Source organism: Saccopteryx leptura, chromosome 12 (assembly GCF_036850995.1).
Source record: "Saccopteryx leptura isolate mSacLep1 chromosome 12, mSacLep1_pri_phased_curated, whole genome shotgun sequence".
Lineage (NCBI taxonomy): Eukaryota > Metazoa > Chordata > Mammalia > Chiroptera > Emballonuridae > Saccopteryx > Saccopteryx leptura.
In genome coordinates this window covers 50,491,114-51,506,194 of record NC_089514.1, presented here as the reverse complement: position 1 = coordinate 51,506,194, position 1,015,081 = coordinate 50,491,114, and the positions used below count along the sequence as shown (strand labels likewise).

The 1,015,081-nt window shown below is 37.2% G+C and overlaps 1 protein-coding gene, 3 non-coding genes and 2 pseudogenes across 13 annotated transcripts; 4 read left to right on the top strand and 2 right to left on the bottom strand.

The window, feature by feature from the left end:
- Positions 1-46,732: 46,732 nt before the first annotated feature.
- LOC136383882 (10 kDa heat shock protein, mitochondrial pseudogene) lies at positions 46,733-47,211 on the bottom strand (annotated as a pseudogene).
- Positions 47,212-123,670: 76,459 nt separating this feature from the next.
- LOC136383979 (olfactory receptor 4A47-like) lies at positions 123,671-124,558 on the top strand (annotated as a pseudogene).
- A 160,246-nt stretch (positions 124,559-284,804) lies between these two features.
- TRNAG-GCC (transfer RNA glycine (anticodon GCC)) lies at positions 284,805-284,880 on the top strand. Its single transcript has one exon. It is a non-coding gene; the product is annotated as a tRNA-Gly (tRNA).
- An 88,220-nt stretch (positions 284,881-373,100) lies between these two features.
- CACNA2D1 (calcium voltage-gated channel auxiliary subunit alpha2delta 1) lies at positions 373,101-960,755 on the top strand. Of its 10 annotated transcripts, XM_066354417.1 has the most exons (41): positions 373,101-373,667; positions 469,897-469,978; positions 495,370-495,486; positions 693,016-693,075; positions 725,719-725,760; positions 757,512-757,641; positions 796,474-796,605; positions 815,400-815,469; positions 818,053-818,103; positions 821,050-821,149; positions 858,615-858,773; positions 864,106-864,210; positions 877,706-877,784; positions 879,032-879,081; positions 880,285-880,374; positions 884,118-884,195; positions 885,562-885,636; positions 885,914-885,988; positions 888,982-889,038; positions 893,135-893,206; positions 894,530-894,601; positions 897,205-897,266; positions 901,498-901,574; positions 902,839-902,859; positions 903,535-903,595; positions 909,682-909,779; positions 913,808-913,895; positions 916,055-916,117; positions 919,683-919,786; positions 920,607-920,693; positions 922,403-922,470; positions 924,087-924,125; positions 925,854-925,925; positions 927,214-927,366; positions 927,452-927,504; positions 929,411-929,466; positions 929,826-929,955; positions 931,955-932,064; positions 934,893-934,975; positions 936,776-936,864; positions 957,120-960,755. In XM_066354417.1, exons 1-41 carry the CDS (start codon positions 373,573-373,575, stop codon positions 957,154-957,156), a joined length of 3,342 nt encoding a protein of 1,113 aa, XP_066210514.1. In that variant the 5' UTR covers positions 373,101-373,572; the 3' UTR covers positions 957,157-960,755. The 10 variants fall into 10 exon arrangements, with proteins under 10 accessions (XP_066210514.1, XP_066210520.1, XP_066210524.1 ...); XM_066354423.1 differs by lacking the exon at positions 888,982-889,038 and having other exon boundaries at positions 373,102-373,667; positions 893,150-893,206; XM_066354420.1 differs by lacking the exon at positions 936,776-936,864 and having other exon boundaries at positions 373,105-373,667; positions 893,150-893,206.
- On the bottom strand, positions 528,656-528,790 carry LOC136384274 (small nucleolar RNA SNORA5). Its single transcript, XR_010747565.1, has one exon. It is a non-coding gene; the product is annotated as a small nucleolar RNA SNORA5 (small nucleolar RNA).
- Positions 960,756-1,013,112: 52,357 nt separating the features above from the next.
- On the top strand, positions 1,013,113-1,013,188 carry TRNAA-UGC (transfer RNA alanine (anticodon UGC)). The gene has a single exon. It is a non-coding gene; the product is annotated as a tRNA-Ala (tRNA).
- The last annotated feature ends 1,893 nt before the right edge of the window (positions 1,013,189-1,015,081 follow it).

Sequence of the window (1,015,081 nt, the reverse complement as noted above, 5' to 3'; positions counted from 1 at the left end):
TTTTTTTTTTTTTTTTTTTTTTTTGTATTTTTCTGAAGCTGGAAACGGGGAGAGACAGTCAGACAGACTCCCGCATGCGCCCGACTGGGATCCACCCGGCATGCCCACCAGGGACGAAGCTCTGCCCACCAGGGGGTAATGCTCTGCCCCTCCCGGGCATCGCTCTGCCGCAACCAGAGCCACTCCAGCGCCTGGGGCAGAGGCCAAGGAGCCATCCCCAGCGCCCTGGCCATCTTTGCTCCAATGGAGCCTTGACTGCGGGAGGGGAAGAGAGAGACAGGGAGGAAGGAGGGCGGGGGTGGAGAAGCAAATGGGCGCTTCTCCTATGTGCCCTGGCCGGAAATCGAACCTGGGTCCCCCGCACGCCAGGCCGACGCTCTACCACTGAGCCAACCGGCCAGGGCCTAGACCTTTTTTCTTAATAAAGTCTGACAAACTTTTTCTTGTAACTCAATATTGTTTGGCTGTAAATTTCACATACAGTGATCATTATTGCTCAGAATACATTTTACATGATAAAAATTATTTCATAGTAAAGGATTACTGAATTTGTAATATATATAGGGAAAAAATAGAATATTATCTTCAGATAAGCTTTTATTGTTGTAAAGTACCCAATCCTCAATTCTGCAGGTTTTTGTAGAGACATCAAGTCCAGATGAGTTTTGAAGAGTTTTATTAAAGGAGGAAATTTATTAAATATGCCAGCCGCATATATCTTACACAGGGCAGCAGTCCCAAATCATGGGTCTGATTAATATTCTAGGGGCTGGGTATATACCCTTAATTATACATGGGTGGGGGGAAAAGGCTGACATCATGGCATAAGTTTACAACCTTTGTTTTCACCTATATAGGTTTGGGAAAAAGAATGAGGGGGATGGGACACAATTTATTAGCAAGTTCAGAACATTTGCCTGTAGGATTCATAAAAACGTTTCTATACATTAAAACTTACAAGGTAACATAATAGTAAAAATATCACTCTATTTATTAAAAGATATTCGTATATTTTCTAGTGTTCACCTGCCATTCCTTTATTCATATATATATGAATATATATATATATATATATATATATATATATATATATATATATATATATATATATATTAACTACACGCTTTCAGGAGGGGAGGGATAGTTTCCATGGGGACAAATGCCTGTAAATGGCCCATCAATATAAGAAAAGGTTTAATTTAATCTTTTCTCTTCCTGCACCTGTCTAGCTATTCACTCGCTTCCTCACAAGTGTGGGGGGAGGTCAGAGAATCCAACTCTCCTTCCCCTCTGCATTTACAATACAATGCCATTGGCCATCCTGATTTTATGCTAATCACACAAGCATAGAAATCCCATCTACAAAATCTCTCTACCTTAACCCAAATTAATAAAATGTTCTTTAAGCTTCCTAAAATATTAACATTAATTCTGTAACTTTTGATACCTTACAACATTATCACCGTATGATCTCAGTATCATCACCTAAATGATGAAAACACTTCCATTGATAAGAATCTGAGAAAAAAAAAGTTTAAAGAAAACCAGTGTGAAATGCTGATTAGCTAGTGCACCAGAAATAAACTGAGTTTTAGAATCTAAAATGAAAAAGTCCCTGAAAGTGAGTTATTGTCAGTAAAGTGAACAAAAGTATATTGAAATTTTAAATAAAGTTGAGAATGGAAAATCTACAACTTTATCTCTAGAAGGTACATGGTAAACAAAAAAGTGTTCACAGGTAGAATGGATCAATTAACATTTTCCAAACGATATTCACTATCAAATATGTGAGCAGACAACTTAAACAAATTAGTAATTTGAAAATTTTTAAACAGTTATCCCTCTTCCCAGTTTTCAGTATCACCACAACTTTCTTAAATTGCTTTTTTTCTTTTTATTTTTTTTAGTGAGACAGAGACAGGAACAGACAGACAGGAAGGGAAAGAGATGTGAAGAATCAACTCAGAGTTGAGGCACCGTAGTTGTTCATTGATTGCTTTCTCATATGTGCCTTGACTGGAGGCTCCAGCTGAGCCACTGACCCCTTGCTCAAGCCAGCGACCTTGGGCTTCAAACCAGCGACCTTTGGGCTCAAGCCAGCAACCATGGGGTCATGCCTATGATTCTACGTTCAAGCCAGTGACCCCATGCTCAAGCTAGATGAACCTGTGCTCAAGCTGCTGACTTCGGGGTTTCAGACCAGGGTTCTCAGCATCCCAGGCCAATGCCCTACTCACTGCACCACTGCCTGGTCAGGCTTTAATTCTCCTTTTGAAATAAGCAAATTACAAGTGTTATTTACAGCCATCATTAAGACAAATTAAATGAAGATTTAAGTTATTTTTAAAAATATGAATTCAAATAAAATTATCTTATGTACAAAAGCTCTATGACTTAGTAGAAAAACACAAGATAGTCAGAATAATAGGATTCTAACCATAGTTTTACCACTAATTTGTGGTTATAACATAATACTATGTCCCTTACCAAGGACCCAGTTTTCCCAGGCTAACGGACTACATAATCCACAAATTTCCCTAAATATCTAACAAAATTGAGAATATTATTGAATTTCTTAAGCAAAAAGTTTATGTAGATTCATTTGCTGCCCATTTTATGAAATCTCCCCCAAAAGTCACTGTAATTAGCCAAGTTTTAAAACAAGATTGTATACTCAATATCAGTCATATCTGAATCTAGATATGTAGAATCAATAAAATAAGGCTTACTTTCTTTAGCATTGTGCTTCTGGTAGAATTCTGTCTTGCTATACAATTCTGGTATTGGTAATTTTCTTCATGACTTGTTTATATAACTCATAATTCTTATAGATTTTAAGCACAATGGATAGGTATGGGGACAATTGAAAGAAAACAATATGTATAAACATCATCTGATTTTTACTTATGATCAAGAAATACCAGTATTGTGACTGGACATTCCATTTGTGTGCCCAAAATATCAGTTCTAGAATAGTCATTGACAAAGGTGGCCAATGTCAACTGGCCCAATCATTTTCTCTACTTCATTGTTCCCTGTCTGTTTTCAGATGGATGCTTTTCCACCAAATGTCCACATGCTATTCCAGACCTTGTTGTCTCTGATCTTCCAGTCTTTTCCTTCCATGTTCCTGATTAGTCTTCTAGACCAGTGGTCTCCAACCCCCGGGCTGTGGACCAGTACTGGTCTGTGGGCCATTTGGTACTGGTCTGCAGAGAAAGAATAAATAACTTACATTATTTCCGTTTTATTTATATTTAAGTCTGAACGATGTTTTATTTTTTAAAAATGACCAGATTCCCTCTGTTACATCTGTCTAAGACTCACTCTTGACACTTGTCTTGGTCACATGATACATTTATCCATCCCACCCTAAAGGCCGGTCCGTGAAAATATTTTCTGACATTAAACCAGTCCGTGGCCCAAAAAAGATTGGTGGCCACTGTTCTAGACCATTAGCAAATGTCTAGAAATCTTCATGTGTTCATCCCTTAGGTCATTTTCTTTTCCACAAAGAGTGGATGACCAAGTTCTCTGTTTGCACCTCAACTCATTGGGAGGATTTTCTCTCTCCTTTATTCCACTATTGATGGATCTTTATTCAACTATTATATTGATCTGCCACATCAATACGATATTAGTACTAGATATTTTCTATGATATCAATCAATACTGCTGTCTGCTGTTATCCAATTTCATTTTGAACTCATAAATTGAGTCTACCCATCCATAAATCAAGCCTGGGATTTTCCTCTTTTTTTTTCAGCTGATAATGGGATTCTACTCACAAAGGAGAACTATTATGGCATTGTAAATGACAAAGTCTCAGCCCTCTGCTTGTGCAGTCTGCCTGAGCTCTCTGTCATTGGTTAGACTCAGTCTTAAATGTACAATTTCTAACTGATGATGGGCCACTGATGAACCTTCTAACTTTATGACATTGTGGGTATAAGAGAATTCAGCTCATTATGAGTAGTTCCAGACATGTGGTCACTTGGTTCTCCACGGATAAGTTTTATATAGTAGGGCCATGTATCATGCCAGCAGGTGATTCTGAAATGAAATATAATTCTCTACTGCAGGTGGCATGGTCTTGTTCCACAGTCCAGTAGCATGCATTATTATTCTCCCATTGGGCTTTGCCATAAACTTCTATTCCATTTTTTCCCACCACTGATAACTTTCAACAATATAGAGCCTGCCAGATTATACAGCCCAAGTGGTTGGCCTGCTTGTACCACAGTCTGACCAGCTGCAGAGCTCTTTTCCACTAGGGGACTCATTCAAGTTTGGAAGCTTTCCATTATATTGGACTTAGGGCCATAAAAGTACTTCTGTGTATGAAATGTGTTCCATCTAGTACCCAGAAAGGTCTAGCAGGTGTTCTGCTCCCTTCCTATTATAGGATTTGGAAGATGCATAATTTTGTCTTTTATCTTTCAGGGGATATCTCAGCTGCTCAGCAGTTCCCTGAAATGTGTCTAAGCGAGGCCTCAATGTGCCAGCCACCAGTTCTTCATAGTACCTGATTTAGCATCAACATAATGTCACCAGTGTAATACTCAATGTGATAATCTGTGAACTTTCTAGAAGATGTAGATCTCTTTTGAATATGTCAGTGGGAGGAGGGGTAATATAGTCCTGATAGGAAAATGTATAGTTTGTCCATTCCACATAAATGCAACTTTTTCCTGATCCTTTATGATCAAAATTTTATAAGTATGCATTATAAAACCCATACAATGTACCTAAACCCTTATTTGTCAGTGCTAGCAACAATAACCACATGTGACATAGAAGCTATGACCCGAGGTATTACTAGGCTGAGCTCAATGTAGTCTACAGTCATTCTGTATAATCCATTCATTTTCTCCAGGGGCCAGAATGGTGAATGTTATGGCCATACCCCTGTATCTCTTAGGTCTCTATAATGATGATGCTAATTTCTACTATTCCTTCCCATCCCCCATGGATGCTTTGATATATGATCTTGGTTGGGAGGAATTCTGGAGTCTTCCACTTGACCTTTTCAATAAGTCCAAGGACCTAACATGGGAAATGCTCTAACTGTCAAGTGACAATCCCAATTATGTATTTGTAGACCAAGAAATAACCATGGCCATGAGCTGTGTCTATGGACACAGTTGATCCACACTAAGCCAAACTTTAGCAGGATTCCACTTATTGCCTGACTCCTGTAATCCCCACCCTAACTAGGGGTCATGGTGACACACTGAGTCTCCAGGTCTCAATGTCAACTCAGACTCTGCTCAATACTCCTCTGGGTATTTCCTTTCCCCTAGTATATGGTCACATGAATAAATGGCTATAAGTCTCTTTGGAGAATCACTACAGTATAGACTTGCTGTGGTGGTTCAGAGTTGTATTTCCTGTCATCTCTTCAGTCAATGAATTCTGGATCTCAGGATTGGTTTAGTTTGAGAACTGGGCAACGCATTGCAAGTTTTATTGAGACAACAGTCCTCAGCTTCCTGCCCCTCCATTCTAGTCTGCATCTGATTGTAGATGTTAAACAACACCACTTATTGGCTATCTGTGTAATTTGCACCTGGCTTCTCCTCTGGTTTTATGGGTTCTTGTTTTGGGCAGTTAAGCGCTGCCACCTCACCTCAATTGCTTTCAGACTTCATCATCCTCATGGATACTGATCAGACCAGCTCTGTGTACACCTTGCCTTCTGACAGCCTTGTCATTCTGAGATGAACTGCCACTAAATTTCTTATGGATGCTGGTGCTCATACCAATGCATTCCTGCTAGCATTTCTGAATGCTGGATTCCCTGGGACCTCCCAGAAAGCAATATCCCCTAATGGATCCTCCTGCTGCTATCACATAGCATCAGTTCCACAAGCCCCACATTCCTATCACATTCCTATTCTTTCCTTCTTCTTCTACGGCCTGCAAGCCAGCACAGGCATTAGCACTTTGCTCATAGTGTGGGCTATCACTTACAGGAATAGAGCCTCTCTTAGCAATGTGTTTGATCCATTTTCTGAGGTCTTTACCAGGGTATAAAATCAAATGTTCCAAGAAAACTCTACCAAGTATATAAGTTGTTCTTACTCAGTTTTTCATTCTAACCCCCTTGATCAGCACCTTCAGAGCTTAACCTTGAGCCTGCACTTTGGCTTCTGTTTGTACAGGGACAGTAGCCAGTTCTTGCAGCTGCTTCAGTGTATAATCTTCTTCCCTAATCAGGCCTGTTTTGTCTCTCATTAGATTACTCTAGAATTTACTCACAGTTATTAGCCTGGCAGATAGGACTGGGCTGGGGGGTCAACTCCTGAGAGGGGCACCTGTTGTCTTCCAGCTCCCTCCCTCCCCAGTTCTCAGGGTCAGAGGACTCTGAAGTGCTACATTTCTCAGGGAGGTTGTTGAAGGAAGTATTTCACAAGAAGACTTGATTCAAAGCTGTGGAAATAAAGGAGAGAGCCCAGAATTCCATCTGAGCTTAACTCCATAGAAACAAAGGGCCAGGGGGTGCCAGGCTGTGGGTAAGCTAGTGGAAAAGTTCTGGAGAACAGGGGGAGGGCAGCAGAGAGTGGATCAATAAGATGTGTCTAGCACATTGACTTATTCCTGAGCTAGTAAATGTTTTTCTCTCCTATTGGATCATCTGTGGATGCTAATTGGTGCCCAAAGAAATTCGGCCCCTACCCTCCCACGGAAATTGATGATGAGCTCCTGAGTTGTGAAACAGCCAATGGATTTTTTTTAAGAACTTACATCTCAAAAGGGCAAAGAATAAAAATTATAATTACATGTTTTCTAAAATAAATGCTCTAAGGAAAGGGTGGTCAGGGGCTTAGAGGCAGAAAGAAACCTGTCTAAAGTCCAGCCAAGCTGAGGGGAACATTCAGGGTGTCTTGGTCGGCATTTACTCAGGTGTTCCTGTTCTGCCAGGTTCCAGATTTCCCAGCCCCCACTCTGACTTAGGGTAACCGTTCTGTCCTTGTTGAACAATGACACATCTCTGGAGCTCTGCAGTTCTGACGATAAAACCTGGGCGAGCTGCCACACTGCAGCTGCCCTTCCAGTGCAGGAACAGGGCTTCTCTGTACACTGTCATGGCGGCCCTCCAGCTGCCACACTGCAGCTGCCCTTCCAGTGCAGGGAACAGGGCTTCTCTGTACACTGTCATGGCGGCCCTCCAGCTGCCACACTGCAGCTGCCCTTCCAGTGCAGGAACAGGGCTTCTCTGTACACTGTCATGGCGGCCCTCCAGCTGCCACACTGCATCTGTCCTTCCAGTGCAGGAACATGGCTTCTCTGTACACTGTCATGGCGGCCCTCCAGCTGCCACACTGCAGCTGCCCTTCCAGTGCAGGAACAGGGCTTCTCTGTACACTGTCATGGCGGCCCTCCAGCTGCCACACTGCATCTGTCCTTCCAGTGCAGGAACAGGGCTTCTCTGTACACTGTCATGGCGGCCCTCCAGCTGCCACACTGCATCTGCCCTTCCAGTGCAGGGAACAGGGCTTCTCTGTACACTGTCATGGCGGCCCTCCAGCTGCCACACTGCAGCTGCCCTTCCAGTGCAGGAACAGGGCTTCTCTGTACACTGTCATGGCGGCCCTCCAGCTGCCACACTGCATCTGTCCTTCCAGTGCAGGAACAGGGCTTCTCTGTACACTGTCATGGCGGCCCTCCAGCTGCCACACTGCAGCTGCCCTTCCAGTGCAGGAACAGGGCTTCTCTGTACACTGTCATGGCGGCCCTCCAGCTGCCACACTGCATCTGTCCTTCCAGTGCAGGAACAGGGCTTCTCTGTACACTGTCATGGCGGCCCTCCAGCTGCCACACTGCATCTGCCCTTCCAGTGCAGGGAACAGGGCTTCTCTGTACACTGTCATGGCGGCCCTCCAGCTGCCACACTGCAGCTGCCCTTCCAGTGCAGGAACAGGGCTTCTCTATGCACTGTCATGGCAGCCCTCCAGCTGCCACACTGCAGCTGCCCTTCCAGTGCAGGAACAGGGCTTCTCTGTACACTGTCATGGCGGCCCTCCAGCTGCCACACTTCACGTTAAGTATCTTAACAGCCCTCAGTTTATCACTACCGCTTTGTAAGGCCTCTATTCCATTTAGTGAACCCTCAACTATGCATAAGATATAGGCATATTTCACCCTATATCTTTCAAATATCTTTGCACTCACATCAGCAAGGACAGTCTTCTCTTCTGGGACATTTTCCTAAGTCACCATTTATGAAATCGTGCCTACCACTTGATGGAGGGATTATCTATGCCACAAATTTCACTTACTTGCCACCTGGATGGTGAGTGACCCAGTCCCCCTGTCTTGCCCCATTTCCTCACACCCCCCTGTGTATCACGTGTGTCAGTTTGGGTCTTCCAAGCAGTAGAAGGGCAGGATTACATGTGCAAGGGGTCATGGGCATTGCCTGTGAAGAGTAAAGCTGGAGCGGGAGGGATCAGCCTTCAGACTGAAATGGTAGGAGGCCACAGTGAAGAATGAGAAGAAGGACTGGACAAGAAGGGAAGCTCAAACAACACAAAACTCTAAGAAAACCTTGGACAAGCTGAGGAGAGGTTCCAAAGAAACTTTGTCCATTAGAAGCGCATCACTTCATGTAGTCACAGGCTGGTTCAAAGGTCCCTGCTCAGCTACTGGTCGAGGCTCCTTGTGGAATGGATGGTCTCAGTGCTCACCAGGGTAGTGAGTGACCAGTGTTGGGATTCAGCCGGTTTGTACCGGTTCGACAGAACTGATACCTAATTTTTTTGTTGAGTTTGGCAAACTGGTTGTTAAAATGGCACTTGTAAAATCAGGGTTCTCTCTAAGGTGGGTGCCTGGGCAACCGCCCAATGTGAAAATCACAAAATTCTATTCCTTACTCTTTTTTTTACATTCATCTGTGCAACAGCATATTCTAAAAATTTCAAGTGAGGAGGACAATCAAGAAATAATATGGAAATATCTTAAATAACAGTTTTATTGTTTTTTGTCAGGTATTATATAAATTTTTTCATTAATATGTTTAAACTCTTGTAATCTAGTTTTATGTACCTCTTTTGTTTTTATTTAGGTATTAAATGCGTGAAATAATAAAGTATCTTTCAATATGTCATTTTTTTATACTTAAAATGGTTATTAGGACAGAGAACCGGTTGTTAAATTATTTGAATCCCACCACTGCTAGTGGCTGAAAGTTGTTGGTCTACTGTGATCCTCACAGCAGACTTTCATGAATTAATGGACTTTTCCAAAGCTCCCAGCACAAGTCATCAGCAAGAATTCACTGTAAAAGACAGAAATATAGACCAGAAACGCTTAATGACAATTAAAACTTAAGACTATGGAAAAATTGGGGTTCAGTTTAGAATTAGGAACCAGTGTACTCACTCATATTTTATTTGTTTTAGAGAACACAGAAGACACTGTTTTAAGTATAATTTAGGTGTTTGATCCAAATGACTGTGGTTCCTTCAAACAGTCTATTTCTTACACCAAATATGGTATCATATGGGTAAAGTTTGTCCTTTAAAAAATTAAGCAAAGAGAATACTAAAAATGTTAGGAAGAAGAGGGTAACATTGGCTCAGTGCCTTATTTGTCAAGAAGTAAACAAGGAGAGAACCCTCTTAACAAAAGCATATTGGATAGCTTGATGTTCTTTTAATGATTGAGAAAAATGTTTTAGTTTGGTGTGAACATCCTCTTGGCTCCTGAATTTTAATATTGGCTTTTAATGGTGGAGCACATTTTCATTTTGATTGAAATGCTTGCTTTGTATATATTTACTCCAAGGGGGTGCAGAGTTGCTGGCCCTGCAATTGTTTAGATCTTTCATAAGATGGAGTGTGCAAGTGTGTTTGCTCCCAAAGAAGAAAAGCAATCCCAGGATCTAAATACATTCAGACCATCATGGAGACAGACTTTTTTTCTGTAAAACATATCTAGCATATTGCCCTTTCCACTGATGCATGCTTTCTATACTCTCTTACTCATTTTGCCCAGTGTTATTCTTCATTATCACCAGTATCATCTCTAACTTTACCAAAAGTCATTATGAAAGGTATCTATTTGCCTTTAATGTATTAAACATTACCCACTCTGAACTAATGTCTCTTATGTACAGCAGGACAGATGCAGGGAATGGCCCTATACAAGTTAAAGCCAAACGCAAATCCAAAATTCTCAGAAACATCATAACTGAATGTTGGGATCTTGTGTTGGAAAGTGAGAGAGCATAGTGGACCCTTTCTCTTCCAGTTATCATGAAATTTAGCCTGACTTGGACGTGGATGGCTGGGACGCTACCCACAGTGGAATGTTTGTATGGAAGTTGTTCTGAGGTCAGGGTCTCGAGGCTGAGCAATCCAGCTGTTGAAGATCAGTTCCCTGACGCTTTCATCAGCTTCCTCATATTTTCTGAATAATTTTGACACCAGAATAATCTTTTTAAGCACAACATATATAATGAGACACTCGCCTAAGAAGCGGAGTTGATTATTGCTCAGTGGCAGTTCTCTTCTGGTTTGTTGGTTGGCTTCAGTGCTGTTCGGAATTCATGAAGAACTCTGATCAGGTTGTGGGTGCTTTCCCACTCCAGTCACTTTCCTCCCAAAGATATGCTGTTAATTTGCCATAAAGTGTGGACTTTTTTCTCCCCCAGATTCTGGGCTCAATACAGTGGCTCATATCCTTAAAGGAAGAGACATATTCAGGAATATTAAAGGAAAAAATGCAATTTAAAAAAAAAAAGTTTTTTCTATAGGTGAGCGCTGCTGCATTTGTAAATCATGCCCTCTGCTAAAGCCCCACGGGCTCAGTTTCAAGTTGTAGAATCAATACGGCATAATTATACCAAGTACAACAAGAACTTTTTAATAATGATGATCTCACTAATGGAGAAGATACACAAAATGTGTGTTCAAGCCATCCCTACAAGATGAGATTCTTTCTACACAATCTTTTTAAGATTTATTTCTTATGACTAACATGGCTCAGTCAGATTTTTCTCAACAGCTTTGGGTCTTCAGTTTTCTGCTTTTATCATTTCCTATTCATAAAATCTGTATTTAAATTGTTTCAGTTTTTTTTTCAGCTATATATCAATACATAGGTAGACAATGTATACACTCCATGCAAATGAACCCTTCCTTACTTCTATTTCCGAAATCCTTGTGGAGAAATCGGTCTTCCATGAAAGGTCTCTTTATGCAAAGAACATAGTTGGGGGTGTGTGGGAAAGTTCCTGTTTAAAGAAAATTGCATTTAATATAAACCAAAATCAATACCATATACTCTTTACCACCACCACTAACCACTCAGGCTGTGCTATATGGACCCTAATAGCCATTCTTGAGGAAAACAAAAATAAGCTGTCTGCAGTTTGTTAAAGACATCCTAATGCTATTCCATTGAATGTTATGTACAAACAAGCAAACAAACTATAAATATGAGTCGAACCATAGGAAACAGTGTGGGGATCACCAGGAGGAAACGGGGTGGGGGAGGTAGAAGACAGTAAAGGGGGTAAACGGTGATGGAAGGACCTGACTTGTGATGAACTCACAATACAGTGTACGGATCGTGTATTAAAGACCTGCACTTCTGAAGCCTATGTAACTTTATTAACCAGGTCACCCCAGTAAGTTCAATAAAAATTTAAAAATAAGTTTTAATATTTAAAAAAAAGATACTATCCCTGATATAAAATGGAAATAAATTGCTCCCAGGAGGAGTTATAGAGTAAAAAAAAAAAAAAAGAAAGAAAAAAAAGAGTTTAGGAGGCATCAATATGTTAGGAAATGTAATAAGATACATTTATTTTCCTTCTCCAGTTATCTAAATTAATAGCAATAATAATAATCATTTATTCAATACATACTATATTATACAAATTTTGCAATCTTTACCACACACTTAGAATTCCCATTTTTAAAATGGAGAGGATGAAACTCAGAAATACAACACAATCTAATCAGGATTACATAACTAATGAATGTCAGAACTGTTTACACCTTTCTAGTCATATTCCAAAGCCTGTAACTGTAATAAAATAGTAAGACTATAGCTTTTTGATATGTAGTATACTTTTTAAAAAATGCAATTTAAAGAATATGAAAGATTTCACCCATCAGAATACTGGTATTATTTTTAAAAGGAGCATGATGTAGAGAATTGGACAATTAAGTAAAGTATATAAATCACTGTTATAGTTGAAGTACATTTTATCATTACTAAAAAGCGGAAGAGGCCCTGGCCGGTTGGCTCAGCGGTAGAGCGTCGGCCTGGCGTGCGGGGGACCCGGGTTCGATTCCTGGCCAGGGCACATAGGAGAAGCGCCCATTTGCTTCTCTACCCCCCCTCCTTCTTCTCTATCTTTCTCTTCCCCTCCTGCAGCCAAGGCTCCATTGGAGCAAAGATGGCCCCGGGTGCTGGGGATGGCTCCTTGGCCTCTGCCCCAGGTGCTAGAGTGGCTCTGGTCGAGGCATAGCGATGCCCCGGAGGGGGCAAAGCATTGCCCCCTGGTGGGCAGAGCTTCGCCCCTGGTGGGCATGCCGGGTGGATCCCGGTGGGGCGCATGCGGGAGTCTGTCTGACTGTCTCTCCCCGTTTCCAGCTTCAGAAAAATACAAAAAAAAAAAATAATAAAATAAATAAATAAATAAATAAAAAGCAGAAGAGAGAGAACACTGTTTGTCGTGGTGCGATAGAGTATCTATCTTTAAAATATTTTAAAAGGATAAGAATTATTGTCTTATAATGATAAAACTAAAGAAACATAAGGTTTGTTTCCTTCCTAAAACTTGTCCAAAAGCTGCTGCTTATAATAAAATCCTTACTACAAAATGCACAGGCTAGGCCAGTGTGTTTGTACATTATTTGTTTGCTCATGTAAATATTTAATTTTTAAAATAGATCTTTTAATTATAAATATGATATACCTATTTTGCTACAAATTCAAGTCATAAAGACATAGAATCCTCTTTTTATCTTCTAGACTCTTTTTTTCCCTTCTGTTCCCCCCCCTTTGGCTGTTACATAATTACAGAAGTGCTGGCACGTGCTTTCAGCAGCAAAGGCCCCACTAGGCTCTCTGCCGTTCCACTTCCAGCTTCCAGGCGGCAACCACTTTGAATTTTTCAATTTGATATTTTGGTATTTATATCTATATCTTCATATAAACTATTTATATATGTTTTTTCTACTTTCCACATTTTTTTTTCATTGAAATTATCCAAATTAAAAAAAAAAATAGGCCTTACCTGTGGTGGTGCAGTGAATGAAGTGTCAACCTGGAACACTGAGGTTGCTGGTTTGAAACCCTGGGCTAGCCTGCTCAAGGGACATATGGGAGTTGATACTTCCTGCTCCCCCCTCCTCTCTAAAATGAATAAATTAAAAAAAAAAGGAAATTATATGTTAACTTCCCTTTTTGGAGAATGAGGATTTATACTTTTCACAATCCCCTTTCCATGCCCGCTACACACACACACACACACACACACACACACACACATTTCAAATGTATTATTTTTATAACTGAATTCAGATTGTAATGATTACATTTTCTTTGTCATACATTTTATTTTACTTTGAGCTAAAATTTATCTCTTTTAAATTTGATAGTTTTATATGTACTCTTCACTAATTCAACTTCAAACTCTCCTTCCATTATATAATAAAACTCTTATTATATTCAAACAAATTAGGTCTTCTTCAAATTTCCTCTTCTTAGAAAAAAATAGCTCTTGGAAACTTCTCAACTGCTACAATCAGTTCTGGTTCCTCTCCATGCTTACCACTGGTTCTGGACTCTGCTATCATGTGGAGAGGCACTCTCTCTTTTGTAGGATCTCCTATTTCCTAGAAAACATGTCCCCTTGTTTTTGGGGGTAGTGTTGTTTGTTTGTTTGTCTGTTTCCTTCCTTCTCTGGGTAGAGTACATCTGCTGGAAGATTCCTAATAAGGCTACAGAATTTACATACACAAAAATTCCCTTATTCTGCTGTCTTTCACTTAATAGTTTGGCAAAGTATAGAATACTAGATTGGAAGTTAGTGTCTCAAAATTATGAAGGTATTTCTTCATTATTTTATATTCCCAAGTGTTACTAAATTAAATTCTTGATATTTTGTTGAAATATGGTTCTCTCTTTCTTTCTCTCTCTTTTTCTATCTTCCCACAGAAATGTACCATGATAAGCTCCATTTCCTTCTATTATGTTAGGCACTTTGTGTATTGATCCCCTTGGAGTGGAAATTATATTCTCCAGATCTGATCATCTTTTTATTTTTTAATAGTTTAATGTATTTTAATAGCAAATTTACAGGAACAGCATAGAAGACAGACTACGTTAAAAACATGTATTTGCATGTAGACATCTCAGTTAGAAAAAGATAGTGAATGGATAGAATCTACTCTATAAAAAAGTGCTATATCTACCTGAATCATTACCAGCTAGAAGCAGCGGTCATTGGGACTTGGGCATGAGCTGCAAAGTATAGAATTGTGACAACAATTCCAGTGCCATGTGGACTTTTCCTGGATGTGGACTTTTTCTGGACTCCTGCTCATTGTAACAGCTCCTAACGGACTGAACTGGGGTAGGGTTGCATTCACAGGGATTTGGAATGGTGTTGGTGCCAACTTGGACTTGGTGAACATGTTAAGGACACTACTCTTTTATGGATTCTTGTTGTATTGGCCAAGAGTTTGCTTAAAGGCTTTAATCACTGTAAAAAAAAAATACACACACACACACATACACACACACACACACACACACACACACACACACACACACACACATATATATATATATATGGATAAAGAAGATGTGGCACATATACACTATGGTATACTACTCAGCCATAAGAAATGATGACACCGGATCATCTACAACAAAATGGTGGGATCTTGATTACATTATATGGAGTGAGATAAGTAAATCAGAAAAAAACAAGAACTGCATTATTCCATATGTAGGTGGGACATAAAAACGAGACTAAGAGACATTGATAAGAGTGTGGTGGTTATGGGGGAGGGGGAGGGAGAGGAAAAGGGGGAGGGGGAGGGGCACGAATAAAACTAGATAGAAGATGACGGAGGACAATCTGACTTTGGGTGATGGGTATGCAACAGAATTGAATGACAAGATAACCTGGACATGTTTTCTTTGAATATATGTACCCTGATTTATTGATATCACCCCATTAAAATTAATAAAAATTTATGTATTAAAAAAAGTGCTATATATACCATTTGGTTGTCATCAATAAGAAACTCACTGGTTTTAAAACAATCTCAAATACTGGTATTGTTCAGGAAATTTTAACAGGTTTATTTATAATTGTTATAAAGTTTATCTGCTTAAACTTGTTCACTGAAACATTTAACTTGCCTTAATGCTTTATGTACCCCACATTTATATTAAAAGTTAGAGAAACTGACAATACCTGATTCCTGTTCCCTGCTTTTCCACTTGCAATCATATACTTGGTTAGCTTTTGACCCCATGGAAAATTATATATCTAACGTTCAGAAATACCATTGAGAAGAGGACGCCTGACCTGTGGTGGCGCAGTGGATAAAGTGTCGACCTGGAAATACTGAGGTCACCGGTTTGAAACCCTGGGCTTGCCTGGTCAAGGCACATATGGGAGTTGATGCTTCCAGCTCCTCCCCCTTCTCTCTCTCTGTTTCTCTCTCTCTCCTCTCTCTCTCCTCTCTAAAAATAAATAAATAAATAAAAAGGAATTTGTTGTAAAAAAAAAAAAAAAAAAAAAGAGAAGAGGACAACAATATTTTTAAAAAAGAATGAAAAGTTGCCCATCTTAGTGGATTCCAAAGCACATTCTTTACATTCATTCTTTACATATTTGGCATGCTAGTTAGATGTCTTTTGGCATAAGTGTTACACATTTGGCCTGGGTAGCACACAGGTTAGTGTCTTCAAACAGTCCAACCCATTAGGTCTCACTTGCCTCCTGCAAAGCATCAATAGCTTCACTCTGGAAGCGCAGATCTGTTTTGAAGTCCTGAGCAATTTCTCGCACCAGACACTGGAAGAAAGTTTGTAGATCATAAGATCAGTGGCCTTCTGATAATGTCTATTTCCGGAGTGCTACAAGTGCCAGGCCCATTAACAGTGAGTTTTCATCACCCCTCCAGTAGAGGGTGCACTCTTGCAAATGGCTCTTATAGCAAGTTGTCTCCATGGAGATTTACAACCGGTGGATTTGTGAGCATTCGGTTTTGCAGAGACATGGTATAGAGATTTTTTTTTTTTTTTTTTTTTTTTGTATTTTTCTGAAGCTGGAAACGGGGAGAGACAGTCAGACAGACTCCCGCATGCGCCCGACCGAAATCCACCCGATACGCCCACCAGGGGGCGACGCTCTGCCCACCAGGGGGCGATGCTCTGTCCCTCCGGGGCGTCGCTCTGTTGCGACTAGAGCCACTCCAGTGCCCGGGGCAGAGGCCAAGGAGCCATCCCCAACACCCGGGCCATCTTTGCTCCAATGGAGCCTCGCTGTGAGAGGGGAAGAGAGAGAGAGGAAGGAGAGGGGGGTGGTGGAGAAGCAGATGGGCGCTTCTTCTGTGTGCCCTGGCCGGGAATCGAACCCTGGACTTCTGCACGCCAGGCCGACGCTCTACCACCGAGCCAACCGGTCAGGGCTGAGATTTCCTTTCTTATACCTCTCCTTTCACTAGAGCTGGGCCAGCTGGAGGCTCCTCTGGGACCAGAGAGCACTGGAGGCTGTGAACACACAGATCTGGCCATCTTTTGCAAATTATTTTACTCATGACTTTATCCTCTCTGTGTACTTTTTTCTCTTTTGGAAATTACTGTCAGATTTTCTATACTATTTCTTTTTTTGTTTTCCTCACTATTTTCCATATATTTGGTTTTTGCTTTACTTTATGAGACAACTACTAGCTTTATATTCCAAAGAATTTTTCATTTCTGCTATCATGTTATCAGTTTTTAGAATTATCTTTTAGTACTTTAAGTATTCCTTTTTCAAGGTATCCATTTTAGTTTACGAATGCAGAATGTTTTTACTGCTCTAAGAATACTTATTTTTCTCTCCTCTTAATTCATGTTTTCTCTGTTTCCTGAATTTTTTGTTGATCATGTGTTCACTCATACAGGATCTAAAAGTGGCAGATTAGAAGCTCAAAAGAATCTAAGTGCAGGTGAGGCTCTTTCACTGTGGAGTGATTTGGCTGGGATGTTTCCTTGCGGAAGTCCTGATGTCGGCATCATTAGAACTTTCCTCTTGGGCTGCTCAAATTCCATGGAGGAGACTTCCTATGACCTGCTTGGAGAAGGTGTTTTATTTTTTCCAGCCTGAGAACACACATCCAGTTATGTGATTTATTACTAAAATTATATTCTTTCACCTAGACACAATCTATAGAGAAAGAACTAAGTTCACCAGGAGGCTGAGCTGTTTGGCACTTAAACATTATCTCAGTGGAATTTTTCTTTACAATGGGACACTTAGTGCTTCACTGTTTATGAACAACTGGCACAACTTTGCAGCAAACTATGTGTTATAAACTGTAGCAAACTATGTACAAATTATGGGATTGTGAAGTAGAGGTCAGCTGAGAGAAAATTAGAACAGGTGGCATTAACATCTGTAAATTATAGGGTCAAAAATCTGAGTGACTAAGTCAAATTTTCCTTTCTCATAGAGTTCACAATCTATAAATTAATTTTGAAAAGGTATATTGGTGAGTGTGGTAATTGTGATTTATAATATGAAATATATTCGGTCTTTGATTCAGTGCTTAGAGTTCTTAAAACCTTTGAATTTTCTAAGTGATGAGAGACATAAGGTGTCTTTTTTTATGTTAATAAAATGTCTTTTGGAAAGTCGAAAGTCCCTGAGGATGGGACTGGTTACCAGTGGAGAAATTAAATGATTAGAATATTGGAAATTTCAGTTACATTCCTGACCTCTAAGAAGGGGAGACAGGCTAGAGATTGAGTTCAATCACCAATATGTCCTTGAATAAAGAAGTAGTGTATATATATAATGGGATATTATTTTGTTATAAAAAAGAATGAAGTCTTACCATTTGGGATAGCATAGATCAGGGGTCCCCAAACTACGGCCCCGTGGACCTCATGTGGCCCCCTGAGGCCATTTATCCGGCCCCCGTCGCACTTTTGAAAGGGGCACCTCTTTCATTGGTGGTCAGTGAGAGGAGGAGCGTAGGATGTATCTGCATCCTGTGCTCCTGGAGTACTGTTTGTGGCAGCACCAAAAAGTGCGGCATCGCTCAGGTACAGCACTACTTCCAGTGATGCGGGACGCACACATCATGGCTCCAGAAGCATGTCGTATCACTTGTTATGGCTAGCAGTGACAAATATGGAACCGGACATTGACCATCTCATTAGCCAAAAGCAGACCCATAGTTCCCATTGAAATACTGGTCAGTTTGTTGATTTAAATTTACTTGTTCTTTATTTTAAATATTGTATTTGTTCCCATTTTGTTTTTTACTTTAAAATAAGATATGTGCAGTGTGCATAGGGATTTGTTCATAGTTCTCTTTTTATAGTCCGGCCCTCCAATGGTCTGAGGGACAGTGAACTGGCCTCCTGTGTAAAAAGTTTGGGGACCCCTGGCATAGATAGACCTAAAGGGTATTATGCTAAATGAAATAGACAGAAAAAGACACCTACTATATGATTTCACTTACATATGAAATCTGAAAGGCAAAATAAACAAATAAAATAACAAACTCATAGATACATAGGAAAGAAATACAAATTGGCAATTACAAAATTGTCACAGTGATGTAAGTACAGCAAAGGGAATATACTCAATAGTTTTATAATAACTATGCACAGTGCCAGATGGATATTAGACTTATAGGGCATCATTTCATAAATTATATAAATGTCTAACCACTATGTTACAAACATGAAATCAATATAATAGTAACAGTCAACTGTAATTAAAAACAACAACCAATGGCCAATGATGTAATTAACCATGTCTATGTAATGAAGCCTCCATAAAAACCCAGAAGAATGTGTTCAGAGAGTTTACAGGTTGATAATCATGTGACGATTTGGGGAAATTGGCACACCTAGAGGGAGCCTGGATGTTCTATACCCTTTCCTCATGCTTTGCCTTATATAGTTTTTTTCATTTGGCTGTTTCTCAATTATATCCTTTTATAATAAATTAATGATATAGCAAGTAAACAAGTTTTCTGAGTTCTGTGAGCTGTTTTAGCAAACTAATTGAAATTAAAAGGGAGTGGTTGGACTCTCTGATCTACAGTTGATGGGTCAGAAACAAAGGTGACAAGCTGGGCTTGCACTTTGCATTAAGTGAGTGCGTATGTTGGGGTGGGGCAATTTTGGAGGACTGAGCCCTTAACCTGTGGACTTTGGATAGATAATGTCAGATTGAGTTGAATGTAGGACATGCAGTTGGTGTCCAGAAAATTTCTTGGTGGTAGAAAACATCCTTCCTTCACACATTAGAATCAGGGTTTTGGAAAAACAAATTATGAGGGTCCAAATAACAGAGATCTGTTAAAAAAAAAATGACAGTGAAATATGGGGGGTGTTCACATACAAATTTTTTACTGTGTTCATGAAATTCACTTTGTAATAGAGCAGGAAGTTTGGTGGTGGGTGGAAGGAAAAAATAGGAAAGTATAAACCTCATTAGGTAGAATTAAATAAACTCATATCAAACATTTTTCATTTTTAGAGTCAGATAAAATCTAGATATAATCACATTGTATTAAGTATTAATTGTTAGGGAGAGAGTTAGTAGCAGAGGAGTTATATCACTTACAGAAGTAAACTCTGAAGTCCAGCAGTTGCCATTTTACAGTATAATTTTCCCCATAGTATGTTTTTATTTGTCATTGTACAAGAAGCTCATTTAAAAAATATTTATCTTTTTAATGAGAGCAGAAAGGAGAAAGACAGCAAGAGAGAGAGAAGCATTTGTTTGTTGTTACACTTAGTTGTGCATTTGTTGGTTGCTTCTGAGGATTGAACCCACAACATCAGCATTTCAAGAGAATGCTCCGACTGACTGAGCTAAGCATCCAGAGCCCAAGAAGCTCATTAAAAGCCATATTTATAAAGTACTATGTGATCAGTATTTGTGGATAACATGGTGCATTATAACTAGAAAGTTTTTAATAACCATGAGTAACAAATAAGCTTTGTATCACATCATTATCAAGTACAACAGCCAGGAGTCTTTTCTTGTTAGAATTAATCTTTTTATATTCAATATTTGAAGGTGTGTTTAAAAAGGAAACAGAAAAAATTTTCCAAATTTGTTGGTTTATGGACTTTCATGGTTCACTAAATTCAGAAAAATGTAAATTAAGAAATGTGCCCCTCCCCATCCCAAAATTCATGGTTAATGCCCTGCTAATTATTAGCATGGAGTAAATTAAGGAAGCCATTATGGCTGTACATGTTCATAGGGAGATAATTGGATACCAGTGGGTGAGAATTAAATAGGAAATGTCAAGGTTCAGAAAAGTTTCATTAAAGAAAAATATAGGAAAACGTTGAGAAACTGATAAGCATTTATTTAATTATTTTATACCAAATGGCTTTTTGAAATTAATTTCATCTGGTCAGAAAAATGTCAATAAGTAGTAAAATCATCATTTGAGCTGATGAAAGGTGACCAAGAGAAAAATCAATGTATTTTACATTAATGATCGATTAAATATGTTTGATTTTTGTATATTCATTTTGGACACTGAACTTGAAACAATATAAAATTTTTATAAAAGTTGTGCTGGCATACTAAATCAATTAGTTCATTATTTTGAAAGTTGTCAAGATGAGAAGTACAGGCATTAAAATGGGGTTCCATGTAAAACTCATTTTAAATATTTCTCTAAGAGAATTTCAAAAACATACTTAGACAATGATTTTTAGAAATCTCATTTTATTGTAATATATATATCTACAAATATGCTATGGTGAGCATCAGTTACTGGCTTACACGCTTACCCAATATCCTACTGAAGGTGAGTTGTCTGAGATGTAGTTGGAGTTGCCTCTAACCTGGAATCTAAAAGCTCCACCAGCACTGACTTTCCAAAGCTCAAATTGCAGCTATGGACTTGGCTCTCTCCGGGCCCAGGGGCAACTTGCACACCTGACATCACAGTAATTTAACAGCTTCTTACCTCTGAAAGTTTGGCTATTTCCAAGTTGGAATTTTATTTCTAAATTTTGTTTCTCTATTTATATATTTATTTGTTTAGTTATTAATTTATTCAATAATTCATTTACATTGGCTAATATTTGTAGAATTGTATTTGTTTCCTCACTTGTATAAATCATTTCCTCCTCCAGGGTAATTAAGGAACAAACTGTTAATATGTTGCCTTTGTTCTACAGTCATTTGGCCACAAGGTGGTGGTATAACTCTTTGAGGTTTAAAAAAAAAAAAACAGCAACAACAAGAAAAAACCTCCCAAAAGGGTTTTTTTTCAAGATTTGTAAGAACTAATATAAAACATGAGTACAGCTTATTTTGTTTCACAGTTTGATTTCTCTCTATAGCTTTAATAACTAAAAATTTTTCTACTGTGAATTAACTTCTTAAACGACTATATAAATAAGACTACTCCTCTGTGATAATGATAATGATGATAAGCAATAATCACAACTAACACTATCCAGACACTGTGCTAGGTGTTTCATATACCCCGATTCAAGCTCACTGACCATCATTACTTAAATACAATCATTGTTAACTTCATTACAAATTTTAAAAAAAAAAGAGTTTAGATTAGCAGGGATTTTTATATAGCTGGTCTTTTTTTAAATTTTTATTAATTTTACTAGGGTGACATCAATAAATCAGGGAACATATGTTCAAAGAAAACATGTCCAGGTTATCTTGTCAATCAATTATGTTGCATACCCATCACCCAAAGTCAGATTGTCGTCTGTCACCTTCTCTCTAGTTTTCTTTCTGCCCCTTCCACTCCCCCTGCCCCTTTCCCTCTCCCCCCACCCCCAACCACCACACTCTTGTCAATGTCTCTTAGTCTCGTTTTTTTTTTGTTGTTTTTTTTTTGTATTTTTCTGAAGCTGGAAACGGGGAAAGGCAGACAGATTCCCGTATGCGCCTGACCGGGATCCACCCGGCACACCCACCAGGGGCCGATGCTCTGCCCACCAGGGGGCAATGGTCTGCCCATCCGGGGCGTCGCTCTGCCGTGACCAGAGCCACTCTAGCGCCTAGGGCAGAGGCCAAGGAGCCATCCCCAGTGCCCGGGCCATCTTTGCTCCAATGGAGCCTTGGCTGCAGGAGGGGAAGAGAGAGACAGAGAGGAAGGAGGGGGGTGGAGAAGCAAATGGGCGCTTCTCCTATGTGCCCTGGCTGGGAATCGAACCCGGGTCCCCCACACGCCAGGCCGATGCTCTACCGCTGAGCCAACCGGCCAGGGCCTAGTCTCGTTTTTATGTCCCACCTACGTATGGAATAATGCAGTTCTTGTTTTTTTCTGATTTACTTATTTCACTCCGTATAATGTTATCAAGATCCCACCATTTTGTTGTAGATGATCCGATGTCATAATTTCTTATGGCTGAGTAGTATTCCATAGTGTATATGTACCACTTCTTCTTTAACCAGTCTTATTGAAGGGCTTTTTGGTTGTTTCCATGTCTTGGCCACTGTGAACAATGCTATAAAGAACATCGGGATGCATGTGTCTTTATGTATCAATGTTTCTGAGTTTTGGGGGTATATACCCAGTAGAGGTAAGGAGCCACTGAGCCATTTCACCCGCAGGTGTTGTAAAGTACCAAAGGCTACTGAATTAATATTAATATTTTAGGAGGCTTGGAGGAAATTTTATTAATTTGGGTTAAGGTGTGAAGAGAAATTGTGAGAATAGTCTCTGTACTGTGTGGCATAACCAGGATGGATCTTGCCATTGTATTGTAAATGAAAAGGGAAGGAAAGCATAGATTCCCTGACATTCCACCACACCTGTGGGGAAAGGAGTGAATGGCTAGCCAGGTGCAGGAAGGGAAAAGCCAAAATAAACCTTTTCTTATAACTATGAGCCATTTGCGGGCATTTGTCCCCACGGAAACTACCTCTCTTATGTAAATGCATGTGGTTAATACCTCTGACTCTGGACAGAGAGATGGCGGATGAACCCTAGAAAATATAGGAAGGCTTTTTAATATGTAAAGAGATCTTTCTACCATTGTGTTGACTTGTAAATTTTGTTTTCTCCAAAATGATGTATGGTTTGCAAAGTGAACATGGTCCTATCATGTTAAAGGACATATGACTATAACCAATAGCGGTAAGGAGCTCCTAATTGCAATTTTTGCTTCTGTACTTCCCACTTACAAAACTATAAAAACTAAGTAGAACAAAGGGCCAGCGCGCTCTCCGTCAGATTTCTGTCGGAGTTCCCGCCGCTTGGCCAAGCTAGACAATAAAACTTTAATGTGTAAACGACGGACTTTGCTCCTGTCTTCCATATTTCGGGTTCCTCTGAATTTGGATTAACAGAGGGATTGCTGGATCATAAGGTAGTTCTATTTTCAGTTTTTTGAGGAACCACCATAATTTCTTCCATAATGGTTGTACTACTTTACATTCCCAACAACAGTGAATGAGGGTTCCTTTTTCTCCACAGCCTCTCCAACATTTGCTATCACCTGTCTTGTTAATAATAGCTAATCTAACAGGTGTGAGGTGGTATCTCATTGCAGTTTTGATTTGCATTTCTCTAATAACTAATGAAGATGAGCATCTTTTCATATATCTGTTGGCCATTTGTATTTCTTCCTGGAAGAAGTGTCTGTTCATGTCCTCTTCCCATTTTTTTATTGGACTGTTTGTTTGTTGTTGAGTTTTATGAGTTCTTTGTATATTTTGGATATTAGGCCCTTATCTGAGCTGTTGTTTGAAAATATCATTTCCCATTTAGTTGGCTGTCTGTTTATTTTGTTGTCAGTTTCCCTTGCTGAGCAAAAACTTCTTAGTCTGATGTAGTCCCATTCATTTATTTTTGCCTTCACTTCCCTTGCCTTTGGTGTCAAATTCATAAAATGCTCTTTAAAACCAAGGTCTATGAGTTTAGAACCTATGTCTTCTTCTATGTACTTAATTGTTTCAGGTCTTATATTTAGGTCCTTGATCCATTTTGAATTAATTTTAGTACATGGGGACAAGCTGTAGTCGAGTTTCATTCTTTTGCATGTGGCTTTCCAGTTTTCCCAGCACCATTTGTTGAAGAGGGGGAAGCCTACCTCCCAGTGTCCCTGTTTCCTCATAGCAGAGGCAGTAAGTCTGGCAGGCTTTTAGCTCAATGATCTTCCTTTCCACTATTTGTCGGGAGCCGATCCACAACTGCTGGCTGACAAGGTCACAGCAGAAGAAGACCCACAACTGCTGGCTGACAAGGTCACAGCAGGAAAAGACCAAAAACTGCTGATTGACAAAGTCACTGCAGTGAAGACCAATGGCTGCGGGGTGACAAAGTCACCGCAAAGGAAAGGCACAATGATACTCCCCCCTTTGACTTTTTAAATTAATCTGGCCTTATATCCCCCCTTTTCTGGGTGTGTGCTATTATTTGTGGCACAGGGATAATAGTACCGTGCTTTCCCTGTAGATTCATAGTGATTTCTTTGGAAATGAGACAGAGGGTGTGAGTTCCACAGAAAAGCCTGTAAGCCCCTTGAACTGGGCTCATAGACATAAGAGGCTGGCTATGATATCCCTCCTAAAGGGTTAAGTTTATAGGAGAATTCCTTCTTAATCATATTAAAAAGAAGAGATTGTGACTTGTGAATGGTTAGGAGGCAGTGGCTGTGCACAGAGCACCCTTCGGCCTTCACTTAACATTTTTCTTCCCTAGCCTTTTCAAGTGATAAGTAGAGAAACATTCCTTTCTTCCTGCTTATTTGATCTGCAAATAGTGGTATATTCTAAGAAGAATAGAGTCAGAACTTAACTAGTGTTTAAATATAATAAATAAGTAATATTTGATTAGACAATAGTATCTTAGGTAAGGTATAGTAGGATGGCCCATTGTGTGGCCTAGGATGAGAGCGTAGTCAGCAAGAAAAGAATGTTTTACTAAGAGAATTGTCTTTTGACTAAAGGCAATTGCTAGGCTTTCTCAATGAGATGTTCTCATGAGATTTAAAAATGTAGGGAAATCCATGGAATGTCTTGTGTTGCTGCTGGGCTATCTTGCAAGTGCACTCTGCATATCTTTGGGTGAAAGCTATTCTTAATGTTATGTTAATTTCTTTAAAGGCAAGCCTTTTAGAACTAATACTCTAAAAGCTTTTACTAATGTTGTTATCGCTATTCAAGTTATTTTGTATTTTGAATGATTTGCTACCTGGTTTGTGACTCATAGATGTAAATTAACTGTTATCCGAAACATGAAAACATAGTGAAACAAAAGCAATAATTAACACCATGTGATTGTAACTCAGTGTGCGTGTATAAAAAGGGAGCTATACTAGCATTTGGCAGAGATGCCTGGCAGTAAATGCTAACCAGAGAATAAAGAGAAAGAAAAGAATTCGGCTCTCTCACTCCATTTTCGCCGACGCCGTCTCCTCCTGTGGGACCCCTGGATCCCCCCCGGGGCTGGACCCCGGCAACTATTGAAGCAGGACCCAGATGGCATCCTGTGAGACCCCTTTATTTTTAATCCTTTATTTTTTTCTTCTTCTTCCTAAAGACCTTTCAACATTTTTGTAATGCTGATTGGGTGACAAAAAATTCCCTAGCTTTTTCTTGTTTGCAAAATTCTTCATCAAATCTTTGACCCTAAACAATGACTATGCTGGTAGAGAATTGTGATTGGAGGTCCTCACTTCTCAGCACATGGATATTTCTTGACAATCCTTTCTGGACTACATTTTCTGTTGAGAAATTAGCTGATAGTTTTATGAGAGTTTCTTTGAAGATAACTAGCTGCTTTTCTCTTGCTGCTTTTAAGATTCTTTATCTTTAACCTTTGGCATTTTAATTATGACTTGTCTTGGTGGAGTGGTCCTCTTTGGGTTCATCATGTTTGAGACTCTGTGCTTCCTGGACTTGTACATCTATTTTCTTCACCAGGTTAGGGAAGTTTTCCATCATTACTTTTTTACATAGGTTTTCAATTCCTTGCTCTCTCTTTCCTTCTAGCATCCCCATGATGAAAAGGTTGGTATGATGAAAGTTGTCCCAGAGGCTCCTTATACTATCCTCAGTTTTTTTAATTCTTTTTCTTCTTCTTTCTCTTCCTCCTCCTCCTCTTCCTTTGCTTCTTCTTCTTCTTCTTCTTCTTCTTCTTCTTCATCATCATCATCATCATCTTTCGCTGTCTAATTGAGTGTTTTCTGCTTTAGCTTCCTTATCTTTCAAATCTCAGATTTGATCTTCGCTTCAACCACTGTTCATCAACTCCACTGTTGATTCCCTGTAATGTATTCATTTCAGACTGGTTCTCTTTTTGTTTTCTAGTTCCATTTTAATATTTTCTATCTCTTGGCTGAAGTTCTCACTAAGTTCATCTACTCTTCCCTAAATTCATTGAGGATCCTAATAACCAGTGTTTTGAACTCTGAATCTGATAGATTGCATGTCTCCATTTTGTTTAGTTCTTTTTTTTTTTTTTAATAATTTTATTTTTTTAATGGGGTGACATCAATAAATCAGGATACATATATTCAAAGATAACAAGTCCAGGTTATCTTATCGTTCAATTATCTTGCATACCCACCACCCAAAGTCAGATTGTCCTCTGTCACCTTCTATCTTGTTTTCTTTGTGCCCCTCCCCACCCCCTTTCCCTCTCTCATTCCGCCCTCCCCCCCCATAACCACTACACTCTTATCAATGTCTCTTAGTTTCACTATTATGTCCCACCTACGTATGGAATAATACAGTTCCTGTTTTTTTCTGATTTACTTATTTCGCTTCGTATCATGTTATCAAGATCCCACCATTTTACTGTAAATGTTCCGATGTCATCATTTCTTATGGCTGAGTAGTATTCCATAGTGTATATGTGCCACATCTTCTTTATCCAGTCATCTATTGATGGGCTTTTTGGTTGTTTCCATGTCCTGGCCACTGTGAACAATGCTGCAATAAACATGGGGCTGCATGTGTCTTTACGTATCAATGTTTCTGAGTTTTGGGGGTATATACCCAGTAGAGGGATTGCTGGGTCATAAGGTAGTTCTATTTTCAGTTTTTTGAGGAACCACCATACTTTCTTCCAAAATGGTTGTACTACTTTACATTCCCACCAACAGTGTATGAGGGTTCCTTTTTCTCCACAGCCTCTCCAACATTTGCTATTACCTGTCTTGCTAATGACAGCTAATCGAACAGGTGTGAGGTGGTATCTCATTGCCGTTTTGATTTGCATTTCTCTAATAGCTAAAGAAGATGAGCATCTTTTCATATATCTGTTGGCCATTTGTATTTCTTCCTGGGAGAAGTGTCTGTTCATATCCTCTTCCCATTTTTATATTGGATTGTTTGTTTGTTTGTTGTTGAGTTTTATGAGTTCTTTGTATATTTTGGATATTAGGCCCTTATCTGAGCTGTTGTTTGAAAATATCATTTCCCATTTAGTTGGCTTTCTGTTTATTTTGTTATCAGTTTCTCTTGCTGAGCAAAAACTTCTTAGTCTGATGTCCCATTCATTAATTTTTGCCTTCACTTCTCTTGCCTGTGGAGTCAAATTCATAAAATGCTCTTTAAAACCCAGGTCCATGAGTTGAGTACCTATGTCTTCTTCTATGTACTTAATTGTTTCAGGTCTTATGTTTAGATCTTTGATCCATTTTAGTTAAGTTTTGTACAGGGGGAGAGACTGTAGTTCAGTTTCATTCTTTTGCATGTGGCTTTCCAGTTTTCCCAGCACCATTTATTTAAGAGGCTTTCTTTTCTCCATTGTGTGTTGTTGGCCCCTTTATAAAAAATTATTTGACTATATATATGTGGTTTTATTTCTGGACTTTCTATTCTGTTCCATTGGTCTGAGTGTCTATTTTTCTGCCAATACCATGCTGTTTTGATTGTCATGGCCCTACAATAGAGTTTGAAGTCAGGTATTGTAATGCCCCCAGCTTCATTCTTTTTCTTTAGGATTGCTTTGGCTATTCGGGGTTTTTTATAGTTCCATATAAATCTGATGATTTTTTGTTGTATTTCTTTAAAAAACATCATTGGAAGTTTGATGGGAATTGCATTAAATTTGTATATTGCTTTGGGTAATATAGCCATCTTGATTATATTTATTCTTCCTAGCCAAGAACAAGGTATATTCTTCCATCTCATTATTTCTTTTTCGATTTCCCTTAACAATGGTTTATAGTTTTCATTATATAAGTCCTTTACATTCTTTGTTATGTTTATTCCTAAGTATTTTATTTTTTTTGTTGCAATCGTGAAGGGGATTATTCTTTTGAGTTCCTTCTCAGTTGTTTCATTGTTGGCATATAGAAAGGCTATTGACTTCTGTATGTTAATTTTGTATCCTGCGACCTTACTGTATTGGCTTATTGTTTCTAGTAGTCTTTTTGTGGATTCTATGGGGTTTTCGATGTATAGGATCATATCATCTGCAAAAAGTGATACCTTTACTTCTTCTTTTCCGATATGGATGCCTTTTATTTCTTTGTCTTGTCTGATTGCTCTGGCTAGAACCTCTAGTACCACATTAAATAAGAGTGGAGAGAGTGGACAACCCTGTCTTGTTCCTGATTTAAGGGGGAAAGCCTTCAGTTTAGTGCCATTTAATATGATGTTAGCTGATGGTTTATCATATATGGCCTTTATCATGTTGAGATATTTTCCTTCTATACCCATTTTGTTGAGAGTCTTAAACATAAAATTGTGTTGTATTTTATCGAAAGCCTTTTCTGCGTCTATTGATAAGATCATGTGGTTTTTGTTCTTTGTTTTGTTGATATGGTGTATTACGTTAACCGTTTTATGTATGTTGAACCATCCTTGAGATTCTGGGATGAATCCCACTGGATCATGATGTATTATCTTTTTAATATGTTGTTGTATTTGATTTGCTAGTATTTTGTTTAGTATTTTAGCATCTGTATTCATTAGAGATATTGGTCTGTAGTTTTCTTTTTTTGTGCCATCCTTGCCTGGTTTTGGTATGAGGGTTATGTTGGCCTCATAAAATGTGTTTGGAAGTATTGCTTCTTCTTCAATTTTTTGGAAGACTTTGAGTAGAATAGGAACCAAGTCTTCTTTGAATGTTTGATAAAATTCGCTGGTATAGCTGTCAGGGCCTGGACTTTTATTTTGGGGGAGGTTTTTAATGGTTTTTTCTATTTCTTCTCTACTGATAGGTCTGTTTAGGCTTTCTGCTTCTTCTTGACTCAGTCTAGGAAGGTTGTATCGTTCTAGGAATTTATCCATTTCTTCTAGGTTGTTGAATTTAGTGCCATAAAGTTTTTCATAGTATTCTACAACAATTCTTTGTATATCTACGGTGTCTGTGGTGATTTCTCCTCTTTCATTTTGGATTTTGTTTATATGAGTTCTTTTTCTTTTTTCCTTGGTAAGTCTTGCCAAGGGTTTGTCAATTTTGTTGATCTTTTCAAAGAACCAGCTCCTTGTTCTATTAATTTTTTCTATAGTTTTTCTGTTCTCTAATTCATTTATTTCTGCTCTGATTTTTATTATCTCCTTTCTTCGGCTGGTTTTGGGTTGTCTTTGTTCTTCTTTTTCTAGTTCCTTAAGGTGGGAAGTTAAGTGGTTCACTTGGGCTCTCTCTTGTTTGTTCATATATGCCTGAAGTGATATGAACTTCCATCTTATCACTGCTTTTGCTGCATCCCATAGATTCTGATATGTCGTATTGTCCTTTTCATTAGTCTGTATATATCTTTTGATCTCTGCACTTATTTCTTCTTTGACCCATTCATTTTTTAAAAGTATGTTGTTTAGTTTCCACATTTTTGTGGGATTTTTTCCCTCTTTTTTGCAGTAGAATTCTAGTTTCAAGGCTTTATGATCAGAAACTATGCTTGGTACAACTTCAATTTTTCTGAATTTGCTGATGTTTTTGTGGCCCAACATATGGTCAATTCTTGAGAATGATCCATGTACACTGGAGAAAAATGTATACTCAGTCACTTTGGGATGAAATGTCCTGTAGATGTCTATCATATCCAGGTTCTCTAGTGTTTTGTTTAAAGCCACTATGTCTTTGTTGATTCTCTGTTTGGATGACCGATCTAGAGCTGTCAGCGGTGTATTGAGGTCTCCAAGTATGATTGTGTTTTTGTCAGTTTTTGTTTTAAGATCAATAAGTAGCTGTCTTATATATTTTGGTGCTCCTTGGTTTGGTACATATATATTAAGAATTGTTATGTCTTCTTGATTCAGTGTCCCCTTAGCCATTATGAAATGGCCATTTTTGTCTCTGAGTACTTTTCCTGTTTTGTAGTCAGCATTATCCGATATGAGTATTGCTACACCTGCTTTTTTTTTTATGTTATTTGCTTGGTGTATTGTTTTCCAGCCTTTCACTTTGAATTTGTTTTTATCCTTGTTACTTAGATGAGTTTCCTGTAGGCAGCATACAGTTGGATTTTCTTTTTTAATCCATTCTGCTACTCTGTGCCTTTTTATTGGTGAGTTTAATCCGTTTACATTTAGTGTAATTATTGATACTTGTGAGTTCCCTATTGCCATTTTATATCTTGCTTTCTGTTAGTTTTTTGTCTTGTTTGATCCTTCTCTTTCGTTTTTCTATCTTTTGTTTTTATTTGGTTGTATTCCATACATCTTTCCTCTGTTGCTATCTTTTTTATCTCATGTGCTTCTGTGGTGGTTTTTTCAATGGTGGTTACCTTTGAGTAATGAAAAGGGTCCCTACCCTGTTCATTGTAGCGAACTATTTTGTGAGTACTTTTGCACTCCATCGTCCTTTGCTACTGTTAATCTCCATCTTCTCCCCCTCTTTCTTTTTGTTGTTGTCACAGTTTAAATTTGGTTTTATTGTGTTCTTCTTGGAGCTTTTACTTGTGGCTCTGCTTTTTTTTGTTCTTTGTATCTGATTGGAGAACCCCCTTTAGTAATTCCTGGAGTGGGGGTTTTCTGATGATAAATTCCCTCATCTTTTCTGTATCTGTGAATGTTTTTATTTCTCCTTCATATTTGAAGGATAGCTTTGATGGGTATAGTATTCGTGGCTGAACGTTCCTCTCTTTCAGGACTTTAAATATTGGGGTCCACTCTCTTCTAGCTTGTAGAGTTTCTGCTGAGAAATCTGATGATAATCTAATGGGCCTTCCTTTATATGTTGTATTCTTCTTTTCCCTGGCTGCCTTGAGAATTTTTTCTTTGCTGTTGGTTTGTGTCAATTTCATTATGATATGCCTTGGAGTAGGTTTGTTGGGGTTAAGAAAACTCAGAGTTCTGTTTGCTTCTTGAACTTGAGGCTTTAGTTTTTTCCACAGGCTTGGGAAGTTCTCATCTATTATTTGTTAGAGTGTTCTCCATTCCATTTTCTCTCTCTTCTCCCTCTGATATACCTATTATTCTTATGTTATTCTTTTTGATGGAGTCAGATAATTCTTGTAGGGCTATCTCATTTTTTTAAATTTTTGAGTCTCTTCTTCTTCTCTCTGTTGTGCCTCAAGTTGCTTGTCTTCTATTTCACTAATCCTCTCTTCTATCTGACCTGTTCTATTAGCTAAGCTTGTTACTTCGTTTTACAGCTCGTGAATTGAGTTTTTCATCTCTGTTTGATTTGTTTTTATAGTTTCAATTTCCTTGGACATATATTCTTTGCGTTCATTGAGTTGTTTTCTGAGCTCCCTAAATTGCCTTTCTGTGTTTTCTTGTATATCTCTGAGGATTTTTAGGATTTCTATCTTGAATTCTCTGTCATTTAGCTCCAAGGTTTCCAATATATTAAATTTTTTCTCCATAGATTTTTCCTCATCTAGCGGTGTTACCTCTCTTTCTTTTGTATCCATGATATTCGATTTTCTCTTTCTTAATGGCATCTGAGGGTGGTTTTGTTGATAGTATTGATGAGATTTAATAAAGAATAAAAAGTTAAAAAATATTAAAAAATAATAAAAAAAGAAAAAATCAAAAAGAGTTTTTTTTTAAAAAAAAATTAATAATGAAATAAAGAAAAATAAAATTAAATTAAAATTAAAAAAAAAAGGAAATTATTCCCCCCCCTCCTTTTTTCCTCTCCTCTCCTCTCCCCTCTTTCTTGAGAAAATCTTGTGGTGAACTGTGAATTATAACAAACAATGCCTGTGATGGAGGGCCTAAATTGGGGAAAAGTAATAAAGGGGCAAAAAAGAAAAAAGAAAAAAAAAAAGAAAGAAAGAAAAAAAAAGAGCGTATGAACCCACAAAAAGCAAATAAGGAAAAAATTTGGGTCAAGAATAAAATGATTTGCTTTTCGGTGTTGGTTATCTAAGAGTTATGAGGAGAGGAATAAGAGGAAAACGGAAAAATGGGGGGACAAATTAAAAAATTACTATTGTATTTAGTGGAAGAAGAACTAGATAAAATGGAGAGCCAGGGATGGGAGCACTGCTAGTGAGTTAAAAAGGTGAAGTAAAAACCCCCCAAAATGCCACAAACATAAGTTTGAGTCCCAGATAAGATAATTTGTTCGTTATTGAGGTTTGAATGAGAGGAGATGTAAAGGAGAAAGGAAGAAACTAATATAGAGGGAGAAAAGAAAGAGAGAGAGAGAAAAAAAGAGGGAACCACTAAAAGAAGAAAAAAGAAAGGAGAGAGAGAGAGAGAGAGAGTTAAGGGTTTTGGAGTGCAACCCTCATAGAGAGAAAGGAAGAGAAGAGAAAAGATAATGGGAGATGTAACACTTATGGGTAGTGTAGTTCAAGGAGAGGAGAGAGTAAGACCGGCAGAGAGTTAATCGGCCAAACTGGAGGAGGAAAAAAAGTATCAAGAATGAAGATAAGAGAAACAAACGAACAAATATAATAAAATGGGATAGGTTATAAAGTCTGCAGATTATTCTTGATTTTGAGAGGTTATCTTCTTGCTTTTTCTTTTCTCTCCCTCTTCCTGGTCGGTGACTCTGTACCCCGGGTTCTGCCCCTTTGGCACGCTCAGGTAGAGGTTTGCAGTTGATAAGTCTCTATGGTGATGTCATGTATTGTGCTTTAATCTCGTTGGCAGTCGAGGCTCATTAGCATTTATAGGCTCCGACAGTGAGAGAGTCCGTGTTCCTGGAGCCTTTCTCCTAGTCTTTCCTTCCTCAATTAGTAGCCTGATAATCCAGCTATGGGGTTGCTGCTGCCTCTGCCTGGATAGTAAGAGGCTCAAAGAGCTGGCAACTCCCCACTCTATTTCCACTCAGCACAGGGCTCTGGGTAAGGCTCAGTCAGTCAGAGCCGCTAGCATAATCAGGCGGGCTTTCCGCCCACTCAAAGACCTCTGGCTCTGCCACTCTGTCCGGTAACACAGGCGGGCGCCCACTTCTGGGGCGCTTGGAAGAAACTCTCACTCACTGTGCGCGCGCAGACCAGGATATCCGGCCAGCAGTCTCACGCTCTGAGTGAAACCCCCAACCGCAGGGAAAAGTTGCAGCGTTGGAATTGAGTCTCGCTCCGTCCCCGTGTGCGGCTTTTGCAAGGTGCTGGGGCGGCCCGAGATTCCGCTTTGGCCCACACAAAGGCCCCTGACTCTGCCCCTCTGTGCGATAACACGGGCGCGCACCGCCGAGGCACTCGGAGGAATCTCTCATTCACTATCTGCGTGTGCAGACCAGGATATGAGGCTGGCTGCGTTTCCCTCTGAGTGAAACCCCCTCCAGCACAGAAAATCTCAACCGTTGGAAATAGTTCTCACTCCCTCCCGTGCATGGCTTTCCCAGGGCGCTGGGGCTGCCCAGAGACTCTGCCCTCGGCCCACAGAAAGGCCTCTGACCCTGCCTCTCTGTGGGACAACACGGGCACCCACTCTCCGGGCCTAGGAAGAAATCTCTCACCCACTAACTGCGCGCATGCCGACCAGGAGACCAGGTAAAATAGCTGCCCCGCTTGTCTTTCTTTGTTTGGGTTTGGCGCGAGTGTTAGCTTTTATTGCCCGGGTTGCCACAGGATCAGTTTTTCCTCGGCTTGGATCTTCGTGCCACAGCCTGGTTCGGCCGTTTGTGCCGTGGCCTGGATCTATTCACCCCCTTTGCCCGCCTCAGTTTCTATATTCACAGTTACCAGAGAAAGCCGCCCTGTTTAGGTTAGTGAGGAAGGCGGAGCATTTCTTACTCCCTATTTCCTTTGGGGTTTGGTTATATATTTAGCCAATTTTTCACTCGACCATACCTTTGGGTGTATTGCGAAGCATTTGGAGGCTCCAAGTATAGGTTTTTCTGTTTCTGGTTGAAGATCTTGTTGAGTTTTGGGGGAGATTTATCGGTATCGCTTCCTACCCTGCCATTACTCTGACGTCATCTTGTTTAGTTCTTTTTCTCTAGTTTTGTTCTGTTGTTTTATTTAAGATTTGTTTCTTTGTCTCCTCATTTTGGCAGCCTACCTGTGTTTGTTTCTATGTATTAAGAAGAGTGGCTACATCTCCCAGGCTTGATAGGTGGCCTTATGTAGTAGGTGTTCTGTAGGGTCCAGTGGCACAGACTCCCCAGTCACCTAAGCAGGCCCAGTAATGCCATAGTGTGTGGACTGTATCTACCCTCCTGATGTAGTTGAGACTTGATTGCTGTTGTCATGTCAGTGGGCGGGATTTATCCCCAGGTCAACCAGTTGTGAGGACAGGCTATGACCACAGAGGAAGATCTGTGGTACAGGGGTCCATCCCATGAAGCAGGACTTATTCAGCAGGGCTCTCATGTTGATTCTTCCCCTTGAGTGTGTCCCTTGTGGAGGTGGTTGGGGGGTGCTTTGACTTGGTGTGAAACTGTCCTCCACATGAGCTGGCACTGAGGCTTCCTTGGAGATGTGGGCCAAGGTCAGCCACCCCCTGTGTTCTGCCCAGGGCCACCTGACATGAGCTATAGAGTGATGTGCAGATGGCAGCTACTTGTGCTGGGTTTGGATGTGCCTAGAGGAGACCAAACTCTGCACCAAGGCTGGCTGCTGCTAGTGCCAGTCTTGGGACCACTTGGTTAGAGGCACAGGGTATTCTTAGGCCCAGCGCTGCTTGTCTGAGAGATTTTAATTAAATCTGAGCATAAGCCAAGATAGGCTATTTGTATGGAAAAGCCACCGGAAACAGCTTGGGTGAGCCTGCATGTTGGATGGGGCTGGGTTTCAGCGACTGCCAGAGCTGGAGAATAGTGTTAGCCAGGTTGATGGAGACTCAGATATGCTATCTGTCTATCAGGCTCTGGGGGGGGGGGCTTATAAAAAAAACAATGGCCTCTGACAGCGTTTCCATCCAGGAGAAACCTGCCCCTCCATCTCTCACTCTGATGCAAGAAAATTCAGTTCTTCTCCCTATGTCCCTGGTGCCTTTTGAGCTGCTGCCCCAATGCTGGAGCTCAGGTGGCATTCCTGAGTAAGTGCATGTGTGGGCCCTTTAAGAGGAACACATGTGACTCCAGAAGCTCTCCATCTCACTCGGCCACAATCAGCACTGGTTTTCACAGCCAGAAGTTATGGGAACTTCTCTTTCTGGCACTTCTCATGCTGGGGGTGCCAGGTTTGACACTGGGACCCCTCACTTTTTAGGAGGGATCTCCACAACTCAGATATCTCTCCTGATTTTTATCCAGCACGTACAGGTATGGGACTAGCCTGTTCAGTGTCTCCACCCCTACTAATAGTCTTGTTGTGGCTTCCTCTTTATATCCATAGTTACAGAAATTCTACATTCAGCTAGATTTCAGGTAGTTCTGAATGATGGTTGTTCTGTAGTTCAGTTATAATTTGGATGTGGTTGTGGGAGGATGCAAATACCACAGTTACCTATGCTGCCTGTTGGGCAGATAAAATATATTATGCTCACTTTGTTAAAGATGGCACTACCCATGTGGAAGCCCATTGCCCAGGTGATATTAATGTGTGTTGGGGGCTGACTGTGGGCAGGCAGGATCCTTGTAGCCTGGGGCTTGGTTTTAGGACTAAGCCTTTCCTACCCTTTTTGATGTGGGGTGGTACAATCCCATCATGCCTCAGATAAGTGACTTTGTATTAGAGACTTCCCTATTTTGTATATTGGATTAAAGGTTTTGATTTCTGCACTATAAAATGGGGCAGACTGGGAGCTTGCTCTCTCAGTTCCTGAGATTGGCATTAGAGCAGAGAGCAGATTGGAGAGCAGAGTAAGGCCATGTGGAAGAGAGGAGAGGCAGCCAAGATGGTGGAGTGCTGAAAGAGAAACCAGTTAGTGCAGAATTTGTGTAGAGAGAAGGAGATGGAGAACAAAGAAGAATGAAGCTAGTGAGCTAGAAACCTTTGATTCTAGGAAACTCAGATATGTCAGTAGCTTTGTGAGTGCTGAATGAGTGGGTTTTGGAGCCCAGTGTGTGTTTTTACTTGTCTGTCAGGTGCAAGCTAGGATTAAAGGTAATGGCCCACCAGTTCGTGACTCTGTTGTTTCATTACCATCTGTCTGAATTCAATGAGAACCTGCATGGGCCAGACTGCTGTGATGGTGACTGTGGATACTGGCTTTACACTGTCATCTTCCAATACTAAATTTTCTGAGGATTTGGGACTGTGACATAATATAGTGGAAAGCCAGTAGCCACGGCCACCATCACAGCCACCTGGCCCGTGCAGGTTCGCATTTGATTCAAACAGATGGTAATGAAACAACGAAGCCAAGAACTGGTGGGCCATTAGCTTTAATTCTAGCTTGCACCTGGCGGGCAAGTAAAAACACACACTGGGCTCCAAAACCCACTAATTTAGTGCTTCCAAAACTACTGTCTCATCCGAGTATTCCTAGAATCAAAGGTTTCTAGCTCACCAGCCTTATTCACCTCTGTTCCCCATATCCTTCTCTGCACAAACTGGCGTCTCCTTCAGCACTCTGCCATCTTGGCTGCCTCTCTGCTGCAATGCTAATTTCAGGAACCAAGAGAGAGAGCCCCTGGTCTGCCCCATTTTATAGTGTAGAAATTAAAGCCTTTAAGCCAGTATACAAATAAGGAAGTCTCTGATACAAAGCCACTTATCTGAGGCATAAATAGGATTCCTCATAAGAGTGTACCACTCCACATCATGCAACAGTCAAGGGTGCAGGGAAAAGCTTAGTGTTGAGAAGATCTTAGTATTAAAAGGGTGGGAAAGGCTTAGTATTAAAACTAAGTCTTAGGCTATAATGACCCTGCCTGCTTAAATCCTGTCCCCCAGACCCAATGCAAACTATAAGCGAGCAAACATATATATCATATTTGCAAACTTATTTGACCAGACCACCAGTTCTTGGCTCCGTTGTTTCATTACCATCTGTCTGGATCAAATGCGAACCTGCACGGGCCAGGTGGCTGTGATGGTGGCCATGGCTACTGGCTTTACATAAACTATTACTTAAAATGTCATATAGCAGATGTCAGTTAGTAAAATATCTTAAGTTAACTAATTTCAACCCTTTAACTCATAGTTGTGGCACCTTAGTTGTTCATGGATTACGTTCTCATATATACCTGATCAGGGTGCTACAATTGAGCCAGTGACACTTTGATCAAGCTAGCAACCTTGCATTCAAGCAAGAGACCTTGGGCTTCAATCCAGTGACTTTTGTGCTCAAGCCAACAATCATGGGGTCATTTCTATGAGCCCATGCTCAAGCCAGTGACCTTGGGGTTTTGAACCTGAGTCTTTAGCATCCCAGACCAATGCTCAATCTACTATGCCACTGCCTGGTCAAGCTCAACCCTTTAAAAATAATGAAATAATTTACCTTACTGACTTTCCATCTCTTAAAAAATAATAAATAAATAAATAAATAAATAAATAAATAAATAAATAAATAAAACCAGCAACAAAGTACTAAACCCCAGTGACAACAGTATCTTGCTGTAGGTCCAAAATATTTATAGTGCTATATGTATTTTGATCTCTACCCTCTTAAATAATGTGCATCAGTATTTTTATTTTTGCCGTTTTTTCTGAACAATTAAAAATTTTCTTCTATCTTTGTTCTCTTTCCTAGTGATAATACTCAGAACTTTTACTTGGGTTAAAATTTCCTAGAGAAAAATATTCCATTACCTTTGTAATTTCCATGTTTCAAATGCATGATTAAATAGAAAATAATATAATAATATAGTATAGCATTGAAATAATAAGATACTTATTACAAAGCAGTGGTATGATACAGTATTATAACAACATAATTTTTAGAAGCAGGCTATTTCTTGCCTTATTTCTAAGGTAAGATGATTGAATCCTATACTCAAGTGTGACCTAAATTCATAGGGATAGTGACAGAGCTGGGTCAAATCCCAGGGCTATGGTTTCCCATAGCTGAGCTCCTTAGGGAATATCCTTAATCTACCCTAGGACTGGCAGAGTTAACTGTCTATAAAAGGTTAATTAGCCTGACCAGATGGTGGTACAGTGGATGAAGCATCAACCTGGAATGCTGAGGACCTAGGTTTGAAACCCTGAGGTTTTTGGCTTGAGTGGGGGCTCATTTGGCTTGAGCGCAGGTTCACCAGCTTGAATGCAGGGTCACTGGCTTGAGCGTGGGATCATAGACATGACCCAATGGTTGCTGGTTTGAGCCCAAAGGTTACTGGATTAAAGCCCAAGGTTGCTGGCTTGAGCCCAAGATTGCTGACCAAGATTGAGCCACGATTGAACAAGGGGTCACTGGCTCAGCTGAAGTCCCCCAGTCAAAGCACGTATGAGAAAGCAATCAATGAACAACTAAAATTGCCACAACGATGAGTTAATGCTTCTCATCTCTCTCCCTTCCTGTCTGCCTGTCCCTATCTGTCCCCCTCTCTTTCTTTCCCCCTCCTTCTGTCCTTACTTAAAAAAAGGTAAATTGTTTAATCAATCAATAAACACAAATACATCTGAAATATAAACTCCAGACTCACTTTAACAGATTTAATTAAAAAGTGAACTTTCAATGGGATAATGTAACCAAAAACTGTCAACAAAAATTAAGAGCTTATTGAAGTAAATGGCTAACCAAGATTTAAAGCTGAAAAAAATTTAAACTAGGCTATGGAATAAATTAGGTTCATTTTAAGTGTGATTTTGGGCAATATGTTCTTTCTTAAAACATGTTTTTTCCTACCCTTAGGTGAGTGGTAACATCATCTGGTCCCACATTGGAATGATTGCCTTTTGTAAATTCTATGCAGTTTGAAAAGTGTCTTAAATGATCTGATAAACTCTGATAAAAAGACAAAGGCTTATTTCTGAAAATCTGTTAATGTCTGATTTGAGCCAGTTTGGCTATGCATGCACAAATGGTTAGTCCCTCATTGATCATGATGTGTTTGCTCTGCTGCTATTTTAACAGATTTTAAATGGTTTAATTAGTTAATAATTCAATGTTGCTAATACATCTATAATTTCTGTCCCTTTCCTACCAATTTTATAAATGATATTTTTTTTAAAATGATAAAACAAGGAAAGCATGATAAAATTTTAAACTCGTGTTTGCTATACCAAGAAGTGACACTAGGTGCCACTGATCACTAGAAAAACTCAACCTAAATCTGGAAGCAGCCACAACATTAATGAGGGTTCTGTGATATGAGAAATAGAGCAGGGTTGGATCTCTGATTATGTTTTTCATTTTTCTGAACTTTCTTCTTAGAACTCGGTAGCTTGTCTATTAAAAGTGTAATCCTAAATTGGATTTTTATAATTTGATTTTTCTATTTTTCCTTTTTGAAATATGTCAGTAGCAGCTCTATTAATAAGTTCCAGAAACTAAAAAGTTTACAGTAGTTATTGTGGTAGACACTTCTGTGTACCTTTCAGATGGGATCCACAGATAGCCTCTAGTTATTGCTCCTTCTGCCTCAGCTGCAGAGAACAACTAGGTGGAGGTTATGCCCTTCCCAGGGCAGCCCACTCCTGCTGACTGAGCAAGGTGGGGCTACGCAGATCTGGGCATTTGGCTCTATGTAGTACACTCTTTTCTTTTTTAGTATAATTGACCCAAAGCATTGCATTAGTTTTTAGGTGCACAACATAATAATTTGATATAGGTATATATGCCTAAATGATGACCACAACTTTAGTTAACGTCCATTGCTACACACTATTACAATGTTTTATCTTTGTGATGAAGACTTTAAAGATCTACTCTTAGCAACTTTCAAATATATAATACAGTATTGTTATTTATACTCATCATTCTGTATATTACATCTCCAGGATTTATTTATCTTATAACTAGAAGTTTTGCTTCTCCACCCACCACCTCTGACAACCAATATATTCTCTGATTCTGTAATTTTGATTTTTTTAAGATTCCACATATTAGTGAGATAATAGAGTATTTGTCTTTCTCTATGTGATTTATCTCACTTACAAACTGCCCTCCAGACCCTTCTGTGTGTTCACACATGGCAGAATTTCCTTCTTCTTTATGGCTGCCCATTATTCCTCTCTATGTGCATCTTTGTGCACACATGTGTATTTCCATGTCTTGCTTATTGTAAGTAATATAACATGTAACATGAGGTTCATATATCTATTTGAGATAGTAATTTTATTTCCTTCAGATAAATACCCAGATCTGGAATTGCTGAATAGTAGTTCTATTGTAATTATTTGAGAAATCTTCATACTGTTTACCACAGTCATTTCACCATCTTACATGTGCACGAGGAGTGCATGAGGGCTCCTTACCTCCACATCCTTATCAGCACTCTTGTTCTTTCTTGTCTTTTTGGTAATAGCCATTCTGACAAACATGAGGTGATATCTCACAGTGGTTTTGATTTCCATTCCCTGATGATCAGCGATGCTGAGCACCTTTTCATATGCCTATAGGTAATCTGTATGTCTTATCTGAAAAAAAAATGTCTATTCATATTCTCTGCCCATTTTTAAATTGGACATTTTTCCTATTAAGTATTAACCTTCTAATAAAATATATAATATACAAATATTTTCTACCATTCTGTATATTGCCCTTTAATTTTGTTGATTTTTTTTTTCTGTATAGAAGCTTTTTAGTTTCATTGTAGTCCCACTTGTTTATTTTTGCTTTTGTTGTCAAATCCAAAGTCAACACTGATGTTGAGGAGCTTCTCCAATATATTTTCTTCTAGGAGTTTTATGGTTTCAAGTTTTATGTTCAAGTTCAAGTCTTTAATCAATTTGGAATTGATTTTTGTTTATGGTGTAAGATTCTATTCTTTTTCATGTGTCTGTCCAATTTTCCCAGTACCATTTATTGAAGATACTGTCATTCCCCCATTGTATATTCTTGGCTATTCTGTCATAATGTAATTGACTTTGTATATATGAATTCACTTTAGGGCTCTCAATTCTGTTCCATTGATGTATGTGTCTGTTTTTATACTAATACCATACTGTCTTGATTGCTATATCTTTGAAATATAGTTTGAAATCAGGAAGCATGGTGCTTGCAGCTTTGTTCTTTTTTCTCAAGCTTGTTTTGACTATTCAGGATCCTTTGTGGTTTCATACAAATTTTAGAATTTTTTTTGTTCTATTTCTGTAAAAAATGTCATTGGAACTTTGATAGGAATTGCAGTGAATATGTATATTCCTTTGGGTAGGTAGTATGGCATTTTAACAATATACCTCTTCAAATCCATGGTCACAGACTACCTTTCCATTTACTGTGTCTTCTTCAATTTCTTTTATGAATGTCTTATAGTTTTTAGTATATAAGTTTTTCACCTGCTAGCTAAATTTATTCATTGGTATTCTTTTTTATACTATCGTAAATGAAAATGTTTTCTTAATATCTCTTTCTGATAGTTTATTATTAGTGTATAGAAATGTAACTCTTTGGTAAATTGATTTTGTATTCTGTAATTTTTTTTATTTATTAGTTCTAACAGTTTTTGATGGAGTTTTTATGGTTTTTTAAATATAATATTATGTCATCTGCAAATAGAGATGATTTTACTTGTTTGTTTCTGATTTGGATACATTTTATTTTCTTGCTTAATTGTGCTGCTTAAAACAATTAATAAAAGTGGAAAAGTAGACATCCCTTGTCTTGTTCTTGATCTTAAAGAAAAAGCTTTCCTTCTTAAAAAAAAAAAAAACATTGAATATGATGTTTGCTGTGGCTTGGCACATATGGCTTTTATTATATTGAGATATCTTTCCTTTATACTCACATTGTTGAGAGTTTTTATCATGAATGAATGTTAAATTTTGTCAAAGCTTTTTCTGCATCTATTGAGATTATCCTATGAATTTATCCTTCATTTTGTTAATGTGGTATATCATATTCATTGACCTGAGGATGCTAAATCATTCTTGTCACCTTTGAAGAAATCCTACTAGATCATGGTTTATGATACTTTTAATATTTTAATACATACATTTTTTAGTTCTTTTTTTAAGAGAGATTTTATTTATTTATGTATATATTCATTTTAGAGAGTAGCAAGAGAGTGGGAGAGAGAGAGAGAAAGGGGGAAGAGCTGGAAGCATCAACTCTCATACGTGCCTTGACCAGACAAGCCCAGGGTTTCGAACTGGTGACCTCAGCATTCCAGATTGACGCTTTATCCATTGCGCCACCGCAGGTCAGGCCAATACATACTTTTAAAATGTATTGTTGAATGTATTGTTTTGGCCCTGGCAGATTGGCTCAGTGATAGAGTGTCAGCCTGGTGTGTGGATGTTTGATAATATTTTGTTGAGATTTTTTACATCTATGTCCATCAGGAATATTGACTATAATTATCTTTTCTTGCAATGTCCTTCTAATTTTGGTGTCAGTTAATGCCAAACTCATGTAATAAGTCTGAAGTGTTTCTTCCTCATTTATTTTGAATTTGAGAAGGATGGGCATTAATTTTTATTTAAATTTGGTAGAATTTATTAGTGAAGAAATGCAGTCCTGAAGTTTTATTTGTTGGGAGTTTTGATTACTGATTGAATTTCCTTACAAGTACTCAGTCTGTTTATATTTTCTATTTCTTTATGACCCCATCTTGGTAGGTATGTTTCTAGGAATTTATCCACTTTTTTAGGTTTTCCAATTTGTTGGCATATAATTTTTCATAGTAGTCTCTTATAATCTTTGTATTTCTGTGGTATCAGTTGTAAAGTCTCCTCTTTCATTTCTGATTTTACTTCTGATTTTACTTATTTGAGTCCTCTCTTCTTTCTTGCTGATTCTGGCTAAAGTTTTGTCAATTTGGCTTATCTTTTCAAAGAATCAGTTCCTAGTTTTATTGATATTTCCTAGTCTCTCTTTAGTACCTATTTTATTTCCACTTTGATCTTTGTTATTTCTCTTCTAAACTTGGGCTTAATTTGTTTTTCTTTTTTCTAAATCCTAGAGATGTAAGGTTAAGTTATTTATTTAAGATTTATATGTTTTGGCCCTGGCAGTTTGGTTCAGTGATAGAGTGACAGTCTGGTGTGTGGATGTCCGGGTTCAATTCACAGTCAAGACACACAGGAGAAGTGACCATCTGCTTCTCTGCCCCTCCCACAGCCTCATCTCTCTCTCTCCATCCCTTTTCCTCCTCCTTCCTCCTCTTCCTCTCCAACAGTCATGGCTAGATTGGCTCAAGTGCATTGGCCCTGGGCGCTGAGGATGACTCCGTGGAGACTCCACCTCAGCTGCTAAAAATAGTTTGGTTGTGAACATGGCCCCAGATGGGCAGAGCATCAGCCCCAGATAGTGGTGGTCAGGTGGATCTTGGTTGGGGCACATGTGGGAGTCTGTCTTTTCTATCTCCCCTCCTCTCACTTGGAAAAGAAGAAAAAAAATATATTTTTCATGTTTCTTAAAGTAGGCATTTATCTTTGTGTTATCTCTTAGACTGCTTTTGCTGCATCTCATTCATTTTGGTATATGTAGTTCCATTTTTATCATCTCCAGATACTTTTAAATTTTTCTTTCAGTTTTTTTTTTTTAACTCACTGGTTTTTCAGTAACATCCTGTTTAATCTCCACATATTAGTGAATTTTTCAGTTTTTTCCCCCATGATTGATTTCTTGTTGTTTTATTTTTGGTCAGAAAGATGCCTGATATGATTTCAGTCTCCTTAAATTTATTAAGACTTGTTTTACAGCCTAACATATGGTCTTTTGTGGAGAATGTTTCATGTGCACATGAGAAGAATATATATTCTGCTGCTTTTAGATGAAATGTTCTGGAAATGTCTGTTAAATTCATCTGGCTTAATGTGTTGCTTAAGTCCAAGGTTTCTCTACTAATTTTCTATCAGGATGATTTATATATTGATATAAGTGTCATAATGAAGTTCCCTAATATTATCATATTGCTACCTATTTCTACCTTTAGGCTGATAATATTTGCTTTCTATATTTAGGTGCTCCTGTGCTGGGTGCATAAATATTTACACATGTTAGATTCTCTTCTTGGATTTACCCCTTTATTATTATATAATTGTCTTATGGTCTCTTAATACAGTCTTTGTCTAAAAGTCTGCTTTGCCTGATACAAGTATATTATTGCAGCTTTCCTTTGGCTTTCATTTTCATGGAATATCTTTTTCATATCTTCACTTTCAGTCTGTATATGTCCTTAAAACTTTAACGCTCTCATTATTATGAGAAATAATACAAATCAAAATATTCCCCATATTCATTTGGCTGTTGCTATTCATAAAAAATATTTTTTGAAAAAAAAAGAAATTTGATCCAATAAGTCACTGTTTACTCCAAAATTAAACAAGTGAAGACAGCAATTTTCTGACTTTGTCTGCTGTTCTCTCCTTTGCTCACTCTGCTACAGCTATACTGGCTCTCTTCCAAGTTTTGTGACATGATGGGGGTACTGTCCTTAAACCTCTGTTCTGGCTGTTTTTTCAGGCTGTGAAATTGTCCTTTGAGATAAGATGTGGTTTGGCAAATTCTATCTTTTTGTGTAAGTCTGGTAATTCTAATAGAGTAACACCTTCCCTGCCTAATTCCTCTTACCTTTCTCTAATTTTTCCTTTTACCCAGTGAAATTGATTCCCTCCTTGACCAAATTCTAGGCAGTCTTCTCTGAGCCCTTTTTGTGACTAGGCCCTATCATTGAGCTTTGTCCTTACAAGCCCAGTTTTAGCAAGGATCCTGTTAAGGAAATTTAGCCAGGATCCTCCACCCTCAATAACTGATCAGCCTTGATGCCTGATTACATTCCTCAAGTGCCACCATCTCCTGGTGAGATCTGAGCACCCCAGCCTGCCTTCAGCAAGAATCCTGTCAGTTAGTTTAGCCAGAAATCTCCTTTGATTCCTGATGTTGTACCTTGGTATTTTCATCCACTGAGTGCCCTCCACCCCCACGACTATAAAATCCCATTTTCCTTGTTGTGTTCTACAATGAACACAGCTCCATACTGAGATATTGTTTCCTGGATTGCAATAATAGTTTCTGAGTAAAATCTATTTTTACCACTTTACCTACTGTCAGGCTCTGATTTTCTTTGACAATTGTACTTATCCTTCTAACAAAGCATATAGTTTATTGTATGTATTATTTATCATCTAACTCTACCTATTAAAATGTAAGCTCCATAAGGCAAAGATCTTTGTTTTCCTCAATGATATATCACAACGATCTAGAAAAGTGACTGGCATGTAATAGGCATTCAATTATATGTGTTGAATCTATTTGACTCAAATCAATCAATAACTATGTATTTTTTGCCTATTAGGATGTAGCTATCTCTTATACAGAAAGAGAAAATAGGAGCTATTTTCTCCCAGTGAATTAGAGCAGAATTAATCGCTTCACATTTTTTACTTGAGTTATATGTATTTCTTCTTGGCATTTAATGTGCCATAAATCAACAGTAAAATTAAATCTTCAGTTATTAATTTTGCACTGATATACTTGCACTTACTTTCCTGGTAAGACTAGTAAAGGAAGAAGCTGCCTTTATATTTTTGGCCAGCAGTTTTAATGTTCCAAAGGAGAAAGAGTTAGAGACTTTGCAAATGTAAAAGCAGCAAGAACAGAAAGATAAGTTCCTGCCTTGAATTAGGGCCACACTGACTTACTATTAAGAAGACATCACTAAAAAGAAAAAGGAGAAGAAGGAGGAGGGAGAGGAGGAGGAGGAGGAGGAGGAGGAGGAGGAGGAGGAGAAGGAGAAGAAGAAGGAGAAGAAGAAAATAAGAAGAAGAAGAAGAAGAAGAAGAAGAAGGAGGAGGAGGAGGAGGAGGAGGAGGAGGAGGAAGAAGGAGAAGAAGAAGAAGAAGAAGAAGAAGAAGAAGAAGAAGAAGAAGAAGAAGAAGAAGAAGAAGAAGAAAGAAGGAAGAAGGAGAGGAGGAGGAGGAGGAGGAGGAAGATCACTTTGACACTGTACCACATGTGTAAAAAGATTTTAATTGGTAGGAAAGGTCTCACATTATCAACCATGCTGTTATATTAATAGTTGATATTTTAAATATATATTTTTATGTGGAAATGTTTATATCAATATAGTGAAACTGAATTTTAAGAGACTCTGGATGTCATTGATTTGGATATCAATAGTTTATTATAGAAAAGACATAGAAATTATTTATATGATGAAAGATTTCAGAACTTTAGTGGAATGGGAAGTTTCACATGATGCCATTTTGACAGTGGTCTATTTCAGTTTACTTACTTTCCAAGAATCTCAGCATCTCTAAATAAGAAATAATTCTTGTCCTCTGTACTTTGGTGCCTCCATATTTTAGAAGGAATTTATCTCCAACTTTCATGTTAATTGGTTGACTCCACTCTTTCCTATGGAGCTGGATCCAACAGCTACTATAGTCGCTTGCAATACTTTTCCTTAAGATTTTTCTGAAAGCATAATGCTTCTGGTTACAGTTTCTGCAGCACCCCTTTCAAATAATATTCCAGTTAAACAGCAGAAGAAACTGTCTCAGGGCCTGTCCTGCCGTGACCCCCACCACCACCACCGCAGCTGACACTCCACTCTCCAGTGGTAAGTGTAGGGAGAGACCAGCAGTCCAGCCCAGCTGCTGGGTGTGTGAACTCCGCCTGGACACATGACCTTTGGGAAAAACCACCCAGTGCCCAGGCCCCTCCTGGGAATAGAGGGCAGCCCAGCAGCTCGCATGCATCCCTCTTGAGGGCTTTCATAGGCCACTGATGCAGGGACTGCGAGATGGAAGTTAATGTTGGAAGTTTTAATATATTTTTTATTGATTGATTTTTAGAGAGAGAGAGAGATCAATTTGTTGTTCCCCTTATTTATGCATTTATTGGTTGTATCTTGCATGTGTCCTGACCAGGGATCAAACCCACAATATTGGTGTACCAGGATGATGCTCAACTGAGCTACCCATCAGGACCTAATATTGAACATGTCAAAGTATAAACATCATTGAGCGTGAGCATAGGACAGTGGCTATGAGGCTGCTACACAGTAAAACTGTAAAATGCTTCCTCCAGGAAGGATTTTTAAAGTATGCTCAGAATGAGTCAGGACAGGCATGCTATGTCCAGGAAGGCATACACTCTGAACTCAGACCTCAATCTAAGATTCTACCAAAAACAGAGGTCAAGAATTTTTCCTTTGTGTTCTACCTAGTACATTTTTATAGGACCCTATGATGAAAATCGGGAATAAAAGATGCTGGGCAGAGATGTAAATAGAAATTAAATATGGGCTAACTAGAGCTAGTCCAATCCTCCTTAGCAACAGAGCAGATGGAATTTAATTTGTGTGAAATTTGAACTGTGCTGCTAAGCAGATCATTGCCTACAACTAGCAAAAGGCTGTGATACAATTATATGAAAATTTACACCAATGTGATTCCCTGCCCATATATTAAATAACACTAAGAGACAACATACCTTTATATTTCTGAGTTAAATACTGAGGGCAAGTAAAAATAACTTAGCAACTTCATCCAAGAAATATTTGCTCTTAGATAATAACACTGAACAAATTAAAGTAGCTTAACTGTTAAAATGAAAATATTTGCTCATCAAGGCTCATTTCAAGATTCTTGCCTTTAACTAATTATTAAACAAAATTATTATGCCCTAAACTCCATGCAGTTTCAACCACTACTCTACCTTGCAAGAGCCACATTTTTATTGTAGTTGTTGTTTTGTTTTGATTTTAGGGAGGGAGAGGAAGGGAGAGAAAATAAAAGAGAAACATTCTTTTTTTTTTTTTTTTTTACAGAGACAGAGTCAGAGAGAGGGATAGACAGGGACAGACAGATGAAAAGCATCAATCATTAGTTTTTCATTGAGCATTGCTACACCTTAGTTGTTCATTGATTGCTTTCTCATATGCCTTGTCCGCGGGCCTTCAGCAGACCGAGTAACCCCTTGCTCGAGCCAGTGACCTTGGTCCAAGCTGGTGAGCTTTTGCTCAAACCAGATGAGCCCGCGCTCAAGCTGGCGACTTCGGGGTCTCAAACCTGGGTCGTCGGCCTCCTAGTCTGATGCTCTGTCTACTGCGCCACTGCCTTGTCAGGAGAGAAACATCCTTTATTTTTCCATTTATTTGTGCATTCATCGATTGATTCTCATAAGTACCCTAATGGTGTATGGAATGCACAACCTTGGTGTATTCAGATGATGCTCTGTGGTCCCCAAACTTTTTTGGGCCACGGACCGGTTTAATGTCAGAAAATATTTTTATGGACCGGCCTTTAGGGTGGGATGGATAAATGTATCACGTGACTGAGACAAGCGTCAAGAGTGAGTCTTAGACAGATGTAACAGAGGAAATCTGGTCATTTTTAAAAAATAAAATGTTTTTCAGACTTAAATATAAATAAAACGGAAATAATGTAAGTTATTTATTCTTTCTCTGCGGACCGGTACCAAATGGCCCACTGACAAGTACCAGTCCACAGCCCGGGGGTTGGGGACCACTGCTCTAACCAACTGAGCTACCTGATCAGGCACAAGACCTACATTCAAATTACCTAGCCAAGGCCCTAATACCTTTAAATATTCTTCCCTAAATTCTGCATTTTAAGACATGACTAAGACTTGGTTAAACCATTATTCTGCAGTATATATATAAATAATATGTGTGTGTACATATATATAGTATTAAAAACAATAAATTTTGTTTTTAATCAATAGGTGTCTCTGATGACCTTTTGGAGATAAGTAGTATAACTAGCTCAGTGTTGAAAGACAAAGATCAAGTGTCAGGAGCCAGAGACTTAAGACCACCACAAATACACTATAGTTAAATAAAATTGGGGGTTTGGAGGGGGCTAATCATTGCAACATGGAAAATACACACCTTGGAAATTTGTAGTGTCTCCTTAAAAGTATGTTAGGATTGTTTTATAAAATTGGGCTTTTTTTTTAAGTGGTTTTGAGACAGCTTGAAGGAAGTGAAATTTTGCCATCATTGAACGTTGCCAGAAATTGGAGGCAGTTTACAGACCATTGTATTCTCTATCTATTTTTCTATAACAAATTACTACAAACTTAGCAGCTTGAAACATGCATTTATCTCATTATTCTGTTTGTCATGACTCTAGATGTAGCTTAGCTATATCTTCTGCTCTCAAATTTTTTACAAGGCTGCAATCAAGGTATCAGCTGGGGCTGTGGTCTCATCTGAGGACGTGAGAGTGAAGTATTCCCTCCCATGCTTCTGTGGTTGTTGGCAGAATTCAGTTCTTTATGGACCTCAGTTCCTTGCTAGTTATCAGCTAGAGATCATCCACAATTCCTTGCCATGAGGGTTTCTTCACATTTCAATTTACTTGGTCAAAGTAAGCAAGGGAGAGTCTGTTGGCAAGGCAGGAGTTATATAATATAATATAATATAATATAATATAATATAATATAATATAATATAATATAATATAATATAATATAAATTAAAATCTCATCTTTCCCATAGTCTACTGATTAAAAGCAAGCCATGGATTCTATCTACATTTAAGAGAAGAGGATTATACATAGTTGTGACAACTAATATGTGGTATAATGGGAGCTATGTAGGAGTCAGTCTGCTACAGGTATCTTAATGAATCTTATCTTTAATGGGGGAAGAATAAAGAATGGCTAATGAACAACATGTACAGTAGAGTCAAATGATAATATTTTGTTGGTTTGTCACTTAGCATAGTTCTATACATGAAAAAATGTTCCTGTGGAATCTATACTCATGATGACAAACTATAATGCTATTCCAGTAGGGAATTATGAAAAGAGTTTAATATTAAAGAGTACTAGCACTATTCCCTTAAGAAAATGGCAGATATCTATGATCTTGTCAAGGATTGTTCCCCAGTTGGTTGTCTTTACCAAGATACCCGAAGCATTCCTGTTTATACCAAGGATGTCTCCTTAGGGTTTTGACTATTTAATTCTCTCCAGACTTTCTGAGTCAGATTAATTTTTCTACAAAAAATTAAGTTGCTTACCACCCTTGAATATGCACATTAATCAGATATATTTTTTCTACTGTTCTTTTTTCACACTGCATATAATAGACATTGAGGAGTTAAAGGCACAGTTCTCACTTAACATTCTGCATTCTGTTTCTTTTCCTAAGAGTCTTTACTGCCTGGTTATCTTTTCTTCAGATCTCAGGGAAAATGTTCTTAACATTTCAGCATCTTTCTTGAAAACACCTATGTGCTGTTTTGTTGTATATTGATAGTAACTTGCTCCTGCCTACATCAAAGTATTTATCATCCCTTAATCCAGGGGTCCCCAAACTTTTTACACAGGGGGCCAGTTCACTGTCCCTCAGACCATTGGAGGGCCAGACTATAAAAAAAACTATGAACAAATCCCTATGCACACTGCACATATCTTATTTTAAAGTAAAAAAAACAAAACGGGAACAAATACAATATTTAAAATAAAGAACAAGTAAATTTAAATCAACAAACTGACCAGTATTCCAATGGGAACTATGCTCCTCTCACTGACCACCAATGAAAGAGGTGCCCCTTCCAGAAGTGCGGTGGGGGCTGGATAAATGGCCTCAGGGGGCCGCATGTGGCCCGTGTGTAGTCTTAAATGATTTTTGTCTATAGCAATTGATTTTATTGGCCTGCAGGACATTAACTAGGATTATATCTAAATTAGTAATCTTATTCAAGCTTTTATTCTTTCAGCCACTCTAAATAATTTTTTCTTTTTAATTCTTTGAACCATCCTTACCATCTTGCAGTTCTATCATTAATTAATAAATTAAATATTTGACATATGCTCACTTTATCTTCATATGAAAGTTATATATTTAACTTTTTGAAAATTATACTTTGACACCACTAATTTTTTAGAGTCCGTGTCTTTTAACCCTACACTTACAGTGTTTCAAATATAGCAGGTGCTCAGAAAATGTTTATTGAGTGAAGAGAATAATGTAGTAAAAGAAACGTACTTATTCATATGTCTTCTGGTGTAATAATAAAATTAGATTGAAAACTTCAGTTTTTAAATTCTAGTTCAGGAACATTTTTGATGGAACATGACAGCTTAAACACCATATAGAAGACTAAATATTCAAATACTATTGTTACTACATGCTTAGAACAAAATATTCTGTTACCTGAAATAAAATTTTAAAATGGTATAACTGCTTTAAACTTAATTATAATATTTAATCACCTTTATAGATGTCAAAATTATGTATAACTGTAATATAAAGTAAGTAGTTAATATAACAATACCACCCATTACATATTTAGTGAACAGTTTTATTACTATAATACCCAGATATTAAAGTTTTAATAAGAAAATGTATTAAATGTGAGTTATTTTTAGAAAAAGGGAGCACAGCAGGTCAGAATAATGCCATACATAAAAAATTTTTATGAACCATAATATTTATATTACAGCTTCAAAAAAATGTGCATTTGTAGAACAAGAGAGAACATCACACAATCTGGCATAAATTAGTACTTTCAGAAGAGAAATTCTAAAATCTGGCCAAAGAATTCCCTTATTTTGATTTTAGGGAGAGAGAGAGAGAGAATAAATCTAATTGTCATGAGTCTCAGAAAAGTGACTTCTGATTGAAATCATTTAGAGTTTCTTAAATATATCATACATGCCATCATGATCACAAAAATATTTTATTGACATGTTTGTCTGTTAAGAAGTAAGATGCAAAGGATTAATACTTTCTGTAAATATAGAAGTTCTGAATATGCAGTCAAGTGCACTTAAAGAGATGTTGGTCAATGAAAGATGGCATATATGATGATGGTCCCATAAGATTATAATGGAGCTAAAGAATTCTTATCACCTAGTGATGCAGTTGTCATAACTTTGTAGCACAACACCTTACTCTGTTTGTGGTGATGCTGGTGTAAACAAACTCTAATTATAGTACATAATACATAATAAAAATATAGATGGAGATATTTTTTCTGGAATGGAGGAGCTGAATTTTTTTCAGGGTTATATTTACTAAAAATAAATGACACAGTAGAGCTGAGATTCAAACCACAAGTGTCCTTGCCCAAGTGTCATCAGTCTACTTTTAGTGTCTACTATAAAATTCTTTATTCTATAATGGTAATTATTATATCAATTATAGTAAGAAATTGAAATAAAACAATACTGTGCTTAATCCCCCACAAATTTAATTAGAAAAACAATACTGTTCTTGGTGACCAAGAAATTATTAATACTAGATAAATTATATTCTGGTAATAAATACATATATAGTTATTTAAAAATTTTTAACACTTTGAGTTACTCATACTATTTAGAACATTAGCTAAGAATTATTTTTCGCATAAAAAATTTGAGACAATTTTTATTAGAATTATAACAATGATATTTAGCTAAGAAATACTCTGAAATGTTCTTATAATATTTTTCATCTTCCTCTCAATGTCTTGAATATTATTCTATGATAATTCACTCATAAATCTTAGAAAAAAAGCAGTACTAACAGAAGTATGGTATATTTGATGAATATGTGTTGAATCTAAACTCAGAGTTCATGATAGATATGTATTTCAAAATCAAAGGTCAAAATAAAATTGTTTAAAATATAAGCAAAAGAAATAACAAAAAGGTTGGCTAAATTTGAATGCCCATTAATTCTACTACAGTGTCAAAGAATATTTCAGTTCAGATGAATAAGTTAAAAACATTTACTTTTTTTTTTTTTTTTTTTTTGTATCTTTCTGAAGCTGGAAATGGGGAGAGACAGTCAGACAGACTCCCGCATGCGCCCGACCGGGATCCACCCGGCATGCCCACCAGGGGCGACGCTCTGCCCACCAGGGGGCGATGCTCTGCCCCCCTGGGGCGTCGCTCTGCCGCGACCAGAGCCACTCTAGCGCCTGGGGCAGAGGCCAAGGAGCCATCCCCAGCACCCGGGCCATCTTTGCTCCAATGGAGCCTAGGCTGCGGGAGGGGAAGAGAGAGACAGAGAGGAAGGAGGGGGGGGTGGAGAAGCAAATGGGCGCTTCTCCTATGTGCCCTGGCCGGGAATCGAACCCGGGTCCCCTGCACGCCAGGCCGACGCTCTACCGCTGAGCCAACCAGCCAGGGCCTTAAAAACATTTAAAGTGTCAAACCACAAATATATATCTAATGACTTTTGAGAACTTTCATGCTTACGTTTACTTTAATTCTAAAGTTCATTTTTGTGTGGCTTCAAAAATAGCGATCATTCTGAAAGTGATTCACTTGGTTTCTATGGCCATTAAATTCTCATCATAATATTATTTTATACCATTTTCAATTCCTGTGTGCACTGCAAACTTTTGGAAATCCTCTGAACATCTACTTATCAGTACATTACACTCTTGTGACATTGTCTTTCTTTTTTTTTAAGACTTTATTCCTTTCAGAGAGAAGAGAGACAGGGGAGAGAGAGAGAGAAAAGAAGGGAGGAGCAGGAAGCATTAACTCCCATATGTGCCTTGACTAGACAAGCCCAGGGTCTCAAACCAGCAACTTCAGTCTTCCAGGTCGATGCTTTATCAGACATTGTCTTTTAACTTCATTAGTATCTAGCAGGATTTATCTTAACATAAAGAAAATAATCACCAACAGCTCTTGGGCTTCTGTGTATCTTCTACTTACTATCTATAACTAAGCTCTCTGAGCCTCAGTGATATATGTATGCAACTAGGCTAATCCCAATGATGAAGAGTTGTGCTAACTATATTGAGGTAATGTCTGCAAGCATGTGTTGTAAAATATAGCATGTCGTGCACATTATAATAACCATATTTAACGAAACAATCCAATTCCATTTATGGAGCAACTTGAAGCAAAAGAGAGTAAATTATTATTCCAGACTTTACTTTTGCCTCTATTCCTTGGGTAGGCATCATTTTTATTTTTCTCAAAAGTGCCTAAGGTGCAGAAAGTATTTTAAAACTAAGAGTATTACATTAATATCAAGTGAGTAGGTGTGAAAGGAGTTCTGGGAGCAGCAATCTTTCAAACAAGAAGTATGGATGTAACTTTGTTCTATTAGCTTATCAAAAGTTGCATAATGGCATTAATTTGTTTTTTAAAAAGTTATATCAAAAGAAGAAAAAGCAAATGGTTTGGTCTGTATGAAAATCAACCAAAAAAGGGGGGGGCAGGAGAGGGAGGAATGTAAAGACAATATATACAGTGTTCTAGCTGACTATTATGGGAGGAGTCCTAAAGTATAAATTTTCCCATTATCAATCCTTGTAGTTGGCAAACACTTTAAGGAGAAATAATGTGTCCAGATGCCTTAGTCAGTGGCCTGGCTGGGTAGCTTAGTCGGGTTAGAGCATCTTCCCAACTCACCAAGGTAGCAGGTTTCCTCCTCAGTCAAGGCACATACAAGGGACCAGTGAATGTATAAATAAGTAAGACAACAAATTGATGTTGCTCTCTCAGTCTTTATTTCTCTCTTCCCACCCTCTAAAATCAATAAATAAAAAAGAATTTAAAAGAAAAAGATACCTTAGTTGGATACAATTGCTTGTTAAAATATCAAAATAAAGCCCTAGTTTGGACCCTATGTTCACCAAGTAAAAATCAAAGTGAAAATAACTTTATTTTTCATTCAAAGATCATGATACTCCACTTAACAGTTATATTTCTCATTGTAAACAATACATAACACATAACCCTCTACAAGAGTTTTATTACAATGAGAAAACCTCCAAGTCTAAACATTTGGCAGAACTTAAGTTTAGAAGTCTATGTAAACTGAGACTAATCTTGGACTTAGTGAAAAACAGGGCTTCTCTAACAGAAAGATTAAATTGTGTGATATATAGAATATGCAGAAAGAATAAATAACACAAATACACATAATAATACAAGTACAGTTGTCATGTTTACTCCATTTTTAAGTAAAGATCTTTCTAAAAACTTACTTTATGCTCCAGACTTTGACCATGAGCATTTTAATATATACTCAGTATAATAATTTAATTCAAGAAATATTTATTACATATCTAAATAGACTTTCACTGACCTGAGTGCTAGAAATACAATGATGAATAAAACACTGAAATAATAACTCCATTATTATGAAACTGATACTCAATTATTGAGGTGTTACTCTGTGCAGAGTACCAAACTTGTCATTTTACAACCTACAGGAAGACACCAAGGAATTCTAACCATTCTGAATATATGTATAAGCTGAATATTGAGAAAAAATTTAAAGAGCACAATAATAACACACTAATCTGTTATTGTTGGAAAAATATTGGTTACTGATCTTTTAAGTGATGTTTACTTTGAGGGATGTTGAATATGAAACTACTCAAGTTTGTTCCTGAGTGGAGCACTTTCACACATCACTCAGGTTTTTACTCAGCAACTCAAGGCTAGTTAAGTATAATAAGTACTTAGAGTTCCTTTAGGATGTATTGATCCCCATTAGTGCTTTGTTAAATACATTTTTTACCATGATTCCAACGGTTAATTGATGTTTCTTTTTATTAAGAAATGTTTGCTTAGGTGTTCACTTGAAGCCATGACTACAACATGGCTCATAAATTACTCTCCTTTCCAAACTAACCTATTTGTAATTATCAATAGACTATTTCAGTTATTCTAATGTGCTTAACTTTTGCCATTTCACAAATTAGAGTAGATAATGTGATGCTCAAGGAATAGCCTTTGGACTTTTCCAGTCTTTGAGCTTCTGCACAACTATATAATAAAGATGAATCAAAAAGAAATGTGATCAGACTTTCTGTTTTTCTGAAGACATGGGCAAGACAATGTAATTGAGTGACTCTACAACCAGTGAATGATTGTGGCAGAGACCACAATCTCCATTCTTGTGTCGATTTTAATTTGCACATATAAACTAGAGATCTCAGACTTAACTAGTCTATGAAGTCACATACAAATTTAGTGGGTAAGTGGGAAAACTCAGAAAGTTTTATTGCAGAAAGCATATTTTACCATGTTCCCCACACTAAGGATTTGTGGAAATCACTGAAAAAATGGAATATATTCCAAAATACACATGATTGTCATTTTCCATTTCAGTCAGCTTCCTGCTTCTAGTCATTTGATCCACTCTGCTGAAAAATTTCTTAAGTTTCTTATTCTCCCATGAAGCTATAAACATGTCTTCAACTTGAACCATGTTCTTCCTTCTTGGCACAACAGAGTACATGTTCTTCCATTCAAAGACCAATTGCTCTATACATGGTTAGTTAGGATCTCATGGACTAACTTCTCTTTCTCTCTTAATCTGACACTTCTTTGAAGGTAGACATTTTTAGTGTGACTGCTTTAAGGATTTTCTATTCCCCTCTCCCAGTCTCTTTGTGATTTGTCTAGGTGTAGAATTCCTTTATTTATCTGATTTTGGATTTTTCTTTTTTGTCTGCTTAAATTTGTAAATTAAAGTCTAACATTAGAAGCAACTATGAATTGATGCTTCCCACTTCCCTCTTCTCTCTTTCTCCTTTCTCTAAAGTTAATAAATAAGAGCTTTTTGAAAAAATTAAAAAAATAAAGTCTATCATCAATTCTGAAATACTCTCAGCAATTATTATTTTTATTTTTATTCAAATATATTTGGGTTATATTGGTTAATAAAATTATATAAGTTTCAAGTGTACAGTTCTATAATACATTATCTGTATATTGTATTGTGTGTTCACCATCTGAAGTCAAGTATTCTTCTATTATTTTATATATCACCTCATTCTATTCTCTTTTGTTTCCTTTTGGGATCCTGATTAAACTTTTACTTTCTCATTATATTCTTTATGTCACTTCTCTGTGCTTCTGTATTTTTATTTTATTTTTTGTCTCTCTGAACTACACTCTAAATATTTTCTTGTGATATAAATTCAAGTTCACAGCCCTGGCTGGGTAGTTCAGTTAGTTAGAGTGTTATCCTATACACCAAGGTTGAGGATTTGATCCCCAGTCAGGATGCACACAAGAATTGACCAATGAATGTATAAATAAATGGAACAACAAAATGATATTTCATTTCTCTCTCTCTCTATTTTATTTATTTATTTTATAACAGAGACAGAGAGAGAGAGTCAGAGAGAGGGATAGATAGGGACAGACAGACAGGAACGTAGAGAGATGAGAAGCATCAATCATTAGTTTTTCGTTGTGACACTTTAGTTGTTCATTAATTGCTTTCTCATATGTGCCTTGACCGTGGGGCTACAGCAGACCGAGTAACCCCCTTGCTCAAGCCAGCGACCTTGGGTCCAAGATGGTGGGCTTTTGCTCAAACCAGATAAGCCCATGCTCAAGCTGGCGACCTCAGGGTCTCAAACCTGGGTCCTCCGCATCCCAGTCTGATGATCTGTCCACTGCGCCACCACCTGGTCAGGCTCTCTCTAAATCAATAAAATATTCTAGCTCACCAATTCTCTTTAGCTTTGCTTAATCTACTAATAAGCTGATATATTACATTTTTAAATTTTCCATTATTGCCATTTATTTTTATTCCTGTAAGTGTTTTGGTACATTCTAGATAATTTTGTGTCACTTGGATTACTTTAGTTTCCAGAAAATATAGTCAAGTCTGTTTGTTGCTTCTTTTGACATACTTGACATAATTGTTTTATAGTTTGAATTTGATAATTTCAATATCTGAAGCATTTGAAGAGTCGTTTCTGGGGCTTCTTCTCATACCATTGTGCTTGCTGTTTTTCATTCCTGAGATCTACTTACATTTTGTGCCTAGTTATCTTTGTATCATTTTTTTGGGTATTGTACTTAAAAAATTATTTTAACATGTAATTACCTACATTTTAGTACTAAGATATTTCTCTTATTTGTTTCTGCCATGTATAGGACTACCTTAAACTAAGATAAGGACCAAAATTTATTTAGACATCCCTCAGATTTTTACAGACTAATTTTGTGTTATTTGTGCCATACCTGATACAATTAATTTAGGGTACATATTTCTAAGACACTTATTCTTAGACATGCACTGTCAATATGATTGTCATAAGGTCCTTGCAGTTTACTTAGATGTCAATTAAGTGACCTACTTAATATTACAATGCTTTCTTTATATTATCAAACCACACAAAGTAGTTAAATTTTTTAAACTAAAGATAAATTTATTTTTATCTAATTTAAAGTGTTCAGGTTGATTAAAAAGAGAAAAATTTCAATGTAATAATTAAAAAATTAAACAATAAACTATTATCCTAAATTCTACTGACAATGCATATTCTGATCAAATACTTCATGCTTTAAAATGTTATTTATTAAATCTAAATAGCCATCTGTCTTCATTTTCATTAAAAAAAAAGGAGCCCTGGCTGGCTCTTTATCTCTCTCTTCTTCTCCCACAGCCAAGGCTCCATTGAAGCAAAGTTGGTCCGGGCACTGAGGTTGGCTCCATGGGCTCCGCCTCAGGCACTAGAATGGCTCTGATTGCAGTGGAGCAATGCCCCAGATGGGCAGAGATTGCCCCCTAGTGGGCTTGCTGGGTGGATCCTGGTAGGCACATGTGAGAGTCTGTCTGCCTCCCCCCTGCTTCTCACTTGGAAAAAATACAAAAAAAAAAAGGAGATGATGAGCATATCATAAAGGATTTAGAACTGCAAACATATCCTTTTGTTCTAAGGCAAATACCTCCTGGAGCATGCTGTTTCAATTATAAGTTTCAACATCACAGAGGAAAGTAAGGACTAATGTTAAAATATATTATTCTTTGAAACAATTTATATCCCTGACACAATTGAACAAATACTGAATAAGACCAAGATGTTTTATCTAGTTTTTAACTTTAAGTGATGGTTTCTGGGAAAAAGAAAAGAATGCTCTTTGGATGAGCTCTTAACTAGTAATAATGTCTGATCTATGAGGAGTGACCAGAAATCATTATTAAATATATTAGATATTCCCAATGGATCCTTATCTTGTTGTATTTCCATAGTGAAGGTAAAAGTTTCAAGATGAGATTTGACCAGAACTAAGAATAGTACTTGACTAAATTCAACCTCTTAAAGGTTGGGTCTATAACATGAATGCAGAAGAATGTCCTAGGACTTGCTATCCAAAGTGTGGGCAGTGGCTGACAGAACTTAATAGAAATGACGATCCTGGAGCTCCATTCTAAACCTGCTGATTCAGACTCTGTACCTTAAGAAGAATCGCCAGTTGAAAAATAGACAAGATAAAGTTTTAGCTCTGTTTAAAATAAATCAAAATTACCCAGTAAAGTTTTTTTTGTTGTTTTTTTTTTACACAAAGACAGAGAGAGAGCGTCAGAGGGAGAGACAGGAAGGGACAGAGATGAGAAGCATCAATTCTTTATTGTGACACCTTCATTATTCATTGATTGCTTTCTCACATATGCCTTGATTGGGGGGTGGGCTACTGCAGAGTGAGTGACCCCTTGCTCAAGCCGGCGACCTGGAGCTTCAAGCAAGCAACCTTTGGGCTCAAGCCAGTGACCATGGAGTCACACAGTCTATGATCCCGTGTTCAAGCCAGCCAGCTCATATTCAAACTGGCGACCTGAGGGTTTCGAACCTGGGTCCTCCACATCTTGGTCCAATGCTCTATCCATTCACTGCACCACAGCCCAGTAAGGCCAGTAAAGCTTTTAACATAGATATTGTATTAATAAATATTATTTTAGACCTGACCAGATGGCGGTACAGTGGATAGAGCAATGCCTGGGATGTTGAGGACCCAGGTTCGAAACCCCAAAGTCACTGCCTTGAGCATGGGATCACAGACATGACCTCGTGGTCACTGGCTTAAGCCCAAGGTCGCTAGCTTGAGCAAGGGGTCACTCAGTCTGCTGTAGTTCCCCCCCACTACCATCAAGGCACATATGAGAAAGCAATCAATGAACAACTAAGGTGCCACAACTATGAATTGATGCTTCTTATCTCTCTCATCTGTCTGTCCCTCTCTGTCCTTCCCCTCCTTCTCACTAAAGAAAAATAAAAAATATACATTATTTTAGTTAAAACAGCATAAAACATTTCAATTAATTAAATCCTAGTTGTCATTTTATGAAATGTTACAAAAAGTACAAAGATATAAGATCTATCAATGCTTATGAGATGTATGCCAAAGAAATTATAATTGGTGGGCCTTTCACTTCATAAAATAAATCATTATGGGAGATGTTTGCAAGGCAAGCACCTGAGCAAAAGCAAAAAGACGGAAGAAATACAAAATGATTAACACAATCCTGCCTTAGAAAGTATGTTATACTTTTTAAAAATTATATAAGAATCTCTTGCTCTACTAATTCTGCTCTCTGGGAATACTTCATAATAAAAACATCCAAAAGAAGAAACTTGTTAGATGCATAAAAATAGCACATTTTTTTTTCAATATTAACCTATTGGACAGCAATGCTGTAGGCCCTCACATTGACTCACCACTCACTGACTAGCCCAGAGAAACTTCTAGTCCCGCAAGCTCCATTCATGATAAGTGCCGTATACAACTGAACCATTTTTTATCTTTTATACTGCATTTTTGCTGTATATTTATCTATGTTTAGATACGCACTTACCATTGTGTTATAATTGTCTGCAGTATTTTCAGTAGAGTAACGGGCTTGTAGCCTAGGAGCAATAGGCTCCCATGTAGCCTAGATGTGTAGTAGGCTGTACCACCTCAGTGCAGTTAAGTGTACTCCATGATGTTCACATAAGGACAAAATCACCTAATTATGCATTTCTTAGCAATGCATGACCATATTGTTCTATAATTGCCATCATAGGGATAGTTAGCACTTCTATCATGTTTCAAATTATCATTTTTGGGGGAGGTGGGAATAATTAAGATCTAGTTTCTTAGCAAGTTTGATGATTATAATACAATATTGTATAATTCTACCCAGTGGCATTTTAGCCATCCTTCCTCCCCTTTTTTCTTTTTCTCTCACAGGCTGTGCCTCTTGCCCTGAGAACTCAGTTCCTGGTCTCTCACTAGATGTCAGAAACTACTCAGGCTAGGTCAGTGCAACTCCCCACCCTCAGTCGCTTTCTCAGCTCAAATGTTCCTTCAAGTGAGACTTCTGTGGGTTTTAAGACAGATTTCATAAACAGCTTTTCCTTCATTAAACCCCTTATCTCCCTTGTCAAATAAAAAACATCTGATTAAGTAAGGAGAGACCTTATTCTAACAGACTGTTGTAAGGAGTGGAGGTGGAAGTGGTTGGAAGGAGCTGTTGCAATGAGAGCTCCAACTATAAAACCTGCAAGCTTCTCAAGAGTTAGGCAAATGGATTTCTTCTCCAGTGAGGAAGACACAGGCTATAAAGAAGCAAGTGCGAAGCAGGGTGAAAGAGAAGGTTGATTGGATAGTAGATCAAAGAATGTTTTACCCTGGGTCAAAGTTCAGGTGCCTGGAAGGAGAGTAGTTTCAAGTTTAAGTATCATTTTGCTGCCTGACCAGGTGGTGGCACAGTAGATAGATCATTGGCCTGGGACGCAGAAGACCCAGGTTTGAAACCCTGAGTTTGCTGGCTTGAGCAAGGGGTCACTGGCTCAGCTGGAGCCCCCCTCCCCATCAAAGCACATACGAGAAAGCAATCAATAAACAACTAAGGTGCTGCAACAAAGAATTGATGTTTCTCATCTCTTTCCTTTTCTCTCTGTCTATCCCTGTCTGTCTCTCTCTGTATATCCCTCTCATGCACTAAAAAAAAAAAAAAAAAAAAAAAAAAAAAAGGAATCATTTTACCGTGGCCAGGTAGCTTTGTTGGTTAGATTGTTGTCTCGCTCATTGGTCAAGGCACATACAAGAATCAATCAATGATTGTATAAATAAATGGAACAAATTAATGTTTCTCTGCCCCTCTCTCTCTAAAATCAATATAAAAATTTTAAAAGATTTAAAAAATCATTTTATTCCCATTCTCCAGTGGGGGCAGGTAGTTCATCTAATTATTTATGAGGCATAAATTGGAATTTGGAGAGTCTGTGTCTTACCTGAAAATCATATGGGAAGCACCTTCTTGCAGTAAGCTATCCTAGACACAAAGGGGATTTCTTTAACAGCATATTCCGCAATATCACAGGACTTGGGTAAAGTTGACATTGTTACACTTTATAATTACATATTTATTAGTATGACTATCTAATTCAGGTGTCTATCGCCCATTAAATTGTGTTACAGGGAAATATGGGCCAAGCCATGCACTCTATGTGCTAACTAGTAGTCATCGTATAAAAAGGAAAGAAGAAACAAATGATTCACAAGAGTCAATGAAAACCTGACATCTCAGTTTCCATACGAAAGGCCAGTGGCCACCGCCATGGCCGTGCAGGTTCCCATTGGATTCGGGCAGAAGGTAAAGGGACTGTGGAGCCAGAGGATGATGGGCCATTCCGTTTATTAAAGTCTTGTAACAGCGGACAAGCAAACAGGCAGGGAAGACTGCTTCCCTCTCTCATTCTGGACTCACTCTGGACTCACAGGCCCCCACCAGCCTCAGCATTCCCCAGCCAAACAGGCCAGGCCGAAATCTCAGGGCTCCCAAGCCCCTCAGCGCTCTCTCTCTCTCACTCTCTCTCATTCTCACTCTCTCACTCTCTCTTACACTCTCTCTCACTCTCACTCTCACTCTCACTCTCTCACTCTCTCTCTCTCTCACTCTCTCACTCTCTCTCTCTCACTCTCTCTTACTCTCTCTCACTCTCTCACTCTCTCTCTCTCACTCTCTCTTACTCTCTCTCTCACTCTCTCACTCTCTCACTCTCTTTCTCTCTCAACTTTCCAGCAAAACAGGCTGGGGGGAAAAACCCTTCTCTGGCAAACAATAGCAAACAATCACCCCTCCCCATGGAGGTAGGCAATCCACAATTTGCAATAAGTTGAGGGCAAGTACCCGCGCAGCCTTTCACAGACCGCACATACATGGTGTTGTCTGCACCAGTGCAAAATACAAACGAGCAAACCTAAACACACTTGTTTACCCGACACCATATCTAATAAAGAAAGGACTTAAGTAGTTATCTTCCTATTCTGAAGTAGTTTAGTTTTAGAAAACAAGGTGTTTACCCAAATGCTAGTATAAGGATGGAAATGATTGAACATCGCTTTTAGCTATGGAAGATAAATGAAATTTCATTGGATACTTTATCTTGTTCATTTGAAATTTTATTGAAGTATAGCAAATAATTGAAAAAATAGAGATTTTAATTTTTGAAAAATATAATATTTTTGTTTAATTGACTTTTTCTTCTATTATCCTGAGAAACAGAATTCTCATCATCATCAGTTTTGTGATTACCTCCCCACCATGTCTGATGACTCTCATAATACTTCTTCTTCACTTAGAATCTAACCTCCCTTCCACTTGTCCTCATTTTAGGAAGTCCTCCTTTTAGGAAATCAATCCAAAGATATACCTTCTTTCTGACATCTTGCCTAACTCCAGAGCTTAATGCATTAAAACAGATTGCTCTCACTGTCCCACAATGAGCTGCCATTTTGGAATTGTCAGGATGGTGTTGTTTTTCCTTGAGGCAGGAAGTCATTAAAACTCAGTTTGTTTGTATAATAAAAAGTTACTTTACTCAAGAGGGTTTTTCTACACTTTATTTTGATGAAACTAGAAGAAACTTGACCTCTTTAAGAAAAGAAAGCATTTTAAGAAACTCATTCTGTAGGTAACCATTCCTTCCAGAACCCATCTTTTGGGGTAGAACTAGAGGGGAGTTCTGTTCAGTAAACTAGGATATAAGTTATAAGCAAAATGGGAATCTCATATCTCATATAAACCGAGGGTTTCAGCAGAAAAATAATTCTCCAAGTCAAGATACGTTTGTTATTATAGGCACCTGAGAAAAAAATTATAACTCAGGAGTCAAAAACCCAGGGCGATTTTTTCCCTTTCAAGGTACCTTAATATCATCCCTTCTATTCCCCAGCAGAAGGAACTTAACTCAGTATAGCATAGAAGAACTTCAAAATACAAAAGGGAACCCAAAACTTGGTAATTTTAGTGGGGGAGTAAAATGGTACTTAAAAATAGTTGTCTGCCCTGGCCGGTTGGCTCAGCGGTAGAGCGTCAGCCTAGCGTGCGGAGGACCCGGGTTCGATTCCCGGCCAGGGCACACAGGAGAAGCGCCCATTTGCTTCTCCACCCTCCGCCGCGCTTTCCTCTCTGTCTCTCTCTTCCCCTCCCGCAGCCAAGGCTCCATTGGAGCAAAGATGGCCCGGGCGCTGGGGATGGCTCTGTGGCCTCTGCCTCAGGTGCTAGAGTGGCTCTGGTCGCAATATGGCGACGCCCAGGATGGGCAGAGCATCGCCCCCTGGTGGGCAGAGCATCGCCCCCCTGGTGGGCAGAGCATCGCCCCTGGTGGGCGTGCCGGGTGGATCCCGGTCGGGCGCATGCTGGAGTCTGTCTGACTGTCTCTCCCTGTTTCCAGCTTCAGAAAAATGAAAAAAAAAAAAAAAAAGAAAAAAAAAAATAGTTGTGATTCAGGAGATGGAGCCTGTGAGGACACGGTATATCTTCAAGTGTTGGACAAACAAGTTTGTAACAAATGTTTTTAGGTTTGCTCATTTATATTGGGGCAGTGCCACGTGTCATCTATGGAGGGCTGTGGGTGCTTGACCTCAGGGCAGCAGCAGATTGCAAATTGTGGATTGCCTGCCTGGGCCATTGTTTGCTATTGTTTGCTGGAGAAGGGTTTTTTCCTCCAGTCAGTTTTGCTGGAGAGGAGGGGAGAGGAGAGGAGGGGAGGGGAGGGGAGGGGAGGGGAGGGGAGGGAGCAGGAGAGAGAGAGGAGCTGAGGGGCATGCGAGCCCTGAGGGAAGGGAAGTGGTCTTCCCTGCCTGTTTGCTCGTCCACCCTTACAAGACTTTAATAAACAGAATGGCCCATCATTTTCTAGCTCCACAGTTCATTTACTATCTGCTGAATCCAATGAGAATCTGCATGGCCACAGCAGTGGCCACTGACCCTAAATTAAGGAAGGGTCTCCCCAACTATGAGATCCTTAAAAGCTTAGAGCAATACTCCTCAGTTTAATGTGCATACAAATCACCTAGGGATCTTGTTCAAATGCAGATTCTTACCCAAAAGGTCTCAAGTAAGGCCTGAGATTTTGTATTTCCAGCAAGCTTCCAAGTGATGCTCCTATTATTGGTTCTCGGTCCATTTATTGAGTAGCAAAGTCCCCATGAATGTCTGCAAGGCACACTCTGAAGACAATGATGCTGAGCAGAAGCAGGAAGTGGTAGCAGGTGGTAGGTCCCCTGATTACCAACCAAATGGCTAGGCTCCATCTGGATTCATAAAAGGAAGTCTTTTGTAAGAATCTACAAATTTTCTTCATTGAGACAAAGATTTCTATTACTTATTTGAATCAAGCAGGTATATTAAAGGGTTTCTTTCATATGTATATTAGTGTAAACTTCCCTTTTATCCTTTAACATCCAAAGTAGTTTTTGTGTAAATATATGATCCTGGTTGCAAATTCAAATTTGGTAAGGAAAAAAAGTCCCTGTTTGAGTCAGGACTTTGTCAAATCTTTCAATTTATCATTGTCAATCTTTTCCTTTCTGCTGCCAGTTTGCTAATCCCCATAGAGGCTTGGGGCTGAAGTTGTGACTAAGTACTTAACACTGAATGATGAAGTGAAAGACATCTTGTTCCCCTGAAGCAGAATGTAAATCATTCCCAGTGGAAATCATGGCTTTCAATCTCAATGCACCTTATGAATTCATAAACCATCTCCAGCATGTCAATATTTGAACTGATTTGGGAATAATTTCTTAGGATAACCAATCTATTCAATATTTTTCAGAAACATTTAATTTTTCCATGGAATTTTTAATATTTTAAATTTAATTTTTTTTATTATACCACATTTCTCGTGTCCTTGATAAAGAGCTGCCTATCAGTAGTGCATCTATTTAACTGTGAACTAATTTTTAATGGCTTTTGTTTAGAGAGCACAGTGGAAATGACGAGCAAAGCATAATTAGCAAATATACATGCACCCATTCAGCTCTCCCTAAACCCAAAGCTAAACCATACATCTTTCCTGAACAAAACAAGAATAATCTTTTTAGTTAACCCTCCATCTCCCTAGCTGGAGCAGAGGGCTTGCTTTGTATTCAGCTGATTCACAGATGGCGACTGTTTTCCCCAAATTTGCAATCCACTCTTAGAGTTCCTGTGCAACTCTTATGTTGGTCAGTATTTAGTTTACTTGATAGGAAAAGTTACTAGAAACCATGTTTAAAAGCTAACTCATATTTTAAAATAATTTTATGTATTATTAATATTATTTGTTTTCCAGTTAATGATTCTGGAAGAGAATGTATAGTGAGACATTGTTACTAAGTATTTGATCTTCTGATTTTTTTTTTTTTTCATTTTTCCGAAGCTGGAAACAGAAAGGCAGTCAGACAGACTCCTGCATGCGCCCGACCGGGATCCACCTGGCACACCCACCAGGGGGCGATGCTCTGCCCCTCTGGGTATAGCTCTATTGCAACCAGAGCTATTCTAGCGCCTGAGGCAGAGGCCACAGAACCATCCCCAGTGCCCGGGCCATCTTTGCTCCATTGGAGCCTTGGCTGCAGGAGGGGAAGAGAGAGACAGAGAGGAAGGAGAGGGGTAGGGGTGAGAAGCAGATGGGCTCCTCTCCTGTGTGCCCTGGCCGGGAATCGAACCCGGGACTCCTGCACGCCAGACCGACGCTCTACCGCTGAGCCAACTGGCCAGGGCCCTGATCTTCTGATTTTAAACCATTCTCTGTAGAGTTGGTTAGCTTAAATTTTTTAACTTACAATATGATGTGACTATTTCATATTGCACTTTGAAATATATCTGATAAGGTTTGTATAATGTGTCATGATACAGATATTTTATATTTAGGTTGGACATTTATGATTTTTTCTAATTTTTATTAGTCTTGGCAATAAATTTTATCTGCTTAAATCCATGGTTCTTTAAAAAATATATTTATGTATGTTTTGTTTTTCTTTCCTCTTCTACCATATTGCTAAACTAGTTCTGACCTTAAAAATATTATTTCACTATCTTAAGGATCTTATAAAACACTGAAATAGAGTTTAGCTGTGTCTTTTAAAGCAACCTAGAGACTTTTTTCTTATTCTGCCTATGTATTTTAGAAGGGAGAAAAGATCACTTTATTACTGTGCCCCCTTTTTTTTTGTTTCAAGGACAGATTACGTCTGATGTACTTCAGAAGATATATGAAACTTTTCAATTTTATTCTAATTATCTTTTTAAACAAAGTTTAAAGTTGTCACCTACAGAGAGGCCACAAAACACTATACACTAAGGATGCAGATGTTAATGACTGCTTCAGAAGTGTAGAGTTTAGGGAATGTGCAGTGCTGGAGTCCAGAACGGGTTTTTCCTATCTCTGAAGGGATTTCAGGCAGCATGCTCAGAGGAACTGCATCTATGATTTTCTGAGCTTACCTCAAAGACATTTTCTGTTTTATCCTGACTTTATTTGCCAGGCAGCCCTCAAGCAACAAATTTATATGAGAAAACCAGAGCATACTGACTTTTAATTAAAACTTCATACCCAAAGTGCACTGGGATTTAATTTAAATATTCAATTGAAACACAACTTTAAAAATGAAATAAGAAAAAGGAAATATGAGACTAAGTCATTGCAGAGAGACACTCTGATTTAACCATGACAAGTACACTGATGGGGCCCTTTCCAAGAGGACTTCTTCACCCATGGATTCTTGATAATGAATAACCTATGTGTTTTGCAGGTGTTACTGGACTAAAGGGGTCTTTTACCCTCCACACATCAAAGCCCAATAAGGTAGGAACCAGAATTTACAGCAAAGAAAGTAAGAGTTTATTTTTAGGAAGCGGCTCATGCCCAGAGACATAGGTGAGCTAATGCTCAAAGACCTTGCTCCCCAATGGGTTATAAAGGAGGAAAATCATTAATTATAGTGACTGAGGAAATTAGGGTCATGGTCTCTACTCTGCTGATTACTGGGTGCTAGGGTAGAAGGTAGTTGATCATTGCATCTAGTCCTGATGTCATTCAAGGCATATGTCACTTTCCCTGGTTTCCTTGCTTTTCTGGGCCTGGAACTGAAATACAACTGAAGCCTTGATGTTACTTAAAAAAAAATAGAGCTTTGATTGGATAGCTCAGAGCATCACTCCCAAAGCACAGAAGTTGCCAGTTTGATCCCTGGTCAGGGCACATGCAGGAGCAGTTCTGTATTCCAGCCTTTCTCTCCCTCTCTCCCTTCTCATCTCTCTCTCTCTAAAATCAATACAATAAACAAACAACAAAGAAAAAAAAGAAAGAAAAGAAACTCTGTCTCTGTGGTCAATAGACCTGAGACTTGATGCCTGCTATTACTTGATACTGATCAGAATCTCTTTGTCCTGAGGGCTAATGATTGAGGAGGTGCTGTTATAAGGAAGGAGGCAGGTTCCGGATAAAGCCAGTTTGAATCAAAAGGAACAAAGAGGAAAGTTTATATTAAAGAAATGAAGTTTTTTCACAGTTATACAGGTACTAAAACTTAAGTCAGTCAACACTAATATCATCACCTCCTCATTCTCTTGTATTTTCTATTATAATGAATGACACTGACATCCACCTAGTTGCCAAAGCTTGAAGCTCTGATTTCTCTGACTTCCTCTCCTTAATAATGCAGTGACCTTTATGAAGGTGGCTTGGCACAGAGCTCTGCTTACATAGGAACCATGCTTACTGGATGGATTAATCTTTTTCTACAGTTTGAATAAAATTTTGAAAAATACCAAAAATATGTAGTCCAGAACACAATAGTAGAGATCAATGAACTCGAGTGTACTGTAGAGGAGGCAACAAAATTATGTGAGCCATAGTTACATTGAATTCAGAATGTTCTAGAATTTTGTAAAGTATAGCAGTAGCAAGCTTTTTTCCCCTAAAAGATGAATGTGTGGCTTTTTCTCGGTCCCAGAGAGACTATGAAATACAATTCCAATTTTTAATATTCCCATATTACTTGAAGAAACCTGAGCAAGACTTTCCTGTTAACAACCAATGCATACATGCTCCTAAACTATAAATATTGCAAGAATATTGCTCACACAGTATATCAAATGAATGTTCATGGTTAAAAACGGGGACGATTCAATCAGCTGTGTGACTGGGCTGATTACTCAACCTTTCTGTACTTCAGTTCACTTATGTATATATAAAATGATGATAATAGGGCTTAGCTCATGAGAATTTCCTCTTCATGTGATTGGATTTTTTTCTTTAATGCACATTTTGTTTTTTAGTTTTAATTTATAAAAATATTTAAATATATTATAAATAGTAATTTTTTTCTTTTCTTCTTTTTTTAAATAACAAGAGGGGAAATAGTAAGACAGACTCCCACATGCACCCTGACTGGGATCCCCTTGGCAATTGCCCCAATCTGGGACCAATGCTTGAATGAACCCAGCTAATTTTAGCACCTGAGACTAACTTACTTGAACCAACCTAGCAATCCTCAGCACCTGGGACAAGGCTTGAACCAATCAAGTCACTGGCTGTCAAGAGGGCAGAGGAAGAGAAGGGGGAGAGATGGTCACTTCTCTTGTGTGCCCTGACTGGGAATCGAACCTGGGACATCAATATGTTGGACTGACATTCTATCCACTGAGCAACCAGCCAGGGCCTGAATAGTAAATTTCATATGCATCACAAAGGGGTATACAGAACAGGCCTCCCCATGATGTGCTATTTTGTCTTGTGGATTATTTTGAGCTAAAGGCAATCAAGGCCCAGTAGGATCAGGAGAAACTTCTATTCCTCCTTTACCTAGAAGAATCTAAATTGGAACCCTTGTACAATAAGAGTTATTATGAGAGATAACCTTTTATGACCTATCTATAGGGCAAGGCAAACTTCAAATTACTGAACATATGCTCTTCTTCTTATTCTTCAAATTTCCCTTCTCCCCTGTGAATTCCCAAGGACTCTTACCTCACTCTGTGGTTCAGAGCACCATATTTATCCCATTTTACTGTTCTGTCTCTGAACCTCCCACTTATCTGGGTTCTCTAACTCTCTCATGTATGTGAGGTTCTAATACATACAAAAATAATTAAATTTGTTATTTTCTCTTGTTAATCTGGCTCATGTCAATTTAATTATTAGACCAACCTAAAGAAACCTAAAAAGGTAGAGTGAAATTTCTTCCTCCCCAACATTTGCATATGTTTGGGAAGGTTTATTATGCACTAGCTTTTACTTCTTTTACTCCTGGCCTTGTCTATTAAAAACATTATTCTGATCACTTAGCATATTATTATGATTTTAATTCAAGAAATTGTTATATGCCATGGTAATGACCTTAAATGGGAGAAGATTTTTTCCAGTCTGTTTTTAATTTCTGTTATTTGTTTCTTAAAGTATGAACCCAAAGTAAACAGGTGCTTGCTTGCTGGAGGAGCAAACCCAAACAATTCATAATACAAGAAAGCAATATTTTGTGTCATTTCCTTGAAGATCATTTATGTATTTTTTTCTATTTTAAAGCAATTATAGAGTAATATTTTGTTTTGTGTAATAAGGCCTAAGGTTCAGTGTCCACTTTAACTTAAAAGATGAACTGTAATTCTTCTTTAGGCCATGTTATTAATGAGCTTGAAACTGATTGCCCAAAGTAAATTTCATGTTCTATTTAACAGTGTCCTAAAGTCAGCTTCTAATGGCTATGGCAAAGTAATGAAGTTTTAGGACTTTGTAAGCCAGCTGACATCACATTGATGACTTGAAATTAGAAATGGTTAAAGGAAATCAACAAATGCCACCAATCGGTTTTTTGTGGGTTTTTTCCTTCAGAGGGCTGGCTGTGATACATTTACCAGCATACCACTGATACTATTCTCCCAACATCCCATTTTGAAGCAGAATAACTCTTTCAAAACTCAAATTAATCCCCTCAAAATTTGGCTATGATATTCATTCTATATCAAATATAAACTGATTTATGAGAGAAGCCTGGCATTTTCTTGTTGTTCTTTGTAGAAAACAAGAACATAAATCCTGTTTGTCAAGAATATAGGCACAGTAAACCATGTTGCCCCTGTCTTCCTTATCCCATGTGTCATCATAAGTAAATTTTCAACTAAATCTTTTGAGATATCTGAATAGAATATTTACAAAGTCCTATAATACAGTTCTTACTTACCAACTTTAGTTTCTGAAAAAGTAAATTTTTATCCAAGAATGATCTCTAAAGAAATATGGGTAGAAATCACAGAGAACTTTTAAAATTATCTTGAAAAAACTATGCAATTCAAAATCATTAGCTTCTAATCTCATTGGACTGCCTTTGAGATTTAGGCCGTCATGTTCTAGTAGGTAGTATTTGAGGGTTCATAGAAAACCTAGACATGTTTTTCTTTACTTTATTTTTGATAGGAAGGTCTCATTAATAAAAATAAAAACATTATGGGTAGAAATAAATGTGATTTATAACTTTCTGGAATCCTATGTTTCATATCTGTAGAATTCTCAACAATAGACTTTTCAAATTCAGAACAGATGGACATGTTATTCCCTTTTAGAATTTCCAGAGTATCTAAGCTGGTAGAATTTAAAACAGCTATATCAATAAAATAGCAAAAATTCTGGTTAACATATAGCTGTATATAAAGTTTTATCCATATACCATGTGACTTGAAAAAAATAAGTTCTATTAGTATACTTTATGTATATTTGTTTACTACTAAGTATAATACATTTTACTAAGTGTTATTGGATATAGTAATACAGTGGTACCTTGAGATACAAATTTAATTCGTTTTGAAACCGAGCTCATAAGTCAGTCAACTCGTATATCAAACTGCCAATACTGGAACCGTGCGCCAATGCGCCAACTAGTGGTAGCTTCCCAAATCACGACCCGTATCTCAGAATTTTGCTCGGATCTCAAACAAAAATTTGAACCGAGTTGCAGCTTGTATCTTAAAAAATTTGTATGTTGGTCTGTTCATATCTCAAGGTACCACTGTACATGACAACAGGCATCATCAATAAAAGTTATAATTAATTTTCATACTGAAATAATATGGAACCAATGAGTATACCTTAGGTAATAAACCCCCCCAAAATAATTTCATTTTGCTCCCATTTTTCTTTTTCTATATTTTCCTTTTTTGAGATATAGTTCACATACAATAAAATGTACCCATTTAAAGTAGGTGGATTGATATTTTTTGACAAATGTATACTCTCATTTAACCACCATCATGATCAAGACATAGAACATTTCCATTGCCACAAAAGGTTCCCTTGTGCCCTTCAGAAACCAATTTTTTTATTTCAAGCCTGATCACATAATTGATTAGTTTGTCTTTTCTAAACTTTCAAGTAAATAAAATCATATAGGCTGTATTCCTTTGTTTCTAGCTTTTTTCTCTTGGCATAATGAGTTTAAAATTCACTCATATTGTTACATATATTAGGAGTTCATTATATTCACTTATTGATAGTCGTTCAGTTATTTTTAACTTAGGGCTATTATGAATACATCTGTACAAGTCTGCTTTCATTTCTTTCTTGGATAAAGAGATAGTAATTGAATTGCTCAGTTATATGTTACCATCTGTTTAGCTTTAAAAGAAACTGCAGAACTCCCCTGGTTGGATGGCTTAGTTGGTCAGAGTGTTGTCCGAAAGTACAAGGGTTGCTGATTTGATATCTGGTCAGGGCACATACAAGAACAGGTCTATATTCCTGTCACTTTTAATTGCTCAATCCCCCTCTCTCTTCCCCTCTCTTCTTCTCTCTCTCCTTTTTTCTCCTCCTTTTTCTCCCCCTCTCCCTTTCTTCATCGCTCTCTAAAATCAATCATTAAAAAAAAGAAAGAAAAAAAATAGCCTGACCAGGTTGTGGCACAGTGGGTAGAGCATTAGCCTGGGATGCTGAGAACCTAGTTTCAAAGCCCCAAGGTCACCAACTTGAACACAGGCTCACCAGCTTGAGTGTGGGGTCTCTGGCTTGAGTGTGGAATCATAGATATGACCCATGGTCACAGGCTTAAGCCCAAGGTCGCTGGCTTGAGTCCATGGTCTGTGGCTTGAGCAAGAGGTCACTGACTCAGCTGGAGCCCCCCAGTAAAGGCATATACAAGAAAGCAATCAATTAACAACTAAGGTGCTGCAATGAAGAATTGATGCTTCTTATCTCTTTCCCTTCTTGTATTTCTGTACCCATATGTCCTTTTCTCTCTCTCTCTCTCTCATACACACACACACACACACACACACACACACACACACACACCAAAAAAGAAAAAGTAAAATAAAACAAAAAAGAAAAGAAAAGAAAGGGGATTCCAAGATGGCAGCGGAGTAGGCAGACATACAAACTGCCACCTCCCAGGACCAAACTGGATTACAAATTAATTTAAGAACAATCATCATGAAAAACCAACTTTGGACTAAAAAAACAGGACTGGAAAACCAAGGAGCACAGAAGAAACCACACTGAGACTAGTAGGAAGTGCAGGGATACGGTGGGGGCTCCCCCACTCCCAGGAGCAAGGGGCGGCTGAGGGTCCAGAGGGATTCTGATGATGGGGACAGAGACTCTGAGAGGCGAGGGTCCTCAGCCCCACGACTGGAGCCCCAGCCTAGAAACCCAGAAACTAAAAGAGACAACCTGACAACACTGAGTGGGGAAAAGAGCAGGATTACTGTCTATGGGAAATAGCTTGTAAAGAAGTAGATGCAACCTTAAAGGACCAGTGCAGAAAATCTCTCTCACAGCCACTTCCTGGGGCTCTGGTGACAAGGAGAGCTGAAAGGACTGGTCTAACATGAGTAGAGTGGGGGATCTATGCACAGGGACACAAACAGTGATGGGGAGAAGAATACCTGTGCTGAGCATTCTCCAATACTGAGGTGGCCATATGCAGGGGAAGGGGCACTCCCTCTGTCCAGCACAAGCCTAGCATAAAGCCAATTGACCCACCTCCATAAATCTCTCCAGGTCTATTCAGTGCGAAAGGCCATTCAGAAAGGAGAAAGTAAAGGGGAGGGACAGTGACTCAGGTTTTTGGGGAGACCTGAGCTATACCTCCCCCTTCTGATATGGAGAACACCCTCCCCCGCCCCAGAGAGTAACTGGGCAGACCACACCTTCTGGTTCTCAGAGATCACACCCACCACATTCCTGTGGACTTATCATGCAGAAAAAAAAGGCCTGGATAAAGTTTCAACTGGGGCCAAAGAGCAAGATACACCCACTACTGTACTAATCATAGAAGTTCCCTGCTGGTTTCTGCAAACAAACCGCAGGGAAATTAAGACATTCATGCTTCTCTCACCTTGTTAGGGAGAATTAAAATCTGAGCAACCAGCAGAGGCTGAGGAAGTAAGCCCCTGAAGGAGGGGCCACATTCCCTGTACCAACCTCAGCTGCCCTAACCCAACAAGCTTACAATCAGCACACAGAAAAAAAGGGAAGACAGATAAATGTAATCCAAATAAATCAACAAGAGAAATCCACATAAAAAGAATTAAATGTGATGGAAGTATCCAAATTACCAGATGCAGAGTTTAAAATAATGATTGTTAGGATGCTTAAGGACCTTAGAGCTACAATGAATGGTCATAATGAGCACCTAAATAAAGAAATAGAAAGCATCAAAAAAGATATTGAAATCATAAAAAATAATCAGAAATGACAATTCCAATATCAAAAATAAACACTACACTAGAAGGAATCAACAGTAGGCTGGATGAAGCAGAGGATCAAATCATCAACTTAGAGGACAAGACAAATGAAAACACAGAAACAGAGAAGCAAAAAGAAAAGAGACTCAAAAATCTGAGGAAACCATAAGAGAACTTTGTGACAATATGAAGAAAAAATAACATCCACATCATAGGGGTTCCAAAAGGAAAAGAGAAAAAAACAAGGGATATAGAACCTGTTTGAAGAAATCATAGCTGAAAACTTTCCTAAATTGATGAAGGAAAAAGTCATACAAGTTCAAGAAGCACAGAGAGTCCCAGTAAAGAGAAACCAAACGAGGCCAACATCAAGACACATCATAATTAAAATGCTAAAATTAAGAAATAAAGAAAAAATACTAAAAGCTGCAAGAGAAAAGAAGTCAATTACTTATAGAGGAGCCCTTATAAAGATGACATCCAACTTTTCAACAGAAACACTTGAGGCCAGAAGGGAATGGCAAGAAATATTCAAAATAATGCAAAACAAGAGCTTACAACCAAGACTTTTTTATCTACTAAGATTTGTTTAAAATTGAAGGAGAAATAAAAAGCTTCCAGACCAAAAAAAAAACAAAACAAAAAAATAACAAAAAAAACCCCTCAAGGAATTCATTACAACCAAACCAGTACTGCAAGAAATGTTAAAGGGCTTGCTATAAAAAAAGCAAAGGGATGACATCAGAGTAATGGTGGGGTAGGAAGCAATACCGATAAATCTCCCCCAAAACTCAACAAGATCTTCAACCAGAAACAGAAAAACCTATACTTGGAGCTTCCAGATGCTTCGCAATACACCCAAAGGTATGATTGAGTGAAAAATTGGCTAAATATATAACCAAACCCCAAAGGAAATAGGGAGTAAGAAATGCTCCGCCTTCCTCACTAACCTAAACAGGGCGGCTTTCTCTGGTAACTGTGAATATAGAAACTGAGGCGGGCAAAGGGGGTGAATACATCCAGGCCGCGACACAAATGGGCAAACCAGGCTGTGGCACGGAGATCCAAGCCAAGGAAAATCTGATCCTGTGGCAACCCGGGCAATACAAGCTAACACTCGCGCCAAACCCAAACAAAGAAAGACAAGCGGCGCGGACATTTTACCCGGTCTCCTGGTTGGTGCGCAGTTAGTGGGCGAGAGATTTCTTCCTAAGCCCCGGAAGTGGGTGCCCGTGTTGCCCCACGGAGAGGCAGGGTCAGAGGCCTTTCTGTGGGCCGAGGGCAGAGTCTCTGGGCAGCCCCAGTGCCCTGGGAAAGCCACGCACGGGAGGGAGTGAGAACTAATTCCAACGGTGGAGATTTTCCGTACTGGAGGGTGTTTCACTCAGAGGGAAACGTGGCCGGCCTCATATCCTGGTTGGCGCGCGCAGATAAGGAGTGAGCGATTCCTCCGAGTGCCTCAGCAGTGCGCGCCCGTGTTATCGCACAGAGGGGCAGAGTCAGGGGCCTTTGTGTGGGCCAAAGCGGAATCTCGGGCCGCCCCAGCGCCTTGCAAAAGCCGCGCACGGGGACGGAGCGAGACTCAATTCCAACGCTGCAACTTTTCCCTGCGGTTGGGGGTTTCACTCAGAGCGTGAGACTGCTGGCCGGATATCCTGGTCTGCGCGCGCAGCCAGTGAGTGAGAGTTTCCTCCAAGCGCCCCGGAAGTGGGCTCCCGCTTGTGTTACCGGACAGAGTGGCAGAGCCAGAGGTCTTTGAATGGCCGGAAAGCCCGCCTGATTATGCTAGCAGCTCTGACTGACTGAGCCTTACCCAGAGCCCTGTGCTGAGTGGAAATAGAGTGGGGAGTTGCCAGCTCTTTGAGCCTCTTACTATCCAGGCAGAGGCAGCAGCAACCCCATAGCTGGATTATCAGGCTACTAATTGAGGAAGGAAAGACTAGGAGAAAGGCTCCAGGAACACGGACTCTCTCACTGTCGGAGCCTATAAATGCTAATAGCCTCGACTGCCAACGAGACTAAAGCACAATACATGACATCGCCATAGAGACTTATCAACTGCAAACCTCCACCTGAGCGTGGCAAAGGGGCAAAACCCGGGGTACAGAGTCACCAACCAGGAAGAGGGAGAGAAAAGAAAAAGCAAGAAGATAACCTCTCAAAATCAAGAATAATCTGCAGACTTTATAACCTATCCCATTTTATTATATTTGTTCGTTTGTTTCTCTTATCTTCATTCTTGATACTTTTTTTTTCCTCCTCCAATTTGGCCGATTAACTCTCTACCGGTCTTACTCTCTCCTCTCCTTGAACTACACTACCCATAAGTGTTACATCTCCCATTATCTTTTCTCTTCTCTTCCTTTCTCTCTATGAGGGTTGCACTCTAAAACCCTTAACTCTCTCTCTCTCTCTCTCTTCTTTCTTTTATCTTCTTTTAGTGGTTCCCTCTTTTTTTCTCTCTCTCTCTCTGTCTTTTCTCCCTCTATATTAGTTTCTTCCTTTCTCCTTTACATCTCCTCTCATTCAAACCTCAATAACGAACAAATTATCTTATCTGGGACTCAAACTTATGTTTGTGGCATTTTGGGGGGTTTTTACTTCACCTTTTTAACTCACTAGCAGTGCTCCCATCCCTGGCTCTCCATATTATCTAGTTCTTGTTCCACTAAATACAATAGTAATTTTTTAATTTGTCCCCCCATTTTTCCACTTTCCTCTTAATCCTCTCATCATAACTCTTAGACAACCAACACCTAAAAGCAACTCATTTTATTCTTGACCCAAATTTTTTCCTTATTTGCTTTTTGTGGGTCCATACGCTCTTTTTTTTTTTCTTCTTTTTTCTTTTCTTTTTTTTTTTTTTTTTTGCCCCTTTATTACTTTTCCCCAATTCAGGCCCTCCATCACAGGCATTGTTTGTTATAATTCACAGTCCACCACAAGATTTTATCAAGAAAGAGGGGAGAGGAGAGGAGAGGAAAAAAGGAGGGGGGGAATAATTTCCTTTTTTTTTTTTTTTTAATTTTTATTTTATTTTATTTTTCTTTATTTCATTATTAATTTTTTTTAAAAAAAAAACAACTCTTTTCGATTTTTTTTTATTATTTTTTAAACTTTTTATTCTTTATTAAATCTCATCAATACTATCAACAAAACCACCCTCAGATGCCATTAAGGAAGAGAAAATCGAATATCATGGATACAAAAGAAAGAGAGGTAACACAGCTAGATGAGGAAAAATCTATGGAGAAAAAATTTAATATATTGGAAACCTTGGAGCTAAATGACAGAGAATTCAAGATAGAAATCCTAAAAATCCTCCGAGATATACAAGAAAACACAGAAAGGCAATTTAGGGAGCTCAGAAAACAACTCAATGAACACAAAGAATATATGTCCAAGGAAATTGAAACTATAAAAACAAATCAAACAGAGATGAAAAACTCAATTCACGAGCTGAAAAACGAAGTAACAAGCTTAGCTAATAGAACAGGCCAGATAGAAGAGAGGATTAGTGAAATAGAAGACAAGCAACTTGAGGCACAACAGAGAGAAGAAGAAAGAGACTCAAAAATTTAAAAAAATGAGATAGCCCTACAAGAATTATCTGACTCCATCAGAAAGAATAACATAAGAATAATAGGTATATCAGAGGGAGAAGAGAAAGAAAATGGAATGGAGAACATACTCAAACAAATAATAGATGAGAACTTCCCAAGCCTGTGGAAAGAACTAAAGCCTCAAGTTCAAGAAGCTAACAGAACTCCAAGTTTTCTTAACCCCAACAAACCTACTCCAAGGCATATCATAATGAAATTGACACAAACCAACAGCAAAGAAAAAATTCTCAAGGCAGCCAGGGAAAAGAAGAATACAACATATACAGGAAGTCCCATTAGATTATCATCAGATTTCTCAGCAGAAACTCTACAAGCTAGAAGAGAGTGGACCCCAATATTTAAAGTCCTGAAAGAGAGAAACTTTCAGCCACGAATACTATACCCATCAAAGCTATCCTTCAAATATGAAGGACAAATAAAAACATTCACAGATACAGAAAAGATGAGGGAATTTATCATCAGAAAACTCCCACTCCAGGAATTACTAAAGGGGGTTCTCCAATCAGATACAAAGAACAAAAAAAAAACAGAGCCACAAGTAAAAGCTCCAAGAAGAACACAATAAAACCAAATTTAAACTGTGACAACAACAAAAAGAAAGAGGGGGAGAAGATGGAGATTAACAGTAGCAAAGGACGATGAAGTGCAAAAGTACTCACAAAATAGTTCGCTACAATGAACTGGGTAGGGACCCTTTTCATTATTCAAAGGTAACCACCATTGAAAAAACCACCACAGAAGCACATGAGATAAAAAAGATAGCAACAGTGGAAAGATGTATGGAATACAACCAAATAAAAACAAAAGATAGAAAAACAAAAGAGAAGGATCAAACAAGACACAAAACTAACAGAAAGCAAGATATAAAATGGCAATAGGGAACTCACAAGTATCAATAATTACACTAAATGTAAACGGATTAAACTCACCAATAAAAAGGCACAGAGTAGCAGAATGGATTAAAAAAGAAAATCCAATTGTATGCTGCCTACAGGAAACTCATCTAAGTAACAAGGATAAAAACAAATTCAAAGTGAAAGGCTGGAAAACAATACTCCAAGCAAATAACAACAAAAAAAAAAAAGCAGGTGTAGCAATACTCATATCGGATAATGCAGACTACAAGACAGGAAAAGTACTCAGAGACAAAAATGGCCATTTCATAATGGCTAAGGGGACACTGAATCAAGAAGACATAACAATTCTTAATATATATGCACCAAACCAAGGAGCACCAAAATATATAAGACAGCTACTTATTGATCTTAAAACAAAAACTGACAAAAATACAATCATACTTGGAGACCTCAATACACCGCTGACGGCTCTAGATCGGTCATCCAAACAGAGAATCAACAAAGACATAGTGGCTTTAAACAAAACACTAGAGCACCTGGATATGATAGACATCTACAGGACATTTCATCCCAAAGTGACTGAGTATACATTTTTCTCCAGTGTACATGGATCATTCTCAAGAATTGACCATATGTTGGGCCACAAAAACAACATCAGCAAATTCAGAAAAATTGAAGTTGTACCAAGCATATTTTCTGATCATAAAGCCTTGAAACTAGAATTCAACTGCAAAAAAGAGGGAAAAAATCCCACAAAAATGTGGAAACTAAACAACATACTTTTAAAAAATGAATGGGTCAAAGAAGAAATAAGTGCAGAGATCAAAAGATATATACAGACTAATGAAAATGACAATACGACATATCAGAATCTATGGGATGCAGCAAAAGCAGTGATAAGAGGGAAGTTCATATCACTTCAGGCATATATGAACAAACAAGAGAGAGCCCAAGTGAACCACTTAACTTCCCACCTTAAGGAACTAGAAAAAGAAGAACAAAGACAACCCAAAACCAGCCGAAGAAAGGAGATAATAAAAATCAGAGCAGAAATAAATGAATTAGAGAACAGAAAAACTATAGAAAAAATTAATAGAACAAGGAGCTGGTTCTTTGAAAAGATCAACAAAATTGACAAACCCTTGGCAAGACTTACCAAGGAAAAAAGAGAAAGAACTCATATAAACAAAATCCAAAATGAAAGAGGAGAAATCACCACGGACACCGTAGATATACAAAGAATTATTGTAGAATACTATGAAAAACTTTATGGCACTAAATTCAACAACCTAGAAGAAATGGATAAATTCCTAGAACAATACAACCTTCCTAGACTGAGTCAAGAAGAAGCAGAAAGCCTAAACAGACCTATCAGTAGAGAAGAAATAGAAAAAACCATTAAAAACCTCCCCAAAAATAAAAGTCCAGGCCCTGACGGCTATACCAGCGAATTTTATCAAACATTCAAAGAAGACTTGGTTCCTATTCTACTCAAAGTCTTCCAAAAAATTGAAGAAGAAGCAATACTTCCAAACACATTTTACGAAGCCAACCTAACCCTCATACCAAAACCAGGCAAGGATGGCACAAAAAAAGAAAACTACAGACCAATATCTCTAATGAATACAGATGCTAAAATACTAAACAAAATACTAGCAAATCGAATACAACAACATATTAAAAAAATAATACATCATGATCAAGTGGGATTCATCCCAGAATCTCAAGGATGGTTCAACATACGTAAAACGGTTAATGTAATACACCATATCAACAAAACAAAGAACAAAAACCACATGATCTTATCAATAGACGCAGAAAAGGCTTTCGATAAAATACAACACAATTTTATGTTTAAGACTCTCAACAAAATGGGTATAGAAGGAAAATACCTCAACATGATAAAGGCCATATATGATAAACCATCAGCTAACATCATATTAAATGGCACTAAACTGAAGGCTTTCCCCCTTAAATCAGGAACAAGACAGGGTTGTCCACTCTCTCCACTCTTATTTAATGTGGTACTAGTGGTTCTAGCCAGAGTAATCAGACAAGACAAAGAAATAAAAGGCATCCATATCGGAAAAGAAGAAGTAAAGGTATCACTTTTTGCAGATGATATGATACTATACATCGAAAACCCCAAAGAATCCACAAAAAAACAATAAGCCAATACAGTAAGGTCGCAGGATACAAAATTAACATACAGAAGTCAATAGCCTTTCTATATGCCAACAATGAAACAACTGAGAAGGAACTCAAAAGAATAATCCCCTTCACGATTGCAACAAAAAAAATAAAATACTTAGGAATAAACATAACAAAGAATGTAAAGGACTTATATAATGAAAACTATAAACCATTGTTAAGGGAAATCGAAAAAGATATAATGAGATGGAAGAATATACCTTGTTCTTGGCTAGGAAGAATAAATATAATCAAGATGGCCATATTACCCAAAGCAATATACAAATTTAATGCAATTCCCATCAAACTTCCAATGACATTTTTTAAAGAAATAGAGCAAAAAATCATCAGATTTATATGGAACTATAAAAAACCCCGAATAGCCAAAGCAATCCTAAAGAAAAAGAATGAAGCTGGGGGCATTTCAATACCTGACTTCAAACTCTATTATAGGGCCACAACAGTCAAAACAGCATGGTATTGGCAGAAAAATAGACACTCAGACCAATGGAACAGAATAGAAAGTCCAGAAATAAAACCACATATATATAGTCAAATAATTTTTGATAAAGGGGCCAACAACACACAATGGAGAAAAGAAAGCCTCTTCAATAAATGGTGCTGGGAAAACTGGAAAGCCACATGCAAAAGAAGGAAACTGGACTACAGTCTCTCCCCCTGTACAAAAATTAACTCAAAATGGATCAAAGATCTAAACATAAGACCTGAAACAATTAAGTACATAGAAGAAGACATAGGTACTCAACTCATGGACCTGGGTTTTAAAGAGCATTTTATGAATTTGACTCCAATGGCAAGAGAAGTGAAGGCAAAAATTAATGAATGGGACTACATCAGACTAAGAAGTTTTTGCTCAGCAAGAGAAACTGATAACAAAATAAACAGAAAACCAACTAAATGGGAAATGATTTTTTCAAACGACAGCTCAGATAAGGGCCTAATATCCAAAATATACAAAGAACTCATAAAACTCAACAACAAACAAACAAACAATCCAATAAAAAAATGGGAAGAGGATATGAATAGACACTTCTCCCAGGAAGAAATACAAATGGCCAACAGATATATGAAAAGATGCTCATCTTCTTTAGCTATTAGAGAAATGCAAATCAAAACGGCAATGAGATACCACCTCACACCTGTTAGATTAGCTGTTATTAGCAAGTCAGGTAACAGCAAATGTTGGAGAGGCTGTGGAGAAAAAGGAACCCTCATACACTGTTGGTGGGAATGTAAAGTAGTACAACCATTATGGAAGAAAGTATGGTGGTTCCTCAAAAAACTGAAAATAGAACTACCTTATGACCCAGCAATCCCTCTACTGGGTATATATCCCAAAAACTCAGAAACATTGATACGTAAAGACACATGCAGCCCCATGTTTATTGCAGCATTGTTCACAGTGGCCAGGACATGGAAACAACCAAAAAGCCCATCAATAGATGACTGGATAAAGAAGATGTGGCACATATACACTATGGAATACTACTCAGCCATAAGAAATGATGACATCGGAACATTTACAGCAAAATGGTGGGATCTTGATAACATGATACGAAGCGAAATAAGTAAATCAGAAAAAAACAGGAACTGTATTATTCCATACGTAGGTGGGACATAATAGTGAAACTAAGAGACATATATAAGAGTGTGGTGGTTACGGGGGGGAGGGGGGAATGGGAGAGGGATAGGGGGTGGGGAGGGGCACAAAGAAAACAAGATAGAAGGTGACAGAGGACAATCTGACTTTGGGTGGTGGGTATGCAACATAATTGAACGACAAGATAACCTGGACTTGTTATCTTTGAATATATGTATCCTGATTTATTGATGTCACCCCATTAAAAAAATAAAATTATATTAAAAAAAAAAAAAAAGCAAAGGAAAAAAGAAACCAAGAGAAAGAGGATTATACATTTAAAGAAAAAATATTACATATTAATAATAACCTTAAATGTGAATGGATTAAATGCTTCATTCAAAAGACATAGGGTAGCTGCAAGGATAAGAAAAAAGGACCCGTACATATGCTGTCTATAAGGGTCCCACCTCAGAACAAAAGATACACATAGGCTAAGAGTAAAGGGATGGAAAAAAAAACATTCCACTCAAATGAAAAGGAAAAAAAAGCTGGGGTACCAATACTAATATCGGAAAAATAAACTTTAAAACAAAGGCTATATAGTAAAAGATAAAGAAAGTCACTACATAATGATAAAAGGAGCATTACAACAGGAAGATATAAATATTATAAATATATATGCATCTAATATAGGAGCACCTAAATATATAAAACAGATTTTGATGGACATAAAGGGCGAGATCAACAGCAATACAATAATAATAGGGGATTTTAATACCCTACTAACATCAATGGATAGAACTTCCAGACAGAAAATTAACAAAGAAATAGTGGCCTTAAATGACACACTAGATCAACTGGATTTAATAGATATCTTCAGAACTGTTCACCGCAAGCAGCAGAACACACATTCTTTTCAAGTTCAAATGGTACATTCTCTAGGATAAATCACATGGCAGGATACAAAACGAGTCTCAAGAAATTTAAGAAGATTGACATATCAAGCATCTTCTCTGATCACAATGGCATAAAAATAGAAATCAACTTCAATAGAAAAACTTAAAAACATTCAAACACTTGAAGACTGAATAGCATGCTATTAAATAATGAATGGGTTAACAATGAGATCAAGGAAGAAATCAAAAACTTCCTTGAAACACATGAAAATAAACATACAACTCAATATTTATGGGACACAGCAAAATCAGTCCTCTGAGGGAAGTTCTAGCATTACATGCATACCTGAAGAAGCAAGAAAAAGCTCAAGTAAACAACTTAACCCTGCATCTAAAAGAACTAGAAAAAGAATATGTAAAGCCCAGAGGAAGTTGAAGAAAGAAAATAATAAAGATCAGAGCAAAAATAAATGACATAGAGGCAAAAAAATAAATAAATAAGAATAATACAGAAGATCAATGAAACCAAGAGCTGGTTCTTTAAAAAGGTAAATAAGATTGATGAACCTATAACAAGAATCACCAAAGAAAAAGAGAGAGGACTCAAATAAATAGGATTAGAAATGAGAGTGGAGAAGTAACAACTGACACAGCAGAAACAAAGGAATGTAATAAAATACTATGAAGAACTGTATGCCAAAAAAATTGACAACCTAAGTAAAATGAAAAAATTCCTTGAAACATATAATCTTCCAAAAATCAATCTGGAAGAATCAGAAAACCTAAACAGACCGATTACAACAAATGAGATTGAAACAGATATCAGAAACTCCCAACAAACAAAAGTCCTGGGTTCAATGAATTTCACAGGAAAATTCTACCAAATATTCAAAGAAGAACTAACTCCTAGCCTTCTCAAGCTATTTCAAAAAATTCAAGAGGAGGGAAGACTTCCAAGCTTCTTTTATGAGGCGAGCATTATTCTGACTCTAAAACCAGGCAAAGACACTACAAAGAAAACTGTTGGCCAATATCCCTGATGAACTTAGATGCTAAAATTCTCAATAAAATATTAGCAAACTGGATCCAACAATACATGGAAAAAAAATTATACATCATGATCGAGTAGGATTTATTCTGGGGAGGCAACGCTGGTACAGTATTCGCAAATCAATCAATGTGATACATCAAATAAACAAAAGGAAGAAGAAAAACAACATGATAATATCAATAGATGTAGAAAAAGCATTTGATAAAATCCAGTACCTATTTATGATCAAAACTCTCAGCCAAGTGGGAATACAGGGAACATACCTCAACATGATAAAAGCCATCTATGACAAGCCCACAGCCAACATCATACTCAATGGGCAAAAATTAAAAGCAATCCCTTTAAGATCAGGAACAAGGCAGGGGTGCCCCCTTTCACCACTCTTATTCATCATAGTTCTGGAAGTCCTAGCCACAGCAATCAGACAAAAAGAAGAAATAAAAAGCATCCAAATTGGAAAAGAAGAAGTAAAACTATCATTATTTGCTGATGACATGATACTGTACATAGAAAACCCTAAAGTCTTGGTCAAAAAACAACTGGACCTGATAAATGAATTTAGCCAGGTAGCAGGATATAAAATTAATATTCAGAAATTAGAGCCATTTTTATACACCAACAATGAACTGTCTGAAAGAGAAATTGAGAAAACAATCCCTTCACTATTGCAACAACAAAAAAAGTAAATTTAACCATGGAGTTTAAAGACTTGTACTCAGAAAATTTTAAAAATTGATAAAAGATATCAAGGAAGATACAAACAAGTGAAAGCATATACCGTGTATATGAATAGAAAGAATCAACATCATTAAAATGTGTATATTACCCCCCAAAACCTATAACTTCAATATAATTTCTATTAAAATGCCAATGGCATAATTCAAAGATATAAAACAAATATTCCAAAAATTTATATTGAACCAAAAAAGAGTACAAATAACCTCAGCAATCTTGAAAAAGAAGAATAAAGTGGATGGTATCACACTTCCTGATATCAAGTTATACTACAAGGCCATTGTACTCAAAACAGCCTGGTACTGTCATAAGAACAGGCATATCTATCAATGGGATAGAACACAGAACCCGGAAATAAACCCACATCTTCTGGACAATTGATATTTGACAAAGGAGGTAAGAGCATACAATGGAGTAAAGGCAGTCTCTTTAACAAATGGTGTTGGGAAAATTGAACAGGTACTTGCAAAATAATGAAACTAGATGACCAACTTACACCATTCACAAAAATAAACCCAAAATGAATAAAAGACTTAAATGTAAGTCATGAAACCATAATCATCTTGGAAGAAAACATAGGCAGTAAACTCTCCAACATCTCTTGCAGCAATATATTTGCTGATTTATCTCCAAGGCAAGTGAAATAAAAAACAGGATAAACAAATGGGACTATATCAAGCTAAAAAGCTTTCGCACAGCTAAAGACAATATGAACAAAATAAAAAGACAAACCACACAATGGGAGAATATATTTGACAAGAAGTCTGATAAGGGGTTAATAATCAAAATTTATAAAGAACTTGTAAACTCAACAACAGGAAAGTAAACAACCCAATCAAAAATGAGTAAAGAAACTGAATAGACACTTCTCCAAAGAGGACATACAGATGGCCAATAGGCAGATGAAAAAATGTTCAACATCACGAATTATTAGAGAAATGCAAATTAAAACCACAATGAGATACCACCTCATACCAGTCAGAATGGTGCTCATTAAGAAAACAACACATAACAAGTGCTGGCGAGGATGTGGAGAAAAGAGAATCTTCCTGCACTGCTAGTGGTGCAGCCATTGTGGAAAACAGTATGAAGAGTCCTCAAGAAATTAAAAATGGAACTGCCTTTTGACTGAGCTATCCCACTTTTAGGAATATACCCTAAGAACACCAAATCCGTGATTCAAAAGAAGAAATGCACCCCCATGTTTATTGCAGCCTTGTTTACAATAGCCAAGATCTGGAAACAGCCCAAGTGTCCATCAGTGGATGAGTGGATTAAAAAAGTGGTGGTACATATACACAGTGGAATACTACGCGGCTTGAAAAGAAGGAAATCTTACCTTTTGCGACAACATGGTTGGACCTGGAGACTATTATACTAAGTGAAATAAGCCAGGCAGAGAAAGAAAAATATCATATGCTCTCACTCATTTGAGGAATCCAATGAACAATGTGAATTGAGGAATGAGATCGAGGCAGAGGCGAGATCAAAGGGAGCAGAGGGAAAGTGTACAGAGGAAAAGGGGATGAGAGGATGGGACCAGAGAAGGGAAAGAGTTTGGTGGAATTATATATCATAACACAGTGTTATAGAGAGCAGGACAGCAAATCCTGGAGGGAAGTGGGACAGTGTTGGGGGGAGGGGGCAAGGGAGGTTTCGAGGGGAACATGGGGGTGGTGGAGGGAGATATATTTGGTGGATACTTGAATCTATGTAAACACAAATTAAAATTAATAAAAATTTAGATAAAAAGGAAAAGAAAAGAAAGAAAAGAATACGCAGAACTGTTTTCCAGAGTAACTGTAAAATTTGACACTTCCACAGCAATGCATGAAATTTCATATCCTCACCAGCATTTGGTATTTCCAGTTTTTAACTTTGGCTATTCTAATGGGTCTTAGTAATCTCTATATGGTATTCTAGTGGGTCTATATTGTAGTATCTTTGTAGTTTTAGTTTAAATTTTCTTTATTACTAATTATGTTGTGTACTTGTTTGCCTTCCATTTTGCCTCTAAAATTGTGTTCTACATGCCTGTATCACATGTTAGTAGTTAGCTTCTTTCAAATGCAAGCAAATGAGTCTCACTAGATAGTTATGACCAAAAAGGCTCTTTACAAAAAAAAAAAAAAAGGTACCAAAGAAACTAAAGACAGTTTAGTTCTTGGCCTTCGGCAAAGACGACACCAGAGCAGCTCCAGGGATCCTTTAGTATAAATGTGTAAACGCATCTTTTTCTTACGGAACTGAAATTTAGGTGGTTCAGTTCCAAAGCTTTACTATATCATAATTCAAAATTTTGTATTTCTGAAAGAATCTTGTTTCTATTTGTATTAGGATCTTCTTTAGAGAATTTACTTCTTAAATGCTTTCCCCTTAAATCAGGGATCTCAAACTCGCGGCCCACTGGACAATTTTGTGCGGCCCGCAGACTAATCCACGAAGTTCAAAATATTTTGGATAAAATTAAGTAAGCCTAGGGGCCTACTTGTATTTTTCATTTCTCTAGCATCCTAGCTAGATATTAGCTTAGTTAACAGCAGTTGTGATGCGAACTAGTTTCTGATCGTTTTGTGACACTGAGTAAACTGCATGTACGATTGTGCTTGTTGTACTGATTTTTTTTTGTTTTCAACTGCAGTGAGAAAAGTGTTGCGTAACAGTTGCCTTTTGTAGACCTAGTGCGGCCCGCCGAACAGCTGTGATCTTGCTCTGCGGCCCACGTGCTGAGTTGAGTTTGAGACCCCTGCCTTAAATTATGGAAGGAAAAGTCACATTTGACAAAATTTTCTCTTCTACATTATAGTTTCTTCTATTAGTCTGACTTTTTCTTAAATAATAGCTTATTCCCATATTCAGCTTTATGTAGTGACCCTAAAATTTCTAAATGCACAAGGCAGAAAAGACGAAGAAGTTCTGCCTCTCACCTCCTGTGGGGTCATTCCTGTGGAGTAGAGAAGCAGACTGTTGAGGGGTGTGCTCAGGGGCCACAGGTGGAGGTGGAAGGCATCGTGGCTGGTGCACCAGAGCTGTGTGTTGGGCAGAGAACATATTCATGCCAGCTGAACGGATCCTGACACCTGAGGCGGAGAACAGTGCTTTGTGCAGGAGGCAAGTGTGGCTGTGGGTGCATGAGATTGGCGACTGCAAGTAAGAAACCTTCTGCCTAATGATTTTATTTTCTTGATCAAGAATTTCAACAGTGAGAAGAGAGGTGGTGGGACATGAAGAAATGAGAGAAGAAAATAGCTTCAGTGAGAAATGACTTTAAGAACCAAGGAAAACCCAAGCTCATCAAGCTATGTTGAAAAAAAGCTCCAGGAATGCCTGTAGTCCACAAATTTGTAGTGATAACTACTTGCACACTTTTTAAAAATATTTTTAAATTTTTCTAGTGTTTTCTCTTAAAGTCTAGCAATCTGGAGTAGGAAAAAATAGCAAGAAAATTAAATTGTTACCAAGACTGTAATTATTTTTTGAAACTTGCAATAGAAAAGAGGCTGAAACAATTAAGAAGAAGAGGATTAATGTGTGCCGGCCACGTAACTTAGTTGGTTAGAGCATCATCCTAATACACCAAGATTGTAGGGTTGATCCCTGGTCAGGGCACATACAACAATCAACCAATGCATGCATAAATCAGTGAAACAACAAGTGGATGTCCCCCCCCCCTCGCAAATCAATAAAAATTTTTTACAGGACTAATGCAATCCATTGTACTATTTATTCTCTAAAAATGAAAGTGAAGCCTAAGAGCATGAAGCTTAATTGACCTCACTGATTGTGATATTTGCTTTCACTTGTCTGGTAAACTCTTTCACCTAAAGAAAGGGAAAGGATAGATATTTGTGTGACTTCCTAATATTTTATTATACTTAACACTGATGTTGGTATTTCACTTATAAAATACCCATTTTATTATGTATTTTAATGAAATATTAACCTTATTTATAAGGTTATCACTATAATTAATTTGGGATACTGTTTCTGAAATCCCATATTTTCTTTTGTGAAATATTGAGATAGTCATGAGAATAGCATAACAATAAATCAATAATAAAATTATAACTAATTATACAGAACTATAAATAATTCTAGAAAATAACTTTTTGCCAAAATAAAAGGCATAAAATCAATTCTTTAATGACCTATTACTTTACTTCCTATATCCTTACATATAAAATGACCATCTTCAAACATATGAACATTATTGACCGGCCACCAAGCTTCCATTGAAAAAGCTTCCTGCAGAGACAGTAAGACTTGATGAGAATCATCATTACTGTAGGGTTGAGAATGGAGTTAGACAACCCGGCTCAGAACGCAGCTCTGCTGTTTACTATCTGTGTGATTATGTTAAAAGTCACTTAACCTAGTTGTGTCTATTGTTCTTATCTGTAAAAATGGGACAATAGTAATAATAGTAACTATTGGAGTTGAGAGAATTAAAAGTTAATAAAAATAAAATTCTTGCTCTGACCTGTGGTGGCGCAGTGGATAAAGCGTTGACCTGGAAATGCTGAGGTTGCCAGTTCGAAACCCTGGGCTTGCCTGGTCAAGGCACATATGGGAATTGATGCTTCCAGCTCCTCTCCCCCTTCTCTCTCTCTGTCTCTCTCTCCTCTCTCTCCCTCTCTATCTCTCTCCTCTCTAAAAATGAATAAATAAAATTTAAAAATAAAATAAAATAAAATTCTTAAAGATCAGTACATAAGCAATTCTGTATAAAAGTTTTCTTTTTGTGTGAGTAGGCAAATTAACTTGCTCTACGAGTGGACCATGATGACTTTCAAGGTAATTGAGGCCTTTTAACTCCCTACAACTCACTAAGTCAAACTATTCCCATTTCCTACTTTTGCTGAACATGCTCTTGAGAGAACAATGTTCCAGTCAGTGCTCAGTTCCCTCCTTCCTTCTGATTCCTTCCTTCCCTCCATGCAGAAAATCTCTGCTCATCCCACAAGACTCACTCAGCTTAAAATGTCACCTCTATATTAAACTTTCTTTGACCTTTTCAGGTCCATGTATGTTCCTTAACATTTTTTAAAAACTGTCTGTTAACATAAGTCACACCGTTAGGCAGTTTAGGACACCTGTGTCTTTCTATTTACTAATAAGGGAGCAATGCCAGGATAGAAGCTAGATCTTTCTCTCATTCTTGCCCTAATACCTAGTACTTAAAAAAGTTGTTTATAGTAGATGAAAAATTTGGTGAATCAAGAAATGAAATAATTTGTCAACTAAGCAAGCATTTTTAGAAGATATACTTGATAAATAATAATTGCTAATATTTATTGAGTGCTTATGATAGGACATTTACTACCACAGTGCTTTTCTCCTAACATCTTCCTAACACCCTATTACATGGGGAAACTGAGAATTAGGTCAAGTAACATACCCAAGTATACAGCTTAATAAGATGAAAGCTGACATTTAAGACCAGGAAGTCTCACTACAAAGCTTGAGTGATTAACCTGGCTTGAATTTTTTATTATATGGATAATAAATATAAAAGTAATTAATGAATACATAGCACATATCTATACAAAAATCACAAGTGTGTATCTATGTGTAGAAAACATTGTGAATTATTTCCTCTTTTGTATTTTGTACTTATCCCTAGCATTATTACCACTAAGAACAGACTTGCTTTGATATACTAATGAACACCTGCTTAGTCTAAGTGTAATGGTTATTTATGTTTTACTAATTTGCAGTGTTTAATTGCTTTTTATATTAAATGAACACTTTTGTGTTTGGGTATTCACTTTTTCCAATGGTTTTGTAAAGTACTTGACCTCAAGATCTGCTTTCAACAAATACCATACGATTTTGCTTATATGTGGAATCTAGAAAACAAAACAAATGAACAATACAAAACAGAAACGTCTCATAGATGGAACAAACTAATTATTGGCAGAGGAGAAGGGGTGGAAGAGAGCAAAAAAGGTGAAGGGGAATAAGAGATACAAATTTCCAGTTATAAAATAAATCACAGGAATGTAATTTATAGCATAGGAAACATAGTCCATTGTATCATAATAACCTTGTATGATAACAGACATTTACTAGACATAGTGTAGTGATCACTTCATTAGGTATATTAATATTGAATAACTGTTATATAGCTGAAGCTAATATAATATTGTATATTAACCATATTTTAATTAAAAATAATGATGAAGCTTACTCCACATTTCCTGTCCTACCCCATATGCTATTCATTTGCTAATTTTTTTCATTGATTTAATAATACTAACTAAAACACTAAGTTTTAAAATAGAGATCTAAATATAAAAAAACTCGGAAATCATTGGCCAAATTCCATTTGTTTTTGCAAGAATGTGTAGTCAAAAACATATGTATTTAAATATTTATAACTGGAAATTTCATGCCAGTGTACAGTATAGAAACTATATTCTGCTGATGAACTCTTGAACTCAGAATAGTCTTACCTAGATATCTTTCCCAGTAACCAGTGAGCTGAAACTGACTGACACAGTTTGGGTTTAGTTTTGCTTTAATTTAATTTGATCTATCGGCAACATTTAAAATTCAGGCACATTCATACACACTCTGGATTGCTGTTTTTGCTTTTATAAGTTGGATCTGGCCAGCCTAGGACCACCTGGTTTCCAAGTCAGCAATTGGCTCCTCCTGAACAATGCTAACCCCTATGACCATCAATGTTTCTTATCTCCATCAGTCCTCCCTACTCAGTCAGTTTGGTTCAGCCTGATTCATATGGTTGCATAAACCGCCCCATTCCTGAAGACATTTAATTTTGTACTTCTTAGTCCAAGCTGACTTTCTTTCATATAAGCACCACTAAATATAATTTATAACTTATCACTCACAATTATTAACCATAGTTATGTAATTATTCAATAATCAGTCTTTGTTTTCTGCTTTTTCAGCTTTAAAACAAAGGATGCCAGAAGATGCTAAAAAATCTAAGCTGGTTTGACAACCCCTGCAATATCTTTGGATTTTCATATGCAGGTCATAGTGCTTAATGAAAGTGACTAGTCATCCTTGACAGGCTAACAGCCACAAAGGAATGCAAAGAATAAATTAGGTGGCCTTCAGTTTGACAGTATCAATGTATCTTAAGGTTATAACTTTATAACTTCAATTTATATTTTCAAGTGCAACAAAGAAAATAAATTGTTCATGAAAACTTCTAGAAAGCAACAAAAAGAGTTTTCTTGATCAAAGGAAAATTGAAAAGAAGATACAACTTTTAGAGAAAAATGTGGTCTTAGAAAATAATTTTTATTATAAAAGATACTTTTATCATAATGAGTTGAAATGTTACTTAATTCAATAGCCTCTAGTAGACAGGACAATTACTATGAAGTTATCTTTGTATAGCATATACCATTTATTTATAAATTCATTAAATTCATAAATATTGAATATCTACTATGTGTACCAATCATTACAGGGATATGGACCTCAAGTAGCTCACAGTCAAGTAGAAGAAATGAACATGTCAACAAAAATGTGATGAATGGTAACAAATGCTATTACAGGAAAATTACATTGGCAGTTTGTATTGGTTACAATCCAGTTGCAGAGAACAGAATCCATTCTCGCTAAATTAGGCAACAAGAGATTTGCTGGGGTCTGATAGGATAATTTGGACAGCTGAAGTCACAGGCTCCAACTTGAGCTTTTAGAAATAGTTTTCAGAGCTATGGCACAAAACCACAGTGCTAAGGAGCCCTTGCCTTACCTCTTGAATTGGTCTACTGCCCTACAGCGGCTAGCCCACCCTCACAGGGTTTCTGTAGGGTTTTCTATATACAGAATCACTACAAAAAGTGACACTTTACATCTTTTTTCCCAATTTGGATGACTTCAATATCTTTCTCTTACCTGATTGCTCTGGCTAGGACTTCAGAACTATGTTGAATAAGAGTGGTGAGAATGGCCATTTTTGTCTTGTTCCTGATTTTAGCGGAAAAGCTTTTAGTTTTTCACAACATTGAGTATTATATTGGCTGAGGGCTTGTCATATATGGTCTTTATTATGGTGAGATAGTTTTCTTCTATCCCCATTTTACTGAGTGTTTTAATCATAAGTGGATGTTGTCTCATCAAATGCTTTTTCTGCATCTATTGATAAAATCACATGATTTTTATTTTTTGTTTTGTTAATGTGGCATATTACATTGATCTGTTTGCATAACTTGAACCATCCTTGTGCTCCTATAATAAACCCTACTATGAATACAACTGATGTATTATTGTATTCAATTTGTTAGAATTTTGTTTAGGAATTTTGCATTTTTAATTGTCAGAAATATTGGTCTGTGTTGTTTTTTTCTTTTTGTTACCCTTGCTGAATTTTGGTATCAGGGATATGTTGGCCTTACAAAACATGTTACAAAGTGTTCACTCTTCTTCCGTTTTCTGACAGAGTTTGAGAAGGATAGGGAGCACTATGCCTCCATTGGTTCTTTTCCTTTGTTTTTCTGTCTGTTGATTTTTATTTGATGATTATCCATATTTTTTCTTCCATTTTTTCTTTTAGGTTATGTGTCTCAGGTTTGAGCTTTAGTGTGTGGCTACCACTAGGTTTATGAAAAAAGTTTTACATGTATAGCAGTTTTTTTTTAATGCATCTGATCTCCATCTTTCTTTGAAAATATGACCTTTACTCTCACACTTTTAATATTTTGTTGTCACAAATTATCCTTGTTTAGGCTGTAAGTTGTTGGTAATCTTACTTATAGTTTTATGAAATTTTGTTCTTTGTTTCAAGTAGAATAATTCACTTGAGTATTTCCAGCATTGGAGGTCATCCTGTGATAAATTCCCTCAGATGTCTAAAAAGTCTTTATTTCTTCTTTCTATATAAAGTATAAATTTTTTGGGTTTATTATTCTTGGCTGGTAATTTCTTTTTCTCAGTACAGTGGTACCTTGAGATACAAACAGACCAACATACAAATTTTTTTTAAGATACGACCTGCGACTCAGTCTGTATTTTTGTTCGAGATATGAGCGAAAGTCTGAGTTATGAGTCGTGACTCGGGAAGCTGCTGCTAGTTGGTGCATTGGCGCACGGGTCCAGTATCGGCAGTTTTATATACAAGTTGACTGATTTACGAGCTCGGTTACAGAACAAATTAAATTCATATCTCAAGGTACCACTGTAGTTTGAATATTTGGTTCAACTCTTTTTTAGCTTGTAGAGTTTGTGCTGAAAAGTCTAATGATGACCTAATGGGTTTTCCTCTATAGGTTACTTTCTTCTTTTCTTCCCTTTCCCTTCCTTCCTTCCTTCCTTCCTTCCTTCCTTCCTTCCTTCCTTCCTTCCTTCCTCCCTCCCTCCCTCCCTCCCTCCCTCCCTTCCTTCCTTCCTTCCTTTCTTCCTTCCTCCCTCTCTTTTTTTCTTTTGTTCAAGTCTCTTCTTTCCTCTGTATGATTTTTAGATTTCTATCTTCAATATCACTAAGCCATTTCTCAATCTGATCGGCTCTATTTCCTATGCTTACTAGTTTTTGAAAATTTTTTCCTTGTCATTAATTTTTGACAGTTTTGATACAGTGTGCCTTGGTGAAGGCCTCTTTGGATTGAGGCACCTAGGTGTTTGTTTGCTTCTTAGATTTGAGGATCTAGCTCTTTTCATAGGTTTGAGAAGCCCTGATCAACTATTTGTTTGAATAGGCTCTCCATTCCCTTCTCCTCTCTTCTTTTTTTTTTTTTTAATTTATTTCTCCGAAGCTGGAAATGGGGAGAGACAGTCAGACAGACTCCCGCATGCGCCCGACTGGGATCCACCCGGCACGCCCACCAGGGGGCGACCCTCTGCCCACCAGGGGGTGATGCTCTGCCCCTCCGGGGTGTCGCTCTGTCATGACCAGAGCCACTCTAGCGCCTGGGGCAGAGGCCAAGGAGCCATCCCCAGCACCCGGGCCATCTTTGCTCCAATGGAGCCTCGCTGCGGGAGAGGAAGGGGGAGACAGAGAGGAAGGAGAGGGGGAGGAGTGGAGAAGCAGACGGGTGCTTCTCCTGTGTGCCCTGGCCAGGAATTGAACCTGGGACCTCCGCACGCCAGGCCGATGCTCTACCACTGAGCCAACCGGCCAGGGCCTCCTCTCTTCTTTATTCCTATTATTTTTATATTGCTGTTTCTGAAGGAGTCATATAGTTCTCATAGAGTTTATTTATTTATTTATTTATTTTAGTGAGAGAAAGAGAGAGAGAGAGAGGGAGAGAGAAGGAAGAGAGAGATGAGAAGCATTGACTCATAGTTACATCATTTTAGTTGTTCATTCATTACTTCTTGAGCCAAGCCAATGACCCCTTGCTTAAGCCAGAAACCTTGGGCTCAAGCCAGTGACCTTGGACTTTAAGCCAGTTACCCTTAGGCTCAAGCCAGCAACCATGGATTATATTGATGATCCCATGCTAAAGCCAGAAACCTAAAACTAAACCTAGCCAGCTTGAGCTTAAGCCAGAAGAATTCACATTCAAGCTGGCAACCTTGAAGTTTTGAACTCAGGATCTCAGGGCTCCAGGTCAATGCTCTATCCACTGTGCCAGCACTGGTCAGGCTAGTTTTTTTCTCTCTCTCTCTCTCTTTCTTCCCTTTCCCTTCCTTCCTTCCTTCCTTCCTTCCTTCCTTCCTTCCTTCCTTCCTTCCTTCCTTCCTTCCTTCCTTCCTTCCTCCCTCCCTCCCTCCCTCCCTCCCTTCCTTCCTTCCTTCCTTTCTTCCTTCCTCCCTCTCTTTTTTTCTTTTGTTCAAGTCTCTTCTTTCCTCTGTATGATTTTTAGATTTCTATCTTCAATATCACTAAGCCATTTCTCAATCTGATCGGCTCTATTTCCTATGCTTACTAGTTTTTGAACTCCTCTACTGAGTTCTTCATCTCCTGAACTTCTGCTTGATTCTTTTTTAAAGTTTCAATCTCGTTGTAAAGTACTTGTTTTGTTCATTGATTTGTTTTCTGAGCTCATTAAATTGCCTGTCTGTATTTACTTGTATCTCATTGCGTTTTTTCAGAACTGCAATCTTGAATTCTTTGTCATTTATATCACATATTTCCATGTCTTTAAGTTTGTTTTTTGGAGATATTTTATTATTTTGTTTATTGATTTTCAGACAGAGAGAAGAAGAAAGAGAAAGACAGAGAGAAACATCAATTTGTTGTTCTACTTATTTATACATTTCCTGGTTAATTCTTGTATGTGTTCTGCCCAGGGATCGAACCTAAAACCTTGGCTTATTGGGTTGACGCTCTAGCCAACCAAGCAAACTGGTCAGGGCTGGAGATATTTTATTTTCTTTCTTAGCTGCCTCACTACCTTGGTAATTTGTGGTATTTGATGGATTCCTTCTCTGTCTAGACATCTATGGATGAGTGTCACTTCTCTATTAGATTAACAGAAGAGGTCTTTCTATTATTTTCCAGTAAGTAGTGCTGAATTACATTTCTTTTTTAGCTCTGAAATCCCAGTGCTGTCCCTCCTTGCAGCTAGCTGCTGCCATCAGTGTAGCCTCAATGCATCAGAATGTGGTGGGCTGGGGGACCCTGCCAGGCTTCTGGGTTATCTTGTCCTTTTGGTAATGGTGACCTCAGACCTCCACAGCATTGCACCTATTTCCCAACCCGAGAATCAGTCACAGCATACCCTTTGCCCAGGAAAATAAGTGTTTTGTTGCACCAATTCTCAGGTTTGCAGATAATGTACTCCACAACCTGACACCAATTGTGAAAGGAGGTGAACTCTGGGAGGCTCTGGGCTGACAGGTTCCATGACTTTATTTCTCTGTCTGAAATGTGGACTGCACAACAGTGGCACTCCCCTGTGCTGTCTCCTTGCCTAGGTCTCTAGGCTCAGCGGCAGTTTGTACTGCTCACTCCTGCAGGAATGCTCACCCAATCTTTTTGGTCCTCCTGGCTGAAGTAAGTGTCAGCCACAACCTAATTCCACCCCTCCCTAGGCTGAGCCCTGCTGTGAGTTCTCAGGTACAGGACTGTGTCTGCACCTCCTCTCAGCTTTTCACCTTTCTAACCTCCCCCATTCACTCCCACTTGTCCACCTTTAGGTGTTTCAATGCACAGATCTTTCAGGCATTTTTGTACATTGAGAATGAAATCCTTTGTTGAGTTATAGCTGTTCAAATTGTTGAAACTTCAAAGGGAAAGACCAAAGGGATCTCTCACAACATCATTCCTTTCATGTCACCTCATACTCATATTTTAATTAATGACTACTCAAGGAGCCTTCCTATGTTTTAATGTCATGAATAGATAATTCACTCACACTTTCCTCAGTTTTATTTATAGCTTCACTTTTTTATGTTTTAAAACTTTGAGCTATTGGGAACTTATCTTTTTGTTGTCATCCTCCTATTAGTAGTAGTTTCTATACCACTAATTGAATAATTCATTTGGTCTTTGAAAATTTGATATGTCACAATAACCATCAGCTTAATGCTTCTAGGTGCTTAGGGATATAGAAAAAAATTGTTTTTCTGTTTTATTGTCTCAATCCTTTATTCCCCTCAGTATCATACCACCTTCAGTATTTTCAATAAGAATAAAAGAATTTTTCTGGTTGACTGCCTTGAAACACTTATTTATTTAATTATTTATTGTATTTTTTCTGAAGTAAGAAGCAGGGAGGCAGACAGACAGACTCCTGCATGTGCCTGACCAGGATCTACCCAGCATGCCCACCGGGGGGTGATGTTCTGCCTGTCTGGGGCATTGCTCCATTGAAACCAGAGCCATTCTGACACTTGAGGCAGAGGCCATGGTGCCATCCTCAGTGCCTGGGGAAACTTTTGCTTCAATGGAGCCTTGGCTGTGGGAGGAGAAGACACACACACACACACACACACACACACAGAGAGAGAGAGAGAGAGAGAGAGAGAGAGAGAAGAGGGAGTGGGATGGAGAAGCAGATGGGCATCTCTCCTGTGTGCCCTGGCTGGGAATCGAACCCAGGACTGCCAATACTCTACCACTGAGCCAACTAGCCAGGGCCCTTATTTCTTTATTTATTCAATTTGTTTTATAGTTATGACTCCCTAGAGGTAAGAGTTGGGTGAATATTTGACTTTTTCTATATAAGCTATCTTATTGAATTGCTTAATTTATTCCTAATCATAACACTTACATGGAAGTATGAATTATCTAATACTGTAGATAAAAAAAGAAAACTTTAAAAGAGGTCAAACATATGGTACAAAGTCACATAAATAACTAGTGGCACAGCTGAGAATCAAACCTATGTGTATCTGATTCTAAAACCAATACTTTCCCCACAACTCTACATTTTTGACATCCTGTGTTAGATCAAACACAGACAATGACAGGATTATTTCCCAGAATTAAGCATCACACTGAGAGCTGGACTTTAAGGTAGAATGCCGAATATTATAAGGGAGATATGTATAACAGGCGTGGAATAGTAAATCTCAAACAGAAGAAAGATTAGTGTATTTAGGTTGGTATATGAAATATGTAAAGGCACAAAGAAGAAATAAAAGACTAAAAATGAAGTTTGGGTCAGATGGTAGAAAGTTTGATTACCTGGCTAGAGAGTTTGTGATATATTTATGGTCTCATTAGAAGAAAATTTTTCTTATTTTGCCATTGTATGTGCTTTTTTAATTTGATGAGGGGAAGAGTCAGAAAAATATTTCCCTCAGAGCTATTTCACCCCACTGAATTTTCTGTTGTCATGAATAAATTTCATAAGAACATAACAAACCCCATCTGTTTACATGTTGTCAAGGACTGTTATGTGCTACAATGGCTGAGATGAATAGCTCCGTACAGCCTGCAAAGCCTAAAACTCTGTCCTTCATAAAAAAGCTTGACAACCCTTGCACTAGGGTGTGTTCTCAAAACCTTAATATAGTTGACTTGCATAATCAGATCAATTTGTTTATATGAACAAACTGCCAGGTAAGAACTTATTGATTCAACATTAATTTTTTGATTCTTCAACTCATGTCACCATCTAAAAATGCTTGAGGCAGGTTTATATTAAAATGTGCTCTTATTTGATTTTATTGTTATATGATGGTACCACTTAAGACATTTTATATAAATAAAAGAAAGATTGAAACATAAATTGATCAGTGAAATAATTATAATGCCTAGATAAGTCACAAAATACCCTGAAAAACAGTCTATTAAAATTTACAGTAATATGAAAAATTTTACAAATAACTCAAAGGATATACCAAGAATAAAAAAAGCAAGAGTCTAATATAATTAGAAAATAATACTGCCTACAATATGCAAATTAAGTTATTCTTTAATAAGAGGAGGCTGACTGGACATTAATGATACTGGTTATTTACTTGGATTTTTATTATTAAAACACTGAGCCATTAATTAATTAAAATACATCTGTGAGCTGTGTTCCAGAGAACACATGCCCTATTCCAGAGAAATGTGTGCCTGCTGGGGACCAAAAAACCAACAGGGTTTTTGGAGTTTAGATTTTTGAGGGACAAAAGTGTGGGGAATTGGCTGTAAGCTGATGGTCTGCCCAACCCCCCACCTCACTTGCCTGATTAGGTTGCAAAAGGCTGTTAAGCTGTGGTGCTGGATTGTTTACACTACTCCTCATGTTCCCCAGAAAGACTGGCGGCAAATTTCTTCTATCCTTTGTTTGGTGTAAAGTTAAGATACGCTAATTGCCTCACTTTGCCCTATAAATAAACCAAGATGCAGTTTTGGGGCATGCTTTGTTCTTGCCAGCAGCAATTATAGGGCTCTCCCAATCCCATATTTTCTTAATTCCATGTATTTTCTTAATTCCACACCATTCCCACTCAGGACCTGAAATTACTAGCTGCGCTGGTTTGTGGCATGTGCCCAGATATAAAAATATAGTTACTCTGTTATACCATTTCATTACAGAAATACTGCTCTTTTTGTTAACACATCACCATTATATTTATTATTAACACATCATTATATTATTTTTAGATAAATACACCCAAATAAAATGGATAGACTTCTCAAAAAGAAGCATGATATTGAAGAATTCGATTCTGGAAGTGAGCAAAAGTTAAGTGTAAATAAAATAAGACTTGAAGACTGATGGGCAGAATTTAATTTATAGCATTTTCCATCACTTACCACTGAACAATATGACTGGATTAGAAACCATGGAAGTTTCAAGTGATTTTGGTTTAACATTAACAGAAGAAAAAGAACTGGCAGCTATATCCACTGATCGTGGATTATTGATTAAACATAATTGTCTCTTGAAGCCTTTTCGATTTCTGTAGAAGAATATATGGCAATATCTAAAAAAGCTTTGAATATTTTACAACAATTTCCAGCATCCTATGTACATGAATTAGGATTTTCTACCCTCAGCACAATTAAGAGTAAAAAGAGAGGAATTCTTTAATGTATTGACAAGGAAATGAGAGTTTGCCTTTCAAATATATGCCCAAACATTGAAGAAATCACTAGAACACATCAGGCTTATATTTCTCATAAACACAAGAATGAAAAAACTTAACACATTCATGCTGGGACCTGCTGAATTTACTAAATCTTACTAAGAGTGTATCTATACATATAAAAAGATAACTTTTTTGTTGTTTTTTTATTTTCTAACCCAGGGGTCCCCAAACTACGGCCCGTGGGCCGCATGCGGCCCCCTGAGGCCATTTATCCGGCCCCCCCTGCACTTCTGGAAGGGGCACCTGTATCATTGGTGGTCAGTGAGAGAAGCATAGTTCCCATTGAAATACTGGTCAGTTTGTTGATTTAAATTTACTTGTTCTTTATTTTAAATATTGTATTTGTTCCTGTTTTGTTTTTTTACTTAAAAATAAGATATGTGCAGTGTGTATAGGGAATTTTTCATAGTTTTTTTTATAGTCCAGCCCGCCAACGGTCTGAGGGACAGTGAACTGGCCCCCTGTGTAAAAAGTTTGGAGACCCCTGTTCTAACCCCTTTTTTTTATGAATTTTAAAAAGTATAACAAAAAGTGTAACATAAAAATGTTTTTTAATGTCAGAATAAATTTAATTTTGTTGTATTATTTTGTTTAATTACCATAAAAGCACTCTTGGACTTTATATATTTTTCTTTAATATTTGACTTAATTATTATATTTCTCAGAAATTTGTATATAATGCACCTACAATTATTTATAGGATTTTAAATATGCTCACTTGAAAAAGTTTGAGAACCACTGCCTTAGAGCAAGGCTTCTCAACCATGGTACTATTGACATTTGGGGCTGACAGCTCTTGGTTGTGTGGCTAGCCTACATATTGCAGGATATTTTTCTAGCACCTTCAGCTTCTACCCACTAGATAGCAGTAGCAAAGCCCCTCTTTCTACTAGTGACAACCAAAAATGTCTCTAGCATTGCCATGTCTCCATGTCATTGAGGGCATATTGACCTGGCCAAGTTAAAAACCACTGCCCTAGACAAAGATTGAGATAGAATATGTATACCTTATCATCTAGTTAGTAATTAAAACCATGCTTTAAATATGCAGCCTATTGCTATTAGTTCTGGTATGTTTTCTTGAGAATTATATTTATTTATTATTTTTATGGGAAAAAATATAAAGACTCAAATATTTATTCTTCAAATTAAACTATCTTTATCATTTGGCTCTGCCATTTACTAGCTGTATGACTTGATAAATTATATGATACCTAGGAGCTTCATGTTTCTTGTAATGGGCATAGTTTATGTAAGGTATTTAACACTATGCTGGTTATAGAATAAGTAATTAATAAGTTTTGGGTTATTATGGATGATTATATAAAATAGCATCATGATTTAAAATAATTTTTCCTTCCCTTTGGAGAAATTTTATATTTACATCCTATAGATTTTCTGTATGACTTGCTCAGGCCAATAAATTGTGAGTGAAAGTGGCCACTTTCAAGAAGCTTTAAGAACTATTGTATGGTTCTATGCTCTTCCCCTGAGTCTCTCTTGAAACCAGCAATATTTCAGATGGGGCTATTCCTTTATCCTAGGTCTCAGAATGATATAAGGAGCAGAGCCACAGCCAACCTGTGGTATATGTATTACTTGAGCTAGAAATAAAGTTTGGTTGTCCAATATGAATGAGTGCTTTTTTGTTTTGTTTTGTTTTGTTTTGTTTTTAATTACAGTCTAACTTAGCCTGAGCTAATTGATAAATAACTTACCAAATATTTCTTGATCACAACAAATGCAAGACATTCTGGTATGGATAAAGAGACCAGCAAAACTTTCCATTGCTGTTTTAAAATATAGACAGTGATAGAAAATGAATCTATAGTAGACTCATTTCTTCATTATTTAAAATCTCCCTATTTGGGATTCATGAGGTATCGTGGTCATTTTTTTCATTGGGTTAAAATAAATTTATTCGATTGAAAATAATGCCATCTTTTATGGATTTCCTGAAAGCTGTTTCTTGCTACAGAACACATTCCTACCTGATAAATTTGGATACTCAGTTTTGTCTAACAATAATGTATCCATCATCACCATCTTCATAATTATTATTGTTATACATCAAGTGGTTCTGCTCTCATAACTACACTATAAGATATAGTCTCACCAATCATAACTGTGACAACTGCTAAAAGACACATGTATAGTCAGTCACACTGTCTAATTTTGTAGGCATGAGCCACATGTAAATATAAATGTAAATTAAGTTAAAATTAATAAAATTTAAAATTTAGTTTCTTTGTATCAGTAGGCACATTTCAAGTGCTCAAAGCTACATTTGCCAAGCAGCTATCATATTGCACTATGCTGGAGATACAGAATGTTTTCATCAGGACAGTGCTGCTCCGTAGTAAAGACATGCAAGAGGGAAACACTTCTACCAAACTGCATAATGCCTGGCAGCGTCTAACTCAGGGAAAAGCCACATTCTGGAGTTCTTTTAAAAGACTAGTAGTTTATCGATCTCTTTTTGTTGTAACCCGCATATTTTATCTCTTCACTGACAAATTTTATACGTAGGATGGGAACAATAATGAACAAATTAAAAATAGTGACTCTAAATTTGTCTAAAACTCAATGGAATCACCTACAAACTTTGATCCTCTATTGCTACTACAAAATTCAAGTAAAGATATAAAATAAACAAGGCAGCAGCCTCTCAGAGATTTATTGCCACTTTCTGTGCCAACCATTCTATAAAATATTAATGAGGACATTTGCGGTAATAAATGTTAATACATTCTCTTGATCATGTGAACACTGTCAGATGATTCTTTATGGTGACATTCAGTAGTGGAAAGATTTTATTAAAACAATATATTTATTTTTAGGAAGCTAAAAATAATACTTAAGTTGATATCTGCAGTTTTTAATAGTTTCCTACTGATTTTTTTAATTAGAGAAAGCTAATAGTTTACACCAGAAAGTGTTTGAAACCAGGTACCAAAGTACTAGGTCCATGAAGTACTTACGTCTTGCTGTCTCTTCTCCATGATAACATTGCTAGGATCAGGAAAGACTAAAAAACATTTTATAGGCCTTCCGTATAAGACTAAGAGATATACTAATCCATGTTAGTTAATTTAGTGAATATGATTTAAAATATGGCATTACTCAATATGTGATATTAAGAGACAGATCAAGAAAGTCTCTGATATACTAAAACCAACTAATCTTCATACATACAAAAACATATACTCATGTGAGAAATAACTGAATGGATACTTTCTTTTTCTACCCCTTGATGTAACAACTACGGTCTATATAATCTATGTGATATTTCTTGGACCACTCAAAAAGTGAAAGCATAATTTTGAAATTGATTTTTTCACCAATCTGTAAATTATGAGACTATTGATAAGTGTGTGATTTAACTATTATGATCTTTGCAAATACCAAATGAATTTGCCTCCTACAAGGTTTAATAACTTTGTTTGCTATTTCTGTTTAGGGTTATTATAATGTAAAGTTACCTTTTTCTGGAAATTAAGTAGTAGAGTAGAGAGAAATGCTCTCTGGCAATCCAGAGTAAGATTCACAATTCTAAACCAATGATTCCCATAAAGTTGTGAAGGAATGCCAAGAATATTATTTTAAGACCTCAGCTTGTATGGCACAATTCATTTATTCAGAAAATATTTATGGAGTACCTTTCTCAGGTAAGTCTTTGTGCTGCATACTTTGAGGGACAAAAGAAGAGTTAAAAATGAAACAAAACAATTCAACCATTAGTTTGTAGTGCCTAGTGGAGACACTGTATTCTGGCAGCATACTGGTATCTGCCGGGAAGCTGTATGGCCTGAATGTTTGTGTTCCTCCAAAATTCAAGCTGAAGCTTTATCTCCCAATGTGATGGTGTTTGGAGCCAGGGTCTTTGGGAGGTAACAAGGGTTAGGTGAGGTCATTACAGCAGAGCCCTTAAGGTGGGTGCCCTTATAAGAGGAGACACCTGAGAGCTTGCTCTTTCTTCACCCCTCCCCACTCCTTATGTGGGAATGCAGAGAAGAGGTCACATGAACACAAAGTAAGATGGTGGCCATCCATGAGCAAGGAGAAGAGGCCTCAGGATGAAATCTACCTTGCTGAAACCTTTCTCTTGGTCTTTCCCATCTCCAGAATGGTAGGAAGGTAAATTTATGTTACTTAAGCCACCTGCTCTCTGGCGTTTTGCTGTAGCAGCCTATGACTAATCCAGAAGCTAAAAGAAATTTAAAAAGCCAGACAAAAAAAATCTCAAACCCAATTCTGCTTCCAGGTATTCTTATTTAGTTGGACTGGTCCTCAGGGTATTATGTTTTAGAAGTTCTTCAGGTAAATTTATTGAACAGCCAGGTTTGGAAAGTACTGTCTTTGGGAAGGTATCTCAATGTTTTTCATTTTGTTTTGTTTTGTTTTCACCCATGAAGTCCTGGGAGTTATAGCCCTCCCAAAAGATGCTTCTTTCAGTAAAGTTACTCTGCATAAGGAGAGGGGTGAACACAACTTAAGATGCTTTAAAGAAGCTAGCTAGACTGATGTTTTCTTTCTACTGTCCTCTCATTGAGGATCGTTGTGTAATATAAAGAGCTATGAGGGCAGAAAATAAAGATGTTATTTTTACAATGTAACACTGGTGGCCGAGGCCAGGCAAGTGTTACTGCCTGGTGGACTCAGGCAGACAGTAGAGGAACTGCAGAGCTGGAAAGAGTTGGGTCATTACCATTTAATAAAGTCTCGCAATGGTGGACAAGCACATAGACAGGGAAAACCTCCTTTCAGGCAAACAAACATCAAAAACAACCTCTAACAGTGGTGGGCAGGCAATCCACAATCTGTAATCCACTCTGCGCGCAAGCACTCACAGCCTTACATAAAGCATACACACATGGCGCTGCCATGTGCTCACGCACTAATCAAGCAAAGTGCTTGTAACCAGTAAACCAGAGAGCAAGCCTAACACAACTGTTTTCTCAACACATGACAAGCAGGCTTTTTGAGACAAAAATTGTTACTTTGATGCTCAGTTGATAAATATTGGCCTTGTATTTAGTGGGAAGCAAGTCTACTTTATTCTACATGAACTCTTTTTATTTCTCCAACATTCTCAGGTCAGAACTAGAATCTTTGGGAGATTTGTAGAAAAGCTATGTTGAAAACATAGAACTCTCAGAAAGTGCACTTTCTCAGCAGGAACAATACTTTCTTTTTTGGGAAGTCCTGCAAATCTTTGCAAAACTGTAAGGAGAATGGGAGGTCTTAGCATGCAGGTGCTGCTTAAACAGGAATTGGGGATTACTTGTATGACTAGATCTTTTTAGTCATAGCATTTTAAAATTCTGGACATACAGTCATTCATATTTTGTCATTTATATTTTGTGTGAATATTTAAGCTCAAATGCCCATATAGATGATAATAACAACTTGGATATTAAAGTCTAAGTGGCCATTTAGCAAGCTTCAATGTCCGAAGTTAGTGGAGAAGTTTCTTAATTTGCTCACTTGAGTCTAAGAGTAGGAAAAAGGAAAGAGAATGGTTAAGTGATGAGAGTGACCAAAGCACTCTGATTTTTAACATGGTGCAGAGGGTCTAATATTCAGTGGTAAATGGGTAAGTAAACTGGAGCTTTGGTTAAAATGTAAAGCTTCCCCCATCTCCTCCCAGAGTCTTCAGTCAGGTCCATGCATGTTTCCCTGTGTTTTTGATCAATCTATGGGAAACAAACTGGATCCCATATTTAGGTTAAGGCCAAAATGTAACTATAGGATATAAAGTGAAATTCAAAAATTTAGAAAACACTAAAATAAAATAAAATACAGAACTAAGCCCTTGTAAATATACAGAAAATTGGAATAAGAATTTCTTCTTAGGATAGAGAATGGAATTTTAAGATTGTTTTATCTAGATTATATGAGTCAGGTGAGTAAAAGTAATACTGTTTTCTGAGGAACACTCTAATGGGGAAAAATGTGCTTTTTAAAAAAATGAAGTCTCATTTTTAAGGAACTTGGCCTGCTATTATTGAACAAAGTAAAATGATCCCATTTCCCATATGAACTCAGGTCTCATTTCAGTATTTCAGAAACAAATACTTAATAAAACAAAATTTTAGGAATTCAATTATTCAAGAGACTTTATGCGGCCCTGGCCGGTTGGCTCTGTGGTAGAGTGTCGGCCTGGCGTGCGGGGGACCTGGGTTCGATTCCCAGCCAGGGCACACAGGAGAAGCGCCCATTTGCTTCTCCACCCCCCCTCCTTCCTCTCTGTCTCTCTCTTCCCCTCCCGCAGCCAAGGCTTCATTGGAGCAAAGATGGCCCGGGCGCTGGGGATGGCTTTTTGGCCTCTGCCCCAGGCGCTAGAGTGGCTCTGGTCGCGGCAGAGCAACGCCCCCGGAGGGGCAGAGCATCGCCCCCTGGTGGGCAGAGCCTCGCCCCTGGTGGGCGTGCTGGGTGGATCCCGGTTGGGCGCATGCGGGAGTCTGTCTGACTGTCTCTCCCCGTTTCCAGCTTCAGAAAAATGCAAAAAATAAAAAAATAAAAAAAAGAGACTTTATGAACCTGCGTAAAACCTTTACATTGTAGAATTAGTAAATTGTGTCCCGTAGGGTTATAAGATGAAGAATGCTCTCTGTCAAACCTTTCTCTCTCCCTTAGGTACAAGCAATCAACACAAAAGTTTTTACAGGTTACAAACTTTAAAGCAGTGGGTGTCAGTATGTGGTGGTGGTGCATGGGTCACCTTCAGCAACATCACCTTAATCTTGTTGGGAATGCTAATGCTAATCACTTACCCACATAGACCCAGGGAACCAGAGACTCTGGGGTGGGTTTAGTAGTCTGAGCTTAAACAAGCTCTGCAGGTGATTTGCTTGCAGGCTCTGATATGAGAAATATTCATTTAAAATAACATCAGCTCTGGGAAAGTGCAGGCATTGCTATAGAAACAAATTGATAACACCTATAAATAATAGGAGTGATGATAATAAGTTTGCAGAACTCCTTGTGACAAACACTGGGCTTTATAAACGTTAATGAGGGACATTCTAGCTGCCACTGATTAAGAGTACAGTTTCTAGAGAATGATTGTTTAGGTTGAATTCTTGCCCTTAAAATTTAAGAGTGCTATGGCTGAAAGTAAATTTCTTAAATTCTTTGTGCCTTGATTTCTTCATCTGAAAAATACCTAACTCAAAGAGTCATGGGACCTGACAGGAGGTGGTGTAGTAGATAGAGCATGGGACTAGGATGTGGAAAACCCAGGTTCAAAACCCTGAGGATACCAGCTTGAGTGCGGGCTTATCTGGTTTGATCAAGGCTCACCAGCTTGAGCCCAAAGTTGCTGGCTTGAGCAAGGGGTTACTTGCTCTGTTGCAGCTCCCCCCCCCCATCAAGGCACATATGAGAAAGCAATCAATGAACAACTAAGGAAACTAAGAAGCCACAACGAGAATTATAAAGTAAACATAAGAGGGGGCAACATGGTGATGGAATAGGCAGAAGTACCAACTTCCACCTCCCAGAACCAAAGTGGATTACAACTTAATTTTAAGAACCATCATCTGGAAAAACCAACTTTGCACTAAACTAAGAAGACTTTTTAACCAAGGAACACCGAAGAAGCCACACAGAGACTGGTAGGAAAAGCAGAAATGTGGAGAGGGCTGCCCAGCTCCCAGGAGTGAATGGCAGCCCAGAGAGACTCGTGTGTCAGGAAGTGAGTTTAGCCAAGAAGGGACGGCCCTGGGCCCTAGGAACAAAGCCCCAGCCTGCAGCCCCAGAGCGTAGAAGAAACGTATGGACAGTATATAGATGCGAAACAAGTCAGGATACTGTTTGTGAGAGACAGATTTCTCAGACCCAGGATTCTTCTTAAAGGAACCACACAAAAAACCTCTTTCACCACCTCTCACCTGGGGTTCTGGGGGATGGGAGAGAAGGGAGGACCAGAGTAGCAGGAAAAGAGTGTAATCTAGGAGGCACAGGGAGAAACACTTTGAGGGACAGCCACCCTAACCTCTGACTAAGTCACTCCCCAAATCTGAAGTGACTATTTCCCCTGGAACCAGCAATACCAGCAAAGGGAAGCATGACACCAGCCAAACAAGCTCTTCTGTGGCACTCAGAGCAGTCACTTAGAAGGAGGGAGCCTTAAGGAATACAGTATTAAGTGCGAGAGTCTGAGATGCTATGCCCCCCAAACACACTGCTGAGGGCTAGCTGAAGAGTGGGTGGTGGTGGGATGCAGAAACGCAGTCCCATCAGCAGGGGCAGAAGCACGGCCAGCCATGATTGAGGCCCAGCATGAACTCAATTTTTCCCTATGGGAACAGAAGGGGCGCATGGAAGTGGTCCGGCTCGCTGCAGGCCTGCCTGCAATCCCGCCCACAGGGGAAAGGCGAAAGCCTGGGATCTGCAGAGATACAGAGCTGAGCACAGGCACGCAGCCCTGCCCGGCCCACAGAGTCGGGGCTTACAGCCTGACCCGTGAGCACAACTCTGCCTGTGGGGGCAGGGCAAAAGCCTGGGAACAGGTGGAGACCCACAGCTGAGCACAGGCATGCAGCCATGCCCAGCCAGTGGAGCCGGGGCTTGCAGCCCTACATGCAACTGCAACTCTGCCTGCGGGGCAGGGCAAAAGCCCTGGAATAGGCAGAGACCTGCGGCTGAGCAAAGGTGCTCACCCCTGCCCATGGTGCCGAGGCTTGTGGCCCCGGGCGTGGCATGCAGCCCCTCCCACAGCGGTGGGGCAAAGACCAAGGCTTATAGACCCGGGCCCGTGAACACAGCCCCTCCTGTGGAGGAGAGGCGAAAACCACAGCAACAGTGGCAGCCAGCTGGCACCGGCACAACCCATACCCAAACACCTGAGGCAGAGGCAGAGGTGGTGGTGGGCCTGCAGACAGACCACACCTAGGGAACACAGAGGCCACACCCATTGGACTCCAGTGGCCACACCCTTCCTATACACAGACCAAATGGGAAGGCAGAGAAATGCAACCAATTGAATCAAGAGAAATCCCCCCAAAAGGACTTGAATGAGTCAGATATAACCAAATTAGCAGATGCAGAGTTTAAAATAATGATTGTTAGGATGCTCAAAGATCTTAGAACAACAATAGATGATTATAATGAACAACTAAATAAAGAGATAAAAAGTATAAAAAGGACATTGAAATAATAAAAAAGAATCAGTCAGAAATGACAAACACAATATCAAAAATGAAGACCATAATGGAAGGAATTAAAAGTAGGATGGATAAAGCTGAGGATCAAATCAGCAAGTTAGAGGACAAGATAAACAAAGGCACAGAAGCAGAGAATCAAAAAGAAAAGACACTCAAAAAGTCTGAGGAAACTCTAAGAGAGTTCTGTGAAAACATAAAGAGAAATAACATCCTCATCATAGGGATTCCTGAAGAAGAAGAGAAAGAACAAGGGACAGAGACTTTGTTCAATCAAATTGTAGCAAAAACTTTCCTAAATTGATGCAGAAAAAAGTCACACAAGTTCAAGAAGAGAAACCCAAAGAAATCTACACTAAGACACATCATAATTAAAATACCAAAGCTAAGTGATAAAGAGAAAATATTAAAAGCTGCTAGAGAAAAAAAGGCTATCCCCTACAAAGGAGCCCCCATAAGGATGACATCCCACTTCTCAACAGAAACACTTGAGGCCAGGGGGGAATGGCAAGAAATATTCAAAGTAATGCAGAACAAGAGCATACAACCAAGACTTCTTTATCCGGCAAGCCTATCATTTAAAATTGAAGGAGAAATAAAAAGCTTCCTAGACAAAAAAACCCTCAAGGAATTCATTACAACCAAACCAATGCTACAAGAAATGTTAAGGGCCCTGTGGTAAACAGATCAAAGGGAGAAAAGAATACAAAAGAGGAATACAGCTTTAAAGAATAAAATGGCAATAAACAACTACATATCAATAATAACCTTAAATGTAAATGGATTAAATGATCCAATCAAAAGACATAGAGTAGCTGTGTGGATAAGAAAAGAGGACTCATACATATGCTGTCTACAAGAGACACAGAGTGACGTCAGAGAAATGGTGCCGTGAAGAGTGCTCCCAATACCTCTCCCTGAAACTTCAACAAATTCAACAACTAGAGAGAGAAAAACAATCTCAGGAGCATCTGAAATACACATACATTAAATAAAGGTACAATTGGGTGAAAAGGTGGCTGAATATATAATCCACTGTGAAGGAAATAAGACAGAGAACAGAGTATTCCACTTTTCTCACTGGCCTGAGCAAGGGCTGCTTTCACTTGGAACTGAGAGGAAGGGAGGACTGGGGTGCGGAAAGAACAGAGACGTTCAAGCCAAAGAGAGAGTGTGCATTTGGCTCAGCCCACACAGAGCTAATGACAGTGGCAGACCCCAGCAGAGGTGGGTGGGCAGTTGCCTTGTTTACTCCCGGTATCCCAGTCGGCGACTACAGGCAGTGTGAAGTGGATCCACCTGGCGCTTCAGGTGTGGGTGCCCACATTTCTGGACAGAGGGGCAGGGTCAGAGACTGTCAGTAGTGGCCCTCTGTGTGGGCTGTGAACAGAGTTCCTGAATAATCACAGCTTCCCAAACAACAGCACATGGAAAGAGTATGGAAGGCAGCTTTCCTACACCCGGACATGTCTGGGTGCGGCACCTCCACCAGCCATACAGGCTAACAAAGCACACTCTTGAGGAAGAGAACTGTGGAAGTGGTGGGGGGAAGGGCGCGGAGGCAGCTTACTGACAGACTATTAAGAGCAGACCTGCAGAGTGCTGAGGCATACTAGACATGCCCAGAGGCTCATAGAAAGAAACCTGAAAAACAGTTGGCTCCCAGCCCTGCCTAAATACACTGGTGACTCTGGCTGGCAAAGCCTTACCCAGAACCCTGCGTTGAGTGAGGATAGAAGGGGGATTTGGCAGCTCCTAGAGCCTCTTGGTCTCCAGGCAGTGGCTGGGGCAACTTCACAGCTGCGTTACCAGGCTGCTGGTACAGGAAGGAGATATTTGGGGAGAGGCCCTGGGAAAATGGACTCTCCCATTGTTGGAGCCTGAAAACACTAACAAGCCCCACCTACCAATGGCACTGAGGCCTAGTTTGTGTCATCACCATAGTGACACAACAGCAAATCTCTGCCTAAAAGTGCCAGAGGGGCAGAACCTGGGGTATAGTGCCACCAGCCAAAAAGAGAGAAAAGAAAGAAAAAGGAAGAAGATAACTTCTCAAAATCAGGGAAAATCCAGTCTTTATAATTTTTTTCTACTATTTTTTCTTTTTCTTTTCCTTCCACCTTGGTCATTTTATCCTTTTTCTGTTTTATTCTTTTCTTTTCATTTTGAACTTTATTACCCATAGGTGTTACATTTTCCATTCTTTTTTTTTATGAGTATTACATTCCAAAAAATGTAACTCAATTTTTTTTCTCTCTCTCTCTTTTTGTTTCTTCTTTTCTCTTTTACGTTTTCTCTCATTCGAATTTCACCCACAAACATATTAGTTTATTCTGGATTCAAATTTTTACCTTGTGCCATTTTGTGTGTTTTTTATTTTTCTCTTTAGCATTTCCTCCAACTCCAGCTCTCCATTCTATAGTTTTTATGCCACTTAATACAATAGAATATTTATTTTTTTACTGTATTTTTTCTCTTACACTACATATTTCTCTTATTTGACCATCATTTACAAACAAATTATTTTATTCTTGATACAATTTTTTTCCTTGTGGCATTTTGTGGGTTCTTGCCTGTTTTTTGCATTTTTGTCATCTCCCCCCAACTCAGGCCATCCGTTCTATGTATTTTTGTTCCACTTAACACAATAGAATTTTCATTTTTTCACTGCATTTTCTCAAAAAAAATTTTTTGAGAAACTCTTATTAGTGTTATTAACAATACCACTCTCGCCTGACCAGGCAGTGGCGCAGTGGATAAAGCATCAGACTAGTAAGTGGAGGACCCAGGTTCAAGACCCTGAAGTTGCCAGCTGGAGTTGTAGGCTAATCTGGCTTGAGCAAAAAGCTCACCAGCTTGGACCCAAGGTCGCTGACTCCATCAGAAAGAGCAACATAAGAATAATGAGTATATCAGAAGGAGAAGAGAAAGAAAATGGAAAGGAGAACATGTTCAAACAAATAATAGATGAGAACTCCTCATGCCTGTGGAAAGAACTAAACCATTGAATTCAAGAAGCAAACAGAACACTGAGTTATCTTAACTCTAACAAACCTACTCCAAGGTACATCATAATAAAATTGGCACAAACCAATGACAAAGAAAAAATTCTCAAGGCAGCCAAACAAAAGAAGAATAAAACATATATAAAAAAAAGGCCCATTAGATTATCAACAAATTTCTCAGCAGAAACTCTACAAGCTAGAATAGAGTGGACCCCAATATTTAAAATTCTGAAAGAGAGGCACTTCCAGCCAAGAATAATACACCAATCAAAGTTATCCTTCAAATATGAAGGAGAAATAAAAACATTCACAGATACAGAAAAGATGAGAAAATTTATCACCAGAAATCCCTCATTTCAGGAAATACTAAAGGAGGTTTTTCGACCAGACACAAAGAACAAAAAAATCCCAAAATTACAAGTAAAAGCTCCATCAAGATCACAATAAAAACCATATTAATCTGTGACAACAAAAACAAAAATGGGGAGAGGACAAAGATTAACAGTGTAGAAAGGAAGATGCAATTCAGAAACACTCATGAGATAATGTACTACAATGAACATGATATATATCCTTTCCATTACTTAATGGTAATCACCCCTGCAAAAACCACCACAGAAGCACATGGCTTGAAAAAAGAAGTAACAGAGAAAAGAAGTATGAAATTACAACCAAACAAAAACAAATGATAGAAAAATAAATGAGAAGAACCAAACAAGATACAAAACTATCAGAAAGTAATATATAAAAATGGCAATAGGAAACCCTCAAATGTCAATAATTATACTAAATGTAAATGGATTGAACTCACCAGTGAAAAGACACAGAGTAGCAGAATTGATTAAAAAAGAAAATCCAACTGTATGCTGCCTACAAGAAACACATCTAAGCTACAAGGATAAAAACAAATTCAAAGTGTAAGGTTGGAAAACAATACTCCAAGCAAAGAACATCCAAAAAAAGGAGGTGTAGCAATTCTCATATCTAAAAATGCTGACTACAAGACAGCAAAAGTAATCAGAGACAAAAACAGTCATTTCATAATGATTAAGAGGACATTGAATCAAGAACACATAACACTTCTTAATATACAGTGTGTCCGTAAAGTCATGGTGCACTTTTGACTGGTCACAGAAAAGCAACAAAAGATGATAGAAATGTGAAATCTGCACCAAATAAAAGGAAAACCCTCCCAGTTTCTGTAGGATGATGTGACAGCATGTGCACATGTGCATATGATGACGTAACACCGTGTATACAGCGGAGCAGCCCACAGCCATGCCAGTCGAGATGTGGACAGTACAGAGGAAAGTTCAGTGTGTTCTGTGGCTCGTTAAATTTGAACTTGTGACCAAAGTGCAACGTGAATATCAGCGCGTTTATAACGGAGTGCCACCACATAGGAATAACATTACTCAGTGGGATAAGCAGTTGAAGGAAACTGGCATTTTGGTGGAGAAACCTTGTTCTGGTAAGCCATCAGTCAGTGATGAGTCTGTAGAGGCTATAGGGGATAGCTACCTAAGAAGCCCTAAAAAAATCTGTGCATGAGCCCACATCGAACTGCACTAAATAGGTATGAAACTGGGAGAGATTTCCTTTTATGCAGATTTTACATTTCTATCATCTTTTGTTGCTTTCCTATGACCAGTCAAAAGTGTGCCATGACTTTATGAACACACTGTATATGTACCAAACCAAGGAGCACCAAAATATATAATACAGCTACTGACTGACCTAAAAACAAAAACTGACAAAAATACAATCATACTTGGAGACATCAATGCACCACTGACGGCTCTAGATTTTTCATCCAAACGCAAAATCAATAAATAAATATTGGCCTTAAATGAAACACTAGAACAATTGGATATGATAGACATCTACAATATATTTCAACCCCAAGTCCCAGAGTATAAATTTTTCTTAAGTGTACATGGAACATTCTCAAGAATTAACCATATGTTAGGCCACACAAATAACATCAACAAATTCAGAAAGATTGAAATTATACCAAGCATATTTTCTGATTATAAAGCTTTGAAACTAGAATTCAACAGCAAAAAGGAGGTAAACAAACCCACAAAAATATGGAAACTAAACAACATACTTTAAAAAAATGAGTGGGGCAAAGATAAAATAAGTGCAGAGATCAAAAGATACATGCAGACAAACGAAAATAACAATGCAACATATAGAATCTCTTGGTTGCAGCAAAAGCAGTAATATGAGGGAAGTTCATATCACTAAAGGCCTGTATGAACAAACAAGAGAGATCCCAAGTAAACCACTTAACTTCACAACTTAAAGAACTAGAAAAAGAAGAACAAAGACAACCCAAAACCAGCAGAAGAAGGGAAATAATAAAAATCAGAGCAGAAATAAATGAAATACAGAACAGGAAAACTATAGAAAAAAGTAATAAAACAAGGAGCTGGTTCTTTGAAAAGATCAACAAAATTGACAAACCCGTGGCAAAACTCACCAAAAAAAAGAAAAAAGAAAAAAAGAAAAGATTCATATAAACAAAATCTAACATGAAAGAGGAGAAATCACCACAGATATCATAGATATACAAAGAATTATTGTAGAATACTATGAAAAACTATATGCCACCAAATTTAATATAGAAGAAATGGATAAATTCCTAGAACAATACAATCTTTCTAGGCTAAGTCACAAAAAAGCAGAAAGCCTAAACAGACCCATAAGCAGGGAGGAAATAGAAACAACTATTAAAAATCTCCCCAAAAATAAAAGTCCAGGGCCAGACAGCTATACTAGTGAATTTTATCAAACATTCAAAGAAGACTTTGTTCCTATTCTACTCAAAGTCTTCCAAGAAATTGAAGAAGAAAAATACTGCCAAACACATTTATGAGGTCATAAGCCATAACCCTCATACCAAAACCTGTCAAGGACAACAGAAATAAAGAAAACTACAGACCAATATCTCTAATGAATACAGATGCTAAAATACAAAACAAAATATTAGCAAATCAAATACAACACATCAAAAAATAATTCATCGTGATCAAGTGGGATTCATCCCAAAATCTCAAGGATGGTTCAACATACAAAAAACAGAAAACATAATACACCATATAAAAAAAAAAAACAAAGAAAAAAAAACCCATATGATCTTATGAATAGATGCAGAAAAGGCATTTGATAAGATACATCATTTTATTTTTAAAACACTTAACAAAATGGGTATAGAAGGAAAATATCTCAACATAATAAAGACCATCTATGATAAACCATCAGCTAATATCACATTAAATGGCATAAAACTGAGGACTTTTCCCCTAAAATCAGTAACAAGACAAGGTTGTCCACTCTTCCCACACTTATTCAACATAGTGCAGGAAGTTCTAACCAAAGCAATCAAACAAAAGAAAGAAATAAAAGGCATTCGTATTGGGAAAGAAGAAGTAAAGGTTTCACTTATTGAAGATGATATGATCCTATACACTTATAACCCCAAAGATGCCATTAAAAGCCTACTAGAAACAATAAACCAATACAGTAAGGTTGCAGGATACAAAATCAATATACAAAAGTCCATTGCCTTCCTATATGCCAATAATGAAACATCAGAAAATGAGATAAAAAAAAAAAAAAACAATCCCCTTAATGGTTGCAACAACAACAAAAAAATACATAGAAATAAACATAACAAAGAATGTAAAGAACTTATATAATAAAAACTACAAAGCATTGTTAAGGAAAATCAAAAAAGATATAATGAAAGAAAAAATACTCCTTGTTCTTTGATAGAAAGAATAAATATAGTCAAAATGACTATATTACCCAAAGCGATATACAAACTTAATGCAATTCCCATCAAAATTCCAATGGCATTTTTTAAAGAAATGGAACAAAAAGTCATCAGGTTTATTTGAAACAATAAAAAACCCCAAATAGCCAGAGCAATCCTATGGAAAAAGAACGAACCTGGGGGCATTACAATACCTGACTTCAAATTATATTATAAAGCTACAATAATCAAAACAGCATGGTATTGGCAGAAAAATAGACACTCAGACCAGTAGAACAGAACAGAAAGCCCAGAAATTATACCACATGTATATGGTCAAATAATTTTTGATAAAGGTGCCAACAACACAAAATGGAGAAAAAAAAGGCTCTTCAACAAATGGTGCTGGGAAAACTGGAAAGCCACATGCAAAAGAATGAAACTCGACTACAGCTTGTCCCCTTGTACTAAAATTAATTAAAAATTGATCAAAGACCTAAATGTAAGACCTGAAACAATAAAGTACATAGAAGAAAACATAGGTACTAAACTCATGGACCATGGTTAGATAGAGCACTTTATGAATTTGACTCTAAAGGCAAGGGAAGTGAAGGCAAAGATAAATGAATGGGACTACATCATACTAAGAAGCTTTTGCACAACTAAAGAAACTGACAACAAAACAAACAGACAGCCAAACAGACATCCAACTAAATGGGAGATGATATTTTCAAACAATAGCACAGATAAGGGCCTAATATACAAAGAACTCATAAAACTCAACAACAAACAAGCAAACAATCCAATAAAAAAAATGGGAAGAGGACATGAACAGACACTTCTCCCAGGAAGAAATACAAATGGCCAACAGATATATGAAAAGATGCTCATCTTCATTAGCTATTAGAGAAATGCAAATGAAAACTACAATGAGATATCACCTCACACCTGTTACATTAGCTATTATCAACAAGACAGGTACTAACAAGTGTTGGATAGGATGTGGAGAAAAAGAAACCCTCATCCACTGTTGTTGGGAATGTAAAGTAGTACAACCATCCTGGAAGAAAGTATGGTGGTTCCTCAAAAAATTAAAAATACAACTGCCATATGACCCAGCAATCCCTCTACTGGGAATATACCCCCATAACTCAAAGATACATGCAGCCCCATGTTCATTGCAGCATTGTTCACAGTGGCCAAGACATGGAAACAACCAAAAAGCCCTTCAATAGATGATTGGATAAAGAAGATGTAGTACATATATACTATGGAATACTACTCAGCCATAAAAAATGATGACATCAAATCATTTACAACAACATGGATGGACCTTGAAACCTTATACTGAGTGAAATAAGTAAATCAGAAAAAACTAAGAACTCTATTATTTCATACATAGGTGGAATATAAAAATGAGACTCAGGGACATGGACAAGAGTGTGGTGGTTACAGGGGATGGAAGGAAAGGAGGATGTGGGGGAGAGGAGGGGAACAAAGAAAACCAAATATAAGGTGACAGAAGAGTATATGACTTTGGGTGATGAGTATGCAACATAATCAAATGTCAAAATAACCTAGAGATGTTTTCTTTGAACCTATGTACCCTGATTGATCAATGTCACCCCATTAAAATTAATAAAAAAAAAGTGAGACACACCTTAAAACAGAAGATGCACATAGACTGAAGGTAAAAGGATGGAAAAACTATTTCATGCAAATATAAATGAAAAAAAAGCTTGGGTAGCAATAGTTATATCAGACAAAATAGACTTTAAAACAAAAGCTATAGTAAGAGATAAAGTAGGTCACTACATAATGATAAAGGGAGCAATCCAACAGGAAGATATAACCATAATAAATATCTACTCACCTGACATAGGATCACCTAAATATATAAAGCAGACTTTGATGGAAAAAAGAGGGCAAGATCAACAGCAATACAATAATAACAGAGGATTTCAATATCCCACTAACATCACTAGATAGATCCTCAAGAAAGAAAATTAACAAAAATACAGCAGACTTAAAAGACATACTAGAACAACTCAACTTAGTAGATATCTTCAGAACCTTTCACCCTAAAGCAGCAGAATATATATACATTCTTTTCAAGTGCTCATGGTACATTCTCTAGAATAGTCCACATGTTAGGGCACAAAAGCAGTCTCAACAAATTTAAGAAGACTGAAATCATATCAAGCATCTTCTCTGACCACAATGGCATGAACCTAGAAATCAACAACAAAAAAAACCCTGAAAAATACTCAAACACTTGGAAACTAAATAGCATGTTATTAAATAACGAATGGGTTAACAATGAGATCAAAGAAGAAATAAATTCCTAGAAACTAATGATAATGAGCACACAACAACTCAAAATTTATGGGACACAGCAAAGGCAGTACTGAGAGAGAAGTTCATAGCATTACAGGCATACCTTAAGAAGCTAGAAAAAGCTCAAATAAACAACTTGACCATGCATCTAAAAGAACTAGAAAAGGAACAGCAAGTAAAGCCCAGAGATAGTAGAATGAAGAAAATAATAAAGATTAGAGTGGAAATAAATGACATAGAGGCTAAAGAAACAATACAGAGGATCAATGAATCTAGGAGCTGATTCTTTTAAAGGTTAAACAAGATCAATGAACCTTAACCAGACTCACCCAGAAAAAAAAAGAGAAGACTCAAATAAATAAAATTACAAATGAGAGCTGAAAAATAACAACTGACACAACAAACATACAAAGGACTGTAAGAAAATACTGTGAAGAACTGTATGCCAAAAAATTAGACAACCGAGATAAAATGGACAACTTCCTTGGAACATATAATATTTTAAATATCAATCTGGAAGAATCAGAAAACCTAAACAGACCATACAACAAATGAGATCGAAACAGTTATCAAAAAACTCCCAAAGAACAAAAGCCTGGGCACTGATGATTTCACAAGTGAATTCTACCAAATATTCAAAGAAGAACTAACTCCTATCCTTCTCAAGCTATTTCAAAACATTCAAGAGGAAGGAAGACTTCCAAGATCCTTTTATGAGATGAGCATAATTCTCATTCCAAAACCAGGCAAAGACAATAAAAAAAGAAAATTATAGGCCAATATTCCTTATAAATCTAGATGCTAAAATCCTCAACAAAATATTAGCCAATCGGGTCCAGCAATATATGAAAAAAATCATACAGCATGATCAGGTGGGATTTATTCTGGGAAGGTAGGGCTGGTACAATATTTGCAAATCAATCAATTTTTTTTGATTTGCAAAAAGGAAGGAGAAAAACCACATAATTTTAATAGATGCAGAAAAAGCTTTTGATAAAATCCAGCACCCATTCATGACCAAAACTCTCAGCAAAGTGGAAATACAGGGAACATACCTCAACATGACAAAGGCTATTTATGACAAACCCACAGCCAACATCATACTCAACAGGTGAAAATTAAAAGCAATCCCCTTAAGATCAGGAACAAGGCAGGGGTGCCCCCTTTCACCACTCTTATTCAACATAGTCCTGGAAGTCCTAGCAATCAGACAAGAAGAAGAAATAAAAGGCATCCAAATTTGAAAAGAAGAAGTAAAACTATCATTATTTGCAGATATGATATTGTAATTAAAAAACATCTCAGTCAAAAAACTACTGGACCTGATAAATGAATTCAGCAAAGTGGCAGGATATAAAATTAATACTCAGAAATCATAGCCATTTTTATACACCAACAATGAATTATCAGAAAGAGAAATTAAGGAAACAATCCCCTTCACTATTGCAACCTAAAAAAATAAAATACCTAGGAGTAAATTTAACCAAGGAGATTAAAGACTTGTACTAAGAGAATTATAAAACATTGATAAAAGAAATCAAGAAAGATACAAAAGAGTGAAAGCATATACCGTGCTCATGGTTAGGAAGAATAAACATCATTAAAATGTCTATATTACCCAAACAATTTATAAATTCAACTCAATACCAATAAAAAATCAATGACATATTTCAAAGATATAGAACACATATTTCAAAAATTTATATGGAACCAAAAAAGAACACAAATGTCATCAGCAAACTTGAAAAGGAAGAATGAAGTGGGAGGTATCACACTTCCTAATATCAAGTTATACTACAAGCCATTGTACTCAAAAGAGTTTGGTACTGGCATAAGAACAGGCATATAGATCAATGGAATAGAACATAGAACTCAGAAATAAACCCACACCTTTATGGACAACTGATATTTGACAAAGGAGGTAAGAACGTACAATGGAGTAAAGACAGCCTCTTCAACAAATGGTGTTGGGAAAATTGGACAGCTACCTGCAAAAAAATGAAACTCTACCACCAACTTACACCATTCACAAAAATAAACTTAAAATGGATAAAGACTTAAATGTAAGACGTGAAACCATAAGCATCTTAGAAGAAAACATAGGCAGTAAGCTCTCCGACATCTCTTGTAGCACTATATTTGCTGATTTATCTCCACGGGCAAGTGAAATAAAAGACAGGATAAATAAATGGGACTATATCAAACTAAAAAGCTTTGCATAGCTAAAGACAATAAGAACAGCATAAAAAGACAAACTACACAATGGGAGAACATATTTGACAATACATCTGATAAGGGGTTAATAACCAAAATTTACAAAGAACTTGTAAAATCAATACTAGAAAGATAAACAATCCAATAAAAAATAGGCAAAAGAAATTAATAGACACTTCTCCAAAGAAGACATACAGATGCCCAATATGCAGATGAAAAAATGCTCAACATCACAAATCATTAGAGAAATGCAAATTAAAACTACAATGTGATATCACCTCACACCAGTCAGAATGGCGCTTATCAACAAAACAACACAGAATAATTGCTGGCGAGGATGTGGAGAAAAGGGAACCCTCCTGCACTGCTGGTGGGAATGCAGACCAGTGCAGCTGCTGTGGAAAACAGTATGAAGATTCCTCAAAAAATTAAAAATGAACTGCCTTTTGACCCAGCTATCCCACTTTTAGGAATATACACCAAGAACACCATAGCACTGTTTCTAAAGGAGAAATGCACCCCCATGTTTATGGCAGCATTGTTCATAATAGCGAAGATCTGGAAACAGCCCAAGTGTCCATTGTTGGATGAGTGGACTAAAAAGCAGTGGTACATATACACAATGAAATACTATGGGGCCATGAAAAAGAAGGAAATCTTACTTTTTGTGACAACATGGATTGACCTGGAAACTATTACGTTAAGTGAAATAAGGCAGGAAAAGAATATCATATGACCTCACTCATTTGAGGAATCCAATGAACAATACGAACTGAGAAACAGAATTGAGACAGAGATCAAAGGGACCAGAGGAAAAGAGAACAGAGGGAAAGGGGATTATAAAATGGGATAAAACTGATGGGAAGGGGGGAGGGCACTATGGGGAGGGGAGCAAGGGAGATGTTGAAGGGAATACAGGGGAGGGGTGATACATTTGGGGCAACACTAGAATCTATGTAAACACAATAAATTAAAATCAATAAAAAAGAAAGTAAACATACGCCTGACCTGTGGTGGCACAGTGGATAAAGCGTTGACCTGGAAATGCTGAGGTCGCCGGTTCAAAACCCTGGGCTTGCCTGGTCAAGGCACATATGGGAGTTGATGCTTCCTGCTCCTCCCCCCTTCCCTTTCTCTGTCTCTCTCTCCTCTTTCTCCCTCTCTGTCTCTCTCTCTCCCTCTCTCTTTCCTGTCTAAAACTGAATAAAATAAAATTTAAAAAAAAGAAAGTAAACATAAAGTCAGTGTTGCTTTAGTTTTTTTATTCAACCTCAATCAGTTTTTACTTTTGCATAAGGTCTTAGCTAGATGTACACTTTTATTAGCTTCCAAACGGAAAGATACCGTGGCAACCCAGTTATTTTATGTCTCTTCTTCACACATATATCTCTATTTATGTGCCTCTCTACCAGTCTGTGAGATTGCTGAGGTTAGGGACCACTCCTGTTCTTATAATCTCTGAAATTACTGCAACATGCTGAAGTATAATGTTTCTTTGTTGAATGAATAGAGACTATTCTAAGATTTCAGGAAGTCACTAGTAATAATATTTACAGGTAATTTTGTCATGAACTCTGAAGTAAGATGTACAGAAAGACCTATGGAACAAAGGAACAATGTGACTGAATTTGTCCTCTTGGGGCTCATTCAGAGCCATCAGAGTCAGAAAATATTATTTGTTGTGTTCTTCTTCATTTACATGGTGACCATGGTGGGCAACCTACTGATTGTCGTGACAGTTGTGGTCAGCTCAACCCTGGATACCCCTATGTACTTCTTTCTTGGCTACCTATCCTTTATGGATGCTGTATATTCTACTTCTGTTACCCAAATATGATTATAGACTTACTCTGTGAGAAGAAAGCTATTTCCTTCACAGCTCGCTTAAGCTACCTTTTTATAGGACACTTATCTTATGTTGCTGAGATTTTACTCCTGGTGGTCATGCCTTTGACTGCTATGTGGCCATCTGCAAACCCTTGCATTATATGACAATCATGAATCAGCGAGTGTGCATTCTGCTGCTACTGTTGGCCTGGGTCAGGGCTTTGTACATGCTGTAGTTCAACTTCTGCTTGTTTACAACATTCTGTTCTGTGGCCCCAATGTCATTGACCACTTCTTCTGTGATGTGTACTCCTTATTGAAACTTGCCTGCACTGACACCTACATTATTGGCCTCATTGTGGTCGCCAATGATGTGGCAATCTGTGTGGTCATCTTTGTGCTGTTACTCATCTCTTATGGGGTCATTCTCTACACCTTGAGGAATCTTACTCAGGATGGGAGACACAAAGCCTCATCCACCTGTAGCTCTCACATTACTGTGGTGGTCCTCTTCTTTGTCCCTTGTGTTTTTATGTATGTGAGACCTCCTTCTATGTTACCCATCGATAAATCCTTGACTGTGCTTTACACCATGATCACCCCGATGTTGAATCCCTTAATCTATACTTTGAGAAATGGAGAGATGATAAGTGCCATGTAAAAACTCTGGACCAGAAAAAGGAAATGAGTCAGCAGACAAACGCTTCATCTGTTCTGAGTGAAGAATTGTTCTTTCCAGGAAAGCCATGTGATTATTGAACTGTAGTAAACTTCTCCTTGGGTTCAATAACCTGGGCGTGATAAAGAACAGTTTCTATGTAAATACTTTCAATGATCAAAATATATTTGTTATATTTTTATGATTCTCTAATCTAGTATATACATTTTGTTTAAGATATATTTTAAGGTGTTAATATCTTATAAGAATATATGTTTAGTTTTTATGTATAAAATGTCTCTCTTGAGACTATAGCTTTATGGCCTATATGATAATGATTTTTCTATAGTTAATACTGTACATTTATTTTAGTTAACAGATTTTTCATGTTTTCTCTTAAATAAAGCAATATTTTTCAAAAAAAAAAAAAAAAAAGAAGCCACAATGAAGAATTGACGCTTCTCATCTCTCTCCCTTCCTATCTGTCTCTATCTGTGTCTCTCTGTGTGTGTCTCTCTCTGTCACATAAAAAAAAAGAGTCATGGGGATTAATGAGTAAATATGCACAAAGCATTTAGAACAGTGCCTGGAACAGAGAAGTCTATAAGCACTGGCCATTATTTTTACATTTATCAACATATAATGTTTAATTTTACATTGTATTGTTAAACCCATTAATCCAATTGTAAGTTCTATATTATCCCTCTCTTTATATATGTAGACATGGTATCTTAACTTGAAGAATTAATCAGGATCCTTTAAATTTTAAGTATCATATTTAATCAAATGCTTTGAATTACTTTTAAAAAGGTGAGGGGGACTTATTGATCTGTGTAGCTAAAAATTCCAGAGGTAGAATTCCGGCAAGGTCTGCATCTATGGGGTGCAAATGAAGATTGTACCAGGACCTCTGTTCTTTCCATATTATTTCTTCTGGGAGGAAAAGTACATACCCTGGCTCCAATAAACTCATGCCAATCCCTAGCTTCAAACAGTGAGAAAGTTGATTCCTCTATTGGGACCCACAAAGTGGAGTGCAATCTGTCCCTGGCCACATCACAAAACTAAACTCACTCACTCACATTTATGGGAAACACTGTGAGGGATCAACATACACCACTCACAGTCCTCTGACTCACCTTTGCTAGCTTACCTTACACTAGAAAGTAGGACCTGCTTGCCTTATGGAAATCTCCTAGCCCCCTGGATGTCAAACTGTGGCTCGCGAGCCACATGCTGCTCTTTGGCCCCTTGAGTGTGGCTCTTACACAAGATACCATGTGCAGGTGCTACCTCAGTAAGGAATGTACCTACCTATATAGTTTAAGTTTAAAAAATTTGGCTCTCAAAAGAAATTTCAATCATTGCTCTGTTGACTAATGAGTTTGCTGACCACTGTCCTAGCCAATCATGCCCTGCTTCTCAGGTGCCTTTATAGAACTTTTCCCTCCAAATACCAGTGTTTCGCTGCTTGTAAAGCACTGTAGTCCCGTAATCCAGGATGATTTTCCTTAAAGCACATCAAACTCATTACCAAATTGTTTTAGTTTTGTCATTTGAGAAAAGACTTTCTCTCTTCCACAGTTTGGCAAGCCTGGGCTTATCAGCAAAAGCCTGCCTGACTTGCATGCTGTACTTGTCTTTGAGCTAAATCCAAGTTTTTTAGCCTGGACCACATGACCACCTCTCCATCTGGGGTTGGGATTAGACCAATCTATCCACATCCTCATGCTCTGAAGAAGGGGAAAACTCAGGGTTTGGCAACAGAAAAAAGGGGAATAGTGGTGGGAATGAAAACAACAGACATAGACTGCATTTGCCTACGACCACCCAAGTTTCCAGTAGTGAAGCCATGCCTCAAAATGAGATCTGTTTGAATTGGAAGATAGTATCCTTAAGCACTCCCAAATATTCTTGAAATTAAACATTTTTCTGTTCACTGTGTGCTAATCAGGGTCCTAGGAATGTTACCCTGTATAAGACATACTCCTGCCCTGAGGAGCTTTATGTAATGGTGGAGACAAGTATAAAGATTAAGTAACAGTGCTGTGATTAAGGTGCTCAAAAAGAGGCGTGAAGGCCTCATTAGCAGCAATTAGAAATGCTTCCTCTATGGTCATTAATCACCAACCCACACTTCTGAACTCCAGGATCTCCACCCTGCTCTTGCCAAGGAGCACCAGGGGAGAGAATATGTTAGCAGACAAGATTTATGTCCTAGAGGAAGGAGAAATTGCCCTCAGCTACTCTAATGTGAATAAAGAAAAAAATGTTGATGGGGAATTTCAGGAAGTTAATGTACTAGATGGACAAAAATAGGAAAAAATAAAAGTAAAAAAAAGTACAGAAAATCAAACATGCTACAATGATGCATTTAAATAGATATTACCCAAATATTGATACCTTGATCTGGAGACCCCCAAAATTTTTCTCCAGAATTAAAAAAAATACTTAAAGTGAGTCTGTGTTCAATTAGAAGGAATAAAAACAAATTCATTTTTCTTTGGCACTTAATGGTGAAATTGTTCATTTAATGTAAAAATGACATATTGAGTGAAACCAGCTCCATATGGATAAACTAGTGAGCTGTCAATGAAGCCACACTGAGCTCCAATCACCATTCTGCATTTGCCATTAAATGTTGTGCTTGGCTTGAAGACAGAATGACCAGACTATAGTAGACAACATAAAACTTTCATTCATTTTAAGTAAACTTTGTGAATTTATAATGAAAAATAAACAGAAGATGAATGACACACAGCATTCTCTAGTTAAATTTATGAGCTAAAGTGAATGTTATAATAGATAGTAATCTGGCATTTTCACAACGTTAGGTTTTGTGAGACCACAAGCTATAAATTCTGAGGCTGTTGTTCAGTCCTGGAGAAATTTAAACTGTTCATAATGGACTTGTTTAGCTACTGTTCTGGTCTGGCAAATTCTCTAGTAAGAGCAGCAGTCCTCTGCTCAACAGTGGTCTCATTTAACACAATCTGTCATGAACATCTGCTTAGGAAAATTTTTGACTAAAGAAAAAAAAAAGCATCAAAGCATTCAGAACTTAACTGCAAAGATGAATGCAAGAAATGTAAAAATCAACTCTATACTTTGGACACAAGCAATAAAAAGTATCCTTCTATTTAGTATTGAACCTACAGAATATTGGTCAATATATTCAGTGAAGTAGTTGACTCTTGTAGAAGAGCTGGCTTCACCATTTCAGTAGCCTAGATATAGACTAGGGGTCAGGAACCTTTTTGGCTGAGAGAGCCATGAAGGCCACATATTTTAAAATGTAATTCCATGAGAGCCATACAATGACCCATGTACGTTACGCATTATCCAATAAAAATTTGGTGTTGTCCCGGAGGACAGCTGTGATTGGCTCCAGCCACCCACAACCATGAACATGAGTGGTAGGAAATTAATGGATTGTAATACATGAGAATGTTTTATATTTTTAACGTTATTATTTTTTTTTTATCAAAGATTTGTCTGAGAGCCAGATGCAGCCATCAAAAGAGCCACATCTGGCTCGCGAGCCATAGGTTCCCAACCCCTGATGTAGACCGATGGTATGTACTGAATGTTTGCATTCCTCCAAAACTCATATGTTAAAGCCCTAACATCCAAAGTGGCAATAGCTAGAGCAAAAGAATAAGGATCATTTGGGTTTGTAAGGGTAGGGCCCTGATCTGATAGCATTAGTCTCTTCTAAGAAGAGATATTCCTTGTAAACTGTTGGAACAATGGCCATGTGAGGACAAGGCAGCTATCTGAAATCCAGGAAGAGAGCTCTCAGGAGTCAAACTCTGCCAGAACCTTGATCTTAGACTTTTCAGTCTCCAGAACTGTAAAAAAATTAATTTGTGTTTAAATGACCCAGTCTATGATATTTTGTTATGACAGCCCAAACTGACTAACACAATAGATAAGGTTATGTTTATATATAATATATGACTATTATATAGGTTTATCTGTATTAATGAATGAGTATTATTATAGAGCTTTTTAAATGTCCATTACTAAATTGATTTATTCATATTGATAATTGTTTTTCCAGATGTAACATTCTAGTAGTGCTTATAATAAAAGAAAATGATATTTACCTAGTATAAATTTTCCTCACTCTTTCTACCTGAGGATTCTGCATTGCTTACTTTATCATCCTATCCAGTGATGAACTATTTGCAATTTTTAACATGCATGGTTTTTTATACCTTCACATGGTTGAGCACAATAGTCTCTCTCTGTTTAGTCTCCCCTCTGCCTTTTGTAGAACTAGCAAACTTCTAATCTTCCAGTAATTAAGTTATGTGTTATATTTACATATTTTGTGAAGCCTAATTTTGAAAGGTAAAATAAATCTTCTTTCTGCTGAGCCACCAGTGTATCTTGTACATAATTTAATTAATGTATTTAGACAGTATGCATAAAACATTAAAGAGGGCTGAGAGAATAAGAGCTTGTCAGAGTTAACACTGGTGTGTAGTATTTCTTAGATGTAATTAAGAAAGAAAATGTTTCTAAAGCACAGAAGTGCAAGATAATGTCAAGATAATGTCACTCAGAGATGAACTAACTGAAATTAGATTAGCTTTTGATGAATTTAATAGTCACATGAATTTTGTAGTCACTTTGGAGTGAACAAAAATAAGAAAGGCAAGCTAGAAGTCAGCATTCAGTGACCTGTGGGCATGATGAGGAGGTCATTAGGGTACTAGATTGTAGGACAGGAAGAATTATAGCTGGGTTACTAGTCTGAACTTTAGAAGAGGATGAGGCTATGTCTGGAGACAGGAGAGTAGTTTAGAACTGGGACTAATGTGTTCCAGATTAGCAGAGGTAGCAAGATGAGTGGAAATATACACTAGCACCATCACTTGCATCTCTTCAGTTACTCAAGCTAAAAATCCTGCAGTCATATTTGACTACTGCTTACCACTCAATTGGTACAATTAGGTCATATCTTAGTTATTATGCTTTTTACATATTTTTAAAATCCTGCCCTTTTCTCTATCACCAAGGCCTTTGTTTTGTTATTAAATTATAATTGCTACAATACTGGATATTGTTGGTTTGTCTTTCAATATCCCCTCACTTGCCTTTTCCAACTGGCCCTGTGCAGCTCTGTCCTCTGGTTTCAGGTTCAGTTTGGCCAATGAAGAGCCTTAACAAGAGATTGCAATGAGAGAAGAGAGCAAGTATGGGATATTTAATTTTCTGGTCCCTTTCCGTGAAGTCTTTTAGGGTGGTTGTGTTGAGACTGAAGTCACTGCTTCTTTTGAAGCCACCCACTTTGCGTGACTCGTTTTGTCCTGGTTCTTATAACCTTTCATTCTCCTCCTAGTCCCCAGTTCATGCATGCTCCTTTGTGATCCCCTACACTTTGCCAACACCTTTGAAATTAATCCATGTGTACACCCTCTTTGGTTTACCTTAGGTTGAGTATGCTATCTGCTGGAATTATGACAAATAAGAACCCTTAGCACATCGGAGTCAGTCCTGGTCTCATACCTCTTTCTCCAGTCTTACAAATCATTTCCAAAGGAAGATGTCATCATGTCATTCTCCAAACTTATCAATTTTCCTACAAGTTGAACTAAATTTCTTTAAATGTGGTCTCAAAGATCATTTAAGAATGAACCTGTGGGGAAGGTGGGGGGAGGTAGAAGAGGACATGGGGGATAAATGGTGATAAAAGGAGACTTGTCTTGGGCTAGTACACACAATATAAAACACAGATGATGTGTTATAGAATTGTACACCTGAAACCTATAAAATTTTATTAACCAATGTCACCCCAATAAATTCAATAAAAAAAAGAAAGAGCAAGTATAACAATAACAAAACAATTAACCTGTGTGGCAAGAGCCTTACCTCTTGCCATGCTAGCGAAGAGACTCTGTACTCTTGCTACTATAAACATGCAGGCCCTGCAGCAGCCTGCAGTCCTTCCTGTTTCTGTGCTTTCCCTCGAATTGTATCCTCTACGTGGAATGCTCATCTCCTTCTTAGTTCACAGAGAAACATCTTGAATTATGATCCACATACAAATGTCATGGCTGTGGGTAGAAGAAGGGGGCACTGTCTAACTTACTGAAGCCGTTACTGACCAGTCCCTGTAATGCTATAGCAAATGGTATCTACTGTTTATGCACCACCAACAACACGGTATTTTCATGATTAATTGGCGGACTTGCCTGGCCCACTGCACTCTAAGCTTTTTAGAGAAAGGATTATGGTATTTTAAATTTCTTTATTTATTCATTTTAGTGAAAGGAAGGGAGAGACAGGACCATTGATCTGTTCCTGTATCCACCCTGGCCAGGGTTCAAACTAGCATCCTCTGTGCTTCAGGACAATGCTCTAACAAGACTATTCAGCCAGGGTAAGAAATGTGGTCTTTTTCTTTTTCTTTTCTTTTCTTTTCTTTTCTTTTTTTTTTTTTTTTTTTTTGTTTTTTTGTTTTGTTTTGTTTTTTTTTGCTTTTTTGTTAAGCGGGAGGCGGGGAGGCAGAGAGACAGATTCCTGCATATGCCCCAAATGGGATCCACCCAGCAAGCCCTCTATGGGGCTATGCTCTGCCCATCTGGGGCATTGTTCCATTGCACGGCAACTGAACTAATGCAAGGTCATGGGGCAATCCTCAGCTCCCAGGGCCAACTTGCTCGAACCATTCAAGCCATGACTGTGGAAGGAGAAGAGAAAGAGAGAGAGAGAAAGGGGAAAAGGGGTAGAGAAGCAGATTGTCACTTCTCCTCTATGTCCTGACTGGGAATTGAACCCGGGACTTTCATATGACAGGATGATCATCTGGGGCCAAGGAATGTAGTCTTTTAAAATCTTGATAGCTTTTTATATCTTGATATCTTATTCAATGTCTGCCATTGAGTAGATGTTCAATAAAATATATGGGATACATAAATATGTCAGCCTGTAAGTTATTAGTATGAAGTTTGATTATCTAGTTAAAAAGTTATATGATCCAGTAATGACAGCTTTATTCTATTTATTTATGGCTGGAATTAGTTTAGCTGATCCATTTGGCCAGGCAGATGTTTTCCTTCCTCAATTATGTATCCTATATACATCATTCCTAAATCTTCAAACTCAATAAAAACATTGATATGGGCAGAATATTGTATATGTTTACACTTAAAATTAAACTTTCATAATTACTTATTGGGGATAAATATGTTTTCATCAAAACAAATACCCATGCATTTTACTTAGGAGACATTTAATGATTAGTTTTTGAATATGCAGTTAAAAAAAGTGTTTATATATTTATGCCTTTTCACTGTAGTCTACTAATTGAGATATATATAAATGAAATGACAAAACAAATTTAATGTACTCAATTAGAACATAGATACTGAAATATGTACCCCCATGGATAATTTAGACCTAATGAGTTAAATGGAAACCATCTCTACTAACTCTATGGTCCTATTTTCCTTTCATTTAATGAGTTACCTGTAAATAAAGTAAAATGCAATCTTCTATTAGGATTTTTAATCCAGGCTTTTGCCACTCTGATTAGTTTGATAAACTTAATAAATTAAAAGGGATGCTTTCATTGTTTTCTCTCTGCACAGATGAAGCTTTAAAATAAAACTTTCCACCTTCTGTTAAGCTTTCAGGGAGGCATCTGTGTCCCTTAACTAAGCAGCTAAGAGGCTAAATCATATATTTTTTAGTTAAAAAGTTCAATCTGGATTTCCCATGGAAGAGTCTGTAGCAGACCTGGCATCTCTGCTCTGGTGAAGGTGGATGTGACAAAGGTGATCAAGTTCACACCATCAGGGGGGTTCATGCATTTCCTCCAACCTAAGGTTTTATGAAATGTTGACCCACCAGCAACCGGGGCAATCTTTTTCTCAGGAACAAGTACTGTATTTCCGCATGTATAAGACACACCTTAATTTTGGAGCCTGAAATGTGAAAAACATAAAGTTATTGAACTCAAGTTTTATTTATCATAAAATTCATATAACTTCTCATTTGCACAAAAAAGAGGGAAATGAAAGTGAAAAAACTACAACCACTGTATAAGACACACCCAGTTTTTTCTTTTGTTGTTTTTTTATATTTTTCTGAAATGAGAAGTAGGGAGGCAAAGAGAAAGACTACTGCATGTGCCCTACTGGGATCCACCCCGCATGCCCACCAGGGGGAATGCTCTGCTCATCAGAGCTGTTGCTCCGTTGCAACCGGAGCCATTCTAGCACCTGAGGCAGGGGCCATGGAATCCATCTTCAGTGCCTGGACCAACTTTGCTCCAATGGAGCCTTGGCTGAGGGAGAATAAGAGAGAGATAGAGAGAAAGAAGAGGGGGAAGGGTGGAGAAGCAGTTAGGCACTCCTTCTGTGTGCCCTGACCAGGAATCAAACCGGGACATTGAAACTTTGGGCCAATGCTCTATCACTGAGCCAACCAACCAGGATGACACATCCAGTTTTTAGACCCCAAATTTTCAAAAATGGGTGCGTCTTATACATAGGGAAATACAGTAATACTTATGTCATAAAATGAAGACTAAAATGTAAATCACAAATTCAGCACTGACAATACCTGTTTAAAGAACATAGAATTCTTATTTTGTCATTAGTTGCTCTTAAGAACAAATACATTAAAGAAATTACTAATAAACTTGTTGAACTTGAATAGGAAATAACCAATTAAATCATTGAGATTAACTCAAAAACTCCTTTTTGACATGGATATACCTTAATATAACAAAATTTCAATTAAGAGATTATTTAACTCAAGTTTTCCCAATGAATTAATAATAAATACATTAGTTAAGTTTGCTATTCAAGTAATACCGATGGAGATTCCTTGTGAAGAGTCAATTATTTGAGCCTGACCAGGTGGTGCCACAGTGGATAGAGCATTGGCCTGGGATGCTTGAGGTACCAGATTCAAAACCCTGAGGTTGCTGGCTTGAGTATGGGATCATAGACATGACCCCATGGTCACTGGCTTGAGCTCAAAGTTATCTGGCTTAAAGCTGAATGTCTCTGGCTTGAGCCCAAGATCGCTGGCTTGAGCAAGTACTGCCTTGGCTGCATCCCCTTCCCTCATCAAGACACATAGGAAAAGCAATCAGTGAACAACTAAGGTGCTGCAACTATGAGTTGATGTTTCTCATCTCTTTCCTTTTTTGTCTGTCCCTGTCTGCACCCCCCATAAAAAGTTAATTATTTGATAAAGCATATACGGTGTATGAATCCTAATTTCTCTGACTAGAAACTTAGACTTGCAAATTCAGTAATGCAATTACTTCAAGTGATAACTATAGAATATTTTCACCTCTTGGCCCATTTACAAGGGAATTAAGGCTATGATAATAAGCTTTCTTTTTTTTGAACTTTTTTTTTATTAAATTTAATGCAGTGACATTGATAAATTAGGGTACATATGTTGAGAGAAAACATCTCTAGATTATTTTGACATTTGATTGTGCTGTATACCCCTCCCCCAAAGTTAAATTGTCTTCTGTCACCTTCTATCTGGTTTTCTTTGTGCCCCTCCCCTCCCCCAACCCCTCTCTCCTTCTTCACCCCATCCCCCTCCACCCTCCACCCACCCCTATTGCCATCACATTCTTGTTCATGTCTCTGAGTCTCATTTTTATGTCCCTTATATGTATGGATTCATCTTAGTTTTTTTTCTGATTTACTTATTTCATTCCGTATAATGTTGTCAAGGTCCATCCATGTTATTGTAAATGATCCAATGTCATCATTTCTTATGGCTGAGTAGTATTCCATAGTATATATGTACCAAAGCTTTTTAATCCACTCGTCCTCTGACGGACATTTGGGCTGTTTCCAGATCTTTGCTATTGTGAACAATGCTGCCACAAACATGGGGGTGCATTTCTCCTTTTGGAGCTGTTCTATGGTGTCCTTGGGGTATATTCCTAAAAGTGGGATAGCTGGGTCAAAAGGCAGTTCGATTTTCAGTTTTTTGAGGAATCTCCATACTGTTTTCCACAGTGGCTGCACCAGTCTGCATTCCCACCAGCAGTGCAGGAGGGTTCCCTTTTCTCCACATCCTCGCCAGCACTTATTCTGTGTTGTTTTGTTGATAAGTGCCATTCTGACTTGTGTGAGGTGATATCTCATTGTGGCTTTAATTTGCATTTCTCTAATGATTAGTGATGTTGAGCATTTTTTCATATGCCTATTGGCCATCTGTATGTCCTCTTTGGAGAAGTGTCTATTCATCTCTTTTGCCCATTTTTGGATTGGGTTGTTTGTCTTCCTGGTGTTGAGTTTAACAAGTTCTTTATAAATTTTGGTTATTAACCCCTTATCAGACGTATTGTCAAATATGTTCTCCCATTGTGTAGTTTGTCTTTTTATTCTGTTCTTGTTGTCTTTAGCTGTGCAAAAGCTTTTTAGTTTGATATAGTCCCATTTGTTTATCCTGTCTTTTATTTCACTTCTCCGTGGAGATAAATCAGCAAATATATTGCTCCGAGAGATGTCCGAGAACTTACTGCCTATGTTTTCTTCTAAGATGCTTATGGTTTCACGGCCTATATTTAAGTCTTTTATCCATTTTGAGTTTATTTTTGTGAGTGGTGTAAGCTGGTGATCTAGTTTCATTTTTTTGCAGGTAGCTGTCCAATTTTCCCAACACCATTTGTTAAAGAGGCTGTCTTTACTCCATTGTATTTCCTTACCTCCTTTGTCAAATATCAGTTGTCCATAGAACTGTGGGTTTATTTCTGGGTTCTCTGTTCTGTTTCATTGATCTATATGCCTGTTCTTATGCCAGTACCAGGCTGTTTTGAGTACAACGGCCTTGTAGTATAACTTGATATCAGGAAGTGTGATACCTCCCACTTTATTCTTCTTTTTTAAGATTGCTGAGGCTATTCGTGTTCTTTTCTGGTTCGATATAAATTTTTGGAATATGTAGTCTATATCTTTGAAGTATGTCATTGGTATTTTAATTGGTATTGCATTAAATTTATAGATTGCTTTGGGTAATATAGACATTTTAATGATGTTTATTCTTCCTAACCATGAGCACGGTATATGCTTCCACTTGTTTGTATCTTCCTTGATTTCTTTTATCAATGCTTTGTAATTTTCTGAGTACAAGTCTTTAGTCTCCTTGGTTAAGTTTATTCCTAGGTACTTTGTTTTTTTGGTTGTAATTTTGAAGGGGATTCTTTCCTTAATTTCTCTTTCTGACTGTTCATTGTTGGTGTATAAAAATGCCTCTGATTTCTGAATATTGATTTTATATCCTGCCACTTTGCTGAATTCATTTATCAGGTCCAGTAGCTTTTTGACTGAGACTTTAGGGTTTTCTATATACAATATCATATCATCTGCAAATAATGATAGTTTTACTTCTTCTTTTCCAACTTGAATGCCTTTTATTTCTTCTTCTTGTCTGATTGCTGTTGCCAGGACTTCCAGGACCATGTTAAATAAGCTTGGTGAAAGGGGGCACCCCTGCCTTGTTCCTGATCTTAAGGGGATTGCTTTTAATTTTTGCCCATTGAGTATGATGTTGGCTGTGGGTTTCTCATAGATGGCTTTTATCATGTTGAGGTATGTTCCCTATATTCCCACTTTGCTGAGAGTTTTGATCATGAATGGGTGCTGGATTTTATCAAATGCTTTTTCTGCATCTATTGAAATTATCATATGGTTTTTCTCCTTCTTTTTGTTTATGTGATGAATCACATTGATTGATTTACAAATATTGTACCAGCCTTGCCTCCCCAGAATAAATCCCACTTGATCATGGTGTATGATTTTTTCCATATATTGTTGGATCCGGTTTGCTAATATTTTGTTGAAGATTTTAGCATCTATATTCATCAGAGATATTGGCCTATAATTTTCTTTCTTTGTGTTGTCTTTGCCTGGTTTTGGAATCAGAATTATGCTTGCCTCATAAAAGGAGCTTGGAAGTCTTCCTTCCTCTTGAATTTTTTGAAATAGTTTGAGAAGGATAGGAGTCAGTTCTTCTTTGAATATTTGGTAGAATTCCGTTGTGAAGCCATCGGGCCCTGGACTTTTCTTTGTTGGGAGTTTTTTGATAACTGTTTTGATCTCATTTGTTGTAATCGGTCTGTTTAGGTTTTCTGATTCTTCCAGAATGATTTTTGGAAGACTGTATGTTTCAAGGAATTTGTCCATTTCATCTAGGTTGTCTAGTTTTTTTGGCATACAGTTCTTCAAAGTATTTTCTTACAATATTTTGTATTTCTGTTGTGTCAGTTGTTATTTCTCCTCTCTCATTTCTAATTTTATTTATTTGAGTCCTCTCTCTCTTTTTCTTGGTGAGTCTACTTAAAGGTTCATCAATCTTGTCTACCTTTTCAAAGAACCAGCTCCTAGTTTCATTGATCCTCTGTATTGTTTCTTTAGCCTCTATGTCATTTATTTCTGTTCTTATCTTTAATATTTCCATCCTTCTACTTCATTTAATCCATTTACATTTAAGGTTATTATTGATATGTAGTTGTTTATTGCCATTTTCTTCTTTAAAGGTGTATTCCTTTTTTGCTATATTCTTTTCCCACTTTGATCTGTTTACAACAGGCCCCTTAACATTTCCTGCAGCATTGGTTTGGTTGTAATGAATTCCTTGAGTTGTTTTTTGTCTGGGAAGCTTTTTATTTCTCCTTCGATTTTAAACGATAGCCTTGCTGGATAAAGTAGTCTTGGTTGTAGGTTCTTGTTCTGCATTACTTTGAATATTTCTTGCCATTCCCTTCTGGCCTCAAGTGTTTCTGTTGAGAAGTTGGATGTCATCCTTATGGGGGCTCCTTTGTAGGTGATAAGTTTTTTTTTTCTTGTAGCTTTTAATATTTTCTCTTTATCGCTTAGCTTTGGTATTTTAATTATGATGTGTCTTGGTGTAGGTTTCTTTGGGTTTCTCTTTAATGGAGTCCTCTGTGCTTCTTGGACTTGTGAGAGTTTCTCTTGCATTAAGTTAGGGAAGTTTTCAGCTATGATATGATTGAACAAAGTCTCTATCCCTTGTTCTTTTTCTTCTTCTTCAGGAACCCCTATGATGCAGATGTTATTTCTCTTCATGTTGTCACAGAGCTCTCTAAGAGTTTCTTCTGACTTTTTGAGTCTCTTTTCTCTTTTCTTCTCTGCTTTCATGCCTTCATTCCAGTTGTCCTCTAACTCGCTGATTCGATCCTCTGCTCTATCTATCCTGTTTTTAATTCCTTCCGTTGTGGTCTTTATTTCTGATATTGAATTTGTCATCTCCGACTGATTCTTTTTTATACTTGCTATTTCTTTATTTAGGTTTTCAAACTGCCCCTCCATTGTTGTTCTGAGATCCCTAAGCATCCTTACAATCATTATTTTGAACTCCGCATCTGGAACTTTGATTATTTCCATATCACTCAGTTCATCTCCTGAAGGTTTCATTTGGATTGCACTTTTTTGTCTTCTCATTTTCGGTGTTTTGTTTATAGAGTTGGTTGAGTCTAGGCTTGGTGTTGTCTGCCTCCAGTTTTCAGTTGTGTTATTTCTAGGTCTTCGTGGGTTGGTATCAGCTGTTATCTGTAATCCATTTTCAGATTTGGGCAGCTTTGAAGTCTTGATTTGTTTGTTTTCTTAACAGGTGATAGTCTTGTTTACTGATCTCAGCAGGGGGCTTCCTTGAAACTGTATCCAGGAATGCTATGGGTGTAACCTGAGACTCTGAAGGCCTTTTAGCCAGCTAATCTCACTGGGGGCAGGGTGTTTTCTCAGCTTCAGTAGGGCGAGGTGTATCTCAGATCTCCATGGAGACCTGAGTTACTGCCCCTCCTCCCCACTTCTTGTTTTCAGCTGTGTCTTGTTGCACTGATTGAAGCTGGATAGATATCTGGAGATCTCTGATCCGGAAGCACTTCAGCTCTGTTTTGTGAAAGGTTCAGTCCCTCCCCCAGCTATGGCCGCCTCCAGCACGGATGAGTCAGCTTTTTTATTTCATTTCCTGCATTCCTTAGCCCCTCACAGTCTGTCCCTCTCCCTGTCCTTTCTACTTGGGAGATAAGCTGGTCTTTTCAACACACCTCGCTCCCTGGTCGCCAGGTAAGTGGCTGTGAGCAGTAGTTTCTGCTTTTTTCCCTATATGAGATCCCCTCTGGGCTCTCAGCCTCACCTCCCCCCCCCTCCATTCCTGTAAGCAGAAGAGATTCAGGCGCTCCCTACCAGGATTATTGTGGCTTCTTCTTTGCTCCTTGATTTTTGAGAGTTGTTCTTGCAGTTCAGAGTTGGTTTTTCATGCTGATTTTTCCTAAATTGATTTGTATTCCAGTTTGGTGGTGAGAGCTAGGCGTCTGTGCGTTCGCCTACTCTGCTGCCATCTTGGACTCCTCTCAACCTCGATAATAACCTTTCTTGTCATCATCAGTTTGTGTAGTCATCTAGTCTTAATCATTCAAACACAGAAAATAAATGGAATATATTTCCTTCCCAGGGCAGATCTTCAGCAATTAACTGAAGCACTAAATTGTAACAATAAGCTTAAGACATATATTCTGTCTATTCTGTGTTCATTTTGTCAGGTATTTTTTACAGTAAATTTTGATCAATACACCCATTATTTTGAGAGATCATGTATATTGAAGGAAGTGCACTCTAAGTACAAGTTTTAGCCTCAGAAATGCCTAAATTTTTTTAATGATTTATGATCAATACTACTGTGTATGCTTTTGATTTTTTAATATTTCAGCATAAATATTCTCATGTTTAAATGCTTACATAACTGCATTATAGTGAGGAACCACAATTAGGAAAACATTTCCTTAGATTAATTCAAATAAAAAAATAGTATAAATAATTCTGCAATTGGCACCTTTATTCATATACTTGTTTTTGTTTTTATTTTTACTCTATATAAATACTTAACAATGTTATTTTCAAATGGCAAAAAATTTTATCTATCCAGGTCTGCTTTACATCTTGGAAAAGCCACAGTCAATCTCAATACTATAACACTGGTAGAGATGTACTGTGTTCACTGTATTGCACCTGTGACAGCATTGTGAGATTGTTGTTTAGATGTTATTCTTGCTAAATTGATATATATAAAATAGTGCCATAAGTTAGCAAGTCTTTTATTTCCTATTTGCTATCTAGCAATCTTTACTACATAGAGTCATGTCATCAAACACTTGGACTTGTAGATAATTCATTCCAGGAAGATATTCTATTGGTTTCACTAAGACATACCCACACTTTGTAGTGAAAGCATAATGTGTCCCTCACAAGCATTCCCTCTACAGGCAGCCAGACAAAGAAAAGCCGCCTACAGGACTGGGTTGGTAACTTCAGAGGACTGAAGAATACAACAGTGCTTGATGCAGGAGAGACAACAAATTATCTTTTTAAGGATGTATTAGAGAGTTTTTGAGTTCTCCAAGTTTAGACATACACAATAACATGAATGTGTAAGGACTTTTAAAAGTTCTTAGGAAACTATATGTCCATGCAGGGAAAAATGAACAGTAATTTTGTTCCATCACATATACCTCTTTGTTTCCTTACACAGGTTTAATAAACATTGTTCAGGGCATAAATCTAAGGAAATTCCTCTTTTTGATTTTTCAAAATTAAATTCCCCACTTGTAGGTTCTTAGATTTCTAAATCACCAGCAGTGGTCCACACAGACACTATGTTATATAACTTCTATTTCGTTACCAGGATTACTAGGTAAACTAGATAAATTAGAGATGAATTCATCAAAATCAAAATTGTAAATGCTGAGCATATGGCTAGACTCAATGTTAATTGATAGAAAGTAAAACTTTAACAAGATTATAAATTAGATATGCAATCAATTTACCAATTACTAATATTTTAAAATACAGTTGTGCAATTTTTGAAAACCAGTTTTGCACTTTGAAAATAGACTGCTTTATAAGAATGATACTCAGCTTGTATGCCCCAAAACATGAAAATCTATTTTAAAGAAAAAATTCACTGTGCTAGCTAATGTTAAATAGTATTGTTAACTCAAATTCTCTTGCAAATAGTTTAAACATTTAAAAAAAATTTTAAGGTATTAGTGATATATTTGTCCTTCTGTTTCTAGGCTCCAGATTTCCTTGACCAGATGCTACTAGAGTTACCCCGATATATTGCCCAGTGATTTTTTATTGGATGCCATATGTTGTGTTTTCTACCTTGTTGATTACTGAATTTTGTTGTATTCCATAAATTTGTTTTGTTTTGGCAAGTAGTTAATAAAAGACAGTAAAAACCTTTTGAGGTTGCTGTACAGCTTTGTTAAGGAGGTCCACAATAGCCATCATTCTAGGACTAATTGGTCCCACTGCACGGGTGATACCCTGCTGAGGACTCTACCTGGTGCCTGTGAGCTAATAGGTCTTTCCTCTGTCTGTGGAACATGAACTGTTCCTATGACTCAAGAGAATCCATCTGCTGCTCTGTCTCTGTGCAATAGTTCCCTCTAGTACCAGACCCCATACAAGGTAGCTGTATTGGTCTCCCTGAACTCTGATCTTCGCCTCTTTATCCCAGCGAAAACATAGACATGTTTTTAGATTCTTTCTCTCACCACTGCAGCCTAGACATTGACTCCGGGCAAAAAGCTGATTCAATCATATAGTTCACTTTATTTACCTTACCGTGAGAATCACATTACTATGTATTACTCTTATTCAGTATCTCAAAATGATTATTTTACATATTTTATCAGTTGTTTCATGTATTTGAAGTATATGTTTCAATTGCTGCTGTATAATAAATTATCACAAACTAAGTAGCTTAAAACAACACACACATTTATCATCTTACAGTTTCCATGGGGCAGGAATTTGAGCATGGCATAGTTAGGTCCTCTGGTTAGGGTCTCACAAGCTTGAAATCAAGGTGTTGGCAGGACTGAATTCTTTTCTAACCTCACGGTCCTCTTCCAAACTCATGTTGGAAAAATTCAACTCCTTAAAGCTGTAAGTGTAAGGTCTCCATTTTCTGCCTGTTCTCAAGTTCTAGAGACCAGCTGCAATTACATGTCCTCTTACAGCATGGCAGCTAACTACACTGGTACCTTGACACACGAGTTTAACTCGTTTCACAGCCAAGCTTGTGACTCAATTTGTTTGTGTGTCAAATCAAATTTCCTCATTTAAGTTAATGGGAATGCAATTAATCCATTCTGGCCCCCATAAACTACATGAATTTTTTGTTTTATATGCTTTTAAATAAGAAAATGTACTTTATAAATAGCAAATACATACATACATATAGACACACACACACATAAGAGAGAATGTAAAGAAATAAACTTGTTTATGAAGTGTATTTACCTTCAAGGTCAGGGAAGATGCTGGCGGAGGAGGTTTTCATTTCATGCACTATCGTTTAACATAACTTACTCTCTACACACTTAACACTACATTTAATTTAAAATTTTAACTTAATTGCTATTTTTTTACTTTGCTTAATCATCATCATTTTCTTCACTGACTTTTGGCTTTTTTGCCACATTTTCCTCGCTTTCACTTAGAGGCCGTTTCAACAAAAACCTTTCCGTGGAAGCTTGTTTCCTCCTCCCTTTCAGGACCTTCGGCAGGCCATCTAGTGGAGGGTGGTGGAAGCTCGTGATTCAAATATCTGCTTGTGACTTAAAGCAAAAAATTCCACAAGTGGCTGCTCGTCTCTCAAATTGCTCGTGATTTAAAGGGCTCATGTGTCAAAGTACCATTGTATATCTAGGCAAGTTTTGTAAAGCCATGGCCAGTCAGAACAATCTTCTTTTTGATCAACTCAGAACCAACTGACTTGGAACTTTATGTCTACAAAGTGCCTCAACCATTTTTTTTTCTAATTGAATGTATTGGAGTGACATTGGTTAATACGATTATATCGGTTTCAAGTGTACAATTCTATAATACATAATCTGTACATTGTATTGTGTGTTTAGCACCAAAGTCAAGTATCTATCATCATTTATTCCCCCTTTATCCTCTTCTTCTTCCCCCTACCCCTTTCCTTCTTGTAATCCCTATACTTTTGTCTATATTTATGAGTTTTTTTCTTTGCTTAATTCCTTCACCTTTTTCATCCAACCCCCACCCCTCTGACAGCTGTCTGTTTGTTTAGAAGCAGATCATAGCTCAAGCCAGCATTCAAAGGAAGGAAAGTAAACAAGGATATGACTCTGGGAATGATCCTAGGGCATGTCTTCTTAAAACAGCAAGGTCAATTTTGTCTTTTTCTACTTCATCTTGGTCTGAACTGGAAATCTTCTTTTCAAATTCTAATTGTTTCATTTTTTCTAATTGAGTCTGCAAGTATAGCCCTCAAAATATTAAACAAGGTGATATTAGATGTTCTCTTGTTGCCATTTTAAGGGAACTTCTTTAATATTTATCATGAAACATTTCTCGTGATATATTAAGATATTACCTGTAACTGCATATTATAAAGAAAGCATATTAAATATTATCAAGCATATATTTAATGTTACAAATGAATTTGCATATCAATGGAGAAGTGTCTATGCTTTTTCTCTTTTGGGCTATGCATGAATTGAATTATTGACTTTGAATATTTCTACAATTAACCTTGCTTGGTTATGTTACATAATTTTTTCTTAATTATTTCATTGTAGATTTTTGTCATTAATTGACATAAGTGAAATTATTCTGTCATTTTATTCTATTTTTGTACTGTTGTATATTAAAGATATGTTTTTTTCATTATAAGAATTTGAAAGTTTTCTTTTTATGCTTTTGCATGGTTTCAACAGTCTAGGAAGTTATTTTCTTAAGCATTTTATAGAATTTACCATATCTGGCACTTTGAGAGAAATCGGAATTACTTGATTTTTTTCTCAATTCCTTTTATAAAAATTGGTTCTACTTTCTATGTTTTATGTAGTCATTGTTATTAATATTTTCTAGAAAATTACCCTTTCATTTGTTTTCCAATATATTTTTATAGAACTTGGAAAAGTAATCACTTATAGCTCATTTAATTTCCACTATAAATTTTATCTCCTATGTTGTTTACTTTGTATATTTGTATCCTTTATATTTAAAGAGATTTGCAAATGATTTATTTTACTATTCATTAATGGAAGACATTTCTTGAAATATTTAATCATTGGTTTGATTATTGAGTTTCTATCTTTATTAATTTCATCATTTGCTTATTTTGCTTTTGTTTAATTTTCTTTCTTTATTTGAAGGTTTAAGTAATTTATCAAATATTCTCTTTATTAGTTAAGTGACTTTTAGTCTATATCTTTCTTCAATGTTGTTTTTATGATATCACTAGATCTTATACTTTTGTATGCACAGTTTAATATCATTTTTTAAAAGAAATTTGTGAGTTTAGGTGCTATTTTCTTTTTGACAAGAATACTTTTGGAGCTTTTGAAAATTACTGTAATGTTAAGAGGATAAGAATTTTACTATTTTTTAGAGTTTTTATTTGTCATGTATAGTTTAATATCAAATGTGATCAGAAAATGTTATCTCTATATAGCTTCTAGGTCTTATAATATATTAATGCTGACATTATGGCCAATATAGGAACAGTATCTGTGAATGTTTTATGACTACTTGCAAAGAATAGCTTCTTTATATAGGCAAAATTAATTCATCCAATTTTAATATTTAGAAACTAAGAACATGTTCAATGCAGTGCCTAGTTAGAAATTTTTTAATATTAAATTTGATGTATAAAATTAGTAATTATGCCTCAATGTTCTTGCTCTAGACTTTGACATAACCACTACATGTTTTAAGGTCAAAACCATCACTTCAAGTTTACCATCACTTCTTCATGGTGATGTAATTTAAGAGTGCTGAAACTGAAAATTTTTTCTTAATTCATCCAGGTTAATCAGAAAAACTTGAGAAGGGTTATTTTGTTTTTGTTAATATTATTTATTTTGAATATTAATTTGATTCAGTGCAGAAATACTATTGTACTTGATTCTGAGTGTTGCTCCACATCCACTGGGGAGATAGGTAATACTGAGTGTTATCAACATTCTACCTTTCAGAACTCCAAGCCACAGTAAATCCCAAAATATCTACCCTTATGATTTCTGGTAAGGGATTCTGAATCTCTCTTTCTGTTAAAAATGTCCTAGAACAAAATACAAATGACAAATTTAGTTTGTTACCTTCAATATTAATAAGGTATAGTTTAAAGTAGGATATATTTTCCATAGTTAGACTTTCTGAAGGCCCTTAGCATTTTTTCAACAAGTAAACACTTATATCTTTATTATTGATCCTGCTCTATTTTCTTTCTCTACCTTCCCAGAATCTCCAGAATTACTACTAAAAATATATTCAAATGCACTCTTACCTCTACCCCAAATTTTAATGCTTTAAATTTGTGAAATCAATTTAATTATTTCCACTTGTGGCCAGCAGTCACCATTGTTTCCTAAGCACTTAATGCACATCAAATGTAGTCCTACATGCTGAATTCTTGGAGAGGGAAACTGAAAATATGGTGTGGGCAATAGTACGTTTACAGTTGTTCAGACAAAAAATAATACACAAATAATAATATAAGAATGATCTCTGTTTGCCTACTCACAACTGAAAACTTACTTTTGCCCACCCCTATATATAATAATACTACCATTTGTGTGTGGCGTAATAGAAATTACAAAATGCTAAGGAGAACAAAATAAAATAAGAAATCATTGTTTTCAGAGCAAAAGGAAGAAAGAGACAAAGAAAATTATGCGAAGGCATTAGATAAGGACTTCGGAAATTAGTACTAATTTTTTAATTAGTAGGACTGAAGTTAATTGAAAAGGGAATAGACATTGTGAGACACAAAGATATTTAGGGAGCAAGTTTGAAGATGGGTGGGTGGACAAAATATTCATGATCATTGTTGTGTGGGGATTGTAGGTCTTGCTAAATTTCATGGTACTTTTGTCTTTCCATGACTGTGCTCCTGAAAGAGAACTGACTCATCATCTCTCTCTACCTTGGCTTGCTGTAGTTTTCAAGACATTATTATACTGAATTTGTTTTGTAAATTATAAACAATATTATGAATATTTAATATTAGCTCCAATGGATTGTAAGATAGATCCGTAGACTTAAATATGTTACAGAATTATCCTAGCTTTTCAAATTACAACGTCCTAAATGTGATTGATGAATAAAATGAGTGGAATGCTGATAGTAGTTATTTAAATAGATGTGATAGTAGTGAAACATTTGGGAAAAATAGAAAATTGTGCAGAAAAAATCAATTTAATCTAATGTCACAAAAGACTTGGCTGTTTGTGCAGGAGGAGGTAGAGGGGGGCGAAGTGGGGATAAATGGGGGTGCAGAGAGACTTTGCTTTGGGCGATGGGCACACAGTGCAGTGTGCAGATGATGTTTTGTTGAGTTATACATTTGAAACCTGTATGGTTTGTGAACAAATATCACCCCAATAAATTCAATTAAAAAAGACTTGGCAGGTTTATAAAAAGGAAGAGATTATTAATTATTCTCATTTTTAAGTTGCATATAGGCATTTTCTATTTCATGGTACTAAATGGCTAGCTTGGCATTATCTATTAATTCCTATGCTTTATCTCAGCAACTCTGTGCTCTTTTCTTCATTTTAGCTCTAAAGCACTAAAGGTAGTCTATCTTCTTTTCTATCAGTTACTCAGAATGAAAGTTCTTGAATTATATTTGTCAAATAATGGGAACTACTTAATAAAATTTTATTTTTTTAAAGGGAAAAGATGAATACCAGAGAATTTTTTTTTCTCTCTTTGGTTCTTCTATATACAATAGACCAAAAACTAAGAATTTGAAAGTAAGAATTCTCTTCTCAACTTTAAGTTCTTAGTGTTAATTAGTGTTTGAAAAGAAAAAAAAAAGAAATGAAAGATAAAAAGCAATACATGTCTATTATACTAGCTTGATAAAAATAATAATAGCAAGGGCATGGAGAAATTCAGACACTGCTTGTGGAAATAAAATTAAGCCAGATTAAAAAAAAAAACTTTCACCTTTAAAAACTACAGGTAATACCTGACTAGGTGATGGTCCCATGGATAGAGCATCAGACAGGAATGCAGAGGACCCAGGTTTGAAATCCAAGGTTGCCGGCTTGAGCCCGGTCTCACCAGCTTGAGTGCAGGGTCACTGGCTTGAAGCCCAAGGCCACTGGCTTGAGCCCAAGGTCGCAGGCTTAAGCACGAGTTCACTTGCTCTACTGTAGCCCTCTGGTCAAGGCACAGATGAGAAAGCAATCACTGAACAACTAAGACAGTGGTTCTCAAAGTGTGCACCAGAGTGCACTGGTGCGTCCTAGAAGATTTCCAGGTGTGCCCTATGGTATTCCAGAGAAATATGTGCCTGTTGGGGACCAAAAAACCAACAGAGTTTTTGGAGTTTAGATTTTTGGGGACAGAGGTGTGGGGTAAGCTGTAAACTGACAGTCTGCCCAAAACCCCACCTCACTTGCCTGATTAGGTTGCAAAAGGCTGTTAAGCTGTGGTGCCGGATTGTTTACACTACCCCCCATGATCCTCAGAAAGACTGAAGGCAAGTTTCTTCTATCCTTTGTTTGGTGTAAAGTTAAGATGATTTGAATGGTGGGGGTTTGGGATTAATGATTAAACATAAGGAATTGTCTCTCGAAGCCTTTTGGATTTCTATAAAAGAAGAATATGTGACAATATCTTAAAAAGCTTTGAACATTTTACTACAATTTTCAACATCCTATTTATGTGAATTAGGATTTTCTACCCTCAACATATTTAAGAGTAAAAAGAGAGGAATTCTTCAATGTATTGACAAGGAAATGAGAGTTTGCCTTTCAAATATATGCCAAACATTGAAGAAATCGCTAGAACACATCAGGCTCATGTTTCTCATAAACACAAGAATGAAAAAAGTTAACACATTTGCGCCCAGTCCTGCCAAATTTACTAAATCTTACTAAGAATGTATCTATATATATAAAAAGATAACTTTTTATCATTTTTTAATTTTTTAACCCCTCTTTTTGTGAATTCTAGAAAGCATAACAAAAAATGTAACATAAAAATGTTTTTTAATGTCAAAATAAATTTAATTTTGTTGTATTTATTTCATTTAATTACCATAAAAGCACACTTGGACTTTTATGTTTTTTTTCTTTAATATTTGACTCAATTATTATAACATATTTCTCAGCAATTTGTATATAGTGTGCCTACAATTATTTGTAGGATTTTAAATGTGCCCCAACTTCAAAAAGTTTGAGAACCACTGAACTAAGGTGTCACAACAAAGAACTGATGCTTCTCATCACTCTCCCTTCCTGTCTGTCCCTCTCCCCTCTCTCTGACTCCCTCTCTCTCTTTGTCAAAAACAAACAAACAAAAAAACTACATGTAGTCTTCGGGTTATGAATGTGACAGGTTCCATAGGTTTTGAAAATATTTAAGTATTTATGTGCACAGAAATGTAAAGATAAACACTATATTAAGACAAACTCTAAGTTGCATTTAATAGGTAAATTAACAACTGTTCCAACTTACATACAAATTCAATTTGAGAACCTATCTTGTTCATAACCTGGGGACTGCCTGTACTTATATTCTTCTACTCTAAATTATTCTTTTCAGAATATGCTAACAAAATAATCCAAACATTTTAAACATCTATATATGTAAAGAGCTATTTATTTTTAGAAGTTGCAAAATAATCAAAGCAACCTAAATGATACCTAATGGAGAAACATTAAGGGAAATTCCTTTACCCTTTTAATGAAACATTAGGCAAGCATAAAAATTTATATTTAGAAATATCATAAACATATAAATAGCTTCTTATGATATAAAAAATTACTGGAGAAAATCTATACTGATGACATATTAAATGATGAACAAAATAAAATGTTTGAAACTTAAATTTTGTTTGATATTATTATAGGTGTTTTTTTAAATCTTCTAATTTTTTTATGGTAGCTTAATACTGACTCTTGCCAGTTCCCTTTCCGTGACTCTTATCATCTGTCCACTCATCAATATTCAAATAATATTGAGTGTTCAATATATATGCTAGAAAATCTGCTAGGCTGTGAGAATCTAACATTGAATATAATATGTTTATGGCTGTAGCTACAAATAAAATGCCATCTATTGAAGAGGCTTTCCTTGAATTTCAACCTATTACCTGAAACCCTGCCAGCCTTTCAGAGAGTGTGTCTGATCACTAATAAGACTGTTGTGAGAAAGATAGTGAAATGAGAGTTTTAGAAAGTTTATTTGTGGAGAAGAAAAAGTCAAAAGGTAATAACTTTTTTAAAAAAAATCTGGGGATAGGGAAGGGATGAGAAGTTTTTCTTTTTTTTAATTTTATTTTTTTAATGGGACGACATCAATAAATCAGAATACATATATTCAAAGATAACAAGTCCAGGTTATCTTGTCATTCAATTATGTTGCATACCCATCACCCAAAGTCAGATTGTCCTCTGTCACCTTCTATCTAGTTTTCTTTGTGCCCTTCCCCCTCCCCCTTTCCCTCTCCCATTACCCCCTCCCCCCCTGTAACCACCACACTCTTATCAATGTCTCTTAGTTTCACTTTTATGTCCCACCTACGTATGGAATAATGCAGTTCCTGGTTTTTTCTGATTTATTTCGCTTCGTATCATGTTATCAAGATCCCACCATTTTGCTGTAAATGTTCCGATGTCATTATTTCTTATGGCTGAGTAGTATTCCATAGTGTATATGTGCCACATCTTCTTTATCCAGTCATCTATTGACGGGCTTTTTGGTTGTTTCCATGTCCTGGCCACTGTGAACAATGCTGCAATAAACATGGGGCTGCATGTGTCTCTATGTATCAATGTTTCTGAGTTTTTGGGGTATATACCCAGTAGAGGGATTGCTGGGTCATAAGGTAGTTCTATTTTCAGTTTTTTGAGGAACCACCATACTTTCTTCCATAATGGTTGTACTACTTTACATTCCCACCAACAGTGTATGAGGGTTCCTTTTTCTCCACAGCCTCTCCAACATTTGCTATTACCTGTCTTGTTAATAATAGCTAATCTAACAGGTGTGAGGTGGTATCTCATTGCAGTTTTGATTTGCATTTCTCTAATAGCTAAAGAAGATGAGCATCTTTTCATATATCTGTTGGCCATTTGTATTTCTTCCTGGGAGAAGTGTCTGTTCATGTCCTCTTCCTATTTTTATATTGGATTGTTTGTTTGTTTGTTGTTGAGTTTTATGAGTTCTTTGTATATTTTGGATATTAGGCCCTTATCTGAGCTGTTCTTTGAAAGTATCATTTCCCATTTAGTTGGCTTTCTGTTTATTTTGTTATCAGTTTCTCTTGCTGAGCAAAAACTTCTTAGTCTGATGTCCCATTCATTAATTTTTGCCTTCACTTCTCTTGCCTGTGGAGTCAAATTCATAAAGTGCTCTTTAAAACCCAGGTCCATGAGTTGAGTACCTATGTCTTCTTCTATGTACTTTATTGTTTCAGGTCTTATGTTTAGATCTTTGATCCATTTTGAGTTAATTTTAGTACAGGGGGACAAACTGTAGTCCAGTTTCATTCTTTTGCATGTGGCTTTCCAGTTTTCCCAGCACCATTTATTGAAGAGGCTTTCTTTTCTCCATTGTGTGTTATTGGCCCCTTTATCAAAAATTATTTGACTATATATATGTGGTTTTATTTCTGGACTTTCTATTCTGTTCCATTGGTCTGAGTGTCTACTTTTCTGCCAATACCATGCTGTTTTGATTGTCGTGGCCCTATAATAGAGTTTGAAGTCAGGTATTGTAATGCCCCCAGCTTCATTCTTTTTCTTTAGGATTGCTTTGGCTATTCGGGTTTTTTTATAGTTCCATATAAATCTGCTGATTTTTTGCTCCATTTCCTTAAAAAATGTCATTGGAATTTTGATGGGAATTGCATTAAATTTGTATATTGCTTTGGGTAATATAGCCATCTTGATTATATTTATTCTTCCTAACCAAGAACAAGGTATATTCTTCCATCTCATTATATCTTTTTTGATTTCCCTTAACAATGGTTTATAGTTTTCATTATATAAGTCCTTTACATTCTTTGTTATGTTTATTCCTAAGTATTTTTTTGTTGTTGTTGCAATCGTGAAGGGGATTATTCTTTTGAGTTCATTCTCAATTGTTTCATTGTTGGCATATAGAAAGGCTATTGACTTCTGTATGTTAATTTTGTATCCTGCGACCTTACTGTATTGACTTATTGTTTCTAGTAGTCTTTTTGTAGATTCTTTGGGATTTTCGATGTATAGAATCATATCATCTGCAAAAAGTGATGCCTTTACTTCTTCTTTTCTGATATGGATTCCTTTTATTTCTTTGTCTTGTCTGATTGCTCTGGCTAGAACCTCTAGTACCACATTAAATAAGAGTTGAGAGAGTGGACAACCCTGTCTTGTTCCTGATTTAAGGGGGAAAGCCTTCAGTTTAGTGCCATTTAATATGATATTAGCTGATGGTTTATCATATATGGCCTTTATCATGTTGAGATATTTTCCTTCTATACCCATTTTGTTGAGAGTCTTAAACATAAAATTGTGTTGTGTTTTATCAAAAGCCTTTTCTGCGTCTATTGATAAGATCATTTTTGTTCTTTGTTTTGTTGATATGGTGTATTACTTTAACTGTTTTACATATGTGGAACCATCCTTGAGATTCTGGGATGAATCCCACTTGATCATGATGTACTATTTTTTTAATATGTTGTTGTATTCGATTTGCTAGTATTTTGTTTAGTATTTTAACATCTGTATTCATTAGAGATATTGGTCTGTAGTTTTCTTTCTTTGTGCCATCCTTGCCAGGTTTTGGTATGAGCGTTATGTTGGCCTCATAAAATGTGTTTGGAAGTCTTGCTTTTTCTTCAATTTTTTGGAAGACTTTCAGTAGAATAGGAACCATGTCTTCTTTGAATGTTTGATAAAATTCACTGGTATAGCCGTCAGGGCCTGGACTTTTATTTTTGGGGAGGTTTTTAATGGTTTTTTCTATTTCTTCTCTACTAATAGGTCTGTTTATGCTTTCTGCTTCTTCTTGACTCAGTCTAGGAAGGTTGTATTGTTCTAGGAATTTATCCATTTCTTCTAGGTTGTTGAATTTTGGCATAAAGTTTTTCATAGTATTCTACAATAATTCTTTGTATATCTATGGTGTCTGTGGTGATTTTGGGGTGAGAAGTTTTTAAAAGAAAGTAATTTGGGTTTTTCTATATTATGAAAAATATATATACAAATTTCAACTACTTCAAATTTGTCATAATCTCCTGGCAACAATCAGACTTGTAGTACTAAACTAACCTAAATTTTTTTCTGGACCTCACCTTTCTCTTTTCAATTTAATCACAAATGTCATGGATTATCTCATATACTTCTTGAATTGAAGAGTGGTAGAATTTTATTAAAATGAAGATATGGCAGAAGCAAATGAAGTTACCTAAATGTCCATTAATGTGCTGTAATGCACATAATCTAAACTTGGGAATTAACTGTATAGCAGCTTAGTATGATAGAAAAAGATACTAGTGTTGGAATCAAAATATAGGTGTTTGAGTCTTGCTGCTCAGAATGAGACCTTGGACAAGTCTCTTAGATGTTCTGTTTCAATTTCTCTACTTATATATCAATGATAAGACATATCTATATTTACCTCTATACCTATATAATCAGTTTATTAATATTAGTTTAAAGATCAAATAAGAAATGTAAGTGAAATTTTTTTACATTAAAATGGTATATACTACATTAATCATTACAGGTGATAGTAACCCTGATAACATCAGAATACCATATCTCATGATCAATATGGCTTTGTCTAAAAGAAAAGGGCAAAGAATATCTTAGCATGTTTTCTACTCATTTCTTTATACCACCTCTAAAATTCTTAGTAAACACTAAAGTTAAAGCAACTGTAGAAAAACTTCAATAATTAAGAAGATTGACATGAGTAAATTGGCTGTGCTAGAAGCAAGTTTGACTCACATGGAGATAAATCTCTTTATCTAGTCCATCTTAACAATTATTCTGATTATGTAATACATTTTATACTTTTAACAGACTATTAACCACAGGTAAAATGATTGGACACTGATGAAGAAATTGTCCCAAAATTATTCTTCATATTCAAAAGTATATTCAAATTTTAGGAATAATGGCCTTCTGAGTCTGAGAGTATGGTCTTCATAATTTACAATTTTTTTCATTTAAAAATTATGCTCAATTTTATTAAATGGAATCTTTTAATTAAGTAATTTTGATTTCCATTGTATGAAAAAGAATTGACTTCTTTAAGAGAGAGAACTTGAGATATTTCTTCTTTGTGACATCTAGTAAAAGAGAATAGTTCCATATACAAAGGAATGAACCAAATGTTAAAGGGTGGTTAATGATATTTATCAGAGCAAAATGTCTACATTTAGAATGTTGAAGGGTTTGGATTTCTCAACAAATATCTATGTAAAAAAAGCAATTTCAGGATGGCTCATCAAATATTTATGGCATATAAGTTGGCACAAAAGTTCTATTGAGATCATTTTTAAAAATGTCTTGATTGATTTATGTATCCTTGGTACAAGTCATTTGCCTCAGTAAACAAATATCATTCTTACCCTTTATAAGTTAAATGGGCAGAAAGTCTAATCAGATGTGTGTGTGTGTGTGTGTGTGTGTGTGTGTGTATGTGTGTGCATGTGTTCAACATAAAGTTTAAAACATGAAGGTGTTTCTGCTTTATAACAGAAAAGCGTATTATCTTCAGGGATATGAAAATATTCATATCCCATCATTCTATTCTGCTTTACCACTGTCTCTTTCCCAAAGACACATATATTAATTAATTCAGTTGAATCAAGAAATTACTGACTGATTTCTGGTCCTTACCTTATTTATGACTTGCACTAAAACAATTTAAGTTGCCCTTGATTTTTTTTTAAGTCTTTAGGAACCATGAAAACTGGAATCCATATAAAGACTTGAAAAAAATTAGAACTGGAAAGCTTGTTAAATTGCTCCTAGATAATTTAAAAAAATTAAATTTGTTTAAAACACTCATTCAAAATGTCCAACCAAAAGAGGGATGATATTCATAAACAACAGCTCCGATAAGGAGTTAATATCCAAAATATGTAAAGAACTCACAAAACTCAGCAACAAACAAAATGCTCTACTTGTACCTTACTACTCATAAGCTTTATTGTAATACTTTATTAATGTAACATTTTGTAAGATTTTGTTATAAAAATATTGAAAGTATTAATAACAGTGAAAGAGCATCTGAATCAGTAAGCACCCACTAATATTCACAAATACTTCTTGCTCCTTTAGAAAAAAAACAGGGCAAGTTAATTGCAAAATGATAAACACTTTTCATTTTCAACACACTTAGAAAGCAGATGAAGTGTTTGATTTACAAGCATAATTCATTTATAAGTTTCATATACAATTACCCATATTTATAAAATATTGCCTATTAAGCAATATAAGAAATCCTTTTATCTGTGTACCTACAATAAGAGGTAGTACTGCCAAGCAGTTAGTTGCATGTTTTAGATTCTCGTTTATAGCCAATATACTTGAGACAGATGTTAAATCCTCATTTACACTAATATTCATCTATTGTCTATTTCCGGTGGAATGGGTTTTGCTCTGATCAATAAATGCATCAGCCTAGTTGTTCATCTTATTAGGAAGGTCAAAGTAGTGACAGAGGCTCATCTGTTTCCATGTCAGGTAATGGTAGAGGTAATGAATCCTCTCCATGCAGATAGAAAACAGCACTGTCATTGTCCTTCGGTCTTCCACTACAGAGTTGATCATGATTAAACTGAGGCACCGGGGGAATTGGAAGTGTTTGCACTTCCTGAAACATTTTTTACTCTAAAATTTATTTTCATCTCTATGGTATACTTTATTTCTTGAGTAGCAACCTGTTTGCACTGTATTCATCTAAGATGATGCTTTTTACATAATGCATTTCCATAAGTGGAAAAATGTAGCAGAAAATTGTTCCAAAAGATAATCAGTTAAAATTGTTTTCAGTTGCCTATACAACAATAAGACCTCTTTGCAAGCTTAAGTGCTACACTTATGCTAATAATCAATAAAATGTCAAATGACTGTAATGCAAAATGTATCCACAAATGCATGTTAACATGCACACCTTGTTAATACTTGGCAAAGGAAGTTCTAATACTGACAAAATGAGGGCAACCACAAGTTTACGGCAACAGGAAGCAGAGCACAAAGAAGGGCTCGGACACATTTTGAAAGTTTCTGTACTGAAGTTGAGCTGTTTTGAAGCAAACAATGTGAAACAATATGAAGATGATGTCTTGCTTGCTTGATGGATAGGGCAAGTTGTTTCTGTGTGGATTAAGTTACTGTATTTCATCAAGCCTATTTCCTATAACAGAATTGGAAGTGATAAATAGAGGTGGTCACTCTGATTTGTAGTCACTTGCTGAATTGCTAGCATTTATTTTAGTCCTCACTTTGGCATTGATTGACCATGTAGCCCTGTCACTTGAGGCAAGTCAGTTGAGCCCTGCAGTCATCGCTGTCTAGATTGGTAAAATATAAGAAACAACTCCTCACTAAACAGCCACCTTTGGGGACAGAGCATTCTTAAGGCCTTAGGGCAAAGTGAAATCTTGCCAATTGGCATTATAATTGGCAACAAGTGTTAGAAGACAGGCCATTAGGGTCTGAGAGGACTAGAGAGAGATAACTGAAATTGTCCCAAACTATCCTGGTCCCCAAATTTGGGATCTTATATCTAATACAATTTCAGAACTTTAGTGAAATACATCATTATCAACTAGTTCTTTCAACTAATACCTTAAAGAAGTATCAGTGCCAGTATTATTCCATAAATAAAAGGGCATTTTACCCTCATGATTGGAAGAACATAAAATATATATAAAGCAATGGTTTTTCACTATAATTGTTTTCAATATTTTTTTCTTTTTTTCTGTCCTTTTTGGCTTCATCTCTCCACACCCCCTACCCAGTCCCCCCTTTCTGACAGCTGCCAGTCCACTCTCCATCTATGAGTCTGTCTCTATTTTTTGATACAGAAAACTTAATCATTTACTGACCTGAGACGATAGTCAAGTAGTTGAGAAATATCATTTCTGAATACTAGCAAGGCCCTTCCTGCAATAAAAATTCTGATGTTAGCCAGCCTCTGGAGACCAAGTAAAACAGACCAACATGCACTGTCCACAGGTCCAAAGTAGGAAGCAGTGCCTTGATTTCAAGGGTGGGCTTATAGGCAGCCTGGAATCCTGAAGAAAACAAAAGACTCTGGCCTTACATAAAATAGGAACTGACCAGGTTACTGAGATCAGACTCAGATTTGGAGGGCAAAGTATTGAGACCAAGTCTCAGGCAAAGGTAAAAGTCAGTAATCACTATGTAGCGCAGCTCACAGGACTGGCCTACGAACAAGAACACAAGAGAAGCTTAACTCTGAGTCTCTTCAGTTTCTGGAGCAGTAGAAGTCGTTCATGTACTGAGAGTGAAGACACTCAGTTTTCATCAGTGAGGCTAGAGCTGAACCTTCAGAGTGGCCGCATCCACAGCAATGCAGATGAGAGTTGGGTGTCAGGGCCCCATGCAGCTCACTACATTGAAGGATGACATGGAATGGGTCAATCCTACTCTTTATGAGAAGCCTCTCTCTAGTCTATTTCTTTGGAAAAATTGGTAAAATACATATATATATATATATCTTTCTGTCTGTATAAAACAAAACAACTATGCTTGCGAGTCCTGAAAAGGAATCAGCACAATCCCACTCTTGGGTGGAAACTCTGCAGCGTTAATACTACGGCAATTCATCTACACGTGGGCTCTCTCTCCTAGGCCAGCGGTCTCTGACGTGGGCTCTCTCTCCTAGGCCAGCGGTCTCTGACGAGGACTCTCTCTCCTAGGCCAGCGGTCTCTGACGAGGGCTCTCTCTCCTAGGCCAGCGGTCTCTGACGTGGGCTCTCTCTCCTAGGCCAGCGGTCTCTGACGTGGGCTCTCTCTCCTAGGCCAGCGGTCTCTGACGTGGGCTCTCTGACGAGGGCTCTCCCTCCTAGGCCAGCGGTCTCTGACGTGGGCTCTCTGACGAGGGCTCTCTCTCCTAGGCCAGCGGTCTCTGACGTGGATTCTCTCTCCCAGACCAGCAGTCTCTGACGTGGGCTCTCTCTCCTAGGCCAGCGGTCTCTGACGTGGATTCTCTCTCCCAGACCAGCAGTCTCTGACGAGGGCTCTCTCTCCTAGGCCAGCGGTCTCTGACGTGGATTCTCTCTCCTAGGCCAGCGGTCTCTGACGTGGGCTCTCTCTCCCAGGCCAGCAGTCTGTGACGTGGATTCTCTCTCCTAGGCCAGCGGTCTCTGGCGGTCTCTGACGTGGGCTCTCTCTCCAAAGCCAGCGGTCTCTGACGTGGATTCTCTCTCCTAGGCCAGCGGTCTCTGACGTGGGCTCTCTCTCCTAGGCCAGCGGTCTCTGACGTGGATTCTCTCTCCTAGGCCAGCGGTCTCTGACGTGGGCTCTCTCTCCTAGGCCAGCGGTCTCTGACGAGGGCTCTCTCTCCTAGGCCAGCGGTCTCTGACGTGGATTCTCTCTCCTAGGCCAGCGGTCTCTGATGTGGGCTCTCTCTCCTAGGCCAGCGGTCTCTGACGTGGGCTCTCTCTCCTAGGCCAGCGGTCTCTGACGAGGGCTCTCTCTCCTAGGCCAGCGGTCTCTGACGTGGGCTCTCTCTCCTAGGCCAGCGGTCTCTGACGTGGGCTCTCTCTCCTAGGCCAGCGGTCTCTGACGTGGGCTCTCTCTCCTAGGCCAGCGGTCTCTGACGTGGGCTCTCTCTCCTAGGCCAGCAGTCTCTGACTTGTAATGGGGATAACCAAGTACAGAGTTTATAAAAAGGCACAACATATGAACTACAATTTTCCAGAAACATTTATAACTAATATAATTGAGTTTTATTTTGGATATTGCTCATTAAATCAAATAAATACAACTAAAAATTTTCAACATTTTAAAAATGTTCAAATTTTGTTGAAGCATCCTTTAACTCAGGTGTTAACAAAATGCAACCCACAGGCCACATCTGGTTGAACACCTAATTTTGTCTGAACATCATGCTAAGAATATTTTTAATATATGGACATTTTTAATAATTTTATGTATTAATTTTTAGAGAGAGGGGGACTATGGCATGATAGAGAGAGAGAGAGAGAGAGAGAAAGAGAGAGAGAGAGAGAAGAACACTGATCCGTTCCTGTATGTACCCTGACCAGTGATAGAACTAACTGGCAGCCTCTGTGCTTTGGGACGATGTTCTAACCAGCAGAGCTCTCTGCCCAGGGCTATACATAAACACTTCAATTGGTTTGATAATAGGAGAACACTAACTCTGAACACCAATTAAGTAAACATTATTTTCTCATAACAATAAGAAAAACTGCTTAATATCCTCAATTTTACCTATTGATCACAAAGCCAAAAATGTTTATCTAGACTTACAGAAAATTGTCAAACCTTGTTAGAAATATCAAAGAAAGTTTACTTTTTGCACATTATACACCAGTAAAATAGAAGTAAATAATATTTACAAAGAAAAACTTATATGTTTTCCAAAATATAAAGAACAAATAAAAACATTAAGTTGTAAAGAAAGGACAGTGCTTTTTTGTCAAGACAAGATGCATAATTTTTATAGTTTTTAATTATCCACTGATAAAGATGTAGAAAAGTATTCATTTAGTGATGACATAAAGTCATATATAGTGTTACAGAATGTCCAATAGGTCAAAATTATTAAAGAAGGAATCTTACCAAGAATTAAAGATGAAAAAGTTATTGCTTCCTGTCTTCTGTTCTTAAATTATGTACATCTATATTGTATATTTATTTCTAAAAGAATAAATGAAATGAAGAAATATATTTAGTGACATGATGTATCATGTTCTTGAGAACCCATTAGCTAAAATAACTTTAGTAATTAGAGTATACACAAACATTACCCATTTTTCTTCAAAAAGCAGAACCACAACAAGACTACAAACTCATCTTTGAATTAGACTTTTAAAAGTGTATACCAAATGATAGAACTGTGCTCTGTTATGCCTTTAAAAGAAAGGTAATTGATGACGTCAGAGTAATGGCAGGGTAGGAAGCGACACCGATAAATCCCCCAAAACGCAACAAGATCTTCAACCAGAAACAGAAAAACCTATCCTTGGAGCCTCCAGATGTTTCGCAATACACCCAAAGGTATGGTCGAGCGAAAAATTGGCTAAATATATAACCAAACCCTGAAGGAAATAGGGAGTAAGAAATGCTCCGCCTTCTTCACTAACCTAAACAGGGCGGCTTTCACTGGAAACTGAGAATATAGAAACTAAGGTGGGCAAAGGGGGTGAATAGATCCAGGCCACGGCACAAATGGCCAAACCAGGCTGTGGCACGGAGATCCAAGCCAAGGAAAAACTGTTCCTGTAACAACCCGGGCAATACAGCTAACACTCGCGCCAAACCCAGACAAAGAAAGACAAGCGGGGCAGCCATTTTACCCGATCTCCTGGTCGGCGCGCGCAGATAGTGGGCGAGAGATTCCTTCCAAAGCCCCGGGAGTGTGCACCTGTGTTGTACCACGGAGAGGCAGAGTCAGAGGCCTTTGTGTGGGCCGAAAGTGGAATCTCCAGGCCGCCCCAGCACCCTGGGGGAGCCGCGCACGGGGAGGGAGCGAGAACTAATTCCAACACTGGAACTTTTCCATGCGGGAGGAGGTTTCACTCAGAGGGCGAGACTTCCAGTCTGACATCTTGGTCTGTGCACGCAGATAGTGAGCGAGAGATTCCTCTGAGTGCCTCAGCAGTGCCTGCCCATGTTATCCCACAGAGGGCAGAGTCAGGGGCCTTTGAGTGGGCCTAAAGCGGAATCTCAGGCTGCCCCAGCACCTTGAAAAAGCCGCACACGGGGACGGAGCGAGAACCAATTCCAATGCGGGAACTTTTCAGTGCGGGCGGGGGGTTTCACTCAGAGGGCGAGACTTCCGGTCTGACATCCTGGTCTGCGCACGCAGATAGTGAACGAGAGTTTCCTCCAAGAGCCCCGGAAGTGGGTGCCCGCCCGTGTTACCGGACAGAGTGGCAGAGCCAGAGGTCTTTGAGTGGGCGGAAGCCCCGGCTGATTATGCTAGCAGCTCTGACTGACTGAGCCTTACCCAGAGCCCTGTGCTGAGTGGGAATAGAGTGGGGAGTGGCCAGGTCTTTGAGCCTCTTACTATCCAGGCAGAGGCAGCAGCAACCCCATAGCTGGATTATCAGACTACTAATTGAGGAAGGAAAGACTAGGAGAGAGGCTCCAGGAACACGGACTCTCTCACTGTCGGAGCCTATAAATGCTAATGAGCCTCAACTGCCAACATGATTAAAGCACAATACATGACATCGCAGTAGAGACTTATCAACTGCAAACCTCTTCCTGAGCGTGTCAAAGGGGTAGAACCCGGGGTGCAGAGTCACCGACCAGGAAGAGGGAGAGAAAAGAAAAAGCAAGAAGATAACCTCTCAAAATCAAGAATAATCTGCAGACTTTATAACCTATCCCATTTTATTATATTTATTCATTTGTTTCTCTTATCTTCATCCTTGATTTTTTTTTTCCTCCTCCAATTTGGTCGTTTAACTCTCTACTGGTCTTACTCTCTCCTCTCCTTAAACTATACAACCCATAAGTGTTACATCTCCCATGATCTTTTCTTTCCTCTTCCTTTCTCTCTATGAGGGTTGCACTCTAAAACCCTTAACTCTCTCTCTCTCTCTCTCTCTCTCCTTTCTTTTTTCTTCTTTTAGTGGTTCCCTCTTTTATTTCCTCTCTCTCTCTTTCTTTTATCCCTCTATATTAGTTTCTTCCTTTCTCCTTTACGTCTCCTCTCATTCAAACCTCAATAACGAACAAATTATCTTATCTGGGACTCAAACTTATGTTTATGGCATTTTAGGGGGTTTTTACTTCACCTTTATAACTCAATAGCAGTGCTCCCATCCCTGGCTCTCCATTTTATCAAGCTCTTGTTCCACTAAATACAATAGTAATTTTTTAATTTGTCCTCCCATTTTCCTGTTTCCCTCTTATTCCTCTCATCATAACTCTTAGTCAACCAACACCTAAACGCAAATTATTTTATTCTTGATCCAAATTTTTTCATTATTTGCTTTTTGTGGGTGCATACCCCCATTTTTTAATTTTTATTTTATTTTATTTATTTTTTATTTTTTTATTTTTATTTTTTGCCCCTTTATTACTTTTCCCCAATTCAGGCCCTCCATTACAAGCATTGTTTGTTCTATTAAATACAATATAATTCACAGTTCACCACAAGATTTTCTCAAGAAAGAGGGGAGAGAAGAAGAGAGGAAAAAAGGAGGAGGGGAATAATTTCCTTTTTAAAAAAAAATTTTTTTTTAATTTTTTTATTATATTATTTTTCTTTATTTCATTATTAATTTAAAAAAACAACTTTTTTTCAATTTTTTATTTTTTTAACTTTTTATTCTTTATTAAATATCATTAATACTATCAACAAAACCACCCTCAGATGCCATTAAGGAAGAGAAAATCGAATATCATGGATACAAAAGAAAGAGAGGTAACACAGATAGATGAAGAAAAATCTATGGAGAAAATATTTAATATATTAGAAATCTTGGAGCTAAATGACAGAGAATTCAAGATAGAAATCCTAAAAATACTCAGAGATATACAAGAAAACACAGAAAGGCAATTTAGGGAGCTCAGAAAACAACTCAATGAACACAAAGAATATATGTCCAAGGAAATTGAAACTATAAAAACAAATCAAACAGAGATGAAAAACTCAATTCACGAGCTGAAAAACGAGGTAACAAGCTTAGCTAATAGAACAGGGCAGATAGAAGAGAGGATTAGTGAAATAGAAGACAAGCAACTTGAGGCACAACAAAGAGAAGAAGAAAGAGACTCAAAAATTTAAAAAAATGAGATAGCCCTACAAGAATTATCTGACTCCATCAAAAAGAATAACATAAGAATAATAGGTATATCAGAGGGAGAAGAGAGAGAAAATGGAATGGAGAACACTCTAACAAATAATAGATGAGAACTTCCCAAGCCTGTGGAAAGAACTAAAGCCTCAAATTCATGAAGCAAACAGAACTCCAAGTTTTCTTAACCCCAACAAACCTACTCCAAGGCACATCATAATGAAATTGGCACAAACCAATGGCAAAGAAAAAATTCTAACGCAGCCAGGGAAAAGAAGAATACAACATATAAAGGAAGGCCCATTAGATTATCATCAGATTTCTCAGCAGAAACTCTACAAGCTAGAAGAGAGTGGACCCCAATATTTAAAGTCCTGAAAGAGAGGAATTTTCAGCCACGAATACTATATCCATCAAAGCTATCCTTCAAATATGAAGGAGAAATAAAAACATTCACAGATACAGAAAAGATGAGGGAATTTATCATCAGAAAACCCCTACTCCAGGAATTACTAAAGGGGATTCTCCAATCAGATACAAAGAACAAAAAAAAAACAAAGCCACAAGTAAAAGCTCCAAGAAGAACAATAAAACCAAATTTAAACTTTAACAACAACAAAAAGAAAGGGGGGAGAGGATGGAGATTAACAGTAGCAAAGGACGATGGAGTGCAAAAGTACTCACAAAAGAGTGCGCTACAATGAACAGGGTAGGAACCTTTTCATTACTTAAAGGTAACCACCATTGAAAAAACCACCACAGAAGCACATGAGATAAAAAAGATAGCAACAGAGGAAAGATGTATGGAATACAACCAAATAAAAACAAAAGATAGAAAAACGAAAGAGAAGGATCAAACAAGACACAAAACTAACAGAAAGCAATCTATAAAATGGCAATAAGGAACTCACAAGTGTCAATAATTACACTAAATGTAAACGGATTAAACTCACCAATAAAAAGACACAGAGCAGCAGAATGGATTAAAAAAGAAAACCCAACTGTATGCTGCCTACAAGAAACTCATCTAAGTAACAGGGATAAAAATAAATTCAAAGTGAAAGGCTGGAAAACAATACTCCAAGCAAATAACATCCAAAAAAAAGCAGGTGTAGCAATACTCATATCGGATAATGCAGACTACAAGACAACAAAAGTACTCAGAGACAAAAATGGCCATTTCATAATGATTAAGGGGACACTGAATCAAGAAGACATAACAATTCTTAATATGTATGCACCAAACCAAGGAGCACCAAAATATATAAGACAGCTACTTATTGACCTTAAAACAAAAACTGACAAAAATACAATCATACTTGGAGACCTCAATACACCGCTGATGGCTCTAGATCGGTCATCCAAACAGAGAATCAACAAAGATATATTGGCCTTAAACAAAACACTAGAGCACCTGGATATGATAGACATCTACAGGACATTTCATCCCAAAGTGACTGAGTATACATTTTTGTCCAGTGTACATGGATCATTCTCAAGAATTGAACATATGTTGGGCCACAAAAACAACATCAGCAAATTGAGAAAAATTGAAGTTGTACCAAGCATATTTTCTGATCATAAAGCCTTGAAACTAGAATTCAACTGCAAAAAAGAGAAAAAAATCCCACAAAAATGTGAAAACTAAACAACATACTTTTAAAAAATGAATGGGTCAAAGAAGAAATAAGTGCAGAGATCAAAAGATATATACAGACTAATGAAAATGACAATACGACATATCAGAATCTATGGGATGCAGCAAAAGCAGTGATAAGAGGGAAGTTCATATCACTTCAGGCATATATGAACAAACAAGAGAGAGCCCAAGTAAACCACTTAACTTCACACCTTAAGGAACTAGAAAAAGAAGAACAAAGACAACCCAAAACCAGCCGAAGAAAGGAGATAATAAAAATCAGAGCAGAAATAAATGAAATAGAGAACAGTAAAACTATAGAAAAAATTAATAGAACAAGGAGCTGGTTCTTTGAAAAGATCAACAAAATTGACAAACCCTTGGCAAGACTTACCAAGGAAAAAAGAGAAAGAACTCATATAAACAAAATCCAAAATGAAAGAGGAGAAATCACCACGGACACCATAGATATACAAAGAATTATTGTAGAATACTATGAAAAACTTTATGCTACTAAATTCAACAATCTAGAAGAAATGGATAAATTCCTAGAACAATACAACCTTCCTAGACTGAGTCAAGAAGAAGCAGAAAGCCTAAACAGACCTATTAGTAGAGAAGAAATAGAAAAAACGATTAAAAACCTCCCCAAAAATAAAAGTCCAGGCCCTGACGGCTATACCAGCGAATTTTCTCAAACATTCAAAGAAGACATGGTTCCTATTCTACTGAAAGTCTTCCAGAAAATTGAAGAAGAAGTAATACTTCCAAACACATTTTATGAGGCCAACATAACCCTCATACCAAAACCAGGCAAGGATGGCACAAAAAAAGAAAACTACAGACCAATATCTCTAATGAATACAGATGCTAAAATACTAAACAAAATACTAGCAAATCAAATACAACAACATATTAAAAAGATAATACATCATGATCCAGTGGGATTCATCCCAGAATCTCAAGGATGGTTCAACATATGTAAAACGGTTAACGTAATACACCATATCAACAAAACAAAGAACAAAAACCACATGATCTTATCAATAGACGCAGAAAAGGCTTTTTATAAAATACAACACAATTTTATGTTTAAGACTCTCAACAAAATGGGTATAGAAGGAAAATATCTCAACATGATAAAGGCCATATATGATAAACCATCAGCTAACATCATATTAAATGGCACTAAAATGAAGGCTTTCCCCCTTAAATCAGGAACAAGACAGGGTTGTCCACTCTCTCGACTCTTTTTTTTTTTTTTCATTTTTCTGAAGCTGGAAACAGGGAGAGACAGTCAGACAGACTCCCGCATGCGCCCGACCTGGATCCACCCGGCACGCCCACCATGGGGCGAGGCTCTGCCCACCAGGGGGCGATGCTCTGCCCATCCTGGGTGTCGCCATGTTGCGACCAGAGCCACTCTAGCGCCTGAGGCAGAGGCCACAGAGCCATCCCCAGCGCCCGGGCCATCTTTGCTTCAATGGAGCCTTGGCTGCAGGAGGGGAAGAGAGAGACAGAGAGGAAAGCGCGGCGGAGGGGTGGAGAAGCAAATGGGCGCTTCTCCTGTGTGCCCTGGCTGGGAATCGAACCCGGGTCCTCCACACGCTAGGCCGATGCTCTACCGCTGAGCCAACCTGCCAGGGCCTCTTCACTCTTATTTAATGTGGTACTAGAGGTTCTAGCCAGAGCAATCAGACAAGACAAAGAAATAAAAGGCATCCATATCGGAAAAGAAGAAGTAAAGGTATCACTTTTTGCAGATGATATGATCCTATACATCGAAAACCCCAAAGAATCCACAAAAAGACTACTAGAAACAATAAGCCAATACAGTAAGGTCACAGGATATAAAATTAACATACAGAAGTCAATAGCCTTTCTATATACCAACAATGAAACAACTGAGAACGAACTCAAAAGAATAATCCCCTTCACAATTGCAACAAAAAAAATAAAATACTTAGGAATTAACATAACAAAGAATGTAAAGGACCTATATAATGAAAACTATAAACCATTGTTAAGAGAAATCGAAAAAGATATAATGAGATGGAAGAATATACCTTGTTCTTGGTTAGGAAGAATAAATATAATCAAGATGGCCATATTACCCAAAGCAATATACAAATTTAATGCAATTCCCATCAAAATTCCAATGACATTTTTTAAAGAAATAGAGCAAAAAATCATCAGATTTATATGGAACTATAAAAAACCCTGAATAGCCAAAGCAATCCTAAAGAAAAAGAATGAAGCTGGGGGCATTATAATACCTGACTTCAAACTCTATTATAGGGCCACGACAATCAAAACAGCATGGTATTGGCAGAAAAGTAGACACTCAGACCAATGGAACAGAATAGAAAGTCCAGAAATAAAACCACATATATATAGTCAAATAATTTTTGATAAAGGGGCCAAGAACATACAGTGGAGAAAAGAAAGCCTCTTCAATAAATGGTGCTGGGAAAACTGGAAAGCCACATGCAAAAGAATGAAACTGGACTACAGTTTGTCCCCCTGTACTAAAATTAACTCAAAATGGATCAAAGATCTAAACATAGACCTGAAACAATAAAGTACATAGAAGAAGACATAGGTACTCAACTCATGGACCTGGGTTTTAAAGAACATTTTATGAATTTGACTCCAATGGCAAGAGAAGTGAAGGCAAAAATTAATGAATGGGACTACATCAGTCTAAGACGTTTTTGCTCAGCAAGAAAAACTGATAACAAAATAAACAGAAAACCAACTAAATGGGAAATGATATTTTCAAACAACAGCTCAGATAAGGGCCTAATATCCAAAATATACAAAGAACTCATAAAACTCAACAACAAACAAACAAACAATCCAATAAAAAAATGGGAAGAGGACATGAACAGACACTTCTCCCAGGAGGAAGTACAAATGGCCAACAGATATATGAAAAGATGCTCATCTTCTTTAGTTATTAAAGAAATGCAAATCAAAACTGCAATGAGATACCACCTCACACCTGTTAGATTAGCTATTATTAACAAGACAGGTAATAACAAATGTTGGGGAGGCTGTGGAGAAAAAGGAACCCTCATACACTGTTGGTGGGAATGTAAAGTAGTACAACCATTATGGAAGAAAGTATGGTGGTTCCTCAAAAAACTGAAAATAGAACTACCTTATGACCCAGCAATTCCTCTACTGGGTATATACCCCAAAAACTCAGAAACATTGATACGTAAAGACACATGCAGCCCCATGTTCATTGCAGCATTGTTCACAGTGGCCAGGACATGGAAACAACCAAAAAGCCCATCAATAGATGACTGGATAAAGAAGATGTGGCACATATACACTATGGAATACTACTCAGCCATAAGAAATGATGACATTGGATCATTTACAGCAAAATGGTGGGATCTTGATAACATTATATGAAGTGAAATAAGTAAATCAGAAAAAAACAGGAACTGCATTATTCCATACGTAGGTGGGACATAAAAGTGAAACTTAGAGACATGGATAAGAGTGTGGTGGTTACGGGGGGAGGGGGGAAAGGGAGAGGGAAAGGGGGAGGGGGAGGGGCACAAAGAAAACTAGATAGAAGGTGACAGAGGACAATCTGACTTTGGGTGATGGGTTTGCAACAAATTGAAAGACAAGATAACCTGGACTTGTTATCTTTGAATATCTGTATCCTGATTTATTGATGTCGCCCCATTAAAAAAATAAAATTTAAAAAAATTAAAAAAAAATAAAAATAAAAAATAAAAGAAAGGTAATTGTATGTCCATACCACATGATAAGTAAATTGTGTTAAGATGAAATAATAGATGAAGTTCTATGTTTATTAAAATTTTAAACAAAGATGTCTAGGTAGCTAAATGTTGCCTACTTAATATTACTTTGTCTAGTTATTAAATTATTTTTATTATTTATTAATTGATTTTAGAGAGACAGAGAAGAAGTGAGAGAAAGAAAAAGAGAGGGAGAAGAGGGAAGCATTCATTTGGGGATCAACTTAGGTGCACATTCATTAGTTGCCTCTGGGTATCAAACTCAGAACTCTGGTGTTTGGGGATGACCCTCTGACTGAGATAATAGGCTAAGGCTGCCTAGCTATGTTGATGATATTTTGTCTTCTTACCTGGTCTAGTGAGTCACAATAATCATAAAATGGTTAAGTGTAGTAAGGTGGTTAAAGCCAATAATCCAGGCATACTGCCAGTACGTGGTACAGCCTGGACTCTAGTCCAGCCCTGCCTGAATTATTAAGGATTATGGAAGAACTATCGATCACTGCTCAGCACTCTCCCTCTGAAAGTCCTCATTTTAAAGCTGAAGAACCAAAGACCTAAGAAGCAATGAATTTTCCCAGATTATCTGTATTATACTCCAGCTGTGCTCCGATCTATCAAAATCCTGAAACATAGAAAGTGATTTATAATTTATATTTAGAAATATTTATTTAAATTTATATTCTAGCCTATATCCTGACATGATGTTACTCTATAGATATGACTAATTAAGGAATCAATAACATTTTAATTCTATTTTACTAAAAAAGAATATTTTTAAATGATGAACGATTTATTTCAATAATGTTACTGGACATGATGACAGCTGTAAGACAGAGTTCTCCTTTCAAGTTCTTTTATTAGTATTCAACAGTCTTCTTAAGCTCCTTAGTCAACAACTTACAAATTTGACTATCAACTTTATAAAATGATAACTGTAATATTTATTCCTCACATAGCTGTCAATTCTCTACAAAGGTCAAATTTGTATACATGATTTTTTAAATTGATTTTTAGAGAGAGAGTAAGGAGAAGAGAGAGTGAGAGAAAACATTAATTTGTTTTTCCACTTTTTATGCATTCATTAGTTGATTCCAGTATATGCCCTGACTGGGGAACCCACAATCTTGGCCTATGGGATGACATTCTAACAAATTTAGCTACCCAGTCAGGGATACATATGACTTTTTAGTAAAAATTTCCTTTTAAATGATATAAAAGTAAAATACATCCTAAATTTAACTTTTTCCACCACTAATATCTATACCCCAAACCTACGTTGGAAGTTGATTTCCCCTTACATTTCATCTTTATGGTTCTAAAATATTCACTCAGGTCACCCCCAAATTTTTATTCCCATGAAATTATTTTATTTCACTGTTTCAACATTTTTAAATGTCATAATAATCTATGCTCTAATTTTGGCTTTTTCACACTGAAATTTATTCTCACACTACTTTCAGAATACACACACACACACACACACACACACACACTATTTGACTGGAACACTTGTCTGTTTAAAATCAATCCTAATGAGAGTAATGATTGTTTCTTCTTTCTGTAAGGGAGAGAGTGTAGAGAAAAATCAAAATTACTTTTTTATTGAAGGGAAATTTGGAATGCTTCATTCAATTTATAGGTTTTGCCCAAAGGGTTTTTACACCAATATCAGGTTTTTTATTAAATTTGCTTTTTTCAGTCACTGGGGCAAAAACAAAGATTCAATGAATCTAAGCCTGTAAAAAGAGCCATCAGAGAATTCCACGCTATAATAACTTAAAATGGAAAGAATTTTAAGGGATATGGAATATCTGGCAATGGGAGGATTGAGAAACAGTCAGGAATGTTACATGCAGAATGGTTTTCTCTTGAAGTCCTAAGGAAAAAATTATAACATGAAATCGTTTTAAGATAGCACAGTATCTGAAGTATAAAGTTTAAGTTTCTTAGCATGATAAGAAACTCTTCATGACTCATCTCCCTTTCTCTAATCAGTTCTCCCTTGCCATGAACCCTAAACTGAAGGCACCAGCTTGCTCTTCAGACCCAAATTCAGTTATGTTACTTTACGCTACTGTGCCTTCGTCACTCTGAAAGCCTTATCTCCCCTTCTCCACTTTCTCATCCTCCCCATTTTATACCCTTCTCTGTGAACGTTTCTGGACCTGTCCTCCCCCATTCAAAGTTATTTCCTCTTTCTTTGTGATTTCATAACACTCTACAACATGCTAGAGTATTTTGTTGCAAGTTTCATTTTTGTCTATTCCTAATAGACTGTGCATAGCTAGATGACAAAGGCTGAGTGTGATATTCGTCTTTGTATTCTCAGCACTTAACACAAGCCTGGTTACTTAGGAGAGACCAAATATATCAGAGAATTAATAGATACAAATGAATAAAAGCATAAATGAAAATGCCTATTCCTTTTTGACAACAAATCACATTCTAAATCCTAATCAGTTTCAAGTTCTTGTACAGCCCAGCCCTAACCTACAATAGAGAAATATTCCTGCTTTGACAAAATTTTCACTAAACTTATACCATGAACAAACTATGTAAAAACAAATTTGTATTGAGTACAATATAGGTCTGTAACTAGTTTATAAATACACTTGCAAATTTTAATAATAAACATTATATATAATTATACATAATTATAATTATATAAATAATTATATATATTTATTTGTAAACTAATAATTATATTATAAATAGAATACTATATCTTATAAATTATAAATATTACATTATAAAATTATAGACATTTGAATATTGCTATTTTCTATTGAAATAGTAAGCATATACAAAATAATATTTTGCATTTGTAAAGCTCTTTTGCAATTAAAGTACCCTCCCATATAAATTCATTGGATTTTTTTTGTTGTTGTTGTTGTTGTTGTATTTTTCTGAAGCTGGAAACGGGGAGAGACAATCAGACAGACTCCCGCATGCGCCCGACTGGGATCCACCCGGCACGCCCACCAGGGGCGATGCTCGGCCCACCAGGGGGAGATGCTCTTTCCCTCCAGGGCGTCACTCTGTTGCAACCAGAGCCACTCTAGCGCCTGCGGCAGAGGACAAGGAGCCATTCCCAGCGCCCGGGCCATCTTTGCTCCAATGGAGCCTCGGCTGCAGGAGGGGAAGAGAGAGACAGAGAGGAAGGAGAGGGGGAGGGGTGGAGAAGCAGATGGGTGATTCTCCTGTGTGCCCTGGCCTGGAATCGAACCTGGGACTTCTGCACCCCAGGCCAACGCTCTACCACTGAGCCAACCGGCCAGGGCTAAATTCATTGGATTTTTAACTTTGTATTTGGCAAGGGATATTATTCCCATTTTGTAGAACTTAAAACTTAGCTTTAAATTGTTGAAATAATTTTTTCAAGGTCACAAATTAAAGCATAAATCAGGATAGAACATATGAATTCTGTTTTCCAGTGCAGTTTTTTTCCTACCAAATCACATTCCCAATAAAACAAAATGGAGAAAGTACACAACAGCATGGTTGTATTTGCCACATTCTGCTTACAAATGTGTATGAGAAAGAATACAAATAGACTCATTGCAGCTGTGTATTTAGCTACTGGAAAGTTCCGGCACTGAAAATTTGAAGGAGATGACAAAGGTAATTATGTTACTTACACAACAGTCATTTCATTAAAAATTCTTCCTGGTTAGCTCTACTGGAATTTTTCTACTCAGCAATCTCTTGTGACTGTTTACCCTCTTAGCTGTCAAAATTATATCCTAATGTAAGGAGAAATTTTTTTATCTTAAATATTATCTAAAAATAAAGGCAGCCACCAAGTTCACCCTGTCTCTAGCAAGTCGAAGATGAATATGCATCTCTGACATCCAGGCAGAGTAAGGGTGGAGGTCTTCCCTGGCAAACTGACAGGTGCTCAACTAAGGAAGAAAAGGGGAAAGGCAGAGCTAAACCTCGAGATGTGTCCTTCAGGCAGACAGCTTTCTTCCTTTGAGTTTAACCCCCCAAGCAGTGGACAACTCCTTAAGTAGAAAGATCTTTCTTTCATGATATCTTTGTCTTAGAGGAAAACACCCACACTGACAGGCAGTTTCCTGTTTTATGTAAAATCCATAATGTTTGAATTTGCAGATGATAGCCAGAACATTTGGATTTTTCATTAAAATATTTTAAAATTTTTCTGGGTAGCATAGGATTTGCATGAAGAGTCATGCAATATTTTACTTCAAGCTCAGTATTCTAGAAATGACAGCTACTCACTCATGGGTGAATCAGACAAATTTCCTTGGAATTTATCAATTTCATTTCATTTGATCCATTCATTTATTATTTTTCCTTTAGCAAAACTATATTCTGTGTGTCCGTCATTAGAATGTACACAAAATTAATGTCTAGGGAAAAAATGAATAATGGGCTGAACATGTCAGAGAGAACTTTCTGGAAGAGGCAATGTTTTTGCTGATTACTAAAAAAAGCCCACTATATGATTAGAAGGAAAGGCAAGAGAATCCCTGGTACATCCATGAATAAGTTCAGTGATACCAGAACTAAGTGAGAATCAGCAGGGATGGAGACAAAAAAACTGGTTCCAAAGATCATAAAGAAGTGAAATTGATAGGATTCAGTGATTATGTGGTAGGAGTAAATCACAGAAAGATGATGTTTAGGTAGTTTTCTAACTTGGGAGATTGGCTGAATAATGGTGCTGTTTCCTGCATTGAAATTACAAGAGAACGGGGTAGGCAAAGGGTGAATGGAGAGGAAGTAGAAGCATGCTTCCAGGAAAGGAGCTAAGTTAGTACTGTGTATGAAATAGGTAGTTGGGATATCAAGAAAAGGAATAAGACAGTTATGTCAAGACAGATATGTGAACTGGAATTTTAGCTTGGCAATTTCTAGCATAGTGATCTTAAGTGGGAATTCTAATTTTGAATCCTTTTAGTTTTTAAAAAACTTGTTATCAGTATACCTCTAATTTAAAAAGTCAAAGATTTACAAGTGTTTATGTAAAACAGAAGTCTTCTGCCTCATCTCTGCCTATCCCCCTGTCTCCCCTGCCAGAAGCAAACTTCACTCTATGGTTCTTTATTCTCCCATTTGCCTCCATGTTTCTTCTACATAACATGCTCTACAACTGTTTCTTGATTTATTTTTTTTTTTGGCTTAGGTATTATATATTCATTTCCTATTATAGAAGCTAAGGATTTTCCTTTTTCACATTTTCCCTGGCCATCTTCTTAAAAGAATTATGTCACAGTTCTATTATAGAAATAACCAGTTTTTTTTTAACTAAAACTATAAAAATATTATTCATAGGTAAGCCGTGCAATGTACTATGCTTTTGTTTCCTTTTGTGTACAACTCTCTTTTCTTCATGGAGTTAACTATTCTTGACTTTTTTTTATTTGCTTAGTTTTCTGTGTATGTAACAAAAATTCATCCTCAGATATCTGCCAGAGAATAAATATTCTCTCAATATTTTCAAAGAGTTGAGGTAAATGTATGAGTTTACTGTATTTCTTGGCTACCAGTGTGGGACTCTTTGGCTTTGTATTTCAGTCTGAGTCAGTGTCAGGCCTACTACAGCTGTCAAGCTGAGGACTTCATTAGAGCATCCTGCCTGAGAATAACGCTTTTCTACTATCCTTATTTTATAGATCCTTGTTATGGATTGACTTGTGTATCCTCCAAATTCACATCTTGAAGACCGAAATTCCAGTACCTCAGAATGTGACTATATTTAGAGAGAGGGCCTTTTAAAGAGGTAATTAAATTAAAGTGAAGTTGTTAAAATGTGCCCAAATTCAATCTGACTGGTGTTCTCATAAGAAGGGGAGATTATGACTCCCGCAGAGACAGACCAGTGTCACATATGCACAGTGGGACAACCATATGAAGAGGCAACAAGAGGCTGTCTTCAAGTCCAGGACAGCTTCAGAGAAAACCAGCTCTGTCTACACCTTAAACTTTCCAGCCTCTAGAACTATGAGAAAATAAATTTCTGTTGTTTAAGCCACCTAGTCTGTAGCATTTTGTTATGGAGCTCTAGTAAATTAACACAACCATGTATTTTGTTCTTTTTTTCCCCTTCCCACCCTTTTTTTTATACAGAATATTTTCTCTAGCTGTTTTTAGAAAAAAGAGTGAATAGATGGCAATTTGGAGGCTGATTTTGGCATAACTGAAAATACCTATATTTAAACTTAAGATTTATATGATACATTTTCTGGGTATAGCATTATGGGTTGACTATGTCCTATCATCCTGTTTATCTGCTATCTTACTGTCCATGTCTATTTTTTAAGTAGCTACCTACATACAAAACTTCCCATTTCAGGATAACTACATATTTGATTCCTGTTTTATTTCTCAAAGTAAAATACCCACAAGTCATTGCTACAGAAACCAATGTGACCACATCTAATTCATGGGATCAAATAGCACAATTTTATGTGCTCAAAAGAGAGCTAAAAATACTTGTCGAATAGCACTAATAAAAAACATAAGGAACAATATAAAGAAATCAGTGAAAAAATCAGAGTAATAAGAACTTTGTATTGAGTTTGAAGTGAATAAAAACTGATAAAAAATTTTCTTTGGCTAAATATATTTCCAATAAGCTATTGATTGAAAAATATTCAAGCAGGATGACAAACTTCTACATTCTCTTCTTAATCCAGTTTATTCATTATGGATTCTTGTGAATTAAAATCTGAACCTTTTTGTAAGTAACACAATAGAACATTTTCAACCTACATTAGGACAACGTATTTTGAATAAGGAAACAATGATGGCCTTCTCACTCTACCATGCATAATCGAGAGCAGAGGAAATCTATTTTACCCTACTTCACCCACATGACACAATGATAACCCAAAAATATGACACTAAGTATTTCTACATTGAATCTATTAGGTTCATTGAATAGAGATATCTGAAAATACAGAAACAGCAAAGGTTTTTTAAATACATCACAAAGTGAATGGTGATATACAGATTATTATTAACAAGTATATTTTGGGGGATTGTAGATTAACATCTTTTCTCACAGATGTAGGAAGATTTACTCACTTTCAAAGAGTTTCAAAGACAAAGTATCAATATAACTGTAATTTTTCATTTGTACAGTAAGAGGAGCCAAGACTGTGTGTTTTATGCCGCATTTCTAGATATAAAGACCTTAAATCATCAAACCTCAAATATCAGAGTAATTTCCCAGTATAAGTCCTTTTCACTGTGACATAAATGATGGCCATCATTATCTAATAAATGTACCGCTTACAAAAATTAGGGAATATTTTATCGCTTCATATTCATTTTTAAATATCCTCTAATTTTTGTGAGCAGTATATTTTCCCCAAAGCAACATGGTCAACACAGTCAACATGGTAGTCGAAGCTCAATTCAACCACACTAGTATGTGTGGGTGTTTTATTTGTGTCTTTTATTAGTATCATCAAAATTATTCATTTCAAAAAGAGCTTTTCAAAATCAACTCACATAGTGACATCTTATTAAATCTTAGTAAATAAAAAATTCTTAGCCTAAGTGAGATAATAATGAATTATTATATGTTCAAGGCTTTACCTGTACTGAAATGAGTATATATTAGATCAAATAGTCCCACATGTCCTTTCTACTCTGCTTAATACTTCTATGCATGAAAAGTCAGGTTCAGATTGGTATCAAGGGATTTTTTAAAGAGAGAGTGTGTGGGTATTGCCTGAGATCTGTGCACAGCTCTCAGCGTCCTCCTCTGCTGAAACCACTTGCAGTCTCTGTTCATTGCAGGGACATGAAGTACTTCCAAAAGTGCCCCGTCCTGAGGATCATAACAGTTCACCATGCTTCAGAAAAAGTTCTACATATTATGCTGTTACTCTGAGCAAGGAATAAGAGACTTATAGAATCTTATAATGCATCATAAAGGAAACCCATTTCATAGTCACTTCCATAGATTGTACAGCTAGTAATGTTCACTGTCACTTTAAATCTTATCTCATACAATCCCCCAAATAACTCTAAGAGGCAGGTATTATTACTCCCATTTTAAATGTAAGGAAACAAACACTTCTAGAAATTATGTAAACTTGCCCTGAGTCTTGCAGTGTAGTTTTTAGAGCCAGAATTTTGATTAAAATCTGATATCAAACTTCTCACTTCTGATATGTAATTAGCACATTAATTTTTGCCAAACTGATGTACTGTAAAGAATTTTTCTAATTATGTCTTTATTTATTGTTGTAGTAATCTTACCAAGTCAACTTTTTTTCAGAGGTGGTACAAAAGTACATTTCTGCCGAGGAAGAACTATGTAGTACACTACATAGTATAGTTTTTATACCAAACATTCTAAAAGTTAGATTTACTCAGAATTCATGTGATTCATTTAAAATGAAAATGATTAGCTACATTTTTGAAGTGGAGTATCTTCATAGGACCTGACCTATAACTATCATTTTATAACTTATAGTTAATTAAATTTATTAATTTTATCTGCTTGTTTGTCTCTAGGGGCCTAAAAGGGTAAGAAGTTTACTATGAGTTGAAAAGGACTTTCAAACAAATTGGGATTCTCCAAGGGTTTGTCATATCACTGGTCTGTTTTATAATAAGTTACTGAGGAATGTATTAGTAGATGTGCACATCAGTATACTATGTTTTATCTATTCATCAAGTACCTATTAAATGTTTTTTGTTTTGTTTTTTTGTATTTTTCCAAAGCTGGAAACAGGGAGGCAGTGAGACTCCTGCATGTGCCCGACCAGGATCCACCCAACATGCCCACCAGGGGACGATGCTCTGCCCATCTGGGGCATTGCTCTGTTGTGACCAGAGCCATTCTAGTGCCTGAGGTGGAGGCCATGGAGCCATCCTCAGTGCCTGGGCCAACTTTGCTCCAGTGGAGCCTTGGCTGCGGGAGGGGAAGAGAGAGACGGAGAGGAAGGAGAGGTGGTGGGGTGGAGAAGCAGATGGGCGCTTCTCCTGTGTGCCCTGGCTGGGAATCGAACCCGGGACTCCTGCACACCAGGCTGACGCTCTACAACTGAGCCAACCGGCCAGGGCTTATTAAATGTTTTAATAGGACAAAAGAGGTGTATGAAATTAAAACATGAACTCTATTTGAGCTTGTGGGAAAAGGAAGAAAACAAAACAAGAAAAAAATTTAACCTGATATAGATTATTTTCATATCAATAAGACATTCATTGGATAAAAAGAACATTTTTTACACTTATGCTTCTTTAATTCCTAAAGCTGAAAGTAGATCAAGGAAACATTCTTGTCACTACTAAGCTGATGGCAAAGCATGCAACTCCTGTTTGTTAGTCAGTAGATGTCCTAAAGGCATGGATTTCCTAAACATATAAATAAAAATTTGAGTTTGTTATCAGAGCAGGAAAATGTTTTGGTGGTAGATGCAAGTATACACTTAAAGTGTGGGATAACAATGCAACACAGAGTGAGTCTCAGGTGAATGAACCTCACAACAAACATAACAAAGCTGGAGAAGGTACAAGGACACAACATTGAAGAGATAAAAGATACCACTGAATGCAGATAAATAATGTAGGATCTCCCTTATAAAAAGAGTAGGACTAAGCAACCATGGAGGTAAATATCCTTAAAAATGATAAGATAAGCATGCATTTCTCCAATGAAAGAGGCACTCTCTTGAACTTATAAAAGTAATTTTTGTAAAAATACTTTACATTGTAGCTCAATATGAAAAGTATCTCCACTTAATCAGAAAATATAGATTCATAAAAGTATGGAATAAAAAGTTAACAAACCAAAATTACTGTGCTGGTTTGGGGTTTCAGGAAAATTCTTAGAAATCATTTTTAAAAAAATGAAATTCTGTTAAAGTAAGAAAAATCAGTGGAACAAATTTCTCAAACACTATGAGAGCAAACTATCTTTTATAGCCTTTGAGTAAAATACACTTTTAAGAGCTCACTGACTTTTTTATTAATTTAAATATTTTATTTCCTATAACATATAAATAATTTTTTCAAAGGACTGCTTTGGATTTGTTGATGATTCCAATTCTAACCATTCTTATATGTATATTTTAATTTTAATTTTTAATTTTTTGGGTTGGCATGGTTTCAAGTGTCCCACTCAAGAGCTCACTGACTTTTGAATAATTCATTTACGAACACATAGGTGTGTCAATGACAGAGTACAAGTTGCCCTCAGTGTTGCCATGGACATGCAAGTTACCAATTACCTGCCAACATTGCCAGAAAATTGGTAGAAGGACTATATAATTTTATTGGCTCATCAGTTCCCATGTCATGTACCTCAGTAAACAAGGGTGTAACTTTCAGATTTTAGAGACTGAGCACTAGAGGCCACAAAATGTGTTTGCTAAAAATGGATACAATTGTATTGTTCAAATATATATATATAGTCAGGGAGTTGGAGACAGGCAGATAGTCACTTCTTCTGAGTCCTGACAGGGATTGAACCCAGGACGTCCACATGCCAAGCTGATGCTATTTCCACTGAGTCAGCTGGCCAGGGACTAGAAATTCTTTAATATCAATAAATTGTTCTTATTTACCCAAGCTCTACAAGCAAGACCACTAATGTCTAGCTTCCCTGTGTTGTAGCAGTTTCTTAAAGTTTTCCTGTGGAGTAACTAGCATTGGGATTGGCATATATTGATAAATATCTATGAATTTCAGTTAAACATGAAAGATTGAATACATTTCATTTCTACTGTTCTCATCTGAAATTCTGTAAAATGATAGTGAAAAGGTTTAAAGAAGTTCATAAGAATAAAATGAACCATGGAGGGAATGATAGTGACCAATTCTGGAAGCTGGAGGAAAGATAAGAGCACAAGAACAGTTCCTCGTGGAGGAAAGGAGCAGCTGGCTGGGTTGGACCTCAGAACTCAAGACACTCTCACATATTAAGAGGCATCACGGGGGTGCAATTGGGTTTTATACAGAAGGATCATTAAATACTTTAAGTAGCTGTTAAAAAAATACACAGATTCTTTCCTCCAGCCCAATAATGGACTTAGAGAGATTAAGACAAAGAAATTGTGTAGCTGTTAAAAAAAATACACAGATTCTTTCCTCCAGCCCAATAATGGACTTAGAGAAATTAAGACAAAGAAATTGTGTAGGACCCCAGACAAACTGAGAAACAGAAGGATTTAAGTGAATGAACAATGAGATGCCTGGGGCCCTTCTCCCACTGGTCTCCAACAACACTAGCAGACACTTTATATCTTCTAGACAAGAAAGTAAAGTGCTGTCTCTGAAGTAAGTGATTGGCACAATTGTATTTGGAAGAGTGACCTACAGTAATCACCAAAATGGCACCCCTCTAAAGAGCCAGTTCAAGGAGCCCTTCAGGGAAGACCATCAACCAGCATCCTGTGTCTCTGTCACAAACATGCACACAAACTAGCACAGAGCTCCCGATCAGCTTTCCAGTGCCTCCTTCTTTAAAAAAATTTAAAATTTGTTTCCAATTACTGTTTACAGTCAATATTATTTTGCATTAGTTCCTTATTTACAGCATAGTGGTTAGACAATCAGATATTTTACAAAGTAATCCCCTAATAAGCCCAGTATCCATTCTCTTCCAGACAAAGTTATTAAACTATTATTGACCCCATTTCCTTACTCTGAAATGTGAACAGGCGAGTAAGGAGCATCAGGCATTTCAGAAAAGCCTCCACTGGGACGTGTATCAAACAAAGCAGGAAGGCAGGAATAAATATCTTTTTATCCAGAGGTTTCAGAGTGTTTGCACAAATGTATATTAACAAGCCTCATCATCACTTTTCTCCACAGAGATGGATCATTTAAGTAACACAGGAGTTTACCTACACAGCCTACTCAAAGTCACCTGAGAAGTCCTTTGTGTAATCTGGAAATGGATCTTCAAAATGCAAAAATACATTGTAGCCTCACTGCATCCTTTGGCAAGTGCTGGAGGGAACAGTAATCTTCAGTGTTCACAGAGAGGCTCCTATCAGCTGGCCTTCCCTCCGCCTCCCCAAGTCCCCAAAGGCCTGCAAATTCAGTCTTCAGCCCTGCTCTTTCTTAGTGTATCTGCCCCAAAAGCTGAGTGAGAACGGAACAGGGATGTTTGTTAAGATTTCTTCTGTATTACTTTGATTAAAGAAATGATTGGCTGTATTTTCTCTTCTTCCCCCTAACTCTTCTATTAATCCTGTAAACAAATATTTATTTTATTTATTTTTTTCTACTTTTTATTCTTTATTAATTCTCATTAGTGCTATCAACAAGACCACCCTCAGATGCCATTAAGAAAAAGGAAATCAAATATCATGGATACAAAAGAAAGAGAAGTAACACAAATAAATGTGGAAAAATCTATGGAGAAAAAATTTAATATATTGGAAACCTTGGAGCTAAATGACAGAGAATTTAAAATAGAAATCCTAAAAATACTCAGACATATACAAGAAAACACAGAAAGGCAATTTAGGGAGCTCAGAAAACAACTCAACGAACACAAAGAATATATTAGCAAGAAAATTAAAACTATAAAAACAAATCAAACAGAAATGAAAAACTCAATTCATGAACTGAAAAACGAGGTAACAGCTTAGCTAACAGAACAGGCCAGATAGAAGATAGGATTAGTGACATAGAAGACAAGCAACTTGAGGCACAACAGAGAGAAGAAGAAAGAGACTCAAAAATGTAAAAAAAATGAGAAATCCCTACAGGAATTGTCTGACTCCATCAAAAAGAATAACATAAGAATAATAGGTATATCAGAGGGAGAAGAGAGAGAAAATACAATGGAGAATTTATTCAAACAAATAATAGACGAGAACTTCCCAAGCCTGTGGAAAGAACTAAAGCCTCAAATTCAAAAAGCAAACAAAACACCGAGTTTTCTTAACCACAACAAACGTACTCCAAGGCACATCATAATAAAAATGGCACAAACCAACGACAAAAAAAAAAATTCTCAAGGCAGCCAGGGAAAAATAATACAACATATAAAGAAAGGCCTATTAAATTATCATCAGATTTTTCAGCAGAAACTCTACAAGCTAGAAGAGAGTGGACCCCAATATTTAAAGTCCTGAAAGAGAGGAACTTTCAGCCAAGAATACTATACCCATCAAAGTTATTCTTCAAGTACGAAGGAGAAATAAAAACATTCACAAGTACAGAAAAGATGAGGGAATTTATCATCAGAAAATCCCCACTCCAGGAAATACTAAAGGGGGTTTTCCAACCAGATCCAAAGAACAAAACAAAACAAAACCACAAGTAAAAGCTCCACCAAGAACACAATAAAACCAAATTTAAACTGTGACAACAAAAGCAAAAAAAAAAGGGGGAGAGGACAGAGATTAACAGTAGCAAAAGACGATGATGTGCAGAAACACTTGCAAAATAGTGCACTACAATGAATATGGTAGGTACCCTTTTCATTACTTAATGGTAACCACCCTTGAAAAAACCACCACAAAAGCACATGACTTAAAAAAGGTAGCAACAGAGGAAAGAAGTATGGAATACAAACCAACAAAAACAAATGATAGAAAAACAAAAGAGAAGAATCAAACAAGATACAAAACTAACAGAAAGCAATTTATAAAATGGCAATAGGGAATCCACAAGTGTCAATAATTACACTAAACGTAAATGGATTAAACTCACCAATAAAAAGACACAGAGTAGCAGAATGGATTAAAAAAGAAAATCCAACTGTATGCTGCCTACAAGAAACACATCTAAGCAACAAGGATAAAAACAAATTCAAAGTGAAAGGCTGTAAAACAATACTCTAAGCAAATAACATCCAAAAAGAAGCAGGTGTAGCAATACTCATATCTAATAATAATGACTACAAGACAGCAAAAGTACTCAGAGACAAAAAGGGTCATTTATAATGATTAAGGGGATGCTGAATCAAGAAGACATAACAATTCTTAATATATATGAACCAAACCAAGGAGCACCAAAATATATGAGATAGATACTTATTGACCTAAAAACAAAAACTGACAAAAATACAATCATACTTGGAGACCTCAATACACCGATGACGGCTCTAGATCGGTCATCCAAACAGAAAATCAATAAAGATATAGTGGCCTTAAATGAAACACTAGAGAACCTGGATATGATAGACATCTAGAGGACACTTCATCCCAAAGCGACAGAGTATACGTTTTTCTCTAGTGTACATGGAACATTCTCAAGAATTGACCATATGTTGGGCCATAAAAATAATATCAGCAAATTCAGAAGAATTGAAATTGTACCAAGCATATTTTCTGATCATAAAGCCTTGAAACTAGAATTCAACTGAAAAAAAGAGGAAAAAAACCCCACAAAAATGTGGAAACTAAACAACATACTTTTAAAAAATGAATGGGTCAAAGAAGAAATAAGCGCAGAGATCAAAAGATATATACAGACAAATGAAAATGACAATACGACATATCAGAATCTCTGGCATGCAACAAAAGCAGTGATAAGAGGGAAGTTCATATCACTTCAGGCCTATATGAACAAACAAGAGAGAGCCCAAGTAAACCACTTAACTTCACACCTTAAGGAACTGAAAAAAGAATAACAAAAACAACCGAAAACCAGCCAAAGAAAGGAGATAATAAAAATCAGGGCAGAAATAAATGAAATAGAGAACAGAAAAACTATAGAAAAAATTAATAGAACAAAGAGCTGGTTCTTTGAAAAGATCAACAAAATTGACATACCCCTGGCAAGACTTAGAAAGGAAAAAAGAGAAAGAACTCATATAAACAAAATCCAAAATGAAAGAGGAGAAATCACCACGGACATCATAGATATACAAAGAATTATTGTAGATTACTATGAAAAACTTTATGCCACTAAATTCAACAACCTAGAAGAAATGAATAAATTCCTAGAACAATACAACCTTCCTAGACTGAGTCATGAAGAAGCAGAAAGCCTAAACACACCTATAAGTAGAGAAGAAATAGAAAAAGCCATTAAAAACCTCCCCAAAAATAAAAGTCCAGGCCCAGATGGCTATACTAGTGAATTCTATCAAACATTCAAAGAAGAATTGGTCCCTATTCTACAGAAGGTCTTCCAAAAAATTGAAGAAGAAGCAATACTTCCAAACACATTTTATGAGGCCAACATAACCCTCACACTGAAACCAGGCAAGGATGGCACAAAAAAAGAAAACTACAGACCAATATCTCTAATGAATACAGATGCTAAAATACTAAACAAAATACTAGCAAATCGAATACAACAACATATTAAAAAAATAATACATCATGATCAAGTGGGATTCATCCCAGAATCTCAAGGATGGTTCAACATACGTAAAACAGTTAACGTAATACACCACATCAACAAAACAAAGAGCAAAAACCACATGATCTTATCAATAGATGCAGAAAAGGCATTTGATAAAATACAACACAATTTTATGTTTAAGACACTCAACAAAATGAATATAGAAGGAAAATATCTCAACATGATAAAGGCCATATATGATAAACCATCAGCCAACATCATATTAAATGGCATAAAACTGAGGACTTTCCACCTTAAATCAGGAACAAGACAGGGTTATCCTCTCTCTCCACTCTTATTTAACGTGGTGCTAGAAATTCTGGCCAGAGCAATCAGACAAGAGAAAGAAATAAAAGGCATCCATATCAGAATAGAAGAAGTAAAGGTATCACTTTTTGCAGATGATATGATCCTATACATTGAAAACCCGAAAGACTCCACAAAAAGATTACTAGAAACAATAAGCCAATACAGTAAGGTCACAGGATACAAAATTAACATACAAAACTCCATAGCCTTTGTCTATGCCAACAATGAAATATTAGAAAACGAACTCAAAAAAATAATCCCCTTCACAATTGCAACAACAACAAAAAAATACCTAGGAATAAACATAACAAAGAATATAAAGGACCTATATAATGAAAACTACAAAGCATTGTTAAGGGAAATCGAAAAAGATACAATGAGATGGAAAAATATTCCTTGTTCGTGGGTAGGAAAAATAAATATAATCAAAATGGCCATATTATCCAAAGCAATATAGAAATTTAATGCAATTCCCATCAAAATTCCTAGGACATTCTTTAAAGAAATGGAACAAAAAATCATCAGATTTATATGGAACTATAAAAAACCCTGAATAGCCAAAGCAATCCTAAGGAAAAAGAATGAAGCTGAGGGCATTACAATACCTGACTTCAAACTATATTATAGAGCCATGACAATCAAAACAGCATGGTATTGGCAGAAAAATAGACACTCAGACCAATGGAACAGAATAGAAAGTCTAGAAATAAAACCACATATATATGGTCAAATAACTTTTTATAAAGGGGCCAACAACACACAATGGAGAAAAGAAAGCCTCTTCAACAAATGGTGCTGGGAAAACTGGAAAGCCACATGCAAAAGAATGAAACTCGACTACAGTTTGTCCCCTTGTACGAAAATTAATTCAAAATGGATCAAAGACCTAAATATAAGACCTGAAACAATAAAGTACATAGAGAAGATATAGGTACTAAACTCATGGACCTGGGTTTTAAAGAGCATTTTATGAATTTGACTCCAAAGGCAAGAGAAGTGAAGGCAAAAATTAATGAATGGGACTACATCAGACTAAAAAGTTTTTGCTCAGCAAGAGAAACTGACAACAAAATAAACAGACAGCCAACTAAATGGGAAATGATATTTTCAAACAACAGCTCAGATAAGGGCCTAATATCCAAAATTTACAAAGAACTTATAAAACTCAACAACAAAAAAACAAACAATCCAATAAAAAAATGGGAAGAGGACATGAACAGACACTTCTCCCAGAAGGAAATACAGATGGCCAACAGATATATGAAGAGATGCTCATCTTCCTTAGTTATTAGAGAAATGCAAATGAAAACTACAATGAGATACCACCTCACACCTGTTAGATTAGCTATTATTAACAAGACAGGTGATAGCAAATGCTGGAGAGGCTGTGGAGAAAAAGGAACCCTCATTCACTGTTGGTGGGACTGTAAATTAGTGCAACCATTATGGAAGATTGTATGGTGGTTCCTCAAAAAACTGAAAATAGAACTACCTTATGACCCAGCAATCCCTCTACTGGGTATATACCCCAAAAACTCAGAAACATTGATACGTAAGGACACATGTAGCCCCATGTTCATTGCAGCATTGTTCACAGTGGCCAAAACATGGAAACAACCAAAAAGCCCTTCAATAGAAGACTGGATAAAGAAGATGTGGCACATATACACTATGGAATACTACTCAGCCATAAGAAATGATGACATTGGATCATTTACAACAAAATGGTAGGATCTTGATAACATTATACGGAGTGAAATTAGTAAATCAGAAAAAACCAAGAACTACATGATTCCATACATTGGTGGGACATAAAAAAAACGAGACTGAGAGACATGGATAAGAGTGTGGTGGTTACTGGGGGTGGGGGGGAGGAGGGGCGCCGGAGGGAAGGAGGAGTGGGGGAGGGGCACAAAGAAAACTAGATAAAAGGTGACGGAGGACAATCTGACTTTGGGTGATGGGTATGCAACATAAGTGAATGACATGATAATCTGGACATGTTTTCTTTGAATATATGTACCCTGATTTATTGATGTCACTCCATTAACATTAATAAAAATTTATTTAAAAAAATGCATACCATATGTGCAAGGTGAGGCCTTAGTCCATTTTTTCTATCTCTACATATAAGATTTAGCAGGCAGGGCGGGGTTTCTTATCATCACTGAATATGAGTTAAGAACTGTATGTTTTTCCCACTTCAATCCCTGATGCCAAGAGGACGATGGAGGTGTGCACCTGCCGTGGAGTTCTCTGCACCAGGTTCATATCAGCAGAGGATGCTGCATCTTCATGGCCTTTAGAAGCAGGTTATCCAGAATCCTTGCTGTGCCTGGACGGCAGCCCAGGGGGGTCAAGAAGAAGAGTCTGCCCTCACCGTGGGTCCACCCCTCAGCCCTGTCTGAATTAAACTTCAGACTGGACTGTTTTCCTTGAGCCCTTCTTCCCTCCCTTGATCTTCTTTGCTCCCATGTTTGTGGAGGTTCTTATTAATATATTTTATCCTCTCAAAATTTGTCATAAACTTGATGCTCCAGAAATATGTGATGGATTCTCTCTTTTTCATCCTCTGCACACAGAATTGGGGTCTGACTGCTGTAGTTGGAGAAGCGTGGAGTAATGTTGTAGTACTTGGACTTTGGTACAGGAACTCCCCACAGTAACCACAGCAATATTGAAGGGAAAAGGCCAGCACCCAGCATGCTGGGCGGGTTCCAAACACCAGGGCACAGCAGTGGGTGAAGCAGGAAGGGTCTCTTGTCCTGCAGCTGACAGCGTGGGCGCTCTGTGACATCAGCAGGAAGCCTGGGCGCTCTGTGACATCAGCAGGAATCATCTATCATGGCTCTTGGCTTGGTCCACTGCCTTCTGTGCTGGTGTTACTCTCAGTAGGCTTTCCCTTTATATAAGTCAAGCTTTTAAAGACACCTTTTCCTCTGAAGAGTGCTCCAGGCAGGGGAAACAGCAAAGCTCAAGGAAAGAGCTCCAGTGGGAAGGAACTTGGCATTTTTCATGGTGGCCACAGCTTAATGAGCTGGAGTGAGACCAGCAAGTGTAGTGACTGCCAGCAAAGGGCAAAGCTTTGGGCCATGGGAAGGAGTGTGAATTTTATTCTGAGAACAATGTCAATCATAAAAGGTTTTAAGCAAGGAAGTAATATGGTATGACTTACGTTTCAAAACCATTAAATTGTGGAGAATAACCTTTTTCTGCAAACATTTTTATACATCTCTACATATTAGTTTCCTATAATCATTGAAGAAACATGAGTTAAGAACTGTATGTGTTTTTCCCACTTTAATCCTTACCACACCCGTTCCCTGAACATATAGAAAAGCAAATTAAAACATTGTTTTCAAAGGGAAGACCTATCTGCCTCTGTGGAGCTGGTTCATTGTTTGTTTGTTTTTAGAAACAAAATGAAGATATTTATTATCAACACATATTTAATAATATTTTGAAATGTTACTTAATATACGGAGAAAAGAAATAAGTACAAATGTTGGGGAGAAAGATATTACTTGCAACAATGTGACAGTACACCTGAAAATCCATGATCACTATTAACATGTTAGAAACTATAACAAAGTTTAATAAGGAGTCTGGTCACAAAATTAATATACAAAAGCATATATTCATCACTAGTTGTTCACAAGGTATAATAGAAAAACAAGATGCCATTCAAAGTGGCAACATCAAAAGTAGGTGAAATATCTAGTAATTAAATTAACAAGGAATATATAGAACTATATAATATACAGAAACTTTAAATTCTGCTAAAGAGCCCTGGCCGGTTGGCTCAGCGGTAGAGCGTCGGCCTGGCGTGGGGGGGACCCAGGTTCGATTCCCGGCCAGGGCACATAGGAGACGCGCCCATTTGCTTCTCCACGCCCCCCTCCTTCCTCTCTGTCTCTCTCTTCCCCTCCCGCAGCCAAGGCTCCATTGGAGCAAAGATGGCCCGGGCGCTGGGGATGGCTCCTTGGCCTCTGCCCCAGGCGCTAGAGTGGCTCTGGTCGTGGCAGAGCGACGCCCCAGAGGGGCAGAGCATCGCCCCCTGGTGGGCAGAGTGTCGCCCGTGGTGGGCAAGCCGGGTGGATCCCGATCGGGCGCATGCGGGAGTCTGTCTGACTGTCTCTCCCCGTTTCCAGCTTCAGAAAAATACAAAAAAAAAAAAAATTCTGCTAAAGATCATAATAATGAGGCTAACCACTATAGCTATACACCTGAAACTAATACAAATAATACTGAATGTAAACCATAATTAGAAATTTTTTTTTAAAAATCCAAAAATTTAAAAACAAACAAAACAACCTGAAGGTCCATCAATAAAGGAAATATTGAATCCACTATGATGCATAATGAAATAGGAATTAGATTTAGAGCTACTGATCTGAAGAAAAGTCTATAAATCTCACTGTTAAATGAAAAAAGCAAGGTGCTGGGTAATGGATATAGCATGTTAAAAAGATTTTGTAATAAGCAGGAATACGCATGTATATGTAAATATGTATAAGCTTTGATTTGGAAATTCCAAGGCACAGAAGGCTACATACAACATTGTTTACTCTGGTTACTCTGGGGGTTTTGATGGACTGGAGAGAGATTAATTTGTTTATCTTAATAAATGTTTACACTATTTGAGTTATTATACCGACCATGTTACTTTGTAACTAAAAATTTTAATAAAATAATTTAATAACACAAAGAAATAATACAGTAGTGAAAAAGTAGACATATATGTCAAAATAAGAAAGTGTGCTAATGTAAAAGTCTTTATACATGTTCTCTAAATTAATCTATAAGTTTGATATTTGTCATGAAACAAAATGGGTTTTGGGAGGATTTGATAAAATGATATTTTACAAGTAACAGGCAAGAACAACCATATCTCTTTTTTTAAATCTTATTTTTATTAATTTTAATGCAGTGACATTGATAAATCAGGGTTACATATGTTCCGAGAAAACATCTCCAGATTATTTTGACTTTTGATTATGCTGCATACCCCTCACCCAAAGTCAAATTGTCTTCTGTCACCTTCTATCTGGATTTCTTTGTGCCCCTGCCCTCCCCCTCCCCCTCCATCTCCTTCCTCGTCCCCTCCCCACTCCCTGTTACCATCACATTCTTGTCCATGTCTCTGAGTCTCATTTTTATGTCCCATCTATGCATGGGTTCATATAGTTCTTAGTTTTTTCTGATTTACTTATTTCACTCCGTATAATGTTATCAAGTTTCATCCATGTTGTTGTAAATGATTCGATGTCATCATTTCTTATGGCTGAGTAGTATTCCATAGTATATATGTACCAAAGCTTTTTAATCCACTTGTCCTCTGACGGACATTTGGGCTGTTTCCAGATCTTTGCTATTGTGAACAATGCTGCTGTAAACATGGGGGTGTATTTCTCCTTCTGAAACCGTTCTATGGTGTTCTTGGGCTATATTCCTAAAAGTGGAATGGCTGGGTCAAAAGGCAAAAGGCAGTTCAATTTTCAATATTTTGAGGAGTCTCCATACTGTTTTCCACAGAGGTGCACCAGTCTGCATTCATTAGTTCTTATGTCACTGATTAGCTAGTGTTCCTTCCCTTCTCACTGAGGAACCTGTGGTGTTTCTGTTAATATTCTGAAATCAGTGGCTCCTGACCCGGTGGTGGCACAGCGAATAGAGTGTCGGACTGGGACTCGGAGGCCCCAAGTTCGAAACCCCAAGGTCGCCAGCTTGAGTGTGGGCTCATCTGGTTTGAGCAAGGCTCACCAGCTTGAGCAAGGAGTCACTAGGTCTGCTGTAGCCCCCCCCCCCCCGCCCCATCAAGGCACATATAAGAAAGTAATCAATGAACAACTAAGGTGCTGCAATGAAGAATTGATGCTTCTCATCTATCTCTCTTCCTGTCTGTCCCTCTGTCTCTTTCTCTCTCTTTCTGTCTCTTTCACACACAAAAAAATTATTTTTATTTAACTTTTTAAGTAAAAAAGAAGATTTAAAGTATATATGATAAAGATTATATACAGATTTTGGTAAAACAAACAAACAAAAAATAGGAAGTTGTTCTAAAAATGTGCAAAGTTTGGTAAACTAAGAGCAGAGGATTTCCAGACTTGTTTCTGAGCCTACACTGAGGGTTCACATTAAAAAAAAATAAATTATACAAAATTATTTTAAAGTAATTTATAAAAATAAATATTTTATCTGTTTTTATTTATTTTCTCAATCTTTTTCTCATTTTAAAGATTATGCATCTTTATTGTTGGCATATAACCCTGGAAAATGCATAACAGCATAAAGATATTTAAAAACATTATTCACGGGAAAACACATTTAACACGTGAGTTGTTTTATTCTTGTTTGTTTTTAAAAATATAATTTTGAATTTCAAAATGTTATTACATTTGTAACTCATATTTACAGAAAAGAAATAAAAGATATGTGGTTTTGTTTATAAAAAACAATTAGCAATAGAATAACTTTAAGTATCAAATCCTCCGTGTGTACTTAAAACTTTAATTTACTCAAAATTTATATACATGTAATATTTAGAACCAATTACTTATTCAGTAATTTCAGACACATCTTTACTAAATAAAATTTCATACAATTTCAATCCATTATAATGAGATGAGTGAAGCTTCCTTTTTGAATTGGTGCATTTAAACTCCTGCTTTTCTGACTTGCCAGAGACATACACTTTCCAACTCTTTGCGAACTTAGCTTCCTATTATGGAAGAATAAAACCATAGCAGATTGAGCTGTGTTCTAATACTCAATGGGCAAACATAGCTTTGGCTCCATTGCCTACTAAGCTAACAGGTGTAGGGAGATGATACCTATATAAAAAAGTGATACAAATGTTGAAAATATCTTATTTACTTTTTCCAAAGCAGAATATCAGCATGGTATAACATTATCACCTTAAACACAAACAGGAAAGATGGTTACAAAACAGCAATAGCAACAATAACACCACTGCACACACCAAGGAAATAGCCTGCTGTGACAGCCTCATGTTTCCTCCCTCCCTGAGAATTTCTCTATTGAGGAGAATGACCACACTGTCACTTAAATTTTGAAATTACAAAATGAAAGAGGTTGGGATTATACAATCTTATTAGAGCATTTTGTCAGGAAACATATGAAGCTAAGGGACAACCCATGATCTTGAATCAAACTCCTGGCTATTCCCACCAGCTCCACTCAACCTGAACACCAACACTATAAAAGGCTGTGGTCTCCATGAAGACTAGGATTCTGTGAAGTTGGCTGTGTTCTCTCTGTGCCCTAACTAGTGCTTGGTGCTTAGAAGAATCTTTAATAATGTTGAATGAATGGGCCATTATTGTAATAGCTAATATTTCTAAATACCCAAAATGGATTTGGTGCTGTGATTTAATACACTAATTCCAGTAGTTAATATTACCAGAATTGTTTCATTAAGGAAAGAGGCTCAGAAATGTTAAGTAATGTGTCAAGTTCACAGTGTTGGGATAAGGATTCAAAGCTAGATATGTCTGAGGCCAACACTTCAGTATTTTCTCTTACAGGATGGAAAAGAGTCATATGACTTCCAAAAGGGCTTCATATAAGAAAAAAAAAAGTTCTAGTAATGCAGTCAGTCTTTTATTTAGAATAAATATCTTTATTTTTAGAACAGTTAATATTCACTATAATTTTGAATTAGTTTCATGTGTACAGCACAGTGGTCAGACAATCACATACTTTCACAAAGTGCTCCCCCAGATTTCCTGTACCCACCTGGCACCATACATACTTATGACAATATTACTGACTAAGCCTGCTCCTGTCTGCTAGGGAGGGTTCTCGGGGAAAAGGGCCTTAATGTAGCTCAAACAGCTTCCCTGAAGTGTCTTTTACATTGAGAGTTAATGGTGTTCTCTTCTTGACAGATCTCAATATTACTCTTCTTTCTCCATAATATTTTAGTTAATTCAGTATCCATTTGTGTACTCTATTTCTTACTGGTAGCCATATTTTATCAGTAAGCAAATCATTTATTTTCTTCTTCATCTTATATCTTAGCTCTTGGGATTAACATTAATTTAAATTCTACCACCTGCAAATATATTTTATGTTATTATTATTATTATTTTTTTTTTTTAGTTAGAGAAAGGTAGATGAAGAGACAGACTCCAACATACGCCCCGACCAAGTTCCATCTAGCAACTCCATCTGGGGCTGATGCTTGAATCAACTGAGCTATCCTTAGCACCTGAGGCTGATGCACTCTGGTCCACTGAACCATCCTCAGTGTCCAGGGCCAACACTCAAACCAGCTGAGTTTGGCTGTGGAATTTCCTTAATGAGTATGCTTAAAATTTTTTAGTCTCTATAGATATATAGTCCTTTAACAATATAGTTCTAGAAGTCATTTCACTCTCTTTGGGATGTGATTTGAAATTCATCATGTGCAAATGCTTTTAATAATTTTAAAGGAGGGAGAGAGTGGTGGTGAGTAATTGTTTGATGTGCCATGTACATCAAATAGCATTTCACTATTAATAGATATCCTTGAATACCAGTATAATAGGTTATATCAAGTGGAAATACTATAGAAAAAAATGGCATGATGACTTAAATATTGCTCTCACCAGGAAGATATGAAAATATTTGGTTTAACACAAAGTATACTTAATTCAAGGCACTCGATTCCACTGAAGGTCAGACACATCCATTCCATGGGCTGGCCTTCTTTCTGAACCGACAGTTCACACCTAATGCAACTCTCACTCAATAAACACATTCGTGAATATCCCTCAAGTGCCCAGGTCCCCCTGACAACTTTCTTCCTGGGAAGCCTGAGGAAAGTATTATTGCTTTCTGAATTATGCCAGATATCATTATTAATGAATATTTCAAAACATTTTTTTTCAAGTTAGACCCTGTTATTATCAACTCTCTCTGACAATCACATGCATTCTGACTATGCTTCCCCTTTTTCTAGGCACTGTACCATCCATTCTATCTTCCTTTAATCATATGTAAAAAGTAAATTGTCACAGTTCCATGAGATACAGGGCAGTTCTCCCTCTGACATTGTAAAACATTATCCCCAAATGAAAACAGTCTTCGGCTGTCCAAATTTTTTAAAATTATGATTTAATAGTTACCCTTAATAATCTAGTCTTCTTGAAATATAAAAAGCTGTCATAGTTTTTTCTGTTAACAATACTTCAGAGTGAACTCAGATCTTTGATTGTTTCTATAGTCTAGTATTACAAATAAAAACCTGATTCATGACCCAACATTATGCAGAAATAAAGGCTATTCAATTTAGTAATGTGTGTGCCATTCAAAGTGATTGTGTTCACCCCAGCATTCCAACCACTAAATTATCATTTATCTTTGCCTGTTAATAAACATTACAGATTTTGTCATTGTCACCTTTTGAGATTACTGTGTCAACCTCATGCAACTTCAAAGGATAATATTGAGTGCATAATACTATTACTACTTAATGCTAATATTACTCCTTTGCTTTTACTGTCCCAGGAAATGTCTGTCATTCTCTCATATTGGGTGACAGTATATGAGGCAAGAAGTAACACAGCTAAATATTTAGGGCTCCACAAATCCTATGAATATGTTGGAGGCTGTCTGAAACAAATGTAGAGAGAGGATGCACCATAAAATAACAAGTCTGCCAATGTAGCGCTATTATCCAGCAGTGTGTCACCCCAGCAATTTATGGAGAAACCAAAACAATTATATTAGTAACTAAAAACATTTTGTCTGATATAAACCAATCACCAGAGCAGGGCTGCAGAGAGAAATCATCAGACAGTAGAAGTGAGAACACAGATAACATGCTACTCATTTGAAGAAAAAAAAATCTGAAAAATTACAGTAATCTTTGTAGAAGAAATGAGCTATTAATTTATTTCCAAATGTCCCAGGGTAATCAAATTTAGTTAATTAGCTAATTAGAATAAGTTTGAAAACTGAAGCTTGGAAACCATCTAGTGAGATAGAAAATATGATAAAATTTTTAAAAGGCTGAAATAAGTACAGCCAACATGAGACACTTGCAGTTTTGTAGTATGATGTAGTATTACCCAGGCCTTCAGTAGAGTGACAGTGAAGAGAAGCAGAGAATGAAAATGGGTTAAGATTCCCGAGGTGTTTTATATAAGAGAAAACCATTTGAATGCTGTGGTTACTGAATTTAGAGAAACTAACCATAAAGGTGCACATATTCTTTGATTATTGGCGGTGTGTCTAGTACTACATGTTGACCAATGTAGAAACACAAAAGCAGAAACCCTTAACCCTGCCCTAAATGTGCTGAAAATCTAGGTGAAGAAAGAATACTGATAAACAAAAAGTGGAATGAGGAACCTGGCAGTGATTGAGCACCGAATTAAGTACTGCAAACTAGAGGTGCTATAAAGTAAAATAGAAGGTAGAGAGTAAAATAAGGAGCACTTCATTTAAAGATGGTTCAGAAACTGAATCCATATTATAGGTAAGGAGTACATTCAGAGATAAGTGGAGGAGAGTCTTGGGGCAGGGGATAGTTAGGTGAGTGATACTTTTCCTTACAGTAACACTTCTCTAAAAGATAAATATTGCTTAAGGTAATCAAAAATATTCTTGGATCTTTAGGAACACAATAAACCTAGGGTAAATGGAATATATATTTTTTAAAATGGCTTCATCAGTAAGAATGAGATTAGGATACAAAAATTAGTTACATTACTATACATTAAAAAGAAACTATCCAAAAAAGAAATTAAAAGAAAAAGAAATTAAGAAAACAATCTATTTACAGTAGAATCAAATAATAAAAATCAAATCCTTAGGGATAAATTTAACTAAGTAGGTAAAAGATCTCTACACTGAAAACTACAAAACATTGATAAAAGAAATTGGAGAAGACACAAATGGGAATATACCCTGTTTATAGACTGAATGAATTAATATTGTATATTCAATGCAACCTCTATCAAAATTCCAATGGTATTTTTCACAGAAATAGAAAAAATCCAAAAAATTTTAAGAAACCACAAAATACTCTGAATATACCAAAGCAGTCTTGAAGAAAACAAACAAAAAAACAAAGCTGAAGGTATCACACTTCCTATCTTCAAACCATACTGCAAAGATATGATAATCAAAACAGCATGGTACTGGCATTAAAACAAACATATACACCAATGGAAAAAACAGAGCCCAGAGAAAATCCATGCACTTCTGGTCAGTTGATTCGTGAGAATGTACCAAGAATACACAATGATGAACAGGTAGTCTTTTCTTTTGTTTTAATACACAGTATTGATAAGCTGATTTTCCACATGCAGAAAAATGAAACTGGATCCTACCTCACTCCACAAAGCAAAGTGAACTCCAAATGGATTAAGTACTTGAATGTGAGAACTGAAATTGTAAAACTATTAGAAGAAAATATATCCTTTTGATACTGATCTGGCCAGTGTTTTTTTGGATATAATCCCAAAAGCAGAGGGGAGAAGCAAAAATAGACACATGGGACTACATCAAACTAAAAAGGCTCTACACAACAAAGGGAACTAGCACAGAGTGAGGAGACACTCTGGAATGGAAGAAAATATTTGCAACATACATTGACTAAGGGGTCAATATAGGAAAATATATTAGGAATTCAAACAACTCAATAGGAAGAGCACAAATAACTTAATTAAAATATAGCAAAGGACCTGAATAGATATTTCCCAAAAGAAGACATACAAATGGCCAACAGATATATTAAAAGATGCTCAATACCATTAGTCATCAGGGAAGTGCAAATCAAAACCACAATAAAATATCACCTCACACCTCGAAGAATGGCAATTATCAGAAAGAATAAGGTAAACAAGTGTTGGCAAGGATGTGGAGAAAAGATGTCCCTTACTCTCTATTAGTAGAATTTTAAACTGGTACAGCCACAATGGAAAACAATATGGAGACTCCTCAAAAAATTAAAAATAAAACTACCATATGACCCAGCAGTTCTGTTTTTGAGTGTAAGCAAAGAAAATGAAATCAGTTTCTCAAAGAAATATACTGCTCATGAAAATTAGGGGATATGTTATTATTTCATATTCATTTTGAAATATCCCCTAATGTTTGTGAGCAGTATATTTGCACTCCTATGCTCATTGCTGCATTATTCATAATAGCCAAGATGTGGAAACAAACCAAATGTCCATCAACAGATGAATCTGCAATAGTGGTTACATGTTAGAATCATTTGGCGATCTTTTTATTTAAAAAAAAAAAAGTAGTGATTGGACCTCATCAAGGCCCTAGGTGGCAGCCACTAACATGCCTCAGCTCTGGCAGTACCCATGAAGAAGCTCCCAAGCTAGACTCCAGCATGGCTTCTTGATCATGCCCACGGCCATCCAGAAGCAAGAACAGTGTACGGATGTTACACACAGGGGCCTGCGTTTGGTGAAGCACACAAAGCTGTGTTGCCGGAACTTTTCTGCACTGGGGTGGTACAGTCCACAGATTAGCCTCCCAGCACCCCTTATTTGGTCCTTCCTTATTTTATTGGAACCACCTGCTTCCCTCTGGGCCAAAGCTCCAAGGGTGAGGGAGTGGGGAGTCAGGAAGCATGAATTACACTGTTTTTACTTCTTCCTCTTAGCAGAGAGCTGGGAAGCAGGCAGGCTTTTGGTTTGTTTCAACTTTACATGTACCATATTTTTCTTCTAATTCCAGGTAAGTCCTGATGGTAGACAAGATCCCTCTCCTATACTAGAGAAGAATGCTGTGTACCTTGCTTTCCAATAGACTAAGGACGGAGAAAAATGAATAGGGAAGAAAAAACCATTTTCTTGAGGCAGTAGCATGCCTTGGAACAGTGACTGTCTTGCTGCATAATCTTATTTTGACTAACTTTATTCTCTGCCTTTCAACTGTAACAAATCCCAATAGAACATGAGATATGTGACATTTTAGGCAACGATGAACCCCATATATGAGGTGGTACCACAAGACTGTAATGGAGGTGAGTTTTCTGTAAGAAATGGAAGGATATGTGGTTGAGGAGGAATATTTTTTTCTCCAAATGGGAGCAGTATCTGGGGTCTTGACAACAGATTCCCTCTCTCAGCACCTCGATTTGGAGTGCAGAGATGGCATCCCAATTAGTGAGCCACTGATTTGTTTCAGCACAAAGGAGTCTGCCTCCCACCCAGTGCTACACAGACAGAGGGCACGGCAGCCCACCCAGATCTAACCTGATGGTCTTCAGAGTACATTGCTATAAATTCTTTGTTGAGGACCTAAGATTCTGTACAAGGACACACACAGGTCCACAGAGCTACCTGAACAAATACTAGAGTTGAGTTTTATAGAGTGTTAGTTAATAGTTGTGTTTTATGGAATTTCAGCAGAGAGCCTTGGATTAGGGGATAATGAAAAATAAATAATGCAGGTAGAATTGCCATTAAATTAGAGTTGAGATATGTTAATAGACAGTGAGGTGAATTTGTAATACACTAAGGTAACCTACATTAATATATTTTACATTTGCAGAGCTTAGAAAAGACAAATAGCCCGACCAGGCAGTGGCGCAGTAGATAGAGCATCGGACTAGGAAGCGGAGGACCCAGATTCAAGACCCCGAGGTTGCCAGCTTGAGCGCGGGCTCATCTGGTTTGAGCAAGGCTCACCAGCTTGGACCCAAGGTCACTGGCTTGAGCAAGGGGTTACTCGGTCTGCTGTAGCCCCACAGCCATGGCACATATGAGAAAGCAATCCGTGAATAATTAAGGTGTCACAACAAAAAACTAATGATTGATGCTTCTCATCTCTCTCTGTTCCTATCTGTCTGTCCCTATCTATCCCTCTCTCTGACTCTCTGTCTCTGTAAGAAAAAAGAAAAAAGAAAAAAGAAAAGACCCAAAAAGAAAAGTAATGTTTCCACAGCAATCAGGAGCATTAACTCTCTGTTGAGTTTACTAAGAGATTGCACCTAGAGCCTGGACAGCATAAAGTGTGAAAAGCTTTTCCTTTGTAATTGGGACTGTATTTCACAAGTCTTAGGAAAATAAACAAGTTGAAGATTTCACAAGTCTAGGAAAATAAACAAGTTGAAGTGGTTTTTTTTTAAGTTCTCTGATTTTTTTTAGTTTTGAAATATTAACAGCTTTCTTTTGGATATTGAATACTTTAACGCTACAGAAGGGGAGAAGATAGCTCTTCACAAACAAAAAGAAAATTTTAATGGAGATTCATGACTATTGTTGATAAAGAAGTGTTTGGCTTTGAACATTGTTATGTACATAATTTGGACTAGGAAAATGGAAAGCATTCAAGAATAAAAATTGGGAACAAAAGTTCATATCCCATTTAATGTTTTTGTATTCTTTTGATATTTGGAGCACATTTGTTTTTCCATTTTTTTCCCTCATTTAAAATCGAGACCATTCATGGTAATACAGAGTGAGATTCATTTACTCACACAAACTACAACCCTGATAATGCACTCACCTGGGGATGCAGTGAGCAGACACAATAAGAAGAAAACATTTTAAAAAATGACTCACATCCATAATCACAAATGAGTTAAGTGTTGTTACAAACAATGCAGGTGTCATTTTATAACTTGCCATCTTGTTTTTATTGTTTCCCTTGACTATTCCCAAAGAAGATAAGAGTGTTATCATTTTCTCAGACCCAAATAGCTCATTTGCTGCCTGGCATTCTCCTGAGCGAGGTGACCAAAAAGGACCTGTGTCTTCCCCATGGGCTACAATAGTGAGACCGAGGTGCCTACAGTACGGCACATTTTACACCATCCTTTCAGACTTTGAAAATATTTTTTAAGCACTCTTAACTCTAACTAGTTTTTTTCTGCCAAAAACAAGATGCCTTACCTATATATTAAGCTTTGATGATAGAAATTTTTAGACAGTACAGTTAACCAATTTTCTAGTTATTCATCCTTCACTTTCTGTACTGACTGGTGCTCGAGCTCCACCCTTGATGATAATGCAGCCGGATGCTCCCTACACACTCCCGTTACTCACGGTGCCTCCAGTACTTCTCAGTATTCCTAAAAATTCCATAACCTTAGCTCTTGGTACTCTTTAGATAGTCTAAATTATTTTAAACAAGGCTAAATATGGAACATGTTGCAAGGGAGAGGTTTATTTTTAAACAGAGATTGAAAGGGGGACAATGTGATCTAGAGAAACTTCAATAAACACTTAGAAACCTTCTCCTACATGCCAAGAGCTATGTGGTTCAACCTGTAAGCCACAGTCCCATCCTTCAAAGAGCACATGGTACAAGGTCTGGATAAATCCCATACTGCAAAACAACACAGTTCATAATACTGGGTGGAGCAAAGTGAGGTTTATGGTTGTACTTACTTTTAAATAAAATAATAAATAACAATAGGAGAATAAACTATGTGTTTCTCATTATTTATTAATTATTGTATTATTTTCCAAAGGGAAACCATAAACCTACTTCTGCCCCAACTTATCCAGATTCTGTAAAAGTCCAAAAGAGGGAACTCACAAGGGAAATTCCATTTGAACCAAGTCTCTAAAAAACAAAGTGAGAATTCACTGGTAGAGGAAGATTAGGGCATTACAGAAGTATAAAATGTAGAACTGTGAGAGTCTGGCATACTTAGGAGGACCAAGTAGTCCAGTGGCTAGGGCATAGGCTGTCGTTGGGATTGCTCTCCTCAGTGCTTGTATTGCTTTTGTTGTGAAGTCATCTTTGAAATAAGAATTATTTCCTATGAGATAATTTTATTTTTTTCCTAGCCAACTGCTTTTTAATTATATTTTTTGTCTTTAGTTTTACTCTGATGTGTCTGTATTTTTGTTTTATTTTGTTCCATTTGTATTTATTCTACTTGAGAGTGATGAGGATTCATAATTGTATTTCTTGAGACCTTATCTTAATTCTGGAAAATTCTCAAATATTGGTTGAACCCATTTTCTCTTTTCTTTCTGGGACTCTGATGAATTTACATTAGATTTTCTTAACTGTATCTTAACTATTTCTTGCCTCTTCTCTGAATTTTTTATTCTTTTGTCTCTCCATGATCTCTTTTTGATATTTTCTTATACCTATCTTCTGATTCACTCATTCTCTCTTCAACTGTCTAAAATTCTGTTAAATTCATTCACTGAGATCTCAATCGTGATTATTGTATTTTTCAGGTCTGAAATTTCTATTTTTAATTTCCTATCCTGTGCCATAATTCTCAATCCTAATTCTCCTTTGTAAAAAATAGTTATTTAAAAGTGTATTTCTGATTATTCCATTTTGTGATTTAAATTTTTTTCCTTCTCTGTTTTTCTTGGATTTTTACTCACATTATTATGTCTCCTTGAGCATCTACTTATTTTGACTAAAGGCTTGATACTTTTATTGAAAAATTCATAGAAATAATTTGAGACTTGAACTTGTGCTGCTTTCATCAAAGGAAAATGTAAGTTTATTGCTGATAGGTGGCTTAGAGTATTAGCGAGTCCGAAAGACTTCATCCAGAAAAGGCTTCAATCCCTATAAGGTTAATTTAACTAAATATCTCTTACTCCTAAGATAATGTTCTTCTAGTTTCCTACACAAAGGCCCAGGAGTTACCAGGTACCCTGGACTTTGGTGGTACCTGAGCTTTCTGTGTGTCACTCTAGTTGTGAGAGTCTAGCAAGACTCTGCCCAGCTTCTCTGCCTCCCAATCACCTGAAATCACAGGATGTCCCAATGGAAACTACATGATCACCTTTCAAGGTTTTCAGCTTCTATCTGATCTTATTATTCCTTGCTTTGTTAGCTCTTTAATAAATTATTTTGTGTTCAACTCTTCTCATCCTCATAGTGAAGTTGGTCCAAATTTCCTACCTCTGTTACCATGAGTTGAACTTCTCTTATAACTCATGTTCCTATCTCTCGAACATTAAAATGTAGAAGAGAAAACCATTCCCCTTTCTATGTGTCTTCTTTATACCTGCTCTATTGCATATCTTTCTCTTTATGGACAGATTCCTCAGAGGAGGCTACAGCTATTGCCCTCATCTTCATTTTTTTTTTTCTGAAGTTGGAAACGGGGAGGCAGTCAGACAGACTCCCGCATGCGCCCGACCAGGATCCACCTGGTATGCCCACCAGGGGGCGATGCTCTGCCCATCTGGGGTGTTGCTCTGTTGCAACCAGAGCCATTCTAGCACCTGAAGTAGAGTCCACAGAGCCATCCTCAGCGCCCAGGCCAACTTTGCTCCAATGGAGCCTTGGCTGCAGGAAGGGGAGAGAGACAGAGAGGAAGGAGAGGGGGAGGAGTAGAGAAGCAGATGGGCGCCTCTCCTGTGTGCCATGGCCGGGAATCTAACCTGGGACTCCTGCACACCAGGCCGACACTCTACCACTGAGCCAACCAGCCAGGGCCCTCATCTTCATTTTTTACTTACCTTTTAACTTTCCATTTCATCATAGTTCACAAATCGCTATAACTGAAGTCAGCAGTAACCACCAAATTCCCAAATCCACAGACCCATGTTAACTCATACCTTACTCTCTTTCACATTTGAAATTTTTAAAACATCCAAACAGAAGATCAATGTAGTTCTAATTTGTATTTGTTTTCATAGTATTGAAGTTAAAACACCTTCCATATTTTTAAGCACTATATTTTTTCTGTAAACTATATGTTATTGCCCATTCTTATGAGAGCTATTTGTATATTGAGAATTTTGTTCTTTGTTTTTCATATGAAATGCAAATTTTCATTGTTTGTCATTTGTCTTTTGACATTTTTTCATGCAGATTTTTTTCTTTTAATGTAGTAAAATGTGTTACTATTTTGGAATTTTGATTAAAAGTTAATTACAGTGGCGCAGTGGATAAAGCGTCGACCTGGAAGTGCTGAGGTCGCTGGTTTGAAACCCTGGGCTTGCCTGGTCAAGGCACATATGGGAGTTGATGCTTCCAGCTCCTCCCCCCTTTCTCTCTCTCTGTCTCTCCCTCTCCTCTCTAAAATGAATAAATAAATAAAAAAAATTTTTTTTTAAAGTTAATTACAGGGTTTCTGATGGTTATTTGTGGTAAGTCAGGCTTGGAAGAGCAACAAACTTTTTTTTATAGTTTCTTTAAAGACTAAAACACACTATATTTCTTCTCAGTCATCTTAGGTATGAATGCCCTAGACTTCTGATACCACTCTCACTTAAAATTAGTCATAGGGAGCATATGGAGGGAGTTCTCTCCACCTTTATCCCTTATGGGACATAAGGGTTCCGTTAGAATTGTCCCAGAATTCAAGGCTGTAGAGCAGGTCAAAACATAACTGTCTGATACCTTGCCATCTCATAGCTTGCCTTCTGAGTGGTATAAAATACTACCTACAAACAATTAAACTTCAGCCTGTTGATGACATTTGAAACTAAGTATAATTGAGTTACAGTGTGTTACAAAGAACCAGCAATCAGGGGATGTGAAATTTTTCATCCATAAGAAAAGATGATGTGAAGACAATGGAAACCATAATTTGAAAATTTTCATTTCACATCCCTGTGCTCCCATTTATAACATGATTTTGTCAAGCTTTATATCTTCCTGAGCTTTAAAAAAATATTTGTAATAAAAGTATAAAAATTTTTGTCCCAGGAGGGTATTTTTTTTAACTCTCAAATGATTTTCCTACCCTCATCACTACCACCCCCTTTTTCTTTAACATTTGGAAAAATATTTTACGCTCTATTTTTTGTAGTGACATTGAGGTATTGTATCTTATAAAGAAAAAAGTCTACATGTATAAAAGAACTAAAAATATAATAATGATGCAGATGCATAATTCTTGTATAAATGGGTTGAAGACATTAAATGCTTCAAGTAACTCATAATATATGAAGCTTGAGGGACATGAGGAAACAAACACTGGTTATTTCTAGTATAAAATTAAATCAGGGGAGTGCCAGAGTCATATAGTATTCACTTAACACAAGAATGTTCAGGGTAGAGAAAACAGTCATTCTTTGAGTGGAAGGATAAGAGATCAGAAGGAAGAAGAAATGATCAATCATTCACTAAGATCAGTGAGAGAAAGGAAATAATTGACAAGCCAGCACACAGGAGAAGTGACCACCTCCTTCTCTCCCCCTCACTCTCCCCCTTCTTTTCCTCTTCCTCTCCCACAGTCAGTGGCTTGATAGGTTTCATTGTTGGCCACAAGCAGTGAGGATAGCTTGGTTGATTTGAGCATCAGCCCCACATAGTGGTTGCTAAATGGATTCCTGTTGGGGTGCATGTGGGAGTCTGTCTCTCTATCTTCCCTCCTCTCACTTAAACAAACAAACAAACAACCTCATAAAGAATTCACACCAGAAGTGCCATGTACCGTATTTCCTCATATATAAGATGCACACTTTTTTTAAAATGTGGGGTCTAAAAACCGGGTGCTTCTTTTTTTGTGACAGAGACAGAGAGAGACAGAGAGAGGGACAGATAGGGATAAACAGGAAAGGAGAGAGATGAGAAACATCAATTCTTCACTGAGGCACCTTAGTTATTCATTGATTGCTTTCTCATATGTGCCTTAACCAGGGGGCTACAGCAGAGGGAGTGACCCCTTGCTCAAGCCAATGACCTTTGGCTCAAGCTAGTGAGCCTTGCTCAAACCAGATGAGCCCACACTCACGCTGGCGACCTCGGGGTTTTGAACTTGGATCCTATGCGTCCCAATCTGATGCTCTATCCCAGAGGTCGGGAATCTTTTTCGCTGAGAGAGCCATGAACACCACATATTTTAAAATTTAATTCCATGAGAGCCATACAATATGTTTAACACTAAATACAAGTAAATGTTTGCATTTTATGTAAGACCAACACTTTTAAAGTACAATAAGTCTCTGAATTCTTTTTAATAACATTGTTATGCTGTTGCTAACCAATGATGAATAAAGTACTTCTTACCATTAATGCAACTTCTGGTGCTGCATGGTTTTGCTGATAGCTTTGTAGTCTGGGTGATACATGGTGAGGTTAAGCTTTATGTAGGCATTGAGACTTGCATCTGTTAAACACGATCGTAAGTTGGTCTTAACATTCTTTAGATGTGAGAAAGACTGCTCACATGCATACGTAGAGCCAAACATTGTCAGTACAGCAATACTCACATGCTGCAGTGTGTGGTATGTGACGGGAAGCGCGTTCCAAGTTTTGACAATCAGCTTGTCTGCGGGTTGAAGTTTTTTTATTTCTCTCCACTTGTGTTTGCTCGTCAACTCTGCTTGCTGTTGTGCAAATCTTTCCAAATCTTCATTCAGTGACTTGAACTTATTTACTCACATGTCTGAGGCCTTCAGGTCAGCAGCTTGTAGCTCAACATCTCTGATGGAGACACCAGGGATGTAACTCAGGTCAGTGCTGTCCACTACACACTCATGTGAATGGGTGATGAACTTAAAAAGACGAATGTGCTCACAAAATTCTCCAAGTGCGCTTTGAATGACTGCAGGAGATTAGATGTGAAGCCCGCTAGCTGCTGGAGATCAAGATGTTGAGCAGGGTCACTTGCTGTGCATGCATCTTTAAACTCTCCTAGTTTTTCAAAGTGTAGTAAACGACCTGTTTCAATGTTGGAGATGAAGAGTTCCAGCTTGTTTTCAAATGCAAACACTGTTTGTTGAAGGGATAAGACTGTATTTCCAATGCCTTGCATTTTCACATTGAGCTGGTTCAGATGTTCAGTCATGTCCATGAGATAGTAGAACTTCAGGAGCCACTCGGTGTTAGCTAACTCAGGATGCTCAATGTTTTTCATTTCAAGAAAAGTCCATATTTTGCCCAGACAAGCCGTGAAATGGCTGAGCACCTTCCCTCTTGACACCAACGCACATTGCTGTGCAGAAGCAGACCAGGATAATTATTCTCAACTTCATCCAGCAGTGTTTTAAACTGGCGATCATTTAAAGCTCGGCAACAATAAAGTTGACCACCCAAATGACCAGCAACATCACCTCACCAAGCTGATTGCCACACATCTGAGCACAAAGCGCCTCCTGATGTAGGATGCAGTGAAAACTTAGGATGGGTCTCTTTTTATGTTCACGAGGAAGCGCTACAAATCCTCTGTTTTTCCCCACCATGCACGGAGCACCATCAGTACACACCAAAATTAGTTTATCCATAGGTAGATTATTTTTCTTTAGCAAAAAATAATCAGTGAATGACTTGAATAAATCCTCCCCTCTTGTTGTCTCTTTCATAGGCAAAAAACAGTAAGACTTTCCTCACATAGTGTGTCACCGACAGCATACCTTGCGATCACGCTGAACTGGAATAAATGGCTTACATCTGTTGACTCATCCAAAGCGAAAGAATGATGCTGCATTTATGTCCTTCACTTGTGTTGCTTCAATTTGATTTTCTATCATGATGGTACAATAGTGAATGGTTCTTGCCGACAGAGGCATGTCTTTTATTTGTTTGATTATCTTGTCTTTATCCAAAAAGTCGTCAAAAAGTTCATTGGCAACATCAAGCATGAATGTTTTGGCATACTCCCCATCTGTGAATGGCTTTCCGTTTCTCACAATTGCTAAAGCACCAGCAAAGCTAGCCGAATTCCAGTCACCTGGGTCCAAACACCACTGACTAGCTTGCACTCTGCACAGTAGCTCCTGACATGCTTTCTTCCTGCTGTCCCCCGCTGGATATTTTGATGCAAATGTAGTATGGCGTGTGTCGAAGTGCCGCTTTATATTTGACCGTTTCATCGATGCAATTTTATCATTGCATATTAGACACACTGCAGAACCTGCTCTCCCCACAAAGGCGAATTCCTGCTGAAAAGTACAATATTCCTCATCTTTTTTCTTTTAGCCATCTTCTTTGTCCAAAGAGTTTCTGCAATTAGCTAGCTACTTGATTAAAAGGAGGGAAGTTTACTTCCTGACCTCGCAATGACCCATGTACACTATGCATTATCCAATAAAAGTTTGGTGTTGTCCCAGAGCACAGCTGTGATTGGCTCCAGCCACCCACAATCATGAAAATGAACGGTAGGATATGAATGGATTATAATACATGAGAATATTTTATATTTTTAACATTATTATTTTTTTATTAAAGATTTGTCTGCAAGCCAGATGCAGCCATCAAAAGAGCCACATCTGGCTCACAAGCCATAGGTTCCCAACCCTTGCTCTATCCGCTACACCACCACCTGGTCAGGCAAACTAGGTGCATCTTATACAGTGGTTGTGGCATTTAAAATGCCATAGATCAGCGGTTCTCAACCTGTGGGTCGCGACCCCGGCGGGGTCGCCTAAAGCCATTGGAAAATACATAATGCATATCAGGTATTTACATTCCGAATCATAACTGTAGCAAAATTACAGTTATGAAGTAGCCACCAAAATTATTTCTTGGTTTGGGGTCACCGCAACATGAGGAACTGTATTGTGGGGTCACGGCATTAGAAAGGTTGAGAACCACTGCCATAGATGAAACTGGGGACAAAGCAACATATGAATACAGCGATTCATCATCAGACGCAGATGAGGACAAGCTAATAAATGGGAGTTTTGACAATGATGAGGAGTTGTATGAATTTTATGATAAATAAATCTTGAGTTCAATAACTTTATGTAATACAATTTTTTTTCAAATTTTGGGCCCCAAAATGAAGACGTATCTTATACATGGGAGTGTCTTATACATTTACAAGGTCAGTGTTCACTAAGGAGTTTCTCCAGCATATCAGTGAGTAAGTTGAGACTTGCCCAGAGTCACATAGCCAGGAAAGGCAATGTGGCCTTTGAACCCAGGCAGTTGACCTCTGAGCCTGTGCTCTGAATGTCACAGGGAATGAGTGGTCCTCTTCCCAGAACTCATTGAATTCTATGCTCTTTTGGCCCAGAATTGCTAGTTTCCAAGTCCCAGTGCTCAGTGACCCAGGTGCCTCTTTACTTGTGGGCTGCTCCACGGCCAGCCCAGTGCAGCTTACCCCTAGTTTGTAGCCACAGACCAGTTTAAGCTCAATACTGGACGGTGGAGATAGGGATTCATATTGACTAGAGTGGAAAGTGCTGTTGTAATTAAAATCTTTTAAAAAAAAATATTGGTCAGTGTACTTTCACCACCAACACCAATCCCATAGCACTAGGGGCTGGGCGAATCTGGGAAACAAAACCAATCAATAAAAGACACCTTTCCCTGTGTATCGAGTTTTACTCACTGGGGTTTAATGAAATCTTTTGAATCAGATAGATTTTTTTAAATGAATGTTTGAATAAGCATTTCTTTTTATAATGACTTATTTTAGATGACCACTCTCTGACTGGCCTTTGGTGATAAATAAAACTGCACCAGTGTCAGAGTCTCACATAGGTCATTGGCATTTATTGGTAAAATGATCTCTGTAGTGTCGTTAACACAGTTAGATCAAGCCTGAGGAGCCACACATACGAGGGCATTGTTTAGTAACAGACCTTAGTGTATCCTGACTCAGCTTTCATAAACATCAAGCTGACACATCGTTTTAATTTCCTCCCTAAGTAAGGAACCAGTTTTGCACCCCATCTTTAAAGCCAGGTCTTGAGGATTATCATTTAAGGAGAAGAGGTTGGGATTGGGGTGGGGCATAAAAATGTCTTCTCTTTTCCAGCTTTAGACGTTCAAGGCTTGGTTTGGTGGTGAGATTATTTGTTAAATAACTTGGAACACCCAACACAGAACTGTGCACAGTGTTTAACCAACACCTTACACAAAGCTTGTGACAGAAAATACTGAACAGGAAGAGAAAAGCCTGTCTCTTCTGGTCCTGGAAGGTTGTGGAATGAGGAAGCAAAAAAGATGACCAAAGTAAGGGAGGAGGTGGTAGATGTGCTTCAAACCCCTATTATCTGGATTCTAACGGGGCAAGGTCACTAGAGAGAGTGAGGGAAAACAAAGGGCAAAGGGACTTGACCTGAGCTTCTTGGGTCCCTAGAAGATGATAGTTTTAAATATAAAGTTTACGTGAAGTGGTATGAAGCAAAGAAAGTTTAAGAGAAATGGCATTTTTAATGACATAGATGAGGTTAGCACATCTTCCTGACTGAGAAGTTTCTGCATATGACCTCTGTCGAGGAGGTATTGCCTGAACAGACAACAAGAGTCCATGTTGCAGATGTGAAATGACCATCCTTTCAAAGATTAAGGCCTTGCTGAAGAAGCATGACTTCTTCAAGGAGACACCAGCTCTGTCATTGCTCCCACAGGCCATTTTCATTGCTCAAAACCAACAGGCTGCACTAGGATTAGATTCAGAGCGAAGCCTTCTCCGACTACTATTTAAACTGGTCCACAGCCCTCCCCACGGCCCATTTCGCTTGCACAGTGGTGCCCTACGCAGGGCGACTCCATAAGTGGCAGCTGGTGCAGGGAGGGAACTGGGAGTACAAGCCTCACTGAGGCTTTGCTCACAATCACAGAGACTCCTACTCCTTCAGTGCGACTGGTGTGAAAACAGACCAGCCCTCACAGGGACTATAATTAGGGTTTCAGATTACTTCTGCAATTTTTCATATGCAATGTGACATTCAATCCAAAATAACCATGCATTTTAGAAGGTGGAACTTGACAGAAAACCAAAACAAGAGAAAAAATACAAATCAGAAGCAAAACCCCCTTCGCTATAAGCACACCTCATCTCACCTCCTCTTGGTTACGCCTTTTTGCACCTTTCAGTATATGAAAGCATTATGTATTTGCTTTGCTATGGCCTGTCTCACTTACTAGAATGCAACCTTCCTTAAGACATGAACTTGTTTCTGTTTTATTTAGCATTGCCTGACACATGATAAGTGCTTAAGAAATGTTGCTGAATGAAAAAAATCAAGTTATTTTACATACCAAATAATTCTTGTGACATTTTAGAGATATAAGCGATTACTTTACACTGCTGAAAGAAAAGGTTTATGACAAATATTGATAAAAAGCAACACGAGCTTACACAAATACCTTAAAAGAAGAGGAGAAAAAGGAGAACAAGAAAATACATAAAGTTTGAATCACAGAGAGAGTAAATCTGTTTGTCTCTAATGAATGTCAGCGTAGGAAAAATGAAGACTAGGTGATACAGATTAGGAGAAATAAAAAAGAAGGAAGTGAATGAAGTATCATGAATCCAAAGAAATATTTTAACATTTTACCCTCTATCACGACTGTCATCCATATTAATAAATTTGAGACATTATTATTTTAAAACATATAATAATAATAAATAACATGAGTTTGTATATATCTTAAGAGTTTAACTGAATCCAAGTTAACAATATTGTATATTATTATTTAAAGAGAATGAAACTGTCTGGAAAACTTCATGCAATGGGGATGAAATGAGTCATAGAATGTCTTACATGCAGAATTAATTGAACCCATATTGAACTTGATTTTGATTTCATACCTAAGGAAGAATTTGAAGCCATAAATAATTTTAAAAGGTCAAGATCAAGAAAAATTTTTGAAAAATGAGACCCAAAAGGAAATTGTTAAAAAAGAAAGTTTATTTGAGGAAGGGGAATTTTTCAAGGTATGGTTTATGTTATAAATAAAAGTATTATTACTGTACAAATGATAAATATTTAAGGTTTCTGAGGAAAGTTGTAAAATCAACTAGTGTGTTTTAGAGCAAGAAATAACCATAGATTTTTTTTTGCTTATCTCAATTTTAGTTCTAATTCTTAGATTCTACTAGTTGTATAGTCATTTAGTGTATGCTGTTCCTAGTACAGAAATTCTTACAATATTTCTATCAAAAAAAGATTTAAATTTTATAAGAGCAGATCACAGCTCCTTATTTTTTAAGTTGCTTCTTTCTAAATTTTTTTGAAGGCTTTAAGGGTAAAAATGAAAATATCCCTTCCCCTTCTCATTTTTAGAAATAGGGACTATTTTCCAAAGGACCCAGAAGGAACAGTTGCTGGGAAATTGAGGGCATGAGAGGGACTTTCCACTGTCAATTTTTAAAAACCTGTTCTAAATTTTCACCATGTTCATGTATTTCAAAACACTTTAAAAATATGCTGAAGAAATGACACCCAGAGATCACAAAATAGATTGTTGTAAAAATAAAAAAGATCTGGCTGCTGATCCTTTTTCTCTTTATCCAAAGGGAATTTGCTCATATTTGGAATTCAAAATAATTTTTTTTTAGAAATACAAAGGGCTGAGATTCAACCAGTATCTTAAAATCTCATTCTCAAGTAGGTTCCATTTGTGAGCTTAACTAAGTGTCAACAGGGCAGAGATTTAAGGCATCCTTGTTTATGATCAAGCACAATCTTCCAAACACAAGGCCTCGCAGATCAAACAGGAAGGCCAAAGAGCAATCTAGAAAGTTCTAGTCCTGTCAGCTCACTGGTCCAGGGCAGCTAGTTTTACACAGCTGTGTGGAATTTCTGCCTTCCTTTTCCAAATTTAATGTAGACACGCCACAGTCATTTCTCAGATAGAAACGTATTTTTTATTCATTTTGTGGAGTTCCTGCTGCTCCTGACCACCGGAGGTGGTGGAGGGACTTAGGACTTAGCTAGCATCCAGGCCCGAAGCTGAGATTTTTCATATTTTTATAATCTAATATGGCATGGGTGCTAAGTGGTTGCTAAGTGATAGTCAAATTAATAAAATATAAACTATTCAAACTATTATCAGAATTTCCTGGGATTGGTTGAAGTGATAAAAGGGAGAGTGTAACAGGGAAAGGTATCAGGGTTTACATTTTGACAGCTATTGAGTTTAAATGGCAAATCTCACATGGGCACAGATGCCCTTAAAGTGGCAAGGAAAGCAGAATATGTGCTAGAACACTTCTTACAAATCAGAAGTTCTATTCGAGGAAGATTACTACAAAACCCAATGACCATGAAAAATTGACATGGACTCTAGTTAATTATTCATCAGGAAATATCCCTGGAGAAACGAACAAAAATCAAATTGCAGACATGTAGAAGAAAATAGTCTGAAGCTTATTCTAACAGAATTGTCTGGCTTTCTCCTAAGAGATAAAATTAAACTTGATAGATGTGAGGTTTAAAACTCACCATGATAGCTTGAATTTGGGGAGAGAGGGAACCAGGTCACGATGGCTATTGTTTTCTGAATTTCTCTGCTTTTTCTGCCTACAAAAGGTTTATTCTTTTTTTAAGCAAAATATATAAAATTGTATTTAAAATAAACTAAATTTGGAAGAGGGTTACATAGTTGATTCTGCTAAGTAGGCTTCTCCCAACTTTTTCTTTCTTTTTTTTTTTTACAAACAATGATTTAAAAAACAAAATAGTTTGCGCCAATCTGGACTTAATGTCTAAAACTCATTCAGAATTACATATCCAACTGTTACTTGACATTCTAATTGGATACATATATAATAGAAATTTAATAAGCATTTCAATCTAGGCATATTCAAAGGTGGTTGCTGGTATTCCTCCCAAAATCACCTTGTCCAGCAGCAATTCCCTTCCTACCAGTTGCTCATGTCAATCACTTTGGTGTCATCCTTGAATCCTTCATTTTCCAAACAGCTCACACAAGTCCATCTGCAAAACCTGGTAGCTCGGCCTTTAAAATATATCTAGATTAAGACCACTTTAACCAACTGCTTTTCCATCTCTTTAGCCTAAATCACTCACCTCTCATCTGGATTATAAAAACTTTGTTCTCTCATTTCTTACCTCTGCAGTCTAGCAATAGTCTTGAAAAACTTAAGGCAAGTTTTTCACAGGCTCCCCATCACTGTTCCCCACAGGCCCTCTATAGCCCGTCACCCTCGCACCTCGGTTGTCATCCGTGTTTGCCCTTGTTCTCTCTGGGCCAGCCACCCCGGCCTCCTTGCTGGTCCTAGTCCATAAAAGTCATGCTCCCAGCGTCTTTGCATACATGCTTCCTCACTTTGCTACCTCTGTCACATCCTCCAAAAATGACCTTCCCTGTGAGGTATTCCCTCCCCCTATTTAAAATATCACTTTTCTTGACTTCTTATATTTTGTATCTACTTCTCTTAATTTTTTTCTTTTTAACCCTCAACATTATCTTACATGCTATATATCTTACTTATTTGTCTTGTTTATGTAGTCCCCCTTCTAGAAGATACATGAGGGTAGAGTATTTTTTTATTTTGTTCACCGAGAACAATGTCTGATACATAGTAGGTGTGCAATACGTATTTGCTAGATGTATTTATAGAGTAAAATTCTTTTTGAAATGTTAACACTGGTAATTCTTGTCATTGTTGGTGCTTAGTAGGTTTTTAGTGGCTGAATGTGAAAATTCTCCACAACCTGACCCTCAGTCTTGCTCCTCACTTGGTACCTTGGCTCTCAAAATCTAAAAATAATCTGCAAGTTTAAAATAGAGAATGATCCCGAAGGAACTATTAGCAATGGAGTCTCCCAGGGCTGCCCATACATTGAAAGCACAGTGCAAGTGGAATGCAGTGGAATTGATAAAACAATAAGTAAGCAGCTTTCTCAAATCTCACTTTTACAGAGAACAGAAAAGCTCAGTGGGGATCATCACATAGTATTGGTTCTCCCCTCTCGATGCTGAGGAGGGGGTTTTCCTTTCTCTGTGATTGTAGCACAGTTCTTTCAATGTTGTTGAGCACTGTTTCCCAAAGGAAAAAATACATCAGCTTTTAAATATGATCTTTCTACCTGAGCCATGTAAGAGCACTGGAGAAATGGGAGGGTTTAAATTAGTTCTGGTCCTCACAATTCTTTTGTATCACTTTCTTATGAGGTTTAGCCTTTTATGGTTAATATCTAGAATAGCTCATGGTTAGCCATTCAACTCAAAATGGAAGGTATTGTCTCATACTATATATTCACATGTCAGAAATCCTTTTCTCTCTGTATCTAGCCTCCCCTTTTTGTTAAACTGTTCCTTTAAAAAATGTATGTTTAAATTAAACCACCAACTACACACACACTGCTGGTTCAGGTGTCCACATTGGCACGAGATTAGGTTTATAGTCTGTACATTTAAGAACACACATGCACACATACATAAGATATAATTTTGAGGTTGACTATTCTATTTTGGAAAAAACCATATCTTTTGAATAAAGATGTCATTTGATATCTGATTAATTTAGTAATAATTTTATTTTCTGGACTGACAACAAATTGATGGGGAAAATGCCCCAATAGTGATATATTTTATTATGTATTTATGTGGATCTGGGCATTAAACTGGAATCTCACTCTGGTCTATGAAAGTCATTAGTCACCAGAGCACCTGAAGGTTCCATATGCTCCTGACAATCCCCCAAGATAGATGTGCTCTGTTATTTAAGATTTATGGTTATGCCCATGAATCATCACTATATATAATTCAAAAACTGGCATTTGCCCTTGTGCTAGAACAGAGGTTTTCTCATTCTATCAATAACTACTTCTTATTTTGAGATGATAGAATCAATTTGTCTTATTAAATAGGCAATGATATATGTTTATGATCCAAATGTTTTTTAATTACTTGTGCCTTTAATTTATTAATTATGAGAGGACATATTTATGGTCTTACTGAAATAAATACATGCTTAAACTGTTTGTGTTAGATGTTTTTTAAGTAGAAACCATTTGGTTTCTAGAGAAGGCCAAAATTTTTTGAACTTGGAAGTCAAACTAGTGCAGAAAGCATATTTGTCTGAATGACTTCATGACCTCTAGAACAACACAAATTCTGTTCAGTATTCCTTGTCTGCTCCTAAGAATAGAATGAAATGAAAGGAGCAAAATTCTTTATATCTGACCTGGAGCATATAAGCGAGTTGATCTTTATATAAAACAATACAGCGCAGGTGGGCAGCTATATGAAGTAATTGGACATTCAGAAAGATGACTTCTAAACTTCTAAGTGCTTGTAACAGTGCTAAGATTAACCATCAGGGAGTCACTCCCCAACCTAATGTTTTCCCACTATGGCTCTCTAATGATTAAAGGATGGAATCTCTGTTTTATCCTGTCATAAAGTATTTCTCAGAATTCATTTGAGCTTCTTCCCCAAATTCACGCTGTCCTCTCCCATCCATCAGATTTCTGATTGTTTCCCAGGTTGTTCTATGGTTTTATAACATTCTTTTTTCCTCAGAATGCTGTTCCCATTTTTCTCTTTTTAAACAAAGCGGGGAAAAAAACAGCAACAACAAACTCTTAGATACCTCTCAAGACCACATAAAATATCTTCTGCTTCTGCTTCCCCTATTTTTCCAGACAGAGGAACTGACTTCTTTCAGTGCTGCCCTTCGCAGTTTGTGTTTGTCTCTACTTGAATTGTTATTACATCAGGTGGTAAGTGTGCATTTACAGGTGTTCGATGACCGTTAGACTTTAGAGGAATTTAAAGCTTAATGAATCTTAGAAGAATTTAATTTCTATGCAGAACTCACAAGTTTGAATGCATGCCAAAAGGCAGGCAGATAATGAAGTTAGATTTTTGGAAAACCGTAGCACAAGTTATGAGAATAAATGGCAACTCACCAAGAGAGTCAATGGAAAGTGGTGGACACTGTGGATAACTGTGAGCAGAAATATGTAGCCGAATGATCCCAAAATCTGAGTTAGGCAGTGTCTGCATTGCTGGGTGCTTCAGTGTTTTTCCATTGTTTTATAAGATAGAGATGGGAAAAAACCACATAGCTGATAATGCCCTGCCTGACCTGAATATCTTAACCTTTATATCCTCCCTATATATCACATTGCTTCTTGCTCCTGTGTTCCAGCTTTCCTGTCCTTATATCTTTAGTCTTTCCACCATATGGCTTTTTACATGCTTTTCTTTTCTCGTTTATTAAGCCCACTCATCTCAGTTATACCTCGGGTACCTCAACCAAACTACCTAATGCCTCTGTTTGTACCACTAATAACAACGCAGCACTGCTCACAACTTATTTTTTGTCAGAGACAGAGACAGAGTCAAAGAGAAAGACAGATAAGGACAGATAGACAGGAAGGAGAGAGATGAGAAGCATCAATTCATCATTGCAGCACCTTAGTTGTTCATTGATTGTGTTCTCATATGTGCTTTGACTGGGGGGCAACACTGCTCACATTTTTAAGTGGTAATTATAGACTCCATGGATAGAGTCTGAGCCCCAAGAAGGCAAGGATCTTTTTTTTTTTTTTTGTATTTTTCTGAAGCTGGAAACGGGGAGAGACAGTCAGACAGACTCCCGCATGTGCCCGACGGGGATCCACCCGGCACGCCCACCAGGGGCGATGCTCTGCCCACCAGGGGGCGATGTTCTGCCCCTCTGGGGCGTCGCTCTGCCGTGACCAGAGCCACTCTAGCGCCTGGGGCAGAGGCCAAGGAGCCATCCCCAGCGCCCGGGCCATCTTTGCTCCAATGGAGCCTCAGCTGCGGGAGGGGAAGAGAGAGACAGAGAGGAAGGAGGGGGGTGGAGTGGAGAAGCAAATGGGCGCTTCTCCTATGTGCCTTGGCCGGGAATCGAACCTGGGTCCCCCCGCACGCCAGGCCGACGCTCTACCGCTGAGCCAACCGGCCAGGGCAGAAGGCAAGGATCTTTTATGTTTACCCTACTGCATTCCAAGAAATAAGCATAATGTCAGGTAGACAAAACAAATATACTGTACACCTTTAATTTATGCAGTAAGTCTACATGCTGGCAGCAAGGGACTATTAAATAATAATACTTTACATTTACATTACATGTGTCTGTGTTTCCCAATGCAGACAAAAACAATTTAATATGAGAAAGATAGAAGGTACTTGTAAAAAGTTTTTCAGTCTCATTAGTGGTGGAGAATAGAGAGCTGGGTGAGAACAGTAACCTTTAGCTCTGAGGGAGCTATTCTGCTTCTTGCGTCAGACGCTTTTCAGCTCAGATCTCCCTGCATTGTTCTGTTATAGACTGAACTTTCCCCTTTTGTGCTTAACTCGGAAGAGGAAATTTCACCAAGTGCTATTTTAACCTGAAAACACAAAGATCTATATAATACTAATAATTTCCTGCTACAAGATTGGAAATAAAAATCAGTGATGATCAAGAAAATATTTAACTAATAGAAGATAAGAGAAGGAATAAAAGTACTTTGAAGGTCCGACAAAAAATTACAAAATAAAACAGTCTCATTGCTTTCAGGATTTAAGTTTGAACCATTTTTGGTTTTCTCAGTAAATATTTAAATGATGCTAATTCAAGTGCTCATAGAAACAAGTTTGGCTTTAAAAAAAAATCTTAGATTTTAACTTTTCAAATATGTATATGTTATATATGTATATTATGCATAAGTATGTTATATATTATGCAAATATGTAGGTATATATTATTCAAATATTATATAATATGAAATGTTACATGATATAAAAAGTTATACCGTATTTCCTCATGTATAAGATGCTTCCAGGTATTAGACACACCTTAATTTTGGGACCCGAAATTTGAAAAAAAATGTATTACATAAAGTTATTAAACTCAAGTTTTATTCATCATAAAATTCATACAACTCCTCATCACTGCCAAAATTCCCATCCATTAGCTTGTCCTCATCTGTGTCTGATGACGAATCACTGTCTTCAACAAAAAGTGCAAAAATAAGCATGAAAAAGTGGGGAATGCAAATTTTTCGAAAAAAAGTGAGTCTTATACATGGAGAAATAGGTATATAATTATATTAAATTATGTATATAACACTTTATATTACATATATACATTTACAGAGAGGTTTAGAACTTGAGAAATAGGCTTTTTCTTGGCAAATTTTAACCATTTGTCATTTTTCAAGAAAATAGACAATTGCTTCCAAATTACCTGTTTGCTCCCACTTCATGGCTAAGAATTGGATATACCATGAGGTTTTTTACAAGGGATTTAATTAAGAATAGTGTTTCCCACATTATCACAATCTGGAAGTATACTGTGTGCTCCTTTCTACCTCTTTTATATTTTCATCCATTTCTCCACACAAAAAATATATTTTATTTTTTTCTGTTATTATGCTGTATGTAGCTATTCTATCTTTGGTGACTTAACTTTTTATTGAAATGTTTTAAATAATCAGCCATATTAATATGTGAGATATATTTCAATCACTTGCATAAGGGTATAGTTTTGTATTGTATGAATATGTTACATTGTATTTATTCTTTTTCCTATGAGTATTTGTTTTTTCCATATTTATCTCTTAAAAACAAATCTCGTGAATATGTGGTTTTTCTGGTGCACGTCTACAAAATTTCACTACAATCTATGTCTAGGAGTGCAATTGATGACTAAGCATAAAACTGTTTTTCAAAGTGACTAAACAGATGTGTACTCCCACCAGTAATGAGTGGGACTCCCCACTGCTCCATAGCCCCCAATCGTGGCAGCATTATCAAATATTTTAATTTCACCAATCTCGTCAAAATGGTGTTTCCTTATATGTGTTTAAGTATATTGCTCAGTGAATTTTAATATAGTCACAGAGTAATATGACCATCAACACAACCTAATTTAGGAATATTTTCATCACCCCAAAAAGAACCCATTTGATAGAAGTCAGTCCCTATCCCACCCTAGGCAACTGATGATGTATTTTCTGTCTGTATAGATATGCCTACTTTGAATATTTCATACTAAGTGAAATCATTCAATATGTGGTCTTCTATGACTGGCTTCTTTACTTAGAATAATGTTTTCAGGGATCATCACTATTCATATATATCAGTATTTCATTTCTTGATATTACCAAATAATATTTCATAGTGTGATATTCCACATGTTGTTTATTTGTTCCTCAGCTAATTAACACTTCAGTTGTTTCCACATTTTGGCTATTATAAATAATGCCACTATGAACATTTGTATAGAAACTTTTATGTAGAAATATGCTCTTACTTCTCTTAGGTACATATGTAAGAGTGAAATGGCTGGATTATAGGTAACTTGATGTTTATTTAATATTTTGAGAAATTGCCCAGCTGTTTACCAATTAGCTGGAGCACTGGACATTCCCATCAGCCCCAGTATCTGAGGGTTCCAGTTTCTCCACAACCCTGTCACCACTCACTATCTGTGTTCCTGGTTATAGTCATCATAGTAGGCATGAGGTGGTATCTTATTGTCATTTTGATACGTATTTTCCTAATGACTAATGTTGAGCATCATCTCATATACTTACTGGCTATTTGTGTATCAACTTTGAACAGCTATCTATTCAATCATATTGGAATTTAATTAAATTAATTTTTAATTGACAAGTTGCAAATTTGTTACTGCTTTTCAGATGCAAATCCTCTATCAGCCATATCCTGCAAATGAGCTCCATGTCAGGTCAAAAAATGACAACACTATAAATGGTATTTTCCAAGGAATTGTAAAACTGGTTAATTAATAACTATTCTCTGTCTGGGAATAGGACTGTCTGAGGAACTCCAACACCAGTCCACCTCTCCAGAGGCTACAAGGCTGCTGGTTTTCTCAGCTCCTGTGGTTGTGAGGTTGATGGGTTTTAAGGCTGGACTAGAAAGGAGAAGAGGACTTGTATCCAAGCAATAAATAACCTTCACAATTTAACAGTAAACCAAAAACTTCATATAAAAATTGGCAAGAGATTTAAAGGAAAAAAATAATAAGTGGCAAATTAGACCTTGGAAAGATAAGATGTTTAACATCATTAGTCATTAGGGAAATACAAATTAAAATCACAATAATATAACACACCACATACCCACTAGACTAGGTGAAAATGAGGCTCTCAACCAAATGCTGGTGAAAATACCAAAAGTAATTGGACTATTTTTTATCTCCTGGTGAGAATTTTTAAAAATTCTACAAACACTTTGGAAAAAAGTTTTGTAATTTTTTATATGCTCCAACACCACTCTAGGAATTTACCCAAGAGAAATGAAAACTTCTGTCCATATAGAATCCATTAGGTACTAGTTCATGCAGCGTTATTCATAATAGCCAAAAATCTAGAAACAACACACATGTCCATCAAAAAGTGAGTAGGTTAGCAAATTGCATTACAGTGTACATTCATATAATGTGATAGTGTCAGCAATAAAAAAGAACTACTAAAATGTGCAATAACATAAATAAATTTTAATGCATTACACTGAAGAAAGAAGACAAATACAAAAGGCCACTAACTGTATGATTCTATTTACATAACATTCTAGAAAAGCCAAAGCAGAAACAACAGAAAATAGAGGAGAGCTGGGATCAAATAAAACTTTCCAGAATGATGGCAAATTTTCAATATCTTGATTATAGTGGTGGTTACTGTATACATTTATCATATCTCTTTGAATTATACACTTAAAAAGGGTGAATTTTATAGTATGGAAATTATACCTCAATAAACTTGACAAAATATTTTATACAGATGCATTAGACTTTGTATATTGTAAATATTATTGTAAAATATTAACATAATATAGAATATTTACATTTTTAATAGAGAACATAGACAAATATAGTATCAAGTACATAGCAACAGGATTAATGATAGCAATGTATAAGGTACACAACAATAAATCCAACAAAGATATGTGAAAACTTCATGTAAGTAATTTATAAAACTTAATTGAAATATTTTAGGGAAGATATATGTAGATAGAAAGAGCCTCCATATTTAGGGAATAAAATATTAACATTCTGAAGATGTCAGCTTTCCCAGTTGAGACATAGAAATTCTAGTTAAATTTATTTCCCCTGCGAGTATTTACTGAGTCCCTATTTTTACTCAAGCATCTTCTGTTTTAGGTGCTTGAGATGTACAGATGAATAAATCCAAACAGAATTCTGCCAATTTTGAGTTTATAGTTTAGCTAGGTAGGAAATTATTGGCTGAGATGAAGATGAAATAACAATAGGCAAATAATAATAAACCATATAATATGTAGAAGGTGATACTTGACTATGAACTAAGAGAGGCAACTAAATTATTATATATAGTGGACAGGAGATGTGACAGGTTACAATGTTAAATAAAGTTGTCTTTAAAATCAACAGATTTGTTTTTAAAAATATATATGCAGAATTAAATGCACCAAAATAACTAATTTATTATTGAAAAATATATATACTAAAGAGACATATTCTATCCCAGGGGTAGTCAACCTTTTTATACCTACCACCCACTTTTGTATCTCTGTTAGTAGTAAAATTTTCTAACCGCCCACCAGTTCCACAGTAATGACGATTTATAAAGCAGGGAAGTAACTTTACTTTATAAAATTTATAAAGCAGCCTGACTTGTGGTGGCGCAGTGGATAAAGCCTCGACCTGGAATGCTGAGGTTGCTGGTTCAAAACCCTGGGCTTGCCCGGTCAAGGCACATATGGGAGTTGAAGCTTCCTGCTCCTCCCCCCTTCTCTCTCTCTCTCTCTCTCCTCTAAAATGAATAAATAAAAATAATTAAAAAAAATTTATAAAGCAGAGTTATAGCAAGTTAAAGCATATAATAATAATTACTTACCAAGTACTTTATGTCAGATTTTTGCTAAGTTTGGCAGAATAAATCTTTATAAAACAACTTACTATAGTTAAATCTATCCTTTTACTTATACTTTGGTTGCTCCGCTACCACCCACTAGTGGGAAGTAGAACCCAGGTTGACTACCACTGCTCTATCCTATATTAAGTCTATTTTAAAGCTATAATTATATGGTACTAATGAATTGGTGACTGATATACAAAGGGACACAATAAGAACCCAAAAATGTATAATATTTAAAGATATATGGAAAGGATGGATTATGTAATAAATGGTCCTGGAATAGAAATTGGATCTACTTTACATATACTAAAAAATTATTTCAAATGGATTAAAGACTTAAATATAAGAGAGCATTTAAAATGACAATAAAAAGGAATATCTTTATGAAAGTGTGGTAGGAAAAATTTTTTAAGCAAGATTAAAAATTGCAAAAATTTCTTAAGGAAAATTAAACAAATCAACTACATTTATTAACCTTTTTTTGTGTGTGTATTTTTCTGAAGTTGGAAACCGGGAGGCAGTCAGACAGATGCCCACATGCGCCCGTCCGGGATCCAACCGGCATGCCCACCAGGGGGCGATGCTCTGCCCATCTAGGGCATTGCTCTGTTGCAACCAGAGCCATTCTAGCACCTGAGGCAGAGGCCACAGAGCCATCCCCAGCGCCCGGGCCATCTTTGCTCCAATGGAGCCTTGGCTGTGGAGGGGAAGAGAGAGACAGAGAGGAAGGAGAGGAGGAGGGGTGGAGAAGCAGATGGGCGCCTCTCCTGTGTGCCCTGGCCGGGAATCGACCTGGGACTCCTGCACGCCAGGCCGACGCTCTACCACTGAGCCAACAGGCCAGGGCTTAACTTTTTAGTTTCACTATCTACTTTATTAATAATCAGAAAAAACAAGGTGAATTTACAGCATCACATTCATCAGATTAACAAAAAATAAGAACTGACAATTTCAAGTAACAGCAAAGATGTGGAACAATGGAAATTATTATACTCTACTCACAGGAGTATAGAGTGATATCACTTCCTTGAAAGAAAATCACAGTGTCTAATAAAGCATTTGAATATGTGGCCCTACAGTCATTAGCAAGAATGTTTACAGATCAATGTTTTAAATGAATCCACGAGTGCATCCCAGGAGCATAATATTGAGCATACAAAGAAAGTTACACAAGAAAACCTCTGAGCACTGGAATTAATATAGGCTTTAAAATGAAGCAAAAGGAAACAACATATTGTTTATGGATTCATAAAAGTGGCAAAATTACCAAATTATATAGCAAAAAATAACTCAACTTCTGTTGTTTACTTCCTAGAGGTAAGGAAGCGAAGTAACTGAGGAGCAATAGGGACTTCAAACATTGAATTTCTATTTTTTAAACTTCATGGTAGAAGGTGTGTATTTGTGTATTTTTAAAACTATTATGAACATCATATGCAGGGGGTCCTCTTGTTACAACAGTCTCAACATACAACGTTTCAAGTTTATGATGCTCACTCCCATAAAAACTTAAAAACCTTGAGACATGAGTGTTTCGGATTATGCTGTCAGTGTCCTACTGACAGACGGCGTGGGCGAACTATGTAGTTTGTTTCCACGTGGCAGAAGAATACGCAGTGTGGTGTACAGTACAGTACATCTATGTCCTTGTCCTTTTCCTGTGGCTCAGTGTGTATTTATGTTCTAGGTTATGCTTTTACAACTGTGTTAGGATAGGGGAGTGACTTATGTTAGGGCGTGTTTTGACTTACACCAAAATTCAAGTTACATCACTGTCATGGGAATAAAACTGCATAGTAACCCAAGGAAGCCCTGTACATTCTTTTATGTATATATATATATATATCATCAGAAAAATTTTATAAAGTAGTAAATATATGTTCAACTACCTAATTTAAGCCCTATGTTCATCTTATACATTTTATCTTATAGAGTAGACATATGAAGCCCCATTTGATACTGTAGATCTTAAGAAACATTTAACTGTTTTTGAATTAAAATTAACTTGCTGTTTTTTTAATGGAGCAGATTGAACTTTATCTGGAGAAATTAGGGACACTTTAGAAAATAAGTGCTATGAAATGCTCTTAGATTTCTGATTCAAATAGACTTTCAAATTGTTTTCTCTCTTCTCCACATAGCATAAGCCAGAATGTATTCATAAGTCATTGAATCATTCATAACAATTATAGTAGTAAGCCCTAAGACTTGCTGAATAACTACTATGTGTCAGAAACTATTTTTAGGTGAGAGAACATAGCAGATGAAAATCTCTCCCCTCATGAAGCTCAGATTATTGGGGGAGAAGAAAGCCAAAAAGCAAAGTGATACAAATATTAGAAGGTGATGTGGCCCTGGCCAGTTTGCTCAGTGGATAGAGCATTGGCCCAGTGTATGGATGTCCTGGGTTTGGTTCTCAATCTGGGCATATAGGAAAAATGACCATCTGCTTCTCTCCCCCTCCCCCTCCCACTCCTCCCTCTCTCCTTCTTCCCTTCCCACAGTCAGTGGTTCGATCATTCGAGCATTGGCCCTGGGCACTGAGGGTAGCTCAGTGGTTCCAAAGCGTCAGCCTCGGGAGCTAAAAATAGCTCAGTTGTGAGCATCAGCCTCAAATGAGGGTTGCCAGGTGGATAACAGTGGGGGTGCATGTGGGAATCTGTCTCACCATCTCCCCTCCTCTCACTAGAAAAAAAAATGATGTGAGATATGGAGATAATTGAAGCAGGGAAGAGCAAGACAAGTGCAGAGGTGGGGGGAGAGGGTGAATTCTGAATAGAATAATTAGGATAGGCATCCCTGAGAAGGGGACATTCACGCAATGACGTGAAGCTAGTGAAGGAATCCTGGGGAAGAGCTTCCTGGAAGAAGAAGCACGGAGTTACGGGCTTGGCGGCAGGAACATGCCTGGTGTTGACAAGAAACGGCAGGTCAGTGTGGATGGATGGAGAAGGGTCACCAGGGGCAAGGGGGTAGGAAGCAAACCAGAGGCAGTAACTCGCATAAGACTTACAGACTGTGATGAAGATCTTTCTTTTATTCTAAATGAGGCTGACAAACTGTATTCTATTGACTTACATTGTAACAGGATCACAAGAAATGTGGTGGAGAGCGCACCGATGCGGACCGAGGCAGAAGCCCAGGACAGGGCAGAGGGTATCACAGTAATCCAGGCAAGCGGTCACTGTACCTTGGTCATGTTTAGTGTACGGGCAGTGAGGCTTGTGGATTTTAAAGCTCGGACAGCCAAGATTTACTTATAGAGTTGACGTGGAGCATTAGAAAAAAGAGGAGTCCTGAAAATGATTGTCCTGAGAAACTGAAAAGTAAAGTAGGCCACTCTTTCAGTCTAAGGACGGCACTGCAGGTCGAACATGTTTGAGAGAAAAGTCGTGAGTTCACTTTATTGTTTAGTTTGAGATTCACATAGAAGACTGGGGTTCAGAGAAGCGTGGGCTGAAGATATAAGTGTTGGTTACAGTCATTAAAGGAGTGAGTAGATAAAAAAATAAAAGAGATCATGTCTGAGCCCTGGAGTTTTTCTATAATATGAGGTCAGGAGAAAAGATAAAGAGAAATAGAAGAGAGTAAGGAGTGTGGTGGGTGATGGGCACGGGCAGGACCAGCAGTGAACTCTGTCCTGGAAATGCAGAAAATGTTCCAGACAAGCGGTGGGTCATCAGCTGTGGCAAATGCTGCTCCTAGGCAGAGTAAGATGTGAACCCAAAGAAATGATTATTGAATTTACCAATACGAAGTCACTGGTGACCTTGAAAAGAAGTTTCATGGTGCAAGTGGGGTATGAGCTAAGGTGGATTTAAATGGATTTGAGAAAAAGAATAGAAAGGAATTGGAAACAGAAAAGATAGACAACTATTAAGAGTTTTGCCATTTAAAAAGAAATAAGTGGCCATAGAGGAAAATGGGGTTCAAAGCTTTTTAAGTGATGGGAGAAATCACAGAATAGTATATATGTTAATGAGATAATCAAGTGCCAAGGTGACTGCACGGGTGACGTCCTTGAGAGAGGAGAGGAAATGGGATCTGGCACACAAGCAGGAAGGTGGCTCCATCGTTACTGGAGTGAAGAACTGTATGACGCTTGGTGATGGTACAAGGCAGACTTGAGAGTAGGAGCTGAGGAGAGATCCTTCCTCTTCAGTTTTCTTCATGACCCCAAATCACAGATATTAACTGAGAGTGGAGATGGGAGAATAAAGTAGAGGTTTGGAGAAAGAAGAGAAAGCATGGAATGTGTTTCAAGGAGAGAAGACTGAGCAGTGTAGGAGCACGTGGTATTATTGCTAGAGATCTCTGAGGGCCACCTGAATTTAGTGGTTAGGAAGTTTAAATGAAATGTTGATTATGGCATTATGTTTCTCTCCTATGCTTGGGTAGAGGCCCAGAGAATAGCATGGAAGATGGAAGAGATTTGGGTTATGTGCAAAAGAATGACTAGAAAACTCGACTGTGGCATGTAAGCTGGGCAAAAAGAAAATGAGGGCCTGACAGAAACATACAAATGTGGAATTTCTGTCAGATTAATAGATTGCATTACTGGTTCTGAAGGGTTGTTTGATCAGAAAGTGGGAATGTGAAGTTTAGGGAATGCAGGTTTACAGTGACTGCTGATGACAAGTCCTAGGAGAGATATATACTTTTGTTGACCTTTGCCTTAATTGTAACTTTTGATAATTATATTCAATGGTATCCTTGTGTTTTGTATTTCTTAGTATAATGTGTGTAAAAATAACATCACTTTTAGTTTTTATAGCACACAGGATAATGTTTGCATAAGTATTTTATTGTATTAAAGCACCGAATACTATAATTCTATCTAACAAAATTCTTTTAATTCTTAAAGATATGTTTTTTATCCTTTCAATTCTTATTTTAAAAGTTATCAATAGTGTGTATTTCTGTAATAAATAAACAGAAGTTGATGATATAGGATATATTAGCTAGGATATGCATAGAGTGCTGCTACAAAATGCACCCAAAATCGATTGTCTTAAATTGTGGGAATATGCTGTGAAAACATGCTGAATTAGGATTCAGTTAGAGACTGCAAAGGAGCCCTAGGGCAAAAGCCCTGAGCCAAGGGTCCCCAAACTTTTTACACAGGGGGCCAGTTCACTGTCCCTCAGACCACTGGAGGGCTGCTGCGTACAGTGCTCCTCTCACTGACCACCAATGAAAGAAGTGCCCCTTCTGGAAGTGCGGCAGGGGCCGGATAAATGGCCTCAGGGGGCCGCATGCGGCCCATGGGCCATAGTTTGGGGACCCCTGTGAGAGTCCAGGGCCTCTCTGAGCCCATCCTGGAAACACTGTGTGCTGGAAACTGCAAAACAGCAGGATAAGATTTAGCAACAGAAAATGTTTAGGCTCTCAGAACAGAGATTAGGAGTCAGCATGTTTCTTGTCCTTTACTTCATCCCCTGCAAACATCTTCTTTCTGCTTCCTCGATTAGTTGTATTTCTAATACGTAGCTGAGTGAGGCTGGGAATGGGGCTTCAGTCTCCATCTTCAGTCTTTCCATCTGTTGACCAGGAATGTTGCCTCCTCTCAGACCCTCAGTGAATTTTATCTGTTTTCTGAGTAGTTTTTGTTGTTGTGACATTAAATAATAAAGATTTTTTTTCTCTTGTGATAAAATATGACTTGCATCTTCTAAGTTGTCAAGAAACCCTTGCCCTTGTGACCATTCAGGGACTCAAGTTCCTTCCAAGTTCTTGCTTCTCCATCTGCCAAGACAGTCAGGGTTCTTAAACATTTATTGTGCCACAGAACTCTTAGTAATCTAGTGAATTCTATGGACCCTTTCTCAGCATAATGCACAAAATAAAATGCATCAAATTAAATGGAAATAAATTACATTGAAATACTACAATTAAATTCTGCAGTTATATTTTTAGACACTTTATAAGATGTTTAAAGTCTATGTTGTAGTTCAAATACCATAATTTTGAAATGATTATGAACATAAATAGTATTTTAAGTATCTTCAATGACTATTATATGATTTTAAAATATCTGTGATTTTTTGGCCCTGGCCGGTTAGCTCAGCGGTAGAGCATCGGCCTGGGGTGCGGGGGACCCGGGTTCCCTGGTGGGCAGAGCGTCGCCCCTGGTGGGCGAGCCGGGTGGATCCCAGTCGGGCGCATGCGGAAGTCTGTCTGACTGTCTCTCCCCATTTCCAGCTTCAGAAAAATACAAAAAATAAAAATAAAATATCTGTGATTTTTAATTTTGCCAAAGCCACAAATATTGTTGGTTTATTTTTTTACATTTTCAACAAGGGGAAATCCTAGATTAATAAAATTAAGGTAAATATTTTTGCCATCTAAATTTCACAGACACATTGAATTTCACCCAGTGGTAGCCCTTGGGTTAAGGTAAAAAAAAACTCCTTTTCTCAAACACTGATGTCATTTTTCTGGCCCACACTGAGCTGAAGGGGGAGGAGAATGTGGAGATCTGAGAACTAGGAGTTGGCCCATCTTCCTGTCCGTTCTATTTGAGACAAATCAATCACAGGATGCCACCCAACTGCAAGAGGTCTGGAGACATGTAGATCAGCCTTACATCTAAAAGATAAAGGGACAGGGGTAGAGGACAACCAGCAGACTCGACCACAGAGGCTACCTGCCCTTCGTTTCCTGCGCTTCTCCTCCTCCTTCCTTTTGTTATGTGTTTCTTTTGTTTTGTTTTAAGTCAATTAATTTTCTTGCAGATAGTTTCTTCTGTGTAGTCTATGTATTGGAAAATTTTCCATTAGGATTTCCCTTCAGGGTGCAGTAATTCTATGAAAACATTTTTAGCATACCACAATATAGACAAATGCTGGGAAGATTATTCAGAGATAGGAAAAAGGCAAGTATATTCAATGTAATCATGTGTATTGTCCAAGTTCACTTTTCAAAATTTTTATTAAATAAATTAGATCTTAAAATATATGTCATTTACCAAATATTAACTGTAGGTATATGTATTAAATTGGAAATATATTTCTTGTCTCATGTATATCTCGTGTGTGTGTGTAAGATGAAGGTGAAATAGACTGCCGACACAAGGCAAGGCTTGCTGTCAGCAAAGCAGTTCCACGGTACCAATCGCTTGAGGCCCATCTTGACTTCATCCAGGGCAGAGCATATAAATCAACACTTATTTTAATGGTTTATCTAGTCCATCTTTAGAACAATGACTTTCTTATTTAATAGAGAATGATGAATACCTTTGTAATTATAAATACAATATGCTGTCTTAGATTTATTTAGTATTGATAATTACATCACTATGTTGCATCAATGTTTCTTAACCTTTTTTGTGAACCATTCTGGAAACTTGGGAAAAGCTGTAGACTCCTCCTCCCGCCCCCACTGCATGGAAACAAAATACATAGAGCTTGTTCACTTCAATTCGCTTCCGGAGGTATCCTTAAAGTTAGGTTAAGCACCTGTTTAAAACCCTGCTCTTACATTTTCATGTAATGACATGTATCTATCAACAAGACTGTAGCAAACACTTTTTCTACAAGTCATACCAATAGCAAATAATTTGTTCATTATATTCACCTTCTGGCTACCAAAATAATGTTGGCAATATTTTCTTGTTCTTGAATATATATTAATACTTAGTAAGATACAAAGTTTATTAAGACAGTGCATTTTTACCCCTCACTTCAGTGACTAGCTCAATGACTGGCTCCTGATTAAGTACTTGATAAATTTGGGGTAAATAAACTAATGATATAAATTGGGGGTGGGAAATCTTCAATGTTCACTTGTAATTGAATGGTGTTGCCCTCTACAGGTAGTACAGTTGGTTAGAATACTGTCCTGATACACTAAAGTTGAGGGTTCAATTCCTGGTCAGGGCACATGAAAGAATCAATCAATGAATGTATAAATAAGTGGAACAACAGATGAATGTTTCTCTCTCTCTCTCTCTCTCTCTCTCTCTGTCTCTCTCTCTGTCTCCCTCCCGCTCCCTTCTCTCTAAAATCAATCAATAAATAAAAAATTTAAACAAAGAAATTGAATGGGCCCTGGCCGGTTGGCTCAGCAGTAGAGCGTCAGCCTGGCATGCGTGGGACCCGGGTTAGATTCCCAGCCAGGGCACATAGGAGAAGCGCCCATTTGCTTCTCCACCCCCACCCCCTCCTTCCTCTCTGTCTCTCTCTTCCCCTCCCGCAGCTGAGGCTCCATTGGAGCAAAGATGGCCCGGGCGCTGGGGATGGCTCCTTGGCCTCTGCCCCAGGCGCTAGAGTGGCTCTGGTCGTGGCAGAGCGACGCCCCGGAGGGGCAGAGCATCGCCCCTGGAGGGCAGAGCGTCGCCCCTGGTGGGCGTGCCGGGTGGATCCCAGTTGGGTGCATGCGGGAGTCTGTCTGACTGTCTCTCCCTGTTTCCAGCTTCAGAAAATACAAAAAAAAAAGAAAAAAAAAAGAAAGAAATTGAATGATGTTGAAGAGGTTAACATGATTTTAAAGAAACACAAGTGCTACATTAGTTTAGCTAAGAAAGGAAAAGATAAATTCTGGTTAGATGATTATAGGAGCTTTATTATATAAGGGTATGATTAGAATGAGAATTTGAAGGAATGTAGATTTCAATAAATAAATTAAAGATGAGAGGAATGTAAGAAAATTTGTATTAAATATACTAGATTGTAAATAAATGAATTTGAGAAAGCAAAACAGATTTTATAGAAAAATAATAACAGATACACCTACATCTGCGAGGAATTTGTACCCCAAACATATAAAACATCTCTGTATTACTCCTGCCTTGTCCAACATTACAACATTACATGTAATTGGCAAACCTAATCAGTGTCAAGAAAGCCAGCAAGTGGAGCTTTCAGAGTGTGCACACACTGAGGAGCTGGGAAGGTAGACCCCCTGGGTAGGGCATGTCCGATGCGTCTCTTCCATTTGGCTTTTTCTGAAATGTATCTTTTATAATAATTTGGTAAAAGAAGCTGAATTTTGAACTTTCAGAGGAACATCTGGGTTTTGGAGTTCCTATTAGATCTCCTTGCCATGAACCTTACCAGTAGCTATAATTGACTGCAAATTTACTCACACCTTCGTGTTGTTTTCCTCAGCCAGACTATGCACAAAGTAGTCTACAAGAATTGCAAAATTCAGCAAATTTTGGCAAGACAGAGCCATAGAAAATACAGAATTTTATGACGAACGGGGTAATGCAGTGCTGTTCGGCAGGACCATTGCTGTGTCACATAGACACTCACAGTCACACAGACTGAGATAGGACGGAGCCCGTCCTCTGCTGGTAGAGTCATCCCAAGAGTGGAAAGATCAGTAACCATTATAGTTGCTGTTATACAGAATTGTTTTGAAACAAACTTGTCATCTAAGCACTCTGTAGCTCCTTATAGCATAATTAACGAAACAAAATACATTCAAAATCTTAAAAAAAAAAAAAGCCTAGCTGCAAAGAAATCTAAGAAACATTCTCATTCTATCTCTTCAATTTCAGTCTCTCTTGTTCTCTCTCCACACCACACTCTCAGAGAGAAGATATGTGGTTTGATGGGGTTCATACAGCACATTCTTCACAAGGATTTTTTTTTAGTTAAGTGACGGATGGGAAGGCAGAAAGACTCCCACATGCGTCCCAACCGAGATCCCAGCAAACCCTACCGGGTGATGTTCTGTCCATCTGGGGCCGCTGCTCTATTGCTCAGCAACCGAGCTATTTTAGCACCTGAGGCAAGGCTGTGGAGCGATCCTCAGAACCTGGGGCCAGCTTTGCTCAAACCATTGAAGCCATAGCTGCAGGAGGGGAAGTGAGGGGAGGGTGGAGAAGCAGATGGTCACTTCTCCTGTGTGCCCTGACTGGGAATCAAACCCAGAACTTCTACACGCCAGGTCGGCACTTGACAGATGAGCCTACTGGCCAGGGCCAAGGACTTTTTAAAAATTATTTCAGTACCAAAATATTAGTTGGCTTGGAATTAAGAAACTGACTGCATTAAGCTGGTGAGGTAGCAAGTCACCAACTACTTAACCCCTGGTTCATGTGTCTAATATGAATATGATGCTTTCAAATAACAGAAAATCCAACCAACCTAATAGATGACTTTTACTTTCCAGGGTTGCTATATAATTATTTATTCCCTTTAAAGGATATAATCAAGATATTTTATAAATTCTATTTTATATATTTTTATTGACTTTATTGTAACAGTTAATAAAATTATATATATAGTTTTCAAATGTACAATTCTATACTATATCAACTCTATGTTGAATTATGTTTACCACCTAAAGTCTTATCTCCTTCCATTACCATTCACCCTCTCTTTACCTTTACCCTCTTCCACCTGCTTGCCCTTCCATCCCTCTGGTCATCACCATGCTGATGTCTATGCCCACTCTTAAGGAAACGTTTTTTAGTGTTTACCCATTGAGTATGACATTGGCTGTGGGTCTGTCATTTGTGGCCTTATGTTGAGGTATGTCCCCTCTATTCCCACTTTGCTGAGAGTTTCTATTATAAATGGGGGCTGCTGTATAACATCTTTGTGATTTACAAATATTCTACCAATCTTGCATATCCAAATGCAATCCCACTTGATCACAGTGTACAATCCATTTAATCTATCTTGGATTCAATTTGCTAATATTTTGTTGAGGATTATAGCACCTAAGTTCATTAGGGGTATTGGCCTATAATTCTTCTTTCTTTAAAATGTCTTTATCTGCAATTAGGATAATGCTGGCCTCATAAAAATGAGCTTGGTAGTGTTCCCTCCTCCTGAAGTTTTTGGAATAGTTTGAGAAAAAAAGGTATTAGTTATTCTTTGAATGTTTGGTAAAATTCTCCTGTGAAGCCATCAGTCCAGGACTTTTGTTTGCTGGGATGTTTTGATTACTGCTTCAATTTCATGAGTTGTAATCTATTCAGATTTTTTTATTCTTCCTGATTCAGTTTTAAAAGATTGTATGCTTCTAAGAATTTATCCGTTTCATCCAGGTTTTCTGATTTATTGGCTTTTATTTCCTTTTAATATTTTTCTACAATCCTTTCTTTGGGGTCAGGTGTTACTTTTTCACTTCTGATTTTATTTAAAAATTCTTTAAAGCTGAATTTGGCAACACTTCAAATCTTATTTAAAGAAGAGACCAAAAACTCAGAATACCTTCTGAGCAGTTTCGCACTGAAAGAAAGAAGAGGAAGAGAAAAGTGGGCAAAACCATAACTTTTGCAAGCATGCAATGATATGGTTTTAGCTTTTTAAAAAGAAACTCAAATATTTGATGTAATCACTAAAATTTCATAAATTTTAAAATATTAAAAAATATTACTTAGCATTACATGTCCAAAAATAGCATCATATTTGGTTAATCACCAATAATCCATTCATCTAGTTTCTGTATAGCCATGGGCAGTCACTGCCCACACCCCAGCCTACATTTTGCTTTTTACAGTTCCATTTGGTGATGAAAGTCAGGATCCTTGCCAAATAACAGCCACCTCCAATGTTTTCAATATTGCTACCATTGCCCTAGCAACACAGAAGTTGGGACATAAATAGTTGCTCTGCCAAACATTATCTATTGCCTCGTTATACTTGTGGGAGTTAGAGTTGTCAAGGGAAGTTTTGCCAAAGTTAAAAGTAAAATTTGACTTATTGATAGCAAGATTTTCCCAAAAAATGCATTCACATTTTATGTAAACAATTAAGTGGAAATATAAATAAAATAGAAACTCCATGAAGATCAAAAAAACAGTTGTCTTGTTCCCCAGCATTGAGCACTAGTAGATACTCAATAAATATTTGCTAAATGGATGAATTTGTTCAATGCAAGTTTGAGTTTCTCAAGTCAAAGCACACAGTTTGATATTTTTTATGTTATTTTGTTGGTAGCATTAAAATATTTTTTAATAAATCATAATCCAGAATATTTTTTAAATGACAACTATAAATGGGTACAGAAATTTAATTAACTAATTCCAGTTGGACTATCTGATATGTATAATAAGAAATAAAGTTACCGGATGCTATCAAGCTCTTGGCACTGAATTACGTATTTCTTATACATTTGGGGCCTTTTGACTTCCCCAATGCCACACGTTGTAGATACTTTGCAGATAACTTAGACCCCAATCAGTCAGCAAAGTTGAGCAAGTTTGCTCAGCTAGTCAGAGGAGGGCAAGACACGAATCTGGTTTCATCTGGCTTCAAAGCTCGCACTCCTTCTAGTCCTCAAGCTACTAGCTTCTGACCACTTTCCTCCATCTCTAGAGTAGTCTGGGCCTTTCTGGAGGTAGAATGCTTTTCAAGAAATTATATCACTGTACTGAACTAGTTCACTGTTTTAGAATCCCTGCCATCACCTCTCCTTAGTGATCTTGGCACCTGGTCCTGGTCCGTAATTCAGAACCTTCCCACTGCCATTGAGTCCCTTCCCATTGAAAAGGAACTGTGGGAAGCAGAGCAGTATGGGATTTCCCACGTGTTTATTGAGGGTCTGTTTGAAAGTGGGACTGGTTTTTGGGAATGGCTTAAGAGAAACCATGTTTTGTGTCTCTTTAGAATGAGCATAATCTGACATTAAAGAAGCTGTTAAATGAGAGACTAAGTGGGGAGTAGTTAGATACATCACAGATCTTCCAGATAGGCAGTCCCGTGGCGTGGTGGAGAGAGCATGAAATTTGGGATCAGATTTCAGGTTTGAGTCTTAGCTTCACCCCCTACCTTTTTTTTTCCACTTGAATAAATAACTTACAGCCTGATTTCTCTTATGTATGAGATACCTAATCACAATCTTTGGTTTTCAAGTCTATTTGGGAGTTTAATTGATAGCATACAAAAGTGTTTTGTAAGTAGTGAAGTATTAGAGGAATAAGTTATTGGTGATTACTGTATAGTTATTGGAGTGTTAGCTTTAGGACAGAACTCAGAAATTAATCTAATAGTCTAATTTTACATATTTAAAAAACTGAAGCATAAAGGAGTCAATTAAGACAAAGATTCTCAATAAAGGTGGAATAAAAAGAAATTTGAAAGTAAATACAAACCACTATATCCTAGAATCTGTGCATATCAATACATTAAGTCTTACTATACAGTACAAAACTTAAAATGGCAATCCTTGCTACTATATTTGTGATTAACTTAAATTTATTCTAAAAACTGAAAAAAAGAAAAACAATAGTTACAAGCACCATGATTCTGTCCAGGAAGAAAAGTCAAATTTGTAAAATACATATTTGCATAAGAATCGTGGTGTTTTGATAGAGTGGGGACGTGAGTATCATCACAAGCACCATGTTTCATTAGAGGACTGGGGGTGGGGGATTAGAGGAGCCTTTCCAGGTTCTGAAAAGAAATTATTTAAAGAGATGAAAAAGTGTGGCCTAACAAACATATGAAATCTGAGACAGCATAGAATGGGTATCAGTCCGTTGGGCTGCTGTAGCAAAAATACTCTAGAATGGGAGGCTTAAGCAATAAATATTTATTTCTCACAGTTCTAGAGGGTGAGACGTTGGAGGTCAGGGTACCAGCATGGCTGAGGAGATCTGGTAAGAGCTCTCTTCCTGTCTTGCAGATAGTTGTCTGCACTCTGTGTCCTCCATACCAATGAAAGAGAAAAAGCAAGCTCTCTGGGTCTCTTCTAATAAGGGCACTGATCCCATCATGAGATCCCCACCCTCACAACCTGATCTAAACCTAATTAGCTCCCAAAGGCTCCATCTGCAAATACTATTACATTGGAGGTTAGAGCTTCAGCATTTTAATTTGGGGAGATGGGGATACAATCATTCAGTCCATAACAGCCTGGGAAGTAGGAAGGCGGGCTGTTCCAATAGAATGGAGGTGAATATATTCACTAATTTTTTTTCAAAAAGAAAACAAACTCCCTAACAAGGCAACTGCCTAAGCAAATATGTTTACTTCTTCTTCTTATGCAAGTCTCTTTGGAAAGGCCGGAAAAATTTAAAAATAAATTTACCCCAGAAAAACTATGTAAGTAAAAATTTAAAAACTAAATCTAAAAAGCCAAAACTGGTGGAAGTGGTAAGCAAACAAGGCAGTGGCTGATAAGGCACAGCTACGTTGAGACACTTGCAACTACTACAGGCAGAGGAAATCGTCCTGCAAAGGGGCAGGGCGCCTAGTAGAACCTTAGATTAACACCAAATTGGAAATAGAGAAAACTGTAAGCTTGGTCAGCTGGGAAGTTAATTAAAGGAAGAAAGAATATATCTGCTTCTGAAATAGCAAGTGACTCCAGAATTCGTATTCAGTATGAAGACTCAATCAGGATTTTATGGGTGGGCATGAATTCAGTAAAATCCTGTGATGACACCAATTCTGATGACATATTATCAACACCTTACTTTTTAAACTAGAGCCAAATTTCCACCAGATGGCGCCAAACCATAGCGAAGATGAGAAGGCATGTTTTTACTACAAGCAGCTAAACCCACGAAGCAGGTCAGGAATGGTCACTTTCTAACCTTGAAATAAAGCAACCCTTTATTTTATTAAATTGTATTTTTAAGGCAGACTTCTCGAGTTCAGCAGGATTTATACTTTAGTTAAAGTAAATGCTGATTCTTCAGTGCTCCTATACAGATTCCTTGTCAGAAAATAGGCACTTTTAAATGGAAACGTCTAATGAAACTTCTTGACTTTTAAACTCAGGCTTCCAAATTCCAAGTCCTTATTCAATCTACATTATCCAGATACCTGTGTTGAAAATAAGACTAAATACTTTGTTTTTCATTCTACACTTTTCTAATTTTAAAGAAACAAAGAAAAAGCTTTAAGGATAATTTTTATCGTTGGAGTCAGAGTGAATTAATATAAATAACAGCCCGAACTGTCTACATTCAACTTAATGTTGATTAGCAGAGCAGTGCCTATGTTCCCAGTGTTCATTATATTGAAAGGATGCGAGGCATCAGTTAACATTACTAAAAGTTATGAACATTCAACTTTCCCTTTATAGTTATTAGAAATCAGCTTTTTTTTGAGAGAAAAAGGAAGGGAGAGCGAGAGCGCGACAGAAACATCCATCTGTTCCTGTATATGCCTTGACCAGGAATCAAACTGGCAACCTCTGTGCTCACGGATGACGCTCTAACCAACTAAGCTACCCAGGCAGGGTAGAAACCTACTTCTTGAGACTTTGTCTGCAGGAGACAAACATTTCCAAAGGCAAACCACCCTTCTCCTTTAACCTTGTTTCAGTTGAGTCATCAATGTCCTGGTCGCCTGCTGTTGTTTTAGCAACACCTGTTAAAGTATGTAATGTCATACTTTATCACTTTAGTAATCTCTGTGATAGTCTTTACCACTACCACCCTATGGACATTTATTCATCAGACCTCATTATATTGTTTATATTTTATTGTAAAATTGGTTCTTGAGACTCCAACTAGAGTACAAAATTGCCACGTATATAATTTACACATTTGGGACAAACATCTATAAAATAATTTTTTAATGTTGAGTTTAAAGTGTTTTTAGAGAAACAGGAATCAAAAGCATTAATTTTGCAAATGATAAATCTATTATCTAGAAAGAACTGATTGAAAATCATACCCATTGAGTAAAAGAGAAAAGGGCTGGATGTTGACATTTGTTCATATTTTTTCAAATCCTGTGTCTTAAACCAACATTTTCACAGCTCATTTTAATAGAAGACCTAAGGGAGATTCAGCAGTTACCAGGTGCCAGGTGAGAAAAAACCTTTCCTAATGGGTTTCTCCATGGTCTGATTCTGGATTTAGATTAACCTGATTCCTGTCTTAGCAGAGAAATAACCTTTTTGTTATAGAAGAGTACAGTGTCAAAACCAAAGTCACTGAAGTCAGATGGATCTCACTTTGAATTCAGGTTCCCTGATTTTATTTGTTATGAAATCTTGGGCAAATTAATGAACCTCTTAATCTCTCTCTGCATTTTAGTTTTTTTATATTTAAAAGGGAACAGCAATAGTATCTCTTTTATAGAGCTTGAATAAGATACTGTGTTTATGACAGTCTGATGCATAGGAAATCTTCAATAGTGTTAGTTATTGTTACTGTCATCACTAATTATTCCTACAATGCTCATTTTAGTATAAGTAATTCCAGATGGGTTTATAACAATTTATCAAATCAGTAGAATATAAATACAATATCTTAAAATTTAAGACTTAAATGCAAATCTAGACTTCAAGTGTTTCATTTTTAACTTTTCACAAATGTATATAAGATGAAACTGAGTAATGGATGAAAAAAGATCGAAGTAATAGGGTCATCCCAAATAACAGTTAATACAGAATAATTATATCAATAGGAAGAATGAATAACATTTATTATTTATGACACTGTTTAACTCCATTTGAAAAAAGTTCTGTGGTTTGTTAGTTTCATTATTGGAGAAATTCATTGGAGAAATTAAGAATATACATATTTTAGTATTAAAATAGAAATTTAAAGTCATCTGAAATTCCACCTTCTGGAGAGTAGTTGTGCGTGAGTTCTATAAATTTTAAAGATAACATTTTGACTTGAGGAGAGTGAGGGAGTAAGCCATATGGCGAACAAAAGAAATAGTGTTCAAGGCAGAGAAAATAGTAAGTACAAAGCCCTAAACTGGGGAACAAGCTTGCCGTGTTCTAGGAACGTTGAAGTGGATAATATAGCTGGAGCAGAGAGATGAAAAGAATGAATAATTTAAAAGGACAGCTAGCAAGAAGGCTAAATATGGTGGTAGCTTAGATCAGAGTGGTGGCAGTGGAACTGGGAATAATGTGATATACACTGCTCACAAAAATTAGGGGATCAGGGAACATGCAGATGCTCCAGTACTTTCAGCCTTTTGTACAGTGCATTGTCACCAATGAAATAAAAGTTGGGTTTGCATCTCATTTGCATAACCAAACAACTTTCTTTGACTTGTCCTTTGCTTTTCTGATGTTCTTGTTTAATAAAAAAAAATCAAATGCTTTTTTTTATTACTTCATAGTCATTTTGAAATGTCCCCTAATTTTTGTAAGTAGTATATTTAGAGATAATAGAGAGATATAAATGTTGAAATTATGGACAGAAATATATTTTTGTGAATTAGAAATGAGATGTGCTGAAAGAGAGCAGTTAAGTGTGACTCCAAGTTTCGTGTATGGGTAATTGGGAGATCGAGCCACGTCCAGTTGTTGGAAAACAGTATGGATAAAGGTTTGGTTGAGTATGAGGGGACATCAGCGGTTCCATTTCAAACTTATTGGCTTGAGAGACAGAGAACAATTTCAAGTGGAGACATGCAGTAGGCAGTTACAGGTGTTAATCTGGAAGTCAGTTGGGGAAACCTGGGCTAGAGATATAAATTTGAGAGCCAACAGCACACCAATGGTGTTTAAGTCATAGGAATGGGGAGTACAGGTAGAAAAAAAGTCCCAATGTCTGAGCAGGGAGGCTCTTTGACTTTTCAGAATTCAGCGAGATGCTGCAGAGCCAACAAAGGAGGCCCAGGTGGAGAGGTCAGAAAACTGAGAGAAAATCAGCAAAGTATGTGAAGAAATATTTTAAAAAGGAGGTCATGACAAACTTTCAAATGCTGTGCACAACTGAGAAGTGACCAGTGGATTTAGCATTGTAGAAGCTGTTCACTGCTTTCCCACTGTGTCAGAAAATCCTTTCCCCCTTTTCACAATTCTCTTCAAACTTCAAGAGCCTCCTCACTCTCAGCTAATGAGGTGCATGCATTTCAGTGTGGAAACAGGAACAGAAGAGGATTTATCCAATGCCACAGTGTGGAAACAGGAACAGAAGAGGGTTTATCCAATGCCACTCATGTCTCTGCCCAGAGTGTGCCCTTTCCCAATCAGGGACTGAGACCTTCCGTGCTCTGAGCCACAGCCAGCTCAGCAGTGTGCAAGAGGGGTCCCTGCTTCAGCAATGCTCCCTTCCTGCATCATTGTTTCTCCGTATTTTATTATTCTCATTAGCCTTCAAATGTCTAGAAGTAAGTTTCTAAGTCAGGTGAATATGTACTTTTTAAAGGATGCAAATTATCAATTTTACTGAAATGATTCAATAATAATTATCACTATTCATGTGCTTTCATCAAATCTCTGATCTCCAGTTATTCTTTTGGTTAGTATTAGAATCCATCTATGTTGAGACTTAACTTTCTTTTAACTTAAGTGGCTAAAGGTACTTCCCTAACTTGAGTTAGATATCAGTATATAACTATAGGGCATTGGGTTGCAAGTCATTACAACTACTTGGTGATTGACAAAGGTTCTGATTCCATAGAGCTAGAGAAAAAGAGTACCATAATTTTCTAGTTTTGGGAATAGCTGCCACAAAGCCTCGGGTCTTCTAATTACACTGTGTGTGTCCGATGATGCTCTCTGTTATGCAATTTCTTCAAGCAAGATGTCTTGAATATATCCTATCAGTGGCAAAGGATTTATTTGCATTTGCAGGTACTGGTCTTGGTAAAGAGTTGTAAGTGGAATTCACCCTGGTTGGGTAGATCAATTATTTGGAGCATCCTCCTAATACCTCAAGATTGTAAGTTCAGTCACTGGTCAGGGCATATGCAACAGTCAACAAGTGAAGGCATGTATAAGTGGAACAGCAAATCGATCTCTCTCTCTCTCCTTCTCCCTCTCTCCCTCAATACATCAATAAATTATTTTAAAAATCAATAAATGAAAAAGGCTTGGTTAGAAAAAAAGAAAGATTGCCTGACTTATGGTGACACAGTGGATGAAGTGTCAACCTGGAATGCTAAAGTTGCCGGTTTGAAACCCCAGGCTTGCCCAGTCAAAGCACAAATGAGAAGCAGCTATGAGTTGATGTGTCCCACTTCTCCCTCACCCTGTCTCTCTCTCTCTCTCTTGTTGCTGAAATAAAAAAATAAAATAATTTTTTAAAAAAGGATTACATTCAGGGTTTTTTTCCAGTTTAAGTTCATGTAAGGCAGGGGTAGTCAACCTTTTCATACCTACCACCCACTTTTGTATCTCTGTTAGTAGTAAAATTTTCTAACCGCCCACCAGTTCCACAGTAATGGTGATTTATAAAGTAGGGAAGTAACTTTACTTTATAAACTTTATAAAGCAGAGTTACAGCAAGTTAAAGCATATAATTATAATTACTTACCAAGTACTTTATGTTGGATTTTTGCTAAGTTTGGCAGAATAAATCTTTATAAAACAACTTACTATAGTTAAATCTATCTTTTTATTTATACTTTGGTTGCTCCGCTACTGCCCACCATGAAAACTGGAACGCCCACTAGTGGGCGGTAGGGACCAGGTTGACTACCACTGATGTAAGGGTACCAACATACAAACAACTCATTATAGTGAAGTGGTATTAGTTCTTTAATAGGACATTATGGAACCACATAGAAAGAGCATTTAATCCAGCTTAAAAGAATAAGGAAATTTGGTCAAAATAAGACATTTGAGAAGTGAGGAACATGGAGGAGGGCTGACAGAAAGAATTAGGGAGATCTGAGGCATCTGATGGCATGGAAGCAAAGCCACATTAACATAATTTAGGGCAGCAAGGTGGAGAATCAGAAACAGAACCTAGAAATAAGATTCATAGAAAAAATAGAAAGCAAATTTAAAGACAGAGATTTAACATCTCTAAGGTCACAAAAAAAAGCTGAGTTTTTAGAAACCATGCTCTAACCCTCCACAGAGCCTTGGGCAAGACATGTAGTGGTCACTTAGCAGACACTTGTTGATCAGAAGCAAAAGAAGATGGAGGGAGAAGTAGCAAGCCAAATAACAAGGGAGACAGACACCAAGCCAGTCAGAAAGTATCTGGAAAGGAAAGCAAAAGCTTTCATAGTTTTCTAATGGTCTGGGTTCCAAGATAAAAGTGTCTAAGTCTTAAGGTGCCATTTCTGGCCATTCTGGTCATTGCTTGAGCTAAAACTGGCTTGTCTTTATGCTGTCCCAGGAACATCCATAAATGTAAAATAAATTAATAACCATGTTTAATCCACATAGTGTCAAACAATCAAGCCCTTCACTGAAATGAAGGATTGGTTTGACACCCATAATCCATCTCATCAATAAACACCCAAAGAATTGATTTTGAATCAAAGGTACTTGAGACAGATTATGAAATTGTGAATGAACTACACTGAACGCTCCGAGATGCCAGGATGTAACGTGCTGAGAAACTAGTTTTCTAGAGCTCTGACAGGGGCCGTGGCCTTGGCAGCCATGGCAAGGTGGCTGCTTGCCCAGACGCCCAGGCTTCACCGTCCTGTGCTTGTTTACGTGTTCCTTGGCTTCTCTCTCCACTTCTCTATCAAAACATTTTTTTTCCTTAAGATTGGATCTCATATCTCAGTCAATTCTATCTACCTATCATCTATCTATCTATCTATCTATCTATCTATCTATCTATCTATCATCTATCTATCATCTATATCTATAAATAGACATAGATATATATGTACGTATAGATAGATATATTAGTCAATTGTGTTTTAATATGTTTAGATAAGTGAGTTCTCTAGCCCAGGATTATTTTGCATTTTGAGTGTTAGCACAAATGTTTTATCCTCTCTTAAAAGAATTTCAAGAATCAACAAGCAAGTGGACTTGGTATGATGAAAGAAGAACCTTCCCAGGATCTCTGAAAATTCTATGCATAGATTTCAAATCCAGCTATACATAGGAGCCCACTAGTTAAGTCTCAAAGGGACATAGAATTATTATTCTTTAACCATGATGACATCTGTTGTTGTTAGCTTTCCTTGAGTCCATTTTCCCTTTCTTAGTGACAGTACCAGTTTTTCTTTGAGGAATTGTTGATCCCTTATTCTATCTCTGTGGTTTGGGTAGGTTTAACCTCAATCTTGCTTCCAAAATGAACATATGATTTAGTTTAATTAATTTGAACATCAAATTCCTCTGGACTTAGACATTAGTCCATCAATAAGCAAGCCAAGAGGCTCTTAAATCAGGCAAGTAAAGGCTTATGACCATCATTCTGGGCAGGGCAAGCCAGAGCCGATGAAGCTCAAATCTTGGGGCATTGCCTGGATATATTTGAGGAATGAAGGTTTTCTTTTCCTGAATTCTGAGTTCCTGAGGAGAGCATATGTAAAATGGAACTACTGGTGGTGAAGAGAAAGAGCATGCCTCAAAATGAAGTGTGTGCAAGTAAGTGGAGTCAAGAATGATGAGAAAGTACTGTATTTCCAAATACTTATGATCTCATTTCAGCCATTGGTCTCTTCAGTTGTGCACGTCAATTCTTTTTAGTCAGGTTTAACTAAACAACTAAATAAATTCCATAAAGCATCAAAGTATTCCAACAGTTTCTGTCTACTTGGTTGGACTTCTTGATTAAGCCCCAGCTAAACCAGTGGTGAGGTTCTAACTGTCCTGAGAGGTCTCCGGACTGCAAGGGCTACACGGACTCCCTTGCTACACTAAAATTTCTTCTTCTTTATCCCCAAATCCTTAGTTATTTTTCGTATTTATTTAATATGCATTTACATAGTCATGACCACTGTCCTACCTACTTTACAAATATTACCAGTTCAATTAGTGTAGGAATCTCATGGAGAGTTTAAAAAATACAATTTACCAGGTCTCAAAACAGAGCTTTAAATTGGTCTGGATTGTGGCCTGGACATTAGCTTTAAGGGTCATTCTAATTTGCTATTCATATCAAAAGCCATGTTTTTAAATAAAAAATCAACAATTATCTTTCCCATGTTCTGAGTATCTGAGAGGGAATTCACTCCAAAACCTCTTTGACTTTTATTTTATGCCTATTAAAAAGCAATAGTTTTAAAGAACTATTAAGATAGTCTATTTTGATATACTATACATTTAGGTTACAGATGTTATTTGCTAAGACTAGGAGTGAGACTATGGCTCATGCAACTGTGAATATGCCTAATGTGTGAAATGGATGGTAGCAAATGCAAAGGTGCTTAAATTTAAATAACTACAAATGACCCAATTTTGTGTTCTTATTCATGACTAGCATCTGGCACAGATAAAATTAATAACAAGAAAATACTGTTTATTTACATACTGACTATCTCCAAGGTATATAGACTATTTCAAACTTGGATCTCTCCTGTGTGCCTGGACACTAAAGTGAAGAAAAATATATATAATGTCTAACTTTTCTTTCTACTCTCTACACCCTTGTCAGCACCCCAGACCCTGAACTCTGGTCTAGTTCTTAGAGACCACAGATCTCTTATGCTTTCAGAGAAATATATGGATAAACGTAGGGTAAATGCAGACATCTTACAATAATGTAGAAATTATATTGCTTTTAAAATCTCCAGTTGCATTTCTTCTGATAAATTAATGTCCTTCACTTCTTAAACTATTTGTATAGCATGACTAATACTCTCTAGTTCTCCATTTTCACTACCAAAATTTCTTTAAATTTTATCAGTCCAGTTCAGGGTAACTCAGAGACATGCTTGTTCAGGGTAGAGAATAAATATTAAAGCTCACTTGATTTATAATTTTTCCTTCTTTGGGGAAAAGGAGAAACTGTTTTCTTGAAATATAAAAATGCCATTGAAATTTTTTAAAATTATAATCTACAATCAGTAACTATGTTTATATTTCAGATAAATATAATTCTAGTGTCTATGTATTTTACTTTGTTTTTAAATAAAAGATTTTTCTTAAATATAGTTTTAAAAGTTCTTAATAAGAATTTTACTAAGCTCACCATAGCCTAATGACACTCCATTCTCACTGCTCCTTAGACTTTCCATAAATCATTTTGTCTTTGATAAAATTAACACTTAGAATAACATTGAGTTGTTAAAGTGGTGAACATAGCCCGACCTGTCGTGGCGACTTGGATAAAGCATTTATCTGAAATTCTGCGATTACCAGTTCAAAACCCTGGGCTTGACTGGTCAGAGCACATATGGAAGTTGGTGCTTCCCGCTCCTCCCCATTTCTCTCTCTCTCTCTCTCTCTCTCTCTCTCTCTCTCTCTCTCTCTCTCATTCTCTCTTCTCTAAAATAAATACAATCTTTAAAAAAATGTAAAGTGGTTAACATAGCCAAATTTCTCCACTTTCTCATTGTTTAAAGTAAGCAACAAAGTGTAAGCTTTATTAATTATTGTTTAATTTAAGAGGGTTAGTCAGGGAAGGTAAAGTGGCATCCACTTCTTTAAATTTGCAACAAATAAACATAGAATTAATACTTGAAACTGGTAGCCTGTCATGGGGGATGAACTAGCGTGTCTTCATGCAATCTAAAGCAAATCAAAGCTTTGTTGATACTTTTGACTAATGAAAGATAGCATGTATATATTAAAATAAGCTTTTTATCAAGGTAACATAGAAAAACTATATTCTTACTTAAGGGCAATGCATATAACAAGTAGCATTTAGTAATTCTTTCGACACAGCATTGGATCCTAAATGAATTACTTGATTGTTGAGGCTTTTGTTTGAGATGAGAATTTGGCAGAGCACTGGTCAACGATTTTCTGATTTGCACCACCAGGGACACATTCAATAATTAGTTTCCCTTCCGCAGAGTAGTTTCTTTGTTTAATAATGACTCATTGCTTATATGTCCTTTAAAGAAGTAAAGATATTCATTTTTTTTTCTTAACCACAGAAATTCTTAGCATTTCTACTGAATGTCCCAGCAGCCAATTAGTTTCTTTCTGAAACTTCTCCTGAGTTGATAAGATCAGCTGGGTCTTGAATTTGTATCACATATTTGTATCACATACCAAGGATGTTAATAGTTCTAAAAATACAACAACAATGTGGGAAATACATCTTCCCAAACTTTATTTACTAAGTGGGACAGCCAGTGATATTAAATTGTAAAACAGATAAAATATGCCATTTTCTTCCGCATAGGAAAGCTCCTGTGTGGTTCAATAATGTACTGAGTTTTTACTGTATACAAGGCAATGTGCTATGGTTGGAATACAAAGATGGATGAGTCACTGTTGTTATAGTCTGTTCCTCAGTAAGTCCTGAAAGTTCTTCTCGAAATAGTGACCATAAACCCCAGTTTGCTCTGACTGGTTCTTGCTTACTCCTGTTGTACCAATACTTATAACTCCTCATTTTAGTTACAAGGAATCTGATTTAATCAATATGTATATGTATACATTTCCATTTATCCTTAATGATGTCAGTCACCATCGCAAAGGAAATGAGGTTGATATGAAAAAGAGCTTGCTGTTTAAAATTTATTTTAATTTTTTTATTTTGAAATTATTCAGATACAAAGTCTTTGCAAAAATAGTCTAAAATATTTCTGTTTACCTTTCAACTAGATTCCCCAAATGTCAACATTTCATATCACCACAGTAATCAGAAAATTAATATTAATACAATATTTTTTCTGAATACAGATCTTATTCAAATCTTAACTGCTTTACTGACATATTTTTTCTAGCTCAGGATCCAGTAAAAATTCACACATTTCATTTAGTTAAAATTTTTTCCAGACTCCTTTATTCTAGAATAGTTCTTCAGTCTTTCTTTCCTTTCAAGTCCTTGACACTTTTGAGTACTGGCAAATTATTTTGTAGACTATCCCTCAATTTCTGTCAATGTGATATTTTTTATGGACTATGTATTTTTAGCAATAATATTATAGAAGTGATATAGTATGCTTAGTATATCATATTAGGATAGAGCCACGGAACTTTTAAAATTATACTACAAAGGCAAATTTTTCACTTTTCTATTTTATAGTGATAATTCCACCCACATATTAGATAGCTTAAACCTTATCTAATAAAGTACATATTTTATGATGTTGCATTTATTGTAGTTGCTTTTGTAAATCACATAAAAAAAATGTCCTCCTAGCAGGAGGTGGACTATGAGGACAGTTAATCCACTTACAAATTAAATTTACCTGCATAAACTAGAGTGGCTAGATTAGATGTTGAAAAACTCTTTACATGATCTACTTTAACTAATAATTCAGCCTGAACAAGCAACTGGAGAAGGCACTTCCTGCACCTTGCCCTCTATACATATGTGACATTGATGAGTCAATAAAGTGAAGTGGTTTTCAAGTATTATTTAAAAATTTATTGAGATTTACATCTGTTTTGAGGGTAAATGAGAGTGAAGGTTTTCCCTAGATTTTAATAATATATCTAAGCAGTAAACATTGCCTTTTTTTTAAAAAAGTTCTAGTCTTCCTTTAAGGCTTGACTCTGGAAAGTCTTACTTTTTAGGATATCCAATTATTTATGTGTACAGTATATTGTCTTATTCATTGGATATGTTTATATCTTAGGAACAATTTGGAAAGAAACAGTATCTAGGTCATCTGCAAATTATTTGTTGACCCAACAAGGATTATCTTAGTATAGCTGCTCGACATTAAATTATTCTTAATGCTTTATCATGGAATTATTTATAGATTCACTTATTGAGGTGGTTTGTTTTTTTCCTTCTAGAGATGTGGTTATTCATTCAAAATATGATAACATAATATGTTATTGAGGTAAGTTAAGTTTTTAAGGTTTTAAAAGGGAAAATGAATCATTACTTTCATCAGAAGATCCACAGAAAAATGTTATGATGAACAAAAAAAATATTCGCGAATGTTTTTATTTAAACATAGTTTTGAAAAAAATATGTCTTTGTTTACTTAAAATATTCAAAATAAAAAATTACACTTCATATATTATTATAGCATGGCTGCCCCATTATTACTCAATCTCCATTTATTGTCAGTTAAGGGGGGAAAGGGCACATTTTGCATGTATTTGTGGTTGTGAAAGGAGACAGATTTTTTGTGTGATTAGATAGTCTATATCTGTACTCTGGTTCTCATAACCCATGCATACCTAGAATAATAGACTGGAAAAAAAATTTTGTTCATAAAATGCCTTAAAAATTTTAAGCCCTTCATGTAAAATTCAAATATTATAAATTGTAAAATTAACTACAATTTTTTAACTTTATCAAAATGCAAAGAGACAACACTCTAATGATTTTATTCTACTAAATTTGTTCCAAAAGGAACATTAAAATTGGAGCCATATGTTCATGGCATGGGATAATCAGATAAGAATAAAAGAGTAGGAGGTTCTGGTTTGCTACAATTTAATTATATGTTCTTAGGAGTGCAGAGATAAAGAATTTTCAGTTCTCCATTTTATAATATATTTTAATTAACTGAAATAAATCAAATTACTCAAACATTTGGTTGGATTAAATTCAAGCATGATCCTATAGACACAGCATAAGAAATGTTAGTTATAAATTTACATGGCTACCAGTTGCTAGTAGTAACAGTTATTTTCTCTTGTACTATGTTAAACATCCTGTCTTTGGTTCCTACTTTCCACACAATTTTAAATTAGCATACTAAAATAATAGTAAAAACTTTATAAGTGATTTAATGCCTCTAAAATTTGATGTCTCTAAATATAAGTGATTGAGTGTCACAGCTGGAATCTAGAAATACTACCTTAGAAGTTCATCAGAAGAGCTAAATAGATAATGTATATAAAACATTTCTCATTTTGCTTCATTCATAATGGAAGTTTCTTTTATTATTATTTTTTTCAACTACAGCCTGCCATAATACTTCAATCTCTTCTGATATTTCAGTGGGTCCAAATTCACATTCATTATTAACAGTTTGGAATATCTTTGAGCGTTATTATTCAAACTATTTTTTTCTGTTTATTAGAGAGCTCCACAAACTATTATTCACAAATCATTATTTCTGATGCCATTCTCTGAGGTGTGAGCATCTGCTAGTTGCTAACAGAGGGTGCAGCTGTTGTTCAGGGACTGGCTGTGTTGTGTTGCCAAGCAACGGCTGCAAACTAAATCCCGTGGCAGGTTGCTTGCCCAGCCGCACCTGCCTGCCAACCCAGCTATTTATTTAATTAAAAATCTGTTCTTGCACAACAGCTTGGACAGAAAGGCAACAGCAGCAATCGATTATAACTGTATTAAACTACCTACCCGTATTGTTTCATTGATGATTCAGTGCAAAGCAAAGGTGTCTCTGACCACCCCCACTTACTCGTAATGACTTTTCAAAAAGGATGTAGGAGCAGAGAACACATAGATTCGGTTTGCATGTCAGAAACTGAAACCTGTGTGTCAGGTACATCACTTCATGTAATCAAACGTGCCAAAAATAAAGTGTTTCATCACAAGAGAGTGTCTGGCAAGACTGCATTTTTATGTGCAAGAGAGAGAAAATGGAGTGTAAAATATGTATTCACTATTAATTGGGAATTTGGAAAAATCAATGTATTCACAAACCAAGGCTTTTTCTTTCATTACTTTAGATATATTAGTGCTCATTCATATTACACTGGTTTCTCTTCCCCTTTTCTATTCTTTTCTTCATTTTCAATATTGCCAGAGGCTCTTTTTCTGTCAACCAGGTGATATTAGAAATAAAACTGTCAACAACTAATACCAGCCATTGAAATTTCTTTTAAAAACCAGGGGAAGTCTTGGCTACCATAACACGTCAACTGTGTTCTGACCTTTGACACTCATTCCAGCTCCCTTCTCTCTTAGGAGCAACTAGATCTAATAAAGATTTCAAGGGGAAAAAATTTAAAGGTCTCAGTTGTGATTATATGACAGATTTGTTTTTAATATGTGAGGTGAAGACTTTAAAGCGGGCTCTGATTAACTGAAGTATTCTAATTTTCATGGCAGCTATTAAAGTCAGGAAAGGTCTCTATTGAGAATTCAGTGTTTGTTATATCATTAAGAGTAGCATAAATTGTTATTAAAAAGCCTAAAATTGCACAGGTACAATTACCTGTGCAAAGGACACTTGTTCACTGAAAAGGTACTAAATAAAATGCAAATAATTATAATAATTCATATTAACTGGAGCTCACATTTAAGACTATAAAAAAATTTTTTTGCGACAGAGACAGAGAGACAGTGAGAAGGACAGGTAGGGACAGACAGACAGGAAGGGAGAGAGATGAGAAGCATCAACTCTTTGTTATGGCACCTTAGTTGTTTATTGATTGCTTTCTCATATGTGCCTTGACTGGTGGGGCTACAGTAGACCAAGTGACCCCTTGCTCAAGCCAGTGACCTTGGGTCCAAGCTGGTGAGCCTTGCTCAAAGCAGGTGAGCCTGCGCTCAAGCCGGCGACCTTGGGGCCCTGAACCTGGATCCTCCAAGTTCCAGTCCAACACTCTATTCACTGTGCCACCACCTGGTCAGGACAAAAATGTCTTTTTAAAATATTCTGTGTGGAGGAAAGAAGTATGGAATACAAACAAACAAAAACAAATGATAGAAAAACAAAAGAGAAGAATCAAACAAGATACAAAACTAACAGAAAGCAAGATATAAAATGGCAATAGGGAACCCACAAGTGTCAATAATTACACTAAATGTAAATGGATTAAACTTACCAATAAAAAGACACAGAGTAGCAGAATGGATTAAAAAAGAAAATCCAACTATATGCTGCCTACAAGAAACTCATCTAAGCAACAAAGATAAAAACAAATTCAAAGTGAAAGGCTGGAAAACAATACTCCAAGCAAACAACAACCAAAAAAAAGCAGGTGTAGCAATACTCATATCTAATAATGCTGACTACAAGACAGAAAAAGTACTCAGAGACAAAAATGGTCATTTCATAATGATTAAGGGGACACTGAATCAAGAAGACATAACAATCCTTAATATATATGCACCAAACCAAGGAGCACCAAAATATATAAGACAGCTACTTATTGACCTTAAAACAAAAACTGACAAAAATACATTCATACTTGGAGACCTCAATACACCGCTGACGGCTCTAGATCGGTCATCAAACAGAGAATTAATAAAGATATAGTGGCCTTAAATTAAATACTAGAACAACTGGATATGATAGACATCTACAGGACACTTCATCCCAAAGCGACAGAGTATACATTTTTCTCTAGTGTACATGGAACATTCTCAAGAATTGACCATATGTTGGGCCACAAAGACAATATCAGCAAATTTAAAAAAATTGAAATTGTGCCAAGCATATTTTCTGATCATAAAGCCTTGAAACTAGAATTCAACTGTAAAAAAAAGGGGGAAAACCCCACAAAATTGTGGAAACTAAACAACATACTTCTAAAAAATGAATGGGTCAAAGAAGAAATAAGCGCAGAGATCAAAAGATATATACAGACAAATGAAAATGAAAATACGACATATCAGAATCTCTGGGATGCAGCAAAAGCAGTAATAAGAGGAAAGTTCATATCACTTCAGGCCTATATGAACAAGCAAGAGAGAGCCGAAGTAAACCACTTAACTTCACACCTTAAGGAACTAGAAAAAGAAGAACAAAGACAACCCAAAACCAGCCGAAGAAAGGAGATAATAAAAATCAGAGCAGAAATAAACGAAATAGAGAACAGAAAAACTATAGAAAAAATCAATAAAACAAGGAGCTGGTTCTTTGAAAAGATCAACAAAATCGACAAACCCTTGGCAAGACTCACCAAGGAAAAAAGACACAGGACTCAAATAAATAAAATCCAAAATGAAAAAGGAGAGATCACCACAGACATCATAGATATACAAAGAATTATTGTAGAATACTATGAAAAACTATATGCCACCAAATACAACAATCTAGAAGAAATGGATAAATTCCTAGAACAATACAACCTTCCTAGACTGAGTCATGAAGAAGCAGAAAGCCTAAACAGACCAATCAGCAGGGAGGAAATAGAAAAAACTATTAAAAACCTCCCCAAAAATAAAAGTCCAGGCCCAGACGGTTATACTAGTGAATTCTATCAAACATTCAAAGAAGACTTGGTTCCTATTCTACTCAAAGTCTTCCAAAAAATTGAAGAAGAAGCAATACTTCCAAACACATTTTATGAGGCCAACATAACCCTCATACCAAAACCTGGCAAGGAGGGCACAAAGAAAGAAAACTACAGACCAATATCTCTAATGAATACAGATGCTAAAATACTAAACAAAATACTGGCAAATCGAATACAACAACATATTAAAAAAATAATACATCATGATCAAGTGGGATTCATCCCAGAATCTCAAGGATGGTTCAACATACGTAAAACAGTTAACGTAATACACCATATCAACAAAACAAAGAACAAAAACCACATGATCTTATCAATAGATGCAGAAAAGGCTTTTGATAAAATACAACACAATTTTATGTTTAAGACTCTCAACAAAATGGGTATAGAAGGAAAATATCTCAACATAATAAAGGCCATATATGATAAACCATCAGCCAACATCATATTAAATGGCGTAAAACTGAGGACTTTCCACCTTAAATCAAGAACACGACAGGGGTGTCCACTCTCTCCACTCTTATTTAACGTGGTGCTAGAAGTTCTGGCCAGAGCAATCAGACAAGACAAAGAAATAAAAGGCATCCATATCGGAAAAGAAGAAGTAAAGGTATCACTTTTTGCTGATGATATGATCCTATACATCGAAAACCCAAAGGACTCCACAAAAAGATTACTAGAAACAATAAACCAATACAGTAAGGTCGCAGGATACAAAATTAACATACAGAAGTCCATAGCCTTTCTATATGCCAACAATGAAATATTAGAAAATGAACTCAAAAAAATAATCCCCTTCACGATTGCAACAAAAAAAATAAAATACTGAGGAATAAACATAACAAAGAATGTAAAGGACCTATATAAAGAAAACTACAAGGCATTGCTAAGAGAAATAGAAAAAGACACAATGAGATGGAAAAATATTCCTTGTTCTTGGATAGGAAGAATAAATATAATTAAAATGGCCATATTACCCAAAGTAATATATAAATTTAATGCAATTCCCATCAAAATTCCTATGACAATTTTTAAAGAAATGGAACAAAAAATCATCAGATTTATATGGAACTATAAAAAACCCCGAATAGCCAAAACAATCCTAAGGAAAAAGAATGAAGCTGGGGGCATTACAATACCTGACTTTAAACTATATTATAGGGCCACAATAATCAAAACTGCATGGTATTGGCAGAAAAATAGACACTCAGACCAATGGAACAGAATAGAAAGCCCAGAAATAAAACCACATATATATGGTCAAATAATCTTTGATAAAGGGGCCAACAACACAAAATGGAGAAAAGAAAGCCTCTTCAACAAATGGTGTTGGGAGAACTGGAAAGCCACATGCAAAAGAATGAAACTCGACTACAGCCTGTCCCCGTGTACTAAAATTAATTCAAAATGGATCAAAGACCTAAATATAAGATCTGAAACAATAAAGTACATAGAAGAAGACATAGGTACTAAACTCATGGATCTGGGTTTTAAAGAACATTTTATGAACTTGACTCCAATGGCAAGAGAAGTGAAGGCAAAGATAAATGAATGGGACTACATCAGAATTAAAAATTTTTGCTCAGCAAGAGAAACTGATATCAAAATAAACAGACAGCCAACTAAATGGGAACTGATATTTTCAAACGACAGCTCAGATAAGGGCCTAATATCCAAAATTTACAAAGAACTCATAAAACTCAACAACAAACAAACAAACAATCCAATAAAAAAATGGGAAGAGGACATGAACAGACACTTCTCCCAGGAAGAAATACAAATGGCCAACAGATATATGAAAAGATGCTCAGCTTCATTAGTTATTAGAGAAATGCAGATCAAGACTACAATGAGATACCACCTCACCCCTGTTAGATTAGCTATTATCAACAAGACGGGTAATAACAAATGTTGGAGAGGCTGTGGAGAAAAAGGAACCCTCATACACTGTTGGTGGGAATGTAAAGTAGTACAACCACTATGGAGGAAAGTATGGTGGTTCCTCAAAAAACTGCAAATAGAACTACCTTATGACCCAGCAATCCCTCTACTGGGTATATACCCCAAAACCTCAGAATCATTGATACGTAAAGACACATGTAGCCCCATGTTCATAGCAGCACTGTTCACAGTGGCCAAGACATGGAAACAACCAAAAAGCCCTTCAATAGAAGATTGGATAAAGAAGATGTGGCACATATACACTATGGAATACTACTCAGCCATAAGAAATGATGACATTAGATCATTTATAGCAAAATGGTGGGATCTTGATAACATTATACGGAGTGAAATAAGTAAATCAGAAAAAAACAAGAACTACATGATTCCATACATTGGTGGAACATAAAAACAAGACTAAGAGACATGGACAAGAGTGTGGTGGTTACCAGGGGTGGGGGGAGGGAGGACGCAGGAGGGAGGGAGGGAGAGATTTAGGGGGAGGGGGAGGGGCACAGAGAAAACTAGATAGAGGGTGACAGAGGACAATCTGACTCTGGGCGAGGGGTATGCAACATAATTTAATGAGAAGATAACCTAGACATGTTTTCTTTGAATATATGTACCCTGAATTATTAATGTCATCCCATTAACATTAATAAAAATTTATTTTAAAAAATAAATAAATAAATAAATAAAATATTCTGTGTGTCTGTCCGGTTTTTAATGGAGACTATTTGAAAATTAAAATTGAGACAAAAGTATAACACAATCTGCCAACATGTCAGTGATTTTACTGGTTTAATGCATTTTACAATTTTACTCAGATACACAACTCACAGGTGTCTGTTTTCACAATCTGCCGCTTGGCCATGACATAGTTATATTTAGACTTTTATTTGCTCACAGAGATAGATATCATGTGTATTGATTGTGTAAGCAGTGCTTAACATTACTAGTTATCTCAAGACCAAGAGGCACTGAAATTTCACAATATCTAATTCTAATACAAACGGCAAAGAAGGGTCTTCTGTACACTTGCCTGGTTTAATATTCATTTTATTTCTACAAAGTTGCACTAATTGCATGTCTACTTTTGTGGATGCTAACATTAACCAGTCATATTCAATCTCTGTACTTTACTGACTTATAGTATTTATTTTTTACTTTTTTCCTCCTCATGCCTTTTTCTTCTAATGAAGTAACACACACACAGAATTTTCTATTAGGTATAAATTGGAGACCCCACAGTCATTTTAAATTCAGAACAGTTACAATTTCTTTTAATCCAGATTAGTGGCTCAACATTACAAAAAACAATCATTTTTCAGATATTTCTTTTCTTTTTAAAACCTGAACAGACTATTTAAAGGATCATAACTGAATTTAAAATAATAAATATGTGTAAAAATATTGTTCTAATAATATGTTCCCAAAATTTAATATGTTCCTGCTTCAGGATGTTTATTTAGAACCTAGCCATTCTATACGGCCTGGCTGAATATCATCTCTTTCGTCAAGTCATGTTTTGGAAATGTGTTATCATCCTCCCCTTCAATCCATTATTTAGCATTTATGTCTATATGTCTTGTTTTCTTGAACTATTGATTGAAAATTATGGTATACATTCATCCATTCAACCAATTGTAAGCTTGAGATTGTGCTTAAAATTAAAAGGTAAATATCTTTGTAGCATTAAAAATTTCAAAACTGTAGCAGGAGTTATTTATTAGTTACTGATTGACTAATGGGCACTTGATAGAGATCAGAAGAAAACTTATAAGGACATTAATTTTCATATCTGAAAGTGGTACTGTGCTAATGACTATATTTCCAAAATTTATTTTTTACCAGGCAGATCCTCCTGGATGATTCAGAAGTGCTTCAAATTCAAAATTCCCAAACCTGAACACTAAATCTCTCCCTCCACTTGCTCCTCTCTGCTCAGCATCAATGTTACCAATCACATACCACATCAGTAGGGATTTACTGGTCTTCTCCCATGTTCTGCAGCTTGGCATACATTGACACTAATACTAATAGCAGTCTTGCATAAGACATTGGCTAGATAAGGACAAAATTTATAAAACCTATCAAATTTTAAAAACCTGTGTTTCCAGTGTGGATGATTTAATTTTATTATTTTTTAATTTTTATTTTATTTTAAGTAAGAAAGAGTGAGAAACAGACAGGGACAGACAAACAGGAAGGAAGAGAGATGAGAAGCATTAACTCTTTGTTGCAACACATTAAGTGTTCATTGATTGCTTTCTCATATGTGCCTTGACCAGGGGACTCCAGCTGATCCAGTGACACCTTGCTTATGCCAGTGACCTTGGGCTTCAAACCAGCGACCTTTGAGCTCTAGCCAGTGATCATGGGGTCATTTCTATGATCCCACTCTCAAGCCAGGTATCCCACGCTCAAGCTGGTGAATTCGTGCTCAAGCCAGCGACCTTGGGGTTTTAAACCTGGGTCCTCAGCATCCCAGGCTGATGCTCCATCTACTGTGCCACCACCTGGTCAAACTGGTATCATTTTTTTTTATTTGTCATCTAAAGCCCTGGCCAGCATTGGGGCTCCAGTTCCTCCAGAACTCATCCTCAGTGACCCAAAACTCATGGGCACTACTTCCTTGCCACTCTTCCCAGAGCAGGACAGGATCGAGTCATGATTGATTGCCAACCCAAGCTGAAGGCGGGATCTTAAGAGACTTCTAGGATAAGGAATTGCAGAGGATGCAAAGGAAATAGAAAGCAGGTTAGTGCAAGGAGCAGACCTTTTTCCCAACAGGGACCAGTTTGATATCTTAGAAAATCTACTTTCATATGTCTACCAGACTGTAGATTTAATTTAACCTAAAGCTAATAAGAAAAGAAAAGAAAAAACAAAAAGCATTGATTTAACAGTCTTCAGGATTTTATTGTGTGCTCAATGAGCTAAAATGATATTTTACTTATGGAGTATACTGGCCATTTTTACACCATAGGGTATGTGTCAGAGAGATACATACTGACACAGAGTGCTTGTGAGAGTTTATCGTATGTCCCTTTTGTAAACCTAAGCTCTGCGATCTGTACTCTCAAGGAACTCACAGCCTGAGGGAAATCATATTAGAAAACTAGCAATTCCAGTGCCCTGTGGTAAGTGTCATGATGAGGATTAAGAGGGACAAGAAAGACTGAAGCTTGAATGAGACTTTCATGGAAGGATGGATAGAAATTTTTCTGATGGACAAGCATAAGGACCTTTATAGTGATGGAAGCTGAGTACATTTAGCAACAGGATTTAAATAACATGGTGGTTAATAGAAATGAGTAGGAGACAGTATAGATGGCCCTGAGTACAAGAGTGTAGGCTTGGTATCATGTGGAGACTGTAATCCTTGCATCTGCTACTGACAGTGACCCTGTAAACTTAACTGATTGTCTCTTTTAAGTTTCTGTTTCCTTTACAGTAAATGAGGGTGATGCAATAATACCTCTGTCAGAGTCTTTGGGAAGTTTCATATTATGTATGAAGAGTGCTTAGCACAGTACCTAACAGTCCTTAGCAAAGTGTTACCTAAGAAAAGGTAAGTGAATAGTACAGAATGGTGGGACCACAGAATACACAGAAGTGAGTGAAAAGAATATGAGTCTGAAATGTTATATAGACAGATGAAAATGGCTCTATGCTATGCTAAAGAAAATCTTTGCATTTTCAAATCATGCTAAAATATCTCTTGTCCTTTTGTGTCTTGCAGTAGAATAGAATTGATTTTGAGCATTTCCCCTGATATTTAAAAGCAACAACTATGTCAAACAAAACAAGCTACAAGAGAAACCTGAAAAGGATGTCTTTTTTACAATGCTGTAAAGTGTATTTGCACAAAAGACTCAGAGAAATGTATTTGTAAAGAAAATCTGTACAATAAAGAGACCTCAGGGTAAGTAAACAAGAAAATGGTGATATAAAAATCCCCCCATTCACCATATGTTATTGTGTGCCTAACATAAAAATCAATAATAAAAAAAGTGCAATTTTATAGTCCTTGTGCAATACGCTATTGATGCTGCCTTTAACATTCAGAGCAACACATGACCCAGAGTCTCATTTTTTTAAACATCATTCCTACTACCATCAGGACAGAAGTTCCCTAGCATTTGAATATTTGAATGTGAATATTTGACCTTCTTGCTCTTGTGACATGCAGTTCACTTTAAAGTTTGAGATACTGGCCTGACCCATGGTGGCTCAGTGGATAAAGTTTTTACCTGGAATACTGAGGTCTCTGGTTTGAGACCCCAGGCTTGCCTGGTCAAGACACACAAGAAGCAACTAGAGGAATTGATGCTCCCTTCTCCTCCCCTGGCTCGCTTGCTCGCTCTCTCTCTCTCTCCCCCCCCCCCTCTCTAAAATCAACTTTAAAAATTACAAAAAAAGAATAGTTTTTTAAAAATTCAGATACTGGATCTTTTGTTTCACTTATACTAGGGCTTCCCTTCCCTTCCCTTCCCTTTCCTCTTGATTTGTTTTATTTGTACTTAATCTGTTACCATGCCCTTCCTCAAAATGTATGAGTATTGTTCATAAATATAAATTTGGCAAAAGAAATTTTTTTTTCTTGCAGTTGTTTTCAACCACCCTCCATGGCCTGGAGCCAGTCCTCCAGAAAGTTCATGCCTGTCTGTGAAAGAGTTAACCACCATGATGCTGTATGAAAACCCAATGATTACAGACTAATCATGAAATTTCTGACAGATCAGCATCAATCCATGGACTGGCGGTTGACAACCACTGCTCTGATGTAGTCTCCATTTTAGATATTGTATTCTTCATTTCCAATGGGTTTTTTTAATCTCCATTTTTATGTTTTCTATGTCTTTGTTGATGTTCTCACTGACATCATTGGACATCCTTATAACTAGTGTTTTGAGCTGTGCATCTGGTAGACTGTCTTCATTTTGTTTTGTTCTTTTTCTGGCATTTTGTTCTTTCACTGGGGACATGTTTCTTTGTCTCCTTATTATATGGCCTCCCTGTATTTGTTTCTATGTATTAGGCAGAGCTGCTAGATCTCCTAGTCTTGGTACAGTGGTCTTATGTAGTAGGTGTCCTGTGAGGCCTAATGGGACAGTCTCCCTGGTCACCTGACGTGGGTCTTCCAAGTATGTCCCTTATGTGGATTGTGTGTTCCCTCCTGTTTAGTTGAGCCTTGATTGCTATTGGCATGTCAGTGGAAGGGACTGACCCTCAGGCTAGTTGGTCATGAAGACTGGCCGTGACTACAGTGGAGGGGCTCTTTGGCTGCACTTTTGCTGGGCTTGGAGGTGCCTGGGAGAAGCTAAGCTATAAACTGAGGCTGGCTGCGCTAGTGTAGGACTTGGGGCCACTTACAAGAGTTATGTGGTACACTGAGGCTGGATGCTGCTTGTTTATAGTTTGCGAATCTTTGAGAGATTTTAGGAAAGTCCACAGCATGAGCCAAGACAGATTGTTTGTATGGAAAAGCCACTGGAAATGGCGTGGGTGGGCCCACAAGTTGGATGGGGTCTCAGGGATTCACAAGAACAGAATTAAAGGTGTTAACCAGGTTGATAGACGCCCAGATGTAGCCTCCACTTGTACCTTTAGTGGAGGGGCTCAGCAAAGGAGCAGTAGCTTATTCCAGAAATACATATATGAGAACTGCCATCTGTTCAAGACCCTATAAGAAATAATATATGAAATACTATAGAAAATAAATGAGGTTTATTCCCAATTTACCCATTAAATAACATTGAACAACCATTTAGCCTATATGAGTTTTAGTTTCTACACCTAGAAAGTAGATCAGTGAAATAGCTAAAATTCATCCCAGCCCTGGCTGGGTAGCTCAGGTAGTTAGAGCAATGTCCCAATTTGCCAAGGTTTTAGGTTCAGTCTCTGGTCAGGGCACATACAGAAATCAATCAATGAATGCATAAATAAGTTGAACAACAAATTGATCTTTCTCTCTTTCTCTAAAATCAATAAATAAAATCCATTTTATAACTAAGGTTTTTAGGCTCCCACTATTTTACTTATGATATGGGGATGATATGCCAGATATGTTCTAGTGAAGCATAAAACTTAATATCATTGAAAAACCAACAAAATAGGTATGACAACACCATTGAGAAAGTAACAAAGTATCAGTATTCACTAAAAGGTGAATATCCATAGTAAAGTCAGTGTAATAATAATATGTCAAGGTTAGTTACTTTAGAATTAATGGAATAAACAAAACATTGGTTGGAAATTTTTTTGGAGTTCACATTATGGTAGTTTCATTTTGATTACTCTGAATGTCAGTACAGGCAAAATAACATCTTGCTTATTAAAAGTTTTCTAAATCCTTTTCAAAAGAAAGCAGTTAAATGATTTAGAATAACTCTGGAATGAATATTAATGATTTTTTCAGCCATTCATTATATGTCTCCAATGTTAGTAACTTTATGTTGGTTTTTCTCTGGGAATCACTATGCTTCCCTCTCTCAGTCCAAATGTTTCTCAAAGGGGTGAACTCTACTCATCAGGCTTAAACATCATTATATTCTGTTGGTCCTTGGCATTAATTGAGGTGGGTATGTGACCTATGCAATCATATCATTCTCAGGACTCTTATTGATATGATGGGGGGAAAGCCTTATATTGTCCATCTACAACATTATTAAATAACAGGGAGCAGCAGCTGCCGAACACCAGCACGCGTGTCTGAGAGAGCAAAGTACCATCAAAAGGATAAGTGAGGCACTAATTTTACCTCTCTACAAACTAATCACAATAAAAGATTCCAGAATCACTGACAAGTCAGTTTTATATCAAAACTTCTTAATTCTGTAAAAAAAAAATATTTATAAACATATATAGGTATATTTATTCATGTATTTTATTTGATTTACATTTTCAAACATATGTAAAGAGTTTTATGCTGACATCAATTCTGTATGTGATGTCATTGCCTAGACCAGTGAAGTCTAATACCCATAAGCCACATATGACTACTTAAAATTAAATAAAAAATAAAAATTTACCTCTTCAATTGAGCCATAGTTAAAGGCTCCATACTCACATATGGCCAGTATCTATTACTGGACAGTGTACATATAAAAAATGTTCATCAAAGAAATTTCTTTTGAATAGCATTTGCTTAAACAATCCAGATCAGTGAAAAGCAAAACAAAATAATTCTCTTGTCCCAAGAAAAGTATATTCGGAGTGGGACATACAAGAATGAATTTGTAATTGTTACAGAGAATGATAAAGAAAATTATGGGAAGTGGATAACAGGAGCACAAAAACCAGAAATGGCTCTCCTAAGAAAGTGATATCTAAACTGGAAGATAAAAAAGTATTATTCACAGCATTTTTGTTACCCCCAATATTTTCCTTGATTACTTTTCAGGTTAATCCATCTGCAGTAGCCCTAAAGCAACTAATGTAATGCTTTCTGACCAATGGAACATTTTTATCTTTTCCAGAATTTCATATGATAAATGAAATAGTGTATAATCTTTTGTGTCTGGCTTTTTAAAATTTTTTTCATGGTATTTAGATAGGTTTATGTTGTGTGTAGAAGTAGTTATGCCTTATATTGCCATGTAGTATTTCATTGTATGGATGTATCAAAGTTTACCCATTCATCTATTGATGAATATTTGCATTCTCCCATTTTAGGCTTATATGAAACGTGCTATGCACAACTGTGTACAATTGTTTGTGTGGACAAAAATATTTACTTGAATTACTCTTGAATAAATCTTGACTAGTATAATTGCTCTTGAATAAATATCTATTAGTATATCATTGAATTACATTTGAATAAATATATAATTTTTCCCATTGTTTTTCATGGACATATCTGAAATGAACATTAAGAAGGATGCTACTCCCTTCTGGAAAGTATCACTTAGCTGCCTACTTCTAATTAATGATAGTTGGAATCTTAAGAATAAACCTAGGTGTTGTGCAGTCATACGTTGTTGCACGACAACCTTAGTATTTTATTAGAAATATAACTCCAAAAAGACTTTAAAAATACATTGATGTTAGAACCTTGTGTTATTTTTATTTATTAGAATAAATAATCCTTGCTAATTCTAGATGTTCTCAAAATCTTTTCTAAAATTTAGAATCTGTCCTAAATGTATATGCATTATTTGAGTAAAGATTTTTTTCCTAATTCAAATAAATACTTCTAATGTTTTGTACTATTTAGAGAATAAAATTTTACGTACTGAAGCATAATTAGACATTTCTGATATATTTATGCATATAAATAAATAATAAATTGATAGACTATATAAAATAAAGTGATTTTATTTTACACCTTGACAATCCTGTGAAAAGAGGATATTAATACATATTTTTAAAAATAAATAATAAAATTCTAATTTCTCAGCATCAATACAGCCAGGTTGATATTTTACATAGAGTAGTTTGAGATTTTGATACTTCCAGGAGCCTTGGATTTCCAGAATCCTTGGGTGGAGTTATAAACTCCACTCCTATAAGGTTATATGCCATATGTAATCACTATGTCATTTTTAGTTATACATAATGCCATAGCTATATCTGTGTTTATTTCAAAGAAGTTAATACTATATTTAGCTATAATTCACTATGTAATGATAATATTTTTTCAACAGATGAAATAATTATTGACTAAATAATTAGTCTTTGTTCCAAGGTCAATGTATTATCATCTATGATGTCAGGTCAGACATGACAAAAAAAAATCTAGACAGTAATTTTCCCATTGATTATAGTGGTAAAATTCTCTGTACGAAGCTAAAACAAAATGGGTCTCCCAATGAATTTTATAAGAAAGGTAAATCAATGTAAAAAATACAATCACGATTGTGTTAGTCTTTTCTTGATAGTATTACTATTTCTTTAGAATATTTTTATAAAAAAGAAATTATAATGCATTTTTATTGAAAAAATTTATTCAGCATAATTTTTAAATTAATTGCTTTATTTGACTAGAAAATGTTCTACTTACAAATGAGCAATGAAAATCAGGATGCTGTAATATATACTGCTCACAAAAATTAAGGGATATTTCAAAATGAATATGAAGTGATAAAAAAAAGCATTTGATTTTTTTTATTAAACAAGAACATCAGGAAAGAAAGTAGCAAGTCAAAGAAAGTTGTTTAATTATGCAAATGAGATGCAAAACAAACTTTTATTTCATTGGTGAAAATGCACTATACAAAAGGCTGAAAGTACTGGAGTATCTGCATGTTTCCTGATCCCCTAATTTTTGTGAGCAGTGTAGATAATAGAATTATTAAAATGTAGCTAATTATTATAAAAATGGCTTTTCCAGCAAGATCTTTCTAGTTCTCATATTTTATTATTCTAATCTATTTTAATTAATACCTTGGGGCTCAAGAACTTAAAAATATACTGTCCTTTTAACTGTATAGACATTCCTTAGTAACAGTGGTCAGGAATTTTATTTCCAGACTCCATTCACTCATTCTAATTAGCTGGCTTTTAAAGAAAGAAAATTGAAGGTCTTGTCTGCCCAGAGTAAAATAAAATAAGAAGAATATATTTGTTTTAAGACTGACTCTCCTCCTCAGTAGTTAACCGTCTGATTAAAACTCTTTCTATAAAGACCTCTAACAGCCACAGCAATCTGGAGAAAGAAGAACAAAGTTGCAGGGATCACACCACCTGATATCAAGCTGAACTGCAAGGCCCGAGTAACCAGAACAGCCTGGTACTGGCACAAAAACAGACATTTAGACCAATGGAACAGAATAGAGACCCCAGAAATAGACCCACACCTTTATGGTAAATTAATATTTGACAAAAAAGGGAAGAACATACATTGAAGTAAAGATAGTCTCTTCAATAAATGATGTTGGGAAAATTGGACAGATAAATGCAAAAATTATGAAATAACCACCTCCTTAAACCATACGTAAAATAAACTCAAAATGGATTAAAGACTTAAATGTTACACTTGAAACCATTAAATCTTGGAAGAAAATATAGGCAATAATATCTTAGACATTTCACGTACCAATATTTTGTCTGATATATGTCGTCAGGCAAGAGAAACAAAAGAAACAGTGAAAAAATGGGACTTCCTCAAACTAAACATTTTTGCGCAGCCGACTGAATGGGAGAATATATTTGTTAATCATATCTGATAAGGGGTTAGTACCCAAAATTCATAAAAAACTTGACACTAAAAACAAACAACTCAATTAAAAATGTGCAAAGGACCTGAATAGATACTCTTCTAAAGAGGGTACACAGATAGCCAATAGCCATTAAAAATGCTCAATATCACTAATAATCAGAGAAATACAAATTAAACAAATGAAATATCCCCTCACACCTGTCAAAATGGCTATCATCAATAAATCAGCAAATAACTTTTGATGAGGATCTGGAGAAAGGGAACCCTCCTGCACTGTTGGAAATGCCGATTGGTGCAGCCACTGTAGAAAACAGTATGGAGTTACCTGAAAAAATGAAAAATGCAGCTGCCTTATGAACCAGCAATTTCACTTTTGGGAATATATCTGAAGAAACCCAAAACAATAATTTGAAAGAATATATGTACTCTATATTTACTGCAGTGTTATTTACAATAGATAAGATTAAGAAACAGCCCAAGCGCCCTTCAACAGATTAGTTAGTAGATCAAAAAGCTGTGGTATATTTACAAATTGGAATAGTAATGGCCATAAAAAGGAAGGAAGTTTTATCTTTTGCAGCAGCATGGGTAAACCTGGAGAGTTATGCTAAGTGAAATAAGTCAGAGAAAGAGAAGTACCAATGATTTCACTTGTATATATGGAATCTAATGAACAAAATAAACTAACAAAATATGTAGAAACAGATTCATAGATACAGAGAACAGACTGACAGATGTTAGAGCGAAGGGGTGTTGGGAGGCTAGGTGAAAAAGTTGAACGAATTACACAAAGGAAAAGACTTACAGAAGAAAAGGAAGAAATTATAAACAAGCCTTTGACCTATGAACATATTATATTCTAGAAGTATCAATTTAGAGATCCTCTAATGGTAATTTTGTCCCACCAATGACAGTGGCATTTGATAAAAATCATACTTTTTGGTCTGTCTCTTTTTTTAGGTTGCTGTGTGTGGTAGGTTTGTGTTTTTTTTCTGAGTATACCAGAAGCATCTTATTTTTTAACAGAACAGTCTTCAAGAAAGGAGAAATCATCAAGATTGTCAAGTATTTCCAGGCACTAAACTAAGAATTAAGTGCTCATTTGATTTATTGATGTGGAAATCACTGATTTCCTTGGCAACTGCAATTTCAATGTAAATGTTGGTAGGAAGAAGCCAGATTGCAATGGGTAGAGAACTGAGTGGGAGGTAAGAAAGAATTCATGATGAATGTAGAAAACTCTGTCAAAGTGTTTTGTTATGAATCAGGGTGAAAGATCACTGGAGAAGGTTAAAGGACTAAAGAAAAGTTCTTTCATTATTGTTAAAATAGGAGCTTGTTAAAGTGCTAATGGTATAAATGCAGCAACTTTTTGGAGAAGGGATAAAAGGGCTTGGGTTGGAAAAAATGGTATCACTTTCAATTTTTAACAAAAACCAGTGTGAGATTTTCCTTCTAATACTAGAAGTTCAAAAAGATTAATTTTATAAAAGTAGAGAGTGGGGGAAAGAACTAACTATTTTTATGCAGGAATTCTGAGCAGTATTACTGGTACAATCAATATTAACATCTCAACAACAACAAAAAGCCTGACCAGTCGGTGGCGCAGTGGATAGAGCATTGGACTGGGACGCAGAGGACTCAGGTTCAAAACCCTGAGGTTGCCAGCTTGAGCAGAGGCTCATCTGGTTTGAGCAAGGCTCACCAGCTTGAGTCCAAGGTCGCTGGCTTAAGCAAGAGGTCACTAGGTCTACTGTAGCCCCCCAATCAAGGCACATATGAGAAAACAATCAATGAACAACTAAGGTGCCACAACAAAGAATTGATGCTTCTCATCTCTCTCCCTTCCTCTCTGTTGCTATCTGTCCCTCTTTCTGTCTCTCTCTGTCTCTGCCACATAAAAAATAAATAAATAAATATTTAAATAAAATTAAAAATTAAAAAAATCTCAAACCTTAACCTCAATAAACATATCATATCACAGAAAATATAGAGGAGAATGGTAAATATTGGGAAAATGAAATCCATTGAAATCATTGGTATATGAATCTGATTGCTTTAACAAATAAATGGCATTTTTTACACTGTATTCTTAAAATAATTAGGGAAAAGTAATTAACTGAGTCCTCATTCAGGATTACTATTACTTTTCTTTGGTATAGTGTTAGAATTGTACTTATTTTAAATAACTTTATCTGGGAGATCCACATTGAAGTATCTATGAACAAAAATATTATATTTTGAAATATGTTAGAAAATAATGGGGCAGAATTAGAAGCAAGAACAGCAAAAATGCCGATAATAAATATTGATAAATAATATGGAGACAGTTATCCTTGGCATCTCTTTCTAGATGTTTAGTTGTGAATGGAGTAATGTGAGGCCGTTGGAAAGGATGTGGGACAGGGCAGATTGTTTTAAATGATACTAAAGCATGCTGATGAAAATCATCTAGTGTATAGAAAGAAATTGATGATATAGGGATGAGAATAATTACAGGCACAAAGTTTCTGAGATGAGAGGGATGGCATCCAGAATTCAAGACGAGAAGTTCAAGTTCATCTTTGATAAAAGCAAGGAAGCTTCCTCCATTGTAATGAACAGAGAAGGCAGGCTGCCTGCTTGCAGATGTAGGTAGGTTCTTGGGAGGAATTCAGAGTCCCTAAATGACTGTTTCTCATTCAAAAATCAAATATAAGGCAAGATAATAAGTAAAACTAAGGAAACAGAGGCTGGAGAACTTTGAAAGGAAAGGCGAAATAAGTGATGGAATTGTCCTTAAAACCCAGAAGGTGCTTTTCAGTTGCATCTTTCTTCTAAATAGTTCAATAAAATCATCTGTTTACATAAAAATGAAGGTTGTGATGTGGTCATATTTCTTAGATTATGTTCCTGTGAAATCAATTCAAGTTATCTTGACTTTTGATAGAATCTGGACAGTGAACAATTCTCAGTGATAGACTCTAATAAAGCCACTTGCAGATAATGAAATGAAGAGACAGAGGTATTTAGGCCTCTCATGCTCCTGTGCCTCTCATTTCAGTCTTCAAAACTGTATCAGCTGTTCAGACAGTGCTATTCCACCTCCATGGGGTTCCGTATGGAGAGTGCTACTGGAGGTTTAATGTCTTTCTTTACTTTCTTTGAAGATGTATTTTTAATCACTGCGCAAGAAGGAGAGAGCAGTGATTAAAGGGAGTTATGTGGATGGCACAATGAAACTTTATTAGCAGATCTGAAACTAGGCTGTGTTTACTCGGTGCCACATAGCTCATATCATGTGAAATCATAATAGACTAACACAACATCCTGGTGGAAGTGGCAGTTTGAAGGCCAACTGGACAGAACAATTTTCTTTAATGTGTCATAATAATGTAAGTGACTGGGCTAAATAAATTCATGCTGGTGCACTACTGTGAAAATTGAATGATTAATACTCTTCAGTATTATTTCTGCTTAGTTTAAGACACAGTAGACTAATAATTACATATCACAAAACAATACATTTCTATAGAAGTGTCACAAATTCAATTTAAATTATCTACTTTCTGTCTGTCATGTATCCCCCCCCATCATGCTTTTGTCCATTCTGTAGTTTAACATAAAACCTCACACCCCACCCAGACTTAAAAGAAGGGAAGTTTTGAAACTATAACCTAAAATGCTTTTCCTGTGTTGAAGTGGTTACTAATAAATTCAACGTGCCTGAAATTCTCACAAAAATTTGGGTCAAAATAACGTAGGAATATATATATATATATTTTTCTACTCTTAATGCTTGTTCCATAGTGACTTGATATAAAAAGTACTTTTAAAAAGAAAATAATAAAAGATACTTCATTTCCATCGAAAAAGGTAGTGTTTGCCTGACCTGTGGAGACACAATGGGTAAAACATTTACCTGGAACGCTGAGGGCTCCGGTTCAAAACCGCGGGCTTGCCTGGTCAAGGCACATATGGGAGTTGATGCTTTCTGCTTCTCCTCCCTTCTCTCTCTCTCGCTATCTCCTCTCTCTAAAATGAATAAATAAAATCTAAAAAAAAAGTTGATAAAAATTTTTTTAAAAAGGTAGTGTTTTATTATGGCTTTTTATGATTTGAAGTTTCTGATTTTAAAAATAAGTGTTACTTGAGTCTATTAATTTTATAGTCATTTACATATTGATTCTTGGCATTTTTGAGGATTCAATAAAATTTTAAAGAACAAAATGATAAATATAAACCCATAAGGTACCTCAACAATTCTTTTCTCATCTGGATACATTTGGTTTTCTTTAAGATTTTCTCAATAAGGAACATAACTTATTTTTTTTAATTATGATAAAAGTTTCATAAAATGCTGTGTGTCAGTGTTTTTCAACTGCAGATCAGGGGGCCAGTCTGCCAGAAATAGCATGCCAGTCTATGAAAGAGTGAACCACCCTTATGATCTTAGTTGAATTCCTTACTCTCAGGATGATTTCTGCCTTAGCGATCCCCAAAATAATTCATTTCTTTTCACCTGTTTCTAAGTATAAAAAGGTTGAAAACCATTGCTATCTGTCATGTTTTTAAAATTAAATGTGCATATATAATTCAATATTATTTTCATTATCCACTCATTTCAAGAAGATAATTTGAAATAAGACTACAAACAAAACCATATCTGATCTTTGCTAATTTCTCTTACAGAAGTGAATTAACCAGCATCCAGATTAATAATCTCATTCCAAAGTTATTACATGGAAAATTGGAATTTTGTCATGCCAAATAAATATTAGAAAACAAACAGAAGATAATTAATGATATTTTATTTAGCATTTTTAATGAAGTGATGTAATCAACAAAGGTAATCACTTAGGCACTTAGAATGAAAATTATAAAGCCTTGAAAGCAAATCAAGTTCATTCAGTGCTCTGATAGATAGGACTACTGTCATTTCTATATTGATATCAGATATCTTTCATCATTTTAGTTTACAAAGTCATCACACTATATATCAAAACGGTGTGAAAAAATACAAACATTTCAAGAACTCCTATGACAACATTTTTTTTAATTTGGAAATTCTTACCTAAGCTGAATTATTAATAAAAGCAACAAATTTAGAGTTCTGTTTCTGCAAAATACATGGTCAATAGGGACAAATTTTGTCATTCATCAAAATTTAGAAATCAACTAATCAGCTACCTAATTTATCTTTTTTGTTTTATTCATGGTTTCTCTAAAATTTGATTATGTAATAGTATCTCAGAACATGATTGCTTTTGTCACAGTAACAGCAAGAAAAATGCCATACAAGGAGCAATTGAATAATAATATATTAAATGTAGAATAGACTTATACAAACAATCCTATCATTTTAGTAATTTACTTCTTTTAACAATTAAATGCAAATCTATCTATTTGAGCAGTCTTGATTAATATTGAGCAGAGATTCAGAAAAAGAATCGTGTTTATTGCTAGGCTGGTCTGAGGGCCACATGTACTGAGTGTTCATTTAACTACTCGGCTATTTCTCAAGGAAGCCTGAAATAGGACAATTTCTGAGTTATGACATCAGAAATTCTTTTTCTCATTGTTTCACTCTTAATGAGAAGTAAGTCTTCAAATCGTCTAAAAGCATATTGTAGCTTTATAGTCAGCATTTTCTTTCTTAAATTCTATTGAAAACCATTTGGCTTCTAAAATAATTAAATGTGTCCTAATATTTTTTATATGGTATGCTAAGATAGGGACAATATTAAGTAAGACTTAAGTGTATATTGAATTTTTTTGGAGGTGGAAGAAATTTTTATAGTAATTGTAATAACACAATTGCATTCATGTTATATATAACATAGGAGATTGATACTCGTAATGCCCATCCATGTACTTCTACTTTAATTTAAAAGAATCAAAACCTATAAATAATAAAAAATAGTCATTAAACTCAAATGAATGTTTTGGACTGGTAACTGGACAATAAAACCACCAAGTATTAGACAATAAATAGTTGTTATAAATGAACTGATTCCATTCCATCAGAGACAAAATGCTAATGTAGAATCCGAGGCCACTCAGTAAACACTTAATGACACAGGCCATGATTCTCTCAGTGATTCACTACATTTTACTTTTGGTCAATTATATGTCCTGATTTTTATTAAAAATATGTTCGTTGGAATTTTAAATTATATTAAATGTGCAAAATCCATGAAATATTAATAGAACTATAAAAATCACCTGAATTCCAGCCTTCTGAGATAAACATCTAATAGCTTGTTGCATTTTCTTTTAATCTTTCTACAACATAAGTATATACACTTATTTAATGAGAGTATACTGGATATTATGTGGCAAAACTGATTTCTTTTCCTTACTGTCTAATTGTGTTTTACTAAGTATATTAGTTTTCTATTGCTGGTTACACATTCTCACAGAATTAGCAGCTTAAACTATTAATTATTGTATGCTTTCTGTAGGTCAGGGGTCAAAGGGTCCCACAAGGCTGCAGTGGGTGACAATGCAGTTGGGCTCTCCTTCCATCTGGAGGCCTGAAAAGGGAGAACATTTGCCCCAATTTATTCAAAGTTTGGGCAGAATTTATTTCCTTGTAGCTGTGAGACTGAGGACCCCAGCTTTTCCGTCTCTGCCTGCTAAAGCTGCCTTCAGGTCCTAGAGGCCACCCGCATCCCTACACACCGCCTGCAGTTTATTACATTACGGTCTTCCTCAACATGGTCATGTACTTCACCAAGTATGTAAGGAGAGTCTCTCACCTATAAGAGGACCCATGCCTTCTTTTTGGGTTTTCCCCTGATTCATTCTGGCTCTCCCAGAACAATCTCCTTTTTGATCAATTCAAAACCAATTGATTTAGAACCTTCACTATATCTGCAGACTTCTTTCCCATTTGCCACATATGATTGGATAGTAACAAATCGCAGGTCCTGCTCAAGCTCCAGGGAAGGGCATTACACCAGCTTGAACGCCAGGAACAAAAATCACGGGGTCACACTTAGGTCTGTCTAGCATAGAGGCACTTAGTTTCTTCAAAATTATCATTTTGAAGACAATCATTTATATATTATTGAATGCTTTTATTTGTCATAACAGAAAGTTATCATATTAATTTATAATATGAGCCAATAGGTTTAGGAAAAAGAAAGTCAACTATTAAATACTGAAGGAATTTAAAACTCATCCTTTTCCAACCATTGTAATTGAAACAAGAGAGGATTCTTTTTTTTTTTTTTAATTTTTTTTTAAATAATTTTATTTTTTTAATGGGGCGACATCAATAAATCAGGATACATATATTCAAAGATAACAAGTCTAGGTTATCTTGTCGTTCAATTATGTTGCATACCCATCACCAAAAGTCAGATTGTCAAGAGAGGATTCTTAGTGGATTTCTAAACCAATGAATAAAAGTCTTTTGAAAAATAAAGTAGTCAGAAAATTTCAAAGTATTACTTCAGAGATTATTAATTACAAAGTAAAGTAACAAATTTTCAAAGAAAAATTTAGGTAGATATTAACTTAACCAGTGATCAAATTTGATGAAAATTAATAATGATGAAGCTGACATCTTTGTCTCCTGATCATAAGCCTTGCTGAAGAGATATCACCAATTTATTATGTTATATCATATGAAGTTTCAATTTTGTAGATCAAAAGTGACCAAATGGCAGCAATTTATATGGTCCGACAACTAGACTGGACTCTTCTAAAATGCTGAGATTATGAAAGACAAAAAAGTTGGAAAATTATTAGTGACATAACTCATTGATATGTGAAATCCTTAACTAGATTCTGAATTTTTTAAAGCCTAATTGGAAAACTAGAAATGCATATGGAATATATATTGAATAAACAGACTATATCAAAGTTAAATTTCTTGAATAAACTATAGATGGTTTCTTACAATGGTTTGACTTAAAATTTTTTTGACTTCATGATGATGCTAAAGTGGTAAGTATTCAGTAGAAACCATACTTCAAATTTTGAATTTTGGTCTTTTATTGAGCTAGTGATATGCAGGATGCTATTCTCTCATGATGCTGGGTAGAGGCAGCGAGACAACCCCTAGCCGGGCACACAGTACCAGTAATGCACTTTATTGCCTGTGTGATGCTGGGTATTATGTTGTGAACATAATTAAGAAAGGGTAGGCTAAGCTTTGATGTTTGGTAGGTTAGAGGTATTTTTTTCAAACTGGCAACCTCAGCATTCTAGGTAAGTCAAGGAGCATCTGCAACTGAATTATGATATGAAACAAAACAACCTAGCCTGAGCTGTGGTGGCGCAGTGGATAAAGCATCCACCTGGAATGCTGAGGTCGCCGGTTCAAAACCCCAGGCTTACCTGGTCAGGGCGCATACAGGAAGAAACTACTATGAGCTGATGCTTCCTGCTCCTCTTCCTCTCTCTCTCTCTAAAATTAATAAATAAAATATTTTTAAAAAACATGGCCTAATTCTTAGGAGACATTTGCCAAAGTACTGAAAGATAACATGTAGTGTCATTTCTGAAAATTAGTCTCAATATATTAATATAAATTATGTATGTGTGTGTGCATGTATGTCTGAGTGTTTGTGGAGAGAGAGAGTAAAAGAGACTGCATATCAACAAACACCAAACGTGTCAATGACTTTGCAATTTAGTGACAGAAGTTGAAAGACCCCTGAGGAGACTTTAGTCAGGGTTTGAAATATGCTTGTATAAGATTTATCTTTGTTGTAAAGTAAAAGGAAGTTCATTCTGGCACCTGCAATAATAAGAAAATATAAAGCATGCTTAATAAATTTATCAACTGGCTGGAAAATTTTCCAGGAAGAACTTAGAAAAGTGGCAACTGGCTTTTTCTAGCTAATTGTTGTAGGTTGAATTGTATGTCCCCTCACCACTCCCGCCAAATATTTAAAGTACTAATCCCCAGTACATGTGCACCTAACCTCACTTGGAAATAGGGTGTTTACAAATGTAATCATGTTAGGATAAGACTATTAGGTGGGTCTTAATCCAATGTGACTAAGAAGAGAAGAGACAGACACACAAGGAAAAAGAATAAAACATTCTACCCTAGAATCTTCAAAAACATCATGGCCCTATCAACACTTGATTTTTAAATTCTAGCCTCCAGGACTGTGAGAAAATAAATTTCTATTGTTTAAAGCCACCCAGTTGGTGGCAATTTGTTATGTCAGTTCTAGAAAACTAATACACTAAGATAAAATACAGGAAGAAAGAGATTATCTAACAAAGAGTGTATATGGTTTTTGAGAATTTATAAAATAATGTAAAGGAGCTAGACTTTCTAGATTTAATGCTAAAACTGCTTTATATCCCCAGCCTCTTCCAGAAAAAAATCACAAAATGAGGCATGACTTCAGAGCAGAGAACAACTGAGGTGCCTTCACAGGGCCTTCTGCTTTCTGAGATAGAAAGATCTAATTGATTGTTAGTTCAGCAAATAGCTTTCCAAAGATCTGATGAATTTGGCTTGTAGACCATCTCTAATACATCCTAGACTTTTAAGAACCTTAAGAGTATGTGGGGGAAAGAGCAGTGTTAGGCTTGCTCACTGGTTTCCCGACTGCAAGCACTTTGTGCAATTAATGCATGAGCACTTGACAGCACTTTTGTAAGGATGCAAGTGCATGAGTGAGCTTTCCTCACAATCCAGGGAAGCCTACTTCAAAACCATACCTTTATTCAAAATCTTTAAATGCAGCTTTATTGCCAAAACAGGCAGCCATAACACATTGCAAGGGTCATCAAAAAAAATTCAAATTCCATCAACATTAGAAATAACCTGGCAGATCAAGTGGCAAAGAAGATTGCCACCCAACCTCCCACTTCTCATATTTACTTTCTATCATCCTACCAGCCCCAATACTCCACAAAAGAAACCACCTCTTAAAAAACACTCCCAAAACAAGGGGACCCAGGGAGGAAAAATCATTCTTCCCCAAACCCAGGTGGAAAACATCTTGCAAACCATTCATAACTCCTTCCACGTAGGCTACAAACCTCTTCTCATCTACATTTCCACTTTCCTAACGGGACCCAATCTACCTACTCTCTTAAAAACCATCATGTCCTCACCCTGGCCGGTCAGCTCAGTGGTAGAGCGTCAGCCCGGCGTGCAGGGGTCCCAGGTTCGATTCCCAGCCAGGGCACACAGGAGAAGTGCCCATCTGCTTCTCCACCCCCACCCCCTCACCTTCCTCTCTGTCTCTCTCTTCCCCTCCCACAGCCAAGGATCCATTGGAGCAAAGATGGCCCGGGCGCTGGGGATGGCTCCTTGGCCTCTGCCCCAGGCGCTAGAGTGGCTCTGGTCACAATAGAGCGACGCCCAGGATGGGCAGAGCATCGCCCCCTGGTGGGCAGAGCGTCGCCCCTGGTGGGCGTGCCGGGTGGATCCCGGTCGGGTGCATGCGGGAGTCTGTCTGACTGTCTCTCCCCGTTTCCAGCTTCAGAAAAAATACAAAAAACAAAACAAACAAACAAAAAACCCATCATGTCTTCATGTTCTATCTGTACCCCATGCTCCTCACAGGGAGGAATACATCCAAAATCATTTCCAGCACATCAAGAGAGGGGGACCCTCCCTGGTCAGGACTGGCAAATCGACTTCATTCATATGCCCCCCCACAAAGGAAACAAATTCATTCTTACTCTTGTAGATACCTTCTCTGGCTGGATTGAGGCTTTTGCGACCAAAAAAGAAGATGCTACCACAGTTAGCTCTAACAAAACACATTATCCCTAGATTTGGGCTACCTTCCTCCTTCCAATCAGACAATGGACCAGCATTTATCTTCCAAGTCACTCAATCCATCACGTCCTACTTAGGACTAAAATGGCAACTGCACATTCCATACCACCCCCTGTCCTCAAGAAAATTAGAGAGGGCCAACCAAGTCCTCAAACATCACCTAAAAAACTTATACTTGAACTAAACCTCCCTTGGCCTCAGCTTCTTCCCTTAGCCTTAATGAGAATCAGAGCCATGCCCCGAAAGTCTCTAAACCTTAGTCCATTTGAAATTGTGTATGGCCATGCATTCGTACTAAATTCCAACTTACTTACCACCCCCAATCCATCAATGGGCTCATACTTTCCTTCACTGGCATACATGCGAGCTAATCTGCAAAAGGAAGTACACAAGCTCCTTCCACAGCCCTTTCCAACCACGGACTCACATCTATCAATCCTCCTTGGGGACCAGGTCTACAAGAGGACACGGGGAAAAACCCCTCTCCAGCCTACCTGGACAGGGCCCCATACTGTTATCCTGTCCACCCCTACCACCATCAAAGTGGAAGGAGACTCACACTGGACTCACCTCTCCCACATTAAGGCTTATCCCACCAATACCCCTAAAACCTACATCTCCACCCCCACAGGTCCTCTGTCTCTCAAAATCTCCACATGTTCCCCTATCCAAGAAGAACCAGACCAGTGCATCTCATAATGCTCCTCCAAGAGGCCATATCCCACCATAGTGCCCAGTCCAGCAGGCACTCACAACAGGCAACTGCCAATTACCACCTTGCCAGATTCTTCTACTTCCTTCTTCAGGCCTCCGAGGACCTCTCCTGGTTTAGGCCTCACTCCAGTGAAATTGACAGATTCCTCAATTGGATGCAGGACTTGGCCTGGCAAGGTTCTCTACTTGAATTTTCTCCAGAAGAAACAGCGGCTTTTCAACTTCTTCTTCTCTTCCTCTTAATCATCCCTAAGCCCAACCACCATGCCCCCAGTTCTTGATCTCCTAACACCAGCTCTACTTTCTCTCTTACTGGGCACCACATATGCCGCCCCATCTCCTCTCTCCTAGAGGACACGTATATAGAATGCTCTCAACCTCACTCAAAGACTTTTAATTGAAGCTAATTCTTCCTATGCAGATAATTGCTGGATGTGTATGTCTATGTGCTCCTCAGCCTACTCTGCCCTCCCTATCCCAAACAACAACACCCACCTTCTACGAACAGTTCCCATATACCAAACCCAAAAAGGGGCTTCCTCCTTTGAGAGAGCCGACACTCTTATAGGGAACTATCCCACTTCAGCTGCCAACCAAGCAAATAAGCTATATCAAACCTATTATTCCCAGCTCAAAAAATTAAAACCCCCAATTCCCCCTGCTTGGGGACCAGTCACCCTGAACAGCCCCCTGCTTTCACCTGCCCCTTTATGCTTCACTGCTCAAGGTACTGTCCCAGTGGGCCACCTCCCTTCTAACCTCTGCAACACCACAATAACTATCCAATTTCCCAAAGACCATCAGAATCATCGAGTTAACTATCAAGTCTTTCCAAAAGCAAACAGATTATTTTCTAATCCCGTTTGATTCACAGGACCCCCTACTCTTACAGCTTCACAATGTAAATGCTCCTATCCCACCCCACAGCTATATCCCTGGCTCACTACGCCTACCGCACAGTAGCAATGCTCAAAGCAGGCCTCTGACCACGTCTCCCTCCTAGTTGGGGCTGCTCTTTCCTCCACTTTGACCGTCTGGAGTTCAGAGCTGGACGGATGAAACCAACCCCTTATCCTTCTATTCTCTATTTACCTCTCAGCCTGCCTCACCCAATCAGGGGTTTTCTACTTGTGTGGGACCAACACCTATATGTATCTCCCTGCTAATTAGACAAAAACCTGTACCCTAGTCTATCTCACCCCAAATATCAACCTAATCCCACCCTATGAGTCTCTTCCAGTTCCTAGTACACTACCTGTCAATCTAAGGACCAAACAAGCCATACAGGTAATCCCTCTTCTTTTCGCTTTAGGAATCTCTACAGGAGTAGGTCTAGGGGCAAGGGGACTGGCCACTGCCCTGTCTTATTATCTCTCTCTCTCTCTCTCTCTCTCTCTCTCAAGACCTCCAAAACTCCCTGGAAGAAATTGCCTCCACCCTAGTAAAACTCCAGGATCAAATTAATTCCCTAGCCACTGTCACGCTACAAAATCACCGAGGACTTGATGTCTTAACGGCAGAGAAAGGAGGTATTTGTGTCTTTCTAGGAGAAGAGTGTTGCCTTTACCTTAACCAGTCAGGGCTAGTTAGAGATGCGGCAATCAAATTAAAGGAACGAGCCAAGTGAGTTCGTGAAAAACAAACTGAATCGTGGAATTAGTGGTTTCCCATAAACTGGGTGTCTTGGCTATTGCCTTCCATTGGTTCACTCACTCTCCCATTTATTATTCTAGCTTTTGAACCCTGCCCCTTACATCTGTTCACTAGTTTCTTACAGAACCGCATGCAGACCTTCACCAATCAGAAAATTGGAAAAATCTACCTAGCCCTACACACCAACCCTGAAACCTGCCCTCGCAAAACAGAAAAATCTGGACCCCTGTAAATACACCCCTACCCGACAAGAAGCCATCCCTGCACCTCTCTACCCCTCACTGAGAGTGATCCTTAGAGAGGCCATCACCCTTCCCACCCCTACTCAGCAGTAGGAAGTTACAGAAGATGATGTTCTGTAAGCCTCTCTGGGAATCATTCCCTTTCCTTTTTATATAAATATATCAAATAGTCGGGAATCTTAGGTTTCACTTCTGTAATCCTGCCAGTAAGTCTGTTTCAGGGCTTGTGGCAGGTGACCAACCGCAAAGGAATGTCCGATGTCACAATTCCGAGAAGTCATGGATGGTTGAAACTGCTGACAATTGAAAATGCAACAATATCCGTAGTTAGTGGAAAGCACCCCTGTGCCCAGTGATAGCGGCAGCCAATCAGCACATACCCCGCTACCCTTCCTAATTCCCTAACCTAAGCCTTAAAACGTGGCCTAAGACTGTAGCCGGGGCTGCTCTCATTTCTCGAGACAGCCAGGCAGGTTTTCTTTCTAATAAAGCCTGATTCTAGACCTTTCAGTTGCCAATCTTCTTTTCAGTCTAACAAACAGGTGTTTAACAATGTAGGTTTTATTATTATTCTGCAATGGTGAGGCCAACAGATCAGGAAACAGTGCCATTGAAAAGATAATTAGTTACTCACAGTTCCCGGAGAGGAGAGGGTACACTATGTACCTCTCACAGGGCCACACTGGGAATCACCAGGCTGGATCAGGAGGGGAAGAAGTGAGGGGAAAGGATAGAGGAAGAGTCACTATTGTTGTCCCTATAAGAAAAACAAGGCAGGATAAGCATTTTAGGATTGGCTAGTTCAAATAATGTCAGCAGGCTCTAAGAGCTAGGGACTGTCTTCACTCATCTGGTACCTGGCCCAAGAATGGTTAGGCCAGAGGAGTATTTGCCCCTGAGTGATAGGAGAGGTAGTAAATAGTATAGGCTTTGATTGGTTAGTTTGCATACAAAAGGCATACTCCCAGGCGAGTCATTTGCATCTCTAAAACTGGCTAACCCTGGGAGTGGTAGTATCTCCCTAGTCAGCAAGGTTTCAAATGCCAGAGTATCAAGAATATACCAATTCTTCTTCTGGATATTTATCTGAAGGAAATGAAAGCACTAATTCACAAACATATATGCATCACTATGTTCACTGCAGCAAATTTACAATATGTAAGATATGGAAGTATCCATCAGCAGGTGATGGAATAGAGAAGGTGTGGTGGTGTGTGTGTGTGTACAGATATTAATAAAAAAGAATAAAATCTTGCCACTTGTGACAACGTGGATGGACCTAGAGGGTATTATTCTAAGTGAAATAAGTCAGATCAAAATGACAAATATTATATGTAAGGCCAGTGGCCACCGCCATGGCCTTGCAGGTTCTCACTGGATTCGGGAGATGGTAAAGGAACTGTGGAGCCAGAGGATGGTGGGCCATTCCATTTATTAAAGTCTCATGGCAGCAGACGAGCAAACAGGTAGGGAAGACTGCTTTTCTCTCACTCAGGGCTCCCAAGCCCTGACCCCCTCTCTGGTTCCACAACATGAACTCCTTTTCCAAACGTACCCAGACTCATAGGCCCCCAGCAGCCCCAGCAGGGCTTCCACGCCCCTCAGCTCTCTCCAGCAAAACAGGCCAAGTGGAAATGTTATAAAGTAGCAGACCTTAATTCTGAAGGTTGCGTAGAGACACCAAGACAGATTACAGAAGAAATTTTAGGAGGAGATTTATTAATAAGCTGGCGACATATGACTTATACGGGGTATAGCTAACCCAAATTTTGCAGCCTCAAATATAGCTCTGAGGCTAGTTATACAAACTTTATCACATACAGGTTGGGGGGAAAGGAGGGGGAGCATGACACAATAGTCAGTCATTAACAAGCTTACAACATTCCTCTATAGGATCTATTAAAAGGAAAAAAAAACATTCCTACATGTTAAAACTTAAAAGGTAACACAATAGCGATAAATGTAGTTTTACATATCATTACAGTAACAATGTCATTTTACATATTAAAGACATTCCCAAATCTTCTAGTGTCTACCCCCATCTCTGTCACCACAGTGAAATGGTTAGCTTAGAATGAGGAGAGAGGCCGAATGAAAATACCCTTGCTAAAAGTGTTGGGGCTAGCTTTAGTTTACAACTTTTTATACATAGAAAGAATTTCAAGAGTGATGTCAGACGCCCTGGCCAGTTGGCTCAGTGGTAGAGCATCGGCCTGGCGTGCGAAGGTCCCGGGTTTGATTCCCGGCCAGGGCACACAGGAGAAGCACCCATCTGCTTCTCCACCCCTCCCCCTTTCCTTCCTCTCTGTCTCTCTCTTCCCCTCCCGCAGCTGAGGCTCCATTGGAGCAAAGATGGCCCAGGCGCTGGGGATGGCTCCTTGGCCTCTGCCCCAGGCACTGGAGTGGCTCTAGTTGCGGCAGAGCAACGCCCCAGAGGGGCAGAGCATCGCCCCCTGGTGGGCAGAGCGTCGCCCCCTGGTGGGCATGCCAGGTGCATCCCAGTCGGGTGCATGCGGTAGTCTGTCTGACTGTCTCTCCCCGTTTCCAGCTTCAGAAAAATACAAAAAAAAAAAAAAAATTTAAAGAGTGACGTTAGAGAAATGGCACCATGAGGAGCGCTCCTGATACCTCTACCCAAAATTTCAACAAGTTCTACAACTAGAGACACAGAAAAACGATCCCAGGAGCATCTGTAAGTCCCTCACACTGAAGGTAGGATTGGGCGAAAAGGTGGCTAAATATATAATCAACCCTGAAGGAAATAAGATGGAGAACGGAACACTCTGCCTTCCTCACTAACCTGAGAAAGGGCTGCTTTCACTTGGAACTGAGAGAGAGTGAGGGCTGGGGGCATGAAAAGAGCTGGGCTGGGGCACAGACGTTCAAGCCGAGGAAAGAGTGAGTCTTCAGCAGCTCAGCCCACGAGCTAACGCCGGCACAGGACCTGGCAAAGGTGGGTGATCCACGGCCGCCATTATCCCCAATATCCTGATTGGGAGCACGGACAGTGAACAAGTGGTTCCTCCTAGCACCCCGGGGGTGGGAGCCCGCGTTCCTGGACAGAGGATCAGGGTCAGAGACTTCGGCAGGGGCTGCGACCAGAGTCTCGGTGTAATAATCCCTGCTCCCCAAGCAACAGAGCGGGGGAGTGCACAAAAGCACCCGGACCTCTCCCGGCGGGCGGGGCGCCTTTGCCAAGGCTAACAAAATAAGCACATTCTTGGGGAAGAAAAAATATGAAAGTGCTGGGGGAGGGGCGTGCAGGCAGCTTGCAGACAGTCTGTGGAGCAGATCTGCGGATCCAATCACTGAAATTAGCTTAACCCACAGTCTGCTTACTGCTCAACTGGCCTATGCTGGCAGCAGCTCTGGCTGACAAGGTCTTTTTTCTCAGGTCAGCAATCTAAGACAAGAGACATGATATTTTTTAGTGCTTCTTGTTCTGCACGTAGTGGCGGGAGCAACTTCCTGTCAGTTGATACAGGGTGAAAAACACATTCCTATGGAACAGACCTCAGAGAACACTGCAGAAGTTGGACAGGCTAGGCTGTAGGCTTTTTAACAAGGAAGAAGCCTGCAGAGAGTAATCCAACAGAATGCTAAGGCAAATATAACTAGATATACCTGGGGAACCTTAGAAAGGAACCTGAACAGAAGTCAACATGCCCCCCCTACCTGCTTAAGCTGGTGGCTCTGATTGGCAGAGCTTTCATACTCAGGGCTGTGCACTAAAAGGAGGGACTTCGCAGCTTTTAAGACCTCCTGTTCTGCAGGCAGTGACTAGGGTATCTTCTTCCCAGCCAAAACAGGTTTCAGAGTGCAAAAAGCCTGGGGAGAGTGGTCCCACAGAGTGCTGAGGCATACTGGACATGCCAGGAGGCTCATAGAAAGACACCTTGAGAGCAAATAGCTCCCAGCCCCGCCTGATTACTCTGGCAGCTCTGACTGATAGAGCCTTACCCAGAGCCCTGTGCTGAGTGGGGATTTGCCAGCTCTTTGAGCCTCTTACACTCCAGGCAGTGGCAGGGGAAACCTCATAGCTGGATCACCAGGCTGCTAATTCAAGAAGGAGAGACTAGGAGAGAGGCTCCAGGAAAACGGACTCTCCCATTGTTGGAGCCTGCAAATGCTAACAAGCCCTGACTACCAATGAGACTGAAGCCTAGTATATGTCATCACCATAAAGACTCATCAACTGCAAATCTCTACCTAAGCGTGCCTCAGGGGCAGAGCCTGGGGTAAAGAGTCACTGATCAGGAAGAGGGAGAGGAAAGAAAAAGGAAGAAGATAACCTCTCAAAATCAAGAATAATCTACAGTCTTTATAACTTTTTCCACTTTTTTTTGTTTCTTTCATTTTCTTATCTTTATTTTTTTTCTTCCACCTTGGTCCTTTTATCCTCTGCTCATCTTATTCTTTTCTTTTCATCTTGAACTACATTGCCCATAAGTGTTACATTTCCCATTTTTTCTTTTCTTTTTTCTTTCTCTCTATGAGGGTTACACTCCAAAACCCTTAACTCTCTTCTTTTTTTTCTTTTCTTCTTTTTTTTCTTTTTCTTTTTTCTCCCTCTATCTTAGATTTTTCTTTTCAATTTCACTTTTCCTCTCATTTAATCTTCACTCACAAATTATTTTATTTTAGATTCAAATTTTCTCTTTGAGGCATTTTGTGTGCTTTTTACTTTGCTTTTTAACTCATCAGCATTCCCCCCAATCCCAGCTCTCCATTCTATGTAGTTTCTGTTCCACTTAATACAATAGTATTTTTTTTCTTTTTCTTGTTTCTTTCTTATCTCTTTCACTATATCTCTCATTCAACCATCATTTACAAGCAAATTATTTTATTCTTGATCCAAATTTCTTTTCTTTTTTGCATTTTGTGGGTCCCTACCCCATTTTTTGCCCCTTTCTCACTTTTCCCCAACTAAGGCCCTCCATTATAAGTAGTTTTTGTTCCATTTAGCACAATATAATTCATAGTTTTTCAAGGTATTTTATCAAAGATAAAAAGAAAATAATAATAATTTTTAAATTGTTTATTGTCTATTTTTTTACTTTTTATTCTTTATTAATTCTCATTAGTGTTACTAACAAAACCATCCTCAAATGCCATTAAGGAAAAGGAAATCAAATATCATGGATACAAAAGACAGAGATGTAGCACAGATAGATAAGAAAAAATCTATAGAAAAATATTTTAATAGATTGGAAACCTTGGAGTTAAATGACAGAGAATTTAAAACAGAAATTATAAAAATACTCAGAGATATACAAGAAAACACAGAAAGCCAATTTAGGGAGCTCAAAAACAACTCAATGAACACAAAGAATGCATTACCAAGGAAATTGAAACTGAAAACAAATCAAACAGATGAAAAACTCAATTCATGAACTGAAAAATGAGGTAACAAGCTTAGATAATAGAACAAGCCAGATAGAAGAGAGGATAAGTGACATAGAAAACAGGCAACTTGAGGCACAACAGAGAGAAGAGGAGAGAGACTCATGAATTTAAAAAAATGAGAAAACCATACAAGAATTGTCTGACTCCATCAAAAAGAGTAACATAAGAATAATTGGTATATCAGAAGGGGAAGAGAGAGAAAATGGAATGGAGAACATATTCAAACAAATAATAGATGAGAACTTCCCAAGCCTGTGGAAAGAACTAAAGCCTTGAATTCAAAAAGCAAACAGAACACTGAGTTACCTTAACCCCAGCAAACCTACTCCAAGGCACATCATAATGAAATTGGCACAAATCAACGACAAAGAAAAAATTCTCAAGGCAGCCAGGGAAAAGAAGAATACAACATATAAAGGAAGGTTTATTAGATTATCATCAGATTTCTGAGCAAAAACTCTACAAGCCAGAAGAGAGTGGACCCCAATATTTACAGGTCTGAAAGAGAGTAAATTTCAGCCAAGAATACTATACCCATAAAAGCTATCCTTCAAATAAGAAGGAGAAATAAAAACATTTACAGATACAGAAAAGATGAGGAAATTTATCATCAGAAAACCCCCACTCCAGGAAATACTAAAGGCTGTTTTCCAACCAGATACAAAGAACTAAACAAAACCACAAGTAAAAGCTCCAAAAAGAACACAATAAAACCAAATTTAAACTGTTACAACAAAAACAAAAAAGGGGAGAGGATGAAGATTAACAGTAGCGAAGGACAATGGAGTACAGAAGCACTCATAAGATAGTTTATTACAATGAACATGGTAGGTACCCTTTTCATTACTTAGTGGTAACTATCCCTGAAAAAAACCACCACAGAAGCACATGACTTAAAAAAGGAAGTAACAGAAAAAAGAAGTATGGATTACAACCAAACAAAAACAAATGATAGAAAAACAAAAGAGAAGAATCAAACAACATACAAAACTAACAGAAATCAATATAGAAAATGGCAATAGGAAACCCTCAAGTATCAATAATTACACTAAATGTAAATGGATTGAACTCACCAAGCAAAAGACACAGAGTAGCAGAATGGATTAAAAAAGAAAATCCAACTGTATGCTGCCTACAAGAAACATATCTAAGCAAAAAGGATAAAAACAAAATCAAAGTGAAAGGTTGGAAAACCATACTCCAAGCAAATAACATCCAAAAAAAAAGCAGGTGTAGCAATATTCATATCTAACAATGCTGACTTTAAGACAGCAAAAGTAATCAGAGACAAAAATGGTCATTTCATTATGATTAAGGGGACACTGAATCAAGAAGACATAACACTTCTTAATATATATGCACCAAACCAAGGAACCCCAAAATATATAAGACAGCTACTGACTGACCTAAAAACAAAAACTGACAATAATACAATCATACTTGGAGACCTCAATACATCACTGATGGCTCTAGATGATTCACCCAAACAGAAAACAAGAAAAAAAATACTGGCTTTAAATGAAACACTAGAGCAATTGGATATGATAGACATCTACAGGACATTTCATCCCAAAGTGACAGCGTACACATTTTTCTCTAGTGTACATGGAATATTCTCAAGAATTGACCATATGTTGGGCCAGAAAAATAACATCAGCAAATTCAGAGAAAATGAAATTGTACCAAGCATATATTCTGATCATAAAGCCTTGAAACGAGAATTCAACTGCAAAAAAAGAGGGAAAAAACCCCTCAAAAATGTGGAAACTAAACAACATACTTTTAAAATATAAGTGGGTCAAAGAAGAAATAAGTGCAGAGATCAAAAGATACATACAGCCCTGGCCGGTTGGCTCAGCGGTAGAGCGTCGGCCTAGCGTGCGAAGGACCCGGGTTCGATTCCCGGCCAGGGCACACAGGAGAAGCGCCCATTTGCTTCTCCACCCCTCCGCCGCGCTTTCCTCTCTGTCTCTCTCTTCCCCTCCCGCAGCCAAAGGCTCCATTGGAGCAAAGATGGCCCGGGCCCTGGGGATGGCTCTGTGGCCTCTTCCTCAGGCACTAGACTGGCTCTGGTCGCAATATGGCGACGCCCAGGATGGGCAGAGCATCGCCCCCTGGTGGGCAGAGCGTCGCCCCCTGGTGGGCGTGCCGGGTGGATCCCGGTCGGGCGCATGCGGGAGTCTGTCTGACTGTCTCTCCCTGTTTCCAGCTTCAGAAAAAATGAAAAAAAAAAAAAAAAAAGATACATACAGACAAATGAAAATAACAATACAACATCAGAATCTCTGAGATGCAGCAAAAGCAGTAATAAGAGGGACGTTCATATCATTTCAGGCCTATACAAACAAACAGGAGAGAGAGCCCAAGTAAACCACTTAACTTCACATCTTAAGGAACTAGAAAAAGAAGAACAAAGACAACCCAAAACCAGCCGAAGAAAGGAAATAATAAAAATCAGAGCAGAAATAAATAAAATAGAAAACAGAAAAACTATAGAAAAAAATTAATAAAACAAGGAGCTGGTTCTTTGAAAAGATCAACAAAATTGACAAACCCTTGGAATGACTCACTAAGAAAAAAAGAAAAAAGACTCATATAAACAAAATCCAAAATGAAAGAGGAGAAATCACCACGGACATTGTGATATACAAAGAATTATTGTAGATTACTATGAAAAACTATGTGCCACCAAATTCAACAATCTAGAAGAAATAGATAAATTCTTAGAACAATACAATCTTCCTAGACTGAGTCATGAAGAAGCAGAAAGCCTAAACAGACCAATAAGCAGGGAGGAAATAGAAAAAAAATATTAAAAACCTCCCCAAAAATAAAAGTACAGGTCCAGAAGGCTATACTAGTGAATTCTATCAAACATTCAAAGAAGACTTGGTTCCTATTCTACTCAAAGTCTTCCAAAAACTGAAGAAGAAGCAATACTCCCAAACACATTTTATGAGGCCAACATAACCCTCATACCAAAACCTGGCAAGGACAGCACAGAAAAAAAAAACTACAGACCAATATCTCTAATGAATACAAATGCTAAAATACTAAACAAAATACTAGCAAATCGAATACAACAACATATTAAAAAAAAAAAAAAATACATCACGATCAAGTGGGATTCATCCCAGAATCTCAAGGATAGTTCAACATACATAAAACGGTTAACATTAATACACCATATTAACAAAACAAAGAATAAAAACCACATGATCTTATCAATAGATGCAGAAAAGGCATTCAATAAAATACAACACAATTTTATGTTTAAAACACTCAACAAAATAGGTATAGAAGGAAAATATCTCAACATGATAAAGGCCATTTATGATAAACTATCAACTAACATCATATTACATGACATAAAACTGAGAACTTTCCCTCTTAAATCAGGAACAAGACAGGGTTGTCCACTCTCTGCACTCTTATTCAATGTGTTGCTAGAAGTTCTAGCCAGAGCAATCAGACAAGATAAATAAATAAAAGGCATGTATATCAGAAAAGAAAAAATAAAGGTTTCACTTTTTGCAGATGATATGATCCTATACATCAAAAACCCCAAAGAGCCCTGGCCGGTTGGCTCAGCGGTAGAGCGTCGGCCTAGCGTGCGGAGGACCCGGGTTCGATTCCGGCCAGGGCACACAGGAGAAGCGCCCATTTGCTTCTCCACCCCTCCGCCGCGCTTTCCTCTCTGTCTCTCTCTTCCCCTCCTGCAGCCAAGGCTCCATTGGAGCAAAGATGGCCCGGGCGCTGGGGATGGCTCTGTGGCCTCTGCCTCAGGCGCTAGAGTGGGTCTGGTCGCAACATGGCGACGCCCAGGATGGGCAGAGCATCGCCCCCTGGTGGGCAGAGCATCGCCCTATGGTGGGCGTGCTGGGTGGATCCTGGTCGGGCGCATGCGGGAGTCTGTCTGACTGTCTCTCCCTGTTTCCAGCTTCAGAAAAATGAAAAGAAAAAAAAAAAAAAAAAAAAAAAACCTCAAAGACTCCACAAAAAGATTACTAGAAACAATAAACCAATACAGTAAGGTCGCAGGATACAAAATTAATATAGAAAAGTCCATAGCCTTTCTATATGCCAACAATGAAACATTAGAAAACAATCTCAAAATAATAATCACTCAAGGTTGCAACAAAAAAAATAAAATAGCTAGGAATAAACAAAACAAAGAATGTAAAGGACCTATATAATGAAAACTATAAAGCATTGTTAAGGGAAATCAAAAAAGATACAATAAAATGGAAAAATACTCCTTGTTCTTGAACAGGAAGAATAAATATAATCAAAATAACCATATTACCCAAAGCAATATAAAATTTAATGCAATTCCCATCAAAATTCCAATGGCATTTTTTTAAAAAATGAAAAAAAAAATCATCAGATTTATATGGAACTATAAAAAACCCTGAATAGCCAAAGAAAAAGAACAAAGCTGGGGACATTACATTACCTGACTTCAAATTATATTATAGAACCAACCATCAAAACAGCATGGTATTGGCAGAAAAACAGACACTCAGACCAATGGAACAGAATAGAAAGTCCAGAAATAAAACCACATATATCTGGTCAAATAATTTTTGATAAAGGCGCCAACAACACACAATGGAGAAAAGAAAGGCTCTTCAACAAATGGTGCTGGGAAAACTGGAAAGCCACATGCAAAAGGATGAAACTGGACTACAGTTTGTCCCCTTGTACTAAAATTAATTCAAAATGGATCAAAGACCTAAATAAAAGACCTGAAACAATTAAGTTTATAGAAGAAAACATAGGTACTAAACTCATAGACCTTGGTGTTAATAAGCATTTTATGAATTTGAATTTCAAAGGCAACAGAAGTGAAGGCAAAGATAAATGAATGGGACTACATCAGACTAAAAAGTTTTTGCTCAGCAAGAGAAACTGACAATAAAATAAACAGACAGCCAACTAAATGGGAAATGATATTTTCAAACAACAGCTCAGATAAGGGCCTAATATCCAAAATATACAAAGAACTCATAAAACTCAACAACAAACAAACAATCCAATAAAAAAATGGGAAGAGGCCCTGGCCAGTTGGCTCAGTGGTAGAGCGTCGGCCTGCCGTGCAGGAGTCCCGGGTTCAATTCCTGGCCAGGGCACACAGGAGATGCACCCATCTGCTTCTCTACCCCTCCCCCTCTCTTTCCTCTCTGTCTCTCTCTTCCTCTCCCGCAGTCAAGGCTCCATTGGAGCAAAGTTAGCCCGGGCGCTGAGGATGGCTCCATGGCCTCCACCTCAGGCGCTAGAATGGCTCTGGTTGCAACAGAGCAACAGCCCAGATGGGCAGAGCATCACTCCCTGGTGGGCATGCCTGGTGGATCCCGGTCAGGTGCATGTGGGACTCTGTCTGACTGCCTCCCCGTTTCCAACTTCAGAAAAAAAAAAAATGGGAAGAAGACATGAACAGATATTTCTCCCAGGAAGAAATACAAATGGCCAACAGATATATTAAAAGATGCCCATCTTTATTAGTTATTAGAGAAATACAAATCAAAACTACAATGAGATACTACCTCAGACGTGTTAGATTAGCTATTATCATTAAGACAGGTAACAACAAGTGTTGGAGAGGCTGTGTAGAAAAAGGAACCCTCATCCACAGTTGGTGGGAATTTAAAGTAATACAACCATTATGGAAGAAAGTATGGTTGTTCCTCAAAAAACTAAAAATAGAACTACCATATGACCCAGCAATCCCTCTACTGGGTATATACCCCAAAAACTCAAAATCATTGGTATGTAAAGACACATGCAGCCCCATGTTCATTGCAGCATTGTTCACAGTGGCCAAGACGTGGAAACAACCAAAAAGCCTTTCAATAGAGGATTGGATAAAGAAGTTGTGGTACATATACACTATGGAATACTACTCAGCCATAAGAAATGATGATATCGGATCATTTACAACAACATGGATGGACCTTGATAACATTATACTGAATGAAATAAGTAAATCAGAAAAACTAAAAACTGCATGATTCCATACATAGGTGGGACATAAAAACCAGACTAAGAGACATGGACAAGAGTGTGGTGGTTACGGGGGGAGGAGGGTGGGGAGGGAAGGAGAAGGGGGAGGGGAGGGGCACAAAGATAACAAGATAGAAGGTGATGGAGGATAATTTGACTTTGGGTGATGGGTATGCAACATAATTGAATAATAAGATAACCTGGACATGTTTACTTTGAACATATGTACCCTAATTTATTAATGTCACCCCATTAAAATTAATAAAAAAAAGATAAAAAAGAATTTCAAAAGGCATGATTATTGGAAAGCATATAAAATGTTACAGAATACACGTTATTCACGCAAGGAGAATGGTCTCACAATCCCTTTGTCTAGAGGTGTACTCACTCTCAGGACTCCAGGAGGGGAGGAAGAGTTAGGATCAGTGGAGGATATGTAAACATTGTCTCCTAAAGGATCTTATTGAAGGAGAAGAAGAAATTCTTTGTTGTCTAGCAAGTAGTGGCCTCAGTCCTTCCAGAGAACTATAGTTAAACTATGATTAGTTACTAACTTTTTCCCCTTTAATCTCTTTCTCTGAGTTTTTCTTTTCTTTTCAGAAAGGACGAGTAAGGGGGCCTGACTCTTCCTTCTAAAATACTAATGTTAATTTTTGCAATTCTTCAGCACCTTATCACAGAAATATCTCCTCTCCAGCAAATAATTCCCCTTTTCCGTGGCTGGCAGGCATTTTGCAATTTGCAATCTGCCACCCTGAGGGCAATCACCCACAGCCTTCCACAGACTATATACACGTGGCACTGCTCTGTGCCAATGCAAAATACAAGTGAGCAAACCTAAATGCACTTGTTTCACACTTGAAACACATTGGTTAGCTCAACACTATATGATTTTACTTATATGTAGAATCTAAAAAAGCAAATCAAACGAACAAACAAACCAAAACAGAAACAGACTCATAGATATGGAAAACACACTGATGGTTACCAGATGGCAGGTGGATGGGGAGATGGGTTAAAAAGGTGAAGGGGAACACGAGGTACAAAATCCCAGTTATAAAGCAAATAAGTCACAGAGATATAAAATATGGCACGGGGAATATAGTCAATAATACTGTAATAACTTTGTATGGGGACAGATGGTTGCTAGATTTACTGTGGTGATTATATCATAAGGTATAGAAATATCAAATCTCTATGTTGCACACTTGAAACTAATATAATATTGTACATCAGCTATAATTTAAAAAATCATATACAGAAAACAAGGAAATACAATTTAAAGTAGAAAGCCACTCTGGACAAAGGACAACAGCCTTATGACTGGGCAGTCCTGAGTGTTCAGTTCGCTGAAATCTTCAGGAGACCTCAGCCACAGCCCCTATGAAATATATATATATAATATATATATTATATATATAATAATATAATATATATATTACATGCAAGACCCCTCGCAGAAAGCATTCAGCTAAGCCCAGTCAACCCACAGAACCATGAAAGATAGTAATCAAGTGTGTTTTTGTTGTAAAGTACGGGTTTTCATAGAGGCACGTAGTCCAAATAAGTTTTTGAAAAGTTTCGTTAAAGGAGGAAATTTATTAAATATGCTGGCCGCATATAGCTTACATGGGGTCAGTCTGAAATCGTGTGTCTCATTAATATTCTAGGGGTTGGTTATATACCATTAATTATACATGGGCAGGAAAATAACCTGACATCATGGTGTAAACCTATACCTTTTGTTTTCTCCTATATGGGTGTGGGGAAAGGATGAAGGGAAGGGGATGGGACATAATTCATTAGCAAGCGTATAACATTTGTCTATAACATTCATAAAAAAAAAGGCTTCTACATTAAAACTTACAAGGCCACATAATGGCAAAAATGTCACTTTACATACCAAAAGACATTCGTATAATTTTCTAGCATTCATTTGCTATTTCTTTGTCCAGAGACACATACATCAACAACAGGCTTTCAGGAGGAGAGAGGTAGTTTCCATGGGGACAAATGCCTGTGAATGGTCATTAGTATAAGAAAAGGTTTAACTTAAGCTTTTCTCTCCCTACACCTGGCTAGCTATTCACCCATTTCCCCATAGGTATGGGGGAAGGTCAGAGAATCCAAGTCTCCTTTCTCTTTCTGCATCCACAACACAATGTCATTGGCCATCTTGATTTTATGCTAATCATACAAGTACAGAGATCTTTTACAAAATCTCTCTGTATGCCTAGCCCAAACTAAAAAAATGTTCTTTAAGCTTCTTAAAATATTAATATTAATTCTGTAGCCTTTGGTACCTTACAACATTTTAAGTCACTAAGTTTTAGGGTAGACAGATTCCAACAATAGATATCTGAAACAGAATCTGTGTATGTCTATGGATTTATGTGTATCTACACACATACATGGGGGGGGGAGAGCAAATGTGGAAAATATTAACAATTGTCACTCTAGATGAAGCGTTTACAAGTGTTCTTCATGATATTCTTTTAACATTTCTGTAAATTTGAAAATTTGTAATTAAAAATGTAAGGAGGAAAAAACCCAAAACCATCTTATTTGCAACATAGATGTGAATTACAATTGTATTAGTTAAGTCAAAGAAAGAACTAAGTCTTTTTGTTAGGTTGATGATTATATGAGAAGAAACATACCTCCATTGTGGGTGAAGTCAGCATCATTAGAGACCTAACTTCTCTGCTAAACTGTAAGAAGGGAGAAAGAAGCTCTGTAAATAGCAGAAATGTGAAAATACTGCCAGAAATGAAAATACTTTCACATTAGGCTTCTTCCAATGAGCTGGGAACTATTGTTGTTTCCTCCCAGCAGATCTTTGAGAGGAAAAAAGAGAAAAAAGGTGTTAGTGCATTTTGATAATTTCAAAATAAAAATGCTTCTAGCTTTCCAAAAAATGAATAAAATAAAGATACTTGATTGGCTCATGTAACTGAGAATTCCAGAGGCAGATGAGGCTTTCTATAAAGCTGCCAGTGATCTCTCAAATATAATAACATGAACCACGTTTCTTTGTCTCTTCCTCTGCCTTTCTTGAGGCTAGCTTTATTCAAAGCTGGGTTTCAATATGGCAGCCAATAGATCCCAAAGCTACCTGCATTCTCATTCCTTTAGGAAAGAGCAAGTATCTTTTAAAATCTGAGGTTCACTAAGACCAAATACTCACTATGCTCACTAGACCCAGGCCTTTTTTCTGTCCAGAAGGTGGAAGACAATGATCAGCCCTACCTTGGTTGTATGGTTTGCTCCACAAGTCAGGAGGAGTAATATTAGAGTTTCTGATACCACCTTAAGGAAACAGATCTGCTGTGAATTTAAAAAGAGAAAATAAGCCCTGGATGGTTGGCTCAGTGTTGGAGTGTTGGCCTGGTGTGTGTATGTCCTGGGTTTGATTTCCGGTCAGGGCACATAGGAGAGACCACCATTTGCTTATCCCTCCTCCCTCCCCTTTCTTTCTCTCTCTCTTTTTTCCTCCTGCAGCCATGGTTCTATTGATTTGAATGTGCATCCCTGGGCATTGAGGATGGCTCTTTGGAGCCCCTACCTCAGTTGCTGAAAATAGCTCTGTTGCAAGCATGACTCCTGATGGGCAGAGCACTGGCCCCAGACAGGGGTTACCTTGGTGGATCTTGGTCCGGGCACATGTGGGAGTCTGTTTCTGTATCTCCATTCCCCCACTTTAGTAAAAAAAAAGAGAGAGATAAAATAGATGCTCCATGGACAACTAAACAAAAATCTCTGCTGCATTATTTTCTCTTCAGTTCTCGTCTATTTCTATTTCTTCATTTTTCTCTTATATTGCAAAGTGACTGCTGGCTACCATTTCTGAGTTTAGAATACCTCCTTTTAAGAAAATAGCCAGACTTAGATTGGAAACTTCTTGTCCCAAAGCAAATTTATAGTAAGGGGAACTGCCTGGCTTACTAGAATCATGTGACCAAATAAATGTGTCCATGACCTTGAGTCAATTCCTATAAATAGGAGGTATCTGGCACACCCATTGGCTTGTGGTCTCAGTACTGTGGAAGTACTGGAGTGACAGTTGAGACTAGGCAATGAAAGGCATTGTAGCTTTAGCTTTGCTTTCTGGTATTGCTCACTGTATGGGAAGCTAGGCACTGTTTTATAAAACCACTCCAACAATCCTTAAGAGAGGCCTTCCTCCCAACAGCTGTCTCATCTTGCTAGCTATAAGGTTTAGCAACATTTGGAACTGAGCCTTGAGCCCTACTTAATCCTTCAGATGACTAGCTCCTCAACCAACATCTTGACCAATATCATAAAAGACTTTGAGCAGAACTACCCAGCCTTGACTCTTCTAAATTTTGGATCCTCAGAAATTGAGAGAGATAATAAAATTTTATTGTTATATTAAGCCACTGAATTTCAAGGTAATTTGTTTTGCAAAAATAGATGGCTAATACAGATTTATATTCTCTATTTTGTAAAAGAAAAGTCATTTTATTGCTAGTTGTGTGTTGTGTGTGTGTGTGTGTGTGTGTGTGTGTGTGTGTGTGTGAATTTTGTCCTGGATCAAGTGAATTAGCATGTGTTCTTTTAGAATCAAAGGAAGCTACTCTTAATTTTTCTGATTGATGAGTAATTATCGATGCATCTTCTATTTTAATAATAATTAGCTAATATGTGAGTATATATATCTATATCTATCTATCTATTTTTTCAATTATTTCCCACAACAGTATGAGATAGGTTATTAATGAGGAAACTGGAGTGTGAAGAGATTAGGCAACCTTTCCAAGTTTATCCAGCTAGTAAGCAGCAGTCCAAGGCCGCACTATTTTACCTCAGTGCTCATGCTTTAACCATTACATGTTATGAGAACCTTCTACTCCAAATATCAACCCTCATCACTTATGATTTACTATGAAATTTGGAATTGTGGTATTTTATTTTGGATTTTATATTACATTCACAGAAATGGTTGCTTTCTATATTATGTATGCTATCTTTTGGCATTTTGGTCTCAGAATAATGATAGCTTCATAAAGAAAATTGAAATGTTATTGCTCTTTGTCTACATTTTGTACTTTTTAATAGTGTGAAGGTCATATAGTCCTATAAATTATGAAATAATATATTTCAAAAGTGTGGAATTAAGCTATTTGGCTTCAGAATTATTTTGAGAATATTTTTGATTCAATATGTTTTAATTTTTTTTAGATCATCACAAATTTATAGAAGAATAATATTTTTCAATAAATAATTTGAAAATTAGTTTGCCAAACTAATATCAACTTCAAAAAACTTATTGTTTAATTCCTATAAAGAAGGACTTTCCCTCTAGCTAACAATACAACTATCAAAATCAATATATTAACATTGATAATTTTTTTATCTAATCTTCAGATCCCATTCAAGTTTCACTACTTGTTCTAAAAATATCTTTCCTGCAAAAGGAGTCAATTACTGGAGGCACTTAACTATCCTATTTCTTTTGTCTTCTTAAGTTTGGAAGAGTTCCTCAGTCTTTGCTCATTTTTGATGGCTTTGGCATTGCTATAGTTTGCAATTATTTTGTAGAATGCCTCTCAATTTAGATTTCTCTCATGCTTCCTCATGATTAGGTTTAGAATATGTATCCTTAGCAGGAATGTGACAGAACTGGCTGCATCCTTCTCTTTTAGATGACATATGATTTCAATTTTTCCCATCAATATTGGTGGTTCACTTTGATCACATGATTAAGATGATGTCTACTGGGATGGTCCAAAGTAAGCTATTCTGTTATTTTGAAATTAGTAGATATTTTATGTGGAGGTAGTCTAAACCTATGTAAATATATTCTTCCTCATTGTATTTTGTAATTTATACATTATTTTGGTATGGATTCATGGTTTCTCATTTTACTCAATGGGTTATAATCCATTGCAATCATTATTGGATTGTTCATGTTTTTTCGGATGTGATCAACGAGAGCTATTTTAAGGTGGCTCTTGTGCTTTTTCATATGACTCTACCATTGTTGCACAATGCCTTGTCTCTGGCACAAGATGTCCCATATTCATCTTGAAATTTCCCTGCTCCAGGCATGATAGTACCATTTCTTTCAGGAGCACTGGTTATGAGAAGCCAAGATCTGAGCTCTACATTCATTTATGTTTGATTGTCAATGATTCCAGAGAGTGAACAGAGCCAGAAAGGACATGTGTGTGCGTGCATGCACATGTGCACACACACATGCATGTATAATGTAGTCTGTACTTACTGCTTTATCTGTCTATACATTGAAAACTATTGTTTCACATTGACACATCCACTGCCAATTTAACTCCACAGGGTTCATTTTTGTTTTCTCTCTTTTCATATTTCTAACTTCTTCTATGACACTGAGGAATCTGCCTCCCACAATGCTGAATACATTTACATACTTGATCAATGTCCTGTTGATGATCCATCTCAAGCTTTTCCATCCCCCTCCTTCACATAGATGTGTATCTCTTCCTTCTTGGATGTAACTCTTCACAGTGGCCTCCCTATTTCCACAGAATAAATGCTTGTCTCAACTTGCTGTTTGAGCCCAGTGTGTACAGGCGTACCTTGAAAATATTGTGGATTCAGTTCCATATCACCACAATAAAGTGAATATCACAATAAAGTGAGTCTCACAAATTTTTTGGTACATATAGTTATATTTATACTATACCTTAGTCTATTAAGTGTACAATAACGTGTCTAAAAATGTACATACCATTTTTCAGAACAGTTTATTGATAAAAATACTATAATCTGAGCCTTCAGTAAACAATCATCTTTTTGCTGGTTCAGGGTCTTGCCTAAGCTGCTGACTGGTTAGGCCAGGGGTCCCCAAACTTTTTACACATGGGGCCAGTTCACTGTCCCTCAGACCGTTGGAGGGCCAGACTATAAAAACAAATCCCTATGCACACTGCACATATCTTACTTTAAAGTAAAAAAACAAAACAGGAACAAATACAATATTTAAAATAAAGAACAAGTAAATTTAAATCAACAAACTGACCAGTATTTTAATGGGAACTATGGGCCTGCTTTTGGCTAATGAGATGGTCAATGTGCTCCTCTCACTGACCACCAATGAAAGAGGTACCCCTTCCGGAAGTGCGGAGGGGGCCGGATAAATAGCCTCAGGGAGCCGCATGTGGCCTGCGGGCTGTAGGTTGGGGACCCCTGGGTTAGGGTATGGTTGCTGAAGGTTGGGGTGACTGCGGCAATTTCTTAAAATAAGACAACAACAAAGTTTCTGCATTGATTGACTCTTCCTTTTACATATGATTTCTCTGCAGCATGCAATGCTGTTTGATGACTATTTACTAAAAGAATTTTCAAAATCAGTCAGTCCTCTCAAACCCTGCTTTATCAACTGAGTATGCTATTATCTAAATCCTTTCTTAACATTTCAACAACCTTCACAGCATCTTCACCAGGAGTAGATGTCTGACTCTTCCTTTCACTCGAACACTTATAGATCGCTGTATGGTTAGTAACTAGCCTAATTTCAATATTGTTATGCCTCAGGAAATAAGGAGGCCCCAGGACAGGAAAAGAGACATGGAATAACTGGTCTGCAGGACAGTCAGAACACATATTTATTAATTAAATTTGCCACCTTATATGAGCACAGTTTATGGCATCCCAAAACAATTATAATAGTAACATCAAAGATCACTGATCACAGAGTGCCAAAACAAAGACAATAATGAAAAAGTGTGAAATATTGCAAGAATTATCAGAATGTGACACAGATACAAAGTAAAAAAATACAGTTTGAATAAAATGGTTCTGACAGACATGCTTAATGCCAGGTTGCTACAAATGTTCTATTTGTAGAAAATGCTGTGTCTGCGAAGTTCATTAAAGCAAAGCACAAGGCTATGAGGTATGTCTATACACACCCTGCTCACTCAGCTTGGGTTGTGACACCCTACCCGATATTGGTATACCCTCCTGTGAGGATGCTCTTCTGTTTGGCTTGAGTTCTGACTCTCCATTCCAGGCCACAGTCCTAAAAAGTGACAGGAAAAATTACTTCTCCCGGCTTTGGTTTGACCTCCCACCCTGGGCCACCTCTACAACTACTTATGTTGATATCCAACTTTGAACTGCTTTCCCTCTCACCTCATTGCATACACCTGCTTTTCCCTTCCCCACCTAATGGTTTTGGGATCAAATTATTTGGGAAGGAAAGAAAATGGAAAAGAAAGGAAAGAAAAGGGGTGGATATTTAAAAATTTTTTTTGTTTCATCTACTTTTTTTTTTTAAGCCCTAATTTTTGAGCTTACTTAGATGTAAATTTTTCAGAGAGACTTAGTCATTTTGAAAAATTCAAAGCATGCAATAAAAACAGCAAACTTTTAAGTCATACCAGTTAAGAATTTTGGAAGACAACTCTCCAATGATTTTTCACAGTTCTGCACATTGTGTGAAAGAGGCATTAACAGGCGATTCTCCATGAAATTTCTATATGTGTTGTAATATTTTTCTTCCCGGACTATCTTTTTAAGGATGTTTACATAGTAAACAGCCCTGAAATACTATATTCTGTCTCCTTTCAAAGCGCAGTACAGATTTTTATGCTGCTCAGTATATATAATACAGGTATCCCTTTAAACATATTAGCTTCCAGCTTATTATAAAAGGTTGCATTTTTTCTCTTCTAACACAACTCACTGCATGGTGGGACCTTGCCCTAATACCTGTGGGAGTTAGAGCTTGGGGAATTGGCATAAGAAAATGATGATACTGTAGTTTCTGATGTGATTGTGAGTTAGGAACTTCTAAACTTATAAGGAGGGCAACATATAAGATACTTTATAGTTATTACAAGAATGCATTCGGCTGCAAATAACAAAATCCAGATATCACTCACTAAAACAGAGATTTGTTTTCTAATATAAATAATCAACCTTGAGATAAGAGATCCAATAATTATACAATTGCTAAAACATGTCACCAAGTACCTGTACTCTTTCTATTTTTCTGTTCTGCCATCTTTATCAAGCATACTTTATTCTCATGATTCAGGCATTGTGTCTATTTACCAAACTTGAAAATGAGATAATAGAATAAAGCAATGGATAGATAGGACTATTAACAACACCTGAAAAAATTTTTTCCTGAGGGATCTGACCTAGGCAATAGACTTCCACTTACCACCTGTCCAGATCTGTGTCACATTGACTTCCCAAGGATCTAAGGGCAGAAGACCAAGGATATATAACTTAGGTCAGCCAATACATCATTTTTGCTATAAGTATCATTTTATGATAGTCTTCTTCGAATACGTTACAAAGTTATTTTATTTCTTATTTTGTGAATTTAATTTATCTGATTTATCTTGAATAAATTTGCCAACTATCTACTTGTTTTAATTAACAGTTTCTGTTTGAAAAATATCAGTACAAGAGACTTCTGCTTTTGACTAGAAAGAAGAGGAACTAAATTTACTCTTTCACCTGAAACAATTAAAAATCAACACAAAGCCTCACCTGTGGTGGTACAGTGGATGAAATGTTGACCTGGAATGCTGAGGTCGCATTTTGAAACCTTGGGCTTTCCCGGAAAAGGCACAAACTAGAAGCAACTACTGCAAGTTGATGTTTCCTGCTCTTCCACTCACCCCAAAATTTAAAAAAGAAAGAAAGAAAAGGAAAATCAACATAAAATATATTAAACAATAATTTTCAGACTTTTGGCATCAGGTGGCAGCTACCAAATTGATATGACTCACTTCCATAGGTTGGGCCAGAAAGGAGTCAATGAGCCAAATGGATGTAGACAGTTTGGTGCTCACAGTAATAGTAACAGCTTGGAGCTGAATTGCCCAACCTTGGTTCACACAAGGGAACATTCTGCGGGCCCAGTGTTACCTGTGCACACAATAGGGATACACTGAGCTTAGAAGACACTCACCCCCAATCTTTCTGGGTGACTACTAGCAAGCCTGGTCAAACTGTGCCATAGAAGAAGACAGATTTACTTTCCAGGAGGGGTAACCAAGACAGAGACACCTACCTTGAGGAATCTTCTGCCTAATGTTGACTAAAATTGGTGAAGTGATGATTCTCATAGAGCTTTTAAAATGAGTATATGGTAAAGAATATGGCCTGAAGTTTTTCTTTAATAGTTACTCTGAATTTGAGAAAAATTAAATGAGATAATACATTATATAATCCTGGCATATACTATTGTATATTTCTGGCATATGTTTATGTAATTTAAATGTTTACCTTATAATAAACAAGAAATGTCAAAAAAAAGTGGTGAGTACAGACATCCTAATCTTAGTAGTTTTCTTTGTAATAGTCCCAAAGTTTAGACCATCAAGTGTTCATCAACAGATATTAGAAAAATAAACTGTAGCATATACACACAAAAGAATATTTCAACAATAAAAAGAAATAGGGGACCTGAAGATGGCAGCGGAGTAGGCAGACACACAGACTCCCAGCTCACACCACCAAACTGGATTATAAACTAATTTATGAACAATCAGCATGAAAAACCAATCGGAACTACAAGAACAACTCTCAAAAACCAAGGAGCAAAGAAGAAGCCACAACAAACCTGGTAGAGAGTGCCTGAATCTCCCCTGCTTACAGGAACGGGGGGGGGGGGGGTGAGGCTGAGAGCCCAGAAGGGATCCCACTCCAAGAAAAAGAGTAGTAAATACTGCTCACAGCCACTTGCCTGACGACCAGGAATGATGTGTGTTAAAAGGGCCCGCTTGTTTTCCAAAAAGAAACTAGAGAGAGAGAGAGAGATGGATGGTGAGGGGAAGAAGAATGTAGGTGACAACCTGAAAAGCTGACTCATTCAGTGCTGGAGGCAGCCATAACTGATCTTTCCACAAAGCAAAATACAAAAGTACTTCCAGGTCACAGAGATACAGACATCTCTCCAGCTAGAATCAGCTCAACAAGACACAGCTGAAAACAAGAAGTGGGGAGGAGGGGCAGTAACTCAGATCTCCATGGAGATCTGAGATACACCTCCCCCTAGTGAAGCTGAGGAAGGAACCCGCCCCCAGAGAGATTAACTGGCAGAAGAGGACTTCAGAGCCTCAGGTCACACCCACTGCATTCCTGGATACAGTTTCAAATAAGCCCCCTGCTGAGATCAGCGAACAAGACTATCACCTGTTAAGAAAACAAACAAACCAAGACTTCAAAGGGGCCCAAATCCAAAAGTAGATTACAAATAATAGCTGATGCCAACTCAAGAAGATCTAGAAATAACACAATTGAAAACTGGAGGCAGAAAACACCAAGCCTAGATTTAACCAGCTCTACAAACAAAACACCCAAATAGATACAATGAAAAGACAGAGAAGTGTAATCCAAATGAAACCACAAGAGAAACATCCAGGAAATTAACTGAGTGATATGGAAAAAACCAAACTTCCGAATGCGGAGTTCAAAATAATGATTGTAAGGATGCTTAGGGAACTTAGAACAACAATGGATGGTCATTATGAACACCTAAATAAATAACAAGTATTAAAAAAGATATTGAAATATTAAAAAGAATCAGTTGGAGATGACAAATACAATATCAGAAATGAAGACCACAATGAAAGGAATTAAAAACAGGATGTATGGCCTGACCTGTGGTGGCGAAGTGGATAAAGTGTCAACCTGGAAACACTGAGGTTGCTGGTTCAAAGCCCTGGGCTTGCCTGGTCAAGGCACATATGGGAAGTGATGCTTCCTGCTCCTCCCCCCTTCTCTCTCTCTCTCCCTCTCTCTCTCGCTCTCTCTCCTCTCTATAATGAATAAATAAAATCTTTAAAAAAAAAAAAATCCTTTAAAAAAAAAAAAACAGGATGGATGAAGCTGAGGATCGAATCAGCAAGTTGGAGGACAACTGGAATGAAGGCATGAAAGCAGAGAAAAAAAAGAAAAGAGACTCAAAAAGTCTAAGGAAACTCTTAGAGAGCTCAGTGACAACATGAAGAGAAATAACATCCGCATCATAGGGGTTCCTGAAAAAGAAGAGAAAGGACAAGGAATAGAGACTTTGTTCAATATCATAGCTGAAAACTTTCCTAAATTAATGCAAAAGAAACTCTCACAAGTTCAAGAAGCACAGAGGACTCCATTAAAGAGAAACCCAAAGAAACCTACACCAAGACACATCATAATTAAAATACCAAAGCTAAGTGATAAAGAGAAAATATTAAAAGCTTCTAGAGAAAAAAAGGCTATCCCCTACAAAGGAGCCCCCATAAGGATGACATCAGACTTCTCAACAGAAACACTTGAGGCCAGAAGGGAATGGCAAGAAATATTCAAAGTAATGCAGAACAAGAACCTACAACCAAGACTACTTTACTACTTTATCCAGCAAGGCTATCATTTAAAATTGAAGGAGAAATAAAAAGTTGCCCAGACAAAAAAAGAACTCCAGGAATTCATTAAAACCAAACCAGTGCTGCAGGAAATGTCAAGGAGCATGGTGTAAACAGATCAAAGTGGGAAAAGAATATAGCAAAAGAGGAATACAGTTTTAAAGAATAAAATGGCAATAAAAAACTACATATCAATAATAACCTTAAATGTAAATGGATTAAATGATCCAATCAAAGACATAGGGTAGCTGCATGGATAAGAAAACAGGACCCATACATATGTTGTCTACAAGAGACACACCTTAGAACAAAAGATGCACATAGGATGAAGGTAAAAGGATGGAAAAAATATTTCATGCAAATGGAAATGAAAAAAAGCTGGGGTAGCAATACTTATATTAGACAAAATTGACTTTAAAACAAAGGATATAGTAAGAGATAAAGAAGGCCACTAATGATAAAGGGAGCAATCCAACAGGAAGATATAACTATTGTAAATATCTACGCACCTAATATAGGAGCACCTAAATATATAAAGCAGACTTTGATGGATATAAAGAGTGAGATCAACAGCAATACTATAATAGTAGGGGATTTTAATACCCCACTAACATCACTAGATAAATACTCAAAAAATAAAATTAACAAAGAAACAGCAGACTTAAAGGACATACTAGATCAACTCGATTTAATAAATATCTTCAGAACCTTTCACCCTAAAGCAGCAGAATATACATTCTTTTCAAGTGCTCATGGTACATTCTCTAGGATAGACCACATGTTAGGGCAAAAAAATGCTCTCAACAAATTTAAGAAGATTGAAATCATATCAAGCACTTTCTGTGATCACAATGACATGAAACTAGAAATCAACCACAACAGAAAAACTCAAAAATTCTCAAACACATGGAAACTAAATAGCAGGTTGTTAAATAACGAATGGATTAAGAATGAGATCAAAGAAGAAATAAAAAAATTCCTAGAAATGAATGATAATGAGCATACAACAACTCAAAATTTATGAGACACAGCAAAAGCAGTACTGAGAGGGAAGTTCATAGCACTACAGGCACACTTTAAGAAGCTAGAAAAAGCTCAAATAAACAACTTAACCCTGCATCTAAAAGAACTAGAAAAAGAACAGCAAGTAAAGCCCAAATGTAGTAGAAGAAAGGAAATAATAAAGATCAGAGCAGAAATAAATGACATAAAGACAAAAGAAACAATACAGTGGATCAATGAAACTAGGTGCTGGTTCTTTGAAAAGGTAAACAAGATTGATGAACTTTAACTAGACTCACCAAGAAAAAGAGAGAGAGGACTCAAATAAATAAAATTAGAAATGAGAGGGAAGAAATAACAACTGACACAACAGAAATACAAAATATTGTAAGAAAATATTATGAAGAACTGTATGCCAAAAAATGAGTCAACCTAGATGAAATGGACAAATTCCTTGAAACATACAATCTTCCACAAATCAATCTGGAAGAATCAGAAAACCTAAACAGACCGATTACACCAAATGAGATCAAAACAGTTATCAAAAAACTCCCAAAAAAGAAAAGTCTTGGGCCAGATGGCTTAACAAGTGAATTCTACCAAATATTCAAAGAACTAACTCCTATCCTTCTCAAGCTATATCAAAAAATTCAAGAGGAAGAAAGACTTCCAAGATCCTTTTATGAGGCGAGTATATTTCTGATTCCAAAACCAGGCAAAGACAAAAGAAAGAAAGAAAATTATAGGCCAATATCACTGATGAATATAGATGCTAAAATTCTCAACAAAATATTAGCAAACCGGATCCAACAATATATGGAAAAAATCATTCACCATGATCAAGTGGGATTTATTCTGGGGAGGCAAGGCTGGTACAATATTCACAAATCAATCAAGGTGATTCATCACATAAACAAAAGGAAGGAGAAAAACGACATGATAATTTCAATAGATGCAGAAAAAGCATTTGATAAAATCCAGCACGCATTCATGATCAAAACTCTCAGCAAAGTGGGAATACAGGGAACATACCTCCACATGATAAAAGCCATCTATGACAAACCCACAGCTAACATCATACTCAATGGGCAAAAATTAAAAGAAATTCCCTTAAGATCAGGAACAAGGCAGGGGTGCCCCCTTTCACCACTCTTATTCAACATGGTCCTGGAAGTCCTAGCCACAGCAATCAGACAACAAGAAGAAATAAAAGATATTCAAGTTGGAAAAGAAGAAGTAAAGCTATCATTATTTGCAGATGATATGATATTGTATATAGAAAACCCTAAAGTCTCAGTCAAAAAACTACTGGACCTGAAAAATGAATTCAGCAAAGTGGCAGGATATAAAATTAATACTCAGAAATCAGAGCCATTTTTATACACCAACAATGAACAGTCAGAAAGATAAATTAAGAAAACAATCCCCTTCACTATTACAACCAAAAAAGTAAAGTACATAGGAGTACATTTAACCAAGGAGACTAAAGACTTGTACTTGGAAAATTATAAAACATTGATAAAAGAAATCAAGGAAGATACAAACAAGTGGAAGCATATACCATGCTCATGTTTAGGAAGAATAAACATCATTAAAATGTCTATATTACCCAAAGCAATTTATAAATTCAATGCAATACCAATTAAAATACCAATGACATACTTCAAAGATATAGATCACATATTCCAAAAATTTATATGGAACCGAAAGAGAACACGAATAGCCTCAGCAATCTTAAAAAAGAAGAATAAAGGGGGAGGTATCACACTTCCTTATATCAAGCTATACTACAAGGTCATTGTACTCAAAACAGCCTGGTAGTGGCATAAGAATAGGCACATAGATCAATGGAACAGAACGGAGAATCCAGAAATAAACCCACAGCTCTATGGACAACTGATATTTGACAAAGGAGGTAAGGAAATACAATGGAGTAAAGACAGCCTCTTCAACAAATGGTGTTGGGAAAATTGGACAGCAACCTGCAAAAAAATGAAACTAGACCACCAACTTACACCCTTCACAAAAATAAACTCAAAATGGATAAAAGATTTAAATGTAAGGCATGAAACCATAAGCATCTTAGAAGAAAACATTGGCAGTAAGCTCTCCGACATCTCTCACAGCGATATATTTGCTGATTTATCTCCACGGGCAAGGGAAATAAAAGACAGGATAAAAATGGGACTATATCAAACTAAAAATCTTTTGCACAGCCAAAGACAATAGGAACAGAATAAAAAGACAAACTACACAATGGGAGAACATATTTGACAGTACGTGTGATAAGGCGTTAATAACCAAAATTTATAAAGAACTTGTATATCTCAACACCAGGAAGACATACAGTCCAATCAAAAAATGTGCAAAAGAAATGAATAGACACTTCTCCAAAGAAGACATACAGATGGCCAACAGGCATATGAAAAAATGCTCAACATCATTAATCATTAGAGAAATGCAAATTAAAACCACAATGAGATATCATCTCACACCGGTCGGAATGACACTCATCAACAAAACAACACAGAGTAAGTGCTGGCGAGGATGTGGAGAAAAGGGAACCCTCTTACACTGCTGGTGGGAATGCAGACTGGTGCAGCCTCTGTGGAAAACAGTATGGAGATTCCTCAAAAAATTAAAAATCGAACTGCCTTTTGACTCAGGCATCCCACTTTTAGGAATATACCCCAAGGACACCATATAATGGTTCCAGAAGGAGAAATGCACCCCCATGTTTATAGCAGCATTGTTTACAATAGCGAAGATCTGGAAACAGCCCAAGTATCCATCAGAGGACAAGTGGATTAAAAAGCTTTGGTACATATATACTATGGAATACTACTCAGCCATAAGAAATGATGACATCAGATCATTTACAATAACATGGATGGACCTTGATAACATTATATGGAGTGAAATAAGTAAATCAGAAAAAACTAAGAACTATATGAACCCATGCATAGATGGGACATAAAAATGAGACTCAGAGACATGGACAAGAATGTGATGGTAACAGAGGGTAGGGTGGAGGGGTGGGAAGGGGGCAAGGAAGGAGAGGGAGGGGGGAGAGGGAGGGAAGGGGCACAAAGAAAACCAGAGAGAAGGTGACAGAAGACAATTTGACTTTGGGTGAGGGGTATGCAGCATAATCAAAGGTCAAAATAATCTGGAGATGTTATCTTGGAACATATGTACCCTGATTTATCAATGTCACTGCATTAAAATTAATAAAAATAAGATAAAAAAAGAAATGAATTATTGATACACACATGAAAAAACTGGAAGAAATTATGTTAAGTGGAAGATGTTAAACATAAAAATCTAGGCTATATGATATTCTAGAAATTTTGCTCATTTTGGCAACACACATCCTAAAAAAATTTTTAGAAATTGCAAATAGCGAAACAGAAAACAGATCCGTGGTTCTTGGTTTGGGAATCAGAAAGCGATCACAAAATGACATGTAGAAAGCTTTGGGGGTGAGAAATTCATTTATAATCTCAATTATAGTGATGGTTTCACAAATGTATATATATGTTAAAACATCAATTTGTACATTTAAATATGTGTGATTTATATAAATTAAATCTGTTAAATATGTAGAAAAACAGTCTGGAGACAGTAGATTTATTTATAAAATTCTGTGTTCTAATTGATTTTTTTAAAGATTTTATTTATTTATTTTAGAGAGGAGAGAGAGAAGGGGGGAGGAGCAGGAAGCAACAACCCCATATCTGCCTTGACCAGGAAAGCCCAGAGTTTTGAACCAGTGACATCAGTGTTCCAGATTTATGCTTTATCCAGTGCACCACCACAGGTTGGGTGGTTTTCTTTTTAATTCTTACTTTTCTCTTTATTTCAAAACTCTTGAGTTGTATATGTGTAGTACACTTTTAATTCTCAACTAGTAATGACATTTTATAAAATGAATCTTCTTATTAGTGTGGCTTTGACCATTCAGTCTATAGTTTTATTTTGAATTTTGCCTTGACTTGAAAGCTATTTAGATGAGTTATTTCAGAATTTTAGAAAGACAACTTTCAGTATTAACAATCATATTGCATTTTGGATAAATAATTTTAGCTACAATTTCAGATGTTGTTTGTTGTTGCCACACCCAGTTCTCCTGTCCCAGGCCAGTGCATCCTAGTCCTAGCTGTGAGTGTTGGCCCCTAGGAGCTCAAAGTTGCCCTTGCATCAAGAGAATTGTCCTCATCCAACAGGGGTTATGTCTTCCTACTGGTTAGGTCCCTTCCCTCCAAGGAGCCCTAGTCAATCCCATAAATGACTGATGAAGAGGTGGGGAAATCCAGCTTCCCATCCAAAGGTGAAAGATATTACAGGGGCAGTTATGTTCTAGAGGTCTGTTTCCCCATCATGCTAAGTCTAGAATATACTGAGACCACTTCCTTTTTCAGCTTCCCTCTCATTTCTGTCTTCCCTTATGTTTCTTCCCCCTGAAAGCACTCCCACAATAAATCACAGGCGTCCAAATTTCTGTCTCATGCTCTGCTTCTGGAAGTCCCAAATACAGGTTTCTTTCCTCAAAGTGTGCCTGTTTCCATTTCATCCCTCAGCATTCAGGCAGCAGCAGCAGCAACTTTCTGTCTGTAGGGAAAAGATGGACACAGCTTAGCCTTAGGAGTCAAATCATTATTATGCTCTTCCAAATGGACACGTGCAGCCCATTAGCAGAGGAAATAATCTTGTTCACTTGCACGCCCCCCCCATTCTTCCTCATCTCAATAAATGCCAGCACCACTTACGAAGTTGTTAACGTGAAAATCTCAGAACTATGCTTGCTCCTGCTCTTCCTTTCTCATTGAACATCCAATCTCCAAGCAAGTCCTGTTCAATCTACTTGCAAAATGAACACAATCCAGCATTTTCTCAGTGTCTCCTCTCTCACACCCAGATTACTGTCATCAACTCCGAATTTATTTCCTGCTTCCACTTTCACCTTCACCCTTAGCAACCAGCCTAATCCTTTTCAAATGTAACTGATCGTGTCACTCCCGTCTGGAACTCTCCAAGAACATACCACCCCACTTAGAAGAACATATAAAAATTTTACGTGCTCTGGTACCCAGTCTTTGCTCCCATCTCGTCTTTTCTCACCTCCTCTCGCTCACTCTACTCTGGCCACACTTGTTTCCTTGACACGAGTGCATGGTCCAGAATCAGAACCTTTACAGTCTGGAACTACTTTTTCCCTGTGGATCTTGACAATTCTCTCCCTACTTAACTTATGTCTCTGCTAAAATGTCCCTTCCTCAACGATGCCATTGCTGACCATCATTTTTTAAAGCGTACTCTATATCAACCTCTGGTTTTCAACTGTGCTTTAGTTTTCTGCAGTGTACCTGTAACATTATATTATCTGTCTCTCATTTATTGTTCATCTCTTCTACTTAACGAAGGCTTAGAAAAACATCTGCTTTAATTAGATGTTGCTCTGACATTATCTAACAGTACCTGATACATAATAATAACTCATTGTTAAATAAATGAATAGATAGAAATCGATAAGAGAATAAAAGATTAGACATGCCATATTTAATTAGTTTTATATTTGGATCATGAATATTTTGTACAGTTTGGTTGTTAGTTTTTTCTTGGAGTTTCTGACATTTTGGGGGAATGGGTAGTCATGTTTGCTTATCTCACATGACTCCCAGCAGCATTCATTTTAATCTCTCCATTTATTCCCTAATTTTGTTCCTCTTGAAGTCAACAGTTTAGGGCTCTAATTTGGATTTATGTCTGCATATTTAAGCACACAATCTTATATAGATATTTAATTTACCTTTAAAGTTCAAGGGCCATCTTTTGGGCCATTCAAATGAAAATTCTGGACTTATACATGACCCAACTATTCCTGTCACAGTGAACATGCAATCTTCTCACAAATCCTACCTCTACTGAAGGTATAGAACTAAAATGCAGTATTTTCTCAGTTTTTGTGCTGCCATATGTACCTCCACCTAGATCACTTCTATTACCTATTTAGAATCTCAGTCAGTTCTAGAGCTGCAGCCACATGACCTTTATTTTGAACTTCCACTTGAAGATGTCCTCCAGGAGCCATTTGTCCTCTGGCCAGTTGCTGCAGGTGGTTCCTGAGGGCTGGCCTTTATTTCTATAATGAGTTAAGTTCACTCTTTTCTGGATCTAGTGTCTTAATCATTCTTATTAATTCATTATTTTAGCAAATTATTTCCTCACACCAATCCTTCTGGTCTTGCTCCCAAGAGCAAGCTGACCCTGTCAGTTTCTAATATCTTACCTTTACCCTGAGATCTTTTTTGACTCCGCTGCACAAGCCCTCCATGGGAATATTCAGGCTGAACATTTGATTGTCTCTCTTGTGTCTTTTTTGTTTGATAACTTCTCCTATTCTCAATCCTTCCATTTTCTCTCATCTCCATTTGTGCTCCATTTAATCAGATATTGGGACCTTTAGAGCAGTCATTTATCTCTAAGTCTTTTTTATTTTTATTTTCTTGCTCTACACTTTTTAAATCTATATTCTGGGAGATACTTTTAACTCTATTTTCTAAACTTAAAGTGGGATTTATGTTTGTCCATTGCACATTTTCTGTCCAGTACTTTTTGTTTATTCTTTAATTTCTACTTTCACATATAATATTATTCTTGGATACAATATATCAGTAAATGTGTTTTACTTTTCACCAGAATTCTGTTGGGTTTTTTAGAGACCTATACTCTGTTGAAGGTTTTGTTGAATGAACGCCATCAGCAAGCTGTTCTGGGGGGGTGCTTCTAAGGGATGTCTCAAGTGTCTAGTGCTCAATAATATGGGTAATTTGCACGTCCAAATCTTGATTCCTTCCTCTTTGTTTCCTCTATCATGATTGTACAACAGGTTCAGACAGCTTGCTCTATCTGTTGGCATCCTTCAACCTACTTACTGTCTTTAAAATATTTAATGAAACCCCTTGTCTACTTACACTTTCCCTTCCTATTCTCTTTGTTGGTATGTACCATTTAGTGTAAAATTTTTATCATCACCATTATAATGTGATTTGGGGAGAGAAAGAAAATAAGCTTAAGGTTTCAGTCTTGGTTGACCCAGAATCATTACTATATTGTTCTGCATTTTTTTTTGTATGTAATCAATCATTTGATTCAAGTGTTTTTTTCCCTCTAATTAAAAATAAAAGTCCATCAGAAGATCTCAGTTCTAGTATCCTTTCTGACACTCACAAGAGATCTTGGCCAGTGAACCTCTGTGGACCTCAAAAGCAATGACTATAAAATTAGTAGTTCATATACAGGGATTTCTAAATTTCTTTCATCTCTAAAGTTCTAATTATAATTCTATTGTAAAAATATTAATAAGTTTAAAAATATTCTTCTACTTACCATAGAATGCTTTCTGACGGTATATTCTGGAAAGACAAAGCAAGAATTTGAAGACAGTGTTTTTAAATGAGAAAAAAAAAAGAATCTTATCCTTCAAAAAATCCTCTTCTGTTATAAATTGGATTGTGGGGGGGGGGGGGGCAGCTGGCATTAAAACAGTAAGGTTTTATTTATAGAAAAAAGAATGACAGCTCAATTCATTTTAAAGAGAAGTCACACCAAAAGCTCATAAGAAGAGATTCTCTCCTTTGCAAATGTTCAAATTGCTCTCTGAATCTTTTATTCAATTATGAGATCTAGAGCACATCTTATATACAATGATATATTTGTTTTTGCTCACAGCATGTTCACAACAAGGTTATGAATTTTGGGTCAATAGGCTGAAAATGAGATCTTCGATTCCTATTCTTGAAAGATTTATGTTAGTTCTAGGGAAATAGAAGGACACAGATTTTAGTTGTAATACTTTTTAAAAAACAAAATCTTACCATTAATTCAAGCTGATTGCCTTCATTTGTTCCTACTTTGAGGACCCTGGACCAAACTGAGTTAGCAGCCAACCTTCTCACAAGTCTGTAAAATGACATTAATTAAAAAGCTAATGAAGCTAATATTAGTTCCCATTTCCTCTTTTGAGATAAAGTGCCATTGATGAATGAAGCAATATTTGGAATACATGTCAGTAACTTTCCACAAATGAAAAGCTTTATTTTATGGACATGTAGGAGAATTTTAAGGAGGCATGAACACATCACAGAACACAATTGACTCATAATTCGACCTGGGAGAAAAACTGTCCTTCCATACTTTGAGGTTTTTCTCCTGGGAATAGGAAAACCATGGCTCCTTTCTTCCAATTTCATTCCTATATACTTTTAGCATCAATTTCAACTGCAGAGATGGCAGTACTAAAATATTTATTAGGATACTAAACTTCATGGAAGTAGCATCTTCATAAATTGGAGCCTAGGTCATGACATTGTATGTATTTTGGCAAACTTGTTTTCATTTTACTGAGCCATTGAACCCAGTAATTTTCAACCTTTTCACATTTGGGAACCAATGGAAATGGGACAATTATTTTAGTGACCACTAAGGCAGAAATCAAGCTGAGCATAAGCAAATTCGACTAAGATCATTAGGTCTGTAATCTTCATATAAGATCAGGGTGGATAACTCTGCACACTGGCCCAAAATTTTCTTGTGGACCAATCCATGGACCAGAAGTTGAAAAATACTGATCAGCCTATGTTTATATTATGTATATTTTAAGCCTATGAGAAGAGAAATAAAATAATTTTTAATTATAAAACATTAATTTGAGATTATTTACAGAATTGTGCAAGTTTAATTGGAATCACAGGATTGAAAGAATCTATACTTTTCATTAGAAATTTACTGCTTGCTGTCTTTGAGTGATATAGCGTTTCTAGTTTTGTTATTACTAAAGTCGGATGTTTAGAAGAGTGTTTTAAATATCAATTCTCGTATTCATTATAGAAATAATAAATAAACTTTATTTAGCACGAATCAACTTGTGCCACCATTTTGATTTGAATTGCCTTCCTTCTCTATCCCAAATCCCTTTGTTCATCAGCCCAGCAAAGCCTTTGATATTTGTTTGCTTACCTGTTTTGTTTTGGGGTTTTTTGTATTTTTCTGAAGCTGGAAACGGGGAGAGACAGTCCGACAGACTCCCCCACGCGCCCAACCAGGATCCACCCGGCACGCCCACCAGGGGGCGACGCTCTGCCCACCAGGGGGCGATACTCTGCCCCTCTGGGTCGTCGCTATGTTGCGACCAGAGCCACTCTAGCTCCTGGGGCAGAGGCCAAAGAGCCATCCCCAGCGCCCGGGCCATCCTTGCTCCAATGGAGCCTCGCTGCGGGAGGGGAAGAGAGAGACAGAGAGGAAGGAGAGGGGGAGGGGTGGAGAAGCAGATGGGCGCTTCTCCTGTGTGCCCTGGCCGGGATTCTAACCCGGGACTTCTGCACACCAGGCGGACACTCTAGCACTGAGCAACCGGCCAGGGCCTGCTTATCTGTTTTTTGCATGTGGCATTTTTCTTCTCTTGTGAGATTCCCAATAACAGAAATTGTATCTTATTACTTTCTGTTATTCCACTTTTTAGCCTGGTAATTAAGGGTTGAACAGATAGTTGCTGATTTTTATTATTGTGTTTTCTATATTTAAAAAAAAAGAAAGTTATTATTAGTTGTTTCCTTTTTCCTTTACATTTGTACAGGACTGTAAAAATAATAAGAGAATATTGTACTTTGACCAAGTTACTGAAAAGTAAGAAATAAAATGAAACAATGAGTAAATTATTACAAATGAGTCAAATTAAACTAGATTTTGACAAATCTAAGCAATAGCAACAACTAAGACTTTTAAAGTCTATAAAAACAAATTTTATTTTCAGGAGAAGCAATATAAACATCAAAACATAAGTTCTGTTTTCACTTAAAACAGAAAGATGGACTAAATGTACTAGGTAAATGTATTAATGTTTATAAGCTAGATTATTATATGTTCTGATAATCTCAAAATATCTGAAGTAAGGGGACTATACCATGTCCTAGTGAACACATTCATTATTTTCTTAAACAATTCTCTTACTTAATGTATTTTTACTCTCACCTTTCTTCCAATTTTGGGGGTCACTTCCATAAAGAAAACAATTTCTGAAATATAACCATTTAAAACTAATAATTATCAGAACATGACTACAGAAAAGTATTATTTAGTCAATGCCTCTTTTAAAACCAGCTGAACATTGGTCTGCTCACACGTCCTCCTACCTTCCTACATCTTCCTGTCTTTGTCCATATCTGGCTGCTGCTGAAGAGCATATTCTTATTCTGTTTGAACCTTATCTTTCACCCACATACATCCTGCTGCTTTTCAGGTAACCATGACAATATTTCACAGTACTGAGGTTATGTGCCATATAAAATTCAGCCATGCTGTCTTAACTTTATTAGCAAACACAGCCTTCCTGAAATATTATACACATGCACACTCTAATATCATTGAAACTTCATGACATTTGTGAACTCATAAAATACCAAGTGGGCAATCAGATGATTTAATGAGTGAAAAGATGTTATGATTCTTTTGTTAGGAACAAATAAAAGCATATGAATCTTTGTTCATATAAAAATAGTACCTAAATTTTTTTCTAGATTATTTTTCTAAATACTTTTACTCCTTTAATATCTGCTTCCTTAAAATTTACATAATTAGAAATATTTGCTAATTAATAATCATAGCAAGGTTTGAGATATATTTTCTCTTTCTTTCTTTCTTTCTTTCTTTCTTTCTTTTTCTTTCTTTCTTTCTTTTCTTCTTTCCTTCTTTTTTATTAAGTGAGAGGCAGGGAAACAAACAGACTCCTGCATGCACCCTTACCAGGATCCACTCAACAAACCCCCTACTGGGCAGTCACTGCTCCATTGCTTGGCATCCAAGCTATTTTTAGTGCTGAGGCGAGACCATGGAGCTTTCCTCAGTGCCTGGGGCCAACTTGCTCAAATCATTCAAGCCATGGCTGTGGGAGGAGAAAAGAGAGAGAGAAAAAGAGAGAGAAGGGAAGTGGGAGGTGTGGAGAAGCAGATGGTCACTTCTCCTGTGTGCCCTGAGTGGGATTCAAACCCAGGACTTTCATACACCTGGCCGATGCTTTACTGCTGAGCCAATAGGCCAGGACCCAGTTATATTTTCTGGTTAACAATTATTAATAATTATTTGTTGCTTAAAATATTTTTAAATTTAATTTATTGAGGTGACACTGGCTAACATAATTATATGTGTTTCAGGTGCCCAATTCTACAATACATCTCTGTACTCTGTATTATGTTTTCACATCCCCCCCCCCCAGTCAAGTCTTCATTCATCACCATTTATCTCCTCATCAGACATAAAGACTCTGGTGAAGAAGTAAGAAGATTGAAATTCAACATGACCAGGAGGTGGCACAGTGGATAGAGCATTGGTCTAGGACACAGAGGACCCTGGTTCAAAACCCCAGCTTGAGTGCAGACTCATCCAGCTTGAGCGTGGGTTTGCCGGCTTGAGCATGGGAGCATAGACATGAACTCATGGTTGCTGGCTTGAGCCCAAGGTCACTGGCTTGAGCAAGGGGATCACTGGCTCAGCCGGAGCCCTCCAGTCAAGGCACATATAAGAAAGCAATCAATGCACAACTAAGGTGCTGCAGTGAAGAATTGATGCTTCTCATCTCTCTCCTTTCCTGTCTGTCTGCCCCTGTCTGTGTCTCTTTCTCTCTAAATAAATAAATAAACAAACAAACAAATAAATAACTAAATAGAAGAAGAAGATTCCAGGTAGCCATAGAAATCACTGGATTATTCTTTCATAGCTTTTCAACATATAGACTGTTTCCTAAGATTTTGCTGATTCACACTTAAGGATTCAATCATTACCTGTTTGCAGATAATTCAATTATTTCTCACTCTAGCTTCTCTACAGTGCTCCACTTTATTACTGAGTTGAAATAATATCATAAAACCTACCAATAAGAAATATTTTTGAGCATTAATGGAAACACTGACATAGATACTGAGATTAAAAAAAAGATGTTAAATGTCAACTCAGAACATGGAGGATTTACAATTAACTTGAGTACATGTCTTACTGAGACTTTTTCTAACTGGTTTCTTTCCTTATTAAACTAGCATATATTCAATGATCAGTACTGCTACACACTCTCTCAGATGTACCCATGAAGAAAGACACAATGCCAGTCCTTTGGGAACTCATAGTCTATCTATTCCATTCTTTTTCTTTTTATTACATGTCCTTGGTTAATGCTCTTATCTCATTACTAGAGTCAGTGTCCTTTCCTTGAACTTTTTCTGCTATCAGTTAACTACGTGCCGGATTAAACTCTTGAAAACAAATTTCCAACATTTCACCAACTATAAAATTCTAATAGGAAAAAGTTTGTCATTGGAAGATCTTTAGAACCTGGTACTCAGTAAATCTGTGTTATTATATTACCATGTTTTTGCCAATATTTTTTCTTCTATCTGGCACTTACCATTGTTTATAGTTTATCTACATTTAAGACCAGTTTGGTTAAAAACACACACACACACACACCAATTTATTTCCTGAAAGTGTATAAATCTTTCACCTTTTAGTAATTTATTATCTTAAAGATTTGCTGTTTGGAAGTTCCACAGGGGTATAACTGAGCAAAACTCAAAACACTGACAGGGCAGCATACCTTTCTGGAGGTCTTGAGGGAGAATTCTTTTTCTTACCACTTTCAACTTTAGAGGCCATAACATTCACTGACACAGGGCTTTCTTTCTCCCTCCTTTAAGTTAGCAATGTTCCATCTCTCTGCCCATTCCTTCCATGTTGTATCTCCCTCTGACCGCAGCAGGGAAAAGTTTTCTACTTTAAGGATCCATGTAATTAGATTGGGTCCACTCAGATCATACAGAATAATTTCTCCATCACAAAGTCCTTAATGAAATCACATCTACAACATCCATGTAAGGCAGTGGTCCCCAACACCCAGGCCGTGGACCGGTACCGGTCCATAGGCCATTTGGAACTGGTCCACAGAGAAAGAATAAATAATATTATTTCCTTTTTATTTATATTTAAGTCTGAACAATGTTTTATTTTTGAAAAATGACCAGATTCCCTCTGTTACATTCGTCTAAGACTCACTCTTGATGCTTGTCTCAGTCACGTGATACATTTATCCGTCCCACCCTAAAGACCGGTCCGTGAAAATATTTTCTGACATTAAACCAGTCCATGGCCCAAAAAAGGTTGGGAACCACTGATGTAAAGTATCTATTCACAGATTCTAGGTATTAAGGAATGAAATCTTTGGGAAGTGGTGGTGAGGGAGGACCATTATTCTGCCTACATCAATGGTATTGTGACTATTTAGGAAATTATTTTTATTCTTAGGAGAAGCATAACTGTTTAAGAATAAGTTTATAACTCAAATATATATTTTATATATACATATACATATATATTCTATAACACACACACACACATATATCATGTATACAGATAACCGATGTAGTAAAATTTAGATGGAGTTAAATTTAGATGGAGGGTTATGGTTGTTTTTGTTCTGTTCTTTCGATTCCTCTGTAGGTTTAAATTTTTTCAAAAGAAAAAAGAGAGGTGCTATTGAATACTTTCAGTCCCCAGACAATCCAGGACACCTCTGATTTAGAAGTGATCTCAGAAAAAAGAAAGTGGGAACAATTTTAAGATTGGGTAGCTCAATAAATATCTATGGAGAGAACCAGCTAGAATAAGAATAAAGCTGAAAATGGTTTTAACAAAAAGCAACAGTCACTTATATTTTCTGGGATTGGTGTTTGGTAGTCTGTAGGTGATAGAGCAACCTTGTTTTTATTTGAATAAACAAAATTACAAAGTGGCCTTCTTTTGTCTCAGAGTGAACTTGTCTTACGTTGACAAGCTCTCGGAATGTGCATGTTGAAGGGGACAGCAACATGGCCGCCTTGTGAGCTCAGGGTCTGCTTCTGACAACACTGAGTCCTAGCTGTCAGTGTCAGACCAGCTTTCGGCTGCTTTACTTCTTCTCAATTGTTTTTTTTTAAATTAAGGCTCAAAACATAGTAATGAATAAGTTAATTTTAACTCCAGTGGTATATTTTCAGAATATAGTTGTTAAAAATGGTAACTGAACCTAGGATAAATATTTTAAGGATAATGAATATTAATCACACTTATGCATTCATTTGGCAAAAGTAGTGAATGTCTAGTATACGGAGAGTACGCTGAGTGGCCATAAGGGGACTATAAAGATAACAAAGAGACATAGTTGTCTTAAAAAAACTTACACTTTGTTCATATATATGATAAATATTTCCAAGTTAGACCATTTATAAGGAAAAACTATCAGTATATTTATTACCTAAAGCTTTGTTTAAAGTTGAATTTTAGATAATTATGTATGCTAGCAATATTATCAGGAAAGATTTATGGGATTATTTACATTGGTATATATGTATTGTGAAATCTAAATAGTTAGCTCCACAGACCCCTTACCATGCTGCTATGTTTTGAGCTGTTATTAGAAGTAAATATATACCTGAATTTAACAAAACAAATGAACATTAAATAGTACATTACTTATATCTGCTCCTCATAAGGACGACCCAGCCACGTAGTCTTTAGCAATGCTGTACATTCCCAATGATAGGTTGATGACGTAAAGCCAGAATTGTGCAATGTAGTCTTGGATGTTTGTTTATAAAATAAATAGTAAATTTTCCCCATTAAGTCATAACAAAATATGATGATGTGAAGCACTGTTCATAGTGCTATTGTTATCGACCTTTTATATCAAAAAGTATAATCCTCTGGAAGGAAATATTTCCCAGGGGAAAGAATACCATTTAACACATGTTTCTTTTTTAATTTTTAAATTGCAGTTGATATTCAATATTATATTAGTTTCAGAAGTACAGCATAATGGTTCAACATTTAGAGAACTTATGAAGAGATCTGCCTAGTAAGTTGAGGACCCCCAAACCCACACATAGCTATTATAATGCTATTGACTATATTTCCTATGTTGCTCTTTACATCCCCAGACTGCTTGGTAACTGCCCATTTGTATTTATTAATCCCTCCATCTTTTTCACCCGACCCCACTATGCTTTCTCACCTGGTGGCCATCAGTTTTTCCTCTGTATGTATGAAATTATTTGTTTTGTTTGTTTGTTTACATATTTTGTGTTTCAGATTTTATATGTACATAAATTATAATATGTTTGTCTTTGTCTGACTTATTTCACTTGGTAAATTCCCTCTAGGTCTATCCATGTTGTCACGAATGGCAAAATTTCACTGGTTTTCTGGCTAATATTCCATTGTATGTACGTACCACATCTCCTTTATCCATTTGTCTGTCACTGAACACTGAGGTTCCTTCCACTCTTGGCTATTGTAAATAATGCTGCAATGAGCAGGGGTGCATATGTCTTTTTGAATTAGTGTTTTGGGTTTCTTTGGATAATACCTGGAGGTGGAACTACTGGGTCTTTCTTTCTCTCTTGTTATAGCCTTTGTTTTAAAGTCTATTTTGTCTGATATAAGTATTACTACCCCAGCTCTTTTTTTATTTCCATTTGCCTGCAATATCTATTTCTATTCCTTTACTTTTAGTCTATGTTTGTCTTTTAATCTGAGATGAGTCTCTTGTAGGCAGCATATATATGGGTCCTGTTTTCTTATCCATTCAGCCATGCTATGTCTTTAAATTGAAGCATTTAATCAATTTACATTTAAAGTAATTATTGAAAGGTATGCAGTTATTGCCATTGTATTACTTTTTTTTTTCTCCTTCTTCTCATACATAGAAGTCCCTTTATTGTTTCTCATAGTGCTGGTTTGGTAGTGATGAATTCCTTTAGCTTGCTCTTGTTTGGGGAGCTCTTTATCTCTCCTTCAAATCTAAATAATAGCCTTGCTAGGTAGAGTAGTCTTCGTTGTAGGCTCTTGCTTTTCATCACTTTTAATATATCATGCAGTCCCTCAGGACTGCCAAGCTTCTGTTGCAAAACCAGCTGACAGTCTTATGAAAGCTCCCGTCTAGGTAACTAACTGCTTTTTTTTTTTTTTTGCTGATTTTTCTCTCTCTTTAACCTTTGGAATTTTAATTATGATGTGTCTTGGTCTAGCCCCCTTTGGGGTCATCTATCTTATAGTTCACAGCATCTTTCCATTATCTTCTGCATTCTGCTGTGGGATCTATCTATTGAGTTTGTTATTGCAGTTATTGCACACTTTAATTCCAATATTTCTATTTGGTCCTTTTTCTTCTATTTCTTTGCTGAGATTTTTTTCACCCTGACACTTTCCTTTTGTTTCATTTGTTTTAAATGTATTTGTAATGTTTATTGATTTTTTTTTAAATTTATGCTTTAAAATATTTTTCAGCTATTCCTAACATGTTTTTACAATGTGTATTTATTGTCTTTAAAAATTCATATTGTGGTTTTATTTTGTTTTTGTTTTTCGTTGCTAAAGAAAGAAATAGACAGATGGAGAGGGACAGACAGGAGAGGAGAGAGATGAGAAGCATCAACTCATAGTTGCAGCACCTTAGCTGATCCTTGATTATTTTCTCGTATGTGCCTTGACCAGGGGGCTACAACTGAGCCAGTGACCCCTTGCTCAAGCCAGCAACCTTGGGCTTCAAGCCAGAGACCTTTGGGCTCAAACCAGCAACCAAAGTCATGTATATGATCCTACGATCAAGCTTGTGACCACATGCTCAAGCTGATGAACTGTGCTCAAGCTGGCAACCTTAGGTTTTGAACTTGGGTCCTCAGTGTCCCAGGTTGATGCTCTATCCAGTGTGCCACCTTCTGGTCAGACCATATTGTTGTTTTCTTGTTTCTCTGTGTAATATATGATTTATTAAGTTATGAAAGTCTGGATTTCATATAAACCTTTTTTAAGGTGGCTTCCTCTGACTATGCTGCAACAGAGGAAGAAAGGATCCCACCTTGTTACTGCCAGATGGGGGTAGAAGTCCAAGTTCCTGCTCAGCTTCATTTGAAACCAAGAAGGGTCTTTTTCTGCTGAATAGGAGAGTAATTCCAGCTTCCTTTTAGATTTTTGCTGAAATTACCCTAGATGGTGGAATTAAGAGTGCTTCCTTTCTACTGAGTGGTGGAGGTAAGAGTTTTGGCCTCCAGTGACATTAGAGACAAAGGAGTGATTTCATTAACACTGAATGTTAAGGAAAAGTCTTGATTCTTTTTTAGTCCTTCTCTGATATCATCCCACTGGGGAGGGAAAGAGATGCTCAGTGACTGCAGGTGGTAGTAAAAGGCCATGCTCCCCCCTCAACCTTGGTGTTCACTGAAGGGGGTGCTCCTTACTGGCTAATGAGAATGAAAGTCCCAGTACCCAACTTCACCTTCTGTGGACAAGTCCTGCCGGGGGTGAGGATGACAGAGACGCAAAGACCCAACTCCAGGGACCAGGTTCAGTGACGCAGATCCACTTTATCCAGGAAGTAAGCTAGCTTATGTACATGGGTTCAGCCTATAGGGTGTTACAGCGTGTCCTTCATAGCCAATGGCTGAAAAGGTCAGGGAGCTGCCTGGTTGGCGCTAAGTCACTTCCTTATAGCGGCGAGCTCCCTTCCTGGGCGTGCCCAGGAGGGTTCTGGGAGCTGGAGTATTCTCACAGCATTGCATCAGCCACAGCTGCTAGGAATGCCTCTGCGCTCCACCCACAACCTTCTCAGGTACTACTAGGGAAGGAGGACTGGAGCACTTTGCTATAGTCTGAAAACAATTTTTGTTCAGTCTTTTCTGATGTGAAGGGCAGAGTTAGAGGCACAGTTTTCCTATGGTGTTTGGCTAAAGTAAAGTGGTTATGTATTGTATAAAATATTTTTCCCTGGTTTAGCTGCCCATTTCTTGGTCATTTGGCTAGAGAGAACAGGCTTTGTAGGATTATTATTGTCTTCTTATTTGTATCTCCAAGTGGTCACTTTTCCAGCATCCAGTCTGGAATATATGAGGCAAAAGTAAAACCCAGAGATCATATTTGTTTTCTCTGGTCCCAAGATTTTTAGCTGATCTTCCTTCTTTTCTCCACCTTTAAGTCTTGTTACTTTTGTTGCACATACAATGTCCAGGAGTTTTAGTTGTAATTATTGGAAGAAATATGAAGATAATATATCTGCTATACTTTCTTGTGAATGGAATTCCAAAATAAATTTATTTGTATATTCAAATTTATACCTTTTATTATAAATTTATCAGTGAGACTATTTGATAGGGTCTTGTATGACCTTCACCATCCAATTTATTTTAGTAGTATTTTTTATGCATTGTATTGAGAAAATTTTTGCTTTATACAAATAGCAGTTACCATCATATCCTTTTTTATTTTGTCTGATTCATAGGTCACCTCTTATTTAATGCCCTTTTGGTAGGCAAAGTTGTATGGGATCACATCACATCTATTTACTAACATGCTGTTTGTGGCTAATTTTGCAGTACAATGACAGAATTGAGTAATTGTCACTGAAACTTTTTGATGCAGAATACTGAAAATATTTACTATCTGCACCTTTATAGAAAAATTTTGACAACCCCTACTTTAAATGTTCTACTTTACTTTCTCATGCCACTAGTATGTAATTACAATCCAGAAGTTGGAATGAGGAAGACTGGAATAATTTATTCCAAAGATGAATTACTAGGCCCTGGCTGAGTAGCTCAGCTGGTTGGAACATCATCCCAACATGCCAAAGTTTCAGGTTTAATCTCCAGTCAGGTCACGTATAAGAATCAACTTTGAATGTGTAAATAAGTGGAAAAACAAATTGATATTTCTTTTTCTCCCTTCTTCTCTCTAAAATCAATTTTAAAAGATGAATTGCTAACTATATTTAATAATTCATTATTTTAGTCAGTAAGTGAGTTCTAAGCCATTAAAATATTCATTAATCGGTAAAAAGTACTTTCAGATTTATTTTCTTAATCTGACACATTCCATATTGTCAGTTAAAGAAAATAGTAGATATCTCAGTTGGAAATCCAAAGTTTCCCATAAATCCATTCATTAAAACATTTGAGTCTAGGCCCTGGCCGGTTGGCTCAGTGGTAGAGCATCCGCCTGGCGTGCAGAAGTCCCGGGTTCAATTCCAGGCCAGGGCACACAGGAGAAGTGCCCATCTGCTTCTCCACCCCTCCCCCTCTCCTTCCTCTCTGTCTCTCTCTTCCCCTTCTGCAGCCGAGGCTCCATTGGAGCAAAGATGGCCCTGGCGCTGGGGATGGCTCCTTGGCCTCTGCCCCAGGCGCTGGAGTGGCTCTGGTCGCAACAGAGTGACACCCCAGCAGAGCATCGCTCCCTGGTGGGCAGAGTGTCGCCCCCTGGTGGGCGTGCCGGGTGGATCCCGGTGGGGCGCATGCGGGAGTCTGTCTGACTGTCTCACCCCGTTTCGGCTTCAGAAAAATACAGAAAAAACAAAAACAAAAACAAACAAAAAAAAACATTTGAGTCTAAAATTTTAGATTTGTTTAATTGACATACTTTATATTCTCAGTTAAAGCATTGTAGTATTCAGACTGCATTACCCAATGGCGTTTTACTGAGCCACATGCAGATGAGTACAACTATTTCATAAGTGGAAAATACGCTAACGATGAAGTAAGGGTGAAAGCCTTGGTAATAACAGCAACACTACTTTTTCTAAGACTGTACAGTCAATTTGAGGAGTAGGTAGGAAATTGCTATGGCTAGAAAAGAGTGAAGAATGAAGATTTAATAGGAGATGAACTCAGATAGGTGGCCATGGGCCAGAACATGCAGAAACTCATTTATCATGATAAATCCTTAGATTGTTATCTGAGTAAACTGAGTAGCCACTGGAAGTTTTAAAGCAGAGGAATTATATGATTGAACTGAAGGTTTGAAAGGAACACTTTAGCCAATGTGTGAAGTTAGAAAGTAAATAAAAGGGATACCAGTTTAAGGGGCTGTTACAATAAACTAGGTAAGAAATAATAGTGATTTGGGATGGGGTGGTGTATAATAAGAATTTTACTGGCATTGGAATTTTGTAAGTGATAGGAATTCTTTTTTTAACTTGATGGGCTCTTATAATTTATGCTAACCAGGCATCTGCATTGTGTAAGCTAGCATAATGACTCAGAATGGTGGCTATCTAGGCCAAAAAGACCTACCGTGTGGTCAGAATATTGGGTTCTTGAGGCATATATCAATGTGACTCCTAGGAAGGACAGGGATCTAGAGTTTGAGTGCAATCATGCCTCTAATGATACCCAAATAAAAACTCTGGACACCATTGCTTGGATACGGAGATCTGTGCAGAGATTTTATTATAGGAGCACAAATGCCATTTAGGAAACTTTTGAGGGTTTATTAAGAATGCTGTCATGTTTGGTGAGTCACATTTACTTTTGATATTATGATGTGTTTTCTCTTTAGAAATAGATATTATATTTAACAAGTTGTTAATCATGAACTAAAATAAACACAGAGTTTACAGTATTTTTGTAGATGTAGGAACTTCCCGTAATATCGTCTTTAGACATTTATACTTAATAAATACTGGGGCATTTAAAGTGTGATCCTGGCCACACTTCTGTAAATTACAGTGCCTTGGAGTTTTCAAACATATATGTTTACTTTTATAGAAGAGTTAGTAAATGCTATGCTGTCCAATAACAACACTGTCACTTAAAATTAAAGAATTAGGAGCATTCTTAACCTGACAATGTCATGGCTTCATGTGTATATGTCAAATCACAAAGAACCCTGCTTACATGAAGTGATTGGTTAGACTGGATGTTCAAGTATATGTGTAAGGCTTCAAAGAATATATAGATCTTCATTTAGACAGAAACATTATGGACGTCAAAACTTCAACTGAAAAAATGCTTGAAGGCATAGAATAGCATTGGATAAATAAACACTAGTTATAAAAAAAATTATCAATTTTCAATGTCATTTTAAAATTACTATGGTAAGGTTTAGAATCACCAGAGCAGAGGCCAAGTTGTGAGCAATATAAAAAAGAAACCAGCTTCATTAAATCTTTGAGCTGCATATGTGTATTGGAATAACATAGTTTCAAGCCCCAGACAATTTCATTACAAGTAGCAGAAGGGAGTCTATAATTATCAATTATACTAACATCTTTTAGTAAAAAATTCATGGTGAAGACACCATGACTAGCTATATGAATAAATTTTGGGCAGCAATAGATGTTTTTAATAAGATAATTATATGTTATTTTTAGATTTTTCCCAAGCTCTTTCAAAGATTTATATAAAACCAGCCAAAAGTTTGATGATTTGTCAGCAAGTATATATTGTAGAACATTTAGGATCAGTATACAGAGCTTATATAGTATGAAGGAACTAAAGGAATACATTCTTTTGCATTGTGTGTAATGTAAATATTTTAATTAATTAACTTATTCAAGTGCATGAATTCCCATGACTAGTCATTTTTAAAATTACCATCACTTTGATTTTCAAGTCATTAAAGGACATTGAATTACATCAACTAGAGTCATGCAAAAGGAATGCACTCATTCTGAATCTGTAAACAGATATGAGCTAATTGGCCTACCTGGCTAAGGTCCCAATGTTATTTAAAAGGCATAGGCACCTTCTTAAATAAACTATTTAAAATGGTAGAAAAGTTGTTTTGAATATATATATATATATACACTTCAAAAACAGAGAGTATCGCAGTTATATAGGTTAATCTATAGATGTTGATTATTGCTACTTGAAACCGAACTATATAGTATTAATCAGCAAATATCAAGGCACACTGCTATAGATTTTAAAAGTTATGAGAAGTAATTTCAGCCTCTTAAGTGACAATAATATGGAAAGCATAAGACATATTCACATGAAATATAATTGATGCAAGATAATGCAATTGCAGGAAGAGTTATAGCAAGGCCAGTATCTCTGACTTGCGGTTCTAAGATGAAGTTTTCACAGTAAGTGTAAGTTGGATTGGCCCTGGAAGGGTATGTCACAACTGAATATGATAAGAAGGAGGGACTTTGGACAAAGACAAAGGATCAAGAAAATGCTGTGCATATTTAGAATTCACAAGTAGATATATTTCCCAGGACATTTGAATATGTGTGATAAAGCATTAAAAATAAGATTGGGCTTTGTTGTGGAGGCTATTAAATGCCAGACTGAGCATAAGGATCTTCAACATTGTAGTAATATTTTCACTTGGCTCCTGAGTCAGTACATTCATAAATCAAAACATAAACTTCAGTTCTAGATCAATTAAAAAGTGCTGAACTTGTTTACCGGAAAGTGGCAGCTGTTTATTATATGCCTCTTTTCTTTGACCTGACAGATTTTGCAAAAGCAAATTGATGGAAAAAATGAAAACAGTTGGTTAAAAGCAGTAATTCACTATCTTCGTCAGTCTTTAGATTGACTGGATTCACTGTGTAGACATCTGAGATGATTCCTCAGTGCCACCCCGCAGACTGGGCGCTACCTGTGGACATCTGTAGTTCTCCTGCCCAGCACTGTGCTTCCTACTTCACACCATTTTCACTTTCCTCATTGTAGGTGATTTGGCAGAAGTGTCCATGGAAGTGCGCTGACCTTTCCCAGCCAGGACAGGGACACATGACGCAAGATGAATCAGAGTCCCTGTCCTTGGGACTTAGCAGAGTGCCACAAACAGTAAAACTCTAAGGCAAAATATCCCAATTTGTGGCTTCCTAACAAGACTGTTCATTAATTTCTGCAGCCTAGCCTCCAGGCACTGGTCTACTTTCTGCGCAGTGAGACTCTGGCTCCTCAATTTTCACTTTGTATGCCTTCAAGAAATTCATTTTTTGCTTAAGTTTTCCACAGAGAGTGTCCATGCCTAGTGACTAATGACACAACATCTAATAATGGTATGGAGATTTTAATATGAACTGCTGTTGTTGGTGGGTTATACTTTGAACCCACTAATGTCTTATATGTAAAGTAATCTAATTTCTGCTCTTAAACTGGGATATTTTTGAAAGTCAAAGAGGGCATCATTGAAAATTAAGCTGTAACACTGATGAAAATAAGACCAGAACATAGGTCTTACACTTATAATATTTTACTTATTGTGTAAAACTTTAAATAATTAGCTATGCTTTACATTTTGAGACCCCCCCAAACACACACTTTTTATTAGACATTAACAGGAATGGGCTGGTCAATAAGCAATCTTCTCTTACTATGAAATTTTGAGTGCCACCCCTAAGATTCTAGAAGGGTGGTTTGCTGTCCTGGGAATTCATCTGACCTATAGTTCAAGTTTTATGGATTGAACAATTGTTTCTGAGACCATTACTGTAGCAAGGTAATAGAGGTGTGCACATTTCTTTCCATTTTACTGAATAATTGTCAATTTCCTGTAGTGAATACAGGCAAAAATAAAAGTAAATAACAAAAAAAAACCACCAACAAAGACAAGAAATTCTGCTTAATGCTCTCCAAAAGTATAACATGTAAGAATAGTCTACTGATAAGATCCTTTTAAATATGACCTATGACAACATGCCAGTAACACTCATTGTCTTCTTCTTAAGGAATGGAAAACTTAATGAAATTCTTCTAACAGTAATGTTAGCTATGCCTATTGTGTGTGTGTATAAAATCATTATATATCTTTGTATATGTATGTATATATTGATCATAATTTTAATATACGAGGTATATAATTTACATAGATTTATATAAATGATATAATAATATAGGAGTGTCCATATACCAAAAAAAAGCCAACAAGAGAATAAAAAGAATATAAGTATAGCTTTTGTAGTGTACAGAATAATTGTAAATGTAACTCAGCAATTCACTTTTCAGCTATTTTCCACATAAGAGCTTTTAAGCAAACAGTTCTACTTCCTGAAAAGTTTGTTCCCTCCTTATTTTTATCTGGCTGACTCTTAATTATCTTTCAGGTTTCAGTTTAAATATTATTTTCTCAGCAAAGTCTTAGCTACTTCTGAAATCTAAATCACATACTCATGATCTTCTTTATATCCTTCAATTTCCTTTACTGTAGATATTTAGAATTATATTTATTTATACTGCTAACAAAAATTAGGGGATATTTTATTGCTTCATATTTATTTTGAAATATCCCCTAATTTTTGTAAGCAGTATATATTATTATTTATTTTATATTTTTTATAAGACTAGAAGATTCCGGAGGGCAAGGATCTTTTGACTGATAAGATATTTATCCAACTTAATGAAACTCCAGCTTATTTCTAATTCTGTCTAATTTTTGTGATCATATCTTGATTCTGTGCCGAGTACATAAGCAAGTATGGAGTAACGCACACAGTCTTCTATGTGATGACATTTGCTTCAGGAAAATATCATCAGTATGGTAACTGTTCGGCATATAGGCAATATTTAATTTCCTTTCAATCAGAATAGTAAACAAAATGAGAAAATTGTAAGAGCTCAAACCTATCTCTTATCATTCGATAATTAAAGCAGGGCAAACTTTAGTGGTATTGGGATAATTAAAAGCATGTGTAACATAATGTGACTTAAAAATGTTAGTGATGTTATCAAATAATGTTTGAATTTGGAATCTCCCCAAAAGTTATTGGAGGGAAAAAGAGTGTTTTATTTGTAAAATAAAAAGTTTCCCTAAGACTGTGATTTTCTCTTTAATAAGTCTTAATGAAAAGTTACTTGGATGGTTGTTTGTAAGTAATCACCCTTTACAAATATTCACTGCTCTTGTGAGATGTCCATGTAAATGCAGTAAAACTATTTCACCTTTCCTTACTTCATACTAGAGTAAAAGAAATTACAAAAATTCACCTCTTTCCTATTTACTAACAATAAAATTTCATAAAAAGAAATGAAAATAAAAAATAAGTCCCTTTGCAATTGCAACAAAATACCTAGGAATAAAATTAAGAAAGAATGTGAAGGACCTATATACTAAAAACTATAAGCATTATTAAAAAAGATTGAAAAAGACACAATTAAATGGAAAGATATTCTGTGTTCATGGGTTGGAAGAATCAACATAGTTTAAATGGCCATTTATCCAAAGCAATATACAGATTTAATATACTTTCCATCAAAATCCCAATGTTATTTTTTAAGGAAACAGAAAAAAATCATCAGATTTTCTTGGAACACAGAAGACCCTAAATAGCCAAAGCAATCCTGAGAATAAAGAACAAAGCCAGAGGTATCACAATGCCTTACTTCAAGTTATACTACAAAGTGACAATAATCAAAGAAGCATGGTATTGGCAGAAAAACAGACACACATACCAATGGAACAAAATTGAGAGCCAGGAATAAAACCACATGTATATATGTTAATAATTATTGACAGAGGAGCCAAAAACACACAATGGAGAAGAAAAAAAGAAAAACTCTTCAATAAATGGTGTTGGGAAAATTTGAAAGTCGCATATATTTAGATTACAGTTTGTACTCATGTGCAAAAATTAATTCAAAATGGATCAAATACCTAAATATAAGAGCTGAAGCCATAAATTATATAGAAGAAAACATAGGTACTAAACTCATGGACCTTGGTTTTAGAGAACATTTTATGACTTTGACCCCATAGGTAAGGGTAGTAATGGAAAAAATAAATTAATGGAACTATATCAAACTAAAAAGCAAATGCACAGCAAAAGAAACTGCCAATAAAATAAAAAAGCAACCAACAAAATGGAAGGTGATATTTGCAAACAACAGCTCCAATGGGTGTTAATATTCAAAATATACAAAAAACTCGTAGAACTCAAAACCAAACAAAAAATCTAATTAAAAAATGGGCAGAAGACCTGAACAGACACCTCTCAAAGGACAAATGGCCAACAGATATCAACTTTAATAGCTATTATAAAAATTCAAATCAAAACTACAATGTGATATCAACTATTAGAATGGCTATTATAAACATGACAGGTAATAACAAGTGTTGGAGAGGTTGTGGAGAAAAGGAACCCTCATTCACTGCTAATGGGAATGAAAATTGGTACAGCCACTTTGGAAAACAGTATGACATTTCCTCAAAAAATTAAGAAAAGACTTGCCATATGACCCAGCAATCACTGTTCTGGGTATATACCCAAAAATCTCGAAAACACTTTTTTGCAAAGCTATACATACTCCTATGTTTGTTGCAGCATTATTTATTTATGGTGGCCAAAACATGGAGACAACCAAAGTGTCCTTTGATGGAGGATTTGATAAAGAAGATATGGTATGTATACTATAGTATACTATAGTATGCTGTTCAGCCATAAGAAAAGATGAAATACTGCTATTTGCAACAACATGGATGGACCTAGAGAATACTATGGTAAATGAAATAAATCATTCAGAAAAATCTAAGAATCATGTGATTTCACTCATATGTGGGAGATAAAACTAAAACTCACAGATACAGACAACAGTATTATATCTGGTAACAGTAGTAACCAGAAGGAAAAAATGGGGGTGGTAGTAAAGGGAAAAGAAGGCCAAATATATAATGTTTGATTTAAGACAGGGGTCCCCAAACTTTGTACACAGGGGGCCAGTTCACTGTCCCTCAGACCGTTGGAGGGCCAGACTATAAAAAAAACTATGAACAAGTCCCTATGCACACTGCACATATTTTAAAGTAAAAAAACAAAATGGGAACAAATACAATATTTAAAATAAAGAACAAGTAAATTTAAATCAACAAACTGACCAGTATTTCAATGGGAACTATGCTCCTCTCACTGACCACCAATGAAAGAGGTGCCCCTTCCGGAAGTGCGGCGAGGCCGGATAAATGGCCTCAGGGGGCCACATGCGGCCCTTGGGCCGTAGTTTGGGGACCCCTGATTTAAGAAGACTTGACTAAGGGTGGTGAGCACACAATGCATTATACAAATTATGTATCATAGAAATATATACTTGAAATCTAAATAATCTTATTAACCAATGTCACCCCAATCAATTTAATAAAAACACACAGTATCATACTAACATAAAAGATTCAACTTCAGAACAAAAATACAAAAAGAGCAAGTTTTTAATTCTTTATTTTGTAGAAAACTGAACTATATTTCAAACTTCCAATTAAGATTAGTAAAATTCACAAGCTTAGCCTTCTTTTGACAAATTTGTATAATCTTATACCACTTTATTATGATTTTAAAATGATTTGAAAATGAGGAACATTCAGAAGAATGTAAATTACTATTCTCTCCATGAGAATCTTTAGAGCATATTTTGGAGTTATAAAACACTCAACAAAATTTTTAAGTGGAAAAGAATAAGTGGATGGCATATTCATGACTTGATTCCTTAATCTATTAACATCATAAAGACAATAAAATAAATTCATTTTATTTCTCTGATTGTTAGCATAGTATTTTAGAACACACTAAAAATCACTATGTATGAATTTAGAGATGTGATTAAATCATTTAACATTATGCTATAAAACAAATGTAAACCGAAGAAAGTAGAGGCTGCTTTGTAATGACTCAATGGTATAATGCAGTATTGGCATAAAGCCGGGTGAAATGAAAAGCACAGCCACTATTTCGTATTAGTTTTGCAAAACAACATGTCATTCAATAAATATATGACAATTTGTTATAATTAAAAGCACTGTTTATGTTCATAGAATTTTATTTTAAGGAAATAGTCATACTTTGTGATAACTTAAAATCACAGATGATTTGATGACTTCATTTGAACCAGCTAACTAGAAATAAAGCTTTTCTATGTCTTTACTGTGACAAATATTTTGCTATCTATTTTAAAGAGATTTATCTGAAAACAAACCAAAAGCTAAAACTTCATTGTGTTTTAGTAATTATGATTATTTATCACTTAAATCCAGTAGATTTCACTTAAGAAAAGAAACCAATACTTCCTTTAAATGTATGAAGCCTGTTACTAAAGCATACTGTCCTAGAAGAGAAACCTGGCAAAACATTTACAAATAATGTTTAAATTAATTGGAATCCACAATAAATAAAAATCCACATTTCATATATTGATAAGTTGAGTTTCTTCTGAGTGTCTCCATTTTAGACATAAATAAGATTTATTTAAATCAACTTGATTGTTTGCAAGTAGGTACTATTTAGGTGTTTCTGTGTTGTTGTTTTTTAATTTTTCACCTGAAACTGCTGTTTGAAAATGTATATTTTTCTGAGTATATGATTCCTTTTCAAATTGTAGAAATATTAATTTTATAAGGTCTTTATTATTGTTTTTGATGATGAATATCATGATGATAATGGCTGAAATTACTGAAACAGGTACGTTCAGAGTCTAGAATAGCCTCATTAAATGTGTCCCAAAGTATTTTTACTGTTTAATATGAATTAACTAATCCAATCCTCAAAACAAACCTATGAGGTGAGTGCAATTATTATTTCAAATCTATAGGCAAAGCAACTAAGAAACAGTAAGGTTTAGAAACTTGCCCAACAACTCGTGCCAGTAAATGGGAGGCTCGGGATTTTAACTCAGGCAGGTTAGCAGCTTATAAATTATTGTCTTTTGGCTTCAATAACATAGCAGTATAGGTGACCTGTGAGCAACGCAGGGGTTAAGGAATTGACTCTAGGTACAATAAAAAAATCCACATATAATTTTTTACTTCCTCAAAACTTAATTGTTCCTTCATATCCATGGGGGATTGGTTCCAAGATCCCTCCTGTCTACAGATACCAAAATCTGCAGATGCTCAAATCCTCTACGTATATAATATTGAGTGGATTAATGCATACAGTCAGTCCTTGCATCTGCAAACTCTCAGCCAGACTGAAAGCAGTGCAGATAATTATTGAAAAAAAAATCTGCAAATAAGTGAACCCCAGCAGTTTACATCTACATTATTCAAACTTCAACAGTAATTTAAGTTCTGCTCCTGAAAACAACAGGTTATTAATACAGTATTAAAAATTATCGAGGCTTTCGACTTCCGGCCAGCTGGAGACTTAGGTGCAACTTTTCCTTGTCATCTGGAATCCAGGGTTTTTTGATAGCAGCCGCCTCTGCCCGGTACCAAATTTCAACCCCAAAGAAGTTAAAGTCATATACCTGAGGTGCACAGGGGGGGGGGGGAGTTGGTGCTATGTCTGCCCTGGCCACCAAGATTGGACCCCAAGATTGGGTCTGTCTCCATAAAAGCCTGGTGATCACATCGCCAAAGTAACCAGTGGTTAGAAGGGCCTGAGGATTACCGTGAAACCGACCATTCAGAACAGACAGGCTCAAACTGAAGGTAGTACCGTCTGCCTCTGATCTGATCATCAAAACCCTTAACCTCCAAGGGAAAGAAAGAAGCCAAAAAATCCATTAAGTACAGCGGAAATACCACTTTGGATGAGACTGTCAACATCGCTGGAAAGATGTGGCACTAACCTTTAGCTGGAGAACTCTCTGGAACTATTAAAGAGATACTATGGACTGCCCAGTCTGTGGGCTGCAATATTGATGGCTGTCAACCTTGTGACATCATAGGTGACATCAGCACTGGTTCAGCGGGATGCCTGGCTAGTTAAGATCTACAAGGAAAATATTCATTAAAGATCATTAGCAACCAAAAAAAAAAAAAGTCATCAAGTTCTCAGCTATTGCCATGCAGTATTGAAGTTTATATCCATTGGGGATTGTTTATTATTCATTTCTATAAATTAAATTTATATAATTTTAAAATTTCTCATTGATATCACCTATCTAAAAAATCCTGTTTTATAAATTAGCAAAACATATTTTTAATTTTATGTCATATATAAATGGTGTATATAATATTGCTCCAGGTCTCAAAAGAACAGACTGATTTTTTTTCTAGTTTTCACATTTGCTTTTGCTCTTCTATAAAAGCAATATTAGTATATATTTAAATTATTAATTATAATTTAATATTTATTTAATGTTATATTTTGTTTATTTGCCTATCTTTTCTTTTTATAGTAAATAGTAGTAATTATAATGTTGATTATGCTGAAAAGTGTTTATATGATAGCATGATCCTGAAGTAGTTAAAAATAGCTAGTGTGAAAAATAAAACCTAATGAATTAAGTATAAAATATGTAGATTCTGCTTAAGTGAATAGTGATTCACTGAAGTGATATCAAACACATGACAATTCTTAACTTTAAGGTATTTTTTTAATGTGAAAACTGAAGATAATTCTAACTATGGTAGTCCATCACAACAATTTTTTAAATTAAAAATAATATATTGGATGACATTTTATAAATTAAAAAATATACAATGGTGTGTTCATTATCATTGCTACGGTTAGTGTTACTTCCAAATCAGAGATCAAAAAATACGTATCAGGAGATTAAAAAGAAGCATGTCACAGCTTATAATAAGGGGATAGAATAATAAAAAAAAATTTTGTGTGTGTGTCAGAGACAGACAGAGAGAGGGATAGACAGACAGGAACGGAGAGAGGTGAGAAGCATCCATTTTTGTTGTGTCTTGTTTGTCTCAGTTGTTCATTGATTGCTTTCTCATATGTGCCTTGACCAGAGAGGCTGCAGCAGAGCGAGTGACCCCTTGCTCAAGCCAGAGACCTTAGGCTCAAGCCAGTGATCATGGGGTCATGTCTATGATCCCACACTCAAGCCAGCGACCCTGTGCTCAAGCTAGTGAGCCTATGGTCCATCAGCAACCTTGGGGTTTCGAACCTGGGTCCTCCACGTCCCAGTGCAATGCTCTATCTACTGCGCCACCGCCTGATCAGACTAATCAAAGAGCTTAATTGTTACTATTTAAAGAAGGTAAATTTTATGGCCTGACCTGTGGTGGCACAGTGGATAAAGCGTCAACCTGGAAATGCTGAGGTTGCCGGTTCAAAACCCTGGGTTGCCTGGTCGAGGCACATATGGGAGTTGATGCTTCCAGCTCCTCCCCCCTTCTCTCTCTCTCTCTCTCTCTCTCCCCCTCTCTATAATGAATAAATAAAATCTAAAAAAAAAGTTACAAATCTAAAAAAAAAATTTTTAAAGAAGGTAAATTTTAATTAAATGCTTATAGTTTAGTTCTATGAACTCTTATAGCCCATAAAAGAGTGTAAAAAAATAAGTTTTAAAAAAGAAGTTGAATTCAGATTATGGAAGGTTTTGAATATCTAAGATATTTGTCCTTGGGTTAAAAAAAAGTTGCCTCACTGAATATTTTTCAATAGAATAAGGATACAACACCTGTAATTTTAAAAAAAATTAATAACGGTGTTTAGAACAGACCAGTTAGGTAAGAATTAAAAAGAAAGCTAATTATAACATGGTAGGAAGTAGATACAGACTAGCTGCATGTTTGTGCAAAGTATGGATCCTAACTTTAATAATTTGCTTCAAAATTGCAAAAAAATTAATAATGGTAGGTATATTAAATAGAAATGATGAATTTAAATTTTGTCTGTATTCTAGTTTATAGCAAATAACTTAAACTAAGTTTAAAAGCAACCTTTCTAGAACAGTTAAATGATCTATCAAAAGATTGTAGTAAATTGTAAACAGGTTCTGCTAAGATAATTGTTTACCTTCCATTTTAGTGAATTTCTTTGATAATTTAAGTTTGAATAAGCACTTATATGTGTCCATAATGTTTTTTTGTTTGTTTGTTTTTAAAGATTTTATTTATTTATTTTAGAGAGTAGAGAGAATGAGAGAGAGAGAGAAAAGGAGAGGAGCAAGAAGCATCAACTCCCATATGTGCCTTGACCGGGCAAGCTTAGGGTTTCAAACTAGCAACCTCAGCGTTCCAGGTCGATACTTTATCCACTGTGTCACCACAGGTCAGGCTCCATAATAATGTTTTAAGTGCTATATATTTATGCATTTATCAATATTTTAGAAGTTTGATTAGTTATAGTTTAACAATATAATATAGGTTAAACTTTATTAACTTTAGTAAAACAATGGCCCATAATATCAAGAGAGATAAACTTATAGATATAAATATACACGTATATAGAATCACTTTGTGGTAACGCTGTGGATAGAATAATGGCGTAAAACCAACATGAGTTGGTTTACAGCAATTGAGATGGGAGTAAGGGTATAAGAAAATGGAAGCAATGGGCCAAGATTTCCCTAGAGAAAGCTAGATGGACAACATTAAGGTGTTTTTACTTATATCTGGTAATGAAGAAATGAAAGGCTGGCACGCTATTGGAGCTAGGCACTAAAATACAATCAGTAGAGCAGGGCCACTTACCCATGGAACCAAAAAACAAAAGGGCAAACAAAACAGGAACAGACTAACAGAGAACAAACTGTGGCTGGTGAGAGGGAGGAAGGGGTATGTGTGAAATAGGTGAAGGGAATTAAGGGATGCAAACTTTCAAAATTAAAGAAGTCACGTGAAGTAAAAATCACACAGAGAAAATAATCAATAATACTGTACTAACTTGGTTTGGTAACAGAAGGTAACTAGACTGTAAATGGTGATCACTTTGTTATATATAAATATCAAATCACTATGTTTCATATCTAGAACTAATATAATATTGTAAGTTAGTATTCATACTTGTATGAATGAATGAATGCAGAAGTTATTACAAGACCAACAAGACAGAATGGGAAGCTTTTTAATCACATACCTATTGACCACAAGAAAGAACACTGCACTTTTTGTTATAGCTTTTAAGATGTAAGAAAAATGTATGGTTACACGATAGAGACTCCCTTTAATTGTCTAACTCTCCATGAGAAATTCATTTTGGTTTGTTTGTCTTTTTATGAGTAATTGAGCCACATTTAAATTTAACTGTGCTGTGAAATTGAATCCCACTTATTACAGGATAAGTGGCATCTATTGGCAAGTTTAGGAATAAGCAAGTTAATATACTCAATCTCCATTAGATGCAACATGACAATTTATTCCACATATTTAAAAAAAAAACCAGTTGTTTATACAAATAAGTATAAATTCAAGTGTATGTTAAGTAAGGAAATTTTTTGTTTACTAATGAATTTTTAGCAATACAAATTAAAATATATTTAAAAGTTGTATGAATTTAGAAAACACTAGAAGTAGTCTTACCTGGCAATAGCATATAATGCTAATGCTAGTTTAAAGAAAAAAATGTCTCTGCCATCGCAGCTGGTAACTGCTGTGCTCAGACTCTTCATGCTGTTGCTTCTCATTTAAACATAGAAGTTGACTTATGTCAGTAAAAATAGTCTCACTGTTTAACTGGCAGTAGATAAACTTCCTAGTTACCAGCCAAATATCAAGAACTTGCGAGATAATATTTCTGTTGCCGATTAGACAGTGTAGCGTTAGAGCTCTGAAGTTAGAGTAAAATCGGCACTTCATTGGAGTTGATTTGAAACAAAATTCGCTAGGTTGGTTAGAGACAGTAATCAATTGTTCCTAAAAACCAAGCTGGCCTTACAAACATACAGTCATAAACATGATTACACAGAAAGGGAAAAATGATATGTTTATTTGCATACTTTTCAGGGGGTTCAAAAATTATAATCAACTGTGGAAGATTAAACAAAACATTGTTATTTCACTTAAAGATAAATACAAATTTTAAATGTATTCCTTCTCTGCAGGAAAAATTAAAGACAAACAAACTAGACCCAATCTAAATCAGTTCATGATCTCTTAAATGGTCTTGTATCTCTATTTGCAAAGGAATTGTTGTTCTATGTCTCAATATATATATCTAAAAACAGGTTGTAAAGGAAAATAAGCTTTTATCCCAAATAATCACTAGTTTGATGTATTGTCTCAATTGAACAGTCCAAGGAACTAATTAAAGGAATAAATGTCCTGACCAGGCAGTGGCGCAGAGGATAGAGTGTCGGACTGGGATGCCGAGGACCCAAGTTCGAGACCCCAAGGTCACTAGCTTGAGCGCAGGCTTGTCTGGTTTGAGCAAAGTTCACTAGCTTGAGCCCAAGGTCGCTGGCTTGAGCAAGGGGTTCCTTGGTCTGCTGTAGCCCTCCCCTCTCGGTCAGGGCACATATGAGAAAGCAATCAATGAACAACTAAGGTGCTGCAATGAAGAACTGATGCTTCTCATCTCTCTCCCTTCCTATCTCTCCCTATCTGTTCCTCTCTTTGTTTCTGTCACACACAAAAAAAAGAATAAATGGTTGTTGCAGTGGTGGTAACATTACCCAACATCCCTTATTTGTTGATTACTTGCTCATGAAAGTTTTCTGAATTCCTAGCTAATACAATTTTTTTAATTAGCAGAATTCAGAAATTCCAGGTTGGTCTTTTGTCTTTTGAATAGAATTGCTGGCAACATCAGGCCATGGGAGATTGGAGGACCTTAGCTCTTCACTTCACTTTTTCTATCACTTGCCTGCCATATTTTTCTCCTTTTCAGTATATACTGTTCCTTCTTGGCATTAAGAGGTTAGCAGGGAAGAGAGAACAGAGGAGAACAAGTATACACAGTGCTGTGAAAGGAACACTGACATGACAATCAAAAGTCTACATGTCATCCTGGTGTTATAACTAACAAAAGCAAGTTTTTTCACATGTCTGAGTTTTTGTTTCTTCATATGCAAAATTATGAGTTAGAACTCCGAGGTTCTTCTATACCTCTAATTTATTATTCTAAGTGTGTAAGAAAGGATAAAATAAGTCATATATTATGGAAGCAAAATTTGTTACAACAGAATGGCAGCACTTTTTTCTCTGCAGAAACTAATGTGCCAATTATAAAATGTTATGATTTCATTTATATCTCTAGTTCAAGATAAAAGTAGAATATAAACTCCAAAATTTGGTAAAATCTGTGGAGAGACTTAGAAATCCTATTACAATATATGCACTCTCTGTCTGTTCATGATACATCATTTTACCAAATGAGGGACACCTCTTTTTCTAGTGAGTGTAGCAGTCCAATCATTTAGTTAAGGCTTGAAAGTACACAGTTTCTGTAAGTTGTCATAGGCAAAAACCTAATGTAATGGAAGGTTTATTGTGAGCTAAGTATTACAATCTGGAAAGAAATCATTTTTATTATCTTCATGCATTAAGCTACAAAGGACTGGAAATTTTATCATACTTGCAAGCTAACAAGTTAGCCTACCACAGTTTCGTGGTTGCTGACAAAACACTTGAGACTCCTGGATCAAAGACAAAAAACTTTATTCTGCATTATATTAGCTGATACCAGAGTGTTAACATTTAAGCTAATGCCCCAATTCCACAAGGGGATTTGAAGAGGGACATATGTTACGCATATATACAGTGGTTTACATTATTGGGGAGGAATCTTGAGCTTAAGGAATAAATTCTTTGTAATGGACAGTGAATCTGACTGACCTTTTTCCCAGCAGTGAAGGAAGACATATTTATTTAAACACAATAGTAACCAAATGTGCTTTCTGCTCCAGAGGAGACACTATCTTCATCATTAAAGATTGTTCCCTATACAAACGCCCTTGGGAAAATAATCCAGAACATAGGTCATCATCAGTTCCTCTTACTAGCAAATTGTACAAAAATCCAAGATACCTATGGAGAATTACTGCCAATGATATGTTAAAGCAAGTTGTTTGAAAATGGCTAATAATTAAGAGCTCATTAAAATAAAACATTTATATGTTATAATAAAACTGTTTACATTTTAGATATCAATCACAATTTGAGTTTGGGACAATAGTGAAATAGAAAAGAAGATGAACCAGAATATTTGAATTCAACAAATCTTTATAGAGAGAAGTGACTATGTTAAAGGCTATTATCAAGGTCATCAACAGCCCTCCATTTTGCTGTAGTCATTGGTCAATCTAAAATCCTTCTCTCACTTCACCACTCCACAGCACTGACAGAGTTGCCTACCTCCAAATCCTGAAGGACTACCTTCTATGACTTCTGAGATACCACAATATCTTAATTTTTTTTTCTTACCTTATTGGTAGCTCCTCTCTAGGCGACTTTTTTAACTGTTTAATCTTATGACAAAACAGTACCTTTTTGTGTACCTTTGGATAAAAGTTTTAGCCCTGAGATGACGTCAGAGTAATGGCGGGGTAGGAAGCGATACCGATAAATCTCCCCCAAAACTCAACAAGATCTTCAACCAGAAACAGAAAAACCTATACTTGAAGCCTCCAGATGCTTTGCAATATACCCGAAGGTATGGTCGAGTGAAAAATTGGCTAAATATATAACCAAACCCTGAAGGAAATAGGGAGTAAGAAATGCTCCGCCTTCCTCACTAACCTAAACAGGGCGGCTTTCTCTGGTAACTGTGAATATAGAAACTGAGGCGGGCAAAGGGGGTGAATAGATCCAGGCCACGGCACAAACGGCTGAACCAGGCTGTAGCACGGAGATCCTAGGTGAGGAAAAACTGATCCTGTGGCAACCCGGGCAATACAAGCTAACACTCGCGCCAAACCCAAACAAAGAAAGACAAGCGGGGCAGCCATTTTACCCGATCTCCTGGTCAGTGCACAGTTAGTGGGCGAGAGATTTCTTCCTAAGCCCCGGGAGTGGGTGCCCGTGTTACCCCACAGAGAGGCAGAGTCAGAGGCCTTTCTGTGGGCTGAAAGCAGAATCTCTGGGCAGCCCCAGCGCCCTGGGAAAGCCGCGCACAGGAGGGAGCGAGAACTAATTCCAACGGTGGAAATTTTCTGGGCTGGTGGGGGTTTCACTCAGAGGGAAACGCGGCCGGCCTCATATCCTGGTCTGCGAGCACAGATAGTGAGTGAGACATTCCTCCGAGTGCCTCGGCAGTGCGCGCCCGTGTTATCGCACAGAGGGGCAGAGTCAGGGGCCTTTGTGTGGGCCAAAGCGGAATCTCGGGCCGCCCCAGCACCTTGCAAAAGCCGCGCACAGGGACGGAGCGAGAGCCAATTTCAACGCTGCAACTTTTCCATGCGGTTGGGGGTTTCACTCAGAGCGTGAGACTGCTGGCCGGATATCCTGGTCTGCGCACACAGATAGTGAGCAAGAGTTTCCTCCAAGCGCCCCGGAAGTGGGCGCCCGCCTGTGTTACCGGACAGAGTGGCAGAGCCAGAGGTCTTTGAGTGGGCGGAAAGCCCGCCTGATTATGCTAGCTGCTCTGACTGACTGAGCCTTACCCAGAGCCCTGTGCTGAGTGGAAATAGAGTGGGGAGTTGCCAGCTCTTTGAGCCTCTTACTATCCAGGCAGAGGCAGCAGCAACCCCATAGCTGGATTATCAGGCTACTAATTGAGGAAGGAAAGACTAGGAGAAAGGCTCCAGGAACACGGACTCTCTCACTGTCGGAGCCTATAAATGCTAATGAGCCTTGACTGCCAACGAAACTAAAGCACAATACATGACATTGCCATAGAGACTTATCAACTGCAAACCTCTGCCTGAGTGTGCCAAAGGGGCAGAACCCGGGGTACAGAGTCACCGACCAGGAAGAGGGAGAGAAAAGAAAAAGCAAGAAGATAACCTCTCAAAATCAAGAATAATCCGCAGACTTTATAACCTATCCCATTTTATTATATTTGTTCATTTGTTTCTCTTATCTTCATTCTTGATACTTTTTATCCTCCTCCAATTTGGCCGATTAACTCTCTGCCGGTCTTACTCTCTCCTCTCCTTGAACTACACTACCCATAAGTGTTACATCTCCCATTATCTTTTCTCTCCTCTTCCTTTCTCTCTATGAGGGTTGCACTCCAAAACCCTTAACTCTCTCTCTCTCTTTCTCTCTCCTTTCTTTTTTCTTCTTTTAGTGGTTCCCTCTTTTTTTCTCTCTCTCTCTTTCTTTTCTCCCTCTATATTAGTTTCTTCCTTTCTCCTTTACATCTCATCTCATTCAAACCTCAATAACAAACAAATTATCTTATCTGGGACTCAAACTTATGTTTGTGGCATTTTGGGGAGTTTTTACTTCACCTTTTTAACTCACTAGCAGTGCTCCCATCCCTGGCTCTCCATTTTACCTAGTTCTTGTTCCACTAAATACAATAGTAATTTTTTAATTTGTCCCCCCATTTTTCTGTTTTCCTCTTATTCCTCTAATCATAACTCTTAGACAACCAACACCTAAAAGCAAATCATTTTATTCTTGACCCAAATTTTTTCATTATTTGCTTTTTGTGGATCCATACCCCCTTTTTTTTTCTTCTTTTTTTTCTTTTTTTTTTCTTTTTTTTTTGCCCCTTTATTACTTTTCCCCAATTTAGGCCCTCCATCACAGGCATTGTTTGTTATAATTCACAGTTCAACACAAAATTTTCTCAAGAAAGAGGGGAGAGGAGAGGAGAGGAAAAAAGGAGGGGGGGAATAATTTCCTTTTTTTAAAATTTTTATTTTATTTTATTTTTCTTTATTTCATTATTAATTTTTTTTAAAAAAAACTCTTTTCGATTTTTTATTTTTTTATTTTTTTTAACTTTTTATTCTTTATTAAATCTCATTAATACTATCAACAAAACCACCCTCAGATGCCATTAAGGAAGAGAAAATCGAATATCATGGATACAAAAGAAAGAGAGGTAACACAGCTAGATGAGGAAAAATCTATGGAAAAAAAATTTAATATATTGGAAACCTTGGAGCTAAATGACAAAGAATTCAAGATAGAAATCCTAAAAATCCTCCGAGATATACAAGAAAACACAGAAAGGCAATTTAGGGAGCTCAGAAAACAACTCAATGAACACAAAGAATATATGTCCAAGGAAATTGAAACTATAAAAACAAATCAAACAGACATGAAAAACTCAACTCATGAGCTGAAAAACGAAGTAACAAGCTTAGCTAATAGAACAGGTCAGATTGAAGAGAGGATTAGTGAAATAGAAGACAAGCAACTTGAGGCACAACAGAGAGAAGAAGAAAGAGACTCAAAAATTTAAAAAAATGAGATAGCCCTACAAGAATTATCTGACTCCATCAAAAAGAATAACATAAGAATACTAGGTATATCAGAGGGACAAGAGAGAGAAAATGGAATGGAGAACATACTCAAACAAATAATAGATGAGAACTTCCCAAGCCTGTGGAAAGAACTAAAGCCTCAAATTCATGAAGCAAACAGAACTCCGAGTTTTATTAACCCCAACAAACCTACTCCAAGGCATATCATAATTAAATTGACACAAACCAACAGCAAAGAAAAAATTCTCAAGGCAGCCAGGGAAAAGAAGAATACAACATATAAAGGAAGGCCCATTAGATTATCATCAGATTTCTCAACAGAAACTCTACAAGCTAGAAGAGAGTGGACCCCAATATTTAAAGTCCTGAAAGAGAGGAACTTTCAGCCATAAATACTATACCCATCAAAGCTATCCTTCAAATATGAAGGAGAAATAAAAACTTTCACAGATACAGAAAAGATGAGGGAATTTATCATCAGAAAACCCCCACTCCAGGAATTACTAAAGGGGATTCTCCAATCAGATACAAAGAACAAAAAAAAAAAACAGAGCCACAAGTAAAAGCTCCAAGAAGAACACAATAAAACCAAATTTAAACTGTGACAACAACAAAAAAAAGAGGGGGAGAAGATGGAGATTAACAGTAGCAAAGGACGATGGAGTGCAAAAGTACTCACAAAAGAGTGCGCTACAATGAACAGGGTAGGAACCTTTTCATTACTTAAAGGTAACCACCATTGAAAAAACCACCACAGAAGCACATGAGATAAAAAAGATAGCAACAGAGGAAAGATGTATGGAATACAACCAAATAAAAACAAAAGATAGAAAAACGAAAGAGAAGGATCAAACAAGACACAAAACTAACAGAAAGCAATCTATAAAATGGCAATAGGGAACTCACAAGTGTCAATAATTACACTAAATGTAAACGGATTAAACTCACCAATAAAAAGACACAGAGCAGCAGAATGGATTAAAAAAGAAAATCCAACTATATGCTGCCTACAGGAAACTCATCTAAGTAACAAGGATAAAAACAAATTCAAAGTGAAAGGCTGGAAAACAATACTCCAAGCAAATAACATCCAAAAAAAAGCAGGTGTAGCAATACTCATATCGGATAATGCTGACTACAAGACAGCAAAAGTACTCAGAGACAAAAATGGCCATTTCATAATGGCTAAGGGGACACTGAATCAAGAAGACATAACAATTCTTAATATATATGCACCAAACCAAGAGCACCAAAATATATAAGACAGCTACTTATTGACCTTAAAACAAAAACTGACAAAAATACAATCATACTTGGAGACCTCAATACACCGCTGATGGCTCTAGATCAGTCATCCAAACAGAGAATCAACAAAGACATAGTGGCCTTAAACAAAACACTAGAGCACCTGGATATGATAGACATCTACAGGACATTTCATCCCAAAGTGACTGAGTATACATTTTTCTCCAGTGTACATGGATCATTCTCAAGAATTGACCATATGTTGGGCCACAAAAACAACATCAGCAAATTCAGAAAAATTGAAGTTGTACCAAGCATATTTTCTGATCATAAAGCCTTGAAACTAGAATTCAACTGCAAAAAAGAGGAGAAAAATCCCACAAAAATGTGGAAACTAAACAACATACTTTTAAAAAATGAATGGATCAAAGAAGAAATAAGTGCAGAGATCAAAAGATATATACAGACTAATGAAAATGACAATACGACATATCAGAATCTATGGGATGCAGCAAAAGCAGTGACAAGAGGGAAGTTCATATCACTTCAGGCATATATGAACAAACAAGAGAGAGCCCAAGTGAACCACTTAACTTCCCACCTTAAGGAACTAGAAAAAGAAGAACAAAGACAACCCAAAACCAGCCGAAGAAAGGAGATAATAAAAATCAGAGCAGAAATAAATGAATTAGAGAACAGAAAAACTATAGAAAAAATTAATAGAACAAGGAGCTGGTTCTTTGAAAAGATCAACAAAATTGACAAACCCTTGGCAAGACTTACCAAGGAAAAAAGAGAAAGAACTCATATAAACAAAATCCAAAATGAAAGAGGAGAAATCACCACGGACACCGTAGATATACAAAGAATTATTGTAGAATACTATGAAAAACTTTAAGCCACTAAATTCAACAACCTAGAAGAAATGGATAAATTCCTAGAACAATACAATCTTCCTAGACTGAGTCAAGAATAAGCAGAAAGCCTAAACAGAGCTATCAGTAGAGAAGAAATAGAAAAAAACATTAAAAACCTCCCCAAAAATAAAAGTCCAGGCCCTGACAGCTATACCAGTGAATTTTATCAAACATTCAAAGAAGACTTGGTTCCTATTCTACTCAAAGTCTTCCAAAAAATTGAAGAAGAAGCAATACTTCCAAACACATTTTATGAGGCCAACCTAACCCTCATACCAAAACCAGGCAAGGATGGCACAATAAAAGAAAACTACAGACCAATATTTCTAATGAATACAGATGCTAAAATACTAAACAAAATACTAGCAAATCGAATACAACAACATATTAAAAAAATAATACATATGATTAAGTGGGATTCATCCCAGAATCTCAAGGATGGTTCAACATACGTAAAACGGTTAACATAATACACCATATCAACAAAACAAAGAACAAAAACCACATGATCTTATCAATAGACGCAGAAAAGGCTTTCGATAAAATACAACCCAATTTTATGTTTAAGACTCTCAACAAAATGGGTATAGAAGGAAAATATCTCAACATGATAAAGGCCATATATGATAAACCATCAGCTAACATCATATTAAATGGCACTAAACTGAAGGCTTTCCCCCTTAAATCAGGAACAAGACAGGGTTGTCCACTCTCTCCACTCTTATTTAATGTGGTACTAGAGGTTCTAGCCAGAGCATTCAGACAAGACAAAGAAATAAAAGGCATCCATATCGGAAAAGAAGAAGTAAAGGTATCACTTTTTGCAGATGATATGATCCTATACATCGAAAACCCCAAAGAATCCACAAAAAGACTACTAGAAACAATAAGCCAATACAGTAAGGTCACAGGATACAAAATTAACATACAGAAGTCAATAGCCTTTCTATATGCCAACAATGAAACAACTGAGAAGGAACTCAAAAGAATAATCCCCTTCACGATTGCGACAAAAAAAATAAAATACTTAGGAATAAACATAACAAAGAATGTAAAGGACTTATATAATGAAAACTATAAACCATTGTTAAGGGAAATCGAAAAAGATATAATGAGATGGAAGAATATACCTTGTTCTTGGCTAGGAAGAATAAATATAATCAAGATGGCTATATTACCCAAAGCAATATACAAATTTAATGCAATTCCCATCAAACTTCCAATGACATTTTTTAAAGAAATAGAGCAAAAAATCATCAGATTTATATGGAACTATAAAAAACCCCGAATAGCCAAAGCAATCCTAAAGAAAAAGAATGAAGCTGGGGGCATTTCAATACCTGACTTCAAACTCTATTATAGGGCCACGACAGTCAAAACAGCATGGTATTGGCAGAAAAATAGACACTCAGACCAATGGAACAGAATAGAAAGTCCAGAAATAAAACCACATATATACAGTCAAATAATTTTTGATAAAGGGGCCAACAACACACAATGGAGAAAAGAAAGCCTCTTCAATAAATGGTGCTGGGAAAACTGGAAAGCCACATGCAAAAGAATGAAACTGGACTACAGTCTCTCCCCCTGTACAAAAATTAACTCAAAATGGATCAAAGATCTAAACATAAGACCTGAAACAATTAAGTACATAGAAGAAGACATAGGTACTCAACTCATGGACCTGGGTTTTAAAGAGCATTTTATGAATTTGACTCCACAGGCAAGAGAAGTGAAGGCAAAAATTAATGAATGGGACTACATCAGACTAAGAAGTTTTTGCTCAGCAAGAGAAACTGAAAACAAAATAAACAGAAAGCCAACTAAATGGGAAATGATATTTTCAAACAATAGCTCAGATAAGGGCCTAATATCCAAAATATACAAAGAACTCATAAAACTCAACAACAAACAAACAAACAATGCAATAAAAAAATGGGAAGAGGATATGAACAGACACTTCTCCCAGGAAGAAATACAAATGGCCAACAGATATATGAAAAGATGCTCATTTTCTTTAGTTATTAGAGAAATGCAAATCAAAACGGCAATGAGATACCACCTCACACCTGTTCGATTAGCTATTATTAGCAAGACAGGTAATAGCAAATGTTGGAGAGGCTGTGGAGAAAAAGGAACCCTCATACACTGTTGGTGGGAATGTAAAGTAGTACAACCATTATGGAAGAAAGTATGGTGGTTCCTCAAAAAACTTAAAATAGAACTACCTTATGACCCAGCAATCCCTCTACTGGGTATATACCCCAAAAACTCAGAAACATTGATACGTAAAGACACATGCAGGCCCATGTTTATTGCAGCATTATTCACAGTGGCCAGGACATGCAAACAACCAAAAAGCCCGTCAATAGATGACTGGATAAAGAAGATGCGGCACATATACACTATGGAATACTACTCAGCCATAAGAAATGATGACATCGGAACATTTACAGCAAAATGGTGGGATCTTGATAACATGATACGAAGCGAAATAAGTAAATCAGAAAAAACCAGGAACTGCATTATTCCATACGTAGGTGGGACATAAAAGTGAAACTAAGAGACATGGATAAGAGTGTGGTGGTTGGGGGGGGAGGGAGGAATGGGAGAGGGAAAGGGGGAGGGGGAGGGGCACAAAGAAAACAAGATAGAAGTTGACAGAGGACAATCTGACTTTGGGTGATGGGTATGCAACATAATTGAACGACAAGATAACCTGGACTTGTTATCTTTGAATATATGTATCCTGATTTATTGATGTCACCCCATTAAAAAAAAAATAAAATTATTAAGACAAAAAAAAAAAGTTTTAGCCCTCTTCTACATCTAAATTTTTTCTCAGTGATTTCATTCAGTCCCACAAATTAAAATCTAATTTATATTATAATAACCTAAACTATATCTTCAGCTGAGGAACCTCTCCAGGTCTCTAGGCTCATATATCCAACTTTCTATTCATATTTTTAAGACAATGTAATTGGAATGAAAAACTTAACAGGTCCAGAAAAGAACTTTTAATTTCCCACAGCCCAACAAGATCAGTTTCTCCTCAAGAATTCCCCACAAATATCAACTCATTTGCTCATGTCTCAAACTCAGAAGTTATGTCTATTCTCCCTCTTTCTCACATCCTTGACAAACAATCATGACAGCATTATCCCAACACAAATCTGGCATCTAGTTCCTTCTGACAGTCTTTAGTACATTATTACTATTGTCCTAGGTATTATCACATCTTGCTTGTTCTACTACAATAGCTTCTTAAATGCTTTCACTCTTGCCTCAATGGCAACTAGAATAAACATTTTTAAGTGATTTAAAATTTTCCCAGGCTTAACAATCTTGCAATGACTTCTAATTTTCAATAAAAATAAAATCGACTCCTTATAGCAGCTTACAAGACCCTGTTGCTCTGGGCACTGCTCGCTTCTCAGGCCTCTTCCTGCACCCCTCTCCAAGACACTCGCTGAACCGCAGTCATACTGTCATACTTATATTCTTCAAGCACAGCAAACTCTTTCTCACTTTGGGTCCCATTTCACTTGCTCTTCACTTTGCCTGGAATACTCTTCCCTCAGATTTCTGCATGGCTGTATCTTTCTCATCAGTCAAATCTATCTTAGTTCAATTTTATGTCAGAGAGAATTCTCGGAGTTTCCACTCCTTCCAACCCAGTCCCTCAATGTAGCAGACATTTCTGTAGATTGTTATACGGCCATTTTCTTTGATAACAAAATACTGATTTTATACATATCCCTTAGAACAGAATCTTCAAGGAAGACTGGACTTTCCTCCCAGAACCAAGGCATGACTCAATTATTTGAACAATCAGGATTATCTCATATTATTGCCAATTGGTCATTTTAGCCATAAGCCTATTGTACAATTTAGAGGAAGCTTTGCATGGGAGGCAAGTCTAAAAAATAGTGTGTCTTATGAAGAATGCCCCTTTGCTACTGCAGGGATCTTACACTGAGATTCTCTCTGCTGTTTTGAAGCCCGGGGTACATTCAGGAAAGAAGAACTGGCCAAGAAGCTGAAAATGACAAAGACTTTCTGTAACTGGTGAGGTAACTGAGCTCTTGAATTAATCATCCTAAAGCTATTCTAGCAACTGACATCATGTCGTATGAGACAATCAGTATGCTTACTGACCGAAACATGGGTTTGTTTATTGATTTATTTTCTCTGGCTTGAGACGGGAAGCATCCTCACTGCTGCCCTCGATATCCCCCGGTCCTAACTCTTCTGTCCTAGCACTTTCCTCATTGAAGCCGGTACTTCACTGTCCCCATTATGTAGCCCCCAGGATAGTGCCTTAACTGCATTAGGTGCTCAGTCAATATATTTTTAAGTTAAAGAAAATTTAAGTGAAGAAAAATCAATGTCCATTAGAAATTTTAATATATTAAAAGAAATAAAAATATTTCACACATGCTCACACATGTAATAGGTATAATAATCCTTTGAAATATGTTAATGGGCTCTTCTCTTTCATCTTTCTATGCTGTGTAATATTCTCCCAGTCAACTATCTGAGCATGGTGGGGAGAAAGGGCCACTGGGAATTAGGGTTGTTAAAAAAAAAAAAAAAAAACGAGAAAGAAATAACTTCATCTTTAAAAAATAAAAGATTTTCTGGGGGTGTTTTTTGAGAAATTGTCTAAACTACAGGTTAGTTTGAAAAAGAAAAGGATTTTCTATATGTTTTAAATTAGCATACTAAGATTTCATCCTTCCACGCTGCAGTGTTTACATCTGCATTCAGGTAGGGAAACATAAAAAAAGTGAGCCTTACAAGAAAATAGGTTAGAGAAGTTCTTGAATTGGAAACCAGGAGAAGTTCTAAGAAAAGGGGAAAATTATTTTCTTTCCTCATGAGATTGTGTGAGTGTAAAGAAAAATGCAGAAGTTATCAAGACAGTGTCAGATAAAACTAAAGATATCTGAAGTCAGTAGCTTGTTTTTCTGAGTAGATTATAGAAGAGACTGAAAGATTATTGGAGAAGTCTTCCAAGTGACCCATCTCAAGCCGTGAAGGAAGGAAGTGCCTGGGCCCTGGAGCCCCTGGGTAATTTCAGACTATGTGAAAGGTAGACTTTTTGGAATCTCTCACAATGGAAATGTAAATACCTGGAATGAAGTGCTTTAGAAAGTGTCAACAAGATGGCAAAGTGTCAGAGCCCATCTCAGTAGAAACATGATAAGAGCAACTGCAATGCAGTGGCAGCCAGTAAGGATCCAGGGAATAAAGGATAAACTGAATAGATACTACCTTTTTGCCACAAATGTATATCTCTAGTCCCAACTTCACTTTTGAACTCTAACAAGCACATGCAGTTGCCTGCTCAACATTTTCACTTGCACGACAAACTGGAATCTTAAATTAGCATGCTCCCAAAAGATTAACATATCTAAAATAGAAATCTTTTTATATTTCTTACCCCAAACCTGCTCCTCCCCATCTTTTTTATCTCAGTAAATGTTTACCTTCCCCAGTTGTTCAGTTTAAAGTCTTCAACCTCAGTGTTGATGCCACTCTTAAACTAATACTCAATTTCAGTTCCATCAGCAGGTCTGACTAACTTTAAGTTCAAATTACAATCAAGATCTGGCTGTTTTCTGTCCATTTACACCACAGCCACATTAATCTTAGCATTATCATTTTTTGCCTGGGAAATTCTGAGTCTCTTAACTGGTGTCCCTGATTTTAGTTTTGCCAACTCTATTCTGCATACACATACCTGTCAACTTGACACTTTCAAGATATGTCATATTATGTCTCTCTACTGCTTAAGCCTTACAGTATTTTACAGTGCTCTCACAATACTGTCATCTCCCACAGTGACCTAAGAGGCTTCACTTCACCAGGTCCCTGTGTACCTTGCTGACACACTCACCAATTGCTGCTCACTGCTCTACAGCCTCACTGGCTTCATGATTGTTCCTCTTCCAAGATAATGAGTACCTGCCTCAGGGCCTTAAAACCCACCCCTGGAACGCTTTTCCATTTGATGACTTTATAGCTTGTTCCTTCACTTCATTCTGGTCTTTGAGCAAATGTCCTTTCTTCAGCAGGCTCCTTTATGACCACTGTAAAAAGATGGCAAACACGTTCCTTTCCTGCCCTAATGCCAAAACCTTTCTTTTACAATTTCTTTTACTGTCAACAAGATCCTACTGTAGAAAATATTAGACAAAATTTAGACGACAAAAGCTTATTATTTAAAGCATGCCAATGAATCATTATAGAGATCAAGTTAAAGAAAAGTCATTTTCAATGGATAAAATCAGAAAAATCTTTATTAAGTCATTGGCATATAAGCTGTACCTTGACCAATGCATGTGGTTAATTAGGACCCTGTCAGACCTGAAAACCAATCAGATCAAAACAATGAATCACAAACCTGATGAGAAGATACCGCTTGTGTCCAACTTCCAGGATACTAGATTTTGTCAAAAGACAGGCTTAGCCTTGTCTTCGGTGGCGCAGGGATAAAGCATCAACCTGGAATGCTGAGGTCGCTGGTTCGAAACCCTGGACTTGCCTGGTCAAGGCACATTGGAATGGTAAGATGAGAAAATGCAAAGTGACAAAAGCAAGGCAAGAATACAGGGATCAAGAAGCAAAACATTTTTTTTTCATTTTGCAAGACTTTGGTGTCTAGAATATGAGGATTTGGTATATGAGAAAATAAGCCACATTTTCATAGGTTTATGCAGGAAAAAATACATAGATGTGAGACTGATTTGAACTTGTCATTTGCAGTTTTTGGACTTTGCCAACATCACCCCTGCTAGGGAATGAAGTAGTATGTAGGACCCAAGGTAGTGTCGACCTAGAGATCAAGGCTAAGTATCTTGTCTGCCTGCGCAGGCTATAGATTGAATTGTGTTCTCCCAAAATCCATATGTTGAAATTCTAACCCCCATGTGACTATATTGGAGAGAGAATCTTTAAGGAGGTATTTAAGTTTAGATGAGTTCATAAGGGTGAAGCCCTAGTCCAATAAGACTGGTGTTCTGATCTAAAGAGAGTTACCAGCTCTCTCTCTCTTTCCCCATGTGATGAATTAACAAGAAGGTGCCCATCTGCCTACCAGGAAAAGAGATTTTAGCAAAACCCATATCTGCACCCTGATCTTAGACTTTCAGCATCTGGACTATGAGAAAATACAATTCTGTTGCTTAGCCACCTAGTCTGTAATATTTTGTTATGGCTGCTAACCTTGTGAAATACATGAAAACAAACAGAGGTCTACAATATCATGATTACCCACATGCAAAAATAACTAGACAAGAGTCAAGTAAGAATTCCAGAATTACTATGTGAAAAATTACCCAGAGAACAGAAGTGCAGCGGTGGTGGGGGTTGTGGGCCTCCGAGACAGCACTTCTGTGCCGTCTTCCTGCCCTCTGTAGTGCTCTTCCATCACAGAGGGAAGCTCTACTGTGCCAACCTGATCGTGGCACTGGCTTGCTCTTCACGAGCAGCTCATCATCTGTTATCTATGGCATAAAGTTCTTCCTGATCTTGACAAACTAAACCATGCGTGATTTCGCTCCAGTGGTACTCTTTTGATTCATTTTTGCCACTACCACCAAAATCCTAATTTTCATCCCAAAAAGAACTATCTTAAATTTTCCATGTTGCCATGCTGTTTTCACAACTTTATACTCTGCCTAGGGAATGCTTTCTCCTTCCAAATCCTTCTCACCCATTTTTAAAACAACTACTCATCTGTCAAACCCTGGTTAAAATTTTACCTTCTCTCATAATCTCAAAATCATTCCATTGTACACACTCTCATTACATCTTGAACTTCATCCCTCAACTATAAACAATTGCCGAATCTATTACATTTGCTTCTCTATGCTAGACTTATTTAGAGACTCAACATGTCACATTCTATTTACTTGGCCTTGGAAAATCTCTGTCTCTCTCTCTCTTCTTGTGTTTCTCCCTTTTGCTAATATAATTCCTGTTCATTTTTTGGCCTAAAATTCCAGAAAACTTTCTCAGTCTCTTAAGATTAACATGTCTCTCTGTAAATATCCCTTATCATTTTCACTGCACCTTGATTGGTATTTATTTATTTTCTATTTCCCTCATTCTGGAATAATGAGTGAATATCATCTGTCTGCTAGAACTGTACTGTCCAACACAGCAATCACTAACTGCATGCGACTCATGAACACTTGAAATGTAGCTAGTGCAAATTGAGTTGTGCTACAAAGGTAAAATATGTGCTGGCTTTTAAAAATATAACCAAAAAAAGAATACAAAGTATCACAATAAAAATTTTTATTTTGATTACATATAGAAATGCTAACATCTTGAATATATTGAGACAAATGAAGCATATTATAAAAATTAGTTTTTTGTTTTTACTCTTTTTAACTGGCTACTAAAAAATGTAACATTTTCATATGTGCCACACGTTATATTCTTATTAAGTAGCACTGTACTATATCATGGTCTTCACAAATAGAGAAAACATAATTTATTGATTTTCTACAAAGTATATATTCATGAATAATTTTTAAAAATTTTTTCTTTATTAACTCTAAAAAGGCTTGGTGGGGGGAGAGAAAGAGAAAGACCAGGAGAAGAGCAGGAAGTACGTACTCCCATATGTGCCTTGAACAGGCAAGCCCAGGGTTTCAAACCATTGACCTCAGCGTTCCAGGTCGACACTTCACCTTCAGTGAATAAATTAATAGATATAAAATAACACTGGGGAACAATTTTTTAAAATTTTCTGTTGCATGAGATTTTAGAACTGTTTCTATATAATTCTGCATTGCTGATTCCAAATCTGAAATCCAAATTTTGGTGCATGCTCTAGTTTTTATGCAATTTTAATTTCTTTTTGTTAGAGTTAATGGCATGCATTGGTTTTTAAATTGGAGTTAAAGGGCAACGACTCTTGGATTGAACATAACCACAAGGCAATTAATGTTTTACAAACATCACTTTTACATAATTATAGTTGTTTTTAAATGTAAAAAAATTATTATCTGATAAAAACACCCTCTTATTTTGTTTTAAGATTGAATCATGGCTTCTTTGAGTAGGCGTAAATGTAAGAATAGTCCTGACACCTTCTGTTATATATGTGGCCATTACACACTTCAACGTCAAAGGTGCAATATTTCATCATTTGTGACACATGTATATATTGCCTGTTTTCAAGTTCCCCTTGGTGATAAGACAAGAATTGGGCTCCTCATATTGTATGTCATAATTGTGAGAAAATGCTTCGTGACTGGACAAAAGGAAAACACAAAGGAATGCCTTTTGGTATTCACATGGTTTGGCGTGACCCTAAGGACCACAGCAGTGACTGTTATTTCTGTCTGACCCATACAAAGGGCATCGGCAAGAAAAAACAGCATATGATCGCATATCCTAATATTCCTTCAGCAATACGACCTGTCCCACACTTTGAGACACTCCCAGTTCCAGTTTTCAATGGTTTTATTTCTTCTAAGGTCGAAGAAAGTGAACATAGTGATCCAAGTGTATTTTGATAAGATGCATGAGGAAATGGTTGTAGAATCTGAAGGGTCTTCTGATGCCAAGCAGTCATTAACCCCTCAGCAGTTTAGCCAACTCAAATTGAGTGACTTAGTAAGAATGACATAAAAATTGTCCTCGACTGGCCCTGGCCGGTTGGCTCAGTGGTAGAGCATTGGCTTGGTGTGCAGGGGTCCTGGGTTCGATTCCTGGCCAGGGCACACAGGAGAAGCGCCCATCTGCTTCTCCACCCCTCCCCCTCTTCTAACTCTCTGTCTCTCTTTCCCTCCCGCAGCGAGGCTCCATTGGAGCAAGGATGGCCCGGGCGCTGGGGATGGCTCCTTGGCCTCTGCCCCAGGCGCTAGAGTGGCTCTGGTGGCAACAGAGGGACGCCACCAGAGGGGCAGAGCATCGCCCCCTGGTGGGCAGAGCATCGCCCCCTGGTAGGCGTGCCGGGTGGATCCCAGTCGGGCGCATGCGGGAGTCTGTCTGACTGTCTCTCCCCGTTTCCAGCTTCAGAAAAATTAAAAAAAAAAAAATTGTCTTCGACTTTCTGAAGTATGAGGAGCATAAGTCATTTCATTTGTGTGAATCTTAAAACGATAAATTTCCTGCTAGGACAACAGAGAGGTTTCACGAAGTATCCTTGCTTTCTGTGTTTGTGGGACAGCCGAGCTCGGGAGAAACACTGGACACAGAAGGAGTGGCCAAAACGTAAAGCTCTGGAAGTAGGGATGCAAAATATTGTGAATGAACCTGTAGTTAATCGAGACAGGATCATTTTTCCCCCACTTCACATCAAACTTGGCTTAATGAAGCAGTTTGTTCAGGCTTTGAATAGAGAAAGTGAATGCTTTCAACATATTTTTTCTGCTTTTCCTGCCTTGTCTTTCGAGAAGATAAAAGCACACATGTTCGATGGACCTCAAATTCAAACCCTCATACGTGACAAAGAATTTGCCAGGAAGATGAATAAGGATGAGAAAGCAGCATGGCAGTCTTTTGTGGCAGTTACAAAGAATTTCCTTGGCAACAAAAAAGCAGAAAACTATGAACTTCTGGTTCAAAGGATGCTGTTGGCTTTCTACGATATTGGATGTAGCGTGAGCATTAAGATTCACTTCCTGAACAATCACCTTGATAAGTTTCCCGAATATCTTGGAGCTGTTAGTGATGAGCAGACTACTGCTGGAGCATCAAACGAGATTGTCCTCAACAAGTACACAAGCACAAGAGCTACAAACACAAATTTTTGCCTGAATAGAATTTAAATAAATTTTGTGCAAATTTTATGATAAAATAAGTGTTTTAATATGTTCTGTTTTGAAATTGTAGACAAATTCTGATGCAATCATATCTTTTAGTGTATTAGTGTATTTACTGCATTATATAAATTATTATATTTTCACAAAGATGATGCCCAAGAAGACATTCTACTTCATTATGTTAAACTAAATGTTGAAAATTTTACAATAAGATGAGAACCTAAAATTTTGGATTGCAAAGAAAAAACTGTAGCTTACAGAGAAAAACTAATGCCAGATTTAAGATTAGCACACTCGAATTAGGTAAGAACAAGTATTTTTGTGGATGCAACAAAAATTTTTTTCCCCAGTGTAATGAGTGAAACTAGTTGTATTATTTTATCAGCAATAAGTAAAGACATTTTCACAGATTCTTTGTTCCTAATCTATCTTGAAAATGCTCTCTTTTTCTTGTTTGCATGTAAAATAGGAGAAATCAAGAGAAAACAGCTTGAAAACTTTGTGATGACAAAGTTCTGAGTCCAAAAGAAATATACACCCTCACTTTTCTTTAATATATTTTTAAATATTTTATTTGAATCCGTATTTGGGGGTCATTTTGAATGTGCTGTCATAGGCAGATGCTTCTGTTCTTTAAGACTAGAGGCACAGGAATCAGTAGGTGGTGGTGCAGATGGCAAGGAGAGGGTGGGGTGACATTTCAAACTGTGGGCAGGACTAATGCAAACTTCTCAGCCCAAAAGGAATTTTTGTCGCCTGATCATTTCTGCAAGATTTCTTGCTTTCCAGGTGGTCTCTGACACCCCACCCTCATATGTATATGTATATACTTTAAGTCTCTCCACTGAAAGTATTGCATATTTTAATTCTCAAAGACCATGAGTCCTCAAAATATTGCTTATGGGACCAAACTTTATACTTCTAAAATCGGAAATCACATGAATTTTTATTTTCAGAAATCTTAAGTATAAGGAAATTGATATGTTTTTGTCATACATTTAATAATTAGAAAGATAAATGCATATAGTTTTAATGGAAAGAAAGTGCAAATTATTTCATCTTATTTTTTTTAGCCATTGTCTTTGAGCCATAGAATACAAACTGCCTGAGACAAGGCAGCCTCCACACCAAGCTCTCCTGGAGTAGCTCAATTCCATTTCCAACAAACTTTGGCAGGTAAATTCCATCTCTGTATCTCTGATCACTAACGTCCCTGTGAAAAATTCATTCCAGCTTGTCAATAGCTTTGTATAGAGTGATATATTCCCAACTGTCTAGCCACAATAGTACATTGTGTTATAACTTTTTTCCTCTCTTATATGCTTGAACATTGAAATGCCAATTAAGGTGCTAAAAAATTAATTATTTTTGCAAATTATTATTTCCAATGTTCTCATTTACCAAAGTTGTTAAAATATGAAAAGCTTTAAAGATGAAACTGTTAACTGATTATGATAAAACTAAACTAAACAGAACATGACCAAACAGAACATGTCCTCAGGCCCAGCAAAATGTTATAGACCCTGATGTCCTGAATTCCAGGTAAATTTCAAGGTTTTGCTATAGTAGAAAAAGAAAGGATAGTATCAAGTGTAAATGAGGCTCTGGAGTAACCCATATTCTTACTCGTTGTTAGTTAGGATGGAAAAGCATGATAACTACTGTGCAAAATATTTTGGCATTATCTAGTCAAAAAGTGCATACTTAACTACCCAACAATTCATTCTTAGAATTGTATTCTAAAGAAATTCTCAAATATGTGAGGCAAGAAATAGGTGCACAAATGTTCACAGAAGTACTATTGGTGAGAGTAAAGAACAAGTCCATCAACAATAAAGTGGTTCAAATAATTGAGATGAAGGGATTGTTAGCCAGCAATAAAAATCAGTGATAGCATGAGTCTACCTTGTAGTCATGAACTTGAGGGGCAAAATCAGACAAGGAAACTATAAGCAGTAATTCCATTTATATAAAGTTTTGTGCATGCAATATTAAACAATACATTGAGAAAGACTACAGATACAAGAGATAAAAAGTATTTAGAGATGAAGAAAGGCATAGTGAACAAAAAGTTGAAAATATTAGTGAGTTCTTGGTCAATGAGGAGAGGAGTTGATGGAACCAGGGCAGGGCAAGTCGTGGCTTCCAAGATCTACGGACCATGTTCTGTCTCCTAACCTGAGCGGTGGGCACGGCAATGTTTAATTGTGATCATTCATTAAACCTAACAGCCTATTGTAAATAGTATTTTATTAATTTGTGTGTATCAAATATTAAATATAAAATAATTGTAAAACATTGAGTCATAAAAGAAAGAAAGAAAGTGAGTGAAGGGAAGGAGGAAGGAAGACAAAATATATGGAAAAATAAAGGGGAAAAATAATGACTAAGCAAAACAGAAGAAAATAAATCATCTGAGCGATACAGAAATCACAAGGGAAAGGTGAAAGAAACAGAAATGTTGGTCATGATGACATATTAATAATAACATTAAAATGATGGTGATAATGATGATAATGATATAATATGTAATGCTTTAGATTCATTGTTATATTTCAGACAATGTTCTCAGTTTTTGTACACTAATTCATTTAACCATTATAAATCCATGGGATATGTTCTACTACTATTTCCAGTTTTCACATTACTAAACTCAGGTAAATAAAATCCCAGTAAACTTTTAAAGGTCATTTTTTTTTTTTTTAATTTTTTGGGGGGAGATATTTTTCTATTTTTTTATTTTTTATTTATTTTTATTTATTGATTGATTTTTAGGGGGGGGAGAGAGAGAGAGAAAGAGGAGGAGCAGGAAGCATCAACTCCCATATGTGCCTTTCCCGGGCAAGCCCAAGGTTTCGAACTGGCAACCTCAGCATTCCAGGTCGAGGCTTTATCCCACTGCGCCACCACAGGTCAGGCTAAAGGTCATATATTTGATAAGTGGCAGAATGGGGATATTAATCCCATTTGACAGACTGACTTCTTTTTTTAAATTGAATATAATTAACATTTAACATTATATTAACTTTAGGTATTCAACATAATGACTCAGTATTAGTACATATTATGAAATTATCATCACAATAAGTCTAGTTAACATCCATCACCGGACATAGCTACAAATTTCTTAACACCATACTATCTAATGTCTCCAAGAATCATGATTCCCAGATAGTAAGTGATTAATTTTTCCTAGTCTATCTGGCCACGCCTCCATGAACCTACCTCAGTCAATCCTATTATATAAATAGGTCACTTATGGGGAATGTGTTTGACCTCATGAAAATTAGGCAGACTGTGTCAGTGGTTATAAGATTAAAAGTCTATTCAAGTCTCTATTTCCACCTTTTAAGAAAATCTAGTATCCTTGTATCCTACCTCTTCTCAAGACTTGTCATCCTCCATGAGATACTGAAGTTGGAATCTGTAACAGAGGTATTAGGTCACATTTATTAAATGCTTTCTTAGGCATTTCTGTATTTTCCTATATTTCAACTTTTTCATTTTCTTCCCAAAGAAACAATGTCTTATATGATACCTAGGATTTTTCATGCATCGTATAATCTTTCATTAAAGATTAAAGTTGGACAATATTCTCTTTCACATTTTCAGCTTAGTCTTCATTGAAAACTCACTGAGGGTGGTTCCAAACTTAGAGCTGTTTACATAGAAACAATCACAAACTGTTATAATTGAGGCTAAGTGCAAAGATTCCACATATTTTTCTCAAATGTCATTATATACTGTAACTATCTCTTATTTTATTTCTTATATCTATGCTGTGACCTTATTCTGTGAAACTATATGCTTATGAATAATTTATCATTCTAGTTAGTGGGAGTCATCATAAATCAAAATTATATATGACTCACCAAGTTGGGGGGAAAAATGATCATAATAATCATTGAAACTGAGTCACCATTTCTTTATTACCTTACCCTGTAGTCCTGGAACACAGCCTGGGACAGCACTAATTACATCCTTACCAACTGACTTTCTTGACAACCTAACAACCCCCCCCCCCCCCTGCACCTCAGTCTTGACTGAGAAGTGTGAGTGAGGATGTGAAGATCTAAGTGCTTTCTGGAGCAGGACACAGCAAACACCACAGTCTTCAGAGTCAGCGAGCTCACTTTCTTTCCCACGCTCCTGTTTGGTAGCATCCCGTCCTAAACAAGTTTCATAATCCCTGTTTCACTCCCAACAAATCACTTAAATTTAGCATCAATTATCTCACATGTAAAAGGGGAATAAGACCTTCTTCAAGTGGTGGTTGTGACAATTCACTGAGTGTATAGATATAGAAAATATAATACTATGTGACACTAATAAATGCTTAATAATTAATAGCTTTCTTAACTTCCATTAAAATTAGTTTTTTTATCCCTATCATGACTATAGGTAGCTTCAACATTTCTAAAATTGTTAATAAAAACAAAATAATGAACAAAATATCTTTTCAGTTGCTATAAGTCGTATTAAATTTCCTAGGTCCTCACCTTAGTGGCTTTCAATTTCCCATTAATTTATGACCATTGACCACTGGACCCTGTTTAGTAGTTTTAGTAGCCAGTATTGCAACAATCACTGGCTGGAGGTATTTTTATAAAATCTCACTCAACAAACACATAGAGACCTAAAATGAAGTAATCCTGCTAGTAAATGTTCTCTGACCTCGTGCCTATTTGTTCCAAACTGTTATCTTTTGCTCCTGGTCTGCTAATCAGATTTCTGGTCTCCTGATTTGTTCCTCCCCTCCCCACACCCTTAATCCAGCCTTCTCAGAATTACAAAGTTAAATTTTAATTGTGCATAACTGATCATGGCATGACCCATTTAAGTTCTTAAGATAAAATCCCAAGCTCTTAACATTGTCTTCAAGATTCTGTACAACTTTACCTATTTCTTCTTTATATAACGTATTTCCCCATGTATAAGACACACCCTTTTTCGAGAATTTTTGGGTCTAAAAACTGGGTGCGTCTTATACAGTGGTTGGAGATATTTTTTACTTGTATTTCCTGCTTGAAGAGTTGTATGAATTTTATGAATAAAACTTGAGTTAAATAACTTTATGTAATACTTTTTTTTTTCTTCAAATTTCAGGATCCATAATTATGGTGCATTTTATACATGGAAGCATCTTATACATGGGTGTTGGTCAAATAAGTTTGTAAATATGATATATATGTTTGTTTGCTTATAGTTTGCATTGGGTGTAAGGGACAGGCTGTAAGCAGGCTGAGTCGTTATAGCCTAAGCCTTAGTTTTAAAACTAAGCTTTTCCCCCACACCCTTGACTGTTGCATGATAGGGGGTGGTATACTCTCATGAGGAATCCCATTATGTCTCAGATAAGTGACTTTGTAGCAGAGACTTCCTTGTTTGTATATTGGATTAGATTTTGATTTCTACACTATAAAATGGGGCAGAGGAGCCCATGCTAGAGGAGAGTAGAGAAAGGCCACGTGGAGGAGAGGAGAAGCAGCCAAGATGGCAGAGTGCTGAAGGAGAAGCCAGTTTGTACAGAGTTCATGCAGAAAGAAGGAGATGGGGAACAGAGGTGAATAAGGTTGGTGAGGTAGAAACTTTGATTCTAGGAAACTCAGATAAGTCAGTGGCTTTGGGTGCCCTGACTGGAAAGGGAAGTGTTTTCCCACTGTGTGTATTTCTTGCCTGCCAGGTGCAAGCTAGGATTAAAGCTAATGGCCCATCAGTTCTTGGCTCCATTGTTTCATTACCGTCTGTCCGAATCAAATGCGAACCTATATGGGCCAGGTGGCTGTGATGGTGGCCGTGGCTACTGGTTTTCCAATGGGGAAATAGAGTACCTTCATATTAAATCATTCCTTTTTGTTTTTTAAAACTGTAATCTAACAACATTGGCTTTTAAATTTTTTCTTTGAAGGTGACACACTCTTTCCTGCCCTTTTGTTCTTTTGTACTCTTTTCAAATTTTTCTCATTGTTTCTGATTTTCAGTAGTTTGACTGTTATGGGTTTAATGTGATTTTCTTTTTATATATATACTGATTGAGTTATACAGTACTTCCTGATTCTCTGAGCTGACATCTTTCATCACTTTTAAGAATTCTCAACCATTCTCTCTGCTTCTGCTCTATTCTCTCTCTCTTTCCTTTCCTTACAAGACCACAATTACATGCATGTTAGACCTTTCTCTCTGTCCCATATGTATATACACATTTTTCTGTATTTTTTTTCTCTTTAGTCTGGATATTTTCCATAAATCTGTATTCTGATTCTATAATCTTGTCTTTTCCATGTCTAATATGTAGTTTAACACAGCTATTTTTCAATTCTAAAATTTCCATTTAATTTTTTTTCCTTGTTTTCAATTCTCTAGTAAAATTTTCCACCATTCAATATATCTCTGTGTTTTTTTCTCTTTTCTTGAATGCTTTAATCATAATTATTTGAATATCTTTCTTTACTACTGCCATTATTTGGATGACTGCAAATCTATATTAACTTTCCTTCTAAGTGTTTGAACATATGGTTTTGTCTTGTAGAATCTTTAGAGTATCTGACCAAATATTGGACAGTAGGTATTAAAAATGGAGGTTCTGTGGTAGGCAGTTAGACAGACACGAACAGAGCAAGGACGATGGGCCAAATACAAAAGCTCACTAAAGTAAAGATGATAGGCCAGACTTTAGCTGTGTTTAAGCTCCAGGCCCAGAAAAATAGCAAAATCAGACAAATAAGTCTATGGCTTACCTCAGGACCAGCTGCATTGATTAAGACCACTCCCTCTCTCCCTTCTCTTGTGGACCATGAAAGAACACACTGGAAAGCTGATGAATATTCTATTGAGACCCTCCCCTGGGACCTGCCTTAAAATTTCCACTCTTAAAGCCCTGAGGATGGACTACCTCGTGCACTCTCCCTCCTGGGAGCACGTGCCTTCTCTGTTCTTCTCCTCTCTCCCCAGCCCCTCAGGCATGTTGCCTTTACCCTTCTCTTTCCTGAGCTCCAAGGGCCCCTTCTTTTGCCTCTGTAACTTGTTTTCTGAGTCCATTTCTTTTGCCTTTATGATTTTCTAAGTAAACTTTCTCCTACAGTTTGAGACTTGCCTCTGAATTCTTTCCCAGCCAGAATTCAAGTACCAAGGAGCTGAGCCCAGGTTCTGTCTGACTCCACTGGTCTAATCCGGAAGCTGTTCTTGCTGCCACCAACAGATTCATCTTTCCCTTGTAGAAACACCAACATTTATGAAAGTCACGGCATGAGTGCATAAATAATTCTGTGACTATTTTGATCAGTGTTAAAAATATATAAGTATCCAATGAAATGCCTATTCTGTTGAATATTTTTTTAAGTAAGAGCAACATAAAATACAATGTTTGATAAAATTTAGCATGATCCTCATTTTTTTTATTTTTAAGTGTCATGGTTATATTAAGGTATATGTAAATATAATTTTGTTACATCAGCTCCAAGGTTAGAACAATTTTTTTATTGAAGAGAAAAAAATATATATGTGACTGTTAACATATATATATATTTATATATCAAGGGATATAAGTAAAACCAAATATTATAGGTGACACAAGTTAAAAATGTCAAGCATGACAGGCATTAATCTAGTTTATTTTGTAAATTATTGCTAATGTATCCATTAACATTTCAGGGGTTTGTTTTCCTTTATGGTTTAAAGGTAATTTAGTAATGCTTCTTATGCTTCAATTTAAAACCAAGCTTGCTCAATCAAGTAATCTGATACTGAATGTAATAATAAATTACCAAAGTTGCAATAAAAATGCAGTATTTCTTAGAGATTAAAACATTACACACACACATTCGGCTTTGGAAATTGTTTTCAAATAACATTATGCTTACAAATCTCTAATTAGACACTTAGACCTTGCATTAACCCATTTCATGCATTCACCACTGCCAATTTCTGTGCTAGCACTCCTAACAGCTTTTTTATATCAATCTAATAGACAAAAAACAAAACAAAACAAAAAAACACAAACATCTGTCTGCAGATGCAGATTTCCTTAGAAAATCCAGGGAACTGAAAAAGAACAAAGCTGAATTCCAAATCTATGCTTTCTCGTTGGGTTAACCTTATTTCCATAACCACATTCTCTTTGGAGTAGCTAGATTACTCTTCTCTCCAAAGCACTAACATCAATTATTATTTTCTAACCGATATTGTCTTGCTTATGTTCTTTGAAAGGATTCTATGACCCATATGAGGCTATTTGTTATAAGAATGAGTAAAAATAAATAAAATTGCCCTTCAATGTCCCATAAAGTAAATTTGAGGAACATCTAAGACTATGTTTCAAGGACTCTGTTAATAATGGTTTCTTGTTGATTATTGTTCTTGTAATTGATTTTCACGAGAAATTTTAAAAGAAATCCTAATCATTTAATTTTGGAGTAGAATTGTCTCAATGGATCAAATCCATACTGACTTTCCTTACTAAAGCCAAATATCTTTTTATAGAGCCTGCAAATCTTTTTTCAAGGTGACAGTTTATCTAATAAACTGATTTTTGATAATGACAATGACTCTTTCTGTGTTAATGGCAGAGGGGCTTCCTCCCTGATGGCTTGTGCATTTGAATGCACTTCCTAACTAACCTAAAGTCATAACTTTGATAGTGGAGTTCTAAGCAAAATGGGAGGAGGGACACGGCCTTGAGGGGTACTTGTTTTAAGAAGAATAGGGCCTTCAAGGTCTTTGCACAGCCCGACTTTCAAACAGGAAAGTTAACTTCCAATCTGGCCTCACTGTTGCAGGAGCTGTTTGGGGGGCAGGCCAGTAACAGTAAATTTGACATGTAAAAGGCAGTAGGAGATCTTACAGGCAATTTAATCAGGCACGGGTGTTAATAGTTAATACTCAATAATAAAGCTCACCTCACTGAGTCACTCTTTCCACCATGTACCCAGATAATTCACCAGTGTTAAAAGCTTTGCTCTGCTAGTTTAGTGACTTAAAAAATTTGTCTTTAGTGTGTCATTTCCTTTTATGTCTTCCTCTGTTTTCCTTTGCATACCTCACATCATCTCCCACTCACAAACATTCACTTTATGAATAACCCTGAATAGCAGAATCAGTATTACTTTTGAATTTGTTAGACATGCAACTGCTTGGGGCCCACTCAAACCTACTGAATTAAAAACTCAGGACTTGGGACCAGTCATCGGGTCTCCCAGGTGTCTATGACGCATACTCCAATTTGAGAACCGCTGATATGTATGAATGGTCTTCCAGCTCAAAGTTAGAGTGCTGGCCTTCTCGTGTCAGGATTTTCTTCCAGAAGCCCCTCAGTCTAGCCTCTATCTCAATTTCCTGGTGCTGAGTAGAAGTTTTGAAACTGCTTAGGGGAGGATAAGCCTTCATTTCTACAAATTCACCTCTCCTAGGAGTCGATCTTTACTTTTTAAAAGAGGATAATAAGAACAAATTTCCGTTTGGCTTTACTTTAAACAGACATGATACCAAATTTTGATTAATTTTTCTTGCATGCAATGCTTTTGACTTGTTTACCTACCTGTCTTGTTTCTTTAATAACATATTTATAGAGTGCCTACTATGAAAGGCAATATTGTCTATAAAATATGCAAGCCATGGCCTAGTAGTTCAGTTGGTCATAGCATCGTCCTGACACACCAAGTATGTGGGTGCCGTCCTTGGTGAGGGCACATATGGGAACCAACCAATGAATGCATAAATAGGTGGAACAACAAATTGGTGTTTCTATCTCTCTCAAAAAGAAAAATTAAAATATGAAGTCTAGTAAATTGCGCCAGGCATCACCATATATATATAATTAAGACAGTTAATATGCCATTTAACAATGTAAAGTGTACAAATCAATGGTTTTTAGTATATTTGCAAGCATTACCCACAATCAATCTTAGAACATTGCATTTCCTCATATCCATTAGCAGTCACTCCCAATTTTCCCCATTAGCCGCCCTAGTCCTAGGCAAACATTTAATATATGTAGATTTGGCTGTTCTGGATACTTCAGAGAAATGAAATGATTCCACATGTAGTCTTTTGTGACTGAATTTCACTGAGCATGTTTTCAAGGTTCATCCATGGTGTAGAATTTTATTGCCAAATAATATTTCATTGCATAGATATACTAAATTTTATTTATCTATTTATTGGCTGATGGACCTATGGCTTATTTGTACTTTCTGGCTATGAACATTTCATGTCTATCTTTTTGTGTTTTCATCTCTCTTGGTAAAATGCTGGGTACTATGGCAACTCTATGTTTACATTTTTCAAAGCAGCCACCCCATTTTACATTCCCACTTGTCATTAATTTACAAAGGTTCTTGATCTGACATTCTGAATACAAGCTTTAAGTTTTAAAACTTTTATTTTTTATACATAATGGTATCATGCATCCTAAAACTAGAAAATAAGTGAATGTCTCATATAAAAATTTATATGTAACATATGAACCCATGCATTTCACCCAAGTTTGGGGTTGTGAATAGAAACATATAAATTTATTAAGCACATGATCTTTGTCAGAATGTTTAGTTTTCAGCAAGTTCTTAATAAAATGACTGACTGCAAGAATAAATATATTAACAAATAAATAAAAAGATATCCAAATTTTTAGTTTGCAGCAAATACAAAAGGGAATTCTTTTTAAGAAAGACTTTATTTATTCATTTTAAAGAGAGAAGAGAGAAAGGGAGAGAGAGGGATAGAAGGGAGGAAGAGCAGGAAGCATCACTCCCATATGAGCCTTGACCAGGCAAGCCCAGGGTTTCGAACTGGCAACCTCAGTGTTCCAGGTGGATGCTGTGCCACCACAGGTCAAGCTCAAAGGTGAATTTTTAGGTTTCTATTATCTACTCACACACAGAGGCAGATTTAAGGGTGGGTGCACTGGGCATGCGCCCTGGGCCCCGACTTCTGAAGGACCCGGCAAAACCCCAACTTGACACTTTTTTCTAATGACATCAAGTTTGGTTTCATATGTGCAATTTTTTTTTTAATTTTTTTTTCTTTTTTTTTCATTTTACAGAGTCAGAGAGTGAGTCAGAGAGAGGGATAGACAGGGACAGACAGACAGGAATGGAGAGAGATGAGAAGCATCAATCATTAGTTTTTCATTATGTGTGCAACACCTTAGTTGTTCACTGATTGCTCTCTCATATGCGCCTTGACCGTGGGCCTTCAGCAGACTGAGTAACCCCTTGCTGGAGCCAGCTTGGATTCAAGCTGGTGGGCTTTTTGCTCAAACCAGATGAGCCCGCGCTCAAGCTGGCGACCTCGGGGTCTTGAACCTGGGTCCTCTGCATCCCAGTCCGATGCTCTATCCACTGCGCCACTGCTTGATCAGGCCATATGTGCAATTTTAACATTAATAGTACATAATATTTTTTATTTATTTAAAAGTATGGTTAACATGTATTTTTATTTTCCTTGTTTCTCTTTTTTTTTTTTTTAAGAGGCCCAATATTTTCTTCTGTGCCTGGGGCCTCAACCTACCTTAATCCACTTCTACTCATGTGTATTACAGAAAAATTTTGGCTTTTTATAAAAATGAAATATAATAAAATATTTTTGATTCTCTTAATGAGATTAAGTGATGACCATCAACCCACATTCATCAATTGATATTTCCAAGATTAATTTAAATGTTATTTAAAGTTGTTAGATTTTTGAAGCTCAGTTGAATTTTGAATTTATGCTCAGGTTAACTAAAACCATATTCTTTCTATGAAAAAATGCAGCTTGTGTTTCAAAAGAAGGATACTAAAATAACTGTTTGGAACACATATTTATAAGTTGAGAATTGCCTGTATTTTTGGAATACTATTACTAGTAGTGTTAAAATATTTTTTACGTAAATTAAAAAAATACTTCTAAGAGGAAGTACCAAATACCAGTTGTCTTACTATTTCATTGAAAAATAAAATGACAAATCCTACCCATATTGTATATTTGAGGATCTAATATAAGTTTTCAAAATGAAATGCATTTAGTTATAATTTCATTTTTCTTATATTTTCATATTCGGCTTACAAAGCTTCTTCTTTGCTTGATCAAGGTGATAATGTTTTATATTTATAAAATATTTTTGTCTTCCTCATCTTCATTGAAAGGGGGATAAAATCAGTACAGGGTCCTAGGGTATGGCACAGTTCTGTTCCTACGACAGAGACATACCATAATCTGAATTTTGGTGTAAGTCAGAAAGCACCCTAGCCTAACACAAATGAACACTTGCACTTTTAATCATCCAAAATGGCGCAGATAAGTGTGCTCAGGATGTCAACCCCCTCACTCATAGTACGCTTTACTGCATATTCTTCCACCGTGCACAACCAAACTAGCTCACTCATCTAGTTAAGCCAAAACACACACGTTTCAATTTTTTAAAATTTTTATGGGAGTGAGTGTTGTAAGCTCAAAATGTTGTATGTCGAGACTGTCGTAACCCGAGGACCTTATGTACTATGAAGGTGTCCTGCTGGGTGTTGCTGTTTATGTAAGAAGAATACATGAAGCAACATCTCTAGCCAGTGATTAAATGCAGAAGCAGAATAGATGTATCTGATTGTGGAGCAACTGTGTCAGGCTTGCACAGGGGTTACCAGGTGTAAGCACTTTGTCTGATTGGTACGTGAGCACATGGCAGCGCCACGTGTGTACTCCTACATAAGGCTATGGGTGTGTGTGCTCTGGGGCATTGTGGGTGGCGGGATTTCCTTCCCGCCACTTGAGGGGCCATTTTACTATTCGTTAGCCTGAGAGGCGGTTTCCCCTGCCTGTGTGCTTGTCTGCCATTGTGAGACTTTATTAAACAAAATGGCCCAACGCTTTTCCAGCTCCGCAGTTTTTTTACCGTCTGCCCGAATCCAGTGGGAGCCTGCCTGGCTTCAGCCACAGGCATTACACTGATGATTGTAAATGCCATTTACGGCCTCACGTACTTCAATATCATAACTACTACTAGAAAGCCCGGTGGTCATACGAAATGACCGCTGTTCTAGATATTATAAATTGTAATTAAAATGATTTGTGCAAAGGTGTCTGCTAATTCAAACTGAATTACCCAGGGCAGGCGGCGAGGACGCCCCTTTGCTTACTGCCCCACGGGGTTTCCCCTTTCTACTTGCTTAATTGCTTAAAGTAGAGTGCAATGAAGGAAACCACTGGCGGTACATTTCTTAAGAGCTACCGCTAGCTCAATAAATAAAGGTGATTTAAATAATAAAATGTTAATTCACATGTCAAAGATCTCTTTGTACACAACATTTCTTGTGTAGATCTTTCCATCATTTTTAAGCTCGCCTTGCAGAGGACCATCAATTATTTTTAATTTTACGTCCATTCTTTCACGAACTCTTGAACAGGCAACATAAAGTTGACCGTGTCCAAATGCAGGCTCAGGTAAAAAAATGCCAACACACTTAAGCGTTTGGCCCTGAGACTTATTGATGGTCATAGCAAAGGCAAGTTTTACAGGAAATTGTCTACGTCTCAATTGAAACGGCAACCCTGTTTGAGATGGAGCCAAATCAATTCTTGGAATGACATGTATTTCACCTTTAGAGGAGCCAGTCAAAGACTTAGCTATTATGACATAATTTTTCAATTGGAGAACCTCTAGTCTTGTACCATTGCAAAGACCCCTTCTGGTGTTAAGATTTCTTAACAGCATAATGATTGCTCCAATCTTTAACCTCAATTTGTGAGGTGGCATGCCAGAAGGCGGGACTATTTGAATGCCATGGCAACTTCACCCCATTGACTAGTACAGTTACGCAAGCAACCAATAAGCTATCGGCGACAAACAGACACTTAAGCCCCATATAATAAAGATTCTCATTCAGTACAAAGATGACAACACCAAATAAACTCATAACATTTACATAAATGATACAAATACAGAAGTGGGTTCATATGCCAATTGAAATTATAATTTAATTCTTTTATATGAATCTATAACAGTAGGTCCAAATGATTATTATTTTTTTATATGAGTTTAAGTATATATATTTTTTTAAGTGAAAGGAGGGGAAATAGACAAACCCCTGCATGCTCTCTAACCTGGATCTACTGGCAACCCCTGTCTGGGGCTGATGCTCCAATCAGGCAAGCTATTTTTAGTGCCTGAGGCTACTACTCAGGCCAACTGAGTTATCCTCAGTGCCTGGCTGATGCTTGAACTAATCAAGCCACTGACTGTGGAAGGGGAAGAGAGGGGAAAAGAGAGAGAGAGAGAGAAAGGGTAGAGGGAGGAGGAGAGAAGGAGATGATTGCTTCTCATGTGTGCCCTGACTAGGGACTGAACCCGGGACTTCTGCATGCTGTGATAATGCTCTATCCACTGAGCCAACCAGACAGGGCCTAAATATAAACTTTTTATAGTGATTAATTGCTTGAGGTAGACTATGGAGAGGATTAAGAGTCAAAGGTTTTATATTTGGAAAAACCCTAGTCATCCGTAATTTGTACAATTTAAGTACTAAGGTCATTTAAATTTGTCTAATAATCACTTTAAGTTGAATTAATATTTGTTAAATAGCTATATAGTTAATACTTGTAGGTCTCATCAAATTCTACACCAGGTTAAATATGTAATGATTGATCTTTTTAAATAAGAATAAGTAAAAATCTTTTTATAATACTAAAAATCGTTGGAACATACCTTTTAAATGGGTGAACTATATAGTATGTAGGTTAATATACATAAAGCTGCTAAAAAAACAAATTACAAAAAATCTTTTCCTATATTTCCAAATTTTTTAATTTGCCCACATAAATGGAGCCTTGAAAATGGCTTACTTATTTATTCTCAGACAATATCTTTTTTTATTACAAACTTTTTTCCCCAAATGAAGTCTCCATATTTATTGATTATCAGTTTACTAATATATATTTTAAAGCATGTACACATACAAATTATAAAATAACAGTACTCCTTTAGAGCCTAGGTGTACCATAAAATTAATTAAATGTATATTCTATGCCAGTTAATTGTTCTTACAGATAACTGTTTAGTCTTCTTTAAAATGACTTGTTATAGATTTCTCTTCAATTCTTAAAGTCCAACAAGACTGAAAAAAAGAAATTCGCCTTGCATAGCTCAATGCTTTTTATCTGTTTTCCTGTAATACCCCTGACTTTGGGTGTGGCTATAAATGAGTGAAAGAATTATGCTGTATACTTTAATCCTTACAAAATTGTTTGCATTTTTTAAAAATTGAAAATTGAGGCTTAGAAAGCAAAGTAACTTGGCTCATGTCTCTGAACTGCAAACGACAGGGTTAAGTTTTTCAGTTAGATATGTCTGTGCCATTTCTAGCCCCATTGCATGTGAGCGTACTTCTTTCTCACTGGGCAGGATTTCAAGAATCACTAGAAATCTGGAGTCACAAATTTGAGTATTTCATGGAGGTCTTGAGATTAATGAGTTGAAATTTTCTCATTAATTAAAAACACATTACAGTAAGATTAACAGAAGACATGAAAAACAGATTGGGACATGTGACATGGGGTTCAGGGTTCTTGAACATGTTTTAATGGGAACGGTTTTTCAAGTTAGAACAAAGTCATTGAAGCAGCAAGTCACTGTTGACCTTTTCTCCGAATCCCATTTACACCTCCTATTATTCATGAGTTTTTCTGAAAAAAGGTATTGAGAAAAAGAAGTGGTTCTGAAGGTTGAAAATGGAAAGAATGTAGGTTCATTAAAGTTCATGAGAGATTCATTATAAAAATATTTGTACATATAAATCAATATTCTATATGAAATAGATTATGGCATTTTTCAGTAGAGTTCATATAAAAATTAGGTGACTAGGCTGCTCACTATGCGTAAGGAATATGCAAACATGTTATAGTAGTTGTACCTTATATAATGCTTTAATTTTACTCTGATTTAAAAATGTGTTTAAATATGAACATCATATAACCCATTTTACTTTTTGAGCAAGAATCTTGAAAGATTATTCATATTTTCTGTAAATAGGGAGATACTGTAGATTACCATATTTGTTTAGCAATAAAAATTTTAGCTGATTGAATATTGACATAAATTTAGCTGCCTTAATCTTTTACCTCATTTATACTGTACTGAATTCCAGGCATTTTTGGCCTTCATGTTTCCTGCTGACCCTGTTTTAACTTTTTCTTCTTTGCATTGCATTTATTTGTTATAGGAGCAAATTCATCCTTTCCTTCACATTGTTCTTCCTTTATGTTTCCATTTATCTTTTTCTGGGTAATTTCTCTTTGTATTTTCAAGTATTTCCACTTCCTTTTCTCCTTACTACTTAAAACGGGTCTCTCTTTTGGTAATGTGTTAAAGACACTCAACTATTGTCTGTTGGGGAAGAAAAAGACCAAAAGAAGGGGTGGGGAAGGGGCGGAATGGAGCTGGCTAGTTAACTGGGTGAAGAAAGGGGAATAACATTAGAACTGAGTTCTTCTCCTGCACACTGATGAATTATGGTCATGTATTAAGGCTTGACTCTGAAGCTTTGTCATCGTCTTGTAACTGAGTTTATAATGACAGTTCATCTTTGATAAGTATTTTGTGGTTGTTCAAAGGAAAAAGTTTCGTGTATTTTGAGAAATAACAAAGTTTAAAGCAAATATGTAATCAATCCAATATATAGGAAGTCCAAAAATATTCTAATAATCTTGAAAAACATGAAGTCTTGAACATAAGAAATTTCAAGTATTAATAAGGAAAGAGACAGAGATGACTGAATATGCACAGCCCTCCCAACCAAAAAGTATGCTGGCTTTTATTATAAATATTGACTACTAATCATGTGAATGGTATAATTAAATAAAATTAACATCATTTTTAATGATAGCTAGATTATGAAATATAATTAGAATACTATAAAAACAAAAACCTTCATTTTTAAGTTATTTACTTGAAATTTTAAAGTGATGTTTTGGCTTAAACTTACTAAAAATTAACCTGCATGTATCCTGACAGTATAAATATATCCAAAAAAGTGAATGACATCTTGGCAAAAGGAAGACTGATCTTTGTGCAACAGAAAGATTTGCTGTACTGCCCAGGTAGCACATGCCGCTGTGCACAGGGGACTGGTCCCAGGACCTCCACGGGTACCCAGCTCCAAGGGTGCTCAAGTACCTCACATAAAACTGTGCAGCACTTTCCCATACTCTGCACACATTCTCCAGTGCATGTTAAACCACCTCTAGATCACTCCTAGTACTTAGAACCAAATCAGTGCTATGTAAATATTTGCTGTACTATATTGTTTAGGGAATAAATAGAAAAAGTCTCTATGTGTTGATTCCAGACACAGCCATTGTAGGTCTACATAGTAGTACACATCAGCAACAACATAACATTTCCCCCCCTGAATATTTATGTTCCTCAGTTAGTTGAAGTCACGTATTCAGAACTTGTGAATATAGAGGGCTGGCTGTTTACACAGTTTGAAACGGAAGACTCAGTTTATTGTCTTACTTTGGACTATCTTCAACTAGGTTGGCAAATTTATGAAATCACTTCTTTTTTTGTAGCTAGCCGTGGCTATTCTGAGAGAATCATATTCTTAAGGAAGGGTCACCTTAAAGTAAAATTAAAGGAATTGTGAATAAGAAAAAAAAAAGTATTTAAATTTGAACTTTAGATAATGCAAGTTATCTTTAGAATAGAATTGTTTAAATTCTTGTTCTTAGTTTTACAGGTATAAAATGTTGAAATATTGTTTTAATTATGAAAACTAGAACATTAGATAGCATATAACAATATCCTTCAGTGGATTAGGTATCACGGTATGTTTTCCCCCAAAATTATCAAGAACCCTTAGAAATTATACCCCACCATCTCTTATATCTTGAAGAAAGTACTATTACTATATAAAATTATTTGATGTATATTGATTTTCAAATACCAAATTTATATTTCCATGTGATAGGTGAATAAAATAGATTTGTCATATATTAATGGGTTGTAGCATTTTAACTCTAAATTTACTGATGTGTCCAGTAGTGATGTCTCCTTTGTAATAATAGAGCACTTTAATCACATAAATCTGAAATATGTGGCTACAAAAATAAAATTGTTGTATTCCTATTTTGTCCCCCAATTTCATTACTGCTAGTAAGATTATTTTGTGATGCTTCTATGAACAATCATTAATAGATATAATATCTGTACAGGAGTTGCATTTAATCCATAACATATCCAAATTCTTATAGAAAATGCTAGGTGATAATAGTGCTGTATCATGTTTAAAGTATATGAAAACACCTAGTATCAGAAGAACAGTATCAACAAATGATCTTTCTCTTGTTCTCTCATGGCAGGTTGTATTTATTCAACTTAAGAAACTGGAAAGGGTAGCAATAGTTATTAGTTTTTATCTTTTCAAAGGTTACTATCTAGCTATTATTAACCATATCCCATTGCATTTTTGCTGCATTCTCTACTTCCTTTTGTCTGCACAGGCCTAAATGAATGGATTCCATCTAGTTTGTATAATAACTTACAGTTAAAAAATCACCATCACCAAGAAAATTCCAGCCACATTTTTGGAGTGAAGAAGGACCTTACTATGAAATTTAGATTTTAGAATCTAATAGTTCTTTTTTTAGGGGAAGTCATGCTGTAGGTGCTAATCTTGCATGTGCTTCATAGGGGAGGGAGGGAGGAAAAGCAAAAGTAAAACAAAAGAAAAATTGATATTTTGATGATTGGCAGATTCAAAAATAAAACAGCATAAAAGCTATTGCTTGGCTGAAGATATAATGGCATTTAATATAACAAGTAACTTAAGTTAGCAGAAGTTTGCCAATATAGAATTCTAATGGGCAAATAATGAACTTCCAATAAGTACCTGTTTAATGTTTCTCTGTGTCCACTTAGGAGTAGATGTTTTCATCAAAAGTTTAATGTGATATCTGCCAAGAGCTGTATTACTCAGGCCTAGGAAAAATTTTTCTAAAATCTGTCTTGTTTGTAGGAAATAGTTAACTACATTTTTTTGAGATAGTGTCTTTTCCTTGTTGGTTTCTATGGTGGCCGCTGTGTGCTGCTTTAGTATAAAAATACTGGATGTGAATGTTGCCTTAAAAACCCCATAACACACTCTCTTTACCATTCATTTTCCTGGGAATTGATAATTCTGAGTTGCTTTCTTTCTTATTCTCATCTTCTAAGCAGATTCCTCAAGGACATAGATAATTGAAGCTTTCTGTCCATTTTTGTTTTATTTTGGCTTTCTCTGGCATGTATCTGTGTGTGCATAAAAGCATGTATCACCTCAAATCACAGGTATTTTCGATTATGGCTTTAGAGTATATTTTTATTTCAGAGACAGGTCATATACCTCTGTTTGCATATAAACAAATAAGGCCTGTTGTCATGGTTTTCTCCTTACATTTCTTAAGATATGCCAAAAAAAAGCAAGAAAATTAATTATTGCCTTTTATTTTGGCCAAGAGGAATTGTTTATTCTAGTTTATGTTTAATTAATTTATTTTTTATTTATAGTATTTGTATGTGTGCATTTGTACATAAGAGAGAGGAAAAATTCCAATGAGGTTACTATGTCTTACTTTTTAAGCCACCATGTTCTATAACCTAAAATACAAAGGGGGTAAGAGTGAACATTTCATGGTTACTAGGTTAATATTTTTAATAAAAATAAAATGTATGTGAATTAAATATTTACATATAATAACAATTGTTAGTCAAAAGTTACAGATCATAAATTTGCCATAAAAGTCATTGCTTTGCATGAACAAAATCTTCTTTAAACTTCCCTTTAAAAATGATTAAATACACACCTCTGCAACTTTTCACAAGTCTTTCTTATTAGAAAATTTCCTCTTAAGTGAATAATATATATCGATTTCTGACTTCTTGCTCATTTATAGGCCATAAGACAAGTTTCATTATGTCCTTATGATTTCTAAGCAGTTTATCTTAAATGGCAAATTTTGGTGATTTAGCAACATTTTATTAAAATTAATGGGATGAGATTTAATTTTTGTGAAATTTTCTAAAATACCAGAACAAAGATGAAACAATGTACTGTAGATGGCTATGGTAATCCAATAGGCACATAATGCTATGTTGTGTAAATGGCTGTGCTCTAACTATCACACATAAGAAATAAAAGCCATATTATGAATATACTCATTAAAAAGGTTTAGGTTGATAAAAGGCAATAAATAGCAAACCATACAACAGAGCCCTGAGCAGTGATTTAGACTTACAGTGGATAACCAACCCTTTCAGAAATAATTGTAGAAGCAATATCTTTCTTCAACAGCTTCAAATATTAGAGAACAGAGTGCTTCATCAGAGTGATCCAAAGAAATTGAGCTTTGGCTCAAAGGCCAACAACATTAATAATGAAGCCTGACTTACCTTCTCTAGAAGGTATTACTTTTTTTTTTTAATCTTTAGACTCCTTTTTTTAAAGATAGAAATTGGAAACGGTATACCTTAGTAGGAAGTCTGAGGTCATTACTGAAATAATTGACAGAATATATTACAAAAATATTTTCATGTAGTGAGACTATTATGATACCAACATATCATGTAGACAATAATGGGCATCTAATTCTGCTGTTTGTAATCCGCATGCTGGGAAAGAAAATCAGCTTTCGCATCATTACAAATTGGAAAAGAAATGATGAACTTGACTATTTGGTTATCTAATTTTGGAGTGGAAAGCTATCTCCAGTTATTGAAATCTCCTTCCGGAGCTGTTTCTTCATGGCATCACACCCCACCTCATGTTTGCTAGCTCCTGCTGCCATACTCGATGCTTAGCATAAAACAAAGTTAAGACTCTGTGGGGTGCCTTTGTGAGGCCTCTCAAGAGTAGAAAAGAAAACAAAGAGCAAGAAAGAAATGTACATAATATAAAAACAAATAAGGCACCAAAAAGGAAAGGTAAGGGGGAAGAAAACACCACTGGGTTAAGAATCTTAAAATCACCCAGACTTTGAATTTTGCTAGTAAGTAGTAGTATGTCTTCTCTGTTTGGGGATGTTGCGGTCAGAGAGTTGGACCATCAGTTCCCAATACATAAGGGTCTTTCTCTTTCATAAGCTTCCCCTGAAACTAAAGAAGGGCTAATTAACAATTTCACACATATGCAGGATGGTCACCCCCCCCAGGGATCATGTTCTTTGTGCTTCATATCAGAAGTGCTCTAATACACTATTACAGGGAGCTTAAGAATCTGAGATGTTCAGGAAAATCTTTCCACTGCTGGGGTGCCAGTTCCCTCCTAAAAAAGGCTTGTGCGGTTGGGAGTGGCCTCATCCAGGGCCCTTCTGTTCTTTCTACAAGAAGGCCTTAGCACACCCTACCACTGCTTCTACGGGGGGTGGGGGTGCAAATTGGCTAGGCAGCGCTACTCCTTAGCTCTCTCCGCCTCCCTTAACTGCTCCTTCGTATTTCAGGAGCTTTTCTCAAATTGCTACCCTTTTCGTCCCTTCACATTGACAAAGTGAACTCACCCTGGAGCAACCCCACCAAGCAGGGCAGCCGAATGGCTAAAGCAGGGCGCTTGGAACCTTCTGGAAGTAGTCTTACTAGGATGGTACAAAGCCATTTTCGCAGCACCGTCCTCCCCAAATGGAGACTTCGTTCCTCCAATTCTGTCCTACTGAATGGCAGGACTGGGGAGATTTTATAGCATCAGGTGCTTCCCCGGATTGTCCTCAGCCCGGGCCCTGGGGCTCTGCTCTCGCCAGGTGAACCATACCTGGGGTGGGGCCGCTGGCCCAACTGGCATTCAGCCATGCCAGAGGCGCTAGCTTCTGGCACTGCCGGGCAAATAAACAGTGCCACCTGGTAGAGTCAAAATTGGTGCTTTAAAAAGCAAATACAAACGTCTCCTACATTTGTTGTCAAATCACTTCTGCACAATTCGCAGGCAGGCAGGGGATTCTGCGCCCGGGAAAAGGGCTGGGGGAACGCTGCCTGCATGTGCAAAAATAACCACCGAAGACGCAAGACAAGTCCTGGGCCGGGGCCTCTGCAGCCTGTGGATGCCCGCCGGGCTGCTGGCTGTCCCCCGGGAGCCCCGCGGGGCCGGGTCCACTCCTCCTCCGCTCGCCGGGCGGCGGGAGCAGGCGGACTCCGACTTTAGGAGTTCCTTTCTGCCTTGTAAGGAGGGCTGCTCCCGGCCCGTCTCCGCCCGATCGCTCTGACGCCCAGCCCTCCCGCTGCCCACCCCCAGCCGCCTCCCTCCGACTTGCCGGGAAGCCAGACGGAGCCTCTCCCTGCCACAAGTCTCTCCGCCTGCCATCCCTCCGTTCCCACGTCCACCCCCGCACCCCTCCCGAGAGCCGCCACCCCTCCCGCGCCCCCGCCTCCTGCTCCTCGGCAATCAGGGGAATAAATCAGGGAAGAAATCGAGAGGGGGGAAGCGAGACAAGGAGAGTGCGCGGGCGCTGGCAGGCTCGCCCAGCTCTGTTTCCAAAGTCGCCCTTGATGGCGGCGGAGGCGAGGCCGTGGCGGCGCTGAGCAGTCGACGCGCCTGAGGGTCCGCCCGCCGCCGCCCCTGCCCCGCGTCGCCTGCGCCCCGGCCCCGCGTCGCCTGCGCCCCGGCCCGGGCGCGCCCGCCCTCCGGACGTCTGCGGGCCGGGCAGAGCGCTCCTCTCCTCCTGCGCTTCCTGGCACCGTTTCTTCCCGGCCGGGGAGGGAGGCGGGATTGATCTTCGATCGCGAAGATGGCTGCTGGCTGCCTGCTGGCCTTGACTCTGACACTTTTCCAATCTTTGCTGATCCGCCCCTCGTCGGAGGAGCCGTTCCCTTCGGCCATCACGTAAGTCTCCGGGCAGGGCAGGGCTGGGCTGGGCGTGCCGGCCGAGGGTGCCCCTGGGCTGGGCGCGGGAGTCCGTCCCGATCCCGGGGCTCTCCTGCCCGTGGGGGTGGGGAGCGAGCCGCGCTGCAACCCGGGGAGGCCGAGCCGGAGGGGCGTGCGGCTCGCCGCTGGAACGCGCTCCGAACCGGCGTGTCAGGGGCTGGACGCGGCGGCCGCGCTGTCCCGGGAAACGTCCGCCGACGACGGGCGGCGACCCAGCCCTGCTCTTAAAGGATTCTTTAGACTTAACGAGTTTATAAGTACGGGGGTAAACAAAGTTTCTAGCCAGATAGCCGCTCTCATCAAACCCAGTCTAATAAAAAGTTGTATTTTCGTTGGGTATTAACAAATAGGTAATTTCAGTCTTGTTAGTATAGCTTGGACTTCTGCACTTGGCCTCTGGGATGCTAATTGCTATGCTGTCCAAACTCCTTTCGATCCCAAATTCCGGGGCGCACTTGATAGCCTTTCTGATCAGAAGTATGCTCGCTCCCCGCCACTGAGTACTGTCCACTCAGGGGTCTCTCAGATTCTGGACCACGCTTTCCAGCCTCCCTAAACTAACCCTTTATTTGAAGCATCTAAGTGCCGGAAGACACGCGGTTCCTGTTCTTAGAATGAATAGAACCTACTCTTTGAGGGAGGGACTGAACGTTACCAGAGTCTCCTACAATTTTCTCTTATTTTTAACATTTCTAAAATAACTTAAAAAAAGAAAAAAACACTTCGTTGCTATTCTGGAAATAGAGTGCTTAAAGGTAGTCATGTAGTCATACGGCAGGAAGGGAATAAAAAATAATTCTCATCTCTCCTAGGTAGGAAAAGAGAATCAAAGTCAATGGCACATAAAAATATTTTTAAATGCGCCGAATAGCCTATCAGGCATTCTGGGAAAGCTTTTATTTTAGTTCTTGAAGCTACTTTAAAGCTTCTGAGAGTAGATAATCTTAAACGGATGAGTCACTTTAATGCATTTTACATAACAAAAACAAAGCCCAAGGTAGCCTTCCGGTATTTGTGATGTTGGGAATTATTTGCTGTCCTTTTGTTACCGAGTGCTGAATTCTGGAGTTTTTGGTGGATACTAACAGTGAATCTTGACCAGATGAAACCCTACAGCTATTATTTAAGATTCAGCTTGCAGTATTTATTACATTAGGTGTCAGTACAAGCAGCTGACGGATACACATTCTAACCCAGCAAAAGGGAAGTGTCTAATTTTTTTGTCATTGATTTACAGTCATGTTTCTTTTAAGATAATCTTAAATAAAAATAATTGTGGATCCTTTTTTGTTATGAAGCAAAAGTAAATGGTCATCTGTAGATCTTCATCAGCGTCATGTTCCAAGCGGATATTTCGAAACCTAAAAAGAGTTAAAAATTACCTTAAAGACGCTTCCAAAATTATTTACTCTTATTGAAAAATTATACTTTTATTCTTTCTAGCTTGGCCTGTACAGCAAGAACTCAAGTGACTCACTTGCATTTTGTGCCAAATAAAGAAGTGGCTCTTTACAAAAGGAGTCCGTGTATTTTACACGTTTAAAGTCTTATTTTTAACTGACAGTTTATCAATATTTCTATCACTTGGAGGGAATGCATTACCATACCAGTGAGGAAAACTATGACTTTAAATTCCAACAAAATACAGCCTTTTATTCCTGAACATGCCATGGTAAAAATCCTTATTGTAAGGATAGCTGCAACACATGATATTCTAAAATTAAAATAACTAAAATTTCATGGTCAGAAATTTACTATAGTCAAGAAAGAAAATAAATATGGGTAAAAATAGGAATTAGGAAACCACAATTTTTTTTCCTTGAAAGGATTTGAAATTTATTTTTTAGCAATGGAAATTTAAGATGTCTTTAAATATATGAAATATTATTTCATGAAGTAAAAGCTTAATAAAAGATTTGTAGATCTAAGTCAGTCCCCTATACTTAATGTTAACGATATTTTTGTAAGGCTTCTGCATCTTTATTTATTTGAAAAGTTAGTAACACCATCTTCTGAGGAGAGGACAAGTGATAGTTGATATCTGTACTGATTTATGAATAAATGTTATAAAAAAAATTTTAAATGAAGCATTTTTATCAAGATGTGATGCCAATTGTTTTTCTTGCAAGAAAAGAGTTCATATGGAGTGTTGAGATTGTCAGAATCAATTTCAAATCTTTGGGAAAAATTTCAAGTTTATGAAAATAGTACAAAGATTAGAGCATTCACTGAAGGCACATTATTATGCTTCTATGTATACATTTCTCTGGAGATCATTAGAAAATTTTTTGTTTCTTTTGACAATTTTGTTTTTCAGAGGAAAGGTAATATAAGAAGTTTTGATTATCAGAAGAGAATGCCATCAACACTATAAAATTAATTGTGCACTTACTGGAGTGGGACATGAATTAGAGTTAGTAATTCATTTTTTTTAAAGAGTGTTTATAATATTAAGGACTAAAATTTTTTTAATAAAACAAAATGATATTCTAAATATCTTTAATTTTCTGCTCTCTGCTTTCTCATATATATTCTCATAGCATATTCTTCTGTGTTACACTAGTAAGCTGTTCTAAGTATTAATACTAAAATAATTTTTTTTCAGACAGGAATTTTGATACAGTTCTTTTGCTAGGTTAGGTTTTTCTTGTGGATATGACTGTCTCCATAAGGTGTAAAACATAAATATGCCATATGTTAACAACCACCTAATGCATATTGGTTTATATATAAAGGGAAAATACATAATTTCCATGTTATAGTATGCATATGTTATATTGGTAGTTAAAATATAGTTTTCAAAAAGGCAGCTCTCGTTTGGTGTAGAAATAATTCCTTGACTCATATGTGAAAACACTTCTATTTTAAAACTTAGTGTAATATATATGGTAGCCGATACAGTAATGGTAATTTAAACCTGTCCCTTTTAATTTTAGAATCTATTTACAAATCTTTTTTTCTAAACTTTGTAGTTATAACTACTCTTCATGTTAAACTTTTATCTCTGTCATATCAAAATGCCAATGAGTCAAGAATAATTGGTTGAGAGACCATATATGGAATTTTAAAATAAACTATAATGGAATAAATATATTAGTAAGAATGATAGCTACCTACATTAAATAACCATAACATCTTATAAAAGAATAGTACTTTGAGGTATAAAATCTTAAGATGTATATATTTTTTGTTATTAGCACATTTACATTTAAAGATAGAAGAGAAGAATTTTTTTATGTCATTGGAATGGATATGTTTTCTATGTGTTAGTGACATAGTCATATTTATTTGGGCTTAGCAATTTCTATTCACATACTATGTATATAAGAAAATGCCTTATGATCAAATATGAGATAAGATATTAAATATAAAATCAACCCCCCAAACTATGAACATTAATAAATTCCTATATTAGATCTTTAGTTTGTTCTCATTAATTTAAACACATTTATTATTCTACAGGTGTGTTTAAAATATGCAACAGTAGATATATTTTTCCATATAGCTACTAATATGTTTGTAATTTATTAACATTTATAAATAAGTATATTTGTAGGTGTTTGGATTAGCATTTGAATGAGAATTAGAGCAACAGAAATGGATGTAAAGCAAAAAATAATTATAAATATACAAAAAAATCTAAACTTATTATGGTTTATAACAAGGAGATAAAATGTGCCTTTATTATTTCTTATGGCTTTCACTAATTTAATTTTAATTCAATAAATACATATGCAACTGGAATCTATAAAGCAAGTTGTTCATTTTGAAAAAGATAGAAAAATCTATTATTCTTTTTTCAAAGAAACCTTGCTGCATAAACACCTTTCTGTTATTTCTCTAGTATTGATAAAAATAACATAATACTGTCTCTTGTAGGGTTTATACATGGTAAAGTTTTGCAAAAAAATTAACACATGCAAATTATGTATTCAGATTTAGTATTTATAGTTAGTATATATTCATAAGGAATAACAATGCATTTAGGAATTTTAAAAATAGTTTTAAAAATTGTGCACATAACAAAGTATATTATTTGATATGTTCTTTAGGGTATCATTATATAAAGCACATATACAGAAATTTCTTTTTCTTGTTTTTCAATATACATTACATTTTCAAGTAAATCTCTTCTTTACATCTTGTTTTCTCTGTGTCTTCAAACTCTTTATAAAGTTAAACTGGAGATTTAAACGGTTAAAGTAAAATATATTTTGAGCAAATTGTCAATATGTTGATTTCCTTCCGCATCTTACATGTATGGACATAATCAGTTCTAAAACATAAACCTGCTTAGACAGAAGTTTGAAAAAAATCAAAGTTTGTTTTAGTATTTCTAAGAAGTAACATTTCATTGTTATTAAAAGGACAACCTTTCACCATTTGTAATAAAAGAGCTCTCTGTTGTAGTATTTCAGAAAGTGTGTAAGCTACTTACCATGGGGAAAGAACTCTGTTATATTTCATCCATTCCAATGTACTGAAGGCTGATCATGTGCATAGTGTGGCTGTATCACACTGTGTCTGCCAGGCTTCTTCATGGACTGCCTGGCTTGTTCCACAACTGTTCCCACATGGCCGCTTTCCAGTAAACTTGGAACTACACAGAGATAGCCAACTATGTAGCTGACACACAGTTCTTTTATTTTCTTTTGTGTGCACAAGAAAAGGAAAATGGTTTTGTCATACTGTTTACAGAGTTGAAAGAAAACAGGTGTTGAATTCAGTGTCAACTGAGGTAAAAACAGTAGCACTTTGTGAAAAATACTGTATTAACTATCTTTTCCTTGAGGGTCCAAACTGTTAATGTTGCATAACTGAATACATTGTCTGGTTTGTATTATAGTATTCCACTCATATACTTCATGTGTGTGCAGTCATATATATTGGGTGGAATGAAAGTAGGTTTACAGTTGTCCATTTGGAAAAATAATACAATAATTAATAAATAATGATTCTAGAATAAACTGTTTCACGTACTCACGACTGTAAACCCACCTTTGCCCCACCCTGTATGTGAGTGCACACATGTGTGTTTTTATAAACTTCTTCAAGTCGTCTGCTGGGATAGAAAAAGACCTCAGTAAGGTAAATTTATTAACAAATGTACATGCTTTAAGATCTTTCAATTTATGATTGCTTCTAGGGATTGAATGTATTTCAAAACATTTTTATAACCTTAGCATTTAGAATAACTTGTAAAGAAAATCAAATGAGATATTGTATACAAAACCAACTTGAAAATGTTCAGGTCATAAAGTGACAAGTTATTACCATAATAGATTAGAAACAGAAAATATGATCCTAAAGACAATTTTGCCTTTTTTTAAACAAAACAAGTACGAGAAACTTGCACATGGAATATTGGGTATTTATTAAAAGGTCTTTGCATGCAAAGCAATTTTATTTCTGCCATTTAGATAGGGGATACTTTGAAATTTGTAAGAATTAAATATATTTGACATTGTGACATTTTTAGAATAAAGGATTAATGTGCCATGTTTTAAAATTTTATTTGTAAAATATAAACTTTCAGGTTTCTTTTCTTTATAGATGTTACATATTTTGTAGTAACTCAACACACATGATTAAACTACTATTAGCAATCTAAAAAAATGAGTCAAGTGATCATTGCTCCTTTAAAATTTGCCATTTACACAGATTCTAACAAGATCATAATCAAAGAAAAGACTGACATTGTGACCTCAACAAACCAGTGCACTTTTTCAGTTAATTTCAGTAATTCAGAATTAGGCTGTTATACATGAAGTAATATTTTTTTTAAAATTTTTTTTAAAGATTTTATTTATTCATTATAGAGAGGGGGGAGAGAGAGAGAGAGAAGGGGGAAGGAGCAGGAAGCATCAACTCCCATATGTGCCTTGACCAGGCAAGCCCAGGGTTTTGAACTGGCAATCTCAGTGTTTCCAGGTTGATGCTTTATCCACTGCGCCACCACAGGTCAGGCTACATGAAGTAATATTTAAAGTTCTGTTTGAATATGAATGTGGATATTTCTGGCTAAATGTTATTTTAACATTTACTTCTACTGATTTTTTTTTTTTTTTTGCCATATGCTTCTGCTGGAATAAAAAATTAGGATATATTTTAAATTCTATATTATAAATTGAGGAACTACTTAAGTTGGAAATGATGGCAGTGGGAAATAACATTGCTGCCCATTTTAAATACTTCAGAATTGGGATACTCTTACTGTCAATTTGAAGTATTTTTATTTCTGAGTAATTAAAAAATTTGTTGTGATAGTCTGGCTAATTTTGAATTCTTTTTTTCAAATAACTAATTACTAGTTCTCTCTTTCACACACACATATTTACTATTAATTATAATTTATTGTTTGCATATAACATTAAATCAATTGAGGGAATTTTTGGTTTGTTTTCTCCCAAGTAACCTGTTGCCAGACCTCACTTCCAGCTCTCCTTCGATTCTTCTCTCTCGGTTTCAGGGACTCCCTCTGACCGTGGGGCCTTTCTCTCTATGGGAAATTGTCGAGGGATTTTGATGCACAGATAAGTCTGTCATACATCAAAACTTTCACATAAATTGTCAAACAGTCTAGACAATTGCATCTTTTGACATTTGCCTGCATACTGTGGGGACAATTAGAGGAAAGAGGGAAAGAGCTAATAAAATTATTCTCTGTCTAAGGTGCCATTGTCAGGCTATGTAAAGGGATGGTTAAGCATTAATGATGTCTTATTTTGAGGATTAAAAGAGGACTAGCTCAGTAAAATAAATTAGGCAAACTGGGAAAATCTCTGGTTTTGAAAAAGTGATCAGGAAGCATTGTGGTACAACTGCTTGGCCTGCGCCCGTGTGCGTGGGCGGATGGAGGAGCGGTGGGTCACAACGCTAAGGGAGCAGTTGCTTACTTAAACATTTGTCTTATTTTTTCTCCATTTTCTATGTGAGCTTGGTAATCCTGGATATGCTGTTTTTATAACATAATATTCATTTTTAAATATGTAACTATTCAGATAGGAAAATTCACCTTAGAAACCAAAGACAATAAAATTATTTAGATCTCAAAAAATAGAAGCAAACATTTTTTTATTTTTATAAAACCCTGGGGAATTAGTTCATTGGATAAGAAGTGTTACTGTAGCCCTTCATTAAAAACTTAAGTGCTTATACTCAAGAAAGAAATTATAAATTTTTGCCATTAGAGTATAAGAAATGAAATAACTTGTTATTTAACCTTCTACGTAGTATACTTAAGATTATTTAGATTTCAAAGTGTATAATACATCATATTATCTAAAACAATTTTAATTTCTCTCAATGTCCCCCGCTTCATATGTTTTAAACATCAAATGCAATTAATTCAATAACTTATACAATTATTATTATTTAGTACAAATTAAATAGTACACTGAATTACATTCTGAGCCTCCAAACTGAGGAAAAGATTCCCAAAATAAGACAGTCACAACTCCAAGCTGATTGTGAAGTAGTGGAACCCATCAAAACATGCCAAGAAAAAGCACATAGCCTGTGGAAGAAACATGGTCTGTTCTATGTTCGGCCCAGGGCTTTGGGGTGGGAAGAGATGTGGGTGGGACTGGATGATTGTTTTAAGTCTGACTTTTACAATTTTTGCACCTCATGTATTTCTACATGACCTGGAGGGAGACCGGCTGTGTTCCCAGCACATGGACATTTGTGGTAGTCCAACTCTGCATACTCAAATTTGGCCTTCATCCTAAGATTTTTAAGTTAAAAGTAAAAGTTATAGGTTTTGAATCACAGCATCTAGAAGATGGGTTAAAGAGGACCAATATTTGAGGCCGAGACAAGGAGAAGAGCAGTTAGCAGACACCATTGCAGTATTCCGAGAGTGAGAGAGAGCCCATGTCTAAAGAGCAGTGGCCAGTGGAGAGCAGAGCAGGTGTGAAACATAATGCATAGATGGGATGTGAGGTGCTGTTCATTCTGGGATTTGGGGAATCGGGAAGAGAGAGGAGTTAGAATTTAAGATCTCTAACATAGATCATGTTACACTGAACTTTGTAGACCAGAGTACACAGGAGGAATACCAAGTCGGTGGTGGGAGTAAAGGCAATAGACTCACTGTCAGACATTTTGGGTTAGCAGTATCTCTGTAGATGATATTAGGCAATTAGAAATACATATCTGATGGGGGTCTAGAGACAAATTCAGAGAGCAATCTTTAAAGCCAGGAAAAAAGGTTCACTCATTGATTTAGCAAATATTTATTTAGTATCTGTTCTGATAGGCATTGTGAGTTTTTAAAGAAGAACTTTGGTCTGTAGTTTAATTTTGCAGCAAGGTCAGAAAAGATGAGCCCTTTAAGGAAGTCACCAGGCCATTGAGGATATGAATGCAGTTTCAGCAGCATGTTGCTGACTGAGACTCTGGAGTTGGTAGCAGCTGAGACTAAAGGTAGCACGAGTCGCGAGGGATTTGACAATGCGAGGAAGGGGAAAGAGGTGTGTGGTAAGTTCAGAAGAAGACAGTTTAAGAATTTTGGCACTCTTTTTCTTTGTTTGAAAATAGGAGTTATATTAGACTGCTTGGGATTGCGAGTGGCAGAATACCATAAGACTATCTTGAACCAAAAAGGGAAATCTTTTTTCAGTGCTTGTGGAGCTGGATGATCAATTATGGAAGTCAAGGTCAAGAACGTGCCAAAAACTACAGAAAGGGGTGGGTCTGCCATCAGGATCAGCTGTTGCTCCAACCTGAGGTTTTCTTTGACTCCTCCTTCTCTGTTCCCTGCAAACTGGCTGCATCTGCTTTCCAGTGTTGATGGTGTTGAATAGCTGCAAGGTTTTGCACGCCTTCCATCAAAGCTTTGTACTAGTTTGAGACAAGTTCAAAACAGCCTCCTAGAGAAATACTGACCATCTGAATATGGTTTCGATGGGCATCTACAGCCCATTTAGTTGTGATCAGGAGATGGGATTTGGAAAAAGGACTCTGGTTGCCAGAGCTTGGGTCACTCTTCCATAATCTAGTACAGTCTCATTAGGAGGTAGTTAGTACACTGCAACAGGCCAGTTGCTATTAGCATGGGTAGAGGAAGAGGTGGTTCTTCGAAAATGGCTCCTGAGCTTGGGACATGTTATAGGGCCAACTAAGTTAAGCGTTACCAGAGGAGAGATTAGAGGGAGAAGACCAAATGTCAGAGGGATGAAAGAGATGACAAAGACCATGATTTTGGGGTAATGTTCTGACAGGCAGGTGGGGAAGGGTTCAAGAAGAAAAACAATGTCTTATAAAGTCACTTTTGAAAGAAGAAACAGCCCTTTTAATTCACTGGAGATTTTTTTTGGAGGAATGTTTCAAATTACATATTCCATTCTCAAGAAGGAATGACATGATTCAGAAATGCAGTACATACACAATGAGTAATGTTCAAGCTTTGAGATACACAGGTTAGAGTTTTCCTTTACTTGGTAGTAATAAGATTCCAGTTCATACCTCTGTTGTGTCTGGATACAGCAACATTTGGTCCTTTTTTATCTTTCTCTTTCCTTTCTTTTTTTTAGTAGACATTGTCAACTTGAAGATCCATGCTGTTTTGCAAAATGTTATTAGATTTAATAAGTATATGTGTTTACGGTAGAAAGAAAAAGCAACAGGAAGGAAACAACAGAGGAAATAGTTTCTGTTTTGGTAATTTATCATTATTTATTAATTTTGTGACCAATAGGAGAGGTTTACTCCCACACACTGTGCCCACCTGATATTCAGCCTACCAAAAGGCAGAAATTGGAATTGGAACAGTTCCCTGTCAATTAAACAAAATGATAAATTGGATAAGAGAAGAACCCACTAACAAAATATTCCTGCAAAGCATGGTCCTGGTCAACCCTCGAAGAAGCATCTCAGGTCTCCTCAAGTTCTGGAAATTCCTGGCAGCTGCCAGCACATTGTTCCCTGAGCTTCCAAGATGACTGAATGAATGGTTTGTAACAAGAGATAAGATTTAGAGTGCACTATGAATATTTTCCTTTTGTGCCTTCCTCTGTTTTTTTTCTCTCATAGGTATTCACAGTTTACTTGAGCTAATTCTGATGTCTCTACTGCAGAATGTATGGACACTAATACTAACAATTTTTATGTTATATATATTTATATATATATTGCTTTATGACATTTTTGAGCTCCTGTTCACCAGGCACTTTGAATTAATAATCTGCATGTCTTTAAATAACCCACCCAATTTTTGCATCAGTCCCCTAAGATAAATATTATTATTATCGTTTATAGATGAGGGAAGTTAAATTTAGAGTTTGAAGAACTTTATGAATTGCCTTAGGAGCAAAATTTGATCTCAAACAGCTTAATTCTAGAGTCCTACATTTACCTTCTGTAGTTGGCAGGACCTTTGACATGTTGGCGCGCATTCTCTCACGTGGGCCCATCGTGGCTGGGTGAATGTTCCAGCAATGAGGTTGAGGGGAAAAGAGTCAGTATGAATTGGAGCAGTCTCAGTTTCTCCACATGCAGAACAAGGATAATATTACGTTAATCCAGAAGCACGGTGTTATTCTATGAGGGTCAGGTGAGACGATATGTGGGGGGAAATTTGAAGGACTGTTTTTTTTGTTTTTTTTTTGTTTTTTTTTTTTTACAGAGAGAGAGAGAGAGATGGATAGATAGGGACAGACAGACAGACAGGAATGGAGAGAGATGAGAAGCATCAATCATCAGTTTTTCGTTGCAACACTTAGTTCATTGATTGCTTTCTCATATGTGCCTTGACCGTGGGCCTTCAGCAGACCGAGTAACCCTTGCTCAAGCCAGCGACCTTGGGTCCAAGCTGGTGAGCTTTGCTCAAACCAAATGAACCTGCGCTCAAGCTGGCGACCTCAGGGTCTCGAACCTGGGTCTTCTGCATCCCTGTCCAATGCTCTATCCATTGCACCACTGCCTGGTCAGGCTGAAGGACTGTTTAATGGTAAGGCTTTACTATTTGTACCACATGTGATATTTCTGCCTTCAAAAAGTCAGGAAGTGATGACTGAGGTTTAGTGAGCTGGCTTATTATGCTAATATATCATTTGGACCATGAGAGGAAGCTGAAATGATCAGGCCTTCACAAAGTCTCCTCCTAAAGACTGTGTAGTTAGCTGTCAGTCACAAAGAAGGATGCTGTGAACTTGCGTGAGGGAAGTGTTTTGTCTCTAGGTTAAGGACACACACTGTCACCTACAAGAGACCTGAAGAAAGCAGAACCATGAAGGATTGGATGTGTTTTATCACAACATTTCAACCAGCACCTGTTGTACAAGAACTGTGCCGCAGAAAGCCAATCTCTTTTTAAAAGTTACACCTTTGCCACTGACTACCTCTCATTGTCAGATAAAGATGTGAGTTTCCAGCTTCCAGTCAGAATATTTGAAAGTTAATAAAGCAATCTGCCCATGATGTTTACAGAAATGGTTCTGGACAACTCTCCAAATTGGGCAAGCACAGAAGTGTAAAATCGAGATCTGTTGCATTTTAAGCAAGCAACACAGAAGTCAGTAAAAATTGCCAAGGGCACAATGAAAAAGGCTGGTTTTCATTTGCCTCATCCAACCGATGATTAGTCACACTCATTAACCCCACCCCTCCACTTTCCAGAGTAAATGGAGTTCAGCCTTTTACACACACGCTTCTCTGCTTGGTGGAAATAAAAGCCTTAACGTGTCTGCTGCACATTTTTAATCGATTTGTGGAAGAAAGATATTTTGATGAAACTTCACATTAATACCATGATTAATGAATACAACTTGATGATAGCCATTGAAGCAGCAAGTTTTCAAGTGCCAGGAACCTGCCTTTTTGACATTTGCCACAGAAAGGAATGTGTAAAATTCTTAGAATATTTGTCACTTTAAAATTACCAGCCCTTCTTTGCCATGACATTCTATTCTATTAGAATGGACTTAAATTTGCATTTGTGAACCTGTTAGGGGAGAAACCAATGGGCCATGTGAAGCCTCAGGAGGGCGGGCCCAATGGGGGTTATATGCATGGCTCTAAATTAAACATGTAAGCTTGGTTGTTTCTCAAAACATCTGATTTTCCTGTCAGTATAAATGTAGAAATCAGAATTAATTTTCCTGAGGTAAAATTTTATTGTGCATGTGTAGCTCAGTTCCCAGGGGATTGATATACATCATGTCAAGGTCTGCCAGTGAGTAATTGTTTAAAATTTATATCAATACTCAATGGCAATAAATAAACAGAGGGGACTGGGAGCTCACCACAGAGCCAGCCATGCATGGTGATTAGATGAGGCCCATTTGTCTCCTTAAGTGATCAGATGTGACACAACCTGTCTGTGTGGTGTCTAGAAGCCAGCTGAGTCCCCGTGTAAATGACCGTGACACAGGGGTGGCCTAAAGGTTGGTTAGCCTTGGACTTGATTCTGTCTCTTCTCAATTTTTCCACAAGTAAAGTAGATTGGCCCTTGGGATTCTGTTCTTGTGATATGTATGGGGTTATACTCTGGGGTCAACAGACAATCAAGATCTGGGTTTCCCCCCTTTTTTGTTTCCTCTACACCCATCCTAATTGCAGGGTAACATATAAGAGATATGTGTGTGTGTGTGTACATACAACACAGGGATAAAAGGTTTACTGTTGTATAAAAATAATACAGTAATAAATAATACAACGATAAACTCTGTTTTACCTACTCACAACTATAAACATACTTTTGCCCAACCCTGTGTATTATAGTAATATAGCACATTATATGTTACTATAATGTATACAAACATAATATATATGAAATGAAAGTATCATAAAACACTAGTGAAATATGCATATATTGAAATTCAGATGTATTACATGTATGTAGAACACATCTTTAAAAGACATTATGAAAATGCTTTTTAGTCTTCAGAAGAGCGGTCATACATATAAAGGATTGCAAATTTTATCAGGAGTGACTGCTTACTGATTATAGTTTTACTTATTTTTTTGCCCATTTTGAGTCTTATGATAACTCTCTTTCACATATTCTAAGCCCCACAATGATCCTATATTGCTCCACTTGCTCCCCAAAGTTGCTAGTAAGCACATTGTTAGATGTTGAAACAAAGCCAGAGCCATACTAGTCTGTCCTGGAAGTTCCAAGAACTCAAGGTAGGCAGCCTGCTATGGTAGGAAGTACTTCAACTTCTAAAACAGATCATGTATTGTTAGAGAAAAAACCTCTCTAACCAGGTTTTTTCATTTGAACCATGGAACACAAATAATATATGCGTGCTATTTTTTTAGTTCTCTCAAGAAATGGTTCATGACTGGTACCATCTAGAATAGAGCATTTAATTCTTAAAAATGGATGCTTTTGACCATTAAGGCTTAATTCTCTCATGGAACTTGCTTCATTGGTTAAAGTGTGGGTTCAAAGCTCAACATTATAAATTATTAGCTGGGTTCAAGTGTGCCTTCTCATTGACAAAACTGTATAAGGTTTTTGCAAGGATTAAGAACGTTAATTCATGTAATAGCACTGGCACATAGAAAGCACTGAATAAATAAAATTTGATTAGAAGCAGGAGAATTGAGTGGAGTCGGTTGATTTGGGTTCCTGTTAGTCTCTGCCTCTAACTAGCTAGGAAATCTGCCTTGGTAACATCTTGTGAGGAAGAATTCCTGGCTTAAACACCTTCTAACATCTAATTGCTCATCACTTAACTGTTTACTAACAACTTAGTCTTAGTTGTTACATACTTGCAGCTCATGTGTCTGTTGGACAACTGTGTTCTGAAATTATAAAATGGAACATTTCAAGAATAAACAATTTATAACTTTTAAATTGGCGTGATGAAATCTCACACTGTCCCTCTCTGTCTCATGTGGGATTTGGATCATTCTCTGCCCAGCATTTCCACTCTGTACATACCGTTAAATATGGCATTTTAAGACAGAGACCTCTTTCACATAGCTTTTATCAGAATATATTGAATATTGTTATAATTGACCTATTTTATTCTTGGTTATTGTTGCTCTCTGTGCCTAATTTATAAATTAAGTATTATCATAGGTATGTATGAATAAGGAGAACAGCATATATAGAATTTGGTGCTATGTGTGGTTTTAGGCATCCATGGGGGTCTTGGTATGCATCATTCACGGAGGAGAGGGAGCTACAGTGCTTGAGTTACCCCGTTTCCTGTGGGTATGCTTTTGAAAAAGCTCTGGCCTCATATTTTAGTTTCCTCTCATGATATTTCTGAAATATCTCATATTTTTGAAAAATGGTGAAGTTTTATGTTTTTCTTCCTTTTCAACACTCTGTGCTACTACTAACGCCTAGTAGGGTCCCAGGCTTCTTTCTTTATCTGATCAGAGGGCATATCAAGAAATATCTAATAATGTCAGTGACCTTTCATTCTTGTGTGCAGGGATATACTGTTAGTGGCCAATTGTTACCTGATGATTTTAGTTCTGCCAAAGTGTTCCTAGATGTTCTTTCTGACAATATATTTCTAGTAATTAATGCAAACTCTGAAAATGGCAACTTTAAAACTGTATCAGCAATAATTGTTATAGTTGTGTAATATAGAATGGTGCTTTTTTCCCCCTTTGAAATTGAGCGAGAAGCATATCTTATCTTGAGGAATAAATGAATATTGTGGAGTTTTTTAAGAGTATAAATCAATTAAACTGTTTAAAACATCAATTTTAATTTTCTAGGAAGAATTTATATTAAAACTCATCATGCATCTTGAAGTTTAGAAGTGTTTGCAGAATTACATAAAATGTGGCTTTTCCTTGTGCCCAGTTGATTAGCTTTGTTCCTAATGTAATGTCGTGACTAAATGAGAAAAGTTAGGAAAACTGTTAATCTTCAACATTTATGTAAAAAGAGATGTCAATCGGATTATTCAAAAGAGATCAAAGACTCACCACTAATTTTTTTTTTTCTTTTTCTAGGCGAGAGGAGGGGAGATAGACTCCCACATGTGCCCCAACTGGGATCCACCCAGCAGCCCCTGTCTGGGGTCAATGCTGTACCCATCTGGGGCCATGCTTGCAACCCAGCTATTTTAGTGCCTGACATGGAGGCTCCAGAGAGCCATCCTCAGCAACTGGGGCCAAAGTGCTTGAACCAATTGAGCCTTGGCTGCGGGAGGGGAAGAGAGAGAGAGAGAGAATGGAGAGGGGGAGGAGAGGAGAAGCAGATGGTCACTTCTCCTGTGTGCCCTGACCAGGAAGTGAACCTGGGACATCCACACACTGGGCTGATGCTCTATTACTGAGCCAATTGGTTAGGGCCCTGACCACTAATTTAAAGTATAGTCAGTGAATGATAGCAAACTTGACAGCATCTTTATAACGACATTTTATATGAAGATTGATTGAATGAGTCACTTGTTTAGAATTCAGTAATTTGAATTCATTTATTTATTTCAGTTTGGTATTTTCTATGCTTAGAAATATGCTGCCACAAACTGAGTAGTTTATAACAATGTACATGTATTTTCTCACAGTTTCCATGGTGAGGAGTCTAGTCATAGCTTAGCTGTATCTTCTGCTCACAAAGCTTCTCTAAGGTGTTGACTGGCCTGCATTCCTTTCTGGGGCTACTTTCTGCTCTTCTTTCAAGCTTATGTGGTTGTTGACACTTCCTTGGGGTTGTAGGACTAGTTCAACCCTCCTTCCCTTTATTTCCATCTGCCAGGGTCCACTCAGATTTACTGTCCAAAAGGCCCTTTCAAAGCTCCTCTCACAACATGGCATTTACCTCTTCCTGAAAGGCCAACAGGAAAATCCCTCTGTTCAGTCCCTCTTTTAAGGACTTTCAACTAATTAAGTAGACCACTCACGATAATCTTTCTTTTGATGAACTCAGAATCAAATAATTTGGGATCTTTCATCTAGAGAATCCCTTCATCCTTGACCATATAACATTACTCAATCATGGGAGTGACTTCCTCTTGGTAATCCCAGGTCCTACCCCTACTACTCCAGGAGTGGATGAGACAGGGAGCCATGTCAGAATTCTCCTTCCAACAGCTTTTATTATTAGACAGCCATCATAAAAACACCCGAAATTAGAAAATGGATGGGAATGCTCATTTGTTTCCCACTTCAGTTGTTCACAAACTTGGACAGTTCTCCGAGGCAGTCAGATAACCTATCATTCTTTCGCCTCCAGGGAAATGGGCTCTGATCATCCTGTAAGGAAAGTAATTCCAATAGCTCATTAACAGCTCATTACTAGTGCGGGCTGAGCTTTTCTCTGTGCTGTGGTGTAAGTCAGTTTACACAATTATTGCTAAGAATGTGTAGAAAAGTTGTAAGACAATTCTGAAATATAAAGGATTAAATTACTTCCAAATTAAGATTTATATTTCATGAAATCTTAGATCTCTCCTAAAATTGTGTGCATTTTTCTGCATATATAAACTAGGTGATTTTCTATAATCCTAACCTGCATCTTTTTTACCCATTCATACCCATATGGAATGAACCTTTCTAATTAATGCCCTAATTATAAGGTATTACTGCAGAAATTTTTATATAATGGAAAGCATCATATATGATTTATCTTCTTCAATAAGTAGATTTTGGAAAATAGCTATGGCTTGCACTTTTCAAAGAAAAGATTATCGTAAAATGCTTCTTCAAAATACCTAAGTATTGGGTACTCAGTAAGTTTACCCTTAAAAAAAGGCCGCTTCCTACCCTGCATACAGGTGCCCTGTGTATATATACCTAGTCATTTTGTTTGGAAGTACTGCTAATTATCTGAGTTGTTCAGGATTTGTCTTGTTATACCACAAGCACTAATGTGCTAACACCTGGGATGCTGGTCAGAATAGTTGTCTAATTCAGTGCTTTTCACTCTGTCCCTTTTATTTATTTATTCATTTATTTATTTATATTTGGAAAATTTCCCATCCATTGCAAATGTATATTTTTATAGAACATAATGAAAATCAATTAATGGAAAAGTGGAATTTAAAAAATATGAACCTAGTTTCAAAATAATCAGATTTAGTAGTTATAACATTACTTTTTATTTTATTTATTTATTTTAATTGATTTTTTTAATCCTTTTTTAAATTTTTTTATTATTATTTATTTATTCATTTTTAGAGAGGAGAGAGAGTGAGAGAGAGAGGAGAGAGACAGAGAGAGAGAAGGGGGGAGGAGCTGGAAGCATCAACTCCCATATGTGCCTTGACCAGGCAAGCCCAGGGTTTCGAACTGGCGACCTCAGCATTTCCAGGTCGATGCTTCATCCACTGCGCCACTACAAGTCAGGCATAACATTACTTTTTAAATGGCTATGAAAGTGTCTAAATACACACCATGTCTACACTTTTCTTGAGTCAGATTTGCAGAACACAACCTGATTAACTTGTTTTATTGATTTACATGCTTAAGTTAACCAAATTACCGTTTTCAGTTTGTAATTGGCATTAAAAAAATTAGAAGATTTTCACATTAAATCGTTTTTAAAAATGACATACCCTGAGTTAATGCTTATCTTTGGTTTCAGCCTTTTAGGATAGCTGTGATCTTTTTCCACAAAGGAATCATAATATTTTGGTTTGAAAGGAGCTGCCTAATTTCATTCAGATTGTTACATGTTGTGGTTATGACTTGAATTTAAATTACTTACAAGCAACTTTGACTTTTAGTGTGTCCTCTTTAGGACGTTTCCTGTTTCAGTGAGTCGAAATGCTTGCTGTAAGAGAACAGGTATTTTGGTACTGCAGTGATGGGAAGGACCGCCAAAGCTGGGGCAGATTGTGTGTTTTCCAGTTTGCTTTTTAAAAAATTACCTGTATAAAGTTTACTTGGCTTATGAGTGTGAGGTTGTGTAAAAGTCTCCATTGCTGTCTCAGGTGTGAAAGTGTCTGCCATAGTATGAAAGTGGAACGTTCTCACTGGATTGAAACACATCTAGAATCCAACAATACGATTATTGCCAAAGGCAATCAAAAGTTTTCTAAGAGTGGTTCACATGTTCACTTAGTAAGTATTGAAAATTGCCAAACTTTTTCATTTTGTAGACCACAATTTTTCTTTAGGCATCTCTGCTCATTGTAGTTGAAATGTATGAAAGAAAGTGACTTTTTTGACAAAATCTAGTTCTGTTGTTTTTTTCTGGTTTGACTGGAGATTTTTGTGACAGGTGGTACCAAAGATGTTCTCAAATTACTTGTAGGATTTTACCTAATGAAACTGAGGCATGTTAAGTTCTAGCAATAGACAAGTACTACAAGTTATCAGCTCTTTATCTTATGTCTTTCCATGAAGTCTCTCTGAGTTCTGTCACTACACACTTATTCCTGAACAGTTGTTTCAAGGATTTTTATAGATTTTTAGACTATTGAGATAAACTAGTTTCCTAAGAAAATCAGCATTTATGTGTTTCAAGAATCTCTTGAAGGGTTCTTATTCTGTTCTTTAGTGGGTCACTTAAAACTAATAGAATTAAACTAGCTCCTTTTATAAAGATGCTGCATCTCCCAGCTAATAGTGGATGTCAAGAACAATGCCAATGTTGACAGTAGTAGACATGCTCTTGCTAAACTGGCCTTCTAAATGATTTTAAAAATAACCTTACAAAAATACTTGATTGGAAATTCCCTTATAATTCATGGATCTTATACAGTAAAAATTATAGCTGTTTCTATGTAGTTTAAAAATCCTGTTCACGAAAGAGAATATGTAATTTAGAACATTACAATGGCCATGATTCTAAGAAATCTGCTGAAATCTTACCTGTGGAAATTGTCTAACACCTGGGTAACCATTGCAGTTAATTGCAATAAAATACTCATTATTATTACATTTAGATGTACATATATATTTAAAACATTTTGGCAAGATGACCCTTACACATGAATATTTTAATTTAATATATTTCAGTTTGGCCAAAAATATGGCTGAGAATTTAAAACCAGATGTCACTGTCTTATAACCCTCACATCTAAAAATAAATTTTTATCTTCTTTTTGAGCAGCCTTGTTTAGGGGCTGGTTAAGTGTTTTCTTAGAGCTACGTGGGGCAACAATGGGAAACTATGTCTTAAGAAAATGCTTGGATGAGGCAATCAAACGTTTGCTGCAACATGGACTTTTTATGAGGCTAGCATGTTGAATCCAGATTATCTATGACATTATTCTGTTGATCTTAATGGTCTTGAAATGAAAGTCTTTATGGTACTCACATCCCTGACCATCCTAATTTTTAATTAGATTGTGAATTAAGGCATATTTATACATATGTGATCTGATTAATTTGGAGCTGACCTACCTCAGGTGAGCACGCCGGAAGTGACGTGGGCATTATCTGTAGTCGTGAGGGAGGCCGCCACCAACCGTGGTAAATGTGGTTTTATGTCTGTCGGCTTCTCTCCCCCACCCATCCACCACGGTATTGACTCACTCCTTTCCTAGTGGATCGGGTGTCCACAAGCTCTTCCCTGGTTGATCAAATCTCTGTCTTTATCTTTTATCCATCCCTCTTTAAAAAAACTCAAAAGAACTCTTCTTTCCTAAACCATTGGATCAACAGAATCTTTCTAGAGGTGTCATTTTAAAGGGAATTAACACAAATAAATCTGTAATGTGTAGGCTATATAAATGCAGACCCTATTTTTTTTTATTAAATTTAATGCAGTGACATTGATAAATCAGGGTACATATGTTGAGAGAAAATATCTCTAGATTATTTTGACATTTGATTGTGCTGTATACCCCTCCCCCAAAGTTAAATTGTCTTCTGTCACCTTCTATCTGGTTTTCTTTGTGCCCCTCCCCTCCCCCAACCCCTCTCTCCTTCAACCCCTCCCCAACCCCTCTCTCCTTCTTCACCCCCTCCCCCTACCCCCCACCCCCCACCCCTGTTGCCGTCACATTCTTGTTCATGTCTCTGAGTCTCATTTTTATGTCCCTTCTATGTATGGATTCATGTAGTTCTTAGTTTTTTTTCTGATTTACTTTTTTCACTCCGTATAATGTTGTCAAGGTCCATCCATGTTATTGTAAATGATCCAATGTCATCATTTCTTATGGCTGAGTAGTATTCCATAGTATATATGTACCAAAGCTTTTTAATCCACTCGTCCTCTGACGGACACTTGGGCTGTTTCCAGATGTTCGCTATTGTGAACAATGCTGCCACAAACATGCAGCTGCGTTTCTCCTTTTGGAGCCGTTCTATGGTGTCCTTGGGGTATATTCCTAAAAGTGGGATAGCTGGGTCAAAAGGCAGTTCGATTTTCAGTTTTTTGAGGAATCTCCATACTGTTTTCCACAGAGGCTGCACCAGTCTGCATTCCCACCAGCAGTGCAGGAGGGTTCCCTTTTCTCCACATCCTCGCCAGCACTTATTCTGTGTTGTTTTGTTGATAAGCGCCATTCTGACTGGTGTGAGGTGATATCTCATTGTGGTTTTAATTTGCATTTAATGCAGACCCTATTTTTAAAGGGAAGATTTGTTTTCTGTAGTTCTGTTCTGGCTCATGATTGCAATTGTCCAATCCCATGTCAGAGGAGGAATATCAGGCCTATCTGCTCCTGAAAGTTTGTTCACCAACATCTGGGCATAGTCATCGAATAAGCTTTGAGAGAATGAGTTCTTGGAGTTTTCGGGCTAGCCTCAGATACCATCCCTTAGAACATCAGATATTGTTCTAAATAATCATCATTTTAGATAGATATCAGTGCACAGAATAAAGTGGATATATATGACATTTTATAATAATGAAGCAAGAGTGCAATTTTATAAAAACAGAAGTGTTTTGAAGGATATGTACTTGAGGAAGTGTAAGAGAAAAACTGAGCGATACACCTGAGGAACTAAGTGATGCCACCAGGTTAGAGGAGTTGTGGCCTGCTAGTTTTTTTCCTTCTGTGATTATTTTATTTTATGTCGTTCCACATTGAAGATAGAAAGTTTGTTCCACATAAAACATAGTACAAATTTATCAAAGACAAGTACTATGCAAAATTGTTGTTTAAAATAAGGAAACAAGGACCTAATAACACTTACAGCAATTGTTCCATAAAATGTATCGCCAAGAAAATATTCTAACATTTGTTTTAAGAGGCAGAACTGGATTTGCTCATTATATTCAGTTAGGTACATTTCTGAATACTTTTCTCATGCTTTTATCTCACAATGAGAGTCATTCTGTTTCTGGCCTTCATGATGTGGCAGGTTAAAAGCAGTGTTTTATTTTATAAAGAAAAGAAAATCATGAGTTGGTAATGGGGAGAAAACTAGAAATTAAGAGGCTTTTGGAATCTTCAATTATAATGTGCAATTCAGTTTGACTCATTTATATTTCTTGCTGATACCTGATTTCTCCTAAATTCATACATAGTGTGATAATGGCTAGATTATTTTATTTTAATATATTTGTTTGAATTTTATTATACTTTAATAGTATTTGGTAACAATTCATAATTTTAGAAAAACCAAATCAGAGAAACTTGACCAAAAATTACTATTAAAACCTACTAAAATGCACCTAAGAAAGATAGTATTACCACATAGATCTTATGCAAACCCACAGATTTTTTACATTATATAGGTGAGGTTTTTCAGGGTTGGAACTACTGACATTTTGGTCCACACAGTTCTCTGGACTTGTGCATTGTAGGATGTTTAGAAATACCCTTGGTCTCTGACCTTGGTCACTACCAGTAGCAACCCTTCCCCAAGTTATAACAATAAAAAATGTTTCCAGACATTGTCAGATGTGTCTTGCAGTGTGAAGTCACCCCTGGTTGAGAGCCACTGATCTAAAAGGTAAACTGCACAATAAATTGGCCCATGATATGTGTTCCTGTCGCCACTGGTGCCTTTTTCTGGCTCACTTCCAAAAATACCTATGTGGGGTTTGCATTTTCTGAATGTTCCTTCAATGAGTTTTATTCATTAATCCCTGATAATATATAAGTATGCTATTTTAAAAAAAAGTAAATTGACTAGTTCAAAATATTTTCTAAATTTAGCTGTTAAATTTAGTGTGTGGTAAAGCAGGAAGTATAACTATTTAACATATAGTCAGATATATAGGGGTAGAATCCTTCTATTCCTGGAGATCTGAGAATTTCCTGAAGGAAAATTTTGCAGTGAAACATGTCTTTAACATGAGAATACTGGTATCTGCGCCTTCCTGCTGGCTTTGGAGAGGAAATGTGACAATCTATTTTGTTCTTTGTGCATGCTGCATAAAGTGCTTTGTAGATACCAGAAATGCTGGACAGTTGCCAGGGTGGCCCGAGGGCAAACTGTAATTAATATGGTCACACACTCTTGTTTCACCTGGTAAAGCTGCATAATAAACTAATGATGGTTTTCTTGGTTGAAAACCATCTCCATTTTTTTTCAGAGGGGAATAATTAATAGAGACCCCCACCAGAAAAAAGAAAAGGAAAGAAAGAAAACCAATATGAACACTATAGGGAAAAACTCACTCTTACTACTGAGCTTTATTTGTAGGTGGATTCTTTAGGATACTGTCTTATATACGGCTCTGAAATTTTATAGGGCTGGCCTGGACTGATCACACACCAAGAATATCTTGATGAGAATGAAAAGAATACCAAGCATTTCTGCCCATCTGCTTTTACTGCAAATGGAGAAGAGCTACATGCTGGTTTGTTCTCTTATAGGACAGTGTATTTACAAGAATGACAACACAAAGTGGTGTAGTGTAGAAACAGCAATCTGGTGAGAGCTGTCCATGTTGGTTAGGAGGGAATGCTATTACAAGAGGGAAAATGGAAACTCAGACTCTCTGGCCCAAGATAATCTTTCTTATTTTATTGGAGAGTAATTTTTCTGCTGCTTGTTTTTTTGTCTGTGAAGAAATAATACAGTATTTTGTGTCTTTAGCTGATTGGGTTTAAATGGGACTCTTGAAGTAGTTCAGATCCATCCTACTCTGACTGACTTAGGAGGACCTAGTATGATCCACTTTCATATCTCCTTTTTATATTATCCTATGACACCTCTCTAATATTCATCATTTTATTAACAAAACATAAATATATTGAACTTTTACTCTATGCAAAATCAAGTGCATTTCCATTTTTTTTCCTTCTTTTAGATATTCACTATTAATGCATGAGCATAATAACCCCTGCCTTTCCCTGTTTCTACTACAGACAAATAGGGTAGAGAGAGAGAGAGAGACCCACCAGCATTTTATTTCAGCCCAGCTCTTCCTTTTGTTAACCATCATGTTGGGTTGGACTAGGACCCTTTTGGTTTCTAGCTACTATCCACCCTGATTAGTATGCTCCTTCATTCTCAAAAGTGTTCAAGTTCAGACAACAAAATCGATGGTTATCCTGTGCTCAGGCTATATTAGTATGTCGTACAGTGTAATCCAACTCAAGGTGTCATCGTTAGGAAATTTAGATTATATTTTCAATATATATATACACACACACACACACACACACACACCATATAGTGAAAATATTTAAGTATTGGTAAGGTTCTTTACATGTACCTGGACTGTAGCTAGGTTAAAAGAAACGCAATGATTGAGAAGCACTTGTTTTAGCTTCTTCATATCCTGGATGTATTATTCTTTCTTTTACCTGCCTTTAGAAATGAGACATTTGCTATGTATTCCTGTATGGCCAGTAGTTGGGGCCATCACAGCCATGCACATGCAGGTTCCCATTAGATTCTGGCAGATGGTAAAGAAACTGTGGAGCCAAAAACTGGTGGACCATTCCATTATTCTAGCCTCGCACCTGGCTGGAGAGTAAACACAAACATACAGGGCACCAAAACCCACTCACACATTCTCTGGTTCCAAAACCAGGAGAATCTTTTCTGTTTTGTTTTTGTTTTTTGTTTTTTTTTTTTACTCTGCAAAACTGGCTTCTTTCTCCTTCCTTTCCATCTTGGCTTCTTCTTCCTCCTTCTAAAAAAACTACCTGGGCTCACAAAGACCCCTCCTCCAGTACACATGAGCATAACAATAGTCATTCTCAAGCAGGAAGGTAATTAGCAGTTTCACCTGGCAGCACTAGCGCCATTTTTAACAAAGTGAACAAACATAAAAATCACGTTTTACAATCTTATTTGCCCAAGAATTCCACAATAGCAGTTTAAAATTTTTAAATATCTGTGAATGACCAAGTTATGCAAACTGTTATAATGAAGAACAATCCTAATTTATTCATTACTTGTGAGAATGCTTTTGAATCCCTGCAACAGATTGACTTGTGTTTTTCCAAAATTTATATAGCGGAATTCTAACTTCCAGCACCTCAAAGTGTGCCCTAATTTCAAAATAGAGTCTTTGCAGATGTAACTAGTTATGATTAGGTCATGCTGGAGTAAGGTGGGCTGTAGTCCAATATGGCAAACATACATGAAAAAGAGAAGATTTGGACCCAGACACACACCCAGGGAGAGTGCCACATGAAAATTGGAATTATGCTGCCACAAACCACGAACTACCAGAAGCTGGTAGAGAGCCTAGAATAGAAACTTGCCTAGCACCTCCCCAAGGAGCTTGGCCCTACCAATCCCTGGCTGGTTTTCTAACACCCAGAACTATGAGACAATATGATTCTGTTATGCTAAGCTGCTCAGTTTGTGGTACTTTTTTATGGCGATGCCAAGACACTAATATAGACTCCATTACTCTGTAGGGATGGTCATGACATCACATTCAGTCATGTAAGGTCTGGTGGGGCATACTGTCATCATATACAACAGTTATCATAATGGTTTCCTGTTCACTGAGACATCATTAGAAATAATCCCTTTAGAACATTTAGTTATGAATGCTCTCTATATTTATACCCCCCAAAATATTCAATCTAGGTGTCTTTTGGGTGTTACAGGCAAAACTTCCAGGTAATTTCATGCAGCTCCCAGACTTCATGTCTAGGGAGTTTTTCTAGCATTCTCTTACAAAGAGAGACATATCTGATATTTCCTCCTGTACTCCTTCCTCTCTGGCACAACAGCAGTGGATGTGCTCCAGGTTTGGAAAATCTGTGATGGATGAATAGCATGACTCTTGCCAGACAGACTTCCCAAGAAATAAAGAGAACTCTTAGGCTTTTAAAGATTTGTATATTGAAAAAGGAGGCTAATTTGAAAAGTTTTTTTTTTTCCTTTTTCTAAAATAACATAGTGTGGTAATAGTACTTTTACTTTGGGATGTTTTAAATTTGAATAGTATGAGTTCATTAACATGTACATTTTTAGAATGCTGGTGATGTGATTATAAATACACTGTGATGTGATTATAAATAAATGTGTGGCTATACTCAGTGCATTAAACAGTTTCACAGAGGTGTGTACTCCCAGGATATAGTCTCAGAATCTGAGGCCAGGCTCTCTTTGAGCTATAATGCTAGTACTATGTTCACCTTCTTAAAGAAAACGTTTTTGTAAAAGAAATTCTGGACACATACATCTCCCTAGAATGGATCAAAATCACTTATAGGCTGAATCAATACTGTATGTATTCTCTTTCAGGACTTAATGCTCTTTTCATTCTGTCCTCCCCGGGTTAGAATGCTTGATACATGCTTTTAATACTCATTGCTACTCTAGCTTCTCACAAATGAATACTTAATGCTTCATCGTCTGGAGCTATGTTTAGTAGGTCTTCCCGCTTTTTATTTTTCCTTCTTTATTTGAGGCTTTATTTAATGAGTTCTGTCATGTGTGTAGGGTCACTTGTGACTTCGGCTTTTGTGCTAGACCTGGGTCCACGAGTGCACTGCTTGATGTCTCAGTCTCTGCATGCAAATGCTCTGTCTGATTGAGCTCACAGCAGTGTTGTGATATGCACATAAGTATGTGACACAAGTATATGGGGACATGTTGAAACTTTAGAGCACAATATTGACATGTGATATTAGACTATTCATTTTCCTGCTGAGCCAATACGTTGGGTTTGTGTAACGTTAAACTTGCCGTTAAAGTGGGCTGTCTGCCCCTTCCAGGACCTTGCTTTCCTGAGCTTATGTTGTATTTGAAATGCAGGTGAGACACCTTCTGGTGTAGATGCCAGCATTTGTATGTTATGACTATAAAATAGTGACTGAGTTACAATTACATCTTGGTTTATCATTCCAGTATTTCACTGGGTAAAATTCTGGCTGATGGCTTAAAGTAAGTTATAAATGTTATTCATGATAATGTATCCTCATTAATAAAATAATTCAATGTATGTTCTCATTATATGTATATGTAGTATATGTGTATACATATATACACTTAACAAAATTAATAAAATATTTTAATAAACATTACCAACCATGGCCCAGGCAATATGTTAATCCCTGAAGAAATCAAGTCAATAGCACAAGATCATATCTTAGATAATTTATAGAATAGTTGTAACACTATTTAACATTTAAGTATTTACATGTACTATATTTAAGCTCAATTTTTTTAAAATTAATTTTTATCTAGAATAGTTTGGATTTACAAGTATTCTGGTTGTAATTAAGAAATAAAAATATTTAAAATATGTTTTTCAATAAATTATGCATAATAGAATAAGCTCCATTTATTTTCTTAAGGAATAATGGGGCCTTAGCGCCGAACCCACCAGCCATTGTCCTGGAGCTCCTCAGGAAGGTGTTGGGCACATGGACGGGTCACATGCAGCCAGGCAGAGATGGGAAGGCCTCAGCCCAGGTCTGAAAATGCAGACACATTGTTTTTTGGCCGAGAAATCAGGGCATGGGTAGAAATAAACTTGCTGATGACCTATTTTTCCTTTAGGTAAAAGTTAGATATTTAGAAGGAAATTAATAAGCCCATATGAGTTATTTTTGCACAGATATAAAAGAGTCCCTCAGTCAGAACATAGTAGATAAAAAGTGATTGATGAAGAAATGTCTAATTAAGAACTCACTAAAGTTGCCTCAGAAATGCTAATGTAGTCTTTTAGAATCTGTTTAATTTTTATATAACAGATACAAATAGATAGGTGAACTAATTCAAATAATATTATTTCTTTAATTTTTAAGGTAAGATAATTGTGACTAACATAATTTAACAAGTAAAATACCTCACTTTTAGCAACTTAATACTTATTTAAGTGATGTATAAGCATTTTAGAGCTTTTTCCTCCCATCATTTTAAATCTCTGCAACAATTTGGGAAATGTTTCAGTTAATTTTGAATTTAACTGAATGTTTTGATAATCTCAAGGAGAATTTTATAAATTTTCTCTAAATAGACTTAGAATTTCAAGTATTCCTTTTAATAGAAGTTTCTGCGTAATTTTTCCCACTTATACCAAGAATTTATAATTTCTGTTCTAAGAGTAAGGCAAAAGCAAGTTAGTACTTAGCAGATTAACAACTGATTTCTATCTTTGAGAACCAAATCAGAGGGAACAGTTTAAGGGGTTAAGGCACAAAGAGCTTCTAACACACATACAAACACATAATTGAAGCCCCGAACAGTGTCTGTGAAGGATGATCAAGAGCCCACAGGTGAGAGAAGGCCAGTTTTTTAGTCAAAGTTTACTTTTTAAGATTACTTCTCATGTATTCAGTACACTTAGGTGGGTGGCAACTCAGTTACATTGTTTGAGATTTAGTCTCTGATTTTTTTTTTTTTTTTTTTTTTTTTTTAATTTTTCTGAAGCTGGAAACAGGGAGAGACAGTCTGACAGACTCCCGCATGCGCCCGACCGGGATCCACCCGGCACGCCCACCAGGGGCGACACTCTGCCCACCAGGGGGCGATGCTCTGCCCATCCTGGGGGTCGCCATGTTGCGACCAGAGCCACTCTAGCGCCTGAGGCAGAGGCCACAGAGCCATCCCCAGCGCCCGGGCCATTTTTGCTCCAATGGAGCCTTGTCTGCGGGAGGGGAAGAGAGAGACAGAGAGGAAAGCGCGGCGGAGGGGTGGAGAAGCAAATGGGCGCTTCTCCTGTGTGCCCTGGCCGGGAATCGAACCCGGGTCCTCCACACGCTTAGTCTCTGATTTAACAGTGGTTCAGCTTACAGTTTCTCAAGGGTGGTGAGGGTGGTGTTGGGCAGGGGCAGCTAGCACAGCGCAGTCAGCTAACTGGTCACGTGAGGAAACACCCAAGGCTCTGTGGTGTGCTGTTGCCAGTGTTTTTTGGGTTTTTTGTTTGTTTGTTTTTACAGACAGAGAGTCAGAGAGGGACAGACAGACAGGAACGGAGAGAGATGAGAAGCATCAATCATCAGTTTTTCATTGCAGCAGCTTAGTTGCTCATTGATTGCTTTCTTTCTCATATGTGCCTTGACCATGGGGCTATAGCAGACTGGGTAACCCCCTGCTTGAGCCAGTGACCTTGGGTCCAAGCTGGTGAGCTTTGCTCAAACCAGATGAGCCCACACTCAATCTGGCGACCTCAGGGTCTCGAACCTGGGTCCTCCGCATCCCAGTCCGACATTCTATCCACTGCGCCAGTGCCTGGTCAGGTGCCAGTGTTTTTTGATATTATGTTTTGTGTTTTCACATCCCATCATGTCTCTAAAACACCCATCTGTGTATCACTGCTTCTGGTGAGAAGAAGAGGAAGGCAATTGATGTGTGTGTGTGTGTGTGTGTGTGTGTGTGTGTGTGTGTGTGATATTTAGTTTTAGTTTCAGCTGGAGGTAAGGAATTTGACATTTTGCTTCCAATTTTTATGAAATAATTTCAACTTTTCATGAAATGTAGATGTCTTTGTGGGAAATGCACCAAAATTCAAGTTCCTCTAGTGAGGTTTACTATTCAGGAAAATAACAATTTCCCAAGATATTTTCTACCCCTATTAGCTCCTCTGCTCTGTTTGTCAGAAAATTGGGCAGAAGCAAGGTGTCCATATACCTGTATAAAAAAAGGGATTTAGCCTGACCAGGCCGTGGTGCAGTGAATAGAACGTCGGACTGGGATGTGAAGGACCCAGGTTCGAAACCCTGAGCTCACCAGCTTGAGCCCAAGGTCGCTGGTTCGAGCAAGGGGTCACTCAGTTTGTGGTAGAGCCCCTCCATCAAGGCACATATGAGAAAGCAATGAATGAACAACTAAGGTGCCGCAATGAAGAATTGATGCTTCTTATCTTTCTCCCTTCTTGTCTCTCTGTCCCTATCTATCCCTTTGTCTGTCTCTGTCACAAAAAAAAGGGGGCTTTAAAATTTTGGATCTTGTATGTGAATATTATGTGTCTTTAATTATGTAAACAACAGTTTAAATAACATTCCTTCTATATGTTTTGATCAGCTACAAATAATAATTTGTTCATAGCAAAAACATCATTTCTAAAATTTATTAAGTGCTATGTGCCAGGTAGTGTACTAGTGTTTTACTTATGTTATCTTATTTAATTCAGACCTAAACCCTATAAAACAGCAAAAGGCATTCTTTTCTCTTTACAAATGAAGAAGCAGCTGAGGTCCTGAGCCGTTAAATACCCTATCTGGACTACAGGGAGAGTAATAGTGGGACAGAAGTACAACTCTGAGCTGTCTGACTCCAGATTTGCTCTCAGCCACAGAACTGTACTGTCTTCCCATGCAGAATTACTCAGGCGCGAAGCATTTAAAATAGCATTCGAAATAGATGACCTTATTTTATGGTCTTAGGAAGTCTGTAGTTTCTCTTTATCTAGACCAGTGATTTTTAAATGAAGGACATTTTAACTACTACTTCTCTAGATAAATCAATGACTTTCAACTCTTGCTTCTTAGATAAGAGTCCTCAAAAGAGTACATTAAGTATTAATGGATAAACATTTCCCCCCATAATAATGCATGTGAAAGAAATCTTCAAAGTAAAAGAGGGAAATGAATATCAAAGAAGCTTCTTTTAGAATGTAATCCTATGAGAGCAGTCTTGAAAGATTAAAAAAAGATTCTCTTTGTGATTATGAATTTGAAACAGCTGGAATGAATTCTGTCATGATCAACATAACTGAAGATCATTTCTGAAAGTGAGGAATATAGCACGTAAAAGACTCATCACTTGGTACTGAGGTCACCTGCTTCATAACAAGACTAAAATAGAAGAGAACAAGTGTTAAGAATTTATTCTGCCTTCCCAATGCTTTTGTAGCTTTATTTTTAGAGCTCTGCGAGCGGTGGTAGGGACCATTGTTTGCCCTTATGCGCCTGCTCAGTCAGACTCACCCACTTCTGCAGTCTTCGCCTCCTTTGACATGTGTGAGGGACTTCCTCACTATTGCAAGCTCGTCATCTGGTGTCAGCCGCCCCAGATAGAGCTTGCCTCTTCAGCCCTCTGAGGTCACAAGGGAGATATTTTTCTACTGCCTGTTAATTAATATGTGTTAGTTTTTTCTTAAGGCTAAGCCAATCAGAATGAAAGGGTGTTGGATAGTGTTGTGGGAGGGATAAAAAAATTTAATAAAGAATGGATTAGATAAACTGCTATGATGGATTGATTCATAAAGAGAAGATGAAAAGGAATACTTCAGTGGCTTGCTTATAAACTAAGCTATCATAAATGTCCCAAACCACACAAATATACTGCTTTTTGTGATAAAAGCAGAACACATTTTTTCATTAAAATTGTGCTTGTTTGTGTATATTTCTGAAGAAATTAAAATAACTATCTAGAGGTTTATCCATACATAGTATGCTATTTACTAAAGACAAAATAAGTGTAGCAATGTAAAAGGTATAGTTAAGAATGAGAGTTTCAAATACTTAAATATTTAAAACACTGGAGGCAGTAGGGACCAGCAGAGACCTTAGACAGTGACTTTCTCAGGAACTGTCAGCAGTTTATGCTGCTCGTTGGAATCACAGGAGATTCAGATACACGTTGGAATCCTTTGGTGCTTAGCTTCTACCCTAGAGACTGTGGTCATTGGCTGGCATTGGTATTTAAACAGACAGTCTCCCTAGACGATTTTGTTGTGTAGCCAGGGTAGAAAACCATTGACGAAAACACTCAACTGGAGAGTTGTGTGTTTACAATTATTGATGTCTAATTATATTTGACTTGCAAGATCTGCAGAATATAACATTTCAAAACATACTAGCATTAAAAAAATAGGTTTTTATGATCAGATAATCTATGTCTAAGAGTCAATCAAATATTTGTTGAATACCTACCACATAGGGGACACTGATGGAGAGCTGAAGGGATCTAGCTTTTCATTTCTTCTCAAAGAATTTAGAATCTGAGGAAGAACAGATATATCCGAAGAAGCATTAATGTGCTAACGCTGTACATGCTTCGCAGGAAAGTGCGGTCATGCTATGGTGACCACCGGAAGAGGAGCAAATCTGGGCCCATGTGGTCATGGAGAGTTCACAGATGGTTTGCAACCACCCCCCCCCCCCCCCACACACACACACAGATTTTCTCTGAAAGCTTTTAAAACTTCAGTTGCTGAAAATTTTTTGGTAGCTTAAAAGTGCTGAGAATGGGTCCTCAGATCTATCTGGTCTTTCTTCTGCAGATAAATTTCCCTCATTGAATCACATTGTCTTGGGACCATTCTTAATTAGCTGGTTACCCCTTGTGTTTCCAACTGTTTGGAACTTGAGTATGAAGTTGACCTTAAATGGTAGCTTTTGAGTTGGCCTCACAGAGTGAACAGAATTTAGGTGCAAATAGAGTAGGTTGAATTTTCCTGCTTCAGATTAGCACGGACCATATTGAACAAAATAGAGTATACAAGCTGGTTGAAAAAGGAAAGTTACTGCAATAGCAACAGAGTTCATTCCTTTCATCTTCCTTGTGCTTTATCTGACCAGTGCATTTTTTTTAAGAGAGAGCGAGAGAGAGAGAGAGAGAGGAAGGGAGAGAGATGAGAAGCATCAACTCATAATTGCAGCATTTTAGTTCATTGATTGCTTCTCATACAAGTACATTTGTATTATTATGTTTACAACATTTTTGAGGCATTAATTACTGTTATTGAGTAAACAGTGAGGTTCAAAGTGTTTATAATAACAAGCATTAGTTAAGTCATCAAGTTTTAAACATAGTCTAGTAGCCATTCTGATATCAAAAGCCATGCTCTCTCTACTCTGCTGTGTTGCCTTGTGTAAAGGAACTATGGGAAGAGTCAGAAGGAAGGTACAGAAAGAGGGGGGCTTGTGGAATGCCTTGAACACCAGTCCAGAGAATGGATTTTATCCTGCTGGAAAAGCGAGGAGCCATTGAAGGTTTTTTGCAGGGGGAATATATTTTAGTTATCTTAGAAGGTTAATCAGGCAGCAATGTATATCAGTTCACTAAAAATGCTTATTTATCTAAAAACTATTTATTGAACCTATATTGTATTCTACACAGTATCTAGTCCTTGGGAGTAGAATTGTATTAATCTAGAGTGCTTTTAATCTGGAAGTCTCTTTGTGTAATGTGCTGTGCTACACATTTTGGAGATAAAGATAGATAAGACAGAGCATCTGCCCTTTTTATATCTTATTATTGAATCAGCTTATTGGATAATTGTTTTGCTTTTCTAAATTTAATTACAACATGATAGATTCTAGAGGGGAAGGCTACCCAGGTATCAGGGGTGAAGAAATGGAAGGGAAATATGAAAAAAAGAAATGATAGAAAGGAAGAATGTGGTTTTTTAAACCTTTAAGTTTTGTTTCATACAAACTTAAGAAAAACAGTTTTGTTACCATGAGTTAATATGTAGTGTGCTGTGACATCATAGTGTTCCAAATACTATCTGGAATTTTTACTTTGTGTGAAAATAAGTTTTTCATTGTACACGACATTCTCTTTATGAAATATTTGATATGTAGGACTATGAAAGGTACTGTGAGAAGTTATGAAAAGAGGGATTATATAAAGCAAGAGAAAATCAAATTACGTGTAAGTTATATAATATTGTTTTTATCTGTGGCGAAGATCTATTGATCTACTAGATTTGACCAGCATATTTTTTTGAACTGTCTTTCTTGATGGCTGACATTCTTCAAAGAAAAACTATCTACCATTAAGTGTCAATACTATGGCCAGAACACAGAGCAAAACTGACCTCATGAGGGTTTTTTTTTTCTTTCAGAGACAGAGAGAGAGAGTCAGAGAGAGGGATAGATAGGGACAGACAGATGGGAATGGAGAGAGATGAGAAGCATCAATTATCAGTTTTTCATTGCGACACCTTAGTTGTTCATTGATTGCTTTCTCATATGTGCCTTGACTGCGGGCCTTTAGCAGAATGAGTAACCCCTTGCTCTAGCCAGCGACCTTGGGTCCAAGCTGATGAGCTTTGCTCAAACCAGATGAGCCCGCGCTCAAGCTGGCAAACTCGGGGTCTCAAACCTGGGTCTTCTGCATCCCAGTCCGATGTTCTATCCACTGCGCCACCGCCTGGTCAGGCCCTCATGAGGTATTAAACCCTCATTTTGGGGTTTCTTTGTACCATGCTCTGACCCAATCTGTATGCCCTAGACCTCTGATTGAGTAGAGGAGAAGGCTGAGAAGTTGTTTTCAAGGTATACTGAAGCCGTATGGGTACCAAGCATTATATATAGCCTAAACATATAAACTGTCTTATTCATAATAATTACTGCTGTTTTTCAACTGTATGTCAGTGTCATTGTTATTAGTAAGTTATATTTGAGCATGTGCATTTTCTTTCTTTTTTGCTAACGTGAATCCTCATTCACAATTTTAGCAGGTTTTGCTCTTAGTCATTTTTGTGGCCAATGTGCAGATAATCAAGGAAAAAGTCATAAAGTAACTGTATTAAAATATCAGTAATCTTTCAATATTTGTAGGATGTATACATTTTATATATCCTACAAATATTGAAAGATTACTGATATTTTAATACAGTTACTTATGACTTAGTAAAATTTCTCTTAGAAATAGAGAAATTTTGTACATGCTTATATTACTCATCTAGTGATATAAAACACTCAATCCAAAATACATGTACTCAAATATGGATGTCAAATCCATTTCCCTTGCCTGTTTGAATTTCAAAAATATTTTCATAGCTCTAGCAAAGTGAGCTCACACACCTAGTGTGTGTGATGCCTTGTGGTAACATTGCTTATGGTGCTAGGCAAATCCCTCAGAAAATACTTGAACAAAGATTTGAAGACAACTGTCAGGCAGCTGTCCAGCTGTGCTGGAATTCTCTCTGTGCCAGTGCCAGTCCCATTCTTCAGATGGGCAGAAGACTTATTCGCATCTTAATATTTTTGGAGGAGTAGTAAATAGAATATTCAATTTTTTTATTTTTATTTTTTAGTGAGTAAGACAGAAGGACAGACAGACAGGAAAGGGAGAGAGATGAGAAGCATCAGTTCTTCATTGCAGCACTTTAGTTGTTCATTCATTGCTTTCTCATATGTGCCTTGACCAGGGGGGCTGCAGTAGAGCGAGTGACTTCTTGCTCAAGCCAGTGACCTTGAGCTCAAGACAGTGACCTTGAGCTTTAAGCCAGCACCCTTTAGGCTCAAGCCAGCAACTGTCAGGTCATGTCTATGATCCCACACTCAAGCTAGCGACCCCTGCGCTCAAGCTTGTGAGCCTGTCTCAAGTCAGATGAGCCTGCGCTCAAGCTGGTAACCTCTAGGTTTCAAACCTGGGTCCTCTGTGTCCTCGGTGGATGCTCTACTCACTGTGTCACCGCCTGTCAGGCAGAATATTTGATTGTTGAGATTAGCTTTTATATGTGTGGACTTATCATTTAAAATCACTTAAACATAGCTATTAATTTATTATACTTATTGAATATTAGTGGAAAATTATAAAGTTGGGATACAAAAAAAGAATCCAAGTAAGAGGCCCTGGCTGGTTGGCTCAGTGGTAGAGTGGCAGCCAGTGTGTGGAAGTCCAGGTTCAATTCCTGGCTTGGGCACACAGGAGAAGCGCCCATCTGCTTCTCCACCCTTCCCCTCTCCTTCCTCTCTGCCTCTCTCTTCCCCTCCTGCAGCCACGGCTCCACTGGAGCAGAGTTGGCCTGGGCGCTGAGGATGGCTCCATGGCCTCTGCCTCAGGTGCTAGAATGGCTCTGGTTGCAACAAAGCAACACCCAGATAGGCAGAGCATCACCCCCTGGTGGGCATGCCGGGTGTATCCCGGTCGGCTGCATGTGGGAGTCTGACTCTCTGTCTTCCTGCTTCTCACTTCAGGAAAAAAAAAATCCAAATAAAATGGGTAAGGATTTACAGAAAAAATGTGGTGCATTGAATACCAAAGCTGTGATTTCTGAGCCAGGAGTTCTCCAAGATGAGAACTAAAAAAGAAAAAAGAAAAAGAAAAAGAAAGATTTTATTTTTTTTGAGCAGCTTTAGGTTCACTGCAAAATTGAGAGAAGGATAATACAGAGGTTCTGCATAGAGCTCTGCCCCGCATGCAGAGCCTTTCTAGCCTCCATTGTCAACCTCCCTTTTGTCTACAGATACATAGATATAGCACAAGCGTCCAAACAGTAAACCCCGAAGTGGAAAGAGTTGATGATGTGACACTCTTTGATAGTAGTTTGGGGAACGTCTTCCAAAAAACACATTTAAAATACAATCCCTACACTTGAAAGGGAACTGTATAGACCTGATCATGAGCCATGTTCTTTAGAATTTCACAGACAGTGTTGTTACTGGCCACACAACCACAGCATGAATTCCTGGACATGTTCTTCGTTTTCCTATAGACCATTTCCTATAGGAAGCTCTTTCTTTTTTCTTTTTTTAGTGAGGACCAGAGTCTTGCAATGCTTTTACTTAGAAGTAACTTGCCCAGCTTTAGAAATAGACTCTGTTTGCATATATGTAACTTATTTGTATATCTTAATTTGTACATTGAATTTAAACCTTAATTTATGTTTTTAAATTATTCTTCTAAATTTTAATGTACATACTTAATATGTTTAAAAAGAAATTGTATTCTCTTATTTTCATGTTTTAATTATCTTACTTAGACATATATCTTCACTTTTAAATTGAGAGCACTTGTCATTCAGCACTGACCACATTTTATGTTCAGAATCGCCAAGAACAGTGATATAAAATGACTAATCAGATGATATTTTAAAATGGCAAAGAGTATCAATACTTTTTTTGCTAACCCAGCCATTTGACCTCAACAAAAATGATTAGAATACCAATTGAATTCTATTGAACCAGTTTTGAAACGCTGTTGCTCAGTGAGAGTAATTCTTAAAATCAGTGAACTCAGAAAGGAAAGTATCTTGGATGCTTTGGATTTTTCTATTTAAATCTCCACTGACTGCCCTGAGTAAGTATAGATTTCATACTTGAGTGACAGCAACAAGTGCTGAAACCGAACCCTGAATTCTCAGTGCTCTGATGCGCCATGTTTGGCAGATCACTGCTCTCTGGACCTTAGTCGTCTGGCAAATGTCCTTTCTGCTGACTACAGAGGGAAGCAACGGCAGATGTAGGACACGGTCTCAGAGTTTTCTTTTCTGCTTATGTAAAATCAGTACTACTGACTGATGGCGTAAAGGAATGAGTTAGTATTAAAAGCTATCTAATGGTGCCACATGTGAACTTAAAGAGCCTGGCTTTAAGTAAATATTCAGGAATACATACAAAAGCAAGTATGCAAGAAGTAGAGCTAAATTAATGCCCCTATAATTGAATTTTATTTTAAATTTGAGCCATCTTTAAGAATGATAGTGGAAAACTTAAGCTAGTTACTTACAACTGATCATTTCAGGATTCTTCATTAACCCATTTACACCAGGGATGGCAGTTAAGATCTGAGGAGTGCCCAGGTAGTTCCTAGGCTTTAAGAAGGACAGGTTCATCTAACATCCAAGGAGATCAAGCTAATTTGTTTTGACCTTTGTCTCTACTGCAGGTCCTTAGATATGCATATTCCTGCACATGTCACTCTGTGTCTTGCTCATTTCAACCATTAGGTTCCTTCAGGTCACTGGACTCTGTCAGTCACTTCTGTGTCTCTCTTTTGGCCAGAGTTTCAAGAACTTATTTAGAACTCCCATCCAAGAATTTGACCTGGTTTGTGTACTTCAGGTCCTTTGGCTACCAACTCAATGTCGGAATTAGAAGTGGAGGGGGAAGAGAAAGAGGGAAAAAGAGTGTATGTGCATTTAACAACACTAAATTTTATCCCTCACACTTACAGAACTACTTGGTACTTACATTATCCATATATTTTCTCACACAAAAACTACTTGGTACTTACATTATTCATATATTTTCTCGTACAGCTGGAGTACTTTCATTGGCACTCCATCTGGCAAGGGGTTGTAGTTGGATTTGAGAGACGGGAAGCTCAAACAATCTAAAAAAGTCTATTAATCTTAGAAAAACACTTTTTTTTGTATGATTTAAAAAATGAAAAACATTCTTTCTCAATGTAATGGAATAATAAACCTCTGTCAGCCTTGGAGGGACTCGGAGGACAGTGGAACTGCTTTGCTGACCATTACTTTAGTTGTTCCCCACTGTGTGCATCCATCTAGTTTAGGGGGAGGAGGGCCGATTCCATGCTCATCCATGCAGCCTCATCCCTCTGATGGGGGGGGGGGGTGACATTAACATCCACATTTGTTTAAAATGATGTCTAGGACTGCTTTTCCATATGTAAGAAAGAGAAGGTTTCTCCTCTGTATTTTGTGGCGTATGTATAAAAGTGGAGATTGCTACATGAATTTGCTACCCTAAGTAAAACCATGATGAAATGATACAAGGAAGAAAGCAGTGTGAAATCAGTAGCAGAGAAAGAGAACTAGAGTCCTACATAAACCACACCTGAAGTCCACATTACTATTAGAGATTTTAAGAAGTAAGCCAAAAATAGTTACAGTAAATGTGTAAACAATCTGAATGCTTTGTCTGTTGCTACCAAAAACATTCTAATACCAAGATACATTTTTTTGCTGATTCTTAAATATGTTAACTTCAGGACCTTACTATAGTCAGAGTCTGGTAATTATCCTGGTATCTTGACATAGGATATATTTAAGTCCAAAATTAGAGCACTTTTCCATCCCTACCCTTTCTTATTCCAAACTTTTCTTTCTTTCTTTTGGTTAAGGTGCCACCTTCTGAGTGTTCTATAGCAGTGGTCACCAACTCCCAGGCCACAGACTGGTACTGGTCCATGGGCCGCAGAGAAAGAATAAATAACTTACATTATTTCTGTTTTATTTATATTTAAGTCTGAACGATGTTTTATTTTTAAAAAATGACCAGATTCCCTCTGTTACATCCGTCTAAGACTCACTCTTGACGGTCACGTGATACATTTATCTGTCCCACCCTAAAGGCCGGTCTGTGAAAATATTTTCTGACATTAAACCGGTCCGTGGCCCAGAAAAGGTTGGGGACCACTGTGCTATAGGAAATTTATAATCCCCTCATTATCTCCCTTGTTTATGCTTTTTTGTCTCCATTCCACCCAGAATCATTTGACTACCATATATTTTCCTAACTTCATTTTCTGTCCCATTGATATTAGCTTAGATCAAGTTTTTTCACCTTTGTTATTAAATATAATCTATTAACATAGTCTTCTAACACAACAGTCTGTTTTCCACATTACTGTCTATATCTTAAATAAACAACAAACAAAGACAAACTTCTGATCATGCTCTTTCTTTATTTAAAAAATTTCAGTGACTTGCATTTCTTACAGAATGAAGTTCAGATTTTTGGGTCTCAACATACTTTTTAATATAGATCTTCACTCTGTTCTTGTTTCATCACTTAAAAATGGGAATAATATTAATAAAGCCATAAGTACGTTGTGAAAGTTAATACAGGCAAAGTGTCTGGAGCACGGTAGGCTCTGGGTTAAGTGGCAGTTACTATTATAAGCCCAAAGGGATAGTGACTGCCTGAACACGGCCATGTGACTTCGCATGTAGTGTTCCTTTCACCTGCTCTGCCCCGCCCTCCTGTGAATGTCTCATAATCCAGCTGATTCCTTCCCTCTGGGCTTCTTTCAGAGTTCCCTGTTATGTATCCTGCATTTTATTGATAACTTTAAAAACACTGGCCTTATAAATTATTTAAAAGAAATATTAAGAAATTTAAAGAAAATAAAGCTTTTTGTTTTTCTTTAATGAAATCTTTGAAAATGAAACTAAACCCTGTTCATCTGTCTAAAATTACATCTCTACTCTGACACTTCCTATCCCATGTCCCAACTTTATTTTTTCTTATCACTTAGAAATACTTAATATTTATTTATTTATTTATTTATTTAAACAGGGACAGAGAGTCAGAGAGAAGGATAGATAGGGACAGACAGGAACGGAGAGAGAAGCATCAATTATCAGTTTTTCATTGCGGTTCCTTTAGTTGTTCATTGATTGCTTTCTCATATGTGCCTTGACTGGGAGCCTTCAGCAGACCGAGTAACCCCTTGCTCGAGCCATCCACCTTGGGTCCAAGTTGGTGAGCTTTGCTCAAACCAAATGAGCCCGCACTCAAGCTGGCGACCTCGGGATCTCGAACCTGGGTCCTCCGCATCCCAGTCTGACGCTTTATCCATTGCGCCACCGCCTGGTCAGTAGAAATACTTAATATTAGATCACATAATTAATTATCTAAATAATATAATATACTTCTTAAATTTTCTAATTTTCCTACTAAAATGTATATTCCACTATGATAAAGAATTTTTTTTTTTTTTTTCTGAAGCTGGAAACAGGGAGAGACAGTCAGACAGACTCCCGCATGCGCCCGACCGGGATCCACCCGGCACGCCCACCATGGGGTGATGCTCTGCCCACCAGGGGGCGATGTTCTGCCCATCCTGGGCGTCGCCATGTTGCGACCAGAGCCACTCTAGCGCCTGAGGCAGAGGCCACAGAGCCATCCCCAGCGCCCGGGCCATCTTTGCTCCAATGGAGCCTTGGCTGCGGGAGGGGAAGAGAGAGACAGAGAGGAAAGTACGGCGGAGGGGTGGAGAAGCAAATGGGCGCTTCTCCTCTGTGCCCTGGCCGGGAAGGAATTTTGTTTTTTTTATTCAATGCTATATCCTCAGTCTCTAAGAAAGGTCAACATATTGAGGGAATTAATAAATAAATGCCTAATTTATCTTTTATTTCTAATGCCTAACACAGTAACAGGCATATGTTAGGTGCAAAAAAAAGGTGAGCTGAATCCAAGATGAGTGACTTTATAGACCTGGAAGATTGGAAGCACATGAGTTGTTGACTTAGCTGTAGAAGGCTTTCTTTTTTTTTTTTTTTTTTTTTTTTTTTTTTTTTCTTTTTTCTGAAGCTGGAAACGGGGATAGACAGTCAGACAGACTCCCGCATGCGCCCGACCGGGATCCACCCGGCACGCCCACCAGGGGCGGTGCTCTGCCCCCCAGGGGGCGATGCTCTGCCCATCCTGGGCGTCGCCATATTGCGACCAGAGCCACTCTAGCGCCTGAGGCAGAGGCCACAGAGCCATGCCCAGCGCCCGGGCCATCTTTGCTCCAATGGAGCCTTGGCTGCGGGAGGGGAAGAGAGAGACAGAGAGGAAAGCGCGGCGGAGGGGTGGAGAAGCAAATGGGCGCTTCTCCTATGTGCCCTGGCCGGGAATCGAACCCGGGTCCTCCGCACGCTAGGCCGACGCTCTACCGCTGAGCCAACCGGCCAGGGCGCTGTAGAAGGCTTTCTATTAGGTATAGGTGCGTTTAATTTTGAGAAGGTAAGGGTGGATTGTGGTATCTCCCAAGTGCTCTGTCTTTGAGCTTTCTTCTCTGAGAGTGAGAGTATAAAATGGAAAGAAAGAGGGTGAGAGGGAAGAGAGCCTCTTAGTTTTTAACCCATCTGCAGATAGTGAATTAAAACTGGTATTGAGAAGTTTCACCATTCACCCTATATGCCAGTTTATGAAAGGGAAATATAAATCTAAAGATTTGTTTTTCAGAGCATTTTTTCTAAACTCCTTTATCTTGTGAGAACAGTTCAACCTATACATAGCTATTTAAAACACAAAGTTTTGCCTGACCTGTGGTGGCGCAGTGGATAAAGTGTCGACCTGGAATACTGAGGTCGCTGGTTCAAAACCCTGGGCTTGCCTGGTCAAGGCACATATGGGAGTTGAAGCTTCCAGCTCCTCCCCCTGTTCTCTCTCTCTCTCTCTCTAATAAAGAAAATGAATAAATAAAATTAAAAATAAAGAACCCCCCCAAAACCCACAAAGTTTTGTTAAATCTTCAGAAATAACTAGAGTTGAATGGAAATGAGTGTCTTTTAGTGCTGATTGTGTAACTGAAAACTTAGTTTGTTTTATAATAATCACATTTCAGCCAGACATTGGTGACTGAATTGGTCACGTTTCAATTGGTGGCTTAACTGTAGAAGGTTTTCTGTTCCAGTGTTAAAACAATGCTCAGCTTATAATTAAAAGAAAGAATGAAAGAACAAAGGAAGAACAAAAGAAAAAAGAAGGTAATTAAGGAAAAAAGGTAGGAAGAGAAGGAGGAAAGGAGAGATGAAAGAAAAGAAGGGGGAAAGGAAAGAGTGAGAATAGTGAATTAATGCCTCTTCTTTCTGGGTTTTTTCTAAAACCAAGGGACTTTGTTAGTAATCTATGTGGAATGTGGTAGGGGGAGAAGGACATGCAGCTTTTATGAAAAATCTAGAAATACATGATAAATAAGAAGAATTCAATGCTAGAGTTTAAAAAGAAAAACCTATAAGTTTACAACATAGAGATTGGTTAGAAATATGTAAATGGATTTTAATCTCTGGTTTTGAATTTTGTTAGACATTGTTTTTAGTTAAAGAATGTAAAATAGAAAGAATCTTAGTTTCTAATATTAGGCAGTACAAACTTTTGTTCCCTGCAAGTATTTGATTTTCTTAAAAATGTCTACTCTTTTGCCAGTTTGTGGACCATGCATTTTAATATTTTGAGTTTTACCATAGATTTCCTTCATTGTTTGGATACAAAGACTAGCAGGACTGCTGCCAGGAAAAGCATGCTTTAAAATTACAGTGAACTTCATGTGAAAGAGCGTTCATAATGGATAGAATTGTAGGACGATGTTACACATTGAAGAATAGTTATGAAGTGAAGAACCAGCAAGAAGAAGGAATCTTCAGGGCAGAAATACATTGTGTAGCCACTAAAGTGGTGAATCAACTGAGAAATGTCAATATTAATATCAAAGAAACATTAACTGAATAAAGGCTATTGAAATATTCATCTTTATCTTTAAATACCTAAATTATGAGACCTTTATGGTTATGCTTGGAAATCTGCATTGTTTAAAATTAAACAAAACTTAAAAGTTGGACAGGAAAAGCTTGGTAAATATAGGACCAGAATAGCAGTAGAGAGGATAATATCAACTCAGAAAAATTTATTACTAAGACTTGAGGTTGGATTAAGGAGTTAAGGATAGAGTATTTTTATTTTGAATTATACATAGGAAAATTTTAAGAACTTTTTTTTATTTTATTTATTCATTTTTAGAGAGGAGAGAGAGAGGGAGAAAGAGAGACAGAGAGAGAAGGGGGGGGGAGCTGGAAGCATCAACTCCCATATGTGCCTTGACCAGACAAGCCCAGGGTTCCGAACCGGCGACCTCAGCATTTCCAGGTCGACACTTTATCCACTGCGCCACCACAGGTCAGGCTATACATAGGAAAATTTTAACTAATAATTACCAAAGTAATAAAACTCATTAGAAAGTCCAAATCTGTAATTCTGTAAAGAGGAAATGATAAAGAAATCTGCGTTCCTTAGCTTGTAGTATAGCATTTTTTACATTATCTCACTTAAGTCTATTAAACAAATGTCAGAAGTGTATTTTAAAAGATGTTTTAAAATTTATTTATTGATTTTAGAGAGAGTGGAAGGGGGAGAGAGACAAAGAGAGAGAGAAATATTGATTTGTTCTTTCACTTATTTATGCATTCATTGGTTGATTCTGGTATGTGCCCTGACTGGGGATCAAACCCTCAACCATGTCATATTGGGGTGACGCTCTAACCAGCTGAGCTACTGGGCTCATTTTATTTTTTTTACATACATTGACAGAAGCTCAAAATAGTTAAATGAGTTTTCTTCTTTACTCCAATTTTTGTGTGTGTGTGTATAACTCAGATGTTTAGTTATTTTACAAGTCTATTTGATGACTTTACATTTTAGAATATCAAGAATATTCTAAAGATAAAAAGTATTTTACAACTGTTTTTTTTTAGTCTTCTTTATATCTAGAAACAAATGAAAGCTTTAGTACAAATACAATGTGGCACTTGGTAGCTGTGCCCAAGAGAAGTCAGTCACTAGTAGATATTTTTATAAATAAATTTCATGTTATGGAAAAATTATTCAAATCTTCATTTTTATTACATTAAAATAACATCAGAATGTACACAATGCATATCATTTTTGTTTGATTGTTACATTGATGTAAAATATCCAACAGATTAAATATTTTTAATTCAATTTTTTATTGAAAATGTATATTGTATTAGACCTTCACTTGTCCATATTTTTGTTAGTATAGATACAGTATTATTACTTCAGCCTTTGCATTACCTGAACACACCTATGTAGCTTTAAGCATGGACTATACATTCTTTGTTTGCAAGAACATGCTTAGCATTGTTTTCTTGTGAGAATTCAGTACTTGCCTATTGCAAGATGATCTTCATTTCCATTACTTTATTAAAATAGTACATGTCTGTATATACATAAAAACTTTCCATGAAGATGCTCTTTGAAGGTAATTCAAGTATCATTGCCCTTTTCATTGTTCTTTTCTGTCTGTGTGTAGTCTGTCATTTTATTATATTTGAATCTCTCAGGAGTGAGCTGGAACACTGATTACTTATAACTTCATGTTTACAAACTTCATGGAAATTGTTGATCACACAATCAAATCAATATCACTTCTGAATTATTGCCAGGAAAGGAGAAACATTGTCTTTGCTGTTTCCTAATGACTTAATAGAAGCACCTGACCATTTGAATCTAAGGGGTAACAGTTATAATTAAAATTTTTGAATTGACTTGGGATAAGACCCAATAATTTTCTTCCTGAGGCATTTAGTGTTCATATGTTGTTTTATCTATTCTCTTAATTGTAATAATTCATTGTAAGCTGATGGTGATTTAACATGTCTCTCCTCATAAGGGTACTGTATTTTAAAATAACACGTTAGGAAAGGAAAAGCATTTATATAAATCAAAGAATGACTAATTAACAAGTGGGAAAGAAGTTAATTTTTTTAGCTTCCTTTATATTTTACCATATGGGACCATCAACTTTACCTCCGCAAGTAATTCCTGCTTTCTCTCTTTTTTTAAATTTTGTTTTCAGTTGCAGTTTGCATTTAGTATTGTTTTGTATTAACGTCAGAGGCCCAGGTGTGCAGCATGGTGGTTAGATAATCACATACTTTATAAAGTGGTCCCCCGACATTTCCGGTCCCCACCTGGCACCACACACAGTTATTACAATATTATTGACTGTATTCCCTCTGCTGTACTTCCCATCCCTGTAATTATTTTATAACTACCAATTTGACTTTTTAATTCCTTCACCTTTTTCACCCAGTCCCATAAACCCCCTCACTCTGGCAACCATCAGTCTGTTCTCTCTATCTGTGACTCTTTTCAGTTTGGTTTTAATCAGAGCAAAGAAGCAGTACAAAATTTAAGAAAAACAGTCTGTTGTGTAAAAACAATTACTTAAAGTCCAAATATATTTGTGCTGTATTTTGTCTTGGCTTTCCGCAATACCAGTGTCCTTTTATGATGTGGATAATTAAAATTTCACTGTATTTTCAATTTAAGAAGATTAGTCCAGCTAATCTGAGGCTTCAGTGTTGGGGTCCAACCACAACAAGTATATACCGGGGTCCTGAACGGGAAAAGGTATGGAACTGAAATAAATGATAAACAGGAACTTAAAGATATATATGGGTTCGGGAGGACGCCAGGGCAAACAGTCTCTAAGGTTTCTTAGCCGCAATGTGCCTGGTCTCAGAAACACACCACTTTTATTCATAGAAAAATGTGGTCCATCAGCAATTCAGTTAAGTTTCGAGGCAACTCAAAGACAACCCCCACCATACCATCCAAATCTACTTTACACTAATAAGAAGCTAGCTTCCAGCCCCTCCAGAGAACGTGGGTGAGACAAATGAGAATCAGGTGTAGCTCTTTGTTAACTAGGTAAATGAGGTGGGGTTTGGGCCCAGCACCTCTGTCCAGATTGCAAAAATACCCTGCTTATTTATTCGATCCCCAACACTTCAGTGAGATGATGGGCAAAAAAGTAGGTGAGTCAGAGGGGAAACTGAAAATGGCATGGCATAATTTTTGCAAGTTCTATTCAATATACTGTTAGAAACTATGAGCATTTCCTCCCAGCACATAAAGCATGCAGAGTGCATAACTTGTTCCCATCTAATTATATTCTTGAGTGGTGAATGTGTTGTCAGGTTGGGAAGCCATCTTTGGATTAGCCTTTTTTTCACCTTGGTACTCTGTGCTTTCTGAGATTTTACATGGTTCTATGAACGGTGAGTGGTGCTCAGTATTGACCAGTGCAAACAGCAGATGGTAAGATATTGATAGAGAAATTTGTTAATGGGCTAGTTGTCTTACTTAGAGTACAGCTTTTTTTCCCCCTGCTTTTCTACACTGTGTACCTTGGAAGGAGGAAATACACAGAGGGCCTTTTCTTTTTCTTTGTGGGAGTCTATGATGGGAAAAAAAGAGGTGACTGTCAACCTTAAGTAAAACCACCGTTAGTAGATGGTTACTACATTATTAAAAATAATAAAATTTCTATGATAAACATTAAAAAATTATTTTACTTTTATGTCTGTTGAATTATTGAGTAATTAACATTTTCTACATAATTATGTACATATTCATGAATGTGTGTGGGAGGAGTTGTTTCCCCTGATTGTAAACATCTCAGGGGAAAAGAGATGTCCTATGAGCTGTTTGTAAAGGGGAGCCGGGGCGGGCTTCCTGGGCTCCTTGGAACTGCACGCCCTCCCAGTGACTGCTCAGTGAATGCTTTTTCTAGTACAGGTGGTCCTATTTCCTATCTTTGCTATTCACGTCTTTGCTAATTGGCTCTTTATTGTTGATTGTTAAGACTTGCTTTAAAGAATGAATCCCTCACGGGTCTATCAAGCTTCAGCTCTCTTTCAACTCCATTTTGCACAGTTACCTGAGAGCAGAGAAAATACTCAACTTTCTCAACCCGCTTTTCTTTTACTCCCAGGAAATAAAGCACGCAGAGGAAGGGTAGTGACCCTGCTTTCTGTTGGAGGCGCTTGAGGACCCAGAGAGGAATTATTCCCTTCAGTCTTATTCCCGCAGGTCCATTCACTGACTTCTTCTACTAATGTTTCTATTGGTTGTCATTCAAGTGACCCACACCGACAGTGCCTTTTCTGAAAATCTTGGCAGATGTCTGGAACACCCTTTCATCTTCATTTTCCTTCTTCTATCCTAGCCCCTGAAGATCCCAGAGAAAGTCCTGCCAATTCTGTTTCTCTCCCAAGGTCCTATTGTGTGTACCTATATTTAATCTTAAATAACATCACTGAATAGCATGTGAGATATATTTAACTTATTCTGCTTTCTTATTTTCACATGCACTAGTTCATGTAATTCTTTCAACTAACCCAATTAATTAGGTATTGCTACTTTCACTTTAAAGAAAGAGAAACTAATTGGCTTCAGGGGCTGAGGATAGCTCAGTTGATTTGAGCATTTGCCCCAGATGGGGATTGCCGGGTGGATCTTGGTTGGGACACATGGGAGTATCTGTCTCCCCTCTTCTCACTTAAAAATAAATAAACAAACAAACAAATAAATAAATATGTGAAAATGAGGCTGAGAGTGTCAGAGGTCATTCATGAATTGTGCCAGCTTCATAATTAGAGGGCTGCTAGGTCAGAGAGACTAGGGGATCATTCCAGTAGAAATAACACCTTATACTATTGTATACCTAAGTGTGACTTGAATAATATCATATATATTTAAGAACAGACATGAAGAAACCAGGAAGTCTTTAAAAATCTTTTAAAACACCAGAGCATATGTAATATAAGAGTAGAATTACAGCTCAGTTGTTTGTCAGATTCCCTCAGTGTGCGCATTCAAACCTCGCTTGTCCCTGGTGCGCACCAACATGTGTGGGGGTAGACATGATGGCCAACGAAACCGTCTCTGAAGAAAAGCAGACTGGGGATTTAAAATAGTATTCCATCCCATTGTCTGACTTACCTTATCTATTTTTTCAGTTATACAGTTTTGTTTTTCCTGGAAAACAAAATTTAGAGCATCAAATCTTGAGGCGAGATCCTGAACACGCCAGCTTTGGAGTAAATTCATGTATTCTTGTCTCGTCTGCAGTGGTGAACATTGTACAGAGCTTCGCACTAACTTCAAGCAAGCCTAGTTCTTTCTTTTCTTTTTCTCCCACTCTGGGAAGGGAGTGCCACTCTGAAGAAGCCAATGAACCTAAAGTTCGCTGATCCTTGTCCCTGAAGCCTGCAGGAGCTCTTGAATGCATCCTGCCGCCCCCTCCCCTGTGTCCTAGAGCTGCTAACAGCAGAGACACCCTGACCTTCATGATCCTGTGTGAATTGGAAAATACTCTGAAAAACAGCCAACCTGAATTTATTTACACAGTTTCGTGAATTTTGCTCTCAAAGCAGGTAACTGCTGATTGGAACATCTGGAATTCATTTTCTGATCTGTCTGGTCTCTGGCTAGTCACACCTCCATTTAGCCACTAGTAAAGAAAGCCAATATGAAACAAAATCATAGCTCCCTTCTTTGATTGTGAAGTGTAATAAAACTTTTAGGAGATTTGCTCATTGATAAAGATCAGTTTATAAGTATAAAGTAGGTACTTCCTCTCTGTTTTTCTTTTAAAAAAAATGAAAGAAAAAAAGACAACTTACCAATGGGAAGGCAGGAACTTGAACTCAGGAACCTTCACTGTGAACTTGAAAAATTTATGCTATTCCAATATATATATAGTTTAATGGCCTTTGCTACTTCTCATTCATATCTGGCTAAGAAAATAACAAAATTGCCTGACCAGGCGGTGGTGCAGTGGATAGAGGTCGGACTGGGATGCGGAGGAGCCAGGTTCGAGACCCTGAGGTGCCAGCTTGAGTGCGGGCTCATCGAGTTTGAGCAAACCTCACCAGCTTGGACCCAAGGTCGCTGGCTCGAGAAAGGGGTCACTCGGTCTGCTTCCTGCTGTAGCTCCCCCCCCCCCCCCGTCAAGGCACATATGAGAAATCAATCAATGAACAACTAAGGAACCGCAACAAAGAATTGATGTTTCTCATCTCTCTCCCTTCCTGTCTGTCCCTATCTGTCCCCCTCTCTGTCTCTGCCACAACAACAACAAAAAAAAAACCCCAAAAAACAAAACTGTTACTATTGTACTATGTTCGCAGGTATTTTGAAAAGGAAAATGTAAAATTCTGTTGAAAAGCCAGGTTTTGATCAGTTATTTCTCCTGATCTCCTGCGTGTCTCAGAGAATTAAGGTTTTATTTGTGACTGTGAAACCTGCTATTTTCATGGTAAGTTTCATTGTTGGATCACTGTATCAATACGTCATGACTTCATAAGTGAAGTATGCCGGCCCTAGCACTTCCAAACATACTAAAACATCTGTGAGTAAATATTTATTATATTTGGCCATGCAGAAATATGGCTTAAAATCACTTTTTGACTCAGATCTGATTTTCACTGATCTAGCATTGATCTTAAATTTTACATAGATAATAACATGTAAGAAAATACTTCTCTTAAGAGGGTGAAGTATTGAAATAGCAAGGAATACTTTTTTTTTTTGACAGAGAGAGAGTCAGAGAGAGGACAGATAGGGACAGACAGACAGGAAGGGAGAGAGATGAGAAGCATCAATTCTTTGTTGTGTCATCTTAGTTGTTCATTGATTGCTTTCTCACATGTGCCTTGACCAGGGGCTACTGCAGAGTGAATGACTCATTGCTCTAGCCAGAGACCTTGAGCTCAAGCCAGCGACCATGGGGTCATGTCTATGATCCCATGCTCAAGCCAGCGACCCTGCACTCAAGCTGGTGAGCCCTCACTCATGCTGGATGAGCCTGTGCTCAAGCCAGGTGACCTCGAGGTTTTGAACCTGGGTCCTCCGTGTCCTAGTCTGATGCTCTACCCACTGCATCACTGCCTGGTCAAACAGCAAGGTATACTTTAAATTTTGAAGGGTCAGAATGCTGGGATAGTGCTAACAATATGGATTTCTTCACTAGCCATCATGGTAAGGATATTTAATATTTTACTAAGGACATATGGCTATTAGAAATATTTTTTCAAAGCAATATCTTAAGTGCAATGATTAATAATTAAACTGTCACAACTCTCTTAACCACATGATATATAATATCTTTAAATTGCTACCACTATACTATATACATCCTGTATATATACACACTCTGTGTGTGTGTGTGTGTGTGTGTGTGTGTGTGTGTGTGTGTGTAGGGTGCTTATCTAATTGCCTTAGTTGGATATAATAATTTTTAATTGATTGTTACAAGCCATAGTGTACACAATTGTCATAGTGTATTTTTTACAGTGAAACAACTAACTGATTTTGGTACTTTTGCATATAGAACCTTTAAATGGGTGTGGAACCTTATATCCACGTTGTGTATTTCTTCTGACTTCTAGTTCTTAATGGACATCTATTTAGCTTCAGAAGGTTATGATTGTTATGTTAAAATGTAATAGAAATGGGAGCAAATGTCGTCCCTAAATCCTGTGTGTAAATGTGTTTCTTTCTTATTTTTCTTGTTTTTTTAATGTTTTTGAATTTATTGATGTTAGAGAGAGGAAGGGGAAGAGAGAAAGAGGCAGGAGCAGCGATCTGTTCCTGTGTGTGCCCTGACTGGAGACTGAACCAGCAACCTCTGTGCTTCCAGATGACACTCGAATCAACCGAGCTATCCAGCCAGGGCATCAATGGACTTCTAGTGTATGGGATTGTCTGCACTTTCTTATGATGTGCAGTTGCATTTGATATAAAAGTTTTACAGGAGAATGCAGCACAAAATAAGCATTTGGAATCTGGTTGATTAAAATGAGGGATATTCAGCACTACAGTGTGTTTCCCCTTGCTGAATACACTTACTGCTGTGGTGGTTGCCATTTGAACAGGCACAAGATGCTGCTTACTAATGGTAGCTGGTGGTTTCTAGGGGACTTTACAGTAGTTTCCAAATATGCAAGTGTATGTGTAAGTGAATTCTTTGGGAAAAAACAACAATATATTTTATCATAAGGAGGAAAGATTTCCAGGCCAGTTTGTAAAGCCTATTTACCCTGCACGTGCCAGATAGAAAACAACTTCATCTTTGCCTGACCAGGTGATGGTGTAGTGGATGGAGTGTTGGGCTGGGATGCAGAGGACCTAGGTTCAAGACCCTGATGTCGCTGGCTTGAGCGCGGGCTCACCAGCTTGAGTGCAGGGTCACTAGCTTGAGCAGGGGATCATGGACATGACCCCATGGTCTCTGGCTTGAGCCCAAAGGTCTCTGGCTTGAAGCCTAAGGCACTGGCTTGAGCCCAAGATCACTGGCTTGAGCAAGGGGTCACTCGCTGTACTGGAGCCCCCCGCCCCCCGTCAAGGCACATACAAGAAAGCAATCAATGAACAACTAAGATGCCACAACAAAGAACTGATGTTTCTCATCTCTCTCTCTTCCTGTCTGTCTGTCCCTATCTGTCCCTCTCTCTGTCTCTTTCAAAAACAAAACAAAACAAAATTTAAAAAAACTTCATCTTTGCTATATTCAGCAGCAAACTAAACTTTCTGTCGATTTCTGCCCTAACTTCAACTGATTTCAAATTATATGAAAATTATCAATTCCTTTACTAGACAGTCACTTTTGTCATTTGTGTACAAGGCAAATAAGTAAGCTTTGCATCTTTTTTATCTTTAGCATTTTAATGCAGTGTTCATTTCATATTTTAAAACATACATTCTTTCTAGAACAAAAGTATTTTTTTTTGTCCTTCATTTTATTACCAGTGATCTACTTTTTACATTTCAATTTTACAACTAATTGTATTAGTCTGTGTGGGCTGTTATAACAAAATAGCTAATGCTGGGTGGCTTCAGTAACAGGCGTTAATCCCTCAGCTGCAGAGTCTGGGAAGTCCAGGGACAAGGTGCCGACCAGTTCGGTTCCTGGTGGGAAACTGCTTCTCATTTTGCAGGTAGACAGCTTTTTGCTGTGTCCTCACATGGCAGAGAGAGAACTTCTCTCTCTTCCTTTGTTTTTTTTTTTTAAATTAAACATTTTTTTTTAAACATTATTTCAGTGAGACAGGAGGGAGGGAGAGACCGGAACATGGATCTGTTCTGCATGTTCCCTGACCAGGGATCGAACCAGCAACCTCTGTGCTTCAGGACAATGCTTTAACCACCCAAGATATTTAGCCAGGGCTCTCTCTTTCTTTAATAAAGCCATGCACATCATTAGGAAGGCAATGCCCTCTACCTTAGCTAACCCTAATTATCTTCCAAAGGTCTAATCTCTACAGTCACATTAGGGAGTAGAGCTTTAACCTGTTTATTTGGAAGAGGGTACAAAATTCAGTCTATAGCATTGAAAGAAAAATATTCACCTGGAGCTTCTTCAATATGTATGAATTCTCTAGTGTTTTAATAAAATAAAACATGATAAATGAGAGATTTCAGTGTATGCTATGACGGAACAGGAGTTATTTTTTCTGTTTATTCTAGCCTTTCATGTTTTCAACACTCACTTGGCGAGATGCAGTGGATGTACACTTCAGATAGACTTGCACATTTTTCCCCAAGCTGCTTTTGGCTTGTTATAAAAAATCATTTGGCTTTTCAGATATGTAAAATTTTGTTGTCTATATGCCTTAGTGTAAAGAGGTACTTTATGAATATTTACTAGTCGCAATGTTGGAAATTTTAATTTGCGTGGAAAGAATTTTTAATAAAATAAGAATCTAGCATGTGTATATTCATAACTAAGCATTAATATCAAATAAACTTACTTCAGCCTAAGGGGTTTTAGGGAAAACAGTGGAGGGTCCCTATTGGTGGGTGAGGGGAGAGGAGATAGAGCTCAGGGGACAGACAAAAAGTGATGGAGTAAATCCTGTCATGCTTCTTTATATCCTGAAAGCTTCTGCTCATTCAACATGCTTTTGAATTTTTTATACATATTTGCTACTAATTTTTCTTATAAAAAGACCAAAAATGCTGTCCATTTTTATTAGGATTCCTTAGTATATGCTCGTTATCCCTTGTTTCAAATATCATCATTCTTTGTGGTGCCTCTTTTCCTGGTAACTGGTAAAACCCTCTCCCTTCCTTCTCTGTCTGCTTGTTTGCTGCTCTTTCTCCTTAGTGCTTTCTCTTCCAAACAAGGGCTGCATATGAATAATTGAATGGCAAATAGTTTTTAGTTTAGAGTAGTGATGGTATGGCTGGCAGTCGTGCCAGTAAGCATCTGTGGCATGGAAAACTGGCCTCAGGACCAACTTTTCTCCTTTGGAATAGATCAGGGGCTCAAACGTTTCAGTAAAAGAAACTGAAGCACAAGTTTTTATCTAGAGGAGAGAAATACCCAAATGACTTATGATCAAGGCTGTATTGTAAGTGACGAATGAGTACATATCCCTGGTGGTTAATGTTACAACTTCTAATGACTTTTAGGTCACTAGGTAAAATAATCAGTGTTAGTTCTGCTCCCACTGTGGAACTGATGGTGTAGAAGAAATCACAATACCGTTTTAATAGAAATATTTGAATGATTGAGTCCCAAACCTTAGCTGGTGAGAGACTTAAAGCCATCTGCAAATCCTTTGCTACCATTCTATGTTTTTATGCAGAAAGGTCTCCAAATATACTGGTCACAAACATTAGGGGATATTTCAAAAATGAATATGAAGCAATAAAATATCCCCTAATGTTTGTGAAGCAGTATATATTTACCCTTTGTTTTTAGAACAAACACAGTTTTCTTTAAATTATGAATACCGGGCGTATAATAGATTTTATACTCTTTCTATATATCTAAACATTTCATTTGATAAATCTTAAATACTAATAATTGATCTAATCTTTTCAGAAACCCCATTTTAGGCCATGTAACATTTATGGTATCACAAAGCGTATTATGCAGGGGGTGGTCCCCTTACACTTACATAGACAACCAGTGACAAATAGAAGGTCATATTCTGATTCAAGGGGTCACTTTCCTTTCTTTTCTGGAGGGTTGCCACCCCGCCCACTGCCCCTCCCCTAACAGTTCTCTGAATAGGCTCCGTGAATGAGCCAGCACGCCTGTTTAGGCCCAGCCACTCTTGGGGCACCACTTGAAAAGAGCCAGTGCCAGGCCGAAGTGAATGGGAGAGCCCAGCACCACTGCTGGGAAACTTGTCCCAGCAAGTCACAGACTAATCTGGGAACGACCTCAGACGAAGAAAACAAAAGAGCACTTTAGGGTCTAAATCACCCACTTGACAGAAGAGCACCAGGATAAAGAAACCTGCCAAGGACTAGTTACTTCTGTGTTTCTTTTTCTTAACTTTCTAATGCATTTTAGAGGCGAAGGACAGAACTCTGGCCATCCAAAAAAATCAGGAAATTTCTTAAATTTAAAAGCATTTTTACATGCAGTTATTCATGATATATGTCTGCTTTCTTACTAGAGCTCTGTACATATACAACCCAGCTTTCACTTGAACTTGATCTCTGTTACTTTGGGGTTTAGAGTATCTCCATTGAGGATGCTTTTTTTAAATCAGGAAGCTTTATTTTTTCCCTAATGTGTGGTTTTTAAAATAGTCTCATGTGATATGGGTAAAATAAGTGCTTTAGAAAAAATTTTGTTTCTGTTAATATTTTTCTATTTATTGATGCACTTATAAGAACATCGATCCATACAGTGGAATGTAAAAATAATACAAAGTTAAAGATAGGGAAAGGTAAATGTAAATGAGAAGGTGAATTGGTCTGAATGCAAATATATAAACCTCAGGATATTACATAATTTTTAAAAATTGGACTGAAAATTTTATTCTTGAGTCTCCTAGAGACCAAAATAAGAAAGGAAATAAATGTGTTATATGTTCTATAAGTGTTCTAATTCCAAGGGGAGCTTAAGTATTTTTCCTGGTACTTGGATCTGAAAGAAATTCTTCCCATGAGTTTCCAACACATAAGTTGTTGTAAGATCAGTAACTCTAAGATTGGATTTTGTAAAGTTCTGTCCATTACAGCTGAGATGTATAATAGCAAAGTCAAACTTTGGAAAAGTAATTTTACAGAGTTTTATGATAATGTAGTCCAAGAACAGCTTTGATTCACAGAAAAAAAAATCTAGATTCCAGAGTAATGTCTTTTAAATAGTGTTTCTCTTCATTAGGCTAATGATGAAGGCAGTCACAAATACTTTGAGAATATAATCTTCTTAAGACTGTTGAGTCTAGATAGCTTTGTTGCTTAGTAATGAGATTTTTATATACATTAGCAGTAAAATAATGATTGGTAGGTTAGAGAGTTTTGTAAAAACTTGTCTGATCAAGTTTCAGTTTGATCCAAATGCTTATTAAATGGATACCCATCCTTCCCATCCGTCCCCAATTGTAAAGCCAGTAGCCACTGTCACCATCACAGCCACCTGGCCCATGCAGGTTCGCATTGGATTCAGACAGTCAGTAAAGAAACAATGGAGCCAAAAACTGGTGGGCCAACAGCTTTAATCCTAGCTTGCACCCCACGGGCAAGCAATACACACAGTGGGAAAACACTTCCCTTTCCATTCAGGGCTCCCAAAGCCACTGACTTTATCCGAGTTTCCTAGAATCAAAGGTTTCTAGCTCACCAGACTCATTCACCTCTGTTCCCCATCTCCTTCTCTCTGCACAAACTCTGCACAAACTGGCTTCTCCTTCAGCACTCCACCATCTTGACTGCTTCTCCTGGCCTCCTCCACGTGGCCTTTCCCTGCTCTGCTCTCTAATGCTAATCTCAGGGACCGAGAGAGCAAGCTCCCGGTCTGCCCCACTTTATAGTGTAGAAATCAAAACGTTTAATCCAATATACAAACAAGGAAGTTTCTGATACAGAGTCACTTATCTGAGGCATAATGGGATTCCCCATGAGAGTGCACCACCCCACATCAAAAAGGGTGGGAAAGGCTTAGTCCCAAAACCAAGCCCCAGGCTACAAGGATCCTGACTGCCCACAGCTCGCCCCCAACACACATTAATACAATCACGCCCATCCCAAGCAAGAAGGGCAACCAATACCATCACCTGGGCGATGGGCTTCCACGTGGACAACACCATCTTTCACAAAGTGAGCATAATGTATTTTATCTGCCCAACACTAATCTTTATATAAAAAGGTGTTCTAAGAGAGTGTCTATAGAGTTACAGTGGGATTTTCTTTATATAATAGTTATGATCAATTTTCTAAACACATTTTCAAAACAACCAATAATCATGGAATATACTTTTCTGTGTATGGACTTCAATATAAAAGAAGTAATAAAAATGTTAGTAATAAGAATTTTCTGACGGTGCTGGTAGGAGTTGTTGAAGGCTTACTTGACGTTTTTTATACCTTTCTAATTAGTTGCAAAACTAATTTTCCTGTTTAAATTTCATTATCTTTTTTGGAGGGGAGAAAATTTGAGATTTGAAATATTATGCCAAATAGAAACTTTCTGCTTCTTGGATAATGTATAATAGGAGACAATTACAGTTAGAGAACAGAATATAAATGTAATAAACATTGACAACTTAAAAGTAATGCTACAGTGAAGAGAAGCTGGATTATGGAGGAGGGGAGGTGGTGAGGAGATGTGGCAAGGTGCTCATTTTCTTCTCCTTTGATACTTCCGTAGTAAGAAATATTGCCTAAAGCCTATAGGTAGTCCAGTAGGTCCTTAAGATAGTATTTAATTATTAAGATGAATATAAGATTATAGCTAAGAGAAGTTGGGAGGAGGAAGAGAGGACAATGGTTGAATATCTGGGGGGAGACAGGAAAGTAGTACGTATATGTTAATTTCCATATATTTCATAAGAGTGAACAAAGGTACTCCTTTGAGCTGAAGGATCAAGGAATGGAGGCAAAACTATTAATAGATTATTTCATGTGTGAACATGATGAAAACAAGAAATGTACATTTTCCCCAAATTAGAAAATTTGGTTGTACTCCTTGGGATAGAACTGGGTATGGAATGAGAAGAAACTTTTACTTTTTTTGGTAACTTTCCTTTCATATATTACTTTAATATTTTTAAACAAATAATTAATGATTCAGTAATATAGTGTGTAAAACTTTAGGAGTCTAAAACTTTTTAATGTATCTGAGAACAATAAAAATAGTTATATACACATTTTAAAAAATGTTATTTTTAGAAAATTTCAGAAAAATAGAAATATATCAGATTAACATTTTTGTATAAGCATACAGTCATTTCATGGGGAATGATGAAAGAGTATCTTTGTATTTGTTACCATGCTGTACAGATTTTAAATGGTTAAAAAATGTTAGGTGCTTCTATTATTTATCCAGGTTGACTTTGTAATTTTTTAAAGGAGAACTTAATTGTTTAATAATTTTATAAGGAAAAATATCTTTTTTTTTTTGAATTTTTCTGAAGCTGGAAACGGGGAGAGACAGTCAGAGAGACTCCCGCATGCGCCCGACCGGGATCCACCCGGCACACCCACCAGGGGCAACGCTCTGCCCACCAGGGGGCGATGCTCTGCCCCTCCCGGGCGTCGCTCTGCCGCGACCAGAGCCACTCTAGCGCCTGGGGCAGAGGCCAAGGAGCCATCCCCAGCGCCCGGGCCATCTTTTGCTCCAATGGAGCCTCAGCTGCGGGAGGGGAAGAGAGAGACAGAGAGGAAGGAGGGGGTGGGGGTGGAGAAGCAAATGGGCGCTTCTCCTATGTACCCTGGCCGGGAATCGAACCCAGGTCCCCCGCACGCCAGGCCGATGCTCTACCGCTGAGCCAACCGGCCAGGGCCAGGAAAAATATCTTATAAATTATATTTCCATGGATTATTTTGATCTATGATTTCAAATGTATCATTCAGAAGTCATGGGACTAGACTAACAAATTGTAATTTTTAAAAGCATCTAATTTACTATAATGCAAGTATAGTAGTTAAAGAAACACACTTGAGAAATTGGGAATAAAAAGAATATAAGTCACTGAAACAAAGTACCACTTCTAACACACACACCCACACACACACACAGCAATGGTGGCAGCAGCAATAGCAAGTTGACAATAATCAAAACCTGCCGTCTTTACTGAGACCTCGAACTCTACCCTGGTCAGATGACACCTTCAATGCTGGCTTCAGGTCTCAGAGCCAAATTGTTATTTAATAAGTTTATTGATAAATTAGATTACTTTCTTGCTTCCCTCCTAATTTATTTAATTAATTAAAGTATCGTTCCATACAATGTTATATTATATAGTTTGAGGTGTACTACATAGTAGTTGGACATTAATGTGTCTTGCGCTGGGAATACCACACTAAGTCTATTAAGCATCTGGCACTGTGCAGTTATCACACTATTATTGACTATATTCCTCTTTACTTTTATCACCCATCCCTTTACCACCACCCCTTCTGGCAACTATTAGTTTGTTCATTGTTTCTGAGAGTTGTTTTTGTTTGTTCATTTGTTTTAAATTTTTTTTAATTCCACATATCATTATCTTTGTCTGACATATTTCATTTTGCATAACACCCTTTAGGTCCATCCATGTTGTTGTAAATGCTAAGCTTTTATAATTCTTTTTTTGTTGAATAATGCTCTATTATATAATAGGGCATATATATATATATATATATATATATATATATATATATATATATATATGTATAATCACCTTTTTTTATGCATCCCTCTATCAAAGGGCCCCTAGGTTGTTTCCAAATCTTAGCTATTGTAAATAATGTTACAATGAATATAAGGGGTGCATATGTCTGTTTGAATTAGTATTTTCATTTTTTTTTAGATAAATAGGATGCTAAAGTATCAAGAAATTATATTCTAGGAGAAATAATAACTAATAAATTGGTATTTTTTGCAAGCCCAGAGAATTCAGGACGAAAGTATTGATACATGAGAGCATCAGAAATTTTAGGGCTAATGAATGTCAGCCCTAAATTTAGAAATTGGCCTTACTTTCAGGAATTTAGGGTTAGTGAAAAATTACAGGGAGACAAGAGTGTGCTACACCTTAAAGAAGTTTTTTTCTGTCAATTACAATTATTTAAATAAAAATAGAACTCGGCCCTGGCCGGTGGCTCAGTGGATAGAGTGTCGGCCCAGCATATGGACATCCAGGTTTAATTCCTAGTCAAGGCACACAGGAAAATGGACCATCTGTTCCTTTTCCCCTCCCTCACCCCCTTTTCTCCCTCTTTCCCTTCTGCAGCCAGTGGCTTGGTTGGTCCAAGTGTTGGCTCTGGACGCTGAGAATAGTTCAGTTGGTCTGAGCGCATCAGCATCAGGTGCTAAAAATAGCTTGGTTGTGAGCATCAACTCAAGACAAGGTTGCTGGGTGGGCCCTGGTTGGGATACTTGCGGGAGTCTGTCTGTCTATCTCCCCTTCTCTCAAATTAAAAAAAAACAAAAGTAGTATTCAAGAAACTGTGCTGTAATCACTCATAATGTTTAATATAATTATAATTGCTATTTATTGATCACTTATATATACTAAATATTCTTAAGCCCTTTTAATATGTAAATTTATTCAGTTCTTATAGCATCCTTAAGAGGAAGGTATTGCTAAATAGCTCTACCTTACTGATGAGAAAATAAAGATTCAAGGGAAGTAAGTGTTCTAATTGTTCTGCTTAGGATGTCATAGGCTGTACATGACAAGTAATACCAATTCTTTTGGCTCTAACTCCTGAAATCCAAAGAATAACATCAAGTGTAATTTTAATATGTTTAGATTACATATATTTGCAAGAGAATCTGACCTAGATGCCCTTAGGAGTTTTGCTTTTAATGTCAACAACGTCTTAATTATTTTCTTTAATTTTATAAGGATCCAGATTGGCTTGACCTCTGAGTAGTTACAATTGTAATATTTAATGGTGTAAAGTAGAAAGGCCAATACTGTTTCCTGCCAAGTAGACTTCAGATTTTTATCTTTTTGGTGTTTAGAAGAAAGTATTTTGGTGTATTCTGTGGTACTAAAAAGAAGAATCTGCCTGACCGCTGGTGGCCCAGTGGATAGAGCATCGACCTGGAACACTGAGATTCCAGGTTGGAAACTCCAAGGTCGCCGGCTTGAGTGCGGGCTCTTCCAGCTTGAGCACGGGGTCACCGGCTTAAGCCTGGTATCACAGGCATGATTTCATGGTTGCTGGATTGAGCCCAAAGGTTGTTAGCTTGAGCAAGGAGTCATTGGCGCAGCTAGATTTCCCCGGTCAAGGGCATATGAGAAACAATTAATGAACAACTAAAGTGCTACAGCTACAAGTTGATTCTTCTCATCTCTCTTCTTTCTTGTCTGTCTGTCTGTCTCTCTCTCTCTCTCTCTCTCTCTCTCTCTCTTGCTTTAAAAGAAAGAGAGAGAGGGAGAGAGAAGAATCTAAAATGCATCAATTTTTGTCAAACATTCACTTGTTTTTATATTCAGGTACATAATATAGGGACTAATGTACTATCATAAATAATCCATAGTGATTGATAGTCTAATGCAGTGTTCGTAACTAGTGGTTTTGCTGTAAACCCTTACGAATCTAACATTTGGGCCTAGAATGCTCAGGTATTTGTGTAAAAGTGAGAATTAAAGCAAGACATTGAGTGAAAGGAAAATCTAGGTTTCCAAAAGGGATTGGTGCTTCTGCCTGCATCTGAATTCTTAGAACCAGAGAAGAATAATAACATAAATTATATAGTCTGAGGTCTAATATTCATGTGTCAAACAGCAGAAAATATAAAAGAGAGACCTTTCTCATAAAGGATTCTTGCTCTTTAAGCCACAGTGACTCCCAATTTTAGCATTCACAGGCCAATCAATATCTGAAGTGTGAACCAACACAATGAAATTCTTACTTTTGGTGAGGCTAGGAGAGAGGAGTTTCCACCCAGGGGAAAGGAGACAAATGTTTCAAGTTATAGACAGAAAGCAAAAATATTCTGTCTCTTACAGTCTTTATTGAATTTTCTCCCTGCATTCTTGACAATTTCCCCAAACTTCCTGAGACCTACACTGGCCATACTAACTTCGTCGATAAAATAGGGCTAAGACAAGCCAGTGTGAAGAGCTGAATCTGACAGATGGCCACAAGCATTGATCTAATATATCAATCCTGATCTAAATAGAAAAAGCCTCTGATACCTTCCAAAGCAACTCTGAAGCTTTAATCAATAACTGAAATGTTAGATTTTGGCAAAAGAAAAGATATTAGATTTTTAAAGCTGACTATATGACCTCAATAAAAAAGAATCAATTTTTATTAGGAATGGAACCTAGCAGTTTTATACAATGTATCCAGATTTCCTGGAAAAAAATTTGAGTAATGGATTAACTCCAGTGGAAATTAGGTAATTTTTTTTACTTAACATGATGCACAAGAAGCTTCAATCAATAATACTTGCATTGGAGAACAGTTTTGAAGTAGGCAAACAGCATGTATAATACAGTGTCCTGTGTATATAATTATCTCAGCATGCCGAAAGGTAGAAAACCATCTTCAAGTGGCAGAGAATTAATAACCCTCCATTTCATTGTTCAACACTTTATTCTAAAGTTGTGTTGGTTTTGTATTTGTTTTCCTAAGAGATTTTCTTAAAAGCACAAACCTGACATTGCTCAATACAGCTCACTTTCATCAACAGTGAGCTGAAATGCTGTTGAAACCATATATTATAATTGTCAATGTCTGAGAAGGCTAGTCACAAGGAAAAATTTAAAGGAGCTAGGTACTGTATGGAAATCCAAGCATATACAGACTTAAGAGCCTAACCCATGTGACTTCTTCTAAAATAGATACAGAGGTATACATTATCTGGAAAAGGAGCTTGGAGCTGTTCATTTCAGATGAGAATTTAACCATGCAGGCACTGCTGAATTAATAAGATACCTCCGTTTTGGAATATCTATTGTTTACTTAACTGTGAAAAGAACATACAGGTCATATTAAAAGGTTATATTTTACTTTTAGTTGTTTCACTTTGAAAAGAACATTAACTTTGTATTGGGTAAGTAAAGCGAGGACAATATCTTCTGAAAATCATGAGTGTTATGCTGCCATTGTCAAGTTCCCAGCTGTTTTATATTATGATAACAATGGGATGAAGTGTAAGAATAGTGCTGTGTACATTAGAGCTTGTTTTATTTCCAGTGTGTGAATGACAGATATGTATTGAGCTGTTTCAGACATATAGGAACATGGAAAAGTATCCATTAAAAGCTAATCATTTAAAATATATTGTAGAAAAATTTAAAACTAAACTAAATTTGGCAGTGTTTGGGCTCCAACTACATTTCTTAACAATCTCCTAAACTGCTGAGTTGGACAAAAGAAGCCAGACTTTTTTTTTCTTTTTAAGAAAATAACACAGCTTTCTTATATTTCATAAGAGATAGGTGCCCAATGACCTAAAGGTTCCCTTTGTGACACCTATTTTCTGTGCCTCAGCACTAGCTGACACAGAATGCTGTGACACTGGTCTTGTTCTGTGACAGACAGCCAGTGTTTCCAGTCGTTAAGGTTGCTCCCAGAGCCAGGAGAGCCTGAGGCCATCACCAGTAACTGATTTTCACCCTAGAGACCTGCAGACACAGTGTTGGGGGCTGTGGGCAATTAAGACAGTCTAGTAGGAAATCAATAATATTTGGGGGCATTGCATGGATTTACTGAGCACTGTGATAAATACACATATGTGAGTGTCCTGCCCACAAAAATCTGCATGCATGTGGAAGAGAAAATACACAGGGGAAGCTTGCTAACTGTATAATAAAACATAACAAATATAGAATTGACAGACGTGTTGAAAGCAATCCTTGATTAACTGGTTGAATAAGTAACTGGTATAGATAATACATGCACCGTAAAAAGAGGAAGGGGGAGGCGCCTTGGAGCCTGGCCAGCTGGACCAGCTGAGACAACTGGAAACATTTGAGCAGGGCACACACCCCACACCTCCATTCCTCCTTACCTCCACCCTCCTATGGTTGGGATGGTTGGAAATCAGATGTAGGCACTTGCGGTTCCAATAAGGTGAGGTATTATAGTGCGACTAGAAAGTCTGCATCACTGAAAACACCCAGGAGTAACTCCTGGCAGTGTCATCTCTAGAATTGGAAATGCAGGCAGCTGCCAGTGCCTCTGTGGTCCCTGGGCCTGGAATATGACTTATGCTGATAGGGGACTGGGCTGAAGCTTTCTGTATACTGTAGACTCCTGTAGTTGATGAGGTAGGGCAGCTAGACTAGTGGCAAATCTAAATGTTCTGAGTGTGTGTGTGTGTGTGTGTGTGTGTGTGTGTGTGTGTGTGTGTGTGTTAGGAGCATTCAGTCTGAAAGTTGTGTTCCTACATCTTTCCTGCTCCTCTTTTTTTCTTTATATATCTCTGATGCCAGTAGGGAATGCCAATTTTTCATTTGAGTGATCCCTAGATATTTAGGTATAATACAGTATTCTTGGAACAAATCTCTTATATTCCATCAATTGAATGCTCTTAGCTTGTTGAGGATTAGAAAACTAGTATCTGTTTTCTAAATCTAAAATCCGCTATGTCCTTAACCCTTGATAGAAATGCCCTGTGTTCTGCTTTGGCTCTGCTTTGTTGGGTGAGGTTTTCATAAAGGTAAATGAGTCGCCTCCCTCAGCAGCTAGTATCTAAGTGGTCTGTTACTTAAAGGGACAGGGAAGCAGGAATGTGCTAGCTCTGGTTCTCTGCTTTGCATAGTAATGTGAGAAGACTAGATTGGCACATTTCAGGATTTCTGAGCTCCCTTAATAACGGCTAGAGGTTGCTTTAATCAACAAGCCATGCAACTGTAGTAATTGTGAACCAGGTCCTTGTGATAAATCTTTTATAGTAAACTGTCAGAAGATACAATTCAACCATATCCTGTGTATGTGATTTTTTTTTGAGGGGGTTGTTTATTCTGCTCTGTTTTTACTAAATTTTTTTCTTAAATATCTATTTTATTTAAGCATTGATACCTAGGAAATTTGTATTAAAGTGTTCTTAAATCTGAATTGTTTCTGTTCATTTAGTTTTATTCATTTTCCCTCTATTTATTTGATATTCTAGTACTGACTGCAGCCACTATAAATCCTCATTTGCCAAGATGGATGTAACAATGACAAAAGCATGGACCTGAGCTTAGAATGAGTGCCTGTGCTTGTCTGTGGGGTGTGTGCATGCATGAGCATGTGCGCATATGAGATGTCTTGATCCATTTGCACATTTCTCTGGAGAATTCTCAGGCAATTAAGCCAACCTATTACAATAGAGCCTTTTCTGTCCTTCTGATTTGATAGGAGAATGGGTAATTCCTGTTAATGACTAGTACATCTGTTCAATTATATTGTTTTGTATTGATGCTTAATTAGGTTTCAAGTTGGAGGAGGGTGAAACCCTGAAAGCATGATTTCCTTTTAAATGTCAAACTCTTCCTAAATTACCTGTCTTTTTAACATACATGGAACAACACTTTGACAGGCATAGTGTTCTTCTGACCTTAAAACATTGACACTGAATTGGTGAAGAAGTGTGATATTCCCTGGGAAGTGAGCTGCTTTAGAGCTGGTTTGCCTTGAAGGTCTTGCATGTCCAGTTTCATGTGGAGCGACCCTTGACATCCTTTAGCTGACAACAGAAGGAGGGCTTCCTGTGGGTAATGCAATTTTTGTTAACCCTTTTTTTTGGAGGGTTTTAGAAAATATAACTTTGAATAAAAGTGAAGCTATATTGCTTAAACAGTGAAGCTGTATTGCTAATTCCATATATATTTTTTAAATGGTATGATCACAGTGAAACTATTTGTAGAATATAGCTAGACCATTGGTCGGCAATCTCATTAGTCAACAGAGCCAAATATCAACAGTACAACGACTGAAATTTCTTTTGAGAGCCAAGATTTTTAAACTTATACTGTATAGGTAGGTACATTCTTTATCAAGGTAGTGCCCACACGTGGTATTTTGCAGAAGAGATACACTAAGGGGCCAAAGAGCCATATGTGGCTCGTGAGCTGCAGTTTGCCGACCAGGGAGCTAGATTAATGGATACACGACAGTAAATAACAGTGAGCATAAATCCAACTCTTGAAACCAGAATAAGAGGAGATTTGTAATAGAAAGAAGAGCGTCTAAGGAGCTGAGTATTCTTTACATTAGATTGGGAATTATGAGTGTTACAGTTTGATAGCCTTTTTAGCCAGAGTATAAACATAATTTTTACTTTTTATTGATGTCAGTTGGTGGGTTGAGGCCAAAGATTATTATGTTTTCCTTGACAACTCATGCTATGTCACAGGCAATACGGTGTGTTTTAGTAAAAGTATGCATTATGTAGGAGATCTTGTAACAATTAAAAAGTGGGAATTGACAGCACAGAAAATTAAGTTCTTAAGAATGAATCATAATGGTCGAGGTTTGCTTGTGACTGATATTATTTAATCACCTAGTTCAGTGATTTTCGACCTTTTTCATTCAATGGTAAACATTAACTAATTGCTAAAATTCAGTGGCACAACAAAAAGTATATTTTTTGCTGGTATGACAAAAAAATAGGTATAATTTTGATTCATTCACACCAGATGACTATTGTTGTGTTGGCTGTTGTCATTGTTTAATTTGACAATCTAAAGGGAAAAAGGTCAGTTCCCCTGACTAAATAGTCAGGTATGGCATGTTTTAAAACTTCTTGTGGCACACAGCTTGAAAATCCCTGATCTAGTCTATAAGCATTTGGAGTATTTTGTGGACTGCACGGCTATCCTTAACAAAGGAGAAGGATATTAATACTGTGTTCAAAAATGAATAAAGAGTTGTTGATTGTAGTAACTTAAATTAGAACCCTCTTTTCAAAAGGAAAGAAGTTATGTGGATTAAGATAGTCTAGTAACAATTTGGTAATTCTATTATCGGGTCAGTTCTTGGTTTGGTATTTTCTTGTTCATATTAATAAGCTGTATTTTTTCTAACTATACCTTAAGATAGTAAAATCTAAGACTATCTATCTATAACAAACTGTAAATTATTCTCTTAATTCTAGATATAATGCAAGATCTGCCCCTGCCCCATCTTTGTCACTATTTAAGATTTTATAAACTGTTCTCAAGATTCTTCTGTAAACCATATTCTAAGTTTGAATAAAATTATTCTGTTCTATGATGTAGGTAAGATTAGAAAATAAAAACCTGTTGTCCGACATACAGCTTTAGTTTATACAGAATGAGGTTTGCCTTAGTGAAATTATATTTTCTTTGTACTAATCAGTGCCATAAATTATTTCTTAGAGAACTAATTCATGAATATTTTTCATGCAGTGAAGAATCTCACACTAATTTCCAGAGGGTTGGACAGATTTTTTGAGGAATGATTAGGCTAAAATTATGTAGTTGTTTTGAAAGTGTTACAACGAAGTTTACAATATCTTAAAGTTTATACTTCATTTTTGTATTCATATTTATATTATGTACTTTTATTATTAGGAATATTACCTCAGAATAGAAGTTATGTGTAAATTAATTCTGTTACTGAGAATACTTTTTGTATTATACAAAAATATGTTTTAAAGATTATATACAAATCAAATAAACTAGAGTTTTAAAGATTCTTATTCTATTTGCTGAATATATAAAATTGAAGATCAGTTAATTTTATTTTATCTTTCTAATAACAGATGTTTATTAAATATAATAAGAATGCTGAAGGGACTTTTAATAAAAGCATGAAAATGACAATTTTGCTACAATTGAGGCTGATACTTACATTCAGCATCTCATAGAATTTCATTATAGTGAAAGTTATTTTTTTAATATTCTCTAGAATAAGTGATCTTTTAGTGGAGTTCTATATCAATGGCACACACAGTGATTCCAATGTAAATAGCTGTTCCTTCTTGAAATAATTAAGGCTATATATTAGTTACACTTTTTTCTCAATCATATGGTTTAGTTCCTAGTACTACAGACTTAGTAGAGCAGTCAAAACAACTTGGTAAAGATTTATTATGTTCCAGGTACTGTGCTAAGTACTTTATAGGTAAGATCTTTTTAATCCTTGCAAGAACCTCATGAGTTATGTACCATTAGTTGCCTAATTTTTAAAATGGTTAAGTACCACCCTGGTTGGATAGCTCAGTTGGTTAGAGCAAGGGCTGGAAGTGCAAAGGAGCCGGTTCGGTCCCCAGTCAGTGTACACACAAGGAGCAGATCAGTGTTCCTGTCTTTCCTTCCTCTCGCCCTTTCTCTTACTCTAAGATCAATACAATAATCATTTTAAAAATAATAAAATGATAAAGTAACCATCCCACATCATTTAATGAAAAGAAAAACCAGTATTAAAACCAAGCTCTCTGGCCCAGAGCCCAAGAACTTGACCAGTTACTCTGCTATACTGTTCATTAGTAAGGAGATACTTCAAATCTTGTTAAATGGTAGGCCGTTTCTATCTGTGAGAGGTATGAATTAGCTTTTAAAGGTTTTATTTTTGTTATATTATAATGCATGACATTGCAAAAGATTCAGACAGAAAATAAATAAGCACAAAATAAGCCACAGAGGCTACTTCTGACCGGTCTCCCCGCTTCTGGCCCCTCCCTGCTACCAGCACAGTGCCTGTCTCCCAGTGCTGTTCGCTGTTATGTAACCCCTTGTGTGAATGCTTACAGAATCAAGCATTCATTTTTTTACATATACATATGGATAAGTTCATACTCTATGCATTATTATGACTTGCTTATTCACTAGAGATCTTAAGATCTTTCCAGTATTTCTCTTGCTCTTTTATTTTTCATTTAATCTTTCTGCTGCTGCATATTTCACAGAATTGTTCTACCATCAATTATTTAAGAAATTCTCTTAAATAGTAATGTTTAGGTTGATCTTCTTATTTTCTATTACAAATAATGTCCCAGGAAACATCCTTTTGCTACCATTTGTGGATATCAAAGAGTGTTTCCTTGTGGTAGAGATCTAGAGATAAATAGGGAATGGGAATGAGCATTTTTCACATTGAAAAATATTTCCTGATTTGCCTTCAAAGAGTACTGCCCATGATATATGTATATATATAAACATATTTACATATGTACAATGCATACATATGTAGTGTATATGTATGTTTATTTATATACTCTTTGAAGGCAAGTCAGGAAATTGTATCTTTATTTTCATGTATCTCCTAGTGTTTGTCAGTATTTAAAATTTTTTGTTGATTTAATAAAATATTGTTGGTGTTTTGCTTAATTTCCAATAATGTTAATTTTTCTGATAATTTCGAGTCCTCTGCATATTACTCTGTTATTGACATTTTCCATATTGAGTTTGTAAAGTCTACTGAACTATGTGTTAGTTCAGTAATTCTTCAGTTTATTCTCTTGGATTGTTATGTAGACAGTTATATTGTCTGCAAATAATAAAAACTTTTTTTTCCTTCTTTCCCAATGTTTATGCCTTGTATTTATTTTTCTGGCCTAGTATATTAACTGTGAGGTCTGTTACAGCATTTTTGTACCAGTGAAGATGGGCATTCTTCCTTTTTGCTCAGATTTGAGTGAAATATTTTAAGTGTTTCACCTTTAACTATTTTTTCCATATACTGGTTTATGTTTATTAGTTAAGAAAATTTCCTTCTCTTATTATGTTACTAATTATTTTTTAGCAAAAACAAAAATTAAATATTAGTAAAAGTATTTTGGGGGGCCTGACCAGGTGGTGGCGCAGTGGATAGAGCGTCGGACTGGGATGCGGAAGGACCCAGGTTCGAGACCCCGAGGTTGCCAGCTTGAGCGCGGGCTCATCTGGCTTGAGCAAAAAGCTCACCAGCTTGAACCCAAGGTCGCTGGCTCCAGCAAGGGGTTACTCGGTCTGCTGAAGGCCCGCGGTCAAGGCACATATGAAAAAGCAACCAATGAACAACTAAGAAGTCGCAACACGCAACGAAAAACTAATGATTGATGCTTCTCATCTCTCTCTCCGTTCCCGTCTGTCTGTCCCTGTCTATCTCTGCCTATGTAAAAAAAAAAAAAAAAAAAGAAGTATTTTGGGGGGATATTTATGGGTGGTTTTTACCTTTAATCACTTAGTTTACTATGGTAGGTTGAAAGTGGTAGGTTAAAAATATAAGTTGACACAAAGTTGACATTAAGTGGTAGGTTAAAAATATAAGTTGACACAAAACCAGATAGAAGGTGACGGAAGACATTTGACTTTGGGTGAGGGGTATGCAACATAATCAAATGTCAAAATAATCTGGAGATGTTTTCTCTGAACATATGTACCCTAATTTATCAATGTCACTGCATTAAAATTAATAAAAAAAATAAGTTGAAAATAATACAATATTAGCCATTAATTGTAAATTTAGTATGGTCCAGGGATTGTTCTCAGTGAATTTTTTTTGTTTTAATTAATTTAATTTTATAACCCTTTGAGATAAAGAAACTGTGTCTTTTATTTAAATTAGAGAGAATATTTAAATTATTTAAGATTACACTGTTAATATGCAGAGGTATTAGGATATTTTAATGTTGAAACATCTATTTCTTCCTGGAGTAAATGTTTCATGATCATGGTGCATTAAATTTTTTTTATTTGATTGATCAATATTTATATAGGTTTTTATGGGGGATCAGTTCTCTATTCTGTCTTATTTTGGCAAGAAAATTTTTGCTCTTTCTCAGAATTTAATTAATGTATACATATTAATTTTATAACTAGAAAATAAAATTTAATGTTACATAAAGACACCAGGCATTAATACTTATTCTGAAAAAAATGTCATGGAAGTATTGGAAGCAGAGGAAGGTAGGAGACTGCCATTGTCCATACATTAGATGACAAAGTCCCTAAAAGCAGTGACAATGAGAATGGAAAGGAGAAAGGGATAGCAAAGAGTTGTTTATGTAATTATAATCAGTTCATTAAACATTTAATGAATTCTTATGTGTCAAGCACTAGTCACTCTTGTTATTGTCATGAAGCTAAAAGTTGAATGAGGGACTTGATAAATAATTGCTACAAAATGAAATATCTTTTTTTTATATTGTAAACAAACTGTACAATATACAGGAGTGACTTACTGAGAAGTAAACCCTTGAGTTTGGTCTTAAATATAACTGGACATTTTCTATGAAGAAGATTTCAAGTAAGTGATAGTTCCAGCAGAGAAAGTACAATGGGAAAAAGAGTTTGTACATTAGGCAAAAGATGCGTGTTTGATGTTAGTAACATTCTAAACCCAAATTATTTCAAACTTCTGAATATTTATACAGAAGTATTTTAAGATGAACTCATGTTTTTCTGAAGTGAGAATGATACAAGGGTCCTTGTTATGTAGAGTAGAAGGGGAGAAAATGTTGATTGAAGGTAAGGCAGGCAATATAGGAGATATTAGTTTAGGGAAGCATCTTGTAGAACATTAAAAGGTAACTTACTGTGATGTACCGGGAAATTTCTGAGTACGGTGAAAATTGATAGGCTCTCTAGCAATAATAAAAAAATTTTTTAGGGCTTTAGTTTTGTTATTATTGTTCAATAATAGAGAGAATGCCATTTGCTTAGCAGCTATCTAGGAAATTGAGATTAGATCAAAGCATATGTAAAATAACATATTCCTTGGACTTAATCATGTCTAACAGTTTAAGGTAAAATAAAATGGTACACTGATTTGTTTAAAGTCTAAAAGTACAGACATAGAGATACTCTATTTCCACTTTACTTTCAGATTCTGCTTTTGACTCTGAACAAGAAATCAGCAACGGTATCATTACTTTCCTGCTTCATAGAACTTAATGCACTTTTAAAAATAATTTTAGCAATTGGCAAAGCTGTATGATGTTAAATAGCTATCTCTGTGTGTTTTCACACAACTTGTGTAGCTGCTTTTCTTTGAAGAAGCCAAACATTTACTCTAGTATGCCAGTACTTCAACTTAGAGGGAAACACCCTGGGTTAAGTTTCTGCAAGTGATAAGCAGTGTTCTCCCAGCTAAAGCAGACGCTGGCAGTCCAAGTCTAGGTAGCTGAGCAAATTGGCAGTGGTGTGCAGTGCGGATTCAAAGCTGGTACCCAGAATTGTTACTCTTTGATTAATTGTGGTTGCTGGTACAATGGCTTCATCCCTGCTGGAATTTCTAATTTTTGCTATAGGGAAACAATAATTCTGTTATTTTTCTCATCCTGAGTGACCTGAAATAAATTTATGAGTGTTTAATGTGAAAATTCATACTTTTGAAATGGAAGGTTTTTTTCACATGACTTCCACAGAAACTCTATGGTCTCTGTGTCAGCCAAGATTATTCTTACCCATTTTTTTCCCATTCTATTAAGAAAAAAAAGAAAATCTACTGGATTTTAGGCCATGCTTTTCAATTGATGCCTTGTTTATCATGCCTTGTGCGTAAATGGAGCTGTTCCAATTTGACGATTCTCTTTGCTTTCCCCCCCAAATTATTTGTTATTTATTCAATTAATATTTAATTGGGTAACTATTTTATCTCAGTGCAAACCTAAGTGCTTTTGACTTCAGGTGAGAAAGACCTCCTCTTGCATTGCTTATATTATAATAGAGGAAAGACTGAAAATACGTTAAAAGACAAATAGAGTAATTGCAAGGTTGTGAGTGTTCTGAAGAAACATTAGATCCATATGTGAAGGACAGGGGCCACGATAAAGTGATGAATTTAGCTACTGTGATCAAGAATGAGTCTCAGATAATAACATTTGACTTGGGGCTTAAAAGAATGAGAAGAAATGAGAAGACATGCAGGAATAATATGATAGGCAGAAGAAACAGCGGGCATGCTATTCGATCAATGCGGATGTCAAATTCTATATAGAGTGGCACCTTCAAGATCTAAATCTCTGTCTCCTATCCAAAATGCTGGTGAATACATGGGCTCATACATCTGTGCTATAGCAATGAGTGGTCTAGGAGGAGGGTAGGTTCAAGTGTTATTTACCATTTAGATTGATTTTCCCTTTGGAGCTTCTGAGTGCTAAAGTTTTTCTAATTCGTTAGCTGAAACATTAGGGAGTAAAGAAACCTCCAGCTTTGATTATAGAGAACAACCCCTACTCCCCATGTAGCGTCACTATCCAATTATTATGTCATCCTTTTGTTTAACAGCAAATAACTGCAGTTCATGCAGGTCAAACAATATAACTTTAGCCCTTCTTTAAAGTCCTCCTTATTAGCCACCTAGAACGTCTCAAGAGACTGTGAAAATGTCTGCCTAGGTTTAGAGGTAGCATATGCTACAGCACTTCAGTTTTTAGTGCAATGAAATAATTAAAATTGTGTCTTTTGTGATAATGTTCAGATATATGAGTATCTAAAATGTAGCGATGCACAAATACCAACTCCTTTGCTTTGCTGGGGGTCAACTGTATGACTTGTAAACAAACCGTCATTCATCCATTGGTCTGTTACTGATCTGCACCGCAAAAATCAGTGCTTTTCAAATCCATTGTTCACACTGAAATTTTATACTTGAGTTATAAAAATCAATGAATATTATTTTTCCTAACAATAAATACAGAAATTCTTAAAAATAAAATAGTCTTCTAAGATATTTTTCTTCACAATTCTGTGTAAAGACTATAAACAACCATATATGCTATCATAATTGGATTAAAGGCAATATCATTTTAGTCTTATAGGGCTGTTAATGTCATACCTTAAAACTTGCAACGATTATTTAAACTAGAGTGCATTGCTTATAGCTTTGGGTGATGAGCAATTTTTTTTCAAATGTACAAAAGTAAGTTTTCATCTTGACAGGAGAAACTGCACATTCATTTCTGTAAAATGTGCGTTTATTTCTAGTCTCCTTTCTTTTTCAATTCTCCCCACCCTTCCCAACCTCCTTATTCTTTCTCTTGGTTTCTTTCTATTCCTTTGGGTATATTGGATTTTTTTTTCAATTCCTTCACTTCTGTTTTCCTTCCTTTAATCTTCTCAGTTAGCAGCTGGTTGTGTTATAAATTCAGGGAGAGTTAGTTAATCAGGAGCATGTTATTTCCCCCGGGCTTCCCAACTCTGGGTATCCCTTTGGGTTTCTCTAATGAAAGCAAAAGGTACTGTGATGGGCACAATGGTGTCTGTTCCATTATTTCCATTATCTGCCCATTCATTTCACAAAAGTCCCCCTCTGTCAAATCAAAAGACAACAGAGAACAAGACCAGCTTAGATGGGAATTGGAAGACCTTTACCACAATCCTGGCAGAGGTATTTTCCTTAGATGAAAAGTATATACACTGTTCTTGAATTTACTCAATGTGATTCCCACCTACTTTCTGAAAAATCTAGCAGGAAGGAACGGATGTGGAGAGTCAGGAATAAGGTTTTTATTTGAGCCCTCGCACTGACATAAGGAAAGTTTATTATTTACTTCTTAAACTAAACTTGTCTTAAAGAAGCAGGAAAACCAAACTAATTTCCTGTTGCAGTGGTATTTTCATGACCCACTATGGGGTTTCAGATTGAGAAATTATATCTAGAGTCATTTAAACATAACTTTATGATCCTCTCTCTTAAACATCCGCCCTATGACAGATGCCTTTGAGCCACAGGTGGAAAGAAGACAGGGACTCTATAAATAGGTCCTTTCCCACTTGACACAAAGCTTGGGCTGCTTCTTCGACCCACAGTTCTGAAGTTGCTTGCTCCATCCTTGGCATCTGCTATATCCTTGTCTCCAGGTCTGTTCCCTTGCCAGAGCCCTGCACTCTTTCTGCCTAGCCTCTTTGAATGGTGATTCCTGTGGGCTACTTCCTTGCTTGTTGGTTTCAACTTTGTTTACTGTGACTGGCTTTTGGATCCTCCCTAGATCCATAGTCCAAAGAATCTGATGAAAGGACAGACCCACTCCCAAACTCCAAACCCAGGGCCCAGAACTTTGGAGGTACAATGTTGCCAGGTCACCCCTAGGTCAGAAAAGATTTCTATTAAACTTACATGGTATGCTTGTTAATCCTTATCACCTAAACTGCCCTTAGTTGCTTATTGTTGGTTTTTTATTTTTTAATTTCAAGGAGAAGGTAGACATTCTCACTTTTCCCTTTACATACTTATATTTTTATTCACTCCTTTTATTCTGGTTAAATCCAAGGGTAAAGACAAAAATATGACAGCTATATCTGAGTCAGCTACATCCATTGTGAAATACATAATTCTTGTGTGTTCTTTTGCTAGGCATTATAAATTGAATGGATATCTGAAGACAATTTTAATTTCTTTCTGAAATATTTATTACTTTACTTGTAAATTCCAAAGTGATAATAATCATTTAAAAATCAAACAACATATAAATGTATATAAAAATAGATTTGATTTTAGATGGTTGCCTAATAATTTATAAGGTAAACATCTTAAATTTCTTTTGCGGCCTGACCTGTGGTGGCGCAGTGGATAAAGCGTGACCTGGAACACTGAGGTGCTGGTTCAAAACCCTGGGCTTGCCCAGTCAAGGCACATGTGGGAGTTGATACTTTCTGCTCCTCCCCATTTTCTCTCTCTCTTTTTCCTTTCTCTCTCTTGTCTCTAAAATGAATAAATAAAACCTTGAAAAAATACTTGAAAAAAAAGAACCTAGTTTCAATCTGTAAATGAATACAGTTTCTTTTAAAAAAAATTCTTTTGCACTCAGAAGAACTTTCTAACATTTTCATCTCCTAAATGAAAAAGTTATTAGTAAGATAATGAATGCCTATCACAGAAAGTAGTGTGGGGAATTGGCATGATCATTTTTCTTGGGTAATGTGTAAAGGAAGCCTCCATTCAATAGGAAACTGGGCTAAAAGACCAAGTTGTTTTCTTCTGCAGTTTCTAGAACTGAAAATCATGTTTATTACCTGTGTTAACCTGAGAAAAAACCTCAGCTAAAGATTAATTTACAAAATGTTCGAAGGTGATGTAAATGCGTACGAGGCTACTATGTCCCTGATGTTATCAAGAGATATGAGAGGATGATCCTGTGTTTTGGGGGAAATAGATCATGAACAGATGAAAAGCCAGTTCTGCAGACAGCAAGAGATATACGCCTGACCTGTGGTGGCGCAGTGGATAAAGCATCGACCTGGAAATGCTGAGGTCGCATGTTCGAAACCCTGGGCTTGCCTGGTCAAGGCACATATGGGAGTTGATGCTTCCTGCTCCTCCCCACCTTCTCTCTCTCCTCTCTCTCTCCCTCTCTGTCTCGCTCTCCCCCTTTCTCTCTCCTCTCTAAAATGAATAAAAATTAAAAAAAAAAAAAAAATTTAAAAAAAAAAAAAAAAAAAAAAAAAAAAAAAGAGATATACAATGTTATTTTTTTTTTTTTTTTCTTTCTGAAACAAGTAATGTGGATTCTAATGGATTGCTTTTTGTATTTTCTAAATATTGGTAAGGGAGTTCATTCAGCCTCTCTTCCAGAGGGATATTTTGAGAGAGAATATGGGGCTGTCAGATTTGTAAGAGGCTGCTGAGTCACATGTAATTCGCAGATCTGGCTTCAGAAATCTTTAGAATTTCACTTTACAGTACAGGGCGGTCTGGTCTGTTCAGAACTGCTTGTTGAACTTCACATAGGGATGTGCTCTAAATGAAGTACTAGAAACAGTGACAGAAATGCTATTAATGAAAAAGAATGAGACGTTAGCAACGGTCCATTCTGAATATAGAAGTTTAATTCATGTTACTGGCTACTTTATGATTTCTTCATATATCGTAAAGAGGGTGAGTTACATGGGCTTTGACTTTACATCAGGGCCCTCGAGCCAAAGTCCACTGCCCTCTTTCACCAGGGCTTGTGAAATGCATCTTACCTGTTTCTAAAATGACTGATGGGGGTCCGTTTCTAAGTCTTTCCTTCTAATTGCAGAAGAATTATTGAAAATGTGGAAAATATAAATATCAACACAAGTGACACTTTCTATTAAGTGTTGACCATTGCATTTCAAAGGGTTTATTTTAGATTTTATGTAAATAATTAAGTTCTAGTAACCATCTTGTTATTTGTTTTCTAATAAGGAAAATATGCCCAAGACTGTGATTTTTTACATTTCTTTTTTGTTTCTAATAGTGAACCAGTCACCTGAAATGAAAGATTTATTTAAATAGAAAAAAACTTTTCTTTTTAATTTGGAAAAGTCCTCTAAGTACTATACATGCTTGGCTGCATTTTGTTCTGTAATTTACTGAGAGGAAGGCACAGATGCTTCAACTGGATTTAGTTACAGAAAGTGCTAACTTTTTCTCCGATATATTTTTTCTGTTTAATTGCCTAGATTTTGACCTACTTTCCAAGTAGAATGCATTAAAGGTCATAGTTTTATAATATTGTTATTTAAACAGCAGCAAAGATTACATAATTTAAAAATTAATTTAAATAAGGAACATTTGACATCGTTATCAAGAAATTAAAATTCATTTTTCTCCCTGTATTACTTTGACATTTATATAAAGCTATCACCAATGGTTCACATTCTTCACAATGATTGGATAATGCTAAAATTGTAATTTTTCAAGTCCTCGTCTATCACTAAACACAATTATTTCTGAACACAATTCTCATTGTTAAATTTCACTGTGTTAATGATTTTTTAAAAAAAGTTTAGCCTTGTGGTTATGTTGCCAGCTTCTGCCTGAAGTGCTCAGAGCACTCAGACCATGAGGGGAGGGGACACACTGGCCGGAAACGTGCTGCTCAGGCACGAGGGTCCCGAGAGCCATGAGTCGGGGGGACAAAAAGGTTGAAAGCAGTTAAAATGTAATATATCTTCTCAGCTCTAAGATATTTACCATTTCATTTTTCTAGAATCCAATGCTGAACAGTCAAGGGATAAAAATGTTAGAGGCAGGCTCTCCTTTCTGATGGTCTTTGGGAAGACAGTTACTGTTTTCTAATTTGCAAGTTAATAAATGTGCATTGAGGGCCCTTCGGTTGTTGAATAAACTGTCCAGAAACAGCTGTCAGCACGAGCACTGTGGACTGTCGTGGGCAGCTCCACAGAAGGGGCCCGCTTGTCTTTGTGCGTCTGTGGATCCGGGCCTGCGCTGTGAAGACGACGAAGGCTAGCTCAAAGTCCTGTTTTCTGTTGAGACTAGAAAGATTAATGCTGCTTTGAAACTTTTTTATATTTATAAAACATATCAAGGCAGACTCTACATCTAACCTGCTACTTATGTCAAGTGTGTGCATGTTGTGAATGAGAGTCAGTTGCTGTGTACGTAAAACTGAGGCTGTCTTGGTATGTTAAAGAAAGCGGAAAAATGTATGCTTTTGTAGATGATATAAATACTCCTTTGATAATTATGATAGAGAATATTGAATTTGCATAAAATTTATAGCATCAAGGCGATCATGTGCCTATTTCAAAAAAACATTTTAGGTAAGAAAATATCTGGGTTTTCTCCATTATTTCAATTCTTATTTTGTAACTATAACTTTTCTCTTGCTATGTAAAAAGAAGACTTTTGTAATTGTCATTTTCTCTCTCTCTCTTTTTTTTTTTTTTGTATTTTTCTGAAGCTGGAAACGGGGAGAGACAAACTCCCGCATGCGCCCGACCGGGATCCACCTGGCACGCCCACCGGGGGCGATGCTCTGCCCCTCCGGGGCATTGCTTTGCTGCGACCAGAGCCACTCCAGCGCCTGGGGCAGAGGCCAAGGAGCCATCCTCAGCGCCCGGGCCATCCTTGCTCCAATGGAGCCTCGCTGAGGGAGGGGAAGAGAGAGACATAGAGGAAGGAGAGGGGGAGGGGTGGAGAGGCAGATGGGCGCCTCTCCTGTGTGCCCTGGCCAGGAATCGAACCCGGGACCTCTGCATGCCAGGCCGATGCTCTACCACTGAGCCAACCGGCCAGGGCTTCATTTTCTCTCTTTGCATCAATGACGCAGACTTAGAACCAATGGTTATGCTATTCTGTAAAAAAGAAAAAACGAGATATTTTTAAATTATGATGAGAAGAGAGTTGAGGGTGACTGTCTGGTGGTTCAATGGTGGAGAAGCAAGTTATGTTTCAGATCATTGCCTTGATTAGCACTTACTAAAAGCAGTGTGCTTTATTTGCTTCTAAAGGCAAACTGCTCAGCTCTGCCACTGTTAACTCTGTGACCTTGGGCAAGTAATTTACCCTTTCTAGAACTCAGTTTCCTCATCTGTCAAGTGGGACTTATAGTATCTGCCTCAGTAGATTTGAGTAAGAATTAAATAGTTGGTTCACTAACATGTTTAGAACCACCCTGCACACATAGCTGCTTCATAGTTGTTCTCTTACCCGTTGAGCATCCACTGTGTGTTCAGAACTATGCTGGCGATTCTCAGAACGCAGAATTATAAGCTGTGGTCTATACACTAAGGAAATGGAATATTGTTGGAGAAAAATAATTCTAACCTAAGACAATAGATCAATATGCGTGACATTTTGTACAACAGGCAATATATAGACCTTATAAACTTAAAGAAAAGAAATATTTCTGAGGACTTAAGGGCTTGGATTGTCCAGAAGATGGACTGGAAGCACAGACTTGAATGGTGATTTTTTTGAGGCTGAAGAAATAGGGAGGTAACTTCAGGCTAATAGAAAACATGATTAAATACTGTCACAAAACTGTCATGTCTCTGAAACAGCTAAAATGGCTTGACTGCAGATACTGACCCATATGGGGAAGTGGATTGGCCATTTAAATGGCAATCCAAATATAAAAAACATTTTAGTATTTTGCATTATTGGAAAGATTATGAAAGCTCAGTTAATACTTTAGAGAAGAAAGGAAATGAGGAAACTTTTATCATGACACTAAATAATATTTACTGCATGAATTAGGCTAAAATATATTTTGTGAACAGTTTGCAATGAGTAAAAAAATATAGATAAACAATGAAAAGGAAGCTCTTCAATAAAATGAATGGAGGTTTTGTAATGAGCAATTAGAAATTCAGTTCATTTGGTTCATAGAAATACCAGCAGCAGATTGCATGGCCATGTGGGACTGCTCCGTTGGCACCAGGGTACAGAAGGACTATGCCCGAGGTTGTCACTAACTCTGATGTGGAAGGATTAGAAACAAAGCTCTTGGGGCCTCTAGGGACCAACTCCCTGTCTAAGGGCCCTCGCCTCTCTCCCATCTACAGAACTACATTAATATCATCCTGAAGCGCATTGCTCATTTGTTGTCTTGAAAGCAGGAAGCAAATTGCTGCAGCTGAGGCAAAAAATATTAACTAAATGCTTGGAGAACACAAAAATTAATCCAAGATGGTAGAAAGTAGATCTCATAAAGAATCTTTGGTTTTTGAGAATTGAGTATGTATATTTTTAAAGTGGATTAAATACACAGACAATTAACAAAGGCCAACAGAAAATGAAGGCAGAGGAAAGTGAACAATTTATGAATCAGATTTTAGTGATAAAGCTTTTTTGTTTTTCTACTCTCCTGCCTGTATACTCTGACTAGCAAAAATTAGACCCTTTTTTATACTGCTTACAAGATTGACTCCAGGCGAAAATGGAATGTCAAAGTCAAAATAGCTTTCCAAAAAACAGAGCGGCAGTTTATTGAAAATGGCTTGAATGGCTAATAATTTCAGGAACTAACATTCCTGGCATGACATCCATCTGACAAACAAACCTAGATTTAGTATCATACCAAGCACTCTTTTTACACACACACACACACACACACACACACACACACACACACACACACAATTATATTTCATGATATAGTTATACATCTTATAAGAAATGCATATTTAGCAAAATAGTGTGTGTAGGTTATCTAAATCTTTGGCTTACTTATGTTATTTTTACCTAACCATGGGAACACTGTGGGTGGTTTATTATATAACAAAAATAGAAGCAGTTGGGCATTGGTGGAATATTTATAGCAAGTGGAACACTTTTGAAATATATGATTTTATTACTTTGAATTTATGAACAAGTTGTTTATTTACAAACACAATTGAAATAGTTTGTTAGAGTTTGTGATATATTACCCCACCCCAGGGTCCACAAGTATAACTATGTCTATTTCTTTGGATTAAATATAAAATTTTTCTGTAAATAGTGGCATAGGCAGAGAATTGCCTTAGGACAGGGCTGCAAATACTTCTCCCTCTCCCACTTCTCCTCCTCCTAAGCCCTTACTGTATCAGCCTTCTTCCTTTCCTTTCCCTGTCTATTTATTGCCCATTCTGTTTTTGCTCTGGTCTGTATGATAATTGCTAGAGGATGATTCAAGAAGGGTTTGGAGCCTGACCTGTGGTGCCACAGTGGATAGAGCGTCGGCCTGGGATGCTGAGGTCACCGGTTTGAAGCCCTGGGCTTCCCTGGTCAAAGAAAAAAAACCCAACCAACCAAATAAACAAACAAAAAAAGAAGGGTATGGAAGAAAGATATCTGTTTTAATACTCTCTCCTTACTACTAGCAGTAGATTCAGACATACTCATCTCCTTTTCAGAGGATTTACTATATCAAACAGCGGAAGGAAGGACAGTTAGATAACAGTTTTTGGCTATTACTTTGGCTGCATTGTTCCAACCAGTAAAAAAGAAATTCTCTTTGTAGAATTTAAAACAATTAGATAGAGAGCTGTGCAGACTTGACACTTTGTACTCAGTCATTGTACTTTTCAACAGATTAAACTGGGTATAATTGGAGCTGTTCTGAATTTGCTTTTTCTCAAGTGCATGCAAAATGAAATAGATTACCATAATTCTCTTATAAAAAAATAGTTCCTGAACTATGCACTGCCTTTTTTAAAAGCCATATTACAGGCAAATTTAACCTAAAAAAGAACAATAATTATATAGCAAGTATTTTTCATTCAAATTAATGAGAACTTGAATATTTTATATAATTGCTTTTAGAATTAGGGCTGTTTCTGTACAATAAAGTGAAGTAAAGGATGTAAAAGATGATCTCAATTATTCGATAAAATATTTGCCTCAATATTTAGAAATCTCATAGTAAAATTATATTGAGTCTGCCAGTTTCTTCAAATAGTTGGAAAGATCCTGTTAGTTGACTCTTTATTTGTAAGGCCAGAGAGGGATTACAAGACTTATTTTTTCCCTATGACAGTCAATATCCAGAGTTATACACTCTAGAGATTTACTAATTCTTTTCAAGTGTTAAGTTGCATTTTGAAAATCTGCTACTTGTTGAAAAGTGGGGGCTATTTGAGATGAATGGGTCTAGCAGTTTATATTGTTTTCTAATGTGACTTATGGAGACAAGAAGAAATTTAGTAAATAAATCACTTAACTTAAAACAAATATAATTGTGCTTTAAAAATAATAATGTAATTTCATTTTAATATATTTTCTATTCAATTAATTCTTGTCTGCCTACTGTAATAAAAATATTGAGGATTCACTGTTAAATAAGAATAAAAGTGTAGCCATCTAATCATGAAAGTGTACAGGAAATAAGCATAAAGCACAATTAAAGTGCTTTGGAGTTTAGTGGAAAGAAGAGCTTATTTTTAGTCTGGCAGATTGTAAAAGGTGATATTAGAATATTTGTAGAATTTATTCATAATTGAGGTAGAGAATTAATTTTATGGACAGGTTATAGAACAAAAACAGAATGTGGAAAAGGACAGTCAACACTCATGGAACTTTGTCAGTTTGTTTGATGAAAAAGATCTTAGAAAGAATTTTTCTCATCTGTAAAAAGGGAACACTGGTTTGCCTGACCAGGCGGTGGCGCAATGGATAGAGTGTCAACCTGGGATGCTGAGGACTCAGGTTTGAATCCCTGAGGTCACCAGCTTGAGCGCGGGGTCGTTGGCTTGAGTGTGGGATCATAGACATGACCTCATAGTTGCAGGCTTGAGCCAAAAGACCGCTGGCTTGAAGTCCAAGGTCACTGGCTTGACTAAGGGGTTACTGGCTCAGCTGGAACTCACTGGTTAAGGCACATATGAGAAAGCAATCAGTGAACAACTAAGGTTCTGCAATAAAGAATGGATGCTTCTCATCTCTCTCCCTTCCTGTCTGTCTGTCCCTGTTAGCCCCCCCAAACAAAACAAAACAAAACAAAACAAAAAACCAAAACCAAATAAACAAAAAAACCTCTCTCACTAAAGAAAAAAGGGGGAACACTAGTTTTTATGATGACTGAATGAGTGCATGTTGATCACTTTGGCACGGAATTTGGCATAAAATAAAGACTCAATATATTTCGCTATCAGCTCTGTATTGAGGAAAATGCTGAGATACTACTATTTAACAAAGGTCTGGAGGTGAGATATGAAGACATTGATTACATGAACCTGGGTTACTGAGGAAATAGTTTGCCAACAATGAGAAACGATACAAGGGAATTAGTTGTATGGAGATGGAAGGTGCTGAATTAAGTTTTATAGATATTTTGAAAAAAAATGGTGGGATATCAAGATGGAATGATCTAGCAAATGGTAGTTAGCACTAGAGCTCAAATGTGGAGATTATACATGTAAAAGGCGATAGTTGCAGTCATGAGATTTGGCAGTTCAAGGTCTGAGGTTTTGAAGGAATACAAAAAACAAAGAAGCTGGAGAAAGGAGGAAAGGCTCCACCAGAGATGTTGACAGTTGTATTTGATCTCAGGAGAAGGTGAAACAAGGAGTCAGATGACAGTGTGGAAGAGACCAGGGTACAGGGTCATAGGAGCTAAAGGAAAGGCAGTGGGAGAGTGGGGACAGGGTGCAAAGGGAAAAGAAAGAATTCTGTTGCTTGCATACATTAACTGTATCCCCCATCTCTGAAGCCTCTCATCATTCTCCTCGATAAATATTTGTCTGTACTCTCCTTGGTAACATGCTCAAGTCCCATGTTCACAACATTAAAGCCTGTTACTGCTTGACACTTGAAACCTAGAAGTTAGGTTTCTAACAAGTGGAATAGTGTGTTCCTGGCCTCACAAGTTTGAAGATCCTCATGGAAACATTACACAGATTAGTCAGGTTCCACCGTATCTGTATAACCAGATATACATTGCTTGTTAGATATTGTAATATATATATATTCCTAAAAGAAAGATTGTTAAACTATTAAACTTTCTGAAAGTGATCCATTTTATTTTATAGTGATTTTAGGAAGTTTTTACTTTAAAATTATATATTGTTTTAAGAGATTTACTGAGGATCATGTGTACTTAGGATATTTTCTTTATTTTTTCAGCATATTTTATAAGACTGTTAAGCTAAAAATTAAAAAAATGATGTGAAATTTGGCAATGTAGTATTTTCCTATCTTCCTAAAAATATTGTAATAAGACTTATGGTTCCATAAGAAAAGGGTTTAGAAAATAAGAATTGTTTATAAATACAGTACTATAACATTTCAATGAATATTTTTGGTAATTTTTGTTATTTAGAATGAGTAGAGATAGTGAAAATTTCAAGCCCTTCTCTTTTCCTCGCCCTTTACTACCTGCTCGTGTCCTCCCTGTATTCATCTGAATGCCCTTCATCTGCCATCTGCTCTCTGTAGCCTGGAACTAGTGAAAAATTCACACAGCCATGCTGATTAGTACCAATGAAAACTGATGACACCCAGGATAGGGCAAGTCCTGAATTAACCTCTAGCCATTGTTCTTTTTAAAACTCCAACTTTGTTTTCAACTACCCTCCCTTAATACCTACTGCCTGTCACTGAACAGATAGTTGTCTCTCTTCATTGCAAAGGAAATCAAGACCAGTGAGTAGAACTGACTCAACTTTTGATCTGGTTGTTCTATTTATTTCCGTGTACCTAAAATCTTTTACATTTTCTGTCCAATCTCCATGAAAGAAGTGACCTCTCTCTAGCCATGGACTAGGTTTCTCCTGTGTTCTGTTATTTCTTCATTCGTCCTCCTCCTTTCCCTTCCCCTCCCATGTTTGGGAATGAACCAGATAAAGCCTGAGTTATCTGGAGTCTTTTGAGGGACCTCACTCTGTCAAAAATTACTTGAGTCTTTATGTCTCCATCTCTACTTGCCTTTCTTCTTTTTTTTTTTTTTTTTTTTAATTTATATAATTTTTTTAAATTAAATTTAATGTAGTGACATTGATAAATCAGGGTACATATGTTGAGAGAAAATATCTCTAGATTATTTTGACATTTGATTGTGCTGTATACCCCTCCCTCAAAGTTAAATTGTCTTCTGTCACCTTCTATCTAGTTTTCTTTGTGCCCCTCCCCTCCCCTAACCCCTCACTCCTTCTTCACCCCATTCCCCCTCCCCCAACCCCCACCCCTGTTGCCATCACATTCTTGTTCATGTCTCTGAGTCTCATTTTTATGTCCCTTCTATGTATGGATTCATCTTAGTTTTTTTTCTGATTTACTTATTTCACTCCGTATAATGTTCTCAAGGTCCATCCATGTTATTGTAAATGATCCGATATCATCATTTCTTATGGCTGAGTAGTATTCCATAGTATATATGTACCAAAGCTTTTTAATCCACTCGTCCTCTGACGGACACTTGGGCTGTTTCCAGATCTTCGCTATTGTGAACAATGCTGCCACAAACATGCGGGTGCATTTCTCCTTTTCGAGCTGTTCTATGGTGTCCTTGGGGTATATTCCTAAAAGTGGGATAGCTGGGTCAAAAGGCAGTTCGATTTTCAGTTTTTTGAGGAATCTCCATATTGTTTTCCACAGTGGCTGCACCAGTCTGCATTCCCACCAGCAGTGCAGGAGGGTTCCCTTTTCTCCACGTCCTCGCCAGCACTTATTCTGTGTTGTTTTGTTGATAAGCGCCATTCTGACTGGTGTGAGGTGATATCTCATTGTGGCTTTAATTTGCATTTCTCTAATGATTAGTGATGTTGAGCATTTTTTCATATGCCTATTGGCCATCTGTATGTCCTCTTTGGAGAAGTGTCTATTCATCTCTTTTGCCCATTTTTGGATTGGGTTGTTTGTCTTCCTGGTGTTGAGTTTTACAAGTTCTTTATAAATTTTGGTTATTAACCCTTTATCAGACGTATTGTCAAATATGTTCTCCCATTGTGTAGTTTGTCTTTTTATTCTGTTCTTGTTGTCTTTAGCTGTGCAAAAGCTTTTTAGTTTGATATAGTCCCATTTGTTTATCCTGTCTTTTATTTCACTTCCCCATGGAGATAAATCAGCAAATATATTGCTCCGAGAGATGTCCGAGAGCTTACTGCCTATGTTTTCTTCTAAGATGCTTATGGTTTCACGGCCTACATTCAAGTCTTTTATCCATTTTTAGTTTATTTTTGTGAGTGGTGTAAGCTGGTGATCTAGTTTCATTTTTTTGCAGGTAGCTGTCCAATTTTCCCAACACCATTTGTTAAAGAGGCTGTCTTTACTCCATTGTATTTTCTTACCTCCTTTGTCAAATATCAGTTGTCCATAGAACTGTGGGTTTATTTCTGGGTTCTCTGTTCTGTTCCATTGATCTATATGCCTGTTCTTATGCCTGTACCAGGCTGTTTTGAGTACAATGGCCTTGTAGTATAACTTGATATCAGGAAGTGTGATACCTCCCACTTTATTCTTCTTTTTTAAGATTGCTGAGGCTATTCGTGTCCTCTTTTGGTTCCATATAAATTTTTGGAATATGTGTTCTATATCTTTGAAGTATGTCATTGGTATTTTAATTGGTATTGCATTGAATTTATAGATTGCTTTGGGTAATATAGACATTTTAATGATGTTTATTCTTCCTAACCATGAGCACGGTATATGCTTCCACTTGTTTGTATCTTCCTTGATTTCTTTTATCAATGTTTTGTAATTTTCCGAGTACAAGTCTTTAGTCTCCTTGGTTAAGTTTACTCCTAGGTACTTTATTTTTTTGGTTGTAATTGTGAAGGGGGTTGTTTCCTTAATTTCTCTTTCTGACTGTTCATTGTTGGTGTATAAAAATGCTTCTGATTTCTGAGTATTGATTTTATATCCTGCCACATTGCTGAATTTATTTATCAGGTCCAGTAGTTTTTTGACTGAGACTTTAGGGTTTTCTATATACAATATCATATCATCTGCAAATAATGATAGTTTTACTTCTTCTTTTCCAACTTTGAATGCCTTTTATTTCTTCTTCTTGTCTGATTGCTGTGGCTAGGACTTCCAGGACTATGTTAAATAAGAGTGGTGAAAGGGGGCACCCCTGCCTTGTTCCTGATCTTAAGGGTACTGCTTTTAATTTTTTCCCATTGAGTATGATGTTGGCTGTGGGTTTCTCATAGATGGCTTTTATCATGTTGAGGTATGTTCCCTGTATTCCCACTTTGCTGAGAGTTTTGATCATGAATGGGTGCTGGATTTTATCAAATGCTTTTTCTGCATCTATTGAAATTATCATATGGTTTTTCTCCTTCTTTTTGTTTATGTGATGAATCACATTGATTGATTTACAAATATTGTACCAGCCTTGCCTCCCCAGAATAAATCCCACTTGATCATGGTGTATGATTTTTTCCATATATTGTTGGATCCGGTTTGCTAATATTTTGTTGAGGATTTTAGCATCTATATTCATCAGAGATATTGGCCTATAATTTTCTTTCTTTGTGTTGTCTTTGCCTGGTTTTGGAATCAGAATTATGCTTGCCTTATAAAAGGAGCTTGGAAATCTTCCTTCCTCTTGAATTTTTTGAAATAGTTTGAGAAGGATAGGAGTTAGTTCTTCTTTGAATATTTGGTAGAATTTTGTTGTGAAGCCATCGGGCCCCGGACTTTTCTTTGTTGGGAGTTTTTTGATAACTGTTTTGATCTCATTTGGTGTAATCGGTCTGTTTAGGTTTTCTGATTCTTCCAGATTGATTTTTGGAAGATTGTATGTTTCAAGGAATTTGTCCATTTCATCTAGGTTGTCTAGTTTTTTGGCATACAGTTCTTCATAGTATTTTCTTACTATATTTTGTATTTCTGTTGTGTCAGTTATTTCTCCTCTCTCATTTCTAATTTTATTTATTTGAGTCCTCTCTCTCTTTTTCTTGGTGAGTCTACTTAAAGGTTCATCAATCTTGTTTACCTTTTCAAAGAACCAGCTCCTAGTTTCATTGATCCTCTGTATTGTTTCTTTAGCCTCTATGTCATTTATTTCTGCTCTGATCTTTATTATTTCCTTCCTTCTACTACATTTGGGCTTTACTTGCTGTTCTTTTTCTAATTCTTTTAGATGCAGGGTTAAGTTGTTTATTTGAGCTTTTTCTAGCTTCTGAAAGTGTGCCTGTAGTGCTATGAACTTCCCTCTCAGCACTGCTTTCGCTGTGTCCCATAAATTTTGAGTTGTTGTATGCTCATTGTCATTCGTTTCTAGGAATTTTTTTATTTCTTCTTTGATCTCATTCTTAATCCATTCATTATTTAACACCCTGCTATTTAGTTTCCATGTGTTTGAGAATTTTTGAGCTTTTCTGCTGTGATTCATTTCTAGTTTCATGCCGTTGTGATCGGAGAAAGTGCTTGATATGATTTCAGTCTTCTTAAATTTGTTGAGAGCACTTTTGTGCCCTAACATGTGGTCTATCCTAGAGAATGTACCATGAGCACTTGAAAAGAACGTATATTCTGCTGCTTTAGAGTGAAAAGTTCTGAAGATATCTATTAAATCGAGTTGATCTAGTGTTTCCAATAACTCTGCTGTTTCTTTGTTAATTTTCTTTCTTGAGGATCTATCTATCTAGTGATGTTAGTGGGGTATTGAAATCCCCTACTGTTATATTATTGCTGTTTATCTCGCCCTTTAAATCCATCAAAGTCTGTTTTATATATTTGGGTGCTCCTATATTAGGTGCATAGATATTTATAATAGTTATATCTTCCTGTTGGATTACTCCCTTTATCATTATGTAGTGGCCTTCTTTATCTCTTACTATATCATTTGTTTTAAAGTCCAATTTGTCTGATATAAGTATTGCTACCCCAGCTTTTTTTTCATTTCCGTTTGCATGAAATGTTTTTTTCCATCCTTTTACCTTCAATCTATGTGTGCCTTTTGTTCTAAGGTGTGTCTCTTGTAGACAACATATGTATGGGTCCTGTTTTCTTATCCACGCAGCTACCCTATGTCTTTTGATTGGATCATTTAGTCCATTTACATTTAAGGTTATTATTGATATGTAGTTGTTTATTGCCATTTTCTTCTTTAAAGGTGTATTCCTTTTTTTGCTATATTCTTTTCCCACTTTGATCTGTTTACAACAGGCCCCTTAACATTTCCTGCAGCATTGGTTTGGTTGTAATGAATTCCTTGAGTTGTTTTTTGTCTGGGAAGCTTTTTATTTCTCCTTCGATTTTAAACGATAGCCTTGCTGGATAAAGTAGTCTTGGTTGTAGGTTCTTGTTCTGCATTACTTTGAATATTTCTTGCCATTCCCTTCTGGCCTCAAGTGTTTCTGTTGAGAAGTCGGATGTCATCCTTATGGGGGCTCCTTTGTAGGTGATAACTTTTTTTTCTCTTGCAGCTTTTAATATTTTCTCTTTATCACTTATCTTTGGTATTTTAATTATGATGTGTCTTGGTGTAGGTTTCTTTGGGTTTCTCTTTAATGGAGTCCTCTGTGCTTCTTGGACTTGTGAGAGTTTCTCTTGCATTAATTTAGGGAAATTTTCAGCTATGATATGATTGAACAACAGCTCTATTCCTTGTCCTTTCTCTTCTTTTTCAGGAACCCCTATGATGCGGATGTTATTTCTCTTCATGTTGTCACAGAGCTCTCTAAGAGTTTCCTCTGACTTTTTGAGTCTCTTTTCTCTTTTCTTCTCTCCTTTCATGCCTTCATTCCAGTTGTCCTCTAACTCGCTGATTCGATCCTCTGCTCTATCTATCCTGTTTTTAATTCCTTCCATTGTGGTCTTTATTTCTGATATTGTATTTGTCATCTCCGACTGGGTCTTTTTTATACTTGCTATTTCTTTATTTAGGTTTTCAAACTGCCCCTCCATTGTTGTTCTAAGATCCGTAAGCATCCTTACAATCATTACTTTGAACTCCGCATCTGGAAGTTTGATTATTTCCATATCACTCAGCTCATCTCTCAAGGGTGTCTCTTGTGGTTTCATTTGGGTTGCACTCCTTTGTCTTCTCATCATGGTTTTTATTTGTAGAGTTGGTTGAGTCTAGGCTTGGTGTTATCTGCCTCCAGTTTTCAGTTGTGTTATTTCTAGGTCTTCTTGGGTTGGTATCAGCTATTATTTGTAATCCACTTTCAGATTTGGGCAGCTTTGAAGTCTTGATTTGTTTGTTTTCTTAACAGGTGATAGTCTTGTTAACTGATCTCAGCAGGGGGCTTCCTTGAAACTGTAACCAGGAATGCTGTGGGTGTAACCTGAGACGCTGAAGGTCTCTTCCACCAACTAATCTCACTGGGGGCAGGGTTTTTTCTCAGCTTCAGTAGGGGGAGGTGTATCTCAGATCTCCATGGAGACCTGAGTTACTGCCCCTCCTCCCCACTTCTTGTTTTCAGCTGTGTCTTGTTGCGCTGATTGGAGCTGGATAGATGTCCGGAGATCTCTGATCCGGAAGCACTTCAGCTCTGTTTTGTGAAAGGTTCAGTCCCTCCCCCAGCTATGGCCGCCTCCAGCACGAATGAGTCAGCTTTTTAATTTCGTTTCTTGCATACTTTAGCCCCTCACAGTCTGTCCCTCTCCCTGTCCTTTCCACTTGGGAGATAAGCTGGTCTTTTCAACCCACCTTGCTCCCTGGTCACCAGGTAAGTGGCTCTGAGCAGTAGTTTCTGCTCTTTTTCCTCTGTGAAATCCTCTCTGGGCTCTCAGCCTCACCCCCCCCCTTCCGTTCCTGTAAGCAGAGGAGATTTAGGCACTCCTTACCAGGATTATTGTGGCTTCCTCTTTGCTCCTTGGTTTTTGAGAGCTGTTCTTGCAGTTCAGTGTTGGTTTTTCATGCTGATTTTTCCTAAATTGATTTGTATTCCAGTTTGGTGTTGAGAGCTGGGCGTCTGTGCGTCCGCCTACTCCACTGCCATCTTGGAGCTCCCCAATGTGTAAATAACTTTTAATGATTCGCCTTTCTTCTTTTACATAGAAAATACCCACATCTCCTAATTAAAAATAAAGACAGAGCAGTAAATCCTTTTTCTCTAAATTTCATACTGCTTTTCTCATTCTCACACATTAAATGGATACATTTCTCTTACCTTATTTGCTGACTCTCTAGTTACTGCCTCTCTCTGGAAACTTTTCCCTCCTCTGGCTGTTGTGATACGGTAGCTCAGGACTCCCTTCTCTCTTGCCACTACGTGGATTCCTCTGTTTCTCCTTTACTGTTATTTTCCAGAGCGCTGACTACTGTATATTTCCTTCCTCTACAGACTCTCCTTTGGGAGTCCTACATTGATTTACCTACGTCCCTTCTACACACTTGGTTTGATGGAAGCTTTTTTTCCGAGAGCTCCAAACCCATGTGCATTTAGTTGCCTACTGGGTAATCTATACATGAAACTCTCAAAAACATCTCTAATTGAACGAACAAAAACAAACTTATCAATGAACTTCAGAATTTTTGTTGAGCTAGTTTCTTCTACTTGGCCTCTCCTCCTTTTTCCTCTCTACTCGCACCACTACTCGGTTAGTTTGAATCTTCCTCACTTCTTTTTTTTCTTAAACATTTTGTTTTAGATTTTATTTATTGAATTTTGGAGAGAGGGGAGAGAGAGTGGGGGGAAGTGAGAAAGAGAAAGAGGGGAGAGAAGCGGGAAGTATCTACTCATTGTAGTTGCTTCCTGTATGTGCCTTGACCAGGCAAGCCCAGGGATTCGAACCTGCAACCTCAGTGTTCCAGGTCGACCTTTTATCCACTGCACCACCACAGGCCAGGCACAAATCTTCCTCACTTCTTATACTTACTGATGTTAGGGGGGACTCAAGAGTTAAAATTTTAACGAGCAATGTTGGCTTTTTTTTTTTTTTTATAGTCATGGGCATAATGGTTAATGCAAATTACAGCTTTGTTCCAGGAATTGGGCTACCTGAACTGGGTTCCATGACTTCGAGATCTGCCAGTGAGCCACCTCTGTGCCCCAGGAGACTGCATGCAACGCCTTTGTGCTCCAAGGACAGAACATCAGCTGTCTATGATACAATTAACTTTGACTGTGATCTGATTAAATGTCCCTTGAAATTCCCAAACCCTTACCTACCCTTTTCTTCCCCTTATGAAAAGGAATGTAACCCCCTGTCCCCACATTGCCTGCCATCTGAATAAAGTGCCCATGAAGATTTGATTTCTGTCTCCACTTATTTAGCTGAATTGCTGACAGGCAGCATGAACTCTGATATTTTCTGCTTTCATCTAGAAAATAGATGAAACCCTTCCTACTTTCTGTTCTCCCTTTAAGACACCATCCACTTGGCTGTCAGAGAAATTATTCTATCATGTCCAGAAAATCTTAATTGATGTTTACCTCTCTAACTTCACATTTTCTATTATCTTTTCATTATTTTGAAAGTACAATCTAACTGCTTCAGAATGTTATTTAAGCTCTTGGCTGGCCCATCTATCTGTCTGAGTGTCTTCCCTGCCATATTCCTGCCACCATTCCATACCATTTGCTCATCTGACCTTGGACTCCAACCATTTACACTACTTACAGTTGCAGAATAAGCCATGTTTTATGTTCCCTATGCCTTCATTGTTACTTCCTTCTCTCCTCAAGTTTGTCAAATTCTGCCTGTCTTTTCAAATTTTACCGCTAGAAAGCTTCCTCTGCCTGCCTTCTTCCATTATTTCCTAATAAAATGTAAGGGATCTCAGCTGGGTCCTGATGAGATTCAGGACATGCTACCCCAAATTCAGACAGCTTGTCATGTTGAACATTTTAAACGGAAGGAGTTTGAGGATTCACATATGCAAGAAAGATTTTCTGGCCTTCCTTCATGTGCGAGTTGCCTTTCCTCCCATACCTGGAGGAAAGGAAAGTCCTTATCTCCAAAGACAGGGGACAGAGAGGAATCTGAATAAACAGCCTTGTTAGGGTTCTCTCAGTTTATTGCCCACAGCTCATACTTATTTTTTTGAAGTGTAAAGCCAGTAGCCACGGCTTTACAGCTGCCTGGCCCATGCAGGTTTGCATTTGATTCAGACCCTCGATAATGAAACAACGGAGCCAAGAACTGGTGGGCCATTAGCTTTAATCCTAGCTCGCACCCAGCGGGCAAGTATACACAGTGGGAAAACACTTCCCTTTTCATTCAGGGCTCCCAAAGCCACTGACTCATCTGAGTATTCCTAGAATCAAAGGTTTCTACCTCACCAGCCTTATTCACCTCTGTTCCCCATCTCCTTCTCTCTGCACAAACTTCTCAAACTGGCTTCTCCTTCAGCACTCTGCCATCTTGGCTGCCTCACCTCTGCAATGCTAATTTAAGGAACAGAGAGAGAGAGAGAGAGAGAGAGAGAGCGCCCCTGGTCTTCCTTATTTTATAGTGTAGGAATTAAAGCCTTTAAGCCAGTATACAAATAAGGAAGTCTTATCTGAGGCATAACGGGATTCCTCATATGAGTGCACCATCCCACATCATGCAACAGTCAAGGGTGTGGGGAAAAGCTTAGTTTTGAGAAGATCTTAGTATTAAAAGGGTGGGACTAAGCCTTAGGCTATAAGGACCCTGTCTGCTTACAGCCTGTCCCCCACACTCAAACTATACAAACTATAAGCGAGCAAACATATATATCATATTTGCAAACTTGACCACATGAAGACACTGTTCTTTTTTTAAATTAAGATTTTATTCATTTTAGAGAGGAGAGAGAGAGAGAGAGAGAGAGAGAGAAAGGAAGAGAGAAGGGGGGAGGAGCAGGAAGCATCAACTACCATATGTGCTTTGACCAGGCAAGCACAGGGTTTTGAACCAGCGACCTCAGCGTCCCAGGTTGATGCTTTATCCACAATACTTTTGACCTTCATAGCTTTCCACAACTTTCCACTTTTTATTAGATCTAGCATAAGAACCTCAGATTTAACCATTTCTTTGGGTTTGTATTTTCTTGTGCAGGCGCCCATGTCATGTAAAATTTAAATATGCTAGTATCCTTTTTGCTTGTTAATCTCCCTTTGGCTACAGGGTCTCAGTCAGGAATTTAAAAGGCTGAAAGAGAGTTACTTTTCTTCCACTGCAATGCCTTATTCTTGTTCTTTGCCTCTCCTTCCAGACCCCAGTTTTAAGCCCAAACAGATTGAAAGATATATATAATTTATTTCTGCATCTCCAGCTTTTAATATCTTCTCCGACAAATACGTATACTTGTTGAATGGGTTAACAAAGAGAAAACAACAAATTCTCCTTCCTGGAGTGCTATGTTGGCTTCTCCAAAATTTTATGGTATATTCTGGAGACTTTAATGAAATAATGCTCAGTGATTATAAATATGTGCTTGACAGTTTTACCTGTGAGTATTTTTCCGTATGTAATTTCCACTTTTATGATGAATGAGATCTTTGCTTACTTTCTAGCCGTTTCATTCTTCTAATTCCAGGTTTGGAAGGCAGAGTGCTCATGTATTTCAGGAAAACTGGAAAATGTGTCATATCTATGAAAAATAACTGTTGCTCCTATAAAGTGTTTTTGATAGCTTGTCAGTGGGGCCGAGGAGACTTGAAAGGCCCTGAATTGCTTCAGCCCGAATAGGCTCACCTCAGTGAGCACTGGTGGTGACGGCTCTCACGTGTCAAGGCAGAGTGCAAGCTTTCCATCATTTCAGCATCAATCGCGACTCTGGCAGGAGTTACGTTTATGTTTTTACAAACGTACTCTTTGTCTCTCAGTTTCCAGGGAAAAGGATGTAAAAGATGTATAGCACTTCTTACTATTATCAATGTTGAGAATTATATTTAGAACAGATGATTCATTTTCCTTAGGTTTTAGAACTTGTTCAGTAACAGCTTGGAGAATTGAAGTAGTCTGACTGAATTAGAAGTTGATGTCAGCAGTCTTTGCTTCTACCTGTTCCCTACTGTAATATATTGTTTTAAATGTAAAAGTGGTAAAGAATTATATTTATCTAATAGTAGTAATAAGAATATTAGTATTTATAATATGTTTCAAATACATGTATCAGCTCATAATTAGAATAATATGATGTGCATCACTCATTTTAATGAGTCTATAAATTTATCTACTGTATCTTATTTCTTTATTTTTTGTTTCTTGATATTGATTTATCTTTTAAATCATATTCATATAGCATGGTTCAATAAATATTCTTCCTTATTTTCATTTGTGTAAATATCCCAAGATTTTCTGTATTTCTGTTACTAACTAGTTGGTTTCACATGTAAATCAAGCCTCTGTGCTTTCCTCCAAGGGTTTTTTTTTTTCCCCCCAAGAGAAGGAGAGAAAGGGAGAGAGAGACAGGAAGGGAGAGAGATGAGAAGCATCAATGATTCATTGTGGCATCTTAGTTGTTCATTGATGGCTTTCTCATATGTGCCTTGACGGGGGGCGGCTCCAGCTGAGCCAGTGACCCCTTGCTCAAGCCAGGAACCTTGGACTTAAAGCCAGCGACCTCTGGCCTCAAGCCAGCGACCATGGTGTCATATCTATGATCCCTTGCTCAAGATTCAACCCCATGCTCAAGCTGGTGAGACTGCGCTCAAGCCAGCGACCTCGGGTTTTGAACCTGCGTCCTCAGTGTCCCAGGCCAAGGCTCTGTCAGCCACTGTGCCGCTGCCTGTCCAGGAGCATTCCATTCTTTTTATAACTGACTCTCAGTGTTGTTCTTTCTTTTTAATTTATAAGTTTATTTTTCTTTTATGTATTCTCTTATACTTCATTTGAATTCCTTTGCCATGTTATACTTCTTTCACGTTTAATTTTTTTTATTCTGTTACTTTTCAATTTATCTGAAAAAGTAAAAGGCAGCCTTATAGGACTATTGAAACTCTTATCTAAGGATAAGAAGTTCAATATGGTTAAATATCCTTGACTCAAGCACTTGTGAAATACACACTTCACTTTTATGTATGTATGTATGTATGTATGTATGTATGTATGTATGTATTTTAGAGAGGAGAGAGAGAGAGAGAAAGGGGGAGGAGCAGGAAGCATCAACTCCCATATGTGCCTTGACCAGACAAGCCCAGGGTTTTGAACTAGTGACCTCAGCATTCCAGGTCAACAATTTATCCATTGTGCCACCACAGGTCAGGCCACAGTTCACTTCTTTATAAAATAGCACTTTTTAAAACATTTAGTACTAATAAAATTTAAAGAAGTAAAATAAATAAGCAACAGATAAATTCACACACACACACATATGTATCTATATGGAGGGAATTTCTAATTCAAATATAATCATCTATCATGCTTGTTAGTGTTATTTATATTTGCATGAACAGAAAAGAATGTATACTTTAGGTCTTTTTACAACATGTGGATGAGTAAAGGAGATATCTGAAAGGATTGAAAATTAAATTCTATTGATTTAAAATGGGGAAAATTGCATGGTATTTGGTAATGTCCTTAATACTAGAAAAAAGTAAGATAGACCATTAACTTAGGTTTTTCTAAAATATCCCAGCATCATCGCTTATATTTTAAGATTTCCACTGCATTAATCTAAAGTATATACCTGAAAAAAATTTGAACTTAAATCCTTCAATCATAATTTTAATGCTCAAAACTATGCTTTTAAAATTTAAGCTTTGTTCCAGTAATTCCAAGTCTAAGAATCTAGCTATGGAAATGATGCATGTTTAAGCTTTATACAGTAAGATATTTGTTGCAGTATAATTTATAGAGGTTAAAAGCTGATGATATCCTCAATATCTTTTGTAAAACAGAAATATGGTCAAGAATATGATGGGATATAGAGATAATGAAATATTAAGCGGCCATTAAAATAAAATGTTTATGATACTTGTAATGGCATGGGAGTATTTGTCTATGACTTCAGGAAAAGAAATGATGCATAAATTTTACATAACATGCTTTCAACCATGTGAAATAATTTTAAAAGACTAAATGGGAATATAGTAAATGTTAAGAGTGGTTATTCCAATGAAGATTATTATGCTAAGTGAAATAAGCCAGTCAGAGAAAGACAAGCACCATTATGATTTCACTTACTGTATTTCCCCATGTATAACATGCACCCATTTTTGAAAAATTTGGGGTCTAAAAACTGGGTGCATCTTGTACAGTGGTTGTTAAGTCATTTAAGAAGTGTGGCATTTCAAATACCATAGATGGAACTGAGGACAAGGCAATATATGAAGACAGTGATTTGTCATCAGATACAGATGAGGACAAGCTAATGGATGGGAGTTTTCACAGTGATGAGGAGTTGTATGAATTTTATGATGAATAAAACTTGAGTTCAATAACTTTATGCAATACATTTTTTTTTCAAATTTCAGGCCCCCAAATTAAAGCGCATCTTATACATGGGGAAATACGGTATATGTGGAATCTAATGAACAAAATAAACAAAATAGAAACAGATTTAGATACAGTGAACACACTGACAGCTGTCAGAGGGGAGGGGTGGTTGGGGCTGGGTGGAAAAGGTGGAGGGATTAAGCGAAGGAAGAGGAACTCAGACAGACAACATTAAGATGACTGGGAGGGGAAAGGGTGGGGGAGGTAGAGGATAAAGGGGGGTAAATGGTGATGGAGGGAGATTTGAAAACAAAAAGAGTGGTTATCTCTGGGTAATGAGATCATGAGACATTTAAAATATTTTATATTTTCTTGCATTTTTAAAAATGTTCTACACTTTAGCACATCCTTTAATATTTTAATCAGAAGACTAGGAAGTTAAAATAAAATTTTGTTTTGAATATTCTATAAATATTTACTAATTTTAGATAGAATTTTCATAAAAATTAAGCAGATTTTATCCTCATATTGGACAAAACTTTCAGGTAATTTTTCTCTCTTTGATCTGGGGGTATTTCAGCATTCTAAGACGTTTTACACTAAAGTTTCATGGGCTTTATAATTTGTGGGTCAGGTGGGAGGGTGGACGTAATGAGAGCTAGGAGGGAGAAAAATAATTACAGGCAGTTGAATAAATTCTCTGCCCATGAATATAAAATGTCTGTGGATTTCCCAGAGATACGATAGAATACTCTCTTCTCTAATTTCTGCAGGATCAAGTCATGGGTGGATAAGATGCAAGAAGACCTGGTTACACTGGCGAAAACAGCCAGTGGAGTCAATCAGCTTGTTGACGTGAGTAGAAGCCCAATAAACTTGTTCATCTCTTCTTTAATTTGACTGCAGTTCTGACTCATAGGAAGCTGTGTTTCTATGTTATAAATAAGTTGTGATTTTTCATTTGGATCTGGTAGTAAAATTCTGAGAGAGACCCTTGGTACTGCCTGTTATTGTGAAAGAGAAACATCATCCCTAACAATTCCTGAATCTTTCTCACCACAGACACTTTATAGTTTACATCCACTGCTCACCTACATGGGTCTGTGTGATACATACAGTCCGTTAGAACTGGCATGTCACATTTCCATTCTTCAGACTATATTTTATAATCTCTCCTATAGTGGTAACTTTAAGTACTGGGAAGAATTTCTTTGAATATCCCTAGTGGGGATAATTCTTCATTCTTTGAGGGTAGATTTTATTTTTGAAAAGAGTTGAAAATTGTTTACAGCTATATCTAGAGACCAGAGTGAATCACTGAGATGGGTAATAAAGATTTTGGAGTAAGAAAAAGAACTCTGTAAAATATGATTTTTCTTATGATTTGTGCAATGATGAAGATCACTCTTAAATGACTTTGAAAATGATAGCCTTATATAAATATTTCTATAGCATGTTAACTAGGTTATTTTACTTGGGTGTGAACATTCACATTATAACTTTTATCAGATTTATTAAAAATTAAATGCCATTTCTTTATAGTCTCATTTCATCCATTTCAGTGTAAGTAATGTAACAGTTGAAAGTAGTTTTGCCTTGTGTTCTTGGTGAAGCAGTGAGGTTTTTATTTTCCAGAAAAGAAGTGAAATGTATAAAAAGCAGTTTTATGTATGATGTATTAATAGTTATTATATAGATATTTATGTATGAATATTCCTTTTTGAGAGAAACTAGATATATAGTTATCTTATCTATTAATAGAAATTCATAAAGGAACCTTATTAAGCAAATACTTTAAAAAAATTATTCCAGAAACTGTTTGCAAAACAGTTGTATGTTTCAGTCTAAGAGTATGTTGAACAAACTTAAATGTTTATGAGATGAATGTATTCGGAAATAAGGGTGTTCCTTGTGAATGACAATGATCAGATTTAGTTCCAGTAACACTGTCCTAGGCACTGTGCTGGCTGCGGAGGTTGGGCAGAGGCACAGTTCCTCTCTGTGGAGACCTGACACTGCTAATCAATAACCTGTTAAATGGGTGCAAAGATGCCCGATAGCTCCTGTAAGCAGGTACTGGCTATCCGCAGTGGTTTATTGTGGGGAATTGTACAAGAATTTGAAAGTGTGCAAGACAGTAAGTGATCCTCTATGAAAATGATGGAGTTTGGGGAAGGAGAAAAAAAGAACTGAGAATTGACAGATTCGGGTTCAAAGCTGTATGACTCTCTCTATTGACAGATCGAGATAAAGTACAAACTGCTTGTGGAGCACTCCTGCACTCCCAGTGTTTCCTCAGCCTCAGAACACACTTTCCTGGCTGACATCTTTTTTACTTTTGGTGTGGATATGTGAACCCTCTCTCACTGAACCTGCTTTTCGCAGTGAATCATTAAGCAAAAAAAAAGTCTCCCCTGATTTCCACTAGGCTGTATGAGTGTAAAGTACGAAGAAGAGTGCAAGACTGTTAAATGAATACATGGCTATGTCTGAATCTGGAAAACAAAACAGAATGGAGAGGATGAAAGAAAATCCTCACGATTTCTCTGTTTCTGAGACAGACACCCAATTAGAGTGACATAAAGAGATACAGTACAATTAAAGAATTATGTGTTATATGTAACAAAAGAGAGGAGCGAGAATAGAATTCATTATTGGAAAGAGATTTTAAATATTAGGTACATGAAGAGTGTCATTTTATTTAGAGAAGTGATCCATATGCCTCTCTCCTTTTGCCCAGATAGCAGGTTCAGTTTGGGGGCCCAAGTGGTGCGTTTCTTTTTGACTTGAGATGGAAGTCCGAGTCCGGCTGGAGGACACCAGAGCTGAGGGTGGACTGTGAGCTCAGGTGGGGAGTGCTGAACACATGGCAGGGGCCAGAAGTGGAATAAGTGGAGGAACTTAACAGGTTCCTGGATTGAAATCAATATTGTGGAAATAATGGTGCTTCCAGAATTACTTAATGTTATTGTTTTTACTGGCCTTGCAGGATAGAACTAGCATTTTACCTGAATGCTCATCCGCAGCTGTAATGAGGCTACATAGCTAAAATAAGATGTCTTTGCAATTTAATGAATGTTGCTTTATGGCATCATAAAATATTAGCTCAAGGAAGGTTGGTAGATATTACTGGATGAATTCAATAGTTTAAATGCATTAATTATAAACTATTTATCAAATATAGTTTTAATTTGTAAAGTTACCTGCCTAACTTCTGTTAAAGATCTGGTGTGATTTGAGTAGTGCTCTTACCCTGATGCATTTGGATTTAAGATGTATCTTACTGAATCCTTCATTATCTAATCATTTACTGGGAGATAACATGTCCATTAATTGCTTATGCTCAGCCACAAAGTAGAAGAAATAATTAAGGAAAAAAATAAAATTAGAGGAAAGAGATAATAATGTATTATAATTTTGCTTGGTGATTTTAATATATTAGAACTTTTAAAAAATACAACTGAAGAACTTCATTTGTTTTTTATTAGTTCAAGAACTGCACTGAGCCCTTATCATGCATTATCTTATTAATTCTCAGGACAACCTTGTGAAGTGAAATCATCATCTTTAATATGCATGAAGCAGCTGCAAGGTTAAATTTTTGTTGTAGGGTACACAACTACTAATTAGCTGTAACTCCAAAGTTTAAAAAAATCTTGTTATGCTTTAGAATATAGGTTAATATTTTATTTTTATATTGCTATTTGTATTTTGAGAAGGTAAGCAAATTTTTGATTAGACACAAAGGTAACATGGTTATGCTAATGCCCTTTTTTTTTTTTTTTTGTATTTTTCTGAAGCTGGAAATGGGGAGAGACAGTCAGACAGACTTCCGCATGTGCCCGACCGGGAACCACCCGGCACGCCCACCAGGGGAGACGCTCTACCCACCAGGGGGCGATGCTCTGCCCCTCCGGGGCGTCGCTCTGTTGCGACCAGAGCCACTCTAGCACCTGGGGCAGAGGCCAAGGAGCCATCCCCAGCGCCCGGGCCATCTTTGCTCCAATGGAGCCTCGCTGCGGGAGGGGAAGAGAGAGACAGAGAAGAAGGAGAGGGGGAGGGGAGGAGAAGCAGATGGGTGCTTCTCCTGTGTGCCCTGGCTGGGAATCGAACCCGGGACTTCTGCACGCCAGGCCGACGCTCTACCACTGAACCAACCGGCCAGGGCCTGCTACTGCACTTTTAATAAAAGATATAAATTAGAAGCTAAACTTCTGCCACCAGTTATTCACTCATAGACATTTCTATTTTAATTTCTAAAAAAAAAAACTGTAGAAGGAAATTGTAAAGTGTAAATTTACATGCAGACTATAAAATCTTCTGTTATTGTTGGTATGCAAGAAATGGTTTTGTGTGTATCTATTGAAAGGATTGCTAAGAATGGTACAGAAAATCATTTTGCTTAATTTTGTCTTTATGGTTTTCCACCTGAAGAAAATACACTTATTTTCTTCCAATTGATAACTTTGTGATCCAGTCAACATGTTTCATCTCATGGAATTGTTGACATAGATGATGTAATCCATATAAAATCCTACTGACCTGTAATCAAAACTCAGGAAAGGTCATTCACTTATTAATTATTTGAGGGTATTGTATTAATATTATTTGGGCTACAGGCTGAGCCAGTATAACAAAGAGATAAGAGAACTGTATTTTTTTTTTTTGTCATGTCACAGTGTAGAGGTGAGTAACTTAGACTCCACTGGTTGGCTCTTCTTCTGTTCTCAGTATGTGGCTTCATTCCTGGGTCCAAGGTGGTTCTTCCAGTTGCCATTACTTTTCAGCCTGATGTACATGGAAAGAGACTAAAGAACAAATACCCAGTCACTTGAAGAGTAAGACAGTTTGCTCACATTTCAGTGGTCAGAACTTACGGAACCCTTAGCTGAATAGGCATACACCTACTCTGTTATACCGGAAGGGGCAGTCCCAATAGCGGGGACAACTAGCCATCTTCTGTTGATAGACATTATTGGAATACTGTCCTTATAAGAGTTGTATCTAAAAATGTGTTCAAGATATAGTAACTCAAAATGGGTGCTATATTTATATATTTTAAAGATTATAAATTAAAAGAATGCAAAAAGATTCCCAGATTTTGAAACATACATGCATTTTAAACAATATGAATTATACAACATTTTATTACTTACACACACACTTTCCTTTAATTACTATGTTGGAAAATGAAGAGGCTAATTATCACATATTAATGAATAGATAACATTAAAAAAATAAAGTCTTAATATTTTTTTGTGACAGAGACAGAGAGAGAGAGAGACGGAGAGGGACAGACAGACAGGAAGGGAGAGAGATGAGAAGCATCAATTCTTCATTGCAGCTCCTTAGTTTTTCTTAATATTCTTTTTTTTTTTTTTTTTACAGAGACAGAGAGAGTGTCAGAGAGAGGGATAGACAGGGACAGACAGACAGGAATGGAGAGATGAGAAGCATCAATCATTAGTTTTTCGTTGTGCATTGCAACACCTTAGTTGTTCATTGATTGCTTTCTCATATATATATCTTGACCACGGGCCTTCAGCAGACCGAGTAACCCCTTGCTTGAGCCAGTGACCTTGGGCTCAAGGTGGCGAGCTTTTGCTCAAAGCAGATGAGCCCGCACTCAAGCTGGTGACCTCGGAGTCTCGAACCTGGGTCTTCTGCATCCCAGTCCAACGCTCTATCCATTGCAGCACCGCCTGGTTAGGCTATTCTTAATATTCTTAAAAATAAGTTTTAAGTTCATGAAATATTGGCAACAACTATTTTTTAATTTAATTTGTTGATAAAATTTTCTTGATGAAAATATACGTAAGTTTGACCAATATCCAAATTATCAGATATTCTAAATCAGTAGGTTTTATCGTAATAAGAATTTGCTTCATGAAAAGTATTAAAAAAATAAACTGGTAAATAGAAACCACTGTTTGTCTTTTTTACAAAATAGGTTTCTGAGTCTACAAAAGTTACATTAAAAAAAAAAAAGTGATCCTGGCCAGTTGGCTCAGCAGTAGAGTGTCAGCCTGGCATGTAGAAGTCCTGGGTTTGATTTCTGGTCTGAGCACACAGGAGAAGTGCCCATCTACTTCACCCCTTCTCTCCCTCTCTCTTCCTCTCTCGCCCACAGCCATGGCTCGAATGGTTCAAGCCAGTTGGCCCCAGGTGCTGAGGATGGCTCCATGGCCTTGCATCAGGTGCTAAAGTAGCTCAGTTGCTAAGCAACAGAGCAGTAGTCTGATGGGAAGAGCATCAACCCCAGATGGGGCTTGCCTGCTGGATCGCGGTGAGGCTCATGCAGGAGTCTGTCTCTTTGCCCCCTGCCTATCACTTAATTAAAAAAAAGGCAACACTGCAAATATGTCAGAAATCCTCAAGTTACTACACTTGATTGACCCAAACTGGGCACAACAAATCATGATCATATAAGCAAATTATAGGCATCAGGGAATTTTGTTGCCTCCTTTGTGCGCTTTTTTTTTTAATACCTCCCCTTTGTCTTTAGGAATCCAAAATTTTATCATAAACCTCCTCTTTATTACAAAAGCAGGATGGGTGGTGTCATTTACACCTGGTTAAGTCCGCAGTAACTCTTTGATCTCTAAGTGGTACATATTTGGTATTGGAAACAGGTGGGAAGGGTACATTCTGAAAGAGAGTTCACCCTCATTTCAGATCGTGGTCTCTCTCTGTCTCAGTCTCTTTTTTTCTTGGCAGGGGACAGGTGGGGCAAATGATGTGCCTGAGGGTGCAGAGTTTGAGGAGGCATCCTCCTTCGTAGGCAGAGTGAGTGAGCAGCACCTGACATTTTGTGTCTTAGGTACCTGACTTGCCTCACCCTACCCCTATTCCGGGGGCCCTGGGGCACTGAGCTGACTTGCTCTATCTGCTGTCCGGGGCTGGAGGCATAGACTTTTGCAGCCTTTAGACATCACACTAATCCCAGGCTCTTTGGCTACATTTTTCCCCTGCTCCTTTCTTCTCCCAGGTGTAATGTCAGCTTTTTCCTGTGTTAGCTTCCCAGGCTTGTTTTGTGTCTATATAAGCTACAGTGGGTATTCCTGTAGTTTTAGCAATATCTGATATATCCATTTTGAAATCTTCACCCACATTATGTGACATTGCTCCATACTTCCTTCTCTTCAATTCCAACATTGTGTTGTGTCTTCTAATAATAATGTCAGAGGAATCCAAACTTTTTGATACAAAAATTACTGTATCACTATATTTAATTTAAATGAGGAGTGTCACCTGGTTGTTACAGGCTTTTTTTCTTAAATGGAAATTCTGTCTGGATTTCTACCATGTTAGTCTAGAACATACAAACATTTATAAAGTTTTTGGTTTAACTTTCTTTTTTAATCTGGAAGTTTATTTTTTAAGGTAAAATCCTTCTGCTATGGCATCATAATAGAAGTTCCTTGCTTTAACTCATCATTATGATTTCATATTAAAGTTACTGTTAAAATAGATATTTACATATTTCAATATTCTCTCAAAGGTGTAGATATTAAACTTGTCTAAATATTGAGCATTTAGTTCTCTTAATTTAGTGTTTACACAACGGTTTTGAGCAAAGCCTTATTAGTAACCATGGGATTTTTAGACTGAGTCCTTTTTTTTGACATTGTGGTCACGTCATTTTATGTAAATAGAATGTTCATTTTCTAGGCGATAAGGAGTTTAATATATCAATTTTTTGCAAAAGAAGGTACTTTAAAGCAGAGCATAATTAATCATTGGTGATTCTGACTAGGGAATTAGCAAGATGCAGAGGGAAAAGTAGGAGTGGGAATCTTTTTTCTTCTCTAGGGAATGCTGCTAATAGCTGGATAATAGTAACTTTCACTTTACCTGCTTGTCAAGTGAGATACATAGTAACACTCCTTTTTTCACAGAAATGTAGGGGTAAAAGGAATATAAAGTGTGGTGTGATAGCAATAACAAATGCTATGAAAGAGTTAATGTTTATTTCTCTTTAAAATGTAGCTTTGTATTCATATCACTTTAAAAGTAATATAATTATTTTTTAAACGTATAACTAGGTTATAAAAGTAACATTCTTACTTTTCAAATATAGCTTACTTATTTCACATGCTCTGGTTTTGTTCAGAGTTCCCTTACTTTCTCCAACCATGACAAGTTGTAACTAGTTACCATAATAATATAGACAAATCAAGATGATTATTTTAGGGAAAAATACAGCCCCCCTCAAATAAAAATCTATTTTGATTGAAGGATATATTATCAACAGAGACTATGGACTCTCTCTCTCCCTTTACGTGAACACTTGAAATTTTAAAGAAGCTGGTTGCTTTCTTTTTATTTTTTTTTTAAAGCTGTGGTTAATGACATTCATTTTCTTCCTTTCTTTTTCTTTCTTTTTTTTTATTCAGTGAGAGAAGGGGAGGCAGAGACAGACTCCCACATGTGCCCCAATTGGGGTCCACCTGGCAAGCCCACCTGGGGGCGATGCTCTGTCCATCTGAAGCATTGCTCCATTGCTTAGCAACTGAGCTCTTCTTAGTGCCTGAGGCAGAGGCCATGGAGCCATCTTCAGTGCCCAGGACAACTTGCTCCAATCGAGCCATGGCTGCAGTAAGGGGTGGGGGGAGAGAGAGAGAGAAGAGAGAGGGGGAAGGGTAGAAAAGCAGAAGGGCACTTTTCCTGTGTGCACTGATGGGAAATTGAACCTGGAACATACACACTCTCTACCAGTGAACAAACTGGCCATGGCCATGACATTTATTTTCAAAGATACAAAATAAAATAAACTTTAAGGGGCTTTCTAATCTATGATGACTTTCAATGTTTTGTTAACAGCTTTTTAAATGAAGTAAAATCTGTTCACAAACATTAATAGTGAAAGGCAATTAAAATGTGTGTTTCTTTTTAACCTTACCAATCTGTTACACTTTCAATCAATAACAGTTTCTGAAGTTATGCTGGTATTTGAGGGATGAATTTTTATTTGTTGTTTTTCTAAGTAGCAATCTATTGGCTTTGCAATTGTAATTACAGTGAAAGTATTAGTGGCTGTACTCTCTTCTTGTTTCTGAGCTTCAGAAGGAGGGAAGCTAAAACCTCATGGAAGTGATATAGCCAAGTGTTAGTTTCTTCACAATGAAGATGAACAGCATAAAGGACCATTATTTGCTACTGCACGCTCTTGATATGCAACACATAGCTTCTCATTTTTTTTTTCCCTTGAAGGCATCTTAATGTCTTTATATAGAGAACAGTGGTTCTCAGCCAAGAGCAATTTTGTACCCTAAGAGACATTTGTCAATGCTTGGAAACATTTATTATTGTCACAACTGGGTGCGGGCTTGAATGCTACTGGCATCTAGTGTGTAGAGGCCAAAGATGCCGCCAAACATTGCTATAATGCACAGGACATCACACCCCAACAAAGAATGATCTGGTAAAAATGTCAATATCATTGAGGTTGAAAAACTTAAGAAAGACAAGAATTTGAGGCAAGAATACATGTGTGAAAACTCCTTAAGTGATATAAATTTGTAAAGTTACACATCAGTATTGATAGGTAGCAATTTTTGTTTAGCAAAGGCCTTTGCTACTAAGATAGTTAAGGGCAAATTAAACTGTGCTGCATTTTAAAATTCTTTTGTTAGCAGTGAAATGAATTTAAGTTGTTAGGGATGTTAAACCAGCAGCAGCTCACTCAGCCTTAAATTAATTATTTTTTAATTTAGTTGTAATAGAATCAAGTATGATCTCTTCCACTTTAAATTGCACATGAAGTTTCTTGTCAAAATACATGTTGATTTATATATAGTTCCAGATATGCAAAAAAATAAAGAGAAATAGGCAAGGTTATTAAGTTTTCCCTGGAATAAAAATAATAAAATAGAACAAGTAGATAGCTTCTTATTATGTATGTCTTAATTTTTTTTTGTTTTTAATCTGAGTATTCTTAAAGGTAAACTTAAAATTTTTTTATATGTAAAATGTCTCCAACTTTAAAACTAAATTCTTGCTATTAATCATTTTTATGCCCACCTTATTTAATTTCTCTAATTCCGAGAATGACCGCTAGTATTCCACTTATATTTCTGGTTAAATATGATCACCTGCTTCTATGTGTAGTATGAGGAAAGTGAACAGGTATGTTTATGGTTTTACCCTGTTTTGTTCCTTCTTGCACCTTTAATATGTTGCTTAAAAGTGTCATCATTTAATTCCTGAACTATTATAAGTAGCATATACAGTGGTCCCTTGTCTATTAAGGGGGTTGGGTTCCAGAACCCCCGGGATAGGTGAAAATCCATGAAGTAGTGACCTTATATTTATTTTATTATTTATATATATTTTAAGGCTTTATAAATCTTCTCCACACTCTTATAAACCTTTCCCACACTTATTTTGCTTATTTTACCACAAAATTAAAATAATAGATATATAAAAATACTTATATACCGCAAAATCTCACGATATAGTGAAAAATCTGTGATACAAAATTAGATATATACAATTTCAAAATCCACGATAAAGTAAGACCACGAAAAGTGAACTGGCATAATGAGGGACGACTGTGCTCTGGAAGATTCATCAGTTCTGACTTCATTGTTCCTCAGTATTCTTCCTAAAAATACTGTCCCATTTGAAACATGATACTTTCTCAGCCAAGGATTTATAGCTTATCAGATAAAGAGAATAGAAGGAATAGGGCAAATGTTATTGTACTCTGGATTTTGATGTTCTAATTCTAGTTTGATGTTGTTGTCTTTGGAACAGTATACATTGTAAATTTGAGATTATGATCAATTGTACATGTGTATATGTGTATAAATATATCACTGTGTGTGTTTGGACGGCTTCCACTTATAATAAACAAGCCTACATTATATTTTGAATTTTTTGTATGTACTAATTGTTGTAATAGACACCAAAAGTTCTGAGCTAGGTATTTTTAGTCTAAATTACTTTTGAGTTGACAACATAAGGTGATTTTATACCTCATCATAATAATGTCCCAATTACAGTACTAGCTTTCAGTCTTTATTTTCTAATATTTTCTTGTTTTACACATGTTCTGATTTTCTCCCTTTTTTATTTATGCATGTTTATTCCAGTGTGTGGCTATAATCCCTTTTTTGGGCTATCATAACCCCATGTGATTTTACTTTCTTCTGAGTTCTGATGGCACAATTTTCTATACTTTATTGAAACAGTAATATTCTTCATATTGACCATTACCCTGTTGTATGTATTTAATCTAATTATCATTTTCCTGTTGTATTTATATTTCATTATGTAACTCTATAACACCTTACATAGCCTTGTTTTTAGGTTCAAAATAAATATTGATTTTAAAATACAAAGAACTTGTTAAGTCAGCATTCCCAGTCCTAGTAAAGCCTGATGCGGTAACCAGCGTCTGTGTCCGTTCGCTAGTTTATGCCATCAATATTATCGAGTGCCTGCTACGTGCAGGCACTCTGTGATCTGCTGGGCTGTACCAGTGGACAAAACCGGCAAAAATCTCTCTTCTTGAAACTCTCTTTTCACGCTTCCCTCTTTCTGCCTTCCTCTTGCATAGTCATATTTCCTTGTCCATTTTTAAGGACTCTTGTGATTACATTAGACTCACCTGAACAAACCAGGTTAATCTTATTTTAAGTTCAGATGATTAGCAAAACTTCATTCCATCTGCGAACTTAATTCCTATTTGCCATGTAACAGCGTATGCTCAGATTCTGGGTATTAGCTCGTGGATATCTCTGGGAGGCCTTGACGTTGCCTCCCACAGCCATCCTCACTTCCATCCCGCAGTGTGAATTCCATCTTCCTCTCACTAGTCTTTTCACTGCTGCTTCTACTTCTGCTGCTTCTGCCCTTGGTTCGTCCACTGTTGCCCAATGGCCAGAGAGTCTGACTGACTCAATGCACTAATGTTTATACAGATCTTCGGACTTCCTCCTTCCTTACAGGGCCCTGATCAGACGTTCTCTGCTTGCAGGTCTAGTATGTCCTAATACAGTTAAGCAAGGCCAGTGTCAAGGTCCTACATTAGAACACTGCTCCTTATTTATAAGGAAACTCCTAAGGCTTCTCTTTCATCTGCAACTGTCGAAGGGGACACATTCCACAGAAAGATGGCCAGAGGAAGGGTAGGAATCTTCCCTGCTTGTGCAGGACCAGTTTCATAGGAAGGAATAAATGTACAAGTATTAAAGGAAGGAGTGGTCAGAATTTACATATTGCAGCTTTAATATAAATTTAACTGTTTCTCTTTAGAGAGCTTAACTTCCTCATGTGCTGCCGTGATCTCTCCCGAGAGAGGAAAAATATTAGTTTCACCATTTCAAGATTTTAGTTTTAGTTTCTTTTTTTTTTCCAGTTCAAAAGAGGCTTTTGTGGTCCATTATAGATTTTAATATATTTCAGTTTCCGACTTCCCTTCAGTATTCTATAATGTTCTTGAGTTTGCTCCTCGCATCTGGGTGCAAAGGGAAACTAGTGTGACAGAATGTCTAGCGTGTTTGGTCTCTGTGATTGCTGCTGAGAACCGGGTCACTGTCCTCCTCCTGCTCAGGGGCCCTCAGCTCTGGGCACTTGCCACCGTCGTTCTCCAGCTGGACCTCTGCTTGCCACTGGCCATCCTTCAATCTCTATATTGGGATCCCCTGATCCTACACTGAGGGCAGTCTCCTAGCAAACATCCTGACCCTTAATTCTCAGCTACATTTCTCGCTCATCTCAAGGGGCTGTTCTGTTTCCCTACATCCTGCTGAAGCCAAGGGCGATCCCCAGATGCTGTTGCAGATTCACTTTGCCTCACCATGCCTCGTTACCACCCCCCTTCTGCTAGTCTGGACAGTGGTTTCTTTTATGATGTGAAAACGGGACTGAATGTTCCTCCACTCTGATATTCCAAAGCTTGAATCCCAGTGTTCACACTAATACAATGGTTAATTGAATGAATTCTTTTAGGTTTCTTAAAGTGAGTGGTATAGAGATGCTGCCTGAAAGTGAGTGCTCACATAATCTACATCGTTCAAAACTGGAAGGACATTCAGCTTCTGTGAGCATCTCTAGGGTATCTGTATTATTCTGTGGCATAATTAATGGCACAAAGCAGGTATTATGACTTCTGAAACCTTTCTTAGGTATATTTATTAGATCAATCAGTGGTGCCACTTTTTAGATATTACATTGGAGTTTATATTAAATGTTTTATTCTGAAGTTTATCTAGAAACCATGAACTTAATTAGAGCAAAAAGACTTAGAAAGAAGTTTCAGTGAAAAAGGTAGGAAAAGCATCTCCTCTGTTGTCATCACCATGAAGCTTGTCTGTTAATGCAATAGTGAAAGTGCATTACAGCCAGTTAATTAGGATTGTAAGAAAGCATATACTGGCAACAAATACTCTTTTGTCAAAACTTGTGTCAAGGGTGGCAGGAGAGGACTTGAACAGTAAGAAAAATTAAGGCATGTTCCTGTGTCAGTCAGGAGGAAACAGCATTCTGCCCAGGCGCCTCTGCAGGTGCTGCGTTCTTCCCAGCACAAGGAATGAAAGCCAGTGTCCCAGAGCGTGTGCGGAGCTGGTGTGATCTGAATGGAGTTCTGTCTGTGGAAGCCAGCGTCCCAGAGCGTGTGCGGAGCTGGTGTGATCTGAAGGGAGTTCTGTCTGTGGAAGCCAGTGTCCCAGAGCGTGTGCGGAGCTGGTGTGATCTGAAGGGAGTTCTGTCTGTGGAAGCCAGTGTCCCAGAGCGTGTGCGGAGCTGGTGTGATCTGAAGGGAGTTCTGTCTGTGGAAGCCAGTGTCCCAGAGCGTGTGCGGAGCTGGTGTGATCTGAAGGGAGTTCTGTCTGTGGAAGCCAGTGTCCCAGAGCGTGTGCGGAGCTGGTGTGATCTGAAGGGAGTTCTGTCTATGGGAGCCAGTGTCCCAGAGCGTGTGCGGAGCTGGTGTGATCTGAAGGGAGTTCTGTCTGTGGAAGCCAGTGTCCCAGAGCGTGTGTGGAGCTGGTGTGATCTGAAGGGAGTTCTGTCTGTGGAAGCCAGTGTCCCAGAGCGTATGCGGAGCTGGTGTGATCTGAAGGGAGTTCTGTCTGTGGGAGCCAGTGTCCCAGAGCGTGTGCGGAGCTGGTGTGATCTGAAGGGAGTTCTGTCTGTGGGAGCCAGTGTCCCAGAGCGTGTGCGGAGCTGGTGTGATCTGAAGGGAGTTCTGTCTGTGGGAGCCAGCGTCCCAGAGCGTGTGCGGAGCTGGTGTGATCTGAAAGGAGTTCTGTCTGTGGAAGCCATTGTCCCAGAGCGTGTGCGGAGCTGGTGTGATCTGAAGGGAGTTCTGTCTGTGGAAGCCAGCGTCCCAGAGCGTGTGCGGAGCTGGTGTGAACTGAGGGGAGTTCTGTCTGTGGAAGCCAGTGTCCCAGAGCGTGTGCGGAGCTGGTGTGATCTGAAGGGAGTTCTGTCTATGGAGCTGGTGTGATCTGAGGGGAGTTCTGTCTGTGGAAGCCAGCGTCCCAGAGCGTGTGCGGAGCTGGTGTGATCTGAAGGGAGTTCTGTCTGTGGAAGCCAGTGTCCCAGAGCGTGTGCGGAGCTGGTGTGATCTGAAGGGAGTTCTGTCTGTGGAAGCCAGTGTCCCGGAGCGTGTGCGGAGCTGGTGTGATCTGAAGGGAGTTCTTTCTGTGGGAGCCAGTGTCCCAGAGCGTGTGCGGAGCTGGTGTGATCTGAAGGGAGTTCTGTCTATGGAGCTGGTGTGATCTGAAGGGAGTTCTTTCTGTGGAAGCCAGTGTCCCAGAGCTTGTGCGGAGCTGGTGTGATCTGAATGGAGTTCTGTCTATGGGGGCCAGTGTCCCAGAGCGTGTGCGGAGCTGGTGTGATCTGAAGGGAGTTCTGTCTATGGAGCTGGTGTGATCTGAAGGGAGTTCTGTCTGTGGAAGCCAGTGTCCCAGAGCGTGTGCGGAGCTGGTGTGATCTGAAGGGAGTTCTGTCTATGGAGCTGGTGTGATCTGAAGGGAGTTCTGTCTATGGAGCTGGTGTGATCTGAAGGGAGTTCTGTCTGTGGAAGCCAGTGTCCCAGAGCGTGTGCGGAGCTGGTGTGATCTGAAGGGAGTTCTGTCTATGGAGCTGGTGTGATCTGAAGGGAGTTCTGTCTGTGGAAGCCAGTGTCCCAGAGCGTGTGCGGAGCTGGTGTGATCTGAAGGGAGTTCTGTCTATGGAGCTGGTGTGATCTGAAGGGAGTTCTGTCTATGGAGCTGGTGTGATCTGAAGGGAGTTCTGTCTGTGGAAGCCAGTGTCCCAGAGCGTGTGCGGAGCTGGTGTGATCTGAAGGGAGTTCTGTCTATGGAGCTGGTGTGATCTGAAGGGAGTTCTGTCTGTGGAAGCCAGTGTCCCAGAGCGTGTGCGGAGCTGGTGTGATCTGAAGGGAGTTCTGTCTATGGAGCTGGTGTGATCTGAAGGGAGTTCTGTCTATGGAGCTGGTGTGATCTGAAGGGAGTTCTGTCTGTGGAAGCCAGTGTCCCAGAGCGTGTGCGGAGCTGGTGTGATCTGAAGGGAGTTCTGTCTATGGAGCTGGTGTGATCTGAAGGGAGTTCTTTCTGTGGAAGCCAGTGTCCCAGAGCTTGTGCGGAGCTGGTGTGATCTGAATGGAGTTCTGTCTATGGGGGCCAGTGTCCCAGAGCGTGTGCGGAGCTGGTGTGATCTGAAGGGAGTTCTGTCTATGGAGCTGGTGTGATCTGAAGGGAGTTCTGTCTGTGGAAGCCAGCGTCCCAGAGCGTGTGCGGAGCTGGTGTGATCTGAAGGGAGTTCTTTCTGTGGGAGCCAGTGTCCCAGAGCGTGTGCGGAGCTGGTGTGATCTGAAGGGAGTTCTGTCTGTGGAAGCCAGCGTCCCAGAGCGTGTGCGGAGCTGGTGTGATCTGAAGGGAGTTCTGTCTGTGGGAGCCAGTGTCCCAGAGCGTGTGCGGAGCTGGTGTGATCTGAAGGGAGTTCTGTCTGTGGAAGCCAGTGTCCCAGAGCGTGTGCGGAGCTGGTGTGATCTGAAGGGAGTTCTGTCTGTGGAAGCCAGCGTCCCAGAGCGTGTGCGGAGCTGGTGTGATCTGAAGGGAGTTCTGTCTGTGGAAGCCAGTGTCCCAGAGCGTGTGCGGAGCTGGTGTGATCTGAATGGAGTTCTGTCCGTGGAAGCCAGTGTCCCAGAGCGTGTGCGGAGCTGGTGTGATCTGAAGGGAGTTCTGTCCGTGGAAGCCAGTGTCCCAGAGCGTGTGCGGAGCTGGTGTGATCTGAAGGGAGTTCTGTCTGTGGAAGCCAGTGTCCCGGAGCGTGTGCGGAGCTGGTGTGAACTGAGGGGAGTTCTGTCTGTGGAAGCCAGTGTCCCAGAACGTTTGCGGAGCTGGTGTGATCTGAAGGGAGTTCTGTCTATGGAGCTGGTGTGATCTGAAGGGAGTTCTGTCTGTGGAAGCCAGTGTCCCAGAGCGTGTGCGGAGCTGGTGTGATCTGAAGGGAGTTCTGTCTATGGAAGCCATTGTCCAGAGCGTGTGCGGAGCTGGTGTGAACTGAGGGGAGTTCTGTCTGTGGAAGCCATTGTCCCAGAGCGTGTGCGGAGCTGGTGTGATCTGAAGGGAGTTCTGTCTGTGGAAGTCAGCGTCCCAGAGCGTGTGCGGAGCTGGTGTGATCTGAAGGGAGTTCTGTCTGTGGAAGCCAGTGTCCCAGAGCGTGTGCGGAGCTGGGGTGAACTGAGGGGAGTTCTGTCTGTGGAAGCCAGTGTCCCAGAGCGTGTGTGGAGCTGGTGTGATCTGAATGGAGTTCTGTCTATGGGAGCCAGTGTCCCAGACCGTGTGTGGAGCTGGTGTGATCTGAATCAGTTCTGTCTGTGGGAGCCGGTGTCCCAGAGCGTGTGCGGAGCTGGTGTGATCTGAAGGGAGTTCTGTCTGTGGAAGCCAGCGTCCCAGAGCGTGTGCGGAGCTGGTGTGATCTGAAGGGAGTTCTGTCTGTGGAAGCCAGTGTCCCAGAGCGTGTGCGGAGCTGGTGTGATCTGAAGGGAGTTCTGTCTATGGAGCTGGTGTGATCTGAAGGGAGTTCTGTCTGTGGAAGCCAGTGTCCCAGAGCGTGTGCGGAGCTGGTGTGATCTGAAGGGAGTTCTTTCTGTGGGAGCCAGTGTCCCAGAGCGTGTGCGGAGCTGGTGTGATCTGAAGGGAGTTCTGTCTATGGAGCTGGTGTGATCTGAAGGGAGTTCTTTCTGTGGAAGCCAGTGTCCCAGAGCTTGTGCGGAGCTGGTGTGATCTGAATGGAGTTCTGTCTATGGGGGCCAGCGTCCCAGAGCGTGTGCGGAGCTGGTGTGATCTGAAGGGAGTTCTGTCTGTGGAAGCCAGTGTCCCAGACCGTGTGCGGAGCTGGTGTGATCTGAATGGAGTTCTGTCCGTGGAAGCCAGTGTCCCAGAGCGTGTGCGGAGCTGGTGTGATCTGAAGGGAGTTCTGTCCGTGGAAGCCAGTGTCCCAGAGCGTGTGCGGAGCTGGTGTGATCTGAAGGGAGTTCTGTCTGTGGAAGCCAGTGTCCCGGAGCGTGTGCGGAGCTGGTGTGAACTGAGGGGAGTTCTGTCTGTGGAAGCCAGTGTCCCAGAACGTTTGCGGAGCTGGTGTGATCTGAAGGGAGTTCTGTCTATGGAGCTGGTGTGATCTGAAGGGAGTTCTGTCTGTGGAAGCCAGTGTCCCAGAGCGTGTGCGGAGCTGGTGTGATCTGAAGGGAGTTCTGTCTGTGGAAGCCAGTGTCCCAGAGCGTGTGCGGAGCTGGTGTGATCTGAAGGGAGTTCTGTCTATGGAAGCCAGTGTTCCAGAGCGTGTGCGGAGCTGGTGTGAACTGAGGGGAGTTCTGTCTGTGGAAGCCATTGTCCCAGAGCATGTGCGGAGCTGGTGTGATCTGAAGGGAGTTCTGTCTGTGGAAGCCAGCGTCCCAGAGCGTGTGCGGAGCTGGTGTGATCTGAAGGGAGTTCTGTCTGTGGAAGCCAGTGTCCCAGAGCGTGTGCGGAGCTGGGGTGAACTGAGGGGAGTTCTGTCTGTGGAAGCCAGTGTCCCAGAGCGTGTGTGGAGCTGGTGTGATCTGAATGGAGTTCTGTCTATGGGAGCCAGTGTCCCAGACCGTGTGTGGAGCTGGTGTGATCTGAATGGAGTTCTGTCTGTGGGAGCCAGTGTCCCAGAGCGTGTGCGGAGCTGGTGTGATCTGAAGGGAGTTCTGTCTGTGGAAGCCAGCGTCCCAGAGCGTGTGCGGAGCTGGTGTGATCTGAAGGGAGTTCTGTCTGTGGAAGCCAGTGTCCCAGAGCGTGTGCGGAGCTGGTGTGATCTGAAGGGAGTTCTGTCTATGGAGCTGGTGTGATCTGAAGGGAGTTCTGTCTGTGGAAGCCAGTGTCCCAGAGCGTGTGCGGAGCTGGTGTGATCTGAAGGGAGTTCTTTCTGTGGGAGCCAGTGTCCCAGAGCGTGTGCGGAGCTGGTGTGATCTGAAGGGAGTTCTATCTATGGAGCTGGTGTGATCTGAAGGGAGTTCTTTCTGTGGAAGCCAGTGTCCCAGAGCTTGTGCGGAGCTGGTGTGATCTGAATGGAGTTCTGTCTATGGGGGCCAGTGTCCCAGAGCGTGTGCGGAGCTGGTGTGATCTGAAGGGAGTTCTGTCTATGGAGCTGGTGTGATCTGAAGGGAGTTCTGTCTGTGGAAGCCAGCGTCCCAGAGCGTGTGCGGAGCTGGTGTGATCTGAAGGGAGTTCTTTCTGTGGGAGCCAGTGTCCCAGAGCGTGTGCGGAGCTGGTGTGATCTGAAGGGAGTTCTGTCTGTGGAAGCCAGTGTCCCAGAGCGTGTGCGGAGCTGGTGTGATCTGAAGGGAGTTCTGTCTGTGGAAGCCAGTGTCCCAGAGCGTGTGCGAAGCTGGTGTGATCTGAAGGGAGTTCTGTCTATGGAGCTGGTGTGATCTGAAGGGAGTTCTGTCTGTGGAAGCCAGCGTCCCAGAGCGTGTGCGGAGCTGGTGTGATCTGAAGGGAGTTCTTTCTGTGGGAGCCAGTGTCCCAGAGCGTGTGCGGTGCTGGTGTCATCTGAAGGGAGTTCTGTCTGTGGAAGACAGCGTCCCAGAGCGTGTGCGGAGCTGGTGTGATCTGAAGGGAGTTCTGTCTGTGGAAGCCAGCGTCCCAGAGCGTGTGCGGAGCTGGTGTGATCTGAAGGGAGTTCTGTCTGTGGAAGCCAGTGTCCCGGAGCGTGTGCGGAGCTGGTGTGATCTGAATGGAGTTCTGTCTGTGGAAGCCAGTGTCCTGGAGCGTGTGCGGAGCTGGTGTGATCTGAAGGGAGTTCTGTCTGTGGAAGCCAGTGTCCCAGAGCGTGTGCGGAGCTGGTGTGATCTGAAGGGAGTTCTGTCTGTGGAAGCCAGTGTCCCAGAGCGTGTGCGGAGCTGGTGTGATCTGAAGGGAGTTCTGTCTGTGGAAGCCAGTGTCCCAGAGCGTGTGCGGAGCTGGTGTGATCTGAAGGGAGTTCTGTCTATGGAGCTGGTGTGATCTGAAGGGAGTTCTTTCTGTGGAAGCCAGTGTCCCAGAGCTTGTGCGGAGCTGGTGTGATCTGAAGGGAGTTCTGTCTGTGGGAGCCAGTGTCCCAGAGCGTGTGCGGAGCTGGTGTGATCTGAAGGGAGTTCTGTCTGTGGAAGCCAGTGTCCCAGACCGTGTGCGGAGCTGGTGTGATCTGAATGGAGTTCTGTCCGTGGAAGCCAGTGTCCCAGAGCGTGTGCGGAGCTGGTGTGATCTGAAGGGAGTTCTGTCCGTGGAAGCCAGTGTCCCAGAGCGTGTGCGGAGCTGGTGTGATCTGAAGGGAGTTCTGTCTGTGGAAGCCAGTGTCCCAGAGCGTGTGCGGAGCTGGTGTGAACTGAGGGGAGTTCTGTCTGTGGAAGCCAGTGTCCCAGAACGTTTGCGGAGCTGGTGTGATCTGAAGGGAGTTCTGTCTATGGAGCTGGTGTGATCTGAAGGGAGTTCTGTCTGTGGAAGCCAGTGTCCCAGAGCGTGTGCGGAGCTGGTGTGATCTGAAGGGAGTTCTGTCTGTGGAAGCCAGTGTCCCAGAGCGTGTGCGGAGCTGGTGTGATCTGAAGGGAGTTCTGTCTATGGAAGCCAGTGTTCCCAGAGCGTGTGCGGAGCTGGTGTGATCTGAGGGGAGTTCTGTCTGTGGAAGCCAGTGTCCCAGAACGTTTGCGGAGCTGGTGTGATCTGAAGGGAGTTCTGTCTATGGAGCTGGTGTGATCTGAAGGGAGTTCTGTCTGTGGAAGCCAGTGTCCCAGAGCGTGTGCGGAGCTGGTGTGATCTGAAGGGAGTTCTGTCTATGGAAGCCAGTGTTCCAGAGCGTGTGCGGAGCTGGTGTGAACTGAGGGGAGTTCTGTCTGTGGAAGCCATTGTCCCAGAGCGTGTGCGGAGCTGGTGTGATCTGAAGGGAGTTCTGTCTGTGGAAGCCAGCGTCCCAGAGCGTGTGCGGAGCTGGTGTGATCTGAAGGGAGTTCTGTCTGTGGAAGCCAGTGTCCCAGAGCGTGTGCGGAGCTGGGGTGAACTGAGGGGAGTTCTGTCTGTGGAAGCCAGTGTCCCAGAGCGTGTGTGGAGCTGGTGTGATCTGAATGGAGTTCTGTCTATGGGAGCCAGTGTCCCAGACCGTGTGTGGAGCTGGTGTGATCTGAATGGAGTTCTGTCCGTGGGAGCCAGTGTCCCAGAGCGTGTGCGGAGCTGGTGTGATCTGAAGGGAGTTCTGTCTGTGGAAGCCAGCGTCCCAGAGCGTGTGCGGAGCTGGTGTGATCTGAAGGGAGTTCTGTCTGTGGAAGCCAGTGTCCCAGAGCGTGTGCGGAGCTGGTGTGATCTGAAGGGAGTTCTGTCTATGGAGCTGGTGTGATCTGAAGGGAGTTCTGTCTGTGGAAGCCAGTGTCCCAGAGCGTGTGCGGAGCTGGTGTGATCTGAAGGGAGTTCTTTCTGAGGGAGCCAGCGTCCCAGAGCGTGTGCGGAGCTGGTGTGATCTGAAGGGAGTTCTGTCTGTGGAAGCCAGTGTCCCAGAGCGTGTGCGGAGCTGGTGTGATCTGAATGGAGTTCTGTTCGTGGAAGCCAGTGTCCCAGAGCGTGTGCGGAGCTGGTGTGATCTGAAGGGAGTTCTGTCCGTGGAAGCCAGTGTCCCAGAGCGTGTGCGGAGCTGGTGTGATCTGAAGGGAGTTCTGTCTGTGGAAGCCAGTGTCCCGGAGCGTGTGCGGAGCTGGTGTGATCTGAAGGGAGTTCTGTCTATGGAAGCCAGTGTTCCAGAGCGTGTGCGGAGCTGGTGTGAACTGAGGGGAGTTCTGTCTGTGGAAGCCATTGTCCCAGAGCGTGTGCGGAGCTGGTGTGAACTGAGGGGAGTTCTGTCTGTGGAAGCCATTGTCCCAGAGCGTGTGCGGAGCTGGTGTGATCTGAAGGGAGTTCTGTCTGTGGAAGCCAGCGTCCCAGAGCGTGTGCGGAGCTGGTGTGATCTGAAGGGAGTTCTGTCTGTGGAAGCCAGTGTCCCAGAGCGTGTGCGGAGCTGGGGTGAACTGAGGGGAGTTCTGTCTGTGGAAGCCAGTGTCCCAGAGCGTGTGTGGAGCTGGTGTGATCTGAATGGAGTTCTGTCTATGGGAGCCAGTGTCCCAGACCGTGTGTGGAGCTGGTGTGATCTGAATGGAGTTCTGTCTGTGGGAGCCAGTGTCCCAGAGCGTGTGCGGAGCTGGTGTGATCTGAAGGGAGTTCTGTCTGTGGAAGCCAGTGTCCCAGAGCGTGTGCGGAGCTGGTGTGATCTGAAGGGAGTTCTGTCTGTGGAAGCCAGTGTCCCAGAGCGTGTGCGGAGCTGGTGTGATCTGAAGGGAGTTCTGTCTGTGGAAGCCAGTGTCCCAGAGCGTGTGCGGAGCTGGTGTGATCTGAAGGGAGTTCTGTCTGTGGAAGCCAGTGTCCCGGAGCGTGTTCGAAGCTGGTGTGATCTGAAGGGAGTTCTGTCTGTGGAAGCCAGTGTCCCAGAGCGTGTGCGGAGCTGGTGTGATCTGAGGGTAGTTCTGTCTGTGGAAGCCAGTGTCCCAGAGCGTGTGCGGAGCTGGTGTGATCTGAAGGGAGTTCTGTCTGTGGAAGCCAGTGTCCCGGAGCGTGTGCGGAGCTGGTGTGATCTGAAGAGAGTTCTGTCTGTGGAAGCCAGTGTCCCGGAGCGTGTGCGAAGCTGGTGTGATCTGAAGGGAGTTCTGTCTGTGGAAGCCAGTGTCCCAGAGCGTGTGCGAAGCTGGTGTGATCTGAAGGGAGTTCTGTCTGTGGAAGCCAGTGTCCCAGAGCGTGTGCGGAGCTGGTGTGATCTGAAGGGAGTTCTGTCTGTGGAAGCCAGTGTCCCAGAGCGTGTGCGGAGCTGGTGTGATCTGAAGGGAGTTCTGTCTGTGGAAGCCAGTGTCCCAGAGCGTGTGCGGAGCTGGTGTGATCTGAAGGGAGTTCTGTCTGTGGGAGCCAGTGTCCCAGAGCGTGTGCGGAGCTGGTGTGATCTGAAGGGAGTTCTGTCTGTGGAAGCCAGTGTCCCAGAGCGTGTGCGGAGCTGGTGTGATCTGAAGGGAGTTCTGTCTGTGGGAGCCAGTGTCCCAGAGCGTGTGCGGAGCTGGTGTGATCTGAAGGGAGTTCTGTCTGTGGAAGCCAGTGTCCCAGAGCGTGTGCGGAGCTGGTGTGATCTGAGGGGAGTTCTGTCAATGGAAGCCAGTGTCCCAGAGCGTGTGCGGAGCTGGTGTGATCTGAGGGGAGTTCTGTTTGTGGAAGCCAGTGTCCCAGAGCGTGTGCGGAGCTGGTGTGATCTGAAGGGAGTTCTGTCTATGGAGCTGGTGTGATCTGAAGGGAGTTCTGTCTGTGGAAGCCAGTGTCCCAGAGCGTGTGCAGAGCTGGTGTGATCTGAAGGGAGTTCTGTCTGTGGAAGCCAGTGTCCCAGAGCGTGTGCGGAGCTGGTGTGACCTGAAGGGAGTTCTGTCTGTGGAAGCCAGCGTCCCAGAGCGTGTGCGGAGGTGGTGTGATCTGAAGGGAGTTCTGTCTGTGGAAGCCAGTGTCCCAGAGCGTGTGCGGAGCTGGTGTGATCTGAATGGAGTTCGATCTTCTGCCAAACACTCATTATTTCCACCAGGATGTTTTTCTTTCAGAAAAGACATGGGTTGAAATGCTAAAGCAGGTAAGGAAAAAAAAAATGCTAGGAAGAGGAAAAGAAATAATAAAGACTCCTGAAAATAATCATATGTTAACATGTTAAATTTTGTAGAAATGTGGTTTATTTTAGTGGTGGAAAATATATAATTTATGTACATTATGAAAATATATAACGTTAAAAAGCCATGTGAAACTTTCTACTCTGAGAAGTGTTTGCAAAATATATTCCAGTAGATTTTTGAGATCCTGCTCAATACTTTGTACAACAAAAAGTATTGTAGTCTTAAAACCAGAGCAAGAGTTAGTTATTTTGGTGGGTGGGGCATTTATATGGTTTCAATTCATTTTTATTACCAAGAAAACATTTCAAATGTTTTATATGTAAAAAAGACAGTAGGATATTTACTTTGGGGTTTGAGACTTAAACTTCTTTAACTACATTTATTTAAAAAATTTTTGCAAGCTAGAGCTTTTTTATTTTCTAAGAATTTAGAAATTACCCTACAAGCAAAATTTGAGATAATAGTTTATATATACATTTGAGAGAATAAGTATATACTTGAACTCAATTCAGTTCTTTTTTCTGCTTTATAATCCATTCATTCTTTAAAGTACCTATACTGTGTCTGGCGTTTGTAGGTAGTGACTTAATAAATCACATTATTTATAGTACCTAAGGCTGAGTACAGACCGTGCATCCTGAACTAATCATCACCAACTCTGAATTATATTGTAGTCTCTGTACCACAGGAAGGAGATGGGACTTCATATAGAAAGGAACCAGATATTAATGGTTCTAAGCATTTCTGCCTTTCATACTAATTAGCTATATTGGTTTTACTGCAAAGAACTAAATATCCTGGATCAATTAAAGTGATGTTGAGGTTTATCTTTTTGTATCCTGATCAATTAATCTATTCAGGATGTCATGTTCCTGGATGTCATCTTAGGCTGCAATGAAAGAGAGAGCCTTGAGTTGGATGGATTTCATCACGGGTAACCTGGGTGTTTAATATAGAAGTCGATAATCTGCCCACAGAAGAAAGCAAAGCAGTCTGCACCAGGCAGGAATCCTGGATGGAACTAAATATCGGGATTGTATATGACTAAGTGACTGTAGCTTGATTAGTTGAAATGAAAACTGACAAGGTCAAAATTTAGACAAGTGTGAGAAAAACCTCATAGCTTGGATAAATGAAATAATTTTAGGAGTAAAAGTGATTTAAATCTTTTAAAATTATTGATTTTTATTGCTTAAAATAACTTTATCAAATTAACATACTCTGTTATAAATAAGTGTTAGCATCTGTATCCGTGTCTATCTGAAACCAGTGTTCACCAGTAGCATCCATGCTCAGCTAGGACAGGGCTGTAGAACCTGTTGGTAGTACAGAATGCTAGGTTTGTGCCAGAGAAACAGGGTTGAACTGGTTCTTGCATGTGCCTGGATTCTCTTCTCATAAGCTGGTAAAAAACTGCCAGACCTTGGCTTTCAGAGATGGTTTAGTCATGCATGTGCAACCCATCTGTTGGATGCATAGGGATTTCCTCCTTCTGCTCACCCCTCCAGCCACAAACGTGGTGGCTGGTTCCCCACCCCTTCATTGATTCATCCTCTCCCACCAGGAGTGTACAGGCTCTGCAAACGAGGTGCATCTGATGCCACTTTTCCTTGACACTGATGTGAGCTGTAAATGTAGTTGAGTTTTTCTTTGGTCGCCTAGCATACTTATAATATACGGTGTGTCCGTAAAGTCATGGTGCACTTTTGACCGGTCACAGAAAAGCAACAAAAGATCATAGAAATGTGAAATCTGCACCAAATAAAAGGAAAACTCTCCCAGTTTCATACCTATTCAGTGCAGTTCGATGTGGCTCATGCACAGATTTTTTAGGGCTCCTTAGGTAGCTATCCCGTATAGCCTCTACAGACTCGTCACTGACTGATGGCCTACCAGAACGGGGTTTCTCCACCACACTGCTGGTTTCCTTCAACTGCTTATCCCACCGAGTAATGTTATTCCTATGTGGTGGTGCTTCATTATAAACGCACCGATATTCACGGTGCACTTTGGTCACGGATTGTAATTTAACGAGCCACAGAACATAGTGAACTTTCCTCTGTACCATCCATATCTCGACTGGCATGGCCATGGGCTGCTCCGCTGTATACATGGTGTTACGTCATCATCTGCGCATGCGCACATGCTGCCACATTATCCTACAGAAACTGGGAGGGTTTTCCTTTTACTTGGTACAGATTTCACATTTCTATCGTCTTTTGTTGCTTTTCTGTGACCAGTCAAAAGTGCACCATGACTTTACTGACACACTGTAGTTTGATTCAATGATTTAAAAACAAGGCAAAACATTCAATTTGATAATACATATATTTACATTGTTACAGTTTTAACTAAGCTTTAATGTGGACCTCTATGACCATCAAATACTTCTTTGTGAAATGAAGCTCCCTGCCTCTGTCACCTGTGTGAACCTTAATGGGAGCTTTATAATTATTCATTCATTCATTCATTCTCTCTCTCTTTCTCTCATTTCATGAGGTTTAGCAGTGAATGCTTTAGCCTCAGTGTTTGCAGTGAGGGAAAACTGTGAGAAGTGTCTCTCAGTGCATCATCATTTCTGCCTCTCTTCTACCTTCATTAACTACACACATCCTCCAGTTTGACCTCCTCTACTTCAGTTCTCCGGTTTTTGAAAATGGTTTACCTTTTTCGTTAAAATGCTAATGGCAGTTAATACCAGGTTTTGAGGTTGGAGATACGATTTCAAGTAAAAAAATTACCTATAGAAGCCATTGTTGTACAAGATGTTTTACAGCCTGTTGACATAAGTATTTTGGCGAGCTGGTGGTCTTATAGCAAACATATATATACATACATATACATATACATACACACATACATATACATACATATATATACACATACGCATACACATGCACATACACATACATATTCATATACATATTCGTATATATATACATATACATATACATATATGTATACATACCTAAACTGAAAAGATCAAGGTAAGGAAAGAAAAGGGTGGGTTTTTTGTAAACTTATGTGCCAAATAAGCATTTATTGTTCTTAGTAATTTTCTTTTGCTTTCACACAGATTTATGAGAAATACCAAGATTTGTATACCGTGGAAGCAAATAATGCACGCTATCTGGTGGGAATTGCAGCCAGGGATATTGAAAAACTTCTAAGCAACCGATCTAAAGCCCTAGTGGTGAGTTTAAATTGGGTCTGCTCATTTTACTATTTTCCATTACTTTCTGATTATTTTACGTGCTTTATTTGAAAGTTTTCTTTAGTATATTTTCTTTACCATGGAAACTATTCTCTAATATATTCATAAAAGGTGAGATATCATGATTTCATTGTGAATCTAACATAATCATATATGTTCTTTCCAATTATTAGTATATTTTTTATGTTAGGTGATTTTAATGTACAAGAATAGTGTCTTTAGTTGATACATTAATCTGTTTATATCTATGCAAGTCATGATGCATAATAACAATGTTTTAAGTTTATCATACAACATAAAACCCATAAATATTGCCAGGACCCTACAGGCTGCCTTTGTGGTCTCTCTTTCCCCTCACCTGTCCTCCTGCCAGAGGTGGCCAGTACTCTAGATATTTGATTACCTACACTGCTCACAAAAATTAGGGATATTTCAAAAATGAGTATGAAGTGATAAAATATTCCCTAATTTTTGTGAGCAGTATATTTCTTTGCTTGTTAAAAACAGTTGTGCCTCACATAAATGTTTTGCTAAACAAGATATTTGCTAGCTTGCTTGTTTTTCAGCTTTATTAAAATCACATTATTCTCAGCAACTTTGTTTCATCACCATTATGTTTGTTCGATTTATCTGGATGTTTTTACTTAGCTTTAATTCATTTTTATTCACAATTAAGTATTACTTTATGATGATGTATCTCAATTTATTCATTTATTCTCTGTTGGTAAATTATTACTTGGATTATTTCCAGATGCTGCCAAGTTTTCCTGAACGAGTTTCTTGGTTCCCATGTACAGAATATCTGTGAGGTCAACAGAATTATTCAGCTGTAGGGGTTTCACGAAGTCGGCTTTACAAAAATATGACAATGGTTTTCCAAAAATATTTTTATCACTTTCAACCTACACTAGCAATATGTGGGTCCCCATGGTGGCAATGCCGGATTTCTTAATTATAGGCGATCAAATGAGTGGGAAGTGGCACTTCTGCTTACTCCTGATGGGATAAACGTCTTGTTTCATATCCATTCACCATTCCTGTCTTCTCTCCAGTGAAATATTTGTTCAGATTTTTTGCACACTTTTATTTTTTAGTTGACTTGTAGGTTGCACAGGGTTTGGCAAAAGTAAGCTTACACAAAAGTTTATTCCTATATTATTGTTTATCAATTATTGCGTTATTTATGTATTACAACTGTTAACCTACTTTTTCCGACCCCTGTATATTGTTGATGGTAGTTCATTTGTTATGCATGATGTAAATATTTTTTCCCACATTGTGATTTGTCTTTTCATTGTCCTTATGGTGTATTTTGATAAAATAAATTCTTAATTTTAATGTGGTGAAGTCAACTTTAAAAAAATACTAGCACTTTTGGGTGTGTGTTTTGTTTAAGAAATCCTTCCTTATCCTTAGGTTATAAATATAATTTTATATATTTTATTTTAAAGGTTTTGTGTCTTTTAGATTTATTTAATCTACCTGCAGCCAACATCTGTGTATATGTAATTTTAGACAACCCATATTCAAATTAAGTTTGTTCTAGCCAGTTTTCCCAGGGCTGTTTATTCAATAGCTCGTTTTACCCCAGTGAGCATCAATTATCAATCTAGATGTCTTATAAGCCAGTTTCTCACCATAGTCTTCTTCAGAAGGACTTTGAACTTCATAGTGTTCTTAAACTTTTACATTTTATCTAAATTTTAGATTCAGCATGTCATTATTCAAGGAAATCTTTACTGCGGTTTTGATTAGTATTGGACGGACTCAGACCAAACTGGGAAGAACTGATATCACTATGATATTTGTCTTTCTATTTATAATCATGATACTGTTTTCATTTAGCAAACTTTTATGCCATTCATAAGTTTAAAATCTTCTGCATAAAGTGTGTATACATCTTTTGTTAGATATAATACCTGAGTTTAAGTTTTGCTCTTTTTATTTGACAAATCTCAGCACTGTTACAGGTATTTGTCTCAGACAACTCTGAGTTTCCTGATCACTTATCATTCGTAGGTCAGAGTTTTGCTTACTATATTATATATATTTCGGCACAGAAATATCCCTTTATCTTTTGGGAAATTATAAATCTTTATGTTTCTTAAAATCTCAAGTACCTTGTCATGTAATAGGAGGGTCCTTTGGAATATTTGGTTCGTGACCAATTTTATTATGCCTGTATGTGTTACGGAACACAGGTTTGATTGCCTGCGTGACACAAAGAGCCAATATTCATGACAAGTGCTGGTGAAAAAGAAAGAGGTTTATTCAAGAGCTGGCTGCCCGAGAAGATGAGGAAACTCTTGTTCTCAAAAACCCAGCATGACAGCTCTGACTCCTTGGTCTGATTATATAGGAAACTGGGTAATTTGAGAGGGGGAGAATTCCTAAAGGGAGGGGAGAAATGCAGTTTCTCTTGAGAAAGGGACTTTCTTATCTTCATGGTCTTCTCGGCCTTGTATTTGGAATTGAAGCTAGCAAGGAATGCATAAACTGGAGTTACTGTTTCTGTGAAACTGGTATCTCTGAGTTCCTGTGGTCAGGTTGTCCTATTGGCCTTATCTGATAATCGAGACTAAGCCTCAGCATGGTGGGAGAGAGAGGAGGGGCTGAGGGTATATTCTTTTGGCTCTAATGTTAACTCCTGATGTGTATCAACTGGATATCTGTGATTCATACCCAGCGTTAATGTTTCTTGCTCCTGGAAGGGAACAGGCTGTTGAACTGTAATTAGCACTTGGCCAGAAGTGAAAGCGTAGGATTGATTATATATGTTTCATTTGTTACAGAATATATAACTTTTATTACTAGATTGGTAATATAAAATCATAATTACAGTTAGATAACAAGCTGGGTTTAATATTTACTAAGATTAACATGGGTGGCTTTATATATATTCTTTAATAAGTTTATTTCATTTGTACATTGTTACTTAAATTCCATTCTAAGGTTAGACTATTTAATATGAGTGGTAAAATATATTTATTCCCAATTCTACACATATACTGACCTTATATATTTGGACATTAAATTTTTAATCTTAGTTTGATGTAGTACCATTCATTTATCTTTCTTTGCTTTACTTCCCGTGCCTTTGGGGTCAAATTCATAAAATGTTCTCTACAGCCAAAGTCCATGATTTTTAGTACCTATGTTTTCATCTATGTAATTTATTGTTTCAGGTCTTTTTTTTTGTGTGTGTGTGTGTGACAGAGTCAGACAGAGGGTTAGATAGGGACAGATAGGAAGGGAGAGAAATGAAAAGCATCATTTTTTCCTTGCGGCGCCTTAGTTGTTCATTGATTGTTTTCTCATATGTGCCTTGATGGGGGGGGGGGGGAAAGGTGGCTACAGCAGAGCGAGTGACCCCTTGCTCGTACTAGCGGCCTTGGGCTCAAGCTGATGAGCCTTGCTCAAACCAGATGAGCCTGCACTCAAACTGGTGACCTCAGCGTCTCTAACATGGATCGTCCGCATCCCAGTCCGAGGCTTTATTCACTGCGCCAGGCGTTTCAGATCTTATATTTATGTCTTTGGTCCATTCTGAATTAATTTTTTTGCAAGGAGACAAACTATAGTCAAGTCTCATTCTTTTGCATGTGACTTTCCAATTTCCCCAACACCATTTATTCAAGAGGCTTTCTTTTCTCCATTGTGTGTTTTTGGCTCCTTTATCAAAAATGATCTGACCATATATATGTGGTTTTATTTATGGGTTCTCTATTCTGTTCCGTTGGTCTGTGTGTCTATTTTTCTGCCAGTACCATACTGTTTTGATTATCGTGGCTCTGTACTATAGTTTGAAGTCAGGTATTGCAATGCTTCCAGCTTTACTTTTTTTTCCCTTAGGATTACTTTGGTTATTTGAGTTTTTTTATGGTTCCATAGAAACCTGATGATTTGTTGTTCCATTTCTTTAAAGAATGACATTGAAATTTTGATGGGAATTGCATTAAATTTGTATATTGCTTTAGGTAATATGGCCATTTTAACTATATTTATTCTTCCTATCTACAAACAAGAAATATTTTTCCATTTCACTGTGTCTTTTTAAATTTCCTTTAATAATGCTTTGTGGTTTTCAGTATAGAGTGGTACCTTGAGATATGAGTTTAATTAGTTATGTAACTGAGCTCGTAAGTCAGTCAATTTGTATATCAAACAAATTTCTCCCATTTAAAATAACTTGAAATAGATTTAATTCATTCCAGCCCTGTGAAACATCCCCAAACCATTCTAAATTATGAAAAAAGACATGTTTTTAATTAAGTTACACACATGTATACTTTACCAATGCATAACAAAATATATGAAATAAAAGAAAAACGTGTTATTTAGTACTGTACTCTTACCTTGGAGACAGACGAGTGCGGCTGACTGAGGTGAATGGCGACGAGGAGGGAGGGAGGGATGCAGGCACTGTGGACACACGTAAACTAAAACTGCACTTCGTTTCTTCTTGAAGTCGCCATAAATAATATGTGCCTTTTCACATATTACAGTCTCCATCACTGTATCTCCTGCCAGCTCTTTCTCTTTCACCCACATCAGCAGAAGCTTCTCCATTTCTTCATGGATATTTGTCCTTAATTGGGATAGAATTGTAGGTCTTTCGCTGGATTTGTGCTTTTGATGGCATCTTTTTGTTTAAGGATGGTACAAATTGTAGATGTGTTAACACTAAATGTGAACTAAAACTGCATTTTCTTTACTTTAAACAAAACTAAAACTGCACTTTCTTTACTTAAAATGAAACCACAAAAACTTAATTGTAAAAAAATGCACTTTCTTAACTTTAAACTTAACTTAAGCTTAACATTACGTATTTTTTATTTAATCATCACCTGTTTTTACCTTTTTGGCTGCACTTCTGGCACTTTCACTTGCAGGACTTTTGAATAAAAATCTATCCAAAGAGGGCCCTGGCCGGTTGGCTCAGCGGTAGAGCGTCGGCCTGGCGTGCGGAAGCCCGGGTTTGATTCCCGGCCAGGGCACATAGGAGAAGCGTCCATTTGCTTCTCCACCCCCACCCCCTCCTTCCTCTCTGTCTCTCTCTTCCCCTCCTGCAGCCGAGGCTCCATTGGAGCAAAGATGGCCCGGGCGCTGGGGATGGCTCCTTGGCCTCTGCCCCAGGCACTAGAGTGGCTCTGGTCGCTGCAGAGCGACGCCCCGGAGGGGCAGAGCATCGCCCCCTGGTGGGCAGAGCGTCGTGCCGGGTGGATCCCGGTCGGGCGCATGCGGGAGTCTGTCTGACTGTCTCTCCCCGTTTCCAGCTTCAGAAAAATACAAAAAAAAGAAAAAAAAAAAAGAAAAAAAAATCTATCCAAAGAGGTTTGCTTTTGTCTGCCTTTTAAAATGTTACAGAAGTGTGACAAACAAGTGTCATTAAAAAGTGCTTAAATGAGAGTAAAAGACATGGACAAGAGTGTGGTGGTTACAGGGGGCAGGGGGAGGGAAGAAAGGAGAGGGCGAGTGGGAGGGGGAGGGGCCCCAAAAAAACTAGATAGAGGATGACAGAGGACAATCTGACTTTGGGTGATGGGTATGCAACATAATTCAATGACAAGATAACCTGGACATGTTTTCTTTGAATATATGTACCCTGATCTATTGATGTCACCCCATTAAAATTAATAAAAATTTATTTATTAAAAAAAAAAGTGCTGAAACACGACCAGCTGAAACTTTTTCTGGGTGTTTCTTTTCAATGAAATTTGAAAGCTTCTCCCACATTGTCAGCATGTCTTTAATTTCACTTGTAGAAATCACTTCCTCCAACTCTACCTCCTCCTCACTACTAATCTCTTGCAGAAGCTCCGTATGTTGCATCATCTGTAGCTCCTTCAACTCCTCAGTTGAGAGTTCCTCCTCATGTTCCTCGAGGTGCTCGTTTACATCACCCTCATCTACCTCCAGATCCATTGACTTTCGAAGGACACAATCTCCTCCAACGCTTCTACCTCGGTCTCGGTCTCTGGTTTGAATCCTTCGAAGTCCCTGCTGCAACAACATCAGGCCAAAACTTTTTCCATGCCAAGTTCAAGGTTCTTCTTGTAAGCTCTTGCCATGCCAAGTCAATAATGCATAAACATATCACGATGTTGTAGTGATCTTTCCAAAACCCTCGAAGGGTTAGATTTGTATTCTCAGTCACCTCAAACGGGCGGAACAAGTGCTTTGTCTAAAGCTTTTTAAAGTTGGAAATGACCTGCTGATCCATAGGTTGCAAGATTGAAGTCGTGTTGGATGGGAGATAGAGGACTTTCACGAATTTAAACTCATCGAGAATGTCATCCTGAAGACCAGGTGGGTGGGCTGGAGCATTTTCAAGGATTAGTAATGCTTTCATTGGGAGTATTTTCTTGAAGATATTTCTTCACTGCAGGACCAAAGACGAGATTTACCCATTCAATAAAAAACTGCCATGTAACCCATGCCCTAGCATTGGTGTGCCACATAACCTGCAGTTTTTCTTTAAGAATCTTTTGAGTCTTAAAGGCCCAAGGATTTTCAGAATGATACACTAGCAGTGGCTTTACTTTACAGTCACCGCTAACATTTGCACACAATGCAAGCAAGGGTCAGATGGTCCTTCCTGGGTTTATGGCCTGGCAGCTTCTCCTTTGCAGTGATGAAAGTCCTTGGGCATTTTTCCCTAAAACAATCCTGTTTTGTCACAGTTGAACACTTGTTGGGGGATGTAGCCTTCCTTTGCAATAAGCACAGCAAAACGAGCGATGTATCCTCAGCTGCCTTAACGTCAGCACTCACAGCTTCACCATGCCTCACCACAGAGTGGATGCCAGATCTCTTCTTCAGATCTTCAAATCAGCCGTGACTTGCCTTAAAGGTATCTTCTGCTGCCTCTTTTGAGCTTGATGGTTGTTTCTTCTTGAAGTCGCCATAAATAATATGTGCCTTTTCACATATTACAGTCTCCATCACTGTATCTCCTGCCAGCTCTTTCTCTTTCACCCACATCAGCAGAAGCTTCTCCATTTCTTCATGGATATTTGTCCTTAATTGGGATAGAATTGTAGGTCCTTTCGCTGGATTTGTGCTTTTGATGGCATCCTTTTGTTTAAGGATGGACAAATTGTAGATGTATTGCGGTCGTACAGCCTTGCCAGTTCAATCACTCATGTTTTTCTATAATTTCTTGCTTTACTTCTATCGACATCATTCTCTTCTTCTACCACTGTCCTTTATATTCACTTTCTTCGGCCCCATGATAACACAAAAAAAGTTAGTAAAAAATGCAAAAATGATGCAAGAACGAGTACAGCGCATGAGATTCAACTTGATTCTGCGGTGTTGTGCTGCCGATACTGTACCTGTGCGCCAATGCACCAACTAGCGGCAGCTTCCCAAATCACGACTCGAATCTTGGAATTTCACTCGGATCTCAAACAAAAAGAAACGGATGGGATCGCAGCTCATATCTTAAAAAAATTTGTATATTCGTCTGTTCGTATCTCAAAGTACCACTGTCTAGGTCTTTTACATTCTTTGTTATGTTTATTCCTAGGTATTTTATTTTCTGGTTGCAACTGCAAAGGGGATTATATATATATTTTTTATTTTTTGTATATTTCTGAAGTTGGAAACAGGGAGGCAGTTAGACAGACTCCTGCATACAACTGACCGGGATCCACCTGGCATGCCCACCAGGAGGCGATGCTCTGCCCATCTGGGGCGTTGCTCTGTTGCAACCAGGGCCATTCTAGCGCCTGAGGCAGAGGCCATGGAGCCATCCTCAGTGCCCAGGCCAACTTTGCTCCAATGGAGCCTTGGCTGCGGGAGGGGAAGAGAGAGACAGAGAGGAAGGAGAGGGGGAGGGGTGGAGAAGCAGATGGGCGCTTCTCCTGTGTGCCCTGGCTGGGAATAGAACCCGGGACTCCTGCACGCCAGGCCGACCCTCTACCACTGAGCCAACTGGCCAGGGCTGGGATTATTTTTTTTAGTTATTTTTCCAAGGTTTTATTGTTTGCACATAAGAAGGCAATAGACTTCTGTATATTAATTTTGTATCCTGAGACCTAACAAATAGCCAACTAAATGGGAGATGATATATTCAAACAACAGCTCACATAAGAGGCTAATATCCAAAATATATAAAGAACTCTCAGAAATCAGCAACAAACAAGCAAACAATCCAATAAAAAAATGATAAGAGGACATGAACCGACACTTTTCTCAGGAAGAAATACAAATGGCCAACAGATATATGAAAAAATGCTCATCTTCACTAGTTATAAGAGAAATGCAAATCAAAACTACAATGAGATACCACCTCATACATGTTGGATTAGCTATTATCAACAAGACAGATAATAACAAGTGTTGGAGAGGCTGTGGAGAAAAAGGAGCCCTCATTCCATGTCGGTGGGAATATAAATTAGTGCAACCATTATGGAAGAGAGTATGGTGACTCCTCAAAAAATTAAGAATAGTACTACAATATGATCCAGCAATTTCTCTACTGGGAATATACCCACAAAACTTGAAAACATGGGTACCTAAAGACACATGCAGCCCCATGTTCATTGCAGCATTGTTTACAGTTGCCAAGACATGGAAGCAGCCAAAATATCCTTCAATAGATGACTGGATAAAAAAGATGTGGTACATATATACTATGGAATACTACCCAGCCATAAGAAATGATGACATCGGATCATTTACAACAAAATGGATGGACCTTGATAGCAGTATACTGAGTGAAATAAGTAAATCAGAAAAAGCCAAGAACTGTATAATTCCATATATAGGTGGAACACAAAATTGAGACTCATGGACATAGATAAAAGTACAGTGGTTACCAGGTAGAGTGGTAGAGAGGAGAGAGAAAGGGGTAGGGGAGTAGGAGGGGCTTAAAGAGTAACAAATACAGGGTGATGGAAGATAATTTGACTTTGGGTGATGGGTATACAGGATAAGCAACTGTCTAAATGATGTGGAGTTGTTTTCTCTAAATCTATGTACTCTGATTGACCAATGTCACCCTGTTAAATTTAATTGTCTAAATAAATAAATTAATTCAAAATTTTAATTCTGTGCTTTATAGCCTGTTGATTAAAAATGAAATAACTTATTTTATTGCTTTTTGCTTATTTTATATGTTTATGTTTAATTGAAAACTTCTTTAACCATTATTATTTTTCAATTTCAGCATTTATTTTGACTTTTTATTCACACTCATATTGTGCTGTGATCTTTTGATGCACATCAACCAACCCTACAAAGAGCGGAAAGAGAAATCAACATAAAAAAATTAGTTGCTTTTGCTGTAAAACCACTTGTTGTATAGCAAAACAGATTTTGTACTTAATTATTTTTGGTTTTTTTTTTTTTTTTTTTTTGTATTTTTCTGAAGTTGGAAACGGGGAGGCAGCAGACAGACTCCCGCATGCGCCCAACTGGGATCCACCCGGCATGCCCACCAGGGGGTGATGCTCTGCCCATCTGGGGCACTGTTCTGTTGCGACCAGAGCCATTCTAGCGCCTGAGGCAGAGGCCATGGAGCCATCCTCAGCGCCCGGGCCAACTTTGCTCCAATGGAGCCTTGGCTGCGGGATGGGAAGAGAGAGACAGAGAGGAAGGAGAGGGGGGAGGGGTGGAGAAGCAGATGGGCACTTCTCCTGTGTGCCCTGGCTGGGAATAGAACCCGGGACTCCTGCATGCCAGGCCGACGCTCTACCACTGAGCCAACTGGCCAGAACCTGGTTTTGGTTTTGTGGCTGTATAAAAACATATTATGATTCTGATGTTTGATATTGCATTAAGCTCTTACAGAAATTCTGTGAAATAGGCACATTAAACATCTGTTTCTATTTGTTTTATAAATGAGGAAACTGAGAAACTAGAATTCTTGTTCAAGACTTTTATAGATTATATGAGGTTGTGGTAGAATTTAATATTAGGACATGTTATCTATGAATCTAGCTTTTTTTCCTCTAATTCCTCACTGGTAATTTCAACTATTTTATTTCCAAGATATATTTTCTAAGTGACTTTTTCTTACTATTTTTGTTGCTATTCTTTTGTCTCACAAATTGGCTCAATGTGGTCATTATCCTGCTGACATGTTGGATTATACTGAAGCAATCTCAAATCAAACAATGTTTAGAAGTGAAAAAGAAACAATCATTTAACATTGTACTAACATTTATTTCTGCCTTCACTAGGCTGAAAAACCAGCAAGAGCTAATGAACAGTTCATAGGAGAAAGCTTTTCAAAAAAATCAATCCAACCTCTAATGTTACCTCCTGAAAAATGGAAGTAAGTTAAATAAGTGGTCTTACTGTTCAACAACCAGCACAGCCAAAGGGATCTGCTGAATTAATGAAGGTCTCCAGACATTTTGCTCAAAGAAAATAGGATCAAGGTTATAATAATCACATTTTTCTAGTGACACTTTTCCAATTAGAGTGTATCCTGTCTCCCTCTGGCTCTTCTGGTAAGTTTAATTAAAAAAGCTCCAATCTATTATGAAGCTTTAAATACTGTAATACGCCCCAACTCTTAATTCAGCCTTGATATTCAGTTTATGAATAGATAATGGAAAAAAATTATGACTATTTTCAAATGACTATTAAATTTTTTTGTAAGAATAGCTTATTGTTTAACTGACTTGTTAGTGTGTCTTTAGCTTTGAGACCAGTAGTGCTCTCTTTCCTGTTTGTCATCAATGCCTATAGAGTTTGCTAAAAATGCAAATTCTTGGCCTTGACTTCTAGAGTGTTTAACTCAGAAATGAAGGAAGAAATATCAGAAAACGAGGTCCAAAGAAGTGATAAAGAGATCCAGGAAGAAATGTGAAACCCTTTAGAGACTCAAAGAATTTTAAAATGCATTTTATTTGGATTTTAGGAATCACTGATTTACTTTTTGCAGGAACTGATTCATTAGAATACATTGGAATAGAATAAAGACTACAGAGTTAAAAGGAGTGATTGGGAAGTGAAAGATTGACAATATTTGCATTCTCAGTAAGTTGGTAGGACAGTGAAAGAGAACTATGGACTACTACTAAAGACTTCTTTTTTTTTTTGAGAATGGAGGACTTGGCATGCTTTATAGACAGAAGAGGAAGAATCTATTAAATGTGAAAACATGAAAAAAAAAATTGAATGCTGAAGGATAATCCCTGAAAACATAGGCACTGAGATCAGTTATGAAATTTATCTTTGCCCTGCTGGATAGATAGCTCGGTTGGTTAGAGCCCCGCCCCTAACGGGAAGATGGCAGGTTCAGTCCTGTCAGGACACATACAGGAACATATCAATGTTTCTATCTGTCGGTCTCTCCCTTCCTCTCTCTAAACCAAACAAATAAATAAGTAAACTTTAAAAATAACATCTTCGAAAAGGTGATGGTATCTTTCACTTGAGACAGAAGGGATATTAAATACGAATAAAGATAATTAAATTTGTAGTTAGAGAAAGTTTGAAAGTCACACCAGAGGAACACTTGTTTCTTGGTAAAGTAAAAGTTGATCTTAGATGCAAAGAATGAAGGGGTATTGGGTTTCTGAGGAGCATGCTGAAGATTCGCGGAAGCACAGTAAGGGCAAGTGAAAGGAGTCTTGTATAGGTAAGTGAAAAGACTGGTAAAAAAACCCTAGGGCCTTCCTAACATTGGGAAAAACCAGAAGATATGAAATAGCCTTATGTTCTAATAGTGAGTGAGGTGCTAAGCTACATATGAATTTGAAAGATTTGTCTAAAAATTGTGTGTGTATGTGCATGTGTGTCCTAACCATTAATCCACAATCTATCTTGAGGGTAAGTTTATTCAGGTTGAAGAGAAAAACAAAAAATTATTTTGAAAAAGTATGAACTATTGTGCTATTTCTGTTTCCCAGAGAAAAATGTGCATACTCTCTGTTTAATCTTAATAGAAATGTTTTGAGAAGATTACTCAGATTACTTATAATTTATTTCCTTTTTAGTCTGAATGCTAAAAGGACTAGGTAATCCACTGTTTGTTTTGCCAAACTGAGATTACTTTTATTTATTTGGATTTGATACATACTTCTGGATGCTAAAAAGAAAGTGCTGAGGCTGGAGATGCCTGTGCAATGGAAGGTGACTCCACTGGGCACAAGCTACACGCAGAGCAAAGCAGAGGGAGCCTTACTGAATGGAGCTGGCTTGGGACTGGATCCAAGGGCACTCTGCCAGCGGCAAAGCCAGCGCCGCGGAGGGAGGATAGACACACTGAGATCAGATGGGAACTGAGGCTCAGGGGTCAATGGCAGCCGGAAGTGTGGCGTTGTCATGAGATGTTCTGGGTATTTCCCAACAATACAGGACAGCACCCCAAGAGAGGAATAAGTCAGTCATGAACATCCACCAGTCTCAGAGCATACCAACACACAATTACTGCCAAAAGAGGGCTGTGCACTGCCAGCTTTCTCATAGTGCCGCTGCTGAGATCTCCACTGTGGACTGGGAAGAACCATCAAGGTGCGACCAGGAGGCAAGGCTCAGAGAGTGAGTTTCCCACACTCCTCAGAAACTCCTGAAGTTTCTCAGCCTGGAGCAGTACCAAGCTCATATTGGAAGTACAAATGAATTTTAAATGAAGCTTAGACTTTTTATTTTAATCAAAATTAGATATTTTAATTAATTAACAGATTGTTTTTAGGTATAAACAGTGTTGTATGGAAAAGTTGTATACACAGTGTTGCATGGAAAAGTTCTAGAACGTGTAAGGCTTAAAGCTGTGTTTCAGTGTGATTAATAGATAAGCCAACTAAAGGGTGATTTGAATAGATTACAGGTTTATTTTCTCTCATGTAACAAGAAATGTGGAGGTAGGTAGCTCAAGAGATTTCCAGAATGCCCATTCTGTTACTTCTCTATCTCACTAGGTAAGCGCTGACTACAAGGGGGATAAGAAATAATAGTTTTTGCCTCTCTGTACAAAATTGTTGTACTCTGACTTAAATGTTTGTTCAAATAGCTGGTGTTTATGTCAAGACCTTTTCAGGATTTAGGTGAGTTTTAGTGAAGAAAGCCTAGAGAAAATTCATTTTAAGAAGCAGAGAAAAGAAAGGAAAACATTGCTTTCATTTGGTTTTATAGCATAGGGCCCCACTCCCTTAATATGATTATATGCATAATCAAATCAGCTTTCTCCAGCAAGGCTTTAACAGTAGAAGAATGAAAAGATTGTTGAATCCATCTTAGATCGAGGATTGGCAGAGTAAATTTTGTAAACATCAAGGACACTTAAGAATTAGTCAATGAGAGTTGAAATATTTGAAATCATTAACTATGATAGGTAGGATCTGGTAATGGCCAAGAATTAGGAGTACAAGAAAGTTGACAATTTCAGGTGGATAAAGTATAGGTTTATAGGGAACAGTGGAGAAATAAGCAATTGTAGTACATGATATAAATTTAGGGAATTAAAAGTTCTGGGTGGTAGTAAGGTTGAGGCCTGAGTGAATGAGCAGGACATTTCTTCTTTTTTTTTTTTTTCTTCAGAGAGAGTCAGAGAGAGGGATAGACAGGGACAGACAGGAACGGAGAGATGAGAAGCATCAATCATTAGTTTTTCGTTGCACATCGCGACACCTTAGTTGTTCATTGATTACTTTCTCATATGTACCTTGACCATGGGCCTTCAGCAGACCGAGTAAACCCTTGCTCAAGCCAGTGACCTTGGGTCCAAGCTGGTGAGCTTTTGCTCAAACCAGATGAGCTCCCGCTCAAGCTGGCGACCTCGGGGTCTCGAACCTGGGTCCTCGGCATCCCAGTCCAATGCTCTATCCACTGCACCACTGCCTGGTCAGGCTGAGCAGGATATTTAAATGAAAAAGAGTGAAAGATTTTGAAGTTTTAATGATAAGGAGGAAATTGATAATTAGCATTTATTGAATGTCTATAGTGATCCAAACACTTTTTGCTAGGTTCTTTTCCTGTATTTTTAACATAATTTCTATTCTGCAAAATAATTTACTTGCATTAAAGATGAGAAAAATTAAGGCTCAAGTAATTAAAAATTTGTCCAATTTTATAAGCTAGCAAGTAATTTAAATCCACTTATGTATAATACAAAGTTCTTGGTGTTTCTTGTGCAGCTTTTATTAGTTTTAAAACTTAACACAAAAACTCATTTAATCTTCACAGTACCTCAACTGAAACTCAGATTTAATTTCTTGACCAAGTCTTATACAGAATGAGAAATCTGGGATTTTCAGGTTATCTATTATAGTTTTTAGCTATATGCATCATATTTCTCACTTCTATGATGTCTCACTAATCTTAGCCAAAATATATTTTGTTGTTTGTTTAGTACAATCAGATCTCTCTGTACAGGTGACATACAACTATTATAACTAAATAAGCAACATTAAGTATGCCTTTAATTGGCCCCATAGTACTAGTTGATTTAAGTTATATGAAGTTGCATTGTCATTTGTTTTGTTTGTCTTGTAGCATCTACCACCTGCTTAGAGCATAGCGCAGCACTAAGTAAAAAAGACATACATAGCCTGCAGACTGTCTTCCAGTTGATGGTTTCATAATAGAATTCCTCTTCATTTTTGAAATCCAAGTTTCACAAAATATGCAGATTTCTCAATAAGATATTTTTGTTTCTTGGTTGTTTTCTTGCTGATGCTTACAAGGCAACTATTTACATATACAACCTCCCAATTCAGTATTTTTTAACAAAGTAATATCTGTCTGGGAAGAGACTTGATTTACATTCCAAATACAGCTAGTAGAACATCAGAATGACATGTAGATAGATGCTTTGAAGAACAGGCTAGATGCCGGCCAAGGAGATGTACATGTTTCTGCTGGCACTGAGAAGCCAGGTCAGTCTACAAACACCTGTGCCTAACAGCTCTACTCAGCGTTTCAGTAAGAAGTGATACATGTAGCACTTTATACTCTATTAGGAGAGTTTCTTAAATTTTCAACATACCTTTATTTTTTATTTATTTATTTATTTTTTAATAATTTTATTTTTTTAATGGGGTGACATCAATAAATCAGGATACATATATTCAAAGATAACAAGTCCAGGTTATCTTGTCGTTCAATTATGTTGCATACCCACCACCCAAAGTCAGATTGTCCTCTGTCACCTTCTATCTTGTTTTCATTGTGCCCCTCCCCACCCCCTATCCCTCTCCCATTCCCCCCTCCCCCCCGTAACCACCACACTCTTATCAATGTCTCTTAGTTTCACTATTATGTCCCACCTACATATGGAATAATACAGTTCCTGTTTTTTTCTGATTTACTTATTTCGCTTCGTATCATGTTATCAAGATCCCACCATTTTGCTGTAAATGTTCCGATGTCATCATTTCTTATGGCTGAGTAGTATTCCATAGTGTATATGTGCCACATCTTCTTTATCCAGTCATCTATTGATGGGCTTTTTGGTTGTTTCCATGTCCTGGCCACTGTGAACAATGCTGCAATAAACATGGGGCTGCATGTGTCTTTACGTATCAATGTTTCTGAGTTTTTGGGATATATACCCAGTAGAGGGATTGCTGGGTCATAAGGTAGTTCTATTTTCAGTTTTTTGAGGAACCACCATACTTTCTTCCATAATGGTTGTACTACTTTACATTCCCACCAACACTGTATGAGGGTTCCTTTTTCTCCACAGCCTCTCCAACATTTGCTATTAACTGACTTGCTAATAACAGCTAATCGAACAGGTGTGAGGTGGTATCTCATTGCCGTTTTGATTTGCATTTCTCTAATAGCTAAAGAAGATGAGCATCTTTTCATATATCTGTTGGCCATTTGTATTTCTTCCTGGGAGAAGTGTCTATTCATATCCTCTTCCCATTTTTTTATTGGATTGTTTGTTTGTTTGTTGTTGAGTTTTATGAGTTCTTTGTATATTTTGGATATTAGGTCCTTATCTGAGCTGTTGTTTAAAAAAATCATTTCCCATTTAGTTGGCTTTCTGTTTATTTTGTTATCAGTTTCTCTTGCTGAGCAAAAACTTCTTAGTCTGATGTAGTCCCATTCATTAATTTTTGCCTTCACTTCTCTTGCCATTGGAGTCAAATTCATAAAATGCTCTTTAAAACCCAGGTCCCTGAGTTGAGTACCTATGTCTTCTTCTATGTACTTAATTGTTTCAGGTCTTATGTTTAGATCTTTGATCCATTTTGAGTTAATTTTTGTACAGGGGGAGAGACTGTAGTCCAGTTTCATTCTTTTGCATGTGGCTTTCCAGTTTTCCCAGCACCATTTATTGAAGAGGCTTTCTTTTCTCCATTGTGTGTTGTTGGCCCCTTTATCAAAAATTATTTGACTATATATATGTGGTTTTATTTCTGGACTTTCTATTCTGTTCCATTGGTCTGAGTGTCTATTTTTCTGCCAATACCATGCTGTTTTGATTTTCGTGGCCCTATAATAGAGTTTGAAGTCAGGTATTGAAATGCCCCCAGCTTCATTCTTTTTCTTTAGGATTGCTTTGGCTATTCGGGGTTTTTTATAGTTCCATATAAATCTGATGATTTTTTGCTCTATTTCTTTAAAAAATGTCATTGGAAGTTTGATGGGAATTGCATTAAATTTGTATATTGCTTTGGGTAATATAGCCATCTTGATTATATTTATTCTTCCTAGCCAAGAACAAGGTATATTCTTCCATCTCATTATATCTTTTTTGATTTCCCTTAACAATGGTTTATAGTTTTCATTATATAAGTCCTTTACATTCTTTGTTATGTTTATTCCTAAGTATTTTATTTTTTTTGTTGCAATCGTGAAGGGGATTATTCTTTTGAGTTCCTTCTCAGTTGTTTCATTGTTGGCATATAGAAAGGCTATTGACTTCTGTATGTTAATTTTGTATCCTGCGACCTTACTGTATTGGCTTATTGTTTCTAGTAGTCTTTTTGTGGATTCTTTGGGGTTTTCGATGTATAGTATCATATCATCTGCAAAAAGTGATACCTTTACTTCTTCTTTTCCGATATGGATGCCTTTTATTTCTTTGTCTTGTCTGATTGCTCTGGCTAGAACCTCTAGTACCACATTAAATAAGAGTGGAGAGAGTGGACAACCCTGTCTTGTTCCTGATTTAAGGGGGAAAGCCTTCAGTTTAGTGCCATTTAATATGATGTTAGCTGATGGTTTATCATATATGGCCTTTATCATGTTGAGATATTTTCCTTCTATACCCATTTTGTTGAGAGTCTTAAACATAAAATTGTGTTGTATTTTATCGAAAGCCTTTTCTGCGTCTATTGATAAGATCATGTGGTTTTTGTTCTTTGTTTTGTTGATATGGTGTATTACGTTAACTGTTTTACGTATGTTGAACCATCCTTGAGATTCTGGGATGAATCCCACTTGATCATGATGTATTATTTTTTTAATATGTTGTTGTATTCGATTTGCTAGTATTTTGTTTAGTATTTTAGCATCTGTATTCATTAGAGATATTGGTCTGTAGTTTTCTTTTTTTGTGCCATCCTTGCCTGGTTTTGGTATGAGGGTTATGTTGGCCTCATAAAATGTGTTTGGAAGTATTGCTTCTTCTTTAATTTTTTGGAAGACTTTGAGTAGAATAGGAACCAAGTCTTCTTTGAATGTTTGATAAAATTCGCTGGTATAGCCGTCAGGGCCTGGACTTTTATTTTTGGGGAGGTTTTTAATGGTTTTTTCTTTTTCTTCTCTACTGATAGGTCTGTTTAGGCTTTCTGCTTCTTCTTGACTCAGTCTAGGAAGGTTGTATTGTTCTAGGAATTTATCCATTTCTTCTAGGTTGTTGAATTTAGTGGCATAAAGTTTTTCATAGTATTCTACAATAATTCTTTGTATATCTACGGTGTCCGTGGTGATTTCTCCTCTTTCATTTTGGATTTTGTTTATATGAGTTCTTTCTCTTTTTTCCTTGGTAAGTCTTGCCAAGGGTTTGTCAATTTTGTTGATCTTTTCAAAGAACCAGCTCCTTGTTCTATTAATTTTTTCTATAGTTTTTCTGTTCTCTAATTCATTTATTTCTGCTCTGATTTTTATTATCTCCTTTCTTCGGCTGGTTTTGGGTTGTCTTTGTTCTTCTTTTTCTAGTTCCTTAAGGTGGGAAGTTAAGTGGTTCACTTGGGCTCTCTCTTGTTTGTTCATATATGCCTGAAGTGATATGAACTTCCCTCTTATCACTGCTTTTGCTGCATCCCATAGATTCTGATATGTCGTATTGTCATTTTCATTAGTCTGTATATATCTTTTGATCTCTGCACTTATTTCTTCTTTGACCCATTCATTTTTTAAAAGTATGTTGTTTAGTTTCCACATTTTTGTGGGATTTTTTTCCTCTTTTTTGCAGTTGAATTCTAGTTTCAAGGCTTTATGATCAGAAAATATGCTTGGTACAACTTCAATTTTTCTGAATTTGCTGATGCTGTTTTTGTGGCCCAACATATGGTCAATTCTTGAGAATGATCCATGTACACTGGAGAAAAATGTATACTCAGTCACTTTGGGATGAAATGTCCTGTAGATGTCTATCATATCCAGGTGCTCTAGTGTTTTGTTTAAGGCCACTAAGTCTTTGTTGATTCTCTGTTTGGATGACCGATCTAGAGCCGTCAGCGGTGTATTGAGGTCTCCAAGTATGATTGTATTTTTGTCAGTTTTTGTTTTAAGATCAATAAGTAGCTGTCTTATATATTTTGGTGCTCCTTGGTTTGGTGCATATATATTAAGGATTGTTATGTCTTCTTGATTCAGTGTCCCCTTAGCCATTATGAAATGGCCATTTTTGTCTCTGAGTACGTTTGTTGTCTTGTAGTCAGCATTATCCGATATGAGTATTGCTACACCTGCTTTTTTTTGGATGTTGTTTGCTTGGAGTATTGTTTTCCAGCCTTTCACTTTGAATTTGTTTTTATCCTTGTTACTTAGATGAGTTTCCTGTAGGCAGTATACAGTTGGATTTTCTTTTTTAATCCATTCTGCTACTCTGTGCCTTTTATTGGTGAGTTTAAACCGTTTACATTTAGTGTAATTATTGATTCTTGTGAGTTCCCTATTGCCATTTTATATCTTGCTTTCTGTTAGTTTTATGTCTTGTTTGATCCTTCTCTTTTCTTTTTCTATCTTTTGTTTTTATTTGGTTGTATTCCATACCTCTTTCCTCTGTTGCTATCTTTTTTATCTCATGTGCTTCTGTGGTGGTTTTTTCAATGGTGGTTACCTTTGAGTAATGAAAAGGGTCCCTACCCTGTTCATTGTAGTGAACTATTTTGTGAGTACTTTTGCACTCCATCGTCCTTTGCTACTGTTAATCTCCATCTTCTCCCCCTCTTTCTTTTTGTTGTTGTCACAGTTTAAATTTGGTTTTATTGTGTTCTTCTTGGAGCTTTTACTTGTGGCTCTGTTTTTTTTTTTGTTCTTTGTATCTGATTGGAGAACCCCCTTTAGTAATTCCTGGAGTGGGGGTTTTCTGATGATAAATTCCCTCATCTTTTCTGTATCTGTGAATGTTTTTATTTCTCCTTCATATTTGAAGGATAGCTTTGATGGGTATAGTATTCGTGGCTGAAAGTTCCTCTCTTTCAGGACTTTAAATATTGGGGTCCACTCTCTTCTAGCTTGTGGAGTTTCTGCTGAGAAATCTGATGATAATCTAATGGGCCTTCCTGTATATGTTGTATTCTTCTTTTCCCTGGCTGCCTTGAGAATTTTTTCTTTGCTGTTGGTTGTGTCAATTTCATTATGATATGCCTTGGAGTAGGTTTGTTGGGGTTAAGAAAACTTGGAGTTCTGTTTGCTTCTTGAACTTGAGGCTTTAGTTCTTTCCACAGGCTTGGGAAGTTCTCATCTATTATTTGTTTGAGTATGTTCTCCATTCCATTTTCTCTCTCTTCTCCCTCTGATATACCTATTATTCTTATGTTATTCTTTTTGATGGAGTCAGATAATTCTTGTAGGGCTATCTCATTTTTTTTTAATTTTTGAGTCTCTTTCTTCTTCTCTCTGTTGTGCCTCAAGTTGCTTGTCTTCTATTTCACTAATCCTCTCTTCTATCTGACCTGTTCTATTAGCTAAGCTTGTTACTTCGTTTTTCAGCTCGTGAATTGAGTTTTTCATCTCTGTTTGATTTGTTTTTATAGTTTCAATTTCCTTGGACATATATTCTTTGTGTTCATTGAGTTGTTTTCTGAGCTCCCTAAATTGCCTTTCTGTGTTTTCTTGTATATCTCGGAGGATTTTTAGGATTTCTATCTTGAATTCTCTGTCATTTAGCTTCAAGGTTTCCAGTATATTAATTTTTTTCTCCATAGATTTTTCCTCATCTAGCTGTGTTACCTCTCTTTCTTTTGTATCCATGATATTCGATTTTCTCTTCCTTAATGGCATCTGAGGGTGGTTTTGTTGATAGTATTAATGAGATTTAATAAAGAATAAAAAGTTTAAAAAAATAATAAAAAAATAAATCGAAAAGAGTTGTTTTTTTAAAAAAATTAATAATGAAATAATGAAAAATAAAATAAAATAAAAATTAAAAAAAAAAGGAAATTATTCCCCCCCTCCTTTTTTCCTCTCCTCTCCTCTCCCCTCTTTCTTGAGAAAATCTTGTGGTGGACTGTGAATTATAACAAACAATGCCTGTGATGGAGGGCCTGAATTGGGGAAAGTAATAAAGGGGCAAAAAAAAAAAAAAAAAAAAAAAAAAAGCACGTATGGACCCACAAAAAGCAAATAAGGAAAAAATTTGAGTCAAGAATAAAATGATTTGCTTTTAGGTGTTGGTTGTCTAAGAGTTATGATGAGAGGATTGAGAGGAAAACGGAAAAATGGGGGGACAAATTAAAAAATTACTATTGTATTTAGTGGAACAAGAACTAGATAATATGGAGAGCCAGGGATGGGAGCACTGCTAGTGAGTTAAAAAGGTGAAGTAAAACCCCCCCAAAATGCCACAAACATAAGTTTGAGTCCCAGATAAGATAATTTGTTTGTTATTGAGGTTTGAATGAGAGGAGATGTAAAGGAGAAAGGAAGAAACTAATATAAGGAAGAAAAGAAAGAGAGAGAGAGAAAAAAGAGGGAACCACTAAAAGAAGAAAAAAGAAAGGAGAGAGAGAGAGAGTTAAGGGTTTTGGAGTGCAACCCTCATAGAGAGAAAGGAAGAGAAGAGAAAAGATAATGGGAAATGTAACACTTATGGATAGTGTAGTTCAAGGAGAGGAGAGAGTAAGACTGGTAGAGAGTTAATCGGCCAAATTGGAGGAGGAAAAAAAAAGTATCAAGAATGAAGATAAGAGAAACAAATGAACAAATATAATAAAATGGGATAGGTTATAAAGTCTGCAGATTATTCTTGATTTTGAGAGGTTATCTTCTTGCTTTTTCTTTTCTCTCCCTCTTCCTGGTCGGTGACTCTGTACCCCGGGTTTTGCCCCTTTGGCACGCTCAGGTAGAGGTTTGCAGTTGATAAGTCTCTATGGCAATGTCATGTATTGTGCTTTAGTCTCGTTGGCAGTCGAAGCTCATTAGCATTTATAGGCTCCGACAGTGAGAGAGTCCGTGTTCCTGGAGCCTTTCTCCTAGTCTTTCCTTCCTCAATTAGTAGCCTGATAATCCAGCTATGGGGTTGCTGCTGCCTCTGCCTGGATAGTAAGAGGCTCAAAGAGCTGGCAACTCCCCACTCTATTTCCACTCAGCACAGGGCTCTGGGTAAGGCTCAGTCAGTCAGAGCTGCTAGCATAATCAGGCGCCCACTCAGAGACCTCTGGCTCTGCCATTCTGTCCAGTAACACAAGCGGGCGCCCACTTCCGGGGCGCTTGGAGGAAACTCTCACTCACTGTCTGCGACCAGGATATCCGGCCAGCAGTCTCACGCTCTGAGTGAAACCCCCAACCGCAGGGAAAAGTTGCAGCGTTGGAATTGAGTCTTGCTCCGTTCCCATGCGCGGCTTTTGCAAGGCACTGGGGCGGCCCGAGATTCGGCTTTGGCCCACACAAAGGCCCCTGACTCTGCCCCTCTGTGCGATAACACGGGCGCGCACTGCCGAGGCACTCGGAGGAATCTCTCATTCACTATCTGTGCGCGCAAACCAGGATATGAGGCCGGCCGCGTTTCCCTCTGAGTGAAACACCCTCCAGCACGGAAAATCTCCACCGTTGGAATTAGTTCTCACTCCCTCCCGTGCGTGGCTTTCCCAAGGCGCTGGGGCTGCCCAGAGACTCTGCTTTTGGCCCACAGAAAGGCCTCTGACCCTGCCTCTCCGTGGGGCAACACGGGCACCCACTCTCGGGGCCTAGGAAGAAATTCTCACCCACTAACTGCACACCAACCAGGAGACCGGGTAAAATGGCCGCCCCGCTTGTCTTTCTTTGTTTGGGTTTGGCGCGAGTGTTAGCTTGTATTGCCTGGGTTGCCACAGGATCAGATTTTCCTTGGCTTGGATCTCCGTGCCACAGCCTGGTTCGGCCGTTTGTGTCGCGGCCTGGATGTATTCACCCCCTTTGCCCGCCTCAGTTTCTATATTCACAGTTACCAGAGAAAGCCTCCCTGTTTAGGTTAGTGAGGAAGACGGAGCATTTCTTACTCCCTATTTCCTTCGGGGTTTGGTTATATATTTAGCCAATTTTTCACTCAATCATACCTTTGGGTGTATTGCGAAGCATCTGGAAGCTCCAAGTATAGGTTTTTCTGTTTCTGGTTGAAGATCTTGTTGAGTTTTGGGGGAGATTTATCGGTATCGCTTCCTACCCCGCCATTACTCTGACGTCATCCTCATCATACCTTTATATAAGTATATATTTTACTGTTTTACTTAGAATTTATAAAGTTGGTTGGGGGTGTTGATTGATATAAATACATTATGTTTTTTTCATTTGATCGGCTATCAGAATTTTTACTCACAACATCTTATTTTGTTTTAAATGTTCTTTTCTTGTTTAAATGGGAGAGATGTCTGCATTTTTTATATCATTTGGTGACATGTTAAATGGAAATCTCTATACATATCACACCACACCGCATTTCCTCTCTCAGGTTACACACTTTAGTAGCATCTCCGTAAACTTTTAAATCTTTCATTATAATGATAGGAATCTGGACCCAAACTGAGGAGAAGGTAGAACACTTAAGTGCTGTCTAGAACAGGGGTCCCCAAACTACGGCCCGTGGGCCACATGTGGCCCCCTGGGGCCATTTATCCGGCCCCCGCTGCACTTCTGGAAGGGCACCTCTTTCATTGGTGGTCAGTGAGAGGAGCATAGTTGCCATTGAAATATTGGTCAGTTTGTTGATTTAAATTTACTTGTTCTTTATTTTAAATATTGTATTTGTTCCCGTTTTGTTTTTTTACTTTAAAATAAGATATGTGCAGTGTGCATAGGGATTTGTTCATAGTTTTTTTTATAGTCCGGCCCTCCAATGGTCTGAGGGAACTGGCCTCCTGTGTAAAAAGTTTGGGGACCCCTGGTCTAGAATCTCTTAAATTACTAAGATGGACACGACAGATCCATATACCTGTAACTATGCTACAACTCTCTACCATACCCAGTGTTTTAATTTTTATAACATTCTGTTTTGATTCATATATTATTTAAATGTTCGTAGTAAAGTGTTTTTAAAAAGCACCTTCTGTTGTAAATTGCTAAGTGCTAGAGAGATCTTTATCCCTCCCCCACAAGTAGTGTTTACACTAAAAAAGACTGTATGAACAAAGACATGTTGGGGAAAACCTGTAAGCCAAACATATCTTGAAGATGGAGAGCACAATTAATGCTAAAGTGCACCTAATTTTTTAATGGAAGATATTCAGACAAGGAAAGATTCTATGCAACAATTATAGACACTTTCTAATAAAAGAAATCTTTTTGGGAATGTGATTCTCATAGTCTTGAGTTGACTTGATTCTATAAGATCAGAAAGTAATATTTTATTTATCTATCTATCTATCTATCTATCTATCTATTTATTTATTTAACAGAGACAGAGAGAATCAGAGAGATAGGGACATACAGGAAGAGAGAGAGATGAGAATCAATTCTTTATTGTGGCACCTTAGTTGTTCAGTGATTAATTTGTCATTTGTGCCTTGACCAGGGCACTTACAGCAGAGTGAGTGACCCCTTGCTCAAGCCATTGACCTTGGGCTCAAGCCAGCAACCTTGGGCTTCAAACCAGCGATCTTTGGTCTTAAGCCAGTGACCATGTATCATGTCTATGATCCCACACTCAAGCCAGTGACCCCCATGCTCAAGCTGGTGAGCCCCTACTCAAGCCGGGTGAGTCTGCGCTCAAGCCGGAGACCTAGGGGTTTTGAACCTGGGTCCTTTGTGTCCCAGTCTGATGCTCTATCCACTGTGCTACCACCTGCTCAGGCCAGAAGGTAATATTTAAAATATCAACAAGAGCATTACTGTATTGGCAGTTTGACAAAGATAATGTATGCTCTGATAACCTAGCACTAGCAAAAATTAGGGTAAAAGAGAGTGTTGGGGTTTTTTATTGCATTGAGTAAAATGGGAATTAGGTGAAGTGACTTACAAAATGAAAATATGAGGCCTTTCTTAAAAAGTGATTAAGAATTTCAAGATGGCCACAGCAGAGCGCTAAACCAACTGTGTGGTCCACCTGAGTGAAGGGCCCTATCTAACTGCAAAAGTTACACACCTATAAGGCTGGCCCACCCATGCACACAGTTAATGAGTGGTAGGTCTGCATTTGGACATGGGATTTTTAACTATTCATACAGTACTTTCTCTATGATGGTAGTCATCAAACTTTATCAGTGACTTGAGAGTCTAGGAAACCTAGGACGGTTGTTAAAAAGATAATACCAGATGAGGCAAACAAATCCATAATTCACTCTACTTCCATTTTACAAAATTGCAACCTTGTCTCAACAGAACTGTGGACCTGCCCTGATAAGAATGTGCTAGTAAATGGTGTTTGGTACAGAAATAAATGTAGAGGAACAGTGCTAATACAAGGCTAGCCCTTGGATCCACTCAGTGGAGTCTAGCTAGAACTCCACAGCGACCATGAAAGTGGAGATGGTCTGATCAGTAGTGTTTGCTGATGGGAAGCACTGTGGAAGCTTTATACTGTTGAACTTCAGGTAGTGTTCTGATTCCTAAATGTTCTTAACTTTATTTTAATGCATGGATGTTTTGCTTTTGCTTTTGCTTATTAACCCCTCATTGTCCTTCCTCAGAATTGCAAACATCTAACTCTTCTGTGCATTCACTGTAACTTTTACTATGCATCATGAAGACAGAAGCCCTATATGATACTCAACACCACAGCTTTTCTTTTTTTTTAATACACAGAAGTTATTTAGCCTCTATTGATATATTTTTAGAGCTTATAAAATCAAGAATTGCATTAATAAAAATGAGCTCTCGCCCTGGCCGGTTGGCTCAGCGGTAGAGCGTCGGCCTAGCGTGCGGAGGACCCGGGTTCGATTCCCGGCCAGGGCACATAGGAGAAGCTCCCATTTGCTTCTCCACCCCTCCGCCGCGCTTTCCTCTCTGTCTCTCTCTTCCCCTCCCGCAGCCAAGGCTCCATTGGAGCAAAGATGGCCCGGGCGCTGGGCATGGCTCTGTGGCCTCTGCCTCAGGCGCTAGAGTGGCTCTGGTCGCAATATGGCGACGCCCAGGATGGGCAGAGCATCGCCCCCTGGGGGGCAGAGCACAGCCCCTGGTGGGCGTGCCGGGTGGATCCCGGTCGGGCGCATGCGGGAGTCTGTCTGACTGTCTCGCCCTGTTTCCAGCTTCAGAAAAAAGAAAAAAAAAAAAAAATGAGCTCTCTCTGCTTTCCTTAAAATTCCCTGACACAATTTGCCATTAGAATGATGGAATGCCCTGTTAATTTAATTAAAATATCATAGAATCATAAATCTTGAAGGAATTTTGGGAATTCATTTTTCTGACCTCTCAAGCAGGTAAATGTCTAAACCACAAAGCTTAGGGAATTACCTGTTGTTGAAATATATTCAATAATGAAGCTTCCACAACTGTACTGCTCAATTATTATTATTTAGCTTGGTGTTCAAGAAATTATTTCTAATGTGCATGTCCTTGTCTAATTTAAACACATTTTATTTTCTGTTCTCCATGTAAATTAAAATTTGATTAGCATTCTCCTTATGAGACTATCTCATTTTTTTGTGCGTGTGGAGCGGGGAGAGGGTGTTGGGGGTGGTGATAGGAACCATCATAAACTCATAGATCAGTGTTCTTGACAAATAATGATTCTCAGCGGCCGAGCTGTCATTCCTTCCAGACATTATGTTAAGTGCTTTACATGAATAATCAAATTTAATCTTCAGAACAACCTTAGGAGGTAGGTGTGTTACTGTGTCTGCAGATCGGAGTTACACTGAGATATAATTGACCTATAGCAGTATGTACACATAAGGTACGCAGCATAATGATTTGACTTACATGTATCATGAAATGATTACCACAGTAAGTTTAGTTAATATCTGCATCTCATAGATACAAACAACAATACACATCTTTAGTATACAGGAAAACATTTGATTATTTTAATAGAATTAAGTTATATATGGTAAGTGGAATGGTTGAGTCAAAAGCAGATGGGCATTATTTATATTTTCTTTTAATGGAACAGTCTTTAATCTTTCTATGACATCCTTCTCTCTATTTTCTTTACTTGTTTTTAAATAACAGGGATTCTGAAAACTTATGTGGGAATGACCAGGTTGTATTTGGCCCAGTATAATAATTTAAATATGGTTCTGTAAGCAGGACTTAATTTTGAATAATAGGTATGTTTTTAATTATTATAATTATGTCAAAATTGTTCTCTACAGATTAGTGCCTTTGTTTTTGGCAACATAATCAGTTCAAAATTAACAGACTGGCTAGGACAAACATCTGTTTTCTAGATTTATTTGTTTAAAAGAATATTCAGCCTAAGAGCTGTGGTTACTGAGTACGTGTACCTGCTCATGTGCACTGACTTGCATGTTTACCCCAGCCTTGGGCAGCATGGCCGCATGCCGCACTGTGGGCAGGGATCCTGCCGTCGGCAGACCTTGTATTCTGGGGCAGATGACACCAGAAAAGCCCAGTTAAGAGCAAACACCAACGTGTGTCTTGACAGCTGAGGAATTATTTCCAAAAGACTGTCTATTCTTTCTCTGATTAATTTATCTATTTAGTCCCAGGACTCATTACTCCCCAATTACAGCTACTCCTATAAATGTCATTCTTTTGTTGCCTGACAAACTAATCACCTCTGATTGTTTACACTGTCTTTTCTTAGAAATTCTAGGTCAGCCAACTTAAAAGTTCAATAATAAATAATAATAATGACTCATTTTCTACAAGAAGGTTTACAGAGAATTTACTGCCCTACACATTACTGCCTATGCCATTATTTTCTCCAGCACAACAACATAATGAGACCTTTAAAATGGAAAAGAAATAAATCATCTAGTATGATATTTATGTACTTAGAACATTTCTTTAAAATGTAGATGTTCAGTAGCCAGTTTTGCCAGCAGTTCTCAGAAGCAAGTTCTACTCTTGCAGAAGTGTTCATTTTCATGAAATAACTTGGCATACATACATTGATTTTCCCTCTCAGATGGGCATTTTTAAAATAACAAGATCGGCCCTGGCTGGTTGGCTCAGTGGTAGAGCGTCGGCCTGGCGTGCAGAAGTCCTGGGTTCGATTCTCTGCCAGGGCACACAGGAGAAGCGCCCATCTGCTTCTCCACCCCTCCCCCTCTCCTTCCTCTCTGTCTCTATCTTCCCCTCCGCAGCCAAGGCTCCATTGGAGCAAAGATGGCCCAGGTGCTGGGGATGGCTCTGTGGCCTCTGCCTCAGGTGCTAGGATGGCTCTGGTAGTGACAGAGCGACCCCCCGGATGGGCAGAGCATCGCCCCCTGGTGGGCATGCGGGTGTCTGTCTGACTGTCTCCCCGTTTCCAGCTTCAGAAAAGTATAAAAAATAAAATAAAATAAAATAACAAGATCAAAGTATATTGTAAAAGTATGTAGTTTCTGAGGCCTTTCTTAGTCACTATATTTTGACTTACAAATTCTAACCATTAAAATGAAAATAATCTTCACAATTTCTCATAAAGAATGATGGTATATTAAGGATTGAACATTAAAATGTTTAAAAAATAACAAATACCTTATGCAACATAGGAGAAAAGTAACAACAATAATTAATTAAGTACTTATAATATATGCTAAGCACCTGATATTAATATTATCTCTATTTTATAGAGATTTTTTATCTAAGGATTTGAATCCAGATCCATTTAATTCCCCAGCTTTACAGCAGCAGCATTTGTCCTCTGCCTTGCATTTATTATGTCAGGTACTCTGCTGAGTATTTTATATGTATTATTTCATTTAATAATTTCTTCCCTTTCTCTTCCTCTCCTCCGCTTCCTCTTTTTCTTTCATTTTGACCTCACCCCCAACTTCTTTCTCTTCAGTGTGATAAGGTGAAAAATTATAGATTAGAAAGGTTTAAGTATATCACCCAAGGTCATGTAGTTCTAGAATGGTATTTTTGTTTCAAAATAAGCTGATATATTATCACATTTTATTTTATGTAAGATATGCTATACAAAAGAAGGGGGAATGATAGCTTACTTCAATTGTAATACAATGTAAAAAGAGAGAAAGGCTAAAAGAGAAGGAAGGTTGGAGGGACAAAGGAGAGGCTCTTGCCTTTCTATCTTCTAGTGTTACTATTACTGGTAATGCATTAAATATTTATAGGAAAATGTGTGGTTGTCTGGTGATGGAGACAGAGATAATAAAATCTAAATGTTTTTATGAAGCTTAGTGGACTTACTTGAGTTTATATATGAAAACCAACTATTTTGGAGTATTTACACATGTGCTGGACCTTCTGTACCACAGTGAATATATTTGGGGAGTGTGTTAAGGAAACTGTCTATATAGCAATACATGCAGATGTGGCATAAAGATCAAAATTAATTATAATGGTTTTTATTTCTAAACTTGAGCTTAAAAGCCATGAAGTTATTCACACAATTACATCCAGTGAGACCAATGACTTTTTTATATTGTCTGTCTCATTTAGATAGTATTTCAAGAAGTAAATTTTACTAACACCTATATTGCTGGTTATCGTCAAAGATGCAGAACTAAGTGAATCACTTGCAGTTAATACTTAAGGTATATTTAAATTAACCAACTTTAATTACAAATAGTAAGACATTCAAGGAATAGTATACGGTTAAAGGACAAGACTATTGCGTCATTAAAGGAGGCGCGGCTGCATTATGGGAGTGGGCAAGGGTTTTACGGAGGCCAGCTGAGTTTATCTAGCAGAGTACAAAGAACTTTCAAAACTCAGAATTTTCATTCTTTCTAAAATTTGTAAGTATTTAATGTGTCCACTATCATTCATTTGCCTCCAGTAATGGTTTACTGGAGATTTATAATTTTGAACATGATGCTCTCTTTTGGGAATCTGGACGGGGGGGCGGGGGGGGGGGGGAGGGGGGAGTAGCTCTTTCTATAATTTCAATTGTGCCAAATGTCTGCCAGTCAGCCTGGACAGTCAGTGCTGTTAATGTTACTGCAGTTCCATGATCAAATTTCTCTTCACTAAATCGTAGTGTCTGGTCGGTCTCTGACATTTCACACCAATTGCCCTGTCACTGTTGGAAGCTAAATCGGCATATTAAGGAGCAGCAAGTGGCACCTCACGTCTGCCCTGAGGAAAGTTAATGTATTTTAGTTACCGCAAAGATCCTTCGAGGCTCTCCCGAAGTACTTCAGCCGAGCTCACTGATTCGAAGCTGCATTTCTCAGCCGCACAGAAGGCACATGGAATAAACACTAGAAGGAGGACAGTTTAAAGACTTAAAGGCAGTTCCTGTCAAGGCAAGCCATACTTTTCCTCTCAGCTGCACACACAGGGGAATTATCCCTATGATCTGCCAGTGTTTTATTGCCACATAAGGAGGCGTCCGTGACAAAGGGAGCTGGCAGTGTACGTTTTTGTTGTGTTAGTGTAACGATAGTAATTTCCCACTTCTCCATTTAGTGACAGTGCTTAAACTTAAAGGGGAGAATAAAGAATGCGTTTTAAGAAGCAGTGAGCTCCAAAAGACTTGGTAGCTTAATAAATACAGAATCATTTGTATGGTACAGGTTATGTTTAAAAATTGTATGAAATTCAACTAGCGTGAGTTAGTTGTCCGGCGTGCTCTTGATGACATTGATATGTTCGGTTCTGATTTGCGTTGTGGTGTGACCTGGTCAAGTACTACTGAATCAGATACTTGATTTGTATATTAAATCCTGATCCAGTTGCTTTGGTTTCCTTTTCTAGTCAAATAGAAAATCATCCTTTTGTATTTGATTCTCATTATTTTAGAGAGGGGAAGAAAAACACTTCTGGGCTTGTTTTCTTTTTTCTTTCTTTTTTAATGTTTATTGATTTTAGAGAGAGAGGAAGGGAGAGAGGGAAAGACAGACAGGGACATATCAGTTGATCTGCTCCTGTGTGTGTCCTGACCAGGGATTGAACTGGCAACCTCTGCGCTTTGGGACAGCCTCCAACCACCTGAGCATCTGGCCAGGGCTGGGCATGTTTTCTTCAGGAACTGAATTTTTCTCTTCATTAGATTTTGGGGGTGTTTTAAGATTGAGGATATTTTATATTAATTTTTTTTCAGTTTTAATTTGAGAAGAAATAATTAGATTAGTGTTTAGAAATTCAATTAGCAATGAAAGGAAAGAATTGAGTTATCAAAAACATAAACCCGAATAACAACAAGCACTACTCGGTGAAAGATATCATATGAAGAATGGATCTGCCCCATAAATGATGCAGAAAATGTGTTAAATTTGCTTGAAGTAGTTACTTTAAATGTTTAAGTTAAGTTGTTACAATATAAAAAATTAAAACTACCCTATTATCTTTTTCATTTTGTATTTCTTGATGCTTCTATTTAAAACATAAGTATAGATTTAAAAACATAAGCAATATTATTATTTGTCAACTAAAATACATATTTGATTTTTGAGGCTCTCTGTTCAGTTTTTCTGTACCTGGAAACTCCATACTATGCAACATTTAAAAAAAAATGCTTCCCACCTAGTGATATTGATTTAGGAATTAATTAAAATTACTGTTTAGTCTTTACAAAGTGAAATCTCTGATTAACCATAACTGAATAAAAAAAATGAGAGAACAGGTTACATTTTGATTAATTCTAATATTTGTGGATATTAATTGGTTTTATATAGGATTAGCAATGTGTAAAATACAGTAATGATTGTATTATCTCTGATTCAATATTTAATTTTCTAGAATCTTTTTTTTTAATTTTTTTTATTTTTTTATTCTGAAGCTGGAAACGGGAGAGACAGACAGACTCCCACATGCGCCCCACCAGGATCCACCCGGCACGCCCACCAGGGGCGATGCTCTGCCCACCAGGGGGCGATGCTCTGCCCCTCCGGGGCGTCATTCTGCTGCGACCAGATCCACTCTAGCGCCTGGGGCAGAGGTCAAGGAGCCATCCCCAGCGCCTGGGCCATCTTTGCTCCAATGGAGCCTTGGCTGCGGGAGGGGAAGAGAGAGACAGAGAGGAAGGAGGGGGGGTGGAGAAGCAAATGGGCGCTTCTCCTGTGTGCCCTGGCCAGGAATCAAACCCGGGTCCCCTGCACGCCAGGCCGACGCTCCACCGCTGAGCCAACTGGCCAGGGCCAAATTTTCTAGAATCTTAATGTCCTCATCTTCATGTCATCAATAGAGGGTAGCATTTTATTAATTAAACAGGTGAATATTAAAAAATCTAATTAATCTTATAGTATCATTTCACCTGACTTTTTGTTTGTTTGTTTGTTTGTTTTGGTGGAGGCATAGCTTTATCTTTCCCTTTATTTGCAACATTTTAATTTTAAAACTTTTAAAAAAGATATTTCTTTTATTTATTTATTTATTTTTATTTTTTATTTTTATTTTTTTTTGTATTTTTCTGAAGCTGGAAACGGGGAGAGACAGAAAGACTCCCGCATGCGCCCGACCAGGATCCACCCGACACGCCGACCAGGGACGACGCTCTGCCCACCAGGGGGCTACGCTCTGACCCTCTGGGCGTCGCTCTGTTGCGACCAGAGCCACTCTAGCGCCTGGGGCAGAGGCCAAGGAGCCATCCCCAGCACCCGGGCCATCTTTGCTCCAATGAAGCCTGGGCTGCGGGAGGGGAAGAGAGAGACAGAGAGGAAGGAGAGGGGGAGGGGTGGAGAAGCAGATGGATGCTTCTCCTGTGTGCCCTGGCTGGGAATCGAACCCGGGACCTCCGCACGCCAGGCCGACACTCTACCACTGAGCCAACCGGCCAGGGCAAAGATATTTCTTTTAAACAATATATAATTGTTTCTTAATATTTGATCTAATATGATAATTTGCCTTTTATTGGCAGAATTCAGTTCATTCATACTTAACTTTATGACTAAAAGAAAATCAATTTTGTTTTTTCATGTCACTGTTTATTGCTTAACAAAGTGCTACCTCTTACTCTTTTTTTAGGGCTTTGTTTTTTTTTATTCCTACTCTGATCAAATTGTTTTTTGTTTTTCATTTTTCCATGTGATAGTTTGTGTATTCTGCCTGCCTTCTTTCCTTCCTTCCTTCCTGTCTCTCTTTCTCTCTTTCTTTCTCTCTCTCTCCCTCCCATCTTCCCTCCATCTCTCCCTTCTTTCCTTTCTTCCTTCTTTCTCTCTCGCTCTATTTCTCTCTCTCTCGCTCTTTCTCTCCCTTCCTTTCTTCCCCTTTCATTTTGTTCTAGAGAGAAAAAGAGAGACAGATAGGGACATACAGACAGGAAGGGAGAGAGATGAGAAGCATCAACTTGTTGTGACACATTAGTTTTTCATTGATTGCTTCTTATGTGCCTTGACTGGGGGCTCCAGCTGAGCCAGTGACCATGGGTTCATGTCTGTTGTCCCACTCTTAAGCCGGAGACCTTGAGCTCAAGCTGGTGTGCCTGTGCTCAAGTCATTGACCTCAGCATTTCGAACCTGGGTCTTCAAGTCCCAGGTCAGTGCTATCCACTGTACCACTGCCTGGTCAGGCATTTTTATTTTTAATCCATTCATGACTTTTATTCCTTTCCCCTGTTTTTTTTTTTTTTTTTTTTTTTCCATGTCCACAGCTAAACTTATCCCCACGTCCCAGGGCAGGAACCCAGAGCCCATGAGCGGTTAGCTTGCTGTAGCAGCCATCTGGGCCAGCCCCTGCTATGGGGGGAGCAGGGGCTGAATTTGACTTGGCTGTGGTCCCCTGTTTTCTTAATGACCCAAATAACATGTCCTGTATCTCTGCATGGATGCTCTGTTTATTCCTACATGTCCTTGGTAGAGCGTTGGCCTGGCGTGCAAGGGGTCCAGGGTTCGATTCCCGGCCAGGGCACACAGGAGAAGCGCCCATCTGCTTCTCCACCCCTCCCCCTCTCCTTCCTCTCTGTCTCTCTCTTCCCCTCCCGCAGCGAGGCTCCATTGGAGCAAAGATGCCCCGAGCGCTCCTTGGCCTCTGCCCCAGGCGCTGGAGTGGCTCTGGTTGCAACAGAGCGACCTCCCCCCCCCCAGGGGCAGAGCATTGCCCCCTGGTGGGCAGAGCGTCGCCCCTTGGTGGGCGTGCCGGGTGGATCCCCGTCGGGCGCATGCGGGAGTCTGTCTGACTGTCTCTCCTCGTTTCCAGCTTCGGAAAAATACAAAAAAACAAAAAAACAAAAAAAAAACATAAATATTCCTACATGTCTTATCTTTCTCAGTTCTATTAATACAATTTTAAGAGATTATTTTGTATTAGAATATCCTTGAGAGTATGTCCCTTTTGTTTCAAGAGTATTTTTAAGCGTTTAATTTTATGTTCCCAGATATCTCCATCCCTTACACTGCAGTCTTGTCTCTCAGTGTTGTGTGGATAGTATCCCACTGTCTTCTGTCCACTAGGCTTCAGATGAGATGTGTAGGGTCACTCTGAATGTTGGCTTTTTGCTCTGAGTTCAACACGTTCACTATTTCTCAAAGCTTTTAAAAGCTTTACTCCTTCTGGGACTTAAATAATTTTATAATTTCATTTGTATGTGGTGTCTAATAAATAAAATAAATGAACAACAACAAAAAACCCAGTAACAAACTCATAGATACAGAGAACACATTGATGATTGCCAGAGGGGAGGTCAGTGAGGTGGAGGGTGAACAAGGGGAAGGAATTAAGATGTACGAATTGCCAGATATAAAAACAGTCACAGGTAGGTAAAATATGGCATAAGGAATATAGTTAATTATATTGTAATAACTATGTATGGTGCCAGTTGGGTACTAGAGTTATTAGGGTAATCATTTTGTAAATTTTGTGAACATTTAATCACTTTGTTGTATACCTGAAATTAATATAATAGTATGTCAACTGTAACTGAAAAATAAAATAATTTAAATGAAGTTTCTTACCAGGATATGCCTAGATGAGAATCATTTCTCATCCAGCTATCTATGAGTCAGTGAGCCGTTCTGATTTTCAGACTCAGGTCCTTTTTTCCAGCTTAGGGCAATTGCTCTTAGTATGTGTTTTGTTAAGTTTGTATATTACTTTAGAATATTTTATAATTTGCATGCTAGCTTAGTTGCCTAGATCTCTTCTCCATATCTCTTAACTTTTCCTTTATGATTTTCATTCTTTTAATATATTTTTTTCAGTTTGAACTTCTTGGATTTGAACTTTCATGCTGCTAGTTCAGATACACACAAGGATTACCCTTGCCTTTAGTTTACCTGCTTAATATTTAATTCATGCAAACTCATGATTTGATTTTTCTTCCTGAACTTATTCTCATTTTTTATTTTTATTTACTATTCATGAGTTTACCTGTCTATAATATTCTTTTTTACTAAAGTATATTCTGATCATTTTACTTGGTCTTCTCTCTGGACTTAAAATTTTTATCTGCCCTTCTTGGGACAATAGGCTGGTAATAGAAATACACCTACTGCAAGAATCCTACAGGTATTGAAAGATAAAAGAATTTTGGGGCCTGTGTTGTAACAAAACTTTCAGTCACCCCTCTGATCGAAAGTCTGTCTGTACATTCTTTTTTTTTTTTCTTTTTTCTTTTTTTTTTTTTACATAGACAGAGATAGACAGGGACAGACAGACAGGAACGGAGAGAGATGAGAAGCATCAATCATCAGTTTCTCGTTGCGCGTTGCAACTTCTTAGTTGTTCATTGATTGCTTTCTCACATGTGCCTTGACCACGGGCCTTCAGCAGACTGAGTAACCCCCTGCTGGAGCCAGCGACCTTGGGTCTAAGCTGGTGAGCTCTTTGCTCAAGCCAGATGAGCCCACGCTCAAGCTGGCGACCTCGGGGTCTTGAACCTGGGTCCTTCCGCATCCCAGTCCGACGCTCTATCCACTGCGCCACCACCTGGTCAGGCTGTCTGTACATTCTTAAAGAACAAGGAAAACACCCTATTTACTTAGTTCTGTCTTTTATTTCTCTTCTGATTGGTTCTGTTTTAAAAGAATTTAAAAATAATTTCAAGTGCACAGAAATGTTTTTAGATCAAATAGAAATGCCGTCATAATATATTCACCTATATTTCCCCAAAGTGCTGTATACCTCTCTTCTCCTCCAAATGACATAAAACAAGATACTGAAATGATCTTTTTTGGCTTTTTGAAGGCAAAGAAACTCGTGGAGGACTGTATCCAACTATGGGGTGCAGGTGTGAGCAGTGTAGATACTAGATGCTACCTCTTCTTGCATCTTTCACCTTGCTTTCCTAATACTGGCTTTCTGCACACGGTTCTGTAAATGTTTGACCTCATTGAGGAAAGACACCCTTTACAAGTTTTTACTTCTTGTGTCTTTTTGTGGACTCAATTGTGTCTCTTCTTGAATTCATATGTTGGAGACCTAAACTCTAGTTCCTTAGACTGTGGCTACTTAGAGATAGGGTCTTTAAAATTAAGAGGAGGTCATTAGGGTGGGCCCTAATCCATTATGATTGGTATACTTATAAGAAGAGGATATTAAGACAGACAAGCACGGAAGGAAGAGCATAGAAGGACACGAGAGAAGATGGCTACCCACAAGTTAAGGAGAGAGACCTTTGAAGAAATCAACCTTCCTGACAATATGAACTTGAACTTCTAGCATCTAGAATTGTGAGCTAATAAATTTCTATTGTTTAAGCCACCTGGTCTGTGGTATTTAGCTATGGCAGCCCTAGAAAATTAATGCAAATCTCAGTAGATCCAGTTCCCTAGAGATTCTGGTAGGTGGTTGATTCAGCAGAGGCAAATAGCTTGACAGACCGATTCAGGAGAAGCAAGGAGATGAGTGCAGAGGAGAAGGGCCAGTGTGCTCCCAGCATCTCTCCCACTAAGTGCAGCTGCAGTCATTAAATGGCAAAATGGTATTCGTTTCTTATACTTAAGTGCAGCCATGTGAAAAATACTAAGAAAACTAAGTATAAATCTGTATTGCTTTTCATTGTAAGTATATATTTTAGGATATTTTATCTAGTCGCAAATTCTCCAAAATTCTTACCAGGTCATTAATTAGTAGGAAAGCATTGCTTTTAAAGTTACCCTTAGGTAAATATGGGGAAAATCCAAATCTCGACAGTTTTTGTTACTTTTGATATCTGTGACAAAATTTCTCAGAGGAAAATGAAAATTTCTATTCAAATTTATTTGTGAATTTCTTTTAACTACCTCTTTTTCCTCATCCATTATCCAGTACAAACTCTATTATATAAGAAGATACTATGCTTACACATCCCGAGCAGGAGAATAAAGACATTTGTCTTTTTCCCCACAGTGAAATGTGAAGTGGATGGTAGAACAGAGGGTGCTGATGTTACCCTCAGTCCTGTTCGCTTTGAACCGTCGCATTGTCATCATTGAGAGGGAGAAGTTACTGGAGATATTTCTGTACCATCTCAAAGTGTCATGTGGCTAAGGTGATTGGATATTTTTCGAGTCAGGAGGAAATGTCTGCTGTTTAAAATCAGAAATTAAAATAGGTGATTATTTGTTTCTTATCCAAATATGAGCCAAGTAAATTAACTAAGGTTCTAATATTTTTTTAAAGAAAATGGTGCCATGCAAAGGTTCTAGTAAAACGCTTCTTTCGGGAGCTTTAAGATCGCCAATAGCATACCTCACTAAACGTTTCATCTTTTAGGGATTCTTCCTAGGAAGTGGTGATGTTCACTATACGTATTTGGTATGCTGACTTCAGAAACAGCTACATATATTGTTTTTGCCAGAAGTCACCTTGTCCTGGAGTTTGAAAGAATTAGCTGAGACACTATTATCTGGCTTTGTCACATTCTTTAATGGCCAGCACTTACAGCTGGTTGGAGGCAGAAAGGCTTTTAATGTTTTAAACACAAGTACAGTTTCCTAATTTGTCTGTAAAAAATTGATGAAGAAAATATAACTTTTTTTTTCAATTTTAAACTAACCTAAGTTGGCAAATATAACAAAAAATAAATAAAATAAAACAAATTAAAGTATTGATATTTACCTGTCTATGTTGTCAATCTTTGACCCTTTGAGACCCAGATGTAAAATATACAAACATTAACATTAAAACTGAAAATGTAATGGCTTAAGCATTAACTGTTCAACTGATTCTTTAGAAAAGTCCATGTTCTTTCATAGAATCATTAGATATTTATAAAAATAATCAAAAAGAATGTAAACTACTTTGTCTTAAAATTATATTTAAACAATGGGTAGAAATCATTAACATAATACAGATTTATTTTCATTTAGCACTTCTTATTTTAACGTAGTATATCTCTGATTTATGAAATAAACATGTTCAATGTAATAAATATGAGACTGAAAAATATTTTAAATCCTTTTACCCAGAGATAATCATGATTTATATTTTTTGTGTACATCATTCTATTATTTCTATTAAATGTTTATTGAAAATGTTAAAAATTCAAATATTTACTTTAAAAATTTATGACAACATATTTTGTGTATATTTACGTGCATGTACCAGACTCTTGCAAAATATTTGAAAGCATTGTCTCAGTTAATCATACTTTGAGAGAGGATTTATCTGAAACTCAGATAAATATGTTTACAAAAATCACAAGATTAAGTAGTGGTAGAGTCAGGATTATTTGAAACTGTTAAGAACTGATACTTTTGGTCTTAAAAATTAGGTTGTATTATTTCCCTAACATACCAGCACTTCTTGTATATTTTCCCATATTATTGATTATTTTTTATAACATGGCTCGTATGGTTGGACATACACAATTTACTTAACAATTTTCTTTTGGTAGGCAATTAGGTTTGACATATATTTATCTATCTGTAAATAATTTTGGGAAATACATTCTTGACAGTAGTTATTTCCAAAATCCTGGATTATTCCCTTGAATAAACTGTAAAAATTACACATTATAAAGTGTACACTGAGAATGTACACATTTAAAATCTTTTTACTACGTATCCTGAAAAATTGAGCTTTGAAGTTTGTGCCACCATTTGGATATATCAATTTTTCTATGCTTTATGTACGTTGAGGATTCTAAATTGAAATATTTCTGCCAGCTACATAAAATAAAATATTCTTATCATATGACATAAATCAGCAAAACCCTGAAAATACATAGTTCTAATAATGAGCACAATTATATGAAGATATGGTTTTTCAATAATGTTTATATGCTTATGGAACATTTTTTAAGAAAGAAATTTTAAATATATTTTTCTTGGAAAATATTAAAGTATATAAGTTATCAAAAACTATAATATATATGCAGTTTAATTGAAACAGTTATTTAATGGAAACCTTATTAAAATAAGAATTAGGGTTTGAAATATTTGAAAATTAGATATCACATTTTTTACCGTCTAATAAGTTAGTGGAAGTGCAGTGTAGCACTATTAGGCTATTCTTAACAACTTAACAGCTCTCTGCCTTTGTCCATTATGTGTGATTAGAGCAGCAAGTAATATTTTGCAACCGTTCGAAACTCTGGGCTTGCCTGGTCAAGGCACATATGGGAGTTGATGCTTCCAGCTCCTCCCCCCTGTCTCTCTCTCCTCTATTTCTCTCTCCTCTGTCTCTCTCTCCTCTCTAAAATGAATAAATAAAAAAATAAAATAAATAAATAAAAAACAATATTTTGCAACCCATATAAAACAATTTTGTGTTGAATTCATCAAGTTTATGTGGAAAATTTTTTTATCAACATAATCACATAAAGCCACTTCTTTAAGATAGCAAAACTTTCTTTAGCTATTCACCTCTCTACTCTCACTTATTATGCAAGAAAAATATAATTGTAGTTTGTAAATTAAATCATAATGATTACATTTGGATATTACTTATCAACACTATCCTTTTTTGTAAAATTTAAATTTGAAAGATGCCATCAACTTTTTTTCTTTTTCTTTTCTCTTTTTTAGTGAGAGAGAGGGACAAACAGGAAGAGAGAGAGATGAGAAACATCAACTCATAGTTATGGCACTTTAGTTGTTCATTGATTGTTTTTCATATGTTTGACCGGGGTGGAGGGCTTCAGCTGAGCCAGTGACGCCTTGCTCAAGCCAGTAACCTTGGGTTCAAGTCAGCAACCATGGGGTCATGTCTATGATCTTATGCTCAAGCTAGTGACTCTCTGCTCAAGCTGGTGATCCTGTGCACAAGCCGGCAACCTCAGGGTTTTGAACCTGGATCCTCAGTGTCCCAGGTCGGCGCTCTATTAAATCCTTCTTTTTAATCACTAATACCAGATACTGATTTATTATTACTATATTGAAATATTTAAGCTCTTATTTTGGTTATGAGATGATGTGATTATGATAACAATTTTGATTTTAGGAAGTTTTATATATATCACAATATTTATAATATTTTAGTTTAATTTAATACTGTATTTTTATTTAATGAAGAAGACAAATACATGGGTTAGACATGAATTATCAGTATTCTGAATGCTGTAACTCAGTTACTGTTCATTAAGAAGCCTTTCTTTGGTTGATTAACATTTAATAATGGCATAGTTGAAATATATGGTTGATAGAAATAATCATGGCTAAAAAATGGTCTTTTCTGCATAGTTTTAATAGCAAAATATAGCAAAACATTGAGGCTTTTTTTGTATAAAAATGTATAAAACTAGTTATTTGAATTACTGAGTTTTTTGTTTAGTTTAATGCGGACAACATGATCTGTATGTGTAATCATAGAAGAGCTTTTCCAATTCCATTCTCTAACATACTAAATATTTATTTAGAAAAAGTCTGTATTACTATCAAGGTCTGTGAGCCCTCATATAGTTCTGGTGTGTCTTTTCCTCGCTGACCTCATTTCACTGCTGTTGACTTGACAGGGTCCTTCAGTTTGTGGGCCTTCTTTATCTTTTTTTCCACCAAAGAGTATTTGCATATTCTGTTCCCTTCCCCAGCTTGGCGCTTTATGTTTATTTCTTAGATCTCTGTATGAAGGTCAGTTGACTAAATAGCCATGTTCAATTATATTGTTTAAATCAGACACTGCACCAATAGCTGTCACTGTGCAGTAGAGACTTTTATATGAATACTCTATTAGACTTCTAAATTAGAGACTTGAGTACACTGACCACAACATGGTAATTTATTACAGGTTTGGTTGGTGTTTTTATTGTCTCCCTAGGCAGTAATGTCTGAAAGGGCCCATTTCAGCTCTTCTTCATCTCTATCATGCCATGAATAGTGCCTGATGTACAGTAAATATTCAATAAATATTTACTGAATAAGTTATTTAATGATAAAAATATAGTTTTGTTTCCTTAATAGTCTCTCTAATATTTTCTTGTTTCCTATAATCCTGTTTATTTAGGGCTGAAGAAATAAGTTTAAATCATGTTTATTTGCTCTTCAAATAATAATGAAACTGAAAGTTTGAATGAACTAATAGTGTGGCTACTTTAAAATTATATAGGTGTGTTCTCACTTTTAATATTAAATGATTTTTGCTGTTTTATTTTGAGAACACAGGGATTGCAAAAATAAAAACAAAAAACACAAGTCAAAAATGAAAAATTTAAAGTTCCCACTTTAACCTAACCCCTTAAATACAGAAGAGTTTGGTATAAGTTCAACTTTCATTTTATGTGTAGTATCTCTTTAATGATAACATATCAACATGTCTAAATGATATATGTAGAGATTTTTTTCCCCTACAATTCAGTGGGTCAGACAAAAATGATTTGTCATGTATGAGTTTTCACATGTTAATTGTGCCTATGTTAATTTGGGCATCACTGCAAAAAACATTTGTGGGAACCTTTATTTTAAATAAATTTCATAGTGTAATTAAACTATAAATATGAAATTTAAAATAAAGGAAACAAAGTCATGAGTTCTGTCATCAATTTTAGAGAAAGAAGATACTGTCATTCAGATGTTAATAGTGTAGAAAAGAATGAAAAACCTGGATTGTGTCAAATTCTGAAATATGTAACCAAGTAAGTGAGAAAGGAAGACAATGATACTTCAGAGGGCTTCATCATGTGACTGTAATATGATTTGTCTTTTAGTGGCAATTAAAATTATAGTCCTTTTATCTAATAGTGTATCAGTAAATTCAGGAATAAGAAGATGGATAGTCTTATGGGAATATCTATACTGCCCTTAGAGTTTATAGAAAATATGTATGTGATATAGATCTTTAGAGCCATTACTTACTTCAAGAACACTTTAAAATTTCACATTAAATATTAGTAGTCTAATGGATATTAATGGTTCTACACTAGTTATAGATATTTCTTTGTATTGAATTAAGTTTTTTGAATAACATTTTAAAATTTATCCTGCATTTCATAGTTTTCTTTTAATGTGTTTAATAAGGAAAGTTTTTTTTAAATTTTATTAAAATCTCAATTGTTCCTTACTTGATTCTAATTAAAACTATGCCTTGGCAATAAATTCTGCTTCTGACATATTCACATAACAAGAGTACTTGTGGAAAATTATGATTGGGTCTCATTTGGTAATGAGTTTGTTTATGAAAATGAATGAATACGTAATTTTTAAGATTGCTTATTACTCTTTTGTTATATAGTAAAATTCTTTATTAGTTGCCTCCAGCGTCTTATATATAATACATTCCTGAGAGATTGTACATGTAGAATGAGCTGAACAGTGCCACTAGACACAGATATTCTGAAGACTACAGCTAGGGTAAAAAGCTTAAAATCTAAGGAATAAAGGTACTTGCTATATCCTCAATATCTGTTTTGTTTTGTTTTGTTTTTTAGAGTCCCTTCTCCTATAATTACATTGAAACCTCTCTTCATTTTAATTTCTTTTGAAATTGAAGGTTGATCTTTCTTGAGGTTTGATAGCCTATCAAATTCTGTACATTCTTTCTATTCTACAGATTTTACAATAAGATTAGAAGAAATACACACCTAATTAGATAAAGTTATCTATGGAAAACAAGTTGTAGATTGACTTCCAACCTCCTCTTCCCTGCAAAAAAATTAAGGAGAGAGTAGTATTTTTATTCAGTAGTAGCTATAAGGAAACATTTATGTCACATAATGATTATCAACACTGTTGTTATAATATTGAATAGTGTAATATATTTAATATGATTTTTTTAAAGTGAAAAAACATTGTATTCTAGACCCTGAAAATTACTGCTTACAAAAATTAGGGGATATTTCAAAATGAATATAAGTAATAAAATATCCCCTAATTTTTTTGAGCAGTATATAAAAGGATCTTTGCAGATATATAATATAAGCAAGTCTCCAAATGCATGCACAAATCCTTTTAATGTAAAATGTTACAAAGTTTTGTATTGAATACAGAATTTTACCTAGGTATGCAGATGTTGAAGATGCAAAAACTCATGTCCATGCACAATTAATTAGGATGCTTTATATTATGTGCGCCATAAAGAACATATAAGGTATGGTGGTAATCTATAGGAGGAAATGATTAACTCTACTTGTTGGGGGTGTGATGGGATTAGGGAATGCTACATTCCCTTGTTACATTGTGAACTAGTACATACTGATGTGACTAGGAGTTTGACAACTTGAAAAAGAGATAGACTTGTAAAAATAAAATGTACAATTAGGTCTCTTAGGTCTAAATATCTCTAAATTCATCAAAATCCTCCCTGCTACTCCAAGAAGGTTTCTAATTATGTGTCTTTCTGCTAATAATGTGGCAGCTCAAAATTTCATCTAGTATAACAGCTGTGGCTCTCAAGGCTTAAGGCTGCACAATGTTAGTGTGACACACTGAGCAGACTGACTCAAATGTCACAAATGCTCTGAGACGTTAACCCCTACTTAAAAAGGGTCACTTATAGAAACAGCTTTTCTTAATCAATATCTACATGTTAAGCCTCACATTTCCCCTCTCTACCCTTTAGGTCTTTATGCTGTGACAACATTGTCCTGTGTTATAGCAATAGTGTCTCATTTATGTTTTTATATTATAAATCACTAAACTGCTTATCCTGCTAAAATTTAAACTCTAAGTACAGTGTCTGAGTCAGAGCACAGTTGAAAAATAATCTGGTTTTTTGGAAATGCTTAGGAGTAGGGGACCCAGATGCCCTTGTTATTAAGATCGAATGATTGACTCCTTTCTCCTCTGATATTTTTTATTTTATTGTAATATAAATTTAATTTATAAATTTAAGAATTTTTGTGTTCTTTAATAGAATGTTTTGGGAAATAGGCAAAATGGAGTATTTAAAAAACATGTTTTCTTTCCTCAAAATGATGTTTTGTGTTTCACTTCCCTTTCTGAACGACTTTGTACAACTAATAATTAGATGGCAATCCTCCCTCTGGTCTTTATTTCATTTAGCATATAAAACGGTTGGTGCTACAGGTCTCTGTACACTAGTTATCTTCAAGTAATATGTCTTAGACTGATTTATTTATTTTTTTGTTCTTTTGTTGATATATAGATGTTTTTAAATTTTTTTAAATTAAAAATATTGGGGAGACATTGGTTAATAAGTAATATAGGTTCCAGGGTACATTTCTATGTGTACATGATCAGTATATTGCATTGTGCGCCAACCACCCAAAGTCAGTTCATTTTCTGTCACTGTATATCGTATTTGGCCCATTTTAGCCTTTACAGCTGCTCCTCCCACCTCCTTCCTGCTGGTCACCACCATTGTATTGCCTTTATCTATAAATTTCAGTTTTATATATCACATTGAGTATAATCATATAGTTCTTAGCTTTTCCTGACTGATTTATTTCACTTAACATGATATTCTCAATGTCGACCGATGTTGCAAATGACCAACAGATACATGAAAAGATGCTCATCTTCACTAGCTATTAAGGAAATGCAAATCAGAACTACAATGAGATACCACCTCATACCTGTTAGAATGTCTCTTATCAACGAGATGGGTAATAACAAGTGTTGGAGAGATTGTGGAAAAAGGAACCCTCATTCACTGCTGGTGGGAATGCAAACTGGTACAGTCACTATTCATAACAGTATGGAGGCTCCTCAAAAAACTAAGAATTGATGCCTGACCTGTGGTGGCGCAGTGGATAGAGCGTCAACCTGGAATGCTGAGGTTGCCAGTTCAAAACCCTGGGCTTGCCTGGTCAAGGCACATATGGGAGTTGATGCTTCCTGCTCCTCCCTCCCCCTTCTCTTTCTCTCTCTCTCTCATTCTCTCTCCTCTCTAAAAAGTAATAAAAGTTAAAAAGAAACCCAAAAAAACCAACAACTAAGAATTGAATTTTCATATGGCCCAGCAATCTCTTCTGAATATCTACCTGAAAAATTGGAAACATTTATTTCTAAAGATATATGCACCCATATGTATAGTGCAGTATTATTAATGATGTCCAAGACAGGGAATAGTAGATAATTGGATAAAGAAGATGTGGTACATATATACAATGAAATACTCCTTGGCCATACAAAAAGATAATATACTGTTATATGTGATATTTAGATATTTATAAAGTGAATATATCATCTTGTAAAACTATTAACAATACAAAATATAGATAGAAAGTATAAATTTAAAAAGCTCTTAAATGTTTTAGTATAATCACCTTATCAAATTTCAGAAAGATAGCATTGATATTTTTTAGACTGTTAGTTTAAATTTTGTTGTACCTATTTGGGCTTCAGGGATACTACTACTCTAAATCTGAGCAATCATCTGGTTTGATTCATGGGATTGTTCTGTAATTATTTTAAGCATGCTAAATTCCCTAACTTCTGAAATAGGTTTTTTACATTAGGAGATAGTTAATAATACAACTTGTTAGTCACATTTAATTAATCTTTTTATTTATAAACAAATTTCTCTCCAAGAATAAAATAGCTCATTTCAAAGTACAAAATGTCATATATTTTTTGTGTGTGTGGCAGAAAAGCCTATTATAGTAAAAATAAATATGAGTCATGCCACCATACAGAAATTGTAAGTGTGAATACCTCTGAGTTTCTAGGTTCAAGAGGAAACGACCTGTGATATAGGGGCCAGACCAAGTTAATTTTGTTCATGTTTCTATGTTATATGACTTTCACCTCAAACAAAAGAAATCTTTACATTTTATGTGATGAATACAAAGTTATTTTATTTTCAATTTAAGGCACTAATAGTAAGAAGTGAATTTACTAGCATATTTAATTACAATATATCAAATGTAGCTGCTCCAGCTTATGTTACTGTTAAAGTAATTTAAAAGTTTATTGGTGTTATTAAGCATGATGCTGTAAAATCATCTTCATCTCTTCTTTCTCTCAAAACTATTAAAATAAATTTATGGAATAAAGAGGCTTAAATTTGTATGGATAAAGATTATAGAAAGGAAGATAACATCAGATAAGGACTGCTAAGGAAAGTTGAGAGCCAGAAAAGAGTGATCATTGACTTCCAAGAACAGAAATAGCAAAAAGCTAAGTGCCTACATTAAGATAATATATAATAAATATATACCATATTGAGAAAAAATTGCATTTGTACCTCAAAACTCTGGCAGAGTTCAGAAATTAGAGCTACTTGAGATTTGATTGGAGGTTCTAGCAGGGGAGCGCAGCTACTCATATACCCTTGACCGAAAAACGGTCCTCTCCTCTAGCGGGGAAGGTCGTCCTCTTCGACCGAGCGTGCAGCTTCAGGAGGGATGCACATGGAGCGGTGAGGGAGGAAGGGGACACCCACCTAGCCAGCCAGATCAGCCAAATCAACCCTGGCGATCAATGGGGTGACAGATGTCGCAGCCAGATCGCCCTCACATCCTACATGGTGACTTTGTAATGTTGGGTGCGAGATAGAGCTGAAGACAAAGATTGATTTAGAGTGTCTTCAAGAAGTTGCATTCTCAAATCCCTCCCTCACTGAACTTAGCCTTGGGTGGAACCTCAGGGGTTCTGTACTCAGAGATACCAGGAGATAAGAGAAGTGTTGTTTTTCTAAAAGAAATATCATTATTCCAGAAGAAGAAAAACTTTTTCAAGTTAAAGAAAGTCTGTACCTTGAGCTGTGGGATTTTTACTTTCCTTCCTTCTTAAATCCCAGAATTAGAGAATAGTTTGTAGTCTTAATTTCTGGAGATATTGGCCCAAGAGATGAGATTTATAGAGAGTGATATTTTAGGATTCACCAACAAAATGACCAAGGTCACCAACTGATCACCCTGTGGTATATAGCCCAAATATCAGCAAGTACTTTTATGCATGAGGAACATTCATTCAGCTTTTCGATGTCTTACTCTTTGTCACATTTTCTGGACCTAATTTATTTTAATTCATTTAATATATAAAAAAATTATTTATGGAATAAAGAACCAAAAAGCATTAGCAAACATAAAATTGAATGACCTGTGTCAACACTAGTGTCTATTGTGAGAATTCTCTCCAAAATAACTATTATTTTGGCTATAGGATTAACATGGCTATCGATATTGTCATATACCTTTCTGCTTATGCTTGGCACAGTCTGTATCAGTAATGTATTTTTAAAAATGTTTATGAGCCTCAGGTGTTTTGATTCAGTGGTCAGAGCTTTTCCATTAAAATTAAACATATGTATTAGATTCCAGGTACATAAATCTGGTTACATATTATAATCCTCACCCTTTCCCAGGCTCTGCATCCTCCAGAGGTTTATGCCCTGGAGGTGACCACCTCCAACCACTTTTGGTCAATGCCTTACTCTTAAATATGGATAGTCAAGGCTTATATATATTTGAGGAAATCTTTGAACAGAATAAGAACATCATAATGACAGGAATGATATAAAGAAGAAAATGAAAAATGAGAAAATAGAGGAGTCAGAGACACTGCAGGGAACAGAAGAAAACTTCAAAACTGTAATAAATATCCTTAGATAAGAAATCATTTATTTTTGAAATAATGTCAAAGTGCTATATAAAAGGAATATTTAGAAAATGTATAAAAATTGATAAAATAAATGAAAACATTAAGTAGAAGAAAAGAAAAAGAAAGTTGAGGAGACCATTTTTTCCCTAGGGTGTAATTCTTAGGAAAAAAAAGGCGAAGGAATAGAAGCCAGAATCTTAGAAAATTAGAATATCAGCCTAGGAGATCAAAAATAAAATGAGTTCAAAAAAGGAAATGGATGGGAAGAAATGATGTGCATATGTATGTATATATGTATATTTTTCATTATATAGTTTATGTACCTCATGAATGCATATCAATATAAATATTATTTATTTCAATTACATATACTGCTCACAAAAATTAAGGGATATTTCAAAATGAATTTGAAATGATAAAAAAAGCATTTGATTTTTTTATTAAACAAGAACATCAGAAAAGCAAATGACAAGTCAAAGAAAGTTGTCAATTATTCAAATGAGATGCAAAACCAACTTTAATATCATTGATGAAAATGCACTGTACAAAAGGCTGAAAGTACTGGAGTATCTGCACGTTTCTTGATCCCCTAATTTTTGTGAGCAGTGTGTGTGTGTGTGTGTGTGTGTGTGTGTGTGTGTGTGTGTGTGTGTAGTTCATATAACTAAAGGACATAAAACCCAAATTGGTAGGAATCACCAGAATTTCTTAGGGATGTTAATTTTCAAACTATGTTATATATCCAGTCAAACTATAAGTCAAGTGTGAGGTGTAGCAAATAGATTTTCAAAAAATTGATTTTATCTCTAACAAAATGAGGAAGCAAGTATTAAAGAAATAAATAGATTAAAAATTATTTATTAATTGAGAGAGGGAGAGAAAGAAAGAGAAACATTCGTCTGTTTTTGTATGTGCCTGACCGGAGATCCAACCATCACCTTTAGATATCAGGATGATGCCCTAATTAACTGAACTATCCGGTCACGGCAAATTTATAGTTAAAAAAAGAAAATCAAGGAATTGAAAACAAAGAGAACGTAAATACCTGGATGTCAGCAGTGTGGCAGGCAGGATTTCATCGTGCAAAGAGGTGCTGGTTGATGAAGGGTCTGCAGGGCTCATGTCTCCAAGGAAGACATGAAGCAGATAGATTGCTCACTGTGCTGACCCTGCAGAAGGGACTGACCTTGCCTGTAGAGAGCCTGGCAATGTGTAACTCCAGGGAAATCAAAAGGTTATCACAGGAAACTTCATGGCTTAGCTATGATAATATTTATATTATCATAATTATATCAACACTGAATAGTGAATTACCTAAAACTGATGACTCTATGGGAAAAATGAGGAAGGGCACAAACGTGTATATGTGTATGTGCGTGTGCAGTGGGCAGGGAAGTGACATAAAAAATCTTTTTATAGGAGAAGTAGACATTTTGGCATGCTATATTTTTAAACGGGGTCATATAGCCAAGGAAAGAGAATGTGATTGAACTTGGTTGGCTCTGAGGATCCACTGGGAGTGCAAGAAGATGTGGCAAGATTTTAAAAATTCATCCTTTTTTCCTTATGACTTGCTACACTGATTAACTTTTAAATTAAGCATCTGTATTATTTTTGGGGAAAAAACAATAAAATATTGTATGTAGTTTCTAATTGTATTTCTTCTATAAAATTATGTAATACCTCCCAAATTTAGCTTGGACCTTGTATATTTATTACATTGGTGCCTATTTTTTAGGCACAATATAATACTGCTGAAAAGTATATCTATTTTGATTTTTGGATTTTATTCATTAGCTTTTAATAAAATTGAAATAGCAGCTACTTCTCATTCCTTCTTCTATGTGTCAGCCTGTAAATATTTGAGGCATCCTTTGGTTCTTGCTCCGTTCTGCTGGCCTCTGTGTTTCAGTGTCCCTTTCACGGACACTGCTTTGGCCCAGAAGTTCACTAACTCCCACCTGGAATAAAGTGACCACTACTGAAGTGATATTCCAACTCCTAATCTCTTTCTGCTTCAATTCTTCTGTAGTGCTTTCAGGTTAAACTTCAGAAGTCACAACAATGATGATGGTTCTTTTTTCAGTGAACGAAAAAGAGTGAAAGAGAAGATTAGGCAAAACCTTTCCCTGGTGGCAAATAATCATCTTGGGAAAGATACATTATGTCATTGTTTTTTGGTGTCAGTGATAAGGTTATTTACTCAACATTATTTACTGATCACTAATTAACAGCAGACACTCTACTACTCCCACACCAGAGCTATTGGGTTATAAATATAGAAAATGGTTCCTTCCCTTTTAGTTAAAATTGATAGAAAGACTGTAAATATTAGCTTTTTTTTTAAGGGATGGTTGTGGTTTCTGAGCCAACAGCTGGTCACATTTGTTAAGAGGGATTCAGGATCAGTGAACTGGAGGTTGAATGGCCCTTCTTTACCCTCATTGTCTTTACTCACTGAGAATAATATTTAATTTTTAATCGAAGCACTTTCATTTATAATATCCCCAAATTAGAATTTAATTATTTATCTATGTACATTCTTGGGAATGGTGAGTCCCCTTCCTCTGTCCATTTCCAGTCCTGTTTTCCCTACTCTTTTTATTCTGGGTCTCCCCACAGTTTTATGCCGAAAGAACACAACTTCAAAATGAATAATTCGTCTGGTTCATTGTATCCTGAATTGGCATGTCTGAGAACAGATATAATACTAGTGTTCATACAGGAAGGCTTTTGTTCTCTAGCAAAAGAAGAAAAAATGTGAGGTGGCAAAAGGTGTTTGTGCTAAATTATGTATATGGTGGGTCCTTGATTCTTACAGTCCTGCTGGGGGGTATATTTAAATGTGGGGACATATAACTAGGGTTCATTGTACTTGTTTGTATTGGATAAATTTAAATATTTAAACTTTCAATTCATCATATCATAGATAAACAGCATTCATCCTCTCCTTTCAAAAGGACAAATAGAAAACTACCTCAGCTGGATCCCATCAATACATACAACTGTGTGGAACTAAATATTTGCACTATGTGGTCATGGTGCCTTTATGATAGGTAGTAGCTGTTACAGGCTGGCTACATGGCTGTGATTTATTATTTAACTATAGGCTGTGTTCATTTCAGCAGGGAACCTCTCTTCCTGCAGGTCCTTTGAGATCTATGACTGTCATTAGACTCTGCACAGTGACTTGGACATTATTCTCAGTTGCAGATTACTCTGAACTCCCCCAAAAGGGTTCATTTTCATAACCTCAGTGGAACACACCAAGAACTCATGTAAGTTTATTGACTCTGATATCCAGTGTGTTCATGGGAGCATAAAACCATAGGCAGCTGTTCTTTTGGGCCCCAGTTGTCAGGTGGGAAATTATGAAGAGCTTCATGCTGCTCTAAATAATTAAAATTAATACTGGAAGAAAATCTGCTCAATTAGCATTAGATTCCTTACAGATATCGAATAATTAAACTAGTTTCTGTAAGAGTGCATTTGTGAGATACAAATATTTAACTAGGAATAATTTTTAACCTGTGTAGACTACTCAACAAATATATCAATCCGATGACTCTTAATAAAGAAGCTAAAGTGTTCAGGTTGTGTGTGTGTGTGTGTGTGTGCATTTGTTAGGTAAGGAACCAAAGAAACTAGCTTTTGCTATGAGTGCTCCTTCCATCCTCCCTGCAGGTTTCTTAACCCCCAGAGCAATTCTCCTTCTTCTCAATTTCCTTATCATTCATATTATAACTTTCCTTTCCTTTATCATTCATATTATAACTTTCTAGGACAGAGATGGGGCCAAATGGAGCTAGGAGAAATATTTTTAAAGAAAATTTTAGTAACAAAAACAAGTTCTAATACTGGAATGAACACCAAGAAGGCAACTGCAGAAATGTTTATTCTGTGGCACATGCAGATGTATAGAAAAATACTTGGGAAGATTGTAACTGAAGCATTCATAACATTTCTTACAGCAGACAGAGAGCGTTAGCCACCGCCTGTCACGTGGCTCTTTCTTCCACATATGAGCGGAGAAAAGCATTGCAGTGTGAAAGGCTGTAACCAAGGCAAAGGGAAGAAAATAAACACGTTCTATTCTTAGGCCTTCTGACTCTCAGAGCTTTACCTCTTTCTTTTTATGTCATTAGGTAGTTCACAGTTATTTTCTCATTATTTTAATTGTATGTGTTGTTTTTAAAAGGCTTGTGAAAGATAGCTTGGCAAAATGCATAATATTTGACTCTTCTTTAAGAAATCATATCATGGTACTCTGGATGTGTAAGTAGAAAGTGCATCTCAATATCATTTGAGAATTTGGGTCAGCACTCCTGGGAATTCTGAATTTGATATTCATTTCCTTTCTCAGCTGCATTTTTTTTTTTTTCACTAAAAAGACAACTCTCAGTGAAGCATATAGGACAGATGTTGTATATGAGAACGAAAACTATAAACAAACGTAATTGTGTATAAGGATGTGATTTGGAGGAGATATAACAGAATTCAATGTGGTTATTTCTCTAGCACATCCCAACCGACTATAGCATCCATTCTTAAGGCCTCTGACCTTGCTGCTAAATCTGTTTGCCTAAACATATTTACATTGTTAAGAGCTTGATTTTTAGAAATAACTAAGGGCCTCCCTAGTACGCAAAAAGAGAAACAAAAAGTCCAGCTGTGATTTTCCAGGTGTTAATTGACTTGAACGTTAGCAACTGAATAATTGGTCTTGAAGCTATTTCTGGAAATCCCTACAAAGGAAAAGAAAGGACATTGGTGCTAATCTTCCCTGTCATGGGCACGTGCTATTAAAAGGGAGTGCTCAAAGGACAGTGAGAATAAAGTGTAAGTGAACTGTAAATTACATCAGTTCATGATATAAGAAAGGAAGACATTATTCTTTTAATCTGTACATACTCGTTAAATGGTGTAGAGGCAGCGAGTGCCGACCTGTCTCTTCCATGCACTGGACCTGCTATGCTTTTGAAAACCTATCCGTAAGTCCAGTATGTTCTGAGAAGCCTATGCAGTTCATTTCATCTTTATAAATAGAAAACAGAAGCAAAAGCAAAACATTCACTCATGCACACACTCACTTAAATAGGCAACAAGATAAAGTAACTTGGCTAAGAAAGTAAAAACTCATTGGGGAGTTTTTAAAATAAAACTTTCTCTTTTTTTTGCTTTCCTTCTTTTTTTATGAGAATAAACCAAGGCTTTTTAAGGCCAGATGAGGTAGAGACATGATCTGATTTGCCTTCCCCCGACCAGGCTGGGTGGCTACATCGATAATCAGAGTCAGTGACTCAGAATGTGAAATGAGAGGTACGTAGGGGAAAGAGCAAACCTAGAAAATTAAAGACTTTGAGAAAACCAATTTGGGATGTTTTCAGAGCATATTTTGCTATCTTTGATTGTAAAAAGCTATAGGATACTGTATATCCTTTTATTGAAAGAAAACTAGGTTGAGCCTTGGCCAGCTAGCTCTGTTGGTTAGAGTGTTATCCATACAGCCCAAAATTGCAGGTTCAATGCCCAGTCAGGACATATACAAGAATCAACCAATGAATGTATACATGGTGAAACAACAAATCAGTGTTTCTCTTTCTCCCTCCTTCACACCCTCCCTCCTTCCTTTCACCTCTCCCTCCCTTCCTCTCTCTCTATTATCAATTAAAAAAAGCTAGACTGAACCTTGTGTCCATTTCTCTAAGTTTTATATTCTTTGGATAGACTGTGTTTGTGTGGCTGTGTGTAATTAAACACTTGAAGCTCAGCATTTCTGAGTGGGTATAAACCCATTTCTTCTTAAGACGTGTAGGAAGAAGACAAGAGGTACGGGAAGTGGCAGGGTCAGGAAACAGAGAAAGAGCTCAGACAGACAAAGATGAGGCAGGAAGAGCACAGACTTCTGGGAGATGCCATTCAACCTGCCCTACAAAGGGGTGTTTCTCAATCTTTGGGACCCTTTCTCCCAAAAGAGCTTCACATTGCTCTTTGGATGTTTAGGGCTGCTGAGTGGGAAGTAATATCTATGGAAGCTAATGATATAGACAGACACGGGAGAGAGGAGAAAGGAAATGTAGGAGGTGATTCTGTGGTCTAAGGGCAGGGACAGCAGAGAGGGAGGAGGGTATAAACAGCAAAGGAAAAAAGAGCAACAAATACTGCTTTTGGATAGCCTGTGAGATGCTCTCATCTCTAAGGAGTAGCTTAGTGGACTCTTCCTGTGGCTTTTTCATCTTTGGTCTATAAATAATATAACTAATCATTCACCCAGATACATGTTCCTAACTGTATTTTATCAACTGTGCCTATTTAACCTGTTTAACTCAATTGTATACCAAAGCGGCAGATATTCTTTAACTCATATCTTCAAAGAGAGTCCCGTGGGCTCCAGTTTCTAACTCTTCAACAGGTTATTGCCAAAAGAATTAGGGTACACTTGTGTTCCGTTTTGCCTGGGACAGTCCTAATTTTGTCTATTGTCCCATACACTTGTACGTATCACTCAGATTTACTCTCCAAAGGGTTCCATTTTGACAAATTGATATATGGTGCATTTATCACAGTGTATTAAACCAATGTATTCTAAGCCAAAGCTGTCATAATGTACCTATTGGCCTGTCTCTATGACCTTTTTATCATTCCCTATCCAGTAGCCCACATTTATTATATCAGTCATTTTGCCTCATGAAAGAACTGAAGAGTTAAAAAAACATTGAAAGTTTCTTATATGTTAAAAACAAATAAGCAAATCACTATTTCAAGGGTAGCTATGAAATACTGTGACTCTGCAACCTAGAAGCCTGGTTAGGGCTATGAGATTATCCCGGGGTGGTCTGTATAGATCAGGGGTCGGGAACCTATGGCTCGCGAGCCAGATGTGGCTCTTTTGATGGCTGCATCTGGCTAACAGACAAATCTTTAATAAAAAAAAATAACGTTAAAAATATAAAACATTCTCATGTATTACAATTCATTCATTTCCTACCGCTCATGTTCTTGGTTGTGGGTGACTGGAGCCAATCACAGCTGTCCTCCGGGACAACACCAAATTTTTATTGGATAATGTGTAACATACACAGGTCATTGTGAGGTCAGGAAGTAAACTTCCCTCCTTTTAATCAAGTAGGCAGCTAGCTAATTGCAGAAGCCCTTTTGACGAAGAAGATGGCTAAAAGAAAAAAAGATGAGTATTGTACTTTTCAGCAGGAATGGACAGAGGAATTCGCCTTTGTGGAGAGAGCAGGTTCTGCAGTGTGTCTAATATGCAATGATAAAATTGCATTGATGAAACGGTCAAATATAAAGCGGCACTTCGACACACGCCATACTACATTTGCATCGAAACATCCAGCGGGGGACAGCAGGAAGAAAGCACGTCAAGAGCTACTGTGCAGAGTGCAAGCTAGTCAACAGCAACTCCGTGTTTGGACCCAACAAGGTGACTGGAATTCGGCTAGCTTTGCTGGTGCTTTAGCAATTGTGAGAAACGGAAAGCCATTCACAGATGAGGAGTATGCCAAAACATTCCTGCTTGATGTTGCCAATGAACTTTTTGATGACTTTTCGGATAAAGACAAGACAATCAAACAAATAAAAGACATGCCTCTGTTGGCAAGAACTGTTCACAATTGTACCATCATGATGGCAAATTAAATTGAGGCAACACAAGTGAAGGACATAAATGCAGCACCATTCTTTTCTCTCACTTTGGATGAGTCAACAGACATAAGCCATTTATCCCAGTTCAGCGTGATTGCAAGGTATGCTGTCGGTGACACACTATGTGAGGAAAGTCTTACTGTTTTTTGCCTATGAAAGAGACAACAAGAGGGGAGGATTTATTCAAGTCTTTCACTGATTATTTTTCGCTAAAGAAAAATAATCTACCGATGGATAAACTTATTTCGGTGTGTACTGATGGTGCTCTATGCATGGTGGGGAAAAACAGAAGATTTGTAGTGGTTCTTCGTGAACATGAAAAGAGACCCATCCTAAGTTTTCACTGCATCCTACATCAGGAGGCGCTTTGTGCTCAGATGTGTGGTGAGCAGCTTGGTGAGGTGATGTCGCTGGTCATTGGGGTGATCAACTTTATTGTTGCCCGAGCTTTAAATGATCGCCAGTTTAAAACACTGCTGGATGAAGTTGGGAATAATTATCCTGGTCTGCTTCTGCACAGCAATGTGCGTTGGTTGTCAAGAGGGAAGGTGCTCAGCCGTTTCGTGGCTTGTCTGAGCGAAATCCGGACTTTTCTTGAAATGAAAAATGTCGAGCATCCTGAGTTACCTAACACTGAGTGGCTTCTTAAGTTCTACTATCTCGTGGACATGACTGAACATCTGAACCAGCTCAATGTGAAAATGCAAGGCATTGGAAATACAGTCTTATCCCTTCAACAAGCAGTGTTTGCATTTGAAAACAAGCTGGAACTCTTCATCGCCAACATTGAAACAGGTCATTTACTACACTTTGAAAAACTGGGAAAGTTTAAAGATGCATACACAGCAAGTGACCCTACTCAACATCTTGATCTCTAGCAGCTAGCGGACTTCACATCTAATCTCCTGCAGTCATTCAAAGCGCATTTTGCTTTAGAGAATTTCGTGAGCGCACTTGTCTTTTTAAGTTCATCACCCATCCACACCAGTGTGCAGTGGACAGCGCCAACCTCAGTTACATCCCCGGTTTCTCCATCAGAGATTTTGTGCTACCAGCTGCTGACCTGAAGGCCTCAGACATGTGGGTGAATAAGTTTAAGTCACTGAATGATGATCTGGAAAGACTTACGGACAGCAAGCAGAGTTGGCAAGCAAACACAAGTGGGGAGAAATGAGAAAACTTCAACCCGTGGACCAGCTGATTGTCAAAACTTGAAACGCGCTTCCCGTCACATATCACACACTGCAGCGTGTGAGTATTGCTGTACCAACAATATTTGGCTCTACGTATGCATGTGAGCAGTCTTTCTTACATCTAAAGAACGTTAAGACCAACCTGTGACACGTTTAATGGATGGAAATCTCAACGCCTGCATGAAGCTTAACCTCACCACGTATCAACCAGACTACAAAGCCATCAGCAAAACCATGCAGCACCAGAAGTCACATTAATGGTAAGAAGTACTGTATTCATCATTGGTTAACAACAGCATAACAATGTTATTAAAAAGAATTCAGAGACTTATTTTACTTTAAAATTGTTGGTCTTACATAAAATGCACACATTTACTTGTAATTAGTGTTAAACATATTGTATATGGCTCTCATGGAATTACATTTTAAAATATGTGGCGTTCATGACTCTCTCAGCCAACAAGGTTCCCGACCCCTGGTGTAGGGAGTTTAAAGGGTTTGGGGCTGATAAAAGAACAGATATGACCATGAGAGGCAGTAACATACAACAAGCCTCATTGGACAGCACATGGACAGGGTTGCATGGGAGGGGAAGCCCCTCACAACAAGTGACCATGCAGAAGCTATGGTGCAGAGGCCCCTGTGCAGTAGGGGCGGGGAGGGAGGGACAAGGGAATCCTGAAGGAGCAGTGCATCAGAGAGGGCCTTGCAAAACCAGGGGCTTTCTGTCGCTCAGCAGTGCTGCAGAGGGTCTCTGGGTCAGAGAGCTATGAATAGCAGTGGTGTCAGGGTGTTCATAACCAGGGCTTATCTTATTTATTGCTAGGAGATGTTTGATGGGGTTATGGAAGGATTGAGTGTCAGTTTTGATAAACATGGAGAATACAGTGTGTGCATTAGCCTCCTGCTTGGAGAACTGTGGGCTGTTAGTCATGACATTCATATTTAGCCCAACTTGCCTTATCTTTCATTTTTAATTTTTATAATTAAATTTATCAGTCTTTTATTTATAGCTTCTATGTTTTCTGTTGGCTTAGAAAGAACTTATGTCACTTAAACTCATATATTGTAGTTATTTTTTTATTGTGTTTGTAGCACTTTAATCTTGCTCTCCATGTGAATGGGTTTTGGTAAATGGAGTCAAGTGTGACTCTAATTTTTTCTTTTTCAAACCATTGACCAACAATGCTAGGATTATTAAAGAGTTATTAAAGATTTTATCGTAAACCTGCTAATTTGAAATAACTCCTATGTTTCTAAACTTTCCGCTCTATCCCATTGATCTGTGTATACATTACTGTACTAATAACACACATTAATGTTATTTTTCCCCTTGTTGTGCAATTCAGTATCTGAAAGGCCATGTATAACCTTATTTAAAAAGGGATATTCTTCATGGTGATGGTTAATACAGTTTTATCAAAACTTTTCCATTATCTTATCCCCTCAAAATCAGGTTTTAACTCCTAATTTCTTATAATCTCACTTTTTATATTTATACATATTGTTCTTTTCAAAGTCTCTATTAATGTCTTAATCCCCAGATTCCAGATTCAGCTGCTTGAACAAGCACTTCTCCCGGCATCCATGAAACTTCATAGTGTGTTATAATTATTCTGTCTTTACAAATTTTAAACTTTTAAAAATCATCAATTCTTTAGCTGTTGAATCATTTTTGGCCTTTTCTTTTTTTTAATTGATTGTAATTTATTGTGTTTACATGGATTCACGTGTCCCACCGAATACACCCCTGCCACCCCCATGCTGCCCGCAGCATCCCCCTTGTCCCCCACAACACCCTCCCTCCTTGCCTCCAGGACTTGCTTTAGTGCCCTCTATAAAGATGTGTTATGTATATATAATTTCACCAATCTCTTTCCCTTCCCTGATCCCATCTTTCCTCTCATCCCCTTTCCCTCTGTCCACTTTCCCTCTGGTCCCTTTGGTCCCACCTCTGCCTCTGTTCTGTTCCTCAGTTCACATTGTTAATTGGATTTCTCATATGAGTGAGGTCATATGATATTTTTCTTTCTCTGCCTGGCTTATTTCACTTAAGATAATAGTTTCCAGGTCCATCCATGTTGTCGCAAAAGGTAAGATTTTCTTCTTTTTCATGGCCGCATAGTATTCCATAGTATATATGTACCACAGCTTTTTAATCCACTTGTCCACTGACAGACACTTGGGCTGTTTCCAGATCTTGGCTATTGTAAACAATGCTGCAATAAACATGGGGGTGCATTTCTGCTTTTGAATCAGTGATTTGGTATTATTAGGATATATTCCTAAAAGTGGGATGGCTGGGTCAAAAGGCAGTTCCATTTTTAATTTTTTGAGGAATCTCCGTACTGTTTTTCACAGTGGCTGCACCAGTCTACATTCCCACTAGAAATGCAGGAGGGTTCCCTTTTCTCCACATCCTCGCCAGCACTTGTTATGCGTTCTTTTGTTAATGAGCACCATTCTGACAGGTGTGAGGTGGTATCTCATTGTGGTTTTAATTTGCATTTCTGTAATGATTAATTATATTGAACACTTTTTCATCTGTCTATTGGTCATCTGTATATCCTCTTTGGAAAAGTGTCTATTCATTTCTTTTGCCCATTTTTGATTGGATTGTTTGTCTTCCTGGTGTTGAGTTTCACAAGTTCTTTATAAATTTTGGTTATTAACCCCTTATCAGAGATATTGTTGAATATGTTCTCCCATTGTATGGTTTGTCTTTTTATTTTGTTCATATTGTCCTTAGCTCTGCAAAAGCTTTTTAGTTTGATATCATCCCATTTGTTCATCCTGTCCTTTATTTCACTTGTCCGTGGAGATAAATCAGCAAATATATTGCTGCAAGAGATGTCGGAGAGCTTACTGCCTATGATTTCTTCTAAGATGCTTATGGGTTCACGACTTACATTTAAGTCTTTTATCCATTTTGAGTTTATTTTTGTGAATGGTGTAAGCTGGTGATCTAGTTTCATTTTTTTGCAGGTAGTTGTCCAATCTTCCCAACACCATTTGTTAAAAAGACTGTCTTTACTCCACTGTATGCTCTTACCTCCTTTGTCAAATATCAATTGTCCATAAAGGTGTAGGTTTATTCCTGGGTTCTCTGTTCTGTTCCATTGATCTATATGCCTTTTCTTATGCCAGTACCAAGCTGTTTTGAGTACAATGGCCTTGTAGTATAACTTGATATCAGGTAGTGTGATAACATTCACTTTATTCTTTTTTAAGATTGCTGAGGTTATATGTGTTCTTCTTTGATTCTATATAAGTTTTTGTAATATTTGTTCTATATCTTTGAAGTTTGTCATTGGTATTTTAATAGAAATTGCATTGAATTTATAAATTGCTTTGGGTAATATACACATTTTAATGATGTTGATTCTTTCTATTCATATACACGGTATATGCTTCCACTTGTTTGTGTCTTTTTGAGTTCTTTTATCAATGTTTTATAATTTTCTGAGTACAAGTCTTTAACCTCCTTGGTTAAATTTACCCCTAGGTACTTTATTTTTTTTGTTGCAATAGTGAAAAGGATTATTTTCTTAATTTCTCTTTCAGAGAGTTTATTGTTGGTGTATAAAAATGCCACTGATTTCTAATATTAATTTTATATCCTGTCACCTTGTGAATTCATTTATCAGGTCTAGTAGTTTTTTGACTGAGACTTTAGGGTTTTTTATGTACAGTATCATGTCATCAGCAAATAATGATAGTTTTACTTTTTTTTTTTCCAACTTGGATGCTTTTTATTTCTTCTTCTTGTCTGATTGCTGTGGCTAGCACTTCTAGAACTATGTTGAATAAGAGTGGTGAAAGGGGGCACCCCTGCCTTGTTCTTGATCTTAAGGAGATTGCTTTTCATTTTTGCCCATTGATTATGATGTTGGATGTGGATTTGTCATAGATGGCCTTTATCATGTTGAGATATGTTCCCTGTATTGCCACTTTGCTTATGGTTTTGATCATGAATGGGTGCTGGATTTTATCAAATGCTTTTTCTGCATCTATTGATATTATCATGTGTTTTTTCTCCTTCCTTTTGTTTATATGATGAATCACATTGCTTGATTTGTGAATATTGTACCATACTTGCCTCCCCAGAATGAATCCCACTTGATCATGATGTATTACTTTTTTTATGTATTGCTGGATCTGGTTTACTAATATTTTTTGAGTATTTTAACATCTGAATTCATTAGGGGTATTGGCCTGTAATTTTCTTTGTATTGTCTTTGCCTGGTTTTGGAATGAGAATTATGTTTGCCTCATAAAAGGAGCTTGGAAGTCTTCCCTCCTCTTGAATTTTCTGAAATAGCTTGAAAAGGATAAGAGTTAGTTCTTCTTTGAATGTTTGGTAGAATTAGCTTGTGAAGCGATCTGGCCCAGGGCATTTGTTTGTTGGGAGATTTTTGATAACTGTTTAGAACTCACTTGTATTCGGTCTGCTTAGGTTTTCTGATTCTTCCAGATTGATTTTTGAAAGATTATTTGTTTCAAGGAATTTGTCCATTTCACCTTGGTTGTCTAATTTTTGGCATACAGTTCTTCATAGTGTTTTCTTACAATCCTTTATATTTCTGCTGTCTTCATTGTTATTTCTCCACTCTCATTTCTAATTTTATTTATTTGAGTCCTCTCTCTTTTTTCTTGGGGAATCTGTTAAAGGTTTATCAATCTTGTTTACCTTTTCAAAGAACCTGCTCTTGATTTCATTGATCCTCTGTATTGTTTTTTTAGCCTCTATGTCATTTATTTCTGCTCTGATCTTTATTATTTCCTTCCTTCTACTTCCTCTGGGTTTTACTTGCTGTTCTTTTTCCAGTTCTTTAAGTTGCAGGGTTAATTTTTTTTATTTTTTATTTTTTTTTATTTTTCCGAAGCTGGAAACGGGGAGAGACAGTCAGACGGACTCCCGCATGCGCCCGACCGGGATCCACCCGGCACGCCCACCAGGGGGTGACGCTCTGCGCACTAGGGGGCGATGCTCTGCCCCTCTGGGGCGTCGCTCTGTTGCGACCAGATCCACTCTAGCACCTGGGGCAGAGGCCAAGGAGCCATCCCCAGCGCCCGGGCCATCTTTGCTCCAATGGAGCCTTGGCTGCGGGAGGGGAAGAGAGAGACAGAGAGGAAGGGGGGGGGGTGGAGAAGCAAATGGGCGCTGGCCGGGAATCGAACCCGAGTCCCCCGCACGCCAGGCCGACGCTCTACCGCTGAGCCAACTGGCCATGGTGGGTTAAATTTTTTATTTGAGCTTTTTCTAGTTTCTGAAGGTATGCCTGTAATGCTATGAACTTCCCTCTCAGGACTGCTTTTGCTGTGTCCCATAGATTTTGAGTTGTTGTATGTTCATTTTCATTTGTTTCAAGAAAATTTTTGATTTCTTCCTTGATCTTATTGTTAACCCATTTGTTATTTAATAGCATGCTATTTAGTCTCCATCTGTTTGAATGTTTTTCAGTTTTCCTATTGTAGTTGATTTCTTTCATGCCATTGTGATCAGAGAAAATGCTTAATATGATTTCAAGCTTCTTAACTTTATGGAGACTCATTTTGTGTCCTAACGTGATTTATCCTAGAGATATGAGTATTGTTACCCCAGCGTGTTTTTTCATTTCCATTTGAATGAATTATTTTTTTCTTTATTTTCAGTCTATGTTTATTTTTTGTTTTGAGGTGGGTCTCTTGTAGACAGCCTATGTACGGGTCCTGTTTTCTTACCCTATGTCTTTTGATTGGATCATTTAATCCATTTACATTTAAGGTTATTATTGATATGTAGTTGTTTATTGCCATTTTATTCTTTAAATTTACATTCCTCTTTTACTAGACTCTTTTTTCTCCTTGTTCTGTTTACAACAGGCCCCTTAACATTTCTTGCAGCATCAGTTTGGTTGTAGTGAATTCCTTGAGTTGTTGTTTTTTTTTTGTTTGTTTGTTTTTTTGTCTGGGAAGCTTTTTATTTCTCTTTCTATTTCAAATGACAGCCTTGCTGAATAAAGAAGTCTTGGTTGTAGGCTCTTGTTTTGCATTACTTTGAATGTTTCTTGCCATTCCCTTCTAGCCTCATTTGTTTCTTTTGAAAAGTTGTATGTCATCCTTTTGGGGCTCCTTTGTAGGTATTTGACTGCTTTTCTCTTGCAGCTTTTAGTATTCTTTCTTTATCTTTTAGCTTTGGCATTTTAATTATAATGTGTCTTGGTGTAGGTCTCTTTGGTTTCCTTTTTAATGGAATAATTTGTACTTCCTGAACCTGTGTGACTTTTTTTTTTTCCATCAATTTAGGGAAGTTTTCAGCTATGATTTCTTCAGTCAGGTTCTCTATCCCTTGTTCTTTCTCCTCTCCTTCAGGAACCCCTATTATATGGATGTTTTTTCTCTTCATATTATCACAGGGCTCTCTTAGAGTTTCCTCAGACTTTTTGGTCCTCTTTTCTTTCTGCTGCTCTGCTTTTGTGCTTTTGCTTATCTTGTCCTCTAATCGCTGGTTCAATCCTTTGCTTCATCTAGCCTGCTTTTAATTCCTTCTAGTGTAGTCTTCATTTCTGATATTGTTTGTCATTTCTGTCTGATTCTTTTTTATGACTTCAATGTTCTTTTTGATGCTTATTATCTCTTTGTTTAGATGATCATTATGTCCATCTATTGTGGCTCTAAGATCCTTGAGCATCCTAACAATCTTTATTCTAAACTCTGCATCCAGTATGTTGGTTATTTTTATCTCATGCAGTTCTTTTTCTTGGGATTTCTCTTGTTGATTCATTTGAATTGCATTTCTCTGTCTTCCCATTTTGTCTCTGTATAGACTGCTCCTTTGGATGTGTTGGTTGTGTAGCTAGCTGAGTATAAGGTTTGTATTGTCTGCCTCCAGCTTTCAGTTGTGTTGTTTCTAGATCTTCTTGCTTGGCCTCAACTGTTATTTGTAATCTGCTGTGGGCTACTTTGTCTGCTGCTACTGCTCTTTTTGCTATTTGTGTCAGCATTTCCTATGTCTTAGCTAGGTTAGGTGTGAGAAACCTTTCCTTAAGATACCACTCAAACTAGGGTTGTTAGGTTCTGAACTGGTGCTTTCCATGTCTGGCCACTGCATGTACCATCCCTGGGCCTTCCTGGCCAGAACCTGTTGCAGACCAGTAGGGCATCTCTGGTCATGACTGGCCCTTAGCAACCTTCTTGGAGCTACAGGTGATTCAGAATTTGTGGCTGCCTCTTCTGGGCCCTGATGCCTTTGTAAATATCAGCTGCACTCCTACGCTAGCTTTTATCTACTCTTAGCCAGTGTGTGTGGCCTTCTATTCCCAAGGTGTGGTCTTTCTGCTGGTCCCCCACTGCCGCTGCCTCCTTGAGCACTCGGGGACCAGCACTGCTGAGCGCGTGGCCTTGCGGGCCACAGCTTAGGCTGTCCCAGGGCACACAGGGGGACTCCTTGCCTCACTGGGCTCTGCCCCCCATGAGCACTTGGGGCACCTCTCTGGGCCCCGCCCTTCCTGGCCTTTCCTTTTTATTCACCTTGCCCTTCCCTGCTACATAATAAACACTGAAGGTTCTTCTTCTATTAGAAGGAATCTTTGAGGCAGGTTCCTGGGAAAATGTATCATGAAACATCAAGCAGCCTGAGGATGGTTAGTTAGAATTTTAGAGTACAGACTGGAAAAGATTGATATATTATTTGTTTAATTTCTGAAATGCAGTTTTTTTCAATTTTAATTGTTTTTATAGTAGCAAGAATTGATACTCTTCAGAGAATGTCTAATAGGTTCAAAATAGAATTATAGGAGCAAGTTTTCTGTAATATTTTTAAGACATGTTGGAGACGAAAATCTGTCTCTTGGTTCAGATGTTTAAATTATGGTTCTGTTACAAAGTTAAAGATTTTGATATTCTGAGAGTACAGTCAGCATTGCCATGGCATTGACAATGTTATTCAATTTGAATCCTTTATTGGGTGAGTTGCAATGTTTAAGTTGTAATCTATTGCAAGAAAGTACATGGTGTTCCTGAGCCTCTCCCTCTGCTGCACCACACACACATAATCACAAATAGCCTAAGAGATGTTTTCTCACTTTGAAATCCGTTTTAATGATTTGGATATCCTTATAAAAAACCTTCTGTGAGTTTTCAATCATTTTACAATTTTATTTCACTGCCTTTTCTTTAATAAAATGGAATTATTATTATTTTTTACTCGTTGGCAATATAGGAATTAGGTATAAATGTAAGAAAATAGGATAATCACTTGAGCTAATTATACTGAGAGAATCAAATAACTCCTCCTCCTGCTAAGAGTTCTCCTCTTAAGTCTCACTGACTTCTATGTCCTCAGCCCCTACCCATTTCACAGGGTTACCCATGAGCCAGGATGTATCAGTTTCATCTCTTATCCAGATTTTCTACCTCGAAATTGTGAGAGCTTGTTTTTCATTTTGGGTTCAGATGTCTTCAAACTTCCACAGATCAATCAATGGATATAAACAAAATTGTGACAACAGCTTAGATTTAGTAAATTGAGTTTAGTTGCTTGGTTTTCTTGATATTTATAATATTATGACAAATGTTAGAGATAGCTGTTAGAAAAAGAAAATCTCCATAAGTTATTACAGGAGGCATGGTTTTATCTTTAAGAAGAAGGAAATGCCATTTTAAAATGGAATTGCTGAATTTTAAATAAACACTTTGAATTTATAAATTATTTTAGCCATTCAATTAAAGTCCCTACCGTGCAACCAAACAGCGCTGCGATTGGCCCATCATGAAAGCTGGAACGCCCACTAGTGGGCGGTAGGGACTAGGTCTACCAGCACTGCAAAAGTGGGCGGTTTTTATAAAAAGTTTGACGACCCCTGATTTTTTTTTGTTTTGTTTTGTTTTTTTGTATTTTTCTGAAGCTGGAAATGGGGAGAGACAGTCAGACAGACTCCTGCATGCGCCCGACCGGGATCCACCCGGCACGCCCACCAGGGGGTGACGCTCTGCCCACCAGGGGGCGATGCTCTGCCCCTCTGGGGTGTTGCTATGTTGCGACCAGAGCCACTCTAGCGCCTGAGGCAGAGGCCAAGGAGCCATCCCCAGCGCCCGGGCCATCTTTGCTCCAATGGAGCCTTGGCTGCGGGAGGAGAAGAGAGAGACAGAGAGGAAGGAGAGGGGGAGGGGTGGAGAAGCAGATGGGCGCTTCTCCTGTGTGCTTTGGCTGGGAATCGAACCCGGGACTTCTGCATGCCAGGCCGATGCTCTACCACTGAGCCAACCGGCCAGGGCTTTTTTGTTTTTTGTGTTGTTTTTTTTTTAAATAGCATATCTTATAAATATGAATACCCACTAAATACTTATAGCCTTTTAATTATTGCTTCTTTTTTTTATAGACATATTTGTCTAAATAAAATGAAAGACAAGTTACAACTCTTTAAATTTTATGTACAGTATATATTTTAGCAGGGGTCCCCAAATTTTTTACACAGGTGGCCAGTTCACTGTCCCTCAGACCGTTGGAGGGCCGCCACATACAGTGCTCCTCTCACTGACCACCAGTGAAAGAGGTGCCCCTTCCGGAAGTGCGGCAGGGGGCCAGATAAATGGCCTCAAGGGGCCACATACAGCCCGCGGGCCGTAGTTTGGGGACGCCTGTTTTAGAGGGTTGAAATCTTTTACGGATACTTAGTAATCTATGTAAAATTCAACTCAATAAATTGAGATAATGTACTGCTTAAGACAGTGATGGGCAATCTTATGAGCGTGATGTGTCAAAATTTGCCAAAAAACCGAGCATAACTCGGGTGATGTGTCACTTCGAGATAAAAACCATAATTTCACAATATTTATAGTTTAAATAACAAAAATGTATAATTGTAATATATAACTATTTAATAATCCAAAAACTAATTATTTAACTTACCTGCTTAGTGACTTCTTTGTTCATCTGTCAGTTGATTTCTTTTGTTGGTCTTGATATTATTTAACTTATGTGGGGTGCCATGAACTAAGATAAGTGAGGGAGAGGGGGAATTTTTTAACTAACCTGCCTATCAGTGACTTTTTTGTTGCTGAATTTCATTGGCTAAATCTTCAATTGAGGGTTGGTATTTTGTATACTTCAAGCCCAAGGAAGCGCTACTAGCTTCATCTGTCAATCTGTTTCTTTTGTTGGTTTTGATATTATTTAACGCTGAGAATAAGGTGTCACAAAAGTATGTAGAGGGAAAAATTGTGAGTAAAGCCATTGCTATATTTTTCAGGGTGCTAAAAGTGTCTGGTAATCGGTTCCAGGCACTCCAGATTTCCTGTTTATAGTGGCACTCCTCTTGATCCTCCAAGTGGCACCTTTCCAGATTCTCAAGCTTTGACCTCAAGTTGAAAACACCTGAGCCCAGATGCTGTCTTGAAATTCTGCAAATTGCATCTTATGTAAATTAAGATGTCTGCTGCTATTTCTAATGGCGGGAAACGGCACCCATAGCACAGGCCCTCGCCTCTCCCAGCCTCCCCCTCACTTATCTCAGTAATGATGGTCAATTAGAAATCCATGACACCCCAGAACAGTAGATTGGATGATGGTGCTGTGGTTATGTGGTTGCTGGTAATGGTGATCACAGGGCCCCCAGAGATGCGTCCCCCGAGGCATCCCGCTGCTTCATGATCCGCGGGCTGGAAGTGAGGTCAAAGATCCCCTAACAACCTAACTGGAAGTCCCAGAACTAGACGCTCTGTGCCGGAGTTCTGTTGTTTTGGTCTACAGCCCTCCAGCACAGAGTGTCTACACTACAGCAAATGTTTTATCCTTGACTACTGCACCTGGCCCTGCAGGAGCCGAGGATGAAACGTCCCCTGATGAATACTTCTCTGGTATGTGGCCATATGCAGCTGCGTGTCATCGAAAATGGCTATGCGTGTCAGTGCTGACACGCGTGTCATAGGTTCGCCATCACGGGCTTAAGAGATATAAATTAGTAGGTAGCTATTTATTTGAAAAAGTTATATCCCCACATTGTTTTGTGAAGTAGACATTGTAACTGTCTCCTAAACACCTAGTTTACCCCTCTCTTTTTTGTAGCATCCATTTGGTTTGGATGACACTGAGCTGTTGTTTATTGTATCTCTTGACTTGTTGATATCACAACACAGGATTTAATGAATACATGGCCTTCTGTTGTCCAGAAGTGGTAGTTTATGGATAATCTCATTAGTGCAGATTAAGTCCCTGCTTCAGTAGTTCCTTAGTTGTTGTGGAAGAAAAACCATTCTCTTTCCCACTGATCTGGAACCTAGTTTTCCTGAGGTGAAGAGAGGTGCTTTTGGATCTTTGCTCACTTCATTTCTTAGAAAAAAAAATTTAGAAAGAGAAAGGAATAGAGCAAAGGGGGGAGAAAGAAGCATCAATTTGTACTTGGCCACTGGTAGTGCAGTGGTTAGAGCACTGATCTGGGATGCTGAGGTCTCAGGTCACTGGCTTAAAGCACAAGGTCGCTGGCTTGAACAAGGCATTATTGGCTTCGCTGGAGACGCCCAGGCAATACACATATGAGACGCTAACAATGAACAACTAAAGTGCTGCAGCTATGAGTTGATGGTTCCTTTCTTTTTCCCATCCTGTCTCTCTTTCTCTCTCTCTCTCTCTCTCATTAAAAAACAACAACAACAACAACAAAACATCAATTTGTTGTTTCACTTATTTATGCATTCATTGGTTGCTTCTGACCGGGAATTGAACCTGCAACCCTGGCATATCGGTACATGTTATAACCAACTGAGCTAGCTAGTCAGGGCTTTTTTTTTTTTTTTTTTTTTTTACATTTGATAATTTTGATGATGATCCTGAGTTGCTCAGTCAACAAACATTGAAATACACCTTACTTCTGGGTTTCCCTGTTCCACAGTCCAAATAGATCCTTTAATGATTGGGCCAACTTTAGTCAAATTTTCTGTTATTTGCAAATAAAAGAAACTCAGTTGATGTACTTGTTGCTGTGGTAAAGGTACAGAACTAAATTCCAAATTAGGAGCATAAATTCTTGTCTTAGCTCTTCCATTTGCTTGCCATGCACCTGAGACAAGTGTTATTCTCATATAAAAGGGATAGGATACATGACATAACAGAATCTTCCAGTGCTAAAATTCTAGAATCATGTTAATCTGAATTGGTTTCTGGATTAAAAGTCGAAGAATAATGCAATATCTGAATTTTGGTTAATGATGAAGATCATTAGCTTTTTCCAGCTCTAGACCAGTCCTGTAAGTACATACTTGTGAGAAAACTACAGTCATTGAGAGTAAGATGACAGTCCTTTATACTCTTTGGGATATATTGGGATGGCACACATCAAAGTGTCAATGTATAACCTTATCAAAGTAACCATTACTCAAGTTATCCTAGTAAGCTTTTTATAGTTAAAAATAACAGACTGATTTAAACAGACATTTATTAAAAGAGTATTTGGGTAATATACAGAATTATGAAAATTGCATAAGGGCCTGGATGGGGTGGATACACTTGCCACAACACCTAAACATGGGCGCCGTGACTTACACTGACCATCCTCGCTGGACACCTGGAACTGCCATTGCTGCCCCGGAGCTGTCTGTTGCTGCTAAAGCTGGGATGGGTCTATCACTGTCCCTGCTTCTCTGGGTTACCAGCTTCTCATTGAATACGAAGTGTAGTCCATCTGATTGGCCGAATCAAGTGCTTGGCCAAGTCCCAGCGGCAAAGAGGGCAGGTACAACGAGCTTTCGGACTCCTGTATGTGCCAGTGCCTCCCAACACAATTTATATCTTGAGAAATTCTCCAAATGTTGAGAGATATTTCAGTGGCTAAAAAGAAATAAGTAAAAAAGCAGACAAATTACAAATGTCCACTATAAAGTTTAGCTAATTGCAATTAAATACCTCTTGAAATGCTGTCTTTAAATATCCTGTGTCACAATGGAGAAAAGAAAGCCTCTTCAACAAATGGTGCTGGGAAAACTGGAAAGCCACATGCAAAAGAATGAAACTGGACTACAGTCTCTCCCCCTGTACAAAAATTAACTCAAAATGGATCAAAGATCTAAACATAAGACCTGAAACAATTAAGTACATAGAAGAAGACATAGGTACTCAACTCATGGACCTGGGTTTTAAAGAGCATTTTATGAATTTGACTCCACAGGCAAGAGAAGTGAAGGCAAAAATTAATGAATGGGACTACATCAGACTAAGAAGTTTTTGCTCAGCAAGAGAAACTGATAACAAAATAAACAGAAAGCCAACTAAATGGGAAATGATATTTTCAAACAACAGCTCAGATAAGGGCCTAATATCCAAAATATACAAAGAACTCATAAAACTCAACAACAAACAAACAATCCAATAAAAAAATGGGAAGAGGATATGAACAGACACTTCTCCCAGGAAGAAATACAAATGGCCAACAGATATATGAAAAGATGCTCATCTTCTTTAGCTATTAGAGAAATGCAAATCAAAACGGCAATGAGATACCACCTCACACCTGTTTGATTAGCTATTATTAGCAAGACAGGTAATAACAAATGTTGGAGAGGCTGTGGAGAAAAAGGAACCCTCATACACTGTTGGTGGGAATGTAAAGTAGTACAACCATTATGGAAGAAAGTATGGTGGTTCCTCAAAAAACTGAAAATAGAACTACCTTATGACCCAGCAATCCCTCTACTGGGTATATACCCCAAAAACTCAGAAACATTGATACGTAAAGACACATGCAGCCCCATGTTTATTGCAGCATTGTTCACAGTGGCCAGGACATGGAAACAACCAAAAAGCCCATCAATAGATGACTGGCTAAAGAAGATGTGGCACATATACACTATGGAATACTACTCAGCCATAAGAAATGATGACATCGGAACATTTACAGCAAAATGGTGGGATCTTGATAACATGATACGAAGCGAAATAAGTAAATCAGAAAAAACCAGGAACTGCATTATTCCATACGTAGGTGGGACATAAAAGTGAAACTAAGAGACATGGATAAGAGTGTAGTGGTTACGGGGGGAGGGGGGAATGGGAGAGGGAAAGGGGGAGGGGGAGGGGCACAAAGAAAACAAGATAGAAGGTGACAGAGGACAATCTGACTTTGGGTGATGGGTATGCAACATAATTGAACGACAAGATAACCTGGACTTGTTATCTTTGAATATATGTATCCTGATTTATTGATGTCACCCCATTAAAAAAATAAAATTATATAATAAAAAAAAAAAAAGAATTCAAAAGCTGATGTGGTCTGCTTATTTTGCTCTTTCAAGATCTATGTTTCAGTTGAAAATTTATTATACTGTGTGTCAAAGGGCAAGTATAATATATTCTAAAAAATAAATGTTTACTGTGTGTGTGCTACTGCACTATTGCTTATAAGTCACACACTTTGATGTCTGAGCACTCTCTTTGCCTTGCTGTGTGTATCATTGTTAATCAGCTTGGCACGGTGAAGTGTTTCTTGGACCGTAATTACAGGTTTTCAAGGGAAATGACTGTGTAAAACTTACTATATGGTGTTTGTCACACTGGAGAGTATAGGAAAAACATACACCAACTGTGGGCTCTCTTCAGAAGGACCCCTTCAGAATTGCTTTCAGGACTGATAAAATCAAAAAGCAACCTGAAAGGGGGTGCTGCCCTCACCTTGGGTGAACAGTTACGCTATCTATTCAAGAAGATCAGCAAAGTTATAAAGAGAGTGTTAAATAATGCGTAAACACGTGGGTACATGCTCTGAAATTCATTTGAATTTAAAGAAGTGTTATGAAATTTTGATTTCTTGGGGAAGCAGTTCAAATGTAGTATTTCCAGTTCTTTTCAGGGAACCACATTACAGAGCCAAGGATCTTGCTGTAAGTCCTAAGTAAATGTTGATGTTTAATTTAAGTAATAAGTTTACACTGTGATTTGATTGGCAGCACCAGAGAGCCTGCTGCTTGATGGAAAAAGCTGTGTATTTTGCAGCTGTGTATATATTTCATATCAAACTGACTTAATGCTTGCCTGTGAGATGGTTCATGAGCATGCAATTTTCCTTCAGTATGCTTTCATTGCTACACACTTTAGGGCACAGTGTGTGAATTACATTTGTTTTTTTCTATTCCCTTATGTTATATAATTTTTATGATATATGGAACAAAATACATGGCTATTCCTCATTCAATCATTTATAAATACACGTATTTGACAATTATTTCTTTTTTTGAGTGCCTAAAATACACCAGGCATTGATTTGTGGCTATAAAAAATAAAAAACATAATTTTGGCCCTGGCTGGTTGTTTCACTGGTAGAGCGATGGCCTGGTGTGTAGAAGTCTCGGGTTCGATTCCCAGTCAGGGCACAAAGGAGAAGCAGCCATCTGCTTCTCCACCACTCCCGCTCCATCTCTATCTCCTTTCCCCTCCCACAGCCATGACTGAAATAGTTTGAGCAAAGTTGGCCCCGGGCACTGAGGATGGCTCCATGGCCTCACCTCAGGCGCTCAAATAGCTTGGTTGTCAAGCAATGGGGCAGTGGCCCAGACAGGCAGAGCATCCCCTGGTAGGGGGCTTGCTGGGTGGATCCTGGTCGGGGCACAAGCAAGAGTCTGTCTCTGTCTCTCTACCTCTCACTTAATTAAAAAAAATAAAAGTAATTGCCTCCCCCTTGAGCTTGTATTCTAGTACTCTCTGAGGGTAGAACTATTGGCATTCCTATAAGCCCCACACATTGTTGACTTAGTAGGCATGTCTTTTTTCACTTTGCTTGAAGCTTTGTCATGCTTTAATAAATTAGAAAACAGTACTCATTAGAATAAGGAAGTAGAGGCTGCAGTACTTATAAGCCGAAAGGGGAGATAGTGTGAAGAATAGGTGATGATCAACAACATGAGTGCACTCATTCAGAAACTGTTCCTCCAGGAGCATTTTGTGTTGGGGGACTCCAGTGTGGGCAGCAATGAAGAAGGGCTGAGACAGAGCAGGTGTGGTTCAGATCTTGGGATGGTGCTCTGTCAGTGAACATATAATAAAGATAGCACTGGAAATTGGTAACCAGAAGAATGGCTTGAGCATGGGCTCATCCGGCTTGATCACGTGGGATTCTTTATACACTGCTTGACAATTGTAGAGAACTTTTCCATAGTGAATATCCAAGACAGTGAGAAGAGGAATTCACTGTATTTTTTTATGATCCAGCCTGTACACTGTCACTTCTATGTTATGTATGCTGTTTGTTAGAAGTGAGTCACTAAGCCAGGCATACCCTTGAAGAAAGAAGTATCAAAGAACTGACAGACGTATTTTAAAGACACACAATAGTTTTTACCAGTGTCTAACTGGCATATTTATAGGCCATATTACTACAACTATCTTTACTATTGAAGAACGAAGGCCACTATCTCACTATTCATAATATAAAAATTACTCAATAAGAGAAATTTTACATGTTTGTCATATATTCCAATTCCATTGCTGTCGAAATTGTTTTCTGAAAACATGGAATTCTACAAGTTAGGTTATATTTATGACTTAAAGAATACTGTCTTAGAGAGGTTTTATAGAGGAAAAAATTCTATTATAACTTTTGTCTCATAAGTTAATCATTTTGGATTTCTGCTTAAATGTATTTTGACTTCCATAAATTTATAATTTTTTATATGTACTTTGGACTGTTAGTCTAGCATCTCTTTTCTGTGATTATAAAAACTTTTTATTTCACATAAATTAAGATAGATCCAGGAAAGAAGTTAACAGTTATTAAGGTTTTATATTATAATTAGCTGCTTTTCTTGCTCTAGCCATTTACCTTACTCTGGAAGCCTTTTTATTTCCTTGGCTCTAATTAATAACCATCTATATGAAGCTCAGTTTCCCTAAACGTCTTAATAGGGATAATAAAAAAGCCTTATCCACAGAGCAGTTTTGATGTTTAAAAGGAAACAAATGCTTTTATTCAAAGTTATGACGTTACTTATTGCTTTGTTGTTTGTGATGGTAGTGGTCATAATCTGAAGGGCAAAATCAGCAAATTAAAAATGAATAATCATGTGTGAAATTGACCAGTTGAAATAGACTTATTTATGGATAGTAGAAGGTACATAAAACTATAAGTGCTAATTTCCCTTTTAAAGGGATAAGTATATTTTATAGGATAAAGCCTGAAAAAAATGAGAGAATCAAGAGAAAACATTGACTGCATACAGGGGAAAACAAGAATGAAAATATATGAAAGAATCTGCGACTGAATGATGGAGTGAGTAATGGTATTTTGAGTAGAAGGAAAAACTGTAGGTTCTAGAGAAAGTATTGGTGTGATTTTTCACATGGCACCTTTGAGATGATTGTAAGCGCTCTTGCTGTAGCTGGTAAACAGCAAGAGGGGTTAGAGGATTGACACTTCTGCAAGAATGGGTGACAGTGGATATGTGGTTTCATTCAGACGACAACTGACATAAAAAACAAGATAGAGGCCCTGGCCCGTTGGCTCAGTGGTAGAGCGTCAGCCCTGTGTGTGGAAGTTCCAGGTTTGATTCTTGGCCAGGGCACACAAGAGAAGCACCCATCTGTTTCTCCACCCTTCCCCCTCACCTTTTTCTCTATCTCTCTCTTCCCCTCCCACAGCCAAGGATCCACTGGAGCAAAGTTGGCCGGGGCACTGAGGATGGCTCCATGGCCTCCACCTCAGGCGCTAGAATGGCTCCGGTTGCAGTGGAGCAATGCCTCAGATGGCAGAGCTTTGTCCCCTAGTGGGCATGCTGAGTGGATCCCTGTCGGCCTAATGAGGGAGCCTGTTTCTCTGCCTCCACCCCCCGCCCCTGCTTCTCACTTTGGAAAAATACAAAACAACAACAACAAACCCAAGATAGAAGGCTGAATCTGTGATTAAAACATTAGGTTTATAGAGTGGAAGTGGGGAGTAAAGCCATAGTTTCAAAGGGATTGGCAAGTAAAGAACTTTATTGTTAATAAGGAATATAGTTCAAGAAATGATTACAGAGAAAATACTTTGAAATCGTGGATACTAGGGCAGTGAGATGAGGCCATAATGAAAGAAGGTAAAAAATGAGTGCAATCTAAAAAATTAGTTAAAAGGAATTTAATGAAAGACATTAAGAAAGTCTGTGTTAAAATTCGCTGCAATGGCAAAATTAAAAAGAAACTCACAATATCAATTGTTGGTCAGCACTATCTAAAACAACTGGAACTTAAATACAGGGGATGTAGGGAAACCCATTTTTATAGCAACCACGTTGGAAAAGTTTTGGCAGTATCTAGTCCTATGATTCAGCAATGCTTAGAACATACCTAAGGGAAATGAGAGCATATGTCTACTAAATGTCATGTAGAATTGTTCACAATAGCCTTTAACTGAAAACAACTCACATGTCCTTGACTAAAAGACTGGTTCAATAAACTCTAATATATTCATATATTAGATTATTCTACAGAAATGAAAAGAACAAAGTACTGATACACACAACGATATAATAAACCTCACAGATAGAGCGAAGAACTATTGAGGCAAATTAGAAATAAACTATTTATTTTATGATTTAATTTATATGAAGTTCAAGAATGGGCAAAACTAATCTGTAGTAATAGAAGTTAGAATAGTGGTTATTGTGGGTATAGAGGCAGGGAGTAGCTATTAACTCAAATGAGCATGAAGATATGTGAAGAAAGTCTAAAAGAGCAAAAAATAACAAGGAAAGTAATAGATGAGAAGAGAACAAGTAAGAACTTATTTAGCTGAAGCCAAATGATGGGTCTATAATTCAAGAGGGGGCACTAGAGACACAGAACAACAATGCAGAACTGTATAACAACAAAAGGTAATAGAGTCTCTCTTTTAAGGAGAGACAGGAAATGAGAGAGACGAGAAGCATCAAATCATAGTTGTATCACTTAATTTGTTCATTGATTGCTTCTCATGAGTTCCTTGATGAGGGGGCTCAAGCTGAGCCAGTGACCCCTTGCTCAAGCCAGCAACCTTCCAATCATGTTGATAATCCCATGCTCAAGCTGGCATACTCAGTATTTCGAACCTGGGACCTCAGCATCCCAGGTTGACACTTTTTTCACTTTGCCACCACCGGTCAGGCAATAGTGTCTCTCTTGTCTGCTCTTTATGTCTGAGAATTCTCCATTTAATGTGATGACTTGGGAGGATATAAATGAAGGGGTTAATTCTTTTCTGCCACTTCATTCCTGGTATCTGTTATTCCTCAATCATTCACTCAGAAAATTTTTACTAAGTACCTTTTATGTTCCAGACATTGAGCTAGGCACTAAAGATATACAGTTGAAATATGATGTCTTCACCTTATGTGATTTCCAGTTTAGTGGGGGCAGATTTTCAAATAGACAAATGATTTTAATAGATGTACAAGTTCCATGAAAGCATATGGAAGAGTTCTCAAACCCCTGAGGTAAAGAAAGAGCCTACGGGAATTTCAGGTGGGGCACATTGCAAAATTAGGGTCCATGAAGAAAATGGGGCAATGCGACACTAGAGAAGTAAGTAGAAACCAGGTGGTAAAGGGACTGTACAGCACATGCCCTGGGAAGCCAGCACCCTTGAGAATGGACACATCAGGATTTGAATTTTATAACTTGCCTGTAAAATGGAGAAAATGGTGTCTATTTTGCTGGGTTGTGAGAATTAAAGTCGTAAATCCCTGCTTGTTGTTTTAGTGAAGGTAGCCATATCATGAAGCTATTAAAGGTATAATGAAGGAGAATAAGAATTGGTATTAGTGTAAATTCACATGTGCAGTTTTAGTGGGTTATGGGCAGATTCTGGCAGACAAATGAGAAAATTACTGCAGAAATCCTAGGAAAGGCAAACAGCTTGAGGGAAAAGTGTTCTTGTGCAAATGGAGGAAAGGTGAGGGAGATAAAGCAGGAGGATCCAGGTCAAGCTGAGTCACTGAATGTGACGTCAGAGAAAAGGAGATATGTAGTTTTCCGGTTTGGATAATTTGGTATAATTATTACAGTGTCTTTCCTTTAATTGACTTTTATCTTTCCATAACCCATTTATTTTTCACTAAGTTAAAAAAAATGTTATAAACAAAACTTCATGCCAAAACTAGATTTTTCCTTTGCCTATGTAATATTTTTAAGTAGTTAAATAATTCTTATTATTTAAAAAAAAATTTTGTTGACCAAATAAACAGGTTGTAGATTCTATAGGTTTAAAGAGGTTAATTTTGAAAGCTTTTAGTTTCTTCAGTTTCATAGAGCAATCATGCATTGATATTGTGTATGAGGAGGAATGGGAGGTAATGCTTATATAAAGAATACTATTTACTATTTGTAGTCAGGAAACTTTTCAGGCTAACGGCAGAAACAGACAAGTACCCAAAAACGTTCATTATGCAGTAATACTATATTTTAGGTACTGTAATTAAATGGCTAAAGTGAGTTATTAGCAAACGAATTTAATATCAGTTGGTGCTGGGGTATAAATATTGTTACACTTATAACTGTATTATGTGTATATATAAAAGAAGTCAGATGTTTTATAGGTTACTAAGCAAAAGATTGACAGTCTAAAGAAAAGCAAGCAATGTATCAATATATATATAAGGCATCTCTCTGTCTCTCTCTCTCTCACACACACATACGCACATGAAAGTGCTTATCTTCTTTCTAAGAAACGCAAAGTATCAATGGCACAGCTCTTTCTTTTCAAATAAAATCTTCACTGAAAATCAGTTTTTTTTAAAGAAATCTTTTTTAGCTTTTGATATTTGTCTTGAATCTATTTGAACCTAAATAATTTAGTTAATTTTAAGGAGGCTAAATGCTATATACATTCATTCTAGCTTATGATGAAAATGCATTTCAAAAGTAGTTTGTCTTGTGATTGAAACATAGCGATAGAAGAAATCAAATACTTCTTGGATTCAGTCTTCTTTAGGGTAATACAGTCTTTCTTACAATTTTTCTGGGCATGGAGAAAGGTCACATTTTTATTAAGAATTAGTTAAAAACTTTTTTACCAGTACATTGTGGTAGAAAGCTTTCAAGCAGTGACCTATTATATTTAGGGTATCATAAGAAATCAATTTATGAGTTGACTTTTATAGCCATTTAAATTTATTTTACATGCAAATTGTAGTAAACTCATAATCATGTTTACAAAATGTTCTTCTAAACTAACAGGATTACTTTAGAAGCATATACTTGTTGAAATTGGTAGAAGCACAAGTGTATTATAACAGCAGTGACCAGTGAAGAAATCTGTTAACTGATAACCAATAGCACCCTGAAACCTAGATTTCAAATAGACAAAAGAGATGTACCTCATTATTATCAAAGGCCAGGCAATTTCTTTCATTTTTCAAATTGGTTTATTGCATGGAAATGCTTTTGTGGCCTTTCTCAAGGTGAGCTTTGGCTCCTGTAAGACTGCCTCTGTATCATTTCATAACAAATGAGGCATCAGATGCACATACACCAGTAAATATCCCATCTTGTAGATCAAATAGATGATTTATTTAATGAGGTAGAATATAATTTCTTTTAATTTATCTTTATATAGACAGAAGTTGAACCATTTAAAAAAAACTAACCAAAAATATAGTTTTAAGATTTTGTATTTCCTCTCACTTCTCAGAATCAAAGCCTGACTAAGGAATAACAAAAATAAATTGGAGAATGATTGAAAAATCAGAAGTTTAATGTATAAGAAAATGGAAAATGGCTGCAAATAATGGCAGGTGGTTGAAGAACAGGATACATTTATCCTTGAGATAGCTACGTGATACTTTTACACAGAGCCTGGAGAGTCTTTCCAAATCTTTCGTAAGGGCTTGCTGTGAACGTCAGATATTCAAAGAAGAAAAAGCACCCAGAGCAGATTAAACAAACTTTTGAATGTACATGTTAGCCCCCTCAAATAAGCCAAAGGATCTGTTGCGAATGTGATTTGGTGATTTCTTGAATGAAATTGAAATGTGTTCTTTGTTAACTAGAGGGACGAATTCTATAGAGATACCAGAAAGTGAAAGAGTGAATCATTCATATGCATAGTTAGATTTGGCCCCAGAGCTCTTAGATCCAAATATAACTGGGTTTGCCTTGCTTTAGGAAAATTGTAAGGCAATATTTAGGAAAAAATTCATACAGTGAAATTCAGCATTTCAATTTGAGAAATAGTGCTTTGGTTCTAATGAGCAGATGCTCAACTGCGTATTGGGAGACCTGATGCAATTAAAAGATGTTTTTAGGTGGGAGGGCTCATTCAGCCATGTACGCTGGTCAGATCCTCCTTGGCCAGCTTCCTGCATGCCAGATGCAGTTGGATTTTCCTAAGTCTAGTCAGCCAGCCATTAATTTGGCAACAGTCCCTCCAACAATCACTTATAAGACCAGGGCTTGGAAGAAGACTTATGTGCTCCTTTTTTAATATAACAGAGATCAGATGTGCTACTGCGGTGATATGAACATGCTTGATAAAGGGATGAACCCCACTGGCTTCAGGAAGGAAGATGGAGAATGAAACTGGAAACAGGGAAGATAGCTTGTTGGGGCAGTCTGCTACAAAATAAGTACACATTTGGATCTATAACTGTGATTGTTAACCTTTTTCATCTCATGGCACACATAAACTAATAACTAAAATTCTGTGGCACACCAAAAAATATATACTATTTTTTGCTGACCTGACGAAAAAACAATAGGTATAATTTTGATTCATTCACACTGGACTGTTGTAATGGCTGTTGTCATTTTTTTATCTGATAATCTAAGGGAAAAGAGGTCAGTGCCCCTGACTAAATAATCAGGAATTGAATGTTTTAAAACTTCTTGTGGCATGCTGGTTGAAAATCGCTGATCTGTAAGTTTGTATATATGAGAGAATTATAAAGCTTTTTAAAATAAGGGCAGAATGGCTCTTTTTAGACTAAGTGGCTCCATCACCAGTGGTGTGTCTTGGATGACACTAATTTTTTTTTATTTTTAAAATCATAAACAAGGAAGAGGTATATCTCGAGTAAGAGCACCATGTCATTTACTGGAGACAATATTTGATTCAGCCGCTTTGCTCCCCCCCCCCCCCCCCCCCCCCCCCCCCGTTCATTCTTCTCCTTTTCTGTCTTCATTCTCTTCAGGTCAGAGGCTGGCAGCATAATTAAAATTTGAATTATTTATGAAGAGCCATTAAAGTGGGTGGCTTGCAGATCAGTCAAAGACAGCAGAGCTGACACTATGCTGAATCTCTTTTACTTTCTCACAATATTACCTTGAAAATAAGCATAAGGAGTTAGAGCTTTTAAAAGAAAAATATGTAAAACATTGTGGCCATTTACCCTGAAGCAAACATAAATGTGTATCTATAATCATAATGTGCAAAAAAGTCTTTTGTGTGTGCATAGATACATTAAAGATGCTTCTCTGCCAATAATTCATTAATATTGAATAGAAATATAATTACCAAGGGGAACAATTTTTTGGTAGATATATAAAGATATGGCTAGAACTATAAGTATACTCACATGGGTATCATTAAGTGCGCATTTGATATTTGGACAGGGACATTGAAACAGTTCAGAAACATCTGTCACCAGCATGATGTGTTGAGAAGCAAAAGAAATGGAAATGGGTGTCTGTTTTCTCAAAAGCATTAGAATCGGTAAACATAAGCATCATTTTTTATCTGCTAGTTAGAATGAGTTCATGGGCCTAATGCAATTTTTGAAAACAGTGAGAGCCAGCATAATAATGTTAAATTCAAATATTCTTCAATTAAACATAGGGAAAAAAAACATGATCAGTTTCTCTATAGCCTTATCTTAGTCTTGGGGGGAAAAGGCATATTATCATATATTTCATTTTGCACAGAGATTGAGGTAAGTATCTCCCTATTTTCCTTACGATACCTGTGTAGACTTTGTTTATACCATTCAGAAGAAAATTAAACTTTTGCTTTCCTGGCCTTTTACTATCTGCATGAAAAATGGCCCAAAACATTGGATAATAATTTTTATAGTGCTAAAATGGAAAAAAATTAAGGATTCCCAGGCCGTTATTTTCATTTCAATATGTCTCTTTAAGATGTCTCTAAGCAGACTGGATTAATACTCCATTGAAATAATCACTTTCATCGGATTTTTAAAGTCATATTCATTTCTAATTTCAGAATTCTGTGGACAAGGTCAATCTTTTTCTTTTCTTTCTTTTTTTTTTTTTTAAGGAAAAATACCAGAGCGAATGTTTTCTTGCATTGGTAGAAGTGTTTTATTTTATTTTATTTTTTTAATTTTTAAAAATTATTATTACTAAGTGAGAGGTGGGGAGGCAGAGACAGACTCCCTCATGTGCCCCATCCCAGATTCCCCTGGCAAGCTCCCTACCCGGCAATGCTCTGCCCAGCTGGGCCACTGCTCTTTTTCTGGGTAATCAAGCTATTTTAACACCTGAGGCAAGGCCATGGAGCCATCTTTAGCACCTGGGGCCAACTTTGCCTGAATCATTTGAGCCATGGCTGTGGGAGGGGAAAAGAGAGAGATAGAAAGAGAGGGAAGGGGATGGTTGGAGAAAGATGGCCATTTCTCTGTGCCCTGACTGGAAATCAAACCTGGGACTTATACATGCTGGGGTGATGCTCTACCACTGAGCCAACTGGCCAGGGCCTGGAAGTATTTTAAAAATAAACCCATCCAGGTATAATCATTGATGTTTAGGCTAAAGTCTCTCTATTTGTCTGGGTCCAAGTGACCAAAGAGCAATGATTTCCCAGAGTATTGATGTATGTAGGTAAAAGAGTAGCATATTTCTCTCTCTTCTTGTGTTCTTGCTTTTGTGTGAGACTGAATCTCCTGCAGTAGGTGTTGAACATGTAGGTCAGTGGGTGTTACATATAAAATGAAAATAATAATAGCAACAACAACAATAAACTCAATGCTTATTGTTATATGGAAACATGACAAGCTTTGTCATTTTCAGAAGAGAGGGCAGGCTGGTCAGCTGCCTCATCAACATTTGAAATTGGTGTTACCTCCAAATAAGTCACCCACAAGGAAAAATCAGCCCATTTTAACTCTTTCAATGCCAAGGTCAGTGAAAGAAAAATACCAGAAAGACCCCAGGCCTTTCCAGCACCAAAAAAATCATTTACTGATTTATCCTCTTGGAATGAAAATTTTGTATCTATTTCTAGTGTTCTTTCTTCTTCATATAGTGCTTATTGTTTTTTTACTTTATTCATTTTTAGAGAGAGAGAGAGAATGAGAGAGAGAAGGGGGGAGGAGTAGGAAGCATCAACTCCTGTATGTGCCTTGACCAAGCAAGCCCGGGGTTTCTATCTAAGGACCTCAGTGTTCCAGGTGGATGCTTTATCCACTGTGCCACCACAGGCATATGGTGATTATAATCTCTGTGAGAGAATGGTATATGTGCTGCTCACAAAAATTAAGGGATATTTTATGGCTTCATATTCATTTTGAAATATCCTCTAATTTTTGTGAGTAGTATATTTGATATGAAATAGTTAACTAGAATACTATCCTTTATGATATGATATCAGGAATGCTTAGAAAAACAATGTTTCTGCTCACCAGTTCTTACCTCTTCATGGATTAGTACCTGAAAGGTGGCTTCATCAATCTAAGGAAGGCTTACTAAAATGGAACTATCATGGCAAAGAGATACACTTTAGGTTGACACTCAGTCACTCTTGACCTTGTGAGGAGAAAGAAAAGGAGTAGTCTGAGAAATCTAGAGAGAGGATTATTAGAACCACTGACTGCTACAGAGGGGAAAGGTTATAACACATACAAGATTTGCTGAAATGTGTTCCATAGCACCCAGGTTCTGAGACACACTTTTCAAACTGGGCCATGATCTAATAAATTTTGGACACATCTCTCCTTATAGACTCTATACTCTTGGATATATAACAGACATAGTAAGGTCCTACATTTAGGAAGTCTATTTAAGTTTGATTAGTTCAATGTTTCATATATATATATAATATATATATAAATGATCTATATGTACAAACATAATTATACTATTTGAATATTATATATACATATATGCATATAGGTATATATAATGTCATTTGACTATTATTTATACATATATACATACACATATATACAAATGTATGTATATGTGTTATAAAAATACAATATCATTTGGAACTAATGTTTCTTGGACACGCTTTGAAACAATTTGAGAGATACTACTGTAGGTTTTAAAAACAGACTTTGTGATTGAACAATATAGAAAAATATCTACTATCAAATTGAGCAATCTTGAGCAAATTAACCTTTTTGAAAATGATTTCTTCATCTGTAAACTGGTACAAATAATTTTTACTCATGATTTTCTTAAGGATAGAATGCCATAATATATGTAGAACTCTTAGTAAAGTTCTACCACATAATCATTTGATAATGAACTTGAGAGGATGAGGTCTTTAAGGTCATATTTTGCCTATTTCCATTGTCTCTTTAGGGTTAGCTTTAGGTAATTGGGTCTTGCTTGAATTATTTGCTTATTATTTTATTGGCATAGCATTATGACTCAAGAAAGTCTTTAGTTTCCTATAATAAATATCTGTTGTTTTTGTCTTCTTAATATTTCTTTTTACTTGTTATAGAAAAGTCCTTGTGGGCTATATGATCCTGGTGTCGTTCAAAATAATGTTGACCTTGGTGATATCATTAATAATGACCACCATGGCCCTTGCTGAGTGGTAGGCAGTACTCTTAGTGTTTTATATATATTAACTCATTTAATTTTTTATTAAATCTTATAGCATACCTACTATAATTATCTGTTTTATAGACCAAAAAATTCTAAAAAGGGGCAGAGAGAGGTGAAGAAACTGGCTCAAGGTTACACAGCTAATAAGTGGCTGAATCAGTAGTAAACCCAAGCTGTAGGGCTCCATAATCCAGGAATAAATGCAGTATACTCTACAGTATATGCAGAAAACCACCTTCCATAAAGGGCTCTGTTCCTCGCTTTCTACCTGTGTGAGGGGAAAGTGTGACCAAAGCCATGAGGAAGTTTACATTCAGTTCCTTAGTATTCTAATATCAATGTTTCTGGATGATTATAATTATGTCTGTCTACCTACTTTAAAAGCCCATTAGCATTTAGGACTAAAAGTAGTATGTACTTAACAATTATTTGACTAAAGAGTTCTAATAATCATTTCTCCCTTAAGTGCCGATCAAACGAAACAGCACACCTCTAAAATTCTGCAATGTCAGAACAGTTATCAGCTGAATGATCCTCAGAGCTGTTTGGCTACCAACTATGGTATTTTTCAATAGCACTTTTTGGGAATAAACTTTGTGTTGTGAAAAGTTTCTTATGTACTTTAAACATTTACTCTAATGATATTTACTAGCTATTTGACAATCAAAACTTATATGTAGGCCCTGGCCGGTTGGCTCAGTGGTACAGCGTCGGCCTGGCGTGCATAAGTCCCAGGTTCGATTCCCGGCCAGGGCACACAGGAGAAGCGCCCATCTGCTTCTCCACCCCTCCCCCTCTCCTTCCTCTCTGTCTCTCTCTTCCCCTCCCGCAGCTGAGGCTCCATTGGAGCAAAAGATGGCCTGGGCGCTGGGGATGGCTCCTTGGCCTCTGCCCCAGGCGCTAGAGTGGCTCTGGTCGTGACAGAGCGACGCCCCCTGGTGGGCAGAGCGTTGCCCCCTGGTGGGCATGCCGGGTGGATCCTGGTCGGGCGCATGCGGGAGTTTGTCTCTCCCCGTTTCCAGCTTCAGAAAAATACAAAACAAACAAACAAAAAACAAAAAACTTATTTGTATTCAGAGACCCTTTAGTATCTCCAAATTTGTAAACAGTGTTTCGCCACTTTATTCCTTGATTGTTTCATTTGCGGAGGGACATTATTTCCCGTCTCACACAATTGGGAGACTATGGTGGTAAGTAGCAAAGCGTTCTTCAGTTAGGCTCAGTGACCGAATAATTCACATTACAATTCAGGCTCATGGCCTTGGTAACTCAAACGTGTACCATAGAAATATCACAAAGAAGTTCATAGTAAAGCTTTAAATTACTCACAAATTAATCCAAATACCATGTGTGACATAAATGTGTGTGGCGAGAGAGGATCTATAATTTAAAATAAAATTTAAAAACTAAATTTTACATTTAACATTATCACCAACCTAAACTATTTGAGTTAGGCTATATGTAATAATCTCTTCTTAATTAGAAGGTGACAATCCCAAAAAGGTTTACCATATTCTATATATATACCTATCAACAGCTTATCTGTTTATATCTATCCCAGTGTTTATTCAGGAGTCAGATAAAGGATTTTATTTTCTAATAAATTATAATTTTCCTCTAATAAGCAAAAAAAACCCCTTTTAAATGAATTGGCTTATGTATTCCTCTATTACAGGGGTTGGGAATCTATGGCTCGTGAGCCAGATGTGGCTCTTTTGATGGCTGCATCTGGCTTGCAGACAAATCTTTTATAAAAAAAAAATAATGCTAAAAATATAAAACATTATCATGTATTACAATCCATTCATTTCCTACCGCTCATATTCATGGTTGCGGGTTGCTAGAGCCAATCACAGCTGTCCTCCAGGACAACATCAAATTTTTATTGGATAATATGTAACATAACACGGGTCATTGTATGGCTCTCATGGAATTGCATTGTAAAATATGTGGCGTTCACGGCTCTCTCAGCCAAAAAGTTCAGATGAATGATTATTGAAGGAAGAGAGAACAGTATGTTTGGAAAACAAGGGTATCATTAATATTTAAATACTTTCAAAAGAGCTTTCTATATTTTTAACTAGAAAGTGGTGTTTTGTCAGAGAAGTAGTGGTTATGAACTGGAAACCTTAGTTCTCTAACCCTGCTGACTCAGTCAAGTTTGCCTAAAGCTGGAGAGTTCCACTGGTGGGCCAGCCAAGAATACTCAAGAGGACAAATTCCTTACGGAAAGCATTATACACCACTGTTGTCCATTGAACTGGACAGTCTTACAGGTTTTCAGACTGACTGAAGAACTATTTCATTGGCCAAAGCTAACAGAAGCATTATTTTTCCTCCTCCATTAGGAGAAGGAGTAAGTGAAAACAAACTGAAGGAAATTGGCAAAAGGCATTGTACTTTTTAGAATGGAGAATATTTGATTTACTTTAGTCGTAAGCGTGGAGGGCAGGATTCCTTCCTCTTTTAACTAATATCTTCAAACTTTCTCTGTATACACTTGTACCTTTTCCCTCCAGTCCTAGAAAAATATCCCTCCCTCTGCTAGAGGCTAATGACTTCACCTGTTTTCAAAAATATTTGCCTCCCATCTCATCCAACATTGAGGTCTCCCTCTATCACTAATTCCTCTTTCTATTTTATATTCAGTTTCTTCAATTTTGTTGGCTTGTGCCTAAAAGCTCATAAATTTAGGCATGCTCAAATCTTTCCCATCTTTATAAGAAAGCTACAAATAAAATAAATATTCTTAAGTCCTGTATTCCATTTAGTTAATGTTTCTTCTCTCCTTTACTTAATAGCCAAACTTTTACCAGAACTTCCCAGATTTTCAGATTTTATGAACCAATGTATTTTTTTTTAAATATGAGAAATAGCTTGACTGTGGTGGCGCAGTGGATAAAGTGTCGACCTGGGAACACTGAGGTCGCCGGTTCAAAACCCTGGGCTTGCCTGGCCAAGGCACATACGAGAGTTGATGCTTTCTGCTCCTCTCCCTTCTCTCTCTCTCTCTCTCTCTCTCTCTCTCTCTCTGTGTCTCTAAAAAAACTGAATAAAGTTAAAAATAAAATATTTTAAATATGAGAAATAATCTAAATAACTAACAATTAGTCTATTCCATCAATTAGATTTCAGAAAAGGGAGGGTGTTGTAACACTATAAAAGGAGGAAGGGTATATTTACAGTATTCTGTTCTCATACCTGTTTTAGGTTTTACATAGTCCTGGAGTATAGAATTTGTACTCTCATTAATGGTTTATTGTAATCCATTGTTGCAATTTAGTGCATGTATTAATATTTTAAGCATTACCACATTGGCTTTGAATCAAAACAAGGAGTGTGATTTAATTCAGTGGATTGAGTTGCCAATTGTAAATGGATATTATCTCAAGATGCATATGCATTTTTCCTGAAAATAGATGACTGGCACTGAATGTATTTTCAGTGTCAAGACAGCAGTAATGCATATGATTGGGGGCAAGATACAGACTGCTGTGGGCATGGGGCCAGAATCCTGTCTTGTGTTCTATGCCAGTCCCTTCAAGGATCAGAGCTGAGTAGAGCTGATATGCTCAATTGAAATGCATTCTGCAAGATACCATACTAAGTACCATAAATGAAGAGGGAAATAAGCTATTTATTTCACTGAATCTCACAGAAGCTTTTTATTTTGTGATACAAAATATAAAAATTTGTCATAAACACAAATAAGATAATATAGTGTCATCTTATTAGTATTGAGAGCAAAGCAAAGCACTTCCAAATTGTCATAATTCAGGTTATATTTGTTGCTACTACTTCATCACTGATATCATCTCTAATGAATTCAGAGTATGTGTTGATTGTGGAGAAGGTATTTAAGTTTTGAAACTTGTGATAGTCTACACATCGTTTCTAGTGACAGTGGTGTAGCCAGAGCAAGTGCTAAGGCAAACATTGTTTTGTGAATTATTTTATTTGAATTTTTTGCTTCAAATTTTAAATGACTTAGAGATTCAGGTTATTTTAAGTATTTATGCTTTTTATTTTTGCCAAAATTATATTATTGTGATATCTTCTAATGGATGGCTTGACTAAGGTTCTTAGTCCTTAAGCTTTAATTGATAAATTTGGTTATAACTAAATTACTAAGTTTTTTTTTTCTGGTTTTTTTTTTTTTTTTTGGTATTTTTCTGAAGCTGGAAACGGGGAGGTAGTCAGACAGACTCCTGCATGCGCCCGACCGGGATCCACCCGGCACGCCCACCAGGGGGCGATGCTCTGCCCTCCGGGGCATCGCTCTGTCGCGACCAGAGCCACTCTAGCGCCTGGGGCAGAGGCCAAGGAGCCATCCCCAGCGCCCGGGCCATCTTTTGCTCCAGTGGAGCCTGGGCTGCGGGAGGGGAAGAGAGAGACAGAGAGGAAGGAAAGGGGGAGGGGTGGAGAAGCAGATGGGTGCTTCTCCTGTGTGCCCTGCTGGGAATCGAACCCAGGACTTCTGCACGCCAGGCCGACGCTCTACCACTGAGCCAACCGGCCAGGGACTACTAAGTTTTTTAATAATAAATTAATTTATTCTCTAAAATCAGTTTTCATGATTTTATATCACTACTTCTAATTCTCTCTTTGATGTATATACTATATGTGCAAAGTATAAGTTATGTCTATATTTTGTTATACCCATATAGACAGTGATGCTCTCTATACAGTAGTCTCACTCAAAGGCCAAACTCAATATGATCTTGAGCAAAATATATTAGAAAACATGCACAGTAATCGTACAAGATAAAAATAAATTTATGCTTTTATATGTTTGCGCTAGTACTTGAAAGCTGGAGTTGAATCATCACACACTAGCCTGGAAAGAGGATCAAATTCTGATTGCCAAATTTTAATCCATATGCTCAGGCACATATATACATTGGAAGGCTGAAACATGTCTTAGCAATCCAGAATGAATGATTGACTATTTTGATTGATTGAATTATATACATATTCAAAGAATGAAAACACTGAACTGAAGGGGAGTGGTGAAAATTTCAAGTAAAGAAAGAAGATATACCACAGAGAAAACCTTTGTCAGTAGTCGGTCAAGAATTACCTCTAGCCTGACCAGGTGGTGGCGCAGTGGATAGAGCATTGGCCTAGGACACTGAGGACCCAAGTTCGAAACAATGAGGTCGCTGGCTTGAGCATGAACTCACCAGCTTGAGCTTAGGGTCACCGGCTTGAGCGTGGGATCATAGACACGACCCAATAGTCAATGGCTTGAGCCCAAAGGCCGCTGGCTTGAAGCCCAACGTCACTGGCTTGGGCAAGGGGTCACTGGCTCAACTGGAGCACCCTGGTCAAGGCACATGTTAGAAAGCAATTAATGAACACTAAGGCACCACAATGATGAGCTGAACTTCTCATTTCTCTCCTTTTCTGTCTGTCTGTCCCTCTCTATCTCTTAAGGAAAAAAAAGAATTACCTCTAGAGGGAGACATATAGCCTTTGGTCACCCAATAAATTCAATATAAAAGAATAAATAAGATTTGTGCTAGTCAATTAAAAAAGTAATTACTTCTAAAGGGAAATATTTAGCTATTGGTTTTTTACTTTTGGTATCAATGGGAGACTTTCTCTGGATGTATCAGTCTATTCTAATCACTCCCATTAACTATTAAGTTTATGTAAGGCTCCTTATTCTGATCCTATGCTCAAAAGCTGTTTATCATTTGGCTTTTTTTTTTAAATTTTTTTTTATTCATTTTAGAGAGGAGAGGGAGAGACAGAGAGAGAGAAGGGGGGGGGAGGAGCAGGAAGCATCAACTCCCATATGTGCCTTGACCAGGCAAGCCCAGGGTTTCGAACCGGCGACCTCAGTGTTCCAGATCGACGCTTTATCCACTGCACCACCACAGGTCAGGCCTCATTTGGCTTTTTATCGTTTTGCCTGTAGGGAGATAATGGATAGGTTATGCCAACTGGATTAATTCTTTCCTTCGTGAAATAATTATCAAGAGCCCACTAATGGGATTGGCTTTGTTTTGTATTCTGGGGATAAAACAGTGAACAAACAGGCAAGTTGCTTATTTTCTTGAAGTTTAAATTCTGGAGTGGTGAGTGAGACCAAAACACATTGAGAAAAACACACTGAAGGAAACGAACATGGTGATATGACTGACAGGAAGTAACTAGAGGCAGAGGGAAGGAGTCGTTTAGTGAGTGGAGTCAGTAGGTGACATCTGAACTAAGAACTGAATGGTAGAAACATTTGTTTAGCAAGTGAAGAGAGAACAGTTTTCTAAGCAAAGAAAATGAAATGTTCTGAACATTTTAGAGTCCTAATATATAAAGGAGGCTAGTAGGATAAGATTAGGCTGTCGAGGTAGAGAAAGGTCACACTAAGTAGAACTTTGTAGATCGTTGAGTTGGGATTTTTTTTCTAAATGCAGGTTTAATAGATAAATTTTACATTCACACTTAAGAAATGGATCTATTTCAAGGGCACTGATGAAACCAGGTTTCTGAGTTGCTAAAGCTGAAAGCCTGACTCTGGAATGTGGTAAATTTAAACAAGGTAATGAACTCTACCCTTTGAGGTCTTGATGCCAGATTTTCTCCCAGCCTGAGCCTATTGAACTTTCCTGTGCATGGTAGCAAAGAGATGAATGATAGCATAACATTAGGTCTATCAACAATGTTACAAAATGTTATACTTCTGGTAATGATTATTTCAAGACATATGACTGACACCATATTGCTTATTTGGACAAAGAAAGACACACAACCTAAAGGGATGTAAACAGTGTTTTATTGCACCATCTTAAACACGTGCATTCCTTTCACCACTAGGAATTTATACCAAAAAAACACACATGAAGAATTAAGAACAGAAATAATAGAGTGAAACTAATGAAAATATTTAAAAAGTGAACCAATAAAACATATATGAAAACAAGAGATCGCTTATGGCGCTCTTTTCCTACAATTATATAATGAAATACAAATTTTTTCCTATTAAACACAGTCTTAGAAACACACAGGACATCTAAGGGATTTATGCTGAATGCTAATTTGTTTTATATTTACTTTTGGAAGGACAGAATAAGAATTAACCAAATTAAATTGCAGAGAGGAAATGAGGTGAGAGTAGGCAGGATGTGATTTTTTTAAGCCCTTAATAATGTATAATTCACTTTTTAATGGCCACTTAGTATGTAGCAAATATAATTTTTATTTCCTTGTTGGAAAATTAAAATGAAGACTAGATGAATAATCTGTTCGTGGCATTAATTTTTGATGTTGTTTTGTTTTTAAGGCAGAATAGAAACAGTCACCCAGCACAGACTCAGTCGGGAGAGTGAAGTTACACATCAAATTGAGTTGTCAGGGAAGAGGGTTTCTTATCAATAAAACTGCCACTTACAAAAATATTTTGACCTCATGTTTCTTAGCCATATGGGAACATACTAAATTGAATGTTCAGTAGCTTCAGGGAATCGGCTCTAAAACCTTGAGTTTCTGGAGAATAAACACAAGTTATTTTCTAGTGCAAAATTCATGATGAAAATATATTGTATGGCACCATTAAATTTGATATATGAAAGATAACAGGTAAGGCTTTAACATGAAACACCATTAACAGCATTATTATACATTTATTTTGTTTGCCTATATTTTATGTCTTGCCAGATTCTTTTTGGTTGTTTTAGTGTTGTATATTAAAATACTTGTATATGGCCTGACCTTTGGTGGCGCAGTGGATAAACACATCGACCTGGAACGGTGAGGTCGCTGATTTGAAACCCTGGGCTTGCCTGGTCAAGGCACATATGGGAGGTGATGCTTCCTGCTCCTCTCTTCTCTCTCTCTCTCTTTCCTCTCTAAAATGAATAAATAAAATCTTAAAAAAAAATACTTGTGTATATGTCAAATGCCCTTATAAAATGAAATAAACTTCCAGAGCCAATATTTTTATCACTATGCCCTTGATTAATGTTCTTATATATTATATATGAACTATAACAAGTCATGGTTAAAGAATTCTTTTCTCTATGGATTCTCCTTTTAAGTACATTTAACAAGTCTCCCCACAGCCTTCACTTTTACCTCAGTCCATGCTTTCATCATTCCTGATCTGTAGTTCACATCTTTATCTTTTCTGACCCGTTTTTGTGTCTTTTGTCTTTAGATTCTCACTGCCCTTTGACTATTGTCCAGACTACTGCCAGTCATCTTTTTCAAATTCAAAATGTATTGTCTCATTTCTCTACCTCAAGTTCTGTACTTATTTCTTGTTCGCTTCAGGATATAATAATCCAAATTATTTTATAAGTCAAACAGAGCCTATATTCCATCATAAGCACCTTTTCTCCAGCCATTCCTCCCCCTCTTCGCTAAAGCTACAAACACTTCCCTCTCCCTGAATGTCTGTCTATACATTGTGTTCTGATCTTTGAACACCTATTATTTTACTCTTCAACTGGTTCACTTCTCATTCTATTAAGTGGGCTTTGTCTGCAAACCCTTCCTAGATTTTAGTCTTTCTATCTGCCCCCAACTCATCCTCTCTGCTACCACAATTTGTATCAGGTGTTCCTTTGGCTTACAATTTAGCTCTTACAACACTGCAGGGATATTTTTTGGTGCTGATTTGCCTACTATTTTGTAACTGCTTGAGTCCAGGAACGCTATATCCCCACTGATGAGTACTGTGGGCATCCAGTAAATGTGTATTTCATGAATGGACAGTTGCATGTTTAACAAGGAAGGGAGTGCGGCTAGTGCAGTTGTGATAGGACCAGGCAGCCCTGCTGTTTTCAAGTCCTGCCTCCACCACCTATCGCTGTGACTAACAGGCAAGTTACTAACCTCTTTGTGCTTTGCTTTCTTGAGTGGTAGATGAGTACTACAAAAGTAAGTACCTCAGATCGTAATTGCAAGGACTACATAAAGCAGTTAGCAAAATACTTGATATATCATCAGTGCTCAAATGAATGTAAATAATTATTATTATTACAAAGGAAAGCTTATCAGAATTACAGTACATAATATCTTTATTTTGCTTCTCTTAAAATATGTTCACATTCTTATTTTATAGCACAAAAAATATAGAATATATTTGCAAAACAGTCGTTATTGTATTGTCTAATAATTAAAATATAAATGACAGATAAAGACTTCGATACTTTTGTGTTTGGAAGAACACACAAGTTCAGGTAATGAAAATTACATGAATCATATAGAACAATGAAGTGATTATTTGCTAGACTTTTGATTTTGCATGTTCTTTTACCTCTGCAACTGACTACTGTTCACTGACAAACGATGCTAATGGCTGTCCTTGGGAAAGGAGGCGGGTGGCGTGAGGCTAGTCCAACTTTGCCTTTTGTCTCCCGCCCCTCCCAAGCTGGTAACTGCTGATGGACTACTTAACAGTTTCTAATTATCTTGGTAGTTATTTTAATGATTCTAGTGTATGGCATATCAAAAACTGGAAAATGATTTCAATGTATGGTTCTGAAAATAGAACAGAGAACACAGCACTGCCAAATCCTCCAATTTTCTAGAAAGGAAATGAAAACATGACAGCTCAACCCTTTCCCACCACTGCCCTTCGTGGGGATAACTATGGGGTTGACTGCTTGAAAAGAATTTAATTGCAAGGTCATAATGTTATATTGTACCTTTTTTGATTTCTCATATATATATATGTTTGTGTGTATTTATGTATTACAAAATTTCACATGACAAGTATTTGGAATTACTAGTATAAATCATACATTTTTTAAGAGGAAAAGAACATACCAAAAGCCAATATTTAATTTCTTAGAAGAATGCTGAATACAGAAAGCAGACTGCTAAATATAAAATTAAATTAAAATATCTTACTATATTGTGAGAGCTATTTATTGAAGTTTAAGATGTTACATGTGAAGTCATTGCTTAAACAATAAAGATTGAAGCTTTGACACCCTCTGTAATAGTGATCACCCTCAGAGAGAAGGTAATTAATGCCACTAGCTGTGGAACCATAAGAATTGTCTTGTATGCACTATGTTACATAATGAAGTTAAAAATGAATAAATTTCAGGATATAACAATAGGAAATTAGATTTTTATTTATCTGGTGCTTAAGAAAAATGATTTCTCACTATGAAAATGTATCCATGTAGGATCAGATCTGTTTTTTGTTTTTCTCTCTCCTCATAATATTATCAAGCTTCTTTAAAAGGCAGAGGGGTTGCAGGTGAGGTATACAGACTGTTTTTCTAGTTGCCTGCTCACCGTCCATTCCCTACTTTTCCCATGTTCAAAGCTCTCCTATGGCACCAGTCATTAGATTTGGGTACGACTGATCCTAGGCCTAGTACCTGGGGTATTATTAATTGTTCTAAACCAGGGGGAGTCAACCTTTTTATACCTACTGCCCACTTTTGTATCTCTGTTAGTAGTAAAATTTTCTAACCGCCCACTGGTTCCACAGTAATGGTGATTTATAAAGTTGGGAAGTAACTTTACTTTATAAAATTTATAAAGCAAGATTACAGCAAGTTAAAGCATATAATAATTACTTACTAAGTACTTTATGTCGATTTTTGCTAAGTTTGGCAGAATAAATCTTTATAAAACAATTTACTATAGTTAAATCTATCTTTTTATTTATACTTTGGTTGCTCCGCTACCGCCCACCATGAAAGCTGGAGCACCCACTAGTGGGCGGTAGGGACCAGGTTGACTACCACTGTTCTAAACCAACTCAGTTCGGGATTGGTGATAAAATCTGCCTAAGCCAATCAGCACAAGATCTGGGCTAGTGTTCTAATAGGCTCAGGAGCATCATTTGATAATTTTGAGAATAGTTGTGAGAATATAACCCTTCTCCTATAGGAGAAGAACAAAGATGATTTCAGCTTTCTTTCTAGCCCTTTTGCAACCATGAGGTTGGCAAAGCTGAAGACAGTGCACCAAAGGTAATGGCGACACGTAGAGAAGGTCAGAGCTAAGGCAGTACCCTGTCTTCCTTTACCAGGGCAGCACTCGTCTTCCATAATCTCGTCTCACACACTGTTTGTTCAACCTCATCAGCAGTCTGTTCCATGTTGCACTGTCTGCCACATCCATGTGATCCTGTGCAGAATTCCCAGATGCTCCCATACTCTTATTTCCCTCAAATTCTTTTTCCCCTTATTAGTCCCTTTACCTGTAATCTTTTGTTCAATTATGCTCCTCCAGTGTTTGACAACTATTTATTCTTTAAGACTCAACACTAGGTTAGCTTTTATGGTCTGAATTTTTTTGCCTTCCAGATTCTTGTGTTGAAACTTAATACCTAATGTAATGGTAATATTAGGAGGTGCAATTTTTGAAGGTTATTAGGTCATGAGGGTGGAGCCCTCACGACTGGGATTAGTGCCCTTAGATCCCAGAGAGCTCGTCTTCCCTTTTGCCATTTAAAATTACACTTACCAATCACTGAGTCTGCCAGATGCCATGATCTTGGACTTCTCAGCCTCCAGAACTGTAAGATAGAGATGTTTGTTACCCACCCAGTTTATGCTTTTTTTGTTATAGCAGCCAGGGTTAAGCCAGCATCCTTAACTCCTGTTATATCTACTGAATATGGTATTCCTCCTTTGTGCTCCCATGACACCTTGCGAATGCAGAACGCCTCTATATTAAATTTTAAGGGGAGATTTTTTGAGTCTCTGTCTCACTAGAGCATCTTTAAGATAGGTATTTGTTTATTACTGGGTCAAAAAACCCCACTCTTAAATGCAAATCAAAACTGCAATGAGATACCACCTCACACCTGTTAGATTAGCTATTATCAACAAGACAGGTAATAGCAAATGTTGGAGAGGCTGTGGAGAAAAAGGAACCCTCATACACTGTTGGTGGGAATGTAAAGTAGTACAACCATTATGGAAGAAAGTATGGTGGTTCCTCAAAAAACTGAAAATAGAACTACCTTATGACCCAGCAATCCCTCTACTGGGTATATACTCCAAAAACTCAGAAACATTGATACGTAAAGACACATGCAGCCCCATGTTCATTGCAGCATTGTTCACAGTGGCCACGACATGGAAACAACCAAAAAGCCCTTCAATAGAAGACTGGATAAAGAAGATGTGGCACATATACACTATGGAATACTATTCAGCCATAAGGAATGATGACATCGGATCATTTACAACAAAATGGTGGGATCTTGATAACAATATACGAAGTGAAATAAGTAAATCAGAAAAAACGAAGAACTGCATTATTCTATACATAGGTGGGACATAAAAACGAGACTAAGAGACATTGATAAGAGTGTGGTGGTTATGGGGGGGGGGCCCAAAGAAAACTAGATAGAGGGTGACAGAGGACAATCTGACTTTGGAACATAATTGATTGACAAGATAACCTGGACATGTTTTCTTTGAACATATGTACCCTGATTTATTGATGTCACCCAGTAAAATTAATTTAAAAAATTAAATAAAATAAAAATAACAAAAAAACCCCACTCTTTCTGACCATACTGTTGCAAAATTGTGATATACTACATCAATACTGTTATATATATACATATATATATATTTGTGTATTTATATATTTATATAAAAAAGTAAAAAGTCATACTTCAAATGACATCAGGTGCAAGAAAATATTACTAATTTGATTTTCAATGTCACCTTTAATTATTAGAAAACAAATCACTTGCTTATTTCAAGTATTAGCTTAGGAATAAGAAAATATGGATTCTAATTTTATCTTTAACATTTCTATAATTATCAAAATCCTGTTTAGATCACTGTGAGTACAAAGTTTTTGAGAAAATAAGCAGTGAACTTCAAGTAGGGTCACACCTGGTGTTAGTGTCCGCATAGGCTGAGAGCTTCCTTCTCCTCTCAGGCCACCAGAGTGCCTCTATCCCCAAGTGTCAGCCTTCCGAAAGGAGGTCAGTAGGGAGAGAACTCTCAGGAGAGACACGCATGGCCCCATGGAAACCTGCCAGCAGTTTATATAAGAGTCAGAGTGAATGCCTGGCCGCCGAGTGGGCATCGCTAACCTTACGCGTGAGGTATTTTATTATTGTCATTTCATTGTGGTTATTATTAATACACGTAGTCACGACTGTGGCATCTTAAATCTAAAGTAGAGCATATGTAATATCCGACAGCCTTTGCCGTCCTGCTCGGTGTGGTAGAGTCGTTAGCTTGGTGCAGTGTCAGCTGCTTACTGTCTATTGTATACACCTGGGCCTTGTCACATGTGTTTGTGACTTCCTAGTTTCATTTCTCTGGAAATAGGAATAATTGGGTTTCTTATCAGATATTGAAGTTCATTGTTTGAGAGCTTAGAGGTTCTCGTTCTCTCTCTCTCTGTATTTCTTAGAATACAATATGTATCTCTTTCCAAATTCAGGATTAGGGAATAATTATAATGTTAAAACATCTCCAATTTAATTTTCCCTCAGGAAATCCTGCAAACTAGATGAAAATGACTGTGGAAGCTCTCTTCTTATAGTTGGGATTTAAAACAAGATGCTGTTTGCAATGTGATGCCCAGAAGCCATGCCAGGCCTGTTTCCATGCCATGCACCAGTCCGCCAGCGACATGCCTGGCGTTCCTGGCCCGGGTGGGCCTGTGGGAGGCGCTGGGCCCTCACTTTCACTTCCACAATTCATGTGCGCATGGGCTTGAAAAAAGATTTGTGTAGCTAAATCCCAACTAGATACAGAAATATTATTTCTCCACTTCAGTTTCCCATTTTAAAATTCTCAAGAGACATAAAAGCAAGCTGGCAGAGTGGACAGTCCTGATACATAGTTGTTCTCTGTCCAGCAGCATGGTCCTCCCCTCAGAGCCTGTGACTCTAGGCAATGAGCAGTGGCCTGAGGGAATGGAGAAGACCCTGGTGTGGGGCCTTCTCTCTGACTCATCTGCTCCTAGCGCGCGTGTGCCTTGTAGGCTGACAGTGAGGAAGGGGTGAGAGTGAAGACTTTTGTATACAGAATGGGCGGCATTAAGCCAAAAGGGCACCAAAATTTCATCACCCTTTAGTACAGAGCTGTGGGTCTGTGTCAGCAGCCAAAGATGGGTTGCCCTTTTCATGAAGATAAAAACTGTCTGAATATTCCCTGAAATAAGTTTAAAACATTTTTACAAAAGAACTGATAATTGGTAGAAAGCTTGTACAGATATTGCAATTACTTTGTCAGCTGGTCAAAGAAGCAAGTCCCTTCTCTCAGTCCTCCTGCCCACCAGCATTCTCTCCACCCTGTTAACACGCACTCACACACACTCACACACACACACACACACACACTCACACCCACACACTCACACATACACTCACACACACTCACATACACTCACACACACACTCACACTCACACACACACACACTCACACCCACACACTCACACATACACTCACACACACTCACATACACTCACACTCACACACACACTCACACCCACACACTCACACATACACTCACACACACTCACATACACTCACACTCACACACACACATACACTCACACACACACTCACACACACACACACACTCACATACACTCACACACTCACACACAGAGGCACGCACACACCGGACACGGCTTAAAGAGGAGATGTGGTGCCAACTATAAACATGAAGTAGTTTTTAAAATAAAATGCTTTGTCATGAAGTGTTGAAAATGTTTTGTGGTGTTTCTTAGATGTTTTGTTTTCAGATAATAACAAAATCGTTAATTTAAAATGATGCCTGTTTTTGGTACCAGATATTGGTTTATTTACCTGAAATACATTCATATTCTATTATCATGTGAACAAGAACAGGTTATACAAGTATATTTTTAAAATGATAAATTATTTATAAATTAAATTTATATATTGATTTCTCCACATATGCATAAATATAGAAGTATATAACTGTGTAATGTATAAAGAGATTATTACAGTTGTGCCTTGAGATATGAATTAAATTCGTTCTGTAAGCAAGCTTGTAAGTCAGTCAACTCATGTGTCAAACTGCCAATACTGGACCTGTGCACCATCGCGCCAACTATGGGCAGCTTCCTGAATCACAGCTCATATCTCGGAATTTCACTCAGATCTTGAACAAAAGTACAGACCGAGTCGCAGCTTGTATCTTAAAAATTTGTATGTTGGTCTGTTCATATCTCAAGGTACCACTGTATATATGATATTTCCCCATGTATAAGACACTCCCATGTATAAGATGCACCTTAATTTTGGGACCCGAAATTTGAAAATATATATATATATATTACATAAAGTTATTGAACTCAAGTTTTATTCATTATAAAATTCATACAACTCCTTATCAGTGTCAACACTCTCATCCATTAGCTTGTCCTCATCTGTGTCTGATGACGAATCACTGTCTTCATATATTGCCTTGTCCTCAGTTCCATCTATGGCATTTGAAATGCCATAGTTCTTAAATGACTTGACAACCATTGTATAAGACGCACCCAATTTTAGACTCAAAATTTTTTGGAAAAGTGTGCGTCTTATATATGGGGAAATATGGTGTATATATTATCTGAGTGGTCTGTAATTTGCTTATATTTTCTAGTTTTTTCTACAATGATTATGAAGCACTTATAAAATAGATTAATTTTTTTTAGATGTTATTTAAAAACAGTGATTGATCAGAATTCTAGCATGCAGAGGCTTTGGGCTATGAAGGGTGATTACTATGATAGCCTGAAATAAGTTTAACCTGAATTCAAAGGACCCGATATACACAGACAGTGTAACACCTGATCTCTAAATGGGTGCGACCACAAATTTATACATCTGTATGTAGAACATATGTAGCATATAACAGAAGTAAAATGTTTCTGAACTATATAACTATAATGGAAAACGGTGTTTAAATAAGAATCTACAGCTATGCTTTGCTAGAGGGTGAAGCTCTCAGGACGTATTTAAGAAAACATAAACATACATGTATTGTATCCTTTTATTGTTGCCAGTTTAGCATAATAAAAAACGAAGGCTTGACAACCTTCTCTTTAAAGTGAATTTTACAAAACTAACTAAAGTGTTTTCTCAACTCTCTCCTTTGTGTGTGTGTGTTTAGCTGAATAAAGAATTTGCAACATTTTGAATAAATACGCATTTAAGAATGCCTGTCTTTTAGCAATACTTGGGTTTCTAGTTTTATTTATAAAAGTTATGCCATCACTGATTTTATTATTTATAGGTTTTAGTTATTCCATTACTAGAGTTTTCTTCCACCTTGGGAAACACCAAACCAAAGAGTTCTGTTCCACATGGAATCCACTAAAGGCAAATTTCAATTGTGTAACGGAGAGACTTTTTCCATGAATATAGAATTACCTGGGGATTTATTCAAAACAAAAACAAATCATGCATCAGTGCAGGGCTGAGCTAGCTGTAAACCTGAAGGAATTCAAATAATTTTGTCTCACCTGTGATGATGGTGATTTGAGTAAGACAGTAATCATTGATTTTATGAAATTTTTCTACTTTTTTTTTTTTTAGATTTTATTTATTCATTTTTTTTATTAGAGAGAGAGGGGAGAGAGAGGGGGGAGAGATAGAGAGAGAACAGGGAGAGGAGCAGGAAGCATCAACTCCCATATGTGCCTTGACCAGGCAAGCCCAGGGTTTCGAACCGGTGACCTCAGCATTCCAGGTCGACGCTTTATCCACTGCGCCACCACAGGTCAGGCCTTTATGACATTTTTCAATGATCAGTGGCCGGCCCAAGATTTGCCATGGATTTGCTCTCAGGAGACATGTTCTGTTTCTGGTTTGGTATCAGCGCTCCTGCCTTGGTGTGAGTGGACATGCTGGAGGATGCTTTATGCTTTTTTAGAAAATCAGGTCTGAGTCTTTGTTGCATTTTCAATTTTATTACACTTTTCCCAAGTGTCAGAGGCAGTAATGATCAAAGATCTTTTCCTATGTATAATTTATATGATTTTGATGGAAAGCACATTACTGTTGTCTGTAGAAGTGGAATATAGTTAAAATTATACATTTAAAATAATACTAGTAGTCATGTTTATGTGTGTTAAATTTAGAAAGTTAGGAGTGTTAAGGAAAAGATTTTGAAAATAGATTCTTGTTTATTTATATATATTTTTTCATTGGGACGATCACTTAATAAGTTAACTAATATAATAATGTATGTCAATTATAATTGAAAATACAAATGATTTAAAAATTTTAAAAAAGGAAATAGATCTTGAAAAGGCCTTGGTGTCTTGATCTTTCAGCTGCCAGTTAAGACAGACCTCTAGGATGTTCTTTATCAAGCTGTCAGTATATGCACCTTACTCAAGATGAAATCTGTGAGACAATATGACTCAGACAGTCACATCTTTCATAGGTTATCAGCTATTTCTGAAATATTGCATTGCTTCCTCTACCTTAGTAATTCATCTAAGTTAAGAAATATGTTACGGCCTGACCAGGCGGTGGCGCAGTGGATAGAGCGTCGGACTGGGATGCAGAGGACCTGGGTTCGAGACCCTGAGGTCACCAGTTTGAGCCCAAGGTTGCTGGCTCCAGCAAGGGGTTGCTCGGTTTGCTGAAGGCTTGCAGTCAAGGCACGTATGGGAGAGCGGTCAGTGAACAATTAAGGTGTCGCAATGCGCAACGAAAAACTAATGATTGATGCCTCTCATCTCTCCGTTCCTGTCTGTCCCTGTCTATCCCTCTCTCTGAATCTCTCTCTGTCTCTGTAAAAAAAAAGAAAAAAAAAAAAAAGAAATATGTTATGCCCTGGCCAGTTGGCTTAGTACCCAGTGTGTGGATGTCCCAGGTTTGACTCTCAGTCAGGGCACACAAGAGAAGCATCCATCTGCTTCTCCGCCCCTCTCCCTCTTACTTCTCTCTCTCTCCTCCTCCTGCAGCTATGGCTCGATTAGAGAGAGTTGGCCCGGTTGGCCCGGGGTAATGAGGATGGCTCCATGGCCTCACTTCAGGCTCTAAGAAGAGCTCAGTTGCTGAGCAACCAAGCAACACCCCAGATGGGCAGAACATCACCCCCTAGTGGGCTTGCTGGGTTGATCCTGGTCAGGATGCATGTGAGAGTCTGTCTCTGCCTCCCCTCCTCTCACTGAATTAAAAAATATATATGTCCATTGAAGAAACAGTGAGCTTGGGCCAGAAAGTTCTTAAAAGCACTTGGTCTCTCTTCCCTTTAATGAAACTGGTATGGGATTTAGGGTCACCTTTGAAAGTGAAAACTTTGACATTTAAATGCAAGAACCACAAACCATAGCTCTAAAAATTTAAAAGCTAGAGCTACATATAAATCTGTGATTTTACGCTTATAGACTACATAGACTGAAGTTTAAGAGTTTGGAATGTAAGTCCAGCTGTATGGGCTTTCTTCTGGCTCCATGTATGTGGTGTGGTGTGTGATTAGGAGAGCTTCGAGGCCTCCTGGATCCTGGGCCTTCTTGTCTCTGAAGGGGAGCCTGACACCTTGCTCATGGGTTAGTTGTGGGGGAAAATATCAATATATATGTAAAACAACATATTGCTTGGCAAGTACCACTCATTCAGTCATTGTTGGCTATTTTAATAATAATTTGGTAATAATAATTATTGACAATAACAAGTAAATATATGGATAGCTAATTTGTTCATATTGGGAATTTTATATTCCTATTTCAGGAAAAAATATGTACTAAAATATGTCAAATTATCTATAAAAGTGTTTATAAGGCATGGACTCTGCAATAGCATTGATTTTCAATGATCTGTAACTAAAGTCAGCCAGATTCATCTCTGCTTTCAGGTGCATTATGAATTAAACTTGTTCCTTAACGTGCTTGTAGAAGACGGAATAGTAGATGGTGGGGTGAGAGATGTAGAGAACTTGAAATAAAAAAGAGATCAATAGTTTAGTTTCATATATCATATTTAGAGGCTTAGTTTCATTATAAAACAAAAGATCAGAACAGCACAGTTTAAAATGTTTTGTTACAGAATTTAAATAGATACTGGAAATAAATATATATTTAACATATGTCAAAATGTTTTGGTAACATAACTACTCAAAGTCAAATATACAACTTTTAAATGCTAAAAAATTTTTGAGATTTGATTTGTGCTTTTAAACAAGATTGACTTTCATAATACAATGAACAATTTTCTGACTGTGACACTAAAAATGATTTTAAGGCACACTCTTAATTTTAATAAAGTGTGAACAAAATAGATTTTTCTTGCTTTTGCAAAGCATTTATTTTTTTTTCTGCAATAAATTCAGCATGAGCCTGACTCATAAAATTGACTTGGAGTATGTATATAATATAAAACAAATCAAGAATAAGAATCAATGCAGTGAGTCCATTTGGAGAAGGAAAACTTTTCTATTTTATATAATGAAAATTCCTTTTGTGTTATTTGATTTGCTGAATAGGATCTTTTCCATTTAACAGAGGAATATTTTTTCAGTGATTACTACTGTAAAAGGGTGTATTAACATGAAACATGTATAACATTTTTTTTAAAAGATGTTACAGAAAATTTTACTAGGAGAATTGTTTTAAGTTAGTTAAAATCCACAAATAATTTTTTTTGTCTCACAGAAATGTGAAATAGTTGTGAATTTGAATGTTAGATGAATAACATGTTTATATTAACACAAGATAGCTTGTGATAGGTATTACCACTGTTAGCTATGTTTTACATTTATTTAGTTTCTTATCATAGAATATTATCTGCTGAAGATAATGTCTCAGGCATGTTAGATACTTGATTAAAATATTTTGTATTACTAGTTATGTTAATCCAGTGTGTTATATTCTATACTATTATTATAATATCTAGATCTAGATCTATATACATAGATTCAGATCTATAGTGTATAGACCTAGCTCTAATCTAGGCACTATATTAATATACTATATTTTTATGTTAACTGTATACTAATATTATATAGATATAGATTAGATATAGATATTATCTATATTATTATTTCTTATTCTTGGCAGTAAAATTTGCTTACTGTTCCTTTAAGGATATTCAAATTCACATAATGTGAATTAATTCCTAATCTATGTCATGTATTATACTAGACATTGCTTTTTTTTTTTTGTATTTTTCTGAAGCTGGAAACGGTGAGAGACAGTCAGACAGACTCCCGCATGCGCCTGACCGGGATCCACCTGGCACGCCCACCAGGGGGCGACGCTCTGCCCACCAGGGGGAGATCTCTGCCCCTCCGGGGCGTCACTCTGTTGCGACCAGAGCCACTCTAGCGCCTGGGGCAGAGGCCAAGGAGCCATCCCGAGCGCCTGGGCCATCTTTGCTCCAATGGAGCCTCGGCTGTGGGAGGGGAAGAGAGAGACAGAGAGGAAGGAGAGGGGGAGGGGTGGAGAAGCAGATGGGCGCTTCTCCTGTGTGCCCTGGCCGGGAATCGAACCCAGGACTTCCGCATGCCAGGCTGACGCTCTTCCACTGAGCCAACCGGCCAGGGCCGATTTTTTTTTTTTTCATTACTCAAGCTTTATAACATTTTTTGATGGCTGATTTTATTCTCTTTATGAAGATGAAGCAATTGAGTAAGATTTTTAGAGAATGACTTTAGAAACTTATATATAGAAGCACACACACTTTCCCTCCCCATCCCTCTCGCTCCTCCTCTGTCTCTACCCTCAAGCATTCTGGGATGATTAGGAAATTGAGTCTGAGAAGCGAGATGGTGGTGGCATAAGTAGATCTCCTGGGACCCTTTTCATCATGAAGCCCTGAATGATCCTGTAGAGTTGAGGAGTATTACCAGGACGTTTGAAATTTCATTGAGGGGCCTTGGCTTTTCTTTAGCCACTTGATTTTAAGGAGGTCTGAAAAGCAGTTTCCTGGAGCTATGGAAGTCGCTGAATTACGTAAAATGTAGTCCATATTAGCACAATATTCTCTGCATCTACTTCTTAGTGTTGAGAGCAAAACATTGATAAAAAGTATATATTAAGTCAAATATTGAAATACAAACACATAGTTTTATCTTTTAATAAGTAATAACCTAATAATTTAAATCAATACATTTTACAAAGGTATCTGATTCATAATCAGGTGAATAACTAATGAGACAATCTGGAAAGTTATTTTCAATGTACAACAGATAGAATTGTAATACAGAAAGCCTGAGATCAAATGAAAGATATTTTAAAGACTGGTTTAGATCCTTAGGTTTGTGTACTTTTAATTTGGCTCTAATTTTAAAATATTTGCATAACTACACTTAAGAACACCTTTTAAACTGTTAAGCAAAATCTTAAAGATTTAAGTCAAACTTAAGGAAGAGTGCTTTATGAATGGGATATAATAAATTAATAAATTAATTGATAAATTATTGACATTTAAAACAACAGGAAATTAAAGATAGTTTGTAAGAATTCTTTGATGCGTTGACACAACCAGGTCAGTAATGTACTTATACATGCCACTAATCTTTGAGGATTTAAAAATTCATTGTATGTTTCATATTTCTTTTTTTGTTTTTTCTTATTTTCCAAGTTGAGAAGAGGGCAGAATGAGAGACAGACTTCTGTATGTGCCCCGACCAGGATCCACCCTGCAGCCTCCATCTGGGGTTGATGCTCTGCCCATTTGGGGTCATGCTCGCAACTCAGTTATTATTGGTTCCTGAGGCAGAGGCTCGTGGATCCATCCTTAGTGTCTGAGGCCGATGTGCCCAAACCAATTGAGCCATGGCTATGGGAAGGGGGGGAGAGAGAGAGAGAAAAGGAGAAGGGGGAGGGGTGGAGAAGCAGATCGCCACTTCTCCTGTGTGCCCTGCCTGGGAATCCAACCTGGGACATCCACACTCCAGGCTGACATGCTGCCACTGAGCTAGCCAGCCAGGGTTGTTTCACAGTTTAATGGAAGGAGGCTCATCATTTTATAAACTCAGATACAGAGTTAGATCTTAAATATAAAATGTGATTATTAGATCAGGAATATAATTTGAACCCTTTTGAAGTTATGTGTAGTAAATTAGGAGACAGAGAAGGTGAAGGGGGACATAATATATATCGAGGGCCTGCTGTTCTAGAAATACCATTTTATTTAATAACCACAATAAAGTTAATCACTCATTAACTTTAGTGATGTTATTATAGTTTTATAGAGGAGGAAACCAGAACAACTGGTAGATGAATGTCAGGGATAGGGTTTAATCCCAAATCTGTATGACTCTCAAATTGAGGGTCCTTTTCTTACTCCTAATACATGCTGCACAGAGAATCTGAAATTGTAGTTTGTGTCTATTGTTCAGTACTATTTTCATTTTTATATGCCAATTCTTACCTGAGCAAACCACATCTGCGTTAGTCCTTTCCCCTTTACACCTAATGTCTTTATCTTTTTACTACGGACCATGAAAAGAGCTCAGGCAGGGTAGAAAATATTTTATAAATATGTAAAAAACTTGAAAACTGGTTCATTGTGGTGGTGGTGTGTCTGTGTGTGCACAACATGGCACATGGGCTAGTTTGAGCAGACCCTGTGGACACACCACACCCCCCAATGGGCCTCCTGCCTTCTCGAAAGTAATTTACAAGGCAGGAAAATGCAATTGGCTTCTAGTATTATAATTCATACTTTCACCCTGTGGAAAACTCTGGGAACGCTTAACAATATAGATTTTGATATCTTTAGCTTGACCATTGGGACTATTACACTTTATTATTTTTAGTGAAAAACTTGCAGCTACGTAAATGTGCCTTAAAGAGAACAGTGCACTCACTAGAAGAGATGCAGCAGACAGCATCGCTATCTTTAGCTGCCTTCATTACTGACGAACACAAACTTGGAAGAAACAAGAGAGCATACCTATACCAAGGCTTTTTTTTTAGGGAAAGGAGGTCTTCTGAATACTTAAAAAGTATTAGTCTATTAAAACATGATTGATATTATTGTGTCTTCATATAGGCTTGATCTTTTTCAGAATATACTCTAAATTCATCACATTAGGCCCACAAATATAGCTTAATTTGACTAAATTATTGGCATTTGGGGACAATAAGATCTACATTTGTGTGTGTGTGACAGACAGAGAGAGAGACAGATAGGGACAGACAGAAGGGAGACAGATGAGAAACATCAACTTTTTGTTGCAGCACCTTAGTTGTTTATTGACTGCTTTCTCATATGTGCCTTGACCAGGGGCTACAGCAGAGCGAGTGGTCCCTTACTCGAGCAAGTGACCTTAGGGCTCAAGCCAGCGACCATGGGGTCATGTCTATGATCCTATGTTCAAGCAAGTGACCCCACACTCAAGCAGGATGAGTCTGCACACAAGCTGGTGACCTCGGGGTTTCGAACTTGGGTCCTCTGCATCCCAGTCTGATGCTCTATCCCCTGCGCTACCACCTCATCAGTCAGGGACAATAAGATCTAGCTTTCTACTAACAACATAGTCTCCACTTTTTTCTTTTCCTGACACAGTAGTATTTCTAAATTAATATTTGTTGCTACTGAAGAAATTAGAGAAAAGGCATAAAAAGATGGATTTAAAGTAGAATCTTTTTGTGAATATAAGCATAGTCATTACTAGAGCTTCTATTGTGTTGCTGTTTATTTTTTATCACTTGAATATATTGGCTCCTAACATAAGGAGCCTTCTACGTATATATATTATTTAGTAACATTTTACTTATCTCAAAATATTATTATCCTAACACATCATTCATCTACAGTGATTTTTTTCCCATTCAACAAAGGGACATAATATGTTGGATATTTTAGTGAGTTTTGAGAATAATAAAATGAATGAATTTAATTGGCATGCTTGTCTTCAAGCAACATGGAATCTATCTACAAAGACAGACCCACAGAGCCAAGTACATATGTAGTATTACGTAGTGACAGTTTTCAGTTCACCAGCCTTAATGAATGTCTATTGTGTAACAGGCACAGTGATAAGTCTGAAGATACAAAAGTGTCTAAGCCAAAATTCCTCTTCTCAAAGAACTCGGGCTCTTCTCGCAAACCGAGCTGTATGCATATGGATAGTATTGCCCGTGCTGTTCGATCACATCCTGCTTCTGGGAAGGAGAGAGAAAGGAGTGGTTACCTGTCTGAGCCAGGAGTGAGAATGGTACCTGTGCTGAGCCAGGAGTGAGAATGGTACCTGTCTGAACCAGGAGTGAGAATGGTACCTGTGATGAGCCAGGAGTGAGAATGGTACCTGTCTGAACCAGGAGTGAGAATGGTACCTGTCTGAACCAGGAGTGAGAATGGTACCTGTCTGAGCCAGGAGTGAGAATGGTACCTGTCTGAGCCAGGAGTGAGAATGGTACCTGTCTGAGCCAGGAGTGAGAATGGTACCTGTCTGAACCAGGAGTGAGAATGGTACCTGTGCTGAGCCAGGAGTGAGAATGGTACCTGTCTGAGCCAGGCTGTGCTGAGCCAGGAGTGAGAATGGTACCTGTCTGAGCCAGGAGTGAGAATGGTACCTGTCTGAGCCAGGCTGTGCTGAGCCAGGAGTGAGAATGGTACCTGTGATGAACCAGGAGTGAGAATGGTACCTGTCTGAGCCAGGAGTGAGAATGGTACCTGTGCTGAGCCAGGAGTGAGAATGGTACCTGTGATGAACCAGGAGTGAGAATGGTACCTGTCTGAGCCAGGAGTGAGAATGGTACCTGTCTGAGCCAGGAGTGAGAATGGTACCGGTGCTGAGCCAGGAGTGAGAATGGTACCTGTCTGAGCCAGGAGTGAGAATGGTACCTGTCTGAGCCAGGAGTGAGAATGGTACCTGTCTGAGCCAGGAGTGAGAATGGTACCTGTCTGAACCAGGAGTGAGAATGGTACCTGTCTGAGCCAGGAGTGAGAATGGTACCTGTCTGAGCCAGGAGTGAGAATGGTACTGCTACTTCTTGACCTAGAGATGCTGCCAGGACTAGAGAAACTCCACAGAAGAAATTCCTTTTCCTCCTGTCCTTTTGGTAGCAACACAGACTGTCATGTGTAAGAATTCGGAACTTTTCTTGGAAATTGCAGGGAACTACAGAGAGAATTTAAATGGATCACACTGGTTTTAAAAATACTTATTCTGGGAATGCACACTGAAGAGGGCTAAGGCCAGAGGCCAGAAGAACTCTCATTAAAAGAACTCTCACTGGTAAGGTCCTGTGCTCCCTTATTCTTTAATGACAATTTGCAGGTTATTTGTTCCACAAAATTCTTCAAGTACTGATTATTTCCTTGGCCCTGTGTTTGGGGTCTGAGAATTTAAAGAGATTATAACATGGGTCTTTTTCACAGGCCTTTTCAGATAGACAAGTGGAAAACTGATTCTTAGTCACTTCTCCTGAGGTTGTCAGAAATGATCTTTGTCAGTGTTGGACTAATTGAAGATTCTTTCTCAATTTGCCTTTGATTTTTAAAATTAAATTAAATTTTATAATATAGAGATCAATGATTTATATCTAATGGATGAGTAAATATTGCATGTCATATTCTTAATGATTAACAGATTTTAATGGACAGGCTATAGAGAAAATGCTGTGTAGTGGGCTGGGAGCTATAGAGAGAATGGACACTGTGTGCTGTGTAGTGGGCCCGGGAGCTATAGGGAGAATGGACACTGCGTGCTGTGTAGTGGGCCCGGGAGGTATAGAGAGAATGGACACCGCGTGCTGTGTAGTGGACCCGGGAGGTATAGAGAGAATGGACACCACGTGCTGTGTAGTGGGCCCGGGAGCTATAGAGAGAATGGACACTGTGTGCTGTGTAGTGGGTCGGGAGGTATAGAGAGAATGGACACTGTGTGCTGTGTAGTGGGCCCGGGAGGTATAGAGAGAATGGACACTGCGTGCTGTGTAGTGGGCCCGGGAGCTATAGAGAGAATGGACACTGCGTGCTGTGTAGTGGGTCGGGAGGTATAGAGAGAGTGGACACTGTGTGCTGTGTAGTGGGTCGGGAGGTATAGAGAGAATGGACACCGCGTGCTGTGTAGTGGGTCGGGAGCTATAGAGAGAATGGACACCGCGTGCTGTGTAGTGGGTCGGGAGCTATAGAGAGAATGGACACTGCGTGCTGTGTAGTGGGCCCGGGAGGTATAGAGAGAATGGACACTGTGTGCTGTGTAGTGGGTCGGGAGGTATAGAGAGAATGGACACTGTGTGCTGTGTAGTGGGTCGGGAGGTATAGAGAGAATGGACACCGCGTGCTGTGTAGTGGGCCCGGGAGCTATAGAGAGAATGGACACCGCGTGCTGTGTAGTGGGCCGGGAGGTATAGAGAGAATGGACACCGCGTGCTGTGTAGTGGGTCGGGAGCTATAGAGAGAATGGACACTGTGTGCTGTGTAGTGGGTCGGGAGGTATAGAGAGAATGGACACTGCGTGCTGTGTAGTGGGCCCGGGAGGTATAGAGAGAATGGACACTGTGTGCTGTGTAGTGGGTCGGGAGCTATAGAGAGAATGGACACCACGTGCTGTGTAGTGGGTCGGGAGGTATAGAGAGAATGGACACCGTGTGCTGTGTAGTGGGTCGGGAGGTATAGAGAGAATGGACACCGTGTGCTGTGTAGTGGGTCGGGAGCTATAGAGAGAATGGACACCACGTGCTGTGTAGTGGGTCGGGAGGTATAGAGAGAATGGACACCGTGTGCTGTGTAGTGGGTCGGGAGCTATAGAGAGAATGGACACCACGTGCTGTGTAGTGGGTCGGGAGGTATAGAGAGAATGGACACCGTGTGCTGTGTAGTGAGTCGGGAGCTATAGAGAGAATGGACACCACGTGCTGTGTAGTGGGTCGGGAGGTATAGAGAGAATGGACACCGCGTGCTGTGTAGTGGGCCGGGAGGTATAGAGAGAATGGACACCGCGTGCTGTGTAGTGGGCCCGGGAGGTATAGAGAGAATGGACACTGTGTGCTGTGTAGTGGGCCCGGGAGGTATAGAGAGAATGCACACTGCGTGCTGTGTAGTGGGCCCGGGAGGTATAGAGAGAATGCACACTGCGTGCTGTGTAGTGGGCCCGGGAGGTATAGAGAGAATGCACACTGCGTGCTGTGTAGTGGGCCCGGGAGCTATAGAGAGAATGGACACTGTGTGCTGTGTAGTGGGCCCGGGAGGTATAGGGAGAATGGACACTGCGTGCTGTGTAGTGGGTCGGGAGCTATAGAGAGAATGGACACTGTGTGCTGTGTAGTGGCCCGGGAGCTATAGAGAGAATGGACACTGCGTGCTGTGTAGTGGGCCCGGGAGCTATAGAGAGAATGGACACTGTGTGCTGTGTAGTGGGCCCGGGAGCTATAGAGAGAATGGACACTGTGTGCTGTGTAGTGGGTCGGGAGCTATAGAGAGAATGGACACTGTGTGCTGTGTAGTGGCCCGGGAGCTATAGAGAGAATGGACACTGCGTGCTGTGTAGTGGGCCCGGGAGCTATAGAGAGAATGGACACTGTATGCTGTGTAGTGGGCCGGGAGCTATAGAGAGAATGGACACCGCGTGCTGTGTAGTGGGTCGGGAGGTATAGAGAGAATGGACACCGTGTGCTGTGTAGTGGGTCGGGAGCTATAGAGAGAATGGACACCGCGTGCTGTGTAGTGGGTCGGGAGCTATAGAGTGAATGGACACTGTGTGCTGTGTAGTGGGCCCGGGAGGTATAGAGAGAATGGACACCGCGTGCTGTGTAGTGGGCCCGGGAGCTATAGAGAGAATGGACACCGCGTGCTGTGTAGTGGGTCGGGAGGTATAGAGAGAATGGACACTGTGTGCTGTGTAGTGGGCCCGGGAGGTATAGGGAGAATGGACACCGCGTGCTGTGTAGTGGGTCGGGAGCTATAGAGTGAATGGACACTGCGTGCTGTGTAGTGGGCCGGGAGGTATAGAGAGAATGGACACCACGTGCTGTGTAGTGGGCCCGGGAGGTATAGAGAGAATGGACACTGTGTGCTGTGTAGTGGGCCGGGAGCTATAGAGAGAATGGACACTGCATGCTGTGTAGTGGGTCGGGAGGTATAGAGAGAATGGACACCGCGTGCTGTGTAGTGGGTCGGGAGGTATAGAGAGAATGGACACCGTGTGCTGTGTAGTGGGCCCGGGAGGTATAGAGAGAATGGACACTGTGTGCTGTGTAGTGGGTCGGGAGGTATAGAGAGAATGGACACCGCGTGCTGTGTAGTGGGCCCGGGAGGTATAGAGAGAATGGACACTGCGTGCTGTGTAGTGGGCCCGGGAGCTATAGGGAGAATGGACACTGCGTGCTGTGTAGTGGGCCCGGGAGCTATAGGGAGAATGGACACCGCGTGCTGTGTAGTGGGTCGGGAGGTATAGAGAGAATGGACACCGCGTGCTGTGTAGTGGGCCCGGGAGCTATAGGGAGAATGGACACCGCGTGCTGTGTAGTGGGTCGGGAGCTATAGAGAGAATGGACACCGCGTGCTGTGTAGTGGGCCCGGGAGCTATAGAGAGAATGGACACTGCGTGCTGTGTAGTGGGCCCGGGAGCTATAGGGAGAATGGACACCGCGTGCTGTGTAGTGGGTCGGGAGGTATAGAGAGAATGGACACCGCGTGCTGTGTAGTGGGCCCGGGAGCTATAGGGAGAATGGACACCGCGTGCTGTGTAGTGGGTCGGGAGCTATAGAGAGAATGGACACCGTGTGCTGTGTAGTGGGCCCGGGAGCTATAGGGAGAATGGACACCGCGTGCTGTGTAGTGGGTCGGGAGGTATAGAGAGAATGGACACCGTGTGCTGTGTAGTGGGCCCGGGAGCTATAGAGAGAATGGACACTGTGTGCTGTGTAGTGGGTCGGGAGGTATAGAGAGAATGGACACTGCGTGCTGTGTAGTGGGCCCGGGAGGTATAGAGAGAATGGACACTGTGTGCTGTGTAGTGGGCCCGGGAGGTATAGAGAGAATGGACACCGTGTGCTGTGTAGTGGGCCCGGGAGGTATAGAGAGAATGGACACTGCGTGCTGTGTAGTGGGCCCGGGAGGTATAGAGAGAATGGACACTGCGTGCTGTGTAGTGGGCCCGGGAGGTATAGAGAGAATGGACACTGTGTGCTGTGTAGTGGGCCCGGGAGGTATAGAGAGAATGGACACTGTGTGCTGTGTAGTGGGCCCGGGAGGTATAGAGAGAATGGACACCGTGTGCTGTGTAGTGGGCCCGGGAGGTATAGAGAGAATGGACACCGTGTGCTGTGTAGTGGGTCGGGAGCTATAGAGTGAATGGACACTGTGTGCTGTGTAGTGGGTCGGGAGCTATAGAGAGAATGGACACTGCGTGCTGTGTAGTGGGCCCGGGAGGTATAGAGAGAATGGACACTGCGTGCTGTGTAGTGGGCCCGGGAGGTATAGAGAGAATGGACACTGCGTGCTGTGTAGTGGGCCGGGAGGTATAGAGAGAATGGACACTGTGTGCTGTGTAGTGGGCCCGGGAGCTATAGGGAGAATGGACACCGCGTGCTGTGTAGTGGGTCGGGAGGTATAGAGAGAATGGACACCGCGTGCTGTGTAGTGGGTCGGGAGGTATAGAGAGAATGGACACTGTGTGCTGTGTAGTGGGTCGGGAGGTATAGAGAGAATGGACACTGTGTGCTGTGTAGTGGGTCCGGGAGCTATAGGGAGAATGGACACTGCGTGCTGTGTAGTGGGTCGGGAGGTATAGAGAGAATGGACACTGCGTGCTGTGTAGTGGGCCCGGGAGCTATAGAGAGAATGGACACCGCGTGCTGTGTAGTGGGTCGGGAGCTATAGAGAGAATGGACACTGAATGCTGTGTAGTGGGTCGGGAGGTATAGAGAGAATGGACACCGTGTGCTGTGTAGTGGGTCGGGAGGTATAGAGAGAATGGACACTGTGTGCTGTGTAGTGGGCCCGGGAGCTATAGGGAGAATGGACACTGCGTGCTGTGTAGTGGGTCGGGAGCTATAGAGAGAATGGACACTGAATGCTGTGTAGTGGGTCGGGAGGTATAGAGAGAATGGACACTGTGTGCTGTGTAGTGGGCCCGGGAGGTATAGAGAGAATGGACACTGCGTGCTGTGTAGTGGGCCCGGGAGGTATAGAGAGAATGGACACTGTGTGCTGTGTAGTGGGCCCGGGAGGTATAGAGAGAATGGACACTGCGTGCTGTGTAGTGGGCCCGGGAGGTATAGAGAGAATGGACACTGCGTGCTGTGTAGTGGGCCCGGGAGCTATAGAGAGAATGGACACCACGTGCTGTGTAGTGGGTCGGGAGGTATAGAGAGAATGGACACTGCGTGCTGTGTAGTGGGCCCGGGACCTATAGAGAGAATGGACACCACGTGCTGTGTAGTGGGCCCGGGAGCTATAGAGAGAATGGACACCACATGCTGTGTAGTGGGTCGGGAGGTATAGAGAGAATGGACACTGCGTGCTGTGTAGTGGGTCGGGAGGTATAGAGAGAATGGACACCGCGTGCTGTGTAGTGGGTCGGGAGCTATAGAGTGAATGGACACTGTGTGCTGTGTAGTGGGTCGGGAGGTATAGAGAGAATGGACACCGCGTGCTGTGTAGTGGGTCGGGAGGTATAGAGAGAATGGACACCGCGTGCTGTGTAGTGGGTCGGGAGGTATAGAGAGAATGGACACCGCGTGCTGTGTAGTGGGTCGGGAGGTATAGAGAGAATGGACACCACGTGCTGTGTAGTGGGTCGGGAGGTATAGAGAGAATGGACACTGCGTGCTGTGTAGTGGGCCCGGGAGCTATAGAGAGAATGGACACTGTGTGCTGTGTAGTGGGTCGGGAGGTATAGAGAGAATGGACACTGCGTGCTGTGTAGTGGGCCCGGGAGGTATAGAGAGAATGGACACTGCGTGCTGTGTAGTGGGTCGGGAGGTATAGAGAGAATGGACACCGCGTGCTGTGTAGTGGGTCGGGAGCTATAGAGTGAATGGACACTGCGTGCTGTGTAGTGGGTCGGGAGGTATAGAGAGAATGGACACCGCGTGCTGTGTAGTGGGTCGGGAGCTATAGAGTGAATGGACACTGTGTGCTGTGTAGTGTGCCCGGGAGCCTGGGCTCCTTGGAGTTGCCTCACATGTCATAGAAAAGCGACGGGCAGTGTAGATGATACACACCAGCATGCGCCTCTGTGTAGCAAAAGAATGCTTTCTGATGAATAAAAAAACAATTGTATCAAAGAATTATTGATTTATAGAGGGTATTTTATTATTTATTTTCCCAATCCACAATTATTAAGAACTGTATAATGGAGCAGATTTCATCACATTTAAATTATAAAAGAGTGCAAAGATTTTGTATATCACCCTAGAGGAGCCACTAATTTGTTTATACTTGGCTGCTAGCTTTATGTTCATGGATTCCTGATGATTTCAGCCGATAGCCCATGTTAATTTTGAAGTCTTAATACTCGAGGCATTTTCAAGTCCAGTGGCTTTTGTCATTGAGGCTTTCTCTTAACACGTGATCTGCTCAGGACCATCCCTGATATGACTGATTAATAGCTCTGTTATGCATTTGGGAATGACTACTGGTCCGATGTAATTTTGCTGCTCTCCTTTTAGATTGAACTTCAGTGAATCCAGGTGTCAAAAATAAGTACTGATTTCAAGGGTCAGCACGAGTCCCCTTGCTAGTAATGAACACGAGAAAGCGTAACGCAGGTCTGATCACGTTTGTAGCTGATGGACTCTGGACTAGAAGAAGAAGGGGAATCCCAAGTCTTTTCTTTTCTCCAGTATGAATTTGTTGTGTGATTTACTGTGTGACAGTATTCTCTACTTTTCAATTTCCTCATCCACAAAAGATGATAGGACCTACTCTGTGTAAAATGTAGGATGATTGAGAGGATGAAGTCAGATTATATAGGAAAGAGTGTGTGTGAAGAAATAATAAGTAATGCTTACACCATTCTGAGTGTGCTTCCCATTTCCTTATTTTTTTAGTCGGCATCTTTAGTTTTTGGTAAGCCACCAATTGCACCAAATGCTTTTGCATACAAAAAATCATCCCATAAAGAGATCAAAATATTAATGTGAGATTAATAATTGCATTTGATTTGGTTGTAAAGTAAATAGTATGTTTAAATGAGTAAGGTGTGAGACAACCTATTTATACCTGATAATCCAAGTAGGAAAAAAAATAGCAGGATATAGGGGGGAAAAACAATAAGAGGACATAAAACATAGGGGGAAAAATAACTAAGAAACAAGACAAGTATATCTCTGTATGTTTGTGGGTTTTTATCTTATATTTTAACAATGGCATAAAACTATGATATCTTGTATTCAGTGAAAATTAACTGAGCTAGTTTTAGAAGTGCTCGTTATTAGATTTTCTGTTTTGTTCCTTCCTGACGTTAACCCAAATTAAAAAAAAATTTAAGGAAAAGTATTTTTTTGATTCTGAATTTTATTAAGAATGGGAGCAGACTTGAAAAGTTATTTTTATGATGTAGAACACATTTGTTTCTGGTTTTGAATTTTTACATAATTTATATAAGCCTTGGATATATTACATACCCAGCTATTAGAAACAGATATTTAAAAGGTTTTACCCATAGCGTCATAGAATAAATGCAATATATTTTATTTTTACAAGTGCTAGTATATCATTTAAGTGGGCCCATTAAAATAAAGAACATTTTTATTATAATTGTATTAAAATACTCAGAAATATAAGTGGACTCTCCACTGCTGAGGAAACAGATTTCCTTTAATAAGTTTTTGCTAATTAGATTATTTATTACTTTATTTCACTCTTCATATAAAATTTTAAAATTCAGAATAAAAATCACCTGTAGTAGATGGTAAATTAGTTTTATGACAGGAACCTCTGACATAAGTGAGGAAATATTAAGAATATATCTGTCAAATAGAACTTAAAAATATTGGTTTTTTTATTTGTGTTATATCCTCAAGTTGGATACTTTTAGGAAAAGCCCAATGTAAGACATACTAACTAAAAAGGAATAAAAACTTCTAAAAGCTTTGTTTGAACTCTTCATTCTGACTTAAATCAATGAAGAAAAGGCTTACTCCAACGCAATTTTTGTCATATACTTTTGGTTAGTGTAGAGATTAAATTATGAATGTCACATTTAATTTAAAACTAAAGAGAGAAATAGAATTATCCTAGAGAATGTGCTCTTTTGTGAATGTCAAGTGCAGCTGTTGAAGGTCTTTTGAAACACACTTGGGGAAGACTGCGCATCAGTGATGCCTGCCTAGAGCACCCACCGCCTGGGATACAGACGCCCAGGACACTGTTGATTAACCCTGTTTTCAGTGCAGATTGGCTTTTGAAATCATACTCTATTTGTCCTTAGAAAGGAATGAGTCTGTGCTACAGAAAGGATCCAAAGCCTCTTAATGTCTGTGCAGAAAGTAATTCTTGCTTAGGAAGTTGGTTTTCACTTCTCATAATTCGAGATTTGCCTACTTACTTGTTACGAGTTTCTAGAGAGGTATTTTCTTTCCTCTATGTTGTATTTTTTTCTTCTGAAATATTGGTTTCCCTGAACAAACAAGTGTCTTTTTTTAGCTTAGTATTATACATTGAGAGTGTTGCCAGATGTTCCCCTGCAGATTTCTGTTCACTTCTTAGCCTTTTACATAGGGTACTGGGAGAGTTATTAGGGCTAATTTGTGTGAAGATCTTACACAGTTCCAGGTACAACAGTCCTCAGTAGGGCAGGTGGTGATTATATCTCTCTTAGATACCTGAAGGCAGTGAGTCCTATAAACATCACTGAACCTTGTATACAGTGACATTTTAGGAATATACTCGGCCATTATTACTCCTTTATCTGTGGCCCACTGACTTGTCATGACACTATTACTTCAAACTTATAACCCAACTACCAGAGTAGTTAGCATATATTCCTTAGCATTTGAGACAAAGTCAAGAAAAATGAAAAAAATCTATACATTATAAAATTATCAGAATGGATATAAAATTGGAAATGTCATCAATAGATCTTTATTCAGTATATTTTTAGACTATTAATCTTTAGTTATTTCATCTATTATTATCATTGTTGTTATTATTATTTTTTTTATTTTTTTTATTTTTTGTATTTTTCTGAAGCTAGAAACGGGGAGGCAGTCAGACAGACTCCCGTATGCGCCTGACCAGGATCCACCCCGGCACGCCCACCAGGGGGCGATGCTCTGCCCATCCGGGGCCTCGCTCTGTCGTGACCAGAGCCACTCTAGCACCTGGGGCAGAGGCCAAGGAGCCATCCCCAGCCCCAGCGCCCGGGCCATCTTTTGCTCCAATGGAGCCTCGGCTGCGGGAGGGGAAGAGAGAGACAGAGAGGAAGGAGAGGGGGAGGGGTGGAGAAGCAGATGGGCGCCTCTCCTGTGTGCCCTGGCCAGGAATTGAACCCGGGACTTCCACACGCCAGGCCCGACGCTCTACCACTGAGCTAACCTGCCAGGGCCTGTTGTTATTTAAAGTGATGTATGAGAATGTAATGAGTTACTGGCAATTAGGAGAATCATTGAATATAAAGACTTGATAATATTGCTGGTGCTGTAGTCAAAATAAAGTCTATTTCCTTTGGTGACTATGCTGAATAACATTTTCTAAGGCACTAACTAAAGTATTAAGGAGTAATCAGTTTAGTTCTACTTTACATTAGCAATGATTTGGAATATTTCTTTCAGGAGACAAACATTATAGCATTTTTATCTGCAGAGAGGAGTTGATTTTGCCGATTGTACCATAGAGAATATTTGAGCAAAATGTTTAGTTCCTTTATATAGTTTACTTCCATTGTTTTGTAATTGTAATTAAAAGGAAAAGGAACATAGTTTAAGCACCATTTTCAGAAATTGCTTTCATCTTTTAGTGTGCTTGTTTAGCCTGGTGAGCATATTTTGGTAATTTTCCTCATATTCAAGTTTTACCTCAGGTTACTGGGTTAGATATTGGGTAAAGATTATTGTTTGCCGAGTGAAAGGTTATAGTACTTGAATAATAACATCCTTGATAGTAATTCTCATATACTGCCTTATTTAATATTAATTTTATTTAAAAGAATAGTCTATTATGAATATAGGAAGTAAAGGAATATGTCTGTTTTGAAGAGAATAGGAAAAAAGTTTTCTCTTTAAATACAGAGCATGTATTACACAAACCCAAATTATTAATATTCATTTTATTTTCAAAAATCATATTTTTATATTAATAAAGGTTTTAATTTCCATGAATTGATTGATTCCATTTTCACTTTTCTCTGCTATCTGGGTTGTCTTAAAAAATTCAAAGAAGATAGTTATGGCCCCCTTGTGGTCAAATAATGTAAAGTTCTCAAGATTGTAAAATAGTTTATATTTTTCTAAAAGGTCATTCCGGAAAATTCTAAGGCTATAGCTTCTAAAATGACAAAATAGTCTGCTAAATAATAAGCACATCAATTGATTGAAGATATTTATTTGACATGTAGTCAACTTTTTTTTATATAAATAGATAAATGTTCAGGCTTATGTGAAAAAAGAATCTGGATAATTACATTCTCTCCCCCATCCTCTGTGACATTTTAGTTCATATGTATTAGGTATATTTTTTTAAAACTGTGCCTAGTATGATGATGACTCTTTTAACTATATATCATTTAATACATAAAACCTATTAAGATAGTGTGAGGTGAAACAGCATATATTACGTACACGTTTTGGTAATTAAATCTTAACATTTTAATAAAAATAATTATCTAGTTTTCACATAGTCTTATATTACTCTTGATTAGGAGAAGCATCTTTCAACCATTTTAGAGAAAATGTACATCAATCAGAATAAATTTTTGAAGTTTTTTTCCCCCTATGTTTAGGGTATGGTTTATGTTCTATATAAAGTTTAAAGAAGTTAATGTCAGAAAGTATATATCTTCATGCATATTTAAATTAATTTATTATGAATGTAACATGCAATTTTTATAGTTGTGATAACACTTTTGATTATTTATACTAAAAATATTGACATGGAGTATGTATTTTACTTTTTGGAAACAACTTGATATACATAGAAAAAATAATTCAGATTTGAGCCAATCACTCTTTAAAATAGCATGCGAAAATTTATACTAGGTTCTTTTTGAATAAATATTTCTACTTAAAATATAAAAACAGATGGTAGTGAACTAAGCAAGAATTAATTGTGATATGCAAATACTATATAGCTATTATCTGTGAGTTTTATTTTTGTTTATTTTTGTATTTTTCTGAAGTGAGAAGCAGGCAGGCAGAGAGACAGACTTCTGCATGCATCTGACTGGGATCCACCCAGCATGCCCACTAGGGGCGATGCTCTGCTTATTTGAGGCATTGCTCCATTGCAACCAGAGCCATTCTAGCATGTGAGGCAGAGGCCACAGAGCCATCCTCAGCGCCTGGGCCAACTTTGCTTCAATGGAACCTTGACTGCAGGAGAGTAAGAGAGAGATAGAAAGAAGGGGGAGGAGGGTGGAGAAGCAGATGGGCGTTTCTCCTGTATGCCCTGGCTGGGAATCAAACCCGGGACTTACACACACCAGGCCTACATTCTACCACTGAGCCAACTAGCCAGGGCCTATGAGTTTTTTCAGTGAAACAATCTTTTTAGTTTTCACATGGTTGTAAGAGAGGAAAGGAAAAAGGTCTTGTAATGTATAGTACCTGTAAATGACAGCCATTCAAAATTGCCCTGATCACTGGCATTTTTATATTACTATTTTTATCAGGTCCACTTCACTTGATCTCATGGGGAAAACTTCTATCCTCAGTGAAGATATGTAAGAGCTAATATAAATTAAGTGAAAACTTCAGTAAAGCTGACAATGAATTTGTCAGAGCTTTGCTAGATTTAAAAATATCTGTGAATATTTGTGATCTTCTGTGATTCCAAATAGATTTTTGAAATATTTGTTCTAGTTCTGTAAAATACTCATTGATACATTGATGGGGATTGCTTGGATCTATAGATTGCTTTCGGTAGTATGAACATTTTAGTGACGTTAGTTCTTCCCTATACATGAACACTGTAGAGACTACTACTTATTTGTATGTTGTTCAGTCTTTCCCCAGTGTCTTATAATTTTCTGAGTACAGGTCTTTTGCATCCTTGGTTAAATTTATTTCTAGGTATTTTATTTATTTATTTTTAATGCAATTGTAAATGGGATTGTTTTCTTAGCTTCCCTTTCTAATAGTTCATTATCAGTGTATTAAAGTGTAACTAATTTCTTGATATTTATTTTGTATCCAGCTATATTACTGAATTAGTTTATCAGTTTTAGTAGTTTCTTTGGTGAAGTCTCTAGGGTTCTCATAGCCACAGCAATCTTGAGAAAGAAAACGAATTTGGAGAAATTGTGCTACCTGATTTCAAACTATACCACAAGGCCATAGTAATCAAAACAGCATGGTACTGGCATAAAAACAGACATAGTTCAGTGGAACAGAATAGAGTGCCCAGAAATAAACCCATGCTTCTATAATCAATTAATATTTGACAAAAGAGGCAAGAATATACAATGGGGTAAAGATAGTGTATTTTATATATTGTGTTGGGAAGTTGGATAAATAAGTGCAAAAGAACCCCTAAAAACTAGACTACCATCTTACACCATACATAGGGATAAACTCAAAATGGACTAAGACTTAAATATCAGATTCAAAACCATAAAAATCCTAGAAGAAAATATAGGCATTAAATCTCAATCATCTCTCATAGCAATATTTTTTTTCAATATATCTCCCCCAGCAAGGGAAACAAAAGAGAAAAAGACAAAAACATATGGGACTTCATCAAACTAAAAAGTTTTTGCACAACAAAGGAAATATCAACAAAATAAAAAGACAACCCACTAAATGGGAGGACAAATTTGCCAATGATACATCTGATCAGGGGTTAATAACTACAACTTATAAAGAATTTATACTACTTGAAACCAAAACAACAGTCCAATTTAAAAATGGACAAAGGACCTGAATAGAGACTTCTTTAAAGAGGACCAATAGACATATGAGAAGATGCTCAATGACACTAATTATTAGAGAAATGCAAATCACAACCACAATAAAATACCACCTCACACCTGTGAAAATGGCTATAATCAATGTCAATAAATGCTTGACCAGGAGATGGCGCAGTGAATAGAGTGTCTGCCTGTGATTCTGAGGACCCAGGTTTGAAACTCCAAGGTCACCAGCTTGAGCACGGGCTCACCAGCTTGAGTGCATGGTTGCCAGCTTGGGCATGGGATCACAGATGTGACCCCATGGTCCCTGGCTTGATGCCCAAGGTCATTGGCTTGAGCAAGGGTCTTTGGCTCAGCTGGACCCCCCCAATCAAGGCACATATGAGAAAGCAATCAATGAGCAACTAAGGTGCCACAACGAAGAATTGATGCTTCTCATCTCTTTCACTTCCTGTTTGTCCTCTCTCTCTCAGTAAAAAAATAAAAAATAATAAATAAATCAGTAAACAACAAGTGTTGGCAAGGATGTGGAGAAACTGGAACCCTTGTGCATTGTGGTGGAAATGCAGATTGGAGCACCCACTGTGGAAAACAGTATGGAGTTTTCTCAAAAAGTTAAAAATGGAACTGCCTTATGACCCACCAGTTCCCCTCCTGGGAATAAATTTGAAGGAACCTTAAACACTGATTGGAAAGAATACATGCACGTTTGTGTTTACTGCTACATTATTTATAGTAGCCAAGATTTGGAAGCAGCCTAAGAACATCAGTAGATTTGTAGGAAAAAATGCCATGGTATATTTACACAATAGAATACCACTTGGCTATGAAAAGGAAGGGAATCTTCCCTTTTGTGACAGTAAGGATGGACCTGCAGACTATTATGCTAAGTGAAATAAGCCAGTGAGAGAAAGACAAATACATATTATTGTACTTATTTGTGGAATCTAAAGAACAAAATAAGAAAACAAACAAAATAGACTTATAGATACAGAGAACAAACTGACAGCTGTCAGTGGAGGGGTTGGGATGGGAATGGGCACCTGGGTGAAGAAAGTGAAACAAAACAAATCAAAACAAAACAAAAGAACAACAACAAAACCCAACTGTCAGACACAGACAGCAGTGTGGTGGTGCCCAGAGGGAAAGGAGTGCGGGAAGAGGTGGAAGAGCATGAAGAGGGGAGTAAATGGTAACGAAAAACTTGACTTTTAGTGGTGAACACGCAATACAATATATAGTATAGAATTGTACCCCGAAGCCCATATAATTTTATTAACAAGTACCCCCAAAAAAGTTTAATAAAATTTTAAAAAAATAGTAAAAGAACAAAAAGATATCTGAATGCAAAACTAGTATCTGGTGTTAGAAGTTTGAGCGTGTGGACCTTTCTGGGATGCTGGTAGTTCCTTTTTTGTTGTTTTTGTTGTGAGTGCATCATATGTGTGCTTCTACCTTGTTAAAATTATTATTATTTATACTCTTTTCTATATGTGCAGTATTTTTCAACAGGTCAACTTAAAAAAATACTTGTGGACACCTGTAGATAGTTATAGAAAAGGTCATGCTATGACATGGTGTCAAGGACAGAATGTTCTCTGGAATATACTTTTATGTAGAATCTACTCTAAGATGCTTTAGAATTAATTCTTTCTCCTGAAATAAATTTTATGAAGAATTTCTTTTCTATAATTAACTCAAAGTCAGTAAACAAAAAATTGTTTTCCAAATGATCAAATAATTGCTTTCATGTCAAAAGAAATTAGCTAGCTGATTTCAAATGTTACTATGCTTCTACTTGAAAGCATTGATGAAGCATTTGTATTATTAGTTTTTTAATTTTTTCTTGTGAATTTGGACTGTTATAGTAGAAACAACATGAATTGTGCTTCACCCTGAATTTTGAAAAAATGGAAGCAGTTACAATATACTTGGGAACCTTAAACTAGATGACACATGAGAATGCCTATTGTATAAGATATGACACATGATGTGTTCTCAATGAAAGTTAGTTGTGTTTTTTTCCTTTCTCTTCTATGGGAATCTTACCTCAATCTACTACCAGATGGACTTTCTGACTTGCTGGCAAAACAAAGAAGTGAACATTTGTTATGTTTAAATATGCATTGTTTTTATGAAAGTATTAGCTGAATAAAAATTCTTTATGTTGTAAATGGCATTTATGAATGTGATTGAGTATGGGACAGAATGATGATGGTATCCCAATTTGGGGTATTACTTAGTTTTAAATTTTAATAATGTGACTATTAAATATTTTAAATTGGCAAGTTATTTTGGAAACAATAAATATATGCATTCTCTTTGACCTCATACTCCTGTATGAAGTAGGAAAAGGCTACAAAGACACAGACATGGAATATTATAATTTAAATGTCATAGAATTCTCATTATCTAGTGGGTAAAATGTTATATAATTTAAAAACATATTATGAAGTGTTTTCTCAATATGGAAGGTGGTTCATGGGGTATAATTGAAATTTAAAAAGTTTATTCATACCATGATTAGCATTATTTATTTTAAGTATGCAATTGAACAAAAATGTTACAAGAATGAAGAATAATAACCTGACCTGTGGTGGTACAGTGGATAAAGCATCAACCTGGAACACTGAGGTCACTGGTTTGAAACTCTGGGCTTGCTTGGTCCAGGCACCTATGGGAGTTGATGCTTCTTGCTCCTCCCCTTTCTTTCTCTCTCTCTATCTTCTATGAAATGAATAAATAAAATCTTTAAAAAAAAACCTGGTCATTAAAAATATAATAATATAAACATCTCTTGAGCTAAAGTGGTGGAATATGGGGTGTTAATATTTGTTTTTACAATGTTGTTATTTCCACTGGGGAGAGGCTGAGTACATAATAAACATAAAAGCAGTTAGTTTTTAATTAGATCAAGGACATTTTTTCCTGGCATACTTATTTCTATTTACTGAACAATGTGATTTTTTTATGGTAATATATTAAAATCTTACAAAATTTGAGGTGCTTTGCTATCAAATTGTATCTATGTTTGGTTCTATCCAAAACATACCATTGAAATTTGCCCTAAACATCTCTTAGAAAGTCTAATAGGTAAATGTAAATTATCTATCAGGACAGTTCCTGTAAATGCGCTGCCGCCTCTGGGAGCTTCTGTGTTCAGTGGCTCACCTGTGGTTCCTGTTCCTCTTTCTTGTGCGACTCTGGCTGCACCCCCAGGAGAGCAGGTTTTCTCTCCGTCCAGCCTGAGGGCTGCACAGCTCCTCTGTGCGTGCAGGGGTGAGCAGTCGTGGAACCAGAGCTGGGAAAATGCAAACATTTATTTTCCTTCCTCTTTTCCTTCAAGCCCTTCCCAGGCTCCCAGGGAGGAGCATGCCCTGCAGGCGCTGTGCTCCAGGACCAGAAATACAAACAACAAAAGAAGGGCTGGGAAAGCAAGTTTAGTTAATTTTATCAAGTGACTTAGCACCTCATTAAAAGAACATTTCAAGGGGAACATTTGCTGACATGGCTCTTTGAAGATTCGTTTATTCCAGACATTTAGCCGGAGCTTTCTATGTGCCAGAGGCACAGGTACAGGACTGTCAAGATGAAGGTGACCTGGTCCCTGCCTCAGGCAGTTATAGAAAGGAGAAGTTTGTCCTGCTTAAATTTAAGGCTCTCTAAAACACAAACAGCTTCTTCCTTTTTTAAACTACAGAAAAAGAAAGCCAGTAATGCTTCTATTATATTGGTATTTCTATATATATGTAAATATATCTATCTATCAAACATATATTTCCAGTAGATGTACATTATATCTCATATAAACTAGTCTATATATTTCTAGAAGTAAACTGGCCTATCTGCAGTGTTCCTTTTATTTTTTATTTCTTTTAGAATAAAAGTTAAGACAATCTTTATAATAACATTAGCATGATAGAAAATACAAGTTGGGTTGTACCTACCTATACACTAAATTTCTTCCTTTAGTTTTAGTTGAGCACCAACACTTAAATTCCCTGATTTTAAAAAAAGAGTAACTTTTATATCTGTCACAGTGAAACATATGTACATTTCTCTTAGAAATTTGTAAATTGCCCAGAGAACTGCACTAGGATGTTCATTGCAGCACTGTTTTTATAGCCCCAAACTAGAAACAACCCCAATGTCTGTCACAGTAAAATGGAAACATACACTGTGGTACATTTACTGTATTGAAATGCTACATGTCTGTGGAGCCATGGTACTGAAGACAAAACTGAAACATGACATTGGGGGAAGGAAGCTAGATGCTAAACGTAGATACTACTCTGTGACTCTTTATTTTTTATTTTTTGTATTTTTCTGAAGTTGGAAACGGGGAGGCAGTCAGACTCCCGCATGCGCCCGACTGGGATCAACCCGGCATGCCCACCAGGGGGCGATGCTCTGTCCATCTGGGGCTTCGCTCTGCTGCATCCAGAGCCATTCTAGCGTCTGAGGCAGAGGCCACAGAGAAATCCTCAGCGCCCGGGCCAACTTTGCTCCAATGGAGCCTTGGCTGTGGGAGGGGAAGAGAGAGACAGAGAGGAAGGAGAGGGGGAGGGGTGGAGAAGCAGATGGGCGCTTCTCCTGTGTGCCCTGGCCGGGAATCGAACCTGGACTCCTGCACACCAGGCCAATGCTCTACCACTGAGCCAACCGGCCAGGGCCACTACTCTGTGACTCTTTATCAAACAAATTCAAAGCAGGCCAAATAAACTATTCTGTGGGATTGGCAGCAGAGAGGTCATTCTTTTTTTTCTTTTTTTTCATTTTTCTGAAGCTGGAAACAGGGAGAGACAGTCAGACAGACTCCCGCATGCGCCCGACCGGGATCTACCCGGCATGCCCACCAGGGGTGACGCTATGCCCACCAGGGGGCAATGCTCTGCCCATCCTGGGCATTGCCATGTTGCGACCAGAGCCACTCTAGCGCCTGAGGCAGAGGCCACAGAGCCATCCCCAGCACCCGGGCTAACTTTGCTCCAATGGAGCCTCGGCTGCGGGAGGGGAAGAGAGAGACAGAGAGGAAAGCGCGGCGGAGGGGTGGAGAAGCAAATGGGCGCTTCTCCTGTGTGCCCTGGCCGGGAATCGAACCCGGGTCCTCCGCACGCTAGGCCGACGTTCTACCGCTGAGCCAACTGGTCAGGGCGAGGTCATTCTTTTGGGAGAGACTCTCATGCCTGGAAGGCTGCCAGTTACACAGATTTTTTTTTTCACCTGGATTTGTTACTTGGGTGCGTTTAGTTTGTGAAAATTCACAAGTTTTACACTTATGATATGTGTACTTTTCTGTGTATTATTCTTCAACACAAAGTTTAAAAACAAACAGTTAAAGTAGGTGAATATATGGAATGGTGGGACAGGAAAAGGAGCTGTGCTCCTAATATTTGTGTTCCTCACCCATACATAAAGACCACACTATTAGGAAAAATAGATGCAATTTATTTCTGAATTTATTTCATAGTAGCTACCATCAGTTGCATCTGCAGAGACTCGAAGTGAGGGAGTGGTGTGGAAAAGCATTTTAGTGATAAAAGGGGAAGGTCTCATGCGTGCTGTGATAGCAGGCCATTGGCATGGGGTGGGGCGCTGGCCGGAAGTGAGGCCTCTGCAGTTAGCTCGGGGAGGACAGTTGGCTTTGTCTGGTTGGGCCTGAGTTGGAAGCCAAGACAAAAAAAAAAAAAAAAAATAGAAGAGCTGGATGTCTTTGGCTAAATTCTGACAGTTTTGGGGACATTACTGCAGGCTTAAGTTAGTTGCTTCAGAATTTGCGGGTGAGAGTTCCATTGTCATATGTAATCTGAGCATTGTCTGAATAGTCAGTCTCATCGTAGAAGGAGCCACGTAAAGGGGGTCAGGGAACAGCCAGTGGGGTGCTCGGCTGGAGCCCCGCACGCACTGGCTGTACTTCGGATCTAAGACTTGGTCTCTTGTGTTTTGGGGACCAGACCTATGATTTGTCAGTTCTCCCTGAAGTAATTGGACTATGAAAAACTACATACTAAACAAATATACTCTGGTTTCTGCTGAACTAATCTAAGGAGAATTATAATGGAAAGAATTTTGTTAGGTAAAGTGGTAGGCATATCTTGTTCAATATTTGAACATTCCCTTCCTTGATTCAGAGTTCAGAAATAGTCATTAAATGCTATTTAAAAAAAAAAAGAAGAAGAAGCCAGAAAGCTCTGTGACAAATATTACAACTACCTGGAGAGCTTTTAAAACAGCCCTGGTCCTGGTTCTTCCAGCAGAGATCAAGTTGCAAATAGAACTGATATAAGTGAGACTCTGGCCACAGGTTTTCTGATACATACTGATGGGCCTGGAGTATGTAGAACGGAAGCTGGTCTAAGCAAGTTGGAGGAATCGTTCTTGACAACTAGTCGATAATGCAATTATGTGATATTTTTATTAAGTTATGTTAATCTAATACATTTCTCTTTATTCTAGGAACATGTTTATCCAAATAACCCGAACAGGTCACTATTATTCATCTGTCTGTAATTTCAGGCTTGGAAGACATCTTAATAGCTTGCTAAACCAATCACCAATCTCATACTTGACTATTTTATCTTCTCAGGCCTTAACACCTGTCTTAGAGCCTTTTCCAGAATCAATATCTAACTCTCAACTTTGTGGTTTATACAGTTTTTTTTCTTTCAGAATATCAGTTGCATTTGTGAATTTTGGCTTTTAAAGCCCTTTGTTCCTTCTTTGTGAGCTATTGTGACCATGACGGTGGTGAAGCTGACGGTTTCACCTTCTCCTGGCCTGTGTCATATTCTTCCAGGCCGAAGATCCTGAGCTCATTTAGAAGGAATAAATTTGCTGTCATAAAGTGGGGAATAGATACTGTTTTATTATTTTTTCACTCTTTATAGCCGAGAGTCTATATAGACCTCTATAGGCACATCTTTCGATTTTATTAATCCAGATCCAAAATATTAAAGAAAATATTTTCAATTATTTAAAATTCAATTATGAATCTTGAGAAATCAAAAGTAACAAGATAGTGTAAAGTTGGTCACTGTTCTTGTACAAGGAAGAATTGTAATATTTTATGTATTTTGTATAATGCAAGGGGTGGGCCTCCTAACAGTTTTTTATATATTACAAGTCAAACTAGGCATTGTGTTTGGTTCAATTGATTCTTCATTTAGATGAAATATGGAAAATATCCAGTATATAATAAAGTACAAAGAAACAAACAATTTGGAATTTAATTGAGGCGTGCAAAAAAAAAAATAACAGCCAGCTAAAATACTTTCTAACATTACAGGATTAAGCCTCTGAATTCCTTTTTTCTTCTTCCTTTCAGATATTAATTGCTTTTTTGTTGTACAGAACTGTTCTGATTTCCAGCAGATGATTGAATGAGCTCCTTCCTCTTCTGCACTCAGGAAGCCTATTCCATGGGTTCTGTAGTTCAATTGCTTTTTAATCAATCCCTCTGAAGAGCCAATATGTTAGCAATATGACAAAATGTCTCAGAACCTGCACACTTGCCAGATAAGTTCAATCAGTTCTTCCCTTTTCCAACAGGAATGTGTAACAGAATAAAATGTGAGGTGCCTATCAGAGTACGTGGCTGCAGAGCCACGGGGGCGGCTCTGGGTGATGGTGAGAGCAGTCTGAGTTGTTAGCCCCTGGGAGTCCATGAGAAGCAACGAGGCTTTGGTGTAACAGCGTTCTTGGCTATAAATGAGATTGTTGTCTACTTGTACCTTGCAAAAGATGTCTAAGAAGGACTGACTACCCAGTACATCAACGAAACAACTGCCTAGGACACAATTATTTTAAAAAAATATTTTATATTTGGTATTAAAACAAAATTAAAGCAGAATTAGGTTGGGTTTTCTCATATATATTTTACATTTTGGAATTGGTTTTATTTTGAATGATAAATAAACTATAATCTTTATAACATTTGTTTCTTTACAGATCTTAGACCTATCCAAAGTCTACATTTGCATGGAAAGCCATTATTTATAAATATTTGTACTCAGTTAAATGGGTCATTGATATAATTTTGGAAACATAATCTTATGTTTTAAAAATTAAGTATCAAAGAGACCAGTTTTGTTGACTCAGTGCACTCAGTGCAAAGTAAAACCAGAATTTTAAAAACTTTTCTCGTAGAAACTGGGTTATTTTCTTATGTAGGATAGAGGTTTCCCCAAATAAAAAAGTTGATTAAGTATTTTTTAAACTTCAATAGATAGATTGATAGATAAATAATATGTGCATAGAAAATATATACATATTAAATTATCAACTATTTTGTCACAATTGTATATTCTTTTTCTAAACCTCTCTTAAATCATGAATTCCTTTGAAATATTGATGTATGATATGAAACTTTTCCCAGAAAGATTGATATATAAATGTCTACACAAAATGTAGTGGCCAGTTTTGGAGACTGAATGAACTGCACCTGAGTCTGGGAGGTCACTCTGAATCCCAGAGTCTGACTGTTCTTCAAGGAACTTGAGCTGGAAGGAAAATTGAAGGGAGTAGATTAACTTTATAATTAGTTTATGGAAGTACAGCATAGGTAACCTGGTTAGCTCCCCTTTTCGGGGAAAAGAGCCTAGTTCTTAGTTCTTTCTTTCACAGTTTCTTAGCTGTATCCGTAGTGATTTAATTCCATAATCAGCAGAGTCTATAGCATGTATTGTACCTTACATAAACACTTCTGTTCATAATTCTTATTGTTTCTTGCATTATTTCTGCCAGTTTAATGTATTTTCCTCTCTTGACCCCTGTTCTCAGCCAAGTAGCAATACCACTTAGACAAAAAGTATTGCGTAAAGTGAGAAAACAGAAAAAGATAAGAGAGAAAGAGAACAATTTTTATATAATACCTAAGTATTAACTTTTGTCATGATTATCAAATAGTGATATATTTTTACATTAGACAGTCTTATCAAGTTATAAATTGGATATCTCATTAGTGATGTAAGTTTGTTTTTGCAACAGTGGGACATTCCAACTTAGTTGTTTCTTTTTTAATTTTTTTAAAAAATTTTTTCATTGATTTGAGAGAGAGAGAGAGAGAGAGGAAGGTGGGTGGGGGAGAGAGAAAGCAGCATCAACTGTTGTTCCACTTAATTGTTCCACTTAGTTGTGTACCCATTGATTGTTTCTCCTAAGTGCCCTGACCGGGGTTGAACTCATAAGGTCAGTGCCCTGGGACAACGCTCCATCCACTGAGCCACCCAGCCAGAGTTCCAGCTTAGGTTTGAATTTCACATTCAAATATGAGCAGATGTTTCGTCTATCATTGCACATTTTGTTTGCTGAAAGGAAGACTCAGATGCCATGTGGAGAGAAATGTGGCCTGGGGACAAGTAAACAGCCACTGCATGACTGATGAGCAGAAGCAGTTCACACAGCTTCTGTTAAGATGGAGCTGTATCTCCTCAGACCTACATGAACTGTCAAGTGTGGACTGACTGAGAAATAGGTCCTGTCTTATTTCTTACCCTTCCTAACATGACAGGAAAAAATGCTCTTTGAAACATAACAAATCACTTGACACATAGTAACAGTAGATCAAAATGACTTTATGAACCTTACAAGAAAATGAATGTTGTGTGGAGACCAGACTATTTTCTTCGTGAAGTTCTTTTTGGAAATTAGTGTGTTAATTCAGAGAGATGTAGAATTGGAATGCCTGGGTCAAAACACCTCTTACCAATTACTATGTTACCTTGGGTTAGTTTAGCTAATTTTCTAAATCTTAGCTTTTCAACTGCCAAATGGAGACAATGGTTACATCTATTGTTTTCAAGTTTAAGAAAATATTAAATTGGTATTTAGAGAAAGAGAAAGAGAGGCAGACAGACAGACAGACAAATGTCAACTTGTTATTTCACTTATTTATGCATTCGTTGGCTGAGGCTTCCATGTGCCCTGACCAGGGGATTGAAGCAGCAACCTGGGCGTATCGGGATGGTGTTCTAACCACTGTAAACCTGCTCAGGGCTCATTTTAAGTTTTGTGTGAGGGCCAAATCAGTTTTTGTCTGATATATAGTAAATAAGCACTCAATAAGTACTAGCTGTTCTTACTGTCCTTTAAGGTAATGAAGATGTTTCTCCATGATTTTATAATTTTGCTTTATGCTGCCTAGGACTTTAAAAAAGTTCTTATCAATATATTCATTCATTTAGCAAGTATTTTTGAGGGTCTACCATGTACCAGGTGCTGCTTTAAATCCTGGGCTAACAGAGGTTGTAAGGTGGCCTGGTGGTAAGCAGATACTATGGTAGATGATTGAAGTAAAAAGTAAGGAAGGGACCAGCACTCCAGGCAGTGGATTTCAGATGTAGGAGGCTCCAAGGTCAGTATGCTGGCATGTTCACGGAGCCACCAGGAGGCTGAGAGGAGAGGTTGCAGTGAAAATGCCACATTGAGAGATTGGGGGCTTTAGGGGTGGGGCATGTTATGTCAGCCCTAACAGGCGAGAGAAAGAAAGCTGTTTGATGATTATGAGCAGGATAGTGACATCTCTGATTTACATTGTAAGAAGCATTACTATAGCTACTTTGTGGAGAATGGGGGGGGGGGGGTTAACATCAAATCAGGATGGTCCATTAGGAATATCACAGTGGTTTAAGTTAGAAATGATGGTGTTTGGACTAATCTAATAAAGGTGAAAGTGTAAAAAAGGGCTTACCAATAATGTATTAAATACCTACCATGAGCCAGACGCATTACATATAAATTGTCTAATCCACACAACAGACCTAAAAGGCAAGTATAGGATTACCATCAGAGGTACGATTTGCCTAAGGTCATGCAACTACAATTCAAATAAAGTATGATGCTCTTTCTATGACCTAAAGTAAAAGTAGGAAAATTAAATGTACCTCACATCAATCACTTTGCCTGGCTAAGTATACTTGTTTTTCATATATAGTACAGATAGTTTCAACTCCAGTAGGTGTCTTAGGAGAAAGGTTATCAGGCTGGAAGACTGAGGAGAATGGAAGAGGTTGTATAGCAGGTTTTGGAGATTTTGACGTTTTGAGATCCAGTGCATTAAAACTACAAAACTACTTATTTTAGGGTAAGCTGGACAGCCATTTAGTTAGCATTTTAAGATTAAACAGTAAAAGCAAAATATAAAAACAAAAACTAACAACATCCAAAAACCTGAAACTCTTTTAACTTTTAATTGGATATTTAGTCAAAAAATAATCATTACATTTATTTAGTATCTAGTATATAGCAGGTGCTGTATTAGATATTTGGAATTAAAAAATGAATAAGACATCATAACTTCTCTCAAGAGTATAGCTTAATAAATGAAAATAGCCTGAATTGAAGGAAAAGATAAAGTGTTACATTATAAATTAGGGAGCAATAAGCAGTTATATGTCTTGAAGATGGACAGAAGCCTTTGTAGAGGAAGAAACATTTGTGGTAGATCACCTTTTCTGTTACAATTGGACACAATTGAAAAGTTTACCTGATCCATGGAGTAAAAGTCTCCATTCCTCAGTATAAAAACCCATACAACCATGGTCATAGGTACACATGATTGCAGTTACAGGTATAGAGGTTGGGAATCTCATATTGGGATAAAAACCTTTGACATTATAGATTAAAAGGAACTTCTTATTTTAATTTTAAATACAGCTGGCAGGCCTTTCATCACCCAAAACTGTGTAGCTTTTAGGCTATAAGAATTTTTCTTTTCATCAAAATTATATCTATTTTCTTTAAAAGCACTGTTATAGAAAATATTCTATAACTTGTCTTAAAGTCATGTGAATATACTATCAGAATTTGTAGTAAACTAACATTTTTTTTGGAATGGTGAACTGATTTAACAACAAATTGTTGCTTCGCTGTGAGTTGGAAATCCAAGATCGTGTCATAGGAATCTTGAGAGTTATTGCAGAAAATGTTTTAGGGGTGATTTAAGTGTAATAATATTCAATCATGAAGCCTAATATTTCTTTGATATATGCATATAATACAGCCAGTGTTTTAAAACTTATTTGTATTAAACTGAAAATAGAACTACCTTATGACCCAGTAATCCCTCTACTGGGTAAATACCCCCAAAACTCAGAGACATTGATACGTAAAGACACATGTAGCCCCATGTTTATTGCAGCATTGTTCACAGTAACCAAGACATGGAAACAACCAAAAAGCCTTTCAATAGATGACTGGATAAAGAAGATGTGGCATATATACACTATGGAATACTACTTAGCCATAAGAAATAATGACATCGGATCATTTACAACAAAATGGTTGGATCTTGATAACATTAGACAGAGTGAAATAAGTAAATCAGAAAAAAACTAAGAACTACATGATTCCATACATAGGTGGGACATAAAAATGAGACTAAGAGACATGGACAAGAGTGTGGTGTTTAGGGGGGGGAGGGGGGCAGAAGAGGGAAGGAGAGGGGAAGGGGGAGGGGGAGGGGCACAAAGAAAACCAGATAGAAGGTGACGGAGGACAATCTAACTTTGGGTGATGGGTATGCATCATAATTGAATGACAAGATAACCTGGACATGTTTTCTTTGAACATATGTACCCTACTTATTGATGTCACCCCATTAAAATTAATAAAAATTTATATAAAAAAGTTATTTGTATTAAAGCACAGTATTTCTCAAAGTATGGTCCACAGAAAACTAGAAATCTCCAGAATCCTGCTTTTACTAATAGTGAAAAAAAATTATACATTGAAGCAACTATGCCATTTTCCAAGTATAAAAAAAGCTCTATAAAATAATCTTATGAAGAATGCTATGTTATACGTCAAAATTACTTCTTACTGAGTCATGAACATCAGAACAATTCTACCGTATCCACATAGTTATAGACATTTAAATTTTTCTCTTATAAGACTTTGTCATTTCAGAACACTCCTTATTTTTCAGATAAATATTTATTAGATAACTACCTTAGATATTTGTTTCTTAGGGTATAGCACTCTCACTTTACAAGTAAATAAATTTTAAAAACATCTTTTTGATAAAAGATTACAATTTATCATTACTATTAGCTCTACAGATGGGAAAAGGAGCAGCCTTGAAAGAGAAAAGCCCATAAAGACCATTTCAGCAAAACTGGGTTATCCTTGCTCCTTCTTCACAACTAGACACTAACTTATTTATTTGGATGATACAGAAATATTGGGGAGGAAATAGCACCCAAAATATGAACTGTTCAAGATTTCAGTCGGCTCATGGTATAGCGTAAACCATTTGGACTATTGGAATTTTTTTGAGAAAACTATAACACATTCTACCAAAAGGCAGTACATCTATGAAGCTGAGATGTGGTCTGTTCTTTCCTGGTGATTAATACATTCATAACAACAAAATCTATAACTATATGGTGTAGAAATATCCTACACTCCTATTTTATTGTAGGGTATTATTTTTATTTATTTTTATTTATTTTTATTTTTTTATTTTATTTTTATTTATTTTTATTTTTTTATTTTATTTTTATTTTTTTATTTTATTTTTATTTTTTTAATAATTTTTTTTAATTCATTTTAGAGAGGCGAGGGAGAGACAGAGAGAGAGAGAGAGAGAGAGAGAGAGAGGAGAGAGAGAGAGAGAGAAGGGGGGAGGAGCTGGAAGCATCAACTCCCATATGTGCCTTGACCGGGCAAGCCCAGGGTTTTGAACCGGTGACCTCAGCATTTCCAGGTCGACGCTTTATCCACTGCGCCACCACAGGTCAGGCAGGTATTATTATTTTTAACAGAAAATATTATCAAGTAGAAAACAACTTAGAATTAAGACTGCAAATTACTTTGCTGCTTACTAGAGTATTACAGGCCTAATAATTATAGGTATAGAGAAAAACTCTTTTTCTTAAGATCAGTATTTATTAGTTGTCTGAACTTCAGTCAGTAAGTCAGGGAGCCTCCTTAAGCATCAGTTTTATCTCTAATGAGGATAAAAATAGTATCTATTTAAAAAGGGCTTATCTGAGAATTAAATAATCTAGTGTTGCTGAAGCCCTAGTATAGAGTCTTTCCCTTCAAAAAAAATCCCAAATCCTTGTTATTTATATTGGTGTTCATGATGATGACTACAATGATGAGAAAGAACTGAAAAAGTTTTAAAAACAAAATATTAGTGATATTTTACTTTTGAAACTATTCCAAATTTTAAAAGCTTCCAATTTACTTGTACTTTTATTTGAAATTAATGAGATGGACTTATGGTCATTGTCATAAAAAAAAAATTATTCTTTGTGCATTCATACTTGCTATTGGTAGATCTTGGTTGTGGAAATAATACTATAATAGCTGCAATAAAACTAATTGAAATTCTATGTATACCTGAAATGAAATATCCTGCTTCTGTTTAATAATTTTTTAAAAATACTCTTTTAGTTGACTTTGAATATATATCTAATTTATTTGAACGTGGTTATGAAATTTATTTATGTCAAAGACAGTCTTGTTCTTGATATTTAAACAAACAAGCAAACAGGAAAGCAAGGAAAAGAAATAGGATATAATAGACATCAGGGTTACATGAAGTATTAAGTCTTGATTCTACTTGTTCTGATTAGCATCCTGTTTTAGATCTTATAGCTTCGGGATACTGTCACCTTGTGTGTGTGACTTGAATTGAAGTATAATACTTAAAGGGTTCAGACAAAAAAGGTGACTGAGCAAAGCAAATTATGAAACACTCACAGCTAGACCAGTCCGATGGGGAATATGAATAAAAGTCTCTGAGCTGGTGTCATTAATGGAGATGGTCAAAGTCATTATGAAGACAAAAAATTATTACTTTATAAAGTAGGTAACTATAAGATAATTATCAACTGGTTAGGCAAGAAAGGGGGTAGAGGGGAGGGTCAGGAATGTAGAGGAAGGGTAGATGGTGACGGAGGAAGATGGTAAACACACAATAGAATATACAGATGAGGTATTGTAGACTAGTACACCAGAAACTCATGTAATTTTATTAACCAATGCCACCTCAATAAACTTAATAAAGCTTTTTAAAAAATCAAACCAATCAAGCAGTCAATTTTAAAAAATGGACACAATATAATGTAATTTAGAATGCCATCTTTATATAAAGTATAATGTTGGTTCATTCCCCAGGTTTCTCCCTCTCTTCCTCCCTTCTTTCCCCTCCCTTCCTTCAAGTATTTTAGCTCTTCAGATTTTTAATAATATCCATTTAGGCTAGTAGCCCAGAGATTTTGAGCTTATAGCTATTTTTGTTGTTCAGATATATTTACTAGTTTTGTAATTGCTTATTTATGGAGGGTTTTTTGCTATTCTGAGCATCATCTTTTTTCGTCCTTTATTTTTGGACTCATTGTGCTCTGTTTACTTGATTTTGCAAGAAGTATGGTCTTTGCACAGCTGAAATACATGACAGAATGAAACCATTCTTGGGAGTAAACTGTCTTATTTTTGTGATGCTTTAAGCTCCAGAATGTTTCAGAGAAGGAAATATAAATCATGAGTTTGATTTTTGGAAAAGAAAAATTCAGAATATTTTCAATAAATTATTTCATGAATATGTAGCAGACCAAGTTGATTCTGATAAACTGCTTCATATTCCACTAGTATTACTCTGCCTAGAAAAATATGCTTTATGAGGTGAGAAATTTAAACAATATAAGAAATATTTGGAAACTAAAAGAGATATGAACATAAGGAGAGTGAAAGAAGGAAAAAGAAACTACCTTCACTTCTAAAATATGCTAAACAAATGAAACACAGCAGTGCTTATAAAGACACACCTGTGTTGGAGTCAAGAAAATAATTTGCTGCCTAATCAGGCAGTGGTGCAGTGGGTAGAGCATTGGCCTGGGACACAGAGGACCCAGGTTCAAACCCCTAGGTGCCAGCATGAGCACATCTCATCGACTTGAGTGCAGGATCACTAGCTTGAGCCCTGAGGTCACTGCCTTGAGCCCAAGGCTGCTGACTTGAGCAAGGGGTCACTGGCTTAGCTGGAGCCCCTTGGTCAAGGCACATGTGAGAAAGCAATCAGTAAACAACTAAGGTGCCACAGTGGAAAATGGATACTTCTCACCTCTTTCCCTTTCTGTTTGTCTGTCTCTCTCCCTAAAAAGGAAGGGAGGGAGGGAAGGAGAGAGGGAGGGAGGGAGGGAGGGAGGGAGGAAGGAAGGAAGGAAGGAAGGAAGGAAGGAAGGAAGGAAGGAAGGAAGGAAGGAAGGAAGGAAGGAAGGAAGGAGGAGAGAGAGAGAGAAAGAGAAAGGAAGGAAGGAAGGAAGGAAGGAAGGAAGGAAGGAAGGAAGGAAGGAAGGAAGGAAGGAAGGAAGGAAGGAAGGAAGGAAGGAAGGAAGGAAGGGAAAGAAAGAAAGAAAGAAAGAAAGAGAAAGAAAGAAAGAAAATAAATAGTATGCTGATCTCTGTTTGATTGGCTCTCACTTTTGGTTTTGTACTGGAATGACTTTTCTATCTGGATTATTCTGTACTTGGGAGCATGTTCCTCAAATTGGTTCTGCACTGCATACTGTTTATGAAAAATTATTTCAACTATAGCATTTGTTTGAGGTGCTTTCAAAAAAAGGTCTTTACATATTCCCAAGCTTCTTTATGGTGTGATTAAGTGTATTTGAGGTTATATAACTCTATTGGATAACGTGGTTGAAGAAAACAGTGTAATGCCTTTGTGTGTTGAGGACAGCATGCACTAAAGAATGAAGAGCCATAGTTTTGTAATTAGACAATGTGGCCATTATCGTATGTCCATTTTTTTTATGCCCGATTAACCTGGACCATAGAAAATGTTTATCTTGCACAGAATTTTTCATGCCATAGCAGGGTAAATATATCTGAGAATAAGAAAAATACAAAAATTTTAGTAAAACTATTAAAAAATACTACTTTAAGGGAAGTAAATTTTGAATTTTAGTATTTTAAGAAAATGATTCCTACGCAACCTCTAAAATAGATAAAATGAATAGTAGATAAAGAGTCTTACTTAGAAAACCTTATCAGAATAAACTTAGTATTAGAGAAAAATCAGAGTGGTTAGTATAGGCTCGCGGATTTGCTCAAATCCCTGTTTTGAGGAGGAACAATAAAGGACCTCCATCATCCCAACTGACCAAATGGTCCTGCTTCCCATTGAGGAATGGGTTCAAACACTTCATCTCCTCATCTTCATTTCTCCCTACTTGTTCCTTTTGTTCAGAAAACTAAGGAGAAATCAAGTAAGACTGCAGTTATTTTCTATAGCAGCTTCAATAAAGGACAGTTGTACTGATGTTTACCTTTGTCTGTTAAAGATAAAAGCAAAACTGGAAACTGCACATAGGGATCTGAGCGAAACCACACTGGGGAGGTTGACTAATACCTTAACTGGGCTATTTTGGGGTGCATACAGGATGCTAGCCAAGAAGGTCTTCTAAATTGCTTTGCACATTTCTCTAAAAAGGAATTGAAATTTATTTATTTGAAGTAAATTGGTAAATATCTAGTTTGGACAACAGTCATTACCTTAACATAATATTTTCTTAACCAACAAAACTCCCCAATCCCATCAGTATCTATCTTTTCCCCAATTTGTACTTAAATAGTTACACAAGTGGTAATCACTCAACTTTGAAAATTGACAGTCAATCAATATTTTCCGTTAATGTAAAATACTCTCTTCTTTTGTGTCTCAGACTGGCTTTATTTCACATCTTTGCTGCTGTTGGCCTGGATTTTAGGAGATTTTTATTGATATTCAAACCCAAATCAACACTCATGAAATCTCATCATTACTTTCGTTTGACTGACTATAAATTGCTTGCCTCCCCACCACTGATTGTGTCCCAGAGAAGCCCATCGACTCTTTTTTTTTTTTTAAGTGAGAAGAAGGGAGATAGACTTCCACATGCACCCTGATTGGGATTACCTAGTAACCCCCCTCTGGGGCTGATGCTTGAATCAATCTAGCCATAGGCTTTGAGAGGGCAAAGAGAAAGAAAACGAGTAAAGGAAGGGGAAGAGAAGCAGATGGCCCCTTCTTGTGTATGCCCTGAATGGGTATTGAACCTGAAATGTTCACATGCCTGGTCAACACTCTATCCACTGAGAAAACAGGCCAGGGCCACTATCAACTCTTTGAAGATATGAAATTCATTAGCTTGGTTGTGCCACACCTCAGGTGGTTGACAATTCAACTCTAATTTATAACAAAAAATACTATTAAAATTATATAAAACCTAGCTCAAAGAGCCAAAAGGAAAATTAAGTCCATAGGGCTGAAATAATTTTTCTGCATACAACAGAACAATAAAAATCTGTGGTCATATTTTTATCTATAGTAATACTCATCATTTTAAAATTAACTGATATTTATATATTATAATTTAGAAAGTACTTTTATAACGTATCTGGCAAAATATACAAAGATACTAATGTGTCAGTTTTCCTTCCAGAGCTTGGAAATAATTGTTTGCAGGAGGCATGTAATTAAACAAAAGACTTCCATCATACACTAAGTTTTAGGCTTTTCTTTTCTTTTCTTTTTTTTTGGTATTTTTTTCTGAAGCTGGAAATGGGGAGAGACAGTCAGACAGACTCCCGCATGCGCCAGACCGGGATCCACCCGGCACGCCCACCAGGGGGCGACCCTCTGCCCCTCGGGGCGTCGCTCTGTCTTGACCAGAGCCACTCTAGCGCCTGGGGCAGAGGCCAAGGAGCCATCCCCAGCGCCCGGGCCATCTTTGCTCCAATGGAGCCTCGCTGCGGGAGGAGAAGAGAGAGACAGAGAGGAAGGAGAGGGGGAGGGGTGGAGAAGCAGATGGGCGCTTCTCCTATTGAACCCGGGACTTCCGCACGCCAGGCCGACGCTCTACCACTGAGCCAACCGGCCAGGGCCAGTTTTAGGCTTTTCTTAACCAATATTGTGGTAAAGTAACTGTGTTTATGTAGAAGAGGAAACCTATTTGTGGAACATTGTCATTACTTTGACTGTACTCCATTACTTTAGTTATGATTTTGTGAAAGAATAGGTATACACTTTCCCACAGCTTCACATTATCCTACTAATGTTATTAGTACTTAATACTAGTGATAATGTCCATTTGCTCAGTGCTTAGGATATGATAGGCATGTGCTTAGCATCTGACAAACATTAGCTCATTTAACTCATGTGCCTGGGAGATAGCCATTACTATTCCCATAATTATACGGGGAGTCACACAGTTTTTTCCATTAGGGAAGCCTAAGGCAGAAGGGCTGCAGGTGGGTAGACAGAGAAACAACTTGAAGGAGATGCAGGGTAAATGTGAAGAGAGATTAATCTTAAAACTTAAGAAAAATTTTCTTCTGAGATGGAAGAAGAGGGGAGGGTTGTAGCAAATATTAATAAATTAAAAAGGAAACATTAATGCCAGTCAGGTTGACTCTGATTAGGTATTAGCTTTAGCAGGGACAACAGAGTGCCGTAGACTGGGTGGCTAAGGAACAACAGAAATTTACTTTCTGCCTCTCTGAAGGCTGAGTGTCTGAGATCAGAGTACCAGCCCGAAAGGGTTCTGGTGAGATCTCTCCAGGTTCCATACAGAGGGTTTCTTTTTCCTCGTTTAGTGGGGAATGAGTGCGAGCTCTCTGGGGGTCCCTGTTGTAGAAGCAATAATCCTACTCATGACGGCTCTACCCTTGTGACCTAATTACCTCCCAAAGTCTCACCTCCAAATTATATACAGAACAGCTATTTGTGCCTAGCACTATGTAAGGCATTATTAAATGGTCACATAGAAATAGAAGAGTAAGTCTCTGCTCTGAGAAGCTTACAATTTTGTTAAGAAGACAGAGCACACCAGCAAAAGGGCTAAAGACAATGCAAGGAAATCAGTAGTAAGTTAATAGCATGATGGGTGTTAGAAACAATTCCTCTGACTGGAGATCAGAGTAATGGCTGAGAAAATTTATATATATTTATATTTATTCCCCCCCCCCACCCTGAAGTGAGAAGAAGCAGGGAGGCAGAGAGACAGACTCCTGCATGCACCTGACCGGGATCCACCTGGCATGCCCACCAGGGGGCGATGCTCTGCCCGTCTGGGGCAGAGGCCATGGAGCCATCCTCAGTGCCCGGTCCAACTTTGCTCCAATGGAGCCTTGGCTGCAGGAGGAGAAGAGAGAGGTAGAGAGAAAGGAGAAGGGAGAGGGTGGAGAAGCAGTTGGGCACTTCTCCTGTGTGCCCTGACTGGGAATTGAACCTGGGACTTCCACATGCCAGGCTGATGCTCTACCACTGAGCCAATCAGCCAGGGCCCGAGAAATATAAATATATATTAATTTTATGAATGTTCTTCACATGTAGGATGCCACTGATTGTAGGACACAGGATAATATTGCTTTTAAAATAAATCTATAAAATATGACTTTTCCATTATAATATACCCATCCTGATTTTATAGATGTTAACTTGGGAAAAAATATATCTTCCAAGGCAATAAATATAGTAAATGAGATATACTTCAAATAAAATTAGAATTAAAGGTTTAAACTGCTGCAAACTCAGCATAATTTTAAAGAAAGTTGTTTTCAATTAATATAAAAAGAAATACCTCCTTAAATCATTCATTCAACAAATACATAGTGTATGCTGTTCTCAGTTCTCATTGAGCATAATTTTATCTACATTAGCAACAAATACTTATATAGTGTATGCTATTCTCAGTTCTCATTGAGCATAATTTTATCTACATTAGCATCTGTAAAACACACTGATTTTATATTTGAATTGAGAGATTTTGAGTAACTTAATGACTGCTGATCTCAAAGAATTCAGGTATATAACCATTTGCTTTATAGTAGGCATCTTTTTAATTTTTTAAAATTCAATAGTAACACAATGATTTAATATTCATACTCATATAGAGGATGTTTTTAGATTGTGTTGTGCATGTTGATCTGAAAGAACCAAAAATATACCCTATTTTGTTACTTTTTAGAAACAAAGAGGAATATTGATTTGGTTCACACAGTGCAAAAAATACGGCACTGGCTACTGAGGGAGCAGTTTAGCAAAAATCAAATCAAGTAATTTGATTTTTCTTCAAAAAATATATTTTTTACTGAAAAATTTGAAATATTACCTGTGGTCGTGTTAATCTAGTGATAATTTTATATTTGAATCCAAGATATTTGCATATAACTAATATAATTCATTATATTTGCATATAACTAATAAAATTTCTCAGCCATTACTCTGATCTCCAGTCAGAGGAATTGTTTCTAACACCCATTTCACAACCTTTATTATTTCAAAATTAAGCCTGTTTTTGTTTCTTTGACTATAGGAAAAAATTAGAGCTAAAACTTTTCTGGTGTGTGTACAGAAATGATCTCATTAGCATTGGAATATCTTCTTATAGCTGTTGGGAACAAGGAAAGAAAAACCAATCTGTTTGTTTCCTAATTCATATTCATGAGGCTGCTCAGGAGGCAGTTTGATTGACACCGTTGTATATGTTATCTGCTTTCTTTAGATCAAGATGGGGGTTTTGGTTCACCTATCACTCATTTCTACTTTGTTACCAAGGTCTATTGTGGCTTTCTAAATTGTGTTGTGATGAATTGCCCACTTGGGAATTTTTAGGACATCTTAATCCCAGTCTGACAGAAATCCCTTCGATAAATAATCTAGCAACCCTTGTGCCAAATGCAAGTGGATCAGCGGACATAGATTTATGACAGCTTTCAGGAATGACAAGTGGCAGCAGGGAGAGCTTGCTAGTGCACTGAGAAGCCATGAATCGTCTCTAATTCCTGGTTTATTTTCTCCCCAATAGGTGAACGGTTCTCTGCAGGATTTTTTTTTAAAGTTGTTGTGTGTGTTTGTGTGCGTGTGTGTGTGTGTGTGTGTGTGTATGACTGTGTGTCTTTGAATTTGCAGTTGCTTCATTAGTAAATGTATATATTTATGGGAAATCATAGAGCAATTACTGGAAATCACTTTTGTTTATAAATTGGGCTCTTCTTAGGAAAATATAAGCTGATAAAATTGGACAGTAATAACTATGGGTAGTGAAAATTCTGACTAAAGAGTTTTTAAAAGATTTAAAGTAGTTTAAAAAACTAATTTGAGAGAAGTTTATATCTAGTGGACTTAGAATCTGAAAAAGAATATGTGACATATTAAGTAATTTGATTTTTCTTCAAAAAATATATTTTTTACTGAAAAATTTGAAATATTACCTGTGGTCGTGTTAATCTAGTGATAATTTTATATTTGAATCCAAGATATTTGCATATAACTAATATAATTCAGAAATAGCAAAAATAAATTTGGTTGATTGAACAACTGGCCTGTAATATTTTAATGTAATTTCTATTTCTATTGCTTTGTGATGAATTATTGGTGATAAGAAGTCATTAATGCTATGAAATGAGAGCTCATGATAAAAAATAGGATTCAAGTACCATCCTTCATATATATTGTATACGTACATGTATAATGCATTGTATTTATGAAACATTTAAGAAGTAAGAAGCAATTACAGGGAGAAATCTGAAATTGAGTCATTTCTTAGCAATTCTTGCATTATCACACTTAGACGGTCAAACCTGTAATTCTATAATAGAAGCACCATTCTTTCTATAAAGTGACAACCACCTCTTCTTGCCCTTAACATAAATGGTACAAGTTCACAGCAAGTCAGAATGTGACATGTTGCTATTGCCATTAATACTTAGACAGCTTAATAAGCTTCTATGAGGCTAAAGAGTTTCCTTAAATAAAGAAAATAAGAGAGGGTTTTGTACTTATGGATACACTTGATTCCCTCTATGGTAACATGTTTTCTGTTTGCATTTAGAAAAACCCTGGAGGGGAAAACGAAAACTACAAAAAACCTCTGGACTAGAAGGGTTTTTAATTGCCTCAATCTAGAGAAGTAAATTAAAATGGGCATATTGCTGTTGTCAGTTAAAAAAAATAGTGGATTTTCAGAACAAACCCTAAAGAGGTTATTATATTCTTTTCCTTAGCCACTGAAGCTCCCAGCAGGTGACTGGAGACTCATTAAGGATATAACACAAGGTCAAGGATTAGAATTGCTTCTGGCTTGGATAACTCAAAAATCATAGTCTCCAAATTAGTACACTTGCATTCAAATTAGACAGTAAAAGATACTTTTTAAAAATGTCAAATCTTCTCTAATTAACCATGAAAAAGACAGCATAGGATAATTGTTAAATGAAACAAAGTGTTATAGTTTTGGATAGTACTTTTTATAAAGCTTTTTCATTGCCCCTGTCTCATTCTATCCATTCAATGATTTTGTGTGGCCACTGTTGTTAAACCCACATAACAGAAGAATCAACTGAGGCACGAAGAGGGCAGTAGTTTGCCTAAGATTACAGAACTACTGGGGTAGGATCAAGTTTACTAAACACTCCTCCACACACTCCATTTTAAGCCCTTTGATTAGATTCTCAATCAGGGGCTGATATAACATCCGTCTTATTGCCTTCCTCCACTCCCCTCTCTCACCAAGAGAGTTTTTATAATACAAATGTGTGAGGGTGCTTTAGCTGTCACAATAACAGCTGCTGACATTTAGGGTGTAGGGCCAGGGATAGTTCCACACAACTCTTTCTCCCTAAAAATCCTTTGGTGCCTATTTTGAGAAGCAATTACAGCCTGACCTGTGGTGGCGCAGTGGATTAAGTGTCGACCTGGAAATGCTGGGAGTTGATGCTTCCTGCTCCTCCTCCCTTCTCTCTCTCTGTCTCTCTCTCTCTTCTCTCTCTCCTCTCTCTCTCCTTTCTAAAATGAATAAGTAAAAATTTAAAATAAATAAATAAATAAATAAAACCCTAGGCTTGCCCGGTCAAGGCACATACGAGAAGCAACTATGTACTAAGAGCTGATGCTTCCTGCTCCTCCCCACCCTCTCTCTCTCTTTCTCACCCCTCTCTAAAATCACTAAATAAAATCTTGAAAAACAAAACCATGAAAAAAAGTGAAGCAATTGCAATCACTAGGCATACCAAGTAAAGAAGTTTTTATAATTTTAGAGTATGTTTACAATCCACTCATTACATTTATTTCTTGTTTTCATTTGTTTTTTTTATAAATAAGTCTAAGATTATGTGGTTAAACTGTTTATTTTCTATAGAATAGTATAAATAAGACTAATAAAATAATAAATGAATATAATTTTTCATTTCTGTTTTGGTTTTCAGCTATAACATGTACACATAAAAGTGGATCTATTTCTTCTAATTTTAATAGATTCCATTAGCTATTATTTTTCCAAGTTAGTAATATAACTATTAGAACAATAATTTTTAACTTCTCTTAAATTTCTGTCCTGCTATTTTACCATGTCAGCAAATGCACAGGATAGCTGCTGCTGTTCTGACACTGAGGTGGAGGTGATACACTCAGGGATTGCCTACAGAAAAGGCAGAAACTGCTCTTTTCAAAATTAAATATGCATTTTTTGCATATATTTAATATTTAACTTGAAGGGTGCTAATTATTTTATTTCCTAAATATTGGATTTGTTTTATTGAATGTTAATAGTGGTAGTATTGTTACCATTTAACAAACTAAGGAAGAAAATAAAATATACATTGGTGTTGCTTGTTAAAAGATACCACAATTGCCTGACCTGTGGTGGCGCAGTGGATAAAGTGTCGACCTGGGGACGCTGAGGTCGCTGGTTCAAAACCCTGGGCTTGCCTGGCCAAGGCACATATGAGAGTTGATGCTTTCTGCTCCTCTCCCTTCTCTCTCTCTCTCTCTCTCTCTCTCTGTCTCTCTAAAAAAAAACTGAATAAAGTTAAAAATAAAATATATAAAAAAAAAAGATACCACAATTAATGTAAAATAAATGTTGGATTTTATAGTTACCATCACCTCTTCTACCTTCTTCATTCATGAATAGGAATAAGAAAATTGGAAAATTTTTGAGTGATTTTGTATGTAAAAACATCTTTGAATTACAAAAATATACTCCTCTTTCTAAAATAACAAGATGTATGATTTATGTGCATTTAATTCAGGGGTCCCCAAACTTTTTACACAGCGGGCCTGTTCACTGTCCCTCAGACTGTTGGAGGGCCGGACTATAAAAAAAACTATGAACAAATCCCTATGCACACTGCACATATCTTATTTTAAAGTAAAAAAACACAATGGGAACAAATACAATATTTAAAATAAAGAACAAGTAAATTTAAATCAACAAACTGACCAGTATTTCAATGGGAACTATGCTCCTCTCACCGACCACCAATGAAAGTGGTGCCCCTTCCAGAAGTGCTGTGGGGCCAGATAAATGGCCTCAGGGGGCCGCATGTGGCCCGCAGGCCGTAGTTTGGGGACGCCTGATTTAATTGATTCACATTGTTTGTATGTATGTATGTATGTATGTCCATATTGGTAGCATTATTTTAGGGCCGGTCTCCCCGGAGCCAGCCTGAGAGGGAAATTTTTGTTTCTTCAGGGGATGCCCTTGGGAAAATTGGTAGGAGAATGAGGGCAGCATGACAGTTCAGGGGCAGTAGCTAAGCAAGGACATGTTTTCAGCTAGAAGACTCACTTAAGCTTGATCCCATGACTACCACGTTAGCATGAACTGCACCACGAAACTAGTCTCACAGCAAGGATGGAGTTGGCCTTTTGTATTTCCCTGTTAATCAGTCATTGGCTATAGGCTCCATGGAGGGGTTTGGGGCGGGGAAACGGGGCAGAACCTCTCGGGATGGTTTGGTCAGTTGAGGGTAATTCTCCAAAAAGAGGCAGTTGTAAACAGCTGCTAAAGCTCACAGTGTCTGGGACGTTGGGTGCACCTGGCTATGTCAAGTTCCAAGTAAAGAGAGGTGGGCAAGCACCAACGTTGTCCAATCAGTTGATGTCCTGTTTGATCATATAATGGTAGTTATTAAGTCATCTTTTTGAGTCTACCATACTGGTCAAGTTACTCAGATACATAATATTTTGTTTGAAGTTTTTTGTGAGTAATATACATTTTCTAGAGATTAAAACAAATGTGATGAGACCCAAAAAGCAAAGTAGAGACAACATAGGTTGACTGAAATTCTTTCAGAAGTTTCATTGTCATGAATGGACCATTCTTTTTCTTCATATCATCTAGCCTTTCAGACCCCCCCCCCCCCCCATTTTCTGTTCTCAGGACACAGGGTCCATGGTTGATAACTCTTCCGCAGTACAGGGTCAGCCCGATTGTGCTACTGCTGTGTCACAAGAAACTCTTGTGATGCCTAGTGTTGTGATAAAATATTATTTTTATTTTAGCTGGGTTCATTTCTAATACACTGCTCACAAAAATTAAGGGATATTTCAAAATGAATGTGAGGCTATAAAATATCCCTTGATTTTTGTGAGCAGTATATTTCACAGTGTAAATGAAAGTAATTAGGAGTCAACAGAATAGGCAAAGACACAGATAGCACGCTAAATGACAGACTTTATTCACTCATGGTTAAGACGAGTGGCCGGCTCAGTCTAGGCGCTTGCTTCGCTGGGGCCAGAACGAACTCACATGGAGAGGCGGAGTGCTTCGTGGCAGGTGCCAAGGGATCTCAGTGGGTGATGTGGAGTCTGTGTTGGAGTCTCAGGCAACTGCCTTGATCCTCACCCCAGCTACTTTTATCTGATTTGGCCACTTGTCACCTCATACGGTTACGTGATCAGACTTCAACATAAGTCACACATGAGCTTGATAAAGTTGACAGATGGAGTTATCAGGAAAAGGAGTAAACCCGTTAAACCTTGGTAGTCAGGCCTTAACTTATGTAGTGAGCTTTTATGAAAATATAGTTAATCACATTAATTTTCACATGGCATTGGCACGCAGTTGAAACATATGGAGTTATGTCAAATGGGCGTAACTGGTTATACCTAACTCATTCTTAGTTTCCTTTTTTACATTTTATATTAATTTGATTTTATGTTTACTATAACATCTAGTTTCTAATGGTCCCACATCTGTATTTGCTGAGGGAATGAATAAGAGATGTTAGATGTGAAAGGAACCACCTAAGATTGGAGATTATTGAATCATTAATAAGCATATAAACTTTGTGATTTTTTAAAACTGTGTTTCATTAAGAAACTTTAAAATTTGCTTGTCTGAGTGCACTATCATTCTTCAGTAGCAGGTTTTATAATCTTAAAAGCTGTATTTCTTATTGTTTTTTTATTGTACACTGCTCACAAAAATTAGGGGATCAGGGAATGTGCAGGTGCTCCAGTACGTTTAGCCTTTTGTACGGTGCATTGTCACCAATGAAATAAAAGTTGGCTTTGCATCTCATATGAATATTCAAACAACTTTCTTTGACTTGGCATTTGCTTTTCTGATGTTCTTGTTTAATAAAAAAAAATCAAATGCTTTTTTTTAATTGCTTCATATTCATTTTGAAATGTCCCTTAATTTTTTTGAGCAGTATATATTAGCTTCAGTTAGATAAGCTAAGCAGCTTCGTAGTCCTGAATCACTCAGTAGTTTTAAAGACATTTTTCCAACAATGCCCTTTTGCATTGTTTTCCCTCTTTTTCAGTTTGCATTAGGTTCAAAGGTATGGAATAGTCTGTATATAGGTTATGTTCACAAACAGGAAATATTTATGACAGAAAAAGTAAGATATTGAAGGAAAAATTAAAGAAGTAACAAATTGAAGAAATAAAAAGTTCTAAAATATCATAGTAAAAATTTAAAGCCATGAAATGATGCATAATAAATCATGGTCTTTATTCATTAGAAAGAAGATAGAAATAAGGCTAAACTCAACTGTTGTATTTATACTTTTTCAAGATATGAATATTTTTCAAATAAAAATATATAATAAGTATTAAAGGGAAAATAAGACAATATGGAAGATTTTAGGATAAAAATTAAAAGATCTAATTATTTCAACATCCAAAGGTATATCCTGATTAATACTATGATGCATGAAGATATAAATATTTTATAAATATTCATACAAATACTATATTGTATATGTATTAAATGGATACAACTATTTATACCTTTCTTTTTACTACACATTATATAATATATATTTTATTTGGATTTATAAAAAAAGAAAGTTAAACAGAAATTAGTAATTTCTGTAACTATCCCATATTGCATTGTCTTTGTAACATACATCCCTGTATGTGTGTATACACACATTAATATTTTAAATATTTTTCTTTATTTAAGCATAAATATCCTAGTAGTTTGCCCACAACCCCAAGCAAATGCTATTCTGACTTCTGTCTTATAGATTAGTTTTGCTTATTCTTGTGCTTCATAAAACGAAATCATGTAGGACACTTTTTTGTATCTCTTTTTCACAGAGCATGCTACTTTATAGATTCACTTATGTGTTGATTTGTGTAGTATTGATTTCCTAATAATATGCCACAACTTATTTATTTATTCTGCTACTGATGTATGTTTCTGTTGTTTTAGATTTTTTTTCTTGCTATTATGAATAAAATTGCAGTAAGATGTTTTCTATAAGTCTTTGTAGACATATGCTTTTCTGTTGTGTGTGTTTATATATTTAGGATGGAACTTGCTAGCTCATAAGATAGAAATATGTGTAACTTCATAAGAAGCTGTCAAGGAGGAAAATTCAATATGCAGGTATTTCTTTGCTGAAAAAATATGTTATTCATTTCTAATTTTTCTCATTATGTAAATAGGTTTAAAGATGAAGCATTCAGGAGCAGGGTCTTTGACCTGGTAGGGAGGTATCTCGTGTAAACACGGCCAGCATAATTTATATCTGAATAAAAGCTTTTAGGTTAAATTACCTTAATACGTTTTTTTACATGTACAAGATCCTCCAAACTCATGATTTTTTTATGATAAAACAAATCTCATTACTTTAGTAGTTTACATGTTATCATAACAACCTAACAAGACATTTTGCTTTTATTAATTTTTCTAAAATGTGTCTGTTTCTTGTTCTTGTTATGGACTTTTATAACACACTATCAAGGCTGTACTTACAGACAAAACACCCATTTTTGATCAGTATTTTTGCATTGACCATCATGCATATTAACTGATAAGTAAATATAGTACAGTAAAAGCAAAATAAATCAGTGAAAATAAAAAATTATATAGATAAATAAGACCATTCCCTGAACAAGTTGACATTACATGAGGGCACAATGTCTGTGACTATCACAGCTGTAAACTACCATGAATATATTTTTTAATATAATTTTGAATTTTTTAATATAGTTATGAAAATAATTTTATTAACCAATATCATCCCAATAAAGTCAGTAATTTTTTTAAAATGTAGTTGAAATTACCTGGTAGCAGATAGATAGATGATTTCAAAAGAGATATAAGAAAGATAAAAAATATAGTTGAATTTTCTTCCTGGAAATCTTATTTTCATGCATATTGTGTTAAAGGTAATTGTAGTTGAATGTTTAATTCTTCTGCAAAATTGTTTCTAACTCATCTGTGCTGTGTGTATAGCACACCCACATAACAGAATTTATGAGGAATGACCAGGCTTAACAAAGCCTTTAGGTTTCTTAAGAGCTTGTAACATAACTCAGTGCATTAAAAGTTATTTTTTACCTCCCAATAACATGACCATTTGTAACTCATTATTCTGCTTCATCTATTAGAAAATGATATGTTTGTCAGGTCTAGTCTTTGCAGTAGAATGCCTTATATTTATACTGTGATTTATGGTGTACAAAATTGTAGCACAAATGGCTTGAGTTATAAAAATCAGTTTATTTTAGAAATATATTCAGAAGCAGCCAAATTATCAGAGAACCATGGACTGGGTGACATTTAAAACAACCGATTTCAAATCACTTCATACATTACCTTTAAATTTTTAATTTTCTCTTTGAGCATTCCCAACTATTATATTCTGCCATAATCACAATATTTTTGAATAATTTTAATGAAGATTATTCCCTATAAAATTTTGATCTCTAATGAAGTAAACTATTTTCCGTTATAATAAAGTCATTTATTAAATAGTTAAATGATTAAAAGTAATTGCAATATTTATTGATTTGTTTTTATTCAAGATTTTGATTTTTTTCAATTCACATAAAAAATATTTTTTCCTAAAATAATTGAAGATTATACGGTCCATTTTTTTATTCCTAGACAATGCCCTCATTTAATTATCTAAAAATGTCATATTTCAAACATGTACTACTTGATCCCACTCTTTCATATCCTCCTTAAATTAAAACAACTGATCTTTATTTGCAGACATATAATAGAAGGTACCAGGTGGGCACCGCCTTATTTTTCATCCAACTCACTCCCATTTATAACCATCTGCATTCAGCTTCTTAATTTCTGATGAAAGTAAACTGGACTCTATTTTCTTCAAATCTAACAATCCTCTCTTGTTATTTGACTCTATTTCCATATTCTCTAATGACTTTGTTTCCCTCCATCAACAATTCCCATTTTCTCTTGTTCTGCAAACCAACTAATGAACTGTTAACAGAAACAAACAAACAAAAAATACTATCTCTAGTTCCTCTTGAATCTTTTCCATGTCACCATTCTTAATGCCCTTGATTTAATCTGTGATCTTTACATTTCCATCCTATTAGTGCAATAGCTATCCAATAAGAATGTACTTCAGATATGTCCCTCCTGTCTGTCTTTCCATGGATCCATCATACACTTCTTCAGTGGCAGTGCCTTTATGATAAAATCCAAACCTCATACCGTATTATACTGGCTGTTAACATGAGACTCTTCTTGTCTGGGAGTTGTGCCAAGGCCCAAAGCTAAAGTTTATGAGCGCCAAGTGTCCCTCTTCTAAAGAGAGTTATTAGGATTTGCACAATCTCGGTCTAGCTTTAGCTAATCTCTTACCTTGAGGCTAGATAAGGAAAGAGGATATCTGGCAGAAGTCAAGCTGTCCCCAAGCAAAAGAGCCTAGCTGGATAACCAGAGTCAGTCTAGCTATGGAAGGAATTGCCTTTTCTTAGTGATCACTTTTAGAGATCTCCACACTTGATGCAACCCTTAATAGCTGGCTCATGGGAAAGAGAGATAATGGCAGGAACGGTCTTCATCAGCCCCAGATAGTTATGATTTACTGCCAGTGTGTGTGAAAGAATTCCAGTGCAGACTCTGTTTCATGGAAAGCCTCAGGGGTTGCACAGAAAGTCTCTCCCTGGAGATCTCTAAAAGTGAAAAATAGTGCAAGTTACTCTGCAAGTTTCTTTGACTGAGTCAGGACAAGCTAAAAGAGGATTGAAATGTTCAATTGCCAGAGATTTCATTAGGTCAGATGAGGTTTTATCAATACCTAAAAGTGATTCAAAAATTATTGAATCTAAAGGAGATAACATGCTGGGTTAGGGAAAGGGATTTGACATGGAAAAAAGGAAAGGCAGCTACTCAAACCTACAGTGTTCTTCAGACCCATTAAAAAATCCAACCTTATAGTTAGCAAAATATTTAAATATGTTTCCCCTATTTTTCTAGCCTCATCTTTTACCACCAGCTTTCTAATTTTAAACTCTATGGTTTATCAAAATACTTTGAATAAACTTTGTTACCTTCTGTACTTGATTAACTTCTGTCTGATTTTTTTTTTTTAATTTAGTGATAGGAGAGGAGGCAGAGACAGATTCCTGCATGTGCACCAATTGGGATCCACCTGGTAAGCCCACTATGGGGTGATGCTCTGCCCATCTGAGGCATGGCTCTGATGATCAGCAACCAAGCTCTTCTTAGCTCTTGAGGCGGAGACAATGGAGCCATCTTCAGTGCCCAGGACCAGCTTGCTCCAATTTAGCCATGGCTGCAAGAGGGAGGGAGGTAGGGAGGGAGAGAGAGAGAGAGAGAGAGAGAGAGAGAGAAAGAGAGAGAGAGAGAGAAAAGTGAGAGGGGACGGTGTAGAGAAGCAGATGGGCGCTTCTCCTGTGTGCCTGGACTGGGAATTGAACCCGGGACTTCCACATGCCAGGCAGATGCTCTACCACAGAGCTAACCAGCCACAGCCTGTTTGATCTTAAGACCCAGGTCAGCAATCACCTTGTCCACGGAGCCTCCCCTGATGTCACACCCTAACCCATGTCACATTAGGTGTTCCCTTATGTGTCCTTAGGGCTCTTTTCCATTATAGATTTTTCAGTCCTTTCCTACAGATGATTTTGTTTTCTCTTCTTCCTAATCTGATCTTTGCCAAATATTGTAATTGATGACCTTTTCCAAAATCTGAAAATGTTTTTAGAATGATTTTTTCATTAAAATATATCATAATATATATCAAATCAAATACAATGTGGTTTTGTTTGCTCCTTTATCTCATCAAGCTGTGTAATGTGTCTGCTTTGACGTTAGCTTTAATAGTTACACTTTGTTTACAAAAAAGATTTAAGGAAATATAGGCTTGATTTTATCATGCTAATCACTCCATCCTCACATGTAAACACCTACATGCAAATTATTAAGGGGAGAAAATGTTCAGTTTTGGGCTAATCCAGCATAGGAAGTAGAGATATATTTTCCTAACCATATTTGAACTTTCAGAAGTTTATTTACTGGTTATTTTGGCACAAAGCACTTGAAGTGTGTCATCTTGAAAGGCAGAGTTGAGGCAGTCCCAGGAGCTCTGCGCTATGACAAGACTGTAGGAATCACTGCAAGCGGCGAGCCCAGCTGGAGGTTGCTGGTGGTACCGGACTCAGCTCTATGAGCAGCTCATGGAAGAACAGTGAAGACCAGGGGCAGTCAACCTTTTTATACCTACCGCCCACTTTTGTATCTGTTAGTAGTAACATTTTCTAACCACCCACTGGTTTCACAGTGATGGTGATTTATAAAGTAGGGAAGTAACTTTACTTTATAAAATTTATAAAGCAGAGTTACAGCAAGTTAAAGCGTATAATAATAATTACTTACCTAGTACTTTATGTCGGATTTTTGCTAAGTTTGGCAGAATAAATCTTTATAAAACAACTTACTATAGTTAAATGTATCTTTTTATTTATACTTTGGTTGCTCCACTACTGCCCACCATGAAAGCTGGAACGCCCACTAGTGGGAGGTAGGAACCAGGTTGACTACCACTGGTGTAGATTCTGCCAATGATTGGTGCCAGCTCATGTGGAGATTGATAGAGCTTTTAGCAGATAGTTTGAAATTTTATTGTAATGAAGTTGGTTAATTTTAGAAATTTAATTCACAATATAGTCTTAAAATTTGGATGCCAAAATTATTATAGTGAGATTCCAGTTCACTCTGAAAGTGGTTATGCTCATGCCAGCCTTTAAAAAAAAGTATAAAATAAAGTTGATAAAACATACATAAGAGAAAAGAAATATTTGCAAGCATTTATATACAGAGATATTATTGGATTTCCCTCAGGACCACCAAATGAATTTGCAGCTAACAAAGTAGCCAATTGAAGATAAAGTTAAAAGATACCAAGTAGTCTAACTAACACGCATATTAAATATGTTTGTTTTTAATAATACACACTGTTTAAATATTGAATTTTTTGTAGAGTGAGAGGAGGATAAAAACTCAAGCATTCCACAAGTTTTTCATACCAATGCCAAAATAATTTAGAAACTCTAGGAAATCAGCACATTAACTTATTTATACTCACTTTAATGTAGTATGCATTGCTATAGATTATAGAGTGTTCTGGTGTAATACATGTTTTACTTAGATCAATTTTTTAATGTACTATATAAATAGAACATTTTATTTTGTTCATGATACATCTTCTTAGAACTAAGAATACCCCCACAACCTCACACATATAAAAAAATTTGGCAAACTACAATGAAAGCAATTATTGTTCATTCCAAAGACTGCTAAAATATCCCAGATATTTGTCAGTTTGTCTGTGACTATTTTGGACACACATGGTTGATAGAATCAGTCGGAGTCTGAAAGACCAGTGTAACAGGCTTTAATGAAAGGAAACCTGCCGGGCTGTCTCATAAGGGAGAGCAGCCCTGGCTACAGACTTAGGCCTCGTTTTAAGGGTTAGGGTAGGGAAGTAAGAAGGGTCGTGGGGCATTTGCTGATTGGCTGCCACTATCACTGGGCACAGGGGTGCTTTTTCACTAATTACAGATGTTGGTGGATTTTCAGTCGTCAGCAGTTTCAACCATCCATGACTTCATCGGACATTCCTTTGCGGTTGGTCACCTGCCGCAGCCCTGAAACAGACTTACTGGCAGGGTTACAGAAGTGAAACCTAAGATTGCCGACTATTTGATATATTTATATAAAAAGGAAAGGGAATGATTCTTAGGCTCAAGGGAAAGGGGATGGAGGTCATCATCTTCTGTAACTTCCTACTGCTGAGTAGGGGTGGGAAGGGTGATGGCCTCTCTAAGGATCACTCTCAGTGAGGGGTAGAGAGGTGCAGGGATGGCTTCTTGTCGGGTAGGGGTGTATTTACAAGGGTCCAGATTTTTCTGTTTCGCGAGGGCAGGTTTCAGGGGTGGTGTGTAGGGTTAGGTAGATTTCTCCAATTTTCTGATTGGTGAAGGCCTACATGCAGTTCTATAAGAAGCTAGTGAACAGACGTAAGAGGCAGGGTCCAAAAGCTAGAATAACAAATAGGAAAGTGAGTGTACCAATGAAAGACAATAGCCAAGACACCCAGTTTGTGCAAAACCACCGATTCCCCAAATTGGTTTGTTTTTCACAAATTTGCTGGGCTCGTTCTTTTAATTTGATTGATGCGTCTCTAACTAGCCCTGACTGGTTAAGGTAAAGGCAACACTCTTCTCCTAGAAAGATACACATATCTCTTTTTTCTGCCATTAAGAGATCAAGTCCTTGGCGGTTTTGTAGCATGACGGTGGATAGGGAATCAATTTGATCCTGGAGTTTTACTAGGGTGGAGGCAATTTCTTCCAGGGAGTGTTGGAGGTCTTCAGAGAGAGAGAGAATAAGACAGGGCAGTGGCCAGTCCCCCTGCCCCTAGACTTACTCCTGTAGAGATTCCTAAAGCGACAAGAAGAGAAATTACCTGTATGGCTTGTTTGGTCCTTAGACTGATGGGTAGTGTACTAGGAACTGGAAGAGACACACGGGGTGGGATTAGGTTGATATTTGGGGTGAGATAGACTAGGGTACAGGTTTTTGTCTAATTAGCAGGGAGATATATAGGTGTTGGTCCCACACAAGTAGAAAACCCCTGATTGGGTGAGGCAGGCTGAGAGATGAATAGAGAATAGAAGGACAAGGGGTTGGTTTCATCCGTCCAGCTCTGAACTCCAGACGGTCAAAGTGGAGGAAAGAGCAGCCCCAACTAGGGGGGAGACATGGTCAGAGGCCTGCTTTGAGCATTGCTACTGTGCGGTAGGCGTAGTGAGCCAGGGATATAGCTGTGGGGTGGGATAGGAGCATTTACGTTGTGAAGCTGTAAGAGTAGGGGGTCCTGTGAATCAAACGGGATTAGAAAATAATCTGTTTGCTTTTGGAAAGACTTGATAGTTAACTCGATGATTCTGATGGTCTTTGGGAAATTGGATAGTTATTGTGGTGTTGCAGAGGTTAGAAGGGAGGTGGCCCATTGGGACAGTACCTTGAGCAGTGAAGCATAAAGGGGCAGGTGAAAGCAGGGGGCTGTTCAGGGTGACTAGTCCCCAAGCAGGGGGAATTTGGGGTTTTAATTTTTTGAGCTGGGAATAATAGGTTTGATATAGCTTATTTGCTTGGTTGGCAGCTGAAGTGGGATAGTTCCCTATAAGAGTGTCGGCTCTCTCAAAGGAGGAAGCCCCTTTTTGGGTTTGGTATATGAGAACTGTTTGTAGAAGGTGGGTGCTGTTGTTTGGGATAGGGAGGGCAGAGTAGGCTGAGGAGCACATAGACATACACATCCAGCAATTATCTGCATAGGAAGAATTAGCTTCAATTAAAAGTCTTTGAGTGAGGTTGAGAGCATTCTATATACGTGTCCTCTAGGAGAGAGGAGATGGGGGCGGCATATGTGGTGCCCAGTAAGAGAGAAAGTAGAACTGGTGTTAGGAGATCAAGAACTGGGGGCATGGTGGTTGGGCTTAGGGGTGATTAAGAGGAAGAGAAGAAGAAATTGAAAAGCCGCTGTTTCTTCTGGAGAAATTCAAGTAGAGAACCTTGCCAGGCCAAGTCCCGCATCCAATTGAGCCATCCGTCAATTTCACTGGAGTGAGGCCTAAACCAGGAGAGGTCCTCGGAGGCCTGAAGAAGGAAGTAGAAGAATCTGGCAAGGTAGAAATTGGCGGTTGCCTGTTGTGAGTGCCTGCTGCACTGAGCAGTATGGTGGGATATGGCCTCTTGGAGGAGCATTATGAGATGGACTGGTCTGGTTCTTCTTAGATAGGGGAACATGTGGAGATTTTGAGAGATAGAGGACCTGTGGGGGTGGAGATGTAGGTTTTAGGGGTATTGGTGGGATAAGCCTTAATGTGGGAGAGGTGAGTCCAGTGTGAGTCTCCTTCCACTTTGATGGCGGTAGGGGTGGACAGGATAACAGTATGGGGCCCTGTCCAGATAGGCTGGAGAGGGGTTTTTACCCGTGTTTTCTTGTAGACCTGGTCCCCAGGGAGGATTGATAGGTGTGACTCCATGGTTGGAAAGGGCTGTGGAAGGAGCTTGTCAAGCTGGGAATAGTAGGTTTAGTATAGCTTGTTTGCTCAGTTTGCTGAGGTGGGTAATCTCCTATGAGAGTGCTGGCTCTCTCACAGCAGGTGGCCCCTCTCTGAATCTTGTACATAAGAGTGGAGTGAAGGAGATTAGTATTATTAAGAGGAATAGGGAGAGCTGAGTAAGCTGAAGATGACATAGACAGACACATCCAGCAGTCGGCTGCATAGGAGGAGTTAGTCTTGATTACGAGATTTTAACTAAGATTAGGAGAGCTTTCTAGATGAGAGGACTCCAAGAGGGAGGGTATGGGGGTAGAGTATGCCTTTAAGGGTAAGGAAATAAGAAAGAATAGAGCAAGCTGGAATCTCCATCCTGTCTGTTTTCAGGGGGTAATCATAGTTACTCTCAGCTCAGGTGTTCTTCTTCTTCTGGTATTTTAATTAGTCTGACCTTAGTGGGCCCTAAGGGGGAGCAGGCATATCTGAGTTGGTGATTCAAGTTGACTGGAATGGTCATCCGTAGGCATATGTGGAGATGGAGCTTTCGTTTTCTTTAACCTGGAGACATGAAACTAGTGGGTCTTTCCCTGGAGTTTTGCCATTGTGAGGGTGGTGAGGAGAACCTTGGGATTCACTATGCTGGTTGGTAAAGATAAATTTATAACAGGATTGGACAAATCTGGCTGGCTGAGAAGCAGTAACAGGGCCAACTCTGAGGATGGGAGGTGAAAGGAGAGAGAGACTCTGAGTTTGGAGAGTAAGTTCTGACCTAACATAGGCATAGGGCATCAAGGTAGGAGGAGAAAAGAGTATGCAAAGGAGACACCATGTATTAGACAAGGCTGTGGATCCATGGCCAATAGGGAGGAAATAAGACCATCAACACCCACAACAGAGATCATTAAGGGATGAGCAGGACCCGAATATTTGTGCAAGGCAGAGTAAGTGGCCCCTGTGTCTATAAGAAATGCGACCGGCTTATCTGCTACTTGGATGGCTACACTCGGCTCTTTGATGTGATGTGAGATGGGGCCGATAGCCCTGGGCACCTTCAGTTATCAGTGTCAAGTGCCATTAGGCTGGGCAAAGTTAGGCCACAGGTGGCTGGGGTAGGACTAGAAGAGACTGAACCCTCCCTTAGAGGAGCCTGGGGTCCGTCTACCTTCCAGTGTCCTTTTTTCCCACAGTGAGGACAAGGCCTTGGTGAGGGCTGAGAAGCCAGACAGGCTTTTGCCCAATGACTTTTCTTTCCACATTTGAAGCAGGACTCCGGTGGAGTTTTATGAGGCCCCTTAGGGGCTTTGGAGACTTTAAGGGCAGCCATCAAGAACTGGTATTTTGCCTGATCTCTTTTGGGCTGTCTGCCTTCCCCTGTTCCTCTCAGTTATTATAGACCTTAAAAGCCATGTTCAGGAGATCTCATTGAGGAGTGTGACTAAGAGAGCAAAATTGGGAATCCAGTGTCTAAAGCCTATTAGACCGAGGAAAGAAAGGATTTGATCTGTGGTGGTAGGTGGTTGGAGATTGTGGAAGTTCTGAGTTTGATCTAGGGTGAGACCTCAGGTGGTGGTGCTTAAGGAATGCCCAGATAGACTATGGACTGAGAGTGAAGTTGAGCCTTAGCAGAGAAGACACGATATCTCTTCATGGCGAGGAAGTTAAGAAGAGTGGCGGTGTGTCTCCTTGAGGCAGGCAGGGAGGGTCTTCAGAGGAGTAGGTCATCTACACATTGTAAGAGAGTACTAGTTTCAAGATTGCATGCTGCTAAATCCTGAGCTAGTACCTGCCCAAACAGGTGTGGGCTGTCTCTGAACCCCTGGGGTAAGACAGTCCACATAAGTTGCTGGGCTGCATTAGTGTCCGGGTCAGTCCAAATAAAGGCAAACAGAAAGTAAGAGTCAGGGTGTAGAAGAATGGTAAAGAAGGCATCCTTGAGGTCTAGGACTGTGAAATGGGTGGTGTCTGAGGGAATGTGTGACAATAATGTGTAGGGATTAGGGACTACTGGATGGATAGGAAGTACCACCTCATTAATTAGGCGTAAGTCTTGTACAAGGTGATAAACCTCTGAAGGTTTTCAAACAGGAAGGATGGGGATATTGCAGGGGAGTCTGTAGAGATGAGTAAGCCTTGATTTACGAGGTGGGTAATTATTGGTTTAAGGCCTTAGAAACAGACACAGTTACACATTAAACAAGGACTTCATATACAAATTATAAATTAAGAAATTTAAATGAGTGTGCTTTACTTGTTTCAATTAAAATTATACTAGAGATATTTTCTGACAACAAAGAGACAAAACAGATTACTCACTCACACAGCTCAATAGACAACTGCCTTTTTAAGCTTCTTGAGATTGGAGGGAGTTTTTAGCATAGAGAGGAAGAAGAGAGAAAGCAGATGGACGGACAGCATGAACAGCTGGATGGAAAGAAGGAGGGTCAGAATCTATAGGAGGAGGAGGAGGTTGAGGTGCTGGTGGTTGTGCCACATGGTCAGAGGAGTCAAAAAGATCAGAGCTTAGAGGAGAGTTGAAGGAGGATGGGGGAGAAGAGGTTTTTGCTAAAAGTATTTGGTAAGTTGAGTAAGAGGAATGGATGGAGAGTCAAGATTGGAGAAATAAGAATGCCTGTACATAGAGAATTTCTGAGGCCTTCCCTGTCTGGTGGCAAAAGTGTCTAGGTCCCCAAGACTATTTATGTCAAATGTGCCATTTTGGGGCCAATGGGAATCATTGTCAAACTGGTATTGGGGCCAGGCTGTATTGCAGAAGAAGAGATTTGAGAGACCGAGTTTAATGAGATTTTTAAGAGACAGCCTGGGAGAGTAGCCTCAGAGGGTTGTTATTGGGAGGAGCCCATACTGGGGGAGCAAGGGAGAGGATAGGCATCCCTGCCCTGATCCCTTATTGTAGCGAGAAAATGAGAGACAAGAGACTGTTGATCATCACTGGAGGTCTCGAGTCCAGAGGGTCTAAAGGCCAAGAGTGACCTGACTAGGTGCCTAGATTTCCGAGAAAATGAAATTGAGACAGGCCACTTAAACGAGAGTCCTCCAGAAACACGACCCTGGGCCGGGGACCGATAGGAGGCACAAAGACCTACCAGGGATAGGAAGACTTTAAAGAAATTCCCTATCTCTGGTCTGGCAGGGCTTCAGGACAGGGTCAGACCACCGGCCAATCAACCTACAATTATACATCCAAACAGAATCAAGGAGTAAGCCTGGGATTTGCTGCCACTGCCCACTGCTTCCCTGGTTGTAAGTTTGGATGGGCAAAGATGAATCATCCAGGCAGTTAATACTGTGTCCCAAATTTTGGCACCAAATGATAGAATCAGTCGGAGTCTGAAAGACCAGTGTAACAGGCTTTAATGAGAGAAAACCTACTGGGCTGTCTCGTAAGGGAGAGCAGCCCTAGCTACAGTCTTAGGCCTTATTTTAAGGTTAGGGAAGTAGGAAGGGTAGTGGGGCATTTGCTGATTGGCTGCCGCTATCACTGGGCACAGGGGTGCTTTCCACTAATTACAGATGTTGAGGCCATTTTTAAACGTCAGCAGTTTCAACCGTCCATGACTTCATCAGACATTCCTTTGTGGTTGGTCACCTGCCGCAAGCCCTGAAACAGAACCGTGCTGGCAGGTTACAGAGATGACACCTAAGAGTGGTAGAAGAGACTAATGCTATTGTCTTGTGGCAGTGAGTTGTCAAAAAGTAATAATGTATAAATGTCTACTGTTTGAAATACTTTACAAATAGTTCCAGCTATGATTAACATTAATAGTATTTAAGAATTTTTCTCACTCTTTTGTCTTGTTTAATGTTTTGGATTTTGAGAGGTTAAAACCCATGTAAAATGCAGTTCTCTGTCCAAATCTAAACTATAGATCTTCAGGTTAAATCTTTGTGCACCTTCTGAGATGAGCACACAGCTCGCCAATATAGTTTGGCAGAAAAAAAACATTAGACAAAGGGAATTAGGAAATAGAACAGATGGAATACTAGCACAGACGGTTATACTAGCGAATTCTATCAAACATTCAAAGAAGACTTGGTTCCTATTCTACTCAAAGTCTTCCAAAAAATTGAAGAAGAAGCAATACTTCCAAACACATTTTATGAGGCCAACAATAACCCTCATACCGAAACCGGGCAAGGACAGCACAAAAAATGAAAACTACAGACCAATATCTCTAATGAATACAGATGCTAAAATACTAAACAAAATACTAGCAAATCAAATACAACAACATATTAAAAAAATAATACATCACGATCAAGTGGGATTCATCCCAGAATCTCAAGGATGGTTCAACATACGTAAAACGGTTAACATAATACACCATATCAACAAAACAAAGAACAAAAACCACATGATCTTATCAATAGATGCAGAAAAGGCATTTGATAAAATACAACCCAATTTTATGTTTAAGACTCTCAACAAAATGGGTATAGAAGGAAAATATCTCAACATGATAAAGGCCACTTATGATAAACCATCAGCTAACATCATATTAAATGGCACAAAACTGAAGGCTTTCCCCCTTAAATCAGGAACAAGACAGGGTTGTCCACTCTCTCCACTCTTATTTAATGTGGTACTAGAGGTTCTAGCCAGAGCAATCAGACAAGACAAAGAAATAAAAGGCATCCATATCAGAAAAGAAGTAAAGGTATCACTTTTTGCAGATGATATGATCCTATACATCGAAACCCCCAAAGAATCTACAAAAAGACTACTAGAAACAATAAGCCAATGCAGTAAGGTCGCAGGATACAAAATTAACATACAGAAGTCAATAGCCTTTCTATATGCCAACAATGAAACATTTGAGAACAAACTCAAAAAAATAATCCCCTTCATGATTGCAACAAAAAAATAATAAAATACCTAGGAATAAACATAACAAAGAATGTAAAGGACTTATATAATGAAAACTACAAAGCATTGTTAAGGGAAATCAAAAGAGATACAATGAGATGGAAGAATATTCCTTGCTCTTGTATAGGAAGAATAAATATAATCAAGATGGCCATATTACCCAAAACAATATACAAATTTAATGCAATTCCCATCAAAATTCCAATGACATTTTTTAAAGAAATGGAACAAAACATCATCAGATTTATATGGAACTATAAAAAACCTTGAATAGCCAAAGCAATCCTAAAGAAAAAGAATGAAGCTGGGGGCATTACAACACCTGACTTCAAACTATATTATAGGGCCACGACAATCAAAACAGCATGGTATTGGCAGAAAAATAGACACTCAGACCAAAGGAACAGAATAGAAAGTCCAGAAATAAAACCAAATATATATGGTCAAATAATTTTTGATAAAGGGGCCAAGAACACACAATGGAGAAAAGAAAGCCTCTTCAACAAATGGTGCTGGGAAAACTGGAAAGCCACATGCAAAAGAATGAAACTCGACTACAGTTTGTCCTCTTGTACTAAAATTAATTCAAAATGAATCAAAGACCTAAATATAAGACCTGAAACAATAAAGTACATAGAAGAAGACATAGGTACTAAACTCATGGACCTTGGTTTTAAAGAGCATTTTATGAATTTGACTCCACAGGCAAGAGAAGTGAAGGCAAAAATAAATGAATGGGACTACATCAGACTACGAAGTTTTTGCTCAGCAAGAGAAACTTATAACAAAATAAACAGACAGCCAACTAAATGGGAAATGATATTTTCAAACAACAGCTCAGATAAGGGCCTAATATCCAAAAGATACAAAGAACTCATAAAACTCAACAACAAACAAACAATACAATAAAAAAATGGGAAGAGGACATGAACAGACACTTCTCCCAAAAAGAAATACAAATGGCCAACAGATATATGAAAAGATGCTCATCTTCATTAGTTATTAGAGAAATGCAAATCAAAACTGCAATGAGATACCACCTCACACCTGTTAGATTAGCTATTATTAACAAGACAGGTAATAGCAAATGCTGGAGAGGCTGTGGAGAAAAATGAACCCTCATTCACTGTTGGTGGGAATGTAAAGTAGTACAACCATTCTGGAAGAAAGTATGGTGGTTCCTCACAAAACTGAAAATAGAACTACCATATGACCCAGCAATCCCTCTACTGGGTATATACCCCCCAAAACTCAGAAACATGGATACGTAAAGACACATGCAGCCCCGTGTTCATTGCAGCATTGTTCACAGTGGCCAAGACATGGAAACAACCAAAAAGCCCTTCAATAGAAGACTGGATAAAGAAGATGTGGCACATATACACAATGGAATACTACTCAGCCATAAGAAATGATGACATTGGATCATTTACAGCAAAATGGTGGGATCTTTTTTTTTTTTTTTTTTTTTTTAATATTTTATTTATTGATTTTTTAGAGAGAGAGGAGTGAGAGAGAGAGAGAGAGAGAGAGAGAGAGAGAGAGAAGGGGGAGGAGCAGGAAGCTTCAACTCCCATATGTGCCTTGACCTGGCAAGCCCAAGGTTTCGAACCGGCGATCTCAGTGTTCCAGGTCGATGCTTTATCCCACTGCGCCACCACAGGTCAGGCCAAAATGGTGGGATCTTGATAACATTATACGAAGTGAAATAACTAAATCAGAAAAAAACAAGAACTGCATTTTTCCATACTTATGTGGGACATAAAAATGAGACTAAGAGACATGGACAAGAGTGTGGTGGTTACGGGAGGGGGGGGTGGGAGAGGAAAAGGGGGAGGGGGAGGGGTACAAAGAAAACTAGATAGAGGGTGATGGCGGACAATCTGACTTTGAGTGATAGGTATGGATTGACAAGATAACCTGGACATGTTTTCTTTGAACATATGTACCCTGATTTATTGATGTCACCCTAGTAAAATTAATAAGAAAAAAACAGATGGAATCCAGTTCTAGTTTAACTGTTGATTTAAAGGTGACCTTGATAAAATAACTGATTTTATCAATTAACTACTATTTCCCATGTAGGTCAGGTTATATGCCATTGTACAAGAGAATAATACCTTCTGAAGCCAATCTGAAAGGTATAGAGACAGAATGGATGTTTTACATACATATTAAGTTAAAAAAAAAGTAAATGGTTGCTCAAGTTATTAGTGTTGGAATCCATGGGAGTTCGAAAAGACCAGAGTAACAGGCTTTATTAAAAGGAAGAAAAGAACCCTGTTGGGCACTTCTCTGAGGAGAAGGGTACTGAAACAGACTTTGAGGCAAAATTTTATAGGGTGGTTGGGAGAGCCTTGAGCAAGTGTGTGTTGAGTCAGCAGTTCTGGTATATTCCCTTCTGCAGTTTTACAGTTTCGGCTTCCTGGAATGCTGCTTCTTGGGGCGGTCGACCAGTTTCCTAGAACTTTTCTGCTTCAGGGGCGATAGTAAGTAAGCAAGGGTTGGGTCAGAAAGACAAGCGGAACAGCAAAAGGGCAGCCAGAAGTTCTGGTAAATTCATGTATCTTTCAATTAGCATTAAAATATCTACATAGAAATAAATTCAATAGGCCCTGGCCAGCTGGCTGAGTGAGAGCATTAGCCTGACTCATTAACTGTCCTGTGTTCATTAACTGGCCAGGGCACACAAGAGAAACAACTATCTGCTTCTCCATCCCTCTCCCTTCCCCTTCTCTTTCTCTCTCTTCCCCTCATGCACCCATGGTTCAATTGGTTCAAGTGCACAGGCCCCAGGCACTGAGAGTGGCTCGTGGAGCCTCTGCCTCAGGATCTAAAAATAGCTTGATTGTGAGCATGGCCCCAGATGGGCCAAGCATTGGTCCCAGACTTGCTTTGCCGGATGGATCCCAGTTGAGGCAGATGCGGTAGTCTGTCTCTATATCTCCCCTCCTCTCACTTGGAAAAGAAGAGAAAAACAAAACAAAGCAATGGAGAGTATTATAAAAAAGACTTCGAATAATTTGCCAGGCAGTTGACCTCCAGCTAAAGGAAGTTGATTTTAGACACCCCCATTTGTGATAATGTGTCAAGGAACTGAAAAAGTGTTGATTCTGGTATTTCAAAAAGAAGAGTCAGGACCCCCTTACCCCTCCCTCTGAGGACAAACAAAACAAAACAAAAAAACAAAAAACAAGAGAAAGAGATTAAAGGGGCAAAAAGTTAGTTAGTAGTTATTCATAATTTAACTATAGTTCTCTGGAAGGACTGAGGCCACTACTTGCTAGACAGAGCAAAGAAGGTAGAACTTATCTTCCCCCTCCTATAAGGCTTTAGGAGACAATGTTTACATATCTTAATTAAAAATTTCTATAACTCTTTCACCCTTCCTGGACTTCTGAGAGTGACGTGTACCACTAGACAAAGGGATCAGGAGCCCACTCCCCTTGATTGAGAAACCTGCATTCTGTAACATTTTATATGCTTTCTAATAATCATCCCTTTTGACTTTATATGTATAAAACTTATAAAATAAGCAAGCAGGGACTAGCTTATTAGCAAAGGTAATTTCATTTAGCTTCTCTCCTTATCCTAAGCTAAACATTTCATATCCCACTATTGTGACCACAGGGATAGGTGAAGATTTGGGAATGTCTTTGATATGTAAGACATTTATCTCTACTGTGTTGAAATGTAAAACAACATTTACCACTACTGTGGTTATCTTGTGGTCTTGATGTGTAGGAATGATTTTCCTTTAATAGATCCTATAGATAAATGTTGTAAGCTTAATCGGTAAATGACTATAGTACCTTGCTCCCTCTCCTGTTCCCCTCAACCAATATGCGATCATGTCTATATAACCAACCTCAGAACTATAATCAAGGCTGTACGATTTGGGTTAGCTATACACCGTGTAAGTCATATGTAGCGGCTTATTAATAAATCTCCTCCTAAAATTTCTTCCGTATCCTGCCTTGGAGTCTCTGTACCCGCGGATTAAAGTACAGTACTTTATACTACATTATTTCAGCTCCTGATATGTACATTTCTGAAACAACTCTGAAGCATCTTGAATTTTTACTTTCTGTTTTCTTTACTGGTTCTGTTGATACTTCTACCTAACAAACTATTGTTTTTCAAGGACTGGTCTCTGCTCTTGTTGGGCAGATAAATATATATTGTGCTTGCTTTGTTAAAGATGGTGCCGCTCACGTGGAAGCCCATTGCCTATGTGATAATATTTATTGCCCTTCTTGCTTGGGATGGCATGATTATATTAATGTGTATTGGGGGAGGGCTTTCGTGCCAAAAGGTTTTAAAAGGAAGAGAGATCATGTTGTTCCGGGGGAAGAGTGATTATGTTCGAGGAGAAGCCCATGCTGTAGGAGAGCAGAGAAAGGCCACATGAAAAGAGGACAGGAGAAGCAGCCAAGATGGTGGAGTGAAGCCAGTTTGTGCAGAGAGAAGGAGATGGGGAACAGAGGTGAATAAGTCTGTTGAGGCTAGAAAACTTTGATTCTAGGAAACTTGGGTAAGTCAGCAGCTTTGTGAGCACTGAATGAGTGGGTTTTGGAGCCCAGTGTGTGTTTTTACTTGCCCGCTGGGTGCAAGCTAGGATTAAAGGTAATGGCCCACCAGTTCCTGGCTCATTGTTTCATTACTGTCTGTCCGAATCCTATGTGAATTGCATGGGCCAGGCAGCTGTGATGGTGCCTGTGGCTACTGGCTTTACAGCTCTCATAACCATTTTCTTTATATTCTCTTTCTATAATCACATTTAAAATTTTGGCATCAAATATGATGACTGTCAAGTCAATGCTTACATATTTTCCCAAGATCTAGTTTCCTATCCCAAAACACTGAAATCTCTATCCAGTTTCCCAGATTCCTTATGCAATTCAGTGTCCCAAATTGAACATTAAATGTTTCCCTCAACAAGTCTTTTCTAAAGATTTTGTGCCATTTTCCTGTCAAAATTTCAGTTTCCATGATTGTGGTCTCTTTCTTATATACCTTATTGGTTCAGAAGAAGCTAAACACTTTTCTTCAGTTTCCAAAAATGATCATGTATGTCATACTAAAGATTTTGGAGAAAAGTTAGGAAAGGGGTTTAAGTTTCTGCCTCAAAATGAACACCAAATTGAAAATTAAACTTCCTAATTATTAAAAAAATAATTTTTGATTATCCATAAAGGAGAAATTGTCACTTGTGTCTCTTTACATATATTCTACTTATACATAGTACCTTAAGTGTCTTCTTCCCTTCCTCATACCCTCCAGAATTTCCTCAGAATTGTATTCTAATTGAGGAGCCACTGAGCCATTTCACCCGCAGGTGTTGTAAAGTACCAAAGGCTACAGAATTAATATTAATATTTTAGGAGGCTTGGAGGACATTTTATTAATTTGGGTTAAGGTGTGAAGAGAAATTGTGAGAATAGTCTCTGTACTGTGTGATTGGCATAACCAGGATGGCTCTTGCCATTGTATTGTAAATGAAAAGGGAAGGAAAGCATAGATTCCCTGACATTCCACCACACCTGTAGGGAAAGGAGTGAATGGCTAGCCAGGTGCAGGAAGGGAAAAGCCAAAATAAACCTTTTCTTATAACTATGAGCCATTTGCGGGCATTTGTCCCCACAGAAACTACCTCTCTTATGTAAATGCATGTGGTTAATACCTCTGACTCTGGACAGAGAGATGGCGGATGAACACTAGAAAATATAGGAAGGCCTTTTAATATGTAAAGAGATATCTTTCTACCATTGTGTTGACTTGTAAATTTTGTTTTCTCCAAAATGATGTATGGTTTGCAAATTGAACGTGGTCCTATCATGTTAAAGGACATATGACTATAACCAATAGCGGTAAGGGGCTCCTAATTGCAATTTTTGCTTCTGTACTTCCCACTTACAAAACTATAAAAACTAAGTAGAACAAAGGGCCAGCGCGCTCTCCGTCAGATTTCTGTCGGAGTTCCCGCCGCTTGGCCAAGCTAGACAATAAAACTTTAATGTGTAAACGACGGACTTTGCTCCTGTCTTCCATATTTTGGGTTCCTCCGAATTTGGATTAACACTAATTTTACCTCATGCAGAACAATTTTTCTTTTCTTAGCTTGATTCCCAAATTTGAATATATAAACCAACCTGATGCTCCTCTGAACAAAATGGACTTCTCTTTCACAGGATTTAATCTTCTTAGAAGGAAATCATTGTTTCTTGGAATAGTTTTCTCTAGTATTAGCTATCCTCACTGTGCAATCCCCGTACCCCACTCCTCGCTCCGCCTCTGCCCTGTGCAATCCCCGTACCCCACTCCTCGCTCCGCCTCTGCCCTGTGCAATCCCCGTACCCCACTCCTCGCTCCGCCTCTGCCCTGTGCAATCCCCGTACCCCACTCCTCGCTCCGCCTCTGCCCTGTGCAATCCCCATACCCCACTCCTCACTCCGCCTCTGCCCTGTGCAATCCCCGTACCCCACTCCTCGCTCCGCCTCTGCCCTGTGCAGTCCCCATACCCCACTCCTCGCTCCACCTCTGCCCTGTGCAATCCCCATATCCCCACTCCTCACTCCGCCTCTGCCCTGTGCAATCCCCATATCCCACTCCTCGCTCCGCCTCTGCCCTGTGCAATCCCCATATCCCACTGGGATTCAGAAATTGAAATCAAATCTTGGCCACTCTCTTTTTAGTAAGATCCACATCACCCAGACTTTCATTTTTAAAATTTTTTCTCTGTCTTTACAGGTTCATTTTATTTGTTATTGTAAGAATGAGACGGCACTCGAACACCAGGAGTGCAGGCTTTATTAGAGGAGAAAGACCTGCCGGGGCATTCTCCAGGAGAAGTGCACCCAAACAGACTCTGAGGCAAATTTTTTATAGAGTTAAGGGAGAGCTTTGAGCAAGTGTGTGTTGCGTCAGCAGTTCTGGTGTGCTCCCTTCTGCAGGCCTACGATATCGGCTCCTCAGGGCGGCTGACCAGCTTCCTAGAACTTTCCTGTTTCAGGGGCGATAGTACAGCAAGGGTGGGGACAGATAGCCAAGCAGAACAGCAAAAGGGCAGTTCGGAAGTTTTGGTAAATTCATGTATCCATCAGTTATTGTGAACAAGAAAGAGAGAAGAGAGAAAAGAAAAAAGAAAAGGAAAGAAAGAAAGAGAAAGAAAGAAAGAAGAAAAGAAAAGAAGACAGGGCCACATACTAAACTTGACAAGCTCAGAGAAAACCTATTTGGTTGCTTTACAAACTCAGAGACCTCAAGTAAAGACACAGGATGTCTGAAATTAAAACTTTCTAATTGAAAGCAGCTCCTAGTGAGTAGTCCTGTCCTAAGGAGGTCTTTTTCTCTAAACAAAGGTCAGTGCTCACCTTAATGGAGCCTGTCGTCTTTTGCATCTACAACAAGGTACATGATAACATACTTTTGAAATGTACGGGTAATCTTTTTTTCCTGTCCTCCTCAGGGCTGGCATCCACCAGAGCAGGGACCAACAACCTCATTGTTACTGTTATCATGTTAATTAACTATTGACTATTTTATTCTTGCCTATGTAAAAGAAGTTTCCATATATACATTTTTTTTCTTTTTTTTTTAATCCCAAACATTTCCCTGTTAGCTTTCTCACACCTCCCTAATCTATCAATTTCATGTAACCCCCTTGTCTTTCCCTTTTATTCTGATAAAATAAGTGGTAAAACTGCCATTTACCAGGGCATTTTCTCAATTTGTTGAGATGTTGCTTCCTATCAATTGTCAACAATTTGCTTCAAATAAACACATAAGAAATTCTTACAGGTTTGGAAGTTTCTTATGTTAACACTATTTGTTGTAGTAATATAATGTTATAGTAATTAAATATATAGAAACATAAAAAAACAAAAGTATGGAAGATATATGTAAAGCCAGGAGCTGCCAATCATTCATATGCAGATTCGCATTAGATTTGGACAGATGGTAATGAAACAATGGAGCCAGGAACTGGTGGGTCGTCATCTTTAATCCTAGCTTGTACCCGGTGGGCAAGTAAAAACACACACTGGGCTCCAAAACCCACTCACATTCAGTGCTCACAAAGCTACTGACTTATCCGAGTTTCCTAGAATCAAAGGTTTCTAGCTCACCAGACTTATTCACCTCTGTTCCCCATCTCCTTCCTTCTCCCTGCACAAACTGGCTTCTCACTCAACACTCCACTGTTTTGACTACTTCTCCTGTCCTCCTCCACGTGGCCTTTCTCTGCTCTCTTACAGCATGGGCTTCTCCTAGAATGTAATCACTCTTCCCTTTAAAACCTTTTGGTGCAAAAGCCCTCCCCCAACACATATTAACATAATCATGCCCATCCCAAGCAAGAAGGGCAACTAATATCATCACCTGGGTGACGGGGTCCTACGTGGGCAGTGCCATTGTTAACAAAATTAGCATAGTAGATTTTATCTGCCCAACAATATATAAAAGTAATTAAGATATAATATTAAAATTAATTAAGGAAATTAAAGTTATGCCATCTGGATAGGAATTAATATAGTGTATGCAGATGTGATAAACAGACTCTGTTTATCTTTCGAGCAGGGCCCAGTTAGTGTGTGTGTGAAGTTATACATACATAAGAAGTGGCTTGATGTCAGAACTCTGTAAGTTAACAGAAATAAGAAGCTTCCCTAGGAACATCTTAAAAAGTGGTTTGATGTAACATTTCAGTAGATTAACAGAAAAGGGATTCTCTGTGAGGAACTCCCAAAAAGGTGGTTTGAGGTGATAATGCTGTAGATTGACACCTGTTAGAAGGTGTTGGCCAGAAAAGGTACTAAAGCTGAAGGGCCCCCTGCTGCAGTAGTCACCCAGACTCCAACATGAATGTGGACTGTCTCCACGCAGCTCTGAGCTCTGACCAAAGCCAGCAGAGAGGAGCACGCCGATGGGACCCCCTTAAGCTGTTCCCAGGCACGCCAAAAGGATTTGTGAGTAATAAATTGCCTTTGTGATTATTGCAACTAACTCTGTGTGTCGGTGTTGGGCAGATAAAATATATTATGCTCACTTTGTTAAAGATGGCGCTGCCCATGTGGAAGCCGGTCACCCAGGTGATTGCTTGGGATGGGCGTGATTATGTTAATATGTGTTGGGGGAGGGCTTTTGCTCCAAAAAGTTTTAAAAGGAAGAGAGATCACGTTCTGGGGAAGAGTGATTACATTCTAGGAGAAGCCCATGCTGTAGAAGAGCAGAGAAAGGCCACGTGAAGGAGGCCAGGAGAGGCAGCCAAGATGGCGGAGTGCTGAAGGAGAAGCCAGTTTGTGCAGAGTTTGTGCAGAGAGAAGGAGATGGGGAACAGAGGTGAATAAGTCTGGTGAACTAGAAACCTTTGATTCTAGGAAACTCGGATAAGTCAGTAGCTTTGTGAGCACTGAATGAGTGAGTTTTGTAGCCCACTGTTTTTTTTTACTTGCCCACCGGGTGAAAGCTAGGATTAAAGATGATGGCCCATCAGTTCTTGGCTCCATTGTTTCATTACCATCTGTTCGAATCAAATGCGAACCTGCATTGGCCAAGCGGCTGTGATGGTGGCTGTGGCTACTGGCTTTACAGTCAGTTGTTTCTTTCTTCTGGTGGCAGTTAGTGTTGGCACTGATAAGTAGAATCCTTATAGCCACCTCAAGAGTAGTCTCGAAGAGGCTGCCAGCCCTGCTGATAAACAGGAGTGTCCCACTGCTCGGGGAAGTGGAATCAGGAACACTTGATTGACGTAGAGCTTGGACTCTACTGGGACACTGTTGGGCGGATAAAATGTATTATGCTCACTTTGTTAAAGATAACACGAGGAGGCAGTCGCCCAGGTGATATTAATGTGTGTTGGAGATCGTTGTAACCTGGGGCTTGGTTTTGGGATTAAGCCTTTCCCACCCTTTTTGCTGTAGGGCGGTACAATCCTATCATGCCTCAGAGAAGTGACTTTGTATTAGAGACTTCCCTATTATGTATATTGGATTAAGGGTTTGGATTTCTACACTATAAAAGGGAGGCAGAACGGGACTAGGCCCCTTGGTTCCTGAGGTTAGCATGAGAGAGCGGAGAGAGTAGAGCCAGCAGCTAAAGGAGGCCACGTGGAGTAGGCCAGGAAAAGCAGCCAAGATGGCGGAGTGCTGAGTGAGATGCCAGTTTGTGTAGAGTTTGTATCTGGGAGAAGGAAGGAGATGGGGAACTGAGGAGAATAAGGTTGGTGAGCTAGAAACCTTTGATTCTAGGAAACTCGGATAAGTCAGTGGCTTTGTGAGCACTGAGTGTGACTGGGTTTTGGAGCCCAGTGTATGTTTTTACTTGCCCGCCGGGTGCAAGGTAGGATTAAAGGCTATGGCCCATCAGCTTTTGGCTCTGCTGTTTCTTTACCGACTGTCCGAATCCAATGCGAACCTGCATGGGCCAGGCGGCTGTGATAGTGGCCCTGGCCCTGATTACTGGCTTTACAGACACTGTTAAATAAAATACATACATAGTTTCTGTTTTAATTAGCAAGGTTACCCTGGACCTGTTCTTGATAGGATTTCTACACAGTAGTGGGATTCAGATAATTTTACTGTATTTCCTCATGTGTAAAGGCAGTAGCTGCGGCCACCATCACAGCCGCCTGGCCCATGCAGGTTCTTTGTTTTTTTCTTTTGATTTACTGTTTTTAAATGCTTACCTGTGCTCAAATTTATTACATATACAATATTGGGCAATTATGTTTGTAAAATTTGTATTATTTGATTTTGCTCTCTTTTATTGTTAAAAATGGGCGCTGCCCAGATATGTGATCTGTGAAACTGCTAAGTACTTTCCTGCTGGGAAGGGGCTTTGTTATTCTAATGAATGCTGGAGGAGCGGTTTTCATGCCAAAAAGTTTTAAGAAGAAGGAGGAAGATGGAGGCCATGTTTTTGCAGTAGAAGGCAGCCAAGGTGGCAGGGTGCTGAAGGAGAAGCAAGTTTGTGCAGAGTTGAGAAGGGAGAAGGTGTGCAGATGGGGAACCAGAGGTGACTGAGATTGGTGGGGTCCTTTGATTCTAGGAAAAACCAGAAAAGATTCTCATGGTTGTGGAACCGGAGAATGTGTGAGTGGGTTTTGGTGCCCTGTGTGTTTCTCACTCACCAGTTGCGAGGCTAGAATAAAGCAATGGCCCACCAGGTTCGGGCTCCACTGTTTCTCTACCATCTGTCCGAATCTAATGGGAACCTGCGCGTGCCTGGCTGAGATGGCTAGGACTATGGAGCCTACACACAAACATGCGTGCACACACAGATGCTCCCTTAAAATAGAATAAAATTAGTTGGCTTTATTCATGTTGTGACTTTATTCGACTTTTGAAAATAGTTTTTCTTTGATTTTAAAAAGTGCAAAAAGGCTTTTAAAGTCAAAGTCTTCCACGATACAGGGTGGAAATGAGTGGAAGGAAAAACCAAAGGTTTTGTACAGGATAATATTCAAAGCAACTTGTCTGTGTTCTTTCAGTTTGAAGGTGGCGATTAGGTTTTCAGATATATAGAAGTGTGAGACATCGTAATTAAACACCTTTTTTTTTTTTTTTTTGCTGAAAACAGCTAGAAAAATCTAGATTGCACTGGGAAGCTCTCAAAGCTTTTATCAGAAAGGTAATATTGGAAAGTCTTTTAAACGAATAGATTTTGAAAAATTATTTCTTGGGCTGAAGATGCATTATAAATATATTTAAGAAAATATGCATGCTAGAATCCTTATACTGAATAGATGCAAAAATATATATTTGAAAATACAGTGATACCTCGGTTCTCGAACATAATTCGTTCCGGGAGAACGGTCGAGAACCAAATTGTTCGAGAACCGAAACAATGAAACCCATAGGAAATAATGGAAACTGGATTAATTTGTTCCAAGCCCCAAAAATATGCCTATTTACTGGTGCTTTCTCACAAATAACGACTTCATTGATGCTGTCACCTGCTAACTCTTTTTCTTTAATGAAAATAAGAAGCAGCTTCTCCATTTCCTCCATTATCTGAGGCCTTTGCTTTGTTAACAATGTAACACCTTTGGCAACATTGGCAGCCTTTATAACAGCTTTATTCTTAAGGAAAGTTGAGATAGATCTTGGCATGCCATACTCAGCAGACAGATCTGAAACACGTGTGCCCTGTTCATATTTGGCAATGATTTCTTTTTTCAGCTCAATCGTTGTTCTCACAGCTTTCCGCTTACCTTTGTCTGCATTACCACTTCTGGCTTTCTTTGGACCCATGTCTAAGGGTTAAATTCAGTGTACAAAGCGTGAGTCTCTCCACAAAGCGTGAGTCTCTCCACAAAGCGTGCACAAAGCGTGAGTCTCTCCACAAAGCGTGAGTCTCTCCACAAAGCGTGAGCCTCACCACAAAGCGTGAGTCTCACCACAAAGCGTGACTCTCACCACAAAGCGTGAGTCTCTCCACAAAGCGTGACTCTCACCACAAAGCGTGAGTCTCTCCACAAAGCGTGACTCTCTCCACAAAGCGTGACTCTCACCACAAAGCGTGACTCTCTCCACAAAGCGTGAGTCTCACCACAAAGCGTGACTCTCTCCACAAAGCGTGAGTCTCACCACAAAGCGTGACTCTCGCCACAAAGCGTGACTCTCTCCACAAAAACGTGATTCTCTCTCTCCACAAAGCGTGACAAAGCGTGACTCACACTGATGACGCAGGCAAGGCGCGCTCGGCCGAATGAACGCCATTCGGCTCAACTCGGCTAATCTCGGACGTTCGAGTTCCAAATATTTGTTCGGATTCCAAGACAAAATTTTCTCGAATTTCCTGGTCGAATACCGATTTGGTCGAAAGTCAAGGCGTTCGAGAACCGAGGTATCACTGTATAATATATACAGTAAATAAATATGTAAGAAAATATTTTTGAGTTAAACAAATTGTGAAAATAAATTAATAATTTTTTGAACCTTTAGCTTTTAGATTTTTATTTTCAAATCCTTAATAACTAATTCTATATATACTAAGGTGATCATATAATGATTAGGATTAGGAAAGAAAAGGAAATCTTTATGGATTTTACACTTACTGTAGTTGTACGTAAAACCTTCATCTCTTTATAAGCCTAGTGTTTATTATTGCCCTCATTAGCAGTGTACGTATTAAATATGAATTGTTTACCTGTAAATACAATAGAGAATATTTTGTAATTTTGTAGTTTCAATCAAGAGCATATCTTCCTTTCTAAGAAAAGTATTTTTTATAGTCCTTATTGACCTTTTGATGCCCAGACACATTCTTTATATTGACTTGATTTGTCATTATGTGAAATGGGAAGATGGATTCAAGGACCTCTAAGATTTCTTTCAATCTTTAGCAGCATGTGATTTATGACATATTTTTATAATACCAAGAAGAAATGGTGATAGGTTTTAAAATATTGATAAAATTTATTTGTTCAATTAAAAATTGCCCAAAGCTCTATCAGGGATTATTTAAGAAGATGATATTACAATTTGAAGTGAGCATGGGATTGCAGTTTGATAATGAGTAAGCGTGGTATAAACAAATTCACACACTGTTGGTTTGATTAAATTTATCTTTCTGGGAATTGAATATATGCTGGCCTTTTACAGTACAAATGAGATCTGAGTAAAGTTAATGAAGCTGAATCGTCACTAGGTGGACATCCTTTTCTGCATGTTTGATTGATGGCAAAGGATTGCTATTGTCTTTTAGAAATTAATCTCCTTGTTCCATAGAACAGAATTTTTTTTAATTTAAAACAATTTATTCAAAGTTAATACAGTTATGGGTTTGGAGCAATTAAACACTGACTTACATTCAAGATAAAGAAAAAATAATTGGTAAACTGAATTCTTCATGCATAGAACAAGAGCAGTACAGTCTTGCTGGGAAGATGATTCTTTCTGTAGATGTGTAGAATTGTATCATTTTGGCTTTAAAGATTATTTCTTTTCATTATAAAATTTTGCTTCTCTGACCTTTAAACTCAAGAATCCCAAAATGGATATTTCTTATGATTTAACACTACACTGTGTAGTTGCAAACTCTACAACAGGGAGTTTTTTAAAGGCAAGGTAGGCTTAGTGTTGGGCAAATAAGTTTGTAAAATGTGATTTTTATGCTCACTTTGTTAAAAATGGTGCTGCCCACATGAATGATACTGCCCAGGTGAAATGGCTGATTATCTTTCTGCTTGTGCAGGGGCTTTGTTATGCTAATGTTTTCTGAAGAGGGTTTCTCACCAAAATGTTTTAAGAAGAAAGGAGAAGAAGGAGGAAGCCATGTTCTTGCAGAGTGAAAACAGGGAGGACGTGTGTGAGGAGATGAAGCAGCCCAGGCAGGGTGCTGGAGGAGAAGCCAGTCTGTGCAGAGTTTGTGCAGAGTCTGAGGCTGGTGGGGCCTTTGATTCTAGGAAAAACTGGAAAAGATTCTCCTGGTTTTGGAATCGGAGAATGTGTGAGTGGATTTTGGTGCCCTGTATGTTTGTGTTTACTCTCCAGCCGTATGAGGCTAGACTAAAGGAATGACCCACCAGTTTTCGGCTCCGCAGTTTCTTTACCGTTTGACAGAATCTAATGTGAACCTGCGTGTGCCTGGCTGTGATGGCTGTGACGACTGGCCATACACTTAGCAAATTATTTCAAACTATAAATTTATCCGACATCACTTATCTTTGAAATGGATCTGTAATAAAGTTTGTTACTCCTTTAGTTTCATTTTATTTCATGTAAACTTTTAATTAATCTATAATCTAAAAAGTAGTTTCAATTATTCCTAAAGCAAAATCATGTCTATCTATTTGAGTAGTCCTAATGTAGCTAATAGGTTTTTTTAATCTATGTCTTTTTAGCAGCTAGCCTATAACAACAGTATAAATGAAAGCTGAGATTTTCCTACAGAAATCCCTACGTGTGTGAGTTGTTCTCCTTCCTTTACCCTTGTTTTCTGAGAATGAAGCTCTTCCATATTTGTTCATCACTGTTTAGGGCCCGCTGTTCTAAAGCTTGAACCACAGGAGCTATAGTCAGGCAGTCTCTCTTCCTCTAAAATAACCCTTTTATTCTCTTTTGCTTTTTTTTTTTTTTTTTTTTTTTTTTTTGTATTTTTCTGAAGCTGGAAATGGGGAGAGACAGTCAGACAGACTCCTGCATGCGCCCGACCGGGACCCACCCGGCACGCCCACCAGGGGCTACGCTCTGCCCACCAGGGGGCATCGCCTTGCCAAGACCAGAGCCACTCCATTGCCTGGGGCAGAGGCCAAGGAGCCATCCCCAGCGCCCGGGCCATCTTTGCTCCAATGGAGCCTTGGCTGCGGGAGGGGAAGAGAGAGACAGAGAGGAAGGAGGGGGGGGGGTGTTGGAGAAGCAAATGGGCGCTTCTCCTATGTGCCCTGGCCGGGAATCGAACCCGGGTCACCCGCACACCAGGCCGACACTCTACCGCTGAGCCAACTGGCCAGGGCCCTCTTTTGCTTTTAACCCTTTGAGTAATGACTTCTTTTCATACTCGCTGACCCTCACAAGTGTATTTTTTCAAACAATGAAATTAGTTCCAGTTATAGTTTTATTAAGTTAAAATCACGTTTGTTTGAAAACCAATTTATGGAAACAAGAAGAACATGCATTTGCCTTTTTTTTTCTTAATGTTGCATTACACATTTTTAAAATAAAAATTTTTGTTCTCTCATACAATTCTCGTGTACCTCCAGGTCAAAGTTTAAAGATGTACAGGTACGGCCTGACCGGGCAGTGGCGCAGTGGATAGAGCATCAGACTGGGATGCAGAAGACCCAGGTTCAAGACCCCAACGTCACCAGCTTGAGCGCAGGCTCATCTGGTTTGAGCAAAGCTCACCAGCTTGAGCCCAAGGTCGCTGGCTCCAGCAAGGGGTTACTCAGTGTGCTGAAGGCCCACGGTCAAGGCACATATGTGAAAGCAATCAATGAACAACTAAGGTGTTGCAATGTGCAACGAAAAACTAATGATTGATGCTTCTCATCTCTCTTCGTTCCTGTCTGTCTGACCCTATCTATCCCTCTCTCTGACTCTCTCTCTCTGTAAAAAAAAAAAAAAAAAAAAAGTACATGTACGATCATACTCTGGATAGTCACGAGGCAAGAAGACGTACATGAACATTTGCACTACTCAAACGGTTAAATCCTTGTGAAATTTCCTATTATCTGGTATCCTGTTTATCTCCCATCTAAGAGTAGTAAAGTAAACTAATCTGTAGTAATTCTTTTTTAAGAAAATTCATGGTGATTATTCCTATAGATATTTCAGTTTAAGAGCACTTTGGGATAGGTAATGCATCCATAGGCTAAATGAGTGTATCTGGGGTATAGATGCTTCTGAACACTATTTGCCAAGTAGGGGAAAATTTAAGCACAAATGTAGTCTGTTACATCTTTTTTGAGTCCCATTAATGAGTCTCTACTATTCTTCTTACATAATCTTATTAATATCTCCCTGTGTGTTAAATAATACCAGAACATTGTAGCCCAAATACTCATCTTCTTCGTGTTGAAATTAGTAGGCTCCTGCCTGACCTGTGGTGGCACAGTGGATGGGGTATCGACCTGGAAGCACTGAGGTTGCCGGTTCAAAACCCTGGGCTTGCCTGGTCAGGGCACATATGGGAGTTGATGCTTTCTGCTCCTCCCCCCTTCTCTCTCTCTCTCTCTTCCCTCTCTATAATGAATAAATAAAATCTTAAAAAAAAAAAAAAAAAAAAAAGAAATTAGTAGGCTCCTAGAAAGCTAACTTTTTTTACTGGTGATTTAGAAGTGGACATTGTATTAAGTTCTTACATTGATAGTTTTCAACAGTATATTGCCTTATATTCTTAGGCATATTCATGCTATATCAGTTTATTTGACATTCAATAAGGCAAACAAGTAAAATATGTCTCAAATATGATGACTGTTCATTAGTTTTCACTGTCATACTCATCAGATACCATTTTCTCTCTGTCTACTAAATTCCTATTTTTTTTCTGCCTTCCTTACAAATCTATCTAATGTAAACTAATATTTTCTTAGTATACTTTTCTCTTCGTTTTTATTAAACAAGAGACTGTTAGGCAGAGACAGACTCCCATATGTGCCCCAACCAAGATCCACCTGGCAAGCCTCCTACCAGTGATTCTTTGCCTGTCTGGGCTACAGTTCTGTTGCTCAGCAACCGAGCTATTTTAGCCCTGAGGCAAAGCCAAGGAGCCATCCTCAATGCTGGAGGCCAACTTTGCTAGAACCATTTGAGCCATGTGGGAAGAGAAGAGAGAGAGAGATTGGGGTGAGGGTGGTGGAAAAGCAAATGGTCTCTCCTGCATGCCCTGACTAGAAATTGAACCTGGAACTTTCACATTCCAGGCCCACACTATACTGCTGATCCAACCGGCCAGGGCCTTCTTAGTATACTTTTGTTCTATTTTATATTTTATTTATTTTTGAGGAGCCACTTCACCCACAGGTGTTGTAAAGTACCAAAAGCTACAGAATTAATATTAATATTTTAAGAGCCTTGGAGAACATTTTATTAATTTAGGTTAAGGTGTGCAGAGAAATTGTGAGAATAATCTCTGTACTGTGTGATTGGCATAACCAGGATGGCCCTTGGCATTGTATTGTAAATGCAAGGGGAGGAAAACATGGATCCCCAGACATTCCACCACACCTGTGGGGAAAGGGGTGAATGGCTAGCCAGGTACAGGGAGAGAAAAGCCAAAAATAAACCTTTTCTTATAGCAATGAAACATTTGCGGGCATTTGTCCCCATGGAAATTACCTCTCCTATGTAAATGCATGTGGTTAACACGTGTGACTCTGGACAAAAAGATGGCAGATAAACACTAGAAAATATAGGAATACCTTTTAATTTGCAAAGAGACATCTTTCTACCATTGTGTTGACTTGTAAATTTTGTTTTCTCCAAAATAATGTATGGCTTGCAAATTGAACATGGTCCTAATATGTTAAAGGACATATGACTATAACCAATAGTGGTAAGGAGCTCCTAATTACAATTTTTGCTTCTGTACTTCCCACTTACAAAACTATAAAAACTAAGTAGAACAAAGGGCTGGCATGCTCTCCCTCAGATTTCTGTTGGAGTTCCTGCCACTTGGCCAAGCTAGACAATAAAGCTTTGGTGTGTAAACGACGGACCTTGTTCGTGTCTTCAATGTTTTGGGTCCCTCCGGATTAGGGTTAACATTTTTGTACTGTCTCTTGGTAGATTATGATGCACTGTGATCTGAATATGAAGTTGAGTTCTCAGATATCACAGCATTCTATAAAATCAAGTTCTACAAAGTAGTTGATCAGAAATATGTCTTAATTGATTTGATTAATTTAATCAGTTTTATTTTGTTAATGACAATTTATTATTTCCTAAAAATATTGACTTTTTTTATTTTATTTTTCTGAGGTGATAAGTGGGGAGGCAGTCAGACAGACTCCTGCATGCGCCTGACCGGGATCCACCCAGCATGCCCACTGGGGGATGATGCTCTGCCCATCCAGGGCATTGCTCCTCGCAATTAGAGCCATTCTAGCACCTGCGGTGGAGGCCATGGAGCCATCCTCGGCACCCGGGCCAACTTTGCTCCAGTGGAGCCTTGGCTGTGGAAAGGGAGGAGAGAGCTAGAGAGAAAGAAGAGGGGAAGGGTGGAGAAGCAGATAGGTGCTCTCCTGTGTGCCTTGGCCAGGAATTGAACCCAGGACATCCATACACTAGACCAAGGCTCTACCACTGAGCCAACCAGCTGGGCCAAAATCTTGACTATTAATATCTATTTATCTTGTTATGTTTACCCATTTATGTATAGATTATGTTTTGGAATACTTTTGGAAATGTATTTATTTTATTAATTATTATGGTGCTTAACCTTTAGCCTTTGAGATTGATTAAAGACATAGATTTCATATGCATTCAGTTAAAAATTAGCTATTCTTTTTCAGTACTCACAAATTCATAGTTTTTATTATGCCAGATTTTATAATAGTGTTTTGTGTGTGTGACAGAGAGAGAGAGAGAAAGACAGAGAGGGATGGATAGGGACAGACAGGGAGAGATGAGAAACATCAATTATTCATTGTGGCACCTTATTTGTTCATTGACTGCTTTCTCATATGTGCCTTGACCAGGAAGCTCCAGCAGACTGAGTGACTGCTTGCACTAGCCAGCAACCTAGGGCTCAAGCCAGTGACCTTGGCTTCAAACCAGTGACCTTTGGGCTCAAGCTAGTGACCATGGGGTCATGTCTATGATCCCCCACTCAAGCCAGTTACCTGGCACTCAAGCTGGTTAGCCTGTGCTCAAGCCACATGAGTTCATGCTCAAGCTGGCAACCTCAGGGTTTCAAACCTGGGTCCTCTGCGTCCCAGCCCGATGCTATATGCACTGCACCACTACCTGGTCAGACTATAATGGTGATATTTATCTAAAACTAGATATTTGTGAGATTAGATACATAAATTTTATAAAATCATTTAATGTTATTTGCAACCTTAAAATGAAGGGAAAGACAACTTTAGAGATCTAGTATTCATTAATACTGATTAAATCTTGGATGGGATATATTTGTTGTCACTTTAAATCTTCATCATAAACTTGTGAAGATATTTGACTTATTACCTGTTTTTTAATGGGGAAAGAAACTGCAATTTAGAGATTATACATAATAAGTGGAAGAGCCAAAATTAGAATTCAGACCTGTGTCTAAATCTATTGTGCATCTTTTTTGGATACATCATATTATACACTAAATCTTTACTGAATATTATTTATAGGGTCTGTGACTTTAAGTAAAACAACCTATAATGAAACCCATTATATCATAGGCTAATAAATATATACAAGAATGAAGTTCGTATGAAATCTCTTAAACATTATAATGAAACACCAATATTTGAGGACTTGCTTTCTCTCTTCCTCTCTTTCTATATATATTTATGTGCATATATATTTATATATGAATGAATATATATGACCACTGTTCAAAGATACTTCATTCTATTTCTTTTGCCCTAATATGTTATTCAGTCTGGAGATGAAAACAGGGTGTAATAAACTTTAAAAAGCATATTTACCCAAATATATTTCTCTGAGACTGTCTCTGCACGTGATGATGATCTTCTGTCTCTCGGGTCCGCAGCATTTCTAAGCCTCGCATGGGTGGCTCGTGGTATATTCAAGAGGTTTCACTTAGAAATCCTTTCCACCTTTCTCAAATATGGCCTATTTCTTTACAGCAAATATGCTTGTGTTTATTTTCCATTTCTTTAGGATAAATTCTTTCCTTGAAAGCTTTTAGATACCTTGGGCTAGTAAATTTCTGCGGAACATTTCACTTGCCCTCCCAAACTTTGCTACAGTGAATTCATTGTAGATGGCAAACCTGAACCCCAGCCTTCCAGTCACCTGCCTTTTCAGTCAGGGATATTGCAGGTCTCTCTGGATGGAGTGAGAGTTAATGCAGTTCCTGAGGTGGAAGACGGAACTCCACCAGACATTTTTTGTTTCTTCGATCTGATTCTTTGTTCCATTGTTGATACTCTTTTTTATTGACAGTAGTAACACTAATCTAATTTTTAGTTACACAGCTTTCTTTCTCTGGTTTGGCCTGTTGCCTTAGCCCAGTGGTTCTCAAACTTTTTGAAGTTAGGGCACATTTAAAATCCTACAAATAATTGTAGGCACACTATATACAAATTTCTGAGAAATATGTTATAATAATTAAGTCAAATATTAAAAAAATATAAAGTCCAAGCATGCTTTTATGGTAATTAAATGAAATAAATATGACAAAATTAAATTTATTCTGACATAAAAAACATTTTATGTTATATTTTTTGAGTTATGCTTTTTAAAATTTATAAAAAAAAAAGGGGTTAAAAAATAAAAAAAAAACAACAAAACTGTTATCTTTTTATATATATAGATACATTCTTAGTAAGATTTAATAAATTCGGCAGGTCCCGACACAAATGTGTTGTTTTTTCATTCTTGTGTTTATGAGAAACATGAGGCTGATGTGTCCTAGCAATTTCTTCAATGTTTGGGCATATATTTGAAAGGCAAACTCTCATTCCCTAGTCAATACATTGAAGAATTCTTCTCTTTTCACTTTTAATTGTGTTGAGTGCAGAAAACCCCCACCATACATATCATCTTAACTTTACACCAAACAAAGGATAGAAGAAACTTGCCTCCAGTCTTTCCGGGGAACATGGGGGGTAGTGTAAACAATCCAGCACCACAGCTTAACAGCCTTTTGCAACCTAATCAGGCAAGTGAGGTGGGGGGTTGGGCAGACTGTCAGCTTACAGCCAATTCCTCACACCTCTGTCCCCCCAAAATCTAAACTCCCAAAAACCCTGTTGGTTTTTTGGTCCCCAACAGGCATGTATTTCTCTGGAATACCATAGGGCACACCTGGAAATCTTCTAGGGTACACATTTGAGAACCACTGCCTTAGCCTACGAATGGTGCAGCAAAGCAGTGGTGTGCCATGGGATGGGGAGAGAAAAGTAAACAGTTGTAGAAGGGCGTTACTAATTTAGAAAATATACATAATCAAGTAAATTCTGAAGGAGACTTTTTTCAAGTGCTTAATTCATTGTTTGATGCATATCTAAGCTGCTCTCTACTGTACAGAAAATGAGACCTTACTCCTTGCTTAGTTTTTCTTCTACTTATATCATGTTGAGAGTGATTTGTATGACTTCTTTATCAGGTGGGATAGAGTCAAAGGTCTGGAATAGGTAGCCTTATTTAAAACCCAGCTCTTTCACCACTTTCCCTTTGTCAAGCACCTTATAAGAATTATCCCATTGATCTTTCCAACAAATTTATAGATACTATCATTAGCTCCATTTGCAGAGAAGTAAACAGACTTCAGAGAGCAGATAACAAGACAACTCAAGTTCTCTAAAATTTGTTTACTCCTCTATAACTGGAGCTAATGATTCTGTCTACTAAGTATGGTAGAAAAATAGAATGATTTCTGTGAGATGCTTGGCAAAGAATAAATAGTGAAAAATATCAACCTTTGTTGTTATTTATATCTCATTATAAATAATACACAGATGATCAACCAAGACACCATCTTTTTTTTTTTTTTAATATTTTATTTATTGATTTTTAGAGAGAGAGAGAGAGAGAGAGAAGGGGGAGGAGCAGGAAGCATCAACTCCCATATGTGCCTTGACCAGGAAAGCCCAAGGTTTCGAACCGGCAACCTCAGTGTTCCAGGTCAACCCTTTATCCCACTGCGCCACCACAGGTCAGGCCCCAAGACACCATCTTTAAAAAGTTTTATAAATTATAAAAAGCTACACACATTTTAACTGTCATTATTCTTAATGAATATCATGTGCATGTATAATGAACTTACAATGTTAATTTTTCTTAAAAAGGAAAAAAAGCCTCTTGAACTTTCCACTTGAGAGATTATTGTTTAAAAATAATGTAAGAATTAAGGGAATTTTGATAATGTCAGTTACTCGAAGTTCTTTACTGAAATTGTTAAAAATCACATGACAAGGAAAACTAATAGTATTACTCAAGATAAGAAAAAATCTAAAGAACTACTAGACATTTTATAGTAAAAGAGACATTCTCTAGAACAGAGAGACACAGGAATGGCATATATATTTTTCCAAATTAGTAGTGGATAATATTTCTGATATTTATAACACCTAGTAAAATTCCATATTTTACCAATTTGATTGATTGATTTCTACATCATAGTGATTTCCAAGTCCTAGAAGGAAAAATTATACAAGTGGGGGAGGAGCACACAGTACACACCTGTGTCCACTACCAAATGGATTCATTTACCCCCAATGTATCAACAAAACGGAACAAAAAAGGGATTGTTTCCATAGTAAAATGAGCAAAACAAAATTTGCCTACTGTCTAAGATCATAATTTTTCTTAAAGCTGGCCCACTCACCAAATTGGCAGCCTGTGAGAATTAATTAAACTCAAAGGTAAATTATTTAAAAGTAAAAAAAAAAAAATCTAAAATAACATAGCAGGAATGATAGTTTACTATGAGTCAAAGAGTAGCCTGCGGTAAAAGAAACAAGTCCCCTTTGATAGAATAATGATCAAAGGAAGGGTGGGTGGAGGAGGGGCACCAGAGATGGCAAATCATTACTGGAAAATTAAAAGGTGGAAACTGTCTGAAACAGATATAATTTTACAGGATCTCGGGCACACTGCAGTATATGTAGACCGGAATGATGTATACCTGTCTGATTACACCTTCAATAAGATAAAAGAAGTCCTCTTTTTCCTCCTTCTTAATTAGTAGTAGCTAACGTTGACAAAAAGGTCACTGCGGTTTTGTTTTGCAAAATCTTATTTAATCCCTAAATATTCTGTGAAACTGGTACTATTGTCTGTGTTTTATAGATGAAGAAACAGATTCACAGAGAAATCAAATAATTCCCCCATATATATATATTTTTTTCTTTTTTCATTTTTCCGAAGCTGGAAACCGGGAGGCAGTCAGACAGACTCCCGCATGCGCCCAACCAGGATCCACCCGGCACGCCCACCAGGGGGTGATACTCTGCCCATCTGGGGCGCCCCTCTGCTGCAACTGGAGCCATTCTAGTGCCTGAGGCGGAGGCCCACAGAGCCATCCCCAGCGCCCAGGCCATCTTTGCCCCAATGGAACCTCGGCTGTGGGAGGGGAAGAGAGAGACAGAGAGGAAGGAAAAGGGGAAGGGTGGAGAAGCAGATGGGCGCTTCTCCTGTGTTCCCTGGCCGGGAATCGAACCCCGGACTCCGGCACGCCAGGCCGACGCTCTACCACTGAGCCAACCGGCCAGGGCCTCCCTCATATTTTTGAAGTCAATATGTGTTTTATGGTTTTCTGATTTCTTGAGCAAGCCTTGCACAAATTTTAATTAAAAATAAAACCCAAGGTTGTTGGCTTGAGCAAGGGGTCATTTGTTCTGCTAAAGCCCCCAATCAAGGTACATGTGAGAAAGCAATCGACAACTAAGGTTGCCGCAATGAAAAATTGGTGTTTCTCATCTCTCTCCCTTCCTGTCTGTCTGTCCCTACCTGTCCCTCTCTCTGATTCTCTCTCTGTCTCTGTCAAAAAAAAAAAAAATTGAAAAAATAAAAATAAAACCTTCAGGACTATGTTCAGATGAGCTGATGGAAAATTTTATCTTTAGTGATCACATAATATTAGGAAGTTTTTGCACATACTGGTATTTTATGTGGAGTAGCTATCCAGGTCTAATATCGGTCTACAGACCAGCTTTGGTGCAGTGGAAGGTAATGGATTTCTGTCGGTGAGTTCATTTTGAAAGATAGTAACTCAGGCTATTTCAAAACACTTGAATTATAATAAGAACATAAAGTGATAAACACTTTAGGGACTGTAAAATGCTAGAAGAAAAATTATATGCAAAAATCTTTTACTGATGGCATAAACATTTTAAGTTACTTTTCATAGTAAGGTATCAACATAAATTGGTAGACTTTTTTTAATCTGCTCTTTCTGCCAATCCTTTTTTTAAATTTTATTTTTATTTTTTGATATAATTACATATATGAAACTAAAGATAAATTACACCAAAATGTGTTCTTTTTTCATATATATTTATTTATATTTTTGCCTTCAGTTCTGTTGAAGAAGATTAAAGCTTTTAGAGTTACTGTCCTTTTTCCTTAAAAACAGAAAATTAGAAGATATTAAAAATTAATTTTAAATGTACTAAATCTGTTACACTACATCATTTCATTGTGTCGGTTTGCATCATGTTCAATTAAATTGGGTGTTTATGCCATTTTCATAATTTAATAAGTCCCACAACAACTTTAACAAAATTTCTTCTACTTTGCATAAACTTTTGTGCTTTGTACTTTAGTTAATAACCAACATATTAAAAACAAAATAAAACCTGAAGTTTACACTAGTTCTTGCAAATCATAAGTAGTGGGTTCGTAAGAACTAAGTGAGTCGGATACAGGATATTAAGCCCACTTAGTATCCAGTGTCCAAGAAAGAGAGAAAAGAAGGAAGAGGAGAATTATAAAACTATAAGATGTAAAGCAGTATGTTTCAATAATATATCTCAGAGAAGAAAAATAATAAGAAAAGAGAATTTTAGATAATTCTAAATTGCATTTTTATTAATTCTAATTCATTATTTGTAGGACATATTTGGAGGGTTCAATAATATTTCCACAGTTTCTACATACATTTAATATTGTGTTCTGTCACACACAGCCATTTAAAATATTTTGTCAAAAAAGAGAAATACCATTTTTTTCTTGTTATTATTCTAGTTTCCAAATTAAAGTTAATTGTCTCAGGCTCAAAGCTCATAAACGATAAAATCAGAGTAAGACCCTAAATCATGATTAAACTTTTGTATTGTTATCAGTACAGCTGGGGACTTCTGCTTCACCTTTTTATCTCCAGTGCTGTGCCTGATTTAGCAGGTTTATTAAAAAAAATAAAATAAAAATTTAGAACAACTTTTGTTATTTTATTTCGCACAGCTTCAAGAGCTTGACATTAAGATAATATATACAAATCTTCTGCTTTAACAGTGCTACTCCTTTTATTTTAGAGCAGTGCTTCTCAAACTTCAGAGCACATTAGAATCACTGGGAGGTTTGGTTAAAACATAGATTGATGAGAGACACTAAGATTTAGGCAGGGTGCAAAATGCATGCTCAGTAAAGAACTGAAGACAAAATAAATGTATCATTTAAATGACGGTGAGTATCGGAAGAGATAAAAGCAGATGGAACTAGATATGGTGTTTCAAGAAATATCAAGGATCTGAGATTTTATACCCTTCTTGCAAGGTAACACGCTAGCTCACCACAGTTTCAAAGCTCCAGGAGACTTCCGTGAATCAGACAAAATGAACTTTATGATCCTGACACAGCAGGCTGCTTTGTACTGTGTTACTATCAGCTTCTCCTGGTGCTCAAGTCCAATGGGGCCATGCAGAGTATCACAGTGGACAATGCGAATCACCTAAATTAGTGCCACAGCAAAGAAACCCAATCTTTTAAGTGAGGCCTGCCAGCAAACCTGCCTAACTTTTGCCTCACACATTACTTTTATTTTCCTGAGCAACGAATAAATCTGAAGGGAGACATACTCTTTTTCTTCCCAGGATGTTTGCTGTTCTTGAAAAGATAGGAGCAAAGGCACTCTTCACGTGACATGTCAAAATGTGTGAGATCCACAGCATTGGTCTCCTGACCTGGCAATTGGAAGTAGGACTAATTTAGAGAAAATGGTCAAAACAATTCTGATGTTGTAGTTTCAGCAAAGTATTTCCTGTTCAATAACTATTCTAGAAAGAATTCAAGATGGCTGTTTTTATTTCCCCGTGGAAAAGTATATAATATTCTTTTCGATAATTATTTTAAGATTTTCAGTGCGTTAATTTTATTATTTAAATCAATTATATGTCCTTCAGTTTTTAATATGTGGTAGCTTCCATTTACTGAGGACTTTATATACATCCTGTTTAACTTTTACAATACAACATGATATATATACACTATAAAATCCTTGTTTTATATTTAAAAGAAGTGAGGTAGAAGGGTGTTATTTTTCTTGCTACTGATCACACACTTAGTAACTGGGAGAGCTATTTGTACTATCTTATGCTGATTTGGTTGTTCACAGCAGTGAATAATAACTGCTAGATGTGTAATTGTGAGGTCACAAAGGAATGAAAATGACCAAGTTAGGATGATTTAGGTTTGAGTTTTGATATATTTATAGGCAGTTTGTTGGTTGGCAGATAATTGAAGGAATGAGCATGACATGGTCAGCAGAATTCAGTTCTCAGCTGAAGAGATGTCCGATGTACTTTAACTCTGTGGGACCCTAGAGTCAGTTATTAATAGGATTAAGGGATAGACTAGTTTTATGAATTGTCCTTTTTTAAATTTCTCTTCTCCACTGTTAAATTCTCTTTCTTCTCCACACTGATACTTTTTTGAGTTTCTGAGTCTACTTTAGTATTCAACAACTTAGAGAACAAGGCAACTGGTTATAAATTAATTCTAGAATCTCAGAGCGGGATTAACACAGATTAGTTTAAATCCCTGTGATATACCCAGCCAAATTCTACTAGATTTTAAGGATCAGGTGGTGATGAATTAATCCAGCAATTTTCAAGAATTGAAGGGTGATTATTAATCTAGCAATATGCTTGATATGTATGAAGACAACTTTTGTGGCCTCTCAAACTGTCATGATGATGATGATGATCTTGAGAACCTAGTTATAAATCTTGATACAACTGAGACAAAACCTTGAAATTACTTGGAAGTATTTCTACATTTGTGCACACATTCATTAAGTGCTTGCTGTCTGCTATGTTGTGTAAGGTACATGAGGTGCACAGATATGAAATAACTGCTTCCTGTACCTAAGGAACCACATTTAGTGTTTTATTGAGAGAAAGAGAGAGAGACAGAGAGAGGGAGAGAATTGAGTACAGCATAATGGGTGTCATGATAGTGTAAGGATATGGCTCTAGTAAAAGACAGTAAGTCATTTCTGTTGACTTTAATGAAATTATGGTCCTACTCAGACAGTGCTTCTCAAAGAATAATTAAATCCTTACGTGAAATACAGCAAAAATGTTGCTCTCTGGAAGAGCAGTTTCCAAGTTTAGTCTAAGAAAAAGGTATACTATATTAAACATCTAGATTCCTGGGAATGACCGCAGGTATAGAATCAGAGTTTTTGGAAAGAGGTGGGGTTAAGTGGGTTCATATGAAGTCTTGGTATATTGAAGAAGCTTATCAGATGGATTCTTTAGAGTTGTCAAAATGTAAAGCTGATGTGGAAGTTATATTCATTTGAATCTTTTATTTTGTTTTGTGCTGTAAAGGCAAAAAAAAAAGAGGAAATAATAGTCACAGTTATATATTATTTACATTCACTATTGCTAAAAGGAATTTTACTGTTCTTACCAGATGACATCTTTATCCTGGCTTCTGTATTCCAAGACTGCCAATTTATTTGGAGCTAATTACATCTCTGAAGATTATACTTGAAGCTTTGTGATTAATTTCAAAAGCATTTTCTGAATATGGCAGATCCAAAGCTGAAATCTAAACAACACGGTCCAGCACCCATATTCCAAAAGATTTATTTTTCACTGGGCTACAAATAAAAGAATAAATGATGACGGGCTTAATTTTAACAACTTTTATTTATATGTTTTGCATACATTATACTTTCTTAAAGCTTGCAGTAGAAGGAAGAATAGTGGTTATAATATGAAATTATTATTTCATATAACCTGGAATAAAATGAATTACAAGAAAATTATGGGCTATAAAAAAGAATTAATTTGTAGCCTTACATTGCACCTCATGCACTTGTAAAATGTATATGTGATTTAGATTAATATAATAACAAATCAATCTTTTACTATTTTTATTATTCTCTTCTTATGTCATAATTCTAGTATATACAAGGTGTTAAAATATTTGAATTGACATAAATAATAAAATTATATACTTTATTCTAGTTGGAGAGTTAATTTATAAATAATTTTAATCAATATATATATATTAAAAATTATGTATTATATAGCCTGTCCTGTTTCCCTTAAGAAACAGTAGTCAAGAAGACAAACTCCTCTTTTTCTCCTCAATAAACTCAGATAGGCTGGTGCTAAATTATTTATCAGGATTTTGTAGAATTTCTCAAGTCATTGCAGAATATTTTTCTAAATTAAAATAGAATTTATTAAAAATGTGTGTGTGTGTGTGTGTGTGTATCAGACTCAACTTGGGATTGCCCTGCTGGAAAAACAAAAGTGAATTTGAAAAAAAGAAATTTAATGATTGTAATTATGTGCTCGTGTTTCATGTTATTAAACAAAAGCAGGAAGTTTGCAAAGGTGTATTTTAGGCAAGCATAAGTAAACATGATAACAGCAGTTAGTCATCTCTGTAAGAGTGGGCTTGCTAGCCCATACAGTATAGTGAGAGGGGTTTGAAATATCTTTGGATAAGTTACCTTGCTTAAGTGTTTATTTAGCATCTTTCAAGCCACACAAGTAATTTCTGTGCAGAGAGAATGATAGTCTCTGAATGGAGAGGAAATATAGATAAGACTATTGACAAATAAAGCCTGTTGCTATGTTCTGATGATAAAGATGCAAATAAACACATAAAGTTGTGGTGCTAGAAAATGGTTTGAGAGATGGCTTCAGCTTGTTTCCTTAAGGATTCTTCCCTGCTATAGGCAACTTATCTTCACTTTCCAAAACCCTGAGCAAACCATTTCTCAAAATTCTCTGACATTAATTGATTCTCTTGTTCAATCTAAACCATTACTTGGCAGGGATGATGTGTGTCTCCTATCCATGTGCCCCACCATAAATCTGATGGAGTTTCTCTTTGGCAATCAACCTCCAAGCAACCTATTAGAAAAATCAGCATATCATCATCATATAATATTTACATTCTTAAAAAATACATGTCAAACAACAACAAAGAATATGGACTAATTTATTATAGTGATTGCTATGGGTAGAGAAACTGGTTAAAGAAGGTAAATAAGGTAAGCTTCAAGGTTGTTTATAATATATTATTTTGTTCATAAACAGTTACTAAAGCAAATATGAAAAGTAAAGACAAATTCTGGTTCCTAGAAGCCAGACTATTTCTTTCTATACTGTTCACTATTTTCATATTCCATAAGATCTGCTCTCTTTCCTCATTTTATTTATAGTTAAAATAAAATGTAGAATTGAACTCGTATTATTAACTGCTATATTTAACTCACAGTCCCTGAATTGGATATGCTTTGGAAGCACCATATGGGCCTATATACATGAGCTTTTCTGTTGGGCAACATACAGTTAACATATAGGGACCATTAAGATGTCTTCATTTGTTTCACTTAAATAAGTACATGTTGAAATGGTCATTAGTGATTATAATTTTAACATAGCCTATTCTATGAAGTTACATTTGTAAGACTCAAATGGAAGTAAAACTTTATTGAGTTTATCATGGACTAGATATTTAGCATACCAAATACAAAATAAATAAAGTACTTATTATTATTAGATGCTAAAAAATGTTAAGTTTGTTGCCTAAAATATCATGCTTAGTGAATGGAAGCACCAGAATTGGAAACCAGATCTGTCTTTTTTTTATTTTAATGTATGTGTTTTTTTCTTTTTCTTTTTTAATTTTATTTATTGATTCTTTTAGAGAGGGGAGAGAGAGAGAGAAAGGAGGTGGGGGTAGAGCAGGAAGCATCAACTCATAGTAGTTGTTTCTTGTATGTGCTTTGATTGGGCAAGCCCAGGGTTTTGAACCGGCGACCTCAGCGTTCCAGGTAGATTCTCCACCCACTGTGCCACCACAGGTCAGGCACATCTGTCTGGATTTGAAGTGCATGCTGATTATACTATACCTCCAAAATTATTGTTTATGTCCATATGTTTTTTTTTTTCAAAGCATACAAGTCTGTTATTCACCTAAATCTGCTCTTTTCAATAAATATTGTTAGAGGATGCAATTTATTATCCTGATTTCTTTGCTATGTTAAGAACATTGTATGAATAGAGGCAAAATTCATTAGAGTGCTAAAAATTTTGTCAAAATAGTTATAATACAATGATTTACTATTCCTTATTGGTATTAATTATTTGAACATTAATCAAATAACACATGCATATTTTACTTGGATTAGTCTGTTGTGGAGTTCTACCACCTCTCTATTAGAAAGGAAAGTCTTGACATACACTAACCAAATAAATTGTTTAAAATTAGAGTTGTTTCTTTGAGTGATATTTCTAAGTCAATTTTTGATTAACATGAGTATCAAAATTATTATTTAGTTGCAGTCTAACTGAACTGTCATATGAATCCTGAAGGTTTCTTTTCAAAGATGTCAAAAGAAAATTTCTTATAATTAAATATTTCAGAAAACTTCTTTTATCTTTTATCTGTAATTAACTTATAGTCTAGAAAGTAAATTTACATGTTTGGAAAATAGTCTCTTTTCAAGAGAAAATATATTTAGGTATGGTTAAGGCAAATGATAAAACGATTTCTTTATATACTGTATTCTAGTGCTTTGATTAGACTTTCATATCACCTGATAGAATTCAGTGCTGGTGGAACTGAATATCAAAAGTGAAGGTTGAGAATGAATAGGCCTTCAAGGGAGCTGATCTTTCTCTAATCTGATAAAACCGCTTCATTCTCTATTTCTGTGGTTTTTTCCCCCTGCACATCACTGCATTTCAAAAGCTTTTTCTCTGATTAGCAATAGTCTCTCAGGATTTAAGGACAGACCTATGGAAAGAAGTTCTCAAACTGAAATACAATTTTTTGTGCTGTTTTTGTTTTTAGTCTTTAGCAATTTCTAAAAATTTATAGGAAAATTTCCCATTACCCTGAAATATTTCTCTACTGTTTCAGGTTTTTGGTTTTGATGGAACTTTGACTTCATATATTCTGTGGATGGCTAGTGATGTTAGCACTTCTGAGGGGTTTAATGGAGACTAAAGATTTTTTTTGTGGAATGAGTATAAGCTTTGGAGTGCAACACTTAGGTTTAAGTCCATTTTGTTAAACTTATAAAAGTCTTTAAAAAGTCATTAAAATGCTTTTCTGTTTTAAGTGTCAAATCAATAGGTAGACAGGGATTTATACATTATTATATTATTATACATCTATAACACTGTACATATACTTACCATTTTGTACCCATATAATATTTATATACACAGAAGCTGTTTTATTTATAATAAAGCCATTTAATGAATCTTCCTGGCATATCTTAATATGAGCAGAATTAAGTTTCAGTTTTCTGTCATAGTTATTTATGTTAAGTTGGTTTCTCTGTTTCTATCTGATACTTGATGTGATTTTCATGATTGATACTATTACTATAAAATGAGAAAAAAACCATTTTTTTCTGAAATAAAATTACTGTTACAGACTACAGTTAGATAGACAAATATAGAAACAGTAATGTTCTACCAAGCACATTTTCACATTTGATTAGGAAGGAATTTTATCAGTCTTAACACATTTGCCCATGGCATTTAATGGTCGATTGTTGGCTTTAAAGAAAAATGTCACTTGACTAGAATAGAAGTTAATTAGGGACTTGAAGTGTCCAGAAGACTTGTCAGTTTTCTATAAGTCATGATCAGCTGGTCTTTTGCCACAAGAAAGGGCACCATCAGTAACTATTTTCTTTAGTACCCAAGATTGACTATTTAAGTATCTAAAGTTCAGTATTATGCTTTATCATGAAATTTGTTGGATTTAAATGTATTTTGTTAATTTTTTAATGAACAAAGAAGATAACAGTAGTAAATTTCATGACTACATCTTTTTAGCTTTCCAAGCTAGGGATTTAAAATTTAGCAACTTTTAAGCTTCAAACCAATCCTTTAAAATATACTTTTTTTTCTTGTATATAACTCTACCTACAAGTCTCTAGAGCTTTTTCTGAATCTTGTAACAGGTGACATTTACTCCATAAAATTAGTGTTTAAAACTATATATTAGAAATAGAGCTGGTTTGGACTCTCCTTCCCCAAGGAGAATTATCTTACGGTTTTTAGCCATTGTTCATTCCTCTTTAATTATTTTCTAGAAATAAACTGTGATGATTACGTCATTATAGTTTGTTAAGCCTGGATTTTATTTATCATATTTCCCCATGTATAAGATGATCTCAGGTATAAGATGCATCTTAATTTTGGGGCCCAAAATTTAAAAAAAGTTACATAAAGTTATTGAACTCAAGTTTTATTCATCATAAAATTTATACAACTCCTCAAAAAGCATGAAAAAACAGAAAATGCAAGTAAAAAAATTTACAACCACTGTATAAGATGCACCCAGTTTTTAGACCCCCAAGTTTTCGAAACAGGATGTCTCTTATACATGTGGAAATACAGTACATTGTAAGCCATGTCACTCTGGATCAGATTATTTAAATTGTACTTTTTTGTGCTCTCCCTAGAGAGCAGCATGATAGAGTTTGAGCTCCTGCCTTGGAAACCGTCTGTCCCTGTGGCTGAGTACGCCCCAGAATGCTTTGTTTATTGGTATGGTTTCCCTCTTCTGTGTTGTGAAAGGAGAAATCTTAAATTTTTTTTCAAAGACATAAGGGCATTTTAGAGTTCTAATATATTTTGATCTTTAAGTTATTTATATTTTATTAAATATTTTGTTTAAATTCACAAAATGCTTTTTTTGTTATTTGCCCTGTACATATGAACATTCAACTGTTCTTATATTACCTGTTAAAAATGAAGACCTACACTTTGAATTTTGTCTAGAAGATACCTTCAATGTTTATTTTCCCATTCCGTGTTTTCTTTCTTTATCATCCCATTCTTTATAAGAAGTTTTCTTATAAAGAAACTATGTCCATTTCCATTTCAGTTGCTATTTTATTCACCTTTTTGCTGCATTTTCACATTGAATTTGAGTTGCCAAATGTATTTGGTACAATAGTACTGAAAGCCAAATTCTTAGCTTTGCTTTCTTTAGTTCTTTGTTTTTGTAGGGATCAAGAGTCTTTTCTTGGTTATTCTCTCTAGGGCAATTTCTGACATTTACTGGTTCCTATTATAACTCCCTTTCTGCCTGGAAGCTGACAGCCAAAACCTTTGTCATTTAAGCATGTGGGACAATTTTCCTTTTAATCAGTTTAGGTACTCTTAAGTTGAGATCCCCATTAAGCAATATTTTGTAGTCATTCATAGATAATACCCACATCATAGTTTAGAAGAATGAACAGACTACGTCAAATAGCAGGGGACAGAAGTCAATACACCAATATAAGACCTGCTCTAAAGGGTTGTCTCCATTATTCAGTGTTGTCTGGACTTGCATAGGAAGAGCCACACTGACACGTAGTTCATTGTGAGAAATTAGACACATAAAATAGGGAACCACAGTGAGCTTTATACTTTTAAAAAACCTACATGGTCATTTATTTCTTAATAAATAAATGTAATACATTCACATTTATTATACATTATTTGATGTTATACTTGTTCTGTTTCTGCCACTTCTTCTAACTGTGTGTGAGGGGCAGGCCACAGACATGCACACTGAGCTATTTTCTCACATGGCCACAGTAACTCATAATTACTCCTCACAGTTAGATAGCTTTTATGCCTATGGCTTACTGTCTGTCTAGCAGTGTTCTAAGCACTTTATATGTAATAATTCATTTAGTGCCTTAAAGAATCCAGGAGGCAGATTCTCACAATATTCACAGGAGAAAACAGGAGAAGGAACCTCACTTTTCCCAAGTTTGCACAGCTGGTGTGTACCAGGGTTGGCATGTAAACCCGGGCAGTCTGGTTTCATATCTGTGTCCGTAATCACTCAATGTGCCTGTTTCTTGTTAAAGCTGATTACGTGGAGAACATAAAAGTAACACTGGGAAATACAAAGAGGAAAATCTAACAACCAGAGAAGGAAAAAAAAGAATCTATATACAAAAAGTATTAGCAGTCTGACACTCGATGATTTATCTCCAACCTGGAAAAATAAGTTCATCCACAATATTCTAACTCATTTAATATACAAGAGTGATGATGGTAAATAAGCCATTTGCATGTGTGCAGACTGTGACTGCTGGCTGTTATTCACTGATTGTCTCTAAAAGGACTATTAAGAATGTTCTTACTAAAGTGGAAATTATTACAGTTTTGTGACTTTTGGTAAAAAACAAAAAAGCAAACAGCTAAATATGCTATTAACAAGGTGAGTAGTACAGTGTTTAGCATGTTTATTGATTTCTCAATGTCATTTCCTTTCTATTTATAAAGAATTGTATGCTATAATGGTATGTACTAATAATAATCTATAAGATTAATATACCCTATTGATTAAAGCTTTTTCTAAAACCTGAAATATTAGTCTTTGATAAAAAGCACTTAAAGAGGACAGTACTGCCAATGATGACAGAGCCAATGAACTTAATGGCATTAAGAATAGTATGTTACTTATATCACTAAAAGGTAAATAGATACTATATATCAACTTTAGTAGGTTAGATTATTAAATGATTTAGAATATATGAGTTTGAAATAAGGTATTGCTTTAGTGTTTTTGTCCTTATAATTGATATGAAAACCCAGTGACTCTATATAACAATTAATTACATATTCATGTGGTCATTTGAATTCTAAGATGTATTGTTTTCTTTTCAGCGCCTGGCTTTGGAAGCAGAGAAAGTTCAAGCAGCCCACCAATGGAGGGAGGATTTTGCAGTAAGGACCCCTTTTTTCCACTTGATGTAAATAGATGATGTGCTGTGTCTGTATAGTATGGTTGCATTAAAACATTGTAGTGATGGAATCTTATGGTGTTATATGACCAAAAAAGTCTATAGTTTGTTTCTTTAAAAAAATTGTTTTGGATTATCAAGGCCAATTCAGTTATTCAAAATGTTCCTTCTTATGTTTTATATATTTTTTAAAGAGTTCATTGAATATTCTTCCATTCACAAAGGTATTTATAAAATTAAGTTCAGTAAAAATAACACTCATACCTGAATAAACTCTGTAGATATTATGAATATACTAGTTGAAAACAATTTGCATTTAAAAACTGAGTTTATGAGAGGTGACATGCATATTATAATACCTGAATAGTGGGCAATGTGATTAAAGTGAGAATAAATATATTAAACCTCTTAAAATTTAATTTGATCCTCTTTAGCTAGAAGTAATCTTTCATCTACTATGGCCTACTTTTGGGAATGCTGACCGCTATTAACTTTTCTATGTATTTTTTTTTTTTTTGTATTTTTCTGAAGTTGGAAACGGGGAGGCAGACAGACAGACTCCCGCATGTGCCCGACCAGGATCCACCTGGCACGCCCACCAGGGGGCGATGCTCTGCCCATCTGGGGCGCCCCTCTGCTGCAACCAGAGCCTTTCTAGTGCCTGAGGCAGAGGCCATAGAGCCATCCTCAGCGCCCAGGCAAACTTTGCTCCAATGGAGCCTTGGCTGCGGGAGGGGAAGAGAGAGAGAGAGGAAGGAGAAGGGGAGGGGTGGAGAAGCAGATGGGCGCTTCTCCTGTGTGCCCTGGCCGGGAATCAAACCCCGGACTCCTGCACACCAGGCCGATGCTCTACCACTGAGTCAACCGGCCAGGGCTATGTATTGTTTTTAATAAACTAATTTTGTACCCCAAGAATCATTGTGCTAATTATATAAACAGCAGAAATTATTCTTATGATGAAGTCTATTTTTTGCCTATCTATCATCTATCAATCTATCATCAATCATCATTTGTTTATCTAACTTTTTACAGCCAAGGGACAAAGTGAAAAATTCTGTTTTTAAGAGTCATTTTAAGTATTTTTGTTATATATTTCAATTTTTTACTTATTGATTTTTTTTTAGTTTCTAATAAAAGAAAATTGTAGGAAATTTATTTTGAGGAATAAAATAAAAATAGAGTATGAGTGACAAGTTGATTGTACTGTTTAATTGTCTTTGAAAGTTTTGCAAAACTAAAGTCTCAAATTTGAAAGTTTTGAAAGTTGTGTTTCAACAGAATAATAAATTGAGGTTCAGTAATTAGAACTTTTATTTTATGTTTATATGATTATATTATATAAGAAAGGAAAATACACTAAATGATATTTATTTACTCTCTGCTTGACACATCTGATATTATTAATTTTTGCTGTGTTTTCTATAAATTAATATTTCTTAAACTCATAGTCTACTAAGTGGAGACTATTAGACTACTGGTGGTTTGATTCTTTCCATATATTAATCATATTGCTGGATATATTAGTATCATGTAAATACTGGCTTGATTCACAACTGTTTGTCATAGAAGGTTTAAAAAGATGAATTTGTCATCTGTAATATATAAAGAAAAAATTGGTTTTTAAATTAAAAAGATAGTCTTTTTGAATATTGATGGCAAACTGTAAGCTTATTCAATGAAGATTTTACAATGTAGTTTGTTACTTTTAAATAAAAGGAAACGTGAATATTTTTCTTTCTTGAATAGGCAAAAAAGCAGCCAAACTAATTTATCTAAATAAGTATCTTTTTGATTAACTAATCTTTTCCCCCAAATTATGTGTTATAGTAAAATCCAGTGTAAGGCATAATAGGTATGAATCTAGAACATATATTCTGCCTAGAATTGGTGTATTATAATTGGTTCTGTTTTAGTTTAAATCACAAATAATTCTTAGAATCCAAAAATCTAGTTTATCCAGATCTGCTTCCTTTATATATAGATTCCATTGCTTTCAAAAAAGCTTTTTTGGGATTAAAAGAATTTGATAACAGTTCACAAAGTCGTTGTTAGTTGTATGTCTTTTCCTAGTTCTCTAAGGAATGATGTGGTGAAAGAAAATTCGGCAAGTCGGAATGTAGTAATTCCTATCATATCATCATTGTTGTTTCATTCAATTATTTTGTTACTGCTTTATGAATGTAAAGGTTTTTTTCCAAGATATATTATAAACTCTTTGATATCAAGCTGATTAACACTAAATTAACATTTCAGCAATGATTTATTTCTCCTTATAGAAGTAACGAATGACCATGGTAGATGTTACAAAAGCTTGCAATATGTGTTAGCTATGTGACTATATTTTATTGACTCATCATTATTTGTAAGACACTCTGTAATTTATGTATTGCTATGAAAGGAAAAAAGAAGCCAATTAAACTATGCTCCACCAATTTGAAGCTGTATTCTTGTCAGATGTCAAAATATGGAAAAAATTGCCTCGAAATATAAAGCCTGTTATCTACTTCATCAGTGTCTATATCCAAACAGAAGCACTGCTAGGAAAATCTATGCAAGAGGACAAATTATTCCCATAATGGAATAAAAGCTATTGCTAAGTCTTATATGGTAAAATAGAAAATAAATTGTTTAGCTAGTAAATGTTAAGAGTTCTTAGCAAATAGTAGACACACTGTGGAAGAATTCTTGAACAAATTCTGTTTTTAATTTTCCCCTAGATTACTTCACAATTTATTTAGAACATATGAACATATTGATTGACATTAAAACAAGACTGTTAAAGGAAAAACAAATTAGGCTACTTTAGAGCCCTGTCAATTCCTTTCCTGAGTCCTTCTTGAAGAACTGAATGATATTCAGGGGACTCATATCTGTTACAGTGTGCACACTGAGGATTGATATTTTCCATCTCTTACCATGTCAGTCATACATAAAGTCTTTACAATAACCCTTCCCTTTGAAATACCATAGATGATAGAACAGTCAGATAGTGGTGCTTTTGTATTTAAAGAATAGGACCTGAATAAAGATTGCCTAACCTTCAGACTCAAATAAGTAAATAGTATAAAAACATGACACCCTTTCCCCCTTTTTTCTTTTTGTTGTTGATAAACTAGATGATGCTTCAGTTCATATATAGTAAAGCTAAGCAACTCCTTCAAGGTCATTTATACAAATCAAATGAAAATTTATGCATGGCTGTGTTTGGAAATTAAAAATCATCACCATTGTTTGACCTGTAATGGCACAGTGGATGAATTGTCAACCTGGAATATATTTCTTCAATTAATTTATTTTTTTTAGAAATAAATACACAATATAGATACACATAATTTAAGAACAGAAGACAGGAAGCAGTAATTATTGCATCTTTAATTCTTTTTTTCTTTTAAGATTTTTTATTTATTGATTTTTAGACAGAGGAGAGAGAGAGAGAGAGAGAGAGAGAGAGAGAGAGAGAGAGAGAGAAAAGAAAGGGAGAAGCAGGAAGCAACCAGTAGTTACTTCTCGTGTGTGCTTTGACCAGGCAAGCCCAGGACCTTGAACCGGCGACCTCAGTATTCCTTATTTTCTGAGAACACACAAAACAATTACAGATTTTATCAGTATCTTAACTAAACACTTAGAGATGTTTAATTTGAAGTTAAATGCCACCATATCTAAAAAGATCCTCTGTAGGTCCAGTAGTTGGGGCCAACACAGCCAGGCACATGCAGGTGACCATTAGATTCAGACAGATGGTAGAGAAACAGCAGAGCTGAACACTGGTGGGCCATTCCTTTTATTCTAGCCTCGCAACCGGCTGGCAAGTAAACACAAACACATAGGGCTCCAAAACCCACTCACTCAGAGCTCACAAAGCTACGGACACATCCAGGTTTTCCTAGAATCAAAAGCCCCACCAGTTCAGTCAGCTCTGTTCCCCATCTGCACGCCTTCTCCTCTCTGCACAAACTGGCGTCTCCTTCAGCACCCCAACATCTTGGCTACTTTCTCTTCAACAACATGGACTCCTACCTCTCCTTTCTCCTTCTTCTTAAAACTTTTTGATGTGAAAACCCCTCCTCCAGCACACATTAGCATAAAGAAGCCCCTTCCCAAGCAGGAAGGTAATTAGCTGTTTCATGTGGGCAGTGGCCATTTTTAACAATAAAAGTGAGCAAAATCAAATAACACAAATATTACAAACTTATTTTCCCAACATCCTCTGTTTGAACTTTATAAGACTTTTATCTTTTGAAGTATTTAACTATTTGGATCAGTGTAATATTTCTTTAATGCCATCCTTTAATAATTTAAAACTTAAATGATTTAGAAGGCAGCAATAATTTCCTAAGAGATACATTAACATTTCAAAAAGAAATATAATATTCTGATTCTTCCCTCAAGTATAAGTAGGCAAGTTTTATTAATATTACTTAGGCAAAATGTTGATTAACATTCCCTGTGTAGTGTAGAGAAGTCTCATGAACAACAAGAACAAAAGGCAAACTACCAACATGCTGGCAACAAGAAAGCCACCATGTAATTCACACTCTCCATCAGCTCAATTCCCAACTGAATGCACAATTGAGGGAACAAAGGGCATACATTCTAAATGGATTAAGATTTATGCAGTCATGCGTTTACGAGTTCAAACCAATATTTGTAAATAAGCTATGTCTGCCAGCTGTCTTTCAGGTCTCCATAGAAATTACCGGTGTTAAAGGTGACATTTTGTGTCCCTTACAAGGGAAAAATTATTTTGGGGGGAGGCAGGTGGGAGAAGGGAAAAAGAGCTTGGGAAACTAATTGTTCCACATGAAATAATCGCTATTATTTCTACAGAACTGATCTTTTCAAATTGCATTTGAAATCTAATTTGACTGCATCGCAATGGTTGGTTAACTACAGCGGTTTTCTTTCCAACTAAGCCTGCAATATTAAATGTACTTACACATGTATAAACATAAGGGGTGCCTGATTTGTATTTTAATAAGTAGGATCTTTACGTATGGGTTATTAGCACCAGCTTATTACTGTGCAGGCTTAGTACAGACATCTAGAAATTGGCCAGTAATTAAAACATTTGAGGAGCTGTTTTTAGCTTTATCTTTACAGAAAGACTATATTAGAAGGTGAAAATGTTTCTGGCGAAGCTGAATGTTATTGAATGTCAATCAGGAACAGTTAGTGTTAATTTAGCTTTAATTGTATATACAGGGGTGGGCAAAAATAAGTTTATAGTTGTGAGTATGCCAAACACAGAGTTAATAAAGTTATTGTAATTATCATGGCATGTTTATCTTTTTCCGTGTGAACAACTGTAAACCTATTTTAGTATACTTTTCCCAAACTGCATTATGAAATGTTGTTTTAAAAGTAGTGATATTTATAATTTTCTGTTTATATGAGTTAAATAAACAGGCACTGGCATTATGTATTTATTATTTTATCTGTTCTGTGCATTTTATGGAATTGCATTACTTCTGTTGATTGCAGCACAAACAATTGTAAATATGTGAACCATAAAAACATACTTCATTTATTTTGGTTATAATGTATAAAGATAAAATGCTATTCTAAATTATAATTTGGCATAGGTTCTGGATATGGAGAGGCTGAATTGTTAGTGCTTAAAATTTGAGGAGTAAAAATAAAGTGTTCTTACTCAATATATAAGTGAATAAATTTAATAGATCATCAAGATAATCTACTAGTTTCTCTTAGTTTCTGCCCTTGATCGAATTGCCCTCTTGGAATCAAGAATTTGCATATTTTAACTTTTTTTTTTTTGCAACACTTCTATGTATAGAAGCAGTCAGTTTTTTACTGCTGCTTTCTTTCTTTCTTTTTTTTTTTTTTGTATTTTTCTGAAGCTGGAAACGGGGAGAGACAGTCAGACAGACTCCCGCATGCGCCCGACCGGGATCCACCCGGCACGCCCACCAGGGGCAACGCTCTGCCCACCAGGGGGCGATGCTCTGCCTCAACCAGAGCCACTCTAGCGCGTGGGGCAGAGGCCAAGGAGCCACCCCCAGCGCCCAGGCCATCTTTGCTCCAATGGAGCCTTGGCTGCGGGAGGGGAAGAGAGAGACAGAGAGGAAGGAGGGGGGGGGTGGAGAAGCAAATGGGCGCTTCTCCTATGTGCCCTGGCCGGGAATTGAACCCGGGTCCCCTGCACGCCAGGCCGACGCTCTACTGCTGAGCCAACCGGCCAGGGCCTACTGCTGCTTTCTTTTAAGAGTCTTGTCAGTCTTTTTTCATCATTAAGGTAGATGTAAAGAAGCCATGGTGCAAAATTAATTAATTTACCCCAAATTGTGGAAAAGCAATTTAATAAAAAAGGCTCAGGCAACTTTCTGTTTTCTTTCTTTTTTTACTTACAAATGATCATGGTAAGAGCATTATAAAACATCCTGACCAGGTGGTGGTTCAGTAGATAGAGAATTGGCCTGGGATACTCAGGACCCAGGTTTGAAATCCTGAGGTCACCAGCATGAGCATGGGATCATAGCCGTTGGTTTGAGCCCAAGGTCACTGGCTTGAGCCCAAGGTTGCTGGCTTGACCAAGTGATCACTGGCTTGGCTGGAACCCCCCCCCCCCCCCAGTCAAGGCACATGTGAGAAAACCATCAGTGAACAACTAAGGTTCCACAACTATGAGTTGATACCTCTCATCGCTTCCTGTTTATCTGTCCTTTTCTCTCTCTCTCTCTCTCTCTCTCTCTCTCTCACTAGCAAAAAAAAAAAAAAAAAAAGAACATTATAAAACAGCAGCGTAGATAAAAACTATGGGCTTTAAATTATTAGGTATCTTGAGGGATAACCTCTGTCTTTTATATCTTATATTGAAAAATAGAAGAAGCAAAACTTTTATTTAATTATTTACCTGGCCAATACTATGGTTTTTATTTGTAAAATTGTTAATATTTTCTAATGATCTTCCAGACCTCTTTATTATTTATAATAAAGCCATGGTCACATTATAGAACCTCTTAAAGTAAGATATCATGATGATTATCCTGGGATAATGCAAAAGAAAGAATTGCTTTTACACCAGGATATTCTCTTAAGAAGGGAAGTAGGCAGTAAGGATCTTTATTATGCAGATTACCTCTTCTTTCTATAGGAGGCATAGAGTGGGCCCAAATGACATATTACTTTACTGATATCTGAGCAGCAAATCCAGACTAGTTGATTAAGATTACATTTCTGGGAGAGATTGAAACTGCAATTAGATCAGGTATTAAATCTAGGTCTGGTATCATGGACTTTTAACAGCTCTTAGTCTCTGCCATTCATAATTATCTCTGTCAGATGCTCAGTAATTGCTTTTCTATGATCCTGTGAGCACTGTTTCTCTACCAAGTAAAATGTTTTTAGAGACCTCAGGATTTGACTCAGGTGTTTACAACCAGGTTAACACAAGTCCCTGGGTGGATATTCACCCAGTCCATTAGCATCTATCAGCTATCCTGACTCTAACAGGTTATTTTAAATCTATATATGTAAAATTTTCATGCAAAAATCAGTTAATTTGAAAATACCACTGTGAATAAAATACGGAAATGTTTTCTATTTAAAAGAATTATGATAAAAACATGTAACAAAGATGCACCCTATTAACATTTAAGTGTACAATACAATGTTATCCACTATAGATAAAATGTTTTACAGATCTCCAGAACTCAGTTATCTTATTTAACCGAAACTGAAACTTTATGCTAATTCTGTGATTCCTTATTTTCCCCTATCCCCACTTTCTGGTAGCCACCAATCCAATCCTGGATTTTATGCATTTGACTATTTTAGATACCTCATGTAAAGAGAGTCATGGATTACTTGTCTTTCTATGTCTGGCTTATTTCATTTTGCATAATGTCCTCAAAGGTCATCCATATTGTCATATTGCAGAATTTTCTCCATTTTTAGGGTTGGCTTGTATTATATTTTATGGATATACCACAGTTTCTTTATCCATTCATCTGTTGATGGGCATTTAGGTTGTTTCTACCTCTCGTCTGTTGTAAATAAGGTTAGAGTGAACATGGGAGTGCTCAGACCTCTTTACAATGATTATTCTAGCCCCTTTGGATATATACCCAGTAGTAGGATTCTGGACTTCTTGGCAGTTCTGTTGCCAGTGAAAATGGGTCCTGTGATGTGAGAAAAGAATTTCAAAGCGCACATGTATGGGGGGAGTTTGACCATAGTTGTAAGATTTAATGGGGTGAAAAGAACAATACGCCCTTGGGGATATGGAGAGCAGGCAGGCTCTAATAGCAACTGCTTAGAGATGCTTGATAATCCTCCATATATTTTCTTGGTTTTCAGGAACAAACAGTCTTGTCATTTAAACTATCCACTGTTCCTGGGTTTTCCTGAGTTTATGCTGTCTCTCCACCAACTCCCTTCCAGTCCTTTTTCTGGATCTTCTAGGGTTTTGTGCCCTTATTTTACTCAATTCTTTACCAAAATTAGTTGACTCCTCTTTATGTCACCACTTTTGGCTCCTACTGTGCGTGTCTGAAAACTCTGTTTTGTCATCTGGTTTCTAGTGAACGTGTGCTTACCCTCCCCTGCACCATCTTGATTTCTACTGTGCATCACTCAGCAAAGGAATTTCCCCTGCTGTTTCATCCCCCATCGCCCATAATCTCTGCTACTGGGCTGGCTCTGCCCCAGGGAAATTAGGAAACTGATTCTTCCTGCCCTCTCAGGGATTCCTCTGGAATTAAATCCCTTTGGTAGTAGATAGGTGGTCCCCTGAGGAACTTGTGAATGCCAAAGCTTCCCAGTAAATCAGGCTTAATGTGTGATTCAGCTCCCTAATTTATTAGGCTTACTGTCTGATTCCATTTGCTCTCTTCCTTCATTAATAACTAACCAGCTACCTTTGCTAACAGTTCTATTTATAATTCTTTTTGAGGAACCTCCATACAGCTTTGTGTGGTGGCTGCACCATTTTGTATTCCTGCCAGCAATGCGCAGGCATCCCAATTTTTTTTTACATCTTTGCCAACACTTGTCTAATTGATTAAAACCTTAACCATAAGACACGAAACTGTAAAACTACTACATTAAAACAGAGGAAAACTTGATGACATTGTAGTTGGCAATGATTTTATTGACTTGATACCAAAAGCACAGGCAACAACAACAAGAATAAACAAATGAGACTACAGAAAACTGAGGTGCTTCTGCAGTGCAAAGTGAACAATCAACAGAGTGAAAGCAACCTACAGAATGGGAGAAAATCTTTGTGTCATATATCTGATATGAAGCAATCTCCAAAATATGTTTTAAAAAACCATACAACTCTAGAGTGAAAATATCAACTAAAAAATATAGGTTTTTAATTACTAGGACTTCAAAGCTAGTTCTCATTATCACAAAGCTCCTGAAGAAAAGAACTCATTTATTATTTATTAAGTACTTCTGTCAATGAGGGCAGAACACCTCTTCCTGAGAGAGTTTGAGGAGATTTAGTTCTTACCTTATTCTCACCTCCTCACTGTTCCCAAGAACGTTTGTCCATGTATTTCTCCTTTAGGAAGCAATCGATGGTCTTCCACAAATGAATGCATGAAAACATATTCCTGATCACTTTCTAGCTCCTAACCTATATTGTCATGGGTCACATTAAGCCCAGAAGACCCTATTGTTATATACATTTGTATCTCCAAAAGCTTTTGAAAATTAAGTGATATAGTTTATGTAAATATGCCTAGCCTTTTGGAAGATCTTCAAAAATAATAATTTTAATAGATGAGGCACTATCTCTTTCTAGATTTATTTCTTCCAAAAAGTTGACATATTGCTTTCCTAATGATTAAGTGCAACGTAAGAAGGAAAATATGTATTCCCATAAGAGGCACTAGATGAACCTTTCTTGAAATGATTCAAATTCCATTTGATATTAAGATGCATTCACTGCATTGACTACATTTGAAAGTGTCTAGTACTCAGCATGAAGGTCACAAAATAAGTTTTATTGTTATTAATATTTGTCTTAATATTTGCGTGAAGTTTTGATTTACTCAGTGCCCAAAAGAGGCCTGATATGCCTTTCTAGAATAAAAACAGTTGTATCTGAAAGGCTGTAGGGGAGTGCAGGAACTAATGCATATTCTGTTTATTGTAGACCCTTAAGGACTCACCCCTGGGTAATAACTATGCCATACATAATTTTTACCTTAGGAATATCACATATTGGAATGATTTTAATTTAATAGTGTTACAGATATGTTAATGACTTTACTGGTATTGCTGTGGAAAAGAGAGAATGTTCCGAGAATTGAAGACCTAGCCTAGAAATCTTCCATCCTAAAGGATTCACAGTATATTGAAACTTGGAGCTTTATGATAAAGGAGTAAACTATGAGAAGCAGTCAGTGAAAGTAAGTCATGGGGCTCAGTCACTAGTAAGATACATTTTGACATGTCCAGAGAGCTGACCACAGGGACTGAAGACTTATAAACTGGTTTCTTTCTTTTTTTAATTTTAATGTTTTATATTTTATTGATTTTAAAGAGCGAGGAAGGGAGAGAGTAAGAGATAGGAACACTGATCTGATCCTGTATGTGCCTTGACCAGGGATCGAACCAAGAACCTGTGCTTCAGGATGATGCTCTAACCAACTGAACTGTCCAGCGAGGGCTAGACTGGTATCAATACAAGGATGCTGTATGTCCAGAATGTAGGCAAGCTGTGAAAGAGGGTCTGCATAATGTAGGGAGGAGCATATTTTAACCAAAAGCTTAATAAAAAAGATAACTCTATGTAGAAGAAAATTAGTAGAGGCTTTTGATTTAAACTTAGAGGTTAAAAAAATTACAATATAATGTAGAGAATGTACATCTCCAAATTTTTTAAAGTCTGTAACTGGACTTTAGTACTGGGTTTAATTACACATGAGAAGAATGCTGTGAGGATTTGGGGAGTGGCCGCCTCTCCCCACCCATGTGCACAAACGCTTCTTAAAGCTCCTGCCTTGTCATCCTCCAAGCTTCCTGGCCGCCCCTTCAATGCGTTCATCCCTCATGTTATCCTCTCTCTTAATCCACTTTTTTTTTCCACTTTCTCATCGGCATACAAACTGGCTCCAGTATTTTCTGTTAAAAACATTTATTGTCCCTTTTAGCTTTGCCACATTATTTTTTCTGTTTTCTTCTGCAAAACTCAAAACAGGTGCAGGCAGACCTATACCCTCTCCCCTCTTCACCTTCGCGCACTGAGACGCACACTCCCTCCCGTTGGACTTCAGATTTTGTGCTGAAACTGGTCTTTGTAGTTCATTCATTTCCACATTAGGAAATCTAATGGCCATTTTCTTTTTATCTTTTTACTTTTTTGGACATATTTTTAATGCACTATATACTATTTCTCCTTTTATCAAATATTTTCTACTCTTAGTTGTCAGAAAAACCCCATTTTTCTGTTTTTGTTTCTTTGCTCACAATTTATTCCTTCTCCACCCCCTTTATATAACTCTTTTTTTAGAGTAGATCTAATGTGTAAATTTAAGGCATAGTCTTAGCCTTCTTGTCCTTGATGCCCATACTTTCTCCCAGGATACCTCGTCCGTTTCACTGAATTTAAATATAATTCCACACAAATCTCTTTCCTGAGCTCTAGGCTCATTTATACAACCACCCTTTGCCGTTTCCACTTAGCTGTCTCACCTGGCATGTGGCTATTATGTCCAGATGAATGGTTATCATTGCTTTCCTCCTACAGAATTTTGATCATCTGTTAATTTTCCATATCAATTTTATCACCTTCTCCTCAGTTAATCTTACTGAAATTAAGAAGTAATCCTTAATTTCTCCCTCTGCTGTATAACCTCAAGTAGAATCCATCTTTACATTTGTCAGTTCCAACTAATACATCATGCAACCATTCACTTATCCTTATCTGCACTATTATCATCTTTGTCCAAGCTACTCACATTCTATAGGGCGAATAACACTGAACTTTTTAATCAAATTATGGATCAAAGAGTCTACTCTGCTGTCCTATACTATGCACAAATTTGTTTTACAGAAGTGTAGTAACTCAAACATAGACATAGTTAAATAAGATTTTGGACTGTCAAATAGAAGAGAACCTTGAGACTCTTTTATCAGTAGACAATTTTATGACATAATGAAAAACATAGCTTTTATATATTCTTCTGCTACAAATATTTGAAAGAACAACTAAAATGAATAAGTTGTAAAATTTTTGAACCAATAAGTTAGCCAATATTTGAGCCGAATAATGCAGGTAACACAAACCTGAATTTAGAAAAAAAAAATGCTTGATTTTCTCTAATTACTCATGCAAAATGTGTCTATGGACAACAACAATAAAATCTTATGTAAAAGTAAGAATTAGATTTAAAAAATAGGATAATATTACTGTTAGCTAAAATTAAGAATGCAAAACATGTTTTATGTGAATTCAAGTTTAAAATAGCATTGTAAAAATGTGCCGGAAAGAGTCGGTTATTTACCATTGTTTGGCTTTTCTCTATTTAATCTCTAAACCAGTTTCTTTAGCAATAAAATAGAAATAATATTGATACCAATAGCATATGATTATTTTGATAATAATCAAATTTATGATTAATAAATATTAAGCATAAAAGACTTTACACAAGTCTTTGAGGAGAGTCAAGTTCAAATAAAGAATATATGAATAAAGGCATGTTAGTGAGAAATGCATGATATTCAGTGTTGGCTAAACAAATATAACTGAAATTTTATTAGCAATCAAATTTAGTTTTTTTAAAAACTTGGCTTATATTTCTTTAGCTTGCTTTCAAGTGGAATCTTCAAAGTGTATAACAACCTACAATCATCAAACATCTTTCATATATTCATAATCAAAACATTTCATTGAGCCTGACCAGGCAGTAGCACAGTGGATAGAGCGCTGGACTAGGACATGGAGGACCCAGGTTCGAGACCCTGAGGTTGAGCTTGAGCTCAGGCTCATCTGGTTTGGGCAAGGTTCACCAGCTTGAGCCCAAGGTCGCTGGCTCAAGCAAGGGGTCACTTGGTTGCTGTAGCCCCACAGTCAAGGCACCCATGAGAAATCAATCAATGAACAACTAAGGAACCACACCAAAGAATTGATGTTTCTCATCTCTCTCACTTCTTGTCTGTCTGTCCCTATCTGTCCCTCTCTCTGACTCTTTCTGTCTCTGCCACAAAAAACCCCAAAACAAAACATATCATTGAGATCAATTATGCTTGTGAATGTGCTATTTCTCTTTTGAAACATTTTTTAAGATTTCTAAGACAATTAATAGTGAAATGTTAAATAAGAAAGGCAATACAGAATCAAAACATCCATTTTGATCAATTCTATTCTTGCTATGAGCTAAATAATAAGTAAATAAATAAATATTTAGCACAGCTATTTTAAGCTTTTAAAATGCCCTGAAAACATTTCTGCATTCCTACTGTTTGTATGAGTGTTGGAATCTCATTACTTTTTAGCTCACGATTGGTAAAATCTAATGAATTTTACATATCCACACATTTACTTGAAGTTCTCAAGAGTTTTTATGTTCTGGGCATTTTTGTTTCAAAATAAAGAGCATTAGTTATACTCAGAATAGATTACAAAATCCAACTTACAATAACTCTAAAATATATATTTGATGGTTTCATACTAAATTCTTTTTTCATCATGCTTGTGCTGAGTGAAAATGACCAAATCATATATTCAAGATGACGCCAACCTATTTCTTTGGCTAGAAGGAAAATGGAACTATCTGACAGAGAGTATCAATGTTCCTGCTCTTTTATTATGATGGATGTTAATCCTGAGGCTTCCCAGAAGTTTCTCTAGTTTTATTAGTGTTTTCTCAGAAATTCAGATTCATAAATTTAACATTAATTTGATAACCTAGATTTTTATCTAGAAAGTTTTTTCTATCTCACAGGGTTTTAATTCTAAATTCTGATTCATAATTAGTTGCTAGTTTGTGGTTGCTAGGGAAAATGATGGATGATGTGAATTATTTTATTCTACAAATGGATAATCACATGGTATGCCATTTTCATCAAACTACATTTTCTTATCTGAATGCACACAGAATAAGCACTGAAAGAATATGAAGAACTTTAGAACACTGATTCTCTGGCATGGGGCTTTTCATGGCCTACTTGCTGTTGTTTCCTTTCTCAGTATTCTCAAATGTCAAGGGTATTTCATTGATGATTATAAATTGTTTTGAGTCATGCAATGTGATTTACAGAGATAATAGAACAGCAATGACAAAAAAATTCAAGGTCTGTCTACAAAAGCACTGCTTGGCCATGTTGAAAGCTTTATGAATTTAGTGAAGATGGCAATTGTACTATATAATTCATAGCTCTGTCTGAGAGTGCCAAGGACCCATATCCTTCAACAGGTTTGAGATTCTTCAGATGTAAAATTCAAGGTTACTGTTGATGAAATTTATCAACACGCTTTGATTGTAAAGGGTATTTGTAAGGCCAGTCGCCACGGCCACCATCACAGCTGCCTGGCTTTAGCAGGTTCACATTTAGTTCCGACAGATGGTAATGAAGCAACAGAGCCAGGAACTGATGGGCCATTTTCCTTTATTCCTGCTTGCAACCGGTGGGTGAGAAAATACAGCGAGAAACACTTCCCTTTTCATTCAGGGCTTCCAAAGCGACTTTCTCCGGTTTTTTTCCTAGAATCAAAGGCCCCCACCAGCCTTATCCCCACTGATTCCCCATCTCCCTTCTCCTCTCTGCACAAACTGGCTTCTCCTTCAGCACCCAGCATGTTGACTACCTGCTCTCCTCCAACCACATGGCCTCTCTCCCCTGGAACAACGCGGTCTCCTCCTCTCTTTACAACAACGTGGTCTCTCTCTCAAAATGACCTCCTAGATCCTCCTTTTAAAACGTTTTGGCACAAAAGTTTTCCCCCAGTACACATTAGCATAACTAAGCCCCTTCCCAAGCACGAAAGGCAGTTAGCTGTATCACGTTAGAGCATCATCACGTGAGCAGCGGCCATCTTTAACAAAGTGAGCAAAACCAGAAAATACAGATCACGAACTTACTTGCCCAACAATATTAAATATCTACTGTGTAGTTTGAAACGAAGTCTATTGAATCATGTTAATGCTGACAAACTGGTAATGTGGACAGAATAACATGTAAGCAACATCCACCTATAGATAATAGGTGTTTAAATAGAGAACTTGCAAAAAATCTAAACAAATTTTCATGGAAAAGAGATGTCTGCTCAGCTTTCCATTTCAATTCCCCTCTGCATCCTGTTTAAAAAAGAAAAAAGTAAGAAAAACATTGCAAATGATTAATAGTGATTAATAGCTGTATTATTAACTGTTACTTGAGGTTGTGCAGTTGAATCTTTCCTTTTGGGGGGAGAAAAATTAGCTTATTGAAGATTTTACTAAAATATTCTCAATTATTTAGATATATTTTAAGAGATGCAGAGAATATGAATGAAGAAGATATGTAATTTTCTTTTATGGAAAAAGTAGGTACTAATAAATCACTTGGGATTATAGAGTAAAAGTTGATTACATAGAAAAATCAAGAGGACTGATTTCTGAGCAGCTTGCAGAGTGGTTTCCAGTCTTCCCCAGGAAAGACGGAGGATGTCAGGAGTGTCGGGTTAACTGCTGTCCACTCCCACACCTCTCTGTGCAGGAGTGTGGTGACAAACGGTTTCCTACAGAAACACCTGATACCAAATGTAAAGAGAAGTCAACAAAACACGTAATTAAATAGGCATTATTCACACTGATTGTCCCTGAATTTAAAAGAAATGCTTATTTAATTAAAGCAAAAGTGAAGACAGTTGATTGCATAGTGGGCCAACATATTCTATGTCAAATTATTTTTAAATATCATGCCTTTAAGTATTTTGTAATGACATTTTTCTGTGCACTTAATATTTGAAATCTTACATGTTAGCACTGTGTCTTTAACTTTTATTTATAGTTTTAAACCTTTTTAAAAGTAAATTAAATGTTTCAATAACTCTTTGAGGGATAAATAAAATACCTACTACTATTAATATATGTCTAATGATAGTATCTAAGCAAATATACTATGCTGAATATATTTCTATCCAGATGCAATAGTATATATTCATTTTGCTCCTGTATTCCACTGTGCCTCCCCTCAGCTTTTAGCTCTCTATCTTGGCTGCCCTCTAGTGAAATATGTGGTAATGAAAACAGTAATTTGTTACAGCCGTTCTTCGTGCTGATGAAACCTTCTTTTCTGTACATTTTCACTGTTTGATTGCCATTTTTCTCTCTGTCATCTGCATGGTACTTGGGCCTGCTTACTATAATGAATCTGAGAGATACAAAATACAGAGTGTTTGTAAAGTCATGGTGCACTTTTGAACGGTCACAGGAAAGCAACAAAAGACGATAGAAATGTGAAATCTGCACCAAATAAAAGGAAAACCCTCCCAGTTTCTGTAGGATGATGTGGCAGCATGTGCACATGCGCAGATGATGACGTAACACCATGTATACAGCGGAGCAGCCCATGGCCATGCCAGTCGAGATGTGAACGGTACAGAGGAAAGTTCAGTGTGTTCTGTGGCTCACTAAATTCAAATCCATGACCAAAGTGCAACATAAATATCGTCACGTTTTATAACGAAGCGCCACCACATAGGAATAACATTACTCAGTGGGATAAGCAGTTGAAGGAAACCGGCAGTTTGGTGGAGAAACCCTGTTCTGGTAGGCCATCAGTCAGTGACGAGTCTGTAGAGGCTATACGGGATAGCTACCTAAGGAGCCCTAAAAAATCTGTGCGTGAGTCCACATCGAACTGCACTGAATAGGTATGAAACTGGGAGGGTTTTCCTTTTATTTGGTGCAGATTTCACATTTCTATCATCTTTTGTTGCTTTGCTGTGACCAGTCAAAAGTGCACCATGACTTTACGGACACACTGAGACCCCATTTGGAGAAACTTCTTGTTTTGATTTCCTTTTGCTAAATGCAAAAAAAAAAAAAGAAAGAAAGAAAGAAAGAAAAAAAAAGAAGCTTTCAGAAGCTCACCAGGAAGGAGGAACATTGTTACTCAGAAGATGAGAGGTTTAGGATTTAGTGATCCCATACCAAGGGTGCTTCTTGTGTTTATCATTATATTTACTGAATAGTCACTATTTAAAAATAGATAGTATACTAGCTTAATATTAATAAATGAAGAAAGGTTTTATATAGACTTAGATTTAAATTCTGTTTTGCTACTCACTATGTAACTTTGAGAAATTGGCTTACCTTCCTGAGCCAATATTTCCTCACCTGTAAACTATAATAATATACATCTTAATATTTGAAGTGAGCATTGCATGAGGTAGTATAAGTTTCCACATTAAATTATTAATAAATGGATATTTCATTATTATTGTTTATACCTTGTTTTACAAATAAAGGTTCTACAAAGATCAACAAGCATTCATTTTTTGAATCATATTTTAAACCTCTGTAAGCTCACTGCAGTTCTTTTTAGTATTTATGTGAATGTGCATATATGTTTTATGTATAGGCTGTAGCATTCTTTCCTCTGGAAAGAAAAATGGGGGCTGGTAACCTTAGGTTCTCTGTTCCCTTTCTACTTATTAAACTAATTCATTTAAGAAAATATTTCACTTAAAGTTTATTCTTGAAAATCTAAAGAAATCTTAAAGAATGATATTAGCCTATTGTTTATTATCTATGTGTACAAATACATAATAGTCATCAGAGATGGAGATGTATGGATATATATTAATATATATTATATATATATATATATAGAGAGAGAGAGAGAGACAGAGAGAGAGAGATTGAGAGACAGGCAGAGAGACAGAGACACTATTTGAAGAATCTTTTTGTGTTTGCTAAGAAAACATTCTTGAAGACCATATCCTTCAGGCTTCCATTACAGGAAGAAGGTTCGGGCTCAAAGCAAAAATCTCCCTTATCCTTTTCATCAGACAGGGAGAATAATGCTCTCTGGCCATGATTTCCTTTTCTCTCAGTCTGTCAGGAAGCTCATGGCCAAATTCAGTTCTTAATCACAGAATTGCAGGCTCTATAACAGTTGTCCTTACCAGGAGAAACTGAGATATTTATTTTACATTAGTTGACTTCTTTTATACATGTTTGGTAGTTTTCTGTGAGAATGGAATCATTCTCTTAGAATAATGATGCTTGCTGGTAGCTTTAAAATCTCCATCTGATCTTTACAAATACCATATTTTTTATATCCCGACATACAATCGAGTAATCAATGACTGGTCAATTAAACATCAATGTTTGGTTATACAAAGATCAGTGAACGCTGTGGTTAAAAGTTTTAAGGCATTGGAATTTGTAAAACTAATGTTTGTAACAAGTAAATTTATATTACACACAAAGCAATCTAATGATCTATTACAACTTTTTACATAATTTGTCAGTTTTATATACATACAGCTCTAGATCAAAGTCATTTAAATGAGGCCTGGAGAAAATGGTAGAATGAGCAACTTGCAAATAACCAATGGTCTTAAACATATGTAAATTAGAGTTGAAGTAAGTCTTCAGTGACTAAACTCACTTACAGGAAATGAAATCTAAAATGCAAACCTATATTTATTTTATTAATTATATGTAAGTATTCACATAATTCTCCAGCTTACTTTGTATTGTTTTTACATGACTATAGTAGTTTGTCTTTAGTTTAGAAATGATTAGGGCCCAGAAATTTTTTTGTAAATCCTTTTCATGAATTTCTGAGGAAGCTATACTCAGAAATTCATGAAAAGTAATGACAAAATAACTGGTGACAACAGGAAGAATGTGGCCTAGTTGTCCTTTAAAACACATAGTTTGCTGGTTCTGTCCAAGTGTCAGTGTTTTGAGTACCTTTGACATTAAGAATGACCTCTGTTTGGGAATGTTATCACATTTGACCTAATGTGCAAGTTTAGAGAATCACATATTTAACAGTTCGAATGTTAGAGTGTAACTACCTGGATGGTCAGGTCATGGAAACCAACATAAGTGATATGTGAGATGATAGTCACCTTTCTCTCTTTTGAGCTTTATCAAATCATTTAAAAATAATGAACTTCTAAATTGTCAATGCAACTATATTGATGATTCCTTAGTGTATTTCAAAATGAGAATTAAATGAACTATGCCAGATACTTATATGTGTGAAATTGGAAATACCATTTCCACATGTGATGCATTTGACTAAAGAGTTATTGCAACTTTGAAAAACAAATCTTCCTTGGCTTTCCCATGCAGTATTTGACAGACTGGAGCAGTTTGTAATTTGATGATGCCACCTTTTTGAGATCATTGTTCCAGATTTAATTTCAAAGCTAGTATTTAATGATATAGCATCCTCCATCCTCAGAAAAAAATTCCTGCAACAATAATTTTAATCTTAAATACTATATAATATATTTAAATTATATAAAAAGTATCTTACAAGTTAAGATTGCCGTATTTAGCACAAGAAAATATAGGCTGCCAGTTACTTTTGAATTTCAGGTAAATAAACATATCCTTTGTATAAGTTTGAAATATCTTTTTACTAAAATATTTATTATTGGAAGTTAAAATTTAATCAGGTATCTTCTATTTTATCTGGCACAGCTACAGTATAAAAACAAATATTTTCTAAAGCTCATACATGAAAATTCTTAGCCCAAGCTTTGCTAAACTTTCTAAAACCCGATTTCTGTTTTTGAGCAATCTCTAAGCAATTTTTAAACAAAATTAGGCCAATTACATAACTTCAATTTTAGTATCATTTACTTGATCGTGACTAGAAAAGATATTGTGCATAGTAATATTAGCAGCTTTGATTAATTGTATTTATGTTTATCTTATATTCCGTTTCTAATTTGAGCATAGCACTCTGAGTGTAAAATCTGGATGGCCACTTCATTTGGTCTGCTTTCCTTTCACTGGTTTCTCTAGGGTATTTGTAGAGTGGCTGTATTTTTGCTAAATAAGTAAGTAATTATTGAAAGTGACCAAAATACACAACAAATTGGAGGAGAGAACACAGTCTTCTAATTTTGTGGAGAGCAAATTGTGTTTGTAAAGGTTAATTAGCTGCTAATATATTCTCTTCATATTTCTCACCTGGAAATTGACTTTGAAATTTCTTGTTTCTTTAAATGTACAATATTTTTCATACTGAGTTTCTCATGCACTAGGAAAGAAGTCATTGTGATCAAAAGATGAAGACGTTGACGTGTTCCTTTGTTCAGGAACACATCTGGAAGCACAGCTGAAAATGGAGACAATTCTATAATTGGGTGGGCTTCTCCACAATATTTATTCTCTCCTCTGAAGTGATGGCAATCCTTTATGATTAAAATAACTTCATTTAGGCAAGTCCTTTAGCAATCAGTTAATATTTTACTTCAATTTCATATTTAAAACTATCTAAATTTTATTATTTATACTTAACCAGAATAAATACATTTATTTAAAACTAATTTTAGGAAATTTTTATTTGGTCATTTAACCTTCTGTAATTTTATTTTATTTTTATGATTATATCACTGAAACAAATATCTGGGGTACTTAAATAATTGTATATTAAATTATAACCTCTATTATATTTGTATAAACAGTCTTAAAATAATTTGTATACTAGATAATAAGATTAATATTTATTCTTTAAAAACAACTTTGAATAGATTAATTTGTTTGCTTTCTGACACAGGCCAAAAATTGGACCAAGGAATAGAATTCAGATTTTTTAATTTGTCATTCAATGCATTTGTATTGCATCATGCTGCCTCTGCTTGGTACCACTTTGTATAATATTGTGAAAAACATAAAGGTTTTATTTTAATATTCACAAGAAAAAAATTATATTTTTCAAAATACTTTTATATTATCAAAATTAAAATGAATGATTTGTAAAAGTATGCTTGAAGAATGAAGAGTGGTCCACAGGGTTTTCTTTCTCTGTCCTCCTGTATAAAAATTGGAATGAGAGATGAAATATCAGTATACAGCTTAACTAGGCCTATGTTGAGAGCCTTTTGGATTCCTTGAGAGCCTTTGGGTTATAGCTTTCATAAATTAACACTTTAACAATTATGCATGTTTTAATTAGAGACAAGTTATATCTGAATCAGTGAACACTTTGAATTGAAAAAGCCCTTTAAAAACCAGCTTAATTAAATACAAATCCTAAAACTAGGCTAATGAAGTGCAGGCTACTAGGAATTTTTGTTTGTTTCCAAAGCAATTATATATTATTTGGATGGAATGGCATACCTCTTAAAATGTCAGAATGTATTTCAATTATTTTCTTCTGCATAGCTTTTCTTTCTTTGTGCTTTTAGCAAAATTATTTTTACAGAGAAGTGAAACAAATTTAAACTGTAGCCTGACCTATGGTGGCGCAGTGGATAAAGCGTTGACCTAGAACGCTGAGGTCACTGGTTCAAAACCCTGGGCTTGCCTGGTCAAGGCACATATGGGAGTTGATGCTTCCTGCTCCTCTCCTCCTTCTCTTTCTCTCTCTTTCTCTCTGTCCCTCTTCTCTAAAATGAATAAATAAATTAAAAAAAGGAAGCAATAATCTTGCATATTAAAAAAAAAATTTAAACTGTATCCCCTGCAAAAAATGCTCTGATTTCTACTTGATTTAAATAAAAATGAATGGCATTTCATTATGTTAATGAAAGGTAGCAGTGTTGATGTAGAGCAGTTAATTTATGCCATAATGGAGAGACTGGCAGATTGGTGGGAATAAAGGGGTTGATTTACCCTAGTATGATGTTTTTATTTCAACACATCCATCTTCAGAAAGTTATTTTTCAGTGATAAATGAATATACTTTGACTTGACCTTTTGAGACATAAAGAAAAATAATGATGTAGATGTTCTTCTTACACTTTCACATGTTTCTTTGGAAATATGTCAGGGATATTTTAAATGAAAAGAAAAAGGGAAGAGAGAAAGCTTTGCCTTTGCCTTTTAAAACAGAGATGCGAACACTCTGTTGGTGTTCACTTGAAAAGAGAACTAATCAAAGACACCCTGTAAAAAATAGATGAACACAGCTATTAGGTCTTTTGCAATCTAAAGCAAAAACAGTTACTCAGGGAAAACATGAAACTATATAGGTGGTAAGATTCTAGAAACAATATTTGTCAACTAAGTCATCATTTTACAGATGAGGAACCAGAACCTAAGAAAAGTCACACTGTCAATGTAAGGTATTTTTCCCCACCGAGAAGGAAGGAAGAGGGCCGGAACCGCAAAGTGTGGAATAATAAACGGCTTTATTGAGTACAGAGCGCACACCCCACCCAGCAAGGTTCCCTGGCCCCGAAGAAAGAAAGATGGAGGCTAGGGAAGTTGCAAAGATTAAACTGCCTGGCAGATATTTAAAGGGTCCCTCTAGGGAGGTGGAGCTACTATGATGTGGTGAAATTTCACTGGCTGGCAGACAATCGCTTCTTTCCAAATGGTTCCTGGGAAGCTTCCCTTGGCCGGCATGATTGTGGGCGGTCCTAGCCAAAGTGGGCGGGTCTGAGTTCCTACGTCACCATGCCCCATCCACCGACCTTACAGTCAACTTGTTAGTGTTCAGAGTCTTTTGTCGGTTAGCTATGTGCTCAGTAAATATTCTAAAACACTATGTTCCTGTCTTAGATGTTGGTTTCCTGTCCATGTAGCCTGAACACACACACACACACACACACACACAATGGGTATAGCTTCCTACTTCAAGCATCTGCAAATCTGTGCTTGAGGGCTTTCTCTGGTGGCTGGAATATGTAAAACTGAGCATCCTCAACCAGTGATGACTGGTATGGGTAAATACTTCAGTTTTCTCACTATTTATTTATTTATTTATTTATTTATTTATTTATTTATTTATTTTTGTGTTTTTCTGAAGCTGGAAAGGGGGAGGCAGTCAGACAGACTCCCGCATGCGCCCAACCGGGATCCACCCGGCACACCCACCAGGGGGCAATGCTCTGCCCATCCAGGGCGTCACTCTGTTGCGACCAGAGCCACTCTAGTGCCTGAGACAGAGACCATGGAGCCATCCCCAGCGCCCGGGCCAACTTTGCTCCAATGGAGCCTCGGCTGCAGGAGGGGAAGAGAGAGACAGAGAGGAAGGGGAGCGGGAGGGGTGGAAAAGCAGATGGGCGCTTCTCCTGTGTGCCCTGGCTGTAAATTTACTTATTTACTGGTTTTAGACAGAGAGGAAGGCTGAGAGAGAGAAACATCGATTTGTTGTTCCACTTATTTATGCTTTAGATTTTTAAAATGAATTTATTAAGGTAACATTGGTTAATAAAATAGGTTTCAGTTACCCCATCACATAATACATCATCTGCAGCTGCACCACGTGTTCATCACCCCAGGTCGTGTGCCTTGACCAGGTATCGAACCCTCAACCATGCTCTAACCAAATGAGATACCTGCCCCATAGATTTTAAAATGTGAGAACTGCTGACTTACTCTGTATGAGGGCTTATGTAATTTTCTCCCTTGAGATTACCCAGTTTTAGTGTTGAGATGAATAAGCAAACTTTTGGTTTAAAACAAGGTTGGGCATTTTCTAGGCAGGAATTAATGAGGATTGAGGTGTAAGGAAAAGGGGGGTGGGGAGAGAGAGCTTAGAGTCACAGAACTCCGGAGCACAGTGACAGGTAATGGACAGGACGCGTGGAGCAGCATCGCTTACCTACCATTTGCACTAGACTTTCTTAAAAGTTTACCTCAACTAATTTATCCAATTAAAAATAACAGAAAGTAGCAATTATGTTTTTTCACTCTGCTACATGGACTTGTTGAAGAAATGACTTTAAATGAATTAAATAGACTCAGCATACTAACTGATCTAAGAAAATAAAATTATAATAGTTTACTTTGATTCATATATAGGACCCAAATAAAGCCTATAGATAAATTCTATGGATATTTCTGAATTTTTTAAATATATAAAATAATAGTTGATAACAGATAGAGGTCATATATTGTGTGCCAGGCACTGTGCTAAACATTTCATATCATATGTTTAGCAGACAATATAGTTGCCCCAAATTTTTCAGGTTATGAATCATTGCATAGAGCCAAGGGTATAGCCAAGAGAATTAATAAATTGGACAGGAAGTTCATCTCTATTTAAATTCTGAATGTGTCATATATATCAGATATTGGCTATAAAAAATCCCAATTTTTAGTTCCAATATTTAAATCTTATCTCTGGCAACCTCTTTCTTCCATATGGAAGCTTTGTATTTATCCTTTGAATTTTTAACATCAACTATTCATCTGAGGCCAACTTTCATTGGAAACTGGCATGCAAGGGACTGTCACTCACAGTTCACATTTTAAAGATGGAACGGTCTATTTTGCTTTGATTTAATTTTTGACTCCCAGTAGATTCTGGGAAACTAAAGTAATTTATCTCTCAACTTCCTAGGGGATGTTTTAAATTTCAGTAAGCAGCAGCATTATATTAGCATAGACTATTTGGATAAATTTGTGTGAAGGAGATAATAAATAACTAAAATACTTGGTTAAAATCAGAAATGAAACAATTTTTTTCCTGTCATCTGGTGGTGTTTAAATTATGACAGATAGCTCTCTAAAGGTTTAAGTAATGTACGAATCTAGTTTGAGGCTTTTTCTGGCTTTTTCCTATCATAAGGCACATATGCACTGAAATCCACCGAAAACCTCTTTTTTTGAGTGCAAAATACCTTCCAATGTAATGCTGTTTAATAATTAGCATAGAAAATTTTTGCCAGAAGAATGATAAACAAAATAACGCAAACCTGGAATATGTGCCTGTGCTAGTTAGTTGATATGCCATAGTTTTAAAGTGCTAAAGATGTTGATATTACTATGCACTTTCTGAGGAGGGATTGAGGGAATTTTAAGCAATAAGATATATCGCGTAGGTAAATGATTAAGAAGCACACACACGCATGTTTTCAAACACACATGCTTGAACTTACCTAAAGGAGGAGAATTTCACAACACTCTGAAATTCTTTTTTCTTTTTCTTTTTTTTTTCCAAGTGAGAGGAGGGGAGACAGAGAGACAGACTCCCGCATGTGCACCAACTGGGATCCACCCCACGACCCCAATCTGGGGCTGATGCTCTGCCCATCTGGGACCATGCCAGCAGCTGAGCTATTTTTAATGCCTGAGGCACATTCTTAGCGTCCAGGGTTGATGAACTCAAACCAATCGAGCTGTGGCAGCAGGAGTAGGAGAGAGAGAGAGAGAGAGAGAGAGAGAGAGAGAGAGAGGGAGAGAGAGAGAGGGGAGAAGGGGGAGGGGAAGGGGTAGAGAAGCAGATGGTTGCTTCTTCTGTGTGCCCTGACCTAGAATCAAACCTGGGACATCCACATGCAGTGCTGACACTCTACCACTGAGCGAACCAGACAAGGCCTTTCTGTAATTCTTTATTTTCACCTATTTTGAAACCTGGAAGAGTTTTGATAAATGTGGTCACGTATATAATAAGGGATAGTCTTCAGTTTTAGCAGATTGGAGCGATTAGCTCAGCTACCACAAGTTCTTATCACATATGAACTGGGAAGGAAGAACTTGCTCCTAATAGAGCATAGTCTTTATCTTTGTTTCTCTAACACAGCACAGAGAGAAGTTGCTAAGGTTGTTGTAGAATGAGTGTGGTCTTCTCCCTTTGTTGGTTTTAAGACCTCAAAATCTCCAGAGTAAAAGAAGGAATTCAACTCATACTTTTGCATTTTCTTTTTTTTCCTAAAAATATAAATGAGAAGGAGAGAGAGAGAGACAGACAGACATTGATTGCCCTGACTGGGGATCAAATTGGCAACCTCTGAGTATTGGGACGATGCTCTAAGCAACTGAGCTACCCGGCCAGGGAATGCATTTTCTTTAATTACACCACCTTAGGACATTTAACTTTTATCTTAGGACATATAACAGTTTCATCTTTTAAGGTGTATTAGCACAGAATTGATTTTAACTAAAATTCATTCCTATAAAAACATCAGAACGCCCTGGCCGGTTGGCTCAGTGGTAGAGCGTCGGCCTGGCGTGCGGAACTCCCGGGTTCGATTCCCGGCCAGGGCACACAGGAGAAGCGCCCATCTGCTTCTCCACCCCTCCCCCTCTCCTTCCTCTCTGTCTCTCTCTTCCCCTCCCATAGCCGAGGCTCCATTGGAGCAAAGATGGCCCGGGAGCTGGGGATGGCTCCTTGGCCTCTGCCCCAGGCGCTAGAGTGGCTCTGGTCGCGGCAGAGCGACGCCCCGGAGGGGCAGAGCATCGCCCCCTGGTGGGCAGAACTTGGCCCCTGGTGGGCGTGCCGGGTGGATCCTGGTCGGGCGCATGTGGGAGTCTGTCTGACTGTCTCTCCCCGTTTCCAGCTTCGGAAAAATACAAAAAACAAAACAAAACAAACATCAGAACATGGAAGTTGGGCTGATTCAATGTGAATTATCCAAAATTCCTAAACATTATCCTTTATTCCAACCTCATTAAAATTGGTTCTTGATATATTTTGGTGCTTCAGTGATTTGAATCATTTGATTTTAGATTTATTTAATGTAACAAAACTATACTCATCTTTCTTTTTAGTACTAACAAGTAATATAAAATACTTTCATTGAAAATTATTTAGACAAATATAAATGGAAATACATTATGTCTTGTTTCATTGGAAGCAGTTAAATTTTTTAAAGTCCTATTTTGATTTTGATACATTATTTGTACTATTAATTGAAATAACACATTAACATGACATTTATGTATATTCTAATATTAATTTTTTAGTGTTTTTTTCTTTATCAATTTCAATTTATATCTATAATTACTTTGTATTTGTTTCAGGTGCTAGACAATTACTATATATAGTTTACCAAATGTTACACCTGATATTTTAGTACTCATCTGGGACCACGCATAGTTCTTACAATATTTTTTACTGTATTCTCTGTGCTGTACTTTACATCCCTGTGACTATTTTGTAACTTCTTAACCCCTTCGCCATTCACCCAGTCGGTCCCCCACCCTCCTCCCTCTGGCAACCATTAGTCGGTTCTCTGTATCTATGAGTCTCTTTTTATTTTGTTTGTTTAGTTTTTTCTTTAAATTTTATACATAAGTGAAATTATATGGCATTTGTCTTTCTCTGACTGACATTTCACTTAGCACAATACCCTCCTGGTTCATCCATGATAAGATTTCATTCTTTTTTATGGCCAAGTAGTATTCCACTGTGTAAATGTACCACAGCTTTTATATCCACTCATCTACCGATGGGCACTTGGGCTGCTTCCATATCTTGGCTATTGTAAATAATACTGCAGTGTGCATAGGGGTGCATATATTCTTTTGAATTAGTGTTTTGAGTTTCTTCAGAGATATATCCAGAAGTGGGATAACTGGGTCATAGGCAGTTCCATTTTTACTTTTCTGAGCACCCTCCATACTGTTTTTCTTAGTGGCTGCAGTAGTCTGCATTCCCACGAACAGAAACTGCATGCATTCAATGTATATTCTTATATAGCAGACTAGTATGTATTTTTATATAGCAAAGGAGATGGCTATAATGAATGTGATAGGGAAGAGCATTACAGTTTCATCAAATTATGATTTTTCTCAGGCTTACGTTTAATGTTTTTTTCTGAGTCAAAGAATTCTGATACTATCTAAATAAAAGCCACACTACAACAAATCACTGCAATTTTTTATAAGGAAGTATGATGAACTGAGACTGGAAAATATTTTTATATGTTTATATAAATTCAATGCCCTGTGAATGTTTCCATTTTATTTCAGCGTCATATTGCCATATAGATAGACTGGGATGACAAGTTAAGTGCACAAATACAGTTTCCCCAAATCGTTACATAGATTTATCCTTATTAAACTTGGTCAGTTGAGCTTTACTGTTAAGTAAAGTAAGGAAATAATGAAATGTGCATGCTATCAATGCAAGTTGTGAGGTTTGGGAAAGTAAATTGCATTTATAAAAAATGTTTCTAAGCCAAAAGCGATGTCATGTTTACTGGAGAAGAAATTTTGTTGTAAAGTAGTGGGTGTAACCAGTTGCACATTCTACTGAAATGTGTGTTCTCTTATTAAGATATGACAGTCAGTTAAGCTCTTGTATTTGATTAAGTGCTTTTCTATAAAAAATTAAACTTGTGGCCCTGGCCGGTTGGCTCAGTGGTAGAGCGTCGGCCTGGCGTGCAGGAGTCTCGGGTTCAATTCCCGGCCAGGGCACACAGGAGAGGCGCCCATCTGTTTCTCCACCCCTCCCCCTCTCCTTCCTCCCTGTTTCTCTCTTCCCCTCCCGCAGCCAAGGCTCCACTGGAGCAAAGTTGGCCCGGGTGCTGAAGATTGCTAGGATGGCTCTGGATGCAACAGAGCGACACCCCACATGGGCAGAGCATCGCCCCTGGTGGGCGTGCCAGGTAGATCCTGGTCAGGTGCATGCGAGAGTCTGTCTGACTGCCTCCCCATTTCCAACTTCAGAAAAATACAAAAAAAAAAAAAATTACACTTGTATTTTTCTTTGCATTTGTGTTTGGTCTTGTAAGAAATTGATGTCATATAAAAAAGCGAGTTCTTAAAAGTAGAAATACAAATTACCCAGTTAGAAGAAGTATGAATGTTTGATATGTAGTATTATAAATATTTTGCGACTAATGTATTTTTGTAGAGTTTATTTAAAAGGAAAAAGCCAACTTTTGGAATTGTATGTATTTCAAAGTCTAGAAAGCAAAACTGTTTGCAACATACATTTTCAATAACAGTTTAATAAGCAATATGGATCTTCTAAAAGAGGTAAAAGTGTTTATATAAAATATAGTACAGTAATAAGGGGAAAACATTTGGAAATTCTTAAACTCAGTGTTTTCTATATGTTCATTATTATTTTAATTTTTGGCACAGTTTATCTTTTTTTTTTTTTTTTTTTTTACAGAGGCAGAGAGAGACAGGGACAGACAGACAGGAATGGAGAGAGATGAGAAGCATCAATCATCAGTTTCTCGTTGCACGTTGCGACTTCTTAGTTGTTCATTGATTGCTTTCTCACATGTGCCTTGACCGCGGGCCTTCAGCAGACCGAGTAACCCCCTGCTGGAGCCAGCAACCTTGGGTCTAAGCTGGTGAGCTCTTTGCTCAAGCCAGATGAGCCCGCGCTCAAGCTGGCGACCTCAGGGTCTCGAACCTGGGTCCTTCTGCATCCCAGTCCGACGCTCTATCCACTGTGCCACCACCTGGTCAGGCTGGCACAGTTTATCTTAATAGAATCAAAATACTGTACTTGAGTTAAAACTAGCATTTCTTTTTCTTTTTTTTTATTATATTTTATTTTATTTCTTTAATGGGGTGACATCAATAAATCAGGATACATATATTCAAAGATAACATGTCCAGGTTATCTTGTCATTCAATTATGTTGCATACCCATCACCCAAAGTCAGATTGTCCTCTGTCACCTTCTATCTAGTTTTCTTTGTGCCCCCCCCCCCCCCCCCCCCCGTAACCACCACACTCTTATCAATGTCTCTTAGTCTCACTTTTATGTCCCACCTATGTATGGAATAATGCAGTTCCTAGTTTTTTCTGATTTACTTATTTCACTTTGTATAATGTTATCAAGATCCCACCATTTTGTTGTAAATGATCCGATGTCATCATTTCTTATGGCTGAGTAGTATTCCATAGTGTATATGTGCCACATCTTCTTTATCCAGTCATCTATTGACGGGCTTTTTGGTTGTTTCCATGTCCTGGCCACTGTGAACAATGCTGCAATGAACATGGGGCAGCGTGTGTCTTTACGTATCAATATTTCTGAGTTTTTGGGATATATACCCAGTAGAGGGATTTGCTGGGTCATATGGTAGTTCTATTTTCAGTTTTTTGAGGAACCACCATACTTTCTTCCAGAATGGTTGTACTACTTTACATTTCCACCAACAGTGTATGAGGGTTCCTTTTTCTCCACAGCCTCTCCAACATTTGCTATTACCTGTCTTGTTAATAATAGCTAATCTAACAGGTGTGAGGTGGTATCTCATTGCAGTTTTGATTTGCATTTCTCTAATAACTAAAGAAGATGAGCATCTTTTCATATATCTGTTGGCCATTTGTATTTCTTCCTGGGAGAAGTGTCTGTTCATGTCCTCTTCCCATTTTTTTATTAGATTGTTTTTTTTGTTTGTTGTTGAGTTTTATGAGTTCTTTGTATCTTTTGGATATTAGGCCCTTATCTGAGCTGTTGTTTGAAAATATCATTTCCCATTTAGTTGGCTGTCTGTTTATTTTGTTATAAGTTTCTCTTGCTGAGCAAAAACTTCTTAGTCTGATGTAGTCCCATTCATTAATTTTTGCCTTCACTTCCCTTGCCTTTGGAGTCAAATTCATAAAATGCTCTTTAAAACCCAGGTCCATGAGTTGAGTACCTATATCTTCTTCTATGTACTTAATTAAAACTAGCATTTCTTTATCATAATTTACCCTCTTCTGGCACTGTAGTTGATATTCTTAATCTCAAGTTTAATTAATAAATTATCTTTAGCTGTCATATGTGACCATGTGTGACACATAAGAAAAAGGTTTACTAATGAGTTTAGTCCACTAATTCAAGTACCATATACCAAGTGTAGTCCTAGACACAAGAATAGTTTTATATGATTGATCTCTAGCCACTATTTTACCTGAAGGATAGGGATAGGTAAGTTTAACTTATTGTGTGTCTGTCTTGACAGAGTAGTATGTGCACATAAGTATTTAATGAATGTTTGAAATGATATTGCTGAACTGCTTGAAATTTAATACAGTTTCACCTTGTTTTCAGCACCTTGCAATTTGTAAATTTAAGCCAGCAGTTGGCAGAAAATAAAGTCTAAAATGGAGTTAAACTTATTCACTATTTTAACTTTTGATGGACTCCACATTCCAAATTCAAAATTGTCCTCTAAGTATAAATTACAGGGTTGTAGGAGGGATCAATACACTAGTAATTAGATTTGGGTCTCAGGTGAATTCAGAAGATTTTTTTGCTTTGTATTTACAATGAGTCCTGATTTTGCATTTTAACTTTCTTACAAAACTAATTCTAGAAATAATGCTTCAGTAACTGGAGCTTACATGCATGTTAAAATGCTCTAGCTGCTTAATTCTTTTAAAAATCATTAAATGTTAATTTTAAAAGTTTTATTGACTTGATATAAAATAAATTTAAACTCATGGATTTCATTCAGTGTTATGAATTTTATGTCCTTATATTTATCTATATAGTGTTTGGTTTGTTTGGTCTCTAGAGAGACATATATTTTATAGCTCTTTAGTCTCATGGTATGTTTCTCACATCAAAAAAAGAAAAAAGAGGCTGATTCTGTGGCAAATAAATCTGGGAAACAAAACAAGATCTATTTTCCTCTTGGAGATTTATTCCTTTTGAAAATTTATAATGTCCATTCACACCACCATGGCTCTGTGAAGTCCTGCTGCTGAGAAGAGATCTATTTAACTTTATGGTTTATTCTGAAGTCATGACCATAGAATACTTTTGCCTGTGTAACCCTTATTATTGATTCAAGAACTAGTATATTTTGGGGGAACGTGCTGTGAGAGGCATTCATCTATTTTTTCCCAAGTAATTTTCTTAAAATAATTTTTGTATATTGTGTTTTCTTTTAATAAAATTTTAGAGTGTCCATATTTATAAATAACCAAAAGGCATAGAAAATGCAGTTTTTACATAGTGCTCACATTGCAACTGAAAATCTACAGAACATGAACTGTATTTTTAATCACATCAGGAGATGAAAGAATATAGAATTGATTATTTTTACATTGCATAGATCTAGCCTCACAGATGAAAGAAAAAAAAAGAAATTTAAAATTCCCTGATAATTGTTTTACTCATTCTTTCCATTTCATTTTCCTCTGGAACACAATTTATGTTCATAATTTTATTTATGACATATTTTGGCAACCTTGATGGTTAGAAGAAATGTCCATATACATTTAGTCCTGAAGAGCCGACACATGCATTCACCACTTTGGTAGAAATTGAGATTATTAGTGTGTTAGATAATTTGATATTTTTTTGCTGTCTATATTCACAGTTACTTTTGATCCCTTATCTGAATCTCATGAAATAATTTCTGCCAATACTGATAGCACAGATATAACATTCTTTAAGAATAGTGTCAACACCAGATATATATTTTTTTGAGAAGTCATGTTTTCAGCAAATTATTAACAAGCCACTTACCTAACATTTTTCTTGAGTTGTCTAGTTTATCATTTTATGGTTGAGGTGTGTGTGTGTGTGTGTGTGTGTGTGTGTGTGTATAACTTATTTGCACTATGAATTTTTTATGTTATCTTGAAAAATTGTTCTCAGACTTACACTGAAATCTTTCACCGTGATGCAAAATGTGCTTTTCTAATATCACTGATATAGTGTTTTAATATGTTCTTAGAAAATATTGGCTAAACTTATGGAGCTTTATGGAATATATAGTAAAAAGAATATTATGAAGGGTTTACTAAGATATGAATAAAAAGTATTCAGTACTTCATTCTGTATGTTTTTATGTTTTACTCAAATCAATTAAGCATTCTTTTTCATTTTTTTATAGAGTAATGAAGTTGTCTACTACAATGCAAAGGATGATCTCGATGTGAGTATTGAAAATTTTACATTAAATTCCAAGTTGAATTTAGTTATACTAGGATGATTGGCTTTACAGAATGAGCTGACCTAGCAAATTTTATATTTCAGAAAATGTTTGATAGCATAAGGAAAGTACCAGTTAGTGCTTATGTGATCCTTAATGACTTACTATTGGCATTTTCCTAAGCAGAAACGCCATATTTCTCTGGATGTGAACTCAACTGCACCCTGTCCAGACCTCATTCCACTGCACCGACTTAAATTCTCTCCACTCCATTAGCATTGTTAACAGAGACTTATCCTATCTATCTCTGTATCCTGACTTCTGTCACCACAATCACTAACTATGTCTGCTCTGACCTACACTACACACACCAGGAGAATGCAGTTATTTCAACTATAGTGTGAATGACATCCTGGAAGCTGAGCAACAGCTGGCCTGCTTGTTCGATCTTTGAAGACAATTTGGTGCTTAATATACCTTTTTAAATGAATGTCTCTAATGTACATGTTCAAATGACTTTAGAACATGGATTATTTTAATTTTTTTATTTTATTTTTTTTATTCATTTTAGAGAGGAGAGGGAGAGACAGAGAGACAGAGAGAGAGAGAGAGAGAGAGAGAGGAGAGACAGAGAGAGAGAAGGGGGGAGGAGCTGGAAGCATCAACTCCCATATGTGCCTTGACCAGGCAAGCCCAAGGTTTCGAACCGACGACCTCAGTGTTCCAGGTTGACGCTTTATCCACTGCGCCACCACAGGTCAGGCAGAACATGGATTATTTTAGGTCAAATAAGTTACTTCTAATATTGCCACATTTGGACAGATTAGGAAGATAATTTTATTACTTAATTTTCTTTTTTTGTGTGATAGAAAGAGAGAGAAAGACAGAGAGAGGGACAAACAGACGGGAATTGAGAGAGATGAAAAGCATCAATTCATCATTGCGGCATCTTGGTTGTTTGTTGACTGCTTTCTCATATGTGCCTTGACGGGGGAGAGGGGGGCTATAGCAGAATGAGTGACCCCTTGCTCAAGCCAGCAACCTTGTGCTCAAGCCAGTGACCTTGGGCTTCAAGCCAGGAACCTTTGGGCTGACACACTCAAGCCAGTGACCCAGCCCTCAAGTTTCAGAGCCTGTGCTCAAGCTGGATGAGCCCATGCTCAAGCTGGCGACCTTGGGGTTTTAAACGTGGGTCTTCTGCATCCCAGTTCTATGCTCTATCCACTGTGCCACTGTCTGGTCAGGCTATTACTTAATTGTTGAGGAAACATTTACAAATTATAAAACAAAATTTATACATAAGGTTTTTTTTTTATTAATTTTAACTAATTGTGTAACATGGATTCAAGTGTCCCACTCAATATAACACCCTCACCTCCCACCTGTGTGTCCCTATTTACACCACTTTTGCCCCCCTCCTCCTCATTTCCTCCCCCCTTCCCTCTGGGATTTGCTGTCCTGTTATCTGTATATCTGTGTTTATATATAATTTCACTAATCCCTTCACTTTCTCTAAATTCCCATGTATTTGAGTTTTGTCATCAGGAAAAAATATTCATATACATTTATTTTTATTGAAAGTATTATTTGAGGGCCTCCTATATTTTAGGTATTCTTCTAAGAGCTTGGTGTATATCAATGAGAAAAAAATTAAATAAGTTTACCATAATTATTGTTTGTTCTCACACTTTTTAATCTGAATCAAAAATATATATTACTAAATATATATTACTATAATGATTTATATTAATTTATTTAAATGAAAGTATTAATCTTGTACTAGTTTTGGTCTTCTCCCATACAAAAAGGTCTCTAATATTACTGTGGGTTATAATTATGTCAATAAAAATGATGCATTTTCTTTTTTAAGGCCAGGAGTTGAGCCTACAGCAAAATAAATAAAAATACTAGTAAAAGCAAAATACCTGTAAATTTAAAACTTCAAAATGATGGTCATTATTTAGAGAAATTATTTTCACTTATTTGTCTGTTAACAACAGTTCTGGAATAAGAGGCAAAGAGTTTTGTGTAGTGGAAAGAGCATTAGAAAAGGAGTCAGAGACTTTGTTTCCTGCCCAGTACTGTCCTAAAATTGTAGTGATTGATGAGGTATTAAAACCTGTTTAAATTCAAACTGTGTCTCACATCTGAGACATGGTACAGTTGATTAGGTGATCCATAAATTTCATGTCAGTTGTGCATATTCTTAGAATCCTGCTAAAATAGTCAAGTTTGGTGGAATAAGGCTGTTTTGAGAATTTGTAAAGAACTGTAAGGTTATTACATACTTCATTAAAAGTTTTTATGGGGAAGTTCAAAGTGTTTTAGATATGGTAATACTATTACTCTTGTAAACCCTTAGACATTAAGTAAAAATGAACAATGTTTTATGATTAGCGTATTGGTTTGGCTATTTAGTGAAACCTAAAGGAAAAGTGCTGAAAACAAGAAAAAAGTTTGTGTTTCATGAATTATTCTGTGTACAAGGTCTCCATGGTAATTCTCAATTATCTCTCATGTTTTCTGCTCTCTTCAATATAGCTTTTCCATGTTATGGTCCAAGAGTGATGCTTCAGTATCCACAATGATTCTTGCATTCTAGATTACAGGAAGGAGGCAAATGGCAATGGAGTCATTCCCTTTGTCTGTTGGAGCCTGTTTTAAAATTTGAGCACATCACTTTCATCGGCACCATTGTCCACAATTTACTAACTCGCCTTGTAGGGTTGCAGGAGGATATGGAATATAATCAGTGGATAGGCGTGGACCCAAATATAGAGTTTTATTACTAAGCAGAGAATAGGGGGAATACTAACTTGGAGATAATTAGTTTCTACAAATATATTCAGATTGCTCTTCTTGACGTATTGAAATAAATGTCCAAACCCTACCCACTATGCATTACTGCTATCATCTAAATATAGCAGGTTCGTCAACATAAAACTGAGTAAAAAACTGTCTTTTATAGCAAAATGAGTATAAAATTATTTGCTGCATTGAGTATTTTTTGGTCTTAACGTATATTTTGATCACTACAATCCAACTGTTTTTTAAGAGAAATATTTACTATCTTACAGTGAAAGAAAGTTAAGACATGTCACACTTTGTAATTCTACTTTAGCATTTTCAGTGGTTAACAATTTTTTTGAAGACTGTTGCTTATTTGATGAAATCAGTCTTCAATGGATGATGAAATTTACTTACCCTCATCAAAAGTTTTGCATTATAGGTAGATTTTATTGACTGACATATTCAAAATTTTATAAGTGTCTTCTTGATATTTTATGTATCAAATGCTCACAAATCATGCCATCTCATTGTTTTGATTTGAATTGGCCTACCGTCATGTTCTTGTGGTGACTTTTCTATATACCAGTTTAAATGTATCATTTTCTCAAATTTCACAAAGCCATACCCATTATTAAAAATTGATGATTAGAGATGATATAATGTATTTTTATCATCTCATTCATCAAAGCCTAATATCTAATAAATAAAAGCCCTAATTGGGATACTAGATATTGAAATAACACTACTACTTAATAAGTTTGTACTCATATGTTTGAATGGTGATACAAATATCTGAGATTTAAATTAAGTTTCTATCTTAAGATCTTAAGTATTATGCCTCCTTAAGGAAACTAGCAGATTGTATACCTCGAGCCTTGGTTATCATTCATTGTTCTCCCCAAGTTCTGCATCAGCCGGTGCAGGTGTCTTTATCTGTGCCTATTGCTAGTGGGAGAGTGGGCGTTTTACATATTTCCCAACTCTCTAACATCAATTATTCTCTTCCCGTCTCCATGACCATCATCCAAGTTTAAACAGTATTCTTAAATATTTATTTAACAGCTATTGAAATGGTCTCTTATGCTTCTAAATTGTATATAGATTTAATAATATACATATTTAGTATATAAATATTTCTAAACATTTTATGCATTTTTCCTCTTTCATTGTCAAGATCTTCAAATCAGTTATCATTGCCTTTATTTGGTATTTAAGACCCTGAAGAAACTTTCCTAGTTTTTTCTAAGCCAGAATGACTTTTGTAATGAAATGGAAGTTTCTTCTTCTTGGAGGCACAGCCAATCTTTATAAGTTATTTCCTTAGGCCCTTCTCTTGAGTATAAGTACTCACAGCAGCTGGCATAGCTTGTGTAACAACTAGTACATTGTAACCACTCACTAAGATTTTTTCCAATAATTCAGTGAATCAAAGTTAAACTAGAAGTTTCACTTTACATAAATATGAAATGATTGAAGAACAGCAGAGTCATAACTACATACTCCCATTTCTTCTCTCCATACTTAACCTCATTTTTAAAGAGGCTTGCACTGGCCGGTTGGCTCAGCGGTAGAGCGTCAGCCTGGTGTGCGGGGGACCTGGGTTCGATTCCCGGCCAGGGCACATAGGAGAAGCGCCCATTTGCTTCTCCACCCCCGCCCCCCCTTCCTCTCTGTCTCTCTCTTCCCCTCCCGCAGCCAAGGCTCCATTGGAGCAAAGATGGCCTGGGCGCTGGGGATGGCTCCTTGGCTTCTGCCCCAGGCGCTAGAGTGGCTCTGGTCGCGGCAGAGCGACGCCCCGGAGGGGCAGAGCATCGCCCCCTGGTGGGCAGAGCGTGGCCCCTGGTGGGCGTGCTGGGTAGATCCCGGTCGGGCGCATGCGGGAGTCTGTCTGACTGTCTCTCCCCATTTCCAGCTTCAGAAAAATACACAAAAAAAATAATAATAATAAATAAATAAATAAATAAAGAGGCTTTTTCACCACCTGATTTCAGCCTAGACCTGTGTGAGTCTCTGCAGTACAGAAGATTGGAAATGAAATACACACCTTGAAGAAAACACGTGTCCTTAGCAAACGCCTGCTGTTAATCAGAAACCATACCTGTATCATTCTCTGCCCTTAATCTACAGATCTGACAGCAGCATGAAAAATTCCTTGAAAGGAATCTGTAGCATTTGACTTTTTCTCAGCCTTGAAATTAGATAATCTTAATTCTGAAGAAAGACTAAATAGTTCTCTCTTTATTTAAAACTAATAAAATAGAATCTATCCAAGAGAGGAATCCATGAAATATTCAGGAACTGCAGAGTAGAAATACTGTAGTATTAAAAATACAGAGGAAACATTTTTCTCAGAAATAGTGTTATTTTAGCCTGACCAGGCAGTGGCGCAGTGGATAGAGCATTGGACTGGGACGTGGAGGACTCAGGTTCGAGACCCCGAAGTCGCCAGCTTGAGCGTGGGTTCATCTGGTTTGAACAAAGCTCACCAGCTTGAGCCCAAGGTCACTGGCTTGAGCAAGGGGTTACTCGGTCTGCTGTTGCCCCATGGTCAAGGGACATATGAGAAAACAATCAATGAACAACTAAAGTGCCGCAACAAAGAATTGATACATCTCATCTCCCTTCCTGTCTGTCTGTCCCTATCTATCCTCTCTCTGACTCTCTCTCTGTGTCAAAAAAAGTGTTATTTCAGATACTTCAGGAAAGATAAAACCAACATTAAATGTGTGCTGAATGTCTCCAAAAAGAGCCAGTGATGACTGAAACAAAATTATCAAAACCAAAACTGCTAAAACTTAATTCCATTGGAAGAACTAACAAATTTGACAGTGCAAATTACTAATGGATGATGCACAGAGGAAATGGGAAATCCTCCTAGATTCTCAAAAAGATAAAAATAATAAAGGGGAGAAAAGATAACATATATGAAGGAAAAAATACAGAGATGTATACCATTAAGTCATGTGTTACAAAGATCAAGTGAAGCATATGAATTGGAAATATGTATTCTAAGGTTGAATGGAAGACAGCACCGAAGTCTTAATCTGTAGCTAATTGTGGATTTGGAAGGCCCACAGAGTTTCTTTCAGGCAAATCTTTTTTTTTTTTTTTTTTTTTTTTTTTTTTTTTTTTTTTTTTTTTTTTTCATTTTTCTGAAGCTGGAAACCGGGATAGACAGTCAGACAGACTCCCGCATGCGCCCGACCGGGATCCACCCGGCACGCCCACCAGGGGCGGTGCTCTGCCCCCCAGGGGGCGATGCTCTGCCCATCCTGGGCGTCGCCATATTGCGACCAGAGCCACTCTAGCGCCTGAGGCAGAGGCCACAGAGCCATGCCCAGCGCCCGGGTCAGGCAAATCTTTTTTAAACATCAACACATACCAAAAACTTACTCAATGATATTCAAGAGGACACTTCTATGAGATAACTAAGTATTTAGTTTTACCTAGAATAGTGGTATGCTTTAGCTTATGAGTGGACTTTGAAAACATGTTGCTGAAATTTTCCCAGCAACTGTGAATCTAAATATACAGCAAGGCCAGATTCAACTACAGATCCATTTTGCTATCCTGGTGCAATGTTAAGAACAAAATGAGTTTGAATGAATGCATTTGGATTGATACATTCTCCAGCTGGCCACAATTTCACTACTCCCTGTTGTCCTACACTCAGCCTGCTTCACACAGCTATCTACACAACATAAAACAATAATAATGCCTTAAGATAGTACAGGACAGAATCTTTAGAACACCAGTATTTAACCCTTTGAGTAGTACGAACGTTCTTGTACGTCCTCACTCAATGGGTTAACAAAAAACTCACTATTCAAAGGGTTAAAGGAAGGTGACAGCCAGAAGTGGGTAGTGTGAAATATGAGTAGCTGGTGATGAAGACAGAGTATTTTTTATAATAGAAGTAGATCATACAAAGAAAGGAGGCCATGAATTTAGTTACTGATGGATTCAGGACTAAATTTGGAATCTTCTGATTTCTGTTATTCTTCCATATTTATTGTGATGGTCTATCACTCAGTTAAGATTTGAATATAAAGAATGATATATTGATTTTGTTGATTGTAATGATGATACATGGCCTCAGTTAAAGGTCAAACAAGTATTTAAAGGAGATCAATTATCCCGTTGGAGTGTAACCTTTCTGTTGGCTCATCTGAATTAGTCAGTTTGTGTGGGGCTATCCGGCTGTCAACTTTTCAAGGACTTTGATATAAGACAATTTTTTAGAGTCATTTTATTGTATCTCTGCTACCCTACTTAGATCAAGCTATTTACATTCACTTTGTGGGTATAAAAATAAATACTCAGTGACAGCCAGATTTCGCTAGAGCAGTGGCTGAAGTAAGGTGTAGAATTAATGTCCCTTAGGATCGTGTCATATGATAAAAATTTTATGACTGTAGTCTTTTAGACAAGTTTTCTTCTTGAAACTTAAGAATAAAATGTATGTATAACTGGGCTAAATGATTTGGTGAGCCACAGTTCTCAGGGGAGGATGTGAGGCACACATTCTTCCCAGAAATTTAAGTGATTGTTTCTGTGTCCACTGTGTAGTGAACATTAAAACAGTCTCTCTTCTGATCACCTGACCATGATATCCTTCAATTTTCTCATCAAGTGTAAAGTATTTAAAAACAAATTCAAATACTACCTCTTCACAAAGTTTTCTTTGGTTTTCCTAGATAGCAAATGGGATTTCCTGCCTTTCGGTGTTCTAAACAACTTTTTCACATTTCTGGCCTTAATAGTATATGATACTTTACATTGTAGCATTTGATGCAGGGATAATCTCTATAAAATATTTAGCAACTTGAGGTAAGAACTTTACTTCATCTCTTTGTTTAAAGTAATCGTTCAGAATAATGTTTGTTAAATTGGGTAGGTGTTTGTGTTTCAATACTATATTATTTAGGCAGCATCTGTGAAGATTTGTTCACCTTTCAAAATGTTGTTATATTTGCAAAGTAAACTGAAAACCCCTTGCAATGATGGAATTGAAATGCTCGTTTCATTTCAAGTTTGAGTAGAAACAAAAGAGGAATGGCAAAGCTGGCTTTTAGGATGGACTATATTAAGATTATAATGTGAACATTGTTTTCTTTTGTTCAGTACGTGGGGCAGACTGCAGAGGAAGGCAGCTGCAGAGGACCTTGTGTCCTCATCTCTCATCTGCCCTTCCTCTCAGGGACCTTCCAATGGTCATGAGGACTGAGGGCAGTGTCAAAATAGACAATGTGGCTTCCCATTTGCCTAAAACTGATTCAGGTTGGGAATAAGTAATAGAGTTAGTATATTTATTTGAAATTACTACAAGTGATTTAATGTCAGAATTTTTGATTCTAAGTCTGAACAGATCTGATCAGCTAAGTTATTATGAATCTCGTGAAACACGAAATCAGACTTATTGTATTACTCTGTCAAGCTAAAGATCTGAGTCATCATATAATTAGAGTAAATAATAGTTGTTGAATTTTATTTCCGAAGACGTTTCAGCATTAAAGTGGGTATAATATTTCAATGTAAGATTTTTATTTTTTTTTTACTTTTTATTAAGAAAAATATTCTAAGTATACTGTAGCGAAGAGTGAAATTTGTTTCCATACTTGCTTTAGCTAATATTTGCTTTAATATTTTAAAATAAATTATAAATATGACATTGTACATCTAAATATATGAATGTACAACTCTTTTTATTCTAAATAGTAACAAAGCATGCATGTATAATCACTGCATCCATTGCTATACAGAAGCGATAGTAGAGATAGTAGGAAATGATAGTTAAGAGTTGTATTCTACAGTGCCACTGCCTGGATTTGAATCCCAGTTCTGCCCTTTTCTAGATCGATGATATTGACCAAGTCGCATCATCTCTCTGTGTTTCATGTGTTTGGTGTGTAAAATAAAGATGATAGTAGTAGCTACTTCATACAGTTATTGTGGAAATTAAATTAGTTAAACCATATAAAGCATTTAGACAATTTTCTGTCTCATAGTAATAAAAATATATTTTAAAATAATAATTATTAATATTATTACAATAAATTTAAGCATGATTTGAAGTGGTTTTAGCTCATCATAGAACAAGTTTGTGTGTATGTGTTAACAATAATGAAAGGTTAATAGATTGAACTAATTTTCATTTCGTTATGAATATAATTCTAGAATTTGTGTTATAATCTTAAGACAATGCAAAACAACATAAAAACTCAAGTAGAATCTTCAGAAATATTTAGAATGAAATAAACGCAATGTGAAATTTGTCTTGATGTCAGTGTATGTTTTATATATCTAGATTTGAAAGAAAAATGAAATGTCAAAATAAAATGGAAAAGAAAAGCAACTAATGCAACAATTATTTATGAAATTCCACATTTAAATTTTACTTTGTTTTGAAATTTATTTAGGTTCTGGGCTTAGTGTTTTAGAAACATCTGTCTCAGTCAGTTTTAGAATGCCTCCAGATTGGTGAAGCGTATTCCCGAGCAGGCTTGAGGTTGCACCGTTAATTCCCAAAGCCAGTAAAATGAATGCAGATCATTACAAACTCTTATTAACCTAATTCCAAGATCTATGTTTCTGACTAAAATTCAAATGAAGTAAGTTTAACTTTAAATTTCCAAGTCGATAATTCAGTTGATATATTTGCTACATTTCATTTTATTGATCATGTTAAAAATTTGACCTGCCTGGGACTTTTGGCTAGTCTGCTAGATTCCCTTGCATGTTTATGTTGCTATATATTTTCTTTTTTTTTCTTTTATTATTTTTCCAAAGTGAGAAGCAGGGGAGAGGCAGACAGACAGACTCCTGGATGCACCCGACAAGGATCTACCCGGCATGCCTACCAGGGGTCGATGCTCTTCCCATCTGGGACGTTGCTCCGCTGCAATAGAAGCCATTCTAGCGCCTGAGGCAGAGGCCATGGAGCCATCCTTAGTGCCCGGGCAAACTTTGCTCCAATGGAGCCTTGGCTGCAGGAGGGGAAGAGAGAGACAGAGAGGAAGGAGAAGGGGAGGGGTGGAGAAGCAGATGGGCGCTTCTCCTGTGTGCCCTGGCCGGGAATCGAACCCAGAACTTCCGCACGCCAGGCCAACACTCTATCGCTGAGCCAACGAGCCAGGGCTTGTTATTTATTTTCTTAGCAAAGTCTTGTTTATGTTAAAGTTAATTCCAACATAATGTCCTAACTAAATACTTTTTTAAAAGCCCAATGTTTAAGGATTTTATTTTACTTCATATAAATAAAAAAACTTGATTCAAAAGGGATATGCATCAGTGATGAAACCAATTCTAATTACTAAAGAAAGAATCAAAGTCTAGGTTTCCTTTTTTTTTTTTTTTTACATCTTGTATTATGTAAAAAATATCAATGTAGTATGGCTCTGCTAATGCTTGATGTTGAATCCACAAATAGATGAGGGCATAGAGATGGAATGTTAATTGCTTCTGTATAATAACAGGTTTAATCAGAGTTGCTTTTTGTGTGTGCATCTAAAATAAATGATTTATTTAGTAGGAAGTAATTGCATTATGTATCATTTAAAGTTCACACTAATCTTTTGTAACGTACTATTATTTTAATGATTTTCAGGTAAGACAAGAAAATCATAGTAAGTTTAATTCACACACAGGCTCTTTGATAGTGCAGGGGACTGAATGTAGTTCAGTGAGTGCACCCACGACAGGGGCAGGGTGTCGCTGTGCTGTGCTGTGCTGTGGGCACCCACGGCAGGGGCAGGGTGTCTCTGTGCTGTGCTGTGCTGTGGGCACCCACGGCAGGGGAAGGGTGTCGCTGTGCTGTGGGCACCCACGGCAGGGGCAGGGTGTCGCTGTGCTGTGCTGTGGGCACCCACGGCAGGGGCAGGGTGTCGCTGTGCTGTGCTGTGCTGTGCTGTGCTGTGGGCACCCACGGCAGGGGAAGGGTGTCTCTGTGCTGTGCTGTGGGCACCCACGGCAGGGGAAGGGTGTCTCTGTGCTGTGCTGTGGGCACCCACGGCAGGGGCAGGGTGTCTCTGTGCTGTGCTGTGCTGTGGGCTCCCACGGCAGGGGCAGGGTGTCTCTGTGCTGTGCTGTGCTGTGCTGTGGGCACCCACGGCAGGGGCAGGGTGTCTCTGTGCTGTGCTGTGCTGTGGGCACCCACGGCAGGGGCAGGGTGTCTCTGTGCTGTGCTATGGGCTCCCACGGCAGGGGCAGGGTGTCTCTGTGCTGTGCTGTGCTGTGGGCACCCACGGCAGGGGTAGTATGTCTCTGTGCTGTGCTGTGCTGTGGGCACCCACGGCAGGGGCAGGGTGTCTCTGTGCTGTGCTGTGCTCTGGGCACCCACGGCAGGGGCAGGGTGTCTCTGTGCTGTGCTGTGCTCTGGGCACCCACGGCAGGGGCAGGGTGTCTCTGTGCTGTGCTGTGCTGTGGGCACCCACGGCAGGGGTAGTGTGTCTCTGTGCTGTGCTGTGCTGTGGGCACCCACGGCAGGGGCAGGGTGTCTCTGTGCTGTGCTGTGCTCTGGGCACCCACGGCAGGGGCAGGGTGTCTCTGTGCTGTGCTGTGCTGTGGGCTCCCACGGCAGGGGCAGGGTGTCTCTGTGCTGTGTTGTGCTGTGGGCTCCCACGGCAGGGGCAGGGTGTCGCTGTGCTGTGCTATGGGCTCCCACGGCAGGGGCAGGGTGTCTCTGTGCTGTGCTGTGCTGTGGGCACCCACGGCAGGGGCAGTGTGTCTCTGTGCTGTGCTATGGGCACCCATGGCAGGGGCACGGGTTTGCTGTGCTGTGCTGTGCTGTGCTGTGCTGTGGGCACCCATGTGGATGGGAGAGGCACCTGAAGTGGAGCTCTTATAAATTAAGCCAAAGGGCCTGACCTGTGGTGGCGCAGTGGATTAAGCATCGACCTGGAAATGCTGAGGTCGCCGGCTCGAAACCCTGGGCTTGCCTGGTCAAGGCACATATGGGAGTTGATGCTTCCAGCTCCTCCCCCCTATCTCTCTCTCCTCTCCTCTCCTCTCTCCTCTCTCTCTCTCTCTTTCTCTCTCTGTCTGTCTCTCTCTCTCCTCTCTAAAATGAATAAATAAATAAAAATTAAAAAATATATATATATATTAAAAAAATTAAGCCAAAGGTTAAAGGTTTTGGAGATGGTTTTGATTTAAAATATTAATTGCTTATACCTACTCATTATTTTCTTCATATTTAATTGTGACATATTCGGCTTGTATTTTATCCAGCCAGCTTCATTGTTGACAGTGATTTGCAGTAGGTAAAGTAAAATCTCTATGATTAAAAATATCATTAGACTTCAAATCATAAATCTCCAGTGATCTGATCTACTATGCCCAGTGATATTACCTTAGATATCTTAAAATTAATGCGTGCAACCTCTGTGAAATACATTAGGAGTGATTGGAGAATAAAAACTGTAAAACTAATAAAAAAGATAGATTAGATTGGACTGCACTTCTTCTAGAAATTTTGCCTTATGTTTTTCAGGGCTTTAAAAACTTTCGAGTTTATTTAGGTATTTTTTTAATGCTTTTTGCACTTGGACACATGCTTGTTTTGCAAGGATAGTTTAAACAATTGATTCTTGCCTCTTTTTTGGAGCATGAGTAATTCTCTTACAGATTCCACATCCAGTTGTTTCTTTTCAGAAGTAGTATGTGGCATATTTACTTAGAACTCAATGAATATTCATTATTTTGAAAAATTCAGTACATTATGTAGACATTATAAATGTACCCTATGTTGTACAAAGATGGAGCCTGGGTTGTTTTGAATGGCATCTTCAATCTTTTTATTACTTGCACATATATATCACTTTGAAGACATGCACCTCCCTAATCAGAGTCACCCCAATAAATTCAATTAAAAATGTACTCGCTCTATAAGGATATTTATTGTACTTATAAATTCTATATATATACTACTGAACTAACATGTTGAAACACCTCAAAAGAGACTTCTAAATTTTTTTATATTGAAATTTTACAAAGTATTGATTTTAAGTGGCACGTTACATTAAAAATCTGGAAAAAGTAGAAAGTTTTTTTGGATACTAGTTATTAAATGCCTTTGTTAATTATGATAACTTCATATTACCATTGGAAATATTTCAACAGGCCATATAAATACATTACATTATTATATTATTGTATATTACAATAGTAAATATAAATGATATTTAAAATAGTATTCTTGATAATTTTAACTTACTTGACCAATTTGCCTAATTAAACTAATTAAATCACTTTTTATTTGGTAGTGAGGTTGAAGAAGAGCAAGTGCTGAGAATAAATAAAATCATCATCTCTGTCATTTTCTTGTGGTTTAGTGCAACTTCCATTGCTAGAATTTCATAATTATTATTAACTTTCAGGTATTTTTAAAAGCTACTAGCCCATATGAAATAGGTTAAACCAAAAAAGATAATATGTCAGTTACATCTAAGGTATTGTGTAGTGCGTGGAAATGACTGTAGAAGTGAGAGGGCGGCTGCTACCTTGTCCATGTGTGGTTCCCAGTTCCTCCTCTGCTGCCTGCAGTCTAACAGTGTCTGGGAACAGCTCCCACAGAGGAAGGTGCGAGGGGAAGGGCTGTGCTACTGTCATTCCTCTGGTAAATAGTAGTAAGCTTCCTCCCTCCCTCCCTCCCTTCCTTCCCTTCCCTCCTTCCCTCCCTCCCTCCCCTCCCTCCCCTCCCCTCCCTCCTTCTCCTCCCTCCCCTCCCCTCCCTCCCCTCCCCTCCTCTCCCCTCCCTCCTCCCTCCCTCCCTTCCCCCCTCCCCTCCCTCCCTCCCTCCCTCCCTCCCTCCCTCCCTCCCCTCCCTCCCTCCCTCCCTCCCTCATTTCCTTCCTCTCTTCCCTTCCCTTCCTCCTTCCTTTTTTTTTTAAAGACATACACTTTACAAATTTTTATTTATTTTTTATTTATTCATTTTAGAGAGGAGAGGGAGAGACAGAGAGAGAGACAGAGAGAGAAGGGGGGGAGGAGCTGGAAGCATCAACTCCCATATGTGCCTTGACCAGGCAAGCCCAGGGTTTCGAACCGGCGACCTCAGCATTTCCAGGTTGATGCTTTATCCACTGTGCTACCACAGGTCAGGCCCCTCCTTCCTTCCTTTTTTTACTTCACTTGCTATAAATAGGTATAAGTTCTATTATCTTCCAACCCTCCAATGAATTCTTTGGGAGACCACCCATACATAGTATATTTATATTTATTCAAGGTTTTATCAAAAAGATTGTTTTGGTTATCACCCAGTGATATAACTGAAAGAATAAAGCCAAGGAAATTGAGAAGAAAGGCCTAAGGGATGTTTTAATTCTTATGCACCTACACAATATCTATTTTTCTGACTGATGTGTGTCCCTTTATGGAAATGAATGCATTGCTCTGAATCAAAATGTAAATCTCAAGGGCAAGGATTTGGTTATCAAGTGGCTTATAGTAAATGCTTCCTTATGCCAGCATTCCACTATTTTTTTTCAAAGAAAATTGTTTTATTATACAAATATAATGCAAAACCAACTTTTATTTCATTGGTGAAAATGCACTATACAAAAGTCTAAAAGTTCTGTAGTATCTGCATGTTCCCTGACCCCCTAATTTTTGTGAGCAGTGTATTTAAAAATGTCTGAGATTCTTTTTTTTTATTGATTTTAATTTATTGTGTTTACATAGGTTCTAGTGTTGCCCTGCATGCCTCCCCCTCCCCCATATTCCCCTCAACATCTTTCTTTCCCCCTCCCCAAAGTGCCCTCCCCCCATCCTTTCAGCTTTATCCCCTCCTCTCATCCCCTTTCCCTCTGTCCTCTTTTCCTCTGGTCCCTTTGATCTCTCCTCTGTCTCAATTCCATTTCTCAGTTTACATTGTTCATTGGATTCCTCAAATGAGTGAGGTCATATGATATTTTTCTTGTTCTGCCTGGCTTATTTCACTTAACATAATAGTTTCCAGGTCCATCCATGTTGTTCCAAAAGGTAAGATTTCCTTCTTTTTCATGGCCCCATAGTATTCCATAGTATATATGTACCACCGCTTTCTAATCCACTTGTCCACTGACGGACATGTGGGCTGTTTCTAGATCTTTGCTGTTGTGAACAATGCTGCCATAAACATGGGGGTGCATTTCTCCTTTTCAAACTGTGCTATGGTGTTCTTGGGGTATATTCCTAAAAATGGGATAGCTGGGTCAAAAGGCAGTTCGATTTTTAATTTTTTGAGAAATCTCAATACTGTTTTCCACAGTGGCTGCACCAGTCTGCATTCCCAGCAGCAGTATAGGAGGTTCCCCTTTTCTCCACATCCTTGCCAGCACTTACTCTGTGTTGTTTTGTTGATGAGCACCATTCTGACTGGTGTGAGGTATAACTCATTGTGGTTTTAATTTGCATTTCTCTAATGATTAGTGATGTGGAGCATTTTTTCATATGACTATTGGCCATCTGTATATCCTCTTTAGAGAAGTGTCTATTCATTTCTTTTGCCCATTTTTTGATTGGATTGTTTATCTTCCTGGTGTTGAATTTTACAAGTTCTTTATAAATTTTGGTTATTAACCCCTTATCAGACATATTGTCGAATATGTTCTCCATTGTATAGTTTGTCTTTTTATTCTGTTCTTATTGTCTTTAGCTGTGCAAAAGCTTTTTAGTTTGATATAGTCCCATTTGTTTATCCTGTCTTTTATTTCACTTGCCCATGGAGATAAATCAGCAAATATATTGCTGCGAGAGATGTCAGAGCACTTACTGCCTATGTTTTCTTCTAAGATGCTTATGGTTTCACAGCTTACATCTAAGTCTTTTATCCATTTTGAGTTTATTTTTGTGAATGGTGTAAGTTGGTGGTCTAGTTTCATTTTTTTGCAGGTAGCTGTCCAATTTTCCCAACACCATTTGTTGAAGAGGCTGTCTTTACTCCATTGTATGCTCTTACCTCCTTTGTCAAATATCAATTGTCCATAAAGGTGTGGATTTATTTCTGGGTTCTCTGTTCTGTCCCATTGATCTATATGCCTGTTCTTATGCCAGTACCAAGCTGGTTTGAGTACAATGGCCTTGTAGTATAACTTGATATCCGGAAGTGTGATACCTCCCACTTTATTCTTCCTTTTCAAGATTGCTGAGGCTATTTGTGTTCTCTTTTGTTTCCATATAAATTTTTGGAATATGTATTTTATATCTTTGAAAGGTGCCATTGGAATTTTAATTGGCATTGCATTGAATTTATGAATTGCTTTGGGTAATATAGTCATTTTAATGATGTTTATTCTTCCTAAGCATGAGCATGGTATATGCTTCCACTTGTTTGTATCTCCTTGATTTTTTTTATCAATTTTCTGAGTACAAATCTTTAATCTCCTTGGTTAAATTTACTCCTAGGTACTTTATTTTTTTGGTTGTAATAGTGAAGGGGATTGTTTCCTTAATTTCTCTTTCTTACAATTCATTGTTGGTGTATAAAACTGCCTCTGATTTCTGGGTATTAATTTTATATCCTGCCACCTTGCTGAATTCATTTCTCAGGTCCAGTAGTTTTTGACTGAGACTTTAAGGTTTTCTTTATATAATATCATATCATCTGCAAATAATAATAGTTTTATCTCTTTTCCAATTTGGATGCCTTTTATTTCTTCTTCTTGTCTGATTGCTGTGGCTAAGACTTCCAGGACTATTCTGAATAAGAGTGATGAAAGGGGGCACCCCTGCCTTCTTCCTGATCTTAAGGGGATTGCTTTTAATTTTTCCCATTGAGTATGATGTTGGCTGTGGGTTTGTCATAGATGGCCTTTGAACATAGATGAGGTATGTTCCCTGTATTCCCACTTTGCTCAGAGTTTTGTTCATGAATGGGTACTGGATTTTATAAAATACATTTTCTGCGTCTATTGAAATTATCAAGTGGTTGTTCTCCTTCTTTTTGTTTATGTGATGAATCACATTGTTTGATTTGCGAATATTGTACCAGCCTTGCCTCCCCAGAATAAATCCCACATGATCATGGTGTATGATTTTTTTCATATATTGCTGGATCTGGTTGGCTAATATTTTGTTGAGGATTTTAGCATCTATATTCATCAGGGATATTGGCCTATAATTTTCTTTCTTTGAGTTATCTTTACCTGGTTTTGGAGTAAGAATTTTGTTTGCATCATAGAAGGAGTTTGGAAGTCATCCTTCCTCTTGATTTTTTGAAAAAGTTTGAGAAGGATAGGAGTTAGTTCTTCTTTGAATATTTGGTAGAAATTCACTTGTGAAGACATCGGGCCCTTGACTTTTGTTTACTGGGAGGTTTTTTTTTTTTTTTTTCATTTTTCCAAAGCTGGAAACGGGGAGGCAGTCAGACAGACTCCCGCATGCACCCAACCGGGATCCACCTGGCATGCCCACCAGGGGGTGATGGTCTGCCCCTCTGGGGCATCACTCTGTTGCTTCCAGAGCCATTCTAGCGCCTGAGGCAAGAGGCCACAGAGCCATCCCCAGCGCCCGGGCCATCTTTGCTCCAATGGAGCCTCAGCTGCAGGAGTAGAAGAGAGAGACAGAGAGGAAGGAGAGGGGGAGGGGTGGAGAAGCAGATGGGCGCTTCTCCTGTGTGCCCTGGCCGGGAATTGAACCCAAGACTCCTGCACACCAGGCCGACGCTCTACCGCTGAGCCAACCGGTCAGGGTTGCTGGGAGTTTTTTGATAACTGTTTTGATTTCATTTGATTTAGTTGGTTTGTTTAGGTTTCCTGATTCTTGCCGATTGATTTTGAAAATATTATATGTTTCAAGAAATTTGTCCATTTCATCTAGGTTGTCTAACTTTTTGGCATACAGTTCTTCATAGTATTTTATTACAATACTTTGTATTTCTGTTGTGTCAGTTGTTATTTCTCCACTCTCATTTCTAATTTTATTAATTTGAGTTTTTTTCTTGGTGAGTCTGGTTAATGGTTCATCAATCTTGTTTACTTTTTCTAAGAACCAGCTCCTTGTTTCATTGATCCTCTGTATTGTTTCTTTAGCCTCTATGTCATTTATTTCTGCTCTGTTCTTTATTATTTTCTTTTTCTACTACTTCTGGGCTTTACTTGCTGTTCTTTTTCTAGTTTTGTAGATGCAGGGTTAAGTTGTTTATTTGAGCTTTTTCTAGCTTCTTAAGGTATGCCTGTAATGCTATGAACTTCCCTCTCAGGATTGCTTTTGCTGTGTCCCATAAATTTTGAGTTGTTGTATGCTCATTATCATTTGTTTCTAGAAATTTTTTTTTATTTCTTCTTTGATCTTATTGTTAACCCATTCATTATTTAATAACATGCTATTTAGTTTCCAAATGTTTGAGTATTTTTCAGTTTTTCTGTTGTGGTTGATTTCTAGTTTCATGCCATTTTTGTCAGAGAAGATGCTTGATATGGTTTCAATCTTCTTAAATTTGTTGAAACTGCTTTTGTGACCTAACCTGTGGTCTATCCTAGAGAATGTACCATGAGCACTTGAAAAGAATGTATATTCTGTTGCTTTAGGGTGAAAGGTTCGGAAGATATCTATTAAATCGAGTTGATCTAGTGTGTGTCCTTTAAGTCTCCTGTTTCTTTGTTAATTTTCTTTCTTGAGGATCTATCTAATGATGTTAGTGGGGCAGTGAAATCCCCTACTATTATAGTATTGCTGTTAATCTCACCCTTTATATTCTATCAAAGTTTGCTTTATACATTTAGGTGCTCCTATATAAGGTGCATAGATGTTATAATGGTTATATCTTCCTAGTGGATTGCTCCCTTTATCATTATGTAGTGTCCTTCTTTATCTCTTACTATAGCCTTTGTTTTAAAGTCAATTTTGTCTGATATAAGTATTGCTACCTCAGCTTTTTTCTTATTTCCATTTGCATGAAATACAGTGTGTCTGTAAAGTCATGGTGCGCTTTTGACCGGTCAGAGGAAAGCAACAAAAGATGGTAAAAATGTGAAATCTGCACCAAATAAAAGGAAAACCCTCCCAGTTTCTGTAGGATAATATGGCAGCAGGTGCACATGTGCAGATGATGACGTAACACCGTGTATACAGCGTAGCAGCCCACAGCCATGCCAGTCGAGATGTGGACGGTACAGAGGAAAGTTCAGTGTGTTCTGTGGCTTGCCAAATTCGAATCCATGACCAAAGTGCAACGTGAATATTGGCACATTTATAACGAAGCGCCACCACATAGGAATAATGTTACTCGGTTTAACAAGCAATTGAAGGAAACTGGCAGTTTGGTGGAGAAACCCAGTTCTGGTAGGCCATCAGTCAGTGATGAGTCTGTAGAGGATATAGGAGATATCTACCTAAGGAGCCCTAAAAAAATCTGTGCACGTGTGTGCTCAACAATTACACCTAAGCAAGACCACAGTTCATAAGGTGTTAAAGAAATGTCTCTCTTTTATGGGGTACAAATTGCAGCAACAAATGGAATCCACATCGAACTGCACTGAATAGGTATGAAACTGGTAGATTTTTCATTTTATTTGGTGCAGATTTCACATTTCTATCATCTTTTGTTGCTTTCCTGTGACCGGTCAAAAGTGCACCATGACTTTACGGACACATTATATTTTTTTCCATCCTTTCACCTTCAGTCTATGGGCATCTTTTGTTTTAAGGTGTGTCTCTTGTAGACAGCATATGTACAGGTCCTATTTTCTTATCCATGCAACTACCTTCTGTCTTTTGATTGGATCATTTAATCCATTTACATTTAAGGTTATTATTGATATGTAGTTGTTTATTGCCATTTTATTCTTTAAAGCTGTATTTCTTCTTTTGCTATATTCCTTTGTCCCTTTGTTCTGTTTACAATAGGCTTTTTAACATTTCTTGTAGCATTGGTTTGGTTGTAATCTTTTCCTTTTCTTTTTGTCTGAGAAGCTTTTTATTTTCTCTTCGATTTTAAACAATAGCCTTGCTGGATTAAGTAGTCTTGGTTGTAGGTTCTTGTTCTGCATTACTTTTTATATTTCTTGCCATTCCCTTCTGGCCTCAAGTGTTTCTGTTGAGAAGTCAGATGTCATTCTTATGGGGGCTCTTTTGCAGGTGATAGCCTTTTTTTCTCCAGCAGCTTTTAATATTTTCTTTTTATCACTTAGCTTTGGTATTTTAATTATGATGTGTCTTGGTGTAGATTTCTTTGGGTTTCTCTTTAAAGGAATTCTCTGTGCTTCTTGAACTTGTGTGTGACCTTTTTCCTGCATCAATTTAGGGAAGTTTTCAGCTATTATTTGATTGAACAAAGTCTCTATTCCTTGTTCTTTCTCTTCTTCTTCAGGAACCTCTATCATGCAGACTTTATTTCTGTTCATGTTGTCACAGAGCTCTTTTAGAGTTTCCTCAGACTTTTCAGTCTCTTTTCTTTTTGCTGCTCTGCTTCCTTGCCTTTATTTATCTTGTCCTTTAACTCTCTGATTCTATCCTCAGCTTCATCCATCCTGCTTTTAATTCCTTCCATTGTGGTCTTCATTTCTGATATTGTATTTTTCATTTCTGACTGATTCTTTTTTTATTATTTCAATATCCTTTTTTATACTTGTTAACTCTTTATTTAGTTGTTTGTTATGATCATCTATTGTTATTCTAATATCTTTGAGCATCCTAATAATTATTATTTTAAACTCTACATCTGGTAATTTGGTTATATCTGACTCATTCAAGTTTTTTCTGTGGGTTTCTTTTGATTCAATAGGGTTGCATTTTTCTGCCTTCCCATTCTGTCTGTGTATAAGAAGGGTGTGGCCTCTGTGTTCCCTTGGTGTGGTCTGTCAGCAGGTCCTCCACCCCCTCTGAGGCTGCCTCGGAGCTTTGAGTATGGGCATTGCTGACACCAGCCAGCTGCCCCACTGCAGTTTTTGCCTCTCCTCCATGTGTTCACGTGCCCAGGTCTACAATTCTCGGCTTTTGCCCCACCACCATAGGTTGGATTGCATGCTGCGCCTGGGGCCACAAGCGTCGGCTCCATGGGCAGAATGAGCACCTTTCCTCAGCCACAGGTCTCTGCCTATTCCTGGGTTTTTGCCTCGCCTCCACGGGCGGAACTGCACTCATGAGTGGGCCATAAGCCCCAGGCTCTGTTGGCCGGGCAGGGCTGCGCGCCTGTGCTCAGCTGCGGTTCTCTGTCTGTTCCCCGGATTTTGCCCTGCCCCCACGGCTGGAGTTGTGCTCACGCGTCTGGCCCCGAGCCCTGGCTCTGCGGCCGGGTGGGGCTGCATGCCCATGCTCAGCCACGGGTCTCTGCAGATCCCAGGCTTTCACCTTTCTCCTGCAGGTGGGATTGCAGGTGGGTCCGCAGCCGGCTCGGACCACTTTCGTGTGCCCCTTCTGCCCCAGCCTGGTGAGATTGTGCTCACACTGGGCTTCAATCATGGCTGGCCTGGCTTTCACCCCCATTGTCGGGACTGTGCTTCCACGTCCCGTCACCGCCTGCCCTCCGGCTAGCCCTCAGCAGTGTGGTTGGGGGCACTGCACCTCAGACCCTATCACTCAATACTGTATTCCTTAAGATTCCCTTTGTGTAAGCTACTCTGCTCTGAGTGCTGCAGGAAGAGCTTGTTTGTCCAGTGTCCTGCTTTACTTTGCTGGTATTGCTGGTTCCAGGGGAAATTTTTACTTCAGATTTGGGGAGTGACTCAGCCCAGGGGTTAGGGTGGCTGTCCCTCAAAGTGTTTCTGCCTGTGCCTCCTAGATTACACTCTTTTACTGCTACTCCGTTTCTCTCCTCTCTTCCCGTCCCCTGTATCTTCGGGTGGGTGGTTGTGAAAGAGGTTTTCTGCGTGGTCCCTTTAAGAAGAATCCTGGGTCTTAGAAATCTGTCTCTTTCTCACAAACAGTACCCTGACTTGTTTCACAGCTAAATATTCTCCATATGCTTCTTCTAGGCTCTGGGGCTGCGGGCTGGGTCTTTGTTCCTGGGACTCAGGACTCTCCCCTCTCTGCTAAACTCACTTCCCACTACGCAAGTCTCTCTGGGCTGCTGTTCACTCCCAGGAGCTGGACAGTCCTCTCCATCTTTCTGCTTTTTGGTCTACCAGTGTCTGTGTGGCTTCTTCAGTGTTCCTTGGTTAAAGAGTCCTCTTAGTTTAGTCCACAGTTGGTTTTTCCAGATAATAGTTCTTAAAATTAAGTTGTAATCCACTTTGGTTCTGGGAGGTGGAAGTTGGTACGTCTGCCTATTCCATCACCATCTTGCCGTGCTCAGCATTCAACTATTTAAATGTTTTTACAGCTAGTTGGCATTAAAGAAAGAGAGAAAGAAAGAATGAAGGAGAGAGAGAGAGAGAGAGAAGGAAGAAAGAAAGAAAAAAAGAAAGAGAAAGAGAGAAAGAGAAAGAAAGTTTTGTGGAAAATTTAAGTTAAAGTTCATAGATTTAAGAATTTGAATTTTTAGATCCAGAAGGAACCTTACAGATCTTGTTTTTCTCTGTTTCTTAAGAAGAAATCTGAGGAGACATAGCAAGGATTCATAGAGTTGAAATGCGATAGAGAACCTAGATTCCTGACTGAGGCACTCTTTACCAAATTGTTTCCAGTGTTTGTCCTAGAAAAAAGTGTAAGTTTGGATTCACTTTTTTAAATTCACTCAACAAATAATATTAGTATGGCAAGTAAATACAGGGAGTGTAACAGGTGTCTGTAGACCAACTCAAGTGATATGTTCGGGATACAGTGAGTTGTGTCAGTGAGGTCTCTTGCCCTTGAGGAGCTTAATTTTAATGTAAGAATAAGCAAAATGGAAGATCTGGGTGAGCAGTATGGCAGGAAATAGTGACAGGGAATCTTACAAGCAGGCCATGGAGAGGTTTTCATTTTGTTGTAAATATGGTGGAATCTTGAAGTCCTGGAGCCTGGAACTAATGTCATACAATTAATGACATTAGTTAGTCTTTGCCTCAGATATCAAGGGAAAATAATTGAACTTTCCACCTTGGAAAGTTTTTCTCTTTAGAACTTTTTTTGCTCTGGTAATATTTTGAAAAGTATATTTGTCTATCATAATATTTATTCTGTAAAATTTGCTTTTAATGTTTAGAAATAGAATGATCTCATTTAAATGGTTTTCTTTTATATGACATATATATAAAACTATATGGTTTTTTATGGGGTGTGATATATTAAAATTTTAGACCATCCAAAATCATATAGTGCTTTTGAAATTCAAGATATCATTTCACAACCCCTCTCAGCCTCTTCCCAATATTTAGGTTATATATTTACTTTTTTTAAAAAATAGATATATGTGTATTTTTATATTACATTTCTTTTTAATGCTGGTGACTTGAAAATTTCATACTTGTGGAATTTAAATTAGCCCCCAACTCTTCCTGTCAGCTTACTTACCTGTACATTTTTTTATTTGTAATGGGCCTCATTCATTCTATGTTCCAGATTCTGGCATGGGTGGGATAGGTGACTCATCCATCCTGCAAACTAAAAATTTATCAGTTTTATTTTGAGAATGTTCTTAGGTTGCATATTCCAACTTTTTCTGAATGTTATTATTGTAATCATTACCAGCAACCTCAATACATTTTGAGGAATGTCTATTTTGCTTTTAAATTTAATTTAATGAAAAAGTTACTTCAGTGATCAGTACCACTATTGGCTTAATTTAGTTGTTTAATGTGTTTCAGATTCATACCTGTCTTTGATTCTGTCATATTTAGACAGTGTATTTATTTTTTGCTTTAATATCCCCTATAGTATTTTTAAACTTTCTATTTCTTTGTTATTACTTAATTTTGGCTGATTACTGTTCACTCCTCCCTCCCCCCTTGCAGTGGGCTTATTTCAGACTGTTTTGTATCATAATTAGTGGTAGAAATATACATAGAGGCTTAACAGTGAATCTAATATTTAAGAGCTAGAATAATTTCTTCAATTTTCTTTTGATCAATATTATAAATTTACTTTTCATGTTAACTTTAAAACATTCTTTTCTTAATATGTTAAATTCTTTTTTTTTCTTTTGTATTTTTCTGAAGTTGGAAACAGGGAGGCAGTCAGACAGACTCCCGCATGCACCCGACCGGGATCACCCGGCATGCCCACCAGGGGGCGATGCTCTACCCATCTGAGGCATTACTCCGTTGCAACCAGGCCATTCCAGCGCCTGAGGCAGAGGCCATGGAGCCATCCTCAGCACCCGGACCAACATTGCTCCAATGGAGCCTTGGCTGTGGGAGGGGAAGGGAGAGATAGAGAGGAAGGAGAGGGGGAGGGGTGGAGAAGCAGATGGGCACTTCTCCTGTGTACCCTGGCCGGGAATCCAACCTGGGACTCCCACACGCAAGGCCGACGCTCTACCACTGAGCCAACCTTTCCTGTGTAGAATTAATGTTCTAGTTTATCCACAAGGTAGATCTAAAGAGTTATTCTATTTTAATTACCTGAAGAACTGGAGAAATTATCTGAATTGATTAAAATATTGATTTCTTCATCAAACATAATATGACTAGGTAAAACTCTTGTTTTTTGCAAGGATATGTCTGGTACATGGCGGGCAACGAGACCTGCAGGAAGAAACAAGAAGGGGACAGGTTCAGGGGACTTGCCCAGGACAAGCTGCCACTCTCATGGGGTACCTTAGAGCTTAGAAGAGAGAGGGGGGCAAGGGAAAAATGCCTTGGGAGGAAGAAGAAAAAGAGGGGAGTGGAAAAAAAAGGCTCGGGACTACTCACCAAAGGAGAGCACACTGGGACCTCTGTCCTAAGGGATTTTAAGGGTGGGGATTTGGGGGAGGTCCCAGAGGAGGATCTTAACAGAATACTTATCAACTTTTTAGGTATGTTTTTTTAGGGTTATGTTCTCCACTGATTGGTTGGCACCAAGTCATGGGGTCATTAGTTACTTCAGTGGGTCCTGAGGTCAGCCTGGCTTTCCTTTGTCTGTTTTGCTGCGTGTCAGGGTGTGGAGCTGACACAACTGAGGCTTAGATGTCATCTCTAGGGGATAATGTTAAGTGCCATTCTTCAACTTTCTTGTTTGTTCCTCCTCTCAGGGGGTCTAAAACCACATGACTTGTGATATCCTAGGGGAAGAAAGGTCAGGATAGGTCTGAATTCCATGACCAGAACATGAGATGAGTATATCTAAACTGCAAGAGCAGCTAAGGGAGGAAAGGTCACCCTGGGGGGTGAGGTCCTTATTTCCCCAGTTTTACCCACTGCTAGGCACCTGGGGCTCTCCACCCTGGTGGCCTTCTGTGCCTGGCCTATAGTCCTTGCTCTGCTCATGTCTGTCTAACTGCCTACCACATGTCTATTAAGTTCATAATTTAAAATCTTTTCTTATGATTCAGTAATGCAAAAGTACAAAATATTTAAGCCCTTAGTATATAATGTATTCAGTGTCATTCAAGTCCTATTTTCCTTCTAATTCTTCATCCACTCAATACTTCTGTGTCATATCATGCTCAAAGAGAAAATAGCAGCTTAAGCCAATTAACACAGGAGACTCAACAGTGCTCTTATTGTCATTGTAACTGAATCATTGTTTAATAGTCAACCTGGCCTTACACCCTGACCAGCACAACTATGGCTGGGTGAAGGCTCAGCAGCTTTTTCTCTCTATTCATTATTCACTAATTTGGCATGACTGCTGCAGCTGCTTTGATGGAGTTCCATTTCTAATTAATGCAAGTGGTTTAGTGAAAAGGAGGCTTTACTTATTGGAGTCGGAACTGGTAACCAGCCTTAACTAACGGAGCTAACACAGAATGCTTAGATTCCAGTGGTCAACTAGGGTTAAAGGGGCAACATTACTTTTTAATCCATAGAGTGACTGCAAGTCCCTGTTTTAAATAATATGTTTGTAATAGTTGTCCAAAAGGAAAGGATGCATTTAGAAGTGGAAATTTTTAAAGGTACACACATACATACTGGAGAATTGTGTACAAAGCAATGGGCTCTAGATATTGAGGAATCTGGCTCATTTCACAAGAACTCATTCATTAAACTTCATTAGTGAGATAGAAATACCAATTGTAAACCTATGGGTCTCAGTGAACCATTTTTATTCATTATCAACTAATTTTCTCATTGTTTTGTGAGACACAAAACATATTCAAGAGCAAGGGAAGTAAACCTCGCCACAGTGTGATGGTGAACCAAGCGTCTCCATGAGTGTGTTCCATCTGAATTGTGCAACTTGTTAAGCTAGTTTTTATTGCAATTTAGGTAAAATATGTATACTTGTAATTTCTGAACACTTTACTCTTAGTATAAATAGTTTTACATTAATAACGTGAAAAAATAAAACGTTTAAAACAAATGCATTAGTATAAATATCAATTCTGAGAGTTTGTAGTCTGAGATAAATATGTTAAATATTTAAAAGTCTTTTCTGTCTGCCACAGACTTGTCATTCTGGCTTTCCAAATTAAATGTACTAATATGTCCTACTTGTGAAACTGAATGACCTACCCATCCAACAGGAGCCAGTCCCACTGTCTGTGAGTGATCTAATCTGTTATTTAATGACTGAAATCATATTGAGACAAATAGTCTAAGACAGATGCTGCTCTTGTTCCACTTACACGTTCTACTAAATGCATTTGAATACATTTGAGAATCAATCTTCCCAGTTTCTTTGTACACATTTATATAAGGTGGTCTGGAGAATTCAAAAGAGATATTTTGGGGGGGAAATGTTTAAAAAGATATACAATAACTTAAACAAGAAAATCTAAATTCCAGGAAATAATTTATTTTAAAAATTTAACACATTCAACAATATATGTTAAGTAGCTTTTCCTCAAATTCCTTATCTCAGTCATTTCCTTTGTGCTAATATTTGCTATATTTTAATTATACTGTATAATGACAATATATTAATATAGGTAAAGACATTGATTATAATGGCATCAGAAATGATAATTTAATAAGTTTAAGTAAGTAAGTTATTTATATGTAAAAATTCCATTATTTTCATGAAATTATTTCAATGTATGGAGACTATAAAAAGGTAGAGCCATGGAGAACAGTAGTACTGTATTAGTTTTCCTTAATATATATATTTGGCAACTGCACATTTAAACTAGTCTTGATACATAATTACACAAGTTAAGAAGTACATTGTTATTTTAAAATTATTTCTAAAAGCCCTTTGGTGATTTATAAGTGAAAGAATCTCTAAATTATATCAAAATGAATCAATATATTTACAATTTTTAGCTGTGAGAGAATTCAAAGGAAATATAATCAACTTTTACCTTAGGAAGGTAACATATAATGCTTAATAGCACCCCAGAAAAGACTTAAAAGAAAAATTAATATTGTTTCTGATTAAAATATAGTACATGCTCTTTGTGTTGCTAAAAAACCGGAGCACACAAACATAAATACAGTTATATCTCATAACTACAAAACCAGTGCGAGTGCTGAAAACATTTCCTATGTACTCATCCATGCACATTCCTTTACCTCTTTCCTCTCAAAATAAGCAGGCTCTTTTTTTCCTTTTTGAGTAACATTTAGTTTTTAAACCTTGAGAATTTTAAACAAACATAGCATATATGTATATCCTCTATAATTACTCTTTTATATTATGTCTGTCATTATTATTGTGATCATTTTACTACTGTTAGACATTTGTTTCCAGATTTAGATCTTAAATGACATTTCTAGGAAAGTTAATATCAGTAAATACTCTTGTTCACTCTACCAACTAGATATTTTTGAATGAATTAATGAATGGAATATTTGCACATTTTCACCTATTTCTAACCCTAATTATTACATGCAGATCACCATCTGTTATCTAATCCTTCTACTTTTCTAAAACTTGCTAGAAGTAGATGTAAATGGGATTTCTAGGAAATATATGCTTACAAAAATGTTATTAAAATTATAGAAATAAACTTTATTTTTTTATAACCAAAATGGCTTTATAGATTTAGTTTGAAGATTTTTAATTTAAGATAGGAGAGGATATTAGATGCATCAAAGAGATTCTTTCAAAAGACATTCTCCCCTTTGTGATTAGCTCCTCTGTTGGTGGGTGAGGAGGCTCTCAAGTAATTCTGATTGACGAGTAAGAACCACACCTGTGCCCAGAACCTTTCGTATAGGAGTGAAAACCCAGGAACCTAGGGAACAGGACTAGCCCAAGGTCGAAAGGTAGAAGCAGGTCTCCTGCTGTCTACACTTTCCACTCTGCTCTTTGATGGTATTTTGTAAATACTGTATGTTTTTTGTAATAGAGAGTATACTTAAAAAAATTTTTTTTCAGAGTTATATAAGCTTGAGAGTGCTGTGTTAAACAATTTTTTTAGTGACACTTATTTCAGAATCTTTGATATCCAATGTGCTTTGTTATATTCTCTTAATAGAAAACTAACCAGTAGTAGCATTTTCTCAGTTTATTTCAGGATGGAGCTAATCTTAGAGTATCATGAAGGACTGCTGTCTTTTGAAAAACCCTTTGACAAATATTATTTGCCATATTACCCTGTGCATGCATGGCAATACTAAAACTATCAGGTGCATGGAGGTGGGAAATTTTAGGTACCCGTAAAAAAGCTTATTACTAATCAACCCTAATTTTTTATGAGTAGTTCCACTAAAGAAAAACATATGCCTAATTTAAACAATTGACACTTTAAAGCAGTGGACTTCCAATCTTAGTGTTAATCAGAATCACCTGTAGGGTTTGTTGAATTACAGATTGCTCGGTTCACTCATGGTCGTTCTGATTGACTAGGTCTTGGAGGGGCTTGAGAGCCTGTATTCTAAAAACTTGTCCTGGATGCGGAAGCTGCTTCTCCAAGGACCACACTCGGGGAAGACACGGCTTTAAAGTAAATGTTGAAAATTTTCAGTAATTCAGAATGTTTGCAGCCAAGAAGAGTAATTTTTACATTTCGCAATCAAGGCAGGTGTATTAGGTTAAGCATTTGTGTTTGCTATGTGGTTTCTCTGTAACAGTTCATCTTCACTCTTGTCCTTCACATTACACACACTTAACCCGTTTTAGAAGAGTATAAGTTGTGATTTTACCATGTAGGTCTGTTGTTAAATTTTAGAACTCAATACTACTATTTGTTATTTTGAATGTTCAGTTTGTTGATGGAAGAACAATTCTATCATTGTGGCTTTCATATAAATAGAAAATAGTGATCTATTTTCCAATATTTTTATCAATGACAGATTTTACAATTGAAATCACACATATCCAAGTTTATGTGTATATATACACACACAATCAGATCTAACCAAACCACAATTTTCATAATGTAGTTTTCTCCCTTATGTAGAGAAATTTCAAATTTTCTTTCTTTTATGTTTCATTTAAAAATGATTTGGTCATGATCTATTAAATTGACTTTATTATCTAAAAATGGTTCAGACCTTCAGCTTTAGAAGCTATTATTAAAGAAATAATAATAATAAAAAAAAACCTCATTGCTCATATTTCTATCTAAATAATCTTATCAATGTTGCAGTATCCCTACAGGAAAAAAATGTGTGTGTGTGTGTGTGTGTAAAATTATTAAAATATCTCTGGATACTAATGTGTTACATGGCCATATAAATATTCAGAGTCCTATGGAAATTTGCACACCATCACTTTTTTTTTTGTCTCAAGTAACAGTTATTTGAGAACATTTTTTTTATAAATAAATTTTTATTAATGTTAATGGGGTGACATCAATAAATCAGTGTACATATATTCAGAGAAAACATGTCCAGGTTATCTTGTCATTCAATTATGTTGCATACCCATCACCCAAAGTCAGATTGTCCTCTGTCACCTTCTATCTAGTTTTCTTTATGTTCCTCCCCCTTCCCCTCTCCCTCCTTCCCTCCCACGCCCCCCCACCCCCCCGTAACCACCACACTCTTGTCCATGTCTCTTAGTTTCGATTTTATGTCCCACCAATGTATGGAATCATGTATTATTGTTTTTTTCTGATTTACTTATTTCACTCCATATAATGTTATCAAGATCCCACCATTTTGTTGTAAATGATCCAATGTCATCATTTCTTATGGCTGAGTAGTATTCCATAGTGCCATGTCTTCTTTATCCAGTCATCTATTGACGGGCTTTTTGGTTGTTTCCATGTCTTGGCCACTGTGAACAATGCTGCAATGAACATGGGGCTGCATGTGTCTTTACATATCAATATTTCTGAGTTTTGGGGGTATATACCCAGTAGAGGGATTGCTGGGTCATAAGGTAGTTCTATTTTCAGTTTTTTGAGGAACCACCATACTTTCTCCCGTAATGGTTGTACTACTTTACGGTACCACCAACAGTGTATGAGGGTTCCTTTTTCTCCACAACCTCTCCAACATCTGCTATTACCTGTCTTGTTGATAATAGCTAATCTAACAAGTGTGAGGTGGTATCTCATTGTAGTTTTGATTTGCATTTCTCTAATAACTAAAGAAGATGAGCATCTTTTCATATATCTGTTGGCCATTTGTATTTCTTCCTGGGAGAAGTGTCTGTTCATGTCCTCTTCCCATTTTTTTACTGGATTGTTTGTTTATTTGTTGTTGAATTTTATGAGTTCTTTTGTAAATTTTGGATATTAGGCCACCATCACTTCTTTATAGACCTCCTGGATTTATGTTGCACATTCTTTTAGCCTCCTTATGAAATTTTCTGGTTGTCCACTTAAGTCTTCTCCATTGTTTATTATTTTTATTACTTTAGTGTGCTGCCAAAATACTCAACTGATGTGATTTTTTTCCATTTTGTTTCGAGGTAATCACCTTGGGAATATGGAAAACAGTGTCTAAAATGGATGAGTGTGAATTTAATGAAATAAAAAAGGTTAGGAAAGTGTTAACTATATTTCTACTGGAAATAAAAAGGTTCAACACAATTAGTCAAAAACAATTGTTCTAGAGGTTCATTTTGAATAAATGAATGAGATTCTTACAGCCTTGCCAAAGGAGGGCAATAGGTAATTCAGTATCAAAAGTATAGAGTTCAAAGAGATAGAAAATGAATCTTCAACCTATAACTTCTGTGGGATTTTCCTGAATCATTATTGACTGGATCTTGGCTTCTACCTTGGGCGACAAACTATTTAAGTTAGTATATAATTATACTTAGAGTTACAGTATACTTTAAAAAAATTTTCATTCACCTAGGAAACATGCAAAAGTCAAGGGAGTAGGACTTTCATTGCTATCTTTTTGCAGTCATGTGTACCCTTAGTTGTCCAGCCCAGCATATTCCTCAACTGCAGAATATATATTTGGTAACATAAAAGTGAAATTTCCTCCAACAGCGTAGTTTTAATTTAGTTGTATTTAAAAATACATATCTTGTTCTTTCTCCCTCTCTCTTCCTCCCTCCCTCCCTCCCTCCCTTCCTTCCTTCTTTCTTTTCTTTTCTTTTCTTTTCTTCTTTTCTTTTTCTTTTTGACAGAGACACAGAGAGACAGAGAGAGGGACAGACAGACAGAGAGAGAGAGAGATGAGAAGCATCAACTCTTCATTGCAGAACCTTAGTTGTTCATTGATTGCTTTCTCAGATGTGCCTTGACCAGAGTGGAGGGGGGTGGGGGGATACAGCAGACTGAGTGACCTCTTGTTCAAGTTAGTGACCACAAGATCAAGCTGGTGAGCCTTGCTCAAACAAGATGAGCCCGTGCTCAAGATGGTGACCTCAGGGTTTTGAACCTGGTGCCCTCCATGTCCCAGTTCAACGCTCTATCCACTGCACCACCACCTGGTCAGGTCAGATCCTGTTCTTTAAATGTACATTTTAATAAGTACTATACATTGGAAAGCTCTGGTTTGGTTAGGATGATCCTGAGGTGTAACTCCACCATTGAGCAAATTAGGAGAATAAATCTGATGTCATCATGGTACTATATTTTAAAATATTTTCTTAGTTCCTTTTTGAAGAATATGCATTTGGCAAATGACATGAATGTGAGAATATCTGTGTTAGCATAAGTTGTAATATTCTGATGTTTCTCTTTTCCTATGTAGCCCGAAAAAAATGATAGTGAGCCGGGCAGCCAGAGGATAAAGCCTGTTTTTACTGAAGATGCTAATTTTGGACGACAAATATCCTATCAGCACGCAGCGGTTCATATTCCCACTGACATCTACGAGGGCTGTAAGTAAATGAATGTGAACATTCAATGTTCAAATACCGTGTTCTTTTCTATCTTACGTGTCTGATTTTTTCTAAAGGAGCTGATATCATACTGTTTTTATTTTTTACATGTCTTGTAAGAGTCTGTGGTCAACGCTGATTGTATAAGGAGAAAACCTGATTTTCATGAGCTGTTTATGGTCAGATGGCCTCAATGGATGATAAATGCAGGAGAGTCTGTATTCATGGGCATGTTCTTCTACTCTGTTGTTTAGTAAATAATTCTGCTTTCCAAATTGGCATTAATAACTTAAAAAGTAATGGATATATTCTTTAAAAATCTAAGCTATGTGACACAAGTGCAAACATGCAAATATTCTTGTACAAACTAGCAAATTAAGAGAGATGTGTATTTTAGACTCCAGTTCTTACCACATATTAACATGTTTTTAGGTCACTGTCACTCTCTATCTTTTGCTGCCTTACGTAGGATATAGGTCAAAGATCCCTCCTTTCCAATACATTGTGGGCTCAAGATAAAAAGAGGTGTTAGGGAAAGGAATAAACAAAAGACCTAAGGAAGTCAAAAACCACTAAATGGAAGATTTGAGGAAGATTGGATTGAGAAGTCTTACCTGAAGAAGGGAGGAGAATAAGTTATTTAGGAAGATATAGGGGAAGAAACGTATGTTAGTGATCTTTCTCAGAAACACTATCTATAATGAAGGCAGAGCCTGAGCGTTCTAACTAGGAATTCCCCAAACAAAAGCCCAGTCATCTACGAGGAGCAGCTGCGACCCAGAGAACAGTAGCTCAGTCATAGCTCTGGTCTTCGGAGTTACCCATTCTATAACCAGCTTACTCCCACACTCCCTTATACCCTGCCTTTTTCATAGAAAATGGCAAGGAAAAAGAATGACTTGACATTTTTTAAAGTACTTAGACAATACTAAGTACTATGGTTATGTTTTTTTTTTTTTTTTTTTTAAATAATTTTACCTACCTTATTTTGTTTCAAATTTTCATTACTTATTGTTTGTTGGATATGTCAATAAGGTAATAATCATATTATTCTAAAATTATGTTTTTATTGAATTTGCTTTAGAAGAGCAAACTGGATGGATGGATATAGAAATTCTGAGTCAAAACATTTTTTTTTACCAGTACTCTGTGGCTAGCATGGCACTCTTTGCCAACTGAGATTACTATATTGAACAAACTTGAATTCAATGTCAGTGTTTTTAATGTGTTAGAAAGCTTTTGTGACTGTGTTTCTGTTTTTGTGCCTCTTATTTGCAGTTTTTTTCCTTATTCCTGTGGTTCTGTACTTTTCAACAAGATATCAAAGTCATTTTTTTCCAAGAAGTTTTAATCTGTGAAAACTTTGTTTATATATGTGTGTGTGTGTGTGTGTGTGTGTGTGTGTGTGTGTGTGTGTATATGACTTGTATGTAAAGTTAATTAAGAAAATAAATAACAACAAAAAGTGGCCCTGGCCAGTTGGCTCAGTTTTTAGAGTGTTGGCAGGCATATGGAGGTCCTGGGTTTGATTCCTGGTCAGGGCACACAGGAGAAGCGCCCATCTGCTTCTCCTTCCCACCCCTCCCCCTTCTCTTTCTCTCTTTCTCTCTCTTCCCCTACTGCAGCCTCGACTTGATTAACTTGAGTGCATTGCCTGGGGCTCCGAGGATGGCTCCATAGAGCATCTGCTTTGGGTGCTAAAAATACCTCAGTTGTGAGCCTGGTCCCAGATGGGCAGATCATCAGCCCCAGACAGGGGTTACAAGATGGATCCCAGTCTGGGTGCATGCAGGAGTCTGTCTCTCTATCTCCCCTCCTCTCACTTGAAAAAGAAGGAAAACAACAAACAAACACAAAACAAAAACAATGATTGAGCCTGACCAGGTGGTGGTTCAGTGGATAGAGCGTCGGACTGGGATGCCGAGGACCCAGGTTTGAGACCCGAGTTCGCCAGTTTGAGCGCGGGCTCATCTGGTTTGAGCAAAGTTCACCAGCTTGGACCCAAGGTCGCTGGCTCGAGCAAGGGGTTACTTGGTCTGCTGAAGGCCCACGGTGAAGGCACATATGAGAAAGCAATCAATGAACAACTAAGGTGTCACAACGAAAAACTGATGATTGATGCTTCTCATCTCTCTTCATTCCTCTCTGTCCCTATCTATCCCTCTCTCTGACTCTCTCTGTCTCTGTTAAATCAAAACAAAACAAAACAAAACAAAACAAAAAACAAAAAACAAAACAATGATTGAAACAAATGTGATGTGACCAGAATCCTTTCTACTTACCTATTCCCTTATGTTCTTTAATAGAAAACCTTCTGTTGTCCACTACAGGTAGTTTAATAGATTCTCTGAGCCACTTCATAGGTTATTGTTTGAATGTCCCACTCAAAGTAAAGAAAAATGCAAAGGTTGATTGTAGGTAATTTTAATGTCCTCTCTTGTGGATCTAGCCTCTGCAGGAAGGTGAGGGTTGTTTCTGAGAGCTTCGCCTCCCTTTCCCCTGTCCACAGCCCGTGCTTTGCAGGACATGGGCAGCCTTTCCTAGCGTAACCTAAGAGGAGGCCGGCTTGAACTTACTTCCTGGACTAGATAGCTCCAGACATACCATTTCAGCCCTTTCAGGGTAAAGGCTCAGCTGCCCACCCCCACTGACCTAAACTCACCCCACTTCCCTCCCTTCAGATGCACAGAATATTTAATGAGGTTCTTCACACTCACTTTCACTTATACAAGCAGCAGTCTTTTTGCCACTCTATAGGTAAATTTTCTTGGAGTTCAGGCCATCCAATAGTGATTATCCAGAAATCCTCTAATTTTCTGTTATATTCTGAAGTATATCAGAACTACTTCACACATTTGAAAACTGTTTTTTTTTTCTAAAGCTATAATCCATGGTGATAAAAATTTTAATATTGCATACATATTTAACATACAAAATAAAAATCTCTAGCAATAGCATCTCCTAAAGCTAATCATGGCTAACAGTTTGGGGCGTAGTCCTATAAAGTATTTTTTAAATTAAAGACCCTAACTCATAAAATAACCCAAATGTGATTTTTTATAATGTTCTTCAGATTCTTCCCCTCCCCCATGACCGTCCCCCTGACTTAAAAGAGAGAGATACTTTTGTTAATCTATTAAAAGGCTGAAAATTGAGTTGACAAAAATTTCTCTTTAGGAGTAGGTTACCCAGAGAATATAAAAATAGATGTTGTTTAAGAAGCAAAGATAAGTGAAAAAAATATTTTTTTATTTTTTTACATAGATAACTAGAACCCAAACTAATTAAAGCCTAATTTACCAATGTGGTAAATTACCTTGTGCATACATTTTACAAATGCCTAAGGTTGGTAGACTCTATAATTCCATTGACCTGATTAATAATGATAACCATTTAATGAGTTTACTAGTTGATGGGCTCCATGCTAAGCTTTCTTAATATAATGTTTTCTTTACTGTAATTTTGTTAAATAATTTTGAAAAAGGGGAAATTGAAGTGGAGTCTTTCATGAAAAGCCACATTTGTAAGAAATGGGGTCAGATGTTAAATAAATTCTAATTCTAAACTTTATTCTTTTAAACACTCTGAGAAATAATATTCCTGATATTTTACTTTTGAGTTAATTTTGACTTGGTTATATTATTTAGGAGCCAGGATTGTCCACAGAAGTTAGTAATATACTTGCATAAGAGAATCTTTATTCTCTTATACTTTATGCTCTTTTTTTTTTAGTTGAAATCATGTTCATAACTAATATTTTCATCTATTTTATGCTAAGATGAAATCTGACACATAAAATATATCCAAGCATATATTTTTAAATAACTGACATATAGTATTCACATCTTTTTACAATATTCTACAAGTGTTGTGACTTTGTTATAAATGTTTTTCTTTCCAGTTTCAAAAAAACTATTTGTAAACAACTACAGAAGATAACTTTAATCATTTAGAAAAAAATATATATATTGCTTTACTTTGAAAATAAGAAACTATATAAATAGAAATTTTAAGAGATCATGACACTTTGTTTTAAGGTATAAGTTGTTTTTTTTTTTAAAGAATTTCTGTCTTTGGATTATTTATTTAGTACCACTCATCTTACTATTGGCTTTTCCTTCTTTGCTGAAATCTCATCAGCAAGATTCTGACCCTGCCTGGCCTGTAGTTCTTTAAAATTCATATCCAGTGTTATGGGCTATGTGAGTAAATGACACAGGAGTAAAGTCAGAAATGTTAACAGGATATTGAAAATTTAATAATCATTGGTATTCTTTATGCATATGATTTAATAATTATTGGTATTCTTTATCGGCATATATCTAATTTACAGGATTATTCTAGGTTTATTAATTTAAGAAATGTGGAAATGCAGTTTAACCTATGGCTTAACTGAGGGAAACAACTTTTTTTATTTGAAGACAGTTGTGTAGCTCCTTTCTCATAATCTCATGTTCTAATTTTCCAAATGTGATCATTTTTTGCTCAATGATATATTTAAAGTTTTAGAATAGAATATTTAATTAAAACCCTAATGAAAGTTTGCATTTTTAAGAATTTCATGGTTGATACTTTTATGTTAGAGGGAACACAAATCATACTTAATTTTCAGATCTTATTTATCTGACTAAGAGTATAAAAATAAGCATAGAACTTCATCAATAAGGGTTGATTCTGACAATTTGGTTTTAATCACAGAATCTTATTATTTAATCACTTTAGATTTGAATATAGGGAATGTCTTTATAGACTAGTCTAGTCTCTTATTAATAGATATTTATGTTGACACAAGTATTTATAAAATTATTATAGGTTTAAAATATATGTGTGCATTAATAAGGGACAATAATAAGAACATCAAACTTGCATAACATTTTTAGGTATTGGATACTTTAGTTCTTAAATTTACCTTGTAATGTAAGCAAAGCAATCATTGTAGTCATTTAAGAAATTAAAAAACATACTTTTATCTCAAAGATACATTAATTTTGATAAAAGAATACAGACTGTTCAGGAGTTGTATTGCCCTTAAAACTCTTATATTCTTATTGATAATATTTGCTTTCTATAAGTTGAATTAGTTATAATCACTAATATAATATAATTTATTTTGATTTTGGCTTTATTTTAAAAATATATAGCAATTGTATCTCATATGATGTCAGCATAAAAATGATGGAGGAAAAAGCTGCCCAGCCCTTGACAACAATTAGATAGATATCTTTTCATAATCTCCTGTAAATTTTAGCAACTAATCTGTTCCAAAATATGGCCACCATTTAATTAGAGTGCTAATAATTTATGTATACTGTTTTAAACAACTCATTTTACTTATTACAATAATTAACAAAGTGGGTACTATCCCTTTTACATATTAAGAAAGTTTGTACTCTAACTGATTGACATGCTCGATATAAATCATGCTGACTTCACAGCTGATAATTATAAAAACTGTTGAAAATAACCCCTCCTTAAGATGTTTGATGTTCCTTGGCAAAAGAGTGGATTCAGAAAGTGTGTGTCTACTCATGAATATATATCACTTGTATATTTTTTTAAACATTGCAATCCCAGTATTAATATTTCAATGGAATAATGTTGATATTTGGTACTCCTTCACCAAATACATTTTGTAATGGTGGAAACTTGTACATGATGTTGGTACAATATTCACTTCCATTGTATCTTATTATCTGAATTGTACTAATTACCCTTGACATAAAGAAAACACACGGGGTAGAAACCTTACAGACTTAAATTCAAATAAAGAATTGTGAGTTCTTTGGAAAACAGGCAACCTGAAAGAAATGCAGGCCAGGGAAAGATTAATATGAGTAAAGTGTATTACATAGGGTGTAACTTAGTTGATTTAAAATCAAAATAGGGCCCTGGCTGGTAGGCTTAGCGGTAGAACATCAGCCCAGCATGTGGAAGTCCTGGGTTTGATTCCTGGTCAGGGCACACAGGAGAAGCGCCCATCTGCTTCTCCACCCTTTCCTCTCTCCTTTATATCTCTCTCTTCCCCTCCTGAAGCCAAGGCTCCATTGGAGCAAAGTTGGCCCAGGCGCTGAGGATGGCTCCTTGGCCTCCACCTCAGGTGTTAGAATCACTCCAGCCCAAATGGAGCAATGCCCGAGGGGTCGAGCATCACCCCATGGTGGGTATGCCAGGTAGATCCTGGTTGAGCACATGCAAGAGTCTGTCTGACTGCCTCCCCACTTCTCACTTTGGAAAAATACAAAAAAAATAAATAAATAACTAAATAAAATAAATAAATAAAACCGAAGTAGATTTTCAGAATGTTAACAAAAAAGCAAATTAGACATGAACTATATTTAACCATTATTTTTCACATGTATTTGTTTTTAAAATAAACATTCTTTCCTTTTAAACTACATTGACTATAATAGTTGTTGATACATGTTAATTTCAGTTATCCTAAGAGCACATAATGTTTTAAATTTTTATTTAGCATATTTTATTAATAAGTATTTTGAAGCCCTGGCCGGTTGGCTCAGTGGTAGAGCGTCGGTCTGGCATGTAGAAGTCCCGGGTTCGATTCCCGGCCAGGGCACACAGGAGAAGCGCCCATTTGCTTCTCCACCCCTCCCCCTCTCCTTCCTCTCTGTCTCTCTTCCCCTCCCGCAGCCAAGGCTCCATTGGAGCAAAGATGGCCCGGGCGCTGGGGATGGCTCCTTGGCCTCTGCCCCAGGTGCTAGAGTGGCTCTGGTCGCGGCAGAGCATCGCCCCTTGGTGGGCAGAGCATCGCCTCCTGGTGGGCGTGCTGAGTGGATCCCGGTCGGGTGCATGCGGGAGTCTGTCTGACTGTCTCGCCCGGTTTCCAGCTTCAGAAAAATACAAAAAAAAATAATAATAATAAATAAAATAAAATAAAATAAAAAGGTATTTTGAATTATTTATAGGTTATTTTAGGAAAAAATATAGAAAATCAACAAAATTTTGTTCTGTTCTCATAATACCAAAACAAAATGGATTATATTTATGTGTTAAGAAAGAAATCACTTTTATAATAGAGTAGCATTACAGGTTTGATGTAAAATGTTATTAACTATCTTTAATTGGAATAAAATATAAGAAAGTTTATAATAAGGTAACCAAGATCATACCAGTTTTATTGGACATGGTATTATCATTCAGGTATCACAGAAACAACCAATAATCAAGTGAAATTTGATGGCTAGTTTCAGGTATATTTTTTATGTTAAATATGTAACATGAATGAAAGAATTAAAATGTTATCTTTATTTTACCTCTAACATTATCTTAATTCAGCAAATATTTATTGACTATGTGCCATGCACTTTTCCAAATAATGGCAACATAACATTTAACAAGTAGACAAAAACTTCTGCACTCATGGAATTTATATTCTAGTGGATTAGGAGAAGGGCATAAAATAAATAACAATTAAAATAATGGCATGTATTGTATAATAAATACTCTAGACCAGGGGTAGTCAACCTTTTCATATCTACCACCCACTTTTGTATTTCTGTTAGTAGTAAAATTTTCTAACTGCCCACCAGTTCCACAGTAATGATTTATAAAGTAGGGAAGTAACTTTACTTTATAAAATTTATAAAGCAGAGTTACAGCAAGTTAAAGCATATAATAATAATTACTTACCAAGTACTTCATGCTGGATTTTTGCTAAGTTTGGTAGAATAAATCTTTATAAAACAACTTACTATAGTTAAATCTATCTTTTTATTTATACTTTGGTTGCTCTGCTACCGCCCACCATGAAAGCTGGAATGCCCACTAGTGGGTGGTAGGGACCAGATTACTGCTACTGCTCTAGATAAAAATAAAATAGGGAAAGGATATATAGGTAGTTCATAGCTTAGGAATTGGGGGGTTGATATTTTAAAATAGGTTAATAGGAGAGGCTTTGTGGATAAACATTAGCAGCAGTCTGTAGTTGGAAAGCCTGAGCGTCATAAAGGGACCTGGATAAGAAGGTATAGGCCCAGGGAACAGCTAGCTCAAAGATCCTGAGGTGGGAGCATGGTCAGGGCATCAAGTGCAGGAAGACCCGTGTGGCCAGAGCAGAGTGAGCAAAGGGGGATGAAGCAGGTGCAGCGTCAAAGCCCTTATCATGTAGTTTTGTGGATAATTGCAAAGACTTTAATTTTTACTTTGAGATTTTCTTAGTCCGGGCTGCTGTAACAAAATACCATAAACCGGGCGGCTTAAACAACAGGCATTTCTTACAGTTCTGAAGGCGGGGAAGTCAAGGTCAAGGTGTTGACAGACTTAGTTTGTAGTGAGGTCTTTCACCTGTTTTGCAGATGGCCTCCAACTTGCTGAGAGCTCACATGACCTCTTTTTGTGCTCTGATCTCTTTTCATTTTTATGAGAATACCAATCCCACAGTGGAGGCAAGATGCTAATCCTACTATAAAGGCTCTACCCTCATGACCTCCTCTAATTCTATTGACCTCCTAAATACTTTAGCTCCTAATACTATTATGTTGAGGTTAGGATTTCAACATATGAATTGGGGAAGAACAGAAACATTCAGTTCATAACAGAAATGGAAAGCTATGATGCTTTTGCAGTAAAAATTATATAATCTGCTTTATCTCCATTAAAAAAAAAAAGTGATATTGGATGCTTTAGCAAGAAGAGAGATGGGTGGTATGCCCTTGGACAGAGATTGAAGCCCAAGGTAGTATTCCTAAGAATATTATGTAAACCAAGTATATTTCTGAGATCTGCCTCCTAATTTTATATTTACTTTCAATTTTTTATGACATTATGGTATATTAACAAATTATCTCAGGCCCTGGCCGGTTGGCTCAGCGGTAGAGCGTCGGCCTGGCGTGTGGGGGACTCGGGTTCTATTCCCGGCCAGGGCACATAGGAGAAGCACCCATTTGCTTCTCCACCCCCGCCCCCTCCTTCCTCTCTGTCTCTCTCTTTCCCTCTCGCAGCCAAGGCTCCATTGGAGCAAAGATGGCCCCGGGCGCTGGGGATGGCTCCTTGGCCTCTGCCCCAGGCGCTAGAGTGGCTCTGGTCGCAGCAGAGTGACGCCCCGGAGGGGCAGAGCATCGCCCCCTGGTGGGCAGAGCTTCACCCCTGGTGGGCGTGCCGGGTGGATCCCGGTCGGGCGCATGCGGGAGTCTGTCTGACTGTCTCTTCCCGTTTCCAGCTTCAGAAAAATAAAAAACAAACAAACAAATTATCTCAAAACAGTGTGACATACCAAATTAGTCCTCATAAATAAACCTTATAAATGTACTTTTAATGGAGAAGCTATTGAGATCTTTAAAGAGTAGTGTATGAAGAAAAAGTACAGTTTGGCAAAATAGCAAAAGACCCTCTGTCTATATCTTTCTCCATAATTAAATATTTTTTCTAGTTAAATATATTCCCTGCAAGTTAGTTTCTTTTCTGATAATTTAGTGGTACTTTTAAGAATAGACATAGAAATTCTAGAGGAAAATATGCAGATAAATTTCTTAATTTTTCCTGTTGACATAGATCCTTATACATTGATGCAAATTGCTGAGCTCCTCTTTTGGGCTTGCCTGGGATATTTCTTGTGATAGATTTCTGCTTTAGGATTCACATCACGATGCCACCAGGTTTTGAATTAAACAAACTATGAATGTTTATATATGTTCATACTAGTGTGTTAGCTGTTGTTTTCTGTGCAAAACAAGTAATGAACTAAAGCCATGCTCTATTTTTTTGAAGTAAGAATTTTTTATTTAATTATTATTCTATGTATGAGAATCTTGGTTGAATAGCGTATGATTTTCCGCTAAACTGTGATTTTTTAAATTGCTTTGACTCAACTATATTAAAATTATTTTTCATAATATAAAGGAAATACATGATTTTCTGAAATATAAAATAGTATAAAGGAAAATATAAAACTACAGTACTATTAATACTATATATGTGTGTATGTTCACTGAATATTCTAGTAACAAATATATAATAAGCTAAATAAATATATTAATACTGGAATGTAATATAAAAGTGAGTTAATGAATAAATATAAAGCATATACCTGGCCTTTTAACTTACTGGGAAGATTTATCATATATTTAAAATTATTTTTTAAAATAACTTTTTAATATATGTTCCATAGCTAATTTACCTCTATGTCTCTTCATTATTTTCTTTTAATAAAGTATAAGATCATATTAGAAGTTCAATGCTATTGATATATTTTATTTATATTGTACTTACTATTTAGATTTATACTAGCAATGAATTAGTGTCCTTCTAACTTTAACATTATCAACACTGAATATTACCTTTTAAATAATGTTTTGTCAATGTGTAAAATATTGAAAATAAGTTGGATGAATTTATTGCAGCTGTGTTTCCAGCCATGATGTCACATGGTCCTGCTCTGCACTGGGCTCTGTGGCTGTCGAAGGAGAACACAGGCGCTAGGAGAAGCAGCGGCAGTGTCTGAGGGTTATAACAGGCTTCTTTAGAAGTTACTCAGTGTTACCACATGTCATAATTTCTTAAACAAAAATATACAGGAGTGGACAAAAGTAGGTTTACAGTCATAATACAAATAATTATATGATAATAGTAATACAAAATAAATTTTGTGTTGTGTACTTACTCAGTGAACCCACTTTTGCTAACCCCTGGATATTGTAGAGTTTTTATCTTCACTGTTATAGCCTGCATTTAATTATTATATTTAATTTAACTTTGATAAATATGCAAAATTCAAAATAACAAAATATGTTAAAGTATATTTGAGCAATAAAATCACTAACGTTTAAAAAATATGCAAACATTTACCAAGGTTAGTAAATGAGAGAGAGAAAAATATTAACAGAAGTTTAACTCCAGATAAAATAGAGATTAAGGCCTGACCCATGGTGGTGCAGTGGATAAAGCTCCGACCTAGAATGATGAGATCACCCGTTCAAATCCCTGGGCTTGCCTGGTCAAGGCACACATGGGAGTTGATGCTTCCTGCTCCTCTCCCCTTCTCTTTCTCTCTCTCTCTTCTATAAAATGAATAAAGTCTTAAAAAAATAGAGATTAAAATCGTAAAAGAGATTTCTATATAATTTGATAATAAAGTGTTATAATATATAAAGAAATGGATGAAATTTTAAAATGTAATCCAAATTGACTTGGTCACTCAATAACCATAAAACAAATTAGAAACTTTCAGATTTCTTACCAAAGCTAATAATACTTCACGCTGAGTGATTTCTGTAAAAATTTTGAGATAATACTTTCAAGTTTTAAAAATTTTACTAGAACACAAAAATGTGCCAGGTTTATCAGCTCATATAATTTCTTATAAATATATATATACAGTTTTAAAGAGGGGGGAAGATGGAAAGATAACCATTGAGCCGTCTCACTTGTGAATTATGGTTAAAAATTGAAAACATTTGCCACATGAAGCAGCAACGAAAGAGTAATAAATAAATGACTTCATAATTAAGTATTTTAGATGTCTAATATTATATTCTATATCAATTGTGGCGGACAAAGCATTCAATAAAGTCTTATCCCCATTTGTAATTAAAATCTTATCAAAATACCACTACCAACATCAAAAACTGCTCTGATGATTAAGAGCTGAGAAATCCCCCTTCTTCCTTCTAACCAGTTATTCTTTTTTTTTTCATAGTACTGTAGTTGTTTTCTGTCCTGTTATTTATCACAAATGTTAATATGGATCAAGATACAGTAATACAAAATGTTTTTTAGCAGTAATACAGTCTTTCGTGTGTGTGTGTGTGTGTGTGTGTGTGTGTGTGTGTGTGTGACAGAGACAAGGAGAGACAGACGGATAGATAAGGACAGACAGACAAGAATAAAGAGAGATGAGAAGCATCAATTCTTTGTTGTGGCACCTTATTTGTTCAGTGACTGCTTTTTCATATGTTCCTTGACCAGGGGGCTACAGCAGAGTGAGTGACCACTTGCTCAAGCCAGCGACCTTTGGGTTCAAGCTAGCGACCATGGGGTCATGTCTGTGACCCCACGCTCAAGCCAACAACTTCAGGGTTTTGAACCTGCATTGTCTGCATCCCAGTCAGATGTCCTCTCCAGTGCGTCATCTCCTGGGCAGGCAGCAGTAATACAATCTTAAGTTTTGTGTTCATTTTTTTTAAACCAGGTAATTTACCAAAAAAAAAGTTCCTGCGATTCAGTAGGGTGCACCATTCCACACTAGAGTTGTATGTCTAAGTACTAAAAAAGTGAATGCTTTAAAAAGCTGCCAGTAAGATTTCACCATGTTTATAATATAATAAAGTAACAAAACAGATTCTCTTCTTATTTCACAATGCCATTTCAATTAAAAAGCCTGGAGTCTGTATTATGGAATAAGAAATCCAGTAAGTCCTAAGAAAGGGAACTCTTAAGAAGTACAAGTGATTCTGTAGCAAAATGATGATTGTAAAAAAATAAATAATTAGCTTAAATAATTAACATTATCTCTCAGGAATAGGGCAATAAAATAGTAAAAAAAAATCATAAAAAGACATCAAGGACAAGCAAAATCAGATTTTAATCTAGGATAATTTGATCATGTTTAATAAGAATGGCCCAAAAGGAAGCAATTTCTCCTCTGAGGTAAAGTTTGCGCTCTCTCTAACATTTCTGTAACACGTGTGTTTCATAGTGATACAGTATTCACTGTTTGATAGGAAAATCTTTGACATGGGTAAACCCACATGGTACAGAGACTGGTTCTTTAATTCACTTAAGATTGTAGAGTAGCAGGCTAATTACTAATAACAGTTTTATGGGTTTTATAAATTGCTATTGTCTGAATTTTCCCAATAAAAGTTATGTTGAAATCCTAACCCCGAATGTAATTGTATTTGGAGAGTGGGACTGGGGGAAGGTGAAGGTTAAATGAGGTCAGAAGAGTGAGACTCTAGTCTGGTGGTGTTCTTAGCAGAGGTCCATACATGTGCACACAAAGAAAGGCCAGGTGAGGAATAGTATGAGAAGGCAGGTGTCTGCAAGCCAGGAAGAGAGCTCTCACCAGGAACTCAATAGGTAGTCAGTCACCTTGATCTTGGCTTTCCCAGCCTGCAGAACTGTGAAAAAATAAATCTGTTTTTTAAGCCACTCAGCTGTGGTGTTTGGTTATGGCAGCCTTAGCTAAAATGTAAATTTATTTCCATAAGAAAAATGCTATAAGCTTAAACTCTGGTTTAAAGGAACAAATATAAAACAAACTATGAAAAAGTTAAATTGGATAGTTTACACTTTGTATTAAAATAAATGGCTTAGAAATATTTGGCTGCCAAATTTGGATTTGCCAGCCCCCTTTTTGCATTTTAATTCAGAATCTTGGTTTTTGTGCTTGCCCATTGAAGTGACTGGGCGGTGATGCTCATCAAACTCGATAAATAAATAGACTTGATTGGAAAGACAATTTGCAATTCTAGGCAGAAATAGCAACAATAATTAGTTTACTGGGTATGCAGACTCTGCAAGTGCAGAGATTGAAATCTATAGTTACTGAAGTCTGGTTTGGTGTTGTCATTTTTAAGAGAAGGCAAAGGAATAATGTAACAGCCTGACTTGTTGTTCCATCATTCATCACAGTGCCCTGTGTCATGCTGGAGTCATGCTGACAAGTGTTGTTGTTGTTGTTGTCGTCCTTGCTGCTTACCAGTCTGTGGAGACAATATTGTCCTGCACACATTACAAATTGATCACATTTTTGAATCCTCCCCCGCTGGGTGAATTTCTGAAACATCCCACTTCCTTAATTGAAACTTGAGGGATATTTTAACCTATAATAGTATTTAATAGTATTTAGAATTATAAAATGCCTTTGATATCATTGAGAATTAAATTGTATGTATACTGGCTTTTGAGATAGCTAATATTACAAGATCTGCTTAGCTTTTAGGTGGATGTCTATTATGGTGGTTGCACCTGTCTTCTCTGTCATTTACCATGTGAACTACTCATTAGAACACAGCACATTTTCTAACTGTTTCTATAGGCAATATAATTATATCAAAATTCGTAAGATGAGAGTGGTTTGCTGGCCAAATAAATTTGGGAAATGTAGTATTTTATAGCCCCCCTTTTTGGAGAGTCATAGGACACATTACTTTTAACAGCTCAGAGAAAACCTGCTATAAATAAACAATTGAAGTTGTTTACTCAATGCATATTTATTTGGCCATGTAACATTAACATCCAACAAGTATGTATTTTATTTAATTCACATAATTACTTTATCTGAAATATTTTATATTGGCAAGTGGGCACAATACCATTGATAAAATGTATAACTTGTTTTGATTTCTATATAAATCACTTTGTTGGACAAGTGTGATGTGTTTGTTATGAAAATACTATTGAGTATTAGAGTCCTATCCCATTCAACAAACACTTTTAATTTTTCACCAAATCCTTCTAGATTTTTCTACATCAGAAGATTTGAGATGCGAATTATAGGTTTGATCTCAGCTTAGAAGGAAACCTCATGCTCTACTGTATAAGCAATGCCCTGTAGGAGAAGCCAAAATGACCTTAAGAAAAATTTATTTTGTTAGACTTAAACTTTTTCAGTGAAAAATGTGGATAAAAATGACTTAGTGACTCTAAAATAATAAAATGACCTTCCTCACTTTCAGTCATAAAAAGTCTCCCCCAAAATGGAGGTTTTAATTCATAAATTAATATGTCTGTTTCCATATAATAATAAAAAATATCACATTTGAGATAGTGTTGCCTCTTCTTCCCTACCCTAGATTAAAATGGAAGCCTACATTGGAGAAGGGGCAAGGGGCGGGACATTTACAAGCTGCTATGTGAGTTTTACCTCCACCATGTCACATGTTGGGGGAGGCAGGAAGAGGACAAGCTGGGTGACTTAGGGCAGGGCTGGGTAGATGATAGGTCTTGTGGATAATTATACCTGTACTGATTCTTTCTCTTGGGAAGTGGTCTTATGAGTTATTTAGAGATTTCTTGCTGGGCTCTTCTCTTCTGTAGTTTTTTGACCAGTAGACACACATTTCTATATTGTGTGAAAATTTACTGCAATTTGGTTCCATGGCCCTGACTGGCATTTTGTGCTTGCCACACCATAACCTCACCATGGTTGCCTCACCATAACCATCCAGGATACTGTAGAATACTGACATCCTTCATACTTCATGTCTGTCTTAGCAGATAATATCAAGTCAGCCAAGATTTGGGTATAAAACATTGCATGGTTCTTAACATTCTGCTATATGCCTCTTGTGTTATATTTAATTGTAAAGTCTATCTTCCCATGTTGCATATTTGGTCAAATATATAAGAAATAGCTAATAGAAAGTCTGTTATTCTCAGAAGCCTCATGAAGGACGTTCAGTGAGTCAAGAGTACTTAGTAAAGTTTTTAAGAGCCCTATAGCCAAATAGCTGGGTTGGTTAGAGCACATCCCATAGTGCAGAGGTTGCCAGTTGATTCTGGTCAGAGCACATACAGGAACAGATCAATGTTTTTGTCTGTCTCTCTTTCCTTTTCTCTCTCTTTAAAAATCAATAAGTATATTTAAAAAAGGTTTTTAAAGAATTTATATCATGATTAATCTTGGTATTGAGCCCCTCTTTCTCATCTAAAAGGATAATGCCCATTTCTATGGCCCACATCCCAGCACTGTGTTTAGCATGCATATAACTCCCTAAGGAATATACAGATTTTTATGTCACTTACAGAAGCTGACATTTATTTCTCGGTGCTTTTCCTTAAGGAGGAGACGAAATATTGTACAATATGTTAGTTAAATGTTTTAAATTCGTATTCACTTTTATATTTCATTAGGAGTTTGTTATAAATAAAATATCCTCCAATTATTTTAGACTATTACTGAAGAAGAAATTCAGGGATTTGTTAAAGATCCAGTTATTGCTACATTTCTTATTTTGTAGTGGGGAATGCAAATTAAAATGTGCTGTTTCTTTGTTTCTAAAAAGAGGATAAAATGAGAACAGAGAGAGAAGATATAAAAAAGAAGGGGAGCCCAATCAATGCCTCTATAACTTGATAGCTGGAAATCAGAAGTGCTCTTTATGATGGATAACGAGTGACAGGCCATTTCAAAGGTTGGAGAAGAGAGATAATGAAATCTTAAATTAGAATAGCTTCAAAAACAAACTGACAATACTGTTCACAGCAAATTAAAAAGGGATTGACAATTGGAGAGGAAATGGAGGGATGGAATTTGAGATGAGAAGATTTTAATTATCTGGCATTTGCTTCATGGATAAAGTCTCATGCAGATTTCTCCTTAGAGACAAAGAGTCATTTAAAAGGTATTTCTACAATCCTGTTCAAAAGAGAAAGACTTTAAGTGGATTAAAGATTTTAAAAACTAACTGTATGTTGTCTCAGGATACAGAAAGCGGATTTTAAAAGTATGGGGCTACGAGCTATGCTAGGATTGAGATGGCACTGTGTCATATTTATTGTGATTAGAGCAAATCAAGTCATATACAAATTTAACTGAATGCATAACACATGACACATTTTAAAAATACTGCTTGAGATATGTCACATTGTAAAGGGGGCACCAAAGGCATTACTCATTGATTCAGTCATGTGTTAACATTTTCTTTTCACTTGTTTCTTGCAAATGATAGTAACTAGAAGCTGTGAGGAAATTCATGGTAGTCTCCCATGGACACTGGGGCCCTTCATTATCTTACAGTCCCCCAGTCAGGGACATGACTGAAGAGCTGTCCCCATTACGACCCTGTGGAGACCAGTTGTTTCTATACTTTTTTGGTCATCACCATCCCTGGCAGGTAAATACATTGGTAATGATTACACTACTCTTGGAATAGAGCACAAGTCCCCAGGAGAGTTATGCAAGTAGTTAGTGGAAGGCTTTAATTTTTGAAAGAAACAAACTTTATATGGGGTTGGATCTTTTATTCTTAAAATGGCTTCTCTTTTTAATTTGTATCTTTTCTAAATCACAGGGCTCCTTTGACCCATAGAGAACATCCTCATTCTGAATAATGTAATTCTTCTACCCTCATCAGTTATCATTTTCATCCCAAAGCTTGAAAGAAAAAAAAAAAAAACCAAATAGAAAAAACTAGTTTCAGTCATTTCTTTTCAGTATATGTATGTCACATTTCCCATTTCCAATAGAAGGGCTAATGGATAAAATTATTCTGTTTTTATTTATCATTTTTTATTTGAAGCAATTACATTAAGTTTAAAATGACATCCTTTTTAAATTAAAATGCTTTTGAATAAGTTTCATGCAATTTTCCATATATACTTACTATTTCTGATATTTTTATCTTCCATTTAGAATTACCTTCAATATCAGTTTTCTAGTCTAGAAAAAAAATGAAATGATTACCATGTTAAAAAAGAATAAGTAAACAGCCAAACTTTTTCATCATACTTAATTCTAAGGGAATTATAGCTGTTTAAAAAATGAAGTAATTTCTCAAAGAAACAAAGTATTTACCATCAATTTAAAATGTAATTCAAGCTAATGACTTCCAAAAATGTTTGTGAAAAAGAAGCTTTCATCAAGCATCCAACTGATATAATTTAATGATGACTATCTATAAATTTAAATGATCATGCAAGTGTTCTGTATGTCAATGGAAAAAATATCAAACCTGTAGAGAATTTTTATATGAACTTATTCAAGCCACATTAATCACTCTGCTGAGAAGCAAGGTCGCAAGGTCTCTGGAGAATGACCGTTTTGCAGTGTACTTTATACGTTTAGAGGTAAGGGGGTGTACGGAAGATTACATGGAGGTAGGAGAAGGTAAAGTGCGGATTGAGAGGATAGTCAACAGGATTAGCTTCTCTCTTGAGCTCTTGAGGGTGGTTAGGTTTCCCTGGAGTCTGAAAAAGAGGGATTTCAGAAGTGTGTTAACCTAGGTGCACAGAAACAGTGGGCAGGGCTTGCTTAAGACAAAGATCAACCTTTCCCCAAAGAAGTTACCTATCTGTTAATTGCTACCTGCCATGACCTGCTCAGTTAGAAATTCATGATCAGATCATCCTGTGGAGTTACTCGTAATTAGATTTATTAGAGAACAGTTTTTGTGGAATCATTTTCACGCAGGATACTATTTATTTGTCATTAAGTTCGTGATCATATTTCTTTATTTGTATCTCACTTCTATCACTACATTTTTTTAAAACCAAGTTCTGTTAAAATTTTCTCATAGGAATCCAGATATATTTAATTTATTGTCTAATATTGAGACAATGAATATGTAGATGAATAGTCCTTTAGCTAAAAATTTTGACAAAGTTGTCATCTACCAGACTGTTTTAAAACATATAATACCTCAAAGAATTGTTATGAGGATTAACAGAAAAGATACATAAAATAACTAGACCACTCTTATATGAGTGTTATACTAAAATCTCACTTACTGTATCTATAAGTGGCTTCATTTTCCTAAGAAAAATTTGGGATAGACTATTTTGATCTAATTCTAATGAGAATATTGTCATCTCATAAAAGTTTTTAAGATGGAACTGAGCATATATCCACATCTTTTTTTTTTTATTCATTGAATTAGAAACAACCAGTGTTTAAAAGATATTTTAAAAATCAGAATTGGGCCTGACCAGGCGGTGGCACAGTGGATAGGGTGACAGACTAGGATGCAGAGGACCCAGATTTGAAACCCTGAGGTCCCCACCTTGGGCGCAGGCTCATCCGGCTTGAGCGGGGGCTCACTAGTTTGAGCGCAGGGTCACTGGCTTGAGCAAGGGGTCACTCTCTGTGCAGTAGCCCCCTGGTCAAGGTACATATAAGAAAGCAATCAATAAACAACTAAGGTGCTGCAACAAAGAATTGATGCTTCCCATCTCTCTCCCTTTCTGTCTGTCTCTGTTTGTCCCTATCTCTGTCTCTGTTACAAAACAACAAAACAAAATCGGTTAATGATAGAATTAAATTTATTCTAATACAAATTAATTAAATTAGATTTATTTTATATTGATTACTTTTTTTTCAAAGCTCTTTGTTCAGGATTATTACAGGACCATAAATGGCTAGTAAACATGGACTTTAGTAACTAATTTTGAGATAGGTTTTCATATATTAATGAATAGAATTTGAATCTAAAAATTTCAATATATATGAGCATAATTACTTTGAAGGCCATCAGGTTATTAATATGAAGTCTCTTTTGTGCAAGAGGTTTTAATCTTTGAAGTTCAATTAAGCTTATTAAACATATATTAAAATCATTCTTTTGCTACCATAAAGCCGATTTTTATAAATGAATATAATTAACTATATATATCTGTGCATTTTAATATTTTAAACATAGAGCATTAACTATATTGTTTCTATCACTCTCAAAAAATATGTGCTGGTATTGAAAGCGATACAAATTTGTATGCATTTTAAGGAAGTCTTTATGCAATTGTGCATATGTATGTATGTATGTATATATATGGAAAGAGAAGAGAGAGAAGAGAGAGAGGGAGAGAGAAAGAGACCTAATCTATAATGATCTAATTATAATTATATAGCTGGTATTAATTTAGAATATATGAGAAAATCAGACTATAAAAGTGAAAATAAGACTTGAGTAATTGGAACTTGTGTATTTAGTATATTTTAGTATAACAAACTATAGTATAAGTTATATGTAGTAAACATTAGAAATTATGCAGAAATACTTATTAGGGCTTTATGTCACCTGGTAGCATAATCACAATAGTTTAATATCCTCTCTCTACCTTTCAAGAATTTCAATATTTGGTCAATATTTTCTTTTGTCTTGATCAAAACAGGTCTTTTGCTCTATTCAGAATAGTCTTTTCTATGGAACCATGTCCCACAGATCATTCCAAAAACATTCCTGACTTTCTGTCTTTCATTTTTTGCTAATCTTGTGTTGTTCCACAAAAATCATTATTAATAGAGAAGTCATAATTGTCTAGTTTATAGCTTATATTTCTAATGAATTTAAAAATAATTATTTCATGAATACATCTTCAATCACTGTACTGTATTTTGACAAGAATTAGTAGAGACTGCATTAGTCTACTATACCTGAATCTCTCCTTTAGACACAGGTAGATCACACTGTTTAGTGAGTTATGGTGGAAATGACATGGTGACTTTCAGACTGGTGGATTTAGTTGTCAGCGTTAGACCCTCTGGAAGTCTCTTTCTACCCATGACCAGATGGGTTGAACCAGAATGAGAAAACTGAGGGCCTTGGGTTGAGTGAAAACATACTACAGAGCTTACTCCCTCTTCTACCCCTAGATTATACCAACTGTAAGCAGTGGGTTTGTAGGATATAAAGAACCAGACAAATTACTTTGATGTTTAACTTACTGAAATCATATACATATTCATATGCATATGTGTAACATGCATGTAAATGCATGCACACACGTACTCTTATACATCAAGTATATTCTGAAAGTTCTAGTTAATCTTCCTAAAGTGTTTAAAAATCAATATTTTAATCTAAAGGGTTTATCTCCAAAATAAATCTTAAGAGCAATTTTTGCCAAGACTTATAATTCTCATCCAACAGATTTCTCTTAATTAGAGCTACAAAATAAGTGTCATTTCCATTCTTTTAGTCTCAATTTTTCATTCTTTTTCTCTTTCTCCTAAATGAGATTTCAGAAAGTATGACAGTTTATGGAAAACAAAAAAATCATAGCTTATTCTCTCAGACAGTTGATGATAGATTGATTTCAGACTCTGACAGTTTTAAACTCATAGTTTTGCTCATTTCCTACTCAACAGTCAAATCAAAGTTTTAAAAAAGCATATAAATATTATATGTTGAAATTATATTATTTCTAATTTATTACTTTATTTTATAAAATTCAAAAATTAAGCAGTTATTCACAATATGTGACGTTAACTCCCCTTTCGACTGACACAATAATACCGTAAGTAATTATAAAATAATATATTTCAACTAACATATATTCTGTAAATAAGTAGGCTAGGGACCACATTGAAGTTAAGAGATCTGCATTTAACCTGAGTTAGTAGGTTAAATATATATATTTAAATTGTCAATAAAATACAATATTTTTGCATTACAGGAGACCGTATATTATCATATAATATTATTATTGTAACTATAGCATTGATAAACTATACTATATTTAAATATTTCCATTAATTCTTATAATGAAGGATACAACTATAATGGAAGTTGAAAATATAATAGTTTAATAATGGATCAAATAAGAATATCTTTTACTTTGTTTAAATTTAATAATAAATGATGTTCTTTTAAAATTTTATTTTGAAGCATATCTTTTTATCTGTTATGAGTTTCATTTCTCATTTGACATTTTACAGTGTTGATTTACTGAATTTCTGGATGAATCATGTAGATATTGTGTGTGACCCACCATCTCCTTTCTGCCTCCGGAGAATTTAGCCATGCTGATTTCAGACTTTCTATAAGAGTAGAAGTGTGGGAAATTTTGGTACAGTGAAAGTTAAGAAATTTGTTCTGACCAAGACATTCTTTTTTTTTTTTTTTTTTTTTTTTTACATAGACAGAGAGAGGGTCAGATAGGGACAAAGAGACAGGAACGGAGAGAGATGAGAAGTATCAATCATCAATCATTAGTTTTCGTTGCAATGCCTTAGTTGTTCATTGATTGTTTTCTCATATGAGCCTTGACGGGGGGCTACAGCAGACCAAGTGACCCCTTGCTTGAGCCAGCGACCTTGGGTCCAAGCTGGTGAGTTTTGCTCACACCAGATGAGCCCATGCTCAAGCTGGTGACCTTGGGGTCTCGAACCTGGATCTTCTGCATCCCAGTCTGATGCTCTATCCACTGCACCACTGCCTGGTCAGGCCCAAGACATTCTTAATTTCAAACTTCAAATTCTTATGGTAACATAAAATAATTGTTTTCTTTAGATTTTCATTTTATGTTAGTGTATAGTTACAACACATTTAGTCTATTTTATAATCTTATGCATGTAAGAATCTCCCAGACTACGAGTTTATAAAGGAATATTATTTTATAGTGTCTGCATTTACATTTGTCTTTGGTTTAAATAGTGAGATATAGATCAGTAAAAAACATTGCAAAAAATTTAGATTCTGTTTTATTTCAAAAGTCAAGCTCATGGTCTTCACTGTGATTTATGCATTTCAAAAATTATAATTACAGCCTGACCAGGCGGTGGCACGGTGGACAGAGCTGGAGGACCCAGGTTCGAGACCCCGAGGTCGCCAGCTGGAGTGCAGGCTCATCTGGTTTGAGCAAGGCTCACCAGCTTGAGCCCAAGATCGCTGGCTTGAGCAAGGGGTCACTTGGTCTGCTATGCCCCCTGCCCCCGCTCAAGGCATATGTGAGAAATCAATCAATGAACAATTAAGGTGCCGCAACAAAAAATTGATATTTCTCATCTCTCTCCCTTCCTGTCTGTGTGTCCCTATCTGTCTCTCTCTCTCTAACTCTCTCTGTCTCTGCCACACACACACACACACGAATATATATATATAAAGATATATATAAAGATATATATAATTACAGATTCTACTTTGAAAATGACAAAAAGCAATTGCTATAAAAACAGTAAAAAGTATAATACCAGTTTTGACCCAAAATGAAATAGTAGTTTGAAAACTAGTCTTTTGTTTGATATATTTGTTTTGTTTTGTTCTTTTTATCTGGTTGGAAAACCCCCTTTAGTAATTCCTGGAGTGGGGGTTTTCTGATGATAAATTCCCTCATCTTTTCTGTATCTGTGAATGTTTTTATTTCTCCTTCATATTTGAAGGATAGCTTTGATGGGTATAGTATTTGTGGCTGAAAGTTCCTTTCTTTCAGGACTTTAAATATTGGGGTCCACTCTCTTCTAGCTTGTAAAGTTTCTGTTGAAAAATCAGATGATAATCTAATGGGCCTTCCTTTATATGTTGTATTCTTCTTTTCCCTGGCTGCCTTGAGAATTTTTTCTTTGTCGTTGGTTTGTGCCAATTTCATTATGATGTGCCTTGGAGTAGGTTTGTTGGGGTTAAGAATACTCAGAGTTCTGTTTTCTTTGAATTTGAGGCTTTAGTTCTTTCCAAAGGCTTGGGAAGTTCTCATCTATTATTTGTTTGTATATGTTCTCCATTCCATTTTCTCTCTCTCCTCTTATATACCTATTATTCTTATGTTATTCTTTTTGATGGAGTCAGACAATTTCTGTAGGGCTTTCGCATTTTTTTAAATTTTTGAGTCTCTTTCTTTTTCTCTCTGTTGTGCCTCAATTGCTTGTCTTCCGTGTCACTAATCCTACCTTCTATCTGGCCTGTTCTATTAGCTAAGCTTGTTACCTCATTTTTCAGCTTGTGAATTGAGTTTTTCATCTCTGTTTGATTTGTTTTTATAGTTTCAATTTCCTTGGTAATATATTCTTTGTGTTCATTGAGTTGTTTTCTGAGCTCCCTAAATTGCCTTTCTGTATTTTCTTGTATATCTCTGAGTATTTTTGGATTTCTATTTTAAATTCTCTGTCATTTAGCTGCAAGGTTTTCAATATATTAAATTTTTTCTCCATAGATTTTTCCTCATCTATCTGTGCTACCTCTCTGTCTTTTGTATCCATGATATTCGATTTTCTCTTCCTTAATGGCATCTGAGGGTGGTTTTGTTGATAGTATTAATGATAATTAATAAAGAATAAAAAATTAAGAAATAAAAATAAAAAAATTATTATTCCCCCCCCTTTTATTTCCCTCTCTTCTCCTTTTCCCTCCTTCTTGAGAAAATCTTGTGGTAAATTTTGAATTATATTGTGCTAAATAGAACAAAATCTACCTATAACCGAGGGCCTGAGTTGGGGAGAAGTGATAACGGGGTGAAAAAGGGGGTCTGGACCTACAAAAGGGGAAAAAGGGAAAAATTGGGTCAAGAATAAAATGATTTGCTTTTAGGTGATTTGGTGATGGTTGACTAAGAGATATGATGAGAGGAATAAGAGGTAAACAGGAAAAATGGGAAAGAAATTTAAAAATTACTATTGTATTTAGTGTAGGAAGAACTAGATAAAATGGGTTGGGAGCACTGCTAGTGAGTTAAAAAAGCGAAATAAACCCCAAAGCGCCAGAAAGAAAAATTTGTGTCCCAGATAAAATAATTTGTTCGTGATGAGGATTGAATGAGAGGGAAAGTAAAGGAGAAAAGAAGAAACTAATATATAGGGAGAAAAAGAAGAAAGAGGAAAACACAAAAAGAAGAAAAAAAGAATAAAAGGAGAGAGAGAGAGAGAGAGAGTTAAGGGTTTTGGAGTGCAACCCTCATAGAGAGAAAGGAAGAAGAAAGAAAAGATAATGGCAGATATAACACTTATGGGTATTGTAGGTCAAGGAGAGGAGAGAGTAAGACCGGCAGAGAATTAAACGACCAAATTAGAAGAGGAAGAAAATAATCAAGACAAGAAGATAAGAGAAACAAATGAACAAATATAATAAAATGGGATAGGTTATAAAGTCTGTGGATTATTCTTGATTTTGAGGGGTTATCTTCTTGCTTTTTCTTTTCTCTCCCTCTTCCTGGTCGATGACTCCGTACCCCAGGTTCTGCCCCTGTGGCATGCTCAGGTAGAGGTTTGCAGTTGATAAGTCTCTATGGCAATGTCATAATTAGGCTTCAGTCTCATTGGCAGTCGAGGCTCATTAGCATTTGCAGGCTCTGGCAATGAGAGAGTCCGTATTCCCGGAGCCTCTCTCCTAGTCTTTCCTTCCTGAATAAGTAGCCTGAGGATCCAGCTATGGGGTTGCTGCTGCCTCTGCCTTCGTGTTTAGTGTGGAACTTCTGGAGGCTCCAAGGATAGATTTTTCTTTCTCTGATTGAAGATCTTGTTGAATTTTGGTATCGGTATCACTTCTTACGGCACCATTTCTCTCGCATATAAATCAACTTATTGTGAACTCAGGGACAAACAAATTGTTTAGAAATTAACATAACAAACAATATCCATGAGTTTCAGGGAAATTTTAATTTTAATGAACATAATTTTATGCTAAAAAATAATAATACCTGTAAAAAGATTTATTAACTTAAATAAAAGATATAAATTAAAGACTATAAAATTAGATTCTTCAACTTGATTTAAAAGTAACTGTTTTATAAAATAATAAGATGGACTGCATGTGATATTGTCTAACAAGAACATAATTGTGAAGTTTAGGAATGCCAGAAGGGCTATTATAACAAAATACTTTTAAAATGACTTAATTAAATACTATCAATGATGCCTATGTATACAGTGGTTTAAATAGAGGATGGAACAATGTGATCAGGTACCCATAGTGATACGTACACCCTCTTTCCTACCTTCTTGTTTAACAAGGTATTGCTACCTCGTTTAGAAAGATGTCAGTTAAAAATTTGCCCCCAAATGTTAATAAAATGCACATGCTTTTGGTTTTCAACAAGAAAAAAAATGTTTACATGTCAGATTTATGAATAGCAGATTCAAGGGAAAAATAATGGACAATTGATACTTTAGTAGGATATATAAAAAAGAATTTTAGTCGAGTCAAAGAAATAAATACTTTGCTTCACATTTGTTAGTAGTACCAGGGAAACCGGACTTACATGAGTTTGATTCAGAATACAAAGTGACAAGAAAATAAAGGCTTCTTTTGAAAACATGAATAAGAATATCAAAGAAAATACATTTTGGGAAGAACAGTATATGAGAGAATGGTAATTATGTGTTTAAAATTAAATTATGTTTATTCTTACATGTGCCTAACTTTCTGTTTTATGAAATAGAAGATTAAAAAAGTCTCATATGTATGTTACCTTCTGATATTAAATTGTACTGAAAGGTTGAAGTTTCCTTTTTAGGAAGAAAAATTTCATTATGTTTCTAAGTAATTAAATCTTGTCACTCTTGCCTTCAATGAATGAGGCTGGTAGGCATTCATGCATTCAGAACTTCTGATGCAGGTTTAAATCATTTCCAAAAGTCAAAGGTGCGAGTGAATTGCAGAAGAGGGCTGTGCAATGATGGTAAGGAGAGTGTGTTCGGCAGTTTGAAGTGTCTTTATAATACATATATGTGTCCGGTGGTAGAACTTTATGGTTCTTTAAGACCATGTAATCATTGAGCCTCACTCTCTTGAGGCTCTCTGTAAGTATAAAGGCACAATAGATTACCTCTTCATTCTAACAGAGGCAGAAGGGAAATTGCTTATTCTTCAAGCACACGTCAATCATTAATGTGCTCTTCATACAAGAGATGCAGGCATTGTATCCCTGGGTACTTGAGTTAAGTCAGTAACTATTTTAAAAATACAAAATTCAAAAAAATGTGTTTAGAGATAATAGATTTTTATTTTTTATACCTTTTCCTATTCTTTCTTCTTAATGGACTGTGAATCATACATAGATACATGGAAATTGTAGTCAGTGCTCATTTTAATGCAGATGTGAAAATCGTATTTGAAAGGGACATCTTGCTATTTCAGTTAAACAAAAACAATAAATATTAAAGTATTTATGTAATAATTACTTTTTTATGGAAAAGATGTTATGAGAGTTAGATTTTCATTTGTTCTTTTTGGCAATCTCTCTCTGATAAGTAAAGCCTCTTTAATACTTAAAGGTCCCTAGAGTTGATGGTGTCGGTAACTGCTGTCTTCATGCAAACCAGACAGTTCCAACTGTCACTGCGGTAATCATTCCCAAACTGATTCTTCCATGCAGACTTTGTGGCTCAGCTGCAGACTCGTTTCTCTTATTGCCTCTTTAGCAATCCTGTTTAATAGGTATCTCACACATACCTCACATTATGTTCAAAATTGAATTCATCATCATTGTCCCCAAATATACCCCTCCTCCTCTGTTCCTGTCACTGTCGATAGTACTATTCAGGCTTATGTCAGACGACCAATACTTCTCTTTTTCTTTTCCAGCCATCTGTCACTATGGTCTTTAGATTATTTCTCCTCAGTGTCTTTTGTACCTACTTTCACTTCCTGTGTCTACCAGTGTCTTTATTGTTCAGACCATTTATTATTTATTTTTCACCAGCCTGACCATACAAGTTTCCTGTTTCGCCTTCCCCATTCACATCTCACTTGCTTTCAACCCACACTCAGTCTTGTTTCGCACTGGCTTCTGAGTGAATTCTCAATTACAAATATGAATATTTCATACTTCAGTTTATATGGCTTTCTTTTTTTTTTTTTTTTCATTTTTCTGAAGCTAGAAACAGGGAGAGACAGTCAGACAGACTCCCGCATGCGCCCGACCGGGATCCACCCGGCACGCCCACCAGGGGCGACGCTCTGCCTACCAGGGGGCGATGCTATGCCCATCCTGGGCGTCGCCATGTTGCGACCAGAGCCACTCTAGCGCCTGAGGCAGAGGCCACAGAGCCATCCCCAGCGCCCGGGCCATCTTTGCTCCAATGGAGCCTTGGCTGCGGGAGGGGAAGAGAGAGACAGAGAGGAAGGCGCGGCGGAGGGGTGGAGAAGCAAATGGGCGCTTCTCCTGTGTGCCCTGGCCGGGAATCGAACCCCGGGTCCTCCGCACGCTAGGCCGACGCTCTACCGCTGAGCCAACCGGCCAGGGCCAGTTTATATGGCTTTCTATAATTCTTAGAATACAATTAATTATTCTAGGTCCTGGGGGTGGCCCAGTGGATAAAGCATTGTTTTGGCTCACCAAGGTTGCAGGGTCAATTCCTAGTCAGGCCATGCACCCAAAGCAATCAACGAGTACATAACTAAATGAAACAGCTAAGTGGAACAATGAGTTGATATCTCTCTCTCTCTCTCTCTCTCTCTCACTGCCCTATTTCCTCTCCCTCTTTCTCAATCAATGGAAAAATTTTTTTTTAATTATTTTGTATTTAGTGCTTCTGAATTATCATGACAGTGTATCTTTAATATTAGTGTTGCTGCCATTGTCCTACAGTCCCACTGCATCCACCATTTTGAACAATGACCTCCTGGACTATTTTATAGTTGTTGTCATCTCTGTGTCCTGCACAGGCTATGCATGGAATCAGCTAGCAAGCCCTCTTTTTATTTATTCTTTCTTTAACACTGTGTCACTACTCCAGGAAGTCTTTTGTGACCACCCTTCCCCTCACCCTCAAAAGATTTACTTAGCTTTTGATAGGCAGGTCCAGTTCATAGGGTTTTAAAACAAAAGTAGAATTTGATTTAAGGTACTTTGAGTTACCTGTCGTTCTCTACTAGATTTAGATAAACTTGAGAAGAATGATCACAATTTATTTGATTTTAGTTTCAAGACCTCATCAAGGATTATTAATAAGTGTCTTTTTTTTTTTGAATGCTTGACTACAATGCTGGGTTTAGACCTTCACCTCACTAGGATTCCATCTGTTACAGTAAAATGCCTAAACCATTTTTAATCTGTCCCCGATATTTCTTTATGCCCTTATGTATCTGCATATTTTGCTGTTGCAGGAAAGCTTTTTATGATTCTATCCTTAAAATATCACACTAGATCATAAAGCCATTCTGTTGATACCTAAGCATTTCCATTGTTAGAATCATTAGTGTCTATTATCTTAATAAAATGCTTTCTATCAGTCTTTTCTTGATGAGTTCTTATCTTTCACTCAGGTCTCAGCTTAAAATAAGCAAGAATGTTCCTGAAGGTCCACTCTAAAGTAACTAATCAATCTGTGTCATTCCCAGTTTTAATTCTTTAAAGAGCAGCTATGATGCTCTGATATGTTCTTATTTATTTGTTTATTGTGTATCTCCTCCACTAGACATTAGAAGGCTGGTCTGTCTTGGTGGCCTAATAACCCTGGAGAAGGAGTCAGCAAACTAAGGCTCACTCTCCTACCACATGGTCTTGTAATTAAAGTGTTAATGAAACACAGTCATATCTACTTGTTTATGTGCTGCCTATGGCTGCTTTTGTGTGACAGCTGCAAAGGGAGTGGTTGTGACGAGACCATGTGGACCATACACCTGCAATATTTTTTATTGGCACTTTAAGAAATAGATCGCTGACTTCTGAAGAGCTTAGAACAATGCCTGACACATAATAGATGCTCAATGAATATTTGTTAGAGGTGTGTATGACAGAAATCAGATGATTAGCATACAAATTAGAAGGTACTTCACAGAAAGGCTATAATATGTATATCAGGTTCTTCAAAACATCTGTGTTAAAAAGGGTAGATTTATCATAGAACTTGAAATAAAGCTAAAAAGAGGACCAGAACAACTCAATCCCTTTAGTTCAGTTACTGACACCCTTTCCCTATCTCTTTGGGTAGAAGGGTGGAAAAGGAATTACTGGAACGATTTGTACCTGATCAGATGTGGTGTAACACAATGTAGTTTGATAAAGACCTGAAAAAATTTTAATTTACTGACAGTATATGCAATGACATGGGAGACACAAGTCAACACTTTCCTCTGGGAAAGGCAGAAATCATTCACTATCGCTTGGGTATGTGGAAGAGCAGTGGGAAAGGAGGTCAGAAAATTTAATAGAAACCTATAAAAAAAGAACCAAACCAGGTTTTATAGAGACTAACTGAAAAGTTTTAATTAAGGAGGGCATTTGCCAAATAAAACACTGTGGCAGAGTGGGTAGAATGGATGTAAATGAGCAGGGAGACTAAAGGTTCTCACAAAAGACCTAAGTGAGTGTAGCCATGGAGGAAAAGAAGATGAGAGATACACAGGAACTAGAATGTACATGACCTGGTGGTCATTTACCATCTTCTATTGTACTTCATCAGATGAAAACTTTTAAGCTATTTTTAAAAGCTTATATGTGAAATATTTACTTGGAATAGGTATTGAATTATTTATAATGTTTGGTAGCTAAGTCAGAATCACTTGAGCTTCTTCAACCAATTTGATTTTGATTAATTGAAATGTTTTGGGGATGATATTAAGCTATGAATGAAAAATTTAAAATTCATAACTTATTAGAATAGAAAAAGAATTATTTCTGTACTAAGGTATTTGCTGAAGAATGCAGTATTTAGGACTGATAAATATAAATTTAATGTCAGTAACTACTACAAGTACATTAAAATCTGAAGAAATGCTCACTATGTTGTAAGCATCCTGAAAACTAGCCAAGTTGATGTATTTGTTTTGTTTTTGTATATAGATGTCTTTCGGTATAAATAGCATAATAATTAATGAGGGCTCTGTATGTATGTATGTATGTGTATATGCATTTGGGAAAGTATTTGTGAGCAACTAGAGATATTAAGGATCTTAATCTCATGTTGTCTTAGAAATGGTATTCAATTTTATTCACACCTTTAGGTCACATGACTCTGGAAGCAACAATCTGGAATTCACTATTTTTGATTTAGTTTGTTTTGTTTTGTTTCACTCTGAAGCAGCGAATGGTGTTTAAACCGAGTGATTGCTCTTCTTGATTACAGCCCACTGCTGTGTACCGTGTTCAGTGCATCTGATCTTTGCATCTTTAAGTCACCAGGCTACTTTTCTTTCTAAAACCGGCTGTCACAAACCCATTAGTAGCAAGCAGTGTGTACCCTATTGACAGTATCACCCCAGTCCCCAGGAGCCTTGTTATCCTTCTTCTTCAACCGTATCTCGTTAGTCAGCTCCAATACTTTCTGATCCTTCTTTTTGAATTCAGCAACCCAGCTTTCGAGGGAGGCACTAAATTCCCTGTGCAGTTAGTTAGGGAGTCCCAGAGCAAAGGCGAGAGATTTCCCTTATCTTATTTGGTCTAATGTAATTTTCACCCCCAGTTTTCTCTCAGCTTTAACAGAACTGTGTATATAATTCTGTGTGTGTTGTGTCTGCTATGTATATTGGACCTTATTTAATTTCTTCCAGAATTTTAGTGTCTGTGCTATCACCATTGTGGTTTGATATCTGGGAGCATTGGGAATATTCCATTGTAAAAATCATCTCCTCACAAAACTTACACAGTCCATGAAGAGCGTTCAATAGAGATAATAGTTTAGTTTAGTTTAGTTTGTATTCTCTTAAAACAATGTAAATGATCTTGGAAAGGTTTACACTGTTTTCTTCATGAGATTTATAGCAAGGTGATTAAATGTTGTTGGACCCTAATTTAGGACTGAGGGAAAAGCAAGATTCTGTGAAGAGAGAAATGCTTAGGGTTCAATCATTCATCCTAGCCGTTTAGCAGCTCAATCAGAATCCTTCAATCAGGGTATCTTTTTTCTCCCAATCATCAGGATATTTTTTAAAAACCTTTTAAATACTGAGTATTAAAAGGTAAATAAGATAATGATAATAAGAAGGGTAGGCAGTGTTCTAATACATACATGCAATCTAGTCTAATATGTAAAATAGATATTTAAGGATCTTTTTACAATTATAATTTAAAATAATCAAATTTATGATTAACAATGACTTTGTATCAGTGGAATAAATTGTCTTGACCTCTTCACATAATTACTTTAAGTTTCTGGTTTATATTTATAAATTATGCAACATTCCCAAATTTAAAATTATATTTTGTCTATATTGTTTTAATTGAGGAGTATCTCATGATAGGAGAGCTTTTAAATAAATTAGGGGGTGGACAGAAGGAATGTGGCTTTATTTCAAAATAAATGGAGAGATAGCTTAATTGTTCAAGTAAAAGAAAGTAACCAGCAAGACTGAAATAATATGCGGAGATGTAAAAAAAAAAGTTATTTTCTATGGAAAATATTTAAAGGAGATGTCCATGTTTACAGATTTTGAATTGAGCAACGGAAAGAACTATAATAAAATTATGTTCAACAATTCCCTTTTATTCATGAACTTATTTGACATTAATCCTAACCTGAAGGCTATCTAGGATCCTTAGTCCATTTATGTCCACTTTTTTTAGTTGAACAAAAAACAGACAAATGAAAGTTTAAATGATTTATCCTAAGGAGCCTGTTGTGCCAGTGATAGTCTCTTTGCTGCCAGTGCCACTAATTGTGTGTTTTTTTATATATAATGTTAGGAACAAAAGAAACGTAGAATGCTTGTAAGATAAAAACAAAGTTTTAACCTTGCCTTCTATTTTTGTTATTTCTATGCAAAATCCCTGTGTCCCTCCTAGAAAAATCTTACCATTATCATTTTGTTGAAAGTGACATTTAAAATCCTTCAATTACTAAACATGACATTAGATCCTAGGGTCTTCTGTTCCCCTTGGATCATTCTTATTTTCTTTAATAATGAAGTGGATTTTTTCTGAGCTCCTTCTGTGTGCTCCACAATTTGCAGATTTCATTAAAGCAGAACAGCTGTGTTCTGGGTATTCAATCTACGGGAAACGAAAGACATAGGAGCGAGACCAGAAATCCCAATAATGTGGGTCTTAGAGAGTTGACAAGGACAAGGGCCTTTTAATATTTGTACTAAATTAATGTAGAAATAAGGCTTATCTCCTCATCAGGGTCTACATATGCGTTGGAGCTTTCTGTTCTCCCATTCTCAGTGGGAGGTAAAGTCTGCTGCCTGAGAAGTGATTAGAGAGATTAGATTTGGTCTTCCTATCTCCCTGTATTTTAGTAATCTTTCCTTTACCCTGGGATTATTTGAGATTTCCTTAACCAAATCCAATGAAAGGATTCATTCATTTTAATATTTATGCACACTGTCTAGTCCTTAAAGTGAATTCTTTTTGTCCTTGCACTTAATTGGATCAGTGGGTTTCTTCTTATTAACATTTTTCTTTTTAGATATTAGAGTTGATGAATAAAATTAGTGACATCAGGTTTGGCTCATCTGTTAAATGCAATTCTGTTAATGACCACTGTATATACTCCGGGATAAAATATGTACATTTGCTATAGAGATAAAATAAGTTTTGTATAGAATCAGTAAGTGTTAAATCATTAAAAATAACAATACCAGCCAAGCAAAACTCTTCATATTGTGTGAAGGTCCAAAAGCAGAAGGGAGGGAGGAAGAACACTTAATGGCCCTAAAATGTAGCCTTGAATCCTTAGTTTTTTAGGTAGGAGGACAGTGTGTTAGAGTTTCTGGGACTAAAATGAAAATTTTCTCAACTCAAAAAATATCAAAATGTAGGCTGAAATACTGAGATAATTTAATATCATGAAATAATATTTAAAATTATATCAACTTTCCATTTGAAGGAGTTTTGTTGCGGCTTTTTTGGACAATATTTATTGGGAATATTGCTTTTTACAATGTGGAGTCATTGTCTTGTGTTTATAGGTGTACTTCAGCCAGGTTCCCAAACTCAGGCACATTTTGGTAATTCCTTCCTGTGGGGCATATTTTGTGCACTGTGTGATGGGTAGGGCATCCCCGGCCTCTACCCACCATGTGTCAGTCATGATATCAAAAATATTTCAAGACATTGCTGAATGTTTGCTGGGGAGCAGTATTCCTCTCAGCTGAGAAACACTGTGCTACAAAGACATTGGCATATTTTTTTAGATTTGAAACTTTAAATAATTAGAGGTAAACATATAATGAAAGCTTAGAAATAAATAGCTCATATGCAGTAAGAATTTTGGAATCTGACACATACTTGAGTGCTGTCTCTATACCTGTAACTGTGATTTTTGGCAAATTGTATGCTCTTTTGAAGATAATATTAGTATCTCAAAGAATCATTCTAATTGTTAAATGAGATAATGCATAAGAAGTGGTTAACATACCTGCAGCATATAAGTTCTTAATAAATATTATTGACTCTTGTTATTACCAGTGGCAGTATCTTAAATAATATATACTATATCACAATGCAAGGCTTTGATAAGAGAATGGTATTATTAGTTAAATAGAAAAAGTATAGGCAGCATTTTGCTAGTTCTCTTTTTAAAATTTTTAATTGTATCATATTTACCATTTTTTGAAAAAAGCAGTTTTTAGCATCTGGTCCTTTATGTAGCTTCAATATCTACAGATTTTATCAGAGATTTACAAATGCTGTTTTATGTTTTATAAAATATATTTTTGATACAGACTCACCAAAGTTTTTATTTTTTAAGAAATTTATAAAAAGTGGTTCTTTTTTCTACACATATTTGTTTCATTTGAAAGCTGTAGTTGCCATTTTAACCTCAAGGCTTTTGAAGTAGTAGTATTGTGCCTTCAATGCACAGTGAGTCCCTGAACCCTGAATAAGACAACAAAATGGAGTCAAACTTAAAAGATATCAACAGTGCTACACTTTATGTGTTAAAGTTCACAGAAGAAAATTGCATTCAGAACTTATCAACAATTCTGTATTCCATGTCATAAAGAAGATATAGATGTATCATGTATTATAAAAGAATTAGCAGCAGATGTAAGGTGCTTCTTTTATGATCTTACAAATTAGATTTTCCTTTCTTCCCTTGAGAAGCCAGACTGAACAATAGAATACTTTAAAAGAGAGGATAGTTGAACACCAAGGCCATGCTTTTGAAAACCAACCATACGAAGAATACAGATGTATGCTTGGCGTTCTGAGTCAATTATCTGTGAAATTCTATTATACCATTCAGAACAGAGGCCCCAGAGTCAAGGTTTGCTTTCCCAGCATTCATTTGCTTTTAATAGGCTTGGACTTGGACATCAATAAAAGACTTATTTTTGCAAAATCTAATTTTCTAACAAAAATAAAGATCTTCACTTTTTTAAAGTTTGGCAGAATCTGAGGACTAATTTTGCTCTTAAATAGCCATAAAACATGCCAGCTGAAGTTTACTAGTTACTAGCAGTTGACAAGGACAAATCAGCATTGACTTGTTACTGTTCTGCAGTGAAAAAAAATATGTCACTAATGTAATTCTAATATTCATTCAAACAAGAAATTAGAAACTTGTGTGAATGTATAACATTACTATATATTTGGGGACATGAGGGAATACAGTACTAACAACTGTAAACTTACTTTTGCTCCCCGCATATAGTACACGGTATATTAAAAATGCAATACATATGCAATATATAATTGATAAGCTACATAAAATAAAATCATTTTAAAGACTGATAAATGACTTAGAGAAAACCAGACAGAACTATCACCCAATAAGTACATCTGTACAAATAAAGGTAATGTTTTGTGTCCAAGAAATATTTCAAGTTCTTTTAAAAAGATTTGATTCTGGCCCTGGCCGGTTGGCTCAGTGGTAGAGCGTCGGCCTGGCGTGTAGAGGGTCCCGGGTTCGATTCCCAGTCAGGGCACACAGGAGAAGCGCTCATCTGCTTCTCCACCCCTCCCCCTCTCCTTCCTCTCTGTCTCTCTCTTCCCCTCCCGCAGCCGAGGCTCCACTGGAGCAAAGATGGCCCGGGCACTGGGGATGGCTCCTTGGCCTCTGCCCCAGGCGCTAGAGTGGCTCTGGTCGCAGCAGAGCGACGCCCCAGAGGGGCAGAGCATCGCCCCCTGGTGGGCAGAGCTTCGCCCCTGGTGGGCGTGCCAGGTGGATCCCGGTCAGGCGCATGCGGGAGTCTGTCTGACTGTCTCTCCCTGTTTCCAGCTTCAGAAAAATACAAAAAAAAAAAAAAAAGATTTGATTCTTGAGTTCTTATATGAAGCATTATTTGACTAATTTATATCAGTGTTTTGGTGATTAAATAAAAGCTTTTGAATTTTGATTTCTTGCTCTGGACTTCAAATAAAGATTGTGACTTATAAAAACTAATTTTATTTTTAAAGTGTTTATAATATACATTGACAAATGGAAACAAATTACATCTGTTGAGCTTTATTGAGTCAGAGTGCCACATTTTTTCTTGAGTTTCAAGTCTTTCTATGAATGAACAGTACAGTTTCATAATTCAGAGTAATATTGGTTGAGAATAATTTTCCAAGAAATTTGGTCTTGTTTTATTGTTGTTTTCATCATGAAGGATCATGTTTTATACCTTCAGTTTTAAGTACTATCATGTAAGAAAAATAGGAGACTCTACTGAGGCCAGAGAGGCAACAACAGCATAAGCGTGTAAACTTTTTGTAATATAAAACAAAAGATCTAATGATAACTTTTTGAATGCATCTGAATTTTTAGCCAGATTGTAGCCAAAATAGTTTATTAAAAGTATCTCCCTAAATAAACACTGGAGAGAGAGAGAACTTGTGTGTATAAATACAATGAAAGTAGCAAGGGAAGAAAGTAGATTCAGGAACTGACAAATTTGTTTTAGCATGGCCAATGTTCTGCATGAGTTTTACTATTCCAACATCTACAGGTTACCTAGTTATTTAAGTATTGCTTATCCTGAGTTATGCTAATAGCATAGACATGGAGAATGGTCAGGCCCCCTTGTAATTCTAAATAAAGCTAGAATTAAATTTTGCAAGGTTAAGACAAAAATCTGCTCATTTCAAGGTACTAAAATAATGTTTATTAGTTAAGTGAATTCATAATGTGGTTCAGAAAAATATAGCCAAATAATTAAGAAGAATCTCAAATATATTCAAAGTAAACTTGTTTGTTTACTTTGATGCTTTACTTATTTTCTTTTTTATTTATAGTTGCTTTCAGTATAGTGAGAAAAAATTTCCTAGTGCAACAATATATTTTACATTGTAGTGTTGATGTTTTAAGAAATTTAAACACCATGATTGAATAAATGACTCTTGCTCTAAAATTCCCTGGTTCAGGGCTGGAGATCTACACTCTCTTCATAGGATAAATGCCCTGAAATTGTTACAGACTTTAATTTTGAAAGAGCTACAACCCCACTCTTCTTTAAAGAGGTTGCACTCGTTATGCTCTAGCATGGCCAACTTTGAATTCTGATTTCTTGCTTGGGACACTCAAATAAAGATTTTAACTAACAGAATAAAGATCACACTCAAAGCCTTTATAAATATCCAGGGACAAATAGAAGTATCTGTATCCTCACTCACTGCTACGTGCTGTCATCACGTTGCTAAACCTTGTGATGTGTATACAACATCATTTCTTTCATTTTGAGCATATTTAAAACCGATTCAAGGGCCTATTCTGCAAATGTTGTAGATACCTTGCCATTTGCAGATGATCCAATTTTGAGGGAAACATTTTGTAATCTACTTCAATAATGTCTTATATGAAAAAAATAATTTTCACATGTATAAACTACAAATATTAAAACATATCACCAATATAGTAAGAATATTTCAGAGCTTGACTTTTTCCCCAAATACATAAAAGTGTAATAAACAATCAGTGTATCAGAGCCTAATCTTTAGCAGTTGTTAAGTTATCAAATAAAATTAAGAAAAAGATAGTAGCCTTGAAAACAAATAAAACTTTATTAAAAACAATTAGATATCAGTTGTTGCTTAATGTGAATTAAATAGTCAAGGAAATTGAAGAGATAGAACAGATTGGAGTTTAATGAAGTCTATTTGGATCATAAATAAACATGATTATTTGTTCACAGGAATATTACTGTTAAATTTATGAATGTTTAAAGAAAAGTACAGTGTTTCTCTTTTCTGTGATTCTTTAGCATATGAATTCACTGGTATCTCAGATGCACTATGAATCTGACCCAGCTCATGAATATTCACACACACACTGATCTTTCTGGACTTAATCACATCTATAAAGATGGAAATTTTGTTAGTTTTCAATAATAAGAAGTGCATTAGGATGCTGGTCCTGGAACAATTTTACAATACCCTGTTTTCATTTTTTTGTAAATGATGAACTTTAATATAGAAGCACGTATGCTATTTATCCTCCTTGATAGAAGCTCTTTTTTCCTTTACCCTTAAAAATCCTTCTGCATGGCTTAACCATGATTGCATTTGCTTCTTTTATCTGCTTTGCTCACCAAAAAGAATAGAAATTAAAACAGTATCTCCAGCCCTTATCCCAAGTTAACTTCCACTGTTCAGGCTTAGTCATAGATTTTCAAGCACAGAGAAGTCCAATGTACTAATCAGCAGGGGGCATGGTACATATTTCACAAAAATAAAAAACAAAAAAACCCTGAGATTATTTATTATCTTTTTGTTTAAAGGGAAAATAATATTCTAAGCTAGTTAAATATTTAGTATGTTAGACATAGGATGCTATGATTACAGAGATCCATAATTATAAATTATATATAATTTAACCTTTTTTTTTTATCCCATCCTATAATGCTTCCTTTTATTGTCCAAGATAAATCAGCAGGTATAAGTAGGCATCAAAATCAATGATCTGATCCTTATTAACAACATATTCTAATTATTAATTGAGCTAACTAGAAAAAAAGAAAAACACTATTCATAAATGTAGTAATAAAGTATGAGCTGCTTCATATTTCTAACACTGATATTTGAAGCCTCTGAATGAATTCTTTTGTCTGTGATCAATGACAAACATGTAATTGTTTTTAATCAAGTAACAGACCAGATTATGTTAGTATATCACAGAGAATCATCAAGAGTTGAGGGAGGTGGTAATCAGACTGTGCCCTGATGTGTCTTGTAGGTTTCTTCAGAACTGCCTAAAGGGGTGGAATGTCTCCCACCCCTTTTCAATCAGGAGAGCTTGCTGTTGTGTTTTGTGCATTACAGCCATTCTCAGCAGGGAGCAGTTTTGCCCTCCAGGGGTTATTTGAAGCTGTCTGGAGTTTTGCCTGTTACATCTAGGGGGATGGTACTGGCATCTAGTGGACAGAGGCCAGAGACACTGCCCAGCATTATACAAAGCACAGGAAACTCCCACAACAAAGAATTAACAGCCCAAAGTGTCAAAAAGGCTACTGTCCTATAAAAATGTGTTTGCGGAAATAATTGCATGTCTGAATATTTTGATAATTACTGTATTAGAGTACTTGTACAGGTAAAGCAATGAAAATGTAAAACATTAATTTTACAAATTAATTATTATAAATTTGCATTTTAATTATGATGAATATATTATAAATTTTTATTAATTTATTTTTTCTTTTTTTAAATCAGCAACAATTGTATTAAATGAACTCAACTGGACAAGTGCCTTAGACGAAGTTTTCAAAAGAAATCGAGATGAAGATCCCACATTATTGTGGCAGGTGTTTGGCAGTGCCACAGGCCTGGCCCGGTATTATCCAGGTAAGTGCCTGGTGAGTCATTAGGTAGGTACCATATAAAACTGTAAGTACCAGACATAATGTTTCTTGAGAACATGCTGTTTCTTTCTTCTAAAGTAAAAGAAAAGGATAGCTTTCCTGTTACCTTTCATAGTTGTCCCAGTAGAGCCCAAGCTCTATGTTGATTAGGCGTCCCTGATTTGACTTCCCTGCACAGTGGGACACTCCTGCTTATCAGCAGGGCTGGCAGCCTCTTTGAGACTACTCTTGAGGCGGCAATGATGATGCTACTGATCAGTGCCACCAGAGGAAAAACACGACCGACATACAAATTAGTTGCAATAGTCACACAGGCAATTTATTACTCACAAATCCTTTTGGCGTGTCTGGGTACAGTTTAAGGGGGCCCCGTCAGCATGCTCCTCTTGGCTGTCTTTGGTCAGAACTCAGAGTGGTGTGGAGACAGTCCACATCAACGTTGGAGTCTGGGCGACTACTGCAGCAGGGGGCCCCTCAGCTTTAGTACCCTTTCTGGCCAGTGCTTTATACCTGGTGTCAATCTATAGGATTATCACCTCAAACCACCTTTTGGGGAGTTCCTCGCAGGGAATTCCCTCTGACAATCTACTGAAATGTTTACATTAAACCACTTTTTAAGATGTTCTTATTTACATTAATTTAAAAAGTTAATGTAAATAACACCAAACCACTTCTTATCTATGTATAATTTCACACACATACTAACTGGGCTCTGCTTGAAAGTCAGAGTCTGTTTATCACATTAGAGTTATGGCACTAAGCCACTATATTAATTCCTATCCAAATGGCATAACTTTAATTTTAATAATTATTTTAAATATCCTTTTAATTACTTTTATATATCGCCCATATTTTTATATTTCTATATATTTACTATAACCTTATATTACTGCAACAAAAGGAAAGACAGTTTCTCCTTACATGCCTCTGTAGCTATCAAAATCACTTTAAATCAAGACACCTAGAAAGAGCGGGAGTGTTGGCACCTGGAATCAGGGCAGATTTCTGTGAGACCATGAGCAGGGATCTGTGTACCTAGAATGGAGGTTACCCTGAACCCTAAAACAGTTCTGAGATAAAGAGCCAGCTACCAGGATGGACCTAATTGTAAGTCGCATTGAGAACTGAATAGAATTTTTTGAGAATAATTGAAATATTTCTTGCCAGATTTTAAGTTTGTACTTTTGCATAGAAACTGTTCATGCTCCTCTTTAATCAATAAATGTAGATTTGTTATAATGTGTATGACAGGAAACAAAATGAAATGTCAATAAATATAGAGCTTTCTTATGTATCAGGTTGGATTAATTTTGAAGGCATCTCGGCAAACATATATAGTCAGTGAAGATGAATATATTTTGTAAACTAAAATGAATAGGCCCAGGCCAGGTGGCTCAGTTGGTTAGTGTTGTCCCTATATGCCAAGATCATGGGTTCAGTTCCTGGTCAGGGCACATACAAGAATCAACCAATGGATGCATGAATGTGTGAAACAAGGTGATGTTTCTCCCACTTCTTTCTTTTCCTTTCTCTCTAAAATCAATAAATTAAAAATGAAACCTTTTTTATAATTTCCTTTATTTTATTTTATTTTTTGTGTGTGACAGAGACAGAGAGAGACAGAGAGAGGGATAGATAGCGACCGACAGACAGGAAGGGAGAGAGATGAGAAGCATCAATTCTTTGTTGGGGCTACAGCAGACCAAATGACCCCCTGCTCAAGCCAGCAACCTTGGGCTCAAGTTGGTGAACCATGTGTTATTTTACTTAAATGGATTTTCATATTATAAGACTTGGACCTCAGGCTAGAATCTTCCTACTGACTGTAAGAAACAGGATTGGTCTCCTAAATTCTAAGACTTCATCATCAAATCTGAAAATTATGAACCCTAAGTACTCAGTTTATCCTCTTAGGGTTTTTGTGATCAATCAGATAATATAATGAAAAATGTTTTGAAAAAACAGAACAGTAGGCATTATTTTAAATGAGTGAATATCAACTAGAATAATTTTGCCTAACTACATTTTTCTTTTTGTGTGAGAAATTAAAGAAAATAATTGAGGCTCCAATCAGTTGACAAAGGAGATGAAATGGAAATGTGGGAAGAGTTCTGAACAGATGACTAAGCAGTGACAGCTACTAAGCAGATGACTAAGCAATGACACCTACCAGTAACACTAGTGTGGAGTTGGGCACAAGATGCCCTTAGTAAGTCACTTCTCTGCAGGGTTGCCAAATAAAATAAAAGATGCCCAGTTAAATTTGCATTTCAGAGAAAAAATTAAGAAATTTTTAGTATAAGTATGCATTATTTGGGAAATGTTTACACTAAAAAAGTATATTTTTTTATTAAAATTTAAATCGAACCAAGTGTCCTGTATTTCTTTTTGCTGAATCTGTCAAAACCTGTCTCAGGCTCCGACTTTCTATATTTGTTAACATGGGAAAGTCAACCTTCCTAGTACAACATGGAATTGTTTTGACATAATTAATTCTGTAAACCACCTTTTAAAAAATTTGCCAGAATTATTAAAAATAAAGTGTTCTGCAGAAAGTAGAATAATTTCCAGTAGAGTCTAAAAGATATTTTTGTTCAGTGTTAATGTGCTCCTTCAAGCAAGGCTACTTGGTGTTACTGGATTAAGCAAATCTATACCGAGTAGCCAGGGTGTTAATCCTCTTAGTCACTTGATGTGGCGGTCACCTTTGGAAACCAAAGTCCTGCTGAAACAGGACTTCAGCCAGGAAACATGAGGATGCTAATGGTTAACTTGTGGAATAGGTAAGAAATGAATTGAACATGGTTCTTAGCCTAGCATGTAAGGGAAAGTCAGTGATGGTTAGCCACTCTAGATTTACATGTATCAAAATATTTAAACTATTATCCAAGGGAGGGGATCTCAAGAGGAAGTTCTGCAGAGCTGATTCTGAATAGCAGTTTATTTGGCAATAAGTGTGGATTTGAGCTCTAACACCTGTCCTTGAACTGAACATCAGTAAATTGCATTTTTTATTTGGTTGATATGTATAAAAATAAGCTAGAAACATGATTTCTGTATACCTTTTTTTTTTTCACCCCTCTTCTTCTTTCCTTTCTTCCTCTTTTCATCTTTCTCTTGCTCCTCCATCCCCTTGCTTCTTTCTCTGTCTCTTCTCCAGCTGAGAAGGTAGGTAGGCTGTGTGGTATAATAGAGAAGTTGATTCTGGGGAAGACTACTGTGTTCTGTACGATAACCAGAGTGACCCGGCCTGGTCACACAGCTAGTTTCATGGCATAGCTGAAGTCAGAGCCCATGTCTAATGACAGTGTCATTGTAAGTGTGCTGAGTGCAAAAATCACTGTATTGTATGAGTGCTTTCCTTTAGAATCTCTCATTGATTTAGATAAATTAGCTTTAAAGCTATTAAAACTGTGTTTGAAGAGTGATCAACTTCATGAAGTCTGCCTGTCATCAAAACTGTAGGTACAAACTGTTCATTTCACCTCTTAGTGTCTCCTATAATTGCACCAATTACAGTAGTAATTGGGATTGTAAATTAAGAATTAGTGGCTCACTGAAATGCCATTGTAGAAAGCACTTATTCTTTTTAGGTAATTAGTTGCATTTACAAAAAAAAAAAAAAAAAAGGAAACCCTCCCTAAAGATCAGCTCTATCTTCATATGACATTTTCTTTCTTTTTTTTTTTTTTTGTATTTTTCTGAAGCTGGAAACAGGGAGGCAGTCAGACAGACTCCCGCATGCACCCTACCGGGATCCACCCGGCACGCCCACCAGGGGGCGATGCTCTGCCCATCCGGGGCGTGGCTCTGTTGCAACCAGAGCCAGTCTAGCGCCCTGGCCATCTTTTGCTCCAATGGAGCCTCGGCTGCGGGAGGGGAAGAGAGAGACAGAGAGGAAAGAGAGGGAGAGGGGTGGAGAAGCAGGTGGGCGCCTCTCCTGTGTGCCCTGGCCGGGAATCGAATCCGGGACTTCTGCACGTCAGGCCAACGCTCTACCACTGAGCCAACCGGCCAGGGCCATGACATTTTCTTAATGTCTTATTAATCATTTGTTCTTTCTCTGCCCTCCCTCATTTATTTATTTTAAAAATATGTGGTTACAATAAAGGGACTTCGTATAAGTAGTTACTGTTAAATATACCTCGGGGAGACATTTCCTTTTGATGTCTGCTAGGATTTTGCTAAAATAAAATGCAAAGGAACCTGTGTATATGGCGTGACATTTTTTCTGTATAGATAGCTAATGCCAAAGAACTCTTATTATTTATGAAAAGGTTATTTGATAGATCACTAACTAATTAGAAGAAAATGAGATGGCAAAGGAGCCACAATATTTTTGGTATTTAGAGAAGTGCTGCTTTCAGTGATCTTTTAAAAAGTGCCTCATTTTTAAAATTTTGATATTTATAGATGGATACAAGGTTTAACTTTAACTTTGTTTAATTAGACTTGTTGATCACTGTATAAACAAACTTTTAATTGAAGTATTAGTTGTTGTTTTTTTGCTAATAATTATTAAAGTCCAGTGTGTCTGATAGACCTAGTATTAGCTACCAACTACAGAAAATCCCAAACAGTTGGTGATTTAATCACTATAGAAGTTTGTTTCTCACTCAAGTCAGAGAATGTCAGTTATACAGATCAGGGCTGATGCGGAAACTTTATACATGAGTGGTCCACACTCTTGTCTGATTTCGTCTGTCATCCTCTAAGTGTGTCGTCTGCCTCAGCGCCCATCACTGTTACGTGTGCTCTTCTTTAAGCAACAACGAACTGTATTCTTGTGGGGTTTTTAAGGGCACTTCCTGGAAATAACCAAAGCCTTTCCTCTTATGTGACATTGGCCAATGTCAGGATTTATTGGTTTCATGGTCAGTTACCTTCAAGGTGACTATGTATACAGTTAAAAAGCAGGAGCTGTGTAAGTAAGAAGGGGAGAAGAGATTACTTGGGGACAAGTATCTCAGTGCTGTGGTTACTCAGTACAAATCTGTGTTTTAAAATACATTGTTCTTCAAGTATCATATGATTCCACCCCTGTGGAATGCAGTGAGCAAAATGAACGGATAAGCAAAATAGAGACAGACTCATAGAGAGTAGGCTAAGAGCTGTGGAAATGGGGCAGATTGGGCAACGGAGGTGGAAATATAAAGCAAAAATACCCCAAAAAACAAAAAAACCCTTATGGACACAGACCACAGTATGGTGATTGTTGGGAGGGGTAGAGGGAGGAGGGTATGAAGGGAATAAATGGAGATGAACAAAGACTTGACTTTGGAGGGTGAACACACGATGCAGTTTGATGTCTTATGGAGCTGGGATCCTGAAACCTGTATGATTATGCTAGCTAATGTCACCCTAATGAATACAATGAAATAATTACCCCTAAATTATAAGTGGAATAATTGTCACTATAATTTGTAGAATTATAAGACTTACTCTGTTGAAAAGATATGGTATATTTAATTTACTGGAACACATAATTTAAAATTTTATAAACATATTGATTAGCCTGACTAGGCAGTGGTGCAGTGGAGAGAGTGTTGGCCTGGGATGCTGAGGATGCAGGTTTGGAACCCTATGGTTGCTAGCTTGAACACAAGCTCATCCAGCTTGAGTATAGGCTCTTCAGCTTACCAGCTTCAGTGTGGGGTCGCTGGCTTGAACGTGGGATCATAGACATGAATCTGTGTGGTCACTGTCTTGAACCCAAAGGTTGCTGGCTTGAAGCTCAAGGTTGCTGGCTTGAGCCCAAAGTTGCTGGCTCAGCTGGAGCCCCGTAGTCAAGGCATATATGAGAAAGCAATCAATGAACAACTAAGGTGTCACAACTATGAGCTGAAGCTTCTCCTCTTTCTCCCTTCTTGTCTATCCTTTCATTCATCTCTCTCGCTTTCTTTCTGTCTCTCTTGCTTGCTAAAAAACAAACAAACAAAAAACATATGTTGATTTAAATAAAATAAAATAAAATAGGCTATTTCTGCTCTGTAGGAAATTTCAATCTATTTAGGCAGTCAAATTTATACATTTTGATATTTAGCTTGCAATACATGTCAATGATTCAATAACAAATAATTAGACAGACTATAGCAATAGATTTGCTATAGGAGTTTTGGATAAGCTAAGGTAATTACAGAGTTATGAGTAAGGTTTATCAATTATAGATCAACTCAATGAAGAAAAAAGGCAAAGCCTTTTTAAGAGGGTAGAAAGGAGCAAAGTGAAAAACAGGGAAATGAACAAGTATTGTTAGAGCCTTGTGAGCTTAGCTAATTCAATAGATTGTAAGAGAAGAAGAGCAAAATTGGAGCAAAAGGTTTATTAATGGCAGATCACCTGGCCTTGAATGTCAGAAGAGTTTGTCTGGAAAATACTACCAATATTTTGACCAGTGAAATACTACAATTAAAGCAATGTTTCCTCTGATTGGATGGAAAACACTTAGAAAGCCTTGACCAAAAATTATGCTGTTAGGATGGTTAGATATATAGCATAATAAAGATCTGAACAAGAGATCAAATAGGAATTAAAGAAGAATTATTCTTGGGTATAAAAAACTGATGATATAAGAAACCTTAAAAAACAAATTGATATGATTATATGTTAGAAAATGATGTCAACTGTAGTGTTAGCTAACACCTCTATTACCTCATATAATTATACATGTATTATTTTTGTGATGATCACCATCCCACACATTAGATGCCCAGAACTTCTTCATCTTCAAATTAGAAGTTTGTACCTTTTGACCTCCCCCCTTCCCCCCACTCCCCAACCCTAAGCAACCGCCATTCTGCTCTGTGTTTCTGTGAGTTAGGCTTTTTCACGTTCCATCTAGAAGTGAGATCATGTAATCTTTATTTTCTCTACCAATTCCTTTCACTTAGCTCTCAGATAAGTGTATCTTTCTAATACATGTGTACCTTAAACTTGTCCAGTCTTATGTCTGAATTATATCACAATAAATAAAGATAAAATAAGAAAATGTAAAAATAAATAAAATAATTTAGTGATAGACATCGGGTATAAGTTAACTACATATAAATTTTAGCTTGAGGGAATATGAGAATGTTTATTGAAATATCAGAAGTATTTTTATTTTTTGAATAAAATGATGAATTTGATGAGTTTGATTTAGGACAATAAAATTTGAGGCGCTGACTGGAGAGTGCAGATCCAAGCATAGGTTTATATGATGATTTATACGATTTGCTTTGCTATATGCTATTCATCAGTAATGTTTTCTGGAGGCCACATCTTATACAAATAATATTTTGAAGTTCTTAAATGCTCCAAATTTGTGGAGATGCTGCTGTAACCTTATTTTTGTCATCTTTGTATAACCTCATCTCTTAACTAACTCTCTTATTTTACATATTTAATGGTTGTAATAGTTGTTTGCTTTTCAATCAGTTATAGATCAGGTCAAGCTTAAATGGATTAAAGGACTTATTTTATTGCTGATGGGTAAAAGCAGTTAAATAGGATGCTAACATGGACATGGGTATTGCTTGAAATTTGATGGTAGATATACTATATATAAATTATGTGATTAAGTGTTGTTTAAAATGCTTTAGCTCTTTTTAACTTCTAAAATATATCCTTCTGTTCACTTTTCCTTTATATATTGCTAAATTTCTATACCTTATGTTGTCCATTTTTCGATATTAGAACCACTTTTGTTAATGTATTTCATTTTATGTTCAGTATATTTTATTAAAAATTTATAAAAACTTGAGAAACAAAAAATTAGAACACCTTTTTCTTTAAGCAAGAGAGAGACAGACAAAAGGGAGAGATATGAGAAGCATTAACTCATTGTGTCACTTTAGTTATTCATTCATTGCCTTGTCATATGTGCCTTGACTGGGGGGCTCCAACCGAACTCAAGCCAGCAACCTTGGGCTCAAGCCAGAGACCATGGGTTTTGTCTATGATCATACACTCAAGCCAGCAACCCCATGCTCAAGCAAATTCAGAAAACTTTTTAAGCACTTCTCTCAGGTGCATCAAATATAAAATTTTTTAATAAATATATTATCACAATTATCAAAGAAGATTTATTGACTTACAAAAACTATAAACTTGTTCCTATAAAATCATAATTTTTTTGTTTTTATGAATGAATCATTATGATCATCTAATTAGATTTATTTGCTTATAAAAATAATCTTTTTGTCTCTGAGTTTACATTTTTGTCTGTGTAGCACATATGTGAATATATTTTCAGTGTCTTCTATTTTATAGAACATGCTTTGTTTAAACTTACTTCTGAGTCACAGATTGCATATTGATCATTTAAATAGTTGTCTTTGTGTACCATTTGCTTTACTGATAATATACTTAACCATACAACTTGTCTTTGTTATCTGCTTGACAGACAAAGAACCTTTTATGCTAAATGAAAATGTTTTAGGTGGATTGTCTGGCATCTGCAGAGTTAGCAGGAAACCACTTTGTAAAGCATTCTTTTATTTTTAAAAATATGGTGATTTGTCCTTGGCCATCATATTATATGTATATGAATTTCTGCCACTTGTGTATCTATAACTGAAAGAAGTATTCTGGATATATTACAGTTGAGATAACAAAGGTACTCTCAAGCCAGTACAATGATATCATCTGAACATTGTGTTCCATAGATCAGAAACAAAATTAAAATTCCAAACTAATGTGATTAATTAAGTCAGGACAGTCTGACCTCAAAGAAGGGAAGAAAGAACAAGGCAGAACTCCTGCTTCGGAAGCAGCTGACACACCCTACGTGTTCTGATCCTCGGAAGAGAGAGCGTTCTTTCAGCAGAGCTCACATGGGGGGAAACAGAAAAATTATAGACACATGAAAATGCAGTGCAAAAATAAATGGAAAAAATTTATTAAAAAGTGATCTGGAGCACAACTTAAATGATCATTTCTCTAGTAAAATGATACAATCTGGCATCAATCTCTTAATGACATCTGGCTCTTTTACTATGGTATTCAGATCACTCAATGACTCTTACCCAGTTTATGCCTCCAGTTTTATCTTTTACTACACAGTTCAATTTTCATGGTATACTACTACAATTCTTTTTCCCCTTTATTTAATTTTAATTTCATTTTCTTTTTTGCAACCAGTCTTTTCATATCTCTATATGTTTGTTCCTAGAACTCCATCTTTGGTTATGTGATTCTTACCCATCAATCAAAGTAGAACACAGACGCCACTGTCCACGTGAAGGCTTTCGCAAAAGCTGCCTCCCTTTACTTTGCTCTCTCAGAGAACTTTGTTTCTATCTGGAACAACAGCTGTCCCATTTTATCTTCTTTAGAATTTGTTTTGTATGTTATCTTTTACAAAAGCATTGCAGTGGAAATACCTGCAGAAATAGAGGGCTACTTGTGTATGGGCACGCCCTCTACCACCTAGTGCAGGGCCTGGGATGCAGTGGGAATAACTGCAGATATAGAGGGCTACTTGTGTATGAGCATGCCCTCTATCCCCTAGTGCAGGGCCCAGGATGCAGTGGGAATACCTGCAGATATAGAGGGCTACTTGTGTATGAGCACGCCCTCTATCCCCTAGTGCAGGGCCCGGGATGCAGTGGAAATACCTGCAGATATAGAGGGCTACTTGTGTATGGGTACACCCTCTATCCCCTAGTGCAGGGCCCGGGATGCAGTGGGAATACCTGCAGATATAGAAGGCTACTTGTGTATGGGCACATCCTCTATCTCCTAGTGCAGGGCCCGGGATGCAGTGCAAATAACTGCAGATATAGAGGGCTACTTGTGTGTGGGCACGCCCTCTATCACCTAGTGCAGGGCCCGGGATGCAGTGGGAATAACTGCAGATATAGAGGGCTACTTGTGTGTGGGCACGCCCTCTATCACCTAGTGCAGGGCCCGGGAGGCAGTGGGAATAACTGCAGATATAGAGGGCCCCTTGTGTGTGGGCACGCCCTCTATCACCTAGTGCAGGGCCTGGGGTGCAGTGGGAATACCTGCAGATATAGAGGGCTACTTGTGTATGGGCATGCCCTCTATCCCCTAGTGCAGGGCCTGGGATGCAGTGAGAATACCTGCAGATATAGAGGGCTACTTGTGTATGGGCACGCCCTCTACCACCTAGTGCAGGGCCTGGGATGCAGTGGGAATACCTGCAGATATAGAGGGCTATTTGTGTATGGGCATGCCCTCTACCACCTAGTGCAGGGCCTGGGATGCAGTGAGAATACCTGCAGATATAGAGGGCTACTTGTGTATGGGCACGCCCTCTATCTCCTAGTGCAGGGCCCGGGATGCAGTGAGAATACCTGCAGATATAGAGGGCTACTTGTGTATGGGTACGCCCTCTATCCCCTAGTGCAGGGCCCGGGATGCAGTGGGAATACCTGCAGATATAGAGGGCTACTTGTGTGTGGGCATGCCCTCTATCTCCTAGTGCAGGGCCTGGGATGCAGTGGATAATAGATATTGTTAAATTAAACTGGATAAAGAAATAAAGACCATAAGGTACTAGAGCTGTAAACATGTATCAGTGTAGAACTTCAGAGAACTCAGTTTTTAAATAAAATGAAATGGTAGGTGGCAGGGGGCAGATGGAAGGTACAGGAAACAAAAAATTTAATGATTTAGGTGTCTAACTGTACACCTTTGTCATCTCACCCTCTTACCTTTGCTGGTATTCTCCATGATATTTCTGGAACAACCATGTGAAGTCAGTTTTTAGATCCTTGGAAGCTTTATTGACTGGATGACACTTGCCCACGTCATGGGGGTGGTATAGGAGGGGCAAACAGTATGCTATTCCAACCCCTAGTCATGGAAATATGCTTTTAATTGGCTAAAATCTGAGCATATTTTATAATAATATATATTTTAAAAATTTGTGTTCTGTGATGAATAGTTTTAGCAACTCAGTGATATTGTTTTAAAATATCCACATGTAGAGAGCTTATGTACCAATTCTAGTTCAAAGTGTTTATGTGTATAAATCATTGAATCTGAGCTATCACATTCAGAAGCAGAAATTTTATAACCTCCATTTTACTGAAAGGGGGTAAGAAGTAATTTATTGAAATTCATACATCCTATTAAAAGTATCGGAGAACTAGCTCCAAAGCTCATCTAAGTTCTTCACTAGGCTGTTTCCCACAAGAGAAGACAGTTTTAAGAGACAGTAGAACAGACTCCTCACATTAGCATTTACCTAATTGGGATGACTGCCTTTTAACCTGGCCTCCTGCCTGGGATTCTCATCGATGGTTCTGTGTCTTAAAGCCTCAGTCATTCAGCATTTGAAAACTTGATCTGACATTGTTTGGAGATCAGTTACTTTTCAGTAACTGATCAGAAACATACGTCCATTCCCAAATTCAGCACTGGTATATAAATGATAAGACAGACATCAAACTGCCCAGCAATATAAATATTATATGGCAATAAGTAGTTTCCTGGGGCCAAAATAATATTCTTCTAAGAAGATCTAGAAATTTAGGGAAAAAATGATGAAGAGTTTGCCTCATATAAATTCTCCACGCTCTAGAACTTGACTCAGGTTTGTGTAACTAGGAAAAGTTATTACCTGTACTAGGATATTGATTCAGTATAATCTTTACTAGGCAGTCGAATGAAACTTGAAGAGTACTATTACTAGAAGGAAGAAGAAAAAAATGTACCATGAAGACTTGTCAATATCTCTTCCTCTGGCAGTGCAGTGATCTCTGTGTACACTTCTTTCCATACTGAACACACTCATCTCCTTCACATAGGAGATGATTTAAGGTCAACTCCAATAAGTTAGTATAGCAATTTTTAACCAGTGTACTGTGGCAGGCACAATGGTGAGTTGCAAGAATTTTTAAAACATGCAATACCTGACTATTTAGTTGGGGCACTGACCTCTTTTCCCTTAGATTGTCAAATAAAATAATGACAACAGCCAACATAACAATAGTCATCTAGTATGAATGCATCAAAATAATACCTATTTTGGGATCATATTGGCAAAAAATACATTTTTTGATGTGCCACAAAATTTTAGTAATCAGTTTACATGTGCCATGAGATGAAAAAGGTTGAAAGTTGCTGAATTAGTACATTCAGCTCAATATCTAGAATCTCTGGGTCATTGCAACTCTCTGCATGTATATATGACTTTTCCTATTGTGGCTACAAAACAGAGCAGGACACAGGTTCCTTTCTCTGTGCTATTCCCATCACTGCCCAGAAAACTTCTAGGCAACGGTGGTGTCTTCTGGGTGACCCTAGGAGAAATGGCCGTTTGTCAAAAGGAGAGGAGGAATCACTGGTCCATTGTATTGATATTTATTACAATTCAGCAGGCATGAAACAAAGACCCTCCCCCACCCCCACCCTATTCTTCTCATGAAGTAAGTTCCTTAGTTAGCACATCGGACCACTCCTGGTCATGATAGCGCTCTTGTCTGAAACCCTTTCAGATGCACCTGAAGGGTGTGCTTGGGAATAAACAGCTTTCATAGCACGTTGTTTGGGGTGCCCAAAATTGCCTAAGGGTTTACAACAATTATAAGATTTCTGCAGAAAGCTTTGTTTCTTTGGTAACACAGACAACATCAACACAGCACTTAGTTGACTTATTATTATTTTCTCCCGTAAATTTCTTGTGTAAGAAATCCTAGTCCTGAGATTTAGTCTACAAATAATTCTTAAGTCCATTATTTTTTATGTATGTACTGGGTTATGAATTTAGCCCATCCTTTTCTCCCTCTTTCTCATACTAAATATGGTTTACTTGAAGACTGCTGGGAGCAGAAAATCTGATGTTATAATAGCTGAGGATATTACTCACTTTCTAATTGTTCATCTGTGTATGAGGCAGAGGCTGCTAATTTTCCACCACAATTCTGTCCTCCCTTTCCATTGTGAAGTTGTGTTTTTAGAAATGACTTCCCAGCCAGGGACAAAGGTCTCAGAGCTCCTTTGCATCTACAAAGGATGAGTAGAGTATGAGTTAAAGTAATAGGTGTCGCTGCCAGCCTGAAACTGAGACTTGGATGGGCCTTCTCCATGCTTTGTCCTGTTCTCTCGCAGCTGCCTGCCAGTGCCCTGGTGACCTTGGAAACCAAGTGTTACAGAAGGCAAAAGCCTTGCCAGCTACTGGTCTCTGAGTACCTTCTTGGAGTAGAATTGATGCCCCTGTGAACAGTAATATCTAACTTAGACTGTTATGTGAGTGAGAAATAAACTTTGCTTTTCTAAGAAAGAGAAGATTTGAGACTGTTCATTAAGTTACTTTCTGTTACCATAATTAATATAGAATCATCTTTCTATGTATAGGACATTTCCCAGGTTAAACAATTTACTGGGGGACAGAGACGGTCTCCTAACTCAAAATCTGAAGAGGCCAGCTCTTCGCTTTCCTCGGCTCTCTCACACCTGCCCATGGGTCTGTAACCTACACTCTGTCTATGAGAGTCAGCCTGGACCTTGATGTGGAAGCCATGATGAGAATTAGGAACTGTGGAGAATCCATTCTGGGATGGATTCATTGCGCAGCAACACTCAGATTCCTGAAAATCTTGTGAGCTATGCAATACACATTTATTGAATTAATTCTTAAAAAACAGTCCAATCTCATTATCTTGGGTTGGAATTCAGAACCATGACTAATATTCCACAGGAGATGACTGAGACAAACCTAAAATAATGATTGACATGACAACAGTTAGATCCAAGCAGTTGGACCAGGTATGTGAAATTCATTCCTTTTCTTTTTATGAGAATAATAATGTGAAGTCTGCAGAATAAGAAAAATGCATTTGAACTTGCTAATTGGAAATGCCATTAGCTTTCATTTCAAATGGTGTTTCTATCAAGAGAATCAGCCCTCAATGCATCATTATGTGCTGTGTTATTTCCTAGCAGCTGAAAAAAAAAAAAACACGGATACTCTCCTATTATTTTAGACTGAATTAATTAGAAAATAGCTTTATACTCTGCATACTTTCCCAAGAATGTTACTAACGCATATTTTAGTATTATGACTTAATGTATAAATGGCTTTTTAAATCAAAGCTCAAAAATTGACATAGTACACTTTAACTATCATATGAAATAGATTTATAGTTCAAAAAATTTTTCAAAGAGATATCTAAAGTTTATTTTTGATTGGAGAAAAACATTCTCATAACTTATTATCCCTTTTACCTTTGGCATTCAGAAATTATACCTACATTCTGGGCTGTCATTTCTACCGCTTTCACCTGTCATCCCAAAATCTAATTGGAGAGCAAAGGGGATCTAAACTGAGTCACATTTCACTTTTTGCAGGGATTTTAGAAGCTCCAATTTCTTCTCAAAACATCCATATTTTATTGTGCATCACTATGAAACTGATCATTTCAGGTAGTTGCATGGTACCCATATTACTATCTGACCTTCTATAATTCTGAACCTATATGAATAATGTACCAGGTAAATGCCACAATGGAATTTTAAAACAAATTAATTAGTAATATGCTAGAAGAAAGTACATTGTTTAATTTTACCATAATATAAACATATTAAGTATAATCAAGGGATATTCCCTAATATTAGATATCTCAGAAGACTATTAAGAGAAAATTCTTATTTTTACATATAAGTAATTTAAGATTATATGCTATATCAATGATTTTCAACTGGTTTGTCACGAGAATTTTTAAAATGTATAATACTTGACTATTTAGTCTGGGACACTGACTTCTTTTCCTGCAGATTGTCAAAATTAAAAAAATATGCCAACAGATAACATAACAATAACCATCCAATATTAATGAACCAAAATTATATCTATTTTATTTTGTCAAATCACCAAGACATTCTGGTGTGCCTCAGGATTTTAGTGGTTAATTTATGTTTGCCTTGAGATGAAAAGATAGAAAATCATTGTGCTATCCTAGAATGTGATGGTCTGGCTTATACTATATATTTTAATCCCTTTTTTGTCTTGAAAGTTAGATACCAATTTTATGGAACATAGTGATGCTGACCTCAGTTCACTTTAATTAGCAATTATAGTGAAAACAAAAATCCTAGATGAATGTGATCTGCAAAGAATTCAGAAATCTCATTTAAATGTGACTTTCATCCAGTTTTATTAAATAATTTATCAAATTCATTAGTGGACATGTTTCAATCATGGTGGTTGCTATTATATTATATTGGCAGTGGTAACTAATCTCACTTCTCACTTCTTTCATTTCACCTGCACATTTGTATCAGTATGGGTCCAATCAGGAGAGAAAAATCACAATATTTTGAACATGGAAAACAAGAAAAGAGCCTTTGTTTTTTTTTTTTTTTTTTTTTTTTTTTTTTTTAAATAAATTTTTATTAATGGTAATGGGATGACATTAATAAATCAGGGTACATATATTCAAAGAAAACATGTCTAGGTTATTTTCTCATTAAATTATGTTGCATACCCCTCGCCCAAAGTCAGATTGTCCTTCGCCACCCTCTATCTAGTTCTCTGTGCCCCTCCCCCTCCCCCTAACTCTCCCCCTGTCCTCCCTCCCCCCACCCCTGGTAACCACCACACTCTTGTCCATGTCTCTTAGTCTCATTTTTATGTTCCACCAATGTATGGAATCATGTAGTTCTTGTTTTTTTCTGATTTACTTATTTCACTCCTTATAATGTTATCAAGATCCCACCATTTTGCTGTAAATGATCTGATGTCATCGTTTCTTATGGCTGAGTAGTATTCCATAGTGTATATGTGCCACATCTTCTTTATCCAGTCTTCTATTGAAGGGCTTTTTGGTTGTTTCCATGTCTTGGCCACTGTGAACAGTGCTGCAATGAACATGGGGCTACATGTGTCTTCACGTATCAATGTTTCTGAGGTTTTGGGGGTATATACCCAGTAGAGGGATTGCTGGGTCATAAGGTAGTTCTATTTGCAGTTTTTTGAGGAACCACCATACTTTCCTCCATAATGGTTGTACTACTTTACAGTCCCACCAACAGTGAATGAGGGTTCCTTTTTCTCCACAGCCTCTCCAACATTTGCTATTACCCGTCTTGTTGATCATAGCTAATCTAACAGGGGTGAGGTGGTATCTCATTGTAGTTTTGATTTGCATTTCCCTAATAACTAATGAAGCTGAGCATTTTTTCATATATCTGTTGGCCATTTGTATCTTTTCCTGGGAGAAGTGTCTATTCATGTTTTCTTCCCATTTTTTTATTGGATTGTTTGTTTGTTTGTTGTTGAGTTTTATGAGTTCTTTGTAAATTTTGGAAATTAGGCCCTTATCTGAGCTGTTGTTTGAAAATATCATTTCCCATTTAGTTGGCTGTCTGTTTATTTTTATATCAGTTTCTCTTGCTGAGCAAAAACTTTTAATTCTGATGTGGTCCCATTCATTTATCTTTGCCTTCACTTCTCTTGCCATTGGAGTCAAGTTCATAAAATGTTCTTTAAAACCCAGGTCCATGAGTTTAGTACCTATGTCTTCTTCTATGTACTTTATTGTTTCAGGTCTTATATTTAGGTCTTTGATCCATTTTGAATTAATTTTAGTACACGGGGACAGGCTGTAGTCGAGTTTCATTCTTTTGCATGTGGCTTTCCAGTTTTCCCAACACCATTTGTTGAAGAGGCTTTCTTTACTCCATTGTGTGTTGTTGGCCCCTTTATCAAAGATTATTTGACCATATATATGTGGTTTTATTTCTGGGCTTTCTATTCTGTTCCATTGGTCTGAGTGTCTATTTTTCTGCCAATACCATGCTGTTTTGATTATTGTGGCCCTATAATATAGTTTAAAGTCAGGTATTGTAATGCCCCCAGCTTCATTCTTTTTCCTTAGGATTGTTTTGGCTATTCGGGGTTTTTTATAGTTCCATATAAATCTGATGATTTTTTGTTCCATTTCTAAGAAAAGAGCCTTTGAACAACAACAACAACAACAAAAAACAGAAGCAGGAAGCAAAATCCCTTTTTTCATTCATTGTCTCTCTTTTATCATTTGCTGACAAAGCTTAAAATTGTGCTTCTTGGCAAAAGAAAAATTGTTAAAGTGCCCAGATTCATTTTTATAGACCAGGTTAAAAGGGTGAATTTGGAGTGTAGAGGCAATAAATCTATAACCAGCACAACATGGTACTGAAAGTAGGATGTAATTTATTTAAATTTTTAGTTATTAGACTCTAACTTGGGAGTCAGATATATTTAAGAATAGTTGAAAGTGTCCTGATATGTCTACCTGCATTTTAGTCACTTAATTCCAGTGCTACCACAAAAAGGAAAAATAATCAATATTTTATCTCACTGGTTCTAAGTTTCTTCAAATGTAAATTGAAAGAATTAAAATAAACTTAGTTCAACTACACTGACAACATTCATAACAGGCATAGCTGGAGGAGTGCTATCCACTTAAAATAAACAAATCATTTTATAATATAGTCACTAATAAGAAAGAAATTTCAAAGTCAAGGAGAGGCTTAGTATGTATTTTTTTAAATACCCTAATTGGTCAAATTATCTTAGTTGACTAATAAACCTGATTTTCAGTAAAGTTCTCCATAATTTCCATTGTTTCTCAATAATAGCAAAATACATTGGAAGGCATAAGTCATATGAATTATTAGAAATTTTTCCAAGGGTCATATTTCTAAACATGTTTAAGGAGAGGACTTGTTCAGCATGAAATTGTTGACCAATTAATCAGCATTTGTTGATCTGCATTGAGTCTGAGGTTTGTGGTGTGTGTGTGTGTGTGTAAAGTTTTGTAAATCATTTTCATTACAGTATAGATTTAGTTAATATAAGTGTAAATTGATTATATTTAAAATCAGTGCACTTAGCCCTGGAGGGTGGCTCCATGGACAGAGCGTGAGCCAGCATGCCAGAGATTGCAGGCCCAACACCCAGTCAGGGCATGTAGGAGAAGTAATCAATGCGTGTACAACCAAATGGAACAAATAAGTAACACAACGAATTGATGCTTCTCTTTCTCTTCCTCCCTCTCTCCACCTCTTACTCTTCCCCCTCTCCCTTCTTTCTCTCTCTCTTCCCTCCCCCTTAGAGAAAATTTTTTCCTACTACTGAAAATGGTAAAGTCTCTGAAACTAACAAGATTTTTGAATCTGTATTTGAATTACTTCAATCATTTAAATAAATTTAAGGACAACAGTTTTTCCTTAATTTTTTTTAAAATTATACTTTCACTTTTTAATTATAATTTCAAATGGACTGGCCATTATCAAGTATGAGGTTGAAAATCATGTTGTTGTATGATAAAAAAAAATCAAGAAAACAACAATTATTTCATAGATCAACATAGTATCACTTTAAATGAAAACACAAGGATTAATTAAAAGCATAATTTCCATGAGTGCCAAATCTATTTTCTTTTAAGGTAAATAAATGTTTCTGTTAGTAGAGAAGAAAGAAAATATATAACTTCTGGACACCTGGTAAAATATTATAAGTCAGCACCCAGAAAATCCCTATGTCTACAAATTATTTCTGGAATAATATGAAAAAGAAAATTTTCTTATATTGACTTTCCTTTGTATTACTATATGCTTTTTCATTTTCAAAAAGAAAAAAAGTATTGTGTAAAAATTATATTTACCATTTTACCATTGTGGATAGGTGGAATGTGTCAAATGGTGCTTTGGATTTATTTTAAATACTTTTTTTAATATTTTTTTGTAATTTCTCTAATTTTTAATGTAATTTTATATCTCTCTCTCCTCTTCCCATCTCCTTCTCCCTTTCCTTTCTTTCTCTCTTTCCCTTTCTCTCTCTGAAAGCTTCTCCATGGGTTGATAACAGCCGAACTCCAAACAAGATTGACCTTTATGATGTACGCAGAAGGCCATGGTAAGAATTTTAGGTAGTCATGAAAAGATGAAACAGACAAAAGGAGGGTGCATTTCTTTGTTGTTGCTAATAACTTGGGGCCCTGTCCCGGTTATAGTGTTGTCCCAAAACAACAAGGTTGTGGGTTTGATCCTAGTCAAGGCACACACAGGAAGCAACCAAAGAGTACACAACTGAGTGGAGCAACAAATGCTTCCCTTCCTCCTTCCCTCTTCCTCCCTTCCTCTCTCACTCTTTCTTTCTAAAAGTCAATAAAAATTAAGCCCTGGTTGGATTGCTCAGTTGGTTAGGGTGTCATTCTGGAGCACGGAGTTTGCTGATTCGATTCTCTAGTCAGGACACATACAGGAGCAGCTGGATGTTTCTGTCTCTCTCTCTTCCTGCCTCTCTCCCTCTCAGAAAAAAAGGAGAAACTCTTTCCATTATCTGGGTGAATATTGTCTAATTATGTAAAGGGGTCCAGTATTTATTTTTAATTTTAATAAATGTATACAGTTAAAGGTAAATAAAGATGATAAGGTCATGTGGGAACAGTGTGGAATATTGTTGAAATTAATTACCAAATTTATTTCCAATTGACTATGTTTCATTTTCAATTTTCTATCCTAAGCTCTTTCAGCTGGTAGGAATTTCTAGTGGAAGATGACCTTCAGCTTGCTTGGAGTCGAGCTCTAATTGAACATCTAGACTGAGCAGGAGGTAGTCTGTGTCTAGCAGTGAACAAACAAGAACTGACCCCAGGCTGTAGGAGCTGCCCTAGTTATAGTTATATTGTTTAGGTTTATTTTTCCAAAAAGAAATATTATTTGTTTCTCTCCACTAAAGCAACTCATTTCCATAATATAAAATTCAAATAATACCAATAACTTGCAATTTTACAACACATGTATTTTGAGTTTTTTTTAAAAAAATGTATTTAATGTGTGAATATATCTTTTTTGAATGAGTTCACATTATAGACAATATGCTGCTTTGTGACCTACCTCCTGTTTTCTTTTTTTTCTCCTATTTTCATATCAATACTTTTGAGTACCTATTTATAAGAGGCACATGTAACGTCATTTAAAAAGAATGACCATCAGGTAACTTATTTAAGAAATCCCCTATTATTGGACATTTAGATTATTTCTAACTTTTTGCCAGTGTTCAGACAAATTCTAAGATTTATTTGTTGATTCAAACTAAATGTATTTAAAGCTTTTAAGATACCCTATTAAACATCCCAGTAGCAATATACATGAGCACCAATCACATATAATAGTTACAGATACAATTAATCTACATTTTATGCTTGATAATATTTCTCTAAGCGTGGTGACTGTGAAACAGTGGGTTGTTGAGTGGAGGCAAAGATGATGACCTCACATGGTTTGGGTTCAGGAACCAGTTATTTGAGGGGGAAACCTAGAATCTAGGTGCCAAACAGAGGAGGCAGATAGCAGTCTGTCCTCTCATCTTTCCACCGAGAGGCACGCACGGGCCATTTGTTAAAATGCTACACATGAACTAGATTTGCCTTCCATTGCAACATCCCAACAACCCTCCCCCTTACCTTTTTACAGAGGCACAAACTGGGTGCAAATTATAAACTCTTTTATGAACACATAGTCCTGAGTAGATACTAACTGTGCTGGACTGAGTCTGTAAACGAATTGACAAATTATCTGGCAAGAAGCAAAGAAAAAACAATTACAGATACAGAGAAGTTAGATTTGGAGTCATAGGTAAAGAGGCATCAGAGATAAGTAGAAAATTGAGTTCAGTTCAGCCCTTCCCATTGAGGAAAGTCGGCCCCGGGGCCCTGTCACTCTGTGGCCAGGCAACCTGGCTTTTGGGACCGCTCACCTGTAATTATGTTTATCTCTACAATTCCTAAACCATTTGACTAAAGCTCTCCCACAGTCTCTTTAAAATGCAAAGATTCTAAATCTGTAGGGCTGGGTCGAAATTGGAAATAAACATTCTAAATTGACACTCATGATTCTTAGATACTATAAAGTTCGATAGCCACCTCTGGAAACTCTTGGTAGTAAAATTAATAATATTTTGTTTTTAATTTCTTTATTCCTTTGTATTTCTCTCTCTCTTTCTATGTTGCTTTTTTCATGTTCCTAGCTCACTTACCGATATTTTGTGTTTATTTTTTGCCTTTAAAAATATGACATAGTCTTATTATTATTTTTGTTGTTGTTGTTCTTATTGTTATTCTTTAGAGTGAGTTTTAAAACCTGTGATCAACAAATTGAAGTTCAGGGTAAATTACTTTTTCAGGAAAATGTCCTTTAGAAGTTGAGTTCTTTGGTTCTTAATATTAAAGCACATCTATCTTTTTTTATAATATTTGAAAAACATAATTGAAGCATTATGCCCTGACATCTCTACTATTAAGATAAATATAATTTTTTAAAAAATTGACAATGCAAAATTATAAATGAAAGAGCAGAGCATTGTAGACTGAGCTAGAATGGAAATAGTTCTGTTTGGAAAACACCTTATCTCAGACATTAGTAAATATTAGGTTAACAAATATCAACGTTTGACATTTTGCAAGAGAAAAAGACATTTATTTTATATTTGTTTCAGGTACATTCAAGGAGCAGCATCTCCTAAAGACATGCTTATTCTGGTTGATGTGTGAGTAATTAAATATTATACCTTTATTTATATAGTGAGAACATAGCGTGGATTCATAGAAAAAGTAATGTGTTAGGACCAAAAAAGAATTGACACATTAGGGAAAAAGAACAAAGAGTAATTTTGATTACTTTTGTATCTAGACAAAGAAGTCATATTAAGACAGTAACAAAAACAAATAAACAAAAAACTTATTGAAAATGAGAAAAATCTATGTCAGATTTAAAAATTATGGCATGGCATGGTACTAGAGTCTGAGCTTTTTGAAAAATTATTTGCTTCTAGTTTTGGGGTTTGTATTTAAAATAACAAAGTACAGGGTTTGTAAAACTCAGCAGTTTCTGCTACCAAAAAATAAAAATAAATAAAAATAAGAAAAAATAAAGCCATTTAGTTGGCACCTATTCATTAAAGATTCAAATAACTTTGAGGATTTTGTCCCCAACACAGATAAAGGTTAAATGTGTTAAATTTCAACACTGAGAAATGGTAATATATAAGAACAATTTCAGAAGTTTTCATATGGGTCATTTTATGTATTTCCTTGCTTCAAGTTAAGGGGTGTGTGTGTGTGTGTGTGTGTGTGTGTGTGTGTGTGTGTAATCCTCTAATAAAGTTAAAGATGAAATAGATAGAAATGGATAGAAAATAATATATCCTGCTATAGAGATTTTGTTTTTAGGAGTAATAAAAACAAAGTATAAAATACTTTGATTATTTTCCCTGAGAAAATAAAGCTATATCTTTATATATTCTTTGCCACATTGCAACAAACAAAATTTAATGTTTTGTAGGCAATTAAATCCATATTACAAACTAGCATCAACATTTGAAAATTTCTTCATTTTTACCTAAACTGAACAAATTATAACCTTATAACTAGCCTAAGTAGAGAAGATAAATAAATTAGACAAATGTAACTTAAGTGTTAATTTGATTTCATTTGTTAAAATGCACTTAAACTACATCTCATTTTAATTAAATTATTGTGGAGTATATCATACATGAATCCTTGATATTCTCCTTAAGTAGAAATCTAAATGGTAGTGTAATATGTTATAAACCTATGGGATATATGATCATTTCCAGAAATAATTTTTCACATTAAAATCTTTGAAACCCACATGTATATCCCTAAATTAAAAATATAATAACATTAAAATATCATTTTAAAAATTATTTCAACATAAATATGTTGACAGTCTCATCACATACACAATGTCATAATATAGATTCCAAGATAGTTAAGATGTGATCCCTGCTCTCAGAGATAATTCAAATGTACTAGTGAAACTAAGCCATTTTCTCAAATAACTAAAATAACGTCAAAGGTGATAGACCTAAGATAAGATAGCATTAAAGGAGTCCGTAGGAAAGGAATAGCACTTTAATTTACAGTGTCAGGCAAGACATTGTGAAGAAGCTAAAATTAGAATGAAATTGGCCAGCACGGGCGGAGAGTGGAGAGAGGAAGTTGCAGTGGAAGAGCTGACAGAGGCAGTGGCTCCGGAAAGAACACCTGGAGTCACTGGCTAGAGGAGGCGGGAGAAGGATGCAGGATTATGACAGCTGTTGAACGTAGTCTATTTAGTAGGTAACTCTGAGGTGTTCATAGTATTGTCTTAAGGTATATTTCCAGAGTTTCTTCCTGTTAGCATGGGGAGGAGAAGTGACTAAGAGCTGGGCATAGTGGCTGACACTTAGTTCAGGATCCTCAGGTAATGAGGATCTGAGCCAGAGTGGAGAGAGGGAGAGAGGAGGCCTCTGTCTTGGGAACAGTGCGTATGGAATGAATGCAGGAGACTGTCTAAAAGGGTAGGAAGGATGGGAGGGAGAAGGGAATTGGATGACTAAGACCTACCTTGGTTAGTACCAAAAACATAAAATATGTTTGGGAATAATTTGTCATTTTGGACATTGAGCCTGTAGTTGTTTAATAAGCAGCAAAGTGTAAAACTGGAGAAAAGCTGGGAGCCAGAGATGTAGAGTTGGGAGTAAGTTGTCTAGAAATGAGCACTACAAATCAAGGAGGTCTTTGTTAAGGATTATAGAATATATAGAGTGGAAACAAATGAAGATCAAACCCCAGAAAATATCTATTTTAAGACATAAAACAAGGCATTTTTGCCCACACAAAAAAAATCTGTTTATTATTATCATAATTGTTATGCCAGTGCATAACTATTGGTTTAATTAAGCAAAGCAATGTGTTCCCTCGGGCAATGACTTAATCTGTTAACCTAAACAGGTTATAAGCCCTCACTTCTGTCTTGGCTAACCAAGCTGGTTTTCAGTATAAAGGACGGCAAAAGTAGGTTTACACTTGTGAGTACATGAAACACAGATTATTTTTGTATTATCACTTATTAATTATTGTATCATTTTCTATACAAATAACTATAAACCTACTTTTGCCCCACACTGTATGTATCCTGAATAAGTGGACATGCCCTGAGTATCCATATTTTCTTAAAATTGTCATTTGACTTTTAATTTTTATAGTTTTATTTAGAAATTATATACATTCTGATACTGGTATGAAAGAATGGCAATATTGCTTTTTTTTACTCTATTAAAAATATGACTTTTTCTACTACTGATTAGGTCTAGAGCTATTGCAGAAATTGCCTTCTTTACTCAGAGTGTTTGATTTTGATTAAACAGTAACATCATGGACCCATTTCTTTCTTTCTTTCTTTCTTTCTTTCTTTCTTTCTTTCTTTCTTTCTTTCTTTCTTTCTTTCTTTCTTTCTTTCTTTCTTTCTTTCTTCTTTCTCCTTCCTTCCTTCCTTCCTTCCTTCCTTCCTTCCTTCCTTCCTTCCTTCCTTCCTTCCTTCCTTCCTTCCTTCCTTCCTTCCTTCCTTCCTTCCTTCCTTCCTTCCTTCCTTCCTTCTTTCTTTCTTTCTTTCTTTCTTTCTTCTTTCCTTTCTTCTTTCTTTTTTATAGGAGTGGGAGTGTTAGCGGATTGACACTTAAATTGATCCGAACATCTGTCTCAGAAATGTTGGAAACCCTCTCAGATGATGATTTTGTGAATGTAGCTTCGGTAAGTATGAGATGACTGCATTGTTGGTGAATTAAATCTAAAATTTTTATCTCCTTTGACTTTAAATACTCCATAGTGTTTTATCTTTGATAGGCTGAGGTATTTCTGATCTATTTTAAGATGGTATCACTGAGCTGTTTCTGTTTGTTACTGATTCTCCTATATTTCCACACCAAGATCCTTTTTGAATGTTTAAGGCTTTACCCATAATTGGAGTAATAAATACAAAAGAGAAACATTATTCATCCTTCACTCAGAAAAGCTTAAACAGGTGACATGAATACCATTGTTGTACTCATGAATACCATCGTTACTACTAATAAAATTTTTCTTTTCAATTTAACAGGAGAACCAAGAGCTATTTGAATGTGTTTCTTTTAAAGTTTCATTTCCCAGAACCATCTTAGACTTTCATACTCACAGAGTGTACTGAACTCTGAAACAAATGAAACAGAACAAAATGAGTGTTACTGTGTCTCATTCTAATTCATAGAATTTAGGCAGAAAATACCATGGTTGTTTACTGCTGGGTATGATTTCACATTTGAAGTGGATTTATTCACAGAGCTGAAGGGGAGGGATGAGGAACTGTGATGAAGTCACTCCGCATTCAACAGAGGAGAGTGGCTCTGTCTCTGAAAGCAGCAGCAGGAAGTTCCAGCAGGTGGGCTGCGTGGGTTCTCTCCCTTCACCGAGAGGGCACCCCAGAGGCAAAAGGCAGGGAGGAGAATGGGGCATAATCTTTTGTCAGCCAGCGCTCCAGGTAACTAGGTTAGTGATATTTACTGAGAGGAAAAGAATTATTCCTAAAATGCTTTTAGCATGTTATCCCTGGCTTAGGGTAACTATGGTCAATAGAACCCAGGATCAATGAAGCAAGATTCCCTGAAAAATATGTATAGGCGATATAACTCTCTGGTTAATAAATTGGAGGTGTTTCATAGTTTAAATAGTCTCGCTATACGGGGAACCCTGCAAAACTCTTTTTGAGGCCTCTGTTCAACTGGGTCAGGATGGGAATGTCTCCAACACAGTAAGGAAGAACCTGTTCTATGTTTCCTCGAGCTTCCATAACTTCAAACACTGGATAGCTTAAACTATAGGTGGTAATTTTCTCATAGTTCTGGAAGTCAGAAGTCCAAGATCAAGATGCCAGCATGGTCACTGTTTCCTGAGTCCCCTTTCCTTGCCTGCATTGCCACCTGCTTCCTGCTCACCTAGTCATCGCTCTGTGCATACAGACCCGTGGTGTTTCTTCCTGTTCTGCAAAGGACACCAGTCATACTGGATGATGTCCCTAACCTACCTCAGCTTGACTTAGTCACCTATTTGAAGACCTTATTTTCAGATACTGTCACATCTGAGATACAGGGGTTGGGACTTCAACATATAAATTTCAGGGTGACACAATTCAGCCCATTACTCTTGGGAGCCATTCTGCATGTCCAGATCCTTTATCGCTTCTTCTGAACTTTTATAAATCCTTAGCTTGTTTGTGTTCTTGATATTATTTAGTAGAACTTGATACTACATAAGATCTGATTCATGTCAGTCTCATTTTACATTCTGACCCTGTGTATTAGCCCACCAGTTACTCAACTAAATGCAGTTTTTTGGGTTTTTTTTTTTTATATTTTATTTATTGATTTTTAGAGAGAGAGGAGAGAGAGAGAGAGAAGGGGGAGGAGCAGGAAGCATCAACTCCCATATGTGCCTTGACCAGGCAAGCCTAAGGTTTCGAACCGGCAATCTCAGTGTTCCAGGTTGACGCTTTATCCCACTGTGCCACCACAGGTCAGGCAACTAAATGCAGTTCTTAACCTCTAAGTGAAACGATCAGAAAAGGCAGTCATTTAGTTTCTTTTTTTTTTTTTTTTTTGTATTTTTCTGAGGTTGGAAACAGGGAGGCAGTCAGACTCCCGCATGTGCCCGACCGGGATCCACCCGGCACACCCACCAGAGGGCGATGCTCTACCCATCTGGGGCGTCGCTCCACTGCAACCAGAGCCATTCTAGCGCCTGAGGCAGAGGCCACAGAGCCATCCTCAGCGCCTGGGCCAACTTTGCTCCAATGGAGCCTTGGCTACGGGAGAGGAAGAAAGAGACAGAGAGGAAGGAGAGGGGGAGGGGTAGAGAAGCAGATGTTTTAGTGAAGGACAGAATGAAAGACAGACAGACCGACATGGGCAAGACAGACAGGAAGGGAAAGAGATGAGAAGCATCAAGTCTTTATTGCGGCACCTTAGTTGATCATTGACTGCTTTCTCATATGTGTCTTGACGGGGGGAGGGGGGGGCAGGCCCTAGCTGAGCCAGTGACAGCTTGCTTAAGCCAGCGACCTTGGGCTCAAGCCGATGACCTTGGGCTTCAAGTCAGCGACCATGAGGTCATGTTTATGATCCCATGCTCAAACTGGTGACCCTGCACTCAAGCTGGATGACCCTGTGCTCAAGCTGGCAACCTCGGGGTTTCAAACCTGAGGTCCTCAGCATCCCAGGTCAACACTGTATCCACTGCCCCACCACCTGGTCAGGCCATTATTTAGTTTCATTTGTACATAAACATATTGTTTATTATTACAAAATAACTGTAATGGTTGCTAACAAAAAATGATCTGTGACATAGCAAAATAGTCATAAAAACATTAAATTCGGTACAGATTTTGCATTTCCAATGAAATGTATATAAAACAAGCAGATATTTATATAGTTAATTTCTTAATCTGGCTTCTTCCTGATCCTCACTGATGGATTTAAGTAGAAGCAGTTTAGTTGGGACATGATCCCAGGCAATGCTATCAGCTAAAAGAGTGGGGAAGGGAGGTCAGGGAAAATGAAAGGAAGTTAGTTAAAGGCTTTTAATTCATTGTAAAGGAACATAATCCTACTGAGGAATTTTTGAAGTGGTATAGAATATAAACTTTAAAGTTATTCCACATAAAGACCAAAGGAGCACCTGGCCAGGCGGTGGCACAGTGACTAGAGCGTCGGACTGGGATGCGGAAGACCCAGGTTCGAGACCCTGAGGTTGCCAGCTTGAGCGCGGGCTCATCTGGTTTGAACAAAAAAAAAAAGCTCACCAGCTTGAGCCCAAGGTCGCTGGCTCAAGCAAGGGGTCACTTGGTCTGCTGAAGGCCTGCAGTCAAGGCACATAAGAGAAAGCAATCAATGAACAACTAAGGTGTTTCAACGCTCAATGAAAAACTAATGATTGATGCTTCTCACCTCTCCGTTCCATTCCTGTCTGTCTGTCCCTATCTATCCCTCTCTCTGACTCTCTCTCTCTGTCTCTGTAAAGAAAAGAAAAAAAAAAGACCAAAGGAGCTACGGGTTTAAGTATGAGTCTTGCCCTTCTGTGATCAGAGCAGACTGGCCACAACAGGGGGAACTGAAACAAAACTTTGCAGGTGATAGGAGTCAGAAACCCGGCCAGTGGCCACTGCATCTATTCACTGATTCTTAAAGATGGCAAATACCAAAAAAAAAAAAAAAAAAAAAAGAGCAACAGTTCACAGTTAAAATTAAACATAAAACATCATCAGAAAGTTGGAATTCTAGAGTTAGAACCAATCCCATACTTTGCATTCATCTTTTCTCTCCTCTAATACCCTTCCTAGTTTCTTCACACCCTTGGCAAAACCTTGTGCTGCTAGTTTTCTTGGTGAGATGACCCAAGCCTCTATCCCAGAGGCCTGTGAATCTACAGTTTCTATGTCTGTTCAGCAGTGGTTCCTACCATTGCCCAGTCACAGTTGTTACCCAGCTTGGAAGTGCTGTATGAATCCCTGAGTTTTATGCATAATTCTCCCTTCCCACATTATGTAGCAGCAGCCCTCATGATAATTTCCTTGTCATCTGAAGTGCTACTAGTAGAATAGCTTCTTTTATTTTTTTTCTTGCATGTTGATCTACTTGCATGAGAAGCCCCAAATGACCAGATAGTAGCTATAGATTTAAGCTTAGTGAAATTCTTACTGTGACCCTTCTAAGGGCACTATGTCGTCTCACACCTACAGACATGCTCTTGGAAAGAACGTACAACAGAGTGAATTTGCAGTGATAGGAAATACACATTTCACAGTGCATCACTTTGAGTTATGGTGAGAGGGGACATTCCTACTTCCTTTCTTTGTTCCCCAATCCTGCATTCTGCCTTTTGGTGGCAGACCCAGTGTGGGGAAGGAAAACCTGATTTGCTAATTTTCATAATATAAATATTCCTATCATGGCCAATTGCAAGTTACCTATGTGAGGTCAACTGGCTTTAAAATTCCTGAACATTTAACTATTGTTTTTTGTTTTTGTTTTATGAACAAATGAAAGCTGGCACCAGCACATGAATGAACACAGCACCATGGTTCAAAGTACATATTGTATCTTGAAGCATAACATTCCAACTCAAAGCTTGTCATCTCCAAGCTGAAGCCTTAATTACACATTTAAGAGCCTGTCCTGATATATTATCAGGCTGGCGACTTCTAATGATGTAGTACGTAATAGACCCAGTGGATCCTGTGGTCATGTGTTTATTATTGGACCTCATTTGCCATAAAATAGGTGTCTGTTTTGAGGAGATGTTATATAGGATTCCATGCTGATATCCCATGATGATAAGTCAAGCAGTATGATGAACCCAGAGGAATGAGGCATTATGAACAGGAAAGGTAACTCATAACTGGAATATGTATCAATAACAGGAAAAAACAAAATTTATTCCACCTCCCTCCAGAGGGGTAAAATCAAGTATAATCTATTTGATATCAAGCTGCTGGTTTTCTCTTTGAAAAGTGATACTATATTGAAGACTCAACATTGGTTGGTCATTCACCAGTGGCAATAGTTATATCATACTTGGTGAAAAGGAGCCCATGCTTTTAAGACCATGTTTTCCTCTATCTGGTACAAAGTTGCTTTATTTATGGGCTCATTTTGCAAGTACTGTAGTTGCCACATCCAAAGGTTGGATGACCTCCAATGAACAAACATCTTATCCACCCAATTTGTTCAGTACCTCCTCTGTAATGAATGCTCTCTAGTGGTCACTGATGTGAGACAAAGATTTTCGCATTTTATGACCACTTTTATAGGTACTTTGTCAAGTGTTTTCTCCAGAGCTATTTGTTTGGGGAAGGTCTTCCAATCTTGCATCATTAGAGGCATTGGCAAACCAGCCAAGTCATTTGCCACTGTGCAGGTATTTCCTTATCTCAGAGTACGTCTTCCTCCACTCCAGGTTGGGGACCGGGTATAATGTGCCTCAGGATTTCTTGACATCCATTCTCTGGCATGTTCTCTCAGTATCTGCTGGTTCATATTAGGCAGATCTTGTATCTCTTTTGTTGAATATTTATTCTCTTTTTGTTTCCCTAGAGCAGAGACTACTTTTTCAGTTGGATCATGTTGAGACCTGACTTATTTGTTACCTAGAGCCATGGAGGGGAAAGGGGGTCAGATCTTGAGGAGAGCAAACATCATATTTTATGATATTTAGCAATGGAGAAAATACTACCTCTAAGGGAAGGAATTACCTCTGCCTATCAAGAGGAAGTTCAGTGTTCTCAATTGCATCCTCCCACATGTCCTCATTCTTATTTTAAGGCCCTGTTCTTTGCTAGTCAGTGCCCTGACTTTTGTGTAGAAACCTGAAAAGGCTGTGAGTGCATCCTCTTTTATAATTATCTGACTCCAAAGCAAAGTTTGTTCTATTTCTAGCACACACTGACTTTCTCTTTATTAAGTACCATAGAAATCTTCTGGCTTTTATACTTAACCCTTAGTTGATACTTTGCTGACCACAGATTGTCTTTTTTAAATGAATTAAATAGCAACCAACCAATCCCTAGCCCTTAAGATTATTATATCTCTCAAATGCTAGGCACCTCCTCTTTAGTCATAGCTATTGTGATGCTACAACCTCAGAAGGGTGTTCTTAACTCCAGTTATGACTGAGAAAGTTACCGGTGGAGTCTTTGTTACCCTATGGCTGGTGAATGATTTTATTCTAGAATCCCATCTTGAGGATCTGTTTTGACTTAGGTTGGTTTCCTTAGACATAGTCCCTGAGACAAAAATTCAAATACACATTGTTTATTTGGAAAGTAATTCAAGAAAGACTTTTAAAAATATGTGAGAAGTAAAACAAAGGTGAGAAAGAGGAAGAGAACTAATAAATAATGGATTATTAAACATGCTACCTCTCTGAGTGAGTGGAAATTAATCTTCTGGACATTTCAGAGAATGAGTGTAGATTACACAAATCAGAGTTATCCCTTCCAAAGGGAAATATGATGGAGTATTTAAAGTTAATGATTGCTCCCAAGGGATGTTAATTCCCTGGTGTTTGCAGGTCGTTGTGCCCACAGGCAGCGGGCTCTAAGAACATGGGCACTGCATTTGAGCTGGCAGGCATGGGGATGTGGATGGAGCACCAACGGCAGCTGCCTCAGTTAGAAACTAAAAGATGCTGTTAACATTTTTAAAATTCTTCGACCGCAGTACAGATAGCTTTGAATGAAGTTTATGCTTTCAACATTTAGCTAGCAACTAGTGGCTTTTTTACTAATTAAAATAACTTACATGGGATTGACATTGGGATTCTTAATGCTTGACAAGTTTTAAAGACACTGCTTTACCCTCCCTCCCAAAAAATTATGGTTGTTAAATATATATTTTTAAAAAGGAAATGTTAACTGACTTCTTAAGAAAAAACTTGCAAGGTATTTCCTTGTGGTTTCTGTGGCTGCATTGACAGCTCTGTAATTTTTACGCAGGCAGCCGTACTTGGTATATATGGAAGCTAAACACAAATGGACAAATAGAATGTTATCTGTAGAAATAACTGGGAGTGCATTTGATCTGGAAGTAATCTATCTCAATGCCTCAAGTTAAAAATTATGACAATATCTCAGTTCTATATTCAAAAATAGGGAAGAAGAATGATATTGAAAGATGTGCAACTCATGCAAAATGTAAGGCAAATTCTGTAGATAGGTATTGGAAAGATGAAGTCATGATTTCTCACTCCACCCCCAAAGAAATGAATTCTGGCCTCAGCTCCTAGTATATTGCCTTGTTTAGTTTAGATTAGTTACTTTAATTTATTTTAGTAGTTTATGGTCCTTATTTAGCATAAGGTGATAATATATTTGTCAACTATACTTGGAATTTTTATTAACTACACATTTTTGTTTATTATACTATTTCAAGATAATCATTAGTAAATCTTCATAATTGAATAGTCCTAAATGATTTTGAGTGGTCATATTATTCCAGACATAGATTTGCCCTTGAGAAAATCAATAGGAATAAGATCTAAAGTAGACACATGTTCATTGTTTATCTTACATGTGTATTTTTCTTTAGTTTAATTACAAGTCATAGAGAATTATTATTTTTTTAAACACTGCTCATGTGGCAGGAACTGTTCTGTGTATTTTTTTATGGTAAATCACTTAGTCTTCACAACAATCTTATGAGGCAGATTAATTTTTTAGATAAAGAATTAATTTTGCAGATAAAGAAACATAGACTTCTAATAATGTCACAAGGGACCCAACTAATTGTAACCCCCTTTGCATTGTAAGCTACCCAGGACTAGCTTATACATCTGATCCATTATGAAACCAGACTCCTTAGCCTCAACACTTTACTATTTTTGTCCATTTTAGGGAAGTGATTATTGTAGGCTCAACAGATCCACAAAAAGGCAGGTGTTAGGGGGCCTGCACTAACTGTTAAGAAATTTGGACCACACAGCCCAAGATTGTTAGATTGTTCTAAAGATAACCCTAGCTTAACGAGCCTGATTTGCTTCTATAATCCCACTTAGCTAGGTGCCTGTATCCCGCTCTTCTCCCCCCATCCAAAATATGGTTTATGCCTTTAAAAGCAAACTCCTGAGCTTATTCAAGGCTGTACGATTTGAGTCTGTATTGAGCTTCATGCAAGCCAATGGTGATAAACTCCTCCAAAATTTCCTGTAACTCCTCATGTCTCTTTGGAACTTGCACTTTACAACAATCCTGGAGGCCCCAGAGAGATTCCCGGTACTCCTTGTCACCGGATTGAGACACACCTGGGCGGGTTGGCCTCTTCAGGGGGTTGCCCAACCCCACTGGATCTCTAGAAGAGACACCCCCTGAGATGTTCCAGGGCTCCAGCTATCCTGTGGGTCTCGGACAGTGTCTTAGCAGACACCCCCAGCCCCAGCATTTGGCAAAACTTGAGAAGTACAAATTCTGACCTCCAGAGGTGAGTAAAGTAAATCTCTTGCTTTGCTGAATTCTGCTTTTCTATTAGGACTAGTCAATTTGGAACTACTGTGATGGAAGATCAGACGTGATCACACTCAACAATAGGCTCTCCAGGGCCAAGATGTTGGCAGAGAGTTAAGCCCTGCCTTGGGCTCCTGGGACATATTTGTTTGTGCAACCAGGGAAGACAACTAGTGGGAACTAAACTGAGTCCCACCATGGGCTTCCTGAGACTCTTTTAGCCGAGATCTCATTCTTTGTTCTTATTGTTTCTGTTCAGAAACCCCTGAGTGAATGGTGCGTAAATGGGGATCTCTGGCACCTGCACCTGAGTTTACACAGCCAGGCGAGCACCTGAGAGGCTCCTGATGGGCACCCCTTTTCTTGTTCGTTAAACTGTGTTGAAAAGTAAAGTGTAAATGTGAATAGTCAATTGTCTGTTTTGTAGGTTCTCTTTGTCAGGAAAAATCTCTGGTGTAATTTCAATTGGAAATTTCTGCCTTAAAACCAAAGGGCAGAAGTGAAAGGAAATTTGTAAACTCAATATGGTTTAGTGGCCGTCCACTGGAAGCTGAGGGAAACCTCTTCCATCTCCAGGTCTGACCTGGTCAGGGGCGAATACTGACCGGCCTATACTAAGGAGAGCGAATATCCCAAGGTGGACTCAGCAGATGGTTGTCACTTCTTAAAGGCAACTCTGAGAAAACCATTCTAAAGCCCCCAAATTATAAAAAATAGCAAAGCAAAATTCATAGAAATATATTACTTAAAGCTAAAACTAAAGACCTAAGAGAGTGCTAGAAGAAGTATAGAGTAGAAACTTCAAACTGTTTGTAAATTAGAATAGCCCACATTTGGGGTAGGGTAGCTAAAACAGGGCTCATTAGATCCTAGAAATATCAGAGCTATATAAAATAACTAAGCCCCAGGGCCACCCATACCAGTTCCCCTGCATAGAACAGTAGAGGGCCCTAGTAGAAAATCCCCTCCCTAAAGAAAGGCTGTACAATCAGGGATGGTCATCATATTTTACTAACAGCCCCCAAATCAAGAAAGAGGGTCCCTATCTTACCAACTGTTAAGGAGGACAAAGCAGACTAGGGTAAGAAAAAAGGGTACATTAAAAACTCTCTATGAATTAAAGAGGTCAAACCTTAGAGCAGACTAGCCAAATCAAAAATTACTAGACCCAGGAAAAAGCACGGTCAGTCTAAAATACTACCACTAGGCACCTTCCCCTGGGGTGGGGGAGGGGTGGCCAGCCTGCAGCTGAGCACAAGCAGCAGCTGCTGCCCGACTGGCAGCTCCTCGTGGGGGTGGGGGGGTGGGGGTGGCCAGCCTGCAGCTGAGCACAAGCAGCAGCTGCTGCACCGACTGGCAGCTCCTCGTGGGGGAGGGGGGTGGCCAGCCTGCAGCTGAGCACAAGCAGCAGCTGCTGCACCGACTGGCAGCTCCTCGTGGGGGAGGGGGGTGGCCAGCCTGCAGCTGAGCACAAGCAGCAGCTGCTGCACCGCCTGGCAGCTCCTCGTGGGGGAGGGGGGTGGCCAGCCTGCAGCTGAGCACAAGCAGCAGCTGCTGCACCGCCTGGCAGCTCCTCGTGGGGGTGGGGGGGTGGCCAGCCTGCAGCTGAGCACAAGCAGCAGCTGCTGCACCGACTGGCAGCTCCTCGTGGGGGTGGGGGGGTGGCCAGCCTGCAGCTGAGCACAAGCAGCAGCTGCTGCACCGCCTGGCAGCTCCTCGTGGGGGTGGGGGGTGGCCAGCCTGCAGCTGAGCACAAGCAGCAGCTGCTGCACCGACTGGCAGCTCCTCGTGGGGGTAGGGGGTGGCCAGCCTGCAGCTGAGCACAAGCAGCAGCTGCTGCACCGACTGGCAGCTCCTCGTGGGGGAGGGGGGTGGCCAGCCTGCAGCTGAGCACAAGCAGCAGCTGCTGCACCGCCTGGCAGCTCCTCGCACAGCTCCCAGCGCCTGCTCCTACCGTTTGGCCACCAGGAATCCCAGGCGCCCGACTAGGTCCCCCTTATATTGACTAGCAAAGAGCCCTTCTTCTTGGCTCAAGGGTTGCACCTAATAATTAGGACAAAGGGTGTTAGTAGCTCAGTAAGCCAGGGGCATTTACATTTCCAAACAGCCTCCTGTTTTATAAACCACCCTGGAGGAATTCAGGCTGCCACCCCCTTGCTACAGCCCGCCCCCCTACCTCCTCTGCTATGGCTCAGAGAATCACCACCTCATACCTAGAGCCAAATCTGAGGGGAAGACTTAAGGAAAAACCCAAAACTGAGGTGAAAAAAAGCTGCTATTTTAGGAATGAACAGAGCTAAGGAAGACAACCAGGACCCTGGTTGTCCGGCCTAAGTAGGACCCTAACACCACTACAGGACGGGAAGCTTTTACCCGTTTCTGTTAGCCGAAATCAGGGCAATTGCTAAGAAACCTATAAATTTGTCTAAGGTGTCAGAAGTTACTCAGGATCTTCAGTGTAAGAATGAGATGGCACTCGAACCCCAGGTGTGCAGGCTTTATTAGAGGAGAAAGACCTGCCGGGGCACTTCTCCAAAAGAAGGGCCCCCAAAACAAACTGAGGTAAAACTTCATAGGGTTGGGGATATCCTCGAGCAAGGGTGTGCTGGTTTGTTTGGCTTTCTGGAATACTCCTCTTTGGAGCGATTGACCAGCTTCCTGGAATTTCTTTATCCCAGGGGCGATTGTCCGGTAATTAGGGTGGGGTGAGCGGAACAGAAGGGCAGTTGTAATTCATCTATGTATCATTTCTCAACTCTGTGGTTACATATAAAAGAAAGGCAGTTATTTTATAATATATGGTGAGGGGTGATGAGGAGAAAGAGGAGAAAAAGTTGGAAAATTATTGCTTCTTCTGGAGAGAACTCAAGAAAACCTTGTGAAGCCAAATCCCCCATCCAGCTAAGGAGGTCATCAATTTCCGTGTTGTGAGGTTTGAACCAGGTGATGAGTGAGAAAGTAAAAAAAATTTGCGAGGTAATAATTGTTAGTTGCTTGCTGTGAGTGCCAATTGAACAGGGTGACATGGTGATACATGGTCTCCTGGATGAGCCTCATGAGACGTGTTGGTCTGGTTCCTCTTGAATGGGAGGACATGTGGAGATTTTTAGAGACAGGGAACCTGTTGGTGTAAGTTTTTAGAAGGACTGAATATGTGTGGTTTAAAAGTAAGGGGGTTTGGAGAACATTCAGGAGGGAACTTCTCGGGCTGAGGGGTGGCTTCTCCCTGCTGTCATCCCTACCTATTTGATATTTCCCTCATGAAGTTCTCCTTGCGGTATTGGGGAATAGGTGTGTAGGAGCATTTGATTGTAGGTAATTCTAGAGATTTCTCTCATCCAGGCTTGTAGGAACTTGATAAAGAAGGGGGCAAGCATTAAAATTAGGCACAGAATTAGGATTGGTCCTATAATTGGTGCTAGCACCGAGGATAAGGGGTTTTTCCAATTTTTTTGATTGGCGAAGGTCTGCATGTGGTTCTGTAAGAAACTAGTCAAACATAAGAGGCAGGGTCCAAAAGTTAAAAAAATAAATAGGAGAGTGAGTGGACCAATGAAAGGCAATAGTCAAGACACCCAGTTGTGTGAAACCACTGATTCCATGACTTGGTTTGTTTTTTACGAATTTGCTGGACTTCAGAGAGAGAGAGAGAGAGAGAGAGAGGAAATAAGACAGGGAAGTGGCCAGTCCCCTTGCCCCCAGAATTATTTTTGTAGAGATTTCTAAAGCAACAAGAAGAGGAATTACCTGTATAGCTCGTTTGGTCCTTATATTGTCGGGTAGTGTAGTAGGAACTGGAAGAGGCTCATGGGGTTGGATTAGGTTGATATTTGGGATGAGATAGATTAGGGTACAGATTTTTATCCAGTTAGTAGAAAGACACATATAGGTGTTGGTTCCACACAAATAGAAAGCCCCTGATTGGGTGAGGCAGGCTGAGAGGTGAATAGAGAATAGAAGGACAAGGGGTCGGTTTTGTTTCTCTGTTTCTGAGCTCCAGATGGTTAGGGTGGAGGAAAGAGCCATCCCAATAAGTGGAGAGAGTAGAGGATGGTTAGTTAGGGTGACTAATTAAACATTCTTTGAAAATCGTTTTCTGATGGTTCAAATTCTTTTTTCTCGGTACAAACCTCCTACAACCTGCACAAACCTTATAAACCTTCAACTTTCATAAACTTTCTTATCCAGAAATAACTAGCCTTCATAACAACTTGACTTGCTTTCCCCCCTTTTTTTAAAAAGAGTATTTCCATACCTTATCCACTCTATTATCAAAACCATACAATTATTTTCTAGTCAGAATTCTAGATTTAAAAATTTTTAACCTTTAGTGACAGTTAAGTTAACTTTTTTTTTTATCCTAGTTTCCCTTTTCCCAAAGTCTGATTTAAAGAGTCCTTAGTTTTTCATATATTCGCTATACGTAGTCCAACTAGTTTCAGGTTTGTGGTTGGAGTAAGGCATGCCTTTTTTCTACTTTAGCAGCAGTGGGAGTTGTCAAGATTATGGTATGTGAACCTGTCCATGTGAAAGTCAGTCCTTGGGTGATGTAATGCTGGAAGTGCCTCTTGGACAGTCTTTGAACAGTTTGCTGAGTAACCTGTAAATCCTGCAAGTGCTTAGGGAAAGGGTGGTTACATTTCTATTCTTTGCAGTTAGAGTTTAAGTCCTAGTGATCACTGCTTCTAGCTGAAATTAGCAGCAGGTCCCAGCCTACAATAGGCATGGGGCATTGAGACAAGAGGAATAAAGGAGATGCTATACATTAAATAAAGTAACAAAATCAGACTGTCAATACCCACAGTAGAGATCTTTGAGGGATAAATAAAACTTAAATATTTAGGCAAGGCATAGTAGATGGCCCTTGTGTTCACAAGAAATGAGATTAGTTTATCTGCTACTTGGGAGAAATACCTTAGGCTCATGAACAATGTCCTTGGGCCTTCAGTGGCAATTCCCAGCATGCTTGTCAGGGTCAGGTCACAGGTAGCTGGAGCAGGGTTAGAAGAGACTGAACCCTCCCTCCATGGAGCAAGGGGGCAGCTTACCTTCTTGTGTCCCTCTTGCCACAGCACAGACGTGTCAACCAGTGGGGCCGGGAAACCTGGCAGGCTTCATTCAGTTCAATGACCTTTCTTTCCACTCTGGAGCAGGGCCCTGATGGAATCCTATGAAGCCCTTTAGTGCACTGGAGCCTTTAAGAGCATATGCCAAAAGCTGGTATTTCCTGTCCTTTTTTGGACCTTATTTGCCTTTTTTGTTACTTCCTTGGTCATTTTAGACCTTAAAAGTCATGTTCAGAAGATCTCACTGAGGGGCTTCATTAAGAGAGCAATTTTGGAAATCCAGTATTTAAAGAAGCCTATTAGACTGAGGAGAGAAAGGATTTGATTTGCAGTGGTAGGTGGTTGGAGATTGCGGAGGGTCTGAGTTCAATCCAGGGTGAGACCTCAGGTGGTGGAGGTCAAGGCGATGCCCAGATAGACCAAGGACTGAGAGTGAAGTTGAGCCTTAGCAGAGAAGACACACGATATCCCTTCACATTGAGGAAATTAAGAAGGGTGGCAATGTGTCTCCTTGAAGCCAGCAGGGAAGGGTTGCAGAGGAGTAAGTTATTTACATATTGTAAGAGAGTACTAGTTTTGAGATTGCATGCTGGTAAATCTTGAGCTAGTGCCTGCCCAAACAGGTATGGGTTGTTTTTGGAACCCTGAGATAAGACAGTCCATGTAAATTGCTGGGCTGCATTAGTGTCCGGGTAAAGGCAAACAGAAAGTAAGAGTCAGGGTGTAGAGGAATGGTAAAGTAGGCATTCTTGAGGTCTAGGACCATGAAGTGAGTGGTGTTTGAGGGAATGTGTGACAGTAACCTGTAGAGATTAGGGACTACTGGATGGAGGGGAATTACTGCCTCATTGATTAGGTGTAAGTTTTGTACAAGACAATAAGCCCCTGAAGGTTTTAGAACAGGAAGAGTGGGGGTATTGCAGGGAGAGTCCATGAGGATGAGTAAGCCTTGATTTAAGAGGTGGGTAATTATTGGTTTAAGGCCTTGGAAACAGACACAGTTACATAGTAAACAAAGATTTTATATATAAATTATGAATTAAGAAATTTAAATGAGTGCACTTTACTTGTTACAATTTAAATTATATTAGAGATATTTTCTGACAAACAAAGAGACAAGACGGATTACTTACTCACATAGCTTAATATATAATTTTGCTTTTTTTTAAAGTTTCTCGAGATGGCAGGGAGTTGCCAGCATACAGGGGAGGAAGAGAGAAAGCAGACGGATGGACAGCGTGACCAGCTGGATGGAAAGAAGGAGGGTCAGAATCTGCAGAAGGAGGAGGAGGTTAAAGTGCTAAAGTGCTAGAACTCTGAAGAGAGGGGAGAGGATGAGGGGGAGAAGGGCACAGCTGTAGCGGAAGCTGGTGGGGAGAGGGAAATGGGTGAAATACAGCTGATGCCAGTGGGGAGGGATCAAAGAAGACAGGCACCGCAGCCAGAGCCACAGCTTTTAAGGAGGGAGGAGGGATTTGTGAACACAGTGGAGAAGGGAGGGGTCCCTGGCCAGCAGGAGAGGAGAAAGAGAGACTGGTATTTGCAAGTGAATTACAAAGAGGATTTAGTGAAGAGAGGAGAGAAGGTTTTCTGGAGAGAAGAGACTGAAGTAAAAGAGATTTGCAGAGGGACTAGAGAGGGGTCCTGAGAAAGGGGTGCCCCCAGAGGTCAGGCAGGAGGGAGAGAGAATTGGGAGTCCACAGAGAAGCAAAGGTTAGGAGCAAAGGTTTTAGGTGAAGTTTCTTTGGTCAAAAACGACCTGTGTGTAGAACAAGCAGTACAGAAATTAAGGACAGAAGTGAAGGGAGAAGAGAGGCCTGCACATAAGGAATCTCTGATGCCCTCTCTGTCTGGTAGCAGAAATTGTCAAGATCTCTTAGGATATTGCAATGGTAGTAGAAAGCAACCTGGCTAGGCACCCAGACTTTTGAGGAAGTCCATAGAAGCAGGCCGCTCGGAATAGAAACCTCGCAAACTGTGAACCCCAGAGAGTAGAGTGAGGATGACACAGTATCCTGAAGTAGAGGAGTCCCGAAGGCGTAGAGGAGTAGTCTCTGAGGCCTGAGATTGGGAGGAGCCCATGTTCCGAGGGAAGTCTGGCTGGACAGTTTGGACTGGGAGGAGCCCACAGTAGAGGAGACTGGTGAGAGAAGGGGGTGTCCCCGCCTTCAGTCACAGTTCCGAGAGGAGAAAACCTCTCTAGAAAGAGAGTCTCAGACAGGAGGTCGTCACCCCAAGGCCAAGATCTCAGGACGTAGGACGTAGGAGAGTGGCCTGGCTAGGCATGCTTAGACTTTCGTAGAAGTCCAGTAGAGGAGTAGAGGCAGACCACTCGTAGATATGGGGTCCAAGGTCAAAACCGTCGGACCAAGAAGGGGTGTTCTTGAAGAGAAATTTAGAGGCCAACTGGGAGAGGGGAGGGAGGAACTCCTTACCTCCTGATCCGGCAGGGTTCAGGACAGGGTTAGACTGCTGGTCGCTCAACCTCACTCACACAGCCCAACAGAAGTTCGGCCGGCAAGGGGATCGTCCAGGCAGCCAGTGCCCCGTCCCGGGTTTCGGCACCAGATGTAAGAATGAGACGGCACTTGAACCCCAGGTGTGCAGGCTTTATTAGAGGAGAAAGACCTGCCGGGGCACTTCTCCGAAAGAAGGGCCCCAAAAACAGACTGAGGTAAAACTTTTTAGGGTTGGGGGCAGCCTCGAGCAAGGGTGTGCTGGTTTGTTCGGCTTTCTGGAATACTCCTCTTTGGGGTGATTGACCAGCCTCCTGGAATTCCTTTGTCCCAGGGGGGCGATTGTCCAGTAACCAAGGGTGGGGTCAGGCATTCAAGCAGAACAGCAAAAGGGCAGTTGTAATTCATGTATCTATCACTCAGAAACTCCCGCAGTTTTCTTAGAGACTACAAAAAGCTTATAGAGTCTATACACCTCTAGACTCTAAAGCACCAGAAAATACTAGGGTAGTTAACTTTGCTTTTTATGCCCAGTCAGCTCCAGACATTAGAAAGAAACTCCAGAAAATAGAAGGGTTCAAAGGCATAAATCAACCCCATATAGTCGAGATGGCCTAGAATGTTTTTAACAACAAGGACACATAAGAGAAAAGCAAGACAAAAAGATGACTAAGGTAGTAATAGCAGCACTCCAGGAGGCTAATTCACACAGGGGAAAAGAGCTCCCAGGGAAGAAAGGCAAGGAAAAGAATATAAAAGAAAAAACTAGAATCAAATTAGGAAAAATTAACACGCATTTTGCAAAGAGGAAAGACATTAAAAAAATAAGTGTTCTAAATTACAAGCTGCCAAGGCGGGTCCTGAGCCTTAAGGATAACGGGCTAAGGCTCCTTCCCACTGAGTCCCCAGGAGCCTGTGGTGACAGTGGGAATAGAAAAACTGCAGACTCTCTAATAGACACTGGAGCAACACATTCGGTTTAAACTGAGCCCCTTGGACCTGTCACCACCCACAAAACTCCAGTGCAAGCGGCCACGGGAAAAACTGCATACTACCCACAGACCACCCAGTGGACAGTCGACTTAGGGCAAGGAACTGTCACCCGTTCTTGGTCATGCCAGAGTGCCCCTACTCCCTAATAGGACAGGACTTGTTACAAAAACTCCAGGCCACAATTTTATTTAAAGAGGAAAATGCAACCTTAACCATAGGGCCCAAAAAGGAATCATCAGATGTCAATTGCAGCTACTCCTAACTGCCCTCTCTCTGAGGAATATCTCTTACAGGAACCGACTAGGCTGAGAGACACCAATAGCCCGTCTCTTCTCCAGCAGCTTCAGGAGAGTTTTTCAGGGATTTGGGCTGAAACCAGCCCTCCTGGACTGGCTGCCTATCAGCCACCTGTAGTCATACAACTGCTCTCCACTGCAACGCTGGTAGTGCCTTCCGGCAGGATCACCAAGTCTGTACCTACTCCAGTACATAGATGACCTACCTACTACTGGCGGCAGCCCCAAAAGAGTGCTGCCTCGAGGCTACTCGCGGCCTCCCCACCTCACTCCAAGCACTAGGGCACCGAGGGTCTGCCAGACGGCACAGCCACAACTCTGTACTCCAGCGGTTACGCATTCAGCTACTGGGTCAAAGGGGGACAGAGGACCCTGTCCCACAGCCGCATCGAGGCCATCCTCTGGATCCCTCTCCAACAGCTAACAGGCAAGTAAGGGAGTTCCTCTGGGCCGTAGGATATTACAGACTGTAGATTCTAGGTTTTGCGCAGTGAGCAAGCCCTCTTGCTATGCCTGCACAGGCGGGTCACACCCCGAGAAGGGACTGAGACTGAGCAAAAGCCTCTGAGGACCTTAAGAAGGCCCGAACATCGGCCCTGCTCTTGCTCTGCCTGACGTCTCCAAGCCCTCCCAGTCATTCATCCATGAGGCTCGGGAATCGCTAAAGGGGTCTTGACTCAGCCCTTGAAACCTTGGAAACGACCGTTGCGTACCTGTCATAGCAGCTGGATGGCCTGCTTGCCTGAGAGCCATAGCAACTGCCGCAGTCCTTGTCAAAGAGGCTGACAAGCTCACATTGGGTCAAGAGCTAACTGACGGCGCCACACACAGTTGAGGCGCTCCTAAGGGGAACTCCAGAAAAATATAAGTCAAACCCCCGAGTAACCCAGTTCCAAGCTCCACTCCTAGATCAACCCAGGGTAAAGTTCCAGAAAACAGCTGCCATCAACCCCGCGAGCTTGCTTCCGGACATTGACCCAGCCATTCTGCTGCATGACTGTACGGAGGTAATCAACATCATACAGACTGCCCGACCAGACTTAAAGGACTCTGAGCTACCTGATGCTGATGAGGTGCTGTACACAGACAGGAGTAATTATGTACAGGACAGCATCAGGTATGTGGGAGCTGCAATAGTGACCCTAGACCAGGTCATCTAGTCTCCGGCGCTGACCCGGAACTTCAACACATAAACAGAACTTATAGCCCTTATCCAGGCCCTCAGGTAGGAAAAAGAATAGCAATCTCCAGTTACACTAACAGTAGGTATGCTTTTGCTACTGCTCATATTCATACAGCAATCTACAAAGAGAAATGATTTCTAACATCTGCTTGTAAAGACATCAAAAACAAGGAAGAATTTTTAGCCTCATTAGAAGCCATTTGGCTACCAGAGACTGTATAGCCCAGGGCACCAGAAAGAAGACTCAATAGAAGCAAAAGAAAATTAGGCAACTAATCAGGCAGCAAAAAAGTAGCCCTAAAACCAGTAGGGCCTTTAGTAACTAAAAAAGGACAACTAAGAATAAAAAGAGAATAGTTAGAAATACCAGACAAAAGACTTCTCTTGCCTAAAAGCCCAGGCAAGGAAAGCATAGTGTCCAAGTATTTAGTCTGTGCCCAAGTAAATACTAAGCAAAATAGAGAACTTATAAAAAGAAATAGAGAAAGAGGAACTTTCCCAGGTAAACATTTAGAAATAAATTTTACTAAAATAAAGCCACCAGCACAGGGATATAAGTACCTATTAGTTTTATTGACACCTTTTTAGGATAGGTAAAAGCTTTTCCTACTAGAAATGAGACCACAGTAACAGTTATTAGGAAACTACTATTTAAAATTATTTCCAGATTTAGCTTGCCCATTACTATTAGGTCTAATAATAGGCCTACGTTCATATCTTAGGTCTCACAGCTAGTAGGAAAGGCACTCAATTTTAATTAGAAATTGCGCTGTACTTACAGGCCTCAGAGTTCAGAACAAATAGAAAAACCGAACTTTGAAAGAAGTCCTAACCAAATTCATTCTAAAAACTGGTGAAAACTGGACTAACCTATTCCCCCAGTTTTGTTAAAAGCTAAAAGCACCTGCTACCAGGAAGGATTCACCCCAAATAGAATTGTATTAGGCAGGGCAATGCCCCTTCTTTTAAGCTCCCTTAGAGACCCCTTCGGAGACAGTGCAAACGGATCCTACCAACCCCTGTAAGTTGACCCTGAGAAGGACGACATGCCCTGCTCCAGCCACAAATTGGAAGCTGGCTGGTTTACATATGACAGAAGCCCGAGGAACCTCGCCATGTTATCTGACTCCTTATAATAGAACTTTGGGAAGGGAGGGAAACTGAGGTCAAAGAAAAGCCAGAACAAGTCATTTTAAGGTTTAATACATGTACGACTATGAATCTTTCAGAAAAGGATGTAAGTCCCTTAGTAAGGAGAGAAGCTACAAAGTAAATTATATATTATATATGTTCATAGCTACCTCTATAGAATAACCTATAAATAGTAATCATGTGTTTGACAAGCTACTTAGAGGGAGGACACCTCCAAAAAGAAGCATATTTTAAAAGAAAATTGCTTATTGCTAACTTAAGTTGTCATCGAAGGTTAAGATCTTTAAAAAATTGAGTTCCAATTAAAAAGGGATTATATAGTTTTAATAATAGAAGATGTAAGGTATAAATGTACTTTTGAGAAAAAAAGGAAAAAGTAAGTTGTTATAAAAGCTAGTTCCTTCTAAATAAATCAGAAAGTTAAAGTTTTATGCAGGTTGCAGAAGGTTTGTGCAGGTTGTAAGAGGTTTATACAAAGGAAAGGACAGGTTTAGAGAACAGAATAAACCCTATTGTATGATATATTCTAGCATATGTTATGCCTCAAGTTCACAAAATAGAAGAGGCTTAGATTTACTTTTCCGTCAACAAGGTAGCTTATGTGCAGCATTAAAGAAAACTTGTTGTTTCTAGGCTAATAATTCTAGTGTAATTAAAGAAAGCCTATCTTTTGTTAGGGCAAACGTAGAAAAGGAAAGAATTTGAACAGTCAGAGAATTAGTTCCAAAGAATGTTTAATTGGTCACCATGGCTTACTACCTTTCTGTCTGCAGCAACTGGTCCTCTTACTTTAATTTTAACTTGTCTACTAGTAGGACCATGTTTAATCAATTTTATAACAAGGTTTATTCGAGAAAGGGTAAACTCTATTAAACTAATAATAATTATAAGTCAATACACACCCATAAAAGAAAATAGCAATAAAGATAAATCAATGACTTGAATATATAGGTAAAACCAGTAGGGAATGTTACAAGGGTCTCAACTACTTATAACCCCTTTGCATTGTAAGCTACCAGGACTAGCTTATACATTGGATCTATAATGAAACCAGACTCCTTAGCCTCAACATTTTATTATATTTTTCCATTTTAGGGAAGTTATTATGCAGGCTCAACAAGTCTGCAAAAAGGCAGATGTTAGGGGGCCTGCAGCTGACTGTTAGGAAATTTGGACCACACAGCCAAGATTGTTAGATTGTTCTCAAGATAACCCTAGCTTAGTGGTCGGCAAACTCATTAGTCAACAGAGCTGAATATCAACAGTACAATAGTTGAAATTTCTTCTGAGAGCCAAATTTTTTAAACTTAAACTATATAGATAGGTATATTCCTTATCTAGGTAGTGCCCGCATGTGGTATTTTGTGGAAGAGCCACACTCAAGGGGCCAAAGAGCCGCATGTGGCTCGCGAGCTGCAGTTTGCCGACCAGGGCCCTAGTTTAATGAGCCTGTTTTGCTTCTGTAACCCTGCTTAGCTAGGTGCCTGTACCCTGCTCTCCCGCCCCCACCCAAATATGTGGTTTATGCCTTTAAAAGCGAACTCCTGAGCTTATTCGAGGCTGAATGATTTGAGTCTGTATTGAGCTCTGTGCAAGCCGCTGGCGATAAACTCCCCCAAAATGTCCTGTAACTCCTCGTGTCTCTTTGGGACTCGCACTTTACAACAGTAACTCTCCTATGGGAGAGACAGGATTAGAGCACAGCCATCTTTGTTAATGAGTCTAGATTTAACCACAAAGTTAAATCTGAAGAAAAATATAAAATAAGTTTACTAACTGTATTGTGAAGTTGATTATTTAAATAAAATTCCAAAATATTAGAATTTTTAGAAATTCTAAGATAAAAATTAGGTTATGAAAACAAAAAGAAATGCTTCCTTTTAAATCTAAATTTATTATAATTTTTAAATAAGAGTGTTACTTATGTATTGGTAGAGGAATTCTCTTAGGAAATCTGTATTTTGTCTTGAAAAAGCATACAGGAATTGGATTACTCTTATAATTGCAAATGAACACATAACCCTATATCAGGATTATACATTTTCCCTAAGCAGTGTGACATCTTTATTTATTTTCTTTATCATGTGTCTTTTGCTCTTCTTAAACTTCACATATTCTTTTTTACATTTTTAATATATGATATATATAGACCATATATATAGTACATGTATATGTTGACTATATTAACTAATAATTTAAAAGATATTCTGCAGTTTTATTAGTTAACATTCTTTATTTGGGAGTATAAATATTGGAAATTGATACATTTAAAGTGAATTAAGTCTTATGCAACATTTTCGGTAGAGAAAAGTGAAATTGTATTTTTGTCAGTAACAGATACAAATTTTCATTAAATACAAGTTTATGATTTCATTTTTGGGAAATTCTAAGAAATGTCAAAATCTATTTACAATGTCCTGATATGTGTGAGTGTATGTGTATATATATACACATATGTGTGTATATTTTTTTATTTCTATTTTCTCTCTGATTTGAAAGTCTAGGAAAGAAACCATATTGCTTTGAGCTTTTGTAACTTCAGGGAGGCATAGTAATAAGGCATTAATGAAAACTGGTAGTGATTCTATAACTTTGATAGTAATTTTTCCATGAAGCCCTCATGCATTCTCCTTCCTCCTCATACCTAATATGTCCATCATCCAAAGAGTTACACAAGCTATACAGATAGTTTCCAAAGTGGCCTACAACCACCAGACAGAAAAACCAAGTGGTCTTTCATTTTCAGGTTTATATTTCTGTTTCTTTTGTTTAAGGAACAATAAGTTTTATGCGTAAATCATGTATAAGATGTCAAAATAAATGCTGGGTCATTTCCTAGTGGTTATGTTGTTCCCAGAAGCCTGCTGTTAGCTGAAGCTCAAATGCTAGCATTCTGTAGCTGTTTTCCCACTAATCTAGTTAGATATTTTGATAGAAGTAAGTGGTAGATGATAGGAGCAGCAATTCAATTACAGCATGTTCTGATTTACAGGCAAAATTTCAAATGTTGACACAGAAGTAGAATTTGTTTATGAAAGTGAGGGAGTTTGACATTTTAGGAATAGAGTTGCAAGCCAGTGGATAATGAAAGGAAAATGTATGCTGATTATGGGCAATATGTGAAAAGTTAGGAACTGAACAAGGTGGCCGTATGTTTCCCTAACATCATATATCTCCTTAAGAATTAGATGCAAATGCCATGATTACATTAAGGATACTCAAGTCCATCTTTTTGCAGAAAGCTTTTCTAATCCACTTGCATTATAAAACACTGTCTTTGATTAGTCATCAGAAAGAAATAATCAAAATATATTCTTCATAATGTCTTCGCTATTAGTTGTAAAAGAGAACTTTTATTTTTAGACTAAGCTCTCCCCTTTGCCTAGATTGTCATCAGTAAACAACAATTTTAGGTGTGACAATCTCTAAATGTAGTGCAAAATGAGGAGGGAGGAATCATAGCTACAAGGAGCTGGGGAAGAGATGATCCTGACTTGGTGACACCAATGAGATTCACTTTTGGTTGACTGACCTAGTTCCCACTCCTCTCAGACAATTCTGCATCTTAGATGTATCATTGAATCACACAGGTGTCATGCATAGTCTTTGAAACTAGTTTGCACAAGGCTTATGAGTCTCTTTCTTCCCCTTTGAAAAGAACAGAATGATATTTAACTTGCCAAAATGTTGTCGAGCACCAAATGAAATGATATACGTAAAATGATTATATGTGGCAATTATTGGTGGTATTATTATCATCATATTCTTCCAATACTTTTCTACCAACTGTTGGGAGAGTTCTTCATGAATCTGTCACATTTCTTCCAGTCTAAGCATTAACAGTCAATCTGCTGAGATTAATGTCCCTTCTAGAGCAGTGAAGAATGAAGATGTCTTCCTCTCCAGAAGAGATTTACATTGTGGAGTAATGAAGGTGTTGTCTCTGTCTGATGAGGGTGATGGGCTGGCTGCCAACAGCCCCTGCTTAAGATGAGGGGCTTCTTTATCTTGGGATGTCTTGCCTAAAACCTGTGGCTGGTGCAGATGACCTCTGGCCCTTCTCTTGTTCCACTGTGCGAACTGGGATTTTGGTGCAAATAGATCTTACCCTGGCTACTACTTTTTGTCTTTGACCAGAGAACATATATTTTTTTGCTGGTATCTCTGAAACTGTAAGAGGCTAATTCCTCAGCTTGCAAGTAGGATGAAATCTCAGACATGTCCCAGTTCTTGTCCTGACAGTTTAACACCAACAAATGTCAGAGTGGGGGGCTGTTCAAACATGGAAGTGCACTGTATCTGCAAGAAAGACGTGGTTTGGGTGGTTCCTTTTCCTACGAGCTTGAGATTTCAGTTTTCCTTCTAAGACATGACTAATGGTTTTCTTAGTTACAGAACTCTTCTGCATATGATAATGAGCACGGTTGTAAATTGTGGTGCAACTTAAATTTAAAGGTTACTTTTACAACCTTCCAAAACAGGCCCTCCTTTTGCAGTGCTCAAGTAAAATAACAGGTATTCGGCATCCCCAGGCCGTTTTGTGACAAATGAACTGCAGGAGAGTAATTTCGTTTCATGTCTTCTGAAAGAGTCATCCATTTAGAGTTTAAGAAAACTTTATGTTGATTTATATTTCATTTATGTCAACAAATGAAAACATTATAGTTTATACTTCTGCTACTTAAAGTGGGGCCTCTGGCCAAGCAGCATGAGCAGCACCTTGTAGCCCCTCAGAAATGCAGAACCTCAGACTCCACCCAACATCCCTGGATCCGAAATCTGTATTTATCCAGTCTTCCAAGTGAATCTTCAGCAAAGAGGAAACCAGAGAATCAGGGTACATTTGGGAGGCTCATTTTGCAAACTCCAATGGGTATCTGCAGGGCCAGTGGCCGCTGTAATGGCCATGCAAATTCCCATTGGATTCAGGCAGACAGTAATGACAGTGGAGCCAGAAAATGGTGGACCATTCCATTTATTAAAATCTCTCACCGGAGGATGAGCAAACACACTTCCTTCTCATTCTCAGGCCTCCCGAAGCCCTGGCGCATTCGCCGGTTCCACCACCTGGAGAATCTTCTCTGGTTCCTCCTAGAATCAAAGGCCCCACCAGTCTCAGCTCCCAAAGTTCCTCAGCTCTCTGCATCTGCACTCCTTCTGCAAAAACTGGTTGAGGCAACCAAAAACCCCATCCTCCAGCAAATATTAGCAAAACAATGGCCCTTCCAAAGCAGCAAGGTAATTTGTAATTCGTAATTCGCAATCTGCTGTAGCCTTCCACAGACTACATACACATGGGCCTGCCCAATGCAAACTATAAGCTAGCAAACTTAAACATTTGTTAAAACTTATTTGCCCAACAGCATCTATCTGGGGCTTGTTGTAAACAATCATGCTTAATGATTTCAATGGTAAGATTTTGTATATCAGAATTACTAGTATTATGGATGTTTATGAATATTTTATTTTGTAGCCATTTATTTACTTTTTGGTGGTACTTTAAAAAGGAGTAAAACTAAGTTCATTAAAAAACTAAAGTTCCTTCTCTCATATATTTTTTAAGGTAAAGCTGGGTACTTTTAGAAAAATCGTCTTCATTTATATTATACATAAATGAAATTGTGGACTGTAAAAGAAAGATTGAAATAAAGGACACATTTAAGGATTATAATGACAGGGAAAATAATCAAAGTAATTTAGTTAAAAAGTATTTCCAGAGGATAATGAATTGCTTTGCAAGTATAAGTAAGTTTATAAGCATGCGTTGACAAGCATGAAAAATTTTTTTCCATCAATTATGTGGTGCGCTAAAGAAGGCTTTTGGTACTTAAAAATTATCTGCATTTGTAGTTCTAGAAATAATAAAAATAATACTTAAGGTGAGGCAGAGGGAATACTTAAGACTGAGCTATTTTTTTTAAATGTTTATTATATTGATTTGAGAGAGAGAGAGAGAGAAACATCTGTCTGCTCCTGCATGTGCCCTGTCTCGAGATCAAACTGACAACTTCTGCGCTCTGGGATCATGCTCCAATCAACTGGACTACCAGGGCTGAGCTGTTGTTTTTAAAAATATAAAAGTTATTGATTTGTTTGCTGGGGCTTGAAAGACTAGGAAAAGACTCCATGCCCAGTATGCACTGATGTATGTCATTATTTATTGGGTACAGTTTTTCAAAAGTACATTTATTCATTTAATCTTGAGTACAGGCAGAGAGATTGGGTAGCGCTGACATGAACTGTACCCTAGAGGATTTGCTCACACTTACTTTAATTAAATTAAACTATCTTATTGCTAATTATTTAGCATGCTTACTTTCATATTATGCTAAGTGAAATAAATCAGTCAGAGAAAAACAAATACATTTGATATCACTTATATGTGGAATCTAATAAACAAACAAAATGGAAACAGACTTATAGATACAAAGAACAGACTGACAGCTGTCAGAGGGGAGGGTGAGGGGAACTGGGTGGAGAAGGTGAAGGGATTAAGCAAAACAAACAAGCAAACAAAAAACCTTATAGACAACAGTGTGGTGATCACCAGAAGGAAAGGGAGTTGAAGAGGTAGAGGAGGGTAAAGCGGATAAATGATGATAGAAGAAAACTTGACATTGGGTGGTAAACACGCAATAGAATATACAGAAGATGTATTATAGAATTGTACACCTGAAACCTATATAATTTTATTAAATAATGTCACCAATTAAATTCAATTAAAATTAATTTTAAAAGAGAAAAAAAATAAAATATAAAGAGATTGTATAGTAAGTTACCTATTGGTAAATGCATAACTTTTAACCATAGTTAAAAAGAATTTATTGATTTTAGAGAAAGAGAAACATGATTTGTTCCTGTATATGCCCTGACCAGGGATAAACCTTGATTTTTGAATAGCACTATGTATATAGGACATTTCAAGGCACATAGTGGTCCTTCTTGAATTGACTCAAAAATCATCGCAGTGCTGGAGGAGGAAATGCAACATAGGTATCAGAATTTTATACCAGATTTCAATCAGTGATAAAATATAACTGTGTTTTTAAGTGACCAGTCATCTTCACATATATTATCAGTGTTGCCATATCTTCATTCTGTAAAAAGATTAGGTATGCTGGTCCTTCTCTTTGTGTCCTTTAACCAGCCTTCACAACTGTTCTTTTGTCAGTGGGAAAAGATGTTCCAAGTACTAGTTAGCTGTAGGAACCATAAAAAGATTAAACACATTGGTCAGCTCTGCATCACAGTGTTGGTAAAGAGGAAGAGAGCAAAGAATACGTGACCATTTGATCATTTCATTACAATTTTACCTACGGGAGCTGACGTTCAGATTTCCATGAGGCTATGAAAAAAATATTTGTAATAGATATAATACTAATATGATCATTATATCAAGAATGATGGAGAAAATACTGCCCATATTTTTAGTTAGACAAGTGGTATGAAATCAGGATTGTACAGTGGTTGATTAAAGGATGATTGAGAAAATATAAACAACAAATAGAGATAAGTGAGGAATCTAAATACAAATTACTTTTGAAGCAAGAGAAGAGCACAATGAATTGCTTGAAATAGGCTTACAATTAAAAGGTTTAAACGTTTTCTGTATCAAAATGCAAATAGGATATAGTAAAATGACACTTGGGACACATGCAGAAATTTATTCACTGTTTTAATGCAGGTCAGTAGACTGAATTTTGCATATGTTACAGTCCAAGTTAATTGCAATATTTGTTTAAAAATGAAAACATTTATAAAAAATTTTGGTGGGCTGTGGTTTATAATTAGGCAAACAAATTTTGTCTTGATGGCTATCAATATTTTTACTATTTTATTGTTTACAATTTCTCTTGACATGTACATATTTATTATTGCTACTTATTTATGTAGTTTTTCTGATAGATAAAATGTCAGATCTCCATGATCTGATTTTAGATTTGAGTTGATTTCCTTTTTATTTCAGAAAGGAGAAGCCCAGAGCTCAGAAGAGATCATTGAACCAGGTGTGGCAATGATGTTAATTACTGGCAGCACCTGGACTAGACCTGATTTTCCAAAATAGAAATAAAAAGTGGAAAAATTTTTATGAAAATTTATATTTTTTATACAGTAGACCCAGGAAACCACAAACCAGCAGTCAGTGTTTGGGGACAGCACCTCAACTTGAGGACAAGGGTGTTCAAGTCCCAGAGTGTTCCTGGTGACTACACCTTCTGATTTTCCCTGAATAGAGATTAATAATACAAATTAAAACCAAATGCACAACATTAGCAAAACTCATGAATTACCTAGTAGTACTGTTAATAATATATTTACAACCTGCATGTTAAGAAAAGAGGAAAGAATGTAGGAGATGTATGCAGGACAGTAGAAATGGAGATAAGAGTTATAAATGTGGAATTAATGAATAATTCTTCCTGAAATGAAAAACTGACTCAGATGATGTCAGTTTTTCTCAAGTTTTTTTGGTAAATGCCATTTTAATTATATATGGCTCGCAAAATTAGAGGATATTTCAAAATGAATCTGAAACTATAAGATATCCTCTAATTTTTGTGAGCAGTATAGTTTCAGAGTTCATTAAGAACACATTTGAGAAAAAGTCAAGTGGCAGGGCATGGCGGTTTCCTCTTCTGGTACACACTGGAAACGATGGGTCGTGTTGGGTTGGGAAGCAGAGCCCTGACTCTCGGTTGCTGTGTGACTCTAAGCCTTATTTCCTCAACTGTAGAGTGGAAACTACAGTGGTCCCTTGTCTATCGCGGAGGTCAGGTTCCAGAATCCCCAGCAATACGCGAAAATCAGCAAAGTAGCGACCTTAGATTTATTTTATTATTTATATATATTTAAAGGTTTTATAACCCTCCCCACACTCATAAACCTTTACACGGTTAACCTTTCCCACACTCTTATAAACACTTTCTACACTCTTAAACCTACATAATTTTAACAACATACAAAATTCTATATGGGTACTCACCAGTGAATACTAATATATTTTAATTAATATTTTATATATTTTATATTCAAATTTTTAGGCTAGAAAATGCTTATTTTACTGCAAAACTAATTAAAATAATAAATATATAAAAATGCCTATATAACACAAAATCCCGCATTATAGTGAAAAATCCGTGATACAAAATTAGATATATACAATTTAAAAATATGCAATACAGTGAGACCATAAAAAATGAACCATGAGCCTGACCTGTGGTGGCGCAGTGGATAAAGCGTTGACCTGGAATGCTGAGGTTGTCGGTTCAAAACCCTGGGCTTGCCCGGTCAAGGCACGTATGGGAGTTGAAGCTTCCAGCTCCACCCCCCTTCTCTCTCTCTCTCTCTCAATCTCTCTCTCTCTCCTTTAAAATGAATGAATAAATAAATAAATTAATTAATTAATTTAAAAAAATGAACCATGACATGTGGGACAACTGTATATCAAAACTAAAACCATAAGCTTGGTGAAGGTTAATTGAATTAATACATATACACGTGCTTAGCTTGGCACAATTGTGATTTTTCAATATATGTCTAATATTTCTGTTATTAGTATTAAAAAGTAAGAAGTTGGTGAAATAATGGGAAAGTTAAAGGGATATAAACTTCTAGAAATGTATCTCAAATCTTAATTGATAGTAAAGAGTGGATCATGACATAATAATTATTCAATAAAAGGGAAAATTGGCTATTTTAAAAAGATTTTAAGCTAATTGTCACTTCTTACTATTGTGGGAAGTAAATTCCAACATGACTAAACACCAAAATGTAAAATAAGCAACAAAACCATTAAATACTAGTAGAGACCATAAATGAATATTTACCTGATTGGCAGGTGGTTTTCTAAGCATAAAATTAATAAATCATGAGGAATAGCTTAAAATTAAAAGTTAATCAATAAAATGTAATAGTATATTCACAAGCTTGTATAAAAATTAACATATGAGGAAAAAAATTTTACTTAGCAATCAAGGAAATTCAAGTAATAATTAAAATATTGAATTATTCTTTGTACTTAACAATTAAAAAATTTATGAGTTTATTTGTTATAACTTAGCAATAAAAAGGTGAAGTGCTTATGACAATGAATATTGTTACACATATATTGTAAATTGACTCAAAATTTTTGAAGAACTTTAAAACCATTCTTAACTGGGAATATGAATTCATGGGTATGGATAAGAGTTTCAGCTATTTTTTCTATGTTTTAGGATAATTTTTTTCTTATAATATTTAGTTTACAAATATTCTATAAAATAGAAAACTTAACATAAATAAATAGCATTTTTAATAGGAATAAAATTAACCAAGATTTTGAAGATCACTGTTTGTGTTCACTTTCTTTTTATTTTTCCTGTATCGCCCTCTGGTGTCTAATATGTGGATAGTGTCGGATAACATAATTTGTAATTGTACATACTTGCTTGATTAGCAAAGTTTGATTAAATTTATTTAATTTAGATACTTCATTTAAATTAATTATTTTATATAATTTAAAATTGTTATATATATATAAATTATAGTTAAATTATGTAAAGGAGTGTACTTGTATATTTTGTAATTTAAACAGTTACCCGTGTTCCAAATGAGGCCAGTCTGGATTTGAGCACTTGACCGTGCAGATTGTCGCACACCAGAGTCCACGCTTTCACACTATATCTCTTTTACGTGCAAAAATGATAGAAGAAAGATCATTAGAACATGCTCTAAGGAATAATTTAGATATAGAGAAATTTTTTAAAAACCAAGGAATTACAAATGATGTTCATTTTGCCCAGTAAAGAATGTTTTATGACAAAGTACCCTAAAGTAATGAAGTCTGCCTTTATGGAAGCTGGGAGTCCATGGATGAGGGAAGGCATGGAAATGACAAGTGTGCTGAATGGTCAGGCACATGTTGCCTGTTAGAACTTCCTCTGCAGTTCTTTGTAAAAGAACATTACCTTCAGATTTTCTTTTTAATTCCTAGGGTAAAACTACTTTGCCCACCAACCTTTTCAAAGGGAAACTTGGTGTTCCATGAAGGTGAATTATAACTGCCATTCCTAGTCAAGGTTGCTTTCCAGGAACTTGGTGCTTCTCTGACTTATGATGCATATCAGGGCAATGGCAACACTGTGTTGTTTGTATCCCAGATTAATCCAATGGGCAGCAAAGCTGCTGTCAGAAATATTTGCTGAATGGACTGACCAGGTGATGGAGCAGTGAATAGAGCATCAGACTGGGATGCGGAGGACCCAGGTTTGAGACCCCGAAATTGCCAGCTTGAGTGTGGGCTCATCTTGTTCGAACAAGACTCACTAGCCTGAGCCCAAGGTCACTGGCTTGAGCAAGGGGTCACTTGGTCTGCTTTAGCCCTGCGGTCAAGGCACATTATGAGAAAGCAATCAATGAACAACTAAGGTGCCACAACAAAGAATTGATGCTTCTCATCTCTCTCTTTCCTGTCTATTCCTATCTGTCCCTCTCTCTGTCTCTCTCTATCTCTGCCACAAATAAAGAAATAAATATATATAAGAAATATTTGCTGGAATGGTCTCTTATTCAGCAGAAATCATCAGAACAAAATGATACTGCCTTTATAAAACCAAGAGTTTAGTTTACTTGATTTGAGAAATTGTTGTTGTTTTTTTTTGAGGGGGACCTAGAGTGTCTTTTAATTTGAAGTGTGTATTTAACTATGATATTTACTAGAAAAGTTCTTTGAAATTTACTGTTTATGGTTACCTCAGAGAATGTTTTATACATTAAACTAAAGTTTGAGGGATACTCAGATACTCATCTCGTTAGTGAACTTTATTTAAATTTCATTAAAACTGATATTGTTTATCTGAATCTTATGCATCAAGGAATCCATTTTGATTTTGGTATTGAATATAATACTAAAGTTTTTAATAAAATAATTTTTTAATGATAGAATGGCAACTGCTTTAACATCTATGTGCTGGCATCTACTTTATGCTAGGTGATTTACGTTTATCTTCATTTGACTATTTTAATAGTGTCTGTCTGGAAAGACTGTATTTATGAAGGTACAAGTATAAACACATATTGCACAACTAAAATATAATCACTACAGTAATAAGTTTATAGTTTAAATATTGATCAACATTTTGTACCATCTTCTCATCTTCTTAAACTCCATACATATATTCTGTAAATATTCATAGCATATCTATTATATGCCAAGTGCTGAGGATGCAGTAGTGGGATGGCCATTTTCTTTGACCATGTGGGATTCTAATTCAGTGGAAGATTTGATCAAGATACAATACAAAATGCCTGATCAGGCAGTGGCGCAGTGGACAGAGTGTCAGACTGGGATGCAGAAGACCCAGGTTTGAAACCCCGAGGTCACTGGCTTGTGTGCAGGCTCACCAGCTTGAGCACAGGCTCACCAGATTGAGCATGGGGTCTCTGGCTTGAGCAAGGGGTCACTTGCTCTCCTGTAGCCCCTTTGGTCAAAGCACATATGAAAAAGTAATCATTGAACAAGTAAGGTGCCATATGAAGAATTGATGCTTCTCATCTCTCTCCCTTCCTGTCTGTCTGTCCCTATCTGTCTATCTGTCCCTCTCTCTGACTTTCTCTGTGTCTGGCAAAAAAGAAAGGAAAAAAGTAATAATACAAAGAAATATGAAATAACTCTGATATGTTCTGTAAAAAAAATTAATCTAGACTTAGGGGAGCTTATAACAGTGTGATTTGACCTGATTGGGGAAGGTCACTAAAGCCTTTTATAAGGAAAGGATATTGAGGTTAGTGGGACAACTGAGTGTAGAGGAGAGGAATAGAAGGAACAGGAGAAGTGGAAGGGAAAATGAAAGAACGGACAAATACTGGAACATAGATACAAGGTCCCTCATGATTTCTAAGCAGATGCACATGGTACCCAGCACACTTTCCTGTCTCAGATGCTCATAGAGATTTTTCTCAGTAGTTTTAAAAGGGACCTACCTGGTTGAATTATAAAGCATCAGGAAAAGAATTGCCATGATGTTAGCTTAGATTTCTGATTCTGCAGGGTTAGTTAAACATACATTTTTAAACAAAGTATTCTCTTGATAGATGACAAAAGCAGGGCTTCTTAAATCTATTTTCACTCACCATATACTATTTCAAAGTTTTATGGTGGTATGTTATTAAACTTTTGCTCTGTGGTTTTTAATATGTGTGTGTGTGTGTGTGTGTGTGTGTGTGTGTGTGTGTATGGTTTGTATATTAAATATGCAGTTTATAAATGGAAATCCAGGCACATGTTACCAAAGACTGCAGTTTCAGTTCATGAAAATAAACCTATTCTTTTCTGTTCTAAAAGCATATGAATATCAGATGTCTGTGGAATGTATACTTACCTAATTTAGACTTTTAAAATTTATCATCCCTTTCCATAGGATAATAAGATTTGCTATAGGGACTTATACTTTGTAAGTTATTTTTTTCTCAGCATTATTTATGAATTTGATTATGAATATAATAGTATTTCTGTTATACACCACTGAATTTGTACTTAACGAATTAAATTTACATTTAATTAGTTTGTATTAAGTGACTTATTGAGATATTTCACTCTTCTGTTTTAAAAGCAGGTCAAGGCCAATCAGAATACTCAGGTCCATACGTTCATTATTCAATGCTCATTTTAGGCAAAACATAATTTTATAATGATTCATGGTTGAACTAAATCAGTTAATGCAATTTTCTATAACCATATCTAATAACTCTCTAAGGTTAGATGTTTTGCTATCAATATATTATGAACTATTTTTTTTTCACTAACATGGAAATTCTCACATTCTTTTATTTTCAAAATGGAACGTGTTTAAGGTTGTATCATGTTATCAAAGAATGGAAAGGAATGAAAAAAAGGCAGTGGGAATTAGATTTTTGACCTGAAAATACTAAATTTTCAACATTCAAATTTATACAAAACAGTGAAACATATTGGAGCTTTGTTCTTATATACATGATGTACCTGGAAGTAGATCAATGTAAAAATAAGAAAGAACTCAAATTATTTATCTGAAAGTGCTGGACGTTTTACTTGCTATTTAATTTCTACTCTCTTCAAATCATCTCCTCTCTTACTTTATCCTGATGACCTTGCCTCATTGTTCAGTTACTATCTGTGACAGATAGTAACCATCATCTTTTCAACACCAGATCTATAGACTTGAGTGTGTGGACTCAGCTCACACTCTTCTTTCCTAGAACAGCGAAGTCAGTATTTTCTTAAAGGGTCATCCTTACAGATGACAGTGGTATTCCGTCCTCCCCCACTTTCACAAGAACTTTCACCTCTTTTTTTCCCTGAATCTTTTTCTTTCTTTGCTCTTTAATATCAATCCTCTCTTGCATCTGTATCTGAAGGATGGCTTTTCTTGCGTCCAGGTGTACCTTTACAGGTACCAGCCTCTTTTTGTCTGCGTCCCAGCGAAGGCACTTGGAAGGTGACCCTCCGCACATGCCATCTTGTCCCATTGTTCTTCAGTGCACGCCCTGAGATTTGCCTATATAGCCTGGATGCGTTCAGTAAGTCCTCATCTTCTCTGTCTCTGAACTGCAATGTCATCTCTTGAGCCTTTTTTCTCTTATCATCCAAGAGAGTCCAATCACTTTGTTTCTTTCTTGACTCCATGGGAACTTAACTCTTACTCTGTTTTCTTAAGGACACCTACCCTCCTTCACTTAACTTTAATGAAGACTTCTTTTGAGCCTCATACTTTAACTGTTCTGGTTTTTTGATATCTCTATTTGCATATTTCACTTATAGTAAGTCCCCAATTTACAAACGTTCAACTTACGTACAACTCATACTTACAAACAGAGCACTTAAGGGCTATTAGTAATCAACTGCAGTTGAACATCAGTAAAAATGATATTATAGAGTTACTTGACTCCCATGGCAAAGATCTAACCAGTGAGGACTTTATGGAACTAGAGCAGCAGATGATAACATTTAGGGAAGAAAATAGAAACTCCAGAACCAAAAAAGTTTTCTACAAAAGAAATAGCTGATGCTTTCATCTCATTGAAGCAGGAATGGCAAAGTTAGAGGAGCAAGATTCTGATAAAGAGAGGTTCACCAAAGTTTGCTATATAGTTACCGAAGGCCTGAGATGCTAAAGGACCATTTATGATGAGAAAAAGAAAAGCTCTGTATAAACCTCCCTGATGCCGACTTCAAGAACCTGACTCCAGCAGCAGAAACAAACCCTGACACTGCAACACCAGTCCCAGCCTCTCTAACAGGTCCATCATCATCTGCATCATCCAAGATTGTTTAAGGTTGTATTTGAAAATCTGCAAGTAGTTATACACCCAGAAAAATAAAAATAAACGTACGTTAAGTAAGACAAACATCCATGTTGCTTTTAATAGGTAAATGTACCTGTTCCAATTTACATACGAATTCAACTTAAGAACAAAACTACAGAACCCATTCCGTAACCCAGGGACGGCCTGTATATTAAAAACTTACCCTCACTAGAACTCTGTGCCTTTTGTCACTATTCCTCAAGTCCTCTAGTCACTCCGCCAGCCATCCAGATGCCCACGGCAGAACCTGACCATCATTCAAGGGAGCACTGTCCTATTCAACCACATATCCAATCCACCACCAATCCTATTGATTCTTCCTCCAAAATAGATCCTGATTCCTTTCTTTTCCACCATTTCCACAAATAACAAAGCCAATTATATATTCAGCTTGGTTACCACAATAGCTTTTTAATTATTCACCCTCCTTTAACTTTTGCTTACCTTAAATCCATTTCCCAAACAATAGCTAAGGTGATTTCTTAAAATTCTAGACTGTATTATTTTGGATTTTGCTTAAAATCTTTCTTTGACTTTCCATTTGACAGAAAATAAAATCCCACATCTTCAGCATTTCCATTAGACCTTGCATGATCTAGCTCCTTCCTCCTTTCCTGAGCTCATTTTATGTCATTTGTCTTCACATGTGACTGAGATAAACTCTTCTTTTTTGTTTCCCTAAAGGTTCCTTTTACCTCACCCCACATCAGGCCTTTTGCGGGTTGTTCTATCTGCCTGAATGTTCTTCCTCCATAGAATTCAATGAACCATTTCTCTAGGAATGCCATTTTTAGGGAGATTTCTTCCCACTAGCTGCTCACGATTCAAATTAGAACCCATTCCGTGATGTTGTCTCCTAGAGCATAATATTATATTTCTTTTTCAGAAGTAATCATAATTTACTATAATATATTCACAGGCAATGTAGGCATAGTTAAAATCTTAGACTCTTCTGTCCCAGTACTAGTCTGAATTCCATCACTTATTTGCTATGTGACTGTGGACAAATTATTTCGTTTCTCTATGCTTAAATTTCTTCATGGAAAATAATAACACTCATCTTGTAGGGCACTCACCAAGAGAAATGACTAATATGTATTGAGTATATAGTAAATGCAGCACATAGTAAACACCAGGGGTCCCCAAACTTTTTACATAGGGGGCCAGTTCTCTGTCCCTCAGACCGTTGGAGGGCCGGAGTATAAAAAAAACTATGAACAAATCCCTATGCACACTGCACATATCTTATTTTAAAGTAAAAAAACAAAACGGGAACAAATACAATATTTAAAATAAAGAACAAGTAAATTTAAATCAACAAACTGACCAGTATTTCAATGGGAACTATGCTCCTCTCACTGACCACCAATGAAAGAGGTGCCCCTTCCGGAAGTGCGGTGGGGGCCGGATAAATGGCCTCAGGGGGCCACATGTGGCCCGCAGGCCGTATTTTGGGGACCCCTGGTAAACACCATATATGTTTACATACATACAAACATATATCTGTGTATGCATATGCCCAGTTTACTTAATGTCTGAAGGCACAAAACTTATTACCTGACATAATTCTTGATAGATAATATACTGCTAGGAAATACATTCTTAATGGATTAATGAAAAGTGTATTGCACCCTATAATTAGGCTTCAGTTACCTTCAGAGGGAAAAAAATAATACATTATATTTATATGAATATATAATCACTTATAAAATTTATGTTTTGGCTTGTGATCCAGCTATTGAAGTTATTTAATGGTATGTTTTTTTATCTGAGAACATCTTCAAGCTTTTACCTGGCCAGCCGCACCATCTCCTAACAAGTATGGTTTTATTATTCTCATTTGCAAATGTGAGGATCTACACCCCCAGAGGGCCTTTTACAAATAGCAAAGTTAATAAATGATAGAATGAGCTTACTCATCTCAGTGTCCTGGATCTTACTGCACTACTCCCACTGTCCTTATCTTTGTGGAAATATCCAATGGAATATATGAATACTTTTTATACAAGTGGTGGAATTACTTTGATGATCACTCTTAAGTTTTCTGTTTGGGCAGGTATGCCTGCAGTTTATGTGCTCTCCTCTCACAGCCTCTTTGTGTTCGAGGGCGCATCACTCACAGCAGGAGCTCTCCGTGGTGATCTCTTGGCCGTGGCTTGCCTCCTGAATTTCACTGAATTCTGTACAGAGCTTCTAGGTGATGGTTCTAAAAGGCCACCAGAGGTGCTTGATGCTCTCACGTTGCTTTCCTGTTTTAAAATATAAGAAGACTCTATTCTCAAATTTCAAAATTTTTAAACGTTTGTTCCTTTAATACAGTATACTATTTTCCTATCTAGCTCTTCTTTATGAGAGGCAAGATACAGTTTCTTCCTGTATCTTGCACAAGCATCATATCATTTCTGGATTCTGAATACATTTCATTATTAGTTTTTATTTTTTGTCTGAACGTTTATAAAATTTGAGAGCTGAAGGGGACCACATATAACTCAAATCCCAAATTTATAATTGGGGAAACCAGGCTTCAGAAGGTAAGTGACATGCTCAGAGTTACAGTATTATTTGGGGGCTTAGAGGAAAATTACTACTTGACCCTTACTGTACTTTTGTTACCTATCCTGTTTTTGTAAGAGAAAGCAATGCACTGGAATCGAGAAGTATAAATAGTAAATTCAATGAAAATTATATGGTTGATTTTAATTTCATTTATATATTTTCTTTTTCAGTTTAACAGCAAAGCACAGGATGTAAGCTGTTTTAATCACCTTGTGCAAGCAAATGTAAGAAATAAGAAAGTGCTGAAAGATGCTGTGAATAATATGACAGCAAAAGGAATTACAGATTATAAGAAGGGCTTTAGCTTTGCTTTTGAACAGCTGCTTAATGTAAGTATAATACCATCCCCTTTTCTCTTTCGTTATTGAACTGTAGTTAACTGAATTTCAATATCCTAGTACATATTTATACTATCTAGAATTTGATAACAATGCTGTTTTTCTTTTTTTTTTTTTTTTTTTTTTTTTTTTTCATTTTTCTGAAGCTGGAAACAGGGAGAGACAGTCAGACAGACTCCCGCATGCGCCCGACCGGGATCCACCCGGCACGCCCACCAGGGGCGACGCTCTGCCCACCAGGGGGCGATGCTCTGCCCATCCTGGGCATCGCCATGTTGCGACCAGAGCCACTCTAGCGCCTGGGGCAGAGGCCACAGAGCCATCCCCAGCGCCCGGGCCATCTTTGCTCCAATGGAGCCTTGGCTGCGGGAGGGGAAGAGAGAGACAGAGAGGAAGGTGCGGCGGAGGGGTGGAGAAGCAAATGGGCGCTTCTCCTGTGTGCCCTGGCCGGGAATCGAACCCGGGTCCTCCGCACGCTAGGCCAACGCTCTACCACTGAGCCAACCGGCCAGGGCTAACAATGCTGTTTTTCATTTGTTTAGAAAACAGATATGTCCAAGCAGTAGCAATCTTTGAATGGCTTTTATTTTGAAATTGAAATTCAAAAAGCATACAAAATGCATTTTTCTTATCCTTTTAGATATTTTCTTCTATCATATTTTTGAATTATGTTTAAAAACATACTTATATGGTAATAATTTAATTTTGTATAAGCACTTAAAACTTAGTTGGCATATTTAGAATATTTTTTTTCTTATTATAGTTGCTGCAATATTTATCTGGAAACTTGTGCTTTTAATTATCAAATGTTTGCTAGAAATATTTTAGTTTTAAACATCTAGTTTGGGTAGTTAAATTGTTCCTAAATTTACAGAAACATCAAAATAGTAGAAGGTTAAATAGGAAAAAAGTCCCAGAACAGAAACTCCTTTCTTGGGAAAGATTTCCCTGAATGAAGCACCCGTTGGTATCTACAGTTAGCCCATTGGACTCTGGCATAGCCCACTGCCTGACGCATGTAAGGTCAGGTATCTCTACCTGGACTGTATTATCTGATGGCCATCTCATATTTTTTTATTTTGAATTAGTTGAAAGCAGGAAGCTTCATAAAGTTCTGTATCTCTCAAGAGATAGTATTTTCACTATGGTTAAGAGTGTGGACCTAACTGCTTTGTACCTTGGTTTCCTCACTTATACAATGGGAGTCACCATTGCATGTACACCAGAGGGTTGTGGACAGGATTGTCTGCAGAATGTGACACAGCAAACCTCATGTGTATGTCAGCTGTTGGGCTGGAGTTGAAGTCAATATCATTATTACTTTAACGACTAGCTCATGGCTGGTGCCAAATCAATACGTAATTCCTATCATATTTGCCAAATCACTGAATAAGGCCTTGCTTGTGGTCTTTTCTGAAAACTTGACTTTGTTGTTCCCTAAGTGAATCTTCTAAATAGTTATTGAGATGTCTGACTAGTTGGTTCATTCATTCGTTCATTCAGCCAATATTTATTGAGTGTCTCACAATTCCCTGTCACAGTGCTGGAGCTGAAACTATAGAAATAATCAAGACCTTCTGCTCTTAAGCTCCAGCATACACTAAATCATTTTCCCTAGTACAATGCATTCTGGCCTTTATGGGGCATTCAGAGTGTTTCTGGAGCATCATGGAGGAGGGCCCAACTTACCCAAAGGGGGTGAGTAAAGTGTGAATTAAAACAGGATTTTGAGGAATGAGTAGAATCCAGGTAGGTAGTTAAGAAAGGGGAAATCATTTCAGGTAAAAAGGACCACATGAGCAAAGGCACACAAGTATGCCAGCCTGCATGGGTCACTGCAAGAAGTGCCAACCCTTTGGCATGGCTGTGGCATGGCAGTATCAAAGCAGTGATGGAAATGGGGAGACCGTCAGTTACCAGTAACGAGGTGCTCAGGAGCCAATGAAAAGTCTCTGGTATGAAAACGACATGCTCTAACTAGTGTTCTAAGTTAAGCTATTGTGGAAATCCTGGTGTTGGACAGCAGTGAAGAAATGCTAAGGAATGACATGGTTACTGCATAGAGGAAGCGGTTGCTAAGGGGAGAGGATGATTTGGATACCTGTAAGTTCTCTGAACTGGATGATGGCACAGCAGTCTAGACAGAGGGCAGAGAGAGCTCAGTTTCAGCTATGTTGAGTTTGAGGTGGTGATATTTATTAAATGCCATTAAACAAGCAGGTAAGCAGACAGGAAAACAAAGTAGTTCAGCACTGCTGTTTTCAAGTGAAGTCATCTATGGTAAAGTGCACATTTGTTAAATGATGTATGTTCATTAATAAATATACGAAAACTTAAAACTTTGAAATTCAAATGTAATTGACCATTAGATTCAGGTGTTTCCTTTTTGTATAAAAGGAATATAATATTTTTAAAGAAAAACTATTTTTCTCTTGAGTCAGTAATCGAGTGTTCTAGACCTTGGCAGCACAACTATTCTTCCTAGTGCTGTGACTTTGCTCACTTCCCTCCCTCTTATTCGTGTTTCAGTTGTGAAATGCTAAGGTGTCTCAAGCCTACTTTACTATTTCAGAGCAGTCTCATTAGAGAGACTGATTCATTACTAATTGCTGATAAAATATAATTTTACTCCTGTTGGCCCCTAATACTGCCTTTGTGGCCATTATAAATTATTTTTAATACATCTCAGTTATTTCTGGAGTAAATTTCCAATGTTCTGCTTTCCACACATTCCTTATGTGTTGCTCTTCTTCATCTTAAAATAAGTCTCCCAGATGTCGCGGCCTGCCTTATTCAAAATTGAAGCTTATTTTGTTATCTCTTTCAAATACTTCTAGTCTTATTATCATGCAATGTCATTCTCTGTTTCTTTGTATGTCCTTCCAAGGTTTACCTAAAGATCACTGAAGCAAGTGTCAAATAGAATTAGACACATTTATCACATGGTAAACTTTAAGTTAAGATGTGGATTATTATTCAGGTAGCATTCATAAAATATTATCAAATACACTGGGATGCAGTTCTCAAAAAATTTTTAGTGCAAATATAATAGATGCTTTTCCATGTGCTGGCCATACAGAGCTACAACACAGCAGGTTGTGAAATAATGTATTAAAGTAAATTAACAACTCTGATTGTAATTTTGTTGAAAGAGTGAAGGTCTTTCTTTAACTTAATTTGTTACAAGCCAGTAAGTTGTTAACTGTTGTGACTATGTGATTCTTTACATAATTGTATATCCATTGAAAAATTGCTGTGATGTACTTTGCTTTATCAAAAGTCCTGAGAAAAATCATATTGAAAACAAAACATTTTATTTCCAATTTTGTATGTCCTAATATGTATATCTCCTGGAAAAGGTTATTAGTATTTATACATGTTTGCAAATGATCAGCAGGACCCAGTGTGCTACTTGACACTGATATTTGCATTTAGTAATAAAATGCCTCTAAAACCTCCAAAAGAAAATCAGCCTGTTGTAAACCTTTATTGTATCACTTTTACAATACAGTTCTTTAGATACATATTATTTTGCCCATTTTTCATATTCAGATTAAAAAGACAAATTAGTAGGGAAATTAATTGTAGTTAGAGATTTCAATACCTTTCACAAAAGTATTTTGATAATAAAATATGTTACTTTTTTGTCTAGTCAAATTTTCAGATACTCTCCTTCAAAGATATGAACCGTGTTTGAATGGGACAAATTGTATTGGCAATACTTGTCTTTTCACAATGCTTTGATAAAACTTTTAACTGCCAATGTTCTAATGGCCTAGTTGATAAGATTATATGAAACAGGGTCATTTCATCAATAAAGCCAAAATGGTGTCTTATTAGCTTTTACAACAGGAAATGGGGTTTATCTTATTTGAAAAATAGAGCATGGACCTCCAATAAGCTTAAACACTACAGGAAAATTAATGATTTAAAAAGATATATTAGTAACTTAAAGGCCAGGATGTGCTATTCAATATGGTAATCAGAATCATATGTGCTGTTGAGCACTTGAAATATGCTTTGCCTGAATTTGTTAATTTCAGGTTTTTCTTTTTACTGTAGCATGGCTAATGGAAAGTTTAAATTACCAATTTGGCTTATATTATATCTCCACGGACAGCAATCAAGCAGGCGTCCCCAAACTACGGCCCGCGGGCCGCATGCGGCCCCCTGAGGCCATTTATCCGGCTCCCCTCCGCACTTCCGGAAGGGGCACCTCTTTCATTGGTGGTCAGTGAGAGGAGCACTGTATGTGGCGGCCCTTCAACGGTCTGAGGGACAGTGAACTGGCCCCCTGTGTAAAAAGTTTGAAGACCCCTGGGAGGTTTTGCATTTTGAAAGAAGCTGAGAATTCTTAAGTTAGTGTCACTTTTTTATTCTCAATGTTTTCGCAAAACACACATTTCACAACAGTAAAAATGTTGACATGATGTCAGACCTCAAAGAAGCCCAGAATTCTAAACTAATTGTTAATTGTAGCAGTTCTTTGGTGCTAATGCATTGTTTTCTCACTTTTGACTCTGTTGGGACTTTAAAGAAAGTTTAGGAGAAGACTTCCTATAGAAATGGATTCTTTCAGGGTTAGAATGTATGTGGCAGGTTGAGAGAGGATAGAAGAGATATTCTGGGAATACATATGAACATTTACAAAGATATGAAAGCATTGGGTGTTAGGGATTGACTAGGTGTTTATAGTTTTGAAAATGTAAAGTGAATAAAATAGGATAAAGAGGGAAGACAGAAAACTGTTTGTAAATAAATTACAAATATATGTGAAAGGGTATGCACAATTTTTATTAATATTATTTATTTCTGGTGTGAAGTAGAAGGGCATAAAATTGACATCATAACTATTAGTTAATTTAAAATCTATTAAAGTTCTAGGCACTTATCTAGGCAAGAAAACAACACTGAACAAAAACAGACAAAACTCCATGCACCCATGGTACTTACATTCAATTATGCAAAGCCAACAATTGCAAGCAAATGAAATATGCAATATATATATTGCATATTTCACACACACACACAAGAGTGTAAAATGCTGTGAAGTAAAATACAGCCTGGGAGGGAGATTGCAATTTCAAATGTAGTTTTCAGGGAAATTCTCACTGACAAGGTGACATTTGATCAAAGACCTAAGGAAGTTGAGACCTGTGGGTGTCGGGGGCAGAGGGCTACAAGAAAGGCTCCATGTGGTGGTGGCCTGTTCTGACTCGGGATCTGGTTTGTAGATTTGGCCTGTATTTTACCCATTACTTGCAATTTGTTGATGCTCTTTCATATGCTGAATGATATACATGTACATATATTTTTTTTACAGTATAATGTTACCAGAGCTAACTGCAATAAAATTATCATGTTGTTCACGGATGGAGGAGAAGAGAGAGCCCAGGAGATATTTGCCAAATACAACAAGGACAAAAAAGTGAGTGTAGTTTTATCGTATTTTAATTTTAATATTAGTTTAGTTTTTTTTTTAAACAACAGTAGGGGAGAGTCATTGGGACAATTCTTGGTATAAAAACACTTGTGTGGTGAATTTAGATGGAAATAGATGTGGCATTCGTACAGGTCATGGATTATAAACTGAGGACTGAATTAGAGAAACATTAAATATAATATTTTTATGAGATTCAGAAGTAATTTATGACTAATCTACTAATAAAATAATCTTGACCTATAGAACCCTATTTGATTCTTCTGCACAAATTCTATATATGAAGATACTGTAGAAACTGACAACCCAGAAGAAAATGTAAAAACAGGTACAGTGTCAGCCTTTCTAGGATAAATTTATATTTTTAATTACTAAAGATTAATATAGTAATGCTATAATTTCATATAAACAGAAGATTAGATCCACAGACATTATTTTGTAGATTTAAAGAAAGTAATTTACAACAACAAAAATACCTCCTTGTTTTCTTTCAAGAAAAGATTTAAACAAATCTTTTTATAGGTATACTATTTCAACAAGCACAGAATGTGAAGATGAGTGTTAAGGATGGGATATATACTGATCACAAAACTTAGAGGATATTTCAAAATGAATATGAAGTGATAAAAAAAGAAGCATTTGATATGTCACTTGTTATTCAATCACGGTAATTGAGTTTTCACTTCATTTGCATAATCAAACAACTTTCTTTGTCTTGTTTGCTTTCCTGTTTAATAAAAAAAAATCAAATGCTTCTTTTTTTAATTGCTTCATATTCATTTTTAAATAGCCCCTTATTTTTGTGAGTAGTATATTTGTTTCAATGTTTGTTTAACTGCAGAGGACAGTATTGTAGAGGAACTTGTTTTAAAGTTTCACATGTATAGCTGAAGCTGCTGATATTGTAGGAAATATCAATATAACTAGATTTTCTAACAGTCCCACTATCAGCCCATTTTGGTTTTCTAACTAACTCTCCACAATTTATAAGAGAAAATGATTCTCAAGTTGTTTTCCTAAAATGTGAAAGATGCATCAAAAACTAATAATGATAACTTATAACCTATTTCTTATATTTCAAAAATTCCAACAGAATTGATACATTTATCCGTAAGAAGACACTGCAGAGTAAAGTGCCAGTTTGCTCTGCTTTTTATTGGAATTTTCATCATTTAGAGGTGTGGCTCAGCATTAATCACACTCTTTTAAATGGATTGTTTTATTATGCTTTTGAGAAATTAAAAAGAAAAATATATGAATTAATAGATTTAGATAGTTTTACAGACAAAATATTGTGAATAAGAATTAGTGAAAAATTTTAAAACACTTAGGTGATTTTTAGCTTATATGTAATCCAAATATGATCAAAGAATTGAAAACATATATATACATGACTTCAAATTAATCACAAATTTTTTAATATTCAGCTCTGTGAATACTGCTTATGATGTATGTCATATGACATACATTTATTGTAGGAGTTAGCATGATTTTTATAAACACCTGGTTATTTTAATGGTGTGGAAAACCATTTCTTTTGAAAAAGTTGATGAATGGACTGAACTGTTGACTGAATACTTTCAAATGCAACTTGATTTATGAATATTTCTTTAAAAGAAATGATCTGGATTAAAAGTAATGGGAAAATGCATTAATCGAAGATATAATGTACATTGCTTACCTTATTTAGTAACTAACATTCGTTTTCCAAATTTAGGACAACATTACTGCCTGAAGGATGTCTCGGACACTCCCCTCCCCCTTCAGGCTTGTTTAGATACATGTGCTCTGATTCCATAACACACTGCGTTTAGTCCTAGGTCCCCCACATTGCACTCTACCCCTGGGACCTGTCCTCTCTCCTCCCTCTGAAAAATAAGGTCCTATGAGACTGGACCAGCCTCTTGTTTACAAGTGAACTCTAAACATCTTTCAGAGAGCACAGATTCTGAGATAGTTCTTAACACATGACAATAAGTAAATGGAGGCTTACAAAACTTGGAGGCATGATTTCTGTTCATGGAAGTAGATCATAATTATAAAACACAATGTAAGGCGAGGACTATTCAGTTTATTTAAATATTCTAAATAATATAACATTAGAATATTTTGAAAAACTCAAATAAAACAAAGTAAGTTTAACCCAAAATTCAATTGTATCTCAAAATTTTAATTAATCTTACTCTTATAATTTTTCAGAGACTTTTTAGCATCTTCTAGTCATTATTTGAAGTATACTTTGTTATGTTATGATAGAAGTATAAAATTCCTATTTTTTCATTTTTAATTTTATTTATTTTATTTATTTATTTATTTGAGAGGGAAAGACAAGAAGGGAGAGAGATGAGAAGCATCAACTCATAGTTGCAGCACTTTAGTTGTTCATTGACTGCTTCTCGTATATTCCTTGACCAGGGGGCTCCAGACAATCCAGTAACCCCTTGCTCACCAGTGACCTTGGGGTTCAAGCCAGCCACTTCTGGACTCAAGCCAGTGACCATGGGATAATGTAAATGATCTCATACTCAAACCAGTGACCTCAGGTTTTGAACTGGGACCTCAGTGTCCCTGGACAACACTCTATCCACTGTGCCACCACCTGTCAGGCAATTGTTTCACTTTTTAATGAATATAAGTTTAGATATCATCTTTTTCTTTATTATAATATCCAAACCATCCACCAGAAGATCTTGTTCACCTTTGGATATTTTTCTCCATAAAGGAAAAAAATTTTAAATTAATATGACAATGAATTTTACATTGTGTATTGCAATTTGTGCCTATGGTATAGCTTAATTTTAAGGAATACACAGTTTTTTAAAACAAATTCAAGTAAAAGAATATAAATACATAAAAACAGAAGTAATAAGTAATTTTCATGTAAACATGTAACTCTGTTTTTTCTTCCAAAGCTCTGTTTGTATCCAGCATTAACACAATAACATGTCTCAGGGGCTTATCATAAGTCCCCCCACCAAATACAAAGATTTTATATCCTAAGAAAAACAATTATAGTCTATCCTCAATTTTTATGCACTGTTCAATGAATTGGATAAATGAAGAATATACTAGCGTAAAGCCATTTTGCTATGTGTTCATTTTTTAAATGTCCAGTCTAAATATTATTCTCTTGAAACACTGCTTCTCATCCCCTTCACCTTTTATAGGAACTCAATTTTTTAAACAAAGGCATTTTGTGCCGTGTCACACCACATATTAAATAATTCATATCACATTTACTTTTGTAAAACTAATGGATCTCTCATCTTTAACAATCTGTATGTTTTTCATTAATATATTATGTTCTGTGTGTTTAGTACACACACTACTCTTAAGGGTACATACCCTTTATTAATACCAAAGCAATTCTGAAAATTTAGTAGTTAGCCCTTAGTTTCTATGATTTTTCAATAAATGTTATTTTTACTTGACATAAAAAATAAAATATTTTCAGAATTAGATACTTTATTTCTGTGATTCTAATTTTAGTGGATATAGCACAGTTCCGTGATACACACACTTAGATATAGGTACACATACCTACATATACAGATACAGATACATATTTATATCTATTTAAAATGAACATCCCCCTTTCCATGTATCTTTAGGAACAAGGACTATATATGTAACTCTGGCATGAGATCTCTTATAATAAAGTGGAATGAGTAAGAACCAGCAGCTGGTTAATATAAATAAGGGGCCCTGGCCGGTTGGCTCAGTGGTAGAGCATTGGCCTGGCATGCAGGAGTCCCGGGTTCGATTCCCAGCCGGGGCACACAGGAGAAGCGCCCATCTGCTTCTCCACCCCTCCTCCTCTCCTTCCTCTCTGTCTCTCTCTTCCCCTCCCGCAGCCAAGGCTCCATTGGAGCAAAGATGGCCCAGGCGCTGAGGATGGCTCTGTGGCCTCTGCCTCAGGCACTAGGATGGCTCTGGATGCAACAGAGCGATGCCCCAGAGGGGCAGAGCATCACCCCTTGGTGGGCATGCTGGGTGGATCCCGGTCGGGCGCATGCGGGAGTCTGTCTAACTACCTCCCCATTTCCAGCTTCAGAAAAATGCAAAAAAAATAATAATAAATAAATAAATAAATAAATAAGGGATGAGGAAGTAAAAATCTGAATACAAATTTTTCTGAAATCTTTGAATATTTGCTAAAAAATATTGGGGGAAAAATAATACAGTCAACTTGAGGTCAGGTTGTGTACACATACACATATGTGTATATAGAAAGAGAATTTTTAAAGATGGAGGAGCTAATTAATTACCATATGTTATAGATGAGAGGGGATGCACTGACAGGGAAAGCTTATTGATATAAAACCAGGAGAGAATAATAGGTGGAGATCTATGAGAGAGGAGGGATTGAGATACAGATCATAGATTTCTGAAGTAGATAAACAAGAATTATATTTCTGGAAACATTGCTGTCCCACATTTAAAATGAATTCTACTATCAAGTTCAATAGTTTTTTCCTTTTCTTTTTTTTTCTAACATGGGAAAACTTTGTTAAGTACATATTGGGCTTAACATTTTGTTAAGCACATATCTGGTATTTGCGTGTTCTGGGTCCACTCAGTGAAAATAAATGACAAATACTTTTAATTCAGTTCAACTTTTGAATGTATGTATTTATATTTTGTTCAGACAACATTTACATAGTCAATTGTTTATGTCAAGGACATATATGTGCATATAGCATATATGTATTTACCAAAAACAGTGTGTATATGTATGAGGGAGTTTTTTTTCCACCATCTTCACATATAGCTTCAGATGGTTGTAGATGAATTGAGGAATCTTGTCTAACTTCCTCTCCTCTTTCAAACTTCCCGACCCTCCACCTACCCACCCACTCCATCTGAGGCATTGGCAGCCACAGACACTGATATGAAAGGTGATTGTCTATCTTTGTCATCTAAGGATGTGTATGACAGACCAGTTCCATACTTATGAGATTTATATTTGTTACATAATAAATTTATCAACTCAGAATTTCACTACCTACATTATCTTTAAATGACCAATGTGTAAAAATGAAATTCGATAGATTTAAATTTTCAATACTCTTAAATAGTGTATACCATACTTGATTATAACTTTATTTAAAATATGCTCTTTAATAAAAAAGTTCACTTATAGCTTAAAATTGTCAAAACTGCAAAATCATAAAAAAAATCAATGAGCTTTAAGAAAAAATCTGAAAACAACTCTTAAATCCTACTTTTCCCCCAAGCTTCTTGCTTGGCGTTAATATGGCTGCTGAATGCTTCATTTGCACTCATTTTTCATCTAGACGACATCAGAAATCACTCAGAGCACCCAGGTAGGTGTGATGAGGTGTGTCCAGAGAACTGATGAATGAGGCTGCAGATACACAGCACAGTTTAATGAGGCCAAAAAGTTTGAGAATTAGAACAGAATGTTTGGGTTCTTTTGCAAAATGTATTGCTCTTGGGAATGAATCGACCTGATTATAGATAGGTACAGCTTTAAACCGAATCCTTGTTAACCTCCTCACACAGCTGTTTCAAATTAAAATGAATTCACTTTCTAATCTTTACCTGCAGCAACGCCAATCCTTGGGGCTCACCCATGTGTACGAGACGTCCTTAAAAATGGTGCCAAAAGTAAAATGAACTTTGTCATAGAGTCCAAACAAATGAATAAAGAAAAGTAAAACCAGACACAAGGTTGAAAGATAATTTCCAGGCCTAGCAAAATTAAAGATAGTGGCTTTTCTGTAGAATAGTAAAGGGATTGGTTAGCATTACACACTTAAACTTGTCTAGTCAGCTAGAAAACAGTGCTCTGCTTCTTAGCTTAATTCTCAGAATTAATAAAAAAAGATGAAAGGCATTCAAAATTAATAAAATGAACATTTCAAAATAACAAGTAAATGAATGAGAACAAGTTGGAAAATGCGTATGATAGCTGGAGAAATAAAGAATACATAGCTATAAAGTTATAATCATCTGACAATAGATATATCACTTTTTAAATTTTTAAAAAATGATTGTCTAATTTTTCTGTCAAATCCAAAGTAGAGAGCTATAATCTATAGCCTGAAAAACTATAAGGCAAATTACAAATGGCTGAATCTGTGTATGTGTTCTACACAGTAACAGTGAAAATTGTCAATTAATTTTTCAACAGATGATAGGGAAAATTATTTATGAAAAATAATTCATTGCCTTTTTTACTGTCTCTATCGGCTTCTTCAACAGGCAAGAATAAAACCTTTGTAATGAATATTTAAACATATGATAGTCAAGGGTATTCAGACAAATGAACTACTTCTAAAAAGTATTATTTCAGATATTATGGCACTATCAACAGTTTCCAAAAGATTTTTAGCTTTAGAGTATGAACTATACCTTGTAGTTAAAAATCAAATCTATTATCTACTGCTAGAGTTACTGTATTGCTGAAAACAGTAATTACAATGTAATATGGGTCCCACCAATTGAGACATTAGCAAAGGCTGATTTATGTGCATGTATGTGCCTGTGTCCTCCTCTTTGACAGATTTATTTACATTTGCTTCTCTTTGAATAAAATTAATGTTGATAATTGCCTAAACTAAGGAAAATCTTATCAGGTATATTTTCTTCAGATACATGTCATATAAAGTAATATGACTTTCATGCATTTAATAGTCTTTAATATCTAGAATCTATTAAAAAACGAGGGTAAGAATTAAGCATGAAGTATATAATATGATATAAACCTTAGAGTGAAGAAAATGTGCTTAAAGTAATTTCTAGGTAGACTTGCACCACCTACAATTGGGATTGCCCGTTGTTTGGGTTAAATTACTGAACCAGGATAGCCACGCTGTTCTGCTTTTTATGCGGCTCCCTTTGTCTCAGGTTAGGACTCTGCTTACAATATGTCTGAAGAGGTGTCTTCCTGACTCCGTCTTTCTAGAGTGACCTCCTTTCCCCAGAATACCCTTTTATCATTCTCTATGCCAGCACCCTTTTTTCTTTTTGTTTTCTTTCCCCAGATTACCATTTAAAAAATTATTTTACTAATGTATTTGTTCAGTCTTTACTTTGAATTTCCCTGTATTATAAGCTCTGTAAAGGTAGGCTTGTGTTAGTTTATAAACCAGCCATTGAAGCTTCAGTGGCTAGCACAGGGCTTGATACACAGTAGTTGCTAAATATTTACTGCTATATCAAACATATCAGTAAATTTGCAATAAATATGCACCTGAGGTAAAACATAAGAAACTGCCTGGAAAATACTCAATAGCTTTGTTCTTTTAATAGGTAACCATTTAAAATGATATTTTTGTCTTATAATTGGAATGTGGGGTAAAGCTGGTATTCCATTCTTTATACATCATCTGATAAGTAGAGAGGGCCTGACCTGTGGTGGCGCAGTGGATAAAGTGTCGACCTAGAACACTGAGGTCGCCAGTTCAAAACCCTGGGTCAAGGCACAAATGGAAGTTGATGCTTTCTGCTCCACCCCCTTCTCTCTCTGTTTGTCTCTCTCGCTCCTCTCTAAAAAATGAATAAAATTTTTAAAAAGTATAGAGGGTTTAAGTTTATATAAAAAGTGATTGTATCATGGTAAATTTTTCATTTATCCTGATCAGTCCAACAAAGTTTTTCATGAGGATTCTCATTACTGGTGTCAGTAAGGTGCCTGGCATTACTCAGAAATAATATCTGCAATAAATCACTATATTGCTTACGTTCTGATCTCCAGCTGACAGTGGTCTTTGTAGAGCTACAGGTGGCCTGGAAATGCAGTGTGCCCATAGCTTATTCTTTCTCTAGCAAGTTCTATAAGTGAAGGCAGAGGGAGGGAAAACTCGAAATTTCTTCCTTATAGCATGATGTGAGGGTGATTCATTATAACGGTTATTGCAAAATTTAAAATATCAACATAATTCCAAGGCGTGTACCTGTGTTATGCATGCTTGTGTAAGACATGTGAGAGAAATGTCAGCTTGGGTTTTAAGATCATGTATGCACAGCCAAACAACTATTGTATTTTGTTTGTTTTTTTCAAAATTGTTGTGTGTTGTTTACTTAAATCCAACAAACACTAATTAAATTCTTGCTTTTGTCAAACTCTTGGAAATTCATATAAAAATATCTCAAACAATTTAGACAATATTAGACTTTTTCTCAAAGCATATTGTAATATGCTAAATATAATAAAGTAAACCAAATTTATTCCTCTAGAAAGGCATTATTTTGAGTTATTTTAGTCCTTCTAGAGGCATGGAAGGCTAATTTCTCACTAATGGAAATGTTATTTCTTTGAATTCTGGTAGTTTGACTATCGAAGACATTTTAGTCATCATTGTCGTTGTTAAAATCATCATCATCTTCATTACCATAGTTAATATTTGTAGAGCTTATACTTTTTTATATAATACCATGTATCATTTCATTTTCAACTGGATTAATTGTATGATAAAAGCATTTTTATTATCATCATCCTCATTCCCACTTTGGAAATTGGGAAACCAGAATTTGAGAAGTTGAAAGTTACCAGCTGAAAGTTTTACAGCTGGTAAGTGACAGAATCAAGAATTTAAATGATGAACAATCCAAATTTCATAACCGTATGTGGAATGTGCCAGGCTGGTAGTCTCTCTTCTCCTGGGCTGCCCTGTGACTATGCCAATCATCATTTGTCCATCCAGGAACCTTCCTTCTAGTTGGCCAATGGGATTTTACTACTAGTGACTAGAGGACGTGCTCCTCACGACCTTACAGGCTAAAATGAATTAAACTAAGCTGTCCAAACTTTGCAGGCTGCAAGTACCTTTCAGATCATTGGGCTTTATAAAATATATTAAGTGTGAAAGGTGAATTTGGACACTGTTATTTAATTAATAATATGTAAAACTAGAGATATAGGTTATTCAAATGCTCTGGATGCTGCTATCTTTGTGAGTTATGGAAACCACTGTAGAATTTTCTCCTAAAATATTTAGTCCAATCTTGTATTTTTATAGGCTTAATGCCAAAGGTTTTAGTACACATAGTAAATTAATAAAACCCATTTCTGACATCATTTTTTCTAACATGTTTCGATAGCTGAAGTTTTTATTTTAGTTTTATTGGCTTTCTTTCTTCATAGTCTTATTTCCATTATTCCTTGGAGATTTGCCTATTGTAAATTAAATTTGAACTCTGAGTAACTGATAATTGTTGAGGTGACAGTTTCCAGTAACTGTGTTCTGCTGGGAAATGAGAAATTCCGATGGCTTTCTAAAATAGGTTGACCCTATGGCTTTGGAAAAATCTTAATTGACGACAAGTATTTTTAGTCTTCAACAAACAAAATAAAATAAAAAACTGATTAGCAGAAGTCCAGAACTGTAGGATAAACTAATAAATCATTAGTGTGTTATATCAAATAAATCAGTAATATATTTTAAATGATTAAATTTGTTGTTAATTAAAAGTGTTCTCTGATCAAGTAGGCCAGACTTGATGTATCCACTTTATATTATAGAAATTATAATTTCTCTGTTCAGAGAACTGGTTTTTGAAACAACTGAAAGCCAAATTATGAAAATATGAGGTTAATAAGAACTGATTTTTATTGTTTTAAGTTTAGGTTTTATTAAATATGCCTTCAGATTACTATTGCTTCTACACTTATATAATGAAGCATGAGTCAAGAATTATGAAAATTTCTTTTTATTCTCTATTATTTACTACTCAATATAGTACATAAATGGCATGTGTATTAAGTATATTTTATTTTGTCTGCAAACATTTGTTTAACTCCATTGAGCAAGTCTTAATAACATAAAAATAGATTAAAAATTTATCATGATATAATGAAATTGCCCAGATTACCAATTGTGAGACAACTATAAACCCTGTTGTTGGGTTCTGTTCTGTTATAATTAATTGATTTACATGTCAGATGACATGACATTTCTTAGATCGCTCTGGTAAGAAGCTGAAACCACTCATTTGGCTATGAGCTTTTTCTTTTCGTTAAACAAATATTTATTCCATTATGGGTAAGGCACTGCAGTAGATAAAATAGCGCAGTCTTGGAACTGTTTTGACCTAATCCAATGTTTATTTAATACTGCCTTCCCACATTTTCTCTGTTAAAGATCTGGGCTCCAGCATTATGAGAAAAATCTTTCAAAGCTATCTATGACTGTATATGTCTCATATATTAACCTCACAGAAGAGAACATTTTGAAACACAAGCTTGTCTAAAGTCAAACAGATTAGGTGAAGAACATTGGACAACTTTTCTAGGATTATTTCACTTAGAACAGAAAGTTCCCAGTATGCATTTGTTACGTGAATCTGGCATTGTGATTATAAATGTACTATGAGGCATAAATAAAGGAATTTTTTTCTCCACATATATTGACTTTGTCTTCATGAAGAGATGGTTTAAAGTAAGTAATTTGTTTAATTGAGATTTTAGATAAAATAGTTTGTGTGAGTGCACATTAAGTATTTTGAGTTATTTTGTTATGTCATTTTATTTGTTTTTATGTAAGATATCCAAACATACTAATAAGAAAAGAGCTCTAAAAAATGTACATCTTTGTGAGTGTAATTTATGTTGGTTTTCAAATTGTGCAAATTTCAAGGAATTACTTTATTTTTTCTTTACCAAAAATTACAGTTAAACAAGAACTGTGTATTTAAAGAAGTGGAAACCATCAGAAGGTGGGGGTGGGGTGGGTTAGCAATTATCTCTGAATTTGGGCATCTTTAATTTTAGAGTTCATTATTCCACAGGGTGGCAGTAACATAATATGGAATAGGAGGAATACTATGTACAAGTATAAGAGGAAAGCTAGTGTGTAAAAAGTCATCTTGTACATTTCACTAATTCATCATGTACATGCAGTATAAAATGTGCATTGCGTATGTTTATAGAATTAATGAATTAAATTATTTCCTAATTAAATAATATGGATAAAACAACACCAAGCTAAACATATGTAGTTATGGTATCTGTGATTGAAATGATTTTTTTTGTCATAAGAAAATTTAAAATTTTGAGTAATTCTTAGTAAATCTTTTCTCAACCAAATGTATATATTTAAAATGATTTTAGAAAATTCTAGATAATCTAAAATCATTAAAAATCTACCTGCATCTGTTTGGTATATATATGTACATATGTGATGTTTGTGTGTGTGTCCACCAAGAGAAAAGCCAGAATCCTAGCTATATTATAAAGATTTTGTAAATATTGTAATGATAAGGCAGTTGCAGAAATATAAATTGAAAATTATAATTATACATTTATAATTATTGAGATTTTAGTAACCACTTGAAGTTTGGAAAATTTCAGAGAACAAGGTGTCTTTAAAAAATTTGACAGTATGTAAACTGTGATTGAAAATTTTAAAAATGCTTTAATAAAGATCAAATATTTCAAGAATTAAAAATGTTGACAGTAAGGCAAATAAAAATTGAGAACAAGGCACATATTATACATTTTTTATATGGGAATGATTCAGTCAGTCAATGTAACATGTTCAATAGTCAAGGACCTATGTGAAAAACGAACAAAGACGGGAAAAAAATGAGTGTGCTTTAAAATTTTATGAAATGATAATTGTGATAGAATGTACACTTCCACACCCAGCCCTGATCAGGAATTCCTAAATTTGGACTTCTGAGGGTTAGTTATATGGGGGTAAGAGTTTATTAGGAAAGCAAAGTTTTCTTTTACTAGTAAAATTTTTGGCCAATTTCAGTGTTTATTGGACTATTTGATGAATAACATCAGTTCAAAATAATGCCATGGTGTGTCTAAGTGTAGCCTCTATGTTACTAGAAATGCTCGCCTTCCAGAGATGTATTAGTCATAATCATCTATTTATTTATACTGAAAAGTATTTTATGAAAAGTATTTTTCTAGAGCAGTGTTGTGGAACGGGAACAACTAGAGGAAGCACTGTTTTAAGTTGAAAACTGGAGACGTGCTTTCGAGTGTCAATTATGACGGCAGCCCTGCGTGCTCTCTGGAGCATCTGGGTCTGTTCCCTGCCCTGAATTCCAATGACGGTTGTTCAGGGTATGCCAGTTAAACTGAATTATCAGTAGGGTGGCCAAGCTGCTTATAAAAGTATTTCCATTTAGGAATAAGTTCAATTGTATAAGCAGTAACATTCCATTAAAGTATATAGGCAGCCTAAAAGATGATCCAGTAGAAGAATTTAAGAAAATGAAGACGTTGCATTTTGAGAGAGAGACAGAGACAGAGAAAGACCCACAGTGGTGTCACTAGTCACTAACCTAGAACGAGTATTTGTTCTTGCAACTCGAGGTGATCAAAACTCAGCTGTGTTCACCAAATGGCTCACATAACTAGCTAAAAGCAAACCTAGACGACTTAAGGGTGGCTCACATAAAACTTTACAAGTGAAACAGCAACATCCCCAATGTAATTTTGACGCGGGGATTGTTATAATGGGATTTCTGTGTGGCCAAGACGAGTGAAACAACAGAGAACAGATGTGAAATCTCTTTTGAGATTTGTGTTCTGCAATCATGTAGAAAAGATGAAACAGATGAAACAATTAGAAAATGTCAGTTCAAACAGTCAATCGACTTGAATTAGGGAAAAGCTCTTAACATAGTTCAAACCAGAACATGAAATCATGGAAAAGTGATTTTCTGCATGTTTATCTTTTAAAAGAGCTAACATGTGGAACATAGAATATTGGTTTACTTAGATTACTAAATTGGTAAAAATCAATATATGTTAAATAGCCCTTTTATTAAATACTTGTTAAGATCATTAAATTTATTCTCTGTGTATTCATAGTATTATTTTAATTCAATGACTTCCAGTAAATATTTATAATAATTTAAACATCTTAATTAAAATTTTAAATATAATGTAAGCATATATTATAGCATGTTAAAAACTTTTTTGATTCTCTTTAAAAATCCTAGGAGCTTAAAATCTTTATATATACCAATTTTCTTTAATAGAACATATGTAACTAATGTAATTATACTTATACATCTTAAATATTTCTATAGTGTGAAAATAGCAAAACTATCACTAAATTTAAGTGCCCTAAGCAACTAAAAGTATAGAGACTTCCTTTATGAATACATTCTTCTAACCACATACTGGTAAAATAGGGAAATTTTTTGTGTGCAGGGATTAGATGTATGAACATGTTTTAAGCAAGTAAAACTGGTGAACATAGATTGGGCCTGAATGATGCTATTTCTACTAATGAAACCTTAATCATGATTCTGCCATAACATCAGGATATGGTGCAGGACACCTAGGTACTACTTTAAATGTAGTTACTGAAAGCTATGGGGACATTGCTCTCTGGTGCCTTCCAGAATGCTTTCATGCTCTATTTTTCTTATCACATTAATCAAATGGAAAACATGTTTTTATTTTGTTTTTTCTTTACTTTAGCTATTTTTTTGTGCAGTTAAATAAATAGTATGCAGCCTAACAGATACCTATTTTCCAATTCACCAGGTACGTGTATTCACATTTTCAGTTGGTCAACATAATTATGACAGAGGACCTATTCAGTGGATGGCATGTGAAAATAAAGGTAACATATTTTTTCCTGACTGCATTTTATTAGGAAAAAAAAATAAGTTGGTAGTTTTACATATTATTTTAAATAATCTAGAGTTTTAGCTAAATTTATAGGAATAGAAGCAAGAATAAGATCCTGAGTGTTTCCTAAGAAGAAAACACACAGCACAACAAACTTTGTGTTACATTAGACACCACTCCTATTTTTATACATTTATAAAAGGATGCATTTTATTGAATGATACTTAAGGACACTTATCAAATATAACCTTACATAAAAAGCTAAGAATGAAAAAGTATCTGAATTACATAAAACTTATACATAAGATAGTGACATATATAAATTGTTTTCTATAGTTAAATTATTGATTTTTTAAAAATGTATTTTTATACCTTTCCAGGTAATATATATTTTGTGTAGTAAGTTTGTATTTCCTTTGTACTCAGAAAAATACAGGACGGTACTCAAAAAACAAGCAGTGATCACATAGCCATAAAAAGAACAATTCATTCTGAAAGTTATATTTAGGAAAATATTTCATATAAGTATAATTATCAAATACTCATGATTATGCAAATTTGGTAATTTCCCCAATGAAAAAATTTTTTTTATAATACCAGATTCCTTACTGCTCTGTATAAAAATAACATTTGCCCTGGCCGGTTGGTTCAGCGGTAGAGCGTCGGCCTGGCGTGCGGGGGAACCGGGTTCAACTCCCAGCCAGGGCACATAGGAGAAGCGCCCATTTGCTTCTCCACCCCCCCCTTCCTCTCTGTCTCTCTCTTCCCCTCCCGCAGCCAAGGCTCCATTGGAGCAAAGATGGCCCGGGCGCTGGGGATGGCTCCTTGGCCTCTGCCCCAGGCGCTAGAGTGGCTCTGGTCGCAGCAGAGCGATGCCCCGGAGGGCAGAGCTTGCCCCCTGGTGGGCGTGCCGGGTGGATCCCGGTCGGGCGCATGCGGGAATCTGTCTGACTGTCTCTCCCCGTTTCCAGCTTCAGAAAAATACAAAAAAAAAAACAAAAAAAACCAAAAAAAAAAACATTTATTTTATACAATGTAAGATAATGTAGCAAAATTTTTAATAAACTGTGCATTTGTATGAAATGCACATTAATCAAACATTTTTCAAATTTATCAGTGATACTATTTTAGTGTTTAAGTAATTAAGGCAAAAAACACTTTTTTCTTTCAAAGCCATCAATAATTGTGTAACCTTTTATTATAATATTCTTTCATAAATATGTATTATATATGTTTCAGGTTATTATTATGAAATTCCTTCCATTGGAGCAATAAGAATCAATACTCAGGTATAGTTTTTTAAAGCTTGTTTAAATTATTTTTCCAAATTGTAAGATATTTTCTGCTTCATACATGATAAATATGCAGAATATAAATGAAAATAAAAATATTTTATTACATTATGCATAATAGTACCTTTGATGAATATTATGGCAACATATTTGTTTTTATTTCATTAGAGTTACAAGTGTTTTCAAATATCCAGAATTTAGGTAGATAATATATAAATATATTCTTCTCAGATATGCAAAAATATCATACAAAATAAAATTAAATTTACTAATACTCTCAACTCCTGTAATTTGAACTAGATTCTATTGCAAATAATTTAAATGATTTCAATTTGTAGATACCACATAGAACATTAAACAATAATTATTCTTAACAAATTATATAAAATGCTACTCAGAATTCATCCCCATATGACCTCTGTAGATACATTTACATGTCTAAAATAAACTTACAACATGGAGATGATTTTTCTACAACTATTCATTTAAAAACATCCTTGTTAAATAACTTTGAACATTGAAACAAGTAAGGTAATTTAAATATATATTATTTTTAAGTATTTGTAAATTACTGTTAAAAATCATTACTCAGTTTTGAACTTGAGGATCTGTAAAATAGACTGTCATATTTAGCATAGATGACCTGGAATGTGGGGAAATGAATACTGACTGTACAAACTGTGAAATGAAACAGCAGCTGCATTCGAGTCTGATGTCTAGATCTGGCACAGCTTTTCATTTATTTTTTGATATGTTTAAATGTAGTTTTGAATTTCAGCCAAACAAGCTGCGATATGAAAGCAAATACGTGTCTGCTTTATGATTTCAAATTAGTGCAGTTCCACCCAGTAAATCACAGAGCCTAAAATAGATTAGATTAATGTAAAATAATTCATAAGGAACGTATTTCACTTATCATTGGCTCTCCCACAGAAAGAGAATGTTTTGATTGTTACTAAGAAAAACTGGGGTAGATATATTGTAGAAACAATATAAGTCAAATAATGTTGATTCAAAGTATGTAGACATACTATTTAGGGAGTGCCCAAAGTAGGAATTAAATGATTGCATACATAATGTCTTAACAATTTTGATTCCATATTTATTTTTAACTCTAGATAATTTTCTTCTGTAAAGATGATTTTTTTTTAACACAGCGTTCTTGGTTTGCTATCATTTAACTTTGTTTTTAATAAATAGGAATATTTGGATGTTCTGGGAAGACCGATGGTTTTAGCAGGAGACAAAGCTAAGCAAGTCCAATGGACCAACGTGTACTTGGATGCGCTGGTAAGAGGCTGGCTATTCAGCCCAAACTGTCAGAATAAAAGCACACAGCCGACTTCTTTGTAGGAGACATTTTTGTTTTCCTCTTCATTGAATCTTTCTAAAAAACCTTCTATCACAACAGGTTTTACTAAATTACATATAAAACTATACTTATGTGTAGTGGTAGAGAACCACAAATGTGAAGTCTTTTCTAATTGATCCATTGAGGATGTAATCTTTCCAACCTAGATTCTTAAATTAATGGCCATTTTAGTAACTTTTTCAATATTTATGTAAAAATATCCTGAAAGTTATGTGAATTAGTACCGATTACTACAGGTTTTGAACAAAAATTATGAAGTATTTTTAAAGTAGACTTCAGAAGCATGTGTAGCCTCTACAAATCAAGCCAGATTCAACAAAACTCAGCAGTACATGCAATTAAACAAGCAAAACTCTTACTTATCCTGATTTTATCATAAACCTAATCTTTTCTTATATAATCTCTTGTTTTAGGGCAACCCTATATATGTATAAAATAGGCCATTGAGGTGAACAAATCTGGTGTGTAATAACAAAAACAATTTAAGTTGTCCATTACACAATTAAAATTTTAGTACAGTTATTCCATTATATTTTAAGGTGGTAGTTCTCAATGGTGGGCGATTTGGCCCTTCACAGGTCATTTGGGAATATCTAAAGATATTTCTAGCACAATGACTGGGGCAGAAAGGGTTCTATTGTCATCTAGTGGATGAAAGCCAAGGATGCTGCTAAACATCCTACAATGTACAAGAGAGCTTCCTCCACCCCAAGCACACACAACAAAGAATCATTCAGCTAAAAATATCTATAGGACCAAATTTGAGAAATCTTACTTCAATGTAATTTTGTTTTCCTGATATGGAGCTATAGGTAGTAATTATTATACTGAAGATTCATTCATATGCTTAATCTTAATAAGATTTTATTAATGATTTTTCTAATGTAATATTAGAAAAAAAATATTAAGCTCTAAAAAATACATGCTGATTCAATAAGCCTATCTCCTACTTGAAATTCAATTTTATACTGATTCTATATTTCTGAATGCAATGATGAACCCAAAGGGCAAAATGCAATCCACTTAAAATTACTTATCGTTTGGTTCTTGTAAAATAAACATACACAGGAAGTTAGAAGGAAAATAGGCACTATTAGCCGCAGCCTTGCGTGCTAAGACAGATAAAATGAAGCTCGCTTACCTCAGGCTTTAGTTAAAATTACTGTCCAGTGTTCCTTTTTGACGTCTCATATTTATTTAAGGTCACATAGTCATCTAAAGCTGTGGTCAAATTTTTACTTTCCCAAATCCATCATAGTACAGAGTATGATAGGAAGAGGCAATAATTAAGCCCTGATGTATTTCCTATGACCAGAAGTTCATTAACCAACATGTGTGCATTGCTGGTAAGGTTCTTACTGATAGCACAAATGACATTAGGAAGAAATCTTGGTTCTAAATATGCTGTTCTATAAGCTGAAACTAACTGATAAAAAAGAACACATAGAAGTATTCTTTTTACTGACTTGAAAATGTAAAGTGACCCATCTTTTATTTCTAATTTTTGTTTATAATTTCCACATAGCAAATTCAAAGCATATGCTAGTCAAAATAACAGTTATGTTAAGAAGAAAAAGGTGAAAATATTCCAAGACAAAATATAATAAACAGAATGAGCAAACAAAAAGATCTCTGGAAATTCAGAAGAAAGAAGCCATACAATGGGGGTTGGAGTAGGGTAAGGTTAAAAGATGGTGACATGTTAGCTGATTTATCACCCCAGGTAAGGTTTCTGTAATTGGTGATGAACAGAGAACCACACGGAGTGAGTACAGTGTGAAAGTTGCTCAGGTGCTATTTCTATTGAAGGATGATTCCTCAGTCACTTTTGGAGATAATGGGACATAAAGATGGTGACAAGAATGGGACAATATTGTGGAAGGTCATTATATTTGGGAGATAAAGTAAGGTGTTTTGTATAAAAAAGAGAGATTAAAAAAAAGAACTAGGCTCTAGAAAACAAATATCAAATACATTCCAGAACAGAAATCTTATTTCTCTTTTTTATTCTCTAGCAACTATACAGTGCTGAGAACTATAAATTTTTTTAATTTTTTGGTAAATGAGGGAAAAAAATGGAAGTTGGACACCATTGAGTTTATCCATAAATATATTTAATATATTGGTATAGTATCTCATTATAGAACACATTATAATATTTATAAGCCAATTATGCTATTATATACAAATGCAAAAGTGATCCAAAGAAAAAGATTATATCCATATATACCTTACCTTATACTAGCATGTATAAAACTGTCCATATACATTATAACTCAAATAGAAAGTTTGCCAAAAGAATCTTCAATGAATTATCTTTTCGGCACTAGTTTTATGAATCATCAGTAATCTTGACTTTATCGAGGCAAAACATTTTCATTGTGAATATTTGCATAATTAATTAAGTATATTTTATTGTCAGATGTTCTTGCTTAGGACTAAATAGAAAGCTAATGTGTGTATCATCACGTGCTCAATTATGTGTAGTTGTTTTCTTAATTTTATTTGTCTCAAAAATTTGGAAGCTTGTTCTGCTGAAAGCTTCTCTGCTCTTCCTCAGTTGATTCAGTTTCCATTGTTCTTGTGCTTCACAAATGCACAATTTAAACCATAGCCTAAGATATTTTCTCTGTAAGACCGTACCGTTTCTGAAATGAGACCTGGAGTCAGAAGAGTTAGATTTAGGGTTATTATTCACAAGATGATTCCAACCAATATTTTAAACAAACATCATTCATTATTTTCTCAGCTTAGCAAATTTAATATTTTCAACAATTTAAAAATTATTTAATAAATGATTTTGTTAAAAATGGTATTTGACATGAAATAGTATATATATATAATATATAATAGTATATTATATATTAGTATATAGTATATTGCTGCAGATGGCAGTAATAAAGAAAAGTCAGCCTCTGACTTGAAAATCGTGCATTTGGACCGATTCATGGATTCATATAATATATGACTTTATCTAAAGACTGATTTATTATTGTTATACTAAACTACATCATAACTAGCCTTTCATATTTGATACTTGAAGCTTTATTTTGTCTACATCATTATACTTTTTCAAAAATTGGTCTTTATTTTGGAGGATATTTAGAAGCAACATTGCTTCTTTTGAACAGCATAGTGTTTACCAAGAATATCCCAGAAATGTAGTGTCAATAATATGTTTATATTTCATAATGCTATTCTGCTACACATTTGTGATTTAGCATGGAGCCTTGGGACTTGGGCATGAAAAAATTAAGAATGAAGTTACAACAAAGTAGGTAAACGAATTGTTTGAAGTTTGTAATATTTTAGTATCACTCTACTCATGGGGGCCTCTGATGTTAGGTGTAAACTATAACCATGAAGAAAAGAGTGGAGGAGTAGGATTACTGAAATGTTTAATGTCAGTTATTTTTCACATTTTAAGTTACTTGTAACGTTCTTGTAGAGTAATATTTAGATGTTGCATGCTTTGATAGCTGCCTAATAGATCTTGATGATATCTAAGACATTTTCATTGATTTTTTATGAAAAATAATCTTTCAAAATGTATTACTAGTTTTATAGAGTATAAAATGCACTGTCAAATATCATAGACTAATACAGTATGACAGTTTAAATTATAATTTTAATTTGCCTTTCTCTCTGAATCTATTTTTAGGAACTAGGACTTGTCATTACTGGAACTCTTCCGGTCTTCAATATAACCGGCCAAGTTGAAAATAAGACAAACTTAAAGGTTAAAAGTTAATTGATTGAATTAAGAATAATAAATGATAAACTATGATGTTGGAGCTCAGTGTGGATAAGATATATCTATAAGGATGTACATAGAGTGTAACTGTCTGTGAGGCCGGAAGTAAAGGCAACAGCTGTTTATGTGATAACCACCTGGGAAAAAGGAAACGCAGGTCAAGTTCTCTGTTTCCCCAGAGACAAGATTCAACTTGACTCTATTTAACTCTGACCCATGAGAACACAAGTTCAGACTCTGGGAGTAATTTCATGATAAATGGGTAATACTGTTGGATGCACATTTTTAAAATGCATCTAAGATATTCATGGAGTTCAGAAAGAAAACTCAAAAAACCATGGTGATGTTGTATCAGATATACATAGGTAGTATATCTTTAATGAGTTATTCCTCCTCCAACTCCCATTCAAACAATTGTGGGGTTTTTTGTTTTGTTTTTTTAAATAATCATGTAGCATAAAAGGTCTAATTTAAACAAATAGTTCTCTTTTTTTTTTCTATCTTAACGTTGAGGAAAAATACTTAGGTTTCCTAAAAATTTTTTATTTCTGTAGCACTAGTATATTGTCAATGCAGTAAAATGTTACCCCCTTAAAGTTCTGAAAGTTTTGAAAATATGCTACTTTATACTTGTTAATGTCCATTTATTTATTTAAATACTTTTTATTTAAAAGTTGGGCTGCATTCCCATTTCTTAGCTTGCATCAAAAGAACTTTAGGAATGCCAGAGAATACTAAATGTTCATTTTGCAGTTTCATTGACATTCTTGATTTGAGGACATTTATTTCCTGTTTATTTTAAAATGTTTATGTGTCTTGACCCAGCAAGCTTGGGGTTTCAAACTGGCAACCTCAGCATTCCAGGTCGACACTTTATCCACTGCACCACCACAGGCCAGGTGCATTTTTGTGATTTCTTAATATCAGTACACCATAAAGTCAGTCTATATTCACATACATAAACACACAAAGCTACAGCTGCCAACTGTATAGTAGCAATAAATTTATGTACAAGGGGTAATGAGTACAAGAAATATCAAATAAAAATGTTCATATATTTAAACTTTTTTAACTTCCATCATTAAGAGTTTATTTTTAAGCTAAATAATAAGTGATAAAATTGTGGAAAAACAGTCAAAGCTGAGAATCATTGTAAATTGATTCCAAAAATGCCCCACCCATATATAAATATATATATATGTATGTATATGTGTATGTATATAAACATGTATATAATTTGAGCTAGTATGGCATACAACCAATATCAAGCAAAGGGATAAATATTATAATAATTGTGTAGAAATATGTAAAAATTTGATATAAAACATACTACCTTTTTTCCATCTTGCAGAACCAGCTGATTCTTGGTGTGATGGGAATTGATGTGTCTCTGGAAGATATTAAAAGACTAACACCACGTTTTACAGTAAGAAGCCATTTACCTTTTTGGTATCTTTTCCATTTTAAGACTCTGCTAATTTATCTTGTCCACAAAGCATTAAGTAACTTAAAAATTATGTGCAGTTATATTAGCAAAGGAACTAAATGTTAAAGGATCCTTAAAATAAAAAGTAAAGATGCCTTATCCTTCTCCATGCTAAAGAGTGTATTTAAGATTAGTTTAAATAAATGAGGATTATTGATTGTGACCTAGAGATCTCTATCTAAATGTTTTTTTTGTTGTTGTTATTGTTTGTTTCTAGCTGTGCCCCAATGGCTATTATTTTGCAATTGATCCTAATGGTTATGTTTTATTACATCCAAATCTTCAGCCAAAGGTATGTATATAATTTGTTTAGTGATTAATGTCTTGTAAAATTAATGATTCATGTTTTTAATAGGTTTGCCATTTTAAAATCCACCACATAGCACTAAATAGAAAGGAACATTATTATGTCTGTAATGTTAATAGATGACTAGACCACAGTTTAAAATATATAAAAGTATGAAAGCACTTTTTTTCTCTTACCAATTTAGCTACCCAATATTTAGCTAATCAATATTCTTATCTCAAAGGCAGTCATTATCAGCACCTGTGCTTCAGTCCCACACATCCCATCTGGGACTTTGTTTAAGGCTGTAAGCTAGTGAAGGAGATTGCCCCACCCCATGAGAACCTGATAAACACAAGGCATGTTCCTCAGTGCAAAGGCCACGTTTTCTATTACTCTTTTCATAGTGGTAATGCCTCACTCTCCCAGCATGTTTTTTCTTTTTCTACTTTTGAACAGACTTGTAAAAATATGTATCCAATTCAACAAGTAAAACTCCATGGGATGGGCTTCAAAAATGGAAAGTGTTTATCAATCAGTGAGTTATTAGGAAGTGATAAAATTCCACAGATAATCATTTTATCTCAATATTTATGTCTATTTTTCTAAGATATAAAATATTTTCTTAAAGATCTCATCCAACTGATTTCACTTTTATTTTTAATTAGTGCTCACAGGTAGGGTAAAATTTATTTATTTAGAAGTAAAAATTGGTAAAACCATTTTCTTTTTATTTTTCTTTCTTTTTTTATTAAGTGAAAAGCAGGGAGACAGGGAGGCAGAGAGAGACTCCTACAAATATTGTTCAAGTCAACAATAATTAAGAACCATTGACATGGCATGCAAAAGCATAAAAATGGTTATAATTAATATCTATTCTAATTTTTCTCACTTTGAAACTTATTTACAAACAGTTCACCATGATCTAAGTATTTGCAATCAAATATAGCTTCTCATTACCCTGCATTATTTTTAGAGTTGTTATTTTATTAAACATGTGGTATAGGCATTTTTCATCTGACTCTTAGTCTATCAGAATTCTTTATAAACATGTCATGTTTAATTCTTTTTAATAGAATCATTTGTGATTGGCTAAACAGTCTATGAGGTTACATAGTTGAACATTTTTATCTTTTTAAGATTTAAGAAATGTGTGATATTAATTTTGTTTTTTATACTTCCAGTATATTTTAAATTGTTACCATAACTAAAGTCATTTAAAAACAGTAACAATGTAATGTACTGAAGGATCCCTATTTTTAAAATTGTAGGTCTTAATCCCTTCCCCAAAAGAACTAAAATATATAATAGACAAACTAATAAAAAAGAATAATAAGAATAATGCACATATGAAATATAGTATATAAAAACCCATTAAATAAACCTAATAATTTTATAAAGATTTTCTCCTTTTTTGTATTCTTCTACTAATAAACAGTAGTTATGTACAAAATATATTATTTATTTATTTATTTATTTATTTATTTTTTGTATTTTTCTGAAGCTGGAAACGGGAGGCAGTCAGACAGACTCCCACATGCGCCCGACCGGGATCCACCTGGCACGCCCACCAGGCGGCGATGCTCTGCCCATCTGGGGCGTCGCTCTGTCGTGACCAGAGCCACTCTAGCGCCTGGGGCAGAGGCCAAGGAACCATCCCCAGCGCCCGGGCCATCTTTTGCTCCAATAGAGCCTTGGCTGCGGGAGGGGAAGAGAGAGACAGAGAGGAAGGAGAGGGGGAGGGGTGGAGAAGCAGATGGGCGCCTCTCCTGTGTGCCCTGGTCGGGAATCGAACCCGGGACTTCCGCACACCAGGCCGATGCTCTACCAAAAATATTTTATTATTATTTGAATGATGTTAACATATATTTGGCTTATATTTGAAATAATTTGCTAAAATTTATAAAATTACAAAGAAAATATAAATTCCATAGAAATTCTTATAGCCCAGGTATGCCAGGTAATTTTCTTTCAGGATTATATTAACTTATTATATTGTTATATAAAAAATTATTAAAACCAAGTATGGAACAAAATGACATTCAGAAAAATTAGAAACAATTAAAAATAAATATTGTTGAATAATCAATATATTCATGTTTCTGAAATTCATGCTTGTGAATTCTCATTATGAACAAGTTACACATCATCATTTTTATTTTGTGGATGAGGGTGTATGCTATACAGATAGATACAAGAAACTCATAAAAGGATGGTAAAGTGTGTAAGACATTTGTTTTAGAAATGGTCAAATACAAAGGACCAATATGTAACAGCAGGAATATTAACAAAATTAATTATTATTCTTTCATCAGCAATGCACCAATAGAAAAAAGGAAAATGATGTTCTATAGTACCTATAATTATATAACAAGGTCAAACTCTAATTTTATGTCTTCTGTTTTATTTTGAATTTATTTTAATTATTTTTCCATTTTGTTTCATTGAAATAATCAGATTAGGTGAACATATTAGATATCTCATTTTGCTAAGTCTTAAGAAATATATATTGTAAAGAAAAATATGCATACTCTATGTTTCAGAAGTCAATATTTAAAATAAATCTATAAGGTTATGACTGAATTCTCCATTATAGTGGTTCCACAAATATAACATTTGATATCACTTGAGAAGACAAAGGCATAATTTTAAAGGTTTAAGATTCAGACTTTTAGTATCCTATAATATTTATATTTTAACACATTTGAATCATATAAATACTATATTTTTTATTTTTTAATCAGCATAAAAATTGGAAAAACCTTTACTTTTATTCTAGAAAAAAAGAATATTAAGTCATTTTGCTAAAAGAATTGTGTATTCTTACTAAACATTTTTTATTTACTAAAAATATTTTTATACTTATTTATTTTCTCTTTATAAACTCTATGATATCTGTTTATGATCAAGGCAATATATGACCATAATTGATTATAGGATAGAACCCTTGACTGTGTTGAGATGTAGTATGATGAATTATTATCTTTCTGTTGCTTTAGCCTATTGGTGTAGGTATATCAACAATTAACTTAAGAAACAGGAGACCCAATGTTCAGGTAACTGAATGAAGTTAGCAGTGCCTTCAAATTTGCTAAATCGGAGTTGAAATTAAGCTTCTTTTTCTAAAAGCCTATGATTAATACCGCCTTTGCTGACATCAAGCTTCAGAGCATGAGATGGAGATAAGCATCATTTCTCAAGAAGCTGGAGCAAACTTGTTATTAATGATGGCAGAGGGTCTGCACTGGCTAACTAAAAATTGCTAGCAAATTATGTAATAATGTTAACAATCAGCATAATCATAATCAAATGGCTTCTAAAAATACATTTATTAAATATTGTGAAATTAGTGTCAAATCCATTTAACCCTAACCATTTGTTTGTAAAATTAACTTGTAAGTGGAAATAAAAAACAATTCTGACGTGGTAGTTTCTGTAAGTCATACAATTTAATCCAAACATTTTCTTTTTAATTTCTAAATGCATATATTTAGAAGTTAAAGAAATTCTCCTTTAGTTAATTAAAGATGTCAAAAATTTCAAATCAACATTGGGAATTGTTATTGCTTGGCAAACTCATTCCAAAATTTTTTCTCTATTGACAATAAATGTAAATTTTATTAATGTATACATGTTTCTTTAAGTATCCTAAAAATAATTAATGTAAGAGGATGCTTCCTGCAGTATAGTGCAGTTTAGTAAAAGAATTGTAAAGAAAGTTCAATGTGACTTAACTTATTATATGTAAGGTTATTATTTCTTAGAAAAGACAGTGGTGACATAATACAGATGGTTCCCAACATTTGATGGTTTGGCTTACAATTTTTTAACTTTACAACCGTGCAAAAGCAATATGCATTTAGAGGAAATGATGCTTCCAATTTTGAATTTTGATCTTTCCCGGGCTAGCAATATGTGTTAGGATACTCCTTCATGATGCTGGGCAATGGTAAGTGTTCTGAGCACATCTGAAGTGGGCTTGCTGAAGCTATGATATTGGGTAGGGTAGGTGTATTAAATGCATTTTCAATTTATGATGGGCACATTGGGACTTAACCCCATCATAAGTCAAGGTGCATCTGTAATGGAGAGTAATACGATATTAAGAAGAAATAATTAAGCTATGAATTAGTAGAACAGAGTTTTAGTTTGGATCTACTAATAGCCAGTACTATAAACTTGAGTAATTCACTAAACCTTATAGTACTTAAGTATTTTCAGCTAGAATGTAGGAGGATTGAACTAATGGTTTTTTTCTACCCCACATAGTATACCTAGCTACCTAGGAAATTCCATAGCTACCTAGGAAATTAAGTATATGTCCATTTCAGGCTCCATTTTGCTAGAGATGGAATCCAGGCTTCTGATGAGTTTTTAAACTAATCCAGGTTGTTATAAAGTAGAGAGCACTGGATAGGTGGCTTCAGTTCCCTTCTAGCTCTGGAATTCCCCGACAACTTGAATTTCATGTTGTTACATTAGTCTTTATATCTTTTATGATTCCTATGGAGGTTAAAATTATACTTATATCTTTTTTGATGTAATAAATTGTTTTCTGTTACTCTTCTTGCATGTTTCTTTCTATCTTAGCTGTCATGTCCACCTTAGTAAATTCTTATTTTTATAGTACTTTCATATATTGCATGTAAATATGATATATAATTTAAAAATAAACAACCTGCAAAGTGGTTTGTTTTATTTTTGTTTACATTTAAGTAATCTGCAAATGGCAAACTAGCAACCACACTGAATTTTGGGAATATATTTTTTGAATGATGTATGTAATATTATTAATAATACTAACTACTAACTAGTTTAATTTAAAATTTGTTAACAATATTGCCATTTATTTTAGTTCCACAAATTACATGGTTGTTATCAGCTGATATTCAAATTTTACATATGAGAAACGTTAGATATTTAAAATATCGACCACAAGAACTGGGAGTGGAGGAACTTGGTTCAAGTTCTCAAGCCTCTCTTGGTGCTTTGCGAAGATTCTTTTTCATTTTTCAATCACTGTGCCTAAGGTGGGTCTTTAAAAAATTGGTCAGCTAGGTTGCCATTTAAAAAGTAAAAACTATTCATTGACTTTTTTTTATGATTTCATTTTCTTCTCTGTGTCTTTATATGTTGGATTGGGACATCATCTTCATATTGCCTCTTCTTCCTGGTCATGGCTCCTCCATGCATGCTGTTTGGGTCTGGTTATGCTATGCATTATCCATTGCATGTAAGCTAATATTCTTATTTATGTTTTGATTATTTTGACTTTGTTTTGCAGTGAGTTTATTAAAATTTTAATGCTGGTTTGATGGTGTTTGTGTGAAGATAATTTTTTTAAATAAGCAATTCTGAATAATCCTGTCAACTTTAGAATATCCTTTTATTAGAGACTTTCTCAGTTTTGCTTCTTTAGGTAAAGGAGTAGAATTGTTTTCAATACTGATTTTATTTTCTTCTTATGAAATATGATACATTTCTAAGTCAGTAAGATGCTGTCCAAGCAATGGGCAGTATTAAATAATTTAATACTTATTTTCAGTATACTAGAATCTTCTTATTCTAAATATTGAGTTCAAAGGCAGTAAATATTTTTTTAATTAAACTGCCAGACACAGATAAGATTTTTGTAAATTTGCCTTTAACAATCGTAATTCATCAAAAGCCATGGGAATCATAAATTTTCATTGTTTAAATGGAGTTACTCATTTTGTTATAATTATAAATTAATACATGCCACATGTACTTATCATTTGTGATAAATATGGTATTGTGATTTCAATACATTTTAATTATTGTTACTGTTAGGTTGTTAGTCCTCCTAAAACAGTGTTTAAAATAGTTATGATCTGAATATACTTTGGAAGTTTCTGTGAGGCTGAAATTATTAAAATTCCCATGACCTTGCACTAATACAATATCATATGTATTTATTACTTTTACCTAATTCGTTATCATAGTTTAATAGTATTTTATTAAACATTAAATATCCCGTTTCTAAAATTTTGCAACTGTAAAAGTATAGACAACTTTATATGATTTTATTGTTATAGTGAACTTTGGGATTTTACTATGCCATGTTACATTACTTAGCAAGTATTATAAGACAATCAAATAGTTTATCAAATAGTTCAATAAGTTCTCATTTTGTAACTGAGAAGCTTTTAAAATGTCATATGAGGCTAACATTTAATTATATATGTTTATATAAATAAGTAAAGAATCTTCCTGATTCCATAATGAATTTTATTTATTGTTAGATATCAGCAAGAAGTAGCAGTAGGAGATGCTAAAGCAGGGAACAGTATTTAATGAACCCAGGGGTTATAATTCTAGTTAGACTTAAATTACAATAGGTAATCTTTATTGAAATCCTTATTACTTAACCATAAATTTTATCTTACAAAAGTACTTAATCTCATTTATTAAAAAATAAATTTTTGAGATTCAAATATGTGAAGCAAACTTGCATCTTTATACATTTTAAGAAGGAAGAGTACATTTAGAAGAGTTTGTTTTGCTTAGCAAATTCAAACATAATTTAAAAACTTTTTTCTTCTTGTAATTTATTTCTTTAGAGATCCAAATAAGAAATTATATTATTTATATATTTCCCTTGTTTTATTGATAAATATGTTATCCACCTGGCTATATGTTGCTCCTTTTGTTCCTAATTAAAGAAAAAAGTTGTGAGTGTATCTTCAAAAGTTATATTCCCCCAGAACTTGTAGGTCTAAATGTAGTGTCTAACACAGCACTCAAAATGAGATTGTCTTCAGCTGGCTATTAACTGAAATTTGCGGCACTTAAAGCTCAAATTCCTGGACTATTTGTTATTTCATATCTATCTATTTATCTATCTAGCTATCATCTGTCTATCACTAGAGCTATTGGTATCTATTTACTTATAGATATCGGTATCTATTTATCTATTGGTAGAGAAAAGTATAGATATTAAATCTATCTACCAATAGATAGATAGGTAGATGAAAGACTATACTTTTATGTAATGATTTTTGTCAGCTGTATATTATACCTTAGGTAAGTAACTTTTACAGATAAATTTTATATTTATATATTAATTGAATTATTCTCTGTATGGCATCATTTTGCAATGTCACATATGCTTAATTATTGTTTTCTGTGTAGAACCCCAAATCTCAGGAGCCAGTCACTTTGGATTTTCTTGACGCAGAATTAGAAAATGAAATTAAAGTGGAGGTGAGTGTAATCAGTAGGCGTGAGCAAGAACCTTGGTCAAAGGCTGGAATCGCCCAGCAGTGTCCGTTGAGCTGCTTCACTGTGTTGCGTGTTCTCGTAGGTTCTGCAGACACAGATTGGAGGTTTTCTTGTTTTTAATTCTAGGGCCTGAGTTTGCTCATCCAAATGATCATATAAAATAAATAAATATTTTAAGTTGGTTGTGACCTAAATTTGTTTCTTTCTTATTCCATAGTTAGAGATATTTTAAGTATTTCAGTACAAATGAAACTTGTAAATTGCATTAAAAACATACGTAGGAGATGTTGCTATAGAGTTGAAAGAAAAGTTGGAGGGCAGCTAAACACTCAACTACTTAATGAGCAACATGTGTACAGAGGCTGACATTCTGTCTCAGTACTCTGTACTCAGAAAATTTTTTATCTCAAAACCAAAATTGCATGTCACTTTCTCTGAGAGGGTCTTCCATCAGGATAAGGATAATCATTCATAATAATAATAATATTCTTTCAATACATGATTATATGTCAGTCATGGAATCTCAAGAGCCTTTGAAAGTGGGTATTATTAATATTATTATTATATCTGTTGTAGTGTTGATACATTTGAGGTACAAAGAAGTTAAATAGTGCTTTCCTGTTGCTCAGCTAGTAAGTAGCAGAACCAGGTTTTGAACTAGGCTCTTGCAAACCAGGGCAGAGATTTTAAAGATTCTTTCAGGTGGATTAGCTCCTTCTCTTATCTATGCAAAGGCTACCATATTTCTTTTTAACTTGTCAAAGTGTGTTTTAATTTGTACTTGCTCTATACCTTTTACACATTTATTTTCTCATTGTACAATAGAATTTATGTATTTATTATAATTATCCTAGGCCAAGACATAGCTCTGGGGTTTTAGGTGATTAAAAACATTTGTTAGGAAGTGTTCTGACATGACAGAGTAGGATCATGTGATAAAAAGGAGCTTAGTCTTTGAACTGTCATGCCACTGTAACTCTAATTATTATTTAACCCCTCTACATCTGATTTTCCTTACTTAATCCTATAAAATAATTAACCACTATTTTGGTGATTACATTTCAAAAATTAATGACTGGTTGAAAATATTTTGTTAAGAATATTCTTGTTTTTTCTTTTTATTTTACTAATGTAAAGTGACTATAATGTAGTAGATTTAAAAATAATATTCCCAGAGAAAAGCTGCAACTACTAGAGAAACCAATCCATTTTATTCAATTTGTTCTGAAATAAGACAGTTTAATAATCATACTTTGGGAGGTCAATTGAGTACTTTCAAAAAAGTAATTTTTCAATTTTTCTCAGATTCGCCATAAAATGATAGATGGAGAAAGTGGAGAAAGAACATTCAGAACTCTGGTTAAATCTCAAGATGAGGTAAGAGTTAAGTCAGGTTTATTCTTATAAAAATAACATGTTAATAATAATTGATATTGGTAGTTTGTCTTTCTTTTCTATTAGAGCAATATTTATTTATAAAACAGGATGTCTCTAGTAAACAAAAACTAATTTAAAGATTTTATTTATTGATTTTAGAGAGAGGGCGAAAGAGAGATGGAGTGAAGTCATAGCTACTTCAGTTATTTATTGATTGCCTCAGGTATGTGCCTTGACCAGGCAAGCTTGGGTTTCAAACCCACAACTTTAGTGTTACAGGCCAATGTTCTATCCACTGCACCACCACAAGTCAAGTATAGGAAACAAAAACATTTTAAGGCACTTCTCTTTGCTGGAGGGATAGTTTCAATAAGATTTTTAACTCTTTAATTTTTATAAAATAATGTTGCTTTGGCCTGACCTGTGGTGGCGCAGTAGATAAAGCCTCGACCTGGAAATGCTGAGGTCGCCGGTTCGAAACCCTGGGCTTGCCTGGTCAAGGCACATATGGGAGTTGATGCTTCCAGCTCCTCCCCCCTTCTCTCTCTCTGTCTCTCCCTCTTCTCTTTAAAATGAATAAAGAAAAAATTTAAAGAAAAAAATTTAAAAAAAATGTTGCTTTGGGTTTCTTGATGTATTCTTATATTAATAATATGTTCTTGAAAATCATATTTTATGCCTTCATTATTTATCATAAGAAAGAAAGCACAATTTAATGCAGATGTTCTAATTATTGCATTCCATGTATTAAATATTTACATTTTAAAATGTTTTGTTTGTTTCTGGCTTAACTTTTATTAGTATACTGTTTATGCACTTTGTATTATAATTTTCATGCATTTAAATCTGAAATTAAATCAGAAAATAGCAACTACATCCATAAATCGCTGTTACAAATATTTAATAAATTTCTATTGTTTATTATTATTTCATTAATATGGAAGAACTTTTAAATGAGAGTATGTCTATCTTCAGTCACATGTGGATTAAATACACATTCATATATTTGAGTATTTGAAAACATATACAGAGCTTAGAAGCTTTTGAGCCTGGAAATTTAATTTAAGCTTTATATCATCCGTTTCTAAATGTGACATTTCTCCAATTCCTCAGCAGATCTACTCCTAAAATGGATCTAAGATCTAAATATGATCTTTCATTTGCATGTGGCTTTCCTTATTTTAGTATTAGTAGGAACCCCTATTACAAAAACACAACTGGAGGTATATATCAATTTCAGTCTTTGTTTAAAGTTCAGTTTTATTTACTCAGACTTAAGCTGTGCTGTTTACCCCTCATTTAGAGGAGAGATGTTCACCATTAATCAGTTCCGCTAAGTTCTTTATGTTGTTCCACCAACCACAATTCTGACTTCCACACTTTTTTCTCAAATTACATAATCAGTTTTCTTTCTATTAAGTCACTTTGATATTTTCATCCTTAATTTACTGTAAATTCTTTTTGACTGATATTTACCTATAGAATTTTCTATTACTACTAGTAAAAAAATTATCTTATATATTTCCTTAATTAGATAATATTTTTATTACTTGCTGAACAACACTAGTTTGCCATGTTTTTTGAGTAATAATAAATATGTAAACATCATTTTTCAAAATTCTTTAAAAAATTTTTACTAGTCCAAAAACTTTCTGAGGACTCCTGTCCTCCCTTCTCCCATTCTGCCCTCACATAAATAAAACCATAGTGATGTTTGATACATAGAAGCAATATTGTGTAGTTGCTAAGTGATGAATTTGGCATCATACATATTCTTTCATCCTTACAATTGAAGTCCCCTTTAAGACTTATTTCTTTATCAATAATTTGTGGAAAATAATAGTATCTATTTCCTGGGGGTTGATTAAATGGGGCAGTGACTGCAAAGTGCTTTGTATAATATATTGCCTATCTTCAAGTAATACTTCAGTGAATGTTACTATTTGAGTGAGGGTGCTAGAAACAACTAAAAGAAATTAAAAGATAAAAATGTGTCATTACTATATCCAATGGCAAAAAGAATAATAATTTCTTTACTGTTGCTCAGCAGCTATATATGAAAGATTCTATATCATGAAGTTATTTAACCCTTCTCTTCTCTGGTAGATAGAGATGTTTTTTCAAACTTCATGATGCTGAGTAGTTAGTCTCTTATGGTAGATAAAACTATAATAGTGGTTTAATATGAACAGTAATATGCTAATCATATATTTGGATCAAGACACATTGACTGCATTAATTTCCTGATAGTCCCTATTTCTCTTAATCATACTTCAAGCCTTATCCTAACATTTCATAGTCCTATTACATTATTAAAATTCATTTTTCAGAAATGTTTTCAAAGACTTTGGGTTAAAACTTGGCATAAATTACTGAGATTTTATACTTGTAAGTCCTTAAAATTTATCATATAGGTTTTCATCTTTGTCCTAATATTTGCCTTACTCATACATATAACACTAACAGAATATATATTATAAAATAGATCAGACATTTTTAAGAAGCGTGTTAAATGATCACCAAATTTGTAAATAGATCCTAATGTTCTGTACTTCATGTGAATTTACATAGAACAAAATAACCATGCCAAACTTTTTTCCTAGCGATATATTGACAAAGGAAACAGGACATATACATGGACTCCCGTCAATGGCACAGATTACAGGTAAATGACCATATTTATATGTATATTGACCAAAGGAGTATTCAGTTCAGTGTCTTTCACATATTTTAGTAGCCATTTTCCAATGGATGAATATTAAGGGTTTGCATTTTCATAAGTTATTTTCAATGTAACTAAAATAAAAATGTTACCTTTTCCAACATTAAAATGTTTAAAGTTGTATGTTCTTTTTTTATGGAAAATATAGGGAAAAGCTAGGACTATATTATTTAGAAATGAAACTATATGTGATATAAATATATTTGATGTTATGTGTTGTAAATATACTCTTCCTTTGTAGTTATCACCTCTCTGATCTTATCATTTAAATTAGTTATATTACTCATGTTTTTGGTTGTTAGTTAACTTAAAAATAAAATTCATTACATTGTAATATAGTCTGATATACAATGCTCAGTTGATATAATTTACCCCCATGAGTAGCAGTTTTGTGATATCCTAATCCTTGGAAAATTGGATAGAATAACACTGTACGCTTCTAACCCTTAGATTAGAACCCTTAGACTCTAACATTGTCACCTACTTTATTTACTTTTGGATGCCCAGCTCATGAGACAATGACAGCTCATAGACATTCTATAAATATTTATAGAATTAAAGATTAGGATTTTCAATTTGTCTCATTTTATCAAATGCAAAGAATGGGATCCAAACTTCCATTGAAATCTTCAAGTCTGAAGGACTTTTTATTAATTGCTGGTGGTAGATTCAGCTATTCCTTAACAACCCCCCTCAACATACACATAACCTTTGAGGGGAGCTTAGGGTGCTGGGAACTTCCCTAGGGCTGTGGTGGTGTTTTCATAGGAAACTGTTGCCGTTGGTGTCCTAGGAGGGCTTGCAGAGTAGATATAGAAGAGAACATAGACATTGATACCATGATAAAGTACGTACCAGTCTTTCTCCACTTTTTTGTGTTTGGCATACTTTTGAACCTAATGAGAAACACCAGAATGACAGGTTTAATTATTTTACTTGTGTGTGTCTACTGATTTCTATCTCTCATGGTATCTCTCTCTCTCTCTCTCTCTCTCTCTCTCTATATATATATATATATATATATATATATATATATATAAATAATCTTTGTGTTACATACACGTATCATTAATTTTTCTCTTTTATGCCTATTGCCAGATTTGCTTTTTCGGGGGGGAGGGGATAAACTTGTCAAAAGGTGTAACAAGACAGGAGAGACCTAGAACCCTGTCTCTTTAATGAAGAAAACCGGCATGTGTTGATTTAATAAATGAGGTACCAAATTTTACTTAGGGATTTTTGTCTCCTTAAACCTTGATATAATTTAGACACCACATATTGAAATATAGTAATTGTATTAATAAAATTCTCTCTCATTTTTTTTTTGTATTTTTTCGAAGTTGGAAACGGAGAAGCAGTCAGACAGACTCCCACATACGCCTGATCGGGATCCACCTGGCATGCCCACCAGGGGGTGATGCTCTGCCCATCTGGGGCATTGCTCTGTCACAACCAGAGCCATTCTAGCACCTGAGGCAGAGGCCATAGAGCCATCCTCAGTGCCCGGGCCAACTTTGCTCCAATGGAGCCTTGGCTGCGGGAGGGGAAGAGAGAGAGAGACAGAGAGGAAGGAGAGGGGGGAGGGGGGAGAAGCAGATGGGTGCTTCTCCTGAGTGCCCTGGCCGGGAATCGAACCTGGGACTCCTGTACGCCAGGCTGACACTCTACCACTGAGCCAACTGGCCAGGGCCTGATTCTCTCTCATTTTTAATGAAGAGTTTAGTTAAAAAGTGTTATATTCCACTTAACTAGTTAATCATGTTTATCTGAGTCACAGAAATATGGGCTCTACCATCCATTGGCTTGCCACTGGCTTTCTAGACTTTATTACCTAGGAAAAAATAAAACAGCTTTGGTCTGTTGGTTTTATATGGAGAGGGACAGCAAACACTGTCTATGAGAGCATCCCTGACTGGGAATGTTGGTAAAGATCTTATCTACTATTGGTTAAAGAAATATCTGTTGCCTTAAGATGGGAATGATTAAATTAAGTGTAACTATATTTTTCTGTGGATACAGGTTAGTCATGAATAAGAACCTAAGACTTGTAGACCAGATATATATTAAATGTGTCAATTATACAACTTCCTTTGTGTCTCTCATGACTTTCTGCACTATTTTTTATGGTACATGAGATGTAACATAAGCTTATGGAATGACACTGTGGTACCCGCATGATATAATGTTATCAGTTTTAATTAGAAGTTTCTCTTAGCAATAAATGCTGATAGGATAGTAAAAATGTTCTAATTTCCCTTGAGAGGAATTTTTAGGTGACAGTCTTCAAATGCTTAGTAATTCTGCTCTACATTTTATAAATGGCAAGTGGATCATGAAAGGTCATCTCGCTTGTGGGCTAATTGCACAGCTTATTTTAATTTTAATCTCTTCCTCCACTTAAAGGAAGTTAATTATAAAATGAATGTAGAGATTTTTATTAAATCTACATAGTATTTTATTTCTCTGACCTTTATCTATAAGGACAGTCTATGAATTACTTAGTGATGAAGATTTGGGAACTGAGAGTAACAAGCATCACCCATTTTGCTATATTGACTGCATAAATTGTAGAAAATAAACCTAGCTCTTTTATTCTTCATAGGATGATTTTTTAGCATATATATTGATAGGAAGGAAAACATGGAATTTTGTATCTTTTTCTGTTCTGTATGTTCATAAAAAATATGTAATGAGATTACAATATGGACATCCATTCCAAAAGCCAGTGAAATATGAGGCTTGGCTTATTTAAAAGAAGATCTCCTGAAAATGTCTAGAAATATATAGGAGCCTTGATATGCACACCTTTTTCTGTACATTGCTAAATTTTAGATTAAATATTAAAGGCAAATGCTGAATGACTCAACTGGTCAAATTAATCTAGCATCACTTTTTGAAAATAGTTGCACTGGAAATATTTGAGATATCCTCATTTTTTGTACCCATTACTTCTTAATTTCCTTCTATATTCAAAGAATTGCAAAGGTCATTTGTAAATGTGGATATTAAATAATTAGTTATGTCCGGCACATGTATATTAGCCATTGTGAGAGTAAGAGAATTACATATATGGGGTACTGCAAAAGTAGGTTTACAGTTGTTTGCATGGAAAATAACAATAGTTAATAAATAATAATACAAAAATAAACTCCATGTTTCAAGTACTCAAAATTGTTACCCTCCTTTTGCCCCACCCTGTATGCAGTTGTGTTGTTGGAAATTGCATAAAGTTCAAATATTCTGACATAACAGTTCTAATGTATTATGTGTATTATTCACTGGCAACTTCAAAATAGTAGTAAGGTTACCTGCCTGTCAGCTTTTTATTTTATTCAGTCATTAACACAAGGTTTGAAGACAGGCTTGTCTGTCCTGAGTTTAAACCATTCTGAAGTTGGTTTAAGGTTTGTACTGCTCCTCTCCTCCAGTTTGTACGTATTCTGCTGTAAGCTTAGAATAGCTGCATGACTCCAGTCAAGTGCTGAGCTCAAGTTGTGTATCTTTTTTTACCTGACAGCAGTTTATCAACTGCTATGGGAAATCCATAATAAATGAACTTGACGTATTGGGTAAGAGCCAATGGGATGAGCAGGAAATCTTGGTGCTATGAAGGAATTTGAATTTTCCCATTGACATACTTTGCAGACTTGTTTAAAGATTAGAGTATTAAAATAGCTTTTTTAACCTCTCAAAAGAATATATTTCAGATGATTATATACATTGTGTAATAGAAATGATAATACATTTGTAATTTTTAATAGCATATATTTGCTACAAAGTACTTTAGCATTGTATTAATATATAATTCATTGTTTATTTACTTCCTTTAAACATACTCTGGTATTATTCTAGCTTTTTCATCACTAGAGTGTTTTAGTATACTTTATGGAAATACAGTACCCGTGACATTTATTTCTCTGCTAATTTCTGGGCATACTTAGGAGCTTATTTTCCATATGTCTCTCCTGATTCCCTACAATGTAGAGACTGGATGACTCAGGATGGCAAGACCGCACTAAGTCCTCTATTAGCTGAATGCATTTTACTCTCAAAGTAATATGTCTTTTCCTTATCGTGAGGAAGAGTTTGGGATTTTCCATGAATTTAACATGGTTTTTTTTTAAGTTATGTTTCATTTTTGTTTGTGTTTATGCTTCTCTTGTTTCTATTGCAGTTTGGCCTTGGTATTACCAACCTACAGTTTTTACTATATAAAAGCCAAAATAGAAGAAACAATAACTCAGGCCAGATGTAAGTACTGTGGAAGCGACTCAGGGTCTATCTGTTATCATCTAGTATCAGGTGTTTAAAGATGTCTAGATTTTGGAATACCCAAGGCTTATACATTTTAGTAGCTGTTATTACCAAATCTACAGCAATGATTCTAACCCATTCCAAACATGCAAGGAACAAGAAATATTCTACGTGGTTAGAATATGAGCAGGTACTCCAGTCTCACTGCAGTCCCCACCACCCGCCCCTGCCTTGCTCTGTGCTCATAGAATCATTGCAGTGCTGCTCCTCTGTTGCTGTTGTTTGAAGGGTCTGCTAGTTGACACAGAATGTTCCACGTAGTCTCTATTCACGGCACTGTGCTAGTAAAGCTTGACCTTTCCTTTTTCTTTCTTTCATTGCGTTTGGCAAGAATAATATTGCGCTCCACATCTTCTGCTTTGTTTCCATACATTAAATTGCACTGGTCTTTGGCTTGGTTTTGGCGATTTTTCCCTCATAATCCAAATTAATGTTTTCAGTAACTCCGATGAATCAGTGTCTTTTTTTTTTAAGCATCATTTGGAATGTGGAGTAATTATTAACATGAGTGCATATTTCAAGTCACCGGTTATCTTTATTTTGTCTGGGGTGACTAGACTTAGTAAAGTAAAATGACCATCATATCCTTTGCACATAGCTCAGTTACTACTAACAATCTCAATTTTCAATGATACAATAATGTAAAAAGTATATATTTATATATACCTTTTATATCTGACCTTAAGTAAACTAGACTCTTTCATTTCTATATCAATTCTCTTTTGCTTTCTGTAGTCATGGTTCTCATAGTACACTGTGGGATTTTATACATTTATATCACTTTCACTTGGTAGATATGATGGTCTTTTAACAACTAGTGTTTTGCATGAGCTATTTCTTCATGGATAAATGAGGGGATGACTAGTGGGTCTTTGATGATTGGTAAATGCTTCTCTTCATAGGCTAACATCATCGGTATTGCACCTGCATTAACCACTTTGCAAAATAGACCCTTGAAATAACCACAGGACAGAAAGGGTGCTCTAGTAGTAATTGAAGTAGTAATTGACAGGACATGCTTTCCAGTCTTCAAAAATATGTGTCTTCTTTTCCAGACAACAGCTGCACATAAGTGAACCTTTGATCTATGCACAATATTTTTATTCAAGAAAGTCATTGAATAAAATATTGTTTGTGACCCCCTTTGCTTTACCCTCTTTTTTTTGTTTCCCTGCTTTCTCTTTCTGATGGATTTTCACAGCAAAAAAGGGCAAAATGAAGGGCAAGTATTTTCTTGTTGCTCAATTTTTTTCTGTTTAGTACACTTGACATTTCCACTGATCTTTCCATTCCTATTGGATATTATCCTCTGTGCTTCTCATTTGCTAGATTTTCCTCCATGACCTCTCAAACCTTAGTCTACAAAAATGGGAAAAGAATATGCTTGTGCTTTCAAATGAGACCTGTTTCACATTCAAGTTTTTTCTTAGACTTAAATGCTTGTATGTTTTTATCCTCCCACTTCCTATTTCATACTAATGTGAAGAATGTTACTAATTCACTAAGGCATTAATGCATTTATTGAAATCATTTTCTTTACCATAATATTGGTAAAATTTCCATATTGACATGGTAAATAAAATACTTCTGATGTAACATTGATATAAATTTCTTTTTAAAGGGTATCTTGGTTATGGCATGGTTAGTAAATGGGAAAATTATAAATAGTATTTTCTATGATATAACTGTTGTAATCCATTTTATGACATTCAAGTTGATTTTATTATTTGTAAGTATGGAGGAAATTTCTATTAATTGATGTGTTTCAACTTAGGATATAAGTAGCCTATTTTAATTTTTCTTATTAGATCATCCTTCTAAAGCCTTCTTATTGCCATAGAGTCTCAGGAAATATATTCTGGATTGCTTATCTAAGCCTGTAACATTATCTTTGTAGATTCAGAAACACTGAAGCCAGATAATTTTGAAGAATATGGCTATACATTCTTAGCACCAAGGTTGGTTTTGTTTTATTTTATTTTTAATAGCTTATATGAATGATAACTTCTGAATTGGGGTCAAGAGTGCTCTGGGTTAATATTCTGCCAAATTATAGAACCAAAAGGAACAAGAACTTTGAAACTGAAAGCAAATCCTGCTCATTTATTCATTCATTCATTCAGGTGCTTACTGAGCAGCTACTGTGACCTAAGCAGTGTGCTGATGTGGGGATACAACAGTGAACAAGACAGATGTAGGCTTTGCTTTTGTTGGGACTAACTTGCAACAGACATGAAAAATTGTGTATTTGCATTCGTATGTGTACACATACAAACATACTCTATATATGCATGTTTTACATGTTTTTATGTATATATATGCACATATATATACATACACACTGATAGATATGTACAGATATATATGTATATAGAGTCATAAGAATATATGTACCTGATAAAAGGTCTTAACCATATACTGTATTTCCCCATGTATAAGATGCCCCCTTTTCCGAAAAATTTGGGGTCTAAAAACTGGGTGCGTCTTATACAGTGGTTGTAGATTTTTTTACTTAGATTTTCTACTTTTTCACGCTTGTGTTTGCACTCATTGTTGAAGACAGTGATTCATCATCAGATACAGATGAGGACAAGCTAATTGATGGGAGTTTTGACAGTGATGAGGAGTTATATGAAAAAAACTTGAGTTCAATAACTTTATGTAGTACTTTTTTTATTTCAAATTTTGGGCCCCAAAATTAAGGTGTATCTTATACATGGGAGCATCTTATACATAGGGAAATATGGTAATTTTTTTTTCAATACACTAACACAACTTTCTTGGAAAACATAATATAGTGACATTTTCTTACATATTTTTTATGATTGACATTTTTTCCTCCTGCCCAATATTATTTCTCTTTCATGTTATCCTCCTGTCTGTCCCTATTATTTTTAATCTCTACTTCTTTTTTATGTAATTACTTGAAAATCTATTCAATAATCCTGGAATGGTCTTTATTTTTAGTTCTTTTCTTAGTTTACTTCCCACTCTCTAGCAAACACATGTATATTCAAATTAATATAATTCCTATTAATTTAGACCAGCTATTTCCAACCTTTTTCATCACATGACACACACAAACTAATTATTAAAATTCTCCAACACACCAGAAAATATATTTTTTGCTGCTCTGACAAAAATAATCTAGTTCTAATTTTGATTCATTCACTCCAGATGGCTATTATTGTGTTGCCAGTTGTCTTTTATTTATTTAACAATCTAAGGGAAAAGAGGCCAGTACCCCTGACTAAATAGTCAGGTATTGCATGTTTTAAAAATTCTCGTGGCATACCCATTGAAAATTGCTTATGTAGACAAATTATTGAAAAAAATAGATTAGGAGCTTCTGTTATTAATTTCTCACATTTTATACTTCTCCAGTTACTCTAAGAACCCAAAGAAGGCTTATAAAAATTGGTCTAAGTTACTCTTTTATTTTATTTCAGCATAAAGATATCTGAATTTTTGGTTCATAAAATTAGAGACTATATTTTACGCTCTGTTAACAGAGCATATTTTTGGATTACTACCCAGAAGCAACTTCTTCTGCTTGAATTTCTTTCAGTGTTTGATGCTCTCATCACTTCCTTTGAAACTCTTTGCCACCTCTTGCTTGATGACACACTATTCTGAACATCTTCCTCTCTCATGACTGCATGTTCAGTCACTTTCATAAACTACTTTACTTCTGCAGATCATGTCCATGAGAGTCTCAGCTTAGGCTGTCTTCTTGTTCAAATCTATAGACACACCACCCATCTAGTCCACTACCGTTTGGGGTGATGCCTTCTACATCTTCAAGATGGCCATAACATCTAGAAACAAAATAACATTCTATGTGGTTTACATTACAGTATAGCATCAAACAATATATCTATTTCCAGACTTTATATATATATATAAGTATATATATACATATACACACATATATACACACACACATATATACATATACACATTATACATATACACATTATACATATACACATATACATATATATACATATACACATATATATATACACACATATATACAAATACACATACATATACACATATACATATATATACATATACACATATATTACACACACATATATACATATACACATTATACATATATATACATATACACACATATATACATATATATACATACACACACTACATATTTCAATGTGAGACTCCTATTTATAGAAACCGAACAGGAATCACTTTAATGTGCTTCAAATTTAGCATCTCCTAACATTTGCTCTTTTTGGAGAACTCATCTTGTGTTTCCTCCATGAAGAAAACATCATCCTCTTAAATGCCCAGTCCTGAAACCTGTTAGTTGCTGTTACTCCCTTTCCTTCATATCTAACTACTAATTAATCATTCAGTCCTACCAAACCGAATTTGTCTTATGAGTATCACGCAGACCGGCCGTTCTTGGCTTCCTCTGTCCTTGAGCCAGCCACGGCCTTCTCTTTCCTGAACTGCTGCCGCTGCCTCCGCACGGCGCGCCCACCTGCAGGACTCCCCACGGCCTTCTCTTCCTGAACTGCTGCCGCTGCCTCCGCACGGCGCTCCCCACCTCCAGTACTCCCCCTCCTGTCCCAGTCCTGTCACTCTTCTGGAACCAGAGAGAGTTTCTAAAGTAAGAATAAAATTCTGTTTCTCATCTGCTAGTGCAAACCAATGGCTCAGCATTGTTCTCACAATAATCTGTACTTTATGTTATAACTTTCAAATGCTCTGTCCTAGTTTACCAGTGCGATTCTCCGTACTCTAAATCCGGGCCATCAAACCACAGGCTACACGCTGGAGGCCTGTTCTATCCCTACAGCTTTATTGGAACACACCGTACTTGTTTACTATTTTTCACTATAAAGGCAGAGTTGAGTAGTTATGGCTTAAACACGACAGCCCATTGAGCCTTAATCATTTCCTATATGGCCGTTTAAGAAGAAGTTAGCCAACCTTTGCTCTAAATTCAAGCCGCACTAAACTTCTCTCAATTCCTAAATGGACTGTTTTTACCCTTTAGCTCTTTTTTAAAAAACTTTATTTTTTTATTTAAATTTATTGTGTTTACATAGATTCTAGTGTCACCCGAATGCATCCTCCTCCCCCATATTCCCCTCAACATCTCCCTTGTCCCCCTCCCCATAGCACCCTCCCCCCTTCCCTTCAGGTTTATCCCCTCCTATCATCCCCTTTCGCTCTGTCCTCTTCCTCTGGTCCCTATGATCTCTCCTCTGTCTCAATTCCATTGCTCACTTCACATTGTTCATTGGATTCTTCAGATGAGTGAGGTCACATGATATTTTTCTTTCTCCGCCTGGCTTAGTTCACTTAGCATAATAGTTTCTAGGTCCATTGCAGGTAAAAAGAGCTAAGGGGTAAGGAAGAATACCCCTTAGCTCTTTTTACTCACAAATTGTCTTTTCTATTTTGGACTATGATACTCAGACACACCCTGCCCCTTTCCAAACCCCAAATCCAACTTCTTGATCTGGAAATTTCTTTCTCATTTTCACTGGATTATTTGTCCTTGCTGACTCTTATAGAATCCTGCATTTCTCTATCTAGAGCACAGCCACATTTTATTTTCTTTACTTTTCCCAACAGAACCATGACTGTGTACTTACTATTTAATACCCAGTATTACAGCCACTGCCTGGTATCCAGTAGGTGCTGAATAAATATTTGGTAACTGTAGAACCTATAAACATATGAAGAATGTTTTAAAAATCATATTATTAACAGTGACACCTGAAATATTATTACCACATTTTTGATACAAGTAACTTTGAACAACTTAAAACTGCTAAAAGCAATGTTAGGTAGAAAGGAGAATATTAAGAACAATGTCCCCCAGAATATTAACACATCCATGTACTAACACTGTAACAGAGGTTGAAGTGATGTACTCAGTCCCTCCATCGTAGATAGCAGTTTTTCTCTGGACAGTTTCTTCACTCACCTCTCCTGATTATTAAAGAGCAGATAATACTGATTGGTTTTCTGTGCTTTACTATCAGACAAGGCAAAAAATATGGTAAAAGTACAGGTACTCACAGAGAGAATAAATATCTCTCAATTCCAATTTCCAATTCATAAGTAATAGAATTTGTTTAGTTCAGCAAGGATGAGCAGATGAGCCTTTTCTGTAGGCTAAATCCTATTCAGTTTCAACATGACTGATTGGAAGACTGGAATTCTCCTTCATGTTCAGGAATAGAGCAAAAATACCAGAGAAGGGAAGCAATGGTATAACTTGTGACACAAAGTGATACGTGTCCACCTCAGTTAACATGTTAAGCCCTTTACATGCATAATTATATTTAATGCTCAGAAGAACTCTATAATAACTTAGTGTTATTATCCCATTTCAAAAATCAGGAGACAGTTTTAGAGAAGTTGAATAAGATGAGATTTGAACCAGTTTCCTTGTTACTCCAAGATATTAGTATGTATGTTGAATATACAAATGCTAAAGAATGTCAAAAGAACGTTCAGTACATCTGAGTAAAATATTTTCTTGTGAAAGTTTTCCTGTAAGAGTTGAGTATTAAATGTATATTCAACAAGGGGTGGAAAATAAAGTGATAGAGTATTAATATAAAGAAACATTGGCAAGAAAAGACAAAGACTTGTGTAGTATAGGATAGCAGTCTTGTGAATTTGTCACTGTTATTAATGGGACACAGTGTAGCAAACTATCCGGATCTGTTACCCAGATGTTCATTGTTATGGTTGTTACTCAAATGTTCTTCACCTTAGTCTCTTTAATTGCAAATGTGTCAATAATACCTATCTCATAATAAAGTTTGTAAAAGCTTTGAAATAAGTAAATCATGCAAAGTATTTAGCAGAGTTCTAGATAATATATGAGCTCTGAATAAATATGTTATTATTTCTGGTTGTAGTAAGTTGTAGTTAGAGAAAGGGGAAAGGAAGGCTTGTTAATTAATAAAGGGTATTAAAAAACATTATTTAAAGTATTTAAAAAGGAAATTTTGCAAATTTTTAAGATATAACTATTTTTGTTAATTCCTAAATAAAGCTATTTGATCCTAATTAATAGCATTTTTGCAATTTCCTCAATCTTAAAACTGCTGCAAAAGGAGGATGTTGAGAATTGAGATGCACGGAACATTTTTGCCTTTAAGAGGCATTCAGTTTTAAGGATGAAAAGTCTCAAACATAGGTTAATTTTGCTATCTTTCTTGGATATTCAGAAATTAAAAAGGCACTTCAAAGAAGATGAATTTGATGAAAAATAAATAACAATACATGATAGTCTAAAATTCAATGCTAATCTGTCCTGTATGACCTATGTAAGTTTTTTTTACCAGAATGAGAACCAACTTATTTTCAGTAATCTAGAAATAAGTAACTTGCCAGATTTCTAATACTAAAGATATTGTAGTTTCAAGAAAATGACCAAAAGATGTGTTCAGGCCCTGTGGGTGTTTTCAGCAAATCAAAGTTGATGTCATTCCCTTAAAGCCATGCAAATATTTCTCTACTTTGCTGCTTTAATTTTCTGAGGAATTGTTTTCCTAAAAGAGATTAAATAATGATCAGTGTGTGTGAAATTGATGTCTTTTAGAAAAATAGTGCCTAATAGAAAGTGTATCTGCAGGTCTTCCTGTCTTTGGGGAACAATTTAGCAGTTTTGGTAACTACAGGTATTACTCTGCCACCCATTGTTATGTGTGGTTCTTTTGGGACCAGAACCTAAGAAAGAGTGATTATCTGAGTCCTCAGGCTCCCAGGCCTGTGCTGAGTGACCATTAAGCTAACAGGCAACCAACATCAATTGTGTCTGTGTAACCCCATGTTTACCTCTGAAATATTTCTATCAGTCTCTTGCCACTCATTGTCAAGATATCATTCTGATGTAGACATGAGAAAATAGAGGTAACAAGAAAATCAGGAGCTTGCAAAGTCATATAGCTAGTAAAAAAAATGTTTTCACTTCCTATGATTACCATGTAAATTTTGTAAATGTATTTATTCTAATGCCCGTATCCTAAAATATGTTTTTCAGAGATTACTGCAGTGACCTTAAAATATCAGATAATAACACTGAATTTCTTTTAAATTTCAATGAGTTTATTGATAGAAAGACTCCAAACAATCCATCCTGTAAGTATGCATTAATTCATAATAATTACTTACTTGGTTATAGCCAAAGTGGTCAAATCTTGGTTCAGTTTAGTTTGTTATGATGGTTTACTTATTTTCTTTATAAACTTTTAATGGTAAAAATGTAACAATATGGTCTTAGCAAAGAAATTTTATTACATTAAAAAGTGAAATAGCCTGACCAGGTGGTGGCGCAGTGGATAGAGCATCGGACTGCAATGCAGAGGACCCGGGTTCGGAACCCCGAGGTCGCCAGCTTGAGTGCGGGCTCATCTGATTTGAGGAAAAAACCCATCAGCTTGAACCTAGGGTCGCTGGCTCCAGCAAGGGGTTACTCAGTCTGCTGGAAGGCCCGCGGTCAAGGCACATGTGAGAGAGCAATCAATGAATAACTAAGGTGTTGCAACATGCAATGAAAAACTAATGATTGATGCTTCTCATCTGTCTCCGTTCCTGTCTGTCTGTCCCTATCTATCCCTCTCTCTGACTCACTCTCTGTCTCTGTAAAAAATAAATAAATAAATAAATAAATAAAAAGTGAAATAAAAATTTCAAAGCCACATAATAGATACTTGCAAATGTTTAAATGTAAATAGGATATGCTTATCTTTGCTCCCTTCTAATTTAAGAAGCTTAATTTTGAATGAGCTGTTGAAGGTTTATCATTGCATTGTTCTTGCTATATAGAGAAAAACAAACATATAACATTTTTATCAATTTATATATACTTTCCAATTTATATAATGAGTTTTAATATGAATAGAATAAAATCAAAATATAAAGATATATTGCTTGATAATTTGTTTTCTTACTGACATTGTTTTGATCACAGTTAACTGTATATTAATAAAATGCTTCTATAATTTCTTATTTTATGAAGTAAATCAAATTGGGTGAAAAGAAATTTTAATAGTTTCTAACTATTATATTTGTCTTCCAAAGATATTTGCATCATTCATACTATGAAACTTCATAGAGATTTATAGATTCTTAGATTTTAAAACATTTAAAAATCTTAACTTTTTTTTCCTAAAAATATTTTATGAATGTGCTATCAGGAATATGCAATACAAATGGGAAACAATAGAAGAAAATCATTCTATGGCAAAAAAGAATTAGTAACTATAATTGGAGAAAAGTATCATAGTTGATTTTTTTGTTCCTCCCTCCTCTTCCTTCTCTCTTCCTCCACTCTCTTTTTAAAAAAATATTTTTTTTATCAAAAAGAATTTTAAAAAGCACTTTCACAGTTACAAAGAGTGAACACATGGTTTCTCTCAAATTTAAATTTATGTCATAAAAAGAAATAACTAGAACTTCTAAGAAGGATTAGCTACTGTGAAGACCTGTCTTGGGTAGATGAAGTCTGCATGATCAAGGCTGAACATGAGAGATTCCAAACTTTTCTACTCAGTGTGTGCTCACCCTGACTGAGCCAGTCTTTGCAATATAATATAATTTACATTACTTTTTATTTTCTATTAGTAATTGGCATTCCCAAGAGAGAACTGAAATAATATTATTGAATATTTCTTTAATTATATGCCTATAGATCCTAGGATAGTATGAATATGTTTAAACAAAATACTCTCAGTATAATAATACTAATATCCATCTGTTCTTCAGCTTTTCTCCATTTCACTCACCTTTTATCAGCCTCCCCTGTAATCCAATAAGAAATACTTGAGGTGATTATATAACCATGTGAAAAGTTGAAATTTTATTGGATTTTTTATTTTTTTGTATTTTTATGAAGTGAGAAGCAGGGAGGCACAGAGACAAACTCTCACATACGATCAACCAGAATCCACCTGGCATGCCCACCAGGGGGTGATGCTCTGCCCATCTAGGGCATTGCTCAGTTGCAACCGGAGCCATTCTAGGCACCTGATAGAGCCATCCTCAGTGCCCGGGCCAACTTTGCTCCAATGGAGTCTTGGCTGCAGGAGGGGAAGAGAAAGATAAAGAGAAAGGAGAGGGGGAAGCATGGAAAAGCAGATGGGTGCTATTCCTGTGTGCCCTGGCCAGGAGTCAAACCCGGGACTTCCAAACGCCAGGCTGATGCTCTACCACTGAGCCAACTGGCCAGGGCTTTTATTGGATTTTTAATTATAAAAAGTAGCTGATAGTTATAAAAGAGCTTATATTATTCTCTGTTACAGATTTTTCTCATATTATCAAGTAATATGTAAAACTAAATCTAAAAGTAAATATCAGTTGTTAGAATTTGACTTAAATAGATTTTTTCAAATGGCTGCAGTCATTTAATTTTGTTTTATAAAAGTACTTACCTGTCAGTAAAATGTCAATTTCAATTATTTAAGTTAATTTATTAACCTACCCAAATGTTAACACTATAGAATAGTTGTCTTACTCTAATGTAAACTAATGTGAAAATGAGTTTGTATGTGTGCATTTGTAAACTGGTAAAGATTAATACTATTAATCTATTTATATATGGAATTAACTGCAGGGGACATATTTCAAGACATATTTTAGACTTACAGGTTAATAGCAATATGAATAAAATTATGAAGTTACAACACTGGTTTATATTACAAATTAGAATAATGGTCTCAATTTTTTTTGTTGTTTTACCTGAAAGAATTTGAGACAAATTATAGCATTATCTTCCCAAATGACTTCTTCTTAAGTCATGCAGTTTCTAAAATAATACAATAAAAAAGATCCTAAAATGAATTGAAATGAAAACTAAAATATGGATTATATTTATTCTTTAATCCTGGGTGAAAGGTACATTTAATTAAAATAATTAAAGTCAATTAAATGTTTTAGCCTATCTTACTTGTACCTTTTGTAGTAATAGGATATTGAAACCTCCTATTCCTTACCTGAATAAAATAAAATTTTATTATAAAAGTTTCAAAGCGTACTTTTAGGTTATTCAGAGCTTGATTACTATTAAGCAGAGGAGCCAGAAGAAAAGGATTAAAGCAAAGTATTCTAATAATGTGTATTAATTTGACCTTTTTTCTTTTTTTTCTTAGCAAAAGAGAGAAAGAGAGAGGGAGAGAAAGAGTGGGGGGTGGGTGGGGACAGAGAGGGAGAGAAACGAGGAGCATTAACTCATAGTTGTGGCATCTTAGTTGTTCATTGATTGCTTTCTCATATGTGCCTTGACGGGGGGTTGGGGGGTGGGGGGTGCTCCAGCCAAGCCAATGACCCCTTGCTCAACCCAGCAACCTAGGGTTTCAAGCCAGTGACCTTGAGCTTCAAGCCAGTGACCTTCAGGCTCAAGACAGTGGCCATGGGGTCATGACTATGATCCCACTTTCAAGCCAGCAACCCAACGCTCAAGCTGGTAAACCCTGTGCTCAAGCCAATGACCTTGGGGTTTTGAACCTGGGTCCTCAGCATCCCAGGCCAATGCTGTATCCACTGGGCTACCACCTGGTCAAGCTGACCATTGATTCTTACCATTTGTTCTCTCCATTACCTTTGAACTTGAACTGATTGACTCTTTCATCAATATCAGTGGATTCCAAAAGCCAATTTTTCAATAGGACTGGTCTGTAGTAACTTATTATGTTTCTTGGCCAAAAGAAGCAAACAAAAAACTATATAATATTTAATATATAATATAAACTATATAATATATATGTATATAAAATTGTGCATGAAATTATGATGGTTTGGAATCATTACAATAACCTACAATAAAAAAACAAGAGAAATACTTGTTCCTTATTATTTTTTAATTGGCATATTTCATGTATCTTCTTAATAAAGTTTACAAAATAAGTTGCCTCACGTAGAATTGGCTCTTCCACTACTAATTCTGCCCATAGCCTGGAAAATGTGAGACAAGGTGAAAAATATTAAAAAAATACAAAAATATAATATATTAATTAATTATCTTAATTAAAATATAATTAATGTAATTAAAATATATAATATTTTTAAATCATAAATATTTATTATAAATTGTTTTTAAAAATAGATATTTGTCTCATTATCTTAATTTTAAAATTATGTGGATGTAATTAAGGCTGTCCTTTCTGTGTTAGGTAACACGGATTTGATTAATCGGGTCTTGCTGGATGCAGGTCTTACAAGTGAACTAGTCCAAAATTATTGGAGTAAGCAGAAAAACATGTAAGTATTTGTTCTTATATGACTTCTATTTCATTTTAGCATTGTTCCAGGAAATCGCTGGAAATAGTTATAACTTTAAAGTTTATTATTTTTCTTTAATAACAATTCTCAAGAAAATCATTTTGCAATTGTAGAAAACTTGCAGATGTGGGTGTGTGTCAGGAATAACATCTGCCATTACTCAGCTACACGTGTGGTGTATACACTGCAGTGTGACTAGGCATGTTTTTGTGTGTTTCAGCATGTGTGGTAAAATAGGGTTTCCAGTGAATCCTCTTCATTGGAAAGTTCACTTTCTAATAGCACTACCATACACCCAGTCAAGAAACTAGGAAATCTAACTATAGTTCTCATTTATAGTCTCTTCTTCACCCCATTTACAATCAACCACTAAATGCTAAATATTTCTTTTAACAATGTTTTTCTCTCTTCTTCACACTTAAGGTCCTAATTTCCATTTCCAAGAATTGCAGCAAATAATTTTAAGCCTTTAGTAATTCCCATTCCTCTAAGTACAATAGCCCCAAGTCTATTCTCCATTCAACTCACACTAGCCAGTCTTAACTTTTATTTATTTATTTATTTATTTATTTATTTATTTATTTATTTATTTATTTATTTGAGGTGGGAGAGAGAGAGAGTGAGAGGGAGTGACAGACAGGAAGGGAGAGAGATGAGAAGCATCAGGTCATAGTTGTGGCACCTTAGTTGTTCATTGATTGTTTTCTCATATGTGCCTAGACCAGGGATCTCCAGCTGAGTCAGTGACCACTTGCTGAAGCCGGTAACCTCAGGGTTAAAACCTGGGTCCTCTGTATCTCAGGCCAATTCTCTATCCACTATGCCCCTGCCTGGTCAGGTGCCAGTATTACTTTTATAATTTTTTTTAAGATTTTATTTATTCATTATAGAGAGGAGAGAGAGAGAGAGAGAGAGAGAGAAGGGGGAGGAGCAAGAAGCATCAACTCCCATACGTGCCTTGACCAGGCAAGCCCAGGGTTTTGAACCGGCAACCTCAGTGTTTCCAGGTTGACGCTTTATCCACTGCGCCACCACAGGTCAGGCTACCAGTCTTACTTTTAAAGTGCAGTTCCAGCTCTTGGTTTCATTGAAGATATGCACCCCCATGTTTATTGCAGCATTATTTACAATAGCCAAGATCTGGAAATAGCTCAAGTGTCTCTCAGTGGAAAAGTGGATTAAAAAGCTGTGGTTCATATACACCATGGAACATGACATGGCCGTGAAAAAGAAGGAAATCTTACCTTTTGTGATGGCATGGATGGACTTGGAGATTATTATGCTAAGTGAAATAAGCCAAGCAAAGAAAGACAAATATCATATTACCTCACTTATATGTGGAATCTAATGAACAAGGTGAATTGAGGAATGAAATAGAGGCAGAGGTGGGGTCACAGGGAGCAGAGGGACAGCTGTCAGAGGGAAGGGGGAGGAGGGGACAGAATCAGAGAATGTAAAGGGATTAGTAAAATTTTATATACATAAATATACATAACAGATAGATATAGATAACAGGAAAGCAAATCCCAGAGGGAAGAGGGAGGGAGTTAGGGGGAAGGGGACAATGGGGGTGTCATGGGGCACATGAGGGTGGGGGTGAGGGATTTATATTGAGTCGGACACTTGAATTCATGTTAACACAATAAATTTAAATTAATAAAAAAATTTTTTTAAATGCAGTTCCAATTTCAGGTTTAAGGTGCTGCTCTCTAGCATGGATTTCAAGATCATTCATGAGTTGACCATACTTAAGAAGCTTGCACTCAAGATTTTACTTCCTGTTTTTTCTCACCTTGTGCCTGCTGCTTTTATCACATTAATACAATCACTTTCATTAGCTTTCTCTATATACTGTCTTGTGGTATCTTCCTTCTTTCTCTATCATCTTGGTTAACTCCTATTCCATCTTCAAAATCCAGTGGTATTACTACTTCCTGTGAGATGCCTGTCTTAAGCATCCTTCCTTTGAGCACTTGTTTCTTAGATACTTGACTATTAAAACATAGTTGCATATTGATATATTCACTTTGACTTTCTGTATTTTAGGAACTCATTTTATTTATCTTTGTATCACCAGTACCTAAATTAATACCTTAAAAAGAGTAAGTTGACTAAAATATTTCCTTCTTCTCTTCCAGCAAAGGAGTAAAAGCACGGTTTGTTGTGACTGATGGTGGGATTACCAGAGTTTATCCCAAAGAGTAAGTTCAAACAGTATCTGTAAAAATAAGTACACTACAATAGTCTACTGCAAGAAACTGTACATTACTGTATAAGGATGTATTCTTCAGAGAAACAGATCATTATTCATAAATTAAATTGGAGTCATTGTTTAAAGTACTTATATTATTAAAATATTTCATTTTTTAGAAAGCTATTATGTGATTCCCCAGTGATGTATTTGCTTATCATATATATTACATAGTTTAAGAGATGTCAAAAGAAATTTTTCTTTTTGTAGCCAAAAACTAACCTAGTGAAATGAACATAATGGTTATAAGCTACAGCAGTGGTAATCAACCTGTTCCCTACCGCCCACTAGTGGGCGTTCCAGCTTTCACGGTGGACGGTAGTGGAGCAACCAAACAGCACCACGATTACATACTAATCGACTAACTGTTGACCAGTGAAGATCAGGACAGCGGTCAGACTCTGTTACAGGGCATCTGTATTGGGACCGCACCTGACCTCTTTCGTGACCACCTGGCCCGCATTTGCGAGCGGCCAGGTACTTGACCCACAGTCCACACCCGCTGCCCGATCCAGCGGGTAGTTTATGACTGATACTGTCACCCAAAAACTAGCAGTTCATCATTTTATTACCCCGTAGACAAAGAACTCCATGGTTCGATGCTTCTTTCTATGACAGAAACTGCCGGACAATGGAGACACCAATTAACATATTTTCATCTCGATTCCTGGATTTTAGGGTAATAGGGTGACATTCTAGGAACCCCCCCCCCCCTTGGACTGCCAAAACTAGCCGATGTCTTGCTACTTCACCTCGATCGCAAAGAAGTGATGCCATTGACCAACACCTGCTACATAAAATTTTATAAAACGCACAACCAGGGATACTCACTAACTTAGTCTTGTCTCGAAAAACTCTCGCTCAACCATGACACTTGTAACGTCGCGACCATGCAACAGACTTCAAGCGCATAAGTTTTGTTCACATTACGTAAGTGAAGCTAAACCGTTACATAATCGAAACTAAAGTCAGTATGGAGTTAGATTTCTGAGAGCAAGCACATGCTTACAGCTTCAAACAAAATATTGTGAAATATCATAAGCCCATGTCTCAAAAAATATATATATGCACGCGGCTATTCACCAGAGTTTCTGAAGATGGGTTTCATAGAATCTGTTGCAAATAAATAACATCCAATGTGTTTATTGTGCCATAAAACATTATCCAATGAGGCAATGAAGCCAACCCGATTACGAGAACATCTTCTACAAAGCATCCAAATGACAAGGACAAGCCCATTGAATATTTTCAGGAAATATATAAAAAAGTTCAGAATCGTTCAACTATTGTTGCATCATTTAAGAAACAACATACAAAGAATAAAGATGGATTAATTGCCACTTATTGCATTTCACAAATAATTGCAAAAAGTGGTAAAAAGCTATAATATTGGAGAAACTGTAATAATACCCTCTATAAAAGAATTTATCTCAACAGTAATGCATCAGGATATACCTCAAATTTTAGAAATGTTGCCCCTAAGCGATAGCACAGTAAAGTGACAAGTTGATGAAATGGCAGTTAATGTTGACAACAAACTTATAAGTATTCTCCAGAACTCTTCATTTTCCATGCAATTGGACGAATTTACCATTGCAGAAATGATGCTTTATTGGTGGCATATGTACGCTATTTTGATGAAAACAATATATTATGAGAAGAAATGCTATTCACAATAAATCTCATCACAGATATAAAAAGATTATCTATATTTAATACTGTGAGAACATACTTTACAAAAAATAATATTCCTTTGAATAATATTGTTGCATGCACTACTGATGGAGCACCATCAATGGTAGGTCGCTATCATGGGTTTGTTGCTTATTTGAAGCAAGAAGTGCCAAATATTTTATGTATTCATTGTGTGGTGCACAGACATCTTGTAAGAAAACATCTAAGTACAAGTTCTCCATTCATCATTAACTATAATAATTCGAGCCGTTAAACAAGATCAAATCCAATGCAAAGAATGATAGAATGTTTCGACAGCTTTGCCAGGCCAATAATGAAGATTTTATTAAGTTGCTTTTGCACACAGAAGTTCAGTGGCTGTCAAAGGGTACATCTTTGGCTAGATTTTTAGTATTATATGATAGTGTCATATAATTTTTTGAAAGTAATAGACCAATCTGTGTCAACAGTTAAGAACAGTAAAGAATGATGCCTTTTACTTGGCAGATATTTTGAAGAGGTTTAACGATGTCAATTTGCAGCTTCAAGGAGCTAATAAAATTCTTATAGGTTGCCAAAGTATTGTGCTATTATTTATTGACAAACTTGAACTACTTTGTCATAATCTATTGAAGAGAGAATTTCATCAGTTTCCTCAATTATCATCTATAAAAGATGATGTAACTCCAGAGGATATTGACAGATTCAGTGGCCACTTCAACAAACTTAAATTGGACATGGAAAAACAATTTGAAAATATTTTGAAATTGAAGGTGTATGACTGGATGAAAAATTCTTTTACTGCAAATATTGAAGAGGCTGATAACAACTTGCCAAGAAGAACTGTTAGAAATTAGATATGATGAAGAAAGTAAACATAAATTCGACAGTGGTGGATATGAAAACCTATGACAAAATAAAAAAATACTGGTCTTATATCCAAATATGTAGAAAATGGTATTCAGTTTATTGATACCTTTTCCTACTTCATATCTTGTGGAATCAGGATTTAGTGCTATTAATCATATGACGAAAGAAAGAAACTGCCTGAATATTTCCTAAAGGGGAGACTTCGCTTGTTCCTCACAAAAATTGAACAGGATGTTCAATATTTAGTTTCCCAGCATCAGCCTCAAGCATCCCACTAATAATTCAATGAAGTAATGTAATTTCTATGTATGCAAAGTATAAATAAAAAGATAGATTTAACTATATAAGTTGTTTTTTATAAAGATTTATTCTGCCAAACTTAGCAAAAATCCGACATAAACTACTTGGTAAGTAATTATTATTATATGCTTTAACTTGCTGTAACTCTGCTTTATAAAGTTTATAAAGTAAAGTTACTTCTCTACTTTATAAATCACCATTACTGTGGAACCAGTGGGCGGTTAGAAAACGTTACTACTAACAGAGATACAAAAGTGGGCAGTAGGTATAAAAAGGTTGACTGCCCCTGAGCTACAGGATATATTTGTATAGCTCTTCATTTTTTTTACTCTTCTTCAATGAATCTTACCTCTGTTTATCTTCGGAACAGACTGTAAAGTAGCCTGGGAAGACTTATTAATATTTAATTATCCTACTTACTGACTTGTCCAGAATTACCTAGTTAGTAAATGACAGAGTATAACTAGGAGTCAGCTTTTCCTGACCCTTTATATAATTCTGTGTATATCTATCGCTTAGTCGTAGTGTCATTTACTCTATCAAAGACTTCTAACTTCCTTAGACATAACTGTGATGTAGAAATATCTGTAAATTTCAGTTTTGTTCACCCAGAGAAAAGTAGGTTATTAGGTAGATTAAATAATAAAAATGATGAGCCATTTCCTCTTTAGGGCTGGAGAAAATTGGCAAGAAAACCCAGAAACATATGAAGACAGCTTCTATAAAAGGAGTTTGGATAATGATAACTATGTTTTCACTGCACCATTCTTTAACAGTAAGTGTTACTTTGGAATTTAGTTTTTCAATTAAAAAAATTAAATATTGCTACTACCTGCATTTACCCAAACAATATAAGATAATTGATCAGGTAGTCATTATTAGGTATACACTTTATGCTGACTTAGAAAAGACAGAAGCATCTATTTCATTGAGAGGGTAAAAAGCACCTACAGGAAAACAGTCATCCAGTAATGTAGAGGCAGCTGATCTACAGGTATGCATAATACAGAGAAACACATGTAGATAATTCCACATTTAACAAACTGAAAATATATTGAAAATGTTTAATGAATTTTAAAAAATATATTTAGTTTACTTCATTTTAATCAATTTAAGTATATTATTTATAAAAATTAATAATAGCCATATTTTAAATTATTTTATTATGTAATTTTCTCCACATTTTCTAATTTAATTACTCAACCCTTCTGGGGGTAGGTAATATTTATCCTCATTTTCACAGGTGGGAAAACTGAAGTTCAGAAAATTTCAGATTTGGCCAGGGACATATATCTTTCAAAATGCAAACGTGGTTTGGGGAAGCTAAGATCAATCCCTCCACTTCAGTTGCCTTCACAATGTTTTAGCAAATGTCCTGAACCCGAGAGCTGGCTTGTATCCATTAGATTGTGGAGTAGAAGTGGCCAAGCTGAGTAATTCACATCCCAAAGTCAATTTTTTTCTAACCAATTTATGGACACTCACTCCAGTTACCCTGGTATATATTATATATCTATGCTAGAATAGTTACCTATTGAAAAGAATTCAATATTATTTGATGTATCTAGATAGGTTTCTTTGTCATTTCTTTTTAGAAAGTGGACCTGGTGCTTACGAATCCGGCATTATGGTAAGCAAAGCTGTGGAAATATACATCCAAGGAAAACAACTTAAACCTGCAGGTATGCATATACATTGTATAAATATACAGAAACAAAATTAGATGTGACCTAAAATTTATATTATAAATGGGCAATGCTCATCAGGAAGGCTATCAGAAAGCTTTACCCAAAACAAAGTAAAAAACAGGCAAATTTTAAAAAACAATAAAATTTATAGTGTAAAAAGTCTGAGGAATTTTCAATGAAGCATGTGTACTTGTACACTTTTGAAATATATTTATGGAGTCAATTTAGTGTCATATATCAAAATTCAAAATGCTGGATCAGTCTAGCAATGCTACTCTAGAAGTCCATCCTAAAAGACACTTTCAAATACACAGAAGGGTACGTGGACAAGGCTGTGAATATCCGTAATGATGTAAACATGGAAAGTTTAGTTTCCATCATCGGAGAATAAATTATATACATCTAGACTGTGTATCTATTAAAAAATATTATGTAGAGATCTTCTCTTTAAAAAACTTCCTATAAAATAGATAGAAAAATGAATTTTTGTTAAAACAAATCAAACAAGAAAACAAAATTTTAGAACAGCATCAGTGGGAATTGGAACTAGGGTTAAATGAATAGATACAATACACAGGGACAGTCTCAGCATACTGTTTCAAGTTTATGATGCTCACTCCCAGAAAATCTGTAAAAATTTGAGACTTGGGTATTTCAGCTTAAGTCATTAGCGTTGTACTTACAGACTACGTGGGCAAACTACAGTGTGTCCATAAAGTCATGGAAGAATATGCAGTACAGTATACATCATAGTATATTTATGTCCATTTCCTTTTCTATGGCTTAGTTGTGTTTTTATGTTCTAGATTATGATTTTACAACCATGTTAGGACAGAGAAGTGACTTAGGTTAAGGTGTGCTTCGATATACACCAAAATTTGGGTTTATGTCATTGTCATAGGAATGGAACTGTGTAGTACCCCAAGGACCCTTGTAGCAACAATTATTATTTTTTTTCATTGTATGATTCAATACTGACTTTTTGAAAGGGCAGGTATTAGAGCACCTGGAGGAGGAAGATAAATTGCCTTCCTGCTCTTGAGGGCAGTCTTATCTCTCAGTGTTTCAACTACATAGGTGGATTCACCCCTTCTCTCCTTCCCTCAACTCCTTTGACTTACTTATTCTCTCAGACACTCCTTCATTCTTCTACTCTCCCACCCATGCATCCTCTCATCTTGTCATCTGTCCACTCTTTAATAAACATTACTTAAGCATCTATTGCATATGTTGGCAGAGTTAAGGAATTCTCATAAGACAATCTACTTGAATAACCTTCTATTAGTAAGGCTGCTCCTAACATTATCACTTACTTTTTTTTTTAGCTAATCATCTATATTAGTTAATTGGCCAGGTTGTGGCAAATGAATAAACTGTGTTATGAATATAAAGGAAGTTTACATTATAGTTGAAGAGCTGTCAGCATTACTTCTTAATGAAAACCCCAAGGAATAACTCTGTAATAAACATTGTATTCAACCCAAATTTAATGCTATTGCATAAAATACCTATTTATTGCAGCTAAGTAAAGTTGAAGTCAAATAAAATTTTCAATATGCAGCTGAAATTATTTTTTTAATCTCAAGAAACTTACATTTGCCTGCTCAGGAATTTTCAAATATGAAAGGAAAAATAGATATGTGAGAATCATAGCTACATTTTTTAAAGGTATATGTCCATATTTCTTTTACATTTTTTTTCAGTTGTTGGAATTAAAATTGATGTATATTCCTGGATAGAGAATTTCACCAAAACATCAATCAGGGATCCGGTAAGACTATTTATTAAAATTACTTTGCTATATATAAGGTCTACCGGAAAGTTCTGTCCATTTCTATCAAAACAAGTTTCGACACATAAGCACGTTTATTTGGCGCATGTGTGCCTCTTTATTTTTATCACTTAATGTATACGTACTGATGTAGCAAATTAACTAAAACAAAGTTGATTCACGTTAGTCTTATGTGTGAAGCCATAGTGTACCCATGGCTACTGATAAAGTTCATTTACGCCACTGTAATTTTTACAAATTTCAACAAGGAAGAAATGCTACAGAAGCATGTCTGTAGCATCCACCATATTCCCCGGATTTAGCACACTCTGACTATCACTTGTTTTTGTCCTTACAAAATTTTTTGAAGGGCAAAAACTTTAAAAATGAAGAAGATATCAAAGAAGCACTGGTTCAATTTTTCACATCAAAAGATAAAACATTTTTCAAAAATGGAATATACAAATTGCCCTCATGCTGGCAAGAAATCATTAATAATAATGGCAATAATATTATTTAATAAAGTTTATTGACGGTTAAGAAAAATTTGTATTTTGTTTTATTCCAAAAACAGACAGAACTTTCCGGTAGACCTTAATAATCTCAAATGTAAATAAGTGCACAAAATCTCATACAGAGGCAAAAGAAATTTTCTTTTTTTTTTGTAACAGAGACAGGGAGAGACAGAGAGAGGGACAGACAGGAATGGAGAGAGATGAGAAGAATCAATTCTTCATTGCAGCTTCTTAATTGTTCATTGATTGCTTTCCCATGTGTGCCTTGACCAGGCAACTACAGCAGACTGAGTGACCCCTTGCTCAAGCCAGCAACCTTGGGCTCAAGCTGGTGAGCCTTGCTCAAATGAGATGAGCCCGCGCTCAAGCTGGTGACCTTGGGGTTTTGAACCTGGGTCCTCCACATCCCAGTCCAACGCTCTATTCACTGTTCCACTGCCTGGTTAGGCAAGGCAAAAGAAATTTTCAGTTTCCCATTTTTTAAAGATTTTTTGTTTAATCATTTAATAAATATAAAAAATATTTCTGTTATAATTTGAAATGCTAGTGTAGATATGTATTAGTGGTTATTTTCTAATTTGTTTTTTTTTATTAAGTGAGAGGCAGGGAGACAGACAGACTCCCGCATGCACCCCCAAGAGGGATCCACTGGCAGACCCTCTGGTGTGATGCTCTGCCCATCTGAGGCCACTGATGCATCGCTTGTGCAACTGAGCTCTGTTAGCTCCTGAGGCTGAGGCCATGGAGCCGTACTCAGTGCCTAGGGCCAACTTGCTTGAACCATTTGAACAATGGCTGTGGGAGGGGAAGAGAGAGAGATAGAGGAGGAAGAGGAGGCGGAGGAGTGGAGAAGCAGATGGTTGCTTCCCCTGTGTGCCCTGACTGTGAATCGAACCTAAGACTTCAACATGCCGGACTGATGCTCTACCACTGAGCCAACCGGCTGGAGCCTATTTTCTAATTTTGAAGATGAAGTCATTATTTTTTTATTATAGAATAGAATGATCTTACATTCTGATTTATATTTGTAACATAGTAATAAAATGATATAATTAAAATTGAATTTAAAAAATGTGGTGATGATTGTATTTTGTCTTCCAGTGTGCTGGTCCAGTTTGTGACTGCAAAAGAAACAGTGATGTAAGAAAACTTTAAAAATTTTAACTATAATTTTTCTTGTTACTCTTGCTAAGATTTTATGATTAAAAAAAAGATGCAGGAAATATTAATCAAATGCTAAGAAAATTACTCCATAGAGTTGTGAGCTAATTCATAGGTAAGAATTTGAATTATATGCTTTTAATTCCTGACTTTAAATGCTTCTAATTTTAAAAAGATTAATGTATTATGGAGAATTATAATAAGCCATATCAATATGAACTATATTTTCTTGAAGAGATTTATATTTGCCTCTGTTTCTGGATGGAAAGTTTCTAACCGAAGCGTACTTCTCGGTTATCACTGCAGTCTCCTCTCTGTCCACCCCTGGACTGCTCCCTCCACAGATAGCTCGACTCTGCAGTGGGAGCCGGCCCTGGTGCGGCGGAGGGAGCCCTGAGTTGCTGCCGTCCTGTCTCACACTGTGTTTACAGTTATGCGGAGTGGTTTTAACTAACCTAGGAATTATAGAATTCATTATAAAGTTCTGCTATCTTGAACTGGATTTTACATTGCCATCCATTTTATTTCTGTTTGAGAGATTAAAAAAGCAAATGTGGACTTTCTTTGTTCAAAAGCTGAGGATACTCTAAGAATAATTCTAGATAAATTATTTAAAAAGCGAATAAAGAATGAATTCCACTCTTCTGTTCACCTTATCTACGTGAATATTTCCAAGGGAAACAATGGGTTTATATTACCTTATCACTTCTAGACATCAAAATTATAAGCCAATAATTTAATTATTTTTGTAGTTTGTCCATTTTACAGAGACTTTGTAAAAATAGATTATGAAAATTATGTTTTTAGAGCAAAGGTTTTAACAAGCTGCTTCCACAGTGGAAAATGGAATATACGGCCCCAGTTCTAAAAACAATGTTTTAGATTGTGATAACTGTGACTTTTATACAATAAAAATTATTAAATTGATTTATGCATCTAGACATGATTTAAACTGGGTGGGAATTTATTCTATATTTCAGGATTAATGAATTTTTTTAGTCACTAGCATTTACTGTTTTGCTTTTTAATTATTTTTTGATCGAGCATTTTAAGGAGACAGAGAGAGGGCAGGAAGAACTCATTTGTTATTAAACTCAGCTGTGCACCCACTGACCGCTTCCCCTGTATGCCCTGACCAGATGGCAAATCTGCAACCTTGGGGCTTCTGGAAGGCGCTCTCTCCGGCTGAGCTTGCTGGCCAGCGCTGCTTCTTTTAAATCTCAATTTATCCAACCAAATATTTTTAATATAAAATAGTTATAAATATTCTCAGGCTGCTATTTTTTTTTTTGAGTCTGTGAAACATGGTGTCTAAAATTTATTTTAAAATATTTTTAATCAAATCTTAAAATGTACTTAAAATAATTATACATTATAAAACATTTTGGTCTAATTTACTGAATCATTCACATGACTTTGGAGTGACAAATGGATTATTTCTAATTTGTTCTTAAGAGTCAAGACTGAGTAGTCAGTTTTATCTGGTTGGATAGTTGTGGAGTAGCAAGGCCTGAGGGTTTGATATGAATCTATGCATGCTCTTAATTTATTATCTTAGATCTCTTAAGCATACATGTTCAAGAGAAGACATAGTGATTTGAATTTTTCTCCTATTGTTGATATAATCATCTACATATTATCGACTAATGAAAATGCAACCTTCCAACTTTCCTAAAAATGTGTTAACTGCTATTTTTATTTTAATAGGTAATGGATTGTGTGATTCTAGATGATGGTGGCTTTCTTTTAATGGCAAATCATGATGATTATACTAACCAGGTATGAACCTAATGTGAAAAGAACTAAAGTTTCCTAAATATATTTTCAAGATCAATATTACAATAGTCCTTCATACCATAATAGAAATTGATGAGTTATTATTTTTTTTTTTGTATTTTTTCTGAAGTTGGAAACGGGGAGGCAGACAGACTCCCACATGCGCCCGACCGGGATCCACCTGGCACGCCCACCAGGGGGCGATGCTCTGCCCATCTGGGGCATTGCTCTGCTGCAACCAGAGCCATCCTCAGCGCCCGGGCCAACTTTGCTCCAATGGAGCCTTGGTTGCGGGAGGGGAAGAGAGAGACAGAGAGGAAGGAGAGGGGGAGGGGTGGAGAAGCAGATGGGTGCTTCTCCTGTGTGCCCTGGCCGGGAATCGAACCCGGGACTCCTGCACGCCAGGCCGGCACTCTATCACTGAGCCAACTGGCCAGGGTGATGAGTTATTTTTATTACAAATTTTCAAGTGCTTAATATTATATGGTATTAAGAAATGCATCTTAAATCTAAGTTTACTTATATATGTTAGTTGAGTTTACTTTCTAGTACTCACAGTAATTAAACCATATAGCTAAGGATCTGAATATGACATGAACTTTTTATTTTTGCTTTCAGAAATTTAGAATATTTTCATATACTAATTATCAGTTGATAATGTCTAGCTTAATACATGGCTGGGTTGAAACAGGTGAAGTTTCTACTCCCAAATTTGCAAAATGGCAGCACACAGTCTGTTTGGTTCACACAGAATTTTTAACAAATTAGAATTTGTTGCCAATCTATTTTGTTACTGAATCTACATTTCTGGCTTCTCAAAAAAAATAAAAGATCTCTCAATGACCTTTTTCTACCTAAAAATGTTGATGGACTGGAGTTTAGTATTAAACTGTAGGTTAATCTTCTGATAACACTAGAAGTTGTCCCTGTAGATGACTCACTAAAGTTCATCACAGTCCCTAGAAATTTCTTTCTTTCTTACGTACCCATCCATTTTTCTTATTTATGCTACTTTTCTCAGCCCCTGAAGGCATTTAATTGTATCCTTAATTCTGAGTAGATTGTGTCCATTCCTTCCACAAATATCACACAGAGCCATTGAGTAATTAGAACATCTAATCTCATTTGCATTCTTTCGGAGTGTCATATCCTGGTTTATTATTTGCTTTTGTTTTAAAGCTCTCAACTATATAGTTTTAGTACTCAGTTCTTTGTATTATTTCTTTTCATTGTATTGGTTCAGGTGTTAACATTTGACTTTAATTTGAAATCGTTTTCTTTTCTGTGCCAGATTGGAAGATTTTTTGGAGAAATTGATCCAAGTTTGATGAGACACCTGGTTAATATATCAGTCTATGCTTTTAACAAATCTTATGATTATCAGTCGGTGTGTGAGCCTGGTGCTGCACCAAAACAAGGAGCAGGACATCGCTCAGCATACGTGGTCAGTAATGTCCATGTCGCCCCTTCCTATCCAAGGAACGTTCAGTGTAGATTAATGCAGTGACTTTTCCATTATATTTTCCTAGCCATCAATAGCGGACATATTACACATTGGCTGGTGGGCTACTGCTGCAGCCTGGTAAGTCAACATTGTATTTTTATCAATAATAAGAGAAAGATGTCAAATAGTAAGGAACTTGATGAAAATATGAATTTTGTGACATGTAAATAATTATTATGGGAGTTACTGTTTTTGTTGTTTTGGGCAGCACATATTGGTGATACTTATAAATAGTTCCTCCTATGTGATCAGTGTAAAGCTAGGACAATTATTTTTTTTTAATATGAAAACAATGTTATGCTCATGCAAACTTCAGCCTCTTTAAGAGACTTCTTTTTTCTATCGGTCCTTTTCATTTGTCTCTCTTCTTTATACTCTACTCAATTTCTTAAATTTTAGGTGTTTATATCTCTACTATATATTTATTGCCTTCAATATCCAAATTAGATTTCTTCATCAATCCAATTCACTCCATGATGACTTATCTTTCTACTTCTTTACTGTTCATATAAAGGCTGGCATAGTTTAAGAGGCATCATCTTGCTGAAATGGATCTAATTCTTTTATTTTTCATTGACTCCATCCTTCTACATCCTTTACCCCTCACCTATAACCTGCCACCTATGAAAATGAGACATTTAAACTGCTTAGTGAAGCACTATGGGAAGTCTGGAAGATCAAGTTTGTCATTGTTTGGTTCTGGTTAGTCAAGTAATTAAACCTCCTGTTGAGTCTGGGATCCATTCTCTCCCTCCCTCCCTCCCTCCTGCCTCTTTCTTCAGTATCAGTGCTCTACTGTACTATCCCAGCCTTAGCCCATGGAGGGTAACCTCTAATATTCATTTGATATTGAGGCTTTCCCAACTAAAATTAAATGATTATAAAGTTGCAAAGATGGTAACATTTAAAAACTTACTATTCTGGAAAAATTTGTGAAAAATGATGCTTTCTGTTGTGAAAATTAGATGTATGTATTAATTTGCATAGGTTTTCTAAATCTTAAATTGATTCTAAAATACTTAATTGCCTCTCTGTTTTTTTCTGGCTAGAATATCTCCCCTTTCACCAACTGCCATTCTTTCTAAACTAAACTCAGTTCCAGATGACTATACTAATATTAGGTGCAATCATCCTTTCATTACAAACTGAAATGTGCCATATGCCATGTAGAACAGTGGTCCCCAATTTTTGGGGGGCCATGGACCAGTTTAATGTCAGAATATATTTTCATGGACCAGCCTTTAAGGTGGGATAGATAAATGTATCACGTGACCGAGACAAGTGTCAAGAGTGAGTCTTAGACAGATATAACAGAGGGAATCTGGTCATTTTTAAAAAATAAAACATCACTCAGACTTAAATATAAATAAAACAAAAATAATGTAAGTTATTTATTCTTTCTCTTCAGACCAGTACCAAATGGCTCACGGACCGCTACCGGTCCGTGGCCTGGGGGTTGGGACCACTGATGTAGATGATATGTATATTTCATTTCACAAATGGCACATTATGTATTTGCAAATATATTCTATATCATAAAGTAAATAGTTTATAACCCCACAGCACAAAGTTCTTTTTATTTTATTTTTTTAGGGTTTTTCTTCCACCTGAATTTTAAAACTAAAGGGAGAAATCCTGACTGTAAAACCTATGAACTGAAATATTGATATTCTACCTCAGTTACCACTTCCCCACAACCTCATTCCACGTTATACCTCCTCACACATGTGTCTTCATTTGGTCCTAAGCACATCTGACTTCATGGCTTCTTCAACAGAAAATACTTTGCAATGTTTTCTATAATTTAAGAAATACATCAAATGCTTCTAAACATTTTATTAGCAAATTCAAAATTTTCCCCAGAAAGATGAAAAAGTAAATGTGTTTATGTGTATATGAAAATTTCCTTGGGTTTTTAGTATATAATTTATAAAAATAAAAACTTGTCCATTCTTATCAATAATTATTCATATTTAAAATTCAGGTCTATTCTACAGCAGTTTATTTTGAGTTTGACCTTTCCACGACTTCTTGAGGCAGGTATGTAAATGCTCAGATATTGTCAAGATAATTAAAATTTTATTTTTAGATGTGCTGACTTTAACAATCTCAGTGAGAAAGAATGCATTTGTGTGTGTGTATATGAGAGAGAGATTATCCATTTGACACTTGTAGGTTGAAATCTTTTTGTAAAAACTTCCCTATCTCACATTGGCCACTATTATGTAGGTGTGATATATTTGAATAGACTTATTCTACTGAAATTTATTGGGCACATTACACAGCAATAAACAAGCCTATCAAGGTGCCTGCCCTTATCCAGTTGTTTCCCTCCATGATAAATAAAGGGGAATTGCCTACAGTGTCCTCTCTTGATGGTGGTCTTTGTTTCTCCACAGTTGAGATGGAAGATGATGACTTTACAGCCTCTCTGTCAAAGCAGAGTTGCATTACTGAACAAACACAGTATTTCTTTGATAATGACAGCAAATCATTCAGTGGTGTATTAGACTGTGGAAACTGTTCCAGGTAATTTTTTTCTTCATTTTTAGACCAATTTCTACTTCACTAAGAAATACAATAGTATTTACTGTATATAATCGTTATGGAAAGTAATGGAGATTTTGTTGTTTGAGTCTGAGAAAATTGAGTAATGTTTTAAGATGAAAACATCACAAATCTTCACTTTAAAATTTTTAAAATTCTAACTTTGTAAGTTATAATCCCTCATATGGTCAAGAAATCAGTACCCACTTATAGGCAGAACATAGTAAAATTCTATTATATTTAAATGTATTTTTTTTTTATCTAAAAGAACCCATATTAAATTTTTTTTTTAAGTAAAGAAAATTACTTATATATATAGCTACTAAACAGGTTTACAAAAAGATATTCAGGGGTGTTTGTTCTAATTCCAATCTTCACTAATGTTTAGAATTGAAGCTATGTTTGATTTGAAACTGGAAGAACTGGAAGAAAATATTTCCTAAGGTCAAGGTTAATGTTAATTACCAGTATCGATAAAACATTTTGGAAATGATGGAGAATTTAATTTTGTTGTAATGGGATAGAGGAGAAAGCCTGGTAGGAATTTTTGAAGTTTTGAAAGAAGAGTGAAAATCCATGTCATAGGATCCCTGAGAAAGGAGTGAAAGGCAGAAGTGTTGGGATACTTTGTTTTTAGTGACTGCAGGCTGGTTATTCTAGAAGAAATATTAACATAGAGAAAAGGAAATGTGAGGAGGTGCAGTAACCTGAGCACGCAGAAGCACTGGAATTGTTAGTTGCTAGGAATTCAGAAAAGAAGTTTATAACAGTTAAAAAATATTTTCAGGAATGTGTTACCTGAAACCAGCATGAATTTTTAATAGACATGGTCAGTATGATTTCATGACTTAACTTTAGCTAACCTTTATGTCTTAAGAGGAGGTAGAGGGCATAAAAAGGAGGAGAAAGGGGAGGACAGTCGGGCATGAACTCAGAAGAAAGCAGACTGTCTTTTTTAAAGATTAGTTTTTGGCCTATCAACTTCAGGAAAACACATTGTAGTGTGTTTTATGGGTACAACAGAATGAGTTTCAGAGTCCTTTGGTCTTTCATTAATTGATGTTCAGTAATAGCAATGTGTTCTTAAAAGTTGGCTAAATTAAATTGCAAAGATCATTATAATCAAAATATTAGGTTGACTCATTTTTTTATTCATTTTATTCTTGTGTCCTAAGTTCAATGGGGAAAAAAGCAAGACAATCCTACTTCTTTGAAAATATATAACCATAAAGAAATTACTCTAAAGGTAGATTTTTTTTTATCATGCTTGCTACAGAAGACAGAAACAACTTAAGATGTGGATAAAACACTTAATGGAATTTAAAGCTCTTGACTTTGTCTATATCTGTGTTGTCCAGTTCAGCAGTTACCAGCCACAGATGCCTATTTCAATTGTCAGTTACAATTTATATTAAAATTTTGTGCCTCAGTCGCACTAGTCACATTTCAGGTGCTCAGTTAGCCTTATTATCTATTTTATTGGATAGGAAAAAAAATGTTTTTTTCCATTTTCACAGAAAGTTTGCTGAACAACATTGATCTAGTCTTTACTTGGCCATTAGTTTGGGCAAGATCCTGAGCTGTATTTGTACTCCTGGTTTCTTTATCTTAAAATAAGGCAACTTTGGCATATTTCCAGTGATAAATAGCACTAATTCCTAAACATGTAAAATAAACATTTCTCTATGAGTTCCCACAACTAAATAGTGCTAATTTTGTATTGAGGACTATCATTTTTTAAAAACACATTTAAAACATCTACTGTACTTTTCTGGTATTAATTTTAGAGAGGGAATGTATGCATACTAATAAATTAAACAGCAATCTATCTTCTAGAATCATTCTCATTCTATTGGTGTTGGTGATTCTTTGTGTTTCAAGATGTGATATTTTGCCTTTTGTTTTAATATGTTAAGAATCTTTGAAGATTTTCTTTCCAAGAAGATAATGTTCTCTTATTTTTTTAACATTTATTTTGCAGAATCTTCCATGTAGAAAAACTTATGAACACCAACTTAGCATTCATAATGGTTGAGAGCAAAGGGACTTGTCCCTGTGACACACGATTGCTCATACAAGCAGAGCAGAATTGTATCCTTTCACATTGGAGATGTTTGGAATGGAAAGCCATCCTAAACTAATGTATTTATAACCTCGTCATGTTGTTTATGCTCAAAAAAGATACAGTGTGTCCGTAAAGTCATGGTGCACATTTGACCCGTCACAGGAAAGCAACAAAAGATGATAGAAATGTAAAATCTGCACCAAATAAAAGGAAAACTCTCCCAGTTTCTGTAGGATGATGTGGCAGCATGCGCAGATGATGACATAACACCGTGTATACAGAGGAGCAGCCCACGGCCATGCCAGTGGAGATGTGGACGGTACAGAGGAAAGTTCAGTGTGTTCTGTGGCTCACTAAATTCAAATAGGTGACCAAAGTGCAATGTGAATATCGGTGCGTTTATAATGAAGCGCCACCACATAGGCATAACATTATTCGGTGGGATAAGCAGTTGAAGAAAACCGGCAGTTTGGTGGAGAAACCCCGTTCTGGTAGGCCATCAGTCAGTGACGAGTCTGTAGAGGCTATACAGGATAGCTACCTAAGGAGCCCTAAAAAATCTGTGCGTGAGTCCACATCGAACTGCACTGAATAGGTATGAAACTGGGAGAGTTTTCCTTTTATTTGGTGCAGATTTCACATTTCTATTGTCTTTTGTTGCTTTCCTGTTACCAGTCAAAAGTGCACCATGACTTTACGGACACACTGTATTATAGAGTAATCACCTTACAAAGGCAGACTGGACCCCTCATGCAAAATTTGGTTTGGATGGCAAGATGGGTGATGCTACATATGTACCAAAAGAATGTGAAAGGTTTCTTACTCGTGTAATCAGGTTTGGTGGAGAGAGCAGTGCAGGCCCCCCAGGCGATCTTACAGTGGCTTGAGAGAACAGGGAGGAGCAGCTGCCTTGGGATATTATGGTGCTGGGTTCTTGCCTGTGCTGGATGGGGCTAGTGTGGTTCAGACTTCCCAGAGTGCCAAGCGAGGGAGTGCTTAGGCTTCCCTATCAGCTTGCCCAGCTGTGGGACACAGGAAAAGGGGAGCATTGTGGTTCAAAAGCTGTCAATAGTCAGTCATCCAAAATAGTCAGATATGGTATATACCAGGGGTAGTCAACCTTTTCATACCTACCGCCCACTGTTGTATCTCTGTTAGTAGTAAAATTTTCTAACTGCCCACTGGTTCCACAGTAATGGTGATTTATAAAGTACGGAAGTAACTTTGCTTTATAAAATTTATAAAGCAGAGTTACAGCAAGTTAAAACATATAATAATAATTACTTACCAAGTACTTTATGTCAGATTTTCGCTAAGTTTGGCAGAATAAATCTTTATAAAACAACTTACTATAGTTAAATCTATCTTTTAATTTATATATACTTTGGTTGCTTTGCTACCGCCCACCATGAAAGCTGGAACGCCCACTAGCGGGCAGTAGGGACCAGGTTGATTACCACTGGTATACATGTACAATGGAATATTATTTGGCCTTAAAAAAAAGGAAATGCAATTGTATGCTACAATTGCAATAGCAATAACACTAAAACTACTTTTGGTGGTAAACATGCAGAATGGCATACAATTACTATTAAAGAATTGTATGCAGAGCCCTGCATACAATTGTATGCAGAGCTCCTATAATTTTACATTTACCCATGCTGTTTTTGAAAAAAAAAGGTTCTCACCTATATTTGGAATTGACATTATTTATTTATTTATTTATTTATTTATTGTATTTTTCTGAAGTTAGAAACGGGGAGGCAGTCAGACAGACTCCCACATGCGCCCGACTGGGATCTACCTGGCACGCCCACCAGGGGGCGATGCTCTGCCCATCTGGGGCATTGCTCTGCTGCAACCAGAGCCATTCTAGCACCTGAGGCAGAGGCCAAGGAGCCATCCTCAGCGCCTGGGCCAACTTTGCTCCAATGGAGCCTTGGCTGCAGGAGGGGAAGAGAGAGACAGAGATGAAGGAGAGGGGGAGGGGTGGAGAAGCAGATGGATGCTTCTCCTGTGTGCTCTGGCTGGGAATCTAACCCGGGACTTCTGCATGCCAGGTCGACGCTCTACCACTGAGCCAACTGGCCAGGGGGAATTGACATTATTAAGAATTGGTTTATGTTTCCCTCTTAATAAATAGAGCGCACCCAGATTCTCTTTTGTGCTGTTTTACAAATATGACCCTGTTTTATACTCTGCATCATTTCTGCATTTCGTCCACTTATTGTCTACAAATATTTATTCAGCACTTGCTATGTTCCAGGGACCATATACAGTAAAAAAATTTTATGTTGATCTCTGCACACAGCCCCTAGTCTGGCAAGAAAAAATCTGTGGCAGTTTAATTTTTTTTTTTTTTTTTTTTTTTTTTGTGACAGAGACAGAGAGAGAGACAGAGAGAAGGACAGATAGGGACAGATGGGCAAGAAGGGAGAGAGATGAAAAGCATCAATTTTTTGTTGCGGCACCTTAGTTGTTCATTAATTGCTTTCTCATATGTGCCTTGACCTGGGGGCTACAGCAGAGCGAATGACCCCTTGCTCAAGCCAGTGACCTTGGGCTCAAGCTGGTGAGCTTTGCTCAAATCAAATGAGCCCACGCTCAAGCTGGCGACCTAAGGGTTTTGAACCTGGGTTCTCTGCATTGCAGTCCGACGCTCTATCCACTGCGCCACCGCCTGGTCAGTGTGGCAGTTTATTCTTAAATCCCCAAGTACTTGAACTGGCTGTGTTGGTATAAAGTAATGCATAGGCATCTCTTACTGGCTTTGGGAAATAAATATATTGTATTTTCATTTTTTTAAATTGTGGGGGGATGAAGTAATTTCATATTCCTTAACAAGTTTCTTTAGCTGAAGGTCCAAATCCTTGCATTATGGTTAAGCAACCCAGACACCGAAAGGGGCCTGATGTCTGCTTTGATAACAATGTCTTGGTAAGACCAAACGTTTACTATTTTAAATACTTTATCTCAATGGTCATTGTCCACAAGAATTTAAGGAGCTGTGGTGTTTCGCATTAACATGATGTATTTTCTGGTAAATAGATTTTTTATTTCAATATTTTTCATGGTTAGCATAAGCTTAAATGTTGCTTCTTCTATCTGTCCTTCCGAAAGAAAGTGTACTTTCAAACACAATTGTAATCAATTTAGTAATAATCCAATATTACAAATCTGATGATTTTAAAGACATTCTAAAAAAAATAGTAACTGGCGGTAAATATTACTTATAGTATATGAGTTGCATACCTTTATTTATATTCTAATCCTGAAGATATAATAGTTACTTCTATTAGTTTGGGTTTAGTCCTCATTCTGGGTATTTAAAAACCCATTAAACAGTTATTGTCCAATTATTTTATAATTTCACCTTTTTTGACATGGATTGTAATTCTATCATATATTAGATTTATATTAATTATCTTAACTGTATTTTTATATTGTTTGAAATTAGACCAGGTCAATAACACAGGATTAAGTTGAATTGAAATATTTCTTTTAATTGAATTTATTTTTATATTGTTCGAAATAAGACTAGGTCAGTTATATAGGGTTAAGTTGATAAAATTTTACAAACTGTATTTAATGTTATTTAAACACACTGCTAATTTTTCTATAGGTCAGCTATCTTTCCTTAACAGTATTCTGACCTACTGTGTCTGTAATTAGTTTTATACATTTAAAATTAGTTTAGAAACTTTATTCTCAAACATAATGGCCACAAAATGCCTGGCCACATTCAAAAATCAATTTAAAATATTCCACAATTCTGATGTTTCAATGTGTGGCTTTGCATTTAGTGGCCTGCACACAACAGTGAGCATGCAAACAGAACATTATCATCTTTGGGCCTGTTTTTAGAATAAACAGTTCCTATCACTGACTGGTTGCTGTGCATGTTTAGAGGTTATTATTTATTTAGAATGAACTTGCCTACTATGTATGTATTTACTCCAATATACATAGTCACATTTGTCCCAGAAAGAATAATGCATTTCTATAGATACATATTATGCAATTAGATGATATAAATTATAACTGGAATAAAGAAGAAATAAAATCAGTGTTGCTGAATAAGGCTACAAAAGCAAGATGTCTTTAGCAAGTAAATCTTAGTTATCTCTGTGAGGACTACTGCTCATTCCTCTTTGGTGGAGAAAGTGATGCCAAGTTGCAGCAAATTGTTCTTTTTCATTTTACCAAATTAAATTTAAATGATATTCAGATGTGTGTACATTCATTGTTTTATCTACTATACCTTTAAGAGCTTTGCACATGTCAAATCATTCCCCAGGGATATTGTCACTCATTAAGGGAACTGCTTATTAACTACTTGCAATCAAAGACTGAGGTGAAATTCATTCAGATGAACTTTAAAGATCATATAAAAAACCCTATTCTGAAAAGTATTTTCACTCTAGGAAACTATATTTTAATCAAGGCATTAAAAAGATTTAAGAAAATCTCAATAATTCAAGTTTCTGTAAATTATACAGTGGATTGTGCGTGAAAGTACAACTCTTGCTCAGTAGCTTAATGTGCTAATAATGTCTTTGTTCTTTAGCAGTGGAATGTTTGGTAATGCTTACTTGCGATGGTCACTGAATCTGCGCTGGATGGAGGCTCACATAAACTGCTAACTGCCAGCAAATTGCATGAAATCTCATCTTGTATGTCTTCTTTTTGTGTTTTCTTTCCTTTTCCTGTACTTGCTACTTTGCCCGTTATTAATAGGATCAACTTGTATGCACAACGAGTCGTGCCTGTACCATGATGTCAGCTCCTATCTTCATTTTACTGCAAGTTTTCATGTGGTGTGGATGGTCAGTCACTTTCTCTAATTTTTCTTTGTTTTTGTGTTTGGCTTGAAATTAAAAAAAAAAATCCATATCCCTAAATGCACTATAACTGTCCTGAAACAAGGTTATTAAAATCCCAATTCTAATGTTTTGTGAATAACTCATTTCAAATGTTGCATAAGTTTCTAATCTTAAATAGAACATAGCAGCATTCTGCATTTATTTTAAAAATCAGGTTTTTTAATAGACATAAAGTCAATGTGGAGAAAAAATTATACATGCTTCATGATGTCTAAATTTTACTAGAGAGAAGTATCCTAAGAATAATCATTAGAGCTGGTCGTCTCAATTTATTTTCAAGAGATACTAACATAAAAATAATGAGTTATTTCAAGCTTATCAATCATTGCATAATAAATGTATCATTCCATTTTTTTCTTTTTTAAACAAATATGGTTTAAACAACTCTTCAGACTTTTATTACCAAAATGATGATCTTATTGAAATATTTTAGTATAAGAGCTTCCAATTTTTAAATACATTTTGTTTAACATCACATACATTATCAAGAGCAAAATTATCATTACTACCTTTTTATCATTGATCTGAATTTCATAATCAATATGACTAAATAGATGTTTTAGGGCCTGAGTTTTTGTTCAGGGTTCCATTTATAATTTTGCAATTTTTCTGATGCTTTGGACTTACTATGATTATTGTTACTTGAGCAACTTTGGTGATGTTCTTTTACTGTTGTCCAGGTATTCATTGATTAGGAAACCACTAGATGGAGATGTGGCCATTACTATAAGTAGGGTGAGCTTATTAGGGGTGGAGGGAAATGCACTGCAGAGGGATATTAAAACACAACTGAATTTCTCCTGGGATAACAAAACAATGGTTTTCACAGAAAGAAATTCCACATGAAGGAAAGCTATCTGGTTTAAATTATCTCTCTATATGGACATATTTTTTAAATTGATGTCTAGAAGTGATTTCTGGTATCATAATCATACCATTTACATATTAAAAGTATTGTAAAATCACATTTTTTATACTTGTCCCTATTTGTAAGCATGATAGAAATGAGCAAACTAAAACTTAAGGGTAAAAAACTATTACAGTATATTTTACAGGTGAAGACTAGTGGGAAACAGATGCAAGTATTCAGTCAACTTCTTTTTTAATAGGTCACTTCCAATTTTACCTTTGCTTTAAAAATCTATAAGTAACAATGAAAGACATTTTTTTACATAAGATTTGCCAAAAGTATAATTTAAAATTTTCCTCTGATGATTTTTTCTTCTTTCATCATAACTATAAATTTACCAAGAAAAATAAATATCACCATAGACCCAACTAGATGGGATCAATACATTTTATCAAAATAATCCCCCCCCAAAGTGAGAAGCCGGAGGGGGGTGGACTGGGATGGGATACAGACAGACAGACTCCTGCATGCACTGACCGGGATCCACCTGGCATGCCCACTTGGGGGCGATGCTTAGTTCCTCTGAGTGTTGCTCTGCTGCAATCAGAGCCATTCTAGTGCCTGAGGCGGAGGTCATGGAGCCATCCTCAGCGCCCAGGCCAACTCTGCTCCAATGGAGCCTTGGCTGTGGGAGGGAAAGAGAGAGATAGAGAGAAAAGAGAGGGGGAAGGGTGGAGGAGTAGATGGGCGCTTCTCCTGTGTGCCCTGGCTGGGAATCGAATCCGGGACTTCCACACACCAGGCTAATGCTCTTCCGCTGAGCCAACTAGCCACGGTCTAATGAAATAAATTTTGAAAGATGAAAAGAGCACATCTGGGATTTCTTTATATTTGTGTCCTGGAGAAATATATAACAAAGCTTGGGGTGAGGACTTTTAAAACACAGTGTGGTACAGTGAATTTACTCTATGCAATGTTTAGAGTTTAGGAAGTATTTTCTCTGAAACAATAGGAAGTTGATAAAAATAATAAAATATTTCAAAAAAAGGGATTAGTTGGCAGTTCTCTGCATTTTTGACCAATAAAGCCTACAGTGTAAGCATCAGTGTTAGTCTGCTATAACTAGGAATTTACATGGATTAGATTGTGCTCAGAGGAAATCTGGGATGGTGGTGTCATCTTCTAACGTATGATGACTCTCAAAGCATTGAAAGAGTGGCTGTCTAAAGCTAGGACTCTTCCACCCTTTGGAGTCTGAAAAGGATATGGGGCCCTGCACCATGAGGACTTTATTAAAACACTAGTGGTCAAGTGAGACCTTGTGACAAGAGCTTTTTGAAGACTGAAGTGGTAATGGGGAATAAAAGAAAAACAAAGCTAAAGTTTAAGAAAGAAGAAATCAAAGCAAGCTAATAATGTGTGCATTGATGAAATTAATTTTATGAAAACCTAATTTATAAAAACACATTGGGTACATGAAAAATGACTATGCAGAAATAAATGTGTGTATATATGTACATTTTAATATCTGAATCAATATACTACCTACCTCATGAGTTAATGTAAGATATATTAAGTATGTTAAAGTGCTGTGTAGGAGAACAAATTATTTTCGAGAATTTTATAGATTTTTCTTTAAAGCTGCTATGGGTGACTTAAGTACAGACCTATCTAAATTCAAAGGATAAGCATAATTTGGTGGATGTCTTCACTAGTGATTTGCCTTTTGAAGGAAATAATGACTATAATTCAGAAAAGAAAGAGTAAAAACTTCTTAGCCAGTGATCAGAAAATTTTCTCTTGTAAAATTTATACATTTATTTAAATAAATTAAAAGTCATTTTTCTCTCACAGTATGCAGTTAGTCACCCCAGGTTCTGGCTGTGGAAAGAAAGGCAGAGTAAAGTTTTAATAATACTTGTTTAAAGAGGGAAAATGGAAGACATTTTAGCCACCACTATACATGATCTTAAAAAGTTAGCCTTGGGGCAGTCATATTAATGTAACTGCAGTTTAGATGTTGGTTTATTTTAATGAGTACTTCAAAAGAAAATAGGAATTAGGAATTCTCAGTGTTTTCTTTATTAAAAGTCCTTTTAGAGACATCCCTAGAAGGAAATCTAATAAAATTACTCTAAACTGTATTTTAACATAACCAAATATACTGCTCACAAATGTTAGGGGATATTTCAAAATGAATATGGAGCTATAAAATGTCCCCTAATGTTTGTGAGCAGTATATATAAAATAGTGGCTTTGTATCCTTTTTCGTTTTTAATGTGTCATACGGAAACAGGTGCCAATCTCTTTTGTCTACTATAGTAATCTTTATATAAATCAGACTTGATTTATCTGGTCGTGTTGTTAGTGGGAGTTTGGTCCCTTTAAGACAGAGAAATGCTGAAGTTTCACCCATATCAATGCATTTGTGATTTAGAGTGTAACTTATAATTTACTTTCATAAAATTATTTCAAATCTTGATATATGTGATTGCCCTTGCAAAACATTTGAGAAAACATGGTCAGGAAACTGAAAAGGCAGATTTTTCAGTGTGAATCATTGTACAGACTTTAGACACTACAAATAACTTACTAAACTACTGCCTTCCACACTGAAACAAATATATCTCATCATCACACAGAGGAAATGAAACAAACAAACATAACCCAGTAAAAATAGAAAAAGAAAACAATGGATTCAAGACAAAGATGTTTTTTCTCCATAATACATTTCTATAATTTTAAAACTAGTAAGAGTTTCTTTGACAAAATATATTTTAATGCATTAATGGGTCTTGTTTATGTTCTAATTTTCCATTCTATCAAATTAATACTTAAACAAAATTGGGAGATCCTCCTCGTAAAATGAAATACTAACTTAAAGGTTTACTTCTTATGTTCATAGTGCTTCTAACCAATCAATATTGTGCTACTTTATTGAGTACTGACTATCAAGTACTTACTATACAATCCACTTGTGAGATATTAGAGATTTGTCTAAACCAAAAAGTAATTTGTTTTTAATCTGAAATTCAAATGTAACTGAGAAACCTATTTTTCATCTGAAAAACCTACCCAGAGGGAAAAGTATTTGAACAACAGAAAAATAGGACAAGCACAAAAGCTCTGAGATAGTAAAAACCTTGACTGTTGCAGCGATAGCTGACGTGACTGGGGCGGAATGAGCGCTGAGGGAATGCAGGGAAATACCAGAGGGTGAAGGCAGAGAGGCAGCCACAAGCCATGTCATAGAATGCCTTGTTGGCCTTGTAAGAAATTTAGATTTCATTCTGTGAGTGATAAGAAATTTTAAGAAGGAAGTGAAATGAGATGATATATGGTTATTAGAAGACTGATTTTGGGGAAAAGATTACAAGAGGGCAAGAGTAAAAGCAATGAAGCAAATGAGGCAGCTTTTACAGGAGTATAGGCAGGAAGTGATATGACTGCGACATGAGATGGTGAGAAGTAGTGGGTTTCGGGAGATATTTTGAAGCTAGATTAAGAAGACATGCTGATGGGATAGATTTCAGAAACAAGGAGTAAACACCCATGACTTGTCTTTGAACTGATTCACTATTCCTCAAAGTGTCACTTAGAAAAACAATGTTTTGGGGTAAGCTTGAGATATTTCTGAGACACATAAAAGCACAGGTGATAGAGAACAACGAATGTGTAGATTAGAGGAGAATTCAGGGCTAAAGATATAAAAATGTAAGTTATTGAGGTTCTGTTCTAAGGTAGTAACACAGTAGGCCCAAAAACACACAGACACACCAAACCTGCACCTATAAACAGAAATTCCCTCTGAAAGGAATCCACCTGAGGGACCCCTACACAAACACTTCCTAATGGGCCCAGGAGGGACTCACTGTGGGTGCACCCTCAAAGGCTTGGGGAGGGGACAAACAGAAATGTTTTAATTTCAGTCTTTCCCTATGAGAAGATATTTGCATACTTTAAAAGCATTTGCCTAAGGATGTCTTCTAATTTTGCAGACATTTAGGGGCTGTGATCCTCCCTGCAGGGCAGGGTGCAGTGGGCGCTTCCTCCATATTAATCCTCTAACCCACTCCAGTTCTCTGGGTTCGTGATAAGACTTTTGAACATATGTGGCATCTTGGCTTATGAGCTGCCACTCTAAGAATGCACCCACCCCTTTATTATGACTCTGGTGGCCAGCAGGGATGACATTCACAGGATCTGCAGTACTACTGCAAATAAAGTTCTTAACCAACTATTCTCCCAGAGTTCAATACAGAGGGAGCTGTCCCTGAAAGACATCTATTTGCACACTTTAAAAGCCGCTTGCTTTTTCTTCAACTTGAATCTAGGTGCTGACTGAGTCCCTGCCTTGGACAATGTCAGGCAGTGACACATTCTCAACTACTGAAAGTCACCAAGAAATATCTACTTCAAAACTTAAATAAGTAGCTGTTTTATCTAATGCACAGAAAGGAACACAGAGAATCTAGGAAAATGAAGAAACAAAATATATATACTAAACAAAGTAACAAGATAAAAGGCCCCAACAGACCTAGAAGAAAACATAGGGAAGAAGCTTCTTGACGTTGGTCTTGGCAATGATTTTTGGGTATGACACCAGAAGTACAATGGTAAAAGTGAAAATCAGCAAATGGGACGTGTCAGACTTGAACACTTCCTTCTGGACAGCAAGAGGAGAAAAATGGCAACCAACAAAATGTGTGAAATTTTGTACAAACTGTTTTAGATAAGGAGTTAATATCTGAAATATATAAAAAACTCATACAAATAAAAAATTTTTTTAAGTCCAACTAAAAAATGAGCATAAAATATAAGCAGATGTTTTTCCAAAGAAGACTTTTGAATGGCCAATAGGTACATGTAATACTGCTCAACATCACTAATCGTTAGGGAAATATAAAAACCGCAGTGAGATACCACCTCACAATTGTTGAAATGGCTTCATCAAGATGATAAGAGACAACAAGTACTGGCCAGACTGTGGAAAAAAGGAACCTTTATACACTGTTGGTTGGAATGTAAATTGATGCAATCAGTATGGAAAACAATATGGAAATTTGTCAAATTATTTAAAATAGATCAAGCATATGATCTAGTAATTTCACTTTTGGATATATGACCAAATGAAATGAAGACGGTATGTCAAATAGGTATCTGTACTCCTGTGTTTATTGTAGCATTATGCACATAGCCAAGATATGGAAACAACCTAAGTGTCCATTCTTGATGAATGGATAAAAAAGAAGCAGTAGATATTCTGTCATTCTTAACAACATAGATAGAACTGCAGCATATTATGCTAAGTGAGATAAATCAGAGAAAAACAAGTACATTGTATGCCATCACTTATATGTGGAATCTTAAAAAGTCAAGCAGAGAATAAATGGGTTAGAGACTAGGTTAGCTGTTGTTCAAGTCTGTAGACTTACAACAAGTAGTAAATAAGTTTTAGATATGTAATGCATAGTACAGTGGATACAGATAACAACATTATAGTAAAATCATCAAACTGACTAAAAGACTAGAATTTTATTATAACTACTACAAAGAAAGGATTATTATGTAACAAAAAGGTACTAATTATTGCTAAAATGACATTTATATTACAGTATATAGATGCATCAAATACGTTGAATACATTAAATTTACACAATGCTATATTTCAGTAAAAAAGAGAACTTACACTGAGAAAATTACAATTAAATTATCAAAATAGAAGACAAGGAGAGTATCTTAAAAGGAATTAGAGCAGTGACATCAGAGAAATGGCACCGTGAGGAGCACTGCCAATAAATCTCCCCAAAGTTTCAACAAATTCTTCAACAAGAGCCAGAAAAATCTATCCTTGGAGCATCTGGAAGTCCCTCACACTGAAAATGAAGTACTGTCAACAAAACCACCCTCAGATGCCACTACAGAAAAGGAAATCGAATATCATGGATACAAAAGACAAAGATGTAGCAATGATAGATGAGGAAAAATCTATGGAGAAAAAATTTAATATATTGGAAACCTTGGAGCTAAATGACAGAGAATTTAAAATAGAAATCCTAAAAATACTCAGAGATATACAAGAAAACACAGAAAGGCAATTTAGGGAGTTCAGAAAACAAGTCAATGAACACAAAGAATATATTACCAAGGAAATTGAAACTATACAAACAAATCAAACAGTGATGAAAAACTCAGTTCATGAACTGAAAAACGAGGTAACAAGCTTAGCTAATAGAACAGGCCAGATAGAAGGTAGGATTAGTGACATAGAAGACAAGCAACATGAGGCACAACAGAGAGAAGAAGAGAGACACTCAAAAATTAAAAAAAAAAAATGAGAAAGCCCTACAGGAATTGTCTGACTCCATCAAAAAGACTAACATAAGAATAATAGGTATATCAGAGGGAGGAGAGAGGGAAAATGGAATGGAGAACATATTCAAACAAATAATAGACGAGAACTTCCCGAGCCTGTGGAAAGAAATAAAGCCTCAAATTCAAGAAGCAAACAGAACACTGAGTTTTCTTAACCCCAACAAACCTACTCCAAGGCACATCATAATGAAATTGCCATAAACCAATGACAAAGAAAAAAATTCTCAAGGCAGCCAGGGAAAAGAAGAATACAACATATAAAGAAAGGCCTATTAGATTATCATTGGATTTCTCAGCAGAAACTCTACAAGCTAGAAGAGAGTGGACCCCAATATTTAAAGTTCTGAAAGAGGAACTTTCAGCCAAGAATACTATACCTATCATAGCTATCCTTCAAATACAAAGGAGAAATAAAAACATTCACAGATACAGGAAAGATGAGAGAATTTATCATCAGAAAACCCCCACACCAGGAAATACTAAAGGGGGTTTTCCAACCAGATACAAAGAAAAAAAACAAACCAAACCACAAGTAAAACCTCCTCCAAGAACACAATAAAACCAAATTTAGTCTATGACAACAAAAACAAAAAAGGGGGGGGGAGAGGGTGGAAATTAATAGTAGCAAAGGATGATGGAGTGCAGAAGCACTCATAAGATAGTGTACTACAATGAACATGGTAGGTACCCTTTTCATTACTTAATGGTAACCACCATTGAAAAAACCACCACAGCAGCACATGACTTAAAAAAGGTAGCAACAGAGGAAAGAAGTATGGAATACAACCAAACAAAAACAAATGATAGAAAAACAAAAGAGAAGAGTCAAGATACAAAACTAACAGAAAGCAATTTATAAAATGGCAATAGGGAACCCACAAGTGTCAATAATTACACTAAGTGTAAATGGATTAAACACCAATAAAAAGACACAGTAGCAGAATGGATTAAAAAAGAAAATCCAACTGTATGCTGCCTACAAGAAACATATCTAAGCAACAAGGATAAAAATAAATTCAAAGTGAAAGGCTGGAAAATAATATTCCAAGCAAATAACATCCAAAAAAAAAAGCAAGTGTAGCAATACTCATATATAATGCTGATTACAAGACAGAAAAAGTACTCAGAGACGAAAATGGTCATTTCATAATGATTAAGGGAACTCTGAATCAAGAAGACATAACAATCCTTAATATATATGCACCAAACCAAGGAGCACCAAAATATATAAGACAGCTACTTATTGACGTAAAAAAAAAAAACGGACAAAAATACAATCAAACTTGGAAACCTCAAAACACTGCTGACGGCTCTAGAACATTCATCCAAACAGAAAATCAATAAATATATATTGGCCTTAAACCAAGCACTAGAGCACGTGGATATGATAGACATCTACAGGACATTTCATCCCAAAGCAACAGAGTATACATTTTTCTCTAGTGTACTTGGAACATTCTCAAGAACTGACCATATGTTGGGCCACAAAAATAACATCAGCAAATTCAGAAAAACTGAAGCTGTACCAAGTATATTTTCTGATCTTAAAGCCTAGAATTGAACTGCAAAAAAGAGGGAAAAAAAACCACCAAAATATGGAAACAAAACAACATACTTTTAAAAAATAAATGGGTCAAGGAAGAAATAAGCACAAAGATCAAAAGATATATTAATTTACTGTATATAATATCTTGAGTTTGTTTATACCAAGTTTTTACACTAAAAATAAATTAGCTTTATTTACATTAAAACTTTTTTTTTAGGGGAATAAGCTGTTGGGCTAAATATGTATTAATGTGCTTTTTATTTTCTGGATGTACAATGGAAGTTTATACTTGTATCTCACGGCATCATAGCTGATTGCAAAAATTAAAGTACAATTTATCAGCAAAAAAAACATATATACAGACAAATGAAAATGACAATAAGATATCAGAATCTCTGGGATGCAGTAAAAGCAGTAATAAGAGGGAAGTTCATATCACTTCAGACCTATATGAACAAACAAGAGAGAGCCCAAGTAAACCACTTAACTTCACACCTTAAGGAACTAGAAAAAGAAGAACAATGACAACCCAAAACCAGCCAAAGAAAGAAAATAATAAAAATCAGAGCAGAAATAAATGAAATAGAGTACAGAAAAACTATAGAAAAAATCAGTTAAACAAGGAGCTGGTTCTTTGAAAAGATCAACAAAATTGACAAACCCTTGGCAAAACTCACTAAGGAAAAAAGAGAAAGGACTCATATAAACAAATCCAAATGAAAGAGGAGAAATCACTACAGACATCATAGATATACAAAGAATTATTGTAGAATACTATGAAAAACTATGCCACCAAATTCAACAATCTAGAAGAAATGGATAATTTCCTAGAACAATACAACCTTCCTAGACTGAGTCATGAAGAAGCAGAAAGCCTAAACAGACCAATTAGCAGGGAGGAAATAGAAAAAAAAACTATTAAAAACCTCCCCCAAAATAAAAAATCCATGGATAAAGTATCAACCTGGAAACGCTGAGATTGCCAGTTCAAAACCCTGGGCTTGCCTGGTCAAGGCACGTATGGGAGTTGATGCTTTCTGCTCCTCCTCCCTTCTCTCTCTCTCTCTCTCTCTCTCTCTCTCCCCTCTCTATAATGAGTAAATAAAATCTTAAAAAAAAATAAAAATCTAGGCCCAGACGGTTATACTAGTGAATTTTATCAAGCATTCAAAGAAGACTTGGTTTCTATTCTACTCAAAGTCTTCCAAAAAACTGAAGAAGAAGCAATACTTTCAAACACATTTTATGAGGCCAACATAACCCTCATATCAAAACCTGGCAAGGGGCCCTGGCCGGTTGGCTCAGCGGTAGAGCGTCGGCCTAGCGTGCGGAGGACCCGGGTTCGATTCCCGGCCAGGGCACACAGGAGAAGCGCTCATTTGCTTCTCCACCCCTCCGCCGCGCTTTCCTCTCTGTCTCTCCCTTCCCCCTCCTGCAGCCAAGGCTCCGTTGGAGCAAAGATGGCCCGGGTGCTGGGGATGGCTCTGTGGCCTCTGCCTCAGGCGCTAGAGTGGCTCTGGTCACAACATGGTGACGCCCAGGATGGGCAGAGCATCGCCCCCTGGTGGGCAGAGCATCGTCCCTGGTGGGCGTGCCGGGTAGATCCCGGTCGGGCGCATGCGGGAGTCTGTCTGACTGTCTCTCCCTGTTTTCCAGCTTCAGAAAAATGAAAAAAAAAAAAAAAAACCTGGCAAGGACGGCAAAATAAAAGAAGAAAACTACAGACCATTATCTCTAATGAGTACAGATGCTAAAATGCTAAACAAAATACTAGCAAATCGAATACAACAACATATTAAAAAAATAATACATCATGATCAAGTGGGATTCATCCCAGAATCTCAAGGATGGTTCAACATACATAAAACAGTTAACGTAACACACCATATCAACAAAACAAAGAACAAAAGCCACATGATCTTATCAATAGATGCAAAAAAGGCATTTGATAAAATCCTACACAACTTGATGTTTAAGACACTCAACAAAATGGGTATAGAAGGAAAATATCTCAACATGATAAAGGCCACTTATGATAAACCATCAGCTAACATCATAGTAAATGGTATAAAACTGAAGACTTTCCCCCTTAAATTAGGAACAAGACAGGATTGTCCACTCTCTCCACTCTTATTTAATGTGGTGCTAGAAGTTCTAGCCAGAGCAATCAGACAAGATAAAGAAATAAAAGGCATCCATATCAGAAAAGAAGTAAAGATATCACTTTTTGCAGATGATATGATCCTATACATCGAAAACCCCAAAGACTCCACAAAAAGTTTACTAGAAACAATAAACCAATACAGTAAGGTCGCAGGATACAAAATTAACATACAGAAGTCAATAGCCTTTCTATATGCCAAAAATGAAACATTAGAAACCAAACTCAAAAAAATCCCTTCACGACTGCAACAACAAAAAAAATACATAGGAATAAACATAACAAAGAGTGTAAAGGACCTATATAACAAAAACTACAAAGTATTGTTTAAGGAAATCGAAAAAGATACAATGAGATAGAAAAATATTCTTTGTTCTTGAATAGGAAGAATAAATATAATCAAAATGGCCATATTACCCAAAGCAATATAAAAATTTCATGCAATTCTCATCAAAATTCCAATGACATTTCTTAAAGAAATGGAACAAGAAATCATCAGATTTATTTGGAACTTTAAAAAACCCCAAATACCAAAGCAATCCTAAGGAAAGAGAATGAAGCTGGAGGCATTACAATACCTGACTTCAAACTATATTATAGAGCCACGACAATCAAAACAGCATGGTATTGGCAGAAAAATAGACACTCAGACCAATGGAAATGAATAGAAAGTCCAGAAATAAAACCACATATATATGGTCAAATAATTTTCAATAAAGGGGCCAACAACACACAATGGATAAAAGGAAGCCTCTTCAACAAATGGTGCTGGGAAAACTGGAAAGCCACATGCAAAAGAATGAAACTCGACTATAGTTTGTCCCCTTGTACTAAAATTAATTCAAAATGGATCAAAGAACTAAATATAAGACCTGAAACAATAAAGTACATAGAAGAAGACATAGGTACTAAACTCATGGACCTTGGTTTTAAAGAGCATTTTATGAATTTGACTCCAATGGCAAGAGAAGTGAAGGCAAAAAATATTGAATGGAACTACATCAGACTAAGAAGTTTTTGCTCAGCAAGAGAAACTGATAACAAAATAAACAGACAGCCAACTAAATGGGAAATGATATTTTCAAACAACAGCTCAGTTAAGAGCTTAATATCCAAAAGATACAAAGAACTCATAAAACTCAACAACAAACAAACAAACAATCCAATAAAAAAATGGGAAGAGGACATGAACAGACACTTCTCCCAGGAAGAAATACAAATGGCCAACAGATATATGAAAAGATGCTCACCTTCATTAGTTATTAGAGAAATGCAAATCAAAACTGCAATGATATACCACCTCACACCTGTTAGATTAGCTATTATCAACAAGACAGGTAATAGCAAATGCTGGAGAGGCTGTGGAGAAAAAGGAACCCTCATTCACTGTTGGTGGGACTGTAAAGTAGTACAACCATTATGGAAGAAAGTATGGTGGTTCCTCAAAAAACTGAAAATAGAACTACCTTATGACCCAGCAATCCCTCCACTGGGTATATACCCCCAAAACTCACAAACATTGATATGTAAAGACACATGCAGCCCCATGTTCATAGCAGCACTGTTCACAGTGGCCAAGACATAGAAACAACCAAGAAGCCCTTCAATAGATGACTGGATAAAGAAGATGTGGCACATATACACTATGGAATACTACTCAGCCATAAGAAATGATGACGTCGGATCATTTACAGCAAAATGGTGGGATCTTGATAATATTATACTGAGTGAAATAAGTAAATCAGTAAAAACTAAGAACTGCATGATTCCATACATAGGTGGGACATAAAAACAAGACTAAGACACATGGACAAGAGTGTGGTGGTTATGGGGAGGGAGAAGGAGGGAGAGGACAAGGGGGAATGGGATGGGCACAAAGAAAACTATATAGAAGATGATGGAGGACAATCTGACTTTGGGTGATGGGTATGCAACATAATTGAATGACAATATAACCTGGACATGTTTTCTTTGAACATATGTACCTGATTTATTGATGTTACCCATTAAAATTAATAAAAATTTATTTAAAGAAATACAACTAGGACAAAAAAGTATTTAGAAAAAAGCAACTTGTTCTATACAAAGGAACCCCTAAGACTATCAGATTTTCAGCAGAAAGTTTTCAGGCCTGAAGATAGTGGCCCATAATATTCAAAGCGCTGAAGAAAATACCTGGTAACCATGAATACCCAGAAAAATTGTCCTTCAGAATTGAAGGAGATAAGAGTTTTGAGACAAGCAAAAACTGAAGGAGTTATAACCACTAAACATGCCTTACAAGAAATGTTAAAAAACATTTCTTTAGGTAGAGGCAAAACAGTGCTAATTAGTAACAGGAAAACATGAAAGTATAAATTGCATTGATAAAAGTGAATATATAGTTAAATTCAGAATTTTATATTATAATGGTGGTGGATTAATCACTTATATATTGAATATAATTTTTAAAATAGTTTATCCTAGTATGTGAGTCAGATCATGTCATATTATAGTTTGACTTCTTAGCAGTGCAGTCATGCACAAATGGCTTATTTTATGAAACCTACGTTCTCTGTAAAATCTGGACATAAAGCTACCTCATAGGGCATCTATGAGATACAATTGAGATAATTTATGCAATGTGTTACTCAGAGCTTTGAAAATTTTCCCAATAAATAGTAGGTCTTAATCCAAAAAATATAGTGAAAATAACTATAACACAATTAATAATTACACAAGATAAAATATGTAAATTGTGACCTCAAAAATAAAATGTGGCGTGGAGAGGGTAAAAATATGTTGAGCTTTGGAATGCATTTGAACTTAAGATGTTACCAGCTTAAAATACAGTGGTATAAGATGTTTTATGTGAACCTTTGTAACCACAAAGCAAAAACACATACTAGACACACAAAAGATAAAGGAGAAGGGGTCTAAACATACCACTGTAGGAATATATAAATTGCAAAGAAAGAGAGCAAGAAAAGAAAAAGAAACAAAGGAATTTGGAAACAACAAAATGATCCATACATACCAATAATTACCTTAAATGAAAATGGACTAAATTCTACAATTGAAAGACATAAATGAGCTGAATGGATTCTTTTTTTAAAAAGACACCATTATAGAGCTGTGTACAAGAGACACACACACCTCAGATTTATGGACACACACCATTTGAAAATTAAGAAATAGAAAATAATATCCCATGCAAGTGGAAACTAAAAGAAAACCTGGGTAGCTTTCCTTAGACAAAATAGACTTTCAGACAAAAATTCTAATAAGAGACAAAGTCATTATATAATGATAAAGGGATCATTTAACAAGAGGATATAACATTTGTAAATATTTATATATCAACATAGAAACATCTAAATATATCAATCAAATATTAACAGAACAACTGGGAGAAATAGATATTGTACAATAATAATAGGTGGCTTTAATTGTCTATTTTTTATCAATATATAGACCTTCCAGACAGGAAATCAATGAGGGGACTTTGGAGTTAAATGACAATTTAGAGCAATAGAATTTAAGAGACATTAACAACATTCTATCCCAAAACAGAATACATATTCTAGAGTGCATGTGGAACATTTTCCATCATAGCACATAAGATTATTATATTAAGTAGAAATTATATCAAGTATCTTTTCTGATCACAGCATATGACATTAGAAGTCAATTACATGAAGAAAACTGGAAAATTCACAAATATGTGAGGATTAAGCAACATGCTACTAAGCAACCATGACTCAAAGAAGAAATCAAACAAGAAATAAAAAAATATCTTGAGACAAATGGAAATGGAAATAAAACATACCAAAACGATGAGAGTAGCAAAGTACTTCTGAAAGGAAAGTTCATGGTGATAAATACTTATAATAAGAATTAAAAGAGATCTCAAATAAACAACTTAAATTTATACCTGTAGGATTTAGGAAAAGAACTAATTGCAATGGCAGGGAATAACAAAGATTATAGTAAAAAATAAATGAAATTGAAACTAAAAAGACAATAGAAAATATCACTAAAACACAGTTGGTTCTTTGAAAAAGATAATCGAAATGAGCAAACCGTTAGCTGGATTTCCCAAGGAAAAAAAGAAAGAAGACTAATAAAATTAGAAATGAAAAATGTTAAAATTGACATCAAAGAAATACAAAGGATCAAAGAGACTACTATTAACAATTATATGCAGCAAATTTGAACAACAGAAGAAATGGATACATTCTAGAAACACATAGCTTATTAAGACTGAATCATGAATAAATACAAAATTTAAACAGATAATTTACTAGTAAAAATATTGGATCAATTATCAAAAACCTCCCAACAAACAAAAATCCAGGACCAACAGGTTCACTAGTGAATTCTACCAAACACTTAAGAATTAATAACAATCCTCAAATCTTTCCAAAAGTTAAGAGGAGGGAACACTTCTAAACTTATTTTACAGGCCCAGGCTTAGCATGGTACCAAAACCAGACAAGGAGACTACAGAAAAGGAAATTATAGCCAATATTCTTGATGAATCTTAAACAAACTAAATTCAACAATACATTAAAAGGATCATATACCATGATTAAATGGGAATTATTTCAGGGATGCAAGGATGGTTTAACGTCTGCAAATCAATCCATATAATATACAACATTAACAAACTGGAGGATAAAAACCAGGTGATATTCTCAACAAGTGCACAAAAAGCATACCGTATTTAACATGCATTTTGCTAAAACTCTCAACAAAGATGGTATTGAAGGTACATATCTCAATAACAGCCATGCATGACAAGCACACAGCTAATAACATCATACTCAATGGTAAAAAGCTAAAAGCTTTTCCTCTAAATTCAAGAACAAGACAAGGATGCCTACTCTCACTACTATTATCAAGATAGTGCTGGAAGTTCTTTCTGTATAGAGCATTTGGCAATAAAAAGAAATAAAAGGGCCTGACCAGGCGGTGGCACAGTGGATAGAGCATTGGACTGGGACGTGGAGGACCCAGGTTCAAAACCCTGTGGTTGCCGCCTTGAGCACAGGCTCATCTGGTGGCTTGAGCAAAGCTTACCAGCTTGAGCCCAAGGTTGCTGGCTTGATCACAGGGTCACTCGCTCTGCTCTAGCCCCCTGGTCAGGGCACATGTGAGAAAGCAAGCAATGAACAACTAAGAGGCCCCAATAAAGAACTGATGCTTTTCATCTCTCTCCCTTCCTGTCTGTCTCTCCCTCTCTTTTTTTTTTTTTTTTTTTTTTTTTGTATTTTTCTGAAACTGGAAACGGGGAAAGACAGTCAGACAGACTCCCACATGCGCCCCACCGGGATCCATCCGGCACGCCCACCAGGGGCTACACTCTGCCCACCAGGGGGCGATGCTCTGCCCCTCTGGGGCGTCGCTCTGCCAGGACCAGAGCCACTCTAGCGCCTGGGGCAGAGGCCAAGGAGCCATCCCCAGCGCCCGGGTCATCTTTGCTCCAATGGAGCCTTGGCTGCGGGAGGGGAAGAGAGAGACAGAGAGGAAGGGGGGGGGGGTAGAGAAGCAAATGGGCGCGTCTCCTATGTGCCCTGGCCAGGAATCAAACCCGGGTCCCCCACACACCAGGCAGACGCTCTACCGCTGAGCCAACCGGCCAGGGCCTGGCTCTCCCTCTCTCTGTCTCTGTCACACACACACACACACACACACACACACACACACACACACACACACAAATAAAAGGCATCCAAATTGGAAAATAATAAGTGAAACTGTCTTTATTTGCAGATGACATTGTCTTATGTAATGAAAACCCTAGAGACTACCATAAAACTGTTAGAATTTGTAAACAAATTTTAAAAATTGCATGATACACAGTCAATATACAAAAGTCAGTGACATTTCTATACATTAACATTGAACTTTCAGAAAAAGATTAATTCTCTTTGCAACTGCATCAAAAAAAAAAAAAAATACCTAGGAATAAATTTAACCATAAAGGTGAAAGAACTATACACTAAAAACAATAAGACATTAATGAAAAAATTGAAAGTCACAAGTAAATGGAACAATATTTAGTGTTTATAAATTAGAATATTATTTTTAAAGTGTCTGTACTATCCAAAGCAATTTATAGGTTCAATGCAATCACTATCAAAATTCCAGTGGCATTTTTCACAGAAATGGAACAAACCTACACTATGTATGAAACCACGGAAAACTCATAGCCAAAGCAAATTTGAGAAAGAACAATGGTGAAGGCATCACACTTCTTGATTTGAAACTGTATTACATAACTACAGTAGCGAAAACAGTACAGTACAATCATTTAAAAAAAGACAGAACAATGGAACAGAATAGAGAGCCCAGAAATAAACCACTCGTATATAACAATTAACTTATGACAAAGGAACAAAGACTATACACTAGAAAATGAATTGTTGATTCAATAAATGGTGCTGGGAAAACTGAACAACCATACGGAAAGAATGACACTTGACCACTATCTTACACTGTGAACCAAAAATCAACGCAGACAAATGGGACTACATTGAATTTAAAAGATTCGGCACAGCAAAGGAAATGAAAAACATAGATGAATAAAAGGCAATCTACTGTTTGGAAAGAAATATTTACAGACTATATCTGATAAGGGAAAGTATCTAAAATATATAAAGAACTCATAAGACTCAATATCAATAAATAATCCAATTAAAAATGGGCAGAGGATCTGAATAGACATTTTCCCAAAGACCTACAGATAGCCAACAAGCACATGGAAAGATGCTCGACATCACTAATCATCAGAGAGCTGCAAATCAAAACCACAGTGAGTATCACCTCATACCTGTTAAAATGGCTTTTGTCAAAAACACAAGAGATAAACGCTGGCAAGGATATGGAGTAAAAAGAAGCTTTGTGCATTGATGGTGGGAATGGAAACGGTTACTGCCACTATAGAAAAAGTATAGAGATTCCTCAAAAAATTCAAAAGCTGAACTACTGTATTATCCAGAAATTCCACTTCTGGGTATTTATCCAAAGAATATAAAACACTAACTGGAAAAGATATTTGTACTTCTGTGTTCTGTGCATCATTATTTATAAAGATAGACAAGATGTGGAAATAGTTTCAACCATTAAAAAGTCAAATCTTTTATTTGTTTGTTTATTTTGTGAGAGGAGGGAAGGCAGAGACAGAATCCCGCCTGTGCCCCAACCGGGATCCACCGGTAAACCTACTAGGGGGTGATGCTCTGCCCATCTGGGGCTTTTGCTCAGTTGCAACCAGAGCCATTATTTAGCGCCAGAGGTGGGAGCCATGGAGCCATCCTCAGTGCATGGGGCCAACTCGCCCTAATTAAACCATGGCTGCAGGAGGAGAGGAGAGAGAGAGAAAGAGAGAAGCGAGAGGGGGAGGGGTGGGGAAGCAGATGTGTGCTTCTCCTTTGTGCCCTGAACAGTAATCAAACCCAGGATATTCACACACCAGGTCAGTACTCGACTACTGAGCCAACCAGCCAGGGCCAAAAAGTCACATATTAACAGTTGCAAAAACATGGACGGACTTTGAAGGTATTAAGTGAAATAGACCAAGCAGAGAAAGACAAATATGGCATGGTATCATTTATATTTGGAATCTTAAAAAATTTAAAAATAAATAAAAATTTGTATAAACAAAGTGGCTGCCAGAATCTGGGGAAAATGGGAAGAGGCTGGTGAAAGGGTAAGGCATGAGGACTAAACCATGGTGACTATAACTGGTGACTATGTTGGTAACACTGTTAAATCTCAGTTTGCTAATGGAATAGATACTACATATTCTCACCAAAGGAAAAAAAAGTGATAGATGTATTAGTTATCTTGATGGGATAGTTCATTCATAATATTGTCAACACAGTGTATACTTACATATCTTATAATTTTACTTGTCAATTATAACTTAATAAAACTGAGTTTTTTTTTAAAAAAAATCTGTTTTTATATTAATAACACTAGAGTAATGAGTAATTAAGAGTTGTGTGAAACTTAAAGCTAGAGGACTGGATTAGATCACATAGAAAGAAATGATAAATAAAGAAGAAAATAAGAGTAAAAACTAACTCCTGGAAATCTTGCATGTAGAGATAGATCATGAAGAGAACAAAGTCAAGCCAAAGAGAGTAAGAAGAACCACAAACAAGTGTAGAAAAAAGATGCATAACAAAGTATTTCCGAGAGTATTTATTGTGCATTGCCAAATGCTCCCCAAAGTCAAATATGATGACTAAGAACTGATCATTTTTTAGTGATTGTCTTTAGATTTAGGCCCTAACTTTGGAAATTAAAATTTTCCTTAATAGATTCTTTTTTTCTGAGATTTCTCTTTAAAAGAGAGTTAGGCTACCTTAACATATAATTCATGAAAGAAATTTTACTTATTTATTGGGTGGCAGCCATTGTATTAAACCCTTGTGATCAAAAAGAGTCAATGTTCTATTTCCTGGGAGTTCATAGTCTTTGTATAATTTACTTACAAAGTAAATTTAAATTTGTTTACTTACATATATCTTATTATTTTAATTATTGGAAGGTGAACCTTTGATTAGTAAATACTTTTTTTGTGTGTGTGACAGAGACAGAGAGAAGGACTTATAGGGACAGATAGGAGGGAGAGAGATGAGAAGCATCAATTCTTTGTTGTGGCTCCTTAGTCTTCTTAGTTGTTCACTGATTGCTTTCTCATAGCTGCCTTGACTGGGGTGGGGATGGGCTTGAGCAAAGCGAGTGACCCCTTGCTCAAGCTAGCAACCTTGGGCTCAAGGCAGGGACCTTGGGCTTCAAGCCGGGTATAAAGGATACGGGAAATGGAAGTTCATGTCTCAAATTTATTTATTTTACCAGTCAAAGTATTTGTCTAATACAGCATAATTGCTAAAATCATAATTCATGGGAATTATAAAACATACTATTAAATATTATTTTTATTTCTTGTATTTGTAAATACATAGAAACATTTGATCCCATAAAATTTTCTTTATTTAGAAGTAGGTATATTACTCTAAACAGGATTCACTATTAAAATATTTCTTATATTGTCATCAGAATCTAAAACAAAATTATAAAGCATTCTAAATGGTACTAAAGATATTGCTTTATCAAAAATCACTGAGCAATAAAATCTAGGAGAATGTAATTTATTTGGATTCAAATGAAAGCCATTTTATAAGGTGAGTTCAGAAGTGGAGTAAACCTGGGTTCGTTGAAAGGTGTCTTACTAAATATTTTTCAGGATTTTTCTCTCCTTTTCTTTCTAACAGGAGGATTATACTGACTGCGGTGGCGTTTCTGGATTAAATCCCTCCCTGTGGTCCATCATTGGAGTACAGTTTGTACTCCTTTGGCTTTCATCTGGCATCAGACACTGCCAGTTATGACCTTCCAAAACCAACTCTGTGTAGTTAAACTCCAGACCCTGCCAAAACAGGAGCCCTCTATCGCATTGACACAGGGTCAGCCATGGAATCAGCAGAACATAGGCTGGGCCCAGAACATGGCGTCAACGTAAGGCACAGACTCATAGGGCGCCCACTGGCTGCACTGTAGGGTGCCAGATCCTTAAACTTGTGTGAATGTTGCATCACTCATGTATCATATCAAAGCAAAATTCTCTATGTGTTCTATGGAAATTCGAGTTTCTTGTTGCCATGTTGGTGATTTCTTGTGAAAGGGCTCCCTACACAACTGTTTATGAATCATACCAATTGTCTTGATCTGGAGCTGGAATTCTGAATTGCTGCAATTCTTGTTCTTTTACCAAGAAAATCTAGGGGAAAAGAGTTATTTTTTGCCTTCACTTATTCTTCTGCTAAAAATTGTTTCCCACTTTGAGTAGTTGTTTGAAATATATATAGAGAGAGAATGAGAGAAAGAGAGAATTAACAATGATGTTTTCTGTTGAAATAAATAAAATGGCTGATTTTCTATAAAAAAATGCCATGAATAAAATGCCTTATGAAGAATGGCTTATCTGCCAAAAATATAACACAAATGATGACCAATTAAGTTTTGGTGGGGTAATAAATTGATTGTTTGAAAATAATAACTAAGAAATTAGTCAACTAAAGGTGCTTGAGGGTGAAATTTGAATATGTGACCTATTTCCTCATAAATGTTAAGCCCTTAATAAGTGCTTCAATGTAATGTTCCTTTTGTTCACGCTAAAGTTATGTAGTACTAGCCAGATATTTAAAAATGCTCTAAGAAAAGCTTGTTGGGGGAGGGAAGGTGTTTTTTCTTGTGATAAATAAACTTTGGTTACTAAGGGTATTTTGCATGCTTATTTTAACTTTCAGTTTTTTTCTCTTAGAGTATAGTCCATTGAAAAGTTAACTGAGTGACATTATTGTTATGTAAGACTGAACCTTGCAATGTAATGCAATTAAGTCATCTTTTAAAATGTCGTTAAACTACTCTGAATATACTGTGCAATGTAAATGCCGAATGATTGGGTTAGGTAAATGGTCAAATGGGAATTAACGGATTTTATACAGATTCGTGCTTTTGCCTGAAAACCTATGTACAGATATTTTAAGTACATAAATCAGATTTGACACATTTATTTTTTGAAAAGTACATATATGTTCTCAATGAAGACTCATCTTAGGTTTCCTCTTTGTTCGTTTGAATAGTGGCACGTACAATCCAAAACTTTCGCTGCTGCTGCTCCTGCTGCGTTATCCCTCCATTCTAAATGGTATGATCACTTAACCAAAAGTCCTGTGCAGGTCGGTGAGGGTTTTACAATAATCTGAACAAATAGGAAACCTTGAATCTATATGTATGCACATGAATACTTGATTATGAATAATCAGAATTGTTTTTATACAGCCTCATTGGTGAAAATGGTTAGCATAGTATTTCAAATATTTCATTATAGATTAATATGTAAGCAGAATATTATTTATGCTTTTAAAAGTTATTTTCAGGAGTAAATAGTATTTGAAGAAAGAGTAAAAACAATGAATGTGTAACTCTAGTTGTCGTGAATAATTCTACTGAAGGCTGGAAGTATGCAGATATTTTTTATGGTAAAATGCATTTGTTCTTTTCTTTTGAACATGCCAAATATCGGTGTGTGTGTATGCTGGAAATTTTCTCATATATAATTTTTTAGTCAAAATCTTATTAACATTATCCAGCATGCTTTAATATTCTCTACATATCAAAGATACAACCAATTCCTTAGCATAGCTTAAAAGATACATTTCTTTAGTCTTTAGCTTTGCATACATTTGTAATTCCCTCCTTTGCCAATATACCCTAGATAACATTTGTGTACATTTCCTTATTTAAAGTATTTTTTTATTTAAAATAGGGGGAAGGGGGAAACTGATTCACTTTGCCAACTATTCTAAGAGTTAACATGAGTTACCATTTCTAATGCATTGTTGTGGTTTTGTAGTATCATTTGTACCTGGTATTGACATTTTAGAAAACACCAAAGTGATTTTAAAAATATGGAACTTCTCACTCTAGTAACAATATGTTTAAATCATGTTGTTTGTTAATTAAATATTTAAAACTTACTGTTAACTTTTGCTAGACTATTTTAAATCATGAAAGTGTTGGGAAGGGTATATCAAAATATAAAATTATGTGAGTTTGTGTATATAAGCAACACATTAAAACAACTGAATTGCTTCCAGCATACAACAAACTACCTTAAAATTATCTTTAAAATCTATTAAATATATTTTCATGGCTAATGTCACTGAAATAGTATGTATTCGTTGACTACGAAATTGTTGTATTAATCACAGTTAAACTTGACATCTCTTGGCAGGGTCCTATTTGATTTCATTTGCCATAAAAATATATTTACATGCATGAGTCTTGCTATGATCATTTATTTTCTGCTATACATAATAAACCAATATGACAACCACATACATGATTATAAATTGGATAAGGACACACTCTGTAAAAATTATTGAGTCCTAATACTAGCCTTTATGCCTTTAGTGTATTTACTTTCTTATAAGACAGTAACACTCATCCCATCAAATAGTTATACTTAATTGAGGATTTTTCTTTGAGTTTTAATTAAGAACTTAAATTATAGCATATTATAAATATTGATTTTTCAAAGACTAAAAAGTACAAGAGATCAGAAAAAAAGCTTTTAAAATCAAATCATCACTTATTCAATTTTTGCTATACTAATGCAGCTCAATGTAGTTTGTCATTAAAATCATTTCAAATAAGTCTTGCATTGGTGTTGAGTAACAGGAACAGATTTTGCTTTAATGGTTTTCTTCTTTTGAACAACCAGCATTACTGCCAAACAACAATCGTGGTCCATATTTGTAACAGGTTTTTAACATGACATAGTTAGCAAGTTGGATTGAGAGATTTTTAGGTCCTGGGCCTATAAGATTTAGTATGATCTTTTATCATGTTTCTATGCTTGAGGCATTACTGCTTAACTTGGAAAAAAACTAAACAGTGTTGCTGCCATTTGTAAGTTTTCTTATAATATTCCTTTTATTAACTTTAAAACTGGCCTTATTGGGTTCAAATAGGCAGTATCCCTTTTAAGTGACCTTTGCAACCCAAGTGTTACTTGCTTATTTGATGCTCTATTATATTTTTCATCTCCTTTAAATCTTCCTCACCACCAAAGCTTAAATTCTATGTCTTAATTTAAAACTCTAAATTATTCCACTGATTATGTTAGTTAACATTATATGTCTAGAGGTATAGAGTTTGATCCAGTGAAACAAATGGATGTTGTAAATTTTTTTAAAAATGTAGAATAGAATGATTATTTCACTTGCTCACAATTTCAAATATTTTATTATTATCTGGAACTTTTGTTTTCCCATAGCAGAATGTTAATATTGCTAATAAACAGTGTGCATTTCTGTAAAGAGCTAGTCAATAAAACAAATATATCAAGTGTTGAAAAAGTCCTAGCCCTTCAGAGGCTTAGGCAATGCTTAGCAATAGTTTCATACACCCTATTCATGCAGCTCACATAATTCACACAAAGAAGTTCCTCTGAGACTGATGGGATACTGTCTTGTATAGATGCCAATTGAGTTTACAGTGTGACCTGACAGAGCTATCCTTTTTGTTGTGCTGTATGATTGTTGGATCATGCTTTTTAGGATACTTTTATTAAAACGCTCAGTGTGCATCCATGCAAAAGGCCATGTGGCTTTGTGAACAAAAGTTCTTTTCTCCCATTTATTATGTTCTCTTGACACTTTTGCGGAAATTAACTAGCCTGATAAAAAACATTTTGTAAAAATTTGTATAATACTGTTATAAAAATATTTATAATCCCAGATAATGTTGTGTTAAATCTTGTGCAAAAACAGTATATTCAGAATAAAAGTTTATCATTTAAAGTCACTACAGTTTGGATTATTTAATTATTTAAAATTCAGTTGAAAGAGACAGTGGTCTCTGTTATAAATATATTTTAAGAAAGCCACTTTCCTGTGGAGAGAATTCTGGATTGTGAAAATGAGTTGGGACTGCAAAGTACTGCTACAATAGCAACCTCAACACACAGATAGACAAATGTACTTGCAACTGCTTCACATAATTCTGACCCTTCTTGTGTGCTGTCACCATCAAGGCAGTTAGAAATGTGAAATCAGACTTATATTGTTAAAAAAAAATCCAAACATTTAGGCAAAAATGTTTCCATACTTCTTTAAAGACCTTGGGAAAACAGTTTGAATGAGACATTTTAAAATATCTGAACTATGCATACCTTTAATTACATCTGACTACATTTAAATATTTTTGCTAGCTATTTCATACCAGCTGAAACATGAAGTGTACTGTAAAGAGTTTTTTATAAAACTATTAGGTTTCTTTTTCATTGATACATACCAGCTTACCACGTGCCACCCTGTGCTCATCTAGTAATAAAGGAATGACCCTGATACTGTGTGGAATCTAGTATAAAGTAAGACTATTTTTCTGTCTGGGGACTCTCATAAGAGAGCAAAACTACCTCCGAGTGGAAGGAAGGTGTATATGGGTGCCAATGCTGGTGGTTCCGAAACATCTGACTGTTTCTGATCAAGGCATTTTAACAGGAAAAACCCTACTTAAAAGTGTAAGGTAGATAACACTTTTTTTTTTTGAACATCTGGCTCCATTCTGTACCAATTTATCTCCTCAATCAATCCTCAACCCTCATTTCCTCTATCAATCATCCTGATGCCACCCCACCCCTTCCTCAGGGACCTCGTTTCATCAGTTATCCTTTCTCAAGCATGGTCAGTCTCCCTTTTCTACAGACTTCCTTCCTGCCTGCAAACACATTCAGAACATCTCCACTTCAGCCAAACAGAAAAATCAAACACCCACTGCTGCCCAGTAACTCTATTTCTTTCTAGAGTTATACACCTAGAATTAAAATATTCCTTTGCATATCTATAGACACACTTTTGTTAGTCTCTTTGCAATATATTCAACAGGCCTTTGAATTTTAGATTGGAAAAACATAATATTATCTCTGCCTTTAGGGATACCACTGAAAAATTTCAGTGACCAGTATGAGTTAATAATATATGTCCTGGGCATTTCTTGATTCTCAAATTCTTTGTATCTTGGAGTGGAGTTATTCACAGAGCATCTCCACAATTTTCTATGAAATGGTATACAATCAAGAGTGCTAGTAATTTAATATTTTCTATTTAAATTGACTCACTTTTTTCACTGGAACAGTTATTTTTTTAATTTTTAATTTTTTATTGAACTTATTGCACTGATGTTGCTTAATAATATTATACAGGTTTCAGCACACAATCCTGCAATACATCTTCTGTACATTGTGTTGCGTGTTCACCACCTCAGGTCAAGTCCCCTTCCATCACCACTAACGCCCTCTACCCTCCGCCATCCCCTTTCCCTCTTGCAATCCCCACACTTTTAAAATATATTTTTAAGAGGGAAATTTAACATTACTCTCATAATTGAAAAGCCAAATTAATTTGCCATAATTGTAGGTATGTCATATTAAAGTAGGTTCATATCTATTATAATGAAATCAATAAAATATGCCTATGTCAAATGTGCTAGATTTAACATAATACCAGCTCAACATATTTATTATAATGATAGATTAGGCAGTTTTTGTTATTTCTGTCTCAATAATGTTTTAAATGTAAACCTGGACTCAAAAACCTTACTAAACTGTAATTATTAATACATTAAAATATCTTTATCAAAATGCATACTCAAATTTTTTTCAAAATTTGAGTTTTCTTAAAGGCACGAATTATTGTTTTTCAATATACTTTACCATAATCATAGTAGTCTTGACTACCTCAGAACTTTAACATGTCCTTAAAGGTTACTTGTAACACTATCATTAATATAAAGACAATGGCCTAACCAGGCAGTGGCGCAGTGGATACAGAGTGTCAGCCTGGGACATAGAGGACCCAGGTTTGAAACCCCAAGGTCATCAGCTTGAGCACAGGATAATAGACATGACCCCATGGTTAGTGGCTTGAGTCCAAAGGTTGCTGGCTAGAAGCCCAAGGTCACTGGCTTGAGTGAGGGGTCACTGGCTTATCTGGAGCCCTCCCCCACCTTCATCAACACACACATGAGAAAGCAATCAATGAACAACTAAAGTGTCACAAGGAAGAATTGATACTTCTCATCTCTCTCCCTTCCTGTTTTTTTCTAATGTCTCTCTCTCTGTCTCTTTGACTTAAAACACACACACACACACACACACACACACAATGTATAATGAACCAAGGTTCGAGTAATATTGCCAATTTCCTATATTGGGAAGGACTGCTTTTTTCCAGATACTCTGTTTTCTCTAATTGTTTAGTTTAATAAAAAGTGATCTTTATTTAGAGAAATTATGGGATAGTTGATAACTATTTTTAAAATTTTATTGATTGATTTTTATATAGAGAGGAAGAGAGAGAGAGAGAGAGAAACATCGATCTGTTTATGTGCCCTGACCTGGGATCCAGTCTACAGCCTTTGCGTATCAGGATGATGCTCTAACCAACTGAGCTATCTGGCCAGGGTGATAATAACTATTTTAAATAGTGAAATTATTAAACTTAAGTCAGTTGTCATTACGGTTACTTCAAGCCCTTTTTTATTAATTTCAAAAGCATACTGATCTGTAAAATTCCGAAATGTGGTAACAACTGCTCTAGTCCTCATTATGAAGGAAATATTGCCAAGTCCTAACCACAATCTATTGCTTAGATTCAGACCTGACTTTACCACTTACTAGCTTTGGAACCATGGGAAATTATACAATGTCTCCAAGCCTCAGTTTCCTCATCCATAAAATAGAATAAAAGTAACTACATTACAGGGTTGCCATGATGACTAAATGATATAATTAATGTAAAGCACTTAGCACTGAGTAAGCACTCAACAATATCATCCATCAGTATTATGAACTGTTACCACAATCATTTTCCTGTTCATCATTATCATTTTGGGGTGAAGTTTTAAGACCCTAATATCTCCACCACTTGTTACTTGAAATATTTACTCATATTTTTTTTAACTGGAGTGTTAGAATAGAGCTTGTACAAGATTAAAAAAAAAAAAAGTCCTCTCCCTTATGGAACTGAATGACTGGAATATTTAATAAGCACCTACAACAGTGTGATGTAAATGCTACAATATAGGAAATAAATATACTCCTCACAATAATTAGGGGATATTTCAAAATGAATATGAAGCAATAAAAAAAAGAAGCATTTGATTTTTTTATTAAGCAAAAATATCAGAAAAGCAAATGACAAGTCAAAGAAAGTTGTTCAATTATGCAAATGAGATGCAAAACAAACTAATTTCATTGGTGAAAATACACTATACAAAAGGCTGAAAGTACTGGAGCAGGAGTCCCCAAACTACGGCCCTCATGTGGCCCCCTGAGGCCATTTATCCAGCCCCCACCGCACTTCCGGAAGGGGCACCTCTTTCATTGGTGGTCAGGAAAAGTGCAGTGTCGCTCACGTACAGTACTACTTCTGATGATGCAGGATGCACGCGTCACGGCTCTAGAAGTGAATCATATCACTTGTTACGGCTAGCAGTGACAAATATGGAACCGGACATTGACCATCTCATTAGCCAAAAGCAGGCCCATAGTTCCCATTGAAATACTGGTCAGTTTGTTGATTTAAATTTACTTGTTCTTTATTTTAAATATTGTATTTGTTCCCATTTTGTTTTTTTACTTTAAAATAAGATGTGTGCAGTGTGCATAGGGATTTGTTCATAGTTTTTTTTATAGTCCGGCCCTCCAATGGTCTGAGGGACAGTGAACTGGCCCCCTGTGTAAAAAGTTTGGGGACCCCTGTACTGTAGTATCTGTACGTTTCCTGATCCCCTAATTTTTGTGAGCAGTAGGATTACCCTAATTATAGAAGCTTAACATAGGGTGATCTGGATAGACTAAGCCAGAGAAGGCAGACATGATTTTGAGCTGAGGGAGGAGGCAGCAGTACTGTGTGTGTGACTCTGAGAGACGCAGTCAAGGAACTGGAAGAAGCTGCGTGTGAGTTCAGTGCAGCTTGAGGCGTGCGTGATTAGGAGCAGGAATGACCTGGAAGAAGGGGCTGGAGAGACAAAAGACCAGAGCCTGGAGTCCACTGGAAGGTGCCAAAGATTTTTAAGCAAAGAATGGTCGGGTCAGATTCATATTTCAGGAAAACTACTCTGAATGAAATGTAGGTTTTTGGCCAATAAATACCAACAGGAAGAGAGACCAATTAAGAAACCACTGTCAAAGTGAGAAACTTTTGTTGACTGGCATGGGAAGGTAGATAGAGATAAGTAGACTAACTAGAAATATTTAGAAGGGAAAGGAGGAGACTTCATGATGCACTCACTGTTGTTTTGAAAGAAAATGAAAAAATCTAGAACTACTTCCAGGGTTCTTAGGTTTAATATTGTGGCATGGTTTAACGCTCCAAGTTAGAGAATATTGGGAAATGCAAGGGGCAAGGTTGGTTGAGATAAGGTGGGACAAGTCCAGAGGAGAAAACGAGAGATTGCACTTTAGAAATATTGTGAGTGAGCTCTTCCTGTACAGTGCTAAGGATAACAAAATGAGAGAATATGATTTCTACTGCCAAGGAATAGATATGCCAGGATGACAATTCACAACACTGATTGCATTTAAACGCCCTTATTAAGGATTTTGTTTCTTTTGCTATTAATTCTGAGATGCAGGGCCCATGCTAATTCACAATCTCAGATGGCTCTATGGGCAGGCTGCAGTACACTACCTGGGGGCACGTGACAATTCTGATGCAGGTTTTTCTGAATTATACTTCATTAACGCTACTTAGACGTACATTATTGGTTCCATTTTAAATGAATCCCTTTTGAACATGTGTTTGGGAACAGATCCCACAATTTCAACTCAAATACAATCTTTTTGAGGGCTCTACTTTTTAATGTTTTGTTTTTCTTTCTGGGTTCAGATTATACAGCTATATACAGTTGATAATAAAGTTCTCATTGACTGTGGTTGATAAACAGAACTGCTCTTAGAAAAATTATTACTACTGGAAATTCTACTCCTATTTAAGTCATAATATTGCTCTTGAATCTCTCAGAGTTGAACCACAGATTCCTATAAATATTATCAGAGAAACTTGTCAACAGGCTCATTCTTATGGCAAATGATATTGCAAGTCAAAATAAAATTAGAAACGATACTACTTAATCTGGTTTCTGTACATATTATATATTTAATTAAGATGAATATACAAATCGATTCCAGACTACCTGACAATCTAAACGTAGAGAACCCTAAAGAAATCTGATTGAAGCAAGAGAGACCATGTAGTACATGGTAGAAATTCCAGGCTCTGCAGTCAGCTTACCTGGGTTCGCATCTCAAATCCCCTACCTAGGCATATTATATAACATCTCTATTTTTCTTTTCCTTAACTGGACAATTAATACTATTGACTCTATAAATATATGTATATGAAGACAGTGATAACAGTCACTGTTTAACAGTTGTTAGGGCCTCTACTTGTTATTTCAGAAGCTCAATCATTCTGATGCTGATGATTTCAGGAATGCCTGGAGAAACTTGCCATCAAGAGAATTGATTATTAAGATGTGAGGAATATTGCCAGAACTTTAATTCTTTTAGGCATTAAGGATACAATGGAGAAATACAAATATAACACAAGGTATAGGAGAACAAAGAGAGAAAATTCACCCCAAAATTTGCATAGATAAACATATCACTAACTCAAAGGAAATACTTTGCCATAAAGGATGTTGGCAATAAGAAGCTGATGGCAATGGGGAAAATAGGCCTACTAGAAACCGAACAGGATTTAGTGACTGAGTGAAAAGGAAGGAAGTGGAAGGTTCAAACTGTCCTGAGTGTCTTCATATCCTAGAATAAACTAGACCAGCAGCCCTGATGAATACAGATGCATAAATTCTCCTCAAAATGTTAGCAAACCAAATTTAAAAAACACATTAAAAGGAATATACACCATGGTCAAATAGGGTTTATCCTTGGGATTCAAGGAATCTTCAACATACACAAATTAGTAACTGTAATTCATCACATTAATAGAATGAAAGATAAAATTCTTATCATCTCAGAGGCAAAAAATGCATTTAACAAAATATAACAAAATAGATACCTCCTTTCTCAATAATAATAATAATAAACCTGTAGATATACTGGGTACAGAAGGAACATGCCTCAACATAATAAGGGCTAAATACATGACAAACCCACAGCCAACAGACTCAAAGAGGAAAACTGAAAGCCTTCTTCTACCACCAGGAAGGAAACCAGGGAGCCCAGTCTGGCTGTACCTATTCAAAAAGAAGACCTAAGTAGAGTGATTAGGCAAGGTTAATTTTTTATGCATTCAAAGCACAAATGAAGAAGTAAAATTGCCATTACTTGCACATGATATGATTTTGTATATAAACAATCCCAAAGACTCCACTAAAAATGCTGTTGGAACTAATCAGTGATTGAAGTAACACTGTAGGATGTAAAATCAACATAAAGAAATCCATTGCATTTCTATACACTAAGGATGAAAACTATGAAAAAGAAAGAAAACTACCCCATTCATAATAGCTTAAAAACAATGAAATGCCTAGAAGTAACTTTAACCAAAGAATTGAAGACTAGCACCACAACAAAAACTAAAAAAAAAAAAAAAAAAAAAAAGACATCCTGTGTGCATGGATGGGAAGAATTAATACTGTTAAAATGTCTATACTACTCAAAGCCATCTATAATTTTAATAAAACCCTTACCAAAATAGCAATTGCATTTCTCACAAAATCATAAAAAGGTCCTAAAAATTGTGTGAAAGTACAAAAGACCTCTAACAGTGAAAACAATCCTGAAGAAAAGGTACAAAGCCAGACTTTGTATCATGCTTCTTGGTTTCAGACTACACTACAAAGCTAGAGTAATCTGAACAGTATGGTACTGGCATGAAATAGACACATAGACCAGTGAATTTCAACCAGTGTGCCACGACACAATGGTGTGTCACATGAATTTTTAAAACACAGAATAACTATTTAGTCAGGGGCACTGAATTCTTTCTCTTATATTGTCAAATTAAAAAAAATGTTAACAGTGAAGGCTACAACAGTAGCCTTCCAGTATAAATAAAACAAAGTTCTAATTTTTTTCAGATTGGCAAAAAATATAATATATACTTTGGTGTGCCACAGAATTTTAGTATTAATTTATGTGTGCCATGAGATGAAAAAGTTGAAAATTGCTGACACAGACCAGTGGAACAGAATAGAGACTGGAATTTAACCTCCACATAAATGGTCAACTAATATTTAATAAGGGAGTAAAAAACACCCAATTGGGAAAAGATAGTCCCTTCAACAAATGGTGTCAGGAAAACTGGACAAACACATGCAGAACAAGAAAACTGGCTTTACACCACTCACATAGATTAACTTGAAATAGATCAAAGGCTTAAATATAGCACCCAGTACTATAAAACCCCTTGAAGAAAGTGCAGAAAAGAAGCCTCTCAACGAGAACAAAAATCAACAAATGGGACTATACACATCCAACTTAAAAGCTTCTGTACAGGCCCTGGCCGGTTGGCTCAGTGGTAGAGCGGCGGCCTGGCGTGCAGAGGTCCCGGGTTTGATTCCCGGCCAGGGCACACAGGAGAAGCACCCATCTGCTTCTCCACCCCTCCCCCTCTTCTTCCTCTCTGTCTCTCTCTTCCCCTCCCGCAGCCGAGGCTCCACTGGAGCAAAGATGGCCCGGGCGCTGGGGATGGCTCCTCGGCCTCTGCCCCAGGCGCTAGAGTGGCTCTGGTCGCAACAGAGCGATGCCTGGAGGGGCAGAGCATCACCCCCTGGTGGGCAGAGCGTCGCCCCCTGGTGGGCGTGCCGGGTGGATCCCAGTCAGGCGCATGCAGGAGTCTGTCTGACTTTCCCTGTTTCCGGCTTCAGAAAAATGCAGAAAAGAGGAAAAAGGGGGGAAAAAAAAAAGCTTCTGTACATCAATAGAAACCATTAACAAAATGAAAATGCAACCTACTGAATGGGAGAAACTGTTTGCAAATCATTTATCAATCAATAAAAGGACTTATAAAACTAAAATAAAAAAAAATGACTTAGGAAATGGACAGAGGAACCAAATAGACATTTTTCCAAAAAAGATACCCAAATGGCCAATAGGGTCATGAAAAGATGCTCAACATCACTAATCTTCAGGAAAACATAAATTAAAATCACAATGAGATATCACATAGCACCTGTTAGACTGGCTGAGGAACCTCACTTCTGGGTATACACCCAAAGAAAAGGAAAACAGGATAATGAAGAGATAAATTAATCTCCATATTTAATTGCAGCATTACTCATAATAGTCAAGCTATGGAAACAACCAAAGTGCCCATCAATGAGTGAATGAGTAAAAAATATGTGACGTAAATTTTATACATACAAATATACTAGTCAGCCATGAGAAAGAAAAACATCTTGCAAGTTTTAACAACATGGATAAACTTGAGCATATTTTGCTAAGTAAAAAGAAAAGACAAATAGTGTATGATATCACTTATATGTGGGATCTAAAAAAGCTAAACTCAAAAACAAAAATGAAACAAAACAAACCCAGAGTAAAATGGTGGTTACCCAGGGCCAAGGTGGTAGGGGACAGATGTTGCATAAGGGTAAAAACTTGCAACAAATAGTAAATAAGTCCTAGAGAGCTAATAATTTAACTTGCAAAGGGACTAAAAATTATTTCAATCACTTAAAAGAAAGGATGATTATATAACATGACAGAGGCGCTAATTATTCCTACAATGGCAATATTACAATATATAAATGTATCAAATTAACCTGTTGTACACCTTAAATTTACAGAATGGTATATATCAAATATATTTCAATTTTTAAAAAAGAAAAACGAACAACAGACATCTGAAGCACAGTTCCTATAAGCATAATGGTGGCTGGAAGAAACTTTTACTTCAGATAACAGCTTGGGCTGGCCAACCAAAACTCCATTTCAATAATGAGCCTGTTTTTACTTCTTTCAACAATAATTCATTTCCCTATTCATTTTCTTTTTTTTATTCTAAAAAATTTTGAAATGTTTCTGTGATCAATTACCACATACTTTCCTACCATTAATTTCAATCTCCTGAAATTTCACTTCTACCTCTCCTCTAAAAATGCTTTGCATTGACATTCTAATATTGTGTTCTGCCTGTGATCTTACATATTCTTAAAGCTCGAGACTTTTCTGGGTTTCAGTGCAGAAAAGATGGGTACAGGGACTTCCCTGTACTGAGAGCCCAGCCTCTAGGACTGAGAGCCCAGCTCTCTGCAGTCTCATTGTATTTATTGGTCTCTTTGCGCATCAAGCAAATTAGCAGCCTGGGTCAAATTAGTCTACAATGAATTCAGGTGCAGAGAAAGATGACCAACCGATGCCCCAGGCATGTAGGAAGATGATTACAGGCATCAGCTGCTTCCTATAAACAATCATGGTAGTGCTTGCGGGGGCAGCGGAGCAGCGTTCTGCCCCTGCAGGACTTGGCGTTCCGAAGTCCACACCAAAGACTTGTCTCAAGGCTGCAGTTTAATCTCTCAGCCATTTTCCTACAGTTTATAAATTACTCGCTCCAGTTCCTATAACAATGGAATGGACTCCAACTTTCAGATGTGCCAGCTCCATGTGAGAGATGTGGACCTTTATCCACTTATCAGACAAATTGTGTTGAGTCCCCTCAGCAAAGAACTCTCACCCTACTCCTTTGGATTCCTTTGTTCTAGTGTTGTTGATTCTCCCTTCTTCTTCCTCCTTATAAAAACCCCTGCCTGCACCAAAGGAGGAGGTGGGTTTCTGAGGATAGTCATCTCTCCATTGTCTTAGATGGCCGGCACGTGAATAAAACATCTTTCCTTCTCACCAGCACCTGTGTCATGTAATTGGTTTTCATGGCGAAAGGCAGCAGGACCTGTGTGTCATTTTTTCCAGTTTCAACGTGAATTTAACAGGAGATTTACTTAACATCACAGTGTAACAGTAGCTTCAACTGTGAATTGTCACAGCAACACTTCCTTTACCATATTTGAAACAGATCTTAATGATACGGCACTGGTCAAAAATAGGGCCTTAATATATAATAACAACATTTAGTAAAAGAAGTCCCTAATCTCCCAATAGTCAAGCCCTTCTGATATTGCCAGAGTAACAAGAACGCTTCTAGTAGTCAAATATTTGGCTGATTTTTAAATATTGTCACCTTAGTTTAACAAATAGCTAAGTAGTCACATTTCCTAAAGGGTTTTCTTCTCTAATTTAGCATTTGTTCCTAATAGAACACATCAATCTGCATATCCCAGATTATCTCATCTGTTACTCAGAAATCAACTTCTAAAGTTTTAAAATGACTTTAGAGTCCTGGAGTTCATTTAACATTGTAGAAGGGATACAGTCATAGCGATTTAATCAGAATTAAGAAGCAGAGTTCTGTGATTAGTAAAAGTGAACCAGGCAAAAGTTGAATATTCAAAGAAAAAAACCCTAGCAAGTCAGATGGACCATATTTAAATAAAAACGATATATTTTTAAAAATTAGGATTCAGGAGGAAGTTTTATTTAATATTTAATACCAAGCTATTACATTGTTGACAGGGGACTTTTTATATTTTCCTAAATTCTAGGGTCAGTAGTGCCTCAAAAAAGACATTAGATGGCTGTCAACTGATGGGAATCGAGACAAACAACCTAGTCACTAGAGATGATGGGAGAGAAAATGAATGGAAAGGAACAACAAAATCTGAGTTTTAAAAGAATTAGGATGCCTGACCTGTGGTGGCTCAGTGGATAGGGCATCGACTGGGAACACTGAGGATGCTGGTTAGAAACCCTGGTCTTGCCCTGGCCAGTTGGCTCAGTGGTAGAGTGTCGGCCTGGCATGCGGGAGTCCCAGGTTAGATTCCCGGCCAGGGCACACAGGAGAAGAGCCCATCTGCTTCTCCACCCCTCCCCCTCTCCTTCTTCTCTGTCTCTCTCTTCTCCTCCAGCAGCCAAGGCTCCATTGGAGCAAAGTTGGCCCGGGCGCTGAGGATGGCTCTATGGCCTCTGCCTCAGGCACTAGAATGGCTCTGGTTGCAGTAGAGCAACGCCCCAAGATGGGCAGAGCATTGCCCCCTGGTGGGTGTGCCGGGTGGATCCCGGTCGGGTGCATGTGGGAGTCTGTCTGACTGCCTCCCCGTTTCCAGCTTCAGAAAAATACAAAAAAAAAAAAAAAAAGAAAGAAACCCTGGTCTTGCCTGTCAGGCACATGAGAGAAGCAACTACTATGATTTGATGCTTCCCGCTTTCCTCTCCTCCTCCTGCCTCTCCCATTCTCTGTCTTTTTGTCTCTCTCATCAACAAATAAAATCTTAAAAAAAAAAAAGAATTAGGATGAGTAACACAGAGAAAATCTCAAATTCAACTGTGGTTATTTCACCTATTTCTCAGCATGGTCTATAATTAGGCAAAATTGTTTTGGGAATTCTTTAAAAAATAATTTTTTACTGCCTTGATACTTCAACCTCTTTGTGGTGAAATGTTATCACACCCAAGTGGCATTAAATTAAAGAAAGAGCAAACTTGAAAAGCAGTCTCAGCAAAATTACATCATATTACAGATAAGTGAACATTAGATGTTTTATGCACACATGCACACACACACACACACACACACTATATATATATATATATGTATATATATATATGAGATAATGATAGCAAAAATGTCTAAATCGACTATTAATGATGTTAGCCCAAAATGGATTCTGCTTACATTTTCTTATTGCATTCCCTGTCAATTAATAAAGTATACTGTGAAACAGGAATAGAGAAGCAAGACAATTATGAGTCAAAAACCCAAGAGAACAATTAAGTTAACTCTGAAAGCATAGTTTTTCAGGTTGATCCAAAAAGAATTAAAATTGTATTATTAAAATTACAGTGTGTGTTCCTCATTACTCAGTGCATGTCTTAATAATCTCCATATACACAGATGCCCCAGGGACATTCCACCCTAGGGTGCCCCACTGCGGTGTAAGGTGGTGCTTGTGTTAAATGGTTCATTGAATTCGTTGTGTTGACATTGAGCAACAAAATTATATAGGTTTTGGTGAACATATCTAAAACACATCATCTTTATATTGTACTGTGTGCTCACCACCCCAAGTCAAGTCTCCTTCCATCACCATCTATCCCCCTTGTACCCTCTTGAACCTCTCCCACTCCCCCACTTCCCTCTTGTAATCCCCATTCTGTTTTCTGTATCAGAATCTATTTTTTTTTCTTGCTTAATCCCTTCCCCTTTTTCACCCAGCTATCAGAGAGAATGAGGGGTAATGCTTTTTATTAAATTAGAATGTGGCCCCATTGGCTAGTTTGATGCTGATTTGAGTGTGTTTGAGTCACTTCTCTAATCCACAAGTGTATAATACAAAGGTGTTTCCAACCCTGCTGTATTTGTTTCATGAGAAGTCAAGAACTTGTGGTTGTACTAACTCACCCTTTAGGAATTCATCAACATTACTGACTGCTGGTGTTAAGGTTACAGGTGTCTCAGTTCTATGACACTGAAGTAGCTATATCACTGTCCTTTATGCAAGTGAGTTTTTTGGTACATTTCCTTAATCTCTTTTTGTTAGTATGGAATACAGTGGAGGAGTGTGGTCCTCACCAAGACAATTCTACAAATTTCCTGAGCCCTGTTCTATTTCCTTTAGCCTGCCAAGAGTTATTCCCAGGGTTCCAAAAGCTAAAATTGTCTTTCCCTCAAATTGTCATTTATTTGTGTATTTCTCTTCTAGACTATTTCTAAATATGCATTATGAAACTTTATTAGTGTGCTTTTCAAGTGCTATGATCAATATGCATATAAAAATAATTTATTGAAATGTCTTCACTAGAGCTTTGACCTTTGTATTTTAAATATATACTAGAAACCAATACATATTACTGAGCTTAAGCTAAATAACTTACAAATAACAACAACATTTCTTCCTATGCTTTCCTTAGCAGTGTCTAAGACTTTGCTGTTATCCTCATAGGACATTAGCTTCCTGATATTATTTTATCTCTTAGACATAGGGAGTTGATTACATATGGTATTAGGTGCTTAGGGCTGCCATAAATTATCACCAAGTGGGTGACTTACAATAAAAGAAATGTATAGTCTCATTGTTTTAGAAGACAGAAATTCAAAAGTAAAGTGTCAACAGGGCCACACTCCTTCCAAAAGCTCCAGGGTAGAAAGAACAAATTAGCCTGTCAGTTTCTGCTGGCTCCAGGCACTACTTGATTTGTAGGAGTATAGCTTGCCTTTCTGCCTCTGTATTCTCCTTTTCTAGCTCTTAAAACAGGGGTCAGGAAGCTATGGCTCACGAGCCAGATGTGGCTCTTTTGATGGCTGATCTGGCTCACAGACAAATCTTTAATAAAAAAAATAATATTAAAAATATAAAACATTCTCATGTATTACAATCTATTCATTTCCTACTGCTCATGTTCATGGTTGCGGATGGCTGGAGCCAATCACAGCTGTCCTCCTGGACAACACCAAATTTTTATTGGATAATGCATAATGTACACAGGTCATTGTGAGGTCAGAAAGTTTACTTCCCTCCTTTTAATCAAGTAGTCAGCTAGCTAATTTCAGAAAACCTTTTGACGAAGAAGATGGCTGAAAGAAAAAAGATGAGGAGTATCGTACAATACTTTTCAGCAGGAATGGACAGAGGAATTTGCCTTTGTGGAGAGAGCAGGTTCTGCAGTGTGTCTAATATGCAATGATAAAATTGCATCAATGAAATGGTCAAATATAAAGCAGCACTTTGACACATGCTATGCTACATTTGCATCAAAATATCCAGTGGGGTACTGCAGGAAGAAAGCATGTCAAGAGCTACTGTGCAGAGTGCAAGCTAGTCAGCAGCAACTCCGTGTTTGGACCCAACAAGGTCACTATTGAATAGAATTCGGCTAGCTTTGCTGGTGCTTTAGTAATTGTGAGAAACAGAAAACCATTCACAGATGGGGAGTATGCCAAAACATTCCTGCTTGATGTTGCCAATGAACTTTTTGATGACTTTTCGGATAAAGACAAGATAATCAAATGAATAAAAGACATGCCGCTGTCAGCAAGAATTGTTCACGATCGAACCATCATGATGCAAATTAAATAGAGGCAACACAAGTAAAGGACATAAATGCAGCAACATTCTTTTCTCTCACTTTGGATGAGTCAACAGACTTAAGCCATTTATCCCAGTTCAGCGTGATTGCAAAGTATACTGTCAGTGACATACTATGTGAGGAAAGTCTTGCTGTTTTGCCTATGAAAGAGACAACAAGAGGGGAGGATTTATTCAAGTCTTTCACTTGAGTTCACTAAAGAAAATATCTACCGGTAGATAAACTTATTTCAGTGTGTACTAATGGTGCTCCGTGCATGGTGGGAAAAAACAGGATTCGTAGCGCTTCTTAATGAACGTGAAAAGAGACCCATCCTAAGTTTTCACTGCATCCTACAACAAAAGGCGCTTTGTGCTCAGATGTGTGGCGAGCAGCTTGGTGAGGTGATGTTGCTGGTCATTCAGGTGGTCTTTATTGTTGCCCGAGCTTTAAATGATCACCAGTTTAAAACACTGCTGGATGAAGTTGGGAATAATTATCCTGATCTGCTTCTGCACAGCAATGTGCATTGGTTGTCAAGAAGGAAGGTGCTCAGCCGTTTCGCGGCTTGTCTGAGCGAAATCTGGAATTTTCTTGAAATGAAAAATGTCGAGCATCCTGAGTTAGCTAACACTGAGTGGCTCCTGAAGTTCTACTATTTCATGGACATGACTGAACATCTGAACCAGCTCAATGTGAAAATGCAAGGCATTGGAAATACAGTCTTATCCCTTCAACAAGTGGTGTTTGCATTTGGAAACAAGCTGGAACTCTTCATTGCAGACATTGAAACAAGTCATTTACTACACTTTGAAAAACTGGGAGAGTTTAAAGATGCATACACAGCAAGTGACCCTGCTGAACATCTTGATCTCCAGCAGCTAGTGGGCTTCACATGTAATCTCCTGCAGTCATTCAAATCATGCTTTGGAGAATTTGTGAGCACACTCATCTTTTTAAGTTTATCACCCATCCACACGAGTGTGCAGCGGACAGCACCAACCTGGGTTACATCCCCGGTGTCTCTGTCAGAGATTTTGAGCTACACGCTGCTGACCTGAAAGCCTCAGACATGAGGGTGAATAAGTTCAAGTCACTGAATGAAGATTTGGAAAGATTTGCACGACAGCAGAGTTGGCGAGCAAACACAAGTAGGGAGAAATGAAAAAACTTCAACCCGCGGACCAGTTGATCGTTAAAACTTGGAACACACTTCCCATCACATACCACACACTGCAGCATGTGAGTATTGCTGTACCGACAATGTTTGGCTCTACGTATGCAGGTGAGCAGTCTTTCTCACATCTAAAGAACGTTAAGACCAACCTACGATCATGTTTAATGGATGGAAGTCTCAATGCCTGCATGAGACTCACCACGTATCAACCAGACTACAATTCCATCAGCAAAACCATGCAACACCAGAAGTCATATTAATGGTAAGAAGTACTTTATTTATCATTGGTTAGCAACAGCATAACAACATTATGAAAAAGAATTCAGTCTTATTGTAATTTAAAAGTGTTGGTCTTACATAAAATGTACACATTTAATTGTATTTAGTGTTAAACATATTGTATGGCTCTCACAGAATTACATTTTAAAATACGTGGCATTCATGGCTCTCTCAGCCAAAAAGGTTCCCGACCCCTGTCTTAAAAGGACAAATAATTTGATTTAGGGCTGAGAAGCTGCTTTATCCAAATATGATTACATTCACAGGTTCCAAGGATTAGTTCTTAGACATACCTTTTTGGGAGACATAATTCAATATAGGCTACACATAATGCCTTTGGTATTGCGATATACATGGAGAGTACTTATTATGAGTTCTTTTATTTCAACCTCTAGCTTTGATTTGTCCATTTTGTCTAGATTCGTATATCCAATTGGGTATGTTAGATGGCTGATTTGGTTGTTCCACCTGAGTATTTAGCAGTTGTAGAGGGCGGGGCAACCTTCAGATTGCCATGTTCAGGACTGAGGCACTTATTCTCCCCTTTCCTGGAGACTTGACTGTGGCTCAAAGCTAAGTGCTTCCCAGAAATTATTTTTGCATGAGGGAATTTGCTTTGCACCAAGTTATGGCCACCTCGGAGGTGACAGATGAGGAGGCTACAAAGACTTAGAGCACTTGCCTTACTTCAGTCCATTTTAGAGGGGCATCCCAGCTCCAGAGCTTCCCACAAGATTGACTGAGACCTCTGTTACAAATGCATGACACCACTCCCTCTTCCTCTGCACGATCCTGCTTCTTTCCTTTATTCAAAGGTATCATTCCTAACAGCACTTTGCATAAACCGCTCATACACAAGTCTCCAGCAGAGCCTTTTCCCATAGAACCCAACTCTGTAGTTCTGGAAAATAGCTCTTACTGCAATGTGTCCTCTACCACCTCGGCTTCCCTCCCTTTCACTAAAATCATTCCATCCCTCTTCCCAATGTAGTAAATGGCAATACCATCCACAGAGTTCTCAAGCCAAAAACCTAGGAATCACTGTAATTTATGCTCTTTTCTCTTACCAATATTCTATATGAGCAAGGACAAGCGACTTTACTTCTAAATTATATTGGATATCTAACTATTTTTTTCCATGTTCCTCACCACCTTCCTAGTGTAATCATCATCTCTTCCTGAACTATTCCTTGTTACTAGTATTATGATCCTGAGCAATTTACTTAACCTTTCTAAGCTTCAGAAAATGAAAAGGACAATAGTACTAACATAGTAATAGTGCCAATATTATAGAGTTGCTGTGATTAAATGGGTTAAAAAATGGAAGAGTTAATAACACTTGGTTTATAGTAAGTGCTATAGTGTCGGTCATAATAAAGATCCTACAATTTAATGTGTTACCTCTTACGAGGGGAAATGGAAAGTGCATACAACTGGACATGGAGAATTATCTGTGGGCTTCCCATTGATTGTCTTTGACCCCACTGTCAAACACTGTATGTCCTTATTGCACATTAATTGCATTAATTGCACCCCACCATTCCATTTGGTGGAAATCCAGGACCTAGGTTATTTTAAAGTATTCAGTACACATATATAATAATGAACTAAATGTCATGTAAAATAATGTGGGGTTTTTTTCTAAATATCACAGTTTTCTTACTTTATCTGGATGGCTCTAATTCAAGAGCAAGCAGCCCGGATGCCGCCAAAAGTGCATTCCAGGAGCATACTGTGGGTTGATTACTTCCAGTACACAGTCTTACCCCTGCCATGAATCTGCTTACTGCTTCATTTCTTTTAAAATTCCCACATATGTACAAAATACATTTGTGACTCTTAATTTCTTCTTGTTCATCCCTTTTCATTCTTAGTGATGACTAAATGGGAAAATGATTTCTCAAGTTTCTCTAACATTGTGGTTAAAATGTGGTGTTCAAAACTATGAGACACAGGCATATATATGTGATCTCATACCAGGCATTTCCCTAGATAAAATGGGTAATACTATGAATTAGGTTGCTATACATTCCTTAACATGACAATGAGAGTTTAACAAGGATCCCAAGATATAAACTCAATTTTAATTTAAAATCACAAATAAGTAAATCAGTTTTATTAAGCCACTCCATTACTCTTACCAACAGTAGGGTAATGAGATATATGAACAAATAAGTTTATACACTTTTTGTTTTAATATGTCCATAAGAAAGCATATATTAAAGTTTAACAGAACTAAGCTATGTTCATTTCAAAAGCTCATTCTTAAAAAAACTAGTAAAATATGTTATTTTCTTATCTCAATCTAGTTGAAAGAACTATTTCACTGTTGAAGCTTCTTTTTTCCTGAACAAGAAAAGAGCTGCCAATTCCTGTCATATCCTATTCTGCATTTAGGGTGCAGAAAATGTAAGTACTTTGTAAATATGTATCACAATGGTGGCAAAGTATTTCACGAAACTGCACAGAACTTCCAGGTCAGATAGGCCCTATTGGTATTTAGTGCTGATATAAGTCACTAAACAGGAGTCAACTAAAACAATAACCAAGTAGAAAGGTTTCAGACTGTTTGTTACTTGGAGCCAAAGATCTAACTAGCTGAAACAAAATGAACTAAAAGTTAACCAGGATTTCTGATAGGTGATGAAATCATGTAACAAGTAACAGAATCAGGGGAGGGGCTAGAAAAATAATGAGTCCATTTGACAAGGTTGAGTGTTCCATACCTAAGAGTCAACTGCATAGAGTAGCTGTAGAATGTGAGTGTATATCTCAGCAGGAAAACCCAGATGGAAAAAATACAGATTTTGGAATTAATATGTAAATACCACTTGAAATCCTAGATTTAGATGTGATAGGCCAGAAAAATAAAAATTAAAGTTAGAAATAGTCAAGTATGTAGCCTAATAAATCTTTTGACTGCTAAACTCTCTTTTATGCCAATGTTATATATTCAAATTTTTTATAAATATAGATAAAACAGATGTTTTTAAGAAAGGTGTTTTTATGTGGGTACCCAAATAATTTCTTGTTTCTTAGGTAAAGTTCTATAACAAAATTATAAGTATGTCTGAGGTTTTAGATCATGTTTAAAATGAACTCTAAATATTAAGTAGGATTTTTCTCATTTTCCTATAAAGAAATTGACTATGTGCCACACTTAGAAAGCAGAGCATGAAAACTAGAATAGAAAAAAGGGAAGTAGAAGAGGCATGGTGGAGGGTAAAGAAAAGAAGAAATGTTCATTTCAATTATTCTTCTAGACTGTCTTGCATCTATCTGTGAAATATAAAGACTCATCTTTTGTAATACCATAGTTGTTTTTAATTTTTTTAATTGATACTGTATTTTCATGTTTATGTATTCCCTTGCCCGGAGCTTTCTCAAGACTAGGGCAGTTACATTTATAATACCGCTGTAATATCAAAGTTTAAATTTTTGATATATTTGTCACATAAACCTAAAATATATTTTTGATTTGTATAAAAGGGTCATCTTAAAGCACTGGAAGTATTTTGTCTCATATGTTTAGGTGTATCTCAATGTAAGAATAAAATATGAGACCGAAAAAGAAGTATTTTGTTTCAGGTAATAGAAGTCAGATAATGCCTATACTTTGTCCCACCTTTTTTGGGATTGCACTGAAATAAAGGTAATTAATTACAAAGAAGAATAAAAGTATGACATTGAATTGAACAGGAGGAAGGGAATGAGCATCACTGACCAATAAAAAAGATTAACACTTTTGTTGAAGAGAGAAGTTGCAACCTATAATATAATATAAGAAAATAAGAGCATAATTTTCTAGAGAAGCTCTAAGAAGCTCTTACCTCAGAGTCGGGGGGTATGATAAAGTGTGGGAATGGAAAATAGGCTAAAATTCAGTGAGGGGTAAGTATGGAATAATTGTTATTAGATACCCACTTATCTTTCTCTAATCTTGAACAGACAAATCACAAGCATCCATATTTTCTCCTGAGCAAATTAATTGATAGTTTTACAGGACCATGTGCCTAGTTATGACCAATGAATTATCAGAGAAAGTGATGCGTCCCTTTTGGGGCAGGGTCATTCATTGCTACCACTCCAGATCTCTTCTTCCATAAATCTCAGACTGGCAGCATTGAGATATGGCCCCACCCAGTTTCAGCCTGTAACCAGAGTAAAGAGACGTGGGACAGAGAGAGACCTCTCTGTCTCTACTATTAAAGTCACCACGTTGTTTGGTTTGTTTGTTATCTTAGCAAAATCTAGTCTATTTTTATTTTGCTATCCTCTGGCCAAAATATTTTGAGGAAAATGGGAAACCCAAACCTTTCACTCTTGACATTTGTTTTCTAGAATGAAGCCCTCATCATTCCAGTATCTGGGCGTTTCTATGGAACAAAGACAAAAGATGAAGGAGAGGAAAATCAGTTGACAGAAGACACTTTATAAAGTGAAAGAACTCACCAAATGCCCCCTTTAAATTTTACAAGGCGCACACTGAGATATATTTTTATTAAACTTCAGAACAATAAGATGAGAAGGTAATAAAAACTTCTATAGACATTTTTTAAAAGTCACTTGAAAAGCAATGAGAAACTGACTATCATGAGAAGCTGTGTGATGCAGTATTTACACACATGATGTCCAGAGTCAGATATGACACTATAGTGACCATGTGCTTTGGGCAATTTATTTAACTTGTGCTTAAGTCACTTCAGGTATAAAATGGAGATTATAATAAGTTTTATCTTTTATGGTTGTTAAGACCTTAAAGTATTTAGAACAGTACCTAGACCTAATAACCTGGTCAGAAACTATGGCTATAATAATTTTCAGACATTCCAAGAACAATCCTGAATGTGAGAAGACAATAAGACAAAGAACTGAGTCTATAATATGCTTTAAATGATGACAGTTACAAAACAAACACAATTAAAATTGTCCATTTTTCTTCCTAATTGAAATTTGCTTTTATCTCCTAAGTTCTAATTTATGGTTTGCAGTAGAAATCTTGGCCAAATAAACAACCTAACATTACAACTTAAAGAGCTAGAAAAAGGCTGAGAAATGTAGCTCAAAGTCAGCAGATACTTAGCATATTAAAAATGGACTCTTGGGACTCTCCACTTCTCTTTCTTCTCCTGTTGACAGAAGAAATGAGTGGGGATAGAAAGTGGGGATAGAGCGTACCCTAGGAGGGTAGCTCTGCTCCAAGTGCTGCTCTCTCTCTCTCACAGCTTCCCGTCTGGCCTGATACACTGGCCACTGTCTCCACTGAATAGTTGTGTTGCTGGGGGAATAATTTATGGTCTGCTTTCATGAAAAATGTATAGTGAAACTTGATGGTTCTCCTGTCAATTTGGATTCCACCTTAGTCCTTTGTTTTTTAAGATTTTATTTTTATTAATTTTAGAGAGGGAAGGAGGGAGGGAGGGAAAGAGAGAGAGAGAGAGATATGGAGGGAGGAGCAGGAAGCATCAACTCCCACATGTGCCTTGAACAGGCAAGTCCAGGGTATTGAACCAGCGAGCTCAGCATTCCAGGTCAATGCTTTATCCACTGTCCCACCACAGGTCTGGCAACACCTTAGAACTTGTGGCATGTATTTGATGCTCTGAACTCAGCTGTCACCCTGTACAACGTGGACCATCCTTCTAGAGTCTCAGCTATAAGAACTCTTTTCCCCAAGTCCGCTGTGAACCCTCAGTAGGCTCACTGGTTCTATAATATCAACCACATTTTACCTCAGACTCAGAAAATTTCCTGATCTTCTCCATGTTGGAGACAGCCAGCATTCTCTGCACTAAGTTGCAACTATATTTTTGCACACAGTACACACACTAAAGGGTGTGTAAATAAATAGTGTGGTTGTAAAGATGCTAACTAGATTAAGATGAAAGAAATTAAGAGTACTCTAGCACATAGTTACTAAAGTATGTGGGAGAAAAAAAGATGAGTTCTATTTATAAAAATAAATCATAAAATAAAATAAGACTAACCTACTCTTTAAGCATTTCTATTGAGAAGAAACATTCATTTTAGACTCACCCTTCCCAAAGATCTCTATCTCACTGCTCAATTATATGTGGTAGGTAAAATTTTACTTTCCAATATTTAGAAAACTGACATAACCAGTGAATGGATGGGAACAAGAGCTCAGTCCTTCAATGTAATCTGATACATGGAGAATGTAATCTAGACTTTGTTTTCAGTTATAAAATCTATGAGTATTTCTGGGATTCACATACAATGCCAATTGAGTGTAGTTTCTTATGGTTACAAGATAGTTTAATAGTTTTTAGTTTTTAAATTTTAGTCTAACTGTATTTGATAATAAAACATTAAAAATACATTTGCTATTAGTTGATGCAGGTCAAATATAGGATGTTCCTTTAAGATTTTAGTGGCTGAAGTATTAAATTGTATAATGTGATATGCACGTCTATATAGCACCTTAATTGACAGAAATATGAATGTTAGGAATGGCTCTTTAAAGCCTCTTTATGTAGATTGATTTGCTTTTCTCCCCTGGAGCATTGCTAAAATACAAAATCCCAATTACCAATGAAAATTTAAAAAAAGAGACATATTACTTGTTCCTTGATGACTTAAAGAGAAAAAGGTAACACTGATTGAAAAGAAACAGTAAGCAGTATTTTAAGTCACAATTTTGCTATTTTATTTGAAGATCCTAGCAGTCTTAGAGAATCTGTATTTGTAGTTTGTTTTAAAATATAGTTGTGGGGATGTAGATAAAAGAAAAATAGTTATTTCTTTGAAAAATTAAGACCTCATTAATTTCTCATCATCTGACCATGGCTTCTTATAGCACCTAAATCCAAGGACAGGTGGACTGAAATGTGATAAGAGTCTGTATATGTTACATGTTACATGACCAACGTCTAGCTTCAATAAAAACTTCATCCAGCTTCTGTGCCATGTGGTACATGAGCTAGACTCACTTTAATTGACTCCAGCTGTTACTATGTGGCATAATAAATCATGATCTTTTCAGCATTGTCTAAAAGGAGATATGTGTACAAAGGGAGAAAAATGTGTAAAAATATCAATAATCACCAATTTATAGTTACTGAGCACACTAGGCCCAAATGTAGAGAAAGAAGGAAAATCTAGAACGTGGTAAAGTAAATAATAAACTAAGTTAAAGGCATTCAGCCATAATGCAAAGAACAGATGTCTTGAAGTCAGTACACCTGGTTTCAGGCCCTTGCTTTGCCCCTAACTAACCATCCATGTGAGGGACTAATGTGAATTATGCTTGCTCCTTACAGCCAGGTAAGGTAAGGGCAGAGGGAAGAGTGGAACTGGCTGATAGGTGAGGCAGGGTGACAATAGAGCAGGGAGATGGTACAAAGAACCGTGGCCAAAGGAAACTGACATGCTCAGGCTGATTTAGGTCGTGGTCACCCATGGGCACCCATGTAGTGGAAGGAAGTTGGCCAAAAAGAGAAGAGAAGCAGATGGTGTTTTACAGCTGAGTGAGATGCATGGTTCTCAAACTGGCGGCAGAGTTGTGGAGCTCACCTCAGACTGATGAAATTAGGGATCTAGGGTTGACGCAGACATAAAAAATGTTTTTACAAAAAAAAATGTTTTTACAGCTCCCCAGATAATTTTAATATGTTGTCAAAGTTGGTAATGAGTGAGTTGTGTGAAAGTTTTGCCCTTGAAGTGGCAGGTCACAAGATAGTGTGCTGGGGCTCAGTTCCTCCAGAAAAGCAAGCCCTGGCACTGGGAATAAGGCAGGAGGTGGGGGGGGGCTGTTACTCCAGGCTAAAGATGAGTGTCCAGTGGAACCAAGTAGACAGTAGACCCCAAACCCAACTAGTAACACACTTGAGAAAATTGCCACGCTTAGTCCTTAGTACTGAAGAAAGAACATAAGAGTAGTGGGAGCAGATGGCCAGAGTAGCTTGGGAACCTCAATCGGCATCAGAAATTGGTTGGGAGAAAGACAGCAGACCAACTGATGTTAGATAAAACCAGGGGTGAAGCAAGCGTCAGATGCTGCTTGTGCCTGGCTGACTTTACCAGCAAAATGAGGTTGAAAATTCATTTCTTGGAATACTCTGCACCCACATCAGCCATTGGCTTCCCTACAGACCTTTTCACGAGGTATTCCTCTCATAGTTTCACTTTATCCACAGCTCTTAAGTACTTCAAAATTCTAAAATATGCTTCTTTACCAAAAATTGAAAAACTATCTAATAATGCTATTATGACACTTCAGCTCGAGTGATTTTGAATAATACAAAATAAATAATGCAACAAAAAGAAAAATAAATGAGTTTTAAAATTGAAAAGAAGGGTAAAATTAGTATCTGTTAATGAAATGGTACAATCTCCATCCTAGAGACTATCACAAACACTGTGCTATACAGTCGAGTGGTCTGTGAGAAATGAGCATGCAGCATTAGCCTCTACAGAAACCAAAAACTGGATAACAGGAGTAAAAAGACTAACATAGATAGAAATTAATAGAAAATGTGGGTGTTTCCTACTAAGGAATTTTTAAATGAATAAATTCAAGCTTTGAGCTTGGGTAGAATTTTATAATAAACAAATCAGTTTTAACTAAATTAATTTTTAATTAACAGAAAAGAAATACAATAGGGATTTATCTTCAAAACTAAACATTAACTTTAAGGCTTATAAAAATAATACATGTAATAGTATTAATTTTTTCATAAGACAAGAAATAAAAACAACTTTAACAATAATATTTTGGTTGTATAGAAAAGAACACATTGAGGAAAAAGGGAAACTGAAAAAAATACAGGATTTTTGTGTAGGCAGAAATTATTTTCTGTATGAAGGTATTGCCTAGTAGTGATTCAATCACAGATAAATCACAAATTTAAATCTGAGCTATGTAGTTTGAATCTTGGCTTCTCCGCTGCCTTTTTTTTTTTTTTAGAAATTCACATATAAAACTAGGCTTGCAATCAATTTGAAATAGGGGGCATTTATACCATTCATCAGCTTGTTTTCCCTTACTGACCCTGATATAACATTACATTTTCTTAAAATACAACATAACACTTGCACTGTTCTAATCTGACCAACATTTTCCATAGTTGAGTCTATTCTGAGGCCTCCCTTCCACTGCCCAAAGCTTACTCCACCTTGGCCTCACTTCTTCCATCCATCAGTTTTTTCAAACAGTACATTTCCTTCCTGTAGATTCTAAAGCAAACAGTCATGTTTGAGTCTATTCTATTTAACTGCAACTGAACTATTAAACATTTTTATATTTGCTGCTATAAAAAATAATCAGTCTTTTGTCTTGCCGTACTGATTCAATAAGCCTTGATATTGCTTTTTATTAGATCTTAATTTCCTTATCACACCATAAAATAAATTATTATGGCATGTTTTATTAGAAAATAATCTGATTTCAGAGTTTTAAAAATTATAAGCCTGTAAAGAGTTAACTGTATGCTACATGCTATGTGGATTTATCCCATACTTTCAGATTCATTAATTTTTTCAAACACTGAATAGTTTACAGGTTCATAATTCACTGGTATTATTTTAGATGTATGGAGTATTCATGAGCTTTGGAGGAAAAACATTTAGAAATGCTGTATTTTAAGCCAGAAAATGAAAACACATGTATATTTTTTCTTTTGCTAAAAACATAGATCTAGTTGACATTATTTTTTTCTGATGTTCATCCATATTATTGAGACATAAATAAGCCTTTTAAGGCTGATATGACATGGTACTACATTTTAGTTTAAAATTTTGTTTTTCTGTGAATACAAATTGCATTTTTCTTAACACAGAAGTGAAGCAAAGTTTATTCTTTACAAAAAGGTTCTTTTGATATTTTATAGTTTAGATCATTATTGATAGCTATAGAGAAGAAAACACAAGAAACATTTCTCTTCTGTAAGTCAACCAGCAGTCCATACTGTTCCTTTAGAAAGGATAGATTTTTGTTCACCTGAAGCATAGAATTTGGCTCTAGGCCACTGAAGCAGTTTGAAAAATGACCTCCAAAATGTTTAAATTAACAAAGCAACTGTACTGCGTGTATTCGTTTTTGTTTCAGAAGAAGTCATTCATTTTACACCCTTTGACCAATACGGTTAATTTATCACTAAAGTTCATTTTGTGATATATTTTAGAAAAGGCATATTATTTCAACTAAATTATAGAAACGGTATTCAAGTCATCTGAAAAGTTTGTTTTATTTTTTACAAACTCTGTAATATTTTGCCACAGGGTACTCACAGTTTATCTGGAGATGGAATAATTATTATTTTAACTTTTTTTTGTTACAGATTTATTTCATGCCCAATATTAGGAACGCACAAGGAAAGGAGGGAATCTTAGGTTAAGGAGAAGAAAAGAGGTGGGAGGAGAGGGGAGAAAAGGAGTCTAAAATAGTGACCTATTAGATTTATGATGTTGATGAGATAAAACAAAGTAGATAAAAACATCAAATCATTGACCCTAATGAGTGTGATTGCAGTTTAGTGTTGAGGACAGAAACCTTAATGAATTAAGCAGGAATGAAATAAAGGCATGAGAAGTATGTTATGTCACCAGTGAGCCAATGGGTTTTGCAGTAAATAATTATAGAAAGATAAAGTTATTGGAAAAGTAGTCTTCACGTTTTGTTTCTTGAAAGAAATACATACTCTGACACTTGACAAATTTGCATGTGAATGGACAAATTTGTGGGATTAAAATGACCTCCAAAGAAGTCTGAAGAAAATTAAATGCAGCCATTCACACTAATTTGCATATGAAATTGACTTGTCTATTGATTTTCTATTTTGCAATAGAAAATCTTATATAATCTCAATAGCTTCATAATGACAACAGTAAGTGCTTGAATTATTTGTCATAACTGCACATTATTTAGTTATCCCTGATTCAAATAGGTATTCCTAGAACTATAGATTTATTGATGATAATCTTTAGAACCTTTCAAAATAATCCACTAACTCAATAGAAAAATATTACATTTAATTAGAATAGAAATTAACTAGTATCAAATATGAAATTAACTAATCATCATCAACTCTGTTCAGAAATAAAATTCTGGGAGATTCCAAGATGGCGATGGAGTAGGTGAATGTTCTGATTGCCACCTCCTAGGGCAAAATTGGATTACAATTTAATTTAAAAGCAGTCATTTTGAAAAATCAACTTTGGACTAAAGGAAGAGGAGTCCATAACCCAGGACCACAGAAGAAGCCACACAGAAACTGGTAGGAAGGGCAGAGACATGGAAAAGGTTGCCCCATTCCCAAGAGTGAGCTGCAGCTGAGGGTCCAGAGGAACTCCCTCTGTGTGGAGGGTCACCCTGACAGGTGTGGGTGCTCAGTCCCAGTCTGACACCCTGGCCTAGAGCACCAGAGGGTAGAAGAGGTGACCACACAGCATTAGGGGTGAAAAGAGCTAAAGTTTCTATCTGTGAGAAAGAGACAGAGCTCTCAGAGATGCAGGTTCCATCTTAAAGGGCCCACACAGAAAATCTCATTCACAGCCCCTTACCCGGGGCTCCAGGGAGGGAGAGCTGAGAGGACTAGATTTGCATGGGGAGAGTATAAAGTTGGAGGCCCAAGGAGAGACACTGTGAGGGACAGTCACCGGAATCACGTGCTGAGTCATTCTCCATACTGCATTTACCATCTTTCTTGGGTGTATGGTCCCCTCCATGCAGCATCAGCCTGGGGGAAAGCAATTATCCCACCTTTGAGAATCCCTCTTACCCCACTCCATGGAGACCAGGCCATTCTGAGACATCAGCCAGGAAGCAGGGAGCATATCAATGACTCAGTTTTCTGGTGTTGAGGCTGAAGGTACCCCTGCCAAGCTCCCGAGTCTATGACTGGTACTTCTGTCTCACAGAAGACTCAGTAGAAACTGTTCGGAGTGCAGGCAGACCACACATCTTGGTCTCAGAGGCTACATCCACCTGACTTTTGGGGTCACACCTTACTGAGGTCTGTGATAAAAGTCTGGACAGGAAAATACCTGGGGTGGAGCCACACCCACCACAATTCCTGATATCTGAATTTCCCCAGGCTCTGACTGTACCAGAGTTTTATTTCAGTGGCCAAGCCCAACAAGCAACCAGCAGACAGAGGCTGTAGGATGTGGGCTCAGGGAACCTTGAGCTTTTAAGCAGAACTTCCCCCAGGCTTAGTGTGGGTAAAGCTAACCTAGGTGTGCAGCTTGGTATTTCCATGTGCCCCTGGGAGCAACAGAGAGGTAGCTACAAACTCTGGATTGCTTGTAGCTCCAAGAAGGTTGCTGAGGGCCAGTCACAGTCAGTGTATCCCACTGGTCTGTGCCAGGTTCCTTCCAGGGAGACCCTGGGATGGCACATCCAGTGGCCAGCTGCAAAGAGCATTGGTTCAGGACCCTTGCTGAGTGAGAGAGCCCCTGATCTTCCTTATTTTATAGTGTAGAAATTAAAGCCCTTAAGCCAATATACAAATAAGGAAGTCTCTGATACAAAGCCACTTATGAGGTATAAATGGGATTCCTCATAAGAGTGTACCACCTCCCATCATGCAACAGCCAAGGGTGTGGGGAAAAGCTTGGTTTTGATAAAATCTTAGTATTAAAAGGATGTTGTAACAATCTTAGTATTAAAAGAGTGGGAAAGGCTTAGTCTTAAAACTAAGCCGTAAGCTATAAGGACTTTGCCAGCTTACAGCCTGTCTCCTACACTCAATGCAAACTAAAAGCGAGCATAATATTTACAAACTTATTTGACCAACACCTAGACTCAGTTAACTACACAATCAGCATACACAAAGGAAGAGTCCAGCAGGCACTAGACATTGTGTGTGGAGAACAAATATGCCCAATAGAACAAACACTGCACAGTGTCTAATACACATGATCAAGGTTGACCCTTAGTGCCAGCCAGCCTGAAAGCATAAACATACCCATGAAAGAAACAACTGTACTCAATACTTACATATAACAGGAGGAAAAATACTACCCTCAAGAAGCATTCCTAGAGCAAGAAAAACAGGTGGCCTGGAGGTCGGTACCACTGAGCCAATCTTCCTCATAAAGATACCACAACAAATTTCAAATTCAGACAGCACCATCTAATACAAAGATAAAATGGGCAGATAGAGACATATGACCCAAATGAATCAACAATAGAAATTCCCAGAAAAAAAAACAAAATTAAATGGAAGTAACCAAATCACCAGATGCAGAGTTTAAAATAATGGTTTTTAACATGCTCAAGGATCTTAGAGCAACAATGGATGGTCATAATGAGTACCTAAATAAAGAGACAGCAAGCATCAAAAAGGACATTGAAATCATAAAAAATAACCAGTCAGAAATGACAAATACAATATCAGAAATGAAAACTGCACTAGAAGGAATCAACAGCAGGCTGATGATGCAGAGGATCTAATCAGTGATCCAGTGGGCACGATAAATATAAGCACAGAAGCAAAATGAAAAGAGGTGCAGAAAAATGAAGGAAAGTCGAATAGACTGCTGTGACAACATGAAGAGAAACAACATCTGCATCATAGAGGTTCCTGAAAGAGAAGAGAACAAACAAGGGATAGAGAACGTGTTTGACAAAATCATAGCTGAAAATTTCCCTAAACTGATGAAGGAAAGTGTCACACAAGTTCAAGAAACACAGAGAGTCCCATTAAAGAGAAACCCAAGGAGGCCTACACCAAGACATACCATAATTAAAATGTCAAAGTTAAGAGACAAAGACAGAATACTTAAATCTGCAAGTGAAAAGCAGTTAATTACCTACAGAGGGACCCCCATAAAGAAGACATCTGGCTTCTCAACAGAAACACTTGAGGCCAGAAGGGACTGGCAAGAAATATTCAAAGTCATGCAAAACAAGAAGCTTTAACCAAAACTACTTTATCTAGCAAGGCTATCCTTTAAAACTGAAGGAGAAATGAAAAGCTTTCCTAACAAAAGAATACTCAAGGAATTCATTATAACCAAACCAGTACTGCAAAAAATGTTAAGGGGCCTGCTGAAAAAAGAGCAAAGGAAAAAGAAATAGAAAGAAAGAAGATTTTAGATTTAAAAAATAAAATGGCAATAAACAACTACATATCAATAGTAACCTTAATTGTAAATGGATTAAATGTTCCAATCAAAAGACATAGGGTAGCTGCATGGATAAGAAAACAGGACCAGTACATATGCTGTCTGAGACTCACCTCAGAATAAAAGATACATATAGACTGAAAGTGAAGGAATGGACAAAAATATTTCATGCAAAAGGAAATGAAAAATAAGCTGGGTAGCAATACTTATATATAACAAAATAGTCTTTAAAACAAAGGTTATAGTAAGGGATAAAGAAGGTCACTACATAATGATAAAGGGAGCAATCCAACAAGAGGATATAACCATTGTAAACATTTATGTGCCTAATATAGGAGCACCCAAATATATAAAGCAGATTTTGATGGACACGAAGGGCGAGTCTAACAGTAATACTATACTAGTAAGAGATTTTAATACCCTACTAACATCAATGGATAGATCCTCCAGACAGAAAATTAACAAAGAAACAGCAGCCTTAAATGACATACTAGATCAACTGGATTTAATTGATATCTTCAGATCATTTCACCCCCAAGCAGCAGAATATACATTCTTTACAAGTGTTCATGGTACATTCTCTAGGATAGACCACATATTAGAATACAAAACAAGTCTCAATAAATTTAAGAAGATTGAAATCATATCAAGCATCTTCTCTGATCACAATGGCATAAAACTAGAAATCAACTACAATAGAAAAACTGAAAAACATCTGAACACTTGGAGGCTATATAGCATGTTATTAAATAACAAATGGGTTAAATAAGACATCAAGGAAGAAATAAAAAAATTTCTTAAAACAAATAAAAATGAAATATACAACTCAAAATTTATGGGACACAGCAAAAGCAATCCTGAGAGGGAAGTTCATAGCATTACAGGCATACCTTAAGAAGCAAGAAAAAGCTCAAATAAACAACTTAATCCTGCACCTAAACAAACTAGAAAAAGGACAAATATAGCCTAGAGGAAGTAGAAGGAAGGAAATAATAAAGATCAGAGTGGAAATAAATTACATAGAGGCTAAAAAAAAGAATAATACAAAAGATCAATGAAACCAAGAGCTGGTTCTTTGAAAAGGTAAACAAGATTGACAAACCTTTAACCAAACTCATCAAGAAAATTAGAGAGATGACTCAAATAAATAAAATTAGAAATGAAGGTAGAGAAGTAACAACTGACACAACAGAAATACAAAAAACTGTAAGAAAATACTATGAAGATCAATATGCCAAAAAAATGGTCAACTTAGGTGAAAGGGATAAATACCTAGAAACATACAAACTTCCAAAACTCAATTGGGAAGAAATAGAAAATCTAAACAGACTGATTACAACAAATGAAATTGAAACAGTTATCAAAAAACTCCAGCAAAAAAATAAATAAATCCTGGACCAGACAGCTTCACAGGTGAATTTTACCAAACATTTGAAGAAGAACTAAAACCTCTCTTTCTCAAGCTATTTCAAAATATTAAAGAGGAGGGAAGGTTTCCAAGCTCCTTTTATAAGACAAGCATTATCTTCACTCCAAAACTAGGTAAGGACACTACAAAGAAATAAAAATACAGGCTAATTTTCCTGATGAAAACAGCTGCTAAAATTCTCAACAAAATATTAGCACATCAGATACAGCAATAGATCAAAAAGATCATAAATCATAATCAAGGGGGATTCATTCTTGGGAGGTAAGGCTGGTACAATATTCACAAATCAATAAATGTGATTCATCACATAAACAAAAGGAAAGATAAAAATCACTTGATTATATCAATAGTTGTAGAAAAAGCATTTGATAAAATCCCGTATCCATATATGATCAAATTTCAGCAAAGTGGGAATACAGGGAACATACCTCAACATATTAAAGGCCATCTATGACAAACAGATAGCTAAAATCATCCTCAATGGGTAAAAATTAAAAGCAATCTCTCTTGCCTGACCAGGTGGTGGCACAGTGGATAGAGCATCAAACTGGGATGCGGAAGGACCCAGGTTCGAGACCCCGAGGTCGCCAGTTTGAGTGCGGGCTTGTCTGGTTTGAGCAAAGCTCACCAGCTTGGACCCAAGGTCACTGGCTCGAGCAAGGGGTTACTCGGTCTGCTGCTGCCCCACGGTCAAGGCACATACGAGAAAGAAATCAATGAACAACTAAGGTGTTGCAACAAAAAACTGATGATTGATGCTTCTCATCTCTCTCTGTTCCTGTCTATCTGTCCCTATCTATCCCTCTGTCTGACTCTCTCTCTGTCTCTGAAAAAAAAAAAAAAAAAGCAATCTCCTTGAGATCAGGAACAAGGCAGGGGTGCCCCCTTTCACCACTCTTCAACAACATAGTACTGGAAGTCCCAGCCATAGCAATCAGACAAGAAGTAAAAATAAAAGGCATCCAAATTGGAAAGAAGAATTAAACTATCATTATTTGCTGATGACATGATACTGTACATAGAAAACCCTAAGTCTCAGTGAAAAAACTACTAGACCTGATAAATGAACTCAGCAAGATGGCAGGATATAAAATTAATATTCAAAAATCAGTGGGCCTGACCAGGCGGTGGAACAGTGGATAGAGCATTGGACTGGGATGCGGAAGGACCCAGGTTCGAGACCCCGAGGTCGCCAGCTTGAGCACGGGCTCATCTGGTTTGAGCAAAAGCTCACTAGCTTGGACCCAAGGTCACTAGCTTGAGCAAGGGGTCACTTGGACTGCTGAAGGCTCATGGTCAAGGCACATATGAGAAAGCAATCAATGAACAACTAAGGTGTTGCCACAAAAAACTGATAATTGATGCTTCTCATTTCTCTCAATTCTGGTCTGTCTGTCCCTATCTATTCCTCTCTCTGACTCTCTCTCCATCTCTGTTAAAAAAAAAAAATCAGAGGCATTTTTATACACCAACAATAAATTGTCAGAGAGAGAAATTAAGAAAATAATCCTCATTCACTACACTTGGGGACAAAATTTTTGTTGCATCCACAAAAATACTTGTTCTTACTTAATTCGAGTGTGCTGATCTCAAATCTATATTAGTTTTTCTCTGTAAGCTACAGTTTTTTTGCAATTCAGGATTTTAAGTTTTCATCTTAATGTAAAATTTGCAACATTTAGTTTAACATAATGAAGTAGAATGTCTTCTTGAGCATCATCTTTGTGAAAATATAATAATTTATATAATGCAGTAAATAAAATAATACACTAAAAGATATAATTGCATCAGAATTTGTCTACAATTTCAAAATGGAACATATTAAAACATCTATTTTAATAAAATTTGTGCAAAACTTATTTAAATTCTATTCAGGCAAAAACTTGCATTTGTAGCTGTTGCGTTTGTGTACATGTTAAGAACAATCTCATTTGATGCTCCAGCAGTACTCTGCTCATCACTAACAGTTCCAAGATTTTCAGTAAACTTATCAAGGTGACTGTTCAGGAAGTGAATCTTAATGCTCATGTTATATCCAATGTCGTGGAAAGCCAATAGCATCCTTTGAACCAGAAGTTCATAGTTTTCTGCTCTTTTGTTGCCAAGGAAGTTCTTTGTAACTGCCACAAAAGACCGCCATGCTGTTTTCTTCTCCTTATTCATCTTCCTGGCAAATTCTTCATCACGTATGAGGCTGTGAACTTGAGGTCCATCGAATACACCTGCTTTTATCTTCTCGAAAGACAAGCCAGGTAAAGCAGAAATAATATGTTGAAAGCATTCACTTTCTCTATTCAAAGCCTGAACAAACTGCTTCATTAAGCCAAGTTTGATGTGAAGTGGGGGAAAAATGATCCTGTCTCGATTAACTACAGGTTCATTCACAATATTTTGCATCCCTACTTCCAGAGCTTCATGTTTTGGCCACTCCTTCTGTGTCCAGTGTTTCTCCCGAGCTCGGCTGTCCCACAAACACAGAAAGCAAGAATACTTCGTGAAACCTCTCTGTTGTCCTAGCAGGAAATTTACCATTTTAAGATCCACACAAGTGATCCAGTTATGCTCCTCATACTTCAGAAAGTCGAGGACAATTTCTATGTTATTATAATCTTCTCGCAGATGAGTTAAATAACCAATTGGAACCACTGCATAAACGTTACCATTGTGTAGGAGAACACATTTCAGACACTGTTTAGCGCTGTCAAGAAATAGCCGCCATTCTGTTGGACTGTAAGTGGTAACACCTAGATGGCTGAGAAGACTACTGATATCATGACAGTAAACAAAGTAAACAAAGTGTTTGTCTTCAGAAAAAAAGTCCACAAAAATTTGTTCATGCTTCCTAAAATGGGATACTTTAGCTGACCGGTGAAGTACATTCTTTTCTTGAAGCCTAGAGGCTAATAACTCAGCTGCTTTCTTTGATAGGCCCAAATCTCTTACTAAGTCATTTGATTCAGGATGGCTAAACTGCTGAGGGGTTAATGACTGCTTGGCATCAGAAGAAGACCCTTCAGATACTACAACCATTTCCTCATGCATCTTATCAAAATACACTTGATCATCATGTTCACTTTCTTCATCCTTAGAAGAAATAAGTCATTGAAAACTGGAACCGGGAGTGTCTCAGAGTATGGGATAGGTAGTATTGCTGAAGGAGTATTAGGATATGCAATCATGTCCTGTATTTTCTTGCCGATGCCCTTTATATGGATCAGACAGAAATAAGTCACTGCTGTGGTCCTTAGGTTCATGCCAAACCATGGGAATACCAAAAGGCATTCCTTTGCGTTTTCCTTTTGTCCAGTCACGAAGCATTTCCTCACAATTATGACACACAATATGAGGAGTCCAATTCTTGTCTTGATCGCCAAGGGGAACTTGAAAATAGGCAATATATGCACGTGTCACAAATGATGAAATATTGTGTCTGTGACGTTGAAGTGTGTAACAGCCACACATATTATAGAAGATGTCAGGATTATTCTTACATTTGTGCCTACTCGAAGAAGCCATGATTCAATCTTAAAACAAAATAAGAGGGTGTTTTTATCAGATAATAATTTTTTACATTTAAAAATAACTACAATTATGTAAAAGTGATGTTTGTAAAACATTAATTGCCTTGTGGTTATGTTCAATTCAAGAGTCGTTGCCCTTTAACTCCAATTTATTTATTTATTTATTCACTTATTTATTTATTTATTTATTTATTTTCTTTTTGCATTTTTCTGAAGCTGGAAACAGGGAGAGACAGTCAGACAGACTCCCGCATGTGCCCGACCGGGATCCACCCGGCACACCTACCATGGGGCGACGCTCTGCCCACCAGGGGGCGATGCTCTGCCCATCCTGGGTGTCGCCATGTTGCGACCAGAGCCACTCTAGCGCCTGGGGCAGAGGCCACAGAGCCATCCCCAGCGCCCAGGCCATCTTTGCTCCAATGGAGCCTTGGCTGCGGGAGGGGAAGAGAGAGACAGAGAGGAAGGCGTGGCGGAGGGGTGGAGAAGCAGATGGGCGCTTCTCCTGTGTGCCCTGGCCGGGAATCGAACCCGGGTCCTCCGCACGCTAGGCCAACGCTCTACCGCTGAGCCAACCGGCCAGGGCCCTTTACCTCCAATTTAAAAACCAATGCATGCCATTAACTGTAACAAAAAAATTAAAATTGCATAAATACTAGAACATGTACCAAAAAACAGATTTCAGATTTGGAATCAGCAATGCGGAAACATATAGAAACAGTTCTAAAACCTCATGCAACAGAAAATGAAAAAAATTTGTTCCCCAGTGTATTGCAACAACAACAACAACAACAAATAAAGTGCCTAGGAGTGAATTTAACCAAAAGGTTAAAAACTTGTATTTGGAAAATTATAAGACATTGAAAAAAGAAATCAAGGAAGATACAAACAAGTGGAAGCATACATTGTGTTCATGGTCAAAATGTCTCTACTTTCCAAAGCAATGGACAGAATCAATGTAATTTCTATTATAATACCAATGGCATACTTCAAAGTATAAACAAATATTCCAGAAATTTATATGGAACAAAAAAAGTACACGAATAGCGTCAGCAATCTTGAAAATGAGAATAAAGTGGGAGTTTCACATTTCTTGATATCAAGTTATACTATAAGGACATAGTAATCAAACAACTTGGTACTGGCATAAGAACAGGCATATAGATCAATAGAACAGATCAGAAAACCCAGAAATAAACCCATGCCTTATGGTCAATGATATTTGACAAAGGAGGTAAGAGCATACAATGGAGTAAAGACAGTCTCTTTAATAAATGGTGTTGGGAAAATTAGACAGGTATATGGAAAAAAATAAAACTAGACCACCAATTTACACCATTTACAAAAATAAACTCTAAATGGGTAATAGACTTAAATGTAAGCTGCAAAACCGTAAACATCTTGGAAGGAAACATAGTAAACTCTCCAATATCTCTCGTAACAATAATTTTGCCGATTTATCACCACAGGTGAGTAAAATAAAGGACAAAATAAACAAATGGGATTATATCAAACTAAAATGCTTTTGCACAGCAAAAGACAGCATGAACAAAATAAAAAGACAAATCACACAATAGGAGAAAATATTTGCCAATACATATAATAGGCAAATTCATAAAGAACTTCTAAAACTCAACACCAGGAAGTTAAACAGTTCAATGAAAAATGGGCAAAGGAACTGAATAGACACTTCTCCAAAGAGGACATACAGATGGCCAATAGGCATATGAAAAAATGCTCAACATCACTAATCATCAGAGAAATGCAAATTAAAACCACAATGAGATATCACCTCACACCTGTCAGCATGGCGCTCATCAACAAATCAACACACAACAAGTGCTGTGAGGATGTGGAGAAAAGGGAACCCTCCTGCACTGCTGGTGGGAGTGCAGACTGGTGCAGCCTCTGTGGAAACCAGTATGATGTTTCCTCAAAAAATTAAAAATAGAGCTGCCTTTTGACTCAGCTATCTTACTTTTAGAAATGTACCCTAAAAATACCAAATTACTAATTCAAAAGAAGAAAGGCACCCCCATGTTTATGGCAGCACTGTTTACAATAGCTAAGATCTGGAAACAGTTCAATTGTTCATCAGTGGACAAGCGGATTAAAAAGCTGTGGTACATATACACAGTAGAATACTACACGGCCTTGGGATAGAAGGAAATCTTACCTTTTACGATGGCATGGATGGACCTGGAGATTATAGTGCTAAATGAAATAAACCAGGCAGAGAAAGACAAATATCATATGATCTATTTATATGTGGAATCTAATGAACAAAGTGAACTGAGGAGCAGAATAGAGGCAGAGGCAGGGTCACAGGGAGCAGAGGAACAGCTGTCAGAGGGAAGGGGGATGAGGGAATGGGATCAGAGAAGGTGAAGGGTTTAGTGAAATTATATATACATAACACATATATAAAAACAACTGGACTGCAAATCCCAGAGGGGAGTGGGGAGGGAATTAGGGGGTGGGGGCAAAGGGGTATAATTTGGGACATATGGTTGGGGGGCAAGAATGTTATATTGAGTGGGACACTTGAATTCATGTAAACACAATAAATTAAAATTAATAAAATAAAAAAATAAATTTATATAACATTAAAAAAAGAAAATTCTGGCAAGCTTGAGAAATTTACTTTCCCACTGGGAGCATCTGCCAGGCAATACAAAGCCTTAATCTATGGGAAGTGGCTTTTTGATTGCAGGTGTCAATGTAGAATAATTTGACAGTATTTAAATGTCCAAATTTTTATGTTGAAGATTAAATGTGCTTATATCTTTAGAAAAGTGATTTGACCTCAAATTAGGATATGAATCTTTACTATCTATAAATAAGCCATTAAAAAGGATAATATTCTATAAAGTGCAAATTCTTCCATTCTATTAGTAAGAGCATAGAAATCTTTTTTTTTCCCTTTTTTTCCAAGTGAGAGGAAGGAAGACTGAGAGATAGAATCCTGCATGTGCCCCAACCAGGATCCACTCAGCAACTTCAGCATGGGCCCCTTTCTCTGCCCATCTGGGGCTATGCTCACAACTGAGATATTTTTAGCACCTGGGGTGGAGGCTCCATGGAGCCATCCTCTGCACCTGGGGCTGATGTTCTCAATTGAGCCATGGCTGTGGGAAGAGAAGTGAAAGAGAGGAAAAGAGAGAGTGGGGGAGGGGTGGAGAAGAAGATGGTTGCTTTTCCTGTGTGCCCTGATTGGGAATCGAACTGGGACATCCACACACTGGGCAGACATTCTGCCAGTGAGCCAACTGGCCAGACCCAAAGCATTTTAAAATAAGCTATGGAATATAGAATGGATAATTATTCTTAATGAATCACTTCAGAGCATTTTAAAAATTATAAAACAAACTAGAAGCATTCTCAGAAATATGTGTATATTGATAGAAAATTCTACAAAAATTTAAGGGAGGAATATATTTATGTTACAAACCAACAAAACTGCTCAAGTAACTTTCTATTTAAGCAAAAAAATATATAATTAGAAATTAAAATGTTGAACCATGCTATTCACTACTAGCACATAGCAATTTTTACATAGTTCTGTACACTATGGTCATTTTGATTTAATTGGTGATTTTTCAATGGGAATTATATATCTTTTCTTCTAAGAGAGGGGAGAGAGAGAGAAGGGGGAGGAGAAGGAAGAATCAACTCCCCTATGTGACTTGACCAGGCAAGCCCAGGGTTTTTTTTTTTTGGGGGGGGGTGGTTTTTTTGAACCGGCAAACTCAGCATTTCAGGTCAACACTTTTATCCACTGCACCTCCATAGGTCAGGCGAATTATATGTCTTAATTAACGATTTGGTCTCATTTTGTGTTTTTACAGGGGAGAAGTTTCATCTTCTGTAACTTGCTTAATATCCAATAAGACCAGAATTACAAGGGTTTTCTACCATAGTTGTTTATGGTATTTGTCATTAATCAATGTTTAGTTTTTATAATCAGATAATGTTGTATATAGTAGTATTACAATATATATAGTTCACATGTTTAGAAAGGTTTTTTTTTGTAAAGTAATATATGGTTGATTTTTGTGACAATTTCATGAACTCTGTTAAAGAAGGTAATTTTTTATTTTATTTTAGAGTTCAGAGTTTGATGTATATCAGTTAGATCTATCTTCTTAAATATATTGTTTTGGTCTTTCATATCTCCCTTTAATTCACCTGCTTGCTTTATGAGAGAGAAACACAAACTTAAATTTCCTTTTCCTAACTTGCTGTTCCTATTTCTCCTTGTATCTCTTATAAATTGCATTGTTTTATTAGCAGAGGTCTACACTCTACCTAATCTAATCATGACAAAAGAAAGGAGACCAATTTACCAATATCAGAAGTTAAATGGAAATGTAGGAGAGACAAGATGGTGCTGGAGTAGGAGGACATACCAACATCTACCTCCCAGAACCAAAGTGGATTACAAACTAACTTTAAGAACTAGCATCTGGAAAAACCAACTTGGGACTAAACTAAGAGGACTCTTCAACCAAGGAACACTGAAGAAGCCACACCAAGACTGGTAGGAAAGCGGAAATGTGGAGAGGGCTGCTCAGCTCCCCGGAGCGAACGGCAGCAGGGAGAGACTTGCGTGGCCGGAAGTGAGTTTAGCAGAGGGGGAAGGGTCCTGGGCCCCAGGAACAAAGCCCCAGCCTGCAGTCCCAGAGCCCAGAAGAGGCGTAAGGACAGTATTTAGCTGGAAACAAGTCAGGATACTGTTTGTGAGAAAGAATCTGATTTCTCAGACTCAGGATCCTTCTTAAAGGGACCGCACAGAACATCTCTCTCACAACCACTCACCCAGGGCTCCTGGGGACAGGGGGAGAGAGGAGAGGACCAGAGTAACAGGAAGAGAGTGTAATCTAGGAGGCACAGGGAGAAACATTTTGGGAGATAGCCACCCTAAACCCTGGGATGAGTCACTCCCCAAAGCTGAAGTGAATATTTCCCCTGGAAACAGCAATGCCAGCAAAGGGAAGCAGGAGAGCAGCCAAACAAGCTCCCCCGTGGCACTCAGAGCAGAGTCACATAGAAGGAGGGAGCTTTTGGGTCTACAGTAGTGAGTCTTAGGGTCCGAGCTGCAACACCCCCACCCACTTGGCTGAGGGCTCGCTGGAGGGTGGGCGGCAGCGGAAGACAAAAGTGAGTTCTACTGGCAGGGGCGGAAGCCAGCTGGCCACCACTGGGCTCAGGTGTGAGCTCAATCTTGCCCGGCTGGGGAGAAGGGGGCGTGCAAAAGCGGTCAAGCTCAGCTGCCAGCAACCTGTAATCCAGCCTGCGGGAGAAGGGCGGGAACCCCGGAAATGGTGGAGACCAGCCCCTGAGTAAGGGCGCAGGAGCACAGCCTTGCCCCGCCCATGCAACCCAGGCTTGCGGTCTGACTTGGTAGCTGGCTCCTCCCGTGGGGGTGGCACCAAAAGCCCAGAAGAGGCGGAGTTCCACTACTGAGCTGAGCTTGGGCTCGCAGTCCCGCCCGGCAGTAGAGCCAAGGCTAGCAGCCGTCCCTCGAACGGGCTCCTCCTGCAAGGGCAGGGTGAAAGCCCGGAAACAGGCGGAGACCCGCAGCCATGCAAAGGTGCTCACCAGTGCCCTCAAGACTGAGCATAACGTCACACATGGGGGTGAGGCAAATGCCAAGGCCACCAACACTTGTACAGCCAAGCGCGTGATCACAGCCACTCTCGCGAAGAGAAAATGCGGAGGCAGAGAAATACAACACAAATAAACCAAGAGAAATCCCCAGAAAAGGACCTAAGTGAATCAGATATAACCAAGTTACCAGATGCAGAGTTTAAAATAACAATTGTTAGGATGCTCAAAGATATTAGAACAACCATAGATGGCCATTATGAAAACCTAAATAAAGAGATAACAAATATAAAAAAAGGACATTGAAATAATAAAAAAGAATCAGTCAGAAATGACAAATACAATATCTGAAATAAAGAATACAATGGAAGGAATTAAAAGCAGGATGGATGAAGCAGAGAATCGAATCAGTGAGTTAGAGGACACGATAAGTAAAGGCACGGAAGCAGAGCAGAAAAAAGAAAAGAGACTCAAAAAGTCTGAGGAAACTCTAAGAGAGCTCTGTGACAACATGAAGAGAAATAACATCTGCATCATAGGGGTTCCTGAAGAAGAAGAGAAAGAACAAGGGATAGAGCCTTTGTTCAAACATATCATAGTGGAAAACTTCCCCCAATTAAGGCAGGAAAACATCTCACATGTTCAGGAAGCACAGAGAACTCCATTAAGGAGAAACCCAAAGAAACCAACACCAAGACACATCATAATTAAAATACCAAAGCTAAATGATAAAGAGAAAATATTAAAAGCTGCTAGAGAAAAAAAGACTATCACCTACAAAGGAGCTCCCATAAGGATGACTTCTGACTTCTCAACAGAAACACTTGAGGCCAGAAGGGAATGGCAAGAAATATTCAAAGTAATGCAGAACAAGAACCTACAACCAAGACTACTTTATCCAGCAAGGCTATCATTTAAAATTGAAGGAGAAATAAAAACTTTACAGACAAAAAAAAACAAACTCAAGGAATTCACTGCAACCAAACCAAGGCTGCAAGAAATGCTAAGGGACCTGTTGTAAACAGATCAAAGGAAAAAAAGAATATAGCAAAAGAGGAAAACAGTTTTAAAGAAAAAAATGGCAATAAACAATTACATATCAGTAATAACCTTAAATGTTAATGGATTAAATGATCCGATCAAGAGACATAGGGTAGCTGCATGGATAAGAAAACAGGACCCATACATATGCTGTCTACAGGAGACACACCTTAAATCAAAAGATGCACACAGACTGAAGATAAAAGGATGGAAAAAAAATACTTCATGCAAATGGAAATGAAAAAAGAGCTGGGGTAGCAATACTTTTCAGACAAAATGGACTTTAAAACAAAGACCATAGTTAGAGATAAAGAAGGTCACTACATAATGATAAAGGGAGCAATCCAAAAGGAAGATATAACCATTATAAATATCTACGTACCTAATATAGGAGCACCTAAATATATAAAGCAGACTTTGATGGACTTAAAGGGCGAGATCAACAGCAATACTATAATAGTAGGGGATTTCAATACCACATTAACATCATTAGATAGATCCTCAAGAAAGAAAATTAACAAAGAAACAGCAGACTTAAAGGACATATTAGATCAATTCGATTTAATAGATATCCTCAAAACCTTTCACCCTAAAAAATCATAATATACATTCTTTTCAAGCACTCATGGTACATTCTCTAGAATAGACCACATGTTAGGCCACAAAAGCAGTCTCAACAAATTTAAGAAGATCGAAATCATATTGAGCACTTTCTCTGATCACAATGACATTAAACTAGAAATCAACCACAATAGAAAAATTGAAAAACATTCAAACACTTGGAAACTAAATAGCATGTTATTAAATGGAAATGTAATTACTAAATACAATAAAAAAATACAACCAAAAAAATCTATGTCCATAAATCCAATAACATAAAATGAAAAAAAAACTACCAAAACTCACCAAAGATGAAACAAACTGAATAATCCTCTGTCTACTAAAGAAATTAAATTGTAATTTAAAAGTATAGGTTTTGTGTGTGTGTGTGTGTGTGTGTGTGTGTGTGTGTGTGTGTGTGTGTGACAGAGACAGAGAATCAGAGAGAGGGACAGACAGACAGGAAGGGAGAAGAAACAATTCTTTGCTGTGGCAACTTAGTTGTTCATTGATTGATTTCTCATATGTGCCTTGATGGGGGGGCTATAGCAGACTGAATGACCCCTTGCTTGAGCCAGTGACCTTGGGCTCAAGCCAGCAAGCCTTGCTCAAATCAGATGAGCCTGCACTCAAGCTGGTGACCTCAGGTTCTTAAACCTGGGGTTTCCACATCCCAGTCTGACACTCCATCCATTGCGTCACCACCTGGTCAGGCTGGTATAGGTTTTCACTTACTCTAAGACCAAATGTTTTCAATAGTTAATTCTACTAAACATTTATAAATAAATAATGCCATAGTGGTGGAACTACATAAAATTTGTACTGGTAGAGGTAATTATCACTTCCAAGACATAGAATGAGAAGAAATACTTTCCAACCTTTTATGCCTCCAACATATTACCAAAACCAGACAAAGATATTATAAGAAAAGTACAAATATCTCTTATTAACACTGACACAAAAATCCCTAACAAAAAAGTAGCAAATTTATTCCAGCAATATATTAAAATGATTAGACATGAAAAGTGGGTTTATCCACAGAATGTCAATTTGGGTTGTATACTGAATCAATGAATGCTCATATTAACAAAATAAGAGAAACCATATGATTATCTCAACAGACACAGAAAAAGCATTTGACAAAAGGCAATGTCCATTCATGATTTAAAAAAGAAAAATAAAACTCAGTAAATTGTGATAGAAGGTGAATTCTTTCACCTAATGCTGAGACAGTATCTACGAAAAGTCCATACATAAAATTACACTTAATTACAAGAGACTGAATGCTTTCTTATGTGTCTCAAACAAGGCAAGGATGACCTCTCTTACCATTCCTATTCAACATCATACTGAAAGTCCTGACTAATGCTGAAAAATAAATAAAAAACATACTAATTCGAAAAAAAGATATAAAACTGTCTATATTCAAATGAAAGTTTTCTACATAATAAATTCCAGTTAATTTATAAAATCATTCTTCTGGAAATAATATTATGAGTTTAAGTGAAGTTTCAAGATATACAGCCAATTTATAAAACTCAATTATGTTCAATATAGTTGTACTGTGGGTGGAGCACAGAGCACATTCCTAATAGCTGTGGCTGATGCAATGCTGTGAGAATACTCCAGCTCCCAGAACCCTCCTGGGCACACCCAGGAAGGAAGCTCACCAGCTATAAGGAAGTGACTCAGCGCCAACCACGCAGCTCCCTGACCTTTTCAGCCATTGGCTATGAAGAACACACTGTAACAGTCTATAGAATGAACCTGTGTATATAGGCTAGCTTGCTTCCTGAATAAAGTGGATCTGTGTCACTGAACCTGGTCCCCCGAGTCCGGTCTCTGTGTCTCCATCATCCTCACCCCCGGTGGGCCTTGTCCACATACTGGCACCTCAAACAGGGACCTAACTGGCATCTAAGAGACGGGTGAGTGACCCTGTGCAATTCCCATTCTCCCCCCACTCCCGAGCCCCACAGATGTGAGCTTTGCATGCCCTATTGCAGAGTAGGCAAGTGAAAGTTAGTAAAAAGAATCTTTGTACTTACTGGAAAATCCTCTCTGGTTTTGGCCCCTGGCTTGGGGACACACCTCTCTGGACCCCGGACGCTTGGGCCAGGGCTCTTCGACACGTTCATTGGTCGGGATGCATGGGGGGTGGGCCTTCCCTCTTGGCCTCACTCCTGCGCTGTTGGCGGTGCATGCCTGTCTGGCCAGTGCTCCTGCTGGAGACCCTCCGCTGGTTCCTAAAATCCTGCGGGCTGCTCCTCTTTTGGGGGGCCCCTGCCCCTCTGTTTGCCTCCCTCTTCAGAGGAGGAAGGTGGGCCTCTGGGTTTGGTGGGCTCACGGCTGAGCACGCAGAGATGCTAGCCGGGTTGGTGGCTGCGCCGTCAGCTCCACCTCCCGAAGAAGCGGAGGTCACTGCTTCTGCAATCCCTGCCGGGCTCCATGCCCCGCCCTCCCCAGCTACTAGCCAGTCCCCCCAATCCTAAAAGCCACTGCTCAACTTAAGCCCCCGGAGCCAGTCGGGCTCGCGTGGGATGCCGACCAACCAATATGGAGTGAGCAGTGGCCATTGACAGCTCCTTAATTGGGAGAGTTGCACAGGCTAATACAGCAACAGCTGGAAACTGGACATGTTGGGCCCTCCACCAATCCTCATAGTTCTCCTGTTTTTGGATGCAGAGGACGGTATCCGGAGGGTAGAGGCTCCTCCACGATTTGGGGGCAATTAGTGAGCATATGGCAAAGGTGGGCACTTTGCAGCCAGGCTTGCCACATCCCTCTGCAGTGCCGTGGGTGGCCCATGTCCATCCGGAAGAAAAGCCTTATTCTGCTTTTAAGGTGCCCTCCACCAACCACGCCCTTCCAGTGCAGCGGTATCAATGGACAGTCCTGCTGCAAGGCATGAAAAACAGCCCCACCTTGAATGCCATTGGACTTTCCATCCATTATGCCCTGCGCCTATGGCAACAGGCTCCTCTCAAAATCTTCTCGGATAGTGCCTATGCCATACAAAAAGTTAAAGGCCTTGCCCATTCCACCTTCCGGCCCAAGCAGACATTACTAGATAGGGCTCTCAGCCAGCTTAAAGAATTGTTAGAGGAGCGTCAACACCCTTGGTATATTCAGCATCTTTGCTCCCATTCTGACTTGCCTGGCCCCCTAGCGGGAGGCAACACACAAGTTGATCATCTAGTTTTAACAGTCTCCCCTATTGAACAAGCCAGACAACCTCAAGCCCGGTTTCATATGTCTGCCCATTCTCTCAAATCTCTCTTTCCCCATCTCACTCACGCAACCTGCAAACACCTTGTTCATGTATGTAAACAGTGTGGACCCTTACTACCCTTAGGCCCCTTACAACCACAGGGTGTCAACCCTTGAGACTTACAGCCTAATTCTGTATGGCAAATAGATGTCACTCATGTCCCCCAATTTGGCAAACTCCACTACGTGCACGTGGCAGTAGACATCTTCTCCAGAGTCATCTGGCCATGGCCCTAGCAGGAGAAAAACTACACGTGAAATTTGTACCCTTCAACAGGCCATGCTTTACCTTGGTGTACCTTGGGAAATTAAAACTGACAATGGGCCCTATTATATCAGCAGCCAATTTAAAGCCTTTTGTTTCCAATGGCAAATCACACACCGCCTTGGCATTCCTTATAGTCCCCAAGGACAAGCCATTGTAGAACAGTGACACAGAGATATTAAGCTTCAAATCAAAAAGAGCCCTGGCCGGTTGGCTCAGCGGTAGAGCGTCGGCCTAGCGTGCGGAGGACCCGGGTTCGATTCCCGGCCAGGGCACACAGGAGAAGCGCCCATTTGCTTCTCCACCCCTCCGCCGCACTTTCCTCTCTGTCTCTCTCTTCCCCTCCCGCAGCCAAGGCTCCATTGGAGCAAAGATGGCCCGGGCGCTGGGGATGGCTCTGTGGCCTCTGCCCCAGGCGCTAGAGTGGCTCTGGTCACAATATGGCGACGCCCAGGATGGGCAGAGCATCGCCCCCTGGTGGGCAGAGCGTCGCCCCATGGTGGGCGTGCCGGGTGGATCCCAGTCGGGCGTATGCGGGAGTCTGTCTGACTGTCTCTCCCCGTTTCCAGCTTCAGAAAAATGAAAAAAAATTTAAAAAAAAAAAAAAAAAAAAATCAAAAAGAAAGGGGGGATATGCCCCAGGCCTTATCCGGAGAATTCACTCTCAATTATTTAACTTTTGATTCTGAAGGAGTAACTCCCCCTTATAAACATTGGGGAGGCCTTCTTGCCAATTGACTCCATTGCCATTAGTACGCTGGAAGGACCCAGGCACAGCTTAATGGTAGGGACCACACCCTCTTCTAATGAAAGGAAGAGGTTATGCTTGTGTTTTTCCAGAAAATAGCCCGCATCCAATTTGGATCCCAGGAAGGAATGTATGGCCACTGCCGGTGTCCCAAGTTGACCCCTCTGATGAATCCCCCAACCCAGGAGATGACGAGTCTCCAGAGGAAGACCTCGCGTCCAGTGTGCACACCCCATCACCTGGGGGGATGTGGAGGATTTGGCGGGGTGGGCCCAGAGAGTGGCCCCTGGCAGGCCCCCAGGTCCTGGCACTCTGTTCCTCCTCATGTGTGCCATTATCACAGCAAACTCCCAGGCACGAGGAGATCCTCATGTCTGGGTGGCTGTTCCCCACCCTGGCATAATTATGCCTGTTGAAGTTAATAGCCCACAGTTTCCAGCAGTATATTCCAGTAACTGCTCCCTTAGTCTCCCTTGTGACAATAGTGACCAGGAATCCCAACAGTGGAACGGCACTATATGGGGTAACCTCAGTGACCCAATTTTACTTAAGTTTAATAACACTGTCCCCTCGGAGGGGTGGGTCCTCCTTCAAAATCATACTATAGGGGACTTTCCTGAAAATGGTACTACCAACCGAGGCTCAGTACTTGGCCTATAAGCCCTCCTCCCCCTAGCTACCGACAGCTGGGCCCGCCCTGCTAACCTTGCCTTCCCAGGGTCGCCTCTTTGCATGTTCCTGTATGACGAACATCTAAGAACACTCGAACATCTAAGAACACTCCTGAGAGAAGGAATTCCCTGGAGAGACTGCTGCATTGCCTCTGGCCCGGATACGCAGACCATCAACCTTGGAGTTTGGCATTGGAAGCTGAGAGACGGAAGGCAACAATATGCAGTATGTAGCCTGCAGCAAGCCATCCGTTCTGTGTTTGGATGCTGGGACTTTTGTGGGAAGGAGGTGTGCATGGACCTACATCCATTTTTTACAATAAAAATGGAACTATGTTTAACTACACCTGAAGTTCTCTGTAACACAATGGGAGGGAAATGACATCCCGACCCCTAGGAGGAATCCCCTGTTTAGGACCCCCATTCTATTTCTTAACTAGTCAAACATTACAGAAGCTTGTCTCATTGTTTAATCCAGCTAATCTATTAGCATATAGTATAATAAGTATTATAGCTGTTTTAGTTCTACTAGGGTTCCGTTGTATAATGTGTAGCATTCAGAAGCTACAATAGCAAGCTCTCATTCATCAAGTCCAATTGGCCCTAATTAAAAGAGAAAGGGGAAATATGGGTGGAGTGCAGAGCGCATTCCTAGCAACTGTGGCTGATGCAATGCTGTGAGAACACTCCAGCTCCCAGAACCCTCCTGGGCACACCCAAGAAGGGAGCTCGCCCGCTATAAGGAAGTGACTCAGTGCCAACCACGCAGCTCCCTGATCTTTTCAGCCATTGGCTGTGAAGGACACACTGTAACACCCTATAGGCTGAACCTGTGTATATAAGCTAGCTTGCTTCCTGAATAAAGTGGATCTGTGTCACTGAACCTGGTCCCCAGAGTTGGGTCTCTGTGTCTCCATGATCCTCTCCCCCAGTGGGCCTTGTCCACATTGGACTTAATAATTGGATATAAATTTAAAAACACCACTTATAATAAAAGCCCTCGAATGAAGTACATAGATATAAACTTAACAAATTTATCGGGGATGTTTATATAGAAATTTAGAAATCACTGATGAGAGATATCAAGGGAATCTAAATAAGTTGGGAGAGATATAATATCCATGGATTGGAAACCTAAATATTGTTAAAATGTTCATTTGTTCCAATTGGATCAATAGATTTTACACAATCCCAATTCAGGATCCACCAAGCATTTATTAGATACCAACTAGCTGATTTAAAAATGTATATGCAAAGGCAAAACAATTAGATTAATGAAACAATTCTGTGAAGAATAAACAAAGTTGGAAACTCACATTTTCCAATTGCAAAATTTATTATAATGCTTTGTAATCAAGACTGTGTGGTACTGAAGAAGCAAATTGAAAGCCAATGAACAGATCCACCACACAAATATAGTCAACAATTTTTGTCAAAGGCCCAAAGACATTTCAATTGAGAAACAATAGTCCTTTCAAAAAATTAGATTGGAAAATTTGGACATTGGTGCAAAAATAAATAAATAAATAAATAAATAAATAAATAAATTAAATAATAAAGGGCAACAAATAATACAACCTTGTAAAAATTGGATCACGGACCCAAATGTAAGATATAAAACTATAAAATGCATAAAAGCTATAGAAGAAATCTGTTTTATCTTTGACAGTTTTTAGATATAGCTCCCACAGCACAATTCATGAAAAAAAAATAATTTTCATATTAGCAAAATTTAAAAATTTCTTGGCAAAAGACACTTAAAAGACTAAAAAGACAAACCACCAACTGAGAAAGTATTTTAAAATCACATATCTGATAAAAGGCTTGATCTAGAGCATATAAAGAAAACTCTCAAAACTCAAATCTTTTTTTTTCTTCTTTTCCTAGTGAGAGGAGGGGAGATAGACAGACCCCTGCATGTGCCCTGCCAGTAATCCACCTGGCAAGCCTGTTTAGGGCCATTGCTCTGCCCCTTTGGGGCCATACTCACAACCAAGCTATTTTTAGCACCTGAGGCAAAGGTTCCACAGAGCCATTGTCAGAGCCCAGGTTGATGTCCTTGAACCAATTGAGCTCTGGTTGTGGGAGGGGAAGAGAGAGAAAGAGAAATTGAGAGAGAGATTAGGAGAGAGAAAGGGAGAGAAAGGGTAGGGGTAAGGGTGGAAAAGCAGATGGTTTCTTCTCCTATGTGCCCTACCAGGAATCAAACCCAAGACTTCCACACACCAGGTTGACTGTCTACCACTGAGCCAACTGGCCAGGACCAGACCTCAATCTTAAGAAAAAAAAGCCACAATAAAATATGAACAAAAAAATTAAACAGAACCTCATGGAAGATAATCAGATAGAAAATAAATGAAACAATGCTCAACATATTTATAATTAAGGAAATACAAATTAAAACAATAATAAGATGCCACTACACATCTATTACTAAAATTCAAAAGCTGACAATACCAAATGTGGGCAAGAATGTGTAGCATTTATTGCTTAGAGAATTCAAAATGGTTCAGGCACTTTGGAGAACAGTTTGGCAGGTTTGTATAAAGTTAAATGTAGGGTTACCATATGACCCAGCAATCACACCTCTAAGTTTTCACCCAGGTTATTTGAAAACTATTGTTTACTCACAAAATATTTTTTATCAGATTTATTCATAACAACTAAGTTGTCCTCCAACAGGGGAATAAAGAAACAAATAAGGTAATACTATCAGAAATAATACAAAATGAACTATTGTTTCATGCTATGTAAACAAATCTTAAATGCATTTAGATAAGTGGAAAAGTGAGTCAGAAAAGGCTACCAATTAAGTCTATTTTATTTATATGACCTTCTGGGAAAAGCAATACAATCAAGACAGAAAAAAGATCAGTAGTTGCTAGCAGATGTAGGAACTGCAAAGAGATCACACACGGTGCTGTTCTATATCATACTGGAATGGGGAATATATGACTGTGCATTAATCAAAATGTATAGAACTATATATAATATAGAGTTAAATTTAATGTATGCGATCTTAGAAAGAACACCACCAACAACAACAACAAAACCCAACCAGGATGCTGGGTAATGACCACAATGGAATATAGACTGACAATGAAGATAACCAATATATGACATAACAACACTTAAGGGGCAGTGGGAAAAACTGATTAACCTTAGAACATGATGTTTTATGGAAACTGTAAAACTAAAGACAAAAATGATATTTAAAAATAAATATGTAGCCTGACCAGGCGGTGGCAAAGTGGATAGAGCATCGGACTGGGATACTGAGGACCCAGGTTTGAGACCCCGAGGTCGACAGCTTGAGCACAGGCTCATCTGGTTTGAGCAAAAGCTCACCAGCTTGAACCCAAGATCACTGGCTTGAGCAAGGGGTTACTCGGTCTGCTGAAGGCCCGCGGTCAAGGCACATATGAGAAGCAATCAATGAACAACTAAGGTGTTGCAATGCACAACAAAAAACTAATGATTGAGGCTTCTCATCTCTCCGTTCCTGTCTGTCTGTCCCTCTCTATTCCTCTCTCTGACTCTCTCTCTGTCTCTGAAAATAAATAAATAAATAAATAAATAAATAAATAAATAAATAAATAAATAAATATGTAAGATGAGTTGTGGGAGCTAGTTTCTCACTGTTGAAGAGGTGAAGAGGGAAGGTACAAATAAAAAAACGGGCGAATAGATAAAATTAGTATTAGAAGACTAGTAGATCCCAATTCTCGTTCCTACCCACAAGAACAACAATAATAATGAGTAAACACCTAAACACCAATGAAAATAGCTCTGGGAAAGCACCAGAGTGAAATAAAAAAGATACAGAAACCTGTGGAGCACGAAAATGTGTGGCTGCAGAGAAATGAATAGAAAGCATTAGCTTCTGTCACCCAGTTCTCTAGTCTGGCCCAGCTCGGTGCCAAAGAGAATACCCCGTTGTTACCTCCCTTTCCTTCAGGATAGAAGGAGAGCAGGAGGATCTTAGAACCCTCATTACCACCACTGATCGCAGCAGCTTTTGCCACCAAAGAGCCTGCAGCCTTCACTGCTGAATGCAGCTGACAGAACTGCCTGGAGTCCACACTGCTACTCCCGTCCCATGTCCAGGGACCAGCGTCAGTCCCATCCCCACCAGTCTGGTGATGCATCCTACATCTCTCCCACCAATGGAGCCAATATTCCCCTCCTGCAACCACACACATACCTTTGACCTTGGCTTCATGATTCCGTGCATATGATACCTCAGGTACTAGTACCATTGTGGCCAGTGAACTTGTGCCCCGAGCTAGGCACAGTGTTTATTCTGAAAGCCCCTGAACCCTGGACTCTGGCTTTGCAAACATTCAGTGTCACTGCATCCCTGACTCCATTGCCACTGCTGCCATCAGTACACATGCTCCTCAGATCCCAGCACTGCTGCTGCCATTTTGTGTTCATGCACCATGTCTAGTTCCACAAGGGGCCCCCACAGACAACTTCCCCACAAGGCAAAAAATAGGGAGAGCCCAGCAGACTTTGCTCTCAAGTATGCCAAAAGTCATGTTAGAACTATGGACAACCTTGGTCTCTGAAGACCCCTACAGTTTCACCAAGGTTGACCTCAGCTGATGGAGCTCCACAGACCATACTGCTTGCTGTGCTTTTCCTGAGCCCAGAACTACCAGTGCACCTACCCAGAGTAAGAGTCACCATATTCCACCCATCTAGTACCATCACACAGATCCTGAGGTGAAGGTCTTTCCCCATTTATCCCAGTCAATAAAGTCTGGAATAGGTGACTGCTCCCTCAAATGAATAGATATCAACCCAAGGCTAAAAAACACAGAAACAAAAAATTCACAAAACTCAAAGTAGCAGGCCCTGGCCGGTTGGCTCAGTGGTAGAGCGTCGGCCTTGCGTGCAGAGGTCCAGGGTTTGATTCCCGGCCAGGGCACACAGGAGAAACGCCCATCTTCTCCACCCCTCCCCCTCTCCTTCCTCTCTGTCTCTCTCTTCCCCTCCTGCAGCCGAGGCTCCATTGGAGCAAAGATGGCCCGGGTGCAGGGGATGGCTCCTTGGCCTCTGCCCCAGGTGCTAGAGTGGCTCTGGTCGCAATAGAGCGATGCCCCGGAGGGGCAGAGCATCGCCCCCTGGTGGGCAGAGCATAGCCCCTGGTGGGCGTGCTGGGTGGATCCCAGTCAGGCGCATGCGGGAGTCTGTCTGACTGTCTCTCCCGTTTCCAGCTTCAGAAAAATACAAAAACAAAAAAAACAAAACAAAAAACTCAAAGTAGCATGATATTACCAAAGGAACAAAAGACTTTGCCAGAAATTGGCTTCAAATAAATGAAGATCTACAATTTGTATCACAAAAAAATTCAAACTAATGATGCATGAACAAAATGATAAGTTCAACATAAAGTCATAAAAAAGAAAGAGATTCTAGAGCTGAAGAATATAATGAATAAAATGGAAGATATGATGCAAAGTTTCAATAGTAAAGTACTCACTTCGGCAGCACATATACAAAGTTTAAACAGTAAATTCAACAGCTTTAAAGAACCTTAAAGAGTTTCCACAGTTTGATCAGGCAGAGGAAATCATCTCTGTTGTAGTAATGCTATAGTAATTAAATATATAGAAATATAAAAAATATGGAAGATATATAAAGTAATTAAGATATAATAAAAAAGATATAATATTAAAATTAATTAAGGAAATTAAATAAATTTATGCCATCTGGATAGGAATTAATATAGTGTGTGCAGATGTGATAAACAGACTCTGACTTTAGAGCAGGACCCAGTTAGTATGTGTGTGAAGTTACACATAGATAAGAAGTGGCTTGATGTCATAACTCTGTAAATTAACATAAACAAGAAGCTTCCCTAGGAACATCTTAAAAGTGGCTTGATGTAACATTTCAGTAAATTAACATAAAAAGGGCTCCCTGTGAGGAACTCCCAAAAAGGTGGTTTGAGGTGATAATCCTGTAGATTGACACCTGTTAGAGGCATTGGCCAGAAATGGTACTAAAGCTGAGGGCTCCCCCCTGCTGCGGTAGTCACCCAGACTCCAATGTGAAAATGGACTGTCTCCACGTGGCTCTGAGCTCTGACCAAAGACAGCCAAGAGGAGCACGCTGATGGGGCCCCCTTAAGCTGTACCCAGACACACCAAAAGGATTTGTGAGTAATAAATTGCCTGTGTAATTTTTGCAACTAACTATGTGTTGGTTGTGTTTTTCCTCCGATGGCAGTCAGTGTTGGCACTGATCAGTAGCATCCTCACAGCCACCTGCTCCCAAGGACATCCCAAATATACAGCAACATACAGAATCATACTTACATATTGCATGAGTAAGGGAAAAATCGCATGTATAGCAAAAAGAAAAAGAAAGAAAAAATAATATAATTAAGAAATGAGCTGAAAATCTAACAGGCATTTTTCCAAAAACATACAGATGCCCAAGAGATACATGAAAAGGCATTCAACATCAATCACTAATCATTAGGAAAATGCAATTCAAAATCACAATGCGGTATCACATCAAACCTGTTAGAATAGCAATTATCAAAAAGACAAGAAATAATATGTGCTGGCAGAGATGTGGGGAAAAGGCGATGTTTGTGCTCTGAAGATGAGAATAAAAACTGGTGCAGCCATTTTGGAAAATGGCATGGAATTTCCTCAAAAAGTTAAAAATAGAACTGCCTATTATATAGTCATACTACTTCTAGATATTTATCTGAAAACAAAATAATTTAGTCAAAAACAGTTACTGCACCCCATGTTCATTGTATTATTAATTACAGTAGCCAAGACACAAAAAGAAGCCAAGTGTTCAT

Coding starts and splice junctions, on each gene's coding strand:
- CACNA2D1 (XM_066354417.1), top strand. CDS start 373,573: ATGGCTGCTGGCTGCCTGCTGGCCTTGACTCTGACACTTTTCCAATCT. Junction 880,375..884,117: donor ACGTGTACTTGGATGCGCTG/GTAAGAGGCTGG, acceptor ATCTATTTTTAG/GAACTAGGACTTGTCATTAC. Junction 885,989..888,981: donor ATCCAAATCTTCAGCCAAAG/GTATGTATATAA, acceptor CTGTTGCTTTAG/CCTATTGGTGTAGGTATATC.